Genomic DNA, 1,087,500 nt, shown 5'->3' on the forward strand with positions numbered 1-1,087,500 from the left:
GGTTGTATTGCAGTGCGTTGTGAGGTCCTAAATTATATTTTGTGGCAAATTAAATGACTCCATGTGAGATGATGAGAAATTACCAAATACTTATGTACAATGAACATATACATTGAAAAGTAGTTTTAGAAATCATTTGTGCCTCATCTGTCAAAATAGTTGGAAGAACGGAAGTAGCATGAAAAATTCACCTTCTGATCAATTTATTTCCAGCTCTACCCAGGGTTTCTGCTTTTATACATGCCACATAGTATGACCACCAAGAAAATCCATCCTTTAGCCAGAATTTTAATTCTGCATGGTATTTAAACCCTATAATTTTTTATTTCCTATGTGTCATTTGCTTAAGATACACATTAATGTTGCAAATAATTTGATTGGTTTGTGGTGGTATTGTGTTCCCCAAAATATTGTGCACCCTAATATATCTAGGGTCAGAGAACAGACAGCCACTAGATACAGAGCCAAAAATGGTGGCTAGAAAATGGGTCAGAGCAAGCCATAGCAGAAGCTGGGCAGTGGTGGTGCATGCCTTTAATTCCAGCACTTGGGAGGCAGAGCTAGGTGGATCTCTGTGTGTTCAAGGATACAGCCAGCATGGAGACGCCTTTAATCGAAGAAAGCCAGCCTTTAATCCCAGGGAGTGGGGGCAGAAAGAGAAAGATATGTAAGGCATGAAGACCAGAAACTAGCAGCATTTGGCTGGTTAAGAAAGAACCTTTTAAGATTCCTGCTACATCGGTTAATTAAAATATTTAATTAAATTTGTTTGTTTGTCTTCTGTCTTTTCAAATATTTGTACATTTTATTTTTTTTCTGATTTTATTAAATTTTACATTGGAAAAAGACAGATATGCCTGGAAGAATCATGAAGTAATGAATCATGTGAGCTTGAGCTTGGATCCTATAGTTGGGAGTCTTGAGTGTTTACCTTCATAGAGATAGTGAATTTCTGTAAACTTTAATTTTTCCATTTCTAAAATGAAGAATAATAGTACATAGGCTTGTAAGAATTATTCTCAGGAATTATGAAAAAATATTTTTGATTGTCCATATATTTAAAAGTGATTGCTATTGTTACTAGAACATCATACACATATAAGATAACTAGAACATAATGATGTTTGTAACAATCAGATTATATATCATGCCACATGAATAAAATAATATATACATTTTCATGCTTTAGAATATGAGATAATTTAACAAGTTATCCTGAAGAATAACAATACATTAACTTTTAAAGATGTCACATTATCTTTTGTAATCATTGGTTTTTAAGTATCATTTACTGATTTTTTGAGAAATAAGACTTTAAAACAAATAAGCAATTTCTGCAATAATAATAATTAATAGTAATAACAACAATTTTGATGGAATTTTGGGGAAAAAGACATCCCTCAAATGTTGAGTTGTTTCCTGCTTGGATTCTGAGAAATCCCAAGTTGCCTTGACATGCCCATCTGGTCTTTCAGTCAGTAGTGGAGCAGGTGGAGAAGCTGGAACAGCTGGAGCAGCTGGAGGAGGTGGAGCAGCTGGAGCAGCTGGAGCAACTAGAGGAGGTGGAGCAGGTGGAGCAGCTGGAGCAGCTGGAGGAGGTGGAGCAGGTGGAACAGGTGAAGCAGCTGGAGCAGCTGGAGGAGGTAGAGCAGGTGGAGCAGGTGGAACAGGTGGAGCAGCTGGAGGAGGTAAAGCAGGTGGAGCAGCTGGAGGAGGTGGAATTGATGGAGCATCTGAAACAGGTGGAACAGCTGGAACAGGTGGAACAGGTGGAGCAGGTAGAATTGATGGAGCATCTGGAACATGTGGAACATGTGGAACATGTGGAGCAGGTGGAACAGCTGGAGACACCCCAGTTGTACCAGGTCACTCCAGCTTTCAATATAATTAATATGAGCCTAGGAGAGCTGAGTACAATTTACATTTACATTAATACTTTCAAAATGGAAACTTTGTAAGAGGTATTTAATTTTTATTCCCTGAAAACTGGGAGAACCACTTTTACTTTGTGACATATTTCAAAAGAGGACCCTCTGAGGATTTCTAGAGGCCAGAATCTCTTATCCACTGCTCACATGCACTGGCTTTTCTACCCCACACTCTATATTCTTTAAGCTACACCGAGTAATGCAAGGGAAAGTTGCTGAATCCTCATAGGAGACTTACGAGCTCCTGTGAATGTGTGACTCTCAAGCTAAGTTGAGTTTCTAGGCTGGTTTGTGTTCAGTAACTAAAGGGGATCTTTAAGGACTCGGCTCTTTGTTTCTAAGTTCTGCCTTTTGTTGTCCTCTTTACCCTCCCCTTCCAGCTTTCCTCATTATGACAAAACAACCGCCCCACCTCCATGCTTTGTAACCATGCGTCATCTGGAGAGGGGACTGCTTCCTCCCTACTGTTCAAAGTCAAAGTTCCAACATTCACTTCTCTATAGATGAATTATTCATTATGCACGGGAAGCGATGATGCTCACTCAGGCCAGTCAGATGCCTCACTCTTGAACAGAACTCCCTCAGAACGCTGGGCAGCATAGTGAGTACCTAAAGCACAATTAGCAACACTTTTAGGAAAACCCAGCTGATGCTGACTAAGCAGCTAGTGATCAAAGTCAGAAAAAAGAACTGAAAAGGTTTTGGAAACCAATCTTAGATACTTTCTAAATTTAACCCTACATCTTCATTTATAGTATAAAATAAAACACATGTAAACAATGGCTAATAAAATAATAACTTACTTTTCTCTAAAAGAAAACCTACATTCCCAGAAGTAATCTGTAATTTTAATATTAATCTACTTTAAGAATGTAGATCTGATTTGCATTTCCCGGATAATTAGGGATGTTGAGCATCACCTGTCAGAATGGCTAAGATCAAAAACACAGAAGACAGCTTATGCTGGAGAGGATGTGGAGCAAGGGGAACTCTCCTCCACTGCTGGTGGGAATGCAAGCTCGTACAGCCACTTTGGAAATCAATATGGCGATTCGTTAGAAAATTGGGAATCCATCTCCCCCAAAACTCAGCTATAGCACTCTTGGGCATATACCCAAGGAATGCTCAATCATACCACAAGGGCATTTGCTCAGCTATGTTCATATCAGCATTGTTTGTAATAACCAGAACCTGGAAACAACCTAGATGCCCTTCAACTGAAGAATGGATAAAGAAAATATGGTACATATACACAATGGAGTACTACTCAGCAGAGTAAAACAATGACATCATGAGGTTTGCAGGCAAATGGATGGATCTAGAAAAAAATCATCCTGAGTGAGGTAACACAGACTCAGAAGGACAAACATGGTATGTACTCACTCATAGGAGCATACTAGATGTAAAACAAAGATGACTAGACTGCTACACACCTCCAGGGAGGCTACCTAGAAAACGGGACCCTAGGAAAGACACAGGGATCACCCAATGACAGAGAAATGGATGAGATCTCCATGAACAACCTGGACGACAGTGGGAGTAATGAAGGGCAAGATTTGAGGGAAAGAAAGCTGAGGGGATCAAGAGATCCCAGCTGGATCAAGAATAGAAAGGGAGAATATGGAATAACACACCATAATAAATGAAGACCACATGAGAACAGAAATAGGCAGAGTGCTGGAGAGGTCCCCAGAAATCCACAATGATACATCCTCTGTAGACTGCTGGAAATGGTCAAGAGAAAGCCTGATCTGACCTAGTCTGGTGATCAGATGGCTAAACACCCTAACTGTCATGCTGGAACTCTCATCCAATAACTGATGGAAGTGGATGCAGAGATCCTCAGCCAGGCCCCAGGTGGAGCTCCAGGTGTCCAACTGTCGAGAAAGAGGAAGGTCTGCAAGAGCGTGAATTGTTGAATCCAAGATTACAAAAAGCACAGGGACAAATAGCCAAATGAATGGAAGCACATGAATTATGAACCAAAGGCTGTGGAGCCCCCAGCTGGATCAGGCCTTCTGGATAAGTGAGACAATTGAATAGTTTGATCAGTTTGGGAGGCACCCAGTCTGTGGGACCAGGATCTGTCCTTAGTGCATGAGCTGGCTGTTTGAAACCTTGGGCTTACACAGGGACACTTTGCTCAATCTGGAAGGAGGTGACAGGACCTGCCTGTACTGAATCTACCAGGTTTAAATGAATCCCTGGTGTGTCTTGATCCTGGAGGACATGGGAATGGAAGGGAGGGGAGGTGCTGGGGGGAGGGTGGGGGTGGGAGCGGGAGTGGGGAGGACAGGGGAACCCATGGCTGATGTATAAAATTTAAAACACATAATAATAAAGAAAATAAAAGAATGTAGATCTGGGAATACAGAAGTCTAAATAATTGTGGATAAATTTGTAATGGATAACATCCTCCAAGGGAGCCTTTTTATGAGACTCTCAATAAATAAATACATAAACAAGCCATTTAAATTGCAGCTTCTAGTGGCATCTTAAGACACTTGTCACATGAGACACTGTTTCACCTGGTAACAGTGGATTTCTGGACCTCCAGCACTGGATGCTTACCAAATGCTAGAGAAGAATGTAGACCAAGTTGTAGATGGCTTCATCTCTTTCCCTTTGATGCCATTACCAACCATATTTCCTTGTCCAAACAGATCTCCATGGGGCCAACAACTGTGTATGAAGAACAGAGGAAGAGATAACATTGCTCTTTTTGTCTTGTTGGCTTCAGCACAATCCATGTGGATGAGCTGAGGCAGATCCAGTTAAAATGAGTTTGAGGATAAAGCTAACATGTAGTTGGTAGGGTTTTCTAGTGATAGGGTGGATGGATAGATGGATGGATAGGTAGGTAGATAGATGAAAGATAGATGATAAATAGATAAATAATAGATAGATAGATTATAGAAAAAAGATGATAATGTGTAACAGATAGATAAGTAGATAATAGATGTTAATTAGATGGATGATAGAAACATAACAGGAAGATAATATATAAATAATGTATTGATGACATAGAAGATATATAATGGATAGATGATAAGTAGATAGTTATAAGTTATATGGAGTTGTCTTACATGATCATAGAGGCTAATAAGTCTCAAGGTCTGCACTGGGGCAACTATAAAATGTGGACTGATATTTTAGTTCTAATCTAGTCTGGAGGCCTGAACCCATGGTGAATGGATGGTGTAGTTCTAGCATGGTGGCTGGTAGGCAGTTTGTGTACTCAGGCGCCCAGCTTTTGTTTGAGTCAGAAGGCAGAAAACAACAATGCCTCTGGGGCTGGAGAGAGGGCTCAGTGGGTGAGAGGACTGGTGACTCTTTCAGGGGACCCGGGTTTGATTTCCAGGATCCACAGGGCTGCTCACCACAGTCTGTTACTACAGTCCCAAGGAATCCAATGTCCTCTTGTAGCCCCTGTGGGTACTCCGCACAGATGGTGCCCACACATGCATATAGGGCAACCGTATACATATATAAAGTAAATAAAATAATAAAAACAAACAAATAAACCTGTGTGTGTCTCAGCTTGAAGGCAAGAAGAATTCTCTCTCTTTGGAAGCTTTCTCCATCTTTTCTGATAAGAGACTGCCTACATTAGGGTATAAAATATGTTTTTATCATGCTATCTATCCAATGCTAATCTCTCTTAGAAGCACCCTGGTACAGAAAATTTGACCAACTGTCTGAGTATCCCCCGGACCTAAATAGAGACACCAAATTAGCTACCACATAATAATAGCTGAGGGTGCTTTCTGTGAGAAGTTGATAAGTGACTGATAGAAAGAGGCAACCCTTTAAGATTATACAGCTATTAGTCATTCATTTATACATTTTTGTTTGAAGTTTTTGAAGTTATATTTATTTATATATTTATTTTCGGGGGCAGGGAGCAGGAAGTAATATGGATAGCAGTGTGTCACAGCATGCTTCTGAAGGTCAGGGGACAACTTGTGGGAGTCCACTCTCTTCTTCCAGCATGTGGGTTCCAGGATCAAACTTAGGTCCCCAGGCCTGGCAACAAGTACCTTGACATGCTGATCCATCTCACCTGTCCTATTTACATTTTAAAATCCATATAAGGGATTGACACAGAACAAATTAGCATGGTTTTGAAGAAAGCTCTGCAAGGATTGGGGGCAGTAGATGTGCTATCCAGCCTACAACAGAGGGTGGGTGTCTTGAAGATGTGTATGTCCAGATTAAAACTCTCCAAAAAGAAGATCATCATGCCCATATTTCTTACTGTAATCATGCAGAAAAGTAGGTTCAAACAGTTCAGTAGCCATAGTCTGAAATGTATGTAAAATGGCTTACTTTTAAGTCAGGTCACATAGTAGCTGATTTGTAGGAAGAACAAAGGGGTTGGATGAAATTTATGCTTGGATGGGGTCAGAAAGTGAGAAGAGAAGAGGACTTTAGGGTCATGTCTGAGCTTGTGCACCGTTGGCCTGAGGTCTTTAACAAAGAATTTTCATAACAACTCTACATGGAGAGATGGCTCAGTCTCTTGTGGAAGACCCAGGTTCCATCACCAGCAACATGGTGGTTCACAACCCTCTGTAACTCCAGTTCCAGGGGATCTGATACCTTCTTCTGGCCTCCCTGGATACTGGGTATACATGTGGTACACATACTTCCATGCAGACAAAACATTTACTAACATAAAATAAAAAATAAATGAGTAAATCTTTAAGTAAACAACTCCACTAGATAAAGGAGGCTCCTGCAATGTTGTTTCAGAGTTGTGGTCTGAAATGTAACAAAGACAGAGAGAGGAGAGGAGCATTTTACTTGTTATTTGCTACTTTTTTTCTAAGCAACACAGCATGGCATAGATACAGTGCAGACTGGAGGAAGTTCAGTGTTATTTTGCTCCCTGGTGAGTTTACTGCTATGTAAGCAACAAGAGAAGCTGCCCTTATCTATAAAAAACAAAAACAAAACCTCGGAACAACAACAGAAACCAAAAACAGTTTTGTGGTGGGCACAGAAGCAGCAGCCACATGGGAGCCTGTCTCCAGAGGGCCTTGGTCGATTGGAAGCCTCTGGGGGAGGCTGGCCACAGAGCAGTGGACTGCTTGTATACAATATAAGATACAATGGCAGTGGTGGGAGGCTGGGAGTGGGTAATTTTTATAGATGGATTCAAAAGCCAGCAGTATTTATTTGAGTTACTGCTATTAATAGGGGTGTGTTACATTGCTAAAGAGGGTAGATAACAGTCATTCCTTGGCTTTATGACCTTGATATTAAATAAACAGCACAAGAGATAACTGATGAAACCAAAGGCTGAAGATGTTATACCAATATTACATGTTTTGAGGGGAGAGAGAGAGAGAGAGAGAGAGAGATGCCACAACTATTTCTTTGTTGTTACCTTCTGTTTAAGGGTTAACTTGGTCACCTGCAACATGCAGAATTAAATGAATCAAGTCAAATCCGGGAGTCTCCTTTCTTACTGTGAGAAGCTAAATTCCACATGCAAACTTCTAGAGCAGTGGTTCTCAACCTTCTTAAAGCTTCGACCCTTTAATATAATTCCTCATGTTGTGGTGACCCTCAACCATAAAGTTATTTCATTGCTACTTCTTATCTGTTATTTTGTCACTGCTATTAATTGTAATGTAAATATCTGATATGCAGGATATCTGATATGTGACCCATATGAAAAGGTTGTTTGACTCCAAAGGGGTCTAGACCCATAGGTTGAGAACCACTGCTTTAGTGACTAATAGCAGCTGCGTAATCATTAGATTTCAGAAGTGCTTACTGTCCTTGATTATCTGGCAGTGATACCTTTTGTACATTGCCCCCAACACTGGTGTTTTTCAAGTGACTTAAGTAGAACTTCTTTGTTTAGTTAACTGTAGGTATATTTCAATAAATTTGGAGTTACGCTTGTGTTATGAATGCTGGTTGCACTCACTAAACCAAGAACTCTGCCTGGTAAATGGATCATATTTTTCCACAGAGCTGCTGAAAGACACCTTTGATCCCAGTTTTATTCCATTTAGCATCTGGGATATGGCTACTGTTAGGACATTTGTCTATCATGTCCCATCCCTATTAGTCAAGGCTTCCTTTAGGCTCCACTTCCCAAAACCACCACCACATCAGGGATCAAGCCTCAGTTTACCATTTGGTGGAGACAAACTCTATTCAAATTAGAGCAGGTGTAAACATGTTCTTTCTATCCATTTCCCTTCTCCCATTACAGTGAGGATAGTGTGATAATGACCTCCTTTCTTCCATACTACAGTTATGTATCAAGGTACCCCCACCCCAAGGCTGGTCTCACTTGTGTATCTTCACTCCTCTGCTTTAAGAATCGTGTATCTGGTCATCTGATATCACCCCAGTGTTGGTTACTGAGAAAATGCCTCCATCAGACTGGACTATAGACAAGTCTGTGTGGGCATTTCCTTGATGAATGCTTGCTATGGCAGGGCCCAGCTCCAGTGGGCAATGCTGTCTGGGGTTGCATCAGAAAGCAACTTGAAGAAGCCACAGAGAGCAAGCTAGCAAGCAGCATTCCTCCATGGTCACTGCTTCAGTTACTGCCCTTCCTCTGCTCTATGATGGACTGTAAAGGGTATGATGATAAATCTTTTCCTTCCCAAGTTGCTTTTGGTCAGTGTTTCACCACAGTGATAGAGAAGCAAACTTGGACAGCCCCTTTCTGGTCTTCCCTTGCTGAATTCTCGCTTATGCTTCATTATTGAAGTGACATCCAGGAGAATCAGAGTTCACCTCCATAGAATTATCAAGTCTGGACTCTGCTGCTGGATCTTGGCTCCAAACACACTTCTACTTAAGCAACCTGACCTTGGGGAAGTTGCTGAACTGTATTTGCCCTTCAGTTACTCATTCTGTAAGTTGAAGGTAACCGTTCCTGTTTGTGGATTTTTTTTTTTTTTTTTTTTTTTTTTTTTTTGAGGCACAGAAGAGAAAACATGCATGAGGCACTTAGCAGAAGAAGGTCCTCCATGGCTGGTGAATATCATACAACATGGTTCTGGTTAGGATATGTACAACAACATGCAAGTCTTTCTCCTAGAAACTGACTGGACATTTCTCTAGCCTTGTCTCTGTATGCCCAGTAAAGTATCTTTTCTATTTCAAAGTATATAAATTCTGAGATGCAATACTATGTGTTCAAACTATGTATCTTCCTGCCCCTGTTTTCTTGCCCTAGAGTGGTCTTATGCTGCTTAGTGCTTGAGGGGAAAAACTATTCAAAAATCACAGCAAAACTTTGATGGTACACTTTTCTGACCCTGTCTATGCTAGGAATTGCTTCAAGTAGTAGAGACTGGTTTTTCTCCAGAGCTCCTGATTCTATCTATTCTTTCCACACGTGACAGCTTCATCTGTCATGGCACTTTTGTTTAATGACAGCCCTTCAGCTGTTTCATTCATATTATCATCCTGCTAATGAATTCACATGACAAACTAAGAGTGGGTTAAAGACATGAAGTGTTCAGGGGTTTGAAAATAATATCCACCTGGGGCAACCCTTAAGTACTGAGAACATGGGTATAGGGTCAGATCTTGGAATTCAAAGAATTATTTCTTTGTTGTCTTTTCATAGTACACTACTCAGGTTCTTTCTGCAAAGCTGATTAGAGAATTGTGTAGATTTTATCTGCCTTTTCCCTCTGTGTCATGAGATGCTCTTGCATATGGCCCAGTCTTATCTTTGCATTGCCAGGAGCTTGGCTTTGTTTGCACAAGATAAGCCCAAGAAATAGGCAACTAAAAGGGACCAGGGTTATCTCGTGTGTCATCTAATTCTCTTCCTGGCTTTTCCAGTCCCTTGACTCTTCTAAAATTATAGTGATTGAGCTTGAACTTACACCTCTGGAAGGAGGGGACTGGACCTGCCTGTACTGAATCCACCAGGTTTAAATGAATCCCCAGGGGAGTCTTGGCCCTGGAGGAGATGGGAATAGAGGGGAGGGGATGGAGGTAAGGTGGGGGCGGGGGCAGGGGCGGGAGGGGGAGGACAGGGGAACCCATGGCTGATGTGTAAAATTAAAACACAAATATAATAATAAAAAAATGCAAAAAAAAGAGAGACTAGAATCTTCCCCTTGATATCCACACTCATGGCTTTTACCTTCTAGATGGTGACTTTTTATTTCTAACTTTCTTTTCCTGAAAAACTAAAGGAAGGAGGAAATAAATTAGGAAAGGAATGAAAGACAACAATTGAAAGAAAGGGAGAAAGGAGGGAATTGGAAAGGAAAAGACTGTGGAGAGTTCAAATTTGATACTCTGTCATGTGCCCGTAACACAAGAGGAGAAATCAGCTGCAAAATGTATGGGGTTGGCCTGAAGCTGAGAAGGGGTTGAAGCATGCCTAAAACCCCGGATCTTCTCATCCTGAGAGTGGATGTCCCCCTGGTTTGCTGTCACAACAACAAACCCCAGCAGATAAGTTTCCCCAGCCCAGAAGTGCCCCAGTGCATTTAGCAGCTGATATGCGTTTCTCAGGCTACAAGGACAGTTTGCTGTTTATCTAATCACTGAAACATCCCAGGCTGGACTTTCTTTATTTTCTATATGACCTTCTAAGTTTCCTTCCCCTGACTCCTGATCCTCCCAAGTATGCAAATGAAGCACCTTGATGTTCTTGCCTGAACCAATAACAGACCACCACATGGATCCAACCAGCCATTCTTGGGGTATAACTATCCTCTGCCCCCTCTGACAGTCTCCCAGGTGTTCTATTCTGTCTACTACTCACCACCATCCAGGATTGTCCTTTGGCCCCGGCCTTGTTTGGCCACGCTTCCAGCCTCTCTCCCAGTTGAGCTAGTGTACAATAGTCTGACCATAATGGGACAAAGTAGGACTTGAGCCTGGATGGACAGGCAAGAAGATACAGATGGGCAAGAGGCTTGGAAACGGCTTGGAAAAATGGAGAATAACATAAATAGGGAACAATGGAGGGCAGAAGTATTGATATTTTTTCAACAAGTAAGCACTTACAAAACAACTCTGAGATACCATGTCCCAGAATAAGAACCATCAAGATCATTTTTATCTGATAAATATACCAAATCTGTTACATGCTCCCTTGACAGCTGGAGGTGTCAGGGGCAAGGTGGGAGGGTATCTTTCCATCACCCCCACTACCACATTGTAGATGAGGGAGTTGGTACCAGCTATGCCCCACTCATGTCCTCAGGGCTGGCTCACCCATGCCCTATTTATATAGTCAACTCTACTGTGGTATACAGGTGAGGCACAGGGCTGTTCTCCCAAGTGCTGCAGCTGGTGAGGGGTTCTGTCAGGTCCCCTACCTGCTGCAGGTGACAAGGGGCTAAGGGAGGCATCTTTCTCTCACCAGGTAGCAGGCACAACCTGCTGTCATTCTCACATCCTCAGGCCCAACTCACCCTCGCCCCTGTGAGCAGGGTCAGCTCTATTGTGCTCCACCTGTGAGGTATAGGACCCTCTCTCCTGAGGGTTTCAGCAGGACCAGTTCTCCCTAGTGTTGCAACTAGTGAGGGGGTGGGCCCAAATCTGTAAAGCCCTATCCTCTTGGCCTTCAGTGGTGTCACGAGCCACAGATATCAATGCAGACCATGGCTCTATCAGGGCCATGAACCCAGACATGGGCAGGCTGCCAGAAATCACCGTTCAGCCTGCTTTCTTATAGAACCCAGGACCATGAGCCTAGGGTTGGCCCCACCAACAATAAGCTGAGCCCTCCGCCATCAATCACTAATTAAGAAAATGCCTTACAGCCGGATCCTAGGGAGGCATTTTCTCAGTTGAGGTTCCTTCCTCTCTACTGACTACAGTCTGTGTCAAGTTGATACAAAACTAGCCCGTATATTATCTTAAATGTAAATATATCTATTAACCTAAAATAAAGACACACTCATTGAGAAAGAGGAAAGATGTCTTAAATTATTTAAGCTTTGAAAGCAAACATTCTTCTATAACATATAACTTCTGCCAATATCACAAACTAGTGTTTTGCTGTTTCATTGTCCATTAAAGAGAAAAGCACCTCTGGCAATATCACTTTCTTTATTATCTTTGCAGGTGTTATCTGGAAGGCAGGATATTGAGTCATTGTCTCAGAGCAGAAAGAGAAAACATATACCAGCAGAGGTCTGCTCAGAGGTTTACAATAATATTCCGAAGGAAAGTATAATTTTATAGCTAGAGTCTTTTGACCCAATTTTACAATTTTAGAAACTTTTAGGCCTATGGCAAAGTTATAATCTGATGATTTAGGTTTAAATTCAATAACAATCTCACATTCTTCTGCTTTCATAGGATATATTTTGAGCACTCCCCAATCTCCCCAAAGGACAAAAATATTTTCTGTCACAATGACATTGTACATGGGACCCGGTGAGCAATTAATTTTGCAGTTTTATAAACAAAGCTCCTAATGAGGTGGGGCTTGGTATGTGACAGGGTTCCAATGAAGGAATACTCCTGTCTCTTATTAGCTGTGACTTTGGAGAAGTGATTTCACCTTATTATATGTCACCTTCTGCACCAGACATTGAGAGGGTGGAATAATGGAAGAGCCTAATGAGTTAATGAATTGAAAGTTCATAAGGCAGTGCCTGGTAGTGACAGGAACTTGATGAGTGTTCATAATTTCTATTGACCATTGCTCTTGTGTTTGTTTGATCACTCTGTGACCATTCTCCCATGTGCCCAGAAATCCTGACCTGAACTCCTGCTGAGAGGATGTCCTAGTTAGGGATTCTATTGCTGTGATTAAACAACATGACTAAATGTAACTTGGGTAAGATAGGGTTCATTTTCTCAGTCGGTTTGTAGTCTGTCAACCACCAAAGTCAGTGCAGGAACTCAATGCAAGATCTAGAGGTAGCAACTGAAGAGGATGTGGAGTAACACGGTTTACTGGCTTGCTCCTCATAGCTTGCTCAGCCTGCTTTGTCGTAAAACTCAGGACTACCCTCCCAGGGGTGGCACTCCACCCTAGCATGGACCCTCTCATGTTGATAATTAATCAAGGTAATATTCCACAGATTTGCCTACTGACCAATATTATGGAGGCATTTTCTAAATTGAGATCCCTTCTTTCCCCCAGATATATCTAGCTATGTGTCAACTTAATAAAACAAACAAACAAAAACAAAACAAAAAACCAAAAAAACCAAGCCAGCAACAAGGGAGAGTCAGTCTTCTTATGTTAATAGCAGGTACTTAGCACACTTGTCTATGTAGATTCTCTTGACTTAAGCTTGGAAACTTTACTTTGGGATGCATGAGATCATTCTGCAAAGAAACTTACACAAGGAAATGTGTGTCTGGTCGAAAGCAAAGGCGTAGCAGTGAACTTACAGGGGCAGCACTAGCAGGAGCCCAGCAGTGGTATTCTAAGTTGTCAGATATCCTTCCTATAGCTCTCAACCAGTTTTTATCAGTGATAACAGTGGCCACTAAGAATGTCAAGCTCATATATGCAGTATAATTTTTGGCTTCTCTTATGGCTATAAGGTTTCTGAATCTGGTTTCCCAACCTCATTGGAATTTCCTTCACACCATTTTTTTTTTTTTTTTTCGGATTTAAATCTCAAATCATCCTGTGACAGTCAGGATTTGTTGCTTTCAATGCAGAACTCTGATTAATATAGAATTGGAACCAGAACATGTTTGCAAGCAGTGAGCCTAAGGGGAAATGGCTGGTGAGGGCACACAAGGACTGAGGAGCCTGGAGGCAAAAAGATTCCAGTGAATATTAAAGACTTTTGGTAGCCAGTGGCGTGTGGTACTTGAGCCACTAATTAAATTATTCCCTGTGGTCATCTGGAGTGAAAAAAACCATTCAAAGCAAGGCCGTGAGAGACCAGTGGCTGTTGCACAGTAGCATGAAAGGCGTTCAATGGGAAGGACAGAGTTTTTCAAATTTATGGACATATTCAAAAAGGAGGACAGTGCGCTCAATTCTAAAATTCTTGGCTTAAGCCAGAGACTGTAAATAACAAACATTTTTATGACCATATCAAAAGGAGGAAAATCCTATCAGCTTTTGCTACATGGAGATGGGATATTGTAAACAAAATGAGCATAACCAGTTCGTGCTCCTGAATTGTGGTGGGTGAATTCATTGTTCTGCTGACTTATACTTTGTTATTTAGTTATTAGTGTGTGTGTGTGTGTGTGTGTGTGTGTGTGTGTGTGTGTGTGTGTGTATGTGTGTGTGTGTGTGTGTAGGGAATGCATATGTGTACATTGGTGTGTGTAGGCAAGAGATGAACTTGTCTCTTTCTGTCTGTCTGTTTGCCTGTCTGTGTCTGTCTGTCTGTCTGTCTCTCTCTCTCTCATTTCCAGACAGGCTCTTTCCTTGGTCTTTAACTCAGTGTATAGGCTGGGTTGGCTGGCCCATGTTTCTCCTAGCTCCTCTTCTCTCTGCTTTCTCCATGCTGTGATTACAAGTTCACACCACTATAACTGGTTTTTTTGAACACAGTTCTGGAGAGTAAACTTGTCTTTATGCCTCCATAGCAAGCACCTCATGGAATTATTTCTGCAGGTTTTACTTCGCCTTTTCTTTTAATCTTTACTTAGAAAATTATTGGTTTGTGTTTTTATTAGTGCATGGATTGCAAATGAAAAAATGTCATCCAGATATTTCTGCTTTTCAGCACAGAGAGCGGCGGAGACACTGACGGCTTAAGCATAGTAATTTAATCATCCAGGTGAACCCACATGTGCTCATGAAGATGTTATCTCCTTGGAGGTGATACAAATCCAACCAATGTGGCAAACCATGCATGGACCTTCTGAAAGTGATGAACCTGTTCAACAGCTCAGAAGGGGTTTCTCTTTGCCAATACTTCATGTCAAAGACTGGCCACTGTAATTCTTCCTTTTACATTCATGCTCAAGGTGAGGTAAAAGTAATGGGAAAATGCTCAATCTGCTACCTGAAAATAAATTCTTGCTGGAAATACCACCAATTTGACACATTTCTGATAAGGTACCCTTGTTAGGATTGAGCTGTGTATGTTTACCACATAATAGAAAGTGTAGGGAAATGGGTATTGCTGTCAACTAATAAGGTCTGCCCACATTGTGCTTGGGTACTTCGGCATTTCTGGAGTGTGGGGTTGGAGTCATATGTTTAAGAACTAGCAGAACCTTTATTTGCTTGCCTAAGCCATGAGACAGAATTACTGTGGTAAGGAGAGCCAGATAGGATCCATGGAGCTTTTCTTTCTTATCAAGATAATGCACAGAAGCTAATATATGATCATCAACAAAGACTTGAAAGAAAGGAACCCAGGGCGCCTACCATGTGTTTCACTTACTTTTCCTGTTAATGTGCAGCATAATGGCTTGTCCCATCCTTTAGAAGAATTCTACTGCCATGATTCAACCTGTTGGCATAACCACATTTAGATTTCACTGATAAGGTAGACCCCTGTATCTTTCATAGTTCATCTGTCTTACCAGGACTTCTAATGTAGTGCTTTCCAATGCTTAACTATCTCCTTTTAGTGTGGTGCCACTAATGCTTAAGGAAATGGTATGCTGTTCTGTGCTGTGCCATGGGACTTCAGAGGTAAGCTTATAAGTGCATATGCCAAGTACCTGTTGTTTAGGATTGAGGGTCCGATAAGCTAGTCATCTTTACATGTACATAAGTGCACATTTGCAAAGATAATTCTAATACAAAACAGACTTCTTGCTTAAAAGTCTTGTAGTTAGATAATTGGGGTTTGGTTTATTATGCCTTAAGTAAAATATAATGTATTATTAATTGGATTGGTCACTGGGCCAGTCACAGTGCTCAACTTAATCCTACTGGGCTCCAAATTAAACAGAGTGTTGTTGTGTTAAAGTAGAATTTAAGTTCTTTGGAAAGGATGTTGTGAAAGACAATAGGGGGCAGAAGAAGCAGTGTCTTTCTGCCTTGACTGTACAGGAAATGAAATAAATAATGAAACAAGCAAAAGACAGCAACAAAGGCCCCACCCCTTCTTCCCTCCCACTTAGTGCTTTCCCCTGCAATCTACTTCTGAAGATTAGCTTGACATTCTTACAGAATTATAGCACTGACCCAGCTGGATTTCAAGATCTGAAGGTTCTACAGTCCAAACTTATCCGGACCTCTGTGTTTTATTTTGCTGTTGCATGTAGATTTGAGGATGCTTTGAACTGAGGTTGATGGGCAATGTAGGGAGTATTGTCCATAGGACTGTTCCCAAGCTTGGTTCATTAAAGCTCCTCTGCTCCCTAAAGCCCTGTCTTTCCTCCACTGGAAGTGTATAGAAGAATTAAAGGCTTTAAGGGTCTTCTTGAGGTTCCTTTTTGTGACACAGGGTTGCTAAGGATGGTAAAAGCACATTACATGGCAAAATTATCCAAATCAGCTCTTACTGAATTGAAGGCCTATTAAAATAAGCATCATCTTCTTATTAAGCAGATGTTGTTATTAGAGAATAGCCATAGTTTCAGTCAGGGATGAACAGGGATTGTAAGAGTAAGTCCAATCAATGAAGGAGAGGAGGGATTCTATGAGCAAGCGGCATCGAGATCATGATGGGACAACATACAGAGACAGCTAACCAAACTAATGGAAACTCATGAACTGCGGACCAGTAGCTGTGGAGCCACCATGGGACTGTACTTGGCCCTCTGGATATGTGAGACAGTTGTTTAGCTTGAACTGTTTGGGGGCCCCCCAGGCAAGGGGATCAGGATCCATCCCTGGTGCATGAATGGGCTTCTTGGAGACTAGTGCCTAAGGTGTGACACCTTGGTGCAGGGGGGAGGGGCTTGGACCTGCCTCAGCTGAAAGTACCAGGCTCTGCTGACTCCCCATGGGAGACCTTGACTTGAAGGAGGTGGGAATGGGGGCGGGGTTAGGGAAGAAGGTTGGGAGGCGGGAAGAGGGAGGAAAGGGGATCTGTGGTTGGTATGTAAAATGAATAAAACATTTTTAATAATAATAAAGAAGGGGAAAAAAGAGTCAATTTGAGGACCAGGAAGAGAAGGGGAGATGGTAAAGATAAGAGGAACACCGAGTGGGAGGAACCCAGTTCTGCTCTCACCCGCGCTTTCTCTTCCTTACCCCAACCTCAGCAATGACTGGCTCTGTGTATCGAGTTTCTATCCGCTTTTATTTAAGGAAAAAGTCCTGCTGCTTAAATCGCTTGAGGAAACTTGGGTAAGAGCACATCTAATGTCCATTCCAAATATGAAATCAATGGCTTGGCATACCCACCACTTCTAAAAGCAGAACTAAACTTTTGGAAAATATTAGACACCTTATTTGTATTAAAAATATTTGATGATTTGGGACATTAAATAAAATGTATATTTATGTTTGATTATATATTTAAAATTTCAAAATTAAAAATAGATAGATACATAAAATAATAGGGCATATACACAAACCCCTCTTCTCCCTTGTTCCCAAGACATGGCATTTTCAAAGAGCAATGACTCCCTAGTCTAACATTTCCAAGCAACATGAACTGGAAAATTGTCTTAAGCTCTTTATCCTTCAAATTCCTCATCTGTAAAATGAAGATGATAATAGGATCTATTCAGCATAATGAAAACATTGTAAGACATTTTAAACCTTTAGGAACGTGACAAGAACCCCATAAGCACTCAACATAAATAAAATTATATTATTGCTTATTTTGAAATGATTACGTCAATATTATATGTGTGACCCCTGGGTAGTTGAATAACTAATATACGCCATTGTATAAAAAGAAATGGGATGTCCAGAATAGCCCGAAGTAGAAAAACAGAAATGGAAAACAGATGGGAAATACCCAGAAAGAAATTTTTCTCGGGATTGCCCATCTGCCTCTCTCTGCCTGCATGCTTTGCAGTAAAATAAATTTCCAAACAGCCAAGTGATAGAATCCTCCATCCAGTTTAATTTGTGTTTGCACTTCAGTGGCCACTGGCGAGGAATGGTTAGATTTCAATTTGACAATGATTGCCACATAGTCTTATGCTTAGCCCACAAGAGGCAAAGCCGTACAAAAGACTGGAATTAGTGGGAGGCGATTGTTCTCCTTATTAATCAGTTCTGGACACATTTGGCAGCCTTCTTTTGTGACACAAGCATTATTCAAATCAAGGTGTGGAGGTTCTTTTCTAAAGTGTTATTTCAGCTGAAAGCATGGAACTCTTCTGAGAAGGTCACAACCTTCTTTGCCTAAGAATATGTTAAGATTAGTGTTTGTCATTTGAAAATTACACGGTTTTCTAAACGCGTCATCGCTGTTCATTCTCTTATTAATTTAAGCATACTTATTTGCAGAAAAATAAATAGGACCCTATTTGATTTAAGAATTAAAGGCTAATGCATTCTCCTTCTAAATGGGAGGAAAGTCAGCATTATTTTGATTTCTTTTAATAAATGGCTGTGCATGCAGATCCAGATCACAAAGCAAATGATGGGGGCTCTTTTTAAAAGACAAGACTGAAATGTCGCTCCTGAATCCATTAAGCAGTTTATAGGTTTTTTTTTCAGAAATAAAGATGGCTAGTTATTAAATATATACATCACTAGAGTAGATGTTCACTTTCCTGTTTTAGTAAACCAACTAATACAGACACTTATGAATAAAAAGGAAAAGAATATTTTTTGGCTTACTTTTAATCCTTATTTTAATCCTTTAATAGTTAAAGGAATTGGGCTAAAGGCTTTTTTCTCTCTTTCTTCCTGCGTGACTTTTGTTAGGAAATCTCTGCTGTGAACCCTCAGAAGTTCCAAATGAAGGTCTTGTAGCAGCTAATGCGTGTGTCTTAGTTCCATGCCACATTGCTTGGGGTGGTATAGGATCCAGGCCAGCGGTACTGCCTTCTTTAGACTTCTGTCTCATGACAGAGTGGCATGGCACAAGAAGCATAGAAAAGTGGCAGACATCACGTTTCTCCCTTTGCCAAGGCCAGGCACACACTGAGATGAGTTAGTTGAACATAGTGGGGAACCAAGGTCTCCCTGTTAGTGGGACTCTAGGAGTACCTTGCAGGCCTCACCCTCAAAACAGCTGAATGGAAGTCTTGTCCAAAGCCCTGTAGCGCTGATCTTACCAATGCCAGGTTGCTCATTCTTCTAGGGAAAAGGGAAAAAGATCAAAGGAAAAACCAAGCCTGGCTTGCTGGTGCAACCCTTGAATCTCAGCCCTTGGCAGGCTGGGACAGGACAATCTCGAGTTGGAGGTCAGCTTGTACTCTATAAAAGAATGTCAGAAACAGACAAGCAAACAAATCAAAAGTCCCCAAACATATACAACAAGGAAGACTAGTTCAACTCTCAGCATTCCTTAGTTGCTGGTGTTCTTTCTGTAGGACGGAGGTTTCATGAACTTTCCTCTGCCCACATTAGCATTGTCTAATGGTGTTATCCTTGTTCAGTTGGTGTTTAGGAAGACATAGTGGTGAGTATTTATAGTGTAGCTGCTGACATTTCTTGGAGAAACAAGCTCATGGCAAACTCTCTGCTCCTTACAATCTTTCCACTGCCTCTTTTGCAATGATCTCTGAGCCCTAGGTGCAGAAGTTGTGTTGTAGACACATCAACTTGGACTGGGCTCCAGAACTCTGAATTTGTCAGTTGTGGTTTTGTGTATTGGTCTCTGTCTATTGCAAAGAATAAGTTTTCTTGATAAGTGGCGAGTACTACACTCATCAGTTGATATAAGGACACATATTTAGAATGTGGTTAGGGACTAGGAAGGTTTAGTAAGGTGGTGGTTGGTTGTAGTTTCTCTAAGATCTATGCCTTCATTAATCCTGGGTAGTTGTCAAGTATTCCAGTACCAGACATGATTTCCCGCTTGATGATTGAGTCGTAAGGCCAATTAGACAGCTGTTGGTTACTGCCAAACTATGTGTGCCACTACTGCACTCAGGGTTATCATGCTGCCGTGTGGCTCATAAGTTGGCTGGGGTGTTATTTGTTTCCCTCCTTTGGAAGTCTGCAAGGTATCTTCTGGTACCAGGAAAAGTAGTTATGAGGGAGGGGCATTCAGGTCATTGACAGCTCAGAGGCCTGGGTCTTAAGTACAAAATACATGATGTCTGCAGTAATGTATAGTGTCCCCCAATATACTGTGTCTCCCAATAAAATTTACCTGAGGATCAGAGGAAAAAGCCAGCCACTATATTAACATAGAAGTCAGGCAATGGTAGCACATGCCTCTAATCCTATCACTTGGGAGGCAGATCTGTCTGCATCTCTGTGAGTTCAAGGCCACACTGGAAACAGAGCCATGCGTGTTGATACATGCCTTTAATCCTAACACTAACCATTGAGGTCTGGGGGTCTGTACAGACAGACAGGAAGTGACAGAGCTGGGCAGGAAGAGGAAGTGATGTAGCTGGGCTGAGAGAGCAAATGAGAGAACAGAACAGAAAGGCCTATAGGTGTGGGTAGACAGGAAGTAGCTTGCTTTGGAAGCTATAGAGTTGGTAAAGTGAGATTAGCTGTGGCTTTTCCTATTCTTCTGATCTCTCTCAGGCTTTAACCCCAATTTCTGGCTATGAGTTTTTCATTAATAAGACTGTTTAGCAATTCATCTACAGGTGTCTTCAGCAACAGGGATTTACCTTCTATGTCTTGTAGACAACCAAGGGCAATATCAATAGCAATAGTCTAAAATATGTTTGGAGTCTCTTGGAAAACTATGACAACAAGTCAAAAGAGAGCTTCTCATGTCTAGTATTGGGGTTTTCATATAGTTTCAAGAATGTGTTCATCCTTTCATTTTATATATACATTCTGAAGCTTACTAATAAGGTCTATCTCTTTTTGTTTCTAGTTTTCTCTATTTTTAAGTACAGAATATTTTCTCATAAATTTTAGATTTGCCATATAGTACTTATTTTAAAGTTTCTGACATGAATACATACATATTGCTTTAGAGGTTTTAAATTTCACATAAATACATTCACTGACAAAATCTTATTAGTAATATTTCCATTCTTATATGTAAACACCAGGAACAATTAGGTATATCAAGTATAATTATATAGTTCTAATTTTAATGTAAAAACACCCACTGTTTAGTAAATTTTAAAGAAAATTATATATCAGTACAAAATTCCTGTGTCTAAGACTCTCCTTTTCATGCTGGCTTAGCATCCTATAGGAAGGACAGATCATAATTTATTGAACCTTTTCCAACTGACGCATCCTATATGCCTGGCTATTACTATTGTATCCACTTCTGCAGTCATCATCCTTATACCTGCAGGGCATTTTTGCTAATATAGGCTTCCTTCTTTGAGCTTCTGGAAAGGGGAGTCGTGTTCTTCAAATTAGCTCAATTAAGGTGCAAGAAAATTAAATATGGCAGCAAAAGACTACTAAACGAGAATCTTTGAAACCAGAGAACCCCAGAATCAGAGAACTGATGATACTCAGAATAAAGTGTGCTACTCAGGCAAGAGAACTCTGTGCTGGAGGCCATCACAACAGATGTTAAAAATGAATGAACGCACTAAGGGGGAAATGCTTATAAGAGAGCAGAGCTGATGGCGGTGAAAAATGGGCTGCTGAAGCAGAGCTGTGAGCCGGGTGGATGCCATTCATGGTGGGTGCAGGAAGTTGTAAGAACTGCCATAAGATGAGAGCTAATAAGGCTGAGGGTGAGCCATCACAGGAGAAGCCGGGGTGCAAACATTGATTCTCTTCCTTTTGATTGACACATACTATTTGCACATATTTATGAGGCATGATGTGGAGTTTTGATGCATATATGCATTGAATATGCATGGATTCTTAACAGAATTCTACTTCTGTGTCAGCTAGGCTGTGAGCCTTTTCTGCTCACCAAAGGTTGTATATCTATCTACTCATGCTTTCCTTGCTGTTTTCTTGGGGTGGGGTGGGGGGCAACAGTATGAACCCACCCAAGTTCTTTGTGATGTTTTACATCCATTACCTATTTATAAATCAAATGTGAACAATCCGCATTGGATAAATATGAGCTGGGATGAAACAGGCTGTGTTGATGAAACAAATGATTCTGCAAATAGAATAATTGGCCAAAATCACCACATGTTTTAAATATTGCATGAATTGAATGAAATTTATACACTGTAGATTCTTCAGGAATGTTTCCCAAATGATGTTGGTAATTTTAATCACAGGTCCTGAGAATGTCATTCTGCACTTCTTCCTTTAGCAGTGTGGATGGTTAACTTTTAAATATTTGATCAATTTATTTTACTCATTATAGTGAAAATAGCCACTTCATTACTATCTTCATTAATATTTCTGAGTCAGCAGGAGAATATGTATCTTTTATCTTATGAACCACATGTTAATCTTTGCTTATTTTTCTATTGAATTGTTTTCTGTCTTAGTAATTTATAGACACTTAAAAATAACTGTATGTAAATGATGTGCCCAGTAATTATTCAAAAACATCCCCAATAATCCTTGTTCTGTAATTTAACTTTATGTTATTTCCAAAACAAATTTCACTTATCTATGTGAAAAATTTCACTAGTTTTTTCACCAGTTGTTATGAGCTTTTTACTTTGTCTGCTGCTCAATTATTAACATATTCATTTGTATAGTTTTGTCTATTTTTGAGATTGTATTTTAATTACAGCATTTCTCTCTACCCTATTCACTTATATTTTAATATGCTTTTGAAGTTTTAATGTACAAATATTAGAACCAGTCTATTTTTATGTAACCTATATAATGATATTCCAATTATCCTAATGATTTCTTTTGCTCAATAAATAATCAAAATTAACATTGACATTCCTTACCCAGTAATTTACAAATGTTTCTAAATAATGATATTAACTGTATAGTTTACCTTTTACCAAATTGGTGGAGTGTCAATGACTTTTCCTGTTCTATAAACACACCTGCAGACTTGTTTTTGTTATTTGCAAACAGTTTTATCTCTTTTTAAATTATTTAATTAATTAATATAATTTATTTTTAGGTTTAATTTTTAATTGAAAATTCCTGCAATATATTCTTAACTTGGTTTCTCTTCCCCCATCTCCTCCCAGATTCTTTGCACCTTCCCATCCATCCAAACTCTACATCTTCTTTCTCTTTCTTTAGAAGAAAAACAGGCAAATAAAAAAACAAACACACTAGAATTAAAAATAAATAAATAAACAAACAATAAAGAGACATAAGAAACACACACACACATAAGAAAACCCATAAAAGGACTACATAGAGAGACTGTCTCAAACACACACACACACACACACACACACACACACACACACACACACACACATCAAACAAATGCTGGCCAGAGACGGGGTGGCAGGCCTAACACATTGCTGGTGGGAATGTAAATTAGTCACAGGGCTATGGAAATGAACAATAGAAGTTACATACACACACAACCCTAATAATAGAGTCATCATATAGTGTATTACTCCTGGGTATTTACCAAAGATGTTGAAGTAACCACAAAGACACATGCACAGACATGTCTTTTAAAACTATACAAATGTAAAGTGTGGAGAGCTTTCTTTCATTTTTATGCCCTGAAAGGAAGATAAAATAAATTTTTAATTTGGACATTATGATAAAAATTATAAAAGGTTAAAAAAAATCAATACTATGAGAGATATTCCTCTAACTGGTTTTATTTTTGTTATAGGAAAAGAATGAATTGAACTTTTCTTACTGTAATTATTTCTACCAAAAATTGTATAGAAAACAGGACATGAAATTGTTTATTTTACATTTAGTTTTTGAAATACACTTCTTAAACTGGCCATTTCTGCTGAGGTCACAAGCTGTTTTCTAAAAGTGAATCGTAAAGTTATTCTTATTTAAAGTGTTTACATTGTTACCATATTTCTCCATTTTTCTTTTTATTAATTGCTGACTGGTTTAAGTGTGACCTGTGCTTTCTGTATTTCCCAAGATCCCATTCATGGACATCATGCATGATTTTGTTTCACAGGGCTTTTACTTCCTCGCTACATTAGTTACTTTTCTTATTCTAATCAACCCCTGTCAAGAAGCTACTTCAGGAGCTACTTGGCTTCCGGTTTGAGGGATACAGTAAGTTGTGATGGAGGAAAGCATGATGGCAGGTGTTTCAGCTGGGTGGTTATATTACCTGTTGTCATGAAGCAGGGAGTGGAGAGAAAATAGAGCCAATATATCATATGGCAAGAGGAGGTAGAGAACTGACTCAGCAGTTAAGAGCACTTGCTGCGCTGGGAAAGGACCTGGGTTTGGACCTCAGCACCCACATGGTGGTTCCCAGACATTCCCAACTCCAGTTCTAGGATATCTGATGCCCTTTTCTGACCTCCACAGGCACCAGGCATGCACATGCCATACGCATGCATACAGACAAAACACTCATAGACATAAAATAAATCAATCTTTAAAAAGTCCAAAAAATATTAAGGCTTGTCAGCAGTGACTCATTTCCTTCAGCAAGGGTCAACTTATTCAAGGTTTGGCCTCCTTCTCAAAGTGCTGCAGCACCTGGGTGACAGTAGCTCTACAAATGAGCTATAGGGCATACTTCACATTCAAATCTCAACACATAAGGCAACTGGCTTGCTTTTAGTACCTATCATAGCATTAGAAATAATTTCTGATAATCTGACACTCATTTAGTTTAACACATAAGGAATAGACTTTTCCCTTAAGTTTGAGAACTAACTCAGTAGCTTGTACTGATATATATATATATTTACGTACACATATGCATGCATGAACACCCCCCCTCCCTCTGCCTCTCTCTCTCATTCTGCTTAGTCTAACTAGTGTTGCTCTAATTTGAATGTGCTTAGGACTGACCCCTGAAAATTAGGGTTTTATCACTTAAAAAACCCTCAAATAAACTGATTTTCCCTCCTCCAGCAGTCATTGACTAACTATAGTTCTTTATCTGGGGGTGTGGTCTCGTGAAATTTTCCTTCATCCATGTTGGCATGTCATTTGACATTGTGTTTTCAGGTTGTGTGAGAGTTCAGGAAAGTAACATCCTATTCCATCCATATGAACTGTCATACAGTAGCTGTCCTGGTTATCTGGCTCATAACAATATTTCTACTCTTCCTTCTGCAATGCTCCCTGAGAGTCTTAGGTGTAGGGTTGTATTGTAGATTTCCCATTGGGGTTGGACACCACAAGTCACTTACTCTGTATTTTGTTGAGTTCTGTATCTTTCTATTAGTCTCTATCTGCCACAGAAAAAAGCTTCTTTGATGATAAATGAGAGCTGTATTTATCTCTGGGTAAAATTATAAATATTTAGAAGGCCAGTAGAAACTGTATTACCTTAGTCATATGGTAGTAGTAGGTTTTCTCTAAGATCTAGAGCCCCTCTAGCTATGAATTCTTGGCTGGGCTTACAATATCAGGCGTGAGTTCCCTCCAACAGAGCTGGCTTTCGGTCCAATTAGACAGCTATTGGTTGACTGCAAGACACAAATCCTATGATTGTCCTGTTGGGGATATCTTGTCGGTCGTGTTGCTGTCGCGGGTCTCTGGCTTCACAGCTGTGTGGGACTAGTAGTTGCTTTTCTTCCTTGGCAGCTTGGATAGGAGCTTCTGACACCAGGACAGCTAGCTCTCCAGGAGGTAGCCTCCAGGTCAGTATCAGTATGGGTTCTTACGTCCTGTGATCAAAGTGTACAGTGTTCCCATGCCTTATCTTATGCCATCTTTCCAACATTCCAGATCATCTGTGATGTTACATCCTAATGAAATGTTATCACATGCATGTTTTCTCTAGGATTAGTGTTCCGTGGTATCATAACTAAGGCAAGGTTTTCTTCAAATGTCACATTTTTAATGACATCCTATTCTTGATACCTACTCACAAGCCCTACCTCACAGTTCCTACGGTATATTTTTTATGCATTTTCCTTAATTCATATATAACTGCTCTAAACAATTTTTTTCACATTTGATCATAAGATTCTTTGGAATTATATATGTGAAAATCTGACTTTCAATTCCTGAAGTTGCTCAGCCAGTTGCCTATACCCTTACAGTTGGTATTTTTGTCTCATTCATATTAATTCATGATGCAAATGAGTATCTGGTAAATTATCTTGCTTTTAGGTGCGTTATCCCTTCTAATGATTTCCTCTGCACCTATTCTTCTACTTCATAGAAAAATCTCTTCCCTTGACTGTGTGCTCTATTCATTGAAATGACTCTGAGATACTTTTATCAGAACTAAAAATAAGCATCCGGACACCTCCCGTGTCAGTTACCTCAGCACATTGAGCTCACACCTGGCGGTCAGCCTGTGTTTCCTATCTCAGGCATTCACACTGCCAGACAGCCAGTTGCTCTAGGCAGAAACTTTAGAAGGATCCTAAAATCCTCATGTCCGGTTGATTCACAAGACTTGTGAATTCACTCTCTCAAAGATCTCCAAACTATTCTCTCCTCGCTACTGACTCTGCATTCACTGGAATCCTGTCCTCTGTCAGAGCCCAGCTTAAATGTCACCTCCTCAGAGGGCTTTGCCTGGCGCTGTTTAAGGGGCATCATTTTACAGTTACCGCTAAACTTCCTCCTTTCCTTTGTAACTCCTGTAACAATTTGTTGTGACCCATTTTCCACTTTTTACTAACTGATGGTCTGTTTTCCCACTTGAATGTATGTCCTGCAATGGCTGTGTTATATATCCAGTGTGTCTGATCACTCCTGTGCCAGCTTCTAAACAGCAGGAACTTGGTAATAAGGAATGAATGGCTGAATAAAAGCACGACATGCTCCCCTCACTACTAGGTTCATTTGCTTCTGTCTCCCTGGCTTGTTTTCGCCAAACCCCCATGACTCCGATAGACTCTTTATCAAGCACAGAGGACTGACCCTGATACTTCCCAGATTGTAGACATTCCCTTTTAAGTGCAAAGCCGATATCACAAAAAGAGGCAGAGCTACTTTGAATCCACTTTAGGTTTTGACTAATCAAAAATGAAACATCCATATTATATAGGCACCATACATCAAATCTACCATACATATTATGCTGAAAAATCTTAAAATTTATATCAGATCTTAAATCCATCACAAATGCAGCAACAACAAAACCTCCACTGGTAATAGAGTTCCAGGGTAAAGAAAAAAAAAATCCATAAGTTCACCTAGAGCAGTATTTCTCAATCTGTGGATCATGATCCCTTTGGGGTTCCAATGACCCTTTGATAGGACGTATATCAGATACTCTGCACATCAGGTATTTATTGTATAATTCATAGCAGTAGCAAAATTACAGTTGTGGAATAGCAAGGAAAATAATTACATGGTTGAGGGTCATCACAACATGAGGAACTGTATTGAAGGGTTGCAGCATTAGGTAAGTTGAGAACCACTATTCTAGACTATATTTATTACCTCTTTGAACATGTTCTCAACTTATTTCTTGTTAAGTATATTAAATTCGATTATTTCTGTTTTTAGAGATGTCTTTTGCTTTTATGCTTTGTTTCTATTAATCCTTTTGTGGATTTTATAAGATTTCCACATTACTAAATATTATCCCCTTTTCTGGGTAAATCAATAGAAATTTTACAGAAAAGAACTGTATTTTGTGCTTAGCCCGTAGGATTGGTTTCATTCATGCCATTTTCTCTTCTACAGATCATACAATAGAAGAGCATGATAGACTTTCAGTGACAAGGGCAATGTCTCTGTTTACACAGCATCTGTATCATCTACATGTCAAATTTGGACACTTGCACAGTGGCTAAAGAACTGAAAACTTCAAACATTAATTTTGTTTTATTTTATTTCAGTTTAAATAACCAGCCTTGACTGTGGCTATTGCATCACAAAGTTCAAATGCAAACACCCCAATAAGAAGGCAGAAATTGATAGTCTCTGTGAAAATGCAACACTCAATTAGTTGTTGACTGTAAGAGACAAAGGTAGGCTGTTGGAAAGAATGCCAACTAAATGGGAACCACTGGATTTTAGCAAGAAAGAAATTTTCAGAGATATTATCAGGTTTCATTGTGATAGAATACCAGGGCTTCAGAAGAGGTGATATGAATGTGCAAACATAGATGCTGTTGATAAGCTTCATCATTACTAGAAATCTTATGTGAAGAAACTGCAATCTTAAAGAACTACTTTATAAGATTATGGTGGTTTGGACAGAAGGCCACTCTCTGAAAACTGACAGCAGACCCCATTGCCAAGAACAACATCCACACAGCTCATTGAATGTAGAGAGGTCCAGCTGGTATGGGTTTGGAGCCCTCATTCCTACATTGTAATCTCTTTGGCCATGGAAAAAGAAACTTGGACATGAACCCAGACACAAAACCCTCTACCTCCAATCTATTCTGCCTGCAAGATGGCCTGGGGCAATGATGGTGAAGAACTTGTGGGAGTGGCCAACCAATGTCTTATTTCACTTGAGGTCCACTCCATGAGAGGGAGCCCATGCCCTATACGGCCTTGATGGCCAGGAACTAGAGACTGGATAGTCCAGAGACCTAGAGAAGAACCAAATACGATTGTCCAGTCATCATCAGAGAGGCTTCCTCCAGTGGCTGTAAATGGGAGTGGGTGTAAAGACCCAAAGTCAGACATTATGCAGTGACCCAGTCTAAATTGAAGGTCTGCATTGGGTCCCTCCGCTTGGAGATCGGGGTACTCCAAGGAAGAGGCAGAGGAAATACCGTAGGAGTCAGAGGGGATGGAGGACACCAGGAGAACATGACCCCCCCAAATCAACTAAGCAGGGACTCACAGGGCCTGAAGCAGCAAGCACAGGGCCTGCATGTGTCTGCACCAGCTCCTCTGCATATGTGTTATGACTGTTAGTTTGATGTTTTTGTATGACTCCTAACAGTGGGACCAAGTGTGCCCCTGACTCTTTTGTCTGCTCTTGGGACTCTCTTCCTCCTATTGGGTTGCCTTATCCTGCCTGGTATGAAGGCTTTCCCCTTGTCTGATTGTATCCTGTTTTGTCCCGTTTGGCTGTAGCCTCTGAAGAGGAAATAGTTTTTGAAGTTTTTGAAGAGGAAACAGAGGGGGAGTGGATCTGAAGAAGAAGGGATATGGGAGGAAGTAGGAGGACTGGAGGGAGGGGAAACTGTGGTTGGGATGTATTACATGAGAGAAGAATCCATTATATATACCTAGACACCTTTGAATACCCTTCCTTTGAAAATGAGGAGTCTAGTTCTCCATCCATTGCTTATGATCTCTACTTATTCTCCTCATTTGATGGAACACATGGTGTGATTAGGTCATATATAGCCATAAGGTTTAAAAATTCTCCACCCCTTGAGCTATCTCTTCAGTTGGCCAAGTTATAAGACTACTCAGTCAATCTTATGTTGGCATGTGTCTGTTAAGAAACTAAACATGTAAAGTAATCCCAAAGTAGAGGGAAGGAAAGTTTTCAAATGAAGAGAAAATTAGCAAACCTGGAAATGTACAACAACAATGATGACAATAATAATAATAATAATAATAATAATAATAATAATAATAATAATAACAACAATAACAAATCCCAGTGAAACCCAAAGGTGATTCTTTGAATGCATCAGTAATATTTGCAAGAATCACACCAGACTATTTTATCTAAATGCTCTCTTTTCCTCCCAATCAGCTAACTGAATAAAGCAAAAAAAATAGTTTCAAATGCCAGGGGAAAGAGGCCACCATAGCAGACTTCACAGACAATAAAAGAATAATGTGTTTAAGATAGAAAGAGCCCGGCGGTGGTGGCACATGCCTTTAATCTCAGCACTTGGGAGGCAGAGGCAGGTGGATCTTTGTAAGTTCGAGGCCAGCCTGGTCTGCAGAGTGAGTTCCAGGAAATGCGCAAAGCTACACAGAGAAACCCTATCTGGAAAAACCAAAGAGAGAGAGAAAGAGAGAGAGAGAGAGAGAGAGAGAGAGAGAGAGAGAGAGAGAGAGAGAACATGAAGTTGGATGCATAGGGAGGTGGGGGAGGATCTGGAAGGAGTTGAGGGGGATGGGGAGAAAAGAATATGAGCAAAGTATATCATCAAATTCTCTAAGAATGAAAAAGAGGTTGGGGATTTAGCTCAGTGGTAAAGCGCTTGCTTAGCAAGCACAAGGCCCTGGGTTCGATCCTCAGCTCTGGCAAAAAAAAAAGAATAAAAAGAAAATTATCTTAAAAGATGATTAGCTATTATAAGTTATTGCCCACTGAATTTGAGAATATAAACAAAATAGACGAAGTCCTTAATAGTCACAAATCACCAAAACTTGTATAAAAATTGAATTTGTGTATTCTTAAAACAATGAATTTAGATTTATAATCAGGAAAATTATGGGCTCATACAACTTCAGTGGTGAGTTCCATCAATCATTTAGGGGAGAAATTGTAATAATCCTCTTTGGACTGTTTCAGGAAGGACCACATTCCAAGTAACTAAATAATGCCAATATTACCAATCCCTCATCAGAAAAAGGTTCACAAGAAAATTACTATAGGATGGTATGTCCTATGGGTACAGTGACAAAATACTTGTAAAGTCCCAGGTTAACTGTGATGGTATTATTCTGTGAATGAATGTACAAATGAAACCATTGGCCACTTAAATTGTTCTTATATACTTTTTTGTGTGTGTATGTGTGTGTACAAGTGTGTGCATGTTGTGTGTGTGTGTGTATGTGCATATGTGTGTGTGCATAAGCTGAGACCACAACATGAATTCTACATTTAAAAAATTCAGTATATAACACAGCATTCTTCATTATTGATCATGAAAATAGCACAAATTAGTAGATCTAAATCAGAAACATACAGGGACAACAAATTGTAGTTACTTGGAGTTTATACATGGGCTCTTTGATTTAATATTAAAATAAATCTATACATCTATACAATTCATAATGTAAACCTAAACAAATTGTGTTAATATATATTCAAAAGAGTTTCTTTTTCCTGCTTTTTTTTTTTTTTTTTTTTTTTTTTGGTCAAAATTTAATACTCTTTTCTCACAAAAGTTTCATCCAAAAAAGAAAACTTTCTGTTTCGGTGAGAAGCCAAAGTTATCAGCTGAGGAAATGATACTATTTTCATCAAATATTGCCTCTGAGAGAGAGGGAGAGAGAGAGACAGAGAGAGACAGAGAGAGAGAGAGAGAGAGAGAGAGAGAGAGAGACAGAGAGAGACAGAGACAGAGAGAGACAGAGAGAGAAGAGAAGAGAGAACCAGCCCTTACCAAAATCTTTTCTTTTTCTGAAGACAGTACCACAATGTACTTGAAAGAAACCATAGCTCTAAAAGTAGAAGCTTAGACATGCTTCTAGGAGGGGTCCTGATGAAAGAAGGATCTTGGCTGTAGATTCTCATCAGTCCCCCAGGAGAGTTACTTCCTATTCTCCTGAAAGGAAATTCATTGAAAATACTATAACTTCTATGCAGCATCTTAAAAATAGATATATCTTAACTATCAACTGAAAAGGGAAATAAGCCATCTGCGCAACTGTATGTACTGCAATATGGAAATATGTGCATAAACTTCCTTAGTAGGCAAAACAGAACATACTAAGACAGGGAGTCCAATATTGTATACAGAGTTGCAATCAGTGGTAGAGGTCTTGGAAATGTTATACAAATTTTGGTGAAGTGGAAACCTACAAAACATTGTCTCAGTTGGCTTAATTGTTGCATCCTATAAAATTAGTAAACACAATTTTTTTGTTTGTTTTTGTTTTGTTTTGTTTTTTTGAGACAGGGTTTCTCTGTGTAGCTTTGTGCCTTTCCTGGAACTCACTTGGTAGCCCAGGTTGGCCTCGAACTCACAGAGATCCGCCTGGCTCTGCCTCCCGAGTGCTGGGATTAAAGGTGTGCACCACCACCGCCCGGCACAAATTTTTATTTTAAAACAAACTGCAATCATATTTCAAATATAAAACAATTTAAAAAATAGCTACAGGATTTGCCCATGCTTTTAATTTCAGCACTTGACCGGCAGAGTCAGACCATAGTGAGATCCTGCGAGCGAGAGAGAGAGAGAGAGAGAAAGAGAGAGAGAGAGAGAGAGAGAGAGAGAGAGAGAGAGAGAGAGAGAGAGAGTTCTTTAGATGACCAAGAGAAGGGCATCCTGAACCCATGGGACACTGATGCAAAGGATATCCTGTGCCTCCTAAAACCTATTAAACGTTGCTATTTGATGTCTTACTGAGGACCATTGGTCAATAACCACCTGGTATGGAGTAGCCATTTGAACCCGGTGACAGAAATAACTGTTCTGTTGAGTTAAAGGAAGAAGCCGCCATGATTGAAAAATGGAAATCATAGCAGACACTTTATTCCCTTTTCATAATGTCCCCTGAGTACAGACACAGCTTCCAACCAGTGGAGTGATGAGAAATAGTTCAGTAGAGACTGGACAGCTTTAGTCTGCGACCCCCTATTGGTGCCTAGACAGTCACCTCCCAGGAGGAGCGTCCCTGCAGGCAACCTCAGTTCCTAGCCACTTTAGCACTCTGGCCTTGGGACAGTCTGGGATCACCAGGACCCAGGGCAGCTGCACCCAGTTTTGCCAGGACTTCTGAGGAGCAAAAGTTTCTAACTTTATGGATTTCTGGGAGATAATGTTTTCCATCTGGAGGGATTTTGCAGACCCCCAGAGTGCCTTGGTGTCAATTACTTTCTTAATGCTAAGGAAGTTTTCATAAGTCCCTCCAAGACGTGATTCCCCTCACCCTTAAAGGCCCAGGCCTGGGAAGGGGTGGGGACTGTCCTTTCTCCCCAACCCTTGGGCGGTGGCGGGGCAGAGCTGGGGAAGGCTGTCTCCTCCTCTTTCCCCTGCAGCTGCTCACTCTAGCCTGGGCGGACGAGAGGCAACAACTCCGTGGGCTCCTGAGGAGGAGTGGATCTGCTCTGGCCACGATGCCGGGGGCAGCCGGGGTCCTTCTGCTCCTGCTCTCAGGGATGATCGGAGGCTCCCAGGCGCAGCGGCCACAGCAGCGGCGACAGTCCCCAGCGCATCAGCAGAGAGGTAGGGTCCAGGGAGCCCTTTCCTGGGACCTCTGCTCCTAACTGGCTTCAGCTGACAAGAGGCAGCTGGCTAGGGACCACTTTCTCGCTTTGCTTTAGGGCTTGTGCTTCCAAGCACAAGGGACCTGGACTCCTGTAAGTTCAGGGTCAGTGTGAGCGTGCAAGGGCATTACCTCCAGCAGAAGTGACCCCAAGCGTTCTGCTTTTTCGCTCTCAAAGTCCTGGAAACTGGTATATGGAAAACTTTTCAGAAGTTCCCAGGACAGCCTTTTTCCAATTGAGAGAAAATGTTTCATCAAATTAGATTCCATTCCTGCAGAGGAAGGTTTCCCCGAGCTGTAGTTTATCTTAGAAGTCTGAGTTAAGTACATTTTTTTTTTTTAACGTTAGAACCGCGTTTCCAGTTATTTATATAAAGTAGTTTAGTATGTGGGATAACACATCCATCCTCACAGTTGTGAAATCTCCTCGTGCTTAAAATAAAGACTAGACCTCTGCGTATCTTCAGACCCCAGGGACCAGACACACGTTTCAGGGGCTTTTGTGAAACAAGTGTGTCCAGTGCAACTAAATTACTCTTATCAACACATCTTAATGTTCCTGTGCATATCTTTCTGAAAAACCGGGGAGCCTTTGAAGAGTTATCAGAATTTTAACGAGATGCACATGTACAGCACCGACAAACAGCATTTGTAACACATTGTTCCTGGACGTATGTCCCAAAGCCGAAAAACTTGAATCAAAGTAGAAAGCATTTCAGAAATATGTGAACTGTATGTTGAAATATTTACTCTCAAAAGTGCAAAATCTAGAGGAAAGAGCTTGGGATAGGTGGAGGAGGCTGAATCTGGTAGAGTTTTGAAACACAATTTTCTGTTTATTAAAAGTAACTGGAATCAAGCCATGCCTAATAATTCTCATGTTTGTTCTTGTTCCAATCTAGTACTTTTCACACTACTGTTTAAGAAGACATGAACAGACACCCTAAGCTCCTCGCTGTAGTCTCTGATGATAGTTCCTAGAATAAAAATGACTTCCAGCTTCTCTAGACAACTTCCTTCTATTTTCGCAGAGGCGAAATGAGGTCAATGTGGCACAGATAATAGAATTACTTGAGACTGTGCTTTGGGGGAAGTATGGCTGGCAGTTGGTTTGGAAAAAAAAATGCTACATTTAACCTTTTTTATTCTTTCTTTCTTCAACTGTGATTAGCAACAGGTGGTACTTTAATACTATTGGGCTTTGGGAGAGAGGGGCTGGGTCTGTGTATTCTCCTCCACTTAGAATACGGCAGGGAGTGCTTCAATCCTGCAGTGTAGTCACAAGCCAAGTTCCTGAAAAATTTTCTGCACACACATATATGTATGTATTCTCTCCCCATGCCCTCTTCTGACATCTGTTTATTTACTCTTCTCTCCCCATGCCCTCTTCTGACATCTATTTATTTACTCTTTTGTGGTGGGGTGCACACATGATGGTGGCATATTATAGTGGTCAGAGGTCAGTTTGGAGAAATCACAACTTTCACTATCTGGGTTCTGGGTATAAAAACTATGTCATCAGGTTTGGGCAAGCACTCTTACCCAAGGATCCATCCTCCTGGCTTTATAAATGTCTTTGTTATAGCCATTTGTTATAGTTATTGGAATGTATTTGGAGATAGGTTCCAGGATAAGTGATTTAAATTTATTAACAATAAAAGTACATTTAAAATTCATTTTATGATGACTTAAATTAGTATGAATGCCCTATAGTTTAATGTACTTATATAGAAGTCACACATAACCTTGTATTACAAGATCTATTTTCATCTTCAGTTATCACTATTCCCACGAGACTAGTTTAAGACCTAAGGCTTGGAGCAGTAGCCACAAAAGTTCACATAACTGATGAGAATACTGTCATTTTAGAAACTAAAAGAGTAGCCAGGATTATTTATGCTCACATTTTCTTTCCTTGGGGTCAGGTTCTTTTTACTGTCCTTTTAGAAGGTTGTTTTCTTTTTGATATTGCATTAACAGTAAGAGTCACTGAATATGGTTTGACAAAAAAATGTTTTCTTGGCTACCATCAACTTTTCTGGTTTTGATTATATGTACTAGCAATGACCTTAATGTCCCGGCACTAACTGTGAAGGATTTCTGTTTCTCCTTCTAGACCAGTGCCAACTTATTAAGGATACTGATGTGTGGTATATTTAGAATTTGTAACACAGGGGTTCTCAACCTGTGGGTCATGACATCTTTGGGGAGTAGAAGGACCTTTTCAAGGGGTCGCATTTCAGATATCTTGCATATCAGATATTTACATTGGGATTCATAACTATAGCAAAATTACAGTTATGAAATAGCAACAAAAATAATTTTATGGTCGGGGGTCACCACAACATGAGGACTGTATTAAAGAGTGGCAGCGTTAGGTAGGTTGGGAACCACCACTGTAATAGAATTAGAAACTTAACCAGATTTTATTTGTTTGCCTCTCCTTTTTCTTGAAACTGTTGCACACTTTCTATAGAATACTGAACTATAGTGTGAATGTCAGTGATTCAATAAGTTTGATCTCATAAAGGAAAAAAATTACTGTCCTGTTAATATAAAAAATAGAGTGATTCAGTCAAAGTGGATCTACCTTTCAGCACAGCAATAGATAAAATGCTCTCTGATATTCACATGATTAATATATAGAATTGGAAGCATAACAGTATGTATTCTGCAATTAAGGGAAAAATAATTTCCCAAAAATATTGTATAGTGAGTGAAATCAATCTGGTAATGAGATAGTTTTCTTATGTTCCCCGTATAGATTAAAAAAAAAAAAAAACATACAATTTAAGTTGTCAGAACTTCAGTTAGTCTGAAGTTAATCCGTTTGTCTCAATTTGGTTGTTGGTGAATAAAAGGTCCAGAAATTTCAGAGCTCTCCACACCTGGACCATGGAGCCTGCATGAAATTAGTTTATTACTCATATCCACATGTTAAATGATTCATTCTCTTCTGGAAATGTACTCTGCCCCCTATTAGTGCACAGGAATGAGAATGGCAACACCAGTGTGAGTCGCAGCAGTTTAGTGTGAGCACAGAGTCTGCACTTGTGGCAGAAAAGTCAACTTTCATCCACATCCATCGAAGCAGACAAGCTTAGCAGAATTGTACCTGACCGATAAATCCACAGTCAGGGGGACAGTAGTTCAGGTTTTGAAAATATGTTCACGGGAGGCACAGTCTAAGGCAAGACTTTCATTGAAGAAGAAGGGAAAGGAAAGGGAATATAAAAGACAGCTTCAGACCTCAAGAGGTTGTTGTAGGAAAAGGACTGAGTGGGTCTTTCTGACTTGAGTCCCTAGAAGACTATGAGAAAAAGGAAGACTCCACTCCAATAAAAAGAGCAATCCTGATCTGTCTGCCATTCCGCTTGCCATGCATTCCAAACAGGGGGGCAATAACTATGAGCTCCTTGCCTCTGAAAGGTCCACCTGATGATCAGATGCCCAGCTGGCCAGGTGTTCCTCAGGAGGAGATGCCATGCACAGAGGAAGTTACAGCATGTGATGTTTTGGGTCTTATTTCAGTTCCAAGATTCTGGAATTATAATTTATTGTCTTTGGAGTGAATACTTGTCTCTCAGTCTCTGAATTCTTAAAAAATGTCAACAAAATGTTCAACGTGTTTAAATGTGTATTTAGATGCCATTGGGAATTTAAAATAAAAACATGTTTGGGACAAACCTTGCTCATTTCTGGCAAAAATACTTAAACATTTGGTAAGGAATTTCCACATCACTGACAATTGCTTGATTTTAAAACATTATGTGTTATAAAATGAAAGAACAGTTTATAAGTGACCTAAGATATTGCTGTGGGGTTTATTGTGGTCACAAACCTAAAGTTATTGTTTTTAACTTTTGTTTTTGCCGCTTTTAGGACTTGATAGCTTATTTACTGTTCTCTGACCTAATAATTTAGTAAAAATTCTTCAAAACAGTTAAAACTGAGAATAAGAACATATTCAAAATTGACTATGATTTATATACTCGGGTCAATAAAGTTGATACAAATACTTCAAGTTTCACATATCAGTGAATGAAGATTTCAGTTTGGAGCCTTGAGGGTTTTTTTTAATCTAGCTGTATCATGCAAATTACTGAACTGCTTCTGTATAAAGGATGCTGGTCATTAAGAAGCAAAAATTGGGCATGCTTTTCCTATTCTTCCTAACTCACTTCCTGAAATGTGGGTCAGTTGACACCTTTAATTATGGTCATTATAAAGCCTAGTTAGGTAACCCAAGGGTTCTAGCCATGAATGGTGGCTGTAGGAAAAAAGGATATTATATTTTCTGTGAGAGATTAGGTAGAGAGAGATATCCAAATTGGAGACTGAGAAGATGGTTCTGTAAGTGAAGTGTTTGCTGTACAGCATGATGACTTGAATCCAGATGACCAATGCCAACGCAAAAGCCAGGAGTAGTGGCCATTGTCTGTAACCCCACCACAGAACTGGAGAAAGGAGGATCCTGGGGATTCTCTGTCCAGCCAGTGTAACTGAATTCATGAACTCCAATTTTTCTGGGGGACTGTCTCTCAGATGTAAGACACTGACATTGAGCTCAGGCTCCCACATGAACACACATATATAAGTGCATGTTTTTGCAGATAAAATACAAACCCACACATACATACACTCCAAATTTTTTAGATAATTCCTACTATGCTATAATAACTATGAATAAAAAAGTGTGCTTGATGGTACATTTCCCAACACACAGATTCACCTTTATTCACCCAAAGCCAAGCATTGCTGCTATCCATCCATTCACACATCTAGTAAATACTGAATATTCTTTGACAATGAATGTGCTGGACCTCTAAGATTGAAGTACTACTTCTTTTGGTCCAAATAGACATAATAGGAATTATTAGTCGGTAAATTTTATAACATATCTCACATCTTTCTTCATAACATATATTAGGATTAGAGGGCCACACATCTGTCCACAATGGTAGTAGAGTACCCAGGAAGGCCAGAAAATGTCAACAACCTTAACGTTGACCATATACTGCAAAATCAGTGGGGTGGCTGGCTGTTTAAATTATAGAATACAAAGGATTCAAGTTGTGCTTAACTCATGTCAGCATAGTTCTTCAGTAGGATTCTACTTTGCTGTTGAGCAGGGTTTTAAAGATTTCCATGTAGAGAGGAATAACAACAACAACAACACTTATTATTATTATATGCAAGTTAGAGGAAAAACAAAACTGATTAGTGCAAGATTCATGTCAAGGTTGGTGTATGTAAATCAAACAGACAGACATAAGACTGACACATAAATCCCCATCACCGTGGAAAGTTTATTTAGTTGGGATAAACATGGGATGACAGGAATATGGTGAATATATAAGGAAGTAACACAGGTTACATAAAACAAAATATAGTTGATTATAAACACTTGGAGAAGCATACAGAAGAAAGAAGTGTCCATAGAAGAGCAGGGAGATTGACTGCTATTGTAAATGGGTTAGGTAAGGTTGACCTCATAAAGGTCAACTTGAGCAAATGCTTGCAGTTAGAGTAGAATGTCACTGCAGGTATCAGGAGGAAGAGAAATCCCCAAGCAGGGAGCAGCATTGACTGGGCCTAACTAGAGGGCTCAGAGAAGTAGCATGAGCTAAATCACACAGCTTCAACCACTGTAAATCTTTGGCTTTAGAGTCTAAATGAGATGGAAGGGGTACAGGTTTTGATCAGAGTTAATAAGTGACAGAAATCATACCTACATCTTTCCCCATGTAGACACAGCTTATTGAAACTAGACTCAATGTCCAAGAATAAGATTATTTGTTGCTCATCTCTTCTCCCAGATATCCTGTGCATGGAGGATGTTAAATGATTTTATGTTGTAGAACATTATACCTCAAAATGCCTCTCTCTGTAAAGCCCAGATACCTGATCTGACACTTTTTTTCCTTTTGTTATCATCAATCCTGTCCCACAATTCAAAGCATGTCAGTGCCTGCCTCAGAAAATGCTTTTTCAGGGACATCTACAGCTCTCTTTAGATTCTGCCAGTGTACTCAGAAATACACTGTGGACTTCTAAGGGTAATTTTCTCTCACATGCACTTTAAAACAAAAGTGAGGTATTTTCAGTCCCACATAGATTCATCTCTTCTTTGGACTTGCCTTTGTTATTATCCATTTCAATATCAAAGCTAAACTTCAGACATCATGGTTAAAGTGACAGAAAGATATATTGGTCTGATGACCTCTTTTATGAAATGAACTTTGAAACATTGCCTATTATAGGAAGAAGTTTATTCTCTGTTCTGTTTCGATTTTTATAAATAAGAATCACTGTAAATCTTACAGTGACCTTTGGACCAAAGTAATGTGATTAGGGCATGATTTAATCCTGTCATTTAAGACAAAAGTTACAAGAAGAAAATTGCTTAGCTTGTCCCTTCGGCCATCTCTCTTTCATTCCCATTTAGCATCCTGCTTGAGAATAAAATATGGTAGTTGAAAGAGATGATTTTAGCATTACATTTTTTAAGAAGACATATGCAGAAAATTCCACTTACATCTTTCATATTAAAAGGCACCGATAATTACTATTTAAGATGAGTTTGAAACAGTCTGAATTTACATGGTGAATTAAAGTTAATGGCTTGTCAAATGTATGTAACATAGATTAATTTTTCCCTTAAATCATCTTCCGTATTGTTTTCATTTTTTGGAGGTAAGGCTTCATGTATTCAACTTGTCTTGAAACTTGTTGTGTAAACACATCTGACCTTGAACTTCTGATGCTCTTACCTCCACCTCCCAAGTGCTGGGATCACAGGTGTGTGCTACCACATACCTCTTTGAATTATCTTGAATCCAAGGCTCTGACCACATGTTAACAAGGGCTCTACTACTAAGTATAATTTGGAGATGGTGTGTGGTTTTTTTTTTTTTTCTAGTTTTTTTTTTATTTTTTATTTGAAGACGTGCCATTTAGTAAAAGACCATGAAGTCGATTCTATTTGTGAGTTGTTCCTCATGACACCATGAGGAGCTTAATCCAGTTCAAATAGCAAGCTAATCTATGCAAATTCTGAATCACAAACAGTGTCAGAGCTGTGTGGTGCCTGCACTTAGGCAAGGCCCCCTTTGCAATGCTGCAGTGTTTTCTCTATGTGTGGTCCTCTCAGCTGACTCTGAGTTGCATGTCTCCTCAAGGCTCTTCCTTCAACTGCTCTCTGGTGCCAGATGGTTTCATTTAGTATAATAGTATTTAGTAGATTGTATGCATTAGCATATTGACTTACATAATGGGGTGTTTAGTCAGTTAAGACAATTATCCTCAGCTTATAGAGGGACAAGGATAGATGTCCTGCAGTCGGTCCAGGACAAAGAACAATCCCAGCGTAGTTTTAAGACTTAGAAGTTCATTTTTTGTTCTGATTTTATGAATCCTAAGACATCATCTCTTTTGGAGTTTTAGATGTCTATGTTTTATATAATACCTTGAGAAATTATATCTCCCTCTGTAAGTTTTGTTATTTCAATTTGAAAATAGCCATGAGATTCTACTCTTCAGAGGCCATCTTCATTTAAACTAATACACTACATAAAACCATGTGAACATATAAATATACAGAACTAACTAAAACTATGTATCAATCTAATGATTTATTAAATTTTAATCTTTAGATCGCTAGAACAGTGGTTTGTGGGTGTCGAATCCCTTGGGGGGGGTCTAATGACCCTTTCACAGGGGTCACCTAAGACATCTCTGTATGTCAGTTATTTACATAATGATTCATAACAGTAGCAAAATGACATTTATGAAGTATCAACAACAATAATTTCATGTTTGGGGATCACCACAACATGAGGAACTATATTAAGGGGTTGCAGTATTATGAAGCTTGAGAACCACTGCTCTAGGACTTAGATTACTGTACTATAAAAGTATTCATTGGTTATTTATAGGCTTTTCTGGAGCTACTTCTACCAGTTAGTAACAATAGTATTTGCTATGAAATATATTTAATCATAAAAAAAAAATCACTTAGCTTGTAAATGCCAGTGAATGAAAGAACAAGATTTCTTAATAATCAGATAATGGTTTGTAGTGGGTAGCCATCCCAGCCTTGGCCTGGAAGTTCCAACCCCCATTGAGGCTTCGGTAATGGTCACGCCCACAAGGCGGGGCTGAGGGAGGATGCTGAAGACCCAGGATCCAGAGGAGAGGTCTCTCTTGGTTCTCAGATCCTGGACGCAGGAGGTAGACTGAGCAGAGTTCTCCAGAGAACACCGCTGGACTGCACCATACCTTTGCCAGACCCTACAACCTATCCCTTCATTTGTAAGTTACCCCACAAAATAAACCTCCCTTTTAACTACGTGGAGTGGCCTTAATAATTTCACCAATAATGGTTAGGCTAAAATTTCTACTAAAGAGAAACACTGCAAACATAAAAATATTCAGAGTTCCCCTTGCAGGTGAACTTAGTGAAGGTGTTTTTAAAGTTGCTTGTATTTCAGGGATATGTACATATGTACATATCTTAAGTATCCATATATATAGCCTGCTCGGGCTTAGGTCATAGAGTCCTTCATTAGTACATTTAGTGTAATTAGTATGTTGTCTATTGATTTATGGTCTTTTAGGCCATGGATTTTCTTTATGTTTTAAAAACCATACTCTTCATAGAGTATGTATTTTTATATGTTATATTTAAAAACCACACTCTTCATAGAGTATATATTTTATATGTTATATTTAAAAACCATACTCTTCATAGAATGCATTTTATTTATTTATTTATTTATTTATTTATTTATTTATTCATTCATTTATTTGCCAGAGCTGAGGATGGAACCCAGGGCCTTGCACTTGTTAGGCAAGCGCTCTAACACTGAGCTAACCAACCCTCAGAGTGTATATTTTTATATGTTATATTTATTTGTGTCTTTTCCCAAAGTCCTACTGGCTGTCACAACTTCCAGACTCATTGCTTCATGTGCATTTTGCAATGATTAAGTAAGGGCTTAATGTATGAAGGAGAACAAGAAGTCGTGCAATTGCCATGATGAGGAGACCTTGTCTCAGTTATCTGTTAGGAGGTATATGTGAAACACTAAGCATAAGTCAGCATCTCATAGGTCCTCAGTAATGTGAGTTAGTCTAAAGGCTGACATAGTTCCAAAAAATCCTCTAACTCAACAAAGTGCTTTTCCTCAACACTGTGGCCTACCAAATTCAGCCAAGATGATTTGTGAAAGAATTTGCTTCTACACTTGAGGCAGCAATGTACGATGCAAATATAATTAGAATTTCTGCTGTAGTATTCTGAACTTTGCAGTTTAGCCTGTAATAAATTACTTAGTGTCGTGTATCTTCTGATAATTTCAATTTTCACATACATTTCCCTGTTTTAGAAATAACTCTAAATATGAGAAACATGCACTTGAAAGATGGCAAAAATTAAATTGATAGAAAAGTTACTACTTATCTAATACCAAAATTTTGGTAGACAGTTTATCTTATTAGTAACGTAATTGAGTTAGAAAATACATGTGGAAATGACTGGCAGTGAATCAATGCTTGTTACTTCTTTTTCTTTTTCCTTTGAGTATTGGGCTCAACAGTAATATTTCCAGCACACATGAAGATAATTTTGCTTACAAAAACAAAACACCCTAAAATATTCCTTTAATACACCCTCAGAGACTATACATGTCAAAACTATTTCGCTGTAGAGGTGTTGAAAAATTCTGTCAGGGTTACACAGGTCAGCATGGGAGATAACAGGAAACACAAACCTCTATAATTAACTACTCTTCATGTTAGTAACTCAGTGTGAGAAGTGATTTGAAACAGACAAAACTATGTAGACATTAAGAATACATTTTGACTTTGCACTTTTTCCAGTTAAAAGGTGATCGCTGGTTTAAGTATCTCTCTGTTTTAGATACTTGTCAACTAAGTATTGAGAAAGCATTTTTATAGAACCCTGTAACAAACAGAAAAAATACATCACACAGTTTTGTAAAGATTAGTTACCATTCCTAGCCTATGAAGTATATATCCATGATTGACATCTGCTTTGGTGAGAAGTAGAAAATATCTCACTATAGTTTGTTTATATGGATTTTCCCTAAGGACAAATAATTGTCTTGAACACAGTTTTCATACTAAACTGGAGAAAGATATTAAAAAACAGTATATATTGTACAAAATAATGTGTTTTTGTTTTGTTTTGTTTTTTGTTTTTGTGACAAGGTTTCTCTGTGTAATAGCTCTGTGTAACAGCCCTGGATATTCTGGAACTCACTTTGTAGAACAGGCTGACCTCAGACTCACAGAGATCTGTCTACCTCTTGCCTCCTGGGTGCTAGGATTAAAGGTGTGCACCATCACTAACTGGCTCAAAATAATGGTTTTCATTATGACCTTTTTCTTGATGTATATATTATACATTGAATATATTCATTCTTCAAATCATCTTCTCCTCTCTCTCTTCTACTTGGTCCTTTCTCTCCTCAAAGAGTTTCTTTCTGTTTTCACATCTTTGAAAAATCCAGATTCTTTATAGGAGAAAACATTTTTTCCCTTTCTTTCCTCTCTCTCTCTCTCTCTCTCTCTCTCTCTCTCTCTCTCTCTTTCTGTCTCTCTTCCTTCCTCCCTCCCTCCCTCCCTCCTTCCCTCCCTCCCTTCCTTCCTTTCTCTTGTGTGCCATGCCCTAATAACAGAAAAGGTGAATTGATATGAGAGAGAAACTTTTTACTTTTTATCTTTTTTATTAAGAAATTTTTTATTCATTTTACATGCGAATCGCAGATCCTCCTCTCTTCCCTCTTCCTATCCCCCAGCCTTCCCCTTCAACTCACACCCCACTTGAGAGGAAAGCTTTTAAAGCAGCTATCACATCTTTTTTAGTTTTGTAGAAAACATGTTCTACAATTAAGCAATCATTCTTTTCCTTTCTTGTTATGTAGACTTTATTTTGCAATATATTCTTTCTATTCTAATTTTCTTCAGAATTTCTCTTTAAATTGAAAATAGATTTTTTTCATGCAATAGATTCTGATAATCCCTTCCCTCAGATCATCCTGATCTTCTCACCTACCCAAATTCATAGTCTTTCTTGTTCTTTCTCATTAGAAAACCAACAAGCATCTTAAAAAATAATAACAAGATAAAATAAAATAAAAACAAAGAAACCAGAATAGTATAAAACAGAGCCAAAAAAAAAAAAGCACAAGAAACATAGGGAGACAGAGACACATACATTCACACATATCAAAAAACCAATAAAAAAATTGGAAGCTATAATGTATAAGCAAAAGTCCTCTAAAGTAAACAAAAGAAAGAAAGAATAGAAGAAAGAAAGAGAAAAAGAAAAAAGAAGCCCAGACAAAGCACTATAAGACAAAACAAGCAAATAATATTTAAAAAAAAACAAAAAACAAAAAACAACAAACAACCACTGAATTCTTCTTATGTTGTCTATATAACGTTGATCATGGGGCCTGTCCTTAAGTGTAGTTTGTATACCCAGTGAGACTCCACTGTATAAAATCATCTTTACCTTTGTGAGCAGTTACCAGCTGGAGAAAGCTTCTGGGTTAGGGGTGAGGGCTTGTGCTCTCCTTCCCTCTCACTACTGGAGCCCCATCTAGATTAGACCTTTGCAGGCCCTGTGCATGTAGCCAGTTTCTGGAGTTCATAGGTACATCATCAGTCCTGTTGTGTTTAGGAGGCTTAATTTCTTTGGTGTCTTCTATCCCCACTGGTTTTTACAATGTTTCTTCCTTCTGTTGCAGAGTTCTCTGAGCCCTGAGGGAAGGGATTTGATGGAGACATGCCATTTATGAATGAGTGTTCCTAGGTTCCTTACTCTCTATATTCTGTCCAGTTGTAGGCCTCTGTATTTGTTCCCATTTACTTCAGGAGAAAGCTTCTCTGGTGATGGTTAAGTAAGACACTGATCTACGAGTCTAGCAGAAGGTTGTTAGGAGTCAATTTACTGCTGTGTTCCTTTACAGAAGAGTTGTTGGTTTTTCCCTAGGACCGCAGCCTATCTAGTATCAAGTTCACGACCACCTGAGCATGTCAGGCATAGGTTTCCTCTCATGGAGTGGTTGGTTACTTCCACAGTGTCTGTGCCACTATTGCACCAGCCTATCTAACAGACAAGTCAACAATGTAGCGGGGCTGATGTTTACATTTCTCCTCTTGTATCATACAGAGTACCTTCCAGCACCATGAATACTAGTCAGTAGGTGAAGGCTCTAGGTAGGCATCAACTTGACAGCTTGACATTTCTGTGTTCAGAGAGTTATTTAGGTGTTGTCTTTAGCAATTAGAACTTACCATTAATTTGTGGAGAGCCACCAGTAGCCTTGGCCACAACCTGGGTTGTTTCAGTGTTTCTGTTTGGCCAGCAACTTGATTAGATGTAAGTCATTTCTGACACTGAAGGCTTTGTTTGATGGTGAGAGATGCCTAGTTGAGGCTTTGTCTTCCCTGTTATTGGGTGATTCCATTTAGATTTCTTTCATATATGTATTGGTTTTAAGAAGCTTCTAATGTATTAGTTTTCTATATGATCCCGCAAATGGCCTGTAGTTTTAGCTGTTCCTCCCAAATTCCCTCCCCCATCCCTCTATTCCTGCCTTTTCCTGGTTTGATCCTCCAGTTCCAGCAGCCTCCCTTCTTCCACAAATATCTATTCTATTTTCTTTTCCTTTGGGAGATCCTTCTCTCCTTTGTAGTCTGTACCTAACCTCTGCAGTGATATGGATAGTAGCATGCGTATTGAAGAGTTAACAGCTTATGTCCACATATAAGTGATTATATATCACACTTGTCTTTTTGTGTCTGGATTACCTCACTCACTATGATTTTCTTACAGTTACACCCACTTTCATACAAATTTCATGATTTCATTGTTTTAACAGCTGAGCAATTTTTCATTGTGCAAATGTACCGCATTTTCTTCATCCATTCATCAAACAGACTTTTTCATTTCTTTCATTTTCTTCCTTAACCTTACGCAGAATGTTTTCTACTCAACTTTACACATTATGTTCATTATATGGTATTCTCTGAGAAGTATTGAGGAAGCAACACCATTCTAAAGCTTCTCACTACTTAAAGTTTGTGAATTTTACATTCAAGTATTAATTCCTCTGGAGACAGCCTTTTCCTTTTCTCTTTACTAAAGTGTCTGCTGTGATGTTTTTGTTCACTAAATTGTGAATTAATTTCTGCTGACCTTTCCTGAGGATTCCAAGCTGTATTCTGTTTTCAGATCTACTTGATAAGAAATGTTTAGGGGAATAAAATCTAGGTTACCTCAGTAGGTTATTAACAAAATAAGAGGACATGAAATTGCAAGGGAGTGGGATCTAAGGGCAGTTAAGGTGAGAAGTGGGGAAGGATATGGTCAAAATGCATTGCATGAAATTCTCAAGGAATTAATAAAAATAAACTTAAGAAAAGAGAAAACACTAACTAGTTCTATAGAAAGTAGAAAAAAAACCCTAGGTAACATACATATATAGCATTTATAAACAAGCAGTTTCCCTTATTTTAGCTAATTTTTCTCCAGTTTTTAGATTAGAAATTTTATGTATCATACATGCATACAATAAAACTCATCTCTTCTCTCCTTCCCATTTTCTCCCCAAAGTGCCAACCACTCTTCTTCCCAACTTCTTCTGCTTTTGAAAAAATATCTCTCTGAATCCACTTAGTGTGTAGCACATAGAGCATGGACAGCCTCTCATGGGCAGGATCACTGAAGAAAACTGACTATTCTTCCTCCATGCAGCTACAGCTGCCAAAGTCTCTTCAGCTAATAGTGGAACTTCATGAATTCCTCCTTCCCCCATGCTGGGACGTTGGGTGGCTTGAACTTATACAGGTCTTGTACAAGCAGTCACAGTGGCTGTGAGTATTGACATGACTTTTAAGTGTATTTTGACATTTGCTACGTAGTCTAACTTATTATCTCTCTCCTGGAGAAGGCTCCGTGTGTGGATGAGGAGAAAAGTCTTGCATTAAAGTTAGGTGAAATGGTGCATGAATGTTATTTTTCTCTTATTTAATTCTTCCTTTTATCAGTGTATAGTGGTCCTCCTTTATAGCAGCTCCTTTTGTTTTTTGAAGTTGGTGCTTAAAAATCCATCCATTTTATCTGACATAAGCCTAACTACTTCTAATTTTTGTTTTGTTTGCTTAGAATATCTTTTCCTAATCTTTAACTTTTACTTTGTGTCTAAGCAAGTTTCTTGTAGGCAGCATATTGTTTGCTCGATTTCCTCCTTTGTTTTCTTTTTATCCTTTTCAGCCTCTTGATTGATGAATTTTCTCTTTTTTATTCAAGTTTTTTACTGGTGAGAATTTAATCCTGCCATTTTTTTTAACTGTTAATTGTTTTCTATTTGTTTTACCATTTTTTTCTTTGTTGTTGTTCTCATCTTTCATTTTCTATCTTTTTGATGCATTTTTCTCCTTTGTTTTTTCACTGTGGTTACTGGAATTGATTCTTTTCTTTTTCTTTGGTATATATGCTTGGCCAGTAAATTTTATTCTTTCATGTTATTTGCATAACATATAATACCATGGTGTTATTTGTCATCTTTTACTTATAAATGCTCTTTAAACATTTCTTGTAGTGTTAGCATAGTCCTGATGATTTTCTTCAGATTTGCTTGTCCTGGAGTATTCATTCCTAAATAATTTCTGAAGGATGGATTTACTACATAAAATCTTCTTTGCAGAAATTTGACAAGTACCTCATGATGTACTTTTGATGACACATCAGGGTAAAGAATAACATCTAATTGGTCCCTGTATGATGTTGATGAAGTATAAATTCTATTAATGAGGTTTCTAGTTGGCAGAATCCATAGTTCTAGAACTATAATTTTGCATCAGAAGTCCACTTCATGTGAGTATTATACATGCACATCTTGAAATTAGATTTTCTGGAGGTTGAGCGCTTGTTGGCTGAGTGATGTTTGGTGAATTATTTACCTTCTTTCAATGACTGTCTCCATCTTTAAATTTTTGCTAATAATAATAATAATAATAATAACAACTATCTTATAAGAGTACTCTCAAGAATACAAAGAATCTAGGACTTAATCCATATCAGAAGAAAGTGATGAAGTCATTATCCAAAGTCTTTACTCAGTGTGGTGTCTTCAGCATGACCTACTGCCTTAAGACATGTAGGGACTAGCTTTCATTTGATTAGAGGTAGTCACCCACTGGTCTAAGTTGCACGGCTCTGTTTCAGATGATGAAACATACTTCATGTGGGCACTTAGATGTGTATTTGTCCTCTGAGAAGGAGCTTTTCTAGTACTAAACATAAGTACTCCGTGTTCCCTTACTTCATTTTTCTCTAGCTTTCCCTAGCTTGGAAAATAGCACTGATACCCACCTATTGAATGAAGTCAGACACATAGAGGATATCCTGAACATTTTTATTTCCTCCACCTCCCACATCTAAATCACCAAGGCTTCTATCACCATAACACCAAAGGTTACTTTCTCCATGTGTAGTCACATATTTTCTCCCCTGCTGCTGCCTGCCTTGAAATGCTCTTTTTTTGCCTATGAAGCTACGGCAGCTGTTGTTCCTTTTGCCCAGTTTATAATCCATTTTCTAAGCAACAGTAAGAGTAAGCTCTGAAAAGAGAAAATCATATTAGATCTGCCTCCTCCTAAGGCGTTCATGGAATTCCAATTTTACAAAATAAAAGCTCCATCGTTTACAAAACTATTTGTGAGTGAGCTCCTATGTCTTTTCTATGTCAAAGTGTTCTTTTCTGTTACATTCCAGCAGCAATGAGGACTTCTTCCTATCCTTGAAATGTATGAAGCTTATTTACATGCCTATTCTCTTCTCTTCTCTTTTCTTCTCTTCTCTCCTCACCTCTTCTCTTCTTTTCTCTCCTCACTTCTCCTCTCCTCTCCTCTTCTTTCATAGTTCCCTCAGCATGACTTTTTTTTTTTTTAATATTTAAGTTTCATCTCCTGGCAAGACCTTTCCTGACAGTTTAAATTAGCTCCTATTGTGGATTTATCTTCCTGTAATAAGTTCCTTAGTCAGCTTAATATTTATTTAGAATAACTTTATTTCTTACTTTTCTGTCTGTCTTCCTCCACTATTGGACTATAAACTCTAGATGAACCTTCATCTCCAGAGCCAAGGGAAAACTGTGCATCAATATTTCTTATTTTGAACAGGGCTGTGTTTAGTCTCTTCTGAATATAATTACATGAGCTAAGCCAACCTTGAATTCATGTATGTAAAGGATGTCTTGCTTATGATTTCTAGTTGTGTAATTTAAGAGAATACCAGTCCATTCATATTTTTAACTAACCCATAACAGCTCCCCTTATAGAAAGATAGAAGGGTTATTAGTCAATTAGTTCTTCCATGGGCTTCAGTATTTTAACAAATGGAAAATAATCTCACATATTTATAATGATAAAACTTTTGTTGTTTGCTTCTTCTTTTTTTAAGGTTATGTATAGCTTAATGTGACATGTGTCAGGCACCCAGGAGAAAAACATGTAGTAACTAAATGAATAAGCCAGTCTTCTTAGTTCTACCCAAAAATAAGACAGCTAGAAGAGAGCATTATTGGTACTACTCATGTGATAAATAAAATACTTTAGAGATGAGGCTACCTCAAATCTTGCTTCTTGAGTTACATTTTTTTTCTTTAAACATTCCAGTGAGAATTAAACAGCATTTAAGCTTTGGATGAGAAATGAATATTTCTTGGCTTAATCAGAGCTGTTAGGTATTTGAAGCCTTTTTGGAAGAGAATTACAATGTATCAGATCAACATATCCACTTAAGATGTAAATTGTAGAGACAGAATATAAATAATTCACATGTATTGAGTTGATTGGCATCTGTTTCCAGTTTTCATTGTTTCTTCTTAAACACCACAGAATTTTTTTTCACCCAGAACCCAGAAAACAATTTCTTAAAGTTCCCGTAGACCTATAGAATATGTTGGTGCTTGCACCATAACTTTAGATGTGGTCTCTTCCTTGTGGTTCACAACAATCAAAGTGGGCGTGACATATGTGGAATTAATAAAAGATTTGGGACTAAGGATTCAGCTCAGTTGTCAGAGTGCTTGCCTCGCTTGCAGGAAGCCATGGGTTCAGTGCACATCATCACATAAAACTAGATGTTGGGGTGCATGCATGTAATCCAAGTACTTTTGGAGAAAGGGGCAAGTGGATAAGGAGTTCAAGACCAGCCTTGGAAATTGGATGCCAGCCTTGGATTTATGAGACATTTTCTAAGAAGTAATAAATAAACTTTTAAAAATGTATTTCAATGAATGTGCTGCACTTTTTTTTTTTAATTTAAAGAATAGACTGTTTATCAAGGCCAAAGGTAAGCCAGAGCTGGCCTACCAGCAGAGGTGTGTGTGTGTGTGTGGGGGGGGGTTCTTATAGAAATGAAATTAACAGAAAGTGGAAGAGGGTAAGAGCTGTAAGAGCAAGGATCATGCCTAGTTTTTGTTCCTGTACCCTTACTGCAGAGGCTGATGCTGACAATGTCAAAGGGAAGATTGGTGAACTAGGAGAAATGGCTGACTTTCAGCAAGGAATATGTTCTTTATACCTGTGGTTGTTGGAACAAACAGAGTAATGGTTGAAATTCATGCTTCTATTCAAAGAAAGCTATTATGATTCTTCCCTATTATAGAAAACATGGCTAAACAGCACCTACCACAGCACGATTGCAACACCATGCCTTAAATATTTAAATTTAAGTGATGATGTTGATTCCAGACCAGGATCCTTCCTAAATCCTCCCCACTTTCAAAGGTCACCATCTAGACTTGATGCCCTAATTTCTCAATTGTTTGTTATTACATGGTCAAAGTGATTCCCCACTTTATGCTTTTAGTAAAATATTCAAGCCATCAAAAATATCACCATTCTTTAGCACATCCTTCCCTGGAACACCCTACCTCCTTTTCCAAGTTTGAAATAAGGCTTAAACATCATTTTCTTCACATTCTCTTGGTGTCACCTTTGTCTCACTGCACTTGTCATGTTAGCACCAGTGATCACCACAACATATGGCATAAAATTCTTGATCGTTTAATATATCTAGATCTGCAGTCAATTTCTCTCTTAACTGAGCTAATTAAGCTCCCCATTTTTATGAATTTAAATCTTCAGTTTTCATGGTTAATGTGCTTGTATGCTGAGAGTGTGGAAGAGGAAGGATTAGTCTCAAAATCATGTGTTTTTCCTTAACTAATTGAACTTCATTAAATTATTTCTAACCTAACCAAGTTTAGCCAACATTTTTAAGTGGCAAATTTAAATAAAACAGAAAAGTCACACCTTTTAAAGTTATGTATTTGTTTATTAGTATTGCATATGTGTGTGTACAACATGTGGGGGCACATGTGTACTTGTGCCCCTGTACATGTGTGCAGATCCAAGGAGAGTTTTGGGGAGTCAGTGTTTTCCTTCCTGCTTGGAACCCAGGATCGATTTCAAGTAATCAGATTTGCATAGCAACTACTTCTGCCCATGATGAGACCTCCCATCCTTCTCTATTTGTTATTTTCCTATCATTAATTCTTCACACACAAAAAAGGAAAGGTAAAGTGATCGAAAAGGCAACATGAATCAAATACTGAAAACCTCTGCAATCAGATATAGAATTATTAGCCTACTGGTAAGTTCCTTTAATGCTAAACATCCCTCTAAGACATAGAATTGATATGATACAATTTAAACATTTTCTATTCAGTAGTAAGTTACTATAACATACAGATACAGTCTATTGTGGTTTGGACGGATATCTCAAAAGTCCATTTGTAAACCCAGGTCTTTAGAGTGGCAGGATTAAGGAGTATTATGGTCCAGGCTGGTATAACATCCTTCTGTCATGGGTGGCATACCACCAAAGGGGATTGTGGGAACTTGCCTCGTCTGCTCTCAGATTCTTGACTTTGGATGTGTATGCTTCAATAAAAGCATCATCCCTAGTTTGTCATCCTTGTCAGAGACCAAAACCAAGGGGACCACCTAACCTTGAGCTTGAATATCCAGAGTTATAAAATTTAACTTTGCCTTGATGACTAACACAGATCCTACAAATTAAACATCTAATCTTAAGTAACTATGCAATGTATAATTTTTGTGGATTAAATAACACAAAGCCATGACTCATTGATTATATTCATTATAATTTCCCTTTCCACCATGTTGCTATCATATTATTTACATCTGTGTAGGATCTGTCATCATGGAAGTTGAGCCTTGGCATCTTACATCTAAGAAGGATACTACAGCATAACCCCTAGCTGGAGTAAGGGGGAGTCAATAGAAAAGTGAGTGAAAAACTGATAACGAAAAGAAAACAGAGCTCCATGTATTTTTACATCTTAGTCATGGATTCTATTTCTACATAAATTGTTAACTTTTCTCTCAGTACTTAAAACAGTTGGAGGCCGAGGAATTTAATATGAAAATTATATCAGAATAACAGTATTTAGACATGATAGGATTAAGATTTGTTTAGAATCATGCCTATAACTAACCTAAAATGCAGGTTTTAAAAATGTAGTAAGAAATATTGATTTCTTAGACTTTCCAGAGTAAGGCATATATTCATTTTTTTCATGTGCTTCAGATAATTATCACTCATTCACTTGTACAATTCATTTTTATATTCCATTCATAAATATTCATAAATACATTTCTGCAAATTAGAATCTATACTGTCTTATTTTCATGTTAGGTTTGTGTATGGTTTTCTACATTAGGATGTTTAATTTATTATAATTCATTTTGTAAATTATTTGTGTTAAAAATCCAACATGTACATTTGAATGATACCAGAGTCTCACAGTGAAATTATTCCATCAAAATCTTTTTGTAAGTCATTCACTATTACTGGAATTGGGTTTTGTGAATTACATTCCTTTGACATAATGTAGACTTCCGTTCTGCTTCACTATAAATGGAGTTTTATTATATCTGACTCCACAATATGTGGGTTCCAGAACCATTGACATTTAGTAGAATTGCAGATCTTAGTGTCTTTGTATATTGTGTGATAACATGCGTTATGTGTACTTTCAATTCTGTTTTAAAGAAGTGACCATTAACTTACATAGTTGTTACATGAGAGAGTTTGTTTAAACTTCATTGCATGATTTCAGAGTGCCTTGATTTTTTTTCTGAAATCATCTGAAAATATTTTGTAGAATAGTTGCAGTTATTGTATAAAATGAAATAAATTATGAATTATAAATTTTTTATGGATCTTAAGATAAAATTGTAGGTTTTTCACAATATTCTTCTATTCTATACTTTTAAAAATGAGAACTTTCACCGGCAATTAAATATTTTCGGCTTGGGATGTTGCTCACTTGGCAGAATAGTAGATTAGTATGCATGAAGCCCTGGGTTTGACCCTCAGCAACCGCAATGGGGTATATGCCTCTTGTTCCATTCCAGTAGTGCGGTACCAGCCAGGCTATATGATGCCCCGTCTATAAAACATGAAGTATTTTGCTTGTAATTTCTGTCTATCTATCTATCTATCTATCTATCTATCTATCTATCTATCCATCCATCCATCCATCCATCCATCCATCCATCCATCCATCCATCTATCTTCTATCAGTTTGTTTTCCCAAGTTTAAGGGACAGAGCTCACTGGAAATAGAATCTTTCCCTAGATGACATTTTGGGAATGTATTGGTTAAGATGTTGACCAAAAGGGAGAATTCTGGGTTGAAGGCAGATCTCATCCATACCCAGAAGGCACATTCTTCCCAATGATCTGTCTCATTTAATTTATTTATGTGGTAGAATATTATTTTAAGATGTGTTACTTTTGATTACGTTGCTTTTGTTTAACTCTGTGAAACTATGTTTCTTTGTCTGTCTTAAGCACCTGATGGTCTAATAAAAAGTTGAATGGCCAATAGCAAGTCAGGAGAAAGGATAGAGAGGGCTGACAGGCAGAAAGAATATATAACAGGAAAAATCGAGGAGGTGGAGGAGATCTAGTAGCCAGAGAAAGAGGAGGACATCAGAGGCCAGCCACTTGGTTACACAGCAAGCCACAGAGTAAGAAATAATGAGAGGTATACAGAAATAGAGAAAGGTAAAGCCCAAAGGCAAAAGGTAGGAGAGATAACTTAAAGTTAAAGAAAGCTGGCTAGCAGCAAGCCAAGCTAAGTTCGGATATTTATAATTAAGAATAAGCCTCCATGTGTGATTTATTTGGGAGCAAAAACAAACAAACAAATAATATATTTATTTATTTGGCTTGAAAGAACCTTACAGTGTAGGACCAGCAGAGGCATTTACCTTTTAATTAGGTTAACACTGTCAGTTCTGGAATTATTTTTTCAAGGGTCTTAGATCAGAGACCAAAGCCCAAGGCACATCTACTCAGTCTACTCTGATGGGAGGAACTCTGTGAATCCATCCAGGTCAATATCACCCACTAGCACCTTGTGTCAAAAACTGTACCACAGGCCTCCTTTTTTGTCCTGATTTGAAGAGAAAATGGTCCCCAAGTTAGTAGCTCCCTCAAAAGACAGCTTTCTGTTTCATCAGTATGCCACCCACAGCCTCAGCTCCTCAGCTTGTTCTGAGGAAATCTTCATAACTTCCAGCAACAGATCGGGTGCATAAATGCCCTTGATGCGGGTTGTAATAAGCATTCTTAATTTCCAACAACATGATTTCCCTTTGCCTCTCTCTCCCTAGCTAGCAATATGTGGGAGTTGAGCTTCCTGCTGGGTTTTTTAGCATTATTGTCAGGTCAGAAACCAAGCATATTAACAGGAAGCATGCTTTTCTGCATCTAGAAGCCACAGCATAATAAGCATTGTTAATTTAGTTAAAAGAAAGACAGCTGCTTACGATTACTCTTCTTGTGTATGTGTGGGAGTTAACAGAATAATGTCTCTTTTCCAAATTATGCATGGTTTTCATTTGCTTATATGTGAAATTTAATTGAAGGAATTAAGAAGCTGAATGAAATAATGAGCTGTTTGGAAGGAAATCGGGCTATTGCTGCTCACTTAGATGCATGGTTGTATAAAGTCTTAGAAACTAGATATTCCCCATTTGTATTCTAGGTTATAGTTTCCTGTGAAATACATAGAAAATGATTCTGCTTTCTAAATCAACATTTTTGGTAGCTAGTATTTAGAGCCCTGGCCTAGCTAATGACTTGCAGTTGAACCAATGCTGTTTTCTAATAAGAGACTTGATAATTGTTTAGAATATATACAGATGTGTATAAAGAGCTTCTTTGCAAAATAAAGTTTGTGTATTGAGTTTAAAACTGTTGTCTCCATTTGGCTTTTATAACCTCTGACTATTTTTCCCCCTCTCTCCAAGGGTAGTACCAAGTGTGTGCCAGACAGCCTATTCATGTTGTCTCAACCATTTTTGAGATTCTTTGAGTACTCACACTGTTGCGATTATGACTCCACATCAGGATAGGCAGTTGCTCTGAATTGTGGGATACTTACAAATGTCCCAAAGGCATGATTTCTGCTTTAAATGAACCCTTTGAGGCGTAATTTATAGCTAATAAAATTGGGGTAAGAATGTAAAGATATATGGTTTTAGAGAGCACATTCACTTGTATAACCACCACCTCAATCATGAAGTAGGACTTTCCCTTTTTCCATCAAGTCCTCCTTGGCCCTCTGTGGTGGCCTACTATACTCTCCAAATTCTTATCTGAATAAGTTTGATTTGTCCAGGAAATTCCAAAGCCCAAGTCATCCAATTCTGTATTTCTTAGGGTCTTCCTAAGACGACCTCTACTTTGATAACTTCTTTTAAAAGGTCATGATGTATGTTCCTCAATACATGTTCCCTTCTAACTTTCTGGAGTTTCCTATGTATAAATTAATTTTGAGTTTGCTTATTGTGACATATACACATGATGACTGTCTATGTTATCTATTATCTACTTCAAGTAAAGTTGATGTTCACAGTTGTTTTGTAGATGTATATTTTCATTTCTCATAGTTAGGAGTAAACATTAATGGATTTCATGTAAGATATTGTTTAATCTTATGACAAAAGAGAAACTTGTGTTTCAAAACCAAGGCACAATAATAGTGGAGTGTTATGTCCCTATGGATAATAATATATATAGTTGGTGAGCTAACATTTTTGGCTAATGAATGAAACCATAATTAACATTTTTCGTCTACATTTTGGATCTTTTTATATAATTTTGAAATGTAAGAGTAAAAAGCTTTATTTGGAAAGATTTTACCTTTATAAAATACTGACAAAGCTAACATTTCTTTAATAATTCTGCTCAAGTATATGCCATAAAATAAATATACACTAATTTTTAAAGTGTGTGTGTGTGTGTGTGTGTGTGTGTGTGTGTGTGTGAGAGAGAGTGTATGCCACAGTGTTCAATTGGAGGTCATAGGACAATATCCAAGAATTGGTTCTCTGATTTCATTATGTGGGTTCTGAGGATGAAAAACAGGTCATCAGTCCTGATGACAAGCACCTTTACCTGCTGAGCCATTTCACTGGTCCAAATAAATATATTTTTGATGTCTTTTTTATCAACTTTACATGCATTATTCTCCCAAGTCAGGCAATGGAATGATAGAAAGGACAGGAACAAAAATCCCCCTATTAAACAGGTATGCTTGGAACCAGGTGCTATAAATAAGAAAAGGAATTTTTAATGTAGATACAAATATGAAAAAGGTATAATTTTCTCCCTCTAGAATTATATTAGTAGAGAAAAAGTAAATGTATCTATATAATGAGGTAAACACAGGCACAATGTATATGGAGAGGGTTTAATAAGGTTATTAAAGTGTTTTTAGATTCTAAGAGGGAAAAATTCATTTCATAGGAATAGGGACAGTATTACAAAGGAGATGCAATTGTACTGAGTCCACTAGAGGAGAGGAATTAGGATGGGCAGACCAGGAACAAAGTAACCCAGCGAGAAGGAACAGTGAGTTATGGGGTGTAAATAATGAGCCTGACAACCAGGGAGACAGAATTATCAGTATTAAGAGAAAAAATCCAAACTTGAGTTTAGGCTTATTAGTTTATAATGAAATCTATCATAAAAGAAGAACTGAAAATCATTTAAAATGTTATTTTTAATTATGGCTATAGGTGTGTGTGTGTGTGTGTGTGTGTGTGTGTGTGTGTGTGTGTGAGAGAGAGAGAGAGAGAGAGAGAGAGAGAGAGAGAGAGAGAGAGAGAGAGAGAGAGAGAGTGGATATTGGGCACATGAGTGCACATACCCAAGAAAGTTAGAGATCCCCTGGATCTGTGTTGCAGGTAGGTGTGAGCTGCCTGGCTTGGACTTAGGGAATGTATTCTACCTCCTGTATTATCTCTCTAACTCTCAATATCATTTAAAAATATTTGATTAATGTGTATTAACTGCATATGCTAATGAGGTTCAGTGTTTTTTTTTTTTTTTAGCATATGCATACAATACAATGGGATCAGACTCTGCCTCATTTTATCTGTGCTACCCTATGGTATCCCCCTTCCCAGTGGTCACTCTTCCACTGAACCTCAGCCTTTTTTCTTTCTTCCACATGGAAGGAAGCCTTCAGTGTTCCTTCTGAGTCTGGAGTGTTTGAGCAGGCAGATGAGGAAAGTTGAGGTCGAGTCTAGCTACATGTTTTTGACATGGTATGCAGACATAGTTCCTGGTTTAACCAGAAGCTAGGCAGGAAATAACCATTACACTGGCAATTCTAATTGACAGCGAATTTTAAATGTTGGTTCATGTTTTGTGTTACTTTTACCTGTTAAAGATTTATTTTATTTTTTTTATTGTGCATATGTGTGTGTCCTTGTGTGCATGCAGGTGTCCGTCTAGAAGATGTCATCTGATCCTGCAGAGCTAGTTTCCAGGTGTTTGTTAGTCATCCAATGTAGTTGCTGTGAAGCTAATTTCAGCTCTTTATAAGAACAATGCGTGCTCTTAATCTGAACCATCTCTTTAGCTCCTTAGTAACTTTGCGAAGTTGATACATTTAGCCAAGCTAACCCAACTATTGGTTATTCTAATGATTTATTTGTTTAATATACCTTTTCTTTGGGACATATTTTATGAATATAGATATTTGTACTAGCTTCCTTTGTTTCTTCTTAGAGCTTTTCATCTGAGATAAATGTTCATGGGAATGTAAGCTGTATTTTTTTTGTGGTTAGATGACTTTCATAATTTGGATTTAGTCACTACTAACTAGAGATTCTTTTAAAAACTCTATACTTGTAGCTTACTGCAATACCATAGTCAAAGCTCCCATATTTCCACTTCTGGAATTGATTGATGACATCCCCTACATCATATACACCACTGTAGTAGCAAAGCAATCAGTGTTAAGCTCTCAGAGCAACTTAGTCAGTGCCTATTAGCAATAAAATTTAGTTAACATATGCTAGGCATAAACATATTTTTATGTTATGGAATTGTTTCAGCCCACAGGTAATCTAAATTAAATGAGGTTATAATTGAGGGTTGTTTGCAAGGGAAAAGAAAATTCATCTGTTACATAGACCACACATAAATTCGTCTGTTACATAGACCATATAATATGAATTTGTGCATATATATGTGGTCTTTGTAACAGATGACTATATATATGTGTGTGTGTGTGTGTGTGTTTGTGTGTGTGTGTGTGTGTGTGTGTGTGTTTGTGTGTGTTTGTGTGTATAATTTAATATCACAGCCAAAATTATCAGTATCTTTTGAGAGTATGTGCGGGTGCCATTAAATGAAGCTGTTGTCTTAGACTGTGAGCACAAGAATAAATCTAGACAGAAAAAATAGAAAATAGCAAGAAAAGCACTATAGAAAAGGAAAAACTCAAGATTAAAGCTAACATCTTCAATCCATTTTTCTCCTTTAAAGTTGGTAGATAAAATAATTTTCCAAATAGTTATGGAATAAAGCAGTTCTTACTTTTATTTTTATAATAGTTTCCTATGGTGGGAGGTTTGTTTCTCTGTTACTATTAGAAATTAAAACAAAACAAAACAAAACCAATAATGGGTTGGAGATGTTATTTTAACTTGATCCTCAAATCATTGGGTAGATTCTATTTAAACAGTATTTAGGTGCATTTGATTTTCTACTTTGGAAAAGTATGCACATTTATTTGCAAAATGGAACCTGAAACCAGCAATCCAAATGTAAATGTGTAAAGAGCAACAAAGAATCACTATTTAAGTTAAGAGTTGACCTGTGTAATTTAAATGTGTAATCCTCTGTAATGTATGTATGTAATACTTCCTTCAAGTTCAATATAGCTCCTGGGCTCAGTGCTTCACAGTGTCAGTGCTTCACAGTGTCATCTCAAGCATATCTAATTTTAAAATAACTATGCTCATTTCAAAAGAAGAATTTGCCACAGTTAAGTTGTATTTCATGGGCTGCAGTTTTAAATCATAGCTCATAGGAAAATAACAAAGCAAACATTCAAGGATAGCTGTGCTTGACCTGTGTGAGGTAAATGATCTAAATATGTGTCACACAAGTAATTTTTTATTCTAGTCTAAAATGAAGATTTTAAATGTGCTAAAACAGATGTATAATTGAACCAGGGTTAGTCATTTTTAAGTTCACTAGACTTGAATCTACATATACTTCAATTTATATTACTTAAATCCTGTTCTTAATTCATTATGACACTCTCAACTATATTTTCACAAACTTTATTTTCTAGCAAACAACAACAACAACAACAAAAAATGCTTCTCCTCAATTTCTTGTACCAATTTGATCTGATTAGTTTTTCTTGTTAGAGTGACACAATCAAGAATTATTTGGGAAGGGGAACCTTAATTGAGAAAATTCTTCCAACAAATTTCCTGTAGGCAAATCTGTAGTACATTGTTTTGTTTTGTTTTTTAAATTAATGGTTGTTGTGGGTGGCCCCAGCCCAGAGGTGTGGGGCAAGAAACAATGTTAACCCTGGGCAGGTAGGTGGTCCAGAGTTGTATGAGAAATCAGCATGAACATGCCTTGAGGAGCAAGCCAGTGAACAATGTTCCTCTATGGCCTCTGCATCAGTTCCTACCTTCAGGTTCTGGCCTTGAGTTCCTGCATGACTTGCCTAGATGACCGGATACAAATTATAAGATGAAATGAACCTTTTCCTCCACAAGTTGCTTTTGGTCATAATATTTTATCATTGCAACAAAAACTCTAAGACATTATTAGCCATGGACAATTTTAAGTAGAAGTCAGAACTTTGAAAACAATGAATAACAGCCACAGAGATGATTCAGCAAGGAAAAATGCTTGCTGGCCAATCTTCACATCTTAGGTTCAGATTCCAAGAACCCAAGTAAAAGCCAGGCACAGTGGCACACGTCTACAATCCCAGCACTCCCATGGTGAGATGGGGGCTGGAGACAGGCTAATCCCTCTAGCCCACAGAAGCTCATAGGATAGCTAGCCTGGAGTATACAGAGCAGTGGTCTTCACACATAAATACACATACATACCACAGAGAAGTGGGGAAAGACCACACACACCACCACCACCACCACTGTCAACAACAACAAACCCAATTAACAAACTTTGTGAACAACTCTGCCCTCAGACTTAATTGTTTTTTGCTCCTAGATCTTGTTTAATGAAAGAGGTGAGGGTAAGGTAGGAGACCATTTGCTTTAATTTCAGAAACTGGTTTCACGTGGACCTGGACCTAAATGCTACTGCTGTTATTCTGTATTTGGCCAAATGTTGAAAATTAACGTACTTTTGCCTCTCTGCAAAAACACTTACCACAGTGGCTATGTCAAACATCATGTTTTGCACTATAAACACATACAATTTTGTCTATCATTTTAAAAGGAAGGAAAGAACAGGGAACAAAAAAGAGGAACATTTTGTAAACATTCTTCTCAGACATTGAACAAGACAGAAAGGCTAATGAAAAAAAAAAAAAACCTCATTACCTTTCTTGAAATGCATGTGCGTCTATTTTTCCTCCTTTAATTGGTACTGTGCTTTGTGGATTGGTCTGTGGTTTTCTTTGAGGACTTCAGGGAGTATAGGGCAAGATCTGAGGAAGGAATTTTTCCCCAGAGCACTTCTGATTCTCTTCGTATTCTTCAGAACAGCGTGAAAGCTGTCTTCCAATTGTGTAGGGTAAGTACAGCCCACTGAAGGTGCTTAACAGCAGTTTACCACAAGCCAGTTATAATGTCAGAAATGTTGGAACCTTTTCATTTCTTCTATATTTGAATAATGATAAACGCCTTCATGCTGTGTGAGAACTATTGAAATGTGTTTCCCTGCAGGTAGACTTGGCAGTGTCTTATATAACTGCACTCAATGGGAGTATTACTTAACCAGTGTGAAATACATTGTCTGCCATGAATTGTATCACAATTTGGAACGATGTTTATGCAAGTAGATAGTCCACCAGTTATTTTACAGTTTAAAAATGGACCTCTGAGGCCACAGAAGGAAAAAAAACCCAAGTCTTTATTTGGATGATTGTAGCGAAAACTGTAATTGTTCATTGTGGGAGAACAATAAATTAAGGAAGGAGACTGAAGATAAATTCTACAATTCGGCCCCAGTCTATCATGTAATATCATGAGAAATAATATGTTTGCTTGGCAATTCCACAATAAGATGGATAATGTAACTAAGATACTAGTGTAAAATATCTAAATGGAATTGAAATATGTAAGTTTGTGTGTGCCTGGTAGGTGATCAATTATGTCGATGGATGTGCTTCACTCCCTCACTGTTCTGCTGCCCTTCAGAGCTTTGGAAATTGCTCTAGTTGCTTCTCTTGATGATTGTCTTGCTGTTCATCTCAAGTGTCAGTCCAGGTTGTATGGCCTGAAGTGGGCAGCATATCAGCCTTGTGACTGAAAAAATGAGAATGGACCCCAAATACTTTGGACACCAGCTAATTTCTCTATTCCTATTCATTGGGTTTGGAGGTATTCGAAAGAGAAAACACTAACTGCAAAATATCAAGTTTCGAATACTCACCCAGCTTGCATGGGATGCCTTATCGTCCTGTTCCTGGATACCTGACTCGGGTCATGTTAGCAGTACTGCTGTCCTTGGCATATCACTTGAAATCGCCTTTTGTAGACTGATTGGGATTTCAAGCCTCCTTCCTTTGATAATGTGCTATTGTCATATAGGGGTTGCTTTCAGTGATTGCTTTGGGATCCTCCAAAGTCTGAAGTCCTTGCCTTTAGGATAGTCCTTCTCGAATAGTGTCAACATGGGAAAGCTGGGCATGTCCACAGCATAGAGAAGTGTCTGGTGTCACAACAGCAGTGACTCTGAAGTCAGCCCATCAACACAGAGAGAGAGAGAGACAGACAGAGAGAGAGAGACAGACAGAGAGAGAGAGAGAGAGAGAGAGAGAGAGAGAAGCCAAAGCCTTCTTTCTCAGCTTCTCTTGGGTTTGAACAATCAAGTAAAATTGGAAACTTACCTAATTTGCTTTGCTCTGGCTCTGTTCCCCTTCTTAATAGTAATGATTTGAGTAAGTTACAGTATATATAGAAGACTTGAACTTATGTGGTAGTGTGGAGGAAAATATTAGGTTGAGGACATGTAAAGTACATTCCTGTAATTTTTAGATTGCGCTTCCATTTAAAACAGAGTTTCAGTTCAAATTTCAACTTTCTGATTACACTTTTGATGTGGAATATGGATTCACAGGGGGCTTATGTGATACCATGATATCAAGCCAGGAAGGCATACATCTGGTTTTTGATTAAACTTATCAACATGGACAATATGGTGTGGTCCCACAGTAGATATCAGAAATCTCTCCTGGTGTAGATCAAATTCACCCACAGTGACCTCACAATTCAGCCATACATGTCATCTGACTCCCCCTTTCTCTGACTGACTTCCCATTTCTCAGCTTAGTCTAATGGCATACTGTTTTTCCCCTCATCTTCCTCTTTGAAAGCCTTAGAGTACTTATGGGGATTATTTTTCTAGAGTTAGCACTCTGCTTACATGCATGAGCCATATATAACCAAGCACTTTCCTAATGTCCAGGGACAGCAACCCTCACTGTTTTGAATTTTAATGTATAGTCTTTATCAGTCAGTCCACTAATAACAACACTTTCACTAATTTTTATCATTGTCACTATTATCATTGTTTAACACTTGTGACCAACCAAGCCTATTTTCTTAAAATCCTTCAAGGGAGTCTTAGAGGTTTTCATGCTGGAGGCCCAAAAATAGCTGAATTTCAACAATTTCATAAAGACAACTTAATAGTGCTTCAACAGTTTCCTTATAGTCCTCACACAACTATCATAATGATTCAGGTTACCATTACCTCAATAGCCAGAAGCCTCATAGTGAACTTTTAATGGAACTTCTTGCTTGCAATTTAGCCTTTTCCCAATTGTTTCTTGTACATGAGCTAGAGGCAATTTCATGAAAACAAAATAAAACAGAACCAACTCCTCTCTATAAAATACCATGGTATATCTCATTGACCTTAGCCCAAAGTCCGAGCTCTGCTAATATAAAGTGAGTTGCTAGTTATTTTGACAGCAATGGTGTATACCTTCTGTTCCAGCTTAATTAATAGCAGTGCCCCCATTTATTCTCAAAAGTAGCCTGGTCTGAATGATGAATTATGTGACCATCTTATTTATAAATTACTCTGTGGTTTGCCCTTTTGCATTTTCTTCCCAACCTCATCTATCACCCCTTTTCTCAGTCATGATCTGAGCTGCAGCCATTGTGATTCCTTGGGATAGATGAGATATGTCATATGCTGTCAGTTCTGGACAGGAGACTATTGTGTCCCCGAGGCCTGAAATGACCCTCTGCTAATGAGAGTAATGCATGATAGCTGCCATATTTGCATTTCTTTCATGTTTTCAGGAAGCAGGTTCTATTCTTTAGAAAACTTTGAATTCTCTGTCTCTGTGTCTCTCCTTCCCTCACTTCCCTGCCTATCTTTGTCTTCATCATAGAGTGCAAGCTTGCCTTGAACTTACTGTGTAGGCAGAATTTCCCTAGAAGTTCTTCTAATCCTCCTGTCTCTATCTCCTGAGTGCTGGGATCCACAGGCTTGGATTTCCCTAGTTTCCAGTGTCCCTGTACTTCCCAGTCAGATCATTCTCCACTTAACCTACCCACCTACTGACTTCTGTGCTTCTTTTTGAATTGTAAATTGTGGTAAGGTAGTGCTTCCTCACTTTGTCACAAGGTTTTATAAATATTGCTTACTTGGGTGCTATTCATGTGTGTATATGTGTATGTTTGTGTGTGCATGGCATCGGAACAAAGATAAGAGAGAAAGTACGGGGCTGTGTCCTGAATATCTAGAAAGGAAAACATGGGGAGAAATACCTGAGATGCTTTGAACTGACCATTTGGATGGACAACTGCATTCCATTTCTCATCATCTGACCCTGCCTTCACACTGTTGCTTACGCTTAACTTAGCAAAGACATATGAGGAAAAAAGAAGGAAGAGAAGAAAAAAAAGAAGAAAAAAGAAAAAGGAGAGAAAGCCTGAAGCCTATTATGTTTGTCCTATATATGTATCCTGACTATAATTTCCCTCCTACCTCCCCTCCCCTCTGCACCCCCACCATCCACTCCTCTTCTTTTGATATTAAGAAAAGGGCAGGCTTCCCATGGATATCAGAACATGGCATATCAAGTTGCAACTCCCCTTGTATTAAGTCTGGGCAAGGCAACCCAGTACGAGGAATAGAGTCTCCAAAGCCTGTAAAAGATTCAGAATCAGATCACTCCCTGCTTCCACTGTTAGGAGTCCCACAAGAAGGGTTGGGGATTTAGCTCAGTGGTAGAGCGCTTGCCTAGCAAGCACAAGGCCCTGGGTTTGATCCTCAGCTCAAAAAAAAAAAAAAAATACCAGGAGTCTCACAAGAAGACCAAGCTACACAACTGTCACATGTATGCAAAGGCCCTAGGTCAGTCCCATGCAGGGTCCCTGGTTGTCAGTTCAGTCTCTTTGGAATGCTATGAGCCCAGGTTAGTTGATTCTATGGGTTTTCTTGTGATGTCCTTGACCCATCTGGCTCCTGCAATCCTTCCTCCCTCTCTTCAGCAGGATTTCCCAAGCTCAACCTAATGTGAAGCTGTGGGTCTCTGCATCTGTTTCCATCAGCTGCTGGATGAAAACTCTCTGATGACTATTGGACTAGGCACCAATCTATGAGTTTAGCAGAATATCATTAGCCATCGTTACATTGACTTTTTTCCCCTCTAGTACTGTGTGGTTCTATGCTTGCTCTTTGGGCCATCCAGCCTCTGGGTCCTGATGCTCTAGACAGTGTCAGAGGTGGGCTCACTCTTGTGGCATGGGTCTCAGGCTGGACCAGTCATTGGCTGGCTATTCCCTCAATCTCTGTGCCACCATTATCCCAGCACATCCCATAGGTGGGGCAGACTGTAGGTTGATGGTTATGTGGCTGTGTTGGTGTCCCATTCCCTCACTAGAAGTTTTGCCTGGTTATTGGAGATGGCCAGTTCAGGCTACATATTCTTACATATTTCTAGGACTCTTAGCTGTAGAATCATCCTTGTAGATTCGTGAGAGTTTCCCTTGTACCAGGTTTCTACCTGACCCTGAAGTGACCCTCTTTCAGTATTTTTCCCCTCAACACCTGATCCCTCATGTTCCCATACCCTCCTACCCCCAGTTTACCCATGAAATGTATTCTATTTCCCCTTCCTAGGAAAATCTGAGGTTCCCCCTTAATCCTTCCTTGTTACCTACCCTCTCTGGAGATGTGATTTGTAGCATGGTTATCCTTTACTTTGCAGCTAATATCCACTTGTAAGTGAGTACATACCATGTTTGTCTTTCTGGGTTTGGGCTAACTTCATTCAAGATGATGTTTTCAAGTTCTATCCATTTACCTTTGAATTTCATGATGCTATTGTTATTAACAGCTGAATAATACTTCACTGTGTAAATGTTCCACATTTTCTTTATCCATTCTTCAGTTGAAGGACATCTAGGTTGTTTCCAGGTTCTGGCTATTTTGAATAAAACTGCAATAAACATAGTTGAGCAAGTGTTCTTGTAGTATGATTGAGCATCTTTTAAGTATGTGTCCATCAGTGGTATAGTTGGATCTTGAGGTGGACCAATTTCCCAAATTTCTGAGAAACTGCCATATTGATTTCCAAAGTGACTGTACAAGTTTTCACTCCTATCATCAGTGGAGGAGTGTTCCCTTTGCTCCCTCCACATCCTCTCCAGCATGAGCTATCTCTTGTGGTTTTGATCATAGCCATTCTGACAGGTGGAATCTCAAAGACATTTTTTATTTGTATTTTGCTGATGGCTAAAGGATGTAGGGTTCAGTCTTACTGGAGCATCTTTCTTAGTAATATAATTTCAGTCAGTACAGTGTAATTATGTTTGAATCTGAGAAAGCATTGTATCAAGAGGAACTCTCCTTCTAAAGTTGGCAACAGGTTAAACAAAAAAACAATTTTTTGAAATGGTGTTTAAAGTAGGGGTTGTTTAAATCCTATTACAGTATTTACTTCCAGAAGATGAAAGAAGGATGCTGAAGTGGAATGTTGTTTGCGAGCTGGTTTTATGGGTTGAATTGTGGCTCTCAAAAAGCCACTTTGAACTTCGGTCCCTCGGTATTTGTGACTGTGACCTTTTCCACAAACAGGAACTCTGTGAATGTGATTCAGTTAAGAGGAGGTCACATGGGGACAGGATGAGCTTGCACCATGTGACGGTGGAGGATACAGGGAATGTAGGGGTCGGGAAGAGATGCTTCCACAAACCACATCATCCCAGGGATTACTGAGCCTCGTCAGAAAGAAGAAAGGAATGGGAACAACCTTTTTCTCATGGCGTCTACAGGAACTCAATCTACAGACACTTTAGTCAAAGGCTTCTAGTATCCTGAAACACAAAGGAATAAGTATCTGCCTTTTCAAGCCACCCAGTATGATGTAATTTGTTATGACATCCCTGGGCAGCCAGTATAGTTCTTTTAAAGAGGGTAAATACATCAACGCATTTGAATGGAAGAGATGGAAGGGATGGTAGAACATGCATTTAGGAGTTACATCGGACATTATGATTTCTGTTTTTCCCCTATCCTCCTCCATTGCCTTCCCCCTACGCCTGAACATTGTTTCTGGTCTCCTTCCTCTCAAATAGTTCCTCCTTGTACTTTACCTCCACATGTATTCTAGTTCTCTTTTTCACCACTCCCCATCTCATAATGGCTTTCCCTCTCCTCTCATGATCGACTTTCTTTAAAAAATTTTATAAGAGTCTGTGTATGTGCAGGCATGCGCATGCATGTGCACATGTGTGAGTGCAGATGCTCATAGAGGCTGGAGGAGTAAGTCTCCTGGAGCTGGAATTATAGGCTGCTGTCAGCTGCCTGATAAGGACTCTGAGAACCAAACTTGGGTCTTCTGCAAGGGCAGTACATCCTTTTCACAGCTGAGCCGTCTGACCTGTCCCTGTGACCTTCCTTCTAATAATATGATCTATTTCCATACACCGTGTACTTCCATTGTTTTTTTTTTTTTCTTTCAACATCACTGCTTTTTATTTTTAATTAACACAGTCACTTAAATACTAGTCTACTGTAGTCAGTGCTCAACCATAGCGCAAAAGTCTAAACATTATCAAGGTTTATTTCTTTTACTGGAAAATAATGCACTGTGTAAACAGGTCCATGAAATAAGTCAGAGTTCCAGTTGGTCTTGCTATCACTAATTAGATCAATAGTTTCCCTGATTACTAAGGCAAAGGTGAGATTAACATAGCTTTGACACTGCAGATCTTCAAAAATCGAACTAGGGAAGCACATGCATTTTACTATATAGAAATAGATACACATCTTAACTGCAAAGGGGTGAGCTCTGTATGGTACACAAAATGGACTTAGTTACAACAACTACAGATATTTTTGCTTAAGCATCATGGTGAAAACTATGGTCTTCAAAGTTTATTAAAAGCATTCAAGTTTTTCAAATTCAGCTTCCTTTGTTTATTTTATATATGTATACCATAGCTTATTTGTTTTGTATGTTTTATACCAATAATGCCATAGTGTACGATTCCACTTGTTTGAGACACCTGAAGTCATCAGATTCACATGGACAGAAAATAGAATGTTGGTTGCAGGGAGCTCGGGGAGAGAGAAACAGGAATTAGTGAACCAAAAGTACAGAGTTTAGGTTTCACACTATGCAAAGTGTTCTGGAGATGGACAGGGGTATTGTGTGCAGGGAATTGTCAAGGTCACTATTAGTGCCAAACTGGGCCCTCAAGACAGTTAGAATAACATATTTATTTTATGTATATTTTCCTACAATTTAAGAAAACTTCGAAAGTTACTTCACCACAAGTGCTCTTCCTGAGAAGAGCCTGTGGTTTTAGACTTCACATTCTCATGCACCACTATGTAAATTATTTGCTGATTAGTTTTTTTGTTTGCACAAATGTATTACATGCACATAATTTGTTTTCCATGTCCACTAATGTCTTACTATGAGAGACAAAGCACAAAAACCTCCTGACCAAAACTGAGCTGGTGTTTTGTCTCTTTTACTGATGACTTGTTCTTTATGGTCTTTTCAGCATTGGTCTGTTACAAATGAGCCATTCTGAATAAAGTTTTCTAAGATTCACATGTCTAGCATTTACACCACTTCTCCAATTTTCATAATTTTTCACCTACAATATACTGATTCTACTTGAAGATGTGTGTGTGTGTGGGGGGGTGTGTATCATGCATATGGGATGCAGAGTGTTGTTCTCCAAAGTTTTGAGTCTTTCTGGTCGTGGTGGGAACAGGGCTTGGAAGGACAAATTTCAGCTCTTTTTCACAATTGCTTCTTTTAGACATAAAACATACACAGTTTTGAGGATGGAAATACATTTCCCAAATATATACTCCACAGAGCTTACTCATATGTTTGTTATTCTTGCTAATCTTTTTTTTCTCAATATTTAGGGTGAATACAAGACAAAGAATAGGCAAGAAGTTTTTCAAGATGCTCTAACAAGGTGACAAATGATTGACCCCCAATACTTCTTTCTTTTTCCAATACAGAGAAACTCAGTATCTCATCATCACCTAATATCAGTACAGTGTCATGTTGCTAAATTATATTAGGAGTTATATTTTGAAAATTTATGCATGCTTTTAACTTTGGTGATCCCTCTGCAGGGGTAAATTCTGGAAATCCAGCCCTTCTCTTGAGCCCTTCTCCCCCTTTGAAATAGATAAGACCATTTGTCAATTAGAAATATTTAGTGTGGTGCTAAAGCTCTGAGCTGGAAGGTGTTTTAGTATTCATCAGCTGCAGCCCTGCAGTATTATTGCTAAGACTGGGACAAATCCCAGTCTCCCAAGCTGAGTTAACAAAGACAAAATGGAGAATTAAGTAGGTATATGATAAATATGATCAAAGTTGACATCCGATTTGAACACATTCATCCACTAGGGTGTAGTTCGGGGGATAAATCATCCACCAAGTACAGAATGGAGAAGTTGAAATCAGCAGGGCGTATGTTAGTCCTTGCTGAATTACTATAACACAGTACCTGACACATGCTACTTATGAAGTGTTTTGGAGATTGGCAGTATGGGTCAGGGTGAGGCTCTTGTGTATCTCTGTATGATCTTCCTGTAAGGTCTCCCTTCTCTCTCTCTCTCTCTCTCTCTCTCTCTCTCTCTCTCTCTCTCTCTCACTATCTCTATCTCTCTCTTGTGAGGTTGTTAGTTATGCCCTACTCTAACCTGTTCACTTCACACTTTTCAGAAAACCATAGTCAATTAAATGTCTATTTAAAAACTACCATTCATTTTAAAATGGGGGGATTAAAATTCTATATAGGCATACAGGGACAAACTATACAAAACATGATGGGAGCAAAGATCGGATAGGTTTAACAAGCTGAGAATGATGTATGTGTCTATGCTAATATATAAGGTAGAAGGGGATCTATCTGTGGTATTCATTCTAAGGAAATTCTTCAAGTATTCATTGTTCAACATGCCACTATATGTTTGCTTGCTTCACTTCTCTTAAATAGTAGCCTTCAAATCATTTTCTTAGTAAGAAAACCTATAAATTCTGACCATTTTTCTCTCTAACACACACACACATTCAATTAATAAATAGTGACATAATTTGTCTTGAGGACATGCTACCACTACTGACTGCTCATTGTGTTCTAGCTAAGTTACTATTCTAGATTCTTTGTTAATACTAGCTCTTACCCACTAAACTGACTTCAACATCCAGAAACAAATGTTAATGACAGTTTGCAGAAACCATCCTCAGACTGTACCTTTTCATGTTTGACTTTATTATGGAACTAAACGAACTTGCTAACTGAGTAGTGAATCCTTTCCAATTTACCTGCCCTGAGACTGAACAAGTTTCTCTGCACTAACAACCCTGCCTAGGGAAGTTGCTTGAAAAAAAATCTCATAAAGATTTCCCTCATTAGTTTTTTATTAAAAGTTCATGTCTGTACACGCTAAGGCCAAGGGAAAGAAAAGATCTTTTAAAAAAATCACAAAAATGATTATAGCACCCTTCTGAGGATCATAGTTAAGTATGAACTTTTTAATTATCTCGGGGGAGATCAGCCATTTTCCTTGTATTTACACTGTGACCTTCTAGGAGTGACATGCAAAAGCTGCAAGACTTTATTAACAAAGGATTCCTGAAGGATTCAAAATTCTACCACCAATTTCAATGCTTAAAATAGTAATGCTCCCGAAAAAGGTCCCAGACTCTTCTCTACATTATTTTTATCATTGTCATTTTTTCCCCCAGAAGTATAAAACCAAAGAAATAAGATGAAATTTCTCTTGGCTCAAGAATGAGACAAAGTCACATGACTGATGCTAAATTTGCATAGGTTTAAGCATTGTTTCTATGTTATCGATTCCAGAATCTTTAGTTCCTTTTCTGTGACTCTATTTTCTAATTTTCATCTATATTCTGGACATCCTTACTTACGAATCTTTCTAGGACTTATAGCATACTGCCTTGGAAGTATCTCATTCTGCCTGCAGGCTCTCTTAATCTTCCATGAACTTTTTCTCCTCTGATTTCCAAACATCTACTAGAGGTACCACCAGCATAACAGCAGTAAATCCCCACATTAGAACCTTTCCTTCCCTCTCATGTTACATTGATCAAGAAGGTCTCAATTTCCTTTCTAGAATAATTCTTATTCTTGCCAAATTCTTTGTTCCTGAAGCTTTACCCACATCCCGTTTTTAAATAGGTGCTGCTATTGTTTATGGATATCTCTAGTTCTTCTGGGCACATGGGGATCATATGTAGTTAGACATGGGTCAAGGTCATAAGAGCAGAAGCAACATGTAATACTCTAAGGCTGAACCCTTTAACGACCAGAGCACAGTTCATCATTCTACAAATGACCTTCCAGATGGACACATGGGTAAATGGGCATTAACTTCATCAACACATGGACACTAAATGCACATGAGGAAGAAGTACGAGATACATTCTTGTTAGGTTTCTTGGTTTAATCTACTGAGACGTCAGAGTTACATGGCATCCTAGTCTGGCAAAACAGATTCCCTCTTATGATTCCAGTCTCTTCCTCCTCCAGTGACTCTTTACTACTCTAACATACTAATTGTGTGAAGAAGATGTTTGTTTTACTTTTTTTTTTTTTTTTTTTTTTTTTTTTGGTTTTTCGAGACAGGTTTTCTCTGTGTAGTTTTGGCACCTGTCTTGGATCTCACTCTGTAGACCAGGCTCCAGGCTGGCCTCAAACTCACAAAGATCCATCTGCCTCTGCCTCCTGCATGCTGGGATTAAAGGTGTGCACCACTGCCACCTGGTGAAGAAGATGTTTCTTGTACGTATTTCTTTCTGCAATCTTTTATTCCCTGGCTTTCAAACCCATCACAAAGTACACAGCAACCCATTTTTTCAAGCATCTCATTATGTCTCAGAATTTATACTGACTAGACATCTTCTGCTTCTGTTTCATGATCCTTGTTGGTGAAGGTATTACTTCCTCCCTTTCTCTCCTTTCTTTTGTGTGGTGTTTGTGGGTATGTGCATATGTAGAGATGCATTAGTCTGTGTGTGTGCATGTGTAGGCTCATGGTCAATAGTGGGAGTCTTTCTTATCTTTCACTCTCCAACTCATCTTTTGAGACGAGGTCTCTCTTTGAACTTGAACCATGCTATTCACCTACACTGGATGGGCAACAAGTGCCTTAGAATATACCTGTCTTCATGCCCCTAGATCTGGGCTTAAAGATATGGAACACTACATCTGACTTGATTGTAGGTGAGTGTTGGGAATCCAAACTCAGGACCTCTGGAGTGTGCAGCAAATACTACCAACTGACCCATCTCCCCAGCCTTTGCCACCTCTTTTAAACAAATGATTTAAATTACAATATCTCTAAAAGGTATTCTCTGGACACTTGTATGAAAGGGACAAGAGATATCAATGTACCTAAATTCCCAAAGGACTTCAATGGTTCCCATCACATTTTCAGTGGTCATTCAGAGTAGAGTTCCTGATGTTTTTTCCCAAGGATAAAATGCCACTTCTGCCTTACTTCAAATTCTTCTGCATAGTGTGAAGTACCTTAACGTTAATGAATAAGTGGATTTTAAATTTATTTTTATATTATTATTATTGTTATTGTTATTATTGTTATTATTGTTATTATTATTATTATTATTATTATTATTATGTGTTTTAATTTTACACATCAGCCATGGGTTCCCCTGTCCTCCCCACTCCCGCCCCCAACCCCATCTTCCCCCAAGCCCCTCCCCTCCATTCCCATGTCCTCCAGGATCAAGACACCCCTGGGGACTCATTTAAACCTGGTGGATTCAGTACAGGCAGGTCCTGTCACCTCCTTCCAGGCTTAGCAAAGTGTCCCTGTGTAAGCCCAAGGTTCCAAACAGCTAGCTCATGCACCAAGGACAGGTCCTGGTCCCACAGCCTGGGAGCCTACCAAACAGATCAAGCTATTCAATTGTCTCACTTATCCAGAGGGCCTGATCCAGCTGGGGGCTCCACAGCCTTTGGTTCATAATTCATGTGCTTCCATTCGATTGGCTATTTGTCCCTGTGCTTTTTGCAATCTTGGATTCAACAATTCACGCTCTTGCAGTCCCTCCTCGTTCTGGACAGTTGGACACCTGGAGCTCCACCTGGGGCCTGGCCAAGGACCACTGCAGCCACTTCCATCAGTTATTGGATGAGCATTCCAAGACGAATGCTAGGGTGTTTAGTCATCTGATCACCAGACTAGGTCAGATCAGGCCCTCCCTTGACCACTGCCAGCAGTCTACAGAGGATATATCATTGTGGATTTCTGGGGACCTCTCAAGCACTCTGCCTATTCCTGTTCTCATATGGTCCTCATTTATCATGGTGTGTTATTCCTTGTTCTCCCTTTCTGTTCTTGATCCAGCTGGGATCTCCTGCTCCCCTAAGCTTTCTTTCCCTCAAATCTTGCCCTTCATTACTCCCACTGTCGTCCAGGTTGTTCATGTAGATCTCATCCATTTCTCTGTCATTGGGTGATCCCTGTGTCTTTCCTAGGGTCCCGTTTTCTAGGTAGCCTCCCTGGAGTTGTGTAGCAGTCTAGTCATCTTTGTTTTACATCTAGTATCCTCCTATGAGTGAGTAGATACCATGTTTGTCTTTCTGAGTCTGGGTTACCTTACTCAGGATGATTTTTTCTAGATCCATCCATTTGCCTGCAAACCTCATGATGTCATTGTTTTTCTCTGCTGAGTAGTACTCCATTGTGTATATGTAACATATTTTCTTTATCCATTCTTCAGTTGAAGGGCATCTAGGTTGTTTCCAGGTTCTGGTTATTACAAACAATGCTGATATGAACCTAGCTGAGTAAATGCCCTTGTGGTATGATTGAGCATTCCTTGGGTATATGCCCAAGAGTACAATAGCTGGATCTTGGGGGAGATGGATTCCCAATTTTCTAACGAAGCGCCATATTGATTTCCAAAGTGGCTGTACAAGCTTGCATTCCCACCAGCAGTGTAGGAGAGCTCCCCTTGCTCCACCTCATCTCCAGCATAAGCTGTCTTCTAAATTGGACTCTTGGGCATTTTGATGTCTATTTTCTTGAGTTCTTTATATATTCTGGATATCAGCCCTCTGTCAGATGTGGGGTTGGTGAAGACCTTTTTCCATTCTGTAGGCTGTCTCTTTGTCTTATTGACCGTGTCCTTTGCTCTACAAAAGCTTCTCAGTTTCAACAGGTCCCATTGATTGATTGTTTCTCTCAGTGTCTGTGCTACTGGTGTTATATTTAGAAAGTGATCTCTGGTGCCAATGTGTTCAAGACTACTTCCTACTTTCTCTTCTGTCCGGTTCAGAGTAACTGGATTTATGTTGAGGTCTTTGATCCACTTGGATTTAAGCTTTGTGCACAGTGACAGATAGGGTTCTATTTGTAGCCTTCTACACATTGACATCCAGTTATGTCAGCACCATTTCTTGAAGATGCTTTCTCTTTTCCATTGTACATTTTTGGCTCTTTGTCAAAAATTATATGTTCATAGATGTGCCAGTTAATGTCAGGGTCTTCAATTTGATTCCATTGGTCCACATGTCCATTTTATGCCAGTACCAGGCTGTTTTTAATTATGGTAGCTCTATAGTAGAGCTTGATGTCGGGGATCATGATGCCTCTAGAGGTTGTTTTATTGTACAGGATTCTTTTGGCTATCCTGGGCTTTTGTTTTTCCATATGAAGTTGAGTATTATTCTTTCCAGATCTGTGAAGAAATGTGTTGGTAATTTGATGGGGATTGCGTTGAATCTGCAGATTGCTTTTGGTAAGATCGCCATTTTTACTATGTTAATCCTGCCTATCCATGAGCATGGAGGATCTTTCCATTTTCTGACATTTTCTTCAATTTCTTTTTTCAGGGACTTAAAGTTCTTGTCATATAGATCCTTCACATGCTTAGTTAGAGTAACCCCAAGGTATTTTATATCATTTGTGGCTATTGTAAAGGGTGATGTATCTCTGATTTCCTTCTTAGCCTGTTTGTCTACTGTATATAGAAGGGCTACTGATTTTTTTGAGTTGATCTTGTATCCTGCAATGTTGCTGAAGGTTTTTATTAGCTGTATCAGTTCCTTGGTTGAATTTTTGGGGTCACTCATGTATACTAACATGTCATCTGCAAATAGGGAGAGCTTGACTTCTTCCTTTCCAATTTGTATCCCCTTAATCTCTTTGTGTTGTCTTATAGGTCTGGCTAGAACTTCAAGTACTATATTGAATAAGTGTGGGGAGAGGGGACAGCCTTGCCTTGTTCCTGATTTTAGTGGTATTGCTTTGAGTTTCTCTCCATTTAATTTGATGTTGGCTGTTGGCTTGCTGTAGATTGCCTTTATTATGTTTAGGTATGTTCCCTGTATTCCTGATCGCTCCAAGACCTTTATCATGGAGGGGTGTTGGATTTTGTCAAATGCCTTTTCTGCATCTAGTGAAATGATCATGTGTTTTTTTTTTCTTTGAGTTTGTTTATATGGTGTATTACATTGATGGACTTTTGTATGTTGAACCACCCTTACATCCCTGGGATGAAGCCTACTTGATCATGGTGCATAATTGTATTGATGTGTTCTTGGAGTCTTCTTGGCAGTATTTTATTGAGTATTTTAGCATCAATGTTCATGAGGGAGATTGGTCTGTATTTCTCTTTCTTTGTTGCATCATTGTTTGGTTTATGAATTAAGGTAATTGTAGACTCATAGAAGGAATTTGGTACTATACCTTCTGCTTCTATTGTGTGGAACTATTTAAAGAGTATTGGTATTAAGTCTTCTTTGAAGATCTGGTAGAATTCTGCAGTGAAAACATCAGGTCCAGGGTTTTTTTTTTGTTTGGGAGACTTTTAATGACTGATTCTATTTCCTTAGGGGTTATTGGAATATTTAAATGGTTTATCTGGTCTTGATTTAACTTATGTATGTGGTACCTTTCCAGAAAATTATCCATTTCTTTTAGATTTTCCAGTTTTGTGGAGAGGAGGTTTTTGAAGTATGACCTGATGATTCTCTGGATTTCCTCATTTTCTGTTGTTATGTCCCCCTTTTCATTTCTGATTTTGTTAATTTGGATGCTCTCTCTCTGTCTTTTGGTTAGTTTGGATAAGGGATTGTCTATCTTGTTGATCTTCTCAAAGAACCACTCTTTGTTTCATTAATTCTTTGTATTGTTCTCTTTATTTCTATTTTATTGATCTCAGCTCTCAATTTGATAATTTCCTGGCATCTGTTCCTCCTGGGAGACTTTGCTTCTTCCTGTTCAAGGGCTTTCAGGTGTGCTGTCAAGTCACTAGTGTGAGATTTCTCCAGCTTCTTTATGTGTGCATTCATTGCTATGAATTTCTCTCTTAGCACTGCTTTCATAGTATCCCATAAGTTTGGGTATGTGGTGTATTCATTTTCATTGATCTCTAGGAAGTCTTTAATTTCTTTCTTTATTTCTTCCTTAACCCATTGGTGATTCAGTTGAGCATTATTCAGTTTCCATTAGATTGTAGGATTTCTGTAGTTTTTTCTGTTGTTGAAATCTAACTTTAAACCATGGTGGTCTGATAGAACACAGGAGGTTATTCCAATTGTTTTGTATCTGTTGAGATTTGCTTTGTGCCCAAGTATGTGGTCGGTTTTAGAGAAGGTTCCATGGGGTGCTGAGAAGAAAGTATATTCTTTTTTGTTTGGGTGGCATGTTCTGTAGATATTGATTAAGTCCATTTGAGCCATAACATCAGTTAAGACAATTAAGTCTCTGTTAAGTTTCAATTTGGCCAATCTGTCCAGAGGTGAAAGTGGGGTGTTGAAGTCTCCCACTATTAATGTGTGGGGTTTTATATGTGATTTAAGCTTTAGTAATGTTTCTTTTACATATGTGGGTGCCCTTGTGTTTGGGGCATAAATGTTCAGAATTGAGACTTTCATCTTGGTGGATCTTTCCTGCGATGAGTATGTAATGTCCTTAATCATCTCTTTTGATTGATTTTAGTTTGAAGTCTATTTGGATGGCTACACCAGCTTGCTTCTTAAGACCATTTGATTGGAAAGTCTTTTCCCAGCCTTTTATTCTTAGGAGGTGTCTGTCTTTGAATTTGAGGTGTGTTTCTTGCATGCAGCAGAATGATGGGTCCTGTTTTCATATCTATTCTGTGTCTTTTTATAGGTGAATTAAGTCCATTGATATTAAGGGATATTAATGACCAGTGATTGTTTGTTAATGTTGTTATTTTTATTTTTGGGTGGTAGTGTGTGTACCTCTCTTCTTTGGGGTTTACTGCCGTGGTGTTATCTATTGCCTGTGTTTTCATGGGTGTATCTGCCTTCCTTTGGTTGGAATTTTCCTTCTAGTGCTTTCTGTAGGGCTGGGTTTGTGGATAAGTATTGTTTAAATCTGGTTTTGTCTTGGAAGGTCTTGTTCACTTTCGCTCCATCTATGATGATTCAAAGTTTTGCTGGGTATATTAGTCTAGGCTGGCATCCATGGTGTCTTAGTGTCTGCATTATATCTGTCCAAGTCCTTCTGGCTTTCAAAGTCTCCATTGAGAAATCGGGTGTTATTCTGATGGGTTTGCCTTTATAAGTCACTTGGCCTTTTTCCTTTGCTGCCCTTAATATTCTTTCTTTATTCTGTACGTTTAGTTGTTTAATTATTATGTGGCAAGGGGACTTGTTTTGGGGGTCTAGTCTGTTTGGTGTTCTATAGGCTTCTTGTATCTTCATAGGCATTTCCTTCTTTAAATTGGGAAAGTTTTCGTCTATGATCTTGTTAAATATATTTTCTGTGCCTTTGAGTTGGTATTCTTCTCCTTCCTCTATCCCTATTATTTGTAGGTTTGGTCTTTTCATGGTGTCCCAAATTTCTTGGGCATTTCAGGTCATGACTTTGTTGGTTTTAGTGTTGTCTTTGACTGAAGAATCTATTTCTTCTGCCGTATCTTCAACACCAGAGATCCTTTCTTCCATCTCTTGCATTCTGTTGGTTATACTTGCCTCTGAAGTTCCTGTTTGTTTACTCAGATTTTCTATTTCCAGCATTCCTTCTGCTAGTGTCTTCTTCTTCATTTTTTCTATTTCCCTCTTTAGATCTTGGATTGTCTCCCTTGCTTTTTCATGATTTTCTTTCAAGGACTTGTTGTTTTCTTCTGCTTTAATTGTCCTTTCCTCTAGTTTTTTATAGCGTTCTTCCCATTTTTTGTTTGTCTGTTCCTCTACTTTATTTTTGATTTCTTCTATATAAGGCTCTAGCCTCTTTATGATGTTACTTATTCAGTTGTTTTCTTCTTCTTCCATTCTGTGATGTTCAGGTCTAGCTGTTGGAGAAGGGCTAGGTTCTGGTGATGCTGTATTGCTCTTTATTTTGTTGTATGTACTTCTGCCTTGATGTCTGCCCATCTTCTCTTGGGTTCGTTCTTGGTCTTATCAGTGTCCTTGGTCCTGAGAGAGCTGACAGATTTAGGTGGAAGCTCTGGGCCAGATGGGAGTGCTGGTCCAGATGAGAGTGCTGGCCGGATTGGAGCTAGGGGGCTGGACTCTGAGTCTCAGGAAGTCCCTGGGGTCTCCTTATCTTGTCCAGATGGGAGCTCCTCTGGTCTCTGCTCCAGATGGGAGTTCCAGGCAGGATGGAAGCTGAGGGCTGGTCTCTGATTCTCAGGAAGTGGCTGGGGTCTCTGGCAGATGGGTGTGGGGGCAGGGTGTGGAGACTGCAGGGTCTGCCTGCAGTCTTGGAAAAGGGGAGCCTTCCCGCAGGGCCCCCCAATTGGCCAGAAACTGGGACCAAATTGGTCAGGTCCTCCTGGAATGGCCTGTGTCCAGTGGTGGGACCCAGGGGTAGTTGCCTTTCTGACCAAATAAGTGAATTTTAAAGCTGTCACATTTCTCTTTTGAAGCCGTGAGTTTATCAATACAATAATGAGGCAGGTATTGCCGGAGAGGTTTTTTTTTTTTTTTTTTTATTAAAAAATCTAAATGTCATTGTGATCATTTCCTATAAAATTGTTTACTTATTCATTTTTCTTATTCTTTTCATGAGATGGAGCCTTTCCTTGTAGTCCAAACTGCCCTGGAACTTACTATGTAATCCATGTTGGCCTCAAACATAACCCAGGCTGGCCCCTGCCTCTGCCTCCCAAGCACTGGTGTTACAGGTGTGTGCCACTACACCCAGATAAGGCTTTCTTGAAATTACTTTGTCTGAAATACATTTTTAATTTTACTTTATGCTCCAAGTTACTTGATTTTCAAGCATTTTTGTGACTTCAGTTTACATTTCAAACAGATTAAAATTTTGTGCAATAACTGTTTCAAAGAATGTTCCACTTAGATACTTGCTATTGTAGAAATATGTTAATTTTCTTTTCATTTTAAATTAATTTCTTTAAAAATAATTAATCATTATACTTTTTCCTAACTGCTTTAAATGTACCAAGTGTTCTTTGATAGGCAATATAGGGACTTAGGTAAATTAATACTACACATTGTCCTAGCTTTAATTATTAAAAAGAAGGGTAAATTTAAAAACTATTTCTTGTATAAAGTCATACTTAATGGGCCTCTACTTTTAATTTTTTTGTAAGTGTTGCGTAGAAACCTAAAACATGGACATTTTAATGGTGAACCTTGAGAAGTTACTGTACATAAAAATGCCTCCTTTGAACCAGAAAAGTAGCTTTCCCAGCAATAGTGATAAGAACAAGAAGAGATATGGCGATATTCTCACAAGCAGAGTTCTGTGTCACTGGCTTTGCTTTTGCTAATGAGGGGTCCCCAGTGGCAATGACCATGCCTTATGCAATCTATCCAGTTGGTGTTTCTTTCAGTAGCAATGCCTTTGCGCCCTCAAATCCACCACTCAACAAGTCTTTACCAAGAACTTACTACACTCCTGTGTTCTGCTCCTTACCGAAGAGAACACTGAATATGGCATATAATCCCTTCTCAAGAGCTCAGGCTCAAGACAAGACTCACATGTGTTACAGAGAAACTTGTAAGGGAGGGCATGACTCAATTCTGACCTGTATATCACAGTCTCTGAGTGGTGAGAATTGAGAACAAGAGGCAATGTCCTTCACAAGAGCGGTGCAGGAGAATGGTATTTAGGTAGCACCAATGCCCAGACAGTGAACTTTGAGTTTGTGGAATTAGGCAAAATGAACCTAGTCCTAAAGTTAGGTGTGATTTTTATTTATAGACTTTAAAAAATATACTTGAAAAAAAGAGGTCACACACATTCTACATGTGCAAAGTAATGATTTAATATGTATACGCACATTGTGAGATGATTACCACAGTTAAGTTTATCACCTCACAAAGTTAATATTGTGTGTGTGTGTGTGTGTGTGTGTGTGTGTGTGTGTGTGTGTGTGTGTGTTTCAAATCTCCTGGGGAGATATGAACAAATGTCTATTATACCAGATAGGTCACTGTCATAGTTAGTGGCTTTAACTATCAACTTGCCCTGAGGAAAGAGTCATCCTTGAGAATTTGCTTTGATGAGTTTGTCCTGTGAACATGTCTGTGGGGATGATCTTGACTGCTGGTTGATGTAGGAGGGTTGGTGGTGTCATTTCCTAAGTACCTGGTCCTGCACTGCATAAGAAAGCTGGCTAAGCCTAGGCCAGCCAGCAAACACCATCCTTCATTGTCCTTGCCATGATTCTTCGGCTGTGAAATGAGTTCCTTGGTTGGAGGTAAAGTTGTGAGGAATAACAAGCAGGCTTACCTTCAGGTTCTTGCTTGAGTTCCTGCTCTGGCCTCTCTCAATGGTGGGAAGTGACCTGGAAGATGAAATAAACCCTCCCCAACTCCAAGTTGCTTTTGGTCATGGTATTCCTCATAGTAGTGGAAAAGGTAATTAGAACATCATTCCCTCTTTCTCTCCACAGGCCAGCACCTGTTGACTACTGTTCTACTTCCTGCTTCAGTGGGTTCAATCATCAAGGTTCCTCATATAAGAGAAGGAATATTTTAAAATTTGTTGGATTAGTGCGTGCGCACGTGCACGTGTGTGCGTGTGTGTGTGTGTGTGTGTGTGTGTGTGTGTGTGTATACTTGATTTATTTCACTTAATATAATATAGCCTGGGTTTATTCATGCAATTAAAAATGGCAAAAAGTTCCTTATTTATTATTTTTGTGTGCATGTGTTAATATATTATGTGGTACACATGTGCATCTGGAAACTAGTGAATGGCCTGGGATATTATTCCTCAGATGATGTGCACGTTGTTTACAGAGACTAGGTGACTCTCTGGCCTTAAACCCACCAATAGGCTAGCCTGGCTGGTCAGCAAGCCCTGGATATCTACCTTTCTCTGTCCCTCCAGTACTGAGAATACAAGTAGAGATTATTGTGACTGACTTTTATATAGGTCCAGGTCTCATGCTTGCAAGACAAGCATTTTACTAACTGAACTGCCAGTCAGCACTTCCTCTTTCATAGCTAAATTATTTCCCACCACATACACATTTTTTTTCTTTACCCATTTATTCACTGATAGACACAAGAACTGATTCTATATTTTGGATATTGTAAATAATGCTGCAGTGGCTATGGGAATGTAAATATCTCACTAAAATCTTTATTTCCTTTGAATATATACCCAGAAATAGATTGTAGTGTCATGTGGTGTTAACTGTTTTATTTTTTAAACAACTTTTGCTGTTTTTCATGGCAGTAATACTAATTTACATTCTCACCAGAAGCATACAAAAGAGTCCCCTTTCCCCACACCTTTCTTAACATTTGTTATGTCTTGCCTTTTTGTTAATAGCCATCCTAACAAGTATGAAGTGATACTGTGATGCTGATTTGCATTTCCCTGGTGATTACTAATGTTTGTTTTTTCATATGCCTGTGGGCCATTTATACATCTTAGGAAAAAACATTATTTTCTGTTCTGTTTTGAGTTGTTTGCTTATTTTTAATAATGAGTATTTTGCTTTTGATGTAACTGACTTAAGTAATTTTTTTCATGTAGTCTCTTATTATCCTCCATCTGATACATAGTTTGCAAATATTTTATTTCATTTCAGAGTGTCCTTTTTCCTTTTGATGTCATTTCCTTTGTTGTGAGAATCTTTCTTTCTTTTTTTAATCTTGATGCACCTGTTTGTTTTCCTTTGTTTGCCTGTGTGCTTTTATATACAAAAAAAATTGCCAAGAAAATACGAAGTGCTTTTCCATATTTTATTTTGTCTTGATTGTTAATTGACCTTATAAAAAATAAAATACACAGAGTACATGTTAAGAAGCATGATCAGAAAGCTTTTGAAAGATTGACATTTTAGTTTCTAGAGGGAGATTTTTGAATGAATAGGTTAATGCATAAGTAAATTAATCAAATAAATGAAATCATACTTTCAGTGAAAATTCTAAATCCCTTGACTGTGAAGTCTGAGTTTTGTTTCACAAATCCATTGGTTCTCTTATATTCTGCTAAAGCAAAAATATTTTATTTATGTAGTTAGTTTTTCAAGACAAGGTTTCTCTGTGTAGTTTTGGTGCCTGGCCTGGATCTCACTCTGTAGACCAGGCTGGCCTTGAACTGACAGAGATCCGCCTGACTCTGCCTCCCGAGTGCTGGAATTAAAGGCGTGCGCCACCACCACCCAATGAAAAAATATTTTAAAAGTAATATTTTTGTTAACTCGGACAATTTTATAGACATATTTTAATCATACTAACCCCTCAGTTACTCTCAAATATACCAATCCTCCCTATCCACCAAACTTCATATTCTCTCTCTCTCTCTCTCTCTCTCTCTCTCTCTCTCTCTCTCTCTCTTTTAACCTATGACGTTCAATTTGTGTTTCCAAAGTACTTTTGGGTGTGGGGCCTGCCCTAGAGTTATTACTGAGGGTCATGCCATTAAACAAAAACCTACTCTCCATCTTCAAGTCTTCCAGCCACTATTAAATGCCAATAGCTGCTAAGATAGGTGTGGTACTTCATGCCTCCCTCCCACCTCTGTGTAGGGATTTTGGCTGGCTTGAGCTTGCCAACAATCATGTAATGTTATGACAACCATCATGAGTTTATATGTGGAACTGCCCTGTTGTTCTTGCAAAAAAATTATTAACTTTAAATCATCTACCACCTCTTGCTCTTACAATATTTTCATTTCCTCTTTCAAGAAGATCCTTGAACCTTGTGGGGACAGATGAAATATAGACAGCCATTTAGGGCTAAGCAATCCACTCTCTCTTATTCCTGCACATTGACAAGCTCTGTTAATTGCCAACTATTTTAAGAAGTTTCTCTGATAAGGGTTGGGTGATGCACTGATCAACAAGTATAACAATAACTCATTAGGAATCATTTTAATACAATATCTACTTATCAGAGGTAAAAATCTAAGTTTTGGAAACAAAATAAATAATGTGCTATTTAAAAGAAAAAGATGAGTTTACCTAAACATTTTGAGAAACGGTGAATATACAATTGAGAAAATGATAATGAGTTTCACTCATAAGACACACTATTAAGCAAAACCAGATTCCCATGTGGCCAATCGGAGTTTTATTCTCCATGCCCAGTGTGCCGTTATCTCCTCCTGACAGTGATTTTTTTTCAAGTGTCTTGTGAAGCTAGGGGCCATCAACAACCCACAAAAACCTCTGTCACCAAGAAGTTCTGCTGTAGATGATGAAGGAGAATGGTGTTGACCTTGGTTAATCTTGGCTCGAAAAGGACGTCTCTAGAGGACACTAGCTGAATTAGCTATGCCCAAAGTGCTGCAACACTCTAGAGCAGCAGAAAACAGTCTCATTAAGACAAGCTTAGAAATTAATTCCAAGATACACGATTAAAAAGTAAGCCAAACACATACAGCCAAAGCAGACATAGTATGACCTTCTCAAGACTTTTACTTCCAACCTCTCTATTTATTGAAGTCTTCTTTGGGACATTAAGTTTTGTTCATAGCATTAACTTTTGAGGTTACTCATCTATCCAATCTATTGTTTTTCTTCTGATTTTTTTTTCTTGAGTTCTATGCAGGCCAGTCTTTTTTTTTTTTTTTTTTCCCAACATGACTCAAACTAGAGTCACCAGTGAAGAGAACTTGCCTCTATCAGATTGGCTTGTGGGCATGTCTGTAGTTCATTTTCTCAATTCATAATTGATGTGGGAGGATGTCCTGCCTGAGGAAGGCATCCTGGTTGAATAAGAAAGCAAGTGGAGCAAGTCATGGAAACTAAGTTATTGTGTGATATTTTGGTTGGGTTCTGACAAATAAAGCTTATGTGGAATCAGAGGGAGGGGAGCTAGTCACTAGTTAACTACAGAGGTGTGGAGATCTGTACAGAAAGGAAACAGGAAATATTAAGTTGGGGCTGAGAGAGGACCTTGGCCTTTTTGGTCAGAGGAACTAGAGAGGTTGGAAGTCATTGGTGGCTGCTCCCCTGATTCTCTGAACTTTCAGGTTTTACCTCTATATCTGATTCCTGGTCTTTATTAATTAATTGGATTTATGTATCACTAAGTCCATGAGCAGCATTTCTTCAGGGCTTCTGTATCATTTCCTGCCTCTACAATTCTGCCTTGAGTCCTGCTCTATTTCTCTCTGTGATGGACTGCGACCTGTAAGTGACAGAAACCCTTCCCTTCCTAAGTTGGATGGTGTTTTGTCAAATGAACAGAAACTCAATCATAACAAACTCTTTTAGGAAAACCTTGGAAAAAATAAACCTATATAAATCAAAAGTTTTCACCCAAGATCTTTTAATGCAATAGCAAATCTAGAGTCTCTTTTAAAAAGTGTCTGATCTTTTGTCCCCTAAGTTACTATTTACTGAAATTTCATTGAAAACTAAAGAGAACATTTTTCCTTTCAGTTCATCCTGAAAAAAAAAGAAGAACCAGACATACTGAATAAATTAATACTTTTAATTTGATTTTCAAAACTGAATCCACTCATTTAAATGAGTTCTAAAAGATATTTTGTGTGCATGTCTCAATACTGTTGTCATGAAGAATAAAATATTTTTCCTTTTAGTTTTTCATACTGAGAACGGCAGATTTCTTCAATTGATTGTTCTGTTTTTAATAAATGAGACCTAGCTCTATATTCATGGCATACTGACAATTATTGATTCAACTAGAGACTCCTTTGATCACAGCTAGACCTGAAACTTACCAAGGGAATTGACTAGCAGGGATTGACATAGGTGTGGGATTTGAGAGTTTACTATTGAGACTGTGGGCAGAAATTCCTTAAAATTATGAGCAGTAGAGTCTCTGTAAGGTCCTTTCTTTATGTTTCAGAAGAGTCTATTGCATGTGTTCCATGGATTTCTCACTATCATTCCCTCAATATTCTTTAATATCATTTCTTATATTTTTTCTGTCATTCCTGTTATTAGTTCATGTTATTTGTTCTGTAACAAGGCCTAATATAGCCTTGTTCTGTAGTAAAAATGAATTTGAATTTCTGATCTTCCTACCTTTACCTTCTGAGTGTTGGGAATATAGGTCTACTCTCTCAGCCCTGGATTATGCAGTGCTGAAGATTAAACCCAGGGAGGACTTGCGGAGTAACAAGCAAATACTCTCCCAATGTAGCTACAGCCTCAACCTCATTTCCTTTTCTTTTTAACATTAATTAATTTTTTAGGTATACAGGCTTGTTCCTATTGAGTAAAAGATGTGTACCAAGCAACTTCTGCTCCTTTAAATTAACTTTGACTTTCCCTGTGGACTTTTACATAATATGGATTCTCCAAGTTACTGGGAAACAATGAAGCTCTCCTAATGTAGTTTTCTACTTACTGCCTTATCAGAGAGAATTAGTGGCAATGATGTTACAAAAATATTGCCAACTACTATCCTGGAAAATAGAGGAGAAAGCACAGCATAATTATATGGCATGAAACAGAGCAGATAACACATCTTCCTGTCCTATAGAAAGCATGTAGATCAGGTGTATGGCACCAGAGTGGAAGAGTCTTGTAAAGAACAAGCAACGGACATTAAAGACTTAGAAAGACAACTTGCCAATATATTGATGACAGCAAGCCTGTTTGGTGTGTGTGTGTGTGTGTGTGTGTGTGTGTCTGTGTGTGTGTGTGTGTATAACAAACTCAAGCTCTCAAAACATGTTCAAAGATTATTACAATATATCTTTTATCGTTTAATTAATAGTGAAATATCAAGGTTGTTTTTTGACAGGCAAAGACTTCATAGCGTATATTCTATATATCAAATCTTGGGGAGTTTAGTGGACTGGAAGTTTATTAGATGTCTATACTCTGATAGAATTAATGAAAATTGTACTGGGGGTGTTAATTCTTACTAGACCTGATTTCTTTAAGGTTTACCTGAGTACAAATACCCAAAGTGTTGTAAGTATATGATGTAGGAACTGTCCCTAAATTAAATGAATTAATCATTTGCACTTTCCCCAAACTTCTTGCACAATTCCAGTGTTGACAAATTTATGTAAAATATTGAAGTTGATAACCTTGACCCATTTTCTTTCTTTATTTTTTAAATTGAAAATAGTTTTTTTTTTTTTTCATATAATATGTTCTGATCCTGGTTCCCCTCTTTCAACTCTTCTCAGATCCTCCCCATCTCCCAACCCACTCCAACTCACACACATTCGTTCTCTTTCCCATTAGAAAACAGTCAGGCAACCTAAAGAAAAAAGAAGGGAGGGAGAGAGAGAGAGAGAGAGAGAGAGAGAGAGAGAGAGAGAGAGAGAGAGAGAAATGATTAGGACAAAACAAACAAGGGTCGGGGCCGGGGGAGCCAAAGGAAAGATACAAGAAACATACAGATGCAGAGACCCAATACTCACACTTGCATAAATTTCATAAAAATACAATATTGGAAACCATAAGACATAAACAAAAGATCTATAAGGTGAAAAAATTACGAGACAAATCATTATGAGGCAAAAACCTTCCAAAAATACCACTGAGTTTGTTTTGTGTAGTTGTGTTTGCCATCTACTGCTGGGCATGGGTCCTGACCTAAAGAGTGGTTTGTATACCCAGTGAGACTTCACTGGAGAAAACTAATTTTTCTGTTGTGGGCTATTGTCAGTTGGAGATAGCTTCTGGGTTAGGATTGGGGGTTTGTGTCCACTTATCCTCTAGGTGCTGGGACCCATCTGGCTTAGACTTGTGCGGGCCCTGTGCATGCCGCCATAGTCTCTGTGAGGTCATATTTGCATCAGTTCTGTTGTGTCTAGAAGGCCTTGTTTCCTTGGTGTCCTCCATCCCCAGTGGCTCTTACAATGTTTCTGCCCCTTCTTCTGTAAAGATCACTGAACTCCGAGGGGATGAATTTAATGGAGACATCCCATTTTGGTCTCACTCTCTGCACATGTCCGGTTGTGGTTGTCTGTATTTGTTCTCACCTTCTGCAGGAAGATGATTATCTAAACATGGTTTGAGCAAGGCATTGGTCTATGAGTATAGCAAGATGGAATTGGGAGTAATTTTACTGCTACATTCCTTTGGTAGAATAATAGTATTTGGTTTTTCCACAGGTTCATGGCCTATCTAGTTTCAGGTTCATGGCAACTTGAGCAGTATCAGGCATGAGTTCCATCTCAAGGAGTGAGCCTTAAATCTTTTCAAATAGTGATTGGTTACTCACACAACTTTTGTGCCACTATTGCAGCAGATTATTATGCAGACAGTTGACCTGTTTCCTTTTTTCTTTTTCTTTCTTTCTTTCTTTCTCTCTCTCTCTTTCTTTCTTTTTCTTTCCTTCCTTCCTTCCTTCCTTCCTTCCTTCCTTCCTTCCTTCCTTCCTTCCTTCCTTCCTTCTTTCCTCCCTTTCTTACTTCTTTTAAGTGAAAATTAGCAAAACAAATCTCAGTTGCCACACTGCAGAAGGACACAGTCTACTTTAGTGGGTAAGGGTAGAGCTGACAGTAAAGGTTTATAACAACATCTTTGATGGAACATATTTTATCAAATATTAAAGCAGGCTCAGGAAATCCTTTGTCTTTAAATATCTGAAGAGACTATCTCCAACAAGTATATTCATCAGTGTGCCTTACTTGTTGAGAAGTTTTCATTAAGTATGTCTTTGGTGAGTTAAAATATGCCTTTTCATTCAGTGACTATCTGTTAGAATCCTTGAAACCTCTACCAATGGAAAAATGATATATGTATACCAGTTAAGACATATTTGTTCCACAAAGCTCTCAGATTTGGACTTTTACAACCAACATAGTTTCCATCACACTGACCAATAAGCTTACAATGTTACACTGATACCATGTGGAGCAGAGAATAGCTGCTAGGTTCTTATTCTCTTTCTGTCTGTCATGACATCCAGGTACTAATCACTGGAGACCTGCATTTTACCAAGAGTAGTAACAAATAGCTTGATCTTAAATCAGAACTCATTTTCCACAAAATGGAGCTTAGAATAAATGTCAATAATAGCACATAGATAAAATATTAGTGAGTTTAATTCTGGTTGTTTAATTCCACTACACAATGAAGCAAAAATATAAGCAACATAAAGTTATTTCCCTCTAAGTTGGAAACATTGAATGCTGATGTAATACTTGCTCATCTCTGGTATGTTAGGTGGTTTGACATCTCACTGATAACAATATTGTCATAACACCATTTGTCCAATTGCAAGACCACTATTACCTTTAGTTATTGGTTTGCCAGTCTTTGACTAGATAGCTCCTCTGTTCCTCAAAGTATGTTAGCTCTGAAAACACGAATAATCCAAAATTTATAATTCTGCTTTTGCTGTATGTAACTGAATATTCTAGATCAAAAAGAGGTTGGGAGTAACTTAACTGTGAAGTAACAAGTTTGATTTTTGAGATTATATTTTTCTTAAATTACATATATCTAGGTATGCATTACTCCTATGACTATAAAACACACATAGCCATCTCCCCAACCCCACACGAAGGCTTCAAGGTTTCTAAGTAAAACAGTGATTATTTTTGCTTGTTGTTACTGTTTTGGGTTTTTGTTTGTTAGTTTTCATGGATCCTATTAGGTATAAATGGAGATAGGTGCAAAAATTATGGACAGTGGGGAAGATGTAGGTCTGAAGAAAATTAAAATATTGTGAAGTACTAGGCGGTTTTTGTCCATTTGATACAAAGTAGAGTCATATGGAAATAGGGACTCTCAATTGAGGAATTGCCTTCTTCAGATTGTGCACTTGTCTGTGGTGTTGTTTTCTTGATTAATGGTTGATGGATTGATGTGAGAGGGCCCAGCCTAACATGAATTGTGCCAACTCTGGGCAGGTGGTCCTCAACTGTGTAAGAAGGCAAGCTGAGCAATCCGTGGAGAATAACACAGCAGGCAGTCATCCTTTGTAGTCTCTGTTTAGTTCCTGTCTCCTGGTTCCTGTGTGAGTTCCTGCCCTGAATTGGCTCAGTGATGATCATTGATGTGGAAGCATAAGACAGTAAGTTATTTTTTCTCCCAGGTTAGTTTCTGTCAGTGTTTTAACACAGTAACAGAAAAGGAAATAAGAACATATGGAAAATGATGCTTACAGTGTCATCACAATCTGGCCAAAAGAGAAAAGAAAGAACTGAGCAAGATTTTCTGAAAAGCACACATGATACAGGTTTGAGATGTAAGTGACAATGTTGGCCTGGAGATGGAGAATAGAAAACTGAGATTTTCAAGAAAAGAATCGAGAGTTGAGAAGGCCATGTGAAATGCAGAGAAGAGAGCAGGCACATGAGCAGCCAAAAGCCATGGTTTGAATTAAGCCAGAGTTGAGTTTAATAAGATTGGGTGTGGAGGTCCTGGGAAAGTCAAGACTGCAAACATAAAATAAAGCAAATAGAGAGACATGAGCACATGTACATTCCAGAGCAGTGGGGGTGGGGAGGTTATCAGGTGGGTCTGACTGCCACCCTGAGACTGTGGTACCCTGACCTTGGAGCAGGGACATTACAGGAGCCAATTTCTTCATTCTGTGTGGCTATTACATTGGGCTTTAGTAGTTCCCAGTTTATATACTTCTAGGATGACTTCTGAAAACACAGATTTCTCCTGAACTGAGCCTGCCTGCTCTTTTTCCAACACAGACCACTACTGCCTCTAAACTGCCCTCTAGCACACACATAGTCCTGGCTATGCTTGAGTCATTTCAAATTGCACAGATTCTTTTGAAAATTAGTGTGAATGTCAGACATCAGGAAATGTGGATTAATTATGTGTGTGTACATAGTGGTGTGGTAATGGTGGGGTGTCAGCATAATACACAGCTATCTCACTGGGAAGTGTCAAATACAAAGGTCAAAGTTAGGAGATTTTTTAACTTCTAAAAAAAAGCATGAAAGAAAGGGGAAGAAGAGGAAAGCATAGAAAGAAAGAAAGGGCAGGAGAAGGGAGGAAGGGAAAATGTATCACATGAGCCAGTGAATTGTGCTTCTTTGTTACTGCCGGCAAGTGAACTTAGGTGCATTGATTCAAGGCAAAGTTTTAAAGCCGAGAAAATAATCCAAACAGTGAGTAACCAAGCAAGTGAAAATGGGTTATTAATTATTTTTAGTTTTTTTTCTTACACAACACGTGTTTTAAATGTTCAAATTTCACTAAAGCTATCATGTTTTCAATGCCAGGATTTATGTGACAATCTGACATTTGCTCCCCCCCACAATGTTGTCTCCTTTCCTTTCCTCTTCTCATTCCTCTTGTGTCTCAGTAAGTCACTGAGGCTTCCCTTGACTTGATCCCCCTGCTTCTGTCTCCCAAGGATTACTAGCAGGCATCACAGTGTAGGTGGAAGTTTCTCGGTGCCGCCTAGCCTTATGGTCTGGATGAATCTCTCCCACCTGAGCTCTTAAAGCCACTTATACAATAATCACTCAGAGGCTTATATTAATAACAAACTGTATGGCCTATGGCTCAGGCTTCTTGCTAGCTAGCTCTTTCATCTTAAATTAACCCATTTCTATTCATCTGTATGTTGCCTTGTGGCCATGACATTACTGGTCTGTCTGCTGACATCTTATTGCTCCTTGGGCTGCAGGCTGGCATCTCCCCTGACTCCACTCTTCTTTGTCTGTCTTCAGTTTGAATGTATCACCTAATCTTATTCTGCCTAGCCATGGGCCAAACAGCTTTACTTATCAATCACTGAAAGCAACACATATACACAGTATACAGAAAGACATTCCACAGCACCACAGAACTTACTTTCTGCCAAATCATCACCAAGCCTCTATTGGAAGCACTTCTCAATCTAGACTGCTTTCTGTCATGTTGCATTTATTTTATGTAAAAACTTATTGTCAATTGCAAGTAAAAAACAATAAAAGTTATTTTTATATTTTCTTCTTGTGAAGAAACGTATTTCTCGATATCAGAGGTTTCCTTGATAAACTAGTCTTTAAGGAAGGAAAGAAGAATTTGTAAAACACTGGGACATCCCTGACCAATGTAGCATGAATTCTAACAGGTGACAAACTGTGGGATTCACTGCCCCATCCAAGTATACTCAGTGTTTACAGAACCTGCATTTGGTTTATGTGTATGTGTGCACTTGGTGTGTGCATGAATGGATGTCTATGTATGTCTGTGCATGTGCAGTATTTAAGTGAGAGGCAAAGAGAAGAGTGTGATGTTAGATTATCAATGTACTATGATAGTTGATATTAAATGGCCTTTTCTGTCCTCCAAATTAATCAAAGGACACTTTTATGTACACTTTATACAGGAGACAGACTTTCCCCTCTTCTAATGAGAGCAGTTTTCAAATAATCTCATTTATCATCTTTTTCTAGTCAAAATGCCAACCCTACAAAACACATAGGTACTATTTTATGTGTATTTTATTTATAGTGTTCCTTGAGTGTTGAAGCCCAGCTGATTTCTTCTTGACTGTAACAAAGTCCAGGGACCAAATTACATTCTTCAGATTTTTGCTGCTGTGTTAGAGTTGATCCCATCTCCTTCAGTCTTCAGGGCTGTTGTGTCAACATGGAAGGGAGGCCAAGTCCTAAAGTTTGTCTCCTTCACAGTGGGATTTTGGTCCATTTCAGAAATAAAGCATGCATTTTGCAGAGGGTATTAGCAGCAGGACATATCTTTGAAGGAAAGAAAGCAATACTTGGCAACAAGGCATTCTGATCTTACCTTTGAAGATCCCTATCATTTTAGCTGTTCTAAAGCAGAAAGAAATGTTGCAGAGCATTAAAGAACAATATCTATAGTCACAGTGGCATGGCATTAAATAAAGTGAAGGCATGAATATTTAAATTAGATTTTGTTTCTCATGCTTTATTATGTCAGGAAGAAATTGCAAGCTCGGGAATTCCTTTGCGTCTCATTGAGAGAAAAGTCTGGGTTTTTTTTTTTTTTATGGCCCCTTTAAAGAAATATCTGCATCAGCAGAAGGTTGCTAGCAGTCATCATATTTGATTTTATTTCACATTTCTTAAACACAGAGTTGTTTTTATGCATATGTGGTGTGTTGGCATTTTTACATTATCAGCTCCTTGATTTAATTTTTATTCTTGGTGCTGACCTGTCATAGGGGATAAATCTACTCAACAGGAACATTCCGTTTTGCTTAAGTACACAGGCAAATGCAATACATTTGAGTGGAGACATTGTAAGTCATAGAAAGAGACATATTTATGAATTCTCAAAACAATCCTCTTGGGTCATATAGAAAAGTGCCCTGACATCAAATGCTAGCTTATATAAGATAAACCTGTGTGCCCCAGTTTAACTTGTTGTTTATCATCATCGTCATCATCATCATTATTATTATCATTATAAACATCAATATCATTGGTATTATGCTACCAAAATTGAAAGTCATGGCCTTGCCCATGGTGGGACATCCATTTACCACTGAGCTATTCTTCCAGCCCTCAAATTAATTATATCATACTAAAACATCCCTATATAAATTAGACTTCCTCAGAATTCATGAGTGTTTTTCAGTTTGTCAGGATCAGAAGTCTGATTTAACTAAGTGTTGTCAGCCTAAACGATACATGCAAGAGCTCTTCAAAACAGAAAGCTGTACCGTGCATTATTGTCATGAAGCTTCCCAGTTAAAAGAGCTGTCGGCTTCAGAAGATGCTCAACGGAGAAGTCATCAAAGATGTTCTATGAAATGTAGTGACACACCTCGGGGATCTGCCGTGCTACTTAAGATTCCTGAGATAAGCAAAGTGACACTTTGCATGGTCCTTATTCTCCTCCCACAAAAGTTCAGATGCTTGACACATAGTTCATTAGCTCTCTCAACAATGCTGTGAGGTAGGAACTATTGCTGCACCCACTTTACAGATACAGAGCTTAGGATACCTTAAGATACCTTCTCTGAGGCCGCACATATGACAGGGCCCAAGAATCTATGCTTTTATCCCTAGTCGGTATGGCTACAATGAGTTCCATAGCTAGGACAAATTGGGGCTATATTTTCTAAATTTAAAAAATGAAAGATCAAAACATGTGGAAGCACCCCAAATTGTAAATATTTTGATGTGTTTACATCTGCATATGCATGTATGCCTCTGTGTGTGTGTGTCTGTGTGTGTAGTTTAGAGAATGTGCATGTACACAGAGATCAGAGAATGATCTGCTGCATAATTTGTCAGGTGCTGCCATCTATCCTTCTTCTTTTCCTAAAAATCAAGTCAAAGTCTGTAACTGACCTAAACTCACTGAGGAGGATAGACTGGATGGCCAGTGAGTCTTACAGATCGCCTGGTCTCTGCTCTGCCCCCAATTCTGGCATTACAAGCATGTGGCTGCCACCATGCCTTACTTAAACAACAACAACAACAACAAAAACTTAAATCTGGGGTGTCAAATTCGGGTCTTGACTCTTGTGAGGCAAGTATTTTAAGGAGTGACCTATTTCCTCAGCTCTGTCAATATGTTTTAATAGGATAAAATGAATGGAAAAAACATATATAAAATTTTCATTCTTATTACTCTTATGATGGGTGTCTAGATATAGGTTGAATTTCTAAGGTTTGTTCCTTTTAAACATATATACCTTCTTGTTGCATTTATCACTTTATCAGTTTTGTTAAATTGAAGGATCAAAATAGAGGTAGTTATTTTAGAAACCAGATATTTAAAATATATTAGTATTACATGAAGTCACTAACTCATCATTGCAAAAGTATTTTCAGTGACTGTATCTTTTGAATGAGAGCTACAAAGAATGGCAGATATATAAGTAGTGTGACTGATCAATGTATTTAAGTGCATTACAATGTTCAATGTTCAGTAATGAAGTTCTTTTTGAGCAAAAGGCTAAAATAGACTCATTTGATCAAAACACATGAATTCTTATGACTCAGTAATTCTTAGAGCACCATAGATTTCACTTTTTTTTTTTTTTTTTGGTTTTTTGAGACACGGTTTCTCTGTGTAGCTTTGCACCTTTTCCTGGAACTCACTTGGTAGCCCAGGCTGGCCTCGAACTCACAGAGATCCTCCTGGCTCTGCCTCCCAAGTGCTGGGATTAAAGGCGTGTGCCACCACCTCCTGGCTCACCATCATTTTTATAGAAAAAAATACACCTCCACAGCAATTCTCAGTTTGGGCAACAATTCTCATCAGAGATATAGAATGATATGCCCATATGGTATGAACACGGAAGTTTGTCTTAGTCCATCAACTTTGTTCAAAGACAAATTTAAGCAACATTTTAATATTAAAAATAAAAAAATGTGCAGTAGAATAACATATTTGCATTTTAAAAAATATCCTGCCTAACTCTTCAAAGAAATTTCACAGTCATGGCTGTTAAGTTAGAAATTGGAACTGTGCCAATAGACCTCAGGGTATAGCTATTTATTCTTCCCTGCCTTAGGGAAATTAAAAAAAGAGTTTGAGACTTTCTGAGATAATGTAGCTTTCCATACTTTTTTTTCTACCTGAGGATTGGTAGTAAGTTTTGACACACTATGACTTCCACAATGAAGATGAAACAGAGTTAGGTTTTTTTTTTTTTTTAAAGTCTCAGTGCATTGGTCTGTTAATCCAAAAGAATAGATAGATCAATAATAGTCTTACTCACGAAAGAGAATAAAGAGTATTAGTATCTGAGGAACAGAAAATAGAGTTAATGACATTTTTTCAGAGAGTGGCAACACTGAGCAATATGTATCTAGTAATTTTCTCCCTTGACAATTACTACTCTGTGAGTTTTTAATGTTCTCCATAATGACACACTACTGCCTCTTACAATCATGATCGTCTCCTACTTCCATTTTATTTATCATGTCATACAAATTCATGTTTCATTCTCCAGCAATACAGTTCCAGCAGGTCACAAAGAAAAAAGAATGTAGCACTGAAATTGAATGATGGCATGGATGGATTTTATGTGCAACTGACTTATGCGAAGACAAATTCAGAATAAAATGCTCCAAGACACAGTGCATGGCAATCTCAAAGCAAGGCAATTCTTCTATAAATTAAAGCTTATTCTCATGGTAGAATTTTGGTGCATGCAGAACATGACAGAATTATAAGAACGACAGCTCCTGAGGTCACTCATCTGATTTTCACTTGACACCAAAGCAGGGGGGCGGGGGTAGGACAGGGATGTGGCTTCATGATATCAGTGTGATGTTTTCCCAAGTCACTCTGACTTGTTTAGTGTTTTTGATGAGTGTTCATTGTGTGCAATGTATCAGCTAATTTCGGGATGAATATTAGGAAATTGTACTCCAGTACTGTTCATTAGATTAATCTTAACTTTTAGTTTATGTCAATTTATTTATTTATTAAGACCCCCCACACACTGTCGAGTATATTAACCAATAGGATACAGCTGCATGTTGCATACAAAAACTTCACTCTACCTGCAGACTTAAACATAAAGGGGTAGAGAGCTGTAAGTGTTCTAACACCAACTAGAAGAAAGCTACAATAACCTTTCTTTTTATGTACTTTTTATTGAAAATAGATTTTTCTTTTCCACCATATATCTCTATTATAATTTCCCCTACCTCTACTCTTCCCAACATCCACCCTTCTCCTCCCATCTGGGTCTACCCCCTTTTGGTTTCTCATTAGGAAGCAAACAGGCTTCTAAGGGATAATAACAAAATAAAATGTAATCAGAAAAAACAAAAACTAGCACACCAGAATAGGACAAAACAAACAGAAGGAAAAGAACCCAAGAGAAAGCACAGGAAACAGAAATTCATTCATTTGCACACTCAGGCACCCTGTAAAAACACTGAACTAGAAACCACAATATATACACAAAAGCTCTTTAGGCTAAAAGAGACAAGAAAAATATATAAATAAAATTAAATAAAAATTAAAAACAGAGAAAAAGTTTAAAAAAGGAAAAACCGTGATACTACATTATGAGACAAGAAACCTCCAATGATGCTGTTGAGTTTGTTTTCTGTGGTTACTGCTGGGCATGCAGTAGTATGCCCTTAAGAGTGGATTGTTTCCCTCAGTGAGACTCCCATGGTGAAAACTAAATTTTCATTTTCAAGTGCTTATCAATTGAAGATAGCTCCTGGGTTAGGGATGGGACATGTGTCTTCTTCTCCTCTTAGCTCCAGGACCCTCTCTGGTGCAGACCTGTGCATGCTGCTTCCCTCTCTGAATTCATATGCACATCAATCTCATTGTAAGCCATTACACACTATAGGACTGATGATATTCTTGTATTCTTGTTGTAAGCCATTACACACCATAGGACTGATATTTGTGACTCCTTTAATCTTCCATTTCTTTACTTCCTTGTTTATGGATGTTACGGCAAATCTTCTGGCTGCTTTGAACAAACGTCCAACAAAAAGCAATTCAAAGGAAGAAGTGCTTATTCTGGATTTTGGTTCTAGCAGATCCCTCTATCATGGTGGCAAGATCTAACATCCAGGATGAAAATAGGCCAGCTAGTCACATTGTGTCCACACTCAGGGAGAAGAGAGAAAGAAGGAAGTAACAGATATAAATGCCTCAGGCTGCTCCTAGCGATCCACATCTTCTAGCAAGCCTCCTGAAATTTATACAACTTTCTAAAACAGACCTAGACCTCTGTACTCGATGTTTAAATATCTGAACCCATTGAGAACATGGCACATTCAAACTACAAAACCAGGGTTATTGCCTGGGCTCTACCAAAGTTTGATGTATTTTTACTTTTCAATGGCATAAGCCATTCTGTAGATTTCAAAGGCATTGCTCCCGAGTTTTTCTTCTTTTCCATTTTTTTCCGGGCTGAGATGCAGTTGGCTCTACTATCCACAGGTCCAGCACCTACTGACACAACCAACTACCAGTGGAAGAATCACTGGGGAAGAATTGAATGTGTACTGAGCATGCACAGCTTTCTTGAAATTACTCCCCAAACGGCACAGTGTAGCAGTGATTTCTGCAGTATTTACTTTGAAGTAGGTATTACCAGTAATGAAGAGAGGAAATGGGAAGATGTGCACATGGTATGCAAATGCCACACCATTTTATATACGGAAGTTCAGCACTGGCAGATGTTGGTATCTACCATGGGTATGGGTGTGTGCAGAATGAGTGTCTTGTAAGCACTGAGCAGTGACTGCATGTGTCTTTTAAAATCTGGGTTATAAAAGCTTCATGCTTCTCTGCCCTCCATCAGATCTCACAGATGTGTTTAACCATAGGTGTGTGGGGAACTTTGCACTGTTTTGGAGTCCAGTGAAGAAGAAGAATTTCGCTGATCTTGCTGGCTGTTTCACTGCCAGGGGTCTGTTGTCGTTGAGGAGTACTTTACATCGAGTGACAACAGGTCCTTGAGATCTCAGATTTATTGAGAAGTATAACTTGGAGTGCCCCCTCCCCCGTGGAATACTTCAGGCCCATTTTCTGCCTCTTGTGTGAGAGCTGTCACTTAAATGGGACGCTTTCTGTGAATTTCACAATTGCAGAGATGTGTCATTTACCAATTTGAGGTTTCCCATGAAAATCCTCTTAGCCCTTAGAGAAAAGAATGCATCTCAGTCACATGCCATGCCCTGATTCTCTTTTCTGTTTCTAATCTGTTATCACATGTTCTGTTTCGTGGTCATAGAATACTGCACATTTATATTAAAATTTAGAAAATTCATACAAGTAGACTAATTTCATCAGTCAAAAAATAATATTTGCTGACATTTAGCATATGTCATAGTATTTTGATTAGGAAATACACAATTTTACAGAACTTATAATACATTAACATTTTACAAATGTATTTCTTTATTGGTGGTCTTTCAATCTCTCCTGTTCTTTTATCATCTAAATTTAGTTTAATCTCAAGATATTATCCTCCAAAATTAATTTTTTATTAGCTACCATTCTTGTTCTATGGAACATTTTTCTTTGATGGCATTAAACTGAGTTTCTTACAGAAAAAAATTCTGTGTCATTTATATGTTTAATGCATTTTATCTTTGCTACTTTATTTTAATGTCAGAAAAATAAGACTTCAAAATTCATGGTTTTAACATGTTATTATAAAGTAAGATTATATGTACAGTTGAAGCCCTACCTTCACATCTTTCCTTTATACTTCCTAAGGGACAATAATTTATCATGTGATTATATGTGGTTTTAGTCTATTATTGTGGAGCACTGCATGGAATTCTTCTTCTCAAGATGTCTTCATGGCTTATGCCCTTCTCTTTGTTGAAAACTAATAAAATGGACCATTCTCAGTAAGTCTCCTCTTACCTATTTATGTAGGTGTGCAAATTGACTCTGCCTTATCCATCCTGGTTTCCCAAACTTTGTTCCAGTTCCTCTTCATTTTTATGTTTAAATACACTATTGAGCCACTTCTGAATTAGGAAAACTTTATTGTGTATCTCTCTAATACTCACAATATTCCATACTCTCTGAGAAAGTGAAAATATGATGAAGTTAAAATATTGAATTTTTAAAATTTAAACTGTATTTATTTAATTGTATCTATGTGCTTGTGGGGTAAACATATTCCTCAGTTCACATGTGGAGGTCAGAAGAGATCCTGGGTGACTTGGTCTTCTTTTTCCATCATGTAGGTCCTGGGAATCAAACTTAGATTCTTGGGCTTAGCTACAGATACCTATACATGCTGAACCATCTCACTGGTCTTTAACTTTTCTTTTTCTTTCCTAGTAAGTGACATGTCTTTTGGGAAGTGGTGGTGCACACCTGTAATTGCAGCTCTCAGGAGGCAGAGGCAGGAAAATCTCTCTGAGCTCAAGGCCAGCCTGGTCTACAGAGTGAGTTTCAGGACAGCCAGGATACACAGACAAACTCTGTCTCAAAAAGCAAAAAAAAAAAAAAAAAAAAAAAAAAAGTGACATATCCAAATCTACCATATATATCTCTATACATCTACACAAGTACCCAGAAGGCTTGGAATATATCTTAGTGGTTGAGAGCTTGCTTAGCATTTGTAAGATCCTGTGTTGGATTGCAATTCTGAAGCAGACACAAGAGTTTTAGCACATGTAAGTATTTAAAAATATTTGTTAATAAATTATTTTCTAATTTCCCATGTTGAAGTTGAGGTCATGCCAATTTTCCCCATCCCATATACCCTAGGTACAAGTCAAACTTGGCTTCATTATACTTTTGGAGTCATGTCTTGATGTACAGTATTCTGTAGTTGTCAATGAAGGTCTAATGGTATAAATATTTTTGACCTTGAAATACATGGATTTAATTTTATTATTGATTATTCAATGGTGTGCTATCTCTCTCTATAACTCTTCATTATATGTTATATTTCATGGATTGATATTTTAACATTCACCACTCTTGACTGTTTGATTTAATTTTTCTTATTTTTCCCCTGGGAGGACTTCATCTTTGACTTATAATAACCTTTTTGGCACTACAATTTTAAGTTTGATAATTATTTTATGCTTTGAATACATATTAAAATCAATCTTCTCACATGATTCTGTTTTCATCTATACCACTGTTTTTGCTACTTCTCTTAGAGCTTTGAGTTTCAAAAGTTTGTTGTAATTTCCTTAAGTACCTCATTTTTATTTCTCTGTTCTGCTTTCCTACCTTTCATGTTAGATGTAATAGTTCTGAATAAACCTGGTTGTCTAATTTTGTTTAGGTGAGGACACCAAAACTGTTAAATGAATGGATGTTAGAAAAGCATATTAACACACTTATGTTCAAGTTGTGCTTTCCCTAAGAGACTCTCAAATACCACAGATGCAGACAATTTTCATGGACAGATATTTGCCAATGTCTTGTCTTTGCCATTTCTAATGTGGATGGAGTGGGGTAAGAGATCAGAATGTTCATCAGTGTTCAGCATAAGGAATTTTCCTTTTTTGTTTTCTGTATGGGATATTCCCTTACTCTCCTTATCTACTGCATGAAGATGAAAGAATCTGTGGCTCAATTGCTCGAGAGCAGTGATTCTCAGCCTGTGGGTCACGGCCCCTTCAAAAAAAAAATCTATCTCCCAAACTATCTACATTAGCAAAATTACAGTTATTAAGTACCATTGATTTTATGGTTGGGCAGGTCACCACAACAGGAAGAATTTTATTAAAGGGTCACTACAATAGGAATATTAAGAACCACTGATCTAGAGAATACATCCCCTCCCCACTCCTGTGAGCAGTGGGTTTAGTAGCTAGATTTTATAGGTCTGGCAAAGGGAGATGGGGACCTGACTATGATTTTGCAACCTCAATCCTTCTGCAGCATTATGCTTTATTTTGTTCCTGATGTTTCAGAAACTTTGGGGGCTTAGCAACTCCAACTGCTGTGGCTTGTTTCTCCTTACTTAAGACCCCTCCCTGTCACTCTGTGTTCTCTGATCTGAGATATTATCATTCCATCCATTTTCCTTCTATCTTCTCACATTTCCCTAATTTTTATTTGATGTCCTCATCTGCTCGGTTATCTAATGCCCATATATCCTTTTATTACTTAAGTCTTATTTCAGCAAGTTTTGCATTAGGATTAATGCATGTGTGTTTATGGCCCCCTTTAGTCCATATTCTAAGAATGGCTACTTTCTTGTGAAGCACAGATACACATTCTTCCTTCTCCTGCATTTGAGAGGTGGTCATTCTGAGCCCCGTTTACACCATGATCACATCAAGAACAATGACATGAAGCTGTGTGTGTGTGTGTGTGTGTGTGTGTGTGTGTGTGTGTGTGTGTACATGCACACCTTCCAATGCATGCATGTGTGGGTACAAATGTATGTGCCTTTAAAGGCCTGAGGTCAAGAGCGGGTGTCATTCCCACTTTTTAATTGGCTTGCTTAGGAATCGTTGATTAGGCAAACTGGCTGGTTAGTCATCACCTTCTCCCAGTTCTAGGATTACCAAGCATGAGCATAATGCCTTATGTGGATTTTGGGGATCAAACTCTAGTTCTCATGCTTATGTGGCAGTCACCTTAGGAGTTCCCAAGCCCTGAAGTTGGTTAATTTTATGTGCTTTGTATTATTACAGAGAAGGATTTGGTGACTTAACATGTGCTCATTTCTTGTGAGAAAGCTTACTCTCTTGGGAAAACAGACAATGAAAATTTAGTACAACTACATTAAGTGTGGTTAGACAATGGATGGTGGTTTTAAATTATTAAATGTTAAAGTAACATTTCTCTTTATTTGTGATCTTATGAAGATGACGAATCTTGAGAGATTTTAGCCAAGGCTTCTCTATGAATGTGGCATAGACTTGAGCTAGTAAAGTGATTGATAAATCTAGGGATGAAGAGATGACTCAGTGTTTAAGAGTACACACTGGGCCAGGTGGTGGTGGTGCATGCCTGTAATCCCAGCACTCGGGAGGCAGAGGCAGGTGGATCTCTGTGAGTTTGAGGCCAGCCTGGTCTATAGAGTGAGTCCAGGACAGACTCCAAAACTACAGAGAAACCCTGTCTCGAAAAACTTTTAAAAAAAGTACACCATGCTATTGCAGAAGGCCCAAGTTTGGCTCCCATCTCTCATGTTGGGCAGCTCACAACCTCTAGTACCTCTAGCTGCAAGAACACCTACACACACACACACCACCACCACCACCACCACCACCACCACCACCACCACCACCACCACCCACACACACAGAGTGAGAGATAGATAGATAGATAGATAGATAGAGAGTTAAAAATACAAAACTCTTCTGCCTCAATATGGATTTATGACTACAGTAAAATATGTATAGAAAGTCCCATAGTAGTATTGAATTTTTTATTCATAATCCTATTTGTTTCTTAGTAGACAGTATCTCTGATCTTAGAAATGCTGTTTAGCATAGTGTCTCACATGAAGCCTTTCCATCTGGCTATCTGCAGGACTCATCTTATGTAAAACCCACTGTGTGCTTTCTTTATGATCAGGAAATTTAAGTCAACATGTTACATCAATAGAGAAGTTGCATCAAAAATCTTAGAGTAAAACCTCCAAGAAGCCTAACACTCCCTTCCTCCATTTACATCAGCAGCAGAGTCAACAACTGTTCCCAGCATCTGAACTCACTGGGCTTATCATTTTGCCCCTTTAATGTCTGTTTTTCTCATGGTTAAAATGTCTTCAGACTTCCAATACTGACAAGGAGGAAGGTGACAAGCAAGCAAGCCTTTTCATTTTAGCTGACAAAACCTTTTTTTTGAAATGCTGTCTGTGTGAAACATTCAGAAATTCAGCACCCAGATAGTCTAAAATTATAGTATAAGATGCTTGCCACATGTTTGGGGATGAACCTTCAACATCCTTCTAGACTAATTTACTCCAACATGCAGGTTCTTTCCGCACTTCTGTGCTATCCTCAGAAGGCTGTGTTTTTCTTTGGAGCTTTGAATGTCTGACCACCTTTCATAAGCAGTGGTATTCAATGCACTTGGGGAAAATATCATTTTCTTTGGAGGTAAGTGGAGGGGAAAAGAAATCATTAAAGTCTGGAGTGTGGAATTGTTGCAATTGAAAGAATATCAAGTGTATTGAGTGCCCTGTATTTTAAAAGTAAGAGTGATCTCTATTATTGCCTTTTAAAAGTCTGCCTTTTATATGATACCTGCCATGGGAAAGGGATGCTTGATGAGTAACCAATGATGTTGAACTTGTATTTTCCAGCTGACTTGCTTTTCTTCTGAAAGCAGCATTTTAGTGAAATTGTGTTTGTTTTTCTTTCTGATAGGTTCTAATTGAAGTTTGAAGGTTCATTACACAGTGCTTGGGAATATGTTGTCAAATACAATTCACCTCTCCCATAGTGTATGCTGGTATAATTTCATAGGACAGGGTGCTCCTGAGTGCTCAGCTGCCACAATGTTTGGCTCCAGTTTCACTCATCACAGACAAAATAGCCACAATGTTTTGATTTTCTATTTCCAAATGTTGGTATAGGGAAGCAAATAATGGAGAGTGGATTTGAATGTAAGTAGATGGACTTTTGGATGCTGTAGCAATGGTAGTTTTGAAATCATGAGGACTGAGTTTAATACATAGGACCCACATTTAAAAAGTAGTATATACCCACTTCCTTAATTACAGAATTTGGGTAGCAAAGATAGGCAGGTCCCTGGGGCTTACTAGCCTGGGCTAATCAGAAAATTCCAGGCCATTAAGAGATTCTGCCTCAAAAAACAAGGTGACCACATTCAAGAAATGATACCCAAGGTTGATCTCCTACTTTCAGGTGTGTCTACATAGACACACAGACATATACACAAAATAGATGGATTTTGTCATTCAAATAGCATGTTGTAGACTAATCATAGCCTTCTTCAATTATGTTGCAGTGATGCAACCTTGCATGTTTTGACAAATGTCTCTCACAAAATAAAACCACAATCACTTTATCAATCAATATAGTCATCTGCATTTACTTTTAATATATGGAAAGGAGCAGGCTAAAATTCTGAAATTTCATTTGTTATTACATAGATACTTCCTCACATAGAAGGGCATCTCTGATATTATCTGGAAAATTGAATACAAGTTAGGTAGCTTTGGTAGCTCAGTAAATGAGTGTACTTCAGCATGAGAACTGTTTTTATTAACAGAGTTTTATAAACTGGCTTGGGTGGCTTCCAGTTCTGTGGCTGGAATAATCTATCATCATAAACCTGTAACATAAATGTACAGGCTGCATTCTTGTTTCAGGAGACTGTAAGAGGAGTCCCCCTCATGAACAATTTATATGAGAGGCTCATAAAGAGACGCCCAGTGATAGCCCAAGCAACCACAGGGAACAGTGTACTGTTGAGGCACTTTAAATCATGAGAAAAGATACTTCCAAGAACTTACTAATCTTATTCCATATACATATCTTTGGCAAATAGAATTGGAAGGAGGGGTTTATATTTTTGAGGGGTGCCTAGTTCATCAATGTATCAGAAGACTAAAACATTCCTTAATACGTATTCTGACAAGAATATGTTGCTGTTTTGCATCTGGGGCCACCAAGGCTGAGTGGTGTCACTTTGGGTTTTACTTGTCCAACTGGGATGAGATTGTCTGCCTCCAAATGCATTCTGTAAGCAGAAACTCTGCTATATGAGTACAAAAATTGTTCACAGCATACAGAGCAATGTTTACAAGAAACTAAAAAATAAACCCAAACATCCTATCCTATTTATTTAATTATTCTAAAAAGATAACTTAGTAAAGCATAGTTGGCATTTTCCACTTTGAAAATTTAGTCTCATTGGTCCTTATTCATTTGAGTCATCCATTTTATCCTCTTTTTTTTTTAATATTCAGTGGGGGAGGAAGAAACCAAACTTTTACAAGAAAAGGAGAAGAAAAATAAAGACAATATGTGTTTGAGTGTAGGTGTTTATAAACAGCAATTTTTAATGACATTATTACTTATGGCATATGAAACTGTTTATCCAGTTAATGTATCTTCTTTTGAGTTCTGTTTTATATTGTTCATAAAATATCCCTCAAAATGTCTCCCAATATTATCCATCCTCCAGAGAGAAATATTGAGTCATATTTAAAAAAATTACATTTGTTTATTATTATTATTTATGTGTGTGTGTTTGTATGTGCATGCATACATACGCACAAGGCATGGAGAACATATGGAGGTGAGAGGACATCTTGAAGGAGTCGAATCTCTCCTTCTCCATGTGTTTCAGGAATCCAACACATGTCAGCAGCTCTGATACTAGTACCTCTACCTGCCTCCCTTGAATCATTTTAACTCCAATTTTATTCTAATTTCTTGTTTCTTAAATCTAGAAGCAAAATATTAAAATGTACTAGAAAGAAACTACCCCTTCTCTATAATGTGTTTTCCACTGGGATATCTTTTAATCTTCTAAAGATGAGCACAAAAACCAGGCTTTTGTGTATGTTTAGACTAATCTACCACTTCTAGGATATTGTTAATTGCCAACAGGGAATATTGAGATCACAGAGAAGTTTACAAGACACAGAAGCTCCTTTTGAAGGCTTATGACTGTAATGTCAGCACTGATGAGATCAAGGCAGGGTTCCTACATTTTGAGGGCAGCATGGTCTACATAGCCCTTTCCAGTCTAGGCTGTAAAATCAGAAAGATTTTTTGAATATTTAAGTAGTTATATAACAGAATTAGATGTTTTATTTTTTCTTTTTCAGTTTGTGGAATTTCACCTTGACTTTGACTAGTCTCTAAAATGCAGATATCCTGATTTCCTTTTTTGCTAAGCAATAGTCTTAGAAATTGGTCATGAATTTTAAAATGTGATGGTTTTTCAAGTATTTGATGTTAATGTAAATTTAGAAAATACATCCTCGCTCAAGTGACTCGAATTTTTGAACAAAATAACTTCTGGAAATACAAGGATTTTTTTTCTATAATTTATACCTTCTGTGAAAAATTTCTTGAAGTCTCTTCTGCTGTTATTGGTTAGTACACAGGCTCTTTAACTAAACAATGAGATAAAATGGTATGTATGGATGAAGACTAGACACAAAAGAAAAGTAATTTCAACTTCTGAGGTTTCCATGGGCCAAGCTTCATCATGCAAGCTCTTCTTTGGAGAGCCATTGTGCATTTAGCTGAATAGTTTGAAAAATCCTTATTATTTTGATAAATGATTCTATTGTTTTCTCAATGCTAAATATTCATAAAAAGTATCTATTCATTCACATAATCCTTTTTAAAGTGAGGTAGGTTTAAGGAAATAAAGTAGGTCAGTGTGATGAGAAATTAGCTTTTTCTTTAACAAATGGTTAATTTTGTATTCTTTAAAAGAGCAAAGATCAGCCTGGCAAATAAGGTACTTGTAATAATGAAAGTCCTACACACAGGAAAAATGGTCTTTTTGTTTTTAATCTAGAATTGATTAATTACACTTCATTGTGCATGCATTGCATAATAACATTTCAAGGACACAATTCTTCCTCATTATATAGTGAGTGAAGGTCCCGATTTCATGGACTCACACTGGATGAGAAAATACTCACAAGCTGGGTGTAGCTTGTTAGAGATCTTTTCTTAAGATTCTTGTGAATAGAAGCCAGGAACATGACCAAGAATGAACTGGTTCAATGCATTTTTGCTGCTGTGAAACCTCAGGCCTGGGCTCTGGCACAGAGATTCTGGGCACCCACAGCACATAACAGCCAGGCAGAGATACCATGCTCACCCAGTGCTCAGGGTTCTGATAGATACAAGCTTTCCATTATGTACAAAGACATGGGGGAATTAGACACTCATTCAAAAGAGAAATGAGCTATTTTCAAAAAAGAAAGAGCACAAGGAAATTACTTTTAAACAACTGGCAGCAAAGAAAGAAAATCTCAATTATTTCATTAAATATTTATTGAATAAAATATTTGTGAGCCCAACAATGTTAGATTTGCTCTGTGTGTGTTGTGCCAGCACCACATAGAATGTGCCCAGCACAGAATATATGTCTGGACACCTTGATGATAGCTGTGATGTCTACCTATATAGTGCCTAGAGCTTGGGCAGAATCTGTGCTAAACAATACCTGATGAGTATCTTTGCCAAACACTTAAAAACTAATTTTGTGTGACTCTTCCTGGGGAAATATGAACATATTTTCATACCAGATGGGGGCTCCTGTTATAGGTCAGAGAAATGATTTCACCTCAATCTAGCTTAGTGAGTCAATGAGTTTACTTGGGTTTCTTACAGGAGCACAGCTGACTCCAAGATAGCTGCATCATCTAGAACTCATTCTAGCTTGGGTGATAACTAACAAAAGATGTTTCTCTTTAGGCACTCTAGGTTTCTTGCAGGGTCTCCTCTCCTTAACCAGTTGTGATGCTTGTGTAACATTGAGGAGGAGTCTTGGAAATCTGTTGAGTTTCATGGATTTCTTGAGACTTATGAGTTTCCTCATTTACTTCTTGGTTCTTAAGGACCCTTTCCTCTAGTAGGAACTGTTTCAGTTAGCAGAAAATTACTACAGAAAAACTCTCCTCCCTGAAAGTGTGAGGAAAGCCCTATCAGTCAAGGGCCTAAGGCTTCGACAAGCTCCAGGAGGAAGGAAATGGTTGAAAGCAGGTTTTTTGTTTTTTGTTTGTTTATTTGTGTATTTATTTATTTTTTTAGAGCAAATATCCCAGAGAGCGACCCCTTTTTCTCCCTAGGGAAGGAGAGGCTCTCCTGTTCAGTGGATGAAGAAAACATTAGCAATGATTTAATGTCTGGGTCATTCCCAAATTACTTGGTCTCTTAAGGATCCTGCAAGTCTCAGCTCTATTATTGCTGGGGAATTATTGCTGAGGAATCTACTATTGCTCAAGAAAAACTTTACTCATGCTTCTTCATTTGTTGAGTGAATAATTCTGAGCTCCAATTATACGCCAGTCACTGTCCTACTCAGTGGAAAAAGCAGAAATGAACAAATTTTTGTTCTTAGGATTTAGTCATTTGGAAGGCCTCTTACCCAGGGGAAAAGAAAATCAGGACAACTCACAACTATCTGTAACTCCAGTTCCAGGATGCCCGATGCCCTCTTCTGGTCTCTGTGAGCACTCACATGGTGCATAGACATACATGTAGGCAAAACACTTACACATATAAAAGGAAATAAAGTTAAAAGAGAATATGATTGAAAACCAGCAGGAGCCGGGCGGTGGTGGTACACGCCTGTAATCCCAGCACTCGGGAGGCAGAGGCAGGTGGATCTCTGTGAGTTTGAGGCCAGCCTGGGCTACAGAGCTAGTCCAGGACACACTCCAAAGCTACAGAGAATCCCTGCCTCAAAAACAAAAACAAGAACAAAAACAAACAAACAAACAAAAGAAAACCAGCAGGAAAAAAAAAATCAGTGTTAAATATATTAATTTAAATTAGGAATCTAGCTCTCAGGAGGAAAATTTAACTTTAATTTTAAGAAATCATTATAAATTTTCTAACACTCATAGTTTTATAATTCATCAGATTTAATTTTCATAAAAATTGAGATATATTCTGACCCTTTAAGTAGTATCATAGCCATGGGTGTTTTGATTTAGTTGATTGGCAATGTGTGGAAGAATATATACTTGTTGTGCCAGGCAATGGTGGTGTACGCCTTTAATCCCAGCACTTGGGAGGCAGAGGCAGGTAGATCTCTGTGAGTTCAAGGCCAGCCTGGGCTACAGAGTGAGTTCCAGGAAAGGCACAAAGCTACACAGAGAAATGCTGTCTTGAAAAAAAAGAAAAAAGAAAAGAATATATGCTTGTGATGATTTAATGTGAGTCTATGATCAAGGGTCTCATGCTATGCTGAGTGAGCTAGTTGGGCACTAGAACCTATTGTTAAAGGTTTTGTTTATTTATTTATTTATTTATTTGGTTTGAGTAAAAAATACTAGTGCAAATCCAAAGCACAAAAGCATAAACTAAAATATGATAGTCTGTGATCTTTAATCCCTTTCTCTGTCAAATATTGACTGCTAATGGTACAAGTCTGTAAGTTTTCCTTGCTGTATTTAATTTTCCCAACACTCATAAGTGCAGGTAAGAAAGATGGCCTATTTGGATCTCTATAACTGAAAGTGAGTAAGTTCAAAAGTTCAATAGATTTAGGCAGATGTGTGTGTGTGTGTGTGTGTGTGTGTGTGTGTGTGTGTGTGTGTGTATTTCTTAATTGGTTTTCATTACAACATAATCCTGAATAACCACAAATAAATTTGCATTATAAAATGAAGACATTCAGTTGTTGGAAATAATGTTCAATCCTATTGTGATCATTTTTTTCTTGTAAGTTCTCAAGAATCTTCTTCCTAAAGTGTTTTATGATTGGACTTTGCATTACTAAATCAATCATTACCCAATGCAGTCTCTACACTAGCTGTCTTCAAAGGAAATGGATTAAGTTGTTACATGCAATGGGAATAACATACAACTATGAGAATTAAAAGCAAGATGTGTCACTGGTAAGAGGTAGCAGCCATCTTTTGCATATCTCTTAAAGCCAAATTTATTTAGAGTATGGCTGGTTTTATTGGTGGCCATGTGGGGAGATAGGGAAAAGAGCCAACGCCATTCTTCTTTTGTAGCTGGCATGTGATACCCATATTTCCTTTTCTGTGACAGTCTGTGATTTGAATCAGAGGATTTGTCGCCATAGCTTTGACAACCAAGAAGAGAGAGCTTGTCTCTATACCCTCCCATGCATGGCACCATAGAGACAGTGAGTTCTGAAATGAAAACAAACAATCGAACAAACAAACAAACAAAAGACTTGAACCGATCCTTTACAGAGTGAACTCATTTTAAAGCATGTTGCTATCATAGTTATAACTTAACCCAACACCTATTTTGATCTCTTAAAATGCATCACATTGTTGAAAGCAAGCAACAGTTAGCAGCTTTAATGCTCTTAGTGTTGTCATAGGTAGACATGAAGTAGGAAAAATGCTTTTAAGAAAGTCTATAATCTAATTATGGCTAGAGATAAGAGATTAGTATTTTCATGGGAAAACATACAAAATGTTGTGGAAGACATAGACATATAATCAATGTGTGAATGTGGAGGAGCCTTAAGATGATTGACAGGTAAATAACGAAAAAAGGACATTACAATGCAGCCTATGTTTTTACTGGACTCCTTGGGATTGAACATGACAGATTAGCTAGAAGAGAGATATTACAGGCAGAGGGTCTCAAAGCAGAGCCTTCCATAGACATTTAGAATAAATGGTTGGTAGGGGCAGAACTCTCTGTGACAGTGTAAGGAAAGAGCAGAGAGTACAGGAGAAAGTGGGACTTAAGGTGACTCCAGTGGGAGCCAAGCTCCACTTGCCACATTCAGGTCTAGAGAGTGTTCCCTCACAGGAACAGGACACCTGCATTTTATATCACATTAGTTAGTTACCGGCTCTAAGCAAAAGGTGGGCTAAAGGACAAGCTATGTAAGTCAGTAGGTAAGGAGGTTGTCACAAAGGCCCAAGTATGGACTGACTCAGCTATAAACTATTGACAGCCAACACTTGCCAAAGTTCAGAAATGGAGACTCAGGCCTGGAAAAGATTTGCAAGTGAGGCATGGACATAATTTCCACAGTGGAAATTCCACATGGTTTAGGTCCCTAGAAGGCTATGTGGGACAGCAGACCAGCTAGCTAAATGGAAATATTGAACTCGGATTGGTTATGACTTCTGACTGAAATCACTTCATTCACCAATAGGACACATTTTTTTTTTTCCTCAACAGCACTGGATTTTGACTCAGACAGACCTTCCCTTGAACTATGGATCTGTCTTTTACTGCACAAGTAGCTTCATATTTGTTACTGGACCATGCCGATCCTTCAATTGGAATGTGCTCTGGGATTTGCAATGCTAGACTCCAACAAACGGAGAGAAACATGCACTAATTTATAAGTTAAAGTATTTCACACTGTGCATGTGACCAAGAACTTTTCTTTGGATGGCCTATAATTACTTTATTCCCAATGAGCAAAGACTTAATGATCTCTGTTGAGTTCTGGGAATCAATGACTTTGGAGTTAGGGCCTGGGAGTGAGTCTCATTGGCACTTGCATGTGTATGGTCCTGGCATGAATACCTCTTTACAGTTTGTCTCTTTACAGCTCTATGCTTGTGCTTACCCTTACTTCATCATGGAAAAGAAACTTTGCTCAATGAGAAATAATGAACTATTGCAAAGGATGAACTACAGGTATCTTAGAGGCCCAGAAAGTATATGACAAGGAAAAGCCATTTTTATTGCAGTGATTTTAGAAATGCCTTAAAGATAATCCCAAGTGGTCTCTATGTCTCATATGATGCTTTTCACAATATTGTTTGAAAAGGTCAACATCATCTTAGCTATATTGCTGTTATTTTTTATTCAGCTTAAATATCCTTTCAGTATTGAAATAGAAAATTTTGACTGAATACCAAATGAGCTCACTGAAAATACACAGAAAACTTACAAGTTGATCCTCACATTTCAAATTTAAAACAATTTACTAGCAAGTTATTATATTGGGATGGGAAAGGGAAAAAGCTTTCCAAGACTAGGGATTCAACAGTGTTGCCCTGGTAGCTGAAGCCATCACTACAGAAAGTGACACTGAATCAAAGCCATATAGAATGTTCCAGACTTTTGACTTGTTTGGCCCTGGTGCTAATGAGCTGAACACAGAAGATCTCACTTCAGAGCCAGGCTAATTTCCTTACTGTGTGGTAGTCCTGACTCTGGGTTTGGCTCAAAGGCACAGCCATGTGCAAAGGAAGATACTGATAATAACAGTGTTGGACACTAAGATTTTTCTTCTGCCAGAATCTCTTTATAACACTCAGCTTAAAGGAACTAGGAAGTTACTTAAACAACAACAGCCACAGGACAGAAGCATTATTAAAACTGCACTATTCCTTATGCTTTAGGCATTATTTTGTTCAAAATAACTTTAGAACCTTCACTGGTGGGATGTGGAGATGGCTCTGGATGAATACATGCTGCTCTTGCAAAGGACCCACATTTACTTCTCAGCACCCATGGTTGTGTGACTCACAATTGCCTGTAACTCCAGGTTCAGGAGATCCAACATGTGTCACAAATACATACAAACCCCTCCCCATACACACACACACACACACACACACACACACACACACACACACCATAACCCCCCAACACACACATAAAATTAAAGTAAATTTTAAAAAACTCCATTGGCAATTAAACCATTAGAGGTATAACTTATTTATGACACATTCTGAAAATAGTTTTTGTAACCATATAATTACCTAGCTGTATGACTTAGGAATCTCTTTATTTGTTCTCACTCATTATTAATTATGAATTCCCTTGTTTTTTTATGAGAATTTGAAAATAGAGGATGGGAAAAATGGAGACAGAAAAAGGAAGATGAAAACCCTAAGTTTTCAGTTTCCCAGCTGGGTAATAAATTGCTAGATGAACTGAAAGTTAATGTCATAGAGACAAGGGCACGTTTAAACACAGGGCTAACCCCACTGCTTTCTTATATCAATGATTAAATAACTAAGGCTATTCACAATGATAGCTATCCACCTTGGAATTGGGTGCAGTGCCTGCTTTTCAGTGGCAATGTCCCCATGCAAAGGGAATCCTAGGAATTACCTCCTGGCACCAAGGCTGATCAGTGTACCAAATTAATGTATCTTCTTCAAATGCTTTTTAAGCTTTTCACATTAGCACAGACAACCTACACCATGTAAAACTTCTAATACATCACCAGTCACTAGTCTAATCAAGGTACGTGGTCAGGCACCAGTATACTCTGCATGGTGTTAATTGGCCTTTATATCATCCTCTGTAACTCTACCTGCTTTATCAAACAGGGCTTTGAAGATGAGGACAAACTATATCCCTACATTCTACCAAAATAATTGCTTGAAATTGCAGAAAACATGCTCGTATTTTTCTAATGTTCACTTTCCACCAAAGGAAATGGCTCTGTGATTATGCATTAAGGTAGGTAGGTGCACCTGACCCTCAAGCTCAAATACTAATTAATGCATATTAGCTAGCAGCATTCCAAGAAATAGCAAAACTTATAGGATTGTATGATACTAACTTGTGGAGTAAACATTAATACTGAGGACTGGAGGGACAGCTCAGCCTCATTGCCTGCCCTGACAGAGTATCTGAGTCTGGTTCCCAACACTCACATTAGGTGGCTCCCAACTGCCTGCCGTTCTAGCTTCAGAGGATCTCACACCCTTTTCCAGCTTCTCTAGGTACCCAGGTGCACAACTGCATACTATCATGCAGACACGTACACATAAATAAAAAATAAATAATTAAAACAAAATGTTAATGGGGGGCATTGGGGATTTAGCTCAGTGGTAGAGCGCTTGCCTAGCAAGTGCAAGGCCCAGGGTTCAATCCTCAGCTCCAAATAAAAAAGAAAAGTTAATGGGGTATAGAATAAAAACCTTGTTTTTGTTGAACTATATCCAATCCTATCAGACGATAGAATAGAAAGCTCACATGCAGTATATTTCCAAGAGTAACAACTCACAATAATAGGTCGGTAGTAATGCTTTGGAAAAGTTTAAACAATGTGTCCTAAACTATCACTGACTTTCAGAAAAGTATTTGCAATACATTTTAGTTACTATGATAAAGTATAATTTTGTTCTATTTACTTGGAAGATAAAAATCAATCAAATAGGTCTTGTGTCTTCTTTAGGGCACAACTGAATGAGAAAAAACCTTTAAAGCAAGGTAAATGACATACAGTGCAATAAGTACAATGATACCCACTGATGGGTGCTGTAGGTCCAGAGGTCAGAATATTGATTGAGTCTTAAATGAATTAGTGGAGTCTTTCTGTGGGAAAAAGAACTAATCTGAAAAGATGTGAGGAAAAGCAGGAGAAGTTAAGAGAAACAGAATCTAGAGTTGGGAGAAAGGTAAAGAGGATATAAAAATCCCAGGGAAATAATTTAGCATAGATTATGAGGAGAACTTGAGTGAGCAGGCACAATGATCTACTGATTAGGAGTCACTGAAAGGAGTGTTGGAATGCTTGACCTATTAGAGTGTGTAGAGAATAATGGAAGAGAAGGAAGAGAAAATCAAAGGGAAAGAGTTGGAGGAGGTGAGGTCAACTGCCCAGCAGGAAGCAGATCGTGAACTTCATTGTGAGCCTCATTAGAATGTTGGGGAGATCTCGGAATGCAGGGTAGAAATGAGCTGGAGGGTCTGTAGAGTAGACATCTACTAATAGTCTGCTGAAGAGGGAGTAGAGCAATGGCTCTGTGATTCAGAATAAGGATTGCTCTTACAGATGGATCTAAGTTCGATTCTCAGCGTCTACCTTGGGAGGCTCACAATCACTGATGACTTCATCTCCTGGGACCAGTGCATGGGGATCAGACACCTCTGGTCTTTGCAGGTACCTGAACCCATGTGCACATATTCACTCATAGACACATACTTCCAAAAAAAGGTATTTCTTTTATTTTTTGAGATTACAATATAATAAGAACCTTCCCCCTTCCCTTTCCTCCCTCTAAACCTTTCCATGTACACCTTGCTCTCTTTCAAATTCTTTGTTTCTGTTTTCATTAATTATATTTCTAAATACTTAAATACAACCTGCTTAGAATATATAATGTTATTTGTAGTTACATGTTTTCAGAGTTGACTATTTGGTATTGGATAACTGACTGGTATGCCCCTCTCTGGGGAAGACTTTCTCCCACTCTCTGAATTCCTTATTTGCCTGTAGGGGTTTTTGTTTTGTGTGTGTGTGTGTGTGTGTGTGTGTGTGTGTGTGTGTGTGTGTGTGTGTGTGTTGAGGCCTTGTCATCTTTCCCCAAACATCTTTGCCTCTTTGGACTATCTATAAAGTTGTTGTCTTTGTTCAGGTTATGTTTAGCCATTCATGTTGGTGAGACAGAAGGGTGTACTTTCTGACATTTCTAGGAGATCTCACAGCAAACTCCCTGTTTATCTGGCTCTTCAAATCTTCCCATTTCTTCTATAATGATCCCTGAGCCTTAGGAGCAGGAATCATGTTGTAGATGTATCAATGGAGACTAAGCTTAAGCTTCACAACTCTGCATTTTGATTGGTTGTGGTTTTCTGTAATGGTCTCTGTCTGTTTTGGAGAGAAGTTTTCTTGACGAAGGGTGAGGGCTATATTTATCAGTGAGTATAATCAAAAATATTTAGAATGTTGCTAGAGATAATGGTGGTTTAGTAAGGGAGCAATGTGTATTCTCCTCTAAGATCCATGGCATCAGTAGCCCTGGTAATTGGCTAGATTTCCAATGCCAGGCATGATTTCCTGCTTATTGAATAAAAGTGTAAGTCTAGTTAGATAGCTGTTGGTCACCACCCAAGTATGTGTGGCACTACTGTATCTGTAAGGGTTATCATGACATGTTAGTTTTGGTGTGGTTCAGAGACATCACAGTTAGGTAGAGCTGTTGGTTGTCTCCCTCTTTTAGAAGCTTGCATGGTGCCTTCTGTTACCATGAAAGCTAGTCTTCACTATAATTGAAGGAATTTTCAAGGACTGAACTAGGATGGCTGCTGAAGGAGTAGACTGTAGAAATACATTGATAGCTTGCTGTGGTGTTTTGACCCTACAAGACTTAGTAATTGGTTATATGTAGAGTGTAAGGCAGAAGTAGGGGCTAGATAGGATGTGCAGATTTCTAACTTGGTTGAAGGAAAAACAGATTTTTAGAGGAAATAAGAATTTCTGGTTTGATCTAGTTTCTAATTTTTGGTATTTTAGAAGCATCCAGTCCCAGATGAAGGTTGAGAGTCAGAACTTATTGGAGTTCTCCCTCACAGAAATGGCTATAGTACTTCAGTGTATAAGGTCCACTGGTATTCAAGGGACCCATGGGTACTACTGGTACAGGCTTGAAGAATAAAAGGCATGTACTAAGGAAATCAGAAAAGCAAAGGCCTGGGAGAGGAAGTGACCTTTACCCCAGGGTGTACTCAGTATTCAGATTTTTCTCTTTAAGAAAATCATGAAAATAGAAACAAAAAGGAATTTCTTGTGCTTTTGACCATCTTTAATGCATTATCACATTAATAAAGAATGCACACTGTGAATGAAGTTGACATTCATGTGCACTATCTCTTGGGATCTTCAAATCTCTGTCATTTCAGTTCCAACAAAATCCAAATAAATTGTGTGAGGTGTAGGTTCATGTTCCATATACAAGATACTTTCCAAATACAGAAAATACAAACTCCCAAGTATAGAAGAAGCCTGAGATAAGATCTGGTCTAAAACTATCTCCCCTCCAAAGTGGAGTTCCCTGCCTCATACAGCAGGTCTATCATGTGCTACCAAACAGATGTCAAAACAACACTTAGCTTTGCTTTTTCCTTGAATTTGCTTATAAATGCAGTTTCTTCTCTTCTTAATCTTTAAAGATTAACTGGTTGTTCTTATCGATAGTTTTCAAAGGTCAAATTGCACTTATAAAAGGCACATAGTAAATATTGCAGATGATTTAAGGTCTCTGTCATGATCCAACCTTACTGTTGCAAGGAGGAGGAAGCCATATACAACACTTATGGGAATGGATGTGTTTCAATAAAACTTTATTGGCAAAGTAAGCCATGGATAGTGCTTTGCATATTCCCTGGCTAAGTAAAATTTAAAGTCATTGTCTTATTTCTAAATGCCTCCATTTAAACAAATAGAAGGATATTTAGATGGCTATCATTGTACATATTTAGCAAGCATCAATGAAATTTATACATCAAAAATTAGGTTAGGAAAAAAAATTGAAATCCTTTGATTTCCCTTTGATGGATTGTCACAAAAAGAAAGCAGCAGCTTGGATCATCTACCAAGAGGATTAACATGAAAGACAAATGAAATGCCAGAAATCGGATACTAGAGGGAATGGAAGCTAAGAAAATGTTTAAAAGGGTTCTTGAAAAGCAAGGCTCACATGGGAGGTGAACCTGTTCAAAGGATGCGTTAACTTGCCTCTTGCAAGAACAAACGATCTTCTGAGGCTCTGCTCCAGCTCTTCCGATATGTAGCACCCATGGTCTCTGGAGACAAAGGGTTCTGCGCATGAGCAGCATGGGGTTAGGACTCCTGCTGGAAAGAATGGTGAGTTATTATCAAAGTATGAAGTCAGAGAAAGCCAAAAAGACTTTTATCATGGCACTCTTCTGTTTTATTTTTGCTTTAATTTAAATTTTATACATATATATGTATGTATACACACACACACACACACACACACACACACGTTGTGTATGTGTCTGTGTGGATGATATGTGTGTCGGCACATGTATGGAAGTCAGACAACACATTGCAAAAGTTGTTTCTTTGATTTCACCGTATGGGTTCTAAGGATTGAATCCAGGTCATCAGGCTTAATAGTGAGTGCCTTTTCCCACTGAGCCATCTTGCTGGCCCACAGTACTCATTTATTTGTGTGATTTCATAGAAATTTTTTATTGTATAGATTTTTTTATCTTGATCATTTTGTGATTTTTTTTTTGTGTGTGTCAAAAATCAGTTGGTATTTTAAAAGTGTATTGGGTTGAGATTTAGCTCAGTGGTAGAGCACTTGCCTAGCAAGTGCAAGGCCCTGTGTTCAGTCCTCAGCTCAAAAGAAGAAGAAGCAGAAGAAGAAGCAGAAGCAGAAGCAGAAGCAGAAGCAGAAGCAGAAGCAGAAGCAGAAGCAGAAGAAGAAGCAGAAGAAGAAGAAGAAGAAGAAGAAGAAGAAGAAGAAGAAGAAGAAGAAGAAGAAGAAGAAGAAGAAGGAAGAAAATATTACTCAGAATGGGCTCTGCCACCCCCACCATTTTAGGCACCAACAACAACAAACATTTTTGCCACTTGGAGTACATATACACGGTTGTCAGAAGGTGTCTGTTACTAGTAAGTCACTGAGATCACTAGCCAGATGGACTAGCCATCTTTTTACCATTACTGGCAATCAGGATAGAAGGAAAAGACATAGTGTAAACAGTTAAATGTTTGTCTTTGGGGTGACTCCATTTTATTTTATTTTTTATCATTTAAAAACCTGTACTAGTTAATTGTCCCATTCACTCATGTTGGGCCAGGATATTCAGGGCTGGTAGAGCTACTATCCAGGTATCTAAAAGGTGCACAAAGAAAACCCAGACTATAGCAGAGCATTAAGTAGTATGACACAGACTTTTTAATACTTGTGTGAAGTTATTTTTACTGATTTATTAAAACCTCTTCTTTCTACATGATGAAAACACAGACTATTATTATTTTTGTTCAATGTATTCTTCAGACACATATAAAACAGTGCCTCACAAAATGGGGATCACAATATATTTGTGAAGGATGTGATGTTGCCTTTCTCTGATGCAAGACCGTGTGAGATAAAGGGTCATGTCTTGCTCCTGGGATCTTCAGGAATATAATTTCTATGTGTTATTCTTTTTTTTTTCCTTGTATTAACTTTTAATGAATTATGAGCCATTGAACATTATAGAATTAAGTCTTAATATTTCTTCTTTCCTATGAAAAACCAGACAATTGTAACAGCCTATCTCAAGTAGAATCAGACACCATAGTGAATCTGAGGAGTAGGAATTAAGTTATTCTTGAAATGTATGTCCCGTCTATTAGAAGTTAGATGGGACTGAAGATGATTTGTTTATTGGCACATTTTGCACAGTTGCACCAGAGACCATAGAAATATGACAGACACCTTGGGCCTTTATCCTATTGGTTTATCATAAGACAAATTGCTAAAGAGTCTTATTAATAAAAAACCTGGAGCTAGATATTGGGGTAAAAACTGAGAGATCAGGAAAGTAGAAAGAAGCCACAGCCACACATTCTTACTGCTAGAAATATTCATCCAAAGACAGGGCGACTTCCTATATCCTCATGCCTATATCCTTTCTGTCCCTGCCACCTCACTTCCTCTCTCCATCCAGCTACATCACTTCCTCTTCCTGCCCAGCTCTGTCATTTCCTGTCTGTCTGTACCTCCAGACGTCCAGGCCTTTATGGTTAGTGCTGGGATTAAAGGTATGTACCACCACACCTGGCTCTGTTCCCAGTGTTGCCTTGAACTCACAGAGATGCAGACATGTCTCTGCCTTGGAGTGATAGGATTAAAGGCATGTGCTACCATTGCCTGACCTCTATGCTTACTATAGTGACTGGCTTTTTCCTCTGATCCTCAGATAAACTTTACTGGGGTACACAGATAAAATATCACCACAGTTTGCATTAACTTAGATAGTTTTGATAAAATAATCAATCCCTAAAATCTTGACTGTTTCAAACAAGATAGTTTGTCTTATTTCACAACTCAGTTATCAGAGAGGTGGAGAAAGGAGGACTGTGTATCTACCACAGATGATAGACACTAATGGGTGCTGTCCTCTCTGGGAAACTGTTGATCATCTTGACTGAGATAGGTGGCTGAAGGTTCAGCTCTACTCTTTATGACTTGGCCCGGAAAGTGAGAGGCACCACTACTATCTATAGCTTACTGTGTAGAGCAAATTGCATGTTCTTACATAAACTATAGATTTTATTTTGGATATAAGATTCTTCAGAAAGCAGAAGTATACTGAGATGGTAGAGGAGACAGTAACCTAGTCATGACAGTTTGCTAAAACTGTCAGTGGAACTGTTTACTGATTAAATAGTAAAAAATAGCAAAAGGAAGAGAGAGGTTGGAATTTGAGAGTGACACCTGGGTCAATAAATGCTGTCTTCCAAATTCAAATGATTGCTGTAATGACAAAGAACAAAGATGGATCTACTAAGCTACCACTAATGGAAATACCATGAATCAATGTCAACAGTGATTCCTAATATTAAATGTGACAGTGGAAAGAAAAAAAAATATCCTTCTACACCAATGTCACAATACTAACAATGGATGTGTGTTTTAAAATATTTCCCTTTTCTCCTTATAAACAGTTCCCCCCTGCATACCCTAGAGATTTTGAAATGACAGTATATGATGAGTTCGGACAGTTGGCCTATAGAAGAGCACCTGTTTAGGCCTTCTACATTGATTGCTCCTAGCAGACTAGGCAGGGTACGTTTTTGTGTTTTATAAACATTAACATTCACAAGAAGAAAGGAAGAAATCAAGTGTTTCTCCTAGGGATTTAGTGTTTTGTGTGAAACAGCAATCTCATTCTTTTATTTGTTTATAGATGAGTTCTCATGGACTATTGGGTCATATTAGGTTAGGGTGAAGAAACAGATGTTTTTTGAGCTGTCCACATGTCTGTTTAAGGATATTCACATCTATAAATAAACTTATTTTTCCATGGTGCCAGAAAGATGATAAAACTTTATATTAAAGTATTTCTACCAGCTGATGTGTCATGACTGTTAGTCTGATGTCCCATCCACATCTGCTTAGTAACTGTATGTCTATTTTTAGCAAATCACAGTGGATATATATATACCTTCTTGCTTCTTAAGAACTACCTTCAACAACAAAAGCAGATTTTTCATTCATGTGTATATATTGTGTTGTGTTTCAATAAATATCATGAACACGTACCTAGAATATTAATCCATAGACAAAGGTAAGGTTTTGCTTTAAATTATTCTTAACATAATGGTGTGATAGTAGTATTTAGATAGTTTCAGTATTTATTTTCCAGGTTTTAATAGTGTCGTAGTTAGGATTTTATTGCTCTGAAGTGACATCATGACCATGACAATTCTTATGAAGGAAAATATTTAATTGGGGGTAGCTTACAGTTCAGAGGTTCAGTCCATTATCATCATGATGGGAGGCATGGTGGTATGCAGGCAGACATGGTGCTGGAGAGGTAGCTGAGAGTTTTCATGTGGATTGGCAGGCAGAGGAAGAACAAGTTAGCCATTGGGCCTAACATGAGCTTCTGAAATCTCAAAGCCCACCTACCACGTGATGTACTTATTTCCTCCAACAAGTCCATACCTACAGTAGTGCCACTCCCTATGAGTTTATAGGGGTCATTTTTATTCAAACCACCACAAATAGTAACTGTCACCAGATTAAAACCAACTGAATCAAGACGAAGAGTTATCACCCTTTTTTTCTGACTTGATAAAGTATAGTCCCCCGAATAGTTCACTATGTTATCAACTGTTTTTCCCCTCTATACCTCCCACCACAGTTGACTGAAACCTATGAAACTTTGAGACAAAAGGAATCATTTCCCCCTTTATTTCCTCATGTATTCAGTTGTGATGTAACAAAAGAAAATGCAACAGGCATTCAACTTTTCTACACTCTCAGCACAGTCGGTCCTTCTAATACCAAATCAGTTACACAGTCTCAGTAGTTAGTTTCAGTTGTGTGGACCCATTATTGCATTGTTCTCTGGCACTACCAACCATGTCTTCCTTCTTTACTGTTACACTGAGAAAACCAAATTTGTGGAAAAAGTGATTAAACTGTGTGTTCAACATTCCTGTTTCTTAGGAAACTCAACCTTTGGCCTATTGTCATATTTTATTAGTAAGTAATAAATGCTACAAGCCACAATCTGTCATAACTCCTATTCTTCCTTTGCTTTTCTAGAAACAAGCATCATCATAGGCTTGTTACTTTTCTTTCCATTAAAAGCACTATGATATATAAACATATGCTGTGTCTATAGCTCAGGTGCTATGTGTCTATGCTATTTGCTAATTTTAGAAATGGTGTGATGCTTTTCTTAACTTATTAATTCTTACATTTTAATTATAATTTTTTTAAAAATTATGCTACTATGTTTAACCACCAAATATTTAATTTTAACTAAATATGCCAAAAGGCAGACTGCCATGCAAATTAATTTTCATCAACTTTTTGAGTGAAAATAGTGTATCATTAGTGCTTTTATAAATATGATTACACCTTTTCTTTTGGCTTTTGCTAACTTATAGTGACTCCCTGTTTTTTCTAGAGAATAAGCATTAATACCCAGAGGAATAGTCTAGATTCATGGACAGGTGGGTGGTTAATTGGCTAGTACTTACTTTACAGAATGAGAATGGTGGAGGAGGAGAGAGGAAGATAGGAAATGCCATGCTAGAAATCATAGGCTGTATTTTCATAGATGGAATTTTACTGATCGAGTCTGAGAGGGGAGCACCTCCATCAGTGACTTTCTTTAAAGAATGAATTTGTGCAAGATGCTTTGGAGGTTAAGGGATTAGGGAGGGGAAGATGTGGAGCAGAAAATCAATTTGGAAAACTACTGTTGTGGACCAGACAAGAAATGCTAATCATCTGAAGTAAGCAGAAGAAACAGCAACAAAGAAAGAGTGACTGTAATTACAATTTACTTGATAAATTGAATTTCAGTGATCTGGGGTGGATTGTGAACACAATATAAATGTTAATGATATTTGCTTAAGATATACCACTAATATTGTTATTTTCTTTACTAACTTCAAAACTTAAGCAATCAGACCCCATTAAGCATTGCCCTGTGTTCTGCATTATATCACCAGCATAGTAAGTAAAAGTATTCAGTGAGCCGCCTTTACCACAGCACCTACACTTGGTAGTGTGGAAGTTCTTTCAAATTCTACTCTTTCCATTCCTGCCTTGAGTCACTCACATTTTCCCATGTCCTACATAAAATTTGTGCACCACATTGTTCTTTTATTTTATCTCCTGCTGTGATGCTGGTTCAATTCAGTAGCACTAGCAAATGCCTTCTGTAATCTGATGTGATCTTTTCTTGCTTACAACCTGCTCCTGTTCTTGCCATGTGAGTCCCCTATGTAAAATTGATTTGACTAAGGCCTGTTTCCGTAGACACTGTTTGAGGACTGACCCTTCTGAATGACTCATTCACACCACTCACATGGGAAGATCCATAGGGACAAGCCTCTGATAGTGAGCAACTCAGATACCCTATTCCCCTCTCCTCTAGACATATGAATGTGTCTGTTTTGAACACCGCACTCTTTGAAGAAAATAAATATCCGTGCCTTCTAAATTCTTGTAAGACTGAATGATACGTTTCTCAGACAGACACTTTTCTTTCTTTCTTTTTTTTTATTTTGGAGCTGAGGGTCGAACCCAGGGCCTTGTGCTTGCTAGGCAAGTGCTCTACCACTGAGCTAAATCCACAACAGACAGACACTTTTCTATGGGAGAAAAAAAGCTTTCTTTGTACAGGTGAGAATTTGAGTAAATTTGTTTTGTTTGTTTTTGCAACCATTAAGTAATGATTTCCCATCAATGGTATTCATTTTTCCCCTGACTCCCTCTGTAGTTAACGCTGGTAGTCCCTTGGACAGTCACAAATACAGCTAATTAAATTTCTCTCTAATCTTCCCTAGGGAGTACCTACTTCAGTATTTGTGTTATAAAACAATACAAATTGCATGTGTGTACCTCAGCAGTCACTTGAATGTACTCTGTAAGTATAGAAAAATAAAGATTTATGAATGTTTTGTAGATTACTAAAAATGATCATTATCTTGATATTGTGTATAGAAGTCCAAATAACTAGTTATTAGACCCAAGATATGTAATTTTTCTTCCACATTGTATATTAGTTTCCAATTTTTTCATATAGGTTACAATACAGAATCTTCTATGTATCACATTTTATAATCTCCTTTCTTAGCCTGCCTCCATTCCTCATAGGTTTATGCCCATGACATATGTGGTCTTGAATGTGGAATGGGTTTCTGCAAAGAAAAGTGGGTCATATGGTTGTCTGTGCAGATTGGGGAAAAAAAATCAATAGCTTCCTGGGCTCTTTTGAAGGGTGCTGTTTTAAAATACAGATTAGTCAAGGTTAGCAGTACTGTTACCAGTTTGGATACTTCAAGATACCATGAAATTTGAAACTATTCAGTGCTCCTGGCAAAATTCTGGGCTTTTGATGTTGGGACAGGAGCAGACATTTTATTGGAAAGTGAAGGAAAAATAGAGATTAAAATGTCGGGAGATCGGGAGGGCGAAGGGAAACCGACTTTGCTTTAATAAGAAAATCCTCTGCCCCTTCAAGATGGCATAAATATCAAAGTGACAAAACCAGTGGCAAGGAGAGTGGATGTCAGCGGAGAGCCCTCTCACAAGTCAGACATCCCAGTGTCTCAGACAGTGGGTTATGGAGATCTTCACAAATGAAGAGTGGAAGATCGCTTGTGAAGACACATTAGTCAGCTCCTTGATGGCCGTGGTCAGCACTCATCACCCAGGCTTGTCGTCTATACCCCCTCCTTCTTCCCTGCCTAGGTTCTTTTAAATCAATGGTACCACATCGTATAAAGCGTTAACCGCACATTTCCAGCCATGCATCTCTAAAAAGGCATTATCCCACACACTGCCTTGCTAAACACTCAGCACTATTCATTTCATTTCATCAAATAGTTACTGTTGAGCTTTTAGAAATGATTTTGGGCTGGGGTATTTATAAAAAAAAAACATTTGATGATTAACTCTTTGTTTACCACCAAGCAGATTTTTCTCACGGTGAAGTAACTATTGTCCGGGTTTGAGGGGGAAAGAATGGGTTGATTTACAAGGATTACTTTTGGGGTATCTGTGTGAAATCATTGATTTTCAATGTATTTGATGTGTTTCAGTCTATTGCACTTAATACTCCTTTCAGTGCTCAAAGGTCCTATGATTAGCTGGGAGAGGGTCTCCAGCATGTGGTCTTAGCCCATTCAAACCAACTCTCCCATCACTATTCCTATGGTTTTTAGTATGTACTGAGATCATGTTAGATGGCCCTATAGATTTTCTCCTTTGGTCTTGGAGTCATTTCACTAGGCAGTATAAAAGGATATCATTATATAGAAGGCTACATCTATCCCAGCAGGGCTATCACTCTTATCATACTTTATGTTTTGCTGGTGGGCCAATAGGATGTAATGCATCATGAATTCATTCTGAAATCCTCATTTGAGTTTTTTAGGTTTTTTTTTTTTTTTTTTTTTTACATTTTACATTTGTGATATTTTTTTCTCATTCATGGAAAATTTTGATGCCTGCCAATTTATTCACTCTATCAGCCTAGGTGTTTATATATGTAATTTCAGATTAATAGTGCCAACAGTGTCATATACAATAGCTACTGAGGTCACTCTCCTAATGATTATTTTGCATTTCTTTGATTAAAAAGATTTGTTTCATTTTTAATTTTGTGTTTGTATGTGTGTCTGTGTGGGGTTATGTGCACTTAAGTGTAAGTATCTGCAGAGGCCAGAAGAGGGTGCTGGATCCCTGGAGCTGTACTTACAGATGATTTTTGAATCATTCAACCTGGGTACTAAGAACTGAATTTGGGTCCTTTGCAAGAGAAGCAAGATCTCTTAAGTGTGGAGCCATCTGTCTATCCCCTTATCTTGCATTTCAAAAACATCTTATTGGTCAGGAAGACATTACCCAATTAAAATAAAAATCTTGTATGAATAATCTACAAACTTTGTGGTGATAGTAAACATTGGTGATAGGAATCTTGAATGGTAGTTGGTTGTGGGAGACAAAAGGAAAACTAAGCTTAAAGGCAAGACTCTTGGACTTAAAATTCAAGGACCCATGTTTAATTCCTGAGATGTCCATGATTACTTTTTCACTCATTCAAATGCTGACTAGTTAACTTCTTTCATCTGCTCTGTGGTGAAGATTGGGTGAGATGATATCTATGATTGATATAGCAGACACCTGTCTATAGTAATTGCTAAACATATAATTTAATAAAGATAAGTGATAAAGATTGGTAAAGAACTTGGGAATTTCTTCTTGTCTTCGGATGAGAATAGGCAACAGGATATTTCTGTCTGGTGATTTTAAGACAGCATCCACTCCTAGTACCAAAATAAACTCTAGACAACTCAGGAGGCCAAAACCTCTGTGCGAACTAAATCATAATGATAATCTTTAATGCATCTAAAATGACACATACAGTGCTTTAACTGCATTAATAATTATCTAATTATTTACACAAGACTTTGTAATGAAGGAGCTATTATCTTTGACAAATGAATAAATGAGGTTAAGAATCAATTAATAATTATTCAAGGGTCACGGTTATATAGCTATGACTCTCAATATTTTGCTATACTGACATAGTCATATATAATCATAAGTTTATTTTCTGTGTGTGGGTTGAGGGTGGTTGTGAGCAGATGAGTATATCTAAGTGTGTGGGTTTGCATGAAGCTAAAGTACAGCCTAAGTGACCAAAGGGAGTGCGATGACTATGTAGTCTCATTTGCACAGAATAGTGCTGGTGTACACTCTGTGCCCTGATACAATCACTGCTGGCACCAATTCCCATCCTTTGGAGTCCCCTACTTTTGATTCCTAACAGTCTTCAGGAAACTTATGGGGCTCTTTAATGTCGTAGTTTCTTCATGTGCTTTGTGGGAAAGGCTTCTTTCTAAATGAAAGAAAAACAATTGAAAATACCATCACCCTCGTGGTAACAGGTCTCAGTAGCTTTTTAGTCACAGAGAGTTCAGCCTGGACTTCTAGAGAAGATAAAAAGTAGGCTGGTCTGCATGCTGCCTTCTGTGTTTTAAGTCTATATATTCCCAGAACTTGCATTAGATCCTGCCAAAAACTGTCACTTGGGTAATGTTTCAAGTAAATAAATGATCCTTAGCTGATCTTTTGCCACTAAGTAGAAGGGGAGGAAGCTAGTTAGCTTGAGGAAGGAAACAGGAATAACATTGTCAGCAGGGGAGGGCTCAGGAGGACAGGGACTGATGCTGGGCAAGCATTGCTTGGGCAACAAGATGGCCAAGTATTGGATTCTTCCAACTTCTTACAATTTAGATTAAATTATTTTTTTTTATATTTAAGTCTTTAAAATCATATGAATGGGAGAAATTTAGTTCACTTTTTCTCTCCATGCAGGATAAAGATGAAATTCATTAGAGTTAAGCCAAATAAATTAAAACTGAAGGAAGCATTTAATTTAGAAAACTCAAAATTTCTTCAGGCTGAAATTGTTAATTTAAACAAGTCTATTAGATTGTGTTGGAATTAATAGCATACTGAATAAAATTGAAATTATCCTTTGGGGGACAATTAAATGAAAGACAAAAAAGCATACTTTCATAAGTGTATATGTGTATATATGGTCACACACACACACACACACAAAAAAAAAAATCACTAGAAGAGTAAAGAATTGTCTTCCAGAAAATACAAAGATTGGTAATGGTAATGATCTATGGTTATGAGAAGCTTAAAATAAAGACTAGAAGATGCTATAGTTATATCAGAAGCTAGCTTCTCTAGCTCCATAATATCCCATTAGATTCATTCAGTAATTCTTCAATTACATTTTTTTAAGATGGCTTAAAATGGGCTCTGTGCTTTACTAAGCTCTCACAATAGCATTTGTGGCACCAAATATATGTGTAAAATACTTGTTCTCAAAAGCTAAAAAGTCGACTATAGAATTTGAAGGCTAACCAAGCGATGTAAGCCAGGGACAGCAAACTGGGTAATTCTGAACCAGAAGACATGTTTGCTGCCTTTGAGGAATAGAAGTCACTCCTGATCATTATGGGTGACCAATTTTTAAAATCTGTTTTCAAATAGCATGTGAATGGTGTTCACGGACCTTGTAAGTGTAAGCCTTCGAATTTGCATTCAAGTGCCCAATGCCATTTTCTACTGGGCTACTAGAAACCAAGACCCTCTCCTCAGGGCCTGTGCTTCACAATTGTTCAGGGCAGATCATAAAAATCTGCCTTGTACAACTGTCATAAAGATTAGAGAAAAAGAAGGCTCAAAGGGTCTAGTATGAAGTAGTTCTTTATACATGCTGTCATTATTTTCAATTTCCATCAGCGTTGGTTGATATTTTTAAGTCACTTTAGTACGTAACTTGAAGAACAGAATGGTTATAGTTCATTCAGGTGACTGCCTCATGAACTGGATGGCTTATTAACAACACAGATTTGTTTCTTAAGGTTCTCAAAGTTGGGAAAATTAAAAAAGATTATCACAGGATCAGTGCCCAGTAAGGGTCTGGCAAAGGTCTCATTAACAAGTTTCACCCTCTTGCTGTAGCCTCAAGAGGTAGAAGGGAACAAGAGACTTCTCCCAATTAGTAAAGGCACTAGTCATATTCATGAGGGCGCTACTATCCAGACCTCAGAACCTTTCAAAAGCCCCACCACAAAATATAATACTTTGAGGGGATTTCAACATGTTAGTATTGATGAGGGTGGGCACAAAAATCCAGAGGACAATGTGCTAAGAATATATGTGTATTCAATTATATATATATATATGTGTGTGTGTGTGTGTGTATGTGTGTGTGTGTGCGCGCGTATGTATATGTGTGTGTAATGCCAATATATATTACATATATAAAACACAATTTTAAGGGTTTTTTGATTCTTTATTATCATTGTTCAAACAAAACCAAGCATAGGAGTGTAATATCAGTCAGAATACCTTACGTAGCTTTGTTTGAAGGGGATATTTATTAGCTTTCTTTACATAGAATATGCTATTTATATTTACTGTGCTATTTCAGAAAAAAATATTATTCTCTTGTGTATTTTCTATTATTGATTATGTATTGTTTAATGGGATACTGTTGTATTCTGGCCCATAGCAATACAACAGCAAGACATACATGTACCGCATGTGAAGCAGGTCATGAATGTATAACTAGCTGGGAAAATATACATGCATTTCGAGCCTGTGTGCCGCCAAGCTCCTGACGCAACAGGCCACATGCTCTGTGCTTCAGCTTGCTATTATAGTGGGTCTTGTGTCCGGGTCTTCAGCCAGAGCCAATGGAAGCAAACGGAGTCTTGTAGCTAGGAGGAATTAATTTCTTTGTGGTTAGGCAATATAATATTTATTAGCTTGCCTGAAGCTGATTATGTGATTAAAAACTAGCTCCTACTTCTGTGTTGTCTTCAAACAGGTTACTTCCACTCTTATTTATCTTTCCTTAATCAGAGAGTTCATCGTTTATTAAAAAGCTCTCATATGAAGGACTTCTATTGTGTGTATGTGCGCCACCTAAAACAAATGAGCAAACAGTGTTTTTAATTGAACCATGAGCACATGACTTGACAGAACATTAATCATATAATATTTATCTCTTTATATGGACAAAGAAGGTACCTTAATCTGCTTGTGTCCTTGTATTTAAGTTTGAAGAATCTCACTGTAGAAGGACCCCTGGCAAGAATGCAGGCATTTACATTTGTTTATAATTAGGAAGGGGACCATTCTTAGACAATACTTTCTTAGTGTAGATGGAAGATTGTAATCAAACAATTTAGATACTCTAAGAGAGGAATTGTTGAAATGGGGTTTTGACTTAAAGTCTAAATTCGTGGGACTGTGCGGTATTTTAAAACTGATCCCTAGAGGTGGCAAAGGCTTTCTGTACGATTTTATTCATCCCCCATCCCACCACAGCCACCTACTGCAAAACATTTTATTCTTCTAGATTTGTTCCCCCTCCCCCTGACTATGTGTGATGACTTCCTTACAAATAGAAATTTCTCTCAATGGAGAGTTCTTCCTTCTACTGACTTCTATTGGTGAGCTCAACTGTGTTCTTCAGTCCTGCAAGATGAAATTCTGCCTTTTCAGATCACCCAGGCCTCTCCCAATGCAAATGGATGGGTGTGCTCCAGTCTGTTATAGAAGCAGAGAGAGACACTTCCATTTCGACTTCACAGATTCTTACAAGTGAAATATAGTCAGTTTGTAGCATCACATCCAAACTCATTTTAGAATTCCTCACAATAAATTGAAGAAGAGAAAGCAATCTGCTGCCCATATTAAGCAGTGGAGTAAAATGCACAGTTTTAAAGAACTGTTTGCATTGTTGGGGGAAAGAAGTTCCTGCTGTTGGCTAACTGCTTGAACCTTATAGAGGAAACTCAAATAGCCTACAACATCTATTCTAGGACAAAATAAAGAGACTAGAGTCATGTGACTAATTGAAGTGATATAGTGAGATATTCAATTTGTAATTTTCATAAATACTTCCTATGTACTCTTTTTTTGATTTTCTGATTCTTTAAAAGAAGTTATTCTTTGGTATCTCATCCATGTGCAAAATACCATAATGAATTCTGATCATACTTGTCCCTCATCTTCTGGCATCTCCCTCCAACTCAAGCCAACCCCTCCCTCCTCCAGACAAGACCCTCTCTTATTTTCACATCTTTTAGGCTTGCTTTTGCTTTCACCTAGACCCACTGAGTTTAAGTAGGACTGCCTGTGTGTATGTGGGTGTGGAGGTATCTACTGAATCATGGGACTCATCGGCAGCAGTTACAACACTGACCATAATGATTCCTATTTGCCCAGAAGCCATCACATGCCCATAGCTCCCCAGGAAAGGAGCAGCACACAAGCCCCTACCCTATCCCCAGCCCCATGACTGAATGTTAACAGGTTCAGTCTCATGCAGGCACTGTGAGGAAAATGTAGCTGCTGTGACTTTGTGTATTCATACAGATATGAGGTAGGTCACTGAATCTACCCTGAGAAAAAAGATAAAGAAATAATAGGATAAATGGGTAGATCATTGAATCTACACTAAAAAGAAAAGGGGAAAGATATAAAAGTGACAAAAGGTAGATTATTGAAACTTTTATGAAATGAAAAAAGAGAGAATATGAATATAAGAAAAAAGATCAGTTTTTGAATCTACTTTTAAAAAGGAACTATTTATTTTAAATAGGATAACTAATGAGTTTTTTTTGTCTCAGTTTATCAAATGTTACTGGCCTGGACATTGTCAAAATATATATAATGGATTTTTTGTCTGAATCTGTCAAATGTTAATGGATTAGACATCGTTAATGTAATCTTGACTATGTATATTGTATATATTTAATTGGATATGATTTTTCTTGTATTAGTTATAAAGTTTTTAATTTTAGACAAAAAAGGGGAAATGCGGTATTGTGTTCCTTGAAATATTATGCATGCTAATAAACTTATCTGGGGTCAGAGAACAGGATGTCCACCATATTAAACATAGGCAGTGGTAGCACAAGCCTTTAATTCTAGCATTCCAGAGGCCTAAATCCTGTCTGTATCTCTGTGACTTCAAGGCCACATTGGAAACAGCCAGGCATGGTGACTCAGGCCTTTAATCCCAGAAAGTGAGCCTTTAATCCCAGGGAGTGATGGCAGAAAGCAGGAAGGTTTATAAGGTGTGAGGACCAGAAACTAGAAGCATTTGGCTGGCTAAGCTTTTAGGCTTTGGAACAGCATAGTTCAGCTGAGATTCATTCAGATGAGGACTCAGAAGCTTCCAGTCTGAGGAATAGGATCGGCTGAGAAACTGGCAAGGTGAGGCTGGCTGTGGCTTGTTCTGTCTCTCTGATCTTCCAGCATTCACCCCAAATACCTTGCTCCAGGTTTATTTTCATTAATAAGACCTGTTAAGATTTATGCTACAGGTACAAATGTCATGTCATGTCCTCACTACAGCACTTCCTTTCTGCCATCTGTTCATGTATCCCTTTAAAAATTTTATTTATTATGTTGTTGTATGTGTGTATGAGATGTTTGCCTGTGTGTGAGTGTGTGCACGAGATATTTGAGTGTGCATGTGTGTGTGTGTGTATGAGATGTTTGAGTGTGTGTGTGTGTGTGTGTGTGTGTGTGTGTAGGTTAAAGGTCAACTCTTGGGAGTCAATTATCTCCCTCCACTATGGGACCCAGGTATTGAACTCAGGTCATCAGCTTGTCAGGTGTGCCCTTTCCTTGCTGAACATCTTCCCATCTCATGCTGTTAAAGTCTTCCTGTGCATCTTCTGTGATATTCTGATGTCATTTACAATAACCGAATCTTTTATGTAAAAATGTTTAGGGTTATCACATGCCAAATCCATCACCAGTGCTATTTAATTTCTCTGCCTTTCAGTGAAAATCATTCCTGAGTTACATAGCAAAGCTGTCCTGTGGATGAAATGATCTCACCACAGCAGCACAGCAGATTAGGTTCAGTATTTCCACGCATATATATAGATCATACCCAAATAATTCTGACTGAAAAACTCAAAGGAAAATAGTAAGGTGCCCTTTCCACATAAAGATACTGTAGACCAATGGAAACTGGAAAAAAATCCGCTCAGAATTTGCATTTAATGTACATAGATCCTGACTGAACAATGGGTGTACAGTTATTTCTCACAAATTTCAGCAACATTGTCTTGACAGTGTCTCATGGTGCCTCTGTTGCTAGGCAACCTAAGAGGAGCTAGAAATCCAACCCAAATTTGCTCATATATGTTAGATTTTATACATATTTTATTGAGAGTGTATTACACACATCATTATAGGCTAGTTGTACATGTCCTCATTTTTTTGGTGTGAGATTTTCATTACCTTAATATGAAAAACATTGTGTGCAACTTTGCTACCTCCAGGTCTTTAAAATCAACATAATCCCGCTAAGGTGTGCATTGCTATGACTCACTGATGCCACAACATGAAGGAAAATACACAGTCTCACAGCCTTTATGGATGCAGAAAGAGTAGTTGTTTTTAATAAGGCATACAGCAGTATGGAGAGAGAGAGAGAGAGAGAGAGAGAGAGAGAGAGAGAGAGAGAGAGAATTTCTGAAATAAGTTGTCTATGAAAGAAAGGAGTAATCTCTCAATTTTACCTGGTTCTCATAAAATTACTATAATTAATGAGTGCAGAAGTAAAGTTAATAGGGTTCTTAAATACAAGGGAATATTAAATGTCAAAAATATGGATATAAAGGCTAATCAACTTCAGAAATATACAATGAGGTTTAAGAAACTGGTAGCGTGTTAATTTCAAGTTAGAGTTTTACATTTGACACTGGGGTAGTTTGCGAACCTAATTTTAAGAGTTAAATGTTGTATCAATGGCACAGTTCAGAGAACTAGTTATTGATAGCAAAGGAACTTGGTGAAACTAAACAATAGATTGTGGAGGCTGAAAGTTCTTACATTGATGGTTTGAATCAACAAAGATAGATAAGAGTCTTTTAGGGGGCTACTAAGAAAGTAGCCAGCCAATAAAGAGCTTGCCTTATAAGCACAAGAATAGAGTTATATCCCAGAACTGGGGGGATCTGTCTAGAACTCAGGTAGGTTTAGGGGATTTGTCCACAGGCACTGGCCAGGAGACAAAAGATGTTGCTGTTTGCCCAGTGCTAATTCTTCCTGACCTGGAATTGAATTAGGAGGCTAACTTCTACACTTTGGTTTCTGCTCCACCTCACCGTTGGAAGGCATCTTTATCTATGCTGTGTTTTGTGGGTTGCTGGAGGAGAGATGGGAGTAGTGTGCTGGCCACTATGCTAACAGAGTTTCAGAAGCTCTGGCCACAGCACCAGCCTGGACATAGTGGCTATGAGCCTCTGCTCAATCCTGTTGCACTGTGGCAGGTCTGAAGCCTAAAATAAATGTTCATTCCCTCTCCCAAATGGGAGTAGGTGTCTCTCTCCTACCTTGATTGGAGTCAGGAGGGGGATGGCAGATATATATTTCTCCCTAGCTCCCCTTTCTCCATCTTCCTTCTTCAATGTATCATCTCTTGTTATGCTAAAATCACACCTTGGGATTTCTCACCAGACTTCATTAGCCTTGGCAAAGAGTTTCACAAGAAAATAGCTCTTCAAATGGATGATTTTGTAGAAAGAAATTGATTAGAGGGTCTTAACCCTTCATGTTCTTGCTTCACCTCTAGAGGAAAGATAATGTCAGCCTGATAATCAACTTGTCATCAACATCTTGGTCAAAGTTTTATTGTTGTAAAGAGACACTGTGACTAGGCAGCTCTCAAGAAAGGAAGCATTTTATTGAGGGCTTGCTTAGAGTTCCAGAGGTTTTGTCCATTGTTATCATGGCATGAGGCATGTAGGATACATGCAAACATGGTGCTGAAGAAGTAACTGAGAATTATATTCTGATCCAATAGCTATGGGAGACTTTGGGCTTGGCATAGACTTTTGAAACCTCAAAGCCTACCCTCAGTGACAAACTTCTTCCAATAAGGCTACATTTCCTGATGTTTTCAAATAGTTCCACTCCCTGGTGACTACGCATTCAAATCTATGAGCCTATGGGACCATTCTTACTCAAATCACTATAATCAGGTAAACAATAATAAAAAGCCCCAACAATTAAGCAGTGTCCATCAATGTCACTAGTAGTTAACCGTGAATGTTCAATAAGTATTCAATAACTCTGTAGTTGAATAGACAGCAACTTTCAAGTGTTCAAAAAGAAACAATCTGATAGCACAAACCTTCATTATTGGGAACAAGAATCATTTTAGTTAGTGTCTGGGAGCATCTACAGGTAATTGATAGATACTCTACTCTCCCCCAATAATTGTTGAGCATTTTGTGGTTTGAGGATTGAGTTTAATATATTTTAACTTGTGCTAAAATAAGTATTTCAGTAAGGAATGGATGATGTGGGTTGTAGCTCAGTTGGTAAAGTTTTTACTCAGCTTGAATTAAGCCCTGGGTTCTGTCCCCATTGCTACATAAATCTGGGCATACTGGAGCATTCCTGTTGTCCCAGCACTTTGATGATGGAGGCACAAGTTCAAAGTCATATTCAGCTACACTTTGAATCTTGGAACAACCTTTTCTATGTAAGATCTCATCCAAAAAATAAAAAAAAGGATGAGTAGTATTCTTAATCTCATTTTTATCCATTGAATGATTTTGCCTCAATCTTAACAGTGGATGAATGAAGTAACTTAGGTCTCTTCTCCCATTTTGCTGCTTTTAGTCCATTTGCCCATCCATCCACTCTACAAATTACACTGTGAAGTCCTATTTCACACTCACTGTCATTTACTCAGCTACCAAGTTCTGTAGATACTGCATTTTGAGGTCCCTCTAAAAGCCACCTGCTGCTTTTTGGCCCTGCAGCCATGGCTTGCCTGCCTTCACAATCTTCTCCCTTCTGTTCTCAAGCATCTCTTCAGTTACTCATAGGCAATCCTCTAGAATTCCAGCCTTCCGTTTTCATACCATCCCTGCTTAATGCTCTCTTAGGAGCTTCCCACTCTCTGTCTTAGTTTGATTTCTGTTATTGAAGTAAAACACTATGACGGTAAACAACTTAGGGAGAAAAGTATTGATTTCAGCTTAAAACTCTCAGGCTATACTCCATTGCTGATGGTAGTCAGGAAAGGAACTCAGGGCAGGATCGTGGAGGCAGAAGTTAATTCAGAGGCCATGGAGGAGTATTGCTTACTGGTTTGATCCTCCTGGCTTGCTCAACCTGCTTACTTATAGCACCCAGGACCACCAGCCCAGGGATGACACCACACAACGGTGAGCTGGGCCCACCAACATTCCTCACTGCTCATCAATCAATAAAATGCCCCACACCTTACTCACAGGCCAATCTTGTGGGGCCACTTTCTCAACTGAGATTTTTTTTCTTCCCAATGGTTGTAGCTTGTGTTAAGTTGATGTAAAAATAGCAAGCACAGTCTGCAAGATACAATTATATTATAGCTTAAAATGAGGTATAGATCCTGCATATAATTTGGTCCTTGCTCACCAGGTCAAATCAGTCTTTGACAACTCTCTTATGCACGCTGTACCTGCCGGGCTGCATTTTGCCATTCCTGGGAATTGTGTATGTTTACTGCACCACAGGCCAGCTAGTATACCTTTTTTATCGCATATTTCTTATTTGTAAAGGTAACACTCCATCACATTTAACTATTTCTTGACATCTTGATCCACAAACAATCATACTTCATGCTTTAAAAGGTCTTTATACATGTGTCTTTTAACCCCAAAATATTATGACTGATGGGACACATCCTGAGGAATTGCCAGAGAGGAAATTAATGGAAGCAACCTGGTAGAAAGGGTTGAAGAAAATTTGTCCTTCTGTCACACTGTCAGAGCACTGTTTTACACAGACTATGTTGAATGGAGGTGGATTTAGGAAGGCTTAGGTGGTCCTCTGAGGAAGGGGAAATAGGAGGCACTTTAGGCATCTTTTGTCACATCCATAACTGGTTCCTTCACTGAGCACCTGGAATACAGAAACTATGCCTGTCATCTATCTACCTATACCACACAGTATTCAGCAAGTAGATTATATAAATTACATTTAGTAGGCCCTCAATAAACATTCTTGAATAAAGAATTCTAGGTGCTGTTATTATAGCCCTGGTAAGTTACTTTTAAAAATGCAGTGTAAAGTATTCTTATTTAATGGACTCTTTTTGAAAAATGCAGTGTGATTTTATGAAGACATGTGAGATCCAATGATTTTAAGCCAAACCATCACCATCTGTATGTAAATATTGCATGAGGACCTAGTCCAATGCTACCCACTGATGGTGACTATGAAAAGGAACCTCCTTGGCAAGTACTTTCTGATGTTGGAGTAAGGCAAGAATACCAAGAGACTACTTGCTCTATTTCAGGTTGCCATTTTTCCCTATAAGAGCTGTTGCACACCAACTATACCAAAATTGCCTCTTTGAAATAAGAAAATGGGGTGTATTGTCAGTACAATGGTATTTATTGATATTTTCATCTTTGGAGTATATTTAAATCACCAGATCATGGGGGTTCCGCTGCTGTTTCAGCTACCTTGCTATCTGCTACAGTATGGGTGCTGTGTGTTCACCAATTCCCATAATTTATGGGCAGTTTTGACCTAATAAAATACATCCTTGAGAAACGTCCTTTTTGATAGCAATGCGGTAAGAAAAATGAATAACAAAGGGATCAATTTAAAGCAGACTGGGACAGCTCAGGGTGAAAATCATGGAAGATGGGCTACCAGGCTTATCCAGCTTTTATCAATGCTGTCATTGACTGCACAGTGGATTGATGGTGCCACTTCAGATCATGGTTGATCTTCATGCCAAAGCTTGCAGAATTCCTGGTATATTCACTGATGAAAGTGCCACTGTCTCTCTTCAGGATGTTATGACTGCTCTGTTGAGGTAGAAGGTAATTTGAGGTTGCTGAATTTTCTTTAAAAGTTTTTAAAATTAGTATAAGTAAGGTATAGTCACTTTCACTATTGAAAAGGGAGAGTATAAAGCATTTGATATTCTCAAAGAAGTCTTACCATTGTGAAGTATTTTACACATATCATCTAATGTTACTATAAATCCAGAAGATTGGAAATATTATCTCTGTTTTACCAGAAAGAGATGAAATGGTTTGCTAGCACTTGATCTCAGGATTATGTAATCAGAATATGTATTCTCAGTTAACTATCGAAGCCTATCAAACCAGTAATTTTGTTAAACTTTCACTTTTAAATTTTTAAAAGATTTTAATTATATGTATGTATGTGTGAAGTGGGGTGGGATAGGGATTGTGTCCCTGAAAGAAGTGCCTATGGAGGCCAGAAGTCAGTGTTGGATCCCCTGGAGCTGAGAGTTACACATAGTTGTAACTCCATGTAAAAATATGGGTACTAAGAACAAAACTTGGGTCCTCTACAAGAGCAGTGTGTGCACTTTGGAATCATCTTTTGCTCTTTATTAAACCTAGATGTGAAAAATATTTCTAGAAGTAGTGGAATTTTGATGGAAATTTATGTTTAAGAACTTCTATTTTAAAACAAACAAACAAACAAAAACCCTTTTAAACTTTTGCTGAGCTGACTAATAGAATCAGGATCTACTTGCTGTCAGGAACTTTGGCAAGATGGAAGATTATTATTTGGATAAGATCATTTGTAGGAGCTTTCCAGATGATTCACACAGAATTAAGTAAATATCTTGGAAAATAATTTGGGGATAAAGAACATATTGTTCCCAGGATTCAACTTGCTTGCTACAATGTGGTCTGTGAGTTTTCCATCTATATGTGTAATCCAAAGGCTTATGTAGAGATCAATGGCTTTAGCAGCTCTAACTACAAAGCAAACACTTTCTTAAATTCATACTAGTATCTCTAATAAGTATAATTAACTGTGCAAGTCCCCAGTGTTGTCTCCTCTGGAGGTCATGGGGAAAGTTACCTGCTTCCTTGGGAATATTTGGAGAATATACTATACATGTTAACTTTTTAGTTAAATTAAGGCTTATTTGGAATATAAAAGGGTATAATTGAGTCACCTTGTAGAAATAAATTAACTCAAAATCTGTCATATGAATACAAATGAATTCTTTTTTTTTCTTCTAAGCACTTGGGAATTGTGGGTCATATCCTTTGAAAATGGAATGTTATGATTAGATTTATTTTTAAGTTAAAACATTGATGAGTATTCCACATTTTCTTCTAATTGGGAGAATCATTTTAAAAAGTCGCAACATGATTAATCCAAAAAAAATCAGGTAAAGAAATGGAAATTAAAATATAGTCTTCAGAAAAGTGAAGAAAACTTTTTTTTTAAAGAAGTTTGCAGTCATCAATTAAATATTTGACCTTTTTGTGACTTTTCAAATGTCCATTTTTAAAAAGAGAGAAGCTGTTAGAAAGAACGACTGTGAATGTTGATTCTGGGCCAGAGGACAAAAACTGTTTTAAATGCCTTAATATAGATTCTGAGATTACAAATGAACTGAACAGTTTTGACAATTTGAAACCTTGACTACAATATCTCAGGCACAAAGTATATATATATATATATATATGTGTGTGTGTGTGTGTGTGTGTGTGTGTGTGTGTATGTGTATATATATACAGTATACACACACACACACACACACACACACACACATAGTGATTCTTCCTGCCTACTGGCTATGCTCTGATTTCAGAAGATGACCTTCCCCATAAGTTTTATATCAAAGTCATAAAATGAGGGGCCCAAGAGAACAATTATATTGATGTGGAGTGTATTTTCTTTATGATACGATGGGGTCCTGTTTCCCACCTCTGTTTCTGAAAGATATTAAAGGAAAGATTAAAAATGCTCTGGCTGTAACAGGAAAGAAGACCAAATTGATTCTGGCTCATGGCTCAATGTGTCAATGTTCTTGGCAGCACCTGTTGGCTGGCAGCTGGTGAGGATTATTGCAGGTTTATTTGTCAGGCGTAGTGTGGCAACAATAATAAATCAGACTTCAACTGGATGCTAAAGGGTTTGTTTAGAAGATGTGAAAGTCTCCTTGTAACAAAGATGTTGATTTTTAGGTGGAAAATTAGCACAGACCTACATATATATTGGGACTGACATATTTTCTATACTTGGGAGCTGATCACGCATGTACTGAAACCGGGACATCCTTCTCCCTGGAAGATCCCACACTGAAAGATTCTCTATCAAACAGGCTTGCAGAGCCAAAGGCAAGGGGACAATAATTTTGTAGTTTCCCTCATTTTGGTTTAAGTGCATTGGAAAATATTATTGATTAGAATTTCACATAGAAGATGCTCATATACATTGTGATTTGGTGAAATCATTTTTCACTGTGCTAGAGAACGGAATTTAAAAACCTTCATGATCTATTTCAATCCAACACATCTTTCTACTACTTTGAATGAGATAAAAGGAACTCTTCAGGTCAAAATGTGAAATTGATTTTGCCTTCTGAGTCTATGCCATGGCATGTTGAGTACACTGCAGCTAAAATATCTCAGGTGAATGGGGAGGGTAGAACAAAGCAATTCATTTATTATTCACCCTGGAATTAATGCTTTATGTAACCTGTTATTCTTGCGTAAGTGTTCGTTTTCTATGAAGGAAGCTCTTGAGAAACTTGCAGTGGTTTTTCTTTTCTCTCTGGGGGTCCACCAACCAGCTCCCAAATAAATACACAGAGACTTATTCTTACTTATAAATGCCTGGCCTTAGCTTGACTTACTTTTAGCCAGTTTTTCTTAAATTAACCCATTTCTCTTTAACTACATTTTGCCTCTTGGCTTTTTATATTTCTTTTTTCTATATGTCTTTCTTCCCTTCTACTCCAAGGCTGGGTAATGCATTTATTGAATTATTCTTTATCAATAAAAACTCAGGAGTCAGATATTGGAGTAAGAAACTGATCAGAGAAGGGGTAAAGGAGTGACCAGTGACCTCCTATCTCTGTTGTCCTTCTATCCAAAATGGCCAAAACCCTAAGCCCTGCCCTACTATTTCCTGTCTCTCTATCTATCCTCAGTCCTCCAAAATCTCTATGGTTAATTTTTGTCAGCTAGTAGCTAACTCTGCCCTCTGATTCAAAGCAAACTTTATTGTCAAAGTCAATGAAAATATCGCACAGCATTTCCCCCTTTTTGTCTTAAAAAAAGGTTTGGGGACAGAAACTTGGAGATGAATGATGTCAACTGAAGCAATGGCACAGGACTCAAATTTCATATAGATGTGGCACGTATCTATAGCTTTCTGTATTCATACATGGATGTTCACATCCAGGTATATTCCAGGGCTTGCTTTATATATTCAAAATCTATACATGTGAAAGGAAGGTTTAGTCTTAAGCTTGTTTATCTATGTACACTCCCTTTCTGCATTTTACTTTATTAACCTACTCTTTCTTCTTAGAAACTCTCTTTTGTTCTCCATCTTTTTATTCTGCTATGAATAAAAGCCTTCACCTAATGGAGGCTTCAGCTAAAAGGTACTTTAACCACTAGATCTTATGGATGGCAAACGTTATAGCCTCCATTCATTTATAGTGCCAGGCCCTTGCTCTCCAGGTATCAATGGTTGAGGAATACCAATTCTGCACAAACTTCTGGTGTGGGGAAAAAAGATATCTACTGACTCTTCTTCTATTTGGAAACCATGGACCCATGCTTATGCCCTTGGCACATTTATGGAATTGCTGTGATTTGTCCTCTATGTCTTTTCAAGCATTCATGTAATTAGGTTAGGCTCTACCTAATGGAAGGGAATTGTTCTTCTGTGCACAGGTGGCTGGTCCATCCCAGGCTTTTCAAATATTGAAGGCAACATTAATGCACTCAGCATCAAGGTTGAACAAAGAAAAGGCCTTTCCCGAGATGACTCTAAAAATCTCCCATTCTGAGCACACTTTTTCTCTTAGTACTGTTTACTTAAGGGCTTTTAGGGTCACTGGGAAAGCTTTGCAATGAGTTTTTTTTTTTTTTCAGAACTTTTTTTTTTTTTTTTGCTAGTTTTGTTATATGTGCCTGGCAATTCATTTTTAAGTGATAGAGAGGTGGAGATAAGGGGTATCTAGAAATCTAAATATATTTAAGCTTTTTATTACTATAATTTCAACTGGAAACAAACAAAAATCATGAGACTAAAAATAGATTTAATGTTGCAAAATATAGAGCATTTATTGAAAAAAATGACGAGTATTCCTGGGATTTTTCACTCTTCTTATATTCAACCCTACATGCCCTTCTATGCTAGACTCAGTTGAAGGAATTCAGGATTTATTTATTTATTATTATTATTATTTCATAAAAATTCCAAAGTGTATTCTCTCTTTCTGCAAAGCAAAAATAAAGTGGCAGTTCAAAACTCATTCCTCTACAAACCACAGGAAATACGTTTTTTGGCAGAAATATTTTTTAAAGTTAGGTATATTTTGTGTTCACACATGTTCTTAAAGTAGAAAATAAGTAATTGCATTTTTGTGACTCACTATTTTTATAGCTTTAATTCTTGTTTGATTATAGTTGTGACACTTTGCTTTGTTAACTCATTGGGAACCATGCTCTTCTACTGCAAATAACCACCAACTCCTGTATTCACCCTTAGGTTTTTTTTTAATTGATACAATTCAGAATCAACATGTACATAGAACATCAAGGTGAGCAAAGAAAAGACCCTCTCATAATTATTTATGAAGGAAGTATTCTCTCACTGATAAAATATACCTCTATTTTGTATATTTAGAATAATTTTTGTATGCTCTGGGCATAACCTCACTGAGCATTCATATCAGATTAATAAATTTTATATAAGCCTTTCTGGGTTATTCCAGTCTCATTAATATAATTCTTGAAAATTAGCTGTCCTTTGTTTTTCATTCCAGAAGAAAGGTGCTCTACAAATAAATGTTTTTAAAACAAGAAACTAAAACTCTAGTAGTGTTGATAACATGACTATATCAGAGCAAGGTTATGCATATTTGAAATATTAATAGTTCAATATCATCATTAGTACCCAATGAAGCATGAATGTACCAGGTATTATATTTTGGCAGGAGAATTAGCTAGCTTTAGAGTTTTGAACTATAACTTGGAAATCTATTCAAATAAGATATTAAGTACAGTTTATTCTAAGTAACCAATTAAGGTTTTTCCATATTAATTGGGAATGCTTTGTCCGAGATTGAACTAAATATAGATCATTTATGAGTAAACTTCTAAGCATCTTAGTTAAAGGATACAAACTTCTGGGCTCAGAAATGAGGTAATCTTTTTGGAGGCCTAAACTGAAAGTACATATGATAAAATGCTCATAATCATATCTAGTATCTAGGGTTCCACACCCTAGATCACACATGGTACAAATTTGAGATCACCAGGATCATTGAAGCCTTTGATCTGAGAGCATCAAAGCCATGTATCAAATCGTAGACACACTGGTGAATGAGAGAATGGTTATAGGAACACAATCAGTGTCACCATTCCAAGACACAAAGAATGTAGTCTAAACCAGTCTTCACTGCTTTCTAGAGTTGATTTGTATTATGAATTATAAGGATCTTTAAATTATGAGTATAATGATAGTCATAAGCCTTCACCATTAAGACCACTAAACATTTTAATTACAAAACACGAAATCTACATTTAAAAAAAGAATTAACTCTCTTTTTATCAGAAAATTTAATGCCTAGACACTCAAGAGTTTTGAATTTGTGCTGTTTTGTTTGAAGGTGGAGGGATGTGGGTGATAAAGGAAGGTATTATTTTAAGAATCTGAGCATTGCTCATCACTCCTCATCAAAGAATTCCTTTGGACGTAGCCTGGCTGTGCTGCCCATGAAGCAAGGCTTGTTAATGTGCTCACGGCTTATGCAGTTTGGGCTTGCTTATGTTTGCAAGTATGTGCATTTACAATAAGCATTGGTATGTGGAACTCTTTTGGCTTTTGACTAGAGTGGAAACTAGCTGAAGACAGTGGCAGCTGTGAAGTACAGCATACTTACATCCAGCTGAGAAAAAACACGGCTCTTGTCTGCACTCCAGTCAGCAGGAGGTTCTCTTTTAGGTTGTTTAGAAGAACTAGGCCCTGCCATCTGCATGGCATACCATATTTGACAGAGAAATGTTTTTTTTTCTGCCTTTTGTGTTTTAACTGGTGAGTGGTACAGAAACTTCTGTCTAGCTGGAGAACAGTTTATGTCATGCACAGCCACGTTAAACATAAAACTAAGTAGCATTTTATATCATTATGTGTAATAGGGCAAGGACCATTATCTGAGGACCAAACAGCCAAATAATTCTCTATGATTCAGATTACACATAAAATATTTTAAAAACAAGCCTGTGCCACAAATCACTTTGGAACGCTGTTTGACATTATCTGCTGTACTTAAGATCTATGTGCTCTGTGATACTGCAATTCAACGGGTAACCGTAGACCCAAGAGAAATGTGAATACTTATGCACCAAAGCACATACTGCAGAATGTGTGCTGCAATGTTGTTAGTACTGCAGGGCTGGGCATAATGACATTATATTAGCGTGGGTAGATATTCGATGGTATATTGATAAAAAGGAATACTGTAAAGCAGCAAAAGTCATACCCAACAGAATGGATGAGCCCTTACAAATGTTATTAAGAAGTGCTCAGATAAAGAAGAATAGATTCAGCTTAATTTCATACATATAACTTTCAAATATAGATACAGCTTCTCTTTCATGTTAAATAGAAGATAATGTTTATCTTGGGGAGAGTAAAGTTAAGATCAAGGCAGACACAGTACACACACTTACATATATACAAATATATACACATATGTATGTATGTATTTATGCATGTATGTATGCATGCATGTACTTCTTTATTATGTGCTAATGTATGATTTTAAAGAGCATAGGAACAGAAAAAAGAAAAATTTAAGTAGCTAGGAAGCTCTCTACTCCTCTTAGAGATGCATCAGTCACTCTAGTGCCCTTTGAGGACTGTGTCTGTGTTAGAATCAGCCAAGTAAGCCAGTTTGCATATGCATCTGCATCTGCATCTACAGAAGAACAGGTTTAAACGCTTCTGATTTAGCCACTTAAAGAATTCAGATGAGACATTTTTCCTGAATAAACTTCAAGTGTGTTAACCATGAACAAATTTAATAGAAGCCAATTGTTTTAAAGCTCAGACTGTTGGCTGTACCTAATTCAACAATCCATTTCAAATTTTTAAAATAACTTTATTTTGCTTCTATTCTTTGTGACACATTGTATAGTTTTTATGTAGACACAGATTCTTAGGAAATTTTATTGATGAAGGTATTGTTGATTTCAGTAGTAAACACAAACATACATACTCACACATACATACACTCACACACACTCTCTCTGGCACACACACACACACACACACACACACACACACACACACACACACACACAAACACACACCTATTAATTATGTACCTGTAGCTTAAAAACTGCATCCAGTAAACTCAGGACTTTTGTAAACTTACCTGGCATTTGGCAGCTGAATTTTGGAACAGGAAGTCAAGGAAAACATTACAGTTCAAATAGTGTGTTACTTCTAAAATCCTATTTTCCATAATCTGTTGAGTGGTATGTTCCAAAATAATACTGAAGGCAACATTAATAGCCACCTTTCAGCAGACATATACGCCTTGGTAAAGACAGTACAATGGCTGATGATACATCTGACATGGAGGTTTCTGGAAAGAGGTAGTGATTTTTGTTGTTGTTGTTGTTGTTGTTTTGTTGTTATTGTTGTTTTGTGTGTGTATGCTTCAAAATCAATGGAATATTTTTCCTGAAACTATGGCTGCATTCATCCTATTAATGGGAAAGGTGACCATTTTAGAAGAACGTTGATAGCTATCACTATTGATAATTAAAACCTTATTTAAAAATATTTTTCTTGTTTATTTTATAATTTAATTTAATTTTACATATCAGCCACAGATTTCCCTGTCCTCTCTCCTCCCCCCTCCCACCTACCCACTCCCGATTCCCATCTCCTCCAGGGCAAGGACTCCCTTGGAGATTCACCTCAGCCTAGTAGATTCAGTCCAGGCAGGTCCAGTCCCCTCCTCCCTTCACCGAGACTGAGCAAAGTGTCCTTGCATAGGCTTGAGGTTCCAAACAGCCATCTCATGCACTAAGGACAGGTTCTGGTCCCACTGCCTGGGGGCCTGCCAAACAGTTGAAGCTAATCACCTGTCTCACTTATCCAGAGGGCCTGATCCAGTTTGGGCTCCTCAGCTATTGATTCATAGTTCATGTGTTTCCATTAGTTTGGCTATTTGTCCTTGTGCTTTTTCCAATCATGGTCTCAACAATTCTAGTTCATACAATCCCTCCTCTTTCTCACCAATTGGACTCCTGGAGCTTCACCTGGGGCCTGGCCAAGGATCACTGCATCTGCTTCCATCAGTCATTGGATGAGAGTTCTAGCACAACAGTTAGGGTGTTTGGCCATCCTGTCACCAGAGCAGATCAGCTCAGGTACTCTCTGAACCATTGCCAGTAGTCTATTATGGAGGTATCTTTGTGGATTCTGGGGACCCCTCTAGCACTTTGCTTCTTCCTATTCCCATGAAGGTCTTCATTTATCATGCTCTCTTTTTCCTTGTTCTCCCTCTCTGTTCTTGATCCAGCTGAGATAACATCAAGGAGCTAGAGAGATGGCACAGTGGGTGAGGTGCTTGATCTCTACCATCTGCTTAAAAGCCAGACAAATATAGCACTTTGCCTCTAATCCCAACACTTTGGGAAGTGTTAGTAGGCTCTCTGGAGTGTACTGTCTAACTAGGCTAGCTGAATCTATGTGCTCTAGCTTCGAAGGAATGGTACTGCCTCAATTTATAAGGTGGGATATAAGAGAGGAACACACCTGATGTCAACCTTTGACATTTACACACACACACACACACACACACACACACACACACACACACACACACCCATGCACATCCACACTTGTGCATGTGCAAAAAATAAAGCTAGCATCAAGGAGGATTGTAGTCAGACTTTCTTTGGACCACCAGCTTCCAAATAATGGCATGGAGACTTCTTAATAAGTATAAAGCTTGGCCTTAGCTTAGGCTTGTTCCCAACTAGCTCTTAAAACTTAAATTAACCCATTTATAGGAATCTATGTTCTGCCACGTTACTCATAACCGCTCCTCCATACTGTATGCCCAGCTTACTCTGCATCTTTCTGTCTAATCTCTGCTGCTCAGATTCTTCCCCCATGTTTCCCTCCCATTCCAGAAGACCTGCCTATCTTTTCCTGCCTAGTTATTGGTCATTCAGCTCTTTATTAAATCAATCAGAAAGTGCCTTGGCAGATGAGGTTAAACAGAGGCACATATTTACAATGTACAAAAAAATTATCCCACAACTGGGTTAGACCCTGCATAGCTATGTATTTTCCAGGACACTGCTATCCCAATTCCAGCAGCTTTATCTCTGTTGATGTCTCTTCCCATTATGTGCTCTGACTGAGAAAAAACTTCCTATCTGCTTTCCATGAAAAGCATAAATAAATAAAAGAAGATTAGAAATATTCCTTGGTCAATTTTAGTTCCCTTGAAACAAGAATCCAAGAGTGTGTTGGAAAGTCCCACTTAAACTTCTTTTTAATTTACATTTGTCTTTTTAAAAGCAAATCAAGCCCACTCCACATCCTCTCCCCTGTTCCATTTCTTCCCTCTCTCTTTCCCGCTCCCCCCCCCCACAACTTCTCATGTCCTTCCTTTCCACACTCGTGTTGAACTCCTTGGCTGCTTTCAGAAGTATACATAATATCGCAAGAGAGGACGAGACAATGAGTCTACATCAGTCAACTCTGAATAAACTGTGAGACTCAAAAGAATGACATTGGTTGGGGATATAGAGACAGCTGATCAAGGAAGAGTGAACAGTGTTCTTACACAAGACCTGGGTTTGGTCCCCATCATCCTTGCTGGCTCGCTCAGAACTACCCATATATTACTCTAGCTCTACGGAGAAATGATGCCCTTTTCTGGCATCAAAGGTACAATACATTCATTCAGTTCTCTTGCCACCCCACTTAAGCAGAAAAAAAAGGCAATGATTAAGGTCTTAAGGAAAAGGAAGAAATGATTTATCTGGAAGTGATAAATGATACACAAGTCAAAGGGAAAGTTTAGCTAGAGAACACATTTTGTGTATTTTAGTCCTTCAGATACAAACAGATACACCTTCCCACCATTCCTAACCATGCTCTTTTCAGTCCTGTATCATTAATGTTTCTTGGCTTTTAAAAGAGATTTCTTACACCTCCTCTTCTGATTTTCTAAGTATGTTAAAATTGATTAATCATCTCATAATATCAACCATATAAATATTGTCCTCTGCTAAAATGATCCTATAAATACATGTCTCAGTGTTGGTGTTTTGGCTATCTCTCTTTTTTCCTGTTGTTCTTGTTACTCCCATATGCTTTCCATGATCACAAACATCTCAACATACTCTTTATTCCTAAACTTCCATTGGTCTTTAGAGCTCTTTGCCCAAATTCCTTTGCTACTGCCAGAGTTCCGAAGCTACTTCCTGTCACTGGATTCTCTTTGTCTGGGAGTCCTTACCTTTCATTTGGTGTATAGCTCATTTTCCTCACGCACATCCTCAGATCTATCCTTTCCATTTCCTGTCATCTTACTCCCTTCTCTTCCTGAGTCACTGCGGAACGTTAGTGTATCTTTTGAAGATACCATGGATCATCTTGATTCCTCTCACCCACGAGGGACCCTGCTCAAAACATTTTGTGTTCTTCTTTGCCTGATTACAATTAATTATGAAGTCCTTAACATAGCCCAAGGGGCCAATGGAGGTTATTGGCAACAATTTACAATAGGACTGGGCAGCAGGAGATTCAGTAGAGAGCCACAGTTTGCTGGACAACATCAGCAAGAAGCTGTAGGTTTTTTCCCCTCTGGGTTGTGTCTCCCCACAGAGCTGACGACCACACTTGCTCTTAGGAGACTGGCAGTTACAAGTGTTATAAAGCCACAGCTCCTTTTGAGTACAAGTATAAGAAATGTTTTCCTGTAGAAAAAGTTCCACTATCGTGTTTGTATCATGTTTCTGTTTTAAGTTTTCATTGTATATTGTTATGGTACACAGTTCTATTACACAAGGACATCTTCACACAAGTGTATATTGTACATGGAGCAGATCCTCCCATACTACCCTCTCCTCCCCATTTCATCCCTCCTGCTCCTGTTAGCACCCTCCTTTCCCCTAGATAGTTCCATGTACTTTCATGACACATATATGATTTTATGTATCTATATATAATATAGGAACCACGGGGAGAGCAAAACAGTCTATATTTGTCTTACTGTGTCCTGTAGTATAATCAGATCTTGTGTGTCTTATTTGACTTAACGAAAACAAATGAACAAAGAAGAGTTCACTACTTGAAATCCCCACAACTCCTCTGAAGTTTTTCATTTCAAAATTTCACTTAAATATTTATTCATCTTAAATATCAGTGTTTAAGAAAATTGTAGCTTTGGATCACAGTTTAGTCAATTTTGCTCGTGGTTTCTGAGAAGTAATCTGCAATATAAACCCGCTGGCCAACACGCTGGTGAATTGCTCAGAATGTTATATCACTTACCCAGTCTAAAATGTTTCACTTACAGACCTCTACTCTTCTAAGGAGGCCCTTTTTTATATATATGTAATAGTTAAGATAATTTTGAAGATGAAAATTATTCTGAAGCTGAAATTAGATTTTCATTGATTTCAGGTAGACTGTAGTTGGAATTAAGTGTATGTTGTGTATAACATAGCTCCTTTCTTGAAATTACATAGAGAGCGCACATAATTCTGGAAATGAAAATGTCAAGCTCTAAAGCTAAGATGCTCTCTCTTCTTATTTGTCTTCCATTTGCCACAAGCATCTTATAGTGTGGCTGCTTTTCTAACAACAAGAATTAGCAGCTGCTTTGGAGAGAAAGGGTGGGGGGAAATGCCCTGAGCATCCCTTTGAATGGTTCAGGCAAGAGCAGGTGTTATTATCCCAGGAGGAACCTGGAAGTGACTTCTGTGTAATTGGAAGTGTGTCCTACCCTGATAAGAACTTGTGGGAAAAGTAATGAGAGACTAGTAAATAGCCAAAGGGAGAAAAGCCAGGGAAGCATGCTGTGTTCCTCACTTAAATCTATGGCATTTCTTCAGGGTCTGCAGGTTTCACAAAGAGATGAGGACTAATTTGGAAATGCTACTTACCTCAGATTCCAAAAGAAAGTCTCTAAAATGTGGTTTTAAGTAGGCCATGGACCAAAAATAGCCCATAAGACATGCCAGGATGCTGTAAGAACTAGGCACGGGCAAGTTTCATCCATTTGAGAGTTTCCCAGCACTTTAAACAGTACTAGAAGGAAAGAGAAGTGAACTGTGCTAGGATTTTGTTTTTCTCCTGCAAGAAATGACTGGGTGGTAGAGCCTAAATGCATTGCCCATCCATGTTGTTATTGTTGTTTAGGTTGCTTGATTCTGGATGTTTGTTTATTTGTTTGCCTGATGGTTTTTTTTTTTTTAAGCGTACAAATGAAGTTCCTTCTACCAGCAAAATAACATAATCTTTCAGGGGGCTTGTAGATAACATCATACATTTTTGAGGTTTCTAAGGCCAAGCTTCTATTTTGTTTTACGTAAAAGGAATGTTATAGTGCTGCACATTTTTGCTTATTTTCCACTGTTGTTTATTCATGAAGCTCAGAAGAAATGCTGTCCATTGACAAGCTCTCATTGTGTATGTGCCACAATGCCAAACCCTCATTTACTCTAAAATTTAGCGTTCAGTGATATGCACGTTATAAATTCCTACCCAGTTGCAAAATTTTCTTGGTCCTTAAGAAGTTGTACTTTAATCACATTTAGCCACAAAGTTTAGAAAAACATAGTGCTTTGACATGCAGTGTCAGCCTTTTTCTAGAATTTGATAAATGTGAACAAAAATCAATAGATAGATGAATGAGAAGTATCCAAATAAAATCATCGTGCTTCAAATGTGTTTCCCAATGTACTTCACAGCTGTAGATTTTTCTTTCAGCAATAAAACACTTAATACAACCAAAAATTACCTTTTCAGTTTACTTCACAAAGCTTTCTCTGTAGAAGGTACATTAATGTTCAACAAAATGAACAGACTGTCTAGCTTGAATATAGTAGTATACACAAAAGTAATGTGAACTCAAAATTTATTGTTTATAGTTTAGATATTTAAGAATGATGTCTGCATCTACATGCCAATGTAGATTGTCTTTCTCAGCATCATTATCATGTTATCACTTTATTATATTTTTTTTTCTTAGTTACCTTTTGTATGTATGTACAATGGCTATATACAAATCAAAGCAGGGTAGGCGGCTTGATGAATGTCTAGGTTCTAGAAAATTTCCCTTGCTTAATCCTCTCAGTATTTCACTTTCTTAGTTCCTTTTTGTTGCAGAGAGAAAGCAAACCATATTATATACAACCACCCTTGTCACATCTCTTTTTCCATGTTGCCTCATTTCCATTTATTCAACTGGTGATTTTCTGGAGGTTTTCTGTATAAACCTGTGCCCCCTAAATTCCTCTGTACAGTTCTTATAAAGCAGTACTCTGGATTCTGGGCTGTTCCTATTTTTTGGTTGCTTCTGTATCTATAAACATGTCTACAGTGCTTATTTTAAGTTATCATTAGACACTGCTATGTCTAGGATTCCCATGTGACTTGTCACTTGCTGACTATCAGCACAGAATCCTGGAGAGTCCCCCAGTCATCCTATCTCTTATTCTCACATTAATGAACCACCAATGCCACCATTTGTACCTTGTCAATGTCTCTTGGTTTTATTCTCTTTCTCTTTACCCAGTATCAGTACCATCCAGCCATGATTACATCATGCCCAAGATAATAATGTACTACAGTTTTTGACCATGTGTTGTTGGTATGGCCAGCCCAACTTAGACAATTTCTCTGATCTCTCTCAACTTGTAGACACCATCTATCAATAAGCACCACATTTGATTTTATTTATTCACTTCTGAGTCATACTCTGCTTGCTTATGAGGTATCAGGTACTGTTTGTATCATTAATATTTTTCTTCTTCCTTTCACTTAAAAACATAGTATTTGTTATGTGTATCTGAAGAAGGTGCATAGAAGTGAATTTAAAGATGAAAAATACAGAGACTGACTGCTCTTAAACTAAATGGTAATGACCAAGAGAATATAGAGTAAGGATGACTGGCTGGTCATAGATATTGAAATACACTTTTTCTAAAAGCTTATAAGGAACAACATAGCAGTTCATTGAATCTTCCTGGCATTTGTTAAAGTTGTTGTGCAAGATAATTCATAATTTTGAGATGTTTTAAAAGATATATATATATGCAAGTATGTCTGTATGTAGGCTTTTGCATCACATATATGCAGTATACTCAGAGGATTGAGGAGAGCATCAAATTCCCTGAAGCTGGAGTTATAAGCAGTTGTGGGTCTCAGATATTGTTGCTGGGCATTGAAGTAGGTTCTCTGTAAGAGTACTATGAGCTGTTCACAACTGAACCATCCCTCCAGTACCCAGAATTTTTGCACAGACCTTCTCTGCAGCCCTAATGTTGTATTTAAGTACTGTGCTACAAATATGCAAGATAAATATATTAAATCACATGGGAAAATGTAGAAAGCATGGACAAGTAAATTACTTCTAGTTTCTAGAGGAAATATACACCCAATAAACAGATTTAGCCCATATAGCATGTAACCAAAGACAGGTCTAAAAAACTCGCATGGTTTATATATAAAGGTATCTTTCCATTTTTTTTATTAAGCAAAATATGGCAAATTCAGAATAAAAAGTCAAAGGCCTTAAGAACTTCTTTTTTTTTAATGCATAACATTTAAAAATTAATCTACTGCTAACTAGTTTTGGTGCCCATATGTTTTGAAATGAATTCAGCAATGGTGAATATACTCTGTTAAACATTGTAAGTGTCTGTATTGAGAGACTTAGCTGAGATTCTAATTTAGTTCCAATCATTGAGGTAAGAGATCATTGAGATGTAGAAAATTATATGAAATGTGTGCCTCTGCTATTTTTACACAAAGTAGACTTTTCACTTTCAGTTACAAAAAAAAAAAAGCAACTCTCTTCTTACTCTCTCTTCTTCCACTCCTAGTTTGCCTGTTATCTGTAGTGAGTAAATTTCCAAGAAAGTACTGATGTGCATCTTAATGGAAGGAATGGAGTTTGGGTACACGTTATTGTTTAAATAAACTCAAGAGCTCAGATTGTGAATTTTTCTCAAGGATTTTTTTTTTTTAAAGAGTTAAAAGCCCAGAGATCGAGCAGTAGCCAAGAGCTAAGACCATCTTATCTTACCATTCCCAGCTGTCCTTCCCCTGAGAGAGACCTTCTTCCTGTGTCCTGCCTTTTTATTGCCTTTCTGTTCTGCCTTCTCATTGGCTGCAAACCCAACCACATGACTTCCTCATCACTGCCTGTCTATACAGCCCTCCAGATCTCTATGGTTCGTACTGAGATAAAAGGTTTGGGTCGCCTCTTGGCTGTGTCCTTAAACACAGATGTTTTTAAACAGAGGTCTGAGAATGATTACTGGCAAGGATGGAGATATTGCCTCTTGCTTTAGAGTAACTGAAGCTTTGCAACTGAGTTAAGGAGGAATCCTTCATAAACTGAAGGGCCCACAGAGAAAAGAGACCAACCATAGTAGTATTTGAATTAAATGGAAAACATTTAAATCAAGAAAACTATTTTTGCTTTTTTCAATAGTGTATGCAAATTCATACATTTTTAATGGGAAATTGCACAGCCACTGAAAATCAGAGATGGGAGCTTTGTGGTTACAATCTACCTGTGGATGCTACTGCTCATTTAAGTAAATGTCATTTGCATTGTGGAGCCACAAGAAAATTCACAGTGATTTCTCTTTGGTGGAACAAAACATTTGCTTTTGTAATCACACCCTCAGAATCATTCCAAAGCATACCTGCACTTAAAATACAGAACACACCTGAACACATTCATACACACAAGGTCACATGAAATATTTTTTTATTGTATCAAACCCAGGCATCAACTGCAATTTGTGTTTTACTCTGGATTCTAATGTACTTCATCAGTAAAATGCCTTTTTCTCATGAGGATGTTTCCTGTAAGATCTGTTAGTGATTTCATGTTTAATATGCTCTGGCACAAAATGAAAGATTCTATGAATAAAAATCCAAATGGCAATTATCTTTCTGTCATGTAGAATAAAACTATGCATCTTGACCTGATAGAAAAAGTGCCTATAGTAGTTACATTCATCATATACCAACTCAATTTGTAGACTATATAGTTCTCTATTAAATTATGCAATATTTTAATTAAAGTAAACATACTGTCAAATCTCCAGCAACACAGTAGCAAAAAAATATTTTTGCATAAACGTGCACTCAATTGAGTCAAAGCTGCAGAGAGGAATGTAGTAGCTGCACTCTTAGGAAACAAGTCTAAGATTAAAGATGTTTGTGAGCAATTAGTATATATTTGCTTCAATAGATTTATTGTAAGTGAAACACTTTAACTCTTTCTAGTTCCCAACCAGATCCATTCATCTGAGCAACACGTCTCATCGTGTGAGTCATGTTTTAGTTTCCAGCTGTTTTCTGATGCTGGAAAGTGAACCGCTGTGGTTTGAAATAGTTCTGGGGACATGATTTTTCATGTCAGAGATTCTACCAGATGCTGATATAATTTAATATCCATGGAAGACAGGGCAAATATAGAATTACATCAAATTGATTCTGCAGTTTTCAAGCCAGATGGCCATTGGCATTTACATGGAAGAAGTCTATGCTGTGCACCAAGTTGCATATTTTTGTGTGCAAGTTCTCAGCCATGGTGTGTAGTCACTGGTGTTTTTGCAGCCATCTGCTCAGACCTTGCTTTCACCACTCATCTGTAACTAAAACTGAATATTTTTAAAACTGGAAAATTCCAGCTAGTTTTGATTTTGAGACAATAAAAAAAATGTTGACTTTTCAGTATTTAAAACCTCAAAGGAATGTTCTTGACTGAATCTTAGAAATAGCAGTGCAAAAAAGGTAACCTTTCAGTGAATAGAAAGTCTACTTTATTTTCAATGCATTTGTATTTTTACTTTGTGTAAGCTTTCTCGTCTGGATCATAAAGGAGTGAGATAAATTAATAACTACAGAGTAGATGGTCCAGAAATAGTCTTGGACAGAGTAAGCACTTCAAGAGTTTGTTGCAAGAATGAATGAGACACACGTAATAACTTGCCTCCATGTGCGTACTTCTAGCAAATTTATTGGCAGGTTTTACTAAGTGGCGATGAGTTCATGCACATAGATTTGTATAAGAAAAGTTTATGTTTATATGTTGTAAGTGAATGTTGTAATGAAGTTGTGCTTAATAAGAACTTTTGCATGTTAACAAGACACCTTAGATATTCTAGGCATTGTGGAATTCAAGCATGTGGAATCATGGCTTCTTAGGTCATGAGTGTATCTGCATAAAAAAAGAGGAGCATTTTAAAATAAAAAAAAATCATATGCTACAGAGTCATTGGCAAAGGACAAGAAAGAATGGAAATTTAATTTTAGAACAAAAAGATGAGTTTGAACAGATTTTGAAGGAAACACTTCTAGAGTTTATGAGGAAAAATTCATGTGGCCCATGAGCACTACCATAGAAGATAGGAAGTTAGATGGCACATTCAGAGGAGAGACAATTTTTTTTGGCTAGAGAATGACACTTTCACTGAGAATTAAATAGAGGAAATTAGAATACATTTTGATACATAATGAAGATTACAGTGATAATATAAAATACTTGGAATACTTGGAGGAAATCTTCATTTTTAATCTAAGAGTCTACTTTGAATTACTTAAGTTTCTAAAGAGCCATGGTAATAATTAAAGTGGACTCCTGTGAGCTTTAATCTACAACAAATGCACAGGAATGTAATAAATTGTGTTAATCTCTGTTTTTATGACTGCCACAATATGATAGAAAATAATTGGAACTTAAAACACTGATAAAAGGTAAGACCTGCTGATTACAAGGAAGGAAGATTTGTTTCAGGTAGCGCCCAAATCTTGTGAGCATCCCTACAATCACACTTTAAATTATAAACCATTTGAATTGTTCTAAGCAACGTTCATATCTATGACTAAAGTTGCAATTTGCCTCTTATGTTGTATTCATGCTCTGATTAATTAATTTATCAAGAATTTGAGCATTTTCTGAAGTCTGGAATGACATTGAATAGACAAAGTGTGTGACAGTGTTTTCAATCTAGTTGAGAGTGTGATGATCAATAAATATTATTTTCATTATGTAATGTTGAGGCTCTCAATCCACCTATTAGTTTCATAAACATGATTTCCAAGTCTGACAAAGTGGACAGCATTGATGTTTCAAAAGAATAATACTTTCCTAGACATGTTTGTTGTTGTCAGGCAAATATATAGTATTTTGAAAATGGTGCTTTTATCCCTTGTTTCAACATGCTTGGAACAAGTTAACAGTTACAGTTTTGTGAATGAATAAATTTATATTCTGAAAACATACTGCTCAATAACTTGACCTTGAGTTTTGAATGCATTTAGAGCCTGAATGTGGTTCTTAGGCTTCATCTTTTAGATGTATTTTTGTTTAAGTTCTTAGCTTTTTTTTTCAACTCTAAATTATTTTTATTTTGTTTAAGTGAACTATATTATGGAATATTTTACACTAAACTCTGAATTCTGACTTCCAAAGTTCCTGCTGGTGGCAACGACGAGATTCCTTAATAATAAGGAAAAAATGGGCAGCCATTTGCTGTGATGCCTCGACCAAGTTCCCACTTAAAAAAATATGAATGCCCTTCCAAAGTAATTTCAGGGTACGATACCTACTTCTGAGTTCAGATGACATCGTGTAGTCTTAAATTAGGAAGCAGCAGAAAAGTAGATAGAAGGTTAGTCAAGATGGAACAAGAGAGCAATAAACTCAGCAGTTGCATAGAGGTGAATCAGATGTTTCACACAGGAAACCAAAAAAAAAAAAAAAAAAAGCAATGTGCTGGGGAGTCAAAAATCGTGTGACACTAAAACAGGATGATGAAGAAATTGCTTTATGTGCAAGTGTGTGTGTGTGTGTGTGTGTGTGTGTGTGTGTGTGTGTGTAATAGCTAGTGATACCAGAGTGATCTGAGAACTCATTATGCATCCACTCTAACAATCATACAATTAAAACCTAGAGAGTACAAATAAGAGTGTGCCATGTGTGGCGGAACATAAGACCTTCAGAAATGCCTAGGATTTTGCACAGTGATGCTCTTGCGAGGAGAGGTGCAAACTGATTAGTAATATTTAATTAGAGGACAGTTGCAAGGATGCCTTCTGTAGCAGACTTCAGATAAGAATTTCTCATGCTGGGTATGTTACTAGTAGGAAGAATAATCCTCCCAAACCTCAGAGATGTTTCCGTGTATCCCAAATAGGATAGCCAGACTCCATTAGCTAGCTTCCTCAACGTGAATGTTAAGCATGATGGGAGGTCAATGAGTTTAAACAGGGGAAGTCAGTAATTTCTGTAAGAATCACTTTTTTTTCTTCATGCTGTAGGTAGTAATTCTCCTGTTTTTGCTACCAATCTCACTTGAGGAGAGTTGGGGGTCACAGATCTACTCTACCACATTAGCTTTACATGGATTCTAGGGACCCAAGCACAGTTCCTCACTTGAGCTCAAGTACTTCAACCACTGAACCATCTTTCCAGCCCCTGGGTGTCCACTTCCCTTCAAAGTCCTCAGCATAACCATTAATAAACTTATCTTTAATCATAGATTTAGATCTGCTTGCATACTATAGGTCTCTCTGACTCTCAACTGGAATTCAATGCTGCTTCCCCGTGAAACTGTTGGTTGAGAATTAGACATTTGCCTTAAGATGTGTGTGCTCACTTCTTCTCCAAGCATGTGTCTTAATCTCTGTCTGAGAATGTAAATGCTTGTGGGTCTCATTTCCCTGAGCCTGTGTCTACTGGTGCCATGCTCAACTTCTGGACTGACCTCAGACCAGACTCTCTTTCTGTATCTTTCAGACTCTCTTTTTGCAGCCAACTCTGCTTTAGATCTTTTTTTACTGATTGTTTTTAAGGTGGAGGTATGCTTTCCAACATTTATTCAGAAGCTATGTTCCATAAAATGTTGTGTCGCTCTAAGGATCTGTGGAGACAAAGGACTTTGCTCATGTCAGTCACTTTCTGCCATTATATTTCAGTTGACTAAGAGCTGGAGAAATTTAGTGACCATGTATCATATACTTTCAGAAGAGCTTTCATTTGATAGAAAAACATGTTTCATATTTAGAAAGCCATCTTTCAATGTTGATCTCTTCTTATTTATTTATAAATTTCAGTTAACAATGCCTACCCAATACATACAATGTGTGAGAGGAGAGAGAGAGAGAAGAGAGAGATGGAATACAAATCCAGGAGAAAGTAAAAATACTTTGGAAATTTGAGTCCTCCATATGTATTATCATCAATGACTAAAACAAAATTTCCCAGTTCACGCTACCTGACAAAGACAGATGTGCAGTTTGGGTTTTGTTTTGGCTTAATTTTTATATCAGATACAATATAATATATGTGTTCCACATAGAATTTTTTTAAAGGTCAGAGTCTCAGGTGACTCACTAATTTTAAGGGATATTTAATGAGCTTTTTTCTTTGGTGTTAATGACTAGTATCTGAGAGTGAAAAGATTAAGAAACCACAGCCTCAACCCCTAAGGAATTCAGAGTCAACTGGTTATAGGTGGGCAGTTAAAGGCAAAAATGAAACTGACAGAAAACTCATTATGTGTGATAGTTTATATGTACTTGAAATGAAAAGCATTATTAGCAAAGCTGTGCCCAATGACTGCAAAATGCTGATTTTTTTACTTCAAGTAGTTGCAAGAAGAAACAGAATATTTGTGTTTTCCTGCATTTTTATGTGTATGTTCAAATATCTGCTAGAGAACAAAGTGTTTTTCTATAAACACTGTCAGAATTCACTTTAAAGGGAACACAAGTAGTTCTATAAATGTATTAGAACTGTATAGAATTCTCCTCGATGGCAGAAAACTAAATTAGATGCATATGTCAGTCATCAAGCTCCAACACCACTCCAGCCCCACTCATTTCTCATGTTAATTCTTCAATCTAAGTGTTAGATTGACGCCTAGTACAGTTTGAATGCAATGAGAAAGTTCCAGAAGCTATGTGGTAGTAAGTGCTACTGAATATTGTATTCATTAGAATAGTCCACTTGTGTCTTCTGATCTATATTTGAGGAGGTGGAGTCAGATGGAGGCATAAGAAAAAAATTCAAAATAATTCATTAAAAGAGCACAAAATAGTTCATGTCTTTCCATTAGTTTGGCTATTTGTCCCTGTGCTTTTTCCAATCTTGGTCTCAACAATTCTCACTCATACAATCTCTCCTCTTTATCAACAATTGGACTCCTGGAGCTCCACCTGGGGCCTGGCTGAGGATCTCTGCATGCACTTCCATCAGTTATTGGATGAGAGTTCCAGCACGACTGGTAGGGTATTGGGCCATCCAATCACCAGACTAGGTCAGTTCGGGCTTTCTCTCAACCATTGCCAGTAGTCTACAGTGGAAGTATCATTGTGGATTTCTGGGGACCTCTCTAGCACTTTGCTTCTTCCTGTTTTCATGTGGTCTTCATTTATCATGGTCTGTAATTCCTTGTTCTCCCTTTCTGTTCTTGATCCAGCTGGGATCTCCTGCTCCCCTAAGCTCTCTTTCTCTTGAACCTTGCCCTTCATTACCCCCCACTCACGTCCAGGTTGTTCACGTATGAACCAAAAGCTGTGGAGCCCCCAACTGGATCAAGCCCTCTGGATAAGTGAGACAATTGAATAGCTTGAATTGTCTGGGAGGCACCCAGGCATTAGGACCCAGACCTGTCCTTAGTGCATGAGCTGGCTGTTTGGAACCTGGGGCCTATGCAGGGATACTTTGCTCAGCCTGGGAAGAGGGAACTGGACCTGCCTTGACTGAATCTACCAGGTTGAGCTGAATCCCCAGGGGAGTCTTTGACCTGGAGGAGATGGGAATGGGGGATGGGCTGAGGGGAGGGTGGGGTCGGGGGCGGGAGTGGGAAGGACAGGGGAACCTATGGCTGATTTGTAAAATTAAATTAAATTTAAAAAAAGAGCACAAAATATGAAAAGTTTTATGTTCCAACACAGAAATTGTTAAATCTACCAAGAAGGAAAGGCATGATTTTAAGAAGACATTAACAAAATAAATAGAAAATACTTTAAATGGCTTTGAATACTTTCAATGCTACCTGTCACCAGAACAATAAAAGTAATGTCTTATTGTATCTTGTTTTTATTTTGTTGTCTCCCTACTTTGTTATTTTGTTATAAGAGGAGTTGTAATTTGTATTTTGTAATAAGAGGAGTTGGAGGCTTGCTGGCTTTTCAGAACCCTCCCAACTTTATACTGAATTCTGAGAGGATTTCTTAAGGGAGAACATTGCCCTATACCTCATGTGTCCAGCTCCCTGGGCTCTTAGAGTTTGGTAATCAGCACCAACAGAAAACAAAACATATGATTTGTTCCATCCCAAAGTCTATATTCCAAACAATTTTAAAAATCATACATTGTATTTAATGTGTGTGTGTGTATATATATACACACACACACACACACACACACACACACATATATGTATGTATATATATATTCACATACACACACATATATATATATATAAAGAGAGAGAGAGAGAGAGAGAGAGAGAGAGAGAGAGAGAGAGAGAGAGAGAATCAGGCATTATAACAAAAGACTCTAGCTGGCCTGGTACCTTAGTAATCCTAGTTACTTGGGATGTTAAGGGAGGAGGATGGCAAGGACAAGACCAGCCTGGATAAGTAAATAAACCTGTATTGAAATGAAAAAAACCAAGCCAGGCATAGTGTTGCACTCCTTTATTCACAGCACTTGGGAGGCAGAGACAGGTAGAAATTTGTGAGTTCAAGGACAGAATGGATATATATTCTCAATGGTAGAATGGTTAGATAGTATGTACAAAGCCATGGGTTCAATCTCTCTCTCTCTCTCTCTCTCTCTCTCTCTCTCTCTCTCTCACTCACACACACACACACACACACACACACACAGACACACACAAGAACACCCCTTGAGAAAAGGGAGAAGACAGAGTAAAAGAAGAAACACTTTTGAGCTATAGAAAAGCATGAGGAAAGGGTGGTGTTGCATAGCCAAGACTTCTAGACAGTCATGAGGAAGAAAAAAACATTGCCTTGTTCTAAAAGCTGGCTAAAGAACGGAGTCTTGGGAATTTGATGGGAAGAACATATAAGCCAGTGTTGCATTTTCACCTAGGTCTAATATAGTCTGTTTAAAGTTTTAAAAAGAGGGATGAACTGATCAGATTCATAATTGTAGGGGGGTTCATTTTACACACACACACACACACACACACACACACACACACACACACAAAATGGTTGAAGAAAGGTAAAAAGTAATCATGAGTCTGTCTAATGGACAATTCCAGATGTCCTAATGTTAGAAATGCTAGTGATTTGCCTCCACGTGTTGGCAGTATTGCTAGAAAAACAGCTGGATATGAAATTGGTTTAGAATTAGAGTAGTATTTAGTGATGAAATGGCTTGAGTACTTATTGATTTCCAGTTTTCATTACGATGTTCTTTGTGGATCAAGTAGCATACTTTGAACTTAGGGAAAACACAGGAGTTGTGAATCCAGGGTGTGTTCTGGGTAACGTCTGGAGCATGTGCAATCCTAACCTCTCCTTGAACAGAGTTTGAGATGTTCCTGAGATGTATGAAAGAAGTGAGACAGGATGAGGATAAACAGGTCTAAAGCTCCAGAGAGATTTCTGGCCCAGAGCTATAGTGAAGAGTTATTGACTCCAGAAATGGCTTGGGAGTAGATGACATTATTGGGAGGGAAGAATGTAATAAGAGAAGAGTTGCTGAGAAACTCTAACAGTTACTCATAAAAACAAACAAACAAAAAGTGTGAAGTAAATGAATAAGCCTTTTCTTTTCATTCATCTAAGTATTTTAAGCCGGGGTAAACAGAATGCATGACCAGACTTTCATGTGGGTTGCATCAGTAGGAATAAGAAATAGAGGAGTGGACAGACTTTAAAGAACACAGGAACAATACCTCTCCTGAGGCTGCTGTGTTCATCAAAACATGCACGAATGAGTCACTTGTCTGGCAGGCTATAAATGCAAGCATGTGCTCCTAGTACAGCAGGCGGTATAGAGATTTTTCATTGTTTAGTTTCTGTTGTTGGATTATTAACAGCAGACATAGCATAAAGTTTACTATTGGTTTAGTGTAGTACAAGCAAACCTCTCAACTTCAACTTCAGTAACAGAAAGAAGACCTACCAAGGAGACATCCGGTTTGCAGGGATGGTTTTGGAACAGGCAGACAAAAGCAGGCACTGAGCATATGTTCTGTTGATACTGATGAAGTGAGGTTGGATGGAACCTTGGTGCAAATGATTCACCCCAACTGCTACCCCCTCAACATAAATTTGGGTATCCTCATGCTAGAACATTCCAAATAAATGTCTCAACAAAAATGATTATTTTTTTGAACATACTGATTTTGTAAACCGTCTGGATTCTTATTCAGGATTCTCCCACAGGAAGAACATAGTCAAAGACACACAAAACAGTGGGGAGATTCTAGTTTTGCCAGGGTGGCAGGTAGGATCTTCATGCCTTTTATAGGGACTGGAAATGTAAGCAGAGCAGTGTTTGCATGACAGCAGGTAAGGGATGGGAGCAGACTAGGGTGGGGACCTGTTTCTAGAGCGGTTCATCTTGAGCTTAAAATATGTTCAGTCAAGTCACAAAGATATCTTGCTAAATTTGATTTTTTTTCACTTCAAGAAGTATGTTATAGTAAATACTTTGCCAAGCACAACATAGTTAGAATTGATTTCATATAGTAAGTTCAGAAATTGAAGAGAGATTAAAGTACAAATATCACCATCTGAAAGCATGTTATAAACTATTATGATTTTCTTTGTACATCATTGTTCCTTCCAGGTATTTGGGTTATAATGACAGTTACTTTCTCAGGTATGTTTTAATTTTAGGCCCTAGCAAATTGAAAAGATAATTAGGATTTACTGCTGCTGTAATTCGGATTTATTAAGAATATAGTAATGTCTTCTAGACTGGACCAAGTGACTGAGAAGCCATTTGTGTTCATAATGCTTACTTTAGTGAGTAGCTGTTATGCAGAGTTAATACTGATACCTGTCAGTGGATCTTGTAACAACCAATGGCAGTTCATCTGATCATGTCTGGTTTATTTCGAATTTGGAGATTAAAAAATAAAGCCTGCTCAAATTTTCATATTTCTCTATTAAAAACAAACACACAAACAAACTAAGAGTATGTGATTTTTAAAAGAAATTCTTCAGAGAAATGTAACTACTTTTTCTGTTTGTTTGTTTCTGGTCAAAAAAATAAATAAAAAGGGAGATCAAATCAGAGACCTTTGGAAATGTTCTTTTATCTTGGAAGCATAAAAAATTTGGAAGGGCAGAATTAAGTGATGAATTATGACATGAGTTTGCAAGTCGTGAAAACAGAACTGGAATACATTGTCTCCTTGGCTTTGTTTGCTTCTGGCCAACTGGGTTGGATGTTATTTTTCTTCTAGCTTGCAAGTGCTGTGTGTCTGGACGGCGATTAGTTCAAATTGGGCTGATTTTTCAGTTCTATAAAACTCGTCATCTGCATTGTGGATGGGGAGCATTAAGCTACTTCCTGTGGTGCACAGCTGGAAGCCATTCTCTTCAACATTTTGTTTTGTTCCAATTTTGTTTTATACCAGTATATTCCTACACACCCACATAGCTAGGATTTCAACAGACAAGTGTCTCTTTTACTTCCTTGACACATCTTAGAACATTTGCAATTGGCATGTTCTCTTTTGTCTTTTAAATAGCGAACCACTTGCAAGCAGCTCTGTTTACACGCATGAATATATTTTAAAATGCTCCACAGACCTAGAAACTGAAATGGAAAATTAGAAATATTCAAACAGCTCCACTCCATACACTTTTTTCTCTTTTCTCTTGAGAGGTGATAGGTGCTTGGCAAGAACTCAGAGGAGAAATGCTGTGTACTATGACTATGATGACAAGAAAAGAAGAAATGATAAGGAGAAAGACAGATCTGCCACGTATTATAAATAATACATGACTGAACTCCATCATTAAAACTAGTATATTGAAAACAGTTGTTTTGTGACTCAAGGATTTCTTGATATCAGTTATATGTATTAATGTGGATATTTCAAGCTAAATTATGAAAACTAACAATAGTATTCTTTGAGAAATTAAGTACACACACACACATATATATATACATATACATACATATATATATATATTTGCATGTGTATATGTCCATCTAGGTAAGTTTGACTGGTAAGTAATAAGTACAACATTGTGCTAGACATAAGTAACAAAGACAGCTACTCCACCTTATTTAGATAGTTTAGTATTTAAGCTGATAACAAAGGAAAGACTTGTGTAGATGTATTAATTCCATATAACATTAAATTTCCTTTAATTTATACACTAAATATATTGGGTCTTTAAAAATGATAATGTAAAATAATTGTTTATCTACATTTACACAAAGGTAATACAAGTAGAAAGTTCAATGATTTAAAGGTAAAGAAAAATACATTTTTCACGTTAAAATGCATTCATTAAGTGACCTTGTGGCTATGTATGATCATGATCATTGTGTTATTGTTGTACCTTTTTAAAACTAGTTGTGATTAGTGGCCATGCAGAGATTCAGGTGGGAGTCTGATTATAAACACTCAGATTACCAAGCTATCTGGCTGTTATGCTGTAGGTAATAGGCAATTTACAGAAGGTTTTTCCTCCCTATAAATACATAGGTGAAGCAACTGTGCATCTGTATTTGTCCATTTGTAATAGAATAGGAAAAAATGGAAATGGAGTAGGGATGGAGGAAAAAAGGATATGGTCAAAGTTTCCTTTATTTTTCAAATGGTATGACTTTTTCCTTCCATTTTTTTTCATTTGGTTAAAACATCAAAGCAATTCCATATTTTTGTCATCGCAAAGCACCAATAAGTTTATTGGCTTTGTGGGTAAGTCTTCCCCAGAAGGATTATATGGTGCACATTTTTATTCTCATCTAATACATTTCAATATCTGTGGTATTATATGTTAGCTGGTGTTATTTTTATACTCAATTATAGACTAGCTAGCCATTGCACAGGATTTAAAAATTATGAGGATTATAATAAAATATATTATACCACACCAGGAAGGAAACAAATTCAGCGTAGAAAAATAAGGAAACATGTTCACACTCTAAGGGATATTTGAACTAGGTCATGAGAGTTGAGTAGATGAGCATATTGCACAGATTATATAGAAAGGACAAAATTCTATCACATAAATGGATTTTTGAAATACTTGCTGTTCTTGTAAACACAATGACACAGGACAGCGTGGGTATAGGAAGGCATGCAGTATGGTATTAACATGTAGCTGACCAAGGAATCTGGCTACCATGCTGTGTGCAACAGGCAACTCACAATGCCTTAAAACAGGAAGTTACATGAAGTTTTAGAAAGATCACTTCAATGACACTGTTGAAAATCAAGAAATTAAAGTCACACAGAAAAACTAGTTAGGTAACTTTAACTACATATAGTATATAGTAGAGTTAATCTGAAGACAAAACTAATGAATTGAAAGTAGACATCTTACAATGATGAAGTTGTATGTAAACATTCACAAAATACTTTTTACCATTCCTGATTTTAGCAAATTGTAATTCACACTGGCTGATAATTATACATTTGATGAGAATGGTAGAAATTTGGGAGATAAAAATGACTGAATCAGGCAGCAATTTGGGGATGGTCTTCATGAAGTCATTCCATATTGGAGAAGAGTATACAGAAGAGGAGGATTATTCAACTCTTGGAAAAAGAGTTACTGAGAGATATGGGATGAACTGATTTGCAAGTCCCATTAATGAACCAGAAGGATTCTGTGGACCTACTGTGAGCCTAGTGGGAAATCAGAAGTAATACAGTTGTCAGAGGAAGGTGAAGATTCAGGTGACAGAAAGGGGTGCTTTGTTAGAATGAAGCTGTTTGGAAATGAACAATAGGACCTGTGAAGCTAGCAGAGAAGTGGGGCCATGACTTCATGCAGACAGCAAGGAGAGCAGGCCAGTTTGCACATGACTCAGCAGTGATGGAGCTGGTGAGGATGGTGCTCCTTTAACATGAACAGGAATGGGACAGGGCGGGCTTTGGAAAGAAAATTAGTTTTCAGGCTTAAGAAGGGATCACTCAAGCAGTGAAAGCTTGTTACTCAAGTAAAAGGACCCACAGGGATTTAGATCCCAGCATCCATATCCAGCTAGGTATACAGGATGTGCCTGTAGTCCGAGTGCCAGGAGGAAGTAAAGATGAAAATATCCGTGGAGCTCTCTGGCCAGCTAGTATGACAAAGTCAGTGAGCTTGAGGTTCAAGGAGAAATCCTATCTCTCATAGGCAGCCTAGGAAGACACTTGATATTGACCTCTGGCTTCCACATGCATACATACACAAACCAATGCACCAGTATGCAACACCAAACACACACACACACACACACACACACACACACACACACCAATCACAGAACCACACACACACAGTACCACACCACTCATAGTACCACAAACACACTCACAGTAACACACACACACACACACACACACACACACACACACACACACAGCTCAGCCACTGTGCTGAATGCATTTTACACGGACTCATACATACCATTCTTCATAATACAACTCTTATGTACTTAATATGATCCGAAGTCAAAATATTTTATTTACTTGAAAGGGAAACTGAAATTGGAAATTTGCCCAGGGAAAGTAGAGTTCCTGCTGGTTGAGGGACCCCAGGTGTGTCAGGAGCAATGGCTTGCTATCAGGTACTCTGTTTGTTCAGTTAATCGAGTTCCAAGGAAGTTTGAAAGGACAGTTTCCTTTGTAGCATTCAATCATCCTTTTGCACCTTTAAGAACTGTTAATTTAAAATTTATTTGTGCTGATATTGCAAGTTGATTGAAACCAAAGCATAAGATGAATCTTAGATTTAGGTTACACCTACCAACTTAACAATGGCTTCTGTGTATGTGTCACATGGGTATAGAGACCAGAAGAGGGAATTAGTTCCTCCCTTTGTGCTGTAGTTATAGGTGATTGTGAACTGCCTGACATGAATGCTGGGAACCAAATTCAATCTTCTAGAAGAACGGCAAGCGCTCTTAACCACTGAGCCATCTGTCCAGCCCCATTTCTATAGTTTCCCTGTCAAAAAAACTTAGGTGTTAAACACAATATTATCCACAATTGAGATTCTAAAATTAATATATTGCTGTCTTTACCTTTTTCATATCTATTTCCACGAATATAACTACTTTGAATCCATCTCATTTTTTGATATGTTTTTTTCCCCCAGTTTGGAGTTTGAAGTAACCTTTTCATAACTGAAAAATGAGGTATCATGTTCATTATTAACAGGATTTAAGTGTTGGTATACTTTCTTTTTGTGGATTAAAATTGCCCACAGTGAAGTCCATAAGCCATTCCTGAGTATAGCCTTCACTCATAGCAGGTAACAGCAGTTTTTATAGATGTGCACCCCTGTAAAATGCAAACCACTGTTTTCAGGAGTATTGTTAATTTCAGACTCCCTCAAGCCTCTTCCCAGTTAACCTGTGCCACTAAAAGCAGCACGTATGTTTCCATTTCCATTGACTCCACCCCACTTCCCAGTGCAGTTTAACTGTTTATATAAATGACCTTTTGATTTTTCATTTATCTCTAAGTTTCTCTTTCTTTCTGTTATACCAAAAATTTCTATTAATTATAAGTAATTGACTTTAACCTTCCAAATGTGTTGTCATTTTATCTTTGATAAAAAGATTCATAAACTTCTTGTCACTGCAAGCATTGTCCGTGAGTCTATATCAGTTAATACACTTAGAAAGCCACTTTGAAACATTTGTTTGCTTATTCCAATATGTGTTTGATCTCAGCAGTGATCTCTATTGAGGGCCTTTTTCTTAAATTTGAGTTAGATTTTATTATTTCTTTGTCTAGGGGTCTTTTTAAATGCACATTGGATTTTGTGAAACATTTTGTAAAACTCTGGATTCTGTTGTGTTCTTGTGAAGAATGCTCTCCCAGCTTTTTGTTGGTGGTTGTTAACTAACTATAGTCAAGCTCAAATCTGTAACCTTCCAACTCCTGGAGATTACAGTTCTTGGCATCTATTTTTGGGCAGAGTTTGGAAACAGGTTTGGAGTCATTTTTTCTGTGATCCTTTCTGTTCTAGTATCTTTCTCATCACTTGAGAGCAGTTGTGGCTTCTTGGTTTTGCTCTTTGATTTGATTCTTCATATATCATTTCCTTCTTGGGTGTATATACCCTTTCTCTGCCTTTAATATTCTTGGTTCCTCTGATCTGACAGCAGCTCCCACGTCAATGGACTGACAAGTATTTTGAGAAGCCACAGCTTTTATGTTCTATAGAACCAACGCTTTGCTTTGAAAGGAGCTTAAGTAGATTTAAAAAATGCACCCACCATTGAAAACCAGAGTGTGTAGCTCTGACTGTGCAGAACATGAGAACCATGCCAATATGTATGGACATGGCACATTATGAACAAGCAAACACTTTAAATATGCCAAACAAAACCAATGAACTTGCAGTGAGTTTTCTAAATATCTGCCACAGGGAGTAAATTTTTTATTTGTTCCCTTATTTAGATCTAGACCTTTCCAAGCTTATCTATTTACCAAATATATACAATAGAAAACTAAATATATATTTTTAAAGCAGTATGCTTATTGTAATTTCTCATACACATAATAGATAAAGAATAAATATTCATTTGGCTTACATCAGACTTTGTTTCTTATAACTGTAAATCCAACTAAATTTTATTTAGTTTAGAGTCTACTCAGAAAACCACCAATCATGATTATATGGTAATAACCACTGGATTTTATGTTATTAAAATTGCAGGACCTCAAATTGAATTGAGAACCTGAAAGTCAATATTCTTAAAATGTTCATCAGCTATTTGTAGTTCATTTACAGTCCTAATGGTTACATAATCTTAGCAGGTGACCCATATCAAGAATGACAATAGCTATCATCCCGATGCTTTTGAGAGGGAATGAATGGAAATAGCCTAATAGATTTAGCATATAATGAAAATTCATTTTAATTCAGAATATGACATGCCAAAGATTCAATAAAAGCTCAAATATCGATCTGTTCTTTGAATTGGTCATTAACAACTAATTGAGGACCTTCCAAAGCCAATACATTTCACTGATTTTTAAAAAACAAACAGCAAAATAATAATAAAATTTGATAAAGCATCTGCTCCTTGACCTTGAAGCAAGGCTATTATACTGTGAAGAGGTTAATTTTGAGTATACAATCAATAAGTATAGTAGAAACAAATCAATAGAAAAAAAAGTGAAAGATGCTAGATATATATTGAATTAATATCTTTAGTATAATGCATAAAAACCCCATGAAACAATATTGGAGTGGTGACTAAGTTATTTATTTTGTGAAGTACATAAATTGATAAGAATTTTTTCGAAGGACAAAGGTCTAACTCTTCATCAAGCATTTTGAGCTTTTCCGAGCTAGGTTCAAATTATATTATTAGTCTTAACTGTGTGTTATTTATCTCCTTTGAGCTGTACTTTTTTTCTAAACTGCAATTGCACAATAGAATGATTGGGAATTAAACACCATGAGGAACATAACATAGTTTCTTGATCAATATTGCTTAGGCATCTCTAATCCTTTTATGGCTATATCTTTCTCTTTCATTTGATCCATATACTCCAGTAGAAAAAAATGGCATGGAATCCAATTCTCTATATTATAAACATAGAATACATACTAAATAGTGTGATCCTACATCTCTCTTTCTGATTCTTCTTTCATGATTGCTTTTTCCTTAGATAGTACAGGTCTGGTCTTCTCATATTAAGTCCTACATGGCTGCACCACTTCAGAATACAAAGGGCTTGCCAATATTAGCAAGACAAAACCAATGTCATAGGAAGTTCAGGACTAGTCAGTTAAAGAAGAGAGAAAAATGACGGAACCAAATTCACAATACCTACATATCTACAGCAGGCTGAAGGTAGCTTTTTGTGTACATAAACTGGTTTTCCTGGAAGGCATTAGACAGAGCTAACCTACCTAGCCTCGGGTTACTACCCAGAAAGAATGATATAGCTCTTCTTTAAACAGAAAACCAAGCAGATGTTTTTCTTCTCACACTTTATTTTTATACTTTAAATTAAATATTTGAAGAAGAGAGAATAAGGAAAATGAGTGGCTAGTAATGACAAACATACAATGGTCTGTTTTGATGAATCACTGTGTATTTTATGTGTGGTATATGCATCTATATCCATGTCACATACCTATGCAATTACATTTATTTATGTGATAGGTCAAAGACAGGTTCAGATAATCTGACAGTTTCAGAGTGAGTGACCATATAGATTGTCCAGAGAGTCCAACTCAGACACCATTTCCTCTGGCTAGTATTCTTGTTCGTTCCTTTCTTGGATTTTTCTACAAAATAAGCTTTAGTTTCTCCCAAGAGCTCATTTAAAGTTCTCTTCCTCATGAAGTTCACCTTAGTATTTCTCAACTTTTTGGATACGTGGCTTAGTGCATGCTCAAAATATCTTTGATGAAAGAATAATTTTACAGTAGCATAAAATGGTGCAGAACAACTGAGGAAAAAGACATCTAGATGAACCTCATTTATTTCATCATGTATAATTTACTAAACTAGATAATAAAATGCCTAAGATACAGAAGTAGTTCTCTGGAGACTAATTATTTAAAATTTGCAATTTCATAGCTTCACAAAATGGTGAGACTATTTCCAATAACATTTATTTGGTATGTAGAGAAGACAAAATGAAAGATATAGTGCATGCCTGTTATATCACTTTACTTTGTACAAAACACTCTATTTTTTTGTGAAGTAAAGATGATATTTTTTGTGAATGGCTAGTATTTCTCTGTACAGTGACGAGATAAGTTGACCACATTACATGAATAGATTGGTTCATTGTGGTAAGGACAGAAGATGTAGAGGTGAGCCAAGTCAATAGAAAGAATGGTTAAGCTAGTGAATGGGATTAAGTAACAGAAGTAAATGTTAAAATGCTAGAAAATGAGGGAAAGGTGTAAGCTTCAAATAACTGTTAGCTGAAAACAAGCTTAAGACAATCTAAGGAGGGGGATTCATTGGAGGAGGAGAGCCAGGGACATTTAGAGACTGGAGAGTATGGAAACAGAAGCCATAAGTATATATACATATAGCAATTGGGGAGCAATGTATGACAGCTGAGGTATCACTTGAGTTCTATTAATTTATTTAATCATTCTAAAGTTTTGAAACCAATTACAATAAAGATCACAATATTTAAAATATGTTTTATGTTTTTTATTATTCTTCTGGTCCAAAAGAAAATTCAGTGATCAAACACAAACACATATGAGTCCAATCCAATATTTTTAAATAACTTTTCTGGTTTTCCTTTTAAAAAATTACTTTCAGTGCAATTCTAAGGTCAACTAAGGCTACAAATGAATACAAAACATATGTTTCATATCACACTGTGGCAGTGTTAAGAGGCTAGGCTCTGGGGTCAGATGTCTTGGTTGTGAAGCACAACCCTGCTGTTTGCCATCTGTCTCCCAGGAAGTTGCTTAGTAGCTTGATGAAGTAGAGGTAAAGTAGCATGCAGATCACATGGATGTTTTGTGGCACAAATTAGTCCATGAAGATGAAAAGCACTAGGGTGATGGCAGACACAGACGGAATAGTGTCTAGCATGTTGTGGATATGCACTAACAGAGAAGGCTGCTATTAACAAAGGCAGCTGGAGCAGGCTGACATTTATGAGCCAACACGTATGTCATCTCTCCATACTATAGATAGGCTGAGTTCCAACTTTGTCTTCACCATGTGTTAATGCTTGAAGTTAAAGCAGAAAACATCTATGAACTAATGAGTCCAAGGGTTTCAGCCAAACACCATGCATAGAATGCAGTTAAGAAGAACTTTCCATCTGACATTGAAATGATAGAGACATACCTGGTACAGTTACAGAGAGACAGCCTCAGTGGCAAGAACGTTCCATGTACAGATCAAGTCTACTTATTTGTCATCTCAATTATGTCTTCTTTATGATGAGGTTTCAGTTAAAAAAGGGCTTTTGGTGATTGACTTCATGGCACTATCATTGAAAGAAGGCTCATAGAATGCAAGTTGTAGACATGCATGTAGCAGAATTGGCATTACCTAAGAGGAAGTAAAAAGCCTCCACTGGGTTCTGAGCTGGAACAAGAGGCCTCTCCAACTTTGCACGGAGATGGACCTGCATAAGTCAAATTCTTCTGTTAGACCCAAAGCAGGAATTTCTGGCCTATGATCATTAACTATTATGACTGTGATAAAGTTTTGGTAGCACAGAAACTAGAAACAAATAGTTTTTTTAAGATCTTTTAGCACTGTCTGTTTTCTCAAGTCTGCATAGGCATCTGTTGTAGTATTTATACTGTGTGATAATTGGGGTATTAGATAAAGGGGATGGGATATAGTAGACTCAGATTGAATAATAATATCATATCAAATACATAAAGGCTATTTTTAAATGACTGCTTGAGACATGGCTATTTAAATTAAAATTTTAGAGGCTAAATGTTAAAAGAACATCTTGAGACCCAGAAAGTAAAAGAAATAGTCTCTTAATAACGTACTTTTGATGCAGTGCTTAAGTCAGGTGTTTTGTCACTAATTATTTGATTTTTGATTGATTTAATTCCCTGAATTATATCTTAACTTAGTTTTACTTTAAACATAGCAAGAAATTTGTGTGACATACATTCATTTGTCTCTCTTTTTCAGGTTTATTTCCTGCTGTTCTGAACCTTGCTTCTAATGCGCTTATCACAACCAATGCTACATGTGGGGAAAAAGGACCTGAAATGTACTGCAAGTTGGTGGAGCATGTCCCTGGGCAGCCTGTGAGGAACCCTCAGTGTCGAATCTGCAATCAAAATAGCAGCCATCCACACCGTATGTATTGTATATGTATTTGTATGGCACTAAATAGAATGGATGATAAATAGATATTGAGGCCAAGTTGCGTTAAGTTCAAAGGACTTGTGAGTCTAAGAATTCCAGAATTTTCCTTTTTGTTGAGCTTTTTGCGGTCCCTCCTAGTCATTTCATGAACACTTTTTAGCACTAGTGTCCCATACATAAACCAAGTTCAATAATAGAGGGGAATCACCTGTTGAAATTCTGTGTCAGAATGCTCTCCGGGGATGTGGTGATTCTCATGAAATTTGGCTGTTCATGGATTACCTATTTTTGAGGTACTGTTCTTGAGATCCAAGGGGAATAAAGTATTGTCCTGCCTTCAACTAATGAGCCAAGGGTTGATGAACCCGGGACCTGAAGCGAGGGACGAGGTCATAAATTCAGTCCGAGTGTAAGAGAAGGTTTGCCTGAGGAAACCATGCTGAAGCTGGCAGCCTAGGCCAAGTATGAAGTAAAGAGGTTAATAAGTGAACAGAGGATGAGAAAAGCAAGGTGAGAAAGGGAAAAAATTCAGAAAAAGGACAGAAAAATCTTCCTTGTAAAGGGATGTACGAATAGCTAAGAATAACAAGAACTGAAATTTCTAGAGCGTGGAGTCCAGACATATGTGGAGTATAGAAGCTGGAAACAGGTTATGAAGGGTCTTGAAAACCAATGAGGGAATGGCCAATAAGAGGTGAATGCTAAGCTCTCTTGTCAGCCTCTGACCCATATACTTACTCCACAGATTAAGAACATATGCTACGATCAATACAAGATCATAAAATATTCTTTGATTTAGAGAAATTATGAGAAAATCAGGAAAAGGGAAAAGTAAATCAGGCACTAAGAACTTGTCAAGAAGACCTAAGCACAGGGAGAGAGTCATGCATGGACAGAGGCAGTGCGAGTCAGGAAGAATAAGTGGATTATCAAAGTAAGTCACACACACACACACACACACACACACACACACACACATCTAGAGGATATGATGCAACATGGCATATTAAGGGGACTATTTGTAATTTACTTTAAATTGTAAATGATTTGTATGATAAAGGGAAATGATTCAAAATAATTTTAGAGATGGAGTGGCCTAGAGGTATGTTTTAGAAAACACACACACACAGAGAGAGAGAGAGAGAGAGAGAGAGAGAGAGAGAGAGAGAGAGAGAGAGAGAGAGAGAGAGAGAGGAGAGAGAAGCTAAACGGCATTATATCAAATTTAGGGATTTTTAAAATTGAATATATCTATACATATGAATATATGGACATTTCTGTGATTAAAATTACTGATATTACATATCCAAAGTATTTGAAAAACTATTTTACAGAGGGCCTCCATGAAAAGACTCTTATCTTTTAGTAACTCTGTTGTATGCATAGGATTGGGCAGTGATAGCACACATCTTGGGTTTTTCTATCTATGGTATGGTATATTAAGAGCCAAGGACCAGTGCCAGAGCCCTGGTAATGCTTTACTAGATATGGACATTACAATGGATAATCTAGGCAGGTGATGAAATAAAAAGGTTTCTAGGTGGGTAATCAGGAGAATGTGACACCAAATAGAGAGTAAAGAGGTAGGATTAGTGGTGCAGGTATTGAGTGGGGTAAAAAGAGAAGTAGCAAATGTCTGGATGGATACCAAGGGAGAAGGCAGAGACAATAGAGGAGAAATATAGGGTAGCAAAGAAATTGAAGAGGAAGCCAGAAAAAGAAATGAATTGATGGATAATAGCTTTTACGTTCATTGGGAATGAAGATGAATTCTGATGGACAGAAATTGCCATCTATTCAAGGACTGGTACCTCAGTTTTCATTAAGACCTGAAAGCCTAGAAGCTTGGACACGGTAGTAGGTGAATGGTGGACCTGGGGTGCTGAGAATGTGTAGCTGTGTGCTTAGACTAGGATTAGAAAGATAGATGTGCTGACATCATTATGTTTATGCTTATATAAAATGTATTAAATATGAAATTATAATTGCTGTATAATATGATCTAAGTATATTAAATATACAAGTACATTTAAATATGTGAATATTTTCATACATAACAGAGAAGGATGGAAGTGAGTAATGTCCCAGAAGCAGCAATAATGATGCAAAGTTTGGAATGCAGAGTGATTAGGTGGAGACTCCTGGTTGGAGTAATGGATGACCCATCCTTGTCCAGCATAGTCACTGACCCATCCTGTCCCCTGCCTGCTTTAAGGTGCTGTGTTTGGGGTCTCTTGCATCCCCATGGAAGAGACTTCTATTTTGATGTAGACACAGCAAGTTTTCCATACCAAAGCCAGAAATGATTCTTTCAGTGAGTTGAGGTGCATAGGAGGTCTCTGTTGGCTCACTTGTAATCTCTTAAACTTGTCACAGCCTGGATTTACTCTGTGTTGCTTTTAAGTCTGAGCAGCTTCATTACATTTCAAAGTCAATTTTGATACTAGAAACTCAGAAAGAATAAACCATGACAAGAATAAAAATTTGGCAATAAATTATGTGAATATGCTTGAGTAAAAGTTGTAGTAACATGTGATAAATTTCCACAAATTTCAGGGGCCTTCCAGAATAAATCCACAAGCTCTGCATTTAATCACCATGCAATGGAAAAAAACTTTCTGTTTGTTAGTAGTTTATGTTTCTTAATTAAAACACAAACAGTTTGAGAAGATTGTCTTATGATTCCCCAGCCAGTATTCAGATATAGTTGGCTCTTTCTTTGACTTGTCTAGTTTATTCTTTTTGAGGATATTATGTTCCTATCTTTCTTAAATAAGGGATCTCTGCCAACAATTATTCAGTATTTGCAAATTAATTATGATTATTAAATTGGGAATTATGGTTAATTGTTGATATCTATTTTCTGGCTGATCCTCATATTAATTTGACTGGAGGCAGCAAATATCAAAATTCCCATTTAACAACTTCTTTTGGAAATTACTGAAAACCTGCTTACTTTGTTTGGAAATGTGTTTGCATGTATGCTTTGCTTCCACACACGAGAACAAGGATATGAAAAAGAATTAGGAAGATGTTGTGGCAATGTTTTTTATACTTCTTTTTCTGTAAGGGCAATGCCAGTAATACTTCATGTATTGCTATGATTCTTAATGTGCTGATTTCTGCATCCACTCACATTATCAGAGACATTTGTTGATGATTAGTTATGCTTCTGCTGTTTGCTGCTTTTAGAAAGTGACATTATACTTGACTTCAACATAATTCAACTGGCACAAATTATTAAATATGTTCATCAATTTTCTTTTGATTATTGAGACAGGATGCCTTATCACAATGAGCTATTGATATGATAAGACTTGGTACAAAGTCCATGGAGCATTGTAGTTGCATTGAAATTCCAGTGGCAATGCTATATTAATATTCTGTCCTATATTATCATATTTAGGTTAAAATATGAATATCTGACGTAAAGTGTATGTTTTTAGTTGAAGAATATGTAGAAGACTAAACAAGCAAAATTTACATCAAAATTTTCACTGACTGAAAATGGCAAATTTAATAAACATTCTTTCATGTATGTATGCAGGCCTGTGTTCATGAGTGTGAGTACAAAGATGTAGGGTCTGTATGTGTGTCCTGTTTCATGTGAAAAGAACAGAGGATAACTGTGGGTGTTGGTCCTTGGGCACTCTCCACTTTTGATTTTGAGGCAGGGCCTATAATTTGACTGGAGCTTGCCTAATAAGCTATGTTGGCTGGTCATTAAGCCCTAAGGATTTGCCTGGAAAAAAGATCCAACATAGTATAAAACGTAACAGGGCTCTGAGATGTGGGGATAATTTTTCCACAGCCCTGAGATCATATGAGTCCAGCACTCCTCTGCCTGGGGATTATCATGCTCACAAAATGAGCACTTTATTGACTCAGTTATATTATTTCTATTAAAAAATAATTTTATATTACTATTAAATTCTTGCATATGAAGACCATAGTTTTGTTGTGTTTTAATCTTTAATTTTTAATAACTGTAATTTGTCTATGAGATTCATAACAATGCATATTATGAACAGTATCATAATTTATTTCAACACTACACAAATACGTTCCTCATAGTAGCATGCATGGGCAAACCTCTGAAGAAAGGGATCCCACTCAAATATTTTCACTGATCAGTGATAAGGACAATGAATGCAGTGTTCCATAGTCTTCATGAAAGTAAAACGGATAAATTTGACTGTTTTTTTATTTATTTGATATTATTGATTTTTAAAGGTAATTGTAGGTTTCTAAATGTTCATTAATTTATGAATGAATTTTGAATTCATGGTACATTGGATGATGCTAAATGAGACTCAAGATTACTATTACTTATAAAATTCTGAAGGTAGAATTCCTATATTAACTTTCCAAATCTCGTACACATTATTTTTTTCTCTATGATTTTACTTTTCTCCTAGAAGTTGAGGATCTGGAAAATGCTGCTGGGAGTGGAGTTTTGCCACCCCTCTGTTAGGGATAAAATGGAATTTAAGTAATTTGTCTATGGCCAGTTAAGTACTAAACAGTGCAGTCAAGAAATAACTGGCATCAAATATGCCTGCTCTTTTGTACCCCAAGTCTTATGGTCTTTTGTCCCTTATCATTATACAGAATACATGTCCCAGCTCCTGTATTATGCTGGCAAATTAAGAGGGTAGGATTGATCCTCATAGTGACAAAGTTTGCTTACTCATTAGGGGTATTTAAAATAAGCACAGTGTCAGGGTTCTCTAGAATAGCACTGGTCAATGAATATATATTAAAGGGTCATTTCTTATGCTGGCTTGCACAATATGGTCTGGATAGACCAACAATGGCTATCTTCACATGGAAGAAGCTAAGAACCAAGTAGCTTGGCTTGGTTCTAGAAACTGTGTGCTTCAACAGTTCTAACCTGGTGTTGAGGTCCTAGTGGGTTCCTGCAGAGCCACTGACCTTCAGTGCATGTTGGAAGCCTGAGGAATCCAGATGCTGTTATGAGTCAAGGAAGGCATCAGAGGCAGCAACAGAGTAGATAAAATACTAGTGAGATATGCAGGCAACATGCATAAATCTTTTCTCTTGGACCTCCTTTTGTCTGGGCTGCCACTGGAAGTTACATCCATGTTTTAGAACAAGTGTGTCAGCAGCTTGTCTGTTAGTTGATTCCAGATCCAGTTAGATTGAGAATCACTATCAGCCACCACACACTATACCTCTGAATATTTTCTGAGACAATTCACTTTGTCCAAGCCTCCAAGACTGGTACTGCAGAGCACACTTATAATCAGCACGAACAGCAGGGACGCAGGGTAGCAGAGAATCTCACCAACACTTACTGGGCGTTGCAGAGGACAGATGTGGTGGCTTCCACTTGAGATCTGAGGGGCTTAGACATCTTTACCACAGCCCTAAGAATGGAAACAGGGACACCAATGGTCTTGTCACCCTCAGCCAGATGTACTCTGTGCACATTTAGAGAAAAGATCTAGAAGTTGTGAAATATGAGAAAAGGTTCCAACACAGCCAAAAATGTAACAGGGATGTGAGATGTGGGGATACTTCTGTTCTGTGAGATTTGTGAGATGTATTCAAAGAGACGAGAATCTCAGAGCTCCTGGCTTAGGAGAAGAGAACGCCAGTGAAAGATAGTCATGGTTGGAGGAGCGACTTGATCTCCTTCCTTGTCTCCAGTCTCCCTTTGTGTCCGACAAAAGGTTTCCTACAAATCTGTCTGGTTTGGGCTTGGGAGGGAAAGCCTGTGTTCGGTTGGTACATTGGATTTTCATGTGCCAGTCTCCTGGCTTGCCAATGTTGGTTAGATTCTCCCTCTGGAATTAGTGATACATGACCAAGTAAATGTTGGATAGGGTGTTTGGAGACTTTCTCAGTATAGTTCTAAATCATGATAGGAAGGTGACAAGTTAAAGACTTGTTACAAAAAAAATCTCATAGGCAGAAAAATGTATTATTTTATATTAAAGCTGCACACATACTGGATTGTCCACATCTAAGGAATGTTTGTGAACAAGCAATATTCAAGCATCTTTCCTGCAGGAGAGGTTTTCTTTAGCAAACGATCAGCACACTAGTAGGATTTCTGTACTATTTCTTTGCACTTTGTTTCTAGAAGTATCTTTAAGGCTTCCCATTGTAGCTTGTGGTCAGTGTTTGGTACCTTCTTCTGTAGCCGAGACATGTCACCATTTCAAGTATGTTGTGTAGAATCACAAAACCAAAGAGATGCTTTGGAAACAGAAACTGTTTTTTTTTTAAATGCCTGTTATATGCAGGCTTGTTCTACCTCTTCACCTTCATTTTACCATCCCTTGAAGAAATAGCTACAGACTCCCTATCTGATCTTTTTTCTTCCTTCTCTGCTGCCAACATACAGAAAGACATCCGATCACCAATGCTATTGACGGCAAGAACACATGGTGGCAGAGCCCCAGTATCAAGAATGGAGTTGAGTACCATTATGTGACCATTACACTGGATTTACAGCAGGTAGGACACCTCTTGTCATTTTCCACTTTTGAAATTATACCTTGCATCTGCGACTTGTTTAGTTAGCTATTTTTAGATGAAGGGATATGCTTTCTTATCACTATGATTTTCTCGATATTGCAACAAAGGACCCTGCCCATTTCACATATAGTCATTTGTTGATGTTTGGCACTTTTTTCTAAAGCACAACTCAAATGGATCCATGTGGATAGTTTAGAAATGAATTAGAGGCTGAGTGTCTCTTAAATAGTTGGGAGTGATGATAAAAATATGGATCAACAAAATTTTATGTGAAGAAAATACAATAGTGCTGTTTAAAACTTACAAAACAAAACTTTGCTACCACCCTGCTGATAGTGTGCACACTTGTAAGTCTCTTGGGTAGCAAGGCTCTTGAGTAGATTTTTTTTCTCATTACTTTTGGAGTTGCACAAGCTATAACAGTTGATTCTCAAATTAAACATGAATGACTAAATGAGGTACTAAGCCTGTAGTTGTATAAAATTTATGTTGGAGGTCAGAGTTTGTATTTTCTTATTTTTCTTCATGATATCCAATTCCAGCTGAGTTTAATAACCAATATTAATCCTCATTCCAAAATCATTTAGTCTCATGGATGGATTTATGATAGAATTTGAAAAGATGTTCCCCATAATTTCATCCCAATACAAAGTAAGATAGTGCCATTGACTAGAGGTTAAGACAAGAAAGTTTGAACTTCGATTATTTAGCTTGTTTTTCTTTCATTTTCTTGCAACATCATAGAAAAATCATATAGCTGCACCTCCTGTGCAATATAGAGATAGACTAGTAAGAAAGAATACAAGGATATGGTGAAGATGCTTAAGGACACAGACTACATGTCAGACTACTAGACCCAATGATTGAGCATCCCTTCTCTGGCATCTTGGCCCTTCTTGATGAGGGCTGCACATATTCCTAAGCTATGTGTGGCTGCTCAGGGAGAGAGCAAACTAGCAAGTCTCACAGTAGATTCTCCTTTATCCCTCCAGGGACTCCTTGGCACCTGGGCAACTGGATTAGAGCAGGGTCCCAATGCTGAAGCTGAATAATCAGCCACCTGGGTTTATTTCTACCCATTAGAATAGTGTTAGCCTTGAGTTAGTTCTTAGTTCTGTCTGGCCATGGAGTGCAAATGCCATCCTGACATTCTTTAGATTAGTTGACCTGTAGATGAATTTCCAAAGGATCTTTCCCTCAAAATGGACCTTTGTTTTCTGAGTATAGACAGCTTGGTCTTTTATTGATCTCAGCAGCTATGTGATCATTAAAAATCAGCCTTTCCAATCAAGAGTGAGACTGGTCCATTGCTGGTGATAGAGAATCAATAGAGAGTGAAGGTTTATTGTTTTCTTTTATTCTCTACTCATTTTTTATTGCACATGGATCAAGAAAGTCAATTATTAATATCATGTGCGCAGGTTATTTAAACTTTCCTTTGAGCTGGACAACAGTATCAGTTATTTGTTATCAAATGAAGCATCATCTTTCCTCCTAGTTTATAGCCATATGGTGCAATCACAGGTTTTAACTTAATCCTCTATAGTCAACTAATCTGTCATTAATTTAGCAAGTCAGAGTTTATCTGAAAGCAATGTTTTTTCACTGAAAGCAGGTATGTATTCCTCACTGTGTTTCACATACTGATTTCCACATGACACATGGTATCTTCAGAAATAGGTGGTGTTTTCTGTGTTTATGCTTCCTCCCATGTCATATAATAACCTTAAGTTGAGTTGATATTCTAAAGTGTCTTCTACAGTTATGTCTTCATAACAAGTGAACATGTTATATTTATAATAAAGGTTGACCCAACTCCAGATTCTGAATTCATCAAGTAGCATTGGCTCTGTGGCTATAGGCTCAAATGGTCTGATAGTGTGGTACACACCCATTTTCATATTTCTCTTTACTTTCCCCTACTCCATAAAAATTAGCTTATTATACTCATTTAAGAGAAGGCAGACTCATACACGAGGTAAGTGCTCATTTCTACATGACCCAAGATTTTAGTTTAGTCAATTAATTAATTATGTAAAAAATTAAGAATGTTTTATAACTAGGTTTTATAAGAGAATTCCTTATACTATAAGGGGTTTCACACTTTCATGTGCCTCAGTCTTTGGGTTAACAAAATTTAGAAGGTGTTCTGGTACTATTCAGCTACAGGACAGAAATGTAGGAAAGCATCTTTTAACACAGTGATAACCGAAGTAGTATAGGCATCCTTTACTAGCTCCCTTGCTTCTCACAGTATCACCTTGAAGCAGCTGGTGTTATGACTCCTATTTAATAGTTTTTAGAGGTTTTAAACTCTGAGACATTTGTTTTCCCAAATATCGCCTTAGAAAAACAGCACTATCTAGTGACTTTGGCTTTGTGTGAATAACTTAAGTCATTGGTCACAAAGTTCAAAGCTCCCATTGAACAGTTGAAGAGTGAAGAAACTTAGAAAAGTGAATTGACCTTCTTTATAAAGCTTCCACCAGGCAGTGCTGTCGTTCACACCTGAAGAGGTCAAATGCAAAAATTACAAGTACTTTAGAATATCCTAACAGGACTCTCAGAGACCCAGGCCTATAGAGCTCATGAGAGTTGTGTTTTAAATATATTTCTATATGTAGTTCTGGTTTAAGGAATGAGTACCTACTGTTCTGGGAGAATAATACTAATGTCTGTGCTATCAAAGACAGCCCATTAGATCTCTCATTATCTAACACATACTGGATGCTTCTAGCATGACATTACTTCTGTCGTTTTACACACACCCCAAAAGGATACCTAGTTACTCAGCATCATGGTAACTATTGTCAGCTCAGAGTCAAAGCAATGGTATTATAAGGAATAGGCAAATATCACCAACTCTCACTGACTCAGTGAGAGGTTTAGTTTTTTTTAATTCTGAGATATACATACAAATCTTGGCAAGCACTCGTGATTTTGTTTACATATTCTTGACTCTTCTGAAAATGCTTTTAATAAATTACTATTTTAAATACAAGGAGCAGTCATTAACTTGGCTTGATCAAATCATCATCAATTACACTTAGAAGATTCTTTAATGGTTTAGCATCTGAGATAAGCACTAGAAATAAAATAAGACAATTTATTCAGAAAAAAGTAGCTCCTTATTTTATAAACAGATTGTTTTCAGACATTTATTACTAAGGGATGTTAACATTTCCCGGTTCTATTTACTCACAGCCTATCTTGAGCAAATGATTTAATCACACTGTGCTTTGCCACTGAGATTAGCAGAATAAATATTACATTGTGGCAAGAATATGGAATAATGATTATCACAGCATAACAGCTAAATTCCATCTGGCAAGCAGGGCTATTATTAGGATGTAGGATCAGCATAAACCCAAGTAGAAACTACACTGTTCCATTGAAGTATAGAAAAAAGCTCAACATCAAGATTATGAACAAAACTGTACAGCAAGTTAGAAGATGTCCTAATTTTTCTTTTATTCAATTTCAAGATGTCCTGTGACTATGTCATGATTTCTGATTTCATTGATGTCTCATGGGCAACACCAAGCAAGGTCTTGTTCTCAGTTTAGAGCAGTTTCTCCTAAAAATGGAACCAGGTTTGCAGGAGCAGTAATGGTGACCCAAGATAAAACTATCTGGGCACAATGTTTGAGCAGAGGAACCTCATCTCCACAAGCTGAGTAAAATATATATATATTAATTATAATTAACTTAATTTCACATATCAGCCAGGGATTCCCCATCCTCCTTCCTCCCACTCCCCAGCTCTCCCCCTGATCCACCCCCCATTCCCACCTCCTCTAAGGCAAGGTCTCCCCTAGGGAGTCAGCCCAGCCTGGTAGACTCAGCCTAGGCAGGTCTAGTCCCCTCCTCCCTTCACCAAGGCTGAGCAGTGTCCCAGCATAGGCCCCAGGCTCCAAAAACTCAGCCCATGCACCAAGGATAGGTCCTGGCTTCACTGCCTGGGGGCCTCTTAAACAGTTCAAGCTGATCAACTGTCTCTCTTATCCAGAAGGCCTGGTCCAGTTCCATTGGGGCCCCTCAGCCATTGGTTCACAGTTCATGCGTTTCCACTAGTTTGGCTATTTGTCCCTGTGCTTTTTCCAATCATGGTCTCAATATCTCTCGCTCATACAATCCCTCCTCTCTCTCACTGTTTGGTCTCCTGGAGCTCCACCTGGGGCTCTCCATTGATCTCTCTGCATCCACTTCCATCAGACACTGGATGAGAGTTCCATCATGACAGGCAGGGTGTTCGGCCATCCTATCATCAGAGCAGGTCAGCTCAGGCACTCTCTCGACCATTGCCAGTAGTCTACAGTGGAGGTATCTTTGTGGATTTCTGGGTACCTCTCTAGTCCTTTGCTTCTTCTTATTCCCCTGGGGTCTTCATTTATCATGGTATCTCCCTCCCCATTCTCCCACTCTGCTCCTGATCCAGCTGAGGTTTTAGCTTTGACTTAAACACTGTGCTGGAGTAGGGGTGGAAGGCAGACAAAGCTATCACCATATACACCGACAACCCATGTGCTTTAGCTATGCCCATTGCTCATGGAACTCTCTACACAGAGAGGTTAACTAAAAGGGTGTCTGTTGTCCACTGCAAAGTACATAATAAAAGGGATTTGCCAGAAGCCAGAGGCAACAGAGAAGATAAGCTTTTTGGGGGTGCACATTAGTCTGGTGACTTACTTTATTGGTGTCGTTGGATTTGCTTAGGGAGAAAGCTGACCAGTAGGTAGAGTAAAACACAGAGGAACAGCTTTATCGTATGAATTCTTGTTGGTTTGTTTTAAAAAAAAATTAAACTTTATTTTATATGTATGTGTACCTGGTTTCCACAGAGGCTGAAAGAGGGCACCAGAAACCCTGGGACTAGAGATATAAAAGGTTGTGAGCCATCATGTACACGTTAGGACTCATACCCCACTTCCCTGGAAGAATAGGCAGTGCTTTTAACTGCTGGATGACCTCTCCTAGCAGATGTTGAAATGATATTTTTAGTAGATTTTGTTAGGATGTATGAAAGTACTCCTCCTAGACAACCCAGGAATTCCATGGAGTTAGTTATACTATATATCCATGTGGGCATCAGTTCACCTTCATCTGCCACTCACTGAAATACATTGATTAAATAAGATTGTCTTAAAAACTGTAGAGATCATATGCTGCATATTATTGATCTAAATATTTTATTCATTGACATTATATATAATATATATATATGTATATATAATATATATGCATATATACAAGATAGGTTAACATTTTTTTTAAAGAAAGTTCTTTTTGGAAAAGGGTGAAATTAGTATTTTAAAGTATACATTACTATATTTTGAGAATCTATGTGATCAGAATAAAAGACAATTTTTCTTAAAGCTTAGATTGTTAATATGATTGAGTCATTCTTTAATAGTAGTGCTTATAACTTTAGTTTAAGGGAGTTGGATACCTGCTTCTGGCCTCAGTGGGCAGTGTACACATGCACATACACCCTCCCCACACACATATACACTGGAATAAATATTAAAATCAATGTTTATAAAAGTTAATTATTGTTCCATGTTAAATTATTTGTTAATACCATTCTGCATTCCCATGGCTCAAAGAGAAATGTTGCAAAATTTACCAGTATTCAAAAGTTAAGCAAAATTCTCCTGAACAAGTAATAGGTGGAAAAGAATATTTTAAAAATGAAAAACTAATTGTGTAGTGGACATGGAGAGATACCATATCAAAATTTAATGAATGAAGCAGAAGAAATTCTGAAAATGATCTGAATAAACAAATACACGGAGAAGGAACAAAAATCTCTATCAGCCTTCTACTGTTCCTCAAGGAATAAACAAACAGATGAATCCCTGAGTTAATAGAGGTCAGGAAATAATACAGATCAGAGAAGAAATAACGAAACTGAAATAATCAACAAAACTAGAGTTCAAAAAATATATTAACAATGTTGGCAGAACCTAGCTAGATTACAGGAAAAAGAAAAGACTCAAACGAGATCAGAAATAAAGGAGAACAGATTGTAACAGATAAAATGCATATTGAGCAGGTTTAAGAATATTGTGAAAAGCAACTATCTATATACCAATAGATTGTAAGCCTAAGAGACGTAGATGGATTCTCAGACAAGATAACCTCCCAGGGCTAAGTCAAAAAGAAATAGAAAACCCAAATATTCCAAAGGAATAAGGGAATCAGTGATGGCACATATTTTTAATCCCAGCATTGACGAGGAAGAGTCTGCAGAGAAAGTTCCAGGACAGCCAAGGCTGCACAGGGAAACTCTGTCTCAGCCTCCTCCCACCAAAAATAATTACAGAAATTGACCCACTAATAAATGTCCCCTAGAAAGACCAGCAGGATGGTTCATTGGATAAAAGTTCTTGTCATGAAAACTGATGGCCTGAGTTCGGTCCCTAGGACTCACATGAGGGAAGGATGGAACTGACTCCCAGAATTTGTCGTCTAATCTCTACACATGTGCTTTCATACACACATGTATATGCACACACACAAGCATAAAGATGTACACATGTATACACACACACACACACACACACACACACACACACACAAATGTACATATAAATTAAATAAAAATGCTTTTAATGTCTTCCTTTGTAGAAAAGCCCAGGACCTGTTGGATTGCTGAACTCTACCAGACATTTAAAGAAATGATGCCAATACTTCTCAAACCTTTTCCTAAAAATCAGAAACCTTTTTGACACTCTAGAGTTTTGTATGAGAACAAGAATAGATTGATATTAAAGCTAGAGTAAGACACTGAAGAAAAATTACAAGTCGGTATCATTGTTGAACCTAAAATTAAAAAAAAATAAATAAATGTTAGCAAGCCTAAAGCAATATGACTTGAAAATAACCAGTCACCACAACCATTTAGAATTTATCCTTGTTATACAAGGACAACTTAACAAATGCAAGTCTACTTATGTAATATTGCATATTAACAGAATAAGAATAAAAATCATATGATTATCCCAATGTTATAGAAAATACATTTGACAAAACCCTACCTTGTTTTATGCTAAAATCCTCTGAAAAAAGAACAACTGACTATCAAAGGCATGAATATCAACACACTAAATTCCATATAAGACACCCCTATAACTAACAACATTGTACCCAATAGTGAGCTATTGAAGGAATTTCATGAAAGACCAGTAGCAAAACAAAGGTGGTACCACTGGTACAACTTCTCTTCAGTATGGTACTAGACATCTTAGCCAGAGTTTTAGACAAGAAAAATAAAGAAAACATCCAAATCAGAGAAGAATGTGAATTTTCTCAGTTTACAAATTACATGTTCTTATATACAGAAAAACCGCAAGAATCTACCAAAATAATTAAAACCAGTAAAAAAAAAAAAATAGTGAATTCACGTTACTATGCAATGTCAATCACTATCCAAAGGAAATTGAGAACACTGATTTACATAATTGTATACACAATATAAAATGAAATAGAGATACATATGAAGTATTTCTACCCTAAAATCTATAAAGCCTAGATAAAAGAAATTGGAGATAATGGAGATAAACATCATCTGTCTATTGCAGCTTCATGTGGCAGAAGGAAAAGTTAAATCCCCCAGGAGTCTTTTCTACAAAAGCCACTGATGAGGCCTCTGTCCTCATGGGCCCAGCATCTCCTGAAGGCTTCACCTTGGGGTTAGGACACAAATATTCAGTTCACAGAAAACATATGATAAATATTCTCTCCAATTCTCTTTTCAAACATACTCCAAAAGTCTGTCATCTTTTCACTGTCTGTGTGACTCCGTCATATTTATAGCTTTGATTGAGAAAGGTTCCAATTACTGTAACTCTCTTTTGTAATCAAGTTGGGAACCACAGGCTATATTTACTTGTTTATATGTCTTTGTTTTGTTATGGCATGGCATTTGGTTTTTCCAAGTGGTAAAAGATGAGATGTAAGGACAGGGACAGGAAAGACTGACACAATGCTGCTGCAATGCTATATAAATAGTGTCAACATACTATCTTGTTTATTTAATTAGCAACACAGCTAGGCTCAAGTCTAATGCAATCATGGAACACTATCTGGAGATGTATGTTTCATTGCAGCAAAGCTAACTGACTATTGGGGAAATGCATCTTGGAGTCACTGGTTAAATTAGATTAGATCATAAAAAGTAGGAACAATAGAACATAGGGAAACAAATCGCTTTTTAAAAGGCTGTTGAAAAAGATATGTTAACATTTTAAAATCATACCAACTTTGTGATGGGAAGCCCAAATAAGACATCCCAAAATAGACCAAATGAGGATGATTTTCACAGCTGCCTGATGGCTTCTACACACAGAACATCTTTATTTCATCGTTTTACTGGAATTGTGTGTTTCCTCATTTTATTCTTAGATTTTATGCTTCTCCTTATTATATCTTACTATACTTATGCACACAAGTCTTGGACTGGCGGATTTATGCCATTATGCATATATTGAATATAATTACAATGCCTATTTATAGGTAGACATGATTTACTTTCATAAATACAGCTGTATGTTTCAGTCATAAGCTTGAATATATGTGTTTTAATTCATACAGGGGGCATGATTTTATGTTACCCTGACTGTAAAATGTGAAAAATAATAAGGCTAGGGACACATTGGGAGACCTATCCTCCTACTTACTTATTACATCTTGGTTAGTTCTTTGACCTGCACTAGATTCTTTCTTTTTGTGCTCCTCAGTTGGGTCCCATGTGAAATGTGACAGTGCCACTGCCTTATTCAGAAGATTGATATAAGGAAGAACTAATGATACATAGGCAACTGCCTCGCATACCATACATGCTGCACGTTCACTTGCTATTCAGTAAATAACACTTGCTGGCCTTCTGCACTGAACATGTGTTGAGCAGAGATTGAGTGGGATACTTGTGATGGGTATAATATAGAGAAACTAAACTAAAATTAAAGTAAGTGCAGAAATCGTTTAAATACTGAGATGTTTAAGTGATACCATACATTTTATGTCATGTGCAAAATATTTTATTCAATGTATTTTAACTAAAATTGACATAGATAGGACCTGAAAACTATCCCTTTGTCATTGAAGCACTTTTACATTTCCTTGCATTATTTTCTTGTTATAGCTTCCAGATTATTTGGTTTTAATCAAGAAGTAACCTTGTTAATCACTGCCATGTTCTTTAATAAACTTTATAGGAATGATTTTACTTTGCCTTATTTGGTTACCATTTACGTGTGCACTTTTCCATTCCTTTATTAATTCAAACATTTTAGCCACTTTCTGTTTTGTCTCATAACCATATATAATTGATGTTTGAGGTTTTATTTACTCTGGAACACATTTTTTTAATAAAACGTATTTCATATATATATGTTTATATACATGTGTACATATGAATATAAATATATTACTAAAACTTTATTTTTTCTTCTTTCTTAGAATAGTTATATAAGGCAACATATTTACCTCTACACAGCTCTTGCTCTTTTAATTTTGACACTGAATTTTTTGTTATCATTTATTTTAAAATACTTTAAAGTTTCCATTGTAATTTTTCTATGTCAGTGACCTTTTTTTTTAAAAAAAGTGCTTTACATCTAAATTATAGAATATTTTCTCTCTTTTGAGTTTTTTCTCACTTAGTTCCATTGTGCTCATTATATTTTTGATTCTTAGAGGCTTGGCTGTCTTGAAATTTGTTTTGTTCAAATAATGTCATGGCAATTTTGCATGAGGAATATAGATTTGGCTGTTGTTGGTGCAATATTACATATACATCAGTGAATGATGTATATTTTTGTTTCTATATGAAGATCCTAATGGAGACCTACTGACTGAGATTGGAACTTTATAAGCACATTGTAGCAGTACTGCTAGCAATACTTCCATGAGTTTCCTGTGGCAGCAGTCTCCAGCTGCTATTCCATAAATGCTTGTGTTGTATAAATTCTCTTTGACATGTTTGTGTGTTACAGATGTATATTCAATCAACATCATACATTTGATTTGACTCAGAATTAAACAATTCTGAAAATTCTTCTCTAAATTGGACATATATTTCATTTATACTGAGTGCTACTGTAGATACTTGGATTCAAATGACTAAAGTCTCACTTGTATTTTGTTTGTGTTATCTCATACTAATATTTTTCTCAGGACTTTCCGTCTTTGGAAAAATTAAATGTTTTCCTATTTTTAATCCAACAATGTACCCTTTGAAGCAGGAATTGTTAGAAGGTATTATTAATAAAAAACACACGTGAAGCCAGTATTAATGTTAAAGCTGGATGATCAGAGAGGCAGAACAAGCCACAACCATCTCCCCTTGCCAATTCCTTAGCTGATCCTGTTTCTTCAGACTGGAAGCCTCTGAGTCCTCATCCGAATGGATCTCAGCTGAACTGCTTGCTCAAAAGCCTAAAAGCTTAACAGGATCTAATTCCTGATTTTCATGCCTTATATACCTTTCTGCTTTCTGCCATCACTGCCCGGGATTAAAGGTGTGTGTCACCATGCCTGGCTGTTTCTAGTGTAACTTTGAACTCACAGAGATCCAGATGGACCTCTGCCTCCAGAATGCTAGGATAAAAGGTGTGTGTGCCACCATTTTCTGGCCTCTATGTCTATCTAGTGGCTGTTCTGTTCTCTGACCCCAGACAACTTTATTAAGGTACACAATATATTGAGGGACACAATATCACCATAATCCTTTGTAGCCTCAGTATTCTTATGTCTCTGCCTCCCTGGAACTGGGATGGAGGCTTGTACCACTATGCTCAGCTTCCTCACATGAGTGCTGGGGATCTGAACTCAGGTCCTCATTCTTGTACCACAAAAGCAGGGTCATATCTTCTGCTTCCCAATTTTTCTTCTTTTACTAATGAAGGCATATTGGCAAGAACATTCTATGATTTCCTTTGTCTGTGATGTTATTTGTGATGCTTATTTTTCTGTGGAGTATAGAATTTTTGGTAGGAAGTTATTTCTTCTCGCTCTTGAAAATGCCATTGCATGATCACCCGATTTTCGTGAATTCTGCTCTCCCTTCAGGAACAGGTCTTACTGTTACTGCCTTTGAAACTGTCTCATTCGTCACGGTTTCTTGTTAACATGTTATCTGCAGTATCCAGCAGTCCCTTCTAATGTAGCTGCGAGTGATTCTTCAAATGTATTTATTAACTATCCTTGTATGTGTGCATGTGTGGCATGTGTTCAGATGCGCATGAGCATACCAATCAATAAGCAGAGGTGAGAGGACAACCTGATGGAGTCACCTCTTTCCTTCTCTCTTTACACAGGTCCCCAGGGTGGAACCCAGGCTACTGGGCTTGCACTGTAAATGCCTCCAGTCATGAGCCAACTTGCTCCATTGCCTAGGTTACTTTTATTTTATAATTATGTTTTATAAAAATATCATAGAATTCAAAAACTTCTGGATTGTGTGGGTTAATATTTTTCATTGGTTTGGGGAAATTCCCAGAGACTATTTTCTCAAATATCATTTTTCTCTATTTTTACTGATACAACAATTACAGATTAGGTTGATAATGGTATTTGTTGTATATTATACTATATTCCTCCTTTTATTTTTGGGCATCTTCTGTATGTGTATTTTCTGATGACATGTTTTTTTGAAAATATCTTTATCATCGTGATGAATCCAGTCTTCTGGTGAACATACTGAATCCCTTCCTTTCATTCCTTTTGTTTTTCTGTTCTTAAGCATCCACTTGATAGCGTTAAAAATAAATTTGAGGTATTTTCCCATGTGACAATCTGCAGAATATTAATTAGTTATCATCTCATTATATCCTTATAACTGTAACACTAGAAGTAACTGGAAGACTGAATCATCTTTCCCCTATTTTTAGTTCACTCATTGGTGACACACATGATGAGTTTGAGTTAACTACTCCATGTCTGAGAATTCCTATAACGTCTGGATAATGTTGTTTTCCCTTGAAAGGATTTACTTGCATCCTCACAAAAGCTTGAGAGGGTTCAGGTGGCCTTTATCTGGGGAACAACTTAGATCATCCATAGTCTGAGCAGGCAGGAGCTGCAGTGGCCTTCTCTTCTTGACATTTGTTTTGGAGGCAGATCTGAGAGCTCAGTTTACCGGCCACAGCCTTTCCAGCTTGACCGGCCTGGAAGTCCAATTTCAGATTTCCCCAGGTTTCTGTAAATTTCTAATGGTCAGCTTAGCTATTCTACTCAGGATCTCATTTTGCATGTTTTTTATCTCCTGGCCCTTCACCTCTTTGCATTTGTCAAATCTCCCAAAGCCGAACCTGAAATGAGGCCTTCAACCCATTTCTCTACAGATCACCATCTGTCAAGTCTGAGCTGAGGTTGTATCCCCAAAGTCCAGTGTGGAGTTTCTTGTGTGTGCAGCTGTGGCACAATCCAGGCAGGAGCTTTTTTTCCTAAACCCCCTGTTCACCTTTCCACAAACCCCTGAAGATGAGGAGAGGAAAATACTAGTTTATGTGGGTCTGCTGCCCTTTGCTCAAGTTTGGCAGTTTCAGTAATTTCTTCACACCACTAAGCAGCTGGTCTTTGCATCTTATTCAGCTTTTATGTTTGTTGTCTTTGGGGGAAAGTGAAAAAAAAATCCACTATAAATCATATGTATGCAGATACAAAATAGTTTTATAACAAATGTCAGAACGTGATGTGATATAAATTGTACATATGCATTTAAGAAATATTTCAGATATCACTCCTGATAATGAAGCATGTTAATTATTGGAATATTTTGAGAAAGTAAGAGAGAATATTTAAAATTAAGATCACACAGGAAATATGGGAAAAGTAAAATTGTTTTCTAAAGTACTTTGAATAGGTGCTGTACTCATGAGGAATGATGATACCCTTTGTTTCCTTTGGTTTTTTTCTCTGAGTAATACTTAAAGAAAATAATTAATCTGATCCTATGTCTATAATCCTGATACCTACAAGGGTGAGGGAGAACAATTGTAAATTTGAGATTAGGTTGGGATGCATAATGAGTGTGAAGGCAGTCTAGGTTTACAGAGTAACATCCTATCTATAAAAAAAAGTACCAATAGCATTACTGAAAAATATTTATTGAGGAGATAATGGTTGGCATTAGCATCCAGACAGAAGGTCTGGACATGAAGGGAGACAGAAAATGTAAAATAATGATTTTGCATTCTTTTTCTAAGTGTGGAAAATTAAGTAAACTTTTAGAGCAGTAAAAATGCAGAGTAGAAAACTAAATAAAGCAAAGCAATAAGACACTGTAAAAACTAATAGAAAAGTCCCTTCCTTTATACATTCTTTCTATGAAATCTTGAACAGGTGTGACTGGAGCCGAGAATTTAGTAACAGAAAGCACGAACCATGGAAAAGACCAAGTACATTTGTCTCTAGCAGAAAGAAAGGAATAGGAAGATGGCTGATTTTTTGGAGCACAGAGAGCAAAGAAGGTGGGGTAGGTGATCTTGGGGAAATGGCTCTGTCAGCTTAGCCACTGTAGGGAACAATCAGTCACCAGAAGGATTTTGGATTTATCCTGAGAATAATGAGACACTGACCATTGAGATCTGAGCAAGAAATAACCTGATTTCCTTTATTTTGTTAGCATCACTGTGGGAGGAGGAAATGGCCAACTTAACAGCCATTAGATCACTGCTATTTCCTGGCAAAGAGGTGACTTCAGGGAGATGGCAGGGGCAGAGGAGGAAAGTGCTGTTCTGAAATGTGTGAAGGAGGTTGATGTGACTAGATTTAATGGTGGGAGAATACAGAAGGGAGGCGGGAATGTTGACCCCTATGGTGCTGACCTGAGGAGTGCCTCTTCCTATGATAATGTCACAGACGAGGTTCAGGTAGGATTAGATATTGTGCGGGGATAAAGATTTCAGTTAATTTGTTATGTTTGAAATGTACGTTCATTACCAATGTGAACACAGTCAAGAGACAATTGCACTTCAGGGAGAGAGTAGAACGGTGAGGCAAGCTCTGAGATCATGGAGATATGGATTCATTTAACACTGGTCTCTTCTGTCAGCTAGAATGAGAGTTTAGAGTCAAAAGGGGGGCTGGGCTAAATCCTAGGCATCCCAGAGTTAGAGGTGAGAGGAAAACTAGATCAAGAGGCAATGGGAGTGTTGAGAAAGAGAAGCCCTCTGCCTGGGTATCAGAAACACCACAGTGCCAGAAAAAAGCAGATAGCACCCTCCCCCTACACACACACAGATTTCAATGAGTAATGTCTTTCTTCTTTCTTTCTGTCTTTTTTTTTTTTTTTTTCCTACAAAATGGTTACAAACAGTGGGATGTAATTTGGAACCTTTTACAACATTTTTCTGTCTGCCAGCGACCAGTTTAATTATTTGAACACACAAATGTTTACACTACAATTTTTCAATTAAGGTAATAGCCAATGAAATCCTGCAGAATAAAATAGATGAGATAACATCTTTGCTTGTTAGCCAGATTGTGTCTAAATATTCAAAGTAATATATTACTTTGTCAAAATATCTCACTTTTGTTTTCACAAATATTTTAATGTAGTTTTTCTGCCAAGTTGGCTGTGGAAAGCTGATTTTAGATTAATCTCCAATTAGTGGAAACAATGAACACAAATAAAGGAAATACAGTATAAGTCAGGAAATCAGGCTGAACCCCGAAGAGCAGATGCTTCTCAGCAGGGTGTCATCATCATTATTCTGATATAAGAAGTCATGTTCAGGAGCTAGAGATGGCATGTTAGGTAAAGTGCTTCATTTGAGTTATGAGTTCTCTCCCGACCCAGCCCTAGAGGCATGTGTCCATAATCTGTGCATAAAGCACGTAGAATTACCAGTCTGAAGCTCACTAGCAAGCTCCGGGTCCAGGGAGAGACCAGTCTCAAAAAGATGAAGTGAGATTTAGAAAGACACCTGATGTGCATCTCTTGTCTCCACATGCAAGCATATAAATGCAAATATAGCTTCACCAACCCACAGATACACACACATGTGTATGGTACACATGCACACACGAAGAGAAACAGAGAGAGATAGAGAGAAAGAGAGACACACATAGAGGCAGAGAGACAGAGACAGAGTGAGACATCGAGAGAGAGAGAGAGAGAGAGAGAGAGAGAGAGAGAGAGAGAGAGAGAGAGAGTCAGGTTCAACACAGAGGCTAATAGGAATATTCTTCAGAACACAGTGTAAGCTATTTATTAAGCTGTCTGTGGTCACAGCATTTACTCATTCCAGGCTAAAACCTTCCAGTATGGGTTGCAATGCCTCATTTTTCTGAGTAATAATGTTAAAATCAAATTTCAATTTCAATTGGTATCCAAGAAATTTAAATATTTATACCTATCATGCTGAAAATTAGTAAATTTACTTAGTGATACTGGAAATACAGAGGGCTTATAAAGTAAAAATATAGAAATTAAGATATGGGAAAAGAAAACAAATGTTATTTCCCTAACAATTTGGGAATATGCTTAAGAAAATTAAGATAGTGGTGGCATATTTCAATTAGTTCATAAAACAATAAGTTAGTTAATTTTATTATAGTTCATATAATTAGATTTTTTAGTATTTAAATAAACAGATTATATCTTGACATTATTATTAATGTACACCTGCCAGCTGTATTGGATTACAAAAGCCTTGCTACCATTTTACACCTGTGTCTGCACAAATATTAGTGTGTGTTGAGACAGGAAGTGAGCTATGAAGCAATTGTCCTCTACTTATCCTTGTGGATAGTGAATACTGTATGACACATACCACCTCTTCTAATTCCATTTATGTTGCTGTGATAATGTACCCTGACAAAAAGCAACTTAGGAGAGAAAGGGTTTATGTGGTCTACATCCTAGGTTACCTAGTCAAAAGTAGAGACATGAGTGAATGCATACTAGCCTGCTTGCTTGTTCTCTCTACGTTTATAGTAGGGAATGGCACCGCTCACTGTGGGCTGGGTCCTCTCAGGTCAGTTAACATTGATAATCAAGATAGCCTCTCCATAACTATGTCCACAGGACAGCCCCATGGAGACAGTACCTCACTGTGACTCTCTTCTCAGATGATTTCTAGGTTGTGTTGACATCCGAAGCTAAAGCTAGCTGCAGAGCACCATGTAAGCTTTACTCTTAAGGAAGACTTCTGCACACACTGGTGACACAATTCCTGTTTCTTACATTGCCTGCTGATATGTCACATTACATTCATTCTTTTTGAAGAGTATTCTCATTTCACCAAGATAATTTGCATGGATGAAAATTAAAACCATATTTAAATTTTATTTGAAAAGGAAATCTGGGTTTGAAGAATATGAGGATAGACAGAGCACACGGTTTCTAGGTAGTGAATAGTCTCTTGTTACAATATTGAGAAATGTCATTGCACAGAATGAACCCTGATAGAACCTATGGTGTAGGATGGTTAAGATGTGTAGTGAAGCTCTCTCTGTCAATGGTCACAATGTATTACTCTCAGAGGAAGTTCTTACTGTGGAAGACCCTCTACTTACAAGAGCAGACATGTTTGAAAAAATATTCTTTCTGTGTCTTCCGTTTTGCTGTGAACCTAATAATGCCTTTATTTTGTCAATCAGATCTTTATAAAGACAGAAAAACATTCCACGTTTCTCACTAATTTCTGTTTGTTTGTTTGAAGTTGCCATTTTCAACTCAGAAAGCACTTAACATTTTGAGTGATGTTTTCACTCACTATCAGCTTCTTGGAATATGCTGTTAGGGTTCTCTTTGTAAACCACTGCAACCACCAACAAAAATATGATAAAATATTTGTGGCATAAACTTGATCATCATGATCACTGTTTGTGTAATGACATTTAGGACACTCATGTTGCTGTTGGAGCCATAACACCATTTGCCTTTGCATCTTGCAAAACGACACACAGAACTCATTAAAGGAAAACTCTCCATTTCACCCCAGACTCTGTCAAGCAACATTTCCCTTCCATAGTATGAATGTGATTACAGTAGGTACCACATACAGGTGGAATTATACACTGAATGATGCTTGCTGGAAGTGTGTATCTCACACCCCCACTTTGTTGATGGCTGTTTGGGCTATGATCCTGTTTGTGTATATCAAAACCCTGTTATCTTCTCTTTCTTTGTTTTCTACTCATTTGTTTGCTTTTGGGGTTGTACAACCTGCAGGTGGATTTGCTAGAGAAAAAGATGCTTTGATTTTGAAAAAAAGGTTCTTTTGTGTAAGCTACATACTATTTTCATGGTGGTTACACCATTTGACTTTCCCACCACCAGGGCACTGAGTTCCAGTCTCCTCACACTCTCACCCACACTTCTTGTTTTCTGTTCTCTCTTTTCAGTTTTCCAAATTGGTTTAAGGAGATAACGGTTCCTATTTTCAACACAAGTTCTCTAATATTTCTTGAGGTCGTTTTTCGACATATCCTGAGAGATACATAATAATTTTTAAACTACCTGCTGTTGGAAAGAATAGCAATGAGGAGTGCCCTGTAAAATTTGAATGTCCTGAATCATGATAGATACAGCCTTGTGCTAAAGGAAATTAAATCCTGCTCAGTTTTGCTCAGCTTGCTGAAATATGTCATCAGTTAAAGGCTCATGATAAGTCAAAAAGAGCCAGGTAGTAAATGAGCTATTTTGTTATTTGCATAAATTACAGTTTTATCATACAAATATAACATGTGTGTACTCATGTCTGGAATTACAAGAGGCTTTTTTTTGTCATTAGGAAGTTGCTGCAGGCACTTCTTGAAAACCTGTTTTGTCCTGTACAGTGGACAAAATGTTTTACAGGGTTCTGTGAACCGTCATCTGGCATTTTTCAACTTCTCAAGGAAGATAATATTACAAATAGGAACATTTGTGTGGCAGAGATTAAGCATCTTGCTGAACATTTAACAGTTGGAAAGCAATAAACCAGAGCCCAGCTTAGCCACCCCTGGTTTCACAGCTTTCCCTACAGATTCTAAACATTTTTCAATTTCCTACACAAACCTTAGAATCTAAGAGCATCAAAGTTTTCTCTGTTGTTTTCAGAACTGAACTTACTATTTATCACAGCTTTACTTAAAAATTAAATTATTATAAAGTAATCTTAAAATTGTAATTGTAGGTGAAGCTTTGGATTTATCAAAAGCATGATTATTACCAAATGACATATTTATCAATAGAACATCACATCCTGTATTGCCTGATTAAATGTCTCTGTGTGTTGTTGCCTCTCTATGAATAATTTGGATGGGTTTAGTGCATTAGTGTGTACATTGGTCAGTATAAGCACCCATAAGAAGCCCTATAGACTTGGGAATCTGATGAAAATGCTCTGGGAAACTAATTACAGCAGATCAAACACCCAACAGACAGAACTGAACGATTATTATTGATCTGATTTAGTCGAGATGGTTTCAGGAAGTTAAATCTCCTTTTCTTCATTTTCAGTGTGATGTGTTGATTTTGCTGAGGAAGAATATTTAACTTCCCTGCAAAAATCATACTGTAGATTTGAATGTTTCCATGGCACCCTGGCGCTTAACATCCTTATTGTTTCAATACATTATATAGATTTCTGCACTCAATATTTTACAAAGGAATTTCTGAAAACATAGTAAATGAGTTTAATTCTTGTTACATGATTTATTCATCTCTATCAGATACAAGAAATAAAGGTTATACATGAATACAATGTCCTGGAAAAACAATTAATCATAAATTTATTAAAATTATATACCGAACAGCTGGGGTTTAAGACCTATATTAGTATAAAAGTATCCCTAAAAATATAATGAGGATTTTAACAAAACAATATTTTTTTACTTGAAAGGAAATAACCACTAGATGATTGGACTAAGAGATAGTAAAAATTATACAACATCTTCAAATGTATTTGATACCTTTTTCATGTGTCATTTATTTTTCCAGTGTCTAATTAAATTCTGGGAACTAATATCACTTGGTTGTTTAGCAATTGTATTGAATTATTACAGAATTGTGATTTATCTGAAATGTAAGGACAATATAAGAGAAGCAGAATTAGTTCAACTTTAGGAAACTCCCTTAAGTTTTGGTGTCTGCTGCTATCAAGGGGATCACCAATATGAGATTTCTAAATAAGTGGTCCCACTGATCACTAAACCATTTAAAATGTATTCTACGATTGCATTTGAAATGCATTTTCTTTTTCTCTATTATTATTAATAATTTTGAAAAGTCCAGAAAAAGCTAACTGTAACCCTGGTGACTATTCGTGAGTAAACCAGAACTCCTGATGGGAGTACAGACCTAGGTAGACCTCATCCCCAGTTAATAAATACTTACAAACAATTCTAATTTCTCTTTCTCAGTTAAAGGTTTTAAAAGATACTCAGTGTGGATTATTTTCCCAACTTGATGCTGGAAACAACCCTGATTATCTTGCCCTCTTCACAATTTGATGCAGATCCTTTAAAAACTACCTACAAAGCTCATCATGAATGCATATGACATTATCTGCATCACCCCATAGTAATCTAAGCCACCATCAACCTCTCACCATGGCCGGGAGAAGAGCCTCATGTCTAACTTGTTCTCATATCCCTGTCTGCATCCCACTTGCCCTTCAGTAGTCAGAATAACCATTTAAAATATAATTAGATGCCCTTACCCCTCTGCTCAATGTCTCCACATAGCACCCAATCTGTGCAGATCCAAATTCTCACCTTTATTTCCTTCTGTGTGTCCCTGGGACCTGGTCCTCATGGTCTCCAGAATCATCACTGACTGTGTACTGTTTGTCTTCTATTTTATTCTGGTCACATCGGATTTCTTGAGATGAAATAAATGTACTCCTATATCAAGCCTTCCATTCCTGCTGTGACCTCTGCCTTAAGGGCTACTCACCAAGATAGAATGTGGCTTCCTTCCTCATGTCATTAAGGCCTTTACTTGAATGTCATCTTCTTAGAAAATTCTTTTGTGAATATGTTCTAGGAAACTCTATCTAAAATCCCACGGCTTGCTTATTTACCTTCTTTGTCATTACAGTAGCATATTGACATGTGTTTAACAACAGGCTCTTCAGGGGATAGCAAAGTCCCGAGTTAAAATACTAGCAACTTTCCATGAGGAAAATATTCCCACAGTGGCTGATTGCACATTACCTCATGCAATATCATTGGGCACAGACAGGTACAATATTAATAAGAGATGCTCACACTGGCTTCTGAAAACAATGTGAATCGGCTCTACCGTAGCTCTGGCATGGGAATTGTTCCTCTAGAATATAACTCAAGTGAGAGAAGGATTTGGACCTCACTCCTGTATTTCAACAGCTAGGTTATAGGATGCCACAATAAATGATATGTTACTCAATAATTGTGAAACAAATGGATTAGTGAACTAATTAAAACACCATTCTGTGGGTCTTTAATATACATATGTAACTGCAGACTCTAAAATTTGTACCTTGAAAAACAAAAATGAGCCTAGTAATCTTCAAGTGGATTTGATTTCAAGTACAAGTGTCCTTCCTACCCTGCTTATTTTGGAAGTCACCCTAATCCTTATTTGAATGTTCGCTTGTTTACCAAGAATAAGGACATTCAAATGTACCCTGTTCATATTTAAGTAATTTCATTTATGTTAAGCTTCCAAAACTGTATCTGAAGTTATTCCAGTATGTTATGCACCTTAGGCACATAATACATTACTAAAATGCCTATATCAATCACATCTGCAATTGAAATTATGACCTTCCTTTCCCTTATATTCAAACTTTAGAGTTTCCTATCCAGATGTGAAAAGGATCCTGGAGAATTTTGATAGCCATGAGGCTCCACTTCTTTCAGTGTGATGTTCATAATGTCAAATATGGAAGAGGTGAAGGAATGAAGCACCTGCTCCATACAACACACACATAAAATGTGTTTCAGCAGCTGCCTAGGTTTACTGGACACTGTTAATGGTCATAAAGGCAAGTCCTATCCTACAGTGACTGCCAGCACAGAGGTCAGGCTCACAGAAGCTAAGCCTCCATCCTTCATCCTTCTTATAAGGCTCCATTGATAATTGCAGTCATTTCTCAGCTGTCTGCTGTGTGTTGTCATTTAACTGAGTCCTGGCTTCATGTCACCAGACACATAGCGGCACTTCCTGCACTGCCTTTCTGTTTGTGGTTTTCTCTGCATTTATATTCCTGAGTTCTACTGTCATCTTTTCTTTGCTGGGAAGATGGTGGTCTTGCAACCTTAGGTCTGGTGTGAGCTAGACTGCTCAGGAAGCCTCTGGATTATGATTCCGGCCCCAATTTTCACATATGAAGCAGAGTTTGATTCCATGCCAGGGAAATATTACAATGCCCTGGAGATATGCTATTTTTTAAACATTTGCTTCTATACTTTTTTTTTTTTTGGTTTGTTTTTGTTGTTGTTGTTGTTGTTGTTGTTTTGTTTTTTGAGACAGGTTTTCTCTCTGTAGCTTTATGCCTTTCCTGGAATTCATTCTGTAGCCGGCTGGCCTTGAACTCCCAGAGATCCGCCTGGCTCTGCCTCCCAAGTGCTGGGATTAAAGGCATGTGCTACCACCTCCTGGCGCTTCTAAACTTTTTGACTACATTTATTTGTGGAGTGATGATTTCAGAATCAGAATTCAGGGGCAATATTTTGTACTACTTTAGGAGGAATTGAATATAGAATTTTTCTAGAGATGCTTTTTCTACAAATTAACTAAGGGGTGGGTGAAGGCCAACAAGGGAATCTGGAACCCCCAAATATCTCCAAAGCTATTAATTTTGGGGGGCAACTTTATAGTCATGATTTAGGACACTCCTAACTTGTTTGGAAAGATTTTCATTAGAAATTATTCTCATGTTACTTTGAAAGATTTCATTTCCCTCTCAACCCTGTGTGCTCAATTGACTGAACTAGAGCTATTTGGTTGTGATACTAAAGTAAAAGAAAAAAAATCTTATCTATTACTTATCTCAAAGAGTTCTCAAAATTATGCATGCTAAAATGGTGACAAAATTCAATGACCACTTTTAGACACGAAGCACATTTCTTTTTTTTCTTTTTTTTGGCTTGGCAAACTCAAATTAAGAAGACACGAGAGCTGTCTTTCCAGGACTTAGCAAGAACTCAGGTCGGTGTTATCTCCTGGAAAACTCTGAAGTGTTTGGGAAACTGTGCTTATCAGTGCAATGAAGGGGTAGATTTACCATTTGGGTACTTCCTCTTTCATTGTTTACTTTCTATTTAAGGCAAAGAGCTGAATTACGAAGGTATGATGTAGTTTCAAACTTTGCCAAAGTTTAAATAGCTTTTCATTCTGAGATAGTGTCTCAATATGTTCTAGGTTTGCTTGAAAACAAGCAAATATACCATCTAGTCCAAGAGATTGCAGGTATGAGCCACCATGCCCCAGAAATTTTTTTTTTTTCTGAAGGGAAAGAAATATTCAGAAAGTTGAAGAACAGAGAGCCAAAATGAAAATCTGTAGATGCTTCAAAGAAGATGAAAGTCGAGGAAAATGATACGAATTTTCCAACCAAGTTTCTGGTATCTTTCTGGGGTTGGTGATATTAGGACGGAGTGTGTGATTGTGCAGCTATAGGAAATTTAAATAGAAACAATGTTTATTTTACATAATCTACAAAGAAAGACACAATAGTGGAGAAACATGAAAATAGCTGGTACTATTTTATTCGTAGTAGGTTAATTGGGTAAGTGTTGAGTGATTCAGATCTGTGGAAAGCATTCATGAACCAAAATCAAAACGTTTCCACCTGTCTTTGATTTTTTTTTTTTTGATTCTGCACTGTTAACACTCCATTTCTAACTCTTCCCATCACTATAGATCTTTCCTATTGTTCTCCAAATGCTTTGAACTACAGTCATCCATTCATGTCTGTAATGGCACTATTGGAGAACACGTAGGTTGTCTGTACCCTACTAACTATAGAAGCACACACACACACCAAAAAAAAAAAAAAAAAAATACAAGGCATGGCTGGATATTTCTCCAAGGTGAATAATTTTCAGAAGGCAGGCTTTAAACTGCCACAGTTTTGATTGTCTGTGATTCACACCAATACTGCACTCTGGGATGGGTTGGCGTGAAAGGACTGGCTTGCTCTGTGTAGGATTCGGCCCACCTGCTCTTTTACCAGTAGCTGGTGTGAATGCCATGCTGAGCCAATGACTTCCTCACAGGAGGCAGGTCAATCTTTTGAAATCATAGATTGTTTCAAATGAGAAAGAGGTCTGTGAGGAGAGAGGAGTTGTCAAGGGCAGTGCTAAAGACAAGAAAAATGCTTTCCTGGATTTCCCCTGCAGCTAACACTGTTAAAATGATAGCAACTTAATGAAGCATGGACGGCTAGATGTGTTACTAAGCAGAGGGAGGGCTGTGTTCATTCCAATTTGGACTTCCTCTTGTGACTAGTTTTAGTAAGGTTGGGCTAAAATTTTGAGACCTTATGGTCAACAATGCCATTGGAGTTGATAATTATTCATACATGTTTCTTGGTTTCTGACTACAGTATAGTCACAGAAAATGCCAAGCTATTTATCAAGGTAATTAAGAAAATGTATTAAAAGTTTTCACTTTAGGAGAAAGCACTAAGTTATTGCCAGTGGTAATACTGTTGTGAGAAAGAGAAATATTTGTTTATTAAAATGAGCTATATTAGTCAGCCTTTTAGTCTAATTGTGAAAAAAATCAAATGTACACAAAATCATAGAGAATAGCATGAATGTGGGTGTCCTCAACGCTCACCACTTATGAGAATTAGCTCATGGTTTCCCTCATGTCACTGTTTTATATTTATTTGTATGTATGTTGTACACACAAGAGTGTGCATGAGTGTGTGATCTAATGTGCACATGTGGAGGACAGAAGACACTTGGTACCTTTATTTCCTTGAGATAGGGTGACTCAGTGAAGCTGTAGCTCACTGTTTCAGCTAGGCTGACTAACCAGGGTATTACTCCCATGTCTAACATCTATGTGGGTACTGGGGATTTGAACTCAGGTCCACATGCTGACACAGCAAGCACACTGACCCAGTAAGCCATCTCATCATCCCTACCATCCATGTTATTTCTAAATAAAACCATATACTACACATATACTACACTCAGCCACAAGGTTATTTGGAAGCAAACTCTTGTACATCTCTCTTTAGGTGACTGTTGCCTTTCGTATCACTGAAAGATAAAACTTCTTTGGTACATAAAACCATGATCATGCCTAAAGATTCCTACTTGCTTAATAGCAACAGGTATCAAGTCTCACCCAGAATCACTGTACTAGCCTACTGTCTCTTTTGGGAATGGCTAACTAGTTTCATCATAATGCATATGAGGACACACATTGCATTTGTTTGGCTAAACCTTTCAAATTGCTCTTGATCTATACACTATTTTTCTTAGCTTCCTTTAAATTTATTTATTTATTTATTTGAGGATTTCCTGTGACTTGCCCAGTGGAAGGCCTCACATTTCTCCCTTTGATAACTGGAGTATTGTTTGCATACTACCACAGTTCCAGCTTGGTTTTCGGCTAACAGAATTTCACTCTTTGAGCTTGACTGTTTTATGGGTGGCAGACCATGCTTCTAACATACTGCATAAATGTCTGGGTGTCTCCACTTTGGTGATATCAATGACCACTGATGGGCATTGGTTTACATGGGGCTGTTGATTAAAGTAGATCCTCCCCACAATAAAGAGAAGCAAGCCACGCGTGGCATCAACATATCCCATGCAGCCTCTTGTCATGTAGAGGTGTATCCCTCCACACATGGCACTTTAATTTTGGCATGTTCTTGATTATTCTGGTCTTAATGTTTTAAAAGTTAACTTTGTGTTAAGCTTGTCCAGCTTTAGGAGAAAAATCTATCTAGTATTTCTAATGAAATAAGTAGAATTGCATGTTATTGCATGCAATTGTATGTTAATTGTTTATTAATAGAGAAAACTGGAAAGCACCTCATTTATTTGAAATAGAAGTAAAGTTTTTCCTTCTTGCAGAATGAGGCAGAAACATCCTTCAAGACTGTCTGTTGAAAAGTTAGTCATTGATTTAAACAAACCCTTTATAAAAGATCCAATTTCAACAAGTAATTGCAAATTTTCTCTTCACAGGATTATCATTAGTCATCCAGTTAGATTATTGTTTCTTAGGAAAATCTGAGGTGGTGAACCATTCATTTTCAAATGTATTAATTTCATGAGTGTATGTGAGCATTTGAAAAATCTGTATTAATTGGGAGCAGAGTGTTCCCATTCCTCTTGTGACCTGGCAGAGCCGCTTACCCTGAGGCAGAGAGACACATCTGCTTACCTGCAACTTCAATCAACTCATGCTCAGCTATGCTAACACATTTGCAGGAGGGGAAGATAAGTGGCCTACACAGTATAATTGAGTAACAATTACACATCATTTTAGTATGCGGAATTATTTGAAATGAATTTGCCTGAAGACTGAAAGCATGGGCCAGTGAACTCCTCTGGAGCCCCCTGCCATATCATTCTGGGTTTCCTGAATGAAATGAAGAGATAAATAGACACACAACTCACTCTGAATATAATGACTATGGATGTTTTAGGTAGATTTTTGCTTTTAACTTTACAGCTTCGTTTAAAAACCATTTAAACTTGGTGCCATACTGAAATTTGAGTTGAGCAACACCATTATCAGAACGTACATCCTAATCTCTTTTTAAAGATATGTGGTTTAATTTTTCTGCAATAACTCAGACATTTGTGTGGGGTAAGAGCCCTGTTCTATGAGCCACAGGTGGGAGAAAAGTGTTGTGTCCATCTTCCTGTACATAGCCTTGCACTGAGTTTCATCTGCTCAGCCCACACTAGGCTCCTGCATTCATCACTGCTTCCTCTACTAGGTTCTGGACTGTGGGGATAGCCTCAGGCATTGTGAGTTCTTTGGCTGTAACTTCTGCTTTCTATCAGCAATTCTCACAGATCTTCCAGAAAAACACCCAAGTTCTCCTCATTCACTTCTCTTTGCTGTTATTGGATTATGTTTTGTTTCTTAATTTTTCATTAGTGGATGTGGGTGATCACATGATGGTGATCACATGATGGTGATCACATGATGGTGGTCACATGAACTGTGCAAGTCAAGAAACATAGATACCTACCTCTCTGAACCTCTTGAATTCTTCCCCAAGCTTGAAAATTCATACTTTTTTTTTAAATAATCCATCCTTGTTTTGACATTAGGTCACTCTTATCACTTTAGAATGCAATGGACAAAAAAAGCACAATTTAGTTCACGTACCATTTTAAAGCAAAGAATGAAAATGAGCTTTCAAAATATAGTTTCTGTAGTGTGGAGATTTGGTCACAGCTGCTAGGAATGTCAAAATGCACAGCATGGACAAAAGCAGATAGTAGAATATTGCAGAGATTCCTACTGGCAATCGCTGGCTATAGTTCCCCAACTGACAACAGTGTAGGGAAGGAAGCAGGACACAAAACAGGACAGAAATGAGAGGGGCACCTATTAGTCTCATAAGCAACCAGGGAAGGAGAGTCAGAAGGGAGTGAGTTGGGTCAGGTCCCCCCTGAAGGGACTGCACTGCTACTTACAGCTGCTGGCCTTCATAGATTCATTAGTCTTTTATGAAGTGCTTACAGAAAAGTCCTTGTTCCACTGTTAAGGAGCCATGTTCATCCTGTCTCTTTTTAGGAAAAACAAAACACACCACACATATTTTACTCATTTGTGAGTGAGTGTGTGTGCGTGTGCATGTGAGTGCTTGATATCTGTGTGAGAGTGTGTATATGTATGGGGGGGTGGATGTAGGTGCATACACCTGTGTGTATGTAGAGACCAAAAGAGAGTGTCAAAACTCTTCTTACAGCATTTGCATGCTGCCTTGGTTGTTAGGTGAGTACTAACTGAAAATTCTGGTCATGATGGTACAACAGTCACTCTTAGTTATCTTTCCAGCCCTTGTCATGATTCTTTTAACTGTATACCAGTGACAATCAAAATTTCTAGAATACCCAAAACACAACACTTTTTGGTAGCATCTAGAAATCAGTGTTGAAGAAATCACTCAGCAATGCACACATTAGAGTTGGTTCTGAATCTCCCAAACCTCATCATTTGTAGGTGAGCTAAGATAATCGGCACCAGGGTATCACCCAGAGTCCTCCAAGCTTCCAGGTTACTGACTTAAGGCAACCTTGCAAAATATCACATTATTTTAGCCATGGCATGAAAAGGTGTTTTTCTGTAATGCTTGTTAGGTGTGTTAAAATTACCCTTGGAAATATCCTTCAAAAGGACCCTTTTCTCCAATTACATGCCAAATGAAATTACATTCTAAATACTCCAATTACTAGAGAAGGAATATCTAGTTCAACACTGCATCAGATGAGGTAATTACATGATTATCTGTTACATGTGTGAATGAGCAGCAAGCAGAATAGGAAATAGAAAGTTCCCTTTGTTACAATAACATTCCCAGATATTTGGTGTTATTTAAAAAATTGTTTTGGATTTTTTCCAGTCACTAAGTTTTAAAAAGTATCCTCCCACTAAATACCAAGCCTCCCCCACCAAAAAATACAACCAATCAACCAACAAATAAATTAACCAAAAACTATTTGCATACTACATTGATATATTATGGTCATTGAAGTCTAGAGGTCTTTATCTTTCTTATAATGGGATGTTTGCTTTCTTGCTGCATATTATAACAGATTGGACCTTTATTCATCTAGAATAAGGTATTAACACTACTGATTTCAAAGAATCTTTATATGTAAAACACAAGAGACATTTAATAAAAACAGCACAGACAACATTAAAGAGCTATTGTCCCAGGCATTGAAAATGTGGAGTACTTAGAAGACTCTTAGAAATTTCCACATTCACTCTCTCAAGCCCTCAAAGAATGCTTCTATTCATTGTGTTCTTCAATAATGCTATTTACAACACTTTAAGAAGTTTATTCATAATAGTGCATGCCAACAAATTTAATTAATGTTGCATGGGATGCAGAAGAATCCGTAGAAAACAAATGAAGGAACTCTATTGTTTTGAAACGGCACTCTTTTGATATTTTAAAAGGCAGTGACTGCTTTCCATGGCGCTTAATACTGGCTGTTATATTGAGTTATAGAATGAGGCTCTGAGATACTTTGTTCAGAAAGTTTTCATCTATTATTTCAGAGCCAAAACAGATGCTCTGGAATCATAAATCTATATCATATCCCAAGAGAAGTCGGCCTGTTCCTCTATCTGCTTGCTGAGCAGCTTGCTAAACAAAGTTCCTTATCTATAACCTCAGTGTACCCTTATTTTTCTTATGTACTAACTGTGATCTCTAATATGTTCCATTATCTTTTATTTCTGTATATCTTTAAAAAAAATCTTTGCATATTTTTTTTCAGGAAGGAAAGTCACCAACTTGAATATATGTGCAGCAGATACTCTTTTCCAAAGAGCATCTAGCACATTGTGTTCCATTATCTCACTGTCTCTTCCTCTGGTTGTCTTTGGAAAAAAAATATTGAGAAGTGGAATGTTAAAAAATTTACTTACTTTTATTAGACCACCAAGGCTGACTAAGCAGCAGAGAAATGCATGTCTTGCTTCCTCCAAGGCATGTATGCCCTGGTGTTGACCAGGATGCAGGCTCTTGCAAACAGAGGTAGCCAGAGCTAAATTAAAAGCAGGAACAGGGATGCTTCAGTGATTTTGATTATTCAGCTACATGTCATAAATGCCGAATACTCACTATCTCAAATTATGGTAGTAAAAATTACAACATTTTTAAAGGTTTAAAAGCCAACCAAAGTCCTAGTTCTCTGAGTACTCACAATTTAGCTGTTCTCTTTTCTCACCATTTTAAGGCCTTCTAAAGTTACTTCAGGATTACAGAAACCAAGAAGAGATTATTTCACAGCTGTACAGTAGAGACAGTCTGTCTTTCTATTCCTTATGAGGGGTCAGTTGTTATTTTCCTTGATAAGGGATTCATTTGATGGATTGTTGACTGGGATCTACTTAAATAGAGATAATTCCTTAAGACCAACACCCAAAATTTCAGAAACAGCTAATATTGTGGCTAATGGAGTTTGATCCATCCAGCTCATAGGAAGCCAGCATTAACTATAGTCCCTATATTAAGTTTGAGGTAGAAGAATTTTTAACTCCTAACCAGGACTACTTACAACAAATGAATCTAGGTTTACAAATTCAGCTCCATCATAGTGTGTTCTCCTAGTGTGTGAGAGGCTCTGGATCTAAGTTGCAGAATCACAAATTAGTCATAAAAATAATCATTTTGTTGGAAAGTAAGACATTTGAGTTAATACAAGTAACATAATAGGAAACTGGGATGAAGAAAGTGACCTTATGTTCCACCTCTCCTGGTTTCCTCCTTAAAGCAAATGGCTTTAACATGGTATGAAGAGTCTTGCCTTCAAACATGTAAACATTTTTAAATATTTATATTAACATACATAGATATATATGTATCTGAAATTACAGAAATGTAAACTTGGGGGCTACTGAGATTGTTTGTTGGTTAACACCCTTGTGTGCAATTGTGAAGACTGAGGTTCAAATCCCTAGCACCCATCTAAAAGGTATAAATCTAGCACTCTTAAGGCAGATACAGGGCAATCCTAGAGGAAGATGGTTCACCAGATTAGTCATATTGGCAAGCTCTGGTTCAGACAGAGATTATGCCTCAATGAATGTGGTATGAAATAGTCGAGGAAAATTCCCAACACCACTGTTGGGTCTGCCTGTGCACCTGTGCATGTGCACGCATATGGGTACATGCATGCATGCACGCATGCACACGCACAGAAAAAAATAAAACTCATAAACATTTCCCACTTAAACGGCACTCAAAAGAACAGAATGGCACAAGCCCTTTCTGAACAGAATAGACATCTTGGCTGTTCCTTGTCTTACTCCAAAATTTAGTCTGTTGGCCTCAAGGAATAGATGGCCTTTAAATGACCGGACAATAGTGCTTACCAACAGAAGGTACTCAGAGTTTTAGTCAGCCGCTTTCCCTCAACTTTATCTACCCAGTAAATACTAGCTCTTGTAACATGAATTCTTATTGGTCTTAATAATAAAAACTCAAGTCAGACATAGAGGTAAATGCTGAAAGATCAGAGAAGTAAAAGAGCCAGCCACTGGAGAGACTTCTTACCTCTACTGAATCTGCAGACCAAAATAGGGCTGAGCTCCTGTCTCTGCCCCATCATATTTCCCGTTTCTTCCTCCCAAGAGCTGGGATTAAAGACATGAGATTCCAAGAGCTGAGATTAAAGGTGTGTGTCACCACTGCCTGGCCTCTAGAGTCTGCTCCACACTCTGATCTTTAGGCAAGCTTTATTTGTTAAAGCACAAACAAAAATGTCACCACAAACTCTAATTTCAATCATCTGAGGGATTGTGTATTTTTCACTACCCATGGTATGCCCACCTTCTAGGAAGCATCTTTTAGGAAGATCTGTGACCTATACTGCCACCTGTATATCAAGTTTTTATATTTTAAAATTTGCTACCTGAAAGTATATCACAGGTACTATACATAAATTCATGGAGCTCTAATGACCAATACCGTTTCTCTAGAATATTCCTTTCAGGATTCCCTCTATGACACAGCAGAGCCTTTAATCACATTGTTGGACAGACGTGTCATCTGGTTCATCCCCACTAGTGAACTCATCATCCAGTGATCTTAAAGCTGTCAAAATCCCTATATGGTATAGGATTTACTAGTCTAGAAATTATTATATTGCTTTATTGTTACTTTTTATGGATTATTATTTCCATACTAGAGAGATGGTGTTTTTTATATAGGTTGCATCTATATTTCTTCCTAGGATAGTATACAAAAATGTCACTTTATAATATGTGAACATTATTCTTTGAGACTTTCTTATTGCACTGCAAGCATACTCACAAACATTTAGCATTCTCTCTCTCTCTCTCTCTCTCTCTCTCTCTCTCTGTCATCAAATTGCATGCAGATTTGAAAAGGTTACTATTTCCCCTGCCTCTGTCCCCTGGGGTTACTCTGTCAAATTATAACAATGATGCCTCCTCCTTCCCTGAATTTTAGATATTTACTTCTCACAAAGAGAAAGCACAGAACCCTCCCCACCCCATTTATTATGTTATGGTTTGAATCATTTGTGCACTTGCCACTGGGATTTCTAGTCCATATTTTCTATGTGGGCATGCAAAGGAATCCACATTTATTGACTATCTACTGCCAGGTGCTTTTCCAGGTTCCCTGTGTACGTTATCCCATTTAATATAGTTGTCTCTTTGGGATGTGCTTATTCTCAATCTTAAGTCATAGAAAATTAAACTAGAGGCAGGAAAAAATAATCTTTCTAGGTTTGCACAGAGCTGGACCCACATTTTGAGCACAGGAATGTGCCCCTGAAGTGCACTGTTGCTTTGATGTCACACACAAGGTCTACATTTTTGAGGATTAAGTAGATTTAAATAAGAATGTTTCATTTTTAGCACATATTTTCTTGCCTCTAATATGAGGTGAGAAAATTGGTATGCAGTGAATGCTTTGCATAACGATGCTATAAGAGAACTTGAAAAACTAGGTGAAACAATACTAATGAGTTGTTAGAGAACTTGAGTCTAGTCTTAACCCATGGCCTTCCAAATCATGGTTGTCAAACTGAAACAGCTTGTCTCAGCAAGAAAGTATGAGATATGAGCATGCAATACTAAAATCATTTTTGCAGGACACAATTGATTTATAAAACAAAATCTGAGATGGACTCTTGGTTAGTGGCCACCTTTCTCTTTGGCACAACTAAGGGAGAGCACTTTGGCACTCACATCTATGCTGTTGTCCCTCATCTTCAGGTGTTCCAGATTGCCTACGTGATCGTGAAAGCAGCCAACTCCCCTCGGCCTGGAAACTGGATTTTGGAACGTTCCCTGGATGACGTGGAGTACAAACCCTGGCAGTATCATGCAGTGACAGACACGGAGTGCCTGACCCTCTACAATATCTATCCCCGCACTGGACCACCATCCTATGCCAAAGATGATGAGGTCATCTGCACTTCATTTTATTCCAAGATCCACCCTTTAGAAAATGGAGAGGTAAGATGGAGATGCTACATGGAAGCACACTGAATATGTTATAATAAGCCCCATCAGAAAGACATGAGCATAACAGTAATTAATGTTAGGAAGGTTTTAAGTGGAATTTAGCCCACGTAGATTTAAATTTGTTATTAAATCAAGAAGAAAACCCAAGGTGATTAGAATGTTAACCGCCTTAATGTGTCTCCTCTCTCCAATAAAGATTGGAGATGAGGAAATGGGTTTGAGCTGAGAAGCTGGAGATTAATTTTACAACTGAGGAGATTTTCCTGATGATGACAATTGCTAGTGACTAGGGAAAGTCTGGAGACCCAAAGAAAGCTCCAGAGTGTGCACACACATCTAAGGATAGTGACAAAGGGTGGGGATGATAAAAAGCAAACAAGCAATCCAAAATGAAACGATGTAAAAATAAATCATGTCACGTTTTGTTTGCATTTCTTCTGTCACCATGGAGGGCCACAGTGTGATATTATCCCTTTGGTGAAGTCTCCCTGAAAGTTTATGTGCAGGTGCTTAAGTTCTCAATTATTATGTCAGCACACATGATTCAAGGGTGTTTGGCTGCCCTGTAGTGTGTTTTTGTTTTTCTTTTCTTCCTTTGTCCTGGAGTTAATATTCTAGTTTTCATTCATTAGTTTTAATCCATGGATCCAGGCTATGACTTCCATGATATTAGCTGTGGGTTCTTAGTCCACTTGCTTAAATTCTCTGTGCCTCAGCTCCATCTCCCATCAATAAGGAACACAAGAGATAGTTAAATTGTTTTGCTGGTAAGCATGATCAAATGAATTGTACTTAAAGCTACCCACAGGCTTATCTCCTGAAACGTCCATAGCAAGATGAAAATATCATTGAGTAGCTAGTGAATTTAATGCACCAACCTACTAGACATCACAGCTTTTTGTAACTGACTTTACGTAGGTCTTTTGTAGCCCTAACTTACATATGCTCAGAACACTTCCAGCAGCCTGGCTTGAGCAAAGATCCCTAACAAAAAGTTAGTTTTACAACTCAGAGTTGAGTCGCTTATACAACTTGATGACACTATATTGAAGGTAAAATCAGTGTAGCTGAGTGAGAGCAGGAGACCCAGATGAGTGATTTGTAGACATGAAACGGAAGAGCACAATGCCCAACAACCCTTAGCTGTAGCTAAGGCTGTTGGGCTTCATGAGAAGCAATTGTCCTGCATACAGCTAGGCTAGGAAAAGATCCAGATGGAATTATATTTCTGCTGAATGCATATTTCTGCATCACAAGTTCAAAACAGAAACATTCCTACGTTGGATACAGTCCATAGCCCTCTCTGATATTCTCTCCCCAGTACAGTATCAGAGGATCATATCTTCTATAAACACTTCTAGAAAAGCAACATTTCCATTCTATTATCCCTAACACAGTCAAAGTAGTTTGCCTTTAAATACTTCTGGAGAAGAAGTTTGGGGTTTGACGTGTCTGCCAGACTCCTTTTTGGCAATTTAATTCTACAAATTCAAAAGCAGTACCCTTATTCTATCTCAAATTGCATGCTCAAAAAACAATGTTTGTGAAGGAAAAGCCCATTCCAAATGGTGCACCCAGCAAAGATCTCAATCTGAGAAATGACAAGGAGTCAAATGTGGCAAGTCAAACAGCTGTTCAGCCTTTGTGGCCAGGGACAGCTAATTCAAGGACAAGTTATTTAAAAGAGAGAGAAGAGGAACATGCAGAGAGAATATATATGAGTTGAATTTTACATTTTTTTCTCTTCTAGTTTTTACCTAGGACTAATAATTATCTAATATTGTAAGCTATTATTTACCATTTAAGAAATGCTCCAATTCAGAAGTGGGTTGAGCAATATAAAGTGTACTTAGGTAGCCATATAATGTACAATTATGTCAGTAACTCCTCCTTATTCATTACGGATGTTTTTCTGACATTTGAATTGATTCAACCTGCCACCAGGAACAAACATATTTGTTTGCTTGTCTGTTTTGTTTCATTTCTAGTTATTTGGTAGTGGTTCATAGAGACATTGCCATTTAAATATATAATACACTTTGAATGTATCCCTCACTGTCTCACTACCACTGGCTATTAACCTTATATTTTCCTCATTTGTTTCCTTCAATTATACAACTCTATTTTCATGACATATATCTTATGTACAATGGGATTTATCTAAGAAATCTAGGATCCACAGATCATATTGATTTGTTTCTTCAGTAGTCTGTAGTCTTTGAAGTTAAGACAACATCCACTGAGAAGTTAAAGGACTCCTTCCCTAAAAGGACAGAGGAAAGGACAGCTTCTCTGTCCTCCTCCTAAGGTCCTAAGGACATGCCAAAGGACAATTCCATCAAAGTTTACCCTGGGGAACCAATGAGTTTGTTGGACTTGAAGACCATGGGTGAGAGCTTACTTGCAGAATCATGGGAGGAGACTCCATAGCAGCCACAGTGGCAAGTTTTACTCACCATGCAGGATGATTTTCCTATAGCTACATAGACCAAACCCCCTTTCAGTTAACATCCCCCATTCTATATACTCTATCATAGCATATCCTGAGGACCCCAAGGCCACATACAGTTATTACAGAATTGCATAAAAATGGCTACGAGGAATAGCCAGATTCTCAAGTGAGGTTCTACTGGCCCTCCTTACTCCCTCCTTCAAGGAGAACGGCAGGAGTCAAGAAGCCAAAGGTGACAGTGGCTTGTAAACAGGTACAACTGAGGTAGTGAAGGTGGAAATGATTTTGCTGGAAAGACCAGCTGTCCAAACCACCACTCACTGATGAGGACTAAGAACAGGTAACCCAGATATTCCTGTTATGTGTTGCCTCAAGTCTCTTTGTTTCTTATAGGGACAAAGTTGAAGTTAGGAACCGAGATATTCAAATACTCTCAATAGAATGAAAGCCTTTAAGAATAAGCCTTAAATACAAGCTTCTCCTAAACTTTTCCTCATTTTATGGAGTTCAGTTTGTGGAATATGCTACTTTCTAAAAAAAAAAAAAATAGATTAAGAGAAGGCAGACTTGATTCTGTGAGTATTTCCACATATAATTCCTCTTTCAGTCTTTCCTCTACAGTTCCAATTAAAAACAAATTAGCACATATTTGTCACTTTGTGCCTCACACTTGTCTCTCACTTGGGCAGTCTATAACCTTTGTGCATTTTCCCTTTTGTATATTTACAAAATATTTTATTATGGTGTATTGTTGCTGTATTAAATTCTGTCCAGAGCTAGGTAAAAACTATTTATAGAATTCTAATTTGTTTACAATAATTTTTAATTTCTAGAATGTCTCTGGTTCATTTCCATGCAGAAGTTTAGAGTTTCTAATTTTCCATTGGAATTTCATATTTATTAAACATTAAGTTTAGGGAGCTGGAGAGATGGATCAGTGGTTAAGGGAACATACTGTTCTTGAAGAGGAGCTGAGTTCAATTTCAAGCACCTAGGTCAGGATCACAGCTGTGTGTAACTCCAGCTTCAGGGAAACTGATACCCTCTGGCTTCTCTTCAGACCCACACTAACATCGAAAAAAAAAACACACAATATTTAAAAATAAATAAAATATTAATTTAGTAGTATAATTTGTGTTGAACCTATAAGTATTGTGTCATTATTTCCTGGAATACAAAGTTATATTTATTTGAAAATTTTTTCTGATAACTCAAGGGCCATTATGGATATGTTTTATTGCTCAATTACTGGATGGTTCTTTTTATGTTGTCTATATTCACATATACTTCATTAGTTTTGATAAAAATTGTATTTGAAAAATGTTTGTGGAAATAATTGAAGGACTGGGAAATGATCTTACTGGGAGGGTGTTCTGATGCTTCTGCCTACCTCACATAGCAGTCTGGATCCTCTTTAAACAATTTACAGATTTAAATTCCTGGGACTCTCAGATGAGTAAAGCCTTGGCAAAACCTGGTGACAGCTGCTTTAATTCCAGTTACACTCATTCCTGGGCATCCTGTCTTTGGAGTCCAAGCCAATATACATGGAATTTCCTAAGTCCTAAGCCCTTCAAGTTTTAGAATCCAACTTTTGTCCTCTGAAGCAAGGCTGTCAAAGCATTTCTTAGTCTTCTTAGCTGTGTCTTTGGGACAGAAATATGCCCTCAGGACTAGACTTCTCACAGTGCACCAGCACCTCTCTAGACATTATATTTTATCCTCTTGGTAGCTCACAAATGGTTTTAAACAGATGGTCTTGTGTATTTTATGTTACATGGTTGGTATTTGTCATTGGAAATGTTTGTCTTGGTTATTTGACCGACTATAAAGAGAATTAGAGTCATATACATGCCTTTTTAAATTTTGGAATTGTGTTTCATTTACATAATTAAAAGATGCAGAGAATCGGACATAGCCTTACACTGATGCTACTATAAATAATGTCTTACACAGTTTTGCATTTGTTAAAGCAAAACAGTCAACCTTCATTAGCACAACATTATGAATCAAAGCACTGACTTTATTCAGGTATTGTTAATATTTCCATTGATGTCTGTTTTTTTCTTCTAGAATCCAATTCAGGAGACAACACTGCATCTAGAATTGTGTCTCCTTCATAACCTCTGATCTGAAATAGTTCTTAGAAATATTTTAAGACCTGTTGAAAAGATATTTTGTAGACTATTATTCAGTTTGGACCTGCCTGATGTCTTATAATTAAATTGACCTTCTAGGTTTGGGGGATGAATACCATGGAAGAAACAGCTGTCTCTTGTGTCTCATATTTAATTTCATATACATTTTCTTTTTATTCATTCATAAGATTGTACTTTTAGATAACTTTTCATTTGGAGTAACAGTTTCTACATATTCACCACTATCTGAAATACATGATTTTGACTAAGCATGGGATGATCATTTTTATTCAGACCTTCATAATTTCCTTTAAGTATAAAATGAAGTCATAAATAAAAAAAGAGATTATGTTAAAGTTCACCAGTGGAAAAAGACATGATGAAATAAGCACATCTTAATTATAATATATACCAATATAACACTTCTTTTAGGTCTAAGGATAGACTATAAATAGAACATCAGCTTCTCATGACCAATGCCCAATCCAATGATGTAGATTTATTATGTCACTACTTGTTTGAAAACATTTGGAGACATTACAAACCCTCAAGACCTTCTAAAATATAATTTTCAGGAAAATAATACACCATTGTCAGGTTAAAAGGTAACTAGGTTAATTCTTCACTGATCTAAGAAAGGCCAGACGTTGAGTCTGGCCTCTGTGCGTAGAGTTTGGTACTAGCTCTGGTCAAGTCATCTTGCAGACTTCTAGCTTTTCTCTGATCTCTTTGGTTTTGGCTGAATCATGCCTACTTGTTTATTTGGACTTTTTTGCTCCAGCACTCGACTTATTACCTACCCTGATTTTTCTCAGCGTACTCTACATGGTTTTTCAAGAGATCAAATGTTTACCATGTAGCTTTACTGTGAGGGAACTTCAGGCTTGCACTAAGTTCCCAAGATAACAAGGTTCAACTACTACCAAGAAAGAGATTAACTCTGCATGCTGGGCTTGAATCCCAAGGGAGCAGAGAAGCTCTCTGTGAGCTGTGATAATGCTGGTACATTAAGTATTAGGGCCTGGCATAGGAGGGAGATGGAGGACCACGGGGGATAACCCATGTGTTGTTATCCAGGTTGAAAACCGTGGGAGGCATTGAGAAAAAGCCTTTAGAGTTTAATTTTAGAAAAGTAATTTTGTATCATCAGTGCTGAGAGGACTCAGCAGGCGTTTGCTTTCCTCTGGTCAGAAAGAATGATCTGGAATTTAGTAATGTGAGTTGCAGGGTATGAAGCAGCAGACCCCTGGGAGTCTCCATTAGTCTGTGGTGAGTCCAGCCACAGGAGAAAGTTCTACTGGGCACCCATATGCAGACATGCCTCCCTGCTGTGATGCAGAAAGTCATTCTGCTATCCTACAAAGAGTGTTCCATCTGTGGAAAGCAGTTGCTCCAGAAGCTACTGAGAACTGTCCACATGGACTGCCACTTGGGGACACCACTGAGAAGTTGGATTCCCTTGTAAATCTCAAAAACCACTTCCCAAAGATTTTTTTTTTCTCTTGGAATGGGGTTGGGGGAATGAGAGCGTCTCACATTTAGTACATATGACAGGGACATGGGAAGATGTTATACACATGTGATCTTGGTGCCTGATTCTGAGGTCTCTATTGGTTTGCTGTTCAGACAATTCCAGCTCCCTCAGTTTTCAGAGAAGAACAGAGTGACCGGTCACTTAAGGACTTAAGAAAAGATTGGCAGAAATTTATAACTGAAGAAAGACAATAGCATATTGTTCTCAGGAAATCTAATAGGATTTAGTGAACAGAGAGATTCTCTGGGTGGTTTAGAGCCGAATAAATAAATAACCTGAACTATACTGGGTTACTGATGGTTGAAGAGGTGGAGGAGAGAGGAATTACATTAACAATGTTGAGGCTCATGGTCTTGTGTGGATGGCAAAGCTTTAGAGATCCTAAAATCAAAATCATAATCAATGTTTTTTTTATTATATGAGATGTTTTGTGTCTTGTAGCTGGGATTATTTATTACCTTTAATTTATTTGGATAGCAACTGAATATTCGTGGTTTCCATGGTGATTTTGCCTCAACTTCCTCATACCCAGACCTTTAAGTTATTTCCAGGTGATTTTTGTTCCTTATTGCTACAAACCTTCCCACCCCAGAGGAGTGAAACTCAATGGGGCTTAGATTGCCCTTGAGTTTGCTTCTGAAACATGGCAATCTCACATAAAAATCCGTGGGGGAATCATCATTAATTCTTGAGGACACTTCTTTTGGAAAGTCACATGTATAGCTTTGATATTATTTTGATTGCTTATGTGACAGAATTTTATATAGTAAGAGAGAGTATTTTCCATTCTCTTTTCATCACCTGATATTATGCAGATCCTTAGAGTTGAAAATTAGTAGTGAAAGAGGACACAAATCTAGCACGTTAGAAAATGTTTCCGAGATTCTCCTTTGATGTAATACTGTCATGGGTATAGTATGATTCCATGTGTGAGCATCTATGGAAATGAGGAATTATCCCTCTAAGTGAACCTTGGAATTGTTCCCTCAGGAAGAAACAAGGAGACATTACCAATTCCTGTCTGTTAAAAACAGAGATGAAAGTAAATAATTATTTGGAGTTTCCATATATCTTTCCTCAAACATAATTGTCACAATGACCAACATTGGGATAGTCAACAGAATATTACATGAAATTGTCACCTTGCCCTGAAGGTTATGAAACCCTCTAAGAAGCAAGGTTTCATCTCCAGCCATACCCAAAGCACTTGAAATAATTTGTTTATAAAGCATTATACACATAAATATTATAAATAATTCACTTAAGGTATTTTTATTTTTTGTGCTTCATAATACACCTTCCTAATAAAGATAAAATTAGGGAGGCTGTGTTCTTCCTTTGTCTTTGTTAGTCCATAGGCTTTTCCTTAATATGTACACATTACAAATAGTACTTTTAAAATTCATATAGTATCTTTGAAAATAATAAGTGCTTTTTAAATTCACATAGTATCTTAGCAAATAAAGGTGATACTGACTGAAAAGAGTAGAATCTTGAGGAGATAACACAAATGTCCAAGAGAGCAGTTATGGAGTTGAATGTATCAGCACCTATCAAAAGGAAATGATGAAGTAGGAACCTGTTAGCAGCCTGTGAGAAAGTAAAGGACTGTGGGAGTTGGCACAGTGGTACTACATGCTCTCACTTGATGTGGCTGATGTAACTCTGCCAGCAAGTAACAATGGAACTTGCAGAGACAAGTCAACTACCAATACATGTTTAGCCTAGTCTCACAACTAGAGTGAAGGTCTTAATAGTTTATAGCAATGCTTCCATATAACCTGTGTAACATGACAGATGTTCCATGGATACTATAACCCATCTTTCATCTTAGAAAGACTGTGATGGATGGAGAGCATGGAGCATCCAGAAGCAGGACCATGTAGTACTGTTTTGTGCAGTGATTGTGGAACAGTCCAGGACTGTGAAACCATACCAAAGAAATAAGTAAAGCATGCAGCCTTATCTCCATAGAGAATGAACTGTGAGGAAGAAGAGAAGATGGCCTTAAGTGCTGATGTAGGGTTAGCACAAAGCCAGGAAGATAATAATTGTTCTAGTAGCTACAGCATTTGACTTTTTATGACAGATGTTACCTGAAGGGTTTATGAATATAAACGCATATAAAGCAATCTCATGCATTGTGCTTATATGCAAGAGGACCGGATCATCTCAATACTCCCAGTGGATACATGAAACCACAAATAGTACTGAACCCCTATGCATGTTATGTTTTTTAAAATTATTATAGGCATGTGCCTATAATAAAGTATAATGTATGAATAGGCAAGGTGAGAGCAACAACATTAAACAATAAAATAGATCAATTCTAACAGCGTGCTGTATTAGAATCATCAACACCATGACTCTTGTGCCTTGGGTCATTATTTATTTACAGTAAGGACACATTTAATAGAAGCTCAGTGGATACAACCACACTGATGCTGAAGGAGACATTTCCTTAGTGACTAATGGACAGGAGCACAGTGTGATACCAGGATGGAGCAAGGTAGTGTGAAGTCTCATCATGCCAGTAATAACTAACATCAACACACAATTTGAAACTCAGGAATTGCTTCTGAGATTTTCAATGTAAAGTTTTTGGACTACTGTTTCATTTACCTGTGGAAAACAAAAACATGATGGATAAATGAATTATCTTACTTTATAACTGAAAAGAAAGTGGTTTAGAGAAGGCTAACTTTTCCAGGGTTCATAGCAACCACGTGATCTTTAGATCTGATTTGAATCAGATACTACGTTCTTGGAGAACTAGAAATTTTCCTGTGTATGGAGTTCTCTAGAATATCTGCTGGGAGTCCCAACTCCCTGATAGTTGCTCTCTTTGTATGTGACCACATACAGGACTGGCTTTCAGCTGCTGTGCCTTTGTGCTTCTGAGCTCTCATTCATCTTATAACATTTAAAATCCGTTTAAAATTGCTGGGCAAACAGACCTTTGATGGAACGACAGGTCACACAGGGTTTGATGAGTCTCATCAGTTCTATTTAACGTTACCAAGGAAGTCTGAAAGGCTTCCAGTTAAAATGTGAATCCCAAGAAACAAATGAAGAATGTTAGTAGATGAACTAGTATCTTTGTCATCAGTAATATTAGCAGTAGCCCTCTCTGCGAATTTGTGTTGTAGGTTTTAAAGTACTTTGTCATACATTTTTCTATGGAGCCTCATCAAAGCATTGGAGACCACTTGAAGCTCATATTTTAGTATTCCCCTTTTAGAGATAGAGGTGAAAGAATGTGTTTGAGGTCATGAAGTGACTAATGTTCGACATTAATATCCAGTCCAGATCTTCTGATGGTAAATTCCATAAACAAAACCCTTAGGTCCAATCAGCCATTTCTAAATGTGTGTTTTCATTTGTTCCAAGGGCTTGGGTAACACTGTGTGGATAATTAAGTGCCAGCCAACTGTCTCTGCTGGGGAAACCTGAAGGTGTGTCCATGTCCATTAATCAGTCTCACACAGGAAAGATAATGTAGTATTATCTTTATTGCCGAAGTATACTTGAAAATACAACAAAGGAACTTGAAGCTATTAAAATAAGCTCTACTCCATAGGGGAGCTGTTTCAACACTCAAGCTGTTATCAAAAGTCCTTGAGACAGATAACTCAGGAGCCGAATGGTCATGATTACACTTTGTAAGCAAGCATAGCAAGATACCAGAGCTACTCCACCAGGCCCTGTGCTGAACAGTGTAGAAAAACCTGCTGCAGCTCATTCTGGCCCAAGGATGTGTATCATTTTGCACCATACCAGACTAACTGCAACCAAATATTTTCACTGGAAATATATGAACTAATAACTTTACTGAATTCTGCTACCTGGGGAGTACACACAACACAGAGTTTGCATTCCCCTGGTGGGAAGCCAAGTCCCGAGAGTTGGTTTGTGAAGGAGAAACAACAAAATAGGCAAGACATCAACTTGGGGGGATCACGTTTTCCTCCTGCAAACTCGCTCTTAAGCTGCATTCAGCAGGAATTACTTATTTTCCTCTTCTACCGATAAGTGCCTTCTAAACCCAGCCCCACTGTTAGGTTCAGTCACGAGAAATTGCCAATACTCGGCTATTTTTTAGTCAACAAAATGCAGTTTCATATGATTTAAACTAATGTTTGCAAAAGCCTGAAGAGAAATACTTCTAAAAATTGAAACTATCCTAAATGTAGCTTTAGTTGCAGACAATATTTTCACTAACGTCATCAAAAGGATATCAAACTCTCTGCTGAAACAATAATTTGTAATAATCTACAACAGATATTTTTATGAAGGTCTTTTCATGACTGTATTAGTGATATGGTAATAATAAGCTCAAGAAAGTCATATCAAATGTGTTTTTAATTTCATGGGGGGAAGAGGAGGACAGCAAATGGCATTTTCATAGGACTAATCAGCTTTATTCAGATGCTGTGGGGAGGTTGGGGATGCTGACAGAATACTGGATACAAATAATGAGTTTGGGCTTGTGTTTTGCCTCATAGACTGTGAAGTGTGAATCTGCATATCTATACTTCCAGAGGCATATTGAGGTTCTCTTCATGTGCAATACAATCATGCACATAGACATGCACTATATCAGGATTGACAGCTGCCATCTTTGGATCAACATTTCATCTATTTTTAAACCTGATATCCCCTTAGAGCGACAATCCACTGTTCTCAAGACATATTACCTTACTGTAAGATTATTGGTGAAAGCTCTCAGAGATTATGTCAAGAAAAGGATCTTTGCTTCTTGGAAAAGAAAGCTCATAGCAGTGGTTTAATTGTACCGTCTTTCTTATCACCATATTATTTCTATGGATGAAAAGCCTTGCGCTTTTTATTCTTACAATTTGTTATGTTGTATTCTGTTATCTCATAACAAGATAAAGTTTCACGTTGAATTAGCTGTGGGAGAGCAGCTTACAGTTTTTTATCACTTCTAAGCAAATGTTTTACTCAAGAGATAGGACACCAAAAAAAAAAAAAAATGTGACTTGAATATCGCTTCAGTTCATCCAACAAATGGCTTGCAATTGTAAAAAAAAAAAATCATGAGTTTATATAGTGTGAGTAGGAGTTGATCCTTTATTTTTCCATTTAGCAAATACCAAGAAGCATCTGCAGGACAAGCCCTGTCTTGGGTACAGAGATTAAAGTGTGTTATATTTAGGGGCTTATTATAAGACATTAAATGCACCAGAGAAAACATGTCAGAGTTTGGGAAACAGTGATAAAGATATTTCAGGTACTGAAAAGACATAAGGGAGAAATACATGGAGAGAGGGATGGAGGGAGGGAAGGAGGGAGGGAGGGAAAGGGGAATGGATGGATGAATGAATGAATGAATGAATGAATGAATGAATGAATATGAATGGCAGCAGCCTGTTTGGGAATTGCATGCCTGAGTGGTGTGAGGTGGGCTGTATATCTTAGGAGTTGCTTTGATTCATCATGATTATTTCAGCTGCTGAATCACTGGACAAACTGAGTGATGATGCTCTCTGTACTGAGCTGTAAAACAATATGAGAGTGATAAAATTTCAGCTTTAAACTTACACATAGAGGAAAGAAATAATAGAGAAAAAAAGCCACCTACTTTGCTGACATGTAGACAGACTTGGGGGTGGAGTTCTTCCCTCATGCAATGATCCTAGTTGAGTCATTGTTGAAATAGAAGCATGGGGGGAGGTTGTGAATGTAAGGGACAAAACATTTGAAGTTTTACTTGGGTTCACAAACTAGGTCTTTCTTTCCTTTGTTTTCATGTGCTGCTCACATAATTCAGGGTTTGCTCTTTGTGGAGAGGAACATCATCACATAGAAGGCCAATGCTTTAGAATCCCCTCTTTTCCTTGGTGGCTTGATAAGCCTTTCCATTGATTGATAGCCTTTTAATAATTCCCTGAATAAGCCAGTTTGACTCCTAAGTTACTGTCAGAGATACGCCTGTCTAGTTGCTTGAAGATGGGTATGATATCCTGTCCAGGTTTCCATGCTAAGGACGTCATATGTATTTTTCTTAATAGTGGGTACCTAAAAGGTTAGAGAAACAAGGAACCCAGATGTAGAGAGAAAAGTCATCAACAGAGAACCTATCTTAATCTTCACGTGTGGACTGTAGTGTCTGGAGCTGTGAGGTTCTCTAGTCACTAATTCCATTCACCATGTTTAACTAAAAGTCTAGCTTTTTATGTGAGCCATTTAAATGCCATCATGAACTGCACAGTGATGTTGCAGCCAATGATTGATCTAAAAGAATATAACAGATCTGAAAAGTTCCTAATACACAGTGACATTGTGTTTGCCATACCATCCTTACATAACACATCACTCACATTTGTGGTAATGCTGGTATGATTAGACCTTCTGTGCTGCCAATTGTACAAACACATAATGTATTCAACATTGCACAATACAAGGTACTCAGTGATAATAGTGGGTGACGACTTCTGTTTGTGTGTTTGTCAAGCCTTTTAACATTGTTTTAAGGTATACTCTTTCTAGTTACTAAACAACAGTTAACTGCTCAAAAGTGCCCCATCGTTCAGGTAACTCGTGTTTTCTGTTTCTCCCGCTGTTCTATTTTCTGTTTGATTGAATCTGAACAAATTGGTTGTTTCATTCCTCATGGCCTTAGAACCAGTAACCAATCCCCCCCCTCACTCTTGCTCACTCTCTCGCTCTCTCACTCCCACTCACTCTCACTGTCTACCATCTCTACATACACATACACAAATACTTCACATAGTATATATATAGAGTGGCTATCCCATGCAGATTTGCAGCAGTCATGTCTGTAATGGTCATATATTTATGGCATCATTTATAAATACATTTCTTCATGCATGTCTCCATGTTAAGTAAATATGATTGCATAATCAAACACCAATAAAGCAATCAAACATTTAAGAACTCTTCTGTGCTCACAGAAATAGGATCTAGCATCCACAGAGGAATTTGGATTAAAGCAAAACAGACACACTACCTGCACCAACATGGAGTTTTCCTGTACTTCTTCCCTGCAGAGCTCCTGCTAAAGCTTGGCAAGACCCTCTGGTATCTCTGGGGGACTACCTAGGAGGAGCCAGGAACGTCAGTCATCTTTGGCCCTCTTCCAGCTAAAGCCACACATTCAGACAGGGGAGAGAGATGGGTCCAGACATTTCATTCCTATCTCAGCACTGATAGTGCTTTTCCTTTTAAAAATAGCATGGATAATTTTCAGCCAGATGATATTTCTATCAGTAACAGAAACAAAGGCTGAGTGAGAGGAGGGATCTTAGTGCTTCCTATTGGCCAATGTTTGTTTTCACATAAAAGAATCAGCCATCTCCAGGTCCTTTAAAACTCAAAAATTGGAAATATATCAAATCATGATAAATAGGGTATTTGTATTTTCTAAATCAAAAGACTTGTATATGATAAGATAGATGTAAACTAAGGTTGAATAGATATAAAAATAATAGTATTAGGAATACTAAGTATGACATATGCCAAACCAAACAACATACAGATAGTCTGGTCTGGAAGAGGGACTGTGAGTTATTTTGAAAATCAAGGTCTGTACAACTCTGTCCAAAGCTCACAGCTGCAGAAGGGGAAATAAACAAGTACTATGAGAAGGCTGCATGGGTAAGGACAGATGAAGACTCAAAACTAAATGAACTTCTTGGTTCCCATTGGTGTGTTTATAACTCATACAATTCCCCAAGGCAAAACTATGAAAGGATGTTTGTGGAGATAGAAAGACAAGTCGCCTTTGCTCATTTGTTCATTGTGTTTGTGATCAGATACCGTATCAACTTCCTGTACGTGCTTTAACCCTGTAGTTTCTGTGCAGTCTTTGTCTTTTTGTGGGCCATCAGGTGTCATCTTTGTTTAGAAGTCACTGCTGGCAGCTGTTGGGTTCCATGAACAAGGGAAGCATGGCTCATGCCTGTATTCACTTCCCCTTTCATCAATTTATATTGTTATGTGAAGTCAAGTGTAAGGTCTCCCTCTCAGACCATCATCTCCATTAAATGATGCATGCAAGTAGAAGGTGGTATCTGATTTGCTAGTTAGACAATCATGACCAGTAAACCATCTAGCCTTCAAGTTTCTATTAAATCGATGGCAGGAAGAGAACACTAGACTTCTGAAGTATATCTGTATATGGTCCTTCACAGATGTGCTGAAGTTTCACCATGGAACCAGCTGGGTCAGTAGTAAAATGGTGAACTTTCCTACCAGATACAAGTCTAGGCACTGCATAAGAATAAGTCATAGGCACAAATTATTTGTGTGACAATATTTTTTATGTGTCTCAGGTATGTAAGAGGTCCCTAATTAATTCAGAAAAAAAAACACACTTCAGGAAAATATGCTCCAGTGGACCCCAGAATATTGTCTTGGAAATAGCATTATTTTTTCCACCTAGGAAATTCTTCTGGTAGCAATATTATCACATCCTTTAACAGAGATCTGTCTACATGCATGAACTAACACGTCAGAGTAATAATCATTCTTCTGCAATTGTACACTCCCCTCCCCCATAACCAAATTGCTGTCTCCACTTTTATTTCTCTTTTGAAATTATTTCTCAGTTTGGTTTTCTTTTGTCACGGGCCTTCTGGATGATCATTTTGTAACATCTGGATAATTTCATATGAACATCTGGAATGGAAATTTTTTTGACTGTCTGATGCATACAGACTACTTCTTGAAGAAATGTGTTTTCCCAGCTGTTGTTAAGAGATGGTTAAGTGAATGTACATCCTATAAAATTCCAGAGGAAGCACAAACCATGTTTAATCTGAAGTCCTGTGAATCTATTTTCTTTCCTACCTTCTCTTGCCCTGGAATAAGTGATTAGGCTATGTACAACAGGAAAAATTAGAATAGTCACAGGTTGTGTCCTTGGGTTAGGAGCCTTTGAAATCAGGCGGGTTTGGATGCTGGATCTGGCAGACACTAACTCTGTAACCTTGAACAATTCTCTAAAGATCAGTGTCCTTACTTCAAGATTTGAAATGTGAATAAGAGTCTTCCAAGATAGCTGTATTAAATGAGATGATTTAAACAATATATCTGGCTCAAAGTGCAGATTCAACAAACAGCAGCTGTTGTGAGTATTTATCCCAGTGTTCCACAAAACACAACTTGAGATTTCTTCTTTCCTGACCTCCAGTGGATGTGATGCATGTAATTAGTAGTTTGGTATTCACATAAAGTTTTTCAGAGTACAGATTTCTTGAGAGTTGCAATGCAATCTTCTCTGATAAAATACTGCTCTTTAAGTGGGGGAGAAGGGAGGAATTCAACTGTTTTTATTCGTTATAGGAAAGTGAGAGGATTCCCAAGCTTCTGCAGCACAGATTAACATGTGTATTCACATCAGAGAGTGGGGCTGGGTATGAAGTTCCACCCCCAGACAAGTGAGGAGCTATTGGCAATTGATAGCTGCTGAGGGAAAGAGAGGCAGTGTTCTTTATCACTTAAAGTCAACCAAACTCTCATGGAAGGGCCACACCTTCAAAAATACATGCCATTACAAGGGGGCTTAAAAGTAAGAATGGGCACAAAGTTACATGGGTAATAAATGGGCCATATCTGAGAATTAAGAAGAAGGTGGTGAGCAAAATAGATTGTACAAAATTCGTATGTAACTAATTTTTAAAAAGCTGTCAATTGAAAAAAGTGAGCAGCCTCATTCTTGGATTGTACAAAATTCTTATGTAACTAATTTTTAAAAAGCTGTCAATTGAAAAAAGTGAGCAGCCTCATTCTTGATGTTCAGACTAAAAGGTGATTCCCCTCTCCAACTTCCAGATCATGAGTGAAAAGAGTTAAGAAAAGGATTTTTTTTCAAGGCAGGTTTTCCCAGTGTACAGTTTTGGTGCCTGTCCTGGATCTTGCTCGGTAGACAAGGCTGGCCTCAAACTCACAGAGATCAGTCTGGCTCTGCCTCCTGAGTGCTGGGATTAAAGGTATGCGCCACCACCACAACCACCACCACCACCACCACCACCACCCTCCCCCCACTAGGAAAATAATCTAAATGCCAGAAATTTCATATGTATATTCCGAAATGGAATGACTTTCTCCAATAAATTTATTTATTCTCATACATTCTGTGTTGGTTTGAAAGAAAATGACTCCCAAAGGGTGTGGCCTTATTGGAGGAAGTGTGTCACTATGGGGGCAGGTTCTGAGGTCTCTTTTCTCAAGCTTCACTCTGTGACAGTCAGTAGACTTCCTGCGGCCTTCTGGTCAAGATGTAGCACTCTGAGCTCCAGTACACTGCCATGCTCCCCATAATGAAACCTCTGAACTGTAAGCAAGCCAACCCAATTACATGTTTTCTTCAGAAGACTTGCCATAGTCATGGTGTCTCTTCACAGCAATAAAAACCTAAAACACTCTCTCCTTTAAAGAAATTCGGCATACACTGGGCAGTGGTGGCACATGCCTTTAATCCCAGTGCTTGGGAGGAAGAGCCAGGTGGATCTCTGTGAGTTTGAGGGGCCAGCCTGGTCTACAGAGCGAGATCCAGGACAGGCACCAAAACGACACAGAGAAATCTGGTCTCAAAAAACCAAAAAAGAGTGATGTATCTCTAATTGCCTTCTTGGCCTGTTTGTTTATTGTATATAGGAGGGCTACTGATTTTTTTGAGTTGATCTTGTACCCTTTACAATAGCCACAAATGATATAAAATACTTTGGAGTTACTCTAACTAAGCATGTGAAGGACCTATATGACAAGAACTTTAAGTCCCTGACAAAATAAATTGAAGAAGATGTCATAAAATGGAAAGATCTCCCATGCTCATGGATAGGCAGGATTAACATATTAAAATGGCTATATTACCAAAAGCAATCTACAGATTCAACGCAATCCCCATCAAATTACCAACACAATTCTTCACAGATCTGGAAAGAAAAATACTCAGCTTCATATGGAAAAACAAAAAACCCAGGATAGCCAAAAGAATCCTGTACAATAAAACAACTTTGGAGGCATCACAATCCCCGACCTCAAGTTCTACTATAGAGCTACCATAATTAAAAACAGCTTGGTACTGGCATAAAAACCAACATGTGGACCAATGGAATCGAATTGAAGACCCTGACATTAAACCACACACCTATGAACATATAATTTTTGACAAAGAAGCCAAAAATGTACAAGGGAAAAAAGAAAGCATCTTCAACAAATGGTGCTGGCATAACTGGATGTCAATGTGTAGAAGGCTGCAAATAGATTCATACCTGTCACCGTGCACATAACGTAAGTCCAAGTGGATCAAAGACCTCAACATAAATCCAGCTACTCTGAACCTGATAGAAGAGAAAGTAGGAAGTACTCTTGAATGCATTGGCATAGGAGATCACTTTCTAAATATAACACCAGTAGCACAGACACTAAGAGAAACAATCCATCAATGGGACCTGTTGAAACTGAGAAGCTTTTGTAGAGCAAAGGACATGGTCAACAAAGCGACAGTCTACAGAATGGGAAAAGGTCTTCACCAACCCCACATCTGACAGAGGGCTGATATCCAGAATATATAAAGAACTCAAGAAATAAGACATCAAAATGCCCAACAGTCCAATTAAGAAATGGGCTATAGAACTAAACAGAGAATTCTCCAGAGAGGAAGTTCAAATGGCTGAAAGACGTTTAGGGAATTGCTCAACATCCCTAATTATCCAGGAAATGCAAATCAAAACAACTCTGAGATACCACCTTACACCTGTCAGAGTGGCTAAGATCAAAAAACACAGAAGACAGCTTATGCTGGAGAGGATGTGGAGCAAGGGAAACTCTCCTCCACTGCTGGTAGGAATGGAAGCTTGTACAGCCACTTTGGAAATCAATATGGTGCTTCCTTAGAAAATTGGGAATCCATCTCCCCCAAGACCCAGCTGTAGCACTCTTGGGCATATACCCAAGGAATGCTCAATCATACCACAAGGGCATTTGCTCAGCTATGTTCATATCAGCATTGTTTATAATAGTCAGAACCTGGAAACAACCTAGATGCCTTTCAACTGAAGAATGGATAAAGAAAATATGGTACATATACACAATGGAGTACTACTCAGCAGAGAAAAACAATGACATAATGAGGTTTGCAGGCAAATGGATGAATCTAGAAAAAATCAACCTGAGTGAGGTAATCCAGACTCAGAAGGACAAACATGGTATGTACTCACTCATAGGAGGATAGTAGAGGTAAAATAAAGATGACTAAGCTGCTACACAACTCCTGGGAGGCTACCTAGAAAACGGGACCCTAGGAAAGACACAGGGATCACCCAATGACAGAGAAATGGATGAGATCTACATGAACAACCTGGACAACAGTGGGAGTTATGAAGGGCAAGGTTTGAGGGAAAGAAAGCTTAGGGGATCAGGAGATACCAGCTAGATCAAGAACAGAAAGGGAGAACAAGGAATAACAGACCATGATAAATGAAGACCACATGAGAGCAGGAATAGGCAGAGTGCTGGAGAGGTCCCCAGAAATCCACAATGATACATTCTCTGTAGACTGCTGGCAATGGTCAAGAGAAAGCCTGATCTGACCTAGTCTGGTGATCAGATGGCCAAACACCCTAACAGTCATGCTGGAACTCTTATCCAATAACTGATGGAAGTGGATGAAGAGATCCTCAGCCAGGCCCCAGGTGGAGCTCTAGGTGTCCAATTGTCAAGAAAGAGGAGGGAATGTAAGAGTGAGAATTGTTGAGACCAATATTGGAAAAATACAGGGACAAATAGCCAAACGAATGGAAACACATGAATTATGAACCAAAAGCTGTGGAGCCCCCAGCTGGATCAGGCCCTCTGGATAAGTGAGATAATTGAATAGCTTGAACTGTTTGGGAGGCACCCAGGCTGTGGGACCAGAACCTGTCCTTAGTGCATGAGCTGGCTGTTTGGAACCTTGGGCTTACACAGGGACACTTTGCTCAGTCTGGAAGGAGGGGACTGGACCTGCCTGTACTGAATCCACCAGGTTTAAATGAATCCCCAGGGGAGTCTTGATCCTGGAGGAGATGGCAATGGAGAGGAGGGGATGGGGGAAGGTGAGGGTGGTGGTGGAAGCGGGGAAGACAGGGGAACCTATGGCTGATGTGTAAAATTAAAACACAAATATAAAAATAAAAAAAGAAAGAAAGAAAGAAAAAGAAAATTCAGCATTTGAGCATGATTTGTTTTTCATTTTTCTTCTGATGCTTAGAAGAATCTGTTCTCGAGTCAGGTGGATAAGCTAACAAGGAAGAAGCAAAATAAATCAATTTATTGGAGTGAAAACACACTGTTGTGGAATAACCCTCTTGTACACTGTAAAGATATGTCACTCGAATTGGCTTAATAAAGCACCGACTGGCCAGTGGCTGGGCAGGAAGTTAGGTGGGAAAGCCAAACTGAGAATGCTGGGAGGAAGGAGCGTGGAGTCCAAGAGACTCCAGCCAGATACAGAGGAAGCAAGATGAGACCACTGTACTGAGAAAAGGTATCAAGCCACATAGCTAAACATTGATAAGAATTATAGGTTAATTTAAGTGTAAGAGCTGGTTAGTAATAAGCCTGAGCCATAGGCCAAACTGTTTGTAATTAATATTAAGCCTCTGAGTCAATTATTTGGGAAGTGGCTGCCAGGTATTTGGGAGTTGCTGGCAGGACAGTTCTGCGTCCATGTGGTGAGAAATGGCTGCAGGACCTGGCAAGAAGAAAAATCGCCTCCATCTACAACATGGTCCTTGATATATCTTGACTTATTTTTTAAAAAATGGGGTGGCATAAAGCAAAATGCAATGTTGATACAACCAGACTGTGCAAACAGAACTAAAATATTTAAAATATAGATTGGCTGCTCATCTGGGGTGAATTGGCTGAGTCAATGGAACTATGAATAGAGAATGTTCAGACAAAAAAGAGGGAAATGTTAAGTTATATTATTTCTTTGTGTGACAAAAGAGAAAGAGCAAAAGATATAGATAGATAGATAGATAGATAGATAGATAGATAGATAGATTGATAGATAGAGTCCAAACTTTTAAGGTAAGTTTTTCCTGGCAATGAATTCTCAGAACAAATTTCAATAAAGTCTTTTTGTGAAATTTTCAAATAGCCAAAAGTACAATGTTATCAGCACAAAGAGAAAGAAGAAAAATACTAACTGTGGTAGCTACTTTTGCTGCCAGGGTCTCCACAAGGTCTCTTGTTTTTATATAAATGCAGTTTTCTTCTCCATGGTATTATGATAGGGTTTTCTCACTTATGATGTTATATACATTTTTCCTATTTTGTTATTTAGGGATTTAATTTTTGCTTTCATTATTTTCAGTGCTTGATAGCAAGTCCAGGGTCCTTCACATCCTCATCACTTTACTGTGGAGCTGGGTCCTTCCTTCACTGTTTTTGAAACAGAACCTCCTGTAGCTTAGGACAGCCTCAAACTTGCTGTGCAGCAAGCCTGGCTTTGAACTCATGATCATCCTGTCTCTGAGCTCTTGAGGTCTGGGATTACAGGTGTGTACCACTACACCTGGCTGTGTTTTAAAACATAAATGCTACATCTTTCTGTAATGCTGGTATTTTGTAATGTACTTCCCCATATTCCTATGATGGTACTTCACATCATTTCTGGCTTTTCATGATTATAACCCATGTTGGAATGGACATCTTGCACACATGCATTCTTGTTCTCTTATGAGTATTTCAGTAAATAAATCTGGCTGAAGAATATAGACATATTTTATTTTGGGTGAACACTGAGACATAATGAAATGAGGAGCAATAATTAAATATGCTTAGGAACGTAGATGTTTTCATTGTTTAACTAGTAGAAGTTGTCATTTGTCTAGCTACATTTGTGCTATCAACTCAAAAAAGCTTAAAGTATGTTTTCCAATATCCATACACCCATGCCAGATAGTGAAGTTCTATTTATAACAACACGTTGTTAACACATATAAGAAATACATCAAGAGCATTTTGAAGTTGCTAAATCAGAATTCAAGATATTTCAACCTAAGACATTCAGATAAATTTTTGGGCCCAGTCCTTAACTCCCCCAAAAGGTTGAAGATAAAAATGGTTTAAATATTTAAAATGCCATTTGTATTAGAATCCTCAGTATAATAATCTAAGGTGGAAAATGGAGTTTTAAATGTTTTGGGCTTTTTGGAAACAATGAAAAATCCATCATGTAAACATTTGGGTCATTTTTAAAGTTTATCATCTATAAAAAAATGAAAGTCAAAATGGAATGAGATCAAACAAAAAAACTGTGTTCCACGGGCATGGGGTCACTCAGAAAAGCTGTAGTTAGTCACAAAAGTTGACACATTTGCCATCAAACAAAAATTTGAATTTGTAGGGCCCTTCTGAGGATTAGGCTGAGCAGAAACATATAGTTATCTTATAAATTTAAAAAAAAAAGTAGGTCAAAGATTTTAGATTTTAGATTTAAACTAATAAAGGAAAGTGGAATGGTTCTATGATGATCCCGAAGGACAACAATTAGTATAGTTTAAACATCTGGAGTCTGGGTGTGATCTCCCTTTCTCTTTCATGACATGGTGGTTGTTTCTGGTCCTGCTTGGTTGAAAGGCTCATTTATCCTCTCTCATGCCATCACGCTATGACTCTTCAGTCTGTCTGGGTTGTAAAATCTCCCTGGACATTAGTCACCGCAGATCTGGACTATCTTCTGCTATTGCCTTTGAGGCAAAAGAAAGAAGGAAATTTTGGATGATAACTGTGGAAAGTCTAGAAGCATCTAATGTCTCTTTTCCAGTCTCCTTTGTTGCCTTTAATTGAATGGAAAAGATATTTTTAACCCACTTGAATCAGTATGCCCCTTCAGCTAGGCTTTGCAAGGCAGCTTTGTGAATACTGAAGTGATTAAAAGTCTATGAGGTTAAATTGTCCAGAGCCCTGTGGTGTGGTCATAGTGGGTGGGAATGTGGATTAGCCTAGAGGCCCCTGCTGAGAAGTCAGAGACTGCCCTCCCAATTGTCCCTCATCGATGGTGGGCTTGGGATGTAACAACTAATTATTTACAGAGAGCTTGTAACAACAAATGAATCACCCTCATCATTGTACTTGCCCTATTTTGAGATGTTTGTCTACTCAGCTTTCTAAAACTGGAAGATTTCAAAAGTCAACAAGAAACACATTTTTAAAAAAAATTCTTTGAAGATACCAACTTCTTGGGTAATTATACTTTCAATTTTTTGCCCTTTGTTATTGTTTACCACTATATTTTAATTTGACCTGGATACTTTAATTTTGCATGGGTCATTCTTAGGCATATATATATATATCATATCATATCATATTATATCCCAGACATAATTTCCCCACCCTCTTCTCCTCCCAGTTCCTCCTCCACGACCCCCTCTTTCCCACTCCCCAATCTCCTAGGTTTCTGTTTAGGAAAAGGCAGGTCTCCCACAAGTATCAAGAAAACATGGCATATCAAGTTGCAGTAATACTAAGTATGCCTCCATGTATTCAGGCTGGGCAAGATGACCCAGTATGAGGGGTCAGATCCCAAAAGCCAGTAAAAGAGTTGGAGACAGCCCCTGTTTCCACTGTTAGGAGTCCCACAAGAAGACCACGCCACACATCTGTAACATATATGTAGAGGGCCTAGGTCAGTCCCATGAAGGCTCCTTGGTTGTCAGTTCAATCTTTGTGAGCCCATATAAGCCCAGGTTAGTTGATTCTGTGTGTTCTCCTGTGGTGACCTTGACCCGTTTGGCTCCTGCAATCCTTTCTCCCCTTTTCTGCAGGATTCTCTGAACTCTGCCTACTGTTTGGCTGTGAGTCTCTGCATCTGTTTCCATCAGTTGATAGATGAAGCCTCTCTGATGCCAATCAGGCTAGGATCCAATCTGGTCACAGGAAATGGCCAGTTCAGGTTACATATCCGCTATGGCTGAGAGTCTTAGATAAGGTTATCCTTGTACATTTCTGGGAGATTCCCTTGTGCCAGGTTTTTACCTGACCCCAAAATGCCACCCCTCTACACTTTATATAGTCTTTTTCATTACTCTTCCCACCACCCCCCACCGAACCTGATTGCTTATGTTCCCATCCCCATTCGCCCTCAGTGAATCAAAGACCTCACCATAAATCCACATACACTGAAACTGACAGAAGAGAAAGTGGGAAATAAATAATCCAACAACTTTGTGAATAGATCACCAATAATACATGCACTAAGATTGAAAATTAATAAAAGTGACCTCATGAAATCAAAAATTTTCAGTAAGGCAAAGGATACTGTCAATAGGACAAAACATTAGCCTACAGAATGGGAAAAGATCTTCAACCCCACATCTGACAGAGGGCTGATCTCCACAATATATAAAGAACTCAAGAAACTAAATATCAGCATGTTCAGTTTTCAATACTCGCATAAGTAGTCATTACATCTTTGTGCTTTAGTGAGGTCTCTGTTACAACAAAGATCTGCCCAGATTCACACATGCAACCTGACACCAGAGTACAGCAGGAGAGGCTGGCAGAATCCAGATACTGTGTGATTTCGAAAAGGGAAATTATTTGGTTAGTAAGATTCTAGATTACACTTTCTCAGTCCATTACAAGTGAAGGATGTGTGTGTGTGTGTGTGTGTGTGTGTGTGTGTGTGTGTGTGTGAGAGAGAGAGAGAGAGAGAGAGAGAGAGAGAGAGAGAGAGAGAGAGAGAGGAAGGAAGGAAGGAAGGAAGGAAGGAAGGAAGGAAGAAAGATAGAGAGAGAGATTTGGTTGTGTAGTTTTTGTAATTTTGCTAATTTATGAAGTTTTCACTTTATAAATATATTATATATAACCTGTATTTCGCATTTCCCCCCTGATCCTGTTTCCTCTGTCTTCCCTTCTCACCAGCCCTTTGTTTCCTCATTAGATGATTCCATTTCTGCTTTCTTGTCATATACACACATGTTATTTTTAAGAAATTCATCACACTAATGAAATATTAATAATTCTGGAAAAGGCTACCATACAACTGAATTATAAAGCAGTGGCAAATTGGAAACAGCGTGTGTTGAAATTAAAATTAACTGTTGTCAATTTATGAGTCATTGAGGTATTGAGGATTTAAAACTGGCCTAAACCGTCAAATACTTCCTAGGGTGATCAGTTCGGCTGAAGGAAATGGAAGGAATCCTATTTGCTGATTTACTACTTATACCACATCGAAAGCTGAAGTTGGCAAATGTTACTCATTATCAGGGTGTCTATTACAGAATTATGTGGGGAGAGAGCACTGAAGATTTCTTTCCTCTTTCCTTAAAATGCATAAGCTGACTTGACAGTCCCCAATGGGATCAATTTGTGTATAGGTAAATGTCCTATGAAAAATTTAAGCTAAACTCTATGAAAATCTTTCATAATGTGAGCTAGCAAATTACAAATGAACAAATATCAAAGGAAGTAGATTTCTCTAAGTACATTTGTGGCATAGTTTCAAAAATCTTCGTAATCCAGAATACTACTCCTTATAGGCCATTGTTTCCATGTGGGTGAGTACCTGCAATAGGTTTCTTTCCCATCTATGCACCTGGTTGTAAACAGCTTTACAAATGTATAGGTAAATGTCCTATGAATTCATTCAACTGTGGTCAAAGTATCAGGGCAAGGTGACTGAGGGAGGCATAGTGCTTTTTCTGTATTTTGTAGCTTTGTGGGTCTGTGTGAGACCCACCCTGTTGCCAGAAAGAACAACAGAAATTAAGATAACACATGAAGTTTGGCACCTTAGTATGGTGTTTGTGACTTGTGTGTTAGTGAAAACAGAGTCATGCCTAGGTTGCTGAACAGTTAGTTGTCCATGGCCTCTTGTTCTTGGCTAAATTCTAACGTCTTTTAACCTTTTTTTCACCTGTAAAAGTTAATAATGTAGTAATATCTTCATAACTCTGAGAATTAAATAAGAATTTAAATTAAGGCTGCATATAAGTTGGAGCATCTAATAATAATAATAATAAAGACATTTTTCTAAAATTTTAAAATTCTCCTTCTAAGGAAACAAAATTAGCATTTCAATGTGACAGTCAGACTCCAGCATTCTTTGTAGAATTAGTCATAGTAGCTGAAACACAGAGGCAATGCAAACACTCATCTGTGGATGAATAGGGAAATGAGATGTATACCACCTCCAGGAGAATATTGTTCAGTATTTAAAAAGAAAGAAATTCAATGAGACACAAAGCGTTTGAAACTAGAAGACATGTAAACGAAACAAGCCAGATGCAGCAGAAGAAGTAGTACAGCTTCCCTCTTGTATGTGGAGTTTCAAGGTCAAAAGTCATGGAAGCAGAGAGTGGATTTGTGGCTGCCAGAATTTATGGAAGAAGGGTAAGAAGAAGGACAGAAAAAAGATTACAAAGGTTCATAAGATGAACGTGGAGGTTTACTCAGCATAGCATGCTTGGAGTAAACTACTTCCATGTATATTATAAAGTTAGCTAATACTGTAGATCTCAGGTCACATTTTGTATCATAAAATATAAAGAAGGAAGGTAAGAAGAAAGTTTGAGTGGCTAGGGACATGTTGATGGTACACATGACTCTGGCATAGCTTCAGTGTATAAGTAACAGTGCACTTGTGGTATTGTATTCACTACATTTTTTGTTAATTACACACCATAAAGTGTTTTATTTTTAAAAGGGCAAATACGAATGCCTGCTTTAAAAAAATATTACTCCTACAGGAAGCCATGCCGTTCATGTAGTGTTTCTGTGAAGCAGAGTTATTTTGGCTAACAGTTGAGCTCTAAAAGCTTATGCTTGAACTTAGAAACCTTGGCAAACTGATTGTAAGTATTGAAACCAGAGTGAATCAACTTTGTTCCAGGCAATCCTTTGTAGATGTTTATAGAGCAGCAGCCTTGGAAGGCACAGACAGCATCTCTTGGAGACAATGGGCAGATAAACTTGGGAAAAAGGACTCAGAGTCTCCATCCAGAGGGAGGACTAGGCACCAGTCAGCACATGCAAGAGAAAGTGTCAGCTTCTAGAGTCAGGATTCATCTCCTGTTGCTCACAGGGAGGAAAGACATAACTGGCTCTGGCTCTGCCTTGCTCTGGAATGTGCAGCTCGGGGAACTGGCACTACTTGTGCTCCCCTGCTTCCCAAGCATGAGTAGTGATGGTCTTCTTCCCTTATTTAGGGTCTGCATGTACTCTCAAAAGTGCATCAGCTAACCATGAAAGAAGTGCATCAGCTAACTATGTTTTTGCAAATAGGATCGAATCTCAGACTCCTCACAGTCCTTTAAATATTTTTCAAAAGGCTTTGGAAGTTGTACTTCACCTGTCCTTCCATTCATCAGTTTGACATGGACAGGCTAGTCATATGTAGGACAGGCACGGGTTTTGCAGCCAGCCCCACCATGCAAACTCAGATCATGTTCAGCACTCGTAAAAACAACTTTCAGTAAATAAACAGTCATTCCCCACACCCTCTCCCCCTCACTTCATGCTCCAGCTGTTCTGGGATGACAGTGGAGCCAGGAAGGAGAGGTGGAAGCAGGAAAACAGTGAGGAGACTTTGGCAGCAGTTCAGAGGGTAGAGAGTAGCCAAGAGTGAAAAGGCAGCTGTGAAGGTGTGAGAGGTGGCTGAGTAGAACAGACACCTTGAAAGGAGAGCCAGTAGGATTTCCTGACTAACTGAATCTGCCAAGAGGATGTGTTGGTGGCTTGTCCATGAGGTGGAAGGAGATGGGAAGCCCAAAAGATAAGTCCCTAGTTTTGGCCTGAGCAACTGCAAAGATTGAATTACTGTCCAAGCACTTGAGGAAGACTGGGCGCTCAGGGAGTTTTGAAAGATGAGCATAGGAGTTTAGTCTGGAATTGGTTAAACATAAAGGATCTATTCAGCATCATGTTGAGGGTAAATGAACACTGTACAGTGGTCTGGAATCCTCATGAGAAATGGTACTTAACAGCAAGATTCAGAGGGTTGAAAACCAACCAGGTTGATAATGAGAAATGTGATCTATCTATCTATCTATCTACCTATCTATCTATCTATCTATCTACCTATCTGTATCTATCTATATCTATCTATATCTATATCTATATCTATATCTATCTATCTATATCTATATCTATGTCTGTCTATCTCTCTCTCTCTCTCTCTCTCTCTCTCTCTCTCTATATATATATATATATATATATATATATATATACCAGTATCTGGCCTGTTTTGTTTACATGTCTTCTAGTTTCAAAGTTTCAAAGTCTTTATGTCTCATTGGATTTCTTTCTTTTCAAAGACTGAACAATATTCTACTGATATTGCCAGTGATGTTTATCTAGCTCTGAGAAGGAATGTCATCCTTCACAGGTAGCAGAGAAACTACAACCTTAACATTAAAAGCCCGACGTTTAGAGTGAATTTTCTCACAAGAACTTTGCAGGTGTCCTGGATCCTCTCTTTGGAGAATGTGAAATACTGATCTGAGAAAAACGTGCCTGAGTTTGGTGTGATTTATACACAATTGTTGAACAATTTGCTAACTCTATTGGAAATACAAGAAAACGAAAGTGTTACCCAAAAACCACTTGTAAGGAAAAGGGAGCTCCATAAAGAAATATGTGGCCAGCCTTGGTGGACATTAAACAAAAACAAGTTAGTGTATGCTGTTTATTCTTTAGGATTCATATTCTAAGTTATCTATCAGAGCTTACATGCTGAATATTTAATAATATATTTCAGTAGCATGGAATATTTGAAAAAAAACCTCAGAGTTCAAATGTGTAAAGTGGGTGACCATTAGACATAGATTCACTCACTATCTGACAGTCTCTGTTAACACTGGATGTTCATAACTAGCTTTTCATTTAGGCTGTTGTTTGCCCGTGTAAACATTGAGAGATAGCTGTGCTCAAGTTAATTTATTCACAGTGTTTTGAAAGCCTTTCAGGAAGAATTGTATCTGTTGAGAAAATGAAATATTTATTACTTTAAATTGTTTCTCTCCTGATGAGCCAGACTTAAGAGACACTTGTTTTTATGTTAAAATGATGTCATGTGTGATGCCAGACACATGGGTCAAACCGACTGATGTGGATGGTTGTTGATGCTCATTACTTACTGGATATTTAGTGACATGGAAATGTAAAAAAAAAAAAAAAAACATAATTAGCATTTCAACTTGTCAAATAGATGTTCTCCTGAAAACGAATGTCACCTTTTCTACAATCCCAGAAAACAGGGCAGGTGACCCACCTATACGGGACTGTTCTTCAGTTCTCAGAGTTAAGGAAGCAAAGTTTGTCAATGTAACCTAGCTGGCCACATGCAAAATAGGACTTATTACTTTATAGAAATGAGAACTGACATTAAAAGATTGTGTGTCAAAATTTGTGTTAATTTCTTAGATTTTCACGCTATAAAAGGTGGCTCCTAGGGGGTCTTAGGATATACCTTATCAAAAAATGGCTGAAAACAGAAGTGGGCAAAATGGTAAGTTTAAAAAGAATTTATGACATAAAATGTAATTTGAATATAATATGTGGGGCTGCAGAGAAGGCTATGTGGTTAAGACCATGTACTGCTCCAGTAGAGGACCTAAATTTTGTTCTTGGCACCCACCCAGCTCATAACCACCTGTAAGTCCAGCCCCAGAATATCTGGCCCCTTCTTCTGACCTCTGAAGTAAGCTGTACTGACACTCCACACAGACCTAAAAAATAATATTTTTAAAAAAGAAAAATAATTTGCAAGATAGTTTTAAATGTATAAAGCACATCAAATATTTCAACCAGTGTTTTAACATTCTCAATCACCTTTTCTTTATATATATATATGCATATATATATATATATATATATATAATTTTTTATTATAAAAGATTTTCTTTCCTTTCACATACCAACCCCTGTTCCCCCTCCCTCCTCTTCTCCCACTCCCCCCACTTACTCCCATCCCAGACCCACCACCTCCTCATAGAAAGTAAGGCCTTCCTCGGGTAGTCAACACAGACTGTTATACCATGTTGGGGCTAAACTTAGTCCCACCCTCCAGCATTGAGACTTAGTAAGGTGTTGCGCCATAGGAAATGATGTCTAAAAACCCAGTTTGTGTACCCAGGGTAAGTCCTGGTCCCATTGCCAGAGGACCCACAAACACATCAAGCCATGCAACTTTCACCCACATTCAGAGGACCTAGTTCGGTCCCATGAAGGTTTCCCATCTGTCAGTCCAGAGTCCATGAACTCCCAATAGCTTTGGTCAGCTATTTCTGTGGTTTTTCCCATCATGATTCTGACCCCTCCTTGCTCTTATAATCTTTCCTCCCTCTCTTCAACTGAACTCCAGGATCTTGGCCAAGTGCTTGGCTGTGGGTCTCTGCATCTGGTCTCATCAGTCACTGGATGTAGGTTCTATGATGATAATTAGGGTAGAAACCAATCTGAGTGCAGAGAAAGGCTAGTTCAAGCACCCTCTCCACCATTGCTCTGAGTCTTAGCGGGGGGCAATCTTGTGAGTTTCTGGGGTTTTCCCTAGCTACAGATTTCTCCCCATCCCCTTAATGATACAGTCTGTCAAGATATGTCTTTCATTGCTCTCCCTCCCCATCTCTCTCCCATGTTCCCACCTACCATCCCCTCCTATCCCCTCCCCTCAATTCCCCATCTCAGTTTGCCCAGGAGATCTTAACCCTTTTGCCCTCCTGGGGTGATCCATATGTGTCCTTCTTAGTGTCCTCCTCTTTACCTAGCTTCTCTGGGGTTGCGGATTGTAGCTAGGTTATCCTTTGCTTTGTGTCTAATATTCATTTATTAATGAGTACATACTGTGTTTGTCTTTCTGAATCTGGGTTACCTCACTCAGGATGATTTTTTTTTTAGTTCCATCCATTTGCCTGCAAACCTCACAATGTCATTCTTTTTCACTGCTGCATAATTCTCCATTGTGTGTATGTACCACACTGTCTTTATCCATTTTTCTGTTGAAGGGCATCTAGGCTGTTTCCAGGTTCTGTCTATTACAAACAATGCTGCTATGAACATGGTTGAGCAAAAGTCCTTGTGGTGTGGTTGAGCAACTTTTGGGTATATGCCCAAGAGTGGTATTGCTGGGTATTGAGGTAGGTTGATTCCTAATTTTCTGAGATACAGCCATACTGATTTCCAAAGAGACTGTACAAGATTGCATTCCCATCAACAGTGGAGGAGTGTTCCCCTTCTTCACATCTTCTCCAACATAAGCTGTTCTCTGTATTTTTTATCTTAGCCATGCTGACAGGTGTAAGATGGTATCTCAGAGTCATTTCGATTTGCATTTCTCTGATGACTAAGGATGGTGAACATTTCCTTAAATGTCTTTCCACCATTTGAGGTTCTTCTGTTCAGAATTCTCTATTTAGCTCTGTAACCCATTTTTAAATTGGATTGTTTGATACTTTGCTGTCTAGTTTCTTGAGTTTTTTTTTAATGTATATATATTTTAGAAATCAGCCCTCTGTCTAATGTGGGGTTGATAAAGATCTTTTCCCATTATGTAGGCTGCCTTTTTGTCTTATTGACAGTATGCTTTCCTTACAGAAGTGTCTCAGTTTCAGTAGGTCCCATTTATTAATTGTTGCTCTCAGTGTCTGTGCTACCAGTGTTATATTTAGGAAGTGGTCTCCTGTGCCAATGCATTCAAGGCTATTTCCCACTTTCTCTTCTATGAGATTCAGTGTAACTGGATTTATGTTGAGGTCTTTGATCTATTTGGACTTGAGTTTTGTGCATGGCGATAGATATGGATCTATTTGCGTTCTTCTACATGTAGATATCTAGTTATGCCAGCACCATTTGTTGAAGATGCTTTCTTTTTTCAATTGTATAATTTTGGCTTCTTTGTCAAAAATCAGGTGTTCTTAGGTGTGTGGATTAATGTCAGCATTTTCAATTTGATTCCACCTAAACAAAGGATGGAATGATTGTATGATATTGTAATCAAAAGGTCTAGTTATAGCTAGAAACAGGAATGGAAATGAATTTCCAGGATTGGGAAGAGGTTATTGTTGATCAGAAATCTTATATGTAAAATCCAGTCAATACTAGCACTATCAGAGGCCTGAGATTATTTTTAAAGCTGGTTCCCAAGAAGTATATCCAGTCTCACTGTGAAAAAAGACAGGAAGCATAGCATGACCTTTGTGATCTCTGTACCTATAGGACATAGTAAAATGTTTGGAACAGAAAGAGGCAAGACATCATGTCTGCATAGGTGCTCAGGTCACTACCTACTTTGAACAGGGTTTTAGAGTTGCCATGCTTAGCTAACCAACAAGGGATGACTCCTCCTGGTTATGGGTCTGTGTCTGCCTTCTCACCCTTAAACCTGAGTCAGCCTAAGGATGACTGTTATGCTGGTGGTGAGGGACATGAAAACCTAGAGCAGAAGCCACTGGGGAACCAGAGATTGCAGGTGAAGGTGATATTTAAGTGTTCAAAGCATTGCATTTAGGCAATAAATATTCACTGGCCTACAGTGGACCTTTTAGGAGCAAGTTTACAGGTGTTAGCAAGAACCACATCCGGCTACCTGGACATATGAAATTTTCGGTTTTCCTAAGCATCGTTGTGATAGTGAACTTCTTATCTTGGAAGTAAGGTAATAGGAACAAAGGGAGGGAAAAAAGTACGCAGATAGTCCTATCCCTGCTCTTACTGGAGCAAGTTTAGAATAAAAACAAACAAACACGAAACCTCCCAAGACCATCAGCAACATCCAGAACAATTTCCTAATTTGCCTGCCTTGCTTTGGGCTGAGGAGGAACAGTTGTGTTTTGGTCATTAATAGAAAAGGGGAACAGTGCCTAAACAACCGATTATAAATTCCTCTGAGAAAACGTATTACAAATAATTGGGAACAAACCTGAGACTGTGAACTTGGCAGCAAATGTATACAAGAAAGCAATTCTGCCCTGGCCCCTGGATGATTGATTAAATCCTTTATTCCCTTTACCTTTCATTCACACTGTGTTTATCAAGAGGAAAGAGAAAAGAAATGTTGTGTAACAATGTCTCCTTTAGATGAATTACTTACAAAAAAAAAAAAAAAATGATCAATGACCTCCAATCAGTGGCTTATTCATTTTTTTTCCTAAAGTTTTTTTTTAATGTTTCAAACTATTTGTAATTCTGCACAGGTCCTTGTAGAAAATAAGGCCCCAAGTTTCAGCCTGTCCTGCCCCCCACTAGCTAACCAACAATGTGAACTGTTTCTAAGCTTCTTTGAGGGCATGGCCCAGCAGCTTCCTGTGGTCAATTATTAGTTAGAGGCCAGAAAAAGAACAAGAACACTGTGTACTTGGTAAATCAGCAGAAAACTTCATCTTCTGCTTGTGTGGGAGGCAAAGTCCCAATGTGTACTCTGTTTCTTTGAAAGGACTCAAGATCTGCTGGAGCCTTACAGATGTCAGAGTGCAGCAAGCCAACAGCCTCCAAACTTTGTAAATAAATGATTAGGACCCACACTGCACAGAGTAATAGGAGGAACCTTGATTTGGGACATGGATGACAGGTATCACAACTGTGGGCACTCATTCCATCCAATGTACAAAATGAAGCTCAAACTTCTTTGTGAAACACTTTCTTAAAACCCCATTCATTTAGAATATCTAGCCATCTTTGCCCATCACAGTGATAAGCCACAAATACAGCAGCCCCAGTCTGAGTTTAGATTTATAGAGGGTCCCTTGTTACATCATATTCTTTCCCTTTTCATCTTTCTCCTCTTACAAGTTCCTGCCCAGATGTTAGTAATTCTGCAGCCTCTCCTTCCTGAAGCTTTTGTGTTGGTACTTGGTCATCTTCTCTGATCTCAGTTCCTGCCGTCTTGTCAAGGGATGAGAACACAGGCCATGCCCAGGGCAAGAGTTTCAGAACAGACCTGGAGGGCTTGAGTTTAGACATCTACTGATCCTTTTTTCTTTAATTGGTTGTTTAGAAACTGGATGTGGATAAGAAAAAAGACACAGGGATGTGTTTGATGAGCTTCATGCATGTTCTTCCATTGACATCCAAGCAACTTAATATCTTACAGTTGTTTCTCCATGGTGGGTAGAAACTTTGTGACTCTCACTCATGTCTGAGGCAATAGAGGTTGGCCATAGGTAACTGGGATAAAGTGGGGGAACACTATGAAATGCATAGTCATTTCATGTTTTTTGTTGTTGTTGTTGTTGTTGTTGTTGTTGTTAATCTCAATAAAACATGTAACTGCAAATTTTCTCTTTGAGCTATGCACTATTCTAATAATTTCACATGAATATCTTTTAGTTCTCATAACACAAGTTTAAGGTAGTGTTATTTTTTTCTCTTATAATGAAAACATAGGCAGGGCATGTGCACGTCTTACTATTCCTGTGGATATGTGAACAAATACCTACATTCCTCACATAGAGAACAAAAAGCAGACCAAAGTAAAACATACCACCAATGTCCAGCTTGGTGAACCCATGAGGTTTACTGGGGTTATGTAGAAGAATACAGGTGAAGTGTTACTTAAAGGAGGAGAAATTACCCAAAGACAGCTGTATACAAAAAGTCTACCCTAGGATGGGTGATACCTCATGAAAGCTGGAAAACATACTGTGTAGCCTAAGGGTTCTCAACAGATTGGAGAGTATCCTTTCCAAGTAGCTCAGTTGGTCTGAGCCTCTTCCAGGCACTTGAGCTGCTCTGCTTCTTACTGGCAATTTCACTTGTCTTTACTTCTTCCATGCTGCTTGGTTGCTCTGAGCCTCTTTGTAGCTCAGATTGTCTGAGAGTCTTTCCAGCTATAGATGCTCTGAGATAGAAGAGCACAGTGAATCTGGTCAGTTTCGGGGACTTCCTGAAGTTACTGAGTTGTTTTCTTCCTGAGTTTAATGAGCTTCCCTTCTTGAAAGAATGTTTCACATCCCCCTTAGAGCATCCCATTGTTTCATCTCCCTTTTAACATCCTCCGTCTTAACAGGCCTTCCTTTAAGATGAAGAGTGTATTTGAGAGGAAAATGCTAAACAACAGCTAGAGAAAATAAATAATAAAAGATAGATGGACAATACATAAGATATGGAAGGAACTACTCTAATTTAATAATCTGAAAATAAAAGTAAAAGGAGAGGGAAGGTGTTCAAATAAAGGACAGGCAAGTGTCAGGTGGAGTGGTGACTCTACTTAGCAACTCACAATGCCAGAGGTATCAGGAATATGGTGAGCCTAAGGAACACACTCCGTGTTGAGGAGCTGTATCTAAACTCTTCTCCAAATATCACTATTGTCTTTTTTATTTTAAAGTCTCTTACATCTTTCTACTTTTAGAAGGATCTTTTTGGGACCTTAAACCTGTTGAGATTATCAGTGGTCATAACAAAATACTATATCAAATCAAGATATTCATACAGACTTCCATTTGCACACTTGTGAGGTCTGAACATACTTTCTGAGAAGGCTTTGAATCAGAGAATGAGTCTGAAAAGAGACTGAATTTCTCCTTCAAACACACATGCAGGCTTTATTCCAATGGAATGACACAGGATCTGGCACAGTGTTTGCACCGCCTGTTCCAAGATTTTATTTTAATTTTAAACAAGTGTTCCCACACAGGGACTGAAAACAAAACAGGAAAATGTTACTTTAGTCTTCCTTTGTGTTGTCATATGACTTCTAAGGGTACCAATTGTTCTAGGCTACCAATGTAGGTCATGGAACACTCTCATTGTCCTTGAGACTTGCTCTAATTTACATCTCTATTAAAGAAGACCATATTAATTTCACAGCTGTTTGTTTTGAGTGTGAACATTTTTACCTCCTTATAGCTTAAACTTCTAGTACTTTCCACTTTGTAAAATATTCACGAGGTGTAAATTGTCTTGCATTCCACTGTTTGTTCTCACTTGATAAAATACATATGTCACAAAACTTTCACCACAAATTTCACTTATTTTGAAATTAATAAAAATTTAGAATTTGATTGATTTCTAGATATTAATTCTTTATTCCTCAACTCCAAAAAATAGGCAGTTATGTTTCTGATTTTCTCAAGAGATTGCTTTTGTCAACCAGAGAGACTGTATCAATGCGATTTGGGGTTAGATGGATTACTAGGTATGGAACTATCCTTTAGCTTAGTGATCTTCCATTTTCTGTTCTGTCTGAAGTCTGTCCCCGTTCAGAAGGTCTGTTCTCAATCTGGTCCAATGGTGTCTGAGTAGGACTTGAGCAAAACCATAATTCCACACCGTGCAGTGCTCAACAGACAGAACTAGAAGAACTAGTCCTATGCAAATTAATTAAGGAAAAACAGAACCATGAAAAGAATCTGAAGAATCATGGGTGAGGCACATCGAGGAAGTGGAAATAATACATTGAGGTTGTCATATTCAGAACCGTATGGAAGCATGTCTGATGATAAAATGGGGAGCAGATGCTTGGGGCAGACTCATCAGGAATAGTTTCCTGTCAATGTAAGTCTTCTAGTTGTATCTACATGACCAGATGTTATTCATTGAATGGAAGGTTATTGAAGTTCTGATTTGTGGGATACTGTTACGATGGGCTAAAGTGCATAGTGAGAGATGTTAGAATAGAATTAGAACACATCTCAGCTACACTTGGACATAACTGCTTAAAATTCAATGTTTCTTTTCCTTCGAAAAGGGTAACATTCCCAGGAAGCATTAGCTGGGTTAATATTGCATCAGTAAGCACATTCCAATCATGAGTAATGTTTTTAGATATCTAGTAACTGCATAATAATAAACGGTGCTGTTTCTACACATGAAGTCCTATTGAATACTTAAGGGACTGGAACAGATGAATAATGAGTCTATTTTCTTAGGCTATCTCTAGTTGAGACACACCCAGAGCACGATTCGGAGCAATGCAAATGTCTGAGGAGAGTGAGAGAGTTTCCTTCTGGTGTTTTCCCTCATGGCTTGCTCTAGAGCTGCTCTGCTTGGATTCCTTCCTAGCAGTGGAGATCACATGATGACTGTGTCCCTCTATACTCTTGGCTTGACAGCGCAAAGATTTAGCAATGACATTTGCATTTGATAAAATGTAAATGAGAAGCTCCCCAAAGAGATTGAGAAAACCTATTTTGACAAGTCTTCTTTTATCCATGCAAATATTACAGAACTGCAGAAAGAAAAGCACAATGGTAAATAAAATATTTTCAACTTAGGTCACTGTTTTATTACATTAAAGGCATTGAGAATACATGACGTAAAAGGGATTCTTATATTTCAAAGACCTTTCAGATTTAGAAAGTAAAAGAAGGGGTGGAATGCACACTTGATAATGTTGTTTTTTGTTGTTGTTGTTTTTGTTTTTCCCTTTGAAGTTTCAGGCACTTAGTGGCCAGTGTTCATCTTATACATCATGACCAGTGGGAGTCATATGCTCTTTCATTTAATTAAGATGAATTACAGGTTACCCATCAGGGTACGTTTCAGATGAAACTGATCAAAGCTCGTGTTTAACAAGGGACTTAGAAACAAATGCTTTGCTGTATTGCTTTGAGCTGTTGAAGGCAGGAAAACCAGCAGATCTCTTCGAAAACAGGACCACTGCAACACTAAGACTTTGAGAAAACTGGTTCTCCTAAAGCAGTTGGAACTTCTGATTCTGTTTATATGCTTGCTTAAAATTCAGACCTTCTGTGTGTTCCCCAGTTCTAAGGAACATAGAAATTCAGTGCCACGTGAAGTCTGTTTTGGTATGAAGATGAAAGAGTCTCATCCTACTCCACTGCAAAATGAGAGTCAAGGAGTCTTTTCTTTAACCGGCTGATGAATCACGCAAACCTTTGGGCCCAGGATTTTGATTTTAGTAGAACAAGAAGTGAAAAGAAGAGATGACAAATATTCTGTGAAGAGAGCTGATTTTCTTATTATGTTTCAATTTATTAATGACAATACATTTGACAGTGAAGAATTTGTTTAAATATTTCATGGCAGGCAAAGCTTTCATCCAGGAAAGACAAATGTAAGAAAAATATATATATATATGGAGAAAAACAATGTCAGTTTTGGGGCAATTGAAACAAAGTGTGTGCCTGGAACAAAACAGCTGGTATGGGATAGTAAAATAAGTGTTAAGAGGAAGCTCAAGTGTAGAGTTGTCAACGATGGAGTCATATTTGATAAACAGTTCACTATGCTAACATCTGCATGTTGTTTTGAAATAGATTGTTTAAAGAAGTTGGGGCCACACACAGTCTTTGACACTTCATCTTTAAAACATCACTTTCCAATCAACTCTAAAATCATCAACTACGCACAAGTAGTTATTCCAGTTGGGTTTGTGAATGTCTAATGAAGTGGTGTAGTCATCAAAGGCTCTCTAGATTAAATTAGTAAGATGGATACTACCAAGAAAATATTTCCAATCCTGGTTAGAAGGAGTATTGAGGCTCATGAAAGGACATCTGCATTTTTACAAGCATACCCCACTAATTTTCTTTACAGAAATTGCTCCTTTTAAGATGACACACTTAATAATTTCTCTTTGATTTATTAAAAATATAGGACTAATGAATGAATAAGGTCTTTTTTGTTTAATCAAGGTTAACAGGTCCTAAGTTCAAATACAATATCATATCTTTCCCAATCCACATTTTTTTATTCATCTCAGATAAAACTATGGCATACCATAAGAAAACTTTAGTGTAATAAAACTGACTTATGTTGAAGTCATATTAACATGCCTAGTAAACTATGATAAAAGGGAATAATAGGCCAGAGTTAATATTTTAACTTTATTTAAATCAAGTTAAACTAAAATGCTCTGAATTAAAGGAATAGGAAGGATTATTGCTCTTAATTTGATTTTTGTGAAAATAGCACACTCACATTAATAGAACAATTTCATCAACAATTCTAAGAAACCAATTTTTTTTTTATAGAAGAGTAGTTGATTGAATTTACTAAGCATTTAGGACTTTGATTAGCTTCAACCAAAAATTTTAAATTAGCCCTTAATTTTTGCCAGAAACTGGCCATTATGCTTAAGGTTATGTTAGTTTAAAAATAAACTCCAGAGCTTATTAATGTCTTAGGACTCATGTTCTGGAGGATAGAGAGAAAGCATCAGTAGTAATGCCTTGGGTTTAAGATGATGAGAATGTGGTGCAGGATGGTTTCAGTGGAAGTGGGAGACAGAGATGGCCTGCTGCATATATTTGAAAATTAAACCAATGAGATTTACAGATAAATTTGACACAGTATGTAACAAAATGGAAGGATATCTCGTGATCCTAAGTGGTTGGTGGGAAGTAGCTGAAAAGATAGTTATTTAGTGAAATTGAGAAGGCTGGGAATGAAAAGCAGGAACTCATTTTGTGATTCCTACTGGGCAGCTATGTAAAGTAAGTAGGCAATTAGTTTCTGTACTCTACCTTTCATATAAGTCAGCCCTGTGGACCTAGAGATGGAAAACACCAGCATTGGTGGTATTGAAAGCCATGGGCTCTGATGGAATGACTGTATGAGTAACTGGGATTAGAGCAGAAAAACAAACCAAAAAAAACTATGATTTGTTGTTCTGCTGGTGAAGAAGTTCATAAAATATATTTGATACTTAAAGTGTAAAAGTTCATATGAAGTTTCTCATGTTCTGTCCTGTATTCCTATCCTAACTATATAAATATTTCATTGGGTTGTATAGACATTGGGCCGGGTTAATTTTGGTATGTGCTGGTTTTATGTATTTTCAAGGGTTTATATATACATTTAAAAAGCAGAAGAAAAGGCAGAGCTTGGAGCTCCATGCCACTCTATTATTAGAAGGAGCTAAGCTGAGCAACCTCATCCACAAACCTGAACTGAACTACTCCAAAATGGAACAAATTCATTTCATCTTTAAACATGTATCTCACTCTGAGGATATCACATGAGGTGTATGAAAATATCCAAGATATGCAGCATTTTGGAGTGACACATTTCTGTCTAGAAACTTCAGATAAGGTATTCTTGAGCAGCAATAGTGAGCAAGTTGGAGAAGAGAAAAGTCAGACAAGGCAGGAGCAAATGGAGGACAGCACGTTGTTATCTGAGTCAATGGTATAACTCATTGTTTCCATTGCTACTAGTAGATTATGGTGAGGGCACACCTGATCGTTTTAGCTAATGACATGAAGGTCATTGGTGACTTTTGTGAAAGCAGGTGCTATCATAGTGTAGTTAGAGTTTTCCCGCCTGGCCCAGTCAGGACAAATCTCTCTTACCCGCCAGTCCCACAGTCGCTCAGACCCAACCAAGAAAGCACACAGAAACTTACATTGTTTAGAAACTGTATGGCTGTGGCAGGCTTCTTGTTATCTACTTCTTTTATCTTAAATTAACCCATTTTTGTTAGTCTATACTTTGCCACATGGCTCGTGGCTTACCAGTGTCTTTACATGTTGCTTTTCATGGTGGCGGCTGGCGGTGTCTCTCTCCAGTCTTCTACTTCCCAGAATTCTCTACTCTCTTGTTCCGCCTATACTTCCTGCCTGGCCACTGGGCAATCAGAACTTTATTTACACAGAGCGATATCCACAACATCATAGAATATTATTTCAATGCGCCATACTTTTGTTTATGTTTGTTTAACTCTGTGAAGCTATGTTACTGTGTCTGTCTAAAACACCTGTTGGTCTAATAAAGAACTGGCCAATAGCAAGGCCAGGAGAAAGGATAGGTGGGGCTGGCAGGCAGAGAATATAAACAGAAGGAGAAATCTTGGAGGAGAGATCAAAGATCTAGGAGGCAGGGAAGAAGGAGGACGGGGGACTCCAGGGGCCAGCCACCCAGCTACACAGCAAGCCACTGAGTAAGAGTAAGACTTACAGAAGTTAGAGAAAAGGAAAAGCCCAGAGGTAAAAGGTAGTCAGGATAATTTAAGTTAAGGGAAGCTGGCTAGAAACTAAGCCAAGCTAAGGTTGGGTATTTATAATTAAGAATCAGCCTCCATGTATGATTTATTTGGGAGCTGGGTGGTAGCCATCCCCAAAAGAGTAAAATACTACCACCGACAATAGGTCGCTTACAACATGAAATAAACAATGCTACTCTACTGGTTTAGTTCAGAATCTCAAGCACTAGAACTAACACATCAAACAGCCATAAGCTTTTATTTGTATCTTGCTGATGTTGGCTGTGTACATTATAGATATCAAGGTGAATATGCAGGTGGATTTATTCAGGGAGGAAGACTGGGACCAGCCCCCTCAGAGCTCCTACGAGGGTGGATGCAACGTCTGACAGATGCTTGTTACACAATGTTACTCTCGGGCTTGTTGGAGGACACCAGCAAGGAGGGGAGGCAAGCTACTTGCTATTCAGCCTCTGAAGAGCAGAATTCCACCTTAGCCTTTGAATCTTGAGTTCTTTAAGTTCCCTTCATAGCTTTTTAAGAGTTGGAGCTGGAGGGAACAGATTCCCTTCCAGCTACGGCCCTTGAAGCCTAACCGCTGCTGGTAGCGGCAGAATCATAGTTGCTGATTCAGACAGCGGTGCCTTAAATGGCAGCAACTATTTCAAAAAGGGGGGGGGGTGGACAACAAGGTGGCATGGAAAGGAAGGAGCTCTGGAGAAGTAGGAACACAAAGGGAGGCATGGCCCCAAAAGGGGCCGTTGACCTTGAGGGCCAAACCCCAGTTCTATCTTATCTTAGGGGCAGTGAAACACGTGCCACACTGTCTCCATTTCCCAAGCTTCCCCAGGCTCCTCTCCATTCTGCAAAGCCTTTGTGTTCACACCCTAAAATGAAACACTTAGGCTAGTTTTTCAAGATCACTTTCATAGTCTCACTCTCCCGCACAGGGTTGGATTTGCAAGGTTCCGGGATAGCTTCCATTCTCTGATTTCCTTTGCCCGGGGTGTGGATAGGTCATCTCATTCTGTATGTAGGGAGCCAGCGTTTGAAGGTCTGGGGTCAGTCTGACTTCATTGTGCTGTGCCTGGTTCACTGGAGCACTCTTAGAGGTTGCTGACAAAAAAGAGGATTTGAAACTATTCCAAGGGAACATGCTACTTTGGAAACTTCATCCCTTCCACTACTCACTGCAAGGTTTCTGATGTGTATCACTGGTCTCTAAATGTTCTTCCTTCTCTTGTCCACCTGTTCTGATGACAACCTTGTATCGTTGAGACAGTTATTAGGACTACAGCACTTCCAGCCACCTAAAGCAGATAGAGTCTCATAATAAGGGGCAGTTTTCCAGAGCTGATTTTGGTTTTGTTCTTCAAGACAGGGTAATACTGTGTAACAGCCCTAGCTGTCGTGGAACTCGATTTGTCGACCATGTTAGCCACAAACTCACAGAGAGCTGCCTGCCTCTGCCTCCGGAGTGCTGGTATTAAAGACATGTGATTACCTGTTGCATAAAATATTTTAAAACTGTATTTTAAGGTAAAGTAAGGTAGACGTAGAGAGATCTTTCTCATCTGCTGGGAGAACATGGCATACAGTTTGCTTTACCTAATAGAAAACAGTCATTGGCTGATCAGCATGCACTTCTGGTGTTGTTATTTGGCAATTAAACATTCTGATGAACTTTCCCCCATTTATTAGTCTACGAAAACACATTTATCAGAAAAGTAGTTTCAAAATCTAAAAGGTCAGTCGATAGTCACAGTTAGATATTTTCAGTTGGGACAGATTCTTGTGACAGAGTGGCTGTCTACCCACCAGTGTGTCTGGAATAGAAACCATTACAGAAGACACTGGAGTCCCAGAGCTTTCCAAGGCCTCACAGAAAGGCAGAGGTGGTTATTGGTGAAATTATTAAGGCCACTCCACGTAGTTAAAAGGGAGGTTTATTTTGTGGGGTAACTTACAAATGAAGGGATAGGTTGTAGGGTCTAGCAAAGGTATGGTGCAGTCCTGCCATGTTCTCTGGAGAACTCTGCTCAGTCTACCTCCTGTGTCCAGCGACCCCGAAACAAGAGACCGCACCCCTCCTCTTTATCTTGGGTCTTCCGCTTCCTCCTCAGCCCCGCCTTGTGGGCGTGACCATTATCAAAGCCTCAGTGGGGGTTGGAACTTCCAGGCCAATGCTGGGATGGCTATCCACTACAGGTGGTCAGGAAGCCCGCTATGTTTCATATTCCTTGAAGACAGACAACCTCCAGCTGTCACTCCATAGGAAGTCAGAAGTATGCAAAACAATCCTGTCATCTTGAAATTACACACCCTTGTGCTGGAAGAAATAACTTACTCAACATTTTTATTAAATTTAGAGGAAAGTAGAAAGGTGAGGAAGGAAAGAAGGGAGGAGGAAGGGAGAGAGGGAGGGCGGGAAGAAAGGAAGGGAGGAAGAGACAGAGAGAAAGACAGGGAAGGAGGGAGGGACGGACGGAGGGAGGGAGGGAGAGAGAGACAGAGACAGAGAGAGAGACACAGAGACAGAGAGACTAAGGAAAAAGCATGTGATATGAGCAAACAGCTGGCTGGATGTTTTTTTCCTCCCAGAAACAGCTTGGGACTAGCTATGATCACAAGATCTCTTGGCAGAGCAACTTGATGAACACAGCAAAGCTGTGAGGAAAAGTGTTCTTTTGCTGAATATTTCATGGTGCTATCCTGTGGCTAACTAGCCAAAATGAGCACATGCACACCTTTAAAAAATGTAAGGAATTCACTGATTCTTACATAGCAAATCGTGGTTCACCACAGCATCAACATCAAGGAAATGTTAAGGACTCTCCGAAACCAGAGTCCAACATATGCAATAAGTTCTTTCCCTTCAGATCACTGTGGGGTCAGGCAATGAGGGAAGACAGGAAAGAAATTCAGGCACAAATTTAAGAACACTGGTAACCTTTTGTGGGTGGTAATGTTGACCTTCAAGGGAGACTAGTTTTAACAGCTTCATGGATCATTTACTCTTTTTTTGAACATTTAATTGATTTCTCCTTAAGCTGAAAGAGCAACTTAATTTAAAACACATTTCTTTTTTTGCTCACCTGCTAGATGCCAACACTCTAGGATATTAGAAAATGTACATAACTCTTCAGATCGCCAGCAGCAGAGGATCTTCAGTGTTGGGAGATTCAGTATTTTTTTGGAGAGCATGCATTCTATCTTCCTCCAATGTGTCGATTTAGTGAACTGATTCATCACTAAATATCAGAGTTTGATTCAATTAGCTGGAATGTTTTTATATTTTTAATCACGAAGCATTTGGGTCTAGTCATGTGTGTGTATGTGTGTGTGTGTGTGTGTGTGTGTGTGTGTGTCTGTTTGTGTGTCTGTGTGTAGCATCAAATCAGTTTCTCATCTCAGTGTTTGCTATATTTCTCCAGTGACTGGAGTAGTTTATTGGCAGTCCGTTTGTAAAATGCTCTCTGGAGTTATCTAAAAGTAGAATTGTAGGATGGAAATACATTTCATCGACTTGCCTGTCAAAAAAATGTAATTAACACGGGTGATATACTGTCTTCCAAAAGCAGATGAAAATTCCAAGGCTGACCTGAGTCAAGACTGCAGTGTGTACACAGACTGCCCTGAACTCTCTTCCGCTCAGGCTCAGATCCTCCATTTTGAGTTCTCTGGTCATTTTAGTCACATATACATGAGTAGGGTGTGTGTGTGTGTGTGTGTGTGTGTGTATGTATGTATGTCTGTATTTCCATGTGGTATGTTCAAAACATACCACCCAGTTTCAATATTTTTTACAATTTTGATCTGATTGAATTAATGCATGAATAATATTAGCTTTATATAGGATACAATAGGAACCATTAGAGTTTTTGTTTGTTTGTTTGTTTGTTTGTTTTCCTGGAGCTGAGGACCGAAACCAGGGCCTTACGCTTGCTAGGCAAGCGCTCTACTACTGAGCTAAATCCCCAAGCCCCATTAGAATATTTTTAACTGTTCCCCATAATTCAATATGTAGGTACGTAGTTTATGGAACCACTCTCACACTAACAAATTATTTCCCTTTTTTTTTTTTTTTTTTTTTTTGGTTTTTCGAGACAGAGTTTCTCTGTAGCTTCAGAGCCTGTCCTGGACTAGCTCTGTAGACCAGGCTATTCACAGAGATCCACTGCCCGACTTATTTCCCTTCTTTTACTCCGTTTCAAAAAGGGCTAAAAGAGTATTTCCATGTGAGTTCAAGCTGGTAGACTTCCACTCCGTGTGACTTTTAAGGAAGAGAAATAGATTTCTCACATATCCAGAAACCGGCAGGCTGTGGTCAGAGGTTGGCATGGTGCTCATCTATTATTGTGTGAACTCTCTTCTGGATTGCATACTCTGGACTTCTGTCCTTGCTTGGTGAAGAGAAAACTAGATGTCTAGCATCTTTTTTTTTCTTTTTTTCTTTTTAATCAGGACACTAATCCCTTTCAGGAGGATGCCACCTTTATGAGCTAATTACCTCCTAAAGGACTCACAACTGCCTATATCAACACCCAATAATCAGATTTGGCAAAGAAATTTGGGAGTGAACAATGGGAACTCTGCATTTATTGAGTATATTCAGTTTATATGAGTTATAATATCTGTGTTATTTTGTACAAAGGGACGTGGCAAATCAATAACCCTGTATATTTCTCATTTTGGAATGTATTGCCCAATTCATGTTGGAGGTGTTTGTGCCATTTGGCTTTACGCTCATAAAAGTAAAGACACGTGACCATACAAAGCTAGTCTCACTCTCAAAGGGTGTTTTCAATATTGGTGAACATTTTCAACCTAAATACTGGAAAAAGAGTTTATCAGTGCACTTTTAGTTAACAGTTACCTTATTATAATATGACAGAATTTTACCAGCAGTTAATAAGTCAGTTATATTTGTGTTTTTTCAATAATGTTGCCATACCTGTTTTGTTCAAATTTATTGTACATTATTTGACTTTCTTTCTCTTATGATTTGAAATCATTCTTAAAAGTACTAAGGACCTACTTCCTTTATTTGTGTTGTTGTTGTTGTTGTTTTTATTTGAACCAACAGTTTATCTGTCCTTCAGTAGATTCTCTGCTTTTTTTATGAGTAGTTAATACCTGTGGGGGGAGGAAGAGACATTTCCTTGTATGGATATGATGGGTAGACCATGCTCCAGTGAAGGCCAGGCATGCAAGAGTTAATGGGCATTTCACACTGTACTTGATAGACTTTAAAAAATCTATATACAAAATTGGGTGGGAGAGAGAATGGGTAAAGATCTGAAAAGATTGAGAAGAGGGAGAAAATGTGATCAAAATGTATTATATGAAATTCTCAGAGAACTAATAAAATGAGGAATAGAAAAAAAGGAATCATCTGCTTTTGAGGTAGTCTGGTGCAAGCACATCCGCTTTCTGTGCATTTGGGGAAGTTCTATTTATATTTGGAAAATGCTCTGATCAAATCATATTTCTTCTGATGTCAATTGTGCTAAATTATTTTTGTTAAAAAAAGTCAGCATTACATCCAGGTTTAATACAATTTCAGACAATCCATTTTTCTTATTGTATGCAAAAGCCTGTGTGAATTTTTGTCTTCTTGGTCTATCAATTACTAAAAAATAAATAAATCATAGCAAAAACAAATCTATTGAAATGTCTGGGAGCCAAGATTTATCTGGTTTCCATCAAAATTTATCATTTTTGCCCTGTATATTATCTCTGATATATGTCCCCATTCGTCATAGAAAGATTTCAAGTTCAGAATTATTTTTAATCCATGACAGAGTCCTAGTATTGTCAGATATGGCTAACATTTTCCTATCAAGTGTTCTTTTTTTTTTTTTACTATATAACAGATTCTTAAGTAAATTTATAGCACATTAGTTTATAGAAAAATAGAGTTGATTTAATAGTTAATTTCTGGGAATGCTATGAGAAGCAAGATGATGAAATAGCTTAAAAGAAGCAATTACAAATAAGTACAGCATGTAGGATCTGGAACACAGAACAGATGAACAGCACTGTTACCTGAACATCTATTGAGATAACCATACATATCTCCACTACTTTACTTTACTTGGATGTGTGAACACAAGCCTGCAATTCCCATGTGGGGAGAAGCAGGAAGAAAACTAACCCTGTACATCATTTTCTGCTCTATGTAGATTCACATTTCTTTGATTAATGGAAGACCAAGCGCTGATGATCCTTCCCCTGAACTCCTGGAATTCACCTCTGCTCGCTTTATTCGCCTGAGATTTCAGCGGATCCGCACCTTGAACGCAGACTTGATGATGTTCGCTCACAAAGACCCCAGAGAAATCGACCCCATTGTCACAAGAAGAGTAAGTGTTGGGAATAATACTGGAGCCTGAATGCCACCATGCCCATCTTCTTAATAGTCAGTCAAGGATCGAGAGAGAAATTGGTCTGTGATTTGTAAGAACATTTATCATTAGAGACTTTAAAACAGAGAACACTCTCCTTTGTTCAAATCCAAGTTCTGTGACTTATTAATAACATGGAATTTATCAAGTCCTTCAACATTTTTCAACTTTAATTTCCTCTTTTGTAAAATGAAGATCATAATATCTTGTTCATAATCTTCTTAAAACACTGCATTAGTTTCTGTCACTTTAGGGGATCTGTATTTTTACAATTGGCTCTGAGCTGCTACTTGTTGAAGTACAGGGGATTTGAAACACTTTTGGGCATAATCCACATGAGGAAATACATTTTTATATATTTACCATGCACATAGCTGGTGTTCTTGTGGAAACCACATTCTAATTCAGTAGGTATAGAGCAGGACTGAGATTGCACTATTCCAGAAAGTTTCAGAGATGTCAATATTGCTGATCCAAAGATCAGGCTATCTCATCAAATATTCTGGCTCCATGAATGGATTATAAACCACAAAATTTTATTTTAAAAAAGCCATTCCATGGGGAAAATGATTCTACAAGATGCCTTTTTTCTTTATGAATAAAATTAACAGAGCAAACAAAAGTCTAAAGCGTCTTATCAGCAGATCTTTGACAATCAAAGCTAACCGTGAATTTTCTTTCAGTACCAAACAAACTGAAGTTTCCGAGGTTGTTATGAGAAGGATGATCAAGCCAGTTTGCTGTTTCTAATTTTGATTCTGACTCCTTCCTATGTACCCCATCCTCTAACCATGAATTTGTGTAGTACCTGTCCTCACACAACCAAGCCATTACAATAGTTTCAATTCAGCCTTGAATCCTAAGGCACAGTCATGCTAACAAAGTGATGGCTGTACTGTACACTTGAATGTGTAAGGGAGCAGTAGCGTGATAGGGTGAAATTGAACCTGATGGGAAAACAGTAGATCTAGAATATGAAGACCAGACCACCGCCACCACTGGACCGACTGATGACACAGTGAGCTGAGTGTCACAATTCCTCATCACTCTTCACCTGTTTGTTTTACTCATTGCTTAACCTATCCAAGCTTACCCTCTCCATCATCACAGCCTAACTACCAAGTTTTAATTATCTCCACACACATATGGTAGATGTTCTAGTGCCTTTTATTTTCGAAACCTGAAGCAATTTTACTTTGTATTATATTTCACCAGATTGTCAATTGCCTTATGCAGAAGTAATCATTATTTCTTAACACTGTTTGGATTCTTCACAGATTGAAAAAAAAATCATCTTTAATTTTATTCTTATCATAAAGAAGTCTGAACATTATTGTTGTGAAATTTATTCTTCTTTGACAAGTACATCAGGGAACATCAATGAAAAAAATTACTGTTCTTTTTTTAATCATCTTTTGCAGGGCTGGGTGGGGGTTGTGTTACATATTTATTATTTACAATTGCATTGTATATGAGCCTTTAAGTCAGCATACGCATATGTTTTCTGAAAATGCTCAAGCTCAATGAACAGTATGTGCAAATTTAAACATACGAAAACAGAATATTACATCTCAGCTCTTCATACTCAAAAGCAAAGCAGTATGTGCTTACACTTAAAATAAATTTCTTAATTTTAAGAGCATCTACAATAATACTGCACCAGCTTCTTGAGTAATTATCTCCATTTGTATCTATATCGTTAAGCGATGAAGTTAAGTAAAGAGAGTTTTTTTTTCTTTTAAGTTACCTAAATTTCTCAACATGTTCCATTATTTCCAAGTCTCAGTATAACAAGTAACCTAAGATAGGAAAATATCTTACAAGATACTATGTGTACATAATTAAAACAAAAGAAGAAGGGTAGAAAGAAAATGAAATACATAGATTAATAAATGATTTTTAGTCAGGAACCTCAGATATGTGTTCATTTTATTCTTACTGAAGCTGACAATTTTTCTTGTATATAGTTGTAATAAGAGAGCTTTCTTTCACTGAGAGGATTATTTGGATACTAAATGATAATGTAAAAAAAAAACTCTAGTGATTATAAAATGTTATACACATTAATTAAAATTTCAATTTAGTCCAGCTCTATAATTATGAATAGTATTTTAAAAATAGCTGGTAGTTTAAAATGACCATGACTGTAGCTTTGTGTTAATTTCAGATAGGAAAGCAGTTGTAAGAACATTTTAACATAACAAAAAAGCAAGTTTTCTGCATGTCAAAATTTCACTTTACCCTTTCTTTTTCCTTTGAAATTTCTTGTGAATCTGGATTAGAATTATATTGTTGCCATCACAGTCTTCCTCAAAGGTATTGTTCCATTTCAAATTTATCAAGTAAAAGAGAGGACTTTCTGATTCACAAATACTCAGTTTGTCATGATCACAACTAAAGAGGTTGTTTTATGAGAAGCTGTGTGAAACAACTTTATGGAGAATTATTGTCCTCAGCCTCAAGGTCAAAACTGCTGTGGCAGTGGGTACTCCAGCCTGGTCATTGTAATGTGGTGGTGGGGGGAGGGCGGGAGAGAAAGATCCCCAAGGGAGGCATAGAACATAAATTGAAGGCCTCCTTTTGGGGGGTTACGAGTGCGAAAATGGGAGTTTTTTCACCCCAGGAAGAACAGGAATGTATCTAAGGAAGTCCAAAGGCAAAAGTGAAGTTTGAGCTGACTACCCTGACCCTCTTCCTGTTCTCCACAGCAATGCTGACATTTCTTTCTGTTTTTTTTTTTCTTTTTTCTTTCAGTATTACTATTCAGTCAAGGATATTTCGGTTGGCGGGATGTGCATCTGTTATGGTCATGCCCGGGCTTGTCCACTTGATCCGGCAACAAATGTATGTATATTTATAGGACGCTTAGGCAAAACGAAATGCCACACTGTAAAACACTTCAAGAGAGGCTTTACTGAAAGGAAATGCTGTGAATGGGTGTCAGGTCCCCACTTAAATGCTTTAACGGGAAGCCTTGCCAGGGTGAAATGGAGCTGGCAGTTAAGATGATAGACTTTGAATCCAACCGTCACTGCATCAGAAAACAGATTAGTTTTCTTTTCCCATAAAGGTTCCAAAGTGGTATCTGTTTTGAAGTCTCTCTAGCTATGACAGCCTGCAGTGTTATTTAGCTTTGTGAGGATGCCTGCTGTCAATCACCTGTCCAGTCCTTTAAAAATTTTTAATCAAAATAAAAAAAAAATCATGCAAAGAAATGAAAATTGTGCGTGGAGGTGAGAGGATAAGTGTCCCTGTGACAGGAAGCTGATGTGGGGGAGGGACAATAAATCAGGTGGAGGAGAGCACTGGAGTGTTGAAACTGCCAAGGGAGAACAGGCTTGAAAGCTTTTGTGTAGAACTTTTCATTACCGACAATGAATGCATTGGGCAAAGCCTCAAGAAGACGAATGAGCGTGTTTCTCTCCTTTCATAAACAAACTGGCGAAATTCAAAATCATCCACTGTGCAGAAGCCTATGGAAGAGCTATATTGAATTACAAAAATAAGTGGGTGTCTGTAAGGCCATGCCAGTTTGTTTGTCTTAAATTTTTGGCGTTGACTAAAACTCTACTACAGGTAACATTACACACAAAGCCCATTTTCTGATGAACCATTTGTATGACGTCATCTCTCAGGGAGACGGGAGACCCTGCCTGCTTTTTCTGGACTGGTTTGAGTATAGCTTGCTCCATGCTATCTACTGGGGTCACTGACGAACAGTGTTTCCCAAGTATTGAGAGCCCCCAAAGCGGTCTTAGAAAGGCTGTGAATAGAGACTAGAACACAGGGCACAGAGACAAAAAACATGGTAACAGTGATAATAAATTCCTGCTTTTCCTAAGAACCTGGATTCTCAGTGGGGACTAACTGCCTGTTTTGTCCCTTCTGAAACTTCGAACAAGGCTTTGAAGTAAGACAGATCAGGCATGTGCCCCAGGAAAGAAAGTCTCGATCGACTGAAGAATCAGAATTCAGTCTTCAACTGGATCTCTCTACTCTCTTCACAACCTAAACCCAGTGATTCCAGCTGCAGCAGGGACCATCCACGCTGGTGCTGCACATTTTTAGTCACCCCAGAACTGCCGCTGTGTCCTGCACTTGCTGATCCCAGCTGTACATTTTAGTGCATAGTCCAGGAGTTTTTCCTTCTCGACACACACCTTTCAGAGACAGCTCCTCTCCTGCGATTCTATGCAACACTCAAAAATCTGCTTCCCTCCCTTTGTGGCTAGAAATCACGCTGCGAGTGTGAGCATAACACGTGTGGAGAGAGCTGTGATAGGTGCTGCCCTGGATTCCACCAGAAGCCCTGGAGAGCTGGGACTTTCCTCACCAAGACTGAGTGTGAAGGTATGTTCCCGACCCGGGAGGAAAACCCCGTCATTCTGCTGCGCTAGTGACACAGAAGGCAGCACTATGAAGCAACGTTGCTTAGGCAATCTCATATTCCTGTGATGTCTTTTTAGCCAAGACCATAGTTAGTGAATTCATCAACCAAGAGCCTTACTACCTCAGCTTTCTTGGGTTTTCATCCTAGTGTTTCTAAATATTTACCAAATGCTATTAATTTATCATAAATATAAAGATTATGGGAAACACAGAGAAAATACTATATACTTTTTGTCGTCTGGAAGAACTCAGTCCTTGTGGCATAAGACACCAACACAAACATACAAAAATATGGGAGACACATAAACACACATAACCACGTGCAAAACATACAAAACAGACAACAATCACAAACACACAGTAAAATCAAATATGCAAACAGACATACACACAAACATGAAAATGTACAAAATCCATATGCAAATACACATATAATATACAATAAACAAACATGCACACAAAACATAAACACAGTAACATAGGAATACAAAGAAACAAAAAACACGAAGATACACAAACATACACAACTATTAACAAGTGCATATGAAATCACACACAAAGACACAGACACAAAAACATTCAAATACACACATAGACAGGAACACAAAAGAAACAGACACACAAACAAGCACATACTGACAATATAAAAACACAAACAACCAGACACACAAGCACATAAATAGAAATGGAAATGAGCAGTAAGTGAAGCCTAAAGTCTATGGAGATGTCTTCTAAACCCAGATTCTTGTAGAATCTGTATTAGCTCTCATGGTCCAGATAATCACTTACAACACCCCCTGCCCCCCACCACCCAATAGCCTTTAACACCCATCACCTAATACGAGAGTCCAGTCAAAGGTGAGAGATTATCGTCATGCTAGAACCAGGCTAACAGAGAATGAAAGGATTCATTAACCACTCATAGGACATGCAATGCTGATGAGCAGTGGCCAGAAGAGGTAGTGGAATGTGACAAGGAGGTCAAGACATGAAACTCTGTGGACACAAGTATCACTCTTTAGTTGACATTTAAAATTGCATGAATTTATGGTATCCCATATGTTATATATACACTTTGTATACTGTTCAAATCTTAAATTATCTTATCTTAGTGGAAAAACTAGGCAAGGCCATTTCCTCTGTGAAGTAGGCAGTATATTATACTTTTGTACAGTGCCTTACAATATTGAAAATGGAACAACAGAAGCTACTTCTATTTAACTGTAAGCTAGTATATAGTGACCAACATTTGCCCATCTCACCTTCCCATCTCCTCTTGCCCATTCCTGTTAATCAAAATTCTACTTTCAAATTTAATGAGCTCATACTTATTAGATTAAGCATATATGTGAGGTCATGCTCTGTTTGTCTTTTGGTGCCTGGTTTATTACATTTGATATAATGCTACACAGTTCCATTCATTTGATCACAGCTGGAATATTTCATCATTTGTCTTAACAGTATTCCATTATGCACATCTTCCACATTTATTTTTTTCAGTAGATAGACATTGTGGGAAAGCAGGCCAAGAATGGAGTCATGTGAGGATTCTGAGTGCTTGTAAAAAAAAACAAGATGAGAGTCTTGTGACCCTAGTATCTGCAAAATACAGAACTGTTCTTGGAATGTGTTTTCATGATCCTCCTAGGTGTAGTGGATAGGAGTGAGTTTACTTCAACTGTTGTTATTCATGTACCACTATGGAAAAACATGCTTTTGCCATATGCAGTTTGTCCCCATGTACACCTTATTCACATGGCTCTTCTTAACCCTCAGTGTATAAATTGTCTGATGGCTCTGAATAAAGTTGGCTATTGCATGAGACTTTAGTCCCCCTCATTTTTAGGCCCTACTCTCTCAGGTTCTTGATGCCAACTAGAGCAGTCAATACTCATTAGTTTGATTCCATATATTGACTACCCTGAAGAGTACTTTGGCAAATGTGAAAGGGGAGATATGGCTTTGACATACTGATTATCAGTAGTCAAATGCTTTAAATATAGATTCTCCATAGCAACACCATTATATAGCTACTTATAATAAAGTGGCATCTGTTGATTATTAGCACAAATTATGCTATAACATTTGATGGACAATGAGCACCAAGAAAAATGGAAAGAAATTAAAAATAGTGAATGATATGTCAACAAGAGCTCATACTTCAAATGATTACCTTAAGATATAAAATGAATGTCTTTTTTCTCCTGAGGGAAATGACTAAAAAGCCTTCTACCTGATTTTAGATACTAACTTGGTCAAGCAGTTCACCCTAGTAACCTGAATCCTAGATATATAATTTATTTATTTTTATTTATGTGCATTGGTGTTCATTGCATGCATGTATGTCTGTGTGAGGGTGTTGGATCCTGGAGTTAAAAATAGTTGTGAGCTTCCATGTGGGTGCTGGGAATTGAACTGAATCCTCTGGAAGAGCAGTCAATGCTCATAACCTCTGATCCATTTCTCTAGCTTCTGTGACCTCAATTTTAGAAAAATTTGTTTGTGTAGTTTTTCATAGAGTAAGAAAAGATCTTAACACACACTTCTGCAGAACTGTAGACTTGCAGGGAGCCAAATTCAGCTGAATTAAAATATATTTTAGTGAGCAAGCCTAAACCACATATTTTAAGTTTAAAAAGTATGTAAATTCTCCCATGCAGGCTTGCTATCAAGCAAGAAATACAAGTGTTAACTATAAACAAATTTAACTTATGTTTATTGTGGCTCTTATGTCGGACATGGTAAGACTTTAAAATAATTGAATAAAATAATCTCCAATAATAAAATACACTCCTTTTGATGTTTTTGGTGCTACACATGTTATCCTTATTTTGAGTACTTTTGATATGTGTCTACCTGTTTTTATTATTAGTGGACCAGGTAGAGACTTAGCCACCACTGAACACTCGGACACAACTGCATGTCCACTCTTTGTTTTCAGCTCTTCTCAGCCACCCCTGATCTATCAGCATCCATTCATTCTTGTGTAATTTTAAAATGTTAGGGATCATAAGTCTTTTCTTCTTTTTGTAAGACAGAGGGGTAAGTACACTTCCATACTCTGAAGAACAAAGATTTTCAAAGCCCAGAAATTAATGATGAGTATCTTAATTATAAGTTACTTAAGTACCACACTATTGGTAATATATCCATTTCTAAAGGTAAACAGAAAATGTCTCCTTTCCATCTCTCTCTATATAAAAGATAATCACTTTCTAATTAATTTGAGTTTAATTTGGATTTTCATTGATTTAGTTTATTTAAATCAAGGTGTATCTCTGAATAGTGACAAATTTTCATTCTGTTACTCATACTTTATGTAAAGCACATGTCAAGGATTTTCTGTGGAGAGGAAAGTTGCTGATGACAGAGGAGAAAATGGCTCACTGAGAGCAGACACCATCCTTGTCCTCCGAAGCCATCCACCTAGAGCTGGGCACAGTGCCATTGATGTTGATAGACAGATAGAGGGTTCTGGTTGCAGGGAATATGAGGAATGCCACTCAAGCATCAAACATTAGCCCACAGTTTACATACTCAGCAGCATCCACTGTAAATACTGGGTAGATAATTCTGTATTGCATTACACACTTCCATCTACACCGACAGCTGAAATTTTCACTGTTTCTTACAATATATATATAAAAGAGGATGTTTAAATATTTGTGTCTTTTCCTAGACCCTCAAAGTCATTTATAATGCATAGACACTTACGTTTATTTCTGCATTTTCCCTAAAATAAAGCTTCAAAGTCTAAAAATATAATGAAACTAATATATTCTAAATCTAAAGTCAGCAGGTTGGAGAAGGCTTTTTCAACAACCATGACAAGGAGATATCACTCTTACTATGTTAGGTGATCTTACATGTCATTAAGAAAAACAATAATGCTGTTATGCCAAAACCAAAATGGGTGTGTGTCTTTTGAAAAAAAAAAAAAGGCATTCACAATTCAGACAGAGAGGATAACCTTTACAATGAGGACACACCAATTAAGACAATGGAAATACTGTTTGATTTGTCAGTGTATGTCTCCATCCTCCTAACAAATACTTGAATGCTTGATATACCTAATAATGGTATTAATAGAATGATAAGATACAATATTGGTGAGGTTATGGGGAGATGACTTTCATCATGTCTATAGGGTAGAGAGCCAACTAACATAACCTTTTTGGAATAGTCACTTTTCAATCTATTAAAATTCAAGTTGACATACATGTAGTTTAAAATAGAAATTACACTTTCAATAATTTAACCCAAAGGTGGTATCATATATATACATATATGTATATATGCCATATTCTAAAAATCTTTGCATTATTTTAATTGTTATTATTGATATATTTCTTGCAGCATATCTCTCCAGAATTCTTTTAAGTATTTTGCATTTACAAAACAAATGAAAGAAGTAAATTTTAAAATGGCAGTAAAATACTCCTCAGTCTCTCAACCTAGCACAGGAAAGAGTTTAGCTTCATAGATCAGGTCCTACTCCTCAGCCTTATCCACTGATCCCAGTCTTTGTGCACTGATGCTTAAGGAGAAACCTCCTGACAACTTGTAACTATGCATCAACAGGATATTGACTTATACCTACTCTCTAGTAGTATTCTGTGTAGCCTTAGGTGATACCCATGCTGATATGGAAAGGCAATTATTGTAAGGCCAGACAGCTCAGCAGAGTATATACATACATAAAACAGCTGGGTACATACATGCATACTTGTGTGTGTGTGTGTGTGTGTGTGTGTGTGTGTGTGTGTGTGTACACATGTGTCTGCCCTCTGGAACACAAAAACAATCAGTGAAAGAACAGATAACCAAATCTATGGGAGGAAGAAGACTTCACAAATACCTTTTCCTGATTCTCACTCTCATAAAAATCACACATATATTTCAAAGCTTTACCCAGTCTTTTCTGGGAAAAGTGATTTTTCCCCACTGTCTTGAATTCCTATAATGCCACATGAAAAAGATAAAGAGGGTGAAGAGCAGGACAAATCAATTGAACTTATCTAATAGGCATTATGGTAATGGTGTTGCATGCATCATCTCATATGATGCTTTTAAACATCCCTATCTGCTAATGACTATTGACTGTCTCATGCTTTCCAGGGAAACTGGGTCCCAGTGAAAGGAGGACATTACTTGTATCACATGACTGGTAATCAAGGACAGGGACATCCAATAGAAACTATCTTGGGCTCTCATTCTGTCCTGATTTTTTGATACCTACCACACATCTGTCTCATTGGCTGCAAAGGATAGGAGAGGAGTATACCAGTAGTTTGAAATGCAGATTCCTGAGTCTCACTTGAGAATAGTGTCCAATATGCAAAACGGCGCCTTGTATGTTATTGCCCCTGTCTCTGACTTGGTTTAGTGATGTATGAAGAGGGTCTTACTGTAATTGAAATCAATAGTAGCAAATATAAAATGACTAGCAGAGAATCTAGCCTATTGAAAAGTTTTGTTTGTTATTAATGATGAAAAATGGGACTAATTAACTCCTCCCTATCTATTTTACCCACAGGATGTAGTACAGAGGGTCATATATGGGCATTATTCATCATAGATTACATGATTGTTAATCATTCAGTGCTCTGTTTGATCATTTATCTGTCATCAGAGTGTAGAACTGAACTATATGAAATTGTAGTTAGATTTGAATAATAAGTTAACCATTGGCATTTATCTACTGAGTTGAACTTATAGATTTTAATTATTTCAAATTCTATTACAAGAATGAATTTATTGACTTACATGTAGTAAGTACAAATGTTTTTAAGGACTTGTGTGTCTATGCTATATGGATAATAAAATATTTTTAAATGTATTTAAAACATGATGTCAGTATTTACTGTTTTTTATTATGACTGTAGCATGCAATTGTCATGGGAAAGCTGAAGAGTGCTATTATGATGAAAATGTTGCCAGAAGAAATCTAAGCTTAAATACACATGGAAAGTACATTGGAGGGGGTGTATGCATCAACTGCACACAAAACACAGCTGGGATAAATTGTGAGACATGTGTTGATGGATTCTTCAGACCAAAAGGGGTAAGGTATATTTTTCTTTCATAAAGTTTTATTTTTGATTTTTCATAAGAGTTATGTGCCCCAAACTGACTTTAATAGCATCTCTAAAATATTGCGCTTCACCCTTTAAAATATGACTGAGAAATCTTCTTACCTGAAAGTGTGCGATACCTCTTTAAGGATGTGACATGCAATGTCATAACCACTCCATAAAAGTCTCCCTTGACTTCCTCAAATTGGGCTACATTCCTGCAAAACTGTCTTCTGATGTTAGAAAATGAATTAAGTTTACCTTTCAGTAAACATTCTACAACAACAATAAAAACTAGAATCATACAGTACTTGTTAATTTGCACCTTTATTTCTCCTATCATAAAATTTGAATATTTATTTATCCATGTTATGTACACCAATAAATGTTCATTTAAAAGAACTAATAGTATTTCTTTACATGAACATATAAAATAACTCAATCCATTCTCCCATTGATGGATATTCAGGTGATTTTCAGATTCTGATTAGCTCCTACAAAAAAGTCTATCTATGCCTTGCCACGATCTTGTTTTAATTTATTTTCTGGGAATATTAAAGAATAAAAGGGTTATTTCATAAGATGAGTATATATTAAATTTATAAGAATTTTCTATTTTGTTATCAAATTATCAATGACATTTACATATTCACCAAAAATTTTTGATGTCTATGAGTTCTATGTCTCCACTGATATTTGTGATTGACCATCCTTTTTGATCTTAATTGTTCTGATGGTTTGAAACTATCTTACTGTATATTTAATTTTGATCTCAAGTGCCTGTTGGCCATTTGTGTATCTTCTATCATGAAGCATATGTTCAGGTAAAGATACTATTCTTTTTCAATTTAGAAAACTTCCATTTTTAATTTTTAAACAATATCTAGAGCAAATTTTTATATTTGGTGTGAAATAATGATTTAGACTTACATAGAGTTATTTAGGAATCGTATGATATGGCCATACAATGTGGATCAATTTGTAAGCCATTCTATGTCCACTAACATCAATATACTTTGAGTCAAACAATGCATGTTCACCCACTTTATACTGCATTTGGAACAAGGCTCTCTCTTCAGTAGTTTATTTGCAATTCCATTAAAAACTTTTAAATTATTTCTTTTACTTTCTGAGATTATAATTACATCATTTCCTACTTTCTGTTCTTTCTTCTAAACTCTCCTATGTGCCCCCATCCACCATTTTGGTTTTTAAAATTCATGGCCCCTTTTATCTTTGTGTGCATGTATGTGTGTGTGTTTGTGTGTTTTTGTAAAATGTTACTTGTATGCATGTTTTTAGACTGGTCAAGAGAACACCAATTTTTACTCATAAAATTTTACAGTCAGTGTCTCAAATAAGGATAATATTGCTTGCTACTTGTTTAGAATCTATGTATAAATAGGGAGAGAAGGAATATCATGTTAATGTTGAGTCATTTTATGAACATATATCATGTCTCTATGTACTTTTCCAAACTTATCCATAACAGTAATTTTAGAATAGAGATCTTACAAACCCTTGTTTAAATTGAAATGAGCCTTTTGTTTGCATTGTGTTTAAAGTAGTAGTTAAATAATTTAGTAAAACTTTTTTCCAGATTTTTGCATTTTATTATTAAGAAAAAAATTTAGGATGGCAGTGGTGGCACACACCTTTAATCTCAGCACTAAGGAAGCAGAGCCAGGCAGATCTCTGTGAGTTCAAGGCCAGCCTGGTCTACAGAGCGGGATCCAAGACAGGTACCAAAACTACACAGAGAAATCCTGTCTCGAAAAACCAAAGAAAAAATAATAATAATTAATTCTAAGTTTATCATCTATACTCATTGAAAATTCACTTGTTGGTTCTAGTAATCTTATGGTATTCTTTAGAATTGCACACTTAGACTCTTGTCTACAAATAACATCAGACTCAAGCTTTACTTTGAAATATTTATGCTGATGTTAAATAAAATTGCTGAGAGCTGACATTTTTATTTTGTTCTCACTTTAAATATAAACATAATAATTCACTATTGAGCCTGATGTGAGTTATGGGATTTTTATGGGTTCCTTTTATTAGATTCAGCAGCTTCTCTGCTCTTCCCAGGTAGCTGGGCATTTTTATAATAAAAAAAAATTCTGAAGCATTTTTCAAATGCTTTTCTGCATCTATTAAAATAAATATATGTGTTTTCACTTTGCGTGTTAATATGGTTAGCTTGTATTCATTTGCAGAGCATGAAAATGATTTTGTATTTGTGTATTAAGTACGGTTTATTTATAAAATACTGTAATTTTCATGCATGAGATGATTTTATTTAGTCAAGGAGTTTTGTTTTGCTGAATGAGTGAATTGGGACTTTAATTTTGTGTTCTTACAATATCTTTGTCAGTCATTTATAGTATGGTTTACCAGCCTCAAACAAAAGAACTAGGAAAGGCTTCCTTTTCCTCAGATTAAAAAAAATCATTTATGTATGATTGAAATTAAATCTCTTCCAAACATTTAATATGCTTCAGACTAGAATTTCCCAGTGAGATACCTGAGCTATACATTTATCCCTGTTCATGGATTCTTGGAATGAAATTTAATATTAATTAATTTTTAAAATTAGATATGTGGCTAAACCTAATAGGTTTTGCTTTGTGTGTGTGTGTGTATGGCAGAGTCTCACAATATAGCTGTTATCAAATTGAAATCTCCTAGCCAGACATGCATATGTTGAAATTACATACTAGCATTCATAGATCATTCTGATGCATCTTATTTTTCAGAGTATTTTTTTTTTCTTCCAAGCAGTCAAACTTTTAGCATAAGGGTTTTGTTTGTGTGTTGACTATCCCCTATTCCTTTTTAAAGCCTAGAACATTTTACAAGCGCGGTACCATTATCTGCTGGATTTCATCAGTCCTTATGAAAGCGCACCTAGCATTAGTTTCTTGTTCCTACTATGTGCAATCTTTGTTAATAGATATAAAGATTTGATTGATTATATATGAGCTATGGTTCTACTAAATAGTGAAGGATAGTTTGAAACTCACTTGGCAGTCCAGATTGGCTTCAAATTCATTTCTCTCTAGCTTCAGTCTCCAGAGTTCTGGCATTTGGCCCTTATCCCAATGCCAGTACCTTGTAGAGACCTCCTTTAGATTGCTTCTCAGAGATTATTCTAAGTATTGGAAAACTTCCCTACCCCTCAGTCAGATTGAGTGCATGATCTGTGTATGTTCTATAAGCAAATAACTATTTTTACATTTGTGATAAGAAAGGAAGGAAGAGAAAAGACACAGGGTAGAAGGGCGCTAAACAGACAGAAACCAACATCGTGCAGCACCTGCACATTACCACTCATCATTTTACACAAAATAGTCTCCAACCTCAGCACACAGCAGTGTGTTGTCCGGCTTCTTGTGTACTTATCTTGCGTGGTTCACTGAGCTTCTCATAGCAATCAACTTTGATTTTGATCCACATTGAGAGTATTTTAGGCTATTTATATTGTTGTTTCGTTGAGATAGGGTTTCAAATAGCCCAGCGGGTGCCTAAACTTGTAGCTAAGGTTGCCGGTGATACTCCACTCCTGCCTCCACCTCCAAAATGCCAAGATCTCCATGCTTGATGGGCCATTATTTCATTAACACTATTATTTGATCCATGTCCTCTTTCTTCTTTCTGGGACTAACTACCTGGGTGTCAGGTGGCTTAATTATTCCCTGCAGGTTGCTGAGGCCATACTCACTTTTTATTTCTTTTCTTTTTTCAAATCGAGTAGTTTCTCTTTATCTGACATCTGTCATTGGGTTGATACACACACACTGCTAATTGTAACTGAAATCAAACACATCCAATGAATTTGAAAAATTGAGATTTTGCTTTTTTGGCTGTCTGGAGTTTTGCTTTGTTCTCACCCCCCCCTTCTTATTCTTTGTGTTTTTCAGCTGAAATACTTCATGCATCACTCATAAACATCATTCTTTGAATTCTTTGACCCATCTACAGTTCCTACATTGCCTTGCTTGTATGTTAATTTCAATCCTGGGTTTCCTTGGGGTCTACTTTTATTGACTTTTCTTTCTTAAATGATTACTGCATTTTTCCTGTTTCTTCTCACACCTCCAAACATACATTCTTACAGTGTTTTTGTGGTGATAAAGTGGATCCTGGATCCCATTTTCTTCCTCTGAAGATTTTGAATGTGTCCTAAATAAAGTAAACTTGCTGGTGCATAGAGTGGTGGAGGAGAGCATTTGCTGCTTGAGAGACATTTGATGGAAAGCTCATGGAGCTTAGCTTACATTTCTAAGTTCATTTAAACCCTGTTTACTTGGTGCAAGGCACTGAAAATTCTACTCAAGTTTCTCTTTTTCTTTTTAGTTCTTTCCATCCGTCTTCTTGGCATCTCGTGAATGACTTGTGTGTGTGTGTGTGTGTGTGTGTGTGTGTGTGTGTGTGTGTGTGTAGAATGGATCAGTTAAGCTGTGGGGAGATGTTAGGATACAGATGTGGATCAATATGGGTTTTAAAAAAAAAAAAAAAATAATAATAATAATAATAATAAATATAAAAATTACTGTTTGAATGAAATGTGATGGGTTGTAGCATTTGATCCTAGAGGCTCTTTGGGTATGTCTATTTTTTGTCACTTTTTAAAAAATCAGTATCTTATAAATCTTTTGGTCCCATAAGCTTGTTTAAGGTAGGGAACATGGCTCATGTCTGTGTTAGGGACAGTACTATAGCTCCATGAGGACATTATTAAAAGTTCCTTAAACAAACGATGGTTTTTAAACTGTTGTGAACTTGAGTCCTATTTAATTAGGTATATAATCAAGTTAATTTTTACATCATAATTAATATTAACAAAAAAATTCCTCCTTAAAAATAAAACTAGGTATAGACACTTAGGAAAGATGTAGTCTACTAGAAAAAATGTATGTTCCTGTATATTTATTTCCTGGGAAACTAGTTTATGGTTTTTGTTTTCCACCAGGTCAGCTGGAAAACAAATGTGTGTGCAGTATTGTGAGCAATTTAGTTTTGTTTAATTAAAATTTCAACTGTCAATGCTATTTGTGATTCTAAGCATTTACTGTATGCCAGGGATCTTGTAAGATACCTTCCATGCCATCCCTCTTCATTTCCTCATCTTTGAACCAATTGTTATTGCCCTGGTACCAACATGAAGGGTCAGGGCTACACATGTCCTGCTGGGATGTGAGCTCAACTTCTACTTACTGAGTCTAAAAGTTTTTTTCCAGGTTATACAGCCTCCTAGAACAAGGTTTCTAACTTAAATATTTAACTGTGCCTCTTTTGAGCAGCAAATATAAATTTTTATTTAAATAACGATGCTATGGTCAGTGTGAAAGTTCTTGAAAAGGAAATCAGGAAGAGAATTGATGATCCTGATTTTAAACCATGTCATATTAAAACATATAATAAGCAGGGAAGTTAAATTATGGAATATATATTTGAGTATCTCAACAAAAATCATCATTTTGTTATGATAATAATACAGTGGTTATAAAATATGTTCCTTTAGGTATACTCTTTGTCTGTGGCTTCCTTTATGTAAGCTTTAAAAAAGTCAGGAAGAAATGAAACACAGAAAAATTTTATTGCTTATTGAATCTAAATAACAATTATCTGCAGATTAGTCATGTCAGACCCTTTACTTTGTGTATTCACTGAGGGAAAAATGGATTTTAGAAGCCCACCAATCTGTGTCAAAGATTCTTATAATTCTTATAATTTTATCAAAATAACTTGTTATGTATTTTTAAAACTAATTGGTCCCAAATTGTTTGCCATTGAGTTGAAAATACTGGAATTTTTATTACCTTTGATTGAAACAATTTCAATTATTTTTTTTCAGGTGTCACCAAATTATCCAAGACCTTGCCAGCCATGTCACTGTGATCCCATTGGCTCCCTAAGTGAAGTCTGTGTCAAAGATGAGAAATATGCTCGACGAGGTGAGGCACAGTAGAGGACTGCTGCTCTGATGAAAAGATGAGTGGATGGCAAACAACATTCTTTTCAGAGAATTTCACAGTAATTCCATCCCCATCGTCAGGATTCTGACATCTAAGAGTGTGCCTTCTAGGAAGCTATTTTTATTCACCATAATAATTTGTTTTGTGCTGAACTATGCTGTTTGAAAAGAAAAAAAAAAAAAAAAGATCATCTGCTCTGATGTATGTGTACAGATGTATGTGGTGCTTTATTGTGGACATAAATTCTGAGAAATTTGTCATAAGCAGTTTAGTAGTAGAAATGTCATAGTGTGTATTATACAAAGCATGATGTCATCAGCCAGTCTAATCTTATGGGACCACTGTCCTCTATGTGTCCTTGAGAAAAATGATTTTATATGACAGTTACTCTTGTGTGTGTGTGTGTGTGTGTGTGTGTGTGTGTGTGTGTGTGTGTGTGTGTGTGTGTGTGTGTGTGTCTGGTGGGGAGGAAGGACATAAAAAAGAGATAAAGTGTTTATGCATAAAGCATACATATTATGTATACATGTTTTCTTGTTCTGTAGCTGGAAGTTTTCCCTTGTCCCTGAGGTCAGGACAAATCTCTCTCTCCTTTGTCCTGCAGTCACTTGAGCCCAAGTAAACACTCAGAGGTTTATATTACTTACAAACTGTATGGCCTAATGGCTCCGGCTTCTTGCTACCTAGCTCCTATAACTTAACTCATTTTTATTAATCTATAAGTTGCCACATGGCCATGGATTACCAGTGCTTTTACATCTTGCTTCTCCTGGTGGTGGCTGGCATCTCCTATGCCTCTGCTTTTCTCTTCCTCTCTCTCCAGTTGAAATGTACCGCCTAATCTTATTCTGCCTCACCATTGTCCAAACACCTTTATTTATCAACCAGTCACAACACAGAGAAAGCTATCTCACACCATTGTCCTGTTCCTTAGTTTGTTCTGTAACTTCTACTGGGTCCAGTGTAAAATGACAGCATTCATTGAGAGATTTGTGTGCAGCATTGAGCAGCAAATAGAGATCACATTGTGAGATGTAGATGATGCCAAGTGTATACAAAGGACTACAGATGGTGGTACTATGAGTTGCAACCCAATACTTTGAGGGGTAAAATTCATGATAAACTCTCAACATCAAGAAATCAAATGGCAAAATAATAAAATTAATATTTGGGAGCTAATTTCAGGGCAATTGCCCTGGAGAATTTGAGTAGCAACTTTAAAGTAGCAAATAATGAAGACTGTGTGCATTTTTGGCCTAATGTTCTTAAAGTTAAATCTTGCCATCAGGAATTCTTTGGTTTTTTTTTAAGGACAAGTCAGTCACAATTATCAATAATATTAAGTCACCCACTAAAATTAGCACATTATTCAAAAATTTGTTAGAAATAGGAAAATAAATACATAATGTAGTGGTAGTTTAGAAGCAAGAATAATGAAATTCTATGAAGAGAAAAACTTTAATATTGCCCCTCCTTTTTTGTTTCATATTTTACCTTTCATTGGATCCTCAAGGGGAACTGAAGGTGTTGACAGTTGTGAGCTGCCATGTGGGTCATGGGTATTGAACCTGGGTCCCCCAGAAGAGCAGCAAGTGCTCTTAACCCCCGAGCCATCTCTTCAGCTCCTATAATCAATAGTTTTGAAGCAAAAATCTAACAAAAATTACTTTATTACATCTTTATCAATGTAAACTAAATGTTTATGGTATTAAATCTATTATATTTCATGTCCCTAATTAGTATTTATGTATCAGTTGTACTTTCCTGCATGCTTTCCATATGCATATACATATGTCCTTTTTGTTTAGTATTTCCAGTAATTTTTCACGACTCCTGTGCACATTATGTAAACACACTCTTAATAGTAATAGTGCATATTCTTGATTTATTCATGTTTAATATTCCTTTTGTTCAATGGTAGAATTTCTTATCATGATGTATTCTTGCATTTCATTACTCTTTGTCTTTGACAGTGATCACATTTTATTGATTTGCTCTTATTTTGAAGGCCTATTTCTTGTATTCATTCATTCAACAGTTTTTCCTATCTTTATCATCAAAGGCATGAATAATAGATTGCAGTCCTCACATCATTCCTAAAGAGAGACCAAAGGTGTTCTTGTGGATGTATTATCTTTAACATTTCTCTGTCAAAAGAAAAGGGAATTACAATACTTTTCATACCCCTCTTCCATGTCCCAAATCCGTTCCTATGAATGCCTTCAAGTCTTTTCTTTTTGATGATTTAAAAATATTTTATGAATTTGTTGAGAATTTTTTACACTGTATTTTCATCATATTCACCCCACTACTCCAATTCTACCCCCATTCAGCCTTTGCTTTAGCATTGCTGTGGGTGCTCCTACATCACATTTACAATGCTAACTTGTCAAGTAGTCCATCTTTGTTCCCAAGGATGTCTGCATCTGTTATGATGTGCTGGGGCAAACTTGATTATGAGTTGCCAGAGATGCACACGACACAGCCTATTCTTCCCAGTGTTGTGCCGTAAGCTTTAAACTTTATGGAAAGTGCCCCTTGATCATTTTGTTGTTGCTGCTGTTGTTTCCTGTAGCCTTGTCACACAGAAGTTGTAGTCTGATAGATGTTTCACTATTCATCTTTCTGCCCTTCATTTCCCTTAAATTTCACATGTATATGGTGTGTGTGTGTGTGTGTGTGTGTGTGTGTGTGTGTGTGTGTGTGTGTGTAGATACATGTGTGTAGGTACATACATGGGTGTGGTTTGTGGGCATGTGTGTAGGCAGTTAAAGGTTAACATAGGCTGTCTTCCTTTATAGCTGCCTACCCAGAGTTCATCCATTTGACTATACTGGCTGGCCAACCAGCTCCGGGGATCTGCCTATTTCTCCAAGTCCTAATCCAACTTACCAGTGTCCACTGCCCACTCGGCTTCACTGTGGGTGACAGGAATCCAAATCCAGATCCTTATGTTCCCACACTTCATTCACTGAACCATCTCTTCAGTCCTTAAACTTTATTTTTAAGGACTTTTAGATCTATTTATTTCATTTTATGTGTATGGATGATTTGCCTGCATGCAGCAAGTATATGCACTATGCGAGTGCTTGGTACCAGCACAGGCCAGAAGAGCTTGTTGGATCCCCTGAAGCTGGAGATAATTTTGAGTCAGCACGTTGATGCTTTGAACCAAACCTGGGTCCTCTGTAAGAGCAACAAGTGCTCTTAACTGCTGAACAATCTCCTCAGCCCCTCTGACATCTTTATTTAGGCTCCAGATTAGTATTAGCTTTACTGATGTGCACAAGAAAAGAAGGCCATCTAAACCAACTTGAGCAAAGCTCATATGAACTAAGAGACTAAAGCAAAATGCACAGGACCTGTATGGGTCTGCACCAGATCCTTTGTATGTATATTATGGCTTTCAATTTAGTGTTTTTATGGGATTCCTGGGTGTGAGAAAAATTATGTTTCTGATTCTTGTGCCTTCTCCTGAGGCTCTTTTCCTTCTGTTTATTTGTGTCTTCTCCTGGGGCTCTTTTCCTTCTGTTTATTTGTATCTTCTCCTGGGGCTCTTTTCTTCTATTTATTTGTCTTGTTCAACTTCGATGCGATAGTTTCCATTTTATTATGTTTTATTTTGTTATATTTTTAAAATGAATGAAAACCTAGCCACTAGGATAAAGGTTAACACCTGAGCTGTCCTGTATACCTGCTCAAAGAAGGGAAATCAGTTTTTTCCAATAGAGTGACACTGGGTACATCAACCACTCCAGGACAAGGCCACATGTTCAGGAGTAGCTGACCAGTATATAATGGACTTCACAGTTTTTGTGTGTACTTTTATTTGGTTACAGTTTTCTGTGTATGTGTGCGGGTGTGGGTGTTTCTTTTTGGATGTTGTATTTTGTTTTCTGGTTTTGCTATTGTATTGGTTTTGTCTGTTGAGAAAGAACTTAAAATTGAATGAGTAGGGGAAGGAGAGAAGATCGGGAAGGACTTAGGGGAAGGGAAGAATAGGAACAAAGTATATTTAAATTTAAAATTGTTTTAAATAATACAAATTAAAAAAAAAACTAATTTTGTAATCAGAATCCAACTTCAAAGTCACTACAATTCAAACCTCAAGAACTAATTCATGTGTTTCCTTTGAAAGTGCTGATGTGCAATGCTTCTTCCCACAGGTTTAATGCCTGGATCCTGTCACTGCAAAACTGGCTTTGGAGGCATGAGCTGTGATCGGTGTGTCAGGGGCTACAGGGGCTACCCAGACTGCCAACCCTGTAACTGCAGCGGTTCAGGGAGCACAAATGAGGACCCTTGTGTTGGGCCCTGTAGCTGTAAGGTACGTTGTTTAATCCAGTTGTGTCCCACTGTCGAAACAAGGGACAGCTTCCCTTGGCTTCTCTGTTACATCTGCTGCCATTGAGCATGCAAAGCTTTTCCTGTGTATATGACTATCTGTTATGTGCATAGTGCTCCTGTAACTGTCCTTAAATACTGACCGGGATTGCCACCACACCTGCATTTATATAAATTCTGCAAAGACATAGACCCCCTTAGTGGTCTATGCCATTTTATAACAAATGATCTTTCTCCCATCACACAAAAATGTATGCATCACTTGAAAAAGTAGTTGTTTCAAATTTAAAAATATATACCTTTAGAGCCACTTCAGAAAATAATTCTGTCAAGGATTTAATTCTGGATTTAAAAAAGTCCCCTGAGATCTGAGTGGAGATAGGCCTTAAAATTCTCACCATACTTAAATTTTTCTATTTAATTACCAAAGTGTAAGAAGGCCTAGTGGAATTGATTAAAGATTCTATGTGTTGTCCCACGGGTACTTTCAGAAAGGCAATTTTATATGTTGTACATAATCAGCTAACAGCTCACCATGTCTGCACTAAGGGACTTATTACACCTGCAGCCTTCACACATATAGGAAACAGAGTTATGCACAAGTCTGAAATGATAGGACTAATTTACTTCAGGTACAGAAGTCCGTTCCATGGTGCTATGATTAGTACATAGTTGTATTAACCAAGTGAATAAGCAATCTTTTCAAAATGGTGGCATGCCACATTATTATAAACATTAGAGAAATTTTGATATCTTTGATAGGGCCATGCTAAGAGCAAGACAGTTAGATTAAGCCTCTCCTTTCTTTAACTAATTTATTATACTAATCTGTAAATATATGATCATAGTTGGTACATGTGTATTTTGGTGTATATGGACAAATATTGCAGCATAATAAGATATTTTTAATATTTAAATGCCTATTAGTAAAAAAATTTCTAAAATATGCTATATAGTATATTATTTGTGTATTTTATGTACACTTACTGTATAAAATAACAATAATAAAACTATATACAAATTATATTTACATAATAGGCATGCATTATATTAGACACTATTTAAGCATCTGTCTTGAAACTGGACCAGTTACTGCCTACACAGTGAACAGAAAGCCATTGTGAAAGCTCTCATGTACTGGAACATAATAAATTTTCTAGATTTAGTGCATTTCATTCTAGTATTACCTGAAATGAAAAATGCTCTCTAAGAAGACCAGCTGTGGACAGCAATGACTGTGGCAGCTTGCTTCAGACACCCCTGCCCCACCCCCACCCCCACCCCCACACCATTCTGAATGCTGTTGGGGGGGACAATTCTACAGCCTTCAGGTCTTCTCCTCTAATATGAACTTGAGAAAGGTCTTATCTTGTCACTTGCTCAAGTGTAGGACAGGTAGAGCTAAGCTTAAAGTGGGAAAGGAACTTCATGAGTCTATAGGATACAGGAACGTAAGCAGGAGGAAGGATGCATTTTCAGATACACACCTTTAAAGAAAGGTTGAGCATCAGCTACAGTTAAGGAAAGACTGACAAAGGATAGGGGCAAACCTCATGTCATTGGCTTCTTTGGGAGATAGAGCCAGGAAGGCTGAGGCAGGAGAGCTCTGGTGATGAGGTGTGCTCACAAGGAAAGTTCCTGGAGCTGCTTAGACACCGAGTCCTGAGAAGAGTGATTGTAATCCTAATGAGAAAAAAGCCACCATGAACACACTTGATGCTCTGAGCATGCCATTAAAACGCTACAATAAACAGTAATTAAGAAATCATAAGAGATTTTAAAATTAACTGCATAACATCATTGGAAACAACATCTTTCAACAGTGCGATATTTTAAACAAAAACTCTTAAGGAGTCCTATGATAAAAATTTGCAGAAAGCAAGTTTCATAAGATGCCAGCAAAACTATGAAAATATAAAAAAGTATGCACACATAATGAATGAGTTACTTTTATCAAAAATTATGTTGCAACATAATTATATCATGGTATCTTATAATGAACTATGTAACAACGTTCAGACACTGCACTGTGATGAATTGTCCATCACCTCTCATTTATAAAAATGATAAATAGCTAAGTATTTAAAACAGCTATGCATACAATTTAAATATTCAAAGGAACACCCACTAGTACTGAAAGGAATGAGATATATCCTTTTTTTAAAAAATTATGATTTGAAATAGTTGTACCAACTGATAAAAATAGTATAGATTAAAAATTCTATATAAGAAGAAAAACATTATTGGATGCTTACAATAAAATAATAGATTTTTTATTTCAGTATAAAGTATGTGTGTGTGTATATTCATGTAGTATTGATATAAAAATAATTGATTTTATCTCTTTGTTTGTTTGTTTTTTCTCAAGACAGGGTTTCTCTATGTAGTTTTGGTGCCTGTCCTGGATATCTCACTCTGTAGACCATATATGTGTGTGTGTGTGTGTGTGTGTGTGTGTGTGTGTGTATAGGACAATTTGCTGGAGTTGGTTCTCTCAGTATACCTTGTGAGTCCTGGGGATTAAGCTCTGGTTGTCAGTTTGGCAACAAGCATCTTATGTGCTGAGTTACCTGGCTGGCCTGGCTCCTTTCTCATTGTTTTTTTGAGTCAGAACTATCCATTGAGTATGAAAACAGTTCAAAGAACTTCCTCATTATGAAACACTAGGCCTATTTTTTTCTTTTATGAATTTTAAGTGACAGAGATTCTAAAAGCTGTATTGAGTCGAGATGGACACAACTTTTCCAGCTTCTATTATTTCAAACATATAGATTGGTGGGATAAATTCAGCTAGTAAACTAAAAATAGTTAGATTCAGGAAACAGATGGAAATTTCTAAGTGTTAAACTTAAGAGGGAAATCTGTTAAACTTAAGCTCAAGCCAATTTGAGTAACAAGATTGGTGAGGTGTAGGTAGAAGGTGAGTCTTAGTTTTAAGATAAAGTCCAGTATTCGGAAGAGTTAATACACTTTAATTGGTCCATAGAGATAGACACAAAATTGAACTGCTTCTTTTGGGGACCCCAGAAATGTCTCCCAAATGTGGACAGGAGACTACAGCTCCATGATGTAAATTTAGGGAAGCAGCTGGACAGCTTTCTGAGTCTCTGAAGATCTGGGAGAAGAAAAGTTAGTGGCCAATGAGGAATTAAACTCCCAAACCTGTGTGCTATGTGAGAACAGAATTGATTTTATTCTTTCCTTATGATACCCAGAAATAAAATGGTGACTCTGACTCTGTGATTGTGATTTCTTCTCGGGGGGCGGGGGGGGGGGGAGAGAGAGAGAGAGAGAGAGAGAGAGAGAGAGAGAGAGAGAGAGAGACTCAGTTTTCTTTAAGCATGTGGCCCCTGGTAGATAGCACCCTCAGGTGGAAGGCAGACATCCAAGAGGGAATAGACAGCAGAGACTGGACTGGAGTTTAAACAATGTGACAGGAAGTTGGGTGGGCAGCGAGAGTGAAGAGTAGGAAAAGCAGGGAATGAATGTGATCAAAATACACAGTGGAGAATTCTCAAAAAACAAAATGAAAGAAATGGTCAAGAATGTAAAATAAAATTGAGAACATGGAGACAGTTGATACTACCAAACAGCACAGGAAATTCGGGAAAATGGAACTCAACATTTGTCATTGTTACTAGGATGAATTAATACTACTAACATCTTCAAGATGACTGCACCCTGTGCTCTAGAAATTTCATGACTAAACATTTATCCTAAACAAGTTTAACAATACATTTTTTAATTATATAAAAGATGTTTAATGCATAAATACTTGGCATAATGAAATTAAGAAAAATAAATACCAGAAAAATAGCAAACATGAGTTATAAGCTCACTTTCCTTGTCTATGTATATAACCTCTGTAGATTCAACTCATCATAGGATGAAAAACCAGGACTAGATAGAATACTTGCTTAACATGTACAAAACCCCAGATTTTATCCCAGTATCACAGACAAGACAAAATAGAGAAAAGAAAATATATTTAAAAAGCAATTATATATATGGAATGCATATACACTTTTCTCTTTTAATCCCCTAAATTCTGGGTATCACTTACTGGCATGTAATTTACATTGTATTCAGGTTAGGAATTAATCTGGGAATGGTTTAACTGAGTGGAAGGATACATAAGAGTTACACAGATGGAACAGGATTTTATGTAAGAACCTGAGCATCAGTGATTTGGGGATCCACTAGCTGTTCTATAACCAATTTCTCAGAGATGATGAGAAGAAACCAAATCTCCATTTAATCTAATAAAAGGAAACAAAGTGAGCATAGTAAATCTATGTGTCTAAGGAGTGATAACTTCTAGAAACTTCAGCTAAAAATTTATGTCCTAAAGTTTGCATTCATGTAAAGTTGAAAATATTTAATAATTGTACATTTTTTGTTGATGAACACAAATGTAAGAAAATTTTAAATATACTGTATGATACTTATTAATTTTAGAATGATGGTTGACTAGAGAAAAAGGGACAAAGAGCAGAAATTGAATTACAGACAAGGTGTGTCTAGAAATAAACATGTAAGTGAAGTAAACATGTACAACATCAGTCCCATCTACTTACTAGGTTGTGGGCAATTGATATCATACAACATGCCCTTTTCTGATGCTCTAAAATAATTCCTAATTTAAAATATATATAACTGGTGATAAAAAGGAATTCCCATATTCAACAGGGTTTAAAAAATTATTAACATTATACAATATCAACTACACTGTGACCTTTTCACACAGGTTTTCTCTTCTAGACTTCTTTAGAGAATAATATTAATAACTATGATCCTTATGTTTCTGAATATAAAAATGAAACAAAATGTTTTCAGATTTCTAGGCCTTTTTGTATATCTTGAAAAGTCTTAATTTTTGTAAATCATGGCAACATGTCTTCTAAATGTAAAAGCTACCTTACTTTTGGTCATTGCTTATATACTGGTACCACGCACTAGAATTTGGCTCTTTTGTAATTTGGTGTTATACTATTTGTTTTAAATGAGTTGGATTGTGGAATGTCATAGATAACATAGATTGACCTTGATCCCAGAAGGAACATTCAGCTTTATTTTTACCAAAGTCTTATTACAAGATTAGAAACTGGAGTCTGTGCTTTATTTTGCTTTGCTTTGTTTTTTATTTCACTTTCCATTGTGACCTCAGTAGTCCACAAGGCTATGTGATTGGGCCTCAACTTACCTGTCTGGAATGATGGAGGGCATCTGTCACTGTTTCTCAGACTTGATTAAATCCCCTAGTCCCCAAGCTTTCAGTAACTGGAGTTTTCTAAGTTCTTTCAGACTGCTCAGGAAACCTCATCTCTCCTCTCTTTTATTTTGCCTGATGATTTTCGTTCAAGGTTAATTTCCACTTTCCCATCAACACTTTCTTGAATCTCCAATTAGGAAGCATTCTTCTGCATCAATCATGCTCATAATTTTCCTTTAAAATATTTTCAGCATTTGAATCCTACTTTATGTCTGTCTTACCTCAGGTGAGGACATGGAACCTAAGTAATGTCTTCGTCATTGAGCAAAAAGAAGTTAACACAATGATTATAAGAAAGAAGTGAGGAAAATAATGGAAACATCATGGACTTTGGCCGTCAGTTTCTTGTCCCGTTTAATGCTGTATGCTTAGATATACAGCAGTGATATTGAGTATTTCTTACCAAAATCTCATTAGGCATGCTAGAAAACAGAACCTCTGCATGGACATATAGATTCACATGAGCTTATTTGTGATTGGTTGTTGCTTTATTTTTCACAAGTAGGGAGAAAAGGCCACTCATTGTCTGATTCTTTTATGATGTTTTAATGTTTTACAGACTCTGAATTTACCTCTTCTTTATTTGTGTTCAGGAATAGCTGCCACATTAGTTTATAAGACTTAAAGTCATGACATTTCTACAAAGAATCTTGATGCCAGTGATTTTATCTCTGATCTAAATTTCATAGAGGAAACATCACAGTACCATAACGTAAATCACACACACACACACACACACACACACACACACACACACACGCACATACGCACACGCACACGCACAGTGAGAAAGACTCTCTTCTGGTAAATTAAATGGGCTCTTCTGACCTCTCTTTTGTCTAAACCTTTCCTTTGGGCTTTGTCCTCAAGTCTAACCACGTCTAAAAAGAATCATCCTAAATCATCCTCTTGTGAGTCCCTCACCCTTCCCATAAGAGTAGCCTTCCCTGTCTTCCACATGCAAGCTGCTGGGTAGTTTTAACAAGTATACCTATCCTTAATATTCCCTGTTAGTAGCTTTCTATGGCTTTACCTTCTTGTATTCTGTTTATAAAGCCCCACTTATCTTTGCTGCATTTGGAATGAAGCTCTGTCCTGCACTGAGATCTTATTTGAATAGCTTCTAGGTAAAAATCTGTTTTGATCATTTAAATTAGTATATAGCTAATCCTTTTAAACAAAATTGGATAAAACTTAGTTTGTGAGAAGTGAAACTCTCATTTCTTTTCATCTTTCCCCAGACCACCACATACTATCTAATTCTGTATCAGTATGTTTAAAGAATATGTACTCAACAAATACTGCTAATTAAGTAATTATCTTTCCATATGTTAACTTATTTTAATACTAATACACATTAAAATGAAGGCTTTTATGGAAGAAAAATGTATAATTGACTACACAAGCCTCAAAACTAAGCGTGACTACAAAATTTCCCAAGCAATTATTATTTTAAAAAAAGTTAAATGTCACTGTAGATATTCTCAGTAACTTTGTCAATAGAATTCCCAGTTGACTAACAATCACAGTTAAACACACACTGCTAAAGTCGTACCTAATTTGTAAGGAGGAAGCTTCATGAGAATGGAAACAGGAAAGCTATTGTGACTCTATTTCTCCAGAGAGAGGCTGTACTGAGGAAGCTATCACAAAAAGAAAATTGATGTCAGCTCACCAGCCTCTGACTTGAAGGGGAAAAAATAGCTACATAGTAAGGCTTTTCAAATTTAGCTATTCTGTGGCAAAAATAGTCCTAAAGAAATAAAGAGCAGCCACTAGGAGTGTTTTGTAGGATAGACCACAGTATCTTTTAATTAGACACTTTACTATGCATAGTCAATGGAATTATGGGACTAGAGCAAACAAGCCTTCCTGAGGAGATGGGTGTTAGTTCAGGAGAGACAAAATCATTAATTTTACATGTAAGATAAGTATGTCCTGCCAGGCAGTGGTGGCACATGCCTTTAATCCCAGCACTCAGAAGACAGAGGCAGGCAGAGCTCTGTGAGTTCAAGGCCAGCCTGGTCTACAGAGCGAGATCCAGGAAAGGCGCAAAGCTACACAGAGAAACCCTGTCTCAAAACAAAACAAAACAAAACAAAACAACAACAACAAAAAGATAAGTATGTTCTTACAGTTCATCTATACATGCAGTCCATCTGTAGTTTTAAGGTTTCTCAGTGCAGATTATGATGATAATGTGACCAAGCATGCCCCTTGAGGGTCATGATAATGAAAAATAGTTTGACTAAATTGAGTGATGCTTTTAATATCACAGTGTGGAAGAATGTATTATCTTTTATATGGAATATTTACAAAGGGAAATTCATAGGCTATGATTGGTCCATATTTAAAAGTTAGTGTATGTGATTAGAATAACCTGGAAATGAACACTGAATGTGTATTAGGAATAGTTGTTTCTAGAATAAAAGAATGGAACATGGAAATTGTACCATTTCATGGGCTTCACTGTGGAAACTATCATTAAATATGTAAATTAGCAAAATCACTAATGGACTCTAAACACTTAAAATATTAAAATGAATTGACAAGAGTTGCCCATTGGAAGTAATGAGAGCTTTAATGGCATAGACCCTGATGACTTAGATAAAATTAAGAGACATTTAATGTTTTTGAAACATCAAATTATGCTGGTAACTCTTTAAAAGGTGATCAGTACAAAGAAGTGCTATAACAAAAAGATGAGAAACATCATAACAATGAAAGTAACCCTCAGCAATGGAAGTTCAGGGTCAGGTATACTCTTACCTGTAGTTGAGGGACCAATGGGGTGGTCTGCCCACCTTAGAATGTAACAGATAAGAAAAGAACAAAAACAATGCCTTTATTGGGTAACCACACCTACAAACATCTCAACTGCAGAGGAGAGTATTGCAATAGATTATTTTTGTGTTAGGAGGAAAACAAAATGCATCTTTTGTATCAACTCTGTTGCTTTTCTGCTTAATTTTCCTTCAGAGACTCAGGGACTATGGTGATAATCTGGTGTCGGCCACAGCACATGTTCTTTGTACCTGTCTCAGAGCAGGCATTTTTTTTTGCCAGTATGTCTTAGGTTATCTGTAGACTTTTCCAATTGCTTTTGCCATAATCCTCTGGAGTACAGTTTGCTACTTCCTAGCATACCTGGACCAAAAATGCTCAGCTGTGACTAGATGAATGAGTCACAGAAAGAAATAATGTGCAGAACATTTATTAACAATTTGATATGGGTAGCAAAAGAAATGATTTTGTCCAGAGAGCTCTCCTATAGAGCAGATGGTTCACTCTCATGTAAAGTCAAAACCTTCAAGTCCCAGATCTCAGCTCTTAAAGAAGATCTTCCTGTATGAAATGGGGATACAGTAAGAGGCTTACTCATGCATGGAATGTTGAATCACAGGTGTAAAAATAAAACCCCAAAATATAATGCCCCAAACCTGCAGAAAGAGTAACGATCAGGCTTCCAAGATCATGTTTGTATGAAGGTACTAATTATATAGATGATTGTGTAGCCTATATTGTCAAAGTTGGGGTCCTTTGACACTGTTAATGCACACGTGAAAGTCTCAGAATAAACTTCTGCATTGGAATTATGCTACTTTCTATGACATGAAATGCATACAACACACCATGTGTTTTTCAGGAATCACTTTGAAAACTATTGTTTTTAAAGAATCATTTTCAAGCACAACCCTAGACATCAATTTTTAGATGTGTTATGACATGCTTCTTTCTGAGGAGATATGATAAAGGAAGGAAAACCTAATAAGTTTACTTATTCCTCATTGAAGTGTCTAGAAAGTAGAGTTCTAGTGAGCTAAACAGAATTTCTCTGATTCAAATTCAAAAGGCCCTGTCAGGAGTAGTATTAGTTATTTTTCTGGCTACCGTGACCAAATAGGCAATAAGAAGCAGCTAGACAGAGGGAAGGTTTACTATGACTTACCTGTTCCAGCAGTTCAAGGAGACACAGTCCTTCGTGATGTGGATGTAACTGGAGAATAAGGTGGCTGCAGTCTGGGAAAAGAGAATGAACAGGAAGTGAGCTAGATGATGCAAGCTGAGGGTATAATTCCAATGATGCACTTCTTCCAGCAAGGCTCCAGCTCTTGGACATTAAACAAGCTTCTAGAATAGTACTGTCCTGTGGAAAGTAGGAGTTAAGGTCCTCAGTCTACTGGGGCATTTCACATTCAAACTGCTACAGAAACCATAAGGGTGCAAACATCAGTAGGTCCTATTTATTTGCGTGTAAGATTTGTCTCTGGTAGAGCCTGATAACAGTCAGCATATTATAGTTTTGGATGTAATAAGTGCCCTTTAATCTCATCGAACATTAACATGAAAGTTCCTTTTAAAGATAGCTTGTGAATCAGGTTACATTCAGAACCAAAGGAGACTCAGAGAGCTCTGTGTTCCAGTGTGACCAACAAGCATTTGTAGAAAAACTGGAGATAAAGTATAGGAATAGCTGGATTGGTTACATCTAGATATTTCCCTTATTTGAACACAGTCTGGCCAGTTAGCAAACTCTGATTAGCTCAACTTGAGATACTTGAGACTGGATAAAACTTATCGGGGACAACATTATGCTCTCTCTAAATTAGGTTTTTGCCTTGTTGATGTATTGGTAAATTGCAGCTTATTATGAAGAAGCTGCAGGATTAACTTGAGAACAGCAAAACGGACCTATAATACTTTAGTTCAAATAGTAGTTAAAATAAATTAGACAAAAGTAGCAGTTGGACAACATGTTCTTATTAGTCTACAAATGCTTTATAGGCTCCATCATCTATAGTATGGTGTTTAGAGGTTCCTGGAGACTATAGTAGTTTGAGTGACTTCTTGGACATTCAGAATTTATAAAACTATGTTATATTCACCTTTTATTACATGAGCAGTTCCAGATGAGAATCACTACAGACAGAAGAAGCATAGTGAAGAGCCCAGGAGAAACAACGTGCAAGATGTCAGTCATCCTCTCCCAGCAGAAGCATGCAGAATGCTTACTCTCCCACAGTATATGACAAGTGGGGAGTATTGCTAACTAAGGAAGCTCACCCAAGTCTTGTGTTCAGGGTCTTGTCAAATAATAGTTATGGAATGCTCATGTGGCAAGCATATACTTTATCTGAAGTATCCACAAAGTCTCACTGATACAGCATGGCTCTGGAGCTTCCAGATGAGTGAGATAAGACATTTAGTAGAGTGTTGATATAAAGCAGCTAATGGGAACCTAGTTTCCACATATACAAAATCTTAGAAGGCCATCTCAAATATCTTTTGGTTAGTTCCCCATAACACAGTGGTTGTCACAACCCCATTGGCAAATACTTATCTGCAAAAATAATTAAATTATGATTTATAACAGTAGCAAAATTGCAGTTATGAAATAGCAATGAAAATAATTTTATGGTTGATTTGGGGAGGGGGGTCATAACAACACGAGGAACTGTATTAAAGGATCATGGCATTAGGAAGGTTGAGAATCACTGCTCTAATACATCATTCATCATTAGATGATGTGTTTAAACCTTCAAACCTGCTAAGTTAACCAATTCCTATACTTATATAGTAGTGAAAGATTTCTGTGTCTCACTGTCTCACGTCTCATAAGCATTTTATTTACTACTGTCAACTCAAGTGCCTCAGATATAATTCTGTGGATTTGTCTCTGGCTTAGCTCCCATTAATTACCTTCCATTTCCTAAGAGAAGAGGTTCCATCTCTTAGGATACCCTTAAACATCAATTATTTAAGAGAAAGCCTTTGATTTTAAGTACCAAATGAAGTGCTTCCCATATAGGAAGTTTTCAATGAGTTTATTTGGAAGAATAGTTGACAAATAAAACTTTCTTCTGAGATACCACCTTACACCTGTCAGAATGGCTAAGATCAAAAACACAGAAGACAGCTTATGCTGGAGAGGATGTAGAGCAAGGGGAACTCTCCTCCACTGCTGGTGGAAATGCAAGCTTGTATAGCCACTTTGGAAATCAATATGACGCTTCCTTAGAAAATTGGGAATCCATCTCCCCCAAGACCCAGCTATAGCACTCTTGGGCATATACCCAAGGAATGCTCAATCATACCACAAGGGCATTTGCTCAGCTATGTTCATATCAGCATTGTTTGTAATAGCCAGAATGTGGAAACAACCTAGATGCCCTTCAACTGAAGAATGGATAAAGAAAATATGGTACATACACACAATAGAGTACTACTCAGCAGAGAAAAACAATGACATCATGAGGTTTGCAGGCAGATGAATGCATCTAGAAAAAATCATCCTGAGTGAGGTAACCCAGACTCAGAAGGACAAACATAGTTTGTACTCACTTGTAGTAGGATACTAGATGTAAAACAAAGATGACTAAACTGCTACACAACTCCAGGGAGGCTACCTAGAAAATGGGACCCTAGGAAAGACACAGGGATCGCTCAATGACAGAGAAATGGATGAGATCTTCATGAACAACCTGGATGACAGTAGGAGTAATGAAGGGCAAGGTTCGAGGGAAAGAAAGCTTAGGGGAGCAGGAGATCCCAGCTGGATCAAGAACAGAAAGGAAGAACAAGGAATAACAGACCATGATAAATGATGACATGAGAACAGGAATAGGCAAAGTGCTGGAGAGGTCCCCAGAAATCCACAATGATACATCCTCTGTAGACTGCTGGCAATGGTCGAGAGAAAGCCTGATCTGACCTAATCTGGTGATCAAATGGCCAAACACCCTACCGGTCATGCTGGAACTTTCATCCAATAATTGATGGAAGTGGATGCAGAGATTCTTGGCCAAGCCCCAGGTGGAGTTCCAGGAGTCCAATTGTTGAGAAAGAGGAGGGACTGTAAGAGTGTGAATTGTTGAGACCAAGATTGGAAAAGCACAGGGACAAATAGCCAAACAAATGGAAGAACATGAATTATGAACCAAAGGCTCTGGAGCCCCCAGCTGGAGCAGACCCTCTGGATAAGTGAGACAATTGAATAGCTTGAACTGTTTGGGAGGCACCCAGGCAGTGGGACCCAGACCTGTCCTTAGTGCATGAGCTGGCTGTTTGGAACCTTGGGCTTACACAGGGACACATTGCTCTGCCTGGAAGGAGCTGCCTGTACTGAATCCACCAGGTTTAAATGAATCCCCAGGGCAGTCTTGGCCCTGGAGGAGATGGGAATGGAGGTGGGGGTGGAGGTGGGAGGGGGAGGACAGGGGAACCCATGGCTGATGTGTAAAATTAAAATAAAATGTAATAAATTAAATAATAATAATAATTAAAACAAAAAACCTTCCTCATATTAAACATTATTTTCACTGTCTTTGCTAACATAGATGTCTCCCTATATCTACCAACAAGTTTAATTTTTTAAAACCATGCTTCAAGGTTTATTTGCAATTTTCTTCCTGTTGTAAAGCCTTCACAAGAAGAATCTGTGCCTCCTTAAGTATGTTCTCATAAGTTAATTAGCTTCAGAGATTCACTGACCATGTTCCACCTTGCAGTAAAGTTAATTTCAGGTGTATCATTTTATCTAGATAGACACTGGCTTTTAAGAACAGAGACCTTGGCTCTACTCTCATTCTAGTACCTAGCCCACTTTAATGTGCTTTTCAGGTTATTAGATTAAACTGAATATACAATGAGTTATTCATAATTTTTCTGAAGGCCACATTACAAGGCTAAAGTGGAACTAAGGAATAATGTCTAAAATTGTCTAATTGTTTAGCTCAGTCTGAATCTCAGAAAGTGGCATTATTTGCTTTCAATTTAGAGTAAATGAAAAGTAGACTAGACAGAGCCCAGAAGAACACTGTGTTCAGAACAGCTGTACTGTGTCCTCAATGGAAAAAGCTAAATTATAATTATAGATATGTTTCATCCTTCCTGCCTGTGCACTCTTTTGAAGATGCTTTTCACTGCTTTGGGGATTTCTTTGTCCCTATGGGTCTGAGAGTAGATTGATTACTTTTGCTGACATCTATCATCGCAAAATATTTGGAATCAGGCTAGAAAATGTAAAGCTGGTGAGAATGTTAGTAACCACACTTCAATTTCTATATATATATTGACACTGAATACAAAGACATGAAATAGCACTGTAGGCATGCTCCCCTGTTTAGGATCCCATCAATGCAATAATGGTTGGGGTTGTGAATGGGTCATGGATGCTAAAAGCCAAAATTCAAAGTTTAAATAAACTATCTCAAATCTTAGAAGAAGCTCTTGTTTGTTCTTGCTAACATATCCTTATTTGGAGCCTGTTTTCTGTCTTCTGTTTTTACATTTTCTACCACCCCATCTTCTCAATCGTGGCTTACTCAAATATATTTGTGTATTTGCGTGAATGTATGTGTAGGTTTGTCTATGCAAGCATTCACGTGGAAGCCAAAGGAGGCCATGTTGGGTGTATTCCTCTATTACACTCCACCTTTATATTTTGAGACAGGGTCTTTCACTGAATTTAGAGCTTGCCAGTTCAGCTTAGATTGGCTATTCAGGAAGCCTGACATCCTTCCTGACACTGGTTCCTCAGTCCTGGGATTAGAGACTCACACTGTGTACCCAGTATCCTCCCACTTTGCTTATTCTTTTGACATTGCTTCCTTTGTTAACTTGAATGTTGGTGCTAAAACTCATGCCTTGGTACTTATGTAGCAAGCGTATTGCCAACTGGTCCATCTCCCTAGCCTCTCAAATATATTTTTAATAAGCATCCACTGTGTGACACTTTAATATACATAAAAATACCATCATCAAGCAATCTGTTTAATCTTAATAAAATTATATGAAGTCATTTCTCAATGTTGTCCAGGAAACTTGTTTTTTTATGGGAATACATACAAAGGAGGGATTCTGTTGTAGGATATACGCTAACACTGTGAACCCCGAGTTTGTGTTGGCATTAATTAAATAAAATCAACCTTGGTCTAAGAGGTGGAAATAGCAACTAGTTGATGGAAATTAATCATAGAGAGTAAGGGGGCATATGGAAGATGGATAGAGAGACCCACAGAAGTAGTAGAGAGGGACTTTGAGTCTGGTGGTCTTTTTTGGTTTGGTAAAGCAGAAGGATACTGTCTTTCAGAGACTTTGGTGAAGAAAGGTCAGTTAGTTGCTGCTCCTCAGCCTCTCTGAGCTAGCAGGTTTTTACCCCAGCCTCTGACTCCTGAGTCTTATTGATAAATAGAACAATAGAGATTTAGTTAAAACTACATTTGGTGGCAGGGACAGGAGACAGATCTGGAGGGACATAAAAGTCCCACAGGGGCCACTACTTTGGAGCCTTAATTGTTGGCTGAAACAGCAGTAGATTCAAATGCAGTTGCTGTGTTGGAAATTAAACAATAGGTTTCCACCTATGACTAAATATTACATGTATTTGGAGAGAATAATCTTTGTAAGCCTAGATATGATTTCGTGATTATAATAAAACAGTGCATTTGAGGCTATAGAAACAGTAGGTAAGCAAGTTAGCTCTCTAAAGAAAGGGAAAGCTATGCAATGAGGCAGAAGGAGAATACAAGGAAGAGGGGAATAAGGAGTCATGCATGATTAAGGATGCTGGAAATCTAATTCCTGCAGAGGAAGCATTCGTTTGAAGGTATTAATCAGGATTAACCACTTCTTAAATCAGATCACACACTTCCCAGATTTTCATTGTGCAGTCAACTTTCATTGGTCTGAGCACACAATGTAGCCTCACCTAGAAGCAAATATGTTTTCTGTGTATTGAGATTAGGATTAATAAACCTAATCTGGAGAACAGTCATTAAATAAGAATGGATTTTCTCCATAATATTAGTCTATATAAATAACCTACTAGGCTAGGAAACACTGTATAAAATTAAGCAGGGAAAAGGTTTTCCTCTTTTCTACTTACCTATACATATTTGCCCCAAATTCTCCATATCTCAAACCTGTATGCTTGCCTAAAATGCATGTATTTTTAACCTGGAATATAAAGGCTTGGCAATTTTGTATAATAGAACTGTTTTAATTTTATCATAATTTGAAGATGAAGTTGCTCTTTAACACAGAATGGTGAGCTTAATATTGACTCCATGTTCATCAGACTAACACATTTTCTTGATGTATCATATTTAATCTACATTCTTAATAAAGATCAAACAAGTAACGTTGAGTGCAGTCCTTAGCACTATACACACGGGCTGAGATGTTACAACAACAGATCTTAACACGCAACTTTAGAGCAGTTGTTTTCCATTACATTGCTGTGCTTTAAAAATGGGTGAGAAAGTAAAATGAGGGTTCCAGTCATGTCTTCCTTATACGGGCAGAGATCCAACTCTTTCTTTGAAGAATGTCTCTGTTGCTAATACAGCTCTCTACGCTTCCAGGAGAATGTTGAAGGTGAACACTGCAGCCGTTGCAAATCTGGCTTCTTCAACTTGCAAGAGGATAATCCAAAAGGCTGTGATGAGTGCTTCTGTTCAGGGGTGTCGAAACAGATGTCAGAGTTCCTACTGGACCTATGACAGTGTAAGGATGCTCACTGCCCTTCGCTTGCCACCCCATGCTCCTCCCCGTCTCTGCTATATTTGCTCTTTTGTAGGAAACTGAAAAATAAAACAAAACAAAAACAACCTTAGATACAACTTAAACTTGCCCAGAAAGAAAGTGTATGGAATTTCCTTCAAATGTTCTTTCTGTACTTAGGTTCAAAACATTTCAGATTTTATCTGTGGCCTAGAGAGGTGACTCAGTTCTTGCTGTTTATAAAGAGGTCTAGAGTTTGGTTCCCAGTACCCACAGGTGGCTCACAACTGCCTGTAATGCTAGTTCCAGGTGACCTGATGTCCTCTTTTGGCCTCTATGGCTATCCATACTCATGTACATACCTTACATACATACACTAAAGTAATCTTTATTAAAGTATTTTTGCAAGTATATAGGCTGAGTCATCTCTGAAGCAGATGCAACTCTTGTCAGCTTCCATATATGAAAGCATAATGAAAACCATGTTGCTTTCATCCCAAATGCAAGACGTATGAGAGAAAACATAAGATCACAATATTAAATTTATTTCCATTCACCAATATGATCTACATATCACTAAGGAAAACCTGACTTGTCAGTTCTTCAGCAACAACTGAAACTGTCTTTTTCTAAAACAAACACATATTACATCTCTACCCACATTACCTACCATGCTCCGCACTGCCTGCCTGCAGAGTTATTTGTTCCCATGTAGAAAATATATGAAAGGAAAATGGGATCTTTAGGGGTTGCCATAGTGACGTGGGCTGGACTTTGAGTGAGGAACATATAGGAAGTAGGCTGGAAGAAGAGAAATTTAGAATGAATGAAGAAGTGGATTTCCAGAGAGAGGCCACTGAGGCACTGTGGGGTTCTACCTGGGTAAATATTAATCAATTGTGAACAGCAGAATGGCATGTCAGAGTCATGTTTTATAGAGTGATAGTTTGATAAGCTAGCTCCTAAGCACTTCTTCCAGCTTCGATCTGAAAACTAATCCAGAGCACAATCATGAAATATTGTTCTGTCTATATCACTTTTAAGTCATTTGAAATAAGAAGTTTCTGACTGTACTCTTGTGTCTGAGTGTGAATCTCTAGGTACTTATCCAATGAATTGATTAAAAAAACAAAACAAAACAAAACAAAACAAAACAAAAAACCTCCAAAGAAACAATGACAAGCAGAGTCAAAGGCTAACTTCTTCATTTTGTTCACAGAGTCATGCTTAACATTCCTAACAATTCCACTGATAAATTTAAGTTTCATGGTTTGCCAAGGGACAAGGAACAGGTAGCACTCAAGTTTTAGTCTTTGGAACCTAGATCCACACTCCTACTTCAGATGTCTTGAAACACCTGAAGGATAGCTAATGTTAGAAAGCAGATGTCAGTATTTATTATTGTCTACTTATCCAATGGCCATTGACTTGACTGGTATTTTCTTTTGATCAAAGCTGACTTAGATATCCCAAAGCTTTAAAGATGAACAAAAATCAAATAATCTCTACACAAAAAGAAAATTAAAAGTTATGTTTAGTCTATATATTGTCAGCCTTATCACTGTGGTTGCTACCGATCACCAACTATATCTCAGAAAGTAGTCTTCTGAAGCTGGTAGGTCCTGTGGTGATTAACCTGGGTTACTAGCTTGACTAAGCTGAGGGTTGAGGAGGACTTTCATAGAGTACTCTTCTGCATGTAGGCAATAATGTCTGGATTACACAGACTCTCATCCAGTAGATGGTTTATCCTGTTGATAGATTGAAATGTTGAATAGTCTATTTGGGAAATGGTAGGAATCCTGTTAGCGAGGCCTGGTAAGAGGAAGTAAGTCCCAGGGGAATGTTTTGGGAAGGGACATCAGGCCATGGATTCTTCCTATCTATACTCTACCCACTGGCCACCATGAGTTAGATGACTTTTCTCTAACACAATCTGACCACTGTGATGGAAAAATCTTCTGGAAACCAGAAGCAAAATAAATCCTTCCCACCTTAAATTGTTGATATTAGGTATTTAGTTCCAGTGACAATACAACTAATACAACCCCAGTGTCTCAACATAGGCTTACACCTCAGCAAATACCACTTTGTCTTAACTAGACAGGATGACTTCCATTTGAAATGAAGGTATATGCCTGACCTTGACTAGGGTATAACACTATAAAGCAAACCATTACTCATCTTTTATTTCTTTCTTAAAGTGATTTCCTTTTCTGGGCCAGGCTATAAGACCCTAGAGTACTTCTGATCCTATGGCAAAGAATATATACAGTTTTGGGAGATGTTGTCATAGCAACATTCTGGTGGATTCAAATGACATAGAGCCTCAAAACAGAAAATTTTATAAAGTAGGAAGAATTGTAATAGTGAATGAAAAGCTACCTTTTAGGTCTTGCATGTATGATTTCCTTTTCTCCTCTGCTTTATGACTACATATGCAACACTTGTGAGATATTAGGTCTCCTAAAGCAGTAATAAATACTTCTGAAGTGAAAAATGTAAAATTCCAAGTCAAATTATTTGATAAGTTATATGACATTATAACCATTGTATAACTTAAAATGGATTTCTATTTTTGGTTAAGTTAGCAAAATGCTTACTATGCAAACATGGGGGCCTGAATATAAATCCCCATAACTCACATAAACAGCCAGGTACCATGGGGCACACCAATAACTCTAGTACTGGGGAGGCAGAGATGGGAGGAACCAAATCAGCACCAGGGCTGGTAAGAGACCCTGAAAACTGAAAGGTAGAAAGCAATTGAGGAAGACAGTAGGTGCTAATCTCTGACCTCCACCACATGCCCTCACACAGGTACCTGTATGCACATATGCACAGACACATCTCACAGACATGTGCACACACACACACACACACACACACACACACACACACACGCACACACTACTTGGAACCAGATTTTAAGGAATAGTAAAAACTGATTATTATTTGGTTCTATCAAGATTCTCAAAAACTTCAATTAAAAAGTAAACAATGGAATCTGTGTGAGTACATATGGTAAACTTGGTGATATACATATCAAACACAACTCCTATGTTTTTTAAGTGTCTGTAGCTCTTCCCCACTCCTAATTTCAAAAACAGTAAGCTCTATGTTGGAGAAAATGAGCTGCTGCTGTTGTTTGCGTGTGTGTGTGTGTGTGTGTGTGTGTGTGTGTGTGTTTTGTTGTTGTTATTGTAACCGGTGATGGTTATATTTTCAAGGTTCAAGATATGCGAGGCTGGTATCTTACAGACATCTCCGGCCACATTCAGGTGGCTCCCCAGCTTGATAACCCAGACTCACCTCACCAGATCAGCATCAGTAACTCTGAGGCCCGGCGATCCCTCCTGGATGGATACTACTGGAGTGCACCAGCTCCATATTTGGGAAACAAAGTAAGTCCATTTGTGACATTCTTCTGGAAACTGTATTTTAACTGACCTATCTAGAAAGTGAATTTTAGTTAATGTGTTTTTTTTAAATATTGAAATCAAACACCTACTGTATTAGATTTCCAAAAGCAACTTAATGAGGTAAGTTGGGTGCCCTCCATGTGGCATGACTTATATAAAGTAGGAGATATCAAAGGACTGTGACAACTTTAGATTTTCTTATAGGTCCTAGGAAAACTTTTTGGATGAGTGAATATTAATGAAATCTCTAGAGTCTTTTGGAAAACCTTTTAGATATTGGAGGAAACTATGATGTATTCATTTAGATATAACTGCTTGTACAGTAGTCTAGGGTGGCATTTTTTTACAAAGTTCCCCTCATCTCTTTCAAATTTATTTCAAAATTGATAAGCCATGGCAGTCAGTAATATTTTCCTTCTATCCAATATGCATGCTAATTGGAAAAAGAGATTTATTATGTATCTAATTCAATGTTTGCTATGAGGTATATATAAACTACATAGCTTTTACAATTTGGACAGAGAAGTACCCTGAACTTGCCACATTGAAAGCACATGTTTTTTTTCAAGCTGGCTCACACATGTAAAATGCACACACAATAATAAATGAGAGTAACTCTGAAAATTCATGGTGTGTGTGTGTAAAATTTATGCTATTGTTCATTAATTCTCTCTAGATGTATTTCTTGGTGTTTAAAATTCTGTTTTCTCTTGCCAAATAATTTTCTAGAAACTAAATTTAGTTTTTTGTGGAGTATTTTCCTGGTGTATGAAAATTAGTATCTTGTCATGGATTAAGTTACCTCATTACACCAGGAGCTTGTGATGGCAGAAAGATGGTGATGGGTACATACTCAGGCAGTGGGACTGGGAGTTGTCCCTAGTGTATGAACTGGCTTTTTGGAACCTAACGCCTATGGTGAGACATTATGTGCAGCCTTGGTGCAGGTAGGAGGGGCTTGGACCTGCCTCAACTGAATCTACCAGGCTCTGCTCTCTCCCATGGGAGACCCTGCCTTGGAGGAGGTGGGAATGGGGGATGGGTTGGGGGGAAGGGGGGGGGGGGGAAGAGGGTGGACAGGGGAATCTGTGGTTGATATGCAAAATGAATAGAAAATATTTTAATAAAAAAAGGAGAAGAAAAGCTGGTGATGATGGGGAAATAATATCACCTGTCACCTCTAAGAACATATTGTTAATACTGACTATAAAAAAATTCTTCATTGGTTAAGTAAACAAAAGCAAACTTACAATTATTAGCTGTATTGCATAATATGTGAGCACTGAAACAGAAATGATAGTAACTCATATACTGCTCAATGAATGGGAACTGGTAGTTTTAGCTGATTGAAACATTTTAACTCATAGCCAGGTTCTTATTTTTAACAGGCTTCTAAATGTTACTATGAAAAATGTGTAAACGAATAAAGTAGGTTTTCAATGAACATGTATTTTAAAATAGACAGCATATGTTGCATAAAATTCAATAGCTATAATAAAAATATAATTAAACTTTTATTTGCTAGGCCCTTTATGACACGAAGTCATTTTATTCTATTCTATTTAGAAACCTCCTATATCCCTGCCTTGAATTTCTTCTGCTTAACGTTGCCAGAAAGTTAAAAATAAAAATAAACTTCTTTCCCTTTATTGCTGAAAGAGCTTCAGGAAGAAATTTAGGTCAAAATCAGATGAGTTTCAGACATTTCTTTTCTCTTTCTTCCTTTCTTCCTTCCTTCCTTTCTTCCTTTCTTTCTTTCTTTCTTTCTTTCTTTCTTTCTTTCTTTCTTTCTTTCCATTTTTGATGGTACCAAGCTAAAATTTATTTATTTAAAGATAGTTACTAATAGAAATGATCACATTTTCCATCATTTCTTTTTGGTCATATGCCTTTTCTTTCTGTTGGCTGAAAATCAAACTAACAGAAGGAAACCAAGCAAATGAGATATTAAATAACATTGGAGCAAAGAAGTTGGACATCCTGTTCATAGTGGTTGGATCCCAAAGATAACTTCCCTCATCTGGCTGAACTGTTTCTTCTAGCCACCCACAACGAAACACTTCCTATTCCACAGCAGATCGCTTTCACTTCACAAAGCCCTGCCTGCCAGTGTCCCCATTTCTATTCAGTGAGCAAAATGATGGTAACAGAGTGTGCAAATTGTTTGACTACGGAAGGCATTTGTTAGTGTACCGTGGAAGCCCTCAGTGGTTTACTGTCAGCATTGCTCAGTATGAATGGAACAATTTGCCTTAATAACTGAACCATATAAATTTTTGATACCACAATAATACTGCCAGCTCTCAGAAATTACTACAGTACATCTTAACTGTCATGTCACATCACGTAAATTACAGTCATGATGACACACTTAGCTTGCTTGATTTAATATCTTGCTAAGGAAATGGAAAATTGTAGGTCCTTGTTTGTAAATTCAATAAACCCACTTTTCTAAACAGTGGAGGCTAAATTTTTTTTTTGCCAGTAATTGCTGTGTGAATAAGAGCCACTGCCAAAATCTGATAGGAATAGTACATCATGATTTTCTTTTACATCGGCTTAATCACCAGGTTTTATTGATAGCCATGGTCTGTCTGTAGGCTATGAGAATATGATGTCATCTCTACTTTTTTTAGTGTTAATTCCTAAGGTTAAAAAAAATATATTTATGCGATACAATCGCTTTTTCTTAAAAATAAGTGGGGTAGATTCAGAAACATTTTTCTATTTCTTTAGTTAAATGGCTGCTTGCAACAGAGGGAAAAGATGCTGGGCATATGCTTCCTGTAATAAAGTCACTGTAGTTCGTCCTTCATCTCTTAGCATCCTAACCACACATAATAAAAGAGCCCTTTCCTGGGACACACTGTGATAACATACAAGTCATCCTGCTTGTCATCAAACTCAAGAATGCAAGCCAATTTAATAAAGAATGCCCTTTATCCTGTGAAACAACACTGTTTTGTTTAAAGTAAGAAGCTTTAGGAGTGTGTGTGTGTGTGTGTGTGTGTGTGTGTGTGTGTGTGTGTGTGTGTGAATCATGGATGAAGCCCAGAAGATCGTAGCCCATTTATGTACATGTCACTAATAAAATTTCATCATCTCAACTATGAATTAATTCCTCAATAATAATCATGACATTTTTTTTTTCTCCTCCATGAGCAAATACCAGGCACCATTAGCAGTTTATTTTTATGTTATTTTCCCATGTCATTCTCGATCCTCCAAGAGGGTTAAGTTAGCCCCACACTGGGCTGCTAGGGGTAGCGTTTCATTTTCACAATCCTGGACAAATGTTAATGCTTGTTTTTAGGGCATTTGTTCAAGGGGTGGGGTGGGGTGAGAGGCAGAAGAGGAGCGAGGAAGAGGACAGAGAGCCCTGCTAGCTTTCTAACAGCAGCTGCTGTTCGGAAACAGTTTGGGAATTTCAGAGTTAGGCTAATTTACTGCTTTGGTAAACTAAATGCTGCTGGAATACTGATGAAGTCATTTGCTTAAGGTTCCCCTAGTGGACTGAAATGGTTGGTGCAGCGTCCAAACGCGGTTCTCCGTGTCTGTAAAATGATCTGAAAAGCTGTTCCTGCGTGCTTGCTTCTGTTCTTACACTGCTGGTAAATTTAAAATTCTGTCTTCAAAGATTATTGAATTAACCTTATGAGATCTTTTTTTTTTTTTTTTTTTTTTTTTTTTTTTTTTTTACAAAATCATACTTATTTTCGACACCATCATATTGGATTTCTGTGGCTAGTTCAGAGAAACATGCAGTAGTTTCTGCTGCTAGTAACACCCACAGTTAGGCTTTAAGATGCTCCTCATGAAGTCTTTCCATGTAGGAGCATCTCTGGTAAATCCCTTTGTTGCACTCTTTAGAGGGCCCACATTACATCTGTGCACAGGAAGAAAATGTATGCTGGAATCGTTCCGACAGAGTGGATCTTATTACATAAAAGACCGGAGAAAACACTTTGATTACATGCTTAAACAAACAAAAATCAAAAAAAAATTATTTGGGTTGACTGTTGACATGTGACCCCTGTGTGGAAGTTTGTGTGGGAGCTGAGAGGAGATTTGAAGCCCATAGGTTTGGAAAAAAAGTTAAAACACAAACCCTCGTGCTTTCACATTTCTCAACATCATTCAAAAGTGGAGTTCAAGCAGGGCAGGGTACTCACACCTTAAATTCAGCACTCAAGTGAGGAGGGGGGATCACTTTGAGTTTGAGGTTAGTCATGTAATGGGGTACATAGTGATTCTAGGACAGACAGAGTGAGAGCCTGTCTCAAAAAAGTAACCAACAAGTTGAATTTTTGATTCTCTTTTCCACCTATCCACCTACAATTACTTCTAACTTGAACTGTGGATTAAGTCAAATGGATTAATTAAATCACTGGGAATGTGGAGAAAGACCTGGCCATAAAAGTTAAAAGGGTAAGTCAGCTGGTAGTCTTTTCTTAATTTTAAAAATCAAAGCCTACTAAGAGTGATTTAGAATTAGACCCAGGGACCAAGGAAATATTTTCTGCCAGGAATAACACCAATTAATTGTTAAGAATAAATGAGAAAATCCATGTTGAAACATAAAAAGACCAAGGAATCATTTGTTGACTGTAGTTACTATGCAGTATGCTATGCAAAAATACGTATCCCCAAGAAGGATTCAAGGTCACAAAGAACAGTCTTTACAGCAAAGATATGGTCCTTACTGTAATATTAGATTGATATGTACCTTATTTCTCCCAGAAAACTGATATATAAAAGAGCATCCTAATTTTCATATGTATTTTGTTTTCCTTATTTTATAATGAAATATCATAGGCACAAAGATCACTTTCTATAATTAACTGCATGAGTTAAGTTAGGTAGGAGAACATTCAGGTTAATAACAAGTTTTAGGGGAGATAAAGGAGTTTCCTTAGTAAGTATTTCAATGTGAATAGGTTGTTGTTTGGTAGACAACAAAACTAATAAAGTCTAGGATTTTAACAATAGAAATTTACTGTCCAGGGTAGAGGAATGCATGGCCACGACAATTCTGAACAAAACATGCCATCTAATATATTCACTCAGCTATGAAATTGTGTCTTCATGTGTGTTAATATACACAGCCAAAAATCATTGGCCAGTAAACCAAAAAAATATCAACTAGGAAAACAATGAAGGTGAAATGGTATCTAGATGTGTGCTACCCTTTGCAAATGGGCATTGTTTAAACATTTATCTTTAACTTCTTGGAGTCACTTAGCTTTGAAATTAAAGTATTGAAGCAACATGTACAACAGAAAGTGTATGAGCAGAGACAATAAGCAGAGTGTGGGAGAGCAAGGCAGGAGGTTTGAGTTCAATCCAGCCTGGACTATAGAGTGAGACCCTATCTCAAGCAAATAATAATAATAATAATAATAATAATAATAATAATAATAATAGGAATATTAAGTATTTGAATGCAAAAGAAAGCCAATGACAACAGAGAAGACACAGACACAGACTTCATATTAGAAGGAATAGAATTAAAACAATTAAGCAAAGGTGGGTAATGATATGCAAAGAGGGATGTCTGTGATGATTGCAAGCTTGAGGACATGAGTTCAAATCTCTAGCCTCTAAGTAAAAGCCACATGCAGTAACCCTCCCTTGACCCTAATCTTGCACTTTGGTAGCAAAAAATAGATGGGTTTCTATAGCTCCCTGGCTAGTTACTGGCCAATTCCAGGTTCACTAAGAGACCCAGTCTCAAAAACTAAAGATAGAAGCCAATTTAGAGACACACATTCAGGCCTCCATATACATGAATACACATGAAAACATACAATTATATGCAGGAGCATACACACAAAAATAATAATTGAAATGACTTCAAAAATTAAAGAGGCAATATCAGAAGGTCAACAGGTCAAAAACATGAAAATTCACATACTAACTCTGAATAACTTTAAAATGATGAAATGCAGCACAATGAGCTGACTCGGGTAGAAAACACCTTCACTGTCTTCCATCTTATGAAACAATGGGGGTTTCTTCTCATGCAATTTTACATGGTTTGCTATCTTTGGTCTAAACAAAACTTGGACCAGGGAGGTAAGAACATGTAATTCATCATCCAAAGTCATGGATGAAATTAGAAGCAATCAATCATTATTGGTACAAAGATTCAAGAAATTAATATAACTAAAAGATGAGATTAATATAACTAAAAGATGAGTTCATAAATGCCCCATTCATACATGGATTTTTTTTAGCCAAATTGCAAATCAGTGTTAGTAGGATAGACTATGGATCTGGAGCCAAGAATTATCTGTAGGGAAAAGGGTAAGTAATGTACTCTTACCTTTCATCATGCATAAAAATGAATTCCAGCTGGAAAGAAAGATTAAAATTTCACAATCACACTAAATAAGCTCCATGAGGATAATGCATTGGGATGTCTGCTTTTGACCACGGTCTGGATTTCCATGCCTCGTTTAAGTCATGGGAGCACTTGACCAAAATTATATGATTGGACAGCTTATAATACTGAACATTGGATGCTAAGGTGACACAATCACTGAGAAATGCGAATTGAAGAAATCAGGTTTTCAGATGTCTCAGATTAGTGCCTGAGCAGTGGTTTCTGGAGTGAACTACAGCAAGGGCAAACCTCAATAGAGCATGGACATGCCAAGCAGAAGGGCTGGCACACATAGAGGCCGACTTACCAAGAATCTGCTCAGCAGAATGTGAAGGAAGAGCAAGGCACAGAAGGTAGAGATGAAGAGCATGAGGTGTGCATTTCTGCAAGAAGGGACCCAACTGGTGAGTGGCACATGCATGAAGAAAACCAGCTATAGTTGCTGTACGAGTCCCCGAAACACAATGGTTGTTGGGAAGTGTCTGGAGCAAAACTTGTTCCCTGGATTTGGTTTGCTTTCCCATGCCCCAACCTGGAATGCCTTCATAGCAGTGAGGACATTAGGTAAAGTGTCAGAGGACACTTCCTTAATAGGGGGACTAAATTAGCTCCAGACCACAGCCATTCTTCATTCATGCTAACGAAGTCTGAAGGCAAATCTGGAGAGAATTGACTGAAAAGAATTATCCTACCCGAAAAAATTAACTGCATACCAAAACCAAGTCCCGTCCAATTAAAGTACAACAAAATTCAGGACTTAGCAGTCTAAAATGAACCATGTCTGCTTTCACATCAGATATTACAAGGCACAGGACACATGAGAAGTGGAACATATGAACCCTCACCTGATGAAGCAAAATCAGGTCAAGGGAGAAGACCCAAATATGACAGGATAACCATGATGAGGAATGACAGAATCCGATGAGGAAGAGAGCAGAAAAAGAAGAAGCAGCCAGGGGTGTAGCAAGTGATAAAACATGCAGAGAAGAATCAAGACAAGAAGCATAGCAGATTCCATCTGTGCCAATCAACTGTCGACTTGATGGGATGAAGAACCAGCCAGGAGGTAGGCATCTGGCCATGACTGGGGGAATTAGCTAGTTTGTGTTAATTATAGAGGTGAAGAGACCTTTCCACTTTCTGAGCAGCAGTACTCCCTGGCCGGGATGCCAGATGGCAGAGAAATGGAACTGAACAACAGCATGCCTGCATTCATTCCTTTCTCTCTGACGCCTTATGATGGATGCTTCAAACTCTCGCACCCAGGACTTTTCTAATATGATGGACTGTAGCTTTGACCTTTGAGCCAAATAAGCCCCCTTTCCCCGAAGTGGATTTTTTCAGAGTATTTTCTCACACTAAGAGGAAAAGAAACTAAGAGACTGATAGTTTGTAAGACGATCCGGGTGTTGGTGCCCTCCCAAACCTCAAGTGATAATACTAAGAGGTGGGTCTTTTGGGAAGTAATTACTCATTCCCGTGTAAGTGGGTTCAGTGCCATGGTAAATAAAGGGTAAAGGTAACTGTACTGCCCCTTAAGGGTGCAGTGTTGGGCTTCTCTTTTTTAAAGGCGTTTTCATGAAAAATAGATTTTTTCATATCATATATTCTGATTATGACTTCCTCTTCCTCTACTCCTCCCAGTTCCTCCACACCTCCTCACCCATCTGAATCTATTCCTTTTTTTTTTTTTTTTTTTTTTTTGGTCTGTTAGAAAATAACAGACTTCTAAGGGATAATAATAAAACAGAATAAGATAAAATAAAAGCAAGCACGTCAGAACAGGACAGAGGAGAAGGGCAAAAAGCCCAAGCCAAGGCACAAGAAAGAGATATAGACACAGAGACTCACTCAGCTGCACACTCAGGAATCCCATAAGAGTACAAAACCAGAAGTCAGAATAAATAGCAGAGAAGAAGCCCTCATCAGATATGGAAGCTACTGATGGTTTGATATTAGACCCCTAGTCTCCAAACTGAACAGCAAATTTCTGTTGTTCATAAGTGGCCCAGTTTGTGGCATTTTGTTACGGTAGTGGAATAGACTAAGATTTTCCAAACTAAAATATAATACAAACATACTTTAAAGTTTTTTTTCTTTTCTGAGAAATGAAAGACAACAAAATAAAGAAGCCAGTATTGTCAGTTCAAAATTTTCAGCAGACTGAAATATCTTTGAAAAATAAAGACAAAGACTTTCTCAGAGAAATAAATCACAGAGGAAATTACATTACAGGAGATGGAGAGAGTTCTTCAGGCAAAAGCACAAGCCATACCAGATGGAAATTTGGCCCTATAAGACAGATTATATGTATTAGAAAAATAAACAAAAAGGGTTTTTCTTCCCTACTCCTGCTAGCTAGAAGACCTCTCTGGCCCACTACTTTTTTAGCCCTCAGGTCAAACATAACATTTGTTGAATAAATGACCAAAGACAGCGACTTAAGCTAGAACTTCAAGTAATCCTTGTGTAAAACTCCTCTCTGAACTTAGAAACAGGAAGACATCATCATGGCAAGTGTGTTTAACATAGCCTCCCATGTCATCTGACAGTCCTTATCTCAAAACCAAAGAGAGCACACAAGCATCATTTCAAAAGCACACTATCTATCTCTTTTTTATTATTTATTCTCCTCTCATGCATTACATCCTAATAACAGTTTACCCTTTATCCACTCCTCCCAGTGCCCCCCACCATAACCTCCCCTCTCCCCCAGATCCTTTTCTCCTCTGTTTTCCTTCAGAAAACAACAGCCCCCCCCCCAGGGACATCAACCAAATATAGCAAGACGAGTTACAATACCACTAGGCAACACACTCTAATATCAAAGTTGGATGAGGCAACCCAAGAGGAGGAAAAGGAACCCAAGAGCAGGCAAAAGAGTCAGAGACACCCCGCACCCACACTCCCATTGTTAGGAGTTACACAAGAACACCAAACTGCACAACCATAACATATATGCAGAGGGCCTAGCTCAGACCCATAACAAGCTCTGTGAATGTCGTTTCAGTCTCTGTGTGCCCCTATCAGCCCTACTTAGTTGATTCTGTGGGTTGTGTTCTTGTGGTATCTTTGAACTCTCTTGCTTCTACAATCTTTCTTATTGCTTCTTGGTCTTTTGGATAAGATCAAGTGTAGTGGATAGGCATCCCAGCATTGGCCTGGAAGTTCCAACCCCCACTGAGGCTTTGGTAATGGTCACACCCACAAGGCGGGGCAGAGGGGGAAGCAGAAGACGAAGGATCGGGAAGAACTCACTCTCTTGGTTCCGGGACGCCGGACGCGAGAGGTGGACCGAGCAGAGTTCTCCAGAGAACGCCGCTGCCGGACTACCCTCTACCTTGCCAGACTCTGCGACCTACCCCTTCATTTGTAAGTTACCCCACAAAATAAACTTCCCTTTTAACTACGTGGAGTGGCCTTAATAATTCCACCAATAATCAAGTGTAGTATATGTTCTTATCAGTTTAATATCTATCTCTTAAAGTAAAAGGTATGCCTTTCTTCTGTATTCCATTCAACAACATTTTACATTTATATTCCATCTGCAGCCTAGTAGTAGACTATGAGAGCCAATGGACTGATAGTTCTTTCCAGTTCTATATAGGACAAACCCTCCAAATGCCACTCTGCCTCTGGGAAAGAGCTAACTTTAAGTGCAATTTGCTATGCTATTTCTGAACCTGCCATGGTAAGAGTTTTATGGACATTCTGTTTTACTTGTTTATGCATTGTGGGCAATGGACATTGTAGATGGTACAGTCTGTAGAGTGAAACGGTGTGAAGTCCCAGGGAGATGGCTTTTTACAAGCCAAAGAGAGATGCCTGGATCAGATTCTTCCTCACAGCCTTCAGAAGGGAACATCCTTGCCAACAATTTCCTTCCAAACCAATTTCCCACTGTTCGTTTCCATAAGAACTGACTGAAAAGTCTTACATGGGTAAAGAATGACCTGATTTGGTAATATTTGAGGTAATACTGGCTAATGTTTTATTCTATGTGTCTTACATACACATGAGTTAGATAGTGAATGTTTAATAGTGTTGCGATCCATTCAATCTTGGCTTCCATGCTTTACAAAATAAGAGTTAGGACATTCTTTAGAATGACACAAAGTTCTAAAAAAATGCCCTGGGCACATAGAATATCTTCAGCAAATATAATTTGCTTTGTGATTTTTCTGTAGTTGTTTTCTGTGATAATTTACACTGAATGTAAGCTTCATATCAGAAAAATATTTTTGCTAAAGGATACTTCTTTGCATATCTACTTGCTGCTGACACAATGCTTGATGGCAGTGATAGCATTACAAATGAAGATGGACAGTCTGAAAGTTGAATTTTTAACAAGGAAAGAGATTATATGACTTAAATGTCAGCTTTGCAACAAAGAGAAATGACCATTCTTAGAAATATCTACAGCACAGTTTGCACTATATCTTGAATGTCTCAGAGTAGAGCTAATACATATCATGTCATCTCATCCCAAACAAGTGGCGTAAGTGTCCCACTGGTTCTTTCTTCACTGAAGACCTGGCAGTAAAAGGATTTGAGTATCTATGCTCCTCCTTAATTCCGAAACTGCAGTCAATATGTCAAAGTAATAATAACACAGATGAAAATGAAACAATTAAGATGGACCCTAGCTCAGTATTACTGGAGTCCTTGCATGAGAGGACATTTGGGGACATACATACACACACACACACACACACACACACACACACACACAGGAACAGTAGCATATGAACATGAAGACAGCTGTCTTCAAGGCAAGGAGAGATATCTAGAACATACTCTTCTTTCTCGGCTATGACACTCTTGTGGTTTCCAATGTCTAGCTTCTCAAACTGTGAGGATGTCGGTTTCTATTATTTAAACTGCCCAGTCCATGACATTTGTTATGACAGCATTAGCCAACCAGGTAATAAAATATTGATTCTTTTTAAAACCCAATGGCTTTCATTCTTGGTGTAATATTTGGCAAACAACTGGCAATTTGTCAGTTCTGTAAAGAAATCATAGAAATAGATAAGAGCAAGGCCTGGAGTCAAATAGAAAAACACTCAACAAATACGAATGAACAGTTCCTAGGAGAGGAAAGAAAATGGCCCTAAAATATAAGGAATTATGCTGACTTGTTTCATAATATGGTAATTACACTTAGCAGTCATCTGTCATGCACCATATGATAAAGGTAAGAAAATAGTATGCTCTTTAATGAGACCTTAAAGAAACAGATCCTCATCAGTTGATAGTTTGATGCAATCCAAGATATCCAACTTTAGAAACCTCCACTGAAGTTGCAAATGTACATATTCGTACAAACTTCCCTTCTGGGGGCTCAGCCTAGAACTCCATATACCTGTGTGAAGTGTCACAAATGGATCTTAGCCACAGAAATGTCCATCGATCAATGAGCGACACCATGAATGTTGCTATAGCTGTACCATCAAACAGCGTACAACATAAATAAGCTAGAATTCCTGTGCACAGTAGTTGCAAAATAACGTGGAGTGATACATAGAGAGTATATCTTTAAATGGTTAAACCGATGTGATATATACATATACCTATACATATACCTATACCTATACATATACATATACGTGTGTATGTGTGTATGACTAGCATTCATCTTCAAGTAGAGAAAAAAAGAATATGTATTTGTACTTATAAAGTGGCTTGGTTATTTAGAGTCACATCTAGTACTTGAATTGAGATGAATTTGTGGCAAAGACTATTCTATTGCCCTTCTCAAGAAAAAAATATTGTCCAATTTGTAAAACAAGGCATGCTAACTAAAACAACTTTAATTTATATTTATAATTTAGCCTGCTACAAGCTGTTATTTTGCCTTCTACACTTTGCCATAAACATTGTTCCTTAAATGCAATCCCTTAATATGTATTAAGGGCCCAGTCCTATCTGCTAAACCGTGGTTGTCATGCTTAATTAATCTCTGGGATTCAAATAACAGTACTCATCTCTTTCCAGATTCTTTAGTAAATCCTGCCATTGCATCAGCGCCTTTTGGGGAAGTACACAGTTGACACTTTTATTTTTTGTGTCGCCTGTCACTCCCAGTAGTGGCAGCTATGTCCTACCTGACTTATTCTAAAGCTCCCGCTCTATCATCTGAGTCTGGGATACTGAGCTGCACACATCTCACCTTTGCTGCATTGATGAAGAGGGAGTTAGGACCCCAATCTGAAATGTGATGAATTATTGAACAGGTAGTTTGTGGGTGATTGAAAATTACCTGCAAAAGAGTGCTTATCTCCTTGAGGCACATCGAAAGCTAGTAGAATTGAGCCAATTAGACTGACTGTCTCTTCAATGAGTTGCGACCTATCCATGGTAATGGCTTATTATGATGATAAATGAACCCATCTCTCAAACTGAAGCCTGAGTTCACACACTTCAGCAGTTTCCTTGAATCATGAGGCCATTACCTCTCAGCCTCAGATCGACAGCAGTGACAGCCACGGAGGCAGAGAGCACACATGACTAGACACAGACGATTGTTTCACCCTGATGAATATATTTACAGCGATTTCCAAAGAAATGGGCCTTTCTTGTGCTTTATGTGTTGATACCTGAAAGAGTTATCATACTGGCGTCCTTCATTAGGAAACATCCCTCCCTGGGTGTGAGGCTCTGAGATGACTGGACTTGGAATTTTTGTTTATTAAGTCTTTGGTTGTTTACTGTATTTGACTATTTCATTCTTGTCTGTCTCTGGGTTGTGCAAAAGTTCCAAAGAAAAAATTTTTCTCACTGAACACACATGAACAAATGAATATTTTTTCGGAAGAAAGAACTTCACCCATTAAATTTCACATTTCATCTTTCATGTGAGTTGGAGAAACTATACCAAACTTCCTTTTACTTTATAGAGAAATTTTATCACTCAAGTGTACATACATTGATTTGGGGCTGTGAAGGTGTGTTAAAAATTCTGTAGGTAGTTACTGAAGCTGGATAGTTTTAATATTCGACTATAGACATGTTTTGGCTTTAGGAGAACCTGAGTATCAAGTTATTTCACTGCATACATATATAGATATAGATATATATACACATATATGTATATACTTATATATAATAATAAGTCTTAAGATTTCTTACAAAGTATTAAACAAATTTTGGCTTATAAAATTATTTGTATTGTTTTAGCAAAGCCTTGAGGAAAGACAACATCTTGACTAACTTGAAATAGCAGCTCAGAAGGGGTGGGGTTGGGGCTTTCAGGCTTTAGGGGAAATGGGCAGTTTTGAAATAGTTCCTGCATGACTGGTAACTCTCTGGGTCTGTGCAGAACACAAGATATAAAATCTCGGCATTTGTCAATAGATGGAGGCCAAGATCTAGAATCACATATTGCATAAGCTGCTATAAATCTATAAGCATGTTAGTTTAGATAGATCTTAGTTGAGGAAGAAAATTGTCTCAGCACAGACTCAAGCATGTATTCATCTATTTACAAATCAGGAATAGACATTATGTGAACTCCCAATATTGTTTATCACGGGAACAAGGAATTCTGTTAGCCTTAGTTCTTACAGACAGCAGCTTTATGAAATATGGGTAGTAACTTTGTTTCAATATACTCACTTTCCCTCCAGTGATAGGTGGATTAATACCAATACCTACTTCATAGAGCTACTGTGAAGATTAAATGAATTAACAGGCATTCATCAGTTAAGAGGAGGCGTGGAAAACAATAAACACCTGCCAGAAGCTATTGTTGTTAACTCTAATTGTGCCTATATTCTACTGAGGCTTTACAACTTTTCCCCAAGACAAGAAAAATGAAAATAGGAAAAAGAAGAATAAGGTAGAAAGAAGTGGGGAGGAGAGAGAAGGAGGAAGGAGAGAGGGAGGAAAAGGAAAGGGAAAAATAGAAAGAGTGAAAAAATGGAGCGCAAACAGAAATGGATCTGAAGGGCCCATTGATGTATATTTAATTTTAGAGTATTTTGTTTATCAAGTGACTGCCAGGAATTCTTATCCTGTTTACAAAGTGATGCTGTGGTGGGAGAGTGAGTGACTTTTCTCTCTAATTTTCATCTGAGGCTGGATTTGAAGGGATCATCAGCTTCACCGTTCCAGAAAATGTCCTCTATAATGAAATGGAGTGGAAACAACCCACAGGGAAGAAGTTTTGTCGGCCATTGAAGGTCCTCCAGGCAGTTTGCTGCCTTAAGCTTGTTTCCACCCACAGCACAGAAGGAAAAAATGAACAATGTGCTGCTGATGTTCCTATTCTGATATCAAATAATTTTAAATTAGGATGCAATAGTATTGATTAAAGTACTTTGTTTGGCTTTCCCCTCCCCCTTCTGCCCCATCCAAATAAGTTTAGAGATACAATTTCAATAGTGTAACACATAGTCTTAATTATATTCTTGATCAGGACTCTTTACTAACTTTAAAGTGTAGTAATTCAATGTATCTCACTGTCTGGCAGATATACTGAGGATGATGGATAGCATGCTGGTTTGAAAGTAAATCCTTTCTGTTGGGCCAAGCTCTTGATCTTTGTGTCAGTAAAGATATTTAGGCAAGGGAGAATGTTAACTATGCTGGGAATGAAGCCCACAACAGCTTGATTCCTGAGGCACAGCCTGGTCAGGGTTTAACTCCATCTTCCTGACTCACACACTGCAGCATTTTTACTAAAAGGAGACAGACCAGAATAAGGGGTGGAGAAAATACTCAAATCTAAGTCTGTGTTTTAAACTGAGTTCTATTAATAGCCATGGCAATCTCTGATGGGTGTCTCTCCATCTACTCTGTGTCTTTGTAGGTCATCTAGAGTCTTCACTAAACATCCACACTGCTACCTTATCCCAGAAGACTTGGGCAAATACCTGAAAATTTATACTTTTGTAGAAATTTTCCCTTCATCCTTCTCTCCCCCCATCCTCCTCTCTCCCTTCCTCCCTCTTTTTATATCTCTCCCTTCTCTCTCTCCTTTCTTGTGTGTGTGTGTGTGTGTGTGTGTGTATGTGTGTCTGTGTCTGTGTCTGTGTGTCTGTGTGATGTTTGTTTGTATGTAACAAAAGATACCTTCAGCTGTTGATCCTAGCCTTTCACCTTGTTTGAGATGTCATCTTTTTGTTGTTCCCAGCTGTGTGTGTGTGAGGTTGGCTAGCCTGCCAGCTTCCATGGAGCCTCCTGTTTCCTCCCTTGTCATAGGAACACTGAGCTACTGTGTCCTGCTTTGATGTGGTCTAGAAGAATATGAAGTGGGTGCAAACATTTTATTCATGGAACCAACTCTCCAACTGCAGAATCTATAGTTTTAGAAGCTTCCCACCCCACTTTTCATCCACAAATACGAGCTACTCTTTTAGGATGACTTCTAAAACTACTGCTATATATCATCTGTAGATGTCTCTACACACTTAGGCTTTCCAAGGCTTAAGAAAATATACTGTAACATGCTTTACTTGAATTCAGAGGCCAGCTTTATGATCTAATAGTTTAGTATGTACTAGAAATCCCTTAAATGATTCTCTTTTGGCTACCACTAAAAGTTATGCAAATTTAAATTTATTATCAAATTCATTATAAACATAATAATATAGGCACACACATTCACACACAGGAAGAAAATTAATCTCAGCAAGCAGCTGTTTTCTTTTAGAATAGGAAGTCTGAGTGCACAGCCATTCATATTTGGAATGAGGAAAAAGTGAGACTTGGCGAGAACAGAATGTTTCGAGGGGATTGGGAACAGTTTCGTGTCCTACTAGGGCTTCTAACTTTTCCGAAGTTTGGTAAGAGTGTTGCCATCTGGAGACTGCTATACAAGGCAAGTGTCAACAGAGGCAAACCCTTTACTTCACTCAAACAGCTTCAACTCCTCATAATGTGGAGGGTTATACTGTCTAAGCAAAAGACGCAGTTTGCAAACAAAATCGTTTTTTAAATTGTAGTAGTAGTAGTAGTAGTAGTGTGTGTGTGTGTGTGTGTGTGTGTGTGTGTGTGTGTGTGTGTGTGTGTATTGGCATGAATGATCAGAGGACAGCCCTCTGGAGTAGGTTCTCTCTGACCACTTTGTGGCATTTGGGTTTCAAATTCAGGTCATCAGGCCTGTGTGCAGTTGCCTCTGCCAAATAAGCCAATAGCAGGCTCTTCAATAAAATCTTTATTACAATGTTCAAAACACACAAATTAGGTGACAGGCCTGGTGAAGTTATAGAGGGGATGGGATGGCCCAGGTTAGATGGAGGTAGGGGTGGATCTTACCATAGAGAGAGGTAGATATCACACTGGATTGTAACATGAATCTTTAAAGGTCTTATTAATAAAAACAAACCCGGACCCAGGTATTGGGGTGAATGCTGCAAGATCAGAGGAACAGAATCAGCCACAGCTAGCCTCACCTAGCCAATTCCTCAGCTGATTTCGTTTCCTCAAACTGGAAGCCTCTGTGTCCTCATCCGAATGGATGTCAGCTGAACTGCTGCTCAGAAGCCTAAAAGCTTAACAAAGGCTCTAGTTCCTGTTCCTCATGCCTCATATACCTTTTTGCTTCCTACCATCACTTCCTGGGATTAAAGTTGTTTGTCACTATGCCTGGTTGTTTCCAGTGTGGCTTTGAACTCACAGAGATCCAGATGGATCTCTGCCTCCAGAATGCTAGGATTAAAAGTGTGTGTGCCACCATCTTCTGGCCTGTATGTTTATTTAGTGGCTGTTCTGTTCTCTGACCCCAGATAAGTTTATTAGGGTGCACAGTATTTGGGGGGACACAATACCACCACATTGGATAGAAGGAGATGGGAATGGTTGTGGCTTTCAGAGAGAGGTATGAATGCTGGTCATTGCACCAGAAAGTAGGTGGGCACTGGGTAGAGAAGGGAGAGATTGGCATGTGTCCAAGGAGATGGGGATATGGCTTCAAAGGATGAGAGATAGCACTGATTCAAGATGTGTGAGAAAACCTCTCATTGCAGGACAGATGGAGATGGTGCTGGTTACAGGGCCACATGACAGGACCAGGTCACAGCATCTGACCTGGTGGGTTTTGAAGTGGGAAACTGAAATCGTGGGTGAGACAGGGCCAGTGGTATTGGTGGTAGATAATGCGGTGACCGAGTTAGGCACTCTACTTGCATGTATACCTCCTGTACTCATCTGATTTCCCTTCAGGAAAGCCTAATTCTGGAGAAACGTGTGAAAACAAGTAGGTTATGTGAATTAGAAGGCTTGTGCAGATTTTAAAACCTTTGATTCTAACACCGTATAGAGTCATTCACTCAGTTGACTATGAGGTAGGAAATAATAACTCTACAAAGTATGGAAAAGGCACCATCTAACAACAGTTGAAAAGAAAAAAATTTTACCCAGTTGGGCTATTCTCCACATCCAGATGCGCTGATGAAACATAAGCCCCGCCATGGACAATGTGAGAAGTGTCAAGCAGAGCAACTATGATGATTCAAGACCTTGAACAACCAGTGTTTGGGACACATCGCTTTCTGCCTACACTGCAGAAAAAAACCACTGAACTTTCTTTCTACCCTTACCTTCCAGCTCTAAAATGCTATCCACATACCTGGTGGAGAGATGCTTCAGGAACCTCAAATCTGATCACCTATCCCTTCCCCAGAAGCTTAGCATTAGAAGGATAAAATGGAAACCCAGAGTGCTTTCTACACTCACAGCCCCCATGAAGCTTAAGAAGCCAGTAGTCCACCATTAAATGCCCATAACTAACGCTTCCTCAGTTATCCTGATTCAGCATTCCTTTTGTGAGGCATTTCATCCACAATTTTCCTGATTGATTAGTTTGTTCATCAAGAACAGTGAAAATCAGGTGTTAAATTCTCTGGGGTTCATCTCTGACACCTCTTTCTTAGTTAAGCCTTCCCGTTGGACCTCCTTACATATAGATACTTTTTTTTTTTTTAGTCTCTACAAATTTGTTACCTCCCTCAATGCGTACAACTGATTCTGTGCTCCCAGAGCACACGGATTAATTCAGATAGAAATTCCACAATCACTTTTGAGTGAGTAAATGTGTGGGTCTATGTTAACATTTATTCCTATTTCGTTAGAAAATGAGGAAGGAAAAGTATAGGTTGATTTCTCTTAAATAAAGAAAAGGAAAAAAATCTCATTAAAAATGCTTGGTTGGAATTTCCTAAGAAGTGTCTGAGTAGATCTTCTAAATATAAATATATACATAAAATATGTCTGGAGTCATTTAGGTCCATATCTGTTCAGTGCCAAGGGGAATTTAGTTTTCTAAATTCTTTCCCAACCCCCAAATTTTCTGTGCCTATAGAGCACTAAGTGGGTAAAAGTATTTTCCTATGTGTTCTGAAGGAATGTAAGACACGAATATTTACACAGAAGCAAAGTTTCAGGGATGAGAAGACTATGAATTGTACTCTATTAAGTGGTTTCTACATTCTATTGTATCCTGATGCAGCTTCTCTGTGTGCTCAAAAGGGAGTATGGACTGATAGGGATTCCCTTTGCCTCATAAGTTAATGTGTTTTAATCTGTTACCTGTTTTGCATTGTGACAACACCTGGATGAAATGTGTAAGGTGAAAAGCCAAGCAATTAAGCCATTTGAATCAAGAAGCACAGCTTTTCCTGAGTCCAAGCACACACAGAATTTATGACTTCCTGACATCCACTTAGACCTCTTTCTATGCTTCAATGCAAGATGTAAAAATAAATTAATAAAAAAAGAGTAGGCCATTTTATCAGCAAGATGGGTTAAAATCAAACAATTTATTTTGAAACTTCAAGGTTTTGCCATTAAATTTAAGAATTTGGCTGAAATGAATCTAATCTGTTTACATTTAGGAAGCAGCTGTTTTTCAAGATAGTAAAAATAAATAGATAAAATAATATTTGGTCAGCTGTGGCTTGAAATTTAAATGCTTGATTTAATACTGTTTAGTCTGCCTCATTCTAAAATATGTTCTCCAGTAGAAGTGTATGAATTTTAAAGTATTTCAAATGTCCATTGTGGATTCCTAGATCTAACCCTCTTTCCACTACTATGCATCCACGGATCAGAAATGATACTTATTTTTCTTCAGTGTGTGTGTGTGTGTGTGTGTGTGTGTGTGTGTGTGTGTGTGTGCATCTGGGTATAAGTGAAAGTGTGGAGGCTAGAGTTCTATATTGGATATCTTCATCAACCTCTCTCCATCGTGTTTTTAGAGTCATTTTCTCAACAGTAACTCATCTATTCAGCTTTGTTACATGGCCCCTGAGCCCCAAGGATGTGACATCTCTGCCTCCCTAGTGCTGGAAATATAGTTGGCATTACTATACTGGCTTTTTATGTGGGTGCTGAGAACACAGGTCCTTGTGTTTGTTCAGCAAAAAATTATCTACTGAGCCATCTCTCCAGCCATGTCAGAATATGTTTTCTAAGACACATGTTACTTTCAGATTTAAATTTTTAAGTGACAAAATGACATGGACCGTGATCAACATCACATTCTCCCCAGCTTTGCTTTTTACAGATGTCCTGTACTTGGGGACATTCCTGAGTAGCCCTTTCAGATTGGCTTATTTTACTTTGTAATATATATCCAATTTCCTTCAATGTGTTTTCATGGCCAATAGCTTATTTGATTTTAGTTGTGAGTAATATTCCTTTGCCAGGATTGGCCTCAGTTTAGTTATCCTTTCATCTACTGAAGGCCATTTTAGTTATATTCAAATTTTGTTGGTATCCATAAAGCTGGTGCTATGAACTATTGTGTAATATTTTGATTATTTTCTGAAAATAAAGTTTGCTTTCTATCAGAGGGCAGAGCTAGCTTCTATCTGACCAAAATTAACCATAGAGGTTTTGGAGGACTGAGAACAAATAGAGAGATAGGGAATAGTAGGGTGGGGCTTAGAGAGGGTCTCAGCCCTTTTGGATGGAAGAACAGAAGAGATAGGAGGTAACTGGTCACTTCTCTGCCACTTCTCTGATTGTTCAGGTTCTTACCCATTTATGACTCCCAAGATTCTGTTGATAAATAATAATTAGATAAATGTATCATCTGTCACTCAATATGGGGTGCCACTTGTGGGTGGATTTTTCTGTCCCACCAGCCAGCTCCCAAATAACCACACAGAGACTTATTGTTAGTTATAAACACTTGGTTGGTGGCTTAGGTTACTTTCTAACTAGCTCTTATAACTTAAATTAACCCATTTCTTTTCATCTATTTTCTTTTATTGCATGGCTTGATTACATTTACTTTGTAATGCCAATGCTGCTTTCTATGTGTATGACTACTGACTCGGAATGTTTCTGCCCTTCTTCTTTCCAGTGTCCTCTCTACCCCCAAAATCATGCCTAGCTATTGGCCATTTGGTTTTTTAATAAACCAATCTGGGTAACCAAAATCTTCACAGTGTACAAAAAGATTATTCCACAAGAATAAACACCTAGGCTGTTGTTTGTACTTTTTCTTTGTAACTTTTCAGTTGTGTGGGTAAATAGCAAGGAGTGTGGTTACTACATTGTATGGATAATAGTTTTGTCAGAAAATGTCAACATTCTACTCCACTATATTGTTTTTATATTCTCAATAGGATGTGAACTTTCTTGTTTTTATACCTTTACTGACATTTTATTGCCATTATTTTGAACATAAGCTATTCTAATAGGTGTGCAGTAATATTTTGTTGTGTTCACTTATGATTCTGTAATGATTTACAGCATTGAGTAACTCTTCATATGCCGATTTGCATGTGTACATAATATTTCACAAGTTGTCTTCATGCGTTTGCCCATTTTTGAATCACCATATTTATTTTCCTACTATTGATATTGAAAAAATGTAATGTTTTGGGAAAGATTTTTATTAGGTATAATCTCTTGCAAATGCTTCTTTCCCATATGTAGCTTGTATTCTCAATGTTTTAACACCTTTTTACTGAGTATATGATTTTTACCTTTGATAAAATAAAACTGTAGCTTATACATCTTAAGCTTATGGGTAAAATAATGATTTGGTATAAACAGGAACAGTAATGGTTGAGTGTGCCAAAAATCAGCTCATAATGTGATAAAATCTCCAATGAGAAAGAAAATTTTATTTTTGAAATGGTAGAAAACTCATAGAGCAAATGAGAAACATAAACTCTGATTGTGCCATCCTGGTAACCTGCAGCAACTTTCTACAGAGTAAATACAAGTGTGGAGATAACAACTTCATCATTTATATTTTATGAAAATGCTCTTTCTTTGTTTTCTTGTCAGTTTGATGGTAGAAGAACATCCTTGAGGGCAAAACATACCTTTTCATATGTTAGGGCTGCCTAGAGCAGATTCTGGTATGTTTTATAAGTAATAAGTAATCTTTGTAATTAAAATGATGTTCTTTGGAATAAAGATGGAGACACATGGTTATCTGAATAGCCTTGAGCTAGTTTTCACAATAAGTAGATTTTTACTTTCCTAGAATATGTAATGAATCATGCTGTGTTACCAGTAATTATGAATTAATGGCTAAAATATAAAGGATATTGTCTTGGAGATACGGGATAATCTACTTTATGACTAAAGGTATTTATCATGAAGATGCAAGCTACTGTTGAATTGTAAAAAGCTATGTAATATCTATTTTCATTCTTAAAGAAAACTGTTCTTTCTTTTTACTAACATAGTGCATATTAATAGATAAAATATAAAACCAGTAAAATAAAATTTACAGTATGCATGATGTAGACTTTCTTGTGCAGAATTAGAAAATATTTCTAAATTATTTAGAATACTTAGATGGAGGTATAATTATTAGGAACTCATATTATTTCATAATCTTGTATTAAGGTCTTCATGTCAAAAATTATATTTGGAGCAAGAAAGTAAATTATATAATTATATTCTTAAAACACTAGGTAAATTAGGAGTGCATTTAAGGTACAAATCAAATAATTTTAGAATCACTAGCCTCTACAATACTTCTTTTTGTATACATGTCCAAACGTCAGTTTTCTCCAGCTTGCCTATGTCCAAAGGTTTGTAATTATATCCACTGTGTAAATACACAGCATAGAAATGGTTTGGGCAGTCTTTCAGTTATGTTTAGCAAATAGGTAGTCTCTTTTTGTTGGCTTTCTCTTTAAGTCAAAGAAACATGTGTCACTAGACCATTGTCAATAAGGCTACCAAAAAGCAGTGCATTGCTCTATCCAAAGGATTTTTTCCCCTATGAGTGCCCTCAAGGTGCTTTGCATGGATATCCTCTGTTGTCAGGTCACATGCAAATCCAAATCTTTCATTTTGTTGGTATTACAACACAAAGTTCTTCCCCCTTCGAAATGATAAGTAAAGGGTCTGGTTAATGCTTTTTGAAATTTTTTCACTGAAAAAGGAATCAAACTAGGATTTCTGGGAAGCCCCAGCACGTAATGTATTCTAGACACATTCATAGATGAACACAGTTTTCTACTTATAGGCTGGGGTCTAGTCAGCCACTGTGACTTGAGATGAGTCTGGAGCTCAGATACAGATGGGCCTCATAAAGTTCCCCCACATGCTAATCATTTTTTCTTTGAGAACAATGCATTCGGGGCAATGGAATAGAGTTTGTATCCAGAAGATTCCCAAGAACCAGGTAGAATCCAAAAGGACCCTCTCCCTTTGTCCCTTAAAGGTAAGAGAGAGGGAAGTTGTGACCATGGGTGATCCCATTAGACCGATTCAAAAGTCCAAAGCTTTTGCCTCACAGCACTTGAATTTGCCAGAATTTATTGATTTCTTTTTCAAATACAGAAACATCAACTTTTCATCGTCATTTCCGTCATTTTAATGCAAGAAAAGAAAATGAGAGAAAGGAATCAAAGCTTAAAGACCTGAAATACGAACTAGATTAATGCAGATAATGTGCCCAAATCCATTATTTCAGATGACATTAAGAGCAGCTTTGCCATTACTACAGATGGCATCCCAATTAACTCCTAATAAATCAAAAACAAGAGTGCATTCATATTTGTAGTAATCTAATGATATTTGAACTGAACTGTCTTCATACTATTGTGAAAAAGTTCAGTGTTTCTTTTCCTCTGAATTCAAAACAGCCTACTGCAAGGAACAGTGTTTTGCTGACCTTAATGTGACCTTCAATCTTCTCGCATCCTTACAGACAATAATTGTTCAATGGGCTTACTGTATCCAATAAAACTGACTAAATCTTAGTTTAAAAAATTGTGTTTCCACTTAGTGGACTTATGAAAATTATAAAGCCTTTTGTGAAAAATGGGCAAGTAATATCTGGTTGTTAAAACCTTGGGGAAACCTGCAAATTAGATGCACACTATATCTGTGATATAAAACAGCAATAGGCCCTAAGTTAAAATAATGATTTTTCACATTCTTCAATAACATTTATTAAATGCCTAGTATTATCCAGTACCTTCTGAAAACTGATTATAATGAAGAGATTGTGGTTATTATAACATTGTCATATAGTCAGAGGTAAAATAAATGAGAGAATTATGGTGATCTACATACAGAAAGCATTTGAATAGGAGACAAGATGAAATTATATTTTTAAGACAGTGTTGCTCATGGTCCATATTTTGTATCCAATAAAATTTATACATATAAATAATATTTTCAAGTACTTAAATTTCAATGTATGTTCAGTTTTTTCAAATAGAAGCTACATTTATTAAATGTGTTACTGAATGATAAATTAACGTTATCAAAGATGTGTTTGTAAGACCCTGTGCTTACACAGTGAGGGCAATAAAACGGTAGCAGTAACTGGATGTAGGTTTCACCTATTTTTGGACATAGATCTCATGATGTACTTCAGGCTAGCTAGAAATCAATCCTTAGTTTCTGCCTCTCAGGCTAGAGATGAAGGCTGGTGCACCACATTTAACTTACATAAATGCTTTTCAAGTGTCTGATGTATGATCAACTCTACCCTGTTCATTTGGTAGGTCCCATATTCAGGCTATTCTGAGGGAAACATTGGTAGTAGCAAATTGGAGTGTGTTTGATGTTTATCTCACCTGTGGATTAATTTTGAGATAATGAAATATTGCACTTCATTGTTTCCAGATAAATTGATTGATGAACTTTTTCTCTCAGAATTTTAAACCAATGAAGCCTCACCAAAATTAAAAATGAACAAAAAGGAAACCTTATGTGAGTATAAGCACAGAATGAGAAGAATAGATCCCAGTGATTTCCTCTATACTTAGAATTTATCCCCAGTTCCAAGGATAAACAAGAGTAATGCCAGCATGAGGCTTGAGAAGAAGTCAGGTAATGGGCTAACATTGAAAGTGTTTAGTATATAGAGGCCAATTCAAGAACTTCTAGTATTGGGGGCTTGAGAGATGGATCAGTGATTTAGGGCACCAGCTACTCTTCCAGAAGAACTGTGTTTGATTTCAAGAACCCACAGAGCAGCTAATGACCATGAATTTGTAACTACAGTCCCAGGGAGTCCTAAACCCTGTTCTAGCTTCTGTGGGTACCAGGAATACAACACGTGCACAGACGTACTTGCCAGTTGTTATGTACATACTTTCCTGTGTACATAAAATTTAAAATATGCATAGGGTCTTACATATACAACTTTGATAATGTTAATTTATCATTCAGTAATACATTTAATAAATGTAGCTTCTGTTTGACAAAACTGAACATACATTGAAATTTAAGTACTTGAAAATATTATTTATATGTATAATTTTATTGGATACAAAATATGGACAATGAGCAACACTGTCTGCCTTAAAATGTCATGTAATTTAAGGCTCAAACTGATGATGGCCTATCAACCACAAATGCGCTTTTTGCAAATCAGAATGAAAAGTAGGATGGTATAGCTTACTTTTAATATAAAATCATAGTCAACTCTGATCCGATCTGTTAAATATGTTAAAATGTCATGCTGTCAAAATATTTTTCAACTAATATCATTTAACAGTAAGACAATTATTAGTTGAATTTCAACTGGAGCCTAAAATAATTAGTAAAAAGCATAGAAAGTTGGGGATAATAAATTAGTATTTTTATCATCACTAAAACTCTTATACTAGGGTGTATATTTTTTTATCATTTGTATAATTTTATGTGTAAAATTATTAATTCTGAGTATTAAAAATAATCTAAAACAGATTTTGAAAGTCTGTATTCAGTAATATATTTAAATATTATACCAAGATTTTTAAAATATGTAAACATATTTTACTACATTGCTTCTCCTAAAAGGATAGTGTCATTCTTCTGAGTAAAAGGTGATCTTAAATCAACAAATTACAAGTTTAAAGTAGTGTTTATTTCATTTCTTTTGAAAATATTTTTGTACATATTTTATTAAAAATCAATATATCATAGCATATATATTTAATAAATAAGTAAGTATACATGTAGAATATACACACACAAACTTATATTGGATACTATTCTTATTTTGGGATGAAATATCTAACTAGAATAAATTTAAGACAGAAAATTTTATTTTGGCTTACTATTCAGAGGAATTCAGTCCATTACAGTGGAATGACATCACTGCAGATTTGTGAGCTGGCTGTTTCCCCTGAGTCTGCAGCCAGGATGCAGAGAGAGATTCATGCTAGTGCCCAGATGATGGCTGCTTCCCCAGCCCGCCTTTCTTACTCAGCCATCTCATCACAACCCATGTGATGCTGCTACTGCCCACATTCAGGGTGGGTCTTCCTTCTGCTGCTAAAACTGATCCCAAGGCAAGAGCAAAACAAGTACCAAGACCCCGACACATAACTGAGCCTGCATGTTCAAAAGACATGTGAGGATAATGACAGGGATGGAGAGGGAGAGTGCAGACCCTTGCCATCATAATGTGTATTGTTTTCAAGAAATAGGGAGCCAGAATTCTTTGCCTAACTTATTATAATCATCTGGCTTATTTTAACAGTCAAATATTTATTATGCTTGGGAGAATCAGATAAGAGGGTTTGCAGTTATTCTTAAGAGACTTGGTAATTATCCAACCATTGGTTAAGACTTGGTACAGAGTGAGAGTTAGCAGAAATGGCAGTACCAGATACATTTTGAAGATAGGGCTAAGCACACTGAGTGGTTTTTTTTGGTTGCAGTAACAAAGTAACAGACTGAAGCAATCTAAGGAAGAGAAGGTTTATATTGTTGGCTCACAGTCTGCAGGGCCCATCAGGTTGGAAAAGGCCTGCAGCAGGAATTCCTGAGGCAGCTAATCACGTGATGTCTGCAGTCAGGAAGCAGGAGGTAGCAAATGCTCATGCGCAGGCTTGCTTCCTCTTCTCTGTTTCACACTGTCGGGGACCCAGACCATGACATGGTGCCACCATATTAAGGGTGAGGTTTCCTTGCTTTGGTAAACCTTTCTTGAAACACCCTCACCAACAAAACCAGAAGTATATTTCCGCACAGAGATTCTAAATCCCATCAAGTCAATAGTGAAGGTTATCCATCACAAACATATTCTGACAAATTGGCTGGGAGATAGAAAAGAGAAGACTCAAAGATGACTTCAAAGTTAAGGGTTGAACAACTAAAAGAGTAAAGTGGCTGAGCTAATGGGCTGTGGAAGAGTATGTTCTAGAAAGGTAATCGTAGGCTCAGTTTAACTAGTTATATATAAGAAGTGGGAGAGTTCTATGAGACATCCAAGTGGTAAATGCTAAAACTGATAATATATAGGTGTGATGTTCACTGGGAAAATCTGAATTGTAGGTTAAAAGAATGCTTGAGCCACCAAGACAGATGCATTTAAGTCAGAAGAGATATCCTTTCCCTCTTAAAAAATACTATGCTTGGAGCTAGAGAGATGCCTCAGCCTTTAAGAGCACTAGCTACTATTCCAGAGGAACCAGATTCAATTCCCAGCACCCACAAAGCAGATCACAGTCATCTATAAACCCTAGTTCCAGGAGACTATGTCCTCTTCTGGCTTCTGCTGGCACCAGGCATGTATAAGGTACATAGATGCATATGCAGGTAAAACACCCATGGGCATGGTGTCCCATGCCTTTAATTTAAGCATTCTAGAGACAAAGACAGGTAGATCTCTGTAAGTTCAAAGCCTCCTGGTTGGCATAGAGAATTCTAGGCCAGCCAGAGCTACATACTGAAACACTGTATCAAAAAACAAAAGCAAGAACAGAAAACAAATAAAACCAACTTGTTGTTGTCAGCCATGGGATGTTGGGGCAGGTCTTGGTTTTCCATCCCATTCAAGGCAGTTTGAGGCATTCAGTAGCCATGTCTTTTTTCATTACAACTTCAAATCTTTGACATGATTTTAAACACATTGTAGTTTCTTCTTCATTGAAATGGAGGTTTTATGCATGTCCCTAAAGCCAAAATGAGTTAATCTAACATTATAGTGCATTGCAAATCACCCCAATCATCTGCTTGTTCTATCACAAATAAAATATTCCAACAAGGAATGGCCAGATTAACACTGTGGAAATAAATTTATTTTACTTCTCATGGAAGAATTTTAATTGGTGATTCACGTAATTATTTCTTATATGATAATTATAACATTAATGTATTAAACATGCACATGTGTGTGGATGTTTCAATGTTTCATATGTAACACAGAGTTTCAATTAGCATGGTGCTAATTGTTTTACCTGCATTATCTAACCAGTTTGGTCTTTGCACATTTTCCTGGTGTGTTACCATTTCCTCCATTAGACTGCAGACAGTATGAAGTGTACTCATTCCTCAAGGAAGGGAGGTGAGCTTCACAAAGATACCATGTGGCTTCTCATCCTTCATCCACACTGGATCCTTCTTTGGATGTTTTTCAATTTAGGAGAGCAACAATAAGAAATACCTCTTTTTTTTTTTCTAGGCATAAACACATTTTTTTTTCTGTCTGCTAGTCCCTTGAACTATTCACACAATTTCTTCTTCCTCTCTTTTCACATTGATGCCTAAGATTAAGAAATTGGGTGTTTTTTTGTTTTGTTTTTTTTTTTAAGAACATACAAGCCTGAAGTGAATATGCTCTCTAAAATATTGCTCAGAGCACATTAAACATCAAATGACTTACAGCATAAAGAAAAATGTCAACTTCTGAAATAGCATGTCATTAGATATTAGGGACATTTGTTTATAAATGCATAGTTGTATTTTGCCTTTATACAGTTGTTTTTAGCATACCCTCAGTACCTATGTGGTGCTCCACAAACATTTCACCTTGATTAAAACTTTATTTTGTAATGTTCTTTCTTTTCAGCTCAATAACCCTGAAAATGTAGCTGTCTGTCTAGCAAAGACATGCTTTTAGTTTGGCAGAGCAGGCAGACAATATGCTCCTAATTTTTGTCAATGCGTGCTGAGGTTAGCAAAGTCACTTTAAATTTGACTGAATTTATTTTGGTGTTCAGCTCTTACTTTTGACATGATTTATATTCTAGGTTGATCTCAGCTTCTCGCTGCTTGAAAATCAGCAGGATGACATTAGCTGGAAAGGTATATATGCTCCTATTACAGTAGTGCCTGCCTAGACTTCAGCCCTGTTACTAGAAGCCTGTCAGAATTTTCAGTGAGCCTTCCTTTTCTGCATATTATGATTTAATCTGCTAAATTCTATTACTCCCTGAGAGCTCTGCAGCCATCTAATATCTTACAACAAAGCCTCTCCCAAAAGTTATAATACCTTATTTTGAAATTATCATTGCAGGACCTGACTCTAAAATGGAATTCTGGGTACGTTTACAGAACTCCTAGTCAGTGAACTCCTGATGGGCATTTGTTTTTTTATCAGTGGTTCTCAACCTTCCTAATTCTGTGACCCTCTAATACAGTTCTTCATGTTGTGGTGACCCCCAACCATAAAATTATTTCATTGCTGCTTCATAACTATAATGCTGCCACTGTTAGTAATCATTAGGTACATCTATGATATCCAATATGCAACCCATAGGGTTACAATCCACAAGGTGAAAACCACTGATTTATATGGATCTAAAATGATGTTTATTTAAATTGCTATTGATAAATTTAGTAGCATAAATGACAGTCCACTAAAAAAAATACCAGGATCCTAATATTTCAGCCCTATAAATATGTTACCAAATATGATCAAATGCGTTTTGTACTGGGTGTGGTGGGCACATGTCTTTAATTCGAGCACGCAAGGAAGCAGAGGCAGATGGATTATAGTTTGAGGCTAGCCTGGTATACAGAGAGTTTCCAGATGCCAGGGCTACACAGAGAAACCCTGTTTCAAACAAACAAACAAACAAACAAACAAAAAACCCTATACTTTGTAAATGTGATTAATTTAAGGTACCTTGATTTTTCTTTGTTGGTTGAGAAAAGCTCTCATAAGGCTGCCAATGGCCTCAGATTCACTATGAGGATTCAGATGACCTTGAATTTCTAGTCTCTACCTCCCTAATGCAAGGATTGTCCTCCTGGACTTCTGCAGTGTTGAGGTTTGGCACAGGGCTTTGTGCATGGCCTGGTAGGCAGGCACTTCATTGGCCGAATGATAGCCTTAATTCCTGCATGACCTTGAGGTAAGTGATTATCTTAGATGAAGTCAGTGGGTACAATCTAATCACAAGAGGCATTAAAAGCACAAGGGGAAGAGAAAAGAGCTTCAGAATAGTCACATTGGAGAGATAAGGAGCTGAGAGTTGAAGGATGAAAAAGACTTGTTGGTCTTGCAGAGAGAGAAGCTCAGGAGCCTTGGAATGTGGACCTTTTTCAGAATCTGGGAATGGACGCTGGCACCCAGCCAGCATGTCCACAGGAACCTCAGTAACACAGCCACAAGAGCTGAACTCTTCCAACCTTTGGCACAGGCGAGGACACAGCTTTACCCTGGGAGGCTACAGAGAAGCCATATTCTGTAGAAACAATTTTGGTCACATTTGCCAGGGGGACCTGTTTTGGAATCTCACCTATGGAGCTGTGATGCCATATGCTTGTGTTGCTTAGTTCCTTAGAGAGCTGCTAAGTTCCAGAGAGCAATAGGACACCGACACTGTAAGGAAGGCCTCTGATGACACATGAGTGCTAACACTGTATAGATGCCTTCTTTGGGTAGAAGGAGTTTGGAAGCATTTTGTGCACACGGCTAGGAGGAAACAGTAAAATAGTGGGATGAAAGAAATGGAGAAGGAATGTGTCTTCCTTTCCCCCCCTCTCCGGTTCACTTGAGGCCTCAGAAAACTAACTGGAGCCTTATTTCAAATGAGAGAAAACTGAGCATTAAAGAATGAAAGAAAAATGTTTATCACAAAAATCCTGTGTGACAGATTACAGGAGGGCCTGTTTCCCCGCATTTGGTTGTAAAGTTTTAGACCCTACAGGTTAAGAGCAGCCTTCTCTCCCTGCATATATGTTACAGTTGTGTAGCTTGGTCCTCTTGTGGGACTCCTAACAGTGGAAACAGGGGTGTCTCCAACTCTTTTAAATAAATAAACAAACAAACAAATTTATTTATTTAAAAAAAAATTGAGCATGGCTAGAGAGATGGCTCAGTGGTTAAAACCACTGACTGCTCTTCCAGAGGACCCAGGTTCAATTCTCAGCACCCACATGGCAGCTCACAACTGTCTGTAACTCCAGTTCCAGGAGATCCAATGCTTTCATACAGACATACCTGCAGGCAAAACACCAATGCAAATGAAATAAAATATAAATATTAAAATGAAAAATTGTGCAGCCTTTTCTGAAACTCTAGGCTCACTATGAACATTGAATACTGATACTTTTTTGAGAAAACTTTTCAAACGTATCCCAAGCTGACCACGAGCTTACTGTGTAGCCTAGGCTACCTTTGAACTTGTGATCTTCCTGCCTCACAAGTAGTCTCCTGAGTATCTGTCATTTAAGGTGTGTACCGCAGGCCTACTGAAGAGGTATTTTGGTGAGGAATATCAGCAGACTGCTTTTGAAGATGTAAAGGGGACTTGATGTATGCATATAATGGTGAGAGGCTAGGACATGTATGCATTGTATAAAAACCTTCTTCTTATACTGAGATAATCCACAAGTACTTAATTCAAAATATTCAGCCATTTCACTTCGGTCTCCATGATGCTATGCATGCATAGACAGAAGCTCCAAAGTGATTCATTTACCATAACAATTTGTGGAGTCCCACCAGAGGTCACCTTGTTCTCATTTTTATGAGTTCTCAGTTTTTTTTATTGCAGAGTCGAAATGCTTAAAATATAACAAAAGAAAGGAGCTAATGTAAAAAAATATGAAACTTATTTTTTCTTCCATGTATTTTATGTTCATACAATATTTTCAGTCTAGGTTTAGTTACATTTTTATTTTTATGAAATCTTTTGTTAAAGAAGCAAAATATTTTTATGATGAGCACATTTTATGAATAGTTTCAAAGTCTAATCTGTATTTTCAAAATTAGGTATTATCAATTTAAGTTAATATTAACAGGTTCACTGCTTATTGTATATGTGTTTTTGTGCTATTTACTCAATTTCATAGAATGTGATTTAAATATGCAGTAAGTTAACCGCCTCAGACGTATAATCAGAGACATGAAACTGGTCATTAACCCAATGTATCTGTGAAGCTAAACACATTAGTTATTTTTCTGGTCACATTGGTAAAATAAATATACAGCAGAAGCATGTTAAAGAGGAAGAATTTTCCCTAGTTCATGATTTCAGAGGTAGGAAAGGCATTTCAGTGGGAGGTGATTAGAGTGTGGCAGGAAGAGCTTGCAGCAACAGCTTCTTTCATCTTGATGGGTCAGGAGAGAGGAGTTTGGATGGAACCAGAAGTGAGTATCACCCCCATGGTCTGTCTCCAGCGACCCACTTTCACTAGCTATACCACAGTGCTGAAGTTTTCACAATCTCCCAAAACAGCGCCGCCAGTTCATGACAGAGTGTTCAAGCACATGAACCTGTTGGGAGACATTTCACATTGAAAGTATAACAGGACATGATGGCAGTCTGAATTCACCTGTAAATTAAGGCTATAAGTTTGAGCAAATAAAATGCAATAAACTCAATCAATTATTCTAGTAAATATGTGGCTCGAAAAAAGTTGGAAGTAAAAACCTTGGACATTTTTCTGAAATGTTAAAGGGACAAACCTGTTATCAAACCTCAGGCAGCACATCATTCTAGATTTGTCTTCTTTATTGGATGTTTGTGTGCATTATAAGCAAGAAAGTCCAAGAGATTGAGAAACCTATTAACCCATTGAACTCAAAGTAATCTTTGGGTACTCCAGTGCATAGTCTGTGAACAAATAATACATTCTTACAAATTATAGTGCTAATAGTGTGTTCAGAATTTTGCATTTGGTTTTCCTTTGGTTAACCCTTAGTGAGTAAATGATGTTGACATTTTAGGATGATCTAAAAACTCAGTGTTCTGTTCTATCATTTCACTTGCAATATACAGCCAGTACCTCTCCCAAAGAGCAGACTTTCTATATCTACCCTCCCCATCCATTGGCAGAACCACAAGGCTTTTCTATACTTATATCATAATATAAAATACAGGATTTATGTTTTTATGACTTGTGGCAAAATAGAAACAATCAACTCTCTTCACTGTCTCCATAGGTTGTATATGCTTAGAACAAGGGCGAGCTACCATCCACCCAAATATACCACTATACTTACTGGATTATCTGACAATAACTAAAAATTACAAGAGGATATTTTTTGACCCAGACAAATGATTGGAATTTCTTAAATGCCAACATATATAAAATAAGCTATTAGAAAAGTTAGTAATATGATAAATGTTCTGCTTAATGAGTAAGGTGCACATTGACATTTCTGTAGTTCTCATTAGTTTAATGCAATGCAGCTCTGAATATATCTATTCTGGCATTAATTTGCCAAAAATTTATTATATAACTTACCTTACATCAGAAATACCTTCCCTAGATGATTCTTTCCTTACTTGATTTGAACTCTTACTGTTAACTTTAAAATGTATTTTCTAAAAGTGATCAGGATCATGATAGGGAAACCTGCAGAGATGGCCAAACCAAACTAGTGGGGACTCATCAGAGTTGGAACAATGGCTGTGGAGCCTGTATAGCACTGATCTATGAGTATAGCAGAATATCGTTACAGGTCATTCTTTTTTTATAGTGTTTGGTTTTACTGTTGGTCTCTGGGCTATCTAGTCTCTGGTTCTTGGTTACTCAAGCAGTTCCAGGATGGGTTCTTCCTCATGGAGATGGCCTTAAGGCAAATCAGACTTTGATTTGGCTATTCCTACACTTTCTGTGCCAATATTGGCAGGTCAAAGATTTTGTGGCTGGGTTGGTGTCTAGATTTCTCTTTTGGTAGCCTGCAGGGTACCTTTCTACACCAAAGAGACTAGAACATAGTGGTGAAGGCTCGATTTAGGTACCAGCTTGACTTCTTCATGTTCAATGAGTTGTGTGGGGATGGTCTTCAATAATTGGGCCCATTGTCAGTGTGTAGAGAGTAACTCTTTGTCTTAGCAACAGCCTGGGTTGTTTGGGGATTTCCATGGGACCCACTTGGCCAAAAACTCTATTTAATGGAACCCTGTCCTACCACTGGAAACTTTGCCTAGACAAAAGAGAGGACTATTGAGACTTAATATCCCCCATATAGTCTTCATAAGGATCACCTTTATAGATCCCAGGAACTATGCTAGGTTTCCACACCACTTCCCAACCCCAAATGTCTCAGCCTGTAGTCTCTCACTCCATTCCATCTCCCCCACACCTGATCCTACCTGTCCACAGTCTTCTCATAAAATCTGTTCTACTTCCCCCTCCCGTAGAGATCCATGCATTTACCCTATACTCCTCCTCTTTGCCTAAGCTCTACTGATTGTAGCTTGGTTAAAATTTACTTAATGGCTAATAGCCACTTATAGGTGAATATATACCATATTTATCTATCTAAGTCTGTGTTATCTCACTTAGGATGATTTTTTTCCTAGACCCATACATCTGCCTGCAAATTTAATGATGTCATTTTTTTTCAACCACTGAGTAATACTCTGTTGTATAACATTATCGTTATCCATTCTTCTGTTGAGGGACATCTAGGTTGGTTTCAGTATCTGGCTATTGTGAATAAAGAAAGCCTCAATGAACATGGTTGAGCAAATGTCCTTTAGGTAGAATGGAGCATCCTTTAAGTATATGACCAAGAGATGTATTGCTGGACCTTGAGATAGACTGATTTCCAACTTTCAGATGAACTGTCATATTGATTTCCATAGTGTCTGTCCAAGTTTACACCCCTACCAGCAGTGGAGGAGTGTTCACCTTGTTCTATATCCTTGCCAACTTGTGTAGGCTACCACTTGTGTTATTCACCTTAGACAATCTGACAAGTGTATGATTTTTTAAAAGCAGTTTTTATTTTTATTTCCTTGATGGCTAAGTATGTTGAACCTTAGTTTGAGTGTTTCTCAGCCATTTGCATTTCCTCTATTGAGAATTATCCTTTTTTCATCTATACACTTTGGGTTATTTGTTTTCCTGATAACTGGACTTTGAGTTCCTTATATATTTTTGATATTCATCCTTTATCAGACATGTAGTTACTCAAAATCTCTCCCCATTCTGTGAGCTGTTGCTTTGTCTGATTGACAGTGTCCTTTGCTTACAGAAGCTTTTCAGTTTTATGAGGTCCCATTTATTAGTTGCTGATCTTAGTGCCTGCAATATTGGAATTCTGTTCAGAAAGTCATCTCTTGTGGCAATGTATTCAAGTATATTCCCCACTTTCTCTTCTATCAGTTTCAGTATAACTGGTTTCATGTTGAGGTCTTTGCCCCACTTAGACTTGAGTTTTGTGAAAGGTGATAAGTATGAATCTATTTGCATTCTTCTACATTCTGACATCCTGTTTGACCAGCACCATTTGTTGAAGATGCTATTTTTTTCAGTGTGTATTTCTAGCTTCTTTATAAAAAATCAGTTGGCCACATGTGAGTGGATTTATGTCTGGATCTTCAATTCAATTCTATCAATTAACATGTCTGTTTTTATGACAATACTATGCAGTTTTTATTACTATAGCTCTGTAGTACAACTTGAAATAAGCAATGGTGAGACCTGCAGCAGTTCTTTTATTGTTCAGGATATTTTTAGCTACTCTGGATATTTTGTTTTCCCATATGAAGTTGAGAATTGTTCTTTGAAGGTCTATGAAAAATACTGTTGGAATTTAGATGGGGATTGTGTTGAATATGTAGATTGCTTTTGGTAGGATGGCCATTTTTATTAACCCTACTGAACCATGAGCTTTTGAAATCTTTCCATCTTCTGGAATCTTCTTCAATTTCTTTCTTCAAGACTTGAAATTTTTATCATAAGTCTTTCACTTGTTTGGTTAGAGTTACCCCAAAGATATTTTATATTATTTAAGGCTACTGTGAAAGGTGCTGTTTTCCTTATTTCTTTCTCAATCTGTTTGTAATTTGTATGTAGGAGGGCTACTGATTTTCATGAGTTAATCTTGTATCCATCCACTTTGCTGTGGTGTCTGAAGGTGTCTATCAGCTGTAGGAGTTCCCTGGTAGAATTTTTAGGGTCACTTATATATACTATCATAGATCTTCAAATAAGGATATCTTTACTTCTTCCTTTCTAATTTGTATCCCCTTAATCTCCTTCAGTTGTCTTATTGCAATAACTAAGCCTTCTGAAACTCTATTGAAGAGGTATGGAGAGAGTGGACAATCTTGTCTTGTTCCTGATTTCAGTGAAATTGCTTTAAGTTTCTCTCCATTTAAATTTATGTTGACTATAAGCTTGTACTACATTGCCTTTATTATGTTTAGGTATATCCCTTATCTCCCTAATCACTCCAGGACTTTCATCATGAATGGTGTTAGACTTTTGTCAAAGGTCTTTCCTTCCTCTAATGAGATGAGCATGTGTTTTTTTTTTTCTTTCAGTTTGTTTATATGGTAGATTTTATTTATTGCTTTTCATATATTGAACCATCTTTCCATCTCTGAGATGAAGTCTACTTGATCATTTTGATGTGTTCTTGGGTTTAGTTTATAAGTATTTTATTGAGTATTTTTTAACCTATGTTCATAAGGGAAATTGTTCTGTAATTCTCTTTCTTTGTTCAGTTTTTACATGGTGTTGGTATAAGGGTGACTGTGGCCTTATAAAATAGCAATGTTCCTTCTATTTTTATTTTGTGAAATAATGTGAGGAGTATTGGTGTTAACTCTTCTTTGACAGTTTAGTAGGTTTCTGTGCTAAAACCTTCTGTCCTGGTCTTTTTGTTTGTTTGGGAGACTTTTAATTATTGCTTCTATTTCACCACAAGTCATAGATCTATTTAAATTGTTTATCTGATCTTGATTCAACTTTTTAAGGGTAACTATTAAGCAAATTATCCATTTCCTTTAGATTTTCCAGTTTGGTGGAGTACAGGTTTTTGAAGTGTATATTGTGGGTCTCTATATGTCCTCAGTGTCTGTTGTTTTGTCCCCCCCCCCCTTTTTTTCTGATTTTGTTAGTGTGTATAGTGTCCCTCTGTGTTTTAGTTAGTTTGGATAATGGTTTGTCTAATGATTTTGTCAAAGAACCAACTCTTTGTTTCATTGATTTTTTTTTTTTTGTATTTTTCTCTTTGTGTCTATTTTATTGATCTCAGACTTGAGTTTGATTATTTCTTGCCACCTGCTCCTCTTGATTATGATTACTTATTTTTGTTCTAGAGTTTGCAGGTGTGCTGTTAAGTTGCTTCTACTAGATCTTTCATTTCTTTATGTAGGCACCCACAGCTATGAACTTTCCTATTAGCACTGCTTTCATTGTGTCCCATAAGTTTGGGAATACAATGTATTCATTATTGTTGGATTCTAGGAAGTCTTTAATTTCTTTTTTTATTTCTGTCTTGGCCCATTTTTCAATCAGTAGAGATTTGTTCAGTTTCCATAAGTTTGTAAGCTTTCTGTGGTTTCTGTTGTTGATATCCAGCTTTAATCTATAGTAGTCTGATAGGATGAACAGTGTTCTTTCAATTTTCTTGTATCTGTTGAGCCTTGCTTCATATCTAAGTATGTAATTAGTTTTGGAGAAAGTTCCATGCCATGCTGAGAAAAAGGTATATTCTTTTGTGTTTGTGTAAAATGTTCTGTAAATACCTGCTTGGTCCATTTGGTTTATAACAACTGTAAGTTCCAGTATTTCTCTGTTTATTTTTTGTCAGGATTGCCTGTCCATTGGTGAGAATGGGCATTGAAGTCTCCCACTATCAGTGTATGAGGGTTGGTCGATGTGTGATTTAAACTGTAGTAGTACTTCTTTTACAAACATGATTGCCTTTGAGTTTGGGGGTATAGGTGTTAAGAATTGAAATGTCATCTTGATAGTTTTATCCTTTGATGCATATGTAGTATCCTTCCCTATCTTTTGGCTTAGTTTTGGTTTGAAGTCTATTTTGTTAGATATTAAAATGGCTATACCATCTTGATTCTTGCATCCAGTTGCTTAGAATATCTTTTTCCAACCCTTTACCCTGAGGTAATATCTATCCTTGATGTTGAGGTGTGTTTCTTGGATGCAGCAATAGGATGGATCTTGTTTTTCATTCATTCTTTTAGTGTCTTTTTATTAGGGGACTGAGACTATTGATATTGAAAGATATCAATGGTCAAGGATTGTTGTTTATTGTTGTTGTTGGTAGTGATGGTGATGGTGGTAGTGGTGTTTGTGTGTGTGTTTCCCTTCTTTTGATTTTGCTGGTGTGAGATTATTAATTTTTTCTGTTTTCATGGGTGTAGTAAGGTTGGAGTTTTCCTTCTAGCACCTTCTCAAGGGTGAATTTGTGCATCATATTGTTTAAATTAGGCTTTATCATGGAATAGCTTATTCTCTCCATCTATGGTAATTGTAAGTTTTGCTGTATATAGTAGTCTTTTCTGGCATGTAATTTCTCAGTGAAGACTCTAAAACCCAGAAGTGCCTGGACAGGTATGCTTCAGACATTTTTATTTTAACTAAATTAATTACATGATTAAAAAACTTGAGCCTCTAAAAAATAATAGCACAAAACTACTCTATTTTGTCCTTTAAAAATAACAAATATCAGAGGAAGTATTATAGGTTCTGTATAAATGCTAATAAAAGGAAGGCCATTTGACCCTCATAGTTTTTAAATGGTAGTAGCTGAACTTTTCAAATATATTATTTTACTCAACATCATGTAGAAAACAACTGAAAACTCAAAGTATTTAAGTATAGCTGGAGTACCAGAACACCTTGAAAGTGGGAGTGCAAGAAAACTGTTTGAATTTGTTCCATGTTTCCAGCAATGATTTGACAGTTCATTGCAGGGATGGTGTATCATGCTCCATGACATCTTGTGTCTCATCTTGGCAGACTTGAAGAGCCATAAGTGAGCTAAACGTTGGATATCTTTTAACTTGCCCGTCTATGCTTGGACTATAAAAGCATAATGTATGCTTGTTTGAGGGGACCATTACTTCTCCCACACATGATTTGTAGATGTGGCTCAGGCTTCCTTAATACATGATGGCTTTGGGTGGTTGAATTTCATTTGTTGGGCTTCAAAGGGAAGTGTAATCTTAAGGCAAGGTGCAAACTCAGTGATCTTTATAACTTTTCTTCAGAAGTCTCAGAACTCCATGTCTACAGTACTTCATTCATCAAAGCAATCAATACCCACTAGAGACTTGGGCCAGGGAGCAAAGACTTCAGTGACACTTACCAGGATGGAGGGCAAAGAATGTGTGACCATAGTTTAAAACAAATATAACAAAATAAAGCAAAAAAAAAAAAAAAAACCCTCAACAAGCCAAACAATTGTATATGATCACATATAAACACGAGAGCCTGAAGCCCAAGACCCAGATTCTCTGCCAGTATTTGCAATTTGCCTTTAGCTATTATGTATCTTCTCCGTATCATGCTTCCTTTTTGTTGAAATAAACACTTCATGTCTAAAAAAAATAATCTAAGATGCTTTGACAAATGAGGATATGAATAAAATAATTTGATTTTGTTTACCTGATGATGTACGATTACATTTGGAAATTAGGTTGTAGATTATGCAACACTGGAAGGTTGTTCATGTTATCAACATACCACTCATTTATCCCTGAATGCATGAAAATTGATGATCAGAGCAAGGTGAATGAATTATTACTTTGCTTTTGCTGACTTTAGTGAATTTAAGCATTATTTTATTTTATTTTATTTTTTTACTACATCAGAATTGTAACAGCCGTTTCTGAGAACTACATGAGTGAGTGGCCTAAATTGGTTTGAATTGGGAAAAAGGTAAAGGTGAATATTTTTGTATCTCAGTAGTCAGGTTATAGATTAACTTATAGAGGCATCTTGTTTCTTCTCCTTCCATGAGACAAATTATTGTTACATGGACCAGAAAGCTCCTGGAACTTTGAGTCATGGAAGTGTTTGCTGCAGTCATGCAGTTTGTTGAAAAAAGTATGTGAAGTGCTGCGCATGTAATTGCAAATGTTTTATAGTAGTCGTTAGTGGCCCTGGAAGCCTTCTAACTAATCACCCCAGGCCCATGCATTTTCACATCCCAAGATCTAAATGGAGCTCAATGAGGGAAATTGATGAGAAGCCTGACATTTAATGAGACATAAAAGCTTTTGACTGTGACCTTGAGATGTGATTCGGTATTTATGATATGAAATGACTTGCCTTCTTCTAAGTGGAGAAACATCTGGCCTGCGTAGAAAGGATTTGCATTTCGAAATGAGAAATGTAAAAAAAAAAAAAGAAAGAAAGAAAGAAAGAAAGAAAGAAAGAAAGAAAGAAAGAAAGAATGAAAGAATGAAAGAAAGAAAGAACCTCTACATAAAATCAAGTATTTGCTGCAAAGTCTAAGGCAGTAGGTGAAAGTTCACAGGACACATGAAGGTGGCCCCCCACCAAGGTAGGCAGTTACTGCGCTGATGTGAAAGAGCGTGGAGAAAACAAGTTTCCCAAGCTGCACAAACATTTGTACCCCCATGAGAGTGTGAGAAAGTGCATTTCATGTTGTGATTGATAGAGGGGCTTTGCTGGCCCACTTTGAACTCTCAGCAGGAGCTTCGGAGTACCCTGAGGGGCTGTCTGCTTTTGTGTGTCAGAAACTCTGTTTTGTTAGAAAACAGTAAAGAACAGTTTGCACTCCCTTTGTTCTCAGAGGGTACCTATAGTTTATGGGAATTAAGCAGTGTAGGGGAAAATCCCGAACTTATTCATGCATCTTATAGCAAATGCTCAGCTTTACTTGGAAAATGGCCATTGTCTTCCTTCTTGCTCTTCTTTGTCCCCATTCTCTTCCTTCTGCATTATTTTTTCTCCTTCCTTTCCTTCTCCTTGTCTTCCTCTTCTTTCTCCTTTTACTTGGGGATGGCATAGTCTAAACTACTTAGAAATATACATGTGATTAGATATGCAGATCCTGACCAGACTGTTTGTTTTGTTTTGTTTTTTTTTTTTAGACAGGGTCTCAATGAGTACTCATACCTGGTCCTGAACTTACAGAGATCCTGCCTCTTCCTCCCAAGGGCTGTCACTGAAAACCTTTTTATGCTAATATGTTACTTAGAGAAAATAAAAGGGGATAGAATGAAGGCAAGTCTAAAGCACTATGTAATAATACATTCACTGGAAGGCGGTGAGTTCTGCATGATACAGAATTTTCCAGTTAAGCAAGAGGTCTTGAGATGCACAGAAGTTGTATGATCTAAGGAACATGAAGTTTCTATTTATGAAAATTTAAATTCTATGTCGGCTAGGTGTCAAACAGTGAAATTGTGCCTATACAAGACCAAACAAGCCCAAATCCCACCCAGCATGTATAGGGAAGAGTCCCATCCCTTCTAGAGGAGCTATTGGGAATTGGTGGCTATGGAGTGAATGGGTCAGAGTTCTTTAGGGGTCCCCAGTTGGCTACCCATGGCCCTATACCCATGTACATGTTGACAATACTAAATAGAGTCAGTGGATTAAAAAAAAAAATAGCACATGAAAAAATGAGAGGGAAAAATGATGGGTGGGTGGATATGAGTGGGAATATGGGTAGATGTGCCCAAAAAGTACTAAATGCATAGGTAAATTTTTCAAATATTAAAAAAAAAAACTTCTTTAAACATATGCATACGTGTACTTCCCAAACATACTAAGTAAATCTCAAAGCAAATAGGAAAAATTTTGAAATTTATACATGAAAGATGATGATTCCAAAGCTCATTGCACTAATAAATAAATAAACAAATAAATAAATAAATGTTCCATCTCACAAGGCCATGTATATACTGTTTTGAGGATTAAATGGATTAATTTTTGCAAAACTGTGGTTCAGTGAGTGTCACTTTGTCCGGACATCATTTAACCATCCCATTCATCAGCATCATTTTTATATCTATGAGAGATCCATACTGATGGACATGAGAGTATTTTCAAAGTTTTTCTGCCATAAATATTTACTCCTCAGTCGATCTTCCCTATTTTATACTTCTTTGCCCAATATATTTCTTTCGCCAAAACTCACTAATAAGACATACTATTAAAAATGTAGCCTTGAGCCAGGCGGTAGTGGCGCATGCCTTTAATCCCAGCACTCGGGAGACAGAGGCAGGCAGATCTCTTTGAGTTCGAGGCCAACCTGGGCTACAGAGTGAGTTCCAGGAAAGGCACAAAGCTACACAGAAAACCCTGTCTCGAAAAAAAAAAAAAAATTAGCCTTTATCAGCCTAATAGGTGAAAAATGATGCCATAGCAATCTCTCACCAATAGAAACAGTATATCTTAGTGCTAAAAATAATATTTTATATTTTATACACTTGAACTTCACAAATTTATTTTAATCAAATTCCTGGTACAAGCAAAAGCACAAAAGCAATAATGTTTAAATAAATTCTGTATCTCATATAGAACATAAAGAATATGTTTACACATGTTCCTGTCATAGACTTTTTTTTTTTTTTTTTGGCTTCAGAAAGAAACCTAAAACTTGAAGGTAAATATTATCATCCTTTAGGTACAAACAGTTTTTTAACTTCAAGTTAAATTAATTTTCCCAATATATGGACTACCTTTAGAGATAAAGTTGATCCATACATTTTTATATATCTTGTTTTCTTATTTGTATGCATATGTGTGTATCTGTCCCTCTGCCCTGCATGTGGTTTAGCTCTACAATCATAGAACAGATGTGCATAAATCTAATCACTATTCTGGTGCTTTACATTAGACTTTGCAAATGATTTCTCTATAATGTTTAAGAAATCTACCATTAATACATTAACCGCAAAGCTATCAGAATGAAATTGCAAATCATACCAAGCTACCAGTTCTAGTCTGACCTTTCTGCTGATGCAGGAGTCTTTCTCCATATCCTAGACAGATAGACTTGTTCCTGCCCCTTCAGAGACAGAATGAAGAACTCACACACTACTTCACTGCATTTCAGACAATTCTAGGTGTTAGGGGTTAATTTTATGCAGGATTAAAAAGACACCCCTCCTGTGACATTTTCAGAAACAGGTTCTATGTTCATACAATAAACCACAATTTCCCTGTCTATCACACATCATAAACCTTCAGTGTTCCAGGAAAACAGATTTTTTTAAGTCTTCTCTTTTTCTGTTAAGTACTTGTGTTACCTTTCTAAACCCCTTGTTCAGCTCTTAGAACCATCAGCACCCGGGTCACACATCTTCAGATGAACTCGAATTTGTCAACTACCCTCTTAAATGGTGGTGTCAGGAATTGATCATGGGGTGCCGAATGTGCTCTGACTAGGTATGAGTGTAGGTGCATCTCCGCTTCCTGAAGCCTGTGTACTTGCTATCTTTTTAATTCAAGGGTTATGTGGCTTGCCCACAGATCATAACATACTGCAGATGTATTTACAACTTATAAAATATGTATTGGGTGCCGAGAATTACATTATTATCCTACCACATAGAAACTGGCGAAACAGAATAGCATAAAGTTGATTTATATGTGTGAATGTCTAAATAGCTTAAATATTGATTTTTTTTCCTCTTCAACTGCCAATTAAACTTTCTAAATGGTGAAAGTTCATTCCTTTAAGACTAATGAATTTATGGTTTGCCAGTCAGCAGCACAGTAGTCATAAGTAAGTGCAAACCGCTGAAATGTTAGGTAGGCATATTTACTTTGGTTTGTTTTTAGGACTTATAGGAATAGAGAGACCAATAGAGACATTTTAAAAAACAACTGCACACTATCTCTGAGGTAGCCCACCTTTATCTTGCTCTTTATGCTCTCTCCATATATTATACATTGAAATGATAGATGGTTATGAATGCTATTAAAATTCAGCAGTTATTTATGCAAGGTCTACTGTCTGCGAAATGCTTAGGAAAGTACCACAGGGAAACATCAAGAGATGTGTAAGGGCTGAGTCCTCCATCACTATGATCTCCCAGAAATCCTATGATTTTTTTAAAAAGCATTTGGAATCATGAAATTAATATTTTTGCCATTTAGGGCTTAAGCGGGGGCTCTTTGTAGAATTTTAATTTGGAAGATGATACTTACTACAATGGTATGGTCAAAAATATTCATTTACTATGTGCATGGTGCCAAGTGAAGGACTACATGTATATTTTCTCATTTTTTTTAATCAAAATGAGCTTTTAGGGGAGGAAAAATTCAGGTCATGTTAGTGAAAAATAACTGAACCTCTAAAAGCATAAATAACTTTCCCAAGAGCCACACATCACATAAAGGCAGAGTCTGAATCCCAAACTGAAAAGCTAAAACTCCAGGAATGAGCTTCACCTCTGTGTGATTTATATAAGATTCTAGTATTAATAGACATATCAGACCATTGACACAAGTCTGCCCATTTATTCTGGAAGAAGACACTTGAATGTCTTTTATTGGCCTGTTGATTCTTCTCTGGAGTATGACTTAATACCCTCTGAACCTCTAGGATTCTTATCTCCTAAAATTCACAACCAACTTCTACTGCCTCAATAAAAAATCCCCTGCAGCATCCATGAACAAAGGAGGAGAAGACATGAAATAATAGCAGATCAGTGACATTTAGAATCTAATCAAAATATTGCATCTGGTAGTCTCACTTGTGCTTTTGCAAATAATAATAATAATAATAATAATAATAATAATAATAACTGTTCTCTCAAAACACCTTCATCTGAATAATGTAAGCCAAAATTAACTGAAAGACCTCATGGTAGACTGTGCTCAGGGTTACCAAAGATGCAAACACTGAGGATTTCCTACAGAAGAGAAAAACTGTTTCTTCACTCTTGTTTCTCTTCTGGTAATAAAGCAAGGGATAGCTGAATGATAGCCAAAAATTGTCAAAGGTAATAAATATCCATACGAGACAAAATTCCCTAAACAGTGAGAGAGGGAGATTAAAATTCTACTTTGAAAGAATAGCAATTCTCTCTCTCTCTCTCTCTCTCTCTCTCTCTCTCTCTCTCTCTCTCCCTCCCTCCCTCTCTCCCTCCCTCCCCCTCTCTCTTCCTCTCTCTCTCTCCCCAATACTTCCATAACATTTTTAAAGGATTGTACAACTTGTTACTACTCATTTGTCATTTATGTTGCAGTGAGTATATTTATTTTTAACCTAATGGAACTTGGATTAAAATGTGCTCTATTGCTTTAACCAGCATCAGTGTTGTGTGTCATGAGCACACAGTTACAATTTTCTTGGCAGAGATCTTGAAAAAAATTTAAGCCCTAGTCATAAAAAAATTATGCATATACAAAACTGTATTTTATGGTTTATTTTATTAGATCAATGTTTAATTACGTATTACATGTATTTTGTACAGGATTTTTGCATATAAATTAATCTAGGCCATAGCAAGAGTGCCAGTGGAATGTTCCATCCAAACTTAAGTAGATGGAAAGTGAACAGCTGTTGCAAAGACCTTGCTTTGAGTCTGAGCCACAGAGCACAGAATGGTTCTGTGAAGTTGGCTCCTATGCTTGCATTTGTTGAGATTCTGCTCAGCCCAAGATCTTATCAGTGTGTGACACAAAATAAGGATAATTCTCTGAACCAGGGAACTTTAATAGAAGAGCAAGTATCAATTTACTGTACAGGATTCTTTCTTTTTTTAAAACTATGGTTCATCTTCTAGGCAGTATACAAGTAATATGTTCACAGGCCATTGATATTTTTTCAAGAGTCCTCAATTGAGTCTCTATATGAGGAAAAGAAAAGCTAATCTGTTTGTTGTACATTAAAATGTATCTACAGGGTTTCTTCTTACAGGAGAACCACTGATAGTATGGTTTTCAGTCACAGCCAAAAGTATTGTGCTTTGGCACAATTTTTATAACCCCATTTGAGTTGAATTATAGATGAGTATATGAACCATATCATTTGGTCTTGGTTGTGACATGGAACAGAAAATGTATTGAAGAATGTGTCTATATAGGATCATGAATTCACCTATATGTCCATGGGACACTCACACTGTCCTTACAGTCCTTCTCTATACATCTCTCACAATTATTTTCTCCAGCTTACCAATCAAAACATGAAATTGAGTGTCCCTTATAATTATCAAAATGAAACATTGAATAGAGTACAATCAATAAAAGTGTGGTGAAATTTGGTGAATTTCAAGCAGAATAAATGTAGTGTTGCAAGCCTGTGTACTGCAGGAATCTGGTGGTCCCCTCACTGATGGTCACGTTGAGGAACTGACACTGGTCATCAGCCCTAGGGCTCTGTTCTTGATCTGGTCACAGACAGTGTGTTCACCACTGCTTTGTGCTCTCAAAGCTTGGGTGCCACCAGTTGTTGAGATATAAAATTATCAGATTGGACTGGTTGTAGCGGTAATGTTAAAAGGGGCGATCCTGAAGTTTGTATTTGCCTTTTCCACTTCTAATTAATCAAATGACAAGAGGTAGTGTGGAAAAAAATACTGTGAAAACTCTGTATTGGTTATGAAAAATTAAATGAAAATAAGAAAGTAATGGATCAAACGGATCAAAAGATTAAAGAAAAGAAATAGAGAGGGAGGGAAAACAGGCAGGTAGGAGGCAAGGGAGGAGGAATCCACTTCTGCAGTCAGGAAGAACACAATCTCCAATCTTCTTTAAAATAATATATTATTAAGTCTTAAAAATATACAGTGTAGTTTGATCATATTCATACCCCAGCATTTCAGAAAATACCCTCACTTCCCTAGACACAATTCTGTGTCCTCTTTGATGGGGGAGAGAAACTATGAGTCCAGTTTTTGTTGCCTAAGTACACCTGGGTATTGGGAGCTGCCTTAGAATGTGGTCAATATACAACCAATCAATGGCACCCTTAATGAAAACTACTTGTCCCTCTTCCAGCAGCTGCTAATTGCCAAAAGTTCCTCAGCTAGAAATAGGACCCGGTTCTTACATCATCACCTTTACACTGAGGATTTTGTCTGGCTTCAGCTTGCACCAATCTTGTACATGTTGCCACTGCTGTTGAAAATTTGTATGTGCAACTGCCCTGTTATCTCAGAACACACTGTTTCCTTGAAGTCATCCACCACATCTTGTTTTTAAAATGTTCCTGCCTTTTCTTCCACAATGATCTCTGAGCTTTGGGGTAAGGGGTATGATATAGATGTCCCATTTAGGCCTGAATATTCAAGTTTCTTACTCTGTGTGTAAACTAGTTGTGGGTCTCTGTGTTAACTATCATTTACTGTGGGGGAGGAGGCTTCTCTGATGTGTCATTAGGAGTTGTTTTAATACTATGCCCATTTAACAGAATAATAGATGTGGGTTCTACCATATGGCCTATGACATATCTAGTCTCATGTTCTTAGCCCAGATAATGGTGCCAGGTCTGGAATCCATCTCAATAAACAGGCCTTAAATACAATCAGAAAGTGATTGGTTACTCCCTTAGTAATCTCTACCAGCTATACACCTGACAGATGTTCATTATTTAGTTTAGATTATATAGAGAACTGACAACACTAAACATCATGAAGCAAAAAAGCATCTCAATTAAAAATGGGGGCAAAGACCAAATACAAAGTTCTTAAAAAACAAAATGCAAATAGCTGGAAAAATGCTTAAGGATTTTCAGCATTTCTTTTTATGTATGTGTTTTAAGAAACTTAAACACTTACAAAGGCCTTTAGTGTCAATTATTTCCCCCCTTCTACCTGCTCTTCCTCCTCCACCCCATTTCACTTATCCTTCCTGTTACAATAATACCCCCTTTATATCACTCCATTCTATCTCCCCTCTCTTAAAAGCCCACTTTACTCCCCATGACCTCTTATTATTTTTATAACCTTCTTGGGTATTCCAAATGATTAACACGTATCTGAGGATTCAAAGCTAGCAGTCATATTTGGAGGAAAATAGATGATATTTGTTTTCTATGTCTGGGTTACTTCACTCAGAGTGATTATTTCTGGTTTCACCCATCCACCTACCAGTTTTATAATTTTATTTTTCATAAGAGCAGGATAATGTATACAAAGTGATAGATATGTAGGTTGTTATCTATTTAGGGGATATTGTGAATAGATCAGCAATGAACATGAATGAGCCTGTATCTCTACAGTAGGATATAAATGCTTTGGGTAGATGCCCAAGAGCAGTATAGCATGGACCATGGTAGATGTATTTCTAGATTTGTGAGGCCTTTTAGAACTATAGAAATGTCCTAAGATATATACATAAATATATACAAAAGAACTTAAATGGAGTTATCATGTAACAGGATAACAATATTTCTACTAGACACTGCAGGTTAGTGTAGCAGGAATCTTCAAAGGTCTTATTAATTAAATCAAACCTAAGGCTAGTTATTGTGGTGAACGCTGGAAGATCAGAGAAGCAGAACAAGCCACAGCTATCTCACCTCACCAGTTCCTCAGCTGATCCTGTTTCCTCAGACTGGAAACCTCTGAGTCCTCATCCAGAATGAATCTCAGCTGAACTGCTGCTCCAAAGCCTGAAACTTAACCAGCTAAAAGCTGCTAGTTTCTGGTCCTCATGCCTTACATACCTTTCTGCTTTCTGTCATCACTTCCTGGGATTAAAGGCATGAGTCACCAGGCCTGGCTGTTTCCAATGTGGCCTTGAACTAACAGAGATCCAGAGGGATTTCTGCCTCTGGAATGCTAGGATTAAAGGTGTGTGCTACCACTGCCTAACCTCTATGTTTAATATTGTGGCTGTTCTGTCTCTGATCCTAGATTAGTTTATTAGAGTGCACAATATTTCGGGAAACACAATACCACCACATTTCCCCTTTTTTTGTCTAAAATTTTGAAAAGCTTATAACTAATACAAGAAAAACTATCCAATAAGTATATACAATACATACAGTCAAGAATTACATTAACAATGTCTAATCTATTAACATTTGACAGATTCAGATAAAAAACTCCATTATATATATTAACAATTTCCAGTCCAGTAACATTTGATAAACTCAGACAAAAAATTTTCATTAATTATCCTATGTAAAACAAGTAGTTCCTTTTTAAAAGTAGATTCAATATTCTCCCTTTTTATCTTATCATATCTATATACTCTTTTTTCTTTTCATAATGGATTCAGTAATCTACCTTTTGTCATTTTTATATCTTCCCCTTGTTCTTTTTAGAGTAGATTCAATCATCTACCTATTTATCCTATTTTTTTTTATCGTTTTTCTCAGAGTAGACTCAATGATCTACCTCATATCTATATTCTCTTTTTCCCTTTTTCTTTTTTTTTAAACAAAAACTCTGAATCTAATCTCCTTGTTCAGCTTTTTTCCTGACCATTAACAATTAATAAGTTGTAACCAACCATTGTAAACAATGACAATATCCAAAACTCATTAAATGACCAAAAACCTCTCATCCCACCTCTTAGGATTGTGGGTGTGGTTTTCTTAAAATTACTTCCTGGTTTCTGGGGGTGAAGACATCTTTAGAGGATCCTGAAAAGAAATTTTTTTGGGTTAATTGTCAAGTCCTGTATCATTTGTCCAGTCTCTGTGTAATGGGAAAGTGTAGGGCTTGTCTCAAGTCCTTGTTAAAGTAGTCTGTCAGGCTGGATCATCTCAGCTAGCCATCTCAAAATTGTCCTAAATAGTTTGTAGTCCAAAGTCGATCTTTTCATGGTGTTAATCAGCTTAATGGTTTTACCATAGTCGATGTGGAATCATCATTGTGGGCTCCTGTTATCTTTTTGAAGATTTCAAAGTCATTGTTAGGTGTGGTCATGGTTCCCTGAAAACATTTTTTTTTGTCTCCTCTGAGGTTCAGAGCAATAGGAGTCTGATAAATGTCTATCTGTCAGAACCATGAATGTTCTTCTCTAGAAGAGAAAATCTTCACAGCAATTTCTCCCCACCATTTGTCTTGCCAAACTTTTCCAAACTGGCCTTTGTTGATGCTTTCTTATAACATGATGGTCTTGGCAATTCTTCTCTGAACAAGCAGCAAGAAACCCTTTGTCCCAAGTAGCAGCATCACCACAGTCACCAACACGATGAGAAGAAGCCGGCAACTTGGAACAGCAGACGATGCCTCCATAGTCCCACAGCTGTCTCCTTTTGTGGCTAGGCCCCAGTGGAAGCCTCCTAGGCCAGCCTCAAACTCGGGTTCCTCCTGCCTCTGCCTCCTTCAGTAAATCCTACTAGTGTGCCACCACAACCAGCTGAGGGTAGCTTGGGTCTGATCAGGGACCCACAAGGTCACAGGCAAGCAGCTTTTTCATGAATTCATACCACGAATTTTGGGCTTTCAACATGATGAGTGAGAGGGTGGCCCCCTTTCTGGCCGCACCCCATTTCCTAGGACTAATGGCTTTCAACACCTGGCCCCAGTCCCAAGGCACTAGGGACCCGCCACTCTCGGGAGTGCCATGGACTGCCAGCAGGGACGGAGGGGGAGCCCACTATCTGGGGCCAACCTAGGCTCCTTCATCTATGCACAACACATTGGGTGCTAAATGTAGATGAACAGTCTTATTAAATAAGAAACAGAGAACCAATTGCAGAGTTAAAAGCCCAAGGGGTCAGAGCTAATAGCAAGCCATAGCAGAAGCTGGGCAGTAGTGGCACATGCCTTTAATCCCAGCACTTGGGAGGCAGAGCTGGCTGGGTGGATCTCTGTGTGTTCTAGGATACAGCCAGCATGGAGACACATGCCTTTAATCTCAATACCAACTTTAGAAGACCTGGAGGTCTGTATAGACAGGCAGTGATGAGGAGGTCATGTGGTTGGGTTTACAACCAATGAGAAGCTAGAACAGAAAGTTAATAAAGGACAGACACACAGGAAGTAGGTCTCTTGCTGAGGAGAAGGACAGCAGCAGCAGTGAGGGTAAGAAAGGGTTTTTAGCTCTTAGCTATTGCTCTGACCTCTTGGGCTTTGAACTCTACAATTGGCTCTGTGTTTCTTATTTAATAAGACTGTTCATCTATAGGTTAGAAATACAACCTCCAGCACTGGAACATCTTTTTGAGTTGATGGTCAGTAGGGTCCTACACACTTCTAATCACTATAGGCTATTGCCATTTCTCTTAATTATCCTCCTGATCTTGATGGTAAGACTTTTTTGCTGAAGACACCATAACTTGAATCTCAAAACATGGAGAAATCCATCTAGTACTGACTTGAATCATGCTTACTGGCTACCTTTCATAGTTTTAGAACAGTGCTATGTAGGCTGCCAGAGGAGGAAAGTGATCATCACTCTTACCTAGCTTAAAACTCTATGAGACGCAGTTATGTCTGGAAATGCCCATTGATGCAATAGTGGCATGAATGCTGTAGATCCATCCTGCTTCTTATAGAAATTCTATACCATGAGGTCTCTTGCCTTCTAAATCAATGATTCTCGAATGTATCATCATTTCTTTTTGGGAACCTCAGCTCCTAGTCAATTTTCTATATTCTAAACAGGAACATGTTCTTAATTCTCCTTTGTTGATTCTGCAACTTCTATCAATTAATACTGTTGGCCATATTTTGTTGTAATACTTCACAGTCCCTGAAAAAGCAGTGTGTCTACTTCAGTGTTTTAAATGTATGAAAGACCAAAATGGGACCTTGCAACTCAGTGAATAGATTGAACATATGCACTGTAAATATGTGTATAGGAGGAAGGAATAACTTTTCAGAATTTTAGTTTCTAAGTCTTCAGAATCTAGAAATGATGAAAAGGAAGTCAAAAGATTACTTTACTATTTATTAACAAGCACAATTATCACAAGACAGAAGGGGGTATCTGAGCCAGGTCACCAGCTGCTTGGCTTTTTTCAGTGACTGCTCATTCCTCATTCCAAAAAGGCTGGGCATCCCTCGACCCCACCTTATATTTGGATCACATCCAATCCCAAAGAAAGCCCTGACTCTTGGACCCAAATGCTCCTTTTAATTGGCTAGTAGACAGGTGACAGAATTCCCATAACATTTCCCCCTTTTTGTCTGATTAAGAAGGAATGGTTCTAATCCTAACAAAATAAAACTATATTCAATAAGGTTTATTATCAAGTATTGTCAAAAATAAAGAAAAGGTAATAACCTAAACAAAAATGAAACTACATACAACAAGGACAATTATCAAGTAAGAAATACATTCTAAATGGCCAGATCATAAGTAATTGGCAAATTTATAGAGATTACTCCAAAAGCTGTTCTTTCCTGAAGAATACAAAGTTTTGTAATTAATATGTCTTTAGCTAAGATTCAGGAGAACTATAACTGTCTGATCTTTAACTCTATCAAAGACCTGAGAAGGAAAATAATATTACCTGAAGCAGGAAGTGCAAGCAAGCAACTTCCAAAAAGTATAAGAAATAACAAAAACAGCTGGTTGCCTGGATCCAAGGTTCCTATGCAATGCTAGAATGTCCATCGTTGGCCTACAGGTCTACAATATCTGACAGACCTTGTTCAGAAGCAGGAAATTTTGAAGGACTACCCTACCCTGTCTTGACAAAGTTTGGCAGTTGCTTTTCTTTGTGCCCTGCTTGTGCAGATTGGACAGCATACTACTGTCAGCAGTTGAGAAAATGGCAGTTTCTTGCCCTATAGGCCAGCTTGTGCTACAAAGAAAACAAAATCCATATGGGGTGTCTTCAGCACCCATCATCCTCTTTAGAAGTAGATTGGTGCCCCCAGGAGCAGACATGTCTCATGTCAAGAAAAGTCTAAATTATTAAAACATTTAAAGTGCCATTTTCTGTAGATCTTTGAAATGTTTGAGCATTGCCTATCTATTTGAAATGAATCTCTGTATACCTAGCAAACCTAACTAACATGACTATAAGTTTGATAATTATTGGTGACTATTTATCTGCATTTCTTTATTATCCTATATTGCTTTTAAGGACTACAACTTTACATTGCATAAATAAACAAGCTGTATAGATATGAACTATATAGGTAATACCTTAAGCAAAATTAGAAAGAGATGGACAGTATAAGGACAATAACCTCAAATTTGTAACAATATACAAAAATATCTTAAAGGAAAGTAGAAACATATATACAGTCTGACAAAAATAACCTTAAATTTGTATCAATATATAAAAATATCTTAAACAGAAGTAGAAACATATATACAGTCTAATAAAACTAACCTTAAATTTGTGACAATACAGAAGAATCCATACCATGTAAATTATTTAACACTGATAATTGCTTTTTTAGTTTGAAAGTAGATTTAATAATCTATCTTTTCATCCTATCATATCTATCTGCCTTTGTTCTGTCTGTGGTACTAAATGGAAGCTGACAGCTATGTTTAATTTATCCAGCTTATTATTACAAATCTTTTACTCATTTCATTTTACTATATTCCTCTTGAAATATTTGCTCTAGTAAGCAGAGGCAAATATTAGGTTTCACACTCCATTTAGTGGGATAACACTGATGATAATCTGACATCAGAGATCCAAATATTCCTAGCTTATTTCCAGAGAAGAATTTGCTTTCCAGGTGAAGTGTCCTCAATATGTGCCTCATCCCACATTCCCTCAATTTGTATTTCTTTAAACTTAGTGGAAGACACAAAAACACAACCCCATACCCAATACTTTGTTGGGAAAGCTAGTTTTGTGGATTGCATTCAGTCCTTTCCATTAATGAGTGGAAAGATCTCTGGCTCTATTCAGCCATGTTTTTATGCTAGACAAGATTCCCATATTGCATGGAAGCAACTTTACCAACAAACAAGCCGTTTCTTTCCAATGAAGGTAGGGTTCAAGCAGATACTCATGGGAAAGAGCTGTCTGTGACACTCTTGTCTTAATGGTGTGAAACTGAGGACTGGAAAATGTAGGGTTTAACCTTGAACTACATCCTGGAATAGAATGGTGCTTTGCCTTCCAATGGGAAATTCCTTCTCCACTTGGAAGCTTAATCTCCCCACACAAAATGTTCTTGAATAAATAATGGAGAAAAAAAAGTAAAAAGCTAAGTCAATAGGAAATTTCACAGAATAGCCCATTCTCAAGAAATATACTTTCTCCTAGGATTGAAAAGGCATACAACATTCGTCTCTTGTAGGGATAGTCTAATCTACCAAGTAAATACAATAATCATATCCAGGTGAGCCATTACTTATCCCTGTGAAAAGCCCCACTTCTCTATCCAATGTTATGATAGCAAGGATGTTTATAAATCATGGAAGTAAATTAGATATTCTATTGACGTATGGAAAGCTCAGTAAAATGGTAAAAATGAATGTTGTCCCACAAATTAACTTGAAAGTCCCAAAGTGAATTTACATATGTGTTTAAGAAAGCTCAAAATGGTGAAAAAATTAATTACATACAGTATATATTTTTCTACAAATATCATGTTTTGTTGAACTATTCAATGAATGCTGATGGCTGGGTTTGGGGCACAACTGTACCCATTCTAGAATCTTTCAGCTATAATACTCATGATATTTTATAATGATTCTTTACTACACTTCAGAATAATAAAAAATGATTTTCATTAGTGTTTTGGCTGTTGAGACATTAACCAGACAAATAGAAAAGCATTTGAGCTACCAGAAAACTACAGGGATTTTATCAGGAAATGTCTAGCCAAAATATTCTAATGTGAAAATTATTTAATAGTGTAAAAACAATTTTGGATTGCATACAGTCACTGTATTAAGATGCAACATTTGGGGTTGGGGATTTAGCTCAGTGGTAGAGTGCATTCCTAGCAAGTGCAAGGCCCTGGGTTCGGCCTTCAGCTCCAGAAAAAAAAACAACAAACAAACAAAACAAAACAAAAAAAAACAGAGTTCACTTTGAGCCTGGCAGTGGTGGCGAACACCTTTAATCCCAGCACTTGGGAGGCAGAGGCAGGCGGATCTTTGTGAGTTTGAGGCCAGCCTGGTGTACCGAGCAAGATCCAGGAAAGGTGCAAAGCTACATAGAGAAACCCTGTCTCAACCCCCCCCCCCCCAAGATGCAACATTTGCTTTGACCCAGTAATGAAAGTTGAAAAAAATGATCAAGTTTCACTCCCAGAAAGATTCAGGTAATGAAATTAGATTTGGGTATTTTGACTATTTGAGACATAATTAGTATTCAACTATAGTTGAAAGTTTTCCCTGGTCCTGCCCAGACGTGTGGTCTCGCAGCTGCTTGTACCTAAGTAAAGATACAGAGGTTTATGTTAATTACAAATTGTATGACCATGGCCTATGTCTCAAGATTCTTGCTAGCCAGCTCTTATAACTAAACTCAGCCCATGTCTATTCATGTATATGTTGCCACATGTTCTGTGGCATTACCTGTGTGCCATTTCATGCTGCTCCCTGAATGGTGGGATGACATCTCCCTAAACTCTGCCTTTCTCTCTCCTTGGATTTCCTGCCTGCCTCTAAGCTTTCTTGCCATAGGCAAAAACAGCTTTATTTATTATCCAATGAAAACCACACATATTCATAGCATACAGAAAAACATCCCCCAGCATTTCCACTTTTTTATCTAATCAAAAAGCAAGGTTTTAGCTTCACTATAGTAAAATTATATATAACAAACAGTTATCATGCAAGAATTACAGTTATAATATCTAGTCTATTTGTATTTGGCAAAATTAAAGAAAATATTTTATCATCTGTCCTATATTTGTTTGTTTAAAGTTTCATATCTAATTTATCTTTTATCATAACCAAGAAAAATTGTAATTATAACTATATAATTTTCAACTACATCAAAGACCCCAGAAAGACATAATATTACCTTTGTAAACAGGAAGTGCATTGTAAGCAACTTCCAAAAATCTAGAACGACAGAGACAGCTGGCTGCCTGGACAGTCATCCAAAGTTTCTCTGCAACATTAGAGCATCCATCTTTGGCCTACAGGACTAGAATATCTAAGAGACTTATCTGTGAAGCAAGATTTTCTAAAGAGTTTTCCTACCTTGTTTTGGCAAGGATCATCAGTCCTTTCTTTTGTGTCCTGTTTGTCCATTTTGGACAGTATGATGTCAACAGTCAAGGCAAGGGCATTTTCTTGCCCAGTGGCTAACTTTTGCCACAAAGAAAGTAAACTCCTTAAGGAGTTTCTTCAATGCCCATCATCTCTGAAGTAAATTGGTGCTGCCAGGTCTCATTGTCATAAAAAAAACTATGTTATTAAAACATTTAAAATGCCATATTATGTAGGGCTTTGAAGTGTTTGAAGATTACCTACCTAACTGAAACATATGTATACCTAGAAAACTAACATGACTATAAGTGTGATTATCATAGATGATGACTACTTATTAATCTATATTTCTTAATTATACATTATAATTTTAAATGAGTTGCATAAACACAATACCTTAAATAAGAGTATAACAAAATTAACTTTAAACTTGTATCAGTAAACTAAAATCCATAGCAATGTGAAACATTTTTAAAAAGTTGTTGCTCCTTAAAAGTAGATTTAATAACTTATCCTTTTATCCTATTGTATCTATATCCCCTTTTTTCTTTAGAAAAAAATTATATTTATAATCAACCTTCTTTAAATAAAAATAAACATATATAAATAATATTTTGGAAATTTGAGCATAGCTTTCATACTACTTCCTGCTGGTTGAGGGTGCTGGCAATCTTATAGGGATCCTGAGAAATTAAGAATTATAGTTAAATATTGGCTGTAGTCTGTGAGGATGTATTGCCTCAGCCAGTTGCTTTGAAGCTGATTTTGGTTGTTGGATCATGTGGGCCATGGTGTTATTGGAGACCTTTCAGAGGGTCTTGGCTTATCAAACCATATTAGCCTGGAAGCAATCCACAGGTTCTCATCTTCTGTGGAAATAAAAACAGAACCTCTTTTCCAAAACAACATAACCTTAGGCACAAATTTTGAAGTCAAGACACTTTCTAAATATATTGGTTTAACTCAGAAGCCTTTATAATCAAATATCTCTCTCCAGTTAAAAATCCCCAAAACAAAACAATCCAAACTCTCTGTGGAATTTCCATGTTTACATGGCTTAACTTTCATATTACTTTCACTATCTCTTTAAAGACTTTATTTATTAAATTATGTATTTCTAGCTAGGCAATGGTGGTGTACAACCTTTAATCCCAGCACTTGGGAGGCAGAGGTAGGTGGATCTCTGTGAGTTCAAGGCCAGCCTGGGCTACAGAGTGAGTTCCAGGAAAGGCACAAAGCTACACAGAGAAACTCTGTCTTGAAAAACCAAAAAAAACAAACAACAAACAAACAAACAAACAAAACCCTATGTATTTCTTTATGTAACTATCTATACTCATTTTATTCTCTCTTCCAAGCCCATGTATATTGTTACACACACTGTAAACCAGTTAAAGATCTATTCCCTCTGAATTTGTCTTATTGTGAATCTATAGTCCTTATCTGACCAGGAGAGACTTTTAAATTGTTAAGCTGCATGGCTAGGATGAAAGTGACAGCCCTGGATGCTGACTCAAGCCCCTTCAGCTTTCCAACATGGCAGAGGTACCCAGGAGAGGCATGCTTATCCCGCCAATTCTGGGGCTCATGCTGCCATCAGGTAGTGTGCAGCTGGCCCATAAACCTTTTTTGACTGTATGAGTAAAGGCTAAATCTAACATGTAGTATGCTGCATAACTTGGAGATGCCTCTGTGTACCAGTGGCAGGAGTTCACCATGCTGAGCTCAAGCTCAAATCCACAGTGTCTCTGGACCTTGGCATCTCTATATCTTGGTCTGTATGAGACATGAAGTAGGATGCTGTTCTTAGCTCAATTTTAGAATCTCTTTTTAAGTTCTCTCAAGTTTTAGGTGGAAAGTCGAGCCAACATATTGGATAGACAAACGTAGTCAAAAGTTTTCTCTGGTCCTGCCTGATCCCACAATTCTGCAGCTGCTCGGACCTAAGTAAATACACAGAGGCTTGTATTAATTACAAACTGTATGCCCATGGCCTATGGCTCCAGCTTCTTGCTAGCTAGCTCTTATAACTAAACTCAGCCCATTTCTATTAATCTATATGTTGCAATGTGTTCCATGGCGTTACCTGTGTGCTATGACATGCTGCTCCCTGGATGGTGGGATGGCTTCTCCCTAAAATGCCTTTCTCTTTCCTGTCTCTCTCCTTGGATTTCCCTGCCTGCCTTGTTATCTCATGGGAACCATACAAATTCACAGCATACTGAAAGGCATCCCCCAGCATACACCTCTGGGTTCAGTTGCGTCACCCTAAAATTCACATGCTAAAGTCCAAATTCCCATTACCTCAGTCTATGCCTAAGATCCAAATTGGGACCTTTAATCTCTACCTCCTACTGTATCTCTTTATTTATTTAGAAAACACTAAATAATTCAGTTTTCTTTGAGATATTAATAAAAATCAGTTGCAGCCTTTTTAGCCTCTTATTGATGTCTAGCTGATTTGAATGAGCTGGCTATATGAAAAGTTAGATGCTCATTCTAAAAGAGCCAAAATCTTGGTATACTGATTCATCTCCCATTACTTATAATAATGCCAAGTGCTATTGTTCAGGCAGATATGTATTATTTTATATATGAAAAGACATTAGAGTAGCACATTTCTCAGAGGAGCAGGGGAATAAATGTTTTCTGAATTTCAGTCCCTCCAGAGCACCATGTAATGAGCTCTTCTAAGCCAATGCTGAGCTGCAATGTAAAATCCTGTTTAATGAGCCATAGCAAGCTCTGTGTGGCCCCTATGGGACAATTCTAAGAGATCAGGGCTCTTTCTCCTCCATCCACTGCCTTCCCAGGAAGTGCCTTCTGGTCAAGGTCTGCCATGAAAAGACACACAGAGAGCCCAGGTCAGAGAAGCTGGGCTCCGCATGTCAGCGCAAAGCTAACAGCAGAATATAAATCATCAGCTTTGTTCTAGGAATGTCTTTGTTTATAGTGCCAGGGTAGAATTTTAAGGGGCTCCTACATTTGCATTGATTCTGTCACTCACTGATCAAGTTTTGATTCTTGCCCTATAAAATGATCTTGTGTTTCAGTCGAAAAATATATTTTACAAGGTTAATGTCAATGTCAGAAAATGTAAGCATCAAGTATACGTTAGAAGAAATGAAGTTTGCTTAATGAAAAGGGGGTAATAACATTCATCCAGACTATCTTATTTGATTACATAGGCAAAAGTAAACCTTCTCAGTAGTTCTGATTGAATTTACATGTAAATTTTGCAGCTAACCTTTATTTTTCTTTGACCAATAATGTTTCTCAGCTTAGCTCATAGTCTATGTAAAGTGCCTTTCAAATGGAAGAATGACTTTGTTGAATGTATTCAGAGCCACAGAATGTAAGTAAATATAGGGACAGAAAGAAACTGTCTAGTTTGACACTAGTCCTTCTTTTGGGGAACTCTAAAGCTCAAACTATGGACTAAGAAGATGACAGGGAAATCTGTGATAGGTTACATAGAATCTCTGCTATTTTATCAAGCCTACATTACTGGGGAAGTAAACAATGAATTTATATTTATCTCAAGCTTGCTGTTGATGGGCAAAGGTTCATATAAAGGTTATTCCTACAGAAATGTCTATCATCTCCACTCTGCACTCCAGTTATTGCTGCTGCTTCCAAATATTGCCCTCTAGAACAATAAAAGGGTTTGAAAATAGTACATAAAAGATGGTTCAATAAACCATCTCCTATGCTGAAATGATCATGCATCTCTTTTGTTCTAGCTCCCAGCTGTAGGAGGACAATTGACGTTTACCATCTCATATGACCTCGAAGAAGAGGAAGAAGACACAGAAAAAATCCTTCAGCTGATGATTATCTTACAGGTACCAAAATAAGCATGTCACTGTGCAATCATATGATATCTTCATGTCACCTGAGGTCACTCATACTGTTTTAATTGATTGGCTGACATTGACACATGTCAAAAAAAAAAAGTTCAGAATGGGTTCAGATGACAAAGGAGACCATTTAGAAACATTTTGAAACTCAAAGTTAAAACATGATCATATTTCCACACTTATAAGGTTATATGATCCATGAGTTTAGGTCAATACTAATTTATGTAATTATATTGCAGATTTTATGGTTTGATTTTTTGTTTATATCTTCAAAGGGAAAGGGGGAAAGTAACTTACTTACTTGAGCTGTTGGTAAGCCTTGACTTGAAAATCTTACTTTAGGAAGAAAATATACAAGAACTAGAAGACCATGCATGATTCTAAATGCTGGGTGCAGTAATGTGATTAGAGCCCTGTCTTACTTCCTTGCACTGACATGGTGGAAAAACTCCCCTTGTAGTCACAAACCCATAGGCACACACATGCATGTGTGTTAGTGGTTCCAAGTAGAAAGTGTTCATTGAGCTCTAGGCTCTGTTCTTGCCCCAAGTCTTCCTTGCTTATGGGTCAGTGACAGAATGGCAGCATTGCTCCCTCAGAATGAATTTTTTCCTGAACCAAATGGAGTGGTTTAGACATCATATAACACAAAACTGTGTGAGTATCTTGTAATTTCTTGAAGATAAAGGGAGTTCTCTTAAGCATGAAGGTTGAGAGATGATGTATCATTAAAATGTTAAATGAAGAAAGGTGACGTTAATGTCCTAAGTAAACCTAAATGATTTTTATGATGCTGTTATCCTACTTTGAACATCACTGTGCAGATCTTTCCTTATATAGAAATCAGAAATATTTTAACTTATATATTCATTAACTTATATATTCATATTCATTAATATATTCAATATATATTAATGAAACTTCCTTGCCTAATGTCCTGTAATTCTTATCTCTGCTATAAATACAGGATATTTGCATGCTTGTAGAAAACTAAATTATTTGTAACTATATATATGTATATATGATATCTATTATTTTAGTTGATGGATAAAGCAAGTTCATGCAAACTCATAATGGTAGACTTGGTAGTATAGGAGATGAAGGCTGATCTTCACATTGGTTTGTCTTTGAATCTTGTACACCAAAAGTATACTAAATGATGGAGAAAGCCAACCTTAAGTTAAAATCTTCCTGAGGATAATCTGGAGTAGAGAATCCAAATTCAGATAACCTTTATAAATTTTGTAACTTTCTTGCAATTTTATCTATATATACTTTCTTTTTTTGCCTCTCTTTAGGGAAATAACTTGAGAATCAGCACAGCCTATAAGGAGGTGTATTTAGATCCAACTGAAGAACACATTGAGGAGTTACCACTCAAAGAAGGATCCTTTACCATACATGGAACAAACTTACCAGTCAGTAGAAAAGATTTTATGACCGTGCTGGCGAATTTGGAAAGAGTCCTCATACAAATCACATACAACTTGGGGATGGATGCCATCTTCAGGTAAGATCTAGAACTCCATCTCCCAATGTTCATGTGTGTATCTGGAGCAAACAAAAGTGTGCTAGAAAAGTACATTTTAAAAGGTCTAATTTTGTGTCTTCAAGTAAAAGACAAGCATAAGTTCTGTTTTCTAGAAGGTAATCTAGAAGGCAACTTTTAAATTTTAAATGTTGATAATAATGTATTGGATTTTAACACAGATGAATCCTCTGCAAATTTAACAGATCATATGATAGTGACTTCCTATTGAGAAACAAAAAGACAATTTCTTTTATGGCAGCTCAGATGGTGATATACTGAAGATATATGATTCCAGGCTGCTCATATTCAGAAAGTGGTTTGTAAAATATTTTCTTCTATTAATCAATTAACTTGTTTCTAATAGTATCTAATTGTAATAAGAAATACAAGATTATTCATTTACATTATTATACACCCCTTTATAAAACACCATGACACTGTAGTAGACACATGGTTTAAAGGAAAGAGTGGGAGATTTTGGAGCTTAAATTAGCTCTGTTGATCTTGGCAAGTGATTGGCATTTGTGGAATCTTGATTTTAAGTGCAATGTGCCCATAATAGTATCTATCTCATCCCACTTTAACCAGGGCTGTGGTTAAAATGATGAACTGCTTTAACTTGGACATTTTCAAAGGCTGGTTAGTTCCTTCTTATTCTCTATATATTGTGCTACAAAGAGAGAACCCTGACTTGAGCCAAATTTGATCACAGCGAGAAGTCCCTATGTTTACTATTTTAGAATCAATGATATTTTTGTCTCATAAAATTTTTATTTCAGATATATTGGAATATTATTTTCATCCTTTTTAAAAACTCCAGATAATAACACAGGATATTATTGCACCTTCATTCTCAATGAGATTAAATTAGAAGATCAAGCTTGATGCTACACTGACAACAGCTGATATGGCTTGATGCAGAACAATATCCCTGCCCTGGGTTTTCCAGTTACAGATTCTACCCCCATTATTTGCTAGTGCTGCCGAGTTTGTCTTTCACTTAAAATATTTCAGCAAAGTACAATCATCATTACCATTTCCCAAAGGAGGGAGCTGCAGGTTCATAAACAAAACCATTGCCAAACAATATGCCTCTTTTGCATCGGCAATTCTGCCAGAAGCTGGGTTAAAGTGCTATAAAGATGAGATGCAGCACTTAGGAATTAATTATGTTCCCCCCCCCCCGTTTAGTAAATAGAGATTGTCATGATGTTTAAACAGTATAAAGAAATGAGTCCTCCAGCTTTGAAAGTGAATGACAACCAAATTGACAAAAGTAGCTGGAGGGCTTATTTATTTTTGTCTCATTGCTTCTCGGGCTAGTTAATTCAAAGACACTCTCCTGATTTATGTCAGAGAATTTCAGCATCTACCCATCTTAAAGCCACTGGTTTCATTGAAATCCTTCTGGGGTTATATCTGTACTTGTGAATGTGGTCATGGCGTGTGACTATGTGAACTGACTTAGAAGGGCTCCAAGAAGGTGACTGCTCTTTACCACCCTTATTACTGAAGCGCTGAGGTGGAGCCAATGTCAGATTGAAGCTCCAGCCCATTCTAGGAGAGGGAAAGTCACCATGAATCCTGAATCAGTTAGCTTTTGATATCTGATTTATCTCTGATCTACCAGTAGATTGAATCTTATTTGTAAAACATTGCTTGAATTGGTTTCGACTTGTCTTGCACAGTAGGCTTCTGAGTTAGATACCGCCTGTGTGAAAGTACAAGGAAATTGAAGTATTGCAACAACGCTTCATATTTAGACTCACTGAAGGGTAGTTATTTCAGCAAAATGGGCTTAGGTTTGCCCGGTTGTGTGATTAGGTGGAATTGAATAGAAGACTGAGCTGTAGGTCAAGGATTTTGACTTCTGTTTCCAACATGTTTAATGGCTGTAAACATGAATATGGCTCTGACCTCTTTTACTTAAGTCACTTCATTTCTGAAATAAGGAAGACAATTGCCTTGCCCACTTCCAAAGGTCACTTTGGGAAGGGAATTAGAGAATCCCGAAACACTTTTCTAACAGAAAATCAGCTCACAAATATGAAGTATTGACATCTGACTGATCTCATTCCATGTGATTATACTTTCTCTAAACATCGTTTAGGCTTGGAGACATCTAGAATGTGCTATACCCTTCTACTTCCACAACTGTGAGAACGCTTGCAGCCGTGCTTATCCAGAATGCTGAAAAACTACGTATAGCTGATTGATACCCTCTTTATGGCTGTATTTAGTAAAACGAGGAGAAAAGCAAAATATGCATTATTTTTAAAGAATGTAACACAGGGCCATGGAACAGTAGGTGAAGTGCTCAAGTCATTAGGACACAGTTTGGATACCTAGCATTCACATAAATGCCAGGTGGACATGGTGAGTTGTCTTGAGAAGTGGATATTGGATTGGTCCCTAAAACAAGCAAGATTAGCCAAATTTATGACCTAGAGATTCAAGTAAGAGACTTTGACTCACAATATGAAGTGGATATCTGTCCAGGAAGCATCTAATATCAACCTCTGGCTATACTTGTATACTCATTCATACATATATTCATATGTACACACACACACACACACACACACACACACACACACACCCCACAAATAACAAAAATGTAAACAAATTGTCTTCCTTTTGGCCCTACCATAGACATTGTTAAAGTTCACCAAATTCTACTCCTTTGGGGATATCACATTTCCCTTGACTCCTGAGGGGGGATGAAGTGGTTTAGCCAATATAATATGAACCAAAGTAATGAGCATCTTCCTGAGAAGAGGAACATTGAACTGTCAGTGTGAAACTGCCTAGAGTTTATTCAGCAACCAGAAGATAAACAACCTGGAATTCTGGCAGCACATGGAGGTCAACACCCTGGTTGTTTTGATCTTCTAGTTCCTGAAGAAAGGTAGACTTTTGGGAATCCTCTCACAGGCTTGGATCAGCTACCAGAATTTGGAGTTACTACTAAGGTAGAATCAAGGTCGTTGTGATTTTATCAAGATAGACTTCATATGCATTCATTATATGAAACAAATACAGACTCCTTAAAAATATTTTTAAATTCTCAATTATTTTTATTATGCTAATGTTTGTCCTGTTAGTATATCAGTGCACACATGCATATCTGGTGCTTTTAGAGGCCAGAATAGAGTTCAGCTGCAGCTGGAGTTACGGACAGTTTTAAGCTGTCTTATGGGTACTAGGAATCAAATTTAGGTCCTCTGGAAGGGCAGCCAGTGCTCTTAACTACTGATCCATCTTTCTAATACCACTTAGAAATATTTTTATTGGACATATAGCAGTTATACATAATGATGAGCTTCATAAATAGTTTCTATTCAAGTATATCATACCCTTTGAACTCGCCCTTATATAGAACCTTTTAAAACTGTGATATTTTTATGTGAATTTAGGAGTTTTGTATTGAATAGAATTTGACAGGGTTTGTATTATAAATTATCTAGGAAAAAACCACATGAGCAAAAGCATCTTTGGTAGTAAGAGACATGTAGCTGAAGAGTACATACTTTCTGTTTACATTTGAAATGAGCCATACAGGTGACCATATTTTAAAGAAATATGTTGACAAGGACCCTAGGACTTAAAAAGATTTAAATAACTCACTTTTCATCTTGTTGTTGGTAAGAAGCAGAGCCAGGGTTTAAGCCCACAGGCATTTCTTCCCATGGTCTTTAAGCATCCCTCAATGTTCAATTATAAATATTGGACTCATTCAGTCTACACGTACTGAGCATCTTGTATGTGCATTCTCTAAATCTGTTATCTGCCATGTAAATTGGCAGAAACAATATCTAAATTTCCAGATTGAAGATGAGGTGAGGGAACAATGCCTATATAGTCTCTGATTTACCAGCCTATGTTGTGATGCCATGTGGGACACTGAATTCAAAGAAAGCATATCCAGAATGAAAGCAAGATGCATCTATTTACAATAATATAAAGGATACTGCAATAAGAGTAAATACTTTGCACACTTGGAGGACTAAGAAGAGGAGGTGAAATTTTATTTAGCATTTTATGTTTTTAGAAATACCTGGAGCAGTATCACATTCTCTCATTTATTCCTCCTACTTGACATGGATCAAAATGTTTGGAGAAGGATTGAGGAGATGGCTTACTTAGTAAGTGCACTGCTTGACACCTAACATGAGGACTAAGTTTAGGTCCCCAGCACCTGGGTAAAAGGCCACACACGGCAACTGTCACCTGTAACCCCAGCTCCCTGGAGGTAGAGACAGGCAAGAACCTGTCACACTCTGGACAGCCAGCCTAGCAAAATTGATGAGTTCCAGGTTTAGTGCTTGAGAAATGATGCTTTAAAAATGAGCTGGGAAAAAATTGAGGAAGACATTCAGCATTGACCCCCAGGCCTCACACATGCTCACATGTGTGTATATAGCACACATATATGCACACATACCCACATACACACACACACACACACACACACACACACACACACACACACACACTACATATACACATAACCACACACACACTCTACATACACATACACCATGCATGTCACATACCACACAGACACACCCCACAAATGCATATCTCTACTCACATACGAAACATACCATACACCACACACACACACACACATGCCACAAACATACACACTCACATATAACAAACAAAACCCCACACATACTACACATACACACCACACACATACATACCACATACAAACACATACCCTATATATACATCACACACATACCACTACACAAACATATTACCAAATAAATACACACCACACACACACACACACAAACACACACACCACATACATACCACACATACACACATATATGATATGCACATACCACACACATATATTACCATACATACACATACCACAGACATACACATAATCCCACACAAATACATACTCCCCCATACTTACACTCATACCACACACACACACATACACACACACATACATCACATACACACACACTCCATTCACATAATACCACACACACACACACACACACACACACACACACTACCACATACACACATATCATAGACACACTACACACAACACACATACAACATATACACATAGCACACACACAGACATATACATCAAATATACACATAACACACACACACACACACACACACACACACACACACTACCACATACACACATATCATAGACACACTACACACAACACACATACAACATATACACATAGCACACACACAGACATATACATCAAATATACACATAACACACACACACACACACACACACACACACACACACACACATGCATGCACACACACGTGCCCCTACACATTTGAAGTGGAGGTATTCTGTCCCAGAAACTCCTTCAGATATCACCTGGATCATGAAATCATCTGTTGCCTCATTAGCAATGAGGTAGAAATGATCGGTTACCTCTAAAGAGAAGGTCTTAACTAAGTTCCACAGGGCACAAGCTGGGGACTTGTCCTAGTGACTGAACTTTGGCCTCACCTGTGTTAGTTCAGCATTGCAGCAGTGACCAGCTCTCTTCTCATCCCTTATTTTGAAGCATAGTCTTGCTGAGTTGTCCTGGCTGCCTCTGCATCCTTCTGTAGCCCCAGCAGGCCTTGAACATGCTTTGTTTCTGCTTCTCAGCCTTCAGAGCTTGGATCCAAAGCCTACCTAGCCAGACCCAGTTAGGAGTGGATGCTGAATCACTCACTGCCTTAGGTTTTGACAAATGCAAAACAGAATAAAATATGTTACTAGGAAAAAAAAATTCTTTCTGTGGTGGTCATCCCTAAGTTACATTTTTCAAAAGTTGAATGAAATGAAAGACTTTAAGAAAAAAATGTATGAAGAAGAAAGAGGGGGTATTTAACTGAGTTTTAAGACCATGGGAGTTTTGTTGTTTCAAACGGTTTGGGTGGTTTTAGGGTACCATGACTTAGTCAACTTGGTTGAGAAATACAATCAAACAGAAATAAATGAACAGGACAGCATGTGATTTGACTCAAGTATTTTCCATAGTAACTTGTAGTCATGTTTCTTCTCTCCTTCCATCATCTTATCTGTATTTTCAAGTCACAATAAGGAGAATCAGTTAAACCTTGGAGAGTTCCTCGTTTTTCAGCCTTCAGTACTTTGTCGCTGCCAATACTTTGTGTTTAAATGAATGCAGCCTGGTATCAAGGAAAGCAAATGACCGTGTTGAAGGGGGAGGAAACAGCGCCTTCTTCATGGGTAACACTTAAAACCGTTAAACGCATTAAAATCCCATTTAACAAACAGCAGAACTTAATGAACATTGAGATTGCTCAGGGAATACTAATGCGGAATATTACGGGGAAAGATGTTCTAGTGTTGAAATTTCTCGCAGCTCAAAATGGTTACACAGATTAAAAAGAACATCTGCTGTTCAAAAGACAAAGGAGACTTGGCAGTTCACTGAAAATATTTCCTGTTTTGTATCTTCATTTTCAAATTGTTTCTTAAAGTACTCAAACAACCATTCTTCCACAAAGTCCCTTCCTTGGGTTTTACATTTTATAATGAAAGTCCTGAAACATATCTGTCTTTATCAATCAAACTGCTAGTTAGTAAGCTGTGACTCTTTTATATAGTAATCAACTAATTTATCAACAGTGAAACCATTTGATTCTTAATGATCAGAATTATAGGCTTATTATTTGATAGTACATTAATTCTAGGCAACTGGATGCTGTGATATATTCAGGACATTTCTTGCCTCTGGTTTTAAGTCCTGACAAATTTTTCCCCATTTGTTTTCTATGTCAGATTGAACACAATTTAACTTTTCTTACTGCATTTTATTTCTCTGATATGTGGACTTGTTGGTTTTATTGGACTTGTTGTCACAGGATATTTTAGTTAGTATGTCTACTTTAACTGTATTCCATTCATCTACTAACTTATGTGTATATTAATTAATCTCTGATATGTCTATCCATTTATCTATTCATCTGTTAATTCATCCATCCACATATCCACCAAAAGTTTGTGGTACATAGACTGAGACAGTCCTGCTGCTTATGTAAAGAATGTGGTATGGTTTATGTTGAGAAATAATCCACGTTTGTGTCAACCTAAGTAAATACTATCCTTAGTTGTGTACTTGTTGTGTTAAGAAAACTTGACAACCTAGATATTCTCCAAAGTTTATAACCATGAAAAGTGGAAAACAGGTACTGAAAATAGGTTTATAAATATTCATAGCATTCAAATGGTAGAAAAATCTCAAATATCCATCAACAAATGAGTAGAAGACATTTTGGCATACAGTAGAATATTACTTAAGACTATAAAAAAGTATTCATACATACAGCAGTGAAGATGATCCTTAGAAACATACTAAATGAGAGAAAGCCAATACCAAAGTCACATATTACTGAGTTTACCATTAAGAACTATTTAAAATACATAAATAATGAGAGAGCAGAATGAAACAAGAGGGAAATCCTGACTGGGCAGTGGGGACAGGTATAGTTCAGGGTTGATAAAATGTCTTGGATCTACAGCAGTGACTGCTGTACAGTATTGTGAATATCCTAGATAACAAAATTGTTCCTTCTAAAATGAGAGAGGAGCTCATGAAGTTCTACCCTTAGCTGTAGAATTTTTGACAGTTCATGAGGGGATGAAGATAAGAATGAAGGGATAGGGACGGAGAGAGACACACACACATAGAGAAAGAGAGAGGATAGTTAGATAGATAGATAGATAGATAGATAGATAGATAGATAGATAGACAGATGATAGATAGATAGATAGATAGATAGATAGATAGATAGATAGATGGATGAATGGATGAATGCATGCATGCATGGATGGATAGAGATAGAGACAAAGAGTCAGTTTTCTTCAGGGATGGAGCCCCTTATAAACTATAATCCATCTTGTGGGTGGTTCTATACTCATGCATGTGTAGGCACCACTAAATGAAATAAGGATTGTTTTGTTGGTTTTTGTTTTTGTTTTGTTCTTTAGGAAGAAGAAAGTAGTTGGGGAATAGAGGAGGTTTTGAAGGGGAGGAGATGGGGGTGTATTTGATCAAAATGCATTATATGTGTGTCTCACTATGAGAATATGGGATTCTCAACTAATAAAAAGGTACTGATTTTATTTTGTTAAAGTCATCTTAACTAGTAAGAGATAAGTAATGGAATGCCCATGAAATTGGATCTTTCATGTATTAGGTTGCCTGGTGAGCAAAAATTCTACTTTGTGATTTTTTTAAGTGACCTATGCATGGAAACATTATAATGACAGCCCATAAGTCTAAGACCTTATACCAAGATGGCCAAAGAAAGTACTGAAAAATAGTGTTGGCTGTGTATATGTGCATTTATACATGCTTGGTCTTTTGGAGGTTATAGATGTCACTCAGTGCCTAGAGAGTTTCCATCCATCTACGTATTTCAAAGACTGAAATTAAGCTTCCTTTTCTACTTTAAAGATCATCTAGAAATTCACACACACTACAAAGGTCTATTAAAATAATAGGAAAGAAAAAATGAGCAGAAAAAATAGAAAAAAACATAAAAGAATAAACCTTTGCCACCAATGAGCATGCCAATGAACTGAAAGACAGTTCTCAAAAGAAGAAATACAAATGGCCAGTAGATGGCTTTAAATGTGTTCAATATCCTTAGCCAGCAGGAAAACAAACATTAACACTGCTTTAGAATCCATCTCTCCCCACTAGAATGGCTACCATCAAGAAAACAAATGACAGCAAATGTGAGTGACATTTGGGAATGAGGAACCTTTATTTATAGTTGATGGGAGTATCAGCTGGTGCAGCCACTGTGGCAATCAGCTTGGAGCTTTTAAAAATGTTAGAAAGAGAATGACCATATGATCCAACTAGACTACTTCTCAGCAGCCATATCACCATAGTATTCTTCATCCTACCCCGAGAGATACTTTCATGTTGATGTTTATTGCTGCTCTATTCATAACAGCAAGGAAAATGATTCACAACATTCCTCTCCAACCTTTGACTTGTACATCCCCTAAGCCCTCTCTCTCACAATGTTCCCTGAGCCTGGGAGAGAGTGATGCCCTATTTCGGGACACTCCATGGTTGCTTATTTTCAGCACTGTTACCAGTTTTGAGTCTCCAATTAACCAATGCCCACTGGAAAATGATGAAAGTTTAGAGGAACACTAATCTGTGAGTATAAACCAATACTTAGAAGGCAAACTGACACCATGGCCCTTTGGCAAAACAGTAAATTTACCCCTATGGCATATACTCTCCCAGCCATGACCTTTGGACCATACGTAATCCAATCAGAATGTGTTTGGTTACTGGTTACCCCCATAATAATCACAACATATCAGGCTGGTGGACATTTCCTCTTAGGGAGGTCATTACTGTACCTCATGGGATGAGCATCTAAGCAGAACTACTGATGGCTCTTTCCTTCAAACAACTTGAATAGCAGGGTTCAGTGCTGTGAAAGCTAGCCAGAAGGGTGGGGATTCCAGATTAGATCCACTCTGGTTTTTCAGTATTCTGCAACCCAAGTGTGTGGGGTCTTAAGCAACGAGGTTTTGTGATCTAGTTTGTGTGAGCAACCAAGGACATTAGTGATAGACCTTGTTTGGAGGATTCATACTGTTTAGGGGATTCTGGACCACAAGAAGACTAAGCTACACAACTGTCCCATATATGCTGAGGGCCTAGGTCAGTCCATGCAGGCTCTCTGGTTGTCAGTTTGGTCTCTGTGAGCTCCTATGAGCCCGGGTTAGTTGTTTCTGTGGGTTTTAATATGGTGTCCTTGATCCCTTGGGCTCCTATAACCCTTCCTTGCTCTCTTCAGCAGGATTGCCCAAGATCAGCCTAATGTTTCACTGTGGGTCTGCATTTGTTTCCATCAATTGCCAGATGATATCTCCCTGATATCTTTTGGACTACATACTAATCTATGAGTACAGACAGACTATCATTAGGCATCATTCCATTGACTTATTGTTTCCCTCCAGTCATGTTTGGTTCTATCCTAGGTCTCTGGGCCATCTGCCTTCTAGGTCCTGGCACTCCAGGCATTATCAGGGATAGGCTCACTCTTGAGGCATAGGTCTCAGGCTGGACCAGTCATTGGTTGGCTACTCCCACAATCTCTATTCCACCTTTAATCCAGTACATCCCATAGGCAGGACAGACTGTAGGTATAAGGTTATGTGGCTGGGTTGGTGTCCCAATCCCTCCCCTGGAAGTTGTCTATTTTCTAAAATTTTGAAATTTGAATTTTCTCTTCCTCTTTTCTTGTTTTTGTTTTTTTGTTTCTTTTCTTGGTTGGTTTTGTTTGTTTGTTGGTTTTTTGAGACAGGGTCATGTTGTGAAACCCATACCAACCTCTATTTTCTTCTACTACTTTCATAATTTCTTACATTAGGACTTTGATATATTTTGGTTATTTTTGTTATTGTTATTTTTATTTTCTTGCTGTTTGTTTTTGTGTAGTCTTTTTACAGAATAGGAGCTATATCAGTGAAATTATTAAGGCCACTCCACGTAGTTAAAAGGGAGGTTTATTTTGTGGGGTAACTTACAAATGAAGGGGTAGGTTGCAGGGTCTGGCAAAGGTATAGGGCAGTCCGGCGGTGTTCTCTGGAGAACTCTGCTCGGTCTACCTCCAGCGTCCAGCGTCCAGCGTCCCGGAACCAAAAAGAGAGCCACCTCCTCTTGCTCCTCAGTCTTCCGCTCCCTCCTCTGCCCCGCCTTGTGGGCGTGATCATTACTGAAGCCTCAATGAGGGTTGGAACTTCCAGGCCAATGCTGGGATGGCTATCCACTACAGAGCTAGATAGAGGTCAGGTTTAATCATCTGCATATAGATAATACATTTTTATCAGCACTGTTTGTCAAAGGTATTGCTATTTCTTCAATGTATGTTTTTTGGCACCTTGTTAAAAATTCATTTTTCTGTGTGTGTGTGTGTGTGTGTGTGTGTGTGTGTGTGTGTGTGTGTCTTTATATCTATTTTCTTATTGCTTTGGCTTGTGTTCTCGTCATTGAGTTTCTATGGCTCCCCAGAATATTTTGAAATCAGCTACTGTGATGCAACCAGATTTGTTCAAGTTGCTTTATCTGTTAAATGACTCTAAGGTTCCTTATGAATTTCAGAAATGTTCTCTTTTGGTTTTAGTTCCATAAGGAATGGCACTAATATTTTTATGAAAATTGAATTGAATATTTATGTAGAAGGCTTTGAATGTTATAGACATTTCAGTAATATTGGTTGTTACAAGCTGGGTACTCTAGGTATCTTTTTTTGTTGTTTTTTTGTTTGTTTGTTTGTTTTCTCTTCAATTTCTGTCATTGGTGCTCCTTGGTTAAATTTATTACATGATATTTTTAGAATTAGATTGATCTCCTAATTTCTTTGTCAGCAATGTTGTTGGTAGTTTACAAAAACTCCCCAAAGTTTCAAATGCTGATTTTCTATACCATTTCCAGCCATTAGAATTTCTGGATAATGTACCATAGAGTAAGCACTGTACAGCAAGTACATATAGTCTTTGAGTAGAGTAATTTGACTTCCTTTAATGGCCATTAATGATAATTTCTGTTTCTTTGCCTTGACATATTGTTTTAAATACATATTTAAAATATACTGTGATGATTTAGGATGGATTAAACAGTTTCCTCATCACTGTGATGTCATTCCTGACTGTAACAACTGAAGAGAGGAAAGCATATTGTGACTCACAGTTCAGAGAATGCAGTTCATCATGGCAGGAAGTGTGTTGGTATAGGTTGATGGAAATAGCAACTTAGAACACAGCTTATGACATCTCCATAGACTGAGAAGTAGAAAGACCTTTACCAGAAGCACAGATGAACCATAATCCTCACAGCCTACCTGGATGGCCCTATGCCAGTTAGTCCCATATCCAAAGGTTCCATGGCCTTTCAAAACAGCAACATCATCTGGAGCCCAAGCATCAAACACATGAGTGTTTTGAAGACATCTTACATGCTGTATAATTTGTTGCATCTCAGTGGACTGGGAAGACGAAAGAGTTTGATGTCAAAATAGGGATTAATGATAACCATCAAGGACAAACTCAGGCCTATGTCCAGAAGACCCTGTAGATGCCTGAAGACACCACCACTGATGGGGGAATAAAGTGTTCCATGTGAACTGATATAGGATACTTTAAATTCAAATCATAGCCATAAATTATTGCTAGACTGTTGTATGGTATATAGTATAAGGCTAGTGCTGTATAAATAGAGGCAATGTAGTATTATTTAGGGAATAATGACAAAGGCTATTTTTAAAAGCCTACAGATGCTCAGTACAAATAAATACAAGTGTTTTGTCTAGCTATTTTCAGTACACATTGATTAACTCCATGGATGTAGAGTCCATTGGTAGCTAGCACTGAGTCTATAGTGAATGATGGCAGCAGCTTTATGTTACAGAAGCATTTCTTTTCAGCGTGGATACTTTATTCATGTTTACATTGTTATGGATAGTCACATATCACCATTCATCTAGTTTCAAAATACTTCATAGTTGGTTTTTTATTTATTATTTTATTTATTTATTTATTTATTTATTTATTTATTTATTTATTTATTTACGAGACAGGGTTTCTCTGTATAGCTTTGTACCTTTCCTGGGACTCACTCTGTAGCCCAGGCTGGCCTCAAACTCACAGAGATCCGCCTGCCTCTGCCTCCCGAGTGCTGGGATTAAAGGAGTGCACCACCACTTATTTACTATTAATTTCTCTCTTCCCAGGTTGAGCTCTGTCAATCTTGAATCTGCCGTCCCCTATCCCACTGATAGAAGTATCGCAACTGCTGTGGAAGTTTGCCAGTGTCCACCAGGGTACAGTGGCAGCTCTTGTGAAGTAAGTTTGTAGGAACCAATCCCTCAGATAGTGTGCCAATAAACTGCCCTGAAAGGGATGTTTTGAAATTTTCAACCCCTAACTACATAAACATATTCAAATAAAATTGGCTTCAAGGTTTTTTTTTTTTCCTCTTCTTTGAGAATGTCATAGGTGCTTTCAATGAAGTGTGATCCTATCTACCCCCTCCTTCCCTCCTCCCAATCACTGGGTCCTCCAATATGTGCTCTTTTCTACTACTCCCAAGTGTGTGTGGGTGTGGCCATCTGCAGCACTATGGTTAACCTACCAGTGAACCTAACCCCAGAAAAGAATGGTTCTCCCTCCCCTAGTAGCAGCCAGCTGCCAATAACTCTTCAGTCAGGTGTAGGGCCTTGGGAGCCCCTCCTTCATCCACGCTAAATTAAAGGAGTAATTAGAATGTCTGCCTAGAACTCACAGCTCTTCAATGAAGTTAACCACGCATTTTCAAAGCTATAGTGCCTCTTGAAATAGTTTGCCCTACCATAACTGCAATTTGTGTGTTCCCTCCCATTTTAGTCAGCTCTAAGGTAATGGTGGCAAAATAATATTTCAAAATGATTTCCGTTTAATTTCTTTTTTTTGGGGGGGGGGCAGGGGGCTGAGGCTCAAACCCAGGGCCTTGCGCTTGCTAGGCAAGTGCTCTGCCACTGAGCTAAATCCCCAACCCCAGCGTTTTACTTCTGTTGAGAAATGGACATTTGTTTCATGCCTCTGTCCTCTCCCATGTTTAAGTCCTATCACCCTCTCCTTCTATTTCTTTCTGAAGAAAGCATCCTGGGCCCAGAATACAATCCTGAAAACTTCAAGGGCAGATTATGTGGGAGAAACCAACGACTCCTGAAAACTCTGCAACTCTTGAGCACCTGAGACTTGACACTTTTATTGTTGTCTCATTTTTCCATATTTGTAATTGTTTTTAAAGATCAATGGTTCTTAATAAGTTCACGTATCATTTTAAAATGATTTTTAGAAGATTAATTCGAGGTATTTTCTTTTAGGTAGTTTGAAACTTGATTTACTTGAAATCTGGCTCTCTCTCTCTCTCTATCTCTGTATGTGTGTGTGTGTGTGTGTGTGTGTGTGTGTGTGTGTGTGTGTGTGTGTGTCTCTGTGTGTGCGTGTGTGTCTGTATGTGTCTGTGTGTGTATGTGTCTCTGTGTATGTCTGTGTGTGTGTATGTGTCTCTGTGTGTGTGTATGTGTCTGTGTGTGTGTGTCTGTGTATGTTTGCGTGTGTGTGTGTGTGTGTGTGTGTGTGTGTGTGTGTGTGTGTGTGTGTGTGTGTTTGTGTCTGTGTGTGTCTCTGTGTGTGTGTATGTGTCTCTGTGTGTGTATGTGTCTCTCTGTGTGTGTAAGTGTCTCTGTGTGTGTGTCTGTGTGTGTGTGTGTGTGTGTGTGTGTGTGTGTATGTTTGTGTGTGTGTGTGTGTGTGTGTGTGTGTGTGTGTGTGTGTGTGTGTGTGTGTGTACTTTCCTGGTGGAAGGAATGGCTCATAGATAAATAAGAGCTTAAGTTTCTTTAAGATGGTACCTTGAAAGAATGATTTGAGTGCTCTGAGATGTTCCACTTCACAACACTACTTCTGCCTTTTGGAGAAACACCCTAGGCGTAACTTTGCTGGCTCTTGTGTTCTTTAATGTAATACATGCTTCCAGAGGCTACACAGAGCTTAAAGTCATGTTCATGACTAATGTGTTTTCTTTAAATTTGGTAGAGATTTGCTCGTCTAGAAATGAAACTAAATGTAATTCATTGAAGTACTTGCTTTTCCAAAATTTATAGAGATAAGAGAAAAATAATCATGGATATGAATTAGTTATGTCAACTCGAATTTGATCTTACATATAAAACACATGCTGTACTTGATAAAATATTCCTTTATTACAACTCTTCCAGTTTTGATTTCAAACCAGGCAGGGCTCTTTGAAGCTTTAAACTCCTATTTCAGTTGGAATAATAAATGCCCTCATTCTATTCTTGATTTTAATATATTCCACTTTATTCTCAGTTCTCCCCATCAACTTTTATACTAAATGCCCATTGAATGTAAAATCATAATAGTGGGCTTGTTCAATTATATGCTTTCTTTCTTTTATCCTTTAGAAATATTTTTGATAAATTATATATTTAGTAAATTTTATAAATTCATCTGTATGAATTAGTAATAAGTATACAGCATGATCTCTGTCCTTAAAGATCTAGCAATCTGTTCAGATAGAACAAGTACCACTGGAAAATTGAAGCACAGCACTCTATAATTACAGGGGCAGTGAGTGTTAGATAAGGTAATGGTGATAATCATTCTCAGGGTTGAGCTGCTCAGTGGAGGGAGATGTCTGGGAAGCATCATGGAGACGTTAACAAGTGATGATGGAGAGGACATAAAGAATAAGGTTCTAAGAATTTCAGATGTGGTCCCTAGAAGCATCACTGAAGTTTAAGAGACAGATCAACCGTTAAAATCACTGGCTGTACTTCCAGAGGACTCGGGCTCTATTCTCAGCACCTACACGGTGGCTCACAACAACCTGTAACATCCAATTCTCTTCTAGCCTCCTCAGTCACCAGACACACAGATGATGTACAGACATACAAGCAGAGCATACACATAAAGTAAATAAATAAATAAACAAATAAATAATAAACACAATTTTAAGTAGCTGAAATAAGTAGAGGTGTTGAGAATGGATGAGAGCAGGTATATAATACTTTTTGTTCTGTTTTCAGTAAACTAAATGCCACTTCCTCCTCAGTGGTCTTTCACAGTTCATTCTATTCTTATGTCTACTCAAGCAACACTGCTTTTGCTCTTGCTGTCAAATTCAAGGTAGCCAAGTGAAATCCTGTGACTACATTTCATCTTACCCACCGTCACCATCATGTGACCCAGTTGATTCCTCTCTCCCTCAAATGTTTTCTTCTTTTCAACCCTATGCCATCATCACATTTCCAAAATTTCCATTTAGTCAGCTTTGTGAGGGTGATTTTGCTGTGTTGCCTTTTGTGATCATTTTTTCCTGGAGATAATAGGCAATGTTTTCACAGGGGTGGTAACTATTCCATAAAAAACTGAGAGGCAGAATGTTGTAAAAACATAAACTTGGCCAGGAGGTGGTGGCTCATGCCTTTAATCCCAGCACTTGGTGGGAGGCAGAGATCTCTGTGAGATCAAGGCCAGCCTGGGCTACAGAATGAGTTCCAGGATAGGTTCCAAGCTACAAAGAGAAACCCTATCTCGGAAAACAAAACCAAATAAAAACAGAAAAAAAACACCCATAAACTTGGTTCTAGAATATGAGTGAAATAATATTCCATTAGAATACTTTGTTCTTCCCATTTCTATTATTTTGCATGGGGAATGGGTACAAAGGTGTGAATATAAACCATGGTGCTTCTTAGCTTATAAGTAAAAAGATAAGTATAATGGCTTTCACTTTTCCATGGATATTAATATAAATTCCATGGCTAAGGAAAAAGTGTGTCAGTTACTTTTCTATTGCTGTGAAAAATAAAACACCAATATCAAGATAAATTATGGAAGAAAGCATTTAATTGTGCTAACATCTCCAGAGGGGTAGAGGCCATGATGGAAGAGCAGAGGCAGGATGGCAGGAACAACTCAGAGCCCACATCTTGATCTGTAAGCAGAAGACAGAAGGCACACTGTGAATGGCAGATGGTCTTTTGAAGCATCAGAGCCCACTGGCCATAAGGCAGTTTCCATAAGGGTGTTACCTTAGATCAGGAGATCGATTGGCCTTGGATGCTTGATAGGTATTTTAGATAAATACACTGCTAGGAGTTCTTGGAAGCACACATAGCATACAAGATAATCATTGTAGGAATCAGCTAATATGTACACAAAAGCTAAAAATATCACCAAGACATCTTAAGCTGTGGCTTGACCTTCAGAAAAGTCCTTAACTTTTCCAAGTAGTAGCTTTTGTCATAGTAGCTGGATTCCATTATATTTTCCTGAGGCCTGCAGCAACATTTTACCTCCATTTGGATTGTGGAGGCTTACTGGTTTTGAAAAATATATGTTAGAGAAGGAATCACTTGTATTGAAATGGGGGAAAACATACTAGAAGGAGACATGAAATTAAACCATTATCTCTGCACTGCTCAAATTAAGAGGAAGTGAATTTTATTTTCTTCTCAGATAAGAAATATATGTATTTTTCACATACCTAATGTTTGTTATTGTTGTTCAAATGGAAGTTTCTTCACATCTTGAAGCAAAAGCATCACTTCCCACATTACACAGCATGGTTCTATGTAGTTTATTACTTCAGTGATTCTCTCTGGGTTCCATTTCCAACTAGAAAAAGGACCTTTTCTTTGACTTATGATGACACATTTAACCATCCAGAAACGTAGTAAATAACTCACAAGATGCGATTGCAACCTGAGGGTATCATAAACTTCCAGAGGGCAGCAATGTTTGCACATTGTTTTTAACATCTCATCTCATCTGTGGAAGTCCACAAAGAAGGAAATGTAATGAATGATGACAGTAGATGTGAAGTTCTGACCTGCAGGTAATCTGCCATGCAAATACCTCACATTGGTTTTCTGTTTTTAAATAATTTTATTCCACATTTTAAAATATCAGTGGTGAATATGAGCATGCTTACAATCAAATAACATACATGAACTAGCAAGGCAATACATGCTAAATAAATCATAACCTATTTTACACAAACTTGAGAAAGCATGAAGGACAGAGGAAATTTAAGATAAAATATATGAGTTATGAGTGTGTGCCAGCGACTGGGTATGTTTTGAAATGAAAGAGGGGAAACATTGGGTGTGCCTTCCCAGTGATTCCAAAGATTCTCTGAAAGTGAAGGTGGTCGGGGCAGTCAGTTTGTGGGGAAGGGTGTCCATGCAGAGAATCAATCTGTGACGACACTGTGTGCTCTGTTAGCCTATGACTCTGTAGACTCCTGCCCTGCCCACTGCCTTTCTTGGCACCTTTCCTTCTGTTTTCTTGTCTGTGCTTTTTGCTTTGAGACTGTCACATTTCAATTCTTTATATCTCTGCTTTATTTTACCATTTCAGAAGAGACACCAAGCTAATGCTTCCTCTAATCTCATACCTGCCAATAACAGTAAGGTCAGTACGAAGCCCCAGTGTCAGGAGTAATAGCACAGTAGTAATGTTTCAATAATGGCTTTGCTTCTTTTGACAAGCACATTTGCTGAGTTTGCTACCTGGGTTATTTTCTATTATCAGGAAAAAGGGAACGACTTTCCTTTTTCTTTAAATACTGAAGAGTGACACTGAAACCTTATCTTTTTTTTTTTTTTTCAGTCCTGTTGGCCTAGGTACCGAAGAGTTAATGGCACTATTTTTGGTGGCACCTGTGAACCATGTCAGTGCTTTGGTCATGCAGAATCTTGTGATGACATCACAGGAGAGTGTCTGGTAAGTGCTACTCTCTTGAGGATGCTGATTGACGTAGTTGAAATCTGTACAACAAACCCTGGAATTCTGTTGCTACCTTTGCAACCTTCAACAAGTGAGTCAGCAAATGATGTGTCAAACATCTTTATCCAGAACTGCATTGGAAGCAAAGAATACTCTTTCATTTGTGTGGTGATATTGTGTTCCCCAATATATTGTGCACCAAAATAAACTTATCTGGGGTCAGAGAACAGAACAGCCACTAGACAGACATAGAGGCCAGAAAATGGTGGCACTGACACCTTTAATCCTAGCATTCTATGAGTTCAAAGCCACACTGGAAACAGCCAGGCATGGTGGCACACAGCTTTAATCCCAGGAAGTGATGGCAGGAAGCAGAAAGATATAAAAGGCATGAAAACCAGGAACTAGAGTCTGGTTAAGCTTTTATGCTTCTGAGCAGCAGTTCAGCTGAGATCCATTTGGATGAGGACTCAGAGGCTTCCAGTTTGAGGAAACAGGATCGGCTGTGGAATTGTCAAGGAGAGGTAGCTGTGGCTGGTTGTCTCTCTGATCTTTCAGTGTTCACCCCAATACCTGGCTTTGGGTTAGTTTTTATTAATAAGACCTTTTAAGATTCGTGGTACACATATGTGATCTGCCTAGAGACTATGAGGAAGTGCATTTTCATATTCATCTAAAATCTGAATTAGGATCAAATAAATCATTATAAGTATAACTAATGACTAGGATACACATCCACTATGAATATATATGGTTTCTCTCTCTCCTATAAATCTACCAAAAGTAGACTATTCTAAAACATAAAATGATTTATATCCCCATAATATGAAAAACATACAACCATTACAATAAAAATAATTCACTTTTTTATATGTTAGAGGTTCCTTTCACATGGAAAATAAGGGTATATTATGTATTTTTATTTAAAATTTTGAACATTGAGATCAATTAAAGTGTTGTGCATAGATTTGAACATATTAAATATATATAATGCATCTTCAGTAAGATTGTTCCTTCTACAATTGGCTCTGGACTTTTAACCACAAAAACTGGAGATATACAAGCGCAGAGCACTGTCTGGGCTGCTAAGTAGCTGGAGGCCTGGAGAGTTCTTCTTAACAGACACTCGAGGGCATGTTAGCTTTATATTGTCTGCCATGGCATGAAACTTGAAAGAACACCTCTCGTGCCATTAGTCTCACAAAACACAATTTGAGATGGTGCCAGCTTTGGAGGATATCATATTCTCATCTCTCTGCAGAATTTAAGGCAGACTCTGTTGTCTGTAATTCTTATGTTGTATTCCTCTTGCTGATTTCTCTGCTTTCTCCTCTACTTAAATGCTACTAGGGGAAATCCAAAGTGAAAAATCAGGGCTTTTGTTCCAATATAATTTGGCATTTCAGTTTATTGGTGCACTTTCTGTTTTCTCTGCATAAGATTTTTGTTCAATTGCAGAGCAGCATAAAGCATGGTAGCCCTAATTTGTGGATCAGTAGATTTTTCAAATGACGATTTTGCAAATAAAAAGACTGAGTGATTTCCATTTTAATTATACTACAGTCTTTTAAAGTGACTCTGGGGGAAATATTGAACTACCTTTAAACACTTTATTAGCATGCAGCAGAATATATTCAATTCCAAACTAACATTAATTTGCTTTACTTACCCTGAAAGGACAAAATAAATATGCCACAATACCAACTTCATAATGTCTCCTAAGGTATTCTATGAAGTTAGTTCATTAGGATTAAATCAAATCCTGAAGTTGATGCATTTGGTGAGATGATACATTGTCAAATAGGAACCGTTTGTTTCAGAACAAAATAGCTTCTTTCAGCAGAGTGGGGAGGATAAGAATGGTGAGAATTGGTAGGCAGGGTTACTGACAGTTTGATGGCCAAAGAGACAGAAGCCAACCTTCCAATGACGGAAGGATCTTAGGGAAACCGTGGATTCTTAGTAGCCAGACTCAGTCTCTTCTTCCTAGGTTTCCCGAGGGAGCAAATGATCCTGCAGACTTTTCTGGAGATGGTCAAGTGTCACTTCTCTGTATTGGTACTGATAACTCTGTGGTCAATCCCATTCTGAATCTCTTAGTTCTGACATAATCTACACAGACAACAATATTAGAATATTGTGTATGAAAGGAATTCTTATCAATCAGTCAAGTTTTTATTTTATCTCCTTTTGATTTTTCAGGGGGAATTTTTTCACTAGTAGCAAACATACCAAGAAATTTATTTATTTATTGGGGTTTTTTTTGTTGTTGTTTGTTTGTTTGTTTTTGGGTTTTTTGAGACAGGATTCCTCTGTGTAGCCCTGACTGTCCTGGAACTTGCTTTGTAGACCAGGCTAGCCTTGAACTCAAAGAGATCCACCTGCCTTTGCCTCCCAAGTGCTGGGATTAAAGGAGTACACCACCATGCGCAGCATGGAATTTATTTTTTTAAAGGGTGTTTTAGTGTAGCTTACCTTTGAAAACTGAATATAAATGAGCAGCTTGGGGTTCAGAAGAAATTACAGGCTTCTGTTTTAGAGTAGATCTGTATGACAAGGTCATCTTAATTCAAGTGCACTGGAGAAAACCCAGAGAGTAGTTCAAGCCACATAGGAAGCCTGTGTTGGTCTCAGTATTTTCATGATCTGAATTGCAAGCAATGGTTAAAGTCGAGTTTATAGCAAACTACCTGTGAAAAGACTCTGTTCATCAGAGTAGACAGTCTATCGTTTCCACTGTTGATTTCCATTGTGTTGCTTGACAGGTGGTGTCTCAATTTTGATTACCAACATACTTGAGTTTCAAGATTACTCTTCTTTCCATTTAAGGAAATGTAAAAATAGACAGTATAAGGAACACAGTGCACTTGTTTTTGTTTTAAATGTGTAGTTGAAGAGATGCAAATTATCTAAGATTTTCAGTTGAATTTCAGCAATTCTAATTTTGGTCTAGATACTGTGTAATCAGTTGAATGATCCTTTAAAAAAAACCAAATATTTTATAGATTAAATTTTCATCATGTCAACTTGATATAGGAAAATAATTTTTTCAAACAATAATCAATTTCTTAGGTTTAAGAAAATAAGGGGTGCCTTATGGGGGATTTGAAAGTGAAAAGAAAAGGCAGGAAGACCCAACTGAAGGAAAACCCATTTTCTGCAAATGGACCCATTTTCCTTAGGTATCTTATAATCCTTAGGTATTGTTAACAGAGAGAGTAACATTTGTTCTTTCTTTAAAAATATTTGCTAAACAAATAGAGAAAGAATTTTAAATAAAGTCCATTTTTAAATATACTAGTTATTGTGAAAGAAAACCCTACCCTTCTCCTCGGTTAATGGGCTTCAGGTCCTTTCCTTCACAGAGTTGAATGGGAAGTTCAAAGATAAATTAATAAATTATATTTTGGATATTTTTCAACAAACAAGTTTGACCTCTCCAAGGAATTTTAATAAGTTGTTCTCAGGATTGTATCTTTACTTATTAATGCCTATGCTTCTGTTGAGTCCATTTAGTAAATGTAATTGAAATCACTCTGATTTTAAAACATCAAAATAAATAATATTCAGAATTTCATTAACTCAGTCTATTCCAGTGGCCACACAGGTTAATAACTTTATACTCTCAGTTTAAAATTAATTTATATTTTAGCTATTTCTCTCACAGATCATAAAATAAAGACTGCATATCCTTGGGTTCTATGAACTCTTTCAGTATGCAGAAAAATTATTGTTTATCCTTATTACACTGAAATATACTTCAGTAGTAATGAGTACTTTTCCATGGGAAGTAAACACCCTCATTTTATCATGGGAGACTAATCATGTTGAACCCTTGGAAGCTTCAGAGATAATTCTGTACTTAGCAGCTGCATTGTTCACCTGAATCTCAGACTTGGTGTCTTCTACAAATGCAGCCCAACCCAAGGAAAATAATCTAGTTCATAAGAAGGGCTCAAGAAATAAATTACTATTTTTGTTTTTGAAGAAGACATGTTTCCCAAAACAAATGGTAAGAGCATGTAGCTTCTGTTTTTTGTTTGTTTGTTTGTTTAATTTCTAAAGGCAAGAGTTACATACCTTGCAGTTTCATTATATTCTGTTGTATGTTTAAATTATATTTTTTTAACATTTAATTATGGGCCAAATAGTCTCCTCCTGAAATAATATGGGAATGCATTGTTCAATCCATCCAAGTCCACTAAGTTCTGAGCTAAGAGAGTAAGTTCCAAGGGATTTACATAAGGAGATACAGTTCCTATTAAACCAGCGTTTTAAATGCCATTGGGGCTTTACTCCTAAATACACACACACACACACACACACACACACACTTAGGAAGAGAGAGAGAGAGAGAGAGAGAGAGAGAGAGAGAGAGAGAGAGAGATTGCCTTATGAAAATAAAAATGGTAAATAAAATTTTCATATTGAAAATTTTCTTAGTGAATTTCGGTCATTTTCTTTAGGTATGCTACACTGAAACTAGTGTGAAGTTGTAAGCTAAATATTAAGTATGTGTTAAATTAACTTCCAGTGCTACTTTTTTTGTGTACCATAAAATTGAACATTTAATATGGGAAATCACTCCCCCAGACAGGAACACACTAATAACTTTGGAGAACTATTTTGGGTAACTTGATTGTGCTTGAAACCAAAGTAATGAAGTGATGTGTACTTCTTTCTCAGAACTGTAAGGATCACACAGGTGGCCCATATTGCAATGAATGTCTTCCTGGTTTCTATGGTGATCCCACTCGAGGAACCTCTGAAGACTGTCAACCCTGCGCCTGTCCACTCAATATTCCATCAAATAAGTGAGTACCACTTTGACCCTACTACAGAGCTTCCCTTCCACTTCTACAGATACACTTTTGACATCAGAAAGATACATTTGTGGATTTCTCAAGAGGGAATGTAAGTTTTGATATGTGAAGTATTTAAAATTATGACCATTTCCATGGATTTTGCTATTTGGGCTACAGATTTGATTTATAACTTAAGAGATCAAATCCAAATGAAATTTCTAAATTCATTCCTCAGAACAGACCTACTTTGTACAAATCTATAGCCTTGATAATTATTTATTATAATGTACCTTTATGTTATAGATGCCTTATTAAACTTATCCCACAGCATCGTTATATCATAAATGAGTATTGAACTATGGATGATAGTTACTCTATTATCTTACATAAATAATGTAGATTTTGAAAAAGTATAATGTAAGTGTCATATTATTTCTATCAATTTTTCTCATTTTTTTCACCTAGAGAAATAATCTATTGGAGCAGAAATTTTAGAAAGAAAGATACAATATGCAGCTTGTTTGAGTTTTTTCTTGACTTTATGAGTGTAGCTGAAGTTTTCCTGTGTCCTGCCCAGTCTGATGCCACTCAGACCCAAGTAAACACACAGAGGCTTATATTAATTAAAATCTATATGGCCTATTGGCTCAGGCTTCTTGATAGCTAGATCTTAAAATTTTAAATTAACCCATTCTATAAATCTATACTTCACCATGTAGCTCATGGTTTACTGGTATCTTTACATCTTGCTTCACATGGTGGTGGCTGGCAGCGTTCTTTCTGTTCTGTCTTTCAACTTCCTCCTCTCTAGATAAAATGTCCTGCCTAACCCTATTCTGCCTCACCATTGGCCAAACAGCTTTATTTATCAACCAATCAGAGCAACATATTTTCACAACATACAAAAAGACATTCCCCCATCATATGAGAATACTATATCTCATTGCTAATATGGCACATTCCCAAAGTGTAGACATGTCTCAATGAATAGGTCCTGAAAAAACAACAACAACAAAATACTACTATAGTGTACATCGCCTTGAAAATAGATTAGTAATTTTCATATTGAATATTTATAAAAAATGCCATTTTATTTCTTTTGTTTTTATTTCTAAAGCTGCAAATGAAACCCAGGGCCTTGAACATGCTGTACCACTGAGCTCAATCCTACCCCTAATTAAATTCAAATGAAAGAAATTCCTATTTGAAGAGACCTATTAAAGGCAAATTTGATACTTAATAAATCTCTTGCTGTAGTACATGTCCTCGGCTCTTTCCAGTTGCTGTGGTAATACAATAATAAAAACTGTAAATATTCTTAAGGGAAATATGTCAACTGTAGCTTTCTAATGTGAGAATTTAGTCAAGCAGGGCAAACTCTAAGACCTTAACCAAGAAGTTCATGGTCATCTATTAGATTATATTCCAAGTGAAAGACTTTGGAAAAAATTCTGCCATTCCTAAGTCATCTGTAGAACTGAAGTCCCTGCTATCCACACTGGTCAACTCTTTACCATCCTCTTCAACCATACTTCTTTTCAGAATTCACTGTTGACAGAAGGAGAGGGCAAACTACTGTTTAGTGGAAGCAGGTTGTCAGAATAAACCTGAGCACCATGCTTTGTTGTTTCAAGAATAACCCTGTAAGGTGGAAAGTGAAGTTTCTGAAAAGATGGCATTTTTATGTCATATCTAGAGCCAAAATTCCTTGGCTTCCTGCTAACCCTACTTCAAGATGCAAAACTTTGAGCAGGTTACCAAAACACCACACAGTTCACCAACTTAGCCCTCTTGCAGAGCTGTGTGTGAATTACACAATTAAACTGTGTTAAGCACTTAAAATAGTGGATGACATGGAGAACTGATAACTGATTTAAGCAGTTCAGAGTCCCAGTCTCAATTATCCTGTTAGAATTTGAAGTTACTAAATGTCCCTATTATTTCCAGTCCTCTGAAGTACATATTAAAGAACTTTTTAAGGAAGTAAAATCTATATTTTAATTGAGAACAATAAAAACAACTCATTGATCTGCCTAGTACGTTAGGTTCCCTAGAGAGACACTAAAAAGAAATGAGAAACTGGTTTAATGTGCTTTAATGATCATGCATTTCTAGAGTTCAAAGAGTGAGTCTAGACAGGCACAGAACTGAACTGTAGACAAATTTCTAAACAGTCTTATTAAATAAGAAACACAGAGCCCAATACAGAGATATAAGCCGTAGATATCAGAGCAATAGCTGCCAACTAACCTTAGCTCACCACCGTGCCACAGCTTCCCAAGAGAGCTTCTTCCTGTCTAACCTGCACCTTTATTGCCTTGCTGTTCTGCCTTCTCATTGGCTCTAAGTCCAGTCACATCACTTCCTTGTCACTGCCTATCTATACAGACCTCCAGGTTGGTACTGGTATTAAAGGCGTGTGTCACCATGCTTGGTTATGATCTTGAACACACAGAGACTCTGCCTGCCATGTGATCAGATTAAGGGCATGTGCAACCACCACATGACTTCTGTTTATGGCTGACTATAACGTCTGATCTCTGGGCAAGCTTTATTTATTAACATACAAATAAATTATCACATTTCGGCACAAATAAAATATCACCACACTAAAGAACCTTTAATCACTAAAGGTGTCAGAAAAAAAGAAAGAAGGAAATTAGAAAGCAAAGACTGTGAAGGAACAAATGAAGGTGAGTCCTCCCTAAGTAATGGCTACTCAGGGCTGTGCTGGGCATGATGGGACTAGAAGGCTGTCAGCGGCATATTTGAAGGGTTCACCTCCGTGTTCACTGTAGCTGAATGGTATTGTCCAAACCATCTACCTACACATAACAATCATTATTCCACACCGGGATTTACTGATAAAAACTAACAGGTGGCAACTGAGATTGTCCTATAACATATCTTATCAGCCAAAATATTGTCAGTATTTGTACAGCTTTCAGTTCAGAAATACTGTCCATTTGTGTTATCTTGTGACTCCCAGCCCAGTACACTTTACAAGTATAGAAATATTTAGATGTACAGACATTATGGATTTCCTCTCAAGTCTGACCAATTCTGTATGTAAGAGTCATTTGGGAGAGAATTTGCATGATATTTACTGGCATTCATGACCCATGTTCCCTCTTTGTGTATTGTGTGTCTCTTTGATAACAGCTTCTTATTATTTCTTCCAGATAAAACTATCTCAGCAAATGTTAAAAACCCATCCATGATGTCAAAGTGATTGGAATCCCAGTGTCTAATGGTTGTGTTTCCTAAAACAAATGCTTTCCAGTTCAGTTTAATTATGTTGATCAAGTTTTCTAAAAAATAAAAATAAATATAATAACATCAGTAACACAAGGCAGAATTGACTAAATTTTAAGATAATTTATTAAAGTAAATATTTAATTGTGAAATAATAATTTTACTTTTATTAGTAGATTTGTGGGGAGAGAGACTGCCTATTTTAAATTATAGACTTAACTGTGGTATTTTTGTAAACAGAAAAATAAGAATTAATGGTACTCCAATAGTTTATAAGTCAGCAATTTTATGACTAAGTCATATATTCTTTTAAATTTCAAACAGTTTACAAAATTATTATAGTTTAGCTGTACAACTATGTTGCAAAAAGATCATCTTTATCTAATAACTTAAATATTTTCATCAAAACTTTTCAGTACGTGTAAGCAGTTAATAATGAAGGAAACCATCTTTATATCCGGGGAATAAAAAACTTTACTGTTGTAATCCATGCTAGGTACTCTGAGGTATAATTGAATATTCACATTTAATTTATAAGATGTGATTTGACTTTTCTCAGGTTATTCAGAAATAATAAAAAAAGAGCTAAAGGTTGCAGCAACCTCTATCTGAAGTGCAGGCCTAGTGATAGTTTTTATCTTAGTGATTTATCTCTTAATCCCTGGTCATAAATCTTAGAAATCACTGGCATTTTGGCTCCAAATTTCTTAGATAATATTGCTAAATAAATCAAATGTGAAGGAGATAAAAACAGATTGGTATGATTATTCAGATATATGGATACATATGAGCATATAATATTTAAATTATAAATATAGATCACCTTCATCAGCTGTTTACAGTGTACAATGTCCCTTTCATCTTAGTGATGTATGTATTTTAACTATGGATAGTAACTAAAGTAATGCAATTTCCTTCTGGAGAAACAAATAAAGTCTAAACATTTCAGTTTATATTCATCAAGTTGTAGTTACACAGCTTGTAGTTTAAAGACAACACTCCACGAATATTTTTTGTTTGAACACTTAGGTTAAAGAAATAGATATTATCACTGAAGACTTTTTAAATTTTCCTCATTTATGTGATGTGTCTAGAGGTATTGTTAGAGTGAGTGGATGGGAGGTTGGACCTTAACAAGTCCTGTGTACTATGTTGTAACACTACTTGGTAGCTTGGGAATACCAAGAGCTATGTTTGTAAAACAGTGGAACATTTTCTAGAGCTGATCTTAGGGATTACACATGAGGTTCTATTGGGGTGGGGAGATGGCTCAGTACTTTCCATACAAGCATGACAAGGGTTTAAACCCACTGGGTCTATGTAAAAGTTGGCTAGGCATGGCAGAGACCTGTAGTCTCAGAAATTAGGAAGCAGAGATAGGCGATCCAAAGAGCAAGCTACCTAGCTAGACTAGTCACAATTTGTGAACCCAAGAACTAGAGAGAGACAGACAGACCCTCCCTTAATAAATAAAGTAGATATTAATCAAGTAAGATAACCAGCATCAGTTTCAGGCCATCAAAAATGGTCACACACATACATGTGCAGCCCATTCACCTGTGCATAAATATATGCCAAAACACATACACACACACACACACACACACACACACACACACACACACACACACAGAGTAACACTGAATTACAAAATTGGTACTTATAATTTTAGGACAAGCTATTCCACTATATTCCATGACGATTTAACATTGTTTAGAACAAGGCTAATTATACCTGTACATGTGAATTCATAGTTACACATAAATAGATTCACATATATATTCAAGTTGTACTGAGACTGTACATGAGTTTATGTGTGTATGCATATACACACTTATAAATAAGTTGTTGTATTTATAATAATATATGCTTGGCTATCAAGAAGGGCTGTACAGTTTATCCCAACAGCAGCTTGCTTCTCTCCTCTTCTTTGTTCTTGGCTCACCCAGTGTTTGGTGACATGGGTTGGAAAATCTGGGAGCAGGGCCTTTTTTTCTGTTGGTGAAGAGTGAGCCAACTATGGTTGAATGGCGTAAGGTTGTAATCACTTGAAGTCAGTGATCATTTTACCATTCCCTCTTTGTGTCCCACAGCAATTAGCATCACATTTGGGCAGAATCAGTTTGGAGAGGCCTCCTCCGCCAGTCCAGATTCTCAGGGCATCATTACTATGCACATTAGTTTCTGGTTCTAGTTTTATTTATGTTGTTGACTGTCACCTTCTCCTGTAGCTGCTACTGCAACTACTCTAGGAAAGAAATCATGCTCAGTTAGCATTATTTAAGGAATATGAAAGCATACACAGATGAGCATTTTAAGAAGAAATTTTATTTGAATACATTGTGGCAAGTATTTATATTATATACTGGAATCTTAAACTCACATAATCTCACCAGCAAGTTTGAATGACAGGTGGTTATAGGGAGAGGAAAGGATCAAATAAAGACCCTGAAGTCATGAATCTCATGTAAATTCTCCTGGAAATTAGTATATGACCTTGAGGAAGAAAAATTAAGTTTCTCTCAGCCAGCTCATAGAAATCTCTTAAAATTCAGTACAATTATGATAAAAGTACTCTGAAATGTAAGAGCTCGTCAAATTGAATATATTGTTATTGCTTAATATTTTTCCTAAAATAAGTGTTTCTCTCTGTCAGTGAGCTCAGCTGACTTCATTGCAGCTAGTTTTAACTGACAAGGGAGTTTTTTTTTTTTTTTTTTTAAGAATTTAAGATTTATTTTAGAAATGGTTTTAAGGTGTCAGAAGCTTGTCAACCACCTTTGACATGTCTTTATGGTAAACTGATTTAGAATTTTAAAAAAATAATTCACTTGGTTTTCCTTTAGTCACTATAGTCCAACAAAGTTAGTAACCTCAGCTTTCCCTTGGAGTTTCTTTCTCCATACTGATGAGGCAGTTAGAGAATGTCAATGATGGAAGAACACACAGGTACACAACAGTGAGTTGTGTCAGAATCCAGTTCCTTCTTTCAGTTCTGCAAACAATAACAAATGACAAGAAAGTAGTGGGATCAATTGGATTTCCATTTGTTTGTCTTAATATGTGCCAAGACCTCATGCACGTGGACCCTTCTGTTATGAGCTCTCTTCTCACAAGAGATTTATCTCTTAGACCCCAAGATGAGTTTCCACAGCACCCATCAGAACCTCTCCACTTGGATAACATCTATAAATTCAAGGTTTTCCTGCCTCGACTTTCTCTCTGACCTCACAGATTCATTTAGGCTTTATAATGAGCTCAAAAAGCTGGTCTGAAGGGTCTAATGGGTCATAATAGCTTGGTACTATAGAGAAATGAGAATTATTGGAGCGTTTCAGGAACACTCAAAGTTATGCTTGAGGGAGGTCACTTTTAAATGGTAGTCACAATGATTGGCACCAAAGTTGGAAAAATATTCCTGAGTCACACCAACTATCAGAAACAGAATGAGACCAGGGCCCAGTGCATTTAACTTATTGTGATCTCTTTCACTATTTGGCTTTTAAGCAAGAATTGACTACATTGTTTTGTATTATGGAATAGAAAATATTATAGGGAAAACATAATTGGAGTGAGATTCATTGAGGGCAGTTACCTTTAAAATGGTAGAATGATATGGAGTCTAGAACAACTGATCTCACAGAGATCATTCTTATGAGAAGAGGCTGGGAAAGTAATGGGAAGCAGTTGAGAAAAATTGATAGGAGATAGGAAGTTGTTGTTAACTGGTACCAAGAATTTCTCACATGATATTATGTAAGAGGTCTATAGGTAAGAACAACACACACACACACACACACACACACACACACACACACACACACACACACACACACACACACACACACACACACACACGCACACATTTCCATAAATCTGCAATATGGGACTCTGAAAATTTTTAACATAAAGAAATAATGAAAGATATTTTAGGAGATATGTTTCACGTGATTTAAATATGCACAAGGCACACCACAAAACATTATATGGCACCCGTGGGTGTAATGACATTATTATATAAATATAAAATTGTATTTTGTATAATTGTATCTATCAGATAAAAATGAACTTTTAAAAAGAACAGTGTAACACAGAGTTCAAAATCGATGAGGACTAGCTCATGGGGAAACCAGAAGACATTCATGCTGAGTCAGTTGTTGCAGGAGAGGTATTTCTTACCAGGCAAAGAAGTGGTACTAATGCTGAACAGGATGAATAATGGCTGACGCTGCCATAAAACTGTGTTGGTTTTCTCATTTGATGTCACACTCTGGCACTACAGCCCCAAACTGGAACTGTGTTTAAAGACAGGTAAATTTTGGAGCACACTGCAAGATGTGACATAACAAAGCTGGTTTGGTTTGATTTGTGTAATTATAAATCAAGCAGAATGCATGCATTAGGTATTTGATGAAAGCTTCTCTTGGGATTCCATCCATGTAGCATTGTGCCTGGGGGTACACATGCACAGACGCCTGTATGCATGCATGCCCTGTGGCAGCTCATCTGGATATAGGAAGCCATACAGCCATGATGACTCCACTGCTGTCTAAGCATAGCTCAGATTTCTCCATGCTGCTTCAAATTCTGAGGGGTATGCTTGGAAAGGACGAATGGGAAAGTAGGCTTCATCAGGGCTGCGGAATTCTTGAAAAGCTGCTATGTGTCCACTCTTCTTATTGGTGATCTCAGAGCCCAAACAGTCAAAAGTCAGTTAATAACATGTCACAGGGACACTGCTCTCCATGGGTCTGTATTAGTTTCTGTCAAAATAGCAATGTTTCATCCTCCATTGTCCAGACTTTAATTTCTGCCTGGGAGATGAGAATGGCCAGCCTGTACCCTCTTGTCACAGCAGTTGTAGAGAATGAGATGTGAGGATACACTGCTAATGATCTCATGTATGCCTCTTCCTGTCTCCCGAACATCACCACAGCTTTAGTCCAACGTGCCATTTAGACCGGAGTCTGGGATTGATCTGTGATGAATGTCCTGTTGGGTACACAGGACCACGCTGTGAGAGGTAAGTACATACCACATTGCCTTGTGAAATGATTTCTACCTTGGGAGTTATAAAGCCACAGGCATGATCTTGCCCTGCTCCAGAAAAGCTACAGTGCTCACTGGGGTGAAATAAACTTTCTTATCACACTTGTCACACAAATGCATTCTATTTTTATAGTTTATTTATTCTCTGGAAATTGGTCTATAAATCTCCATTCATTTTGAAGACATCTGATTAATGTTTTAATCTTAAAGGTAAGCACTAACCTACACTCTTTGTAAAAAAAAAAAAAAAGTGTTGCTCAAGTGGAAAGCCATAATTTTAAGATTTTAAGATTTATCTTACTGTCTACCCTTGGCACCATTTATCCTTCATAATTAGCTTTTTGTCCTTAAAATGTGGCTTAAATTCATAGTTCATAGTTCATCAAGTGGCCTATAATTTACTGTGAATATATTCGAAATAAAAACAAAGTGTAATTTGTTATCATGACTTATATCCCCTTCTAATCATTCAAAAACTGGTATCTTAATTCCTGTTGAGTTTCTGGGCAGCAGGAACATAGATATTATTTTAGACAATTTCCATAATCATATTTCTTCCATAAATATCTTTGGAGAACTATTTCTTGTGTATATTCACTCCCAATTTAAAAAGTGATGCAAGTTTCTTCCTTAACGACATGGACAAACAGAACACCCCTCCCATGTTTTCAATGCTGAAAAGTAGTTTCCTTGGTGACCATTGGTGGGGATATGGGTGAGGCAGAGGAAGAGAAACCAGACCATAGACAAGGGCTGCCTTCCCTCCTCCTCACCAAGGCTAACGCCCAGGACAGCTATTTCTACCCATCTTTTCCTGCCTTCTTGGCAGCCATCACCAGGTCAAACCTTCACCCAGGGAGAATTTGGCCAGCAGCTAGTAGTCTGCACACAGCATGCCAATAGCGATTTCCAGCAGTAATAAGTCCTGTTTGTGGTTGTGGCAGCATCTGAAAATGAGAAAGGGGAGAACAGACCTGAAATAAGAGGGATTTATTTGCAGTTGAGAAACTGAAGGTCTTTAACTGTGTATATTTCAAAAGAGGAAAGGCATGTGTTTACGGCATTCTAATAGGACAGCATACCATCACTAAGACAGATTTACATCAATGTCTAGTACCCCCCCCCCAGCTCACTACAGGCAATCTTTTTTTAGCAACTGGAAAATGACAGCTGCTCTGTCATACAAGGTTATTAAATCTGCTTATCTAGGTGAGCATGGTTTCTGATGTATTTATATTGCTTTGCTTTGTGCACTGTCCTTTCTACGCATTAGACAGTTTCTGTGACATCTGCAATTTAACAAGTTACATTTTATTTAACAAATATTTATTTTGCAAGCACCATATGTTAGGCACAAGGCAAAACAATGAATGCAAACGGATGTGTTTTTCCATCTTTGTTCTCAAGTAGTTCACAACCTTCCTTAATGTGGGTAAGAATAGTCACTTGTGTTCTAGGGAGAATTCTAATTGAATGAGGACCTGTCTAAAATCTGCATTAATCAGATTTAAAAGAGGGTGAGATACATACACTATTGGTGAAATTATTAAGGCCACTCCACGTAGTTAAAAGGGAGGTTTATTTTGTGGAGTAACTTACAAATGAAAGGATAGGTTGTAGGGTCTGGCAAAGGTATGGCGCAGTCCGGTGGTGTTCTCTGGAGAACTCTGCTCCGTCTACCTCCTGTGTCCAGTGTCCCAGAACCAAGTGAGGCCTCTCCTTTCAATCCTGGGTCTTCTGCTTCCTCCCTCAGCCCGCCTTGTGGGCGTGACCATTACCGAAGTCTCAATGGGGGTTGGAACTTCCAGGCCAATGCTGGGATGGCTACCCACTACAATACACTGTGTAGCAAATGGTACATCTTACTTCCAATTCAAATTTGTCAGCCAAAAATAATTTACTAGTATTATTAAAGAGCTAAGGAAATGTCCTATTTTCTTTGGGTTAAGGTTTTCCTTGAACACTTGGGATTTGCCATTTCAGAGTAATTTTATGAGTCAAAAAAAAGCGTCATATGGATCAGAAATACTAATAGAAATATTTTTGAAATGTGTTTGTGGATACTGAAGGGAAAGATGACAGAGGTCAGGCTCAGGGAGGGCTAGTGGTTACACTGTATATCTTGTGATTGAAACCATTCTGTGAAAGACTTGTGCTATCCTTGTATGCACAACATGACCAAACCCAACATTTTACAAATGACATGGTGTCTTCCACACTGTCACTATTCCTGTAGTAAGGACTTCCGTAATCACTTCAGTTCAGGAGATAGCCATGCATGTGGTAATGTTCTAACATTCCCTGTAGTGCGCAATGAGCTTGGCTTGCTCAACGTTGACTATATATATATATATGCAGACTTAAATCCTCTGCTTTCATTTTATGATATGTGTCAAGAGGACATGAATTATACTGATATTGTCTATCTCAATTAATTCCCTTTCTGAGACTCCAGTCCTCCATGGAGTTGGGATGACTTAGATGCAGGGACTGGACAGCGAGACTTGTCCTCCCTTCTCTTTTGCAAGCCACCTTGAATTAAAGTAGTAGCCAGTTACAGAGTTCAAGGTGTTTGTGTGCATGTGTGTGTGGTAGGTGAGTGTCTGTGGTTATGCATATTTCAGAAAAATGGATACATAGTGTGGTTAACTAGTACTGAATAAACCATCCAAGTATTTTCCAACTCACCTCTTCCTTTCCCTGGTCATCACAATTAGCTTTGCCTTTAGATATTTCTACTACCTCCCTCTTTTTCCAACTCTTAGAGCAATAATAACTACTCAGGAACCATTCACCTTCCTTCAGTCTAATACTGGGAACCAACAACATCTATATCTTCCTTTGTTATTTTCTGACTCGGCCCCATTCCTTTTAAACAATTTATTTATTTATTTATTCTCTGAAATTTTACCGAACATATTTTAATCATATTCATGCCTCTCCCCCAGCCCCTTCCAGATTCTTTTTTCCACTTCCATACTCACTCAACTTCATCCCTCCCCCATTTAAAGAAATATAAACAAACAAACAAGCCCACAAACCCCAAAACACAGAGTCCAGTTTTTTGGGTGACTACTTTTTGAATGTGGTTAATACATAAGATGTCACTCCTTTATAAAATAAACAATTTTCCCTCTTCCAGCAGCAATCAAATGTCAATAGCCCCTTAGCCAGGGCAAGACTTGAACTTAATTCCAATCTCTTCTCCTCTCTCCTGAGGAATCATCCAGTTTTTGTTGTTTGGGCAAGATTTGCAAGAAGTGAGAAGCTAATAGAAACCACAACCCAAGTCTAAGAATTCCAGCTTTCTTACCTATCAGATTCCTTTACTGGGGCATATAGTACAAGATGGATTTGTTCCTTAAACAGAGGGAATGAAAAATACAAGCAGAGTGGCCAACCAACAAAACTAGTGAGTGTAATGACAATTTTAAATACAACAAAGTATCCAACTATTAATGATATTCTTTGAGACGCCAATTGCTAGCTGTAGCTTGCAAACACTCATGTAGCTTCTTTACTGAGGAAGAGTTTCACAGAGAAAACAGAGTTAGGCTATTGAGAAGACATTTGTCATGACGGTTTGTTAAGATTCTAGGCGATAAAGAAAAATTAAAATAAAGATCACAAAGCTAATTAAGTGCCAGTGACACTTGATCAGGTACTACTTGACTTTCCACATCTATAGCTTCTTCAGCAATGTATGACACAACAGAGACACTGGGGAATACCATGACACATGAACTAAGAGAATTCGACAGGAAAAGGTGACATGGTGTGATCATGGATTCCTTAAACCCCATCTCCTCCTCCCCAGCTGGCAAATACTAAGAACTCACTAGTTGAAAAGAGAGAAGCCCAAAGCATACTCACAGGTAACCATTGAAAACATGGACGGTCATTGACGCCAAAGGCTTAACATTTTGAAAATTCACCACATTTCAATTTAAATTTTCAATTCAATTTAAGTTTGATTTTAAATTAACTTTAAACAATTTAAATTTAAAATTCACCAAATTTCAACCACAAGGTTCACATTAGATATAAATGAAGTTCCTTTTTCCTTTTTCTTTTTTTTTTTTTTTTATTTCAACTCCCAAAAACTATTGAGGTATTCTCTGCTTCAGAGAGGTCTTAATCTAGACCAAGTACACTCACTCTCAATTACAATGCCGAAGACATTTTCTGCCCAAGTCTCAATCTTCAGTCCTTAGGTCTTGGCTGCAGAGAGACACTTATTCCTCCTTAATCATCCGTCACAGTCAGAATTGTGACAGCTGAGGTTTTTAGAGGTTACTCATGTGATTGTTCACTTGGAGAGGGAGTGATTGGCGCTTGGACCTAGCATCCGATTTTGTGCCCAAGAACCAATTCTTGCCAGTGCAGCCTCGATGCTGTGCTCAGGTGTCTGGTTGGACCTGCTGCCCCTGCACTGCTTTCAGGTTGGCAAAGGCAACTTGTGGGCTCGCCAGCTAGCCTGGTATCTAGCTGAATGAGACGTAGTAAGGATACAGCACCATAGCCCAGGCAAACCCATTAGACTACTGTGAATACAGTTCTCTCCACAAGAAGACTCCAGTACTTCCGCATTTGGACCACGCATTAGCACTTGTTCAGTAACTGACATTCAGCTCCACATCCTGAAAAGGTCTTTGACAATTCTGTACATTGATTCTAACTCTTATGCATCTCTAGTTGTTCTGTGGTTAGATTTTTTACATGTATATTTCTTGGACCTAGACAGTAGAATATTAGGCCTTATTTATATTAGTGTGATATAAAATAGCTCTGTTGATTTCTCTCTTCTATTTAAGTATTTTTTTTAGGAAGATGCAAAATTAGGTCAAAGATGATAACCAAAAATTGCATTAAAGAATGCCGGAACAGAATGAGACAAAGTCCCATCAGTTCTATTATATTTTTTTCCTATTATTGTTGGTCTCTACTTCTGCCATTCATCCTCATTCATATTTCCCCTCCTATAATAAATTATATTGTTTCCAAAGTATCAGCTACAGAACTGTTGTGTAGCCTGAATTCACATTTACATTTAAAGATTCTTTTATCAAACAATTATGATTTGACTTGAGAAATTACAAATACAAAAAGGAATAGTCAACACATCTCCATATCTTATAAAGAACCCTACAAACTGGTTTTCATGCTCTTCACTGCCCTTCTCAATGAAAGTGAGAGGGCTGGAGATTTAACATTATAATTAGTTTGGGTAAAGCGAAAATCAGGGAGGCTGGGGCAACCTACAGGGATATAATATTGACTATCAGTAATAGCTGTTATTAGTAATAGACATATAGTATGATACTATCTACCATTAGAATATGTTTTAATCCCTAATGGGACCTCTTTAGCTCTTTTTAAAGTCTAATATATACACACATACATCAGTAATAAACACCAAATAGTTAAATGTTTAAGGGGTTGTTCACATGTGGCTGTGCACTTGGAGGAGGGGAGAGTCCTAATTCAATCATTTCATATATGAATTGTCATGTATATTCACATTTTCTTTATATGTGTCCTGAAAGAAAAATTGCAGGTGCATGTTTAATTATTATTTTTAATTATATTTTCTGCATATATATTTTAAGTCCAGGAGAATATGGGAGTTAATAATTGGTACATTTGTTAAAAAAATATCTAATGCTTCATTACATAATTCCATCTCTCCTGAGGTCAATAAGATATTTTAGAAGAAGCAAGATCAAAGTACAAGGTTTTTGTTGACTTTGATAATGATTGGTATACAACCTATTATTCTAATTGGCTTAAGGCAATCTTAGGAGAAGTAAAATGAGATGTGAGCATGTGTGGATATGATCATAATAGCTAAAGATCAAATAGGGTAAAATCAGGTTAAAATTCAAAGTTATCTTCTAATTTATTAAAAGAAAAACTCCAGAAGGAATTGTGAGGAAATTTTATGCACCATGATGCTATTTCATGGTCTATAATAGAGAATTAATAAGTAATTCTTGGCAATAATAGTAGCAATATTCTTCTAATCTCTGAATATACAGCTTTCATAATTTTATAATCCATTTTGTGGATAGAATTAAAACACCTCTTAAAAGATTATGATAAACCCTCAAATCTGCAACATTACATTCCCACTTATAGAGCTTTTATAAAACTTAGAATGAGCAATGTGTTGGTATCAAATGAACAACTTTGACCTAATCATGTGACTAATTCATTCTCCTGTCCCATGTTGTAGTTTGTGTTTCCAATGGTAGAGTGTCTCTAAGATGTTTCCTTGTTTGAGAAGGAAAGCATAAGCACTATATGTCATGAAGATATTATATTCTCCTACAGTGCTCATGCTCTCTCTCAGTCTTGACCCTTGCTGCAAAGTATTTTATTTGATAAAATACCACAGATAACAGAAGTAGAGTGGCCACAACCTTCCATTGCTCTTTCATTTCTTCTTTGATGCAAAGCATGAGAAAATGTAACTGAGAGGACCAAGCCAAATTGAGATAGGAAATGTCGGCATCTGTACCATTGAGCAGCATTTTAAAACATGTACATCAGGGAAAAATGGGTAATATAACTCATAAATAGTTTCTATGCCCCAATTTATAAATGGTAAACATGTTGTTTGTCAAATAAATGTACAGTTTGAGGTTGGTTTTTAATTTTATGAAGACCTCGAATTCTCTGGTATAAATTTGGGTCACAGGTCAGCCTCAACCTACAGCATAATACTGGAATAGGCAGGCCTCACTGCTTATATTTCTCCTGAATGAAGACTCTTCATTGAAAAGCAGCCTCTTAATCTATATGCAAATGTTCACAAATCCTTTACTAATTCAGAGATACCCAGAGCTTCCACCCAAGCGAGAATATTATTTTCTGAGTCACAATTTCCTTTAATAAATGTTGAGTTGGAATTTGTTCCCTTGTAACAACCTCTTCCTGTAAGAACAGCAGCAACAAAAATATGAACTTTATATATGTGGATAGAAAATGGTCAATTGGAGTTGAAGACATATGATTTGTTATATTAAAAAGGCTTTGCAGTGTGGACTTAGATTCCTTCATAATGCCAGCCACAGATTTCTTATTATGCTTTGGTTCCATCTTCAATGTCAGTGACAAGATTTTTATTTTATTTTTTGCTGAAATCTAATTATGAGTGGAGCTGGCAGATTTCATCTTATATCTTTACCACAGTTAGAGAAAAGTATTTTTTTAATCACTCTGCATTTGAGAAAAGGAGCGCTTAAGAGGAAAATCCATTATCCCAGCAGACGAATATAAAGGACATGTAAACATTGAGTGGGGTGGGTTTCGTGAGTCCCCCCACACACACACTCCATGAACACACACTAAAATCTCACTGTTGGAAATTATTACCTTAGGTGTGCAGAAGGCTATTTTGGACAACCTTCCATACCTGGAGGATCATGTCAGCCATGCCAATGCAATGACAACCTTGACTTCTCCATCCCTGGCAGCTGTGACAGCTTGTCTGGCTCCTGTCTGATATGTAAGCCAGGTACAACAGGCCGGTACTGTGAGCTCTGTGCTGATGGATATTTTGGAGACGCAGTTGATGCAAAGAACTGTCAACGTAAGTCCTGAACTATTGATGTCCCTGACAGAATTGATGTATGATACCTCAAAGAAGCTGATGAGTTCTTGAGTGGAGATTGGAAACTAGGAAATTATCTGTAATACACAGATGATGGATGTCCAGTGAAGACACAAAGTCTGCATGTTCCAAAATATTTCTTTGTAGTAATGAACAGAATAAACCTCTTAAAATGTATTATACTACAAAATGTTAATTTTTAAGGTATATACATATTTATGTTTACATAAGCAATGAAATTTTAGAAACGAATTTAAATCTGTAACAGAAAAGAAGAATTTAGAAATGACACAGATCTATTCGGCCTTTTTTATTAGTATCAACTTAATCATTTGATAGAAATAAATTTATCTGTCCATATTATTACACGGTACCTATCAGCGAGTGTTAATTGGTATTGCTTTCATAAGAAGACTTTACAGAAATATAGTTTTTGTATTTTATAACAAGTGTAGGAACATGACAAGGATTTTATACACTGGCATCCGATAGTTATTTAATTAATTATTGTGCCAGAATTATTTGTAGAATGCTACTCAAATGTTTGAGGCAACTTGGTAAAAGGTATTCTTCCCCTAATCTTTTTCTCCTTAGCTATACAACATGGTGTTAAATGGAATACAGTCTTACATTGCAATTGATTTACAACAACACAATATGCAAAAGAGAATGAAGTCCAAAAGTCTGAATCCACATCAGTGCTCTGGTGCTTATTGGCAGTTATCCACTTCACTGATACGATCTTTAGGAAGAGACCAATAATAGTTCATTTCTGCTGAAATAATGTAAGCAGAGACGTGATGCTTAGGTGGGTCCCAGGACCTGTAAAACAGCAGACACTATAGGAAACCCCCGCCTGTTATTGCTGCTGTAAACAACAGTGACCCTACTTCAAGAAGAGATGTTTCTCTCCTAAATTGAGAAACTGGGTGTTAGCTTTTTGTCCTTTAGAATGGCTATTTGTTAAGTCAAACAGACCACTCTCTGGAGTAACTGGCGTTAGTTAAAATCACAAATTGGCTTTCTAAACAAAATTTCCCACAAGACCAGAGTGACTTTAAACACTATAGAATTTGGCATTTCTGTGAAATACCAAGGAACAAAAGAATGTCTTATGTTCACATGGGATACTTGGGAGATTTAGTCTCTAGCTATGGGACTCTAAGAATGGTTTCCTCATATCCAAAGGGTCATGAGTTTTCTGTGGGGATTAATGGATGTAGCACATGCAGAGGATGTGGTGAGCTCTTGATGATAGCGATACCTGCCATTGTGGGTCTTTGCAAGTAGTCCCTGTGGTAGTTGTATTGGTGGCTCACTAATTCTGGGTCTAGTTATCCATTTCATAGCTTCTTTTTATGTCTTCTAATAACTCCCTCCACAAAGCTAAGGATATTCCATTCTTTTTCTTATGATCTGTGCATGAATTCCTGTGAGAAAAGAAAAACATGAGAGCAGCCACAATCCAAAAAAAAAAGAATCATCATCAGTTTGTGTTTGTGTAACCCTTGCCATGAAATATAGGTTTGGTTTTGATTTTTAATGTTCTTTAGCATATAATTTGATTTAAAGTCTATAAAGTATTTTAGTGAATATTTTTATGTTTTTCAGGGTTACAATATCTCCTCTATGCATAGAGAGTAATCCCTCATTGAGTTCATAACTGGGTGCTAAGCACTATAATCACAAAATTCAGAAGGCTGAGGCAGGAGGATCACAGATCTAGGCCAGCCTGACCTACATACAATGGGACCATCTTAAAGAACACACACACACAGTTTCCAAATAAAACAGTACTTTATTTTTATCAAGATAATTTTCATGAATATCTCTCTATATAAAGGAATGAATATCTTTATTTGTCCTATTACTCTATAGATACTTACAAAATCTATTGCTTTTGTTCTTTTTAGGAGTTATCTTTAGACATTAATCAATTACTATCATCTTCATGGAAAATTTAATTTTGTCGTTCCTACTTTTAAAAAAGGGAGTTAGTGATTCTAAGTAATTTGAAATTTGCAAAGCTTGTGTATTGTGCACACAAGAAATTTATGTAAAGTTGCAATATGCAGAACAATTCTCATGTCCACATGAAAGTGAATTTTTAGTGATGATATATTTTCTCCTCTTGTTCTTATACTACAGTTGTAGACTATCCTTGGGCTCTTGACTGAGAAAAAGGAGTGGTCAATTGGCTGGCCTGATTCTTAGTGGCCTCAAGTTAGTAAACACTGAAGGCCAAACTTTGATGAAAGAAGGCCAAGCAAATTTTAGAAAAATGGTTAAGAGAAGCAGAACCAGGAGCCAAATGAGCAGAAGAATATCAGAAGATGACAGAGTTGCTATTTTAAATGTATTTATAAGCTGTGATGTTGTACCATATTTGCCAAAGCCATGTATGAATAAATCCATGTCATCTTCCACTCACAATTTTATTCTGTTATCAGTGCAATTATGGATACCATTAAAAATATGCTTGTCCTAAGAAGAGTCAGCCATTAATTGCTATCTCTATCAGAGAAGTAAAACAGGTTTTAGAGCTAGTCGGCTATTAAATGTTTCAGAATAACTTTATAAAATGCTTCTAATGCAAAAGTGATAAAAGAATAACTAAAGCAAGCATGTCCTCCACCTTTGGAGATGGAATAAAAATTTGTAAAATGAAAGTGAGTTTCAGCAATTATAATATTGCATTCCTAATAGATTTGAAGTCATTTTTTTTTGTTTTCTTATGTGCTTTTATAGCATAAAAGTGATATATAATCACTTAAATTCATTTTTTATTGGAGTTTAGTACAAAAACTGCACATAGTAAATAAACATCATACTGAAAAATATTTTGTTAAAAATGACATTAATGCTATGTCAAGAGGACTATTGATATTGAAAATTTCTCAAAATTGCCTCAGCCTTCCAGGGGTCTGTATTTTATATATGTTATTATAACAAGTAGATGTTACCCCAATGTGCCTATGAAGGGGTCCAATAGCATTGAGCCAGGAAACAGGGGAATCCATGGCTCAAACAGATTCCTGGAGCTGCCATAACACTTACTAAGCATGTGGCATTGTATACGTTATTGCTTCTTTGTACTTCACTACTTTCAGTTTCAGGATTATAGTAATAATTGTATTAGTATTTTATTGGTGTGACATGCCAAGCATTGTGAACTATGCTCTACAGTAGGTAGAGATGTTGCAGGGATTATGTAATGGAACATCTGAAAGAGTACTCAGTGAGCCAGGCCATGGTGGTGCAGATTTTTAATCCCAGCACTCGGGAGGCAGAGCCTGGAGAATCTCTGTGAGTTCAAGGCCAACCTGGGCTACCAAGTGAGTTCCAGGAAAGGCACAAAGCTACACAGAGAAACCCTGACTTGGAAAACCAAAAAAAAAAAAAAAAAAAAAAAGAGAGAGAGAGTACTTAGTGAATTAAAGACATCCAAATACTGAAGTCAGGTATTGATGTTCCCATAGGCTACAGTTTCCTTTAACAACTCTCATAGATTTGCAGTACTTCAGCTCTTGGATTTTTGGGTTAGCGATGTTTAACCACAGAAGTCTATGCAAAATATTCCAAAACTTAAGCAATATCTCACGTCTGAGATGCTTCTGAACACAAGCATTTCAGATAAGAGCTACTCAACCCTTATTCGGAATTTGTAGGACCTTATTTTCATTTGCCGTGTGTCTTGTCTTTGCAGCCTGCCATTGTAACACCAATGGCTCCTTCTCAGAGATTTGTCACACTAGAACTGGGCAGTGTGAATGCAGACCCAACGTGCAAGGGAGGCGCTGTGATGAGTGCAAGGTAAGGACTACCCTCACCTGCTTCCGATGATGGATTTCAAACATATATTGAACAGAGGGGTCAGAATTATTTACTTCTGAAAATGGAATATCTATACTCAGTGAAGCATTTTCTCAACTAGAACAACATTTGCTGTACATTGCAGTTGACCTGTGTTCCTACATGCAAATTTATATAATAATTGCTGTAATTGAAGTATTTACTCAACAGATAGCGTAGAATTAATTCTAGTCTGTGGGGAGTAAAATAATTTACCTTGAGGGTGGGTTAAAATGTGCAACTCCTTTTGCTTACAACCAAGTGTTCCCCACATTTCAGGTTCTGTCATTTAAAGGTTAGTTTCAGTGAATAAACATTCAACTTAGTGAAAAATTTCATTATAGTTTTAGGAATATCAGTTGGCTAAAATGAAATATCCCATCCATTTGAATGTTGTTTTCAGTATCTGTGTACCAGGATGGTCCTTCCCTGGGCAGAGGTTTCCTCATTGAGAGAGCCTGTCAATTTTGGCTCCTGTCATGTAGATACATTTTGTTATTCACAAGAAACAAGTCATTTTCAGAAGCCATACTGACCTTTAGTAGAAAGTTTCCAAATATTCCTGCTTCTGCCTCTTGAATAATACTATATGCTCAATTCTGCTTTGTTTCCTTGTTTTTCCTTCTGTTGGGTTTTAAAGCTCAGTACGTGGTGGGACTCAACGAAGCGATTCTGTGAGCTATGTGACTGCAGTCCCCTGGGCTCTGTGTCACCGCAGTGTGATATGACAGGAAGATGTATCTGTAAATCAGGCTTTGTAGGGAAACAGTGCAGCCTCAGCAGGCAGATGCACCATCCAGAGGAGCAGCCACACAGAGTACAGCGGGTGCTGGGGTCTCCTCGGAGGTGGGGTTCCAGCAGTTCCAGCGGGTGCCCCAGGGGAACCTACCGGACCCCTGTGCCGGTAGGCACTGCATGGCTATGTGGGTATGTTGTGTTCCTGGGCTGTAGCAGAAGTGGCTTGGAAACCTCTTACCAAATAATTTTGGTCATAAAGTGTGCAAACTGTTCGCTAAGTGTGCAAATTGCAAATGCAGAAATTATACAATGCCTGACTAAAGCCTTGCCTTTTAAAAAACGGTGATTTTATGCTTTTAATATTGCATTCAAGTGCATAAATTTCCATTAAGCATGGCTGTGGGGTTGGAGAGATGGCTCAGCAGTTAAGAGCATTGACTGCTCTTCCAGAGGAAGTGGGTTTAGTTCCCAACACCTAGCTCACAATCACCTGCAACTCCAGATCTGGAGAATCCAACACCCTCATCTGGCCTCTGCAGGCACCAGGTACCAATATGGTGCACACACAAACATGCAGGCAAACGACTTATACACATAAAATAAAATATTTTAAAAGCATGTCTATGGACAAACCAAGTAAAAATTTATTTGCAGGGAGCTCAAGGTAACAAAAGTGACTTTTTCTGGAAAATTAAGAGCACTGAAGTAACAAAAGCCTAACATTTCATTTTAACTAAGGTTTTGCTCATGTGCACTCCAAACACAAGGAACACACACTCCCTCTTTAAGTGCACAACAGACACAAAGTAAGGAAAACTTTCACTTTCAGAAATTTCTTCCCTATTGGGTGGCTCACAGCCAGCTACCTGTAACTATCGTTCTAGGGTATCTAGCATCCTCTTCTGGAATGCCCAGCATTTGCACACATGTATATGTATATACACAGAGACAGACAGACACATACACACAGAGATACACAAAGCACACAAGCACATGCACCCACTCACACAGACACAGATACACACACACAAACACACACAAACACACACACACACACACACACACACACACACACACACCACGTGCAATTAAAAATAAATCTTTAAAACAAAGTACAGAATCTGAAGCCATTCCGACTAATTTGGGATACGGATTGCCCGATCATCTCAGTGGGAACTTCAGATTCACTTTTCTGTGCCTATGCACAAAAGAGGTGGTAGGTACAGCTACCTGGGAATTCAGATTTGTTAGAGTTGGAGAGCAGTGCTTGGCACACAGGAAGCAACATGTAACTGCTAGATTTTGTTGCCGCATCAAGTGAGAGTTACTGACAGGAGCCATCAGGCTTCCAATGGGAACTAGAAGGGAACTCTTTCTTATATTTGGGTTTTCATGGAATCTAATTACAGACTAGAAGTGTTTGTTCCTTAGATTTACTTATTAGAGAGGTTTTCTTTGAAATTTGGAATGGATTTTTTAGTACCAAATTTATTAAAATTTTATTATTCTATTAGGAAGTTCAGTAGCTTTATTTGAACTACAATATATAAAGTTTAGAAAACTGTTGTAGCAACAGTTTGTTTTATATATTTCCTTACATAATCAACTGTAGTTAGAGTTTTCCTGCCTGGCCCACAGTCAGGACAAATCTCTCTCACCGGCCAGTCCCACAGTCGCTCAGACCCAACCAAGTAAGCACACAGAGACTTATATTACTTATAAACTGTATGGCCGTGTCAGGGTTCTTGTTATCTAGTTCTTTTATCTTAAATTAACCCATTTCTATTAATCTATACTTTGCCACGTGGCTCGTGGCTTACCAGTACCTTACATCTTTCTTGTCATGGTGGTGGCTGGCAGCAGCTCTCCTCCCAGCCTTCCACTTCCCAGAATTCTCTTCTCTCTTGTCCCACCTATACTTCCTGCCTGGCCACTGGCCAAACAGCATTTTATTTATACAGAGCGATATCCACAGCAATCAACTTTGGAATTTTTTTGATGACAACTGTGATTTAGAAATACATCTTAGATCTGTTTGATTTGTCCATTAAAGGAAAGTGTGTATCTATACATACATATGCATATTTGCTAAATGTGGACAATTCAGAAAATAAAGATGATTGTATATTCCTGTCTTTGCAGTCAGGATTAGTATATGAAGAAAGGTAAAACACAATGAGAAATGGAAAATTTTACAACTATAATAAAATATTTTTAAAAAATTTAAATTCTAGTGGGCCAGGGTGACGGCTCAGAGGTAAAAGTATCTGCTGTACAAGCCTGAAGCCCTAAGTTCCAACCTTGAGTCCACAGTGGGAGGAGAGAATCAGCTCAAGAAAGCTGTTCTTCTACTTGCACGGGACACATGCTCTCACTAGAAATGTACATCATACACTCAACATACACTCACAACCATAGTATATAAAATTTAAGTTTCTGCTTAGCTCCCAAAAAACCTGAAATGCATTATCATCTAGACTCTTTTGGAATCCAAGTGTTTCCGTGTGTGTGTGTGTGTGTGTGTGTGTGTGTGTGTGTGTGTGTGTGTGTGTGTGTGGCTGTTTGTGTGTATTTGGATGGATGTGTGTGTATGTGTCATTGTACATTATGTAATTGAAATCACAGTCTAGATAATGTGTATTCTGCTTTTTAGAATTTTTATGTGGTGTTGGATCATAAACATATTCCTCTCATTAAAACCGCTTGAAAATAGATTTTACTTAATTGCCTCTCATTTGATAGCATGAATATACTATAATTTAATTTATGCAGTACCTTCTCTAACAGTGAAGGTTCCAGTCTCACCATAATTACATGCTATGATAAACAATTTGTAATGAGCATGCTTGTTATTTAGCCATTGTTCTAATATCTGATAAATTCTCTAAGCTTAAGGATTTTACATTGAAATGATTTTATGAGTAAAATCTGTTTTAATTTTACTATATATATAAATATATATATATATATGTGTGTGTGTGTGTGTGTGTGTGTGTGTGTGTGTGAATTTAATTACAAAAGTATTCATTGTTGTCGATGCTTACCTACTTTCTACTTTAAAACAATGGAATCTGAATTATAAATAGAACTTAAAATAAAGCCAGCAGTAAAAATTAACAATTATCACGTTCAATCAACTCATTGTTCATTTTAAACAATAAAACTATTCTTAGCTAGTCATATTATGTCTAATTCTCATTATAATTTTAATTTCTCAAATTTATTTCTAATACTGCAAACAATAATATTAAAAATATAATGAAGCTTATTCATTTCTCTTTGGGTGATTCCCAATAAATGGCAAGATTAATTTTTACCAAGAAGTAATTATGAAGTCTAATTTTCCAAAATACAAATTATTTTGACAAAGAAGTAATTATGGAGAGTAATTTTCCATATTAAAATGCCATAATAATGTGACATACTTTATATTTATAAAAGAAAGTGGTATACTTTAAGTATGACACATGGTTCTCATTTTTCTAGTAGTAGTGATGATTCCTGAATCCACTAGTGTTTTTAATCATAGGTACCCTGGGCCTGGTAACATTTATTTCAAGAATGTCTTCACAGCTAATTATATAAGGCTGTGTTAAAAGGAGATGTAGTTACAAGTAGATACCATATCTACAGTTTCAAACTTGGACGAAAGGCCTGGCCTTACCTTTCTAATCTAGTGCATTGTTCTTTTCTCACAAACGAGTTTTGATGACTAGAATGCTGATCAATAACATTGAGAGCATTTTAGCCAAGCAAAGGTAGTTCACAACATCTGAAAGCAATCAGTTTAGTATATTAACAGTAAAGTGAATAAAACTTTTAAATTAAAACCCACAAGGTAATGCAGAATCTACTTCATATTATTATTAGAACCAAGGAAGATCATAGAAAGGCTTATGAAACTATAAAATGAAAATGTAGTGCCTATTTGGATAATTATTTTTAATGACATTTCTACGTAACCATACTTTTCACTTTGTCAACATTTACCCACTGAACAATAGACAGTTGTCAATGCCACCACACAGCCTGGTGACCCATGGGTTCCTCGATGCAAACTGCTCTCTAGATTTCATGCTTCTTATTTCAGGATGAGCTCACTTGCTGAGATGTACACGTTTTCTTTTCTTTTCCACACCAGCCTGAAACCTTTGGCCTGCAGTTGGGAAGGGGATGTGTTCCCTGCAACTGTAATTCTTTTGGGTCTAAATCATTTGACTGTGAAGAGAGTGGGCAGTGCTGGTGCCAACCTGGAGTAGCAGGGAAGAAATGTGACCGCTGTGCCCATGGCTACTTCAACTTCCAAGAAGGAGGCTGTACAGGTCTGTAAAAGAGACTCATGCCCTATGCATTCATTCTCAGATTTTATACTCCTGGCTCTTGTAACAGCTTGTTCTGTTAAAGGAAATGCATGTTGAAAACAAATATGTGATGCAGAATATTTAAAGTAATGAATATATCAATTTGTAATAACAGACCAATAGCATAGTTGGAAACTCTGCCGTGCATGTAACTATGCTTGCAAATCTTGAGCAACCATGAGCAGATCCCAATGCAGATGGGCCCTTTGTCTGTGTCCTCCATTCCCATGACTTCTACAGGCTGAAAAACCAAATGTTCAGGGTTTCTGGTGCCACCGTTGTCTTAGTCCCCTTTCAAACTAAGAGGTCTCCACTTCTCCTGCCACATAATGGACACAAGAATTGAGGAAGGTTTTTGTTTTGTTTTGTGATGCAAAAAAAAAAAAAACCATGCTTGTTTCAAAGCTGCCTTAGAAGGCTTTTCATTCTGAGAGAGAAACAAGTTGGATCTTGACATTTCATAGTTCATAGGAAAGTGCAGGTTGTAGTTTCTAACATGATTCTCTGAAAGAGTGTTTGTCCTATGTCCAGCCAGAAATTTCACACTGATCATGAACTAAACACACACACAAACATACACATACACACACACACACACACACACACACACACACACACTCACAGAGAGAGACATTAATCAGTCAGTTAGCACACTAGGAGTTAAAGTGAAGATTGAAATTAGCTTTGATTTATATACCACTAATTTAGAATTGGTGGCATTGCAACAACCACAAAAATGGTTTGCGCTTTTGTTTACTAAGTTCATTGACTGACAGCTATTACCTCTGTATTGTGCTTTTAGCACCAGGGCAAGATTTTAAAACGTTGTCTTTGACTACTGTAGCAAATTCATGCAAGAATCAAAATAATATTTTAAAGTATTTAAGGTACCAGCATCTTTCAGATCCTGAATTATAAGCCTATGGTTTTCATCAGAAAGAAAGCCATTTTGAGTCATTTGTGATGTGTTAGAGATCTCCTAAGACCTGTGTGATCTCTAAGCTAATATCTGTAAGTACTAAAAATTATAAAGAACCACTTAAAAATATTCTGATCTTTAAGTGCAATTCTCATTAATATTTTAACATGATATGAATTAATGCAGAGCTATCTAAGTTAGGGATTCTGTTGCTGTAATAAAACATCGTGACCAAAAGCAACTTGTAAAAGAAAGGGTTTATTTCATCTTACAATACATAAGTCTCACCCATGACTAAGAGAAGTTGGGACAGGAGCTCAAGGCAGGAATCAGGAGGCAGGAACTGATGCATAGGCCATGGAGAAGTATTACTTAGTGGTTTGATCCCCATGGCCTGCTCAGCCTGCTTTCCTATACAACTGAGTACCACCAGACTAGGGATGGCAACATCCAAAGTTAGGTGGGCCCACCCTCATCAATCATCAATCAAGAAAATTCCCCCCAGTCTTTTGGAGGCATTTTCTCAGTTGAGATTCTCTCTTCCCAAATAGTTTTACCTTGTGTCAAATTGACAAAAAAACTATCCGGCTCAGGGTCTATTGTATATTTAATGAATTTTACTAGCAAAAGTTAGTAGGTCCTCTGCACACGTGTTATAGTTGTGTAGTTTGGTCTTCTTGTGGGGCTCCCAACAGTGAGAACAGGAGCTTTCTCTGATTCTTTTACTTGTGTCAAGGACCCTTTCCTCCTACTGAACTGCCTCATCCAGGCTTAATAGGAGAGGGATGCCAAGTCTTATTGCAATTTCATACATGCATTGCTGATACACCTGGGAGCCGTGCCCTTTTCTGAAGAGCAAGGAGGAGGGATGGATGAGTGGGGGAGAGGGAAGACTGGGGGAGGGAACAGGAAGAGAAGAGGGAGAGAGGGGAAAATGTGACCGGGTTAAGAATTAATTAATTAATTCATAAAAAGTCAAGAAAAGATTATTCCTTACACCAAATAGCCTATATGTATCTAGTACTCCAGTATGATTTCTTTCTGAAAAACTGATTTTTTTACCTTAGGCTATCAATAGTATCTATGTCATGAGGATTTGTTGGAATTCACTGTGTAAATAACGGCTTTTAGTAATGGCTGACTATCAGTATTGTGAGTTTCTTACCATTGTCTTTATTAATAGTTTTAGTTGTAGTATACATTGTGCTTTGACAGAGAAAAATAATTTTGCTCAAGTTTTCCTGTCTTTTGATTACACTGAAATTTTATATAGTGAATTTCTATTTCCAAACAATGATTCAAACTATCCCAACATGTTTCTTAGGACATAAATTTAAACATAATGCTATTTTTCTTCTTAATAATTGTCATCTATAAATAAATCTATCATCACAGCATTAGCCAAAACAATAACAATAGCAAAGACAATAACCACTGGCATTTATTTGACACTTACTCTATGTCAGGCATGGTTCTAAACGTACACAGCTGGTATGAAACACTTTGAGTAATGATAATTATGACCCCTTAAAATTTAATTTAATCAAATACCTAAATAGACTCAATTAAAATGATTTAACCATCAGATAACCAATTAAAAGCTTTCCCACAACATTGATCTTCAATTTGAATTCAAGTATTTAGTATTTATTTTCTTGAAATATTTTTTTTAAACCAAATGCTGTGCTTAACTGTATTCTTACCAGTTGGATCAAGTCTACACACTAAGAGGCATGCATCACTTCTCATGGCTTGAAGATCTTCTGAAACCCAATTCTTACACTCTTTGAGAATATACAATAAGTAGGAAATTCATACTTTTATAATTCATTTATAGTGAGAAAAAAAACCTTTGAAATTAAAGTATTAAGTCGAATCATAAGGAAATTAGAAATAACTCTACTTTGAAAGTTTTATAATGGAATTATTTTAATGTATATAAAACTGAAATATACTGTTATTTGTAACTATGTACATGATGTACTGAATTTAAAATGTTGGGGTTGTTGGTTTTATTGAAAATCAAAGTCATTGTCAGAAAGAAAAAGGTTAACTTTTACAGCAAAGAAAGGTATTCATAATCTTGAAATAAATACATGAAATAAACGTGACCTAAATCCCTTTTAAACCCTAGAAACCTGACTCAGCCCCTACTCAGCAGGAAACAGCCTGATGAACACAGCCTCCCCTTCTCTTTGTAGTTTCTCAGGGGCTAGAATAAAAGAGCTGATGACCTACAAGCCTCTAGTGAGTCAAGGAACTCTGAACAGGAAAATCATTTGCTGACAGCATCTGCAGGTAGTTAGGGAGCTCCTGACAGAAAAAGAAAACATACTGAGTTCCTTAGGGATTTACAACTTTGAGGATGCTGCAGAACAGACCATAGATGGATCTTCCACCTCAAAATGCCATTTTCTGCCCTAAAGGACCCCAAGCTCCCTGGACCTCAACATACAAGAACCCACAGCCCCAGTGAGATTGCAGCCCCTCAGTTTTCTCATTAAGGAAATTAAGGCTTATAAAAATTAATAAATAAAATAAATACATGAACAAAAATATCAGACTTTATAGTATTTAGATAGAAAATAAATCGTTAAGAATTTGGTAACAGATGTCCTCTCCTTGAAATTTAACTAGAAAAACTAAAAAAATTGAAATTACTAAATGAAATACAACATTTATTGACACTACACTTTTGTGAAATATACTGTACTATTGTCTGAATAATGAAGTATGCACATCTTTCCCTCGACAAGGATGTTTCAACATAGTATCAAAAAAAAAAAAAAAAATAGAAAGAATAAATCAAGGCATTAAGAATTCACCATCTTGGCCGGGCGGTGGTGGCGCACGCCTTTAATCCCAGCACTCGGGAGGCAGAGGCAGGCGGATCTTTGTGAGTTCGAGGCCAGCCTGGGCTACCTAGTAAGTTCCAGGAAATGCGCAAAGCAACACAGAGAAACCCTGTCTCGAAAAACTAAAAAAAAAAAAAAAAAATTCAACATCTTAGATCAAATTTTACCTTTCTTTGACTCATCTTTGCTTTCTCTCTTTCCCATGGGAAGCTTGTGACTGTTCTCATCTGGGCAACAATTGTGACCCCAAAACTGGCCAATGCATTTGCCCTCCCAATACCATTGGAGAAAGATGTTCTGAGTGTGTTCCCAACACGTGGGGCCACAGCATTGTCACCGGCTGTAAGGTAAGTGGATCACTGTTGTCATCCAATCATTTTCTTATGGAGCTTTCATTCAGTCGAGGTCTGTATAACTGTACACTTCAACCCAATGCCACACATCACAAAATAACATAGAATTATCAAGAACGATCTCAAAGACACTGGCCATTATTTTCCACTTCACTGTGGCAGAGACGTTTATTAGTTGAGCTCATGATGCCTGCAAAATAGAGAGGAAAGGAAAATAAATCTATAATAAAACTCCAAATAACTATCCCATTCTTAAACATAATAGAAAATTCATCTGTGAAATAAAAGGGACTAAAAAGTTAATTTGCCACTATCCTGTTAAAACTGTGCCAAATTAACTTGGTTTTAATTTTCAAGAGGGGATTAAAAGGAATCTGAGGAGTCACATTAACTACCGTTAGTCAGAAAAATCTTCTTTTCCCCTATGGATAGACCACAGTAAATGTCAAAACAAGACTGGCTCTTAGCATCAGCAGTGAAGAATCACCCACAAGAGTGCTATGGAAATATTCATGAAAGAGGCCACAGGCCAGGACCTGTGGTTGCAGTGAGGTTGTGGTGTGGGCTGTAGGTGTAGACACCTTAAGCTTATCTGAACCCACTGATTTGGAGGTAACAAGGGAGAAGCCCTGAGGACATCCAGGCTCTATTCTGGACAACATAGAAGAGGACACACCCTTATTCCTGTAGGAATCACAGGGAAAGGAGGAACTTCAAGAAGAGGAGGGGGCGTGCAGGGCTTGTTTGGTTCTTTGTTGTTTAGTTGGTGGGGTTTTTTTTTGTTTTTGTTGTTGTTGTTTTGTCAAACACTAATTAAATGAGATTAAAAGTCATTTATTTAAAGTGCAGTGAGCCTTGGCCAACAATTGTAATAAATTAACCAACCCTTGTGCCACTTGGAAATCAGCCCCCTTCACCCTTCCTGGTACTACTGTGTTGAGTTTAGTGATTTCTTCATCTTTATGAGGATAGGATAATACTCTCTGTTGTTTCCTTTTTCTTGACTCAAGGAGAGAGAGAGTTTGATTTACCTTCCATCACTCAGTGTTACACTTCTGAAGTTTATTCATCATAGGGCAAATATCAGCAGTTCTATTTAATGCTTAATACCATTGCATTGTATACTCTACTGTAACGTGTTTATCTGTTTACATTTGATAGGCAGTTTGGAACATTCATTAATAACTTTGCTATAAGCATTAGTGTGGAAGTCAGCAGTATATTCATAAACCATAAATTTTAATTTCTCTTAATAATACTCCACATCTTTGCCAATACTGACAATTCTGACTATTTTAATTTTAATTACTTAGTTGGTTATATATGCCTTTCTTTTGCAATCTTTAGTGCTAAACAATGGTGGGAAATGGTTTGCTTATTAGACTAGTTGTTTGCCACTATGTATATTCTACTAGGAAGTTGTTACAAATCTTTTGCACATTTCCATTCTGAGAATATTTTCTATTAATAAAAATAATTATTAAAGGTTTTCGTGTATTCTAAATGCACATTCTTTTTTGCACACACACACACACACACACAGACCAAGAATATAACTTGCTTTTTACTTATATCTTCATCTAATATTCATATGTATGAACAAGTGTTTTGTCTCATTTCTTTTCTGGATCCTATTTCTTATATTTTGCCATGGAAGAATCTGCTGGCCAAAGTCTAAAGATTTCTTTCCGGTGGTTTCTTCATAAAATTTTATAATTTTAGCTCTTAAATTTAGGTTCACATTCTACATTTAATATTAATTTTTATCTAGTTTGAGGTAATCAAATTCACTTTGTTATGGCTGTCCAACTTTTCCAACATCATTTGTTGAAAAGACTCCCTTCCCATTGAATTAACATGATTCCTTTATTAAAGTAGTTGTTACCATGTTCATGATTTTTGGACGTTTCTGTTTTCTTATATAATTGTCTGAATAGTACAATGTTTTCATTACCATGGTTTTTCTAGCAAGGAATGATTCATATTATAAGCCCTCCAGCTTTATTTCTCATCGACAGTATTTTTTTTTTTTGGGGGGGGGGCTTTAGATAAAATACATGGTATACTTTGTGGTATTCCTTTACACTGTTTATTCACTGATCATTTGGACCCTTGTGAAGCTTGAATTTATGTTTTCATAGGGAAGGTGAAAAAAAAAACCTTAAATCTAGGGTGAGTGAGCTTCCCTCTGACCTTTCTGATAACCAGTTCATTGTTGAATTTCTCCCATCTTATAATTGGAACGATTATACAATCTAAGGTTTCCATGAGGTCTAGAGATGTTTCATCCTAGATATCTTCAATGCTTTACTTTCCCTCACCACAGAGTATCATTGCTCCCCTGTGCACATTAAAATTCAGCCAAAGTCTCAACCATTCCCCTGCTTGTCTCTAGATGTCTCACAGTAAAACTCCCATTCTGAGCATATGGTGTTTGCTCCTGTAAATTCAGCTTCTTCTTCAGATTTTCAAAACAAGCATCATTGTCTCTCAGCTCGGCTCCTTGCTGGGCCTTTGTTTTACATTTCTCTCTAGTGTTACAGCCTAGAAGTTGCCTCCACTCACAGCCTCCTTTCTTTCTCTTTTTTCAGAAATAATAGTTGTGTACTTCATTATCCAATATCTAAAAACAATTTTTGTTGTTTTCTGGGATTTTTTTTTTTTGCTTTTGTGGTTTAATCATTTAAACACAGATGTAATGTTTAAAAATAAGTAGGTATTTTGGTGTGTGTATGTGAAATGTAACAGGTCCAGGTAACATGAGAGTCAACTGCACCTACTGGATTTAAAGCGTTAATGAAGGCCTTTTAAAAGGTGGTGACAGTCCTTCCAATCAGCCACCCTGAGTCTAAAAAGACTGAAATTTGGCAACAAAGTGTGGCCTCTTTAGCCCCATGACATTGTCCTGTGTAGATAGTAGACTGTGTTTTTGACTGAGTAGATGTGAACCATCTTTACATGAGATAAAAGAGAAGGGGTTCATGAGCTCCCACCTCCAAGTGAGGAGATATGGACAGTTGATGGCTTCTAGGGGAGGAAGAGCCAGTTTTATTTAAGGTATAGCTCCTCATACATAGGGCATCCATGCTCTGGTGACTGGTCCACATCAGGAGTACATTGTCAGCACAAATTGGAGCTGATGGGTTACTTAAAAATCTAAAAAGAGAACACATAGTAGGAGGGTGTAGAAAGCTGGGGATGGATCTGGGTGGAGTTACCAGAAAGAGTTAAGAGTGAACATAATCAAAATACATTTTACAAAATTCTCAGAGAATTCATCAAAATTTAAAATTAGGTGAATACTGGCCTAGAATACACTGACCTCAAAAAGAATTTAAGTATTGATAAGTGTTTAAGGAAGTTCAGACCGAGGTCCAATATGTGACTAGAAAGCATAAACACTAGACAAGACACTCATTTTTTTTTATTATTTCTCATACTATTAAGTTTGACATTCCATCGTGCTACATTTTGAAAAGCAATATTTTTCAAGAATTTGTAAGTTTTTGTTGAGTGTAAACAGTGCTCTATGTTTCTAATTGATTGTTATTATCATTATTATTATTATTTGCATTTTAAAGTCACTTAGAATTATTTTAAGAAAAATAAAAGTCATAGTAGTGCATTCTATCCACAAAGCTTACAATGGGGCCAAATTTTAATGAAATTCTTGAAATTAAAGCTGATTCTTTATAGTCAGTGTATACATCAATCAGGGATATGGCTTAATGTCTATGAAAGTTATTTGGGGCGTATTCTTTTACTGGTCACTGAATAAACATCATATTGCTTGAAGTCTCAATTCAATTTTATTACTTTGAACTATTGTTTAAAACAACCTCAATTTCTGAGTAACTGCACATTTTGCTATCAGAAGGGTTTATAAAAATCATGTGGCTTTTAGACATTATTTACTTACGAGCATACGTTCTGCTATTTAAAAACTTGGGTGAGGATAATTTAAGGCAACAGTGATTTGAGACTGAGAGAGTCTTTTCCTTTTTGCCATGGAGAATTGCTCCATGCTGAGGTGTGTGCACACACATCCTCTGAGCTGTCATTGCGGTAGAATACCAAGCCTGCCATCCTTCACTAGCAGAGGGAAGGTGAATAAATCTTCTGTTGCTAAACAAACATTATGTCCAATTATAATTTAAGTTTGATGTTGGGTAGAGTGCTATCTAAACACACAGTTAGTTGTCTCCTGTATTCCCACTGTAATTTCTCAAATAAACTTCCTGATCTGGAACCATTCCAAAGTCTATTTGTACTGTCAGCAATCCTTAAGAGCTAGTTATTTGATTGTAGACAGCAAACTGGCTAGAAGACATTTTATATACTTTTTGTCATCTAAAAATAACGATGCTTTTTGGATCCTTTAAAAAATCTATCCTATGGTTATAGTTTCCACACCATATCATTATTTTCTTTCTATTTTATTTAAATGAGTCCACACATACTCAGTGAAATTGGCAAAGAAAATTTTTCAATGATTTACTAGATCATTCTGATTCTGAAAGCTCAGTCTCCATCTGCTATTCTTTAAGTGAGTTACGTGATGGTCATTGTATTAATCAGGGTTCTCTAAAGGAACAGAAATAGCAGGGTGAATATGAGTATATGTATATATTAAAAGGGAATTTACGGTTGAGGATTTATCTTAGTGGTAGAGCGCTTACCTAGCAAGTGCAAGGCCCTGGGTTCGATCCTCAGCTCAAAATAAAGGGAATACATTAGATTGTCTTACAAGATTTAGTCCAGGTCATCTAAAGAATGATTGTCTCACAATGGAAAACAGAGAATCCTTTGGTTGCTCAGTCCATGAGGCTGGATGTCTGTGCAGTCCTAGTCAGGCACTGGAGTCCTGGAGGATTCCTGGAAAACTGCTGATCTTCAGTCTGCTTTGGAATGCCAACAAAGCTGTTTTTAATACCAGCAAAGTAATGAGTCAGCAGCAGGACAGGTGAAGTTGCCAGCAAGAATGAGGTCAAGCAGGCAAAGAACAAGGCTTCTATCATCTATGCCCTTTTAGGTGGGCTGCAAGAAGGCCCATAGCCATGATGTAAGGTGGGTCTTCTTCACTCAAATAATCTAAGAAAATCCCTCAAGGAAGAGCCTAGATTTTGGTTTCAGTTGATTCAAGATATAATCTACTAATCTTGACAATCAAGATTAGCCATCACAGACGTGGTCATGAGTTATCTATGTCTTAGAAACTCTATCAGAAACCCCCTTCTTGCTCCATCTCCCCCTCCAGAAGTACCCTGTTGAGTTGGAAACCCATCCCTTGCTTTAACATCAGACAGTCTTAAATATCCATACATCCCATTTCTAAATTAAGGAAAGGTGCATCTGGCTTTCTCTTTCTTACTAACCTGTATCCTCCTGAAGAACATAAATGTTCAGACCCTGTCCTGCCACTTTAACTGTGACTGTGCAAGTTTGAAAACCTCTTATAGCCTCTTTTTCATTATCTGTGAAATAATAACATGAAACTAATTCCATGGAACATGCATGTCATCTATTGTGTCTGCTTCTCACAGCACCTGTATGAGGTGGTCACTGTATCATTTCTTTCTTTCTTTTTTTTTTTTTTTTTTGGTTTTTTGGGACAGGGTTTCTCTGTGTAGCTTTGCGTCTTTTCTGGAGCTCACTTGGCAGCCCAAGTTGGCCTCAAACTCACAGAGATCCACCTGGCTCTGCCTCCCAAGTGCTGGGATTAAAGGCGTGCGCCACCACCGCCCGGCTATGTATCATTTCTTTTTAAGGATGGGGAATGCAGATGCAATCAGAGGTGAAATAACCTGACTCAGGATAAATGGCTAATAAGTGGTAGGTGTAAGTGAAGCATAGATCTGGGCACCTAATTGCTCTACATTCAAGTGTTAGCTAACACATGACATAGGTCCCACCTTTTCCTGGATTGTTCTGGTTGTAAAATGCAATGTTTGTGTGTGTTTAAAGGAGACTAAAAGGAAACAACCAGATCAAAGAGTTGAGAAAATACTTAAATCTAAGTCTGTTTTTTGGAACTGAGTTCTATTAATAGCTGTGGCAGTCTCTGATGGGTGTCTCTCCATCTTCTTTGTGTCCATGTAGGTCATTTAGATTCTTTATTAAACATCCACACTGCTACCTTATCCCAGAAGACTTGAACAAATACCTAAGAATCCATCTTTCATTGAAATTCTCCTTCCCTCCCTCCCTCCCTTCCTCTCTCCCTCTTTCTTGTGTGTGTGTGTGTGTGTGTGTGTGTGTGTGTGTGTGTGTGTGTGTGTAGAATGTTCATATAGTTCCAGGCACATAATCAACTCTCAATAACATGTTTATATTTAAATTTTTAATTAAATTCAATTCCTCCTTTATTCAGAAGGAAGGAATACAATAGAAAAGAGTTTGTTTGGTTTTTTTTTTTTGTTTGTTTGTTTGGTCTGTGTATACCTTTTGTTCTTATTTAATGTTATGCTTAGTGTAATTAAATAAATGGAAATTGAAAGCCAGCCCCCCCCCCTAAAAAAAACAGAAAGAAAGAAAGAAACCATGCTGATAATATAGTAATAGCCACAGTTCATTATCACTGGTTTAAAGTAACTATTCAAAGATTCTTTTTAAGTGTGTGTGTGTGTGCATACACACAGGCACACATGTGCCGTCACAGGAGCATGGAGGTCAGGGCAACTCTCTGGAGTCAGTTCTCTCTTGTCACCTTGTAGGATCAGGTCATTAGGCCTGAACACTAGCACCAGTCTCTACCCACTGAGCCATCTCACTCTGTCTAAAAAGGCTCTTGTAGGTAATTCCTCCTACAGCCTCTCCCTTGCACAGCAATGAAGAGATAGAAAACTAGTTTGCTATCAGGGCTGAGGAGGTAGCGTCTTCAATGCACTTGCCGAACAAGCATGAGGCTCTACCCTTGATCCCCTGAACCCACAGAGATAGATAATGTGAGTCCATAAGCTCCTATAAGAGACAGTGTCTCAAAAAACAAAGTGGATAGAACCTGATGAAGGACACTTGAGGGTGACCTCTACTTCCATATGCCCCTATGGAAACGTGCATACACACTTGCAAGCACGCATGCACACATACACACATATACACACATGGGAGGACACATGAAATAAGCGACGTTATTTAAAATAACTTAGAATAAAATGAAACAATAAAGCAAAAAACCCTACATTTTCTTTCTTATCACATAGCACTGTGGTTTCCAGATGACCATACATTTTCCTACATGCAGGAAGCTTTTAAATGCTATGTTCACCCATGGGTCCCAAAGGACTAAACTCCACCATTACAAAGCGTATAATAGAGACATGGTTCATACGTGCATAGTGGAATAGCCACGTTAAGATTAAAATCTAAGGTATTTCCTCTGCAGTTTGTCAACAGTTGTTGTCTTTCTCCCTGCCACAGGCTTGCAACTGCAGCACGGTGGGGTCCTTGGATTCACAGTGCAATATAAACACAGGCCAGTGCAACTGCCGTCCCAAATTCTCTGGTATGAGATGCTCAGAGTGCAACCGAGGTCACTGGAACTACCCTCACTGCAGTGTCTGTGAATGCTTCCTGCCAGGGACAGATGCCACCACCTGTGATGCAGAGACTGGAAAATGCTCCTGCAGCGATCAAACGGGGCAGTGCACCTGTAAGGTATGAATAGCCGACAGGGTACAAGGAAAGGACGCATTCGCTGTGGATTCCGTTGCTTAGTTTTACCTTCATTCACCGTTCGCTATTCTTTGCTTCATTAAGCAACACAAACAATCATGGCCAGACACAGATTTCCTTGATGCGTGATCATTGGCATATGCTCCACTTTTCGAGAACTTTCTTTCAACCCAAACCCAACCTCATTTCCAGTCAGGACACAGGGTATAATGTCTACAGTGAGTGGCGTTATTTTTCTTCTCTGTTCTCTTTGCGTAAATAAATGGCTGTGGAGTGGGCAGCGAGGACTTTCAGGCACAGTCAGAGAGAAACCACAGCTGACAACCAAGCTTATCACAAACCATGATGTCTCCTGCAGTTAATCTGCAGCCTCGAACACTTTAGCATATTTACTGCTATGGAAATTCAGTAAAATTCCATCACATATGAAGGCTGACATAACAAACTGTGGCTAACTATGTGCAATTTCAGTCCTCATTAATACTGCTAAGTGATGTAGAAAAACAGCCAATTAAAATGGATAAGAGAGATATTTTTTGTCTTTTATATATTCCTGGAAAAAAATCATTCCCAGGAAAAGTGTGGTTAAAACAGTGTCACAGATAGCTTTTCAAGACAAAGTCTATGCAAAAAAAGCCAGAGGAAATGGCATATTGAAATCTGGTAAGCTAACAGCCTTGAATTTCAGAAAACAATAGCCTCTGCACAAAGGGACTAGCTAAGCAGATTATCGTGCTCCACACATACACACTATATTATGGTCATATGTTATATTTGCTGCATGTTGCATATGCATTATATTATGGCAATTGTATAATATTAGAGTAAATACATAAATGTTGCATTCTAGTTTTCTGACATTTTTCTTAGCTGGAAATCATTTTTTTTTTTAATTTTGAAATTCTTATTGCAGCAGAGTCATAAGAAAAACACTGTTAGGCTTCAGCAACAGTATACAGCACCCTTAGTAGCAGGTGCATTTAGGAATCAAGTACCTTTTAAAGTCCCAAGAAATCCAGACAGGGATGTGAGCTATAAATACCATTTGAGGTATAAGTCTCATATCCTTCATTCACATGTTTTATTTTACTAAATGAAAAAGAAATGTGTCACTATTCCTTGTTCTTAAGTAGATTTCTCCTGTAATATTATAATGAATCCTGAAGGACCTCTTCTTTCTTCAGGTGAATGTGGAAGGCGTCCACTGTGACAGGTGCCGGCCTGGCAAATTTGGACTTGATGCCAAAAACCCACTTGGCTGCAGCAGCTGCTATTGCTTTGGAGTTACTAGTCAGTGCTCTGAAGCAAAGGGTCTGATCCGTATGTGGGTGAGTAAGAATCCACTGAGCCATGTAATGGTATAATGTTCATTCCTGCAGGAATCTTTTAGTCAGGCCCTGAGGGGTAGTAGGAAATGGCAAAACATTTAAGTAACCTTGTTCCCGTGTGCATTCAGAAATGGTAAAGGCTCTATGTACCATTAGACAGTTGGCATAAATGCTTCTTTATAATTCTTCCTAGAAGATTGTTCAATTACTCTGGAAAGTAGATGGCAAGTGGAAACAGGAACCATTGCCAGGGAGGCATGGTGTTCTGGCTTGGGAAGCAGCTATATACTGAGGAAGGAGGTGCCGGAATGTGATTGTTGACATTAACGCAGCCCTGAAAACCTCGACCTGTTGCATGTCTTCCAAATAGCTGTAGGAAACTATCCATTGCTTGCATTTGGGATTATGCTTATTTTCACTTTAATTTCCTTTTACCTCTCTATAATTTAATTTCAACTTTTATTAATGAAAAAATATTTCAATTTTCAGAGATTGAGTTTTATTATTAAAGCATTTTTTTACTTCTGTCCTCACCCACCATGACTCATTTCTTTTTCTTGTGACATCTCATCAAAATAGGGGCAAGAACACGTATAGGCCTGTCTCCATACTTAGCTTTAAAAAAATGCATCATATTCCTATTTATCTTCCTGCTGAAACTTGATCCTTGGCAGGTGACTCTGAGTGATGAGCAGACCATCCTGCCTCTGGTGGATGAGGCCCTGCAGCATACAACTACCAAAGGCATTGCTTTCCAGCACCCAGAGATTGTTGCAAAGATGGATGAAGTCAGGCAAGATCTCCATTTGGAACCTTTTTACTGGAAACTTCCAGAACAATTTGAAGGAAAAAAGGTAAAAATAACTCTGAATTTACAACCAAACAAGGTTAAACAAGGTTTAGGAGTCAGGTCATTTGGGGGTTTACCTAAATCGTCAATTTTTCTTCTATTTTTTTTTTCAGTTGCTGGCCTATGGGGGCAAACTGAAGTATGCAATCTACTTTGAGGCTCGGGATGAGACAGGCTTCTCAACATACAAACCTCAAGTTATCATTCGTGGTGGGACTCCTACTCACGCTAGAATTATCACCAGGCACATGGCTGCCCCTCTCATTGGCCAGTTGACAAGGCATGAGATTGAAATGACAGAGGTAAATTTGGTCGTTGTTTGGGGCAAAAATACTAATGCTTTTTTCATTCAGTTTTATGACAAAGGGCTTTTTTGTTATTTGCAGAAAGAATGGAAATATTATGGTGATGATCCTCGAATCAGCAGAACTGTGACCCGTGAAGACTTCTTGGATATACTCTATGACATTCACTATATTCTTATCAAGGCTACTTATGGAAATGTCGTGAGGCAAAGCCGGTAAAGTATAATAGAAAATATTCAAGTTAAGTTCTTGTCCTAGGGTCTACCACAGGGCTGTTCAGGAAGACAACAGACAAGAAATCAACAAGTGGCTAATTTGGGACTGAGATGCTAGAAGATAAATGAAAGGATGTGTCCAGTCACTTGATAGAAGATACCATAATTTACCCCCAAAATAAATAAGAACAATATCCTTACTTTATTAGTCATGGTGAATTTAATGCACCAGGCAAAAGTTCAGGATAGTACATATATTGGTCACATATAATCAACTGTAACGTTGTAAGATTATTGAGAAAATTGACCTTGAAACATGAAGGTGAGTAGTCAAGGCCAAGTTAGTCCAGTCTCCTCCATCCTTGAGCATTCTTATTTGTCCATGCCGGTGTAACCTGTGTGTTCCTTAACACTAGATATCATGAGGTAAGATGATGGAAAATCATAGTGAAAAAAAGGTAAACAGATGAATTAGAATAGCAGGGGACATCATGGAAGCCGAACTGAAACTCCCTAGAGAGCCTATTCAGTGTTTCCATGTGAGTCAGAGGCCAATTCATGCAACCATCATTGAAAACCTCCTTGGGACCATACTGGTGCTTTTTCCAATACCAACTTTTGCTGAGGCCTTTGGGCAGAAATTGTCTCAAAGTTTTAAAGAATGAAAGAGACACAAAGATCCTCATATTGAAAGTGGGAACGATTGTTTTCCATGACTCTTACTATAAAATGAAGGAAAGACCCAATGACAAAAGTCAAGGGATGTTTGTCTCATTTGAAAAATAGGTAAGCATGTTTATAGACTGTGCTAGAAGTGGTAATTGGAGAGAGAAAATAGAATAAAATAATGTAGAATAATGTAGAGCAATGGAGGGTCCAGGAGACATCTTCACTAGTGGAAGGATCATGCAGTGAAATTAAATGAGAACTCACAAAGATAAAGTTAACTTCTTACTGCAGAGGCCGAACATTGTGTTGAATTTACTTAGTAACTCGGTGTCTCTTTTACATGCTCTATTCTTTCATCTTCTGGAGAAACATGGAGTCAATGCTTGTTTGTAAAAGAGTGTTAGGACAAATGAATGTATCAAGCCAGAGAAAATTTTTAAAAAAGAGGAAGCCTCTCATAGTCAAACTAATGGATCTAAAAATGTCTGTATTTCAGATATTTATATAGTGCTAAACATACATACAATCTCCCAGAGAACTCATTTTTGTCTAATAGAAGATTCGTGTTGTTCACATCATTGATGAAGGAGCTTTCAGTGAAGGAGTTAATCATGAACCAAAATTCACTTTCTCAATTTTATTCCTTTGGTTTCTTTGTCATAAAAATAAAAACATGAATAAAAAAAACACACTGTCACCTGTATTGTTAATTATCTTAGAATAGCAAATGTACACTAGTCATAGAAGCCAAGGTAGGTTTGTATATTAGAGCATACTGAAAGCTTGGCAGTTCATAGAACATTCTGCTAGTGTAACTGAAGGAACCAGTGTTGCCTTCATTTTTCACTATACATACTTTTTCCAAGCCCTATCAAAACTTGAGTTGTGAGCTTGCCAAGAAAACAAGTAAGGCAGAAAAATCACCTTACTTGATTATGGAAAACAGTGGAATCCTGGCAAAAGTTTAAAAACTTTAAAATGCCCCCAAACTTCAATAAGACATAATACAGCATCTTTATTGTTACAGGAACCATAGCGGTGTCCAAAACAGAGATTAAGAGTCACATGTGTAGTTGAAAGGAAGTAACTTCTAGACTTTAGTACTCATTTCAATGGAATCCATATCCAGACACAAGCAAAGCCATTACACTTCCGCGCATCTCACTTCTCCAACCTTTCACCCACATGTGAACTCCTCTGATCACCTGAGAAACATTATTTATGGCAGAACTAGCTATTGTTGCCATCATTCAATAGTACCCAGATTTTCAAACATTGCTCTCTCATACACATGCATGTCCAAGAGAATGAAGGCAAGATGATGTGTGTATCGCGTCAGAGTAGTGGTGGAGCAGCACGGGGCTTCAGTGGAGAGAAGGCTGCTCAAACAAGCAACCAGTCTTCCTCTTGGGAGTCCAGGGAGAGCAGAGCAATAAAGGCTGTCTTGTCAAAGAGGAGTGGCTATTTACAGCTCACTACCACTACGCTACTCTAAGGAGAAAAAAGCAAAGCCAGAATTTTAGCACAAAATTGGTTTCATAAAGGCTCCCAAGTCTACAGACCAAAATGCTAGTGAAACCAGCAAGCACGAGCACTCATAATTCAATAAAGCTTACCTTATGCTTGTTATAAAGTTTCTGATCCAACCTCCTGAAGCTGTTGGAGGTGCCTTTTATTGAGGCAAAACTACCCAGTTTCTCACTTAAAAGTTTATTTGTAGAATATTTGCATGTTGCAGTTAGTCAGTCATGAAATAGTCTGGGTTTATGGACTGCATATATATCTTAATGCATAATTTCAAATTAATGAAAAAGGTATTAGTGGATTCACTGGGAATATATTTTTTTTTCTTTCTCACCAATAGGAAAGGTGAATTAAGTCACTTGAAGGATTTACCTAATAAAGCTAATAAAATATTAATTTGGAAAGCTCTTTATCCTCTTAAAGATCAGGGTTAGCTCATGGTCTGCATTGTTTTCTAAGAGGCTTTCTAAAGTTCTTGAAAGGACACACAGAGGCTCCAGAGGGGAAAAAGTAGTAAATTAAAAGCAATTTCACTTCTGACTACTGGAGACATTCTAAGAGAGAGTGACCTTGGGTTGCCTGGTTGAAAGAATATAAATGTCTAATTAATTGGCCATGTCTGCATGAAGCTACTCTCATTTTAAAAACTAGGGGGTAAAAATCTTTATAATAACTTCTCAACAGGACAGCAGACATCCAATTTACTAAACTCCTTAGGATTTATGTGGATATTTTCCTAATACATAATCTCAGACTTAGAGGAAATAAAAATATAGTAATCAGATGTGGCAACTGAGCTCCTGGAATTTAAGGAGCTTCAAAAAAAAATGTAGTTATTAGTTTGATGGCCCCTTTCTACAATGCATAATATCATGTTACCTTGATAAATGTATGTATCTTGGTTCACTGAAAATGAGTAATCAAAAGAATTTACCTGTGACTGGCAGAAATCTGATCACATTCTACTTTAAGACTTAAGCCATTCTGAGAGGTTGTATGTGGCTATGTGATCATGGACTCTGCTCTCTGTTTCTAGCATTTCTGAAATCTCTATGGAAGTAGCTGAACCAGGACATGCAACCACAGTAAGCCCACCAGCACACTTGATAGAAAGATGCAACTGCCCTCCAGGATATTCGGGATTGTCCTGTGAGGTAAGCCAGCAACTACTAACTTGCTTAAGCTTAGCTCTTTTCCAAAAGGCAAATGGGAGTCTTCCAAAACTATCTTTGCACTTGACTTCCAAGTGTACTCTTAGCCTATTTATTTGATCTTTCATGCACAGTATGAGACACAGAGGCAACATAATAATGTTATTGTTATCCTGGAAAGAATCACAATTGAAAGGAAATGTCCGATAAAAATGAAGAGATTTGTATAGATATGTAACAGTCAGGGGATGAGAATGTTTCAAAAGGCTGGTCTGTTATAACTCATCTATCTTCTTGGCACCATTGCTGAGCAGTTAGAGGCATTTAAACTACAGTGATTATAATATATGATTATATCTGTTTTGAGAGTGTTTTTATATAGAACAGACAAAATTTATGCACTAAATAGCAGGCTGTTACATTGAACATAGTCTTCTCAAAAGGACATAAATTTCTTCCAACGATGCAATTATCATTCAGTCATTACAATTTTAAAACTATTTCCTTTTTTCATTGATAGGATATTCCTTTGAATACCTTCTGGCAGGCTAATCAATTTCTATAAATATTAACTCCTAAAAGGAATGCTACAATATTGGGAAGTTGGGAAAGATGAGAAACTGAACTGAATTTGCACCTAAACCTTATCATGTTTTAGGGCTAAGACGTTACACAGGCTTTTAAACCTCTTTAAACTGGACACAATAAACACTCAAGTCCCTGAGTAACTAATGGTACCACATCTGGTCTTCCACATCTGGCCTTCTGTAGAGACCTAGTTTAATTCCTGGCCTTAAAGACTTTTCTGGGATCTGCTGCATTCCAAATTCTGTCTCATTAGTCACATTAATTAGTGCCCTTTGCATGGTGGCTGGATATCATTGGTCTCTCCTCCTCCTACCACTTAGGAATCTTATGAGGATTCTATGAACTATGAACCTAACACACATATTATCGTTTTGTAGTCAGTGTTACTTGTTAGAGTTGATGCTATGGCACATGTAGTAATTAAATGCCCATGTACTGATATTTTTAATTCATATAGTTTAGTCTGCTTACTTTGTAAATGGGATCTTGCAAGTTTTGTTGAAAATGGCATGCATGATTCCAGGTCAAAGTTAAAATACAAGTTGAAAATACTGACTATGGACTGGTGAGATGCCTTTGCAGGCAAAGGCCCTGGATGCCAAGCCTCACAACCTGACTTCCTTAAGTTCCCAGGACCCAAGTGGTGAAAGGAAAGAACAGACTGCCTCAGGTTGCCCTATGACCTCCATGCTTTCATGCTGGTATGCACATACCAAAGCACACACAGACAAATTAATGAATAAATAAATAAATGTAGTTAAAATATCAAATACATGTTTCCTAAAGATGGGCTAGCATATGTGAATAACCATAGAAATCTGATGTTGTGACGCGTACCTCACTCCACCACTTCAGGCACTTTTGCTGGTTTATGGCTGTCCTGCAGGATTTTACAGAGAGCCACCTCAAGGATTCATATAAGAGAAAATTCATGGAAGGAAAATTCTATTGTAAACTCAGTGCTGTTCAGCTTAGCCATCACTGTATGGCTCTACACTTTTCAAAGAACAACTGCATAGGGTGACTGAAATAAATGCCTTGAAGCAGCTCCATTACCTGCTCCAAAGGTGCTATTCATTGTGAAATGCCACTTTGATATTATAAGTAATCAAATAACCCATCTCGTTATTAAGTAACCGTTCCCTCACACATCTATTTTTACACACTACAAACTATTACACTTATCCATGTACCCCTTCCAAACATAGACAGTATATGGCTGGAAATCGAGACAATGTGCACACACAAAATGGGCTAAAATTTAGTGAGCATGAAAAGTAAGAGCGCACAGAACAGAGAGAACTTTAGAGTTTTCTGAAGAGATGGAATTCTGTTTCATTGTGTGACTGCATTGCTGGAAAACTGGGTGACCTTGGCCAGATCCCTTAACTGCCACAGACCTCATTATTATTATATATAGTTACCGTTATATAGTTATCTAAGCTATAAGGTGGGCATTCTGAAAGTTCTGACTCAGTAATGCAATTTTCCAATAGAACATATTCAGAGTCAAGCTTGACCTTCAGGTTCTTGAGAAGAAAGATATTATGTCTCCATTTCTCTCCATTTATTTAATATGATTCTCTTTATTTTTCCATATAAAGTATTGGAAAATCATGAAATTATTTCAGTACAATGTACATACCTCCACATACTTCATGTCCAATGATTCATATTGTGATTTAGAGGTTTTAAAAATGAGTAAAACACACTTTAATGTTGATTTTTATCATCTATCATTATCTGAAAATATGAATCAGCACAAAATAAGCAAATGAGATCAAATTTCTATTGTTCCTTACATATGCTATTTCTTTCCTAACTACATTTACTTACTTATTCATTAATTTGTCAATATGTGCTTTGCTATGTGCACTAAGGAAAACTAAGAAAAACCTAGAATGTGTTCACACAAGCGTGTGAACCCACAGCTTTGTCTGTGTCCTATAAGCCCCTCTCAGGCTCCTATTTATAGGCATTGTTCACAGTGAGGATTTAGTGGAGAGATTATAGAGATAAAAGCTTATCTCTCATAATAAGACACCTGACATGTTCTCCACATCCCATTGCCTCTAATCCATTATACATCTTATTTATAATTCATTTTGACTCTAAAGTGTAATTACCCAGGCATAAAATCTAATCGTCAAAGCAAGAGCTAAGGATGGTTTTGAAATAATCCACCGCATTCCAGTAGCATATGCTTTGGGTTACAAATACACAAAATGATTCCTCTACATCTTCACCAACTGTGTTGAATTCGACAGATATTTACATTGATGAGCTATTCATTTCATATTTTTAGACAAAAGGAGATTGCATTAAGACAGAGTCAAGTACTATCATTTAAAATATAGCCAGTTATAAAGATATTACACCTTTGCCTGGAGTGGCGGGGACACTATTGCTCTGTTCTTCTCAATTTCCTGCCCTTTAAATACCTAATTATTGTGGTTTATGATTGAAAATGGGAGTTAGATTTATTTTAAAAGTCAAACGAAAGGTTCTCTCTCTGCATTATACTTGTTTACAGAACCACCTTAATTAGCCTTTTTTCCCAGATGAACTTAGGATAAGATTATTACTTAAACCTAAATTCAGCTCAAGACAGATGACTTTTCAGCATTGTGTATATGACACTCTGCAATGACAACACAAAGATCAGAAGTTTGATCATGATGTCTAGTTGATATTTTGATAGTTCTGGTCTCTGAACCCTTCTTTCCAGGCCTTATTTTAGTGAAGTTTCTGAATCGGAGATGGCTGGACAGGTGTTTGATTGTATCAATCAGAACCTATCAGGTTGAGCAAAGTAAATTTTAAGTTCCCAATGTATACTTACTAGAAAGTCATAAAACCTCAAATTCATAGTGTGGAAAGACTTGGCCCCTTCCATATGCAAGCCTCATTTGTTACTTTGGTACCATGGCATGTGAGAGAGAGACCCAAAGACTGTTTTCATGCAGCCAAGTCCTCCTTAATGATGGGAACATGTCTGAGAACTCTGTCACTAGGGAATTCCATCCCTATGCAAACATCATGACATGCTTGTACACACAGCAAGATGACTGTTCTGTTCCTGCTCAAAGTAACCTGTGAGGCCATTATTATAGATGTGGCATGTAGCTGACTAAAGGGTTGTTTTATGACACATGGTTGGACCTCCAAATATTAAGGGACATGATATGGATAGATGATGTGTGTTGGCATTTTTTTTCCTTGATAAACTTAGAGCAATCATGGCTGCCTTTATTTTTAGTTTATTCTTAGCAACTACATCTAAATCTTATCAAGGACAGGGCACTTATGTTAATTTTATGGAAAGCATTAAATGCATTGATTAAATGATCCTCACAACATCGCTATAATAAAACTTAATTTGTTTCATACTTACTCTATCCTGTACAATCTCAAACACATTTAATGGCATCCTTATACCATTGCCACAGTATTATTTATGATCTCCATATTGCCAGTGGGAAAACCAAGGCCCAGACAGGTAAAAGAACTCGCCCACCATTACACAGCTATGCAGGAGCAAAGCTGTGATTTGAACTGAGATAAACTTGTTTCCAAAAATGTACATTAACTTATATTCAAATATCATGATATAAAAGATCCATGTGTTTCAGGCCAGGAAACTGAGGCCTGCAGTACTCAAAAGTACTATGTGCAATAAAATGTAGAAAGTGTCAGAAGAAAACAATCAAGTCATGTTTGCCTGGGTGCAATGCCCATTAAGAGATAGGGGCAGAATGTCTTCACTGGCTCCTGCACTTGGCTACTTCCATTATTTCAGAGAAGAGGACTGTGTTGAGCACTTGGCTACTGCCATTGTCTTGGAAGAGAGAGGACTGTGTTGCACACTCTGAGATATATTGGGTCACTGCTCTCCTTTAACTCACCTCGCTCTCCCTACTGCCCCATATTTTTGGACAAATTTGATTCTAATGTTTTGGAGAGATGTCATATTATGAAAGGAAAGATGAGAAGAGAACAGAAGAAAATTGAGCTTTGTCTAATTTCAGGACATGGGAAGAGAATTTTTGGAAGTTTGAACTACAGGGTGTGTGTGGGGGGGAAGATCTAACAAAATGAGGTTTGAAGATTATTTGCTTTCCTTAACTTCTTCATCAGGTTCCAAACTTTTTTAAAAAGAAAATTTAAAAGTAGCTCTTAAGGTGGGTGGTGGTGGCTCACACCTTTAATCCCAGCACTCGGGAGGCAGAGGCAGGTGGACCTTTGTGAGTTTCAGGCCAACCTGGTCTACAGAGCGAGATCCAGGAAAGGCACAAAGCTACCCTGTCTTGAAAAAACAAACAAACAAACAAACAAAAAAGTAGCTCTTTTTCTGCCCTAATTGAAGATTTTTTATGCTGTTGAATTTTGCCCATTTTTTTCAGTGAGGGCAGAAACACTTAATATTTTAAAAACATCTTCAGGTTTTTTGTTTTGTTTTGCTTTGGGTTTTTTGTTTGTTTGTTTGTTTTGTTTTGTTTTGTTTTTTGTTTTTTGTTTTGTTTTGTTTTTTTGCTTGCTTTTTTTTTAAATAGAAAGAATAAATACTAAGGGAGCCAGGAACAGAGGAGACTGAAAAGAAATAAATATGACATGTTGTTTTAAACACTCTTTGATGCTCCAATTCTCACATTGAAAAACAATATCTTTTTCTTTGTTAAGAAATACATCCCACCAGAGCACAATATTAAACTGTTAAGAAGAAACCTTAGATTTCAACTCAGTAAGTATACCTACTGATTTGTGGGATGAGGAAGCCATGTCACAGAGATAATAACTGGCCGGCCGACAGTCTTCACAGAGACTAACTTTGAAACCACAGCTCCCATATGTATTAGGGCACAGTCCCAAGGAACCCACATAGCCTTTTCAAATACATTTTGCAAACAGAGAGTGATGAGTGTGCTTCAGACCTTCAGCCCTGATCACTACTTACATCTTCCCAGCAATTTTAACACAACTCTCTGCCCTTCTTTTTACCAACTCAATTGTAATCTCCAGGGGAGGAACCAAGCATCAGAATGTTTCCCAATTCCCCAGAAAGCTAAAAATCACAAGAAAAGACCTAAAACTTTCTTCACAGAATTCAGTGTAGAACTTGGCCTGTGGACACTGTTGGCAGCTTATTGCTAGCCGAAGAAAGACCCATAGCAATAAGAAACAACACCTGCCCAGGTGGTGGCACACGCCTTTAATCCCAGCACTCGGGAGGCAGAGCCAGATGGATCTCTGTGAGTTCAAGGCCAGCATTGTCTAAGTGAGTTCCAGGAAAGGCGCAAAGCTACACAGGGAAACCCTGTCTTGAAAAAACAAAAGAACAAAAAAACAAAAAACAAAAAAAGAAACAAAAAAAGAAAAAAAAAAAAAAAAGAAAAGAAACAACACCCGATGGACTACAAACCACCCCAGGATTATCAGTATATTGCAACCTGAGACACTGAACTGACTTCCCTCAATGTCGTGTCATTTTATTGGCTCTGTTCTTCTAAGTCTTGTTTGTTTATTTGTTTGTTTGGGGGGATATAAAGTAGGTATTAGAAATTCCTCCCAATATTCATAGTTTTCATGCTATATCCAGTATACAACCACCCAGACAGACCCTGAGCAAATAAACCAACAAAAAAAGAATATTTAAGTGTGAGATCCATGTAAATAAAATGCAAGTTTATTCAAGTCAACATAGTAACAACTTGCACCGTTGGTCTACACCATGCACCATTTTGGGGTAGGAGAGGTGTGTGTGTGTGTGTGTGTGTGTGTGTGTGTGTGTGTGTGTGTGTGAAGCATGTGTAGGTTTCTTTGCGCATGTTCTCATACAGGTGAGTACATTTGAGTGTGGAGGTATAGGGTTGATGGGTCTTCCTTGATCATACTCCATCTTACAAAATTGAAGCAGTATTTCTCACTGGCTCAAAGCTCACAGCATTGTCTGTGTTTACAAGTGGCTGCCACACCCACCATGTTTACATGAGTTCAACCAATCCAAGCTTCTGCCCTCATTCTTAAGCAATTAGTTCTTTTCCCACTAAGACACCTCTCCAGGCCCTGGGCCACCATCCTAGTCCCCTGTACACCACCTCCCCGCCATGTGCCCTCTTCCCATGCCCCTGTGTGATATCTCCATAGTCCCTGTGTGCCACCTCCCTGCACCTGTGTGCCACCACAGTCCCTGTGCATCATCTCCCTATTTTAAATATACCTGGAGTTGTTCCTTGAGTTATGCTTAAGTGAATTCTTGAACTGTAATGTCTAGACTTTTGCTGTAACAATGATGAAAATTAACCTCAATTGTCAATAATACAATTACAATTGGGTTATATATACATATATATATATATTTGTATGCACCATGAGATCAAAAAGAGGCAAAGTTTGTTTTTCAGTTTTTTTGTTTGTTTGTTGACTACCAGTCTCAGTCTTCCTTTAGTTTGCTCAAAGTTGGAAAGGTGTTAAACCTCATTAGAATTTCTTATAGGCTAATAAAAGCCAAGAGACTCTTAATTAAGTGCTTAATTGAGGTACACATTCAACAAATCAAAATAAACACCAGGAGAGTACTGAGTATTGATTTTTTTTTCTCTTTCTGTGGGACTTCTGTATATTTCATCCTGGGCTGCTTAGGCCAGATCAAAAGCATGTACGAGCATTAGGAAGTTCTTGGTAAAACATGTTTGCCCTACTTAGTGAGCTGTCCTTCTCTCATCAGCAAGAGCAAGGTTTCTAAGGGAAGAAAGAAAATCCTACTTAACCAAGGTGGTAAAACAGGCTCTCTACAAACCTCAGAGGCATCTGAGAACTACCGCCTACTCCTTAATCAAAAATCAAACGCCGTCTGATGAGCGAGGCCATTGAGCCCAGAATACAAGGCACTCTCATCTCATGCCAAGGCCCGTTTTTCAGAGATCCAGTGATGGTTTTGATATATTTCTATAACAAAGCCTTCATGAAGATGAAACTCTTGATTTTGCATATGTCAGCATCACCAGCATTTTTCCGTTGGTTTTGGGTTTTTATTGCAAAATGAAAAAATGCAGATCAGGAGAAAACAAATTTTATGAATGGCCTAATGATCTCAACACACATAGAGATTTTGTTATTTTGAATTTTTTTCTTTTTATAATCTTTAAATCATATTGATACAAATAATGCACCTTTGAATTTTTTTTTTTTTTATTTTACTTGGCTAAGAGTCTTTGGACATTTGCTAACTAGCCATCAAGCACAGAGAAGTCTATTTTTGGCTGTTGAGGACAGTGGAGTTGCCTTGTTAGTCCATATGACAATGTTAGTTAAAAATAAACCTCTCAAGGAACAGACACCTCCAGGCCTTCTCAGGCTGAAGGTAGTAGCTGCAAAAGAAAGCTTTACCTCTGCTAAAATCTGATTACAGGGGTGCTGCCTGCATCTAAGAACAGAGGGACCTAGCAGAAATATGCAAGTGGTGCTCTCAAAATTCACATACACACACGGAGGGTCATGGACCAAAGTCTTCTTTAAAACCGCTGGAGACCTTCAGTACTGATAAAGCAAGCGTGCCACTCTGGCCATTCTAATTGTTTTCCTTTCCTTCTAGACTTGTGCGCCAGGATTTTACCGGTTGCGTTCTGAGCCAGGTGGCCGAACTCCTGGACCAACCCTAGGAACCTGTGTTCCCTGTCAGTGTAATGGACACAGCAGCCAGTGTGATCCTGAGACCTCAGTATGCCAGGTAGGCACCTGCAACTTCACGGACAAGAGCTGGGCCCTCACTTCTCCTTCCAAATTTGCAGGTCCTCCTCCGTGCAGAGGCCGGATCATCTGCAGGGACGTGTGACTGTGTTCTTGAAATAGAACAGGCCCGGGGAAAGTGTGGCTACCACGTTTGTCATTCTAAGATGTAATGAAACATAGTGATGAGGAAAACCCAGTTCCTCTCAAAAAAGACAAGAATAGTAGCTTAGAGCACTGGTCAAAAAGTATTATAAGCAAGAGTAGTTTTTTTTGTTTGTTTTGTTTGTTTGTTTGTTTGTTTTTATGAAACATGGAAACTTTACCAAAATGTGTACGTATTTGGATGGTAGAGAGCTTGTGGCACATTTGAGATCTTGACTTCGATTTCCAGGGTTGCAAATAAAAGAGAAAGGAGCGAGGTGGGGGGGGGGGGACTGGGGAAGGAGGGAAGGGGGGGGGAAGAGGGGTGACAGAGGAGAGGGAGAGGAGGAAGGGATGAGAAGGGAGGGAGGGGAGGTCAAAAAGAAAGGACACATTACAAAGAGTATGTTTCCTCAAGTTTAACCTAAGACAAAATGCTAATATTTTAAATAGTTCCCACTAATTTTGTCCATGTTTCAAAACAAAGTATGCAGTACTATTCGTGTTTTAGATTCTGCCTTTTGCATGTGCCTGTCATGAACATCTTTAAATACACTGATTGTGTATCCTACCACTTACCTATTTCCCATACAGTGGAGGCTCTTCTCAGTTGTTTCACTTTCCTGATGATGCCCCGGACCCAGAGCCGCCATTTGCTCTTGGACCATCAGGACTCCTCTGTCTTTTGTCCTTATTATTTCAGGTTCCCTAAAGTTGAATCGCTTCAAAGCACTAAACATCTATTTGTCCCATCTTTTCCTTCTAGTCCTCTGAAATCTTTCCACTGAGCCATGTAGAAATCATGGTTACACATTTTTAAACAAAAATCCCATGTAGGATTCCCCTCTTCTCTTAATTTTCTCTTCAGGTTGCTCACAGACACCTGGCTGTCCCCTTACAAGCTGCCAGTCTTGCGGCCTTCCTAAGTAGCCATTTTCATGTTCTCCATGCCTCTAACCCTGAAGATAGGGTGGGTGCCCCTTTCCCTCACTGCCAGTCTCACACCCCGCTGCTTTCTCCTCTGTAGCAGCACTCAGCTTTGAATTATTCTCAAGTCTGTCTTTGCACAGTCTCTACTTGTTAAGCCAACCACCAGCCCTCTAATTAGCCCCATCACTACCTAATGCTTTTTTCTTATGTCATTTCCATCCCCCATCAAAACGACTAATGTAATCCTTCTTGATTTTAATGCCCATTAAATCAGTCCTCCATTCTGCCTCTCTCAATTTCGTCTGCCTTTGCAGTCTCCATTTTGAAGGTCTGCTTCTCTGGTTGCTATCTGTTTCTCTCCTGTTCAGTCCTTACTATCTCAATATTTTAATCTCATCATTGAGTCTTACACCTTCTCTCGTGTTTAAAAGCAGCTGACTTCATGTCCTTTCATGTCATTCTTCAGCCTCCATCTACCTCGGTTTTCTTTTTCTTTCTCTTTCTCTTTATTTTTCCAGACAAGGTGTCTCACTGCCATGGGACTTGCCAAGTAAGTTAAGTTGACAGGCCAGAGAATCCTGCCTCCACAGTGCTGAGGTTACAAGCACAGAGCACCATTCCTGACCTCTGACATGTGTCCTGGCGATCAACTCAGATCCTCATGCTTGTGTGCTGAGTGTTTTTCTGACTGAGACATCTCCCCATTCCCTGGTGTTGCTTCTTATGAAACTAGTGGCAATCAGAAAAAAAAGAGAGCCATAGCTTACCTGAGCTCAATGACCCCTTAATCTTGTTCTGTCTATGTTACTTCTTTTTGTTTGTTTGTTTGTTTTGTTTTGTTTTGTTTTTTTCCGAGACAGGGTTTCTCTGTGTAGCTTTGCGCCTTTCCTGGGACTCACTTGGTAGCCCAGGCTGGCCTCAAACTCACAGAGATCCACCTGGCTCTGCCTCCCGAGTGCTGGGATTAAAGGTGTGCACCACCACCACCACCACCACCACCACCTGGCCTCTATGTTACTTCTTACTCTCACTCTTTTCCTTACATTGGAAGAATTGATCTTTCTGGAAAAGACCAACTCTTAGGGTAGAGATGTAACTCATGGTAGAACACTTGCATAACACACATGTGGCCTTGTGTTCAATCTCTAGAGAATAGGGAAGGAGACACCAAGTCTCTGTACATTCCTGATCTCACCTCTTTCTCCCATTCAAGAACACCACCCTGTTAACCTCCTATCCCATCTGGAACAAAAATGGAGCAAAACACCCTTTGGGGCTCTGCTTCTCTCTAGCAACCACTCCTTCCATCATCAAAGAATTTTCTCTGTCCTGTTAACAGTTTTCTCAGTCTATTAGGACTCCAGTTACTAAAATCAGGCTATTACTTTGGGGGCTGTGGTAGAGCCAATGACTCACTTAGCTTCAAGATTCACCCTTCTTGATCTGTCATCAGAGTTGGCCGCCATGACTCTCCCCATTCTTTTTGGAAGTCTCAGTTTGGTGCATTCGCCAGCCATGACACTGAGGATTTCCAAACGCTCTGACTCCTCCCCCTCAGCCCTCTTTACTTCTCTCCTCATTATCCTGGTATCAATACATGGGATCACTGGGATTCGATGCTATTTGCACTCCCTAATTACACTTGTTCCCATGGTGATCAAATACAGGAAACCTACGTATGCTGTGATCCCATGGTATTTACATGATTCTTACCATTTAACTTTAAATCTCTAATCATTCTAAAAGTTTTTGTGGTGTGGGAAAGTAATGTTTTTTTCTTCAAAGATATTATAGTAAAGACACATTTCATTGATTAATATTGTCTCTTCCTCATGACCCATGATTTCTAAATATTTGCACAATTATTTTTCCATAATAAAATCTGCTTTGGTCTTTGTCCTGCTTGTCTTTTTGTTTTTACCATAATGCTTTGCTTCCCTTCATTTTAGGATGTGTCCATTGAATTTTCTTAACTAGGTGTCCACATGTTTGTTCTGCTATCATTTTTCTTCACTCTTTTGATCCATTTTCCAAAATGTGTAATTGCAATTTTGATTGAAATTGCACCAAACTTCTTTATAAGGATTTGCTATTTTTATACAGTTCAGTTACATTTCCTCTACCTGGGAATGTTACTGTCTTCTTGCTTCAAACATTTTATATCTTAGAGCAACCTATTATAAAATAAAGGTTATATATTTTATATATTAAAATTGAATATATCATAGTTTAATTTCAGGGGTAAATATTGTAGTTTTGTGTTAGAAATTCATTTACTAGTCTTTAGTGTAAAAATTCTCTTAACATGCTTCATAACATGTTTGAAATCCAACCATTTTATTTGCAACCTATAAATTTTCAATTATTCATATTTATTTTATTATTACACATTTTTTTCAAGTACTTATAATTGTGTTGCTTCTTGTCATAAACTATATCTGTAATAATTATTTTATAAATTTTATAGATTAGGAAGTATACAAAATTTTAGGCAGATACATATGCAACAGCTTGCCTAGCTCCTGATTTCAGTATTAGTGTCTCATTCTTCTATCATAAAGCTTGGTGGTACAGGTTCATTTAAGAAAATCATTCCTTGTCATATTAAGGAACATCTTTCTATTCCTATATTCTTAGAGATTATTTCTTTCAGTCCAGCAAAGATATTAAAATATCACATATGCTTAATTATGGAGGGTGGGGTGATAGTAGAGACAAATTCAAGAAGTGATCATGTATAGTTTCACCAACTAAATGATGAGTAAGTACCATGAGTAAATTAATAACTAACATTAACTATCCTTGAATTCCTGAAATAATTAGTGTTCGCTTTTGGTGTCATAGTCTTACTTTCTGCTTGTCTGTACATTTCCACAGATAATTTGGGAGGAGGACACAACTCACAAGTTAAATGTACTGTTCTTATGTGGTTTTAAAGGATTGTATTTTATTTATATAATTGATTCAGAAGCACCCATAAATGAGAATTTAATTTCCCTTTTATTAGGACAAAGTGTGCTGTCTTCATGCCGCTTTTCTTTGTTCAGTTGGGTATTACAGATAGTTTTCTGCCTTAAGAATCTTCAATGAAAGTCTATTTTCTAAGAAATCCCTAGATGAAGCAAGAAACAAATAAATACTTCCATCAAGCACACACAGTTACATAAATTGTTATGCCTGGAATTTTTATATTGTCCTTAGGGGAACTTGCAACTTTTGAATTTAGACAACTTTATTTGTCTTAGAAACGGGCCTATGAGGCAAACAGGAAACAAGTATGAAAACATCATGGCTCAAATGAGAAAGGAGAAGCACACTGATGTCTCCTCTGCTGGGCTCCAGCTTAATGTTCTGTCTCTTATACATTGCAATGTCCCTGCTTCGCTGGTGTGGAAATCTTCAGCACCACTATATTGACTCAAATCCTGACTTCAACTCATACTGACTGGATGAGCACACTCAGTTTCTTCAGCTTTGGTGGTGCCCCTGCTTCCACATTTATCAAACAATAATAATAATAATAGTATTACCTCCTCAGATAATTTTTATACAGATTCAATAATATGCTGGTAATAATACAGGCCACTGTACATATGTTTTCCTATTTATTCTTATAATACATTAATGAGATAGGCAGTATCATTTCTTTTCTTATAATTGATGAACTGATATGAGAGAATAATTTGCTTAACTCAAAAACAGTGAGGAAGGTATCTATTATTCAAATGTCGAGTTGCTTAAATAAACATCCACTTCATGATATCCCCACAAACAAGAGTAAAACTGAGAGCTACATGTTCGCAGCCAATAGAGTAATGGTGTGTATAAGTTGCTGCAAAAGATGGACCACAGTAAGCTCCAGAGACATCACTGATGGTGTGATGTGGCCTCTGTAGCATAGGTTCAAAGTATTTACCAGTAATATGGATAAGATCTCTCAAATATTATGTTACATAAAGCTGAAATGATTCCTAGTGTTTTAGATGATAGAAAATATGCTAACAGGTGACCTTATGACCTGCAATTGACAATATGAAATTGACAGAGAAAATTAATTCAGTTCACCTGTCCATTTGCTCTTGTGGCTTTTGTTACTAAGTATTTCCAATATGCCTGCCTTGTGGCAGGTGATGTGATATAAAGATGAGGATGATAGCGGCATATGGTATTAATTGATGTGATGTAGATGTGCTGATTGGATTGTAGATTTACTAGGTGCCCATACAGGGCATTGCTGTTTGTACAAGCTCCAGAAATCAAGGCCAGAAAGACACCTAATGTATTTGCAAATCTCAGCAACACACCTATAATCCCCTGTGTTTTGAAAGAAACTCAGTAACTAGGATTGTTAAAGGCTTAGCTTCTAACAAAAGATTTAGGAATTAATGGTGTTCTTAGATATTCGAGCATCTTCCCTGGGAAATGGGAATTAGAGTTAATCATCCCAGCTTCAGAAGGCAAAGCTCAGACTGCTGCCATGAGACCAGAATGAAGCAAATGATCCGATGGCACAAGGAAAATTCTGTTGCTGACAGTCGTGTAAGGTGGAGAGACCTGCTTTATGAAGTCGCTGCATTTTGTGATACCTGAAGGAAAGCTTAGAAAGTACTTTTTTAGTGTAAGATTATGTTCAGTTACTTCTCACCTTAAGTCTGAAACACTACAAGATTGGGTTATATTCATTGGCTATTACAGAAGACACATGGAGCACCCATAATCCAGTATGTAAAGCAAGCATGTAGATTTCACATATTCTAATATACTACGGAAGAAACACTGATGTGTGACCTCTCTGAATGTATTTAAACTTATTAGCTATTCCTAGTATAGACATTTTCCCATAGGGACATTTCCCAATTTCCATAGAGAAAATGTCTATGTAAGAGAAAATATTATGCACACTGTTTCAAAACATTGACTAGTCATATGAAAGAGCTATGTGTCCAAGTTTCTAAAATAGTGATATGATCTATATGTTTTGCTTACAGAACTAGCCAGGATATTTTACTCACTTAAGCAAGTGTAGCATGCCAGTGTATCTATGAAAGATTGATAATTCAGAGAAGGTTAAAATATGCTTGTTTTCTTTGTAAAAAATGTAAAATTACAGAGTGAGGAAAAATAAAACCACATTTTGGGCCTCTGTATTTTCAATAATGATCATTATATTTAAGCAACTGAGTTCAGTTGTCACTGGCATATCTAGATTACATAATAATACAATTATTTTGTTTAAAAAAAAGCCAAAATGCTGAAGACTATAATTGAAGAATTTGTCTTTGGGGCATTTTTATTTTTGTAATTATATAATGTGATCTTAATACCTTCCCCAGGAAACATACTCCTTCAATGGCTTATTAGATGATTTGAGACCAAAATACACATGTAATCATTTTATTTTGGACTCATTCTTTCTCAGAATGTTGCCATGAAATACAGAAAGGCTTTGTCTGCTAAGATATGTAGATTATTCTGGATGGTCCAGTAAAGGAGAATTATGGCACTTGAATCAATGCCATAATTCAGCAAATCACTTTGTCCTGTTGACCATTTTTTCTGTATTCACAAGATGTGGTACCTGTCCTTCATATTAACAAGCTTTACCCATCTTATGCATGTTACCTGAGTATGAGCTCTTTCATTCAGTCGTTTAGAATAGTTGTTGCACACTGATTATGTTTCATTTGCTGTGTTAAGCTAGAAGAAGCTATTAAGCCATATTTAGGACACAAATGAATGCTGAGGAGAGAAAAAGACATTTGACATAAGAGCTGACATGATCTATCCAGATAAGAAGATGAAATGATATTAACTGAACAAAGGGTTTACAAACGAAAGTCCTAGAGGTAAGGGAAAGGAGCCATAAAGAGGGGCTTCCAGGTGCTCTCCCATGAAAGCTCAGTTGTATATAGGCAGCACTTAATGAAGGTGAGGCTGGACAGGGAAGTATGTATCTTTATATATCTTACTACTGAATTATGCTTCTCAGAAATACTTTTTCAGCATACTCAGGAATAAGCCATTGCTCTGATTACTCCAAAGCCTGTGTTACAAAACTAAGCTCTTAGAAATCCAGCTCTAAAATTTTCCCCTTTCAACTCTCAAAATCCAGTGCCATATCTTTTACTAAACAATATTCATGGTTACATTTTTGTTGTTGCATTTTCTAATTATCAGCTTTTTTTTTTTAATTCCTAAAGTGGCTATGTATCTATCAAGGTAGGACATTATTGGATAGTATTCTTTCCTCATTTGAGTGCCTTATGGATGCCTCCTCCTATATCCGTACTGATTGCTCTTTGTGAAATGAAATGATTCTACTTTATGAGAACTTTTAATCCCCAAGCTATATCTTACTCCACAACTCTTCTTGTTTCTTTATGAAAATGCCTTCAAACATATCATTGGAATACCTTTCATTACTCAAGCATGAAAAGGAACTATTGACCAATGGTTAAAGTGTTGGATTGAATCGTCTATAGTTATAAAGAACCACCAACATTTTGCAGGAAATAAATTAATGACATTCATGATCTAGTAACAAGGCTGGCCATTTCTGTGTGCATCCTCTCTTAATACATCTATGCTTTACACCTTGGTTTGACTATGGATCCCTATCCAACAGACATGCACCAGGGCCCTGGTCTTTTAAAAAGAACTTTCCCCAGCTCCTCATAGAGCTAAAATTTGAGACATTCTTGAATTGCTATTTGCTAATTTTGAGTAAAGTAAAAATGTACACACAAATCAATTTAGGTAGAACAGAAACTCTTATTGATAATGTAGCTACCACACATGGCATCAGTTTCTTAAATGAAAAGTATCTTTAAAAATACTTGAATCAAGAACTGATCATTGTAAACATTTTCCCTACCCTGCCCCATGTGTACACATTGCTGGAGAACTGTATGATATAGCGCATTGTAACTCCTTTAATGTTACAAGGGTACATTAAAAGCAACTCTTCCTCCATTTTCTTTTACAGAACTGTCAGCATCACACTGCTGGTGACTTCTGTGAGCGATGTGCCCTTGGCTACTATGGAATTGTCAGGGGATTGCCAAATGACTGTCAACCATGTGCTTGTCCTCTGATTTCTCCCAGCAACAAGTAAGATTGATACATATAACCATATTTCCCCACTAGCAATCCCATCTGCCTGGCACCTAGACTGTTTATGATCTGCCAATTTTTCCAAGTAGACCAAAAAAAAAAAAAAAACTCAAGCCACGGATTTTTTAAAATAAGACAAAAACCAAATTCAGTATGTGCATATTCTATTACTCATTTTTCTTCTAAAACCATCTTTCAAGTAAATGATGCTTATTAATAATAATGTAAGTATCGATATTGACATTGTATTTGTATCTAAGACAAGTGATATATGTACAGACACATGGTTTCATGAATGCACGGGTCTAGTGTGAGCTTACACTTTGGCTGTGATTCAGCTATGAGGGATTGTCTGAGTGCATACCAAATCATATTTCTGGCTGTTTCCTTTCATTTTATATGTTAGATTCAATATTGAGAAATAATTACCAATGAAGCAATTGAAACATAGTATAATGAAATCTGGGTAACTTACTATTAAGCTCTTTTTAAAAATGTCCATATCAGCTAGGAGCACAGACCCCTTTCTGTCCAGATGGTTTGAGCTGGGTACCATGGAAACACCACCACAAGGGGAAAGTGGTGGTGAAGTATCTTATTTTCATGCTGTCTGAGCCTTCTGCCTTGGTTTATATCTATTGTTGCGAACCCCTTGATGTTTTTATTTACCTTCTTGCTAAGATGATCTTACTTTCTGTTAGGTGATGTGTATACTTCAGTCTCTACATGAGAAAATCATTTTCCTCTAAAAATTTGTTTTCTAAAGGAAAGTTTGACAGTTTGCCTAGCCCTGGGACTCTGGATACCTTGAGTATAAAAGAACCACAAAGCCATGCAGACCAAATGAACTTCCATTGGCGTATACTTCTCCTGTTTCTTCATCTTTTTCCCTGTGTGCATTCTGAAAACAGTTATGTACAAATTACCCCCCTCTCCTCTGCAAGAGTATAATTCTTTCCAGGGTGTCAAACATAAATTGTTAGGTATGGTGGATATTGATGAAGATAAAATATATGATCTCATTGTTCAAGTAGAAAATGATAGGTGTATGAAATGGAATATTATTTTTCATTTCCCTTTCCCAGCTCTCCCTCTGGTTCCCATGCTTAAAGAAAAGAATGCCATTTATTTCATTGTTTATTAAATGTGAACCCTTTGGATTAAAAAAAAATCAATAGTAATTCCCTGTTGGTTATACTATAATAGCACCAGCTACAGAGAGTGTAAAATGGAACCTTGTCATTTCTTGGAGAAGTTTGTATATATATATAAAATTAATATTTGCATTATAAGCAGTGGTCAAGGAATTCAAAGTCATAAATACCATTCTTAACTGTGAGTCAAGAATATGTCAAAAGAAGAGTAGATTAAAGATTTATATAGGTTTGGGTAGTAAGAAATTATATGCACGAATGCTTAGAAAACAAAATGCAAGGCATGCTTAAGAGCTGGTAGGCAACAGAGTTTGGAATATTGGGTATAAACAGGACTCTGCAGTGACTGACAAAGATGACCAGGAGAATGGAGACCATATTGGAGGAACCTTTGAGTACCTATCCATGAAATTACTATTTAACTTCCCATGTTAATTTAAAGCACACAAGCTTTCTATCTATTTAAAAAATTCATATGAGCAGAGCTACATTTTTGGAAGCTAGAAGCCAGGTAACAATCACCAGAGATCAACACAGGGATGAGTGTGAGAAACTTGTTACACACAGTGCTCCTCAACTGGTGACTAATTAGGTGTGAATGGGGAGGGTACAGGCAGGAGTTTTAGTCAGCTTGCCCCCAAAAATGGTGGAAGCTATAAATTCACACAGGACAAACAGGAGAGAACTGCTACTGAAGACAGGTAATTTATGGTTTAAATGGGTTCAATTGATGTGAACTGTCTGTCTGAATAGAAATATGCAAATAGCCGCACGGAATGGAAATCTGAAAATTGCAGGAGCAGATGAAGGAAGGAATATGTTAATACATGAATTAAAGTCAGATTGGATTTCCCAGGCAGATGGTCCTTAAGGGAAGCACATGGGAAGAAGGCAAAGTGGGACTTTTTAAAGGGATAGAAGTCTCCATCACTAGAAAATGGAAAACAAATGCAGGAGAAGCCCGATAGACCAGAACCTCGGGAAGCATTGTCCCAGACACCAAGGGAAAGATGGGCAATAGTTAGCAGGCATCCAGCATTGTTCACTCAAAGGATACTGAGCAAATGTAGCAGCTTTTAACTGGGAGGGTCACTGCTGAAAGCTGACAATGGCAGAAGTGGACTTTAAATAGAAGGAGTTTTAGGAAATTGCACAGATAACAATACCAGCTTGGTTGGTTAGCAGAATCAATAAAAAACACTTTATTCATATTTTAATGCATGATTTTATTTGTGTTATTTCAGTATAAATTTTATGCCAAGGAACCTTAAAGACTCAAAGCATCATAGTTGCAGCCTCAATGGCATTCAGACATTATCAGCCACAACTATAAGTAGTCCTTTGGAAATATCATAACCCAATGTTCAAGAGCCTACATGTAGACACTCAAATATATATGCGTGTATCCCACCATTTATTCAATTTTCTTATCATACATTTTTAGAGAACTCTTAGTCAAAAAGGCTGAGCTGATTTCATGACCCACTAATCTCACCAGTTGTAGCTTGGAATGTATTAGCCTAATTAACAAAAAGTTATGGACAGTAAGAAGGGGTAAGAGGCAAAGTAGAAAAACTAGTCAGGGCAAAGAGAGGCATGTTTTTCCTTGGTGTGTGAAAACAGATTCTGAGCTACAGATGGAAGAGGCGAAATGTTTTATTTTAGTAACTGTAATTTATGTAGTCCACGAGAAAGAAAAGGTAAGGGAGACTCAGTCATGACCAACTCACTGCCACACCGTCAGCTTCTTCCCCTCATATCAAATCAAATACCACAAACCTTCAACAGTGTGACTCAACAGCCCCACTTACTCACCGTTGGGTGTTCTACTGCACATACCCAAGGGAAGGGCAAACTTTTGAAGGTAGTATCAGAAACCTATGTCAGCCTGAGTTTGCAAGCTGTGGCCCACAGCACTTTTCCACATGATGCTCATCTTGCAACTGCGTGCTCATTTCCAAACATGCTTAGAAATCTTTGTTCTCACTGATGATACCTCAGGTCGTCCATACACAATCCAGTCCAGTTCTAAGAATCCAGTTCTGTCACAGTCATCTTCCTAATGCAGCATGCCTTAGTACTTCTTCATGCCACTAATGCGTCATGTCTTGACTTCAACCAGATGCTCTTCCAGATATTGAAATTTTACTAAATAGGAAGCAATCCATTCTGATATGCTGAATAAAAGAGAAAACATGTGTCCTGTCCTACATTTGTGTATGGATCACAGATAATTGTGCATTCCATGAAGATAAAGGTATTTTATCTATTCCTTTGGCCAGCAAATATTTAGCAAGGGCCCAGTTCAGTTCCATCTGAGAATACCTTCTCATGCTGGGAACATACAAGCAACAAAGATCATCCCATTTCTTGCTCTCTCTCTTGGAGCTTGTATTTTTCCTAAGTAAGACAGTGAACAAAGAGACATGTGATGTGATATATAAGTTGAGACGGTGCTTCCAGGAAAAAGCAAGTAGCCACCAAGGATAGGTTTACACCATTTTCAGGAAGGGTTTCAATGACCTCCACAGACAGATGTGGCTGCTGGTGCAGTGATTTGAATGAAGTGGCAGGATGAACCTTTGGAACAGCTGCAAGATTAGTCCAGCTGAGGGAAAGTCTGTACTGACTCTTCAACAGGCCTCTGCCTGTCCCTTAACCGGCAGAGGCCAGCTTAAATGTGGCTGGGGTGGCGTGAATGCAGAAGGCTGTGGACAGGGGAATGCTCCCACTTTCATGAAGGTCAGGGGTAGCATGGTATAGGGCAATGTGATGATGAGCAGCTCCGGTGACATTAATACATCAAACAACAGTTTGATGGAGTAAAGAAGAAGGGGACAACATTGACACTGTGCATTCAGCAGAGGAGATGGAAGCAGAGCCATTGACCAAACGGAGGAAAACCAAGGGCATTTTTCAGAGGAGGAGAGAATCGGTGTGAGATGTTAGAGTCGATGCAGTATGTAAAGCCCTCAGGAGGAGGGCAGTGGCTTTAGAGGAGAAATCTGAATCTGAACTGGAAATCCCATTACCAAGCGAAGAACACAACATAGGTGCGGTAAAGAAGCAGCCGGTGATCAGGGATCAAAACCAGAAGGGAGTGGTTCCCAGGAGGCCAGTCAGCGCCATAGTCCACAGAGGGTCTCGCACAGAATGAACCCTGTAAATTTCACAAGCTGTGCGGTGGTGTGTTTGAGACTAGGGGAATAGAAAAAGGATGGTTATGAAGAGACACACACAAGGGTGTCCACGTGATCCTGAAGACAAGATGAGAGTCAGGGCTAGAGAGATGGGAATGCGAACTGCAAGCAGAAAGACTGAACAGTAACTTTAGGGAGATGTGATTCGTACATGCTCCTTCCAAAGCCCTTCGATATGCTTGAAGGAAAACTCAAAAGTCCATACAAACCCACCACACAACAGTCTGTGTAGGCTCATCCGATACTGCTACATTTCCGTAGAGTGTTTTCATATATTTATTTATTGAGGACTTTATTATTTTACAGAAAAACACTGTAATTTCATTGTATTGGCAGTCTAGAATTGTATTTAAAAAGATGTCTGGAATCTGTCTCCTAGGCCTATGTGAGGGATGTGTGCATGCACCCACACACATGTTTTCAGCATCAAGTTTTAAAGTTAAAGAACTGAACACTTGACAGATGTGCCAGTTATGAGTTTAGGGGTTCTGAGTTGGAACCGAGTTGTATTCCTGGGGGAGAAAAATCAATTGGGCTTTTCTGCCTGTTGACGCGCCCAAGGAAGCATCGCTGAAGGCTCTCGTGTCCCTGCCGTCATGTCTAAGTCAGAGTCTCCCAAAGAGCCGGAACAGATGCTCAGCACTTCATTGGAGGGCTGAGCTTTGAAACAACCAACGAGAGCAGGAGGAGCCATTTTGAGCAATGGGGGACACTCTCGGACTGCGTGGTAATGAGGGATCCAAACACCAAGCGATCCAGGGGCTTTGGGGTTTGTCACATACGCCACTGTGGAGGAAGTGGATGTTGCTATGAATGCAAGGCCACACAAGGTGGATGGAAGAGTTGTGGGACCCAAGAGAGCCGTGTCGCGAGAAGATTCTCAGAGACCAGGTGCACACTTAACTGTGAAAAAGATCTTTGTTGGCGGAATTAAAGAAGACACTGAAGAACATCACTTGCGAGATTATTTTGAACAGTATGGAAAAACTGAAGTGATTGAAATCATGACTGACAGAGGCAGTGGGAAAAAGACAGAGTTTGCTTTTGTCACTTTTGATGACCACGACTCTGTGGACAAGATTGTTATTCAGAAATACCATACTGTGAATGGCCACAACTGTGAAGTCAGAAAAGCCCTGTCAAAGCAGGAGATGGCTAGTGCTTCCTCCAGCCAAAGAGGTCGAAGTGGTTCCGGAAACTTTGGTGGTGGTCATGGAGGCAGTTTTGGTGGCAATGACAATTTTGGTCGAGGGGGGAACTTCAGTGGTCGTGGTGGCTTTGGTGGCAGCCGTGGTGGTGGTGGATATGGTGGTAGTGGGGATGGCTATACTGGATTTGGTAATGATGGAAGCAATTTTGGAGGTGGTGGAAGCTACGATGATTTTGGCAATTATAACAATCAGTCTTCAAATTTTGGTCCATTGAAGGGAGGAAACTTTGGAGGCAGAAGATCTGGCCCTTATGGTGGTGGTGGCCAGTACTTTGCTAAACCACGAAACCAAGGTGGCTATGGTGGTTCCAGCAGCAGCAGCAGCTATGGCAGTGGCAGGAGGTTCTAATTATAGCCAGGAAACAAAGCTTAGCAGGAGAGGAGAGCCAGAGAAGTGACAGGGAAGCTACAGGTTAAAACAGATTTGTGAACTCAGCCAAGCACAGTGGTGGCAGGGCCTAGCTGCTACAAAGAAGACATGTTTTAGACAATATTCATGTGTATGGGCAAAAAAACTCCAGGACTGTATTTGTGACTAATTGTATAACAGGTTATTTTAGTTTCTGTTCTGTGGAAAGTGTAAAGCATTCCAACAAAGGGTTTTATTGTAGATCTTTTTTCACCCACGCTGTTGATTGCTAAATGTAATAGTCTGATCATGACACTGAATAAATGTGTCTTTTCTTTTTCTTTTTCTTTTTTTTTTAAATGTGCTGTGTAAAGTTAGTCTACTCTGAAGCCATCTTGGTAAACTTCCCCAACAGTGTGAAGTTAGAATTCCTTCAGGGTGGTGCCAAGTTCCATTTGGAATTTATTTATAATTGCTTGGGTGGAGAAGCCATTGTCTTCAAAAACCTTGGTGTAGTTAAACTGCCAGTTACTGTTATGACTTTAATGAGGTTTACCATTAAAAGGGTCATCCAAGCAAAGTCACAGTTTGGTTACAATAAAATGGTTGTTGGCACACCCTATGCAATATCAAAATTGAATAATGGTATCAGATAAAATAACAGATGGGAATGAAGTTTGTGTATCATCCATTATCATGTGTAATCAATAAACGTTTTAATTCTCTTGAAAAAAAAATCAATTGGTTGGATAACAAGGCTGTTGTGAGTAGTAGATTCATTTGTTTGCACATTTCAAGTTAGAATGTAGCATCCATTCATGAACCATGGATTTATATAGATTTGGTGCATGCATAGCTATAATAAGTTACCACACTAATGAAGCCCATGCCAAAGAATATGGTCATAGTGTATGCTGCCATCTGGATCTTAGCCTGCACTTTCTATTGCTTCGTGGCATGGACAGATTTGGAAGACCCCAAATAATGACATGGAATATCTGAAGCATTACCGCTTGACAGCCAGGAAGTTTTCTCTCCCTAAGTTTCTAATGTTCTATGAAGTCTTATCCAGTGGGAATGAAGCACTGGTTTGAGAAAAGTGTGCCACAATCCCAAACTGTATGATAATTTAGTTTAGTTTTCGAGTCTCCTCAAGCCCCCACCACCCATCACAGCCAGGTATTGGGTGATCCTCGAACTGTGGTCTGGCTGCTGTATATGCCTGTGATAAGAAGTTAGTTACATGGAAGTTATTTCATAGTCCATAAAACAGTGAACAAATATCATTCAGTTTCATATAGAAATCTTTGTCTTCTTGCCACACACTAAATCAAATTACTTTGTGTAATTTGTTAGGATGTTGAAATCTGGATATGTTGGGAAAGGTGCTGTTGTATTCTGGATGAAACATCTATTCACACTTCACATGTTGAACTGCCAGTGGCAACTTGGACTGAGATTTCAGTTATAAAAAAAATTATACAGATTCTTTGTTTCCTCTTTTTTTTTGTTTAGTTTTCAACCATGGAGTAATACCTGGTCTGCTATAAAACACATACACATAAGTTCGCATCAAAATTGTCTTTATGATAACTTTGCTGAATATTTAATATTTGCATAGGTTTCACAGAATTATTAAAAATTTCAAAGTGCTGATATTTTAATGTGGTACCTTATTAATTCATCAAAAACGAACCAATTTTGTTATCTGTCATTAGTAGTATTTAATTTTTTTTGCCATAAGTAAGAGCTATGTCAATATTTATAAATGGATCTATTGCCCCACCCCTCAAAATGTCCCACTGACCATAGTAATGGGTAGAAATATTTGATTTTATTAAGTAAATGATTAACCTTTTATGTGGTTTTTTTCTGATTCAGTTTCAGTCCCTCTTGTGTGCTGGAAGGTCTGGATGATTACCGTTGCACAGCTTGCCCACGGGGGTATCAAGGACAGTACTGTGAAAGGTACTGATAGTCACACATGGAGATTATAAAGGGTCATGATTCTATTAATCGTTTCTGTAATTTCCTCATTTTTGTGCAAGTAATTAATGCTTCAAAACTACTTTCAGAGCTTCAGAATTGTTTCCTTAAAAAGTCGTTTGCTTTAACTTCATATCAAGACCTAGTAATCCCAAATAATTTCACGATTATTTAATTCATGTTTTAGTATAAACAGAGTCAGATGTGACTTTCAAAGAAGAAACTTTGGGTTTTTTCAAAGGTTTTTAGTAGCTATGGAAATTAAGAAGCTGATCACATTGTTCTCAATTAGTTCACTGGCCAATAGTATCTAGCAATAACTTCACACGTGCCCTTGTTCGTAGCACTTTGGCTTTGTACCAGTGGGTCTTTGTGTATTCTAGAATTAGGTGGTAATGAGGGTAGTTAATCAGTACTACCCAGAAAATAAAGTGTTAGTTTTTGAGCCCCATTTTTAGTAGGCTATCAGTGTTCTTCGAAGGCTTCTTATAGTCAGAAAATACAAAATCTGAGAAAGCACCATTAAACTGAATTTAGGTATCATGCAAATGCTAAGCTAAGGAACACAGTCCCAGTTTGACTGTCTCTAAGGCAGTAAGTTCACATCTTCCAGATATATATTTACATGATATCAGGAAGCCGGGTGTTCAGATGGTTACTACCACTTCTAGTATTTCAGACACTTCAGGGGCACTAATACTAAGCATTATCAAGGTATATTGATAATATATATACACATAATCTGTGGTCTTAGTATAATTGGCAGCAATTCAATAGTTTCATAACAATTAGTGGATTTAGATTAGTTCCAGCAACCTATCTGGGCTATCTGGGTCTCCTTTTCCCACCTACTTAACACTGCCTTCCTGATACTTGGATGTATAATGGACCCTATTCTTGTCCTGCCTAAGGCTCTTACACAGAAAAAGCTGTAATTAGCCTAAAAATTTACCCTCATCTTTCTCTTGGTGGCTCACAGCCAATGATTAACAAGAAAGGATGGATTTCAAACTCCCTATCTTTTGTCTTGAGGCAGAACAAATTTTGACTCTCTTTAAATTCCAGGATTTTTCTATATAATAAAGCTGGGATTGAAAACTCATCTGAAATCACACTTACAGTTTTCCTTTCCAAAGCCTGTTTGCCCACTTCACTAGAATCTCCTAGGAGATCCTGAAACCATTAATCATTTTTGAAAACTAAATAACCATGTGTTGTTATTGCTTATCAACTACTTAAGATTCTTTTATATAACCAGTAATGGTTGTATGGATAATGGCACTAAAAATGAATAAAGTAACTGGATTTAAGTTTGTAAATTCCAATAAAATGTATATGTTTGTAAGATATATTTTCAAAGATCTGTGTATGATAATGACAGATAATATCCAGCACTTTCATAAATGTAAGAATGGTGCACTCACACCATCCATATCACTGGGAATTAGTAGAGATTAAACCACAAATATCCAAAAACATTGTCAGTTATTTGGAAGATGTATACATCATTTGGACATCGATTATAGATGATAAGGCTATATCTTCTATATGTCTGCTATGTTCTTTGGGATTATGTTTATGTGAGGATTAATTTAATACTTTTGTAAACACGAGTAGGATCATGACAAAAAACAAACCTGGGAACCAATGGGATCATCTTCAGCAATTTATTATATAAATATTTTATGCTGCAGCTAACTTTATCAATTGAAATTATCACTCACTATCTGCCAAAGCAGATGTATAGAGAAGACTAAAATAATGCATAGTAAAGTCACAATTGCTGTCTGAAAGCAGAGTGCTCACAGAAATCCATGATTTTAATATGCATTAATGCAGAATCAGTTAAGAGTTGGTAGTTCATGCAGTTTATGGTTGAGCAGGGTCATATACTATCAAATGTGAATGGTCTGAATTGTTTTTGCAATTCTCAGATGTTGTTATAGCTTTGAATTTATCGTCTCTAGCATAGAAGCGATTAGGTTATATTTCCCTAAAAATTGCTTCCATTCAGCTAAATTAAACTAAAGGTCTTGGTTAAGTTTTTATTGTAACCTCCAGATAAATTTGTTCCACTTGTGAGAGCTTCTTAGATCATTTAAATCACCTTTGACCTGCCCAGTGCAGTCAGGGTCTAAAAATGCTTAAGTTTCTTGATTGTCCCTATAATAGAGATCCCCTCCCATGCTTCACCTTCGTTAGTCTTGCAATGAACCCTTGGAAGATTTAATCAATCTGAACCTGCTTAGAATGCAGTAATTTCATGTGTAGATGTTAAGAAATAACTTCAGGGGTTTTATTTAAATAATATTTTCATTGAATACTTGTTATCTTATATTAGAATGGTAACGACCAAGCCAGGCCTGTGAACACAGACCCATCATCAGAGCTACTCAAGGCTCAGGCAGGAGGATGGCATGTTCAAAGCCTGTCTGGGCTACAAACTAAGTTCAAGACCAGCCTGGGCAACTTAGTGATAGCTTTTCTGAAAACAAAAATTGAAAAGAGATTCAGAATATATGTTTTCATGTGCGAGACCTGAGGTTCAATCCTACGCGCACGCACACACACTAGCAGATTTAGGAATGTGACTTAAATTAATCTCCATTGTTTTGTCCCATTCCAATCTAGGTGTGCCCCAGGCTACACTGGCAGTCCAAGCAGCCCTGGAGGTTCCTGCCAAGAATGTGAGTGTGATCCTTATGGCTCCCTGCCTGTTCCTTGTGACACAGTCACGGGACTCTGCACGTGCCGCCCTGGAGCCACAGGAAGGAAGTGTGATGGTTGCGAGCCCTGGCATGCTCGGGAGGGTGCAGCGTGTGTCTGTACGTATACTAACTTAGCTGCTAGTTCTGAGGGCCTGGCTTCCACGTCTGTGTCTGACCCAATAAGCCCAATATTTCCTTGTTTGCAGTAGCTTCTGCCACTCTGTCTCCTCTCTGAAGCTATCTACCCACCTTCTGCTCTTCCCCATGCTGGTTTATTTTTATTTTTATTTTTTCGTCTCCATCCTGCTGAGCCAAGAGCAGCTGAGAAAATCCTCAGCATGCTTTAGTCAATTCATGGAAGACCTACAACAAAGCCCCTCCAGGCAAGTCTTATTTTTGCCCATCTCAGGATTTACCAGTTTGCCTAAAGTTGGCATTGCCTTTGTGACAGATTAAAGATCCAAGTCTATTAAATCTTTTAGAATCCTCCTGAATTTGTAATTGGCAGGATAGGCATTTTAAGCCTTGAATTACGACTGACTTCTTTCCCCAGCGTTTATAGAATGCTTTGTAACTTCATCGCAAACTATAAACCTCAGATGCAGTTATAATGCACTCAAGTATTTAAGGTTTTTTTTTTTTACATACAGAGTAAACAGTGGGAAGATGGCTTGTCCCCCCCCACCTCTGTCTCTCTCTCACACACACACACACACACACACACACACTCCTTTCCTCTCCCTCTCTTTCTCTCACTGTCTCTCATCTCTCCTGATTCTGGATTCAGTGTTGAAATAACATTGGATTCAGTAGTTAAATACGTAATACTGGATCTTACATCAATTCAAATCTAGAGTAAATTATTTATAAAGTTAAAAGGAGAATATTGAACCATGCTATGCTTTTCCTTAGAGAAATTTGTTTCATCACATTTTATTGTGATAGTTACATATTTCCACGTGTCTATGCATGACAGTCTTCCTAGTTTTCATGTCTTATGAGCGTCTAATTCTGAGTTGCATTTTTTAAGAAGAACTTTTGTTTGTGTCTAAAAAGCTACCTCAAAAGCTAAAGCTGGGTTTAAAACTAGGTCAAAACAGTAAGACTTGAGCATTTGGGAACATACATTTAAAAAAAGCAAACCAACAAAACAAAACAACCAACTGGGCAGGGGACTGAGGAGCTAGCTCAGAGGTTGAGAATACCTGCTGTTACTAAGTCCGGTGCTGAGACCCATGTCGGGAGGTTCAGAACTGCCTGTAACTCCAGCTCAAGGGGATTCAGAGTGCCCTTCTGACCTCCACGGGCACCTGCACTCGTGTGCACATACTACGTGCAGAAACACTCACACCTGTGCAGAGAAACAAGTCATATTCAAAATCCCAAACAGGGTTTTCTTTGCATTCCAAGTCTCTTTGATGAAAATACAGAGTGTTTGAAGTAAATAAGAAGAGCTATGGATGCGACTCAGTGTTTGAGCACTTACCTTGCCTTCACAAAGATCTGCACTTAATCTTTGCACCATGATGGGGAAAACAAGTAAAAATACGTGTGAGGGTTGGTATGAGGAAAGGCTATCAATGTAATATGCCAATGTAATATGTTTGATAGCACTGTTATTATATACACACACGTACATACATATAAACATACACACACATACATATGTCCACTCTAAATGTGTTTACTTTAGAGTCAATTTTTAAAGTAGACCCCAGGCCAGCAAGAGAGCTCTGCAGGCAAAGGCTCTTCCTACCAAGACTCACAATCTCATCAATCTCTGAAACCCACATAGAAGAAGAGACACGGCTTCCACAAGTTGTCCTCTGACCTGCCCACCTGCACTACAACACGCATGCCCACACACATACCAATAAACAAACAAATAAATAGGTTTCTTTTAGTGCATTGCCAAATATCCCACAGCACTGCCTTCAAATTACCTCATTTTCATGGGTATAACTAGCTAAGTAATATATAGACACATCTCAACAATCCTTGAACTATAAATAATCAGCTTTATTGATTATTCAGACATCAGTTTAAAAAAATGTTTAATGTGGCATGCGAAAAATTAAATAGTAGCACATTAAAGTCAGCAAAATATGAAATTAAAAGGATTAATTTCTAGACATTTATTTTAAAAAGAATTGTGATTTTTGCAGTCAAGTTGGCTTCATGTTCTTTTTATGGTGATTAATTCTTTACTAACACATTAAATTCATGTATCATAAGAAAACTTAACTCATCACTGCCATGCATTTCTGATTTTCACATGTTCTGTTTGCTATCCATTGATGACAGTACTAACCCTACACTGCCAGAAACACATGACCTCTCCATGTCTGTCCATTTGCTTTATTCTGGTCCCACAGGCAACACATTTGCACCTGTTGAGCGTGGTGTTCACATCCATTACTGTGTTCTGGAGATTTTCGTTTCTTCTGGAATATTATAGTGATTTTTATCCCATAAAAGATGTTAAATTGTGGAATTGTTTTCTGTCTAGACCCATATTCTACACTATTTACATCTGTGTTGTATAGGTAAATGTTTTTTTCTACAGCCTTCCTCCAGGCTTAGTGGTTCCCTCTAGCTCCTGGGCCTGCCTTCCACCCTTCTTTAGGTTGACTCTAAGAACTGTCATGCAGAACAACTCTAGACTTTTCTTCCTTTCCTATCTTTTAGAGTTTCTATGGTTTAGAGCAAGCATGCTGTGGTTTTCTTTCACTGCTCCCCTCCCCCAGCTCACAACTCCTGATTCGAACCCCTACTTTGAAAATGACTTAAGAAAACAAGATTCAGCGAGGACAAAACTCTGGCTCATTCTCAATTCTGTTTGTAAGAGACTTCTCTATCCCCAAGCTAAATTAGATCAAGGGACCAAATAATAGATTGACGTGGTGTGTCTTATCTGTGGGGCCTACTTCATTGCATGGGATCACAGTGGGCTTTTTATAAGACCTGGGGGTGTGAGTTGGGAGGAGGACCCTGGTGAGGGAGACAGAATATGAGAAGGAGTAAGAAAAATAAATGTCTGTGCTGTTGTCAGTGAGTGTGTGTTGACTGCAGAAAAAAACATGTCTCTGCTTGGTAGAAACTAGATACCACACTGATGGTTTATTTGTATGGGTTATATAAGAATTGATCTTGTTCTCTTTTATTAATTCTTTAAGAAACACAGTTGATATCGATTCATATCACATATTTAAATGTTTTGTTTTTAGTTTTGTGGGGTTTTTTTTTTTTACTTCTAAAAATTTTTTCATCATGTATAGTCATTGCACATAGTACTGTGTTACATAGAATATTTGCATACACGATTATGGCCTAGGCTTCCTCATTGTGTTATTTTAGAAGAATTGTGCATTTGTAGAAATAGTCCACATACTCACTGTTTGTTTAAAGAAAGATATACATTTATGCTGTATAATTTGGACAGTGCAGAAGAAATCATGAGATGCCTGTCACCGCCTAAATTTCTGTAAATGTCTGTTGGTTGTTAATGGGCATCATTGGCTAGCAAGCCAAACTAGGAATTCACCATATATACAAAAGACTTCAGCCTGGTGTGGTGGTGAATACTTGTAACCCAGCACGGGGAATGGAAACAAGAAGATCCCAGTTCAAGGTCGTCTTTCAAATTTGTAAACAAATTTGAAAACAACCTTGGTTTCTTGAGACCCTGTCTCCAAGAGAAATCAAGTGAGAGGGGATTGGAGAATTTCCTACAGAATGTAATCACTTTATATAGTATATTTCCATTATAATAACAATACATTTATACAATTTCTTTTCATTAGGAAATATGGAAACTGCAGAGTCTCTCAGTAAACTCAATTTAGACCCTACCATAGCAATTAACTCCACCAAACAGAATCAGTAAAAGGCATCACTGAATACCCAGAACCTTCCGATTCCTGGTTCATATGTAGGGCATCACCTAAAGCATTCCTTTTACTGCTAACAGGTTCATGATAATAGCAATTTTTAGAAGCTCACCTTGCTTGAGAACTTCCCATTTTCTAGGTACAATGTTCAACCTTCCCCGCATTCCTGTTCTTTCTTGCAGTGTAGCTGTGCATGTTACTGAGAGCTGGTTTTGTCCTTACCTCAGCTTCCTGGTGATCAGCATCAAAAGAATCCAGATGGGATACACAGAGCATAGTGTAAAAGACAAGTAAGGTGTAGTAGAGTACTATGAAACCTACTAGGATGAGACTGGACAGTGATCAGAAGACCCACTAATTTCACTAACATGTTAGGTCAACTTTATGCTGTTTGTTTCTAAAAATATTTCATTGAACTTGAAAATTTCTATTTAATTATGTATGTATTGATTTATGTATTTAGTGTGTGTGTGTGTGTGTGTGTGTGTGTGTGTGTATGTGTATGTGTGTTGTACCTGTGTGTGCCTGTGTATACTTGTGTGGATGCATAAAGGCCACACAGCATGTGTACAGAGGTCAGAGAACAACTTTCAGGGAATTTTCTTCTCTCTCTACTTTGTGAATCTAGATGATCAAACACAGGCTATTAGGTTTGGGAGCAAGCCCCTTTACCTGCTGAGCCATCTTATCAAGGCCAGGTCATTCTTTTTCTCTTAGAAGCTGTCTCTAAGTTTTAAGAGATCACATATTTAATTAAGATCCATACATACTCATCAGATTTGTCAACATGGATTGTGCTTCATTGAAGTAGAAAAGATACATTAGGCTGGCTCTTAGGTTAATTTCAAATCTTTTCTCTTTCCTTGTCTTTAAGCATTAAAGTCAGAGGTTCCTTTGCATGCTAGCCAGACAGTATACTACTGAGCTTCATACCATCCCAAAATTTATCAGATTTAAACAAAGAAGAAAGGAGTTCCTTAAGACAGTTGAACAATTTTATTCGTTAGGTGTATTTGTGAGTTCTGAATATGTTATTGTAATTCTCAAAACAGGATTTCTGTTTAATAAGTTGTTATACAGATCCATTCTTCTGTCTAAACCCTCATTCATAATTGACATGTCATTTCATAAAATGAGATTACCCACCTACTCTGAAATTTGAGAATGAATGAGAAAGCCATTATATATTCAATGCAAAAAATTTTCTATGTGAATCCCACAACTTGATTTGTTCACGTCCTATTTTCTTAAAATTCATGGTTAACAGAATAAGTCATACAATGTTTAAAATAGACCATGAGTGACAGAGTAAAATATAGAACACTCCTGGGGAACTGCAATTAAAATTAGTAACTTAGGAAAAATGTTACTCCATAGAGTGTACCCAAAATACCATCTCGTGTCTTATAAATATCAAGTTCGTGCTTACTGTTATAGTCACTGCATAAGAGGTATCTGTGATATGTCTGTTTTGTTATTTATATCACAGCTTATTTAAAATATGACATATAAGATGATGCCTCTCTTATCAGTATTGAAGTAGCAACCATGAAATGTTCTTGATTCTGAAATTCTACAGAGACACAATGAAGGTGCTTCTCCTTATATCTTGTTTCATATTATTTCTTTATTGGTGAGGGTGCTGCACATGCTATGAAATTCATGTGGAGGTCAGAGGACAACTTGAGTTGATTCTCCCTTACACCATGTAAGTTGCAGGAACTGAAATCAGATCATCAGGTTTGGTAGCAATCATCCTTATTCAACAGGTCATCTTAGTAGCCCAAGATTCTTGTTCTTGATAGCTTATTGCCAACATGCATCTATCTGACTACCATAATATACAGGCCCTTATGATCACTAGAATATTGTTGATCCATTATAATCAAAGATGATTAATGATGCCACTTCCTCTTTCCTATACCCAGGAGCAGGAGCAAAACAGAGGAATGCTGTCATCATTGTAAAAATAAACAATACTTACTACTCCAAAGGATGATTTGAAAAGATCTCCTGGAGTGATTTATTAATCTGTGACTTTGCATATGATCAACCTTTGTCCTCACCCTTAAATTTCATGCTGCCTCTACCATCACTTAGTTCTCAAGTAGGTCCCTTTGCAAAGTCCTACTTTCAATGTATGTTTGCCATGTCTTTTTAGAACTATAAGTCATGGTGTCATGTTCAAATCCAAGTGCAGAACAATCTATTTAGGCAGCCTTTCTGTGCTTTCCTCTATTTATCTGTTCTTTTAGTATAACATGCTTCTCTTTCCCATCAACAGCCTACTTAACATTGTTCCATGCTACTATTGTGTGAAACAGTTTTTGTGAGGATCATTCCAGATGGGCCTAAGCACTCTTTATGCCACATTGACAATGATTTATGGAGATTACTGATCATTATTGTTTTTATTTTAGTCAGGTTTTCATTTCAGAGTAAACTAAACTCTACTTTGGTTTTTCACTCTGGGTAGGTCCAAAAGGTTTATTGATCCCTTTCACAAAGAAGAGAAGAATCACATATTGGTCAAAATGAGATAGTGTTTCTAGACATGATTTCATAATCTCTAGAATGTAAAAGCTACATATTGGAAGTATTTTTATAAAGAAAAGCTGTGCTAGTTAGCTTTTTGTTAACTTGACACAAGCTTGGGTCCTCTGAGAAGAGGGATTCTCAAATGAGAAACTATCTCCATCAGATTGCAGAAAAACTTGGGGCATTATTTTTACTAAAGATTTATGTGGGAGGGTCCAGCCCACTATGAGTGGTGCCGTTCCTGCATAGGTAGTCCTGGGATGTGTAAGAAAACAAACTGAGCAACCTATGAGGAGCGAGTCAGTAAACAATATTCTCCAATGGCTTCTGCTCCAGTTTCTGCCTCCAGGTTCCTACCCTGAGTTCCTGTCCTGACTTGTTGTCATGACGGATTATAAGCTGTAAAATAAAATAAGCCCATTCCTCCCCAAGTTACTTTTGATCATGGAATTTAGTATAGCAATAGAAAGCAAGCCAGGGCAGACTCTGACTGCTCCTTTGAACTCTTTGGCCATTTTTAAAGGCAAGGCATTTTGAACATCTCATCAATGTCCGATGAAGTATTTCCTTGGCTTAGTCTGAATCACGTTTTTCAGAATTATCTCTAATTCTAGATACTTTAAATCACCGAAAACCACTCTTAGACTCTCCCTACAATTTTTCTTCCCTTTAAGTTTCTGTATTCATTCTTTCTACATTCCTAACCACTGGTCATGACTGTTTTGATCCTCACTAAACTGCTGTGAGCATCAAATAAGAGAGTCATGACAAAGCATTTTGCCCACTATGGTATGATTGTTATGTAGGGGGAAAAAACTATATTCTTGTGGTATTCATATGTGTTTACAGTTCTATTTCACTTTTGCAAAACTATATCATCCTTGAACTGCAATACCCTTGTCTTTACTGCTTTATTTTTTCAATTTAATTTTACTTTGTGTGTGCACCCAGCACATGTGTGTGTACCTGTGTGTGTGCATGCATGTGTGCATGTGTGTGTCTCTCTGTGTATTCTTTATGTGTGCTAGTATGCATGTATTTATGTGGATGTATGTGGAAGGCAGATGACAGTTTCAAGTTTCATTCATCCTCAAGTTCTGTCTACCTTGTTTTTTGAGACAGGGTCTCTCACTGGTCCAGGACTCACTGAGTAGTCTGGATTGGCTGGCTGTTAAGCCTGAGATAGCCATCTGACTCTGGCTCACCAATGATAGTACTACAAGTGTGTGCCATCATATCTAGATTTTTAAGTGTATCCTGGGGATCAAACTCAGGTCCTTGTGTTTGTGTGGCAAGCACTGTACTGTCTGAGCTCTCTCCCAGCATTACTTTTCTCATCTTACATAATTTGATTTAGTTTAAATGGCGTACACGTTTGTATCTCACAGCTTCTACATGTACAAATTTCTGAACCTCTGCCTAAATTTACATTACTGGAAATTTGGGTGATTATTTTTGTTGTTACCTAAAGATACCAGAGAAACGGACCACTGCTAGAATTATTAGTCTCATTGATAAAAGAATTTAAGAACAAACTTAAACAGAAGCCTGGGGGTAGCAGATTTATAGATGAAGGAAGAAGAGAAGGGGAGGAGGAAGAAGAAGGAGGAGGAGGAGGAGAATGAGAAGAAGAAGGAGAGGAGGAGGAGGGGGAGGGGAGGAGGAGGAGGGGAAGGGGGAGGGGAGAAGGAGGAGGAGGGGGAGGAGGGGGAGAAGGAGGAGGAGGAGAGGAGGAGGAGGAGGAGGAGGAGGAGGAGGAGGAGGAGGAGGAGGAGGAGACAATTTTAGGGCAGGCAAGCTGTAAATTTCAGCTTCTGAAGGAGACGAATACAGAAGAGAAAGGAAAAAAGCCATGCTGCCTGAGTCAAGACTGCGTGGATATTAGTCACAAGGTAAACAGACAGCCACACAGCAGGAAGGTAGACTTTGGAGGAAGACTAAGGAAGCCTAAAGCACCAGAAAAAGCAGTGTGAGGTTCTGATGGGCATCCAGAATGAAAAGACAGAAGAGAAGGAAAAGGAGGAGTTACAATTGGGATTCAGAAAGGCATTCTGACCCAGCAGAGTCTCATGGTGGTTCAAAGGGACTGTTCAAGGTGGCAGGAATTCAGGGAAGAAAAAGTACATTATCTCCATACAGGGATAATTTTTTTTCTTCTTTAGCATGGTTTAATGTGAACCCGCCTTTTAAGGGTGGTCCCTTAACTAGGCATTAGCCCACCCAACTGGATTAACTCTCAGCAAGCAGACAATCCCTGTCTCTGCCTAGAGCTGGTGGCTAGGAGAAAATAGCTTTCTCTTCGTTGGCCTTCTGATGCTATTCTAACACTTACTAAATATTTCCCTCTCTAACAAAAGAAACAGAAGGTGAATAAACCTTTTGAATAAGTATGAAGTCAAATTCTTATATCAGATACTTACATAAACAATGAAGTGTTGCAGAATCTGTTTTCATAAGCTCTAAATCTGGTAAGTTTACATTTGTTGTTGCCTTATTTCTTAAAGCAAGCATCTCACGGTGTCACCTCCGGCTGGCTTAGCATTCTCCATGTAACCCAAGCTGACTTTGAACTTGCCATTCTCATGCCTTTTCCTCTGGAACACAAGGGTTGCAAGTGTGTACTATCTGCCCTGCTTAAAAGTTCCTTTTCCAAGGGACCAAGGGGAAGATAGACAAAAAAGCAAAAAACAAAGAACATCCAGAACCATAGATGTATCAGTGTCTTTCAGTCCCCCTAATTAATTTAAAATATACACATTATAGTATATTTTATCTTTTGTTCAAAATGTGAATTTACATTCATCTATCCCTAGTTGATTGGAGCAGACAATTTATGTATTTCTACTGAAAACTGGTTAAAGGGTTTGGCCTTTTCCAAATGCCCAGTGTACTCATTTCAGCTCCAGCTTCTTTGCTTTAAATGCACTTGGTGAATTTTTTTGTGACAGTAAGCCAGTAATTACTATGCATGGGAGATTCTGGTAGAAACGCAATATTTTGAACTAATTGCTAACAGAAAGATGTGTAATATCGGCTACACGATTTGCCCCTTACATGTGCCCAGCTATAACAATCTGAATTTAGTACTGCATTTGTTAATATTAGACACAAATTTATCCTGACACTTTTATAGGCCAAGGCTCGGAAACATTTAGTCATGTAAAATCTAATCATAGTCTTGAAATATTTGCTTTTACTCTCATGCATTTTTGCAAGCTCTCACTTTATAAGCTTATCCATATTATTGAATTAGGAGAATGGTTTAGAGAGGTTTGGAGGATGTCCTGTTTATGAGGTAGGTGCTAATTTACACAGAAACCTTGTCAGAGAGCCATTGTTTATAGAACGTGAATACCCATGTGTCTCTATACTCCTCAGATCTTCCTATCAAAGTGAATTAAATTTATTTTTCATTTGCATGGCATCTCTGGTGTCTGTTACCATACACTTCATACATTTTAAGGTCAAAGAAAAGTAGCTTGTAGCATAAGTGAAATATTTCATATCAGAATAAAATGACAAACCATTATGTAAATGGTACAACCCCCATCAACATGTGTACCTTAAAACTCAATGAGTGAGTTGGAGAGAAGCTTTGAAAAATCCTCCATGGCTGTTATATTCATAAGTCTTTCTGAGCCATTCAGACAGATGTGAGTGTAATACCTAGAGCATACTATAAAACTTACCTTTCACTTATGGAAATCTGCTTTGCTTCATAAGACACAAATGCAGAGAGCATAACATAGGATCTAATAGTAGATCCTTGGACCCAGAGACATAAAATGGCATGGATGACTTCTTGAAGAGGCAATTAAGTACATTTCATTTCAACAACTGAAGGGGAACCAAAGCAGACGAGTGGGCATAGAGCAAAAGGAAGAAGCACAGTCATCATTGTTTCTCTTGGCATCCTAGCTCAGCAATTTGTTCTGTGGTATTTAGCATATATCAACCTTCTGCATCAATCAATACTTTTGCATTATAGTTCTCAGGGTGGTCTTTTATGAAATAAACAGGAAAAAAACAACAACTGTGCATCCTTTTCTTGGAAATTTCAGAAACCACCCAATAAGAATCCTCTACCAATTCAATAATAAATAATCTAGTCTAATTCATTCTTAGAATAGATAAGTTCTATCAAAATAAATAAATTAGAGAAAGGACTATCAAAGGACTTCCAATGAACACACAATCCTAAAAAGCATAGAAAGACAATATGTTAAATATGTTTTGATACCGAAAAAAGATCAAATTACTACTTATATTCTGAAAATAGCTTCTGAAAATTCAACTTCACTGAAATGAAATGGAACTCAATGGGAAAAAAAATCATCAGTTTTTTCATAGGTGTGTGTGTGAGTGTGTGTGTGTGTGTGTGTGTGTGTGTGTGTGTGTGTGTGTATGTTTACATAGGTGCATGTATCAGTGGTTCATGTGTTGAGAATAGAACCCAGGGTCATTTGTGGGGTAGGCAAGAAGTGCTTTGCCACTGAGCTGGATCCCCAACCCTTTAAGACAATAATATTGAGAATTGTTACAAATGCTTGTTTTTTTAAATATATTAATTGAGATTTTAAAGTCCCTATTATGAATCTACATTCCAAACCATAACTCCAAACATTGAACAAATATTTTTCATGTCTTAATTACATGGTGGGGTCCCAGCTGCTGACAATGAGGCTCAAGCCTTTCTTTCTCTCATGCTGCCTGTCTCTTAAATGAGGCCAGCCTGGGACTATACTCAGGGCAACAGAGGTCTACGTATGTGAAAGTAAAATCTTTGAATCTTTGAGGCCGAGACCTAAGACCACACACACACACACACACACATACACACACACACACACACACACACACACAGTCTCTTGTCATATTCTGTGGATAAGAGTATATTGTAAAGTCAATCCAGAATTGGGAGGAAGTAATATAGACTCTTGCCTCTTAATGGTAGTAAGAGCAAAGAAGTTGTAGATCTGTTCAACCCACCCAGAAATGAACATTTTAGTCCATAACTTAAATATGCTCTTTCCTAGTCATTCTTACCCACTTTTTGCCCCCCCCCCCTCTTCTCCATTACAATACATTCCTCTGGGTCACCGGGAAATAGCAGTACTTGCGTGTACTCATTGGGAGAACATACAGTGTTTGTTTTTCCATGCCTAGGTTATCCCACTCATTATAATGTTTTTCTACTTCTGCCCACTTACCTTCAAAGTTCATGATTTCATTTTTCTTTGTAACTAAATACAGTCCTGTTGTGCACACATGCCACATTTTCATTGTTCACTTGTCAGTTGATTGACATCTGAGCTGATTCTATCTCTTAGCTTTTGTGAGTTCAGAAGCAATAAACACTGATAAGCAAGGATATCGGTTGTGGGATATAAAATTCTCCAGGTGTATTCCCAGGACTATAATAAGAACAACCATCTCCCTTGATTTCGGACAATCTCTTTCCCTCTAGTCAGCAGGCCACTATATTTCCTCCAACTATTATTCTTATCCTATGTTGTATTTCTTATACATCTACATGGCTCTCCATTGGCTATCAAACATGCCATTCTCACCTTTAGACATTTCCTATGTGACCAAGACTTTTCTCTCTCTGTTCCCAAACTCCTACCTCCCTGTTTTTCTCTCCTGTTCATGATGTGTGTAATTATGTCATACGCCTTCTTCAAATATTGGCCCCTGCTCTTCTTGATCCAAAATATTTTCTTATCCTTCTTTTACAAAGATAATAATGCACAAACATTCATTAGATTCATTAGATTTTTACTGTGTACAGTGACCTAGACACTGTGGCAAAGATGTTTAAAGTCTGTTCTAATGTCAAGGAGAAACCATTTATAAATATGTAAACAAGAAAATATACTAGCCAATACAATCAACCACAAGGGTTAAATTGGAAAAACATGAGGAACACAGGAGTGTCTTGTGACTTATTAGTTCTCTTAATGGTAGCTTCAGTCATTAAACCTTCCCTTCTGAAAAAAACATGCATTTGAGCAGAATACTTAGGAACCAGGTGGGTGAAGATGAAATGTCCCAGACAGAGGAGACCACAAGCTAAGTAACATCCCTCTTTGGGTATTGTGCAACCCCACCATTTGTAATAGGGCACATTCTTTCAAAATGCTGACTGCAACAGTCAACTGGAATCCTTTAGAAATACTGATGGCTGAAGTTTTTCATGGGCATATTGAACCCAAGTCTCCCTAGTTGAAAACCCTTGAGCTCCAGCTAACTATCTAGATTTGTGTGTGTGTGTGGGGGGGGGGGTTGCATGGAATCTTTATAAAATGTGGATTGTGTCAGCTCTGTGGTGGATATTCCCAGGGCTCTGAATTTCTAGTAAGCTCCCAAGCACAGCCAAGACTGCTGGTCTGCCTCTTACCCACAGTGTCATGCCCAGCCTGCAGTATCAGTGTCTCTTGAGAGCTTCTCAGGGAAGTACATTCTCAGCATGAGAATCAGAAAGCATGCCATCCCTTCACCTCTAGAATCAGAAACCCAGAAGGTTGCCTAGTCCTCTGAAGATCCGAAAGCCCTCTCAGTGGCTCAGAGCTCCAATTGTGTTTGAGACCCACACTGATGATATTCACATCTTTAGACCAGCCAGCACTTAATTGTGTCTTGTGATATGTTTTCTACCATGATTGAATGCTGATGGGTCTACTGAAGCTCTCACTGCCCAAGGGTGTGAAGAAGTCACTGTTCTTTCTTCCTTTTCATTGTGTCTCCATGGTGCAGAAATTCTCCATTTCATTCGAGTTGGAACACAGTAAGAGACATGGTTCTAGCTGTAGACTTTAGCTCCTGCCTCTGGAGCCTCTTGTTCACTCACTTGTAAAATGTCAGGAGCTTGCATAGTAACCCAGATGACATACCACACTTGTACCTGCCACCTGCAGGGAGCTGATTTATTAAAAGCCCTGCTGAGGCTGTTAAATCCCTGTGAAGGGAGATGGCAGCTCACCTCTCACTGCTGTCCTATCAAAAAATCACCCTCCGTACAACCTCCCTTTGTTTACAAGCTTCCGTAAATGGTTTTTCTCTCCATTAAGTGCTCAGGGGAGTGCTGTTTAGAGAACTAATTGAATTCTTGCCAGTCTGGGGCATGAGCCAACCCTGCTTCAGAACTCAGTGTTTTCATATACATATATATGGTGTGTATGTATGTCTTCTAACATGGATGTGGTTTTGATCCATCAGCAGACTAGAAGACAGAATTTGTCCACATGAATCTACATATACAGTATAATTATGACAGTCTGTGCTTCTTGGTGTAAGGATTTATGCCTTACTAAAAAGTGCAAAGTGCAGAGCTAGAGATGTAGCTTAGTTGAGAGAGTACTTACATAGCATGCACAGAGCCCTGGCTTCAGTACTGCATAAACCAGGCACAGCACTTCATACGTGTAATCCCAATACTCAGAAGGTAGAAGACAGAAGGTCATAATTTTAAAGTCATCCTTGGCTACATAGCAAATTCAAGGCTAGCCTGGGCTATAATGAGAAAGACCTTGTCTCAAAAAAAGGCAAAATTAAGCAAATATACTTTACATTTCCCAAAGAATGAAAATATGTTCTCTTTAGAAACTCAGATTCTACTTTAATTTGGCAATGGACTGGCAAACGTCCATTTCTCTCTCTACCAACTCCACCACCACCCTCTCTACCACTATGAAGTTTGAATAGTTTCTGATCATAGAGGATAATATGAATGATACTAGCAAAGTCAGTTCCTCATGGTTTAGATCTGTAGAAGCTGTGTATTTATAAGACTGGATAAAGTTTATTGTCACAGTAGAGATTTGTGGAGCTGCAGCTCACTGTGTGAGATAAAAGATTTGGGGAAAGGAGGAAATGCTGGCCAAAACAGTAAACATCAAGACCAGGAAAAATCATCACAGAAAGAAAGGTTCTTTTAGGGGGCTTAAAAATTTTGTTGGGGGGTAAGGAGAGGGCTCTGTCAGTAAAGTGCTTGACAAATAATAATGAAGACCTACGTTCATGTCCCCAGCACCCAAGGAAAATGTTGAGTGTGACAACACGCACCTGGAGAGGTGAACACATGAGCATCTCTGAAACATGCTGACCAGACAGTCTAGCCAAAATGGTAACTCCTGGTCCAGTTAGAGTAATAAAGAAAGATCCCTAACATTGACCTCTGACCTCCACACACTCACTCAGCATCCCCATATGTACACCTGCACCTGTACCTATATGCGCATACACACAAACACATGCAAAACCTTTTGACTATCAAGATAATAGTGCTAGACCTCTTTCATGGTACATGAAGCCTTTGCGGGAGAAATATCTACAGAAGCTAGGCAGTACCATGGAAGATGTACAGCACGTTTGGATACAGTGAACATTCTGGTGCAGTGTTCCTACTGTGTTTCCACAGATTTATGTTCCGTGTTTTGCCTTTTTAAAATTTATTTGTTTGTTTGTTTGTTTATTTTGGTTTTTCGAGACAGTGTTTCTCTGTATAGCTTTGCGCCTTGCCTTTCTTCTACTAGTTCTTCAGCATGCTTCCCCTCCACCTGGGGCAACCTCAACCTGCTCTTCTTGTTTCGCCCCTATAGTCACATCATCCTCTGTCTTCCAGGGTCTGAGTGACAAATACAACTTGCCCTTTTGCTGTTCTCTTCTTTCTTCAGCTACCATCAGTGTGATGGTGTTAATTATCCGAGATACATCTCACTATCTTTTGTAGAACTATGCTTGGACCATCAACTGTTCCACAACTGATGTCTTGGACTGTTCTTTCTTATTCCCCTCTCACAGTCTGTGGAGATGAGTGCACAGGCCTTCTTCTTGGTGACCTAGCTCGTCTGGAGCAGATGGCCATGAACATCAACCTCACTGGTCCTCTGCCTGCTCCATACAAAATTCTCTATGGTCTTGAAAATACAACTCAGGAACTCAAGGTAGGTAGATGCACAAACAGCTGCAGAGCCAGGGGCTGAGATGACAGAGGCTTCCCAAATGGTCCTGGCCGTCATTAGTACATGTTCCTTTCACTGCCCCCAACCAGGAAAACAAATGCATGAAAACTAACTCTAAACTGATGTTTCAAACTGGAAAACTGCAATATGCAGTGTGCTATTAAAGGCAAATATTCGTATATTCCCCCTCTGTTTGGCCTAAATAGGTTTTATTATGTGACTTAAATATGTGCAAACATAAAATCAGGTATGTACCCCTTATACTTATAGCTCTATAAAATCAAAACAAATTAATCCTTACAGAAGTCTGCAAAACCAATAAAATTCAAATTAAAAGCATTAATCTGAAGTAATGTGATTTTTGGCTTAAAGTGAATTGCTTCTCACAAGAAGAATATGATATTGACTAAATTCCCACTCCTCTATAAGTGACTGGTGGTTTCTCAGTTCTACATTCCTGCAGAGGAACTGGACAGCCCCCTACAGGGGATCCTGAAGGGACAGGCATACATGATTTATGCATTCAAATTGACCTTTGACCCATGCAAATGTAGGTCCCAAGATCAAGTGCTGGCATCCATCTCCTAGCTGCCTATGCTGTGAGCCAGGAAAGCTTTCACTGCTCTTTATTATTACTGAACAAACAAGATTAAAGCATTTTTTGCAACTTTGAAAGCGATTCTGAAGGTACCAATTCAAAACACACAATTCTAAAACATTGCTAACGCTTTCAATCTGTGAAAGGCTAAAAGCGACATTTAGAAAATTAATGTGGCTTCCAGTGACTGAGAAGGAGTTACTTGCATGCTGTCACTCAGTTTTCAAGTACAGATTGATAAGTCATACACTCCCAGTTGCACTCAGTTCCTTGTGTAGTTTTGAACTCCTCTGGTTTTTCCATACCTTCAGGAAGCCTACATACATTTTTTGCTGTTTAAAAAAAAAATAGTTAAATGATAATTAAGTCATTAGCAAAATATATAGTTACCATGGGCCTTCTAAAGATTTGAAGCATGAAAATTGCAAAAATTGGTAAGATTCAGGGTAACTAGGGAAACCACCAGTATGAGAGCATAGTTTTGTTGGGACCTGAGTGGCAGAGAAGGTTTTCAAAGGAAGAAAAGTGCGGTAAGGACCAGAGGGAGACATCTTTACTTCGTTCACTAGCTGACAGCAAATACATTTCTAGAGGATATATTCTTTAATATTCTTTATTAATCCTCACCATTGCCTAAATGATGGCAGTAAAAATAACTAACATTTGTTGAAAAGTTATAGAATTAGAATTGTATGTGTATTTTAATACACAGTTCTTGCGACAACAACAAAAACCCAAGAAGTAGAACGGAGTTTTGATAGTTTATGTCCCCCTAAGTTTCTGTGTTGAAACTTTGTCTTAGTCTGTTTGGCTGAATCGACAAAAGGCCATAACTGGCTAGCTTATAAACAACAGAAATGCATTTTTAACAGTTCTACTGGCTGGAAAGTCTGAGTTTAAGGCAGACTCAGGATCTGGTAAAGGCTCATTCTTTATATATATGTGACTCCTTGCTCCATCCTCATATAGTAGCAAGAATTGTGAGCTCTCTGGGTGTATTTCAAGGGATACAATCCCAAGCAGAAGGCGTCTGCCCTATCACAAAAGCACACTTGATAACATCATTACCTTATACACTAGCATTTCAACCCATCAATTTGTGAACTACATACGCCCTAGTTCCCATCGTGATGATATTTTGAAATCAGATCTTTGGGAGGTGACCATTATTAAACTTATAAGTGAAGATGGAGCCCTCATGATGTGATGGTAGCCTCATAAGAACAGGAAGAGGAACTCTCTGCCAGCCATTTCAGAACACAGGGAAAAGATAACCATGTGCAGGTCCTCACCAGCAACCAAATTAGTTGGCAGCCTTAGACTGTTCAGCTTCCAAAACTGCACATTTTGTTCAAGCCACCTAGTCTGTGGTAATTTTTGTTGGAATAGCCTGAAGTAACTAAAACAAAAGCACTGTAGTAAATATTATTTTAAGTAGGGAAACTGAGGCAGAGTGAAGTTTTGCTTAAATCACAATTGCATGGCTAAGTGTAGCAGGGAGATTTGAATAAAGGCAGTAGGACTTTATGGTCTTTGAGATGGAACATCTTTTTCAACCGTGAAGTGACCAAAATAACTCATAGGAGAGAATCTAGTCAGCCAGTAGTGGGGCCTCCTTGGCTCCCGGCCATGCTCTTACCACCTATTCTTGCTTAAGAGAGCCACCTGCATATGACAGAGATATGCAATGGCGACATTAGAGGTCAGGCCTGCTTGTGAGAGATAAGGCTGGAACTCTGGAGGACTGGGCAATATAAAGGACAACCTTGAAGGCTAGGCCACAAGCTATTTGCCTCACAGTCTCACATTCAAGAACAAGAAACACTGTATGAAAAGCAGGCCGACCAGCTATTTTCAACACACAGAGAGAATGCAGACTAGAAAACAAATTAGAAAAGCAAATATTTAATTTGGGCATAAACATTTTTAAAAATAATGTGTTGTCAATGGATGGTGAGTTTTCTGGAGGCCCTCTGGAAGAGGTTCTACCCATTAGCATCACTAATACCAAAGACTTGTGTCATCTGCCCCCCTTCCTTTGTCTTAGAGTTCATGAAAATGACCTCCATAATTCTTAAATTCCAGCCTTTCTTCATTCTTGATTTCAATTCTATTTCAATAATACATCTATTATCTGAAAACTTAAGATCCTATTTTGATAATTTACAGCCTTTGAGAACTGTATTTTCTCATGTTGTGGTTCCCAAGTTCTAGCCAAAGGTCACCATTGTACACATGGTGGACAAAGCTGGGTTTATTTATTTCTTACCACCATTGACATTAAGCAACATGGGGGATCATGCAATATCTCACTGAGAAGGCATAAAGAATGACATACAATATTTAGACTTGTACTTGGCCTCTGTGAATGGACCGGGTTCCCAGATGCAGGGGCTTGCATTCCCTTCAGCCATTAGAAAGTGGGAGTGAAGTTCTAAATACCAATTCTAGCGAATCTTATGTAGACGAGTGGAGGGTGGCTAAAGGTGTGATTAATCCTTGTGATGATCCCTCCTCCTACTAGGCATGAAATGGACATTGGGGTACTTATATGATCTCTGCAAGGATGTGGAACTGTCTACTCTGACAAGCTTACAGAATGAACTTCCATTTTCTTCATCACTGTCATAAGATGACCCTGTCTAAAAGTGGATTGTAATTGTAGAGGAATCTGGCACAGCTGTGTGTGTGTAAGGCCAGCTCCTACCAATCTTGACCAGAGGACCAGCCTTGCAAGAAAAAGTCCTTGGAGCAGGGGCCATTTTCTGTCTCGCTTGTAAGCCACAGCTATGTGGTTTGGAAAAGGGGCCTTAAATCCACAAGTCCTTCTAAGCACAACTGATTACCAGCTGATGACCTTTTGTAAAATCTCTCTGCCGTCCCTAGTTTTCTCATCCAGAAAATGGAGTGACTTTTATCTCACAGAGTTCTTATAAGAAGTGAATTGGGAGGAAAGGAGGATAAACAAAAAACTTACAGAACACGGTAATGTCTCAATAAATTGCCGCAAGTTAGTATTTACCTGAGTATCTGGGGTGGCAGTTGGTGAGTAAGTGCCTACTTATAGTAGTTTCTCTTCTACTGAGGGTAGAAATGCTAAGTATTCAGTGTGTACAGGAAAAATGTGCTCCGCTGACCCTAGGATGGCTGCCAAACCATTTACTAAGATGTATATGGTCCAAATCTCTTTCAGCACCTGCTCTCACCCCAGCGGGCACCGGAGAGGCTCATTCAGGTGGCAGAGGGCAATCTGAACACCCTCGTGATGGAAATGAATGAGCTGCTGAGCAGGGTGAGTTGAAAAAGCCACAAGTATCCTTAAGCACATAGACCTTAGGGAAGTAAAGAAAACGACAGGGCTCTTCTGATATCTTCTTTCTAGTTTTCAATTTTGTTCATGAGATCCAGAAATAATAATGGTTGGCTAATTCTTCTCCAAAGGAATTCTTATTTCCCAGTAGCCCCCTCCAAACACACACACACACACACACACACACACACACACACACACACACACACAGTAAACAACATCAACATACTTGACATGGGTCAAGGAAAAAGGTTAATGATGATTGTGTATTTTGAGGACTTTACCTAATAGCCTCCATTGTAAAAGTTTTTTATTTTTAATCAATTCTAAGTTTCAAAAACTCTGACCTTCATTATGTAAAGGAAAAGAAAAACAAATGAAAACACTTGTGGTATCTAATCCTATGGGAGTTTCTGCATTTTTACAGAAACACAGTCTCAAGCAGTACTCCTACTCAGCAAACGAAATCTTTATAGTCAAAATTTGGAGTGTTTAAGACACCATTTAGTCGGGCTGTAAAATCCATGCTGCTTCTATCAGACTTTTCCCAGCAATTGGTAGGTTTAAATTTTCAAAACTGCAAGAGGGTTGCAGTTCTTTTTACCCTTGGCGACTAGGGAAAACAACATAAAGTCTGCCATCTTGTGGACAGAAAAATGCATGACCATGGAAACTGGCGGGCCACTCAGAAGCCAGGCGATTACATTAACTTAGACTTAAATGAGGAAAAATGTTGCAGTTAGAAGATTCTTGGAGATTGCCTAATGTACTTAAAGAAAGGCTCTGCCCAGCCTTAATAGGGAAATAAATTAACAATGGCCACACAACCTGATAAAGTCAGGGTTCTGAGTAGGACCCGATCCCAGTCTCATTGGCCCTTGCCCTATGAACTGCTCTCAGGGAGAGCCCTACAGGAAAACTAAATGGCTTCTAAGCACAAAGAGCTGAGCCATGGTCCTGAGGTTCCAAAGCACACCAGAAACGCCCTTTCAAAGACTCAGCCCACCTGCGTGTGTGTGTGTGTGTGTGTGTGTGTGTGTGTGTGTGTGTGTGTGTGTGTGTGTGTGTGTGTGTGTGTGTGTATTTGGGTATGTCTACGATGATATAATTTTGTTCAAACACATAATAAAGCATGAAGTAAATGAACAAAAGCATACATGAGAAATGCCTAAAACTGGGGTAGTTTAACCTGGTGAGGAACAATTAGAAAAAAATCAATGTCTATGAAACAGGTAGCATTTCACGTACTCCCCAGTTGATTGCTGGGTCTCACTGTTACAGAACTATGACAGACCTGAAGATACCAGTGCCAGCAGAGCGGTGCAGTCCCTGCTCTCACCGAACCTGTGCAGACTAGTGATCCCAGTCCAGAGACAAGGACTACTTCACCCGAAGTGTCAGATCTCTTTTGTGTCTCAGCCCATGTGTTTTTTTTTCTTTTCAGCAGACTAAATTTGTATATTTTTAGAAGCCTTTTAAGAACAGTTAAAGGCTCAGAGCAAAACTGAATGGAGAGTGCAGGAAGTTTCGACACCTCTTCAGCACTCCCACATTCAACTAACTGTCTCACTGTTCACTTGCCCAACTAGAATGGGATGTTTTTCATTGTCAATAAACCTATAGTGCTGCATTATTATTGCCCAAAATTTGTAACATGCTTTGACATTCACTCTTACCACTGCACATTGTATATAAACGTAGAATACTCAATAACTAACATGATCATATCCTACAGAATAGTTTCACTATTAGGGTTTCTCCATATGGTGGTCTTAGTCAGAATACAATGTAATTGGAAACATAGATGCAACATTTTCAGACTGGCTTTTTCCCCTGAGTTATATACACCTAAGATTTCTCTCCATCCTTCCATGGATTAATAGCTCATTACTTCTTGGCTCTGAATAATAAACATTCTACTCTCTTCATGCATCACAGCTGATTTATCCATGAACTTAATGAAGGATGTCTTGATTGCTCCCAAGTTTTAGCACTATGAAGAAATTGACTATAAATATCTCTGTTCAGATTTTTGTGTGGACATAGTTTTCCATTCATTTGAGTAAATATCAAGCAGCGTAATTGCTGGAATGTTTTTTAAATGAGTATGTTTAACTTTGTAAGAAAGTGCCCATGACTTCTGAACTGGGTCGAACATTTTGCATCCTCAGCAGCATTGGATGGGAGTTGCTATCATTCTGTGCCCTTAATGAATCATGGTATTGTTAGATTTGGGGGGCTGGGCCATTCCAGTAGCAGAATATCATGCTCAGCTTTTTTTTTTTTTTTTTTTTAAACATGCATGCTGGAAATCCAAACTCAGATCTTCATGACTGTGCAGTATGCACCTTACCTACTCAGCCCTTTCCACAATCTATCTTTTTGTTGAATTTTAAGCGTCCTTTGTATGATGGGTAATAGTTCTCTGTTCTATGGCTTATTTTTCATTTTCTCAAAAGTGTGGGAGTTTTTTGCCCTAATATAGTCTAGCTTATCAAAAAAGTTTCCCTATTAGTGTATCCATTGGTATTTTAACCCAGAAGTCATCAACATCACCCAAGACTCTCTGTATATTTGTTCTCTTGCCTTATATTCTAAGAACTTTATAGTTTTTCATTTTATACTATGATCTATTTATACTTGATTTCAATGTTAAATTTTAAAAATAAACCTTATGTATTATATATTTTTTAGATTTTTTTCAGAAGTTACAAAAATAGTGCAGAAGATTTCCTTATATCCAGTTCTCAGTGCCCTTGATTTTTAACATCTTATATTACTACAGTATATCAGATGGGATGTTTGAATGAAAAGTAGCTTTACTTTTGCATCTTTAGTTTCTACTTAGTGTTTTGCCCTTCCGTGACTTCTTCCATAGTGCCCTGCTCCATGTAGAAATCACATATTCCTAAGATGCTCTAGCCAACAAGAGTCTATAGATGATCAAGGTACCTGCAAAGTTGAACATTTATAGAAACATAGAAAATCATAAACAGAAAGATAGAGGACTCAGGTATCCAATAGTGGACTACACAGCCAGTGTGCAAGCAAAGAGTCGTGCGATTGGGCCAGAGCATAACCCATGCAATGGCTACAACTTCTTATTTTCCAATACTTACTGTCTTGGACCAGGGTTTCATTGTGAAATTTACCCAGGTGAGGGCCCAGACCCATAGGAATCATGATGATACTATTGGCTTGAAGTCCAGTCTGAGCATTGGGATTTTCATGAACACCTCAGATGATTCTGACATCAGCCAAAGTTGAGGTCCACTATGCTCTCAAAGTTGCCTATATCCATTCCTAGTGTCTGTATTGGTTAAGACACATTCACTTTCACTCTGCAAGGCTGGTGTAACACCTGCCCGTTCACCTTGAAGTGCTTACATATTTTGTGTTCATTTTTAAAAGAGAAATCTATTTCCCTAACATTCCTGGCTAAAATGATTAGTGTCAGAGTAGCTACAAAAAAAAATGTAGACAAATCCAAAATCAGCGCTGACTTTGAATTTCTCAAAAACTGTATTAAAATGAGTCAGCACTTATATTAAGTTAGATACTTTCTTTGATAGCTGCTTCTCATGTGCTTTATATTCTATGAGAAGACAGTGCTAGAAACCGCCTGAATATCAAAATTTAGCTTTGCTTGCTTTGTCTTTTACTGTCTATTGAAAATCAAGCTTAATGAAGATGAAGGGCGTACAATGTAATGAAACTAGTTTTTCAATATTTAAATGCCTGCAATGGCACATGTTTATGATGCTTTATTTTCATTTTTCAAAAATTAAAGTTCAAGTTGCTAGCATTCTCCTTTATTTTTTTTCTCTTGTATTTTTAAGGGGGTGAGGGTATATGTAGCAAATCATGCTGGTTTGGCTGGCACCTTTGGAAATCTACACAGGACATATTCAAAAAGACATACCCTTAGAAATGTCTCCCTCACCATTCCACAGAGCCAGGTGACAGCTTCCTGTATCTTCCCTTGTGTGTTGTTGGTCCAACAGCTTGCCTGCAGAGTGAGTCACTGCCACTTAGATATACAGTGCAGGTAGTGTCTGAAGATGACCCTTGAAAATATTATGCAAATGACTAAATCTGAAATGTAATTATAGCAAGAACCATATAAGTCTGCAGATGCAAAGGTGGATGGCATTTGAGCAATGTTGTCTATTATGCAGTTAGATTTGCTCCATTAGATTCTTGTTTTAACATAGAGAAGCCTGTAATGAAAGACACTAGCAATATCCAACCAAGAAAATGATGTGCAGAATGTAAGAGGCATGGTGAGACCTGTTTGAGCTACCACAGGGAGGTAAAAGCCACACTATTCAGAAGTAAATTAATGTCTCCCTAATGATCAAGCATTCTGTCTGTATATAAATACTCTAAAATAAATCAACAAAAACTGAAAGCCAGGGGGGAAGCAACCTAGTTGAGTGAGCATATTTTCAAAAGATAATTAGAAGAAATGTGTTGGTACACAAAGCAATTTTGGAAAGGGACACTGGAAAGATTGCAGTGTACAAGCTGGGGTAGGAGAAAATCAAAGAGGGTAAGAGCAAGAGTGTGTGGCAGAGTAGGATAAGTAATAGGTATTGGTCAAATAGTCAAAAGATAAAAGAACTGTAAAGAGGGAGGATGACAAGAATGGCAATATTCTAAAACAAAAGAACACCCAGACCAAATCCAACAGGCAGCTCCTATCAGCTGATACTTAGCATCTGTCAGGAGATATCAACTGCCTCTCCTGGGTGAACTTGTTCCTTAGGAGTTCCCTGCAGTTTGTCCGGAATGATGACACCTGGTAGGAATGATGGTGCCTGGTACTCTTAGGAGTGAACAAAGCTAAGACACATCCCTAGCACTCAAAGGCGGAAATGACCCTAAGTGACACTTCTGCCGGTGTCCACTGCCCTGGGTGACAGAGCATTTGTAAATGGCTTCCCTTTGTAGGGTCTGTTCTGGGGCTGTTTTGGCCAGATGATGACTTACCTACAGTATAACAAGAGACACGTTTTGGAATGTCTATATTTAGGTGATGTTCTGATATGGACTTGGAAGTGTGTTGATTTATTACATGCCTACAAGTACACTCAATGTGCAACCATGGCTTCTTCCTGCTTTGGACGTTTTTTTGTATGTTTCCCTCATATACCTAGGTATTTGATAGATATGAAATAGCAATTGGAAGAGACAAACAATTCAAAGCCAATAAATCTGTGCTTTCCCCCCTGTAGCTGGAGACCTTCTCTCCAGCCCCCACCAAGCTCTGTCAGTCTGACAGCCCACTTATAAAATAAACACACAGACGCTTATATTATTTAAACTGCTTGGCCATTAGCTCAGGCCTACCATTGTCTAGCTCTTACCCTTACATTCAGCCCATTTCTATTAATCTATACTTTGCCACATGGCTCATGTCTTACCGGTACCTTACATCTCGCTTGTCATAGTGGCGGCTGGCAGGTCTCTCCTTCCCAGCCTTCACTTCCCCCAATTCTCTTCTCTGCTTGTCCTGCCTATACTTCCTGCCTGGCTACTGTCCAATCAGTGTTTTATTTATTAAACAATCAGAGCAGCACATTCACAGCATAGAGAACATCCCACAGCATCCCCCCAGTGACTTCAAGTAGACCATTTAGCCTCCCATACTTTTACTTCTACCTTATAGAAATAGGGCCCATGTTTTAATGTATCTCTCTAAGAAGGAAGGTAGCTGAGATGAAAACATTGTAAGCCCTTGTGAATCTGCACGGAATCTGTCTGGCAAAGGCTGACTGAATAACCTATCCTTTAGTGTGTCAATCCACCCAAGCCACTGTCTTGGTACCAGAGACTGCACATCTCCTTCTCTGTTGGAGTGTAGCCGAGAAAGGAAGTTATTGTATGTGCCAAAGAGATTCATCCTAATTAAGCCCTAAACTGTCTGAGGACTCCACCCTGACTTCACCATCCTGGAGTCTCATATGTCATGACAACTTTGAGTTACCAAGAGACTAGGAGATAGAATATGGCGTCCCTACAAATGGAGGGCCTCTTGCCTGGCTCTCCTCCCAAGTACTCAGCTGCAGTTCATAAGTAGCAGCTTCATGTGAACAGTGAGAAAAGCCCAGAAACCTGTTCTGCCATGCACATTCACTGGCAAGCACAGCACCAGGCGGCATATGGTCAGTCTGAATGACATTGGGATTCCTCCAACAGGCTTTAGCACTTCAGAAGGGTGGCTCGTTTGATTATTTTTATACCAGCCAATCATACAACATTTTAGACCCCCCTGCAATTTGCCACATACCATGACCAGTTTGCTCAGGAATAAAGGAAGTGAGACAGAATGGCAGCACCCAAAGGTGAAAATTAGTCAGATATCGCAAATTGTCTAACAACTCTGGCAAGTTTTATGAGAAAAAAAATTTTAGTCACCTGTATAACCACATTCGGGGACTATTTGCTTTTTTAAGTTAGACACCATACTAAGAGGTCGATACAAAATGATGGACACCACAGGCAAAAACTTGCTCTCGTGGTGCTCACCTTTTAGAGGAGAGGGAAGTCATTATGTAAGTCAGTCAGTTATTTATTTGTTAAAATAAATATGGTTCCAAAAATGCATGGTGTTATGGAGGGAATTCTTGCCTGCAGTAAATCTGGAGGGCTGGTTAAGAACCCCCTCAACAGCCGTGCTAAGAAGAGAAAAAAAATGAAAGGGGATGGAAGAACGAAACTAGAGTCTCTGAAAGTGTGAAGGAGAAGCTCACTCTGGGTAAAGACAATAAGAAACAAAGGGATCAGAGAAGGGGCTGCTTTGGCTTATGTGATGTGCTGAAAGGGAGCCAGGGAGACTCATTCCACCCAGTCTTAGTGATCACCTTTGCGATCGTGTTTCTCACCTGAGTGATACTGGAGTGCGGGCATAATGTGAACCTAAAGTGTTTGTTAATGAGTCTCTTACATAATACTCCATAAGTGCAGAAAGCCAAGAGAAGAACACAGTGGATATGTTCTTGGCCATCTAAATATATGAGAGAGCATACTAACAAACATTTTAAAGGATTAGCTGTATTAAATTTGTAAAGATTAGTGTACCTGATGGTGTGACTATGTGATCAGTTGGTAATATAGAAAGGATAGTGTTACAGCAACAAATAAACATCAGGTCAAAAATATATTTTCTATGTAGTAGGATTTACTGGTGCTGCTGCTGGATATATTCACTCATAAGGTATTGAAGGATGGCCATATTGTAGACCCAGTCCATTTTGGTGTTCTGTGACATGTGAACATCAGAGTGGTATCATCAGAGTGTAAGGTTAAGGTACAGTTTAGAGCACAGAAACCTCTAAGATATTTCAGATTGTCAGTATCTTAAATAGTTTACTGTAGTCAGCAATCAAAAGTAATACTGAAAAAACTGTGTGTGTGTGTGCATGTGTGTGTGTGTGTGTGTGTGTGTGTGTGTGTGTGTAAAATTATTTGACACATCTAAGCCTTGGGTATAAATAGCTACAGAGACCTGATTTGAAAGAAATTACTGGGTCTCTTAATAATTACCATGGAAGCAGGCAACTGAGATACTTAGAAATTATGTGCACAGTTTACTTCTAAAAAGAATTGTCAAAAATCTAAAGTAAAAACAATCCCATTATTAATATTTCAGAAGAATAAATCAGACCATTAAGTACCTTGGTTAGTATTCTCCAGGTCATTACTGCCTTCTGCAAACAGAGTTTTAAATGGTCCCAATGGATTCTTCACTTTTCATGCTTGTGATGCCAACACTTGGAAATTTAAAAATTGTGTAACAGTACTTGGAGTTCAGATTCCACCATTAATTCAACTTCTTGTTGCCCCTGGGGGAAAAAATAAAATGCAGAGCAATTCCAGTGTTATCTCCTGCTATGTTTTTCCCTGGCCAAACAAACATTTGGTGTGTAAAATCCAGTGTGTTTATTAAAAAATTTAAAAAAAAATTCTCTGATCATTCCTGGAATGCAAGCACTCTAGTACAAGACTGTCCAGTGGTTCTCAACCTTCCTAATGCTGCGACCCTTTCATTCACTTCCTCATGCTGCAATGACCCCCCCAACCAAAAAGTTATTTTCATTGCTACTTTATAGCTGTGATTTTGCTACTGATAGAATCATAATGTAAATATCTTATATGCAAGGTGATGTTAAGCAACCCCTGTGAAAGGGTCATTCCCAAGAGGTTGGGACCAACAGGTTGAGAAACACCGCCATAGAGTGTTACTGCTATGCAAACTTAAACCTCATGCAATATCACACAGAGACACATTTTGATTCTCTGATTGTCAATACTAGATTACTAGCAGTTTTAACAAAAGAGAAGTCCTAATACATAGAGAAACAAAGCTTAAGCCCTGCCATTGTGCTCTGAACCTTGTATTGCTGTTAAAGAAATGTTTAACATCATCCAGTCTACTTGTTTTTGACAATGTTATGTCCGCAATGAACACCTCAAATCCATCCTGTTGTGTCAAAGGCATCTACAGTGTCACCCATGTAAGTTTAGGTTATGCTTTGGAAGGTAGAGCAGTTTGGGCACTTCCATTTCATTTTATTGACCATAGTGTGTGATTCTGTGACTAGCAGCCATATATCTGGTGATGCCACATAGGAAAGCAAGTATTAATTCTGTCTTAATGTTTCATTGGCATCTTGAAAGTGTTACAAAACAGGTATATAACTACTGAGTAGCTAAGTACTCCCCACCCCCTTTGTTTCTTAATTAGCATATTGATCTAAACTGAATCCATAGGATCAAGCTTATTGAGACAGAATACCAGTTCATCCCTCTAGAAATCATTGCTGCATACCACACGGTTTCAGAAAATAAAATACAGACAAAACTGTAACTTGCAGAGGCTGAGGATTCCATTAAAGACTTTTGGCATCAGAACCTTGAAGATACTTCACATAACTGTGTATTAACACTTTTGTGTCATCACACATAACGGGGGCTTTAATAGGACCAAATACAGCTCTCTGATTTCCATTTAATGGAAAAAGTAATAAAGTTTAATTGTGTACTTGAGCACAGGGTGTCATTGCCGGTACATCTGATCAATAATTCATTGATTGCCTTTGGCTCAAAGTAAAATCTGAAAGGAAACTGTAGCCAGTGGGGAGTTTATCTAACTCTAACTTCATCATCTCTATTAATTATGCTTTTCCTAAATCTGGACCATTAGGCGACCAAAGTGACAGCAGATGGCGAGCAAACAGGACAAGATGCTGAGAGGACCAACACAAGAGCAAAATCCTTAGAAGAATTCATTAAAGAGCTTGTCCGCGATGCTGAAGGTACTAGAAAATCATGTTTTAATTTTTAGTTTTCACCTACAGTCAAATTAAAGGAAGGGATTACATGGGACTGGAATTCCTTCGTAATAAGGTGTCATTTCTAAATTCAAGTCTTAGGTTTGAAGAGTATTTTGGTTGAGATATTGGGGGTCATGATTGTCTGAAATCTACAGCATATGGAGCTAAATGAGTGGTCAGTGGCAGTTGATTAATTAATGATTATGGGTGTAGAATAGGCATCAATTCTAAGATGCTTAAATAATTCATTGAAAACCTATACTTGGCTATTTTTCCAGTTAAAGCTATCGACAATTTGTTAATCCTTTCCCTTTAAAAGTTATTTTTGTAATTCCATTTGGTACATGAGCACTGCTTTTTCATTCCTCAAAATGGTCCTTCAAGTTCTTGGTACAGGTTGTGAAAGAACATCTGTTGCTCGGGATTTGGCTGCACAAGTTCACCAGAGGCTGCTTGGCACGTAGTTCACAATTCCCTAGGAATTAGTTCTTGGCATCTCCCAGTATGACTGAGAATTAAAGTGGAAGTCACTTCTTTGGGCAAAAGCCCAGACTAAGAAGTCCTTAGCACTTCAGTCTCTATAAATAAATGTTAAATATGCATGCATATTAAAAAGGTTCAAAGAGTGGCTTCTTTTCTTTAAGAAGTTAAACATCTTTATTGTCTACAAAGCTGTGAGCTTTTGCAATTTTGCTTTGTGATATAGAAAAATAGAGAGACTATGAGCTAAACCTCAAGGCAAATTCTGACAGGTGGTCCAACATCAATGATGACTGACTCCCCTATTACATGGAGGAACAGTGTTTTCAGATGAGTCTGTTCTGAGGTAGAACACGTGACTTTCTCTAGCAAAATATCTGTGTGTTCCATGCTCTGGTCCATGAAACTGTTATGTTCTGCCTGGCATTATTTTCCATTGATGTTATTTGAAAATACCTCCAAACAAGAGATGTATGACAGAAAGCTGCTTCCTTCCACATAGATCTCTGAAGGTAACCTTTCCCATCTTCTGTCTGAAGTTTCAAACCCTCACCACCCCATAACCTCCTAGTAGCTCATTTTAAAATCATTTCAGCTTTGGTTTGGGGGTCAATGCTTGAGAATACTTGCCATTCGTGCAGAAGATCCAGATTGGATTCCAAGCATCCACTCAGGCAGCTCAAAAACCTCTTGTAACTCCAGTTCCAGAGATGCAATGCTCTCTCCTGGTCTGTAAAGGCATCTGCATACACGTGGTATCCATACAAACACTCAAGTTGTGCATACATGTAAATAAAATAAAATACATATTTTTAAAGCCACTTGTTTGTAAACATAACTGCTAATACACGCTTTAGTGGACATCAGTTCATCACTGCTTACTCTCTTCTTTGCAATGACTCCCCCACCCCTATCCTTACTCCCACCCCACAGAGAGACACTAATATAGCTGTTAATTTGGTCAACTTGAGCTTTTTATGGTCTGGATCTTACAGTTTGTACACCACACAAAGTCACTGCTAGGGACAGTGTAAAGATAGCATTTAACCACATCTATGGGTCTGTACACCAGAAGAAAAAGCATTGTCCATCATGAGAGGTAGCTCTTATTCCCTACATTATGCATTGGTCAGATGACCTGAATACGTCTGTGCAGGGACAGCACCATTTTCTAATTCATGTAAGGTGTTGTGTGGGATAGTTGTACGAAATAGGAAATAGGAACATGGCTCATTTCTGACAGCAGACACTATTTGGTATAATTAACGCAAGTCTCACAATTAAAGTTCAAATTTGTATATACCAGAAATATACTAAATTCTAGCTGAGGTATTCTATGAGACTGGCCACAGAAGACTTAACAGTTTAGGGAAGAGGGGAGAAAGGAAAAAGAGATGAGGAGGGAAGACAAGAAAGAGAAAGAACAGGGAGCAGGGAAAGAAGTTGCCTAAAATTAAATAGGTTATCCTACAGAGCCACACTTTTTCCCTTCACCTAAACTTCAGGTATGGGGGTAATCAGGAGTCCTTTTGTATTTTACTAGTGGCAATAAATTGCTGTGGAAAAGCGAATGCTTCGGTCCGGCATTTTGTCTGTTTCAGTTTTGTTTAGATAGATGAAATGCTCATCTATCATAACGTCTCCCATTATGAGTCATGGCCTCTTCACAGACAATCAACTTCTATTCAACCATAATGTATTTTTATATCTACTGTAATTTTATATCCACTGTGCCACAACTCTCAATCAGCTCATGAGTGAACTGCATTTTATCTCATGGGTTAGAATTAATGAAGGACAGAGATCAACCCCATTAGTGTTTATGTCATGACTTATAGCAGAACTTAATTAGTACTAGGCATCTTTCTTGTCTGTTTCCCAGAACAGACTAACAAATTTCCTCCCTGATAAACTTACTCATAAGAGGGCTTTTCAGATTTAATATGGAGAACATATTTGCTTCCTCCAAGGTTTGTTTTGTTTTATGGATGCTGCCTACTTCCCTTAAGAAGACTCCATTTATTCTGTGCTGTGCATCAGCTGCTGTTGTGATTTGAAGCTGATTTAGGGTATTTCAGAACAAACAGTATGGCATGGCTTTCTATCTATAAACATTTCCCTTATTCTCATTTTTTTTCTTTTTCTCTGGTTTCCCTTATATTGATTTTACCTTGTGTTTAAAATATTTTAATTATCATAAAACCCTCTTCTGAAATAAGATCAGAATAAGTAGAGTCAATTCAGGAGGCATATTTTGCAATTCTTTTCAACTCTGTAGGAAATGTATTGAAAGGGACACTATATACCTTGGAATAAAGGATTAAATAATGTATTCATCTTTAGTTTAAATTCTGGTTCCACCTACATAAGCTGTAGAAGGATCAAACCTTGTCTGCTCAACTAGCTTTCTTCCCAGTGCTGGGGATTGAGTTGAGGGCCTTGTGCATGCTGGGTAATATGGGTAATATTCTACCACTGAGCTCTGATCCAGCCCCTCTTAATTACAAATGATATTTCTTTCTCAATGCAGCATCATGCTATTGCAGCCATTTTGGGGTAGCCTGTTAATTTCATTACTTCTTCACTTGCTATTTTAATTGAAAAGATGTGACATATACATTCCCAAAGATGCAGCTAAGGTCTGTGTTTCTTTATCTTCTTTCTCTGGCTATTCTTTTCCTAGCAAATTCTTCTCTGCAGAGATGTATCTTTGAGAACAGACTATAAAAGGCATTGTAAGATGGCAGAGGCCCCATCTCGGCCTACCTACCATCACACAGGAATTATGTTTTGCATTAAGATTTCGGAAAGAAAATGAATCATTAGGCCTTTAGCTGTGACACTCAGGAACAAGTGTTGACTACAGCAACTTTCTAACGAACACATTTAGAAGGAAAGGGGGTGATTTGGAAAGAGCAGGTGAGATATAGTCAGCTTCTTGCACTTCTCAGTGTTCTTTACACCCAGCAGGCATCAGAAACTTCTGGAGGACTTGGTCAAACACAAGATTGCTGGTGCCTGGCTCCCAGACTCTTTGTCTCAGTCAATCTGTGGTGGGGCCTGGGAATCTGCATACCTAAAAAGCTCCAGTATGCTGCTGGTACCTCTGGATAGGGTACCACATTTCAGAGCCACCTACTCAAAGCCTACCCCGACTGCTGTATGCACATGAGCTGGGAGCTCTGCCCAGTGCAAATCTGAAAAAAAAAAAAAAAACTGTTTAATAAGGAAAGTTCAAGATTTATCACATCTTAAAGAGGTCTCCAGATAAACCTCTAAATGTTAGAAAATACCTCTTGAGCAGGCCAGACTCTTCTTCACTCCAAAGATTTTCATGGGTAATATTATAGAAATATATATTCAACAGACAAAGAGCTTGAGAAAATATCTCCCTTCAACTCACCAAATTAATATCCCATAGAACATTCAGAAAACGTGAGGCTAAAATGAATGATAGAGCTATGTAACTATTTCAATTCACTAAGTTTTTAAAGTTTTATTTGACAGAGAATTCTTTTTCCAAATGAAATCTTGCCCAGAACACCAACCTATCAAGCAGTTTCTTGGCAGAACAGACATCATTTGTAGAGTACTTGAAGCACCTGGAGAATCCTAATATACCAAAGAGCACAGCTTGAAACCCCATTTACTGCAGAGTAAACACAGACTTCGGGATGGATGTTACTGCTGAAGGCATGCGTCTCTCTGGCCTAATCCGCTCCCCTCCTCCCTAAACTGGTACTCCTTCTCTCCTTTAAAAGTTGAAGATGAGGGAGTTGTAGAAATGTGAAGGCAGGTCAGTGTTCAGTGAGTGCACGGCCGATAGCATGTCCATGCTCAGTATTCTAAAACCGACTGGATATGACTGGTTAACAATGCAAAAGATCTTGTGTGTTCAGCCACAAGGTGTTAACCTCTGCCTCTCATAGTTTTTACCTGTCCCTGAAGAGAATCTGAATCTCTTCTTTATTTATATGTCCTCCATTGGAGGCTAGACACATAATGATTTAATTACTGTGGTTTCTCAAAAGAAGTTTAGTGTCCCATTTTCCTCTTTGTTGCTGACTGTCACTGGTACCTGCCTCTGGTTCTCAGCAGGAACACCCAGAAAGTGGTAAGTTTTTCATGAGACATTTTCCTTACCTAATTTACAAAATTTGTCTTACCCCCAACAGCTGTAAATGAAAAGGCTGTAAAACTAAATGAAACGTTAGGAAGTCAAGACAAGACTGCAGAGAGAAACTTGCAAGAGCTTCAGAACGAGATGGACTGGATGCTGGAAGAACTCAGAAGTAAAGATCTCCAAACCCAGAAGGAAAAGGCTGAGGATGAGTTGGTGTGAGTAGATAGATGTTCTGGGGCCTTTTCATTTGATCAATTGAATAGTGTTATTAAGGGTTAACTACATTTCTACCCCATAGGTGAGCAGAATACGGTTTCCTTTCTTCTCTGGGGATGTTTGTTATTATTTATTTTTCATACTTTCATTTAGTTCTACCTACTCTGCTTTAAAATTAATTAAAAGCCTGTTTTTCATATATATATATATATATATATATATATATATATATATATATATATATGAAGTAAATGAACTTCTTTTGGTGTTACCTTTCATAAGTAGGCCAATAGGCTTGCTTTCCTAATTACTGCTGTTACAAGTGTTGGAACTATCAATAAGCTTAAAAGGCTAGAGGTGTGACTTGGCTAGTAGCACTTGACCTTGATCTACAACACTACATAAACTGGACATGATGACACACCTACAATTCCAGCACTTGTGAGATAGAGAGGCAGGAGGATCCGAAGTTCATGGTCATCTTTGGCCCCATAGCAAATCCAAGGCCAACCAGGTGTACATGAAGCCCTGTCGCAAAGGAGGACAGAGAGAGAGAGGGAGGGGGAAGGGAGGAGAGGAGAAGGAGATTCAGAAGGAAAAAGAAAAGATGTGCGGGGAGAAGGGGAAAAAGGAGGAGATGACCACCTAATTTGATAAATGATAAATAAGTCATACTTTGCGAGGCCATCATTAGTTTGCCATTTTAGGAAATGCTGGCAACTTAAGTCAAGGGCTTTCAAGATCGCTGAGTTGTAAGAAAAAGTAGAGTAGATTAAAATTAAGGGGCTTGGGGATTTAGCTTAGTGGTAGATCCTAGTAAGTGCAAAGCCCTGGGTACAGTCATCAGCTCCAAAATATAAAAACAAAAAAGACAAAACAACAAAATTATGGTATTAAGCTAGCTATGCAAAACCCTGGTGTGGTGATATTTTATTTGTGCTTTAATAAATAAAGCTTGCCTTAGAGGTCAGGGAAATAGGAACAGCCACTAGCCAACTTTACCTTACCACGTCTGCAGCTTCTAAATGTGAGCTACTTCCTGTCTACCCATGCTTTTATGTGCCTTGCTTTTCTGCCCTCTCATTGGCTCTTAGCCCAGCTACCTCACTTCCTTGTCACTGCCTGTCTGTATAAACCTCCAGGTCTCTATGGTTGGTACTGGAATTAAGGTGTGTATCACCACGCTTGTCTCTGTTCCCTAGTATGACCTTGAATACACAGAGACCTTGCCTGGTAAGTAAAATATCAACACACCCTGGGAGTTCTAGATACAATTACCTAAGCAAACAGTCACTCCTCACAGACAAAGAAAGTATTGCATTGTGTTGGGACAGCTGGCATTTTGATCTGTTTGTCTTTATATATGCAGCAAAACAAAACTTATCCTTTCATCCATCACACTGTGACCATGTTATGATACCCCTAAACAAAAGTATAAGCTTCCTACTAAACATAACAGGTGTCTTTTCAATTTTAATCTAAAATTCTGCCAAAATCCGACACCAGTTCACCTTGACTTAGTGCATAGTGAATCTGTTGGTGTGTTTTCACATATATTTAACCTTTTTGTGTTAGCATCTCCTCATAACATAGCTTAATATAAGTAAACCCTTATGATGTACACTTGGGAACTGGGGGTATTTGCAGGGCAGCAGAAGGCCTTGCAAAGAGAATAAACAGGCTGGTTGGAGAACCCAGAGCCCAGAATGAAGAAATGGAAAAGGACCTCCGTGAGAAGCTGGCACATTACAAGGACACACTTGACGATGCTTGGGATCTACTGAGAGAAGCCACAGAGAAAACACGAGATGCTAATCGCTTGTCTGCTGCCAATCAAAAGAACATGACCATTTTGGAGGTGAGAGCTGGGAGCTTTCTCCTCCTTGTCCTGGGAATGGGGAGAAGGTTGAGCACATCTAGAATAGTGAAGTCGGCATAGGTTTGCAAAGGTCAAGACTGTGAGTCTAGGAGGTCTTCTAAGAAACAAAACAAAACAGTGTGTGTGTGTGTGTGTGTGTGTGTGTGTGTGTCTGTCTGTCTGTCTGTCTGTCTGTCTGTCTGTCTGTCTGTCCATCCGTCCATCTATCCATCTGCATCACCCAGACTATGGCAGGTTTGTAATGATGGCCTGGAAGAAGCTTTTCCCTGAGAGACAGAGAACCTCCATGTCAATGACAAGTATGCTACCACCTAGAAATCCAGATGGGATCAAGCCATTTCCCAATGCTACAACAAGTACATTATAAGGGAACATAGCTGATTGCTTAGTCCCAGTGTCATACAATTTTGCAGTTCACCAACCTGATTGACAAACTGAGTTCAGAGATGTGGTTACAAACAATCACTACAGTTCCCTCTGCATGTGTGGAAGCTGAGGATATATATGAGAGACCCGAGAGACCCGATCAAGGGACCCTTCATTCCCTTCTTCTCTGGAATGTGTTCATGGACAATGACAGTTTTAATGGGACTAACGTGACAGATGAGTCTGGGTTATTTTCCCTCCTTCCCCTCACCATTTACCAGTGTGCTGCTGAGCTTAAAACAAACAAAAAGGTTCTTTGCCGCATCCTTTTTTCCCTCCATCCCTCTGCCCCTCCCTCACTTCATTTTTTTTCGTCCTTCCTTTCATGCTTTTCAGTTTCTTCCTTGATCATAACATGGACAATGCTTAGGTCCTCTGAGAGTGCATTTAGTGTACACAGCGACACAGAATTGTGTTTGGTGCTTAAACACCTCTCTCTCCATATACAACCCAACTCTTGCTGTTGGTTTCCCAGCGGATCTGAAGGATGCAGGAAACCCACAGCTCTGCTAATGTGGAATTTCACAAACAGCAATAACTCAATACCCCAGCATTGCACACAATTTCTAAAATGTTTGTTGAGTGTCACTGACAGAGAATTAAACCAGCCACATGTTTTAGTTCTTGTTCTTTTATTTGATCTGTTTTCCTTTGGGTCTAAGCAAAGTAAATTAAAGGAAAACTGGGGGAGACATTCCCTCTTCTGGGATGTAGCCCTGTGACAGTGGTAAGAGACTGAGGAGGTAGACATGCACTGTAAGTCGTGTATCTGCTCTTAACTAATTTGGGGACCAGTGACACACTAGCAATAATCAAGAGAAAGCAGTCTCTGGAGAGTCAGAAAATGCTGAGGCTGTCCTGTCACGGGCTCCATCATGACACCCCAGTGCCATAGCTTACCCAGGGGTCGATCTCTTCATTTTATGGTAGCAGTTTAAGAAATTAAAATTCCCCGTGTGGAAAGCCTACTGAGTATTGGAGAAGCATTTCAGAAAGAGTTACCGCGGCACACTGAGGGGGACTTCAGCTTCTCCTCACATCAGTGATGTGTAAAACCAAGCGCTGTCATTCTCGGGCATGCTGGCAGACACTTGTGCTATGCTGTCAGCCCTGGGGTTCCATGTCATCATTTTTGTATTTTTACTTCCTATGCTGTGCTATCACATAGGTAATAAAGGCTTGTTTAAATACTTTCTGGATGAGATAGATGAATTAAGTCAATTATCATGAATATAGTGGTTTTTGTTTGTTTGTTTGTTTACATTGGTAGAGCTACTAAGATTGGTGCCAGTCTAGTCTTAAAAAGTGCCGCTTAGGGCCATTTGAGATGGCTCAGTGGATAAGAAAGAGCCCCGGTGCCAGAGCATAAAACACAGAGTTTAATTCCCGGACCCCTTGTAGTAGAAAGAGAACCCTAACTCCCATAGGTCATTTTCTAACTTTCACATGTACATTTACACACACACACACACACACACACACACACACACACACACACACACACTGTAAAACAAGAGTTGACAGAAGAATTCATTAAACAGACAGTACCCACCAGGAAGTCGTGGCACATGCCTATAATCCCAGCTCTTGGTTGGCAGAGGCAGGTGGGCCTCCATGAGCTGGAGGGCCCCCTATTCTACAAATTAAGTTTCAGGATAGCCATGGCAGGTACAGAGAGAAACTCTGTCTTAAGAAAAAAAAAAGGGGGGGGGAGGCTGGAGAGATGGCTCAGCTGTTAAAGGCTGGGCTCACAAAGGAAGGAAGGAAAAAAAGAAAACGGACAGTATCCATGATTCATGGGTTCCCCTGCAGAATCTACATAGGCTGGCCTATGGTGTTACCTGGTATCCATTCCTAAGATCCTTGGATTCACTTACTGGCCACATGGATTTGGAAACAGTGGGCTATAACATACAGAGCAGATTTAATATTGAAATGGCTTTCAACTTTCATTGTACTGTATCTACTATTAAGGTAATATTAAGATGCAAATATTAATATTTGGATAGTTGTTTATTTATTTTTAAATGGCCGGCTAGTAACCTTGTTCTTAAAAATATCCTCCAAAGCTGGGGATAGTGGCCCACACCTATGATGTCTCTACCTGTGAGGCAGAAGCAAAAGGGTAATAAGTTCCAAACTATACTGGCTACATAACAAAGCCTCATCTCAATAGACAAAGAAAACAAAGCAAATCCTCCAGTGACTCAGACACAGCCTCGATTCTAAGAAACTCTGATGTACAACAACTCTGATGACTTTAATAACCTGAATCTACTTGGAGGTACATACAGGCAAACAAGCAAACCACTCTGAGCACTGCTATAGTGATATTTTATTTTTACTGAAATGTGATTTTATTTGTATATTAATAAAGTTGCCTTGGGGTCAGAGCAAGCCATAGCAGAAGCTGGGCAGTGGTGGTGCACACCTTTAATCCCAGCACTTGGGAGGCAGAGCTAGGCAGAACTCTGTGTGTTCAAGGATACAGCCAGCATGGCGACACACGCCTTTAATCTCAATACCAACCATAGAAGACCTGGAGGTCTGTACAGACAGGCAGTGACTAGGAGGTCATGTGGCTGGATTTACAACCAATGAGAAGGCAGAACAGAAAGTCTATATAAAAGACAGGACACAGGAAGTAGCTCGCTTGCAGAGAGGAAAGACAGAGCAGCAGTGAAGGGTAAGGTTTTCAGCTCTCATCTATTGCTCTGACCTCTTGACTTTTAACTCTGCAATTGGCTCTGTGTTTCTTGTTTAACAAGACAGTTATATCTACACAATGCAGTGATTACCATGGAAGTAATCAATGTGGGTAGGGGTAGCTTACCTGCCCCGGCATAGAGATGCTGACACTTGTTCTGGGCCCAGAGTATAAGTACCATCCAGTGGAAGCAGAGGTGAGGAACATTTCAGAAACAGAGGCAGGCACATGAAAAGAAATATAGGAAAAGAGGAAACGTGTGACAGAGAATTCATGATTGGTAGAATTGGAATAGAGTACATGTGATTGAATGTTGGCATAGATAGCCAGTGGGAATAAGCAGATTCCAAATCTTGAGTTACAAGAAAATTGGGTTATGTCACTAAAGAGTTTTGTCTATAGCTTAAACATTATAGGAAGCAACCAAAATACGGACTCATCTACTAAAATACATGTTAAAGGGTTGGTTAGGGGCTCCTGTAAACTGAAAACTAAGCTTTGTGTTATTAAATAGTGTGATTATAGGCCAAGAGAGTAAACTGACCTAACACTTCAGTGTTGAGCAAATCTGGCTGCTGTTGGTAACCCAGTCATTTCAGATGGAGTATGAATAAAAACTAACTGAATCAAACTTATAATATGAAAAAAAAACCTAGGTAATGTATCATTTCCCTATATTTAATATTATAATTTCTATTAGCTAGGAGGGTCAACAAAATATTTGCAAACATAATGGCACTACACCCAAGATTATGAGAAACTGATAGACGGGAGAGGAGAAGATGCACTACAACATGCAACTGTGAAGGTACAAGACAATTGCAGGAAATGTCAAGTAGAGCAGGCCAGCTCATTCACAGGCTACATAAAAGTCAGTAGTGAAAGATGGCTCTGCAAATGCCATTTGGAATGAGATCACAGAAGGCTCTGAACATAAGCTACTGGTGGTGGCTGAGTTAAAAGGAAATTTCTAGCCATTGAGAGGAAATGGTGAAGGATCAGGTGAGCAACCCAGTGAAGCAAAGGGTATGTCCTGAACCCTCTGCCCGTGTCCACTCTTAGTACTTGACTGAAGAAAAGATTGCAAGAAAGAACACTAACTTACTACATAAAGGTAGATAGGGACATGGTGTTTGCAGGTTCCTACAAGAGCTATCCGATAAACCACAGCAAAAGAGAAGGGCAATAGTTATCCTGTAGGGCTCTGAAGCGATGAAGATCTAACTAGAAAGCAAAGGTAGGAATATAATCAACCTTGATATCTAAGCAGAATGAGTTAACTATTATGTTATGGAATACTTACTATTTTTATTGAGAAATCCATGAGTGTGTGTAATGTGTGTGATCAAAGCCATCACCCATTCTCTCCCCTGCAATTCCTTTCCATACACCCACACTTGCCCATCCCAACTTCATGTGTCTCTTTATTTTCACTCACTGTGTCCATTTAAAGCTACCAATATGTGCATAGATACGGGGCCATAGGCTAGAGCTCAGGTAACCTACCAGAGGCTTCATTCTTTAAAGAAAAACTGATCTCCCTCCCACAGGAGCCATTAGTTGCCAATAACTCCTCAGGGGTGTGACTTCATGAGTTCTCCCCAACACTAGCATAATTTTAAAGACTAACTGTCTCTATAAAGGGTCCTTCCTTTTTTGTCTGTTAAACACTCTGAGCTTCCAGTCCATGTATTCCATATCCCACATCAATCTTTATTCATTCCTTTTTATTTAAACATTAATGTCATGATTACCTAAGCTGACATATTAATCTAATAATGCTCTTTCTCCTTCTGTGTTAGCTATCTTGCCACTGCTGTGGCAGAACAAATACAAAAAAAAAAGGTTACTTAGGTTCCATCTGTCAGTGGTCTCCCGCCATGACCTATTCGTTCTGCTATTTGCTCTCTATGGCACAGCAGAACCTCATGGCAGGAAGATCACCATAGAGGAAGGATGGTCACCTTGTGGTGTCCTGGAAGGAGGAAGGTAAAAAGGGAGGAGGAGAATGAGAAAGAGGGAGACTCACCTGCTAATTTTTCACTTTCTTGTATTAGTGATCCACTTGGCCTTTGTTGAACATTTAAGATCCATACCATAATACTCTTCCAGAGGTGTCATAAATATATATATCTTCAATTCTGATTGGATCCTCTGAGCCCCAAATGGTAGCCAGCACAAATATAAAAATATTTTTATTAATCAATAAGAACAAGAGAATGGCATAAAGCAAAGAGAAATCAAAATTTTCTCTGATTTCTCTGGAGCTCCAAACCTCCATATTCCTTGTTTCAAAGCTAGAATCTATCACCTATTCTGAAAATCAGGCACCTTTAAAACTTGTTTGCTCTCTCTAGATCATCATTTGCTTTAGTGCAATAAAAACACACACATTGTGACGCTTTCATTCTAGTTGGCTCCTGGAACAGATCCAATCAAAACTGTAAGCAGATACTCTCTAGTTTACTTAAATGGAAATAGATGTAGTAGCTCTTTATTTAACACACCATTGGCATAGTACTTTCTAAAATTATGTATACAGTGTTCTGCCTGCATCAATGCCTGCAGGCCAGAAGAGGGCACCAGATTGCATTACAGATGGTTGTGAGCCACCATGTGGTTGCTGGGAATTGAACTCAAGACCTCTAGAAGAGTGGCCAATGAATGCTCTTAACCTCCGAGCCATCGGTCCAGCCCTGACATAGTATTTTAAATGGCCTTGGTGTATTACTACAAGCAGATCACAATGGAAAAGAGCACTTTTGAATTTCTGTGTACAATGTACCTTTACATACATTTATACAAGAGCTAGGGGCTGAGTGGCTGTTATGTAAAGAGATCCAGACCCTTGGAAGCGAAGACGTGACTGGAAATCAGTGACACTGGAATTCCTCCTGGGATTTTTGTCAAAGAAGTTGCAATCACAAAAAACAAATAATCCACTGAATCTTCCAGAGACACAGCAGCTCAATGAGCTGCATCACACACAACACAAGCCATAAGCTTCCCTTTCATTCATTCATTTAACACTATTCACTGGGGAAGTTCATAAAGGTACTAGAGAGACAGGGCTGCATAAGACTGTTTCTATGAGATTCACACTGTAGTGAAGAATATATTCTTTGTTCTAATTAGCAAGTATATGAAGTGGTTAGAAGCCTGGACATGTGAGACAATGTATAGAGTAATGCTGTGTTGGTGTATAATGCATGATCTGCAACTGGCACTATGATTCTTCCTTGTACATTCTATGCATCATCCATCACGATGCACAGTTCAGCAGGCTGTGTCTTTTCAGTGGTCCCTGCACATGCATCTGTGATGTCTTTATTTCTCTGATGTCCATTCCATAACTGATGATTTTAGAACCCCACCCCACCCCACAAAAAAAAAAAAAAACTAACCAAGATGGATCAATCTTTATAAAAAATGAAAGTCATTTATATATCTATAATTGGTGGAATACCCCCACAGATTAAATTTTAAAGGAGCCTTAAAAGGTGACTCAGTTGACAAAGTGCCTCCCACACAAGCCTGAGGACCTGAGTTTACAGCCTCAGAACTCACATAAAAGCCATATGTAGCAGCCTGTGTCTGTAGCCTCAGTAATGGGAGAGTGCGGAGACAGACAGATCCCTGAGGCTCCTCAGTCAGTCAGCACAACCAAATCCTTGAGCTCTGTGTTCAGCGACAGAACTTATGTCTAACATAAAATGAGAATGATTAAGGAAGACATCTGTGTCAATATATGCACACGTACGTATGTGCACATGCACCTACTTGCAGATAGGCATTTACCTACCTAAACATGTGCATACACCATACACAAGAGCAAACACTCAGGTGCACACACACTCTTCTCTCTCTCTCTCTCTCTCTCTCTCTCTCTCTCTCTCTCTCTCTCTCTCTCCCTCTCTCTCTCTCTCTCACACACACACATGCACACATACACATATGCCATATGTACATAAAACACAATCACAAATACACTCACATTCATATACACACATATGCACACACTCACACACGTAGACCATAATTAAGCTAAATGAGAACTAAGCACCAAACTATCAATAGAATAGTTAACAACTACGCGGCATTTCTTCGTGCCTGGCAGTTAGAAGACCAATCTTTTTTGTGTAATTTCTCAGAAGCTGGGGTTCTTGTTACAGAGTTCATTCCGAGTCAGTACTTCCCAGAAAGAATTAAGACGAGACATTTCTAGCAAGCTTCTTGTTGAGGCCCGTGCTGCTGGTGAAGGAGCCACACTTTTGAGTAGTAGAGAATTATGCAATTTCTGAGAGGCCACATTGCTTGCTCAAAATTTTGTAGGTTTTTGTTGTTGTTGTTGTTGTTTGGTTGCTTGGTTTCTTGTTTGTTTGGTTGGTTGGTTAGTTGATTGGTTTGGTTTGTTTTTTCGAGACAATGTTTCTTTGTTTAGTTCTGGCTATCCCGGAATTCACTTTATAGACTAGGCTGGCCTTGAACTCACTAAGCTCCACCTGCCTCTTCCTCCCTGAATGCTGGGATTAAAGGCGTGCACCACCAGCACCTGGCCTAATTTTGTAGGTTTTTAAACTGGGATTCACCTCAGGATGGCAGTTGCTTGATGTGCTTTACCTAGTATGTACATAAAGATTAAGAGGAACACAGATGATTTTTCAGGTTGATAGTCAGGGAACTGGCCATGAGCAGAAAATATAAAGAAACATAGCCCAAAGGACTTAAGAACATGTGGTAGAGAGAACTGAAAAGATGTGTATGCTGGGAGCATGGAGAAGTGGTGGGTGATAAAATTAGGAAGCAGAGGTATGAAGCTAGCACTCACTCAGTGCAAATAAGAAACATGATTTCTGTAGTCTAAGAGACAGTCTTTTTGCAGCTCAGGATTCAAGGCCTGTTAGGAGGATAAGAGTAACACCTTTAAAATTTCTATTGAAGTGTATGTGTGTGTACTTGAATGCATGTATGTATATCACATACATGCAGGAGTGCAAGGAGGTCATATGAAGCATTAGATCCCCTGGAACTGTAGTTACAGGTGCTTGTGAGCCACTGTGTGAGTGCTAGGAACTGAACCTTGCCATCTGCAAGAACAGCAAGTGCTCTTAACTGCTGTGCTCTCCCTCAAGCCCCGCCCCCATGTGTCACACTTCTAACTACACTATGTTGTCTGCTATTCCTCAGTTAGTGCCTTAGTTCTTTCTGGCTGCTATCACAAAATACCAGCTCTATCTAGCTTATAAGCAGAATGAATCTATGTCAAATAGTCCAAGGGGCAGGGGTAGATAATCCAATATCAAAATACTGGAGGATTGGTGATTGATGAAGGTCTATTTGTTGGCTCACAAACTCCTCTCTTTGCTGTGGCCCTACAGGGTGGAAGGGTGAATAAGCTCCCCTGGGTCTCTTTTATAGGGGCACTGACCTCGTTTATGAGGTTTTTGCTACATTCTCCCATCACCTCCCAAAGGCCCCACCTCCTAATACTGATGCATTAGAGTGTTGAATTTCAGCATAGAAATCTGATGGAGACAGAAACGCTAAGACCACAGCACTGCAGTGACTCAGTTTCCTGCTCATTTCAAGTTGATGTACATGGGCCCTATAAAATCAAAGGCTTATAGGCTGCTCTGAACATCTTTTAAAAATTACATTAATATGAATATAAACTATCATTAGTGTTTATTTATATAAAAAATATATAAACATATAAAGTCCAGAGACTAACATTATAATTAATTACATTAAACATGTAGGGGGGATGAGGGTTGGCAGAATATGAATGAGTTTGAAGTACCAAGAAAATAATAGGCAAAGGCAAACTCCACGTGTAGGCACAGCAGTAACTCTCTCCCACTGATTTTCCTCATCTAGGCCAGGAATGAAGTACATGTAGCTTTGAGACAAGCTGTAAGTTCCACAGAGAAGTTCTCATCTTATGAAATCATCCATTAGGTTTATTCTTTCGAGGGACAGTTCCTTTTTCTTGAAAGATACTCTCTTTAAGTCCCCTTAAAAATCCCACCTTTTGAATTTTACAGTATTTCCCTAGAGTATATTTATGCTCATAATGTAACCATTGCTGTGTACATTCTGGAACTCAATACATTTTTCCAGTTTAATCTGACACACTAGGTGCTCATAACACATGCTCAGCACTTGCATTGTAGTTAAGATGGAGGTCCCACTTTGCTTTCGCAATCCTTTGAATTCTCTAGCAACTATCACATTGCTTTTCTTTGCCTGGATGGCTTTCTCAAATGGGAAGTAGAGATCCCTTGTACATGTTCTGTGTTGAAGAGTTCTTAAGAGGGTTGAGCAGGTAAGTTAAATCATTGTCATCTAGCCAAACTGTTGATATCATACACTTTGTTTGTGAATCTTGTGTTCAGACAGCTCAGGGGAAATAGGAGCACACTGTAGAGATGGGCTTTCCCCAGATGCTATTGTAATATCCTTTTCTTCGCATGCTGTAGAAAAAGAAGGAGGCTCTGGAAAGTGGCAAACGACAAATAGAGAACACTTTAAAGGAGGGCAATGACTTACTTGATGAAGCCAACCGACTTGCAGATGAAATCAACTCAGTCATAGATGTGAGTATTGAATAAACCTCAGAATGAAGAGAAAGAAGAGGGTGACAGAATTCCTTCCCATGTCGGCAACAAAACTCAGTAACAGAAACAAGAGCCTCTATTTGTTTTTTTTGTGAGAATATGTTATTGTAGTATAGTGTTGTGGACACACCCATCTATTGGTAACAATTAGGACCTAACATTATTGGAGTACTCACTTATGCAAGCTTGTGGGTTTTTTGTTTTTTTTACTTATTGTGTTGAACAGGTCATTCCTTGTTCCTAGGCCAGACTCACCATCTGTTTTATTAGCTCATATAGCATTAGTTAAAAGAGAAACAAAAATCTGCAAGCAAACCTTTGGCCTACTATTTCATCTGTTGCACAGTGATATGTGGGAATAAGGACACAAAGGATCTAAAAGGTCCCAATGATTGTCATTTCTTCATTTGTTGCCATGAAGTAACCTTACAAGAAAAACAGGCTTTTCATGATGTCAATTGGCTTCATAACATTCTATGTTTTTCAATTTAGATGACTGCTTTTTTTCTGTTTGCTCTGCTAGTAGAATGAAAGTTTTCTAAAGGAAGAGAAAAAGTGAGCATGTGTGATTGTATGTCTGAAGGAAATGACCAAGTTCAAGGAGGCCTGGGTGCACTTGCTCTTAATGCTGTTTCTTCTCTCTCTGAATCAGTATGTTGAAGACATTAAAACTAAGTTGCCACCGATGTCCGAGGAGCTTAGTGACAAAATAGATGACCTCTCTCAGGAAATAAAGGACAGGAAGCTTGCTGAGAAGGTGTTCCAGGCGGAGAGCCATGCGGCTCAGCTGAATGACTCCTCGGCTGTGCTTGATGGGTATGCCATGTGTGGTTGGAAATGTCTGCATAGCTTGACACTCATCCAAAAGTTTAGACAAGCAGAAAGGGTAGAAAATCACTTTCAAGTCTCAATTTTTGTAATTATGAACAAAAGAGCCGCATGGCTTTTCTATGGAAGATCCTAATTAGGAGGATGTAGGCAAAGATTTCCTGGAAAAGCATCAAAAGTCCCAGTTAAAAGTGAATTCAACTATGCCTGGTTAGGAAATGAACATAGCCTTAGGCTACCATTACAATATTGTGTTTTGTTCTTTATTAGAAGGCAACCAGGGTTGTCTTATTAGCATTTTAAATAATATACAAACACATTCTGCTGCACATTTCAGTTTTCTATTTCTAATGCAATCTTAGCATTTCTCTGTTTGAAAATGCCTCTGAATGTGTATCCTTATAAACAGCTTTTCAGTCTCCTCCCTCCAGTAAGATACTGCACGCACTGCTCTAAAGTAACAGTTTAGTGCTGGATGGGGCACACCTAGAACCCCAGCACCAGGAAAGTGGATACAGGAGAACACAAGTTCAAGGCTAGCTTCAACTGCAGTGTGCTCAAGGCCAGTCTGGTCTCTAAGAAACCCTTTCAAAAATAAAAAGAAATATAATAAACTACAGCTCACTCTAGCTGGGATTATCACGTGGGCCAGAAGAAAGAAAGCTGGAAAACAGGGTTTGCTTATTAAACAGAATTTTAGGTATGGCCAATTTACTTCCTCTATACTTTTGTGACTAGCACAAAAAAAAAAGAGCTATTCATCCTAGGAATAATTTTCCAAAATAAATCTATTTAATATGCACTACATGCAAGTCTGTGTTCTCATCTTTGATAATCATTGATGCAGAAAGAATGATGGGAAAGTCAAGCATCCCATGCACAATTAGATTTTTAACAAACCTTCCCCAATCTAGATCAAAGAATAGTAGATGAATCAGTGGCCAGTAATCAGCAGATTCCAAATCTCCCATTAGGGATATATTAGTCATGATTTGGTTTTTTTTTTTTTTTTTCTATGATCTCTTTATGCTTTCTGGGAAGTGTGCCTACTCTGAAGACACTGTTAAATTCATTTGATTAATGGGATACAAGTGCTCTGGAAACTGCAGTGCGCTTGACAAATAATGGGAAGTACTGTAGCCCTGCACACACTTGCCTGGTCACATGGTTGCAAAGGATTTAGCAGGCTATCACGGGGGGAGAGAGCAAGGGGGAGCAGAAAGAATGCTCAGTGGGTGAAGATGCTTGCCACCAAGTCTGAAGACCTGAGTTCAATCCCTAAAACTCACACAGTAAAAAGAGAGAACTGACTCTTTCAAGCTGTGCACATGTGTTTTAATTTTAGACATCAGCCATAGGTTCCCCTGTCCTCCCCCCTCCCGCCCCACCCCCACCTTCCCCCCAGTCCCTCCCCTCCATTCCCATGTCCTCCAGGACCAAGACACCCCTGGGGATTCATTTAAACCCGTGGATTCAGTACAGGCAGGTCCTGTCCCCTCCTTCCAGGCTGAGCATGTGTCCCTGTGTAAGCCCGAGGTTCCAAAATCTTAAAAGGCATGGTGGCTATATTTCATAGCAAGTCTAGAGGAATATAAGTTTAAATGGAACAACAAAACACGATACGATCAATAGACACATCAGTAGGGTTTGGAATTATCCTGCTTACATTGGCCATGATCCCACAGAAACTGGGTTTTTATGCCTTGGTTGTTCTTTGCTTGAGTGCTAATTCCTCTAAAATTCTTTTCTGGGTCTAACCTGACAGAATCCTGGATGAGGCTAAGAACATCTCTTTCAATGCCACTACAGCCTTCAGAGCTTACAGCAATATTAAAGACAATATTGATGAAGCTGAGAAAGTTGCCAGAGAAGCCAAAGATCTTGCCCACGAAGCTACACAGCTGGTAAGAAGCAGAGAGCATCACGTGCTAAGAATGGAAGTTGAATTCCTTTTTCATTGTACACTAAGCATGTCCCTCATCCTCATCCCCTCCTCTTCCTCACCCCTAATCTCTCCCATTTGTCTCCTTTGATTCCCCAGACAATTTCAACTCAACTTTCATTTTCTATGTACATGCATGATTTGTTTTACTATATAAAATTTAGATACTGTGAATGAGGAAAAACTTACAATATTTGCCTTTCTGGGACTGGTTTAATTCGCTTAATATTATTTCCAGTTGTATCCATTTTCTCCAAAACCACATAGTTTTATTCTTTGTGGCTGAAAAAAGAAATTCCATTGTGTCCGAGTGCCATATTTTCTTCACCAGTTCTCCTGTTGGAGTCTATAGCTTAGCTTGTCAAATATTTCTAAAATTAATTTTCAAACTGAAATGAGACATGGCAAACCTAGCAAAATGCAGTAGTTGTCATGAGTCTACTGAAAATCTCACACACACACACACACACACACAAAAAAAAAATAATCCAGCTTAAGTATTTTTCCCCTATCTGTTACCATAGCAGACACCCACCATTTACTATTGTCCGAGTTCAGAGATCACTGCTCAGTGCCAGGCAGATTGTGCTGCAATGCACAAAATTAAAATAAACAAACATAATACTTGACACAGAGAACTTTAATCACCTTTAGTCCAAATGGCATTGGTTTTGAAAAAGTAGCCTGAGAAAGAACCTCTGCTTTAGATTCCGTGATGTTGGGTTTGACTGACAAGTGCACTTTTCAAAAACACACCAGATCATCTGTTTCTAAAATATATAGACTATTTTCATGAGCTGAAAACCTCTATCTTTTGGTCATTGTTCAAAGTATGCGTGGAACCAATATTTTAGAGCTTTGGGATTCTAAGTTGGGTACCTACCTTTAGAATCTTTTTTATTAAGAGATTTTCTATTCATTTTACATACCAACCTCAGTTTGCCCTGTCCTCCCTCTTCCTCTATCCCCAGCCTTCTCCCCTCAACCCAACCCCATTCCCATCTCCTTCAAGGCAAGGTCTCCCATGGAGAGTTTAGGAACTTTAGCTTCAGTCAAGGTAGAAATTCCTTCACTGTGTAGAGCAACATTGTGTAAGCAATTTCTCCAGTAAGTGTCCCTCTGACTGCTCTGGGTGAAGAAATGCCTCATGGGAAAGACCTTGCAAAGTACAATGCTTAGAACAATCACTGAAATCATTTTACTTCACAGAGAATCTACAACAACATCAAAAATTTTGGAGAGAAAACACTTACTGGAAATTTGTAAAAGAAATATGCATAAATTAAGGCTTGCAAGAGACAAATTGACACTCTCCTGGCTTTGATACTGAACATTTTCTTGACCATGAGGGACATCAGAAATAATTATCACATTCTTCTGTGGGAACATTTCTGGTTATAATGAAAACATCACTATGCTGTCCATAATTGCTACATAAAACATTAGTGAGCATTTGCTCTGGCATGGAATAAACATATGCCATATACTATATTTTTCTTTTTCTAGATTTAATATGTTGTCTTTATTCTTAAGAGTTTCCTGTATGTATACATTGAAATGTGATATTACCCAGCTCCCATTTCTTCCTCCAATCCCATATATTCTTGCCATCAAGTCTCCTCTCTTTTCACTCCTTCTCCTCCTCCTCCTCCTCCTCCTCCTCCTCCTCCTCCTCCTCCTTCTATAACCCAGTACATCCAGTTACTGCTGCCCATATACCTATGGGTATGGATCATCCAATAAAGAATGGGGAAACTATCAGTTTCTTATTCAAAATAGTGACATAATCACTGAAGAAAATGTTCTTACAAAATGATTCTTTTTTAAATCTAACATAAATTGTATTCATTTAAATAGGTACTGTTATAACTTTAAGAACCTAATTTCTAAGTTCACCATTGTTATCTAAATTGTATTTTGTTTGATAAATATTTGCAGCCTTTAGCATAATGTTTAGCTAGCAGGTAGTAGAATGTTTCATGATGCATTAATACATTTATATATATTTATAATTTATATTGTTAAAAATTATTGTAATTATTTTACCTTTTCTAACATTTTGCATTAAAGAACTATTTAATACTATTAATTTACCTATATGAAACCTTCATGGTTATGCTGACACAGTATTTTTCACTTCTCCTTATATCTGACAGGCTAACAACCCCAAACAAATCCCATTCTCCATTATTGTTATTTTTTCTCTTTCTACAGCCTACAAAAGTAATGAAATTTTTGAAAAAGTGTGTGACAGAGAGAATCAATTATTTATTCAATACCTATCAGGACATGTAAAGAACTATCCTGAGTAATTTGTTGGAGCAGGTTTCATGAACAGAAAAGATAGGGCTTTAATCTTAAGAGGTCATTATAATATAGTTTATTTCTTTCAGAAAATTAACATATTTGTACAACATTCATTTTAGAAGTTACCTAACAGCCCATAAATCTAAAATCTAATATTGCTGTTAGTGATATATATATATATATATATATATATATATATATATATATCATAAATAACAAAGGAGCACAAATTTATTATTTACTATGAAAGTCAATGAAGAATAGCAGTATGGGAGAGCCCTCTACTCACGTGAATTATATCTAGGAAAAAAAGCAAATTTTTATAATGAATTATAAAGAAAAATCAAAGAAACAAAGTACGGACTTGCGCTGGAGAAAGATCTATTGAAGAAGTCATAGAACATCCCATGGAAACACAGAAGAAAATGGTGGTGAGATAATTTGGGAAAGAAAAAGAAAACATTCAAAATACCCTAGGAAGAGAAACAAGTGAATGGTTGAAGTAAGCTCTAGGCATAATGGAAGCAGCATTATGAGGAAATGAAGAAAATCAACTTCATGCCTTAGAAATCACTGAAATCTATTTATCAACATAGAGAGATAATTAAGAACGGAATTGAAAATATAAGAAGTTGATTCCTTATAAGCAGGCAGCGGCTCTATTCAATTTAAGTTTATAATGTGCTATTATTATATCAGAAATAACAGCTACTTGTATCAAAACATAATTTCTTTAAATATCAAGATGAAATATTACTTAAGAACTGAGGTATTATGGGGAAAAGTCATATTATATTTATGTTGGTGTTCAACTGAAAGTAAATAATGTATTATAAAATATTCATTTCTCTCAGTCCAGTCTTTCTAATCTTAATACTTCTCTTTTGATGTATACAAGCAAAAGGAAAAAGAACTGTGTTACTTTTTAGATAAAGGAATAAGGAAATCTAGTAATTATTTTTCTAAAATTAATTTCTTGGCTTTGAATCCTATAAAAACATCCTGACAGGTGATAGAGATGGGTCAGCAGTTTAGAGCATGTACTGCTCTTCCAGATGGCCCAAGTTCAGTTCTCAGAACCCACACTGGCTCATAACTGCCTCTAACCCTAACTCTAGGGCAAACAATACCTTCTTCAGGACCTCACAGGTATTTCATTCAACATGCAATTCCCTTACCCAATCCATCCCTGCAAATAGGCACACACTTACACACAATTAAAAATATTAACAACAAACCGTGTTTTAAAAGATCCTAACATAATCAAGAATTGATATCTTCAATTTCTATACCATAAGTGAACTTAAAAACCTGTACCATCAGTATCACAAGTGTGTGAATATATAGATTTCACATGCTGTTGGGTCTTATAAGTGGTCACATAAAGATGTACAAGTTCATTGACATTGAGGATGAACCCTATATTGTCCTCTACTGCTGCAGAGGTCTCAGGTGCTATGTGTACTTATCTAGGGTATACAAAGGTTAATGTGCATGAACCCCATAGCCATAGTCCTAAACATAATAGAGTCACCACACTGTCCACATTTCCTCCATCCTCTCTCTAAGGTGATGGAATGTGCTACCTTAGTCTCTATGGAAGTCCTAGTCTTCTCTAGGGATCTTGCTTTGTAAAGATTACTTTTAAAGAAGCTGAAGTGTTCTCTCTCTCTCTCTCTCTCTCTCTCTCTCTCTCTCTCTCTCTCTCCCTCCCTCCCTCTCTCCCTCCCTTTCTCTCTCTCCTAACACCTCTTTCTCTTCTTCCTCCTCCTCTTCCTCCTCCTCCTCCTCTGTGTGCACTTTAGTCACTGTCATTGTCAGACTCCCAGTTCCTACCTCTGATTGTCTCTTCTCTTTTCTCTTGCATGCCCATCCTCAGTGTTGCCTAATACTCTCCTGTCTTGAGTCACTCGTGTCTTTACTAAGATAAGAGTTAGTATTAGAGATGGGGAAGAATTCATACTGGGTGCATTACTCAGAGTTCTCCAAAGAAACAGAATAAGTGCCACATAAAAATATATAGATGATTGAATGACTGATAGATAATAAGTAGGTAGGCAGACATTCAGACAAACAAGAATTTAAGAGAAACAGACCCACATCTGAAAAGTCCCACCACCTGTCTGCTAGAGAGCCTGATGTATATTTCAGTTCTAATTTAAAGACCTGAAGACCACAGGAGCCAAATGTGAATTGCAGCCTGAGGGCCATAGAAAATGAGCTTAGATGTTACAGTTTAAGTCTGAAGGCAAGAGAAAGGAATCACATTTTTTTTCTTCCTCCATCTTTGATCCTCTTAAAGCCCTTGGGGGATTGGCTGATGCGCAGATCTTTCTGGGGAGGGATGTCGTCTTCATTCTGATCCAGAAGCACCCTTCCAGGTGCACGCTGTAACAAAGTTGTATCTGAGCACCAGTGTGGAGTCAGTTTAATGTATAACCATGGCACTGGCCTTTGGTTCTGAGACATCATACTATTACTATCTACCTCTAATTTCTCCAACATCAAAGTTCCCATTTTCTGCAACGACTCATATTCCTTGGGTGATATGATTCTAAAACTCTCTGGCAGTTTCTTTCCCAGGCATTTCTAAGACAAATATAAAATACAGAAAAAGTCTTTGTAACTTGAGATATATGCATTATCTCATTGAGGTAGTGATGGAGGAAACTAAAGAATGCTACAACCAAGGTTGAAGAGATGGCCCAGTGGTTATGGGCACTGGCTATTCTTCCAGAGATACTGAGTTTAATTTCAAGCACTCACATAGTGGCTTACAGCCATTTATAACAGTAGTCCCATGGGATCCGATGTCCTCTTCTAGTGTGCAGATGAGCATGCAGACAAAACACTCATATACCTAAATAAATAAATCTTTAAAAAATGCTATGGGCAATGAGATTTATTCAAATGGAAGAAAGTGTGAAGCGTGGGTAAATTAATTCTCTGTATAACATGCCTAAGAATCAAATGTCGGCACTTGTGTCCTGAGATATAAATAGAGTTGCTCTTTGTAGGCAACTTCCCAGTGCTCATCATATGCTAACACAAGAGAATGAAAATCCACAGGAACCTCAAGGAACCTTTCCTTTGTTTTGGATTGAAATGTCTAAGAAACAAACTGCACCTGTGACAATTTACTTTTCTGTGGCCTCTAAGTGAGGGGAAATATCTGAATAACAAAATCACTTTACTAACTAAAACTTCCACAAAGTGTGCTTCAAAAGAGCATGGGAATGAAAGAGAAACAAAGAAACAAAATAATAGATGTGTGTAAATCTGAAAGACATAATGGCAGCAATTAGTAATGCATGGAACGAAAATGGAAGGACCAAATGTGGGTGGTGAGAGGGAACTAAGTCAGGTGGTCAGTTCAAAGTTTTTAGGGTTCTTGAATTTGGAACAGGAGAATAAAAGAGCTGACCACCTATAATCTTTATGATGTATGAGCTTTATAATACTGAAAATACTTGTAAAGGAATAAAAATAATAGCACTATATTTCTCCAGGGAAATAGAACTGATTAGACATAGGTATCATATTATGATCAATCCATATGAGTCTATTAAATGAGTAACAGAATTTATTAAGATATAAAATTGAGGAAATACATTCACAAATATGGAACAGAGTAGACAGCTGAAGTCATACTCTGATCTGACTAGGAACGAATCCACCTTCTCCCTTCCCTTATAAGAGGTCATGCACAAGGGCAGGAAGCACGCACGACTTCCTTCAGGCCCTATAGCCTGAGGTCATAGGGTAGAGCAAATACCATCTCAGTATTGATTCATATTTACTGTTCTGAGAAATGCAGTATTAGGCATTTGCTCACCATCAGCTCATATGGAATGCCATGACTCTGATGTCACACTAGCTGATGTGGTGTGCAAGCACCATGACATATATAATCCTATTAGGAAAATATTGTAGTGGCTCATGACTGGCTACAGAGAGATATTATAAACAGTTGGCTCATGAAGTTGTGGGATCAGACAAATGCCGGAACTACAGGTCAGACCAGCAGTCCAGAGCCCCAGGAAGAAGGCATGCTGCCATCTTGACTCCAAAGGGAGATAGAAAAAAAAAAAAATCTCTGTAAAGGAACCTCAGTCTTTTCTCTTAAGAAGGACCTTCAGCTCCTGTCACAGAGCTCTCCTATATCATGGAGAGTAATATGGTTTACAGAAAATCTACTGAATTAAAATTTAATCGCAATTTTAAAATAACATTATAGCGACATCTAAACTAAGCTTCTTACACTTTTATTGACCCCTTTCACCTAAGGAAGTTTTACATTATTCCAGTTTATGGATGTGTAATATGTATATATACACCTATGTATGTATATATACAATTATTTTTTTAAAACTATTATTTTATAATAAATATATTTGCACTTTTAGTAAATGATGTATATATATATTATTTTAAAATAAATGTATGATTGACTTTTATTAAATGTGATATCTATTTTATGTATACACCAATATGATAAATATTTGATATATATCATATATATAATATATATTAAACATACATTTACTAAAAGTAAATCATACATTTATTTTAATCTTACTATTCATAAAACTAAAAAATTTGCATAACAATGAGGTTTGTTCCATTGTTCATTTTTACATAAACAAATCTGGACTCTATATTTAATATAGCAGAACATAGAAAATTGTTAATATTTTCAGAGATAATTAATATTTTTATTTTATAATTGGCAGTACTGAGAACACTTTACGTAAACATGTCCTCAAAATGGCAAAAGTATGTTTAGTAACCTTTAAGAAATTGTTGGAAACTCTGTCCTAGTCCCAAACAAAATTTTATGTAATGATGTTTTTTGCAATTCAAGTCAGCAATTCAAACAGCACATTTTAAAGTCAAGCACTCTAAACACAATAAATCAAAGACATAAAATAATTTGCTACTAACATACTAAAGACAGAAAATATTAAAACTTTTCCTTTTCTATAAACCATCACATTTCTATACAAGAAGAAAACATATGTATAATCAAAACACTGCAATTTGTGACATACAATAGTCTCAAATATGAATGGTCACGTTTCACTGGTGTAGTGTGATATGCAAGAATCCACAATGCAAAGTGTGCATATCAATGTGTTCAGAACCAAGGCTGCAGTAAAGCTGAGCAGTGTGGCACCACACATACATGCCTGGGATTCGTTTTTACATGTTTGACTTTGAATTAAGTTTTGGTTGGTGCACATTTAGAGACCTAGTATTGCTGTCAAAGTTTTAGTGGCCCTCACATTGCACAAACCATAGCTTAAGAAGCAGAGATATAGTATTGCTTTGAATCAGAAACTGGGAGGGAGCCATAGCCTAGCCACATTGACACCAGAATAGCCATCACAAAAAGCCAAACATGTTATATAAGAAGAAAGAAAAACAATGTGATCAGAAGAACAATCTTTAACCTATTCCATACAAGACAGAACAGACAAAAGGAAAACTATCGCACATGTATGGGAACATACGTGTACCTGTGATCAAAATATGATACAATTCAATCAATCCAATTACAGAAGCCAGAATAGCTTTCTCTAATTGTTGCGAATAATTCCAGAAATTTCAGACCTGGACACAATTCAAGTCTGTGCGTTAAGTCACAGTCCGGTGTGCAAGGTGCAGTCATTGTCCTCCTCACAGTTTACGGCACACTACACAGGCTCCAAGACTGTCCTGGCAGAGAGGAAAAGCACCATTCCAGCTCTCACCATATGGTCCACGACCTGGGCACATGTGGTCAAGAGTGCATGGACCAAAATTAAGTAGCTCTCTAGTAGAGCCGTATGGGAGGCTAAGAATAAAGAAAGCACAAAAATGTTGATGAGAATCAACAGTCTGCCATGCAAGTTGTCTTTAGAATTAAATGCAAAAAGACTAAAATGTTCAGTCAGGTTAGAGTGATTTTCCTACTGGATCCGAATTGTTATAGCTTACACAAAATACCACTAAATACACTGTGAGCCTAAGAAAAGATTGCAAATGAAGGATCCGAAAGATAACAAATCCGGCAACAAAGCAGGGAAACCAATGAGAAAAAAATGCAGGAACACACGGCTAACAGTAACAGTCACAATCGGCTTTAAAGTTTCCAAAAGGCGTTATTAGGGAACAACAATAAACTCATTAGAATAGAATGAAAAGAACAACTTAGCAGGAGAAGTCAAGCCTGGAGAACTCCCAAGGTCTTTTTTTTTTTTTTATGTGTTTTAAATTTTATACATCAGCCATGGGTTCTCCTGTCCTCCCCCTCCCGCCTCCACCCCCCCCACCCCGCCTTCCCCCAGCCCCTCCCCTCCATTCCCATGTCCTCCAGGATCAAGGCACCCCTGGGGATTCATTTAAACCTGGTAGATTCAGTACAGGCAGGTCCAGTCCCCTCCTTCCAGACTGAGCAAAACAGAAGAGCCTGAGAGTAAAGACAGACACATCAGAATGAGAAAAAAATCCATTATTTCTGCCATGAGGGCCTTTAGCATGCCTCTTAAAAACTGACAGATTAGACAGAGAAATAAAGGCATGCAGGTTTGCAGAGTCCTGTAGACAGGAATAGTGAATGGCCTTGTGGAACCTTGCAACAGTTAGATAGTTGATTCTGCACGTGTCAGTAGTTAAAGTACACATAGAATTTAACACACACACACACACACACACACACACACACACACACACACACACACACACAAAAAAAAAAAAAAAAAAAACCATGAAGTAGAGCTCAAAGATTGTTCCAGAAACACATGATGATCTGAAGGCATCCAGGCCACAGACTGTCATCATAGACAGTAAAATTAAAAACTGACAAAAACGATGTAAAACAAGTTCATCACAGGGCTAGAGATGTTACTTATGAATACTGGCTGCTCTTGCCTAGGTTCTGTTCCCAGCACCCACATGGCAGCTCACAACTGTCTGTAATTCTCATTCCAGAGGATCCAAGGGCCGCTTTTGGCCTCCACATTTACCAGGAATACACACATGATATACATGCAAGCATCTGCACATAGACAAAAGACAAATAAATCTAAGTTCAAGATTTAAAACATACTTTTAAATATTTCAAGAGTCAAAGGACACAGAATATTTTGAAATCACTAAATACTTAACACAGCAAAAAATAACTTGACAAATAAACTGATAATTACCCAAAGATGTTGGGAAAAGACAGAGAAAAAAAATTATTAAATCTAAAGCTCTATTCAAGGCATTTAAAAAGTATGAAAGAAGAAATAAACATAAAAGCAGAAATTTATGACATAGAAAAAACATTAGAATTAACAAAATAGAAAGCTGATTCTTCAAACATATGGGCACATTAACAGAGAAGGCAGGGAATATTGAGCAGACACAGGAGCAGGATTAGGAATGAATAGCTCATAGCTGCTTGAGACCATGCAGATTCAAAACTCAACATGTATACACTAGAATCCCCAGCAGCTTTATTCAGATTATTCTAAATACTCAGATGTAGTGGCAAGTAAATCTAGAGCAATTTTTTTTTTTCAAAAACAAGGCCAAAGACTTCAAAAGAATTCTATCAAATCAATTACATCAGTAGTTCACAGCTTACCTACAGTCAAATGATAACATCTACCATCAATTCAAGGACCCCAGAAATAAAACATCCCAAAGCACATGAATAGAAGGCAAGGGTCCCCAACTTATTTTATAAAACTGAAAAGAATCTTGAGTGCAAAATTATATGTCAAACAGTAATTTTTGCCGGTTTTAAGATTTATGTGTGTGTGTGTGTGTGTGTGTGTGTGTGTGTGTGTGTGTCCGTGAATGTATGTTATATATGTGCAGGTACCTACAGAGGCCAGAAGAGGATGCTCTGGAGTTGGGTTTACAAGGAGCTTGGGAGCTGGCTGGTATGGTGGCTGGGATCCTAACTCCAGTGCTCTGCAAAAGCAGTGTGTGCTCTTGACCTTAGTCATTTATCCAATTCCAGAGAGAAGAGGTTCTCTCTGTCTCTGTCTCTGTCTCTGTCTCTGTCTCTCTCTCTCTCCCTCCCTCCCTCCCTTCTTTCTTATTTATGTATATGCCAATCCTTTAAATAGAAATGAGGAACTTTAAGTAAAACATTATGAATTGTATTGAAACATAGAGAACTGAAAGCTCTAGATGAATAAGGCAGGAAGATCCTGCTTCTGATGTGAAGAAGGAGACTGCACATGTCTACATTTCTCTTCTCCCCTGTATGTTTGAACTATCATCTAATTAAATGGTTTAATTAAAGTAAAAACAAAGAGAAAAAATTTTAAAACAGGGCCATAAGATCAGTCTTAATTTTTTTTAAGCTGGGGATCGAACCCAGGGCTTTGCGCTTGCTAGGCAAGTGCTCTACCACTGAGCTAAATCCCCAACCCTTATTTTTTTTTTTAATTAGGAAAGTAAGACTAAAATGGATCTAGAAGCAAAGTTTCTTATCTCTTGTAAACTCATGATGCACATGTGTTCGCATAGCTATACATTTTAAGAGGGGGGCTGATCATTTCAAACTACAATTCCCCCAAACCTCACATTTCTCACTTCTGAGCTCACACCCTTGGGAGCTACCATTTGCAGATCCTTTAAATGTTTCTTCTCTTTTATCTCTTGGTGCTATCATTTTAATGCCACTGTGATGAGTGAGTTATGGCTCACAGCACATGATACCCCAAGTTTCATTCGCCTAAGATCAGATACTTTATTATTTGCTTTCTAAGTGATACAGACATCCTAACAGTGTCTTTTCCTGTTCATGCTGGTGGGTCCCGCATTTGTAAGATGATGGAAGATGATGTCCTGGGCACTTTTATCCATCCCTTTTGCTCACTTCTTTGCTCCTTCTCTCAACTTCTGTCATTTTAACTATCGCATTGTCATTGTAAATAATACTTAGATTTTTATCTCTACCCACAGCTGTTCTAAGAGAATGAAGAAACCTTTTCTCACAAGCCATTGGCTTTCCCTAAAGGACACTCTCTGATTGCTAGTTCCCCAGAATGGAGGACGGGGAGCCCTGCAGGGAGGAAAGACAGATAGCAGTGGAGAATAGTTTTATTCTCATGGCCGGCTCTGGTCCTCAACCTCCCCACTTGTTTCTGTGTGCTGATGTGTTCCAGATCCTGTGAATTCCTGCCCTGCTTTATTCTCCTCTGTATGGAGGCTGTAAAGAATAACTGTAGATGATGAAGGAACAAGAAACACCCACAGAGCTATGTTGATATGGGTAGAAAAGAATACCTATTTTAATTAGGGTTTCTATTGCTATGAAGAGATGCCATGACCACGGCAACCCTTATAAAGGGAAAACATTTAATAGGAGTTGGCTTACAGTTTCAGAGGTTTAGTTACCCCGTTATCATGCTGACAGGAAGCATGGCAGCATGCAGGTGGACATAATGCTGGAGAAGGAGCTACATCTGTATCCACAAGCAGCAGAAAGTGACAAGTCACGCGCTGGCCAGGCTTGAGCTTCTGAGACCTCAAAGCCCACCTGCTAGTAACATACTTCCTCCAACAAAGGCACACCTACTCCAACAAGGCCTCCTAATAGTGCCACTCCTTATGGGTCTATGGAGGGCATTTTTATTTAGGTCATCACAGTGTCCATCCTGCAGAAGGGAAGATTCCTCTGCTGAGGTGATGGCTTCTTTGATCTTCTTCTCCATAGACCTCCATCTTATTGCTATTCCCTAATGACCTGACCTACAGTCTTGGTACTATCTTGTAAAGAAGGACCAGTCCTTTGGTGAAAATTCAAAGTTTAAGTATGTATGTATATATGAATACACACACACACACACACACACACACACACACACACACACACACATTTTACTTTTTCCATTCAAAAAAAAAATGTTTTGGGGGCCTTTAATTGTCCACTGCTTATGGTCTGAGTAAGAAAGGCACCCTGCTTAACTGGATACGCCAGGATACATATGGCACTGGGCACTAATCAGACCTTTTTTCTTGGCCCCAGGATGGACACTTAGAGTTGTACCCCAGCATCTGCATTTTCTATGTATTTCTGGGTAGGTCTGAGATCCTCTCATTCCAAGGAATCTTCTCCAGTGGCTCCTCTCTCTTCATTTTCTGACTAGTAGTGACAGTGTTTTATTTCTTCTTTTCTTGTCCCTGAATGCAGTGTCTCTAGATTTAAAATTAATGCTGTCCACAGACTCCTTATTGAAAAAAATTTGAATAACCAAAAATTACCCTGAATAGTTTGTTTTACACAGTATTCTGTGATTTTCACATAGGTGGTGCCTTATATACAGCTAGTGACTACTAAACGCCAGATGTCCCTCTTATGCCTTGTATACAGTTAGTGACTACTAAATGCCAGATGCCTCCTCCATGTCCAAACACAAACAATAGAACTAGAAATAGAGAGCAGTTATGATACAGATTTTAAGAATTAATGAAACAGTTATATTGACGCAAGATATAGAGAAGTTGAGCAGAGAAGAAAACTATCTCTTCCTCCTCTCTCTCTTTCTCTTTCTCTCTGTGTGTATGCGTGTGTGTGTGTGTGTGTGTGTGTGTGTGTGTGTGTGTGTGTGTAGTTTGAGGTCACACCTGAATACCTCTATGAATCTAAATGTCCTACATGATGTTTATAGTACATGAAGTTCTTAGACCTTACAATTTCACTTTTAAGTTTTACTATTTTTAATTGAAAACTAAAACACACACACACACACACACACACACACACACATATATATATATATATATATATATATATATATATATATATATAAAACATGTATTTTTAATTCAATTCTAGAAAATGTGAGGTAATAGCTTACATTATTAACTTTGCATTCCCTTGATGGTCAATGATACTACCTATTCTTTACATAAAACTGCTGCCCTTCTTCTGAGACACACCCCAGTTCTTTGTTTTTTTTCATTTGTTATTTTTCTTATTATTTGGACATTTGAGCTCCTTTATTGTGTACTACTTCCTTATCAGATGTATGTTTGCAAATATTTCCTCCCATTCAGTAAAATTTGTTAATTGCTTCCCTTTTTCATAGATTTTTGGTTTGATATTCTCTCCTTTGTCTGGTTTTGTTTTCACACCTGTGCTTTTACAAATCATGTGGGCCACATGTGCAGAATTCTTCCTTTATGTTTTCTGCAATTGTTTTATAACTTCATTTCTATTTAAGTTTTAATCACCAGTTAGTTCATTCTCTGCTACTGTAATGCAATAACCAAGGCCAAGAAATGTATAAAGAAATGAGTTTTATTTATTCACAACTTTGGAGACTGAAATTCTCAAATTAGTTGGCATCATAAAGACAATGTCCTGAGGCTCAGTGAGCTTGTGGCTTCTTGGTGGCAACATGTGTAAGAGAATGAGATCGAATGTTAAAGACAAAATCAGTTGAAAAGGGCTACAGCTTGTTCTTTCATAATAATCTTTTGTAAGAAATCACTGAATCCTACAACAAAATGCTAATTCCTTCTGAAGCAGCATTTTTGATGACTTCCCACCTCTGTTTTAAGGTTTATTGTTTTAATTCTTTAACGGTTTCACATATGTATATCATACACAGGGCCTTATCTCTTAATTGTCTAATCAACTCAATAATACTATAAAGACCAGCTATTCTGAACCTTCCTAATGCTGTGACCCTTAATACAGTTCTTTATGTTGTTGTGACCCCCAATCATAAAATCATTTCATTGCTACTTCATAACTATAATTTTATTATAGTTGGGAACCACAATGTAAGTATATGATATAACATGTTTATATTTTCATTGCTCATTGACATTAAATTCATTTTTTGTTGTGAATCTACTAAAATTAATGAGTAAATAGTACTATTAAACATATAGGATAAATAAAGATGAGTGAAATTCCTGTCTGTCCTCAAACCAGGAATAAACATTTATTTTTCATTACTTGTCTTACTAATAAAAAAATAAGGCTGAATATTCCCTATAGAATCTACTCATTTTCTTTATTTTATTCTGTTTCTCCTTGTGTTATTCTCTCATTTTCTTTAATGTTACTACTATCCCTAATAATTTATTCTTTGCTTTATGCATTTCTGAAATCCATGTTGGCAAGATTCTTCTGATTCACTGTAAGACAGTGAATTAATGTGAATCTTCTAGTTATGTGTTTAAACATTAAAGCTTTGCTAATGAGTGTTTATTTAGAAGTGTGGTCACATATTCTGTTCAGTACATCTTATTTAAATTTTGTTTCTATAACTGGATAAAACACAACATATAAAGACTAGTAAGGTGATTTTGTGGTATTTTCTACAGAAATAATTGGGTAAGTGATGATAGTCCAAATATTATATGGTGTAAGCCATGCTGCATACATTTTTAAAACAGGCCTTATTTGGTTTTCTTGGGGAGGTGGTTCTTGTTTTTATTCCCTCAGTAGTAACATAATAGTTATTAAAACAATAACTGGGTCTTTCCACGCATTTCTACAATTTTAGGAATTAACACTTAGACCCATGTAATGTTCATGGGGAAATAATAGAAATCCACACTTGATGTGACAGTTGAATGTGTCAGTGAAACTGGTGAACAGCATTGATTCATCTTCATTAGTGAACTGGCATCATATCTGAGAACTAAACGTTTTCCACAACAGCAAACACGAAAATGTCAGTAAGGATCTAAGGTGCACAGTCCATACTAGTCTGTGTGTGAAAACCAGCTTCATTAGACCACCAGGACCTGGCTAATTTTCTTTATACATAATATACACACTTAGGTCAATGACTACATAATTATCAATTGGAAGCAGGAAAGCCAGTGCTATTTCATGACCCAACAATGGGTATATTTAAAAATTGACAGTATCAAATGTTAGCAAAGGTATAGCCATCCCAGGGCCTGCCACGTTGACAGTAAACTGTGGCACTCAGATGAGCTAAAGAGATTGTGGGACTGGAGAAAAGCCATTCTTATGTACTCTTCTGTTTTAATTTCTTGAGACATTTGACAAAATATCAGATCCTTTTCTATTTAAGTTCTCCATTTAGATGGGTTTTTTAGTGTTCTCATCAAGCTAAAAAGTCAGCCATGAACTCAGATTCCCAGAAGCAGTGCTAGGGATCCCCCCAATCTCTGTGTATTCTGTTGCTTTTAGTCTTCACAAGGACTCACTCAGCCTCTCTACATCCTAGGATCCACGATGTGATGTATCCAGGAATCTAAAATGTATCACTTTGCTCTGATCATAGCCCTCTCCTAAGAGTTACTTCTTAACTGATTTTTAATCCACTCTTTCTTTTTAGTTACTACTTCTTTAAAAACATGCTATTAGGGCCAGCCAGACAGTTCAGCAAGTAGAAGTGTTTGCCATGCAAGCTTGAGAACCTAAGTCCAACTCATTGGTCTCAGAGTGGAGGGAGACCCCCGACTCCAGCTGTCCTCTGACACCCACTTGTGAGCCATGACATGCATGGACCACCTGTACTCAAATCGAACATACTCACATTGAACATACACAAATACACTAATGATGCTAAGTGAAAGTTCAAGAAGAAAAATTTAGCTTAAAAACTATATTTAAATTGATACACAATGATTTCCTTATTTTATGGATACGATCTTTGTAATACTAGTGTAAAGACAATTCATGCGTATTTTATTAAAAAATATGAAATACAGGCAAGGAAGAGGGAACAATGTAAAACTGTGCAGTCCCACTCACCACAAATGATTACTTTATAATGCTGTTGTCTATCTGTCCATACTTCTTATGGTAATACTTTTTCATAAGTGTGTCTTTTCAGTGAAACTAATTTGTAACTTTATATAGCAACTAACTTCAAAAAATATTTTAGCAATAGTCTCAAAAATTACGTCTTTTAAAGTATAAATAATGGTAGATTCCCTCATTTCTTTCTGACAATTCATTATAAAACAGTACATTGCTCTTAATTTTTCTCAGTAGTCTAACGTCACAAAGAATATAATTTCCTCTTTACATATTTTATGTAAACATATTGCACCTAATTACCAACATTACACATGACTTTTACATTTTAAATAGTTTTCTTTAATGGAAAGATTTTAAATTTAAAATCATGTAAGCTAGCATATTATCTTGGCACATTTCCTCTTCAGTAAGAGTGCAATTTGTCATCTAAAATTAGTCATTTCATAAACAGAATAGCACTGTCAGTTACTACTTCCATTAAAAAATAAAAATGAGTATTCTGCATGTATTCAAATAGCCAACTTCCAACAAACTCAGAAAATTTATCTCTAATAAATTTATTTGGGGAACATCATAAAAGTCTAATACAGAAAGCAACATAAACGACGTTTAAGCTTTCAAAGAATAAATCACTAAGGCAGTTTCCCTACTTAACAAATTGTAACTTACCTTCAGGGTTCCCTTCACATTCCCATCCCTCTTCCTTGTTCCCTGACAAACAAACTCTGGGTGACATGCTTGTGATCCCTAGTGGCAAAGGTCATTTTGTTCTTTGATGGTGATGTTTGAATCTGTCTATCTCCTCCACTCCACTCCAGTTTCATCAGGAAAAACTGCTGCCTTCCCATTCTGGATAAGCAGGAATGTCCACTGTGGACACAAGCAAAAGCACGTGCTGCACAAATTAATAAGTTAATTTTGTATCCATATAATTTTGTTTCAATATGAGTTACTACACACTTTTAACAAAGGATAAAACTAACATCAAAGTGCAGGTAACTCTTGGTCAAATCTTTATGACATTTACCATTTCAATTTTTAAATACATTTACTACTTGTCTTTTTTTTTTTTTTTTTTTTTTTTTTTTTTTTTTTGGTTTTTCGAGACAGGGTTTCTCTGTGTAGCTTTGCGCCTTTTCTGGAGCTCACTCACATGGTAGCCCAGGCTGGCCTCGAACTCACGGAGATCCGCCTGGCTCTGCCTCCCGAGTGCTGGGATTAAAGGCGTGAGCCACCACCGCCCGGCATTACTACTTGTCTTAAACTCTTAAACTTCATATTAAATAACTATGAATAAATAATTCATATAGACACATACATGAAATAAATTCTATTTTAAATGACAGTAAATTTTATATAATTATGTTTCTATGTAACACACACATTTATAAGCATACACTCAGAGAGAACAAAAGAACAGATTTACAAAGGTACAATCTTTAAAAGGAAGAAACACAGTATCTTTCAACTCTGAGACTCCCACTCATATTTCACATATGCTGTAGACACAGCTCAGAAACTCAGATGCGATGCTCATCAATATGCATGAGGTATAATTAGCTTAGAGAATGTTGCTTCATCACCTGTCTTGATTCTGTTGCTGTGCTCCAGTGACTTACTAAGCAATGTTGGAAAGGGTCTCTCCAAATTCCAATGAGTTGAAACAGTTCTGTTCATCCATAAGATGTTAGTGTTTTCCATTCCCTTATCATATGAAAGCCTGTCTTTCCAACCTGGGTCTTGGCAGATTTCTGGTAACTGACAGTTGCATGCCATCAGCTGTTTAATATTTGGAAGATTGTCTGAAAACATTAAGGCCTTTTTATTTCTCTATATTTTGTAAATCCAAACCTCTCAATTCCACAGGCCTATTACAATGGCCAACTTAGGGCTCCTTGCCTCCTGTAACTGCTCATTTCAATGTCTTTCATTATAGCAATGATCCTACTCACCAACTCTGAAACTGTTAATGGCTCCAGTTGCTCATTTCCCAATACCCCTAATCTGACTTCAAATGTTATGGAAAGGTCATGTCTAATAGTTTTACTTTATGGTAAGTCTACACACTCCACAGGCCCATGGAACAGAAATACTTGTTCACTCAACCGTGCATCAAGATCCCTTGCTTCTCTGCTTTCCTGACACTGCTTCTGCTATATCCCCTGCATGCCTTCATACATCACTTATCTCCTTACATGTCAGTGAGGAATAGTAAACTATAGCTCTAGAGAAATCCCTAGGCTCCTAAAATTCATGAAAAATAAGATTGTTGGAATAAAAGGGCATAAGATATTGTAAAAGGCAAACGTGAAGGAAGAAACAAAACAAAACCCACTGGCAGTAAGGAAATCAGCCAGAAAAGATGCAGACTTGCTACAGGACAAAAGGTGCAATGTGAGCTGGAGCATCAAAAGGTGCTAGCCGTGCTGCCAGGTTAGTAATCACCAAAGCTGGCAATAAAAGATGTGATGTCACTGTACCTTCTGCAGAAAGGAAAAGAAACTCAGGATATATTTATGTGATGCTGTGCCAATAATCCAGTAATTTTACTGGATTAGATAATTTTTTTTTACAAATTATAAAGTTCAAAAGTCACCTACAAATAAACAAATATTAGAATAGTTTTATAACAAGGGAGAATCATGCACACCATTTTATCAGTCTAATATTACTGTTATACAAATACCAGGCAACGTCATTAAATAAAAACAAAAGTATAGACTGATTTTCTTCATGAAAGCATGTATAAAAGTTCTTGATGAAATTATAATATATCAAATCATTTTAACTATTCATTAAAAGTATTATACAGTGTTTATAAATAAGGTTAATTATAGGAACAGAATAGGTAAATTTGAAAACTCAAACAATATGTTTTAAAATATTAATTAAAGAAATGAAAAGCAACACATCCAAAGTCATTTCTTAAAAATATTCTAAGCATACTGTGACTAAGAGAACTTCTCTACCTACTTGCTAAGAAGGTCTGTTGCATAAAAGAAGACCCTTCGCCAGCATCATACTTCAGAGTAAAATGTTTCAAAGTTTTCTTCCTAGTTCAGGAAAAGGGAAATATCATACTGCAGACCACAGTCAGCCCAATAGGCAGGAAAACAGGAAATAAAAGTCACCCATACTGAAAGCAATGTACAACCATGTTCATGGTGTCTAAGTGTAACAGCCATTATGATCTGTAAAAATGTTACTAGAACTGATAAACAAATTGATCAGCGTTAAAGAGAATGGCAAAAATATACAAAGTCAATCATTTGTAGATTCTGTCAACAAGGAATTGGAAGTTGACGTGAAAATGGACAACAGCATCAATAAATAGTTTATAAAATTTCAAAATAACTAGAAATTAAATATTCTTGAAATAAGTAAAGAAAAACTGAGTAATCAAGATATAGACAATGTCTGTGACAATTTTAGTCACATTGGGACATACATTGAAAAAAATCCTAATAAAACCTGGTTAACTTTTATTCTTTAGAAACTGATAGATCTTTTGAAGAATTCACTGAGCAAAAAAAGAAGAAAACAATGACACATTGCTTAATTGGACTTCAAGGCTTTCTATAAAGCTGTGATGTGTAGACAATGTGGTGTTGGTCAATATTAATAAGTAGGTCACTAAAACAGAGTAGAGATACACCAAGACTACATGGTCCAATGTACAACAGTAATGTCAAGTCAATAAATGCACATACAAGAGTTGGATATTTGTGTTAAAAATATCTTATACCATATTCCAAAAGAAACTTCCAAACATTATAGATTTATGGATAAATTTTAAAACTATTAAGAGCTTAAACTGTAAAAGAACTATTTATGATCTTAGAGGAAGAAAGATTCTTAGGACACAATGCCAAAAGCCTGGTACTTAACATGGGGAAAATGATAAACAGACTTCATTAAAGTTTAGAAATGTTGCCTTTAATAAACTAATTTTAATAAAATAAAAATTCAAATCAAATTCAAATAGTAAAATCTATTACAAAATTATATATCTGACCAAAGAGTCTTATCAAGAACATGTTAATATCCTTCAAACCTAAATAAGAACAAATAACTCAATAAAAAATATTGAACAAATTTAAACATCATGCATATCTGTAATCCCAGCACTTGGGACATAGCGGCAAGAGGATCAGGAGTTCAAGGTCAATTCAGTCTTCATAGTGATTTCTAGCTAGCCTTGGCTACATGAGACCCTGCCTCTATAACAAATAAGATTTAAACAAGTTCTTCACCAAAGAAAATAGCCAATAAACACATGAAAAGATGCTTAGCATAGTGCATCAACAGAAAAATTGAAACTAAAAGCAAAATGCCCACTTATTAGGATGTCAAAGTTTTCAAAATAGTGAGGATATGTTAGAAAGAATGTACAGAAATAGAACATTCTATTGATTGGGATTTAAAAGAGTTTAAATACTTTGTTGGTCTGATGATAATTCCTTAAACTCTCAATCATTTACCTATATGTGATCCACTCTTTCAACTTCAGGGTGTTTACTCCTAGGGAAATGAAAACATGTTAATATAAAATATCACACAAGAATGATCAAAGAAGCTCTATTTAGGATACACGGGGCTGAAAAAAAATCCCAATAACCATCAGGGGATAAATAAATGGTATGAGATATATCCATGTAGTGAAACCACCTACCAGTTACAATCAAATATTGATACACAGCACAGAAGAATGTCTGAATGCGTCCAATGTAAGAAAAAAAAAAAATATATATATATGTATGTATGTATGTATGTATATATATATCGGTTTTTCGAGACAAGGTTTCTCTGTGTAGCTTTGCACCTTTCCTGGAACTCACTTGGTAGCCCAGGCTGGCCTCGAACTCACAGAGATCCGCCTAGCTCTGCCTCCCGAGTGATGGGATTAAAGGCGTGCGCCACCACCGCCTGGCTAAGAAACTATATTTTTAAAGGCTGTACTATATTATTAAATTTGTAGAAGATTGTGTAAGCTGCAAACATAATTTGGAAATATGGTGAATGCTTAGAAATGGAAGGAAGATGTGGGAGTAGATATGGGTGAAGTGGATAGGAAGAGAATAAAATGAAATGCCAGTGTATTTGCTACTTTTATTGTCTTCATGATTCAGGGTCACCATTATCAGCCTGAGAAATCTTACTACAAGAATATTCTCCTCTGCCAAGAACTACTCTACCCCATACATTTTACCTGTCTCCAAATTCTCTCCCATCCAAGTACTAACCAGGCCCCAACCCTGATTAGCTTTGGAGATTAATTAGACAAGATCACGTGTGTCCAGAGTGGTATGGACAGACACCCTCTCCTGATTGTCTTGACTCCTAAGCTTTAGAAATGTTCTCTCCTCATTAGCTTTCTTGTCTTGTTCTCCATTGTCAAAGAGACTGTCAGCTGTCACTTCTGTTGTTTTTATGTCTCCTTAGAGAATTATCCTGAGGTTCCTCTTTGTAATAGCCTATCTTTAATCTGTTTTGACTCAGAAAACTTAGAATCAGGCAAATAATGATATGTACATTATAATAAATATAGAACCTGGTTAAATGACCTGAGGATTGCTCTCTTTTAGTAAAGCACGTGGAATTTTAGTCAAAGCCGTGGAACTCAGTTCTTTGTTATCTTAATTTTAATGTTTTCAAAAGCTGTAGCCCAGGCTGGCCTCTAGCTCATAACCTTCCTGCTCTTCTATTTCAGTCTACCCTACCTGTTGTGCCGCTGTAACTCACTTACTTTCTCGTTTCTTTGCTAATTCTCAAGTGAGCACACACAGTGATTGGTTTCAGTGTAGCATTTTCATATCTCCTCTGTTCTTCTTTGTCTTCTATTTCCCTGTTCCGTCTTTTCTCCTTTCTCATGCTGGCTCCTTTATTCTCTCAATAATCCCACTTCCTCTTTCATGCCATATACCTTTCAGTACCCTGTGTTTTCCTTACTGTCTTTCTCTTTAGGTTGTGTATCTCATGCTATCTTCTCTCTAGTTTAATCACACATATGTATTGTATATGTGTTATATATATGCTGGAGAGAGAGAGAGAGAGAGGCAGGATCCACATATGAGAGAAAGCATGCTATACTTGTCCTCTGAATCTAACAGTCTAACTTATTTCACTTACCATATTCATTTCCTAGGCCATGGATTTTCTTACAGATTTCATGATCTCATTTTTCTTTACAGCTACGTAACATTCCATTGCACATATTTGCCACACTCACTTTACCCTAAGCACAATTCAGTTTTGCACTCCTTTTTTCCAAGATAAATGATACTTGAGTGGTGTTACTATATCAATTCCCAAGATAAGACCTGGATCTAAGAACCCCTTTTTCTAGAAACTCCATAGAATTCTAGTCCAAAGTTGGCTTTTCAGTGCGCCTTTCCCATTTTTATTTATGCATATGATTCTATCATATACTTTGCTACAGATCTTACTATTGTATCATTGATCTGACTCTTGATCAATCAAGTACTTAAATAAAAACTTAGATAACACATTAAAACAAATTTGACTGTAGCACCACCACATTCTGTCATCTTCCCTAGTTTTGTGCAGAAACAACACAACCGGAAAATAGTATTTACTAGGATGCTGCAAGTGACTTTGAAGGGTGTCGTGTCTAGAATAAGCCAAATTCAGATAGATAACTTTAACTATAGGCAGTTAAAATTCTTCAACTCTTGTACTCTGAAATATTTTCCCATTTAAAATTTACATGTAAGATCTTATTTGATTTACCTCTTGGTATATATGCATTATGCAATGACTTCTAAAAAGCAAACACTGTCTAAATGGATAACTAGACAGGACGTTAAGTGATCCCTTTCCAATTCTGTTATTTTTGTGTCACTCTGTTCATATCTAATCCTGAGCTAATACATATTGGCTAGAGATCCCTGGGTTCTAAGATTTTCAATTAGAAGTTCATGTTTTGCAGTGGTACTTAGAGCTGTGTTTAAAAAGAGATTAGTTTTTGTTTCCATTTCAACACTGAGAATGTAGGAAGGGCTTTCTGGTCATCATCTAAAGATAAAATATGATGAGAAGTAAAGTCAATGGTTGTTTTTAGTTCTTAATTTGCCCTGGCTACTGACAGATGCTGCTGCTGCAACATTTCCAGCTTTCATTTATGGACTCCCGAGCACCTCAGCAGCCCCACTTTCTCTACTTGTCTAAATAGTACTGTCAGAAGGTTTCTGCCCCAACACTTCTCCACCCACACAATAAACAGCTTCCAGTCATCAAATATGCATTGAAAATCTGCGACTCTAAATCCATAGTGCTTACCGTAAGCTCTGTATATCCGCTGCCTTCTAGGCCCTACCTCTGTATGGTTTAATATGTGACACCTTTTCTTCTGTCCACAGGCAACAAGTCCTCAGGGATTATTAAAGGAGGATGCCAAAGGCTCCCTTCAGAAAAGCTTCAGAATCCTCAATGAGGCCAAGAAGTTAGCAAATGATGTGAAAGGTTAGTGTGGCCGTTGTTTCTATTATGTTAAGGTTAATAGCATTACAATGCAAGGATACTACACCATACTATTAAAAAATGAAACTGTGAGCCATGACATATATATATATATATATATATATATATATATATATATATATATATATATATATATATATATTACAAGTGACCTTTCTCACGGGGCTGATGACACTTCGTCTTCAAGCTTCACCAAGCAAAATTCCACAGTTTTAACTGAGTTTCTACAGTGTTGCTCCACCAATCTAAAACAGAAATTTTCAGTGTGATAAAACTTTAGCCTGCCAAACTCCATTTGATATTGTTTCAGAAATAAAATTCAAGTAAAAAATGAACTACGAGGTTGTGGCATAAATGCGTTAGTGGGATCTTTAATTTTGTCAATAGGTTCTGAAGTCTTTAAATATTTACAAAATAGTCTTGTATTTTCTTCTTGATTGAAAACATAAAGGTGCACAAAACAATGTGTACTCTGATATATTATTAATATTTGTAAACATGGTTGTTTTTTGTAGCTATCATTTCATTCAAGTATCACCTGTTTCTCAATACTTTTTTCCCATTACTCTAGTCTCATGCCTTAGGGTCATCTGGCTTGCATCTACCTCCCAAATGTTGCTACACATGGACCCTCATGATGCTGTCATTCCAAGGTGCCCTGTGTTCTTAGTGGTACTCCATCTCCTTAAATTTGCTCATCCTCCTCTATTTCTTCCCCTACACACCTTATAACAGAGCATCAGAGTTTAGTTCAACAGTGTTATGGCTGCTGGGTAGAAAGGCCAAAGGATGGCAAATTCAAGATCAGGCCAGACTACATAAGTCCTTGAGCTAGGGACATGGCTCACTGACAGAGGATTCACCTACTGTACACAAGATCCTAGGCTCCATCCATATAGTTCTTCACTCACTCACTCACTCACTCACTATCAATCAATAACTAAATAACTGTAAGTCTCTGTTTGAAAGAAATAAAAACAATCTTTATTAAGATATCTTCCCTAAGAAACAATGGAGTATCTAATTCACACTTAACCTGCATGTTCAATCTTTCTCATAAATAGACCTGTCAAATGATTGCTGGTATAGATTTTATATTCCTCAAAAAAAGACATAAGTTTTTTTTTAAACATTGAACTTATAATGTATAACATGCTGCCTAGCACAAATTATAAAATAATTACTGATTTTAAATAAATAATAAATTATAAGTTAATGACAATAGATTTTTAATTGAGTTTTACTCGTGGTAGAAAACATAAAGTTTGAAACAGTTTAGATTTGGCATGGTTTAGAGTAAAGTATCTTGGACTCTCTTAGCAACTGATATGGAATTACAGGAGCCATCTCTATTATACCTCATGTGGATACTAAAACGCTTTGGACTGTGCATTACACAAGTTCCTGGCGACAAAATTCTGTGGCGGTGGCATCTCCACTGCAGCAGAAAAATGATTGTAAAGAGCCATGCACAGTTTTCTTACTGTCCAAGTAGAATTACTCCAATCCCTTTGCAGCCACACTTTCCTATCTAATGCCCATGCTGGAGGCTAGAATTTTACTCAGGGCATTAAAGTTAGTGTACAAATATAGAGCCAGACTCTGTCTTTATTCAAACAGTTGACGTATTATTCTTCATGGATTTTCTTTGTTTTAATTTAATGTTACAAAAGTTGGGATGACTAGTGGTAACTACCGCTTGCCTATTGCACATGACACCTGGATTCAGTCCCTAGATCCTCATACAATGAGTGTGGTTGTGCATGCCTGTCATCTCAGCACTGGAGAGGTAGAGGCAAGAGGATCAGAAGTTCAAAGTCATCCTTGGTTACATAGTAAGCTTGAGGCTAGCCTAGACTACATGAGACCCTGTATCCAAAATACATATATATTCTACGAAAATACTTCTATTTGGAGTACTGAGTTTTGGGGTGCTCGTTCAGATCTCATTCCTAAACTGAGAGCTTTATTTACTTACACTGGTTCCAATCCCGTTCTTGACTCTATTTCCCCTAAATCCTAATGCTACACATAAAAGGACACAATTTCATTTTTGTTTCACTTGAAAAAGAATCTGAGGATTGGGGTGGCAGACAGGGTTAGGAGAGAGAAATGTTCATTAGTTGAATGTCTTTTTTTTTTTTGTACTTCAGGTAGTACATTATTTAAAGTAATGAAAACCCACAAACTACTCAAGCAATAATTCCCACAGAAAACCAAGCCAAGGCCATGACGAAGATGGGAATGTTTTCTTGCTACATTATGACATTCTCCTGATTTGTGGCCAATTACACAGGTTATAAAATGGCCGTTAATCAGGGAAATACTATATATCACCAAGAGGAACTACTGAAATGGGCCCTGCAGAGCAAAACTCCTGACAGCAGCTATTAAAATAGAGATTTAGTCATTTCTCTCTCTGTGGCGCCTGGAGTTAGAAGGAATAAAAATGGTGGAGCCAGCATGCCCTCCATATTTCTAATTTGTTGCTTGCTCAAGTCAGTCCAACTTGGTTCGTTCCTGTGCTCTGGTCACAAATGACTTACTGCTGTTCCCTGCCATTTTTATGCTGTTCTTGCCTTGAGGGAGTCTGAACTTGCCAGGAGCAATTTGTTTTGCTTTTTAATTTTTGAATATACATCTGTTAAAAGTGAGTTTGCCCTTGCACATGTTTGAGCCTTGAAGGCAGTCTACAATGCACTAGTTGAATGTCTGTGGAGATAAAAATCATTTTGTTGATAGATTTGAGCTGAGGGACAAACTGATGATTGAAAGGGTCAGAAGATGAATGAATGCCACTAGGTGAATACCGCTTTACAGAGGAACAAGGAGTTTTGTCAATAAAAGAGTCAGTTGGGGCTCTCATCGAATATGTACAGGGCAAAGAATGAAGTAGTTGATGGTGCAGAAACTGTGTGAATGCTAAGATTTTATGTACCACATCTCATTGGAGTCACTTTTCAATTTATTCACTTCCTCATATGCCTCTAATTGTTGGCTTTGCCCAAGGTAAGTGAATTTAATTACTTATGAAAATAAGTAATTGTTCCACATACAAGAAATTGGTGACATGTAATAAAAGAATTATTCTAAGTTCAAGAATAATAAATAAATTAATAATAAATCTGAGAATTCCTAGATACACAGTACTGTGCAATATATGGAACAGGGAAAAACTCCATTCCCAGCATTAACATGTATCACTCCAGTTTATACCTTCTTTCTGTACTACTATGGTGCTTCAAGTACTCAGGCATGCAGTCCACGCAAGTGTATCAGAAAAATGTTGAGACAATAGAGGTGGTACATTTGCAATACTTACCATTTGAGATTCTGTTACTATTCTATATTAGAAAAAGATTTTATTTTATTTCATTATATATTTATGCCATTGTTAATAGATAGGAATACCATGGCCCTGTTAAATATAACGTAGGAGTTTAATTTGATTAAATAATTCTTATATTATTAAAGTTATCTCTTTTTTGAGTTCACATACTACCATTTGCCTGCATCAGTTTGTCCATATGTGCATGTACGAAAGGCAAACAAAACCTGCTCCATTGACAGAGATTTGGCAATACGTAGATGGGATTGAGTCTGTGTCCTCTGGCCACCATGCTGTCTCATCCCATTAATATTGCTAAGTCCTTGTACAGGCTTTTGTTCACTGCTTTGGATGTGAACAGTGAAAATCAAGAGAAGAGGACTGAGATGGAGTCATGTTAGGGGAGAAACAACAAAATACTAGCAACATGGAGACACTGGCAATAGGGATGATGTTCCTTGAGAATGAGACTTGACGGGCAAGTCTCTGCCTCATTTTGTTAGCAAACCTTCAGGAAGTTCATTAGTGCCATCTTAGCCAGGGACAGGGGCCTGAACAATACAAATGGGTGTCCTACCTGGAAATTGCTGGGCTTGGTCCCATATTCAAGACCAGAATCTAGGATTCCAAGAAGTGGGACAGAATTTACCAATCATTTTAGACATAGTAGAGATAAACACAAACACCTTCAACTTCCTGATAGATAACTCAAGGGATGGTGGGGCTTGTATGAAATCAGAGAAACTTGTCCTACTTAAAGGCTTTCAATTTCCTTGCTGACTAACACAAAACAAATCTACAGGCTTTCAATCAGGAGTACAATATGGATCTCAAATCTTGCCATTTAGTTTTATTAATCTAGGTGCAGAAAGAACTACCTCTACTTCCACATCGTAAACATTTAGAGAACCAATCTCTAGACACATACCTCTTCCCTCCTGTCAGAAGGGCTTTGCTATGATCCTCTAGTGGGGGGAAGAACACAGCAGTTGTAGCTAACAGCTATTTGGGGCCTGTCAATCACTCTACCCATTTCTAGAAGTCCTAATTTGGATACTTTCTAATTCATCAATGAGTGCTTTGTCAATAATGTAAAATTATATATATATATATATATATACACACATGTGATCAAAATAGCATAAGAAACTGCAACAAACACCTTATATTTAAAAGACATATTTTTAATCTTGGGGGGAAAATGAGCAACTCACAAACTAGACTAAGATTGTTGTGTGACTCATTTGATATTCCATACTTGGTTCAGGAAGCATTGTGGCATAGGAGTGGTCTGTCATGCAGAAGATCTAATCTCAGCCTTCTCTCTGATTTACCATGATTATTGATTGACAGCACAGCAAATATACATCTTGAAGGTCCCATATATCTGAGGAATTATAAAACTGAATACTGTAGACAATCATATACTCATGTGATGTATGCATGTCTTATAACTAGAATGTAAGTTACAGATTAATATATCTAATTCAGTGATATATAAATGGACTTGGTCAGTATTAATTCTGGAAAAACAACTTCTTCTGCTAAGATCAATGTGGCTAATATACCCTTCTTAACATTATCTTCTACATAGATAAGGAAAGAAAGTTCTAAATGATTGATGAAAAACAGATTCATTACTTCAGTTAACATAAGCTAAATCTTTGCAGGTTGCCTTAGATCTTTAAAGGAAGGCCAGGCTATCAAGGGTTTGTGCTAGCTTCTCTAGTCAACATTTCAATCTTGAACTTTACATTATTAATAATCATGTTTTATAACCCTCTCTCCTATGTGGTAAGGTGTTACCTAGTGCATGAGATTCTGTGTTCAACTTCCAACACAGTGAATCAAACAATACAAATAAAAAAATTAATAAACAAAACCAATGATCAAGAACTGTAAAATACTTGCATTGGTTTAACCAAGGAATTGGCCATTCTAAAAGAAGGTATATGTGTGACACACAAGGAATCAAGACCTTACAAAAGAACGATGACATGTAGAAATGAGTTTATATGTGGGCAGCCTCAATTAATAGTTTTTTAAGTATATTTGAGTATGTTAAAAATACATTCTAGCAGGAACAGCCACAAAGGCTTTGAAGCGAATGACTTTAGGGAGAGGTGAACTTTGAAAGGCCTAAGACACTAGGTTACTACATTACTCAAAGTCTGTTGGTATTATTTAATTTTGAAACCTTGTTCGCTTTTTGCAAAAATCACTTAACTATTGAAATAAATAAGAGCAAAGAACTCTGAGTCCGAAGTTCCCCTTGTTTCTGTTGTTATTTATAACTACATGTAGTCAATTAAGCAAGTGAAGAGACAATCTGTTTTGACATGGAGGTGTTTCCCTCAATTTTGGCCCAAGCAACAAGCTGACCTCCCTCCTAAATAATTCATGTCAGATACATCCCTGTATTCTCCATACATCCTACATCTGAGAACAGCAAAAGTAAATTCAGAGGACCTAAACTATCTTGAGCTCTAGAACAGGTGTAGAGGAACCGCCAGCACTGTCTCAGGAATAGGGGAAACTTGAGAAAGCACTGATGTAGAAGCTGTTTCCTTCCCTGCCTCCTTTTGGCTAGAACTATCTGATGTGAGTATGAATCACTGTGCTTGCAATGAAGACAGTTGCACTGGTATGTCCTCATTCTCTGCCTGTGGGTTGCTTCAGCTCCTCTTCACTTTATGAGCTCCATCTTTATCCAGTTCATTGCATGGAACACAGTTTTCTACGTTAACGTGATGAGAAATGGAAAGAGAGAGAGTGAGATCTTGAGGCTTGGTAGATGCAGCCTTCAGAAAGAAGACAGAGAAAGATACAGCTACTGTGACTGGACATTGTTTTTCTGTGGTCAGGAAAAGGCGGGCCCATACCATCCAGCTTGTGTCTTCCTCTTGTACTCTAAAAGTTAAGCGACTTACATAAGGGTTTCTTTCTACCATCAGCGATTCTGTTTCCTCCACCATGTTATAATTCAAGAACCACAGACATTCTTTGGCTTGCCAAAGCTGTGGTTCTGCTAGGTCTCACAGAGCTTCCCTTTCAAGCCGACATAGCCATACCCATCTGTTGTGGAATATTATTTTTAAATTGTTACATTTGTTTATGCTGCAGAATATTTGTTTAATGATGCAAAGATGTGTTACATTCTTTTTATGCTTTGTTTAACTCTGTGAAGCTGTGTTACTTTGCGTGCCTAAAACACCTGATGGTCTAATAAAGAGCTGAATGGCTGACAGCAAGGCAGGAGAAAGGATGGGCAGGGCTGGCAGACAGAGAGAATAAATATGAGGAGAAATCTGGGAAGAAAAGATCAAGGAGGAAGAAAAGGAGGAGAGGGAGGACTCTAGGGACCAGCGACCCAGCTACACAGTAAGCCATGGAGTAAGAAGTAAAGAAAGTTATATAAGAAAGAGAAAGATAAAATCACAGAGGCAAAAGATAGACAGGATAATTTAAGTTAAGAAAACTGATCAGAAATAAGTGAAGCTGAGGCTGGGCATTTATAAGAAATAATAAGCCTACATGTATTTATTTGGGAGCTGGGTGCTGGGCCCCCAAAGAGCCAAAAGAGTAAAAACAACCAACAACACTTACCTTTATCTTTCTTGCTGTCCTTGTGACTTCAATCTCAGAACCTGTGCTTCACTATGTTCGAGTCCTGCTTACCCGATTCTGTTGGCAAAGCTACAAAATGTCCACCTTGCTTCACAATGTTCCATAAACTAAGCAATAAGTGAGCATTGTCAAAATGAATAATTAAGAAGCCAGAGTCAAATAGCTAAAACATCAAAATCCAAAGTCAGAGTATATGCATTAATTTTGGATTTTATATACATTTTTTATTTTCTAGAACAGCAAAGGATCAAGACAATAGTTTTGAAATAGAATTTGAAGGGTATCAATGGAAATATTCTTTAGTTACTCTTTCTTCTGGAAAACAAACAGAATTTTTCATCCATTCTTTGCTAAGCATGCAGAAAATGATATAAATCCAGTGATACCCTTTAAATTAATGGCTTTTTAAAAAAATAAACTATTCATGAATATCTTGCTTGCTAGAGAATTTGAATATTCGTTGTGTAAAAAAAGTCAAATTCAGTCAGGAAAGAAATGAAATGTTTACAGTTCTATTTCCTTAACAGATGAAGAACTCTGGGTTCTCAGTGACAAAGTAGCCCTTAATCCCAGGGAATCCACACAGACAGTGCCCACATCCCCAGACTAGACCTATTTTACAAAGGAGGCTTTGGTAACCATTCAATAACTTTATTTTAGTACCAGCAGAACTGTTCAAGGAAAGATGAGCTGTGATTGACAAAGAAGAAAATTCAATTACTTGGAAAGTATATTTGAGAGAACAAAATAGAAAATACTAATATATTAGTGCCATAAATAAGTGCATTGATGTTTTAGAGATGTGCTTTGCTGGGATGGTTTATGCTTTGTTTTCTGTAAAATTCAGTCTTTGTCTTGGATCATAAAGTGAAACACCTTAAACAAGATGATGTGATTATATTATAATAATCTGCACTATAGTCATGGCTGCTTGTGGATTATGGCAGTGGTTTAATTGAGCTGTCTATAAAAGCCTTTATGTGCGTTGGGGTGGATCATTAGTGTATCCAGTACTTGTCCATGTCCAGAGTACCGCAAGCTCAGAATTCTCTGTCTTCCTTCCCATCACGTTCTTTCCAGAAGAAGGTCAATGGAGGACAGGATGATGATTCCTCAGCTGTTTATTGTTGTCCCAGGTCCTACAATAGCCCTATGCACAGTCATGAGAGGGGCAGGCACAGTCCAGTTAAAGCCATCTTTCTGCGGAGCATAGTCTCCTCTGACCTCATCACTCTGGGTATAGGGAATGATGAAAATAATAGTCCTCCTGTTGGCAAGTACTACAAAGATGACACTTTTCCTACACTTAAATAGACTTTTTTAAAAATCAAAGAACAACAGTATACACACAGAGAAAAATTTAATTAGTACAGCTAGATATATTCTAGGAAGTTTTAATTTCCTGTTTTTGAAGCTGACAGTTACTGTTCCATTGATTCCTAGTTCCTATTGTAAGTGCAACCAACATTTTCTAGTATATTCTTCTACCTAGTCCCCAACCTCTGTCCTGCCAAATTTTTGCATACATATCATCATCTGTATGGTGTATGCCTCAGTTACTTTTCTGTTGCTGTGATAAGACACCAAGGCAACATTTAAAAGAAATAGTTTGTTTACCCCTTTAGTTTCCAAGGGTTAGAGCCCATGACCGTAAGAATGGACAGACATATCGCCAGGCAGGCAATCATAGTGCTGGAGCAGTAGCTGGGAGCTTACACCATGAGATACAGCCATAAGCAGAGACTGAGAAGAGACATTGGGAATGGTGTGGGCTTTTGAAATCACAGAGCTCACCCCCAGTGATGCACATCCTCTAACAAGGCTACCCCTCTCAGTCCTTCTCAAACATTTCCACCAGAAGAAGAACAAGCATTCAAATAGGGGAGCCTATGGAGGCCATTCTCATGCAGACCACCACAGTGTATCTTTCTTATTCATGAGGAAGGTTTAAGGATCATTATACACCCACACATACTCATATAATTCTTTCTTAAAGGCTGCATCATCCATACTATTGTATGAACATGCTGTATTGATGTAAAAAATGCTCTTAACTGAATTACTTAACATTTTCTTCTTTTTTTTCTATGACAAAGATCTAATATGTATCGCAGATGATACACATTTCAGTTTTTTTCTGTATATCTTATATCCACTGAAGTACAATTTTCTGAAGTTAGCCTCTACAATGCTGAGGTTTCAGGGTTGTGCCACACATAATAATAAGGTCAGTTTCTCAGTAGAACTTCTGGTCCTAAGGCTGGGATGATGCTCAGTGATAGTAGATTTGCTTAGCAGATGTAAGGCACTAATTCAATCCCAAGTGCTGATAAAGAATTGCCAAACCAAATCCATTTCCATTTAAAAATTCTGATAAATTTATTTAAATGCTCTTATTTAAATGCAGCATTGTTAATTACTTTTTACTTTCAACACTCTTGTGAACACTTGATATTAACAGACTTTCATTTTAATTTTACTAGTTTCTTGGAAATCTCATACACTATATTTTGATCACATTCATCCCCTCCCCCACACTGCTCTCAGACCCATACCCCATGTCTTAATCTACCCAAATCTGTGTCCTCATATTAAAAAAAAAAAAAAAAAAACTATCAAATCCAGTTTGTGCTAGCCATATACTCTTGGGTATGTGTGGCTGTTCAGTGGAGCATGGTTGCCCTATCAGGAGCTACACCCTGAAAGAAAATCATCTTTCCATCTCCCTAAGTTGCCAATAGCTCCTTAGCATGAGTCTTTGTGTTCACCTCTCCTTTCCATGTTGGGATTTTATCTGGCTTGAGCTTGAGCGGGTCTGGTGCATGCTATCACAACCACTGTGAGCTCAAGTGTACAACTCCTTTGTCATGTGTAAGAAGCTCTGTCTCCTTGGAGTCATCCCTCTACCACCTTTAGCTCTTGTTCACCTTTTTTTACTCCTTCTTCCTCAGTGACCCTTGGGCCTTGGGAGGAGGGGTGTGATATAGACGTCCCTGCATTCTGCAGTCTCTTATTCTCTACCTTGGCAAGTTAAGGGTCTACATTTTAATTAGCATCCCTTACAAAAGGAAGCTAGAGAGGCTTATGATGAGGGTTAAGAGATACAATAATCTGTCGCTGTAACAATTAAGTTATTAGTAGCCACTTACTTACCTATTTAGTAGAATAATAATAGTAGGTTCTCTCTTAAGGCTTATGATCTATCTAGACAAAGCTTCTTGGCTTCAATAGTAGTACCAGGTTTGAGCTTCATCTTATAGAGTATAACAGGCCTTAAATCTAAGCAGATAGTAGATAGTTACTGCCATGACATTTGTGGCCACGATTGCACTGGTGGGTTGCCTTGCCAGGGCAATCATTACTGTAGCTCATGGTGTTCACATGTGATCAAGATTGATGATTGCTTTGAATCTTTAGAGATGTGTGTTTTATTTGAAATACGCAAGGTCAGAACATTAGTAGGGAGCCATGGCTTGGCATTCAAGGGAGGAAAGATAGGATGTAGTGGTATAAATAGGTAAACAGTACTAATGAAACAAGAAGGGTTATGCGGGATGGGGAAGGTAGCTCAGAAGAGGAAATACATGGAGAAATAACTAACACTAAAGACATTTGAAAAAATCATATGGAAACCTGCTCTTATAGAGGCTTCATATCACACATACCTATATATATATATATATATATATATATATATATACATACACACATATGCTCATATTTATATATATACATATATATGAGTTATTAGGTAACTCCACTTAATTTCATATATATATATATATATATATATATATATATATATATATATATATACACACATATATCTTATTAGGAATATGCATACATAATTATATAATATATATTGTTAGGTAACTTTAATTTCATATATATGCATACACATATTATTTGGTATATGTATACATAATTATATATATATATTGTTAGGTAACTATTTAATTTCATATATAAATAAATATATATAAACAGAGTTACCTAATAATGGAGTGGCAATTGGCCCTACTAGATCCAGAGGCTAACAAATTAAAATCTGAGTTTCAAGAGTGTATTTCTCTTTTGGACTTGTTGGAAAGGGAGGTTCCATAGACTCCCAAACATGACAGCCTATTGCTACTACCCTTGATCACCCTCCAAGACTCAGCCTACTGCTAAAGACACCCTGTCCTTTCTTCATATAACCCATATCAATCAAGCTGATGTTGACCTTGAAATTTTTTCTCTATTGTGTAACTTCCACAGTGCTGGAAGTGCTTTATTCCAGAGGATGTTATTAGACATTTGACTTTTGCTAATCTGCTAGATGAAAAATATGTTTGGCTCTTTTGCTTAAGGTTCTTTAATCATGATAATGTTGAGTATTTTGATTCTGCAACTGGTTCTTTCTTTTTAATTTACTGCAATCTACCTTTCCCGTATTTTGTCTATTATCTTCAACTACATGGAAGACTTGGCATATTAGTCTATCATTTTTGCACAGAGGCTGTGTTTATGTGGCTCTCTTCTCATTTCTGTAACTGTAACAACAAGGGAAAAATGAAATAGAGACATATAGATGGATAAGCATGAGGAAAGGCTGGGGATATAAGTGGAGATGGGAAGACCATTACTACTGGTTGGACTGGTTCCATCAATCCCTGCTCCTGAAATCATGCTGTGAGGAAGGAGGGAAGTGATTTGCTAGAACTGATAGGCATTGCATGTGGTATGTATCACAAACTCAACAATAGCTAACCATCACTATTTCTAAATGCTGGCCAGTCCTTTCAAGAAGACTAAAGACCCCTCTCTTACTTGTCCCTTTTTAATATACCTCCTTACTTAGAGAGTCTGCCTTTTATCTCTGCTTTGTATTCCATTAAGCTATTTTAAACAATTAGTGTGCATCTCCCAAGGAAATAAAAATTATGGTATAATAAACTACCAAAAATATATCCACAAAGGCTGAAGACATGGCTCAGTGAATAAGAGATAAGCATAAAGAACTGAGTTTGGGTCCCTAATATCCAAGTAAAGCCCTGGGGGTGTAGCAATGCACATTTGTAACCCTAGAACCAGGGTGGGATGATAGAAATAAGAGGATTTCCCAGGCTTACTGGACAACTAGTCAAACCAAAATGGCAGGTTCCAGGTTCATTGGGACACACAATATTGACACCTGGCGTCTGCAGGGGTTGCACATGCACACATAGGTACATAGACTTGCATAAATACACACACACACACACACACACACACACACACACACACTTTTCTTTCCAAATGTGGCAAATATTATTGTGTGAAGTAAACTTTGTGTTTTTCCAGTTCAACTTGTCATTTATAAATGAAGCAAGAAAAGAGGGCTGGTGACTAGCTTCTTCAAACTTCAGATATTGCGTTAGTGACTTTTTCTGTTGCTGTGATAAAGCACTGTGACCTAAAGCAACTTACAGAAGAAAGAGTTTATTTTGCCTTATAGTTCCAGGGGCAGGGGATATCCACAATGGCAGAGGAGACATGGAAGCAAGAAGCAGACATGGTGACAGGAACAGGTGACTGAGAGAACACATTCCTATCCATACAGGAGGTAGAGAGAATGACTTGAAAGTTAGGCAGGGCTAAAAACTCCCAAACTTCCTCCAGTGTCAAGCTTCTTCCAGCAAGGCCTGGCTGCTCCTCAGATGGTTCATAACTTCCCTAAACAGTACCAGCAAGGTACCAAGTTTTCAAATACCTGACCCTATTTGCCTGGGGGGGGGGGGCAGTTCTCACTCTGTCCACCACATATGCTTATTGTATATTGGCCCTCAGTAATATTCCTAAGCTAACCTTTTTTCATATCCTTGAATCAATCTTTTTTCCCCAAGTGATTTTGAAGTTCTTGACATTGCTAAAATCTAAGCCATATAGTTCTTATTACAATAAAAACTAACCTAAAGTAAAAAAGATGATAATATAAATAAGATAAAGAAGCCAATATGCACACATTTAATGTTAAATTATCACTTGAAAGTACTGGTTTTGAATGTAAGATAACATAAGCTAATGTAGCAAGACAAAAGGCTTTATTGAAGTCTTTTTGGGGGAATCTGTAAAAATATTTCTTTATCTATGAAAAATGATGGGTTTATCTGGGTTGTATTGCTTTTCCTTTGCTTTATTTTTTATTTCTATTCCAAATAACACTCAGTGGTGTTTACTGAAATAAGATATGCTTATCTATGGTTATATAAAAGAATTTGAAGAGCTAACCTGATGATACTTTTTTTATAATAAAATTTGAATATGTAAAAATCAGTAGAGGGAGGTCAAGAAAATATCATTAAAATGCACTTGAAGGCTGAATTTGGAGGTTTCTAACCCATAGGAAACCATCAAGTTAAGTCATAGAGACCAGATACCAAGAGAAAAAAATGGTATGGCTAAACATTCTCGAGTACCAAATGATCATGATATACATATTTAACACAGAACTATGTGGATGGATAGATGATAATAGATGAATCATATCTTTCTTCTAGATTAATAGAAATGGGTTAATCTAAGATATAAGAACCAGGTAACAAGAAGCCTGAACGGCCAAACAGTTAATAAGTAATATAAGTCACTGTGTGTTTACTTGGCTGCTGGACTGGCAGGTAAGAGAGATTTGTCCTGACCGTGGGCCAGGCAGGACCAGGAAAACTTCAGCTACAGTTTATTAACTGTGTGTTAAAGTTAATTGAACTTGCATTTCCAAGAATAATATAAATAATTTTGTCTTTTGGGGGCTTATGTTCATAGAAAATCACAACGACCTAAATGGCCTGAAAACCAGATTAGAAGCTGCTGATATGAGAAATGGTGATCTCCTGAGAGCTTTAAATGACACTTTGAGCAAACTGTCAATCATTCCAAATGGTGAGCATTATGGTCCTGCCCTCTGCATCACGTGAACTGAAATACAGAAGGATCTTGGTAGCTTTTACTATTTTCCTAACATTTCATTTCTACTACCATAAAATAACGGCTGTATGTTTTCTTAGTTATGAATTATCCCATTGAGAATCAGAACCATATTTAACAATATGGAAGTGCTTTGTTTCCTTTAGTTAGCATGCATAGGAACATGTTATAGCAAGGAAGAGATCATATTATTATATTTTTATTCCTGTTTCAGCCTAAGAACTCTTGTATTAGTGGGAAAGAATCAAAACATACATGCACTGTTCTCTATGACACCGGTGTACTCTCACAAATTCACAATTTATTAGAGTCTCTACACAATAGACAAAAGCCTGTCACCATTTCATATGTCCTGCTTGGATAAAGTGACGTTAGCTATTCTCCATTTCAAAAACAGTAGTGTCAACCCATTTCTGTAGTATCATCCAACATATTAAAACTATTTAAAATGAGTGTTTGATTATTAACTATGGATCTTATTTCTATATTTTCCTAGCAGGCTACAGTGAATTATAAGTACTTACTAATCAATATGATTTGATGGACATATATAATCTCTCATGCTAATTGTCCAAGGTGGAAAGAACTGTTATGTTCATTTTGCAAGTGAGAAACTGAGAAGCAGAATGCTAAAGGCCATTGTTAAAAGTGATGCTTATGAGATTTGAACCTTACATTTTTATCTTCACAGCCTTACCCACCAATATAGACACACAAGCATGGATCTATTTGTACAATTGTTTTACATAGTGGTGGGAATGTGTGGGAAAGGAGAAGCTACTTAACTCACAGTGGCCAAAAAGCAGAGAGAAGGGCAGAGGAAAGAGGCTGGGAATCATGTAAACCCTTCAAAAGCATACCTCCAGTGACACACTTCCTCAGGTCTGCCTCCCACTTCTTTCACAGTTATCAGTGCCCCCAGTAGTCCACCAAATTATGAATCTGTTGGTGGATTCATCCATAGATGAAGGTGGAGACCTCATGGTTCAAACACTTCCCAAAGTCCCAGCTTTGGCGACAAGTCCTTCAACACAGGAACCTTCAAAAGTTATTTTATATTCAAACCACCAGAACTGTGTTTTACATTCAAATCATGATCCAGAAATAATAACATACATGAATGTAACATAGGAAATATTAAAATTCAAATGCATTTTACTTTTTTATTAATTTTCATGAATGTCTTGACTACTTAGAACCTACCAAAGTGCCAATACAGAAAACAAATAGAAACACACAAGCATAGGTTCTAACATTGCCAAGAAGCTTATCCCAAAATTAAAACACATTCATTTTGCTCCTATGGAGATACAGATTCTTTCTTAACTCTAGTTTTGAAGAAGCTACATGAACCGTGTGGATAGATTCCTCCCTTGAATATGCTCAGCAGCAAATCACAATACACCCTTAAACTACAAACTTAGAGAATAATCACATTGCTGTTTTAAAAGCTAATCATGTGCTCATCACAAAGGTCCCTGAGAAAATTCAATTTAGCTAAAAATTTGCTTCATTTGCTACTGCTGACTGAAACACAGTTCAGCCTTTACCCCTGTGTAAATGTGACCCTGAGGTCAACCAGCCACAGCCTCTCTCTGCCAATCGTGGATGAAACCTGCAATGTCTTTTCTTTGTTTCCTTTCTCGTGCCCATGTGTGCCAACAGACACGGCTGCTAAACTGCAAGCTGTCAAGGACAAAGCCAGACAAGCCAACGACACAGCCAAAGCAGTCCTGGCCCAGGTCAAAAATCTGCATCAGAACCTTGATGGCCTGAAGCAAAACTACGATAAACTAGCAGACAGCGTGGCCAAAACAAATGCCGTCGTGAAAGACCCTGCCAGAAACAGTAAGATTTCCTCCCTCATTGTGATAATGTCATTTATTTAATCACACCGTGATAGTGACCTAGACTCATGAGTGGTAGAGCAAGATGAAGCCCTAAAGCTCAGTGCCTTCTCCTTCCTGGTGTGTGTGTGAGAATTAAAGTTCCCGCCATTCCAGCCCCCAAATCTCTCAGCTCTGCCTGAGATCCTTTTTCATTTCTTTTTATCCAATCAGAATTCCAAGCTAGGAATTCTGAGAGTTTACGTGCTATTTGCTATGTGGATGTCACTACTGTTTAATCTGTCAGTGTAACTGAAAATACAGTTATACACATATATATACATACATATTATATGCTTGGGATTGGAGTTGCATGGGATGTAGAGTTTAAGGGGCCCATTCATTAGCTGTCCTGTTAGAGAAAGCTGTCACCTTCAAATGCATCAACATTTGAAATTTCTCTGCATTTATTATTTAGACTTCAGCCAATTAATATTTCCAGAAAATAAAGGGTTTATCTACTTTGTGACGACTGTATCTTCACATTTCTTATATAGTGCATCAAATTCATTGGTTTGATTAGAATTTACTAAGAAATCTGAAAGAATTTAGTATAATGATTTATATTTTTAGTTAAATCTTCTTAGAGTATTTTCCTTATTATCACATGATAAGATAGTATGTTAGTATATGATTTCTCTAATGGAGAACTTAAGGTTATTTTTGTTTGTTTTGCTTTTGTTTTGGGGTTTTTCTTGTTGTTGTTTTGTTTTGTTTAGTTTTTGCTTTTAAAAAACTAGACTATCTAGCAGTATTTTTATGAGGTATAAGAACATTTATAGAATGTGATGACAGAAGTGATGTTATCAGATGGTAGTGACTATAGAGCAGAGGCACATCTCTCTTCACATCAACCCAAATGTTAACAATGCTGTGACGTAAGGCCTCGTTATGATGGTGATACTGGGGGATGCTCATGACAGCTTCCTAGGCAAGGGGGAAAATCAACACAAAAATGATGTGCTTCAGATCTGGGTTGAGGAAAGACCCACTCCTTACCATTTCCTCAAGGAAATTGGGAAATTAACACAAATTGTGCTTTTTTTTTTATGAAGACTCAAAAATAATCCCATGTGTTTCGGCAACTGCCTCCCTACCCCCACCACTGAGTTACTTCTTCTGATACACCACAACACTTCTCCAAATCAGGAGAAAATAGATTTAAAAGAAAATTTGCTATTTTATTTCACTTAGCGCATAATTCAAGATATCATTTTGTTCTAGCTTAGATTGAATCTCAGTTGATGATGTCCTTTTTATAATACTATGATTTGTTTAACCATATCTTCCACTAAAAGAAATATTTATTGGCAAATATTAATTAAATATTTTCTTTTTATCTTAATAACATTTCCTTTCATGTGAACAGCTCATTAAAGGGCAATTCCCCTTCTTTTTTAAAATTGAATTGTCTTCATGCAATTTTGATCATGTTTTTGCATGCTTTTACCTGGTAAAACTTATTTGAATTAAAATAATTGTAAAGAACATCTGTTAAAAAGTGCTACTTTGGGGATTGGGGATTTAGCTCAGTGGTAGACCACTTGCCTAGCAAGCCCTGGGTTCGATCCTCAGCACCAAAAAAAAAAAAAAAAAGTGCCACTTTTGTGGTACTTTATGATACCTGTAGAAAATATTTTCTCATTAATTTTCTAATTTCTTTTTTTTTTACTTCCATATGAAATTACCTGCAGAAATCAGTATGTATATGTTTATTTGTATGCTTTCTAGAAACTTTTACGCTTCTCTGCTTATTGCAAAAAGCTTCAGTTTTGCATGTGACCATACATTGAAACTGCTTTAAGCATTGCATAGCTGTTCTTTACACTTTCACTAATTAATACCAGATATTTAAAAAGCATATTCATCCAGTGAGACTAATAGGTGGATTTATTTGGTATAAAATGTTTTAATAGTGCTGTGGAAACGTAATGAAATATTTGAATCTTATCCACATAAAAGTGTAAAACTGCCTTTTGTAACAGATTGAGATAAATTACCACATCTCTGATAGCACAAATTCAGGCCTTGGGTGTGCATGACTCCCCTGCACAGGAGTTAAAGGAGCTAAGACAGACTATGTTACTGCCCCCCGCCCCAAAGCTCACTTTCCCTCCCTTCATTTAAGTACTTATCCTCCTAATTGAATTTCTTCTAAACAATTCTTCTTGAAATAAAACTGGTTCTAAACAAATGAGCAAGTCATTTAACTATAAAAACATTGTCCCTTGAACATTTCAGAGTTTGAGCCAAACATCACAGCACTACAGATGAGTAGGAGAAATGATAACGCAATCAAACATATCAAAATCTGAAGAATGTGATGGAGGCTGGCCTCTGTGGAAAATAATATAGAAGAATTACTTTACTGTCCAGCATTGAAGAAAAGTCTGAAGCCTTTGCTCAGTGTGTTAGGAAAATAAAACTGTCAAGAAACAGCTAACCAATTAATAAATTAGAATATAGAATATAATAAAAGAGAAAATTAGTAGGCTTAATCCCGAGAAATAAAGGACAACCAGGTGATTCCTAAAGGCAATCAAACTAGATAAAAGAGAAAACGGAACAGGGCAGAGAGTACTTGGGAAAGTGCCATGCTGGTAAATTTTAGAGCCCACAACATACAGATGATAATCTTCCAGAAGAACATCCATTTATCAAAATCTAACTGGAGAAGCTATTTTAAGATCTACTTACTCAGACAATTAGGGGGGAAAATGAGAACATATTCAAACACTACTGTACAAGAAGCCTTAGACTTGGATCGTAGATGACATTCAGTTCTCAGAGGATAATTTCCACACGGCTTAAACAGCTTTGGAGAATAGAGGTAAAGGAAGGAGGGGGAACATCCAGTTCCATTTTGAAGCGTTTGGAAAGGCTTCTGGGAGATTTAAGAGAAATGGGTCAAATATTTATCTTAGCCTTGATAGCCTTAGCTTAACTCCTCTTTCTCTTTGTTGTGAATCTAGCTGTAAAACTCCATTGTCCTTAATTCTAGAATAATTGGTAGACTATAAGATAACACTGGAGGGTTAGAAGGAAGAGAACAGTGGATAAGTACACAAAACAAGAGGGTATCTGTGGCATGCTACCGATTGGACAAGGGCTTTGATCCAAGCAACCTGCATCTCCAGAAAAAAAAAAAAAATCATTAGAGTCTTGATCTAGTAACCCTACAAATGTTAACAATAGTTTCACATTCTTTTTAAATTCCACTAAAAACACAGCCCACATTAATGAGCATGAGTCCAAATCACCTACTTCAAAATACAGTTTAAAGATGCCAACATGCAGGACTAAGAACTGATCTCTGAGGTCAAGCGTTTGTCTATCAAGCATTGGGCCCTGGCTTCTATCCCCAGCATGGACAAAAGCAAACTGAATGGTTGTTTATGTCCATTTGAACATATTGAATTCAGTCTTAAAGACTAGTTCTCAGTGGCCCAAACCAGGCAAGCAGCAGGTTCCTCACAGTCTAGCAGGGCGGGTAGTCTTGGACCTTGCAGAGTTCTTCAGGGTCTCAATTACAGAGAACTAAATAATACAAACTCAATTAGATAACAGAGGATATAATTTGAAAAAGAGTGCCAGCATCCTAACAGTTGAATAATTGGCTTTCCACACCTTAGATACCTGACCCCTGATCCCATTGCCATATGAGCACATACTAAAGGTCTATGGATCAGATAACCTTCAACCCTTTTCAGGTTGGGCCCTTTGAAACTGTCAATATTCAACTTTTTTTTATAATGTCCAAAAAAGAGCAGTTTAATATGAGTCCAACCAATATACAGTACAGTATAATGAACTGTTCTTCAAGACAAAATTGAGCTGAAGTTTGAGTGAATTAATTAAGGTAGAACAGAGTTACCTGCAGTCTAAGTGTTACTCAACAGGTAATGTTCTTCGAGCCATGTCTCCACAGCTTCCTTCTCAAACATGCGCTAAGAAAAAGAGGAAAAGAAAAAAGATTCAGTTTTGCATGAGAGCCTGGATTTTAATGTGGTTTCTGTGTGGGTAGAGCTGGTGATATTTTAAAGGTCCCCCATATTCATTCCTGTAAAGGTCAGCTTTGAGGCTAAGAAGTCAGCACTGAATAAGCTTATCATATCTTCTATCTTTAATGTCAGTTTTCATCTCAATCACAAAGCCGAAGACTCTCTCTAACATCTCTGGCCTGCTTTCATCTCAACGAAAATATTCACAGCTGGCCTCATGCACTCTGTCAGCCATCACGCTCTTGCTTTAGTCACATAGAAACAATGAAATAGATTAGTAAAGTTCACTGCTGTTCTGACACCTATGTCTGTCTGTGTGGAGGGGGGAGGGGTGCGTGCACATCTTCCCCCCCCCACATATGCTAATTTTGTTCTGTGCAGTTGCAGATGCGGGTGCCACAGTGAAAAATCTAGAACAGGAAGCTGATCGGCTAGTAGATAAAATCAAGCCTATCAAGGAACTTGAAGATAACTTAAAGAAAAACATCTCTGAAATAAAGGAACTGATTAACCAAGCCCGGAAACAAGCCAATTCTGTAAGATCTTATTTTCAGAATTAAGAACTATTAATACATGTTACTATTATTCCCAGAGGGAATGCCTTTCCCCAGTGAACTCGCTGAATAAATGATCTCTGGCTTCTTGAACTTGCGGCTATTTTGGTAGTGAGGAAGAAAGAAGCAGCACTTTCTTTTTTTTTAATTAAGAAATTTTTTTCGAGTTCCCTTACAAGAAACACACTCTGCTTTTGAGATAGAAGCACTCTTCTGCTTTCCAGTGTGTTTCCAATAAAGCAGGAAGAGTGAGCTTGCTCAGAACAAAAGAACTGTGCTTCCTACACACACAGGCCATATCTAGTTCAACCCTGCTTAGGTAACTGATAAGAAGAGCAGCTCCTCAAAAAAAAAAAAGAAAGAAAGAAAAAAGAAAGAAAAAAGAAAAATTTTTTCATTCAGTTTACACACCAGTCAAAGATCCCGCTCTTCTCTCCTCCTGCCCCCACAGCAGCTTCCCCCCCTCAACCCTCCCCCCATCCCACCTACGCCCCCCCCCCCACACACACACACAAGAAGGCAAGGCCTCCTATGGAGCACTTTCTTTACTATGGATTTCAAAACCATTTCGAGAATTAGGAAATCTGGTATATTTGGTTATTCTTTAATATACTAAAATAACACAAATGAAAAGCTTATTCTTGCATACTAAAAGGAATAATGAGAGTATCTTATTCATTAATATAAAAGTACAGTGAGTGGAGTTGCAACCTGAATTCACAAAGTTAGGAGAAATTGAAACTTTATTTCAATTAAGTACAATGTAGCTTTTGATCATTAAAAAAAAAGAAAAACACTGACAACTTACATTTGTTGTACTGCTTCTTTTTATATTTATGGAGCAAAAGTAGGAAATATCTGGCTTGAAATTTATCCAGTTAGAAAACAATTCTGACAGACAGACCTCTCTAAACCAAATAACATGCTAAAGGATTGGGGTGTTTAAATGTTATGTTTATCTTTTTGTTTCGAGTGTGTGCAGGCATGTGCCTCAGCATACATGTAGTAGCCTGAGGACAGCAAGCAGAAGTCAGTTCTCTCCTTCTACCCTGTAGATCCCAGAAAATTAACTCTGTCAGCATGGAGGCAAGGACTCTTCCTCACGGGCCTTGAACTGGGACACTTAAATGCCAGTGTGAAACTTTAGATATGTAACGTCAAACCATGATGACTTTAGAAAGGATAGATTTTAATAAGACACCTTTTAATATTGTTAATTTTAACTTAAGCTTCCATAAAATGTTTCATTTAAAAAAAAACTTAGTAGCTAAAATGGTCAAAAAGAAATTCTTACTAATTTGTCAGTTCATAGTTTTTAATGGTAGCCATGAATCTGTGTGAGTGATACTATATTCTTGTCCCTCCTTATATGTATTTAAGAAATATAAACAAGGCCATGACAATCATGTTCCAGCTGAACATTGAAAAGTATCTTCCATTGATTGAAGAAAACAACAGATTAGAGAAAATGGGGTAATATAAGATAAAAGGAAGTAGTAATGCTATCTGAGAAGCTGCCTAGTCAACTATAGCATGAAAACCATGTCGTGTGATTGACAAGTGCTCACTATGGTGAAATGAAGCCCAGTGTTGCAAGTTTATTCAGAGACGTTCAAACACCTCTTATGTTCAGTGCTTTTTCCTGTGAAGTATACAAAGATGAACTAGTCCACAGTTATACTCAGAAAGTTGATAATGGAGTGGACAAAATGGAGCTTTATGGTAGTTTCTTATCTCATCACTAGAAAAGAATACAGCTTAAGGAAGGGAGGGTTTATTTGGCTTATACTTCCCAGGGATATGGTTCATCATGGCAGAGAAGACAGAACAGCAGAATCAGGCAGTTGGTCACCCTAGGAGAAGACAGCAATTAGTCATATTGGGAGTACAGTCAAGAAACAGAGTGATGAATGCTTGTGCTCAGCTTGCTTCTCCTCTTGGTTCTATTCAGAATCCCAGGCCATGGAATGGTATTGCCCACACTAGAGTGAGTCCTTTTCAATGAACCTAATCTAGTTGATCACAGACAGATGAGTTAGAAGCTTTCTCTTCAGTGATTCTAGAGCTTTTTACATTGAAAATCAGTGTCAGTCATCACAACTATACTCATTGGGGACTTGATGGCTAAATATATCACTTTTCTGACCCTTGTCCCTACTAGGCTCTTTGCTTTCTCAGTGTAAAATGCTTTCAATCCAAATTCAAAAGTCCCCCCAAATTCCTTGTCAGTTTCTGCTCTTTTCTGTGACACAAGACTATCTCTGAGCAGTGAGCCCCAATAAAATGAGAAAAAAAAATACGTACTTCTAATAAATATTAATTCAGGATAAGCATTTCCCTTCTAAAGGAGAAGAATGGAAGATTAATCAGGAACAACTGGACTGAAGCAAGGCAGAAACACAGCAGGGCAATGTAGTTAGAGTTTTCCTGCCTGGCCCAGTCAGGACAAATCTCTCTTACCCACCAGTCCCACAGTCGCTCAGAGCCAACCAAGAAAGCACATAGAAACTCACATTGTTTAGAAACTATATGGCCGTGGCAGTCTTCTTGTTATTTACTTCTTCTATCTTAAATTAACCCATTTCTGTTAGTCTATACTTTGCCACATGGCTTGTGGCTTACCAGTGTCATTACATGTCGCTTTTCATGGTGGCGGCTTGTGGTGTCCCTCCCCAGCCTTTTACTTCCCAGAATTCTCTTCTCTCTTGTCCCGCCTATACTTCCTGCCTGGCCACTGGCCAATCAGAACTTTATTTACACAGAGCGATATCCACAGCAGGGCAAAGAGTAAATCCTGAAGCTTCACGTCCAGCATCTAACATTCATTATGGAATGTTCTGAGCTACAAAAGACTTGAGTTCTCCTCCTCCTTCTCCTCCTCCTCCTCCTCCTCCTCCTCCTTCTCCTCCTCCTCCAGCTCTGCACCCTACAACACACACTGCTTTTCTCTTTGGATCTCCTGCATTCCAGTAGCTTCTCTTGGTGGACATCTCATGATTCTGGCATGTCTAACATCCTGAGGTCTCCATTGCAACTGAGGCTTTACCTTCACAGACTCAAGCAGTAGGCTCCTTAGGCATCCTTGCCAAACTCCATACAAATGCCATACATTGCCTAACCTCAGCAGCTCTCTGGAGACATGGTACAAGACTTGTCCTGGGAATCAAAATTAGGTCATCAGATTTGGTAGCAAACACCTTTACCTACTGACCTAACATGCCAGCCCAGTTAAGACATTTCTTAATTAAGGAACTAAATGCATTTATTTTAAAGTGATTTACTTCAGCTCATTGATTGCATAATTGAGTAACTTATACTGTTTTTAAATGAATGGCTAATTACCAGATGAAAAATGCAGTGCAAATCTAGTACATAGAGCAGTGGGATATCCAACAATGTTTAATTGTGTTCATGGTGATTAACTGGTGAATAATATTGTGCCAGGAACACCTTGGAAACATCTATTTCTTAGTGGTAATTTCATGAGCCTTACAATGAAGTTACACTAGAATATAATAATTGGTAGAACTGAACACCCCAACAGAATATTTATGTTTTATTACTTTCATGCCTCTTGCAAGAGTGATCCATCCAAGAGGTTTATTTTAAAGGAATGTGTGAATGCTGTGTTTTGATTTAGCTATTTTAAGTTGTTCATACGTAATCAAATGCTTTACCACTGAGCCATACACCCACTGGAAATCAAAACACATGGTATTTTGAAGAATAAATTTGTAGTTATGATCTAGTTGTAAACAGTTGGGCTACTTGAATATTCCAGGTATTCGGTGTATGCTCAAAAAGAAAAATCAGCAAGTCCAATGTGTTTTTAGGTGAGTGGGTAAGAGCTGAGCAGCAGGTGACTTTGTAAAATTATCCTGTCACACTGTCCTTCTCCTCACAGAATCAGACTATATGGTATGGGAAGTGTACGATAGAGTACCTTAACTGCAAATCTTGTAAGATTAAGTATACCTGGTTTTTAAATGGTCATACTCATGGACTGGGTTTCTAAACTGAGCTTTGTCAGTTCACTTGGGTGCTGTCTTCACATTTGGCACCAACACCCACCCCTTCTAGAGCATCAAGTATATGATCAGTTACTTCTTCCTCAAGTTACAGACAAGGTCTGAAATATCCTATGACCCTACATTTCACATAATCATTGTATCCTCACACCATAGCCAAGGAGTATTATTTAATCGGGTTCTTTAAAGAAATGTGATTTGTTTCTGATTCAAGCAGTGATAACATGGCTTTAGAGCTAAGCCTGTAAATGCACTTATGAAGTAAAGATAAAACAAACTACACACAGTTACTTTCCATTGCTAATCAAGACCCTCTGTGATTTTGAATATGGGTTCCTACCAGGGATGTCTGCATCTACTATGTAATTCTATTCATGAATTACAGTCAGATCTTTTCCTTCTTGTTCTCTTTGATCCTCTTAGGATATCAGTGGCACTTGTAATCTGCCTCAGATACTAAATTTGCTTAATGCCACTAACTGCCTTTTCTCGTGAAGGTTTTGGTTCATTCACTGTACATTCCTAAAAACTCACTGTATATTACACCTTTCTTTGAACAGTAGAACATATCTGATGGTTCCCTCTTTTTCTAACTACTCTCTATTATAGGGACCTTCCTTTCTGGTGCTCTCTCCTTTTAACCTCTGACTCTGGATAACTCTTTGCATAACTGCTATTCTACTGGATAACTTTTTTCCACTCAAGCTGCACATCCATTTCATAGTACCAGCACCCAGGGTAAAGTCTGTACATTACCTACCGTGGGATTCCTGTGATTCCTTTTGATCTGACTACTCTTTGCACTCCACATAAAAGGGAATCTCTATCATAGAGGAAACAAAGAACAGACGTCCTGACTGGAAACCACACAACCAAGACCAGCTTACAGGAGCACAAAGCAAATATCCCCAGATCCAAGGTGACCCTGAGTCCTAAACCATCCATCATCATGTTAGATCACACCTTTGCAGGGGACAAAGACACAAAACAGTCTAAGTTGGCTTTCTAGATCACTGTTAAGTTCAGACCACCACATAAAGCCTGTTTTTCTGCAGAATAGTTTCCCCTATGTAGAGGCACAATTTGCTTAGAGACCAGATGAGGAAACACTTGTCAAATGCAGGCTTCTGTTGAGTCAGTAGGAGAATTGTCAGATTTGCTCTTTCCCTAGGAGTCCCTAAATGTGAATCTTCCTGTTTCATAAATCATTCTGCATCTAGAGCTCCTCTGGCTAGATCCACAAATGTTCCCTGCCTTCACACCCAAAGTGAGCCTCTTGGCAAAACCGCCAATGTGACCAAACTATGGTGAGTGGTGTGGTGGCCTAGTCAGTCTTCTTCAAGGTCTGCACAAGTTTCCCATGCAGATAACAATAATGTTAATTGGTTAGTCTCAAGTGTGAAAACTATATGAGTAACAAAAGCTGCAGGAAGAAATGAACACGTGGGAAGTTATGACTAGAGAAGGCCGGTAGGCATCCTGAAGCTAGTTATCTAGACCTCTAATATGACAGACATCTGAACAAGGGGCAACAGAGGTTTCACATCTTCCCTTCTCCCTGCTGAGCACTATCAACCAGCAACGCAGCAATCACTGTTGGTGATTTTTTTTCACCTGACCCAAAAGAAATTAAATCCAATAATCAAATAGTGCCATCTGTGACTGAATGAAACCTCATTTAATAGGAAGGAGTAAAAATTGGCATGAGTAGTGCCATTCTATTCACATAAGAATTCCTTTCTTAGCAATTTATAGTAATTTTTGAAGTGTTATTCAGAAGGGAAAGGAGCTGTTATATGTATTAGTAGTGATAGACATTTGGAAATTATTTCCATCTCATTTCCTGGTAACCTAATAATAAGTGTAATTTATTCTGAAATATATATTCTGAGAGGAATGATTAATATTCGTATTGTTATAAGATCTAGAACAAACCCTGCTTGGCCTCTTTGAACTGTAAGAAAGTGGGTGGGCTGGCAATACCCTCTTGAAAACTGGATTCCTCTTTAAGTTATAACCAAATCACTGAAATTTTAATTAAAATTCTTTACCAAATAACCTCAATGAAGATAATTTCCATTTGTTCTGTATAAAATCCCTTTTGGAAAAGTGTCTTCAAAGAGTGGTAGGAAGGTGAGAATTTGTTAGCTTCATGTTTTAAAAATAGTGGCACCCTAATAAGCAAGAGAAAGAATCATGAGCAAATCACTGGCAAAATGCTAGTGAAGAACTAATTACCTGTGCCCCACCCCCAGGTATGTAATGATGTCTGCATATGTACAGTTAATGACACTATTTGCTGACTGAAAAATTACATCAAAGGATGATGGTGGTTTTCTGGTGATTTAGGATATACTTCAAACTCACAGAGAGATTTAAACACAGGCTTTCATAGGATTTTTTATCTTGTTTTTCTTGAAGATCAAAGTATCTGTGTCTTCGGGAGGCGACTGTATTCGAACATACAAGCCAGAAATCAAGAAAGGAAGCTACAATAATATTGTTGTTAATGTCAAGACTACTGTGGCTGACAACCTCCTTTTTTATCTTGGAAGTGCCAAATTTGTAAGTCTAATATTCAACTTTTTTTTAAAGCTACTATGCATATGTAGAGGTCAAAGGTTAATAATGAGGGAAAACACATAGAATCTAGCAACATGGTCCGTAAATTGTCTAATGCAGCCTTTTGTGTCTGGAATCTCAGAATCTTAGCTAACAAATGTTTGCTTTGAGTTACGTTAGAAAGATAAACAGGTGACAATTCTTCCCCATGTCCAGGCACATTTCTTTTTATTTGTCAGTGTGCAAATATTTATTTTGCATTATATTTTTCAGATCTAGCCATTTAATGAGAAAGTCTAATAAAATAGAAGTTTTTTTCTATTATTAAATTAAGAAACAATAATAACCTTTCATGTTAATGAAGTGCAAAAACACAAATTCTAACCAAAGCAAACTCTCACAATATGTTGAATTTATGATTCGAACTGAAATTACATAAGTTGTGTCTGCAAACTCTCACCCATCAAAGTTAATTTGACTTCTCATGTGTGGGAATCTCTTAAGGTGAATGAGGCGTTTAAACTGACTGGTTGTATCATAAGTTTGCATTTGCTATTCGTGTGAGGGAGCCTTGTCTTACCTTGTGTCAAAAATTACCACAGCTACCTCTATAGAAGACAGTATCTTGGGTATAACTATGAAAGATTCTCAATCCAGTTATTTTACATGTCATTAGAAAACATTCCACAAACCTCCTCTTTCAGAGTGCTTTGTTCTGAAGCATATTGTCTTCACATTTGTTTGATCTAGATTGACTTTCTTGCTATTGAAATGCGTAAAGGCAAAGTCAGCTTCCTCTGGGATGTTGGATCTGGAGTTGGCCGTGTAGAGTATCCAGATTTGACCATCGATGACTCATATTGGTACCGTATTGAAGCATCAAGGTAACATCTCAGTAAAGAATAAGATAACTGGATGGCAAAGTTTTGAAGTAAATTCCTAGTTTATGAAAAAAAATCTGTTGCTATTTTAAAAATGTAGCTGTGTATGAGTGTCCATGTATGTGAAGGTTATATGCTATGTGTATCAATGTGTGAGAAAGTGCATTTGTCGTTCCTGTTAGGAAAAGACATGCATTCAAGGTATAAGCCAGGGAAGCTACTCCAGCTCTAACTCCTTCATCTGTTTTCTGCCAGGAGCTGGATTGGGGCAAGAAAAGCTGTCTTAGACATCTTACTTCACTTGAGGAGAAAAAAAGAAAAAAATAAGCTACTTGTTCTTACTAAACATACAAAAGGGCATAAAAATTTGTCATTATTGTCTTTGTGTACTCAGTTCCCCTTCTAGTCTACATAGTAGCTACAACTGCAGGCCTATTCTATGTCAAAATGCGGGGTCCCGTATCTAGCATGTACAATTCCCCCATAACATTTTAATGGGGGTGGGAAGGGAGAAAGGATAAAGCTGTGCTCACACCCATGGTAATGTTGGAGTGATTGAGTACTTTGCTCAGTTTAAAGACATATATTCTCCCAAAAGTACAGCTCTAGCAGCAGAGATTCATTCTATTCAAGAACTCTCATTGGTCAAATCCATTCTTGGTTCCCACATATTTCACTTAGCACTGCTTTCTCAAAGACAGAGTTTACCACAATGAGACAGACGGGAGAGAGATTTAAGGGAGTTTTGTCATGACCACTTGTCTTGGAAGAGACCAGATTTTCATATTTAACAACTCATGCAAATCAATCACTTAAAAAAGAAAATGAAATAAAATGATAATAGCTTTCAAGATTTTTTTTAACTGAATTTAAAAGTGTACTTCTACAAATTTGTATACACAATGTGGCAGACTAACGACTGCACTCTATACATTAAGCTGGGATGACAAACACTGAGATCTACAAGATTACTTCAACAAATTAAGATCCATCATAAGAAATTCTAGGCAAAATTATGCAGCCTGTGCTGCATAAGGGTTGCTCATTAGGACTCCACTTGCCAAATTAAATTTAACAAAATACTAAATGAAGTCATAAAATTTGTTTAAATTTCATGTCTTATAAGACAGAAAATTATCATGTAAAGCAACAGGGAAATGCTTTTTTCTTGGTTTATAATAATTCTATCATATAATTGTTGCTGTTCTTCCTTATCAATGGCCTGAGTTATGTTATTATTTCCTTATTTAAATGTAATGGTAAGTACTTAGCAAAGATAAATGTATAAATGTATTAACGAAGTTAATAAAATAGCAAAGGTCAAATCTTTGTAGTGGTTTGAGAAGTGCTGATTTCAAAATGCTTGGACCTAAACACAGAGTTCTCTGAGGTTTTCCGAGATAACTCTATTTTATGTCTTTGAAATATGAAGGTGAGAGAATATGATTCATATTTCATTTTCTGTATTTTCTTCCCTTTTTTTTTCAACACACATGTATGATTGAAGAACGGGGAGAAATGGTTCTATTTCAGTGAGAGCTCTAGATGGGCCCAAAGCCAGCATTGTGCCCAGCACCTACCACTCAGTGTCCCCTCCAGGGTACACCATTCTAGATGTGGATGCAAATGCGATGCTGTTTGTTGGCGGCCTGACTGGAAAAATAAAGGTAATGAGCTTTTTCCCACCCTTTCTCTCCCCTTTAGAGACAACTAAGAGAAGGCATGGAGAACACTGAAAACACCAGCCCGTGTGTTCTTAACTTGTGTTCTGAAACCATCAATTTAAAGAACTTTCTGCTTTGGTGTTTTGTTTCTCTTTGCTCTGCTTAATTTTTTGAGATGTGGTCTTACAGTGTAGCCAAGGCCTGCTTGGAACTTGTAATCCCCCTGTCTCAGCTCCCAGCTGTTATGATGACAGGCATGTGTCATAACACCCAACAACAGAACTTCCATCTTTGAGTTGTGAACATTCAAATCTGGAAGTACCATATTTCTAAGCCTTCAGTAGTAGTTTATTCCTTAACTGTGACATCCATTTTTGGCATTCTTTTTTTTTTCAGTCACTTCAAAAGCTAAGTGTTTCTTAAATATGCATCATTTTTGCAATCAATTTGTGATTTATGAAAGTGAAGTGCAATAAAGTTCATACATCTAATTAAAAGATTTATGAATCTCCAAGAAATATCATAGGGGCCATACACTTTCAAATCATGATCTGCTTTAAAAAGTTTTTGAGTTACTCTTCTCCTCATCCTTCAGAGCAATGCATTTAATATTCATAATTGCTCCGTGGCAGGTCCTTGTGCATTTCAAATTGCAAAGTGCTTGCATCTGAAAGAAGCTTATGTTGATTAGATGGAATTAGGTGTTGAAAATCGACCTGCGGGTGAGATGCAGGAACACAACCAAATATAATGGATAATCCTGGGCTTGTCAAAATCACCCTGGGATGAGATTAGCCAGAAAGTGTAAAAAGCCAGGGTGACCCCACATTCTTGAGAATTCAACTTTCATGGAGCGTGAAGCTAATTTGTTTGCTTTGTGCAAAAAGATGTGACTCTAAAATATGGCAGTTGATTCCACAGCTGCACCCTGAAACCATCCTCACTCCATAGAACCACTTATGAATATATACAGTACATCGTAATATGTAGTCATATTGACAGCTTTCTCTGCTCCCTTAAGAGAAAAGTTGGGGCATTACATAATAACACAAAGCCATGGATTTTGAAATCATAGCTGGGTCACATTTCTTTCTCTCTGCCACCTATAAAATATGTCCTTATGTAAGACACTTAACCCTTTGGGCTTCAGTGTTCTTTACTCCAAAAGAACAGTGAATATATGCCTCACTTTCATGTTAACAGATACAATAGGAAACTTTGATAACATTTGATAATCCTCACTATGGGCTAAGTCACATTCTAAACAATTTACATGATTTATTTAATATTCATAGCATAACAAAATGTCCTAATTTATTTTGGCTGCTACACTATTATTAAAGCAAGCAGTGTGTAAGCAATAAACGGATTTTTCACTGATCTAGAAGCTAGGAGGTCCAGGATCCAGGTACCAATAGGCTGGTATTTAATGCAAGCCCTTTCAACATGTAAGGCTCTGTCTTGTAATGTGTTCCCATAGGAGAAAGAGTAAATGAATTCCCTTTGGCCTTTGTTTAATATATGTATATTAATTAATATATGTATACACACACACACACACACACACACACACACACACACACACACACACCAAAGGTAGATGTTGGATGTCCTCCAGTGTGGCTCTCCACTATCTTGGCCCCTACCCCAACGCCTGAGTGAGTGACAGTGTGCTGTCCTGCCTGACTTTGTGTAGGTGCTGCGGATCCAAATTCAGGTCCTCCAGCTTGTGTGGCAGGTACATTCTCAACTGATCCACATCCCCAGGCCCAAACTCATTCTTTTTTATTATGCAGGTGTCACTAGTACAAAGCAACTCTAAATTGGCCTAAGGATAAGAGGAGCATATAGACAGAGGAAATCTATAGAAAACCTTAAGCAATCACTTAGACCAAGAGTTCTAAGTCCCCCGACACCCAAACCATAAGCTGAAAGCTACAAGCACAATGACCTTACTGCTGAAAACTCAAATGAGCAAGAAGATTTCTCGAGTACAGCGTCTCAGGATGGAGGAAGACTGAGACAGAGAGCAGAAGCCACAGCAGGATGGCCTATGTCTAGTCAGCCAAGAGGCTCCAGCTGCTGACAACATCCCACAAAACCTCTCTCATTAACATCTGTGGCCTTTGTCCCCACTCCTATGCATGGTCACCATGCTGGGAAGAGACGCATATTGTTAATGTTAGAACTAAAGCTATAACCAGAATACTTCAGGTTCTCATAGCATCTTTTCACATTTTTTTCTGAAAAACCTCAAACTATTCTTTTTACTGGATAACTTAGGTACAGATAGCCTTATGTATCCATTACTCCTCTAGCTGTTGTGACCAAAGACAAGACAAAACAACATGAAGTGGGGAGCTTATTTTGGCTCCCGGTCTGAGGGTACACCCCTCCTGGAGGGGAGAGGAAGGCCTGGGCTAGGCAGGGTGAGGTGGTTTCTCACACTGAATTCACAGTCTGCAAACAAAGGAGCAAGCTGACGCTTGATGTACATTCTATCTTTTCTTTTTGTTTTTTGGGGGGTTTTTTGTTTTTGTTTTTTCTTTCTCTTCAGTCTGAAGAGAGTCTAGAACACATGTGTCCTGGTTAGCTCTCTGATACTGTGATAAAGACCACAGCCAAAAGTTACCGGTGGGGGGGGGAGCTTATTTAGCTTACATATCCTGATCATAGTCCATCACTGAGGAAAGTCAAGGCAGGGACTCAAGCAAGACAGGAGCCTGAAAGCAGAAACTGTAGCAGAGGCCATGGAGGAGTGCTGCCTCCTGGCTTGTTCCCCCAGAACTCCTTCAGCCTGTTTATTTATAGAACCCAGGACCACCTGCCCAGCAGTGGCACAACCCCAGTGAGTTGGGCCTTCTCACTTCAGTCATTTGTCAAGAAAGTGCCCTACAGACTTTGCCTACAAGCAATCTGATGGAGGCATTTTCTTAATTGGGGTTCCTACTCCCAGATAACTCTAGCTTGTGTCAAGTTGATACAAATCTATCCAGGATACTAGGCTATAGAATGGGGTTACCCATATTTAGGGTTAGTCTTCTATGTTTAGGTGAACCGTTCTGGAAATACCCTCAAACACACTCAGGAGTGTATTTCCATGATGGTTCTAAATCCTTTTATGTTGACAATGAAATTAGCCATCACAGCTAGCTTTGGCACAATTTCTGATGTAAAAAAAGCAGACTATGCCATGTCTTTGTAAGTCAGGGTTGAGACAAGAGGTGTTTAAACAAGGTTTTCTAGCTTAGACCTGGTCTTTTTCCTCCTTTGTGACTGTAGTGTTCACCAAGCTGAAGACCTGTCTCTGCAACAATGCCACCAGAACTGACATTCAACAGATCATTACATGGAAGTCCTCTTAGATCCCAGACTCCATGTTGGGGACAGCAGCAAACAGAACCTGCATGGATATATATGGTCCTTTCTTACAAAGCTGCTACCATTCTCCTCAATCTCTTGAGATGTAGGCTTACCTGGCTGGGAATGAAAACCTTACAGCAGTTCTCTACCTGTGGGTCTTGACCCCTTAGGGGTCACCTAAGACCATCCGCAAACACAGCTATTTACACTTTGATTCATGACAGTAGAAAACTTAGTTAGAAGTAGCAACGGAAATAATTTTATGATTGAGGTCACCACACCTTGAGGAACTGTATTAAAGGGTCGCAGCATTAAGAAGGTTGAGAACACTGTTGCAATTTAATTTATGCATATGATCTCTCCTTCATCGTTAATAACTCTGTGTGAATTCTCTCATGACCTGAAGGAAAACATCTTAGTGTGTTGTAGGCCAGATTTGCCCAGAGTAAACAGTATCCACGCACTACTTCTTAATACACATTTGTCTGTCCTGGGCATTGGATTTAGGGCCCAAAATAATCTAATTCTCACAATGATCCCATGGGGCAGGCATCTGTGGAGAAGCTCAATAGCTAGCCTAAGGTTAGAAGCTGGAAATCATTTCTTTCTGCCACAAGTACACATGGCCTTTCCATCCTCAGACTCAGCAAATAAAGAATGGAAAATATTTGAAAAACAAAATTGCACCTACATTTAAAATATACAGATGTTTTCTTGCCTTTTTTTGTAAATAACATAGTGTGATAGCTAACCACACAGAATTTATATTACATTGCTTTAGGTTTATAATGAAACCTAGAGATGATTCGAAGTATATAGAAGGATGTGTGTGTGTGTGTGTGTGTGTGTGTGTGTGTGTGTGTGTGTTATATACAAATACTACACCATTTTATGTAAGAGATTTCAGAATCTAAGGACTGCATATTGCAGAGGGGTTTTAACAAAACACTAGAGGACACAAAAGGACAATTGCTTTTGCTAGTAGAGATAATACATGTATATGGAGTTCCATTTGAGATAGTATGTAAAAGATAACCAGGACCACTGATAAAATATTTGAGCTTTTCCCTTTTTGATCTATCCTGTAGTAGCTATGAGGGCATAAGAAGACTGCCAAGACTGTCATATGGAATGGATAAGAACTACTCTGCTTTCTGTTGCTAATAAGTCACAACTACTGCAATTCGTAAAATCCTTAACGCTAACAAATGCCACATGTGTCTCTGCAGAAGGCTGACGCTGTACGTGTGATTACATTCACCGGCTGTATGGGAGAAACCTACTTTGACAACAAACCTATCGGCTTATGGAACTTCCGGGAGAAAGAAGGGGATTGCAAAGGCTGCACTGTCAGGTGAGCTTAGACGGGAAGGTTTGTGCTGTGCATCACACACGTTCCATTTGACTGTGTATTCGTCCATCAGGATGCAGAATGGGGTTGACTGTGCTTATGGGGGCTTTACCAAAAGTGAGTAAAAATTCAAAGTCCTGGCCCAGTCCTGGCAAGCATTTTTCCAAGGACCTTGAAAGTGCCCTTCAACACGTTTGCATGGCCATGTGTTTTTATAAAATCTGCACAGATGAGCGATTTGAACCACAGTCAATTAAGACTAGCCTCTTGCTATGCCAGTGTCTCTTCGTGGCCAGGAGAGTTTGCTTATCTATTAATGACTTCTGGTCATAATTATTATTTTATAAGGAGAGAACTCCCCAAACTGATTAAGCATACATATAGAAGCCTAGCTTACATGACTTTTCCCGGAGGACCTTTCAGATTGACATCTGAGAACCTGCAAGTACTTACAGGGATAACTGGAGGACGTTGAGATGCTGCTTAAGGTGGGGGTGAGGGTGAGGGATAACAGGGGCCCAGTCAGTCCAGGAAGAAGTACCGTAATACATAGCATCAAATGTAAGAAAGAATCCTGAGCAAACAGGATTTTAAAGTATATCCAACATAAAATTTATGTGTAGGAAATAAATACTTTTATATGAACCTGAGTAGAGAGTATAAAAATAATAGTCTAAAAATAGGGAATTTCTCAACATGAAAATATAGAAGCCCTAGTCATTTGAGTCAGTTATAGTAAAATTTTGAAGAATACATTAAATACCCAGAAGACTAATGTAAAAATAGACAGGAATTCAGAGGTACTAAGTAGTTTGTGTTTTTAATTCTAATTTAAAGAGTGCATGGGCATTTCCAAACCCTAAACTCCATTAATGCAGCAGAACACATTGTACATTTTTTTCTAAATATCTCTACAATTCTGTTCAGGAAGAGTTTCCAAAATATCTCTAAAAATTTTAATGTTTTCTGGTATCACAACTTTATCAACATGGCATTAAGACAGGTTGAAAGTCTGACATACTTAAGATGATTTTATCCAGAAGATATTGATACAAAATATGGAAAACTATCTATAAAATACTTTCAGTTCAACAAAACCATGAGATACAATGTAAGGTTTGTTTGTTCATACCTGTAATCCCAGCACTAAGAATGAAGAGATAGGAAGATTATAAATTCAACACCAGTCTGAGACACATGAAGCCTAGACTCGCCCTAAACATTTCCTTGATAGTTTTCTAACTGAAATTTTTAGGAGATTATTAACAACAGCAGTAAAAGAAAATCTTGCAGAACTATCCAACCACTTGACATTGTAGTATAATATTGTCATCTATAAATGTATTGGGTCACATTCATAGCTATCTTGGAATACATGTACCCATAGACCACAGATTGAACATGCTTGATTATCCTAAAACATCAAATCATCATTCTTGAATTAAAATTCAGTCATCAAAAGTTGTATCACAAGGAAAGGACTAAGTCAATTAGATAGTTAGATTATAAAGCACAATTTTAAAATTCCCCGTGAATGGGGTATAAAATATAGCTTCGGAAATCTGCTTTGTAAAGCAGCCTGCCACCCTGAGGTGAATGTCAGCAATGTGTCCAACCAAGTAGAATGTGGAGAGCCCAGAGACAGTCGATGTTGACTGCCAAATTCTCTACCAGGATATACTTTGAGTAAGCCCCACCCCTCTGCAGTATTGACCCCACTGTCTCAGATTTCTCTTGCTGATGATAAACCACCATGATTTAAAGCAACTTGGGGAAGAAAGGCTTATCTCAGCTTACAGTTTCACATCACAGTCTATCATCAAGGGAAGGCAGGGCAGGAATCCAAGCAGGAAAGGAACCTAGAGGTAGGAACTGAAGCAGAAGTCACAGAGGAGTGCTGCTTACTGGATAGCTCCCTATGGCCTCCTCAACCTGCTTTCTTAAAGGATCCAGGGTTACCTGCCCAGCAGAGGGAAAAGCGCACAATGGACTGAGCCCTCCCACATCCACCATTAACCAAGGAAAACAAAAACATAGACCTGCCCACAGGCCAACTTGGTGGGGAGATTTTCTCAATTGACATGCCCTCTCCCCAAATGACCTTACATCAAGGACAAAAAGCTAATTAGGACCTCTTCCTTATGCACCCAGCTGCAAAACTACCCTTTTCTTTTTGAAGTTCTATGTTTACATAAAAATTCCAATATAGAATTATTTATCTTTTTTGCTTCGTGGATTATTTTGATTAGGATTGCAATTGTTCTTCAATGCACTTTGATTTTATAGCTGCATACAGTTTGATGATCTCCCGAAGCACTGTTGTCCCATTTGACCTTATATTTGTAGCAGTAGTATTTCTAGAACTCTGGGTATTGCTCTTTGTTTTCTTTAGAGAAAGCTTTGTTACATTTTTACAGAAAGACCAATCATGCAATTTAGAGGACAAAATTGATTTTGTGAAAAAGATAAAAGATAAGTCTATAGGAGGTAGGCTGGGAACATTCTGTAGAGACATCAGAATGCCAGTCTTAGCAAGCTGCGTTTTTAGATAATAATATAAAGGATACGGTTGTAATGCTTAGAATGTCAGTTGGGGAATAACTCATTTTTTTAAATATAAGACGTCACTTTAGGATTAAAATAAAAAACCTGCTAGAAATAAAATACATTTAGCTGAACATCAAAATTACAAAGAAATTTTAAGTACTAATACACAATATACATTCATTTCTACACTGACAGCTGTCCATAGAATGTGGCCACTGCAAACCAGAAGATTTATTCTACACTTACTTGACTAGACACACACGCTTAGCACAGAAATGTGATCAAAATAGACAGGAAATTGATATAATGTTACATGTTGAAATATAGCATATACCTAAATGAACTAACTTTTCTCACCTCAAAGTTACTCATTCAAAGCTGGATTTCCCTTTTTTGACTTGTGTCAGTGATGAATTGAGTGAAGGCAGCTCTTCTGTGCCTATTGGCTGGCTCACTTCTAGCCCGAAACTCCCGAAAATTGTCTTTTGCTTGAGTGAGATAATGCTGTCAATGTTGGAAGGAACTTTAGAAATCTAAAAGTGACTGAAACTTTCATGTCACGCTTGGGGAATTCCAACATGAATTGTTAAATGACTTCTGTGAGGTTCTCCATCAGTTGCCAGGGTACCTGATATCTAACTCACATTGAAAAGAAGATAGACTAGGGACACAAGGATGTCAGGGCTTAAATTTCCTAAGCTTTGTAACAAAAAATAAACTGGTATTTCTCTTTTGAATCTATTATTGTGTAGTGAGTTTTTTGGGTTTTTCGGTAATTTTAAAGTTATCAGTAAGTAACAATGTATGGGGTACAAAGAAGGTCCATAGTGGGTGTGGTAGACTCGCACAATCCTTTCCTGAGATGTTCTTGGTACAGCTCTGGTCAAGGAGAACCATAAGAAACATGTATGGAGTCTCTTGTAACAGCCTCTTATCTTTAGTGTGGTGCTCCAGAACTTACTGTGCGATCATGATGAAAGACTAAATTATAGCAAAGTTACTCACTATCAAGTATGTGACTAATAAGCTAATTTAGTTCCTCTGTTTCCAAGTTAAGATTTTTATAAACACACACAAAAAAGCATCATTTATCTTATATTTACTGTTTTAATCCTCTGTAACAAGGCACCAAGAGCAAGCCAACTTGTACAAGTGTGAAACAACTCTTCCTACACAGCACACTCAATTTTATACTCTATAATTTTTATCTCATTAGCCAGGATTTAATGAAAATAACATTTTAGGCAATTATTTTATGACAAACCATCATACTTTTCTCTTTTTTTTTTTAAGATTTATTTATTTATGATAATACAGTGTTCTGTCTGCACATATCCCTGCAGTCCAGAAGAGCACACCAGATCTCATTATAGACGGCTGTGAGCCACCATGTGGTTGCTGGGAATTGAACTCAGGACCTCTGGAGGAGCAACTTACCCTCTGAGCTATCTCTCCAGCCCCAAACCATCACACTTTTCATTATCCAATCTACCCTCAAAACTAAACAAAAATCCAGTTTCAGAGCTTAAATGATTACTAATACACAGATTCTGAATGTCTGAAAACTCTCCCCACAATGAGATTTCTTCTGAACGAACAACTGATACATAAATGGGTGTGTAGGTAGGTAGGTAGCTGGGTAGCTGGGTACGTGGTTAGATACATAGATGCCCAGATACATAGATGAGATAAACTCACATTTGAAAAGCCAATACTTTTCTTTTTTTTTTTTTTGTTTTGGTTTTTTGTTTGTTTGTTTTTTGTTTTGTTTTTTCAAGACAGGGTTTCTCTGTGTAGCTTTGCACCTTTCCTGGATCTCACTCTGTAGACCAGGCTGGCCTCAAACTCACAGAGACCCACCTGCCTCTGCCTCCCAAGTGCTGGGATTAAAGGTGTGTGCCACCACTGCCCGGCGCCAATACTTTTCAATTGATGTATTTGTAAGATTTATTTTAATCACCAGGCGGCGGCAGTGGTGCACGCCTTTAATCCCAGCACTCAGAAGGCAGAGCCAGGCAGATCTCAGTGAGTTCAAGGCCAGAGCAAGATCCAGGACAGGCACCAAAAATACACTGAGAAACCCTGTCTCGAAAAAACAAAACTAAGTGCTTCCCTAAAAATGCCCATGAGCGTCTAGGTAAGAGATTATGGTCTGGGGTCTAAGAGTATAAAGAGTGGAGGTGGAAGTGAGGACACGTGTTGTGTTTAAACAGTTTCTGTCCTGCAACAGTTTGCCATCCTGTCCTGATGGGTAGTCTTGTTCACTGAAGGATGAAGGATGGCAGACCAAGTAGGTCTAACTGATGTGAAACGTCTCTTTTCAGTCCACAAGTGGAGGACAGCGAGGGGACTATTCAGTTTGATGGAGAAGGTTATGCGTTGGTGAGCCGCCCCATCCGCTGGTACCCCAACATCTCCACAGTCATGTTCAAGTTCCGGACATTTTCATCCAGTGCTCTCCTGATGTATCTTGCCACGCGAGACCTGGTAACATGGAGAATGGGAGATGTGTTTGCTTCTGGGTTTTTTTGGTTTTTTTTTGTAGACAACTGATACGATTATTAGTTATTGATGGAATTATCAGCTAAACCTAAAGGGAGTCTGTAATGGTTGTGTAGTAACCAAGAATGATGCAGGAAATGTTTTCAGTGATGATTTAATCACAATACGGTTTAGTTACTTTTTCTCTGAAGTATCACTACATGGATAACTCTTTATGAGAAGCACCCAGTGATAACTTTTCCAGGATAGAGTCATGTAGCAACAATCCTAGTTCCCTAGCTTTATTTGAGAGACTTAAGCTGAAAGAAATTTCTAAATACTCCTAGGCATCATTTTTCTCAGGTCTACATTTCTTTAGCAAATTTGTTTGGGGATCTTAACATTTGGTATGCTTAATACAATTTTCAAAGAAACCCACTTTGCTCTACCATCATGAGAGAATATGTCCCAGTAATTTGATGGTGGCCATCTGCACTATAACATCATACTCTCAAGCAAAGAGAATTACAAATAGTAACACTCGTTCTATTTCTGAAATGTACTTCTGTCACAGAGTGACACATGCTGCAATCTAGCCATAAGGCCCTTTTATAACCCCCATAAAAAGTGAATACCCATATATTTCTCTGTGTATCTAATCACTGGTGTATTTTTACTCTATTAATAGAAAGATTTCATGAGTGTCGAGCTCAGTGATGGGCACATAAAAGTCAGCTATGATCTGGGCTCAGGAATGGCTTCTGTTGTCAGCAATCAAAACCATAATGACGGGAAATGGAAATCATTCACCCTGTCAAGGATTCAGAAACAAGGTGAGTTTTCAGAGTAAGAATGCAGTGTGAGCCCTAATCATGCCATCCAAAGCACCCATGAGCCTAATCAGGAGAAGGACCTTGCCTGTAATTTCAGCTACTCACAAGTTCTGGGGAAAATTGATACAGTCATTTCTTTGGCTTGCATTATGGGTGGTTTGGATTAGACAAGACTGATTGAAGAACCAAATGGTTCTGTCATTTTCCTTTCTGAAACCGAAAGCTTAATTTAAAAGCATAAAAGTGTCTTACAACTTGTGAAATTATACTCTCTATAACAGATTTGGAAAGGTTGTGTGCTTTTCTATCTTGTTGAGATGTTTCCTCTAGTTTAGAATGTGTAGGTAGAATGATACAGTATCAGTTCCTTGATCTTCGAAAATGCCAAAAACCGTAAATACGTTCCAGTAATTAATTGAGAAGTAACGGCATGACTTTTGTTATGGTTATGAGACTCTTCAAAATTGAACATTATTTCAGTTGATCATATTAAGGTGTGTTGTGATCTGTTGTTAGAGAATGGGAAGTGCACCCTTAAACTTAGACATGCTGACAGACATGCAGATGTATGTGTACATGTGTATATGTATATGGTGGTGTGGGTTGTGTGTGTGTGTGTGTGTGTGTGTGTGTGTGTGTGTGTGTGTGTGCGCGCACGCGTGCACGCTGGCTAAGCTTTTTAGCTCAAGACGTTTGAGAGGATATAACCTCACATCAAGAATGCCTCCATCAGTTTTATCTGTGGGGCATTTCCTTAATTGCCAGTTAGTGTACAGTGGCCCAGCCCACAGTAGATGATACCATCTCAAGGCAGGTGGACATGGACTGTTTATGAAAAGTAGCTAAAACCACTAAGTAGCATTCCTCTCTGGCCTTTGCTTCAAGCTCAAGTCTTCAGTGACTGCCTCAGCTTTCTTTGTGATGAACTATAACCTCTAAGTCAAATAAACCCTAAATTGTTTTTGGTGAGAGTGTTGTTTTATCAGAGCAATAGAAAGCAAATTAAAGCAATACAGATAAACATAACCAAGATGGAAGGCCCTGCCTCTTAGTTCTCAATGTGGTGTAATGGTACAATGGTTATTTGGATAGAATCTCATAATTCTGTCCTGTGGCATTACCAATATCTGAAACCCAAACTTTGATACCTATACAAATAGACATAGACCTAATAAATATTGATGTTGCCGATGTGATATTTTACCAATGTGATGTGTACACCATCATCGTCCCCCACACTCTGTATTTGATAAACTTTTGCCAAGCATATACTAAGTGCTGTGCAAGAACTAAATGAAATCTGAGGCAAATCTTTGCTTTCAAGAAACTTACAGTCAGATGATACAGGAATGTTTATTTGCTGATAGAGTTGTGTATCATAAGGAAGCATTCTGTCTTTGTAAGGGTTTCTCTTGCTCTGATAAAATACCATGACCAAAAACAACTTGGGGAGGGAAGGTTTTGTTTATTTATTTTATTTACTTTATTTTGTTTATTTACTCTTCCATAATATCATTGAAGACCATCAGGAACAGGAATTCAAGCAAGGCAGGAACCTAAAGGCAGGAACTGATGCAGAGGCCATGGAGGAGTACTGCTTACTAGCTTGCTCCTCAAGGCTTGTCCAGTCTGCTGTCTTGTAGCACCCAGGACCACCCTACCATTTGCAGAGCTGGCACAACCCACAAATGAGCTGGGCCCTCCAAGATCAATCACTAATTAAGAAAATAACCTACAGGTTTGCCCACAGCCAATCTTACAAGTGCATTTTTTTTTTTCTCAAATGGGGTTTCCTCCTCTCAGATGACTCTAGCTTATGTCACATTGATATAAAACTAGCCGGCACATAGTCTCAGAAAAGAACTGTGGGAGGGAGAAATCAGCTCGAGGGAGTGCTCCTGAGACATAAGCAGATATGGAAGAGTGACATAAGTGAAGAGCACCTGCAGAAATTTCAGAAGAACGCTGCATAAATCCTAGAGCCACTGGAGAAAGAGATGCACCAGTTTGAAATGGCATCTCCTTGGATCAGGAGGAGGTGCTTGGAGAAACTCTTTAGGAGAGACAAAAGCTAATGTTACCTTTCGGTAGCTGGTGTGCTGCATTCTTCATCCCCATGTAAGAGAGACACGGTGCTCACAAGTCATACGGACCCTGTGTAAGAACATTTAATTGGATGTTTCCCAAACATCTTTACTCACATATATCCTTCAACTACTGCAATAGAAACATTTCTGCCAGACACAAGTTAGCAGACACACTAATAGCTATCAGTAAACGTGCAGGCTAAATGAGTGAATGATGGTAGGAAATTATTGAATTATACTTAGATAGCAGGGTGAGTCTCTGCATAGGCCTGTGAGCTAAGAAAATGGCTTTATTCATAGGAAAATTTAACTCTTCACCAAGATGGCAGTATTATTGGATCTGGGCTTCACTGAAACTTCTTCCAGAGCAACTTTGGTCAGCATGTGTGTGACCATTTTGGTTTCTTCTGAGATCTTCAGAGAATCAGTAAAAAGAATAAAGTTAAAGTCAATAATGAGAATAGAAAGGGGAAAATGGAGTTGAATAATACCAAATATCTTAAGCCTTATAAGCTTAGAGGAACAAGATCTGGAATAATCTCTTTTTCTTAGACAACAAGATTATGCCAGTGCTGTTGAAGGAGTTGTTAAATTGAGAGACAATAACAGGGTTGTTGTTGTTGTTTTCCTTGAAAAATAGTCAGTTCTAGTTGAGACCTGTTGTATTCAAGATACTTTTAGTACCTTCAGTAACCTAGGGAAGCTGTGCACTTGGCAGGTATGAGAAGGGTAAGAAAAACTGAGTATGATATCAGATCAAGACGACCCACCACCTTGAAGCCCACAAATATTGAAAGAGTAATTAAATGAAGACCCTGTAAAGGAAGCCATCAAAAAATAATCAGAGAAAGAGTAAATGAATCCTTGCAAAAGCCTAATGTTAAAGAAGGAAAAGAATTTCCTCAAAGAATGAAGAGCTGGACGTGGTGGCACAGGCCTGTAATCCCAGCACTTGGGAGGTAGGGGCAAGAGGACTGAGTTAAAGGTCATCCTGGATTACCTAGTAAGTTCTAGCCATGATTACATAAACTCTTGTTTCAAAGAAAAAGGAAAAAGAAGATTTTGGCTTATCAGAGATCATAAAATGCTGACAGGAAATAAGAGCAAAGGAACTCGTTATCAAGGGAAATGTGGAAGCCATAATAATCCTTGTGAAGAATGATAGCAGGTAGTCAGGTTAACAGTGGCTCATTAGGGTGCAAAGGACTATGGGAAGGCAGGCACTGTGACAAACAATCTGATTCTGAAGGAGGGCTGGCTCAGACAGAGAACACAGAGGAAAAGGCTAACAGTGCGAATGTGGAGTCAGAGGGCAGGTGGTAGGAGGTGAGAAGACATTCTAGTGTTCTCCATCAGTTTCTAGCATGCCCTAAATACTTGGTAAGTAATTTTTTGAGAGAGAATGAGTGAATAATTCTTCAGCATGATGGTAGGCTGTGAAGAATGTGCCAGAAGAGAGAACAAATAACAAAAAGAGGAGCAGTTACTAGTCCAGCAGGAGTACTAAGGAATGCAGGACCCAGTTCAAGGCCAGCAGTGGAGAAGAGTCAAGTCACACAAGAGGTGCATAGTCCGGGGACATGGACATTCTCAGGTCATTCTCTCCAGACAATGAGGCACAGGAGAAAACAAGAGGTCAGAGACTGACAAGCTGAAAGAAAAGTTCAATGTGCATTGTGAGAAAGGTATAAGAAAACACAGAGTGCTATGCTAGGCAGGCTAGTGCTACAAATTCTAAAGACAACTGTGTGTTAAATAAATCTATAGGTAAAACCATGGGTGTGGGATGATTCGACTTCATAGGAGTATAATTTCCATATATTGTCACCTTGGAAATATATCAATTACTGTAATTGTCCTGTTACCTTGTGTATTTTTGTTCTGTCCATTGAAGCAATTAATCAAAAAGTCAAATTATAGTACTGTGTAAATGTGAAAGCCATTAAGGAGTGTTCCAGTTTATTGTAGCTCCAAATGGTGTTATTTTTTTCCAGTTCCCACTAAACTTACATTATTACCTCTCTAGAGTTCAGAAATCAGAGGGAACCTTGACGGTCCTGAACCCATTCATTGTCTTAGGCATCGTCTCTGTTCTGCATTTTGATCCCTGTACTAACTACTGTTGCTAGTGCCCCCCCCCCTTTGCAAAGCTCCTTCTAGGTTGACTCTGGGCTCCCATTCTGCCTTCTGAACTACCTCCATCCAGGGCACCATGCAGTCACTCTCACTTTTACTTGGGGTCTTCACAGAAGGAAGCATATGACTCCTTTCCCTGCCGTGTCTCCACAGCATCATCATTTAAAAAAAAAAAATCACATTAAATCCCACACACTTCAGTTGTCCAGAAGTTGGACCCCAGGTTAGCTTGGGAGCTTCTCCTGCTGTATTTGTTTTCTAGCCTCCAGCCCCCCATTGCCCAAATCAAACAGGTCCTATTTTTGTTTTATTAAAACTATATAGATGTCTGGTGTTCCACATGTTTTTACATATCTAATATATCTTCTCTGATACCTTTACAGGATCATGTTATTCTGGCAGGTTAATTAACATGAATTATCTTTCATATTAAGGAGAAGAGTGTGGAAGCCACAAGAGGAAATGAGGCAATGGTTAACAAATAATTAACAAAAGACAAACCAATTCAGATGTCTTATTATGTGTGGTTGGGAAATGAAATCGCAGTGGAAGAATTGAACATGCAGAAGCAATATTGAAAAATTACGTACATGACTGTGAAATAAATTCCATTGTCACAGTGGAATTTGACACTGGGAAAATGCAAAAGAGGATGCCACTCCACAAACACCAGGAATGTCTGAAATTTAAAAAACCCAGTCATACCCAATACTACAAAGATGCAGGACAGGAGAAACCCTACACACTGTAGCAGAGAATGGAAGAGGGCATAACATGGGTAAACACTGTGCAAACTCACCAGCCCTATGAACCAGCCATTCCTCTCCCTCTCGTGGGGTTTGAAAGCATAAATCTGAGCAAATCATTGGCCCAAATATTCATACCATCAAATGCATATAGAACAGTACTTGACCACAAAACTAACAAACTATTACTATAATAGAAATGAGTGGATATAAAAATAATGAATGATATAAGTTAGACACACTGGAGTACACTGTATTAAATTATAAGGACAATGCAAACTCATCTATAGTCACACAAAGCATATGGCTGCTACGGGTGTCAAAATATGTTAGAAGATGGGTAAGAAGGTGCACCCACAAAATCTCACAAAGAAGCTAGTGGAGGGATAAGTAACACCCACTGTCTCGAAAGAGGTAATGTATTCCATGGGTGTATGGATATTTCAAATTTTGTCAGAGTGTACACTCGAAACATGTGCAAAGTATATGTCAGCTAGTCAACTATATCTCACTAAAGCTATTTTAAATAGTATAATTAGTGTATTTATGTGGAATAAGCACATCAGTAAGGGCACTGATTTTATTAGCTATGAATTCAGGGGTCAGAGTGCCTTCTAGTTAAGAGACTGGCAAGGAGTAATAATGCCAGCAAATAAAATCGGTCACGTATGTTGAGAGTACAAAGTTGCCCACTTTGGTTCAGACTGTGTTTAGCATTGAAGAAAGTGCCAATAATGGAGTCTTACTTGTTGAATGTGAATTTTCAGAAAGAGACAGGCCCAGGCATTAATATTTGGGGGAGGGCGTTATTATATTATAAATATATATGAATGTGAGTTTTCTATGCTGGCTAAAATTAAGATGTGAGCAAGGGAAGAAACCTTAGGGAACATCAATATCTCCTAAGTATTCAAAGAAATATGGGAAGGACCAGAGAGATGACTCAGCAGGTAAAGGTGCTTGCTGCCAATTCTAACCCCTCAGTTTGAGCCTCAGAACCTACATAGTAAAAGGAGAAAACTGACCCCTGAAAGTTTTCCCTGACCTCTTCACATATGTGTGCATGTGCACGTGCACAGATGCACATACACACGCTAAGTAAATGGGATTAAAACTTTTTTTAAAGGTAAAAAGGAGGAGATTGAAAATTAGAGGTAAGAAAAAGTAGAGGCAAAAGAAGAAAATATCCACAACAAAAGAAACACTAACAGCATCCAATATTTCCCTGAAATTGTGGTAAGGACTTAACAGTGCTCAGGCTTTGAAAACGGGGTAGGGAAGGAATTCCAGAAGGCTTTAAGATAGGCGTCCGCCAAGTACTGAGGTGAGATGAAGTAAGGCTCCAACAATAAAGGTGACTGCTTTTGATCAGTGACCCTGTGAGTTGCTTTGCATAGATTATTATTTGTTTGTAAAACCACTGCTCTCCTGAAATTCAGAATCATCCCTTGAGAGTGTCCCTCACTTTCCTTTTAGTCTTGAGCAGACAGATAGTCACTAATAGAGATGTAGTTCCCCAAGTGCTCTGAAGGGGACCAAGGCTGAGAATAGCTATTGAGGTTTCTGTTGAATTTGGAGAAGAAAAGGATTACCAAGGTAGAAACAATGCATGACAACACAGAGATGACTCTAAAATTACATGCTAAGCCCTCACTCTGCGTTTTATGTGGTACCACCCTCTTTCCTCTGCTGACTAATAAAATTGATGGCTAAACCCACCAAATCTTGAATTTGTATGTGGGTAGCTATTTTTATTCTACAAAGAAAACATTATGGCAAGCATAACACAACCTACCAATATCTTCTTCATCCCTGGTGCTCTTAACAGCTTCAGTAAAGCCCTCTTGTCAAGATAGTAAATTTATGCCAGCCTACATCTTCATCAAAGTTAGCTCTGGGGCTGGTGAGTTTCACTTGAATTGTGTTGATGCTCTTTGATTCTGGGAATGGCTTCTAAAACTGCATATACCCTCTCACCGATAAGGAGGAAAAGTACATCCAATCATTGGCTTGTTGGTGACAGAGGCAGAATCCCATTTTACGAACAGCATTAAAATATCCTCCAAGTCTCCAGAAAGAGACAAGTTTCATGTTCCAATAAACAGTGCCATATAAAGCCGCCTTCATGATCTGGATTTTTTTTTTTAAAAAAATGTATGAAAGTCTTAAAAACAGTTTCATAAATCTATTTTCTTTGGCTACCAGACTAGTCTAAGAGGTGTGTGTATAGAGAGCTAGTTATATGTATACAAGTAATTAGATATATAAAATGTATGGAATTAATTAAAATTTTTAATATTGATTTGTTAAATGTATTTTAATGGGACAGTCATTCTTTTAGGGTGGTTTACTAGTTTTATTTTTGGCTTTTTACAAAATTGGGCTTTTCCTAGGTATAGTGGTACATGCACTTAATCCAGGCACTTAGGAGGCAGAGGCAGGTATATCCCTGGGTGTATAAGGCCAGTCTGGTCTGAATAGCAAGTTCCAGATCAGTCAGTGCTATATACTGAGAGCCTGTTTCCGTAATAGATGATAGATAGATAGATAGATAGATAGATAGATAGATAGATAGTACATACATAGACAGGCAGACAGATAGGTAGATGAGTTTGAGTTTTGTTGTGTTAATAGGTATAGAGGTATTTGATTTGAGTCATTTTTATGTGCTGAGGGTATTTGATTTTATTGAAGACATATTTTGAGTAGCACTGTAGACAACAATGGAAGTTTGTACTTCGCTATTTTTTTGTTTTCCAAAGAATCTCAATTCTAAATGATGATGAATGGAGAGACTAAAATAATCTTGCATGTCAAAGAAATTTGAGAAGTACCTCACCTGTGAGCCTCTGTTGGCACACTGTGGAGTACATCAACATACTGAAAGATCTGGGTGGCCAAGCATTAAGATGTATGCTTAACACTGTTTGATGCAGTGTATGTCATGTGTATTTGAACCAGGGACATCCAAGAAACTCACATTGCAAACAGTGAACATTTAGAGATTCCCTTGTAACTAATTGGTTCAAATGCTCATTTCTAAACTCACACTAATTCAGATCCTCCACCAGGAAGCAAAACATATCACATGAATGAGTTGAAGTCTCAGTATATATCAAGGACCCACAACATATGAAGTACTTAAATGTTAGTCTAAGCCAAGTGTATAGCATGCCAAGGAAGCACATCACTCAGAAGGAGCCTAGCCTGACCCTTAGAAATGAGTGAGGAAAACCAATGATGTAAGAATTCCCATTTGTTTTCTAAACAATGCAGTCTCTGCAAGGATGTGAGTTCCTTCCTCTTTCTTCTCTATGTCTACATTCTAGTCCTCTCCACATGAGAAAAATCCTTTGACATCCAAGAGAAGCAATAAAGAATAAGGACAGTACATCATTCACAACACAGCCTCACAGTCTAAAATGTGTTTACATTAGATGTGGGTCTCAGCGACTCATGGAACCATACATCCCCATCTCTCCATTGGCATGTGCTATGGTTTTTATAAGAAAGTAACACTTTGTAAATGAACAGAAACCTCAGTAGTTCTGAAGAGGCTGAAATTTCCAGGAAGCAGCCAAGAATTGAAACATTTGTAGTTATCCAATTTCTAGTTTGATAGTCCTGCAAACACAATACTAATTTTCCTTAGTATGAAAAACCATGTCAAGTGGTTTGTTGACAGCCAACTGAACTGCTTTCTTTTGTCTCCACTGATTTACCTTCATTGTATGGAAGCCATTATTTCCATTATTGGTGTGAATGTTTCAATAATGTGCCGTATTTATGCTATTGTTGTGCATTAAATAGTTATATACATAATATACATGCTGAGAGAACACCAATGTCTGTCTATTCAGAATTTACACAGAATATATCTCCAGTTGTCAGCAAGAACATAGGTATGGAGGACCCTGCACTAATTAAATGGAAAATTCCTATCTCCATTACAGCCAACATATCGATTGTAGACATCGATACTAACCAGGAGGAGAATGTGGCCACTTCATCTTCTGGAAACAACTTTGGTCTTGACTTGAAAGCCGATGACAAAATATATTTTGGTGGCCTCCCAACTCTGAGGAACTTGAGGTAATCTAGTGTGTATTTAAAATGAAGGTTTTAATTAAATGGCCATTGTGTCACTAGAGTTGTGAAGTTTAATTACAATGGCAGTGTCATATAACCTTTAGCTATAGAAAGAACTAGTCAAAAAAAAATCATGTTATATGTAAGAACAACACAAGGATTTGGAAACTGGGGGTTAATTTGAAGTCTTTGTTGAAGAGATAAATTAGAATTGCTATTTCTCTTATATACACCTGCTGAAAAGAATTATGAAAGTAATTAAAGGTAGAAGCCCAAGTTGAATGTGAGTCTTGTAATTGCTGTTCTCAGTGCACAGTCACCAGAGAGAATGGCATTCTGACATTGTGCAGAAAATTAGTCAGTGTTCAGGATGCTGTGAGTATAATCTATGTTATTGCTAAGCATTAGCATCATAATAGCATAGTGGAGCTGCCCCACGAATCCAGTACTAAACGACATTCGTCATTCACATGCCTGTTTCAACATATTTTAGGAATTTCTCATATGCTATGTAGTGAGCAGGATAGAGAGACCTCTTTAGCTAATAGTTCATTTAGTTCAAAAACAGGGACTAAAAAGTCAGAAAGTAGTCCATGTGGTATATAATTAATTACAGCGTAATATAAAACATGAGAAATGAATCCCATAGAGTATCTAGTACATACTATATGTCCACTGAATCTGATTAAAATGGAATGAATTAACCTGGTTAATCTGTGGGTACTTATGACTCTCTCAGAGTACAATGTTTACAATGCTACCATTGGAAAATATGGCAGGAGTTGGGGAGCAGTTAGCTATTTCCCATGAACAGGTCCCTGAACAGAGGAATCTTAGTCTCAATTTTATATGTCAGTTTCACATCAACTGAAGTTGTTTTTCTCAAAATCTACTCCTAGACCAGGCAATTGTCTATTTGCCAGTCTTTCATAGTGTATATTGATAAGCTTCATGGTACAGCTCATGAGTGCATGCACACACACACACACACACACACACACACACACACACACACACACACACATTTTATGTATCAGTATATTCATTTGCTAGTAATATAATTATGAAGTATCAAGTCATAAAATCACACACACATCAAAATGATTTGAATAGTGATGGACTTATTACATAGTAGTTCCTTTGTTAAACAAGCATTCAACACATGATTGCTGAATAACTACTATGTGCTAGACAGCATACCAAACCCTGGTGATCCAGTACTTATTTAAACCCAAGATTTACCTTGAAAAATTACTAACTATATTCAGAATGAGTTAAACTCCATAAAAATAGTTCACTTAGTCTAGTGATGATTTTTATTATCAGAAACACCCACAAACACATCATGAATGGTTTGTATCTTGGGTGTATTTTTGGAAACTATGTTCTGAATCTTGATCACTGAAATGTTACTTTCTTTATTCAGCAATTTAAATTATAATACTTGTGTAGCATGGCCTACTATTTCAAAGCAGTCTTTACATGCATATTTGTGACTGACAAACTATTCATTCATTTACCTAATTTTCTGTACAGTCAGAACCCCTGTATGATGATGTGGTAAACACAAATTATTTTCACATGTATTAATAAGCTTGAGCTTCTTTGGAGTCAATATTTATAATCTATTCATAAATACCACGTTGGTGTACTTTCTCATATAATATGTCAATAAAAATAAGAACTTTGAATTAGTATTCCAAAATAAAAATGTCTAAGAGGTAATGTTTAGGGAATGGCCATCTCTGAATTCTGGTTTCACTTCCATCAAGGACATTTATCTATGTCCTTTCCTTTCTGAATATTCCTTTCTATGAGATGGGTTTGTTTTTAACAAGACATATTATTAAAGTTTGTTGTTTCATTAAATGGAAATGCAAATATAAGTAAATTGTTTTTTTTTTTTTTTTCTCTTCCCCTTGGCTTAGTATGAAAGCAAGGTAAAATTTAAATTTATGCATGCCTTCTTCAAGTGCATGGCTGGGGCAGTGTGGCTTTGTGGGGACAGCAGCAGTGCAGAAGCAGAGCACCACCAATGCAATTGCTTCCACGGTAGATGTCATGAGCAAATAATGCGTGCTGCAAGAGTGCTCATGCTTCCCTGCACTTTTCAAAGAGGCTGCTGCTTGCCCACCGTCAGTCAGGTTACAGCGTCTGTTGTGTCACCAGCACTAAGGGAATGTCACTATTTACTTATTCAAACTCTTGGCGCAGGACCTCCTGGTGGCCAGCAGGACATATGCCAAGGACAGCGCGTCAGTCAAGTTTATGGGCACAGTCTTTTCTGGGGACCCATGTTAAGATGGCTTCAGAAGCAGAACCTTAGAGTCCAGCCTCCCTAGCACTGTGCTGTTTGCTCAGCAAGCCACCCGTGCTACCAAATGCTTAGCATTGCCTTCTTGCTTCTTACAGGCCTACAAATATGCATTCACATGGCCACTGCACCTCTTGTCAAAGCCGCTTTCTTATTGCCATATATAAAATTATCTAGGGAGCCAAAGGAAAAAACACTTCTGAAGATACTACACTTCAAACAAATATTTGAGTTAAGAATGGAGAGGTTTAAAGCTTTTTAGCAGCCTTTGCATCCTTCCCTGCAGGCAGATATTAGTAAGAATTAGCAATCTTGTAAGTGGCTGATCAAATCCTGGAGATGTGGCTGGCTGGGCTGGCTGACCCTGGACAAAGCCAAAGTTTTGGCATTTCAAAGCCTAATTCTGCCAAAATTCTGAACCAGGAGATATTGAAGCTGAAGTGATCCAGGAAATGTTTAAAACCAAGACCAGATTTTAATATCAGAAACTAGAAGACATAAAAGGTGGGAAAGATAAAAACAAGTTGTTTTTTTTTTTTTTCATTTGCATCATTCTGAGACTAGTCATGTCCTGTTTGCAGAGATGGGTAAAAGGCAAAGACTGAACATTCAGAGGAAATACAGATAAATAAAACTCCAGGATAGCACTGTATAGCCTGGCAGTTTTTGTGCATGAGTGGTGGACCTAAGGAAAGAGACCTGCGGTCACCCTAGAAAAGCAAATCACTGTACCATGATTCATCCCTGAGGCTTTCATAATGTTGAACTTGCTAAATCATTACACTTTGAAAAGGATCTTAGTATTTCCATGAAACAATAAACCTGTTGGAGTGCTTTATTGACAAAACTCCCCCAGCCCCCCAAAATTGTGATAGATCTGTCCACCTCTAAAAGCACAATTCAGAAGCAAGTGAGCACCGCAAATGAAATCCGCCATCCCCTTCGCTTTGTACATGATGATAAGTAAGATCCCTCCCCCCACCCCAAGCTGGCAATGTTCTTCATAATTACTGACTGAAGGAACAGAAGGAAGAGACCTTGGGAACCAGAGAAAATGATCAAAGGAAATAAAGAAGTTCCAGAGAGACGGGGGTGGAAGTGGAGAAGAGAACAAATACTTGACAAGAAATAAATCACCTGGTACAGACTGCCAGGGTCTAATTTGCTTTCCCACCTGTTTTTCCTCATGCCATGTGTCTTTTATAAAGATGAAAATGAGAAACTTGGCATCAAGGGACGAGAAGAGGAGAATTAATCATTAGCCTATCAAGTACAATATTGGTGCCGATTGGACACTTTCCAGATGTTCATCAACACTACATAATGAAAAATTACAATTTTTATCCCTGCATTTTGACACTGTTCGGTGCAGCAGCTACTAGCCACTGTGAGCATTTAACTTTAACACACACACACACACACACACACACACACACACACACACACTCAGCTCCTCCTTGGCACAAACTACACTGGAAGTCCCAATAGTTCCAGGTGCCTGGGAACTAGTAAACTCCTGCACTGGACAGTGTAGAACAGACCATGTCCACCATCAGAGAAATCCCTGCTGTCATAGACTCGAGAGAAGTCATCACCAGGCACGTCCTGTCAGTATGTGTGAACTGTGTCTCTAGATGTGCTGTGCTCAGCAGTACATCCAGAGTTCGGTCATTGAAAACATAGACATGGCTGCCACCGTCACCATGCCTACTTACACGTACAGATATGGACTCCCAGAGAAACCAGATCACTTGGTCAATATCAGATAATGAATCAGAGAAGTGTGTAAGAGTCAAAGGCCAGAAATTAATGTCTAATTAATGTCTAATCTATTATCATGCTTATCATGCTTGCAGTGTCATTGGAAGTAGTGAGCAGAAAGCAAGCATCCAAGTGAGGATTGGGTGTAGAAGACATCGACCAAATTAGAACTGATTTTTGCCTTAGGTTGCCTTATTTTGTTATGGCACACACACATGCACATACATACACTCACACACAACACATATATGCACTCTCTCACACACGCGCACACAATACACACACACATGCACATATAAACACGCAAATACACACTCTCATACACACACATGCACATGTACACATACACACTCACACACATACTCACTTGCACATGAACACATACACACATACGTATTTTCATACACATACACACACAAGCACATACACACACAAATATACACTCTCACACACACATACAGATATACACACATATACACACTCTCACACACATTCTCTCACACACCTTCTCACATATGCACACACATACACAGGCACACACACACTTCTCATTAGCTTCAAGAATATTTCAAATAAACATTTCCAAATATTTTTCCTAAATTTTGAACAAGATTTTTAAGAGCTTTTTTGAATTATTGAACAATTGAATTATTCTGCCCACACAATTATCTGCTCTTTAGAAGCACTTATTTCATTATGCACATGAAGCATTCATAAGTCAGTTGATTCCTGGGCCTCATATTGAAATGCTGTGAGTGAAGAAGCTCTTGGAGAGAAAAATGATATCAGAATTCTGTAGCCAGAGTGATGTCAACATCCACTCAACCCAACTATCACATAACAGTCAGCACAGTTTGTGGGGGCAAGTGTGTGCATGTGCACTTTGATAGACATGCACCTGCCTCTGTGTGTGTGTGTGTGTGTGTGTGTGTGTGTGTGTGTGTGTGTGTGTTTGCTCCACATGGCTTCCTTCCAGCGCTCAGAGACTACACTGCCATCGGTCTAATGCTATTGCTTTTGCTCTCCATTTGACTACTCAATAGGCCAGAAGTAAATGTGAGGAAATATTCTGGCTGCCTCAAAGACATTGAGATTTCAAGGACTCCGTACAATATACTCAGCAGCCCTGATTATGTTGGTGTTACCAAAGGCTGTGCATTGGAGGTTGGTTCATTTCTAAAGGTTCTATAACATATTCATATCGTACTTCATTTACTTAACATGAGTGCTTTTGCTAGAATTGTTCCTTTGTTAATATGTTTTAGTTTTTGTACTGATCTTTTCTTAGTTATGCATAAATGACAGAGTAAGACAGAAGCATTCTATAAAGCACCATGATGGAAATAGCATTAAGAAGAGCCAAAATTGTATGCCATTTTCCAAATTGTATAGTACTTGAATACATGGCATGTATCTTTAATATGAATAACTCTTCTGGTTAGGTCGATCTTCTTTTTTAATGACACCTTTTCTCATTTTTGTCATCTTTCCTAAATTCATTTAATCTTTGCACATTATACAGCTTGATTACCGTTTCCTAGACTATGTTAGTAGTTTACACAGACGGCAACCCCATCCACCATCTCACCAGTGTGCAGCATCTTGTCCATAGCTTTGAAGTTGTGTGCCGCATCTTGTCTAACTCTGCAAAGACTCACGTGATAGGAATGTAAAATCTCTCCTGTCTCAGAACCTCCGCTTTGTTGCTAGTGCAGCCTGGGGACAAGTGCTCTGTAGTGACTCTTCAATTCTGGCCAGTCAATGTAAGGAAGACCCAAAGCCTCACTTTCTTCTTTTAAAAGATCGGTAGCATAGCTAAAGATGACCATACGTTAGTAACAAGAATTTTATGGAAATTCTATAGTGATGAGATTTTAAAATAACAAAACATTGAATCTCTCGAACACAAATTTTTAATTACCCACTTCGCTTTAACTGTTCGTTTTGGCTGCTTCCTCCAATTCAAATCATTTTGAGTCCAATGAAATGAGGAAGCAGGGAAAGGAGAAAAGAGTGGATTTGCCTTCCAGAAGCTCTCAAGACTGGGACAGACCTGTCTGGGTCTTTGTTGTGCATAGCTGCAGACTCTGTGTGAAGTGGCCATAGACTCCCACTCCAAACTTAAGGCGAAGTACTGAAAGAACTAATACTCTAAGGGTCCACACTGTTTTCTTAAAGAAAAACTTACAGAGTTAAAATCTTCAGTCTAACTCTCATCTGCACTCAGAAGATGTATATGTGAGAGTAGAAAGCTGTCCAGAGTAATGAACTGAACAGCCTGTGTGCACAATGGAAAGGCATTCTATGTAATGTAAAGATGCCTATGTAAAGGCATTCCAGAATAGAGGATTATTTAGCTAAAATAAGAGACAGGAATTTGATATGGATAAATATTGAAAAGCCTGCATGGTAGTTTTCTCTGAACCATCTAAAATTGTGAAATTTGAAAATCAGAATAGAAAGTCAATTATACATTTTACCAACTCCTGTGCCATTTTACTGGACTTGGAACCCTGTGCAAGGGTGCAGGAGTTGGGATAGCCACATGAAAGGTTTTTTTTTGCTTTTATTTCAGAAAAAAAAACCCAAGACATTAAAATATTAATATTGTAGGTACCTTAAATGTCCAATGGCATGGCCTTGCTGAAATAAATACCAGGACTTTCAGACAGTAGAATTCCTCCAGCTATTAAAAGTGATGATAAACCACGTGTGGTAGCATACATATTTAATCCCAGCGCTCTGGAGGAAGAGGCAGGTCAATCTCTGTGAGTTCAAGGCTACAGAGGGAGTTCTAGGACAGCGAGCGCTGTTCCACAGAGAAACCTGTCTCAAAAAAAAAAAGTGATGAAGGACTTCATTTCCTGGCAGAATAATTTACATATTTGAAAAGAGATGCTGCAGGGCTGGAGAGACAGCTCAATGGTTAAGGACGCATGCTGCTCTTGCAGAGGAATTGCCTGTGGTTCCCATAGCCGATGGCTCACAACTGCCTCTAACTCCAACTTGAGGTAGACACAAAGTCCTCTTCTGGCCTCTGTGGGCACTGCATCCATGCGCACAACGCCCCTCCCCTGCCCCACCACCCCACCCCCCCACACACATAACTTAAAAAGAAATAACATCTAAAAAAAATCGAAGGTCAAATTCAGTCTAAATATAAAAAGAATGAAAAAGAGGACAAGGTTGTGAAGGATAAAGTGAAAGAGCAGATGATGTCTAGAAGACTACATGCTTTCTGCATGGCTTTGAGAAGTGGGTTACTTTCTCCTCTTTGCACTGTGGTTAGTCTCTGAAACATGGGTATATGAATTCTATGATTAGCCACAAAACATTGACATTATTTTGGAAAAAAACAGACATGAAATATTGGATTTATTTATTTTTAATAATTAGGTTCATTTATTTAATAATAATCACTAGAAATTATTCTAGAGAATATTTATATTTTTGATATTGATAAACTTTTTTCTCATGGTCTCATCATGAGGAAAAATGTAGGTAGAAGCTATCTTTAAGACATAAAATATTAATTGATACTACATAGCTAAGAGATTTAAGAAAGACAGGTAGATTTAAGCCAAAAGAAAATGTTGTCTACCAATATTCTTCCCCATTTTATGTCTAGAGTTATATATTTAAAACATAAACCATACTTTTTAAATGTTAAACTGAGCTGTTCAGAAGATTAATTGTATTGGAACATTATTTCTCCAACTGCTCTTAAGCTCTCCATGTGACTATGGATTTTCATTCTCCCTAACACTACGTTGTTTTTGTAATCATGTTGAGTGTATTGAGGAAGGAGGCAGTGTGGAGAATTTAGCCTCTCATCTCTAATGATTTCTCTTTGTTTTTCCTGCAGAATGTTTACACAGTAAGCTTCCCCAAACCTGGTTTTGTGGAGCTTGCCCCTGTGCCCATTGATGTCGGAACAGAAATCAATCTGTCCTTCAGTACAAAGAATGAGTCTGGACTCATTCTCTTGGGAAGTGGAGGGGTACCAACACCACCCAGGAGGAAACGGAGGCAAACTGGACAGGTACCTTCACAGCTCACTCATACGACATTTTCCCTTGGTTTTTAAATAGTACCTTTAGGGGGTAGGTAGATACTCAGTGGACATGATCATTTGGTGAAGTGCCTGCCTGAAATAGCACCATAGAGTTGGTTTTATAGTTTAGAACTGAAGTATTTATTTTGACTATCATCTTGTTTAACCAGGACTGATTATTCTCAGTGAGGAGTCATAGCTATTATCACATCAGGGATGATCAAGCGAATAAACAAACTATTTTACAAATATATCTATGAATACGAAAACACTTTTGCAAATGAGATTGTGTCATTTTTATTAGACGTTTGTATGTGTGTATGTGTTTGTAGGGCGGGATGTGTGTGTGTGCACAGGTGCATGTCATGTGCAGGTGTGTGAGACAGAGTCTCACACTGCCCTATAACTCACCCAGTAGGCTAGACTGTCAGGCCAGCAAGCCCAAGGAATCTGCCTGTATCCACCTCCCCAGTGTTAGAATCACAGGCATGTGCCACTACACCTGGATATTTAAAAAAAAAAAAAAAAAAATGGGTTCTAGAGATTGAACTGAAGTCCCCATGCTTGCAAAGTGAGTACTTTACCAACTAAGCAGTCTCCCAAGCCTTGATGGGAGGCCTTTTAAATTGTTAGATTTTAATATTAAGTAATCATTAGTAGGCAATAAAATCTTAATTTCTTTCCAAAACGTAATTAAGCCTACAACAAAAGATTAGGTCAGAGGAGCAAGCACCACAGAACCTTGAGAATCTCAAGAATGCACAGAGAGGTTGGAGAGGTGGTCCAGTGGGCTAAGGCCCTTGCTGCCGGATGAGTTGCCTGAGCTTGATTCCTGGGGCCCACATGCTGGAAGAAGAGAACCGGCTCCCACGAGTTGTCCTCTGACTCTTGCTTCATGCCTCATGCCATGGCAGTTATGTGGCCCCCACATATCCACACACACACATTCACAAAATGAACAAATACCTAAATAGAGTTAAGAAATGCCATTGTAATCTAATATCTTAAAATTTTTAAAAATCATAAAACTGTCATAATAGATTAAAAAACATTAGGTACAATTTAACAACATTCATTATTTTAAAAAAAAACACTTAGTGAACTAGGAGGAAGAAATATTCCATCTGTAAGAAGATGATGATCAGTGGTCCTGATGGAAGACCATCACAGACATGTGACATGCTGTAAAATTAGGACCTAGGCTACTTCATATGCATCAATCGCTCAGCTGCAGCAACAGAAGAACAAGCAGCTAGATAACACGAGGAAGTGTGAGCTTGAAAATAAACACAGCAGGTTAGTCATAAATGAGAAAACTGCAAAGTTTTATTGAAAGCCATTAAAGTCATCCTCAATGAGTGCACACATTCATCTTGTTAGGAGAGAAAAACTCATTATTAAAATATGTCAATTCTCCCTAATATGATGTACAGATTTAATTTCAGTAAGAATACCATCTTATCATTCTTGAAAACCATAGCATATTAAGTATTTTTATTTTATAGCAAAAATCAAAATCCACCCAAATTCCTGAAATGGAAGAACATTTGGTGGTAAATGCTCCTGTACCAGATATTGTTCCTTCTGAGTCAGAGATTTAGACTGTAGTAATGCTTTCATTCTTGGAAAATTCTGTCCAGATAGTGTAGAACAGAGAAGACTGGATAGCTCCAAGTATAAATACAATGACATTTACAAATAGGTGGTATCCCAGATCATTAGGAAAAGAGTAAGCTTTCCCTGAATGATTCCAGGGGGTTGGTTTCTATACAGAAAAGAATAAAACAATTTCTACTTCATATCCAAATGAAAAATAAATTTCCAGAAAATTAAAAGTGTAAATATGGAAAGAAAAGTAAGTTTAAAACTTTTAGCAGAAAATAGCACAGCATGGTGGCACACGCCTTTAACTCTAGCACTGAGGAGGCAGAAGCAGGGTAGACCTCTGTGAGTTTGAAGCCAGCCTGGTCTATATCATGAGTTCCAGGACAACCAGGGCTACATAGAAAGAAAACTCTCTCTCTCTCTCTCTCTCTCTCTCTCTCTCTCTCTCTCTCTCCTCTCCTCTCCTCTCCTCTCCTGTCCTCTCCATCCACTCTCTTTCTCTCTTTCCCTCACTCACTCGCTACAAACACACACACACACACACACACACACACACACACACACACACACATATATATATATATTAGAGGTAGATATAGCTAGATTAGATAGATCTAAATTGATGATAGATAGATAGATAGATAGATAGATAGATAGATAGATAGATAGATAGATAGGCAGACAGACAGATAGATACTTTTGATCTTTCTGATCTCCTGGAAGAGATTTAGAAAATAAAATAAGAGCATAAGTACAACCACATTAATATTCAAACTCTCCATTCATCAAAAAGCACAAAATGTAAGCATCTGCCTGAAAAAGTATTGTTAATGTAACCATCAGAAAACCTAGTAACCACAATATGAAAGCAACTTTCAGAAACCAAGATACAACTGAAACATGTACAATAATGAACATATCTGACTAGACATTTCGCAGAAGAGAAAGCACAATGGATGCAAAAATATCTTTAAAACACTGAGCTTTGAGGTAAGAGAGGAATGCATTTTCAGTCCACACTAGATTTTATATCCACTGGAACGACTGAACATTATGAAATATAGTAATGCCAAGTGTTGGCAAGGCCTTTGTTAAAGGCAATTCTTACTGCTGTGGACAGAGGAAATTGATACAGATGCTCTAGTAACTGCTTTGAATCCGTTCTATAAGGTGGACCTCATAGGTACTCTACAAGCCAGCAATTCCACCCCATTCATGGGCGCACATTGAGACAAGTACAAAAGCAGGCCAAAGTACAGTTCTTATTTATAGCACATAAGTGGAAAAGGACCCAAATATTTATCACCTGGAGAAGAGACCAGTAAACTAGCATTTTGGCTTAATGGTGTAGAAAGCAGGAGTTGCAAGGGATGAATTACAATTTAACAAGACAACAGGGATGTTTGAGAACTAAGTAACAATGAAGGCTCAGGGCACATGGTGATATCATTTGCATAGGTTTCTGTAAGAAGCATGGAGTGTATTACTTACAAATACATATGTGACTCTTCAAAAGTAATTTTTAAAACCCTGGGGTAATAAATCCCACAATAGCGGTACCTCTGAGATGTGGAAGCAGAAAGCCACGATCAGTAAGAAGCTCAGTGGATATCTGATGCTAGCTTCTTAAGTTGCATGGTGGATTACAGCAGATTTGACTATAGAGCAGAAACACGTTCATCACTTACACAAGGACATTTACGTTGTGAGGCCCATATCAGCCATAATGAAACATTCTCAAGGGGCTGGGGAGATGGCTCTCGAGTTCACAATGCCTTCTGTGCTTCAGAAAACCCAAATGGATGGCTCATAACCACCACTTACTTATAAGTCCTGTTCCAGAGGGCCTGATGCCCTCTTCTGGCTTAGGCACCTGAACTCACATGCTCATACTTATACACAGATATACACATATAAACATAATTTTTAAAATTTAAAAAGTTTTTTCAAATATTTTTCTTGACACATAAAGGAAGAAAAGTAATAGTTAACTTCTCATATTGGACCAATATGAAAAGGAGTGCTACCAAGTCTTCATCTTCTAATCCAGAAAAATAAAAATCTTTTCTCACTTTTGCAAATGATACTCGATTACATGGAGGACCAAACCAAACATTCTGAGATTTTTACCACATCCCCTTGGCCACTGCTAATAATTAAACACCTGTCAGCTCCAAATTTCTTAGCACTGAATAAACAGATTAAATCACCAGATTTCAGGGAAATTTTTAAAATAGAATGTGTTCCTGATTAAGACAATTAACATAAGAAGACAATAAGTACTAAAGTACAAAGTGCATCAGAAATGAAATTTCAATCCCCAAACATTTAATGATAATGAGTACCTAGCTTTTAAAATCGTATAATATTTGTTATCTGAAAAAGGAAACAGTGTTGAATTGTTCAGATGTGCTTGAATCAGTGCTGTCTAAATGGATACATTTTATTTGTGAAAGCTAACAGCTGAAATATCCAGAAGGTTATTTTTGATTGTGTTGCCCTAAATGTGTTTTCCATCTCAAACAATCAGTTAAAATAGTTTTTGAGTAAGTAGCTTGTGGTGGCCCCATTGAGGGATGATGAGGGCTAATCTTCAGTGCATTGTGTACTGGACACACAGTTGCATAGATAACCTAGTGAATTACTGAAGGGATGGTGATGCAGATGGAAAACATATTAACCATCAGTTACACGTGAAGCACAGAATGGTTACTATGCAGCAGCTACCCTGCTACCACACAGGAGAGGGAGTGCATGTAACATCAGCTTTGGGTACCAGGATTGCACCCAAGCTCCCCGGAGTTCATAATCGGATATCAAAACCATACTGGTTGCCATGGTAACACTGACAAGAAGAAAACAAGCATGTTTGTGGATGGAAAATTGTTTTCCTTCTTTCTAAATGTGGGAGACAAGTTACATGTTTGTGGCAGTGATCTATTCCACCAGCTTGGAGAAAAATTAAAGTCTAAACACTCAAATGCCATGAGATTGAGTCATTTCTAGAAACTAGCTGCCCACTTGTGTAAAGGAGAACGATTCTGTTGACACCCTTTGATTCCTGACAGATCCTGTAAGATAGAGGACAGAAGTAAGCAAAGCTGTTACGTGGAGCATTAGAATCTTGTCAGACAACCGATATTAATATATCCACCTGCCCCGTTACCCAACAAGCAACATGGTAATGGATTTTTAAAAAGACATTCCCACATCCTTATCATCTCTAAGTAAATATTGATAGGCAAGGGAGATGGCTGCAAGCATAAGGACCTGAATTCAAATCCCTAGGATCTACATGAGTAGTGAGATATGGCTAGATGAGAACTTCTAACACAGGATTATTGCTGGGGCTTGAGGGATGCTCCAGCTTCAGTGAGAAAGCCTATTCCAAGTGGGTGAGGCAGAATGTTAGGGCAGTACCTGACATCCTCCTTTGGCTTCTCTGTGCTTGTGACAGGATATCAACTACTACAGCTGTCATAGATACTACTCCTGTTTTATCTTCAGTACCTTTTTTTTTTTGCAGGCCTATTATGCCATATTGCTCAACAAGGGCCGTCTGGAAGTGCATCTCTCCTCCGGGACACGAACAATGAGGAAAATTGTCATCAAGCCAGAGCCGAATCTGTTTCACGATGGGAGAGAACATTCGGTCCACGTGGAAAGAACTAGAGGGTAACAGGGGCTAGAGCAGGTGTCGTTACTGTGTCTAATGTGGACTGCCTTTGTGAGCACAGCTCTCTGCCCGAACCTCCCTGTGTGCATGGCAGACCACACACTCCAGACGGTGACAATGCACCGATGCCCTCTTCTTTGCGTTTTGTGTTTGGGAAACCTCATTGGCAAGGGCCTGAGGAATTCTATGACTAGCTTTTCCCTTCTTTGTGGCTCTTCCCACCGCCTTCACACAATGTATCCTCTCCAGCTAGAGATAAGGAAAAATCACTCCCCTGCACCTTGCAAGTAGCTTTTTCTCTAATAAGATAATCATAGAATAGGTCAGGCCAAGCCAGCAGCCTCTGGCTGCTGCTAGCTCACTCAGGTTTCAAACCAGTTAGGACAGCTGCTTAGAAACCCATCATTGGTGTTGGGGGGCTGGAAGGATGGATCAAAGGCAGCTAGCTCTTCCATAGGTCCTGAGTTCAGTTCCCAGCAACAACATGGTGGCTCACAACCATCGGTAATGAGCTCTGCTGCCCTCTTCTGGCCTGCAGGCATACATGCAGGCAGAACACTGTATACATAATAAGTAAGTCTTTAAAAAGAAAGAAAGAGAGGGGGAAGGGAGGGGAAGGGAGGGAGGGAGGGAGGGAGAGAGAGAGAGAGAGAGAGAGAGAGAGAGAGAGAGAGAGAGAGAGAGAGAAGAAAGAAAACCATCATCAATACTATGGAGCATGATGGTAGCTATGAGACATACAGAGCCTCTTACAATGTGCTTCATCTCTGTCTGTCCCCCTAAAGTGGCAGCAGGACCCTGTAGTGACTTTCTGGGAGAAGGGGATCAAAGTAGAAAAGGAGAATGGTGGCCATCTGTCATCATGTATAGTTACTTCTCTACACATCTCCAAAGATACTTGTCCTTAATCCAGAGCCAAGAAATCATCCTTAAAGCATATAAACTGATCTCTCATTTCTGCACAACACTTTGTATTTCCTTTATTGGGAAAGTCATCTGTGTTCTTCATCAAAATACCATGTAATAATTCAGGGAGGCAATTAGTTCAGAAGGAGGATGAGAGGAAAAGAAAATCGAAGCCCAGAGACTTGGAGGCCTTAGACCTCCAGACCAGCAATCCATTTATTAAAGCAAAGGCAGAGAAAAGAACTGGGAATTCAATCTGATGAAACCTCAAAACTCAGAGAGCATGTGGGAGGGCAGCAAGTATGAAAGTGCAGCAATGGTCCAAAGAAGTAGCTGCTCTCATACACCGAAGGCCTGTGTTGTCCTCTTGTATAGGTAACCGTTTAGGTAGCTAATGAGGTTTCTTGTTTTCTCAGTAAATAATAAAGCCTTCCTTGGTTTTTTTTCTGTTATTGTGATACAGAGCATTTGTTTGTGAGCTGAATTAATACTAAGCATCTGTGTTGTGTCTAGACTGAAAGGGTTGGAAACCATGATTGAGAAAAATGAGTGATCAATATTCAGACAACTCAGAACTTGTACTGATTTAAAGCTAGGTATCATAGGGTGTCTGGGGTGTTGGGGGAAGACAGACTAGATTTTCTCACTCAAATTTTGGGGAGCACGTTAGAACACCAATTTCACATGTCTTTTCATCTAGATTTTAGGCCATTTGCTAAACATTAATCTTTCTCACTGTGGGATAGATGTTTTACAAGTCCTTAAATCTCAAATAATTTCCACAAACAAATACAGATTTGGGAAATGTAGGTGACCAAAATTCACCAAAAGTATGTTATTTTCAAGGGAAAGAGTTTAGAAATCCCCATATGTGTCATCCTGCTATATTAATGTGTCCTTTGAACAGGTGTTTCTTCAAGAAGGGCATTTTATTATGCCAACTTCACAGCTGTTGGCCATCAATCCAAATTTCATTTGATTAAGCTCTGTACACAATACATCCCTGAAAACTGGTCACTCGGTTAATTAGCCATATAAACAAACAGGTTTGCCATTCACTGTTAGTTACAAGTTGATGTATTAGACAGATGACTGTGTGGTTAGCTAATTCTGTGCCAAAACAGGAGCCATTTACTACAGTGTCTTCCTTGGCACCCTAAGGTCAAAATACAGTCATTGTCTACTCTCTAAGCAAACACAGGAAGCTGGTTAACCAGACATTACTAATGAGTGCACGAACATCACTTAGCAACATTGTACGGCTTCATATATCAATTCTAAGGAATGCACTGTGTTGGATTCCAGGCTGATTGTCTTTTAATCATTTTAAACTGTGTGTGAGGATGTGTATTAAGGTCCTTTTATCCCAAATGAGAAAACATTGCATAATTTGCCTCAAATTGCATACATAGCAGAAACAAAAGCCAGGTTTAAAACCAGTTATAACCAGCCTTAATATTCCATCTATGCTTGGTCTGTTGTTTGATCTTACCCAGTGGGGACTTCAAAGATTTAATATTACTAGATAGTGAGTATGGTGTGTTCTTACTAATTTGGAAATATTTGCTTTCTCCCTACACTTTTTACATGCTCTAGGCCAATCATTTCATTTCCTCAATTCCAGAATATTATGGTAACTGCAGTAACATCTTTAAATTATTTAAATTTTGGCAGGTTGTGAGACAAAAGTTCTCTCCCCTTTTGCTCCTTTTTAGCCCCCCTTCTCTCCTTTTCTACCTCTTCATTTTAAAAATAAAAATGAATTCACATCAATCATCTTCTTATCTCACTTCCTGGCACTCAGGGACCCTTCCTACTGTGACTGCCTTGATTTTAATCTTTCCCCTGGAGACTACCCCATGGACATCAGCTCAAACTGGACTTAAACTCTGAAACCCTAAGACCTGAAATAGCACTTTGAGTGACTGGGATAAAGGACTGAGTAGATTCTGTCCTCTTTGAAAGCATTTGGTACAGAATTTGGTACACAGACAGGTACAGAATATGGCTAAAGACCATCAACTTAGAAGATTTTCAGAAGTTAGAACTTCCAGAGACCATGATTCAGACATTCCAAGCATTGTCTCCCATAACATTTGATATATGTCAATTAAAAATATTTTATTTTTCATGTAAATTACAAATGCTCAGTTAATACTTTCCTCCACATACACAATTGCTACTGACTTGAAAATTATTGGACCTATTTTGCAAATGAGGAGGAAAGTACAAGAAATAAAATAATTATGAGACTGTGTGAATCAACCACTGAAATTTTCAAAGAAAATAATCAGCTAACTTATTACTAGGGGATGAGTGTTTACTATAGTGTTTTGCATGAAGTAGCCTATCAGTTAAAAGTTATAAATGAAGGGCTGGAAAGATAGCTCAGTGGTTAAGAGCACATACTGCTCTTATAAAAGGTCCAAAGTTTGGTTCCCAGCACCGATATCATATGGCTCACAACCATCTATAACTCCAGCTCCTGGGCATCTAGTGCCATCTTGTGGATTCCATAGGCTCTTGCATTCATACTCAAATATACCTACACAGAGACACACATACAAATAATTAAATAATAAGATAAATCTGTAAAAATAATAAAATTAGAACAGATTATCACATCGGAATGGAAACATTGTTAATGCCCTTATCTGAAAGGGAACTAAATCAATTATTTATATTTAATGTTTCTTGAATGTAAAATGCAAGAAAAAAAGATCAACTGTAGTCTTCTAGCATCGCCCTTATTATATACCACAGCCTCAGGGCAATCTCTTAATTAATGTATTCCACTGTTTGAAGTGCGTGTTTTTAATCTCCATTTTATAAATGAATAAAATGAAACTAAGCATGATTAAATAACTTGCCCAAGGTCACGCTGCTAGGAAGATGCCACATTAATACTGAATTCCAGTCTGGTCCTCCTAAAGGCTCACATTCCTTCTGCATTTCAGCAGAGTAAGGCCCGTTGCTGTGTTCCCCCAGACAGAACAGGACATTTGGAGAACCTACCTTAGAAAGAGAAGGGCCCCTGGTTCTTTAACACTCTAATCAAGACCAGAAAGTTCCTATCAATGGATGTTTCTCACTTATCTCCAGCTAAATCCTTGGGAGCACTGTTCAATGCCTTAGAAAAAAACAGGGCTTCAGCAAGAGAACACTGGCTGGGGGAAGGCGCATCTCAGTGAGTCACTCACACTTGGATGTGAGTGAATGTCTCACGTCCAACACTGAGCAGTAACGTTGAACCTCCTGGGTTTTGCCAACATCTTCCAAGTCTTTTCTTTTAAAACAAAGTTCTCACTAGTTTCCTTCTGTAACACAGTCTTTCTTGTACCTCTAACCCCCTGAACTGTGACATTTTGGGCCATTACAAAGTTTATTTTGTTCTATTTTCTTATGCTGGAGTTAGACCAAAGTAGATCTACTGCTCAGTTCCAAGTTCTGACTTGTCTTAATTTCTTATTTCCAGCTTGCTCACCTTAATATCCCTCCCCCTCCATCTCCTTCTATCCCCCCTCTCTCCTCCCTCCCTCCATCCCTCTCTTTCTTCCTACTACTCTGCTAACAAAATCAGGTAATATAGCATTTTTAAGGCTGAATTTGGACCTGGGCACTTAGATCTCATCTTCAGATAAGAGCTAAATTCTCCATAATCCATTTACAATCCATCCACAATGACGAGCAGCATTGTGATTACTGTTGGGAACCAAGCTCAAAACCTGCTTGTACAAAGAAAAATAGAAAATGCCTTTGGTCATTTTCATCATTAGAACTCCGTATCTTGGTTCTTTGCCCCTGGATCCAAGGATTGTTGTGAATAAGTAGTATGCAGTTCTCAATTAGTAGTGTGTGAGTAATCACTCATAAGCAAATTAGGGAAATTAATGAAACAGCCACTGAGGAAAATCACTGCAAGGAACAATTAGCTTGGTGTTCTGGCCTGCCTCTTCTATTCAAAAGCCAGCAGCTACATTCTTTATAAAATGTACTGTAAGTGTTTGCTGTTGATTCCTGCAATCTAAGCTCTCGGGAGGACAGTTTGTCCCCTAGCAAGAAGATAATAGCTAGCACAAACCAGGACGTAAAGAGCCAGACAAAATGCAACCCCATGCTGTGCCAAACTCACAGATCCTTATCCGATTAGACATTGCTATAAAGCTCCAAGGCCTCTGTTCTCACGGAATGTGTGTTGGGTTGCAAACCCGTGTTGCCACCTGCATCAGAGACACGTGTCCCAGCTGGACAATTGCCTAGTTTCAATAAACTTTCAGTACAAGCTAATGAGCAAGGCATGAGACAAAGTCCGAGGAGACAATGGTGTTTGCTAGTTGCTTGGTGTAGAGGTCCTAATCATGTAATCTGGGCTATCTTAAAAACCATGGGAGATCAGAATGCCATGGGACATGCTTGCAAACTCCTAGCTCTCAAAGGACTGAGGCTGAAAGATAGCGAGTTCAAAGCCAGCTAGGCTTCTTTTCAACAGTAGTAATAATGAGAGCATAATAGGAAAATTAATTTCTAGGAGCATAGAATAAGAGGTGGCAGGAAAGACGTTTCTAACTGCGCTGGATGTTTTTCATCTTTAAATGTTTTATCAGCATCTTCACTGTCCAAGTTGATGAAGACAGAAGACACACACAAAACCTGACAGTGGAGCAGCCTATCGAAGTGAAAAAGCTCTTTGTCGGGGGCGCTCCCCCTGAATTTCAGCCCTCCCCACTCAGGAATGTTCCTGCTTTTGAAGGCTGCGTGTGGAATCTTGTTATTAATTCTGTGTAAGTGCCTTCCATTTCTGCTGCCTGCTTGCTCTTCATTCATTATGAGGGTCGCTATTAACATCCACGTTATCCAAAACCGCAGTAGGGAGGGGGTGATGAATACTGTTAATCTAGACCTGAAATTCTACCCTGACCATTTCAAGTCAGAGCTGGGGACTGAGTTAGTTGTTAAGGAAGAAGACAATGAAAAATGAGAGAAAAAAAAAAAAAAAAAAACTTTCATTTTGATTGTGTTTGACTAGCCCCATGGACTTTGCACAGCCTGTTGCCTTCAAAAATGCTGACATTGGCCGCTGTGCCTACCAGAAGCCCCGTGAGGATGAAGAAGATGCAGTTCCAACAGAAGTCACCCTCCAGCCTCAGCCAGTGCCTGTCCCTGCCTTCCCTTCCCCGGCCCCCACTCTGGTACATGTAAGTGTTCACACAGACACTGCTTTTGAACCTTCGATTTTGAGTCATTTCCAGAATGAAGTTGTTCAAGGGATTTAGTAGACTCTGTCAACAGGAACCTGTGTATAAAAACCTGGCTTCCTCACCTCTTTTTTGGGTTGCTTTTATCTTTGTATCTTTCCCTTTAATTTTGATGTTCATGAACTGGAACTGATTTTTCCTTTGAGAAATTGAAGAGGACAGAGGATATCAGAATCCAGATTCAAAGCCATTCATAATACCAATACACTGAGATAATCATGCCAAGATGCAGTCCCTTTGAATTTTGCACATAAATCACATATAACTTATGGTTTTAACTATTAAAACTGGTAACATATAACTGCAACAGTCTGTAAATATCACATAGATGGATGTCTGTATCTGACATGATTTCTATTGTATACACATGCACGCACACACCACACACACCACATACACTTACACACCACACACACACACACACACACACACACACACACACATACACACCACACACACATCACATACACACACACACACCCCACACACATACACACCACACACACATCACACACGCACACACATACACACAGAGGGAGTCACACAAAATATGCCACATTATCAGAGGTGGGATATCCTTCATGAAATCCTGAGATCTAGTCACCAACCAATGCCCCAATCCCAGCTCTCAAGTCGACCATCTGAGTGAATGTGGGAAAGTTGCTTAGTAATCAAGGCCAGGACCCTAACTTGTAAAGTGAGGATATTAACAGCCCAGCTGTCAAATTCCATCAGAATTTGAAAAGATAATTTCTAACTGCCTGAAAAAGGATATGGTGTATGTGGAACTTTGACAATTGGGATTTTATTTTTATAAGATATTATTTTTATATTATATTATTTCATATATATGTGTGTGTGTATGTATATGTGTGTGTGTGTGTGTGTGTGTGTGTGTGTGTGTAGTTAGAAGTATTGTTATCCCAGTCTTTACATAAAGAAATGCCTAGAGTTACCAGTAAATAACAGGAAGCCCATGGTCAAGTAGGGTGGTTTCTCCCTGGGGTACCACTGCTACATGGATGCTTCCAACAGATGCATCAATAGGATGCCTCTTAATTAGTTATCATATTTGGTCAAGCAAAACCTCCTGGACCTTTTTATCAGCAGGGCTTCATCTTTGTGTGTGGGTTTGTTTGGGTAGAGAAGATCGTTGGTAGTCTCTACAGAGGCCCTCATTTTTCCTTGTGAAATGGATAGCACAATCTGTGGTTAATACATTGTCAGCCATCCAAAGTTAGAAAGCATTTCCCACATGTTATCTCACTTGACACAGTGCCAGAACCTAGTATCCCTTTGTGCTTCTCTCTTATTATACAACCCATTTGAGTCTAGGATATTCCTGTAAATCCTACAGACTTGGCTTGATGGGGTCCCTCAAGCACACCACTCGGCTTTCTGAAGAGCACAGTTTTTAGAAACATGGAGATTTTTACAAATGAGTTTTTCTTGGAACCTCTTATTCTAATTCCGGTTTTCACTATCTTTTAGCAAACATGCTTGAACTTTTTTCAAAAACGCTGCGCTTAGTAGACAAGACTGATGCCAAGGTGTGAGGAGCAGGCCAACTTGTAGATCAAGAAAAAACTGTATCATGAGTAGAAAAGGTCTTGGCAATCCCAACTCCTTTATAAAGTATTTATTTTTTAAATATGTTTGAGTATTTGCCTGCATGTATGTATGTGCACCACGTGATGCACACAAAGTTCAGAGGAAAGTACTGGATCCTTTAGAACTGGATCTAGTTCTAAAGTATGGTTGTGAACCTTCATGTGGGTGCTAGGATCCTCTGCAAGAGCAACAATCTTTATAACTCACTCACCTCAGCACAGAACCCTAACTCTCACGTGACCCCATGAGAGAAGGGGCAGTGTGGACTCATTATACACACAAGTAATAGAGACCTGAACTCCACCTGCTCTTTCTCCTCCTACACATCTGTGACTGGAGGGTCAGAATTGTTTTAGGACTTTCCAACTTCATGATTTTTTGTTTGTTTGTTTTAAAACAGATTCTCTCACTGTAGACCAGGCTGGCCTCAAACTGACAGAGATCCACCCGCCTCTGCCTCACAAGCGTTGGAATTAAAGGCGTGCGCCACCACACCAAGCAGAATTGTATTTTTGAGGTTTGGCTCCTATTTCGTATGATACAAATTATCCATTTTAATTGGGTTTATTTCTTTCCTTTTTTGGAAAGCATAATCTTCTTTTTAGAAGTGACTAAAGTTAACAATTTAGTAATTTACTTTATAAAACATATTTATCAAAAGCCCAATAAATGTAAGATTAATGTCATCATGGCTACTTAGGAAGGAACAGAGAGGGGATAAAAAGGCCATTTACCATTGCTCACTGAGCTGTGCAGGTGAGGTCCTCTCTGAGTGTGAAGTAATGCAGTGACAGTCAGGACACCTAGCTTTGAAAGATCATTAGGTGTGGAGTTACATACTGTCCGTAAAATACCTAGAACAAGGCCTAGCCTGTGCTAACACCCCACCACGCTGTTAATCCTTCTATGAGAACTAGTTGGTCTAACCTTCCACACTTCCAGGGTGGACACACATGCTAAGAGCCCTTAGGTGCTGATGAGTGTTCTATTTATAAGCAATTTCAAACTCAAGAATTAAATGCTTTTTGGAACTGGCTTCTATCTGTTTTTAATTTTCAACATTTCTGAGTTCAGATTTTTAAAATCATCACAGGTTAATCTTGGAAGTGAGAACTCTCTGCAAGCCTCATATGTCTTGACTGACAGCTGACAGGAACCCCTGTCCTTCCTGCCCATCCTTATCTTCCTTACACCCTTCCCCCCTACCTTGCCAGCTGCTTAGAGTGCAAAGAAAACATTCACTAGGCTTCAGTCTAATTGAAAAGTACCCTGGGACAGCCCTGCCCTGTGAAGTGGATATGTCAATCCTATAGTTATTATGTGGTCCACCATCCTAGATTACACAATATTTCCTGCATGTTATCATGTTATTTCATTTCACAGTGCAAGTGCCTAGCAGCCCCTTGTATTTTTTCTGATTATTTAGCCCACTACTATGGTTGGGGAGGTAGAGATTCCCTGTGTGTTATACTTGTGAATATTTCTCATCTAGAATGACAGTGATGGGATGAGTAAGCATCTGGGCTTATCAATACAGAAATATATTGATGTGTTCAAATGGGACAAGTGTGTACTCTTGATTCCAAGCCTTCCTGAAAAGCCCAGCCCATGAGGATTGGCATACAACAAGTTGGCTGCATTTCTTTTATTTGAATCTTCCTGGAGTGTTGAATGTAGCACTTCCAAGTTCTGATAGAAATGAAGAGTTCTGATAAGGTCTCTTGGGGGAAGTGAAGAGAAGAAGTGAGCTGAAAAGGGAAAAAAAAAAAAAAAAAAAAAACCCAGAGCAATAGAAAGTGATTCCTGTAGCAACATCAATGCTCAACTTTAAAAGCTATATACAGTTGAAGCCATAGGATAAATCAATTGGGCACTGACACGTAGTTAAAGGATAAATGTACATTCTCCACACTCCAAGGAAATGTCTTAAGGCATATCACTGGAAAGACCCCATCCCCACCCAAGAGCTCACATACAAGGAGGTAACATGATTCAGCATCTCAACAAACACAGCAGGAAGTAGTGTATAAGTCAGGACATTGAAGTTGGAGCTGCAAAAGTACCTGTTTAGTATTCACCCACAAAGATCACCAAAAGCAAGGATCAGATGGGAGCTTAGCCCACACTTATTAGTGGGATCATTGAGTCATACAGGAAGAAAATTATACAACTTTTAGCATGAGTCATCATTTGGTGTCCATTTGGATAAACACAGTTAAAATCTCTGCTCTACAGCTATCTAAAGTCAGAGTATGCTTACCAAGATATGATATGCTGCCTTGGATTTGACAATTTATTTCCAAGTGTCAACTTTGCATCAGGAATTGGAAATGACTTTATTCTGACCTGAAGTTTAACCACGGGAAGGTTTGCCATGACAACTGACCTCCAGGAAACATGGCTCCCTTCAGAATCCTTTCAAGTCACTTCATGCCCTCATCAACAAATGCACTACTCCACTAAGCCTCCCACATCCCTGTATGCCTAGGAATTATCCCCTACAAAGCAGAGACAAAGCAAATTGTCCTTTATCACCTTTCCCCATGTATTACATGTATTATCAAGCATCACCACCAGGTGGCAGAAGTGTAACATGCTGAGATTGATGAGCCTCTGGTGAGGCTGAGTTTTTAAATTATTGTTGTTTTAACACGTTTCAGAGATCAGTGTTTCCAAAACACAGAAAAAGACCTTTCTCAGATTCTCATCAGCTGAGAGGAATAAGAAGAAAAAAAAGCTGTGATTTGACCATTTCTCCATTTCTCTGACCGCTCTTGCTTAGCTTAGGTTTCCATGGAGGATTGCCTTGAAAATGCCCTTGCTGACAAGATGGTTTCATTCCATGAGAAGTACCATTTGCTAGTTGCTCTCAGGTATTCCCCCACTTAGAAGGTTGGAAAGGGAAAAGAAGCTAAGCTACAGGAAGAGAAGGTCTACCCTCTATCCAAGAGCAGGGAGGAAGGGAAGCCCCCACCACAGCAGGCAAACCTCTAGCGTGGCCCTGGACCCACCCTAACATCGGATCCCCCAGGTGATGGAGACTTGGCAAGATCCAGTGAAGCCAAGCAAATGGAGATGGGTGGATTCATAGGGAAACATTGTCTTGGAAGAGAATTTTGTTTTAAACATTTAAGTCCTAAGGTAGATAGATATATGCTCACATAATCCACCACAGTTACACTTCTATCCTTTGCCAAGAACCAGTTTTATGAAGGGATATAAATTATGGATGTGTTTACTGAGGTGATATACAGGGTATGCATCCTACCAATAATCAGTGGTAAGAATCTGCCACTGTGGCTATATGAAGGGCTGGCCTGTTAGAAGATGGGCTTGTTTCCACTCTCTTCTATGACTTTGAGCAATCTGAGGGCACTGTTATACTCACTGATCCTCTTGACCCCCTTCCCTTATACAGACATGAAGGTGGTCTCTGACAGTATTCTCTTGCCTAAGGAGTCATGTTATAAAATGACATCGGAATCAAAGGACCTGGACTAAATCCCTTCCAACTTTAAGTGTTTCTAAAATGACTGCCTAGAAAATTTAATAGCAGTTTCATGGTCAGTGAGGACCTGTTCCGTACCTGCCCAGTCTCCCAACAGGCAGTCATGGGGTTTGGCTACCACGTGACATTCAAAGACAAAAGCTGTTCAAAACATACCACTAACAAAATACCTAACTGTCATCCTGATCATTCAAAGAGTCCTCTTAGAAAATGACATATTGGAGTATTATTTGGTGTTAACGTAGCCTTGGGTGAATGGATAAGTGGCCGCAGCAGTAGTTACAGCAGCATTACCTGCTAGTGCATTTCTTCAGGGTGCACATTACTGGCTCCGAATTCCTTGGCATCCATTGGCTTTTCAATATCTGTTTTCAGAGCTAAAAGTTTAGGTGTTATGGTAAAATTCTGTTTCCAAGAACTCACAACATATAGATTCTCTTGGGGAATTCTAAGAAAGGATACACATTATGATATTTTCTGAGAAGGTCCTCTGTACAGGAAATACCCCTGGAAGCCTGATAAAGGATCATGATTCTATCCGTAGTCTTTGTGGGACAGGACATTAAGCCACTGAAGGCTTTCCATTTGGGCTTTCTTTGTTGGCCATGTAATAAGGACAGTACTGCTGGGTATTGTGAATAGAATTATCCTGCCCTACCCACTGGGCTTTTGCATAGGTGTACAAATTTCAGCCAGGCTTCTCTTTGTAACTGACCACCTCCTGGGAGGCAAGAAAGGAGCTACCTCCATAAAGACCAATTTTAGAGCTTTCACAACACTTTTAAGCCCTTTTACCTGCTGTGGCATAGCAGTGCCTTTGACTAAGCTCAAGAGAAAAGAAAATAAGACTTTTCCTTGCATAAAGATGTCCTAGGTGCTGATGAGTCATGTCTGAAATACTCTGCTGGAGAAGAACACCCCTCATCAAAAGCCTGCCCCGGGCTGTTTGGGAGGCCCTGCTTAGTCAGCGTTGGCTGGGGCGGCTACCCTTTCATAGCTATAAATCTCAGATCTGAAAAGCAGATGTGTGTGTGCAAGGGTGCACGGTATTGTTATGGATTCTCACGTAGCCTGTGTTCCAAACGACTTCTTCAGCTACCTGTGCAGCAAGCTAGCGTCTAAAAATAGAGAACAGATGAGGAAAAGGCTTGTGGCTTTGTCATTTGAGGAGCCCCATTTCCTGAGCTGTTCAAATTGCCAGGATTGGTTATATGATTGGCGAGGCCGTGTGCAAAAGGGAAATGCAGGGCCCCTTCATCAAAAATTATTATGAATTTCCTGGTAGTGACAGTGTAGTATTAAAGCTAGTAACTGCACTTCTATGTACCTAGTTGCCCCTCTCAACCACCCTAGGAAGCTGATCTTTGAATGGCAACAGTGGAAATGGTGTATGGTGGGTTGCATTAAAAAAAAAAAGAAAAGAAAAGAAAAGATAAAAAAAAAACGCATGCTGGTTGCCTAGCAACTAGCTAAGGCCCTGAATGGGCTGACTTGCAGGTTTAGATACACCATCTTGAAATTCTGAATTTACGGCAACCTTCTAGTGGACTGATAATTTTCAAGGGAAAAAAATACTGTAGTGGGAAATGGAAATGGGGAGGGCAAGAAGGGACACATTTTTCTGCTCTTACAATCCACGTGGCTATCCCATAATTCTCCCTGTTCCATCTTCTGAAAACAAAACTCCTCATCAGTGAAGTAAATGTGGAAAAGAAAATGCAATTTCCCCAGAAATATCAACCATGTTTCCCTTGGAGAGTAAAGAAAATATGAATGTATCGATACACTTTTTTTTAACACATTCCTTTAGCGATTCCAGGCTGTGGCTAAGGAACACTCGGTCAGGTTCACTGAGCACTTCATAAGCACCTGTGTGTGCTGCAGACTACAGAGGTGAGTAAGATGGGGGAGGGTGTTCTTGAGGAAGTCTGCATTGTTCAAAGTCAGGAAGGGAACAGATAGGAAACACGCAGACTGCGGCAGTGCCTGTTTGCAAAAGGCTGCCATCTCATCCCCTGTCCTTGGTATTTCTCAGGGCCCCTGCGTTGCAGAATCAGAACCAGCTCTTCTGGCGGGGAGCAGGCAGTTTGGGCTTTCCAAAAACAGCCACATCGCTCTTGCCTTTGATGACACCAAAGTCAAAAACCGGTATGTATTATTCTTGAGCGTGACATGGGAACCCATCATCAAAGCACTGAATATTCACATTTAATCAAGCCTAATCAACTACATGTAAAAATCCCTAGTGTTAGAGGATTGTTTGTTTTTCATCCACTGAATGAAGCAGAAAATAGAATTCTGTTTGCTTTGAGCTCATATGCAGGAGATTCATAACCCTAGAAATTCCCCCCGTTACAGATTTTATATACTTCATCAATGTGCACCCTCTCATATGATACCACTTTTTCATAGCCTAACCATGCCCTTAGTTTTCTGTTTCCTTTCCACATTTGCATTTCACAGCCTCACAATTGAATTGGAAGTGCGAACCGAAGCTGAATCAGGCTTGCTCTTTTACATGGCTCGGATCAATCATGCTGATTTTGCTACTGTTCAACTGAGAAATGGATTCCCCTACTTCAGTTATGACCTGGGAAGTGGAGACACTAGCACCATGATCCCCACCAGAATCAATGATGGCCAGTGGCACAAGGTAACAGTCCCTGGGTTACAGATGGTATTCTAAGAAGGGTCCTGGAGAAAGTGTGGACCTTCCCCTACTGCTACTATGTGTCAATGCAGACCCTAACTCTAGAGTTACAGAAATTTGTATACAATGGCCAAAGCCTTAAGAACATATTTAGACTTGAGTAGGTTTTTGCTTCACCATACAAGCTCATTATTATCCTAGAGTCCTGTCATTGCTATATAACTTTGGTCCCCAAGCATCTGTGCACAAAACAGGGCTAGGCAATTGAAGATGGTTCCATTGGCTTAAGTGACAATCTTAGGACAACAGACTGTGTTCATTATGATGCTTTTGTTTTCAACTTAGATAAATAATGTTTATTCCAAGACTGTGCATCCCTCTCTACTAAGAAATAATATGCGGCCAAAGCAAAAGTTGGCAACATTAAGATGGGCCCTAAGAATTAGCCCTCACCCTAGCACATTTTGATCTGAAAAGCCAGGAGGCTAAAAATCTCTGCAATACCAAGTTTAAGGGACCCCAAGGTATCATTTCCACCAACAGTCATTTGCAACAACTTTAAACGTTGGCCTTACATCCAGAAACTGGTGCTATTGCAGGCACAGAAGGCTCATTTGCCAACTTATTCCTCTTTGGCATGACTGCAAGTAGATAATATGTGGCCTGATTAAAACAAAAACTCAAAATTTGTCTCTGCACCTGTGATAGCCTGGTAAGTAAGGTTTCCCTAGGTAGACCAATGAAATGTTTAATTTTCAGAGTGCAATATTATTAGATGTTGGATGTGATGGATTAACCTGCTTTGGCTTGTCATGTCATAGAGAAAGCCAAAGAATGGAAGAAAATAGAATTTCAATACAAACTGCAGATCAATCAGTTTGTTACCCCAGAAAGAAGCTATGAGATCTTTTTTGCTTGGGACCTTCAAAATAGCAAGTGTGGCTCCTGAGGAGGGAGGTCATGTCAAAGTTTCTTCTGTTCTCTGGCTAATAGAAGAATAAATAAACACTTGAGGGGGAAAAAATGACATATTGGTGGACCACCAAGTTGAGATTAGTAAAGGCAATTTATGTAGAATAATTAGCCTTAATAGTTAGGACAGATTTCATTTGTGAAAGTTTAAAAAAAATACTTCATAAATCAGAATAGATGTTTAAAATGGGGTATTATATTGTTCTAATCCTGCCCTAAGTTGCCTTTAGAGTGCCCCGGCATTAAAGGCTTCCATCTTCCTTTGGCTGAATGCAGATTTCCCAAGCCTAACATTTCTCTCCTCTCATTCCCTCCTGTCATGATGTCAGCAGATCTCAGGTTTACGCTCCCTCCCTGACATTAGACCAATCAGCTGCTCCAGGAATGGCAACGCCCCTCCCCTGCCCTGATCTTCCTTCCTAAAATTTTTCACAAGGAGGGCTTAATAGGCATATGTGCAGTTAAATGAGGATCCTGGGCTTTGCTCATCCAAATTAACACACTACTAAAGGTAGACACGGGACCTGAGTGCAATGGTGCATGCTTATCATACCAGTACTGGGGAGATTGGCGTAAGAGGATCCTGAGTTCAGAGCCAACCTAGGCTATATGGTGAGAACTTGCTTCAATAATAATAATGATGATAAAGAAATGATGTTTGTATCTCTCTCAGCTCAAAGCAGAGCTATTAATCTATCAAGTTCTTTATGACATATATACCTCTGAAGCTTATATTTCTATTTCTGGAATTTTATCTAAAAAATTTTATCAGGAAAAAATTATAATCGATGACAGTATTTGATATGCTCTGTAAAACATATTTGCTTTCACTTGTATTATGGGCTTAGCACATAAGGGATATTGTCTTACCTCAGAAATACCAGGAAAGGTCTTATGCCTTGTGTTTGTGTTCAAGATTGATGTTAATGATGCCTCTTCACCTTTGCAGATTAAGATTATGAGAGTGAAGCAAGAAGGAACTCTGTATGTAGATGATGCTTCCAACCAAACCATCAGTCCCAAGAAAGCTGATATCCTGGATGTCGTGGGGATGCTGTATGTTGGTGGGTTGCCGATCAACTATACCACACGCAGAATTGGTCCAGTAAGTGCCTAATTCCTTGTCGCTTATTTGACAGAGTTAGTGACTTGTGTATGTATTTTTTTTTAATTCTGAGGTCCCCTGTCTCATCATTACTTACTGGTATGTGGGAAATCATCTTATTAGAGAAATGGAGGTGGTCTTCTAAGTAGCATTTACTATTCAAGATATTACCACAAAACACTGATGTGCACCCTGGTATCCAACATCCTTGGTTTGAATATCTGCTTAACTAGATATTCACACTAGCTGTGAAACCTTAGGCAAATCATTCCACTTCTCTTTAAAGGAACTATATTTCAAATTACAATAATACCAACCAAATAAAGATCCCATAAAGATTAAAGGAGATAAAGCATGTAAGGTGTTGGGAAAAGGACTAGGCATATAGAAAGCACTGGACAACAAGGAAGATGAAGGTCATAATATCCATGTTCTTTCATAACTCTTAATAGATGTAGAATTTAAAGTATAGCCACAAAATTTTGACTTTAGAATTTAAAAGCTTAATAGTTGTACAAACTAATATTTACCGGTTAAGTTTTGTAAATTTGGCTTGTGTCCTGGTTTACTTTCTGAGACACACATGGGATTAGGGTTTTTATTGACTACATTACAAACAAGTATGATAGACTTCTTCACTTACTTAGCAGGTGTATGTTTATGCCTCAAAGTCCATCACTACAGACCTGGCTGTGTCTGTATCTATATGTGCATAATATATATTACCTTTTTTATAACTACCTACCTATCAAAAACATTAGTCTGTAGTGATGATAGCAAAAATGATCAACTTGAATTTCTAAATCAAATTGATTATAGTAGATCAGAGCATAGGATTAAGTTAGTTCTAAATTTCATCATCCCTAAGGTATTTTATACAAACTTTCACATCTTGTGTATATATTTTCAGGGGGGAGGGACCATTTCTTTCATTTTTTTTGAAGGAAGTAGAACTGATCCAAACTTGTCTTTTTTAGTAGAAATGGAAACATAGATCACAACAGAATGCATTCATAGTAAGGTTAAGAAATTATCCTTAGAAACATAAGATCAGGAATAGAAGAGACTAATCAAAAGTTACCATCCTCACATGGAACTCACAGCTCTGTCAAGTCAATGGTCACATAGTGTAACCCAGTCCTTAGATTATCAGGTGACTGTAGTCCTGGCTAGATACATCCTGGTGGACAAGTTCAATGTTGGATTTTGGTCAGCTGTGCTGTCAAGTCTGGGGTACAGAAGTCCAGACCCAAGCAGCTTTAAGGTATGTTCTAGGACAGCTGGCTAATGACTGCACATAGTGTACCCCCCAGATGACTGACTATGCATAGAGGCAAAACACTACTAAATTGTCATCTATTTCCTCTATCCGACTGCTCAGGTGACCTACAGTCTTGATGGCTGCATTAGGAATCTTCACATGGAACAGGCCCCTGTCAACCTGGACCAGCCAACTTCCAGCTTCCATGTTGGAACATGCTTTGCAAATGCTCAGAGGGGAACTTACTTTGACGGAACAGGTTTTGCCAAAGCAGGTGAGGTACTTTCTGTTGATATTCACAATGTATAAATGCTGACTTCTTACCTATGCCAAGAAACAAAAGTCCCCCTGGGTCCTGAACTATTATTTTTCATTTAAACCAAAAAGTAGTTTCTATAACTAACAACAACAACAAAAAAAAAAAAAACCCTCTAAAACATTCATATATGGTTTATGGGGGCGGGGGGCTGTAGTTCAATGGTAAAGCATTTGCCTAGCATGGGTGAGGAGACCCCAGGTTCATGCTCTAAGAATGCCGAAGCAGCATGACAACACAAGTTCACATGTGTGATTCTGATAAAAAAACTGACAGAAAAAAAAAAGTCATAGGGAAATAGGTATTTGGAGAGTGTTTTGTTTCCTTCACTAGAGATCAACGGCAGCAAAATGAATCTAACTATGTAAGAAGGTGCACATGGAAGGGTCGGCTTTTCAGTGGTCTAACTTCCTGGAAATGAGATAGCTGTAGCATGAGTGAGTCCTAAAGGATCTGGCCAACTTCTCAGCAGATCCTGTTTCCTCTGAGTCCTCATCCAAATGGATCTCAGCTGAACTGCTGCTAAAAGCTTAACCAGCTCTAGTTCCCGGTCCTCACACCTTATATACCTTTCTGCCTCCTGCCATTACTTCCTGGGATTAAAGGCGTGAGTCACCATGCCTGGCTGTTTCCAGTGTGGCCTTCAACACACAGAGATCCACCTGGATCTCTGCCTCTAGAATGCTAGGATTAAAGGCGTGTGCTACCACTGCCTAACCTTTATGTTTAATATTGTGGCTGTTCCGTTCTCTGACCCCCAGATAAGTTTATTAGAGGGCAAATATTTTGGGGAACATAATACCACTACAAATAGCATCTTCCTTTCTTCCTTTAAAATTCCTTTCAGGGTTCCATTTCATCACACACACAACACACACACACACACACACACACACACACACACACACACACACACACGTAATGCACAGTGGTATCTGTTTGTTGTTGACAGTGACAACAGATGTCATTTTGGCTGACTTTAAGTATTAATTTCCAGTATAGGTCTCTATTACTGAAATCATACATCACATTACAAAGGAAAATAGAACTAATACTGTAAGAGAATATTTAGGACTCTGTGCTTTTGAGTAACATGTATTCGTTCATTAGGAGAAAAATAAGGAAGACATGATGTATAAATGCTAATTGTAGGAAATGGGTAAATGAGATGTAATTCCTATCTTTAAAAGTATATTAACCAATGATAAAAATTCAATTTTCTGAGAAATCACAAGAATGAAAAGAAAAATAATTTTTAAGAACTATAAAAGATGCACAGTGTTCTGCAGATTTATAAGAAGGATTAATTTTGCTTAGGAGTCAGGAAAGATTTTATGGAGAAATAGATTTGAGCAAAGCTTTATTATATGAGTTGAGTACTTCCATGCAAAAGTTGTGGAAATGGATATTAGAATTCTCAAATATGGTCTAGGGAGGAAACCCTATATCCATAAAAGCAGAATTCCAAAAAAGAGGGGATGTGTCGGGTATGGAAATAATGGAGGATGTGATGGAACCCAAAAGTCATGTCCTGTGAAAGTCAAAAAGTTTCTCAGTATTCCTGCAAATTCACACGGGGCTGCTGTACCATTCTCTTAGCCAGCTTTGATGCCAAGCTTCAACATCTGTAGTGAATGGATTGACTTGTCATTCTCCTACCTGTTCCTGCCACTGGATCAAATTAAGCCAAAAAAAGAAAAGAAAAGAAAAAGGAAAAGAAAGAAAGAAATCACTTCTCTTATTTCCAGCAACTCCTCCCACTTCAACTCACAGCAGATTACAATACACATAAGACTTGGGTTACACATACACGCAAGAGCTGCAGGTTACTTCGGTGGACACCATACAAGTTCAATACAACAAGTTCAATATCTCCGTTCTTAAAAAGCTTTCCAGCCACCTATTCACTGGACATTTTATCAGCCTCCTCAATACCTCTGTATTCAGTTGAAGCACCTTACATCATTCCTTTCTTCTTCCTTTTTCTCTCTTGCTATTTTATTTTCCAGAACAATTCAGCTCCTTCTGCCCTTTACTTGAAAATTTTGCTTTAAATCCATCCACCCTTTCCCATGCAAACTCATCAAGCGGGAGAACAAAAAGTCTAGCACATCACAGGTGCCAACCTTCACTGGGGACAGTTTTGCTCACACGTGGTATATATTGCTTGCACAGTAAATAGAAGGTATAGAGAGGATTTTCTTGAATGCTTTCCTAATATTCTGTGAAGTCCATGTAGTCTTAACTGATCTTAGGAGATCATTTTATTTCTAAGTGAAATATCTTAAATTCTTATTTAAAGGCTGAATAAATCTATGAGCCAAATATTAAAAAGTGTAGAGGAAAGAATTAGCTGGGTTATACAGAAAAGATTATGTTCTAGGATCTTTCCATAAAAATTATATTTGAAACTCTTCTCTTCGTTTAATAAAATATTTAGGACTGTTTAAATTTCCTCCAATCACTGTAGTGCCACTTAGAGCATTGCAATAAAATTTTACTGAGTAATCACTGAAATGCTTTACTTAACCCAGCAGACTTCTGAAATAATCACATCTGGCTTTCAGAGTCCATGATTCAGTCTTAGTGTGTGCTCATTCATTTGGTTATTCAATGATTCGGTCTCAGCATGTGCTCACTCATTCAGTTATTCCATGAGCAAAGCTCCACTGAATGGCAGTCTCAAGAGTAAAACCAGGGGCAGTATAGATAAAGTCCTGGCCTCTGGCATCCGCAACTAAGAAAATAAGCAAAAGCGATAAAGCGCCCACTGCTGGTGAAGCTGCAGATTAAAATTGTTTAGCCTCAAACTCTAATCAATACTTTTTTTCCCAGTTGCCGCGTTCAAAGTGGGATTGGACCTTCTTCTAGAATTTGAATTCCGTACCACGAGACCCACTGGAGTTCTCCTGGGAATCAGCAGTCAGAAAATGGATGGAATGGGCATCGAAATGATTGACGAGAAGGTGAGTGAGTGTTTGCAGCCCAAACACAGCTCATCCTCTCGTGACACTGGTGTTTCCACTCAGCTCCGTTTTTAGGTCTTGATAGCTTCTTCATTGCAAGAAGCTAGGTCCCACCTTGTCCTTCTTCTGGGTCATCACAATCCATGTGCACTTTTCCCACAATCATCCTGTACACCACGTCCTGCACACCTACACTTTAAATGTGTCAGTCGACACCACAATTGTGCTGACCAAGTGTTTCTGGATGCTCAGCTCTTAGTGTGATGCTCCGAGGATATCTGCTCTCTTTATGCACCTAGTCTACAAATCTACTGGTGCAGAGGAAAGGGAAGAGGCTCAGGTAATCTAAAATCAGCCCACCTCTTACAACAGGCAAGCGTCTCCTCTATGACACTGAGGCCAGCCACATACCAGTTCCCAATTTTCAGTTACAGGCACCCAGATACTTAAGCAAACATATACGAGTATTACTAGTTTGTGTACAACCAATAAACCAATTTTACAAAATTTCCGATTGACTCATATGTAAGGATTTGTATTTCCACTCTGCTTTTATTTCCCACCTTGGGGGGCCTGGTGTTGCCCAAGAAGAAACATAACAGATTGATCTGAAACACACCTTCCTTGCCTCTCTCTCCTGTGTGTTCCTCACATCATCCCATAAACAACATAGAAAAAATATCCAGGAGCTCATAGCCAAAGAAGATGAACAAATGAACAGATAGACGAAATTTCCTAGATTTGTTGAATTTTCAAAGCCTGCGTTCATTACGTCTTTTTCAAGTTTCCTTGCCTGCTTGTAACCTTTTACTGTTTACATGTCACTATGTCATGTGATTTTTTTCATAAGACTCTTCAGAGATGCAAAAACGTCATCTTAACAAACTCCACTCCATGTCCTAAACTCTAATATTTACGTTGCTATATACTTTGCAAACTTTTTGCCTGCCTTATGAATCTTTTTTTAAGCAAAATATTTCTTTCTTTTGTCTACCTTGTCAAGTCTATTGCCAAGCTGACTAATGTTTTTAATATTTCTGCATGTTCTTTTTCTTCATCAGCTTCAAAAGAATTCTGATGTCTCCAATTTCAGGGACTTTGCCATGTTACTAAAAACAGATTTTTCTCATTTAAACAAAAACATCTAATCAAGTTCTTCCTTGTTGGGAGTTTAACTGGCCTTCTGGCTCAGGTCCTGGGCACCTGTGACATGAAACTTGCCCCCCAAAAGTAATTTATGTAACTCTTAATCCCGTATATAAAATGAAAACCATGAAGGAGAAAGAAAAACACAATTAAAACATCAAAAGCTTACATTTAAAAACAATCCTTTAAAGCAAACTTGTCAGTCAATTAGTGAGTTACTTTAAGCAATACCTCCTAAGAGAGCTTTGTGAGGTTCACCAAGAACGCTCACACTCTAAAAAGATGTGTGGCAGAAAAATTGTGTGTGGATTGGGTTCTTGGTTGTTGCTGAACTCTCTTCAGTGGCTTTTCTGAAATGAAAACCAATGCACACACATTGTCTAGTAATACTGACAATACCCAAGAGCAAAGAACATGGTTTGTCACTGGGTCCCAAGCTTTAATTTTGCATGTCAACTTGCCTCTAGGTTGTGTGTGGTGTGGTGTGGTGTGGTGTGTGTGTGTGTGTGTGTGTGTGTGTGTGTGTGTGTGTGTGTGTGTGTTTGATTGTGCCTGTGTATGTATGTATGTGTACATGTGCATTTGTAGGCATACATGTACACGGGCACACTTTCACATAATGATGGCCGGAAGACACTGTGTAGTGCTCTCCTGAAGAGTTATCTACCTTATTGTTTGACATACTATCTGTTGCTGGTTTGGAGCACACCCAGCAGCAAAACCTGGCTGGCCAGTGAGCACCAATCTACTTCCCTTATGCTGAGATTATGAACCCATAACTGCCACATCCACATTTTTCACGTGAGTTCTAAAGACCGAACTTAAGAACTACACTTCAACTGGACCCATCATTTCCATCCTTTGGTGCTGGCATTTCCCACAAAGAAAAGATAATTGGAAAATACACTCTCCTTGCCTCCCTCTCCTTCCCTTAGTCTTCAAACCATCCCATAAACAACAGAATAAAACATCCAGGCACTCAGAGGCAAGGTTAAGCATGTGAACAGATAAGCAGAACCAAATACTTAAATAAACGAAGTAGTTTTAAGTGCATGCCAAGCAATTTACTCACTGAGCTTTTTCTCCAGACTCAACTTTGGTCCAGATTTTAAAAACAACAACAACAAAGTTAAATAGGCCCTCAGTTGTGTTCACTCCAGACTCTAATTTCCACTGTGTGGGCTGTGGAGCGTCCCTCTACAGAAGCCACCTGTGACGGCTCATTTTCCTACTTCCCAGCTTATGTTCCACGTGGATAATGGTGCTGGCCGATTCACTGCGATCTATGATGCTGGAATCCCCGGCCATATGTGCAATGGACAGTGGCACAGAGTCACTGCCAAGAAGATCAAAAACCGCATTGAGCTTGTGGTGGATGGAAACCAGGTGGATGCCCAGAGCCCAAACTCAGCATCGACATCAGCCGATACCAACGACCCTGTTTTTGTTGGTGGTTTCCCAGGTGAATGCTCGCTGCTCCAGCAAACATGTTCTTTGCTCCTTGTGTTTTGGTTTTTCAACATGTATATTTGTAGAACTATGTCCAAGAATGTCGACTTAAGGGTACTTGCCTCCCAGCCTTGCAATCTCCTCCCATAAATAACACTTGGCTGAAAATTTCCAGTCTGTAAAATGAGAGGACCATTTATTTAAACCACATGGAGCTGAAATGTTCATAATCACCCCCAAAGTTTCATCCAAGGGGAGGCTAAAGCTAAAGGAAATGAATTTGCCTTATAAAAGATATAAAGCGTTTCACAGCAGTTGAGGCAGAATTGGTGGGGGCAGGGGAGGAACTCTAATTTTAAAAATTAATGTATCGGAGGAATCATAAAATGCTGTCAAACTTATTTCCTCCAGTTCTGCAGTTCTGGAATTCTCCAGGTTCAATGTAGCTAGTTTTGCACGTAGGTTATTATGGAGTTTATATTACAAAGAAACCCAAGCAATAAATCTGTATTCAATCCATTAAATACAGCATGTGAACCACATAGTTACCTAAAGAGCCCATGAACAAGAGTGGCGAATTGAGCATGAGGTCACTGCTTCTCCAAGAGCACTGGAACAACACAGGCTCCTGGAGTGAGCTGTCTTCATTGTGAACGGACCATTTCTGTCCGCCCTTATTTAAAGCCCTTCTGCTTGGAAAGCAAGAACAATGTGTAGTATTCAGCACAGGTTCACAGAACGAAAGACAGTGGAGGGTTGGAGATTTAGCTCAGTGGTAGAGTGCTTGCTTAGCAAGCTCAAGACCCTGGGTTCGATCCTCAGCGCACACACACACACACACACACACACACACACACACACACACACACACGGAAAAAAAAAAAAGACAGTGGAGATTGACAGTGTCTCCTTCCAGGATTGCATTTGACTCTTCTCTTTATTTCACGTGCATGGATGTTTGGCCTGCATCTGCATCTGTGGACCATGTGCATGCCTAGTCCCTGTAACAGATGGCCTCAGATCTCCTGGATGGGGAGTCACAGCCAGTTGGGGCCCCTATGTGGGTGCTGGGAGTAGGGGTTAGCCCAATGGTAGAGTGCTTGTCCAGTGTGTACAAGGTGCCTGGTCTGGATCTCCAGCATTTGTAAGGAAGGAAAAGAAAACCCCAACCCTTTTGTTCTGTCTTTTCAGCTGGTCTCAATCAGTTTGGCCTGACCACCAACATTCGGTTCCGAGGTTGCATCCGATCTCTGAGGCTCACCAAAGGCACAGGCAAGCCACTGGAGATTAATTTTGCCAAGGCCCTGGAACTGAGAGGTGTTCAACCTGTATCATGCCCAACGACCTAATAAAGATAAGTTCAAGTCTGTGAAGGTCCATCAAAACAAGTGTATCAAGTTTAACAATATACTTTCCTATGCATATTAATAAAACTAATGTGTTCACATCCATAGAAGTCTTTCTGTATTCAGGTGGTGATAATTCAAACCACAGATTGAATTTTAATTCAAGTTCTCTTTCAAGCTTATGATTATTAAACCAATTATTTCATTCTAAATAATTGCATGTTTTGTATGATTTTAAAGATGAAAGGTAACTGACCATAAAATGAATTTGCAACATGCCTGAAGTCATCATTCAAAAAAAAAAGAGCTCATGCAGTTTGTGGAAGCAACTATAAAAAGAGACAACATTTAGGAATAATTTTGTCATCCTCTTCCATGGCTGTTGGCTTTGGTTTTGTGTTCAAGCCACTGAAGACAAGTGGATTTTGCACTTGTGATTGGGAAGCAATCAGGCCCTTCAGTCCCTGTGTTTGCAAAAGCATTAGCAAATCATTTCCCTAATCCAAGTTCATTATTAGAGCATTTAAGTAGCCTTATGAATGAATACCTTTTCATGCTGAAGGTTGATAGTATAGATCAGATTCAGGCCAGGGAGCTTAATTACTTGATTTTCTTGTTTGATAATGATTTATGGGCTTCGAGAAGAAGACAAAGCCAAGCTGCAGAATGATAATGAAGCTCACAGCCTCTGCTACTTTACTGAGATTGTGGACTCTAGGTTTAGAAGAGGGAGTTCAAAAACTACACTGAGATGGAGAGAAAGCAAGGAAACAGAACTTGTATTAACTGGGAGACATGCCACCAGACGCTTCAAAGACATTTCCCCTTGAATCTTTCTGGCATGTAGTATGACCTAACAAATTCATGTCCTATAAACAAAAACAAACAAAAAAGTCTGGGTCCGTTCTTCCTTTCTTTCTTTCTTTCTTTCTTTCTTTCTTTCTTTCTTTCTTTCTTCCTTCCTTCCTTTCTTCCTTCCTTCCTTCCTTCCTTCCTTCATCTCTCTCTCTCTCTCTCTCTCTCTCTCTCTCTCTCTCTCTCTCTTTCTTTCTTTCTTTTTTCCTGGTCAGTCATCTTCAAAGGCATGTGGGAACCAAGATTAGGCTGGATTTTCTTCATCAAGTTTAAAAGGAAACATTTCATTTGCCACCTTCAGAAGAAATAATTGTGATTTAATAATTCAGAACATGTAATGCAGTGGTTCTCAACCTTCCTAATGCCGTGACCCTTTAATACAGTTAGTTCCTCATGTTGTGCTGACCTCCAAGCATAAAATTATTTCATTGCTACTTCATATCTGTCATTTTGCTAACATTAGGAATCGTAATGTAAATACCTGATGTGCAGGATATCTGATAGGTGACCCCTGTGGAAAGGGTCATGAACCAAGGGTTGAGAACCACCAATGTAAAAGGACAAAAAATTTGAGTACCAGGAAAGTGAACTACTGGCAAGTGTTATCCACTAGGCACTGTTTACATCACTGTGATGGCAAATGTACACTTAGCACTTTACCATTAGCCAGTTGCTCCGCACAATTTATCCACATGTTTCTGTTTTATTGGAAGCAGTTCTCAACCTAAGCACCTAAGCTTGAGTTTTAAAGCTATTACCTTGGAGAAAAAAAAGAAAGAAAGAAAAAGGAAACCTGCTGTGAGATACAGTGGTTCTGTTCAGTCTAGAGCAGAAGGGTTTTTGGAATCTTCCCTATGAAGAAAGTCACCACTATTAAGAAATAATTATCTACCATGCCAACTGAATTTTATAGTCATTTGAAATTCCTACTATTATCATGACCTTGGTTATTTCCAAACACATAAAAAAATCTATATTGAATCTAGTTGCCTCTTAATCAGCCTTTCAGCCATTAAACTATTTGAAATTCAATGTGTCTTGAAAATGCAACCATTACTTCTGCAGTGGACCTTGATGTAAATTATTGGGTTTATTCTGGATACTGAGTATGATAAACATGAATAAAGATGCTTTCCTTAAATTAAGGGGGGTAGGCCTTTTTTCCCTCAAGTTCTGCTCAGAATAATACATAAATTTGAAAGGCAAAGTGTACGATTGACATTCCTATCAGAGGCAAGTCCTGCTGAAGTCAATTCTAGATAAGTGCTTTGGAAGGGTAGGATTCAGGGTGTCCTTTGAGATGAATGCAATGTCTACTGATTCCAGGTAGACATTAAAAATGGCTCCAGTGCACTAACAAAAAAAATTATATATGGATTTTGCCCTGTATCAATTAAGCAATAATCTTGAGTAGGGTCCTTACATATATATACACACACCCCAGTTTCCAACTGAGTCTAATGTAATGATTGGGAATGAAAACTTCATGTCTCTTGCTATCTCCATATTTTATTAGGAGGAGCTAAAGGGTAGCCTGAAGTGTGACAATGTGGTCAAAGTCCCACCTTAGTAACATTTTCCAACGTAGTTCTAGAAAAGTTCTTTGAGGCAAAATGTACTCTGCCCGTCTTTGAGTAGATTTCTCTCCCTAGGATTATACTGAAGAGTGGATCCATGACTGTGCGTGAGCAGAGCTTATCTAGATTTTAATACCAAAATTGAATTTTATGAAAGACAAGTTTCTCCACCATACATTAATTCCCCACCTTAACTATCAAATTATTTTTTATCCTACAATAACTTAAATTGTTCGTCAGTCAGTCCTTCTCAGCAATTCTCTTACTTCCTGTCATAGACAGCAATCATGAAAAAAAAGGTGGATAGTTTTTATTTATTTTCCAAACAACCACTCCTACCAGGTTGTCAGCCTTTCTTTTCTAAAAGGTACTTGGCACTTTAAAAGGAAAAAAATACATGGGAGGGTCTTTTGTGGAAATTTCCATAGTAAATACCACCAAGAATGGAAAATAGAGAAGAGAACAGAGAGACCGCTACTGCAAGTCACCAGAACCCTGACACGTATGCTTCAATTAGCAGTTATAAAACATTGTAACTATTTTCTCTCACTTTCATTTTGTCTATTGTCCCCGACCACAAAGCCCTTCTAGATTTTCTATTTCACAAAAGAAAAGACAATTTTAACAAATTGAAATCTTCTGATTTTATGGAGATTTTACTGCATTTATTTATGGATAAAACAGATAAACATTATCAACATAAATACAAAACAAAACAGTAAAGTTTTGCAAATACAGAGTCATTTTTACAACCACCTGCAAAGATCACACTCCTGGAAAAGCTTTGTTATCATGTTTATTTCTGTTTTTTTTTTTTTTCCCTATTTAGATAGTAGAGATATGTGAACATGTTAAAATGTAGTTTCCTCCTTTACTTGACTGAAATTAGTTAATATTTCAGGTCCAAAAGGCATGCAGAGGGGAAAGACTACCTGGTCTGGGTGAACTCAAACATTATTTTAGAATCTGGAGAGCAGTAAGATAAGAATCATTGGTTAGCATTTGCACCTGTGACCTAAATGGGTGTGACATCTGTGTCCATTAGTGATATGGGAATGTTAGGAGTAGAACTGTGTCCTCACAAAATCCATGTGCAATCCTAACCCTCACCTCTGAATATGACTAATTTTGGAGATGGAACCTACAAAGACATAATTAAAAAAAAATGAGGACATAGAGTTAGGCCAGTTGATATGTGACCTTAAAAGAAGAAATCAGAAAACAGTTTTTGAGAGTGAAACAGGAAAAAGACAGCCACTTACAAACAAGGTAAAGAAGCCTTGAGAAGAGACCAGTGCCACTGCCCCCTCCCCTGACACCTTGAACTTAGACATTCATATACTGAAATGCAAGAAAACAATTTTCTCTTGTTTATATTACCCTGACTCTAGCTCTCTGTTACAGTACTATAAGCTATCTTAGAGTATTCCTTTATTGAGATATAAATAATACTTTTGAATCTAAGGTTCAATCATCAACACATTTGAGTATCCTGAATGGTGACAGCTATATCAGAGAAATCAATTATTTTGAAAGTGACTCTTGTCTCTTCTGTTATGATTAGAAAAAAACTTAAGAATTTTCCAAAGTAAAAGTTTGGGATTCTCTACCTGAAGAATTAAAATAGATCCATATGTCTCACCCTGCACAAAATTCAAACTGGGTCAAAAACCTTAACTTAAAAATAGAAACACTGAAACAGATATGAGGAAATATATCAGGATTAGGTATAGGCAAAAAGTTCTGAATAGACCTCCTCTCATAGTACAAATAGCCTTAAGAATTGGTAAGGAAAATTAAATAGAACTGAAAACCTTCTGCAATGCAAAAAATATCAAATAGCAAAGTCAACAGATGCTACAAAATGGGAGAAAACCTTTGCCATCAGACAGGAGGCTAGTATCTAGACTATAGAAAGAATGGCAAAAATTAAACACCAAAGCAATATAAAATGCTCAGTCGATAAATAGCACAATTAACTGAACAGAAAGTTTTCAAAGGAAGAAACGGAAAGGGCTAATAAAGATTTTGAAGTATCCAACATCTTTAGCCATCAGAGAAACATAAATTAAAACTACTTTCACATTCCATCCTACCCCAGGCAGAATTGCTATCATCTAGAAAACAATTGAGCTCTCTCCTACAATTCCAGTGTCCCAGTGTTAGTCTCAGTTCTGTAGCAGACTGCATGTTGTCTCCTCCCCTTAGGAACCCATTCCCAGCAGGTCACCCACATCTTCTCCTACACTGTTTCTCTACCACTCCATTCCTTTGTCTTAGCTACCAACTCCTGTAGGCATTGCCTGGAAACTCACTGGCTGTACTGCTGGGGGAATCAGGTAGGATATCTTCACTGTCCCCTCCTGTCCTCCAGTTCCAGTCTTTCCCCAGTTTTGTAGTAGGCCACCTGTTCCCTCTTGTTCTGGGAATTCAATCCATTCAGCCAAGGGTATTGGGGTGACTAGCCCTATGGGACATGGTCTTCTCTGAGTACATGACTGAATAAGAATGGAAAAGAGGGGTCACATGCTCTCTCTTGGGTGGTGGTAGCAGGAGCAAGCAATGGAGAAGCCTGGCTGGTTCTCATCGCCCTTGGGCAGAACGGCAGGACAAGAACAGCTGGATTGGCAGTGGCGTCTTCTTTGTTCTGTGTCGCGAGTGTATCTTATTGATTTCATTTCCTTAATAAAATGTAACTAGCCCATTGTATCAGAGTCCCACTTTACCCTCTCTGGATCTACACAGGTCATGGTGGCATACTCTGCTTTCCCTCCTCCTGTGGACTTCTCAACCTCACTCTTCTAACCCATCCCCATTCCTGAGTATCAGCTCCCAATATCTAGAAATGTGATCTACATGGAACATCCATTAGCCACATCCGGCAGGATCTCAGAAACATCCCCTATGAGGCAACACACACTCTCCTAAGAACCAGAGAGAGCAACAGAAACCAAGGAACGGAATACCCAATGAACAAAGACAAGACCAGATATCAAGCCCTAGATTTAAAATCAGCCCAACCAAACCCAGATGCACAGATACTAAAATAAAAACAGAATAACAGCCAAGAAAATATGTATGCACTAGCAGCCAGCAAACCCTGCTACACTAGGCCCTGAGAAATGCAATAGCTTATAGCTGCAGCATAAGACAAAGACTTGAGAATAGCTGTCATGAATATGTTCAAAGACCTTAAAGAGGGTATGAGTGTTGCAGGAATCCTAAATGGTCTTAATAAAAACCCAGAACTGGGTATTGGGGTAAATGCTGAAAGATCAGAGAGACAAAGGAACAAGCCACAGCCACTTCTCACCTCACCAACTCCACAAATCCTCTGACAGAATGCTCCTGAATCCTCAGTCAAAAGGGTTCTAGTTCCTGTCTCCTCATGCTTTATATGCCCTTTTCTGCCCAGCCATCTCACTTCCTATCTCAACCTTCCTAGTGCTGGGATTAATGGCAGGTGTGCTTCCCAAATACTGGGGTTAAAGGTGTGTGCCACCACTGCCTGGCTCTGTTTCTCTCCTAGACTGGATCAATCTCATGTAGCCCAGTATGGCCCTGAACTCACAGAGATCTAGACAGATCTCTGCCCCCAGTACTAGGATTAAAGGCATGTGCCACCACTGCCTGACCTTAGTGTTTAACTCTGTGGCTGGCTCTGTCCTCTGATCTTCAGGCAACCTTTCTGGATTACAAATACATATGAGTAACAAATACATATAAGTAACTCCATTCATGAAAACACAAAGAGTAGAATGTAATGGTGAAAACAATTCAAGACATAAAAGTGGAACGGAACCATAATCAATAAAGAAAACACAAAGTGAGACAAAGATGAAATGAAAAACGAAGAAACTCAAAGGCAAGCCACACCAACAAAATGCAAGAGATGGACTAGAGAATCTCAAGCATTGGAGACAAAATAGAAGAAATAGACACGTCAACCAAAGACAATATTAATCTAGAAAAAGAAAAATTGGAGAGATATAGTATTAATAAATTAACAGCACACCTGAAAGCTCTAGAACAATAAGAATTACATACAAAAAGGGTAGATTGAAAGAAATAATTAAACTCAGGAGTAAAATCAATAAAATAGAAACAAACAAATTTTAAAAGATAATAAAAAATCAATGAAACAAAGAATTGATTCTGGGAGAAAATCAATAAGATTGACAAACACTTAGCTAAATAACAAGAAGGCTAAAAAGAGAGATTTGAATATTAGAGATGAAATGGGGGACATACAAGAGACACCATACAGAGAATCATAAAGACATACTTGACAAACCTATATTCCACAAATTGGAAAATCTAAAAGAAATGGATAATTTTCTCCATACATACCACCTTCTAAAGCCAAATCAAGATCAGATAAGCAATTTAAACAGAGCTCTAACCCTTAGTGAAATAGAAGCAGAAATTAAAAGTCTACCAACCAAAAAAAAATTTCAAACTCTCAAACAAGACAAGGTTGTCCACTTTTTCCATATCTACTCAATACAGTACTTGAAGTCTTAGCTAGAGCAATAAGACAACAGAAGGAGGTCAAAAGGATACAAACAGGAAGGGAAAAGTCAAAGTATTTAATTACAGATGATATGATTGTGTATATATAAATCACCCTAAAAATTCTACTGGGAATCACCTACGGGTGATAACCACTTTCAAGAAAGTAGCTGGAGACAAAATTAACACATGAAAATCAGTACCATTCCTGTTTACAAATGACAAATGGACAGAGAAAGATATCAGAAAAACAATACCTTTCGTAACAGCCTCCCTGCCTCCAGCCAAAAAAAAAAAAAAAAAAAAAAAAAAAAATACCTTGGGTTAGCTATAACCAAGCAAGTGAAAGACTAGTATGATTTAAAAACTTTAAAACATTGAAGAAAGAAATTGAATAAGATATCTGATATCTTTCTCATAAGAACCCTTGAAAAGGTGGGAACTGACCTCCCACAGTATATGAAGGTGATCAAAATGAAATGACCAAATAAGAGGTGAGATAGAGCCCCCAAGTGGCTATCTCTCATCATTAAACAAAGCTTCCATTACTGGAAATGGTTGACAATCAAGTTGTTGGCCAAAGGGGTCCCATGAGAACCCCAAAACAACTGAGACTATTGACAAGGCTACTGGCTGCTCTCCACAAACTGCCAACAAGACTCTATTGCTGAAGACAACACCTAAACCACTCATTAAACATGAGAAGTCAAGCTAGTGCCTGTCTCGAGCCATCACCCCTGCAGACTAGCATTTCATGATCCTGGAATGTACTCTGCACGCTACCAAAGGAGAAAGATAAACTCAATCCAGATACAAACTGTTCAGTCTACAATGGTGTCCTGTCTGAAATATATTGCTGGTGCAATAGTGCTGCAAAGCTTGTAGAAGTAACGAGATAATATCTAATTTGATTTAAGGCTCACTCAGTGAGATGGAACCCATTCCTGACATTGGTCCTTGTTGTGTAGCCAAGAACCTAACACTAGATAGGTCATGGACCTAGGGAAAAAGCAAATACTATTGTTTTCAATGCTCAAAACATTGAGACAAAATGACTCCTAACAACATTTTCTATACTTATAGATCAGACATCATCAGAAAAGTTTCTTCCTGAAGTAGATGGAAACAAAAACAGACCCACAGCTAGACAAGTTGCAGAGAGTGAGAGAGACCTTGGAACACATAGCCGTGAATGGGATGTTTTCATCAAGTCCCTCCCTTCATGGGCTCAGGGAAGCCTGAGAAAGAAGAGGCAGAAATATTCTAAAAGCCAGAGGTCATTGAGAACACCAGATAAGGAAGGGCCTTCTAAACATGGCATATGAATGCAGCGCCCATATGAACTCACAGAAATTGTGGCAACGTGCACAGGGCCTGCACAGATCTATACCAGATAGGGGTCCCAGTGCTGAAAGGAAAAGGGGACACAAGCCCCCATCCCTAACCTAACTCTATCTCCAATGGAAAACCATTTGCAAATGAAAAATTAGTTTTCTCCCATGGAAAAAATGGATATACAAACCACTCTTAAGGGAAGACCTCATGCCCAGAGGTAGATGGCAAATGCAAAACAAACTCAATGGTATCTTTGCAGGTTCTTGTCTCATAATGTTTTGTCATGGAGTGTTTTTTAACCTTACAGGTCATTTACATATATGACTTCCAGTTTTGTTTTTATGGGGTTCCTGTGTGTGAACATGCGTGTGTCTCTTCATCTATATATGTTTCTTGTGCTTTTTCCTTGGCTCCTTTTCTTCTATTTGTTTTGTCCTATTCAAATTTGTTCTGTGTTGGTTTTTATTTTATTATTTTTCTTTAGATGCCTATTTGTTTTCTAAGGAAAGACAAGAGGGATGTGGATCTGAATGAGAGGGGAGGTATAGAGAAACTCTGAGGGTATGGGGGATGGGAAAACATAATCAGATATACTAAAAATCTGTTTTCAATAAGAGAAAAATGATAACAAATCCTGGGGAAGAAATTTGTGCAGCCAATATGCACATGAGTGTGTAAGCTTCTCAGAAACCTAAAAATAAAACTACTGTAGGAACCAACTCTTCCATCACTGGGTAGCTTAGTCACTGTTCTATTGCTGTTGAGAGACACCTTGTCCAAGGCAAATCTTACAAAAAGTATTTGAGAGCTTGCTTACAGTTTTGGGGCATCATGACAGGAAGCATGGCAGCAGAGAGGCAGACATGGGATAGGATAGAGAGTTTATATCTTGACCTGTAGGCAGGTAGCCAAGCATACAGAGACAAAGAGACTGGACCTGACATGGACTTTTGAAACCTCAAATTCTACCCCCAGTTACATACCTCCACTCAGAGGCTACACCCACTCCAACAAGTCTACACCTCCTAATCCTTCCCAAATAGTTCCACTAGCTGGGGACCAAGCATTCAAACATAAAAGCCTATGAAGTCTCTTCTCATCTAAACTACAACATTCTAGTCCCTGGCCCCTACAGCCTTGTAGACATAACTGTGCAAAAGTCCCTGTACACTTTCACAGCCTCAACACTGTTTAAAGGTCTGAATTATCTTGTGTGACTCAAGGCAATCTCTTAACTGTAATTCCATGTGAAATCAAAACCAAAAAGCAGATCACACATTTATAACATACAATGGCACAAAATATATATGGAAGGAAAGGGGACATAAAGAGGCAATATTGAACCAAAACAAGTGGAAACCCAGCAAGGAAAACTCCAAATTCTACAGCTCTACATCCAATGTCCATGGTCTTAATGACTCTTCTTATTGCCCACTCCTTCCAACTTTGTTGACTGCAATACAGTTCTCTGTCCTGGCCTTGTTCCACACACTGTCTACAGAAGGCTGCCTTGGAATTTCAGCTGCCAAAAACATTAATCCCAAACTCTCCATTTTATCCTCAGGCAGATTCTTAGGGAAGGGAAAAGGCAGATACATTCTTTCCCAAACTATCAGAGTTCCCTCTAGGCCACTTACTAATATTCTTCCCCTCTGAAACCTCTCGAGCTTAGGGGCTGAGGCAGGAAGATTGCCATGAGTTCAAGGCAAATCTTGGCTACAAAGTGAATTCCAGTTCAGGTGAAGCTATAGACTTGAACTCATGGCAATCTTCCTGCCTCAGCCCCTAAGCTACAACATATTTAAATCAAGTTTTTTTGTGTGTGTTCATGGAGAACATTAGACATAGCTACATAGAATTATAAATTGGGGAACTAATATTCCACATAATAACAATTCCTTGGACTGTTCAGTGGAGGAGACTGTCTCGAGAGCTAGTCTCTAGACTTGAGCTTGAAGAACTAATCATTAACTCTTTGACACAGCTAAGTGCTGCTGTGTTTTCCACATCCTCCCAGAGTTCAGTACCTCTGTGTGGTCAGCCTGATATGGTAAGAGACAGGAATAGTGGCCATGGTGAAAAGTGATCACTGCTACATTCAGAGGGTGGATTACTATTTCCTGAAGAAATCCCTTTGGAGTGTAAGAAAATAAGGGTTAGACTTATGATGATCTCATAGTAACAATCTAAGAGGCCCCAAAGGTAGGAGAAGTGGTCTTCTGTGGAAAAGATAACTCAGAATTTAGATTTAGACTTGGTGAATTTCAGCTGTGTATCAGGCATGAAAGGGAAGGGCATGGCACTGTGAACAGTTGGATAGAGAGATTGGAAGTCAAGAAAGAGATTTGAACTATCCACATAGTCATCAGGATTTTAAGATCATTTATACAGGACCGAGTGAGAGCGGTAGGAAGAGAGTAGGAGGATTCTGGACACACTAATGTTAAGAGGGTTCAGAGTGGAGGTACCAGAAGACTGTGCAGAGCTTGGAAGCAGGGGCAGGACATTTCCAGATGATCTTTGCAGTGTAGCACTAGGCTCAGCTTCTATATGGGCTAAAGCAGAACTCCGTGGGACAAATAACTTGCAGCTTTTGTCCAGCACATACAAGTAAGTGCACCAAATAAGCCACAGAGTCACAACAGCCAGCATTTTATTGAATAACCTTGTTCTCATGGTTCATTGACAAATTAAATGTGTGTACATGGACATCTTACCCAGTTCTGAGACCTTTAAAAATTACTATATCCCTCATTAGTTGATGAGTTAAAATCATTGGTGTTTTTACATTATGTTTTCCTGACAGTCATAAATTTTCGTCTTTGTAAACCATACTTTAACAGAGAAGGGAGACAAAGGAAGTAACAGACTGAATTTGCTCAGGTTAATTCAAAACTAAACAACAGTTCACACTATTTATGATTGAATTTTCTCAACCCTTCTAACCTTTTTTTTCCATTACTGCATTTCTTGTGAAGTAAATGTTTCTTTTAGATGCTATTTTAATGTATTTTTTTAAGCACAGAAAAAGAATTATAGCTCTTTATATTTCTTTATATTCTCTCTCATTTGTTTGGCTTTAATTTTTAGAGAGAGGGGAGAGAGAGAGGAAGAGAGATTATTCAGATTTAGTCTTATCTTTGGGTAATATAATTGGAACCAGAAAACCAATTATTTATAGTAAACTATGTTTATTTTCTTTTCTCTTCCTTTGCTTTCTTTCTATTTTTCTTTTTCCAGACAGGTTCTCCTGTAGTCCAGGCTACCTTCAAACTTGTTGTTATATAGCCAAGGATGACCTTGAACTTCTGATCCATTAACATCTACATAAAGAGTACTAGAATCAGAGGCATGTGCAAGGGATCGAACCCAGGGCTTTGTGCATACTAGGCAAACACTCTAATAACATATCTGCTCCTCCATCCCCAACATTTATGTTTCTTTACAAAAGCTTTTTTGGCATTCAAAATCTTGGATAACACACAATCACAAAAACACACACAGAATTTTCTAAAGCCATTTTGCAGCTTTGTATTACAGAGAATAATGACTTTTTAATTATAAAAATTAGATAATTACGCTATTTAAGATAACTATAATTACTTGATTTGTTTAAGATTTTTTCTAACAAAGTCCATGATCATATGTACAGCTAAGATAAAATTATTGATTGTTAAAAATTACAAGGAGAACTATCTGAACAGATTACTGCCAAATTTGGAGAGATAGTTTTGAAGTTACCAAGTTACAATGCAGCAATCCTTGTAGCCTTCATGGAATTCATCCAAGAAACCCTGATGGGAACCTCAGGGAACTGGGTGATCATAGCTAAAACCTGAAGTTACTGTCAGATACTCTTGACTGCTTATAGAGAAAGACAGTCCACACATACCGAGACATGATGAAAAGGACCAAGAGGTCACTACCAAGACAAGCAGCAAACCACATCCACCAAATGATGCTGCAAAGGGTAGGCACTGATGTGTCAGTGAGCTGTACTTTACTGGCAATTCTGTACATCAATTCCAATTCCAGGCTTAGAATACCCAGGATCATTTACATAAATAAACAGCAGCTCATTTGTATTTCAGAAGATGCAGTAGATAAGGATAGAGAAACAGGGAGAGAAGGAAGAAAAAAGAAAGGGAGGGAGAGAAAGGGACGAGCTAGGGAGGAGAATGGGAAGGTGGAAAGAAGGAATGATGGGAAGGACCAAGAGAAAAAAAAGGCAATGTCCACTTTAAATTAAAAATAAGTAAGAGCCAATGTATTGAATATATTTAATGAATCTTAATATTTTAAAATGCAAAGATACTGTGTGAAATAAAAGTGGACCAAAACAAACTTTATGATCTAATGTTTGCAATTCTTACATTTTCATACTTTACAGTATCAATTGATTCATCTTAATTTTTTGGCTTCTCTATGACAAAAAAGGACATTTTGCATCACTACATGTAGGCACCTCTTGAAAAGAGCACCTTGCTGTGAATAGTTCAGAACGAGTAGGTAGAAACTAGATGCTCCTTTTTCCTCTTTGTCACTGGTTTTTAATGTATTACAAGCAACCATAGTGTCAGATTCAGAATATGAGGAAATGTGGAATTTTTCATATTTACAACAAGATGCCTGGCATCGTGTGTGAGTAGTAGCTGTGTGACTGAGTCATAGTGGTTTTTTTTAATCTGGCTTTCATTAGTCAGTTTGTGTTAGTCAGGGTTCTCTGGAGGAGAAGAACAGACAGAATGAGCATATATTACAATTACCAGATTGGCTAACATAATAGGAACTGAGTAGTCCAACAGTGGCCCTCAGCAAGCTGGAAGGCTGTGAATCTTGTAGCTGCTCAGTCTGTGAGGACAGAGGACTCAGAAGTTCTAATCCAGCACTGAAGGCCTCTAGGATTCCTGCAAAGCCAGTGGTTTGACTTCCATGCTGGAAGGCTAAAAAGGCTGAGTTCTGGTGGCAGTGGAGGACAGTGGTAGCCAGAGTAGATGCACTCTAGCAGGAAGTGAAAGCAACCAGACAAAAAGCAGTAAGGTTTCCTCAGGCCTTCTTATTCCTGGGCCATATTGAAGACGCCTCCCATTCTGAAGGAGGGTCTTTTCAATTTCAGTTAATTCTTCCAGAAATCCCCTTATCGACTCACCCAGATACATATCTGTTTGGTTAGTCCAGGCTCATTCAGATTGACAAGATTAATACCATAGGAGCTATGCTTACTTGGTATGCCCTAGGGTTTTCTCAACTGTGAGTAATTAGGATAACAATTCCATATTACTTTAAATTATATAACGTTTTGAAAAAGAGAAACACAAGTATTTATCACCTCTATATTACAAAGGTAAGAACTCCTCTTAACACACATAATTATTCATGAGAAAGTAGAGCTTAGGCAAGACTATCCAAATTGTATTTCTGAGACACATCAGTGGGTCATAACATCAAATGAGAGGACTGTAAATGAGTTATTTATTTGAGAAAATTGAATAAAAGAGGAAAACACAGAACAGCAACATGAAAGCACATCATACAGAGTGAGACTGCTTTATGAGCAAGGCTTTGTGAGTGGACATGCTGGGCTATTATATAAAGTATATTTAAAATATAGACTAATGTATTCACTTCTGTGGATTATAGTTTCAAAAGGTTAAAGCAGATATTAGCAGAAATAATGCTATAGGAAAACACAGGAATGGGGGAAGGAATCAGTAAGGCATTGCTGTGGTTCAGATAAAAAATGCCCTGCCCCACCCTGTGGTGTATTTAGCACTCAGTCCCTAGTAGGTGGTACTGTTTGAGAAGGTGCTGTAATCTTTAGAAGGTAGAGATTTCCTATAGGAAGTACATCCCCGTGGGAAGATATGAAGGTTGATAGGCTTGCCCCACTTCCTGTTCAGCCTCTGTTTCTGTGTGTGGATAAAAACGTGATCATCCAGCCTCCTGCTCCCACAGCCATGCTTGTGCGCTGCTCTCATGCCTCTCCATCATGATGGACTCAATCCTGGAATATGCCAAAACACGCATTCTTCCCTAAGTTGCCTTTGACCTTGTTATTTTATTATATGAAGAACAGTAACTAACACAAGTGACTTTTTCATATTTTTTATTAAAAAATTAAAAATAACAATAAAAAGAATAATCTTTATTATTATACTAAGAAAATGTGTACATGTATCCACTAAACCAAATGATATTTGTTTCCCCAAACATTGTGTACCATTAAACTAATATCCTAGAAACATTGCATTTAAAAGTATGGCTTAGCCAGGCTTGGTGGCCCAGGCTTATTTTCTTAGACTGAAGAATATAAGGCTGAAAATTTAATATAAGTTCAAGGCTAGCCTGAACTACAGAATGAGACCCAATGTCTAAAAACAAAAACAACTCAAAAAATTTAACATAATCAATAGCTTCCTTAATAGGAACTGTTTTGATTCCAATAGATATCAAGGCTTCTCATCCAAAAGCTCATCTCTAAAGGGATCAAGAGTCCTGGGAACAGACTTCCAAAAGAGTCACAGATCTGAAAGCAGAGCTAGCACAATACTGCTCAAAATGCTGCCTTTGAATTAAAACCTTGCAAAATCATCTCTTTGTTTTGGAGACTCTAAAGAGCAGAACTCCATAAAAGGGAAGGGGAAGGCAAATATAAGACAAAATAATTTGTGCTCATCAAATTTCAATGAAGAATAATGTGTTTCTCAGGACCTGTTTCTAAAAATCACATCAAGACAAAACTGATGAAGATTATGCATAGCTCATGTGCAATTATATTGTGAAGAAAACAATAAACTCCATTTTGTGGGGGATGCTTTTAAAACTATGTCCAAGGCCAAGCAATGGTCCATTTGTTGCACTTAGGGAGTGAGAGGCAACCTCTCCCCCACATCCATATTCCTCTGGAGATTTGTCCAGTCCATGAATTCTTTTCCATAAATAGTGATAACTCAGCAAATGAACTTTATCCTATCCACCTGCCCACAATCCCTGGCATGATAAAGATGCTAATTAAGACCATGGAGTTTCCAGTGAGGTCTCTTGGAAGCAGTGCATTCCCCTCTTGAGTGATTGCACATGGAAGTAAGATTGTGATAGCTGGGATGGTGATGCCTCTGTGGGGAGACTGGGTATGCAAGGAGCCAACGGATGAATGGGGACAGAGACAGCATTGTGAAAGGTAGACTAGGGAGACACTATATTCTGGAACCTGCTGTCACTCTGGTCTTTTCTGCTTCCTGACCAGCACAGTTCTGGTGTTTAAGGCTGGTAGTGGGATTTCCTCACAGTTGCAACAATGAGTTCTCATTGTCAGGCAGACCAACTGCATGGAAGGCACTGTGTGCATGATTTCCTAGCCAAACTTCACACCATCATCTCCTCTACATTTGAGACATGAAACAAGAGAGGCTTAAACTGATTGTGTGTTCATCCCAAAGTCACCAAGCCAGGAAGTCTCGAAGCCATGAATCCTAACTTTAGAATATTCTCACCTCACCAGATTCAATACTCTCTGAAAGTAAAACTGATCCCCACACTTAAACTTCAAATGCTTTTTAAAAATGAAACTTGCAAGATTAAAGTGGAAGAGAGTTGAAAAGTATTGTTCCTGACCATTCTTTCCACGTATCACTTCAGTACTAATGCATGGAGTCACCATTGAGATAACGCACATAGGATCTTGTCACATTTCCTTAGTTTGTAAGGAAAAATGTAAAAGTAGCCAAGAGTGTTCATTAGCAGAGATAAGGGATTTTCATGGGACTTGAAGACGGAACAGCAACCTGAGCTCATGAGAGCCACAGCTAGGTCCTGAAGCTGTGGTTTCAAGCTGCAGTTCTGTGCATCCATTTCTGCTTCCCACTGTACTGGCTCCAATCTTCTCTCCTTCCAGATGGTATCTCAGCGTGGACTGCTGTGAAGAGGCAACCCCCACTTACATCAGTTTTTTTCAAAGGGCCCTTGGAGAAGCTCTAGCTGTGCCCAATCGCAATTCTAAAGCCCCTAACACCATAGCAGGTTTGGAGTGGGCATGAATCAACTGTTGCTACCAGTGGTCCAATCTGCATGGTCACTGGAGGGTCAAGGGATGCAAACTTAAGTGCAATAAACAAGCCCTTGTACCTAAGGTGAGGGGGTGCCCTAGAGACGTGGGGGATTATCTCCAGCACTAGACAAGTGTTGAGTTCATGCTGCATGCAAACTCAGAAGCTTTGAGTCCTAATGAAACTTGATAATTAGGGGGGGTTGGAAGGACAGGAAGAAGTCGTGTAAAGAGGGAAATCCTGGATTCCATTTCATAGAGAGATGGTGAATGAATATGTCAGGGTTCGTTGTTTCTTTTTAAAATATGCAATAGTTGAAACAGATATTTTAAAATGATAAACAGACATTTTGAAAGAGTTTTTGATAGCCCAAAAGAGGTTGTAAGAATGATGTGGTCATTTCAAATCTTTTCAAGATGATAAATGACTTTCTCAACTAAGTGCTATCTTGCAATGAAAGCCATAGAACCACAACTATGGAATATTCAGTCACTGATTAAATGATAATGAGTTTTTAAAGTCTGCCTTCTTTCTCTTGGCTTTTTTTTTTTTTAAACAACCCACCTGCCTGATAAATCAATCTAAATTGCTTCATAATTTAAAGGTCTAGCTGTCTACTTAAAGTGTTTGGTTTGTATGTTTATTGTAGTCCATGTAATACAAACATGGAAAAAAAAAAAGCCTGATTTTCATAATGGAAGATCTATAATTGACTCAACCTAATGTACTTCTGTAAGATTAATAAAGCAACTTTTCTTTGTGGTTATAAGATAGACATTCAAAATAAAATCCCTCAAGCAAACAGTGATCACAACGCCTTCTTTCTTTCTTCGGCCAAAGTCTTCTGAACACATTCAAGATGGAACACGGCTGCTGGATCCACGGTCTCCTCTTCTAAACTAAATAGTTTCTCACTTGAAAGGAACCAAACTTGTAAAGCTAAACTTACATGATCTATCTAACTTTCTAGATCAAACAATGTGGTTCTCAGAGGACTTTTTCCATTAATGCTAACCTGAGGTGCTGAGGTTTGCTTCTTGAAAAAAATTATAAAAGACTTCTCTGTTCTTTCTCTACTGTTATCTCCTCTTCTGTTTATTTTTGTACAATGGCACTCTAATTTTTAAAAAAGGAAAAAAGAATCCTTATCTTTGTTCATGTCAAATAGAGACGAATTGTTAGTACTATCAAAAATAAGAAAAGGTGATCCTTTGGGGATGAAAGACAACAAGGAAACACACCTAGACACAACAGGGCTAGTGCACATATGAACTCACAGAGACTGTGGAGCATGCACAGGGCCTGCTCAGATCAAGCCAGATGGGTTCCAACACTGAGAGGGGGCGTGGACACAAGCCCCCATCCCCAACCCAGAAACTATTTCCACTATACAACTGCTTACAAAGGAAAAAGTAGTTTTCTCCAACAGAAGAACCTGGGTACACCAACCCTCAGTAGATGGCCAGCACAAAATGAATTCAATGGTATTTTTTAAGGGTTATTTTGTTTTGTTTTGTTTTGTTTTTTTGTCTCATAATGCTTTGTCTGGACATTTTTTTCCCCTCACAAACATTTTGCTTATATATTTTCCAATTTTGTTTTGATGGGTTGTCTGTGTGTGAGAATATGTGTGTTTCAGTATCTGTATGTCTCTTGTAGTTTTTCTTTGGCTCTTTTTTGTTTGTTTGTTTTGTCCTGTTCTCTTTTTATTTTGTTTGTTTGTTTGTTTTATTGTAGATGTCTACATATTAATGAAAGAGAGAAAGGGTGTGAATTTGGGTAGGGAGAAGTGGGGAGGGGCTGGGAGGATCTGCAGAAGGGAAAATCATAATCAGAATAAATTGTATGAAAAATATCTATTTTCAATTTTTTTAAAAAAATGAGAAGAAATTTAGCCCTTATCTTTCATCTGACATCTGTGAGTTCTGCCTGTAGTGATGAATTGGTTGGGTGCGAGAGACACAAAGTTGAGTGAAAATCCACCCACTCTTCCTTTTATCTTAAGTAGAAATTAAACAAAACCCTGTAATAACTGCCAGGAAAGAAGAAAACAGAGAGACAAAAGGCTGGGCATATGTCTCAGTGGTAAACCTCTTGCCTAGCCAATACAAGGCTCTACCCTGCACTGCAAAAACATCCACAAAAACAGAGGAAGCCAATTTTAGGGTGAGTCTTCACTGGTTTTCTGAAATGGTAATTTTTATGTTGATGCTATGTGAGAAAATCCAGTTATGTTAAAAATATGTTTGTGTGTGGACAAGGCAGAGGGGTGCTGTTAGGAGGGCGTCAATGAAAAGGGCAAGAATTTACAAATTGAGGCATTGCGGACCAGATGTCTTCTACAAAGAGGAAGCCACCAGTGTGGTTAGGGACTAGCATACTAGAGGAAGGCTGGTGTGAACTCAGTTTGACAGAAAGGTAGGGTTATTTTTAAAGAGGGGGTGTTTTAGTCTGTTTCCTAGTGGTAGGGCTCTTCCTCTCATGCTACGCCTGTTGCTTGGCTCTTCTCAAGTTTACCCACCATTGCTTGGGTGGGAGTGGCAGTGACTGACCTGTCTCACTCTTCTGGTAGGATCCCTTATTTTACTGTGCATTTTCCATCTCTGTCTCCTTCATTGGCTAATTATGTTTGTTTGTTCAAGACTTCAGTAGATTCGGCTTGAAATGGTTATTCAACGAAGATGTCTCGCCACATACCCCAGAAGATATCCCAAATTCATTCTCTACTCTGGATTGCTGATGAAGTCAGTGATCACGTAGACCAACAACATCGAAAGCTAGGATGTTGAACTGACAGATAGGGTACACATCCCTTATCATCCTCTTTAAGAAATCACTGAAGAATGACTTCTGCCCTCCTTCCTATCAGGGTTCATTTTCCTTGAGCTTGTAGGAAACTACACAAGCTAGGAGTTAGATACCAGGTAACCAGGAAAAACTGAAACTGTATCCTGTTAATTGTGTCTTGTCAAGCAAAGAATTAGTTTAAAAGGAACCAAGAAAACTACATCTCTGTTTTGGTGGCTGTGTCTCCTGATGGTTAGCGTGGTGGTTTGAATGAAAATGGCCCCCATTGGCTCATATATTGGGATGTTTTGTCCCTTGATGGTGGATTATTTGGAGAAGGATTAGGAGGCGTGGCCTTGTTTGAGGAGGTGTGTCACTGGGAATGGGCTTTGGGGTTTCAAAAGCCCATACCGTCCTGTTAGTTTTCTCTGTCTCTGTACCATGAGTGTGGATCAAATGTAACCTCTCAGCTACTGCCCCAGCCCTGTGCCTGCTGATCTTCTGCCACGCTCCCTATCATGGTGATCATGGACTCACTCTCTGAAACTATAAGCAAGCCCCCAAAGTGAATGATTTCTTCAATAAGTTAATCATGAAATTCCTTCAGAGCAACAGAAAAGTAACTAACTTACACAGTCACAGTGTTCCTTTGTGGTTAAGCATCCTGAAATCTGTTGTTCTATATCAGAAACTCAAGCATCATTGGGACTTCCAAATTGCTGCCACACTGGCACAATAATGAAGGAACTGCATCCTCAAAATTCCTGAGCTTCATAATATCATTTACCTTGAGGTTTTGACTCTCTTGTGGTGGGCTTTTGAAGAGGATTATGGGGAAAAGATCTCATTTATCACAATGTGTCAGGGAAAAGGTGGATTACCTTGTCCCTATGAGTACACCATCCACCTTCTATATTTATTAAAGACTCACTACACGGGATCCAATGGGCTACTAACCTCCCCATTTCAACCTCTATGATGGGTACTATCTGCTCTGTACTGCAACATATAGTTCTCACCAAACTGCTTGGCTGCTTTCCTTCCAAGGCAGGAAACAAGGAGAAAGTTTCATCTACTAATATGTGTTGTAGAATATTATTTTAACCAAGCAAAGATGTGTTACATTTGTTTATGCTGTGGAATATTATTTTAACTGTGTAAAGGTGTGTTACTTTTATTTATGATGCATTTGTTTAATGATGTAAGGGTGTTTAATTATGTAAAGATGTGTTGCATCTATTTCACCTTGCCTGCCTAAGGCACCTGACTGATCTAATAAAAAGTGGAACAGCCAATAGCTAGGCAGAGAAAGGTTAGGTAGGGCTGGTGGGCAGAGAGAATAAATAGAAGGAAAAAATCTAGGGTTAAGAAGAAGGAGAAGAGAGGTGAGACTGAGGGACATGCCCAGGGTCAGAAGCCACGCAGCTGCCAGCCAGCGGATACAAGAAGCAGTGAAACTGAGACCCACAAGAAGAAGTAAAAGTAAAATGCCCAGAGGCAAAAGGTAGATAAAGAGAAAGAGGTTAAGTTAAAAGAGCTAGCCAGAAACATGCCTAAGCGAGGCTGAGCATTCAAAACCAATAATAAGTCTCTATGTCATGATTTGGGAGCTAGTTGGTGGCTTAAAAGAAAGAGCCTGATACAAATAGATGAAGTGTTATGAGCCATGTGGATGGAAGTAGATTTTGTTTCTTTGTTTCTTTGTTTGAGGCAGGGTTTCTCTGTATAGCTTTGCTCCTGTCCTGGATCTCTCTGTGTAGTCCAGGCTGGCCTCGAACTCACAGAGATCCACCTGGCTCTGCCTCCTGAGTGCTGGGATTAAAGGTGTGAGCCACCACCGCCAGCATAGCTGTTGATTTTTTTTTATAACATTTTTTTATTATTATTATATTTGTGTTTTAATTTTACACATCAGCCATGGGTTCCCCTGTCCTCCCGCCTCCCGCCCCCACCTTCTCCCCATCCCCTCCCCTCCATTCCCATCTCCTCCAGGGCCAAGACTCCCCTGGGGATTCATTTAAACCTGGTGGATTCAGTACAGGCAGGTCCAGTACCCTCCTTCCAGGCTGAGCAAAGTGTCCCTGTGTAAGCCCAAGGTTCCAAACATAGCTGTTGATTTTTAAGTACAATGAGAAGTGACCATACGGTTTTAAGCATGCAGGCTGCTGTGATTTCTGTTTCTGCTCTCTAGGAAACAGGACAGAAGGGACCCAGGAATAGAAACAGGAGCATGTCAAAGTAATAGTGACCTGCACTAGGATGTGTTTGTAGAAACAGAAGAAGTACATTCAAGGATTTTCAAGGAGGCAGTTGCACTTAGAAACAGGAAGTACTTGAAGAAGACAGGGAGGAAGATATCCTAAAGAAGAATAATTCCTAAATATCTGGTTTTAGTGACTTCACAGATGATGTGACTAGTTAGGATGGGCAGACTTCACTAGAATGGGAAGACTAGAGAGGTAAGTAGGATATGATGATCATGAAGCAAATGGATAAGCATTCTAGCTTAATCTAAGTCTTATGGAAATGTGCTATCCAACATAACAAAAATTCCAGGTGCCGAGTGGGCTTTAGGGGCCCTCTGTGGACCTCTCAGTTCCACCTTGTTCCACTTGAGTCTCTCCACAGGGACATTGGCAGTATTATTTTTAGATACCAGCATGTCTACCAAAACTTTTGTTCCCTTCCTAGAAGCAGACAAAAGCTTGCTAGAGTTTTGCAGCAGTCTTCTTGGGGATAACCTACAGAATATGGCCCCACAAGCAACTTCATGCAAATGAAATGACTCCCTTACATTGTTGGGCACTAATCAGGATATTTTCCTAAAACTAAAGATAGAATTTTCTAGCCAAAATATGTCAGAAACTTGGAAAGAATAGCAAATCACTGTTTCGTGTTAACTTTAATGTATAGGAAAAGTATGCCTACTCAGAAGCATGTATAAAGATGTTTAGAACAACTTTGTATAAAATTTCCCTAATTGCAAGCAACCAAGGCATTATTCAGTGGGAAGACTGGTAACCAACTTTAATGTATTCATGAAATTTTATTTGGTAAATAAAAAATGATAAAGCCATGAAACAATATGGAGGAAATAGAAATGTACATTTCTAAGTGAACTGAGTCACAAAGGAAGGATACATACTGGATCATTCTTACACTATGGCCTTCTAGAAAAAAAAAATACTATAGAGATTATAAAAGGACTAAGTAGTTTGCAAGAGCTCCTCATGGGATTGGTGGGGGGCAGTGGGGCTGTTCGTATGAAACTGTACTGGGAGACACCTGCCATCATGCATTTGGTAATGTCTCTCTAAAACAGAGTGAGTCCTAATGTGAGCTACAAACTGTAGTTAATAATTTACCCACATTCATGCATCAATTTTAACAGATGGCCCATACCAATGAAAGATTCCACTAACTCAGGAAGCTGCATATATGGTGTGTCTTTACTAAAACTGAGTTTTTTCCAGTAACAAACATGGGACAAACAGACTTGTATTGTTGGCTAATAGCATTCATGATAGGTGAGCAAGTGAAGTAGCATTTCTGCTCAAATGTGTTGATTCTAGAAGATTCATGTGACTATATCAAACAGGCTGATGGATCTGAGGTAGACTAAAAAAAAAAAAAAAACAGAATAGGTGAAAGAGATACACATTTTACAAGCAGATATTCAAGAGTCTGTGGAATTTATTAGGATCTCCAAGGGAAACTGAGAGAAACGGCCTCTATATTTAAAATGTTAAGATTTTTAAAGATATAAAAGTGAAGCATAGAGAAAAGGTAGAGAGATTTCAGAGTAATGTCCTAAGGCAAGCAGGTAATTAAGACTTTATCCTCTAAATTATATAGTGGTGAGGTCCTGGGCATGTTCATTCACCTACCTGGGTCTTCCTATAAAGCATAAAATATCCCACTATACCTCACAGCCACACCCAGTTATTGTTTGTCAGTTAAACAAATATAAAATTTAAAAATGGCAGAGCTAAGCAATCTCTTATTAAATAATCAAAACTGTATTGTAAAGAATTTGAAGGTAAAAGGTCCCATGGGAAGACTGGTCAGACCCACAGTCTGCAGTCTCACAGGACTTCTGCACAGTCAGAAGAGCCATGCCGAAGCTGGAAAGCCTCACACTGCATTTTACACTCACAGCATCAGCTGGGCTTTATGCTCATCAATTAGATTTTCATGTACTTACCAACTGTAGGAGAAAACGAAAGAATCCATGAGAGAGTTTAAACTAGAAAAACAAGTAGCTTGTGTGTTCCTGCATGATTTGTGTGTCCATTGCCAGAATTAAATCATTACTCATCACCTAGATTTACTCTTCCTTGTTCACCCTTCTACATATTACACTGTAACAACATGCACATGTGTTTTCATCATGTATACTATGTTAGGATTCATGTATGAGAGAGAACATTATCTTTTTTTTTTTCTTTCTGAAATTGTGACCTGGCATAATATTAAGTATTCTAAGCCCATTGTTTTTTCTATAAAGTTTATGATTTCAGCTTTCTTTAGAGTAGTATTCTATTTTACATATGTATATGGTTTACATTATTGATTCATCAGTTGATGGGCAACTAGATTGGTATCAGCTCCTTGATACAGTGAATAACTCAGTAATAAAACGAGGGTGTGCTGGAGATATTGATCACTCTGTATTCTCTGAATGTGTTGCTCTATTTGATTGATAAATAAAATATTGATTGTCCAGTAGCCAGGCAGGAAGTATAATATAGGCAGGATAAGCATAGAGGAGAATACTGGGAAATTGAAAGCTGAGCCAGCCGCTGCCATGAGAAGTAACATGTAAGATACCAGTAAGCTACGAGCTACATAGAAACTTATAGATTAATAGAAATGGGTTAATTTAAGAGATAAGAACTAGATAACAAGAAGCCTGCCACAGCCATACATCTTATAAGTAATATAAGACTCTGTGTGTTTACTTGGGTCTGAGTGGCTGTGGGCCTGGGTGGGACTAGAGAAAACTCCAGCTACAAAAGTGCACCTGTCTCTGAGCTAAGATATGGAGTTCTCTGAGTATATGGCCAGGAGTGAAATAGCTGGGTCAGGTGGTAGTTATTTTTAGTTTCTTGAGGAATCTGATTTCCACAATGTGTGTATTCTTTTTTACCTTCACCAGCAGTGAATAAGGATTCCTCTTCTCCAACAGTTTTGTCGGATTTCTTGATGATAGCCATTCTAACTAGGGTGGGTGAAGTGGTATCTCGAAGTCATTTTGATCTGCATTACCATGGCGACTAGAGATGTTTAACACACTTTAAAGTCATTACTGGCTATTTCTGTTTGAAAATGAAACACACAAACAACAACAAATTCTGTATTCAGTCTATTAGCTCATTTGATGATTGGCAGGTTTTTTTTTTTCTTGGTATTTAACTTCTGCAATTCTTTGTGAATTCTGGACATTAGCTCCTTGTCTAAAGAATAGATGATCAAGATTTTTCTCACATGCTGCATGCTGTCTGCTCTGCTGATTGATTCCTTTGCTGGGCAGGAAGCTTGTCTTCTCACATATTCCCTTCTGTTGGTGCTTGGGGCCAATTCCTGTACTGTTGGTGCTCTGTTCAGAATGCCCTTGCCAGCCCCGTGTCTAGAAGCATATTCCCAATGTTTTCTTCTAGTAGTTTCAGAATTTTCAGGTTTTAAACTAAGATCTTTGATGAACTTTGAATTGATTTTGTACAAGGTAAAAAACAACATGAGTCTAATTTCATTCTGCACGTGGATATCCAGGTTTGCCAGCACCTAGATAGCTTATCGCACAAACTATCTTTTCCTCACTGTTTGTCTTGGTCTTCTTTGTCAAAAATTAAGTGGGCATAGCTTTGTGGGTTTATTTCTGGGTCCTCTTTTCTATTTCCCTGGGCCCCTGTCTATTTGTACGTCTTTTTAAGCATGTTCTTAGAAAGAAAGAAAAAAAAAGAGTACCATTGGATTCAGAGAGTGTGGGGTGTGTTTTTCATGATGAAAGCAGAAGGCTGTTCCTGGATAGACAACACGGTAACCTTGACAGGAGCTGTTCTGTAAAGACTTGAGCCCTGAATGGGAAACGAGAATTAAAGAGGGCTTATTGTAGGTGAGCAAACGTTGTTTTGTTTGTTTGTTTGTTTTTTGTTTTTGTTTTTGTTTTTGTTTTTATAAATGGATTATTTTGTGTCAGCCCATGCCTCACATGTAAATCTCTCTCTTTCTCAACAGTGAATGAAATGGAATGGGAACATTAAATCATTTGAACATATGTATATCCACATGACTTTGATAAAAGATGCCAGTCCATTGGACAAGCTCATACAGTTTCAATGAAGGGCCCTGCCTCTCAGCAAATGCAGCTCCTGTAACTGAGAGGTCATCAGCTAGTCAGATCACATCTGCCTGCTCACCAAAATCCTCCTAGACAGATTTTAGAACTGCCGAAAGGGAGAGTCTTTCTACGGATCTATGCCTTAAATAATTGACTTAAACCACTCAGTCCATCAATAGTTAATAAAGCATTATCTGCTTGATAGAGTAGATTAAAACAGGAGAAAATGTCAAAAGACAAATATAGTCTACTAGACTGCAGTAACAAAAAGATGACAGTGAATGTAGAGCTAGCCTCAGTGTTGCTAGACACAAGCACCCCTGCCCTCCTCCTGCCACCCAGGCAACCACTCACACACAGTTAAAGAGTGCTCTGGGTTTTGGCTGTAGAGCATGAGACACATCACAGACATTGTTATGCTCCTACTACAAAGGAAACCAGATATTTGGTTCCAGGACTAAGCACCATTCTTAAGATACATAACCAAGAAATCCATCGTCATCTTTGTGGGTTAACCTCAAGAAATAGCATAGCAAACTTGAGTGCAACTTGGCATAATTTAAATCCTTGCTGTTCTACTTCAAAGTCAAGGCACTATACTAAGGCTAGGCTATGAGAGTGATTGTGTCAGTCTGGGAAAGTCAATGTGCAGAATTTGAAAGACTGGGTCAACAATAACCAGTGGCGCTTTGATTAGATGATGTGCAGACAAAATACTCGGAAGAAAATATCAGAGGGGCTAACGTGGACGCACTCAAATAAAACCATGTGGAAGACATACAGAAATGGAGTCCCTCTGATGAGGAATGAGATATTATGATTTAATAAGAGAAAATAATCTACTCCTAAGACTAAAGTCTAGAGGTTACTTCTACCAATAATTGAAAATTGGTAAAATTGCTTATAGCTGGACAGCTAAGTAGTAAAATTTTATACCATTTGTAGGTAAAAATACCTTCTTCTCTGCTTGACCTAGAACATTTGTTAAGAGAATTTTTCCACAGGGAGCTGTAAACAACATCTACCCTATCCTGAGAAGGTACCAATGCAAACCAGAGGTTGATTCCATCAAAGTTAACTCTGGTGAGCTAATAAATTCACTGGGCTTACTTACAGGGGGTGGAGGACTGTGAGAGATCTTGAAGCAGCTGAACCAGAAAAGTTTCCCTCAACATGGATGATGGCTTCCCTGTGCCTGCATAGATGAAGCCCTGCCTTGATTAACCTTCCTTAACTATGTCTTGGTCAGTGTTCTATTGCTGTGAAGAGATACCATGAATGTGGCAACTCTTCTAAAAGAAAGCATTTAATTGGGGGTGGCTTAGAGTTTCAGAGGTTTAGTTTATTATCATCACAAGAAGTGTAATTTTGATTTGAGATTAAAAAAAAAAACTGGAAGAACTTCCATCGTGTGTGTGTGTGTGTGTGTGTGTGTGTGTGTGTGTGTGTGTGTATCCTAGTGTTTTGGTTGAGTTAAACACTCCAACATTAGCTACTCCTGATTTTTGGCTTGCTTTTAGACAATATTTTTGTGATTTAACAACATTTTGGCTTTATTATCACTTCCTGGATTTTCCCTCTTTCTTCTGGATTCTTTTGTTCTGTTGCTAGGAATTCTGTGTTGTGGGAATAAATCTCTTGATTTTAAATTTCTGGATAAATTCTTGTCTAGCTTTGAATATTAAGTAATAGGTTGATACAGATGATTCTGGACAAACATCTTCAGGCAGCACTTTGAAGGTGGGAATCCATTGTCTTCAGGGTTATTACTGAAGCACCCTAACAGACCTGGCTTAGCACTTTGGGGGGTATATTTTGTTTTCTCCTTGATGTTAAGGTTTTGTTCTTAGTCCGTGGGAATCTTCTCTTTAACTATAATGTATCAGATGAAGGTTTGCTTTGATTTGTGTTATTCAGATTTCAATGTACATTTTTCATTTTAACTGGAGTTTTCTTGTAAGTATCTTTGTGCATTGTCTTTTCTAAATCCCCCTTTTTCTTCATTTGAATCTTAATTAAATTGAAGCTTTTCATTTTGCCTTCTTTGTGCCAATCTGTCTTTTATATTTCCAGAGACAGATCCAGGATTTTTGGAAACTGCAATTTATACAATCTGGAACACATTTTAAGGATGATATAAAAAGGTGAATATAAAATTAAATATAAAAAGAGTATGTCTTTAGAATATGATGAAAAATCACTCAAATTATAAATTGAAACAAAAAAAAATACATGAGAGTGTGAAGAAATGGCTCAGTGGTTAAGAGTTCCACTGCTTTTGCAGAAGAATTCAATTCAGTTCTACGAACCCACACTGGGGCAGGTCACAACTGACTGTAACTGAAGCTCTGATTGTGTGTGGGGGTGGCCCTGATGCCTTCTCTGGCATTGCAGGCACAATTCTCACTTGTGCAAACCGACACACAAACTTATACACATAATTTAAAAATAAAATCTTAAAAAAGTCAATATACCAAACATAATTCCTGTAAATGCCATAGTATGTCTATCAGCTAGAGCACTGCCTCTATTATGTCTTCTTTCCACCTTTACACTTGGGTATACATTCTTCTGTGACAATGGTATGAGGTCTTTTTCACTTGGAAAAGTATATTTCAGTGTCTCCTCTAATGTGTTTCTATCATATTCTCTATTATAGCTTGCTTTAATCCTGCAGCACCTCAAGTTTTATGCAGAGGTGCTACTTTTTTGTTTTTTAATTATTGTCAATTGTGGAGAAAAACCTCTAGGAGGTTCTTTTGTATGTATCTTAATTTCTCTTCCTGATGCTATGACTAAAACACCTTGGCAAAAGCAATGGAGGGGGAGAAAGTTTATTTTAGCTCTGTCCAAAGGAGCAGTCCATCATGCCAGGAAAGTCAAGGCAGACTTGAAGTAGCTGGACATATTCATCTACAGTCAGGAAACTGGGAGGGGCTAATGCATGCTCAGCCTGCTTCTTCATCTCATACATGCCAGAAGCCCTATCCAGGAAATGGTCCTGCCTACATCAATGAACCTAATCAAGATAATCTCTCACAGGTACGCCCAGAGGCCCATCTCCCAGGTGGTTCTGGATTGTGCCAGGTTCACAATTAGCACTTTGTCATCATAGAATATAAATAAGATGACATTCTGACTCCATACATCTCAAACTTCATTGTCCTTGCTGTCTCAATGACAGGTGCTGCGGGACATTTTCTTATTATAAAGTGATCTTAGACCTTAATGCCTTTCAAAATGCCTGTCATTCAGGAATTGTGGCAGAGTAACTGTTCCTAGAACCTGTTCCTGGGGTGGGGGGAAGGTGGGGATATTGGTGAAATTATTAAGGCCGCTCCATGTAGTTAAAAGGGAGGTTTATTTTGTGGGGTACTTATAAATGAGGGGGTAGGTTACAGGGTCTGGCAAGGGTATAGTGCAGTCCGCCGTGTTCTCTGGAGAACTCTGCTCTGTCTACCTCCAGCGTCCAGAGTCCAGGAACCAAGAGAGTGACCTCTTCCCGATCCTTGGTCTTCTGCTTCCTCCTCCGCCCTGCCTTGTGGGCGTGACCATTACCAAAGCCTCAGTCGGGGTTGGAACTTCCAGGCCAATGCTGGGATGGCTATCCACTACATGGGGATGCTTGCAGTAACAAGTTTACAAAGAAGTGACTACAATTACAAATTCACCCCTTTGAACACAGGCTGCATATCACCAAGTGAACTTTGCAGAAAATGTAAAGGCCCCTCCAAATGCTTCCTTATGTGAAGAATGTGTAAATGAAGCCAAATAAAATAAAGAGGTTTAGTAGTTGTAACCAACTGCAGTTAAAAACTTCACTTTTGCATACTGTAGATGCATAAAATATGAGGAAGAGGCAGGCAGATCTCTGTGAATTCAAGACCAGTCTGGTCTGCAATGTGGTTTCCTGGATAACCAGAATTGTTGTCTCCAAAAAGCTGGAGGAGGAAGAAGAAAAGGAGGAGGAGGAGGAGGAGGAGGAGGAGGAGGAGGAGGAGGAGGAGGAGAAGGTAGGAGAAGAAAGAGAGAGAGAAAGAAATATAAAATATGGACAAATTGCTGATGGGATTTTATTCCTGGTTGGGACCTGTGTGAGCAACTAAAGCTTAAAGATGGTTATTTCATTAAGCATATTTTATATCTGCCTCTGTATATGTCACATTGGTTTCCATTGTTTTGTGATTTCTTCACTTCTATTTTGCATTTCTCTATTATCTCTTCGACATAGTCTACCAGTTAGCCCATCTGATGACAATTTCATTGTAATTACTTTAATTTGTGAAATTTTTATTATTTAATATTTTCATATAGGTCTTATTCAAAATGTCTTCTTGCTTCCTTCAATTTCTTATGAGTCATTGTCATTGATTATAATATATCATTAAAAATTTTAAAGCCTTATAACTTTATTCTAAGTTGTTCTATTATCTATAATTCTCTTAGTGGTAATGTTTCCAATTATTTGTATCTGCTCAGTGTCTCAGAATAGGGGTGTCTTGTGCATTTTTAAATTGGGGTTTTATGTTTATCATGAGAGTCTTATATATACCATGGCTTATGGAGGTATCCTATACAGCATTCCTTGCATATGTTCATGAATAGACTGTAGATTTAGTATTCAGCTACATTTAGGGTTTAGTCCTGATACCACTGATATTAAAATTCCAACCCCTGTTGCAAGCAGATGTAAGGTAATTTGGCCATTTAGCAAGCAGCAGATTGAGGAGTAAATATTATGATAACACTCATGAGCACAAATACATATATGCTGCACATAGTTAACCTCAAGAGCAGATGGTATACTACAAAGAAATAAACCCCTGAACCACATTTTATTTTCAATTTTTAACAAAAGAAACCAAACATTATTAGCAAGAAAGTATAAAAGGTAGTTACATGCATTAAAAGCCTCATGGCAGAATTGCCTCCTTTATAGTCCTAGGCTAAGTGATTTGGATAAAAATAGATAGTACAGTCACCATCAAGCTCTCCAACACTACTACAGCTATGGAATTCTTCTAAGGCTCCTAGGTTTTTACACTTTATATTTTACAGTATTCTGAACCAAGCAGCTATCTTAAATATGACTATTTCATCAGCAAAAAACCTGGTTTTCTCCACCATTACACCTATTAGCAAAACCCTCTGATGAATATTTTCATCAAGTTTGACAAGTACACAGCACCTGGCTGCAAAAGTATAAATTCCTGAAGCGGATACTTCAAATGCTAAATAATACTGCCTACACTTTGTTTTGGACTTTAATATTGTGGGAGGTAGTTGTTGTTGTTGTTGTTGTTTTTTCCAGCTAAGTGAAAAGATTTCCAGCAGCTTCCAGAATTGGAATCCAGCCACCCCTTCACCAGGGTGGGGATGAAATATCTTGTCTCTCATTTCCATCATGAACACAGGTATTCTGAGGCAAATTGACTAATGTGAGTTAGATATCATGAAGGAAAAAAATGTCTCTTAAGCAGCTGAAATCAATTCCCGACTGCTACATGAAGACAAAACTTTTTTCAGATATGTGTTTTAATCACTTGTTATATTTCACATATGCATGTGAATTCTCAGGACAGGAATCCTGCATTATGTAATTCTATGGTCCCCTTTTACAGGTAAATTTTGGTTTTGTATGTATACCATGTACATTCAACCTTACTCATTGTCTAAATTTTTATTTAGAGTATTATTTTGATAGCTAGGTAAACAGATGGATGAGAGGGTGGGTGGGTGCATGGATGGATGGATGGATGGACAAATACTCTAACATTTGTAGGTCATGTTTCACAGTCAACAGTGCTTTCCCAAAACTGTTTCAAGTTCTGCATCTGGCTTATATTATCTCCACAGCATTTCCTCATGTCCCCACTCTTTTGGACACTGCAAGCAGTCACTACTAGCAACCAAGGAAATTGCAATGGAAGAAAAAATCTTATCATGAAGACATAGAAATTTTTGAAGTAGTACCCTTGTGGCCTGCATTATTAAAGTCTCCCAATGAGCTTAACTCCCCCTGGGGAAGCAATTTCTATGACAGAAGCTGATTCAACACATTTCTGGATCTGTATCCTTTTGTGGTACTGGCTGTGCTCTAACCAACTCTGCTAAGTGATCAAGTTTCATGGCACATGTAATCATAGCACAGCAGGACTTCAGTAAACAGCAGAAATTAGAGGTAGTGAGGGAAAGCAAACAATTATAGAAGGGAAAAAGTTAAGGATTGGGGAGAGGTGGCTCCTAAGGCAGAAAATCCCTCCTCACTCAGCCTCGAGTCTAGGGAAACATAAATCCAATGGTGGATTGCACAATTATCCAACTGTAATGGCCTTGGGTCACTACCAGCCTGGGAATGTTCAGGCAGGCAATCTTCAAAGTAATGGGGCCAATTATGGGTCCCCAATGCCAAGATGCCATTCTATGCTAAACAATCACCGTAGTAATAACTCCAAAAGTTTTACAGACAGTGTGTCTTGAAAGCTCAGCTTGCTGTGATTCTAAGCAGATGACAATGTGATAGGGCACTTGACCTCAGATTACTCAACCCCCAGAAGCTTTGGGGACATGGTTTTATCAGGCATCTGTTTGTAACTGGAGGTTCCACTAAATGAATTACCCCCCTCCCAGGGACAAGTTTAATGGCACAAAAGAGGTGATTCATCCAATGATTTTTTTCCAGAAGTTTAAGATCCCTTGTGTATGGATTTAAATCCTGGAAGTGGTTGTATTTCCCTTTCTGTATTTGCCCTAAGAAAAAAGTACACCCAGAAACCCAGCAACAGTTCTCTATTTCACATCTCTACTCTCGTTGATGTCTCCATTGCAACTCCAGAGGCTGCCCCCCCCTTATTTCAAACTCCCCTTTCATCCTCTGCTTATATTCTTATTCATAGAAGGAAGAGCTTTTTGTTTTCTGGTAGTACTTAGCTTTAGGTTTAATAAATAAACATTTAAAATGAAAAGAAAAGACATCATTTCAGAATTAAAAATGCTAACTTCAGCACAACGTTAAAAAAAAATAACATCAATATGACCTTTATATGGTAAAATATACACAAAGAAAGTCTTACCTTGTTCTGTGTGCCAGAGACCCCTGCTAACAGTTTATCATGTGCTGATTCTTTTGAAAAGCTCCCTTTTGGGTTTGTATTTGAAGATGCTAGCCCAAATCCTTTCTACCTAAAGAGGAAAAAGCTGCTTCTATCTTGACCTGGGTTATCATCTCCATCTGCCTTGAGAATAAAGACAGGAGGCAGGAGACATCAGTCTCTGTAGTGCTAGAGACAACCCACACATAGCTTCCCATCTCAGGCTCAGGTAGGCTTCTCCAGGTATTTCCTGGGGGTTAGTTGAGCAACCACCACCCCCTGCCATGCAGCCAAAGTCAACACATAGACTCTCCCATCAGAGCTGTCATTCTTGCTAAGTGGATATATTTACCCAAGGCATAGGCAAGAAGGGAAGTTTCTTTAGAAAATGACATACTGGCTTATCTACTAAAGACATAGTCTTCTCCCAGAGTACATAGGAAAATGCAGATTCTGCTGTAATTTCAAGTGACTCGAAAAGCAAGCTTTCAGTTTTTGGATGTTAAGACCCCATGCCTTTTCTCTTATTTTGTTCATTAAGGAATACATTCAGAAAATAAATACATTAAAAACTCCATTGACCTAAATAACTATTTGCCTTGTCTCCTCCAGATGTAACTCAAAAGAGCTCCATAAAGGCTTCAGGGTAATTACAAAGGGAATGCTCTAGAAAACTGTAGTGGCAAATAGACTTAAGGTAATTCCTGGTGACTAGACTCTGGCTACTACCATCCAGTTCATTATTGCTTCTCTGAATTGCTTTCTTGCTTTTGCCTCAAATCAATCAGTAGATTTTGTTGGGAGGGCTTGTCCAGTGTAATGACATCTGGCATGGAGCTGTAATCGTTTTCTGTGTGGGGCATGTTCCACTCTGCACCAAGTCTCTTTCTTCATTAAGAGACTTTGAATCTCATAATGGGCGTTAAGCACAGAATAGAACACCTGGCAGCAAATGCTTCTTCCATTTAAATCAAATTTCTCCAGGAAGTTAGAATCAAAGGGTCAGCAGCATTCTGGGAAGGAAAGGCAGACAGTCCACATTAGGAGCACAGAGGCAGCTTCCTGTGTCTAGTTTTCCATTTCCAGAGAGTATAAGTGAACTCTCTAAATCTCTCTTCCTTCCTAGCTGATCCACTGATGATTTGTCAAGAGAGTGATAGAATGTTCTCTTCCTCCCTCCATGGTGATCACCCCATTGGCTTTCTTCAGTGTGGATGGACAATCTCTTCATCAATGTCTGGGAGCCAGCTGCAAGTAGCCCCATCTTTGGGGAAGCTTCCCCAGAACCATTCTTTCTAGAGACCTCATAGTTTTCATGGTGGTGGAATCAGCTCCCCAGCAAACTGTCCCCATTCAGTTTCCAGGGAAAGATCATTCTGAACAATTTTCTGGCACTCCAGCCCCAAGAGTCTTCTTGACTGAGCATGAAACTGGTTTCTGACCTGCTTCCCCAGTGTCTCACAGTCATGCAGGGTCCTGGGGCATAGCAATGAAAGTCAACCTTCTCCCAGGATGCCAGAAGACAGACTTCCCATAAATCTCCCCAGAACAGCATCACAATGAACTCAGCACACCAGTGCATACAACAGTACTCTCCAAGGTTAGCAGAGCCTCATCCTAGATGCTTCATCTCAAGCTCCGTGGTGATCTCTGCACCATAACACAGCTATGTCAGCGTTCTGTGGGTTTATGATAGATAACCAAGGCCTCATTGTGAGCATCTGCTAGAAGCATTTTTTTTTTTAAGTGGGATGACATTCTGTGGCCTAGGCTAGTCTCTTAAATTAAAGCAATCCTGCCTCTGCCTCCCAGGATCTAGGATTACAGATGAAAGCCAATGAGTTTGGATAGTTCTTTATATTTCACTTTCTTTATTCAATTTTTCTTTTGTGGTGCTTTGGCTCAGGTCTCCCATTGATTGATTCTCTGTCCTATGCTAGACCATAGATGATAATCACTCAGATAGGTAAATTGCCAAGGCATCAAGTGTAGAAGCATTGCTTTGCCTTTGATAATTTCTGCTCCACTCCCTCATCCTCTAGACACCATTGCATGCCAACTGGACATGACTATCATTGGCTTGCTCCCACTGGACACCTACTCCACAAAGTCCCCACCTCCATCATGCCAAGAGTGTCTCTAAATCTCTCCCCACCCTAGACGCTTCTTCAGGGAAGGGGCAAATAGTAAGAGTCTCTCTGATTTCTACACTAAATCGTCTAAGGTACACCCACACTTCAACCTTTATTTAAAAAAAAAAAAAAAAAAAAACTCAATTTGCTCTTTCATAATAGTGACTCAGCCAGGACTCTGAATCAATCACAGTTCTAAATTGCCAAGTTAGTGAAAGTCCCCGAAATCATGCTGAGAAACAGGATATATGTGTTTTCAACATGAAGGTCAGGCAGGAATATCTCAGTTGTACTGGACAGTATTGGAGCCAGGACAGCCTGGTTTTGACAGTGAAAAGCCCCTGGTTGGCACATAGATAACCAGTGTTCGTTATGTAATCTTCTATGCATAACCACAGTCATGACAAACTGACTCCTGTGGTGATTATAAATAAAAGAAAGGCTCGAGGGGACTTACTTCCCAGTGTTTTGGGTAGAAGCCCACAGTTAAAGTTGGAATTTTTTGAATGTACAGTAAGACCCTCTCTTTGCTCTAACTCTTCTACTGGTTTTTATCTTCAGTCCAGGCAAGGATATATTTTGCTCCAGTTATCCTTCTCGATAAAGGACTTTTAATCTGAGGTTGAAAAATACATGATTCCTTGAATAATTAATATCTGAGCATACGATACAATATAAACAATGGGCTTTTATCCAATGGCAGAAACACACAGCAAGGTTCTGCTTCTCAAGCAAGCTCTAAAAGGTATAGAGCTGTTGGTTTTCTGTTTGAAATTAACTCACTGAGATGTTATCAACACCCTTTCTTGAGTCTGCACACACACTATGCCAAGGACCAGCCTAGGTCTTTCTTATAAATATATCCCCTTAGGTTTTTATCTGTTTTTTTGTTTTTTTTTTTTTTTTTTTTGAGATATAGTCTCACTATGTAGCCCTGATGGCCTGTAACTCACTGTAATCCATGCTGGCTTCATCCTTACTGGGATCCTCTGTCTCCACCTTGGCTTCAGCCTTGGTCAGGATTAAAGGCATGCACCACCACACCTGGCTTTGGACTGCATTTTTGTTGATTCCTTTCATTGGATCTGAAGGCTGAAGACTTGGGGAATATTGCATTTGAAGCACTATGAAACACTTTGGGAAATGGAAGAATGAGGAAGAGATGAAGTAGGGACTACTACAGAGCCTTGTGAGGATCCGAGTACTTGAGCTAAAGACGCCTTTGAACCAGAGCCTCCTGAGTAAATCAGAATACACAAAGAGAAAGGGTCCCCCTCAGATTAAACCTGGTGTGTACTAGGCAGATAGTTCTGTTGTCATTTCATTGTTTTGAGACAAGGTCTTTCTATGTAGCTCTGACTAGTCTGGAAGTTGCTATATAGACCAGGTTGACCTCCAATTCAGAAAGACCTGCCTGCCTCTGCTTTCAAGTACTAGAATTAAAAACATGTGCCACCATGCCTAGCTGGCAAACAGTGTTTAGAAGAATGGTCAGTGTATGCCATGTAGTTCTTGCTCATCTACATCCCACTAACAATGTGTAAGATTTCTTTTTTCTGCCTATCCTCATCAACATTTGTAATTTGGATAGTGGTTGATGAAGGCAATTCTGATATTAGACAATAACTCATGGAACATTCTATTTGGATTTCCATGATGATTAATGATATTGAACACTTTTTTCTTGTTGGTAGATACTGATGTTCTTTTTTGAATGTCTATTTAGATCATTTGCTGGTTTAATTAGATTGCTTATTTTTGCTAGTTCTTTTTCTTTTATTGTAGAGATTGTTTATTTGTCATCTATCTATTCCATTGATAGTCCTGTTGCTTTCCAGAGCCATTTCAGTTAATATCATCCCATTTGCCAATTCTACGCTTTTAGAGTCCTAGACAGTCCTAACATTTTAAAGAGTACCCCTGTGTTTTTTTCTACAGTTTTAGGATTTCTGGTCTTACAAATGTCTGTGGTTTATTCTGAGTTGATTTTTGTTTAAGGTGAGAGATAAGGTCCATGTCTCAGTCTTCTGCCTATAAATACACAGTTTTTCTAGCACCATTCACTGAAGACACTGTTTTTATTTCCCTCCAGTGTATATTATTGGGGCCTTTGCTGGGAATCAGTTGGCTGTGGACACCTGGGCTCCTTTCTGTGGATCTCTGTCCTGTTCCATGGATTGATCCCACCCTCTGTGTTGCTGTTGTTATTGTCGTGTTTGCTGTTGTTTAACCCAAATCACACACGACCATTCTGGAGTGTGCCATGAAGCCAGATTTGCCCTTGCCTTTCCTTTCTCCTTTTACTCCTGTCTACTCTGGCTATTTATTTTCTTTGTTTATATTCATGTATGTTTGTCTATGTGGGAGTTTGTACCACGTGTATGCAGGTGCCTGTGGAGGCCAGAAGAAAGCGTCAGATCTCCTGAAATTTGAGTTGTTGCAAGGCACAAGACATGGTTGCAGGAAACTGAACTCTGGTCCTTTCTAAGAGCACTACATGCTCTTAATGCCTGAGCCATTTCTCCAGTCTCTCTGCTGTGCTTCCATAGGAATTGGAGGATTGCTTTCCTAGTTCTGTGAAGAATGCCACTAACACGTTGATGTGTGTTGCTTTGAGGCTACAGGTCCCTTTGAACATATGGATATTTTAACTGTCTTAATTATTCCAATTCATAAACACAGTAGTCTTTCCTCCTACTCTTCTCAGTTTCCTTTCTCAGTGCTGTGATAGTTAATCTTGGTTGTTGAGTTGAAGAGAATTAGAACCACCAAAGGAACAAATCTCTGGACATGTCTGTGAGAGATCATCTAGAGCAGTGGTTCTCAACCTTCCTAATGCTGCAACCCTTTAACACATTTCCTTACGCTGTGGTGACCCCAAGCCATAAAATTATTTTCATTGCTACTTGATAACTGTGTTTTGCTGCTGTTATGAATTGTAACATAAATATTTTGGGGGAGAGATTTGCCAAAGGCATTGCGACACACAGGTTGAGAACCACTTTTCTAGGTTAATTAAAATAAGAAGGCTCACCATAAAAGTGAGTAGTATTGGAGATGGAATGATGGCGTAGTAGTTTAAAGCATGGGCTATTCTTCCAGAGGACCTGCTATTAAGCATCCACATGGTGACACACAACATCCCAAACTCCAGATCCAGGGGATCTGATACTAATGCTTCTGCAGGCACTAGGCACTTACATAGCTCATAGACCTACATGCAGGCAGAACATCCAAACACATTTAAACAAATACCAAAGCAAGTAATACTAGTCAACGGGCTAGGATCGTGTCCCAAATAAAAAGGAGAAAGTGGGCTGCACAGAGACATTCCTGGATACTTGCTTCCTGGTTGTGGGTGCTTCCTGTTCCTGCCACCATATTTCCGCTGCTATGACCTTTAGCACCTGGAACAGTGAACCAAAATAAACACTGCTGTCCCCAGATGGCCTCCTGTCAATCATTGGTCACAGCATCAAAAAAAGTAACTGATGAAAGCATCTCATAGTTTTCATTGTATAGGTCTTTCACTGCGCTTTAATTAAGTTTACTCCTCAGTTATTTCTTTGTGACTATTGTGAATGGGATCACTTTCTGGGAAATTCAGATTCATTTTATCACTGGTTTTTCTATGTTGATATTTTTGTCCTACTTCTTTGCTAAAATTGGTAATTAGCACTAAGAATCTTCTGGTAGAGTCATTAGGGTCTTTTAACTATAGACCCTATAGTTATGGACAGCCAAGGATAACTAGACTTATTCCTGCTTATTTGTGTCCCTTTTATTTCTTTCTTTTGCCTAGTTACTTAGGCTACTGCTTATTTCTCCTTTTTTAAATCTTTAATCTTATTTACTTGACTTTGCTCTTTCTTTCTTGGTGAATCTGGATAAAAGTCTATCAAGTTTGTTCATAATCTCAAAAGAATCAACTCATTGTTTGAATGCTCTTTAGTTCTCAGTCCTTGACATAAATTGTTTATTTGAAATCTTGTATTTTTATGTAGTATTTATTGTTATAAACATCCCTTTTAGTACCACTGCATTTGTTGTCTCATAAATATGTAAAGGTTCTGTTTTCATTTTCGTCTGTTTTTGAGAAATTCAGTACTTTACTCAAGAATTGCATTGGTTACTCTTATAACAGAAAACATTTAATTGGGGCTGGCTTACAGGTTCAGAGGTGTAGTCTGCCATTGTTATGGTGGGAAGCATGTAGGCATGCAGGCAGACACAATGCTGGGGAAGGAGCCAAAAGTTTTACATCTGGATCAAAAAGTAGAAGAGAGAGTGGCACTGAGCCTGGCTTGAGCATTTGAAATGTCAAAGTCCACCCCCAGTGACACACTTCCTCAAACAAGGCCACACCTCCTATTAGTGCCACTCCCTATGATTCTGGGGGGGGGGGCTTTTTTATTCAAACTACCACACTCTCCTTGCTCTCTCTTTCCTCAGGATTGCCTTCCATCTCCTGGCCCAACATAAAGATGCCCCTATTAGGTTTTGTTTTGTTTTTTTTTTTTTTAATCCATTCAGTCAGTCTCTATTTTCTCTATATGTATGCATGTTTTAAATGTATGTGTGTCTATGCAGATGTATGCAGATGTGCCCTTACATATGTGTGTGTGTATGTGTGGAGACCCCAACTTGAAGTCAGGTGTCTGCCTCTGGTGCTCTCTATCTTGTTGTTGTTGTTGTTGTTTTTGTTGTTGTTGTTTTGAGATAGATCTCTCACTAAACTTGGAGCTCATCTCTTCAGTTGGCCTGGCAAACCATTGCACTCCAAAAATCCTCCTGTCTCTACCTCCATAACATCCCACTCCCCGCTGGGGATACAGTTGTACAATTGTGCTTGGCCTTATGTGGGTACTGGGGATCTGAACTCAGGTCCTCATACCTGCATGGTAAGCATGTTACCAACTCAGATGTTGCTTCAGCCCTAATTTATATCTTTTCATTAGAGGATGTCCTTTTATATTCAATATTCTTATTGATTATGAGGACTTACTCCTTTCTAGTTATTATTAATATTTTTTGACTTATTTGTGTTTGATGGCATGGTGTGTTGGACTTCTTGATTATTTTCTCTTTCTCTTTCATACACCTGCTCTTCTTGTCAGACTAGCATGTTGTCATCTTGTTGATTGTCTGCCTCACTCTTGAATGTGGGACTCCCTTAACAGGCATAGTCTGTGTAAGGCAGGTCTGCATCATGATTTCTATCCTTTTTTGCTTGTCTTTAAGGTCTATATTCTGGATTCATTTCCGAATAATGTCTTTGGGTATAGTATTCTTGGTTAGCATTTTTTTCCCAGAAATTGGAACACATAATTACCTTCCCTACTTAACAATTCTCAACAGGTGCTTGCCCTGAGGAGATTTCTACCAGAGTCCAGAACAGATGCTACAACAGCAAGGATGCTAATCTGAGGGATAGCAAATGAATCTAAGCACACACAGCTCTTTAGTCCATTCACTTTATTCTTCTAAGTCAATTCTATTTACATATCATCTTTTCTGTTCTTATACTTAGCTACTCTCTGTCCCTTCTTCTGTTCTCCCATTATTCTACCTAGTTCTTTCCATCTTCCTTCTTCCCCAAGCATATATATATATATACAACTTGTTAGTAAAAACTACAAAGTAAACTCTCAGGAACAAGTATTCTGATAAGAGTCACACTTGGCAAAGACTTGGTCAGCTTAATTGGTGACTGAAAACAGCTGTAGGTTATAAAAAAGTTCTGGCTATCTCTTAAAGGGATAGCTACAAGGGTTACAAGGGAAGAAATTAAACCAATGAGAAATTTAAGGAAAAGGCAAAGAATATGTGTACTATTTTATGTGATTAATAATATCCAGACATGGTAAGTCAATTAACAGCTTTTTTCTGTTAATCACCTGAATCTCAGGAACTATACATAATTAGTCTACTGAGCCTAAAATCTTGCATTTAAAAACTGGTGTAGAAATAAATACAAAATGTTAATTGTGTTTTGAATCAGAGTAGGGAGGTGCTCATGGAGGAAGCTTAGGGCAACATAGGTGCTATTCATCTCTTGAAGGACTAAGATATAGTCTGACTAAGGCCACACACCAGCATTATCTCTTCCAGTTCACTATAATTCTTCTGAAGGGTTTTGATTCAACAAGACCAGGCACCTGCAATTTTGCTCTGTGAAAGTTCTATAAGGACACTTTGTCTGGGCAATTTTGCCTTGTTAGTAGCAAAGGACAGAGAACAAGACCTCTAAGTGTCTACAGTCCACATGGAACAATAGACATAGTTATGAAGCATATTTTAGTATGTTTCTATCCATAAAAATTGTACAGTTAAATAAGAAACCATCTTCTTGACTATCCACAATCATGTGTGCCCATAAGATTGAAATATAATCCCCAGGCAGAGGTGGCACATGAGGCAGAGGCAGAGGCAGATGGATCTCTATTAGTTCAAGGCCAGCCTGGTCTACAGAGTGAGTTTCAGGACAGGCTCCAAAGCTACACAGAGAAACCCTGTCTAAAAAGCAAAAACAAACAAACAAAAAACACCAAAAAACAAAACAAAACAAAAAAACCAAATAAACAAAAAAAAAGAAACAACAAAAAAAACCACATCTTTTGCTGGGCAATGGTGGTGCACACCTTTAATCCCACCACTTGGGAGGCAGAGGCTGGCAGATCTCAGTGCATTTGAGGCCAGTCCTGGTCTACAAAGCGAGTTCCAGGACATCCAGGACTATTTTACAAAGAAACCCTGTCTCAGACAAAAAAAAAAAAAAATGATTGAGATGTTATCATGAGATTACATGGAGATGCACGGTAAATGGGGAGATAGCATAGCTGTTGTTGCACAAGAAGTTTACAACAAGAAACAGCCAATTCATTCAAAAGACAATAATTCCATAATGCCTTGCATGATATTATCCTCCAACAGAAGCCTTGGTTCTAATAGGTTGACCTGAGCACTAGTTGTCACCTGCTGTATACGCCTATGGTCTTTTGCTACCAGTAGCTCTCATTACCTAATAACTGGAAAGGTTTCTTATGACTAATCTGCTGGGGTGGTCAAGGGATATCTTCACATGTGACCATTGCCCCCCTCTTGTAAATTTAGTCTTAGACAGTTACATATAATATGCTGTTGCAAATTGTTCTTGGTTATGACCACTTGGGGTCATATACACCCATGGCCAGAGTTATTAATGTCATTTCCAACATTAGACTCGTTTTCTCTTAATATTTCATTGGCTGTTTTCTATGCTCTACCACTCTTGTTTTCTCTGTTGGGCATTTCAGAAACATGAATATTTATTCAATTGTTTCAAAAATCTCTTTAAAAAAGAAGAGAGACTTCTCAAGCTCCGATAGTCTTCTCCTCACTTGATCCATCTGCCAAAGCTTTCAGCAGGGTTTATTTGACATACTCTTCATTTCCAAGATTTGTGTTCTGGGATTTCTTTTTCTTTCTTTCTGGCTTTTTAAATCTCTATGTCTTTGTTGAATATTTTTTGTTATCCTAAATGGTCTTCCCAATTTTAACTGTCTAATTGCATTCTCTAGGATCTTACTGAGATTTCTTTTAAAACAATTTGTATGTGAGAGAGAGCACACATGCAGTGGCACACATGTGGAGGACAGAGAACAAATTTTAGGGATTTGTGTAGGCAGAGTTTCCCTGTCCTAGAAACTGTTTCCCAAATGACCACTCAGAGACTTATTGTTAAATATAAATGCTCAGTCATTACCTCATACTTGCTTCTTACTAGCTAACTCATACAATTTAACCCATTTATATTAATCTACATTCTGCCATTCATCTACCTCTCATTCATCTTGCACCACCTCCTGTTTCCTCTCTGTGTTTGGCTGGTGACTCCTCTGACTCCACCTTTCTTCTTCCCAGTGTCCTTAGTCTGGTTCTCTCACCTAACCTTATCCTGACTAGCTACTGGCCCATCAGCTTCTTTATTAAACCAATCACAGCAATATACATTCACACAGTGTAAAGGAATATTCTACATTTCCCCCCTTTGTCTAATTAAAAAGAAAGATTTTAATTTTAACACAGTAAAATTATACACAATAAAAAGTTATCAAGTAAGAATTACAGTTATAATATTCAGTCCATTTGCATTTGACCAAATTAGAGAAAATACTCTATTATTTATTTATCTTTGTGAGTCTAAAGTTTTATACCTAATTTACCTTTTATTTTAACTAAGAAAAACTTTAATTATGACTATCTACTCTTCAACTCCATCAAAAACCCCAGGAGGATATACTATTACCTGGAAACAGGAAGTGCATTTCAAGTAACTTCCAAAATTCTAGAAATGACAGAGACATCTGTCTGCCTGGACAGTCACCCAAAGTTCTTCTGCAATGTTGGGGCATCAATCTTCAGCCTACAAGCCAAGAATATCTGGCAGACTTTCCTGTGAAGCAAGAATTTTGAAGGACTGTCCTGCTTTGTCTTGGCAAATTTCAACAGTCTTTTTCATGTTGCCAGTATACTGTCAGCAGTCAAAGGCAAGAGCAGGATTTTTTGCACAGTTGCTAAACTTCTCATAATAGCAAATTCCATGTGGAATTTCTTCAATACCCATCATCTTTTCTGAAGTAGATTGGTGCTGTCAGGAGCAGGCATGCCTCACTGTCATGAAAAACTTTGGGTTATTAAACATGTTAGATGCCACATTCTGTAGGTCTATCTATCTAAATATATCTGTTTAACTTTGAAAACATTTTTAATATCACCACAAGTTTGATTATTATAGATGACTAACTACTAACCAGTATTTTAATTATACATTACATTTTTTAATTCATCACATAAGCACAATACCCTAAACAAGAGTAGAAACATACATACAGTATAGCAAAAATAACTTTAAATTTATATCAATAAATCATAATCCATACCAATGTAAAATATTTTTTGGATTAAACTAGATTTAATAATTTATCGTTTTATCTCATCATTTCTTTATATCCTTCTTTTTTCCTTTAGAAAGAGATCTTTGAATTTAACTCCTTTGTTTAACTTTTATTCTGACTATGACCAATAACAACTTGTAACCAACCCCCCTTAAATGATAAGCAACTTCCATGACCCATCTTTTGGGAATGTGCGTATTTTTTTTTAAGACTGCTTTGTGTTGTCTTGGGGTGCTGACATCTTTGGGGAAACTTGAAAAAAAATCAGAATAATTGTTAAGTTTGGCTGGAGGATTCTCAGTCAGCAGCCTTGAAGCTGTTCTGGATGCTGGATCACCTGGGCCATCTGTTTTTATTGGGGTCTAGTCCCATTGTTCTGAAAATACATAAACTTTTAAAGGTAACATACATATCTGCATTAATACAAGTATAGACTGTGCATTGTACACAAGTCAAGCAAAGATGATTTTTTTGTTTTATGTTTGAGCAGGTAAAATACACATCATGTGTTTTCTAGTTTTTCTAGGTTTATTTCTTTATGTTTGTGGTCAGGATTTCAGGGGGTTTTCCCTGATCAAATTTGATCCATATCAATCTGGAATGAATCCATAGCCTCTTATTTCCTGTGGAAATAAAAGCATAATCTCTCCCCAAAAGCAACACAACTTTTGACTTCCATTTTGAAGTCAACATAATTTTGAAATAGATAGGTAGTTTAATCTAGCAGCTTTCCTAACCCAGTGTCTCTCAGCAGCCAAAAAATTGAAAGACAACACAATAACATGCAGGATTCAGATTCTCTGTGTATTTTCCATCTTTACATGGCTCTTTTATGTTACTTTACTCTCTTGTAAAGGACTTTATTATTTTAAAACTACACACACACACACACGACTGTCTATATCCTTTTCGTTCCCTCTTTCAAACCTTTGTACATTTTTAAACACATTGTAACCCATTTAGAGGGCTTTTCCTGTCTGGATCTGTCTTTATTGAACATCTTTAACCTTTTCTGTCTGCATAAACAAAACCCCAAACCTACCATGCAACATTCTGGCAGCTCAAGACTACAGGCAGTGGCTGGGAGAAGCCTCTCTGTACTGGGACCCATGTGAGAGACTGTGGGAACCTGCCATGTGGCTTAGCTCATGGTTTGTTGGCAGCTGCTGGGAGACACTCTCTGTGCTGCAGCCAGCATGAGAGACACAAGAGTAGGAAGTCACATTTGGCTCTGTTTTTGTATGTTAAGAACCTTTTTAAAGCTTTCTCGTGTTTTATGTGGATGTAGGTACCAAAAGTTTGGGCACTATTTGTAGGTGGAGTTTCTCTGTGTCTCGGCAGTCACTCCCAAATAACCATTCAGGGACTTAATATTAATTATAAATTATTGGCCAATAGCCAATAGAATATCAGGCTAATTTCTAGCTAACTCTTACATTTGAATTAACCCATATTTCTTATCTACCCTTTGCCACATGGCTGTACCTCCTTTCAATATGGCACATTCCTCTTGCTTCTCTCTACATCTCTCATGATCCCCCCAGACTCCACCCTCCTTCTTCCCAGAATTCTCTTGGTCTGGTTCTCCCACCTACCCTTATCCTGCCCAGCTATTGGACAGTCAGCTTCTTTGTTAAACCAATCACAGTGACATATATTCACAGAGTGTAAAGGAATATTCAACAAGTTTGTTCTCTTCTGTCACCATTTGGGATTTGAAGATTGAACTCAGTCAGTCTTGTCTATAAGCACCTCTAGCTGCTGGCCCATCAACAGCACCAACACTGAATTTTCTACATGCTTTCCCAGGCATTTTGTCCACGTTGATTTCTTTGGGGTCTGTTGCTAGAGTGTTATTATATTCTTTGGAGGCACCATGTTACCTGTGTTTTCACACTTTCCTGTGTTATGTTCAAATTTGCACATTTATTAAATCAGTTAGTGTTCTCCCTTTCATAGGATGACATTAGTAGGCAGTTTTTTTTTTCCTTACAGGTGTGAAATGTTGGCTTTATTTTTTGCTAGGCAAGGTAAAGTAGTCTTCCTATAAGTGGCTTGGCTATAATCAATGACATTAGGCACACTGGATACTGTGGCAGAATCAGAGAAGCCTCTGTGTTTGTGGACCATGCAAAAGAGAGAACACTGTAGCTGTTTAGACAAGTGTAGAGCAGACATTGGATGAGGGGAGGTCATTCTGTATTTATTAGTATAATTGGGAGTAGTGGTCTCATGACATAATGGAGAATTCCTTAGATGTTATTGATGCTAGCTAGCCCTGCTACTTCTTTGGGCCTCTGGCACTGACCTCTCCAGCAGCAATGAAGGAACTAAAACCCACTTTCAACTTACCAGCAGCACAGGCCCACACACTGCAGTGAGAGAATGGAGGATGGAAGCCATGTTCTCTGCTCTGCCCCTTGCACCCAGCTTTGAAGCAGCCCTGAGTCACACACAGAATGGAAGTAGGGTGGCAGTAGGAACCCCAATGTTCCTCTCTATTGTTTTGATAGTGATTCAAGTCTGGGACTGCAACAGCTGCTGGAAGTAGGGTTTTTATTCAAGCTCATTTAACTGTAACACATGTTCCAGCGGTAGGCATGAAGTTTCTCTCAGTCCCTTTGGCTGTACATGGATGGGACAAGAGTTTTCTTTTATTCTCTTCCCCCATGTAGTAATGCCTGAATGTTTTAACTTATATTCTCTGATAACTGGGGGGGATGCTGAATACTTTTAGATATTTGTTTCTTTCTCTAGAAAAACCTATATTAATGAGGGTTAGGATATGATGTAGCATATTGGCAGTAGAAACAAGAGTAGAATCAGGAAGCTGCTGACTTCTCCCACTCTTGTCCACTACAGCTGAGTAAAAAAGAATTCCATGACTTGCCTACACATTATGTCATAGGACCCTTATTGATGAAATTCATTCCCTACATGCAGAGGAATGGAATGTCGGCATCTCTAGGGACTAATGAAGAGCTGCAGAAAAGATCTGGTCAAATGGGATCTTCTTGAGCATTCTCTGATTACAATTGGACCATACTCCTTTGTCCAATCACTACTGCAAAATTAGTTCCTCATCAAAACAGCAGAAAATATAGTTACCACTGAGTCTTCCATTTCCTTTCATTAAGATTAACTCGTTTATGTATTTATGGGTTCAGTATGATAATTTTACACATGTATATAGTCTGGAATGATCACACAGAGTAAAATCACTTCCAGCTCATCATTAATGATTTGTGTGTCATGTGCTTTAACACTTGGTAGTTACTTTACAGTTGGTCATAGGTTGTTGTTGATAATATTTAACCCACTGTACTATGATAGCCAACTCTCATCTCCTCAGTTTGACTTTTATAACTTCTCATTCTATCAACAGGGTATTGTATTCTCTAGTGACCACATTTCCATTCATTATATGAGACTGACTTAGTATACAAAAATGAGAACATGCGACAGTTCTTTCTGTGCCTGGCTTATTACACTTAACATAGTGTCCTCCACTGTTTTCCCATGTTGCCATAAAGACAGAATTCATTCTTCTTTCAGGTTGAGTAATGGTGTGCTGTGAATCCATACACTTATCCATCACTGGAAATTTTGGTCAATTCTCTAAAATGGTATATATATTTCTATAGTAAATATGGTATGCAGGGCATCACTTTTTTCTTTTACCCTGATTATGAGTTTAATAGCTCATATAGCAGTTACATTATTTATATAAAGTTTTTATTACTTTTAGAAACCTTTCACCATTTTTCCACAAGAGCATGGAGAGTTCTCCTTGCTCTACATTCTTAGCACTTTCCTGTTCTTTATTAATAGATAATACCTATCCCAACTGGATAGGATAAGATGATGTCTCATTGTTTTTATTTGACTTTCCAAGGATGATGCTCTTATTAATGACTTTGAACCTTTCTGCCTTTATAGTTACTTTTCTTATTGCTGTGACAAATACCTGAGAGAAACACCTTAAGGAAATGAAGGATTTATCTTGGCTCACAGTTTGAGGGTGTAGTCCATCATTGCAACCAGAGCTTGAGATGGCTGCCCATACTGTATCCACAGTCAAGAAGCAGACAGGGGTGAATGCTTTTGCTCAGCTCCCTTTCTCCCTATTCAGTCCAAGACTCTAGCCTGTGGAAGGGTGCCACCCACAATGGAGGTAGACCATCACATCTATGTTGATTACCAACATAATCTCCACAGACATGTATATAAGCTTATCTCCTAGGTGATTCTAGATCCTGTCAGGTTAACAATATTAAGCATCAAGTACCCTATACTTATTGGTCATTTGTATGCTTTATTTAGACCTCTAGCTTATCTTTAATAATGAAAACATTTTCTCCAATTTTTATCTCTCAGCCTTGCTGATTATTTGCTTTGCCATATATTCACTTATGTCCCATATAATGCCATTTTGCATTCAGTCTTTTGGGGATCCTATTAATAACAACAATGAAACATCTATCTTAAATCAATGCCTGGAAGTATTTCTCCTTTGTTTTCCAGTATTACCTTAGTCTGTGGTCTTACATATAGTTCTCTGATCCATTTTAATTTAACTGATATGTTTTGCTCTTTTGCATATATAAATCCAGTTTCCCAGCACCATTTGATGATACTGTCATTTCTGCCAGGTATTTTCTTAGCACTTTGGTCAAAAATCAATTGGTTGTATGCATATGGGCTAATTCTTGGACACCTTCCTCTGTCCTTCTACTCTCTGTAAGTTTTTCTTCCAGTTTGATGTTTTTGGTTGCTATAGATTTGGAGTCTGTCTTGAATTAGGGAGTATTTTTGATGCCTCCAGCTTTTTATTTCCAGTGTCTCTTAATTATGTGAGTCTCTTGTGATTCCATATTTATTTCAAGAGGCTATTTCTGTAAAGAATGTTATTTGTATTTAATGGACATTGCATTGAACCAACAAACCATGTTGGATAGTATGGTCATTTTAACATTACTGTTTCCTCTACTCTATGAACACACGCTCCCCTCATCATCATCATCATCATCATCATCATCTTGTCTTCTCTCCTCCACTCCCCCTTCCTTCTTCCTGCTCTCTACTTCTCCTGTGTCCTTTACAAGGTTTTTCACTGGGTATTTTGTGATTTTCTTTTCCTTCATTAAATTGTTTTCTTGTTTTTAGAAGCCATTGAAAATGGAATTCTTGATTTCTTTTTGGGAAGACTTGCTATTGATGTGAAAAACTGCAACTACTTTTTCATATGCTGACCATGTGTAGTAAAACTTTACTAATTTTCTTAGTTTTAACAGTCCTTTCATGGAGTTGAATTTTTATGCATAAAATCATGCCATCTGCAAACACATAACTTATCATCTTTTCCAATTTGGATGTATTTTATTTGTCTCATCACTTGTTAAAACTTCTAAAACATTTAACAAAAGTGGGGAAAGTGGGTGTGCTTGTCATGTTCTTGATGCTGAGAAACTACCAGTGTGCTGTTGGCTCTGGGCTCTGAACTAGTTATATACAGCCTTTATTATTTGGAGTTATGTTCCATTTATATATAAATTATTCAGTTATCTCAAATGGGATATTGAGTGTTACCAAATGCTTTTTTTGTGCCTACTTGGGTGACCATGTGGCTTTTGGCTTTTGTTGATGTTAGCTGTTACATTTATTGATTTGTAAATGTTTAATCATCCTTAAGTCTCTAGGTGAAATCTCACTTGTTGATTTTTTTTTTTCCCAATGTAATCTTCAATTTGGTTTGCTTGTATTCTGGTGAGAAGTTTACATTAATTATCAGGAATGTTGGTCTTTAGTTTTATGAGTTTGCTTTGGTTTTGGCATAATGCTGGCTCTTAAAATGAGTTTAATAGTGGTCCTTCATTTTTCGGCTTTTGGAATAGTTTGAGAATAATTAGGATGATTTTTAGAAACTTATAAAAATCTGCTGCACAGCTCGTAGTAATGGAGCTTTCTTTGATGTGAAATAGTGACTATTTCAGTCTTATTATTTATCTCTTTACATTTTGTATACCTTACTGATTCACTCTTGGTGGGCTGTATATGGTTAGGAATTTGTCCATTTCCTGAAGGATTTTCTATTTGTTATCACAGGGTTATTCATATTCGTTTATGATCCATTCTCTTTCCGTAGTGTCACTCTTAATGTTTCCCTTTTCCATCTTTGATATTTGGGGCTTTCTCTCTCTTTTTTCCCTAATTTCGTTACTCTAGCAAAATGTTCTCAGATTTTATATTTTATTTTATCCTAGTCATATTTTATTCATTTTGGATTTGGTTTTCTAAGTCTGTAAAACACATCCTAAGTTATTGATAATCTTTCTCTTTTATATATACATTCATTTCTATAATTTTTCCTAATACAGCATTTGATATATCTGTATATAATACAGTTTGTATGATATTTTGTTTCCATTCAATTCAGGATTTGTTGCCTATTTAGAAATATGATGCTCAATTTCCATTTATTTATATATTTTTTTACTGTTTTGCTATTGATTTCTAATCCTAATTCATTGTGGTTTAAGAGGACATAGTGTTTGATGTGAGATTTTAAAATGCTGTAGGCTTGGACAGTGTAGGAACTCCATAATCAGATCAAGGCCTGGAAGTGTGGGGATGGTGCCAGTGGGCTTGGGAGATTCATCTGGCAGTACTGTGGATAAGCTGTACCTCTAAACTAAGCCTGGGAGTATGGAGATGGTGAGGTGGGCTTGGGGAACTCATCAGTGAAAGCTGATAGATGAGCTGTACCTCCAGAGCTAGGCCTATACTTAATTTTTTTCTATTAAATCCATTAAATATATACTGTATATTTACAAATATATACAATAAATATTTATTGTATTTTTTCACGTAGAAATTGTTTTTATTTATTAATTCCATAGGTAAATCCCTAACCATATGATTTTATGATTCCATAAAAACTGTATTTATGGCAGGCGGTGGTGGTACATGCCTTTAATCCCAGCACTTGGGAAGCAGAGTCAGGCAGATCTCTGTGAGTTCAAGGCCAGCATGGGCTATAGAGTGAATTTCAGGAAAGGCACAAAGTTACACGGAGAAACCCTGGCTTGAAAATCCAATAAATAAAAAAATAAAAAATAAACAAAAAAACAAAAACTGTATTTATATTTAATTTTGTTGTTGACATTTTAGAAATCATTTTAAAATCTCAAAAGCATATACTACTTTTCCTCTATCTAAATGTCTGTGTGCTAATACTCAAGATGATGTGATTCTAGCTCTGCAGTGAAATACGAGGTTTACACCCATGAACCTCAATAATAAAAATGTCATTGTCACTTTCATGTCCACAAGCTGATTTGTATATGTTTATGTACAATAGTTAAGTTTAAATACCATCTGACTTACTTGGGGAGAGACAAGGTAAAGAAGTCTCAGGTTCAAAGAAAGTTCCATGTTAACAATTACTACTACTACTAAGTAAAGTATGGAACTGGAAAGATGGCTCAGTATCTATCAATCTTTATAAGCACTTAACTGCTCTTGCAGAGAACTCAGGTTCAGTTCTTACCTGGTAGCTCATAACCAGTTCCAGCAGATTTCATGCCCTCTTCTGGTCTCCCCAGTCTCCTGCATGAATATGGTGCACAAAAACTCATGCAGGCACACACAAATATACACAGAAACTTTAAAAATCTTTTTAGAAAAGTGACAGAAGGTGAGACATTTTCAAGATCAGACATCACACTTTCTAAAGAAGCCTCTGACTTATCCAATGAGGAACACCATCATAGAATACTATGGACTGAGTGGCTTAACTATATTTCTTAGTTCTGGGAAACAGGAAGTCCATGATCAAAGGTATAATTCAGTCCTGGATCAGACTCTCTTCCTGGCTAACAATAACCACTTTCTCCTAGTTTTTAAATAGCTTTTACTTGGACCATTCACATGGAGAGACTGCTCTTTTATCGTGTGACAAGTCTGCTAATCCCACAATGGACCTGTTCCCATGAGCATATCTAATTATACTTACCACTCAAAGGTCCCATTTCCAAATGCCATAATTCTGGGTGTTTTGTCTTTAACAAATAAATTTGGAGAGGACACATTCATTCCTTAACATCCTCATTAAATAAGTACTTTTCATTTCAAAATGCCTCCAGCATACCAAAGTTAAAAATTAAATTTTAGAGAAAAATAAAACAAACTATTTAAAGTCAAAACAGGAAATGTTCTCCACAAGTAATTCTGATACCACTGATATTGAAAATTCATTGAGTAACATGTTCTGCTACGTTGATACTTTCTGTCACATCTATACTTACTATATGTATAGACATACTAAATGTAAACTTCCTAAATATAATTTTTATGCTTCTCTATTACTAACATATAAATAATATAAAAAGATAACATTTTATGAACATACTATAGTAACCATATAAGACAAGATTAGCCTCAGTATGTATCCAAAAAATGTACCTTAAAACAGCAAAATTTCATTTCTTTACCAATGAAATTAATATAAAAGAAAATAAATGGGAGACAATGAATATCACTCAATCACTATTAATAGAAGTATAAATTAATACTTTAACAATATATGCAGCAACACCTTTGAATATTTTCTCTATCTCAGTTATCACCATCTGGTATACTTCTTAGAAACTCAAAAAAAAAAAATGCATGATCATAACAGCCAGATAGCAAATTATTATAAAAGTCAGGTTGTTTCAAATGATATGATTTCAAAAGCTAGTAGATCATTACAAATAACTGTAATTGGATAACCATGACCTCTGTCACATAGTGAATGTTCAAAGGATTGAAAAAATTGTTCACTTTTACTGTAACTCAAGTATTTCAATTTATATTGCTGTGAAAAAGGCTTCTTCGTATCTACACAAATATAGACATATACACATATATATGAGAATGATGTTATATTTATTAAAACTAAATGATGTCTACCCAGTGGCAATAAGAGGGAAAATAAACTCAAAATCTTCAATAAGAACCTGTTTTTTCAATAGAATTTAAATTTTGAATAACTATCCAAATTTGACATATTTTTGTTTCCCTAATGTAAACACTTATTTTGGAAAACAGAGAAATGCATCTGTTTCATATCATGAAATACATTACTTTTGGATGAAATTCTAGGGAGGAAGTACAATGAAATCGCAAGTCAATTACGTTTTTACATTTAAAAACATGTTACCAAAGCACTGTGGAGTATTTATTCTCCTTGAAATATATTAAGGTCTTAGTATATCATTTGAAAATTTTAAAACTAAGAATGAAAAGTCAAGTTGTCTTTGAAAAGTATGTAAGGAGACTGTGATGGCCATTCTTTGTTATCAACTTGACTACATCCAGAATGAACTAAAACCCAAAATGGTTGGGCATACCTGTGAAGAATTTTTGCTTCATCATCTGAAATGGGAAGATCCACTACTAGTCCAGATCTTTGAGGTGGGAAGACACACCTTTAATGCAGGTCTCTTGAGGTATGAGGCCCATCTCTAACCTGGGCCCCTTTTTCTGCTTGAATACTACATAAAGGCCATAGAAGAAAGAAGTTGCTCTTTTGACCTGCTTACTCTTCCTTTACTGGCATTAGAGCCTACTTTTTCAGGATTCAGATGTATCCTTAAGACCAGGCTGAGACCAAAAAATACAAATAGATTCTTCACCCTTCCATTAAGAGGCAGCCATTGTTAGATTAGCTGGACCATAAACCTATAAGTCATTCTGATAAATCCCCTCTCATATATATATATATATATTCGTTCTGTAAGTTCTGTTAGTCTAGAGGACCCTTACTAATACAGTGACATATTGTAGGAGGTGGTTAAATGGCAAAAAAATTGAAGAACAGAATTCTAGAGCATCTAGTGAATTGCTTACATTTCAACAATTAAACATGGGAACCAATGCTTTGTATAACATTTGTTCTCATCCTTGTTTTGAGGGTCATAATCAGAATTTATCTAGTGTATGTTCCCCAGGCTTCACTAAGTAAATTAAAGTGGGATCAGTAATAACCCTTAGTATAATATAGGGACACTGAGGAGTAGTGACAGTAGGCACAGCATCTCCAATAAAGGATTTTTTTAACTTAGATTTTTAGTATTTTTAAAATTTGCTTTCAAAGTACTGTGTTTCCTAATGGGTTTTTATACTTATTTCATTTTGGTTGGTCTCCCTTCTTTACCTCCTTATCCCTCTGGCCCCTTCTCCACTGTGCTCTTTGCCCCTGGTATAGAGTTACTAACATGGAATAACCTTTAGTGCATCTCTGCGATCAGCCCTTACTAAATACCAACTTTCAAATAAGTATATTTTTAAAACCATTTTATTTAAACTTGGAAAGGCACTTAAAATATCATAGAAGTAAAATGTAAATGAGTGATACCTCTTAAGGCTTGGCAAAATCTTGGAGATTATTTTTGTATTTGGCACAGTCGATTTTCCTCAAAAGTTAATTATTTGGGTGTGTGGATATAGTTTAGTTGGGAGAGTGCTTGTCTAGCACTATCTAAACCCTGTTTCACCAGCACCACATGAACCCAGCACGGTGTTACACACCTATACTCACAGCTCTTGTGGGGATTGAGGATTCAAGATTCAAGATCATCCTCAGCTATACAGTGAGAGGTACAAGAGACATCATCTCAACAAGAAATCACTTTATTTGAAACACTATTTTAGAGAAGAGGACTTCATCAAAAATCTTGAATTAACTCAATGCGGAGGTAAAGATCATTCAAAAGTTAGAAAATCTATGAAAAAAAACTATTTTCATATGATTTTCCCCTATGCAAAATAATATCAAAGAATGACCAAAAAAAAAAAAAAAAAGCCTTGATAAACTTCATTCCCACTGCCCCTCCCTCCAACAATCCCACCTAAGTTCCTATCTTCCAGTTCCTGCTTGTATCTTGCTCTACTGAAAGACATGTGGTTCTACCCGTCCCAAGCACTCTTGGCCTACTTCTAGAAGGTTCACCCTGAAGTCCAGCTCTGATCCTTCCAGCTCAGTTCTTGTCTTGTCTTAATTATCTGCCACAGGTGGTCATTCACTGTGTTAAAACTGTTATCTTCAGCATCTCTTGAGTTGTACTCATTTCATACTATCGTAGTTTCAAGGCAGTGCTTACCCCTCTCTTAGCCCCTATCACTTTTACTACCATATTCCAACAAGTATTATCTAACTACACATCTTTCAAAAAGCACTTCCTAAAGATGCCTCCTTTTAACTTTTCAGCCTTTGCACACACCTCAACTCAAGCTTCACGCCCTCCTTTTCTTTCCCTACATTCTATTTTCTCTTTCCTCTTTCCCTCTCCTCTCTTTCAAGTCCTTTTTATCTCAATTCAGTGCTTTACTCCAACTTGAGATTGGTTGCAAAGCAGCATCCTTTTTGCTCAGGGCTGTTTACATTTTGTAATTTATTATTTGGAAATTTCATACCCACCCACCACTCCCCTGCAGTCTGTGGAATCATTCAGACTCTTGATTCCAACCACACAACATCAGCTTCATCCGCTCTCACTTTCCATTGCCCATGTCTAATTCTGAACCTCATTCTTTTGGACCTGATCTAGTCTTTAGTATTCTGATGGTTCAGCAACTTATGTTGTCATGTTTCTGTTATCATTTTCCCAGCTACTATCATCCTCTCTTTATGTTCTCACTTTATTTTATCCTATAGTTAGTTATACACTCATCTGCCAATCTGAGTTGATTTGTAAAGAACGCATATATAGCTATAGCTCCAACCCACAAGTGTAAATGTAATTTCCCTGTAGAAATGTATCACACAATTGCTTTTTACATTACCCCCATATAAACATCAAAATGTATGGAGGAAGGAAAGAATGGGAGAAGGGAAAACATGATGGCCACATTTCTTTCTTAACTAGTAGCATAGTTTGTAATACTGTCTAATAATCTCAGTACCTTAATGCATTATCTAGTATACCTAAGAATTCTTCAGTTCTTCATACTTGAAAATCCAACATGTTGCATTCAGGAAAATCCTGAATTCAAAAATAGGTTGGGCTACATAATAAAAACCTTGTCTCAAATAAATAAATGAAATCATGAAGCATGCTAGGAATGTCGCTTAGCAGTATAGCATTTACCTAACATGTACAAGGCCCCGAGTTCAATTCCAGGGACCAAAAATAAATAGACAAGTGAAATAAAGCAAGACAATTTCTTCCCTCTCAACATTACGTAGGCATGGGAATTAGTGAAGCATGACCTAGGACATGTTTGAAGACTCTTGTACTTAAGGAAATGTATTGTCTGCAGCTGATTCATCTTCTTGGACTTCTTGCCAAACTAGGTGATACAAGCAGACACAGGTAAAATACCCATGATTCCCCCCCACTGACTGAGAGTTGTAAAGGCAGAAGCCATGGCTCAATGGCCTCTTTTTGTCCTTGTAGAATGGCTACAGGATATGAAAGAAAGAAAATGTTAACTGATGAACTTCCAAGAATTATGCCAGGGTCATTCCCCTTATGAACCTCCCTCTAAGGGATGTGCCTTGTTCTTGGCAGCTTCTGGCTGGAAGAGAAGGCGACCTAAGGCAGAGAGTACATGAAAGCTGTCGTTTTGTAAAGGTTATGGGAGATACAACAAGACACAGAACTCAACAGCTGAGATGTGGTGAGGGGTAAACATCAAAGGCAGGGTAAACAGCAAGAGTGGAGCCTCTTTCTCTGAAGCATATCTGAGCTGCTTTAGTTGAGACACAGAGACTTCAAAGCTCAAGATGAAGAGCCTGCTAGACAGAGACAGTGTCTTGGCTTCAGGTACAAAGGCCTCAAGTACCATTCCTGGCAGTCAGTTGCTTTCACTCATACTATATGCAGCTATATGGGAAAAGAGCCCAGGAGTCCCTTCAAAGGAATCTTTAAAGAGTCAAAGAAATGGTTACAATGGGGGAAAGGATTCTCCTGTTTCCTGTCACATCCTTTTAACCAGAAGCAGGCTGCTCCACACAACACTCATGGTCACAAAGAGGAAGTAATGCAAAGTCCAGATTCCAGGGTAAGAGGTCAGTAGAAGCAGAAGGAATATGATGTTCAGTGTGGAATTTGAGAGACCCTTGGCCCAAGAAAACCAGGAGAGTAAAGTGGGATCTTAACCAATGGGAACAGTGACACAAGAAGCCAGTGTCCTCCCAGGCATATCAAGAACAAAAAGTGGGTCTAGGTCTGCTTTGGCCCTGTGCTTCCAGATCTCACGTGATGGGAGAGAACTCAGGCCCTCTGGCATTCTTTATTGTAAAACAAAAAAACAAAAGCAAAAACAAAAACCCACCTCAATGCTTGGCTGAGCTCATGTGAGGTAGAGAAAAAGATGTTCTGTCCAGCTGACAATGGCACCACGCTTCTAAGGAAGAGTTGGTACGACAGACTTCCAGTGAAATAGTTTGGCTTTTGACTGGTTACTTTGAGCAAGAAAAGGGGGAGAAGGGAAGTCCTTAAGTAGGACCTAGGTAGAAAGTGATTCCTAACTTGGAGAAAGGGATATATCCCTAAGAGATGCTGTGAGGATTACCTGAGGGGAGGCCCTTACCATTCTCAACATAGTTGCTAACCCTCTTCCCTGACTCTCTTGTGCATTATAAGCTGGTATTACTATGTCTATTACACCTTTGCTCTATGCTGAGCAGAAATAGAGTAGAACACTAGCATGATATTGTAAGAATTCTTACTATACAGTTCTGATATTAATCATTATAACCACTAATGAAAATACTGTCCTTTATCACTGCTTGTTATCTAGTTAGTATGCTGCTGAGCTCTTGACAAAGATAGATTCTAATAAGCTACTAAAAAGTGAACACTCCCCATTATTGTCTTTACACAAAACAAAGAATGAAGCTCAAGGTAAGAAGTTCAAGGTCACATTAAAATAGTCACATTAATAACTGCATCCATGACAGCTTTCCTCAAAACATTACTTAAATAAATAAACCCCAAGTCCCAATTAGACCAGAACCCTTCTCTCGGCAGTTAGCTCCACTTACAGTCTTCTTAGTGCAGCAACAGTTTGTCTGAAGAGAATTTTGCCCTTCTTATAATCACCCCTAATATTTTCAACTAGGCATCAAGATCAACAAAGACCCTGCATAGAAAAATCCATTATCAATCAATCCTAGCTCATCCAAGCTACAAGGAAGGGCTACTGTGACTTTGGTGGCTTCCTTTCACATGACTTTTCATACACTATGATGATCACTTAAACTTTAGGGGGGGTTTCTTGCTCATACTCCCCTGCTTCCTTCACTTCCTAGTCTCAAATACCAGAAGCTCTAGGGCTCCATTCCCTGTTTTCTCTAAAAAATCCAGACTCCCTTCCTTGATCTTAGCCAAGGGCACAGTTTATCCAGACTCCACCCTACTAACAGCCAAGACAAAAATCTCATGATTGTGCATTCCTGTCTTCTGCCAGAAAGCCTATTGGCTCTGCCTTTGCTGTGTGGGGTGACCAGGATGTCCCATTACTTCACAGTTCTAGCTTTTGCCAATGGTGCCCTTTTACTGACTGTTCGGATATGAACAATAAATTACCACCCCTCTAATCCAAGGCTCTCATGATCTTGGACCCTGTCTTTGCATTTCCCTCTCTGACCTTTGCTTTTGCTGGCACTAACACCACTCTGGCCACAGTGTTGACAAGGCACATTCCCACAGTGGACCTTGGTCCTAAATGTTCCCTTTGTCTAGAACACCATTCCAAATATCCACACAGAAAAGCCTTCTCTTTCTCCAAGTCTTTATTTAGTTGTCAACTATTCAAGGCGAACCCTCATTTCATGCTCTCATATGCTCCAGCCCTTGTCCAACTCACTCTGGTCAACTCTTTTCTATGTCCACTGTACTTACCGCTGCATTTCATTAGACTCTAGAGTTCTATTCACTTACCACTGTTGTTTAATTCATTACTCCTCTCCCTCATTAAAATTTGAATCCAATAGGATCAATGCTTTTGGTTATTTTGCCCACTAAGGAATCTCGAGGGTACAACCTGCTTGACAAATAAGTATTTGTTGAAAGGCAGATACATGTATACACTTAAACAAATGGTGCCCTCCTATTTCTCAGCTCCTAGTCACTATCCTCCTGGTTTTCCACCTTGACTCACAGCACTTCTGTTTAAACTAGACATTACTGAAAATTTAATTCTGGGTCTGATATACCTGTCACATATCCACTCAATGGATTAAGGACTAAAGCAGACTAATTCATTAAACACAAACACACACACACACACACACACACACACACACACACACACACACACAACCTGGGGTTAATGATTATTTTCAATTTCAGAATGAGTAACTAAAACAGAGCCCCACCATGTCATCATCTAAGAGCTGGAGGTGGCTGGCACCCACCAAGTCACAGCAACAAATGTTCTAAATGCCTGTTCATTGTCTAAAACTTCTTGAGATTCAAAGGAATCTCTGCCTAATACTGCCACCTACTGACATGTAGGTGGGAAATCAAGGACAATCACAAAGTGTAAACCAGTTCTACAAACTTGAGAAACCAATCAACTTTTCCCAGGTCAACAAGGAATTTATGTCAATTCCCATAACTATACCCAGTAAAGATGGTACAAGTGAAAGGAATAAGCAGGACCAGAAATATCTAGAAGGATTATGCTAACAGGTGACATGGCAAAGGAGGAAAGCAAGAATAAGGAGATGAGAACAGGAAGCCCCACAGAGGGGTAAGCAGGGTGAATATTTTCCTGTAAACACTGGCTCTCAGATTTTTCCACCATCACCTCCCATAAGTGTTAAAATGTTTTAGGCTCAAAGCAAATGTGTTTGTTCTCACATCACTGTCCTTTTCTCAACCAAACAGATGTACACTGAAAATGAAAACTTACTGGAGAGAAGAAAAAAAAAAATCACAGTAAAAGCATTTGAATTAATGCCAGGACATGTATCTGAAGCTCTGCAATATGAAATTCTTTTCTGTAGAAGTATAATACACAAATATATATGTATCTGATGCATATATATGATATATCTATATATTACAATGTGTGTGTGTGTGTGTGTGTGTGTGTGTGTGTGTGTGTGTGTTTTATTTAAATGCACTGTCCAATGCCAATGAATTTAGGCCATGAGTTCTAGGAATGACTCAGAATAAAAAGGCCTTTTCATTTCCTCCATCAAAACCTGGGAACTCAGCTGGGTGGTGGCGGCACATGCCTTTAATCCCAGCACTCAGGGGGCATCTCTGAGTTCGAAGCCAGCCTGGTTTACAGAGTGAATACTAGAATAGCCAGAGCTACACAGAGAAACCCTGTCTCGGGAAATAAAAACAAAAATAAGAAACAAACAAAACATCCTGGGATTTCTTCTACCAACCTCCCTGGATAGGCAGTCAGTGTGCTAAGAATCAATCGACATATGTTCTAGAAACATTTCTTTATATCCCTAGCCTGACTCTTGGCCTTTTTTGGTTGTTATGGGTCCCTAAATGTTTTAAGTACATAATTTTTCTTTAGAACTGTTCATTGTTTGTGCTCAACCATCAACAAATTTTGCTACCCATGAAATGAATATATTCCCATAATAAGAAACAGCACAGAATGTCTTTTGAAAGCCCTAAAGGATAGACATTTATGTAAAGGAAAAAAGAAGAAGAAGAAGAAGAAGAAGAAGAAGAAGAAGAAGAAGAAGAAGAAGAAGAAGAAGAAGAAACCTAAGGAAGGAAATAAGCTTGTCTCATACATCTTTCAAATTTAAAAACAACACAGGAATGTAGAACTGATAAAAGAGCAGATGAGGCTTAATTACAATGAAAACAGACCGTTAATTAAAATAATTTAAAAAGACAAAAGGAGACCCATGAACACACTGGAATAAAAGTAATAATTCCAAGAGTAGATCGTTTAGAAAAAGACATTTAATTATAAAATTTCTTTAAATAAAAAAAGCAATGGTACGAATCACCATGGTGTTACTGAAGCATCTATCCACAGGCTGCTCTTGTAATTACATGCTGAACATTTCTCTGTTCTCATTAACGGCACTTTCCTTTCTAATCAGAGTGACAGCAAGAGCTTCTGAGGACGTGGAGCTTCCCCTAAAGAACTATGAACAGTGTCATCAGCGCATCGGTGCCTCATCTACACATGCCATCTTTTATCAGTGACACTCTACCCTTATGAAACAGCGAGCATTGCTCTTATTTCATGTCTTATTTACAGCAGAGGTCCGGGTTTTGTCACAGTGTGGTCTGTGCACGAAAAGCCCTGGGAATAATACTTTCCATAACATCTTAACAAACTGACTCCGATGATTTAAAATATGAAAACAGGCAAAATTGCTCACATCAGTGATTGTCACACTCAGAAGACTCATTCTTGGGGGAGGGGGTGTATGGAAAGTGCCATTTCACAATGCATTCTCCAATTGTTCCAGACTGTACTATTATGATATTGATAATGTTGCCAGGCAACCTGATATGTTACTTTTCAGATTCCATCTGGAAGAGTGTGGTACACACAAAGTGATCTGGCTTTTCACATTGTGGTCAGAAGTGATCCAGTTATTCTGTGTGGATCCATATTATATCTCCTGAGTATTTAAGCATTTCATGCTTTGGTGATGATTGGACATTCCTGACAGTTTGGGTTTTGATGATGGATACAGATTCATGCACATATGACAGATAAGCTGAAAAAATAACTGTCTGGGATGCTGCAGGAAGGACTCTGTAGACAGAGGATCCAAAGCCATGAATGCTAACAGTTTATGGTCACAAGAATTCTGTTGAGTTGAGTTTGCCTTCATAGCATTCCATACCTGATATTAACTATCTCTTTCTGGTTAAAAAAGCAAATTTTATTGAGGAAAGGTAGATAAGAAGAGGTAAGAAAGGGGAGACAACATTCTTAAAATGTAAATAAGCCAAAACTTCATTGGTAAATCTATTAGTAAAGATTACTTAATCTGCTGGAGATATCACTAGGTGTCATAAAGCAGTTGCCCATCATGAGCAAAGTTCTGGTTCAACACCCAGTACCAAAAAAAAAAAAAAAAAAGGTAGAGAATTTATTTCATAGAAAAAAAAAAAACAAAAAAAAACAGCTGTCACATCTGAACACATTTTAAAGTGTGTATAAACAGCCCACAAGCTAATTAAACCCCTTTCCTCTTACTCGAAAAATATTTTTTAAGAATAATAATTAACAATTATGGCAGCCACAAAAATCTATAATTTTAAGGCTTGGGGGTGTCACTTCGTAATAACTGGGTACAACTGAATAATTAAGAAACCTGCAACTTTTATTGACACTCTTGACCCAGCAAGAATGATGATACTAGTCCTCCAGTTAGTCTTCTACCGTGGCTTGGATTTTATGACCCACTCGGCATTTGGGTTCAGTTGGTGTAAGTCCTTCATGTATGTGTCCTCATCAAGGCAGCGTTCCCCTGTGAAGGAGATGTGGTATCAGTTAACACAGCTGGTGAGGGCAGATGCAATTCTAAAATTGATCTCAGTGGTTAAAAATCTTAGTTTTTGTCCTTCTTCCCTATTTCCCATGAAAACACTCAAAGAATTGGCCAAGGCATTAAAAACACCAATTGGGTAGTCATTCTCTAATGTTGGGATCAAATTAAATGAAGAAGTGAAAATACTTGGTGGGATGGATTTCTAACTGCTTCGTTAGAATCATCCTCACCTGTATTAAACATAGCTAGTTTTGAATGCAGCTAAGAAACCACACTAATTTCCAAGATCTGATTGTTAAATGAAAAGTCAAAAGTGCAAAGGCTGAGTGTGAATGATGATTTAAACAGAAGGACCTCAAAAAGAGGCCGCAGGAAGAAAGGTCAGACCACTGGACAAATCCATACTATCCAGCAAGTGTCTAAGACATGGCATGCTTACTTTCAAATCCGGAAACACTTTTTTCCCAAAGATATAAATAATAAACATGGGCAACATCAAGTCAACACATAGAGTGAAAATATGCTTACCAATATTGCCTCCGATTTCATACAGGAAAACTTCTCCTTTCTTAAGTGTCTGGGCAACCCCACTAATAGGGACAAAACAAACAGATGAGTTACATCATCAAATAGCTTACACATAAATCAGTTTAGCAGACCGGGAAATTCTAGCTAGCACAGAAAATTCATAACTTAGACATACTGCAGTTATGTACTTTTGTGTTTTCCCATCTGTTAAATGTGCCCTACAGGTAATAAAAAAATGTCACACTTGGAATCAAAATAAATAGAATCAGATATCTGAAGGCAAAAGAATAAATCAGTATCTAAACTTGTAAACACCAAAAAGTCAAGTTAATATAACATTGATATTGCATGATTATTGATATGATTATCTGCTCTTCATAGGGCCAAGATACTGGCTCAGTTTCCTCATTGCACTTACTTTTTGTTCACTCAGTATGTTACGTATATACATTTATATTCTTCAAAGAATAGAATTTTCCACTTACCATAAAGAGGTGTTGAAAGTTAAGCCCACAGATACAATTAGCTACATTCTGACATTACATAGTATAGCCTCCAATGGGAGCCTCTCCCAACTCCATAACTCTGCATACTTTTAAGTTTTATATGTTAGTTACAAAAATAAACTTTTCCAAAACGTTAACTACATACACACACACACACACACACACACACACACACACACACGCACGCACGCACGCACGTTATAATTCAGTGATTTTTCAAAGGTTTCTATAAAAGAATTACTTCAGAAACCTTCTAAAACTTTAGAACCACAGCTCAAGAATTTGCTTTTAAAATCCTCTGTAGTGTGTGGATTAGGTGAACAGAGAAGTTGTGGGCTGCTGATGAAGGTCCAGAGGAGTGGGGCTGGAGAGAAGGCTCAGCAGTTAAGAGCACTGACTATTCTTCCCGAGGACTGGGGTGGTCCAATTCCCAGCACCCACAAGGTGGCTCACAACCAACCATTAACTCCAGTTTGATCCAAGGGATCAAAAACCCTCTTTGGATCTCTACAGACACTATATACACAAGGTTTAGAGATACACATGTAGGAAGCCTAGAAGAGATATATCATGTAAGCAGGAAATAAAATTAGCAAGTCTGGCTTTACTCCACCTATGAGGAATTCCTGGCATAACAGCAGCTTTCCTAAGCAGCCAGTTCAATGGTTCTCTGGTTATGTGATCTTCTCTCCCCTTTGCTATGCCCATGGCATCACTGTCTGCCCAGGGCTATGCACACACACTTCAGTTCGACCTGCTACCTTGTATACCATCCAGTGGTCACACTCTGATTCCAACCAAGAGTTACTGGGGCTATAAAAAACAAACAAAACAAAACCAAAAAACCCAAAGAATGTTGTAAAAGACTTGATTTTTAAAAATCTAGTCCAATCTTGCTCTCAGAGTGATTCTTAAGGGTCTGTATGGTTCTTTCCTTTTACAGAAAGCTGAACAAATTTTCTGACATAGGACAGCTTTTATATAAAATCAACAAATTCATAGGTATTGATGGAAAGGCATCAATACTTTACCAAAACAGATGAATGAATGGGCAATTTATTTTACTTTTTGCTCACATATGTGCTCGTTGGCTTTGACAGAGAGAGTCGAAAGTGAATGATGAAAGCAAGTGAGCTTCCTAGCTGTCCCAAACAGTAGAGGATAAATGGGGAAAACACAAGTATTTGGTGGGGGAAAACTATAGTACAAACATTTATGGAGCACTTCCCTCACCCTGAGGCCCAGATAAACAGCACTAGGACTTAATGGCCACTTTCCTAATCCACTCTTATAAGACTATAAGGAGTCCTGTTCTGTCTTGCTCTTCCTAATGGAGAATGGAGGCTTTAACCTAAGACATGGGACATGTTCAGCAGGAACTTGCCAAACCTAATGACCCAGAACCCACATGGTGGAAGGAGAAAACTAATTTAAGTACTGTGGCATGTGCACCATACTCACAGAAATGTACACAAAGCAAATTAAAATGTCATTTAAAACACCAGCCTATGTTGAAGGAAGAATAGCAAGAATTTGAATATACTGACTAATGTTTCATGTTGTACCCCAAAATACTAAAGGCCCAGCTAAATGGACTGTACAACCTCATAAGAATTTGTGCTTAGACAGTCTAAGTTAGGGAAGATGAGCAGAACCGAGTTCTTGGAACTTGTGGGATGCTCCTGACTCAAGTCATCCAAATCAGCAGACACCTTCTGAGAGGGAATGGAACATGCTATTGGAGGAAAGAGGGGTCAAAGGTGGCATCTGCAGGTCAGAGTTGAGGAGGAGCCAGGATGAGGGTTGACCTCATTGTAGCTGAGACACCCCAGGGAGAAAGGATCAATCTGAGAAATTCCTAATGCTCCCAGCCCCCAGTTCTGGGAGATTCAACTCAGAGCTTAATGCCAGGCATGACTCCCAGGGGCTAGTGTGGAGAGGACTTTAGGGGCTGCCTCTGTGGACACAAATATAGGTTCAAATTTCCAGCTGTGTGACCTGGAGCAAATATATTCCCTGGTCAAGCTCCTATCAGTGAAACAGAAGGAATGGTTATCTTTGTGGCTGACTGCTACTGCAAGGAAGTTCATATTGGTTTGCAGGGGGCTGAGTTACCACCCCACAAGTCCCCATCCCACTTCACCACCATCTGTGAGCTCTGGAGATCCATCCTTCCTCCCAACTTATGAGATGGGGGAGAGGTGGTTATTGAAGGTTTCTACTTCTCTCACACCTGCTGCAGAGTCTTAATTGGAGTACAAACACTAACAAAATACTCTACTGATGTTGCAGAGGCATCAGCAGACAAACTGGATGGAAGCCCCACCCCTAACTGTTAGAATGAGGTTAACTTCAAGGGAGGTCTAAAATGGGATATTTATAAACTGCGATGCTAGATTTCCTTCAAGAATTTTAGTTTGAGGCTGGTGAGATGGCTTAGTGGGTAAAGGTGCTTGTAGCACAAGACTGGCAACCTGAGTTCAATCCATATCAGGATGGAAAGAGAATGGACTCCACAAATTTGTATACATACAAACATATGCGTGTGCATGCACACACACACCAATAACACTTTAAAAAAAAAAAAGAATTTTAATTTCATAGAATAAATCCGAGGAAAATCATTTAAAACTGACTTTAGCCAAAAATAAGATATTTAAAGGGGAAAAGCTAAAAATCCCTATAAGATTTCCAGGACCTCTCAACTTCAAGATAGGGTGAATGGGAGGCTACACATTGTACACTAGTGAGTACAGTGAGGGAGAGCAGAGCTTTCTAAAGCCTCTGTAGCATCTGCCCAGGACAGAGAAGGACGTGGTTGCCCCTAATGAGGACTTCAGACCTCAGGGACCAGGTGGCTTCTCTCAATCATCCACGCTTCCAGTTCTCAAACTGGAACATTTCTTTCTTCTTCATTAAGTTTCATAGAGAAAGTTACGTCTTCATTTTAATCTTGCTGCATCCTAATTAGCCATCTTCGTAACAGCCTACAAACAGTAATTAACCTCCAACCAACGTGTTCTGGAAAGACCACGGAGTCATAGTTTCACTTGCCAAGCTCATTGCAGGCACATGGTGGAGGGCTGCTTGAAACGGGGCACAACCGCACAACCGGAACACAAGCTACCTCTGACAAGCTCACCCTTCACTCCAGTGGTCTAACTATCAAATCTGCTTTGTTCTTCTGACAGAAAGACACACATGCGCACGTGCATGCACACACACACACACACACACACACACACACACACACACACACACACATACACGAGAGGGGGGAAGAGAGCAGGGAGTATAAATATAAAAGTGAGTTATCCCACAGAATAATTAAAACAGGCCTTTACCTTTCTTGGCTGAGGAACCTGGCAAGCACATCGCTGGCTTTGAGTTCCTCAGTTAGCTGTATTGCCATGGAAACTTTGGAAAGATGGGGAGCTTGCACTCGAATCACTCCTTGAGGAACGTCAGCCTGCAAGGCAATAATGACACTGGAACAAAGCTGACAGCAGCTGGAACATGTAACTGCGTACCGTGCATTGTATGGTGAGTGTGCTTAACTACTTCTCATTTTACTCCAGTGCATAAAACCTTAACTACTGTATAATGTAATTTGCTAAATTACATCAAACCTCAAATATCCTCTTAATGGTGATAGGGGAACTTTATAATGCCTGTGCAGTAATGCTTAATTATTTTTAAAGATGTAAAGAATGACAGCAATAACCATTACTGCCGTATTAAGTGCTGATTTCTGAGTGTTATCTACTGGAGAGGGCTTCCTCATGTAGCAATTTATGAAATTGAATCAGAAAGAAGTCACTCGGTGCTGTGGCTATGTGTGTTTTTATAAAACCTTCCCACCCAGTCTCAAAATTTCCTCCATCTTTTATGTCCCTGGGTGTGAAAAAGAAACGGACTTTTCCTGATGTATTTGTACTATAGTTGCTTCCCGCTTGGTACACAGTGAACTTAAGAGGACTGATTCTAAGCCCTCCACCCATGGATTTGCAAGACAATTTATTTATGGATTTAGAGATACCAGTGAAACATTTTTGAGGTTTGTAATATCAAAACATCAGCTACAACATTCAAAATAATAGGCTTAATTAATTCCTAAATGGTTTTTGCTAAAATAAATACTAATTTATTATTTATAACCATATGTCTTAAACAGACTTTAGAACAGCATGCTCAAATTATGTTTAAATATAATTCCTTAAATATTACAAATATACCGTCACTTAGCTCAAGCAAAATTTGTATCTACTGAATACTATGTTAGGTCTACTTCCCTAAAAGATTAAAAAGATACTCATCCTTTAGCATCCATTACTGCTACGCCCATTAAATGGATATGGCCTTTAATTCCTTTTGGTTTTAACCACAAAGCATGAATACACTACAGATGCCATTGCTGTCTTTGGAAAGCAAACAAAAGCAGTCTTCTAGAATCAGGCAGAATTAAAAAGCAGATGCCCCCAAACAATTTAAAATCAGTTCTCAGTAACAGGAGAAAGTTCATATTGGAAAGACACCGAGAAGAAATGGAGCATGGGCTCCAACCACCAGGTCCGAGCCACAGGCAGACTGTCAACTCCACTCCATCTTGGGATTGGTGTTTTTGACTTCACTTTTATGGGGTATGAAATCTGGTCTGAGTACCTTGGTATACTCTGACCTTGGTTGGCATGACGCTTACCCCTAGGTGTCAAGCCCAATTTACCTTTTCCTTTTAACTAGAAGATAGATTGCTTTCACCTGTCACATACTGGAAAACGAGCTACTTTAACAGTAGATGGAACATTTCCTGTGATTGTGTTATGTATGTGTGTGTGATTGTATGTGCATGTGATATTGTATGACTGTGTGTTGTGTGAATGTGATTATATGTGTGTGTATTGTGTGAGTGTGATATTGTGTGCCTGTGAATTGTATAAAAGTGATGCGTGTGTATTGTGTGAGTTTGATATTGTGTGACTGTGTTGTGTGAATATGATTGTATGTATATTGTGTGAGTGTGATATTGTGTGACTCTGTGTGTGTGTGTGTGTGTGTGTGTGTGTGTGTGTGTGTTCCTTTCTGAGAAGCTATCAATGGTGAAGCACACTCAGAGACTGCAGGAGCTTCTCCCTTGGGGTTCTCTAGCTTCTTTCCTAGTGTGGTCATTCCACATGATGGGATGGCTTGGTCTCAGCAATCTGTTCCCTCCAGGGGCAGTGGAAACAAGAAGCTGCTACTGACAACTTGAATGTTAGGGTGAAAACAGTCATGGTGATATTAGAAATACTGTATTCATAATACCCTGTGGACCTTGTTCACACAGTGAAAGCAGCGAACAATGGCACTGTCAATCAACATACTCTATCCTTACTATAGCTTTGTACAAGGCCCTCAGTGGAAGGCCAGGGTTTGCACATACTTATGATGATGTTAACGTTAGAAAATCCTGGTGAATTCATGGTACCAACTATATTTAAATTTGCTGAAAGAAAGTAATAACAATAAAAATTGTTTCCACAGTCACCTCTTACCCAGCCCAAGAGAATGAACACATATGTGCTTGGCTAAATTAACAAACACTTGAGGTGAATAAGATCAAATTCTATACACAGAAGATCTATAATGAACACTTTCCAAACAAAAATGGACCAGAAAAATAATACTGTGTTGTAGAGATCTCAATAGTATGGTAACCTCAGCAGCTACTTCCCTTTCATCCCATCATTCCTTGTGGTTTATTTTCCTGTTTGGAAAAAAGAAGCATCTATCCCCTCTGAGTCCTCATCCCCATTGGGTATCTCTCAACCAACCCTGTACCAAGGTTCATTTCAAACACCTCAGACTCCATGGAACCTACTCTACTATGACTAACAGAATCAAAAGAAATACAATCACTCAACAATATTTTCATTAAAAACAATGGAATAATAATAACAATAAAATTTCTCTAAAACAAGCTATACCAGTGTGCATTTTCTTACTTTTTAGAAAACATTCTTATGCACTTTATCTAAGATGAATGCATTGAATTGTCTTTGTCACTTTTGTGTTGTTCCCCACACTCTACAAAGACAAGGGACAGAATTGTGGAAAAGGAATTTAACAATGCTACAAAAGGTAAATTCAGTTGTTTGCTCCTACAGGAAGACAACAAAAAGTCCAAGGTTCCCAACATTAGCTTGCTTCAAGAGTAGCTACTCTCCTCCTAAGAGATCCTTAGTCCTAAGACATCCCTAGAATTGCTGAAGACCTGTAATAACATGATCAATGCCCTATACCCTCTAAATGAGTTCAGGAAGTGTGGCCTTGGAGAGGACAACAGGCTTTCTCAAGAGACACAGCACTGAGTTCTAGTGTGGTAACAGAACTTCTAAGAGAGTACCACCTCCCACACACTTACAGGATTTTGGAAGGAATAGTCTCAGGAACTTGTTTCTGAGATATCCCAGAATTTTCAAGTATACATATAATGTTAGGAAATTGTCATGCTATGCATATATGGCACCAGAGTTGACTTTTGCCCAATTTGGAGAGTCACATGGGCATTCTACCACAGGCTCCTTATGGCTATGGATAAAACCATCCCCTCCATTTCTAGCCCTCCACAAAAGTAAGTGAAGTTAGGCCAACTTGAGTTCAATGTTAACCCTTCCCAAACTAAGAGCTGTAACATATGTTGACTCATCACATCAAGTAGCTACACTGCATCCTCTAAAAGGCTTTCATTCAGCCACCAGTAGCACATGACACTTTCTCAGGTTGATCGTTGATATTCTTGGCAACTAGAGAACTTGCCCTAAAACAGGGTGTGAGTGTTGTTTATATCTAAGATAGAGGCAATCTCCACTTATTTAATGTATCCCATCTAAATGGCCCCCTAAAGTACAGAGGTTGAGAATGTGATTCAATAGGACTCTGGTAAGCTCCTTACACTTTGCTGAAGTGTATCCAATAGATGGTAAAGACAAAAAGTGTCATGTTTTTGGAAGTTTTTGCTGAGTATATTAGCAAAGGAGGGCAAGTGATATTTACACAGAGATGATAAACAATAAATGATACCAACGATCTCATTTAAATAGTGTATGACAGCTCTAATCACGCTCCAAACTCACACTGTATCCAATATGAATGCTATTAGTATACTAATTACATTGAGCTGCCAAGCTTTGAAAAGACACCATGCCTGATCAGCAAGCCAAACAATATGTTCTTATTTATGCCATAATAGTAGCTGAAACTGTATACAGAATAATCTTTGTGACCTTCACATTTCATGGCTGTGATGGATATTCTTGGCTGACAACTTGACTACATCTGGAATTAACTAAAACTCATGTAGCTGGGTACAGCTGTCAGAGATTTTTTTTTTTCTTAATTAAATCACTTCAAGTGGGAAGACCCACTTTTAATCCAGATATTTTGAGGTGGGAAGATTCACCTTTAATCTGGGACATGCCTTCTGGATATGAAAGAAGGTTGCTTGTTTTGTTGTTGTTGATGTTGTTTGTGTGGATTTTTTTGGTTTTGGTTTTTTGTTTGTTTGTTTTTGTTTTTTTGCCTGATTGCTCTTGCTGTTGCTGGCAAGTCCGTTCCTTCACTGGCATTAGAGTCTACTTCTTTACAATTCAGGCATATACTGAAGAACAGCTGGGAAATCTAGCCTCGTGAACAGGACAATTATTGGATTCACGGGCCTTTTGTTAATAGACAGCTATTGTTGGGCTAACTGGACCACAGACTGAAAGCCATTCAAATAAATCCTCTTTATATACATACATACATACAGACAGACAGACAGACATACAGACAGACAGATAGATACAGACAGATACATAGACAGATTCATTCTATAAGTTCTGTTCCCCTAGAGAACACTGACTGATAAAGCAACAAAAGTATAAAGCTGAATTGTTTAAGTATCTGGAATAGACTTTCCAGTTTACCAACACCTAGTTACTGAAGTCTCTCCTAGAAGCTTGGAGAATTCTGAGAGCCCATGGTGTGAACTATTTTACCAACTTAAAGAGACAAATGAATGTGTTATCCTGTTTCTGCAGTTATGAGAAGCAATAGATTCAGTGACTCTGTATACAAAACTTTTGACCGTTTGTGGGAGAATGGGAACTTCTGCATCACTGGATAAACTGACAAAGAAAAAGAATGAGCTCCATATAAAATTAATCAACGTCTAGCATCTCAGAATAGGGGAAAGGACAACAATGAACTCAGTGATAAAAATGACCAGCTCCAGATGCACACAAACAGTCTAATGGTTTATAAGTGTGCCCTGGAAGAGACTCTTCTCTCCAGCAGCCACAGAGCTTACGTTGCAGAAAATCAAACCAAAGCCCTCATTATAAGTTTGGCTGAATTACAACAAAAATTCAAGTCCCAGCCACGGAGGGTGTCAGAAGCTAAAGTGAGGGCACTACTTGGTAAAGAATGGGATCCTGTAACTTGGGATAGACGTGTGGGAGGACCCCACTGAAGCTGAGAACTTGGAACGCTCAAATCTCAGGGGTTTAATCTCACCTGAGGAAGTTGTCTCTCCATCCTCAGCAGAAGATGTACTCCCACCCCCTGAAATAGTGCCTTTTCCACCTCTCACTGAGTAAATTAATCCTTTGTTGTCTGCTGCTAACAACACAGCAGTGACTTTCTTTGAAGGAGATGCCAGACAAGACAATACTGATGTCTGTCAGGGCACACTGATAGTTGGCTCTAGACTGTAACCTGAATTAATCCTGAGCAGATTCCTAGAGGGGAGATTGGAAGGAACATAAAACTGGATGTGTTTATTGATATGGGCCCACTGAGTAGATATTCTAGTAGAATATGCAAGCTTACACAGTTAAAAGAAATGTGTCAAAAGTTTGTTTGAATGGTTAACTGGAGCATTTGACATAGACGGCCTATTGAAAAGGAGCTGGAGATGCCTGGTATCCCTTAGCTTAGTGTCAATGAAGGGATTTTAATATTCAATGAAATTACAATACTAGAGTAGACATGCTGCATAAAACCTAATCCTCCACAATGGGAAGACCCAGAAGACACGACCTTCACTAATCTAAGGCCCCAAATGGTGAGAGGGTCACCAGCACATTGGAAGAGTTTTGCTGTCGTCCTTTTCCTTGTGCCAGACCGTAGGGGTGGAGATGCTGCTGCTCAGCTGGATGGATTAAATGCAGTGGGTTAAGTTGGGCCTGGAAGCAAGAACCAGGCGGCAGCACCAAATCACCAGAGGCAAGGTGATCATAGTTATTGTAATGGGCAGCATAGACAATGCAATATTCATAACGGCCTAATTCATAATGGTCAGCATAGGCAAAGGGAGTTCTATGGCGGTATGACTAATATGGACCTTTGGGACTAGCTAATCAATTATGGTAGTCCGAGGCATGGCATAGATAAGAAACTTACTGCATCTTTATTTGATCTGTATAAGCAGAAAAATAAATAACAAATAAATGTAAGTCTCCATTGGAGCATAGCAAAAAGGAATCTTGGCCTGTGAAACAATTTTCAAATGAGCCAATTTGTAGACTCAGAACCTTTTGAATGGAGGGATGGCTAGTTTACTCCAAGGAAGGACCTTGATAAAATACCTAAAAGTATTATTAGCCTTTCCTCATTCCTTCCCCAGAGGGATCTATGGCCCTTTACAAGAGTGCTATATACTGGGGTAAAGAAACAATCAAGATCATGATGGGGAAACCTACAGAGATAACAAAACCAAGCTAGTAGAAACTCATAAACTTTAGACCAACAGCTGTGGAGCCTTCATGGGATTGGACTAGGCCCTCTGCATAATCGAGACAGTTGTGTAGCTTGGTCTGCTTAAGAAGCCCCCTGGCAGTAGGATCAGGATCCATCTCTGGTGCATGAGCTGGCTTTTTGGAGCCCATTACCTATGGTGGGACACCTCACACAGCCTTGATGCAGGGGGAGGGGCTTGGACTTGCCTTAACTGACTGTACCAGGCTTTGCTGACTCCCCATGGGAGTCCTTAACTTTTCAGACTAGAGAATGGGGGGACAGGTTGGCAGGGGGAAGGCTGGAGAGGCTGGAGTAGGGAAGAAAGGAGGATCTGCGGTTGATATGTAAAATGAATAAAATTTTTTTTAATAAAGGAAAAAAAAAACTTTCCAAAGCCTATTGGATGCTGGTTCCAAATTGATCCTGACTCCAGGAGATCCCAAGAAACATTGTGGCCCTCCAGTTAAAGTAGGGGCTTATGGAGGTCAGGTGATTAATGAAGATTTGGCTGAAGTCCAACTAACAGTAGGTCCAGTGAGTCCCCAAACTAATCCTGTGATTATTTTCCCAGTCCTACCATTTATAATTGGGATAGAAGTTGGCAGAATTCTCACATTGGTTCCCTGACCTGTGAAGTGAGGGCTGTTATGGTTGGAAAGGCTTTAGAGTTGCCTCTGCCAGGGAAAACAGTGAATCAAAAACAGTATAACATCCCTGGGGGAATTGCAGAAATTAATGCCACCATCAAAGACTTGAAAGATGCAGGAGTGGTGGTACCCACAGCATCTCCCTTTAACTCTATATGGCCAGTGGAGAACACAGATGGGTCATGGAGAATGACAGCTGACTATCAAAATCTCAGTGAGTTAGTGACTCCAATTACAGCTCCTGTACCAGATATGGTATCCTTACTTGAGCAGATTAACGCATCTCCTGGCTCATGATATGCAGCTATTGATCTAGCAAATACCTTTTTCTTGATACCTGTCCATAAAGACCACCAGAAGCACTTTGCCTTCAGTTCACAAGGCCACCAGTACACCTTTACAGCTATACTTCAAGAATAGATTAACTCTTAAGCCCTGTGTCATAACTTAGTTTAAAGGGATCTTGACCACCTGTCTCTTCCACAAAGTACCCCATTGGTGCACTTATATTAACGACATTACACTAATTGAACCAAGTGAGCAGGAGGTAGCAACCACTTTGGATTCATTGGTAACACATATGAACACCAGGGGATGGGAAATAAATCCATCCAGAGTTCAAAGACCTTCTACCTCAGTGAAATTCTTAGGAGTCCAATAGTGTGGGCTAGGCTGAGATATTCGTTCTAAGGTGAAGAATTAATTATTGAACCTGGCCCCTCCCACCACCAAGAAAGAAGCACAAGATTTAATAGGTCTATTCAGATTCGGGAGACAGTACATTCATCACTTGGCTGTATAACTCCAGCTCATATACCAAGTGAATTGGAAAACTGCTAGCTTCGTGTGTGTCCTAGAACAGGGAAGGCTCTACAACAGCTCCAGACTGCTGTGCTGGCTGCTCTACCACTTAGATCATATGATTCAGCAGACTCGATGGTATGTGAGATGCCAGTGGCAGATAGGTATCTGTTTCAAGCCTTTGTCAGGCCTTTGTCAATAGATGAATCACAGAAGAGATCTTTGGAATTTCTTAGCAAGGCTCTACCATCATCTACAGACAACTATTCTCCCTTTGAAAACCACCTCTTGGCCTGCTCTTGGACTTTAGTAGAACACAAACATTTGACAATGGGCCACCAACTTATTATTTAACCTGAGATGGGTTACCATGCAAGCCATCATGAGCTGGGTGTTATCTGGACATACCAAGTTATAAAGTAGGACATGCACAGCAGCAATCTACTATCAAATGGAAGTGGTGTGTGTGTGTGTGTGTGTGTGTGTGTGTGTGTGTGTATGAGAGAGAGAGACAGAGACAGAGAGAGACAGAGAGACAGAGATTGAGCTGGGCATGTCCTGAAGGTGCAAGCAAGTTACATGAAGAAATTGCCTATGGTTTATACTCCCATTACAATGCTATCTATGGACAGGCATGCACTTAGAGCCTCATGGGGTGTGTCCTATGATTGATTGAGGAAGAAAAGACTAAGGCCTGGTTTACTGATGGTTCTGTACATTATGAAGGTACCACTTAGAAGTAGATAGATCCAGGATTACAACCCCTTTCTGAGACAAACCTGAAAGACACCAGCAAGGGGAAATCTTCACAGTGAGAATAATTTTGGGCAGTACACATGACCATACATTTTTGTTTGGAAGGAGAAATGGCCGGATATGCAATTGTTCACTGATTCATAGGCTGTAGCTAATGGACTGCCTGTGTGGTCAGGGACTCAGAAAGAGCACAATTGGAAAATCTGTGAGAAAGACATCTGGGGAAGAAGAATGTAGGTAGATCTCTCCAAAAGAATGAAGGACGTGAAGATATTTGTAAATGTTCATCAAATGTGACTTCAGCAGAGGAGGAGTTCAATAATTCAGTAGATAAGAGGTCCTACTCTGTGGATGGTCAACCTCTTTCCCCAACCATCCCTGTCGTTGTTCAATGGGCCCATGAACAAAATGGTGGCAGAGATGGAGGTTATGCATGGGCTCAACAACATTGACTTTAAGACTGACCTGGCTAATACTACTTCTGACTGCCAGATCTGCCAACAGCAAAGATAAACACTGACCCCCAGATATGGCACTATCCCCTGGGGTGGCCAGTCAGTGACCTTGTAGCAGGCTGACTACATTGGACCACTTCCTCCATAGAAAGGATAACACTTTGTCGTTATTGGAGTAGATATTTATTCTGGTTACGGATTTCTTTTCCTGCATTTGTTTCTGCCACAACCACCATCCATGGACTTACAGAATGCCTTATCCACTTTCATGGTATTCCATACATTATCTGCTTCTGACCAAGAAATTCACTTCATAGCCAGAGAACTGTGACAGTGGGCCCATGACCAAGGAATCCCCTGGTCTTACCATATTTCCCACCATCCTGAAGCAGCTGGCCTAATAAAAAGAAGAAATGGCCTTTTGAAGATACAGTTACAGTGCCAATTAGGTGGCAGCAGCCTGGAGGGCTGAAGTAGCATCCTTCAGAAGGTAGTATATACTTTAAATCAGTGTCCAGTACATCATATTGTTTTTCCCATAGTCAGGATCCAGAGGGCCAGGCATCAAGGAGTGTAAAAGGGAACAATTCCACTTACTATTATTATGCTTAGTAACCCACTAGGAAAAATTTGGCTTCCATGTGACCTTAAGTTCTGCTGGCCTAGAAGTTTTGGTTCCAGACAGGGGTTGCATTCCTGCCAGGAGACACACAGCTATTTCAATGAACTAGAAGGTCAGACTTCCCCCTGGCCACTCCAGGTTTCTGATGCCCTTAAGCTCAACAAGCTAAAAAAGGAATAACAGTTTTAAGGGGGGGGGGGTGATTGAACCAGATTACCAAGGGGGAATTGGATTGCTTCTCCACAATGGAGGTAAGAAAGATTGTATCTGGAGTGCAGAAGATCCTTTAGGGCATCTCTTGGTGCTTCCATGTCCTGTAATTAAAATTTAAGCAGGATGACAAAGGGCATAGTTCCTTCAGGAACCAAGGTATGAGTCACTCCTCTAGGAATAGGGCCAGGATCTGATGAGATGCTTGATGAGGGTGGAGGAAACATAAAATGGGTAGTAGAGGAAGGCTATTATAAATACCAGCTAAGGCCATGGGACCAGTTATAGAAATGAGGATAACTGACAGAAGTGTTTCTGTTATATTTTGTTAAGAATGTGTTTATATAGATATTTGTCTTTTCTTCTCTCTATTTCTTTATCACATAGTATAACATCAGTTAAGAGAATATCAGGGGTTGTCATATTTAATTTTGAGATACTAAAAGAATGTCTCTCAAAGGACATAGTCACCTATGGTACATTTATAATGCATTTGCAGTTGTACAAGGGATAGTTATATCATGTTAGGTGTTAATTATGACCCAGTAAAAATATTTAATGTGCTATCAATTGTATGTAGGATGGCTATATCATGTCAGGCATAATTATGACCTGATTATTATTTTCATTTAGAAAGTAAACATGACATAAGAGATATGATTGTGTGTTGACAGGGGGTAGACATGTGATGGCTATTCTTGGTTGCAATCTTGATTACATCTGGAATAAACTAAAACCCAAATGGTTGGGTATACCTGTGAAGAATTTTTTTCTTAATTAAGTCACTTAAAGTAGAAAGATCCACTTTTAACACAGATCTTTTGAGGTGGGAAGAGCCATCTTTAACCTGAGCCACACCTTCTGCCAGCGGCCTATATAAAGGACATGAAAAAAGGAAACCTGCTCTCTTTGCCTGCTTGCTCTTACTCCCTCTTTTGCCAATAAGTCTATTACTTCACTGGCATTAGAGTATACTTCTTCAGTACTCAAGCATACACTGAATATCAGCTGAAAAATCAAGCCTTGTAGACTGAACAACTACTGGATTCTTAGGCCTTCTGTTGGTAGACAGCCATTGTTGGATTAGCTGGACCACAGCCTGTAAGACATATTAATAAATCCCCTTTATATATTTATTCTATAAATTCTGATACCCTAGAGAACCCTGACTAATACACTGGCTGACAGCTATGATACCATCCAGTAACTGGGGGGCAGTATGCCTATGAATTGAAGCCATCTATTGTACAGTAGTCTGAAGTGGATAAAGGACTAATGTGTCATTGAAGTTCAGTTCCCAATAAGTTTACAACTTAAAGAACAGTAATTTCCTATGTATACCAAGACTACCGTAACAGAAAAATCTTCTCAAATAATCCTCACACATGGCATAGATTGAACTAAGGTGTATTTAGAGAAATCTGATTGTAGTTTGGGTTTGGTTAGATAAACCATGATTTTTTTTCTTGTGTTTTCTGTCAAGTGTAAACATTACATTCCTTATAGTTTTGCACTTTAGAAATTTAATGTAAGATCATAAGAAGACATTCTTCTTTTCCATTAACACTCATTTGAAGGGACAGCTAATACTGTTAATGATACAAAAAAAAGCCCTCTCTATCATCAAAAAAGCAAATTAGAAATAAAAATGTCTTCAGAAGAAGTCCAGATATAATATATATTTTAGAAAATTAAATGAAGACATTTTGGCAAAGTATCTCAACTAAAATGCATGCTGATCACCTTAGTGTGAACTACCAGTACCGGGGGTGGCTATATAAAAAGATCTTCTACTGTCTTAAACAATGCTCCAAATGTCTTTGTTATCATGATGCCTTAAACTTTAATCTGACTCATAGATTCAGAAGTTAAGAGCCCTGATAATTTACAGAACATTGATAAGCATTTAATTCACATTGAAGTCCTAATGTTTTTCTTTCTTTATAAATTTTATGCTCTTTTTAAGATCAGAGTGAATCATGCCATGAGAGAAGATTGTGTGATATAGTTTGATTTGATTTTCCACATGCATCTCCGAGTTAAGCCAGAGCCTGTTGTCCACACCTAAGAGCGGGCACCGGAACCAATACCTGTGATGATGTTATGGGTAAAAGCCTCAGAATGGAACTCCAGGTAAGTGTCAAGGAAAGCTGTAGCTCATGCCCAAATCACACAAACCACCAAGGCCTGTGTGCTACTCTGTCAACTCCAGCAATCTCTGGCCAGAGTTTCTAAACCCAAAACCCTTATAAGATCATTGTAGGCTTTTAGCAAAATCACATAACTATTCCAAAACCCGAGCTCTACTTTAGTGCCTGAAGCTAGATTATCCAGAGTGAACGTTTAAGTTGAGGACACTATGAGAACTTCTGTTTCCTAAGTCGGTGAGACCAAAGTGGGGAGCAGCACTGTGGATCGCCTACTCTCACAGCCCACACAGACTCATAAAAGTCCAGCTTCCCTCTAGGAGGTGAGCAGGGATGGCACAGGGAAGATCATGTAAATCAAAGCCTACACTGGAAATGAAGCCTGGGAGCTTCAGTAATTTGTCACTAAGTGATCATCAAAGCTGCCCCGACATCCTCATTAGACAAGAGGCCATCTGAAGTAATTATGGGATGTCTGTGATTAGCATAAAAAGGCTAAAAGGAAAGAAGTGTGTGGAACAGGTTGGAAGAACAACAAAGTAAGAGGATTTGATGTTGGTGCTCATATGCTCTTGTTTCTACTTTTTCAATATTGGAAAAGATACATATTTTGGAGTACAGTGCAGTGGTACACCATTTGTCTAAGTAGAAACCTCAGTTCCCTCTTCCCTAAATCCACAATACAATATACAGGTGTGCATACATCAAAACTGGGCACATGGTGAGAGCAAGATCCCAACATGTTAAATACTATCGGAAAATAACTATTTTTAATGGTCTGCAATTTTGTTATTGTTTCCTCTTATTATAATTAATGGACAAAACTTAATAATATTTAAAGACATTCACATTCATACCAAATAATTAATTTGTTGTAATCATTAAAACATTTGTCTTATTAGGTAAATTGAGTATATATCTTACAACTGGGATCAAAGTACTCATTTATCTAGTCAAGCGTATCTTAATAATATGAATGCCTGCCTTTGTCTACTTAGCTTTAATAGCATGCATAGTATCCTAAAATTGGTTTCTCATTCTCCAATCCCCAACTATCTGGCTGTATCATCAGGTTACTGACAATGCTCTAGAGGCAGTCACTACTGGCCTACAAAGGCAAACACCTTTATTGAGCAAACCTTCCCCTCTCTGCAGTATTTATGTTTCTAACTCAGCACTAACTAATTTTGCCCTTCTTCCCTGAGATTCTAAGACAATATATATTGTGCATGTTTCTCTTAATTCTGTCACCTCTTTTACCATCTTCTGTGTGTCACTGTGAAAATACTGGCATGCCTTGGGTTTGCCTTTCTATTTTCTTACCGTCAAGTCTTTCTTGAGTTATAGAAGCATTCCATTGCCTCAAGTACAACTTCTAGGCTAATTCCAAAGATGCATCTGAAGCCCTGAGTGATGCTCTAAGTCCACCCCACCCCTGCATAGGCAAATTTCACAAACAAAATTCAATGTCATTCTATATTCATTTTTTTATATTCCTAACATTCAACCAATATCCACATTTTGTGACTCCTACTGGCTTTTTTTTCTTTCCTTTTCCAATTGGACCTTGCCTTCAACAATTTTAAAAGCTAATCTGGAAGTCATTTTATTCCATCAGCAACAGAGACTCAGAGCCAACACAATAAAGAATGAATTTTGGTAGATATTCTTCTTAGAGGTTATAATAGGTGGGAATATTGAGAAAAATGATAAGAATTGAGGATTTTAAAGTCATAGTTGGTCTTCAATTCCAACTCCATCTTCTTTATTTTATTTATTTATTTTTTTTTTTGAGAAGTTTAAAATTGCTGTTCTGTCCTTTTTGTTATCTGAGAAAAATAAGACAATATACTCTAACTAGGCAAATGGGTGTTTTTAAATGAGATACTGTTTGTAAAATCTTTAGCAATGTGCCTTGCCTCAGGCAGACATTTACAAAATTCAGAGGTTGGGGAATTTAGCTCAGGGGTGGAGTGTTAAAGCTCTGGGCTCAGTTCCCAGCATTAGAAAAAAAAAATCCTAATTCTTACTTCTCACAAGTCTTGTTTTCTGCTAATCACTGGTTTGTGGCTTATTAGTTTCCTTTTTTTTTTTTTTGTACTTCATGCTATAAAACTTTTATATCATGCACATTTTATACTTCATGATATAAATATACCATGACATATCTAACTAGATACCTCTATGATTAGACTGTTTTCAAATGTCACTAGAGAAAATGTGAATGAATGTGCAACAGAGAGTTGGCAAGCGGTGAAAGCATTTTCTGCTCTTCTAGAGGACCAGAGTTCCGTTCCCAGCCCCCACATAGGAGGGGTTACAATCACTTGCAACTCCAGTTCCAGGAGATCCAACCCCTACTTCTTGCCTACACAGACACTTTCACACACACACACACACACACACACACACACACACACACACACAATTTTAAAAATTAAAAGAAAAAAAGTCTAATAAGGAGCATAATTTTCAGGCGGCTGCCATTTGTCAACAAACGTTCTTTAAACAGTGCCTTCTAATTTATATAGTCTCGTCAAGCACCATGTTACCCAGAGGCTTCTGACAAACCTCGCTGACTACCTGTCTGGCTGATCAATACATCCTGATTTGCCCTCGAAAGTGATTTAAACATCTGCTCTTACCTTTACATGTCTACCAGACATCCCATACTAAAAGGGTCCCAAATTGACATTATGATCTTTCCTATCATTCCAATTTTTCATATCTTAACTTTTGGATCAGTCATTCTTTTACCTTTTCTTTCATTACTTTGCAACTTACATCATTTGCCAGTAAGAGATCTGAATGACTCTAACTTTAAAATGTGTCTTTATTTTTAAAATTTATTTTAAAAAAAACTTTAAAATACATCAACTCCTACGCTGATGCTTTGGTCTGAGCCACCACTGTCTCTGACCTTGGTTATAAGGATCTTCTACTACTTTTAAGTACCACTCATGCTAAAACATCCTACAGATTTTGTACGATGACCTGATTTTGCTTGTGGTAAATTCAAATTCCAAGGCTCTATGTGATTTCCTCCCACTGCCCTTCTGACCTCATTTCATCAACCCTGCTGTCAAGCTGGCTTTACTTCAGCACATTCACACCTTGCTAGTGCTCAAATACCCCAACCAACCTCTTGCCTTATGGCTTGGCAGACTATGCCCTCTGCCTTGTATGAGTTTCCTGAGACAGGTACAGAGCACAATCTTATATCTTCCTTCATACCCGTTACAATGAATAATACCCAAGCTAGCTACGTTAATGTGGCAAGAGGCTCCTTTCCAAATTATTTTTTCTATTCATTTTTTTTTCTTTTTTAAAAGATATTTTAAGCCAGGTGTGGTGGTAGATGTCTTTAATCCCATTTCTAGGGAGGGAGAAGCAGGTGGATGTCTGTGTGTTCCAAGCCAACCTGGTTTGCATAGGGAGTTATCAGTTCAGCTGGGACTTCACAGTGAGACTCAGTTCTTAGTTCCCTATTCCTGTTTACTTTTGTATCTGAAGAAAACAGAAGTGGTTCTTTTTTGCTAAATGATAATCAGTGTAAATGGTTGTTCCAGGTACCGTGGATAAAACAGAATTTAGAGGTAAGATGAAAATATGATACATGTATTCATCAAGAAAAATTGCTGCAGGTAAGATGGCAAATTCAATAAGAGAAACATTTTGTTTCCTATATTCACAACATTTTACATTAACACGAAAGAGAGGGGTGCTGGTGATCTAGCTCCAGCTGCATAGTAGGTCAATGTGTTTAGCACGAACAACCCCTGCCCCAAGCACTGCGTGTAAGCTGTGCATGGTAGTGTTTATCTGCAATCTAGCTCTAAGGTATGGAGCAGGATGATCAGAAGTTCAAGGTTATCTTCTGCTAATTGCAAGATTCGGGCCATGGTGCACCAGAGTTGGGCCTCCTGGATGATCACATATTTATAGTCTCATATTCTCTCTCTCTCTCTCTCTCTCTCTCTCTCTCTCTCTCTCTCTCTCTCTCTCTCTCCCCTATATAAACACACACACATCTCCTATATAAACACACACACACACACACACACACACACACACACACACACACACACACACATATATATATAGTAGGCAGCCATTCCAGCCTTGGCCTGGAAGTTGCAACCCCCATTGATGCTTCGGTAATGGTCACACCTACAAGGCGGGGCTGAGAGAGGATGCTGAAGACCTAGGATCAAGAGGAGAGGCTTCTCTTGGTTCCAGGACCCTGGATGCTGGAGGTAGACCAAGCAGAGTTATCCAGAGAACACCACCGGACTGTGCCATACCTTTCCCAGACTCTGCAACCTATCCCTTCATTTGTAAGCTACCCCACAAAATAAACCTCCCTTTTAACTACAGGGAGTGGCCTTAATAATTTCACCAATACACATACCCAGCAATGCCCACACCACATAGCAAAACACTATGTAGTCTACTTATATTTATTTTACTTCAATAATGTTAACTTCCATGAGGAGTAGGGATGTTTGTCTATTTTTGCCCAACAATGTCTTTCAGATATTAAATACCTAAGAACCGTGTGAGTGGTAAGAGCATTTAGGTGCTGGGCTGCACAGGTAGATTATTGCGGGGAAGATTCAAGAACACAATGTGACAAAGTACAGGGACATGTGTGGTGAGGTGGCTCACGCTGCATTCAAAGGGATCAGTGGCAGAGCCAGGCAAGTGCTAAATAGCCCCTGTGGCCTAAGGGACAGGACGCCTCTACCTCCTATTTGTCCCAAAATCTAGGCCAAAACTTCTGTTTTCCATCTTTTAGTCTTTCCCCTCTAGCAATGGATGGATGCTTTCCTAAGAAAGCGTGTATACACAATTGAATTTCATTTTGTACATCCGTTTGATCTTTGTAATGTTTTCCTGTGCCTATGACTAAGAAAATGACACCAACTTGCAAACTAAATTTCTGGGATTAAATTAAAAACATTCAACCTCAAGGACAAGCTAACCTGGACCCCAACTGTGGGGCTGTGACCCTGGAAAATGCCCTCTGCAGGCTACACTTCTTAGCTCTAGCACATAGTACTTGTTCTCACAACTAAGTTGGAGTCCCCACTGAAGCCTCTACATGCCCACTTCCTGCTCCCTAGTCTACAGTATCTCGGGCAGGCTTCCATCATACATCCAAGTTCATCTGAGCTACCTGCTTCTGGACAGGATGGGAAGGCAAACACGCAGCTTTGGGCCTCTTTGAATACCTAGCAGAGGACTGAGGTTTAATATCTTGGACCAGCAGCATTTTCAGAATTTTCTGGATTTTCAGAAAAGAAAGAGGTAATACGCACTCACTTAATTTCAACAGCCAGGACTCTCAGCCCAGTCCCCTCTTTTACAATTGTGTTTGAGGTAACATTGCATTCTAAGTGAATGAAAAATGGTATGTCACAAATCCTTTCTAGCCCTATGACAAAAATTAAGTTCTTAAAAAATATAAACAACTTTGATAATTTCCCTTTCTTATATTTTGTATCTTTTAGAGATACTTAAATTGATTTTAAAAATACTTTTTACATCTCTAAGAGCGGATTATTTTTAAGGGAGCTAAAATAAGTTTAAGAGGAAAAAAATTAATATTATTTTGGTACCCGGGCTAAGCAAGCCAAAGCGGAAAAATTGGACAAAGGCTGATAATTGCATTTTCATGGTATTCCACAAGATGTCAGCATGTAACTGAGCAACTTCAGTTGGGGTGAGGGGTGTTTTCCCTCTGTAGAACAATAGAAGGCCTTTCCATCGTTCTGAGATCTGCCGCCAGAGCTTTGTTAACTCAATTCATAAATATATTTCCATGCATATTTCATTATTGTAAACATGGTTCTTAATATATTCGTACTGCAGTTTGCAAATAATGGATTTTTTTATCTTAATTTTCTTCTTTACAACATAAGATAAAATTCTTCTGACTAAATTACAAACCTTAAATACTTACAGGGGTTTAAGATCAATCTTTAGTCCAAAAATATCCCCAGCCCAGTCAAGTATCTGGGTGAATCCTCCTCATGAAGGCTAGTGGAGTACAGAGGAATTTCACTCCCTATATATCATAAAATCAGTGGGCATGTAGAGAATGCAAAAGGATGGTGTGTGTGTGTGTGTGTGTGTGTGTGTGTGCACATACATGCGTGCGTGCGTGCGTGCATGCGGGTGTGTGAGCATAGGCAACAGTCCTCTCTTGACATAGCTCCTTGTTCACCATTACTAAACCACATGCTGAGTCCAAACACCTGACCAACTTTCAATATTGATCATTAGAAGAAAAGGAACTGATATCTTTCACTTATGACTATTACCAAAACCCAATAATTGGGAGGAAGTCATCCAGTGAAATTGTTTAAATCACAGTAAAAATAGACCTTCAAATTTTTCTTACATCATTTGTAGGTTTATCTTGCTTTTCATGTTTTTCCCGATCATAAGCCATTTTCTTCAGCAATTTCTTCATGGCTCTCTTTTCCTTTTTTTGATTTTCAGTATTTTGCTTCCTCACTTGGTTTACGATAAACTTTGGAATCTACGGAGAAAAGAAATTCAGTTTGAGGAAGAAAAAGACATAATAGATATGGAACCATTTTAAACTAAATACTTCTTTTTCTTGTTTTTAATTTCAAGAGGAATTAAGGTTCTGTTTCTCAAGACTAAGCCATTTAAATGTGCCATCCATTAACTCTGCAAAAAGAAATGAACCATGCGCTTACTGAGACCAGGAACAGGGCATCCACTTGGTGTAATTTACCACCCACCGTGCAAGGGTGCAAAAAGGACTTTGTGAAGTTCAAGGACATACTGGCCACTTCCATGCCATGGATGTCAACACAGAAGATTCCCTGAGGAGACCCTTGTGGAGGCTATCACCTCTATAGTTGTTGTCCCCTTGGCAACCAGCTCTCTCCAGCTCCTATAAGCTAACCTACGGGTCCCTTCCAATAATCCAGATAGCCTCTGCTGTCAGATAAGAAAAAAGCTCACCCATCAACAAAAGCCAATGACAACTGGCTAGCACCACTCCTAAAGATATACTATACTTCTAAAGATAAGGAAAAACTGACCCTTAGAAATTATACTAAGAACAAAATCTTTTAGTCAATTAAAATGTTAAACTATAGAATAATATTGCTCTTAAAAGAGGCAGACATGATAACTGAGCATTACCTTACATATATTTGAAATAACCTATATCACTTGCCTTTGGATAGAATATAAAAAAGCCTTGAGAGTCTAGGAAGCATCATTTTGTATTTTTTAAAAAATATTGGGATTATGAGAGGCATTAAGGTTTAAAATAGTTAATATTATAATTTGGCTTGGAATTTATTTAGTTCATTTTTCTAAATGCTTGTAAAAAGGACTCTCTCTTGGGAAAAAATATAATTTTCATTGAAAAATGAGACTATAATCAACTAAACTTCTCATCAACATCCATGTTGATTATCTGTCAAAACTTAAGATCAACGTAAGACTAAAGCAGGAAATCGCATTCAAGACCTTGGCAACCGGAGAGCAGAATGTGTATGTCCCTATAAATAACAGTTCTGTGGAAAATAAGGGAATGATGGAGCAAAGACAGCATGAGCTCTTGAAAATGTGGCAGCCTGCAAACCAAGCAAAGGGGAAATGGCGCTGATGGAACTACCTAAGAGGTACCTTTCACAGGGCATGCTTTCTTGACCTAATTTTATGATTTTAAAATCGACATTCACAAGGCCCTCCTTATCTCTGTGAATGAAATGCCTTTAATACCTCTACACTCACACATGGTCATGGTAATTATAAGGTTGGCAGCCAACATGGAGTGTATTAAGTCATTGAGGGAAAAAAAAAGCACATTGCTTTGAAATATCAACTTTATAAAAGTTATTTTCATAATTACTATGAACAATTATGCTGAGAAATTACATGGCCATTATTACAGTTTTAAAACAAATACCACATGTTTTTCTTATATGCGGAACCTAGATCTAAAATTTAGTCTATGTACAAGTGTGTGTGTACATGTCCATGTGTATTAGAAAAGGAATGAATGACAAGAGAAGGAAGAGATCTTACAGTAGAGGAGAAGGGAGGATTATGGAATACATACAATAAAAAGATAAAAGAGAGCCCCAACTGGAGGGAGAGAAGAGAACCTGCCAGAAGAAATGAAGGCATGTATTTTTTTTTAAAAAAAGTATAATGACAAATATATATATATAAATGTCACTATGAAACTCAAGACTTTGTACAATGACCTAAAAAAAAATTCAGTTAAAAACATATACTTACTGTCCATAGAAGTTTCTGGTACTTAATCAATAAGTGCATGACATTTGCCGTCCCAGCAGCCATTTCAAATTCTCGCTGTTCACTGGACTTCAAACCCAGTGTATGGCACATGAACAGATTCGGGGCCATGACCATTGCTACATTCACAATAGTCATTTTATTCTTCTCTTTATTATCAATGACTTGTTGCAGAAATTCAAGCAAGGCCTAGAACAAAAAATGATTGAGATTTCTGTCATACATGGAGATAAGAGATGAAGGCACTGTAGCATATAGGATTTTTAAGTCATTTTTAAAATGATGTTATTTAACTCTAAATGTCTTTCGTAAAAGTCATATGGAAACCACCTATTACATAATCTTCCTAAATAGATTCATAACATAAAAAGAGTTTAAATGGAGTTACCTTGAAGGGGACAATACCCCTACTTAACACCACAGGCTAACAAATGAAAAGCCCAGTGTCAAAGATGGGCTACCTCTTTTGGAGTTGTTGGCCAACAGCTATTTCCACTGTGTTTGATCATCCTTCAGAATTTAACAATATGACCCTGTGGCTGAAGACACCACATACTTGGCTCACAGAACAAAGAGAAATCAAGATAGTCGTGATCACAAAGCTTCATCCCTACTTGCTAGTTTTCATGGTGCTGGAAGGTGCTACGTATGCTACCGGAAGACAAAGGCAAACATCAATCTCTTCTAGTCAGGAACTCTATGAACTACAATAATGACTGACCCAACAAGACACGCCCACTGGCGCAATAGTGGCACAAATGTCATGGGAATAACCAACCACTCTCTAATTCGATTTAAACCCTACTCCACAAGAAGAAAACTATACTTGTCACCATAATCTGGGCCAAGAGCCTATGCCTACACAGATCATAGACCCTAGGGAAGAACTTACTACTATTATTGTGCTAAGTGGAAATAGTATTAAACCACCTCCTAATGACTTACTGCTATACCTATAGATCAGTGCCACTCTTAATCCTCATCAGAAAGTCTTATTCTTAAGATGGCAATTGATACAGAGACCCACAACTGTCCAAGGTGCAGAGAATAAGGGACTACAGAAAACTCAGCCCTAAATTATACATCTATAGCATGTGTCTTCCCTCAAGGCTAGAGTATCATGAGGGAATGGGGACAGAAGGATTGTAAGAGCCAGAGGTGACGGATGAATACAAAGGAACTATGTTATCAGACACAGTAGTACAATTGCACGTATAAAGTCACAGTGGTTGCCACAGAATTAATAAGACCTACACAAGCATAAGCCAGTGTAAACCCCAGCATGGAGGGAAAAGGAGCAGAGTGTCATATGCCTAACAAAAGAGCTACTCGTATTTGAAAGCCTCTGGGAGGAGTACCTGGTCTACACAAACAGGATTCAATGGTCTTAAAAGAAAAACAAACAAACAAAAAAGAACATTAAGTTGGGTGGGGAGGGAGATGAGGGTGGATCTGGGAGAGGCTTGGGGAAGGGGTTGAAATAATCAATATACACTGTAGGAAATTTAAAAAATAATAATAAATTGTTAACTATCAAAGAATTAGTAAAAAGTGTTCTTTAAAATAAAAATAATAAGGAAAGAGATAGTTTTGCTTTGATCCATCTCAGCAGGAAAGAAGACGTGCCTTCAGGCCTGTCAACATGAGGTCAGTCATCAGAATCTACATGGTGGAGGGAGACAACCAACTCTAGAATTTGTTTTCTGCACTTCATATGTGTGCCTTGACACACATGCACCTATTACATAAACACACAAACAATTTGTCAAAAATATTTTTTTAAAAAAAAGGTGTCAGGGCTGAGGATAGCTCAGATGATAAAGTACCTGCTAGGCAAGCCTAAAGACCCAAATTTGAGTCCTAGAACCCCTGTATAAATTTGGGTTAGATAGTATGTGTCTGAAGAGGCAGAAATGGGCTTATTCACCAACCTGCCCAGCCTAATCCAGTCATCCCAGTGTTAGTGAGAGACCCTCTCTCAAAGAACAAGATAGTTGGTTCCTTGGAATGACACCCAAGGTTGGCCTCTGGCCTACACACACACACACACACACACACACACACACACACACAAACAACATAAGTATGCGTGCACACATGCACATGTGAGTTACACATAACCACCTATCTATAACCAACAGGCCTTGTCAGCAAAGTTCCTTAGAGAGATTTATAAAGCCCATAATGGTGCTTTACTTTTCCAGGACCATGGCACTGGGCAGTGCATCTGACATGGCAGAGAATTGTATAGCAATCCAGGCCTCTAAATGTAAAGAAACCGCAGAACACTGAGATGTAGTTTAAAATAATATGTAAATATTCATGTGTGTCAAAAAGTGCTAATCTTTTCACCTCAAGGAAGGAAAAAAGAAAGGAGGGAGGGAGGGAAGGAGGGAGAGAAGGAGGTAAAGGAAAGGGAAGGATATAGAATGAAAGGGGGAAGAAATCGTTGATAAATTACCTTAGCTTCATTCTCATTAGAGGACTCCATAGCCTGCTGGCCCAAAACCTAAACAAAATGAGCTTTCTTATGAAGAAGAAAAGAAAAAAGCTACCAAGAAATACCAAAGAAAAGAGAGGTTTTTAAAAACTGAGGGAATGAATGAACTGGAATTTTGAAGACTAGGTCTTGCTCAGCACCAACGTTCCCAATTCTCCCACACACTCTGAGCACCCCAAAGCGACCAGCAGCCGAGTCACCTTTCTCTGGCAAGGCCTATGGTTCTTTTGCCTTTTTTCAGTGGATTTTCTCAAGAATAATACTAACTACATGTGTGTTCAATGCTCTCCATGAATGAGGCAGCATAGTGGACATTTTAAAGAGCATCATTTTAATCCTCATGAGAGGCTGACACCATAGCTACCCGAGTTTGCAGATGGGGAAGTGATGTCTTACAGAGCCTTACTGGAGGGCACACAGCCAGCAGATGCTGTGGATGGAATTTAATCCCAGGTCTCTATGGCTTTTGTATCTGAACTCTTAACTATGCAAAGAATCATATTTTCATAGTCAGCCTAAGATCCCTACCTGAGGAAGTCAAAATAAATAAGCTAAACCCAAATGGAAGGAACAAAGCCAAAGAAAACTGGCCTTCTTAATAAGATTTCAGGGCAGAAACAAAAACAAAAACAAAACACAGTGTCTAGTGCTAACAGGTTGATCTTATATCAGTTTTAGTTGCAATACAGACCTCAGACATCTGAAACAAACTGAAGGCTTAATATCTAACAGCAAAATTTATGTATCTAATATCTGGTACAGTGCTTGGAAAGCTAAATTGTAATCCAAGCATTGTGCTGCATTGAAGCAACATGTTCACAAATGAGGACAAAAGATTAATTGAAGTTTAGGAAAAAATATTTAATTTTGTTCCACAGAGACCAGAATGGTTTCTCGGGGACCAGTGTATCTCTTTTCTTTATGAGCATAAATTACAGAGATTAGATAATTATTTTAATTGTGGTGAACATATGCAATAAGAGTGTTCATAGTATTACCAGAGGAATGCCAGAGAGAAAAAGGAGGGAGAGGAAAAGGGAGGGGAAGAGATGGAGGAGAGGAAAGAGAAGATAAGTTGGTAAGATGCTGGCTCAGCCCTTGACAAAGCTACACTGAGGAATGGACCATTTTAAGCAGTGATGAACCACACACAGAGCCTCGTGTGAGAAGACTGAGTGCTTGTAAACACTGAGGCCAGGATAGTAGTTACTTGTTAGCTATGAGTAGTCATTGGGTATTTGTTTTCAATGCCTTTGTAAAAATGTGTCCCGATGTAAAATGGAAATACAACTCTCTTAGTCTTCAAGGACTGTGACAATATATATAAAACACAGTTTTAAAATTAAATAATATTAATTGCAAAAGAGAGAGCCAGAGAAATGGCTCAGCCCTGAAAGAGATTTGTTCTTGCAGAGGGCCAGAGTTTGATTCCCAGTACACATATGGGGGTGGCTCACAATCACCTGTAACTCAAGCCCTCTCCTTGCCTCTACAGGCACTCATATTGCACCCTCCCACACATGAATAAAAATAAACCCTTTTAAAGGGGGGGGGGGGGAGTAAGAGCTGGTCAGGTAGCTCAGTAGTTAAGAGCAATTACTGTTCTTGCAAACCAGAGTTCAGTTCCCAGTATCCATGTGGGACAGCTCACAACTGCCTGCACACACACACACACACACACACACACAGAGAGAGAGAGAGAGAGAGAGAGAGAGAGAGAGAGAGAGAATGAGCAGTAACAGAAACAGATTAACATTGCTTCTGAATCATATATTGAATTTTTTTACTGTCTTGTTTTCAAAGGTTGATAATTAACCCCTTCTCACTACATGATAAACTTTCATTTATTTTCAAGGTCAGGGCCTTACTCTGCATATGTGCCAAGGCTGGCCTCAAACTTGCAACCTTCACTTCTTGGCCTTCTGTGTGCTGGGAATATACGTATGCCCTACTATCTTAGTCACTTTTCTGTGCCCATGATAAGAAACCATGACCAAAGCAATTTATAGAAGAGTTTATTTGGGGCTTACAGTTCAGAGGGTGAGTCCAAGACCATCATGGCAGGGAGCATGGCATCAGGGAGCAGGCAGCAAGCATGGCACTGAGGCAGTAGCTGAGAGCTTATATCTTGATCCACAAGCAGAAGGCAAAGAACCCTTCAAATCTGCCCTTATTGACACACCTCCTCCAATAAGGCCATACCACCTAATCCTTCCCAAACTGTTCCACCAACTGGGGACCAAGTATTCAAATGAATGATCCTATGGGTTTGATCCTCAGCTCAAAAAAAAAAAAAAAAAAAAACCAAAAACAAATGAGCCTATGGAAGACTTCTCATTCAAACCACAATGCCTAGCAACACTAGCTTAAATATTTGCAGCTAAGGAAAATTAACCAGTGTGAAAACAATTCACACCAATCCTAAGAACCTCTAATGATTCTACTACTAAGAGCATTAAACCAGATGAGTGAGTACTTTACCAAATTACTTCAGTATAATTATACAAATCAGGACTTCCAGCCCTTAGAGAAGTAACTTAATGTTAACGAATATTTCAGCTGGCCATTGAGATTTATTTCAAATTCTACCACTTCTAACTATAAACACCTGTCATGTCTTCAGGAAATAATGCGTCATACCTGATGATCCCAGCACTTGCATTTTAACATTGGGAAAACATAAGAAAAATGGGAAGAGCTGGGCAGTGGTGGCGCATGCCTTTAATCCCAGCACTCGGGAGGCAGAGCCAGGTGGATCTCTATGAGTTTGAGGCCAGCCTGGTCTACAAAGCAAGATGCAGGACAGGCACCAAAGCTACATAGAGAAATCCTGTCCCCAAAAAATCAACAAAAAAAAAGGGGGGGGGGGAGAAGGAAACAGAGAAGAAGTCCATGTTTTCTATTAATCAATGAACTTTAATCATCTGCTCTTCCAGAGAACTATTGTTGTGAAAATTGGAAAAGCAAAGCTTAGAACTAGCAGTGGTGGTGCACGGTGGTGGGGGTGGGGAATATACCTTAAATTCAAGCCCAGCTAGGGCTGCTTGTCCAGTCACATATCAAAACCAAAACTGTACCAGGGAGATAGCTCCGAGGGCAAACCACTTCCCCACAACCTTGAGAAGCAGAGTTTGCATCCTCAGAGCTCACTGAAATATTAGGTGGGTATTTTATTCCACCAGTAATCCCACACATGGGAGGGAGGCGGAGACTGGAGATCTTGGGAACTTGCTAGATTAGCTGAATCAGAAAGCTCTAGGTTCTGTTAAGATACCCCGTCTCAAGCCTAGAGCAGTTTAGGGCTCTTGCCACTCCTGCAGAGGACCTGTTGGCAACACAAATGTCAGATGGCTTGGGACCATCTATCATTCTAACACCAGGAGATTGGGTGCTCTCTACTGGCCTCTGTAAGCACTGCAGGCAGTCTCAAGTACAAATTAGCACACAGGTACACACACATATATATATACAAAATTAAAGCTAAGTAAGTATTTTGTTTTTAAAGAGAGACCCTGCCTCAATATATGAGGCAGAAAGCAAACAAGGAAGACACCACATGTTCACCTTTGGCCACTACACATTTAGATGCACACATACAACTATACAAACATGTATGCAAGCACACATGCATACACATGAACACTCTTTTTCAAAGAGACACAAATGCTACAAAACAAAACAACCTAGGGGCTAGAGAGGTGACTTAGTGGTTAAGAGCATTTGTTATTGTTGCAGGAGACCATCATTCAATGCTCAACATCCACATAGGGAGACTCAAAAAACTCCAGCTCCAAGGGGTCTGGTGCCCTCTTCTGGCTACAATGGGTACTTGCACAAACATGGTGCACATAGATAGAAGCAGGCATGTGGATACATAAATAAGTAAACCCTCTTTAAAACCCTTAGCAATATTAATAAAATTAGCAACATAGTAAACTAAGGAAAGGTAAAAAGCTGCTTCTCACTATCTGTCCTTAAAAGCACTCTTTTCCCATTTTAGATGTACATGGGCTGTTTCCAAAACAATCATCATACTATTTTTCCACAAATAATGAAAAATTGCTCTGCGTCGTTCTAAGGGATATTTAGTGTAAATTAACCAGCTGACCTTCAGTGTGTCTCTGTTTGCATCAGGTAGAAGGATGACAAGGAGGTTCAAAGCCTGCAATTGTTGCTTTTTGGTTGGAAGATCTGTAGATAAATGAGAGAAATCTGAAAATTTTAGGGAACACTTTGCTTTCTTTTCCAATTTTTAAAGAAAAAAAAAAGGAATTTGGTGTAACCATTACAGTGAAACGTAAGGCATGGTGACTGGGCAGCCAGCCTCAAAGAGGGGGTTAGAGGTCAGGAGAAGCAGCTGCACAGATGCAAACTTCCAACTGGGATCACATGGCAAGTGGCAGTATGTCTGCAGACACACAACAGTGATTTGAAAATCATTCTAAGTGGGGCAGTGGTGGCACACGCCTTTAATTCCAGCACTTGGGACACAGAGGCAGGTGGATCTCTTTGAGTTCAGGCCAGCCTGGGCTACAGAGTGAGATCCAGGATAGGCACCAAAACTACACAGAGAAACCCTGTCTCGAAAAAACAAAAACAAACCAAAAAAAAAAAAAAAAATCATTCTAACTTCCACATGGTTATTCTCCTCCAATGGAGACATGGAGAAGACTGTACTGTCCAGGACATGCCATCAAGTATAGGGTGCTTCCTTAACACTGAAGTTTGTCTCTTTTAATGTCAAGGGAACAAAATACAAGAAGAGAGCCCTGACAGGCATAGAAAAAATAGAGCCTGGAATATAATAGGTGCCCAATAAATACTTATGGCATGGGTGAGGAACCAATCAGCAAGTGAAGCTTCCAGGAGGTATACATTATTATTATTATTATCATTGGCATCTAATATTCCCAGAGATTTAGCCACTGCTTTGCCAGTCATCAACAAATTTGATTCATATCCAGGAAATGTATTCAAAATAATGCAACTTAATCATTACAAATATTTTTAAACAAAAGATGCTTTTTTGTTGTTGTTTGGGGGAAATACTTTAAATAGTGGTTCTTACCATCTTTATGGATTTTGAAAGAAAAAAATGTTATGACACAAGATAACATAGGCATTCACCCCAAAATTGCACACCTAAAGAATAGCACGCAACCGTGCAAAAGGGACGATACCTCTCTGTCATTATTAATAATGCACTCATTCATTCATAAGTGTTCCAGTTTGGAAAATGAAGATATGAGTACTTGAGCATCATTACAGTACTGTTTCCTTTCCTGATGGGTCTTAGCAGTAAATGGAACAATTGTAGCAGTATATAAACTTGATAACATCTCCATGTTCCCTGGAAAGGAATCAAGATTGATTACTTATCTTAATTTGGAGCTTTCTAGAACCACAAAATGGTAACAAATCAGAATCCTGTGGCCCTCTACCAATGAGGCAGCAAAGCACTAGGGACTCATTTCCCTACACAATTCCAGGATTTAAGTTTTTAGGAAATGGTCATAGATACCATGATATTGCCTTGTGCTCTTGTAACTGGTAATTCACAGCTTCTCCGATGTATGCTGCTTTCAACACTTGGCGAGAAAATGGCATCAGAGATCTATGTGACTCATACAATTAAGGAAGAAACTTGAAGTTTCCAGGTTTTAACTCTAGACGTATTGTGTCCTTAAAGGCCATGCACCTAATATGTACCTGAAGAGAACATTGTGGTATGTTTATTTATGGAAGGAAAGTGGTGTGTGGCATTTGAGCAACCCTTGCCATCTGTGAAACAACACATCTAACCAAAGACATCTGGTCATGTGTCCTATGATGCCAATGGTCACTGAGCCACTAAGTAAGAGTGGCACCCACTCCCAAGCTAATTGCAGATAGAAACCACTTACTCTGGACAGCTTGGAAGGCTTTGAGATACTCTACACTCAGCAGTGGCTGGGGCAGCTCTCTGAGAAAGAGCTTCAACAGGCTGGCTGCGTCATGCTGTTTGACACTTTCCCAGTTGAAAGTCCCTTCATAAAACTTCGCTTCTAGTTCTTGGCAAAGATTCTGAATGGCACAAGGGGAGAAAGAAATTAGCAGTGAGCACACTTGTCACTTGTTTCCCTATTGAGAGTATGATATGTTTTCTACCTTACAAGAATTCTAATCTGTAAAGTGTCAGAGTAATAAAAGTCAACATTTCTCTGTTTCTCAGAAAAATGCCATCCCTAACCTTGACTGTCCTTTACATGGAGAAATTGTCCAAATCCTATAGATAAGATGTTTTATATATATATATATATATATATATATATATATATATATATATATATAGAGAGAGAGAGAGAGAGAGAGAGAGAGATAGATAGAGAGAGAGAGAGAGAGAGAGAGAGAGAGAGAGAGAGACATACCTTCACTACACTACCATCCTGCTGCTAGCCCGGGTTAACATGTAGAATCAAGATATTGAGGTCATTCCTTTCAAACACTCCATGAGATGTGCCAACCCAACTACTCCTACTATTCCTGCTACTCCTAAGGACTACTCAGTCAAGTTAGTTTCATTAGTACTATTTTTCTGGATTCATTTTTAATGTAGCATAAGCCCAATTCTGTCAGAAATCCTTTGAAGTCTCTATTACTGGAACCACTTTCCCAAAGGATGGTTTTTGGCTTATGTTTCTTTGATTTCTTTTGTTATGGTGCTGGGGATGGAACCCTATGCCCTGCTGTGTGCTAGAAAAGTGTTCCATGACTGAGCTACATCCTCTGTTGTTCCTCTGCTCAAGGGGTGAATTGATCACATTTTCCCCCAACAAAACCCTCATTTATTTTTGCCCTGTTTTTTTAATGGGTGAAAGACATGGATGCTACCTCAGAAATTGGGAGTGGAGTAAAAGGGGGGCAAGGGGAGAAAAAGGAGCAGGGAAGGAAAGAAGATGGAGAGAGAAAAAAGGAAAAGAGAGAGAAGAGTCTAAAGGAGAGGAGGAGGCAAGAAAGAAGAGTGCAGAAAATTCAGTAGGACGGGGAGACAAAACTTTGGCTCACCATCTTTAAATCCTTTACAAGGGGCTAGCTGCAGCATGACCTGGCCTATGACAACAGGCTGGGTGGACCAGTTGGCATAGTTGAACCAATCCACTTAACTGGCTGTTGAAAGTACACTAGCTGTTCCTTCTGTCAACACTGTGGCTCTTGTCAAGGGCCCTAATCTGCTCCCCACCTGGCATGCTATGCTCCTGCTCCCTTTAAAACCAAAACTCAATCGCTGTTATTCATCCTGCCTAAATCTTTCACCCAGGTCTCTACTACCTTTCTGAGTCATGATGTTCTCATTATCATAGGATTATAAATAGGTGATGTGGGGATTTGGAAAAAAAGAAAAGACTTATTGAACAAACAGAAGGGGGATGTAGAAAAACTATAAACTGAACGTTAAGAGGCTTTATTGTTTTATTTTATCTGCTTTGCTAACAAGAATAAGGGGAGGGAGGCTAAGTTGGCCTTTAAAATGCACAAGCATAATTAAACAATAAAACTGTACATTAACAGAACTAAAGTGTTTCGGTTACCTTGATTCTCATGGCAGCTCCCGGTATTCGTAGGAGGCCTTCCGTTTCCAGACTACCTTCTTCAATCCGAGAAACGAGCTGTGGGTAAACCAACAAACATTCTGATCATGGTGTTTGTAACAGGTACAGTTTAACATCTGCCCCGCCATATCAGTAAGTGAAAGCTGATTCGGATGGCATGCAGACTGCATTGGATGAGGTTTTGAGGGCTACTGGACCATCGGCTTCAAAACTATATATATGAAAACCTGAGTTATAGTTTTGAAAAACTTCTTCTTATTCTCCTTTGTAAAAGAAATGTATTTTTCACACAACAGCTGTGGCTCTCCACAGGATCAGGGAAAAGATGTTCACTGTGTAAAAGCAACTTAGAACATCATTCTGCTTCTCCAGTAGCATGTACTGTGCAATCAAAGAAATGTCTTGCAATTCCAGTATTTGCACATTTATATACTGTGTCTAGTCTGTTCCAGGAAACAATATTTTTATGTGAAAGAAACGGTTGCTAATATTCATTTTAAGCTACTGGTGGTAAGCTTAAAGAAGAATGCTTTCAAATAGGGCTTCTAAAGACCAACACTCAATGAATGGGTACATATCTATTTCAATGACTCCACTAAAATAAAGTGAAAAATGTAGCAGCCTTGGGGCTGGAGTCATGACTCAGTGGTTAAGAGCATAAACAAAGTCAGATCTCAGCATCTATGTAGGTGACTGACCACAGCTGTCTGGAACTCTAGGTGGTCTTTGTGGTCCCCTGTATTCACATGCACATACCCACACACAAATACCCATAATTTTTTTAAATGAGTAAATAACTATCAAAAAATATATCACAAAAATCAGGCAAGTAGAGAATATTACAGAGGCAAATTGCTAAAAACTATGAAGAAGCCAGGTGGTGGTGGCACACGCCTGTAATCCCATCACTCAGGAGGCAGAGGCAGGTGGATCTCTGTGAGTTTGAGGCCAGCCTGGTCTACAAAGTGAGTTCCAGGACAGCCTCCAAAGCTACAGAGAAACCCTGTCTTGAAAACAAACAAACAAACAAACAAACAAAAAAGCTGAGAAGAGAGGAAGAGTGGTCTGCTCCTTGACAGAGGTTCCAGTTGGAAAGCCTGGGTCACACATTCCTTGAGTAGTAGGTGGAGCATGCAGAGGGCAGAGTATCCTCTGAGATGTTTAGGGAAATCACTTTCCAGCTCCTCCTTATAAACACAAGGCACTTACTAACACTAGGTGCTTCTTTTCTGTAGCCCACCCCCCTTTACTCAAAAGTCTTCCACTTCATGAAATCCATATATGGTCTTCCTGCATCTCCAATCTTAGTTTAATGTTCTCTGCACACCTTGAGGCATAAAATCCTCCAGGCTGCAAAAGAATGTTGTTTTCTTCAGGGAATCCCCTGTTAATGATTAATCAGGCTCCACAGAACACAGAGAGCTCATTGCTTTCCCCTAGCATATAAAAGTGTCTGTTGTGAGAAAGACTTTTTAGGGAGGTTTGTGGACCTCTGTCTACATGTTCCAAAATCAGATGTACCATAGCATGTGGATCCTAGAAGTGATGGTGATTTTTTTCCTCAATGACCTTATCTGTCCTATCCTGTGAATCGATTTTGATCAGGAAATTCATTGATAAAGAGGGATTCTGAGAAAATGCCAATAATAGCATCAAATTTTAAGAATACATTATTGGCTGAAGCATCCAACCCTGACCAGTCAAAGATGTACATCAATTTTTAAAATTCAAAGTTTTCTTAGACCACATCTTTCAAGTACCACTGTAGAGAAACTCAGAGCAAAAAGAATTAGGAGTTATGTGAAATTAGAAGGATGTTATTCAATCAAGTATTTCATGCCAAAATTTAAAATATTGCATGTACAGCCAATTTTCATTTGATTTCCCCTTATAAAATATTTGCATGTCTTATTAAAACATCCATTTGAATGCAGGCTGCTGAAGTCAATTAGATTTTAGCAGTCTACACTTTTCACTTTCATTAAGTACAGAAGAAAATCCTGGCTTCTAAACAGCTAAATGGGATTCATTTCTGAATTCTATATTTGAGTCTTTTTCTCGTGTTCTCTAATGTTGGATCCCAACATCAAGAGTTACGTGTGTGCTGGCTGAAACAATACCATGTGCTAGCTCCTATTTTTCACTTGGAAAATAATGTATTTTAGCTACATTATTAATTGGCTATATTGTTAGCTTTTATATTAATAGAAAAAATTCTAGCTTTCTTTTAATTTTTAAGACCTCGAATAGACAAAAATTAACTATACTTCATCATGCTGCTTGAGGAAACTTAGGTATTCCATACTTTATCAGTGATCCATAATATTTCTCAAAATATAAATCGTGTGTGTGTGTGTGTGTGTGTGTGTGTGTGTGTGTGTGTGTAGTGAAAACTAAAGTGAAAATGCAATCAGACCCTTTGGCACAACACTGATCTGAATGATTGTTTTGACAAAAAAACATTGGATTTGAAATTTTGAGCAAAAAAAAAAATGCACTTTTTCTATAAAGTAAAATGAATATTTTTCTTTACCTAATTCCTTTTTAAGAACATGGTTGAACAACATGCCTTGGGGATGGGGCTCAGGGAGAGCAAGAAAAGTAAAAAATGAAATTACCTGATATGAGATAACCTTTGGTTAGTGCCACCTGCCAGACACTTTCCCTTCACATTAAAGATGAACCCTCTAGAGTCTGGGAGTGAATGTTTCTGCAAATTGAGTGTTTCCTTTTGTTCCCCCCTTTTACAAAATTGAAGGACAGGCAATAGGGATGTGAGCTGGTGATCAAATGATGCTTCTCCCAACATGTCTCCATGGTTTATTTCTTATAACACAAAGCAGATACAAACTGATGAGCATTTCCAACCCATCAACTCTTTAAAGGCCTTTTGTTTTTAATAGGAACAAAACCGAAATACAAATTTAAGAGAGTAGGCTGCTGGAGTCTCTGGTGTGTTCAAGAGAACAAAACTGCAAAATAACGAATTAAATAAATGGAATCAAAATTTTGGGAAAATTGAAAAAAAAATTCATTTTTTTTTAAAAGAAACCACAAGTAGTCAGTATTCAGCCTTCTGAGGAAGCATCATTGAACCTTATATGAACCTAACTCAACAGACTTCCCCATGAGATGATGAACTGTGTGTGCCAATCTGGTTAGTGTTGAGTACCCAATGGACCAGTCAAACACTAGTCTAGATGCTGTAGTGATGGTATCTTTTTAGAAGTGACTGAGTGTTGAATTGCAGAGTTTAAGCCATGCAAGTCACCATCTGCAATCTGGTGAGCCCCATCCCGTCAGGAGAAGATGCAAAAGCAAAGCCTGAGGTTTGCACAGAAACTATTCTTCCTCAAGACTGCAGTATCAACTCTTGCCCAAGTTGCACCCCTAGGGTCCTGTTCCACATATGTCAGACTTGCTGGATCCCATGAACTGCATGAACAAAATAATTAAAAAGAACCCTTTCCACATAGATAGATATAGATATAGGTGTAGACAGATATAGAGACATGTAGTTAGAGACAGATACATAGATATAGATTCTATTGATTCTGGAGGAGCTTGACCTAAGAAAGACACTGCAAAGATACTGCTTTATAATGCATCTTTGTATAGTAACTCCATCCTTTCAACACAAGAAAAAAATTGGAATGCGTATTCTCTATTTGCTTTATCTTAACCAGAATAACTGTCATTGACTATTAATATAGACACAGGTCCAACAGGTAGTGTCAGAACAACTCAAGAGACATGTTAGATACAAGTTTGGAGGCAATGATAGGAAAGAGGAGAGAGGCCCCTACAGCAAGTGGCTAACAAGGGTAGTAACTGATTTGGAATAGCACAGTGAGTACCAAATAGACTGAGCCTTAGGACCAGCTGAGTCAGTCAACTGAAAAACGATCTCTTCTGTCCTGAGAAATTATGTAAACTGATGTGCTGAGGCTGTTGTAGAGGACCTATTGGGTAGTCCATGGCTGTTCGGCCTGTCTTCCTTATTGTGTTTTCTTAGGCTTTATCAAATGTAATCTATTCTTCTGCACAACGATGGCTCAGAGGTTGAGCTGAATTTTTTTTTTATTGCTACACATAATCCCCTTATGAATAATTGAGTGTTGACTACACAAGCAACTTGATAGTTTAGCAATCATTTTCTAATTCTACTTTATGGTTTCTTTGCCTACTCTGGACGTAGGCACTGGTAAATTAAGTTGGACATCCTCACTGCAAATAGGAAAGCTTGAGAAATACATACATGCATGAAATATTCATGAGGATTCAATTCCCTAGAAATTTATACACAGTTCCCACTCCTATGTATTATAGAATTGAAATCTCAATTATACAAAAGCAGCTAATATAAGACAGGAAAATGATGCCAGGTAATCACAGATACAGTAATATCACAGAAAGTATCACCATGAGATAAAAATCATGAGCCCTTGAAACAAATTTGCTTCCTGAATAGAAATTAAAGTATAAAATAAAACAGCATATCAATTGGCAAACTATATTATAACAGTCTGAGTTTAAAACACCACTATTAGTCTAAGTATGTTCTTGCTACACTGGCCAATTCAGGCCTACTTACTTTTTGAAAGATCAAGGGTATTCGAGTTCCTGGCACTTTCCTTTGATCTTGTTCTAACAACATGGTTAATGGAACACCAAAAAGACCAGAGTCTGCAACAAGAAAACAAAAGCTCTTCACTTCCATCAACCTATAAATTAGGAATAAAAACTGAAAATATGAGATTTCTTACATTGTCAATCATTGATCAGATTATGTATTGAGCACCTACTAAGGGAATGAAACCACAAAGCCATTAAGTAGACACAGGCCAACACAGCCAAAGCATGGCTCTATCTTCTAGAACATTCCAGCAGGGATTGCAATTAGAGAGATCAAACTACTGTAGAAGACAAACACTACCATGAGGACATGTGCACTGTTTGAACAGTCGACGAAGTGCAATCCAATGAAAAGTTCTGACGTATAATCAAACACCACTTATCTCTCCCTTACTGAATGGACGTTGAACACTCCCTGATACAGCTGAATATAAATATTTGCTTTTTTGAGAATTACAATCCTGGTCTATAAATGCGTCTTTCAAAAATGTAGTAGATATCTAGTATTCTTACCTTTAACTTCTCTCTCTCTCTCTCTCTCTCTCTCTCTCTCTCTCTCTCTCTCTCTCTTTCCCCCTCTCTCTCTCTTTGTGTTTATGTGCATGTAATGATGGATAATATTTATACATTTTCTAAACTCACCTCTTATGCCTTAAGTTTGAAATGAACATAACTCCTACCTACAACCTTTTTCCGCCTCTCTTCTGGGTTGATGGTTACCATAGAAGCAAGGGCTCTGTTCTGTAGGAATGGCACAATCAAGTAAAGAACATTCATCTGTGGACAAGAAGGGACTGGCCTGCTGTTCAAGGACAGATGCTGGACACTGAGAAGCCATTTAAAATATAAAAATTGCCTTTTCATCTGATCATCAAAAAGAGGTGTATTCTCAAGGACTCCAAACACCCAAGATAGAAGTTTCTTGGATAAGAACTACAGTCATTTTTTAAAAACTACAAAGAACTTCCTCTGTTACCTTTTAAACAGTGACAGCTTTCATAAGAACATTTTAATATTTCTCTCTTCCCCATATAGCAAAATTACAACAACAACAAACATACAACAAGAACAGCACCAAAAACACATCTGTCAGCCCTTTTACACATCTGTCAGCTCTTTTACACATCTGTCAGCCCTTTTAAAACCTTGGGCATGGAGTCCTAGCCATGCCAACGGTGTTCCTCCTCCATCACCAGAGAAAGTGTCATGACGACTTTGGACAGAAGCATCTGAAATCCTCAGTCTTCACGAGGACTTGGGGACCACACACACCATTGAACCCAGAAAGTCACCACTGCAAGCCTTAAGCTAAAATACTCCAGATAACTGAATGTAGGAGAAGGTCTTTAGGGTCCACCATGACAGGGACACATGGGAAAGACAGGAAAGGCACACTTCAGCCCTACGGAGAAACTGTCTCTATAACTTAAATCAGGTATATACTTGTCTTGGCTCATGTTACCATAGCAACTCAATAATCCTCATTCCCAGTGCCTCTTTAGGAGACACCTGTAAGGTTAAACAAGAGGACAGAGATTCCTAAAAGGGAAAGCTTTGTCAGTAGAGAATTGCCTGGATTTCCAGACCAAGAAAATAAAAGAAGCAAAGACTAAAGGTGTCTATTCTTCATCGTGTTATCAGAATTAGTTCATTGATGAAATAGGTAAGCAAGCTGCTTGAAAAATTGAAATGACACATGGGAAGTGAATACAATGTACTGTCAATGTCTCATAACAACATTATTTTCTTTACAGAGAAAAAAAATTGTTTTTGTTAAATAGCTAAAAATACAATGTAGGGCTAGTAAGATGATTCATCATGTCAAAGGGCATGCCATCCAAGCTGAAAAGTCAGAGTTTGATCCCTGGAACCCATAGTGGAAGGAGAACACTGACTCATGAGAGTTGTCCTCTGACATCCATACACTCTTTGCGGCACTTACATGACCACATTCACATGTACATGACACATACACAATAATAAGTTAAATTTAAGTTTAAAAATAGAATTTTGAAGTCAACATGGGGACAGATTATTAATCACCCCATATTTCATCATGAAATAACAAAAGTAATCACTCAAGATCAACCCCTTAAAAGTCATTTTTTAAGATTTGGTTTTGGGGGTTGGGGATTTAGCTCAGTGGTAGAGCACTTGCCTAGCAAGCGCAAGGCCCTGGGTTCAATCCTCAGCTCAAAAAAAAAAGAGAAAGATTTGGTTTTGGAAATAGACATGTTTGCCAAATGTCTCTTTCTCAAACATATAGTTTTCTAAAGAGGAAAACATGAGCATTATAATTCCTTGAATAACAATTCCCTTTAGTAGGAATTAAATTATTTGGCTGTATAGTCTCTGTTTATCCATTTATAAATTGTTCAAAGGCAGTGTTGAGAATTTGAACTCTAGAGGAGCCTCAGTTCATTTGGTTGGTATTCCATCCCACCACCAACAATACCACCCACAGGCCAAGGCCATTTTCGCTACTCTGGAACCAAATCTAACTTTACCTTTTGTTTTAATTTTCACAGCTTTCTGTTGTTTGAGCTCCACACCCAACACTTCATACAGGGCAGTGAGTTCAATCAGAGCTAGATGGCAGACTTTCTTCATGTCTTGGGGGGCCAAGTCTCCAATCCTTGTAGTACCTGTTTTATCTTTTGGCACTCTGAAACTCTGAAATAAAAAAAAAAAAAAATAGATAAATAAAACAGTAAAGATTATCAGTATCTAACTGCTTTTGTAATGAAAGGAGAAAACATTCTAACTATGCCCCCGCCCCCCAAAAAAACCTATACTCAGATTAAGTGTCAGTGAAAGCCATGGTAGAATGTCTCAGTCAGAAGGCAAGGTGGTTTCACCATGGAGAGCCGACACACTGTGGAGAGTTCAATAATTCACATCTGATGTCTGTCATAAAGTGAAGCTAAACCTGGAAATGCAAGGACTCATGCCAGTGGATCGGAGAGCAGGAAAAATGAGTTCTATCTCACAGGCCTTCAAGAACCAAATACTGGATGTCAGGCAGGGACCATAAGGAGGAGGCACAGACAGGAAGAGACGTTAGATGATCTGCCACATAGAAACAGAAGGGAGAGAAAGAGGAATCGCGTTCATGAGGATGGACTTGGAATGTTCCAGTTCCCCTCCACATGCACGATGCACCCTTCATTGTCATAAAACAATCAGTGCAATTAGTAAAGAGTAGATATCCCCCATTAGAGGGGGAGAGGTGTGAACTTCAGAGCCAGAGGCTTATCAGTTTCCAGCTACTTACTAGCTATGGGGTTGGGAGATTGCTGGACCTTTCTTTCTATCAAATAGGATGAGAAAGAAAGAGGAAGAGGGAAGACAGAAAGAGAAGGTCCCCTCATTCAGAGGGCCATTGTGAGGCTTAGATGGTCAATACAACTTTTGTGGCTGCTATTATTGCTATTCACTGTTGAACTTACACAGGCCAAGATTCCACCCAGGATCACAGGTCTATACCTGGTGTCTTTGCTGTTTTGTGCCTTCCTCAGATTTCATCTCCTAAGGACTTAACCTCCTTTATCATTAAACTCATTAAATATAAGAAAACAAGGCACAAAATAAAAGACATTTCTCTAGCATATTTAATGCAGATTATAGTCCCACTGTATTTACTGAATAAAACAATGATCATTCTCCACTAGTTTAATTAAAAATCATGTCATCAAGGCTGTTTCTCTGGGGTTTGCCCTAATTCCTTCATTAAGTTGCTAAGATCAGTCAATAGTTCCCTCTCAAGCGTCCATTCACAGAGTTTGGTTCAGGGATCCTTGTGGGTACCAATTAGTCCAAGAGGTCAAGCTTATGAGCCAAAACTTCATTTTAATAATAATACTAAGACATAATTCTTTCTTTTCTACTCTAATTCTCTCATGAGTGTATAAAATGGAGTTTTCCAGAAGTAAATGGCATGTATTTTCTGACAGAATGCAAAAGAGTCATTTCCATTTTTAAAAGAGTATGTATGCCAATAATAGTTAACTTTAATGTATTTTTTTAATTTTTTAACTTAAGGGTTTTTTTGGTGCTAGAAATCAAATGCAGGGTTCTTTTATTTTTTTCTTTTTTGCATACTGACAATTAAAATTGGCAACTTGTGCATGCTTGGCAAGGAGCTTCTCTTCACCCGGTAGTCTTCTACTGAGATATAGTCTCATACTGAAATGTTAATTTCTGATATAATAAATATCCACAGAGTATCAGACATGGTGGCTCACATTTGTAATCCCAGTACTCAGAGAGCTGAGGCTGTGGGATTGCTACAACTAAAGGCCAACATGGGTAACATAGTGAATTTCAGGGTAGCCTAGCTAAAGAGTAAGACTCTATCTTAAGAACTTGCATTTATCCGCTCAATTAACATAAACAAAAGTTTTTCGAGATCTTAAATCATTTTTTTTTGGTCTTAAATCATTTTAAAATCATAATGAAATTGAGACCATAAATATTTGAGAGAACATTTGTCAACAGAACATAGAACTCCTAATATCAGTGACTTTTGGAGATTGCATAGCTACTCATGTATACTCAACTCCAGAGAGCTTGGGTGTCCACCAAAAAAAAAAAAAAAAATGTCTTTCTGAACTTCTGGAGGTACATTTTTCCTGTGAGACTATTAAACAAAACAGTAAGGGACATCATGGAAGATGGAGTCTAAGTCCATTATTTATTTGACCTCCATGGTGCAATAGAATGAAGAATGTGGAGCTACCCAGCAGGAGGCGTATCTTGTCTCCATCACTTCCTGGCTGTGTTAGGTTTTCATCACTGTGACAAAGTCATGAGAAAAGGGAGGGTGTTCATTTCTGCTCTCAGTATCAAACCATGGTGGTGTTGGGGGGAGGGGCATTGCAGTCAAACTCTCTTCTTAGTGGCTAGAAAGAAAACAGGAGGGGAGGAAGGGAAGAATGGAAGAAGGAAAAGAGACAGGAAGGAACAGACAGGGTGGAGTAGGGGGAGGGGAAGAGGTGGGGAGAGATCTGTAAAATAGAAATAAGATCCTACCACCCTACCTCATAGGGCAAGGATCCAATGACACAGGTAAGCACTCACAAAGTATTAAGTACACACACACACACACACACACACACACACACACACACACACCATATATTTGCACCAAATATATGTGTGTATTTGAGAAAAGGTCTTTCACATAGCCAAAGCTGTCTTGAAATTTCCCATATTGCCAAGTCTGGCCTTGAACTTCTGATTCTCCTGGCCCTCTCCATCAAAGTGCTGAGATGTAGACACTTGTCTCCATGCCTAATCTATGACCCTTTTTTCCCCCCCTTCGGTAAACTTTAAAAATCATTTGAAAATGTTTTTGGTTTTGTTTTCCCTGCATGGAACGGTCAGGAAAGAAAATAAAAAAAGGATAATACTTACTTGATAAGTGGCAACTCAGTATATTCTGCTTAAAGTTCCACCAAGGTAAGAATCAGGGCATATTATAGGTGTAGAGAAACAGACTTTTAGAGAGACTCAAGCCTGGCCACATAGACAACGGACATCATTCTCTGATGGTCCCTGCCTGCTTTCGTTGCCTGAAAGTCCAAGCAACTTTCCTGTTCTACTCAACTTCCTCATCCTTTAGGGAGGGAGGGAACAGAGCATGTTGATACAGGACAGTGAGACCATCAAAGGCAGGGTGGGCTACATCTCAATCACCTCTCCAGCCCCAGGATCTCTGGCTTAGCATGCTTCAGGTGTTCTCCCACAGTCTAGTGAAGGATGAAGACACCCCACACACACAACACAGAGGACAAGCACGGGAAGTACTACACCAGTGGGGTTTTGTTGTTGTTGTTTATTAACACAGGGTCCCTCTTAGCAGTGTGGGGGGGGGAGTAACTTATATTTAAAATCTTCCTGCCTCCTCCACCTGCCACATATAGGATTTTAGTTGTATGCTCCTGTTCACTGCATTCACTCTATCTCATCTTCTTCTATGTTTCCTGATAGCCTGTGGTATTTCCTGAGCTTTCATTGGTTAAAGACAGTGGTGGGCCTTGCATGTGCTAGGCAAACACCTGTCCTTGAGCACACCATCAGTCAACCCTGAGCTTTACTTCTTAAAACCCACATAAAACATGTCCTATTTTCGTCACACATAGCTCTGTGAGTGTGTCTGCTAATGGCTTTATTTCCAGAATGGCTGAACCAACCCTATCTAGCCATTTACATGTTAAAAAACAACAACAACAGTTCAAGTGTTTCATTAAAATCAGTTGCTTTGGGTCTAATAAGCCATGTAATATAATTACATAAAAGTATTACCCAAGGTAAATGTTTAGAGAAACCTGAAATGTTATTAGTGCAAACATTTCATTTACCTAGCAATATATGTCATGAGCTTGTTTATTTATTTATTTAAACATTGTGCTTAATAAAGGAGTTGGTTCTTTATCCCAATGTTTAATTCATAGTGGCTGTTTTAAATATTTATGAAGTTTCCTGTTATTTGTGTGTGTGTGTGTGTGTGTGTGTGTGTGTGTGTGTGTGTGTGTGTGTGTGTGTGTTAGACTGGATGCTTCAGTTCCTTGGCTAAGAAAAAACAGGGAAATTTCAGCAAGAGCAAAGTGCCTTACCTTTGGAAGAATAGAATTATTTTTTAAAGAACTAAAACGTTTCCAAAATGCATAAGGTTGTTTGGGCTTTCTACAACATAAACTAGTGAGATCGTTCTCTCCAACTGTCCACTTCTTTTGTGGGCTGTGAAGTACAGCAGGCGGTGGGGGTATCTTTAGGACATTATTAGTAATGTTGCAGTTGAATCTTTTACTCACCAACCACTCCCACTCTTGAGTCAAGTCAGGCATCAAAAGCAGAAAATGCTCAGAGTCCAGCCCTAGCATGCTCCATCATCTCTACCTTGTTTGCACATTTAAAAACCAGGGATGATAGCATCTCTCTCCGAAGATCACTCCAGAAATGAGTAGCAGTTACATAGCACCATGCCTGGACTGTGACATGTACACGATGCACACAATGTAACTATGTTTGCAGATGGCTGCACCTTGAAAGATATTAAATGTAATCTCCAAGTGTAAGAGAGGCAACATGAATCCACCGTGAGACCATAAAGAATTTACAAAGACTGCTCCATGCTGCAGGAATAGGGGTGTGAATGGGAAATGAGGTCAGTGAGAGCAGCTCATTACCTACAGCCCGCTGTTTATTTCCAGGGCAAGGAAAGTGTAGCAACAAAATAGGACTTTAGGGCTCTCTCTGTTTAGACACCTGCTTCAATGAGGCACCAGCAAATATTCATTTCATCAACCATGTGACAGACTTGTGGGAATGATACAACATGCCCACCCATAGAAGGCATGTCTGAACCATGGTGATTGAGAGGGACAGGTACATGCAGATGGAAACCAAATGCAGAGATGATTGCCAGTCACCAAAGGTATGGTACTGATCACTGAAAAGACATTTTCAAATATTTTACAAATATTTTATAGACTAGAGCTCAGAGTCCAGCAAAACTGAATTGAAAAGTGAGCTGTTAAGCTAGGCACAAGGCAGCCAGAGGTTTCCCAGGTAAGCACGAAACAGCAGATGGTGGGGGGGGGGGGGGGGATTTATTGCCTAACTTGGGCACAACACAAACAAAATCAAGAAGGTAGTCAATCATAAATTAACTTGGTTAAAAAAAAAAAATGAATGGCAGAACAAGCTTTGTTTCTAAAACCTTCAAACGGCGATTACATTCTACCTCATTGTTTGGGGAGTCCACCTAAAAATGAATAACACTGATATTTTGTTTAATTACTGTTCCCCCACCCCCCACCTCCTACAGCTTCAAGCATTTCCATCTTCTGTGATGAGGCCTGTCACATGCTGAGTTTCATTCTTCCTAAGGAGAATCTGGGAGTGTGGATCACTGCTTTATGCCAAATCTTGGAAACTCCTTTACTTTCCCCATTAGGCACGGAAAACAGATCTCTCAACACTGATGAGGAAGCCTGGAAACAACCAGATGTCTGTCAGTAAGGGACTGTTTCAATAAATCACGGACGCAGCCTCACAGTAGAGAAGTGTGCATCCGGAAAAAGAGATGGAAAGTATGTCTTTGCATTATTGTGCTAGGGTCTCGGAAAAATAGTTAAAATAAGACAAAGATGGAAAAAGATGTGAGCAGCGGACTAATATCTGTATAAAAATGGATAGATAAAACAGAGTATCAAAATAAAGATGGTTCTCTGGGGCTAGAGAAATGGTTCTGGTTAATAGCATTTGCTGCTCTTGTAGGAGATGCAGGTGTGGTTCCCAGCACCCACATCTGGGATGTTGGCTCATAGCCACCAAAACTCCAGCTCCAGGGGATCTAACACCCTCTTCTGACCTGTGTGGGCACCAGGCACACATAAGGTGCACACACATTCATGTATGCAAAATACTAGTCAAATAAAAATACAAATAAATATTTTAAAATTTAAAAAAGAAATTAAAAAGGATTCTCTAAAAGGAGAGCCTGAACAGGATTGTCAGTCAAAAATAAAGGCTAAACTTGCTTTACTTTGATTTATATTTGCCTTTTGGGTCATATAACTATTTCATAGTCTTACTGAATAAAACAATACTTCAAAAAGAGCAACCTTTAAAAATTGAGGATAAACCAAAGCAAATGAACCCCATCAGATATGAGGTTGGCAGCTTAACCACGCAGAGAATAAGCACCCTAAAAGACTGCAACTCAGTAATTTTGCTGTATCAAGTCCCCTCTGCCATATATCCCAGGGACACAAAGGGCTAGAGAAAGGCGACTTTCAGTCATCCTGAAGCACCCGCACTGAGTGTGGTCACCACTGGCATTCTGAGAACATTACGCATTAACGTAGAATAAACAAACAAGTGTGTTGCTGGAACACTGTCACCTGCCACATCCTAAGAACTACACGTCTCAGCGTGGGAGAAAGAAGAGAAAAACCTAATCTCCACTGAAAAGGGTTCCCAAGTGATAAGCCCAGAAAACTGAACACTCCTAGTGTCTTGGCCACAGGCCATGATCTCTACTTCTACTAAATGGAACTATGAATGCTAAAAAAGAAAAAAGAAAAGACACTTTTAAATCTTGAGCAGGAAATACACTAGATAGGCCCAGAGGTTATTTTTTCTATGGTATCATGGAACATGGATGAACCCATAGGTTAAGACGCCATTTTTATCAACACAGACGTGAGCTAATCATTGACAACAGATGCCAAGAAAGAAAAAAATTAAATTTTGAAAACTTATGTAAATGGAACAGTAACCATCTTGATAATTGTTTTCTTAAAGGAAATGTGCAGAATAATAAATGAAAAAGAAGAAACTATTAGAACCTCATCCTTTTGGATCATTAATAAATTAATGCAGTCAGGTATGGCTCTGAACTACAGCTTTAATCAGACCAAAAAAAAGAAGATAGCCAGATAATCCCCAGTAGAGAACACATAACAACATACCTAAAGTATCTTGACCAAATCAAAACAAACAACCAGGAACTAAATCCGATAGAATTAATGTCAACAACTAATGTATAAATACATAGAAGATGTGGAACTAACTATATGGGGGCAGAATGAGTCAGAGCGGGGGAGTCACCTGAATTTAATTACACGGCTCTTTCAGAGGCTTTGAGTACATGGCTGGAAGATGGTAGAGCAGAAACAGCACTTGCCACACAAGACAGAGGACCAGATTTGGATTCCTGTGTGTGCATGCACATGTGCTCGTGTGTGTGTGTGTGTGTGTGTGTGTGTGTGTGTGTGTGTGTGTGTGTGTGTGTGTAAGGACTGCCTGTAATCCAAGTCCCCGAAGACAAAAGACATGGACTCCTGACAAGATGGCTGGCCAGATTAGCTGCTTCAGCAAGCCCTGGGTTTGCCTCAAAGACCCTGTAGCAGCAATAAGTACAGTGAGAGAGGGATTGGAGATGATTCCTGACATCTACCCTCAGGCCTCCACATGCACACACTTGCACACATACACATGGGCCACACATACATGGGCATGTGCATACATGTGCCACACATATATGCATGTGACGAGACAAATAAGTGAACTTTGAAGAACTGATGGGGCACAAAGTGACAAAAGATGTGTGGAAAGATAATGGGAAAGTGATAAAACGAGAGAGAGAGTGGAGATACATGGGAAAGCAGAAGAGGAGTTAGAGGAGTGGTGGGTGGAGGTGGGGAGTGAGGGAAAGACGGAAAATTCAATGCGCAGATTTTATTTGGAGCCTGGCTCTCCAACTGCAGAAACAATCATGGTAACTAAGATACAATCTGAAGTTTGAAAACTGGGTATTTGAGATTAAAATACCCAGTTTAAATGTATTTGAAAGGTATTATAATGATAACATGGGTGCGCAGTTTTTAAAACCTCTGTTTTTGTTTTCTTGTTAGCAATATGAACCTTTACAGATGATAATCAAAATTCAGACATGTGTTTCAACATAACCTAGATAAGGAAACTGGACAGAGTTATAGAGGGGTCCAGACCAGCCATCTAAGTGAGGTCAAAGCCGAGAGGTAAGCACTTAGAAGTTTGTCATATTATTCTGTTGTCATATTTTAGCTTTTGCTTTAGAATATATGAAAAAAAGAAAGAAAGAAAAAAAAAAAAAGCAAGGCACTCACAGCAAAGAGAACACTCTGTACAGAAGGCCCAGGTCCTAAATACCATTTGTTGCTAAAAGGAACATGTTTCTTTAAGAAACGGCTGCTTTCAAGTCCAGGAGGGAGAAAATGACAAGGTGAGCCTGGAACATCCTGTACTGGAGAATGAAGGAGAAAAAGGATAACGAGGGCATGATGAATCAGCCTGGGAGCCAGCTGCAGGCCCCCACCGGGCAAGGCAGCCAAGGCGACTTAACTCTGACCATCAAAGCCAAATGATGATATCTATAAAATGCTTAAGGAAAAAAAGTCAGCAGGTCTACAGTGGCATTGCAAAGCCAGAGAGAGAAGGAGAGCTACCAATTACTGAGGAATGCTGCTGCCAATTAATGTAGAAGGGACAACAGGATTAGGAAATCAATGTTTCTCAAAGCCCAGCTTAGTTACTATTCTGGAAAAGGATAAAATGGAGACCAAACTACTGCACAGGAAGTGATAAAGTAGGATAGTCCCCAATTCAAAGACTATTCTAGCATAAATTATAGGCAAGAAAGGCATCTTCACATCATGAGAACTAGGGAGCACCTCCCTTAGCCAACTCAGTAACAAAACTTGCATCACAGAGAGTAACTTGTATCGCTTCAGAGGGATAGTAGGTTTAATTCAATGTTTAACTTGTCTCTAATCATGACGAAATGGATCAGACAAATTTTTAATGTTATGAACTCTTTTTAAAATGTTTTTAAAAACATGAACAAAAGAAAAAGGGGAAATCTCAATTCAGGCAACCCAGAAAGATAGGAAAACTAATGCAATGTATACTCCTCATTCAAATCTCACCAGGGTGTGAAGAACGAAGATGCTATGTGGACAGTCTGTGACAACTCCCGAGGTTTTCATGGTGGTCTGTTAAATGTTAACTATGACTTTAGAATCTAAGTTTTTACGTCTTAAAACTTTGTTTCCTTTTTATTTAGTTTTCTAAAAAATATGTATTTATTTTTATGTGTATATGGTGTTTTTCCTGCACGTGTGTCTATACACCTGACACCACATGCCTGGCGCCCATAGATATCAGAAGAGAGAATCAGATTCCCTGGAACCGGAGTTACATGGCTGTGAGTAGCCATGTAGGTGCTGGGAATTGAATCCGGACCCTCAAAGAGCAGCCAGTGCTCCTAATCACTGGGCCATCGCTCCAGCTCCAACTCTGTTTTGAACGGTCCTTGAAAAATCTCAAAATACAAAGTGAATATGTATTTGTAAGGACAGTATTTATACAGATAGACAGATATAGAAAGAAAGGTTAGGAAAATGTTAATAACTTGAATCAACTGTTAATGGCAATGTAATAATTGCAGTTACACTTTCAACTTTCCTGTGGCTTCTAAAATTTAAAAATGCAAAGCTCATTCAAAAGATATTCTTTGAGAGATATCTGAATGTGTGTTACATACAGGCAATGAGGCATCATTGCCTCTCATCTTCTGCATCCTCTCCTTGCTGAGTTCTTTCTGATTGACAGCTTGCTCTGCAAAGGACACCTCCAAGTTGATGTCTGTTTCAGAGGCAGGTGTGTCCTCAGGCACCCGTGGGATCAGCTCCTTGTTATCAACAGCCCCACTAGTTGCCTGGTCTAGGAGAAAAAAAAACAATTCAACTCTATACCTTTTATTTTAAAACTTCCTAATATATTAATAAGACCCGTGGGAAGAGTATCCTTTACTCAGGTAAACAATTTATCTTCATTTTAATAATAAAATGTCTACACAAGGAACTGTACCCATGGTTCATGGTATAAAAGCTGGGAGATGGGGATGACCGGCAAACAAGGCTTCATCTGTGGATTCTTTGTGATCACAGTTTTTTTGACTGGGAGGCATCAAACTCAACAGAAAGTCTCATAAAGCTTAGTGTATGGCGCTGTTTTTTCTTCTGCACTGAGGAACGTAGAAGCAGGCGCATGAGAGGCGAGCGTCCTTGTAACCTCCACCTGGAGCACATCCAGGGCCAGACCTCCTCCACACCCTGGAATGTTACCTGTGTACCATGGTCAAAATTCCAAAACTGAAGCTGACACCAACCACTCATCGCTCTGAAAGTCAGATCTGGAGGTACCTGGTACGAGAGCCGAGAGGCTCGCTACCCAATTCTATCCAAGAGCATAAAGGTCCCTTCTACCCTGAGTCAGACAAGCTGTGGATATTTGCATCAACATTTCCAAACTTTGTTGTGGCTTTTTCATTTCACGCTGGTCCTCTAGGAAATAATTAACGTTGAAATTTTTTTTTTCTTTGATTAAAAACAACAGCTACAAGGATGGAAGAAAACACTTCCAAATTTCCTTGGTAACTTTTTGGCTTTTGTACATCTCACGTTAGAAAAGCCCTGGTATGAACAATGGGGTTCTTTTCACTGCTGAAGCTTGACTCAGGGTAAGATGCTGTGAACTGAAAAAGGACTAGACCGATGTGGTGGCTTGTGACTCCAGCACTTAGGAGGTAAGAAATCAGGAGTTCGAGGTCATTTTCAACCGCACAGTGAGTTTGAGGCCCCGGGAGCTATGAGAACCCCTCTTCAAAAGCAAAAATAGGGTGGGTGCGGTAGTTCAGAGGGTGAGGGCATTGCCATAGACGCCTCACAACTTCAGTTCCATCCCTGAAGGAAAGAAACAACTCCTGAAAGCTGTTCTCTGGCGTCCACATGTGCACCACAGCATCTGCACACCTACACACACACATACACACACACACACACACACACACACCTACACACACACACACTACACACACTACACACACACACACCTACACACACACACACCTACACATACACACCTACACACACATCTACACACACATACACACACACACACACACACACCTACACACACACACACCTACACACACACCTACACCCACACACCTACACACACATCTATACACACATATACACACACACACACACACACACACACACACACACACACCATACATAGATACATAATAGTAAGTAAATTTAAATAAATGAATAAACTCCAAATGAATAAGCAAACTGATACTTGGGCATGGTCATGATGCATACCTCCAATCCAAAGTGAGTTAATTTCCTGACTGAACAAATGAAGCCTTGTCTCAAAAAATAAAAAACAATAAAAAAGCAAAAATGATGTCTTATATGTTTATCTACTAATAATGTGTAACAAAGTGACAGAAGATGAAATCAGTTTAAAAAATCTAAAAAGTACATGTCAGAAATCCAGAGGTGTATTATTCCTGAGCCTACTGTTCAGAGGTATTTTTGTCATCAGTTAATATAAAACAAAAACCTTTGTTTCAATCAAAATAAAATTAAGAATTCAGTAGGAATCTATTCTTATTCATTCCCACTGAACAAGCAGAGTGAGCTTCATGAGCACGTGGCCACGCAGTCATGTGGGGCTCTTAGCTCAAAAGGGGTCACATCTTTCTTTAATGTTTCTCTATGGCCAAATTGGAACCTACAAAAAGCCTAGATTTTTGGCATGAGCCAGCCCAGCTGGCTCTCAGACAATCTTTCAGTTAGGCAAGTAAAAGCAAACATGTACCTGTGTTATACCCCCAAATAAAAAAGAACTGAAAGCTCAATGGTGATTTTATCTGTTCCCATCTATGTTATATTTGTGTTTTTCAACTGCCTATGACAATTTTAAGTAGAATACTTAATAACTTTTATGATTAATTTTAAAATTATCATAAATGTCAAAACAAAAAATTAATTTTATTTTCCCATTAGTTTATATGGTTATACGTTTTGCTGTGAATACATTATTGGTTTCCTAGGAAACAATTCAATGAGAAAAAAAATGATTAGCCATTTTCGTAAATTAGAAGCTACGTTCGCTGCTGGATGTTGGTGGACAAGAATTTAAAAACGATTCTCTTCAATGCTTCTATGTCAGTTACAATAACCACCTCCTCATGCATACCCAAATAAATATACTGTGCTGAATTCAAAACTGAGCCGCTCAGAACACATTTAAAACAAATTGATTTCCTCCAGAAAACATGGCAATGAGAACAAAAATTACAAAACACACACACATCAGTTCCAATGTGAATCAAGTTCAGGCAGGGAGTAGACAAAATCAGTGTGTGTATGGGGGAGGGCCTGGGCACTGCTAGGGGACAGACAGTAACCTGGCTAAGAAAAATGATGGACCCATCATTTTCATGTGCTGTGTAACAATCCTTCTGTATACTGTGAATGTGTATTACCTCCACTGGTTAAAAATAAAGCTGATTGGCCTATAGCAAGGCAGCATGCAGTTAGGCGGGACAATCAAACTGAGGACTCGGAAGAAGAAGGGTGAAGTCTTCCCAAGATGGCGAACTGCCCAAGAAACAAGGTGCTAGAGGACAGGAAAAGGCAGGAGCCATGTGGCAATATGCAGATTAATAGAAATGGCTTCATTTAAATGTAAGAGCTAGTTAGCAATAAGCCTGAGCTATGGGCCGAGCACTTTCTAATTAATATAAGCTTTTCTGTGTTTATTTGGGACTGGGTGGTTGGGGCAGGAAAACTCCACCTCTGTTTACCCTTGTATGGAGAAGTTAAAGGAAAATATTGAGGCAAATTCTTGGCTTGTTAAGGCCACAAGTGCTATTTTCTCCTCTTTCTTTCTTCTCTCTCTCTCTCTCTCTCTCTCTCTCTCTCTCTCTCTCTCTCTCTCTGTGTGTGTGTGTGTGTGTGTGTGTGTGTGTGTGTATGTGTTTATTTGTTTGTGCAAGTGAACTCACAGATGTGTGCACATGTATGTGGAGTTTAGAGGAAAACCTCAGATGCCAATCATCCAGCATTGTTCACTTTACTCTTGAGACAAGTGGCCTAGGGCCATTGGCCTAGAGCTCAACAAGTATGCTAATCTGGCTGGGCAGCAAACCTGGGCATCCATCTGTTTACAGCTCCCAGTGCTGGGATAACAAACATTTGTGTGTGTGGCTTTTTCACACAGGCCCTGGGAGTCATACCCAAGACCTCACATGCTTACAAGGCAAGCATTTAGCTTACAAGCACTTAACTTAATCAAACCATCTCTAGCTCTTTCTTCTGATTTTGAAGAACGTAGTACATTTAGGTTGTAATTACTTTTCAGAAATTGTCCAGCTGTCTGAAATATACAGAAACATCTTTAGTTTTCTTCTCTCATGAAAACCAAAACTAAAAGTATACAAATCATTAAGAAAATTTTAAATTATTAACATATTAATATTTCTAAGTAAATACAAATAGTGGGCCTTTCGTAGAGTTGTATGATTTTATGAGGAGTGAAAAAGAAGTGAGTTAATGTGAAATGTGTCAGTACTTTCAAAGTCTATTATTCTTTAGTTTGAAATTGTTTTGTAAAGATTTTTTTTTATTTTATTTGTATTACCGTTTAGTATACATATGTCTCTGTATCACAAGCATGCTGTGCCCAGATGAGGATGTTAAATTCCCTGCAACTGATGTTACAAATGGTTGTAAGCTGCCTTGGGGGTGTTGGGAATGGGACCAGGGTGCTCTTAACTGCTGAGCCATCTCTCCTGCCCCAAAATAGATAGTCTTGAATGAAATAAAAACTCAAGTGTGGGGAAAACATTTAGATTAGACTGACACTCGTGTTTTGAGATTTTAATCAGAATCAGCCTCCCTTTCCAAACTCCAGATAATGTTTCCATGCATATACATCATGGCTAAGTTTGATTGTCAACTTGGGAAGAGGAAATCTGAATTGAGAAATTGCCTCCATCAGATTGGCCCGCGGGCCTGTCTGTGGGGCATTTCCTTGATTGCTAATTGATGTAGGGGGGATTCAGCCTACTGTTGGCAGGACAATCGCTTGGCAGGTGTCCCCAAATTGCATGAGAAACATAGCTTCACATGAACCTGGGAGGAGGCCAATAAGCACCATCCACCTGTGGTCTCTGCTTGAGTTCCTGCCTTGACTTCCTTGGGTGATGGGCTGTAACCTGTAAGCCAACTCAACTCTTTCCTCCCTCAGGCTGCTCTTGATTAATGTCTTATCACAGCGACTACAACAACAAAACAAACAAAACCTAGTATAATTTCTCTCAGAACTTTCCAATGGGTTCAAATCACCATTAGTCCACAGACAAGCAAAAGAGTAGGGCATCCCCCAGAGGTGCAGCAGCAGCTACCTGGAGACATGACTGGCTATACCCACAGTCTCCTGGTATTGCACCTGGAAGCCTGATTCTGACTGCTCAGGCTTCCAGCAGAAACAGATGTAAATCAGGCCACCAGTTTGTCACATCTCCCTTGCCTGCTGCAATCTCAGCCTGAAAACATTCATATAATGGACTCAACTCACAGAACCTTTGTTGATAAAGGCAACATTATGATCTCGGGCAAGAGAGGAAAATGTGAAGAAAGGACAATGTTTTCCTCAATATCTGTTAAACAACTGGCAGTCACTCTTCCCCAAAGCCCAAAGCATATTGACACTGGTACAAAAGATTCGTCTGTCTCTCTAAGGACCTGGCTCTCCAGCAGGCTTGGGCTGGCACAGGCAGCCTGCCTGCCACTTCAGTGTCTGCTGGCACACAGACAGGGGGAAAACCCAACAGTTCATTCTGATACAACACATGTAGCTACAGAGGCCTCCACAGAAGAGAAAGAAAAATGTGATTTTATAGATGTGTGTGTGTGTGTGTGTGTGTGTGTGTGTGCGCGCTCAGACTCATAATGTTCATATGTGCATTGCATGCCTGCATATTTTTAAGTAGGAGTACAAGAGAGAAGTACTGACAAAATTCTGACAAAACTAAGATGATACATGCTCTCAGATTTCTAAAACATCTCATACAACCTTGTCCTAATGAGTTATTTCTAGAGGAAAGTTGGGAAGGCTTCCCAGTCCTCTAGTTTATCTGACAGCCACTCCTTGACCCTGTTACTTTAAAGCCGAAGGCAACACTATTATGCACAGATGCCTCAGACACTAAGATGTGAGAATGTAATAAACACACAGTTCATCTACATCAGTGTTTGTTAAGTAACTAGGACTAATTTTTTTTGAGCTTCAATCTAGGACCTTAGCTAAGGACATTTTCCCTTCTGTAACCATTTTCTTGGTGGTGTTTAATAGGATCTTTGTACTCATTTTCTTCTAGACACTGAATTTCTAATTCATCTCTGAAATAAGAAATGTTTAATGCAAAAATGCATGAGAAAGAGAATTATAATAAATTTCAAAAAAATCTTTTTTTCTTAAAGGTTTCTCTAAAATTCCTGAAAAATGAAACCATTTATTGATTTGGAGCTTATGATTAATGAACGAGGCACTAACTCCACAACCTCGGTGACTGGTCTTGGGAACACAGCTTCCCGGGTCTAAATCTTAGTTCTCTCAACTGTAAAGTGGGTTGAGAGCAGTACCTACCAGGTACAATTCATGAGTGTAATGAATGAAAAAAAAAAAAAAAAAAGTTCTACATACCAGTCAGATAAACAGTCAGGAAGATATATAGATATATATACACACATACAAATTTGGATCAGATGTAAATACACATAAAAATAATAAAGGGCCCACCCCACATTCAGAATCATGCATTCACCCATGTTGACCTTACAATAGTATTTTAACAGAAGTTGCTTAATAGAAATGCGTTAGAGTTACAACTGTTTATTACAGTAATTGAAGGGGACGGTCAAGAGCACGGGTCTGACCTACCGTCTTTTCCTTGGCATTTGCTTTCGTTCGTTCCGACTGACTGCGGTTCTGAGCCATCTGGAGACTAAACACAGAAAAGGAGTCACTTAGTCATCTCCAACTCACAACTAGAGAAAGTGGTATCATTAATAACCCCATCGTCACCTTCAGAGAACAAGAAATGTACTCCGAATTCTACAAGTCACAGCGAGGGAACAAATGGCCGTGGTTATAATCAATAGACAATCACCCAACAAGTGTGTGATGACTCATAATGCTGAGACATGTACCAAGCACAATTGGGAACAGGGAAGATGTCAAGAGGTTCCCTGTCATCTGAAATACCACTATCTAGATGAAAGAGCAATGTTAGCAATATCCAACGATAAGTAGATATATGTGACATAGTAACAACTACAAAAATAAGTAAAGTCCAAAATCATGCTTCAACATGAATAAACTCTGAGGATATTATGCTATGTGAAAGGAATCATCACAAAAACCATGTATGTTATGATTCCATGTATATGAAAGCATCTAGAAACAGGCACATCACACAGACCTAAAGATTCATGTTTGCCTGAGTATTCAGGAGAATAAAAGTAATTACTGATAGATACGAGTTTTCTATGGAGAGAATAATAAAAATGTGTTCTAGTTGATCATGATGGTAGGGAAATCACAGGATTATATATACCTCTTTTGTTATTGGTTTTAAAGTATTTTTATTTTAAATAAATCGTGACAGGTGGATTCCTAAAGCTTTCTGACTAACCATTCTAGCTAAATTGGTTAGCTTTGGATTCAGTGAAAGATTCTACCCAAAAAAGTATGGTGGAGAGTGATTAAGGAAGATACTCAATGTCGACCTCTGACCTCCATATATGTGTACACACACCCATATATACTAGTATGCATACACAACATAAGTTGTTTAGAGAAGAAATGATAAATCAAAACTAATTGCCAAGCTGGCAATAAGCACTGACATATTGAAAATAATTCTTTTCTTTCTATATAGGGATTGGTGTGATGAGCCATGACAACGACAAGATGGCCCTTTAGGGGTTGCTGATCATGGTGAGCCAGGACTGACTCTGTCCATGCCTATGGTCAGACAGCAATTCTTCCTTTTCCAGAGAAGGCTCTGGAACAGTTTTAGGGGGGTCAGGAAAGGGCGTCTTGGCCAACCATGCAAAGAGGTCTATTCGAATGCATTAGTTTTGATAATCACTCTACTGGATTCCACCTCTACATTTTAAAAAAGAAAAGGCCCTTCTTTCCCTCTCAACACAATAACCACAAGCTGTTATCCACACCCACAGTTTCACAAAACTCACTAGGGCCGGTGCCAATAAGTCATTAACATACAAGTTAGAGGCCTATAGTGCTCAAGACACAGAAGTGACACATGGCATGTGGTGTACCTTAGGTGACAGCAGTACAATGTTCTCCTTCCCTCAGCCTGTAAGTCTGCAGAGGATCGGCCTTCCATGGCACAGTGAACGCAGCCAGGGATTCTAATTTTACATATAGATATATATTTGGAGTATGTGGTCAGACTGTTTCTGTTAGTAATTGAAGATAGGCACGCAGATGGATACACTTAGGCATTAAATTTCCTGGTGTCAGCTTAAGCATGTATTCAGCTTTTCTAGTGACCATACTTATCTCAGAACAAAAGAGCCACAAATAAAGATGGGTGTTTAAGGGATGGGCAATGGAAAAATCATCTTCTAAAGGGTGGTGGTATTTCAATTAAAGGTGTCCAGCAAAAGAAAACATTATCTTAATATGCTTGTGTTATTCTCTCTTAACAAGCCCAGCAGATAATAAAAACCAATTATTTTAGATTCTAACCCACAGGGGTTAGACTTTTCCAGAAGTTTGCTGAAAAAACAAGGACAACAACAACAACAAAAAGTTTATCTTAGCACCAAGTAACAATGCTGTCCTGAAGACTGGCAGGAATCCCCCACCATCTATTTTGCAAAGGTTCAGCTTTCTGCCCATTCTTGTTTTTCACTTCCTCTGAGTTTTCTAGGTGGGTATGGCCAGGGAAGAAGCAACGCTTTTTAATTAGGAAGGAAATGTCATATTGTATAGCCTTATCATTCATTTTTCTATAACAGGAAACCTAGTTCTATCCTTTAGCACTGGTAGATGTCCCAAATAACCACTGGCTAGTAAGCAAGCAAGTAACTTAGACAAGTGCCTGGAGCAATCTAGTGACCCTGGATTCCTGTAAATGGGCTGAGTTTGATCCACAGTTGGCCATGCAAGCAGAATAATAGTCTGTAACTGGAAGGACTTTTGCAGAAGAATGAAATGATTGCAAAAAAGTAAAGGCTCTCTACATAACAACAAACAAACAAAAAGTGCCTTAAATATAAGCTCTTCCATTCTACTTTTTATGAAGAATCATGAAATTTTTATTGCCCTTTGCTTATACTATAAATGGATTCTCAAGTTCAGAGTCATGTTTGAAAGCAGAAAAATACAAGAGGAGAAAGAACACTTTAAAGTCAGACAAATTTGAGGTTAGCATCTACGGGACATTGAGCAAGTTACTTAAAGTCTATGAACCCCAGCCATAGGCTGGAAATGATAACACCTCACTCATAAGACAGCTGTGTGGCTTCAATGAGATTATGCAGGTGAAGCAGTTAGCTCAGTAGCTGTGGCAGCAATTGCTCCCACTAATGTTGTCATTATACCCATTATTCAAGAATCCTTTCGTTACCCTCCCAATGACTTCACTGAATTTTCTAAACCAGAGCTGATGGGGCCAGAAGACAAATTTTCTGTGCTCTTAAAAACACCATTTAGTTCAGCTGACTTGTCCTTGTTGGTAGCAAGAATTTCTTAAGTATGATCATTTCAATCCCATGCAAGCTCTTTATTTACTCATAGATAAGCAATAAATGATCTACCAGCTAGCTATTCTGCACAAGGTTTTTCAGGGCCACATGGTCTACTACTTTTACTACCTCCCTAAAATCTCTTCCTCATTTACTAGTCCTCTGTTTCCACTGGAATCCAGCATCTTCCATGGAAACACTAACCATCTGGGTTTGTCTTAACTCAAATCTATACGCCATGGAAGGTGCCTAGAGTTAGACACACAGAGGATATTCCTTCACATCTCACGGTCCCAAACTTCCCAGTTCAGTTCCCATCCGTTTCCTCACACTCCACTTCCACTCATCCTTGAGTGGGTTGAAACTTCAAAGATTTCTTCAGGCAGTAATAGATAAAAGGACCAGGTGGTGGTGGCACACACCTTTATTCCAGCACTCAGAAGGCAGAGGCAGGGGAAATCTTTGTGAGTTAGAGGCCAGTCTGGTCTACAGAGTTGTCTTCCAGGACAACCAGGGCTACAGAGAGAAACCCTGTCTTGAAAAATCAAAAATCAAAAAACAAACAAACAAACAAACAAAGGATAGGAAATAACCCACCCACCCACCCCCAACCATCTGACCTCCTGCTTTTCTATCAGAAACAACCAGTGGCAGGCAGGCTGTGTATAAGGCCTCCTCCACCACTCTGTCACAGCCAGTAGTATGACAGGCACATCTAAATGCCTCCAAAGACTCCATCCTACCTCCTCCAGGATTATTGCACTGAATTTGAACTGGCTTAGGTATTTGTCTCACTGGGGTAACTTCTAAAACAGCAAAATTCAAGACCGCTGGTTGACTACCAACACAGGGCTTTGACGCAGGGTAGATCACAGGTGCTCATTAAGTTTGTAATGACTTGAATAAAACTGGATTGGTCCAGATGAGTCCAAGCATTTCATCGATGGCCTTCATATCAAGCAAAGAATCTTACTTTTTCTCGTGCTTCTCTCTGTTGAGCAAATATGTCTCTGACGTCAGGAATGTGGTACTGTTTGTTTTTCTTCCTCAAGGTCTGCGAGACCGTTTCTAACCGTTTCTGAACAGCTGCTGCCTGTGTCCGGGTCAGTGTGGCTAAGAACACCATGCTTTCCTGGGGGTCATCGGCAGACTCTCCAAAGAGGTTGGACAACCCAGCCTCTTTGAGCCATTCTTCTTCCAGTTCTCCCTCTAAAATAGTTTTGTAAAAGAAAGAAAGAGTTTTGAAGTCACAAAGCATAAAAAGGTTCACGTTTTTAGACCATCACAAACCGTGACTGAAATGTTTCTATTATAACCAAACTGATGCTGAGAATCATTATCTGAGACTTGGATAACTGCCATCCACTCTGGCCAGAGTGATAGGAAATTTGGGGTCAATTTCATATATACTTAATTAAAATTTTTTAAATTGCTTCACATGTAATTAACCTCCACAACTTTCTGCATATTAACCACGGGGGGGCGGTACTGTACTCCTTCTAGAGGCGAGCCAGCCATGAAGAGACAACTTACTCCAGCTGGTGGCGCAGGAAGTTGGTGCTGAGAGCACACGTGCAGGCCAAGTTTCTTGGCTTCAATTCAAGGCTATCTTGGAGTCCAACACTAGTCTCTAAAAGGGTTTATTTTCTCAGTTCTGTGTAGCTAGTGAGGCATATGGCAAGGTAGTGAAAAAAAAAAAATATCTGGGCATTGGGGAACTATTCAATTTCAAATTAAATTTTCTAACTTTTTTCTCAAATGAGAGAATATAGATATTAAAGAATTTTTAAAAGCACATTACTTTCAGCAGCAACAACAAAAAAGAGCTTGTATGTAAACTAATTAAATAACGGAATCAATTGAGAACACAGAACGTGGGAATTTGGCTGTCACTTAAATATGGTTCCTTCCACATCTGTGATCTCTGCATCTCAATATTCAGTATTCATCTCAAATATCCTGGATTGGATATCTTGCTAAAAAGCAAATGTGTCTGAACTGAACATGAGTATGAACTATTTTTTTTCCTTTTCTTTTTACCTTTTTTTTTTTCTTTAGACAGAGTATCATTACATAGTTCGGGCACGCTCTAAATTTTTGATCTCCTACAGCAGACTCCTGCATGCCCTACCAGGCCTAATGATAGACATTTAATTTCTTGTCATTCCCTAAACACAACCTTGTATCTATATAGTATTTCATGTTGTATCATGTACTGTAAATACCAGAGCTTGTTTCAAGTATACAGGGATTATGTAAATAGGTTTACACAGAGTCTATGCTTTTATAAAAGACATTTTAGCATCTATCTGTTTGTGTGGTCTGGAACCAATCATTCCTAAATATCAAGGGATGCTATATTTTATAAGACCTAATGAAGCTTGTAGAAAAACAGATGGAAAACTAGAATAGAGTCACTTTAAGCACCATGTTCATAGAGAGAAATAAAAAAGTAATGGCAGGTCACAAAAGACACAGAGTCTACACCCCATTTCAGAAGCTTGACAGCCATGTCATTTTGAACAAGTCAGCCTCAAGCTAATTCTGCTTTTTCTTCCATAAAACTAAATGAGGGTCACAAGAGCTACTTCATGACCAAAAGTCAAAACATATCGCAAATATTATCATCTGTATCACTAGTGACTGATTTCTGTCCTTCTACACCAGAACAACTCTTTGAGTGTGGAAATCAAATGTCAATAGCCCTGGCCACGAAAAATAACCACCCATTGTCATTACAGCTGAATAGATAAAACACACTACAGGTGTATAAACCCAGAGTGCTGAGGGGAGAGTGCTTGACATTATCATGACAAGGAAAACAAGATGATTATAGTCATTTAGTACATTAAAAATATAAGAAAAACTCAAACTGTTTAAAATCTAAGAAAAACCAGGCATGGTGGCGCCCACCTTTAATCTCAGCCCAAGAGGCAGAGACATTTGGATCTCCATGAATGGGAGGCCACTCTGGTCTATATAGTGAGTCCCAGGACAGCCAGGGTTACACAGTGATACCATGACTCAAATAATGATGATAATAATAATAATGATAATACCTAAGAAAAATATGAGTATACAGAATAATGCCCATTGTTCTTCATCATCTGTGAATTCAATTTAACTTTGGAGATGTGTCTACACATTAGACTTAAATATGGTTTTCCCTAGCATATTGTTTCCTACTGAGCAACTGGCAAGTTGCTTCTGTCTTGAAACACAGACTGAAAGATGATATTTTTTAATTATTATAAATAATATAGGTTTTGTTCATAATGTATTTAGAAAAGAATGGGAGGAAAGTAAATGAGAAATCAGATTAGCTAACTGTGACTTTCTTTTATCACTCTGAAAAATATTAAATTGAGAAAAGCATCCAAGCCTGGAACAGTGACACACACATGTGATCCCTGCTATTAGAAGGCTGATGCAGGAGAATTACAAGTTCAAGATAATCCTTTTCTACACAGTGAAACCCTGTTTAGGAAGAGCACTGATGTCAGGCCCAGATTGCCGTGAAACAATCTTTTTGTACACTATGAATATGTATTCCTCTCATTGGCTAATAAAGAGCTGATGACCTACAGTTAGGCAGGATTTTCAGGGAGAGAGGACACTGGGAAGAGGAAGGGTGGAGTTATGGAAGTCTCGGGAGTCTCAAGGAGATGTAGAGGAGCAAGAGATGAACATGCTATATAGTGAGATAAGGTACCGAGCCATGTGGTAGGACATAGATAGAAATATGGGTGAATTAAAGTTGTAAGATCTAGTTAGTAACAAGCCTAAGCTATCATATGAGCATTTATACTTAACATTAAGTCTCTATGTGGTTATTTGGGAGCCAGCTTGTGGGACAGTGCTGACCAGAAGTCTCAATGAAAAACTCCACCTACACCAGATAACTATTGGTAGATTATTTTTAAAGCAACATTGTAGCAAAGGAGAAAACCTATTTATAGAATTACTTAACTCAGTAGTTCAGTAGACTGTAAGTTAAGAATGTCAGTACTAGTGAATCACAGAACTGATTATGACTTTATCTTTTTGGCACTTATATATCTACTAGTACACCAAAACATACATACAAGTTAATGGATAGCATAGAAAGAAACTCACAGTTTTGATAACAGAATCTGGCATTACAAATACAGTGACTTCTTTAATTTAGAAGATTAAAGGAGTTAGTAAAAAAATTAAGAAAAATATTTTAAAAATGAAGTATTGCATGTTTCCTCCAGAATATCAAGTATAATAGTAAAGTGTATATAAAATACCATTGGGAAGAAATGTAAGAAAAAACAGTGTATTAAACACCAAAAAGAAGCAACTCAGGGAGGTGAAAATGCTAATACTATCTTCCAACATTGAAATCTGCACCCTTCCATCAGCAAAGCATGCTGTGTTGCCTCCAATCTGGACACTGTGCTAAACGATATAAGACAAGGTCTACCAGACGTCCAAAAAAACCACCCACACAGGTTGCTTATGCACATCTGCAGTGTAGAGATGTATTGGCTAGAAATAAGATAAATACCCACAAATGCTCAAACGACTACCATATATAGGAAAGTAGAATGAACTTCCTTAAAGCAGTTCTCCCTTAAAGCAGTCTGAATTAGAAGAACACAGATGCAAACCAATGTAGTTTTAACCAATCCAGCTACTTAACAAATAGAAAAACAGAATTACTGCAAAGTAGAGAGCTTGCTGTCATCATCCACACTGCTTGGAAACCAAATAGCCATGATGCTAGTATATTATTGAAGGAATTAAAAATTAGTGTGTATGATTTTAAGCCACAAGTCTAACTCACTGAATCTCTAGTGGAATGGGCTTAGCCATTTTTACAAAATGAGTTTGCTCCTAACACTTGTACCTAGTAACTGCATTCATATCTGTTACAGTCTAATGACCTTCAAGTTCCAAGGCAACCAGCGGGACTACTTGGGGTCTGTTCCCTTTCCTTCTGGACATCCATTTTCTACTAATATACAAGCACATTTTAGTCACTCAGTCATTACCATCAGGCTCTTTGACAACGACGGCCTCTTGACCTTCTTGGCGATTTTCATTAGACCTTTTGATATTTTCTAGTTCCGTCCAGTAGTCCTCCATTGATACTTCATCCAAAGAATCCTGGGAACTTGATCGATCAAATGGAGGCCTCTCTGTAACTTTGGTAGAACTTTCTTGGTTCATGGTGTACTGGCCATATCTGCGACTATAAATACAGAACAAAACATGGTTCATTTCAGCATGAGAAACTAGCACCATTTCCAAAACACCACAGCACTGAGCTGGGAAATCTGGAAACTACGTGAGATCACCCTTGTTTTGTTAACTTGAGTATGTTATGGTCAATAACACCAAAAAGGAAACAGTTTGATGATTCATCTGAGTTTCAGGCTCTACAGAAAAGAATGACAAAGAGTAAGGAGCAACCACTAACCTATCCTTTCACTTAAATTCATTTAAATGTGAAATTTTGTATTTAGAAAGCAATAGAGTGAGCCTAGATGACTGGCTATTCACAAATAAATTGCGAATAAATTTTATGTAAGCATAATTTTTATCAATTACATGTATCTACCAAACTCAATCAGCTTACAGCCAATTGCTCCCATCAGTGAATAAAGTGTTAATTTCAATTTCTATCTTATTTTTGATGCTGAAATATATAGAAGTTAATTTATGAAATTCTCTGTTCTAGTCTACTGAAGAAATCACTTTTATAACTTATAAATGGGCTTATGACATACATACAAATAATTTCTAATGTGGCTAAATGCTCATTTACTGGACATTCTGAATAACTTGAAATTGTCTCAAGTAGTTATTGTTATTTATGAAGAAGATGATAAACTGAATGGGACTTGTTTTCATTACATTTATTTATTATGGGCAGGAGAGAGTTCAAGAGTCACGGAGAGTGTGCGGCAGTCAGAGGACAGCTCAGGAGAATCAGTTCTTTCCATGGTGTAGGTCCCAGAGATTGAACTCTGGTCCTGTGGTTGTGAGCAAGTGCCTTTACCGACTGGCTGCCTTATCGGCCCTTGAATGAGATTTTTATGACTTCATTTCCATGATACTCCTATCCCACCTACTTCTGAAATTGAATTTGAGAATTTACAATAAAAAAAAAACTATTTAAAACAGGACTTTTTATTTTTATTATTTACAGATAGAAAGAAAACAGCCCTTCAGTACCTCAAAGAGACACATTTTCATTTCTGGTGTCTTTGCTTCATATAAAATAATTTTCTTTTTATAGAGTACAATTTGAGTGGGGATAATCATTGGTAGAAGAGTTTTATTATTCTAATTTCAAAATGCTATTTTAGCTCTCGAAGACTACTAAGAAGCAATACTTGCTAGACCGGTTTTATTTCCTGTACATATTGAAAATAAAGAGAAACATAATAAAATAAAATTCTTTAGTATTGCATGAGTGATAAGTCTTGTATTTAAACTGGTCTTTCTGATATTTAAAAGCATAGGATCTTAACACTATGTGACGGAGCAGGTCCCTAAACTCTGGCAAATCAATCCAGTTGAATTCCAAATGGTTTGTTAAAACAAAAAAAGTCAAGGAAATTGTGAAGAAATAGAGCACAACCAGTTAGCTATGATGTGCTACTAGGCAAATTTTTTCATTATGGCTGGTTCTTTAGATCCTAAGTACGTTATTAATGCTGCTTGTAAGAATCAAAGGAAGGGTCATTAAAATCTCTCCTTGGAGTAGGGTATGGAATCCTAACCTAGTAATGTCAACACTCTGTAGACTAAGCCAATGGGTTTGCAAATTCAAGGCCACCTTGGGTTGTGGAGTGAGATTCCCTACCCCACAAATACCTCTTTTCCTGTCGGTAACCATGGAGTGGTGATGGGATCGGTGGACTTCAGGAGCAGGGTTAACAAGAGGAAGTGAGTGGCAGGAATGCTGGGGAATCTCTTTCATCCAGTGTCCATTGGCGGTCTCCTTCACCCCTAACTCAAGGGCTACTTCCTCCCTCCTAGCTCCACTCACCCTGTTTACGTCACTGTGTATGTAACTCCCAAGCCTGCTCACTGGCCCCATTTATTACTGTATAGTCATGATTGTCACTGAAGAATTTTCAGTCTTGATTTACAAATCGTTCATGAAAGTCAGCCCTCTCATAAAATGTTTACAGTTCCAGGATCAGACGTATCATTCACCTGTGTGTGGTCCGCCTCCTTTCTCAGCCTGTCTGGATAGCTAAGGTGGATTCACTGTGTTCCCCATTCACTTTTGCTGTTGTTTATTTCATCGTGGTTAACTATGCTGGCATCACATCTTTGCTCTTGTTCTCTTTCTCATTGGAGTATAAAATTGGCTGCCATTTTCTTGTTTCTACCTCTAGCAATATGGTCCCTATTGGAGACGACAATGTGTCCTGTGAACTGTGAGAAGCATAATAACTAATAATACCAAATAATTTGGTTTATCTGCACACAGAAAAGTAGTGCAGCCGAATAGAAGAACATTGAGCCTTTCACTACTACAGGAATGTGTTTATTCTGGCAAGAAATTCCCAGTAAATTCCCATTAAGATAGCATGTGCAGAAAAATTCAAGGGCACTGAGTCACAGCGTTGTTACATAAACGTATCTTCTCTGTCAAGCCCTGCCTTCAAAACATGCACACAGCACCACTCTTACATCTCAGTGCTGATGAAATGACTAAATATTGTGACTTTGCTCGGATTTGGGTGCTGAGTCAATTTATGATAACTTGAAAATCACTAAATCATGGGCCTTTTTCATTTTTTTTTCTTTTTCTTTCCCTTTCACATCACTGGTAAGTATTGTTGGACCATATTTTCCATAATTTTAAATATTAGGGTGAGGGATGGGAGGCAGCAAATTTTCAGTAATAAACTATTCTTTGATGAATTCTGTCAACCTATTTTTTTTTCTTTTAAAGCAAACATTTCAAGTGAGGACAGTTAATATGCTGTATCACTTTCCTTTTGAGAACATACTTAACTTTTATACTTCAGACAGGCAAGAGCTCAAAGTCTAGAACCTTCCTAAGACTGCCCTGGTAAGTGGCCAGTTACCCGATTTCCTCCTTTTGATTTTGAGGACTGTGTCTTTTATCTTAACACTCATTTTGAAAATTGAGTTCAGAATCATAAAGCACCATCTGCTAGGTGTAATGAAAAAGAGCTGAAAGGGAATGCATTTCCACATGATCTTAGCAAGCACATGGTAGGAAAATCAAGGAAACAAGAGACTATACCATAGGCAGCTACCAATAGCCCCTCAGGACCTCCCGTCAAAAAACTGTCCAAGTTCTTTTCTCTCCCTGCAGCAGCCTCTGCACTGCTCATCCTAGAGCAAGGCTTCAAGCATCCTGCATCACTCACATCCTGTAACTATAATAACCAAACTGAAAATAGTTCTCTCAGAGAAGCTGTCAGGCAGTTACCTGCAGCCTGGCTGTGCATATATCATACCCTTCCTAATACATTTTTGCCTTTTTTCATGGCCACCAAAACCAACAAGAAATACTCACTTCATAGACACTTAAGGGCCTTCCTGGAATGGTCTTTTTCCAACTTGCTGCCATGTCTTCTATACTTATAAAGACAACTAGACCTTTATTTTACTGTATTTTCCCCAGGTATAACTTATCTCATTTTACTGTAATAATTTCTCCAGCTGATCAGAACATTTAAAAGGTATCCATTCTCTTCAAAGTATTAGGAATGCCTGTTTTTGCTTTTGCAACACCGGTGAGCTCACCCTGGTGCTGAGGACAAGGGAGAACTGGCAGTCTGACCAACCCCGCAACTACCCAGGCCCAGAACCAAGATTATGAGTTGGCCCACCCCACCCATGATCTTCCGGAGCATGTGAAGGGGCCAGTTCTACAGACCCAAAGCTGCAGGATCTCCACAACACAGGGCAACAACAGGATATCCAAGAGGAGTCCCAGTGAGAGCCCAGCATCAATAGTGTAGCAGAAGTCAAAGGCCTTAAACCAGACCAGCGATTCTTTTCAATGAACACTTGCAAATAAAGATACATGAACAAAAGGATATACTGCGTGACCCACTGTGTCACACTACAACTTCTATGATGAGATTTTTTTTTCTTTTCTCCATTTTTTTCCTCTTCAATTTTATTTTATTTTGTTTCTTGGGGGGGAGGGGCATTGCAAGGGTGGAGGAGGATGGATACAAAAGGACAGAGAAATGAATGTGATCTAGACTCATGATATGAAAGACACAAAGAATAAGTAAAAAGAAAGTTAAAAAAAAATCAAGATGAGCAGGACTGTTCTGTTTGTGGAATGGCCTTTAGTGTCCAGCTTCCCAGAGGCATCTGGATGCTCACATCTGCTGCTGCAGTCCACCTCTGGCTGTATCCCACATGTTCTGGGATCCCCCACTGTGTTCTCATGACAGAACGGGAACCAAAGAAGCAAAGAGAACCCTAGTGACATTAGGAAAACAGTTTAGATAGCTAGTCCCCTGAAAGGATTCTTAGATTCCCCCATGTCCCCAACCACACCCTGAAAACCACTGTTTTTCCACTTCTCAAGTACGCTCCTAATGGATCTGAAAAGGGGGCATCTTATTCTGTGGGCAGTGTTCCGGAAGTCCCTACTGAGAGAAGCATGAATGCTTTCCTGGTGCCTCTTGACCTACTTCTTTGTTTGTTTTCATTTAGTTTTGCAGGCTTTCATTAAAAAAAAAAAAAAAAAAAAAAACCTGGATATATTCCAATAGTATCTTCATATTGATATTACAATGACAAAGAATAAAGATATAAAGATATCATTTAAGAGCCCCACCTTGCCAATATCCTTAATCATTCACTCATATCCATCCCTAATAAGGGTAAGCAACTTTCCCCTCTGGTGGGGTGTTTCATGATATGTATTTACCTCTGTGCTCCTTGGTTATCCATGGACTCTTTCTGAAGTCACCACAAGGCAGATTTATTTGTAACTATCAGCTGTGAACTGGAATGCAGATTTAGTAATCTGGTCCAGGTTTTATTTTTTGTATTCTACCTCCTTAAGGCTTAGAAAACAATACTTCAAAGTATGGTTGGGGCATGCTTTTGAATTAAAGAAAGTGGAAAGCCTTAGGAGCTTCCTCTGAAGCAAGGCTACCTAATTTTCTCTTCTTTCTTCTGCCCCAAAGCATGCAAGGACTCTCTCACATCCTCTTCTCTGACAGAATAAATATCTTCTCAATGAAATACAACCTCCTTAAGCAACCTCCCTAGGAACCTCACCAAGTAACCAGGAAATGTTAACCAATGGAGAGGAAAATGTACCAACAACCCTTCCAATATTTAGATGGGTATGATGATGGAATTATGATTTTATGACTTGCAGGATTTCTGGAGAAACTTTGTGTATGTAAGATCAGGTTTACATTGACATCGTGCTTCCTTAACTGGTAGCTGCCACTCCCAGAGCTGAGAGCAACTTGGACCCAATCTGTGGTCTGCCTTTGGGGCTCATTCATTTCTACTAAAACTCATTTACTATCCCCCAAAGGTGTCAACCATTCCCTGATCTATTTCTTTCTCCCCTATTAGAGAGGATTTATGTTTCATCCATCTGACCCTCTCTGAGTTGCAGCTTAGGGCCCCTGATGCACACAAACAAGCACATTAAACACATGTGTAAGCCCCTTTTCCTGCCAATCTGTCCATTGTCAGTGCATGTCAGAGGACCTTTGGAAGGGGGAGAGAATCGCCCTCCCTTCAGGTCTGCAGGCAATGCTTCAAGTCTCACCCCTTATTTTGTCCCTGTCAGAAGCAAAGGTTTTGTGACCTTCTGTTTTCTTAAAGTCCTTGGATAATTGACCATGGTTTTGTATTTCATTTTCTTAAAAAAGAAAATCTTTTCTAAATAGGAACATCTGTCATAATATTTCTTATCCTATTTTTATTAGTTTTACTCATCACCATCGTGTGTGTGTGTGTGTGTGTGTGTGTGTGTGTGTGTGTGTGTGTGTGTATGAGCATGCATGTGCGTGCATGCTCAGGATGCACCATGGCCTGTGTGTGGAGGTCAGAGGACAACTTTTAGGAGTTACCTTCTGTTCCTATGAGTTTGAGTGGGGAACTGAACTCAGACCATCAGGCTTATGTAGCAAGGACTTTCACTCTTTGAGCTGTTTTAAACCCTTTCTTCCCCCTTTCCTTCTATTTCTATACAAGACACGAAGTAACCTGCTGTGGATAGCGCTCTGTGTAAATAAAGCTCTGATTGGCCAGTGGCCAGGCTCTGGGAAGCAAAAGGCTGGAGAGAGACACCGCCAGCCGCCGCCATGAGAAGCAACATGTAAAGACACTGGTAAGCCACAAGCCATGTGGCAAAGTATAGATTAATAGAAATGGGTTAATTTAAGATAGAAGAAGTAGATAACAAGAAGCCTGCCACAGCCATACAGTTTCTAAACAATGTAAGTTTCTGTGTGCTTTCTTGGTTGGGTCTGAGCGACTGTGGGACTGGCGGGTGAGAGAGATTTGTCCTGACTGGGCCAGGCAGGAAAACTCTAACTACAGTAACCAGAGTTGGGGACGTAAAACAGAAGAGTCGCATTTATTTCTGTGTTTTAGGCTAATTCGAGAAACAAGTTTCAACTCAGGCTACAATATTGTTATCAATCATAGTGGTTACATATATTTTGTATAAAATAATTTCATATTTATTGAAACATAAACTTAAAGATGGTATTAAAACAGGTGTTCAACCTCTCTCATCCTTTTCTAGATGAGGTAACAAGGTCTAGGCACTCAATCTTTCTCCAATCTTACCTCAGCAAAGGGATGAAAAAACTTGGATTAACGGAATCGTTCCTTTTTCAGGGATCAGTTAATTATACCAAACAGACTCACAAGGATAGAGCTTGGTCCTGTCTCAACAGGTGCAGTTTTCTGAGCTTATGGTGCATTTAGCTAGGCCAAATTTATCTTGATGAAACAGTCTAGAGTCAACATCCTTAAATGGCTATTATACTCATTAGGGTGGCCCAGCTAAGAGGACTGGAAAGGCAATCAACTAAGAGATAAGGCGCTGGGCACAACTGAGAGGGACCTTCTTGAGCAGGTTATTTCCAGTGGACAGACAGACAGACCCTGAATGTGGACAGCACATTGCAGCAGCAACCAAATCAAAGGAGGCCCTAAGAGTAAAGCTTTGCATTCTGCTTTTCACCTATTTGCCTCTGGGCTGCCTTCCTATGTGTCTGGCAAGGCCATTTACTGTCTTAGTTACTTTTCCATTACTGTGTGTTAGTTATTATTATGAGGTGCTGTGTTAAGTGGCACTGTTTACCATGCGAGGAAAGTCACGAGGTACAACAAAGCCCACTTTAAGAGTTTACTAAGGAAAGATGTGCTTAGACCTATGGAAGACAGTGCAGGGAGAGAGAGAGGAAGAAGGAGAGGGGGGAGGAGTCTGTGACCTGCTTTTCATGGATTACACACACACACACACACACACACACACACACACACACACGTGCATATGGGCTTATGGAGCTATGCCATGCATTCTCATAGATTCAGTGATCGAGCTATGCACAAATTATGTGACCACACAGCACACAGAGAGCTGTGCAGAACGTCTAAGGCCCCGGGATGACTAAGCCTCTTGCTTGGACACTGGACAGCACATGTGGGGTCATATAGCAACACTATGAAGGGATACCATGACCAAGGCAACATATAGAAGTAAGCCTTTAATTATAATTCCAGTGGATGAGTCCATGACCGTCATGGTGGGGCATATGGCAGCAGACAGGCAGGTATGGTTCAGGAGCGGTAGGAGACACTTCACCCATAAGCACAAGGCAGAAAGAGACAGTGTCTTCTCCCACAAGAGCACACCTCCTAACCCTCCCCACTACCAATTCAAATATATAACCTTATGGGGGCCATTCTCATTCAAACAAGCACATCTGCTCTATTTCCATCTCACTATCAAGTTCATCTGTCCAGTACTGCTGCCTCTGTTGCCTTCCAACATAGACTGAAGACCAGCAGCTCTCCATGAATCGCCCAGATCTTCAGTGCCAGACTGGAATTGCTGAGACATCCAGCCCTACAGACTACCAGGTTCTCAGCCTTTCTAGTATGAAAATGTCCACTGTTACATTACCTAGATGTTGTCATGCAAGCCAATCTAACAAAATCTCTTTTAATATATAATCATTCTGTTGGTTCTGTTCCTCTACAGAACCCTGGTTAATATAGCAATCAAGAGAAAAATACATTTAAGTCAAACCATACTTCTTTAAAGGGCACTGAGAGCCATAGAGGTTAAAAAGCCAAAAACAAAAGCTAAATGTCCACACTTGAACAACTGAGCCATGACTGAACCCAGAGCCTTATGATGCTTTTTACAGACATCTGAAACCCAACTCCTATGACCCACATCACCCTCCCCAAATATCCAGTCTCAAGAAATACAATTTGTTCTGTGATAGGCACTTCTTAGTAAGAGAGTAAGGTGCCCACCTATGTACCCAATATGGATCTTGCACAAACAGCCCATAAAATAAGAGCAAGTAACTTATTATAGAAAGATTTGGCCCCTCTCCGTGGCAGGGTCTCTTCTATGCCTGCCTCTTTTATGGTGCTTTTCAACAAATTCAATTATCTTTTCATGTCCTTGATAAATTATTTTTACACCCATCCCTGTGACTGGCCTTCAATTCCATTTCACACAATATGTTTATGAACTAACTCTCTCTCTCTCTCTCTCTCTCTCTCTCTCTCTCTCTCTCTCTCTCTCTCTCTCTCTCGTAGTTGTAGTGATCAACCAAATAACCTGTAAACAACTGAATGTCTCTGGCCAGGGCTTCTCTCCAGTGTGACTCAAAGACCCCCTGGACTGGGAACTCTGGAACACTCTTGTCCTATATGGTACAAACTAAAGAGTTCCTTTCTATCCTTTTGTAAAAGCCTTACATCTTGTTCACAACTTAAGGTACCCGGACAAAGCAACTCTTTGATGGAATCTAAAGGCTATGGATAAAAGAGGACAGACAGATGTCATCCATAGCATCAGGTGCTGCTTTTCTTATTTTATGAATCCCCTCCCTCTTTCTCCTTGGTACAGTTGTCTTGGAAGCATGTTCATGGCTAATTCTTTCTCAAGGACCCCCACTTCTCCCCTTCCTCTCAGTTCCCTTTTTTCTCTCAGGAGGTGGAGGGACCAAAGAGTATGTGGCTGGTGCCTACTGAGTTCAACCTTCTTCCCCAGCATCTACAAATCAGTGTGCATGGCCATTGTGTGCATGCCTACCATCCCCTCTCCCAGATGACTTCCTGATCTCGATCTAAGAGATTGCGTGACCAGACTTTCACTTCTTTCTGACAGTGAGTCACTCTTTTTCCCTCATGGCAAACCTATAGCCAAGTTCAGTTTATGAGTTCCCTTTTAAGGACAGGTTCAACCCAGCCGGCTGGCTAAATGGTCCCGGCAATGTAGATGACTCTAAAGCAAAACTGGGTTTCAATCTCATGAGCCACTTTACCTTTTTTCTTGTTGAATGCCTAAGAATGTTTGCCTCAGGTCTCTTGCAGACAACTGAGTGATCCATCACCCACACAGGAAACATTTTGGATGGATGTCACCTCTCAATTGACCCTCCCTTGGTTATACATTCTTCATTCACTCTGACGCATGCCTGGGATGTACTCTTCAAAATTAGTATACATTTGTCTTTAGAACTTCATAAAGAAGGGCCTTGGTAAACTCTCATAAGACAAGTAATACTGGCCCCTTAATGGCATGTTGACTACCACAATATCATTCTATATCTCTATGGTTAAGGAAAGAACTTCAAGCTTCCTATATTACAATTTTAATGAACTTATCACAGGACTTTCCATTGTTAGAAAGATCTAGTAAATTCCTTACCAGACCTTCTGACAATAGCTTGTCTTCCTTAAACAAACCAGCCCCCAATGATAATCTTGGTGATTCTGCTTTAAATGCATTCAAGTTCCTGCTCAACCTAGAGCTCAACTCCCCCTTCTGTGTCAACAACCTCCCATCCATCCATCTGATAAGCCTCTACCTTTCCCTTTCTACTCCTCAAATGCCTTTGGTTCCTCCCTTTGTCTAGGGAACCTTCCCAACCAGCTCTTCCCCTGACCCAGATGTACTATATTCCTCCCACATTCACTTCAGGACTCTCAGGGAACAACTAGAACACATACTCATTCTATAGGAAAATATCCTCCCCTTTGTGGGGTAGTTGGTGGGAGGACCTTGGCATCATCTGGATTCACATCCTTTTCTCTGTGACGCATCTCAAATGTAGTTTGAACTAATGTTAACTAGACAAGGTGTCTACCTTCATTAAGAAATGCAAAGATCTGTGACCTTTGACCTAACCTGGCAAGACATTTTTATCATTCTGACCCACCTGCTGTACTCTTAAAGTAGAATCTGAATTTGGCCTTTAGCAGGTTTATAAGCAGTTCATCCAGGCACAGCCAAGGCAGACTCCATTGTAGTTAGAAGCTGATACAGAACCATGCTGGTCATAACAGGCCAGTGGTAGAGATGATAGGGGAAGGACCTGTCAGAACTACATGATTAACTGTCTCTTAGGAGGAATAAATAGGGCTGTTATCAAAGCTGTTATCTTATAACAAATTACAAGTGATAACACAAGGACTTTCAGAAAGCCCTCCCACAGGATTAAAAAACACTCAAATCTGATTGGCTTGGCTCTTATCAAGTCCTACTCATGTATCCACTTCTTGTCAGTCAAGCTACAAGGCCCACTCACCACCGCTCTGATCCTCTTGGAGTTCTCCTTTTTCCTTTTCTGGCAAGGGCCGGGTAAAAACCCATGCTTAAACACCTTTAGACCCTAATAAAAGAGTCATGAATCTTTTTCTCACCTTTCTAAATTTAACCACATAGTTTTAGAAGCTTAGCTCATTCTTTTCCCTCTTTCCCATCCTAAAAGACCCAACTCAGAGGGCAATCATCCTAAAACCTTTCCTTCTGAGATAATTCTGAAGCCACTGCTCAGCTAGCTAGTGCCGTCACTTCCCTCATGTTATGTCCTGTTTTCCCGCCCTTCCTGCAGCGTCATTGGGCACCTATGCTGGCCTAGGGTTTCTTCTCATAGTCACAATCACTGTTGTCATGCCTCCTATCTATCCTCCTGAAATTACCTTATGGTACCTTTTTAACCATTGTGACTTTTGGGGTCCTCCCTACACCTTATTATAGTCAACTCTCCTATTGCCTTTTCCACAATCTCATCAAATACAACTCAGTCTTCACAGAGGACTGTAGGCTTGGTCTGCCCTGAACTCCCAATTGGATTGAAAACCCCTACCCAGCCATTTCATTTACAGAGTCATCATCTCCTCTTCAGCCTTTATGAATACATATTTCTTGACTTCTCTACTATGCTATTCAAGCCTTTTCAGCTTTATGCTTCTAAGCAGCTCAGTAGCACCAAACAGGACCCCCACACTCCCATACACCTATTCAGTTCCAAAGTGACTCTAGAAGACAAATATTCGCACTTTGTTAATGATTTTATACTACTGATCATTCAGGGAATGAAATAAAGAGGCAAAGGGGGAGGAGCTAAATTATCACATATTAACAGCTAGGCCATAACTTACTTGGGGTCAGAACCCAATGATGTCAAGTGTCACATATAAATATCTGGAGCCTGTATTCTAACGATTCTGGGGCACATTACCTAGATGATCAGTCTCAAGAAGAGTAATTTGCAGTAAAATATATTGCTTGACCCAGATAGATGCTTACCTAGATATAGATATATAGATATAGATAGATATGGCCCTTGTACGTATTATTGCCCATACATGAGAAAAGACCAAGTAACTACTCCCTTAACTGTTATTTAAAACAAAACAAAAAAATACATTCTCTTTCAGTGGTATGATTATCTCTCTGGGAACTCACCCTCAACTTCTCTTACAGCCTGCTACAATAAATTAATTCTCTCCTTTGTTTTCTCAAGCCCTTAGTAAATTCTATTTAACCACTTATGCCCCCAACCCTTCCAGATACCATTTGACATGGCAGAAACATTTTCTAGTCCATGTTCTAAAACATAATTGGTGTCATCCTGGAGCATGCCTTCAAATCTAACCCATTAAAAACAAACAAAACTTTGCAAACATTATTTTACATTTTTCAAATTTCACTCTTCTTCACCTACGTTATCTTCGTGTTAAATATAAGAAGTGTGCTTCTAATCAGTGGGTTCCTTTCACTGCAGCTGAGATATCAAAGAAGTCATCGGTACTACAGAGAGTGGCTAAGCTATTAATACTGTGTAATGGCCCTGTCTATCTGCAGCTGCTCGGCTGGAATGACTGTGAAGAGCTTCAGCCTATGAATGACCCAAGTCATTTGCTTCCCTTTGGAAGGGAATGCTGGCTATGGTTTAGCTGAAAGTAGTAATTATTAGGAGTGTCTGTGACATCCAGGAACAAAGAACCCTGACAATACCTAAGGGCAGAGAAAACCAGTTTGCAAATGGTACCATAGTGCCCCTCCCCACATTCGGGGGGCATAACATACAGACCTTTCTCTCTGTATCCGTTTAATTGCCATCCTTTTAAGGGCCACTAAACTAATTTTCACTTTTCATGTAAACTGCCATCCTTTATGATTTACATAGAGGAGAAAAAGAGAATTGATTCATTTCCTTCAGAGTTTCCATCAAAGACAAGTCACTAACATCTTGCCTTTGCTTTCTGATTGTTTAGAGTATCCATCCAACTGTAGCCTACAGTAAAGCAACAGGAAATGAAGGTTTGTGGGGGATGGAAGAGGGGGAAAGGAGTCTTGATATATATCCCAGGCTGTCCTAGAACTCAGAGTCATTCTGCTTCAGCCTTCTGAGCACGGACTAGGAATGAAGATGTGCTCAACCACACCTGGATTTACACAGAAAAACAATGAGCAAATGAATGGACTGTCGTCTATTTACACAGCACTTACCTCAACAAAACTAAGAAGAAAGTAAAGAAGCATATTGGCAAAATTCCCAAGTACCTTTGAATACTTGGCTATATCACTTCCACCAAAAAAATATGGCTAAGCTGAACTCATGCCTCTTTGGGATTTTGTAATTGTTCCTTTTGTTTTGCCTTAAAAGATATTTGGCCTGGCGGTGGTGGCGCACACCTTTAATCCTAGCACTCAGGAGGCAGAGCCAGATAGATCTCTGTGAGTTCGAGGCCAGCCTGGTCTACAGAGCGAGAGCCAGGACAGGCACCAAAACTACACAGAGAAACCCTTTTTCAGAAAAACAACAACAAAATGTTTCATTCTATGTCAAGATCACAAGAATCAAGAGACAGGCAAAAACTGCCATAAAGTCTATTAAGAAGTTTGGGAAGGCACAAAGAGGACTTGGGAGCAATGACTGGGGGACAGTTACAGTCATCTACTCCTCTCTTTGGCACAGACAGAAGACCCATAACACGGCGGTCACAGATAAGGCTCTTATTTAGAACTCTGGTTCCTGATAGACTTGGCTCCTGTTTATCCTCAGTTCCCCCAACCTCTCCTTAGAGTATTTCCTCCTACTTTCCAGACATAATAACTAGCCAGACTGGAACAAGGAGTTCTTCATGTTCAAGATTATCTTCCAAGAATGAAGATATGTATAGTAGGGCTGGGCATAAAAATCCCAGGATCATGAGCTATCAGTCCAAAGACTATCAAGTGGAGTTAGCATAACTACTCCACTGATTATGTCACCACTGACACCAGGACTCATGAGTCCTTTCTCTAGGGTTCCTTCCTCTTTGGGTTTTGACAGCTGAACAGCCACCTGGAATATCAACACCAGCAGCTGCTTTGCATTCTGTGCAAAACCCTTCAGCATGCTCTGCTCTCCTGCTGCCTTGACCCAACTTCATTTCTTGGTGCTTATTTTTTTTTCCCTGTGGGAGCTGGTGTCATCTTACCCCTACAGATTTCCCACAGCCCTTACCACATCTGGTACTCTGGTAGCCTTGCTCATGCTTCGGTTTCTACCTCTCAACATGAGTCTTAGAACAAAACTATGTGTTTCTCTTCATCTTAGTCTTCCTAGGTTCGATACTTGTGAGCATTTCAATTAAAAATGAATTCAGTCCCTTTCTGAAATGCTGCTCCAAAGTTTTTTTTTTTTTATTTAGTTTCATAAAACACAGAAATTAGAGACATGAAAAGCAGCTGGTAAAGAAGTGAGAAATTCTAACACACTGACAAAAGCTTTGTCTTATGTCTCTGTGATGCTTCTCTCCAATGTTCAATTGAAAGTAGGCTTCCTAACAGATGCATACACAAGGGGGAGCTGATATGATGCCAGACTGTAACTAACACTAAGTTGCAAGAAAGCCTTGGCCGTAGTTTGTAAAACATGCATGCCAATGTTCTATTCTGGTCCTTCATTGCCTATAATTAGAAACTATGCATTGAATGCATTCTTCTGAGCAGAGCACCTTCCTCAGAGATAACCATTTAGTCAAGCTCTCCAAACCTTTTGCCTGAGGCACATGATGAGTGACACCCACACAAAGTATAGGTAGAATATTCCAGCTCTTCCTGAACTATAATAATCTGACAGCTCTCCAGTGTGAGCAGCCAAGTCATGACCCCTGTGGTACTTACTTCCCAACACAGACTCAAGCTATGTGGTAGCTACCACACCTTCCACAGTAAGAATTTCACTTCCTCTCTCATGTCACTGCTAAACACTCATCCTTGCTGTGGTCTAAATAGATTAATTTTTAACCTCCAAATATACCCATCAACCTCCTGGTACTCAAGGTGTTGGTAACAGAAGCTGTCCTTCTAAAGGAGCCCAAAGAAGCTGCATTGCTTCTTCTACCATCTGAAGACACAAAAAGAAGAGGCCCTTCACCCCGGCCCCTTTTACGGCATGGTCTTGATGTATAGTCTAGATTGGCCTGGAACACGGGACCTTCCTGTCTCAGCCTCAGAGTGCTGGGATCATAGGTGTAGGCCACCATAACTGACCCTGACAGTATCCTCATCTTGCATTTCCCAACATCTGGAACTGTAAGAAAATTCTGTCTTTTATAAGCCACCTAGTTTAGGGTGTTTAGCAATAGCAATATATGAAGACACTCTTCCTGGAACCCTTCCCTCCCTGGGTCTCTTTCTCCCAGCCTTCCAAGGTTTGCCTGAAATCCATTTTTAAAGCTTTCCTTTTCTGAGGTGGAGCCTGGCTTCCTCACAATTCTCTAGTACATTAGGTGGTGTTTGCTCCTTTCCATACCTGTCCAATGGCTTTAATCAATGTCCAAAGCTTAAATCAACCTTTCATCTATTTATTTACACTGCATTTGGACATTACATTTTTTCCATTTTAGTTTTCAAAGTTCTGCTCCTGCTTTCCCTCTGAGGAGACCATCAAGCTACCAAAAACACTTTCAGGGGCAACTCAAAGAGGAGACTCACCAACAAAGACCAAACAAAGGCCATTCTACTGCCTAATATTCCCAAACTCAATGTCTGAAGTCACAACTTTTATTAGTCCTCAAAATCTCCAAGTTCCAGCTGGGTGGTGGCCATGCACGCCTTTAATCCCAGTACTCGGGAGGCAGAGGCAGGAGGATCTCTGTGAGTTTGAGGCCAGCCTGGGCTACAGAGTGAGTTCCAAGAAAGGCACAAAGCTACATGGAGAAACCCTGTCTCAAAAACCAAAATAAATAAATAAATAAATAAATAACTCCAAGTTCCACTTGCCAACAACCCTTAGACAGGGATGAATACAAACATCAATGAGCATCATAAATGAACATCAAGGTGAAAAATCACCTCAAGACTTAGCAACAGGGGGCAGAGGATGCAGTTTGGTTAGCAAACCACTTGCTGAGAACACACAAAGCTTTGGGTTTGCTCCTCAACACTGCATATAACCAGGCATGACTGGTGGTGTCTGCCTGCAATCCAACATTCAAGAAATAAAGAGCAGGATCAGGAGTCCAAGATCACTCTCTGCTATCTGTTGAGTTTGAGGCCAGTCTGAGGCATATGGGAGCTTGTCTAAAAAAACAAAACAAAACAAAACAAAAAAACAACAATACAAAAACAAAAACACAAAACAAAACAAACAAACATAAACCATATTAGTTAACTTCAAGATCTGAGATCTAGAAAATATATATTGGATTTTGGACAAAAATTTCCTTGTACCTAGTGACAGCAAATCTATACAGCCTTTCATGTTCTCATTCATAGTCTTCTACTCATTCCCATTCATGTTTTTTTCTCTCTCTCCCTCTGTCTCTCTCTCTTCTCTCTTACCTCCCCCTCCCCAACCAGGTATCAAACTCTAGCTTCTTGCGTGTTAGCCCAAGCCAGCCCTCATCATTATACTCCAGGCCTTAAATTATAATGTTCTTATATCTCACAGGTTTATTTAAAAAGTTGCTATTGACTTACAACATCTTAAATAACAAAATATGTATTGACAACCCAAAATTTCAAATAATATTTTAAAAATTAATATTAAAATAGTGCTAATGACAATAATACTAAATTATCGGCAATGTCTTGTCCTTCAGTAGGACTCTCGTGTACATACTAACATCAACTGTCATATGCTCTTTTAAAACATGAATATAGCTGGGTGGTGGTGGTGGAAGCCTTTAATCCCAGCACTCCAGAGGCAGAAGCAGGCATAACTCTGTGAGTTCGAGGCCACGCTGGTCTACAGAGTGAGTTCCAGGACAGTCAAAGCTATACAGAAAAACCCTGTCTTGAAAAACAAACAAACAAACAAACAAAAAGAATATATAAATAAGTTCAATTTTAAAAAAGCAAAATCTGATAATAATTAAACAGGTAGGCATGTTCTGGACAAGACAAAGGTAATAGTCACCCTTTTTACTTCTTCCTAATTATTCCAATAAAGTAGAAAAGTCATCCTGTACGTCAGGAAAGTTGCAGGGATATAAAACCAAGCTTCCACTAGCCAGACTAACACTGGAAGAAAACATTAAATATAAAAGGATATCCATATTTGTGTTAGACCAGTGGTTCTCAAAGTGTGGGTCCTAATCCCCTTGGAGAGGGGAGTCAAACAACTTTCACCAAGTGTTGCATATCAAATATCCTGCATATCTGATATTTACACTACAACCCACATAGTAGCATAATTATAGTTATGAGGTAGCACTGAAAATAATTTTATGGGTGGTGGGGGGTCACCACAACAAGAGAAACTGTATTAAAGGGTCGCAGAATTAGGAAGGTTGAGAATTAGGAAGGTTAAGAACCTCTGATATTAGACTATGAAAAGGGCAAGTGTATATAGAGTAATGTTGTCCAGCAGTAAAACTGGACAGTTCGGAACATCAGCAACCCTGTGGCAAATGCCACATGAGGAAGAAAAGAGGCTGCATTCACTAGGCTGCAAACCATAATTTTATTGGTAGTTCCAAATGGCCTTCAAAGATCATAAGACACAGAAGGGCAGGAAGCGTGTTTATCAAGCACTAAAGTCAGCTCTGCTTGGAAGTAGGGAGGGTGAAGAAATAACTTGCAGCTTTAAAAAAAAGTAAGCAACCTTAAAAACAATCCACCTGTATTTCCTTCAACGTGTGCTCAGCAGTCAGTCACAAAGTACATGTTGTGACTACTTCAAGACAATTTTTCCTTTTAAATGGAGATTGATAAGAAAAAAAAATTAATAACAAACCTAGAGAATGGAAAGGAAGAGTGATTGGGAAACTGTAACTGACAACAAGAGCCTTACATATGTGTGAATCCATGTTAAAACTCTTATACAAGTCCATTGGGTGCCAGGTACCCCAGGTACCACCACATACGGCTTGCAACTTCAGCCAATCCAGAAACAATGGGTATATCTGCTTATGGACTGTCTTCTTACCCCCTCCCCAAGGCTTCCCCACTTCCTTATCCAGTCCCTCATACCTCTAGCCAATGAAGGTTCAAAAAAAAAAAAAAAAAAACCAACTTACACTCTAAATTTCCCTTATACAAATACTCCTAGCTTTAGGTCAAGTGAACATTTTATTTTTCACCTGCTACAAAGCCTTGTTGCTTAAAGGTAAACTATTTTACCCCAGGACCTGGCCCTTTTCTCAGGCTAGAATCTCTAACTGTTCAACAGACCCTTTTATCTGAAGGCTACCTCCATCTAGAAAGTTCGACGTAATAATACTAGCTAAGTCCATTTTTCTTAGCACACTTTGGATCCTGAGCTGATCCAATAGAGGAGAGGTCAGGCAGTCTGAAAAGTCTATGAAAGATAAAAACAACAGCAAAGGGAATGAAGTTCAATTTCTAACTGAAAAATACAGTGAAGAAATGGGGGAGTCAAGACTTACTTCACCACTTAATAATAAGAAAAAGATTAGAAGAAAAAGGAAAACAAGCATTTTCAGTAAAAGACAGCAAATTTCGTTTAGAAGTTAGTCAGGGATATCTATCTGTAGCATTGTGAGGAGGATCTCTAGCAGGGAGACCTAAGTGCACTAGATGGGAGAAGAGGAAATGCTAAAGGCAGATGAAACAGAAAACTCTAGCATGACTGATGTTACTCCTGGCCAGTATCATGCTGTGCCATCCAGCACACAGCTTCTGAAATGTGGGTTACATGAGATCTGGATTCCTGTAGCTGAATGGGGTGGGAGGATGAGGTGGAGGAAGAGAGAGAGAGAGAGAGAGAGAGAGAGAGAGAGAGAGAGAGAGAGAGAGAGCACATTTGGCACAATAAAGGGCTATATAATGAAGAATTACAGTGTTTTCACTGTATAAAAAGCCTTCCGTTCTTTTTAAACATGATTTAACTATGGGAAATAAGAATTTGTAATATTTTTCTACCACCATTTCTCAGTAGCCAAGTATCCAATTAGTGTATCTCTGAAATGGATTTTTGGGAATGTTTTGATTTTTAAAGTTGGTATTTGAGTTACTGCCTTGAGCTGTATTTAAAAAAACAAAAATCCATTAAATGAACTGTGGCTTGGGATTAGGACAGAATTTCCCACTCAAGGATTTCCCTCTCCAGTGTTCTGTATTCATCTATTCTCTATAATTGCTCCAGGCCCAAATTCCCTTCTTGCTAAATCTCTACAAAGAAAACAATACAGGTTGGTTGATTTTTTTTTTTTTTTCACAAAATGCCAACTCCCAGATGAAGCTTCCAGGCCCCAATTTGACACTGGTCAAGGTTCCTAGGACTCACATTTCATCTATGTCCCAAGTTCATCAGGAAATACATAGAAGAAAAATCTGTTGTTGCAGAAAACCATCACTGCATAAGACATTAATCAGGATGCTATTAAACAGAGAGCAGAGAGTCTCTAAGGACCAGAATAGACTGAACAGGCTTCAAAAGAGTATGGAGTGCACACTAGAACAAAAGGCAACATCCACGCAGAGGAAACCATACTTAGATGTCATCAAAGAAAGAACTTCCTTTGCTACGTTGCCAAGGTATGTCTACAGAAAGGTCTAAGTTGTCTGATATGCTAAAACAGTGGTTCTCTGTTGTGGAATATTTGTTTAACTATGCAAAGATATGTTGCATTTGTTTATGTTGTGGAATATCTGTTCAACTATGTGAAGAAGTGTTTCATTTGTTTCATTATGTAAAGATGTGTTGCTCATTTACCTTGCCTGCCTAAGGCACCTGATTGATCTAATATAAAGTTGGCTGGTCAATAGTGAGGGAAGAAGCACAGGTGGGACTTCTGGCCAGGGAGAATAAGTAGAAGGAGGAAATTAGGCTCGGAAAAGAAAGAAAAAGAGATGCCAGCCGTCAGCTAGACAGACATGGAGGAAGCAGGAAAGTGGGACATACAGAATGAAAAAAATGTAAAAAAACCCAAGGCAAAATGTAGATGAAGAGAAAAAGTTTAAATGAAGCTAAAAAAAAAAAAAAAGTTAGTGGGACAAGCATAAACTAAGGCCAAGCATTCATAATTAATAATAAGTCTCAGTGTCTTTATTTGGGAGCTGGTTGGTGGCCCAAAGAAAATTCCAACTACCGTTCTCAGCCTTCCTAATGCTATGACCCTTTAATACAGTTCCTCACGCTGTAGTGACCCCCAACCAAAAATTCTTTCATTGTAACTTCATAATTATAATTTTGCTACTGTTTATGAGTCGTAATGTAAATATCTGATATGCAGGATATCTGATATGGGACTCCTGTGAAAAAGTCATTCTACTCCAAAGGGATTGTGACCCACAGGTTGAGAACCATTGTGCTAACGTATGAATCCAATACTTACCTGTCTTTCGGGGTTTTTTGTTTTGTTTGTTTTAATTTCATGTTTGAGTGCAGGATCATCAATGAATCTAGTTGTTTCCTGAAGCAGGTCTGTAAAGTAAAAGGCCTGACTTGCATATGAAAAATGTTGTTAGCTCTGTTCTCAAACCTGGGATAAAACCTGAGGTTCCTATTTAACCTATCAAAGCAGACCTTGGCCATCAGGTTCTTCCAGCATCCCTTAGTCCCTGTCTGTAACAGGGTCCTTCTGGCAGGCATACACCAGTCCCACTACCCAGAACTCTCCAGCCCAGGGGCTGGGCTGCCATTCCCCCAGCTGTTCTTTCCCATATAATCCAGCCATTTTGGCTACGCCTACCCTTTTGGCCTTTTGGCCACCTGGCCTCTCCCCTGGTCTCTACTCTCTCCTCCACCCCTCTCTTCATATGGCCGGGCTCAGGGTAATGTTCAGTCTAGATCCTTCTGGATGCCTCTGGCTAAGCTCTCCCTCATATCCACAATAAACCAGCTCCTCCACCATACCTAGCAGCAGTCATGCCCTCCTCCTTACCTCTTTTTTCAATCAAGCCCTTAAACATACTTGCATATGCAGACTCACCTAACACAGGAATGTCAGTGTATGTGTTTGTGTGTGTGTGTGGGGGGGGGGGGTGTTGACATGGGTACACAAGTGTACAAGATGACACAAGTGTGGAAGCCAGAATTTAACATGTGGTATATCATTCCTCAGGAACCACCCACCTTGGTTTTGGAGATGCTCTCTCTCATTGGCCTGGGGCTCACTAACTGGTAGGGCTGAACTAACCTGACAGCAAGCCCCAGAGATCTGCCAGGCTCTGCCTTCTCCATACTGGCATTACACGCATATGCCACCAAACCCAGCCTATTTATTTGGGTTTTGGGGGGTTGAACCCAGGTCCTCAAGCTTGTGTGGAAAGCACTTAATTCACTGACCTATCTCCCCAGCCTAGGAAAGATAATTTTTTTAATCGCTTCATCAATACAGTTTCAATAATAACTACATTTATTCATTACTACTCCTTTATAAATATTAATTTGAATGCTGCATTTAAGCTCAATTTTAAAAATAAGTATAATTATGATTTAAAGTGAAATTAATATTTATTTTGTGCTTATGTGTGTTACGTATGCTGGGCGTTAAATCTAGAGTAGCAGTTCTCAACCTGTGGGTCTGGACCCCTTTGGGGCTGCCTATCACATCTTCCGCATATCATATATTTACATTACAATTCATAACAGCACAATTACAGCTATAAAATAGCAATGAAATGATTTTATGGTTGGGGAGGTCACCACAACATACACCAGGAACTGTATTAAAGGGTTGCAGCATTAGGAAGGTTGAGAACCACTGATCTTGTGTATGCTAAATACATGCTCTATACTGAGCTAAATTCCTATCCCCTGTACTTCCTCTGTAAGTAATGAATACGCCAAAGACCACTGAGATTTAATGGTGGCAACACTTGAGTATTTCTGTACAGTGATACTCCAGAAATGGGGCCCTTGCTTGCTAATCATAAATAGACTTGCAACCAGTGATTCAGACATTCATTCATTCAGCAAACACTGGTTCCATGTGAGTTGCTAATACATGTTGATGTCCAAAGTCCCAAGAGGCCCTGGATGTCACCTCTGTCCAGAGTCTGCATTGTTTAACAAGGTCAGGAAAAGAACAATGCAGGGTGGGGTGGGGGAGGGGCTGTGATGAGTGTCCTGGCTGACTGTGGGGACACTAGGTATGGTAGCTGGGCAAGGATGAGATGCCAGAAAGTAGAAAAAACAAAAACAAAAAAAAAAACCATGGTAGCACTGTGGGGAGGTAAGAAGGAAATCCCAGCCTCTTCCTATACCTTGTTCTAATTTTACAAAACTCTCCACGGCCAAGAATGCCTTCCTGTTATTGAATTGAACTCCACTTCCCTTTAGTTTAAAGCCATTTCCGCTGAGCAAATAAAGAATTAGTCAGTGTCCTCTTCATAATAGTGTCCCCCTGCTGGAACTCCTTAAACCTAGTCCTTAAGGCATCTGGAGTTGGCATCTAAAGTATCACTTCAGATTTTTCTTCACAGAACCTATGCGACAGTTTGGGGTTTGCTGCTGCTCTGAGACAGGGACTGGTGAGGTAACCCAGCTGGCCTTGAAAGCTCCATCCTCCTAAGGCAGCCTCCCAAACACGGAGATGGGCACTGACAGTTATGGTCCCCGGAAGAACTGTTGGCAGGTGACAGCAGACCATCTTGGCTCTGAAATGCATCTATCTGTGCATTGTCTGCTGTTCTCTGAGAGGAAGACCTAAACTGATATTGATTTTAGAAGCAGGTACCTGTTTAGATCCAAGTAGGTCTTTGGCACAGATAACAGAGTTAAAGATCTAATCAGAAATGTTTTTTTTCTTCCTTTCTGAAGAAATAAGCACTGTTATTAATTGCTTTCCATGGCTCTTTCTTTTTCAAGAAAAGCCCTTCCTGATCATTTGCATTAATATTATGCTAATAAAAGTGAGGGCATGCTAACTAATTCCATCTCTTCAGTAGTAACTAAGGATCAGGGAGAGAGATGATTTGCATGTTCTCTTGATTGGAGTGAATTGGCATTTAAACGTTCATTGTCGCCATTTTTGAAAATAATAATAATAATGCATGTTGAGCCAGGCGGGCAGAAGTAATTTCTCTAGTGGAACCATCTTAAAAGCAAGTATTTCCATTTTGCTTCTATAAATCTCAAATGATAAGGATGCACATTCAAACCCAGAGCAGCCATCTGCATCACAAATACCTCTCGGTTCCTCCCTGCAGAAGGAACTCATTTACTCGTGAAGGCCATTCACTTCTACTTCTGAGTGCTTATTCCTCAAAAATGCTTCCAAGTACTATGGGAACAATGATTAAAAGAGGGTCTTTCCATCTGTGCTGCATTAGGCTGCAAGACAGCCCCTTCTGCAGATGCAGTTTTTGCATAATTCATTGGGCCATTTTAAACCCTAATCAGTGCATTGCAGTAAGCGATGGAGTGCACTGGAAAGAAGAGAAATTGATTAGCTACCTCCTGCACATCCACCTAATTCTCACTTGGGGCTACTGCTCCATGAATCACAGTGGTTGCACCCACATCTTATCTCTGGTGCATTCTCACACCTGAAGTGTCCTCATCTCTCTTAGCCCATACTAATAGCCCAAGACAGTCTATTTTTTATGTTATTATCACAGGGTAGTTTGTAAAAGATGATTCTACTGGGAGATGAAAAACTTGGCCTGTTGCCAGCTCTACTGGTTTGTTGTTGTTGTTGTTGTTGCTGTTTTTGGGTTTGTTTTTTTTGTTTGTTTTTTGGTTTTTTTTTGGTTTTGGTGGAGGCCTGACAGATACATTCATCCTACAAATGCAAGGACAGGACCTCAAGTCACATCCAGTTCTAAAAGTGGTATCTACTCCACACTGTCAAAGCTGCTTTTCACTATCACACCTTAATTCAGCCCACTAGGTCACCTCCCCCATCCTCTTTTTTAAAGACCAGGTGGCAGAGAAAAGGTATCTCTAGGTCTCCACCAGTCCCAACCCTCAACCTCTGCAGCTTCATTTTAATCCGTTGGCTGTATAGAGACATACTTTAGGATACACTAGAAAAGGACTCCATGACTATAGAAATTTAAAGAAAAAACTGCCTTAGACACTGTAAATTTAAGAGAGAAAGATAGAGATCTAAAGTTGTAAAATCCTTAAGTTTTAAATACTGAAAAAGTGATGAAGCAGAAAATATCCTTGATAATAGAGTAGGCCTTGCAATTTTGAACAAGCAAGACACTGTGTAGACAATATGGACTGGTAACCTTACATTAAAATTTCTCAGGCTGAGGATATGCCTTAGTGGATTAGAATACTTGCTCTACAATCATAAAGACCTGAGTTCAAATCCCCAGCATTCATAATAAACCAGGCATGACCTCATAGGTCTGAAACCCAACATTGGAGGACAGAGACAGGTGGAGTCTAGGAGCTTACTGGCCAGGCAGGATAGCCAAAATAGTTAGATACAAGTTCAATGGGAGATCATGTCTCAAGGCAATAAGGTTGAAAGTAATAGGAGAAGACAATGAAAGTCCTCTTCCAGCCTCCGCAAACCCAAGTGTAGGCACACATATACCTTCCTATTACACACACACACACACACACACACACACACACACACACACACACACACAAATGAAGTTTTAAATTTAAATAACATTTCTCATTTTCTACTTAGTCTTCATTTTTAGACAGGGTTTCACTGTACAGCCTAGGCTGCCCTTGAATTCTTTATCCCCCTGCCTCAGCTTCCTAGATGCATCATTCCAGTTTCATTTTTAGATTCCTATCATTCTGTAGGTCATAGTATAAAGACACGCATCAAGTTTCATGTTTATAAGTAACAACAACTTCTAACATACAGTGATAAGAAAAATCATCTCCAAGATCCAACTTGAAGCGCTAGGCTCACAGGTGGTATCTTGGCATTTATTTTAGGTCATTTATTAACTCCTAAGATTGCAAACAGCTAAGAAGTAAATGCTCCACCAAATCTTGGAAAGCAACTAGAGTGGTAGGAAAACTTCTGAATGTGTTCTGAGTAAACAAAATATGTTAGAAACCAGGACCAGCGAAATAAACAGAAGCACAAAAGAAATGAAAAATTCTCTAGTTGCTGCATTAAAAAAAAAAGTAAGTAGGTAAAATTCATGTTAAATGTCAATATATATATATAACCCAATATACCCCAAGTACTATCACTGCAACATATCATTAACAAGCAAATTAACAAAATCCCTTTACTTCATTCTTTATTATTTGTTTGTTTGTTTTTCAAGACAGGATTTCTCTGTGTAGTTTTGGAGCCTGTCCTGGAACTCTCTCTGTAGACCAGGCTGGCTTTGAATACACAGAGATCCACCTGGCTCTGCCTCCCGAGTGCTTTGACTACACCCGGCTCCTTTACTTCATTCTCGGACCTTGAAATTTCTTTTGTAATTGTTATTTTCAGCATGGTTTGAACAACACATTTCACACGTTCAGGCATCATAGATGGCTGGTAACTTCCATAATGACAAGAGCAGCTACAGAGAGAGAGAGGCAGTAAACTGTTCTCCTCAGGCAGCCCAATGCATGCAACTGCGAGATTTCCTTAGACTTCCAACGTATGACACCCATTGCCCACAGAACATTTGGTTGTCTATTGAGTTACAGAGTCAAGATATACTGAAAACCTATTTCAGTCTCTATTACCTTAAACAATTAAGTGAAGATACATTTTCGATAAAACAGGCCAAATATTCAGTAAGCAAGACATGTACAACTCCAACACAATATGCTAAGCAGTGGCTGCTATGGAAACAGACCACAGGAGTCACTCATTCTAGTAAGGACACTTGTTAAAGACTCCACTGAGAGCTGGGGAGATGGTTCAGTGAGTAAAAAGCACTTGCTCTGCAGGCACAAGGACATTAGTTGGAGCTGCAACCCTTTAATACAGTTCTTCATGTTGTGGTAACGCCCCACCACAAAATTGGTTTTGTTGCTACTTCATAGCTGTAATTTTGATACTGCTATGAATCGCAATGTGTTTTCTGATGGTCTTAGGTGATTCCTGTGAAAGGGTCACTGGACCCCCCCACAAAGGGTCATGACACACAAGTGTTTTCTGATGGTCTTAGGTGATTCCTGTGAAAGGGTCACTGGACCCCCCCACAAAGGGTCATGACACACAAATTGAGAACCACTGAGTTGGTTGAGAACCACTGAGTTGGTGTCTCCAGAAGCTGTGTAAAAAATAAATATGAGTGGCATAGCCACTCATATTTACAACCAAAACAAGCATTCGGGAGCAGTGGGGTCCTGGAAACCTGATGGGCAGCCAGCATAGCCTAGCCAACAGGTGAGCTCCCGGTTCAGTGACAGATCTTGTCTCAAGAGAATAACGCAAAAGGTGATAAGGTTAGAGCAGAAACATATCTATCCTTTTGGTCAAGAGAATACAATCCTCTGGCTGGTGTGGAAACCTAACATTCCAGTTGGGTGTGTTCAATCTCTTGGCCAAGGGACTGTCTCTACACACAAGCTCACCTTATGCCACACTAAAGAGATGGGTAGAATAATTAGTCCCTTAATGGGATAGTACTGGATGTTTCCTTCCCAGCATCCCTGTCGCTAGCACCGTAGTGACTGGGTTATAGTATGCAGTGCTGTGTTTCTACCTGCTTTCTGAAATGTCCTCTTCTATCTCTTTTCTAAGCATGATGTCCTTAATACTTGGGGTTTCCCTGACATTTTGGACCTCCTAACTTTTTCTCTAAAGTATTCTTCCTTACCGTGTGGCTGCTTATCCACCAAGCTGTCACAGCCTTTCTTTCTTTCCTTTTCCACTCTCCTCTGAGCAGACACTGAGGTTTAATTATAGCTTGCCTGCCCTGAGTTTTTTCTTTCTTTTAAATTCTAATAAAATTGTCCTTGACCTTGGCAAGTTGTAAATTGTCCCTTACCTCTATATGCCTGCTGTGGCTCACACACACACACAATACACACACACACACACACACACACACACACACACACAGACAGTTTGGAGACATTCTAGAGAAGCACGTCCTAAGCCTTGCAAAATTACTAGTATCCACCACGCATCTAACAACACAACACCATCTTTACTACGTTTAAATCCAAGCCCCATACTTTGCTTAAGGAACACTAACTCATCGCTGCATGCTGGCTGATGCTGAGATTCTTTACTGTGATGTCAGTCACGATACTGGCTTTCCCTGAGTAGAAGTAACAAAATTCCACAGGCTGCACAATTGGCCATCTGCAGCCGTATCACCCACTGCCAGATAAGTTTTGATAGAGAGTGTCATGACCTCAGTCTAGACTGGAGACTTGCTCAGAACATTTGCTATCCAAATCGTGTTTCCAGGTCAAGTGTTTTGGTACAGTGAATGTTTTAAATTAAAGGAGACCACATTCGCTTGGATCTCCTGTCCCTGCCATCCCTCACCCCTTTCCTTCCTGAAGCATAATGCAAACTTTTCTCCGAAGCCCCACTACTCACTTCAAAGTCAGTTCCTGGAGAAGATTCAAAAACATTAGCAACCTGCAGGAAAACACCAGAAGGGATGCTACATCCTGAGCACAGGTGTTGTGGTTTGAATGAGAAATGGCACCTGTGTTTGAATACTAGGCCCCCAATTGGGGGCAGGCCTGCAGGTGGGAGGGCCTAAATAAGTCACCGGGGTGTGCATTGAAGCCTCTTAGGTTGGCCCCATTTCCTGTTCTCTCCCATTCCGCTCTGCAACTGCAAATGTATAGTGACCGAACACTTCCTACTCTGTGCCTCCCCTGCCACGGTGGACTGCGTGCCCTGAAACTGAGAGCCAAAAGAAGCCCTTTCTCCAGGAAGTTGCTTCTTGCCAAGGGTTTGATTACAGCAACAAGAAAGGCCCCTAACACATCAAGTGACTTCTCCCCAAACAACTGTCTTGTTATTTTAGACCCATTTACCTGCTTGCCAAATCATTCTTACCCATTATAAAACGTCTATAAACAACCTCATCTCCCTCTAACCTAGGAACAGTACACATGAGGCTGTGTTTTGTTATTGTGGTAGTTTAGTCTTTTTTAATATTTCTTGTTTGTTTTGTTTAGAGGTACATGTTTACCATGTAACTGAATGGTCTTCAGCTCAAAACAAGGAGACTATAAACATGAGCTAGATGCTGATGAGCTCTTAAATCTCTTTAGGCTGTTGGTGCTCACTTTCCTACAGTGCCCTGTGTACATAAATAGGTCATCAAGACTTTTCTTCAGTTCCTCAGTCCATTGTTGATCATTTCAGCTGAATTAATGAACCTCCATAAAGGGAAGTTCCCTTCATCTCTATCTTCCAGCTGCACCAGGCGTAAGGTTGCCAGGAAAGTATGGGTCTCAGACTTCACCTCACACTTGCTCAATCTCAGTCTGTAACTCAGCATCCTCAGGTAACTCCAAAGTCCAAGCAACCAAGAACAATTGCTCCAGGCATTTGGAAAGGGAGCTCAGGAAAGAGTTACTGGCTAGAGGATAATTTTAGAATCATTAACATATACATGAGAGTTAAAACTATGGGACTAAAAAGAAAAAAAGCTTAGCCACAGAAAACAAATTTATACAGGATAAAAGAATCTGCATGGTGTGGAAGAGGCTGCATGTGTGGAATGGAAATAAAACATCATCAAGTTAAACAGCAGCTCACTTGCTAAGTACACTAAATAAATACAAACAAGAAGAAAAGCAAGGAGGAATGAATCCACATTAAAGCTACAAAGAGCTTCTACTAGCCAATCATGGTGCCAAAGGCCTGGTGGTGACTGCTACTCAGAAGGCTGAGGGAAGAGGATTGCATGTCTGAGTTTGGCTTGCACTAGAGAGTAAATTTCAAGGGCAATCTGGGCAACTTATTAGTTAAGAAAGGAGGTCAGGAAGGTTGGGTAGCAGGGAGTGTAGCTCAATGCTGAAGTGTTCAAAGAACATGTAGGAAGCCATGGGCTCATTAATGCTGGAGTGCTCACTTAGCATGTAGGAAGCCATGGTTCATTAATGCTGGAGTGCTCACTTAGCATGCAGGAAGCCATGGGCTCATTAATGCTGGAGTGCTCACTTAGCATGTAGGAAGCCATGGGCTCATTAATGCTGGAGTGCTCACTTAGCATGTAGGAAGCCATGGGTTCAATGTCTAATACCACAAAAACAATGGAACAAACACTCTCACTTATGATTAACTTAAATTTATCTAATATTCAAGAGTACTAGATAATAACAACCAATTCAAGATGATCAATATAAAGTTAATAAGAATGGTTATTTGGTAAAAGTATACATTTATGTATGACATTGAATATTCTGTCTACTAGTCCACTCCACCCCACTGATTTTGTTAATATATAGTGAGTGCTGTTTTCCTTTAAATGAGACAATTTTTAAGAGACCATTGCCAAAGAAGGTAGACAGTCAGAGGTCTGCATTTCAAGCTAGCTTCCCCAGGTGCTGCCTGGCCTCAGGCAGGCCCTCACCACTCTATACACCAGGGTCTCTTCAGCTGGACAATGAGAACCTCAGGAATGAACTATTCTCTTTTCCCAGCTGTAACTATCTGTGCTCCAACTTGGCTTCAATTCTACTCCAAACACTCCTTTGAGAATAACATGGAGAATGTACGCAGCAGCTGCCAAATTCTCCACTCTTGGACCACCCCAAACTCCTCAGCCTACCAGCTCACCGGCCTAAAGGAGGTTCCTGAAGTCCTCTTCAGAAGGCAATAGCTGTTTGGAGCAGGTTTCAAGTCCACCAAGCAGTTGTCTAGGTCCTGTTTCCCAGGTGACACTGTTACAGTTGCTTGGTGTTGCCAAGCGCGCGCACACACACACACACACACACACACACACACACACACACGATGTGCAATGAATGCCCTTGAAACCCAGCCCCTCCCAAGGCCCCTGCAAGCTGCTGCTGCTCCCTGAGGCGTTAGAGCCTCTGACTACTGCTTCTTGCTGGAGGCCAAATGATTTTTAAAAAAAACCACCATGCATAAATTACTATTTCATGTAAAAGCCTTAAAATACACTTTTAATGGTTTTACTGCAGGTCACAGAAGCAAAGACAGGAATAGCAAGCTGTGCTCTTTTATGTGGGGACTGGCACACATGAATACAGATATGACAGAAGATGAAAATGAGCAGACAGGGACAGGCTGCTCTTTCAGCAGCGACAGCAGCCCCCCCGTGTGAAAGGCCCATCAGGGCACGATGCCTACTTTTGAGCCCTTTGGAACAAATTCCCAGTGTGCTCCCACATTCTCCTTCTGAAGTGGAAGCAATTTGTCCTTTCAACCTCTTGCCTTAAATAATGTCCAGTGTGGATCTGGAGAGATGGTTTTGCTCTTCCCTTACAGAGGTCCTTCCCATTAGCCCATGAAAACCACAAGTGTCCTCCATGTAGTAAAAACACTTCCCCATCTAGCAAAGTTGCTATCAAATGGTCTCCTTTAAGTGACATCAAATCTCCACATGCATGCCTACTTTCCACACCACTGTATGAGATTTCCTGGCCATATATATAGTTAACCTATACATTAACATCAGGACATAAGATTCATGAGGCTCTGCACCTTAGTGAACTCTAACTATTCAATTATGGAGCCAGGCATGACTCCTGTCACTCTAATACTTCTTCAGATAGTGAGTTTGAAACCAATCTGCGTTCCATAGTCAGACCCTACCTCAAAGGACGAATACATGAATCGCACACAAGAGAGGCATACTAGGCTGAACGGAATGTGTAAGCAAACACACGCTTAAGTCTCACAGCTTTTTAATTCCAACACATCTCTGTTATTAATGAGAAATTTAATGACTGAAAATCTTCTGGGAAGCGGGGGGAACCTTCTCTCATTCTGCATCTGAAATGTAAATGTTAATTAATTCAGGTTTCATTATTTCCGCCCCTGGTTGCTCTGTCCTCAGAAAAGGAGCACTTGGTGATGTGCCAAGGATGGTGGCTACAATGGTACTAAGAGGTGCTTCTCATTTGGGCCTGTATTCTAAAGATGAGAAACGGAAATTTGGAGAAATAAATCCCTTTCACTGGGGCAGACAACAATACCAGCCAAGCAGCCCCAGACCCACACTCTTCATCTCGATAGGATAATAGTCTCTGGCACTAGTCCTCAGAAAGGGCATCGAGTTATAGTGGAGATTAGAGCCAAAATGACACTGAGGTCACTAGTCTGCTCATATGTACAACCTCAGAGCTGGCTTTAGGGAAAGCAAGGCAAATCCATTTTGGTTACCCATGTGTCCAAGGTATGTAAATGGTAAATAAACTGGTCTTGCCTCTGCCAACAGATCTTTTTTTTAAGAAATGAAGGTAACAATTCAGACTAAAATCCTATATCAGATCTGCTGCATCCTTTCTTGCCTCAGTCTCAGAGTCCAGCCCTGAATCATTATCTATTGTGTAGCTGGCAGAGCAGACAATTTGGGTAAGGCTCCCAGGAACGCCCAGGTGGTTTGTATCCATGCCAAAGCTCTTCTATGCTGACTCCCAGGAAGGAAATGGCATGACCAAGTACCATCCATTAGGAGAGATGGCATTAGGGCAGAGAAAACACATTACTCTTCACCCTTATCACCAGGGTCATAAAGATAGGGAATAAATACTCTTTTATTGATCCTTATTTTCCTTTTGTGAACTTTGACAACCCAGCCCACTGATGCTTGGGTGAGTCCAAAGAACAATTAACCAATGATTACTACCTTATTCTCCAACCCAGTCCTCCCTACTTAGGCCCATCTTCCTTTGAAAAACAGAAAAGGGCTAAGAAAGCACAGGAAAACCTCACACTAAGGAATCTGCAAGGAGATCTGTCAGGCAGAGGGGTTTATTTGGCAAAAGCAAGCATTGGGTCTTTTTTGTTGGGGTACCATCCTTTTCTCTTGGAGCATGCTTCTTGGAGCAATAGCAGGTGCTGGTGGGCTAGTCTCTCTTCACACAGGGGAAATACTTCCCAGCTTCTCCCAGTCCCATTTCATTGTGTGCTATCCACTAGGCCCTCTGGGGAGGTGAATGGCAGCCAATGTTCAAGTAGATTCCTACTATGATTTCAAAGTACAGGTCCTCTATTTCAAACCAATCACCAATGAGCTAAGTTCCACAGCAAAATAGGGTTTGCTATGGCAAGAATAAAGTGAATCTGGCAGAGTAGATGGCAGCCGACGCAAGTCTGGCCCGATGGTGGTACAACTTTGATTAAGTAATCTACACTGAAGGGCTCATGGTGAAATTCTCATTTGTAAAAGGGAAAAGTTGGACTGGTTACTTCGGATTTTTACCTTTATCCCCAAATCCCAAGGTGCACATCTTAGAAAAATTGTGGAAGATAGACTTTTCTCAGAGGGACACTGGTGAGGGGAGAGTGGGAGAGGCATGATGTAATCATAAGACCTATTATTATAAAACAGAATCTAAAACCTAATTGCATAATTTTTTCATGAGGTCACAGGCAAATTATCTAAAACTCTACACCTCGGTTTCCTCACATTCTTCCATCTATTCAAAATCATTAACCGGGCATTTGCCGAAGAACAAATCTATCCAAAACGCGGGGATTGGGCAGCAAACCAAATTCTTTGCTCTGGTGAAACACAGTAGCAAGGAGACAGACAACAAGAGGATTTATGACTTGCCAGGTGGAGAGAAGTGCCCTGAAAATAAATGATGTAGGCTAAGAGAATGGGGTTGAATTACCACAGAGCTGAAGGCCTCTTGAGCTGGCAAGACGATGCATGAACAAATATGAATGGAGAAGGGAGAGGCAAGGTTGGCTGTGCAGATATCTACAGCGCAGACACTCTCCACAAATGCCCAGCATCATGGAATGGTGGTATGACACACAGAACTCATGCCAGAGTGATTGGCATGAGTTTGGAATGTACATTCATCACTTTCCTCTTCTATAGTTCCTTCTTCCCTCATCTGGCTTAGGGACCCAGTCTATCTTTTTTGATTTCCAGTCAGCATCCAAGGCACCAAAGTGAAGGGTCAGAAAGCCTGCCTTGAATTTCACATTCTACACAACAATGACAAGCTATACTGGTCAGATCCAAACCCTACCTCAGCTCCTATTTTCAGAAGAACCCTTGAATGACAACATACATCAACCTATGTGCAGGGTGTTAACATTTTGACCCACTCTCCTTAGCAGAAAAGGCCAAGGCTATGAGCTGTAGGTCAGAATCTGTGGCAGAAATCCCTGGGCTACTTCCTAGCTATCTGCTGTCTATGGGGCCTTGACCAAGTGGTACATCCTCTCTGTGAACTGGAACCAACAACCGCACCCCCTTTCAGTGATGAGATGGAGCTTGAGTAAGATGATGTACACAAAACCCATTCTGCTCCTGGCCACAGAGGACAATACAAACACAATGCTATCTAACTAGTTCCATAAGGTTTAAAGAAGTTAATGAAACTTAATTCTGTCCAAAGAGAAGATGACTTTTTTTCTACAAGCTTACTGGGTAGCTCCCAGATTGTCCCACTCCATGTCATGCTTGAGTGTGGTTCAGGAGCACAGGAGAGGGGAGGAAGGGCAGATGCTCTGCTCATGCCACTGATGCCTACAGCATTAGTCATCAACTTCTCTGTGAATGAAAGAGGGTGTTCCCTCTCAGCTCACCTGGAAAGGTAGGATTTTCCTAACCCAGAATGGGTACTCGGATAGCCATAACAAAAGAACATTAAGTGTCAGAGCACACACACACACTTCACCTCAACGTAAGAAAATTCCCCACTAGACCCACATCAACCAGTTCCCTTCCCAAGAATGTTCCTGGCTCTCCCGTTGCTGTTCAGCTCCACCCTAAACAACCATGCTGGAAATCCTTTCAAGCCAACTCCAGGACCTCCTTCCCGGCTTTCCTAGCTCTTCCGGGGCACCCTATTATAACAGATTCAAACCCTGACTATATACTTCCATATGTCGACAGACACCAACTCACTTGAGAATACAGACTAGAAATCAAAAACAGATGATGCAGGTTCTGAGTAACACTGCCATGTGCACTAATTTCATGTGTGTGTGTGGACCTCATCCTCCAAATGAGATCATAAGTCTTGCTGGCAGGGAACACAATTCTTTGTCCCTGTGCCTCTCAGAAGCCCATTTCCTGCTCTTTACCAATGCTTAACCCTCCTCCTTTAAGTCCAGAATGAAGGTATATCGAGCATTAAATAGTTGTTCAACAAAAACTCCTTTATTAACAAAAAAAAAAAACAAAAAAAAAACCTATATTAGTCAGAGGACAACTTGCTATATAGACTTTTATCCCTTTTCACCTCATGAGCTCTAGGAACTTAACTTCGGTTATCAGAATTGGCAGCAAGCACCTACCCACTGAGCTATCTCACTAATCATAAATCTAACTTTTCCTCTTTATTTTCTCATTAAAAAAAAAAAAAAAAGTCATCTTCCCATTTTGAAAAGTTGGTCATTCTACCTTTCTTAAGACAAAAAGGAGCACCCGTTCCAGAGACTAACAACTACTCAACATTTCCAAAACTAGTGAAGATTGAAAGCATGGACACGTCTTTACATTTCTCATGAACTGACGGAATTGAATTATAACCAGTGTTTGTCCCAGAAGTCAGAAGTTTTCTGGGCTTGTTGTTTGCTTTCTTGAGATGTAGTTCTGCTGGGTATCCCCAGTTGGCCTGGACCTCATTATGCAGTACAGTCCAACCCCAAACTTTGAGCCACAAGTGTTAAGATTATACGTGTGCATGACAACCCACTACTTAGTCTTCAACAAATGCTTCTTGCACAAAACATTCAGATGTTTTAAAATAAATTAAGACATGCAATATTAAGGCAGGTATTAATCAGATTACAGGAAAAGAAAAATAATATATTTGATCTCCAGGTACTCAACGGGGAAGTCCTTTATGAAAGGGTTCTCTCCCTCATGCATAACGAGCTCCTTCAGGAAACATTTACCAAGACCTCAGTTGTCTTGTGGGGTCCTGGCTATTGTCAGATCAAGACCTGCCAAGCAATGGCAGTAGATACATGGAGGGCAAAAGAAACTGACAAGAACCTCAGCGGTTCTCAGCAGGATCCTGGCAGCGCAAGAGTCTAGTCATGTCTGCTGGGCTCTTAGCCAAGAAACAGAAGGGTAATGGGCATTCGAATACATGCCTGGACAAAAGAACAGAAAAGAAGAAGGAAGGAGACAGTGATGAAAGAGTGGGATGATGGGAAACAAAGAGGAGGCAGCAGTGGTTGTACCTTGTTCATCACCTACAACAGGAATAAAATCGGCTGCAATACTAACATTTGGGAGGCTGAAAAAGGAACATAGTGATGGAGACTGGGCCAGCTTGAACTATATAGAGAGACCCTGTCCCAGATAGCTAGCAAGCTAGCTAGCTACATAGATAGTAGATAGGTAGATAGGTAGGTAGGTAGGTAGGTAGGTAGGTAGGTAGAGAGGGAGGGAGGAAGGGAGGGAGGAAAGAAGGGAGGGAGGAAGGGAGGGAGGGATAGGTAAATAGATGGATGGATGGATGGATGGATGGATGGATGGATAGATAGATAGATAGATAGATAGACAGACAGACAGATAGATAGATAGATGATACATACATACATAGTAAAAATGGAGTGAAGAAAGACTAACCATAGTCCTCAATTATCTCCTCCCTCTGAATCAAAAATACCCTTGGTAATACAAGTCAGGGTACAAATTAGAGACACCACAGACACTTAAGGTTCGCTGGCCACTGCCTGTACTCCTTGGAATTCTCATACAACAAGCTAACCTGTTTGTATTTATAGTCACTGCTCCCATTCTACAGACACAGAAAGGCCTATTTCCCAAGCCAAACCATGTTGCAAGACCGCCGTCTCCTTCTGCTGTAATCCACTACAGAGTGATCTTCTTTGTGAAGAAGGTTGTCACTATGTGAACAACACATGCAGTGTAAACACAGTGTCTTCAGCCATCAGTTCAAAAACATCAGCTTATCCACATATGCAGCACAAAATCCATAAAACAGGCTGTGGACTCAGCACATTTCATTGTCCTCGGAATCTTTTCTTAAGTCTCTCTCTACACCACAAAAGCAGTAAATACAGGAGTAGCCTGGTTCTTCAAGTCCCTAGACTCTTCAGTCTGACTGTCCAGACCCCATGAGCTCCGGCCCAACTTCCCTGACCCATTGGCTCAGGTTTATCTCCCTCTTTTCTCATAAGCACCCCACTCCAATACAAGAGGCCTTCCCTACCTCAAAGAACCCTGTATGTACAATTCTCACCTCGACTAACAGCTTCCCTCTTTCCTTAACCCGCACACCACAAGAATGCCCCTCCACCCAACATCCAAACTACTGCCATTGCACACTGTCTTCATCCAAGTTCACTCACAGAACCACTCCAACAGGGGAATGAGCTCCCTTCAGTGAATGGATAGAAAGTTGCACAGTGAATTATTGGAGCCCAGTAACTCTGCAGTTTACCAGATGCACTCTTCAGAGCAAACCATCTGAACTCTTTGAATATCCACCATTCTCTCATTTGTACAAACAAAACAGTACCTGTCTTGCATGTTGTTAGGAGAATTAAAAATAACTTACATAATAGGACAAAATAACAGGTTGAACGCACCTAAATCAAGTATGCAAAATCAGAAACACATGCGTTCCCCCAAGTCCCACATTGGAGCATTATATAGTTTAGATTAGTGGCCATCAACCCGTAAGACCTATACAACGCTGACCAAATGCAAAACCTCCCCACTCCCACCATCAAAGCTGGAATACATTTGGTCTAAAGCATCTCAGATAAGGGATAGCAACCTGGATTATCTTGTACTACCCAATAAATTAAGCCAGGCATAGTGGCGCATGCCTTTAATCCCAGCACTTAGGAGACAGATGTAGGTGGATCTCTGGGAGTTAATGTCCAGCCTAGTCTAGATAGGGAGCTCCAGGATAATCAGAGCTATATAGTGAGACTCTGTCTTGGGGAAAGAAAAAAAAAAAACAACTAAAAATAAAGATTCTGATTAAAAAATGAAAACCAAAACCAACAGTATGATTGCTTCAAGTCTAGAAAAAAGAGGAATGAGCCACATACTGTGGGCTCAAAAGTAGACACTTCGTAATTTAACCTCTATGCTTAACTTTGAACAGGTGCTTTATAGAGCAAACATTAACAAAACAAAACAAAACCCTAAAATAATTTGCACCAAGATATTTGTGAAACCAGCTCTAAAGACAATATTGTGAGCAACTCTACCTATCTCTGTTTTCTACAGTGAACAAATATTATCAAAGTTAGGCTAAACATATTCAATAATTTTGGGACGCTGCTATACACTGCAAATTAAACTATTTTGGGGGGGGGGTTGGTTGTTTTGTTTTGTTTCCCTATTCTTTATGTCTACTTATTTCTTTGCTAATTTGTTCAATTTTCTCCTCAGGTTTTTTTCTTCTCAACTTTTTCTAGACTGAAGTAAAGACAATTTGAATTGAAATTTGCCTTAAATCTGAGTCAAAAATATGTCCTAACAATTTTAGTTGTGATCATAATGAGTACTAATCTGGATATCAGATTTAAAGGGTTTTTTTTTCTCCCCCCACTCCCCCCTCTAAAATAAACTTTATACAAAAAAAAAAAGAAAAAGAAAAAGTTAAAAATTCTACACCGGAGCTTTATGGATGTCTCATTGTTTTGACATTTCTATTTCCTCCAGACAGCTGTTGATAAGTCACTCACATTCTTAGCACTTATTAAGAGAATTTTTAAAATATCATGTAAGCTTACAGATGGGAAACAAATCCACTAACTCAGGGCTGAAGTGGTGGCCATGCACCTAAGACAATTAAAGAGATGGTCCCCTAGAGTGGGATGCCTGTTTTCCTTCCTTTGGGGGAAGCAGCATTTTGTATTAAAAGTGAGGTAAAGTACCTGGAGAGGAATGATCCTCCTCCTCTGCTTTCGGGCTAAGAGCAATTGCAGAAGAGATGTATTTGTGGATGCCTCAGTGACTTGAGAAATCTTTAATACTGCCTACTTCACACTAAAAAAAAAAAAAAAAATCTATCATCCGAATTCCGCCAAAGAACTGTGTGAAGTCATAAATCAAGCACGCCCCACCCAGCCCTCCACTGACTCTCCTCCATTCTGTAAGTTCTCAAACTAGACAAGGCTTCTGAACTCCTTCCCCTGATAACCCCTTTTCACCTCAGGTATCTCATGCCACCCTATATATAGGTATATAAAATAGGTATGAAAATCAACATTTAATAATAAAAAATGAAGTTTGATTTTCAAACATTCCTCTGCCTTTATTAAAGAAATCGAATTTGCACGTCAGTGAGATGATGTGCTTGCTCCTTTCTAGAGACCAAATTAAATGTTGGCTGAATATTTGATACTTGGGGATGTAGAACATGAGAGCTCATGGATATTTTGATTTTATACTCATAATTGAAATAGTCACTTCATATACATAGTAAATAACACACGTGTCCTTAGGACTATTTCAGAAATTGTTGGAAATGACATCCTAATCCCAGGATAAAATTCATTCAATTTGATGAAACTCAAATTAACAACTCAATCAAGCAGTCATTTTTTTTAAAAATTTTTGAAATTATAATTTATAATTTCATTTTTTGTTATATATGTAACATTTTTCTTCCCCTTCCTCCCCTCCAAACTCTCCCCTATCCCCCTCCCCCACTCAATTCAAGGCCTCTTTTTTCACTATTTGTTTTACATGCATGTATACTTCAGTCTGTATAATGTTACACGTATGTATGATTTCAGGGTTGACTGTTTGGACAACCACTTGGTGTCCTCTTCCCTGGGGAATTCCGCCTCTCTGAATCTCAGCTTTCCTTACTTACCTATAGTCCTTTGCAGAGGACTGAGGCCTCCTCGTGGGTGTCCTTAGTCCTGATCGGCATATTTGTTGGTGTCTTCCATGTTTTTTAAAGTAAATATTTTAAGAGAACATGACCTAGCCTTATGTTAATTTGTCACATACTGAAAAATGATAGCAGGAAAATAAAATGTAAAAGTACTTTCCCCCACAATTAAACCATTGTGCTTCTGGAACTGCAGAAAAGTTGGTGCGTATAGTATAAAGACTATGCTTCATAATACAAGCATCTCAAATCCAGGCAAGTGTTTGGGCAGCATTGGTTGGTGTTGAGCAGCAAGATGACATACCCACAGTGTATGTTGTGTACACAGAACCAAAGCCGGGTGAAACGGCAAGATGCCACATGACAAGCATTGTCAGAAATGACTGGGGCTCGTTATATGTTTGATTTCGAATTTTTAGCCATTGTGCAGTCAAAAATTCTTTTACTGTTGCCAAATCTCTTCCAAGTTTCCAACAAGTTTATAAGCTAGGAACTAGAGCACCCCTCTCCCTTGTTACCATAGCTGCCCATCTATCATCCCCGTCTCTAACAGAGGGGTCTTACCCTCTTTGGGTCCTGGACTCCAGTAGTTGCTGGTTCCCACACATTTCCCAAGCTGATATGGTCAGGTTCTTAAAACCATCTGGATATAAAACCAACCTTTTGGCATCATAACATTCACAGAGCCATATTGTTTTAAGATATCTAGCATTGAGTAGAAGCTTGGAACCATAGAGGGAAGGACTCTCAGTCTTAACATACTTACCCATAACAAAATGTTCAACCTTTTTCTTCACCTTCACCATTCTAAAGAGAAATTTAGACAGCTTGTCTGTGTATACTCATGTGGGTATATAGACATTCTCTTTCTCATATTATGGTGAAGTAAAGGGAAATAATATAAAACAAACTACACATTTCAGCAAGTGCTTGAATGTCATACAAAAAAAAAAAACATACAACAGACTTGGTAAGAAACTTTTGATATGTGGTGATAATAAGCTTAGATTTACAAAAAAAATAAAATCAGAAAATGTACCTTTTCCCTGAGTGTATCTGCCAAACAGGTTCTCCAACTGCACATCTTGCTAACAGAGTTACAGACCACCTTTTGAAACACAAATCACGACGGTGTCTGATTCAGGGGCTGGTGAGATGGCTCAGAGTCTGATCATAGGAACCCACACACATAGTGGGAGAAAAGAAGTAATCCCCAAAAGCTGTCTGCTGAACTCTGCATGCTCTATGGCACTCATACACATGAAGATGTCCAGTTCAGTCTTTTCCTTCCTGAACAATGGCTGACCTCCCTCCTGTCATTGACATTATCCAGTTTCCAAAGAGCCCATTCTGTTAGTTCCTCCTTGTGGTGGTTGATATTTTACTCTTTTGGGGGGACCCAAAGGCCAGCCACCCAGCTCCCAAATAAATTCACACACAGAGGCTTATTATTACTTATGAATGCCCAGCCTTAGCTTGGCTTAGTTTCTAGTCAGCTTTTCTTAAATTATTCCATCTATCTTTTTTTTTTTTTTAACCTTCTGGGCTTTTCTCATTCTCTTACTTCTGTAAATCTTACTCTTACACCTTGACTTGCTGTGTGGGTGGCTGTGTAGCTGGATGGATGGCCCCTGGAGTCTACCCCTTCTCTGGCTACTTCCTTTCACTCCTTTATCTCTTTTCTTCCTCTCCTCCCAGATTTCTCCATCTATATATTCTCTCTGCCTGCCCGCTCCACCCATCCTTTCTCCAGCCTTGCCATTAGCTATTCAGCTCTTTATTAGGTCATCAGTTGTTTTACACAGGCACAGTAACACAGCTCCACAGAGTTAAACAAATATAGCATAAACTAAAGTAACACACCTTAAAATAATATTCCCCAATACCTCCTTACATCAACACAAATGGTATACAGAGTAACTAATGAGCATGGTGTGCATCCTGAGTCTTGGCTAGTACCGCACTGTTAGTTTTCCCTTAGTCCTTGCTTCATATGGGCTGCTTCCTAAAGTTTTATATATATATATATGTGAGCCAACCCCCGATTCAATCTCCAATAATGAACAATTTTGCTTTCATAATAATGAGACAACAGGACAATAAATAGTGAAATGCCCCCCTTTAGACCTGTCTTGTCCATGCTCTATGTCCAGATAGAATGTGCTATTGCTAAAATATCAAGGTTTATACTTCATAGAATCTGGCTCCTATTAACACCCTCAATAAAACTTTCAGGCCCTTGACTAAAACTGATCTCTGATTTCTCAAATTATTAACAACAACAGAATCACAGAGGTGAAAAGGATCATTAGATCACCTGGTCTGGTCATTTGATTTTACAGATCAAAGCTAGTCCTAGGACTCTGAGAAGTGAGCAGGCCGTATCTGGTAATACAACTAGCTGTCTGCATACAGGCTGCAAGTTGGATATCTTTACTCCCTGGCCAGTTCCTTTCAAACACATGGGTGAGTCATTTTTCATAATATTTATATGCCTTGAAAAATATCAGAACACTTTTCTTTAAAAACTATGCTTTTGCATAAATTTTAGAAAGCTCATATTACTGTGCTTCAAAATTATCATTCATGAGTACTTTAAAATGGAAATGGTTTTGTTACATTATTTTCATACTACATGGAAATTTGATGCAAATATGTGTTTCCTATTTTCCTTGCTAAATCTCACTTTCCCCCAACTCAAAACCATCTACGGGTTGCCTCCAGTCAAAATAGTTATGTCCTCTGAAAAGAAATCCTTAATATTTTACAATTTCATAGATGAAGTCTTACTATATTGCCAAAGTCGATCCTGAGCACGTGAACTCATGTGACATTCCTGCTTTAGCCTGCTAAGTGCTGGGACGTCAGGTACATGCTACCAGCCCCAGCCACCCCCCACTTCCCCACCCCCACCCCCATCCCCCCAAAATCTTTTATTCTTCTTTCCTTATTTTTATTTTTGTGCAACTGCTTGCAGGGGGCAGAAGAGGGCACCATATCCCTTAGAGGTAGAGTTAACAGGTGGTTATGAACCATCCAACTTGGGTGCTAGGAACTGAATAGGGTCATCTAGAAAAGGAAGCAGTACTCCATCCAACTTGGGTGCTAGGAACTGAATAGGGTCATCTAGAAAAGGAAGCAGTACTTGCTCTTAACTGTGAAGACTGCGCTCTCTTCTCTCTCTCTCTCTCTCTCTCTCTCTCTCTCTCCTCTCTCTCCCCCTCCCTCCCTGATCCTCTCTCTTTCTCTCTCTCTTCTTCCTCCCTCTCTTCCCTCTGTTCCTCCCTTCCTCTTCCACTTCTTCTCTCCCTCCTTCCCTCCTCCCTCTCTCTTCTTTCTCCCTCTTCCTCCCTCCCTCCCTCTCCCTCTTTACTTGGCCCCTCTCCCTCTCTCATTCTTTCTCTCCCTCTTCCTCTCCCACTCTCTCTCTCCTTCCCTCCCTCCCTCCTCCTCACACCCATACCCTTCTCTTTGCAAAGATGGCAGTTACCACTCCGATCTGAGCATCTTCCCAGCTATGCCAGCTTTTCCTCTGTCATTAGGGAACTACATTTCATAGCAGTGGTTTATGACCTGTCTAAAATTTTCAATATTTTATCCGCATGAAGACTATTTGCTGAAATTCTCATTATTACAACCACTTAGAATTAAAGCAAACTACTGTGTGATGTTGACCAGACAGGAGATTCACATGAAGATTTATAGCATGGGCCTACAAGGTAAAAGAAGAGGCCCTGGGCTGCTTGCCTGGCTCTATCATTAACTGCTTCATTTTGGAAATGTCACTTAACTTCCCTGGCCCACTTCCTTCCTTACAAATCAAGTGTAGCGAATGTGAACGTGGTTATCTGCTTAATCATCAGCATTCTCTGGTTCTAGGAAATTATAATAAATGTATGAACCATTTTTCCATAAAATGACTAAAGTCCCTTGACAAATTTCTTAAATTAATCGTCAGTCCCTGATGTTTGTAACATCAACTCATTATATATGTTAAACGTAGCTGATGCCATCAGTAATCCACAACTTTTATTTTCATAATCACTCATGACATTTTGCTTTACATTTATTTATTTTGTGTGTAGGGCGGGAGCTAGTGCCATGGTGTTCATGTGGAAGTTAGAAGACAACTTGGTTTTCTCTTTCTGTCATATGAGTTCCAGAAACCAAACTCAGGTCAAGTTCGGTAGCAAGCCATCTCATTGCCCCTACTTAAAGTAGAAATGGACGTTACAGGCTATTGCCATTGTTTTCTTCATTATTCTCTGGAATAATGGTCAGAGCCTATTACAGAAGATACCACAGAGTGGAATCACAGAGAACAGTGAGAAATTAAGCTGTTACTGTCCCAGAAGATTCAATACTATTGTTTAGTTCTCATAGTACTAGAAGGTTCTATATACAACCAGCAGAGAAAAGTCATCAACAGTCTAACCTGGTTGTGAATCCTTTTAGCTATGAAAATAGCTGGCATTAAAAGATATACCTCCAGGCACAATAGTGCCACAGATGTTAGTGGAAGTAACCAACCATTCTGTGCTTAAAATTAAAGCCTACTCCATAAGACAAACTCATTCCTGGGGCTGTGAACTGAGCCAGCACTGCCTACCTGGCTAGATCATAGATCCTAGGGCAGTGTTTCTCAACCTGTGGGTCATGACCCTATTGGGGTCAAATGGCCCTTTCATGGGGACATAGATCAGGTATTTACATTACAATTTATAACAGTAGCAAAATGAAGTTGCAACAAAAATAAACTTATGGTTGGGGGGTGGTCACCATAACATGAGGAACTGTATTAAAGGGTCACAGCATTTGGAAGATTGAGAACCATGGCCCTAGGGGAAAAGCCTAGTACTAATATTCTGATAGATGGACACAGTAACAAACTGCCCCCCAGTCATAAAATAAAGTGTAAATTTAAGTAAATGAAGAAAAAGAAGACTGGATTTTCTTCACCATTTATTCCTTGGGACCCATGTATTTTGTTTTTGTTTTTGTTTTTGTTTTTGTTTTTTTTAAATAAAAAAACCTTCCCAGTGCTGTCCATCAAATAACTCCAGACCACCTTCCACTTCAGGTTTAACCAATAGCCATCTAACTCCATCACTCCTCCAAACTGCACTCCACAACTGAAGGCACAATGGAACCATATGTAAGAACTGACTAATAAGTAGCCAAAGGACCACTACATGGCAGGGCTGGGAAAACAGAGCATGTTAAAACAATGTCTTCCCCTATAGCCTTGGCTGGCCTAGAACTCACCATGTAGACCAGGCTGGTCTTGAATTTGTGGTAACCCCCACTTCTTCTCCATGACAAGTATCATTGATCCATCAAATCTACCGTCAGCCTCTTGATTCTTTGCCCCTATATTCTAGAAAAGCTTGCTGGAAGGGAAGCCCAGTGGGAACTCCTCTTACACATGAGGTCAAGGCTGCTGTAGTCTGGAGTCAGTGTCTTTCAGCAGTGAAAGCAAGAAGAGTATCTGCTTCCTGACCGTCATAAAGCTGAATGGACCCATGAACTGAAGAGGGGCAAAGGGCAGACACCACTCAGACCTACGTCATAAGGTGATCCACTAATAGTGTTTCAGGTACTTAGCTGCTGAATGTTCATAAACATCTTAGATAAAGCATCAAACCATCCAAAATCAAACCCGGACCCCAAGACGGCCATGTTCAGGCTTTGTCCTACGAGCCATGATGCTGTGGCTGGTTTCTAAGCCACTGGGTCCAATGCTTTCTCAAAAACGATTCCCCATCCACCCTTAACTATGCTCTTTAAACTCTTGGAAGGCAAACAGCATTTAGACAGTGCTTCTTGGGGTTACATTCATGAGGCAGCCCGGCTTCTGTTCCTTCCATTGCCAGCCAGGTGTGAGTTACTTTCACCAGCTATTTTAGCATGCAGGGCCTCTGTTTTGTCACATACAAAAGGGGAAAAAAATAAGAGTGTGCAAGTATGAGCCCCTGAGTTTGAATGTCCAGCATCCATGTGAAAAAGTCATGCACACTTACAACCCCAGAGTTGGTATGGGTGGATCCTCAACTCTCTAGCCACCATCACAGTTGAAAAACAGTTATCTCCAGGCTCAGTAAGGGACTCTGCCTCATGGGGATGAGGCAGGGTGATAGAGCAGGACACTTAACATTCTACTCTGGCCTCCATAGCTACATACACAGGCTCAGGCACCCCATACATGCATACACATATGAATCATATATATGCCCAAACATGCACATATTCAATAAATGGATAGAAAAGAATAAAGCTAATGACAGTCAAAGTCCTTTAAATGCCGAAACATGTATGAGGGGAAAGGCAATATGCTTGAGAACTAAGAATCAGTGGCTTGTATGAAAACAGGTAAGACACACTTGTGTGTTTTTTAAAGGAAGAAAAATAGAATAGCAATTAATATCCAGCAACAATATTGAATTTTCACATCATTAAACCTAGATTAAAATAAACCACAAGGCCAGAATTAAATTAAGAGCTTGTCAGAGTCCTGCACCAAAGATCAAGTTTAAAGAGTAAGCTGCCTTCCCTGACTCATGTCACCTCTGTGAAAAATCACACATGTTTATGGTGACAGGCACCTGGTTAACTAATGCGGTGAGTGCTTGCTTTTGTTAGGCACAGCAACTTAACAATTCCACTTCTAAAAGATTCCATCTCTTGCTTAGATTTGGGTGTGCTATTGGAAAATCACCAGGGCTCTTCTAAAATGGAATGTTGGTACTTCAACCATAGAATATTCAACCGTAGACACATTAACAATGAGTGGATTCTTTCTCAGACTTTTGTTGTCAATGAGAGTACTTTGAAAGGTTCTCCAGTTCGTTCCCTGGATCCATCTCTCTAGTCCTGGTGTTTCGCACCATGTCCCAAAGTCACCTCTTTCTACCATCATTAATCCATAGCTTTGCAGATACCTTTGCTCCCAATATTTAACAAACCCATCACCAGCTGGCATTTGAATTTCTGCACAGAACATATGACTGCCCTAGAATCTACAAGTTTAATGTGGAAAGTGGAAAGAGTATGCAAAAGAACAACACGTAAACAGTAACACATGCCTACATGCCTAGCATGGCAGCTCACTCCTGTAATTCCAGCAATTGGAAGACCACTAGGAATTACACTAATGAGATCCAGTATAGCCTGGGCTACAGATACTTATCTCAAAAAAAATTAAAAATAAGTTAAGAAATAAAAGATGGATACATATCATTCACGCTTAAGAAAACAAAACAAAATTATACCTTCCATTTCTGCCATCGTATGATACAACTTGATGTTGCAAGATGAAAAATGACTATTTGGCAGAATGACTAGCTCTCTTGGGAGAAAGAACAATCTTCTGGCTGGGTTTCTTTCAAACTGGGCCCCACTGAGCCCTAGGGATCCATGTACAAGGGCCTCCTTGAGTCATCAGGCAATGTTTACATAAAACATGAAATAAAATTCCACCTTACATCTCTGCACATATATTTGAACCTAAATGCATAATTGATCACAGAGTTGCATTCTCCATTGATCTCTTTTTTAAATCCACAAGTGATACAACTACCAGCTCAAGCAAAGCTGTATGGCTGTTCTTTATACCTCATATAGTTGGTCAGTGGAAGATGATTTAACAGATGTTTGGCAAGATGCCAATGCCACTGAATAAATTCACAAAATCATGGTTATCCATCACTCTGTACCAGTCTCTAGGATACAACAGTGACTACAGAGTACAAAAATCAGGAACTGTAGCAACAAAATATTGTAGTTTCCAACAAAAATTAGCTGTAAAGGCCATCTGGGAGGCCAGGCTGCAGATGTAGGTCAGTGGGTAGAGGGCTTACTTGACATTCAAGAAGCTCAGGGTTTGATCCTCAGCATCGGGCCTGTTATCCCAAGGAATTAGGAGGTAGAGGTAGGAAGGTCAAGAGTTCAAGGTCATTCTTGGTTACATATCAAGTTTGAGTTTAAGCCCTGCTAGTACATATGAGACCCTGTCTCAAATAGAAGGGGTCTGGGCACCTTAATGGTGGTCAAAAGCATCTGCATTCCCACCATACCACTCTGGGTGTCACAGAAACAAAGAAGCAAAAAGCTGAATGCCCAGGGACTGAGATTCATTTGTCTTGGATGTGGCTTGAGCTTTTGAATTTTTAACTTTTCTCAATTGAAAACTTTGAATTCCCATGTAAATGTATCTGTATTCATTAAGCTGCCATGAAAACATTTCCAAGTGCTTGAATTTTTCACAAGTTGAGGAAACCCATTTCTCCACCTGCTGTCCTAGACAAGATAATGGCCCCAGCCCAAAGGTCAGCAGCTCATTACTGTCAGGTGGAAAGAATGGTTAGAAATTCACCAAATAGCTAAAATTTCCACTACTGAAACAATTTTAGCTTCAACATTTCCTACTACATTTTAAAAACCTGTGGTTCGGAGCCTAACTGACAATGTGAATAGGACAATCATGAAGAATTCTGCAGGTGTAGGATGCATTTGAGTTTTCTCTGTACCGACTCTAAAAATACACTAGAAAGTACATTTTTTACTAAATCTTTAATACACATTTGATTTGTCCTAATTTGCCTCCCTTTCCTAAGAGATGTAACAAAAATGTTTCAATTAATATTTATTACCCAATCAGTCTATTCTGGTGCCATCTGTCATCTGGACAGTTATTATTCAAAAGAGAAATTGTAGTTGCTATTCATTATTTATTATCTTACCAACTTGATTCCCCCCTGGCAAGAATATGGAAAAAAAAATAACTGTGAAGAGAAATAGGCGAAATAGCAGACCAGGGCCCCAATTAGGAAAGTACTCATACTTAGAGATGTGCTCATTCGGAAAATATTCACTGAGAACCTACTGTGTGCCAGAAAATATGGATATAATTATAAACAGGCCAAACAGAACCTCAAATTTATAGTAAAATTGGGACTTCAGACAATTACTCATGACCCAGTTAGAGAGCTGTTTTGGGAAAATTAATCTGACAATAAGAATGGCATTGAACTATGCTCCCCTTTCCTTCAGAATGCACAAGGACACAAGGAAATAAAAGAGGATGGGTGCCACAGTCATCCTGATGAAATGCCTTACACTTCATTTTTGCTTTTCTTCCCACCATACTTGTACACGGTACTGTAACTAGTGACCATGAATGTAGGAACTGAAGTCAACAGGAAACTGTCATCTGTTTGGAAATGTGAAATCCAAACCAAGATCCTTGGGCTGAGATAAAAATGGGAGCAGTGCTGGGCTCCCACCAGGGCCGCAAGAGCTTCTCTGTCTCTCCCAGTATCTGCTGATGCTGGCATTCCTTATGTCCATGTGTCCTCCAACCTCTGCCTCCCAGCCTTCTCTGCCATGGGAGTCAAATCTCCCTGTGCCCCATACAAGGACTTGTTTAGTCCCACTTAGAGTACAAATGGGTAATCCATAATCCCTTTTCGAAAGATCATCAGTCACATCCACAAGGACCCCACTTTTCCAAACAACCCAGTATTCATACATTCTGGTGTTGAGGCTTTTTTAACAGTCATTATCTGATTTACCACCACACCCACAAGGAAAAAAAAAATCTAGGCATTGAAGTGATAGAAATAGGTAGAAAATCCAAGTTGACTAGCCCGAGTATTTATAAAATATCTGTAATATGTATTTGAAGAATTTGTCTATCTTTCAAAGATAGACAAATATTTACTCCTCTGTCCATTCATAAGATATATAGAGTATTTAATTAGATGAGAACTGGAAAGCATCATGCAATTAAAACTGATGATGTGACCTTCTTGTTTTCTACTTCCTTCTCCTCAGTCACAACCCATGACTTTTACTCATTGCGATGATTTGAAAGAAAATGGCCCCGCCAGGCAGTGGTGGCACATGCCTTTAATCCCAGCACTCAGGAGTCAGAGGCAGGTGGATCTCTGTGAGTTCGAGGCCAGCCTGGTCTACCAAGTGAGTTTCAGGAAAGGCACAAAGCTGCACAGAGAAACCCTGTCATGAAAAATTAGAAAGAAAGAAAGAAAGAAAGAAAGAAAGAAAGAAAGAAAGAAAGAAAGAAAGAAAGAAAGAAAGAAAGAAAGAAAGAAAGAAAGAAAGGAAATGGCCCCAAAAGGGAGTGTCACTACTAAGAGGTGTGGCCTTGTTGGAGGAAGTGTGTCACTGTGGGGATAGGCTTTGAGGTCTTTTCTCAAACTTCCCTCAGTGTGATGGTCAGTCAACTTCCTGTTGCCTCTGAGTCAAGGTTTAGGACTCTCAGCTCCTGTACCACATCTGCCTGCATGCTTCCATGCTCCCCACCATGATGATAATGGACTGAACCTCTGAAACTGTAAGTGAGCTTTCTCAATTAAATGTGTTCATTCATAAGAGTTGCCATGGTCATGGTGTCTCTCCACAGCAACAAAAAAGCATAAGTAAGACACTCACCCGTTTCCTGGTTCTAGCCTATGGCCTTGACAAGCACTGAGAGAAAGGGCCCAACAACCATGGGCTGGAAGTCCAAGTAAGTGCCAGTTCTCAGGAGTCCTTAGGACAAAAGAAAAGAACCTGGGCACAGGCAAAAGCCTGGGTTGGTAGAACACTGGAGCTGGGTTCCTTCCAGCCTCCAGAACTGGAAGAGGAGCATGGCATTCATTCTAAGGACCCTCTAAGCAGTCACTTCCCACTAACTACAAAAGTCAATTTTGGCTATGAAGTCCAAGGCCATAATCATTCATATAATACATGTAGGAGGGAGGAACTTTGATATTCCAGTCACAACCTGAAATACACAGGCCATGGAACATGCTGATCAGCCTATAAAACTAGCACATTGGGAGATGTGGAGATGGGAAGTCATGCTCGGCTACAGGAGGTTATCCTTGGCTACACAGCAAGTCCAAAGCCTGCATTATGTAAGATCTTACATTATTAAACAAAAAAAAAAAAACAAAACAAAAAAAGACACTGAGATGCCAATATCCTACTTACACTTCAGAAATTGTAATAGTGGAGGCTCAGCCAGATACTTTCAGTAGAACCGGTATCAGCCTGACTCGTCTCCTGCTCTGGCAGCCTAGATAGGGAACTGCCACCACTCTAGAACCATACTGTATGCCAGTGTGACTCTTCGATGAAACTCATATACAGGTGGTTCCTACTTCATCTTCAAATATTAAGCCCACATTGTGCTACATGTGGACATAAGAAGGATTCTTAGTCAAGAGTTATTTCTTAATGGTGTGAATACTTAAAGGTATTCTCCAAAATGGGAAATACCCTGTTGTAGAAAACTGAATAAGAAAGGGAAGTTCCACAGTTGCTAGCATATATCCGCTCTCTTCCCATGCTAGGTCTGTGCACACACTCGTGCATACACACACACACACATACACACACACACACACACACACACACACACACACACACACACAGCCCTAATGAAGAAGCAAATTCCGAATAAATTCTCAAAATCCACTGGGCATTCATTAAGTATGCCTGATGTAGGGCAAGCACCTTGAGACAGTCCAAAGACATCAAAGCATCAAAATCTCCCTAATTCTCAAACAGCGTGATAAGCAAGCTTGTGGGTTAGGGAAACCATTGTCCCCTCCCTCTGCCTTCCTTAGAGCCTTACCTCAGGAAGCAGAAGTACTCTGCAGCTACATGAAAAGTCCTTTGTCTCCTCCCAACTGGATCTCACCACATTCCTTCCATTCCAGTAAAAAGCTACATTCTCTTTCAGTTTAACTTATCAGAGATAATTTTCCAATTACAGCTCAGACCCACCGCACTCTCATAAATAAATGCCAGGTGAGTGGCGGTGCCTACCTACAACCCCTCTGAGGATGAGAGGGAGAATCCAGGGAAGAAACTGGCTAGCTAGACAAGCTGAAGCAGGGAGTTCTGGGTTCAAGTGAGCGACTCTGCTTCAATATATAATACAGAGAGAAACAGAAGAAAATATTCAATCAACATTAGCCTCTGTTGGTGCATGCATGCTACCCACATAAACACATATGCCCATACATGTTAACATGTATATACATACCACATGCACATGAAGGGTCCCTGGGAATGAGATCAGGATCTATCCCTGGTGCATGAGATGGCTTTTTGGAACCCATTACCTATCGTGGGACACCTTGCTCAAGCTTGATGCATGGAGAAGGGACTTGGTCCTGCCTCAAATGAATGTACCAGGCTTTGCTGACTCCTCATGGGGGGCCTCACTTTTTTGGAGGAGGAGAAAGGCTTGCAGAGAGCAGGAAGAGGGATGACAGGGGGACTTGGGGCTGGTATGTAAAAATGAATAAAAAATTTCTTAAATAAAATAAATAAATAAAAAACAGACCAGACCACACTGTAATCATAGAATCACAGACCCTTTTAAAATGAAGAATCTTTGGTACAAAGTACCAATACTGTTTGTGGTGTCACAGACATCAAAAAAAAAAAAAAAAAAAATCTCCAACATTGTTTCTGAACAAAAGACTTTTCCCATCTCTTCCCACCCTTGAGGTTTGGCCAAACCAAAGACAGAGTATTGGTAGCTGTGAGTATGAAGGCATCTAGCCAGGCACAAAGAGATAACCGTAGCTTTGCAATTGAAAACAACCTATACCATTCCTCGTTACCAAGCTAGGATCCTGACTTGACCACAGAACCACATGCTTCATTTCCATGTGGCCTTGGGCTAGCATCCAAGTTTAACAGAACCCAGGGGAAAAAAAGAGGACCTCAGCCCCAAGGAGAACGTGGCCCCAACGGAATGAAAACAAGCTGCAACGGGCTACTCCTTGTGGATACCTAGTGTGGTCAAGTGGGCGGAGGGATTGAAACATGGATTTCTGACAGCAGGGATGGACGAAGAAATTCTTAATTCCGATTATTAAAATCAACCCAAACTCTAAAAATACAAGGAAAATTATTCTGAAGCATCATCACACAATGTGCACATACTGATTGCACACACGATGGCTGATATAAACTTGATGTTGAGACCAGGAATACAGGAAATAACCAGCTCAAAGACATTGAGTGTACATTCTAAGACAGATATGTGGCTGAGAAGAAATACAGAGACTGAAGAGAACACAAAGAAAATGTGGCTTTTTTAAAATTCACACACATATGCATTTTTGTCAAAGAACAACATTCCTGTAAAAATGCATTTTCATTAAAACACATACTTAGATAACACTATCTCATATTGACAGCTCGCTCTCTCTCTCCTCTCTCTCTCCTGCTCTTCTTCCCTTTTTGATGCTATAGTTTGAAATAGTTTTCTCAGACATACATGGCCTTACACATCAGAACATAAACCCCACCACAGTTCCAGTCTTTCTTTAGATTTTGGGGGGAAAGGAAGAAACACAGTACTACAATCTATTTAATTGGCTGAATAAGGCTGCCTTCTGAAAGGAATTAAAGGGAAAAAAAACAAAACTATTTTCATCAGCCCCATTCCATCAAAATATCTGATCACAGGAAGTAATTTGTGAAGGATGCTGCAGCAGTAACCCCAGCACTTCCGAGTTCGAAGCAGGAAGACAACAATAGAGGGTAACCTGGAATAGGAAGTGAAAGCTTGTCTGAAGGAGGAGGAGGAAGGAGGGAAATTTGTCATCAAACTTACCCAAGTATAAACCAATATGACGGTTTTGTTTTTTGTCTTTTTATTGGAGTGTGAATTATAGAGCAAGATAATAAGTAGGAAAAGAGAAAGCCATAATAGGTCATAAAGACATGAAGGGTAGAGGCTAGAAATGTCAGAGATTTTCCCTACGCCACAGTGTTCCCTAGAGCCAGCACGATTTACCTGTAACAGCACAGGAATGAAGAAGCATGGTGTGCCTTTGCGTGGCACAGGGTGAGTGAGGTGAATGAGAACATAAACAGTGTAGAGAGGGCTGGAGAGAAGGGCAGGGACGTTATCACAGGACACTGGCTAAGAGAACACCGAGAAAACATGAGCAACGATTTCGTTTCTATTGGTGATGGTGCTGAAGACTGAAACCAGGCCTCGGTGCATGCTAAGCACACACTGTATCACTAGGCTATCCCCTGAACCCTAGAAAATTACTTTTTTTTTTTTTTTAAACTGAGGACTAAAAAAGAGAAGAAACCAGGCCCCAAGACACAGACTTTGACAGTATGAGATGATTAAAGTACAGATCGAGTTGAGTTGAGGGCCTTGCAAAGTACAAAAGCTTGGGCAGAGAAAAAGCCACCCAGCTCAGTCCCAGGCCCCTGGAGCAGGCCTGAGAGAGGTGTCAGTGATGACTCAGCCAGCAATAGGACCTCCAGCAAGAGGGGGAAGTAGGGAAGGAAATGATGTGTGTGTGTGCAGTGGCTTAGCAACATACACATGCTGACTTAGCTGTGGTTTCCCCAGCAGAAAACGCCTGCAGAGACATTCTGCATTCTGCAGCCGGGTTAAAATTTAACTGTGAAGGTAACAATATCTAAGCCATACAAACCACTTCATTAAGATAGCATGTCTAAGAATGTATGTGCAATGGGAAAGAAAAAAAAAAAAAAAAACCTGAAAGTAATGCTAGCTCTGAAATCATGCTGTAAATGATCTACATTCCCTCTCGAGAGTTTTCTCATTATTTTTAAGAATGAAAATACTATTTAATGTCACTGCTGAGAGTGTCAGAGTGCCATGTGTTCACTTGCCAGCTTCACGGACGCACACGCACACAGAATGAGTTCACTAAGTATGAATGCAGAGCTTCTACCACACTGGGAGACTCCAAAGTCATCGAGGACCATCGTGGTTGGTCACTTGATGAGTGTCACTTACTATTCACATGTCAGCTGGACAGACTGACTGTACTACAGCCAAACCACAGAGGTCAAGAAGCCCTAGCTGAGGGCCCAAGTTACAACCTAAACTTGATTGATCCCGCCCTTTTCTAAGGAAGCTTTCCCTGTGATCTATGACATACCCTCTCCAATTACTGAGGATATCAGCACTAAGATGTTTACAGTACTAAATATAGCTCTTCAGTCATAAAAATGTGGACCATGGACCACATATGCTGGGAGCTGGATGTGTTTGCACAGGCTTGTGACCCTGGTACTCGCGAGGCTGAAACAGGATGATCTCAAGCTTAAGCCCGACCCGGATTCATAACCTCTTGTATCAAAACAAAACAAGGTACTCTGGGTGTGTGACTTGCCTTTTTCATTACTGTGACAGTGTATCTGGCAGGCAAAAAAAAAAAAAAGGGAAGGTAGATTTGGGTAGATTTCAGTCTGCCATGGTGGGGAAGGTCTGCTGGCTGAGGCACCTCTCTCCAGAGGCACAAGTATTTAGTAGCAGTTTACACAAGGTGACAGACAAAATATAAATAAATAAAGGAAGAAAGGGAGGGAGGGAGGAAGGAAGGAAGGAAGGAAGGAAGGAAGTCGGTCCATGTTCAAAAGTTGGTTTAGTAGGTTAAGAGCACTGGCTGGGTGAGGACCTAGGTTCAATTCCCAGCACACATATGACAGCTAACCACCATCTCTAACTCTGGTTCCACAGGATCCAATACCCACTCTGGCCTTCACAGAAAAAAAAAAAAAAATACAAAACAGGTCTTTGATGCAACCCTGAAAGACTAGCAGCCAGTGACCACACCCAACAGCCTGCCTTCACATCCTAAAGGGTCTCTAACTTCCTAAAACAGTGCCACCAGCTCGTGATCACATGTTGAAACAACCAAACCAAGTGGGCAAAATCACTGAAGAACAGAACAGAATCAGGTCTTTCCTCAGGCTCAGGCTATAGACAGGGGTCACAGCATGGTAATTAAATGACTGGAACCAAACCAGAGTTTGAAATCTAGCTTCACTGTCCTGACATGTCACCTTGAGTGGGTTTCATAACTCCTGTACTTCGGCTTCCCAAGTCATACAATGCAAGTTGCTAGCATATCTACCCCTATGGTGTTATGAAGCTCATATCAACCAGTGTGCACACACAGACCTTTCCGGCACCCACAAGACAGCAGCAGCAGGCAAGCCGAAGTTACTAAGTGGGGATGAGTTTTCAGATGTTTTCCATCAAAGAGGGACTAAGCCCAGCCTTCTAAAGGAGTCTGTTCACATGTGACCTTGAACTGCACAGACTGTGTTAGAGACCAGCTGACAGGTTTTTTTTTCCAAACTCAGCCTAGCCAAGGCCACTTGTGCCTTTTCAACTTCCTCTCTTCTTCCCCTTTGACCGATGAAGATTAAAGTAGATTATTCTTGAGTTCCTCAAAACTTACAGCATCCCAGGGGTAAGAGTGGCCTAGCTGCATTGTTTGTTTGTTTGTTTGTTTGTTTGTTTGCTCTCCTCCACTGTACCACATTCCCCTCACCCCTAGAAAAGGAAGGACAGTTCTTTATTCACAATCCTACTGTGTCGCACAATATTTTAAAGCCAGAAGCAAGCTGTCCCTATTGTAAAAGGAAAAGTCTGGTCTGGGGACCTGTGTCTACATTTCTATTTTATAGAAGCTTCTAATAACCCAATAATTTCCTTCAAGGCCACACAGGCTCTCTGAGCCTAGCTCTGAATGTGTCCTCAGGTTACTTCTCTGATAATAGCGTCATCCTCTAGGTGACAGGAACCAGCACTTTAAGAGCTCCTAACACCCACCAGTACTGACACCCTACTGTGGACTACCTACTACTACTCTGTCGTCCCTGGTCATATGCTCATATGTGAGCTGCGTGTCTCAGCTATTACACAAAGCTCCTGTGCACACCCAATGTGATCATGGCTGGGGCTGGGGTGGCCGGGGAGCAATGTCTCCCCAACCTCAATTCTCTCAAATATAAGTGTAGCTTCCACCCAACCACGACATCAGTAAAATGTCAGGCTAAAAGTTCCTTCCTTAATTAAACGGGTACCTGCCAGAGGTTTTCCCAAAATCTCCTTGGCTCCCCAGAGGAGTCTAATTTCTTCAAGGTTCAGCCACCTCCAAGTAGAGTTGGGAGAATTATGGGCTGACAGCTTCCAGAATCTTCAGGCATGTAATCACAGAAGCACTGAGGCAGAATTCTGGTCTTTTTCCAGAGTTCTATGTCTTTCAGTAGTTAATGAAGCCACCTCGTCATCCCTTCATTAAAAAGCCATTCTTCATAAGAACAGTTTCTCCACTTGAGTACAATTAGCTGCAGATGGTGATCAGGGATTCTGCTTACAGGCCAGAAACCAGCTTCTCCACACCACACCCTCAGGACTTTTAACTGTGGTTCACAGGTCCCAGAGCAGCTGTAAATCATTGGTGCCCAGCCTTCCAAGTTAATACAAATAGTAGAAACTGCACCTGCAAACTCTGGAAATGCCAAGGGTCTGGGGCCCTGTTGACAGAGCCTGGAACTGAAATGTAAATACCAGCATTTCAAAGTGTTTCCTGTTGGTCTGGGACCAGGAAAGAAAGCCATAGTGCCTTCTCTCTAATCAGGTACCAAATACGACATATACAGGTATCTTTTTTTTTTTAAGATTTATTTATTTATTATGTATACAGAAGAGGGCACCAGATCTCATTGCAGATGGTTGTGAGCCACCATGTGGTTGCTGGGAACTGAACTCAGGACCTCTGGAAGAGCAGTCGGTGCTCTTAACCTCTGAACCATCTCTCTAGCCCATATCCAGGTATCTTAATTCAGACTTAGACCACAGCAGCACTGACATGGAGACTCTCCTTTCACTCTCTTACCAGCACAAAGAAAGGAAGCCCGGGCACATGCTTGTTCTGGGAAGACAAGTCTCATCACAAGCAAATATAACTGTTCGTATTTCGTCTCCATGTTCGCCTGTGTTGGCCATCTCTCTCCCTCCTCATGATAACCCCTGAATATTCACCACTATGCTCCTGATGGGATAGCAGGGGTGACTTTCAGGTGGCACAATTTCATCAGGGACCAAGTGTTGTGGTTTGTGGTGGTTTGGCTTTTTCTTTGTTTGCAGTGGGCCTCCATGCCATCCCTGGCTCACCTGACTTAGTCAGCACAACATCTCTAAGGTACAAAGTGGCTTTGACACTTGGCCAAGGTCAGATAACCAGAAATTGAGAGATCAAAGTCACAACACCCTGCCACCTCATAATCCAGAGTTCTTCCCTTTCAGCACTACGCTATTCAGTACAGAAATTCCAGTTCAATAGGTTCGAGGGGTCTATGATACGGCACTTTAGTGTTTTTTAAATCAAGTGGGTGGGTCACCATGTGGAGAAATCCCAATTCTTTAGACCCCAACTCTCCAGTTTTGCCTTCTCCCTATTCCAAGGGTTCTATCCTCTATCCAAGTTAACATCCTCATAATATTCCTCCCTCTCCTTGGAGTGCATCTATCCCCTCCCCTCAAGCTCACTCAGGACCAGTAAGAGCTGACAGATGAAGCTTACAAGCGTCTCTGGTCCTTAGGTGATGGAAGAGGTCTTCTGTCTGTAAACACATAGAGCATACTTGAGATGAATCACTGCTGCAGTGAATGTAACCTCCCATTCTGGAACACAGAGAGGTGACTAAGTTCATCATCCTTGGTAGAAATTGTGAAACTTCTTCCAGAACTTTCTCTCTGAAAAGCACCATGTACCCAGCATGAAACAGTGAACAAAGCTCACACCCAACAAACCCCAAGGACTCAAGTGGAACCATCTTTAGAAGAAAACATCTCATCACCGACAGCTGCTATCCTGGGTAGTGAACACTAAACAAAGCTACCACCAATGAAGACAACTCTGCCTCTTGGAACTTCATAGACTGCCAGAAAGAACTCACTCGTCACCTATAGTAAGGACTAATGCCTAATAGACAAATCAGTGTTTTTCTCTTTGGCTTCTTGACAATCAAAGTGTTGCAGAGCCAAACCAGGAAAATGTGAATTGTGTGTGTGTGTGTGTGTGTGTGTGTGTGTGTGTGTGTGTGTGTGTAGATGCCTACGCACATAAACTCGCAGGTATGTGCATGTGTGGGGGACAAATGTTGACATCATATGTCTTCCTTAATTACTGTCCATCTTATATTTTGTGAGAGGATGTCTCGCTGAACTTGGAGCTCATCCAGTGAGCTATACTTGCTGGCTAAAGAACCTCTAGGCTCCTCTATCTACTGTCCAGCACTGGGATTATAGGCACACAATGTCATGCCAGGCTTTTCGTATGTGAATACAAGCTCAGGTCCTTATGCTTACACAGCAAACACTTTCCCCACTGAGCCATCTCTCCAGCCCTCCGAGTTATTTGTTAACATACAAATGTTCTTCGTCTTCCTTGCAATTTAGTGAGCAAACTGAACCGAGAGGGTAATCTTCAATTCATACAGGAATAAGGGACTACTAACACTAATGATCATGTCTGAGTCCTTACCTTTAACCTGTGCAAAGGCAGTCCACTCAGAGGAACAGAACTTTCCCTCAAGATGGAGATATGGGCATGTGCTGTGTTGGCCTTTGAAAATGTTAGCAGTGTGCTTCCCTTGGGTACAGGCTTGAAGAGCTACTTGCACATTACAACATCACACTAACTATTCTGCTGGCTTCAATTGAGAAATGACTCACTGTGTGCGAGGTTTGTACATATGGACACCTGATAACAGCAGAAACACCTACATTTCTTCATTCAGAAAAAAATTACACATTTGCTTTTCATAAAGACCTAGAAAAAAAAGCATTCTTTCTCTACCAGCCCAGCTCCTGACATCCTGGCTTTCAAATTTCCATTCTGAATCATACAACTACAGAGAAGAGAACATATGCAATTTTAAAAGGAGGCAGATTTGTTCCTGTTTTAACTAGTCGGATGCATTTAAATTGAGTCTAATGTTAATAATGAGTATACATGCAAGTGCTTTGGATAACTAGGCCATTTACAATATTGTATTCATTACAAAAATCAACAGAAATATCCTGCCCAAGTAAACATACATGTGTGATTGGCATGGAATATATAAAAATGCCCAGTTATTTATTCATAACACTAACATCTGCATCTACATGCCAGGCTTAAAGAGGTTCGGTTCAACCCATGAAAATCAACACCACCACTGGTAAACTAAACATATGTTTATCATGTATATGCCTACAAATGTTACTCTTTGAGAAACATTTCAACAAGTGATATGGTAGTAACAGGAAAGGGACATTTTACCCTCATCTCAAATCATCCAGCATTATATACTACATGTGGATGCTCCAAATGTCAAAGGACTGATATTCCCGGCACAACCAAACACATGATCCACACAGTAAAGATGTAACTCATAAACACAGCTTCGGAATCTATAGAAAAGGCTCATTTTTCAAACAAACAATTTTTTTCCTGATTTACGTTTTCCGAAGACATAATACAAATATCCAGGGGTATAAAATATTCACTTTGAAAATATTCATACACAGAGAATACATATCAAAAACACACCATTGTGAAGATTTGTGGCATTTCATATGCCTTTCAAAAAGAAGATAAATGTGTGATATGTATGCTAGTACAATTTCATGAGCCTAACAACATATGTCACAATCTAGAAGATTCATGGAGGAGCAAATCAATTACATATGCTTGCACAGTATTGGGAAGTTTTTCTTTAAATCTTTGAAATTGTAAATTCACTTCAATGCTACTGACATTTTATTCAATACAAACAACTTTGGAGGTTTTTTTTCCCCCACAAGTGTGGTTGTGTGCAAAAACACCATGAAACAATGGCTGTCCCTCTGTCTCATTTACACATGGGGCTCATTTAAGTCCTTCGATTTTCTGACTAGTAACACAATGCATGCCAGCCACACTACTATACAGACACCTCACAATCTAACTGGTTGTTCAATCATTTATTTTGTCTGGCCATGAGGAGGATGTGCAGGAGGGGAGGAAGTGAGTGGTCCAGAATTGTTCACCTTCAACATAAGTACAAAAAATACTTTCCATAGCCCTGGTCCTCAATAAAAAGCTGTACATGGTTTGGTCCCCGCTCTCATCAGCCCAGGGCCCTCAGTAGCCTGGGGAACTCCCACTTAAAGATCAAGGAAATAGGAAATGGTGGTAGGACAATACTGAATCATGTAGACCAGCACTGTTGCTCTCCCCATGGAAAGATCTCCCTTGACCTTGAATTTATTCTGTTGCTGTTGACAGTTTACAAAGTTGACTTTTCTTAATGAAACTCAACTATTTCAATCATTTTATTATGTCTTGGTTATAACAGTTTCAGGAGGAAATCCTAAAAGCAATGGTCTTGCAAGTATAAAAACTTAATGGCCAATGGGTCATAAGAAAAAAGTTTTAGCAGAATCACTTTTAATATCAGGAATATTTTTTTTAAAAAAAGTGTAAGAAAGCATGTCCAAACAGAAGCTTCCCAGGCTATAGCGCTAGAAAGCACAGTGGACCCAGGTATGAGCTACCCACAAAGGCAACATCTGAAAGAGGTCTGCCTGGTACTTCACCCATGTACTTATCCTCCTAGTCACAGCCAGTTTGCAAGCTCCCAGAAGGCTGCCGAGGGGCAACATATGACCCAGGCTGCAGCCATGCTTTCTAGTAATGGCTCTGTCCCTATTCTTCATCTGCCCAAGGTGGCTTTGTCTTGGACTGTGCCAACATACCACTTCCAATACCAATTGCATCTCAGGTACAGTCCCTCTGTGGCCACCTAGGCCTGGCCTGGGGCTTCCTTAGTGCTGATGTGGTCAATACTTCAGAATGGTGACAAGACGAAATTGTCCCTCCCACCCACAGCTGGTCCTCTTTCAATCCTCTTACCATTGTTTCATTCTTGACCCCGAAGCCTAGAAATTCCGTCTTCCCGTAACCTGAGATCTCGGGGCCCCCTGGGCCAGGATAAGGACTTGGCAGCATGGGCATTTCTATGGATCTTATTTTTACATTGTGAAATGTTTACAAAATGCATGCTTCCTTCCTTCCTTCCTTTTCCCCAAGAAGGCAGGCTCTCTTTTGAGTGAGGCATAACTGAGCAGACCCCTTTTTCAAAATGACTCCACTAAACTTGGGTTCCCCATGTGTTGTGTGTTACAGGTCATTTTCTTCTCTGGCCCTCCTGTCCTGCCTGGACTGGGCCTCCAGACTTTGCAGTTTTGAAAAATCTTTCAAAATAAACTGTTTCCCCATGCATGGAGGGATGGTATAAAGCCAAGGAACTTAAGCAGTCAGTGTCAAATTTTAGCACCAGTTTGAAAGCTTGCTTGCTGACTCTGTCAAAGAGTCTCCCCAGCAACAGTGACCTATGACGAGAACAGTCTGGACAGACACAAAACTCTATTTTGGCTAAAATTTGTAACTTGTGGCAGCAGGAACTTTTTAGAAGCATGTCATACAGGGACACCTTGGCCTGAAAATCAACTATTTATACGCAGGTCTAGGTTTAGGAGCAAGAATAAGCCAGTTCACTTACCTTCGGCTTGTTTGCTGACACATTTCAAATTACTTAGCCTAAAACTGGAGACATGTCCCTGAAAGAGGTGCAGTGTGTCCATCACCTGGTTACCATTTATAAGCCAAGCGTCTAAATATTATGAGAGACTGGGGCTGAATGACCTGAGTGACAGATGGCAGTCCATGTACCCAATTCAGCCCTCCCTCACCACCTTCTTAACATACCTACAACAACGTAATCAAAAAGTACCCACGAAGAAGATGCTTTTATTTTGAGATCTCTGGATCTGTGGTAGGCCATGGTTTTCATGGCCTCATAGCCCCATGCTGCCTTAAACCCAAGTATTTAAATGTCTTAATCAGTGTGAAAGGAGCCTCTGTGAGAACTCCATCATAGCTAAAGAAGTGTACTAACTCAACTGTCCGTGGAAAACTCTCCCACAATGAGAGGACACTAAAACTAACTGAGTTGTTGGGGATGACCTGGGGGTAATGTGGTCCCAGTGCAGGCTTGCTGCCCTTCTTCTAAGGCTTCAGGAAAATCTTATTCATCTTGAAAGAAAAACGCAACTTTCAATGATGGCAGCGGTACAGATGTAAAAAGCATTTTTGTTAGTGTGTCCCTGTCAACCTTGGAAGCCTTTCCAGTTCACAAAAGCTACTGATAGAGAAGTCCTGGCCCAGGCTTCTCTCCTCTGCTCCATCTACGGAAGCCCAGACTTCCTCATCTGGTTCTGCAGCCCCTGCCACAGTCCTACATCTCAAGACTGCTGGACAACCCACATCACACCTGCCACAGACAAGGTCTTCCCTGAAAACTGAAACCCTGGTGCCATTCAGACACAAACATGCCAGCGTCACTTATTCAATGACTATGTGGCCAGACTTCAAGCCAGAGCCCATTTATAAACATCGGTTCTTTCCCTCATTTGGAGAAGGGTGTTAATTTTCTTCACCTTACAGGGATTAAATGAAGTACATTTTAAAGTTCGCAGGAACACAAGAGTATGCTCAACAAATGTTTGTTTTGCGTTTCCTCTACAATGCAATTTGCTCCAATTACATGAATAGCCAACCACAAAATTCCAAGGAATACCTTAAGGTTATATAAAATTACTTATTAAATGGCAGAATTGGTACCACTATTCATTGGGATAAATATCATCTTGGTGTCTGAAAGTTGCTAAAGTGATTTCCCCCAAATGACTACTTTACCATCAATGAGTTGTCCCAGATGCAGATTGGCAATACTTCCTTTAAATACTAAAAGCAGAAGAGCTTTTATTATGGAAATGAACAAAAATCAGCCAGAACTCAAACATTTCACTGTTCTTCAACTTGTGCTATATATGCTTCCAAAACATCACTTTCAGTTTACAAAAGTTGGAAGTAAAACTATTCTTTTGAATGGCATAGTGGTGAAGATCCTGACAGCCAGGTTCCCAGGGCCAAGCTCCAAATCCCAGGATTGCCACAACAAGACAGCATCAGGCAGCTTGCATGACTTCTCTGGACTACTGTGTCTTCGCCATCTTAAAGGAGGTGAAATAGCTGAAGACTGATATTCTAGAGGGAAAGCTGGTGACTAAGATTGTCCGATTCTTTTAAGTAACAAAACATGTAACACATATACCCAAGATACAAATGAATTTTCCTTAACCAAAATATATAACCTATGTCTGATACAATGGATAGACCACCATACTGGAATGGAGAATAGCTAAAACTCCACTAACTGAAAGCCAGTCTTTGCTTGGCCAGGCCATGGTTCCTCTTGACACTGTGTTTTCCCACATCAACACTAAAACTGCCACAAGGTAGTTCCTCCATAACTATACCTCACTGTCATATGAGGTTTGGGGATATACATGTAAATTTTGCCTATAAAAATACTAGGTAATTTTTTTTCTGAAAGACATGTCTTATACGAACTTTTCCTTTTTTTGCCTTCTAAACCCCCAGCTTACAAACTGACTATGTAAGCTGAACTTTCAACACCACTGCTTCCACCTGCCAAGAGCTCAGATGGTGAGTGTGCAGCACCATGCCCAGCTGAAACTTAGATATCTAAAAAGAAGAAACACTCTTACAGCCTCTCATGATGGCACACCTCTTTAATCCCAGCACTCAGGAGGCGGAGGCAGGTGGACCTCTGTGAGTTTGAGGCCAGCCTGGTCTACAGAGTGAGTTCCAGGACAGCCAGGGATATATAGTGAGAACCTGTCTCCAAGATGGGGGCAGCAGGGGGAGACTCTCTTACTGTGGGAACGGGTTCACCAAGTAGCAGCTCTGTAGGTATAAATGTGTGGTGGACAGCAGCAGAAGGGAAATGAAAACTGCTGATGTCACAGGATAAAAGAACCCAAAGGGCCTTACTGATTCCAAGGATACAATACTTAACACTTTTCTACGTGTAAACAGAAAATAATATTTTCAGTGCTCACAGACTACGTCCCCCAGAACATTAGCTTCAAGTGTTTCACAAAACAGGAGCTCTTACATCAAATTCAGAATATGGTACTTGCTACAATTTTCCTTCTATCTTTTTTGAGGCTTTAAATTCTACCTGGACAGTGTATGCTACAAGAAGGCTTGCAAGTGTTGCTTACACCCAAATACTGAAACACTGAGCTATAAAACTTTTCTTTCTTTCTTTCTTTTTTTTTTTTGGTTTGTTTGTTTGTTTGTTTTTGAGACAGGGTTTCTCTGTGTAGTTTTGGTACCTGTCCTGAATCTCGCTCTGTAGACCAGGCTGGCCTCGAATTCACAGAGATCCACCTGGCTCTGTCTCCCAAGTGCTGAGATTAAAGACGTGTACCACCGTCGCCAGGCACACAAAATCCTTCTTAATATAACAATAACAGTGCTCCATGTGCAATTTGGGGAAGAAGGACCTAACACTAATTTATGCAAGAAAGTGTGCTTTAAGCAAATAGACAAAGTGTCTGTCCCCTCTGGAGAGGGGAGGTACATAGTACATAGTAGAGTAATTAGAGTGGGTCTTTCGTGTTAGAGGTATCATGCCTAGACTCTGTCTTTAAGCCTCACCCTTCAAACTAAGCTCAAAAGTGAGTCAGTGGGCTGGTAAGATAGTTCAGGGAGCAGAGCACCTGTAAGCCTGATAACCAGTGTTCAATCCCTAGAACCCACATAACAGTGGAAGGAGAGAGAACAAACTCCACAGTTCCGATCTCTAATCCCCATACATGCACTGTGCCCACACAGGCCCACAAACACAATGATAACAATCCTAACAGCACTAAAAGCTTTTTAAAATCCTTTTAAAAAGAATTAGCCTCATCCCACTCCTACAGAAGAAAGGTCCCAGAAATTCCTAATAAATAAGCCTAAGAAATAAGAAAAGTGGTTTAAAAATTATTTCTCTAAATTACATGATCTAACAAAGTATACCATCATTTCTATAGACAAGTTCTTTAAATATGCATTAAGTCCCACCCTAAACAATGGCAAGACAGAAAGTAATTTTAAAGAAATACAAACATCCTAAAGTGCTGTTTCAAAATAAAAATCCTTATTTGGATGAAAATCCCCCACCCCAGAGTTCAAAGAGTTTGCTAATTAAGTGATATTTTTTTCTCCCTTTTAAAGGAAGTATGACTTCTAAGGAGGAGAAAATAAATATGGTGCCATAAGTCGATAAAGGAGAAATTAGAACTAGAGGATTAAATGGGGATGGGAAGGAAGGGTAGAGGATGGGATGTGGGGAAGGATACTTAGCACTAAAAGCCTTTTGAAAAGCCATTTTCAAACCTACTACTGAAGATGCTTCCTACAATTATACCTATATAAAAGGAATTTAAATGGAGTTACCATGTAATGATGGAGACAATACTCCAACTAGACATTTTTATTTTACCAGATAAAACTCCCAGTCCAAGAATGGGTTACATCCTTTATTTGGCCAAAGGAGTCTTTCAGATACACATACCCAAATTACAATTGCCAATGCTATTGATTACCCTATACAACTTGATAGTAAGGCCCTATTGCTAAAGATACCACAAGCTTACTTATGACAAAAAGCATGAAGAAATCTGATACTCAACTGTAAGTTTCAATCCTACTGACTAGTGCTGAAAGAGGCTATACACGCTATTAGAGGAGAAAGCAATCATCAGTCTCATCTGGATATTAACATTATGAGCTACAATAATGACCTGTCTGCAGGAGATACCCTCTAGTGCAACAGAGGCATGATTATTGGTGGAGTGACCAACAACTTTTATAAGAATTAGACTTAATGCTCACTTCACAATATTGAGCCCATACCTGACGATGTTCAGTAGGTCCAGAAACTGAGACTATAGAGATAATGTCTACAGCTAACATTCTCCTAAATTAATATAGCAATAAAACAACTCCTCATGACACATTGCGATACCCTGTAGACCAGTGCACTGACCAACCCTCAACAGAGAGGGTTCTTCTTCCAGTTGATGGTAATCAACATTGAGACCCACATCAGAACAACAAGCAATGACTGCCCCCTCCCTTCAAGGATCTCATGTGAAAGTGGGGAGGAAAGATTGTAAGAGCCAGAGGTGGCAGGTGACTTCCAGGAAACAGTATTTTCCAGATATGACAGGGCAGATGCATAAATGAACTCACAGAGACTGAAAGCATACATAAGACCAGCATAAGCTATAGCCAGACAAAATCCCACCATGCAAGAGGGCAAATGGGCACAAAGCCCCACCCCTAAACAAGAAGCCATTCACAGCTGAAAGTTGCTGGGAGAGGGAAAATCAGTTTTTGTTTGAAGAAGTAGTACTGGGTATCCACCACACTTGAGGGCAGGCCCGGTGCTCAGGAGTGGTTGGCCAAGACAAACCAGCCTCCATGTTTTGTTTTGTTTATTCTGTTTTGTGTTGGATTTTGGTTTTCTTTCTATTTAATTTTTTTTAAGAGGGAGAAAGAACATGAAGTTTCCAGGAGTGTGTGGTCTGGAAGCAGTTGGGGGAGGAAAAAGAAAGAATGATTAAATATGATCAAAATATATTATAAAATCTTCAAAGAATAAATTAAAACATTAAAAATAAATAAAGGAATTATGGTGGAAAAATCATAATATAATAATAGACACATTAAAGCAAAAACTTGTAAAACAAGAAAGAAAGGAAAATTTACAGGACTGCTGTTCAGGTATGTCTGGCTGAGTGTTCACAGTCTCTGAAGATGCTCGGATGTACACATGCACCCAAAGTACTGGAAGTTGGGATATAACACTGTAGATTAATTTCCCACCATCTCTTGGATGCTTCCATATGTACTATGTGATCTCAAAACTATCATGTACTACAAAATACTACTCTTTGTCCAAGAACCCCTCAGAGTAAATTTCACTGGACGTAAACAAACAGGGGTCTATGGCAAATGGAAACAGTGACTAACTGCACCATACAGGATAATAGTTAGCTAACATTAAATGAGAACGTCCTATACAGTAGCTCCACTGCCTCCTGTTCCTCCATGTTCTTGAATCTGAGCCTGCCTATGATTATTCAACTGGCAAATAGCATGCCTCTCAACTCACTCACTTCTGATTGGTTCCTAAAGTCCAGTTGGTAGCGTCTACTTAGATTTCTTGGGACAGTCACTGTGAAGAAAGTCAGTAAGAGTGTAAGACATCTGACAACCTTTGACATGGCCATGCTCGAAGAAACCTCAGCTAACCAAGCAGAGACGTTACATAAGGAGAAAAGAGCTGCCTCCCAGCCTAGGTGCCAAATGTGTAAACATGGAAGCACTGATGACCGTAGCACAGCCCTTTCTGTATGATGACTCCATGTAGTTACCTATTTCTTTTCCTAACTGTGACAAAACACCTATGAAAAGCAAGAAAAGAGAAAGATTTATTTTGGGTCATGTCAGGAAAAGCTCATGATGGAGGGGACATGCAAATCAAACAGTCCTTGGCATCTCAGTTGATCAGAGTAGAGAACACAGGCCAGAATGGGAACCACCTGACAACCCCCTAGCTTTCCCGGCTGTGGACTCACATGAGAAGGTTTTATAACAGCCAAAAACAGAGCCACCAGCCTGGGACAAAGTGTTCAAACACCTAAGCCTAGAGAGGAGGCATTTCACATTTAAATCACATATTCCACATCCTTACATTTTTCATTCAAAGATTTTACTAAAACCTAAAATTGAGATCACTGTGTGTGTGTGTGTGTGTGTGTGTGTGTGTGTGTGTGTGTGTGTGTGTGTGTGTGTTTGCTTTTCCTGACAAGGTTTCTCTGTGTAGCTTTGTGCCTTTCCTGGAACTCACTTGGTAGCCCAGGCTGGCCTCAAAATCACAGAGATCTGCCTGGCTCTGCTGGGATTAAAGGCGTGGGCCACCACCGCCCAGCTCAATATGCTTTTTTATAGCATATCATTTCTTTCACAGACTGTTATCTGTCAGACCTCTATTGATTCTTTTTGAGACAGGGTTTCTCTATATAGCACAGCTGGCCTGGCATTTGCTATGTAACCCAGGCTTCCCTCAAACCTGTGGCAATCCTCTGCCTCCCAAGTACTGGGGTTGGAGACACACATCATTCCATACTTTTGTCTACTGATTATTTTTTGTTTGTTTTTCAAGACAAGGTTTCTCTGTGTAGTCCTGGCTGTCCTGGAACTCACTCTGTAGACCAGGCTGGCCTCGAACTCACAAAGATCCACCTGCCTCTACCTCCCAAGTGCTGGAATTAAAGTTGTGGGCCACCAATGCCCAGCTTCTATTGATTCTTAAGGACAGACCCTTACTTAAGAAAAGGAAGAACTTAGGGACTAGAGAGATGGTTCAGCAGTTAAGAGTACTGGCTGCTCCAGAGGACCCATGTTCGGTTCCCAACACCCATATTACAAGGCTCAAAATGATATGTAACTCCAGCTCCAGAAGACTGAACATCCTCTTCTGGCTCCATGGGTATCCATACAATATGTACATCACACACACACACACACACACACACACACACACACACACACACACACGCCCTTATAAATAAAAACAAATCTAAAATAAATGGGAAGGGATTTATATAATTACCTAACCACATCTAAATATAAAACTACCCAACTCCACTATAATACAGAGTATTTCAGGATGCTATAATTGAAATAGTCTAGAAATATGATTGTACCTGTCCCCGTCCCCAAGGCTAAAGTTATCAATTAAAATGAGTTTAAAAAATAAAATACTATACACATCTGTGTCTACCTTCCCCCAAATCATTTTTCTCAGATGACAATGAAGCCTTCAACTGTATTATTTGAACAGAGAGAAATGAACATGTCCACATGAGTAACCCTAGTGAAGCATTAATTATAAAACACGTTAATCAAGTTACATGTTTCTAGACCACCTATAAATAGCTTGTTCCTTTCAACTTCCTGCAGCTAACTCATCTTTTCTTAGCCAAACTGAACCTCAATTACTCAGCCAAAGTTCTCTGAAAATTCTGTCCTTTCAAAGAGGTACTCTAAAAAATGTGGTTCTAGAATATAACTGAATTTCATTGAATTTCCTTGCAACCTTGTTTAAAGCAGGAATTCTTACATTTGCTTTCCTCCAGACTTGTCATTTTTACACTCTAAAGACCTCTGTAGATACTTAGTTTAAAAAATAGATATTCGCTGGGTGGCGCACGCCTGTAATCCCAGCACTCAGAAGGCAGAGGCAGGTGGATCTCTGTGAGTTCGAGGCCAGTCTGGGCTACCAAGTGAGTTCCAGAAAAGGCGCAAAGCTACACAGAGAAACTCTGTCTTGAACCCCTCCCCCCCAAAAAACCACAAACAGATATTCAAAATATATATACTTTATATATATTTATATTTATATATAAATCATATATATATATGATTTAAGATATTCTATACTTAGGTATCCTCACATATACTTACATAAATGAGATTTAAGATATTTTATACTTACATATTCTTAAAAGAATTTTTGAGTTGTCAAAATCTCACCCAAGTAAACCCAAGTAGGAATTTGAATTTTATGCTGTTCATTTCATCAATAATATAGAATACCTATTTGTTTTCCTCAAATATATATGATATTTGATATCATTGGCTTTCAGAGATGATACACCAACTCTCTAATGCTAAACCAATTGAAAAATCCACAATTCAGGGCTGGGGATTTAGCTCAGTGGTAAAGCACCTGCCTAGCAAGCGCAAGGCCCTGGGTTTGGTCCTCAGCTCTGAAAAAAAAAAATAATAATAATTCTTATTAGTAAAAATCCAAAGATTATTTTACCATCCCATGTTAGGGTCTGGGAGTTATTTCATTTTTGTTATATATTCGTGTGAGTGTGTTTGTATGTTATGTTCCATTCATGTGTAGGTCTCTTACTGTTTCTTGCCCTGTACAACGCATAGGCTGACCTGGAAGGCCCTGGCGTTTCTCCTATTTCCACCTCCCATCTCACTGGGATTGCTATCGCCCAGGCTTTATATGGGTTCTGAGAATCTGACCCAGGCCCGCGTTTACACAGCAAGCCTTTGCCCACTGTGCCATCTCCCCATCCCTTTCACTCCAGGTATACAGCAGCTTGGAGGTTAAGCATGTTTTACTTTACTAAATTAATGATGCCATCCCAGTTCAAATCTGACTTGATAGGAGCATAAGAACATATGTCAATTTCCACCTTCCTGAATCTTTCGAAATGAATGGCAAAGGCCGGCAGGATGACCCAGCTTGCTACCAAGGACATCCTGAATCCCATCCCAAGCACCCACAGGGTGGAAGAAAAAGAGAATCTACTCAAACAACTTGTCCTCTGTCCTCCACAGGCATACCACGGCACACATGGTCACTCACATACAGAGAAATGATAGATAGAAGAATTTAAAACTTTTTCCAAGGTAGGATGGGCGTGGTAGCACATGCTTTTAATCCTAGCACTAGGGAAGCGGAAGAAGAAGGATCTCTGAGCTCAAGGCCATTCTGGTCTACGTACTGAATCCCAGGGTTATACAGTTCAACCTTGTCTTTAAAAAAACTTTTTTTAGGGGACACAGGAAGACATAGTTATTGGAGTTATGCCAAGGTCCCTTAGACTTCGGAAAGGAATATATTACAGAAAAACAAAACTAAACACAAAAAAGATAGAGTTTTTTTTTTTTTTTTTTTTTTTTTTTCTCAATACACAAAAGGCCTGAGAGCAAAGAACTCTATACTCTGAATTGCAATCGTCAGTAGAGTTGAAGATTTTATTTGGCCTCAGAAAGTTTAGTTCTAAATTTGATGGGAAATTAGAATGCATTTCCCCAGCAGTGCTACAAGTAAGTGGCATTTTCTGCCTAATAAAAAGGCAGAAATCCTATCACTGGAAGCCTGCTCTTTTCTGAAGGGAAATGGAGGAGGAGGGGATTTGGGGGGACTGGGTCACGAGGAGAAGAGGAGGAAGGGGAACTGTCGTCAGGGTGTACATATATAACAAAAGAATTTTTTAAAAAGGAACCAATTAACAATGGGCAGAACTGGGTGATTGGAGGATCCACATTCTTTCTCCCCTACAGAAAATGGCTTTTGCATTTGTAAGAGGCTCACAGATCTGACCTCCATGGGTCTCACCGTCATTTCTTCCTTCTAGTTACTTCCACTACTGCCTCTGCTATGGAAGCAAAGCAGCCTGTCCCTGTGGACATTTCATAAGCAGGATCTTGCAAAGAGTGTGAAGTGCAGGCTAGTAGGACACTCTCCAAATCTACAGCCGAGTGCATAACAGACAGCTGAAGAAAGGCATTATGGGTCACAAAGAGAGAAATGGTAACATTTTTAAAGTTTCCACACCCGAAGGTCAGAGGGCAACTTGCATGAGCCTGTTCTCTCCTTCCCTCACGTGGGCAGGGTCCCAGGAACTTAACTCGGGTCATCAGCTGGGTGTCAGTTAGCTGGATGGCAACTGCCCTTGTCCTCGGAGCTATCTCTGCAACCCATGTTTGCAAACTTTTTTTTTTTAACCAGATGGAATATCTGTGGATATCTGCTCCAGGAAGCATTAATTACTTCCTGTTTATGAGGTTAACCGTGGCCCATTAAATATATATTTACATTTTAAGGGCAAAAACAGGGCGTATAAATACAGTAAGCTACAAAGTAATGTACCTGCAAATACTCAGGTAATCCACAGTCAATCTTTACATGGAGGCCCATGAACAAACAGCTTTTCTTGCTAACCTAGATAACTTCATAGTTTATTGAAGGTAACGAATGATTTATAAGTTTCCATGCTCCAAAAGTAAGAAACAAAAGCTGCTCGAAGCAGTCACCCCGATTAATGTTTCAATACTTAGGAGCCTCCCTTAAGACACTTTTTGTGCATTCTTTATAGTTCTTAAGATAGGCAATCAGAAATGCATGACTTACTCCAAAATGGTTTTTAAGATAACGATGTTATTCTGTAAGTGCAACAAAGCAAACATTCATTTCAGAAACTATTAACAAATTAACTTCAAAACTGCTTTTCAATACTTGTCCACGTTTGGTCACTGACAGGCAGCAGGCTCTCACTGCCCTCCATCACCACAGGAAATGAGCTGCTCTCTAAAACAAGCACTCTCCTTAGGATGCTCCAAGTTAACTCAGTCAATACCAGAACAGCTCTTGAATAGAAAGAAAAGAAACAAACTGGAGCCCCCAGACTATCAGTAAATTGCTGTGGCTTCAGCCCAGAACTCAGACTGTCCCGCCAGGCAGTCTGCCTCCCAGTCTATGTGTGTGATGTCTATACCTTTTCCCTCTCACACACATTTATTGATTCATTCAAGCTTTTACTGACTGCCCAAAGTGGAATAAGACCTCTGCTACGACAACTAACCAACCTGTCTGCTGAAACCACCCACAGACAAGATCCCTGAGTGGAAGATCTTATACCTGAGTATTGACAGTGCAAACCTTAAAATGTCAGGGCTCTGGCTAAGGGAAAGGTCTGGAGAAAAACCTAAGACACAGAAAATGGTTTCTGGTAATTCTCAACTTCATTTTAAATTTCTTTTAGAAATAATCAGGTGAAGGCAATAAGAGTGTTGCTATACTGAGTTCATTGATAAGGAAATCTATAAAAGTACTGTGTCCTAAACTTCTTAGAACAAATGATACATCCTTTCTATGGGAACCTACTCTATCCACAGGCCTCACCTCTAAAAAGATCCAGATTGACTAAATAGTCTACTGCCTGGAGACTGGTTATGGCCTACTACTAAACTGGGGCTCAGGGGTTAAGAAAGCTTGCTGTGTAAGCACAAAGGCCCAAGTTTGAATTCTAGCACTCCATAAAAAAGTTGGGCATAGCCACTCACATGCCTGTAACTCCCACTCACATGCCTTTAATTCCAGCACTGTGCTAGACAGAGATAGAGAGGATGCTGGGGCTTTCTGGCCACCAGCATAGGTCCAAGTTCAGGGAGAGACTCTGCCCCAAAGAAATATGACAGAGAGTGACAGAGCAGGGCGACTAACATCTTCCTCTGGCCTCCATACTCACACATCATCATACACACACTGAACATTCATATCTCCCTCTGCCTTCCTCTTCCTCTCAGACACACACACACACACACACACACACACACACACACACACACACACACCACATACATGCATCAAAATAAGAAGAACTAGGCAAGTCAAATCCCAATTTAAATTTTTTAATAAAAAGATGATTTAGTTAGCGCTAAGACACAAGACATAGAAAGACCCCCACAAAGAGCCAGCATGGTCAAGCTGAAATGATCAGTCAATAAAGCTAATGGATGGGTAATGGTCTTAAAGAAAAAGTAAGTCTGTCACAAGTGATACCACATGACCAGTCATTGGACGCAAAAGAGAATGGATCCCTTCCCTGTGCCCAAGAGAATGGATCCCTTCCCTGTGACCAAGAGAATGGATCCCTTCCCTGTGACCAAGATCCTTGTACATGATAAGCCCCACTTCCCCTATAGAAATGTATTTTTCTCAGCCAAAAAGCAGCTACCAAATACAATTGCAAGACACAAGGTTTGCAACTCTCTCTACACAGATAATTTGGTGGACTTGGCATTTAAAGGACTCAATATATGGGGAGCGGCCAGATAGGTCTCCATGGTTCCTGTTTACTTCTACAAATAAATACCTTGCCACTTCAAAGTCACAAAAGCAGCACTGAAAAGAATATGTCTACAGAATGACCTAGACACGCTCTCTGCTGCTCCGGCCTGAATTCACTCCAGACACTTCGATGCATCCCCTCTTTCCTCTAATAACGAGCTTATGTTCCACCTCTTACCAAATGAAAAGGCTCATGACCCATCAAACAAAACAAAACAGCCCGTCTCCAAGCATTTGGTAAAAATGAAAGGTTTGGACCAGGCGAGTAAACATAGGAGGGAGAAATTCAAGTGAAGTTTGTCATCACACCATCTTAGTGTGCCCTCCTCCATGCAAACAAGCAGGGTAAGAAGACCTGCCAGCCTGTGTTTTTTGCAGTTCTGAGCACATACAGTGATACCCCAAAGATGGCAGAGAGAGCTTTCTCGGGACGCCCAGACAGAGCTCAATAAAAGTGGAGAGAAGGTAGCAGATATAATGCGACCTCATTCATTCAAGAGCAGGAAGCATAGAAAAAGAACTCTCAGCAGGGCAGCCTTGGCCTCTAGTGTGCTAGGGGTTTATCCAAAATTGGGAGACTGATGTTTACAGGAAGTGAGAACTAAAAGAAAAGGAGTATTTGTTATGGTGTCCCATCAATATTAAAAGTGATTTTGGGACTGGAGAGATGGCTCAGCAGTTAAGAGCACTGACTGCTCTTCCAGAGAACTCAGGTTCAAATCCCAGCACCCACATGGCAACTCACAGCTGTCTGTAACTCTAAGGTCTGACACCCTAGCACAGACAGACATGCAGGCAAAACACTAATGCACATAAAATCAAAATTTTAAAAGGGACTTAGGTCCAGCTGCTCTGCAGCCGATCCTTGAACCTGTGCATCATGCTGAACAAGCAACTGTTGAGTTCATCTTGCTTCAACACATAGTAGAACCACATGAAAAGAATAACAAGGGCTGGTGAGAGCCACGTCACCAAGCCTGAGAACCTGAGCTCAATCCCAGGAAACTATGAGGCAAAAAGAGCACCGACTCCCTCAAGTTGTCCCCTGACGTCCACACATAGGATGGAGCACACAGTCTGCCATGCACACACACTAAATAAATAACAATAAGGCCACCCATGAGAGCAAGCCCCTCTGAGAGGAGGCAAGAGAGGACAGAGCTGTAGCACAGCTAGAGGAGGAAGCAATATGTACGGATAACAAGGGATGTTTGAGCACGGGGCTGGGGAGGCAGTATGTGATCACTAAACCCTTACATTTGAAAACCAAAAACTTAGTAAGTTCCATGAAGATAACTTTAAATAACTCCTCCTACCTTCCTGACCCCACACACACACACACACACACACACTTTAAAGATGTGGACAATGAAAAGGCAATGTTTTGCTGCCTAAATGAAGGTAAGATTTGCCCAGTAAAGAGTGTGTGCATCTTAACAACTCAAGAGGAAATTATGGGCAGGGCTTCTGCACTACAGACCAAAGACATCAAGTCTTAAAAGTCTTTATGTCAGTTGAGGACAAGACTAAGAAAACAATCAACTACATGAATGGGTACAAAGAAGGCATTTCCTCACTAAATCCTGCGAAAGTAGCATCAGGAAATGTGCTTTAACTGCAATATAAAACTTATTAACAAGTATCCCTTTCACAAACAAAAGTTTCAGATGATATATAAATTTGGAAGGAATTACTTATGGCACCATACATCGGATTTTTAAATACCATGGGGAGTCACACAAAAATGATGGTCCCAGACTGTGGATGCATAGCTCAGTGGTAGAGTGCTTGCCTGGCATGCACAGGTCCCTGAGTTCAATCCCAGCACCATGCTGAACAAAATGCTGAACTCATCAAGAAAAGCAATCGTGTCTTTTTCTTAAAACATATATCCAAGGCTGGTTTCTGGGTCTTCCCAATATAACCTCCTTATCCACCGTAGGAAGTTTCCTCATCTAAAGCAGTAACGACTCTATCCTTACAAGAGTTTAGACCCAGATCCCTGTGACAACCTTTATTCTCATTTGCTCATTCATACATCAGGCATCAGGAAATCCTGCAGACTCTTCCTCAGGGAATTCATGACCCACTCCCTCCATTACTGCAATGACTAAGACCTTACCCCAGGCCACTGTTACCTTTACCTTCTACATGTGGCTGCTGTTTCTACAGTTTATAGTCAACCCCCTATTCTAAAGTGACCTTTTAAAATTGAAGTCTCCTCTGTGTCCTTCCTCTGCTCAAAACCATCTCCCCTCTATGTTACCCCATCTTTTTTTTTTTTTTTTTTTTTTTTTAAGTATAATCAAAAAGCCCAAATGTTCTAGCAGCCATCATCGGCCTGGTAACTTCCTCCTCTCCCCAGCCCTCTGGCCATGCAGGGCTCTTTGCCCCTGTTATCTGCTCTAGGACTTCCTCTAGACCTATGGCTCTTATTCCTCTTGACCTCTCTGCCTTAACAGCCGTTGCTCTCAGATATCTGCTAAACTTGACTATCAGCAGCTCAGGGTTTATTGCCTACATCTAGATACCTCTCTCTACCCAAAAGCGTACTTTTTGACAAATTTTGAATATGACATGTCTTCCATGGGCTCATGTGTTGAAACTGTGGTCCCAGCTGGTGGTACTAGTTGGGGAGGTGAACTTCTGGAAGTAAGGCCTGATAGGAAGAAATAAGCTACTTGAGGTGTGTCTTGGGCAGCTATATCTAAACCCAGACTCCTATCTGTCTTGCTGCTTTCCTGGCTACCTCTTCCACCACACACTCCTGCTGCCAAGCTGCTGACCCTTGACTCAAGCCTACATCCATGGGATTCATGGGCTGAAGCCTCTAAGTACGACTCAAGGACAATCCTCACTCTCTTGATTTTCTCAGGTACTACTTGCCACAGTGAGAAAAAGCAACTGGCCACATTCTCCATGAAACACCGGCAAAGGGGCAATTTGTCTGATTCTTAGTGACAATTTAGAGATTGTATTTGGAGTAACTGAGCGACTAGCTGGCTAGGCTTATAGAACAAAGCAACGGATGAGACTTGAACATGTTTAAAGCTGAAATGTGGGTTTGAAAGTGACAGCGCTTTCTGCTTGGCATGCTGCTGGGCAAAGTCCCTTAAGGTGGAGGAGGGAGGTATGAAGACAGGGGAGAGTCTAGCTGCCAAAAAAGGACCCACCCACATTCCATCAATGTTTACGGACTTCAGTGCCCAACTTCCATGTGCAGCTGTCTCCTGGCCAACTCAAAACTGCTGTAGAACAAAACACATTTCCAAGGACTTTCAAATTTCAGAAGTCTAAAAGATTTACACTGATCTTCATTTTACGGTGTCTTTTTTCTTTTACCTGGAATGGGGAGAGAGTGAGTGAGAGATGGAGTTTTATAGATTAGACTCAAACTTGTTATACAACTGAAGATGGCTTTGAAATCCTCATCTGCCTAGTTCCTCTTGTATGCTGAAATTATAGGTATTTACCAGCCACACCCAGTTTCCCATAAGTCATTTTATTTGTTTATTTATTTAGATGTTGTGGTGGTGGATAGTTTATTTGAGACATGGAATCTTATGACCCAGGTTGACCTTGAACTTTCTGGATAGACAAGACTAGCTTGAATTCCTGATCCTCCTTCACTCCCAAATGCCAGGATTATAGATATGTACCATCACATCTAGCTTCCAAAATCATTCTTGACTAAGCATGGTGACTATGCATCATCTATCCCTTAACCCATGACAAAATGAGATTCCCAAGCACGGTGTCAAACTGAGGAAGAATACTCTACAGGACATAAACTGTTAAGGAAAGCATCAGGCTGGCTTTGAGCCAGACACTGCCCCGGGGGCTTTGCATGGATTATCTAACTTCATTGTCCCAGCAAGGGGAAGACTATGGTGGCATCCAACTTATAGGCAGAGACTGAATGAACTCTCAGTGGTGCATTTGGATAATGACTATGAGGTCAGTCAGAGTGTGAATCCAACCATGTTGGTCTCCCAGCCTTGGGTTTCAGGTGTGTGATAACCCTTATATAAGGAACACCATATTTGTTCAAGAGAGACACAAAGAGCTCATTCTCCAACCCATTTTAAACTATTAATTTTTTTGATTTAGTTTCCAATTAGATAGAAAATATCATTTGACATTAATATAAAAGAACAGAAACAAAAACATATAAAGCAATCACAGCAGCCCCCCCCCCCTTAAAATGATGCTAAAAAGTCAAGAGAATGGTAATGTAATGAATGCAGTTTTGTTGAAAAATTGCTTTTCCTAAAGCAAATTCTGAGAGGCCTGCCTGGGAAACAAGTAAGTAAATAAAGTCTTGTAAATATAGCTGCCCATAAAAAGTGGTTTCCTTTGGAAACATTTATATACAGTCAGCCAGAAAACTAATGCTACCATGTTCTTTCAAGTCCCAGTAGTTGGAGGAAAAAAACATTACAAAAAAGAAAATAAGAAAACAGGGGTTCTACCTGGGCTGGGCGTGGTGGTGCATGCCTTTAATCCCAGCACTCAAGAGGCAGTGAGATCTCTGTGAGATTGAGGTCAGCCTGGTCTACAGAATGAGTTCCAGGAGAGGCAGGGCTACACAGAGAAAGAAACCCTACCTCAAAAAACAAAACACACACACACACACACACACACACACACACACACACACACACACACACACGATGCTGTAACTGCGAAGCCCCAGCCAGGAGTAAGAGGAATTCTTCAACCTGGGATCTGGATGTGTGTTCTGATAAAGAGAGATAATGGAATCCGAGGAATGTGAGGATATCAGACTACTTACAAAAATGTTAATTTCTCACTCTCCAAAGTTTTCATAAGACTGGAACAGCAATAAAGAAAGACTTGGCAAGAGAAAGCTAAAAATCAAACATACGCTATAAACATCTGAAATCATGAACATAACACTGTGTGTTTTTTTAACTGCATTATGTATGTGTGTGTATATATATGTATTGAACCATTTGTTTGATTAAATAGTTCATCAATGAATATATTATTTAGACTAAATGGAGTCTTTTGATAAGCAAGGTCAGAATTTTGAGCTACCTTCAGCTGCTTTTAAATAGATATGAAGACATGCAGGATCTAATTTAGCCTCTTTATATGTATTTTACTCCAGCTTTATTTACTTTATTTTTGAGACAGGGTTTCTCTGTGTAGCTTTCCAGGAACTCATTCTGTAGCCCAGGCTGTTCTTGAACTCAGAGATCCGCCTGCCTCCGCCTCCCGAGTGCTGGTATTATGGGCATGTGCCACCACTGCAGAGCTTGGCTTTATTTACAAAATAGGCATCAACCATCACTGAAACCTTGGAGCATCTTCCTAATGCCTAAACTACTGGCCAACCAACCCACCCATAGCCAACATCCTATTCACCCCTAACCAATATCACTGTCTTTAGATGGTCACTCCTGATCCACCTCTCAAATCCCTCCTCCTTCCACCAAGCCTTACTCCACACCAATTCTAATATCTTAGCCCCTTCGAGACTAAACAAGGTACACCCCAAAGCTACATTCTGCTTAGCTGGTAATTTACACTAAGCATCAGGGTAAAAATTAATGAGGAGTAACCCCCTCCTCTCTCCTTCCTGCCTCAAACAAGTCTTCCATCTCCTCCCCGACTCCCCAATCAGTTACTCTCCCCCATGAAAACCAAGTCCCAGAACAGGGTGGGTAAGCAGTATGGCAGCCAGCAGAAAGGCCTTTGGGAGCCATCCTCTCTAGGCCCCCACACAAACACACACCGCGTGGGCTACTGTTCACCCTGCTCCTCGGCCCACTGCAGTTCTGCTTCCACAATAGTTGAAAGCAATCCATTCCTCCTTGTTTATTTGATCAACATGCTCAAGGCTAAACCACCCATCACAAGCTACAGTAGTGCAGACAACAGGAAAAAGTGTCTAGGAACATCCGCAGACTCACGCAAAAACAACAAACGAACTTTGCTGCAACTGAAGGAATTGCTGGGGTTTGAGCCTGAACAATGGGATGAGAGGTTTGGACACAAGCCAGCCAGCCAGCCCCCCCCCCCCCCCCCCCGCGCGCGCGCCCCCCGCAGTTTCATTCACTCTTACAACCAAGACCTCCATGACTCAGCTGCAGTCCTCAGGCCCACCCAGCCTGAAGCCAATACAACTGAACAATATGCAAGCTTGCACGGTTCTGGCTATTTTGACTGCCTATGCGGAAAACAAATTAGGCCAGCTACCGGTTTGCTGTCGCTGGCTGCCTGCTGCTCAAAGGTGAATATTTTGCTGTTGTTCAGAAGCATGGATGGAAACGACTGATAATCCCCCAAAGACAACAGAGAGCAAAATGGTAACGCATGGGGCACAAAGGCAGCCATTCCCTTTTAACTTTGGAAATGAGTTCATTCAATGGCCTGGATACAATGGGCAACATGTGAGAAGCGAAGTTCTTGAGCCAAGATCTAACCCGGAATACTACAGCCTTTCCTTTGACTTTCCCACGTCCTTATGTTTGGGGATTTGGAAAAACCAATGAAAGGAGGCATTCTTTTCTTCTAAGTCCTGGGAGTTAAGTCACCCAAGAACAATGACGTTTTCATTATCACTTTTAGCATCGAGATGGAATTAGACTTGCTGATAACTAATTTTTTTTTTTTTTTTTTTGGTTTGGCAATCTTCCAGGCCAATATTTGCAATGTATATCTAAGACTGGAGGTTAAAAGTTTCAGCTAGGGAGAAGGTCATTAAGGAGAGAGAGGAAGAGGGGGGCGGGAACCAACCTTGAAAAACAGAACAAAGTACCCAGATGACTCTTAGCGCCTCCATAGTCTATAGAACATTTACCCTGTCTGCCTATCAAGTGATTTAACATTAACCATGCTGCTGACAAAACCTCCCTTTTGAAATCCCTTTCGTTGGGGGTGTGTTGCGCTGTGGCGGTAATCTACATACACTGAAGAGTGTGAACTCTGCCACAGGCCAGTATCTTGGGCATTTTGCCCAAGAGGTCTGCTTTCAGCGCTCTGGGCGGAGGGTGGCACTCTCAAAACAAGCTAGTAGAGTGACCAGCCTCCCTGCTTTTTGGCAGACTTTCCCAGCTTCCAGTTCCAGCGGAGTTTTGAGCCCATTCAAGAATTCCATCTCACAGAGAGTGTTTCCGATACAGTCATTTGATCAGTCAGCATTTGCCCATGCACCTGCTAAGCAACTGGTAGAGAGCCACAGAGCCACGTCCCCCCATCCTCCACCGGTAATCCGAAGGACTCTTGCACACACGGCTGGGCGGCTGAGATGCAAAGAACGAGCCAAAGGTCCAGGCTGCAGCCTGAGGTCAGGCTTCAAGTGTAGAGGTGATTCTCTTCCCTCATGACAACTTCCCTGTCACTTTGTTCCTGGGGCAGGTGGGGGATTTTTTGTTGTTGTTGGTCTCCTTACCTGGAGGTGGCTTCGTCGCCTCCCTTTGCATGGCTCTCCCCAACGACCTGGTCCTTGCCGCTGGGGTGGTAAGCGGTTAGCACAACTCCCGGGGAACTCGAGAGCCAGCTCATGATGAGAGAAGGGGCATAATTTCTGGAATCCTGACACAGGGAGGAATGAAGTTCCTGTCTCGCCTTGGCAACTTGCTCATTAGCAAGGGCCAGCCCCTCCCTTGTCCCGGCCAGCGATTCACAGGGAGAGGGGCGTGGCCTCTCCAGCAGGGCTTCCTGGCCCTGCAGTCACCGGCTGTGGGTGACTCACTGCTTTGTTTAAACCCGGCAATCCCGGCCCGCAGCAGCAGTTAAGGGGGCCCGGGTGTTGTGTGGTGGTCCCTGCGCCCAAACTAAGAACAGCTAACCGATGTAAATACAAGCCTAGTGAGAAAGGAAACCGTGGGTTGGAACAGAACCTCTTTCCCGTTCCCCATTCCTGTTTCCATCTGATAATTTCTGCTACTTCATGTAACTCGAGTAAGGCATTCCTTTAACCCCTTCAGGCAAGGCGTCAACATTCACCACAGCAAAACCAAGGAGCCCCATCAATCATCACAGTACCGTCTGGCCATCCCGAGAAAGGCTTCGCTTTCACATTAAAAACACAGTGTTCCTGTGTACCCTGGAAGGTCAAACATACCTCTTGCCTTATCGAAACACTCTTTAGAGGGGGAAATATCTGTCTAATGACCTGCCTGTCAAGAGGTATTGCTCAAAATAAAAGTAGTTCCAACATTTACTGAGAATCTATTATTTTACAGTTGTGGGGAGGTGGGGGAGTCTATGTCTGTGTGTGGGCGTGTGCCCAGGAGCACTTCAGCTTATGCGAGTGTGTGTGCGCGAGCGCGCGTACACACACACACACACACACACACACACACACACACACACACACACACACACACACACGTATGCACGCATGCACATATCAATATTGTAAGGGACAGGTGAAATACCTTGACCAAAATAAGTCAGTAAATGGCAGCTGAAGCCCATCTAGATTGTTTTGTTTGATGAAAAAGCAAACTCAAAAGTAATTTTTAAAAAAATCATTTTCTGTGTTCTCTAATCTAAAACATTAAAAACAAAAATTTCTACTCTGATCTATGTAGCAATCTGAATTGAAACACTTTTGCTTGATACGTATTTCCTTATCACATATATTATATCTGTTAGCTGGGATCTTTGTAACCCTGGCTGGCCTAGAATTTGCTGTGTAAACCAGGCTGCCCTCAAACTCAGAGATTCAGGATTCTGCAGCTTTTGCCTCCCAAGTGCTGTTCACACCACCACACCTTGATTTGTTGTTATTGTCATTACTGTTTGGTGAGGGGAGGATTATTCATGTGTATGGTTGTATGTCTGTCTATGTGTCTTCCACATGTGTTCTGGTACGCCAGAGGTTAGAAGAGAGTTTCAGATTCCTCAGAGATAAAGTTATAAGGAAGTTGTAAACTGCCCAACATGGGTGCTGGGAACCATCTGGAAAAATAGTATGTGTTTCATCACTGCTGAGCCATCTTTCTGCCCTGATTGTTGTTGTTGAGGCAAGATCTCATAAGAGCCAAGATGGCCTCAAACTTGAACTTGCTATGCAGTTAAAAACAACATTAAATTTGGGATTCTCTTACCAGGCATACACCAGCAAGCTGGCCAGTTGTCCCCAAGGCTGCCAGTATATGGGGGTGTGGGTGGGGTCATTGGATCCAGAACTTCAAGTATGCAAGGCAAGGAGGCTACCAAAGGATCCAAATCCCCAGCCACAACTTTGGGGGTCTTTTGGCTATCTTTGTGATCACTCTTGGTTAATCTAGCTAAAATTCCTCAGAGGATTTTGCCTTTGATTTTGTCATTCCATATACATCTGATTTGTATTTTTTTCATTATTTAAAAACTGTAAAATAACCTTATTCATATTTAAAATACCCATTGTCAGCTGGGTGTGGTGGCACACACCCTTAGTCCCAACACTTAGGAGGCACAGGCAGGTAGATCTCTGAGTTCAAGGCCAGCCTGGTCTACAGGGCAAGATCCAGGACAGCCAGGGCTACTCAGAGAAACCCTGTTGTGAAAAAAATTAGTATAAAATAAATATATAAATATGAAATTAATATATAAATATAAATAAATACATATGCACATATATACTTCTGATGTATCTCCATTTTTCAAAAAAAGTCTTTTCTGTCATGTCTGCAGTGAATTCACACACACACACACACACACACACACACACACACACACACGTACGTCTTGCTTTTATTATTTATTTATTTATTTTTATTTTGGTTTTTCAAGACAGGATTTCTCTGTGAAACAGTCCTGGCTGTCCTGGAACTCAGAGATCCACCCTTCCTCTGCCTCCTAAGTGCTGCGATTAAAGGTGTGCGCCACCACCGCCCAGCCATGTCTTGCTTTGAAAAGACCCTACTATATACATTCTTCTCTCTCTCTTCACCATTAATTGCTGGATATTTCCAACCCTCCTCCTGAGGGCTCTCCCTGTACTCTTCTCTCCACCCCAGTTGAGTTGCTTCAAGCTGGGACTTAGAATTAATGTTAGCTACACTCTACTTACTCTTTTTTGTTTGTTTGTTTGTTTTGTTTTTTCAAGACAGGGTTTCTCTTTGTAGCCCTGGCTGCTCTGCAACTCACTCTGTAGACCAGGCTGGTCTCAAACTCGGAGATCTGCCTGCCTCTGCCTTCTGGGTGCTGGGATTAAACATGTGAGCCACCACCTGGCTGATGGCTCCACTCTTAGGACTGATCTTTTAGCCCATCTGGTCACCTCCTATAAACTCTGCACGTACTTACTGAATCTGCCCCAGCACTGCTGAGATGATGTGACTCCTTCCAAACCTTCACTGATTCCCTAGTGCCCAAGGAGACAGTTCCCTGATCTGCAGACAGTCACTTCCTGCCCTAAGTGAGGCTTTCACCTCACCTACATATCCTTCTTCCCTCGGGACACGCTGTCTTCCTTTCCCTTCCCTCCGCATCTGACCTCTCATGTTTTCCATATCCCAGGCTTTTAAATCAATGCTAAATGGAGGAAGAGGTAAGGGAATCTGCACGTTCCTTCAATATCAACCTGGAATTAAAATTGGTCAGACAAGTAGCTCCCATGCACATACTAGTACCCCTGAAGAGTTTACCATTTCAGGTAAAATGAAAAAGAAAAAAAAAAATACATGAAGAGATAACCAGAAGGTATGTAGTTTAGACCAGTGTTTTTGCCTTTAAATGACCTTGTATGGGAAAATGGTGAAGGGTTCCTACATGCCACCATCTTTTTTCTTTTTCCCCCTGAGACAGGGTTTCTCTGTGAAACAGTCCTGGCTGTCCTGGAACTCACTCTGTAGACCAGGATGGCCTAGAACTCACAGAAGAGTCACTTGCCTCTGTCTTCCAAGTGCTGGGATTAAAGATGTACACCGCCACCACCACCCAGCCATCCCACCATCTTACTTAACGGTAACCCTCTGTGTTTTAGAAATTCTCTTTCTCTTTCCTCTTCTTTGCTCCACTCCTTTCCTCCCTTCTCTTCCCTGGGCCTCCTTTATATCTTCATTTCTCTTCTCTACTCCCTCCTTCCTTCACTGAACCTCCAGTCTCTGGGTGTCACGCAGGGGACACTGCCAGCTCTCATGAGTCAATTGATAATGACAGATTTTGTCCACTAGGAACCAAAACAGTCATTAAGTCATATCTCTATGTAATTATAGCATCTTCACTTAGTTAATAAATTAACTATTTCACAAGTTAAATAATAGTTAGGTCCAGGCAGAAAATGAACTGTGATACAAATTGAATTCCAAAACATTATAAATTTTGAATCCTACTCATTACATGGAAATTTCTCATGCTCCTCTTCATTTCTTCCAAGTGCTGTTGTCACTGGTCTGAGGATACGCCTGCCACAGGCAGATAGATAGACAGCTAGTAGGATTGGTGTACCCAGCTTCAGACTTAAGCTCAAGGGAGTTAAAAATAGTGTCAGAATTTTACTATGTCATCATGGAAGTAAACCTAACCACCAACATGGACCAACGAAAGAGTGTTCTTATTTTGTAACCTTAACTCTACCAACATTCATAGTTAAATTTTGGTTTTTGTACAGATCATCTTTATAAAAAAGTAGAATACAATAAACATATACATTGGTGTCTCCTATTTCAGACATTTCATGTCCTTGAAAATGTGAATCTTCCAAGCCATTGAGCTCATTCCAAACGCTTCCTGTTATGAGTCATCTTAGAAAGTAATTAAAAACATCAAGACAGTTTAAACATGCATTTCATTCATCCTCTTCAAACATAGTGTACTGGATGTCACAGAAAGGGGGAAGAAAACTGTAATTTGTGCACTCAAATGAATTGTTAAAAATAGGTTGGCGATAGTACTGAAGTGTTTGACAATTTGACAACCATGTTCAAAACTCACTTTAAAAATTCATAAGTTCAGTGCTACTAGTATGGAGGGATGTACTAACTGTTCATATTTTGACATAGGCCTTTATTTAGTAATGCAGAAGTATACTGGGAAGAAACCAAAATTGCAGTGGCATTAACACATTTATTAATATTTTCCCTCCTCATCAGTCTATATCAGTGAAGGAAATGCCAGTAAGTGAAGGAAAATCATCTACTTCTATATGGTGATGTAAAACCTATATAGAAACAAAGTCATTTGGAAAATGATCTTTCAAACGGCAACACTGAACCCCATCTATAATTATGTGTTATAACAAGAACTTGAATAGATTAATCAGTTACAATTTTATTTTTCAAACTAAGTGATAAAATGGATTTAGAGTAATGCTGAGTGATGAGAAGGGAGTTTTCTGTGCTGTGTTGCTGATGTTTCACGGGGCCTTCATCATGAATAATTCTTGAAAGCTTCCATTCCGGTCAGTTCTGTGCAAAGGAACTATGGCTGAAAACATTCTGTCTACAGAACTGAAGTGGACTTCCTTGGAAATGTCACTCGTTACTAATTCTATCTGGGTCAATGAGGGATGAGTCTGCCTTTATCTGGACAGCTTCAAACATTTCTACCTCATTATCAAAGTTATTTTAACTGTCCCTCCAGGGAAAATATGTATGAGTCATACCCAGAATAATAGGCAACTGTTACGGCTGGAGGCTAAGTTAGGGCTTCTTGCAAACATTTAAGGGGGAAAGAAAAGCCCGTTCTTATAGTTAAGGAGTTTGCTACTAGAAAAAAAATGACACTTGCTAATATTTGTGTACTTATTCTGTTTTAGACCTGGATGATAACGTTTCTTATTTACTCATACAAGAACCCTAAAAGATATATTAGAATTATGCCTACTCTAGGCATGAGGGTTGTGACATCTAGCTTGTAGGTAGCAGAAGCAAGGATAGGAGCCAGTGTGTGTGGGTGTGTGTGTGTGTGTGTGTGTGTGTGTGACTGGTGAGTCTTAGATAGTGTTAAAGCTACAGCTGTCTCAGTACTGACGCTGTTTCCTTTATTGGATAGAGTCCTGTAGATGACAAGCAAGGAGAAGAGCATAGAGTAAAGCTATTGTGTTCAAGCAAACAGAAAAAAACGCACTGGATTGGAGACTGGCATTCTATCCATCACACAAATTTATTTCCTAGTACCTTGAAACTGTTTCTTACATCAAAATACAAGAGGTGTATGGCATTCTAAGAGACAACCTATCTGAAAGTGTTCTGTCCATAGAAATGAAACAAAAGCACCTTGGTCATTGTCAACATCCTTCCATTGTTTTTGAGGGGAAAAAAAAAATGTCCAGCAATGGCAGACATATTAAGTTTGTAAACCCAGAGACAATGAGGATTTGTTAAGCACTGGGTCTTGGAAACGGGCCGGTGTTAGAACACAACTGTCCATGGTCAAGGTCATAGGGCTCCACGGTGAACCCACTTGTCATGTTGAAACTAGACACCATCCAACAAAGCCAAGTGCAATGCATGACTAACTTTTCCACTAGTTTTCTTTCTCCTCATTACTCAGTTTAGTGAGAGCTTTGTTTTAAATACAACTGAAGAATCAGGTATGAATGAAGAACATTCTAGGGCTCTACATACTAGAAAATTGAGGTTTGCGTATGCATAGAGATACAATTTGGGAAATCTAGACTTGTAGATGTAGATTTGTTCAAATACAAAAGTCTTAGCTAGAAATAGATGGCAAAGGCTCCAGGGGTGCTTCTATCTCACAGAAAGAAACTGCTGAGGGGTTTAGCTCCCATCCTGGATAGAGGTGGGGGCGGGGGTGGGGGGTAGCCAGGGACAGACAGATCAAAAGTGCTGAGAGAAACTTCGGAAAGTCTCCTATTCAGGAAGAGGGAGTAAAGCAACAAGAGGGCTCAGGAGGTGAAGGCAGGGACCTCACATAGTCGAAGGAGAGAACAAACTCCTGCAAGCTACCCTCTGACCTACACACCAAGTACACACCCCCTTTCTCTCTCTCTCTCAAAAAAAAAAAAAGTAAAAGTAAAAGTAAATTAAAGAGAAAAAGAAAAAGGGGCTGGAGAGATGGCTCAGCAGTTAAGAGCATTGGCTGTTCTTCCAGGGGTCCTGAGTTCAATTCCCAGCAACCACATGGTGGCTCACAACCATGTAATAAGATCTGTAATGAGATCTGGTGCCCTCTTCTGACCTGCAAGCATGCGTGTAGACAGAACACTGTGTACATAATAAATAAATAAATCTAAAAAGAAAAAGGATGGGCTGATTTGTGCCTTGGAGGAAAATATAAATAAAAACCATTCCCTGTTTTGTTCTGTTGTTTTGTTTTTAAAAGGTAGTATCCCTTTCTAAATGAAGTCAGTTCCAATGTTCCACAGTAACATCTAGAATAAGCACATTATTTGACCAGAATACTTACTACAACTGCACACGCTAGTGCCTTCAAAAGGAATTTTATGTTGAGAGGCTTACTGGAAGCTTAGAATTTCAGGGAGATCTTCAGAACTGGAGAAGTAATCTACTGGAATTAAAAACATCCTATATGCTGTACTTACCACTGGGGCACCTCAATCATCAACACCACACTCCACTTTCTTTCCCTAGTGAAGACAATATAAGCACATGCTCCTGTCTCATGCTCTCTAGAAGGACCCAGTCTGAAGGCAAAAACAACTATCCCAGGACCACTGTGATCATCAGCATCATCAAAGCTTGGGCCTTGTTTACTGAGTTCTCAAACTGGCGCATCAGAAACAACAGGAAGGGGATGGAGAGATGGCTCAGCAGTCAAGAGCACTTGCTACTCTTCCAGAGGACCCAAGTTCAGTTTCCAGCACCCCCAACAGATGGTTCATTACCTCCTGTAAGTCCAGAGGCAGTAGATCCAGTGCCCTCTTCCGGTCTCTGCGGTCACCCACACATGTGGCACACAGACACATATACATAAATAAAGATAAAATAAATATCTTTTTCAAAAAGAAACAACAGGGAAATCCTAGTATCCCTTCTTTTTTTTTTTCTTTTTCTTTCTTTTTTTTTTCTTTTTTTCAGAGCTGAGGATTGAACCCAGGGCCTTGTGCTTGCTAGACAAGCGCTCTACCACTGAGCTACATCCCCAGCCCCATAGTATCCCTTCTTTAGTGACAGTGTTTGAGTAATTCACTAGAGTATATCTAAACATGGTTGTGCTTTATGGACAAGTTTCAGTTTCCAAGAGGAAAAAAAAACCTTTTCAACAGTAATTCCTGTGAGGAACTTAATTGGGGGGGGAGCTCGGCTTATTCAATAGTAATTCTTTCTGCTCAGCTAAATAAGAAACTCCTTTCATTTTTAAAGATACAGCACATGGTTGCCAGAGAGATGCCTCTGTAGTTACAGGCACAAGAAGAACTGAGTTCACTTCCCAACACCCACATTGGGCAGGTCACAGCTGTCTAGAACTCCAGCTTCAGTGCTCTGGCCTGTGTATGCACCTGGCACTCACACCTGCACACGTACACAGACACACACATTCAATAATTAAAAAGTAAAAATGATCTTTTTGAAAACCAAAGGTAGAGAACATGTGGCATTGTTTTTATAAAACCAGCAGCCTCCTTGTCTACCAAGGTTGGCAGCTGAAGTACTAAGCCAGTCTTTGAAGCCTATGTTTCATAGGTTGTAATTTGGGGGCTGGTATAGGTGGAAAGAGCCTCTCCATGTCTCTGTACACAAACATCTGAGAACCCTTCTGCAGGATTTTCTGCTCAACAGAAATTCATTCTTGACTTCCTGATACGACGTCCACTCTGGTTCTTGGAGGATTTTACATAGGCCTGCCTTCACATAGGCCTGAGTCCAGCAGAGCTAGTCACGTGACTTGTTACTTCCTCTGCTCACACAGAACTCTGAGAATCAGGCTTTACAGAACTCACTGCTACTGAAAGGAAAGTAAAATTATTTCTGAATTAAAAACAAAGCTTTATTTAAAATTTGTTTGGGGTAACTGACTCAGTGTTGAGTGTGTGTGTGTGTGTGTGTGTGTGTGTGTGTGTGTGTGTGTGTATGTGAATACAGAGTACTTGGAAATAACTGTTAGCTTTTTTATTTAATATGATATATACTTTTAAGTCCTTGAAACAATTTGATATTGTGGCAAGACTTTATTTCCCAAGGCTCTATTAAAGTTGACTCATCCACCAATAGCAGCCTAGAGTCACAGGGGAAAAAAAATCTTTCTGTATGATTTGTTTTCTTTCTTGAATTTACGTCTTTGTATCATTGGCTGCATTTTTTCTCTGTGGAAGAATTTTCAGGAAAACTAGTGAATTACTTAGAAAATTTGGAATACAATTAATTCAAGAGTATCCCACATTTGATGTGGCAACAGACATTGTCATCTACAGGATTCATGCTCAAGAACTATGTGATCTACTAAAAAAATTTTTTTTCACACACTAAAAATTCTCAGTGTTTTAAGCCACCTTACAATTTTGTGCTGGGCTTCATGGCTACCCTGGGGTGGGTGGCCTGAGGCCTGGTTGGACACACATAGCAATCCCACTTCGAAACCAGGTCAATGGCCTACGTTTCCACAGATTGTTACGGTGATTCAAGAACCACCATTCTTTAGATTTATTGCTACAAAGGATTTTCCCCAAATGCCCTGCTCTCACTCAAACAGAGACAAAGCTCCTTAAATGTCTTTGTGCCCAAACAGCTCGTGCTCCTGAAATCTCCTCTGAAAATACGTAGAAAAGCATTTTCCATCATTCTGTATAATAATTTGCTGACCTCTGGTCGTTACCAAGGCTCTGAGAACACAGCCATAATCAAGAGGATCTAAGCCTTATGAAATTTTAAAGAGAGACTCAAAATTATAGGGCTGAGGCTATCCAAAAGTTATCTACATCCAGTCTAAGCTATGCTTTTTATAGAAGCAGCTACTGGTCAGCAGGGGGTGAATTGGGGGAGGAACAGGTCAAATGGTCATAGAGTCAAGACTGAGAGACCAGGAAAATTCCATCTCCTAGTACCAAAGTACCAATATGCTTTCCCTAAATAGTTCAAGTTCAAGACCCGCCTCAGCACAGCCAGAAGAATCTACTATAAGAATTGATGGCAGCCTTTATGAATCCATATTCAAACAATTATTTTGTGTAGTGGGGAGGGCATGCATCACAGGATATGTGGAGAGTTAGAGGACAAATCTGCAGATAGGTTCCAGGGATCAAACACAGGTTCTCAGGCATGGTGGCCATCTTTCTACTTGCTAAGCAACCTTGTTAGCCCAACTAATCACTTATAAATAACTTTGTTTTTTAAACTCCTGTGTCATATCCTACCTCCTAGGGAATCTAAAAATAGAATCTCCACAAAACTCTAAGATTGTCTATAATTCAAATAGCAAGAAAAAGAAACAAACAAAAAACTCAAGTGAATTCCACTACAAAGTAAGCCTATTTTCCCTCAGTCTGTTTTCCCAGTATTTCATCTCTGTAGTTTTCTTTAAAAGTATCTATTATGTATTTTTCCTTTCTCAATAAAAACTTACACTGTAATATTACATGCATCCCATTTCTACAGGTAAGAATTAATAAGCAGTTGTAAACATCATAAAATCCCATGTGGTCATCATCTTCCAAGCATTAGGTAATACCTTTCGTACATACATAAAGTAGTCTGGAACACGGTGGACATTCATCAATCACAGCTTTCCATCACAACTGGTGTGGAAGACAGAAAGTGGGAAACTGAGGTGTGATAAAATCTCTGGGAGCCTTCACACACACACACACACACACACACACACACACACACACACACACACACACACGTGGCCTCTTCTGCTTCAACAGAAGCAATCTTAAAAGTCTATCCAGAAGGTAGATATAACCTTCCAAGTCATTGAATTTAAACTCCACACTGTGACGTTGTTCTGAGAAATGCATCTCTCTTTAAGTTATCAAGGACTTGAATCAACACAGTAGAATCATACATTTGATCAGAAAGATGAGTCATATTCCGAAATCCTCCCTACTGTAAGCCTGGCTAGCTCAGAAGCAATATTTGTCTTAACCTTGCAAAGATCATCAAAACAAAAGCTGTGGTGGGTGAAATGAATACATGACTCAGAAATTCACACACACACACACACACACTGAAGCAGCCCAAAACAGGGACATTTTGATTTCTGTCAAGGGAGACTGCCTTTAGCCTCTTCTACACAGCCTGTCGGGAATGTACCTGTATTAAAGGAATATCAAAAGAAAATCAGCAGAGTCCACCATCAGACATGTTCTTTAAAGGACTTTTTCAAAGATTTCAGTCCAGAGCTAAAATTCTATCACCTCAAATGTGAATGAGAGCCATAGAATGAAACTATCGGAGAGTCCCCCACTATCTAGGAGGAAGTCCCTCCCACTAACGATGTTCTCAGTGAAGCACTTTGAGGAAATGCACAAGCCTGCCTCTATCTTTTAATATATATATATTATTGCTGTCACAATCTATGTCTCCATTAAAGCCACAGGCTGGCTCATCTTCCATAGACACTAACAAACACTTCTAGAGAGGCTTGATCAGCTAGATACTACCACAGCCCTCTGACATTTATTTTCAGTGAGGGTGGGCTACAGTGTAACTATTTGTAATATTGAGCATTAGATCAGACATGCAAATAAAGGTACATTTAAATATTAAGAGAGGGAACATGTCAAATAAAAGGCAAATAATTTCAGGGTGGACCCAAGTATCACTGAACACTGCGTATGATTCACCTGCTCTGACATTTCTGCATAACTATTTACTACTTCATGCCTACAGAAATGCTTGCAAACATACACAAAGCGATGGCAACAGAGATTTGAATTGTGGTGGAAGAGCAAAGCTTCCTTCAAGAGAGTGGCAACCACCGGAAGCCAAGGCACAGGTCCTGTCTATGTTCAAGGTCAACATGGTGTGAGTTACATAAGAGTTTAGCTCTGATGGTCTATATCTGGTATTGTAAGGTGACTATAGTTCACAACAATTTCTAACACAGTTTATAAAGAACTAGAAAAGAGTTCAAAGTTTCTCAACATAAAGAAATGATAAACTAAGGAATAGACATGCTAATTACACTGGTTTGATCATTGTATACATATATAAATTATCATATTATACTCCATAAATATGCATGATTACCATATGTCAATTTCTAGAATGTGCTGGGAAGAGTGTGCTATGGAGGGGGGGGGGATAGTAGGAGTCAATATAAAAATAAATAAATTGGTACCAGACCATTAGGAACTTCTAGTGCCTTATATATTTATATTCTGGAAGCAGTAGGAAGCAATCCAAAATGAATGAGCAGGTTAGAAACATAATCAGATCCATGCAAAAAAAGGAATGCTGCCTGATTTTGAATCACACAGATAGAAGACAGAGGACAGAGATCAGCTACAGGTCACTATAGTTAGTATGGGTCATCGGGGCACTATTTCAGCAGTGACGAACTTGTTGGGACCTCTTCTCCTCCTCCCAGCCTGGGCTGCTTCAGGCAGGGATGATGCAGAGGGACATCATGACAAAAGAATCTTCAAGAACTGGAAGAGTGTCTACAATTATACAAGTTGATCGTCTGGATGAATGCAGACATGGAACACACAGTGAGAGGAACTGCCCTGATATGACCCCCTACTGGGAAGGCCTCAGAAGACATGTGGTGAGGAACTAACTTCCTTTGGGACAGGTGAAGGGAACGCATTAAAGCTTTGATGACTGAACTTGCAGATCTCTAGACAGTCTCCCCAAGAGAGTAGTCTGCCCAAGAGAGTAAAAGTAATTTGCCCAAAGTGTGTACTCACATGTGTGTGTGTGGTGTGTGTGTGTGTGTGTGTGTGTGTGTGTGTGTGTGTGTGTGTGCTGTTCCTGTGTCTTCCTTTTTGAATGTTGTATTTGGTCATTTATCAAGGATGCTTAACTTCTATTAGGGAAGTCCCCTTGGAGCATTTCACTTCAAACTCTTTCGTGTTTGCTTTGTGATTTGAGGCTAAAGAGTTGTGAACTTACTGAGCAGCTGTGAAGATCTGAGAAGCCCTTTCAACTCTTTTCTCTCCTGTATTGCCTGATTGACATCCATGCTGATGCTACTAAAGGTGAGCCCGGACATCACACAGTCGAGCCATCATAGCCCAGGAATAGGCTAGACCCACTCAGACAACGGACTTGAACTTCTTATAGCAGCCACCAGTATCTTCTTCCTTTTGGCTTGATGTTTTATTACTGAAATAAATCTATTTGACACATTGTAGCCTACTTGAAAAATACTAAAGCAAAATAAAAATCTCATAATTAAAAATGATAGACATTCTGGCACATGGCTGTAATCTCAGCATTTGAGAGTTTGAGGCAAGCTTGGGCTACATAGTGAGTACTGCAGTCAGCCAGAGCTAGTTATATAGCAAAACTGTGCCTTAAAAAAAATCACACACACACACACACACATACACATGCAGATATATATATATATGGCTAGACTCAGAAGTCTTCAAAAAGCATCCATAATCCTCCCCCCCCAATCCATTCAAGAAGGTTTTGTATTTTCATACTCAAGAAAAGTATGAGCTGATTCACGGAAGACAATGTTTTTGAGCATTTAGTTTATCCTGCCCTGAAAGCATTCTCTGTGAACAATGAAACAAGGAAAACATCTGTTCCCCCAAACCAGCAGGCCAGGTGATACAACATCCTCTTCCCTCTTCCCTTTCCTCTCATTTAAATAGAGGCCATCCTTGTTTACAGGATAAGGGCAAGAGGTAAAATTCTTCCCCAAAAGGATGCAGTGCTTGTTAGGGTTATGAAGTTATTGTGTGAAGCTGTCATCCGGGCCGCTCTGGTAGGCTATCAGGACAGGAGTCGCTAAGCACTCAAGAGAGGCAGCCTGGGACAAGCGTGTGGGAGGGAGTAAAGGAAGGTCTGAAACCAAAGGCTCTGGGAAGGCCTCTCTCTTTGCTCACTGAAGCCACTAAGCTCCTGCTCTGGAGCCTGTGGGAATGATGCATTCTTACAGAGCAGGAACAGGGCTGTCCTGGAGTACAACCGGGCTGGGGAGAAAGGACTGGCGATCCCTGGCTTCTCTTCTTTGACTGGCTCCACGAGGCAGCTGTTTCACACCAGTGTTTCATCCCCACCAAACAGACGAGAACACAGTAACTCAAAGATCAGTGGGTCAGGTTTAAAGAGAAAGGCACAAAGAAATGAGGCAGGGCTAGAATCCAGAATAAAATTCTTTTGATCCAAAAGTCTAGATTTTCTGTTATTCTACCCTACTTACAAAACATCATGGGGACTTTTAAGGGGGGTTTAGTAGTGACATAAGTTCCCTACTCTAAAGGAGCTCCCCTTTGTTAGGTGTATGACTATTCATTACTTTGCTTGTCACAGGTAAATAAACAGCATGGACAATATTATTATGGATACCAAAAATGATATCTGGCACTCCAATTTGAGAAGTACTAATATGAATAAAAGAAACATCGCAGGATCAATAAAACACAGGAATAAAATGTTCCAATGTAACCAATTTTGTGGGGATGGGGTGTTGAGACAAGATCTCATGTTATAGATCAGAGTAGCTTGGAACCTCCTTAGGTAGCTCAGGCTGACCTCAAACTCGTGGTGGTGATGCTCCTACCTACTCTCCCACCTCAGCCTCCTGGGTACTGTGATTGTAGAGGAAAGCCACTGTGCAGGATAATTTTACCAAACTTGATTCTTTTAGTAGGTATTTTGTATTTTTCATAAATTTGAATACACATAAGTACTGTCAATATATGCATGTCAATAATCTTTTAACATTCTGTGTACCATTCTGACCCTCAAGGAAAGAGGCATATTACTGATAAACAGTAATTAAGTGTTCTGACTATGAGAACAGATAACAGAAAAGGTAAGAGAGCACACGCAATGGAGGTGACTCTGGGAGCGGAACAAGCATCAACCTTTTTGTGACAAACACAAAGAGCAGGTTAGTTATAGGTAGTTACCCCCTTTTGTTTTGTACAAGAAAATAGTAACTGGCATTCATTTCAAAATGGCAGCCTCTACTCACGTAGTGTGTGTGTGTATACACATATGCACATGCTCACATGCCTACTTATAGAGGCTAAAGGATAGTCTTGGGTGTTATTCCTCAGGAGCCACTCCCCTCCTTTTTTTTAAATTAAGTTCATTTATTGTCCTAGAACTTATTAACTAGACTATGTAATAGGTTGACTGTCTGGCCAGAGAGCCACAGGAATCTACCAGTCTTCACCTCACCAGTGCTGGGATTATTGAGCATGTGCTAGCATGCCTGGTTCCCTTTTGACATAAGTTCTGGGCATTGAACCCTGGTTGTCATACTTATAAGGCAAACAATTTACAGACTGCTATCTTCTCAGCCCAGCAACTCCAACTCTAGATTTATTTAGGTATCCTTCTTCATCCTAAAGACTGGCTGCCTCATCAAGTAACCCAGAAGTCCTTGCAACAGGGTCAGATTTGAGCATCCTTTTGTGTGACTAATGAAACCATAGAGTACAAAAGCAACCAGAACCACTACAGCATTCTAAACACTGTGAGGGCTTTTGAAGAAATAGGTAACCAAGATGCCTGCGTGCTTATTACATCTGACAAAGGAAAACAACACAGATCCAAGGCAATCATACAGGGGCTTCATATATTATCTCTGTAGTAAATTAGTCTTACCTTTGGAAATAAAATGAGAGGGACCCTGCAGGTGGTTCATGGCAGGCAGGGATGCAATCCACAAAGAGGTGAATAAAATTTGGTCCAAGACTTTCAGGAGTCTGATGCCAGGTGGTTTATTCCCAACAAATTTAAACACTATAATTTGGAAAACAAAAAGTTTCCTGCTATAATACAATCCCTGGTGCATAAGGAAACATAATTACATAGAAGTTCAACTTGGGGCACATGCCATTTCTTCCAAGATAGTTTCTAGAGATAGGCTACCTGTATTAGCCTAAGGGCCTAAGGGTCTGGCCTATTCTCAGTCATACAGATAATGTAGAAGTCAGTTGGGCTATTGGTAACCTCTGGTCCTGGTTGTGGGAGCTTGGGGCAGCCTCTGGCCATATAAATAATGGAAGAGTCATTTAAACTATTAGGTATCTCTGGGCTTAGGGAGCCCCTGGCTGTAAGAGTCATTCAGATTACTAGCTGCCTCCTGTCCCAGTTATAGGAGCTTCACATGGCCTGACCCAACAGATAACGCAGATCACCAGGGTATTAACTACCTCCCATTCCCAGCTTTCTGGATGGAAGAACAAGTTTCACATCTTTCCCATTGGAAAGACAACCCAAAGCGCTTAATACTTCTAGTCTCCCCAGAGATCTGTGGGCTCAGAGACCTTTGTGCTGTGCTCACAGCAAGCAAATATTAAGCATGAATATTTCTTAGACTTCTTATACTTTAAAGGTATGATGATAAGTCTGCAATACTTCATGTGTGTTGGAGGATATGGTATAAATAGGTCTCACTATGTAGCTCAAACTGCCCTAGAACTTGCTACATAGGCTAGACTGGTCTCAAACTTGAAACAAATCTACCTGCCTCTAACTCATGAGAACTGGACTTATAGGTGTCCCCATGGTAACCAGCAGTATAACCTTTTTATAATGAATTCCAACTATATAATGAGAACCTACTTCCCAAAGTGACCCACTTGTACACTGAGAAAATTGTGGGTCCAATAATCCAAACACACTGGGTCAAAGTCAACATTGCAGGAAAGTATATACCCACTTCCTGCCTGCTTCCTTGTCCCATGTAACAATTGCTTGAGACTGTTCTCTTAGGTGTTTTAAATAAGTGTGACTAAAAAGAGCCTAATAGTTCTTAAAGTTAAAGCTTTGTGTGTGTGTGCTCTCATATAGAAGACCTAGGCATTAACTTAGATCTCTCTCAGACACCTTCTAGAAAGGGCTAATCACTGACATCTGAGCAACATATCGATGTATAATCATTTTGCTTCGATTATATTCTTTTTCAGTACTTCTAGCCCTCCATCTTACCTCTCCCATGCCATACTGAAGTGACTTAGCTTTCTCTCAAGCCTTCCTCACCTGCCACATATACAGACTACATAAAACTCTACATTCTCTGAGGGCAGAAAGTTCCCACTGTCACCCTGTCTTCAAAGTAATACAGGGATACAGTTACTTGTTGATATTGCTGCTAATCCAAATGCCACAGATCTGGCCAAGGACACAGGATGTCGGGTGCCCTGCTCCTCTAGAGTACAGGCAGGTGCATTAGTACAACCCTGAGAACATAATAAAGAAATGGAGTATATTCAGATTTCTGATAGGAGAATTCTTCCCTAGTAGGATAGATGTTGGAAGTCTGTAGTTAAGCATAAACCATTACTATATTGGTCATGATAAATAAAATCCTCTATCGCCTGAGAAGGAAATCCAGTGCCTACTTACATATTCTGAAATAAGAAGGAATCTAGTTTTCTTTCTTTCTTTGGATTTATTTATTTAATGAGTGTGAGCATTATACCTGCAGGAATCTATGTGCACCACACACATGCCTGATGCCCACAGAGGTCAATTGAGGGCATCGGATACCTTGGAACTGGAGTTAGGGATACTGCAAAGCCACCATGTGGGTGCTGGAAACTGAACCCAGGTCCTCTGCAAGAGCAGAAAGTCTTCTTAATTGCTGAGCCATCTCTCCAGCCCTTCCCTCTGTTCTTTTATTTGCCCCCTTGTAAAGAACCCAGAATTATTACCACTTAGAACTGACTAATTTGTCAATAGTCACCACCTGTTTTCATCTTATTGAAGCTTCAGTATACAAGCTTAAAAAAAATTCACAAGAACACAAAGTCCGTAATCCTCCACAGCACAGCATTAAATTACCACTTCCAACTAATCAACAACTATAATTAAGTCTAATTATAAATTACAAGTACCTAATTTTAGAAGACCTTTGCTTTATAAATCCTAGACATTAGAGACATTATTAACTTCACTATTTGAAATTATTCCAAGGCTGGAAACCTCCTTTGTGGGTTCTTGCCTCCTCTGTATGGCCTGGAAACAGACAGGCAATCAGGATCTTCTAGCTCTAGGGCCAGCTATCACTTGACATGAAATGGAATCTCTGACAGGGCATCGGAATGCTTCCCACTCAACTTTTCTTTATACTTCATTTATCCCCTTGAGTTTAAGATTTTGTTTTTTCATTCTCCTGATCTATTTGTGATGGGGCATATGGTAAATCCAAGCCCTGTGAGTTTAACGAAAGCCTGAGAGAAAACCCCAACACTAGAAAGGAAGACTCCAAAAGAGACAAATTTGTACTGTAATACACACAAGTTCATAGCAGAAGAGGTAAGCCTCTTGTTTCTGGTTTCCAAACACCATCAATTATGTTCTATTGGATGTGGAGCATTTTACTCAAATTGAAATGGCTGAAATGTGTTATCTCTGTGATAAGCAATAGCATAAAATAACATTCTGGTCATCTGAGAGCTGGTGGTCCAATGACATCATACTGAGAGTTTCCATGTTTAAAGGAGGGTTGAGGGGCTGGGGAAAGGTATCATTGGGTAAAGCATGAGAACCTGAGTTCGAATCCCCAGAATCCATATAATGTCAGGTACAGTAAACAACACCTGTATACTATGGCAGGATGGCAGGCAGAAGCATCAGAATCTCCAGTGTTGGTGAGTCAGCCAGCCTGGCATACTATGTCAAACAACAGAAGGCAGAACCTGTCACTAACAAGGTATAGGTAAGGTAAGAACTAACATCTAATGTTCTATGACCTCTGTGCATGCACCTGCACATGCACAGGAACATGTACACAACCATCTCTCTCTCTCTCTCTCTCTCTCTCTCTCTCTCTCTCTCTCTCACTCACACACACACACACACACACACACACACACACACACACACACACACGGGGAGGGGAGTGGGGTAAGGACTGACAGACAGAGATTTAGAAATAAAATAAAAAGGAGGACCACGTTGCGCTCAGTAACCTCTGAACTTCTTTCATCTCCAATATGGTAAGTCCATGATTGGCTGATTGACACTAATCGTTTGGTAACCCACAGACCACACATTATCAGCTATATACAAAGGATAGTGACAGTCATCAGCTAACCAAAAAGACATTGACCAGCTCTTCCTTACCTCTACAGATATCAAATATCATATAGTGGTCAGCAGCAAATTAAATGGGGGAAATCTTTGCCTTTCTAGCTAGTCCTTTAGAGGATTTGGCTAATCCCAAGCAAACCTATAGGGCAGCTGCTAATCCAATGAGTGTCAGTGGTTCCTTTCCCTGGAATACAGCAGTAGAAATATCTACTATCTATTCTTACAATCACATGACACTAGCCATGTAATCAGGACGGTAGCTTGTGGGTATAGTCTTCTAATGGAGAGAAAGGTGGCCAGCAGTGACTTTTCTTTAGAAGAGAAAACTAGTATGAGAGGTTATCTCCTCTGTTCAGGATTGACCTTATCTTAAGGGATGTTAGTAGCACACATCATCTTTTGATGGTGACTTGGTACACTTCTGAATATAGCTGCCATGGTGCCTGCCACACTGCCCAACCTGGCCACAATCTCTCAAAACAGGACAGTTAGCCCTCAGTGGTAAGTCAGGTTCAGTACCACCAGACTCCAGCTAGAAATAATAAGTATCCCTGGGGTACTGGGATACAAAAGACTACTGGTTTGGGAGTTGTGCTTTCCATAATTTGTGTTCCAAAAAAAATTAATAGGCTCTGTAACTGTATGCAAATTAATCTTTTCAGGTCTCCACTGCCTCAGTCAACAAGGGAAAGGCTAGTCAGACCACATGGGCTACCACTTTCCATCAGTGGTGTGTCTACAAGCATAGCACACATCATCTAAAGTGTGCAGGTCACAACATATGCTCACTGGGTGCCATGAACATGTGCACTTTCATGTCTACCTTAATACTCAGAATAGTGATGACATTTTCATCATTTTATAAATGAAAAACTAAAGCAAAACATGCAAACCCACAACCAGCAGATAATCAGAAACGCACAGCCTCAGACCGGGACTGAAAGCACAGTGAAATGGGATCTGTATAAGCATTCTATCACACCAACTCATGACTTCACTCCTCATCCTGCTTTGTCAACTGCCAGATCAAGGGAATAGTCATTATTTTAAGCATAATGCTGCATAAAGCAGTATGATTCCTCCAACAATCTCCTTAGAAGGTGCATGACAGTGATATGTAGGAACCGAAATCAAAGGCAGGCACAGGAAACCTAGCTTTCCCAGCTACGGTCTAGTGAGAACACTCATGATGTGCTTGCCCTTCTGTTCCAAAAGCTCTCCATTCCCTGTCATTTCCCTTATGCTAAAGCCAATGTTTTCACCTGTGTTGAAATAAGGTGCACTCTTAGCTTTAATTTGGTTGCCACCTGCTGGCTAAAAGGCAAAAAAAAAAAAAAAAAAACAAAACAAAAAAAAAAAAAAAACCCTCTCTGTCACAGAAACTGCTCAGTGACTGAGAAGGAAACATGTAAACAAAAGAAATCCTAACCCTCAGCAGAGCAATAGTGGATGAGTTTGGGCTGCCTTGTAAATTAGAGTGTGTGTGTTGCAGGCCTAACACTACACTGATTCTCCAGACATGTTGCTGCTTGTCCTCACCCATTACCCATGTGACAGCCCACCATTTTGAAGAAAGAAATGATAAGCAACTGGCATCAGAAGATACCACCAAAGAGCAATGATGAATACCAAAACAAGCTGGATAGAGTGTTTTTCCATCCCCAGCATATCCTCTTTCTATCATCCCATAAGTTCCCTCCACCCTGGGATGCCCAGGTACCCTTACAGCACATAGAAAATGCTGACTGAAAGCTTTACTGCAGGCCTGTAAGGGGCTGCCAAGTCACAAGGCATTCAGAGGATTTCCCAGCCAAGCAGAGGCAGAGCAGGAAACCATTCCATCACTCCTGCAGGGGGAGCCGGTGCTAAGGAGTCAAAATGCAATACGGTTAAGAACACTGTAAGAGGCAGCAATGGATCAGGATTTTTTTTTAAATATAAATTCATGATAAAAATCCATTCAACTCTTCAGCTAAAATGATTACAGAAGAAGAGGGAATGCCTATTTTATTGGCTCCACTCAATGCTTACCCATGTTCCCATGACTCCCTGTACTGATTGGGTGCTGCTACCCGAGACACACAAAGTTTAGGGGTAGTCTCAGACAATTCATGGCCTGGCTAGATAGGCACATCAATACTGGCCTTTCCTCTGCCCTTCCACTATCTCTTTTTGGGTCTGAGAGGCATTCCTGGAAGGCTAATGGCTGAGGGATTAACCATGTCAGGCATTGTCTCAGCACTTTATAACTAAATCTTCACACAGTGATAAGAAGGCACTGGTGTTTTTAAGAGGAGAACTGGTATCTCGCTCTTTCTTTAATGGATGTGAAGGAAGGCAACTTGTGGAATTCCACAAAGCCCTCTCAAATGATAGAAGCAGTGTGTAAACCCAGGCTCCCTGCACAGTTTACATCTGTAGAGAAGGGTGATTGCTGTAGCTGCTCAGAAGAATAGAGAGAGAAAGATCAGTGACTGATCAGCTTCTCTGCAGGTATGCAGCAGGCAAAGACAGAAGGGGAATTAACCCTTAGATTATCTGTTAAGCCTGATTCCTATCATCCCTGTCATTGGACTTTGAAAACAAGAACAATGATATTAGGTGGATATCACAGCAGGTAAAGGTATGTGGTCCAGAAGCTTCACAATATGAGTTGGATTCCTGGAACTAACTCCCAAAAGTTGTCCTGTGACTTCCACCTATGCGTGGCATATGCACCCTTACCCCATTAGTAATAGTAAATTGAGTGAATAATCATACCACCACAAACGTGAAAAACAACCCTACACATTGCCTAAGGAATCTCGAGACCAGGTTGTTGAGAGAAGAACCACAGATGAGCTGACACAAAGGAGGCTTAGTCCAAGCTACGAGTTCCTCTCCTCTAATTTGGAAGCCAGCTCCCCTCCATGGAAAACCTGACATGAAGAAACACCTCTATAGATGAGAAGCGATGACCATATTTCTCAGCGAGCGCTTGTATATACTTTGAAGAAACATTTGAATGCTCATTGGCATGCTTTAATCACATCAGAACAGCTGTCAACTTGTGGGCTAAATTCAAATGTCAGCTTAATATTCTAGAGTCCATGGGAAAGAGGTGAGAATCATGGTCCATATCCAGCCCCCTTCTGAAAGTCACCCCATACTACACGATTATCCCAGATGCGACTTCATTTGGAAGTTTTGGAAAGGAATAATGATTACCATTTCGGAACCATTTCTCATGCTCGTCTGTGACTGCTGTAATTGAAAGCAGTAGTTATGACTCGCACTTACCACGGATCAAACAAAATAATGACACTGGAGGCAGTGCATAATGAGGAAGACGAATCAGAAAAAATTAACCTGTCCAAAACTAAATAGACACAAAATCATGGCTAATGATCACCAGTGAGTTGACAGACATTTCTTCTTTGATTCTTTTTATTCAACTTCTCAGGGAATTGGTGATTAAAAGGCACCCCCTTCCCCCCACACCCTGCCACCATATCATAAGACAGACCCTTTAGATTTAGGTCAGAGGAATGTGAAAGTGTGATGGGGAGACTGAAAACGTATACCATGTGTATATGCTGAGGACCCGAGAAAAAATTTTATAGCAATATTACAACATCTATTGTCCTAAAATACTTCTTAATCCCTGCCAACCTCCTGAAAATGCATGCATGATACTCTATCCTAAAGCTAAGTAAATTATATTTAACATAACAGTTCAAGAGAAATGTTCATCTAGAGAGGATAATCACGGTGGTATGAAATTTCCAGAACATATTCTATAAGAAAAAGTGAAAGGAAATGGGGACACAGCCCTTCAAGAAGGAAAAGCCAGGCCAGCAAGATGGCTCAGCAGGTAGAAAGCATTGCTAACCAAGCCCAATGTCCTGAGTTTAGTCCCAGAAAACCACAGAAGGTGGAACAAGAGAACCAACTCCTGAAAGTTGTCAGTTGGCCTTCCCACCCCAGACTACATACATACTAATCACGTGCACACACAATACTACTTTTTAAATCATTATTTAAAAAGAAATAATAAACGGCAACAAATGTTTGCTGAATGTGTCTGATGTTCTTCTGATGTATGTCAGAGAGTGTGTTAAATGGTTCACATTATGTTGTTTAGTCATTGCTACAGCATGAGGTATGATTCAACTTTACAGATGAAGAAATTGAGGACCGGGATACTCAGTACTCCATAGTTATCCAAGATCCCAGGTCGACAAGAGGGGATGTGACACATCTGTGATCTGTCTCCCAGCCCAGCCTTTCAGGCCACTCTAGGAACCGTGTCCTCCATAGACGAGGACCCAGCTCGGCTGCAGATTGTGCTAATTGGAACTGTTGCCTCCAGCCTGGGAATATGGCTTTAAGCCAGATGTGATCTCCATGCACAAACAAGCACTTATATGACTATGGGTATCTGAAGATATACCAAACTGGAATAAGTTGGATTTTTTGCTTGTTTTTTGTTCTTGTTGTTGTTTTGTTCTGTTTTGGCTATAGAGGATACAATTAGGAGGGATGAAATCACACAGAGATTGTCTATGATGTATGTGTTTTTTTTCTGGTGCCCCTTTGTATAAAATGAAACAGAAAAATGGGAAGAATGAGAATAAATGAGTAAAACTATAGGTCTTAATCTTAGTGAGTGTTGAATATACTTGACATTTTATCAATATATCTGATGTGGTTCCTAATAGTGTACTGAACCGAAAGCCAAGTCTGGGTTCAAATTTTCTAATAAAATTCTAAATTTAATTCTAATTGTTATTATTTTTCTATCTTTGAAGCAATGTCTTTCAAACAAATTGAATTTGGAGTCCTTCAATTGCTAAAATTACAATAGTAATTTCAAACAGTTGAAATATAATTTGGCACTACAGATGAAGAATGTTTAAAAACATCCACAATCAGCAAAAACCTTTCATGTTGACAGCCTATATTGAACAAGGCTTTCTCAGATTTAAACTTTTTGATGATAATGCTCATTATTTTTCTATCAAAACAAGGTTCTGGTTAAAAATAGATATTGATGGAAAACCTATTATGCTCTAAAAATTAAAAACTGTCATTCCTATTCTTAATTTCCCTCCATTCTATTCTAATTTTTATTAAATGTGTTAACAGTTTCATACATGTCTACAAGTCTGCATTCTGGTTCTTTTTGTCCCCCACCCTTTCTCATCTCCTTCTCACTCTTGCCAATCCCCACTCTCTCCTACAAATCTCTTTCTCCTCTTTATGTCTTTTGTTTTGTGATCCACCGAGTTTAATTTAAGCAGGGCTGTGTCACTGTCCAGTACACGGGGCTGGGCTCACCCATGAGTACTCAATAAAGACAAAGACTGCCTTTCCTTTGGGATTCACCAAAAGAACCTGAAAGGCAAAAGACAGGGAGAAGGGCTTTGGAATGCTGCCTTCTGGGTATAATGTCTCCATGGCAATCATGACCACATAGCAACTGAGTCTACCTACGCTGAGCCAGAACAAGACCAGGACTGCCATTAGCCAGTCATGGACAAAGTGGGGCTCACAGGGCCAGTTAGCTCCCCTTGCTGAATTTCTCCATTTTAATGCCAGTTTCTGTACTTTAGATTACCCTATGGAAATCCCTTCAGCATCTAATTCTCTTTGCTCATCCTGTGTGTGAAAATTATAGACAGATGTCCCAGGGGCATTGAAAATGTGCTAGGATGGACTCAAAGTTGGCCTGAAAGACAGAGTAACAACTAGGATTGCAGGAGGATAATTAAGGGACTAGTCTACAATGCATTGAGCTGATATAGCCAAGGAAAGAAGATGTAAAGCCAAGGAATCCAGGAAAGAGAGATCTGGACAAGGGAGGTAAACACAGACAGATGTACAGGGAAATGTCCAAGAGGCCAAGAGCCATGCCAGTTGGACATGCCAGCCTACATGGTAGCTAGATTTAGTCAATTGGGATCATCCTAAGACTAGTGTATATAGGAACCCTTGATTTTGTTGATTTTTTTTTAATGACATGGCTTCAGAATAGCCTAGAAGTAAAAACCATACTTGACTCTGAGGTACTCAGACTGTAAACAGTAGCTTCTCATACTGTGTAAACATAATGCCTTCTAACATACTTGATAGGATAGGCATGGCTCCGTTAAGAGTACTCACTGTGCAACATGAGAACTCAAGTTCAGATCCTAGTACCTGGGTAACAAGCAGGTCATCACACATACACCTGTAACTCCAAGGAGGCCAGAGACAGAAAAATCATTGGGATTTGCTGGCTTCTGGTCCCATGTTCACGGAAAGACTCTGCCTCAAAGGACTAGTTGGAGAGCGATACAGGACACCCAATGCCCTCTTCTGGCTGACTGGTATATACACTCACACAGATATATAAACAATGTGAGTTGACTATGCCTGCCTAAATACTTTTACTGTAATAAGCCAAATAAATGTAACCTACAACTACATAGTGATGTGGTTTAATCACAACACAAATAGTAAAGTAACTCTACCATAGTGAAGAAATAGGCAATTGACATCCCCAGAAACATCCATCTCTTCTTTCTCAGCAATCAGTCTCTATGATCAGAACTTATGACTTTAAAAAAATAAACTTATTGCCTAAGAATGCAATCCTAAGATGGTGGTTTAGATTTACTTGTTTTCTAAAACTGCTACAAATACAAAAATATAGTATCTGTTCTTTAATGTTTCTTTTTCTCTTAGAATTATGCTTATAATATCTGCATATTTTTTAAATGATGTTTATTTTGTATTACTTCATAGCACTCCATTGCAGGCATAATGCTATTTATCCACTCTTTCATAAATAGAAATTGGGGCTGTTTCCATTTTCTAATCCATATAAAGAATTTTCCATGATTAATATTCTTTGTGTATTAGCCCGTCTGCAAACAGTTTTCAGTTGGGTATCAACCTTGCTGGGCCATTGGCGCACATATTATCAAGTTTAGCAGAAAATTCTAAACCATTCCCAGAAGATTTGACACTGTAACACTGCCATCATAAGACATTGTCAGGCTTTTGAATTGTAGCCAATTTATTAAGTGAGAATTTTCTCATTTATACCAGACCATGCTATATAGTCCAAGGTAGCCTTCAACTCATGACCCTGCCTCAGATTTCCTAATGCTGATATTACATGTCTGCATCATCATCTAGTCTAAAATCATAGAGTTGAACTTTATCAAACATTGCATACATCTAATCAGGCAATCATGACAATCATTTATCTTTTGTAAATGTGGTAAATTGTATGAATCCTTTTGGTGTTTCACCAATGTAAGGTTCTGGGAGCAAGCCTACATGGTGGCTCTATGGTAGCCTTTCTGTACTTTATCAGAATTTATGTGCATCCAGGTTCATGAATAACATCATAGCAGGCACAATAATGCCCTTCTCCACAAAATGTCCTGATCCTTGGAACATGTGAAGGTCATAGTATACAGCAATGAGAAACCAAGGTTGCCAATCAACTGTCCATAAAATAGGAAACTGGCCTGGATTATCCATATGAATAAGAAACAAGAAAAAAAAAATCCTTAGAAGTGAGGGGAAGCAGAAGAGGTCCGAAGGATAGCACACAGTCAGGACTAGAGTGCTGTTGTTGGCATTTAGATCAAGGAGGCTGCAGAGATAAGACAGGCAGGTAGCTGGAAAAGGGGTCAGGCTTCTCCACTTGAACCTTCAGCAGGCACATGGCCTACACAGATTTCAGCTCCATTTGTAATACATATAACTGTAAGATAATGAATCCAGAATACTTTATATAGGGCAAAAGGACCAGCCACAGAATTCTACCCTGGCACCGAACCCAGAGTCAGTGAAAGAAGCACACCTTGGCCCTGAACCCAGAGCCAGAGAAAGAAACACTTTGGTCCTGAAACCAGAGCCAAAGAAACACAATTTGGCCCTGGAATCAGAGCCAGTGAAAGAAACACACCCTGGCCCTGAGGACCAGTGAAAGAAACATGCTTTGGCCCTGAAACCAGAGCCGAATCTGTCTGACCAATCCCTGGGCAGAAAACCAACCAATCCCTGAGCACGAAATCTAGCCAATCTGAGCTTGTCCAAGCTCAAGAAGATAAAAATCTGATCAATTGCCTCCCTGAAAATCTTCTTCCCGGAAAAACTCCGCCCCTAAGAATCCTTATATAAGCCCCTCTGCCTGTTCAGTCACGACTGTCCTTCTCCACCTTGGCAGAGGCAGCCAATCTCCTGGAATCCTTCCCAAATAAATCTCTTGAAAGAGTTTTGGATGAAGATCTTCTTTTGCTAGTGCAGAGCAGAATCTCTGCTGGGAAGCTCCTTTGGGAATGGAGAAGTAACAACTTTTTCGCTGGAGCCCAAGCAGATTGCTACATTTCTGCTGGGGTTTCTCTCTTAGCAGAGCGAAGCAGAAGAAGTAACATCTTGGACTGGGAGCTAAGAAGAAACGGATACCTCTACTGTGAAGCTCCCTTACCAGGGCAGAGCAGAAGAAGAAAGAGATGCCTCTGCTGGAAAACTCCCTTAAGGGCTGGAGCAGAGCTCAGCTATAGCAGCTCTGTCTCTCAGAGAGGAGCAGGATTGCCACACACAACGAGGAGACCATACCCCAATGAACCCCAGCTTCAGGTATAGCCTGACTTCCTGACAAGTCAGTATACCTTTCTCCTCACAGCTGTAGGTATCCAGGATACCTTCCCTTCACAGCTGTAGGTATAGCCTGACTTCCAGACAAGTCAAGATACCTTCTGTACAGAACTGTAACACTTGCAGGTATAGCCTGACTTCCCAACACGTCAGGATACCTTTCCCTCCAGAGCTGTTAACACTTGCACTTTAGATGCTACATAGGTTGTCCTTTGTTTACAGCTTCAGTAGAAAAGCACTGCATGTGTTTGGATAGTCTCTCTACAAAGACACCTTAGGAATGGTCAGATTAACTGTTCATGATAATCTTCCCAGTGTTTGATATCATAGTTATACCAGTCTCATGAAAAACGTTCAGAGCTTCCCCTTTTTGCTGTCTTGTGTCTAAAAAATACTCATTTAACGCACATATATATTTTAAAAATACTGTAGACATCAGTATTTTTTCAAGTTAACATACAAAGCAAAGAGTTTTACCATGACATCTTTGGACAATGTGTCATTATGTTTAGTTAAGTTCTCATTTGTTCTGCTCCCCCAGGGTCTTCTCCAGACTCCCTTTCCCTGTCCAGCAGATTCTCTTTCGTCCTCCAGTTAGCCCTCCCTTCTCTCTAATGCATACATCTCATTCCTTTCTCCATTTTTCTTCTCCTGTAAGATCTCTTCCTCCCCCTCACGATCCACCTTCTAGTTTCATGACCCCCGTGCATCCACACACATGAATACACATACAAACACACATATATTTACATAGAAACCGTCTTAAGTGTTTATTCCACCTATAAGAGAAAACACATGGAATATTTGTTTTTCTGATTCTGGCTTATTTTCTTTGGAAACACTCATCCTAAGTGTTCTGTGGAGTTCATACATGATGCCAGCTGGGCTGAGGGTAGTCTGTGAGTAAGGCTTTAATTACAAATTCAACCTATATGTCAATTCCTGGGTTTTCTTTGTAATGTCTTTTTTTCTTTAATGTTATACTTACTTGTAATGTATAAATTTGAAGTAACTTTTCAAATATGTTTGTTGTAGAATATTACTTTAAGGTGTATTACTTCTGTTTGTGTTATGTTCGTTTAACTCTGTGAAGCTGTGTTACTGTGCCTGTCTAAAACATCTGATGGTCTAATAAAGAGCTGAACAGTCAATAGCAAGGCAAGAAAGAGAAATAGACTGGGCTGGCAGGCAGAGAGACTGTATAGAAGGAGAAATCTGGGAGGAGAAACCAGAAAAAGAGGAGGAGCCAGGGGCCAGCCTCCCAACTACAGCAAGCCATGGAGTAAGAGTAAGATACACAGAAGTAAGAGAACAACAGGAAAAGCCCAGAGGCAAAAGGTAGGTGGAATAAGTTAAGGACAGCTGGCTAGAAAGAAGCCAGTCTAAGGCTGAGCATTCATAATTAAGAATAAGCCTCCATGTGTGATTTATTTGGGAGTTTGGTGGGGGGCTTCCCAAAAGAGCCAAACACAAACATCAACATGTATTAGTACAAAGTTGCTGATGGAAGCCCCTTAAGCACAGTAATACCATGTTTTGTTTGGTTGTTTTTCTCATTATTAGTGTGGTAGCCTCTCTTCTTCATCTTAGAAGTGCTTTGTTATTTTATTAGGCCTTCCAAGAATCTGCTTTAGGGCATATGATTGTTTTGGTGTTTTTTTTTTTGTTTGTTTTTTTAAGATTTATTTATTTATTATGTATACAGTGTTCTGCCTGCATGCCAGAAGAGGGCACCAGATCCCACTATAGATGGTTGTGAGCCACCATGTGGTTGCTGGGAACTGAACTCAGGACCTCTGGAAGACCAGCCAATGTTCTTAACTGCTGAGCCATCTCTCCAGCCCCCATATGATTGTTTTTATTTTTATTTTTATTTGTTCTGTCATTGATAGTTTGCCTTTTAAAACACATATTTCTTTTTAAAGGTATTGATGGTGTGGCTATGTATTAGTGTATAGAGGAGTGTGCCTGCTGTGGCACAGATGTGTTAGCCAAAGAACAACCTATGGGAATCAGTTCTCTCCTCCTACCATGCAGGACTCAGGGACCAATAATATATGGTGTCATGATATCATATGCAGGAGACATTAAGCTATTTTCTTATTCTAGATAAAATATAAGGATTACTACAGACCAAGTAATTATTTCTGTTTTGTGGGCTTGATCATTAATTTACTCATTGACACAGGGAATGGCAGGTACAAGTACCTAATTATGGAAATAGGAAAATGGGGACTCTAATTAGGGAGGGGAGGGATAAATACAGACTCAACGAGGATGGTAAAATAGAAATAAGGATGTCTGAAAGTCATAAGGAATCTACTAATAACTATCTAAAAAAATAAGCCTATAAAAGCACATAAGCCTATCTATAAACACAATACATCATTAAAAAGAAATTTTCTTATCTGGAATGGGAACACTTTTTCCAAGACCCAAAGACCATCTAACAAAACCCCCAACTGGGCATTAGAAGCCCTGTTTTGAGTGTTAATTGGGGTTGTCCAAAAGACTCCCCAAACATTACAGACTATAGCTATTGTTCTTAGTTGTTTCCCCTCTCCCAGAGGAGGGTGAGATCCTATCACTGAAGACACCATGCACTTTAGATGCAGGATCTGAAGGTGCGTGGGCTGGAACTGACTGAATGCCTCCTCCACAAGGACCAGCTTTCATGGTAGGACTAGCTTTCTTGGTGCCAGAAGGCACCCTACAAGCTTCCAATGGCAACCAACAGTCCTACCCGGCTATAATGCCTATGATTCACAATGACCAGCATGGCACAATAACCCTAAGGGTATAGTAGTGGCCTTCATACATTGGCAGTAACCAACAGCTCTCTAATTAGATGTAGGATCCATTCAATAAGAGAGAAAACATGCCTGGAACTGGAAACCTAGCCAACTCCCCAAGGCTTATAAAGTCATGCATTTTAGAGGAGAACACACAACACCACTTTACTTAACCAGCATAATCCTAACTATGTTATAAATATGTGTCCTTATTGCTACAAATAAGTGTAGTCCTCACCCCTCATCAAGGAAACTTCTCTTTGCAACAGATGGAGACCATTGTGCAAAACTGCAACCAATCAAAACACAGAATTATTGAACCCAATCCCAATGGACACATCTACAAAACAAGTCCCATACCTAAGACTCAGGAACATTGAGGAAGAGGGGTTGTCTCCTAGTACTGTCAGAAGCTCAACCCATAAGGTCTCACCATCATGACTGACTAAACATGAGCTGAACAAGGACAACAGTGGAAATGCCAAAGTGGATGAGTGAAGGACCATGAAGACCTCAACCCTACACAAAGAACTATAGACAACTAAGGAATGTTGAGAGTGGGAGAAACAGTCTTCTTCCCCAGGAAAGGGCACAACAAAAAACTCTAAAGAGAGCAAGGCAAGAGTACACATTAGAGAGTTTACAGGGATGAAAAGAAATGAGGAGGGCCGGGCGGTGGTGGTGCACTCCTTTAATCCCATCACTCGGGAGGCAGAGCCAGGCGATCTTTGTGAGTTTGAGACCAGCCTGGGCTACCAAGTGAGTTCCAGGAAAGGTGCAAAGCTACATAGAGAAACCCTGTCTTGAAAAAAAAAAAAAAGAAAGAAATGAGGAAATGATTTCATTATAATTTCAAAGATAAAAGAAATTAACTTTTAAAGGTTAAAAACTAGTATCTTTTAAAACAAGAATATGGGAGTATCTAAAAAATCATGAGAAAAAAATGCTAAGCACCCTGCATCTGCTTCCATCAGACACTAGATGAGATCCACAGCTGAGCCCCAGGTGGAGCTCTGAGAGTCTAATCGGTGAGAGAGAGGAGAGATTGTATGAGCTAGAGATATTGAGACCATGATTGGAAAAAGGCACAGGGACAAAGAGCCAAACTAGTGGAAACGCATGAACTGTGAACCAATGCCAGAGGAGCCCCCATAGAACTGGACCAGGCCCTCTGGATAAGCGAGACAGTTGATTAGCTTGAACTGTATGGGAGGCAGTGGTGCCAGGACCGTGGGCTGGCTTTTTGGAGCCTGGGGCCTATGCTGGGACACTTTGCTCAGCCTTGGTGTAGGCAGGAGGGGACTGGACCTGCCTCGGCTGAGTCTACCTGGCTGGGCTGACTCCCCAGGGGAGACCTTGCCTTGGAGGAGGTAGGAATGGGGGGTGGATTGGGGGAGAAGGCTGGGGGGGGGGGGAGGACAAGGGAATCCGTGGCTGATATGTGAAATTAAGTTAATTAAAATAAAAATATATTTTTTAAAATGCTAATCACCAATTTGTGGATCTATTTTAAATAAAATCCAGCAAGATAACAACAATCAATCATGATAGAAAAATCAGAATGGTGGATTTAGAGCTAGGTTTGACTGAAAAGCACATAGGAGAGATAGCTACTGTGGTAGATGTGCTCTTCATCCTGACCTCAGATGATGACTATACATCATACAGACTCCTATATGCTCATCAAGCTGAGCTCTTAGTACACCTGCTCTGTGTACCCATAAACCATGTCTAAAGTCCAATGCTGAAGGAAAAAGAGTGGCCACCTTTAAAAGAAATCTTTTCTACTACCAGGGAATCATAACCATTGAGTATCAAGCATTAAGGAGAACTTGTATTAAGAAAGAAGAAAACTGAATGCTACATAGCAATTATAAACTTCTAACCAGAATAACATACATAACTAGAAAAACCACTAATAGTGATGTTCTAGATTCACTCCTTATTGGCATCCTATTTTATTATATCCTATTATATTAAAGTTTAATATCTTTACACTTTCTGAATATATAGTAGTTACGTATTCATAGTTTTTTTTTAAAAAAAAAAAAAAAACCCTGAGAAAATCCAAATAAGCATGAAGAAAATTGTCTATAGTCCCACCACTGAAAATATTTTCTTTTCATGTTGGCAAAATAAACTATTTGCTCTGTTACTGGAATATACCCAAGTTAATAAGGAATTTTTAACCATAAATTTAAGGATCCTTTCCAACATTAAAAAAAAAATTCAATTCTAATTGATTTACTTCTCACTAAAAAGAACAAAACAGAACAGGAAACAGCTAGGATGTGTTTTGTCTAAAGTTTTCTACACGAAATAAAGGGATCAGGGGTCTTTGTGACATTTGCAGTCACTTCCAATCACATTTTAAAACCAACCAAGTCTGCTGAGACTTGCTTGGTCTTGTGCCAGCTCGGTTTCAGTGAATACGAATGCAGATTTTGCAGGTTTTGAACACATGAGGGCTCCACAACTTGAAAGTCTTGAGAGTCAAGTGCATGAGTGGGAGTCGGGGGAGCCCCCCAGGCAGGATGGGGAAGAGAGTGTTCAATGCACATAAGGAGAAGGTTTGCATCTTTTTTCACTTGAGGGAAATCAGAATTCCCACACTGAAGTCATTCCTCAAAGATCCTACAACAGAAAACAGTGCTTCTATGGAATATTCCCCAAGTGTATTTGGATACCTAAGTTTTTCTATTCCTCCCAAGTGACAGCTGAAGACATCTCAAAGCAAGGCTATAACTTTGAAAACACCAGATTACAGGTGCATACTAACTCTAATTTCAACGCTACAATCTTTCAGAGACACCCAGAGAACCACCACAGCACACTCACTGCTACTCCTAGAGGACACGTTGGTGGCTTCACTGCCACTATGAACACTATGGTAGTAAATGCCCTTTATTCCTCTAAGTTCCAGGAAGGATCTTCTTCCTCTGTTCCCACAGATCCAGTCCCCCAGTCTCACCCCCAGCTCTGCAGCAGAGCATCTATAGCAGCTTCCCCTGTCCCTTCCATCTCCTGTGGATGCCACAGACCTTTCCCTCCTACCCTCCCACTACCCCACTTGTTGCTTTATTCCAGCCTCCAACTCCAGTAGGCACTTCCCACAAACCCACAGACTACTCTTGCCAGAGAAATAGGTTGGTTATCTGTAGATCTTCCTCTCTCCTTCTGCTCCTCTAGAGCCAACCCTCCAATCTCATCCCCAGAACGATAGCAGACCCTTCAGGTAACCTCTCATCGCTGTCTCCCCCCAATCCAAGAAAACAAAATAAGCAGATCCTGGCTGAACGCTCGACTCTCCTCTTTCCAGTGAACCCATCCAGACCACCTAACCTATCCCCATTCCTATGTCTTAGCTCACAATACCCAGAAACACATTTTACCTGGAACCTCCAGTGGCCAAAACTATCAGGTCCAAAGAATATTTCCTACCAGGCAACACACATTCATCATACTCTCTGAAAATCCATAGATGAAACAGAACCCAATGAACAAGACACCCAACAAAGACAAACCCAGAAATCAACAACTAGACCTATGACCATTCCAATCCCAGATGCCTAGACGCCAGTCTAAGAATACAATCAATAAGAACCAGGGCAATATGTGTCTCCATTATAGGCCAGCTGTCCTACCACAGCAGGTCCTGAATATTCCAGCATACCTGAAGTACAAGAAAAAGACTTGAAAACTACCTGTATACGATTATAATGTTCCTTCAAGAGGAAATTAATAAATTCTTTTTTTTTTTTTTTTTTTTGAGACAGGGTTTCTCTGTGTAGTTTTAGTGTCTGTCCTGTATCTCGCACTGTAGACCAGGCTGGCGTTGAACTCACAGAGGCCTGGCTCTGCCTCCCGAATGCTGGGATTAAAGGCGTGCGACACCACCACCCAGGTAATAAATTCATTAAAAAAAAAAATAAACAGTGTAAGGAAATAAATAAATCCCTGCAAGAAATCCAGGAAAACACAAACAACAGAAAGAAATGAATAAAAATGTTCAATACCTGAATATAAAAATAGAATCAATAAAGAAAATACAAACTGAGGGAATTCTAGAAATGAAAAGTTTGTGAAATTAAACAGGAACTAGACAAGCAAGTTTCAGCAATGTAGTACAAGAGATGGAAAGAAGATTTGCAGGCACTGAAGATATAGTAGAAGAAATAGATATATTGGTAAGAGAAAATGTTAAATCCAAAAAACTCCTAACACAAAACATCCAGGGAATCTGGGACACTATAAAAAGACCAAACCTTGGAATAATAGGAATAGAGGAAGGAGAGGAATCCCAGCTCAAAAGCTCAGAAAATATTTTCAACAAAATCATAAAAAAGGAAATTTCTAACCTAAAGAAGGAGATGCCTATAAAGATACAAGAAGCACACAGAACACTAAATAGATTGGACCAGAAAAGAAAGTCACTTCAGTATATAATAAACAAAATACTAAATGTTCAGAATGAAAAAAAAAATATTAAAAGCTGCAAGGGAGAAAGACCAAATAACATAAAAAGGCAGACCTATTAGAATTGCACCCAACTTCTCATAGGAGACTCTAAAAGCCAGAAGGGCCTGCACAGATGTACTGCAGACCCCAAGAGATCACAGGAATCAGCCCAGACTATTATAACCTGCAAAATTTTCAATTACCATAGATGAAGATAAAAGATATTCCATGATGAAGCCAAATTTAAACAATCTCTATCTACACATCCAGCCCTATGGAAGGTACTAGAAGGAAGTTAACTATAATCATGAAAATGCAGGGACTAAATCCCTCAACTAAAAAGACACACAGACTAACAGAATGAATGTGAAAACAATATCCATCCTTCTGCTGTATCCAAGAAACACCTCAACCTCAAGGATAGACATTACCTCAGGGTAAAGGGTTGGAAAAAGATTTTCCAAGAAAATGGACCTAAGAAGCAAGCTCATGTAGCCATTTTAATATCTAAGAAAATAGACTTCAAGCCAAAACTAATCAGAAGAGATAGGACACTATATACTCAAAGGAAAAATCCACCAAGATGACATTTCAAATATTAATATCTATGCCTCAAACACTAGGGCACCCAAGTTTGTAAAAGAAATACTACTACAGCTTAAATCACCTATCAATCATCACATACCAAGAGTGGAAGCCTTCAGTACTCCTTCCTTAGCAATAGACAGGTCATCCAGACAAAAAAATTAAACAGAGAAATGCTGGAGCTAACAGATGTTATAAACTAAATGAACCTAACAGATATTTACAGGACATTTTACCCATACACAAAAAAATATACCTTCTTTTCTTCACTGCATGGAACTTTCTCCAAAACTGACCACATACACAGATACAAAGCAAGTCTCAACAGATGTAAGAAGATTGAGATAACTCCCCTCATTCAATCAGATCACCATAGATTAAGGCTGGATATTAACAACAGAAACAATAGAAAGTTTACAAATTCATGGAAACTGAAGGATCAAGACACAAATAAAGAGAGAAATTAAAGACCTTCTAGAATTCAATGAAAATGAATATACAACGTACCCCAACTTATGGGACACAGTGAAAACAGTTATAAAAGATAAGTTCATAGCACTAACTGCCTATATAAAACAAACAAACAAAAACCCGCACCTGGAGATCTCAAACTAGCAACTTAACAGCACACTTGAAAGCTCTAAACAAAAATAAGTAATCACAGCCAAGAGGACTAGATGGAGATGAAAAGAAATAATCAAACTCAAGGCCAAAATAAAGAAAATAGAAACAAAGAGAACAATACAAAGAATCAATGAAACAAAGACTTGGTTCTTTGAGAGAATAAACAAGATATACAAACCCTTACCCAAACTAACTAAAAGGTGGAGAGAGAATATCTAAATTAACAAAATCAGAAATGAAAAGGGGGACATGACAACAGACACATAGAAAATCGGGAGAATCATAAGGACATACTTTAAAAAGCTGTACTCCATCAGATTGGAAAATTTTAAAGAAATGGATCATTTTTTTCAATAAGTACCACTTGCCAAAGTTAAATCAAGATCATATAAATAATTTAAACAGACCTATAACCCTGAATGATATAGAAGCAGTTATTCAAATATCCCAAACAAAAAATCCAGAGCCAGATGATTTTGCTCAGAATTCTAACACACTTTCAAACAGGAGTTAATGTCAATAGTATTCAAATTACTCCACCAAGCAGGAATAGAAAGAATCTTGTAAATTTCATTTTATGAGGTCACAGGTACTCAAACCACATAAAAACTCAACAAGTAAAGAGAATAGCAGACCAATTTCTTTTATGAACATAGATGCAAATATACTCAATAAAATACTTGCAAATTCAATCCAAGAATGTCAAGAAGATCATCCATAATGATCAGGTAGGCTTCACCCTAGAGATGTAGGGATGGTTCAATACATGAAAACCAAGGAATGTAATCTACCATATAAGCAAACTGAATGGCAAAACCCACATGGCTATCTCATTATATGCTGAAAAGTCCTTTAACAAAACCCAACACCCCTTCGTGATAAAAGTCTTGAAGAGATTAGGGATGCAAGAGATATACCTCAATATAATAAAGACAGTTTAAAGCAAACCCATAGCCAACAGCAACTGAAATGGAGAGAAACTCAAAGCAATTCCACTAACATCAGGAAAAAGACAAGGATGTCACTCTCTCCATACCTATTCAATATAGTACTTAATGTCTTAACCTGAGCAATAAGACAACTGAAGGAGATCACAGGGATATAAATTGGAAAGGAAGAAGTCAATGTATCTTTATTTGAAGATATGATAGTATATATATATGTGTGTGTGTGTGTGTGTGTGTGTGTGTGTGTGTGTGTGTCCCTAAAAATTATACTTGGGAACTCCTACAGTTGATAAATACTTTCATCAAAGTTTCTGGATACAAAATTAACTCACAAAAATCAGTAGCCCTCCTATATACAAATGACAAATGGACTGAGAAAGGAATCAGGGAAACAACACATTTGGGGTAACCCTAACCAAGCAAGTGAAAGACTTGTAGGATAAAAACTTCACGCCTTGGGAGAAAGAAATTGAAGAAGATATCAGAAGATGAAAAAAATCTCCCATGCTCAGTAGAATTAACAGAGTAAAAATGTCCATCCTACCAAAAGCAATCTACAGATTCAGTACAATCTCCATCAAAATCCCAATACAGTTATTCATAGACCTTGGAAGGACAATTCCCAACTTCATGTGGAAAAGCAAGAGCCCAAGATAACTTAAAAAAAAAAAAAAAAAGAACTGTTGGAGGCCTTACCATTCTGGATGTCAGGTTGTACTACAGAGTTACAGTAGTACAGAGTATGTGTGGTATTGACATAAAAACAGACATGTTGATCAATTGAATGAAACTGAAGACCCAGACATAAATCCACACACCTATGCACACTTGATTTTTGATAAAGAAGCCAGAAATACATACTGGAAATAAGCATCTTCAACAAATGGTGCTGGTAAAACTGATGTCCACATGCAGAAGAATGCAAATAGATCCATATCTATCACACTGCACAAAACTCAAGTCCCAGTGGATCAAAGACCTCAAAATAAACCAAAAACACTAAATCTGATAGAAGAGAAAGTGGGGAACAGCCTTGAATGCACTGGCACAGAAGACAACTTCCTGCAAAGAACACTAACAGCTCAGGTCCTGAGAGCAACAATTAATAAATGGGTCCTCAGGAAAATGAAAAGCTTCTATAAGGCAAAGGACACTGTCATTTGGAAAAAACAGCAGCTTACAGAATGGAAAAAGACTTTTACCAACTGCACATCTGGTAGAGGACTGATATCTAAAACTTACAAAGAACTCAAGAAACTAGATATCAAAAAAACAAATAACCCATAAAAAATTGGGTACAGATCTAAACCAAGAATTCTCAATAGAAGAAACCCAAAATGGCTGAGAAACACTTGAAATGTTCAACATCCTTCGCCATTACGGAAATGCAAATCAAAACTACTTTGAGATTCCATCTTACACCTAAGGCTAAGATCAATAGCAAAGTGACAGCTCATGCCGGCAAGGGTGTGGAATAAGGGCAACACTCATCCCTTGCTTGTGGGAGTGCAAACTTATACAGCCACTATGGAAATCACTATGGCAGTTCATCTGAAAGTGGGGAATTGATCTACCTCAAGATCCAGAGGTATGACTCCTGGGCATATGCCCAAAGGATGGTTGACCCTACCAAAAGGACACTTACTCCACCATGTTCATTGCTGCTGTATTCATAGTAGCCAGAAACTGGAAACAACCTAGATGTCCCTCAAATAAAGAATGGACAAATAAAATGTGGTACATTTACACAATGAAGTATTATTCAGCTGTTAACAACAAATGACATCATTAAATTTGCAGGCAAGTAGAAAAAAATCATTCTGAGTGAGGTATTGCATTCCCAAAAAGATAAGCAAGTTATATATTCACTTATATGTGGATATTAGCCACTAGGTAAATGATAACCAATCAACAATCTGTAGACCCAGAGAGAGTAGGTATAGAGGAAGGGGAGAGACTGGGGGGGATACATAGATATCCTTGGGAGGGGGAAATAGAATGGATTTTATGGGTGGACTGGGGATGGGTGGGGACAAGAAGATCAGGTAGGGAGGCAGATGGGTGGTTGCATTGAGTGAAGGAATGCAGAGAGAGATAGTTAGAAATGAGGAACATTTGAAGGGTGGTATAGAAACCCAGTGCAGTGGAAACTTCCTAAAATATATGAAAGTGATCCTAATGAGGTTTCCTAATAATGGGGATACAGAATCCCTACTGCCCATCATCTCTTGTCACAAAACAAGGCTTCCAGTCGTGGGACTAGGTTGCATTTGATTGAGTTATTGGCTATGGGGGTTCCAGAGATCCTCAAACCACCCAGGCTGTTGCTAAGACAATCATTTGCTCTCTGCAAACTGACAGCAGAGCTCCATTGCCAAGGACAGCACCCACACAACTCATTGAACATAGAGAAACCGATGCTATGCTCTAGTGTCTTTGGTGTAGGAAGATACTTTGGTAGGCTACCAAAAGAGAAACATAAATACCACCCCAGTCACAAAATCTTTGACCTACAATCTGTCCTGCCTGAAAGACATGCTAGGCTAATGGTGGCACAGAACTTGTGGGAGTGGCCAGCTATTGTCTGATTTGACTTAAGGCCCATCCCTGAGATGGAACCCATACCCGACACTGCTTGGGTGACCAAGAACTAGACACTAAATATCCCAGAGACCTAGGGAAAAACCAAACACTACTGGTCTAAAAAATAATAACAATAAAAAAATAATAATAATAACAATAAAATGACTCCTAATGATATTCTGCTATACTCCTAGATGAGTGCCTTGCTCAGTCATCATTGGAGAAGCTTCCTCCTGCAGCAGACAGGAACAGATCTGGTGGCTTTAGATTTACTGTCATTCCGTAGTGGGAAATGATCAATATATGTTATACGTGTATGAAATTCTCAAATAATAAAATACTACTAATAAAGAAAATGGCATTAGAATAAAAGCAGCTTATATGCCACTGAACTCTACATCTAAAAACAATTAAAATGATCAATTTTATGCTGTTTAACATTTCACCACAATAATAAAGCCAACTAGTATTTATCTGAGCATTATAGGAAAGAAAAACTGAATAACATTTGCACCTACAATGATTTGTAACACATTGAGAAGGTTGACAATTTTGTTGTTATTACTATTGTTATTATTTGAGACAGGTTCCCACACAACCCTAACAGGCCTTGCACTATACTGTTGAGGATGACCTTGAACTCCTGATTGTCCTACTTCTATGTTTCAGCTGTGGAGTTTAGAGGTGTGTGTGTCTCCACCCATGACCAGACCAACAGTTTTTAAATGTGTTGATATGAAATTGAAACAAGACTAAGGACAAAAGCAAAGCCATGGAAAAAAGCAATAGAAAAGCAAAGATATACAATTTTATTATGAAATTAAAACAGCTCCTTAATTAGAGAAAATAAGAGCAGAGTTGCTGCAAATGACATGCCCATTAGTACTGCTTTTTATTGCAAGGGGTGGCTTATAGCACACGGTTGATTAGCGAGTTAGTTAACTGGTTTTACAATAGAGTACATTCAAATGCCATATAAACGTTGTTTATGAAAGGGGTTGTTTAAATGTGGCTCTTAAGTCTCTTCCAGAAGATATCCCAGTCCTGTGGTTTGCAAGCAGTTTGACAGCTGAGACACAGTTGTCAAAACAGATCCCGCAGCCATTTACTCCTCGTAAATTTTCTTCTGCGGGGACATGTCTACATGTGGATTTATCTGCACTGGAGTGAGTGTAAAGTTCTAGAAGGCAGGAGCTACTTTCTGCAACTGAAAGCACTGGCATTTGTGACACAGGTCGGACAGAGCTGCTGCACTTACTTGTGACCTGTCATCCCTCCTAACTAGCAGGCAGACCCATCCAGCACACTCTGGTTTGGGTCATTGTCTTTGTCCTGATGTTCCTTGAAATGAAGTATGCTGTAAAACTGGGTCAACTGCAACTTCCCAGAGTTTCCTTCTAAGCTAAGCAACCTGTAACTGACAAATCAGTAGGGGGAAATACAGTGAGAGCAGGTAATGGGTGCATCCCTGCCATTCTAGCAGAAGTGCCTGCATACTTCAGGCTAGCCTGGGCTACATAGGAAGACCTGGCAGGGGGAAAAACAACAACTAATCGCATAAAATGTGTCATTGAGCAACAAGAAAAGTGCTTTCTGGGAAACATGCAGCAGGAATAACTTTTTAAGGAAAGGAAAAATGCTGGAATTTTCTTTATGGCTGTTACTTTTTCTTAATCAAATGCAAAAAATAAATAAGCAAAAAAAGTATCATCTGTTTCCTGATTTGGTAGGAGAAGCATCTTGCTGCTGAGATCGAGGCAGGAACCCCTGCTTTTTCAGAGCTTTTGAAAATATGCCATGGCCAGAGTAGCCTCCCACCATAGCGCCTACTGGAAACTTAATCCCCAAGTTCTTGTATCAGGGATGTTTGGAAGTGAGTCATTCGGGAGATCATTAGGACTGGATAAGGTCATGAAGGTGGAGTCCTCGGACACCATTAGCGGCTTTAGATGACGAGGAAAAGCAGAGCTGTCCTTGCTCAAGCCCACTGAGCAATCCCCTCTCCCATGACAGGAAGCAGTACAACGCCCAGCATGAAGCAGACTTCAGCAGATGTTTGGCGCCATGCTCTTTGACTTTCCAACCTCTAGAACATGTGCTAAACTTCTGTGTTTAAAAAGTAAATTACCCAGCCACCGGTATTTGGTAATGGCAACAGGAAACAGGCATGCCACCATCTTTGATGGCTACACTAAAGGGTTGAGTTTATTTTTCCACTACTTTGCTGAATCAGATAACCCACACTCAAAAACAGTAGCACAGCAGTTTATATATAACTGCTATGGCCAACCAAATAGCAGCTTCTTCCTGTCCACGCCACTGGGCAGACAATGACCCATTGAACTCCAGACACTGAACTCCCCACTACCTCTCACATTTTTGTTTCCAACTTTTTTTAAATTTTTTTTTTTTTTAGATTTTTACTTTATTTTACGCATATTGGTGTTTTGTCTGCACGTATGTCTGTGTACCCTGATGTTTATGAAGGCCTGAATTCCAGGTGTGATCACCTGAAACTGGAATTACAATTGTGAGCTGCCATGTGGTTGCTGGGAATTGAACTCATGTCCTCTGAACTCATGTGCTCTTAACCACTGAGCCATCTCTCCAACCCCTGTTTCCGACTTCTTTGAAGATCTTGACCATATAGGTATGTTTGTAGAAATCTAACCAACTAGCACAAAATTAAAGCTGCAGACCAAGTCTGCCTAGCCTGCCATTCACTGTTCCTCATCATGGGGCTACCACTCCTGCAAATTTGTTTCAATAACAAATCCTGTTTTTTTGCTTCTTTTTGTAGTCTATTTTACATCCTTACATGTAGATGTGGGTAACTCTCTTCTCTGCCCATGGGAGGATATGCTCAGAGTGTCTGACTCATCCTTTGGTTGACTTGGAGTTGATACTATTTGCCAGCACTATGGTCCCAGCCCATTCTTCACAAATTAGCCAACAGCCCTCGTCCTGACTTTAGACACTCCAGATTCATGATACCAACCTGGCCCAACTCCAGATGTGGGCCTGCTACTTCCATTACAATTTCTTGACTAAATAACCCACATAAATCAGAGTATGAAGTTATTTTGCAGTCATGCCAATCTCTTTCAAGAAGGAGGAAGAGACGCATCCGCAGAGTTGAGGATGTGTGAGAAAGCCCGTGATTCAAGAGAAGTATACAAAGTGAAGACTGAATCCAATTAGCCAACCAAGAAATACACAAGAGATTCTCCAGAAAGACATCTCATCAGATAAGGCTTTTCATCAAGGCACAAGGCAGAACAAACTGGGAACTGCTCCTGGAATGTCTTGTGAGATATTGTATGTTCAGAGCTAGGAGAGAGGAAACTTTCTTGCTTTCCACAAATCTGTCAGTTTTCTTCAAATAACTACATGTTTGAAAGCATCTCTAGATAATATCGAGCTACTAATGGTGAGAGAGATATGCAGTAGCATGTATCGTTCCTACCAATTGGGGAAAAGGCATAGGACAAGCATGTGTAAAAGTGAGGGTGACCACTGGCAGGGCAGCACACAGGAACTTTTCTCTGGGCTGGGGAAGCTTTCCCCTCCTCATTTGAGTTATATCTTACCAGGAGTGAGCCAGCTGTTCGGACTACTTAACTCTGGTATTCTAAATGGGGAAATTATGTAATATCATTCCCACTGATAGAACATGAGTTGGAAAAAAAATAATTTCTGTGAAAACTAAGTTGAATGCCATGAGGGTCCTTCAGAAAAGCAGGACACCAAGAGAAACAGCAGCTGAACATGGGGAAAGTTTGACACATCATGAAAGGGAAATACTAGAAATCAAAAGTTCAACAACCACATCTGAGGAGGCTTTAAGCTCCAGCACATCATTTGTATTTATTGAACAATACACTCAAGCTTGGTGTTTGTCCATGGCTTGTGTGTGTGTGTGTGTGTGTGCCGTGTGAGTGTAAAGAAAGATATGGGAAGATACACACAGCAAGCTGGAAATGAGTTTCTTCTTTCTGTATTGCATAGCTTAGAAAGTGATTGGGAGTCAAAGTGAAGGAAAAAGAGAATCCCAGAGCAAAGCTACGCCATACATAGCACAGAGGATCAAGAGAGGATGCGCATTGCATTAAAGGGCTGTCACACTGTGGGGCTGGAGCGGTAGCTCAATGGGAGGAAAAAACCAACCAACAAACAAACAAACTAAAACTTACTCTGCATGCATAAGAATCTTAGTTCTAATCCCCAGCACCCATGTAAAATGCCAGGCATGACTGCTGTACCTGGAACCCTAGCATTGGGGGCAGAGATGGATAGATCTTGAGAGCTTTTCTTGCCAGCCAGCCCAGCTCAAAATAATGAGCTTCTAGTTCAGTGAGGGATGCTTTCTCAAGGCAATAAGGTAGACACCAATAGAAGAAGATACCCGATAATCCTGCTCTGGCCTTGCATGTATACACAAGAGTACATATGCACATGTATACACCAGGGTGTGTACACACCAGTCCACTCACATGCCTACAGCAAGAGTGCACATTCCTCATATACCTCTTAACACCTGTCAAACATTTTAACTTTTATACGTCACTTCATTTTTAACGAACTTTGAACATAATTACAACGTTTTCAATAACCACATTTTTATCAACCACAAAAAGAAAAAAAAGGGCCATGAGATTAGACACAGAGAAAAAAAGCAATCAATGCCTCAACTAGGTATGGTGACACATGCATATAATCCCAGCACTCAGAAGGACTGAAGCAGGAGGATCACAGTGAGTTCCAGGCCAGTCTGGATTGCATCACAAGTTCCTGGCTACCCTGGGCTACATATTGAGACCTTGTCTCAAAACGGAGAAGAAAACCAATACCTAAACATTAAAGGAAAATTACTTTTGATCCCCACTGACAGAGTGCTCACAAAGGCTAACGACTTTGGTGAACTGCCCCTGCCACTCAGCTTCCAGCATCTAAGACCCAGTTTTTAGGAGCTAAAATATCAGTCAGTGGAAGTCTTTAGGCTCTTTCTTCTGGCAGCACAGTTCTTGATGTTTTGCTTTTGGTTCAGCTTTACTTGTAGTATTTTAAATGTTCAACATTTATTCACCTGTGTGTGCATTTGTGCGTGTGTGCCTACCACAGTGTGCAGGTGGAGGTCAGAGGACAATTTGCAGAAGTCAGTTTTTTCCTTCCACGATGTGGGTTCTGGGGCTCCCACTCAGACCATCAGGTCATCAGATTTGCTGGTGGATGCTACCTGTAGTATTTGAACAGAAAGTTGGGCTTGGTTCTGATATCAGTGGCCCATGGACCTGCTTATCATTCCCAGTTGCTGGCCTCCTGGTGGATTTTCAGTGTTTGGCCCAGGCTGGTTCTTCAGTCAAGCATGTCTGTTGCTGGTTATCAACCAACATTAAGAACCGGCACCATCACTATATTTCCCAACACCAGACTGGAGATGCTTTACTGTCTGTTGATTATAAGGGACAGGGCACTTATTAAGCACAAGAATGCATTCCCAAGTATGTAAGGGGAAAATATCCTAAGAATGGCTTCTTGTACTTTTTAAAGAGTTTACCTAAAAAAGAAAAAGTGCAATGGGAAAGAAACATGAAAGAAAAATTCTAACTTTGCCACAATGTAAATTACCAATTCAACAAGACCTGTGTATAGAGTTGAGACTAGTTTTTTTTTTTATTATATCATAGCAATTCTTTTGAGAGCTTAATATTTTCCCCTTTCCAATAAATCTTATACTTCAGTAAAGCTTAAACAAATAAAACAGGCAAACAAGCCCTAGTCGATTCTTTCTTCTCTGATGACTGAATTATTTATTAGACAAGCTAAAATAGCAGCCACTATTTACATATTTGGTATTTACTATGCATTAGGTACTGTACCTAAAAGTTGATTTGCAAAGAAAGCAAGGTTTAAACTCCCTGGAGTTACCCAACTTGTTTATATTGCCATCCAGATGGAAAATGGAAAAACTTCTAGACACTTCTAGAGGTTCCTGGATTCCAGACAAGAGCAGGCACAACATGTCCAAGGACAATGGCAACACGTGATGGGTGTGCAGCCTCAGTTCTTTGCATTGGGTATTAGCTCCAGTGGTCAAAGTCTTGGGAATAAATTCCATTCACTTAAAAAAGAAGATGAAAGCCAGGCATGGCAACAGACATCTTTAATTCTAGCACTTGGGAGGCAGAGGCAGGAGAATCACAAGGAGTTGGAGGCCAGGCTGGTCTCCATAGTGTCTTTCAGGCCAGGCAAGGCTACATAGTGAGACTGACTCAAACCCTTCAGAGAGAGGGAGGGATGAAAGTGGGAGAGAGAGAGAGAGAGGGAGGAAGAGAAAAGGGGGGAGAGAGAGAGAGAGAGAGAGAGAGAGAGAGAGAGAGAGAGAGAGAGAGAGAGAGAGAGAGAGAGGAGTTAATCTGCACTGATCTAGAGCCACCTAGTTCAAGAGGACAGTGCAGAAAATTAATACATACATAAACCATTTCAAGTAAAGATGATTAGGTTTATGTTTTAGGTGTCCTGTGATCTGGAGTTGGTTTGCTCTGTTTTTCTGAGGAAAAGAATGGAAGGAGAAAATTCTAGAGCTACTATAGACCAGCAGTAATTTTCCTGTTCCTCTGAAAAACCATACACATTCAGTGTGAGTTAATGGAATCAGCACTGGGCAGAGACATTCCCAGTGTGGCACTGCCATTTGTTCACACTAGACAGAATAGAGGCAGATCACGGGAGGGCTCCTGGCAGGAGAAATGGCCGTGCCCTCACTGAAGCTGCCATGTTTTATGCAAGAGTTCTGACAGACACTGATCTGGCCTGTGGCATTCAATGGCTGTTCTCAGCCCGTCTTAATAATACACATCCACAAACACATCCAGCATTCCAACCAGATCACTAGTTGTTATTACTATCATTACTTTCTTTAACATTAATGTTAAAGCATATATGCTAAACTCATTCAAAAATGCATTTTTAAAGGTAGTTCATTCTATACATTTTTTTTTCTCTTGAAAGCGATAGATAGGTCAGATGTTGTAAACACCATCATGGACAAAACTGTTCCTCTAACTCAAGAGAAAAGTAGAAGACAAACAAAGGGGGGGCGGGGATCAACTAATGTGATTGACAGGATGACATTATCTGCTTTCCATTTTTCTTTTCTGCCACTACAATGACTACAAAGACACGTGATATACTGTGGCAGACATGAGCTTTGGCATCAAGCCTGTCCACCTGAATTGGAAACCCCAAATCCATGAGTAGGAGAGGAATGAATCTCACACTTGTCTGACCTCCTCCACATTCATGCTATGGAGCATACACATGTGTGCACTCCTACACACATGCAAAGAAAAAGAAAAAGAAAAGCCTGTCTACTGAATCCCATCTGAAACCTCTCAGCTGTTTTTTTCTGGGTGCAGGGAGGTTTGAGTCAGTCAAAGCGTTTACCCTACTTCTGTGCTCCTGCAGGCAAAAGAGCATTAGTCATCAGCAATTAATTACTCATGAAGTCTGAGCCAGGATCCTCTTTCCTTTTTAGCTTTCATCTAAGTATCTCTAAGAACGTTTGAGTATTAATTATAATGTGATCTTGAAATAATATTTTTAGCTTTGATTAAAAATCTTTGCTCTCCTTTCAGGGACTTTCCTCAGGTGTGGGGCCTGAAGAAGCCCAGCAGGTTAGGTTCTGGAACACACGAGGCTCCTCCCTCACATGTTAAAGATGACATTTCTGAGTCTGTGCAGTTCGGGACATGCCTGATTTCACCTGCTGTGCAAGAACCATGGGTGCAGTGAAGGAGCCTTGCACCCCCATGGCCTTGCCCCCACTTGTGCCAAAATAAAGCCTCTCCATGTTTTACCCACTTTCCTTTAAGTTATTGTAAGGAATAGCATGGGAGAGTTTTCTCAGACAAAGTTGACAAGTAGATAGGAATGTCTGATATAATATAATATAATATAATATAATATAATATAATATAATATAATATAATATAATATAACCTTATAATGCCTCATCTGAAGGCTTGGACAAGGCATTTCCCTCCTTGAATTTGGTTTATGTAATATTTATGTTCCTCACTGGAAATCAAAATAAAAAAGGATCATCTTGGTGATGATCAATGGCATACAGTTTTGGAGATAAAAGACACAAACTGCTTAAACCCAAGATAGTTGACCTTAAGCACCAAAAAGTCTATTTTAGGTACTGGAGAGGCGGCAGTTCAGCAGTTAAGAGCATTGGTTGCTCTTCCAGAGGACTCAAGTCCAATTCCCAGCACCCACTTGGTGCCATAGAACTGTCTGTGACTCTAGTTCCAAGGGCTCTGACGCCCTCTTCTGGTCTCCAAGAGCACCAGGCCTACATGCAATGCACAGACATCTATGCATAGACATCCATGTAGGCAGAACATCCACAAAGAGATAAAACAAAAGTTTCACAAAAGAAAAGTCAACTTGACAACATTGGAATTCGGGTTCCAACAATTTCTTTCATTTGTAAAGGGTGGGGCTAAGACCGGTCAAACTGTTTCTTTTATTTTTCCATCTACATCTCAAAATTTGTTTTAACTCTTTGGTAATTTCACACATAATACAATGTATTTAGACCATCTCTACCTGCCCACCCTCCTTCTCTGCAGTTTCCCCATCACTCTCTCAACTTTGTGCTGTTATCTTCATCTTTTCCCACTCTTTCTTCTTCTTTTAGTGAGTCCATTGAGTGTCGTCCATATTCTCCTTGGTGTGTGTGGGGGTTGTCATCCACTGGAGCAAAGGCACCTGCCATGGGCCACAATGTTGAAGAAAACTGACCTTCACCGTCCATTGCCATCAACTCTGAATTGAAGCCATAGGTTACAACAACAACAACAACAACAACAAAAGCCCTTGTGCAATTGTTGGTCAGGGGGTCCCAGAGATGCTTCAATATGTTTTAAGTGACCTACTTCTCTGGGGTCCCTGGAATAGGGAGGGAAGGGCATAGGACCAGAGAGGTGAGGTGGCAACTAAAGGTCATGCTAATCCAAACATTTGAATGTCACTTATCTCAAGAAAGATGACACTGATGTGTTTGCAATTTGGACCTTAAGGAATCGGATCTGGCACCATCACTTGACAAATAATCACCAGTCCCCCCTGGGTTTACTTCTGGACCTCCTTAGGCATATATATAGGCTCCACATATGTGCCATGACATGCACAAGCAGATGCCCATGCCCCCACATGTAAACCACAGCATACATAACAACTATAAGGGAATGTTTAAAATTAATAAAGTAATAGTCGAAATAAAAAACCAATTGAGTTACAGAATCCACCATCTGCAAGTTTTACAACCTAAACACACAGTCCTCTCTAGCTTTTTGCTTCACCTCTGCAGACAGAGCCCAGAAGATTTTTGGCCCTGTTCTTTGTGTAATGTGAGAAGCCTGTATTCATGATAACAAACGTATTGTCATCCAAAATAGCATTGCAATTCATTGCAGAGTTCACAGGAACAATCCTGGACTCTGTCATCTTTTTCATACATTCAATTTACTGTAATTTTGCTGCAGCTAGGGCCAGAGTTATTGAATAGACATGATGCCAAGGAGCTCTTTTTGGTTAATCCTCTTGCCAAAAAAAAGAAAAGAAAAATAAAGAATTGGCTTTCTACTTAGATTTATCAAAGTTCCATCCCAAATTTTAAATAACGCAGAGTTTCATATTGGAGAAATAAAAGGTCAGGCATTCCTGACATTGGTTATTAGTCCGAATTCAACAAGACACTTAGAAAATAAATTCAACTGTTTGAAGAAGGGTTGCATGTGGCCTATAAATATCACTATCTCTTTTGTTCTCATGCGCCATCTAGTGGTCATTGGAGGAATAGTTCACTGAATTTTCATGCTGGATCCTGGCTAGGAAAATGAAAGCTTTAGTCAACAAAGACTGTATCTAGTTCAATGCCATGCCTTTGTTTTTTCCCCCATGAAGCTAAGTTACTGCCTTCTGGTGGTGTGCAACACAGAGAACTACTAACAAATCGGGGATTTGACTTTATTCTCGGATATTGATGGACAGTCTTTGACTTTCACTGTTCATCATTATCAACTAAACACTTTCAGCAGAACAAAACTAAGAAATACACAAGGTTCTTAGAGAAATGGCCAATGGGCAAGAGTGAAGATATTAGTTCAGTCCCCAGCACCCATGCAAAAGCCAGGCCTGGTGGCACATGCCTAGAACCCAAGCACTATGGAGGCCAGGACAGAAGGCTGGCTAGGGCTTCCTGTCTGCCAGCCTAGCAGTCTGGGACAGAACAGGAAATGTAATGTTTAATCTAAAATAGCATAGCACCTGATATCTTCCTTTGGCCTCTGTATGTTCAATCACATATACATGTATACATACACCACCACACACAAACACACACTCCACATCATACACACACACACACACACACACACACACACACACACCACATGGTAAAAGAAAAGAATTAAGCAATACAGTGGTGTTGAAATTAGACCAATAACTGAGAATTGGGGTAATGCATATACTTCATCCAGATGCAGTTTATCATCTATAGAATGGGTATCATATCTTCCAGCTATCTGTCATTGCTACCTCAGAGAGTTGTCATGGAAAAAATTTTTTGAAAGAATACCAAAGTGCCTAATAGAGCCCATAATGTATGACAGTATCAACTGCCAACAGCCACCTTTCACACTGAAGTAACATTGTGACCCATATGGACAGCTCAAACTCAGACTGGTGATCAACTATGGTTACTTCACTCTCTAGCAGTTGTTCCGCTGGGTCAATGCAGTACAGTATCATGGGCAAGAGCAATGGCCACTTAAGTGAGTGTGAACTCAGCCCTTCCATTCTTCACACTTCCTGGCTAAGTGACCTCAGGCTTTACATTTAACTCCCAATGGGGACATTTCAACATCTGTCCAATAGGGTTACTGATACCTACCGTTAATACCTATCATTGTTTTTATTTTGTGAGACTTAAGTGTATTGACACATGTACCTCATCTGCCATAAGTATCTCAGCCACCATATTTAGAACTTCCTAAGTATTTGCTGTAATCTTAAATCAAACAACAAAAAGTATTTTTTTTTCAGTACATGTACTAATAATACTGTTCAAAAACCAATATTTAACAGAACCTAAATTCAATAAAAGTCTGCTATAGTATAAAGGTTGAGTTCTTTAATCACATATAACTAGGAAAATGTGTTAGGGTGTTTCTACCATATTCTTCTAAGAAAACTTTTATTTTTGAGACAGGATCCCATCATGTACCTTAGGCTAACCTAAGATTTGAAATCCTGTCTCACCTTCCTGAGTAGAAGGAATACAGGCATGTACAGCCACACCTGGATAAAATATCTTCTTGAAAAATCTTTCTGGAATAAGTATTTGGTTAAAAAATAATAATCGGGCTGGAGAGATGGCTCAGCTGTTAAAGGCTAGGCTCACAACCAAAAAATAATAATCATTTTCCTTTATCCTTGCCCTCTACTCTCTACCATGCTTACCCTAACTGTTACTCCTACAACAACACAGAAGGCATGACCTTTCTACAGTGTGTGCACTATGCAATGTAGCCCTCTACATAGACTACACTGTAGACTTCTACATAAAATGTAGCTGTCTACATACAATTCAATGTAGACTTCTACATTCAATAATACAATGTAGACTGCTACATACAATACAATGTAGGTGTTTACATAGAATACAATGTAGACTTCTGCATACAATACAATGTAGCTGTCTACATAGAATACTATGTAGACTTGTACATACAATACAATGTGGCTGTCTACATACAATACAATGTAGCTATCTACACACACACTACACTGTAGAACCTCTACATATTACTGAAGTCTTAACAGGAATAAGTCACAGAGCTAGTGTGCATGAGGCAAGAGGAGGAACAGATTGCAGTTCCAGAAATACAGCTTTGTAGAACACTGGCCCAGAATGCACACAAAAACCAGCCCCATGCAGACAAAAACTTTAAGAATGTTGTAATGATAAGAAAACTGCCACTTTTTTTTTTTTTTATAAGCCATTGAAATGGGATCCCAATGAAAGGGAGCAAGCTCTACCTTCTACAGTAAGCTGCTTAACTGCTATCATCTCTGTTTCCTTAGATACAAACAACAGTGACTGTATCAGATGGTCCAAGATGTAACTTAATGTTATTACCCTATGATATAAATGGGAAATCTAGGAATTTGCTAAGGGTTTGCTCTCATTGGTTTTAACTGCCTATGACAAAAATATTATAAACTAGATGTATAGTAAATAGAAACTTCTCATTCTTCAAGATCAAGGCAGACTGGGTAGGTGTCTTGTAAAGGTCCACGTTCTAGTTCAAAAATACAGTTCTCTGTGACCTCTTAGGAGGGCATTCACTGTAACAGTCATTTTTGTGTCGCCATGGTAAAGTACCTGACAGAAAGGACTTAAGTGAGGACAGATTTATTTGGGCTCAGTTTCAGTCTATGGCAGCAAGGAAGGCAATGCAGAGTGGCTTTTTGTCTGTAGGGGTGAATGTGGGAGACTGAGGTGGTTGCTCTTCACACAGCAGCAGACAGGAAGAGACAGTGGGGCTGAACCTTTAACAGCCAACCACCCCCCCCCAGTCACCCACGTCTATCACCTAGACCTTATCTTCTGAAGGTCCCTCAGCCTCTGTTATGGTTTAAATACACAGGCGCATGCGTTCAAACACTTCATCCGCAGCTAGAAGCTGCTTCGGGAAGGTTACTGACGTGTTGGAGGTGGAGCTTTGCTGGATAAAATGGACCACTATGAGCCGAAGCAACGCTTCCTCCTCAAGTTGCTTGCGTCAGTTATTTTGTCAAAGCAACAAACCAAGTAATAAACACAGCCCACCTTCCCCGCAAGTAGCCGCCAGCTCACGCGCTCAAAAACGCGAGTCTGCGGTGAACGTTCACACTCAAACCAGGAGGGGATCCTAACCTCAAGGCCGGCTTGCTGCCAAAAATCTCCCTCCATTATCACTCCCAGGAGGTCGGGTATATCAACCTCTGCATTTGGGCAAGACACCAGCATTCAGGGCACAGTGGAATTTTTCTGTTAGACCCTCTAAGTGGTATTTTAAAGAATGTTATCCATGTAAGAGCAGAGATACTAATTTAGACCTCAAAATATTGAAGATGACCGACCATTCTTGCATAAATGAAGCATCAAATGCGCCATGTATTATCTCTTGAATTAGGCAACATGGTGCCACATGCTAGATTCCACGTATTTTCTTACTCCATAATATTTAAATATTGAAAATTAAAATATATCCTTATTAGTCATCCTATTAATTTATATTAATAAATGTAAACTAGAGAGAAACATGACACAAGTGACCTAAATATTGATAGTAATAAATTTCTGATACTTTGCTTTTATTTTTCTTATCAAACATAGTCATAAGAAATATGAAGATAGTAAAATCAGTGTAATCTCCCATGCTTTAGCATTTGTCTTAGTATTATTTCCTGTTTTTGTGATTTAAAAATACCCTGGCAAAAACAAATTTGGAAAGAAAGTGTTATTTTATCTTACAATTCCAGGCTACAGTCCATCACTGTGGGAAAGTCAAGACGGCAGGAACTTGAAGTGGCTAGCCTCTTCACACACTCATACAGGTTCACATCTTCTACCTGGGGAATGGTGCTGCCCATAATGGACCATCCTCCCATCTTAATATAATTAAGACCATACTGCACAGATATGCCCACTGACCAACCTGATCCAGAGAATCCCCCAGTGAGACCATCTTCCCAGGTGATTCTAGAGTGTGTCAAGCTGGCAATCACAGATGACAACCACCCTATCACTTACTTAGTATACCTCTGACATTTGGAAATGGGCTATTGGATACTATAGTACTGGCATGATAGACAGCACTGAACTCAATGTAAGCCCCATAAGTCATACGGCTCAAGTCTGCAATGACTAGATCAAGAGTATGACATAAGAGAGTGGAGTTCTTAACATTGTGTAGTATCTGTATTTGGAGAAAGGAAAGAAAAGGGGAGCAGGTTCTATACCCAGGAACCTCTGTAGGATCCATCACCTTTCATATTTGCATCCTCTCTGCAGTACTCACAAGCCTGATATGCCCCTTATTCATGTTCTCAGTGTGTGTGTGTGTGTGTGTGTGTGTGTGTGTGTGTGTGTGTGTGTGTAACATACATGTGATATGTGGTCATGTATATGAGTATACATGATGATTCTTGGGCATAACTGTGGTTATGTGCATGGCACAGCACACAGAATCAGAGGACAATCACCTTAGGAGTTGGTCCTTGACTTCCACCTTGTTTGAGTTGGGGTCTCTCCATTGTCACTACTGCATAAGCCAGACTATCTGACCAAGGGCTACTAGGTATTCTCCTGTCTCTATCTCCCATCTCTCCATAGAAGCACTACGATTCCATGCGTATTACCCTACCTAACTCTACATGGGTTCTGAGGATTTGAACTCAGGTCCCCACACTTGTACAAATACTTTACCATAGAGTCATCCCTTCAGCCACATTCCCTAATTTTAATATTTTAATGTTTTATTTACATGTTATGAATGTGAGGAGATATGGGTCTGAATATGCCATAACATGAATGTGGAGGTCACAGAGCAACATTCAGCGCTCAGTTCTCTCCTTCCACCATGTGGGCCTCAGGGATTAACAGGCTGTCAGGCTTGGCAGCCAGTGTTTTTACCCACTGAGCCATTTAGCCGTCCCTCATTTTCTAATTTTTGATTGACAAGATTGGATACATTTATCATTTACAGCTTGTTTCAAGCTACGTACACATTACGGAATATCTAAGTTCATGAACGTATGCATTGTCTCGCACTTACCTTGTGGAGAGAATACTTAAGACTACTGTTAGCGACTTTAATATTTTATACTTGACTACCGCTGCCGTCATGCACAACAGATCTCTCAAGCTTAGTGTTGTCCATTCCTCAGCTGCCATTTCACCAACCCATCCTCTTTTCTGAACTTTGCCTGCTCACAACTACCGTGCACAATCCCTGCTTCTCTGGGTTTGGCTCCTTTTGATCCCCCTATTAAAGGTTACGCGGCATTTATTCTCCCGTGCCTGGCTTATCTCACGTGACTTAGTGTCCGTTTGGGCTCTTCCATGTTGTTGCCCATAACAGATTTGTCTTATTTGAGGCTGAGTAGTCACACACTGTGCGTTTACACTATCTGTTCTTTGTCCTGCTGGTGAGCACATTGGCTGACTCCATTTCTTGGCTACCATGGACACAAGAATATAGATGTCTTTTTGCATCCTGGCTGTATAATCTTTTGATATATTCCCAGGGGTGGAACTGCTGGACCATAGGGCAGTTTATTTTTAAGTCAAGCAACCTCTGTATGTTCTCCATAATGGCTATACTAAATTACATTCCTTTCATGATGTGTTAATATTACATTATCTTTCTCTTGATCTGTCAAAATTCAGGTTCCATGAAATTGGGGACTACTCTTATCTTCCAACCTCTGTATCACCGGTACCTAGGTTGTATAACTACCTAATATGTATATGGTGGATAGATACTCAGAGCATGGTAATCTCTTTCCGGGTAACTTTTGACCCTTACCCTTTGCTGCTAGTCATTATCCTTTCTGTCTCTCTACTCACTATGACCAATCCCTTGTGCCTCAATTGGAAAAGTCTTCATAATGGTAGAAATGATGACTTGGAATTAGATGTTAGCCCCTCTTGCTTCTGAGCTCAGCAAATGTACACCTCTGAGCATATGACCTTCCCTCTAGGCAAGGCACATTTCAGGAAGGTTCTGAATCTTTTGAAATTTCCTTCTCCCATGTCTTTTACTAGATGAGACACTCTCCTTTAGAAAGTGAGCTTTGCATATTTTCATCATTCCCAGAGTTATAGGTTTCATTTTCTATTGTCATTTCCATCTTCTAAGAAATCAGTCATCAAGAGATGCATATAATCTATACTTCTTCAATAACCCTTGCTTTCTGAAGGACAATGTGGCCTTCTGAAGGACAATGTGACCATCACTACATACTGTGAAAGAGAGACCAACCCACAACCTCAACTCACCTCAGAGTACCCCCTCACACACCGTTTATTCCGGTCAGATCCATGCCAAGATTGTACCAAAAAGGCAGTAGGCTGACCATTAGGGGCATCCCATAGTTTATATTCTCTAGTTACCTCATCTGGGAAAAATAAAGAGAACAGTAGTTGGCAATAAGCCAGTACTTTATACAGTGACATGGTTTGTAAAACCAACCATCACCAAGTTCATCTATAAGCACAAGCTACACAGTGCATCATAACTCTCTCAACGACATGCAGCAACAGTTGTTAGACAGTGGCAGACTTGCTGACTTCTTCACACAGAACCATTCCATACATGAGTGAACTGCATTTACTCTTGGTGTGGACTTTTTCTATTTTATCCTACATTTCTCTTGGTATCATAATAAGCCTCCTCCCCACCCCATCCCCCGCAACAACCTAGACAAATCTCTTGTTCAATCAAAACTCACACATAACTTGGCACAGAACTTCAGCCTTTGCAGATCTTTATAATGGAAGACTAAAACTCATACACAGGCATAACCACAACTAATGAGTTTCTATTATAGATTTGTGGGTCCAGTTTCAAGAAATCCTGATTCAGATAGATAGATATTTTACCTATCCATCTAATATGTAGGAAACACACTTATATTTCTTAAAATTTGTTCAGTCCCTTCTTCCAAAGCACCATTCAACCATGTCCCTCATTATGTCAGGATTCATCTGAATTCAACTTGGGAATACAGTGGCCTAAAGTATAGACCTATAACAATGCAGAAGCAATGGTAGATACTTCATTTTGCTTTCAGTAAGAGAAAGACTCATTCATTTGTCCAATAGGCATCATACTGAAACTCTACAGGAAACTGAAGATAAATTAAAAAAGTTAATATGGGCAAAATAACTCCATTACTTATGGGCAGTATTCAAAATAAAAGTGCAGAGTTCCTTGTTAATAATATATATTAAGAATCTTAAGAAAGCAAGAGCAAAGCGTTAAACCAAGGACAGAGTGCATCTATGCTTAAGTAAAAGCCAATTCACCAAGAAACTCAATGGCCTAAAATACCCCCTATGAGTAGAACACAAAGCAAAAGTCACAATTTTGTTCTCTAAGCAAAGAGGGTGCTCAGATCTACACCTTTGGCATTGGCCTAGCCTATCAAAGGGAACTATAACTCCTTGACTCAGAAATTTGATTATAATAGGTAAATAGTGATGACTTAATCACAATATTTTAATCAGTTCTTCCAGGTGAGTAGTTCACTGAATCTTGCACTTATAGATGAGTTTGCTTAAGATTGCACCAACAGGGGTTGGGGATTTAGCTCAGTGGTAGAGTGCTTGCCTAGCAATGGCAAGGCCCTGGGTTCGATCCTCAGCTCCACATACAAAAAAAAAAAAAAGATTGCACCAACATAGCTGGATATGAGGGTACACACCTTTAATCTAGGTTCTTAAGAGGCAGAGGCAGAGGCAGGTGGATCTCTGGACATCCTTCTGATCTACATAACTAGTTCCTGGGCAGCCAAGGCTACATAATGATACCATGTCTCAAAACAAACAAAAAATATAACTCCACACAAACAAGAACAACAACAACAAAATCTTGCAGCCACATTCAGAGTAACAATAATGAATTAATATTCTCTTTTGCTCTGTGATTGCTCTGGGCACTACAGCTTCCTAGAAACCACAAACTCCTGAAGAAGCAAGTGTTTTGGTGTGTGTCTGTCCCAGCTAGAGGGGCCAAGGCAGGTGGACTTCAATAATGCATGAGAATGAGTCTAACTGAGACAACACAGAAATGCCATAAGTCCCCTTCCCAAGGAAGCCCTAAGGAAGAAAAGCCCCTCTTTGTGGAGCAAAAGGAAGTCAAGTGTGAGTGACATCCATGTACTAGAAGAGAACAACAGGTTTACCTTAACAACAGCTTCCAAATAACCCTTTTAATCTTCATGAAACGCCCAAGAAAACATGTAAATGTTCATTGAAACCAGCTAAGTCAAAACTTGAATAAACCCAAATGCACTTAATACATGAGCCCTTCCAATCTATAGATCATTGTTCTCGTTCAACCGTTTGTCAAGCTTATATTTATACACTATAACCAACAATCATGATTCATAGTATAGAATTACATACCTAGAGAGTTGGTAGTTATTTAGTCATATAGATTCAGCAATCTATAAAAAAAAGTTTCAGTAATTATTCCTAGACTTTTAAGAGCAATATTTTTAAAAAAATTATACAGGTTCCAGCATGTCAGAAATGCTAGCTCTTCATACCCAGAACTTGGGAGCTTTGGATGTGGTTCACACTTGTCAGTCACTATGCTGGTTGCCAACACATTAAGGAATTGGTATTTCTACATTGCTTATTTCATTGTTGTTTTTCCTTATTTGTATCCTGGCATAATACTCAGCTTCAAAGGAATACAAATAGCGACAAAAGAAATTAAAGTGATGGCTGGGAGATGCCCCAGTGGGTAAAGTGCTTCACAAGTGTTGAAAACTTCAATTTGGATTCACAAGAACTGTGTACAGACAGTGACACTGTCCAGCTTTGGGGTTGGGGTAGGGGAGAAGCAGATCCTGGGGGATTAGGTACCAGCTAACCTAGCCAAAACAGTGAGCTCCAGGCTCATCAAGAGATGCTATCTCAAAAATAAGATAAACACCTAGAAAGGAGAACACACAGCATCTACCTCTAGCTTGCACATGTATACTTGTGCACCTGCATACATATGTGAACCCCACATACATGCACATACAAATAAAGACACTTTAACCGTCAGTTTAGTAAAGTGGTAGAGGCTGGAAACTAATCTCCAAGCAAAAGCACACACAGAGCACAGGACTTTTAACTGTTTAGAGAACAGGTGATTTCTCCCATTAGCAGTGTAGGAGGAATCAAGAAAGACTTCTCCCATGCCATTTCCACTTTTAGAAACCACCTGGGGCTATGAACTTTCTGTAAGATTGGAAAATGTGAATCACTCGTGTCCCCTTCTGGAGAAAGTCTTACTCCCTTTCCAGGAAGAGGGGAAAGGAGTTTCACACACAGAACCCAACATAGGTTTCCAGCTTCACCCTTACTAAATTCACTATGAAATGTGGAAAGACTCTTGTGTTGCTGACCATGGCATACCTTTCAGCTGATGGTAATATTGCAGTTCTCTGACAAACCTAGCAGCCACTCTGTAAACAAAACTCCAGTTTAAAGTTTTTTCCTAAAATTAATAATGTAATGAAATCCCTACCAAATTGTCACTTCAAACCTACAGCCAAACCTATAGTCAAAACATCTCAGACACACCAGAGACAAAACCTACATAAAAGATAGTTCAAAAAGCAAGCCAATCATACTTCAGAGTAGCTGTTTTTACCTGTGGGTTAAGACCCCTTGGCAAACATCTCCAAAAATATTTTACATTTCAATTCATAACAGTAGCAAAATGACAGTTATGAAAGCAATGAAAATAATTTTACGGTAAGGAGTCATCACAACATGAAGAAGTATATGGAAGGGTTGCAGCATTAGTAAGGTTGAACCACCACCTTAAGATCATTCTTTTTAAAATGCAGGACATCCATGGAGCTTCAGACTTGGAAAGTCCGGCCAAGGAGAGCCTTATGATCATTTTTAGAAAACAACTTTTTTAAACTCCCAAGGTGATTCTGAAATATAGCTTAGAGCTGTAAACCACTCTTCTAAACTATGCTTCTGAGAATGGCACCTGTTGACCAGAGCCAGCTGAGAACTGATTCCTCATGCAAAGCAGATCATCACTCGGGCATGCTAAATTAGGGACCCTTCAGGCCCAAGGGGACAAAGGGGATGATGCTACAAGCCCTTAGGTAATTATAATAACAAAAAGCTATCAGATCATGCTCCAGCTTGTTTTTTTTTCTTTCTGTATTCACAATCAACATGAACATTAGTATTTATTACTCCGTAAAAGGGCCTAGCAGCTGCCACTTTGAAAATGTCCTTACAGTCATCACATTTGCTACCCCGATCTTAGCTTGCAGCTCCTTCCTCGGGTCACAGCAAAGGTCAGAGAACTTCAGCTCCGACTTCAGTATTTTGTTCTTTACAGCTCCTATGGGTTCTGTCACAAACCTTCAAACATATCCCATACAGTCCAGAAGAGAACGGAAGCCATTAGTTCTGATGACACCTTCAGTCACCAAACGAGCTATCAGGCCAGACTGGGCCCCAGGACTCTAACTCATCCAACTCCTAAGTGTAAGAAAATAATCCGGAACAGCCCGGGAAGAAACACAGAAACAGAGCAAAACGTAACAGACTCACCGCAAGAAATGAGCACTCTCTTGTGAGCACAAACGTCTCTAGTCTGGAAGCTGCTTTAAGGATCGACTCTAAAGAAGGAGGTACTGGCCGGGCGGTGGTGGTCGCGCACGCCTGTAATCCCAGCACTCTGGAGGCAGAGGCAGGCGAATCTCTGTGAGTTCCAGGCCAGCCTGGTCTACAGAGCTAGTCCAGGACAGGCTCCAAAGCTACGGAGAGAAACCCTATCTCGAAAAACAAACAAACAAACAAACAAAAGAGGTACTAAATGTCATTTGTCTACGTGTCACTTTTTAACCAATAAAGTACCAGTTAGGTACATCCACGTGCATAGAACCAAACATCGAACCGGAAGTCACATTGACGGGGGTCCAATAGAAGACAAGCCTTTAAACACTTAGGAACAACGCTTTCATATTGATCATGTTGTTCTACAGGTGAGGATATGATAGCACCAAGCTCTGGTAGTCACAAAAAAGATGACATTAGGCCTGAGTTGGAATCCGTGGGTAGGATTATGCCACTTGTAGACAAAAGTTTAAAAACAAAAGAAATCTAGCTGGAGGAAATAGCAGGTGCAGGGGCTTACAGCTCAATGTCGAGGAAGTCTGAAAGGAGCTCTTAAAAGAAAGAGAAGACGGTAGGGGATTTAGCTCAGTGGTAGAGCGCTTGCCTAGCAAGCACAAGGCCCCGGGTTCGGTCCTCAGCTCCAAAAAAAGAAAGAAAGAAAAAAAGGAAGAAAGAGAAGACAGAAAACTAGGATAAACTGAGATGGATCTCGTACATCTGAGAAGTTGAGAGTTGTGTAGATATGTGGTATTAAATAAGTTAAAACTGCCAAGACCAAGCTTAAGAAAGGAAAGGAAAGGAAACTGTCCTCAAACACAGAGGACGTAACAGGGGATTGCTGTCCTTAAACACAGAGGACATAACAGGGATTGCTGTCCTCAAACACAGAGGACACAATAGGGGATTGTGTTAGTTACTTTTCTTATTACTGCGATCAAAACCCTGAACAGAAGCAACTTAAGGAAGAAAGGATTCGTTTTGGCTTGTGGCTTCTGAGGGCACAGTCCATGGTGGTGTGGTCAGTGGTCACAGGAGCATGTGGCTTTGACTCAGATCTTTCAGATTAGAAAACAGACAGAGACCAGGGCCAGATGTGGAGCTCAGACCCGAAAGGTCTGCACCTCAGCAGCTTATTTCCTCCAGCTGGGTTCCAACTCCTAGGGGTTGTAAAACCTCCCAGACGGTGCCTCCCACTGAGGAACAATCTAAGCCTGTGGGGGAACTTTGATATCAAATGTCAACAGGGACCATTCCAGGATAGTGTTTATCACAGCAAACAGTCAAGGGTTGATTGAACTAAAGCAAAGACTTGTAGAATAAAAGGGAGAGATGTTTATGCATGGTCTTTCTGAATTTCCATAGATCCCCTGTCTCTGGACGAATCCTCTTCCTTTTCTTTTGGAAAGTGGTGAGGGGCCTTTTAATCCCAGCACTCAGGAGGTAGAGGCAGGTGGATCTCTGTGAGGTCAGGGCCAGTCTGATCTACAGAGTGAGTTCTAGGACAGCCGGGGTTACACAGAGAAGCCCTGACTGGAAAATAAAAATTAAAAAAAAAAAAAAAGAAAAGAAAAAAAGTAAGACTCCTAGATGAGTGGGCTGGTGCACACTCACAATTACAACACTTGGGAGCCTTTGCTCCAAGGGTCCTAAGTTCAAGGCCAGTCTCATAAACCAAAACCAAACAAAAGAGGTTGCAACTCCTGAGACAGAAAATGCAATATGAAGAATAGCTTGGGTTACCAATACAAACTGTGCTCTGTCATGGCTGTTGAATTTTAGATACCTGGAGACAAACCAGTGCACACTTATTTCATAAAATAAGTTGTGTGAAAAGTCAGTCGAGCTTGAAAATACAAACTGCTAATAAGCAACAATCCAGACATGACAATACCTACAGAGCATTAGTTTTAACTGCATAACTTCTCTCTCAGTCCTACTGTGTGCATTATTCCTTCACGCAGCCACCACACTTGCAAATGTGAAATACTCCAGTGAATTCCACTGTGCCCTAAAACTCCAGTCTCCTCCCCATTTCCCATGATCCTTTTCTACTTCTCTGGCTTCTTTGGTTACCTCAGGTTATATACTCAAACCTAAAGACCCAGAACTAAGACCCACAAGGAGGAGAGAACATGCTGTACCTGTCTTGCTGGGTCTGCGTTACCTCACTCAGTATAACATTTTCCACTTCTATGCATGTACTTACAAATTTCGTTTCAACATGAAAAGGAAGCTTCATCCATGAAATCTCAACTATATGGTTGCCTAAATAAGACCTGCATTATGGTATCACCAATTAACATGCCAATATAAATGGAGGAAAATTCACAAGATCCCTCTCATAGATGAAGTGCTGCAGGCAATTAATGGCTGCTGAGTGAGAGTCAATTTTTCTCTAGGAAAAAGTTCCCTGATAGATTATCCCATCCCAAGTATATACACTTACATACAAGAAACACTAAATGAATGCAGTAGGTTGTGTGTATGTGTGTGTATCCATACATGTAACAATGTAATTAGAGAAGGTTTGTATAGTGATATTTTATTTGTATTGAAATGTGATTTTATTTGTATGTCAATAAAGTTGCCTTGAGGTCAGAGCAAGCCAGAGCAGAAGCCGAGCAGTAGTGGGGCACGCCTTTAATCCCAGCACTTGGGAGGCAGAGCTAGGCGGATCTCTGTGTGTTCAAGGACACAGCCAGCATGGCAGACACACGCCTTTAATCTCAATACCAACCATAGACGACCTGGAGGTCTGTACAAACAGGCAGTGACAAGGAGGTCATGTGGCTGGGTTTACAACCAATGAGAAAACAGAACAGAAAGTCTTTAAATAGACAGGACGCACAGAAGTAGGTCTCTTGCGGAGAGGAGGAACCGCAGAAGCAGTGAAGGGTAAGGTTTTCCGCTTTTGCTCTGACCTCGTGGTTTAACTCTGCAATCGGTTCTGTGTTTCTTATTTAACAAGCCGGATACATCTACAGGTTTGAATTTGAGAGGGAGTGGGAAATACAATGAGGAGCTGCTGTGGGGAGGAGGCAGAGGGTGGAAAATGTAAATACAGTAATCAGGTATGAAATTTTCAATTTTTTTTTAAATTGAAAAAAAAATAGAAATTCAGTTTTTGCAGTGCATGACTGGCCTGGTCTCCTACATCTTTGTGTCTTGCACACTGTGGGCCTTACCCCTTCACCCTGCTTACACACATTGCTAACACTGTCTATTTAAGACACACAGATTGATTCTATTATGGATACACTATATTCTTCAGTGAACTCTGCTGTATGTAACAAAGCATCTTTATAACAAAGGCAAAACAAACAAAAAGCCACAGGACTATGTTCCCTGTTTTTAACTCTACTCCTAGATCAACCCTCCAGTTCCTGCTGTGCATTGGGGTGGGCTCATGGGGGTGGTGCTCCTGGGAACCTGTATAAAGCTATACTCTTCACAGCTCTAAGAAAGTCCAAATATTCAGACTCTGAGAGGACTAGAATGTCTGAAAGATGCTAACCATGACCTACACTTATCTTCCCTTGCTTGGCTACTTGACCAAATAATGCCACAGAGAACCAGGGCCAGGCTTTCTTAAAGCTCAGCGTGTATCTGTGTTCTCAGGCTATATTCCCAGAAGTGGCAATCTGAAAATCCTGACTGGAGCTAACAACATTCTTTAGGATGGCATGGACACCTTGGCAAATTTGGACATGAGTATATCAATCCTAGACTTCATTGGATATTTCAGGTTTCTTGCCTAGATTCCTGTTAACATTTACTTCTCATTCTGCATAGAGACAGTTATCTTTTTTTAAATCACTAAGATGAAAACTAGGGGGTCATCCAAGCAATAGAAAATTCCTTCATTCAATTGAAAATGAGCCAGCAAAGAACCAGGACTAAAACCTTGAATGTTATACAAATGTAATTGATTAGCTCCTTTAAATTGACTGAAAACACCTGATGGGGGGCTTAGTCTTGAAAGACCTAGACTTCATTAATGGAAAAAAAAAACCAAAACACTGTTATTCACAAAGATGTCTAATGAAACCCCTTGGCTATTTTCTTGTCCAGGATTTGAGAATGAACAGGCCACAGGTAAATTTTGTACAAATACTAAGCACTGGTTAAGTGCATCTCAAAAAACAGAAATAATAGAGGCAGGCACACATTCGCACACAACGAAGGGCAAGGAAAGCGTGCTCTTAGATGTGTTAGGACTGGTGATCTGTCTAGTCCTATTGAATTGCTAAGAGAAAATGAAATCCACACCAGGCATTGCCTCACAGCTTAACTCACTGTAAGAAACCTCATCCCCTTCCTGCGTGGTTTTGGAGATACACTGATGGTGCCCAATCAGGATGGAACTCAGTAAAAAAGGAGATTGGACTAGCCCTGCCTGACCAGTTTCACAATCTTTAAAATGGAAAGCACCAAGACTTGCATTGCACAGTTTGACTCCTCCTCCTGTGTCCCAATTAAGAGATGGAGAAAGAGGAGAGAGTGAGCCCAAAACACTCTATCCTGCACATTCGAATACGCAAATAACTTTATAGTTTTCTTCTGCTTTTTTTTTTTTTTTTTTTTTTTTGGTTTTTCAAGACAGGGTTTCTCTGTAGCTTTGGAGCCTGACCTGGACTAGCTCTGTAGACCAGGCTGCCCTCGAACTCACAGAGATCCACCTGCCTCTGCCTCCCAAGTGCTGGGATTACAGGCGTGCATCGTAGCCGCCGCGGCCACCGCCACTCGGCTAGCTTTCTTCTTGATGAAGATATTCCAGGTGACTGCTTACAAGGGAGTTTAACAGGGCGGTACATGTCAAACTACACTCGGGACAGTTACTTCTAAGTAAGGACTTAGAAACACACTTTCCAAATGCCATCTCCCCACAGAGAGAAAAGACTAGCCAAGGCAAGGGTCGGGGAGATGGATGGCTTTTTGTTTTGTTTTATTTTGTGGTTGCTGTTTTCTCAAGTAAGTATTAGGCCATTGGGGGCTTCTGAAAAGGGCATGGCTAATGTTAACTGCACAGAGAGACTTGTGAATGGAGACCTTGGAGATCTACAGTGTGAGCAAGTCAGAGGGCAGGCTTAACAGGGGATTCCTGGTGGCTTTTGTAGGGTCACAGGTAAGCAGGGCAGGCTTAACAGGGGATTCCTGGTGGCTTTTGTAGGGTCACAGGTAAGCAGAGCACTCATAGTGGGGCTGTTTCTAATGGTATTACCTGTGTATTTAATTAATAATAGTAATAATAATAACAATAATAATAATAATGGTAATGAAGAGGAGGAGGAAGGTGGTATGGGTCTCCAGGGAAACCAAGCTATAAAGAGCTATCTTGCTTTTGTGCAATTAACCCGCTTAATTCAATGCAGTTAGGGTCTTCTATTTCAGAACAAACTAGAAACAGGGAGCTTTAGCCCCCTCCCTAGAGGCAAGGTGCTCAAGTTTGTGCTTTGTGTCCCTTTTCATCTAGCTTTGTCACACAGTGTTGACTGGCTGCCATCATTATCCTTAATTGGCCCCTTTCAAGGCCGAGACACACCTCCCTGGCCTCATCTACATGCCTTAATTTCATGTGTCAGGTCCGTGTTCACAACTTGTATAGATCGGCTGTGGAGAAGAGCAAGTGCTTATGGAGGTGGGGGCGTGGGGGGGGGGGGGGGGGGGGGCGTCAGTTCCGTAATAAAGCGGGTGTTCAAGCAACAGCTGATTGTTCCAAGAGTGACAGGGTCACTGGTTACCGGTTATATGTGCCCACAAAGGAACGCATCCTAAGTGCTAGCAGACATTTTCATAAAGACTTTCAAAGCCTTGCCCACAAAGTCCAACTTTTCTCCAACTACTAACCACTGAGAGACACGAGACACATGAGGCCATGCGGTGGTTTGCTCCCTCTTTATCTTCCGGAGTTTTTCTTTTTGTTTTAGCTTCGATAGGAAAAAAAAACAAAAACAAAAACAAAACAAAACACTCTAATCCTTTGAGATCTAAGAGCAGTAAGTAACTATTTTGGGTAAGTTATTAATGCTTATCTTTTAAGTAAGAGTGAAAGACAGTTAATGTCAAAGTTGGAAGAAGGCATCTTCCTGGCAGACAGCTCGGGTTGCTGAAGATGAGGTAATACTCACAAAGCTATATCCTCACATCATTGGCATGCAGAGTACTTCTTTGCAAACATCCAGGCAAACTGACAGCAATGGAGGTTGCAGCTGCAATTAAATGGCCATTTGGATGCATTTTCTTTGGAAATGTGTGTTTAATTGTATTCAAAAACTTTAGGTTTAAGTTTCAAAAGCCCACCATTCTCCTGCTTTCCTTACATGAAGAGCCATCTGGAAATCTGATTCCACAGTTTCCAACACACACACACACACACACACACACACACACACACACACACCCCTAACTGCATTTGGAAAATGGCCCTTCACTTTTCAGCTGATGTCTCCTGTGGAGAGCCTGATTTGCACGATATTCGCAGAATGAATGATAATATTACACAAAGTTATGTGCTTATTTCTTAGAAATAAATCCTGGACACTTTTTGACAGCAATAAAAACGTCAGATGAGTGCAGTATGTACACAGTCTGCCTCAGTTCAGTACTGACCAAGTTAATGTCGAACCTTATAGCAGCTGCTTTCTTTTTGGCTGAGATGGTAATTATTTAGAGGGTTTGGGTTTTTGTTTGTTTGTTTGTTTGTTGTTTTGTTTTGTTTTAATCAGTTTGCCTGTATTGCATGAAGTTCCTTTCCTTAAAAAAAAAAAAAAGTAAACTTCATTTTTAAAAATAATAAATTACCTTTAACCTGATCTTGCAAATGGAAAGTTAAATGGCAGAGTCAAGGCAAGATTCTATGAAGGTGGTTGGTCAGCCGTGGAGTCCAAAGAGATTTAAGTCAAAAGGAACAAGAATGCGGTGTTCAATCTCAATCAGAAAGGGTTTCTTTTTATTTATTTTATTTTATTTTTAATCCTAGAAAGATCCCTTCGTCAGTCTCCCTTAGGAACAAACTAGTAACGCTGCTGTGGGAATATCATCAATAGTTAAAAGGCCCTTTAACCATCCCTCTGAGATCTGCCAACCCTCTAAGTTAACCAAACAGAGACGCTCGCCTTACCTGCGGTGAAAGCAGTGTGCGAGCCTAGTCACTGCTGTAACTGTCTTCCGCAGGTCGTGAGCAGGGGACCCCAGAGTCCCAAGAAGTGAGGCAATGTGATCATGAGAAAACATGATCACGAGTGCTCGGCGAGAGTCGCTTTACTCTGGGCGCGACACCCCTTCCTTCTCTGGGTCTCTCACTGGCCCCTCCGGTTAATCGGGATCCGGAACCCGTCATTTCTGCTCTATCATCCGAGCAGCTGTTTTAAGGACTGCGGGCACGTGGGCACCGGAGGAAGAGAAGGAGAAGGAGAAGGATCCGCAGGCACGGCGCCTGCACAAGCTTCAGCTGGTGCATACTCAGGCTCCCTGGCTGCTCAGCTGCTACTGAGGATCCAAAGCCAGGCGCTAAGCAGCGATCGGCTTTCCAGCGAGGAGCAGCAGCTGCGCACAAGCCGGCTGCCTTCAGGTCTAGCGCTAGCTGCTGTGCCAAGGGAAGCTCTCTGCAAGCACAGAAAGTGGCAGTCTACTGAGCATGCTCAGGCCCCAGTTCTCTCCCCAGGGCCTGTCAACTGTTGACATCTCTAAATATGAAAAAGGGATACTGAGGAAGTGGGACAAGGTGAGATTCGGTGGAGGTAATTTTCAATTTGGGTATGACCTCCTCCCTCACCCTTCTGTTGTAAAAGGAAAACAAAGATGCACTGTTGTGGATTTAGCAATTCTTTTGACAGGTTGACAGGGCCGTTTTGGAAGCTATCGATAGCTTTTAATCTTAACTGTCCCTGTGCAATTAAATCGCCCCTGGGGTCAAACGCCCCTGGCATAAGCAGTGAAACGCATTTCTATCATTGATGGCTTAGGTATAGAATTGCCTGTGTTTGAAAGTTTAAGCAATGAGCCACAAAATTATTGATCTCTGAGTGTATAATCTGCTGCCTAGACTAATATCTTAAAGCAGTGTTCTACAAAGTGATTTGCAATATGTGAGATGGAAATGTTAATTTATATATTATGCTGATATATAGGTTAATCTATATCTTTTAATAACACACACATTGAAACTTCAGTGTTACCCTCAATGTCAGCAGAGAACATCTGCTAATTCCAGGTTGTAAACATAAATCTTTGCTCCACACTTGATAAAGGGCAAAGACTCTTAATGTTTGTGAGAGGATGGACTCGGGTTTGGTAGGTAATCTGCTCATTGCTCTTAACTGGAGAGTCCGTGTTCTTGAATTTCATGTGAACAAAGATCCCGGCCCTTGACCTCTGTCTTCCCAATGGGGCTAGTCAAGTATTTAAACATAGAATACACCATACGTTTCCACCATAAGCAAATTGGCCTGTTGATGGTTTGTATTTTGATGTTTTAATTGTCAGGTTTTTTTTTCCCTTTCTCTTTTCCCTGCCCCCTAACATGCTACTTCCCTTGCTGGGGCTAAGCCAAGTTCACAGCCTGTACTCTGCCACTATTGAAACCAACAAGATCTCTCCACGGATTGTGGATAAAGAAATTATTTCATTTGGTAAAGCTGTTACACTGTTACACTGTCAAGTCCACAGAGGGCGAATTTAAAAGGCTTTCATGGCTCAAAGAGCCTGAAATAGCCTGAAAGCCCAGCCTGTTAAAAGTCCATAGGAAAGAGCTTCTGAGATGGCTTGGCAGACAAATACACTTGCTGGGCAGTCCTGGAGACCTGGTTTCATCCCCAGAAAGAGAGAATCCATTCTACAAAGTTGTCTTCTGGCTGCCACAAACACACTATGGCATGTGTGCCTCACAACTACCCCCACTCCCTCAGCACAATTATTATTTTTCTTTTAAGTTCTTTGGGAAACCTGGAAGTGAGCTGGGAGTCAGGAAATTCTAGGATCCTTACAGGTGTCTCCTGGTCTCACTAATTCAGTTCCAAGGGACAGGAAAACCTCCTCCTCCTCCTCCTCCTCCTTCTCCTCCCCTTTCCTTTCCCCTCCTCCCCCCTCCTCCCTCCTTCTCCATCCCACTGCTCCTTTCTCTACATCCTATCTTCCCCTAGGAATGCTGAGTGTCTCCTAAAATCTGAGTCCTATCTGGTTACCCACCCTGCGGCACCTTAGGGTCCACATTATCACCATGGCTTTCAAATTGTCTCTAGTTGAATTCTGTAGGACTACCAGCAGGGAAGTATTTCCTAACTGGTGCAGAGCACGCTGGGCATTTGTGTCTATGATTGTAGACATCTGCCCTATTGTTATCATGGGCTTTCAGAAGAGATGGCGGCACTGGAAGAAATCCTCCTACAGGATGGCCACTTGGAAAACTGATGGAGTCCATTCATCTAGACACATTTCCTAGAGGACGTGATGCCAGACAGTGAAAGAACTTTCTCAGAATCAACCAAAGCAAAGTTCCCATTGCTGGAAAGGGAGGGTATGGGCCACTTTGTGCAGACTTGTCAAGACCAGATGACGAGGGTAGAGATGTTCTGTGGTTATTGTGTGTGTGTTTCTGTACCATGTATGAGCATGTGACAGAGGACAATGAGGAGAATGTGTTGGTGTTACTCAGGCACTTATATACCTCTACCACTTCCTTTTAATCAATCAATCTCTGTGTGTGTGTGTGTGTGTGTGTGTGTGTGTGTGAATTTGGAGGCCAGAGACATGCCGGCCATGCTTCTCCTTTGAGACAGAGTTTCTCATTAGCCTGGAGATCAGCAATTGGGCTAACTAGCCAGCCAGCCCCAGGGATCCTTCTTTCTTCCTCTTAGCACTAGAATAACAATTCAGTACCAGTCCCGGACTGGGGTTTGTTATTGGCTTGTTCTCTTTTCCTTTCTCATGTGTTCTAGGGATGGAGCTCAGGTATTGGTGAAATTATTAAGGCCACTCCACGTAGTTAAAAGGGAGGTTTATTTTGTGGGGTACTTACAAATGAGGGGGTAGGTTACAGGGTCTGGCAAGGGTATAGCACAATCCGGCGTTGTTCTCTGGAGAACTCTGCTCGGTCTACCTCCAGCGTCCAGAGTCCGGGAACCAAGAGCGTGAGTACTTCCCGATCCTTCGTCTTCCGCTTCCTCCTCTGCCCCGCCTTGTGGGCGTGACCATTACCAAAGCCTCAGTGGGGGTTGGAACTTCCAGGCCAATGCTGGGATGGCTACCCACTACACTCAGGTCCTCAGGGTCACATGTACAAGGTAAGCACTTCACTGCCTGAGCCATCTCCGTCCAGCCCTGTCCTATGACTTTTAACTCCAAAGAAGCAGGAATAGAGATTCACCTGCTACTACTACAGGTCCCAGGCCCATTCACTCAGCCTCATGGCTGAAGCTCACCTCCTCCTCCTCATTCACTTCCCACAGTTTTTTTTTTTTTTTTTCCAGAGCTGAGGACTGAATCCAGGGCCTTGTGCTTGCTAGGCAAGCGCTCTACCACTGAGCTAAACTTCCTACAAATTAAAAAACTTATCAATTTTATTTTATTTTATTTTATTTTTTTGCTGTTCTTGTTATACCAAGAAGTTGCCTCTTAAACATTGTGTATGGTGTCCTCATTACCAAAACTAAGACTTTCTCAGTTTTGATGCCAAGGTCATAGCTATCATTAACGTGTGCCTCCTTATCTCCTAGGCACAGTTCTTTGTAAGCATCGCATTTAGTTACCACCAGAGGCGTCTCTTAGTGGCATTTACCACAAGTTCACATTCAAAATTGTCAATACGAAATAACATGCTTGGCAATGTTGGGAACAAACTGTACATAAACAACAGTCAGTAAATGAAAGGTCAGAGAATATTATTGTCTGCTGCTGTTGCTGCAAGCTGAGGCATTAGGAGCCCAAGATGGTTTAAGAGCTAGCAAAGCGGGTGTGAACTCTAGGCTGTTACAGGGCGCTGGAGTCGACCCATGCTTAGTCTAGATCACAGTTCCATTCTTCAGGTACCTTCCCCTTAGGAAGCAGAGCTTAAAGCTGAAAACAAGGACACTTCCAAGTCGACTTGATGCCAATCCTAGGCTTTAGTGTTCAGTTACACATTCTCGCTCCTCTGTAAAACCCTTTCCTCTTTGAAATCTTTAACTCTGCTATTGTTCTCTCTATATATGTTTCTTTTATTTTTCCTTCTGTCTGTCTCCTCTCTTCCTCCCTTCCTCTCTCTCTCTTTCTCTCCCTTCCTTCCTTTCTCTCTTCCTTCCTTCTGTTTTTTTTTTTTTTTTAAGATTTATTTATTATGCATACAGCATTTATGACTGCAGGCCAGAAGAGGGCACCAGATCTCATTACAGATGTTTGTGAGCCACCATGTGGTTGCTGGGAATTGAACCTCTGAGCCATCTCTCCAGCCCCTTTTTCTTTCTTCCTTTCCATCTTTCTTTCTCTTTCTCTCTCTCTCTCTCTCTCTTTCTTTCTTTCTTTCTTTTGAGTATGGTTCTTAATAAATCCCAGACTGGATTCTTACTTGCTACAGCCAATAATGTTCTTCAGCTTTTGATTTTTTTTTCTGCCTTCTCCTCCCAAGGGCTAGGATTATAGGTATGTATTACCTCACCTAATTTGTGTAGTGTGCTAAGGGCCAAACCCAGAGCTTTAGTTTATTTCAGATGGTCAAGTGGACAACTAAGAATAGCCATCAAAGTCCTCCAAAGCCTCCTTCCTCAATGTTTCTTTACCATTATAACACAATTTGTTTCTTGCTTTGGCAGAATCTTTCCAGGTTTCTCTAGTTAGATTACTAGTCTTTATCCATCCACATCCCAGTAGTTCATTCACTGAAGGCATTTGGCTGTGCTGGTTGGTATGATGGCAACAGCACATCCTTGCCACACATTGAATAAGAAACGGGTCATAGAGACTGTGATGGTTAATCTTCCTTGTCAACTTGGACTCAATTTAGAATCATTTGGAATATACATGCTTATATATTCCAGGAGCCCATGGACTAGGTTCTAGATGAAATAAAAAGGATAATTGGGGCACCACGGAGCACCAGCATTCATCTCTCTCTCTGCTTCTTAAGAATGAATACAATTTGACCAGCTGCCTTATGTTCCTGCTGCAGATCTATCTTCTCACGGGTTGCCTTCTAAGTCATGAGCCAAAATAAACATTCTTCCCTTAGGTTGCTTCTCAAATTAAAAAAAAAATGTTTATTATCAAAATAAGGAAAAGAATAACTAATATTGTGACTCGGGTTTAACTAAGGAAGAGGCCAGACAGGTCTGTGGCATTAGAAATGTTCATTCCTCAAAACTCATACAAATCCACTGGTGTGGCAGATGTAAACCAGGGAGCATGGCATCCCTAATGCTATAGGAACCACCTTTATTCTGGAAAATTTCAGTCTTAAGAAGGAGCCAAAATTGGACAAGATGAAGCTAAAGGTATGAAACTTAGGTCCCTGATTTGATTGACACACCCAAATGCCCACCTTACCTCTTGGACCAGTGGTTCTCAATCTTTCCTAATGCTGTGACCCTTTAGTACAGTTCCTCATGTTGTGGCGACCCCAAACCATAAAATTATTTTCCTTGCTACTTCATAACTGTAATTCTGCTACTGTTATGAATTGTAATGTAAATATCTGATATGCAATACATGTGAAAGTTTATTTGACTCCCCCAAAGGCATCACAACCCACAGATTGAGAAACTACTGCCTTGAACCAATAAAGTCTGTTTAAAGCCAATGAACTAGATTTTCTACTCACAGTCAAAAAACCTTTTGTCTGAGATAAACTTTCCAACTTTTCCTATTCAAAATGCTGAAATGCTTTAAAATAATACTAAATTTCTCAACTAGGGTAGGTGCAGTAGTAGGTTGCTTGCTTTGCATGCACAAGGCTGTAGTAGATCCAGTCCCCAGTATTTGAGAGTTTTCCCACGGCCCCTTCTATCTTGGCACCATTGTCTCCCATTATACTTGGCCATGTACTTTACATTCTACCCATGCCTGAGATGTGCTCTAGTCTTGCCATTTGCTGATCCATCTGCCAACTGCTTGTCCTGCATCCTCTAACCAACCCAGCTCTTAAAATCAAGATCCATTTTTTCTGAGATATGTTTTCTTTCTTTCTTTCTTTCTTTCTTTCTTTTTCATGGGTTTTTTTTTTTTGTTTGTTTGTTTGGTTTTGGTTTTTTTTGTTTTTTGGTTTTTTTTGAGACAGGGTTTCTCTATATGACAGTCCTAGGACTCACTCTGTAGACCAGGCTGGCTTGAACTCATAGAGATCTACCTGCCTCTGCCTCCCAAGTACTGGGATTAAAGGTGTGTGCCACAACTACCCAGCTGAGATATGTTTTCAAAATTAATATTTCTTTTTATTTCTCTTTGTTTGTGTTTAAATTTTTATTTTATGTGCATGGTTGTTTTGCTTGCCTCTATGTGTGTATACCACATGCTGGCATGCCTGGTATCTGAGAAAGTCCAGAAAGAGTGTTGAATATGTTGGAACTGAAGTGACAGGCTGTTGTGAGTCACCATGTGGCTACTAGGAATTGGATCCATGTCCTGTAGAGAAGTTGCCACTGCTCTTAACCACCAAGCTATCTGCTGTACACAGTGAAAATGTGTTGTACTCATTGTTAATAAAAAGCTGATTGGCCGGTAACCAGGCAGGAAGAATAGGCAGGACAACCAAACTAAGGACTGTGAACAGAGAGGGGCAGAGTCTGGAGTTGCCAATAGACACATGGAGAAGTAAAATGGGCATTCCATACTGAGAAGAGGTACCAAGTCATGTGGTAAAGCATAGATAAGAAATATGGGTTACTTTAAAATGTAAGAGTTAGCTAGTAACAAGCCAGAACTGTTGTCTAAGCATTTGTAATTAATATTAAGTTGGTTATTTGGGAGCTGCTGTAGAACAGAAACTTCCACTTACAGCTGTCTCTCCAGCTCCATTGTTTGTTTGTTTGTTAAGACTGGGCTTCCTGTAGCCCAGGCTGGCTTTGAATTTACTTTGTAGCCAAGGATGACCTTGACCTTCTGATCCTCATGCATCTGCTCCCCAAGTGTTGGGATTACAGGTATGCCACTATGCCCAGGTTATGCGTTGCTGTGGGTAGAATGAAAGGCTTCATCTATGCCAGACTATCCCTCTAACTAAGATATTTTTTCAGCTGCCAAATTAACATTTCTGCATTTTCATATATTTTGTACTCATATGTATAAGTGAGTTCTCAAAGGAGCAAAGCAGCCAAGATGGGATTAAACTGCCATAGGTTATTTAAGAAAATGTTCAAGACAAAAAAATGGAGGAGCCAGGGCTATGGTGATCAGACTGTGATGTAAGCGTGACCTTGGGGAGGGAGGAGACAGAGGAGGAACAAAGGAAGCAGAAAAGGAAACAGGAGGAAAAGAGAAGGAGGGACAGAAGAGAAAGAGAGGAGAGAGAGAGAGGGAGGGAGGGAGTGAAGGAGGAAGGGAGGAAGGGAAGGAGGGAGGGAGGGAGGGAGGACAATGTTGTGTATAATCAAATCTGAGAAGAGTTCACGAAGGCTTGTGGTGGATCCTTAAGCCAGTCTTCCTCCATCTGAGGAATGTGGATTTTTCCAGGACAGTGCTGCCTGGGGACCTCTGCCATACCCTGTCCTAGCCTTGGCATGTGGCTTCAACTTGGCCCCTGCAGGGTTGACTGTTAGAACAGTGGGCCCTTTGTGAGTGGCATTTCATGCAGCAAGGGGTTGGAGGGTTCTTGCTCAGCTGCCTTACTCATCACCAAACATTCACCCTGTCCTAAATTCTACCAGTCATATATATAAGTTACATGAATCTGAGACTCCTTAAGGGAAGGATCTAGATTCATCTTTTGTCTCCATGTGTTTCCCATAGTATATCCCAGGACATTGTTACTGTAATACTAAGCTGAACTCTGGAAACCTTGCCTCAGGCCTCCTCACAAAAGCCATCAAGTTATATTCCCTAAAGACCATGGAACAAACCTGCCTCTAGATGATAACAGATGCCATTCCATGATTAACATTTCTTAAAAGAGTCATCTGACTCGCTGGGCTATTATATTTCTGCAGGCTAATGTGCCTATACATGGGAATTTTGGTTTCAAATCCTAGTGTCAGTGAGATGGGGAAGTGGGGCATGAGCCAACTGATGTCCAATGTTACAAACCTAATCCCCAATGTGAGTATAATAGTGAAGTTGGGTATTAAGTTTATAATGTACTTTACTTCTTAAACTGGAGAGATAATTTTCCTCATATGATATGTTCTGTTTTGTGTTCTCAAGATTTGTTCTTTAGCTGGGGGTGTCTTAGTTAGGGTTTCTATAGCTATAAAGAGACACTATGATCATGGCAATTCTTGTAAAGGAAAAACATTGAATTGGGTGGCTTACAGTTCAGAGATTCAGCCCATTATCCTCATAGTGGGACATGGCAGAGTGCAGGCAGACATGGTGCTAGAGAAGGAGCTGAGCCTTTGATTTGTAGGCCACAGGAAATGAACTGAGACACTGGGCATGCCTTGAGCATATATGAGACCTCAAAGCCCACCCCCACAGTAACACACTTCCTCCAACAAGGCCACACCTACTCCAACAAATCCACATCTCCTAATGGTACCACTTTCTTTGAGCTTATTGGGGGGCAATTACATTCAAAATGCCCCACTGGGCGTAGTTGCTCACATCAAATCCCAGCAGTTGGGAGACTGACAAAGGGGGGTTGTCATGAGTTTGAGGCCAGACAAGTCAACAGAGTGAGACCTTACCTTAAAAGACACCACAAATAAACCTCTTTGAAACCTTCCGTGGGGCACTGTATACGAAAGGCCAACATTGACAAATTGATTAGAATTGTTTTGTTTGTTTTATTTCCCTCCCCCTTCAGACAGAGCCTTGACTGAGATGCATAGTTTTCTCTGTTAACCTGTCTGCACTGGGAACAGATAATTTCATTTTCTTACCTAAATAGTTAGAGTCCCTTAAAAACTATTTTGGTGTGGATTCATTCTCAGTTAATTGCCAAGCCTTCAGTCATTGATAATTCCAAGTCTTAATTCACCATTTTTTTTCTAGTTTGTCTAAGACCCATCTTAGAAAGCTGGTATATCAACTGTCTTTATTCCCATTGCATTCCATTTCACTGTGGAGACTTCTTTCACTGTCTTGTGAGCATAGTTATATATTTAAAATACCATTTTCTCTTATCCAACCTTCCTATGTATTTTTATGTGAAAAGCTTCCAGCTTATATTTTGTTAATTTTTTGTTTGTTTGTTTGTGTCTTTTGTTGTTGTTTTTTGGTTTTTCAAGACAGGGTTTCTCTGTGTTGTTTTGGTGCCTGTCCTGGATCTCGTTCTGTAGACCAGGCTGGCCTTGAACTCACATAGATCCACCTGGCTCTGCCTTCTGAGTACTGGGATTAAAGGTGTGTGCCACCGCTGCCTGGGAGCTTCCAGCTTATATAAAATACTCTATTTTCAGAAATCCTTTATTGTTTTGGATGGTAGCAGAACATATTAATTTGAGTACATTTTTATGAACCCATTAAATTATTCTGATGTTAATTCTGAAGTCACTTTTAATAACTGCAGATCGGGACAAAATTATACAACATGGCCAATAAATGGTTTGTAGTAGAAGACTAAAAGGCTAATCATGCATTAATAATGTAGTGATCTAGGATTTTTGCTTTGACTTCTTTTGAAGAAAACAATAAATACAGAGATGGGATGGGTGGGAAGGGCTGACAGCCATGTAAAGAACTTGTCAGACAGAATCTTTCATTAAGGGGTCCTAAATCTAGCAAGAAAGTTGGCTTAGAAATCTGATGTTCTTCTATACAAATCAATGGCTCTGGATGTTTGCTCTTCATCTATTCTTTGAGATACAAAGATGATTCAGCACAACGTTACAAGTACAAGAACAAATGATTGGATGGTTGAGTGTCATGAAAAACGGGGTTGTTTTCTAAAGAGCAAAAGGGCAGTTGGTATATAATATGATCTTTAAGTTGTGTCTGGACTAGGGAGATCTCTCAGTGAGTGGGAGTGCTAATTCTGCAAATAATTCAACTCTCCAACACATACATAAAAAGCCAGGCACAGCTGCACATACCTATACCCCAACATTAAGAGGGTAGAGATAGGTGGATCCTGAGATCTTGCTGGATAGCCAGCCTGTGAGAAAGAGTGGAAGTTCAGAGTCAGGCAACAAGGCAAACAGCCATACAAATATAATAATAGCACAAACAATATGGAACTGTGCTCGGCACCACCATGTCTACTAACAAAAGTAGAGTGAGTTAAAATCCATAGATTAATAATGGCCTAAAGCAAAGACAAAACATATTGTGTGTTAATGTGTGCATGTTTCTTATCTTATGTAGAAGGAAAATATACTACAATAGAACAAAGACAAAAAAAAAAAAAAAAAAAAGAGAAACTGAAGTACACAATACAATGAAAGTAAACCAGATAAGTTAAATATTTACATCACAAACCCCATACAACCACATAAAATACTTTGTGCTTACTAAGCCTAAAGAGGAGATAAAGTGGAACATTGAAAATTACTAAATAAACTCAGGAAGGTAGATAAAAAAGTAAAAGGAACAAAGATTACAAAAGATAAGTATATATAGACGAAAAGGTAGGGGGTATGCCAGTCTATTGATTTCATTAAATATAAATGGCCTAACTCCTTTAAAAAGCAGAGATAGATGGAATGAAAACAGGGCAGAGTGGCTCATCACCCAAGGAGCTAAGGTAGGAAGATTGCCATAAGTTTGAGGCCAGCCTGGGCAACATAGTGAGTTCCAGGCAGCACGAGCTACACAGCTTGATTTTGTCTTAAAGGACAGGAAAACAGAAAAGAAAAATATAAAGTTTTTCTTTGAATATGAACACAAAAGATACTTCCAACAGATAAGTGAAAATTATCATGGAAAAGATATATGCTAGTATTGTTCAAAAGAAAGATTTTGTTTTTTGTTTCTTTGTTTTTTCTAGACAGGGTTTCTCTGTGTAGCAGCTCTATCTGTCCTGACCTCAAACTCAAAGAGAGAGATCCACATGCCTCTGCCTCCTAAGGGCTGGGATGGATCAAAGGCATATGCCACCACCATCTAGCTTGAAAGATTTTATTGTTTAAAGTTAGGCGAAGTAGATTTCAGGAGAAAAATTGTTACCAGAGAATATAAATTTCCCAATAAAAAGTTGAATATTTATATATTCATCAATAAATAATATCTAACAATAACACATAGGAAAAGAAACAAACAGATTAAAAAACCAAACCTACTTTCAACCATCTCTACCTTTTACATGTATGGGTAAATTCCATCAGACAACTTCATCTAATTGTTGTTCATAGAACAGTTCACCAAACAAATAGCAAAATGCAAATTCTTTTTAAGAGCATGTGGAACATTCACCATACCATCACTTAGAACCCTGTTCTAAGTCATAGGTTCAAAAGGGCTTTAAAAAAAAAAATTAAAACTGGGGTTGGGGATTTAGCTCAGTGGTAGAGCACTTGCCTAGCAAGCGCAAGGCCCTGGGTTCAGTCCTCAGCTCAAAAAAAAAAAAAAAAAAAAAAATGAGAAAAGATTAAAACTATACAATATGTCAGTGACATTTGCTGTAAGAGCGTTGCTATAGAAATGAATAATTGGAAGACATCAGTAAAGTTTTAAAACATGTATCTAAAATGTACTAATAATACAATAAACAATAAAAAAATCACATGGAAAATTAGAAAAAAATTAAAATTAGTATGATACATCAACATTTATGGAATGCAGCTGAGAAACTGCTTGGAGGAATGTACAACACCATTTGCTGCACTAGAAAGAAATCACCAGACCAGACCTAGTCACTTAGCCACATGGGGAGTCTGAAGACCTAATGGATACACACCATATTAGTTGGGGGAGGGGTGTCTCTAGATCAGTGGTTCTTAACCTGACAGTCACTCGAGGGGGGCCAGGGTGGCTCTAGAGTATGGGTTCTCAAGCTGTAGGCCGAGACCCCTTTGCAAGGTACAATGACCCTTTCACAGGGGTCATATGCCAGGTATTTACAATTCATAACAGTAGCAAAATTACAGTTATGAAGTAGCACCAGAACAGTTTTATGGTTGGGGGGGGGTCACCACAATATGAGAAACTGTATTAAAGGGTCACAGCAGTAGGAAGGTTGAGAACCACTACAAAAGAGGACACTGTGGTTTGGATGCTTTGGAAAAGAAAATCAGTACGATATTAGGACATGGAGTGATAGTCACCAAGATTATTTTCTTGCCTTTTAATTTTTAAATTTATGGTTACCTGTTGTGTGTGTGTGTGTGTGTGTGTGTGTGTGTGTGCGCGCGCGCGCGCGCGCACGTGTATGCGTGCTTGCAGTGATCACAGAGGTCAAAAGAAGGCATCTGGTATATTGGAGGTGGAATAACAGACAGTTGTAAGCTGCCTCATGCTAGAACCAAACCTGGGTCCTTCTGGAATAGCAACAAGCATCTGTGACTGCTGAGCCATCTCTTCAGTGCTTTCCTTATGATGTTTAATTGATTAATTAATTAGACACAGGGTCCTATGTAGCCCAGACTGGCTTCAAACTCATTACATAGCTTGAACTGCTATTTATCCTGGCTCCATCTCCCAAGTATGTATTTCAAATTTCATTTTATTTATTGTTTTTATTTTTAAAATAAAACTCACTTTGTATTTCAAGCTTTCCTGGAGCTCTCTCTGCAGCCCAGATTGGCCTCAAACTATAGCAATCTTCCTCTCTCAACCTTCCATGTGCTGAAATAACTGGTGTGAGCCAGCACATCTGCCTTGGCTTTTTATTTTGCTATTAAAAAAAAAATCAGGAAAAAAAAACACAGTAAGAGTAATGGGTGAAAACATGGGTTTAGATTGAAGATCTCAATTTAATCTCTCTTCCTCAGCATGTGGCATAGCACTTTCTTATTTCTCCTTTTTTATTTTCCCCCTCTTCTTTTCTGTTTTTGAATCCAAGATCTCCCACACGCTACAATTACAGGTGTGCTTCTCTATGCCTGGCTAGCTTAACTTTCTGCATTTGAATTTCCTGATGTGCCAAGTGGGGATAATGGTAGTTACTATCTATAGAGGTGTGAAAATTAAATGAACTATTCTGTGTGAGGTGCTGTGGATTATCTGAGGCACTTGGATGCCTTACGGACACTATTATCCCATTGTTTTTATTGCGATTATTTATTGTTTACAGTGCCTCTGACCTTATAAAGTAATGTGATAAAGCTCCATATAGCTAATGCAGGTTGTCGGAAGGCCTAAAAATAAAGAAAGCAGTTTTGTTCTTTACATCTGCTCCCCCTTCCTGTAAATGGTTTCTTCTGTGCTTGCTCCAAACTGATTTAGAAACGAGCATGTACACAGTCCCTCCTGAATGTTCCCAGACGTGAAGCCTCGCCACTCCCTGCGTTTGTATTGCTTAACTCTTCTTCATATTGACCACCTCAGCCTTCCCTGTTAGCTTCTCCTTGCTGTGAAATGCTGGAGGAAACAATTTAAAGGATGAAGGACTGATTTTGGCTCATGGCTTGAAAATTTCCGCTTGGGTCTTCTGCTTCTGCTACTACCCAAGCGTCACAGTGGAGAGGGCATGAGAGAGCAGGTCTGCTCGCCTCCTGGCAACTAGGAGGCAGGGAGAGTGGGAGGGAGATGGGAAGAGAGAGGAGGGGGGAACAGAAAGGGACCGAAGGGGAGGTGAAGGGAGGAGAGGAGAGATCAGAGACAGGACACCTTCTTCAAGGGCAAGCAAGCTCTCAGTGACCGACTTACTACAACTTGGACCCAATCCCTCATGGTTGATTCAACTCTGAATTCACGGATGGATTGATCCATTGATGAGTTTTGAGACCTTGTGATCCAAACCCATCTTAAGGCTGCGTCTCAGGACATTGCTGCATGAAGTATTAAGCCCTCATACAAGAGTCACATGAGCGTTCAGGTGACAATTTGTATCCAAACCACAATACACGCATTAACTTGAATTTTTTTTTGTACACACATCACTCATTCCTTATTATAGTTGTGTCACATTTGCCAAGCAGATGTATGCTCATGTTTATTATTTATTATATGTACATCACTCCCATTATTTATGATGCATCATAGAATAATTTATTAACTGTGTCATAGGATAATTTATATAAACATTTCTTTTGCAGCCTTTACTTTAATTATAACTGAAGAAGAAAGTTCTAACAGTGGAATTTCTTGATTAAAGTGCATGTGTGCTAGGATTACAGGCATGCACTATTATGCCCAGCTAAGATATTTATTTTATTTTCAAATTTTATTTTATTTATTGTTGTTGTTTGGACAGTCTCACTGTGTATCCCAGACTTTCCTGGAGCTCACTTTGCTGCCCAGATTGGCCTCAAACTATGGCAATCCTCCTTTCTCAATCTCCCATGTGCTGAGATAACTGGTGTTTGGGGCTTGGGGGTTGGGTTTTTTGGTGTGTGTGTGTGTTTTGTTTTCTTTTGACTTCTTTAATCTTGAAGAATTTCAGATATTTTTATTTTCTCCAATCTTGGCAGCTTCATAAAGTACAGAGCAGCTGTTGAGTAGAAATGTCCCCAGTGTTGGGGTTGTTGGGGTGGCTTGCATGTGTCAGGTTGAGGTCATCCGCATGGGAGGAGATGGCTATAGGGCAATGTCCAGCTCCTCCTGAGTGCCAAGAAGGAAGCCAGCTGCCAAGGGGCCAGTTTCCAGCAGTGTCGACCTGAGCTGTCTGATGTAGCTTGTCCCTACTGAAGGTTTTTCTTCTACAACAGTATTTTACCTTAAACACACACACACACACACACACACACACACACACACACACACACACACACACACACAAAGTTACCTCAGTTATCACATTGTCTATGTTTCCATCATTCCATCCCCATTTGTGAGCTGGCACTCTTTTGTAAGGCAGAGTTTACCTTTGACAAATTTGTCTGTTGTACTGTAGGTCCACAATGTTTTAACAATAGTTCATAGTCGGTTACTGTCTTTATTTTTTTGAAAGATTTATTTATTTATTATGTATACAGTATTCTGTCTGCATGTATCCCTGTGGACCAGAAGATGGCACCATGTCTCATTTCAGGTGGTTGTCAGCCACCATGTGGTTGCTGGGAATTGAACTCAGGACCTCTGGAAGAGCAGCCAGTGCTCTTAACCACTGAGCCATCTCTCCAGCCCTATTGTCTTTATTTTGATACTCAGATCATACCAGGCTTTTCCAGGGGGAGCTCCTTCAAGCTCCTGGTTTGCTCTGATATGTCCCATGAGCCTTTCATTGCTTATTTATTTTTAAGTACCACAAATTTTTCCCAATCTGTCTTGTTCTTGTGCTAACCCAGATCTAGTCTTCCATTTCTGCAAAGATGCCTGGCTCCTTTTAGGGAAGTATTATGTTTGGAAAATAAGGCCTCATGTTAAGATTGTTTACTCCTACTGGGGTATAAGTGCTTCTAGGTGCCCTTGGAAGACAAAACTCAGGGAGTGGGAGAAATAGAAGCAAGAGATGTGGGAGATAGAAAAAGAGAGAGAGATCAGTATTTAACCACTACATATACAAACAATGGAGTTATAGGCAGGACATGTTCATACGTATAGAGACAGACAGACATATCTATATTCATTCATAACTATGTGAATATCTTTATCTCAATGGTTTACACTGATATTTCTAATTCCAGACTATTCCATATTACCCACTATCTTTTCCAACCACAAGATATCTCTCTCCCATTATTAGCTATGTATATATGTATTTAGTTGTCCAATTGTTGGGATATATAAAAATAATTAAGAATGGTTGACCTACATTTCATGGGGTGGGGAGTATTCATTACATTTTAATACTTAAAGGTCTTTTTGCCTTTAGCATGAAGGAAAATAATCTAGAGATTATGTTCAAAAGTAGCTTTATTTCTCACCCCTCCAAGAGCAATCCTCTGACTGATTTAATTTGTCAATTTTGGCTCATGAATTCATTGGTGTGACACACCACTGTTCTGTGCTAACAGCAAGACTGGGCAAAATGCTTTGTTACTCTTTGTCAGTGTTTTCCAATGATGATTACAGCTTCAACACTAAGGAGTATATACTTGACTAAGACAAGAAAGTATTTATCAATTCAGATATTTTTCAGTGCTTTGATCATAAAAAGGTATTTTTTTCTCAAGAGCCTAGAAAATATGATTATCATATCTTTTTTTTTTTCATTCAAAATTTTTATGCAAGGTGATCCCTGCATTCCAGAGGCAGAGTCAGGCAGATCTCTGTAAGTCTGAGGCCAGCTGGTCTACAGAATGAGTTCCAGGACATCCAGGGCTACACAGACAAACCCTGTCTTGAAAAAAACAAAAAGAAAAAAGAAAACAAAATGTACATTGACTCTTTAATGAATTTTGCACTTTTGAAATGAACTTGCCTTTCTGAGATAAGTCCTATTTGGTCATATTGTATTTATTTTTTTAATACAAAGTTTGATTCTTCTGCTAATTTAATTTTTTGTTGGCATCTCTAACCTAAATTTGTTTTTGTTCTTTTTTTTTCTTCTATCATTAGGATCACCTGACTTCTGACCACTGAAATTTTAATAGTGGTTTTCAGTTTCTCCTGTACAAAATGGGAGCAGTTATGAGTTGTCAAATCAATTGGGTGGGTGAACTTGGAAGTGCTTTACAGACAGCAGGGCAGGAAGCACATGTTCAGTATTATATCAGAGCTAAGAGCAAAGTGAGCTACAGCATGGGTAATTAAAGCTACCTCAGTTGAGAGTGAAGTAGACACTTGTAAATATTACATGCAAGTTATCTTATCGTTCAGTTTTAGTAAGTATTAAGGTTTGACTAAACTAAATCATGAAGTAAATATTCTATGGAAAGGAAAGGACATAAGAATATTGGAGCTTTTGATTGCAGAATTCACTATGTTCAGAGTGCTGAGTTGTTGACATTTAGACACACTGGTACCTGCGAGTCTTTGAGGAAGCTGGGGTGATATTCCCATCTAAAGGTCAGAGAGGGCAGTGACTTCACAAGTGGAAGAGCCTAACACAGTTCCTTGGCAAGAGTTTGTGCATGATAAATTTTTGGAGAGCATTCTGATGATAGGAAACAGTAACAGCCAGCATGTTCTCTGATTTCTTTACCTTCATTCATTAGGTTATTTTAAAAAGCATTACTGGTGTGCAAAATTTCACACAATGCTGTGTGCAGGATTTCACACAATGCCATGTTGACTATTCAATATTTCAGTTATGTTTTTCCTACAGCCAAACTGTCGCTTCTTTTGATGAGTACAAAAGCCATTGCCTATTAAATACTGTATTTCTGGATTTCCTGTGGACTGGACCAATTTTTACCTTGATTTTGAATATATTTTCAGAAGTCAGACCAATCTACTATTTTTCTCTTTCATATTTGTGCAAATTTTGTATTGATACATTGTGAAACTTGGAAACAAACTAGATTGCTTTTACCCTTTTTGAATTTTTTTTAGAATTTCATACATAAGCACTGTATTTACATCATTTCCACTCCTACCTCTACCTACATGCACCCTATCCCCTACCAGCACCCTATCCCCTACCTGTACCCTATCCCCTACCTGCACTCTATCCCCTACCAACTTCTTTAGGGCCCCCCTTCCCTCTCAACTTTATGACCTCCTCTTCCATAATTATCATTGTTCACACACACACACACACACACACACACACACACACACACACACACAATGTATTTAAAGTAGACTTTTAAAATAATATGACTCCCTATGGCTTTTTCAGATATCCTTAGTATTACTTGTCTCTTCCTCCCTGCTCCCCGTGTTCCTCCTCTTCCCTTCATAGCACCAGTGTTCTACTATCCCTCTCTCTAGGTCCTTTTACCCTGCCCCATCCCAGGGTCCCCTTCTACTGTCCTGGCTTCTACAGTTGTTCCATATCATATGCGCAGATTCAGAGGTTCAGACCTAGGAGCCATAGGAGAGGAGATATAGCGTTTGTCTTCCTAGGTCTGGCTTACCACACTTAGTATAGTATTTCTCAGTTACATCCCTTTACTTGTAGATTTAATTTTTCTTTATAGCCGAATAGAATTCCGTTGTGCATATATACCACATATCCATTATCCATTAACTAATAGAAGGGCATCTAAATTGTTTTTAATTCCCAGCTACTGTGAATAGAGAGACAATGGACACAGCTGAGCAAGTGTCTCTGTAGTAGGATGGGGGAGTCTTTTGGGTATATATCAAGGAGAGGTAGCACTGAGTCATGTGGTAGCTCTTATTTAGCGTTTAGAGAATTCTCCACACTGATGTTTAAAGTGGCTGCAGCACTGTGCAATCCCAACAACGAATGAACATTCCCTTCTCCCCAAATCGAATGCAGCATTTGTTGTTGGTTGTTTTACTGATCTTGACCCTTTCTCACCAGGGTAAGATAAAAACCTCAAAATAATTTGCTAAGGATCTTGAACAACTTTTTGAGATGTTTCTCAATCATCTTTATTTCTTCTTTTTTGAGAACTCTCTGTTCAAATCCATAGTCCAATTTTTTTTTTTTAATTGGGTCATTTACTTTCTTGATTCTTTGGGTTTCGAGTTCTTTGTGTGTTCTGCCTAGGAATCCTTTATCAGATGTGTGGGAAACAAAGATTCTCTCCCAGTAGGTGGGCTTCCTCTTTACTCAATTGATTGTTTCCTTTGCGATACAAGCTTTTTAGTTTTATGGAGTTTGCCAATTCCTGAGTGAATGGAAGGAATCCTGTTTAGAAAACCCTTTCCTATTTCTGTGTCTTGTAGGGCACTGCCTAAGCTTTCTTCTTGCAGTTTCAGTTTCACATTGAGATGGTGGGCTTTGACCCATTTGGAGTTGATGTGTGTGTGTGTGTGTGTGTGTGTGTGTGTGTGTGCGCGGGTAATAGGTATGGGTCTAACTTCATTCTTCTACATGTGAATATCCAGTTTTCTTGATACCATTTGTTGGACATGCTGTCTTTCTTCCAGTATGTAATTTTTGGAATCTTTGTCAAATATGAGATGGCTGTAGTAACAAGCACTCATCTTCAGGTCTTCAACCCTGCTCCATTGATCTACATGTCTGTTTTTGTGCCAATACCATGTTACATTTATTATGGTGGCTCTATAATATAACTTTATATCTGTAATGATAATCCTTCCAGCTCAATTATTTTTGATCAAAATTGCTTTGACTATCAAGGATCTTTTGTGCTTCTATGTGAATTTAAGGATAGATTTTTCTACCCTTATAGATCATGGGGATTTTGATTGGGATTGCATTCAATCTGCAAATTGCTTTTGCTAGATGGTCATCTTTACAATATTAATTCTATTAATCTGTGGGCATGAAAGATCTTCCCATTGTCTAGTTTCTTTCTTCATCTTTTTTTCCCCTGAGAGTTAAAGTTGTCATCACAGAAATCTTTCACATTCTTGCTTAGGTTTATTCCTGGTGTTTAATCCTTTGGAGACTATTGGGAATGGAGAATTTCCATGAACTCTTTTTCAGCATGCTTGTTGTGGGTGCATAGAAAGGCTACTGACTTTTGTAAACTGGTTTTGTACCTGCCAAATCGGCATAAATTACTGATCATTTCTAGTTTTCTGATGGTATTGTGGGGATCCATTACCTATAATATCATGTCACCTACAAGCAGGGATATTTAGCTTGTTTTCTTATTTGTATCCCCTTAATTCAGCTTGTGCTTCAAGAGATACACTTAAGGGAGTAAAGTGGACAGCCCTGTCTCATTTCTGATTTTAATGTGATTGCATCAAATTTTTCTTCATTTAGGAAGATATTGATTGTAGGTTTGTCACATATAACCTTTATTATATTGAGGTAAGTTCCCTCCAGCTCTACTCTCTCTAGGACTTTTATTATGAGCATGTTCAACTTCATCAAAGGCCTTGTCTACATCAATATAGGCAATCATGTAAATTTTGTCTTCACATCCACTTATGTGGTACATTACCTTTATTGACTTACTTATGTGGAACATTCCCTCATTTGTAGGATAAAGTCAACTTGGATATGATGGATGATCTTTGTCCTGTGTGCTTGTATTCATTTTGCAAGAATTTTTATCTCTGTTCATCAGGGATATTAGCCCATTGTTTTCTCTTTTCTTGCTGTATCTTTACCTGCTTTTGCTAATTCTGGCTTCATTGAAGGAGCTTGAAAATGTTCCTTCTGTTTCATTTTTTAAAAATCATTTGAGAACTATTGGTTGTAATTCTTTCAAAGTTTGGTAGAGTTCTTCTGTGAATCCATCTGACCTGCACTTTTCTTATTTGGAATGGTTTTTATTACTATTTTAATGTACCTTTTCAGTTATTTATCTCTTCTTGGTTTTAACTTTGATGGTTTTAAGGAAGTTAGAAATTCCACTTCTTTTAGTTTCTTAACTTAATAGAGTTCAGTGTAGATTTTGAAAGTATCCCCAGGTAATGCTCTGACTTCTTTAGTGTCTGTTGTAATGCTTTCCTGTTCATGTCTGATTCTGTTCATTTGAGTCCCCTCTCTCTCTCTCTCTCTTTCTTTTCCTTAAGTGGGCTAAGGACCTGCTGATATTGTTTATCTTTTCATAGAACTGATTCTTAGATTCACTGATTCTTTTCTTTGTGTTTAGTTCATTAATTTCTGTTCTGATTGTTATTTCTTCCTGTCAGTTGGGTCTGGGTTTGGTTTATTTTTGTTTACCCAAATTCTTGAGTTGCATTATTAAGCCATTTATTTGTAATCTTTCTGTTGTCTTTGTTTTTCTTGGTTTTTGTTTTTAAATATTCGTGCTTAGAGATACCAATTTCTCTCTTAGGATTGCTTCTATTATGTTCATCCCAGAGGTTTTATTGTGTTATATTTTCATTTTAATTTAATTCTAGGGATGTATTAATTTCTTCTTTGATTCACTCATCATTCAGTTGGTGTGTTATTTAAGCTCAATAAATTTGTATGATTTCTAGATTCCTTTACCTAAATTTACAACTCAAGACAATGGAAATGTCAGATCTGGGAAGGTCAGTCACCTCTTTGTTATTTAGGGATTCTTAGTTTCAGTCAGACTTTTCTTTTATAAATCAGATTTGGCCGAATCTTTAGGTGATCCTGCAGAAGTTGGGTTGCAGTGAGTGAGTGGGGGGCAGAGGGGATGGAGTCAAGGGGGCAGGGCAGGGTGGACAGAGCCATACTTATCGATGGGCTCTGTAACTCAAGCCGACCAACACTCTCAACAGCCTCTTCTCTTGCACTGTTTCCAATGATTTGATGGTCATCACATTCCTTATCTAATTTCCTCGCGCTCTCTACACATCTGAGTAACATCATTACACGTGCCATTTAATTAAATCTAGGAACACATAGGCTTGCATTTCCAACTGTCTTTCAGCCACAGTGGGCTACAGATTTTTCTCTCCTACACTTTTTACTTGTAGGCTCCAGTTAAATGCTTGTTGATGTTTCTCAAGACATCTTCCACAGTTCAAAATGCCATCCATATTTTCCATTCCCCCTCCCTGTGATGAATTTTGAGTGCACTTCTCAATGCTTTTTTCATGTCATTAATTTTTCTCTTCAGTCATATTTATACCACTAATTATCCTGTGTACTTATCTTTTTATAGCAATGACTGAATATTTCACTTCCATGATTTCTAAATTTATGTGTATATAAATACTCTGTCTCTGTCTCTCTGTCTCTGTCTACACACACACACACAAACACACACACACACACACACACACACACACACACACACATACACACACAGCAGCTTTTATATGATTATCAACTGTTCTCATTGCAAATATGAACATCCCCTGTTTGAAGGAAAGTATCCAATATTTATATATTTGTTTTAAATTCCTGGGTTTTTTCCTTCTGTGGTTGAACTTATTTCCTATTTTAAATGTTCTTGCATAGGGTCATACTTTTCCAATTGACTTGTGTTTTTTGAGAGTTCTGTGTCATGTATCTCATGCTGTACTCTGCCTATGAGACTATATCTCCTCCAAACTGCCTGTCCAGTTGTTCTAGAGGAATTCTTCTGTGTTAGGAGGGGGTGTGTTGGTGTTGGTTCAAGCAGGGACATGTCCATTAATAACTCTTTTCAAAAAGGGACAGAGCTGTGTGTGCTCCTACTACTTCTGTAGTTGTGGGTTTCCTGAGAAATGCAAAGCCCCTCATTCACTTTAGATTTTCAGGGAGATCCCAATTGCACCTAGCTCTGGGGCATAGGTAATGGGAAGGGGAAGTCATCACATCCTGCCCATGTAGTAGAAGCAGGAAAGCAGAGGCTATCAGAAGGCCCTGACTACAGCAGCACCTAGGAAGACATCACATTCAGGGAAAGAGAGGCTGTTGAGATGGAAACAACAGAATTTGTATCAAATATTTCCATGGCTTTTGCTAACCTTAGACAAGTCTCAGGGCAACTTAGGTAGAGCTCTGTTTCTAGTCTTGTTTGTTAGTGGAAACTTTCATGGTGATTGAGGTCTATTACTGGCTTTGGTACAAAACATTTGTTCAGCCTCAAAGTAGGATCAAACTTTTTCAAAGGAATTACCTTGTACAAAGACCAAGCACTGAGGATAGAGGAAAAAGAGAGAGAGATCAGTAGCCAGAGATCAGTGAAAGGATGCTAACATCTGATACATTTGTACAATGACATGTCATACATGATTACTAGAAAAAAAAAGAACTTTGATATTTGCAGAGGGAACCAAATAGAAAGTTTTCTACCAAATATAAGGCACCATTTCATTACCATCTATGTAATCTTATGACTATTTCCTAGAAGGAGATGCTTGTAATGTATACCCCTGTATCACTGATGCACTCATTAAAAGACTTGATAACCATGTGGAATGTGCTAAAAAATAAAATACCAAATCCAACTTGATAAATTCAGTATAAATTTTAGTTTACTGAAGTTGTAGTAACATCAAGTAAAAGACTAAAAACCTGAAATGTTCTGATAATTTAAAACCCAATTAAATTAAGAAATGATTATGAAGCATTTTTAGGAAAGAGCATGTGAGATTCCTATTAAGAAAGAATTCAAAATATTTGATAATATCTTTGAAAAATGACCAATTAAAACCTAATTCAGGGCTAGAGCAGAAATACTTGCTTACAGTGTGTGAGCCCTGAGATTTTCTTCAGTACCAGTGAATGAATGAGTGAATGAATGAAACCTAACTCATTTTATCACTTATTGAGGATTGAGGTAGGACATACAGGGGAGATTAAGGGCACCTGGGGAGGGGAAGGAGTCCCTCACTTGGGAATCTGGTTGAAGTCTTTTACCAGCAGGGAGTCAAGAATTTGCTATGATTGTTGACTGCACGAAGACAATATTCATTTTATATAGACATGCTTCAAATAAAAATGTTAAATTCTCAACTAGTCACATTTACGGTCTAAGTGTAGAGTGCCTTTCTCCTTTTTGAGTTGAAAACATAAATTATCCAGGACTCTCACAAGGAACCTCATTTACAGTTTTAAAATGCTTTTGTGGCCCATAGGTTTCTCAGATTATATTGCAATCCTATTCGAGGTACCTCTAAAGGCACCCTATAATCTTTCATCAAAAAGAAGAAGAAGAGGAGGAGAAGAAAGAAAGAAGAAAAGAAGGAAGGAAGGAATAGAAAGAGCAAGCAAGCAAGCTTTCTCGGGAATTCTTTGAGCTCTTAGAGTCACCGAAAGTGCCCATGTGATTACTGCTAAGACACTTAGGCACAACAGTCCTTTGAGAAGTCACAATCATACTCTTAGGTGTGTCTTATTCTTTCCCTGGGTGCCTCTCTATTTTCCCCCCAACATACTATCTTTATTAATTATTTGGGGATTTTGTACAGTGAACAGATCACGTTTGGTTCCAATTCCTCCCAGGTCCACCCGTTCACCCTTGCAACCCTTCTGCCCCCTCCAAAAACAAAAACAAAAACAAAAAATTAAAACGTCCAAGTCCAATTTGTATTGCCCATATATTCACTGGAACGTGGTCAAACTCCCAGTAGTCTCTCTTTTTATAAATTCCCATGCTTAAATCTGTGTTAAAGTCTGTCTCAATCTGGGTTTTTATTGCTGTGAAGAGATACCACGATCATGGCAACACTTATAAAGAAAGCATTTAATTGGGATGGCTTGCTCACAGTTTCAGAGGTTCAGTCTATTATCATCATGATAGGGAGCATGGCGGCGTGCAGGCAGATGTGGTGCTGAAGCAGAGTGCTGTATCTTGCAGGCAACAAGAAGTCAACTGTCTCACTTAGTGAAGCTTGAGAAAGAGACCTCAAAGCCCACTCCCACAGCGACACACTTCCTTCAACAAGACCACGCCTTCTCCACCAAGGCCATACCTCCTAATAGCTCCACTCCCTTTCGGGGTCATTTTCTTTTAAACCACCACAAAGACTCTTTTTAATTAATTGCAGCTCTGCTTTATACTGACTTGTCCTGAATTTCTTTCCACGCTTAAGTCACAAATCTCGGTGTGTTAGTCAGAGTTTGCTACAGAAACAGAATCAAGAGAATGTAACGATAGTAAAAGGATATTTATTAAGTTGGAGTAGACAATATTGTCAAGTAGGTCAACAATGGCTGTCTCACAGTGGACACTCTGAGAGTCTAGTAATTGCTTGGTCAGTGTGCCTCACCAGTCCCATCGCAACACCAAAGGCCTAGAGGATTCCTGGAAAGCTGCTGGTCTTCCATCTGTGTTGGGAGCCGGAAGAGTTAGTTCTAATGTCAGCAAGAAAATCAGCAGAACAGCAATTAGATAGAGGAACTCACCAGTGAGCATGAAGTCCAAGCAAGCAGAAAGGATTCCTTCTTCTATTCCCTTTTATCCGGGCCACTAGCAGAGACATCACCCACATGAGAGATGGCCTTTCCACATCAACTAAGGCACTCCAGACAATCCCCTCAGACATGCCCACAGGCCAACCTGATGTAGACAATCCGTCAGTAAAGCTCTCTTCCCACATAATTCCCAGTTGTGTCCAGTTGACCATCAAAACTGAACTAACCATTTCACCCAGCTTCACCTGAGAGGTTTCTGAAAAAGAACTCCCCAGGCTACTGTTGGGAGGAGGGGGGAGCACAGAAAGTGTCTCCAGTCCTCACCCTTTGATACCAGAGGAAAACTCAGTGTTGAAAGTCACTGTGGTCCAAGGTCAGGAGAGCAGTGCTTTTGCAGGAGAGTATTGCCCCCTTCCATTCCCACACACTGTTTCCTTGACCACGATGACTTGGATGTTGAGGGTTTGCAAGGCAGAGTCCTTCTGGGTTGTGACAGCCTTGTCAGTTAATGGGGTGGGGATGAGCAAGAAGTGATAAAGAGAGAAGAAAAGAGGTCTTAGAGTTCAAGATTATGGAAATCCTTTTCAAGGTTAAAATTCGTCATAACTGATTGTTATTTTCTGTTTTGAAAATCAGGGTCAACACTTTTTCACACAAAGATCCAGTAATGCCAGATACTCATGAAAAAAAAAACAAAAAAAATCTGCTTTCAATTACTGCTCCAACACGGAAGTCACCACAACATTGTGTATTACTGGATGTGGCTACAATGCCCCACATCCCTGATGATCGTCTTTGCGTTTTTCTACCCACCTGCTTATTTTGTAGACGAAAAATGTCACATAGTAACTAACTCTGCTTTTTAAGATACATTTGGGTTTATTGTGACTGAACAACTGGGAACATTCACATAGAATAAAAGTATACAGGTAAGAAGCCTCAGGTGAGTGAGTAAGAAATAATAAATTTTAAAAAATGCAAGTTTATTGTCTTCTATTCAAAAGGTACAACATTCTCAAAGTTTTATCATGTTTTCTGGGGCCTTTTTGTTGACATTAGGCATTGTTTCCTGGAACAGAGTCCAATGGTCTTGTGTGAATTCATCTCTCCTTCACTGGCCATTCTTCAGTACATCACGTCTGAGGATGGACGCCTTTGTTGTGTGTTTATGTTCCCAGCTCATTGGCTTTTCCTGGCGATGTTTGCCCAAACAAAAGTACCCTATAAACCCACCGGCCGCACCTCTTACAGGACTGTCTCTACAGTGAGAACAGCTCAGCTCAGCCTCCGAGGTAAATTCGTGGACAGAGCCCTATCATAAAGCCTGAAACAGGATCCCAGGACAGACTGGAAAGGAACAAATGTTCTTCCTGTATATTTTGTTAGGATCAGCAAACTTCCTTAGTAATACTTTGGTTAAGTAAAAAAGTACTTGAAGTACCATATGTGTTGGTTTACATTGTAAATATGTACATTTTTTTACATGATACATTTTACACTACAAAATATATACAAAGGTATCCTTGTATGGTTAGCATATCTTTCTCAGAAACATGGAAATATTAGTCCTGAAATCATGCATCAAGACGCCAGGAAGGACTCTGGCCAGTTATAACAAGGGGATACTTGGGAAGGAATGAAATGAGTATGATCCTTGCCCCCTGGGAGGCTGTGTATATTATAACACAAACAGATTCTTATTGATATGTTTTAAATATACTTTTTTTCTGCACTAAAACATACATTCTGGCTTATTTTTAATTTTAGTGTGTCAAGGGGTGTCACAGAATCATTTTAGTGAAGGAAAAAGGAAAGCTATTATTCTTGGGATCAGCAAGATTAACACAATGGTAATTACCTGAGCAGGCAGAACTCTAATCCTAGAAATAAACATAGCAATTAAGCTGCACCGCACAACGATGAGATATTAAGATCAGAGTCTGGAGAGATTGCTGTTCTGATTTAGTAGTGGAACTTAATTCTCATTATATTAAAAAGTACTTAATCAACCAAATCTTTCTTAATTAACAAATTTATTTAGGCACTTTCAATGTTTCTATAAATTTCCTCCACGAGTGTGCATTTTGGAGGCTCAGGCTCCGCCTTCAGTGTCTTCAGGGGTGGTTGGGGCTCTACATTTCTTCTGAAGCAGGACTGGATTTTACTAGATCACTTTCCTATGTACTGCCAATAGAGTTTTAACTAGGAGACAAATAGCACCCCTGTGGGGCTTTCACGGCTACCGTATGCTGTGCTGTGATCATTAAGGATTTAAAAAACCCTTCCTTTCAGGTTTTAATTTGTTTTTAGGTTTATTTTATTCTGTGTTGCATGAGTGTTTTGCCTGCCTGTATATATATGTACATGATGTCCATGCAGTGCCTGGGGAGGTCAGAAAAAGGCCCCAGGTCCACTGGCACTGGCATTACAGAGGTTGTGGGCCACAATGTGGGTATTGGGAACCAAACTTGGCTCCTCTGCAAGAACCAAAAGGGATCTTTAATGCTGAGCCATCTCTCCAGTCTCAAACGTCATTTAAACGGCTTCATTCCTCTGCCTTCTTTTGAAAAATTACTATATGTGGTTCAGGTCCCTGTTCAGGCACCAGCTGGGTGTGGTGGTGCATGCCTTTGATCCTAGCACTCAGGAGGCAGAGGCAGGGGATCTCTGTGAGTTCGAGAACAGCCTTTTCTGCAAAGTAAATCCCAAGACAGCTAAGGTTGGCACACAGAGAAACTCTGTCTCAAAAAACAAAACTTGACCATATGTGAATGTGTTTTGTTTGCATGTTTGTGTGCCAATTATGTGCCTGGTGCCTGCAGAGGTCAGAGGTGGGCATCCAATCTCCTAAGCCTGGAGTTAAAAAAGGGTTGTGAGCTGCCATGTTGGTGCTGGGAATAGAACCGATGACCTCTGGAAGAGCAGCCGGTGCTCTTAAGCCATTTCTCCAGGTCCTCACAGAGGTTTGGCTATCTTCATGACCAAACATTGTAGGTGAAATTAGCAGGAAGAATGGAAACATGAATGGAAGTCCAAAGCTTGTGGGAATACAAAAAAAAAAAAAAACTGAGAAGCAAAAGAAGCAATAGTATTGACCTGTTTGCAGGTGCAGGGGGAGTTGAAGTTTCCAAATGAGCAAGCAACTGGCCATCACAACATAGGCTTCAGAAGACCACCTGAAACATACAGAGTTAGAGCGGCATTTCTTAGTAAAAGAATGTTTTTATAAAATGGATTTTCAGGGTTAAAAAAAAGACATATCAGAGAGAATTCTAAAAGATGGTTTCGTTCCTAATTTTTCCCCCAAATGCATGTTTGCGTATGTGTAGAGGTGAGGTTGGGAGTGTGTTCCTTCTGTGTCTCTCTTTGTCCACTCAAGTTTCAGTTGTAACTATGGTGTACTTCTTTTACATCAAGAGATTTTTTTTTTTAACTCTATTAAAAGTGGTCCATGTGCCAGGTGGTGGTGGCGTAAGCCTATAATCCCAGCAGTTGAGAGTGAGAGGCAGAGGCAGGCAGATCTCTGTGAGTTCGAGGCCAGCCTGGTCTACAGGGCGAGTTGCAGGACAGCCAGGGCCACACAGAGAAACCCTGTCTCAAAAAACAAAAACAACAATAACAACAACAAAGTGGTAAATGTTAACAACAGCTAAATAAGTCAATTCATCTCAATTTAAATCCAGTTCACTACGAGTGCCCTGAATGACAAAGATATAATCGTTGCAGAGATGATAATACAAAGCTCTACACAGTTCAAAACAGGCCCCAAACCATGGAGACCTATCTTACCCAGTATGGCCCACAGACCCACAGCACCAGCATTTCCCGAGCATTTTTATAGATACAGAATCTTGGGTCCAGCCCACCCCTACTGAGGCAGAATCTGCAGTGTAACAAGATCCCCAGGTAAATTAAATGTATGTTAATGTGTAGAAGTACTATGTTATAAGACCGCAGTCTGGTACAGAAATAGAAACTGGTTTTAAAAAAAAAAAAAAGCAATAATTTCATAAGAAGTGCTCTCTCCCAGAATAAATACTGTGCTGCAGTAATGGAATCTAATTTTGGTGTAGAGATCTGCAGTGATTTCAAATCTACCCTCTTCTGTAATTGCTTTCCACCTAAATATGCTAGGGAAATAGAGCACAGTGTATATGACCCTTTAAATTCTCTCAAGCAGCAACGGATTAGTACAGCAGAGTTTGGGGAGCGTTACTTGGAATCCATAAAATAAGCATGACATATCAACATCTGTGAGAAAATGTGGGCTAACAATAGTGCGCAAAAGACTCTAAAGAAAAAAAGAAAAAAAGGAAGAAAGAAAGAAAGAAAGAAAGAAAGAAAGAAAGAAAGAAAGGAAGAAAGAAAGAGAGAAAAGAAAAGAAAAGAAGCAGCCGGGTGGTGGTGGTGCATGCCTTTAATCCCAGCCCTCGGGAGGCAGAGCCAGGCAGATCTTTGTGAGTTCAAGGTCAGCCTGGTCTACAGAGCGAGATACAGGAAAGGTGCAAAGCTACACAGAGAGACCCTGTCTTGAAGAAAAAAAAAAAAAAAAAGACTCTGAAGCAATGAAACAAGTATGTTCTGCTTAAGTCTTAGAATCAAATAATTCTTTTTCTAAAAGGTTTTTTTTTTTTTAATTTTATGTGTATACACGTGTGTTTCTGAATAGGTGTTGGGCACCACATGTTTGCAAATTCTCATAGAGCCTGGAAGAGGATATCAGCTCCCTGAAACTGGAATTACAGGAAGTTGTCATCTGCTTGATAAGGGTGCTGGGAATTGAACCTAGGTCCTCTTGAGGAACAGCCAATGCTCTTAACCACTGATCCATCTCTCCAGCCCCAAGATACTACAAATATTCTTAAATATTAAACATTTTTCCTTTAGCAACAACCTTAATATTCTTCAGAACTAACAGTCTATAGAAAACATCACATTTTAGAAGTTTTGCAAAATTTTGCTTATGAATTCTTTGCTAAGATCACTGTGTTCTCCATTCACTTCTGTGCTTTTTATAGTTATAAGGTATACAGAGTGATTCATTTTGGAATACAGCTCTGACACAATATTTATAGCTTAGCAATTCCAAGGTAAATGAATCTAGTTGTACTGTTAAAAATTATCCGGATCTGGATAGATAAAGTTGTCTTTGAACAAACAGTATGCTAAAATCTGGCCTCCACATATCATTGAAATTAAGCCGGAAACTGCAAGTAAATAAAAGAGAAGTTCTGGTTAACTGCCAGTAATGAATAATTCATGCTTAAGATTATGAATAAGAACAATCGCCATCACTAAAATAATGTTCCTGAAACTGACATAGCATTTGCCATGAAGTCATTTACAGAATCAGTGAAGAAGAGTGTTGCATATATTCTGGGGTTGGTAAATCATTGAAATTTAGAACTTCCTTCAGGGAACAGGCACAAATCAATATAGTAAGGAGCCCTTAAAACTCAGCAGTTCAGAGACATGATGTCAGAGCTCTCACCATATAATTCACAGTTCTTAATTCTTTCCGTTTATCCGCCTCTTGTGTGTGTTCACATTGTTACTGTTTTCTTGTTGTTTTATACAGGGTCATGCTATGTAGCCCAGGATAGACTCAACAATCCCCATTCCTCTGTCTCAGGGGTGCAGCATTTCAGATGTGTTTTTACCAGAGCTGGCTGTTGCTTTTGTTTTGTGACATTGCTGTTACTGTCTGTGTCACTACTACACAACACAGGCGCATGCACACCCACATGTGTTTATAAATGATCTTTGTAAATTATGGTAGGAAACCATCCACATTAAACTTTCAGTATAGGATAAGTTTTTAATGCCAGAATTCAACCTATCCGTGCTATTTGGTTTAATGAAACCTGTTTTAGGTCTTGTTTCATTTGCTCGGTGATTCTTGTTCCCTTTAAAATATAGATCCAACCACTATTGATCCAATTACAGAGTTCTCATAAATCTGCCGCTGCCTCTATGCCAGGAACAGCACAGTGCCTGTGACAGGTAAGCCGCCCTGAGGTAGAAGCCCTGAGGATTATTGGCTTCCTCACACATGGAGAGAGACTCAGCAACCACCTTTCTGAGACATTTAGCCATTTTAGTCTGCTATCTACATTTTTACTCAAAGGAAAACAAAGACGACAGTGTCATGTGTCACACTGTGACTGTTGTCTGAACAATCCCATGTCTTAAAACAACCCCAGCTATCAATACTGAAATTCCTTGAACTAGTTTATTATGTCCAAAAGGCAACTTTCTCCGGCATTCAGTTGGTATTCTCTATGTGTGGGAGATGGCCAGGGCCCCAGTGTGGTAGACTTCTGTGTGTGTTGTAGATGCAGTTGGAAGGAAATTGTTTCCACGGCATTATTTTCCTGTATTGGGGATAATACACAGGCCAGGCAAGGGACTCCACAATTGTGCCACACCCCTAACCCCTGTGTATGGTTCTTCAATGTCCCCTGCCTTTTCTCCATTTCAGCACCTCTTTTTGAAGCTTATTAAAATTTGTGTCTTTGAAAGGTTTATGCCAGATAAAACCTCAGTACTTCCTATGTGTGTTATCTGAATGTACTAAACAATACTGCAAAAAAAAAGTAGACAGTTAAAACTTCAGCCTTACAGATCTGAGAGTAAGCAGTGAATGTAGATAATACCTGCCCTAGAGATAATTAGCTGTTGTTGACAACAGCACGCTGAAGTGAAAGAAAAGTCTTGATTCATTGTCTTTCTATTTTTTAAAGATTCACCCATTTTTATTTGATGTGCATGGGTGTTTGGCCTGCATATATGTCCTGTGCCACATGCTTACAGTGCCCACAGAGGCCAGAAGAAGGCACTGGAGCTTCTGGAACTGGAGTTACAGACGACTGTTAGCTGCCTTGTGGGTACTAGGAAGTGGACCCAGGTCCTCAGCAAGAGCAGCCAGTGCTCTTAACTATGGATATGAACATAAGTAGTGAATACAGATAATAGAGATATTCAGGGGCCATCTTGCCAGCCCATTGGCTGATTTTCTTACTACATCAATGAATTAAGTTTCCTGTGTGAGCAGTAAAAATAGTCACAATGGTTTCATTGCTTCTTGTACTGTTGTAGAAATGACAATGTCATTTTTGAAGAGAAGAGTGTGTCCCAAATATACATTCAGGGTTTGATTCTGTATAATCTTGGAATGAAAGTCATATAGTCCTCTGGACTACATCAAAATTATCTTTATTCTCCCACTTTATATACAAGCATATAATTATATAAATATATAAAAGTGAAGTATCATGTGATATAGTCATTTAATAACTATAATAGTCTACAAAAATAATGATCTATTTTCTTTCTTAAGCCTCCCAGGGTAAAGATTTAACAGCCTCCTTCATAATTCACTAAAATATGTTCCCTATGTGAAACTCAATGAACTTACTACACTGAAGGGAACTCTCTAGTACTTCTTACCATCTCATTAATTCTCTCCATATTTACACAACACATATGTATTAACACCATTATGGATCAGGTATTATGCTGTGGGTTGGATCCTGAATATGCTATAAATAGCCCTTAAAAGGTGTTTCAAATACTTGAAAATAAATAAATAAAGCCAACCTGTAATTTTCTTGTCAAGAGTGGAAACAGAAATTCGCTATTTTTCAACCAAGTCTTATTTCCCAAGACTTGTCTTGGGTGTTTCTGTTGTTCAAGTAGACGGAGAGAAACAGTTCTAGGGTCAGAAAGAGACAGGGAAGCCCTCTCGGAACTGTTGATTCCAATAACCATCCTAGCTCTTTTTCAGCATCCTTAGCACTTTGCATTGCCTAGGGGTAGCCGCCTCCATACATTTCTGTAAGTTCTGTCTCTCTCCTGCACATTCCCAGAGAGCTCTCTGTAGGATAGTCCTGGGGTGTCTATGCAAAGGTGCCTTTGCTGGTGGTCTGAAGCACACACACACACACACACACACACACACACACACACAAAATGGCTACTTATAGGACTCACCGTGTGAATGTGGAAACTCACTCATCTGACTCCATAAACTTTGCTTGCCACATTTGAAAAATTAGAATATAATACCCCACAGAATTGTAGTAAAGTTAGTGAGATATATACAAAGGCCCTACCTCATATTAAGTAATCAATAAACTTAAATATTTTAATTTTCTGTGGGCCATTAATACTGAATAGCAATACCAGAATATGTTTGGGTTTGCCTGCTGTTTGCAAAACAGATTGAAAATATTATACAAGATTATTGCCAAATCAAGAAGAATAATATTTCTTACAAATTACATAATCTTTGTATTTGGAAGCCAAATACAACAGATTTATAAGTAAATAGTTTCCATACTTGACAAACACTGAAATCTGTTTAGAGATGCCTGGCTTTGCTTTACATGGTCGTTTATTAATATAAACAAGTGGTGGAGCTGCGACCCCACTTCTCCTTCCTGACTTTCTGATTGTTACATAATATAATTAAGAAAGGAAACTGACACCAACTGTCTCATTTCCTGCATGTTGGCTGTTTAACTTGATTTTCCTACCTACAATTTCTATGGGATCCAACTCCAAGACATACAGTTTTTAGGTTCCTTTGCTTAGAACTAAGGAGGAGCTGGATGTGGGTAGTTTTGGTTTTAAGTTAGGTGTTGCATAAAATTAATGAGGCTTGGAATGTTCTGGATTTGAACCGCTGTGAGCCAGCAATGCCTGTGCTGACTGGTCTGATCCCTACCCGGACCAGCCATGCATGCTTCACTTAGGTCCCCAGCATCGCTAGGAATGTGTTCTATTCTAGGCTGTCTCACTTTTACTCTCACTTATATGTTGCTCAGTACATAAAGGGACATTTATAGTAGTCCTTCATAGATTCAAATGATATGAAAAGGAGAAGCAGAGTGTAAGGCGTGTGTGTGTGTGTGTGTGTGTGTGTGTGTGTGTGTGTGTGTGTGTATGTTTACAGATCTAATTTTGACTCAAACACATGCTAAAAATGCAGCATGTCTGGTGTGGATTATATTTGGGCTGTCCTGGGAGCATGTATGGTGCTAGAAGAGACAACCAGTAAATTCCATCTTTAATAAAATTGTATGGTTTTCATAATTTAGACAACTTCATAATTATCTTACAATAATGTAATAAAATCTATGCCTAAGGTAAAGTCTATTTCCAACATTTATTCTATCTAACATTGTTTTGTGCATTAGAGGATCTAAACTTGAACCCTTCATGGACGTAAAGCTGCCCACCAATGTGACACCAAGGGGAATTCCAACGTAAGTGCAATAGAAAAGGAAGAAAAAGAATGCTGACATTCATGTACAAAAGCATGCATTTTTATTAACATACCAAGAGATATTTAAGTTTGATCAAACACATCCATATGACAACATGTTTGTCTGAATTCATAAAACTAGGGAGCCAAAGTTTATTTTGCTGTAGAGCAGCAGTTCTCAATCTGTGGGTCATGACCCCTTTGGGGGTCAAATGAGCCTTTCACAGGGGTCACCTAAGACCATAGGAAAACACAGATAATTACATTATGGTTCATAACAGTAGCAAAATTACAGTTAGGAAGTAGCAATGGAAATAGTTTTATGGTTTGGGGTCACCACAACAAGAGGAGCTGTATTAAAGAGTCCCAGCACCAGGAAGGTTGGGAACCACTTCTGTAGCAGGTCATTTATTTATTAAGGTGAATACTTGTAACTCCCTCCCCCCATAGGAAAGGCATCCTGAATTGTCTAAAGATCATCTGGAGGAATAAGCGGTAGTGAAGATTCCAAGACTGTGCTAAGACCCAGCGCCTTGCACCCTAGGGATTCTGAACCACTTCTCTTTTGTTTTAATTGTTTTGAGAATCTTGTTATGTAGCTCAAGCTGGCCTAGAACTTGTGTTCATCCCAACCTTTATCTCTTGAGTGCTGGGATTACAGGTGTGTACCACCACACTGCTAGCTTTGTTCTCGATGCACTCCATCAAGCATTCATTTAACAGTTTCTACATGGCATGTATCAGGCAATTTGATAGCAATTTTTCTGGTTCCAGAGTTAATAGCTCATCTCAAACTTAAGGATTGTACCATATGATGCTACCAAATACTTCCCCTTTCTAACAACTATCTTGTAGACTATCTTATAGAAAACTGAGATCCCTAAGGTAAAATGGAGAATTTGAGAGGGCCATGGAGGAGGAGGGGACTCTCCAGTGATTCTCTGACAAACTGATAGAGAGATGGGGAGTTTGTGTCTGATGATACTAAAGCTAGAAGATAAATTGGCTGGGATTTACTAATGGCAGTGAAGCTGGCAAGTAGCAATTCACTTGGACATGTGTGCTACCGAGCTGGTGGCAGCTCATTCCATCCATATATCAAGGCACAAGAGATCTAAGACTGGTTTAAGTTCGTGATAAGCAGCAGTTAACGTTGAGGTAGAGTGCTTGAAAATGATCCACACTTTAGTATGCTTTTCAAAAAAATAATAATGGAAGATAGAAAAGGAGAAAAAAATTAGAAAAGAGTAAAAGCTGAACAGCTGGACAAAGGAATGGATGGAACTATCCATCACTCCCTAAGTGTCATGTGCTAACTGCTCTTCAGACAGTTTCTCAGGATCTCATTGAAAGTTCACCCACCAGGTCTCCCCACTGCTACAGTGAAGGAAATCTGTGTGGGAGGTGTGGCTTGTTCATGACTTCCTTCTTAGTAAAAGGTAGAAATGCAAAGCAAATGTATTTTAATTTTGATTCCCAAGATCATCAGTAAAAACAAAGACATGTTAGAAATGATATTCCTTTTTAATGTTTATTATTGTCCCCCCCCCTTCCCATGTGTACATGTGTGGTGATATATTGTGTTCCCCAATAAAGCTTGCCTGGGGATCAGAGGACAAAGCCAGTTACTATATTAAACATAGAGGTCAGGCAGTGCCTTTAATGCTAGCATTCCAGAGGCAGAGATCCATTCAGATCTCTGTGAGTTCGGGGCCACACTGGGAACAGAGCCAGGTGTGGTGGCACACACCATTAATCCCAGCACTAGGAAGGAAGGAAGGTGGCAGGGTACAGAAAGGTATATAAGGCGTGAGTAAACAGGAAGTCTCTCTCTTGAAGCTGAGGATTTCATAGAGGTAAAAATGTGCCTGGCTTGTTCTGTTTCTCTGATCTTTCAGCTTTCACCCCAACATCTGGCTCCAGGTTTTTTGTTTTGTTTTTGTTTTGTTTTTTATTAATAAGACCTTTTAAGATTCATGTTACATACACTCACATTTTAAATACACCTATGCACATGCCACAGCACACATGTGCAGGTCCAAGGATGACTTGCTGGAGTTATTTCTCTCCTGTCTAGCCTATGGATCCCAGGAATTGAACTCAGGTCTTCTGACTTGGTGACCAGAAACTTTATCTCCTTAGACATTTTGCTGTCCCAGAATCATCAGAACTATTAAAAACAACCTTTGACTTGTAAATACACTAGGTTTTCTTTATTTCCCTATCTTTGGTCCCAGGGAAAGGTTGTGGAAAGAAAATAATTATTAAGGAGGCAAAGCCTATGTAAGCCTGTGGTAGTTGAATGTGAAAAGAGGAGGGACATTTGCATGTCAGTACAGCCCTGGAGTGAAAGAATTGGTGGGAACCTTTCCCTTCCCGAAGCACAAGTTCAACTCTTAAGAGAGGTTTTGGGGGACCCCTGGTAGTGGGATCAGGATTTATCCCTGGTGCATGAACTGACTTTTTGGAGCCCATTCCCTGTGGTGGGATACTTTGCTCAGCCTTGATGCAGAGGGGAGGGCTTGGTCCTGCCTCAACTTGGAACTTGGTATGCCAGACTTGGTTGACTCCCCAAGTGAGGCCTTGCCCATTCTGAGGAGTGGATGGGGGTAGAGTGGGAGGGAGGTGAGGAGGCGGGAGAAGGGGAGGGAGGGGGAACTGGGGTTGGTATGTAAAATTAAAGAAAAAATTTAAATAAAAAGAAAGAGTGGTTTTGACACATCAGATGTAATACATTTTCCTTGTTTCCGCCGTTTTAGCTTGCTTACCAGCTGATATGACGGCTACATGAAGTATGGTCGCAGAGATGGCATACTCCCAAACCCATTCTTGTGCAATCAGAGCAAAAAGCACTCCACAAACCAAGTAGGTGACTTCTGTGGAGACTAAGAGGGCGGCAAACAGAAGAAAGAAGGTGATGACATGGGCTTAGACCATTTAATGATTCTGAAACGCAATTAACACACGACCATGAAATCTTAATCTGCCAAGAACTACTTTAAATATAATCATATTTAAAATCTGAGAACTTTATACCTTAATACTCTCTTTCTCTCATTTTCACCCTTCGCTCTCATGCTTCCTACCATGCCTCCCCCGTTCCCTCTGAAATGCATGAGCTCCTTTTCTTTAATTGTTACTGTTACATCACACACACACACACACACACACCCTGCAGAGTCCACTTTCTGTCGTTCACATGGCCACCTAACAAGACCCGCACAAGGCTGATCAGTTGACAAGCCACCATGGATGGGGAGCTGCAGGCCGTTAGTGACTCCAAGGAGAGGAAGAATCAGTCTCCCCCAGGGAGGAGCTCCTGATCAGTGATCCAGGCTCAAGCAGTCACTCCTAAATACATGCACATATGTGCAAAGGATTTTGGGGTAGAAGATTTGCAAATGTCCTCTTATCCAAATTCAAGTGTAGATAAGAACTTCTGACATTTTATACCTTCATTATCCTTACGTTTAAAAACAACAACAAAATATAATTTCTGTTTCACAGTTTTTGTGGTTAACATTGAAGTTACAACACAGTCCATGCATGCAGGCCAGTTATTGAATTGTGAATCTAATTTTAAGAAGTGTGAAATATTAATGAAATTAGTGAAAAAAAAAACTCAGTGCTGAGTTTTTAGAAATAAAAAGATGAATAGGTTTATTCAATGGTAATTTTCTTTTCTTTTGGTACACACAGCGCTTAATTAGAAATAAGTTCCTTTGTGCTTGTGGAATCATTTGGAATGTTCAGGTAGTCCTCTGAGAAGCAAGGTTTATCACCATAGGTGAAATAAAGCCTCATCAATGACAGGTGTAGCTGGAAATGCTTCCAAATCCACTGGTTGTCACATAGGGGTTTCCATGAATGCATACTAAAAAAATAGTTATTTACAGGTCAAGACCACAGATCTTGGTGCCTTGGACATGTGAACAGACAGCCTTTTGCCTTTTTGGTGGCTTTTAAAGATGATAATAGTTTCAAGGAAGATATTTATCCAACTTTAACAAATATATTTGATATGCCACCAAAGTCCCTTTGTAAATAATACTAGTCCCATAAAAATTCCCTTTCCTTCACTTTAAAACTATCAAATGATTGGTGTGTTCATATAATCCCAGAATCAATAAGTGTAGGCAGGCAAATGTGATACTTTGCAGAGCAGAAAGTAAAATAATCACCCTATTTCCTACTGTGTGGAGGTAATTTATTAACTAGCAAACCAGAAATTGCAGAGGAGAATATGAAAGACATCTAGCAAGCGAGTTCCAGGCGACGTCTTCTGAAGGCATCCCTCACGCTCCTCTTCAGTCTCATTCCATTTAACTCAATAGGTTTTGGAAAATGAATGGAGAATTCACATCAACTCCTTTTTTATGACATGGAAATCCCTTTGACTAATGTAAATCAGGTCAGCCTGTCCATCAAGTCAGCTGTCTATCAGGTCATCCTGTTCTGCACACTAAAACCAAGGAAGGAAGTATTGTGCTGTATCTTACTGATGTCATCTAGTAGACATTCCTCCTGCATCCTCAGCTTTTTTTTTTTTTTTTTTTTTTTTTTTTTTTTTTTTTTTTTTTTTAAGGACGGGGTCTGATCATGTAGCTGTGGCTGTCTTGGAATTTGCTATGTAGTCCATGATGATCTCAGACTCACAGAGATCCATCTGCCTCTGCCTTCCAAGTTCTGAGATTAAAGGTTTGTGCCACCACATCCCACATTTGTGGGAGACCAGCCTTTACCTTTTTAAAGGGTTCCTATGAGGAGGAGAGATGAATAAGAAACATTTTAGGTAGAAAGATAGGAAAGATAAGACAGACAGAAACACAGGATAGTTTTGTGAGGACCTGGGCTTTTTATAACAATGTCAAGGGGTGAGGCAAAAGACCTCCTCCTTGCTTGATCAAAGCACACCACACAGCCAAAGTGCAGACCCTTCCAAACACCTGGTAACCACTCACGTAATCAAGTCATCCCCTCATGCAACCCTGCTTGGTAAAGCAAACTCAGATCTCACAAGGAAACCTATGGGGCTCCCACACACATTCTAGAGAGACTTCTATTGTCAACATTTGATTTTATAAGCTAACTTAAAGCTGCTTGGAGAAGGCGAATTTTGTCTTTTGTCACAAGCTGTATTTGCAAGTACTGATGGAGAACACTTAAGCTTTGCTTAGGGTTTGAAAGCAAACACAATTCAAAGTACCAAACTTGAGGTTAGGGTACCAGCAGTTCAGTATCACCTTGGAGATGAGGAGTTCAAGGACAGTGAGCAGGGTTGGGAACAGACTACTGTTTTATCTAGACTGACTTGTGCGACACAACACAAAGATATCAGTTATGAAACAGGCTCACTGGATGCACATTTCCCTTTGCCATCGCTACATCTGAGCTTCAGGGCAACAGAAACTTGACCCTAAGGCCAAGAGCATTGGGACTGCCAGGAAACTTACCTCCCAATCAGACAAACCTAGATTCTCAAAGCAACAAAACTAAAGCAGTCTAACCTTCATCCTCCAAAGCCCCCAAATTAAAGATTTAATAGGTTAAGGGCTTTCTTGTGCACAAATATCCGTGTTTCCTAACAGAAAATAACAATGCAACCTGAGTTAGACACCCCAGGACCTCCACTGACCTCTACTATATGTAAACACTCTCGTCCACTAAGCCCGTGGCATTCCATCTTCCCTGACTGACCCAAAGGCAAGAATAAATATGAACAGATGGGTCTGAAGTCTTTCCCCTATTCCAAACATATGTATGGTCCATAGTTGGCTTTTTTTTTTCAAAACTAATGCTTATCATTTTTGCAGTCTCAGTACAAAAACAAACTCAATTCAATAGGGAAGTGCATGAAGAGAAAGTTAATAGCATGCTTGACTCTTCTACCTTGTTACAATGAACATCTCTTGCTCTGACAGATTCTATGCTACCCAAAATTGAATCAATAATGGCCCCCAAACAAGGTTATCCATTGGAAGAAGGCATCCTAAACTTTTTATTAGAATTCAGTAATTCTAGCTGACCAAGTTTCCTATACAAATCATATTTATTTGAAATCTGTTTTTTTCTAGCTTCAGGCAAGTTTGTACATTTCCATAGTTTTCCCCAGAAAAGATCATTCTGTGATTTCCTGGTGAATTTTAATGTCTAAAGAATCAACAATACATTTTTTAAAAAGGAGGAAGAAATTTAACATAATACTAGGAATAACTGCCATGAGAGACTACATTTATGATTTATTTCCTTTCTCTCTTTTCTGTATCTAGGTGTTTTAAGGTCTCCTGATTTATGTGTTTCTATTTTACAAAGAAAAAATGATGTTAAACTTGAGTTTTCTAAAAATGAAGCAAACTCATCATGAATGCCCCAAAACAAGTGTGCTTTGTGAACAATCAGAGTAAAGGGGTTCAACTATTAACATACCAGGCTTGTGAATTTATGAGATACAAGTTATTTATTGTGCAAACATACCAAATTTAAAAGAGACAAGTTTTTTCTAAGTGTCTTCTTTCTTAATGTTTCCCCCTGGAGTAAAGTGGATTTTTTTTTTTTTTTTACTTTTTAATTGATGCACGGTAATTATGTCTATTTATGGACTACAGTGTGGCATTTTGATACATGTATGTGATGTGTAACGGATAGTTCAGGCTAACTGGCATATCTGTCATCTCAGACATATATTGTTATTTCTTGGTGTGAGGAGCCTTCCAGATCTCTCCACTAGCTGTTTTCAAACATCCAATTAATTGTCACCAACCCCAGTCACCCTCTTCTGTGCTACAGAACATCTCCTTTGCAACCAAGTCTGCATTGTTGGGAGAAGAAAAATGAAACAAAGCAGGAATGTGCAAAGCAGTAAATGAAGGTTCTCTGTCACCAGCGACCGCTGGGAGAGCACGGCTTGCTGCAGAATTCTCTAGGCTTCTTTCCACGCACGCTGTGGTGGCTGTTCCTCAAAACTGAAACGACACCGTGCAAATTCCTCTTCACTCTGCTTCGTGCCTCACAAAGACTTTCCATGTCAGTCCATTGTCATTTCTCTCCCTTTTCTTTAAACTATATTTACTGCAATGGGATATATACGGCACAGCATGAGAGCAAGATAGCTTACGGAGAAGCAGACCAGCCAAAGAGAGGCAGGGGAAGATGACGGAGGGCAGTTGGGAAGAGGCAAATGAATAAGAGTAAGTATAGTGACAGGGGTGGATGAAAATGGCACAAAGATGTGTGTGTGAGTGTGTGTGAGTGTGTGTGTGTGTGTATTGTGTGTGTTCATGTTAATAAAATTAAATAAAATTTACATGAGGATGTGAGAGTTCTAACTCCCTGCCTACATTTACGCCATTCTCATCCCCATCCTAAGGATGGTCACTTAAGTGTCTTTGTATTATTTACTGTGTGCTGCATGTGTGTGAAGGTCAGAGGACAGCTTGCAGGAGTTGGTCCTCTCTTTTTATCACCTGGGTTCCGTGGTTCCAACTCAGGTTTTCAGGCTTCACTGGACCACCGCCAGGGCTCCACCTTAAACATTTTGATGATACTTTTCCTAATGGAGTCAGATGTCATATATGGATAATCAAAAGAAAAGCCTAATGTTTTCCAACTTTCTACTTAACAAAATATTTTATTTCTGCTTGCATATTGTCCACTTATCAATAAGGATTAAAAGATTAAAAAAATACCTTTATAATTTGTGTTGAGCCACGAGGGACGTGTTTTGAAGTCAAATGGTGCCAGGACATCCAGTTCCCACACCCTGAGAGATTACAAAAGTTTACTCTGAGGAAGATCAATCTGAACTGTACATTGAAGCTTTGGGCCTTACTCTTCACATGTGAGGACATTTGGTTCACCTATGTTGAGCACATTTTGAAACTGGCTGGCAGGATGGCCGCCAATGAACATCTTGTCCGTGTTGCCTTCTCTGCTCAATGAAATCTACTTTGTCAGGGCTGGAGAGATTGCCTAGGGTTAAGAGTGCCTACTGCTCTTGAAGAAGACCTAGGTTCTGTTCCTAGCATTCACCTTGCAGCTCACAACCATCTGTAACTTCCATCCCAGTGACTTTCATCTGGCCTCAGTAGGCTCTTGTACAAACGTGGTGTACATAAACTCATGCAAGCACATACACACACACACTATTATAATAATAATAATAACAATAATGATAAATAAAAATTTTAAATCCACTTTGATCATTAAGCAATCTTAATTATATTTAAGGTCTCAGCTGTAAATTTGGTAATTCTGTCCAGTGAAGGAGGAGAACTTTTAATATGGAGAGAACAGGGTCTTGGAAGCCAAAAGACACAAATCCAAGCCTGTGTTATAACTGTGAACTTGGACAAATCATTAAGGTCTCTGGGTTTTAGTTCTTAACCATAAAGTAAAGAGATTAATCTGTGAGATTTCCTTCTGTTCTTAAAGCTGAGTCTATAAATTAAATACCTGGACTGGATTACGATGAGGATTGAAATCATGGGCAGCTGGTCAACCAGTTAGCTGCTGTCAACAACTTTAAGGTCCAATTATCTCAAATTCTTTATCCCTGCTGGGAATGGTAGCCCTCACCCAAAATCTCAGTTCTTGAAAAGTTAAGGTTGCACATAATTTGAGTTGTATTTATTTAAAAGCAATGAAAACAACAAAAGCTAAGTGTAATGATACAAAGTTTCTGTTTGGGGTTTTGTTTGTTTGTTTTTGTTTTTGTTTTTGTTTTTGAGACAGGGTTTCTCTGTGTAACAGCCTTGGATGTCTGGAATGCCCTTTATAGACCAGGCTGGCCTCAGACAGATCAGCCTGCCTCTGCCTCCCGAATGCTGGGATTAAAGACGTGTACCACTACTTATGGTGTTGATACATATTTATAATCCCAGCTATAGGGAGGTAGAGGCAGGAGGTGCAGCGAGCTTTGGAGCCAACCTGGACTGGACAGACATTTTATTTTTCCCCCACCAAACACAAAGAAACAAACAAAAATTCCTCACCACTGACTCACATTAACTGGGAATCTTCAACTCCTTTGCTCGGAGAGCCAGAAAGAGTATGCATAGTTTTTACTATCTCTAGCCCAAGGCCACAGTTGAGATTATGAGTATACACTGGACATTCCTCTGTGGGTTTGTCAGCAAGTATGCTGAATAACATTCTTTCCATTGCAAAAGTCAGTTGATTTATTTTCAGGATTAATTTGCACAGCGAAATGGAATTCTCTGCTTTCATAGTAAAATTAAATTACATAAATACTCAATTTATAGGAAGTAGATTGTAAGTATATATAATTTATTTTAAGGAAATTGTGCTGGCAACTTAAATTTGTGGAGAAAATTTTCAACTAGAGTAAGATAAAAAATTATGTGGCAAAATTGCCTCAAACTGACACATTATATCATTAAAACTGACCAGTTGGGCTGGAGAGACTGCTCAGTGGGTCAATTTACTTGTCACTAACCCTGATGACCTCAGTTGGAGCCCTTGAGTCCGCATGGTGGAAGGAGAAAGCTGTCACTTGGATGTGGGTACATGCACCCACATACATACACTTAGGTAATAAATAAACAAATGTAATTTCAAAGCACACAGATTATCTCTTTTTTGTCCTCATGACAACCCTTTTTGTAGATTATAATTTCCCCTAGACAAATGTAGACAATGAAATAAGAGAACTTCTGTGACTAATTAGAGACAAATCAATAATGGAACTGGAGAGAGAACCCAGCAGTTAAATGTGCTCCCTGCTTTTGTTGAAGACCCAGGTTTGGTTTGGTTTCCAGCACTCACATCAGGCAGTTCTGTACTGCCTATAGCTCCAGATAAAGGGCATCTTCTCTCATCTATACTCTGCAAGTACCTGCTTAGGCGTGATGCACATAAACTCAGACACGTGCGCACACACATGCACTCACATAAAAGTCAATCAGTTGATCTTCTAAAAAGTGAATCAGGAAGTTAGTAAGAACCTGGGCCAGAATGCATCCCTGGCTTACAGTCCAAACTGATGTCAAATATTTTTTTTTAGAAGATTCTTAAATGAATGTGGGCTCTCTCTCAGATGTTGTCTGATTCAATACCAACCCTAAAAGCATGGCTTCACTTTTCCTGCAGTATGAATAATTCTGCCTGGTTCTAGCTTTGTTTGTGGCACTGACTTTGGTCATTCTTAAAAGCGGAATGTTAGTTTGTATTTGCTTTCAAGACAAAATTTTAGCTGCCATCAAGAATCTACAAGCTATAATCCATCAAGCCATGTCATTAAGTATAAACTCCTTTTACTCCATGTCCACTTTTAAATTGTGTTTGAAGACAACATGCCACTTCCTTGAGTGTCAGGCAGCACATGCTCAGTGACAGGTAGTAAACAGTGTAGAATAAGATGACACACACCAGAAGGTTCTGCAGAGCAACCTGTAGGGAATCAGGCAGAGAGATCTAGTGGTCTGAGCTTTTGTGCGCAATAACTTACTTAACAAGGAAAAGAAGAATAACTAATGTGTAGCACTGGTAAACTACATATTACATGGAGACTTGTGGCTGAAAGGGACTCAGAGTACCTGGTATTGCAGACAGAATGAGCTGCCATGTCACACCATGACACCCAGGATCAATGCAGTCCAGAGAGCCATACCACTGACCCTGCGTTTATCCAAAGAGACAGCCTACACACCAATTGTGTTTGTCACTTTTCTTGTTGCTGTGATAAAATACTTGACCAAAAAAAAAAAAAAAGCAAATCCAGGAAGGAAAAGTTTATTTGGGTTCATAGTGTGATGGTCCGGTATATCAGGACACAGAAGGCATGGTGACTGAAGCTTGAAGCAAGCTGGTCATGTGTCTGTACTCAGGAAGGAGATGGCGAGAACACTAGCAGGCAGATCATTCTTCCTTTGTGTATAGTCCAGCACCCCAGCCCATGGACCTGTGCTGCCTGCATGTCAGGTGTGTCATGCAACCTCAACTAACACAATCTACAAACCCCCTCACCGGCATATGCATAGATTTGTTTCCAAGGGTAACTGGATTCTCTCGAGCTGACAATCAATTGTGTAGACCCTCACACCAATATTTATATCCTAACTTGACAAAATCATGCTAAACCCTGGATATAATACTAAAAATAATAAGAAGAGGTCATTTTGAAATAACACTCCCCTGCACACATATAATAATGCAACTAATGGCTAAGCCCATTTGCAAGAATTTTCAGAGCAATTGATTAAAACACAATAGATGATGTTGAAATGGACCCTTCTACATGTGAGCCTCACCAAAAAAGCAATACAGATTAAGGGAGACCAGTGGATTATTCCGTAAAAGATGTGAAGTTGTCTGGCTTCCAGCTAGAAAAAAAAATCCCATTAGATTCTAGTCTTGTACCAAATACCATAATAAATTTCTAAATGGATTAAAGGCTTAAATGCCAAGAAAGAGATTGGGAGAAAATATTTGAAACAAATATATCACAGGAAAGGGCTTGATAGCTACAATATAAATTCCTACAAAAGGCAAACAAATGGAGAGAAAAATGAGCAAAACATATAAATAGGTGTTTCATGTGAAGAAACACTTAAAAATCCAAGAAACAATCAAAACCTCCCGAACCCATCATCTATCTTCAAAAACACATTCTTTAAAATGTCAACATTTCACGTGGGAAATTTTCTATTTAGTCGTCCTGCTCTGGAATTTGTTTAAAGTCATTTTTTTTTTCTCAGCCAACACACAATACTATAGGAATCAATTTTCCCCAGGTGATAGATTCACTGAATTCATCCAACCTAATGGGCCTGTGTAAAGAAGGCACTGTCCACTAGAAACAAGGGGAAAGTCACCAGTGTTGGATACCACATCTAATTTTGTCATTGCAGAATTGGATTTACAGATTTATCAAGAGCCTACCTCTCTCAACTATCTAAAAACGAATGGGCAACCTTGTCTCGGAGGACATATGAATCCAGACTCTGGAGTTCTCGGACTTTTGGGAGCCGCACCACTCAGACTCACCCCATTCTTCTCAACCCCTCCTGGTCTCGGCCTCTATGTCCCCCGTGCCTTCTCGCCAGAACTCTGCCCTCCCTACTCATCCTCATCCTATCTTTTCGTATCTTTCGGGCTTTATGCTCTAACCTCTCCTCCCTCTTAAGTCTCGGTCTCTCTCCTCAACACTTTCCTATCATCATTTTCTCTCCCAAAGACATCCACAGGCATATGGATGCACGGTGGCCACATTTTGTACATGTATATGTGTGTGTTGTATATATGTGTACATGGTGTGTGTGTGTGTGTGTGTGTGTGTGTGTGTGTATGCATGTGCAAATGGAGGCCAGAAATCACTGTGAGGTCTCCTTTTCTGTCACTCTCCACTTGATTTTCTAAGGAAGTGTCTCTCACTCATTTCACAGAATAGCTAGCTTAGCTCTGGGGATTAACTGCTCTCTGGCCTTCTTCTGGGCTTATGCACATCCCCATGCTTGGCTTTTTACATAGGGTGACATCTGAACCCAGATCCTCATGCTTGGGCTACTTTATCAGCTAAGCTAACTCCCCAGCTCCCAGCACACTTTTTTTTTTTTTTTAAAGATTTATTTATTTATTATGTGTACAGTGTTTTGCCTGCATGCATGCTTGCAGGCCAGAAGAGGGCACCAGATCTCATTACAGATGGTTGTGAGCCACCATGTGGTTGCTGGGAATTGAACTCAGGACCTCTGGGAGAACAGCCAGTGCTCTTAACTCCTGAGCCATCTCTCCAGCCCCCAGCACACTTTTATACTTATATTTGCAATATGTGCAAATAAATATTCTTATTTCGTGCTGACATCGTCACATACAACCTTGATGGCATTCATGCCATCCCTCCCAATAATCCCTCCTCTACACAATCCCTTCTTCTTCACTAACAGGAACTTTCCTCTTCCCTTTTTCTTATTCTCCCCCACTTCTCTTTCTCTCTCTCTCTCTCTGTCTCTCCATCCATCTCTCTCAGATTAAATATACTAGAGGACACAGGGAATATGTGTCTTTCTGAGTTCAGTTTATTTCACTGAACTCAGAAAGAGCAAGAACACAACTTTTCTGGCAAAGGCATACATACATTCCTTATTCTTTATAGTGGATTTGTATCTTGTTCTGTCTGTGTACCATGTTTTCTCTATCCATTCATGCACTGATGGGCAACGAGCTAGTTCCATAACAGCACTGTCATGAGTGGTACCACAACAAATGCGCACACAGCTCTCCACCCTGTGTACTGAATTTGGTTCTTTTGTATGTAAGGAAGGCATAACTGGTTCATGCATCACTTTTAGTTTCATATTCTGAAGACTTTCCAAACTGATTTCTGTAGTGGCTGTACTATTTTACATTCCTGCCCATGTGTAAAGACTGTTTCTTCCACATTCCTGCCAGCATTTGACCTTCTTACTTCCATGGATTTTATTTCCTTTTGTGTTAGCCATTCTGATCTCGATAAGATAAAGCTGAACTTAGTTTTGGTTTGCATTTCTCTGATGACTAGTGATATTGAACCTTTTTTTTTTTTTCATATCTCTTTGGTCGTTTGTACTTCTTTTGAAAAAGTGTTCAGGTAATTTATTTATTAATTGGATAATTTTTTTCTTCTGAGTTTTCAATTTTTGAGATCTTCATATATTATGGGTATTAATTCCATCAGATAAATAATTCGCAGAGTTATTGTCCTAGTCTGTAGTTGGGGTCTTTATTCTTGTGTTGTCTGTGCTGTGAGGCAACTGATCTGTCAGTTCTTTCTATTTCTTGAGCTTCAGAGCTCCTCTTCAGAATATGCCTAATCCTATATCTTGAATGACTTCTTCTGTTTTTCTCTGTTAGTTTCAAGTCTTACATGAAGATGTTTCTAGTTGATTTTTGTACAGGGTAAGAGATAGGACTCTAGTCTCATTCATCTAGACAGCCAGCCTTCCCATGGCCAGTTTGAAAGTAGACTGCAAAGCTAGAATCCCAGTTTTTACTTTATTGGGTAGTTAAGAGTCCATTCCCAGGAGTAAAGTCACAATATTATAAACCTTTAGTGGCAGCATCTCCTAAATTTTTTACTATTGAGGAAGATGACATGGAGTGGGTAACTATCAGGGTCACCCAAGTGAAGGATTCAATTTAAACCCAGCTAAAAGCCCTGTGACCATGATAATGTGAAACTTTTCACTATATCCTCATGAAGACAGGGTCAATTAATTCCCCACTTTTGAGAGGAGTGTCTGCAGATCAGAAAGGGATGTGTAACACAGAGTAATCCTGGGCTTCTTTGGCTCTTAATTCTCTTGAGTCATGAGGCTTTGGCCTTGCTGGACTTATTATACTATGTATTAATATTAACTTCTTTTCTTTTCATTTAAATGGCCTCTATTTGAGATATTTCTAGATGATTACTTTATTTCATTTTAATACAAAACAAAATGAATAATATATCATCTTTATACTAATATATATTCAAACAATATAACACTATTTTTATTTCTATATTAACAATGTAGTTTCAATATATTTTAATTTTGTAAGGTTACCAAATTGCTAAGAAATTTTGCTTTCATAATCCATCAAATTATACTGTAGAGAAAACTGACAAACGTTAAACCCACTTAACATTTTAGAACTGGTTTTTAGAAGTTAAATCATATTTTGTGAGAAAATATATTTGTTTATAAATTTTGCACATAAAACACCTACTTTCCCAACAAACGTATAAAGCGTTATTTATAAACATAACATTAAAAGAATACATCTTATTGTGAATGTGTAAGTTTTTAAAACAAGGTATGCTTTTTGTAAATAATTACCATTTCTACTGAATTATGAATCTTAATAGTAAATTTTTATTAGTAGAGTTGCTTACTTCCAGTAACTTCATTTAATCTCTACTGTACACAGCCTCCAAGAACTAACCTAAAAGACAATCAGACCATGACATTTCCCTGCTTGTCATCTGTCTATGGCCCCACACTGTCATTAGGATTCATTTAAATACCTGGTACATTTGACAAACAGTCACTGAGCTTGGGTAGCAGTGTGAGATGACCTTGGATATATCCTAGGCCAGAAAGACTCAGCCCAGAAACCTTTCTTAAATGTGTAAGCATGGAACTTCCCCTGGGGGGTCTGTTAAAATGATTTGAAGGCTACAATCTGAATTACAGATTCAGTAGTTCTGAAGTTAGTCCTAGGAATTTGCATTTCCAGTGAGTTCCCAGGGAATGCTGGGTCTGTACTTCTCTGACCACATTTAGAAAGCTGTGATGTAAAGGCAGCAATAAGAAAAGAGGAAGCCACCACACAGAGGGAAGAGCTGTGACGGAGGGTAGGGGAGTGTGTTCAGAATGTTGCAGATGTCCATGCAGGAGACCAAGGGTGCAAAGATGTATGTGTGGGGGAGGGCAGGGAGTTGAGGGAGGGGAAATTTCTGCAGGAAATACTTGACAATAACATTTATCATAGTTTCACTTTGTATCAGACGTTATAAGTGCTTTACCTAATTCAAGCCTTGTAAAATTTCTGAGTAGCAAGTTGTATTATTATACTTTTTTAAAAATGAGACTTAAAGAGGATTAGCAACTTTTCCAAAGCTTGGTAATAGATGCAGAGCTGGGATTCCATCCCTGCTCTCTGAATTGTAACCATCATGCTCACTGTGATGACCAGGGCTGAGGCATTGATTGCCATATTGAGAAGGAAAAGCCCTGTGTACACAAGATGAGGAGTAGATGGACAGTGTCTAAAAGAGATGAGATCATGATCTGAGGATAGGGTTCAGTCAGTAAAGGGCTTGCCATGCAAGCCTGAGGACCAGAGTTCAATTCCCAACACTAGTGGCATGTCCTAGGGAGATACAGACAAGTAGATCTCTGGGACTCACTAATCAGTCAGACTAACCTAATCAGCAAGCCTCTGCCAGATCTCTGTGAGAGACTGTTTCATAGAATAAGGTAGACCATTCATCTGAGAGTCACCTTTTGTGCATGTGCACATGCACGTGTGTGTACACACATACACACATTGAGATCAGTCATGATTTATGCCTTGTTGGAGAATTTTGAGAGCCTATGAGTGCTGTGGAGATTGAAAGTTTAAAGGAACAGTATAGAAGTAAGGAACCATTAGGTAAGGAAAGCATTTAAGTGGTTTTTTTTTGTTTTGTTTTTTTTTGTAATAACCCAACCCAGCAAAGAGCTGGACAAAAAGGAGAGATGCATAAGTTACAAAACAACAACAACAACAAAACAAACAAACAAACAAACCCCACAGAAGCTGCCAAGGAATTTGAAAAGGATTGTGTAGAAATGGAGAGAAGCTCATGGGTTACATCACCCAATCTCAGACCTGTTTGACTGGGTAGACAAGAGGAGAAGGAGAAAGATGAGTTTCAAATGGCAAGAATGGTAACAACTGACGAAATCCTAGTACTATCTAAAAGAAATAATACAAGCCACATATGGAATTTAGATTGTTTTGTGGCCATTCATCAAAAACAAGTATAAAACATGAGTGTTGTACATGATGTTGTACGCTTATACTCACAGTACTCAGAAGGCCAAGACAGGAAGATCATGGATTTGAAGACAACCTGGGCTATGTGGCAATTTTCAAGGCAGCCTGAATGATGTAGCAAGACCTTATCTCGAGGGGGAGGTGGAGAGGGAGAAAGAGAGTGTGAAATTAATTTTAATAATATTTTCTTATTTACTTAATCCAATTTTGTCACGATATTATTTTCAGCATGTGCTAAACATTAGCAATTTCTATGTTGTCTACTCATGCTACATCTTAGGCATCCAGCATGTACTTGACATATAACACATCTCGATTTGGGATAGCCATATTTTGAGGGCTCAGTAGCCATCTGTGGCTAGCAAGTGCCATAGCTGACAATGGAGCTCTAATCACTGCCTGACCTTTTAGCCTCATCCCCACCAACAGTTGCTAGTCAAGCAATATTTATTACAGTTGGGGTATTACTATGCAGCCATCAACACACCCGTATGTTCTCATTTTGTATGTGCTCACACAAAAATCTCTCCAGGTTTAGCTGATGACTCTATATTTCACAGATTCTGAACCTGAGGTGAAAGTCAGTTAAGAAAGATATCCCAGCTCATGTGGCTCGTGTGTGACAGACTTCAGCCCTATTTTGCTTAACACTGTTATGTCCCAATTCCCACACAGTAAACACAAAATAAAAACACCACCAAATAATCAATTCTAGCTCATTACATTCTTCTTTAAATTCTGAAATTGATATTTAAACAGTTTGAGTGAGTGGCTCATGGACACAATGATTAGTTAGTAGCACAGTTGAAATTACAAAAAAAAATGCAGGGCTGGGGAAATGGTTCAGTGATAAGAATGCTTGGTGCACAAGTGTGAAGACTCGAGTTCAAATCCCCATTCCCCCACATAAAAAGCCAACTATGGCCATGCATATGCCTATAACTCCAGTGCTTTCCAAGACAGAGACAGGAGAATCATGGGAGTTTGTGGATTGCCTTCCTAGCTCCTGGTTCAGTGAGAGATCCTGCCTCAAACGAATAAGGTGGAGATTGATAGAATAGCACAGTAAACTCTCTCTTCTGGCTTCCATGTGTGTGCCTGGGAATGCACACCTGGACACACAAGTTTACCTACACCACACATGCACTCACACACACACATATACATACAGAAATCACACATAATTATCAATGTGAAGGCACTTAGTAACACCATCCAAATGGCTGAACACATAAATTTACTATGTTATTAATATTTTTACTGCATTGTAATAATATTCAATACATATGAATAAGAATTTGTAGCAATCTAGATATTCACTGGCTGCCAAAATTTCTATCATTATTTAGAAATATATTTGGATCTATAACAAACAGACCATAAACATACAATGATATTTATGAGATATTTGGCTATTTGAATAGTTAGTGATTAAAGTATTCTTACTTCTTTTTAAGTGTGATATTATCTCACTTGGCCTGTGTGTGACAGGGCTCAGCCTTCTTTTATTTATCCTTTTGATGTTCTAATTCCTATAAGGCAGACTCAAAATAAAAGCCTGCCAACTAATCAGTTCTAGCTCAACACATTCTAGATCATACATATCTTTTTAAAGTCTTTAAATTTAAAGATACATGGAGAACTATTTGCAGATATAATAGCCTAAAAGTTGGAGATTTTCAAAATGGAAAGTACGAAGAACAGATACAAGATAGTAAGAAATGTAAATGAGATAGATAGGACTGGAGGTGAATTAATATTTGAGAAGTTAGGTGAGGTGTAAATTAAATTCATTATGTTGTTTTATTTAAGTCCACGTTTACTTTTTCACAATAAATATTTCTAAACATAAATAATCAGCGAGCAGCTTTACAATATCTGAGTATGTCCTGGTGATGGGAACTTTGAGGAGTGTCTCAATTCCCAGCGGATGGAGTCATAATCTTTGTTGAATACCCATGCATGCAAGTGCCAAGTAGGCACTTAGCAAACTTCATTGCCTTTCATTCTTTCAGTAATGCTACCAGGCAAGAACTGTGATCCACATTTGTGATAAGAAACACGTGACCCTCTGGAGTCAAACCTCACAGTTTCATGGGGTTTAAAGCACTCTGGGGGTATTTAGATGAGGTGGGAGGAGGGGAAGAGGATTGTGGAGTATTGAACTCAAAACCTCAGGGACCGGAAAGCATCTTGTAGCACCAGACAATGTAAGGACAGTGAGGAGACTATTACCTATGCCTGCTAGCAAGAAGCAGGATGCATTGTGTATCCTTGGGATCAATGAGGTCTTTGACAGCACCAATGGCCCCCATGACATCAGCAACAAAGGGTTTTAGGTAGTCTACCCTCATCCACTGTCTGTTTTCCATGTGCTCTGACCCATGATTCAGTCTCAGACTTGAAAACACAAAACTCTTTCACAGAGTTATTTAGTCTACAGATGGTTGTCCCTGGCCTCTGCAGGCTCCTTCGTGATCTCTGTCTACTCTAGAACACAGCACCTACATAAGTCCTTTATAATTTCTGAGAGAAAAAAAATTCTGCTCTGTTGGGTGCTCACTAGCACCCTATCCACCCTCAAATACACTCCTCCTGGATCTGACCGTTCATGGGAAGCAGCCAACTGTAACTGAGCTTGTGTCATAGTCTACCTAATCCAGAATGTTATAAATGCACACAAGACGTGCACGTGCTGAAGCCAGACAAAAACCCAGTGTGAAGACAGGCATGAGGAGAATCTCAAGGCTTCTGCCGTCTTTCCTTTTCATACTATGATGAAACTCTTCTGAAAGTGGGATAAGTATGCCACTAGTGACACTTTGAGACATGGCCAGAACCTTGAAGCTGCTTTTCCAAACTACCTTCTGTTGCCATTCTTACAGTATCATCTTCTGTGGGAGACTAGAATGGTGGTGATCAGACCCCAGGCCTCTCAAGCTAGGAAAATGCCCTACTAATTTCTACACCGCAGACTAATTGTCATCTTCTTTGAATTCTTGGAATCCATTAATGTCAGCCTCTCTTCTAATGTCTAAACAATAACACATCTTCATTAAGTTGAAATTAAGTAACGACTGCACTTACAGAAAGAGAGACTAAAGGAGAGCTGCATTAGTTTGAGGTGCCTGAATCCCCCAGAACCAAAACAGGTCACTAGGCTGGAACCTCAATAAATTCTGAGCATGTGCAAATGGCCTGACCTAATAATATAAGGCTCTAGGAAACCCTGAGCACTTCAGCTGCAGGATCCACTGCAATCTAGTTGTTACCCTGTCTTGACTTGGCATGACTCCTACAACAGTCACCTTTTCCTCATGTAGGCCTTAAATTTCTCTTGTGAGATGGAATATACAGCAAAGGCATATCTTTCATATATGATTATTCAAATAAATGCTGAAACATACCAAGCCTAAGTGTTCTATGTACTTATTAAGGAGGTACTGGGTGTGAAGCAATATGTCTACTTGGTTCACTGGCGTATCTACAGTTGGTTCTTGGCACATAGTAGGTACTCCGTGAATAGAAATTGGATGACTCAGTATAGCTTAAATACTGACAGAAGTGTAGACTTCCAGGACACTCAAATTAAGGAGCATCTGTTATGACTGCTCAGAGTTCCAGGCACAGGACACCACTCAAGGTAAAGGCGACCTTTATAGTAACAATAAGAAATCAACCATCAGAAAAATAGTCTCCTCATGGGGTTCAGGCCTGTACTTATGCATCCATCAACCCTCTTTCTTCTTTTCACAGTAGATGGAAATTTACACGGAGATCCAAAACTGGTCACGGTGAGGAGAATAATGGTAGCCCTAAAGGGAGCATCTATATCACACTTTTCCTTCCAAGACTTGGAGATCAGAGTGGAAGGGGAGGGGGAGCAGCAAGATTGTTCGAGCCAGAGGTAGTGGATGGCTACAAGGAAGCAGGGTTTTCTGGACCCAGCGGGGCATATGAGAATTCATGACAACAAGACATCATGCACAAGACACACACAGGCAAGACAAAACCCCAGCATGAAGAGGGGAGATAGGCACAGGAGGAAGAGGGAGAGTCAGTTTTCTTTAAGGATGTGACCTCTGGTGGGTTGACTGTATCCAGCGATGGCCATACGTCCAAGAGTACAGGGGTAGCACAAACTGCATTTGATGAGCTGAAAAGTCTTCACAAACCTGGATGGGTAGGGAAGGGAGGAAGGGTTTGGGAGGGGTTGGAAGAGGAGTGAGCATCATGAAAGTAGAGTGTAGAAAATTCCCTGAGAACTAATAAAGACGAGGAAAGAAAAAGAAAGATGGAAAGCACTTCCTGCAGACATCCTGCCCAGAGCAGTTTCAGGATCTCCTGGGAAAGAAGAGGTGAGAGGAGGGCAAAAAACTACACAATAAACAATGGGGGGAAAGCAAGTGTAGTTGGCACCTTCACAATACTGTCAAGCAAACTTCAAGGAAACACCCAGGCTCAGATTATATTTGCTCTCATAAGTGAAGAAGCCGGACAGGGACAAGTATGTGACTTTCCCATCAGAAGATGTAGGAGTATTTATTTATTTATTTATTTATTTATTTATTTATTTATTTTCAAAACAGGGTTTCTTTGCATGGTCTTAGCTGTCCTGGGATTCTCACTATAAACCAGGCTGGCCTCAAACACAGTGATCCACTTGCCTCTGCCTTCCATATGCTGGGATTAAAGGCATGTGCCATCACCACCCAGCTGATCTAAGATATTTTAAAATATTTTTTGGCTCCCGATCATGAAATGCTTTGTACTTCTAATGACATGGACAAGCCACCTTGTAGTTGATATATTGTGCACCCTCATAAAACTTTCCTGGGGATCAAAGAACAGAACAGCCACTAGATTAGACATAGAGGCCAGACAGTGGTGGCACACACCTTTAATCCTATCACTCGGGAGGCAGGGATCTGTGAGTTCTGTGATCTCTGTGAGTTCAAGGCCACACTGGGAACAGAGCTAGGCATGGTAGTACATACTTTTAATCCTAGCAATTGAGATCTCACGTCTTTGCTTGGGAAGGAACATGCTTTTTGTTTGGTTGGTTTGGTTTGGGTTTTTTTCGAGACAGGGCTTCTCTGTGTAGTTTTGGTGCCTGTCCTGGATCTCGCTCCATCCCCAGGAAGTGATGGCAGGAAGCAGAAAGGTATATAAGATGTGAGGACCAGAAACTAGAAGCTTTTAAGCAATTCAACTGAGACTCTCAGGGGTGAGGACTCAGAGGCTTTCAGTCTGAGGATTCGTGGAAAGAGGATTGGCTGAGGGGTTGGTGAAGTGAGGTTAGCTGAGGCTTGTTCTGCTTCTCTGATCTCTCAGCTTTCACCCCAATATCTGGCTCTGGGTTTTTTATTATAAGACTGATGGGGGATATCTTTCTGTATGCTGTGAATGTGTGTTGCTCTGATTGGTTTAAAAATAAAGCCTTTTGGCCTATGACAAGGCAGCTTAGAGGCAGATGGGAAATTCAAAGAGAGATAAAAAGAAGGTGGAGAGAGACGCCAGCCGCCACCGAAGGAGAAACATTGTGCTAACAGACCAGTAAGCTATGGAACACGTGACAAAACATAGATTAATAGAAATGGATTAATTTAAGATATAAGAGCTAGCTAGCAAGAAGCTTGAGCCATAGGCCACAGCTATACAATCTGTAATTGATATAAGCCTCTGTGTGTTTACTTGGGTCTGAGTGGTTACAGGACCAGTGGGACACAGGAATTTTATAAATGTCTGTGGGACCTTGGTGCCAGTCAAGACCAGGGGAAACTTCCAGCTATATAAGACCTTTTAAGATTTGTGTTACACTACCTGACAGAAGAGACACAGTTTAGAGGTCATAAAATCACAGCCTGTTAGTCGAAGTCATATTGGCCCATAATCTTCATATTTAGTGTCAGTCTAGATATCCTTTCTCAAACTTCATTTATATTTTTTAGCCCTGGCATCTGCATTTTAACAAGTCTCTTCCAATACTGCAGTGCAAAGATATGCTGAACACATAGGAACTAATTCAAGTGATAAACAGAAACTTGGCCTCTCTCAGTTTCTCTCTCAGGCAGAAATTCTAAACTGGAATTGAACAGGGAGCTTGGAGATTAGGGTTTCTAAGCTAAAACAGAAAGAAGCAAATTTCCATCTGAAATGAACAAATACAGTATTTTGTTTTACTAAAAAGAAAAAGACATGCACACTGAAACAAAAACGTAATAACATTAACTATCAAATTAACCAACATATGTGTCTGTTTAAAATTTAGTAACTGGAAGGTATGGATCACGGTTCAGCTAGTAAAGGATATGCCAAGCAAGTGGGATCTGTTCCCTGGAGTGCATGGACTTTGTAACATGCATCTGTTAACTGTCATGTGGGTGTGGGAATTGAACTCAGGTCCTCTGGAAGAGCAGTCAGTGCCCTTAACCGCTGAGCCATCTCTCCAGCCCTGTAACATGCATCTGTAATCCCAGTATTCCTGTGTGGAAATGGAGGCAGAGATAGGAGGCTCACAGAGATCTGCCCTCCTCTGCCTTTTGAGTGTTGTGATTGCACAATTTGTGTTTTTGTTTGTTGTTTGTTTGTTTTTTGTTTTGTTTTAAACGTAGTGAGCTCTCCTCCTCTGTCTTGTGGCACTTTAACAATGACTTTGACTTTGTCAGGTTTATTCTGGGACATCACAATGGTATCCTGAAGTAAGGATCAGCCATCCCCACAGGATGAATAACAGATTTTTTTCCAGAAAAATCACAGAACAAGAAGACATGGAGGTTAAGAACCTAGAGTATCTCTCATCATATTCACCCTACTAGGCTTTCCGGATTCTCCAGTTTTATTCATGTACAGATAGTGAAGCCTACTCACTTTGTATATTTTGAACAAAATTCCTTTCATCAGTGAAATTGCAGTGAAAACCATAATTCATTTTTAATGCTCATTAACAAAGGCTCATATCATTCTCAATAACCCTATTGTTTCACTTCCTGAAGACACACTCAAAGAAAGGTATTTCAGAAATCAACAACCAGCTACAGGGACATAGATTAACATTAGTTTATGCACACACTTCATGGTATAGTATGCCTACTTTCAAAATAGTCTGCTTTTTTATACTAATGTGTATTTGTTCTCCCTTTAAATTATTTAAAATTTAACAACAGCCTTTGTGGAAAAATATGACAAAGTATAAAATACAATGTTTATGTAAAATTGTAACACATTTGCTATTCAATGACAGAAAATAAAGGCTGATTTTTTCAAAGAACTTTAGTATTTTCTCTAACATCTCACAGAAACAAGATTGCTCTAGAAAACCACAAAGCTATTACCGTGCACACAGTTGTATATGGACATAAAAAACTATTCGTATGGAGTCCATATTTAAATGTCTCCAGTTGTCCAAAGTCAGAGCATCCTAGGATTGATCAAAGTTTCAAAATGCACATTTGTTTGTCATTTCCCTGCGTGTCATACTTTGAACTTTTCTGATGGATTCCTTGTGGTTAGATTCTCTGGAAAGAAATCAACCGAGGGCATATTGTGTCTCTCTCACTGTATCTCATGAGGAATGTGGTGGACCATCTTAAGAACCTGATTGGATTCAGAATCACTGAGGAGATGCCGTGTCAGTGAGGAGGTTTTGGGTGGATGATTAACTGGGGCAAGGGAAGACTCACCAAGAATGTAGTAGGTGGTGCCATCCTATGGGATGGGGGTCCAGATATAAGAGAGAGACGGTTGAGTTCTAGAATTCTCCTCTCTGTTTCCTGGATTGTCATGATGTAAACTGAGCAGCCCTTCCTGCCTTCTCTACCAGGAAGGACTGAACCTCCATAAACCATGAATCCAAGCAAATTCCCTCTGCCTTCTATTTATTGTTTCTGTCAAATGTTGTATCACAGTGCCACAAAGCTATTGAATACAAAAAAGACCCATAATAGTAACTTATCTCATTATTAATGATGGTCACTTTGATCATTTGATAAAGGTAGCATCTGCCAGAGCTTCCTGTCTTAATGGCCCTGTTTATCCTTTATAAATAAGTCATCGCTGAGGTGGAATTCCCTCAAAATGTTTCACTCTGGTTTTGGCATCCATTCAAACACCTTGCTGGGATCAATTGCTTACACAGATGTTGAAAACTGAAAATGTAGTTTCACTGCAGTTTGTAAAAGGTGTTCTTCCACTCAGAGGTTTCCTTCACTGAGGTATTAAGTTACACATTTATTCTTTATTCATTTATTTATGCTACCCTATAATCTTTATCTCCTATACCTCATAAACAACCTCTTTACATTGTCATTCTTGGAGTAGCACTGAGTTTCATGACAGAGTTGTGTGTCTAGCCTGTGAGATGCTGGGTTTCATCTTCATCACTGCAACCAAACCTGAACAAACAAACAAAGCACCACCACACTTCTTACTGATGTGAACTATCCCAAATATGACAACTTTGCAAACCCATGTTCTTTTACATATGACCTATCATTTCCTAGCTCCATGTCACACTGGCCCAGCAAGACACCTTTTGTATATTTCCATGGTATCTTCACTTAGGAGCTGTCTGTTCTCTCTCATTTCTCTCTCCACCAACTCATGAGTCAATACCACACCCTCTCAGCTATTGAAGATTTACATGTGTTCTAGTATGTGGTATGCTGTGCGTCATGAGACAGAGATCATGTTAGGAGTCCTTAAAACACATGTGCACACACAAAACCCTCAAGGAATGCATGAAGGCTCGATGAAGTGAGGAGACAGTTTACGATCTACATTATCACAGTTTCATGGGTGAATCCTTCCCGACTCATCAAATTGTAAACATTCAGGATGTGTAATTTTTTTATTTATACCTTGCTAAAGCTGTATAAATAACACCTGATTTTTAAAAAATCTAGTGAAGCCATTTTCTTCTCATCTTATTCTCTCTTGGATAGTTTTTATTTTTCTATAGAAACTTCACAATCTACTTGACTGACTTCCAAAAGCAATCTAAATATTTTCATTGTAGTTATTTTACTGTAGCTTTAATATTAGGATGGAAATCAATGGTAGCTCTAGCATGCTTGCCCAAGCTATCTAGAAACAACCTCATCTCCCTAGCTGAGTGCACGTTTGTATGTCCATAGGTCATGAGTTCCTTTTGAAATCTTGTTTCGTCAAAAGGCCTTATGGTTCTTTTTCTTCTTTGTCTAGGCTCAGAAACAATTTGAGTAGCATTGAGTAGCATCAGGACCGTCTCTTCGAGGATTTAGAAGACTTTCCCTAGGAAATCTTAGTGTGTGGCCCTTTTACAATTACATTTCCCACATCTGTGAAAACCAGAATTCCTTTTGTGATTTTGCGAGACAGACACTCTTGTTGCCAACAGTGTTGTCCCTCGTTTTTAGAGCAGTGGTTCTCAATCTTCTTAACGCTGTGATTCTTTAATATAGTTCCTCATGTTGTGGTGACCTCCCAACCATAAAATCATTTTCATTACTGCTTCATAACTGTAATTTTGCTACTGTTATGAATCATAACGTAAATATCTATGTTTTCTGATGGTCTTAGGCAACCACCATGAAACAGTCATTTCACCCCAATGGGTCAAGACCCACAGGTTGAGAACCATTGTGGTAGAGCGAGCTGTGTATGTTCAAGACCTCACCCCTGAACCACCCTCCCACCTTGCCGCCACTCCAGACAGACAGAGTCAGTCTCTGCCATGTGTGTTTCCTTCTCTGAGTGTGTTATGTGCGTGCCTTACACACCTGATAGCATTCAGATCTGCTCCTATTTGTGTCGAAGCTTTCCGGTGTATGAGACATTCATTTCTCAGTCTCCACATACTTTTAGTCATGGGTAATTCCCTAGCATCCAAACTAATTCTTATGCTTTAGTAAATACTCAGTAAATATAGTTTGAATAACAATGGAAAAATAAAGAAAAGTGAAAGCCCAGGATGATGGGAACCACTAATGAAGAAATGTGGATTCTAGACTGGAAAGACAACTCAGCAGTTAAGAGTGCCCACTGGCTGTTCTTCCAGAGGACCTGGGTTCAATTCCTCGTGCCTACATGGCAGCCCACAAGTATCTATAACTTCAGTTCCAGGGGATTTGATATTCTTTTCTGGGCTCAGAAAAGGGCACCAGGCATGCATGGGGTACACAGATATACACGTAAGCAAAACAACCACACATATAAAATAAAATTTTTAAAAAAGAATGCAAATTGTAAGGTCAGAATACAGTTTCTTTCTTATATTCTCCCTAGAAATTGGATGACACTGGGCAGTAACATTCTGTGTTCTATTGTGGTCCATTTTCATGGAGCTTTATACTTATACCCTGTGTAAAATTTGGAGCATTGAGTACTACATATGCTCAATAGATAATGCTCTCTCTTTCACCACTACCATAGGCTTGCTGTTGAGTTCACATGACAGCTTTTACAGGAAATCATGAGATGCAACTCTCTCACCTGTTGGATCAAAGTACAGAACCTAACATAATCTACCAAAAGGACGTACTCACGTGGATAAAGTACTCCAGTGCAGGCGGCAACACCAAAGAAATAAGGACCATGTGGTGCTCGGAGTTCTCAGTGCACAGCATGCATTTGGGAGAGGAAGACTGGATCAGTTTAATGCAGGTATGGGAATGCAGACTATATCGTAATCTGGGCAACAAAACACTGTATTGTGAACAACAACAACACAGCAGTCCTCATACCTGGGCTTTCTTCCCAGTTCTTGTGCCATTTCCCCAGACAGCAAATTAATTAAATGGCCTTTGGCTAGGACTTTCCCTAGAGTCAGCTTTTTCTGTCATTTAAATTGTAGAGATGAGGGGGATTCAATTAACCCAATGCCTGGCACATCATGTGCACTTAATAGAATTTTGTTGAGTCTTGGAGTTATCTTTGGACAAAGGTCACTTTCCATTACTATTCATTTATAAGCACATTGGCAGTTTTGTGTTGACAGTATTGACAATGAGCAAAGACTCAACTCATCGAGTGTGGTGATACATGGTGAGAATTCCGCAGTCTGCTCACTTAGTTTGAACATCTTCACTTTAGTCTAATAGTCTAAAGTTGTTAGTCCACATGAAGGCTCTGAGATTCTAAATTAGCTGGATAAGCCTGCATCAAATAGTCCCTCCTCCTCTTTAGTGAGTGTGTGTGTGTGTGTGTGTGTGTGTGTGTGTGTGTGTGTGAGCCTTATTCTTTGTGTTAAGCTACTTAAGGGAAAGAATATTACCTTTTCATTTTTTTAAATCTCACCAGCAAAAGTTATTATTGCTAGTTCTATCTCAAAGCTATGTATAAATTAGGATCAGTTTTTTTAAGTTCTTTAAAATAAGTTTATTAGAAATATTCTTCCTGAAATAATATTTTTACTGACCTAGAAAATTTTTCTTAGCCATTGCCATACTCCACATAATTTTTACTTATGATATATGCGATGCTGATGGCAGTGAGCAGAAAAAAAGCTTGAGGAAATATGCACAGTGTTGAAATTTTACTAAAACAAATGTAGCACTAACTTATAATCATAATTTATTTTTAAATAGCATTCCGATTCCTCCCCCCCCATCATTTCTTTAAGCCTGGCTCTTTATAGTCCAAAAGTCTGTGTAGATTTACACAGCTGCTTTGAGGCTTTGCATATTTTTGTGTTTTAGGCTTTTTGATTTTTAAAAAGATATTTCACACTGGAATAAAACATAACTAATACTAGCCTTGAGAAACTCCCAAACCCACAGCTTAAAAGTGCCTCAATGCTCAGCCTTTAAAGTCTTGTACATTCTTTAGAAGGAACAACAACAACAACAAAAAAAAAAACAACAAAAAAAAAAAAAACCACCCATGCAAGAGAAAAAAAGATTGAGGCTCAATTGTCAAGATTTCAGGAAACAATAGCAGCAAGGGCAGGTGTCATTACTAGGAGCCAGCTTCCAAGCAGAATGGTGCCTTGGAAACAATCACTAGCTAAACATTTCAGGATCCTTCCTCAGACCCCAGTGCCTTTGCACTGCCATCATTATCATGCAAGGCAAGCGGCAAAGGTTTTCTGTATGGTGCCGGGCCAGAACAGAATCAAGTTGCCTCTTGACAGAGAGGCCATTTCTAGGACACAGTCATTTCCACTAGCTCTAGGCAATGTAAAAGGCAATGCCATGATGACATCTCTTTACCTTGCTTGTAGCAAGTCTGACTCAAAGAGCCATAGACACATCCCGTGTCAAGGGAGTGATGGCCGCCACACTCCTTGTATAGGTGGCATCCGGAAGAAGAAAGAATTGCCACTGGAGTTTTGTAAGGACTCCTGGAGACTAAGCATGAGACACAGGTGGGCAGGGAGATTGGATTACAACGCATGAGACAGCAACCATCTGTGAGCCCTGCGTGAGCTTCTGAGTGCCAAAATGAACATCCATATGAGACGGCTGACTCCTTGTCCTATTTGTAGTTTGGTCTAATCTGGAAGATGAACTGATGGTTTGTAGAAAGCTGCAAATTGGCTGGAACCTGGGGTTTTTCCCCCCTGGCTGGATAAGTAATTACTGCCTCAAGCTTTACGTTAGGAACATGGGTTTCGGTTAGCAGTTCTTGAGATCATCCCCAAAGAATGCTCTTGCCATTCAAGATGAAACATTGCTGGACCTCTCTGTTTCATTTTCAAGCACCACAGAACTTCTAGAGAAGGAAATCACTAGTTTTTATGTTGTTGTTGTTGTTGTTTTGTTTTGTTTTAATGTTGCAGCAAATAATAGAAAACTTCTGACTTTGTGTGAGGGAGTTTTTAAGACAGTCTCCATTGTTTGTAACAATGTAAACAGAGAAGCTCTTCATGAACTGCCAGAATGTAGTCCTGGGGCTCTGGGAGCCCCCAGGATCCAGAAGCAATCCTTCATCTACCGCTGCTCATCACCTCACCCTTGGAGTGGTACCAATTTAGCTGGGAAATCACCTTTGCCTAGTAATCCTTTTCCCATTACTGCACTACCTTAACCTCCATTAACTCTTGCATTAAGTACCCTGATGCATAAAGGCATGGGTCTGGTCAGGGTTCAAAGACTATTTTTTAGCAATTCCAGGGATTGATATTGTCCATAGCGATACATTTGATATTACAGTACATTAAAAACATTATCAGTGTCTTTTATAAATACACCTGACAATTCCTTCCATTTATGCTTGTGTTGTTCTAAACTAATACTGTGAATCCTTACAAAGAACACCTTTCTACCTGCCAGTAACAACTCTCAGAATCGGCTTCAGATTTTGACACATGACCAGTCTGTGGTAAATGTTTATTGACAGCCCAAATCCATTGCTCTGTTTGTAATAAAGAACAATAAAGAAACTGTGTAACACCCTTGGAAGTCAAGTCCAGAGAAAAGCAAAAAACTTAGCCTTGTGTTGTTCCTTCCCCATACTTACAGATCATTTTGTGGAAGTTCATATTTCACCTGCATTATTTAGTTAATATTCAACACCCCAAAACTATCATTTCTGGGACTATACACTGGAAGCCAATTTTAATTGGATTCCAATCAGTCACTGAATAAAATATGTAAAAATGTTACTTTTGTATAATATGATTGGAAAAGTTAGGTATAATATGATTGGCCTATATTGTGTGTAGATGATGTGTTTGCATGTGCCCTGACATCTAGAAGGATAAGAAGCCTTTTTTGAGCTACTTATTATGATTTGAATGTGAACTATTCTTCACAGGCCCATGTATCTGAATACTAGAACCCCAGGACGTGGTAGTGTTCAGGGAGGGTGTATATGGAATGGGGGGGGCATAGTTCCTAATTGATAGGTACGGAGTTGGGGCTTATGACCCAGTTCTGGCCTGAGTTCTCTTGCTTCCTGCTTGCTGCCATGTACTAAACAGCTGTCTCATACTTCTACTACCACGGGGCCCTTGCTCCATGAGAGATATCTTCCTTACCATGATAGACTGTGTCTCTTCAAACCACGAGCCAAAATAGAATTTTCCTCCCTTGCCTTGCCTGTCTTGTATTTGGTTGTAGCAATGAAAAAAGTTTATCACACTACATCTATGATCTACCCTAAGTTTACATATCACACACATATCACAGACACACACACACACACACATACACATACACACACACACACACATACACAGACCAGCTCCAAAATTCTTTTGTTCAAGTTTGCTGTTAAATTGACAAAAGATAGGCATTGTATATTGCATGTATTACATGCATATATATCCATATATATTCATTATGCAATGATTACATATTCATTATGTAAGCACCAATATGGCAGTTAAGGGATAAAATGTATAAAACTCTTCATATTCTTAAATTGTGAATTATGTCTCTTGTCATATCACTGTGGCTAATTTGTTGTTTTCTTTGTGGTAGTGACAATCATGAACTTCAAATATCAAAGAAATATTTTGAGGACAATAGTACATAATTGAGAACTTCTACCTCATAAAAGAAGGAAAAATACAATTACTAATACTAAGTCACTAGGGCCACTTATGATTCTGGTTTCAGAATATTTTGAATGTTATAATAGATAAGGGTCTGGAATTTCACTCTGTTTTAAAAAATATTTTACAAACATGAACATATATGACTATTACCACAAATGAGATAAAGGCTGTAAGTATTTATCTTAATTCAGTTTTCCCACAAAATTAGTTTAGATCAGGTAGCATACTGGCACTTAAGGCTATAAAAATAGTTTCCACAACTTTCAGATTTTTAAATCACTGATACGGAATTGTGGACCAGGATGGATTTAGTCATAAGAAGCTGCAGATGTTTGAAGATCTAACTGTTAACTTCAATTTGCCCTGAAGCTGCTTCTGTTCCTAGCAAACTGCCATCTAACTTAGTGTGTGAGTGAGCCTCAGTATAACTAACAGCATATTCTTGAAACAAGTAGCCGAGTCTTAGCTGGTAACTGGAGCTGAACTTCAGCCAATCACAGGTTACCAAATGATCAGACCATGTCCATATAAGGCAAAAGTCTCATCACACCATTCCAAAATAAGGCAGAGCCCATGCAGCCAATCAGACTGATTTGGTTCTGTACTGCCTTTTTCCATCTGTGAATATTGCCTGCTTACAGTGAGGCATGGAGCCCCCCAAACCTCTCCTGCTTCTTAGGGTTGCCCAACTCATAAATCTTTCTTTGCTCAAGTAAATTGGGCTAAATTAAATTTGCCAAAAGTTTTTCCTTTTATATTCCAAATGCAACCTTAAATGATGTGGCGAGGATAAAGACATTGCTTTAACAAAGTAAAATTACCCAAAAGAAACAAAATTGTAAAATCCCCATGTTCTTCTGCCAGGATTGAATGGAACAGATTCTTGTTAGTGTTTTCTGTCCCTTCTAACTGGCTTTGCCTTAAATGTCTGGCTGTGTGTTGTTACTTTTACTGATTCTCACTAACCTGTGTCCCGTTTTCATGGCCTTCTACCACAGCTGTTGTTCACTGCCTTTTTAAAATTAAAACAAGAATACAGGACATTGCTAAATCAAAAATATGTCTTAAAGATAAGTGGATTCTATTTTATTTCAAGAAGCCAGGGAAATAACAATGCTGAGTTTTTGTTTTCTGTTCATAGTTTTGATAGACTTTTCTATGACAAACATAAGATATATATACATATATATACATATATATATATATATATATATATATATATATATATATGTATACTCGTTGATTTCACCATTTTAGATTTCTTGATTAGCAAATTGTATCCTGAAAGATAGCCACAATAAGGAACAGTTCTTTATGTGGTAATGATACAGAAATTGATGTCATAGATGAGGGATTATGAACATCCAGATCTTAGACCAATCTTAGCTTAGATAAACCTAAGCCACTACTAAGAACAGTCTGAAATGTGACCACTTGTCATCTCATTTACCCCACTTATACATCAGCTGACCGTGTGCTGGGTCTTACTCTATGTTTAGAAACTAGACTCAGGAAATGATACAGAGGCCAGGAGGCGTGTTGCTTACTGGCTTGCTCCACTTCCTACCTCTAGGTTCCTGCCCCGCGAACTCCTGCCCTGGCTTCCCTTGGTCATGGACTTTCAAGTTATAAGGTGAAATGAATCCATTCCTGTCCAAGTTGCTTTTGCTCATGATGTTTGATCACAGCCATACAAAGCCTAAGTAAGACCAACATTAAGAGGCTCAAGAAAAACACTTACACTGCACATGCCTGAAATAATGTTGGGAAAGGGAGAAAATATGTTGGAGCTAATTTAATTTAGTGACCATAGAGTAGTACTGATAGATGAGTGAGAACCCTGATTTGAGGAATGGCTTTCCCAGTAGGAAGAGAATATAGAGCGATGGGAAGGAGAGGAGACACACTGTATGTGAAAGGAGTGTGTGAGCTCCTTGTTGATAATGAGGGAGACCAGTGATCAGGGGAGACGCTGGTTGATGAAGGTCCCTTACTCACAGAGGAATGTTGAATTTGGGTTGAAAACAAAAGGCCACTGTTCCAGAGTAACTGGGGAAAATAAAAATCTGCGTATGGAGAAAATATTTTAATAGCAACAAAGAAAAGATGACATCTGTTGGAACTTGGGTTTGCTTTTGAGAAAAAAAAAAAAGAACTGGGTTTTTAAGAATGTTTCAATGATAGAATGAGTAGATGTCATCATGGTGGACATTGGACGTAAAAGAGGAAGAAGAAGAGGAGGAGGAAGATGAGGAGGAAGAGGAGGAGAAAAATGACTCCAAGAATTTGTCAATACATTACAGCAACCTGGATGGTGGGATTAGGAGCTGAGTGTGGTAGGTAGCTCATGCCTGCAATCCCAGCACTTGTGGGGTGAAAGTAGAAGGATCAGAAGTTCACATCATTTTTAGCTACAGATTGAGGGCAGCCCAGCCCATGAGAGACTGACGGTATCTCAAACAACAGCAACAAAAGTGGGTGAGATTATAAAAAGGGCGCACTGGAGTAACTGTTGAGTTAAACACATCAAATTGTAGGACAGTAAATAAACATAGGGGTTCACATCCCATCACCCTGTGAAAAGCCAGGCACAGAACACATACCTACAATCCCAGTTCTGGGAGGTAGAGACAGGAAGATCCCTAGGGGTTGCTCACCAGTGAGTCTAACCCAATCAATAAGCTTCGGGATCACTGGGAGACTCTTTCTCAAAAGAGAAGGTGGGGCATCATTGAAGAAGTGCTTGATGTTGACTTCTGACCTCCACATGCACGTATGCACACATATGAACACATTCACACACACACACACACACACACACACACACACACACACACACACACACATTTCAGGATTTAAGAATCACCTAAAGTCCTTGTTTAAACATGGTCTTCATGCCACAGTTTCTGATGCAATAAGCCTAGAGTGAGTCCAATGTTTACATTTCTGGGTACATTTTGAGAGCCATTAATTAGTTATGTCCTCTAAGACAAACAATGATGGATGGTGATAGTGGCGATGAAACTGATGGCCAATGACATAAGAATGGGAATTATCTGTACCCATTATTGAAACTGTTGCAGAGCCTTCTGATTTACAACCCCCTCCATCACTTTGATACATTCCATCATTAATTTCCTCAGTTATTCTGTGGACATTCCAAAAAATAAATGTAACATCTCTGGCACTTGCAATAAATGGGACTGAAATTTAAGAAAGAACATTGCTTTGAGAAGAAAACGAGTGTGTGAGGGAAGACTGGGGTATCCGTTCTGAAGAATGCAAGGGAAAGAGAGAGGAAGACACAGAAGGAGACTGTAGTTCCAAATTCAACGGCAGAAAAAAACAAACAACTATCAGGTACTTGACACTCCAGTCTGGAAATCCCTTCTCCTTCTCAGTGAAGAAGAAAAAGGGTAGAAAGTTAAAAGAGAAAGTTAATAAGACTACTTTGTATTTTAATTATCCTCAAGTACCCAGGTGCTTAAATGAAGAGTTTCATGTACATATAAATTACTTCTGTGCCCTGGCATATTTGTAGAAATCAAAATGAGATGTTGTTCCATTTAAAATTTAAATAATTCTCCTGAGAAAATGCCAACCAGATTGCCTCAACCAGGAGCCAATGCATAAACATCTATTTATTATTTATGTGTTAATGTCTTCAGTGTCTGGAGTAATTTTTTAATGAAACCTAAAGTCCTCCATAATGAGACTTAATGTTCCCAAAATGATGTTTAAAAAAACAAACAAAAAAAAATCCCCCAAAACTAAGCAATATTTCCAAGATTGAGAGAAAGGAGAACCCCCTTTTCAAACAAAATCATCGCCAAATGTGATACTTCATTGTGCCAAAAGGGCCCAGACATGCCTTAGCTTGCATTTTTTTTTTTAAACCAAATGGCAGGTTTGTAGCCTTGAAGTTGACTTTTTTTTTAAATGGTGAGTCACTGAAGGGAGTTTATATGAGACTCCAGTACACTGAGTCGATTAAGAGGTGAAGTTGGATTTATTCCACAGGCTCACACTGATTGAGTCAGCCTGGGCTTGGCAAGGCAGCTGCTGGCAGAAAGGCACAGTCATTTCACATTCTATTGCTGTTGGAAGTTACCTCCTACCAGTATATTTTGAAGGTAAAATGGGGTGGGGGTGGGAGGCCATGAAGTAATCTTTAATACTTAACAATATACAATGCATATGCTCCAATAGAAGAAAGATGTGGCCAAAGCCATATTATATGTATTTTTTAATGTCCCTTGAGTTTCTTGGATATGAAATTGTTTTTGAAAACAACAGTGTGATGAGTTAAGAATGAATGAATCAGAAACATACGGATTAAATTTTCCCGAAATTTGCATGAATTTGGAAGTCATGCAGAAAAGGACACTCAGCAAGATACATTTGGGATTTAACTGAAGCAAAAACATTGAAGACATCATCTGAGGGGTTTTGGTAGGCACAACTGTATCAAATCATTTCACTTTTATTAGCTGTACTCCAATATAAAAAGAGGGATTAGAAGTTACCTAATTAAAATTTAAGGAAGACATAGAACCCCGCTTGTGTAGCAACTACCAAGCTTCACAGATCAGCACTGGTTCCTAAGGACTTAATCTAAAGTTATTGAAGGATTACATTGTCCACCAATGCTCAGTGCCAGGGGACACCGATGGGCCATGGGACAAAGGTAATTTATTTCCTGGCCATTTTTCTCCATCAACCTAAATGAAATTAAAATAAACAACAATAGTAACTAAAACATTGTTTTTAAAGAAAAACAAACTGTGCTGCTTCTCTGTACACATTACTGGTTGAGTTTTGATGTATTTTATCTCTGTTCACAGCATGTCACTAAGATGATACCTTTGCCAAATACTGAGCCATGCAAAGGACTTGAGTTACTTCTTGTAGAAAATAAGAAGGAGCCAGATTTATACTAACTGCGTTCAAATTAAGCTTTAAGTTACTTTCTAGGCATTGACAAGGTCATTAGTCAAATGATAAATGAGAAGGAAATAGACATATTTAAAAAGCAGAAACTTCTGTTCTGTCGTTGCAAAGTGGTTTTCAACCTTAATAAAGAACTTAATGGAATATTTTCCTCCTTTGCCTTATTCTGGACGATCACAAATTATCTGCCCTAGGGTTTTGTTGTTTTGTTTAGTTTTGTTTAGTTTTGTTTTGTTTTTCCCAGCAGCTGAGGATGCTAAGCAAGCACTCCACCACTGAGCTACATCCCCAGTCTCAACCTAGATTCCTGTTCATGTACAACCTCATTTACTATCTCTATTGAGGCCAGAATTTAGATAATCATTAAAAAAAAAAAATTCCTAAGCAGTCGTTGCTTGATGCTCAGTTGAAAGGAGGTGATGAGCATAAACTGAATTTCCAGGGATGGAAAAGCATGGTGATCATCATTGTATTTAATCCAGAAACCTAAAATGTAAATTGGTAATGTGGGCACAGGGAAGAACATCAGAGACGACAATTTACACTGTATTTGCTCTTTCTCGATCCTCCATGAATTCTTTTTGGATGGGAAAACGGGCTTAACTCTTTAAAAGAAAGGTTCCTGGGAGTGTCAAGTCCATTATAAGCCTCCCACCTATCTGGGAGTTAAGAATGAAGTGGAACGTGAGATGAACTGGGGAGCTATTTAGAGGGCAGACGCTGCCAGGTGTGTGCACTATTGCTTGAGCACACAAGATTAACTGCATGCCTGACACTTGAGAGAAAATCAGCCTCCTGATTTCTAACTCTGTGGATGTGACATCATGTGACACACCGAAGCTTGGCAAGAGCAAACAGCAAGGGCCACAGCAGGGAAGTGTGCTGAGCATGTGGTAAGAGAGACCCAAGATACAAATGCAGAGCTTTCTCTAGGTCTGTTTTGGGAGGAGATACCGAATCCACTCAGAGTGGACAGGCCTTCGTGGTCACAGAGAAGAAATCCTGAGACCTTTGTGAATGCTCAGATTTGCACATTTCACCGCATTATACCATTTTCCCACAAAGCAAAAGCCAAAACCACAAGTGAACACATATGTACCTCTTCAGACAATGATTTATTTCTCTCAATTAATGAATGTGTTACTGACTTTTGTATTTGCTGCTCTTGTTGCTTGGCTCCTCTCTCTCTCTCTCTCTCTCTCTCTCTCTCTCTCTCTCTCTCTCTCTCTTCTTGTTTCTCTACAGCATATAATTCTATGAGGCTGAAATTGCCTCCCTGTTACAGTTTGAATATGAATGCTGCCCACTGGTTCATTCATGTGCTGTATGTTTGGTCCCCATCTGGTAGAACTACTTTGGGGGAGTGTTTTAGTTTGGTGTCTATTGCTGTGATAAAGACTCTAGCCAAAAGCAACTTTAGAGAAAAGGGTTTGTTTGGCTTATGGAACCCAATCATAGGTCATAATGAATGGAAGCCAGGACAGGAACTCAAGGCAGGAACCTGGAGGCTGGAACTGAAGCTGAAACCACTGAGGAACTCTTACTGGCTTGCTCTCCACAGCTTACTCAATTGGCTTTCTTATTCGACTAACCCACTAACTAACTAACTGCTCAGCGTTGGTAATGCCCACAGTGAGCTAGGCCCTTCTTTCATTAATCTTTAATCAAGGAAATGCTTCACAGACCAATATGCTGGAGACATTTTCTCAATCACAGTTCCCATTTCCCAGATGACTTGAGCTTGTATCAAGTTGACAAAAATTAATCAGTGCCTGGGCCAAGCTCCGGGACTCCAGTTGAAGAGAGCGGGGAGGGATTATATAAGCAAGAGTAGTCAAGATCATGACAGGGTAACCCACAGAAACAGCTGACCCAAGCTTGTGGGAGCTCACCGACTCTAGACTGACAGCTAGGGAGCCTGCATGGGACCAACCTAGGTCCTCTGCAAATGGGTGACAGTTGTGTAGCTTGATCTGTTTGTGGGGCCCCTACCAGTGGGACCAGGATCTGTCCCTGGCTAATGAGCTGGCTTTTTGGAACCTACTCCATATGGTGGGATACTAGGCTCAGCCTTGATGCAGAGGGGAGAGCTTGGTCCTGCCTCAACTTGATATGCCAGGCTTTGTTGACTCCCATGGAAGGCCTTACCCTTTCTGAGGAGTGGATGGGGGGATGAGGAATGGGGGGTGGGGGGATGGGGGGGGGGGGGGTGAAAGTGGAAGATGGTGAGTAAAACAGACATGGAGGGGGAGAACAGGAGGAGATGAGGAAACTGTGGTTGCTAATGTAAAATAAATTTAAAAGTTTAATAATAAAAGAGGTCAGTCCCACAGGGACATTCTGCCCTAGTGCATAGAGCCAAGCAGCCATGTACAAACCCCTTGAAGCCACGAACAACAAAAGAAATCCTTCCGACTTTTAAGTTGTTCTCACAGCCATCACTGGTCCCAGTAACACAAAGTAATACTCCCATAAAGGAGAGCTGCCGTAAAACCCAATCTACCACGTCCAACGAGTCAGACTTCTATTTTTATGGCATTTTGAAAGCTTTTTATTTCTTTTACCAACTTACTTCTTTGTTTCCACGTTTGACCTTTTCTTCCTAGAGTCCAGTTTTAAAACAAAACACAATCCTACTGTCTTTGTGAGATTTACTACATGTACCGAATTGGAGAGAAAACTCAAAGCGGCCACTTCTTGCCTATCAGTGGCAAAGACACATCAAGGTTGGCCCTCAGCCTGGGCATTATCCACTTCAGAGAGTCTTCCAAATCCCTCTCTCATCCTGCCTCATCCACCTTCTTGGTCTTCCTAGCAGTGTTCCTAAGGCGGCCTGGGCATGGCCCACGTCAGCCGTGGGCACTATTGTGGCTGTCTGCTCATACATATGTACACTCACTAGATCCTCAGCTCTAAGAAGGTAATGTGGTATCTGACCTCCGCTGTTCTTTTTTTTTTTGTAACCCAAGCAAGTGTTTATGGTATAGTGTAACCAAAGAAATATTTTTAAAAGCTTGAATAAACATTTCACAATAAATAATGTCGTCCTTGAGAATTTAACACGTACAGATGGACTGGCAGCATTTCTAAGTAGGAAGCCACAAAGAGTAACAAGATTGGGCTGAGGTTTAACAACAGACTTAGCTGTCATCAGCAAATAGCCCGAGAAAAGAGATAAAAATGCTGAACTTAGCCGACTTTTAAAATCAAGCTTCAACAATAGATTTATACAGTTTATGCTCAATCTTTAATTTTCTTCCCTTAATTCCCATGCTGAATATACTGTTCACTGCTTCTGATTTGATGGAGAAGCCAATTGAGGGTAGCTCTAAGCATACCTCCTGGTCTAGCCATCCTCAAGTCGAGATACCATGTTTGTGAGACCCGCACTTTATCATTAATACTAACATTTGGACGTTTCCAATTTTTTATTGTTTTACAAAGTATGAAGAGAAAGGGCAATGAATATTTGAATGGCTGTATACATAATTCCGTCTAGGCCAGGATGGTTACAGCGCCAAAAGAGCCTAGGTTTGGCAGGAAGCCTTGCATGCAATCCGTCAAGTTCCCAAGGGTCCTCCTCCACAGCATGCTTTGTGTGTGTTGCCTTCTACTCTCCACTGCCGCCACCAGCCTCCCTCCAGGTACTACTCTGCTAGGTGTAAAACAATCCCTTGCCTTCATTTTGCCTGCATCGAATACCCCGTTTTCTAGACACAGAGCACCCAGAAGGTTTACAAATATGTCAAGGTTTACGAATATATCACTGGTTTAAAATCCTCACTGCATTCTGTGTGCTCTTAGGAAAGAGGTTCCGTTTCATATTTATTGTGGGAATAAACTGGTCTAGGCTTCTCGCTGACCTCCCTGTGATCCACCATTGGATACTCTTCTCTCCTTGGCCTTGGCCATAAGTCTGCTTTGTTCTCTTGTGCCTTGTCCTGCTCTGCTTGGGATACACTTTTCATTTTCCACCTGTGCTTTAGACCTCATTCTATCTGTCATTTAAATTACCCATGCGACAACGTTACCACATCACCTGATTTTAAGACGCTGCACAGACTCTATTGCTCTTGAGCAATTTCCTCCTTTCTTGCTTATTGTAATCTTTCTCACAAGAATGGAGTTCTCTGAACAGGGTTGCTTACATCTCTTGGGGGAGTTAGAGCTTACAGTTGATGGGTGGTGCTTAAGTCTTCTTAAACAAACCCATGGCTGATTACATCCTTAACAAGAGAATCATGTCAGAAAGATGGTACATTCTTAAAAAAAAAAAATCCTTTTGTCTATGAGATTGTTCCTGTTCCCTAGTAATTGGGATAATTGGGAAGATTAAATGTATATGAAACACTGTAAAAGACTCTGTACATATTCAAAAGGCTTACACAAGTGGAAAAACCCAGGCCTAATACATCAAAACATTTAATACAGAATTAGGTGCCAAAGTTTGTTTATTGGTTCATATATTTATCACTCATTATTCATTAATCCCTTTACTGGGGTTACCAGATGTAGTCTCCTAACTCAGTGGGTGCTGTTGACAGTAGTTATAAAAAGAGACTGTCTTCAGAGAAAGATAGAAAGTAAGCCCACCCAAATAGTTAAGGGTTAGAAACTCTGTGCCCAGAAAGGCTGCTTTGCACCCTTCTAATGTTAAAGAGTAACACCACCAACAAGGAACTAAAACTGTACAGCACAGGAAAATTTCTAAGGAGAAAAATTGCATGAGATCTTGTTGAGAATGAAGCCTGTCCTTGATCTTGGAAACACTGTTGATTTTCAAAACTTTTAGGCAGGTATAGAGGCTCTTTTTTGTAATCCCAGGACTTGGAAGACTGAAGGCAGGTAGATCAAGAGTTCAAGGCTAGCCTTGTCTATATAGCCAAGTTGGGGTGTTAGGGGGGGCGGCAAGTTTGGGTTATATGAGACCCTGGCTCAATGGAATAAAACTAAAACTAAACCAGAACTAATCAATCAAACAAACAAAGTCTCTTAAAAGCAAGAATTCAACCTGTAAATATTAATCTAGTTACTGTGTCTACAGAACAAATTATCCCAAAGCTTGGTGGCATATAGTAATGATTCGATATGCTGACAAATTCTAGGTTAGTTTTCACTTAGGGCTGTTGTATAATTGTAGTCACATTAGGACTCGGGTGACTGTCACCTGGAGGCTTCACTGGCACTGGGTGTCCACTGCCAGGGTGGTTCCATCTAGTGCCTCAGTTTCTTTCCACATGAGTGTCTTTGAGTGGCTTCTCATAGTATGGTGGTAACTTCTCTTGGTGTTTGAACAAGCTGGAAGCTCAGGGCTGGGGAAGATGTAAGATCATCAACAACTGTGAGAGTTATGTATGGCTTCTTCTGTACTCTTGGTGATGGAAGACCAGCCTTCATTTGCTGTGGGAGAATAAGGGTGTGGATATCAAAGGTTGTATGGACCACTGGGGTTAACTTTGGAAGCTAACTAATACAAGTATATCATTAAATATCAACACTTGGGCTTACAATGTGGTTAGAGAAGACCTTAAGATTTAGAAAAAGGAATTGTCTTTAAAAAAAAAAAAAAAAAAAAAAAACAGAAGTAGGACTATTAGAGAAGAGGAACAGCTTTAGGGAACAGAATGAGGACAGGGAACATGATAAGAACATGCTGTGCACATATATGACAACTTTATACAATAACCCATTATGTATATTAGTTTGAAAATTAATTTTGAGATGAGACAAAATATTTAGTACAATTAATATTCACCAATCATTTTTAAATTATTTACTCATTTAACTAAGTATTGCATGTATATGTGTATGTGTATATGTAGGCATGCCAAGACAAGGGGGCAGTCAGAGGACAACTGTCAATAATCAGTTCTCTCTCCCACTTTGTGGCATCTAGGAATCAAACTCAGGTTATGTAGACCTCCATTCAGGCACCTCCATCCACTGAGCCATTTGAGAGTCATAAAGATACTTTTGAAAGGTAATTTTATGACTGAATTAGTAAAAATAAATTGAGGACTGGGGAGATAAGAGCACAGGCTGCTCTTCTAGAGGACTTGGGTTCAATTTCTAGCACCCACGTGACATCTCATGATGGTCTATAACTCCAGCTTCAGGGGATATGGTACCCTCACACAGGCAGACATGCAGGCAAAACACCAATTCACATAAAAATAAATCTTCATTTAAAAAAAGAAAGAAAAATAAATTGATCTCAGGGATCAACAAGTAACTAACAATATATGTTTATGCAAAAAGCATAATGTGGCATAGTCATTAGAGAATTCAAAATTATTTTAGTCATGAAAATTTCCAAATATCTTCAGAGACCAGACCATTCATGCAAATGTTCCATTTCATGAAAATTAATTAAATAACTGTTGTCTTTACTAAAAGCACCTGTGTGTGTGTGGGGGGGGGGGGCTATTTCCATTACGTATATGTAACCTAGACCAAGAAAGGTATTAGTGCCGTGACTAAGAAATCACAGAAAGGCATAAATTCTGCATGGATTGCTGCCTTCAAAAATATGCTAAAACTGGAAAAGTTCTGGAACACTTTGACCCATTTGCTGACAGTTTTCCACTGTTCCTTCCAGTATGAACCTACAGCGAGCACTGGGCAATGGGGGTAATGAGACTGGGTTTGAGTCTCACTAGTTTTAACCTAGTTTGTTTTTTATTTAAGATACATACATGAGCATGGCCCATAGACACATGTACACCCTTGTAAAGTCATGAGTTAGCAACAAACTGTGCAGATGAATGTTGGTCTTCAGGTTCTCTGAAAATCAAGTCCAGATGACTGTAAAACAAGCTGATGGTAAGGAGAAAACGTGTTTTTTTGTTTGTTTGTTTGTTTTCGTTTTTTTTTTTAAACCAAATTTAGACCTGCTCAAAGTTCCATGGAATCAAAGTTTAAAATAAACCAAGTTTTCCAAATCTTTCTGGGTTTTGCTTTGCTGGCATTGGGGAATGCATTGCTCTGGAGGTGTATAAAACAGAGGGTAAGGAAGAAGGAGGAGAGCAGGCATCTGTAACGATAACTCCAGAAACTTCCAGAAAGAAAAAGGAAGGAAGGAAGGAAGGAAGGAAGGAAAGAAGGAAGGAAGGAAGGAAGGAACAAAGAAACAAAGAAACAAAGAAACAAAGGAAGAGCAGGTAGAATAGCATAAAGATAGCTTGTTTGTTAATTTCATGTGTGTCTACAGAAGAATTAAAATATTCATTGATAGGTATTTTGACTCTCTGGTATTAGGCTTCTCTGCCCATGCAATCAGTCAAATCAAGGTGAATTAAAAGTAAAGGACCAGGTTTAATCTGAGTAAAGCATTCCCAGGAGATCTTGAGAGAAGAGGAGAAATCACGTGGCAGGTCTATGGACTGGAGCTTAAATACCCTGTAGGCACAGTCTTAAGGAACTCTGACTCTTGGTGGGATTTCTGAGGGGCAGGGTTTGGAGAGGGAGGAGTGGGAGGGGATGGCTGAGGCAGAGCTTCCAAGGGAAGCTTTTCATTTCATCTTTTAAGGTATGATCAGCTCCAAATGGGTGGGAGTAGAGAGATGTATGGTAAAATTCTTTTGAGTTTTAATAAAGCCAATGTGTTTGAATACCCTCTGAAAAGAAATTAGCCCAAACTACCACTGGACTTACAACAGCGGGTGCCTGCTTGATGGATCTGCAGGTAAAGACCTTTTCAGCTAAGCCTGACAACCTAAATTTGACCCTTGGAACCCATGTGGTGTAAGGAGAGAACCAATTCTGAAAGCTGACCTCTGACCTCCACATGTACCTTGTGGTATACACACTCATACACACAAATGGCCACCCATACATACAAACACAAATATATAAATATGGTATAGAAATAACTGTAGAAGTAGATATAGCAAAACAGGTACAGAACTAGACATATTCAAAATGTATTTAAATAGAACCATCCACTGTCATTTCATGTACCATGGTGCAGACAGCTGTTCCAAGAATAAATCTATACCAGTAGTTTTCAATCTTCCTAATGTTGCAACTCTTTAATACAGTTCCTCATGTTGGAGTAACCCCCAACCATACAATTATTTTGTCACTACTTTATAACTATAATTTTGCTACTGTCCTGAATCATAATGTAAATATCTGATATGCAGGATATTTGTTATGTGACCCCAAGGTGTCAAGACCAATAGGTTGAGAAATGATTGTCTATACACTCAATATCTTTATTTCCAGCCAGGTGTGTTGTTGTGAAATTCAATCACAATGGTTCCTAAGCCTCAACTGAGCACATAGTTGACTATGCACAAATTTACCTGGGAGAATTTGTCCCAGCATAGGGTATTTGTGTTTGTTTGCATGTATCAGTGACACTCCTAGATGATTTGAAGTCTACCATAAGAATCACACTTGCGATAATACGTTCATTAAGTTAGGCTGGTTTGAACAAATTGCTATGATATCAACTGATGTTGTTTCTTCATCTTGGGTTAAAAACAATCATCTATTACAGGAAGTGAACTTAACTGCATGAAACTGAACCCATGAAAGTTCAAGCTACTCAGATGAAGTTTCCTCCTAGAATGTTCTACCATGCTCTCTCCTAAGTCAGTAAATGTTAGTGCTGTTGAGTCGTAATCAGAAATCCAGATTGGTGAGAGGCTTCTGTTGCCTGTCTCTTCATAAGCAAGGTCACATGTTCCTTTTCTCCATGCTCCCACACTTAAGAATAACTTTTATTATAGTAGAGGAACTTGGGAAAAAGTCTTAATAGGACATGCTCCTACATCCTCAAGGTTCATGTAAATATCCACTTACATCCTATTCATTCCCAGGACTCCATCTACTCTGACATAAGTAGGGTTAATAAAATTCTTAAGATAAAGAGTCCTATAGCCAGTTATTCCAAGAGTTTGTTGGTTTGATTTGTTTTAATTTTTTTGTTTGTTTGTTTTAAACTACATTAATCACTTAGCTCCAAGGCTGAGTCAGTGTTCAGTGATCTCTGAAAAGAAAATAATTTTCCACTGGACCATCCCCTTGACCTTACCAACAGAGCATAGATGAAAGAGACACAAACCAAGATAAGAAGCTGCTACATGATGCCAGGGAGGAGACGGATGGTTCAGAAAACACACTTGATACCCAGAGTCAGTACTTACAAAGAGATAAGGCCAGAAAACATGTCATTGTTCATTTAGGAATGACAGAAGAACATGGAAATCCATAGAGGATAAAACCTTCCCTCCTAAAGGACAACCTTTTAAATTGAATAATATCAATAGTTATAGTGATTTTAGCCATTTTTTTTTAAATACAGATCACAACTAGTGAGATGACTCAGTACTTAAAGGCACCTGAAGGCCTGACTGAGTTCAGTCCTCAGAACCCATATGGAAGAAAGAATCCATTTCTGAAGGTCATCCTCTGACTCTCACTTCATGCCATGGACTGTGCACATGGGCACACAAATATATATGCGCATATGATAAATAAAATAAATGCGATAAAACTTAAAAAGAATACTAATGGAATTTTATAATTTTCCCCTATGACCATGTGTTTATATCACTATTTGGTATTCAAAATTGCTACAGAACACTGCCTAGGATGGAAGTTGACTTTCACTTAACAAATCCCTTATGTCTGGCACTTTACCACATACATGTTTACATGCAGCTGTTTCTGTTTTATTTTAAATAATTTGTGCTATGAATTCTTTTATGTTTACAAATAAATGTTCAAATGAGGTAAATTACTGAAAGTGGAACCACAAGGCAATGTTTGTTGAGTCCTGACCAATGTTCCTCTTGAAAGGTTCCATGGATTGAGAACCAGCTGTGTAGACAACATAAGGTTCAAGGCTTTGCACCCAGCTACTGTAATTATATCTCAGGATATCATAGCACTTCTATCTCTGGACTTAGAATTTGGGTCAAAAGGAGAAGCCAGGCTGACTCAGTGTACGACCACATCTTTCTTTCCTTGTTGGTTTCTTAATCCTTTGTAAGTGGAATGCATTAATTTGGGGGAAGTACAAAGCATCAGAAATTAGGATAAAATCAAACTTACTAATTTTTGTCTGGAGACTGGAAGATATTTATTGACTCTTTGAAGATTACATAAGCAACTGAAAGCTAGTGACTATTCAGATAATTACCAAGCCAGTTTTTCTCCCTAATAAAAGCAACTCTAATCTCTAGGCTAATTTAAAATTAATAATAAAAAAATACTTCAGACAACTGCTCAAAAATCTTCCACCCTCTTAATCTATGATCCAAACGATGACATGCTTCTTATGATCTCATTCACAAATGAGTCAAAACTCTACTGTCTCCGTGACTGTAATTCAGGACTATGCAGGAAACAAATGCCTTAAAATTTTAGTTAATTTTAAAAATATTAGTTATCTGAAGCTTCTTATAATGCCCCAACTGATAGAAAACTCTAGGGATGTGGGGGAGAACCCCTCAAGGCAGTCCATGTCAATTTAAAAGATTATAACATTTTGCTCATTGATTATTCTGTAGTCATTTTTCCTACTGACTATCTTTCTGAGGTTAGAAGTTTACTCTCTGCCTTTTTTTTTTTTTAAGAATTTCATAAAAACATTTTATTTGCTCTCATCAAACATAACCTACTTCCAATCCCTTCCAATTCTTCCCCTAGCTACACCACCACTCTGTTTCCAAACTTCATAAGCTACCTTTTTTAAAACACACTGAGTCCATTTAGTGCTCCCTGTATGTGCTTGGGTCTTGCAGGCTGCAAGAATATATCATAGAGATTCAGCTGTGTATTAAAGCTGAACTTTGACCGGCCAAGGGCCTATCAAAAGGCAAGCCATTTATTATGAATATTTGGTGTTACCCAGCCTTTAATATTTCAGCTGTCTTCTGCTATGAAATCCTTGCGTGCCCAGACCAATTGGTAAACAGTTCAGCTCCCCAGACCTGCTGAACCTTCTAAGTTTCTAACTGCCCTGCCGAGCTTAGGAGACAGGCTGGCAGAGACGCCTAGCTTTGTTTCCTGTGCTAATGAAGCTCATACCACTCCCTGGGCTTGAGGAGGCCTAGTGGTTCTCCAGAGCACTTTGAGAACAAAAGAGGTTTTTTTACTTAACAAGGTGGGAGATAAAACAACATTCCTGAGGAGGCAGGGAACCATGTGCCCAAGGAAAGAAAAGGCAGGTATTTTCAGTAGACAGAGAGAGAACAGCATGGAGAAGAAAAAAGAGAATGGAAGAACTAGATTGAAAGGCTAGAAAAGAGTACTAGAGGAATGAGATGGGAGATGAGGAAAAGCCAGATGGGGAAGAACAAGATGAGGAAGAGCCAGATGAGAGAGAAGGAGATAGCAGAGGAGCTGATAGGGAAAAGAACTAGATGCATGATAACCTAGAAGGGACAGGGAACTCAATGAAGAAATTAAGATAGAACCTAGAGGGGGCAGTAGATAAATACAGAGAGAAATCAGGCAAGGAAGGAGCTGGGCATGAGAGCAGACTAGAAGCTGTGTAGAGAGAGAACCATCACAGAATAGTAAGGTGTGTGAACTAAGGAGTTTTGGGTACATAGACTCATTTCTTTTCATCAAAGATTAATTGTCAGCTGGTTGTAGATTCCTCCTGGACCCTTGGAGGGGACTATCGAGGGGCTGGACCCCCATAGTCCCTGATACTCGGATAGTCTCTCAGGGGTCACACACCTGAAAAACATCTACTCTTCCTCTCTCAACAGTCACCAGTTGGGAACAGTTCTTCAAGCTGTTGGTAGAGGTGCATAAGCCTCTCCCCGCGTTGGGATTTTCACTGGCTTGATGCCATGTGGGCTTTATACCTTCAAGCACAGCTGCTATGGGTTCATATATGCAGTAGTATTGCCATGTCTCACTAATATGGATTGACTGCCAAAGTCCACCATATCTGACTCTTAAAATCTTTCTGCCCACCTCCCTCTACCACAGTGATCCCTGAGTCTTCAATTTAGGGGATATGATACAGTTATCCCATCTACAGCTAAGCATGCCACGGTTTCTTACTTCCCACATGTTGTCTAGTTGTGTGTCTGTATATTAATCACTTACTATTGTAAAAAGAAGCTTCTCTGATGAGGACTGAGTGATGCACTAATCCATGGCCATAAAGATGGAAATTTAGGGGGAAGGTCATTATTACTCTAATTTAGCAGAATAATGGTATTAGATCCTTCCCTAACCAGCCATGGTTTTTTGCCCAGTTTACAGTACCAGGCATGAGTTCTATCTTGTAGAGCAGGTCTCAAACCCATTCATGAAGTGGTTAGTTTCTCCTACAACATTTACACCACTATTGCACCAGTGGGTGTATCTTGCCAGGCCAGTCTTTTTGTAGCCTGCAGGTTTCACAGGTGGTAAGAGTGTTGATTATTTTTCTGCCCAGTAGCAAACATGGTACCTTCCAATGCTATGAAAGCTAGCCAATAGGCATGAAGCTTCTGGATTTGACCTATCTGGATTTCTTCATGTTCTATGACCCAATAATGTGGTGTCTTCAGCAATCGGGTCTTATCACCAAATTCTGAGGGGTAACTGAGAAAAATGGCAATAGACTATAATATGTAGGTGGTGTCTAGGGGAACCCACTGACCAACAATTCGAAAAGAGACAATTCATGTCTGGTGCTGGGATTTTTATTTGGTAGCCTTAGCCTTTGATGGGTGAGCCTTCTCTCCAGCCTTATATTTATATCTATACACATAAGTCCTGCATTTGTCTGGAATAACTTGTTTGCACATATATGTGTATATATCCATCATCCTCCTGCCTCAGCATCTTAATTGTTGAGATTACAGGCATGTACTACCCTGCCCAGCTGTAGTAACATATTAATAATAACCACATGACACTGGTGAAATATGGAGATGAGCCTTCTGGGTATATAGGGTAGTTAAGACCCCCTGACAGTGGGGTCAGATTTCAGATTTAAATACTGGCTGCATAGCACTGACTAACCACATTTTGAAGCTTTGTTGGACCTCCTGTGAGTCAGTTCATGTAGACCATGAACAATAATAATGGTATCCATCGCTGAGTATTCCTGTGAGAATTTAACGTGATAAATACTCAGTGGGAGCCACTCATAGTTCATATTCTTCATGGTGGAATGGAAGTTTATGACATGAATAGCTTTACTTCACTAGTCTGTTAGTTCTTGGATCCATGTCTGTGTTGCATCTATTTGAGAATCTCCTAATCTAGCTCACTGTCATGACTAGCAGTGAGGATTTGTTTTAATGTACATATTTTGGGAAAAAAAAATGCATAGAAAAGCATTTAGCCAGGGCTAGGGCACAAGCCTGTAATCCCAGTTATTTAGAAAACTGAGGCAGGGGATGTAAAGTTCAAGGCCTGTCTAGGTAATTTAACCCCCCCCCCCCATAAAAAAAAGCCTGGTATGGGGGCACATGCCTTTAATCCCAGCACTTTGGAAACAAAGGTAGGAGGATCTCCAAGTTCAAGGCCATCAGCCATAACTACATAATGAGAACTTGTTTCAAACTGCCTTTCTCCAAACCCACACCCAAAATTGGAGAGCTGGGTGTGGTGACACACTCAGTACTTGGGAGACTGAAGTGAGTGGATCTTGAGTTCAGGGCCAGACCTTATGTGCAAAAATGGATAGATAGATAGATAGAGAGAGAGAGAGAGAGAGAGAGAGAGAGAGGGAGTTGATAAATAGACTCTGAGTGGTGGGTAATCGCCTACAATGCATAAGACCCTGGACTCAATAACCAATAATACAACACACAAAATACAAATCCTTTACATTGTCTTTATTTTGTTGTCAGATCTCCTTTCAAAAAAATATTGAATTGCATGCAATAATAATAGGAGCTGCTTCAATTACCTTTTGAAATCTGCCTCAAGTTTCATGAAAGCCTAAAGTGTGTGCCTACCTTTAAAAGATTGTTTCTAATCATCTCTTTCGACGTATTAAATAAAACTCTAGACTGTACAATCCACGACAGTCTAAAATCTTGGCATTGTGCAGCTCCAGTTTGGTCCTCTTCCAAGAGTGGCTAGTTATCAGAGAGTGAGAAAATCCTCAGCACAGTGTGAGTCACCTGCTGCTGTCCTCAAAGGGCAACAGAACTAACAAGCAAGGCTTCAATATAAAAAGAATATTTGTACCACAAAAGCACTTTTATCAGCATCGGAAATGTAGTGCCTCATCTGAAACTACTTCGGTTCCTGTATGAAGAAGGTCAAATTAAAATAAGCTGCTAGCATAAATACAGACATGGCCTTGCACAGGTTATAGTGATTCCATGGGAGAACAAAGGTGAGAATGTGGAGGCAAAAGAAGGCATAGTAATAGAGACATAGAAAGACCTATCTGGTGGGGTGGGATATGGTTCAGCGGGGGAAGAGCACTTGCTAGGCAAGCATGAAGACTGGAGATTGAATCCCAAGCAGCCACCTTAAAAAGCTGCCCTTGCAATGACTGTATCCTAGCATTGGGAGTAGTGGGGTGGGAGGTCAGATCCTAGACACTTGCAGACCAGCCAGGTTACTGGAAACAGTGAACTTCTGATTCAGTGTCAGACCGTGTCCCAAGGGATAGAGGAAGGCCTCGGAAAATGTTCTCTTCCAGCTGATACTTGAACACACATGTGTACATACTGCACATTGATTGGCAACACACACTACACAGAGAGAGAAGAGAGAGAGTGAAATCTGTAGATAAGCCAAATTATAATATTGTAATATTTTGATAACAATAATTTCACAAGTTTAAAATTTTTATTATAAAATTATAAAACTAGTAATTTTATAATCAAAATAAAGTAAAATATTATCAAAATTTTTTGATGTTTTAAGACCTTGCAGTTTTCAGTTTTTTTGAGTTTATATCAATGAGTTAAAGAAACAAAACTACACTTTGGGAAAAATTCTTTTAGTCCTCACAGCAGAAGAAATTTTCCCTTAGACTATTACCATGCTGTGGTGGTATTGTGTTCTCTAAAATATTGTGCCCCTTAATAAACTTATCTGGGGTCAGAGACAGAACAGCCACAATATTAAACATGAGGATAGGCAGTGGTAACACATGCCTTTAATCCTAGCATTCCAGAGGCAAAAATCCATCTGTTCAAGGATACAGGCAAGCATGGTAACTCATGCCTTTAATCCCAGGGATTGATGGTAGAAAGCAGAAAGGAATATAAGGCATGAAGGCCAAAAATTAGAAGCTTTTAGCTGGTTTAGCTTTTAGGCTTCTAGCAGCAGTTCAGCTGAGATTCATTTGGATGAGGACTCAGAGGCTTCCAGTCTGAGGAAACAGGATCAGCTGAGGAACTGGCAAGGTGAGGTAGCTGTGGCGTGTTCTGCTTCTCTGATCTTCCAGCATTCACCCCAATAACTGGTTCTAGGTTTGATTTTATTAATAAGAACATTTAATGTTTCTGCTAGACCATGCTTATTTAATTTATTTGTTGCATGCGTGAGAGTGCAAGTACATAATTGCCATAGGGAGCTTATGGAGGCCAGAGGACAGCTTTCATGAGTTGGTTCTCTCCTGCCACCCTGTGAGACCCAACGGACCCAAGTTGGGTCATTAGGCCTATGAGCAAATGCCTAGCCCCTGCTGGATGACCACATTGACCCTGCAATGCTTATTTTTGAGATGGCTTACTAAAGTGATTGTATTTGACAACTATTAGATTACCCAGTCCTAAAGCAAAAGAGGATGTTATTTTATGTATTTGCAATGCCCCCTTTTGAAATCATATCTGAATAAATAGGATTTTTAAATTCCAATTTTAAAAGAGGTGGTATAAAGGAAATCAGGGCAATAACTACGTTTTGACATCAAACATTCTGATGAGATAGCACCTCATCAGTTTGAAGTGCTTTCTAAATATGCAAAGTGATTGGGACATGTAAGTGAGTGAAGTATTTCAACCCCAGTTTTTGACAGTAAAGCACTTCTGAATGACATGTGCTCATGGAATCCTGACTTCAATGAGTTCTCATAATGCCTTAGATAATTTGAACCACCATACTAGTTTTGTCCAAAAGTAAATTTAAAAATAAATTGCTTTTGACATTCATATATTGACACCTACAGATAAAAAGGGAATATATATGTGGCACTGGATCAAACCAGTTAGTAAGTTAGAAATTTCCCGGTGTGTTATGCGTGGGTATAGCAAAATAAAAATAGAAAATATGCTCTCTCTCCAGACAATCAATCCTTACATACAATGTATGGTTTAAGACAACAATTCAGTAGGAGTCAAAAGATGCAGGCATCATGTGGAGGAACTGTAAGTGGAAAGTGAGGAGATTTCTCAAGAATGGGCATCATCTATACTTCACTATTTATATGAATTCTATTCATGTCCAATCATCCAAAAGCCATGTACTTGGCCAGTGTTATTTTATTGGCCCACAAATTTCAACTGAATTTTATTATTACCTAGCTTTTCTCTGAGAGAAACTCCAGGGAATGTCCACACAACCCCTATTTCTAAAAATACTGCCTATTGTAACTCTTACTGTCTCTTAAACAGAAACAAGCTCGTGGCCCCAAAGAAATTTTGCTAGTGTTTCTTACCTTAAAGAGACTCTCTCAATCTCTCCCAACCCCTTCTTCTCTATCCACCCAGAAGCTAAAAATTAAAGTTGTTCTCAAAATGTAATAGTTTCTGGCTCTTATGTATTCATACATATACAAATATTCTCTTTTCTCCTGCTCCTGGTCCCTTTTCATAATTATAATTCCAGATTTTCTCTATTTTCTGTATCTTACTTGAAATCTTTACTTGGACCCTACTTTGTATGAAAGGTCATGGATGAATGACTAGTCAGCTAGATAGATTTGATTGACAGATCTAAGGAACATGGGAGGAATCAAAGTTGTTTGAGGTTAATAAGCAACATCTCCTGGGAATGAACAATATTAAATTTAATATTTTATGCAGGTGAGAAAAATACATTCATTAATAAAATTTTAATGAAGACAGTAAAGAAAGGAAATAAAACAAAATCCTCACAGCCTCATAGAGAGACACTTGCTGACAATATTGTGGCGTGTCTCCCAGTGTGTTGTCTCCATACATGATACAGAGCAGAGAGATCCTTGGCTTCCTCTACAACCTTTAGGGCTCTCTGTGCTGTTCTCTACATACAGGATTTGATCAGGAAGTAGGCATCATCCTGATAGACTCATGGGATGAGGCGCCATCCCTTCCCACCCACCACATGTGAAAACTGAGCCACTGAGAAACTGAGATAGTAACAGCAATGCACTAGTTTCAGTTCTGCCCCCTGGTGGGAGTGCGGGGTGCCTCACCATGTCTGTTCTGCCCATCAAACTCACAGTGGAAATCCTTCTATGTTCAGTGAACACAAACTTCAAGTCCTTGAGCAGCTGGAAACCCAGTCTTTTCCTGACAGACTATTTATGACTCCCACAGCCTTGACTTGTCCTTTTTACTTTTTGGGGTGACATTCCGGCCTCTTTACTATAAAAATGTATCCCAGGATCTAGCGAGATTATTCATGGTAATGCACAAATCACTGATGTGGGGTTGATACTGATAGATTATGGAAAAGAAACCACTCCACATTTTAGCAAGGAGGGAACCAAGTGTTGGAAGATTATGTGTCTAATGGTAGATTTTCACCAATCAGCGGGAAGACTAAAGGGAGCCCTAATTTAGGTGGGAGGAACATTAGACAGTGCCTACAGTCTTGACTCAGAAAATGCTGCGTGAATTGAAATATTTGGAGGATGGTACAAGAAGTATTCAAGCTAGTTTCCCTTTATTGCTGCAAATCACTATGGTGCATGAACCACCGAAGGTCGGATGAGTCATAGCAGAATCTTCTTGAATATAAAATACTATCTTCTTGATTTTCCCCACTCATGGTTTCTCATGCTGCTGCTACCTTGGGTGAATGCATTTAACTTTTCTGTGTCTCAATGTCATCACCACACAATACGATCAAGTCCAGAAGGATAATCTGAGAAGCTGTCAGTCTGAGTACACAATCCTGTATCCCTCCTGTTGCTCTCCTCTGTCCCTCCCCTTCCTCAGAGAGAAGGATGGATGTCAGAGTCCATGGCCCGTAACACCACAGACAAGCACTAACTCAAGTCTTCCATCAACTAACTTATATGAGCAGCTAACTCACTCTGTTGACCAGTATTACAAATGGTCAAACTCCAGAATACAAATTTCCATTTGCCCTTAATTGAATGTTAATGTCAACTGTGTTTGCTGGGCATTTTTATGGTGTTGATGTTGTTAGAATATGATGAGCTAAATTTCCAATTACCTCTTTTAATCTAAAACAGAGCTATATAATAAAGTCCTCCGTGTGTGGACAGACTCTGGTTTAAATCTTACCAAAACGCACACAATTCGGAGTAGTACAGCTACAACTAAGATTCAACAGCTAACTACTGCTGTGCATGGCCACATGATCTTCAGAGCTCTGTAGAAGCACAGACAAATTAAGCATTATTATTGTCACATTACTTAAAGGTTATGAAACCAACATGGTATGAGTCACCAAAATGGGAGTGACTCACCATCTCTATTGTGAAGAATTTTTGTTCTGCAAATCTTCCCTCAATATAGAAGGAACTAATTTATGATGAAGTGTTTCATAAAATAAAAGTGCAACATGCTAATGTTGATAAGTGTATATACTAACAATAGCTGAAGTCTTGGCATCAATGATTAGGCTTCTTAGAATCATATGAAGTATATATTTATATGTGTATGAGTGCTACAAGTATAGTATGGACCTATGTCCATAGATATGTATGTATATTTGTATACATAAACATATGCAAGGTATATAGTTGGACTCTTCATATCTAAACTACTATTACAAAACTGAGTAAAACATTTGAAAAGCAGGTGAGTTCAATTCCTTTTCTTTCTTCTTGTCAGGTAAGCTATATGCCAGCTACCTTCCTGGGAAATTACCTCAGTATTGTACCCAATCACATCATTTTCCTATTGGTATTATTTCCACAGAAAGCAAACAAGTGAGTCCCATATGCTTGACTCCATTCTCTTTGACTTTGACACAGTGTCTTACCATTCATTCTACAAATGTCTCCAAGCTCTTGGTTTGCTGATGGTTGTGCCAAGTAAAGCAATACAGGGCACTATGTGGACAAAGACTATTTCCACTCTCTAAAGACCTAGCTTAATGCAATTAGCCTGTGCAGGTGAAGAGGCAAAGATAGAGAACTCTGGTGTGATGGGAGATAAAGAAAGAGAAATCTTTTTCCAAAGGTAGAGTTGCAGGTGGTGGTATTTTTAGGCAGGGCTCAAGATGGCCAAGAAATATATCAAGGACACCAGAAGAGCATGAGACCAGAGGATACTAACTCATATGGTTTGGGGACATTCTTCTGCTGGCTTTAGAGGAAAGGGGGCTAGAAAACAACCCATGTGTTCAGGAAAGAGCAGACTATAGAGGTATTTCCCTACCTTGTCATGGACATTTCCATGAACGAGTATCAGAAATGGGTCCTGAATCTTGAGTCACATGATCACATCTGGAATGAGTTAAGAATCGCCTCTGTTTCACCAGTCTGTGAGTGGTTCAAGAGCCCCAGATGTTCAAGCAGGACAGATGATCTGCTGCTTGCCACCCTTGCCATCTCATTTGTTGGCTGGAATGTCCTTAGTTTGCCTATAGTTATAATAGAGATAAATGCTATTCAATTTTATAATTTTTATGTGTGTGAAGAAAGCTACACTATCCATAAAATTCTCAGCCCAGTGTTTGGCCTATAGTAAGTGTTCAAAAATTGCACTTCATGTTTTGTATCCATACACGTGCCATTCACTATCCCTTGAGGTCCATCCTTCATTTCCATGACTTCCCACGCTATCTCCTTACCCAGCTTGACTCTCATGTTGCTCACGTTTACTCACAATATCTACAGTCACATGCCCAGTCGTCAGATACCACCTTGACTTAGTCTTCAGCTCAAATGATTGTGTGGTTAAGTTTGCCTTGCTCTCTATTCTGGCCTTAAACTTGACCCCAGGTCTCCTGTACACTCACTTTCTGGACTATTCTATGTCTGGTGGAAAAATGGATAGATAATATAAACACACTGACAAGGCAGGTGTCCAGGATAGACCAATGAAAGGGAAAAGAAAGTCACGCAAGTATAAGGATCAGATTGCAAGCCCCCATCACCCACATAGAGGCCATGTGAATATAGCAGCCTGTCTGTAATCCCTGTTGTCAGAGGCAGAGACCCTGGATCCCTGAAGCAATCTGGATACCTAGACTAGCCTAACTTGGGGACTCTGGGTTCAAGCAAAAGACCATGCCTCAATATATAAGGTAGAGGGTGATTGAGGAAGACACTGGGCATCAACCTCTTAACTACATACATGTAAACACATATATAGACATATACACATACCACACATGCACATATATGTAAAACTATCTATAGACTAAAATATTTCAATGACCACATGTTTCCTGCAATGGTTACTTTCATATGTTAGCTGAACAGAAGGAAAGCATGCCTGTCAAGCTGATAAAATGTTTGTGAGAACATTTTCTAAAAGAGATTATTATTTTAATATCTGAGAAACTCTTTATTAAGCAAAGACAAATAGGTTTGTTTATGCATGTATGCTTGTTGCTAGAGTCTGAACCAGGACCTCCCAGATTCCAGGCAAACACGGTACTGCTAAACAACACCACCAGGTCTGGTTTACTTCTTTTTTGTAGAGTGCCCCTGAGACTGTTCTGTGCTTATATCTTGAAAGATCTCCCTCACCACTGTGAAAGGGAGTCATCACATGTGCAAAAGGCAGGGGAAGGGTGAACTTGAAATACTTTATACAGAAAGGACCTCTATCTTCTATCTGAGACCACTGATACCACTGGCTCTCAGGCTTGGACCAGGGCTTAAATCATTACCCATCTGCCTTGATGGACTTGTATGGGGAACACAATGTTTGCAACTCCAGCTTGACTGTCAAGTCTTCCAGGTTTGGATGTAGCTATACCAGTGGTCTTCCTGGAACTTCAGTATGCAAATGGCAGACCCTGAGACTTCATAGTCTCTATCATCCCATGATATAGTCCCTCATAATGTATCTCTATTTGTCTCTCTATGAATAGTCTGTGGATCTTGTTTCTCATGAAAATCTCAACATACTACTTGGATCTTTCAGTGCTTATCTCCATTTTTAAAGTCATTGGTATAATTTGTAGCCATCACAGACTGATGAATGAAAAACTTGTTAAGATATTTGTGGTGGTAAGTAGTCTGCCAAACCTAGCTCTTCCACAGTGACCATGGATGGCTATTTTTATAGGATATTAACAGCTTTTTATAAAATCAAACCAAATTAGCCACATATCCAAGAAACACTATTAAGAAGATGAATAGGTTTATACAGATATACATGAATGCATGTATGGATCGTTGGATGGATGAATGGATGGATGAGTAGGTAGGTAGGTATATGAATGGATGAGTGGGTGGGTGGATGGATGAGTTAGTGAGTGGATGGATAGATGGTTGAATGGATGGATGGATAAATGGGTGGGTGGCTGGGTGGGTGAGTGGGAGGATGGATGGATGGATGGATGGATGGATGGATGGATGGATGGATGGATGGGTGAGTGGGAGGATGGATGGATGGATGGATGGATGGATGGATGGACAAACGAACAGACAGATGGAAGGATGTGCTTGTTGCTGGAGACTGAATCCAGAGCCTCATTGATGCTAGGCAAACACTACCTCTGAGACCACCCCCAGCCCTGGTTTATTTTTTCATGTACAGTAGTATCTCAGAGACTGTAATGTTCTGAGGTTCTTCTGAGTAAAATGGGGTGCTATGACAGTAACTTACGTCTTTTTAATGGAGCAACATTCAGCATAGGTTTGTATTTTGTGTGTGTGGGAGAAGAAACTCTCCAAAGTTGAGATATGATGATCAAGTGAAGATAGTCACTTCTCTTTCTCTCTCCTTTGGTGGCAATTTTTAATCTCTGTTCTTTAATCCTCTTCTTATCAAACTGTTTTTTAACCAGACTACCATCTTTAAGATGAAAATATAATTTAATGTATTTAATAGCTGCATAGTCAAAAATTCAATGCCCAATGAACTCAGTTATGAATAACTTCAGGCTGTTTACAATTTATCCTGAAACAAAAAGGCATCCAGCTAAAATAATTATTTCCTATATTTGGCAAAAATATCTCCTTTACTTAAGAGAGAAAATTATGTTTTTAAGAAATATTTTTGAATTGGGTTCTTAAATGTGAAACAATGCTCATTATTACTTGGACCTCTTGATCAGAAGCAAGTTTCATTTTCTTCATCACTGAATTATGTTTAAGGCATATTATCATCATTGATCTCCGCATGGGGTCCATTGTCATCCAAGCTTTTTCTCATCAGCTCACTCATTATTTCATTCTTCACTTGTTCCTGGTTGGGTTTGTTTTTGTTGTTGTTGTTTTTGTTTTGTTTTGTTTTGGGTTTTTTTGCATGTATATGCATGCAGGGCATTCACACATGTGTATGTGCAGGTTTGCAATGTGTGTCTCTGTGTGCAAGCATGTGTGTATAAGAGCCAGAGGTTGATTGATGTTGACTGTCTTCCTCAGTTACTGTCCACTCTAAATATTAAGCAGGGTCTCTCACCTGAACATAAAGCTCAAGATTCTAGCTGGGCAGTGGTGATGCACGCCTTTAATCCCAGCACTCGGGAGGCAGAGCCAGGCGGATCTCTGTGAGTTCGAGGCCAGCCTGGTCTACCAAGTGAGTTCCAGGAAAGGCGCAAAGCTACACAGAGAAAGCCTGTCTCGAAAAAACCAAAAAAAAAAAAAAAAAAAAGCTCAAGATTCTACTAGCATAGCTTTCCCAGGGAATCTCCTGTTTCTGCCCCTGAGAGGTTATAGGCAGGCAGCATGGGCTTTGAGGATCTGAACTCTGGTCTTCATCCTTGTGTTGCAAGTGCGCTATCCATTGCGCCATCTCCCAGCTCTACCTGCTCCCTTTTACATTCATTTCCAAACTGTTTCTCACATGCTCCCAGCTGTTCTATACATGAATTACAAAATTTGGGAACATTTTATGAAGTTTTACAAATATAAAATGTTGTTCTGGTATTTGTGAGAAGTATTCCAATCTTTATGCCCAGAAACTTACGATAATTTTACTCTGTAGTAATTTTAAAATAAAGTATTAAAAAAAAAAAACATGGCTTCTAGAAAAAACTGAATAACTTTTTAGAATCACATAGACCAGTGGTTCTCAACCTCCCTAATGCTGTGACCCTTTAATACAATTCCTGATATTGTGGTGACCCTCTCATCATAAAATTATATTCATTGCTACTTCATATAACAGCAATTGTGTTACTGTTATAAATCATAATGTAAATATCTGATATGCAGTATGTCTGATATGCGACCCCATGGAAGGGACATTTGACCCTCAAAGGGGTCATGACCCCACAGGTTGAGGACCTCTGATGTAGAAATGTGATGGAACAAAGCAACGAGTTTAGTATCTATGTGTCTGTATTCCACTCAGCAATATGAGTGCAAACCAAACCGCCACCTCTAAGGAACATTTTGGTATTATTTGCTAAAGATGGGAATGTTCATTTTATCATTCTCTGCACTCTCCCTGCAACGGCAAATGACTTCGGAATATGCCACCTCATCTGTCATTGTCAGGCATTAAATATAAATCAAATTTGCAAGTTTTTTAAAAGTTTGCTAGAACAGAATAATGTCATTGTCAACACTTTTAAACATTTTATGACTTTGGGATCTTTTCCTTAAAAAGAAAAAAAAGCACATTGCCAAAGTAATTAAAATTGTTCATGAATATTAATAATTGAGCTGAAAACAACTGCCACTAGGTGGCAAACAGTCTACACATAGACCTATATGAAGGAGAGCATGGTAAATATATTATAGTATGCACATATTAACCTATACAGTACAAATATCTGGTTAACCCTACTGTGTGTTCAATCTACTATTAATAACATTACCACATGAGTCTAACAGTGTAAACAATGACAAACAGACTCTGAGGAGTCAAGCTTTCGTGTGTCTTACACGAAGTCTTTTTTCTTTACAAGCATGAGGATAGCTGGTATGTGGCCTTAGAGTTATTTATTATAAAGAATATCTGGGCTACAGACATTTCTAATTCAGCTCATATGTGCTCTCAAAGTTGAAAGTGCATCAATGATGAAACATAGGACCTGGAAGAACCTGAATTTGGAGCTCTAGGGCGCCATTGAGTCTAGATGCTCACCCACGTTAGACCATATTGGGTGAAGGAGATGGAAGCCCTACTGGGATTTTTTTTTTCTCTCTCTCTCTCTCTGTTTGATTCAACACTCTTGGGAGTGGAGAACACAATGTCACATTTGGTAGAGCCTGGGACTAGACTTTCAGGTTTGGATAGGAGCACAATTGCTTTCTAACTGTGAAAATATGGTCAGTTATATGATTGTACCCAAATGGCAATTTCAACTTCTTGAAAGAAGATCTTCATGCTCATCTTTTTCTTACCTTGGTGTTGGTCACATGAGTGGTATATGAGGGACTAGGATGTACACAATAACCAGTAGTGAGTTCCCATAGACTCCCATGTTCTTCCCCTCTTTGAGCAGTAAGAGCTCACCAATCCTTCAGCCTGGGGTCTGAAGTAAGAAGATGCATAGAGAAAAGGTATGCACAGCAATGCACAGCCAACAAAATAGAATGCAAGTCAGAAGGATTGGCTGATATGAGTTACTGAACCTCAAGGACACTTGTCGTTTGCTGACAGAACACCACCAAGTAGGTTCTGACCAAGAAAGTAAGGCTCGGTGTTTTGACTTGCCATTTGAAAGACATCTTGATTTTCCTTTTTTACGGTGTCTTTCGCCTGTTTCTTTACCACCTAATGATGCTAAAAAAAAAAAAAATTATCCATTTTATAGGGATTGGAAGGTTGGATGAATGAATAAGAAAGTATATGGAATAACATACAACCTCATAAAAGTAGATACATTTGTTAAAATAATCTAAATGTATCTAGGTACCGTATTACATGCTTAGAAGTCTCAGGTATTTGAGAGGTGGAGGTAGGCAGGTCCCTTGAAGCTAGGGCTTCAAGGCCAGTCTGAGACAGCACTATCCAGCATTGTCTCTATAAAAAGTTAAAAGTTTCTAAATCAGAATATAGTAAAGGAATGGATTTATTCAATGACTACTTGACTCTGTGGGTGTTTTATTCATATTTTATTTAATTATAGGATATCTTTAAAAATATACATTCCTGTCTTGTAGAACCAGTTAGAAAGTAACCTATCCCAGTGCTTCTTAAATATGGTGGCTCGGAGCTTGCTTCTTAAATGTCCCTTCCTTAGTCCCTCATAAATTAATACTTTGCAAAATGAACAGAGATAAAACTTGGTGAACAAGTTTTTTTTTTTTTAAATTCTTTTGTGACATAGAGACATTAGGGTTTCTCTGTGTAGCCCTGGTTGTCCTAGAACTCTATAGACCAGGCTGGCTTTGAGCACAGAGATTTGGCTGCCTCTCCCTCCCAAGTGAGGGATTAAAGGAGTGCACTACCACCACTTGGTTCAACGAGTAAGTTTTAAAAGACATATAAATAGAATTCCAAGCCAGGCATGGTGGTACACACGTTTAATTCCATTACTCAGGAGGCAGAGGCAGATGGATCTCCATGAGTTTGAATCCTGCCCCCCATCCTAAAAAGAAAAAAAAACAAAAACAGAATTCTAACTTACTGCATCAGTAGGCAAAAGTTCGACTTAATTCACAGCATTGAAATAAATAAAACACTCAATATATCAAAATTGTCCACATTACTCCATGAAAATATACATATAAACAAAGACAATACATACAGAAAGTAACCATTTCACTTTCCTTTTTCATCATTTCATATCTACAAACTAATCAAGGCAAAGCAACTTCTCAATACAAACAGCACATTCCTACTTTAAACTACACACAGTTTGTAAGGAGACAAAAAGCATGCCTCTCCCTGGTTAACTTTTCTAATATCCTGTTTTAACAACAACCCATAAATGAGGAACAAATATGGGCTGTGTGGATAAAATCACAGAAAAAGATCGTAGGGCAGCAATTGTAGTATATTCAATTTTGACATTTATCCAAAATGAAGCAAACGATGCTATATGTTTAAAATTTAATTTTTATCAAAGATGAAATTTAATAATTTATTTTGAATGGCTTTAGTTAAATTTAAATTGTGTTTTAAATTAATTTTTAGATTAGCATACAAACTAATGTGTTTCATTATGATATTTTCATATATATATATGACATTATTATACTTTGCTCTAATTCATTTCTCTTCCCTGCTTTTTAAGGAAAGAAATAAATTCTAAGCTTAATACTTTTGCATCCCAGCTGGCAGGTTAAGATACAGTGCTGTAGCAGGGTCTGCAGTGTACAGTTAGTAAGCATCATTAATTCCAGGTCGCCTGAGCCTATGTAGGGCTCATCACATGACTTTAAGAAAGTCTGAACTTTTCTACTCTGTGCTAAAACCATTCAGCTGGTTGTACAGCAGATTTCTAAATGCTGCAGCTACTGCTCCAGTTATGATGTTGTTTCAGTTAGAGATGAAAAGGGAAATGTTCTCCACAGGTTCATGTGTTTTAAATACATGATCCAGCTAGTTATGTTGTTGACACTGGAACCTTTGAGGCAGGGAGTGTAGCTTGGAGCTAGGCAACAAGGGCAGCCCTTTATACACACACACACACACACACACACACACACACACACACACACACACAACCAGTTGAATGGTTTTAGCACAGGATAGAACAGTTTAGGTTTTCTTAACTAACTTAACATATAGATAGATAGGTAGATAGATAGATAGATAGATAGATAGATAGATAGATAGATAGATAGATAGATAGATGTAGATATATAGATATGGCCCTTCTTCCAGTCCAAGCTATTTGCTTGCTGACCTACCAAAATGTGAACAAGTTATCCTGCAAGCACCTGCCACTATGTACTGAACTACTCCAGCAGTGGACGGTATCCTCTATTCTGTGAGCTGAAATAAACCCATCCTACTTTATGTCACTAATACAGTCTTTATAAACCAACCACAACCAAAGTACAGATGACAGTGCCGTGAAACAGGTCTTGACAAATATGATAGTAAGTGGCAGGGATATATGTCAATGCCAAGTCAGAATGACTGGTCTCCTTCACTGTGCAAAGTCACCCTTCTGTTAAAGGTTGCCAATGGATAAACAGGTCTTCTGAGTTACCAATTATACTTGTTCTGCTGCCTGTACTGTGCAGCAGCAGCTGGCTAATGGAAGCCTGTGAGCAAGCAGAGAGATGATAATTCATTATAAATATTTTGTAGTATAGCTATAGGGTAACAAGTTATTACATTAAATAAACATTGTGGTCTGCTCTTCAAAGCTAGTGGTTTTTAGATTCCCCCAACTCTAAAGTCTGTAAGTACAATTGCTCCATTGTATTGCATGCTTTTTGATGATAGAAACACCAACTTAAGTGGTTCTGGAAGGACGCGTGTATCCAGAGTAGATTGACTGGAGCCATTCCCATCCAGGACTTAGGTTACAGGCAAGTGTGTGTGCGTGTGCATGTGCGTGTGCGTGTGCGTGTGCGTGAGAGAGAGAGAGCGAGAGAGAGAGAGAGAGAGAGAGAGAGAGAGAGAGAGAGAGAGAGAGAGAGAGAGAGCATATCTACCTTTTTATAGTGCGGATCTGAACTCAGGTCCTTCCCCATGCTTGCACAACAAGCAGTTTGTCTACTGAGCTGTTTCTCCCTAGCTCCTACTTAGTTTTGTCTTTTAATATCACCTTATATAAGGCCACATAAGCTTTACCAAAATGTTTGTATTACTAAAGATTTGAAGCCTAGAAAAATGGGATAGATTTAAAGAATGTACTACCTTTCTCCATTTTCTCAAAAACAGGTACTTCCAAGCAGATTTGAGCTCCACAATTTTTGAAACTTTGCTTTCTTTTTTTGGGGGGATGGGGTGGAGCTGATATACAGGATGAAAATGAATATGATACACACATGAGAAATCATTTAGGTTTGGTACCTAGAAGGCTCAGCTTTCTCAAGGTCAGGTTACATCCTTTTATCCCCCATATGGACCTCAAGGATTTTGATCATTTTGTTTGTTTTCCTATGATTGGTTTTAAAAGGCATAGTGGGGTTGGAAAGATTGCTCAGTGGTTGAGCACACTGTTGTTCTTTCCAAAGACCTAGGTTTAGCTACCAGTACTCACACATGACTCACAGCTATCTGGAACTTCATCAGGAACACTTTTAACCTCCACAACCCACTGCATACACACGGTACATACACATACATGACTTCCACAGGCACTTTGTGCACATGGTACACACACATACATGCAGGCAAAACCCTTATACATGTAAAATTGAATAAATAAATCACAAAAAGCAGAGTCTATAATGTATATACATTGAGAACATTGACATTTTAAAATAAAATTTTATCAAATGTATCTATCAATACAAATATAATACATGTGTTTATACATAAATGCAAGTGTTTATACAAAATACATGCAGGTCTACTTTCATATGAAAGATTGTATGATATTTAAAACCTCTTGTTTTTCTCCAACACATATTTCTAATCTATTCCTTCATAACATATATTTATGATCCATTTAATACTCGAGTTCTAATTAGCTGATAATACTTTTTCTATATGCATTTCAAGTCATATTTCAAAATTTTGTGAACATAAGCTTCTACATGTTTAAAGACCTCCATCTGTATTCTTGCTAAAATTAGTATTAGTATACAACTGATCATATAACATTCATAGAAGCTTTGGTAACTATCAAAATATAAAATATTAAACATAAAGCTTTTCTTAGAAATGCATCTTTTAAGAAAAAGAACAGGTTTGCATCTATGTATGAATATTATTTATTTCTGGAATTCAAATGTCATGTAAGTGCCAAGAAACAAAGCTCAAATGCATAGAAAGAAAAACTATTTACTGTGGGCCTCCTAGTCAAGTCTGCAGACTCCTAAATTTTGTAATAAATAATATGCTGATCTACCATCAAAAATAGTGTTAAATACTCTATTGACTAAGAAGTCTTTTAGATAATTTTAAAAAAGGGGCAAAAAGGGCACGAAATGCATGCATGGGGGACCTAGGAAGAGTTGAAGCAGGGAGTGTGAGGGTGTGTGTGAACATGATCAAATTGCATCAAGAAATAAATAAAATGTATCTCTTAATAATAATATAATAACTCCCTTAGGCTTTTTCTTGAATAGAGAGCAATGCTGTATAGGTCAGGCTAGCCTCAGATTCCCATAGAGCTGCTTAACCCAGCATCACGAGTACCAAGATTACAAGTATGTGCCAATATACTTGATTAGGTCTTTATTTGTTTGATTTGTAAGATTTCTTTATGGCATTTTCAGAATACTTCATTCTCGTTGTCCCCTCCCAGGCTCCTTCCCACATGTCCTTGCCAATCCCCCATACCCTGCTTCCCTAATGCATCCTTCCACTCCAGTATTCTCCCTCCCTCTTTAACATTCCATGTGTTCTAATGTCTTCCTGCTTGCCTTCCTTAAAAACCCCATCTCCCTCCATAGACCCTTTTCTAATTTCCTACCCTTTACCTACCTATTTTCTTGTCATTTACTCCCACCTAATTTTGCATATTTGACTAGGATTTGCATATGAAAGGGGATAAGATAATGTTTTCCGGTTCCATTCATTTTCATGTGATTTCTTTATGGATGAATAAAATTCTACTATGTAAATAAATGTAGTGCATTTTCACTACCCACTCATCTGTTAATGAACATCTAGGCTGATGCCATTTCTTTGCTATTGTGAAAAGACTATCTTTGTAATGGAACATGGACTCCTTTTGGTATATACCAAGGAATGACCCAGCTAGGTCATATGGCAGTTCTGTTTGTTGGATTTGTACACTCCCACCAACAGTGGATAAGTGTTTCTCTTTCCCCACATCCTCACCATCATTTGTTGTTATTTGTTTTCTTGTTAACCACTCTGACTGGGCCAAGAGAGATCTCAGAGTGTTTTGTTTTGTTTTGTTTTTTGTTTTTAAGACAAGTTCTCACTGTGTACCCTGGCTGGCCTAGAACTCATTGTGTAGACCAGGTTGACCTAGATCTCACGGAGATCTGCCTGCCTCTGCCTCCTAAGTACTGGGATTAAAGGTGTCCTCCCCCCTGCCTGGTGTTAGAGTAGCTTGAATTTACATTTCTCTCACAGTTAGGGATGTCAAACACGCTTTTAAATACAATCAATTTTATTGAAAATGGAAAATTCTCACCTAAGAAGGATTTGTCAGCTGACCACTTGAGCTATCCACTTCCTCGTTGGTGTCAAGATACTGTATTTCAGATTTGCTCCGTTCCACTTCTATTGGTGGCTGAGAAGATTTGTCTGAACTATTATTAAAAGGAGAATATGATACCATGAATTTGACTGGAAAAGCATGTCATCTCCTTTTCTAAAGTGTTGAGAGAGATACCACAGAAAGAATAATGGAAATGCAGAACAGAGGACTGGTGGTTTTCAACGCGCACAGCTGTGGAAGTGGAAACTGGTATCGTTTTCCCTTCCCAAGGACTACAGTTATTTATTTTTCCCTTTTATTGATAACAGATTTATTTCTCATATAATATATCCTCATTATGGCGTCCCCTCCCTCTACACCTCCTGGTTCATCGTCACCTCGCTCCCCCATCTGGATGCACCCCCTTTCTGACTCATTACAAAGCAAACAGGCTTCTAAAGGATAATAACATAATAAATATAATATAATATATATTTTATAATCATCTATTACATATTATATTTTAGAACAAAAACTAACACATCAGAATAAGACAAAACAAACAGAAGGAAAAGAGACCAAGAAAAGGCACAAGAAACATATAGATACAGAGACTCACTTGTTTGCACACTCAGGAATTTCATTAAAAAAACAAAACAAAAAAAAAAAAACGGCTGAACTTGAAGCTATAATATATACACAAAGGACTTAAAGGGTTAAAAGGAGAGGTAAAAGTAAAAAAAAATACATATAAATAAAATAAAAGTAAAAAAAAAAAAGACAATATTAAAAACAAACAAAAAAAAGGGCTGACATAACATTATGAGACAAGGAACCCCTAAAGATGCTGTGGAGTTCATTTTCTGTTGGCCATCTACTGCTGGGCATACAGCCTCCTTAGAGTGGTTTGTTTCCCCAATGAGATTCTCTTGGAGAAAACTAAATTTTCATTTGCAAGTGGTTGTCAATTGGAGGTTGCTTCTGGGTTAGGGATGAGAGCATGTGTCCACCTCCCCTTTCAGCTCTAGGACCCCATCTATTGCAAATCCCTGCAAGCCCTGTGCATGCTGCCCCAGTCTCTGTGAATGCATATGTGCATTGATCCTGTTGACTTAGAGGGAATTGTTTCCTTGATGTCCCTCATCCCCTCTGGCTCTTAGAATCTTTCCTCTTTCTCTTCTGCAGGGTTCCCTAAGCTCTGAAGTGAGGGGATTGATGGAGACATCCCATTTAGGGATGAGTGTTCCAAGGTCTCTCACTCTCTGCATCATATCTGAATGTGGGTATCTGTATTTGTTCCCACATGCTGCAAGAGGAAGCTTCTCTGATGATGACTCAGCAAGGCACTGATCTATGAGTATAGCAAAATGTCAATAGGAGTCATTTTATTGATATGTTCTTTTAGTAAAACAGTAGTATCTGGTTTTACTCTAGGTCTCTGGGCTATCAAATTTCAGGTTCTCAGTCTAAGCAGTGTTAGGCATAGGTTCCATCTCATGGAGTGGGCCCTTACGTCAAATCAGTTATTGGTTGGTTACTCCTACAAGCTTTGTGCCACTATTGCCTTAGCATATCTTGCAGGCAGGACACCATTGTAGGCCCAAGGGTTTATAGCTGCATTGGTGTTTATATATCTCCTTCGGTAGTGTGCAGAGTACCTTCCTGTACCAAAGATGCTAGCACATAGTGGTGAAGGCTCTATGTTGGCACCAGCTCCACTTCTTCATGTTCAATGAATTGTGTAGGTGTTGTCTTCAGCAATGGGGCCTCACTGCCAGTTTGTGGTATTTATCAGGAAAATTATCCATGTCTTTTCAATTTTCCAATTTGGTAGAAAACAGGTTTTTTAAGTATGTCTTTATGATTCTCTGGATTTTTTTCGGTGTCTGTTTTTATTCTCCCCTTTTCATTTCCAATTTTATTAATTTGGATTGTGTTTCTCTACTTTTTAGTTAATTTAGATAAGGGCTTGTCAAATTTTTAGATTTTTCTCAAAGAACCATATCTTAGTTTCATTGATTTTTTTTGTATTGGTTTTATTTTATTTCTATTTTATTGGCTTTTAGCCTTGATTTTGATTATTTCTTGCTGTCTACTTCTTTTGACTTGTGATTTCTCCTTCTTGGTCTAGAGCAGTGGTTCTCAACCTGTCGCAACCCCTTTGAAAACTTGCTATTTCCAAAAATATTTACAGCACATTAACAGGAGTAAAATTACAGTTGTGAAGTAGCAATGGAAATAATTTTATGTTTGGGGGTCATCCAAAGATGAGGAGCTGTATTAAAGGGTTGCAGAATTAGGAAGGTTGAGAACTACTGTTGTAGAGATTCCAGGTACATTGTTAAGTTACTAATATGAGATTTCTCCTTTTTTTTAAATGTAGGCACTTAGTACTATGAATGCTGTATATTCATTTTCATTCAATTCTAGAAAGTCTCTAATTTCTCTATTAATTTCTGTCTTGACCCATTTTTCATTCAGTTTCCAAGAGTTTGTGAGCTTTCAGTTGTTTCTGTTGTTAATATCCAGCTTTTACCCACGGTGGTCTGATAGGATGCAGAGTGTTATTTCATTTTTTAATTTTATTTTTTTGTATCTGTTGAGATTAGCTTTGTGTCTGAGTATGTGGTCAATTTTGGAGAAAGGTCCATGTGGTGCTAACAAGAAGATTTATTCTTTTGTGTTTGGGTAAAATGTTCTGTAAATATCTGATGGTTTTCTTAAATACAGTCTTGTGTGAGCCTTAGAAACCTTGCAGCTGCTCCCAAGTAAGTGAAAACTGCCCACTCTGTGGTCAGCAGTGCCATTCTCTTCCAGGACAAGCAGAGAGGTTTTGCTTTACAAGTTTATCACAGTTCACTTCCCAGTCAAAACACTGTCATTATTTTATAAGCTGTTCTTCTGAGACATGTGGACAAGTGTTCGTTAGTTATCATGAGTACAAAGAAAGCTCTTGGCTAAATTAATATAAATGCTTATGCTCTTGCCAAAGGACAAAAAGCATCTTTTCTGCTAACATTACCTTCCCAGCTGCCCAATTTAATCAAAGCAAACTCTGCTCCATATGCTAGGGCTATTGGAGGGCAATGCACCTTGTGGAAAGATATGGAAAAGCCTTCCCTGGACTCCCAGGCTTGGCTACTTTCTTTCAGAGACTCCCTAACCCCCACAGACCTCTATTCAACAAAAAAATTAATGTCTTATCATTTATCATCATCAGTCTGTAAATCCCTAAGGTGGTTGTTTTTCCGTTTTTGTTTGAGTATATTGGTGTACATTAATGTGTAGGCATGTTTGCATGTGTGTAGGCATGAATGGGTGTAGGGCATGTGGAAGCCAGAGGTTGATGTCAGGAATCATCCCTGATTGATCTTCCACCTCATTCAATGAGACAAGGTCTCTCAGTCAAACTCAGATCTTTCTGATATGGCTAGTCTTGCTAGCCAGCTTGCTCTTGGGATCCTCCGTCTCTGCCTTTTTCTGCCTGGTATTTCATAGGTTCTGGAAATCAAAATTGCAGTCATTGTATACTTTACCCACCAAACCATCTCCCTAGCTCCCATGGTCACCTTTGAATCCTCCTATTCCAACACAATACTTAATAAAGACAGAGCCTCAATAAATATGACTGCCCTAAATGAGGTAGACATAATAATGTCTGCACTGTGTGACATGAGATACAGACAAAAACACTTCTGCCCTGAAATAGTAATGCTCCAAGTCATTCTAAAATCCTTTGTCCTTTGATGATGCCTTTGCATCATGTATATTAAAATATGAAATATGGTTAATATACAATTGGAAAAATAATGACAGAGAAGAGTGAAAGAGAGTGGAAACAACCTGGAAGAAGGTAGACTTTGAAGAACTGTGGCCTGGGGCAGAGCTTGCAAGGGACTGTTCCCAGAAGCAGCTGAACAGTTTGATCTAGGCAGGAGCATCAGGGCCAGGTGTAGTTTGGGGGATTGGATGCTAAGCACAGTAAGTAGCCATCAAAGAGTATTAAGCAAAATACTAGCATGACCTGATTTAGTTATTAAAAGATCAGTTTAGCAGAGACCTCTCTTTCTATTAAATCCAAGTCAGGCTAATAACAGCAGCTCTTCCATGAGAAAACAATGAGAGCTTCTAGAAAAATACATTTTCAAAATACTTAAGCATTCAGAGGCCAAAAGGAAACAAGAAACTTCCAGGACAAAATCCAATAGAAAAAGAGGAACTAGCAGCAATGCAAGAAGCAAATTCTAAGAAGCCTAAGAGAACAAGCAAGGTAAGCCCTGGTTCAGTGAGAGTCTTGTCTCAAGGAAGAAAGATTTATCTTAGACATGCCACAGTGCGGCAGCGGAACCCACAAGAAAAATAAATCTTAGAGCGATCAGAAAAATGCAAGATAATACATTCACTTCCTAGGGTTGTGTGGTGGTTTGATTGAAAGATGCCCCACACAGTCTCAGGCATTTCACTCCTTGGTTCCCAGGTGACCAGGCTGTTTGGGAGGTTTAGGAGGTATGGACTTGTTAGAGGAACTATGTCACTGGAGACAGGCTTAGAGAGTTCGAAGGCTCCTGCCATGCCAAGTTCACTCCTATTCTTGCTCACGGTTCAGGATAGTCACTCTCGGGTTGCTGCTCCAGCCACCATGCTTGTAGCTTCTCAGGCATGACCATCTCTGATGTTTCTGGAACCCTGAGCCCAAATAAACCCTTTTTTCTCTCTAAAGGGAGAAAACAATATATGTGAAAGGAGTCACTGGTACCAAGCAAGTTCCCAGCAAAATCTATTAGTCAAGGCCTAAGAGAGTCCTATGTGGCCCAGTTGTTCACTCTTGGGCTTCTAAAGTTCCTGGTCTCACTCCTCTGTTCTATTTTATGTACCCAAAGCCATGATCTGAGAGTCTGCGTGAGCCCTGCCTCTGTGTGTGTGTGTGTGTGTGTGTGTGTGTGTGTGTGTGTGTGTGTGTGTGTGTTTATGTGTGTGTACCCATCTCTGTGTCTCTCTCCCCTCACACCAAGAAGTGTTATATGTTTCGTTTTATCCCATCTCTGTCCTCAGTCTAAGCTGGCAGATATGACATCTTCAAGAACTTTGTGGGTGTCCCTCACATGTCAATGAGCTTCATATTATTAGACAATATATTACACTGATCATTTCTAAATATTCTGGATCTACTTGTGGTTACTGCTGAGAAATTATTCCAACTGGATGTAAATATACTCTTAATCTCTCAAGCAAAAGGTTGATAGCCATACCCTTGGTGTTCTTTCCAATACATGACTTAGGTCTTTGTTTTGTTGCCCAGAATGAACAGGCTAAGACATTCTCAAATCACAATATGTTGACTTGTGAGTGGATGGGTATTTTAATTAGTTAGAGCACAATATTAAAATGTTCTAGATCCTTCTGGCTTAACTACTCTTTTCTCAAGTGATATCTTCTCCTCCACCACACCCCCCATCCATTGCTTGGAAATCTCCTCAGTTAAATATCCAACTCCATCACTTACAAGTTCTGCTTCTATCCCAGCTACAGGATACCTCAGCCAAGTTTCCCATGTGTTACATTGAGGAGTGCCTGTCTATCATCTTCCAATAACATACCCCTCTTTTCCTTCTCATATCTTCCAGAATCATCATTAACACTCATATTTCTACCAACTGTCTCTTCTAGCAGCCTACATTTTTTTTTAATCAAGTACACTAAAATTCCTCTAGTCTTCGCTAGTTTGAAACCATTCTATAGCTTTAGATGTGCTTACACTATTTTAGAATAGTATTAAAGGCTCTGCTATAGATGAACTTTAGAGCCTTGTTCCAAAACTCCTATCAACTTCCCAGGGATGCTTTAGCAAGTGCCATAAACTGAAGGGTTTAAATGATAGAAATTGGAGCTGGAGTGGTGGTTCAGTAGGTAAGAGCACCTTTATCTACTGCTCTTCTAGAGGAGGGATTTCAATTCCCAGCACCCACATGGTGGCTCACAACCATCTGAAACTACAGTCTCATGGGATCTGACACCCTCTTCTGGCCTCTGTGGGCACCAGACACAAACACAGTACACAGGCATACATGCAGACAAGACACCCATTCACATAAATAAAATTAATAAAAACCAAAGTGACAGATGTGTTTTTCCTGATTACTGAAGGATGCAAGCTTGAAATCAAGTGATTGGCAGGTTTCATCTACCTGGAGAATCTTTGTCGTATTTCTCCCTAGCTAACGGTGGATGCTACAAACCTCTCTGAAGTGGGCCAGCGGTGGTGCACGCCTTTAATGCCAGCACTGAAGAAGCAGAGACAGGTGGATATTTATGACTTCAAGGCCAGTTTGGTCTACAGTGTGAGTTCCAGGACAGCCCAGGGATACACAGAGAAACCCTGTCTCAGAAACAAACCAAACCAACCAACCAAAGAAACAAAAAAGGCAAATTTGAATAACATCTAAAATATCCAAACCAAGAGAGAGTATATTGAGGTCAATTTTTCTTAAAAAGTAGTCACTGAACTTATGCTTTGTTGATTTTAAGTATACAATTTGAAATTCCTAGAGTAAAAGAAAACAAGAAGTATATAAATCCAAACCAGGCGTTTAAAATAATGCATGGTTACTTAAATGCAAAACAGACACACACTCAATAATCAGCCCCAAAGAAAACAGTGGCCTGCCTGCAAAAGTAAAAAGAGTAGAGATGGCATGAGGCAATGGAAAGTACAGGGAGGAGGGTAACTTCACACCTGCTACTAGGACGACATCTTACTATACAAAACTACACTAAGCAAACCAGTTTTTAAAAAAAGTCATCAGTGACAGAGAATGGAGAATGCAATCAATCCATGGTGTTTGGAGCAAGTAACTCAAATTAATGCACAGGGAAAGAACAAAAATGTAGGGACCCAACAGGAAGTGTTTATACTGTCCATGTTTAGGCAAACTTTATTCTTCTAGATAAGAGAACTATTATACATTAAGAGGGTTCCCATAACTCAACAATATAATAATGTTTTGTTGTCTCTACAATAGGTAGCATCAGGAATGGAATCCATAGCCTTATTAAAAAGACCCATGAGCTGTTTTCCCTTCCTTACACAATACCAGGCTATAAGAAGTTGCTTGTCTGTTTCTGTAAAACATACCCCAGTCAATTTGCATCCTACCAAACCAGCTGCCATGGAGTCGCTACTGTTCCTAGGGGCTGTGGACCACTGACTGCCTCCTGACTTGCTCCTGGTTTCCTGTTTTGGTACCTCTTCTGCATTTCCTGCCCTCCCCCCACCCACAGGGCATTCTTCACACAGTGATGTTTCGGATCACACATCAGAGGAAACCATTCTCCTAGCAACTTCCCTTTGTATTCATTCACACAGCCTCCAAGCATTCCTTAGTGTCCTTCCTGGGCCCATCCTGTCCTCTCCCTCCTGCTCCAGTCTGTGCCCCTTTCTTGGAGGCCACTCACCCAGTCTTAGCACTTGTTCTTTGTGCTAACTGGAGTGTTCTACCCCTCTGGTTTCTTGCAAGGCTAGCTCTACCCTTCTCATCTGCTCTCAGCTCAAATGACCCTTCCTTAGAAATGGGCCCTCTACTACCTCCGCCTTTCCATTATGCACTCACTGTTCATTCCATAGCAGTGGGCACCATCTAAAATTATTTTGCATATATGGTTCAAAATGTGATCACTCTCCTACTGAATAATAAACTCTCCTGCTTTTCCGTGTTCTCTGGAGTGCTCAGGAGAGTGATTGATACACACTAGGAACCCAGTGAGTATTTGCTGAAGACAGATGACTACATAATTCCCCAGGACATAAAGAGATAATGCACAAATACAATGCAAGGGTGCCCCACTGGAGTTTATGCATTGGAAGCTTGGTCCTCGGTGTATGGGGGTGTGTGAAGCCTCTTGAGATCCGGGCCTTGGTAGGAAAGAACCAGCTCATTTTGATGCAGTTTTCTTAAGAGTCTAATGGGACCTCAGAAAAGGAAGTTCTAAAAGAGCAAGCCTGGGTGTTTCACTCACACTCTCTCTCCTGTCTCCCCACGTAATCTCTTCCTCTACTCTTGCCAGCAACGGACAATTTGAATTTTTTGGCCTCTCTCCTTTACAAAGTACTTAACGTCAGGCGTTTTGTTTTAGCACTAGGGAGCTGCAATAAGATGGAATAAATGCTATTGTTAGATTGCTCTGAGTCATCATCTCCCAGATGCATTGCTCGCCCTTCCTGGCCTTGGTCCACACCCTAGGAGACTTAGTACTATGACTTCACCTCTCGAACCCTTCCTGGTTCATTTCTGGTAGGGTTGAATCAATATGGAACACTGGCAAGAACCTCAAGAGTCAGAGAGACTAGAGTGCTGACTCCCTGTTTGCTGGTCGTTTTAGAGTCATAGCCTTGTCAGGAACAGGAATTTCCTTGAGATAATCCTCTTTCCTTTTCTCCTCACCCACAGTGTGACCCCAATAGCTACACTCCAGTTCTTTCTACCACCTGCCCTTCCACTTCCAGGGTGGAAGTTCTCCATGTTACCGATGCCTGGAGCTCTAACATCTCTTACACTTCTGCCAAGACATCCATGTCTGTCGAGATCATGATGGGAAAACATACAGAGACAGCCAGCCAAACTATTTGAAATCCATGATCTGTGGACCAATAGCTGTGGAGCCCCCATGGGACTGGACCAGGCCCTCGAGATAGGTGATACAGTTGTTGAACTGTTTAGGGGGCCCCCAGGCAGTGAGATTGGGATCCATCCCTGATGCATGAGTGGGCGCTTTGGAGCCCATTCCCTATGGTGAGATGCCTTTCGCAGCCTTGGTGCAGGGAGGAGGGGCTTGGACCTGCGTCAACTGAATGTACCAGGCTCTGCTGACTCCCCATGGGAGACCTTGTCTAGGAGGAGGTGGGAATGGGGGAGGGGATGTTGCACGGGGGGGGGGGGGGGGCAGGGGGGCAGGTGGAGGGAGGAGAGGGGGATCTGTGGTTGGCATGTAAAATGAATAGATAATTTAATAAAATAAATTTTAAAAAAGACATCCATGTCTGGCTTTTTATCTGTGTCTTTACTTATTTATGTGTATGAATGTTTTGCGTGCATGTATGTCTGTAAGCCATGCACATGCAGGGCCTGCAGAGACCAGAAAATGGATCAGATCTGCCGGGACTGGAGTGACAGATGGTTGTGAGCCACCATGTGGGTGCTGGGAATAGAACTCTGGTCCTCTGAGAAAGCAACCATTGTTCGCATCCATGGCGCCATCTCTCTAGCCCCAAGTTTGGGTCTCTTCATCAGAGCCATCTGGAATATGCTGGGGTGCCTTCTGCTTGCCCTTCAAGATTCCCGACACTCTTTTCCCCAGTATTTTGTGCCCTAGGAAGCGGAACCATGTTAACTTACCCAATGGAGTCGTCTAGCCAAAGGCTTTCAATGGGAGTCAGTTAGAGTGAAATGGCAGCGTGAAATCAAAAGGTGCCAAGTAGAAGTTAAGGTATTTACCTCCTCTCGCTGCTAGGTTGTCTCCAACCAACTTCTCTCCATTTTCTTAGCTTCTGTTGGGAATTTCACTGATACTCTTAGCCCTCATTTCTTCAAGCAGCGGAGTATCGAAAGCTCCCTGCTTCCGGACATCCTTTCACTCCTTGTTACTTTTCTTGAAATGTGTGCACATTTTTTGACACAGTCTCTTAATTAAGCTCTCTCTCAAGTACACAGTTTGATGGCGTCATAGTTACCTGCCAGGATGCCGGCCGGTGAGCAAAGCCAGGCTCTGCGAGCACGGAATCAGGTGATGCCCCTCCTCTGGAGTTATCAGTGTACATTAGTTCATCTTAAGGCGAAGGACTATGGTTGTTGAAAGGTTTCTGCACCCCGTTAGGCCTCTCCACCAACACAGCAATCCAAATCAGACCAAATCAGACCGAATTAGATAAAGCCCCAGTTTAATGAGTAAAACGTTCCCGGGTGATTCTCCCGCCTCCCAGAGGAGGGTAGGGAACAAGAGATCACGATCACGTTTCTGTTTTCTAGGATGCAACTTGAATACCCTGTGGGAGTAGTCTTGAGCCTCTCTTGGGGAGGAGCTGTGTTTGGTGAGCTTTGAGGAGGCGGGTTTGGGGAAAGAGATGGGGGAGGGGAGTTGAGGTGGATCCTCCACCAGAATAGTTATTCCTGGCATTCTTTTCTCTTACTGGGCAGCAGTGACTTGGCCAGTCTCAGACAATCCGCACCTATGGGAAACACTGAGGGAAGAGGCCATTCTGCTTTCCACGTGCTGGGTCAGCCCTTGAACACCCTCCCATCCCCTGAGTCACACTTCTCTCCTCCCTACTGTGCTGCAGGGATGGCGCCTATAGGCCGCGGTGACCATCTCTTAATTTCCTTTCATTGAAAATAGATTTTCTTTCACACAACATATTATGATTATGGTTTCTCCTCCTCCAGTTCCTCCCAAATCCTCCACATCTTTTCTTTCTCTCATTAATAAACAAACAGGCACTCAAATAAAAACTAATAATAATAATAAAGACCAGAATAGGGGGAAAAAATGGGAGAGAAAAAGAGCCAGAAAAAAAGCACAAGAAAATGTACAGACACTGAGACACACACATTTGCACAAATTAAAAAAAAAGAAAATAAAAAACCTTAATGTATAAGCAAAAATTTTAAAAGTTAAATTTAAAAAGATCTATATATATATAAAAAAAAATTGTCCTGACAAAGCATTTGGACACAAAAGCCCCCAAAATATACATTGAGATCCTTTTCTGTTCGCACAGTGTGTTTTGTGTACCCACTGAGACTCTGTTGGATAAAACTAAGTTTTCTTTTGTGAGTGGTTGTCAACTGGAGATAGATTCTGGGTTAGAGATGGGGACTTGGGTCTACTTCCCCTCTCAGAGCTGAGACCCCATCAGCCTTAGACTCCTGTGCACCTCATACACACCGCCACTGTCTCTATGAGTTCCTGTCTGTCAGTCCTGCTGTTTGCAAGAAGTCTTGGTTCCTTGGTATCGTCCATGCCCACAGGCCCATACAATCTTTCTGCCTCCGCATCCTGTCTTCCTCAGAGTTCCCTAAGCCTTGAAGGAAGGGATTGGATGAGAGACATCCCGTTTAGGACTGTTTGTTTAAAGGTCTCTCACTCTGCACACTGTGTTAGGTTTCACGTGGACACTTCCTATCTCTTAGTCTACAGCTGCTTCATTTCATGCTTCACACATTCCTTCATCAGAAAATGAGGCCCTTTAATCGTGAGAACATTCAAGTCATGCGGAACTGGCTAGGTCCTGGCTCTTTCCTGCTATGGATAGACCAGCAGCCACGCAGCAGATCTCAACTGCTGAACCCGAGGATCCACACCAACCAGGTCAAACCATAGCTGCCTTCTCCACAGGACCGGCATCTCTCCTGTGCCATTGTTCTGCACACTGTATCTGCCCCCTGCAATGATGGGAAGGGTTTTCTAGCCCCAGACTGAATTTAGGGGTAAGAAGACAGCTTCCAGGTAAAATATTCTTTGATAATGTCCCCACTTCCTGGCAGGAAGCACTGATGGTGGGCCACTTCCTGTGTTACGCTGCCGAGCAACATCCTCCCCTCCCAGCAGCCTAAATTATTTCTGATTGACATTCACACGCGGAACTCAAGGGATTAATTTTAGACACTGACTCCGGAATGAAAAAACATATGCCATGTGCGGATGTTTATAATGTATACTTTTTCCGCACTGAAGGGGAAAAAAAAAAAGAAAGAAAGAAAAGACAAGAAAACCAAAGTCACAGGTGCAGCCGGCCCCGGTGATACTACAGACGAGAGTTTACAGCCGAGGAGATACACGGTGAGGAAATAGACTCCAAATAGCCTGTTCTAAACTCTGTCACCCTAGGTTTGAAAAAGAGTATCCTTTCCTTCAGTTGTCTTTAGGCCTAACTGGGGAGGTGGATCCTCTCCATTAAGATCTGTTTTGCCTGTAAATCAGTAAAAAAACTCTCACAGAATACACTATCCTGTCCCCATGCAGGAGCTCCAGGGTTGTGTTGTTTTGTTTTAAGAAGACTGGATGGGGAGCATGCAATATTCGACAAGCCTGGTGGGGACCCAAATTCACACCTTTCCGTCCTGTCCTGCCGTACCTCACTTGGGACTTTCACAAGCTCAACGTGTCACATGATTGCTAGGACTAAGCAACATTTCTGCCTTTCCAGCCTTGGAGGGGGGTCGAGCAAAGAGTCAAAGCAACAATGATGTCCCAGCTATGTCCGATGGTCTCATTGGCCAGACAGGGTCTATGCAAGTCCTCTCGGCAAGGGATGCTGGGAAGGTCATGTAGCAATTGCAATCAGGGCAAAATATGGCTCTGACCCATACGGAAAATGCGGTCTTACCTTTTTCCTCTTCCATCTTGGGATGGAGTTCACTGTCTGTCCACAAAAGCAGTATGTAACACAGCCGACCCCGAGAATTGACTCTCACTGGCTGTTGTGCCTATAAAAGATTTACATATTGTAGATGGAGGGGGATTGGGTGGATTCTCAACAATAACTTAAATCAAGATGGCCTATCATATTTAACAACTTATTTTCTCATCTATGTCCCCTACCAACTTTATTATATCCATCTTTATTGTCATTATAAACTTACAATCTTTAAAAAGCATTAGAAAAAAGGAAAATGAATAATTGATAATAATTTAACTGTGCTGATGAGCTGTAGATGTGTTTGTGTGTCTCTTGTTATTTTGCCAGAGATGTTTGTTCATGGTATTTGCTGAATTTCATATTCCAGTTTTACAATTAGCATACATTAGTCATTCTCTTATTATTAGTGTTTATGACATACATTATCTAGCTAGTAAAACCAATATGTTCCCTCTTGTAGGATTACTGATAGGCAATGAGACCAAAATGGTAGCTATCACTGGCTAAGCACTTACTATGTGCCAGGCATATTGTTAAGCAAATTGTTAGAAAATTTACCTCACTTATTCCATGAACAACTGGGTCTTGGTATCACTCCTAAGAACATCAAGGAAATTCAAGTGCAGAAATGATAGATTAAACTTTCTGAAAACCAACAGTTACTGTTTGTTTGTTTTTCAATAAAAATATGGAGCCAGGTGGTGGTGGTGCAAGCCTGTAATCCCAGCACTTGGGAAGCAGAGCCAGGCAGATCTCTGTGAGTTCGAGTCCAGCCTGGGCTACCAAGTGAGTTCCAGGAAAGGCGCAAAGCTACACAGAGAAACCCTGTCTTGAAAAAACAAAACAAAACAAAAAAACACCATTATATATTTGTATCTACATATATAGATACATATATATGTGGATATAGATAAAGATAGATAGATAGATAGATAGATAGATAGATAGATAGATAGATAGGTAGATAGATAGGCAGATATAGATAGATAAATAGGCAGGTATGGTGAGACTTGCTTGTAATCCCAGCACTCAGTGGGTGGAAACAGGAGCTCAGGGTCCTCCATTCTCGTATGGTAATTTCAAAGCCAACCTGAGCTACATGATACCCTGCCTCAAAAACAAAACAAACTGAATAAAATAATAATGTCCAAAGTAATAGAGAGTAATCTTGGTAATAAAAATAAATAAATAAATAAATAAATAATGCAAAAATGCTCTCCCCCTCTGAAAGTAGCATTCTGCTTCAAACCTTATTACAGAAAAAAAAAAAAAAAATTCCTATTTGAAGCAGGATGACTCATATTTGGAGGATCAAAGTATGTCTATAAAATCACATATAAAGTGACTATTTGAAAACTCTGTTGTCACACTAATGAACTGTCTCTTCTTAGCCAATCTGGCCCCTCTATTCTAATCAAATTACTGCTTTGCTCGTAAAGAGCCTCGAACATTTTAAAAATGTTTGACAGTTCTCTCAGTGTCGGCTTAATCATGCTTTTTTCTGCTGTGGTTTGTGCTACTTATTAAAATAATGATTATCCGTCATGGTGTGTGAATAGTCCCACCACTTCCCTTTCTGACACAACCTGGATGAACTTGGCATAGGGAGCTCCTGATTATCCATCACACTTTTTAGAAAAGGCAGAGACGGAAGGTGAGGCAAGCCAGTGTTGAAGAATCCTGGGATGTTCTAATGCCATGGAGAGCAAGTTCTTTGATAACTGAGTGAGATAACCAGCAAGTGATTTCACACTTCAACTTTTTCTTACAAAAAGGGGGCTGGTTAAGGAGACACTGTAACATGAATTGCTAGATGGTCTTAATAATAAAAAAAAATCTAGAACCAGATATTGGGGTAAAAGTTGAGAAATGAAAGGAACAGAACAAGCCAGCCACAAGTTCTTACCGCTAGCAAATCCTCAGCCCAAGAGAGCTACTTCCTGTATACTCATGCCTTATATACCTTTCTATGCTCTGCCATCTTACTTCATCTCTCCGCCCAGCTACATCACTTCCTCTTTCTGCCCAGCTCTATCACTTCCTGTCTGTCTGTACAGATCTCCAGACCTCTATGGTTAACTAGTGCTGGGATTAAAGGTGTGTGCCACCATGCCTGGCTCTGTTCCCAGTGTGGCCTTGAACTCACAGAGATCCGGATGAATCTCTGCCTCCCTAATGTTAGGATTAAAGACATGTGCTACCACTGTCTGTCCTCTATGTTTAATATAGTGACAGGCTTTTTCCTCTGATCCCCAGGCAAGCTTTATTTGTTAGAGCACAAATTCACCACTCAAGCCCCTATTAAAAAACGATGAAAGCAGAGGGATTTCAGGGTATCCTTTCCATTGTCTGAGTAAGATCAATGAAACTAAAAGTACCTTTTCTAAACTTTTACTTGATTTTTTTTTTTTAATGTTTGCACACATACACCCTGTGGAGGCCAGAAGAGCTTGTCAGGTTCCCTTGAGTTGGAGTTATAGGTGGTCGTGAGCCACCTGATGTGGGTATGGGAACAGAACTTGGGTCTTTTGGAAGAGCAGTAAGAGCTCTCAACCTCTGAGCCATCTCTCTCCAGACCCTTATTTAGTTATGCTTATAGGCAATGGATTCAAGTGATTAAAAAACAAACAAAAAACCTCATTTCCTTCCAGTGACTGTCTATCTCACTCCCTAGTACCCATGTGGTTAACCTCTGCATTCGATGCTCTCCCTACTCATTCCATCCCTTAGATGAAATGTTGATGAGCATGGAAAGGACTCTCAACCTTTTAGTTACACCCTCAGCAGTATTTCCTGGAGGTGTTTCCTTTTCAGAATGTCTCATGTTTTATCACTGTTCTTTTATTTTTAACAGCTACCTAATATTCCATTGTGTGCATATACCATAATTTAATTAGCCGCTCCTCAGCGGACAGACACTTGTGTTGTCTCTGATCTTTTGCTTCTATGAACAATGCAATTTTGAATAACCTTGGTCATAAATGACTTTGATGTGTGCAGATGTGACAGCCATGGTACATTCCCTGAAGTGAGATTCCTGGGTCAGAGAGCAAATACATTTGTTATTATTCAAAATAATGTCAAAATGTCCCTGTGTACGCCACCAGCAATGTAGGTGAGATGTAGGTGTACCTTCTGGCCTCTGAAGCAGAATTTTGTTGAATGATTTTATTGTTGTGGCTCAAATAATTTTAAAGAAAGGAAGCAAGGAAGGAAGAAAAGGCGATGATGGTAAATAAGTAGCATTTTAATTAGCAGAGCTCACAGGCTAAAAAGAGAACATTCTGGATGAAGTTTTTGAATTTTTAAGTGAAGTACGGTGTCTTGGCTGAGGTGTCCTCGGAGCCCATGTCATAACACAGCTGCTAGAAGAGCAACTGTGTTAATGAGGGCTTCTGGGATTCGCCGAGACTCCTTTCTTGTAAACGGCAGAGCCCTTGCCCTGGAGGGGGAATGTGCAGCAGCCAGGAGTCAAGCTCTGCTCGTACTGCAGCTGATCATGAATCAGGACCTTGACATTGAGCCACACGGGGCTCAGTATCCCCACAAGGTGAGAGTATAAAGATGATGGGTGAGGAGAGAAGTAAATGCAATGGCTATCCTCAAGGAGTATGGAACAGAACCGTCAACTAAGCAGTAAAATCTGTGCCTAGCAACATCTTAGAGTAGAAATGTCAGGATAGCAATAGGAGGAGGAATGTAATGGTTATATTCTAGAATCTACCTCAGTCCTAGTACACTGAGCTGTTCAAATCCACCCACCTGATACTCGCTTCAAAATGGGTCAAGCCAACATGAATGTAAAAAAGAGATTGACACTCACCTATATTTATTTATTTTTAAGTGTGTGTGTGTGTGTGTGTGTGTGTGTGTGTGTGTACACATGTGTGGAGGTCAGAGAACCATGAGTGGAGGTAAGTTCTCTCCTTCCACCATATGGATCTCAGAGCTCCAGCTCAGGTTATGAGGCTTGACAACAAGCACCTTTACACACTGAAACATTTTGGTAGCCAATATTTACAAATATTTTTATTAAAAGTAATGAGGAAATGGCTCAGTCAGTAAAATGGCTCCTTCACAAGCATAAGGACCCGAGTTGGAATCAGAGTATGGGAGCTTGCATATGTAACCTCAGCAGTGGAGAGATGAGGACAAGGGCATCCCTACAGCTCATTAGCCATCCAAGCTCAACCAGTGAGCTCACTGAGAGACCCTGCTCAAAAACTAAGGCAGAAACCAACAGAGACACTCAGCATCTAGCTCTGGCTTACACACACACACACACACACACACACACACACACACACACCTATGTTAGCACACATCACAGCCATATGTACACATACACTAAACACAAAAAAAATTATTTATGCATTGCATGTGTGGGAGGGTGAAATTGCTTGATAATATGTATATGGGGGCTATAGGATGGCTTCATAATTTGTATCTATCACTTTTTTTTTGAGAGGGTATGGAATATTCCTTTACACTATGTGAATATATGTTGCTGTGATTGGTTTAATAAAGAAGTTGACTGGCCAAAACACAGACAGGATAAGGTTAGGCAGGAGAACTAGACTAAGGATACCTGGAAGAAGAAGAAGGGCAGAGTCAAGAGGATTCACCATGAGATACAGAGTGAGCAGAATGGGAAATATGTACATGAGGTAAACAAGCCTCAGGGCAGTACATAGATTAATAGAAATGGGTTAATTTAAGTTATAAAAGCTGGCCCAAAACAAGCCTAAGCTATCAGCCAAACATTGATAATTAATATTAAGCCTCTTTGTGGTTATTTGGGAGCAGCTGCTGAAACACAGGGAAACTCCATCTGCAAATGGCACCCAAATGTCCAGCACCTACATCCACATAAGACTTGAGAAAGCTTTAAAAAGATTCAAAACACAAAAACAGAGACAAATGTGGCTTCCTAGTCTCATGTCTCTCATGCTGACCGAAGTACAGAGATGTGTCCCCCAGGCACTGCCTGCAGGCTTGAGCTGCTAGCAAGAGAGCCCTGCCAGTGCACCATGAACTAAGCCACATGGCAGCTTTAAGTTTTGCTCATGCAGACAAAAAAGTTACAGATGCTCAGTAAAGATAGATTCAGATGGGGAAAAAAATCAAAACAAACAACAACAACAACAAAACCTCTAAGCTATGCAGTGGTGGCACATGCCTTTAATCCCAGCACTTGCAAGGCAGAGACAGGCAGATCTCTGTGCGTTTGAGGCCAGCCTGGGCTATAGAGTGAGTTCCAAGACAGGCTCCAAAGCTATACACAGAAACCCTGTCAAAAAAGAAAGAAAGAAAGGAAGGAAGGAAGGAAGGAAGGAAGGAAGGAAGGAAGGAAGGAAAAGAATGGACAGCTGCTAGGACACATTGGATTATGAAACTGCTGGATTAAACCAACCTATATATTTTAAAAATATCTTGACCTCAAAATGGAGGTCAAAAGAAATGTTCCTTGGGGAGAGAGGTTGTGCTTTTATTTCCACAGGCGATGAGAAGCTGTGGATTCATCCAGATTAGAGATGATCAGGGTTGATCAAGGAAGACCCCCCTAAAACTCCTGACTGCAAACATAAAGAAGCAAACCTAAAAAGCTGTGAAACACATAATATATATTTCACCTGCTCAAACATAAAGTTTATCTTTAACTGACTGGTGCACAACATATATTCCATACTTGCAATGTATGTTACCTTTAAAAGTTTATGTATTTTCATAGCAGAGAGACCAAACACCAATGAAAATGGATGGCCCAGGTGATCCAGCATCTCAGAATACTTCTGTTACGGTTTCCTCAGAATTCTGCATCCAAACAGCTTCAAGGCTGCTGGCTGAGATGATCCAGCCCCACAGACTACTCTAGCCAAGATTTAACTATTATCCTGAATTTTCTCAGGGTCCAAAGATACCAGCATCCCCAAACAACAGGAAGTAGTCTAGAGAATGATGCCCACATTCCCAGCATTCCCAGAAAATGGGTTATGAATGTTTATTATCATTGAAGGGGGATTGATTACAAGTTGTTATTGGTCTTGGTAAAAAAGAAAAAAAAAAGCTAAACAAAAGAGTTAAATTCAAAGATCTCTTTTTAAAGGAAAAAAAAGGGGGATATGATACAGGAATGAAAGGAAAAAGGGGCTGATTATTTAATCTACTTTAATCCAAAAGACAACTATGAATCCCAAAACATTTTACATTTGTATGGATTTGTGTTTATTAATACAAATTAAAATATATTTTGCTGTATTATATCTATGTTTCTATTCTTGTTTGGGGTATTGTGCTTATGCGACTCATTTAAAAATATAATGTATAATTAAGAAAAACAGGTGAGTAGTTAGTCATCTGTAATAATCAAACTTGTAGTCATATTAGGTATGTTTTCAAAGTTAAATAGACATATTTAGATAGACAACCTTAAAAAACTTCAAAGACCTACAAAATATGGCGTTTAAAATGTTGTAATAATGTAAGACTTTCCTTGACACTAAGACACATCTTCTCCTGGCAGCACCAATTTGCTTCAGAGAAGATGATGGGTATTGAAGAAACTCTGTCTGGAGTTTGCTTTCCTTGTGGCAGAGGCTAGCCATTTGGGCAAGGAAACTGCTCTTGCCAGCAGAACACACACAAAAAAAGTGACTGCCAAACTTTGCCAAGACAAGGTAGGACAGTCCTTTGAGATTCCCTGCTTCTCAGAAAAGTCTGCCAAATACACTAAGCCTTTAGGCCAAAGACGGATTATTGAAAGCAGCTGGGGTCCAGCCCCTGTTGCTTTCTCCCAGAGTCCATGGAAGAAACTATCAACCAGCTGAGGTTCTAAATTTAGGGATATTGAAAGAATCTAAGCACACTGAGTTCTTTAGTCCATTCACTTCATTCTTCGAAATCAATTCTATCTACACAGCTTCTTTCCTGTTCTCATACTTAGCTCCTCTCGGTCCCCAGTTCTCTCATTATTCAACCTAGTTCTTTCCACCTTCCTTCTCCCCTTTGTTCCCCCAAGTATATATATTCATTAACAACTTGTTAGTAAACACTACAAAGTAAACTCTCAGGGACAGGTATTCTGATAAGGGTCACATGGCAAAGACGGGTCAGCTTAATTGGTGACTGACAACAGCTGTAGATTGTAAAAGTTCTGGCTATCTCTTAAAGGGATCGCTACAAGGATTACAAGGAAAGAAGTTAAACCAATAAGAGATTTAAGAATAAGGCAAAGGGGGCTGGATATTTAGCTCAGTGGGTTTGGTCCTCAGCTCTGGCAAAAATAAAAATAAAAAAATTTTAAAAATAAAAATATAAAATAAGGGAAAGAATATGTGTATTATTTTATGTGATTAATAATATCCAGACATGGTTAGTCAGTTAACAGCCTTTTTCTGTTAATCACCTAAATCTCAGGACCTATCCATAATTAGTCTACTGAGCCTAAAATCTTGCATTAAAAACTGGTGTAGAAATAAATACAAAGTGTTAACTGTTTTGTTTTTGTTTTTGTTTTTGTTTTTGTTTTTAAGCAGACTACAGAGGTGCTGGTGGAGGAAGCTTAGGGCAACATAGATGTTATTGATCTCTTGAAGGACTAAGTTATACCAAGGCCAGACACCTACACTATCACTTCTGGTTCACTATAATTCTTCTGAAGGGTTTTGATCCAACAAGTCCAGGCACCTGCAATTCCACTCTGTGAAAGCTCTACAAGGACACTTTGTCTGGCCAATATTTACCTTGTCAGTGGCTAAGGATGGAGAACAAGACTTCTAAATGTCTATAGTCCACATGGAACAATAGACATTGTTATGAAGCATATTTTAGTATGTTTCTGTTCATAAAAATTGTGTAGTTAAATAAGAAACCGCCTTCTAGACTATCCACAATTATATGTCCCCATAAGATTGAGATGTAATTATAAGATTACATGTGCACATTGCATGGAAATGCATGGTAAATGGGGAGATAGCATAGCTGTTATTGCAGAAGAAGTTTACAACAAGAAACAGCCAATTCATTCAAAAGGCAGTGATTCCATAACGTCTTGCATGAGGTTTCTTCCAACAGAACCCTTGGTTCTGATAGGTTGACCTTCTGAGGACTAGTTGTCACCTGCTGTATACTCGCATGGTCTTTTGCTACCAGCAGCTCTCTATAATGGATGCCCAAAGGATGCAGAGGGACTTTGGGTGACTGTCCAGGCAGCCGGATATCCCTGTCATTCTGTAACATTTCATCCTTCTTGGGTCTTTGATGGGGTTAAAGACTAAATAATTAAACTTGGAGTTTTTCTTAGTTATAATAAAAGGGTAAATTAGATATAAAACTTTAGACTCACAAACATAAGATAAATAGTATTTCCTCTAATTTTGCCAAATACAGATGGACTAGATATTGTACCTAAATACATTTCTGAAACATTGAGTTCAATTTATACTCTAAGCATGCTTTATTTGAAGCCTTATCATTTTGGTAAGAATCTGGGGGGCATTAGAGTGACAACTCAGCAATTAAAAAACACTGGTTGTTTTTCCAGAGGACCCAAGTTCTATTCCCAGAACCCACATGGCATTTTATAACCATCCACAATTCCAGTTCCAGAGGATTCAGCATCCTCTTTTGGCCTATATGGGTACCAGGCATACATGTGATATACAGATATACATGTGGGCAAAAACACACATACATAAAATAAAAAACTTAAATTTAAAAATATAGAGAGAATAATATTGAAGAGACTACCTTATTAAATATGTTGCCTTCTACACTCAGAAATCTTCTTTTTGGGTGCTAATATATAGACATAATTTTTCTGCAGTGAACATTAAGTAGCTTTGAAAAACAATTTTGGAAGGTCAAGGAAAGTATTTCGTGTAAAAAAAAGGGCAGAGAGGAGACATCAACAGTTAAAGGTTCAGCTGAAAGACTGTCCATCCTCATCAGTGTGGCTCATCCATGCAGAGGCCATTTTAACATGCCAGGTAGCTCTTCCTGTATGTACCAGCAATCCGTCTGAATGTGTTTTGTAGAATCACTCTTTCCTACTTTACATTTTTCATTTGAGCCCAAATAGAGAAAATCATAGGGCTTGAAGGTGGGAAGCCTTTCAGGACTGTCTCCTTGGTGTGTAAACACACCTTTTCAACCACTTTGTCATATGCCTATCAGGATTCCAACAGACACCGTCAGTCTTAATTCCAATTTCTATTGCATTGCAATAGCTATTTTCACAGAGTGCTGTTTCCATATCTTCTAAACTGGTCTCTGTGCAATCCATTTGACACAATGAGATGACTATGTCCCTTAAACACCACTTTCATTATGTGACTTCTCTACTGAAATATCATCTGAATAATCTTTTATTTATAGTCATGATTTTCAAGCTTTTAACGGTAGAAGGTTGTCCCCAATGGAAACCTTATGTGGAACCCCTGTGTATTCAGTCAATGAAGACATTTTTATTATATTTTGTTTATTTATTTGTTTGTTTGTTTGTTTGTTTGTTTATTCAGTGTGTGTGTGTGTGTGTGTGTGTGTGTGTGTGTGTGTGTGTGTGCACATTTGTGATGTTGCCCATGTGGAGGTCAGAATACAGCTTGTGGGAGTGGGTGCTCTCTTTCCACCATGTGGGTTATGGGGCTTGAACTCAGGTTGTTAGGCTTGGCAGCAAGTGCCTTTACCCACTCTTCTGTCTGTATTTTATTAGAACTTCTGGTAGAGCCAAACAATGAAAACCACGAGGCTATTTTGACTCACTCGAAAAGAAGTATCACTGATAGTGAAAGTCTTCAGATTTCAATACAGTTCTGTCTTTTATTTGGATGAAGAGATTTGATTTGTAAAAATAAGCGGAAGCAGTTAATAAGTTTTTTTGTAGTGACCAAGCTGGTGATCAAGAGCAGCAAGGTAACTGGAAGTTTCCTCAAGGTTTTCCATGGTGCTGATGTGTCAGTGGAAACCATCATTCTAAATGTGTGACATGTAGACTGGGTCCTTGCTTCTTTTACCACCGAAAATTTGGGAAAATACATTCAAGAATCAGGTTTGTTCTAGCTCAATTCCTCTAAATCCTGTGTTCAAAGTGTGTGGTGTCTTCAGCAAAAGAGGCTTTCAATCAAATTCTGGGATGCAAACATGGACAATGGCAATAGCCTATATTGTTTTGGGTGTCTTTTGTTCTAAAAAGTTTCTTTTGTGAAAGGATATTCACAAAATCAAAGTTTATAGGTTCTTTTACAGCTTTGAAATAGATGCTCTGTATATGCAAAACAGAAACAAAATTAAAGTGGGTATGCTTTTTTCAGCATAAACCTATGCATGCTCTCAATCATATATATTGTGTATACATGTATACACATACATATACATGTATAGATATAATTGTGTATAAATGCATATAGAATACATGCATTATGTATAATATATATGTTCATTAGAATATATATTATATATATTCATAGAATTTTTTTTTCCAGAAAAACCAGTCTTGTCAACTCTTGGGATGAAGCTTTTCCTTTTTTTTTTTTTTAAATTAATCTCTGTAAATACTGTAGTGAATTATTTTTGTGCCCTCCCCTTCCTGCTCACTGTGATTCTGTACAGTTCTCACCTGGGATGATCTTTCAGCTGGCCTTCTGCTCCTCAGCCCCTCATAATCATGTCCTGGGTACACACTAGACTCAGGGATGGTTTGCCCTGAATTGCCCTTTAGCCTGAGTGCTTTGCATGGTGTCATTTGGCCATCTTGCCCATTGTCAGGATCCCACATTACACACTTGACTCTGAGCTTGAGGAATCTTGTCTGGAGATTTGTCCCACACCCACAAAGAGCAAGAGTATTGTTCATGTTGTGTTTATCTTTTAAAAACATCTTTACAACTTCTTGTTCTCATGCTCTGTGTTTCCCACGTACCATGTTAACACTTTCTCTGTGATTTTTGGTAGAATAATCATTGTTGGACAACACTATTAAGCCAAGCACACATTCAACAAACACACTGTAGCCCACAAGCCATCAATAGTCAAGGGTGAGCGGACAGTACTGCTGGAAGTAACCTCTATTGCTGCAGGCAGAGCACTCACTGTGCTTTGGAAGGTTGCCGGGTAGGGTACCCAGGGCAGTGTGTCTGTTACAAGCATGCCAACTGAAGTTCCCTAGAGTTTCTGCAGAAAAGTATACCTAGAAAAAAGCAATGGAAGTCTAGCTTTAGGAGAGGATAACTACATTTGAGAGCATTAAGAAACATAGTGTTTGAAAGAAAACTCACTGTAGCAATAGTTTCAAATTCTGTAACTTAGGTGATATCAGGTGTGACCAGTCACTCAGAGACAATATAAACCCACGGATGTGGCTACATCCCCATAAAACTTTGTAAATTCAGGTAGTGGGCTATATGTGGCACATACTGTCATTTTCTCACCCTTGTGTTACAATGTAAAATTCTTGTTTATATTATCTGCTACAGAAATATGTTAATATATTACATTCACAAATATACTAGTTTCTCTTCTGTTATTGGGGGGCGGGGGAACATTCCGACAAAAAGAAGCTTAAAGGAGAAAGGGTTTTCTTTAGCTCACAGTTCTGGTTCATTGTTCCTTATTGCAGGGAAGTCTAAGAGCAGGGACACCTAAACAGCTGGCCAGGTCACACACTCACCGTCAAGAGAGAGAGAGAAAGCATGCACGTTTTCACTCCGCTCACTCTTCACTTTTATACAATCCAGGGCCTGACCTCGGGAGTGGAGCAACCACAGTGGGCTTGGTCTTCCCACATTAGTGAATGGAATCAAGACAATCCCCCACAAACATGCCCACCGGCCACCTTGACCTCCATGACTCTGACTCACTTCCCAGGTGATTTTAGACCAGGTTAGCTGACTGACAATTAAAACAAACTATTCCAACAAATCGTCATTATAATAAAGATAGCTACAAATGCTTTTCTACTTCTGTTGAGAGGTGGAGTCTAGGTCTCTTCTACCTTGAATACAGGTTGTCCTTCGTGATTTTTCACAGCCAATAGAATGCTGTGTATATGTGATTCTGAGCCCTGTAAGGCTAGATTTAAAACAAACAAGGTAGCTTGTTCTTGAGCCTCTTAAAATGCTGATGTACTATCACTGCTCTAGAGGCAGTGTGACCTGGGAGAATGGAGCAAATAAATGAGGTGACTAAAGTCTCATGCAATAGCCAACTTTATTCAGAGCATCACACAGTTTATACTCTATAGTGATATTTTATTTGTACTGAAATGTGATTTTATTTGTATATTAATAAAGTTGCCTTGGGGTCAGAGCAAGCCATAGCAGAAGCTGGGCGGTGGTGGGGCATGCCTTTAATCCCAGAAAGCAAGCCTTTAATCCCAGGGAGTGACAGCAGAAAGAGAAAGATATATAAGGCGTGAAGACCAGAAACAAGAAGCATTTTGGCTGGTTAAGCATGCAGGCTTTAGAGCAGCACAGCTCAGCTGAGATTCATTCCAGATGAGGACTCAGAGGCTTCCAGTCTAGGAAATAGGATCAGCTGAGGAACTGGCAAGGTGAGGTAGCAGTGGCTTGTTCTGTTTCTCTGCTCTTCCAGCATTCACCCCAATAACTTGGCCTCAGGTTTGATTTTATTAATAAGAACTGTTAAGATTCCTGCTACGATACTCTGAGTGTTAAAAGGAGTCACATGAGTAAAGAGTACAATCACAGGGCAAGCCACACATGGCAAAACATGTTCTTCCATAGGAGTGTAGACAAATACCCAGTTGTAATGAATAATCACAAGTAAACTCGCTCTTATCTGCTCTACCTGGGAGGAGCGGGAAAGCACAATCCAAGGACAATTTCATGTGCTTGAAGAAACTAACGTCACAAGACTTGTGGTTTTTTGGGAATTTTCTCACAAGCACTCACACGACTCCCTTTCTGAACCATGTTCTAACAATGTACTCCAAATCTGATACCCCTGCGATTTCTAGTACTAAAGACGCTGATACCAAGGCCCCGAAGGAAGAGATGCCGTGTAGATAGGAGATTGTGTGAGGGAAACATTAACGTACTAAATAAGTCAATGAGGAAGCCATCTTTCAGTGGGACTTCAGGGTGAGCCTTGCTAGAACATGCCTAACCAACACAAACAAGCCATTCCTATGACTCTCTACCTTAATCAAAACTGATCCAGACAAATGCTGTTTCTATTATTTTAAGCCATTTTGAAGCGTTACACCTAGCTCCAGGATTCAGAGTTTATCTACTAGAAGACAGATCATAAGGGCAGCAGCATGTTGGCTGCGTGCGGGGAAGGTAGTATTTGGACAGATCGCATGTGATTCAATGTCCCCAAGAACAGATTTTCTAGAGATGACTATGAGGAGCCGTTAGAAAAAGGGGTGGGAGCCCCACGAAGTCGGAGGGGCAGGGGAACTGGTCACAGGCTGCCATGTTAGTGATGGGGTTCAGCAGAAGTGTGTGTCAATGGCCTGAGGAAGTCAATATCAATGTGGCGACACTTACAACCCCCAGGTTTTGTCTTACACATGCCTACCATATACTGGGTATAGTTTTTGATGTATGCAAAGTAGGCAGTCTCTAAATAAAAATATGCTTATTTGGGCTTTAGATTTTTATCACTATATGTGCAATGAAAGCAGAGGAGAGCAGCTAGGTGGGGAATGGGGAACAAGGGGACAGTGTATAGGGGTGAATTGTACAGGAATTATACACATGAGTACAAAATGTCCTAATGAAACCGATTATTTCATAACCTAAAAATTTTTCATTAACAAGTTAAATAAAGTAGACCATTGCACACACAAAAAAATAATTACATGTGTAAAAATTTGACAGTTTTGAGCTAACAGTCAAGGTACTGTGAAGAAGTAAACAACAGAAGGGTCAATATGCAAAGGCCATCTTCAGTTCAGTTCTGTGACAGGTGGTTCATTATGCAGCGAGAGATAAGTAGAACAACCATCCAAGTATGCTATATTGCAGTATTTTCAGATACCTGTGTTCTGTTTGCCAGATCAAATTCCACATTTCTTCAGAATGCAGTAGCAGATGCCTTCAACATTTTGTATTCTGAACGAGACTCAGGTCAGTACTTTGTGAATTGTTGCCACATAATAAACATTTCTTCTTGATTGATCTAAGCAGGTATCTTGATGGTCAACAAAGTAACTACCCTCTATTGAATATATCATATTCTTGAGAATCTAATCATTCCTGACAGTTATACATACATTGAAAAATATGATTAACACACACGGATCAGGTAAGATTTTTTTGTTCGTTTGTTGTTTGTTTTCAATAACATTTGAAGTCCTGGCTGTGCTTTGAAAATATTACGCTACATCTAACATAGTTGGTGTGTTAAGACTATTAGGTAGCATGTTTGAAACTGTTAAACTCACTATATGCTAATGAGGCCTCTGTACATTTGATCCCTGTGAATGAAATAAATGAAATCCCAAGTCATTTGCTGAACTTCATGGAGTGCTGTTAGGTGTCTCAGGAGCCAGCATTAGGAATGGAACATAAAGCCTGTCTCCAATGGGATTGCAATATAGAAATAAAGCTGGCATATATGTAAGAACAAGCAAAAAGTAATGAAGAATAACATAAATAAAAAATAGAAGAAGAAAGGAGGGGAGTTGGCAGATAGCAAAATCAGAGCTGACTACATAAAACAGAAAACTCTCAAACTCAAAGTGAATTTTATGGTGGATTTTACAAGTAGCATCTGAAAAGACAGAGACAATATCCAAGCTTCATGGAGGTGGTACCTAATTTCATTATGTTCCTTCCTAATAGTAAAGATTTTGGCTACTTCTTTTAGGAGTAGTGAGATACAAAATATCCACATGTCATTTGAAATGAATGGAGTAAGTCAGTCCTAAAAAATAAAGAATAATGCAAGAGGGTTTTATTTTATTTTATTTTTTGTTGTAATTTGGCCATAGAAAGCCATGAGCATGCATATTGTACAGAGTAGGGCAGATCCACTGTAGTGCCCTTTGAGAATTGTCCATGTACATGTAGACTTATTCTGTCTATGAGAAGGAACATAGAGTTCTCTCTGTATTTAGAGGTGGTAAAGGGCATTGTGCTTCAAATGGTAGTATTTTGTGATCATTAGCTAGAAAACAGACATTTATGAAAGGTTCCAGAGAAAGAGTTGAAAGTGGTTTTTGAAGATTCTCCTGGCAGTGGGAAGCAGAAAGTTCAATGTATAGGAATTTTCAGTCTGTCCTAGAGTACTGTTGAGGTTATTACAATAGTTTCATTAAAGAGGTTATGTACCATGATAGGTTTGACTAGCGTGATGGTTCCAAAAAGGTAGCAATTGAAGATGGCCCTGAAAGATACTGATCAGGACCCAGAAGGGAAATCCAGTGCATCAAGCTAAAACAGAAGACAGGGGATACGTTAAGGTCACCTTTTACAAGAGTCCTGTAAAAAGCTGTGAGTCAGACCACTTTCCTACCAGCTGGACTTGCAATCCCCAACTGCCTCATACCGGTGTTTCTGAGCCGGATTCCTCCTTACCACTGTGTCTCTCTGCAGGTCCATGTCTATTGTTGTTGTTTTTACTCTCTGCTCTTTGGAGGCCTGCCACCCAGCTCCCAAATAAATGCACAGCATTTTATTATTGCTTATAAATACCTGGCCTTTGCTTGGCTTGTTTCTAGTCAGCTTTTCTTAACTTTAAAGTATCCCATCTATCTTCGGCCTCCGGCTTTTATGTTTCTCTTACTGTATATCTTACTTTCACTCTTACTCCGTAGCTGGCTGTGTGGCTGTGTGGCTGTGTGGCCTTGTGGCTGCGTGGCTGTGTGGCAAGGTGGCTGTGTGGCTGTGTGGTTGTATGGCCTTGTGGCTGTGTGGCTGTGTGGCTGTGTGGCTGTGTGGCTGTGTGGCTAGGTGGTTGTGTGGCTAGGTGGCTGTGTGGCTGTGTGGCTAGGTGGCTGTGTGGCTGTGTGGTTGTATGGCCTTGTGGCTGTGTGGCTGTGTAGCTAGGTGGCTGTGTGGCTGTGTGGCTAGGTGGCTGTGTGGTTGTGTGGCTAGGTGGCTAGGTGGCTAGGCTGCTATGTGGCTGGCCCTAACATCCTCTTCCTTCCTCTCTCATTCTTTCTTCTTCTCATCCCAGATTTCTCCATTTATTCTCTCTGCCTGCCATTCCTACCTATCCTTTCTTCTACCTTGCCATTGGCCATTCGGCTCTTTATTAGTCCATCAGGTGTTTAGACAGGCAAAATAACACAGCTTCACAGAGTTAAACAAATGCAACATAAAAGTATGCTATCCATCTTTGCGTCATTAAACAAATGTTCCACAGCATAACCAAATGTAATGCCTCTTAAAATAATATTTTACAACACGCTTCCTTCTACATCCCTCTTCACTGTTTTCTTATCCAGAACTTTCCAAGGAATTAATTAAATAAACATGGCCTTGCTTACAGCCCTAACTCTTACCAAGTGAGGCCTCAACTCCAACTTCTCTGGTTCACAGGTAATAAATAGTCTTAGCTTTCTATTTCAGAAATCTCTGAAACAACAACTGATTGGCTCTAGTGGTTTTTTTTCTCCCCAGATTCTAAGGTAGGTTGTGAGTGGAATGGTTTTGATAGAGAAGATGGCTTAAACAGCCAAGGACAGGGACTGGGGACAGTACCAGTGATGATAATTAGAACCCTCCACAGAGGGTGTGATGAGTTTGGGACAAAAGGTATCTCATCAATAGTGGCTCATTATAAACCTGACAACTAGCTACATGGAGTTCAGCATTTGAATCCTATGGTGACATTTTATTTGTGCTGAAATGTGACTTTATTTGTATGTCAGTAAATTAAGTTGCCTGGGGGTCAGAAATAATAGCAAGCCATTTAGCAGAAGTCTGGCAGTGGTAGCACACGCCCTTAATCCTGATGACATGGCAGACAGAATCTCTGTGTGTTCAAGGACACAGCCAGCATGGAGACATGGTTTTGGGGGTTTGGGATTTTTGTTTGGTTTGGTTTGGTTTTTTGAGACAGGGTTTCTCTGTGTATAGCTTTGTGCCTTTCCTGAAACTCACTTTGGAGACCAGGCTGGCCTCAAACTCATAGAGATCCGCCTGCCTCTGCCTCCCAAGCGCTGGGATTACAGGCGTGTGCGCCGCTGCCACCACCTAGCGAGACACATGCTTTTAATCTCAGTACCAACCATAGAGACCCAGAGGTCTGTATAAACAGGCAGTGATGAGGACTTCATGTGGTTGGGTTTACAGCCAATGAGAAGGCAGAACAGAAAGGCAATAAAAATACAGACACATAGGAGAAGGCTCTCTCTCAGGAGAAGGATGGCAGCGACTGGTAAGCTAGAGGCTATTTGCTAGTACTCTGACCTCTTGGGCTTTTAACTCTTTATTTGACTGTGTTTCTTATTTAGTAAGACTGTTTAGAATTACCTCTACAGAATCCAGGAATCAGGAAGACAAAAGTGTCAATATTAGCAGAAACTACTTCAGGAGCCAGTTTTGTGGGGGATGGTGAGCTAAGTTACCAATTTTTTAGAAAATAACATGATGATATTCTCTGTCTGAATTTTCTTGTAAATGGAGGAAGATTATGATTCTGAGGCAAGACTAAATTACAGATGTTGATCTCAGGACATTCTTCTGCTTTGAATGTAGTAGTGCAGTGAATGTGAAGATTATGTATTAAATAAATTCCAAATGTGAATGAATGAAACTCCTTTCATTGCCAAGAAGTTTCAGGTAACTGAGCCTCTGTTTCTACACCCATTAACTTACAAGTTTGGTCAGAATACAAAAAAAAAAAAAAAAAAAAAGCAAACAGAGCTAGCTGACCACATCCCTGAACCTATAGTATTTCGACAACAGCACTATCCAGGCATCTCTTTGATCAAAAAAAGAAAAAAAAAAATCAATTAAAATTGGAAGAAATAAACATGTGTTTTGTGGATAAGCTGTTGGACTCTGAACATCTTGACTTGGAAGAAATGTGGGGCAGGAAGAGGACTTTTATGAGTTTTGTTTATTTATCTACTTTTTTTTTTTTAAACCACTTTGAACGTGCTCTTCTTCTCTTAGTCTCCCAAAGGAAATGGCTGTTGCATGGCTGTTGCATGGCTGTTGCATGGCTGTTGCATGGCTGTTGCATGGCTGTTGCATGGCTGTTGCATGGCTGTTGCATGGATTTTGTGTTTAAGGTATCTTTCAAAGCTTAAGTGTTGCTGTAAGCTGAATATGCTCAGAGTGTGCATGGCAATTTTGCTCTGTAGACAAACTGCTCTAGCTTGAAGAGTGGACATTTAAATCCCAAGAAAAAGGTATAGGCATTTTCAACTATTCTCATCACTGGAAATATCTTCTTTAAAATAAGTCAGGTTTTTCTTCCTGTAACTCTCCTCACTGTTCCTAATTATTCCCTCTGTGCTGGGTACAGTCAGCCAATTTCTTTTATCAGTTATCTGACATGATCATTAACTCCTTATCGTCTTCCTTTCCTTCTGAAGAAACTGTTGATTTATTTCACTGTGGCCTGAAGAACACTCAAGCTGTGCTTACAAACCCAGTAGCCTAAGTGGGGGCACAGTAGTATATGCCTGTAATCCCAGTACCAGGGAAGGTGGGTAGGAGGATGGTGAGTTCAAGGCCAACCTGAGCTATGTGTTGAGACCGTGTCCCCACACAAAAACAAAACATGATGACCTAGCACTGGATAGTTTAACACTGAAGAAAGTTCAGAAACAACTTTCATGTACTAAAAGCCTGCTACATGTTTTATGAAAAGATTAGAGTGGTAATTGAGACAGCAAATTTGAGGGCTGACCTCTGGAGCATCCACATCTCTTCCTGGTGGCTGTTTATGCCCCATCTGTGTCTGCACTAACAGTACTAGCCTTTTTCCTGATACTAACTCCTGAGGACAATAGGAAGGTAAATATAAAGTGGGATTATAAGGAGAAAGGATGCACACTTCTGCTCTACACAAATCTGACCTGTTCTTGAATGTGCTTAAAAGCTCCATTGATAAAGCTAGTGAATTGTTTAAGCTTTGAGTGTGCAATTCATGTACTTAGTACGAAATTCAAGAGATACTTAATAACAGACCATCCTTTGAATCTCAACCCTTACCTACCCAAAGACTTTGACTGGTAACCATTGTCTTTTGTAGACTTCCAGAGAGCAATCATGAATGTGTAAGCATACACAAATTTGATCACATACCCAGAAAATTTTGTGCACAGGTGCAAGTGATGTATTTTGGCGACACCTTCCCAACAGAAGAACCCAGGCTTGTCTCACTCCATTTAAATATCCATTGTGCTGACTAGCCCAAGTTCTTAAACAGGCCACTTTTGTTAAGCCTTTCTCTAGCTTCTTTTCCTTTACAGTAAGAAGAATGCTACCATAGACATCGCTGCACATTTCTTTGCCCCTACGTGCAAATACGTTTTTTTTTAATTTAATCATTAGAAAGGAAGAGGATTTTTGCAAAGAGCGAGTGCAATTTGAGCCATTTTAATGGATGCCAGTTAACCTGCAGAGAGTATATATACACTAAAGGCTTGAGGATGCCAGTGTCTTCACCTCCTTGCCAAAGCAAAGAGCTATTGGATTTGTTGATCTTTGATAGAATTAGAACAAATGTGGTGGAATATCTCTAATTTCCACTCTCACTGCCAGTTTTCTTAGATATTGAGTGTGTTTTCAATGTTTATTATTTGTATTCCTATTCTATAAGTTTTTCCCAGGGCATTAGTGGTCTTTTTAAAATTATTCATAGTAACTTTTCTATATACAAAGTTATCAATATTCATAATAATAATTTTCTTCATAGATATTGACTTTAGCCAAAAAACTTTTCACATGCAGATTTTAAACATATTTAAATTTCAAAAAGCTTCCTCATCTATGTTAGCAAAAAAGAAAAAAGAAAAAAAAAGCCTCTTACTTTTTTCTAATTATGTCATAGTTTTATTTTAATTTTGAATATTTGAGCCATTTGGAATTTATTCTGATGTAAGCTGAGCAAAAATTCAACTTGAGGTTTTGCAGAGACTCAATTATCCCATAACTATTTATGGAGCATAATGCTTTTCTCTAATGATGTAAGACTTCACCTATTTTATTTGGTGGTTCACTTTGTAACTCAGTCTTCTGCTTTTTTTGACCCTGTGCATGTGTGCTGGCACAGCATAGCTTTGGGTACCATAATTGGTAATCTTCCTTTATGACGGAACAGTTTTCAAAGAACTCCCCTCACTAGTCTTGCATGTTTACCTTTCCATGTGATGGCTGTGCATTTCTTCAGTTAAAAAGATCAATTCAGGCAGGGCGGTGCTGGCACATGCCTTTAATCACAGCACTCGGGAGGCAGAGGCAGGTGGATCTTTTTGAGTTCAAGGCCAGCCTGCTCTACAGAGCGAGATCCAGGACAGGCACAATAACTACACAGAGAAACTTTGTCTCAAAAAACAAAACAAAAACAAACAAACATAAAAGTTCAGTTCAGGCTAGAAAGATTGTTCTGTGGGTAAAGAGGCAGCTGTGAAGCATGAGAACAAGAGTTAGCACCCTGGAAGCCACCTAAATCCCATGTGGGCATGGTGGCCCACCTGTCATCCAGCACTTGAGACGGGATTCCTGGGGCAAGCCGGATCACTAGATTAACTAATGATTAAGCTCTGGGTTCAAGTGAGAGACTCTACCTCAATATATAAGCTGAAGAACAAGCGAGAAAGACATCTGATATCCACCTCCAGCCTCCATACACATGCATGTAAGCACATTTATGTAACATGCCTATACACATGCACACATGCATATGCAAAAACACAATTGGTTTACTATTGAGATAATGAAAAAATTGGTAGTTAATTTAGGCACAATCAAGATAATCATTGACATTCTGGATTATTTCAGGTCAAGTATATTTTAAAATGCTCATCAGATTTTATTAGCAACTTTTATCACAAGTGAAAATTTGGTATTTTGTGAACTATCTTCTCAGAATCTGTGAACATGAGTATACTGTTTTTATCCTTTCATTTGCTAATGTCAAATATATTACTGATATTTTAAATGAAACATTCTTGTGCTTCTATTATGATCCCATCTTAATATCAATCAATTATTATTTAAAATTAGATCAATCTTATTTGCTAGCTTTTAGACTTTTACAGACCAATTACAGTAATAAAGTTTATTTGATTTCCGGTTTTATGGGAACATGGTCAGGTTTCTACAACGACTCTCGATAGTCTAATTCTTTGAAAAGATTTTTGAAACGACCCTTATTTATGTCCTCAGATAGTTTAATTGGCATTGGATTTCCCTATTCGTTAATGTTTCAGAATATAGACTTGTAAAATACCTGGCTTGTCTATATTTTTAGGGAGGAGGGGGATAAAGGAGGTTTTGTGTGTGGGTATGTGTGTGAATTTTCACTGTTTGTTGTTGCTCTTTATTGTTAGAGATAGGGTGTCACTGTGCGGTTCCTGCTACCCTGGAACTCACTATGTAAAACAGGCTGACTTCGAATCTTCTTACATTATGTTCCTAAGTGCTGAGACCATAGACAAGAGTCATCATGCCCACCCATGGGATTTGTACTATTTTTATCTACATTCTCTCCCGGTTTGGAGATGGTTTGGTAATTATAATTTCCTGTAAAGTCACACATGTATCACAATGGCTTTCCAATTATTTTTTTCAGGGTTCACTAAAATAATCACTAACTATTTAGGTTACTTTCCTGTTTTCATTCCTAACTGGCAGGCTTCTCTCTTCCTCTTGGTTAGATGAACTAGTGGCACCTCCAATTTATTGTTCTCAAGTAACCAGCCCTCAGGTTTTTATTTGCTGTTCCTATTACCTGTTCTGTATCCTGGCACACTTAAAATCTTTATCCTTTGAGTCATATAACTATAATTCTTATTAATTTGACAATTTTCTTAGGGAAGGCCGCCTTTAGACATATGTAAAAGTCATATATAATCATTTATATCTTTGGATAAATGAATCCTAGATTTTTTTTTTCTGATGATGGGTTTTGGCAAGGACAAAGAAATGACATAATTCATTGAGTCCTAGAGGAGGGGCCGGAGGTGACAAGTGATGGAGTCAGGAGGACTAGGAGACCTGTATAGCTTCCAGATCATGAGCTCTTATTCTCACACACATACATGTGTTCCTATGACAGCCTCAAAGTTCCAGAGATAGAAAATGCTTTAAAACTATTGGGGAAGTGTTAAAAGATAAGAGATTCCACTATGTAAATTGAGAAACATGGATTTGTTCTTCCCAACAGTAGATATAAAGCAAAAGTGGGCTGTCCTCAGATGGAAGCTTCCAACTAGCCAATCAAACCCGCAGGGAGGCAGTTTTAGTCACTCAAATTCCAACAAGAAGGAACAGAGCAGGTGATGGGTGGTGCTCTTGACAGTCCAGTGATGCACTGGAGTGGGATGCTTCTGCCTACACAGTGTTAGCTTACTCTCCCTAACAGAGATACAAGCATCACCTCGGATTTTCAATATTCTTCGACATGCTTTCTTCTACTCACTCCTTGAATAACCTTGTTGACTAGACCTCTTTCCAGGCCTGACTTCTGTCCATCCACACACGTCTTGCTGATTGTTAATTCAGAATGTGTCTCAAATTTCCTCATTTTTTTTCTCATGGTCTCTTTCCAAGTCCAGGACTTGATCATCCCATGAGCTGGTTGCTATGCTAGGCTCCTATCAGCCCACTGGAGGCCGGTTGTGTGAGCCGGTATAAAGCAAACAGCTTGAGAGATCTCAAAGGTGGAACACAGTACAGGTTTATTTCATATCATAGTTTAGTACACAATAAAGGTTTGGTTGCTTCTCGTAGCATAGTTTAATACACAATAAAGATGTAGTTCACATTTTTATCATAGCTTAATACACAATAAAGGTTTAGTTCACATTCCCGCCCAAGACAGTCCTATAGTGGGCTGGGTCCTCCTACATCAATCATTAATCAAGAAAATGTCCCCACAGGCTTACCTTCAGGACAATGTAATGCAAGCATTTTTCTAGTTCAAGTTCCTTCTTCCTAGCTTACTCCTACTATATCATACTGATAAGCAAGTATAACAACACACACACACACACACACACACACACACACACACACCACACCACAAGCCCAAATCAAAAACATAGAAACTAGCAGTGAGCCAGAGGTGGTGGTGCACACCTTTATCCCAGCAGAGGCAGGCAGATCTCTGAGTTTGAGGCCAGCCTGGTCTGCAGAGTGAGTTCCAGGATAGTCAGAACTACACAGAGAAACCCTGTCTTAAAAAAAAACAAAAACTGCTGGGCGGTGGTGGCTCACGCCTTTAATCCCAGCACTTGGGAGGCAGAGGCAGGCGGATCTCTGTGAGTTTGAGGCCAGCCTGGGCTACAGAGTGAGTTCCAGGACAAGTGCAAAGCTACACAGAGAAACTCTGTCTCGAACAAACAAACAAAACCCAAACAGTGAGAAATTTAATAAATGTACATTTTTATTATTAAAAATAAACAAATAAAATTACAACCTTAGCCAAGCTGCTCAGTGAAGAGATGAGTATTGGAAATGTCCAATATTTATGTAGAGCCAAGCCTAGCAACAATTAGGTGAGGGATATTATAATCAATCCTTGCCAGTAAATGCAAGAAATTGTGTGAAATGGACCAATCAGTCAAGGAAAACAAAAATCTCCCCCCAAAGGACACAGTATGAAGCAGATTGTTTTAATAACTTATTAGCCGGGCAGCGTGGCACACACCTTTAATCCCAGCACTTGGGAGGCAGAACCAGGTGTATCTCTGTGAGTTCGAGGCCAGCCTATACAGAGAAACCCTGTCTTGAAACACCAAAAAAAAAAAAAAAAAAAAAAAAAAAAAAAAAAAAACAAAACAAACAAAAAAAACTGTTATGAAAAAGTACTAGCAAGCAACTTTAATGAGTGTAGTTTTAGAAAACTACCAGAATAGTTGAATAATCTTCCATCTATTGGGAACTTACCGATTGTCGAGAATTGGCCTAAGCAGTCTCACTGACATCTAACTGTTACAGGAAGGTACTGTCACTCTCACACAAACTGTGAGCAGGCTGCAGGAAAAGGAAACATTTTCTAAGAAAGGTGTTTGAAAGAAGCCAAGCATGACATCGTAACTTTGCAGACCAGCACTTAGATGCCAAGAATGGAGCCTCCCATGTGAGCTGTAGGCCAGCCTGGGCTACACTGTGAGCTTGTCTTGAAAGTTCAAAAATTAAAGAGAAGAGGAAAAGATATTAAAAGCAAAATGAAGGGTAGATTATGACAAGAAAGGACGGAATTACAAAATAATATTCCATTGTATGTAGATACTATGTTCTTTAACAAATGCTATAATTTAAGTAGATTTTGCAATCTGAAGAAAAAGTGAGACTATGACCAGGTCAAAGTTAATCCCAGGGGTACAAGAAATGAGACAGAGAAAAATCAAAGCTTAAAGCAACGGAGCAAATCAAGACAATGTAGTAAAATGATACAAATAAATCCAAATGCAAATAATTACGTTAAACATAAATGGGCTAAAAGTTTAAAAGATCAGACTATCGGAGTAGATTATGAAATAACAATTGCTACTGTGTACCATTTATTGTCTACACCAAAACAGAGAAGTTGAAAGAACTGGAGAAAAATGCACCATGCAGATAAAAGTAACACAGAGTTGGTATGACCGATATTAAAGCAGAAGGCGTTGGAGGAATTTATAACAAGAAAACTTTGACAATTCTAAGATTCTGTGCGTGGGCTCATATGCCTCCTGAGCAAATAAGGCAAAAATTACTAAAAAGCCCAAGCAGGAATGAAAAAATAATTGCTTCATTTTCTTTTGTAAAAAACATTGAAGTTATTCATCTGAGTCTATTAATTTGTTGGTTTTAAATCTTTTTTTAGGGAAATTATGGATAAGGCTTAATCAGTTCAGCTGTGGTCAAGAGCCTGAATTCTCCTCTGAGAAGGAACTGGAAGCGTGCTGTCTTGGTAAGGGGACCATCCTTCCCTGGAGGCTAGAACCTCCCTCTGGTACTACTTTTCTCCTTTGGCCACCAGATTGCCCTGAAATTATTTATAGTCTTGAACCTTCAAATAAAGCAGTGGTGTGACTTCCTTAAGACACATCAAGACATCACACAGTCTCAAAAAACAAAACAAACAAACCAACAAAAAACCCACATCAAGTAGCAACACTGTCATAGGAATGAAATGTATGGAAATTGTTTATCCTGTAATTATAATTTTTAGCATTTTTGTTTTTGTTTTCACTTTGGGCTCTTGTTGTTGTTGTATTTGGTTTTTCCAGCCAGGGTTTCTCTGTGTAATAGCCCTGGCTGTCCTGGAACTCAACTTTGTAGACCTGGCTGTCCTCGAACTCACAGAGATCAGCCTGCCTCTGCCTGAAATTAAAGGCATGCACCACTACTGCTTCCCATTACTTTGGGGTTTTAAAATATGTTCTTATACAACTCAATCCAGCCTCAAACTCCCTATAAATGTCTGAGGTTGACCTTGAACTCCTCATCCTCCAGCTCCACTTCCCAAGTGCTGGGATTACAGGTGTGAGCTATATCACTGGCTCACTCTTAATCTTTTTATTATTCTTGAATTTATTTGTTTTGCTGCTTTGGGTTTGATAGGAACATGCATATGAGACAGATGCTCCAAGACAAGCAAATGGACACACTGGTAAAATTTATCTCTTTTGCTTCTGTCCCCAAATCCCCAGGTCTAAATTATAAAGGCAAGCCAGGTTAACAAATAGTAGGCCCACAGACCAATGATCCTTACTTTGCTTCTTTTCCCCTCTTTTTATTTATTTATTTATTCCAAGCATTAATCCATATTAATCCACATTCTTTTTCATCTCCTACAAAATGGATGAGATGCATTGCATGGGTGTAGATAAACAAATCTCTCCCGATCACCGATTCCTGAATAACCAGTAATAGGCTTAATATTAATTGCAAACTGTTTGGCCTATGGCTCAGGATTATTGCTAGCTAGTTCTTACATCTTAAACTAACCCCTTTCTATTGATCTATGTATCACCACATGGCTGGTGGCTTACCAGTACTTTCACATCTTTCTTCTTGGGTGGCTAGCTGGCACCTCCTCAACTCCACCCTCTTCTCCCTGTATCTCTGCTTGGATTTTCTGCCTGGCTCTTATCCTGCCTTGCCATAGGCCAAAGAAGCTTTATTTATTAACCAATGGGATCAACACATATTCACAGCATACAGAAAGACTGAAAGACTGGCCCGGCTGGGTGGTGGTGGCACAAGCCTTTAATCCCAGCACTCGGGAGGCAGAGGCAGGTGGATCTTTGTGAGTTCGAGGACAGCCTGGTCTACTGAGCAAGATCCAGGAAAGGTGCAAAGCTACACAGAGAAACCCTGTCTCAAAAAACAAAAAACAAAAAACAACAAAAGAAGAAAGAAAGAAAGAAAGAAAGAAAGAAAGAAAGAAAGAAAGAAAGAAAGAAAGAAAGAAAGAAGAAAGACTGGCCCATAGCACACGGGTGAGCCACAATTTATCTAGCTGGCAGCTTCTAAAGGTGGGTTCTGGTCATTTGCTAGCCCAGAAGATGCAACAACACATTTCTATGTCTACCTTTGTGTACTTGCCAGAGCCTATCTTAAGAATCAGTTCTTTAAAATGAGTAAGGCACTATTCCCAGAAGCCATTGCTGATGGACAGAGGAAATGGTTCGGAATAGAGGAAGTGCCTGTGGGTTGGAAGCAGGCAACTGGCAATTTAAACCCAGTCTTTACCCTGTTGATGCCATGTGAGTTTGGGTGATTGGTTTACTCTTGCCCTTGTTTCTCTTTCCTATTAAACAAGGATGGGATGGTGAGGAAGAAGGAAGATGTGGAGGTACAGATGGAAGGGAGGAGGAAGACAGGAAAGGAAGAAGAAAGCTGGGCTAGGAAGTTACCATAAGGCCATCGTAGCTCCCTATTAAAACCTTATCAGAGCCCAAATTCCATGGCTTATGAGACTCTAAGTTACCTGGCCAGAACAGACTATTGAAATCTGTATTTTTAGTATTCTGACAGGCAAAAAAATAATTTCTCACTCAGTATCTTTAAAAAATGCTATAAAATAAGCCAGGCAGTGGTAGGCTCATGCCTTTAATACCAGCACTCGTGAGGCAGAGTGAAACCCTGTCTCAAAAGCCACCCCCCAAATAAACCCTATAAAATATTAACATGTTTTTATACATCATTATAATGTACATATATAATTTATTAATGTGATTGTAAACACATTACATATGTAATAGTTGTCCTAATAAACACAAGAGCAAATTAAATAAGTGTATGACATTTGGATAAATAGTGTATTATCAATCAGATGAAAGGCAGCATCTAGTGTGGTGGGTTACGATGAGAATTCCCCTACTGGTTTATGTATCTGGACACTTGGCCCTGAGTGGTGGTGCTGTTTGGGGAAGTTATGGAACCATTAGGAGGTGGAGACTTGCTGCAGAAGAACATCACTGGGAATAGACTTTGAGAGTTTATAGCCTTGCCTCACTTCCCGTTCTCTGTCTCTCTCCTGTGTGGGTAGAAATGTGATCAGCCAACTTCCTACTCCAGCCAATGTGCCTGCTGGCCACCATGATTTCCTTGCCATTCCAGACTCAATCCCTTTAGAACTGTAAGCCAAGTAAAACCATTCTTCCCTGATTTACTTTGGTTTGTGGTTTTTCTCATCACAGTAACACAAAGATAACTGCCATACCTAATTAAATTTCTCTATTTCATCTTAGAAATATTTGCTACTGTGAATTAGTAGTTATAATTTCTAGGTATTTATTTGCATCTTATAAAACATATATATATTCTCAAATTTTATATATATATTCATATTGTGTGTAAATGTTTAATTTGTTTTAGTACATTGCAGAGCATTCCATTGTATATAAATATATATAAATACATGCTTATATATTTATATAATGTATATATAAATACATGTTTATATATTTATATATAGATATTTATAGTATATATAAATATGTATGTATTATATTTCCCTGCAATGTGCTCTTTATTCTTAACATTGTTTCATGAGAAATTGCTCATCCTATTTATATAGCTCAAAGTAACTCCATTGCTTAGTAATTTACTGGATAAATTCATCATCATGTATGGATTCTACCACTGGTACCCATTTAGGCTATGTCTCTATTTCCTCTTTTAGACAATGTGACTCCAAACACTCCTGCAAACGCCTCAGTGGCATGAATGGGTGTATGATCCACCTAGAGGTGGATGCAGTGGCCAGACAGTTTGGGTTCGTTGACTTCACCACATGCTGCCAGCTTGCATTCAAAAGGACTCTTCCCACTCTGCAGTCTCCTCAGCAATCTGGAAGCATAACTCTTAGTTCAGGTCCTTCCCAAAACACGGCAATAGGATATATCAATGTTTGCCAATAGGATCAACTTAAAATAGAATGTCATTGTGGGTTTAATTTACATTTCTCTGATTTTTAAATATGGATAAACATGTTTTTGTGTGTAGCTCAGTGTCTGAGGATTTGCCTAGCATGCTTAAGGCCCTAGATTTGATCTCCAGTTTCAGAAGGAGTGGAACACGCAAGAAAGAGTCAGTATATTTTAGATGTGAAAAAATATCTTGTATTTTTTTCTTTTATGTAAATTGCCTGTTTCTGATTTTAGCTTTTTTTATTTGAAGGGGGAATTAACAACTTGATAACTTACATGTTATTTTTACCACAGCTACTCCAGATTTTCATGTTTCTTTGTCCTTATTTATAGGAACTAGAGCAATAAGTACTTAGATTGACTCATATATTTCCATGTATATTTACATAAACAGCATTTTAAATGTGACCACACAGAGGGATTGTGGGTGTTTAACTGTTCTATTGCTGTTGGCTCTTTCTTCATTCTCTTTGATATTTCCCTCATGTAAGCCCCCTCTGCTTCTCTGCAAAAGCACCCCATGTTGAAGATTCCATGTTTCCACTGTACTCAAATAATTCCATACATACATGTGCATTTACATGCATGCTATACAGGATGTTTTGTCATCACTTAACTTTTAAACCTGGGATAATGCTAATGCAATTATTTTCATTTAACAATAACCTATGAAAGTACTTAGAAGTCCAATTGTATATTTCTAGTTCATTCTTTCAATGATACTTAAAGTTTTGCTGTACCAGAAACATTTTGTTAAGTAAAAGCCATGACACAGAAGCCTTAAGGGAAAGAGCAAAAGAGATAATTACATGAAACAAAAATTTAAGAACTTTAAAGTAATATTCTGAGATTCATGCCATAAAAAAAGAAAGAAAAAAAAAACACTTTTCTCGGTGGAAATTTGGCTACGCTGTTCTATATTCCCCTTTACAACACAGATGTTGGAAGTGACTAAGAGAAAAGACACAGATATTAGGAAGGTGGTTCAGTTCGTACAGCACTTGCTGCCTAAGGAGAACAGCAGTTCAGATCCCCAGCATCCATGCTTTTTTGGGGAAAAAAAAAAAAAGGTTGGACACATCTGTGCACACCTGCAATCGCAGCTCTAGGGAGAGGGATCCCTGAGGCTTGCTGCCCAGGAAGTCTGGATGAATCAGCAAACTCCATGTTTAGTGAGAGATCCTATTTCAAAAAACAGGTGATAAAGGAAGAATCCCAGAGTTGACCTCCGGCCTCCACCTGCATACCCAGACACTTGTGCAAACACACCCACATCTGCACAAGGGGTGGGGGGCATAGCGGGGGGAGGGAAAAAAAAGAGATGTTCCCTCAAGATACTCCTGGTTCAGTAGCAGACCTCTGGGTGGACTTTGAGGTGTAATTTACTCATCTGGACTCTGGTTATCTCTTCTGTGAAATGGAGACTAGCACCCAGCCTGCATTCCTGCAAAGATCAAAAGGTTCTTAAGTCAATTCAAGACTCATCCAGCTGATGTGGCGCCACCATGTGGCTGTAGCATGAACAGTTTCAAATGCATTGGGCCCGTCAGCGTTGAAGACTTTTCCATCTGAGGAGTTGGCATTATTTCAAAGTTAGGGAGAATTCACTGATCTACTTACGTCTCATTATTGAATGTTGAAATAAAGTTTGAGTAATCACTCTACAGCCAGGGACATTTTAAAATCTAACATTGTTTGGTTATCATATGGAAATACTCAATCGTGTGAGAAAAAAAAAAAAAAAACACAGGAAAACTAGAATAATGAGTATTACTTCATAAATGTCTATTTTAAGTGAAAAGATACAACAGAACTATAAGCCAAATGGTTAGAAAAATTCCAAGTGTCTCAAGTGCTTTAAATTGGGGTTGGGCAGGTGGGCGGTGAGAGCAGACCTGGGTAAAGGGTTCACAGAGAGACAGGAAGAGCTATAGCAACTGTTGCTGCTTGTTCTTCAGATTATACAGGAACAAACGTGAACTCAAAAACACGCTAGCTATCCAACGCAGCAGTGAGCGAGTGAATAGAATCAAATCATAATGCCAGTTTTATTATTCTAGCATGTTCCTCATATCACTTATTTAATGCAGTGGTGGGGTTGGAGAGATGGCTCAGTGGTTAAGAGCACTGGCTGCTCTTGCTAAAGGACCTGGGTTCAATTCCCAGCACCCACATGGTGACTCACAACCATCTGTAACTCCAGTTTCAGGGGACCTGAGGCCCTCTTCTGACTTCTGTGGTACCAGGCACATATATGGTATATATGCATACACACAGGCAAAACATTCAGACATGTAAAATAAATAAATCTAACTTTTGTAATTTAAAAAATGAATTGTGTCAACTCTTACTGATTTTAGATATTTCATCTTTTCTTTTTAATTAAATTCTTTTTATTTTATTTTTTTGGGGGGGTGGGGGTTTCGAGACAGAGTTTCTTTGTGTAGCTTTGTGCCTTTCCTGGATCTCACTCTGTAGACCAGCCTGGCCTCGAACTCACAAAGATCCTCCTGGCTCTGCCTCCTGAGTGCTGGGATTAAAGGTGTGCGCCACCTCTGCCCGGCTTAATTAAATTCTTAATTTATGGAGTTTTTTATTCACAAAAACAATTTCAAAGAAGAAAGTCTCTATAAACTTTATGCCCAAATTTCTGGGTTAACATAGAAGATGCCTGAAGCCTATTTGTCACAAATAAAAAGCAAATATTGGTCCTTTGTTGTAGTCCAAAGTTTTCCCACAGCAGCTCAGTCCCAAGTAAACACAGAGAGACTTATATTAACTCCAGTCTGTATGGCCCATGGCTCAGGCTTCTTGCTAGCTAGCTCTTTCATCTTAAATTAACACGTTTTTTTTTAAATCTCTATGTTGCCACATGGCCATGACATTACGAGTCTACTGGCATCTTGTTGCTCCTTGGGCTGCAGGCCAGCATCTCTCTTCTCCACTCTTTGGTTCATCTCCAGTTTGAATGTCCCACCTAGTCTTATTCTGCCTTGCCATTGGTCAAACAGCTTTATTTACCAACCAATGAGAGCAACACACATTCACAACACACAGAAAGACATCATCCCACAGAACTCTGTTATTCACTAAAGAGCATCTCTTACTCAGTTTTCTTTTTTCCTGATATTTCTTTCCCGGATTCCTCTCAAGATAACATGTCAGTCACGGTGACTTTGCTCTCATGCCTGTTTCTCAGGCTTTCCTCGTGGTTAAGGATTTTGACATTTCTGAAGAGAACTAGTAACATAATTTAGATGATGGCACCTCACTTTGCTTTGTCTGATATTTTCCTTGTCGTATGTGTTGATGAAGACTTTGGGGAGGCAGATCTTAGTGACCAAGAGTAAGGCTTTTCACATGACATGAGGTATTTCTAAAATCAGCGATCCTTACCACAGTGGATCACCCTGGCCATCTAAGCAAGGTGCTGTCTTCTACCTCCCCCTTCCCAGCCCCCAAAACATTCATTTTCCTCCCTGGCACATACACATTGGGAGGATTCAAATATAAAGCCCATGCTGAAGAGTAGGAAGATAGACAGCCATCCCTGAGGAAGGACAGTGCATGGAAACTGAGGTGCTTCTAAAGAAGCCAGCCACATGTCTCTCTCTTTCACCTACTTATGCATTTAGCTATTTATATCAGGAGGATAATCGATGTTTATTTTACATTTTCGATAACCCAAGAAAACATTTCTTTATCACGATTCCGAGTTGTTCCAGTTCTGGCACTGAGAACTCCCAAGTTGCCTTCTGCATCTCTTGGACATGTTTCCATTACTGTTTCTAGAGTACTCACTTGGTTCCTGCTGCTCTGACCCTGATATCAGCCATCCTCACAGAACAAACAAACAAAAAGAAAAAAAAAAAAAACCAAAAAAACAAAACCCACTCCTTTCCTTTTATTGAAGAATGGGTTAAAAACTGAGATCTGGCCCCCAGATATAGATAATAAAGAGAAGTTTGCTTACTTTGAATTCTGTGTATATTTATACAAATGTCTTCATATAAACATATATTTTTCCTCTTCAGACTTTGATCATCTTAAAATTGACTTTGAGAGTTTAAGGAATAGCCCAGTTAACACAGCTTTCTTCACTCTTGCTAACTACTGTTCGGAATGCCATTACTGTTAGCACTGCTGTGCCTCTGTGGGTGAAGTTTGTCCCTTCCAAACATGATTTCCCAGAGGTAGGGGGAAAAACTATAAATTATTTCTCTGCCTTTCCCTCCAACATTCCTTCTCACTAAACCAGCGGCCAGCACATTTCCCATAAGTGACTGAATAGAGCCCATGCGTACATGCGTACAGGTGTTCCCCTTCAGGCTCCTTACCGGAGCACCAACGTGCCAAAATTACCAGACTGCGCTTCGCTTGAAAGCAGGACCGATGTGTTCTGGCCTTTTCTGCATTTGCAGGACTTCCGTCTGTGTTTGACACGATGCCAGGGTTTCCTGGAAGTTTGCTGGATGAATTGCAGAGCTCCGAGAAATAAGATGGAGCTGACCGCTGGAATTCCGTGGTGTCTAAGATGGCACTCGTCTGTGCTCTTGATGCTCTTTGCGTGATTCAGGGAAGGATCTAGTGCTGGTGACTAAAAGAATAGAGGTCACTGTTGTGCTATTTTTATCTTTCTAATACTCTTTTTTATCATGAGTCATGGTAAATTAATCATAACTTTAAGCTTCTTTTCCACTAGTGAAATAAGGCCCATGTGCTCCTTTTGGAGAGGCTTATAATGGAAAAAGCATTTCTATGTATCATGGTGAATAAGGTATTCTTCTATTGGACGGTACTGAATTCAATTAGGAGAACATATTTTTCATAAAATGAGGCTTTAGTGATACACTGTTTCATTCTCAGACCTTAAGTCATCGTATCTTCAAAACTGGGGGCTGGAACAGAACATGACAGAAGGAAACTTACTCACTTGCCTTTCAGTCTTTGTATGGAGAATGCATGCATTTTTATATTTCATCTTCCTTACATTCTCCCAGCTCCCTATTTAAAAGAAGAGCCTCTTGTATGATCTATTTTAATTTTACTCTAGATTCAGTGCGTTTTTTTATAAAAGGAAATTCATTTACATATAATCCAGGAACCAAGCAGACTGAGTGGAAGTGTTTTGAAGCAATACCCATGGCTTCGCTACAGACACCTCCGTCTTCCATCCACTTACGCATTTATCTGTCCATCAAATCTTCTCTGTGCCCGTCTCTATCTGGGAGCACAGAGTAGGGAGAGAAGTCTGTGCTTTCAGCAATGAGGACTGGAAGAGAAAACAAATAACATTAACAGTCAGGGGTTACTGGCTGAGCAAAGGGGAGCACTGTACCTGGGTACCGCCAGATGTCTGGTGTTACAAGTCTACATATACAGCCTGCAAGTACAGAGCTGCACTTCAGAACACAACAGACAGATTGGCTGAGAACTGAGGCTACTCCCGCATTGCCCCAGGTGTGAGCTTGGTTAGTTTTTGTTGTTTATTTTTGAGACAAGTTCTCACTATATAGTCCCGGCTGGCCTAGACCTCACTATGAGGATCAGTCTGGCTTCAAACTCACAGAGATCTGCTTGCCTCTGGCTCCCAAATTCTGGGATTACAGACTTATGCCACCACACCAGGCATATTTTGCCTTTTTAAGTAATCGCATTCCTCAAAGATCTACCCATGTCCAGATACAGATGGAGGGTCATTGTGAGTCCTTAATTCATAGTTCATTCTCCACAACGCATCCCAACTCATGCACTGATACCAGTTCTATGCCATCTTCAGTCAGCCCTTGACTCTCGTTTCCAATCTGCAGATGAGAAAACAAGCAGAAAACCTGAGTAATTTAAAGTCAGGTAGACCCAAATGTCACAGGTGGAGCCCCTTCCCCTGTGTCTGTATGCTCCCTGCTAAACTTTCATGAGAAGAGTAGACAGCAATTGAAGAAGCGTTTTTCCTGGGTTCCTCAAGAAACAAGTGAGTAGAAACAGCAAAGAGACAACAGTGACCAAGAATCAGAGAGAGGGAACCATCCAGTTTCTTGAGATCAGTGAGGTTGGAAGCCCTGAGATTAGCTGACTCAAATGGGACACTGTGTTCCTTTGGGATATTAGTGGCCCGAGTCATCTTTCTGTGACTGCAGAAGACAATGGTATGATCAAGGAGAGGAGCTGGGAACATTCAGAGGATCAAGAGTATGTGGAGAGGATCAAGAAAAGATGTGTGACTCACATTCTTCATGGGGACCATTCAAGCAATTAGATGTATACATGTGGCTTAGGTGAGTTTGATATAGGGGACATTTGATAGGTACAAAATAAGTGGTTTGTTTTGGATTTGGTGTCTCTGAATCTCTCTTTGCTCCCAGGTACACCAAGATTTATGTTTTTCATTCCACCTAGTATATTTTGTATGTTTGTGTATTTATATTACTTTACAAACTGAAATTTTTTTTCTCGTAATTTTCTGGAATCTGTCTTACCTCTGAAGAAATAATAGTCCTGTCCCTCAAACTCATCATTGAGAAAAAAAATTTACACTAGTAATAAGACAAGAGAGAAATGTCAATAATTTCATTGGGAATTGTTATGTCATCCAAGCTGAAAACAAGGGATCATCACATATATGAGCCAACGTTCTGTTTCCTAATGCTTTAACTTTAAAGGAAGCCAAAAGAATTTTATTCAGCTCACTCTAGATTGAAGTTAATTCTCAGAGATGCACAGACATATTAGTTATTAGTGGAATGACTAGTGGCTTTTTGTGAAATGAACAAATGATACACATAAAATTGGGGTGACTTTTTCTGCCAGAGACTTAAACCCAGTTTGTCCCCATCTCTAGCTCTATATCTAAATCTCCATCTCAGACCACTGTCCTGTCAGCATGGGTAAACAGGTACGTGTTTTCCCAAGGGTGGGGTAAACTTATTTATCTTCCCCGTTACCTTGCAAAAGAGTTCTCCCAGATAAGGCTTTATCCAAACAACTCATCAAAATGCCCTTGCCTGGGAAAAACACGGAGCCAAAGTGACTATTTCAGTCTAGGAAATCAAAACAGCTGCGTCGTGGTGGCTTCTCAAAAGGGTGGTGTCAAAACGACTTGTCAAAATAGCTTTATCAAAGTGTCATGAGCCCGAAACCCATGGGAGCCGCTCTTTACACACCTCTAGGCAAAAGGAGATCAGGGTCTGTGAGTGGATTCTCGGTGCAAAGACCTTTGGGCTTCATTATCTCTGTATTAAAATGATTTCTTCACTTCTGTCAGACAAAGAACGGGGGTTGTGGAAGAGAAAAGGAAAGAGCATCTTATTGAAGCATGGGGAGATGGGTGCCAGGGAGAAGGAAACAAGAGAAAAATGGATGTTCTGGGCAGAAAGACAAGATGAGCACAGACAAAGGATCCTGAGTCAGATGATGCCCATAACCAATAGGCATCTCAGGGCCTCACCAGCCAACTGTTACTTAAAACCTACTGGATACTACCACATCGTCTGCATCTTTGGAGAAGATATGGCTGAGGTTCAGCCTGACCCAAACTTTCTTCCTCTCAACAATGAAAACAAATAAAATTTATTCCTAAATCAATTTCAAAAGCAGTTTGATTTTAGCATTACATGTTTTTCCTCTAAGTATCCCCACTCCCCGCCCCATTTTTTTCTTTTTGGCGTAGAGCCTTATGCACGCCAGGCAAGTATTCTGTTACCAAGCTAATGCCCTTCCCCCAAGTCTAAATTTTAAATTACTTTACTTTGCATTAGATAATTCAGAAAATATTTTTCTATTTATTTTTTAATAACTTGAATCTAAATTAAATACAGATAAACTGTTTGGTTTATTTTAAAACATGCAATTATATTAGACATACAAATGCACATGAAAATGCTGACCAACTATTAAGCTTTTGCTTGATATGCAATAACTTCCTGAAAAGAAAATACCAGTAATTACTCAATTTTCATAATAATACTCTGTGCTCTACAGAATCAGAAAGTGTACCAAACCATCTGAAAAACTGCATGTCAATATTCTTAATTTAAAAAAAAATCTTACATGTGGATTATGCACAGATTATTTTTCTGTAACATAGCGATTAACCTGGCTGTTGTCATGGCAACAAGGCATCTTAGAGCATATAAAGAAGATAATGTTTAATATTTAAATCATAACTCATAAATAAAAACTTATTTGTAGTTGTTTGAAACTTACACATTAATCCTGTTGGGGTACAAAAACCTCCCTAGGAATGAATCACATTTTAAAAATTTATATGTTCACTTGCATGGCTAATTTCTGATTGCAAAATCTCCTTTCTTCTTAAAAATTGAAATGCATGTCAAAAGAAGAGTTATCAAAACCCTGAGGTGAGCTGGATGTGCTGGTGCATGAGCTGAATTGCAGCAGAGGCAGGTGGATTTCTGTAAGTTCAGGGCCAGGAAGGGCTACATAGTCAGGTCCTGTCTCCAAAGCAAACTCTGAGATGAGTATCTCTGTTTGTTTTCATATTTTTGCATGTTGTTTGTTCACAATTCCTTAACACAAAATTTGCATCAGAATATAGTTTACATTATCTTTTTTTTTCCTTTTTTGCTTCTCCCATCTTTCTTCTACATTTTATGTACTCTGAGAGGTCTGTGAGGACATAAAAAAATGCATTATCTGTTCATTGTCCATCATTGCCACAATGTCTCATATGTTCTCTTGTCAAATTGTACTCCATTCCCTCAAAAAATGGTGACTGAAATGATGGTAAATGTCTTAATGTCGTTTTATCATGGCTCTATGAATATTGGGTTATTCCAATATGCTTCTGAAGCTGATTGAGAATATTTTAGACACGTCCTCATTAAAACAGGGTTTTTGTCACTAAATAGCAATTCATAGTCCTTGTAAGAACATAACCCTAAACAACCCACTTCTGAAAGCAAACACAGTGGGGAGGAGGAAATCGCCTCCTATTTGAACACGTCTATAGTAATTTCCTAAGAGTACAGCCTGAGATTTTAAATGTCATTCATTATCTTGGCATACAAGGGAAAGAAAGGACAGACAGACGGTGCTCTACACCTGGCCCATTTTTGTCCCATTATTTTTTGCTTTGAAATAATGTCAGATATTATCAAACACACATAGATTATATCCACCCTATCATGGTCCATTACATGACATAGGAGCCAGAAAATCTGGCAAACCCAGTTTACTGGAACATGTCCTCATGGTCAGACAGGAAAAGGCTGGCATTTCCTCTGAGTTGCAAATATCACAAGAAAAATAATTATGTTGGTTTAGAGAAGATCTTACCCCAAGAGGACAAACACAGTTGAAGAGCAGTCACTGTGGCATGGAGTCTCGCAAAGAATCAGGAAGACAGGAAGTCCTTTTCTTTTTCAGAAGCCTCAGCTCATCAAGCTCACTACCAATGGACTTCTGCTTCCTGCTCTCCTCAGAGAGTTCTCAGGGTAAGGGAAGATGGAAGCCCACAGCCCCAGGCTCCCAGGAAGGGACTCACTCAGCAGCACACACTGAAGTGGCCCCTCTGTTGTTTTACCTTCCCTAGATCATTTCCCCTGCTTGACTCAGGGATCCACTGGCAACAAGCAGAGTGTACTGGCCTTGTAAAACTCTGTGTGTTCTGATTCCAAGCTTATGAATCTTGTCTACCATAGTCAAGTGACAACATTAGGTTCTGAGTTCATGCAGAGTATAATTTTTGTTATACTCCTTTTGTTTTGAGAATTTTATTGGTGCATTTTTCCTGGTACCCATATTGTAAATTTCCGGGCCTTTTTCCTTCTGGGAATCTTTATTCTGCTGTTTGTTTTTCTTTTGTCACCCAACCATATGTTTTATAGGTTGGGGTTATGTATTTTTAATGAATTCATTTTCAAAAGTATACAAGCAATATACAGATGCCTTTTTACCATGAGAAAAGTTCAGCGATACAGATCAATAGATAGAAAAGTTGATATTCGGATGGTACAATATCTTCAATGGGAAAAAAAGAAAAGATAAAAAAGGACAGGGAAAGACATGACTGCTCCCAAATATGGTGGAGGAGACAGTTTATTGTAAACCTGTGGGAGAACATAGTCAGAGAGGCAGGGACATCTGGGAGAGTCCAAAGTGGACATGACCAGACTGAGCTGGGCCATGTGGGAGAGGGGACATGGGGAAACCAGCTACAGCAGCCTGGAGGCCAAAGGTTCAAAAAGGGAGGGTGACCAAAATGTCTGGATTATATATGGAAGAGCCTCTGGGGGAAGGGCAGCACATATTTGCCCCAGGTTTGAAACTTAATACTTCTGAATTGTATAACTATCCTTCAAGATCATGGTTTTGTGTATTGCTCAACAACTCAAATCAATGCAGAGTGTTTATGTATTGACCTAAACTTATTGAGAATAGATATACAGATAAAAAAATAATAGCCACCCCTGAGCCACCTACCATAATCCAACTTGCTTTTCCAAAATTAGAGTTAACAATTCATGTGCCTCCTTCTGAGATGTTTTCTCTATGTTTACATACACATGTGAAAATATGCATGTTGGAATTTTGATTTTTTAAATCATTGGAACTCAAAGTATAGAAATTAGACAAAACTGTCTTTTTAATGTATAGATATTTGGTTTTTTAATGTATAGATATATGCTGCAGATGGCTCCATGTCACTACATATAGACTTAGCAAGTTTTGCACATAATTCTATATTCAGACATACTGTAACTATCCCTCTATTAGTGGATAGTTAAGGTTCTCCAATTTTTCCAACATTAAAAATAATGTGCTCAGACTATGACTGTAGGCCAGTGATCAATATTACAATATCTATCTCACAAATAGCCCTGGCTTCTCTGTGTGGTGGTTTCTATAGATTATCAACTCCACAGGACCTAGAATCACCTAGGAGCTCAATCTCTAGGGGATTATCTAGATTAGGTTAACTGAAGTGGGAAGACCCATCCTACTGCTACCGAGTAAGAAGGAGGAAAACGGCTGAGTGTCAGCCTCCCTCTCTCTCATTCTCCCGCCACCATATATTCCTACCACAATCAACTGCACCTTCACACTGTGAGCCAGAACAACCCCTTTCTTCCTTAAATTCCTTGGGTTAGGTACTTGTCATAGCAAAAAGACCAGTAACTAATACATCCTTCAAAAAGAAAGCAGATTAAGTGGTGCACGCCTTTAATCCCAGCATTTGGGAGGCAGGTGGATCTCTGAGTTTGAGGCTAGCCTGATCTACAGAGTGAGTTCCAGTTCTAAGACAGGACTACATAGAAAAAGCCCTGTTTTGAGAAAGAAAGAAAGAAAGGAAGGAAGGAAGGAAGGAAGGAAGGAAGGAAGGAAGGAAGGAAGGAAGAAGGAAGGAAGGAAGGAAGGAAGGAAGGAAAGAAGGAAGGAAGGAAAGAAGAAAGAAAGAAAGAAAGAAAGAAAGAAAGAAAGAAGGAAAGAAAGAAAGAAGAAGGAAAGAAGGAAAAAAGGAAGAAAGAAGGAGAAGGAAAAAAGGAAGGAAGGAAGGAAAGAAAGGAAGGAAGGAAGGAAAGAAGGAAGGAAGAAAGCAGATTAAAACAAATATACTTCATGTCCCTATATAAGCATTTCTTCTCAAAAGGTAACAAACATAGAAAGGTCCTCCAGAAAAAGCTGTAATTACATGATTCCTACTGATAGCTTAAAAGAATACCCATTTCCACAGAATTTGGCCAAAACTATACATGTGTGATCTGTTTTTGTATTGGCCAATTCAAAGGGCTGTACAAAAAGCAAAAACAAAAACAAAAAAACCCTCTTCCTCCTGCTATATAACGTGTTTCCTGTTCACCTGTGAGAACAGGTGTCTTCTGAAATGCGTTCTGGCCGTATTTGGCTCTCCTTTGCATTCCCAACTCATTTATGTTCTTTCCATCTCTTGTTTTCACCCTGTTACAAAAAAATCAATCTGTAGAAACAATCTACTGCCATATATTTTACAAATATTAATAGTTCCAGTTTTAATTTTGTTGATGCTATTTTTACCCATGAATTTTAATTTTTTAAGCAGCCCATACTGTTAGTCACTCCCTTTGCAGTTTTGAGATGTCATGGAATGTTTAGGAAATTTTTTCACTAAAACAACAACAAGAGGGCTGGAGAGATGGCTCGGTAGTTAAGAACACTGCTCTTCCAAAGGTCCTGAGTTCAGTTCCCAGCAACCACATGGTGGCTCATAACTACCTATAATGAGATCTGGGGCCCTCTTCTGGCCTGCAGAGACACATGCAGGCAGAATACTGTATACATAATAAATCTTAAAAAAAAAAAAAAAAAAGACTTCATATAAAACAACAGCAACAAGAAACATGTCATTTTATTTTTATTTTTACTTACCACACCTGAAGGCACCTTTCTTGCTGTTTGTCCAAGGACTGGGAGCAGGTGGGTATTTCAGGTTTTGACTATAAATTTTCTCTAGTGTGTAAACACATTGGCATATTTCTCAAAAGTATAACTTTTAAAGCAAATTTAATAGCTGGTTGTGACGATTTAAGTCGGGAGCTACTTTTGCTGGCTGTTGCGTGTAGGGAATTGACAGATACTTCCTGGAACTTGGCTCTCCCATGTCTCACTGATGTGTTTCCAGAGCTCAGTTTCTGCTGTGTTTTCCTACTTTTTGGACACTGTGGCTCTGCTTCCTCTGCTATAACTTTCATTTATGTTTTGATTTTAAAGCTACCTTTAACTTCCCTAATGGCTTAAAATGCTCTTTTCCTTTAGATAAACAACATATCTTCCAACATAGTTCCATGGTGCATATTCTTTAGATGTCTTTCCCATTTCCCTCCAATCTTCTCTAAGAAACAAATCCTACAGAGAGACTAGAAGACTGGCCTGTAAAACCAGCTGGGGCTGGTGACTGTCTAAGATTGATTTTTTTTTTTTTTTACTAAATTCCAGTCTTTTCTATGTTTTTTTTTTTTGCCTGTTTTAATATTATACTTCCTCATCAATAAAACAGAATCACACATTAGAAGTCTTTACCCCATCTAGTTTTTCAAATTTATTTATATTGAAATAGCCTTTATTATTATTATTATTATTATTATTATTATTATTATTATTATTCATTACTTATGCTGGTAATTTTGTCAAAGACTGGCTGACTGCAAAGAATCTCTACGGAATTGTTTGGATTTTCTTCCCCATCCAGACCCTTCTCCAAGACACAACAGTTTTCCTTGGGAGGTTGGCAAGATTTTCTGACTGCTTCCCTTCCCTCACCACAGGGCGACAGGAAAGCTGGTGGGCCCCTTCCCCCTACTTGCAAACCTCGAGAGGGCTTTCATTTGTGGTGGATCCCATGAAAGGTTTTAGACCTGGGTCCTGCTTTCCTCTCCCATATCTGAGATGGACTTGGAGAGTGGCCGCTCCATCTCCAGCGAACTTGTCCTAGGCAGGCAATTCTCTGAGGAGGAATTGGAGTCCTGGGACAGAGCTTTCACCCCCTATCCAGAGACACACTGCTAATCCCTGCTCCTTCTAATAAATGGAAGGAGACGGAGAACTAAGATGCCCAACTGGCCTAGCTATTTCAAGAATGTGTGGACTCTGAGCCTGGATAATCAGTGAAATTCCTGCAGTTTTCTCTTACCCCTGTTTTTAGCTGGAGGGTTTTCTTTTTGTTTTTTGTTTTTACTGATTTTCTTTTGCTTCTGTTTGTCTTCCTAGAAATTTTAATTTTTGTTCCATTAATACAGATTCATTCTTAAGAAACAAATAAGCGAACTGTTTTTATCATTCCCATCAGGAATAAGAAGTGAGAAAAAAAATGTATACATTTTGCTTTTCTCACCACTTTTAGCTGTCTCTCTCTCTCTCTCTCTCTCTCTCTCTCTCTCTCTCTCTCTCTCTCTCTCTTTAAATTTACATGGAACAGAGAGGATAATCTCAACCAGTAAATGACATGGGAAATAAGAACTGAATTAGAAATCCATTTGTGGTATCATTTCTCTGTGTATTTCTTCTATGGCCTCGGTGTTCATGTGCATGGCCACTGTGTCAGTCAGGAGGAGAACAAGGCCCCTGCCTCCTTTGCCTCGAACCCAGTGAGCATTCCTTAACCATTTCCTAAATGGAAAAGCAGATAAATCACTGAATCACAAACCAAAAATGCAGAGATCAGTTGCAGGGCCCCTGAAAGGATTGGTCCCTGCTCACTTGGCTACTGATCAGACTGGAGCCGGAGCTCCCCTGAGGAGCTCCCTCTCCAGCACTCTTGGGCTGTTTGTTGGCTTTGCTCATGTCTTTCCTGTAGCCATCTTTTGGACAAAAACAAGTTGACAAGCAGTCCAACGTTAGCTGGCATGGACAGAAATTGCCACGCTGCCTAACAACAGGAAATAAACCCCATCAATTCCTATACAAGCACTCTAGGATCTGAGTGGGATAGCTCACCCCCTCTTCTGTTCTTGTGTCCCTTATGAGAGTAATAAACTGGCACCTCTCTGATTGTATCGTAAACTTGATTGGCATTTCTGGTTTTCAATATCTTTGCAATGGTAAAGATGGCAATTTATCTGTAATTGGACGTGTGGACAGGTGGGAATGGATGTGAGGAGGTAGGTATGTAGGGCTTATTCACTTGTCTTAAAATTTAACATCTGGGTTAAAGAGAACTGTAAATTGGCAAGCCACTGGCTTCCTAGAAGAAGATTGTTTATTCCCAGAGAAAAGTACAATGGCCTTTTTCTGTTTTGTCCCAGAAACATAATAACCACAAGTCCTTGAACCTAATAGCTAAATTGTGGTGTGCATAGAAGAACTTCCTACAATACAGGCTGGTATCCAGCCATTTGTTCACCGTGTCTTCCCAAACATGCTGTTTTTCCTGCAGTTCATTGTGCTGCTTACATCTTGTGTTGACAACAGGCTAGGCTTATCAAAAACATCAGGTTCCTTGCATTTTTAATTAACTATACATAAATTTGCAACTTAGAAGATTGTTTTAACCCCTTTTTTTTTCTAGATTAAGATGAGGTTGAATAGTCCCACAAAAGAGTTCACTGAAACATTTTGTATTAGACACATACAGCCCTATAGAGTTTTTTAAAGAAAAAATTTCAAATAAATTTTTAGAGATGAAATTCTATTCAAGAGCTGGAGAGATGGCTCAGTGGTTAAGAGAACTCACTGCTCTTCCAGAAGACCCGGGTTCAATTCCTTGTACTCACATCATGGCTCACAGCCATCTCAGAAAATTTAAAAAAAAAAAAAAGAGTACAAAAAAAATTCTATTCAAATATGCAACAATTTTTTTCTTAATAGTATAAGGAATCTAGAATGTTTTCAGGTTGTAGATTCTCAGAAAATTTAATCTGTCCACCTTAGGTTAAGACAATAGTAATCACTAAACATAAAATCTTTATTATTTTTTTCAAGACAGGGTTTTTCTGTGTAGCCTTTACTGTCCTAGAACTTCTTTGTAGACCAGGCTGACCTTGAACTCAAACAGATCTGCCTGCCTCTGCCTCCCGAGTGTTGGGATTAAAGGTGTGAGCCACCACCGCCTGGCTGTAAGATCTTAAGAATACCTTAAAAATTGGCTTTACTAGTTTTCATTTAGAATGTTTATAACTGGGAAAATGACAGTAATTTTTTGACTAAGATTTAACCTGTTTACCTGGGAAATGTGGTAATAGAAACTGGACAGACTCACCATATCTTCTAGCTGATGCTTGTTGGAGCTAGCACATAGCGACCTAAGAGCACCTATGCTTAGAAATTACTTTGAGGATCCTTTAGTTCATTTTATGTACATAGCTTTTTAAATTTGTTCCCTCACCTTTGAGCATATGAAAATTTTTTCTTTACTTTTCTAAGTCAAATCAAATTTCATCAGGTCCATCTACCAAGATATTTGTACTGCCTGGTTTTGTGTGCCAACTTGACACAAGCTAGAGTCATCGGAGGAAGGAGCCTCAGTTGAGGAAATGCCTCCGTGAGATCCAGCTGTAAGGCATTTTCTCATTTAGTGATCAATGGGGGAGGGCCCAGCCCATCGTGGGTGGGGCCATCCCTGGGCTGCTGGACCTGGGTTCTATAAGAAGGTGGGCTGAGCAAGCCATGGGAAGAAGGGTAGTAAGCAGCCCCATGGCCTCTGCATCAGCTCCTGTCTCCAGGATCCTGCCCTGTTTGAGTTCCTGCCCTGACTTTCTTGAATGATGAACTAGAATGTGGAAGTGTAAGCCAAATAAACCCTTTCCTCCCCAACTTGCTTTTTGGTCATGGGGTTCTATCACAGCAATAGAAACCCTAACTAAGATGATATTTAAAATCTATTCTTTATCTTTTGGAATGAGAATCCTTTCTACACATATACACAGTCTAGGGGACGGGCCTTATCTCTAAGTCCTTCTGGTAGGTTATTTTGTCAGTTTGGATGAGCTATACTGTTTAGTTGTGTGGCCAGTCACCAGTCTAAATGCTGTTGTGAAGGTGTATCTATTTTTTAATTCTATATTTCCATTTTTATTGTTGTCTCTATAGATTGCACACAGTACTGGGTTTTATATACAGTTTCTCTTTAGTATATCATACACTTTGAGCATACTCACCCTGCTCTCCTCTCTTCTCTGTACTCTCCTTTCTCACTAGTCTTCTCCCATCCCCTCATTTTTACCCTTCTAGGCTCATGCCATACACATATATGACTTTATGTTTCTATAAAGAATGCTAGGGTCCATACAAAATATGGGAAAACATGTAATAATGTTTTCCAGTTACATATAGTCCAATGAATGACATGTGAAATAACAAAGATTGAATGCTTTCTTTCATATGTAGAATCTATATTTAGATTTATAACTATGGTACTATGTGTATATATTTATACACATATGTAGGACAAGAAAGTAGAAAGAGGAATATGAAAAGAGAGGAAGGCATCATAAGTGAGAGGAAGAAAGGGTAATAAAAATGTGTGTTTTCTATATGATTAATATTTGTTTTTATTTATTTATTTTTCTGTGTATGGGTGTGCTGCCTACATACATGTCCGTGCACCGCGTGTGGGCCTGGTGCCCATTTAGGCCAAAAGAAAGCATCAGATCCCTTGGAACTGGAGAGGCAGATGGTTGTGAGCCACTGCTTAGGTGCTAAGAATGGAAGCTGGGTCCTCTGGAAGAGCAGCCCGAGCTCTTAACCACAGAGCCAATGTGGAGCGCCTCTCCAGCTCCATGATTCTAGTATTTAAGACAGCAGACTTTGTACAAACCCAGTTACTCACACAGTGAGAGAAAACCTTATCCAATCAGCTAAAATCTTCAGAGCAAAGGTGGACATTTCCTAAAAAGGAAGCAATTGGCCCTCAAGATAAGCCTTGTTTAGTAAGTGTCTCCTCCGATAGCCGCTGATCCTGGACCAGACACAAATGTGAACTGCTCTGCCGCTCTGGATATCCGGTACACTGCTCCTGGCTACTTTGACGCTTGCTTTTGTCCACAAAGTAGCAACTCTTAGTTCCCTGTTCACCAGCCAGAGGTCCTACCGCATCCTGAGGCCACGTGGTATTCAGAGTACTACCTGAGTGTCACGCTTTGTACCACCTTCTCAGCTTTGGAAATCCAGCTCTGCTCAGTATGACCTCAAACACCCAATTGCCGCCACCTTCTTTGAGTATTAGAACCTTACCCTTTCCATTCATCTCCATTCTAATTCTTAGGCAAAACCAACTACTTCCTACCAAAGACCTGGGTGAAGAAGAAGGCTTTCAAAACACACACAAAAATGCAATCTCTTTCTCTTTGTGCATCAAAGGGACAGTATAAAAACTTCACATTAAACATTTGGAAATTACATTGTTTTTATTTCTTTGATAATCCTACCTTCGTGAGAATTGATTATAACTAAACTCTTAATAAAATGCCCTGATTTGTACATGAAGATCCAAGACCCAGAGAAGTGAAGTGGTTCTTCAAGATTCCCAGACTTCTTCTCTAAAAGAATAAGATGCTATGTGGTGGCACCACTTTCTTGGCCCTCCTGTTGACTTTCATCTCTCTGCTAACCGCTACAAATTGCACATGGATTCACGGCACCTCTCGTGTTGATAGGCTACTTCAGAAATGAAACGGAAGGTTGGAATACAGTTAGTTCGTAAGTGGATTCCAGTATCCACGGCTTCTGAAAGCCATAGCTTCCTCCAAATGATTTAGCCACGAATTTTGAAGAGGCGGTCCCTTCTCAAACAAATTCCGTGAGGACGACCTAACATCAGTGGTTAGAAAATTCTACATCGCTTAATGATGTTATCCCCCTTTTGAGGCACCAGTCTCGTCATTTTGTTCCCGTTCCAAGTTTAGCAGCTCAGCAGAGAGATGATGCCCGATGGGACTATGGGCTGTGGCAGTGCAGTGTGGGTTTTTTCTATCGATCTCTCACAGGCTCATTATGTAAGCTCATTTCTTCTGCTGATACAGGAGCAAAAAAAGGCTGACGTGTGACTTTCCCCCTGCTACACTAAGTTGTCTCAACACACTGAGACATCCAACGGTACATGAGTAGGCCAGCCATGTGGTCTTTCAGCCGAGAAGGCTGTGGCTGGTGATTGCTTTGATCTGCTTTTGATCAAAATAAAACCCAGTCTGTAAACCAATAAAGTTCATGGCCTATAGCAAGCGTCATCTCTTAGACGCATAATAAAACTGTCAGCGGTGTGTGCCACCAGCTCTCCATCTCTCCTCTGCTTTTCAATAATTCTCAGTCTCATTTGTCCACTTTGATACCACATGGTTTCTATAGTTGGAATGTTTTATTTAGCAATTTTTCTTCCTATGGAGTTTATCATATAATATCCTTGAATCTTATTTTCGTGTCTGAGAGAGAAGCATACACTGTAGTATGTAGGTAGTCAGGCAACAAAACAGAGCAGCATTTTCAATTAGAATATATGCCTCTAGTATGTAGATAGTCAGGTGACAGAACAGAGCACTATTTTCAATCAGAATATATTCCTCTGGCTGCACACCAATAAACACATTTGACAAGCACAGAAGTCTCATGATTTCTCCAAAATCTATCCCAGCCAGATAAGCATCTGTGACCACTGCCTTAGGACCATTCATCAAAATTTACTCTAAGTAGGTTTTCATGCACTCTAGAATTTGACTGATTGTAATCTGTTTGTCAACTGCATATAAATTGCTTTTTTTTCTCTATATGCCTCAGTTTCCTTGGCTGTAAATTGAAGATTTAAGAAAAAAAGCTACCTCACAGAGTTACTAATAACAGGTTTTATTAAATGGGTGTGTATTGCTATAGAATAGCACTTGGCACTTGCCCTGTAAATACTGAATTGAGACGAGTTGTTATTAACAAGGATTTTTAAAGACCTTCTATAGCAGGAATCTTAAAAGTTCTTATTAATAAAATCAAACCTGAGGTCAGTTATTGGGGTGAAGGCTGGAAGATCAGAGAGACAGAACAAGCCACAGCTTCCTCACCTTGCCAGTTCCTCAGCTGATCCTGTTTCCTCACACTGGAAGCTTCTGTGTCCTCATCCAAATGAATCTCAGCTGAACTGTGCTGCTCAAAGCCTAAAACCTTAACCAGCCAAATGCTTCTAGTTTCTGGCCTTTACCCTTATATACCTTTGCGTTTTCTACCATCACTCCCTAGGATTAAAGGCTCACTTCTTGGGATTAAAGGTGTGTGTGACCATGCCTGACTGTTTCCAATATGGCCTTGAACTCAGAGATCCAGACGGATTTCTTTTCCGGAAGCCTAAACTAGAGTTTATAAGAAAAACAAAAAAAAAGGTGCAGTTGTTCCCAGTTTCCACAAGGGATGGTTTCTGTACCTAGTTCAATGTCAGGGCTGTGTGAATATCACTGTATTGCACTGCTGAGGGGATAGTGATGAGGAAAAGTCTAGACAGTACAGGCTAATTTCCTTCCATTTTTTTTTTTTTTAAACCTGAGTTTGGCTGATATCCCAGAGGCAGAACTCATTGATCCAGAGGACTGTGTTTCATATCTGCCTCTGATATGGATACTGATGAAGAGCCCAGGATATGCCCTCAACTTCCTGGATTAAATCAATGCACTTGTTCAGGAAATGGTCTTTTCCTTGGGACTGGCGTGTGTGAGATCCACTGGAAGGAGGCAATATTTATCATTGCTGGTGGTGATGGATTGGTTTGGTTTCCAGATGAACGTTTTTTTATGTTGTCCCGACTATCCCTGAATTTGCCATCTTTTAGCCCCAGCCTCCTGGATGCTGGGATTGTAGGTGTGTGCCACCAGCAAGAAGTCTCTAAGATCACCATAGTTTCAAATATTTGCCAGACCACCTAAATTCCTGTTTCCATATGGCTTGGAAAGAAAACGGAGAGTAAATAGAAGTAACATCCTGTGCTGAAAGAGGCAGGAAGTTTAATTCTAGATTCCAGTTAGCTTCGTAAAAGTACAAGATTTCAAAATTTAATTTCTATATCTAAAGGTTGAGGTGAGGGATTCATAGGAAATAAACTATTTTGGAAATAATTCTGTTGAAGCACTAATTCATAACATACAATTTTAAGTCCTAGATACAGGAAGAATTAAATATAGAAACAAAGCTATTTAAATAGTGGCATAAAGCAAGGATGATCTCTGATACTGGAACAAGAAGCATTGTAGAGAACATTTCAAGGTGGGGGATATTGGGTTGATTAGAAAATGAACAGACAGTGTTCAAAAGAAGTATAATGGCCTAGAAATACATGAAAAAAAAATCTTCTCCATCCTTAGCCATCAGGAGAGTACAAATCAAATATCCATTCAGATTCACCTCACCCCAGTGAGAATGGAATCATCAAGTAAACAATGACAAATTCTGGAGAGGTTGTGGGGAAAGAGAAACCATTAAACACGATCAGCAGGGAAATAAATCAGTGTAACCAATATGGAAATCAGTGTGGAGGACTCTAAAAAAGTAAATAGAAAGAGAATGATCCAAGTATTCTATGTCTTTATATATAGACAATATCTAGTTATAGCAGAGAAAAGTATGGTGATTTTATTATTTCTTTTTATTAATTATTATTATTAATACTGGGGGACTTCCAGTCATCTGTTGCTTATAGCTTTCTTTTTATCTTATTTTTTCTATGAGCATGAGCATTTTGCCTGTGTGCATGTATATACAGAACATATATACAGTTCCTTTTGAGGTCAGAAGAGGGCACCCTACTCTCTGCCACAGGAGTTACCAACAGTTGTGAGCCACCAAGAGGGTGCTGGGAATCAAACCCAGATCCTCTGCAAGAGTAACAAGTGCTCAAAACTGTGGTGACATTTTGTTTGTGCTCTAACAAATAAAGCTTGCCTGGAGATCAGAGTGTAGTACTAGCCACTAGTTAACCATAGAGGCCAGGCAGTGGTGGCATACACTTTTAATCCCAGCACTTGAGATCTCCTGCCTTTAATCCCAGCACTAGGGAGGAGAAAAACATGGAGTGATATGGTTGGGCAGAGAGAGGGTCTTGGCCCCTGTCAGGCTGTGGAGTTGTTGAGGGAAGAGGTGGCTGTGGTTTGCTCCTTTTTCTCTCTGATCTTTCAGCATTTACCCCATATCTGGCTCCGGGTGTTTATTATTAAGACCAATTGGAATTTGCACTACACATAACCACTGAGCCAACTCTCCAGTCAAAAGGTGGCACTGATCATAATAGCATATGAATTTCTTATATGCAAGATATAGATTTTAAAAGCTAACACATGAAAATAGAGGGTGGGCTATTTGGGAATAGGAAGGAGACCACTGTTTGGAGGTAGGAAAAGACAAAGGGTAATAAAGAATGATTAACTCACAATACATATAGAGAGAGATGTCATAATGAAATCCATTTTTTCTGCAGTGAGTGTATGGTAATGACTTTTTAACTTCTATGAATAAGAACTTAAGCAAATGTAAATAATGCAATATTATCAACAGCATGATAGGGAAATGTACATACTATACAAATAATTCTTAAGAACTAATTAAAAATGACGAAAGCATTATTATTAGAATAAATTTAAGAACCCACAAGTGTTAGCTATACTGAGATTTGGATTCCAGGAAAGAAATTATTATAAAACAATTAAGGGCTACGAGATGGTTCAATGGGTAAAGGCCCTTGTCGAGCAATTCTGGCAGTGTGAGTTCAATCCTTGGAATGAACACAAGGGCAGAAGAAGATAGCCGACCTCTCACAGCAAATAAATGTTCTACTAAATAACTAGAAGTAGATGGACAGGAGCTTTAATACTTGATATTTTATGATAAAAAGGAATTCTTTAAGGAATCCATATATGATGACATTTTTTTCCCAATGACCAAAATTGTAATATTCAAATAATGATGTTTGTGGATGTGTTTGTTGGAAAGAGTTCTTTAAAAAGTACAGTGGCGGGGTTGGGGATTTAGCTCAGTGGTAGAGCACTCGCCTAGCAAACGCAAGGTCCTGGGTTCGATCCTCAGCTCAAAAAAAAAAAAAAAAAAACCACAGTGGCTTTTTGCAGTGTTGGGGTCAAATGGAGGCCCTCAAACATGTTACGGGAGCATTCTAATGCTGACCTACATCCCAGTCCCTAAAGATCTGAGACCTTGGCTGATGGAATTGTATGGTACCTAGGATTATTTTTAAAGTTATACAGAGGTAGGATGGATGGATGGATCAGTGTACAAGCAATGGTGCCTGTGAATATTTGGCTAATATTTGAAATATTCCATAAGGAAAAGACATAGAGCATATTACTTCTTGGGGCTGTGAATTCGTGAGTCCAAGCACAGAGTGCTCCGATTGTCTGTGGAAAGCTGATCTCTCATGTGGTAAAGGAGAGCAATGACGTTAGGTTGGGAGTGACGTCCATGGGGCATCATCACTGCTGTTCTCTTTTTCTGAGCTAGGTAAAGCATAGAGTTGTGACCACTTGTTCTAACACATGTGATGTTATTTTGTGTACCCTTGATGTTGGTTTAATTTTTTTAAAAAGTCTCAAATGCTTTGAAGAATAAAATCAGTTATCTTTAACAAAACAGAAAAGGAAGCTAAGTTATCAGGAAAAATACTCAAACTCCTTTTTACCAGAAAAAAAAAAATACAAATTTAGATAAGATACCATGTTAGGGTTTTTTTTGTTTTGTTTTGTTTTTTTCCTAACACACTGAAAAATATTAAAGCTCTATAATGATTGTGAGGTTTACACAGTGTACTGGCTGCTTTTATGCCAACCCAACACAAGCTGGAGTCATCAGAGATGAAGGAGCCTCAGTTGAGGAAATGCCTCCATAAGATCCAGCTGTAAGGGCATTTTCTTAATGAGTGATCGATGGGGGAAGGCCCAGCCCATTATGGGTAGTGCAGGCTGAGTAAGTCAGTAAGCAGCATTCCTCCATGGTCTCTGCATCAGTTCCTGCCTTCAGGATCCTGCCCAGTCCTGACTTCCTTCAATGATGAATGGTGGGTGACATGCAAGTATAAGCCGAATAAACCCTCTCCTCTCCAACTTGCTTTCGGTCATGGTGTTCATCACAGCAATAGAAACCCTAACTAAGACACATGGTAAATAAGACACCTTCACACCCTACAGGAAGGGGGAAAATGTCTTAACCTATCTAGAAGGCAACGTGATATACAAATTAAGATAAAGTAATAGTGCGCCTAGGTATTTATTCTGTAGCAGTAACTAGAAAGAAACAGGAGGTTTTTTAATATTAAAGGATGTTCTTGCAATTCTGCTTTACAGGAAAATTGGAAATTTCTAGGTCTAACAATAAAAATCTAGTTAGATATATGATAGTATATTCATGAAACAAAATTCTATATGAGAATAGAAAACCACTTTTCTTGTGGCAAGCAAGATATGCTCGACAGAGAAAATGTTTATGAAGCGAAATGAAGAACGTGTCCACCACAATCTGGTTTCCAGAAACAGCAAGCAGCCTGCATGGGAGGTGGGGGCAGGGCGGGCCTTCTCAGTTTGAGATTATATGTCTCCTTCTGAGATACTAGCAAGTCTGGGCAGGCCTAAGAGTTTGTTTGTGGCCTTGGGGGCTTCTTTCAGTTTCCTTGGGAGAGTGAAGGAGTGGACTCATCTGGGAAAAAAACCTCATCATAAGCATCCAGGGACTGTAGAAAACAGGTCTACAATGGGACCAAGCATTCTTAGCCAAGGTTCTGTAATCCTGAGTCTAGGGATGCCCGGGCCTGCATGAGTCCTTCTCAGCCTCCAGGGTCTTAGGGCCAGTCTCCAGAAACAGAGAAGTCATTTGGTTATCTGCAAAGGTAGGAATGGGTCTCACACAGAATCATTAGGACAATGAAACACATCTTTATTTGTGGTGTACCTTGATAATTGTAGACAAGAGGTTTTCCACTAATTTTCTGTCTGACAGTGTCCAGCCCAGGACCTCTGAGGCTCTGATGTATCAGGACTGTTCTTGAACCTTACAAGATTCCTGGCACTAAAGATGCTACTCTGGGCTTAGGCCTTGCCATGTGGGTCATGCCCTACACCTGGGTGATACTTGCTAAAAGCCTCCAACACACTGGGAGCAGGGCAAGACGTTTAGGGCCCCGATGTCCTGCATTTTCATAAGACAGCAAAACATTAGTGATACTGTTAAAGTAACCTTGCACTTAACTCTAGCCTGAAAAGGTATGAGGGCATATATATGTATATATGTCCAGAAAAAAAATGATGAAAGAAAAGAAACTCACTGGTATGAGCTCTTTATTATAGATGACTTCCTTTCCCCCACTTCTGTGTGAATTGTGATAGCACCAATCTAATACTAGCTATTACTACCTCGGAGATTTAGGTACGATGGGGCATGCATGGTGAGTGTTCAGTGGTACGGTTTCTATAAGACTCCAAGTATCTGACTACTGTGAAAATGTGAGGGGACTATATTGAAGTACAATTTAGTGGTACAACTCCTGCTTATAATGCATGATGCTCTGGGTTCGATACCCAGTGCCACAAAAAAGAAAAGGAACTTGAGGGAGAGAGAGAGAAACATTTGACTTAATGGTTTCACTGGCATAAAAAAAATATATGGACAGGGAAGATAGCTTCATTGGTAAAGTGTTGCTGTCCAAACATGAGGACCTGAGTTTGGATACCCAGAACCCATGGTAAAAACTGGAAGCTAAAGCACATCTACAATCCCAGGGCTGGGAAGCAGAGATAGGCAGATCCCAACACCTAATTGTCCAGACCGTCTAACTGAACAGTCCAACTCCAGGTTCAACAGGAGACTCCGTCTCAAAAAAGATGGTGGGTGCCTCTGTAGGTACACACACACACACACACACACACACACACACACACACACACAAGCATGCACACACATATGCATTTGTAAACACACATGCATACAATAAGATAGCCCCATTGAATAAGACATCAACATTCCCTTTTAGATTACATATATTTTTTATAACTTTACTATGCTATGAAACTTTTATAGGCTTGTGACTTTCGTGGAATATGAGTATATAATAAATAACTGCTGTCAAACAGGTTGTTTTGTTCACACAATTCTGTTTATCTCTTGGTGAAATTCGCAAAAATAGTCATGGAGACACGTGGTTTAAGTACATTCATGTATGAGATTCAACAGCTAAAAATGGCTATAATTGAGATACAATAAAAGAATCAACTTGGATTGTGTTGGTCTTTTTTATATTAATCTTTTAAGTCCTTTAAAACTATGGAAAGAAAGTATATTTCTTTTTGCTATTAATATATTAACTTGATTTGTTTATCTTAAGCTGAAAGATGAAAATAGTAACATTTGGGGCTGGAGAGACGGCTCAGCAATTAGGAACAAGGCCAAAGAATCCACGCTGGACCAGTCATAACCACTTGTAACTCCAGCCCCAGAGAATCAGACAACCTCTTCTGGCCTCCGGGGCACCTGGTCTCACGTGCATATACCCATGCACAGACAGGCACAAATACACATGATTTAAAAATTAGAAACAAAATATAAACAAGAAAACAGTGACTTTTGCTTTTATTAAGGTACCAGATCAGCAGGCATTTAGACATGATTACCTGTGAGAAAGGCAGAGAAGGTCTCAAGAAGAGAGGATAACTCACATAAGTGAGCACATTTGACAAAAGCAATTTGTAAAGGATATCAATGACATATATGTGAATACTGTCAAAACAATACATTAAGGATATATAAAGGTACTCTAAGTCCTTGCCCAGAAGAGTACCATATTAAAAACTTTTCCCTAGTCAAGATTTTGTTTTAAAGTGTATTTATTTTATGTATATAAATATTTTGCCTGTGTGTATGTATGTGCACCACATGTGTGTCTGGTGTCCACAAAAGCCAAAAAATGGTTGTCAGATCCCCTGTAACTGGAGTTATTTTCGGTTGTGAGCTATCATGTGGATGCTAGTTATCAAATCCCAGTTCTCTAGAAGAGCAACCAGTGCTCTTAACCACTGAGCCATCTCTTCAGCACTACTAGTTGAGAGTTTTAACTTTTAAAATACTCATTGGTTATGGGAGTTCTTTGGCTAAGATTATTCCATTATCATTCCCAATGTTTTTTGTTTGTTTGTTTTTGGGGTTTGTTTTTGGTTTTGTTTTGCATGTGTGCAAGTGTACATGTGTGCTTGTGCATGTGGAGGATCGAAGTTGACAATGGATGTCTTCTTCAATTGCTCTCCACTTTATTTATGGAGGCAGAATCTTCCGCTGAACAGAGCTCACTAAATTCCAGCTAGTTTAACTAACCTGCTTGCTTCAAGGGTCCCTGTCTCTGCTTCCCAAGGTGGGGACTACAGATGACTGCCACACCTGGGTTGCTTGTACTCAGTTCTGGGGATCTCTTATTCTGTATTGATTTTTTGAGACAGGGTCTCACTGGTAGCCTTAGCTGGCCTGCAACTCATTATATAGACTAGGCTGGCCTCCTACTCATAGAGATCTGCCTGCCCCTGCCTCTTGAATACTGGGATTAAAGACGTGTGCCACTATGTTAGTCTTGATTCTGAAGATGTGAATTTTGCCCCTCACACTTGAAGGCAAGCACTTTATCCACTAAGCCATCTCCCTAGCCCCCCCCCCCACTGCCCATTTTTCATTGACACAAAATATTGTATTACTAATATGAAAACTATGGTTTGAGTAAGTTTCATTTTTTCATATTTGAAGGATAGCATTAAGAGCTTCTTGATCAAAAAAAAAAAATCTAGCATCCATCATATACACATGGACTTTTCTGCTCTAATTATTTGTGTGATAACTATTTTGAAAGTTTTGAATGATTCACTTTTTTTGGAATAGAATATTTGCATAGCATTCTTTTGATACACTCATTCTCCATTTGTTAAAATTTATTTAGAAAATTTATAGCTGTATGAATTAGTGAATTTTCTCAAGACTGCACATTGACCTATTGATCTATCTGAATTGGATGTTGGCACTAAGACTAATTTGGTTTCATAAAATTAACTGGAGATATTTTATTTTTCCCTCCTATGAATCAGCTAAGTCAAAATTAATATCATATCTGTTCTTTCAATAATAGTAAAGTCAATATGATCCTGGTACTCCTTAAGTTTTTAATTTATTCATGTTTCCAAATGTATGTAGAATGTTTTCTCTTCACGTTTGTGTTTATTATTGGTCAGATGCTGTAGATGTATTGGTCAGTAAACCTAACAAGACATCAGCCTTTAGAAACTTAATGTAATAATTAGTTTCTAGTTCCCATCACAGCTGAGATGCTCCGGCTTGTTCCTATGCTGTGTATGTCTTCCAAATTTTTTACATGCAACCTCATCAACCCAGCACCTATCACCTAGATTCTCAGTTTCACGCTCTCAATCCAACATGGAGTTGAGTCTAGGTCCATGAAGAAGAAACAATGAAGAAATAAAAGAGCTCTGCCACAGTGTGAGACCTTGCCAGGAAATAATCCAGTTTCTCTAGACTATCAAATTCATTACCATGGAATTGCACACAATGGTCTTTTGCAATCAGTTTAATTTTAGCTCTGTTCCTGTCTCTGATTATATCTTCTCTGTCACTTTTAATTCTGTGTAATTCATATTATCTTCCTTACCTAATACATGTTGTCTGACAGCCACCCATCGGTCTCTGCATTTAAAAAAGAAAGCTTTTGTGTTTCCTCATCATTTCAAGAACTATTGGCAACACTCTAAGTAATGAACACTTTGTGCAGTGAACAGAGGTCGTGCACGTGGAGCCGTCTCCTCTTTCACATTCTGTTACTCTTACGTCACAGATGCAGCAGTTTCTAAGTTACCTTCCATCATTCTTTTTACTTTTAATAGAGGCTTCTACAGCCATAACATCTTTCACGATCTGAATATGTTCCATTGGGTTTGAATATTAACGGTCCACATTTTTCTTTCAAGAACATTGTTTTAGCCTGTGGTTTTGATTTCTTCTTTGATTTAGGATTTTTTTTTTAAATAGCACATTTTCATTTCCAAGAAGTTAATTTTTTTAATGATTATATCCTTTTTAATCTCTATGTTGAATAAATATTAGAAAATGGAGTCCATGAAGTCTTAGAATTTACTCTTTCTTGGTGGCCAAGAACATGATTGATCTTTCTAAGTGTTTCATAGGTCTAAGCAGACAATCTATGTTCTCTGATGCAAGACACTGTTTCATACAGCTTGTTGACTGTGTTATTAAAATAATCTACATCCTTACTTACAATTTATCTGCTTCATCTATCAAAATCAAGGAAAGATGTATTAAATCTTCCCACTATATCTCTCTAAAGATTGAACAGCACTTCTGAAATCTTTTCATATTTTTTATGTCTCTGTTGTTTTGTGCATAAAATTTGATGCATGAATTATGGGTGACTTCCCAGAGCCTATGAGAACAAACAGTATCACTAGCCATTAAATAATGCCTCCTGGTTTGTTTTAATATTTTTACCTCATTGCTTATTGATATTCAACAACTGTATTTTATTTTGTTTGCATTTGCTGGTCTATCTTTGCTTATAACTCCATTTTCAATATTTCTTTGCTACTTTGTTTCAGATGAGTGTTATTTTCAAATCAGTTTTGGAATGTGCCTTGTTCAATTTACTGAGAAATGCTTTGCTTTATTCACTGTGTTCAGTGGTTTCTTTACAGTTCATTCTCCTGCTGCACCATTTTCTCTTCTCACTAGTTCTGCCCGTGTCAGAGTTTTCTTCATTATCTTTTCAAATTTGGTAAATGCGGAATTTCTTCTCTATTTTATATTCTGCTAACAGTTAAATCAATAGTTAAATATGTGGTGATCTATTATAATTTCAGAGTCCAAGAGAAATTCTATTGATTCCCCCATGTGTTACTGTGTGAGTTTTTTTTTTCTCTCTCTCTTGCCTTGAGAAATGTACAAGGCTTTTATTTTTTTCACACTCACACGCTCTGCTCATCCTGCCTTACAGGTTTTCATTTTTAAGTTTGAAGAATCTCAACAGAAGGAGATTATACCTAAATGAAGCTATTGGAATATAGAAAGAGAAAGGGACTGGAATTAAGGGAGAGGGGAGGGGAGGAGAGGGTGGGGAGGGGAGGAGAGGGAAGGGTGACTTTTAGTGAGATACCCTAACACCCTAGGCAGTAAGTAACTGTGGACAGTCACAGAGCTTGCTTTGTTTTGTTCCTGTCTTACCATTGTTGCATGCTCACAGATTGTTTTTCTCCTTTTTTGATGTGGGAAGGGAAATCCAGTCTCTTTCATTACATTATGGCCAGAAGTAAATGTGTGAGTCGTTCTCCGGCTACTTTTTCCTAAAACATGGTGTGCTCTGCTAATCTGTGTACTCAAGTCTGTTATTACTCAGGGGCAGTTTTTTTTTTTTTTTTCTTGTAATTTATTTTATTTTCCTTCTAGTTTGCTTCTGTCTGCACTCCAGCAGGAGCTGCACATGTAGAATTTGTTCCTTGCTGGTTCCTCTTCTCATTTGCTCTCTTAATTCTGCCTCTTGCACTTTGCTCTGCAGTGTGACGTAGCTCCCCTATAGAATTTCTGCACTACTAATTGGCCTTGCAACAGTAAGCCTTAGGAAAGCTGCTGACCTGATCATGGCTTTGAGTCCCATCCACACTCACGCAGGTCAGGCTGTGGGATTCAGGGGCAATGGCAAACCCTCAAATGGTGTGAGACAGAGCAGAAATTTTCTTTCATGAGAGAGTAGCAACCAGCCCCCTTCTGATCCATGAAGACGAAAGAGAGGCACCGGATGGCCGTCATTTTGGAGGCATTAACCTCCTTCCCAAACCCCATGGTGTAAAACATTATGACTTTAAATCCTAGACATTAGACTATCCCAGGGTCCCTCAAATGGAATTGGGTGTTCTCATTCTGCTTCTGAAGATTTCATGGTTAATAATCCTTCACGTATTCAAAAGCTATCGCAAGTCTGCTTTTTGCCATACACTATTTTAGTGACAGGGGAAACGCTGATGAACAAAGTTCTTGCTCTATTAACATCTACAGTCTCAAAGAAAAGGCAGCAAACAAGCAAATGAATGGATGTTGAGAAACGCAATGAGCCCCAGGAGGGAAATTCAGCAAGGGAAAAGGAATGGGTCTGTGGGCCTTGGGTACTACTTAGAGCTTCCTTTAGCAGTGTCTGAAAGAAGTGGGGGAGTACAGGAATGACATAGACAGGAAAAAAGTCCGTCCAGGGGGAAATGGCAAATTGTATGATGGGATGGGAACTGTGCAGCAACCAGCTGGGTTGAAGCAGGAAGCAGAGTAGCTTTATACAGAGAATGCAAGGCACGTTCAACCCCAGCACAGTTCACGTTTACTGTGGAGTTCTAGACGGTCTGCCTTAACTGCTCTAAGGTATGTAATGGGCCCCCAGCACAACTGATGCCTTGTGAGAAGCACCATTCTGATCCTGAAACCCAGCACATGGGCCCCAACACCTACCAAAACGGGAACAAGGACCTAATCCATCGAAGACTTAATCCATAATACCAGGAAAGTCCCTAAATGTTCTAAACTTGCTTTTTGGCTTCTGTAGTTTTGCTTTTTGTTAACTGTTCTTCCTAACTGAAATGTGTTCACCAGGGTGTGGTTTTTGTGTATAAAGACACAAAACGGTGAGGGTTAGGGCTGCATGATTTGGGCAAGCTCTCCGTGCAAATACCAGCCAGCAGTATAGACTTCCTATTCAGCTTTCAGAGTGTCCATGTTTGTTCTCTGGTGGACTTGCCTCACGACAGGAAGTACACCATCGTGGACATCTTTTTAACCACTCCCCAGATAATTCATATGAAGAGTTGGAGTTTGGATGCTCTGGTGTAAAATTTTGTGTAAAAAGTAATACTTTGATTCTGTAGTCTGGATGAAGTAAGAAAACACTGGTGGGTTCTCAGGAAAGAATACATAAATAAGGCCAGCAGGATGGCTTAGTGAGTAAATGCTCTTGCAAGCAACAGTGTGAGTTTGTATTCCCAGCACCCATGTAACAGTAAAAGGAAAGAACTGATTCTGCAGAGCTGTCTTCTGAACTCCTCCTGTGTCTGGTGTCACACACACACACACACACACACACACACACACACACACACACCACACACAATAACATTAAATTTTAAAATGAGCCAGTGTTATGTGGTAAGTACTAGGAAGAAGAGGGAAAGCCCATGACAGGTTGAAAGCATCACGGTTTTGTTTCAAGAAAGTGGTCAGTGGAAGTTTCTCACGTCATGTGGCAAAAATTATTGCCAGCAGCCAAAAAGTGGAAGCAACATAAAATGCCCCCCCCCCTAAATGAATGGGCATACAAATGTGGCCTAACACAGAAACAATTTATACTGTTCATTCTAAAAAGGAAGAAAATGTTGACACATGCTACAACTTGAATGTACAGTATGCTAAATCCGTGGTTCTCAACCTATGGGTTGCAACCCCCAAAGACCTTTGGGAAACACAGAGATTTACATTAATGATTCATAACAATAGCAAAATTACAGTTTCAAAGTAGCAACAAAAACAATGTTATGGTTGGGGGGGGGGGAGGTCACCACAACATGAGGAACTGTATTAAAGGGTGGCAGCATTAGGAAGGGTGAGAACCACTGTGCTAAATGAAACAGAAGCAGGATAAACACTTGACTTCACTCACATTTGAGTCCTAAAGTGGAAAGCCCTACAGACAAAAAGTGAGCAGTGTTGTGGAATATTATTTTAAGACGTGTTATATTTGTTTATGCTGTGGAACATTTGTCTAATGATGCAAAGATGTGCTACATTGTTTGTTTGTTTTTGTTTTGTTTTTTGTTTTTTTTTTTTCTTTGCTGGAGCTGAGGACCGAAAACCCAGGGCCTTGTGCTTGCTAGGCAAGCGCTCTACCACTGAGCTAAATCCCCAGCCCCGCTACATTGTTTCATGTTGCATTTGTTTAACTCTGTGTAGCTGTATTACTTTGCATGTCTAAAATACCTGATGGTCTAATAAAGAGCTGAATGGCCAACAGTGAGGCAGGAGAAAGAATGGGCAGGGCTGGCAGGCAAAGAGAATAAAGAGAAGAAGAAATCTGGGAGAAAAAAAAAAGAAAGAGCAAGAAAAGGAAGAGGAGGATGCTAGGGGGCCAGCCACCCAGCCACACAGTCAGCCACGGAGTAAGAGTGGAAGTAAGATTACAGAAGTCAGAAAAGGAAAAAGCCCAGTGGCAAAAGGTAGGTGGGATAATTTAAGTTAAAAATAAAAGGGCGGGGGTGGAGAGATGGCTCAGAGGTTAAGAGCACTGACTGCTCTTCCAGAGGTCCTGCATTCAATTCCCAGCAACCACATGGTGGCTCACAACCATCTGTAATGAGATCTGGCACCCTTTTCTGTATACATAATAATAATAAATAAATAAATCTTAAAAAAAAAAAAAAAGCTGGCTAGAAATAAGCCAAGCTAAGGCCAGGAATTCATAAGTAATAATAAGCCTCCGTGTGACTTATTGGGAGCCAGGTGGAGAGCCCCCCAAAGAATAAAGAGAAAAGAGCCCAGAGAGTGAAAACAACCAACAACAGAGCAGTAGCTTCAGAGGCTGGAATCGAAAGAGATGGAATATTCCTGTTTTAGCAATTGCACTTTCCGTTTGGAATGAACACATCTGGAAACAGATGAGGGGGCAAGCTGTATTAACAGTGTAAACACCACTAATGCCAATGAATAGTACACAAAAAAATGGCTGAAGCATTACTTTTATCATAAATTTACTTCTCCACATAACACCTATTATATATACATTCCATGTATGAAATTTAGCAAATATGGAAATTCTCTTTACTTTTTTGGATCTCTGTGAGTTCAAGGCCAACCTGGTCTACAGAGCGAGATCCAGGAAAGGCTCCAAAACAACACAGAGAAACCCTGTCTCTAAAAAAGCAAAACAAAAAAAAAAAAAAAAAAGAAAGAAAGAAAGGAAGAAAGAAAAGAAAAAAAAGAAAGCAAAGAAAAGAAAATTTTTACTGACAGTGCTTGCTTACAGTTTCAGAGGTTCAGTCCATGTGCTGGCAGACACAGTACTGGAGAGGTAGCTGAAAGCCCACCTCCACAGTGACACACTTCCTCTAACAAGGCCACACCCCTTCTGACAAAGCCACACCTCCTAATAGTGCCACTCCCTATGAGATCATGGGAGCCAATTACATTCAAACTATCACAGTTTCCTTGCTTATGAATCTAGTAGGAAGAACCACTTTCATGTTTCTGCCCACCAAACTGAAAAAGCAGTTTGTTGCTAGCACATCAAGGCCCAGAAAGATAAATAGAGAGGGGGACGGATAGGTAGGTCTAAGATACAAACAACAAATACTGGAATGGATGTGAAAGAAAAGGAACCCTTACACATTGGTATAATGAATGTAATGGTGGGAATGCAAACTTGTGAAGCTACATTGGAAATAAGTCTAAAGTTGTCTTTAAAAAAAAAAAAAAAAAAAAAAACAGGCTGGGGGCGGTGGTGGTGCATGCCTTTAATCCCAGGACTCTGGAGGTAGAGCCAGGCGGATCTCTGTGAGTTCGAGGCCAGCCTGGGCTACAGAGTGAGTTCCAGGAAAGGCACAAAGCTACACAGAGAAACCCTGTCTGGAAAAACCAAAAACAAACAAACAACAACAACAAAAAAAAAAAAAAAAAAAAACCCTAGAAATAGAACTACCATATGAACCAACCCTCCTGGCCATTTTCCCTAAGGTGTCTGTGTTTACTATAGAGACATTGCTGCTCTATTCCCAATAGCTAAGAAGTACAATCAGACTATCAGACTAGATGTTCAACAAGTAACAAAAGGATAATGAAAATGTCATACATACACAAAATAGAATTTTACACATATGTAAGAGAAAAATGAAATTTGCGAGTAAATAGTTGGAACTGGAAAAAAACATTATACTGATTGAGATAATACAGGCCCAGAAAGATAAATGTTGCATGTTCTTTCTCATGTAGACCCTGTCTTTAAACCTTTAGATTGCTCGGTTTAGCTTGGAGTACCTGTAGAAGCTAGGAAACAAAAGAGGGGTTATGTGGGAGGTGGAAGGAACATCATCAGGAGGGTTGGACAGTAGAACTCAGAAAATGTGAAAGGTGAAAGAAGAATGTTGAGGTTCAAATGAAGAGGGGGATGGGAAGGCAGGGCAGAAGAGCAGGGAGAGGAATAACTAACACTGAGGATGTTTGAAAAGGTTGTGGAAACCTACTATTTTATAGGCTTCTTAAAACATAACATTATATATGTTTTAAATATATATACACAACACAGATGTACACACAGTATATGATAACTCGATATATATGAGGAGTTTAAGTGGAACTACCATATATTGGGATCAGTGCTTCTTTGACAATCCATAGATCGTCAAACAAAAACTCCAGTGCAAGGTCTGGTGCCCAGAGACTCCTAAAACAATAAAAGTATCAACCTTGATGGTAAGACCCCATTGCTGAAGATGCCACAAAGTTTGGGCACAGGATGTTATGCCAAAAACACCCCAGAGAGACCACCAAAGACCAAGGATGCCCAGAATGCAAAAGCAAGGTTTATTTCCGTTACAAGTTGTGCTACAGGGAACTCATCTCAAGCACTCACACATTGTAGCTAGGCAGGGAGGAGTTGCTCTTTCTTTGTGAAGCTGGCTTTCTAAAGGTGAAAACCATGAGTTCCTCCAGGTTGTGGGGGAGTTAGTACAGGTACAATTCTAATTGGTTAAATCTTTCCGGGCCTCCGCGTTATCTTATTTTAGTTTGTCCTTTTGTTCTGTTAGAACTTTGACAGCCCGTCTCCGGAGTTGAGAAGTGCCATCTCTGGTGTTGGGATATCCCATGGTTAATCAATCACCGCCAAACGGCCTGGCTTTTGTTCGGCATTTGGGGTACTCTTTTGTTAATTAGTTGCTACCAGATGGCTGTACTTTTAAGTTCCTGGGGCTGGCACTGCCATTTCTGGGAGCTTGAAACTGGCCTGGGTCTATCTATATTAAGATATCTGTGTCTTAGACACTAGAGTGAGGGTCTCACAAGGACATGGAGAAAACAAACTGGTACCCACAGGAAGCTTCCTCCCTGCTGGCTAGCCTTCATAGTACCCCCAAATGGCTGGCTACTCATCCTGCTGGGGGAGAATAGTAATCAACAGTCTTATCCAACTATGAATCCTGTGAGTTACAATAACTGTGGGCATAAGATATGCCCATGGATGTAATAGTGGTATGAACGTTACAGGAGTAGCCAGTTGCTTTCTGATTGAATATAAGGCCTGCTCCATAGGAAAAAGCTGATGGCTAGGAAGTCCATAGGTCCTATAGGAGAACCTTGTGCTGTTATTTTGCGGGGTTGACATAGCATCAAACTGCCTTCTAAATCCTTACCTCTGTACTCATAGGTTAAAATACCTCTCAGTCCCATCAATGACGATTTGCACAGTGGACGGAGATTGATACAGAAACTCACAGTTTGTCTAAGTATGAAGAACAAATGTCTATGAAGTGTGCAGCTCCAAATAGGACATCTTGATCTATGGATTACTCAGGATCTGGAGATAATGCTACACCTGGTGTGGAATATCTGAAGGGAAAAAAAAATCTATGTACACTATGCTCTTACGTCTGTTGATTTTATTCTGCTAAGACAAAACTCCATCAATTCAGCTACAACTCTGTCAGGCATCAGGACAACAACAATAAATCTAGATACACCACGCTCTTTATCCATCTACTTTGTTTCTCTGGGATGAAGTCCTGTCTCCATGGCTTCAGTTCTGTCCTATTAACTCAGTTCCTCTTTGTCCCCTCACTTACTGTCCCCTCATAGTCCTGCTAACAACTAAGCCCTATGCTTCCTGCCTCATCTTCATCCTCTGTTTCCTCTCCCTCCATCTCTGCCAGCTCTCTACTCCTGGCTCAAGAGTTCTGCCTTACCATCTACATTTACCTCTGTGTTCTTCTCTTTTCCCTGGTCATGCCTTTTTCTCTGTCTCTACAGAAACTGCCTACCTGTCCTTCCCCTGATCACCAGGTTCTCTCCTCCTCAGGAATGTTGCTCTACCTTCCACCTTGATATGTAAAAACCTCTTCCTTTCTCAGTCAGTTGCTCTAGAGAGCCACTAGGCCTCTAGGCAAGAGGAAGTTCTGAGATTCATTAGCACAAGAAACAAAGCTATGTGTCTCCTGCCACCTTGTCTTTGCCTACTTAACCTTATCCTGGCTCCAGCAGGAAAATTACCTAGAAGTTCAGCAGGTCTGAGGAGCTGAACTGTTTGCCACTTGATCTGGGAAATATTTGAGCTTGTAAAAATTTCATAGCAGAAGACAGCTAAAATATTAAAGGCTGGATAACACCAAATATTCATAATAAATGGCTTGCCTTTTCACAGACCCTTGGCTGGTCAATGTATAGCTTTAATACACAGCTGAATCTCTATGATATATATTCTTGTGGCCCGCCACACTGATCACCCTTCCACAACCCCCAAACCCCACCTCAAGGCTCAGGGAAAATCATGAAAGAAGGGGCAGTACACGTGTTAGAGCAAGAGGTTGGAGGGATCCCGCCCCTTGATGCAGCCCTATGCCCTGAAGTAAAAGCCTATTCTTAAGGGAAAACTCTCCTTCCTTCTCTCCCTTTTGCTTCCCTCCCACGAGGTGCACACCCTCAACCCCCCCCACCTTCCCTCTTGCTCCCTTCCTTTTTCTCTGTCTCCCTCTTTCTGCCTCTTTATCTCTCTATTATAATAAATTCTCCATGTACATACATTGTCTAGGTTGTGTATCACTGGCCGCTGCTGCATGGTTCTCTGCATGCTGGGGATACCCACAGGGCCCCTGCTGCAGCCTAATAATTCATAACAACGACAGCTACAAAATAGTATCTTCTGGACATTGCAGGGCTATTGTACTCATAAACTCATAAACAGCTATGGTTGCCTTCCCAAGATGAAACTAGTAACATTCCAGAATGGACTGAAAGGGGCACCGGAGCCCTCCTCTCTATGCTAAGGCACTATTAAGAGTTGATGGCTACTGGGAGAGGGAGAGTCCATTCTCTTCAGCAGTATGGCCCCATTTAGGTGGAGCACTCTCCTGTAGATCCTTGCACATTTGTGTAACACTAATTTTGGACTCAGGGGATATTTTAGAATACAGAGAAGGAAGAGGAAGGGAAGGGACATTATTTGGGAGGTGGGTAGAGGGACATCTAAGAGGAGTTATTGAGAAGTGTCAAAGTGGGTTGGGGATTTAGCTCAGTGGTAGAGTGCTTAAGCGTAAGGCCCTGGGTTCGATCCTCAGCTCAAAAAAGAAAAAAAGAGAGAGAAGTGTCAAAGTAAATATGATCAAAGGGCATTATATACAGGTATGAAATTATGAATGAATAAATTACAAAAATACATGAATATAAAAGAGAAATAAAAGTACCTATAATTAATATTCTAAAAAATCCTCAGCCTGATGTAGTAGCACCTGCATTTGATCCTAGCACTTGGGAAGCAGAGGCAGGCAGATCTCTGTGAGCTTAAAGTCAGCCTGGTCTACATAGAAAGTCCCAGACCAGCCAGTGAGACCATAAACAAACAAACAAACAAATAAATCTTGTTAACATGAATTCTTCCCATATTCAGTAGAATATCAGTATTTTACTTTTAAAGTAATTGAACCTGATCATGAATTTAACTCATGTTACTATCATTGCCTGCTCATATATACTTTTGTGGTTTAGTGAATGCCTAAAATTTTAGAAAAATGTAGGAGAAAACTAATTATCTCATTAAAAAACAAAACAACTCCATAACTTTTTCTAGCTTAACAAATCAATCAAGATTTCTCTTGATTATATGAGTAAGAAGAAGATGTTATATTGGCACATACAAACATAAAAACATGATTAAATCTTGCTTACCTGGAATGTTTTAAATGAACCACTTTGCTAAATTGAATTTTCAGGTTAAGCAGCAACCCCCTTCCTGTCTCAATGTTTGTTGTTAAATAACTTCCTTAAATTCTGAGCTGCCTTCAATTATTTTCAGAATTAAGACAATATATACTATATATGTGAAATCAGATTAGTTTATATATGTCATCTTCTGCCAAAGTATAGGTTATGGGAAACAATATTAAGAATTATAAGGAATGTCTGGTAGCCCTTGGACTTGGGGCAGCAATACACTGGTCTGGGCTTGGACAGGCCCATACCACCTAAGGAAGTGAAACAGCCTGATGGAAGAAGACATTATACTTGAACAGCTAGGGCTTGTCAAGAGCTAAACTCTAACAAGATTTTGCTTTCTGCATGTGTGTGAGTTGGAATCCAGTTTGGAACAGGGACCTGGGTCTCACCTTCTTGGGTAACACCTTACCAGGGAAGATCCAGATTAACATATGGAATCATAGTGTGCATCTCTAGGCTTCCCTTATGCAACTTCATATGCTGTTCAGGAATTATAATTCTTCACCAAGAAGTTTGGGCAGAAAATACTATAGTCAACATGTGTTTTTCGCAACATACCATGAGTAGATCGGGTGGCAGAGCTCCAGGTATGGGGACAGAGCAATTCTTCAAGGTTGATAAGAATGGCAGACTATAAATTCTGAGGAAAGGCAGGCCCCTTCAAAGAAAAAGTTCCATAGGTTTAGGTTCTGACTTATGCAAGGACTTTTATGCTTGTTCCGTAATAAAAGAGCTTTTGAACAGAATGAGACCATATAAACAGAGGTGGTGAATCTACTGAACAGAAGCCTACCCAAGCCAGGGACTAGAGGGATTTTATATTCTTTGTTGTTATCACCGAAGACACCATAACCTTTATAAACTTAGTATATGAGTGTACGCAGTCAGCATGAGAGACACGGATATGAGCAAGTCCACCAGGACTGATGCTCCAAGTGGGAAGGAAGTTGTGTTAGGACTTAATGCTTGAGCTGATTCCTTTACCAATGTCTTTAAATTCAATGGGCTCGGGAGATAGGTTTGCTTGTATGTAAGGTCCTTGGAATAGTATCTGCCCTTACCAAGACCCATTTCACTGGAGAGCGACCAACTAAATCAAGTAGGTCTTCTGTCCTAGAGACTTTAAGTAGTCAGCACTAGAGAGTCACTATTTACTTATTTTAATGAATTAATTGATAATTAATTTTTCCTTTCCCCTCTCTCCCTCCTCTTTTCCCAGTCCCTCCCCCAACCTCCCCTCTCCCACCCACCCCCATCCACTCCTCCTCCTTTCTCTTCAGAAAAGGGCAGGCCTCCCATGTGTATCAGCCAACCATGGCATATCAAGTTACAGTAAGACTAGGCACCTCTTCTATTGAGGCTGAATGAAGCAACCCAGTAGAAGGAAAGGGTTCCAAAAGCAGGTAACAGAGTCAGAGACAGGCCCTGCTTCCATTGTTAAGAGTCCCACAAGAAGACCAAGCTACACAATTGTAACATATGTGCAGAGAGTCACTATTAATAACGGAAGCAGAAATTCTCCCATTGATTTCTTTACTATGTATAGAGTTTCTATGCTTACTGAAGTATTTTCCTAATACTCTTCTACATACTGACAGATAACCAATGGACAAAGGACTTTTCCCCTACCCTCCTCGTACTCACATTCTGGTGGGAGATAAACAAATAAATACAAAATCTTTATTTAAATGATTAGATGCTACATGCCTTTTCTGTGTCACATCTCTGGAAGAGGAAGGTGTCTCATGACATCTGTCCAAGTATCAGTCATTAGAATCATTTTTCTATGGGAGCTGAGTCATAGGTATTTAGAACCACAGATACAAATTACGCACACCATTGATACCAATAAGTAAAGCTTAAGTACTGTCTAAAATATCTTTAAAAGATGCTGTACTTCTCCAGTTGGAAGAAGAAAATGGTTATGTAGACTAGACAGGCTCAGAAATAAAGCAAGACAGCACACATTTCAAACTAAAGATAAAAGGGTCTCCTTTGGAGAAGGACCACTGCTCACTTCATAGATTATAAGAAAGAAAGATATCCACAAGTAAATGGAGCTGTGCTGTATTTTTTTAAATAGTGTGTGGAAAATGTATTGACAACTGGAAGTAAATCAAAATTAATCTCTAAATGTGAACTTGTTTTAATTATAACTGAATAGATTTATCTTGTTTCTATTTTCCTTTTTGTGTGTATGAAGAATATATGAGTTGTAGGGTTTTTTTTTTTTCTTTTTTTATTAAGGACTAAATCTGAGACAGTACTTTCAATGAAAATAAAATAAAAATTCTAAGTGATGAGAGATGCCAATTTCATTTGTCAGAGTTTTGTGTCTTGAAGGTTGTGGATAATAACAGCACATGTTTCTACTGATAAAATCTCAGAGTTGATGAAACTCGGTAGCCAGCTATTGCCACTAAGTTCCACAAAGAAAAACAAACAAGGAAGGGGGGGCGGGATAGGTGGATTGTGCAACATGCTAGATAGTGTTCAGAGAAACCCTCTCTAGTTTTGAGCTTTGAAGGTAGAAATGGTACAGAAGTGGGCATGCTGACATGTAGGAAAGTCGTTTTCTACACGGGGAGATTCAAAAGCAAAAGTTCTTTCCTGAGAACATGGGTGGATGGAGGAATCAGAAGAACTTCCGGTAGCTGGGGTGGGGTGAGATGGGGAGTGATGATGCTTGGCTCTGTGACACATTGCTGGGGCCACTTATTATGGAAGACCTTGGATTTTACATGTAGTGTGAGGAAAAGTCATTGTGATATTTAAATTTTAAATATTTCTGTGTGTATATGTATGGATGTATGTGCACCATGTGCATGAAGGAGCTCATGAAGGTCAGGTAAGCCATTGGATCCTCTGGAGTTATAGGTGGTTATGGGCTGGTCTGGGGGTGGGAGACGGGTAGAAACCTAACCAGATTGTCTGCAAGAGTGGTAAGTTCTCTTAACTGCTGAGCCATCTCTCCAGCCCATTTAAAAAATATATTGAATACTGCATAAAGAATAATGTAGGCGGCAATTTAGGAGGCTGTTATAACAATCCATAGCAGCTAGTATCAGAGTATTAGTATTGGTATGGTGATTAGATTTCTAATGCATTTTGAATGTAGAATTCATAGGGGCTAGTGATGATACTCGAGAAAAAGAAATGATAAATCATGGCTCCAAGGTTAAGTGATGGTATGTTTTACTGAAGTAGGCAAGACTCCATGAGAAGCATTCTGTGAAGCATCTTGGGGAGGGGATTAGCAGGTTAAAAATTTAGGCATCTAAAAGGAAAAACAAATATCCAGTCCTGCATAAAACCTCCGATGATGGCATGAGCTTAGGCTACAGAAATTCAGCCAGATGTCGTCAGAGTGTACACAGGACCTGAAGCCACCAGACATAATCAGATCATATAAGAGTGGGCAAAGGGGGCTAGAGAGATGGCTCAGTGATTAAGAGCACTGGCTGCTCTTCCAGAGGACCTAGGTTCAAATCCCAGCACTCACATGGCTGTTCACAACTGTCTGTAATTCCAGTTACTGGGAATCTGACACCCTCACACAGACAGACAGACAGACATGCAGGCAAAACACCAATGCACATAAAATAAAAATAAATATACTATTTGAAAAAAAAAGTGTAGGCAAAGAAGATACAAAAGAGGGAAGCAGCCAGTAATTTGGGGGGGAATTTAGGAGGATTTGGATGCCAAGTAAAAGCCACATTTCAAGATTACAGTAACTTTGCCAATACTGCTGAGAAATCAATTGAGATGAGATCTGAGAACTGACTTTTGACTTAAGCAGGATGAGCATCACTGATATCTTCAACAGGAGCCAATTCAGTAGACTAGCAGAGATGCATAGAAAATGAAAGGTAAACAGGAAACTGAGAGAGATAGATAAGCAAGCTATCTGAAGGGGGATGTGAGGCCCAGAATTTTTTTTTTTTTTCTGGTCATTTAAAATTTTGGAACCTTTCTGAGCATTTAGTTGTGGTAGATGATGCATAAGAGCTAGGCATGGTGCCAGACACCTGCAATCCAGAACTCAGGAGGGAAGATCAAGAGTTCAAGGCCAACCTGGCCTACATAGAAAGTGTAAAGTTAGCCCAGGGTACATAAGACCTCTTCCAAAACATCAACAACAGCAATCAATTAAAAAGAGAGATAGTATTTCACTTACACATTGAAAAATTACATAGGAGCCTTAGAAAGTTTGTGAATATTCTCCCGAATCCATGTAATATTGGGAGACATTTTTCTCCGACTTTGCATATATTCAAGTAGAGATACAGATTCCTTTTATTACCAGCTAACTTTTCATGGATGCTGATATGTTTGACAGTCTTAGAAGATGAACACATCTCCCTGTGGAACAAAGGGGAAGCCTGGGCAGGTCCCCTCCTCTCCTGAGTACAACCTATGGCCTGTGTACAAATTCCTCTGGACTTGATATGAAGGCAGGGACCTGACAGTGGATATGTTGATGTCTTTGCTGTGTACTCAGTAAGGACATTCTTTGATTTTTACTCAGGAGTCACGTATTTTCTATCAGCAATTGTGAAACCGTGGTACACTGCTATATTAGTGTGCAAGGATGGTAAGATCATAGGCCACTTATCCGTTGACATTGTAGTCAATACTATTGGGTACACACAGGAGCATTTATTTTTTGACATAAAAACAAAATACAAACATTCTGCACAGTTACTAATTTTTTAGCCACTTTCAGCAGCTACAGTATAAAAGGAAAAGACATAGGGTATCTGACTTAATTGCAACTTAGGTCTTAATCCTAGGTAGAATGTTCAAGGCAGATCCTTGTGGGCCTGAGGAACTATTGAAACAGCTTTAGTTGGTGTGTGATATGCAAAAGCAGAATGATTCAATAGTAAGATGTTTAAGGTTGAAATGTCCGACGTCATGTGACATAATGAACAAGTGGCCTAATTTGTTGTTAATATCACCTAGAATGAGGATTGCTGCAGTGGAGAGGAGGAAGTAGGTACTGAATATGCCTCCCTTATATTTGGGCAAAGTCACAGATGGCTACTATTATCCGGCAGAGTTTCTGCCTCCTCATCCACCACGTGCCTCAACAGAAATTAGAAAGTTACACTGGCCGTAAAACCAAGTAGGCAATCTCCACTCTTCCTCCTCTCCTCCAGTTCCAATCCCCCAGTCTCATTCCCACCTGCAGCAGCCTCGCCTTTCTCTCTGCCCCAATTCCCGGGGCAATTACCTTCTTCTTAGCACCACAAAGAATTTTCCAAAACTGGCCACATTCTAAGACACAAGGCAAGTTTTAACAGATACAAAAAAATTGAGTAACTCCCTGAATCCTATCTGATCACCACAGATTAAAGGTGGACACCACCACCAACAAAAACAACAAAAAGTTTAAAAACTTGTGGAAACGGAACAACTCATTATTGAGTGAAAAATAGGTCAAGACAAAAACTGAGAAAGAAATAAAAGATTATTAGAACAGAATGAAAATGAATACACAACATACTCAAGCTTATGGATCACAATGAAGGCAGTTCTAAGCGGCAAGTTCATAGCACGAAAGGCCTACCTAAAAATGCCAGAGAGAGCTCACATTAGTAACTTAACAACACACCTGAAAGCTTGAGAACAAAAAGAAGAAATTACACCCAAAAGGAGTGGTAAACCTTGGTCTCTTCCTCTCTAACCCCGAGTCAGCTACACTGTTAGTACACGAGGTGGCTTTCAGGCTAAAGACAGATAAAAAGTGCCTAGCACAGGAGGCCCTTGAAAAATAGCTACTATTGCTATCATTTACCTTATTTTACTAAAAAAGAAAAAGGAGAAACAGACACTCTGAAAACCAGGAGGACTCAGCGACTCCCGTGGCATAGTGCTGGCCCAGGATTACCTGGCAAACACAGGATCATTGAATAAGCTGGCAAGTCCACTTCTGAGGCTGCCATAGTTGGTGATCATTTCTTTGACCCACTCTACCCATGTGTACAAATGGAGGATACATTATCAAGAAATATTCAAACTCAGGACTAAAATCAATAAATAAACAAATTTTTTAAAATACAAATATTTAAAGGAACAAAGAGTAGGTCCTTTGAGAAGATGATTGACAAATCCTTAGCTAAATTAACTAAAAGAGATGGAGAAAGAACCAAATTAACAAATTAGAGACAAAGGGGGCACATAACAATAGATATCAAGGAAATCGAGAGACCCATAGGATATACTTTAAAAACCTGAATTCCCCCAAATTGGAAAATCTGAAAAAAGAGATAATTCTTGATATAAACCACCAACCAACATCAAATCAAGACCAGATAAGCAATTTAAACATACCTATAAGCAATAATTAAAAATCTCCCAACAACAAAAAGCCTAGAGAAGAGATGTTTTAGCATAGAATTTTACCAGATTTTCAAAGAATTGACACCAATACTCCTCAAATTATTCCACAAAATAGAATCAGAAGGAGCACTGCCCAATTGGTTTTGTAAGTTTTATAAGGCCATCATTACCCTGACAACAAAACCACATAAAGACCCAACAAAGAGAATTATAGACCAATTTCCCTTATGAATACAGATGCAAAAATTCTCAATGAAATATTTAGAAAGCAAATCCAATAACACACCAAAAAGATCATCCACCATGATCAACTAGGCTTCAGCCCAGAGATGGCAAGAATGTTTAAACATACATAAATCAATAAATGTTATCTACCATATAAACAGAATGAAAGACAAAACCCACATAATCATCTCATCAGATGCAGAAAAGGCCTTTGACAAAAAACAGCATTCTTCATGACAAAAGTCCCAGAGAGACTAGAGATACAAGGGACATACATAAAAATAATCAGGCAATTTACAGGAAGCCCACAGCCAACATCCACCTTAATGGAGAGAAACTCAAACAATATTCACTAAAAATCATGACAAGAAAAGATTGTCCACTCTCTCTATACCTGCTTCATATAGTACTTGAAGTCTTACCTAGAGCAATAAGAAAACTGAAGGAGATAAAGGGGATACAGACAGGAAGGGAAGAAGTCAAAGTATCTTTAATTGCAGAGGTTATAATTTTATACATAGGTGACCCTAAAAATTACTCCAGGAAACTCCTACAGCTCATAAAAGCACTTTCAGCATAGTAGCAGGATACGAAATTAACAAACAAAAAATCAGTAACTTTCCTATATATAAATTACAAACAGACTGAAAAAAAAAAAACAGGGAAACTATATCTTTCTCAGTAGCCCCCCCCAAAAATATAATATCTTGGGGTAATTCTAACCAACACATGAAAGACTTGAATGTTAAAAAAAAAAACAAAAAACTTTAAGCCATTGAAGCAGAAATTGAAGAAGATATCAGGAGATGGAAAGATCTCTTACGCTCATGGATCAGTAGGATTAATATAGCAAAAATGGCCATCTTATAAAAGACAGTGTATAATGCTAGTTGGAGCTCACTGACTCTGGACTGACAGCTCGGGAACCTGCATGGGACCAAACTAGGCCCAATGAATATGGGTGACAGTTGTGTGGCTTGATCTGTTAGTGGGGTCCCTGGCAGCAGGACCAGGACTTATCCCAGATTCATGAACTGCCTTTTTGGAGCCCATTCCCTGTGGTGGGATACCTTTCTCAGCCTTGATACAATGGGGAGGGGCTAGGCTCTCCTTCAACTTGGTATGCCAGACTTTGTTGACTACCATGGGAGGCCTTACCCACTCTGAGGAGTGGATGGGGATAGAGTGGGAGGGAGGTGAGGAGGCGGGAGAAGGGGAGGGAGGGGGAACTGGGGTTGGTATGTAAAATGAAAAAAAAATTAATAAATATATTTATAAAAAAGACAGTCTACAGAGTCATTGCAATCCCAGTAAAATTTCCAACGTGATTCATCATAGAAATTGGAAGGACAATCTTCAGCTTTATATGGGAACATACACACACACACACACAAACAAAAAACAAAAAAACAGGATAGCTCAAACAATACTTAATAATAAAAGAACTGCTGGAAGTATCACCATCCCAGACCTATACAGAGCTGTAGTAATAAAAACAGTATGATCTTGGCACAAAAACAGATATATTGATCAATGGAATAGAACTAAAACCCAGAAATAAGTCTACGCACCTATAAACACCTGTTTTTCAATAAAGAAATTATAAATACACACTGGAAAAAAAGACAGCAAATTTAATAAATGGTGCTAAGCAAACTGTCTGCATGTAGAAGGCAAACAGATCCATACTTATCATCTTGAACAAAACAACTCAAAATATATCAAAGTCCTCAACAGAAGGGAGAGACACAGGCTCTAATAGAAGAGAGAGTGGAAAATAGTCTTAAACTCATTGTCACAGGAAACAACTTCTGAATAGAACTACTTTAGCACAGGTACTAAGATCAACATTTAATAAATGGGACCCCATGACATTGACAGCTTCTGTATGTCAAAAGGACACCATCATTTGGACAAAGTAGCAAATTACAGAACCGGAAAAGATTTGTATCAACTAAACATCCACTAGATGGCTAACATTCAAAATAAATAAAGAACTCAAAAAACTGGACATCAAGAAAACAACCCAATTGAAAAATGGGGTACAGATCTAAATGAAGAATTCTCCAAAGAAGACACACAAATGGTTGAGAAGCATTTAAATAAGTGTTCAACATCCTTAGTCATCAAGGAGAAGCAAGTCAAAACTACTTTGAGATTTCATCTTATACCAGTCACAATTTCCAAGATCAATAAAACAAATGACAACTCATGCTGGTGAGGGTGTGGAGAAAGGGGAACCCTCCTCCATTGCTGGTGGGAGTGCAAACTTGTACAGCCACTATGGAAATCAGTGTGGCTGTGGCAGTTCCTCAGGATGCTGGGAATCAATCTACATCAAGAACCAGCTAAACCACTCTTGGGCATATATCCAAGGGATGCTTCATTCCACTACAGAGACACTTGTTCAGCCATCTTCATTGCTGCCCCATTCATCATAGCCTGAAATTTGAAAGAGCATTGATATCTGTCAGTGCATGAATGGATAAAGAAAATGTGGTACATTTACAGTACTACTCAGCTATTTAAAAAATGAAATCATAAAATTCACAGGTAAGTAGTTGAAGCTGGAAAAAAAATCATCTTCAGTGAGGTAAACTAGACCTAGAAAGACAAATATGGTATGTATTAGTAAGGCCCCATCCCTGAAGAGAATACCTCCCCAACTTTCTGAATACACAGAAGTTGAGCTGGCCCCTACATAGAGCCTCATCTCTATAGACCATTGTTTCTGATACTGGAAGTTACTCTGCGAGCTACCAAAGAAGAAAGGTGAATGTCAATCTAGCTACAAACCCTTCAATCTACAATGGTGACCTGCCTTCAATATTTGCTCATGCCATAGTAGCACAAAACTTGAGTAACCAACCAATATGTGATTGGATTAAAGGCCCACTCCATGAGTTGGAACCCATGCCCAACACTTACTGGGTGACCAAGAACCTGAGACTAAAAAGGCCAAGGAACTAGGGAAATGTAGCAATAAAATGTATCTTAAGGACATTCTCCTATATTCATAGACCAGTGACTTGCTCAGTCATCATCAGAGAAGCTTCCTCCTGCAGTAGATGGGGACAAATAAAGAGGCCCATAGATTGATAATATGCAAAGAGCAAAACACCTTGAAACACTCTGTCCTAAATGGGATGTTTCCATCAAATCCTTCCCCTCAGGACCCAGGCAGCTCTCCAGAAAAGAAGGCAGAGAGAGTGTAAGAGCCAAGGTGTTTGGAGGACACCAAGGAAACAAGGCCTTCTAAACACAACAGAACTCCTGGACATATGAACTCAGAGACTGTGGCAGCATGAACAGGGCCTGTCCATGTCTTCACCAGATGGGATCACAGAACTGAGAGAAGTAGACACAAGTCTCCATCCCTAACCCACAAGCCATCTCTGATTGATAACCACAAATTAAAAATTAGTTCTTCAATAGAATCTACTTTTTTTTGGTTTTTGTTTTTTGTTTTTTTTGTTTTTTGTTTTTCAAGACAGGGTTTCTCTATAGCTTCGGAGCCTGTCCTGGACTAGCTCTGTAGACCAGGCTGGCCTCGAACTCACAGAGATCCACCTGCCTCTACCTCCTGAGTGCTGGGATTACAGGCGTGAGCCACCACCACCCGGCACAAACTACTCTTAAGGAAAGGCCCTATGCCCAGCAGTAGATGGCCAACACCAAATGAACTGAAATGGCATCTTTGAAGTTCATTGTCTCATAATGTGTCTTAGTTATTGTTCTACTGTTGTGAAGAGACACCATGACCATGACAACTCTTATAAAATAAAGCATTTAATTGGGGCTTGCTTACAGTTTCAAAGGTTTAGTCCATTATCCTCAAGGTGGGGAGCATAGCAGCATGCAGGCAGACATGGTAGCTGAGAGTTCTATATTCAGATCCACAGGCAGCAGGAAGAGAGATATACTGGACCTGGCTTGAGTTTTTGAAACCTCAAAGCCTACCCCTAATGATACACTTTCTGCAACAAGGCCACACCTCCTAATCCCTACCAAGTAGTATCACTCTCTAATGACCAAGTTTTTAAATATATGAACCTATGGAGGCCATTCCTATTCAAACCATTGCATAATGTTTTGTCAGGACTTTAATTTTTTTTTTTAACTTTACAGGTCTTTTGAGTATATAATATGGCCTCCAATTTTGTGTTATTATGGGATTCCTGTGTGTATGTAAACATGTATGTCTCTATATTTATATATGTTTCTTATGCTTTTTCTTTTACTGTTTTTCTTGTGTTTGTTCTGTCCTATTCCAATTTGTTTTATCTTATTTTATTTTGGTTTTACTTATTGGATATCTACTGGTTTTCTACGGAGAAACAGAAAGGGTGTGGTTCCAGATTGGAGGAGAATTGGAGAGGAACTTTGGAGGAGTTATGGAATGGGAAACTGTGATGATATGTTGTGCACCCTAATAAAATTTTCCTGAAGATCAGAGAACAGAACTAGCTACTAGATTAAACATAGAGGCCATGCAGTCATGGCACACACCTTTAATCCCAGCACTCAGGAGGCAGAGATCTGCCTGGATCTCTGTGTGTTCAAAGCCACCTTGGACTACATGAGATTGACTCAGACTAGGAGAGAAACAGAGCCAGGCAGTGGTGGCACACACCTTTAATCCTAGTACTTGGCAGTCATATGCCTTTCATCCCAGCACTTGAGATCTCATGCCTTTGCTTGGGAAGCATCCAAGTGCCTTTAATCCCAGCACCAGAAAGAAAGTAATGGTTGGGCAGAGAAAGGTATATAAGGCATGAGGAGACAGGAAGCAGAGGCCTTTCAGGCTGAGGAGTCCTCGAGGTAAGACGTGGCAGTGGCTTGTTCCTTTGTCTCTCTGATCTTTTATAAATTTTATTAGGGTACACCATATTTCACCACAGGAAACCATAGTCAGAATATGTTGTATAAAAAAGGTCTATATTTGATAAAAAGAAAAATAGAAGAAAAAATAGAAATTGGAAAATCACCTCCTGATCAAAGGCACTGTTTCTCACACTAGGCTTAGATAATGATTCGTGTCTCTGGGATATCTAGAAAAAAAATACCCTTGGATCTGCTCATTGCTGTCATTTATGCCTTCTAGTGCAGGTCTCATGTACTCACCACTGTGTGACAGCCCTAATGAGAAGAATCTCCCACATATAACATTGGGGTCTGAGTGTTTCTTTCTCTCTCTCTCTCTCTCTCTCTCTCTCTCTCTCTCTCTCTCTCTCTCTCTCTCCTTTATTCCTTCCATACTGTTCTTGTAAAGAAACCTGGTTTTTGTTAATCTAAGATATCTTTAGTGCATCTCTGACGTTTGACAATAATGAGACCCTAAAACAAATGAGCACAGTGCCTCACACATACATGGGGTTAATCAGCCTGCCTGAGAATCAGTGTCCTTCACATATGCTTGAGTCCTCTGGTGCCCATGTAGAAGTATATACTCAGTAGCTCTGAAGTGTGGTGCAAAGTTTGGCCTGCTGTTTTATGCAACACATTTTGAGGAGAAAGACTCTTAAATATGGGGAAAGGAATATGGATGTTTTCTATAAAGGGCTCAGTTATCTATCTACCCCTCAACCTTTGGGGACTAAAGTCTTTGTCATGGCTGTAACTCTGCTATAGTAACATGGGTGTCCACACCATGAACAGTGATTAAAGAAGCTGACCTGTGTTTCAATAAGACTTCACTTACGGCTATTTCTTCAACCATTTAAAAATTAAGTAATGATTAATAGATTTCAGGCCATTTGAAAGTATGTATTACATATTGGACTCATAAACCATATGCTAGCCTCAAAAGTTGCCATTGGTTTTCTTTGTCCAGGATCTATTGCGCTTTCTCATAAATGCACTTGCAACTAGGGGAAATGGTGGAAAGACAAAGTCCCGCTCCCCATTTCTCACAGTCATTATGTAGCCACAGATCATGATATCCCAACCAAATGGTAGTCACATGACTGAAGGTAGGCCATTCATGTACTCTCTCAGGCATCTGTTTTGGGGAGGATGTAACCTAAGGATTCATGGTATCAGTTCCTCCTGTGATGGTATTCATCATTTCTGCTACCTAGCCACTAGATGATTGAGATGATCTCTTTCCAGAGAATTATTTCTCAATGGCAATTTGCACACACCTTAAATTTTGTATGTTTTTCTTTCTTCTTGACTTTCTTTTCTTCTTTTTTCTTTTTCTTTTTCTTTTTCTTTTCTTTCCTTTTTTTTTCCCTTTTCTTTTTCTTTTTCCAGAGCTGAGGACCAAACCCAGGGCCTTGGGCTTGCTAAGCAAGTGCTCTACCACTGAGCTAAATCCCCAACCCCAAATTTTGTGTGTTTAACCTATGCCACCATATTTATTATCCCCAGCTTCAAGTGGGTACTCTTTGACAGCTCCCACAAACACGGATCTGGGCCCATTATTTTCCCCCACTAGTACAATGTGAAACTATCACAATAGAAGATGATAATATGGTATTGTGATAGAAAAGGCTTTGACTTCCTTGGCCTGATGAGGCAGCTTGGAAAGCTCTGGCAGTCTAGAGAGTTTCCCCAGAATATGGCTCCTGAAGTGTGCCCAGCTGCTCTCATGTAAGGCTTCAGCCACGTGTTGTAGCCCATAGCACCCAGTGGCCAGCAGCTGCCCCTAGGGTTGCCCCTAGGCAATCTTGTCACAGGATAGTCTAGTGAGATACAGGGAACCACTGTCCTCAGAAGTCTCTACTCGGGAGATTTATAGTAAGTTCTACCGGTATGGCCTCACAATGAGTCCTAGGCTCCAGTCAACCATGCCTTGCCCATTCCACCCAGCGGTCTGGCTGTGGAGTGCTTCCTCGCACACGTCCACACCACAAAACAGTACTCATCCAATCAGGTATTTCTGTATTCTTTAGAGTTCTCTTCTTACTGCCAATCCCTCATGATGCTAATCCTCTAATAGAATAGCTGTATGTGTCAGGTGTGTAAACACAGTCACACACACTCCACACCTGTGAAGTCCAGAGAGCAGCCTCAGCTGTTGGTCTTCACCTCTAACTCCGTTTGAGACAAGGTCTCTGTTGTTTTTCCATCGCTAACACCAAGCCAGCTGGCCTGTAATCTTACAGATATTCGCCTATCTGCCTCATCTCTCTGCAGGAGGGCTTTTACATAGGTTCTAGGGATTTGAACTTGGCTCCTCAACCTTGTACAGCAAGCGCTTTAATCCACTGGGCCATCTCCTCGCTCCTACAATTAACAGTTTTTCATATTGAATTTTCTTTACTCACATAACTATGTAGTTTTCATATCTTATTTCAATTCAGACCTACATAACTATATTTATGCCCCCAATGACTGTACTAATTCCTTCTTTCAAACCAGCCATGTGAGAGAAATCAACATTTTACATTAGAAGGTGTTTAATAATTTGCCCAGCAACTGGGTTGAAACTCTGGATTCTCGAATCGTTAAAATTGTTTCTAGAGCTGGAGAGATGGCTCAGTGGTTAAGAGCACTGACTGCTCTTCCAGAGGTCCTGGGTTCAATTCCTAGCACCCACATGGTAGCTTACAACTGTCTGTAACTCCAGTTCCAGAGACCCAACACCCTCACACAGACATGCATGCAGGAAAAACATCAATGCGCGTTAAAATAGTTTCTATTTTTCACTAGGCTCCCATTATCCTAACATAGTATCTACACCATGTTTTAGTTTAGCAACCAGATGCCTGGCTCCCCTGGGCATTAATTGATTGTTCCCTGGACACACAAAGTGTCTTGAAACAATAAGCTACTTTCTCCATAAGTGAAAAGTTCTGAGCCCAGATCTGCATCCACGTGACACTTAGATTCCTATGACCTACACTTTAAAAATCCATTCAGCTACTTTAGCCTTTTCTCCTACATCTTTTAAAAGCACACTCTCTCTACATATGTGTATGTATATATGTGTGTGCTCATATGTATCTCTATGAATATAGACATACATATTTTATTAATACTTCTAGAACCACTTAAGAAGAAGAGAACCACTTAAGAGGAAGAGGAATATGTCATACCCATTTTCAGGTAGACATTTTAGTACACAGAGCTTCTGAACCAGAATAATGTTTCATCTTATAATAGTGCAGTTAGTTTATTTACAAACGACAGGAAATTTAGCATAATGTTGTTATGTAGTACAAGTCAACATTTAAACTCTCCCATTTCCCCCTAATTCAGGATCTCATAAGAACAGAACTTCATTTAATTATGTCGCTTTCATTTCCCTTAATCTGGAGGAGTTTCTCAGCCTCTTGTGCTCCATGACTGTAATATTTTTTTGATAATATGGTGGGGGTGTTTTAGTGTTCTTCAACTTGAGTATGTCCGATAACTCCTTATTAGCAGAGGCAGATTACCCAGTTTTTTGGCAGATATATTGAAGAGATGATACTATATGCTTTCCAGAGCTTTTTGCATCATAAGGGATGTGAATGTCAGTGTGTTGGGATTGATGATGTTGACTTTGAACTCTTATCTAAGGGAGTGTTTGTCAGTTTATCTCTGGAAAGTCATTTCCTTCCTTTGAATTAATAAGGCATATGTGGGGAAATATTTTAGTAGTATATATTTATTCTTCCCGTCCTCAACAGCATCTTTATCTCTCCTGTCCCCCACAATGTGAAATCTGGTTCCCAAGAAAATCAGTGTATTTACTCACTTGCTCTATTCTTCAACACAAGCAATACAATATCAGAAACATCACCTTAATGACACTGTGGCAAACCACTAGTTGCCAAGTGAAGTTCAAGACTTCTTTGGTTCTTTATTCCCATCTCTCTATCCTATTAAAAATATAGAGCATTGTATCCAAAGTTTATTAAGTTATCTTTTGTATTTTGTTTTGATGCAGATTTAATTTTGAATTTTTTTCCTCCTACAAATAGTATTGTAATCATATAATCGCTTCTAACTTCACACCTTTTGGTTCGTTATGTTTCACAGAAATCTTGTGAGATTCATAGAGATCTAGCTGTTCTTTTTAGCCTCACAATTTTCCATTGCTATTGTGTGTGTGTGTAATATTGTGTTCAACCATCTCCCATATGGGGACATTTAATTTATTTCAATATTTTCCAGATAAGATAATGTAATAAATATTACATGTATATATCTTTAGGTTTTATGTATATCTTCAGGATAAATTCCTGAAATGGTATTTCTGTATTAAAGCACAAATGAGAAGGTGCAGCTGAGGTTTCTATACAAAGTTAGAACTATATTGAATTCTCATGAGCGGTGTGTGAACATCTTAGGACAACGTGTGAGGCAAGATTTTCCCCATACTTGAATGATCTAGTCCACAGAATATGGGAAGGAAGGAAGGAAGGGAGGGAGGGAGGGAGGGAGGGAGGGAGGCATTTTTTTGTGATGGTTTCAACCATTAATTTCCACTGTACATAATGTGAAATAAGAAGACCAGCAAAAAAGTTCAGAAACAGATCAGTGTATTTATTGAGACATAAAGGTGACATTTTAAACCTGAGTGGAAAGCATACATTTTTCAGCGAATGTTGATAGAAATGATTCGTCGTTTTCTATAAGGAAAGATGGGACCTCAGAGCAACTATAGACTAGAGCAAATGAACTCCTAACAGAAATAACTGAAGAGCCCAGACTAAACTAGGAGATACCTTCTTTAAAGTAAAGACAAAGACTGGAAGTGGCAAGGTGTGACATTCCTGGAATCCCAGGACCAGGAAGGCAGGATTGGGGAGGGACTCATGATGTCCTACCCCTAACTGAGAAGCTATTAAGAGCCAATTCTCTTCAGGAATGCAGACCCTGAGAGGTTACTCAAAAAGACAGCTGACTGCTGGGGCGGCGGTGGCACACGCCTTTAATCCCAGCACTTGGGAGGCAGAGGCAGGTGGATATGTGTGAGTTCAAGGCCAGCCTGGGCTACAGAGTGAGTTCCAGGAAAGGCGCAAAGCTACACAAAGAAACCTTGTCTCGAGAAAAAAAAAAAGTGAACTTCAAACTCCGGACTTGCAAAAGTACATGCACATGAAGGAAAGTCATGTCATTCCAAAGAATGAAGAGTGACAGACGTTATAACCATGTCAGAGAATATAAAAGTATTTAAAATTTTTAATCCTTTCAAATAACAAACTTTTTGACACAAAAATAAGAAGGGGCCGGGCGGTGGTGGCACATGCTTGTAATCCCAGCACTCAGGAGGCATAGGCAGATGGCTCTCTGTGAGTTCGAGGCCAGCCTGGACTACAAAGCTAGTCCAGGACAGGCTCCAAAGCTACAGAGAGAAACCCTGTCTCGAAAAACAAAAACAAAAACAAAAACAAAAAAAGGGGGGATTATGAAGTTTCTAAAATAGGCAAAATCTAAGTATAGTGAAAATCTAACTATCTGTAAAATCTAACTGTATAGTAATAATAATAGTAAAATACGTACACGTAGCATTCAAGATGCTAAAGCAGCTGATCATATATTCAAGCAAAGTTCTTTTAAAAAAAGAAGAAAAGAAAAAGAAACACAAAGCAAGCTGAAAATAATAAGTAAACTTCAGCTGTGTGTGTGAGGCTGGAAATCCACCGCGCTCCATCTGATAGGGCAGACAAGAACAAAGGAAAACCGACTTTGACTCTCATCTCAAAACTGAAAGATCGAGAGTTCAAGACCAGCTTTAGGGACAGTAGTGACCTGTGATAATTAAATACAATGACCAAATTCTGTGAAAGATACAAAGTATCAAATCTCACTCAAGACTACAAAAGGCTGTTATCAACAAGCGCGCCCCACTTGGGTATTTAGAAAGCACTGTATCAAACCTGGCACAAAACAACGGTCTTTTCCAGAGTGCATGGGACACTTGCCACACCCTCAGCTCCACATGAAGCCATTGGGCATTTAATAGATTGAAAACACATCCACCCTTCCCACTCCCCTTATTCGTTAGAGGTTTTGCTTTCTGCTGCTTCAGTTACCCACAACCAACCAGGGTCTAAAGATAGCAAAGGGACAATTACAGAAGTCAGCAATGCATAAATCTCAAATCACATACTCTTTGGAGTGCTCTGATAAAACATCCCACCACCCTGCTCCATCTGCCTGAAAATGAAGCATCCTCAGTCCAGGGTGTCCGCAGCGTATATGCTACGTACTTGTCGGTCAGTAAGTGGTTCTTTTGGCTTCCAGATCTTCTGTCATGGTACCACAATTCTTGTGTTCAGGCAATCCTCATTTTACTTAATAAGGGTTCAGAGGTGTGAGACTAGCAAGACGGGCGATTCAGACATGCCAGAGAATCCAGAGGATTGCTTCAAAGCAAAAGGGTGAATGTTCTCAACTTTCTAAGGATTGTATGCTAAGGTTGCCGAGCTCTAGAGTGAGTTGAAGTTCTCTTCATATTCAACTGTGAATCAAAAGGGGAGATTTGTGCTGGTTTTGCCAGCGGTCATGGCCACAGAGCTTGATACGCATTTAAGGCAAAGCAGTGTGATAGAGTTCAACACTGTCTCTGGATTCAAGCAGCTACCTGCCGAGAACCCTTAACAAAATTAAAGCAGATAAAATGTTATCTGCAGTAGCCGTGGCAGTACAGACCTATAATCCCAGCACTTGGGAGGTGGAGACAGGAGGATCAAGCGTTCAAGACCCCTTTAGCTACATGGTAAAAATTTGGTAATTAAATAAAATGACACAATTCCATGAAAGATATAAGGTACCAACTGTATATAGAGGAGCTGGGAATAGTGGTGTATGCCTTTCTTTGCCTCACTATGGAGCAGAGCCAGGTGGGTCTCCATGGGTCTGAAGCCAACCTTTACTATGTAGTGAGATCCTGTCTCAGGAAGGAAGGAAGGAAGGAAGGAAGGAAGGAAGGAAGGAAGGAAGGAAGGAAGGAAGGAAGAAAGGAAGGAAGAGAAATGTGGGGAGAGATTAGTGTTTGAAGCTGTTGTTGCACAAGGAGCAAGTGTGAAAATTAGAGTTCAGAGTCCAGAACCCATGTACATAGCAAACAGGCTTGGTGGTTTGCCTGTAATTCCAGGACTAGGAATTACAGAGACAGGGTACTGAGAGTGAGCTGGCCAGCTAGACTCTGTCTCAGGGAACATAGGCATACCCAAGAGACCCCAAATAAAACAAGAAGATGGAGAGAGTTCAGGGAAGACATCCAATGTCAACCTAGGGCCTACACACACACACACACACACACACACACACACACACACACACTTACACACACATACACACACACTTACACACACGTGCATGCACACTCAGGAATACACAGAGGAACACCCACAGATGCAAACATGCATGCATGCTGTACATACACATACATTAAAAAAAAGAAAAGAAAAAGTAAAGAATAGATATTTTTAGGGTTGGGGATTTAGCTCAGTGGTAGATCCTCAGCTTAAAAAAAAAAAGAATAGATATTTTTTAAAAGAACTGTACATATGAACAAACTGGATATGTAATTTTGAAGTTTCCTCAAAAGAACTCTGGCTTCAGCAGCTGGGGCTACTGTCACTGCTGCAAAATATTCTCTAACAACAATGAATTTAACAGAATTTAATGAATGGATGACCTAGTAAAGGAAAGTGTAAAATCCCAGTTACTTGTAAATCAATTCATGAAAAAAGTAATCTGTGTACAAACATAAATCACAGGGAAGTGAAAATATATTTGAAATGAGCAAAAATGTAAATACAACTTACATGATACAGCCAGGGCAATAGTAGGATCGCTTTCAAATAATGGTGCAGGGAAGGAAAGCACTAATGTTAATTGTTCCACCAAGAAGCTAGAGAAAAAAAGGATCATATGAATAAAAAAAAATTAAAATAAAATTAAAAAAAGCCAACCAGCAGAAAGAGAAGAGCAGAATGTCAATTAAATAGAAATGTCCAAAATAACAGGAAAATGAGTCAACTAAAGTTCGGATGAAATTTGTAGACCACTATCTAAGCTGAGCAATAAAAAGAAATTCCATAAAAAATTAAGATTACTAAAAACAGAAATAACAGAAATAAAAGGAGAAATCACCACAAAACCAACATGTTTAAAAAAGAACCATAAAAAAATATTACACCCAACTTTAGATTTAATTTGATAGTTAGACAAAATGAACAAGGCAAAGCAACAAATCTCTCAAGAGTAAACAGAAATTCTAAGTAGCACTATACAGCTTAAAATACTGAATGTGTGATTTAAATTTTTCCACGAAGTAATTCTGACTTAAATAGCTTCCCTGGTAAATTCTATCCAACTATAACAATGATGATGATGCAGTTCTAGGGAAACTCACTTAGAGAAAAGGAAGGGACATATCCAATTTGTATTATAAGAGCAGCTTTCTCCCAATACCAAAGGAAAAATACTACCAGAAAAAGAGAGTATACATGAAAAACAAAATCTTCAATGGAATGTTAGAAAATAAGAAAGTGATATTTGTTAATAATAGATCATGACGAATTAGGACTTTTCTCCAGGATGTAGGGCTGGTTAAAGTTTGAACACTTAGAAAAACAGGGGCTGGTGAGATGGCCCAGAGGGAAAAGTACTTGCTGCCAAGTTTGACAACCTGAGTTGGATCTGTAGGGCCCACAGTACAGAAGGAGAAAACACTCCCATAAGTTGTTCACAGACCTCCACAGGCATGCAGTGATCAATGTGTGACCCCCCCCCAACAAATAATAAAATGTAATAAATTAGCCAAAATCAACTCATCAGATTAACATAAAAAGCAAAAAACAAACAAATAAGTAAAAACCCATCATATAACCATCTCAATAGACAGAAAAACATTCAACAAGATTCAAACCACCTCCAAAACTAGGCAAATTAGAAATAAGTAGAAATCTCTTTAAACCAATGAAGGGTTTCTATAAAAATGATCTGACCACATACCAAGCTGAAAGTCTTAGTCTCTTCCTTCTAAGATTAAAGATAAGGCAAAGGTATGCTTTTACATAATTGTTATTCAATTCAATTGAACAACTATTGTTTTCCAGTAATACATTGCCAATGCAACTAGACAATAAAAATGCATACAACTTCGAAGGATGAAACTGTTTGAATATGAAGGCGATATAATTATTTACTTCAAAAGTGGTAAAGAAACTATAAGCCAAAAGAAACTATTAGGATAATTTATTCTAATAATGAGTGTGGCAGAATACTGTACCAATATGAGAAAATCAAGAAAATATGTTTCAGTAAATGACACTGGAAAGTACAGTTTTAAAAATATTATTTAGACTAGGTGTGGTTGTACACGCCTTTAATCCTAGTGCATGGGAGGTGGAGGCAGGAAGACTAAGGATTCAAAACCAGTGACAGCTACATGAGACTCTGTCCTCCCCACAAAAAAGGGTTGAAAATATAGGTCAACGTTTGTTAGAATACTAGCAATGACCAGCAAGTATGAGGCCCTGGGTTCAAATAGCACTACTGTAAATAAATTAATCAATAAAATATTACAATAGAAGGAATATTAGACTACACCCAACAAAATAATGCAGAACTTCTGTGTACTAAAGAGGTAAATGAAAAAGAACTAGATGTTTGGAAAGAAAGCAATATTAATGAACTGAAAAACCAAAACTTACTCATCTCATATCAATCTATAGATTTAGTTTCAGAATAGGTGAAGAGGTTTTAAAAACAGAATGTGGTAAGCTAAGCTAATTCTAAAATTTAATTAAAAGGTTGGGAATGTAGAGTAGTGGAGAAGACACTCAATAGCATGTATGTGGCCCTGGGGTTTGATCCTCAGTATCCAAAATGAATAAACAAATCAAAATTTAGAGAGCAGTGCAGATATGTCAAATAGCCTAAATGATTTTGAAAAAGAAAATTGGTAAGGTTCCATTTCATGACTCTATGATTTAGTAACTACATTACTTGAAGTGAGAGGAAATGGTTGAACAATAGTTGTATGGATTAATGGAATGGGAGAGAGTATGTGGAAGAAAATCAACCATGTGCCATCCATCAGTGGTTTCCCAAGCAAGTTCTCAGGGTGACTCAGCGGAGAAGGGAGTCTTCTCAAGAAATAATACTAGAGAGAAAGAATATCCATGTGAAACTCAAAATAACGTCTCATCTCTACCTTGCTTTTCCTACAGAAATGAACTTAAAATAGATCATGGGACAGCCCAAACCATAACAGTACTGAACGAACACATACATGAGTCCTTAAGATCCTAGGACAATCAAAGATAACATTCACAAGACAGAAAAACTCAATAGCCAAAATGCTCAAACTGGATGACTTAGCATTCATCAATGTTAAAACTTCCTCATCTCTCTACTGATAACAATAACAAAGGAGAGAGAGAGAAAGAGAGAGAGAGAGAGAGAGAGAGAGAGATTAAAATCAATCCCCTGTGAGTACTGAAGATTAAAAGAAAAGCAAGCAAACCAGAAAGAGAATTCAGCATTGGAGAAGAATCCCCCAGAAAAACCCCAGTGTCATTTTTCAATAAATAGATGGTCACTGAATATTTTAGTTACATTTCTATTGGCATTACAAAAAATCATAAACAAGACAACTTTTTAAAGAAAGCATTTAATTGGGGGGCCCATAGTTCGAGAAGTTTAAAATCCATAACCGTCATATCAGGGAGCATGATAGCAGGCAGGTAGGGTAGGCATGCAGCTGGAGAAGTTTCAAATAGGATGGGCTTTTGAAATCTCAGAGCCTGCTGCCAGCGACACGCCTTCCAATCCTTCCCAAACAGCTCCTCCCACTGGGAACCACACTTTCAAATAGATGAACCCATGGTGACCATACACAGGCAGGAAGAGAATGAAGAGAAGCCATGAAAGGGAGAGAGCGGGGGAAAGAAGACACCTGATACTGTCTATGGACTCTCAAAGATGTGCTCTGGTTCCCCTGAGTCATGCATTCATGACACAGACCCAAAAAGCAAAGCAAAAGCCCATTGAAATCAATTGAGACGCCCCTCAAAGAAAACAAGAAGACATCAGCATCTGACCCCACAGAGGT

At 38.8% G+C, this 1,087,500-nt stretch overlaps 3 protein-coding genes and 1 pseudogene across 5 annotated transcripts; 2 read left to right on the forward strand and 2 right to left on the reverse strand.

The window, feature by feature from the left end:
* Window positions 1-32,716: 32,716 nt before the first annotated feature.
* Lama2 (laminin subunit alpha 2) lies at window positions 32,717-610,040 on the forward strand. Its single transcript, XM_036168737.1, is given in 66 exon segments — window positions 32,717-32,897; window positions 172,034-172,204; window positions 178,587-178,699; window positions 210,615-210,857; window positions 257,041-257,220; window positions 260,017-260,106; window positions 261,495-261,612; window positions 267,537-267,715; window positions 273,586-273,685; window positions 277,873-278,033; window positions 293,687-293,791; window positions 293,793-293,828; window positions 297,056-297,229; window positions 356,720-356,821; window positions 358,135-358,346; window positions 371,157-371,268; window positions 376,609-376,722; window positions 381,412-381,539; window positions 389,722-389,808; window positions 397,217-397,428; window positions 401,156-401,262; window positions 406,181-406,361; window positions 410,385-410,521; window positions 417,947-418,183; window positions 419,386-419,529; window positions 420,204-420,383; window positions 420,493-420,681; window positions 420,766-420,899; window positions 424,129-424,246; window positions 432,423-432,557; window positions 440,616-440,740; window positions 448,538-448,624; window positions 451,274-451,467; window positions 466,581-466,723; window positions 470,533-470,631; window positions 479,858-479,969; window positions 484,643-484,805; window positions 486,454-486,664; window positions 496,298-496,414; window positions 497,088-497,251; window positions 499,029-499,167; window positions 522,633-522,735; window positions 536,492-536,608; window positions 538,319-538,501; window positions 540,234-540,239; window positions 542,922-543,076; window positions 549,544-549,687; window positions 550,435-550,568; window positions 552,073-552,232; window positions 556,822-556,946; window positions 561,815-561,977; window positions 562,660-562,804; window positions 571,727-571,865; window positions 573,791-573,802; window positions 576,981-577,101; window positions 579,803-579,979; window positions 585,123-585,271; window positions 590,783-590,959; window positions 591,205-591,373; window positions 598,588-598,700; window positions 599,016-599,205; window positions 601,124-601,279; window positions 602,661-602,814; window positions 605,692-605,822; window positions 608,208-608,430; window positions 609,609-610,040. Coding segments are annotated over 66 exon segments (9,366 nt in total). The 5' UTR covers window positions 32,717-32,788; the 3' UTR covers window positions 609,767-610,040.
* On the forward strand, window positions 445,644-446,922 carry LOC118570353 (annotated as a pseudogene).
* Window positions 610,041-670,194: 60,154 nt separating the features above from the next.
* Window positions 670,195-885,588, reverse strand: Arhgap18 (Rho GTPase activating protein 18). 3 transcript variants are annotated; one of them, XM_036168863.1, is made up of 15 exons: window positions 818,230-818,408; window positions 737,541-737,740; window positions 733,493-733,728; window positions 729,680-729,743; window positions 723,420-723,598; window positions 713,833-713,998; window positions 711,285-711,376; window positions 706,670-706,747; window positions 705,005-705,164; window positions 703,210-703,292; window positions 696,584-696,790; window positions 694,695-694,835; window positions 676,239-676,363; window positions 672,389-672,450; window positions 670,195-671,839 (listed from the first exon to the last, which is right to left on the reverse strand). In XM_036168863.1, exons 1-15 carry the CDS (start codon window positions 818,340-818,342, stop codon window positions 671,748-671,750), a joined length of 1,998 nt encoding a protein of 665 aa, XP_036024756.1. In that variant the 5' UTR covers window positions 818,343-818,408; the 3' UTR covers window positions 670,195-671,747. The 3 variants fall into 3 exon arrangements, with proteins under 3 accessions (XP_036024756.1, XP_036024757.1, XP_036024759.1); XM_036168864.1 differs by lacking the exon at window positions 818,230-818,408 and adding an exon at window positions 885,104-885,588 and having other exon boundaries at window positions 671,485-671,839; XM_036168866.1 differs by lacking the exon at window positions 818,230-818,408 and adding an exon at window positions 767,110-767,166 and having other exon boundaries at window positions 671,485-671,839.
* A 36,305-nt stretch (window positions 885,589-921,893) lies between these two features.
* Window positions 921,894-947,919, reverse strand: Tmem244 (transmembrane protein 244). The gene is given in 5 exon segments (XM_036168682.1): window positions 921,894-922,067; window positions 926,859-926,954; window positions 929,490-929,579; window positions 946,214-946,358; window positions 947,879-947,919. Coding segments are annotated over 5 exon segments (546 nt in total).
* Between the last annotated feature and the right edge of the window lie 139,581 nt (window positions 947,920-1,087,500).

This window comes from Onychomys torridus, chromosome 19 (assembly GCF_903995425.1).
Source record: "Onychomys torridus chromosome 19, mOncTor1.1, whole genome shotgun sequence".
NCBI classification, from domain to species: Eukaryota; Metazoa; Chordata; class Mammalia; order Rodentia; family Cricetidae; genus Onychomys; species Onychomys torridus.

What these genes read in the sequence shown, in the direction of transcription:
- Arhgap18 (XM_036168863.1), bottom strand. Translation starts at nt 818,342, where the DNA reads ATGAGCTGGCTCTCGAGTTCCCCGGGAGTTGTGCTAACCGCTTACCAC. An exon ending in CGTTGTCAAAGAGCCTGATG is followed by an intron (nt 733,729 to 737,540) that starts GTAATGACTGAG and finishes AAACTATTTTAG; the next exon opens with AGGGAGAACTGGAAGAAGAA. An exon ending in CAAACAGAGACACACTGAAG is followed by an intron (nt 696,791 to 703,209) that starts GTCAGCTGGTTA and finishes TTTTTGTTCTAG; the next exon opens with GCCTTGCTTGAATTTCTGCA.